This window comes from Dromiciops gliroides, chromosome 2, assembly GCF_019393635.1.
Source record: "Dromiciops gliroides isolate mDroGli1 chromosome 2, mDroGli1.pri, whole genome shotgun sequence".
Classification (NCBI taxonomy): domain Eukaryota; kingdom Metazoa; phylum Chordata; class Mammalia; order Microbiotheria; family Microbiotheriidae; genus Dromiciops; species Dromiciops gliroides.
In genome coordinates this window covers 420,550,746-421,551,028 of record NC_057862.1, presented here as the reverse complement: position 1 = coordinate 421,551,028, position 1,000,283 = coordinate 420,550,746, and the positions used below count along the sequence as shown (strand labels likewise).

General features: G+C 39.9%; 5 protein-coding genes, 1 non-coding gene and 2 pseudogenes across 10 annotated transcripts; 5 read left to right on the top strand and 3 right to left on the bottom strand.

Moving 5' to 3' along the window:
* The first annotated feature begins 215,793 nt into the window (after window positions 1-215,793).
* Window positions 215,794-246,877, top strand: ZBTB43 (zinc finger and BTB domain containing 43). 2 transcript variants are annotated; one of them, XM_043985202.1, is made up of 2 exons: window positions 215,794-215,977; window positions 241,202-246,877. In XM_043985202.1, exon 2 carries the CDS (start codon window positions 241,225-241,227, stop codon window positions 242,626-242,628), a length of 1,404 nt encoding a protein of 467 aa, XP_043841137.1. In that variant the 5' UTR covers window positions 215,794-215,977; window positions 241,202-241,224; the 3' UTR covers window positions 242,629-246,877. The 2 variants fall into 2 exon arrangements, with proteins under 2 accessions (XP_043841137.1, XP_043841139.1); XM_043985204.1 differs by lacking the exon at window positions 215,794-215,977 and adding an exon at window positions 221,967-222,100.
* LOC122739022 lies at window positions 235,783-238,797 on the bottom strand (annotated as a pseudogene).
* Window positions 246,878-276,016: 29,139 nt separating the features above from the next.
* ZBTB34 (zinc finger and BTB domain containing 34) lies at window positions 276,017-310,515 on the top strand. 3 transcript variants are annotated; one of them, XM_043987128.1, is made up of 4 exons: window positions 276,017-276,113; window positions 292,273-292,374; window positions 294,289-294,373; window positions 306,313-310,515. In XM_043987128.1, the coding sequence occupies exon 4, from the start codon at window positions 306,323-306,325 to the stop codon at window positions 307,835-307,837; it is 1,515 nt and encodes a 504-aa protein (XP_043843063.1). In that variant the 5' UTR covers window positions 276,017-276,113; window positions 292,273-292,374; window positions 294,289-294,373; window positions 306,313-306,322; the 3' UTR covers window positions 307,838-310,515. The 3 variants fall into 3 exon arrangements, with proteins under 3 accessions (XP_043843063.1, XP_043843062.1, XP_043843064.1); XM_043987127.1 differs by having other exon boundaries at window positions 292,273-292,391; XM_043987129.1 differs by having other exon boundaries at window positions 276,073-276,094.
* Window positions 310,516-324,981: 14,466 nt separating this feature from the next.
* LOC122744150 (histidine triad nucleotide-binding protein 1-like) lies at window positions 324,982-325,402 on the top strand. Its single transcript, XM_043989546.1, has one exon. The coding sequence runs from the start codon at window positions 324,982-324,984 to the stop codon at window positions 325,360-325,362; it is 381 nt and encodes a 126-aa protein (XP_043845481.1). The 3' UTR covers window positions 325,363-325,402.
* A 34,259-nt stretch (window positions 325,403-359,661) lies between these two features.
* LOC122744978 lies at window positions 359,662-359,764 on the bottom strand. The gene has a single exon (XR_006355300.1). It is a non-coding gene; the product is annotated as a U6 spliceosomal RNA (small nuclear RNA).
* Window positions 359,765-365,486: 5,722 nt separating this feature from the next.
* Window positions 365,487-997,555, top strand: RALGPS1 (Ral GEF with PH domain and SH3 binding motif 1). 2 transcript variants are annotated; one of them, XM_043981905.1, is made up of 21 exons: window positions 365,487-365,729; window positions 410,779-410,856; window positions 461,796-461,922; window positions 471,484-471,591; window positions 481,370-481,420; window positions 564,400-564,483; window positions 582,197-582,286; window positions 592,472-592,564; window positions 654,541-654,667; window positions 835,051-835,188; window positions 842,835-842,928; window positions 873,225-873,292; window positions 941,439-941,565; window positions 944,253-944,419; window positions 949,016-949,067; window positions 959,384-959,464; window positions 960,640-960,745; window positions 985,616-985,708; window positions 986,836-986,941; window positions 991,705-991,796; window positions 996,154-997,555. In XM_043981905.1, the coding sequence occupies exons 3-21, from the start codon at window positions 461,866-461,868 to the stop codon at window positions 996,181-996,183; spliced, it is 1,764 nt and encodes a 587-aa protein (XP_043837840.1). In that variant the 5' UTR covers window positions 365,487-365,729; window positions 410,779-410,856; window positions 461,796-461,865; the 3' UTR covers window positions 996,184-997,555. The 2 variants fall into 2 exon arrangements, with proteins under 2 accessions (XP_043837840.1, XP_043837841.1); XM_043981906.1 differs by lacking the exons at window positions 944,253-944,419; window positions 949,016-949,067.
* On the top strand, window positions 498,879-499,774 carry LOC122740081 (annotated as a pseudogene).
* On the bottom strand, window positions 666,818-729,789 carry ANGPTL2 (angiopoietin like 2). Its single transcript, XM_043981907.1, has 5 exons — window positions 729,364-729,789; window positions 710,356-711,215; window positions 679,900-680,093; window positions 672,703-672,973; window positions 666,818-668,798 (listed from the first exon to the last, which is right to left on the bottom strand). The coding sequence occupies exons 2-5, from the start codon at window positions 711,167-711,169 to the stop codon at window positions 668,599-668,601; spliced, it is 1,479 nt and encodes a 492-aa protein (XP_043837842.1). The 5' UTR covers window positions 711,170-711,215; window positions 729,364-729,789; the 3' UTR covers window positions 666,818-668,598.
* Window positions 997,556-1,000,283: the final 2,728 nt, after the last annotated feature.

The window sequence follows — 1,000,283 nt, the reverse complement described above, 5'->3', positions numbered from 1 at the left end:
AATTGTGGACAAGTTGCCAGTTAGCCTGTGAGAAGTGAACGTATCTGTGACGCGTGGCTTGGTTTCCTATCTCTCCTTCTTCCTCTCCCTCCCCTGCCAGGGTCAGGCTGGCAGGGCAGAGGCTGGCATACTGGGTCAGAGGAGTCTGGGACCCCAGCCTTCTCTCTCTCTAGGTTTTCCTTTGGAGACATCACTGGCTTTGTATCCTGTAAAGCTGTCCCTTTGGGACAGAACAGAGATGGGAGGTGGGGGCATGTTCCCAGCCGGGGCATTTCAGAGGTGTTTTCCCTGCCCTTCCCTCTCCCTCTCCCCCTCCCTCTCCCTTCTCCAACAGAGCCTCACCTTTGAGAAAGCCTTCCTTGTCTCCACAAGGGCACTGGGACAATGTGTGTGAGGATTGGTTCCCTAGGGCACTGGCACACCTCCGCACCAGGTCTAGAATATTAGAGCTGAAAAGGACCTAAGAAATCATAATCCAGCCAGAGGAGGAAACTAAGACCTAGAGATGGGAAGCAACTTGACCATATAGAGAGTGGCCCAGTATGGCCTAGAGCCCAGATCTTCTTGACACCCTGCGCCACATGCTTTCCCTTCCTCAGTCCATGGGGGTAGGGAGAGAGGAGGGAAGGGATGGTGTCCCAGAGACTTGTCAGTGAATGGGCAGAGTTAAAGGACCAGAAGCAGGAGGGAGATTTGTGGGAGGAGAGATAGACCTAGGCCACCTAAGCTATTGGGGGTAGGTGATGGGGGACCTGGACAGCTCATTCCAAAGGAACACAGCTTTTCCCTTTCCCTTCCCTCCTTCCCGCAATGTTGCCTCATTTTTCTCAGCCCTGCCCACACTTCCCCAGTTGACAAACCTGAAACAAAATTCCCTGGCCCCTAGGGAGGATATCCCAGCTGGAAAGGGCCCTGGGGAGCTATAAAGAAGTGAGTGATGACCTCACTCACAGCCCCACCTTTCCCCAGCAGGGAGAAACTCAATTTAGAAACAGCAGGGAAGGGAATCCAAGATCCTTGGCAACGAGAAGGGCCCATCAGGAGACAGACACAGGACTCCTCCCCACCAGCCTCTCCTGTCTTCTGGATCTCTAAGAAGAGAGCCAGGGAGGGATGGGGGAGAGTCAGGGGGCTGAGGGTCAGGGAAGGTGCAAGCCACAGCTCTGAGGAAAGGGCAGTGACATAGTATTCCCATTTTTTTTTTCACTGAATTCTTCCAGCCTGGCATGGAGGGAGTGCTAGAGAAGGGAGAGGCAAAGCCTGTGGCTTGGGCATTCCAGGCCTCAAACTACCAGACAGTGACAGAGAAGAGTGAGCCAGCTTGGAGGACAAAGAAAGAGACACATTCTTCAGGAAGAGACCTGGGGGACAGAGAGAAACCTGGGACACAGAGCCTCAGAACCGGAAGGGACTTCAAAGGACAACTAGTACAATTCCTTTCTGAATGGGAATCCCCACTTCACTACCTCCTACTTATTAGGAAATTTTTCTTTAAATTTTCCTCTTTGCTTCCACCCATTGCTCCCAGTTCTATTGCCAAATAGGAGAATCGAATTCCTCTTCCAATGAGAGCACTCCAAGTACTTGAAGATGGCTATCGTGTGTCCCCTTCTCCCTCCCCTTTCCCAAGTCTTCTTCCCACAAAAAATTCCTTGTTCCTTCAGTGGATCCTTATGCGGCTTGGTCTTCAGGCCCCTCAGCATCCTTGTTCAGCGTCCTCTGAAGGTGCTTGTCAATGACTCTCCTAAAATGTGGCATTCTGAACCAGAAATAATTCCCAGTGGCAGTCTGACCACACCAGAGGGCTATGAGCTCCTTCTTTTTTCAACACTTCACTTCTCTTTATGCAGCCTGAGGATGAATTGGCTATATTGTCTACAATGCCACTTATATTGAGCTTGCAGTCCAATAAACCCCAACACACACACACACACACAGCCAACCAGTGATCTCTTGTGCTGCACTTAGAAAGCTGATTTTTTTAAAGAAAAAAACAAAACCATTTCTTTCTATTAAATTTCACCTTCATAGATTTGGCTTAGTGTTCCAGGTTTTCAAGATCTTTTTTTTGAATACTGACTCTGTGATACAGGGTTACTTCTCACTCCCAGTTATGCCAGCTTCAAGTTTGATCATCTATTGCTTTGTTCAGATCACTGATACAAATGACAAATGGTGTAGGGCCAAGGACAGAGCCCAAGAGCGTTCCACTAGGGACCTCTCTTCAAACTGATACCTATAAGTGATGATTCTTTGGGTTTTGTCATTCAGCCAGTTAAAGGCATACTAGCATCCAATCTTTTGTTAAATGTTTTGGGGAAAAACCAGGTATACTTATACCTATCCAATCATGTACTAACCCTATGAAAAAAAAGAAAAGAAAATTAGGTGAGTCAGGTATGATTTATTTTTGATGAATCCTTGTTGACTCCTTTTCTAAAAGCTCAATTCAACAAGCATTTATTAATCACCTACAGTATACTGTGAAGCATTGTGGCTACAAAGGGAAAAAAATGACAAACCGTTCTTACCCTCATGGTGCTTACTTTCCAGTGGCTCATAAACCAACCTTTTAGTACTATGTTCTAAAATTTTACCAGCAATTAAATTTAAGAACACTGCCCTAGGGTTAACAGATCTTAATTTTTTCCCTTTAAAAAATGGAATATTTGCCTGTCTCCAGGCCTGTATAGCTTTCTCATTCTCCAAGATCTTTTAAAATCACCAACAGTGACTCAGGTAATTCTATCCTCCAGGTCTTTCAGTACCCCAAAATGTAGCTCTTCTGGGCCTAGTAACTTGAAACCAAGGAGAGCTGTTAGATATTCTCTTTTGTAAATTAGCGATATCTTTGTTTTTATATCACCATTTCTGATTATATCCCTCCCTACTCCCTTATACAGAAGCTAGGCTTTGAAACCAGGAATAAAAAAAGGAGGAGGGGGAAAAGAAATTCTGTAGAGCTAAGCAATTATCGTTCTATTCTTTTTTTTGCTTTTATTTTTTTAATTAATAAAAGTATTTTATTTGTTTTCCCGTTTCATGTAAAGATAGTTCTCAACTTTTGTTTATACAAGCTCTCCAATTTCAGATTTTTTCTCCCTCCTCCCCTCCCTCCCTCCTCCCCTAGACAGCAGGCAATCTGATATAGGTTTATATATATATATATATATATGTGTGTGTGTGTGTGTATATATATGTGTATATATATGTATATATATACATATATACATAATAACATTAAACATATTTCTGCATTAGTCATATTATAAGAGAAAAATCAGAGCAATGACGACAAACCTCAAAATAGATAAACATCAGCACCAAAAACAAAAGTAGTATGGTTCATTCAGCATCTATACTCCACAGTTCTTTTTTTTCTGGATTTGGAGATCCTCTTCCATCATGAGTCCCCTGGAACTCTTCTGTACCATTGCATTGGTGAGAAGAATCTAGTCCATTACAGTAGGTCAACACACGATGTTGATGATACTGTGTACAATGTTCTTCTGTTTCTGCTCATCTCACTCATCATCTGCCCACGCAAGACCCTCCAGGTTTCTCTGAACTCCTCCTACTCATCGTTTCTTATAGCACAATAGTATTCCATTGTATTCATATACCACAACTTGTCCAGCCATTCCCCAATTGATGGGCATCCCCTCAACTTCCAATTCCTTGCCACCACATAAAGAGCAGCTATAAATATTTTGTACATGTGGGTCCCTTTCCCCTTTCCATGATTTCTTTGGCAAAAGACCCAAAAGTGGTATTGCTGGGTCAAAGGGTATGCACAGCTTTATCTGCCCTTTGGCATAATTCCAAATTGCTCTCCAGAATTATCATTCTATTCTAACAGTATACACAATGCTGAGCCTGGAGTCTGGAAAACCTGAGTTCAAATCTAGCCTCAAATACTTAAACTAGCCGGTGAACCTGGTCAAGTCACTTCACTTCTGTCTGCCTCAGGTTCCTCTACTATAAATAAGTATAAAAACAGTACCCACCTCTCAGGGCTGTTGGATGGATCAACTGAGATAATATTTGTATAGGACTTAGCACAGCTCCTGTCACATAGTAGGTGCTTAATAAATGCTAATTTTCTTTCCTTCTGTAGCCTCCTAGGACAGCTAAGGACAGGGAGGTGCACTTGTCTCATCTCTTTTCCAAAGCTAAGTTGGTCATTATAATTACACAGTGTTCATCTTTGCAGTTTGTTCTTTAGTAGGACTCTCTCACCATCCTGCTTTTCTTCGGTTCCAACTCCCTGCTAAACATTTTTGTCACATTCTTCCTAGGTCATTATTCTTGGTAGGAAAAAAAACCCCACCCAGCAGTAAAGGAAGACTCTGCTCTCTGTCTTCTATATCATCATCCATTCTTTCCTGAGCAGACTTGGATCCTATCCCATCTTTGGATCTTCTTCATGCTCCCAACACAGATTTTAAGAAGCCCTCACCCCTCTTTTTGTATTCTCTTTTGCTTTCATCATCAGCTTCAGCTCATTTTGAGACTTTAAGGCTTGTAACTCTGTTGTTACCCAACTGTGTTACTCTTTTGTCTTCATTCTCAGCTTGTCCTTCCTCCTGAGAATTATAGGATCATAGATCCAGTATATTCTATAGCTGAAGGGGACCTTAGAGGCCAACCCACTCACTCCACAAATTTGAAAACTGAGATCCAGATAGGTAAAGGGACTTTCCCAAGGTGACCCAGGTGATAAATGACAGACCAGGTCCCTTAATTCCAAAATTAGTAAGTGTATCTCACTTCTTTCTTCTGTGCAGAATTTTTTTAAATGTAAGGAAGTTTAAAAGTTGCCTATGCATCTGCATTGATCTCTAGACAATTTCTTCTTTTCTCCTCCATTGGAATCATTTTTTGTTTTGTCTTCAAAATATCATTCTTAAGGGCTTCCATTCCTCTAGGAATGATTCCCGTGGCCTGGGACACAGTGGCAAGAAAGGGCAGGATAGCAGATCTAGGAGATGGAGAAAAGGAGGGAAAGATTTAGGAAGAAACTTGATGATTTGGATAAGGAAGATACTAGGACACAGTGAAGACCTTTTGTGCTTGGCACACCCTGAGCCAGTGAAGAATCCAGCACAGCCTTCCAGAGTCAGGCTCCAAATTAAGCAACACCTCTTTGTTAGCTACTTGCCCTGCTCAAGGCTTTGCCAGATCAGATCTATTTCTGGGGTCTGGAGTCACTTTCATATATCTTTGTTGAATATGAGCTAGGTATGCAGGGGAACTCAGCAGGGTCATCAGAGTGCCACTTCTTATAGGCATTTCCCTAGGATCATAACATTTGGAGCTGGAAGGAACTTTAGAGGTTAATTAGCCCAACTCCCTCGTTTTACAAATGAGCAAACCAGGCTTATAGTGAGGGACTTGGGTAAGGTCACACAGGTAGTAAGTAGCAGAGCCTCAGTCTTTTTATGCCAAATCTTTCCATTGTACCAATATTCTTGGTTCCGGGTCACAGTTAGGCCAGGGGCCTACTTTTTCCTCAGCCTCTGCCCAGAGATACAACCAAAGAGTGACCTCAGCTAGACTGAGGTGGCAGAATCCATGTGGTGTGGGGTTGAGGAAAATCTTTTATCATTCTAAGGGTCTTGTTCTTGCCCAGGCCTGGGCCTCAACCCTGTTCCCTGAGGACAGACTTGCAGAAGAGAGAATCAAAATGTTGGGACTGAGATCCTTCAGGTCTCCTAGTTCAATATTCTCCTCTTATATGGGAAGAGATTGAATGCAACAGGAGGGTTGGGACTTAGCCAGGGTCAAATACCTAGGTTGGTAGTAATAGACCCATGTCCTGACTCAACTTAGTGCTCTTTCCACCAGTAATTTGGTACCTAATGATCATCTCATATAGGCCCAGCATTTCCATAGGTATTTCAGGGGATGAAAAGAAGATGGTTTTTGCCCTTACCGGTCTATGGCCCAGTTGAGAAAGCAAGATCATCCTCTAAGAAATGATTTGCAAATGTTACAAGACAGTGTAGTGTCTTAGTGAACTACACAATGCAAAAACTAAGTACTATAGAGTGGAGGGCATGAGTGGTCAGGAAAGACTTCATGTAGGAGACAAGGCAGGACTTAAGTAAGGCCTGGAAAGTAGGGGAAGAGTCAGGACAGGTGGGGTGCAGAGGGACTGAGAAGCACTTAGGAAGAAATGACCATGGCCAGTATGGGGACAATGGGGAAATTGGCCTGGCTGGAGCCAGGAACTTGCACTGAAGGAGCGTGGATCCTCTGAGCCCTTATGAGGAGCAGATACTAAGCTACATCAAGGTTGGGTGGGAGGCCATGGAACCTACTGGCCCAGCCTCATTCCATCTGTCTCTAGAACCTAGGAAAAGTCACTTCTGTTTCTCCCTCCATTTGTGTCTCACCATCATATTAGGGGGATCCTGGGAACTGATTTGAGAGGGCCTTAGCAAGGACAGAATAGGAGCCCTGTGCCCTGGTTGGTGGCACTGGAATCCACTACCCACAACTCCAGAGAGCTGATGGTACCCTGGGCTGATCTACTTTTGTATTAGCTCAGTGCTACCTTTGGACTGGATATTGTTGGGGGGCTCACTGCCCCCCTTCCCAGGTAGCTGATTATCTGAGCCCTGTCCTGTGGGGATTGGGGTGGTCAACGTCCATTCCCAGAAGGACTTTCCCCTAAGGAGGAAGAGGAAGGGAAGTTAATGAGAGATTGAACCTTCTTGCCTTGCTTCTAACCTTGCCCGGCCCATCCTCCCACCTACCTCTGATCCTCAGACCAAGGTATTCTCTCCAAAACAATCCCTGTCCACTCCCACCAAGAGAGTTCTGGCTCTTCTCTCCAGCCCAGACTCACCTCATCACTCCCTTTTCCACTCCCCGCCCATCCCCAAGCCCAGAGAAACGGTAGCAACTAGCTTCTTCATGAGCTGACTGGGGGTGAGGGTCTGAGATTGCTCCAAGAGCGGAGTAGCCAACCACTGAAATAACTGGATGAGAGGACAGAAAGGACATAGGCTATGAAGGGCACGACCCTCACACATACACAAGGCACATTAATGAAACACACATGCACATACTTAAACTCTACCAAGTACTCTCCTACATTCCCATCTATAGACACCCCACATATACACAGGCATAATCACACATATTTTATGGGGTTAAACAGTGACTGCAAAGGGACTCATAGTTATTTAGGACCTTGGAAACTTTGATTTTCAAGAGACCATCCTTGCTCTGGCCTCTGGCCTGTGGCTGTGCCCATCTCCTTCTTGTCTTTGGCTCTCATTATTTTTATTTTTCTCTGTCTCTCTTCTTTTTTTCTGTGTCTGTCTCCATCTCTGTCTGTCACTCTCTCTCTTTCCCTCATATCCATCTGCTCCTGTCTCCCTCTGTTCTCCTGTCTCTGTGTCTCAGGTGTTCCTGTGTACCCTGTAGCTGAGGTGACGCTGTTGTTTAACTTGTACAGAATCTCACTGCCCAAACCCCTTACCCTTAAGCCTTGCTCCCCAACCCCCTCTCTGGTGTGCATAGGCTGACATTTTTATTTAATAACTCGTCATTGTTAAGTTATTTATTAGAGTTTACAACGTCCTTTTGCCACTCTCTCCCTCCATCTCCCCTTCCTTCTCCCGCTCCAACCCCCGGCCCTCCCAGTCCAGCCGGGGAACAGTGTCCGGGCCTCCTGGCCCTCAAGCTCATAACCTCTTGCTTCTCCCCACAAAAAGAAAAAAAGAAAATGGAAAAAAGACAACACTTCAGTATATTTGTAAATAAACCAACCTGTACACGCATCTTGCTCTTCTGCTTGAGAAGCTGGGGTGGGGACCAAGAAGGAGAGTGTGACTCAGGAAAGAGAGACCAACTCTCTGTCATGGAGGACCAGAACAACTCTCATTCATGAGGGACTAGAACAATTCCCCATCATTATGTTGTGGGGGTGGGGGTGGGGGAGAGGACAGAATAACCCTCCATCATGAAGAACCAAAAGAAATCTCCAAAATGGTGGTGGGGATAGGGATGTGGAAAGGTCAAAAAAATTCTCCATCACAGATAAGGGGAGTAAACAGAACAATTTTCTATCATGGAGACTGTGGAAGACAGAACTATCTATCTTGAGAAGAAGGAATACCAGTTCCCCATTATGGAGGAGAAGGACGGAACAATTTCCCATAATGTTGGAGGGGGTGCGGGGAGAGAAGAATAGAACACTGGGAATGGGGTGAGGTGGGAGTGGATAGAACAACTCCCTTATGAAATGAGATGAGACAGAAAAACCTTCCATCACAGGGGCAGGAAACTGTCAGAACAACTTCTATGAGGAGGGTGGGAGGACAGAACATTTCATCATGAGGATGTGGTGAAAGAACAAAACAGCTCTCTATCATGGGATGGGGAGAGAGAGAACAGGAAAAAAAGTCTCCATGGAGGTGGAGGAAAGAAAAGCAAAACAACTTACTACCTTGAGGGACCAGCACAATTTTCCCACCATAGGTAGAATTTAGGAGGAGGAAGGAAAGCTGAATAGAGGTGGAAAGACTGTAACTCTTAAATACTGGAGAATAAGAGGAGAGAAAAATAACTCTCCATTATGGGGAGGGGCAAAACGATCATAGAACTGCAGAATTTGAGAGCTAGAAGAGATCTCAGTGGCCCGCTAATCCAACCCATACACAAAAGGAATCCCCATCATAAGGCCCAACCCCATGGTTGTCCTGCCAAGTAGATCCCATCACTCCTTCTCCCCCAACTTCAGTCTTCCTCCACTATTGCTTCAAATCAATAGAAAGACATGCTAGAAGTGGCTATTGTGGACATGCCTTTTTGCTTCACTTTGAGAATAAAAGAAATTGTACAAGGAGCTTATGTTCGGCTGGTGGGGATATAGTATACACATGTAAAAGGCAGGGAAATGGAGGGGGCAAAAGGAAGATCCAGATAAAATGTGTGAAGGGAAATTTGAAGATGGAGAAAACACTTTTAACCAGGGGATAAGGGAAGGCTTCATGGTGGAGGTGGCACCTGAGTGGGCCCTGAAAGATCATATAGATTATAAAAGGCAGAGACAATAAGGGAATATATTCCAGACATTTGGGGAATAGGCTGGGCTAAAACAGCAGCAAGAGACAGTATGTCAAGATCAGGGAACGGCCAGTAGTGTCCAGTTTGGAGAACATGTAGTATATGAGAGGGAGTAATGTTGGCTCTAGATTGTGGAGGGCCTTGAATGCCAACCAAGAAGATTGCATTTTATACTAGAAGCAGAGACTGTATTTTATACTAAAGGCAATATGGAGGCACAGCTGGGTGTTGAGCAGAAGAGCAAATGATATAGTCAATGAGCTTTGGGACGATTATTTGGGTAGCTTCTTGAAGGGTGGTTTGGAGATGGGGAGTGAATGGAAGCAGGAGATTGGTTAGAAGGACACTATGGGGCAGCTAGGTGGCACAGTGGATAGAGCACCGGCTCTGGATTCAGGAGGACCTGAGTTCAAATCCAGCCTCAGACACTTAACACTTACTAGCTGTGTGACCCTGGGCAAGTCACTTAACCCCAATTGCCTCACACCAAAAAAAAAAAAAAAAAGAAGGACACTATGATGGTCCAGGTGAATAGGGATCTAAATTGAGGTGCTGGTGGTTTAAGGAGAAAGTGAAAGATATTGGGGAGGTAGAATTGATAGGACTTGTCAGCTGATTAAATATGGGGAGTAAAGAGAAGGATGCATCAAAGACAGCTCAGGTTTGTGAGTCTGGGAGACTGGGAGGTGAGCACAGCCATCACCAAAACAGGGGAGTTTAGATGAGGGGTAGTTTGAGGAGGGAAGATGATGGTGTTGGTTTTGGACATGCTATTTTGAAGGGGGCAACAGAATCATTGAGGCATGCAATGAACAATGAAATGAGAATGGCTCCAGAGGGAGATGACCATGTATCAATTCCCACCTCTGATGATAACTACTTCTCTACCCTGGACAAGTCCCTTAACCCTCTTGGTTTCAGTTTTCTCAATGTCTAAAACAAGGATATTGGACTTAGACAAGATCTCTTCCAGTTCTAGAACTGTGATCCTGAATCTAGATGGAAATGCCCAACAGACAGTTGGAAATTCAGGACAGAGGTTTAGAAGGATAGGAATAGATGAATCGATTGGGAACCAGATACTAACTGAACCCATAGGACTAGAGATGAGATAACTATGGGGAAGGTCATAGAGAAAATAGAAAAGAAGACAGAAGATAGATGGTGAACCAGCAAAGGAAACTGAGAAGTGATCACACAGCCAGTACTCTCTATGTCTGATTATCAGCTCCGAATCTACCTTACTGTAATATCTAGACATCAATACCAAGTAAAATTGTTCTCAAGAAAGCATGAAAGACCATCAACACTTTTCAGAAACTTCAGCACACTACATCTACAGCATTCACCTGAACTACCAACCTAGATATTCTGCTAAAAAGGCAAATGACTACTTTTTACAAAGCTATGGTGGTTTCTAGAGATCACTGCTTCTGTTTCTAAAAACTCTCAAATCATCCCTTTAATAATGTATCTTAGAATTTTAAAAGCAAACTCATTGGTCTATAGTTTGTAGATCTCTACCTTCTTCCTACCCCTCTCTTTTTTTGTTTAAAATCAGGACATTTGCCCAGTCCTGTAATATCTCTGTTGATATCCAAGATCTTTCAAAGCCACTAACAATGTCCTGGCAAATCACATCCTCCATTCTTCTAGTACCATGGAAGCAGGTCCTCTGGACCTAGTGACCTGAGTTCATTGAGAACAGTTGGGCATTTTCTAACCACCTCATTTGTCTTCACTTTTAATTCTATTAATCTTTGAGGCCTAGTGCTACAATGGAAAGATCTCTGGCTTTGGAGTCAGAGGACCTGAATTCAAATCCCATCTCTGACACTTCCTACCTGTGTTGACCTTGGACAAATCAGTTAATCTCCCTTGGCCTTAATTTCCTCATTTGTAAAAGGACTGGTGGGCTAGATCACCTCTAAATTCCCTTCCAGATTTAGATCTATGCCCTTGCTGTCTTTCCTGGTCCAAAGAGGATTTAATTAGCTAAAAAAAAAACAGGGACAAAATTCAAGATGGGTAGTACAGTCTTCTCCTTGTCATCAGTTAATATCATACCATCTATCCAAGGCAGCAGCCTTCTGACCCTCTTATTGCTTTGGTAGCCTCCCTTTCCTGAACTCTAGGGGTCCTGACACTATTATTAAAGAAACTGACTGTTAGCATAGGGTATTGTTTACTATTCTCCTTTAATATTTTTGGGGGTAACTGAGGAGTCATGGGGTTTTCTATACTGTCCACTCATGACTCCTGTCAGTGTGCTTCTTGATTATTAGCAACCAAATTTAATTAGCTTACAGAAAGAGTATTTTATTTTTTTTAATTAAATTTCATTTTTATTAGCAAAAGTAAATTTTTCTCTCCCTTCCTCTCCCCACCCCTTATAACAAAGCAAAAGCTCTTGTAAAAAAAAATGCACATAATCAAGCAAAAGAAATTCCTGTGTTGTGCATATAAAAAGCCAGTCATTCTCTACTCTGAATCCATAATCTCTTTCAGGAGATGGACAATATGTTTCATTGGTCCTCTGGAATCAGGTTTGGTCATTTCATTGATCAGAGTTCTCAAGCCTTTAAAAGTTGTTTTTCTTTATACTGCTTCTATTTCATAACTTATTTCCCGTGTTTGATTCACTTCACTTTGTATCAGTTCATACAATCTTTCCAGGTTTCAGTTTCACCAAAACCATCTAGAAAGAGTAGTTTCTGGGGGCAGCTAGGTGGTACAGTGGATAGAGCACCGGCCCTGGATTCAGAAGACCTGAGTTCAAATCCGGCCTCAGACACTTAACACTTACTAGCTGTGTGACCCTGGGCAAGTCACTTTACCCCAATTGCCTCACTAAAAAAAAAAAAAAAAAGAGTAGTTTCTAAGCAGGTATAACAAGGACCATTTTCACATTTCCTCCCTCTCCCCTCCCCCTCCCCATGTATATGCACAAAGTCCCTGGGTTGATTGGGCTCAAACTTGGAGCAAACTAGTAATGAGACATGCATTTAGGTAAACTTTGTGTCCGTCAACAAAAGTTATATACAAGAAAATAGGAACTAGTTAAGAGGGAAATCTCTCAAATAAAGAAAGGTTGGGAAAGCTTCCTATAAAGATTAGATTTTAGTTGGAACTTAAAGGAAGTCAGGGAAACCAGTATATGGAGAAGAAGGAGATCATTCCTGGGATGATTGATGGGTGGTGAAAATGCCCAAAGCAAAAACGAAAGAGTTTTGTTCATGGAATAGTAAAGAGGCCAGTGTCAGGGTGTAAGGTGGCATCGAGTAAGGTATAAGAAAGGTGAAAAGGTAGAGGGGGTTAGGTTATGAAACGTTTTGAACCCTTATTGTGGATTTCGTATTTGATCCTGGAAGCAATAGTGAGCCTCTGGAGTTATTGGAGTAGAACCTGACATGATTGGATCTGCACTTCAGGAAAATCACTTGGTGGTTGAAACGGAGGATGTTCTGGGCAGCTAGGTGGTGCAGTGGATAAAGCACCGGCCCTGGATTCAGGAGTACCTGAGTTCAAATCCGACCTCAGACACTTGCCGCTTACTAGCTGTGAGACCCTGGGCAAGTCACTTAACCCCAATTGCCCCACAAAAAAACAAACAAACAAAAAAGAAGAAAGAGCAAGTGGTCGACAGTGTCAAAGGCTGCAGAGAGGTCAAGGGAGAACGAAGGTTGAGAAAAGGCCATTGGATTTGAAAACTAAGAGAGCTTTAGAGAGAGGTGTTGTTTCAATGGAATGATAAGTCAAAACTGGATTGTAAGGGGTTAAGAAGAGAATGAGAGAGAAACAATGGAGGCATCTATTGAAGTGGCCTTCTCAAGAGTATAGCTACATAAAATAAAAAAATTAAATTAAAAGAGTTTAGCTACAAAGGGCAAAAGAGATAGAGGATAATATAAGGGTATACAAGGATCAAAATTATACTTTTCTCAGGATGGGGGAGACATAGATAAGTTTGATAAACAGTTAGGATATGAGCCAGTAGACAAGGAGAAACTAGAAATAAGTGAAAGGGTGGGGATGCCAGAGCAGGGCAGTCTGTTAGAGGAAATGAAAGGGAATGGGATCATTTGAACAAGTAGAGGGATTAGCCTTGGTAAGGAGTAAGGCCATTTCATCAAGTGAGGCAGGAGTGAAAGAGGCGAAAGTGGCAGGTCGTATCTGAGAAATAGGAGATGAGGAAGAGAGGAGATAAGGGAACTTTGTGCAAATGGCCTCATTTTTTTCTATAAAATATGAGGCAAGGATCTTAGCTGAGGGAGGGGGGGAAGTTAGGGGGTACCTTGGGAGGTTTGGGGAGGGATGAAAAGGTTTGGAAGAGCTGCTGTGGAGAGTGGAATAATGAGTTTATGAGAGAAATATAGTAGGATTGCCTAGCAGCAGTGAGGGCCCAGTTGAAGCTGTATAACATAAATTAGTAATGAACACAGTCAGAATGGTTGTGTTATTTTTCTCCACCTTTGTTCAGGAGCAGATAGGTAGGGACAAGTGGAGGGAATGATCCAAAGTTGAAGCTTGGCAGGGTGTAATCAGTGATATGATAAGGGATTCAGGGACCCAAGAGAAAAGGACAGTTTACAGCTGAAATGGTTTACCAAGGGATCAAGATGGAAAAAAGAAGAGAGAATGGCTAGTGTAGGGGTGGTGGCCTGGGAGAGAATTGAAGGGTTGAGGCACTGGAGGTCACAGTGTAGATAAAGCTGTTTTTTGTCCTTTATTTTCAAAGAGGACCATGACATCAGGAAGTGATGTCATGACCTGCAGTGAATTAGATTTAAGTAAGGGAGAGCTGTGCAAAGTCACCAGCCTCACTCTCTCCTCCAGAGCCATCTGGGTCCACTGGTAAGACATACATACATTAAGATGACTGGAGATGACCCCGGATGTTTGAGGCAATCGGGATTAAGTACTTCCCAGGGTCACACAGCTAGTAAGTGTCAAGTGTCTGAACCCTGATCTGAACTCATGTCCTCCTGACTCCAGGGCCAGTGCTTCACTATCCATTGTGCCACCTAGCTGCCCTGTGTAGATAAAGAATAGTTTGGTGAGAGAAGGCATACAGAGAGATGAAAAGCCAATAGATAATGGTCAGATAAGGGAATTTCACAATTCTTGAACATGAATTTGGTACATTTGTGGGTTTGTGCAAGATTGAGGATATAGTCATCTTTATGTGTGACTTGAGGTGGGGTGGAATAGTACCTTATAGGAAATGAATAATTTGAGGAACCGAGCTGGTGAAGGTCTTGGAGTAAGGGTCAATACGTACAATCATGTGCCCTAGCATGAGGGCAGGAGTTGGGGAGGGAAAACATTTGTAAACTATACATCTAATTTGTTGAGGACAGAAAGGAAGTGAGCTGGAGGTCAGAAGACAATAGCAACCGGGATTTTGATTGGGTAGTTGATATGAATAGAATGAACCTAATTAAAGGAGAGCTTACCAAGTAATAGGAGTAGGAAAAGGGCCTAGAAGTGGCAATGGGGAGCAAGGAATACCAAAGAGGTATAGCCAGTTCTCATCATTCTTAGTGGCTATGTTCCGGAAAGTTGCCACAGGTACTGAATTAACAAATACCAAACTATTTCTCCTAGGGGAAATAGAGGGTTAGGCTTCTGAGAAACTCTGGTCACAAAATTTACTTTCACACTTTCCAGAGTAGTCTCCCATATAGATTGGTACATTTCCTCTTCCTTTTTCTGGATGTAGTGTATTGTTGATTCGTTAACACTGAACTCAGTCAATAGCACTATAACTCATGCCTGAATGAAGTTTATCTAACACAGGTGTTTTCTCTCTAAGGCACATCACAGCTTTCTTTTTTGTTTTGTTTTTTTGTTTTGACGGGCAATGGGGGGTTAAGTGACTTGCCCAGGGTCACACAGGTAGTAAATGTCAAGTGTCTGAGGCCAGACTTGAACTCAGGTACTCCTGAATCCAGGGCTGGTGCTTTATCCACTGTGCCACCTAGCTGCCCCTCATCACAGCTTTCTTATGCTAAGCATTTTAGCATTATGCTTGGGGGCTATTTAAATAGCAAAGTCATCCCAAAGAGCACAAAAATGTAAAAAACATGGCTCTGAATGGACGGAAATAGGATACTTGTTTGCAATATGAGAGCTGAAACAAGAAGGCAGAACATCACCTTGTTGGACCTTAGCTGGGAACGTGTTTGAGTTGGGCAACTCAAAATCTGCCTCTCTGCATTGTCTGTTAATGACTGCAAAGCCTTGAATATTGATTTGGGGTTTACAAATAAATTTTAGCAGGTAAGTGAATTCACAGATATGGAATCTGTGATTGATGAGGATAGACTGTAACTTACATCTTCTGGTTCCTGAACATCCTTTTCTTCCTTTGTAGAGTTTGCAGACGTTCATCTTAGGTGTAGCTTTCTGATGGGCTCAGTGCCTTTGAAGGGTATTGAAGCAGCTTTTCCCCCTTGTTGTGTCTAGTGGTCCATGGTGTCTCTCAGTATCTCTCAGCCAATGATGCAAATACTGCCATCTGCCGCTGCTACTCCAAGAACACTACTACTGACTCTAGTGGACACTGCTACCAATGTAGAAAGGTCAGTTCTTCTGACCTTTCAAATTTCATTAGCCCATTACCTAGTCAATGAAAGTTGGGGAAGTGGGATGGGGAGAGAAATTAATTTCTCTCTTCTTCCCTTCTGAGGCTAATTCCCTCTCAGGAGTTCTTTACTGCTAGATTCAACCACCACTCAACTGACTAGCTCCAGTCTAGCTTGATGAGTTTTTTTAGAAATTTGATTCTTTTAGCAAATCAGGAGATATTACCTGTGACATCTCATCTGTCTTGATTCAATGACCTTCTGAGCTCTCTATTCTTCTTACATTAAGAATTCATTCATGGGTAAATTAAAGTTTTGATTGATTCAATTGAACTATCTGGACTTTCAATTAAAAGGAGTTAAGTGTGGAATCCAACCTTTACACAAATCAAGAATTATGAATTCCTTTATTTTGGGAAGATAAAACTCCAGTATCTGTTTGGATATTTGAAGCTTCTCATCCCTCCAATATTATACCCCCATACCAGTTTGGAGATCTTGTTTAATACCTCCTTTCGTCCAGGAAGTCTGGAACAGTGGTGTCAAACTCAAATAGAAATGGAAGCCACCAAACTATACACATAAAACCACATATTGACATTATCTATGTTCTATTGTATTTTTTATTTATTTTGTTAAATGTTTCTCAATTACATTTTAATCTCTTTTGGGGTTCTGCTATACTGGAGAGTGTTGTCAGCAGCATGCAATTCTGACACCTTTGATTTTATATATATTATACATATATATTATGATAATAATATCACTAATCTTTGTACCTTTGTCCCTTATCTAAATACTACCATTCTTCCCACTCAGACTTTGGATTTGCTCAGACATTTATAGCTTCTTAATACCCAATGATTCTCTAAAGTACCTTTTATCTATTCTGCTCCTTTTGAATGAGTATGGGTTGGGGTAACTGAAAAAAAATACATCAGTGAAATCACAGAACCATTTTAATATTTTAATACTTAGGGGGGCAGCTAGGTGGTGCAGTGGATAGAGCACCGGCCCTGGATTCATGAGGACTTGAGTTCAAATCTGGCCTCAGACACTTAACACTTACTAGCTGTGTGACCCTGGGCAAGTCACTTAACCCCAATTGCCTCACAAAAAAAAAATCTGAATATTTACACCCTTAGGGCAGCTAGGTGGCACAATGGATAGAATATTGGGTCTGGAGTCAAGAAGACTCATCTTCCTGAGTTTAAATCTGGCCTTGGACACTTACTAGCTGTTCAACCCCTGGCAAGTCACTTAACCCTGTTTACCTCAGTTTCATCATTTGTAAGATGAGCTAGAGAAGGAAATAGCAAACTATTCCAGTATCTCTGCCAAGAAAACCCTAAATAGAATCATGAAGAGCTGGACATGACTGAAAAAGACTGAACAACAACAATATTTACACTTTTCAGAAGATATAACAATATTTTGACATTTCTTTTTTTTTTTTTAGTGAGGCAATTGGGGTTAAATGACTTGCCCAGGGTCACACAGCTAGTAAGTATTAAGTGTCTGAGGCCGCATTTGAACTCAGGTACTCTTGACTCCAGGGCCAGTGCTCTATCCACTGCGCCATCTAGCTGCCCCTTATTTTGACATTTCTAAAGTCCGTAAATGGCACTTTTTTCTCTTTTTCTGTCTATTCACTTCTTCTTTTTTTTTTTTTTTTTTGGTGAGGCAATTGGGGTTAAGTGACTTGTCCAGGGTCACACAGCTAGTGTCAAGTGTCTGAAGTCAGATTTGAACTCAGGTCCTCCTGAATCCAGGTCCAGTGCATTATCCCTATTCACTTCTTAAATCTGCCTTTTCCCTTAATAAATGCTGTCTCTAATACTCCCATTTCTAACACTTCTGTTCCCTGTTCCTGCCATCCATCACCATTGCTGCCACAACTTTCATTTTCCTCGTCTCTCCTGGACTCCTGGGTCACTGTTATTATCTTGGAAGGATGAATGAATTCTTGGGTGAAGGTCACCTAAGGCTTGTATTGGACAAAGACTATCTGTATGAATACTTCGAGGGTACTTCTCACACTTTCTGAATAATCCAGAGTGAGAGGTGAATGTATAAACATGGACAAAGGTACAAATGGTAGCAGTGATTGCCTAAGAATGTGGGCTATTGGCATGGAGGTTGGAGGTAGGATGGAGATGACAAACAAGGAGATTTCAAACTAGGGACCGATAATCCTAGAAAGCAAATAAAAATAAAACTAAGCCCATCTATCTCTAGGATTATCCTCTAATTGTTAGGAAGTTTTTCCTTTAGTAGAACTAACATCAGCTTTCCTAAACTGTCTATCAATTGGCCATAGTCCTGTGCTCTGAGGACAAACTATAATCCTATTTCCAATGACCACTTCATATTTTGGGACTGCAGACACCATGGGTTAATCCCAGAAACAGTTCAATGTATTTTTTTTAATTTGTTTTTTTGTTTTTTTGTTTTTTGTTTTTTTAGTGAGGCAATTGGGGTTAAGTGACTTGCCCAGGGTCACACAGCTAGTAAGTGTTAAGTGTCTGAGGCCGGATTTGAACTCAGGTACTCCTGACTCCAAGGCCGGTGCTCTATCCACTGCGCCACCTAGCTGCCCCTTCAATGTATTTTTTAAAGCATGGAATTAGTATTTTGAAGACATGGATTCAAATCCCAAATCTGCTATTTACTGTGTGACCATGTATAATTCATTCTACATTTATTGGCCTGGAAAATAAAGGGGTTGGACTTATCTGACATTCTATATGCTGAGGTTCTGACCAGTTCTAATAATCCATCTTTTAAACAAAATAAAACATTTATTATGAACTGGAAAATTTAAAAAATGAAAATTCAGTATACCAAGAATAAAAAAGGCTTCTATATGAAAACATGAACTTCTTACAATCATTTGTTTTGAAAGTGTGTACTATATTTAACGAACTAGTAACAAAACTTCCATATATGTTCCCTTCTGAACTTCTTGTTTTCTTCCATATACTTTTTTTTTTTTTTTTTGCTGGGCAATGAGGGTTAAGTGACTTGCCCTGCCAGGGTCACACAGCTAGTAAGTGTCAAGTGTCTGAGGTCCGATTTGAACTCAGGTACTCCAGAATCCAGGGCCGGTGCTTTATCCACTGTGCCATCTAGCTGCCCCTCCACTTCCATATACTTTTTTTTTTTTGATGAGGCAATTGGGGTTAAGTGACTTGCCCAGGGTCACACAGCTAGTTAAGTGTCAAGTGTCTGAGGCTGGATTTGAACTCAGGTCCTCCTGAATCCAAGGCCCATGCTCTATCCACTGAGCCACCTAGCTGCCCTCCATATACTTTTAAATGTCTTATTGATTTTCTCTTCTTTCTTTGTATATATCTCTGTCACTACTCACCACACCCCACCCCCAATTAGAAGCCCTTCTTTCATCATGGAAAATAGATGTCTTAGAGGGCAGCTATGTGGTGCAATGGATAAAGCACTGGCCCTGGATTCAGGAGGATCTGAGTTCAAATCTGATTCAGACACTTGACACTAGCTGTGTGACCCTGGGCAAGTCACTTAACCCCCATTGCCCCGCAAAAAACACAAACAAACAAAAAACAACCGAAAACAAGAAAATAGATGTCTTATCTTGCACCTTCTGGTCATTTTTGCTAAGAAGTGGAAGGCAGACTTCATCATCACTCTTCTGAAGTCATGATAGGTCACTATATCGATCAGAGATTTGTAGTTTTGCAAAGTTATTTTCCTTTGCATATTACAGCTATCTAAAAGAGGTAGCTGGTGGTACAGTGGATAGAGTGCAGGCTGCACATGGAATCAGGAAGACCTGAGTCCAAATTCCGATTTAGTCATTTAACCTGGGTTATAGTCACTTCACTTCTGTTTTACTCCACTTTCTCAACTGTAAAAGAGAGATAATAAATAATAGCACCTCCCTTGCAGCATTTTTGTGAGGAACAAATGAGATCAAAATGGAAAAAGCACTTGACACAGTGTCTGGTACATGACTGATACTGTATAAAAATGTTTGTTCCTTCCCTTTCCTTTTTGGTTCTGTTAATTTCATCCTTCATCATTTCATATAAATCTTTATAAATTTCTCTGAATTTGTCATTTTGGTCCTTTCTTTGGGTACAATAATGTTCCACTACTTTAACATACTGTCTTCTTATATATGTTATGGTGTAAATTCCTATGATTCCTATAACATCTTTCTTAGTTTCTGGAACACAACAAGCTGAGTTTGGAGCCTATTGGTCCATTTTACAAAGTAGTACTAACTCTCAACCAATTCAGTATACCTTCCTAGAAAAACATTCACTATCTCCTTGGCCTCCTTTAGGCAAAGAGGAGAAATATTAGAGCAAGGGGCTTTCTTGTCACTTTAGAAGGCCCCAAAGTACCCGAAGACAAACACCCACTTTGTTATCTTCAAGCCCCAGACATTTAAGTGCAAACCTGCCTTTAAATCTTTAGGATTTCTTAGCTACTTCATTCCTGTTTCATTCTATGCTTCCCAACTCCAGAGGATTTGGAATTTGGTGTTGGAATTGGTTTGGGGTTTTTTTTTTTTTTTGGCTGTGTTGATTGTGTCTGTTGTCCTCTCTTTTTTTCATGCCTTCTCATGGCAGGGAGAGGATCCTGGGGCAGCAAAGCCTACCATCTAAGCCCTGGTCCATCCTACCAAGCTGGAAAGACTTATAATCGGGTTTGGAAATAAGCTGCCTGGTTTGGTTTGGTTTGGTTTGGTTTTTTTGAGAATTACTCTAGGTAAATGTGGAAAGTCTCATCACCAAAGAGTTGACCATGAAGTGAGTGGGGTTTTTTTCTCCTTTTTGACCACATGAAGCTGTTTATTAAGGCTGACAGAACTGGAGATCTGTGTCAGTGGAGAAAGTAAATTGGGTTATAGTCCATGTAGGTTCCGGAGCTGTAAGGTGTCCCTGGTCCCTTCCAACCAATCTCATGCAGATGTGGGAGCAGGTGTGAAGCAAAGGGAGACAAAGGCATATCCACACTCCTATCCAGTATGGGAGAGCTGTGGTTCAGAGAGGTTGTCACTCACCCAGGATCACAAAGAAAAGTCAGATGCTAACCATAAGAGCCACATTCAAGTCCTGGAGCAGCAGATCCTCCTCCCATTCCCCACATTGATGTCGCCCCAGAAGATAGGTAGAAAGCTTTAGGAGTGGGCTAGAAGGCTCTGGTGTACTACCTTCTGTGGCCCGTTGGAAACTGGAAGCTCCTGCTTTTGGTACCCCCTGTGGTAAGGATGGAATCATGGAATCTTTCTGGGTCCCTGGGGGAGGGAGGGATTTCTGTAGCCCTGGCTGGGGTGGGATGGGAGCAGAAGCTGCTTCTATGACCCTGGAAAGGGTGAAACTTCTTCTGTGATTCTTGGAGCAGGAGAGGCCACAAGAGGGACAACTTTGGACTTTCATCATAAGGACTCAGCAGGTCCTCTTCAGATGCCCGATCTAAACAGATCCCAGTGGTCAATGTAGACAGATCTGGTTGCCTAGTATCCAGTATAGAATGTTTGGGTACACATGATAGATCTGAGAACCATTGATGACACCCTTTCACTCAGTGTAGTCATTTAGGTGCCCAATGTAGACAAATCCAAGGATCTAATATAGACATCTAAGTACCCAGGGTAGGTAGATCTGAGTTCCCAATTCCCACTGGATGTGACTCGGCAAACTACTGAAGAATACTGGCACTCAGCACTTTGGGGGACCAGGACTATTTTCCCGGATCCTGGCCCGGAGGTCTTGTCAGCGGGTAGGTTGTGGACCTAGTTCTTTACCCACCCCCACTCCCCCGCCCTGCTGGCCCCCACCGCCCAGCCCTGCTTCAAAGCGCTCCCCGCATTCCTGAGCCGTGTTCCCGGCTTGCCTCGCCCGGGCCAGAGGGGCTGCAGCAGCTGGGGGGCCGGGGGCGCCGCTCCTGACAGGAAAAGGGTTTGAGATCCCGTCACTGAAAAATGTGGCAGCAGAGGCGTGGGGGGGGGGGTGAGTAAGGAGGAGGACAGAGAAGGAAAAGGGAGGAGTGTCACTGACCAGGGAGAAGGAGAGAATGAGTGGGACCAGAGAAGGGCATTTCTCCCCACGGCTGGAGAGCTGGGGTCGAAATCAGGGTTCTCTACTGGTGGGGGCCGAGATGAAAGGGAAAGGAGGCTCAGCAAAGGCGTAGCTGATCCCTCTGGCCAACTGGAGAGGGTGGTTCTTGGGTCCTTCTGAATCCTCTTCCAGACAGAAGATCACGAGTCTGTGACCAATTTTCAGAACTGCCTGCCTCTTTCTGAAGGAGTCACATCAGCCTCAAGAAAGCCCTGAGGAAAAGGCTTCCGCACCATCCTGGAGAACCAGTCCAGGGGCCCTGAACGTGTTCTTGGGAAAGTCCCCACACTGCTTCTTTACAGACTTCAAAGAGGGGAGACTGAGCCCGGCAGGAGCCGGTTGGAAGTAGCCACCGCTTGCCTTCTCCTTCTCCACCGCTTTTGGAGGTCAGTCCTGGCTCAGGCTGGAAGCTGCATGGAGTGAACTTGTTGGGCCTCGGCCCTTCTTCTGGCTTCTGTTTGGCCATATGTGGCTGGGCCTGAAGCTTTCTCCAGTGTTTGATCTTGGACAGTAGTTCATCCTCTGTGAGTCTCAGTTTCCTGAAGAAAATGACTGGTAATCCTAGCCCTACCTCTCGATAAATGATTTGTATGCACAGCATACTAAAAACTTTGATTTTTATAGCCTTTTGAAGTTAGCAACAACACACTTTTCTCACTGCCCGGTCAGGAAGACTGTAAGAATTATTTCCCCCCATTTTTACAGATGAGAAAATGGAGACTCTGAGGTTAAATGACTGGCCCACTATCAATGCTTACTATTTGTGTGACCTTGGGCAAGTCACCTAACTGCTTTGGGTTTCAGTTTCCCCATCAGTAAAATTAAGGCTGTGGATGTTCTCTGAGGCCACTTCTAGATGTAGATCCTATGCTTGGTCCGAAGCAAGGTCTTCCAGCACCTGACCCAGTATGCTGTCCCTTAAGTATTATTATGAAGCACAGTTAAGGTGGGGGGCACTCCTCCCTGTCCAGAGCAGAGCTCCCCAGCCCTCCCAGCAAGCTCAAGCTTGGACTCCCAGTCGAAGCAGCTTAAACACATCCTTCCCCCTCCTCCCTTTACCCCCATTCCTTTGAAGGGACAAGTTCTCGGCGTGTCTGCCCCGAGGTGTGGGAGGGTATCGGGTACAAGGTTCTTCGAGCTGGGGGTGGGGGAGTGGGGTGGGGAGGGATGTTAATCCTTTTCTCACCCTACTCCGAGTCATTTGCCAAACCCCAGATTAAGTAAGACTCGCCCCTCTCTGCCAGCACACGTGCCTGGTCTTTAGTCACTCCCTCTGCCCTTGTCCTAGACTGAACTCCACGGGTGTGTGAATGCAGACCCCAGGGACAGCTCTGAGACTGGGGACCCCAGTTCGGAGTTCCGTTCTTGACCCCAGCTCCTCCCAGACTTGGAAAGGAGATGGAAGGAAGTGATTGGCAGCGGCCAGGGGCGTCCCAGTGGCGTGGCATGACCATCTTTGAGGAAGCCTTGCAGACAGGCGTGCTCGCCAGTTCACCACTCTAGGCTAGGCTTCCTCGAACTGCCAGGGGGCAGGTAATAATGGCCCCACTACTAGTCCGCTTGACCCATTCTAAGACTCCCGCTGAAGTCTTGCCCGTATTCCTTCGTTGTCTTCGGTTTCTTTTCTCCTATGCTGTGGGTTATCACTTATCACCGTAAGAGATCTTAGTCACTGTAAACCTTCCTGCAAAAACCTGTGAGACAGGTCGTACAAAGATTAGCCATTTAGAGAATAACGCAATTGCAACTGAGATTTATGAGTTATACGTGTTACACAGCTAGTAAAGAACAGACTTGAATCTGAACCCTCACCCAGGTCTCCTGACTCCAAGTTCTTTCCCATTCCTTTAGATCAGCCTCAATAAATGTTTGGTGAGTGAGTACAGAAACGTTTTTGTTTTTATTTTTTAAAGCAGGCTTCCTAAATGAGGATTAGTAGGACGCCACCCGGGAGCGAAAGAGAGCAGCCAATTGACTGTACCATCGCCTTGGCGACCTCGGCTGCCTTTGGTTCGGACTTGTCTATACCCCGAAAACTAGACTGCCGCCCTGCTAGGGAAGGCACTCTTTCCCCAACTCCCGAGGACGTCCGCTCGAGTGGCGTGTGCTTGTGTGCGTATGTGCGCGCGGTGTGTGGAATATGTGTGCGGTGAAGGTTCTCCTGGCTCTGAGCCTCCGGTCCCTGGGCAGGGAAGGGGGAGGGCTGGGTACCTGCCCGCAGTTCCTAAGAGACTCCCCGGAAACATCCTTGTCAGCCCTGATCGGCGGTGGGTCTGGATCTTCATTTGATGAAGGGCGGAGCGGGAGTAGAGGCCTTTCAAACCATCTCGCTACCTCCACCCACCGCCGCTGGACCCTGAGCCTTAGGGGCAGGGGGCTGGACTCTCCTGCCCCAGAGCCTGACAATGTCCTTCCAGCTGCGCCGGCGGGGGCAGAGCTAGAGAGAGGGTACACCACCAAGGGGCGGGTTAGAGGACGGGGGTGGCGGTGGGACAGGGGCGGCCACCTGCTCGGTTTTGTTAGCTGCTGGTAGCAGAAAGGAAAAAGGCACCACCCAGCTTTGTGCCCCTCCCTCCCCTCCGCTCTCCTCCAGCAAGCTTTGGTTAGAGATCCTCTCCTGGGACTCCTGGCTCCTCCACGTCCCCCACACCAGCCTAAGTGTGGGGAAGGGGCCAATCACATCGGATCTCAGCGCGAGAAATTAGGAAGCACCCGGCACCCGTCCCAGTCAGTACTCCGGCCAACCCTCGCCCTGGTCCCAGCCTCAGTCCTAGCCCATAAACTCGCGTTATACCGCAGACGTTTCCCTCAGTACCAGCCCACACCCCCTCCCCAGGCTCTGTAGGCTGCTTCAGCCCTTCCTCCATCCGCAGCAAGGAAATCGGCTAGATTAGGGTGTGTTTGCTAACAAACAGCGTCGTACAGCCGCAGGAAAGGGAGGCTGGGATACCCCTTCCCACCACCTCCAACTCCTTTGGGTCCTTGTCTCCCCACTCTCGTCCCCTTCGGGACCACAGACCTAGCCCCACCCACGCTTCGGTTTCTCCCAAGTCTCTGCCTCTCCCACAGTGCTTATGTCCTTATTTCTGCCCTCCCCCCAGCCTCCTATCCCTCCCCATTCCCATCCTGCCCAATTTCTTCCAGGTTTTCTCACTAAGTAGTGGATGTTCCCACCGAAGGAAATGGAGCTTCAAAGGTGAACTAATATGGTTTTTACAAAGGTTGAGGAGGTGAGCTCCAAGAGATCCTCTGGGATGCTGAGTTTATACCCACTATTCAAAGCTGCTTTGAACAGATATCCAACCCACAGTCCAGAAACTCCCCACACCACCTCCATCACTTTGGGTCCCAATTTCCCTAAAGTTTCTTTCAGATCCAACATTGATATTCCGAAGTCTCCTCCACAGTTTTCATGTACAGTAGTATATTCTATGATCCTGCAGGTACAGAGATATCCCCAGCTTTCAGAGAGCCCCACAGGTCTGGCTTCCAACAGGCATAGGATATGAGATGGTCATAGGCTGTTGGTGTCATGGGCCAGAGTTGGTCCTTCTAGGCAGCAGCTAGAGGCCTTTCTTCGACATCAACAGGCTTGGTCCTCTAAGGATGACTCCACCCTTGCTTTCACACCTGGGGCATGGATCACAGTCCCCCACCAGATGGCCAATGACTCTGAGAAGCATAAGTCAAAGCACTACAGAACTGGAATGCTATCAACCCACCTGCTCTCTCATAACATTTAGTAAACACCAGTCTACATAAGACCCCTGCTTGATACCAGGAGACATTACAAAGTATTGTTGAAATAGTCTTGCATTAAGGAGCTTCCTTCTTGTAACCAACAACAGAGATCTATCTATATCTATCTATCTATCTATCTATCTATCTATCTATCTATCTCTATCTATCTATCTATCTATCTATCTATCTATCTATCTATCTATCTATCTATCTATATCTTCTATCTATCTATATATCTATCTATCCATTCCTCCATCCACCCACCCACCCATCCATTCATCTTCCCATCCACCAAACCATCCATCCATTCATCTACCCACCCATCCATTCATCCATCCATCATCTGTCTATGTATCTGTTTATTTATTTGCTTGTTTGTTCATGCCAGACTTGTGATTTTGAAACTGTGGAGAGCTCCAAGTGTTGAACTTCCTCTACCAAAGCATCTCAATACCTTCAAGTCTTGGTGAGTTGTCAGGGTCACCTTCTCAGTGACAGAAAAGCACTTTACAAATATTATTGTATTTTATCCTTACTTATAAAATCTCTAGGAGGTAAGTGCTAGTATTATCCCCATTTTACAGTCTTTCATTTGAAAGACTGAGACAGAGGTTAAGAGACTTTCTTCCTTATCGCACAGTTATGAACTTACCATAAAAGATTTGCTCTGTATCCCCAGAATCAGTATGTGTCTGAGATAAGATTTTTTTTGTTTTTTGTTTTTGTGGGGCAATGAGGGTTTAAGTGACTTGCCCAGAGTTACACAGCTAATAAGTGTTCAAGTGTCTGAGGGCCGAATTGAACTCAGGTCTCCTGTATCCAGGGCCTGGTGCTCGTATCCACTGTGCCACCCTAGCTGCCCCCCCATAAGATTTTAACCCAGGTTTATTTAATCTGAGACCATCTTCCTATCTACTGCACTACTTTATTCTCTCATAGATACCTGACACAAATTTTTTCATAATAAGTGCATTGGAGAAATGCAAATAACTGTTAGTGAGATCTAGAGGAGGCAGGTCACCATAGACTGAAGAAATCAGAGGATGCTTCCTGGAGGAGGCACCAATTTCATAGGTGTTTCATAATATGAATAGTGAAAGAAACTATAAAATCATCTAGTTCAGTTCCAGTGTGTTTTCAAATTGGGGAGGATCATTTTAGGTAGAGGAAACTAGATCAGCAAAGAGCTTGAGTCGGCAAAGGCAAGGAATGCAGAAAGACAAAGAGTTGTCCAGCTTGATTTGAACATTGAATACTTTCGAGGAGAGTGATATTAGATAAGGTTGGAAAAGTAGGGTGGCTACCAGATTGTTGAAGGCCTTGAATGTCAGGCAGAGGTGTTTGAACTTTATTCAATAGGCAATAGGGAGCCACTGACATGTTTAAGCAGAAGAGTGCCAAGACCAGATACATGCTGAGAGAGACAACCGTCTGATCCAGCCCCCTATTATTTTTAAAATGTATTTTATTTATTTGGTTTTGGTTTTTTGGAGGGGCAAGTGAGGGTTAAGTGACTTGCCCAGGGTCACACAGCTAGTAACTGTCAAGTATCTGAGGCTGGATTTGAACTCAGGTACTCCTGAATCTCAAGGCCAGTGCTTTAGCCACTGGGCCACCGAGCTGTCCCCTCCAACCCCCTATTATTACAGATAAGAACCTGAGGCCAAGGGAGGTAGTGACTTAGCCACGGTCACACAGGTCGGGTCAAGAGAAGATTTGAACCTGAGGCCTTTGACCCTGAATCAGTAATATTATTCTAACCACAGTATAAAGACTAGACTTGAGGGGAGAAAGAGTAGAGGAGGCAAGCAAACCTCTAAGGAGGCTTTGCAGTAGTATAGGAGAGTTGTAATGAAGGCTTGTACTATGGTCTTAACAGTGGAAGAGGAGAGGTCTAAATGTAGAAGATGTTGCTGAGATAAAATAGATAGGACTTGGTAATTGAATATGGCCCCAACAGTCCAACAATGGGAGAGTGAGTGACTGAGACGATGGGTTTAGGAGAAAAGACAAGGAGCTTATTTTGCAATGTGCTAAGTTTGAGTTGTGACATCATGGATAGAGTGCTGGAGTTGGAGTCAGGAAGATCTGAGTTCTGTCATTTCTCAGCTGTATCTGAGTCTCTGTGACCCCATTTGGGATTTTCTCAGCAAAGATACAGGAATAGTTTGTCATTTCCTTCTCCAGCTCATTTTACAGATGGGGATGGCAAGGCAAACAGGGTTAAGTGACTTGCTTAAGGTCATACAGCTAGTAAGTGCCTCGGGTCATATCTGAATCCTGGTCTTTCTGACACCAGACCCAGTGCTCTATCCACTGTGCAACCGAGCTGCTCACAGAGGAAGAACTGAGTTCAAAATCCTTTGCTTATCATAGAGCAATGTGGACCCAGCAAGTCACTTAACCCACCTGAAATTCAGTTCCTCATTGTAAAATGGGGGAGAATATTTGTAACTGCTATCTCAACATAATGCACATAATGTGCTTTGTAAACCTTAAATAGTTACAAAATATCATGACATGGGGGCAGCTAGGTGCGCAGTAGATAGAGCACCAGCCCTGGATTCAGGAGGACCTGAGTTCAAATCCAGCCTCAGACACTTGACACTAGCTGTGTGACCCTGGGCAAGTCACTTTAACCCTCATTTACCCCTGAAAAAATAAATAAATAAAAGGATTGTACAAAGCATCAGACATTATTAAGTTCTGGCCTCAGACACTTTCGGCTATGTGATTCTGGGCAAATGCTTACAACTTCTGTCTTGCCATCAGCTCCTTATCTGCAAAAATGGGGATAATATATAGCAAACTACTTTAAAGCACTATATATGCTAGAAATTATTGTGGGTGTTATTTATATTCGTGGTGGCATCTTATAATCAAACTAAGGTCTTATGATCCTAAATGAGAGTAGCCCTAACCAATTGGGCCAAGCAGAGTTTGGGTTTCTGCCGCCACAATCCTACTTAAGCACTAGCAAACTAAATTATTACTTATTCATTCACTCATTAAACAACTTCTTGGGAAGCTAGGTGGCAGTGTGGCTAGAGTACCAGGCCTGAGTCAAGAAGACTCATCTTCCTGAGTTCAAATCTTGGCCTCAGAGCACTTACTAGCTGTGTGACCCTGGGAGAGTCACTTAACCTTCTTTGCCTCAGTTTCCTCTTCTGTAAAATGAGCTGGAGAAGGATTTTGCAACTACTCCCATTATCTTTGCCAGAGAAAACCCCAAATGTGGTCACCAAGAATAGGACATGACTACAGTCACTGACCAAACAACAAGCAACTTCTAAGATATAGGCATCATGGTGGCAAAACAAGGAGAAAAAAAAAGTAAACAGTCTCTGTCCTTAAGAGGCTTACACTTACCCCATTTCCCAAGAGAAGGAAAAAGAACATAATATCAAGAATTTTACATATATGCTTCCTATTATTTCAAGACTCCAAGAAATCACAGAGACCCTCCCCCATTCATTTCAATCTCACAGTTGTGAAAGTGTCCATCTCCCCCAAGAGAGTAACCCTAGGGATGCTCCTTGGCAGAGCAAAGCTTCTGCCAAAATCATTTCCCCTGTCTCTTTTCATCCCTGACTAATTCTTTCATAAAGATTAGGTTCAAAAATGTCTTCAAACTTCTAAATGATTATCGCTCTGGACTCCTTCCTTGTAATTGTTCCTCCTAGGACCTCCAGCAATTGACTCCTGGAGATTCATTAAGACTTTGTTGCTTATCCTGCTTCATTACAGCAGGCATTCCAGGGAACAGCTCAGCCCCGAGCATTGGCTCCTCCAGCTGGCCAACCAATGACCTCTGCCAGACCACCAAAGCTGCACCTCCAACTAGACCCACAGAAGACCACTGCCCGACGCCCCTGGGCCTGGGCTTTGCCTAGTCATGCTGCCCCAGATGCAGAGTGGGCTAAGTTAAAATACAAACATTCGAGGTAGAAAATTCTGCCAAGGGTCAGCAGATTCCTACCTCACCTGGTCGAGGGAAAAGGAAAAACTGAATTCCAATAAGAGCACTTTCCCCAGCTGGGTGTCAGGCCAAGTTGCAGGGGTGTTGGTTCCCGCTGACTAAGGCTCAGCTAACTTCCTGGAACAGCCCTGCCTTGCCCAGGGGAGTAGGGAAACTGTTAGCTTTCATTTGCAGCAATACTAATAGTACTTATTTCTATAGCAATTGCAGAGGAGGTAGAGCGATACAATGAGAGCACTGGCTCTGGAGCCAGAGACCTTGCATTCACCTACTACCTCTGCATATACTACTGGGCTAACCTTGGGCAAGTTACTTATCTTTATGGGTCTCAATTTCCTTATATGTGTGGTGAGAGGATTGGACTAGATTCTGCCTTATAGTTAGCTCAGGACCTATGATCTAACAATTTAACAAAATTCTTTCCTCTCAACCCTGAGAGGTAGGTTGTAAAAAAGATTTTTTTATCAATATTCTTATTTTACAGATGAGGAAACTGAGGCATGGAGATGTCACAAAGCTAAGGTACAGAAGAATCAAGGACTTTTTTTACCCAGTCCTGCTGAGTACAAAGTCCACTCCATCAACAGCTAACTGCCTTTCAATGTCAAGGATCCTGTAATTAGCAAAGATTGGGTAGTGCAGCTGAGAGGACTAAGGGGCAGGAAGAGGTTCTAGGGAGAAGGGAGGTTGGACTTATCAGCTGACTCCTTGGCTGTTTCTGGAGCAGGAAAGTAGTTCTGAGGTCATCCTCAGGCTAGGCATAGGGTTCATGCAGCCTGATAAAGGAAAGAGATATAGTTTAAGAATAAGGAAACCTGTTATATTCTAATCTGTAGTTTTATTGCTGTGTAATTTGGAAGCCAGTCATTTATTCTTTCTGAGCCTCAGTTTTCTTACCTGAAAATGGGGATATTTATGGTACCCACCTTAGAATCCCATTTTAGAGCTGAAAGAAACTTCAACTTTTAAGAGGTCTCTTTCTATTCCAATCTCAGTGTGAGCAGAGGTCTTCTCCATAACATCACTTACGTGTGGTAACACAAACTGGGCTTGAACATCTCTAGTAATGGAGAACTCCCTCCTGAAGTAATTCATATCCACTTTGGGACAGCTCTAATGTTCAGAAAGGTGTTCCTTCTATCAAACTGAAATTTACAGCTCTTCAACTTTAATTCATTGTTTATTGTAAGGCTGAAATGAGACCATGTAAAGTGCTTTGTAAATTTTAAAGCAATAGATAAACATCAGTTATCATTAATACTAACTAGTAATAACATGCCTCTGGCTGAGGAGAAAGTGAAGCTATCAGGCCAGTTCAGCTTTTCTGAGATGCTTCCAAACTGCTTTTTTCCTGTAGCAAGGTCTCTCCTAAGGAGCACATTTCCCCTCTTACTATTTCTCTTGGGTCAGTTCCCCAGGCCTCTTTCACAGAAATATCTATTCCACCTGCATGCCCAAGGGTAGGGAAAATGACTACTTCTGGGGGAAAGATAATAATGATGAGTTGAATGTGACCTTTCCTCTGCCCCTCACCTTTCCCACACCTGAACCTGGAAACAACGACCTTCTGAACTCCAGATAGCTGAGTTTGAGGCTGGAGACCTCCCAAAGACAGTTGGAGATGTGGGGCTAGGGTTTAGAAGTGAGGTGAGGACTGGGGATATAAATTTGGCAACTGTTTCCATAGAGATGGTAGCTGACACATTAGGAGGAAATGAGATTGCCAAGGTAGAGAGTTCAGAGAAGGAGCAGGCCCAGATCAACAGCCCCACGACATTGAGGGTGTTTGTCCTGAGCTGTCTTGTCTATGTTCAGCTGCTTGCAGGAGGTACTGAAGGGTAGTGTTTCCTCAGATGCCAATCGTTCGTTTCTAAGAATACTTGCCCTGGGGATCTGGGTCCGGGTAGGGAGCTGGGTCTGTGTGGAGACCTGGCAGTGTTGGGGGAGCTAGGCTGGTGAGGGCAGCCATACAGAACCGTAACGACTGTCGTCTTAACCAATTCGATTGGCCACGGCATGTATCTTGCCCACTCCATCCTCCATCCGACTCTGAAACCTTTGCTCCAGCTGCTCCCTAATCATGCTTCACTGGAGAAGGAATGGCAAACCACTCCAAAGTATCTTTGCCAAGAAAACCCCATGGAATGTATGGTCCATGCAACCACTGAACAATCCTGGCCTCACCCCACGACCTCCCCATCCTTTCTGCCTAACCAAATCCCAGTTCACTTCTTCGGGCTCAGCTTTATTCCTATTTCTTCCCAGGAGCCTTCCCAGATCACTCCAACCCCGATCCAGTCAGCCTGCTAGGTAGTCACCTCCTCCATCCTCTCCCCAGCCCTCTCCCCTCCTTGGCCTCAACAGCTTTGGGAGGCGGGTCGCGGCCCGAGCCACGCCAGCTCCTGGCTCTTGGGCAGCAGCCTGAGCTGGGTTCTAGGCGTCCAGACCCCGCAGTGAGCCGGACCCTGGGCACGGCCGACGGGAGCGCAGTGGCGGCGACTCCTGACCCCGCGGCCCATCAAACAGGCGGCGGCGGCTCCTTCGCTTCTCCGCAGGGTCAGGAAGCGAGACCTGGCCTGACCTCGCCTTACCCGGGAAACTGTTAGGAGAAAATCGAGAAAAAAATGAAACGAGTCCCGGCGCCCCTTGGGACAAAGGGCTGCCCCGGACGGGGGCGAGAGCCTGGCCTCCTTGTCTGTCCCTTACCTCGAGATCTTCCTTAGCCTGACCCGAAGAGAGCGACTACCCCCACATTCAGCTCGAGAGGGATGGGAAGGGGAGGAGAGGGGAGCGGGAAGAGGGAGGGAGAACGAAATTGGGCGGAGGGGGAGCCGAGAGGTGGCATGGAGAATTGAGAGGGAGGGGGAGACACGGGAGAGAGAAAGGAGAAAGAGAGGAGAGAGACAGAGAGACAGAGAGAGGCACACAGAGAGAGGCAGAAAGACACAGAGACAGAGATAGAGACAGAGAGACAGAGAGAGACAGGGACAGAGACAGAGACACAGAGACAGAGAGGGACCGACACAGAGACAGACAAAAAAACAGTGACAGAGAACCAGGGAGAGGGAGAGGCAGGAAGAAAGGGTGTGGGATGTGGGACAGAGACAGAGAAAAGTAATGTGGTGGGGTAGGAAGAGTGCTGTGTTTGTAATCCTTCTTAAGACCTGGATTTGAATACTGGCTACTTACTAATGACGGGCAAATCACTACCTTTCTCTGGTCCTTAGTTTCCTCATCTGTAAAATAAGAGGACTGGCCTAGGTGCTCTTTAAGATATCTTCTACGTCTAAATCTATGATCTATGATCAGGAGGCAACTGAGAGACATTTTGAACTAGTGTCATAAATCTGGCCCGATGGACTTAGAGACCACATTAAGTTCCTCCTCCTCTATGAAATATCTTCTTGCCTTTTACCCAGATCTTTTGTAGACAAGTTTTTAAGCCAGAGATATAGTAGAATGATTGGTTGGTAGCTCAGCAGAGTCACAGAACTTTCTGAGACCTTAGTAAATAAAATAGCTGAACTGGAAAGGAATTCAGCTTGCAGAATGTTAGAGCTGGCAGAAACCTTGGAGAACAGAAACCATGTAGTCCAGTACCCTTATTTTTCAGATTAAGAAGGTATGGTTCATTTTTTCTCTTATAACATGACTAATGCAGAAATAGGATTAATGTTATTATGTGTATATATATATATATATATATATATATATATATATATATATATATAACCTATATCAGATTACCTGCTGTCTAGGGGAGGGGGGAGGGAGGGAGAAAATCTGAAATTGTAAAGCTTGTATAAACAAAAGTTTGAGGACTATCTTTACCTGTAACGGAAAAAAATAAAATACTTTATTAATTAAAAAAAATGTTTTTAATTTAAAAAGAAGGTATGGTTCAGGGAGGAGAAAGTGACTTGCCATAATGCACACAAATAACTACTTTCTAAAGTCCAGATAGCTGAGTTTGAGGCTAGAGATGTCCATATAGACCGTCAAACTCAAATAAAAATGGGGGCCACTAATCTGTAAGTAGGGATCCCTGGGGGCTACACATTGACTTCATTTTAAAATGTAATATGTAGGGGCAGCTAGGTGGCGCAGTGGATAAAAGCACCGGCCCTGGATTCAGGAGGACCTGAGTTCAAATGTGACATTAGACACTTGACACTCACTAGCTGTGTGACCCTGGGCAAGTCATTTAACTCCCATTGCCCAGCAAAAAAAAAAAAATCAATGTAATATTTATGTTTTACTGTATATTTGTTTATTTTGTTAAATATTTCCCAATTACATTTTACTTCGGTTCAGACTTCACTGGGCAGGGTTGCATGTGACCTATATCCCATATGTTTGATACCTTGGCTGCTGGAAAATTGGAGATGTGAGATTAGAATTTCGAATTAAGGTTAAGACCAGAGGTATAAATTTGGAAATTGGTAGAGTTGGCTTTAGTACCCTGTTCTCTTGGTTCCCCAACACTGCTCTTTCTACTACATCACATTTCCTCTATATCACACCACCCACACCACCCTCCCTCTCAACAAAGAACTTTATACATACTTCTCTTAATAAATTGAGGCCATCAGTCAAGAGCCCACTTTCTTCATTAATTGCACACTTCAGATCACCTCAATATCATTCCCCTCCTCCCCCATTCTCTTATCCTTTCTTTCCAGTCTTGGAGAATCAGTTGACCCTTCTTTTGACAATGCCAACTGCACCACTTGTGCCCGGGATCTTCCTCCAGGAGCTTGCCCCTTCAGTTGTCCCCTTTATCTACCTAATTTTTGACATTTCCTCAATCTTTTCTTCTTCCCTATTGTCTAGAAAAAAATACCCAAATCTCTCCATCCTTAAAAAAAAAAAATTCACTTGACCCTAAAGTAGTTCCTCAATGACCATCCTATGTCTTTCCTTAAATATTTTGCAAAATCTACCTACAGTGGTAGCCTTGTTCCTTACCTACCACTCACTTACAATCTGGATTCTGTTCCTACATCTGTACTGAAACTACTCTCTTCCAAGGTCACTAACTGTCTTTTTTATTGCTTAATCTAATGGCCTTTTGTCAATTCTCATCCTCTGTGATCTCTCTGCAGCATTTGACACTGATGACCATTCTCCTGCCCTTTCTAGATATTTTCTCCTTCTGAGTTTCCATGTCACTCTCTTTCCTGTATTTCTTCCTACCAATTGGGCCGATTCTTAAAGACTTCTTTATAGCAAAAGCATCATCTAAGTCTGCCCCCAGTACACAGGGGTGGGGGTGGGGTGGGCTCTGGCGTGAGTCCTCCTTCCGATCTATGCTTTGTTTCTTGGTGGTCTCATCAACACTTTATGGATTTAGTGTATTGAACAACCATCTCTATGTAAAGGATCCTCAGATCTATACATCTATCCCTTGTCTTCTTCTTGAGCCCTATTCTCTGTTGGACTCCAGGTACCTGCTGGACATTGCAAACTGGATGTCCTGTAGCTGCTTCGAACTCAACATGAACAAACTGGAACTCGATCTTTCCCCCTAAACCCACATCCTCCTGTCTTTTGAGAGCAGTACTGTCCTTCCAAGTCACTAAGATTGTCCATCTCAGAGACATCTTCCTACATTCAACCTCAATCACCACATACCAGGTGAAATCAGGTACCAAATCTTGCCAATTGTTCCTTTTCCTAGAGGACATTTCTTGTATCTTTAAATCCATCCCCCTTTCTCCACTCAAAACCCTTATTGCCTTATCAAAGTCCTTATCACCTCTCAACTAAATTGCTGCAATAACCTCCTAATTATCCTGCTTTACTCAAGTGTCACCACTTGTTTATCCTGCATATAGCTGTCCAGATGATATTCCTAAAACATAGGTCTGACCATGCCACTCTCCTACTCAAAAACCGGCATTGGCTCCCTATTGCCTCTAAGGATTAAAATACAAATGTTGGGAACAGCTAGGTGATGCATTGGATAAAGCACCGGCTCTGCATTCAGGAGGACCTGAGTTCAAATCCGGTATCAAACACTTGACACTTACTAGCTGTGTGACCCTGGGCAAGTCACTGAACCCTCATTTTCCTGCCCCCCCCAAAAAGGTACTGCTTGACATTTAAAACTCTTGACTGTCCAGTAATCTTTCCAGGCCTATTCCACATCACTCCCCTTCACACACTGCACCTTCTAGACAATCTGCCCTATTTGCTGTTTCCTATAGATGGCATTCCATGTCCTTCCTCTATGCCTAAAAACAACAACAACAACAATTTTTCAAAGGAACATTCATTTCAAAGCTATATCAAGAACAGAAATACAAATCCCCCTCACACACACACACACACACACACACACAGTTGGGAGCACACTCTTATACCACCTCTATCACTGGAGAAAGTCCTTGGTGCCTTTGAATACCTCTCTCCTCACTTCTGTCCTTTGGAACCCCCAGCTTCCCTTGGAGTCTCTGTTCTAGGGCCGCTTCCTTCAAGACTCCTTTCATGATTCATGCCTATCCCTTGACCCAAATCACCTTTGTTTTATTATATACATGCATGCACTTATGCATGTATGTATATCTCTGGTATTTATTTGTGAACACATGTCTCCCCAGTAGAATTTTTCTTGATGTTGATGATTATCTCCTTTTTTCTTTGTATCCTTGGCACCTAGCAAAGTGCCTGGTGTATAGTAGGAACTTAAGAAATGCTTGTTAATTGATTGATTGGTCAGTTGCTTTAAACATTTGCTGAGGAATTGACTACTTATTCTTCCTGAGACCTACTAGCTTTGTGAAATTATGGGGTGTTTGTGGCACTGATTGGACATTGGAAAGGAGATAAGAAGCTAAGGGGATCCAGAGGCTGTTATGGGTGGCCATCACTTCCTCTCCTCTCCCCTCCCTTTCCCTCTCCTTTTCCCTGAAAGAGACTTATCCTACACACACAAATTTAGGAGGGTGTCTTGTAACCATACTCATTGTTGGAAGTCTGATTTCCTTCAGATCAAGAACAACCAGTGCATCTTCCTCTAGTTTTCCCAGGGAGTGACAAGAGTAAAAGTTATAAGGAACCTGGGGGCAGCTAGATGGCACAGTGGATAAAGCACTGGCCCTGGATTCAGGAGTACCTGAGTTCAAATCCAGCCTCAGACACTTTACACTTACTAGCTGTGTGACCCTGGGCAAGTCACTTAACCTTCATTGCCCCACCAAAAATAAATAAATAAATGAATGAATGAATGAATGAATGACTAAATAAATAAATAAATAAATAAATAAATAAAAAAGTTATAAGGAACCTTAAAAAATCTTTTTAAAAAAGAAAGTTATAAAGGACCTTAGAAATAATCTACATTGGACTGCTTTCTGTCTTGAGGAGGGGTGGAAAGGGAGGGAGGGAGAAAAATTTGGAAATAGAAATCTTGTGAAAACAGGTGTTGAAAACTATCTTTACATATAGCTGGAAAGTAATGAAATGCTTTTATGATAAAAAATTTAAAATAAAAGAAATAATCTACAGCAACCTCCACATTTTGTAGGTGAGGAAACTGAGGTCTCAAGAGGGAAAATGACTCACTCAATATCTCATATGCAGGAGGTAACAAAATGGGGGATTTGAACCCAAATCTTCTGACTTCAAAACCAGTGCAATTTTCTACTTCACCATGAGGCATATGTGTCTTTGTGCAAACATGAGTAATGTGTAATTTTCCTGTGTCTGTGTACATGTATGTGCATGAACATGTGTCTGTGTGTATATTCATAACATGCCTACGGTATGTGTGGCCTGCACCCCTTTGTGGGCTTATTTTGACCCTCCTTGCTCTGACCATTTAAGATTCTGAGCTCTAAGACTATAAGACAGTGTTCCCAGAATAAGAGATAAGCAGCTCTCCTGCCTACCCTTGGGGCTGCTTGTCATTCCCAGGATCTGGGCGCCCTCTCTCGATAACTTGTAGCTCTAGAGTCTAGACCAACTGAGACCAAAAGCTCTGGGGCTCTGATCCCAGGGGGTGGGGCCTAGGCTGGGACTTCAGTAAACAAGCCCCAGAACCACAATTCTCACCACTGCTCGCCCACCCCCACCCCAACCCAGCCACTGTCATCCCCTTCTACCCCTACTATTCCCCTCGGCCAACCAATCCTCAGTGCTGACTAATGATGATCATGATAACTACCCACCTTCTCAACCCTCTCTCCAGTTTCTAAGCTCCTAAATCTGCTCCCCCCACCACCCGCTTCTTTTTTCCTGTTATTAGCACTGGGCCAGTCAAAGAGGTTACTCTTCAATCCTGTAGAATCTCTTCACACCTCTGATCATAGGATTTACAGCTGGAAAAGAACTGAGAGAGATCATCCAGTTCCATCCCTTTACCTTACAGTTGAGGAAAGGGCAGCTAGGTGGCTCAGTGGATAGAGCACTGGCCCTGGAGTCAGGAGTACCTGAGTTCAAATCCGGCCTCAGACACTTGACACTTACTAGCTGTGTGACCCTGGGCAAGTCACTTAACCCCAATTACCTCACACACCAAACCCCCCACACACACATACACACAAAAATTTACAGCTTACAGTTGAGGAAACAGATGCCTTGAGGGGTCAAGTGATTTTGCCCAAGAAGCAGAGGAAATGAGCAGCAGAGCCAATTATTCTTCTTTCCAGTACAATGGCTATCCGTTTCTCTTTTCTGAACCCGACTTGTGAATTCATGAGTGTGGGGAACTGCTCATGAGGGAACCCCACCTCCACCCCCACTGCATATCTATCAGTGTCTGAAACCTACAGTCTTAGAGAGTTGCCTCCCAAAGGCACTGAGAGATTAAGTGACTTAGCCAGGGTCATATAGTCAGCATTCGTGTTAGTCTTCAATCCAAGTCTTTTTGATTCCCAGAACCATGCTGCTCCTTGTCATCATACATGACTTTAGCCACTGGAACAGACACTGCGTCTGTTCACAGGACAGGTTGTCCCTGTATGATTTCATATCTCCAGTCTCAATCCCTTCCCAGAGATTGGGTCTTCCCCCCACCCCCATTAATTGTAAGCCATTTTATTGTTATTTTAAAACATAAAACTGTCTCTTGCCAGTTGAAAAGGCAACTAGACCAGATCCAGACCCCCCATCCCCAGAGATGGTTTGCATGTCTCAGAGCTGGGTCAAGAGGTTGGTGGCAATGCTGCAGGAGCGGTCCCTCCCATCTGGTTCCATGTTGAAAGCCTGGCACCATCTTGGAGAACCTTTTTAGATCCTGGTTTCCTAAGAGAAGCACACCAGTCCTTCAAGAGCTCTGAGGCTGCCCCAAGGCTGGGAGCCACACCTAGTCTTCCATCTTCTGTGCCAGGCCCCCTGGAAGAAAGAAGCAATTGATTCTGATGTAGGACATGAGCTCTCTTCCCTTGGCCATCTGCCATCAGGACCTCTTCACTTTGATGCCATACTGACGCTTTACCTCAAAGTCCAAAGTTGAACTCAAAGTCTTCCTTCCCCCAATCCTGCTCCTCTTCTAACCTTCTCTACCTCTGACTCTACATGTCCAACCTTCAGCAAGCCTTTGGCTCCAGCTTACCGGTCTATACAATGAGGGGTAGGACTCATTGACCTCTGAGGTCTTCCTGCCCAAGAGCTGTGATGCAGGATCCCATGCTGAGGACATTACCATTTCCCAGTCACCCAGGCTCAAAACCTTAGTTATCTTTGACTCTTTCCTCTCTCCTTCATCCCTCATAGCCAAGCCTATTGCTATGTCTTGTCAACTTGATCTCCACACTATCTCTTACATCACCTCCCACAGCAACCACCTTATAGCCTTTGACCTCCTATCTAGACTTTTGTAATAGTCTTCCTCATTGGTCTTCCAGACTTCATTTTCTCGCTTATCCAATCTATTCATAATCTGAATTCGACCTACCTTTCCAGCTTTGTTTCACTCTATTTCCTTTTCTACTCTCTACTTTCTAGCCAAATTGGATTGTTTACTGCTTCTCAGTGGCTAATCTCATCCCTGGTGTCTGGAACACAGTCCCTCTCCTTCATCACCTACTGAAATCTTCTTCCTTTAAGGTCCAAATCAGTATCACCTTCTAAAAAAACCAGCCTCACTTGATCTCTTTGTCTAGAAGTTATCTCTCCTTCCCCAAATTTCTCAGGCTTTTCTGTTTGACTTCTTCGGTACTTATCAAATTCTTTTTTTCATTTTGAAGTATTTTATTATTTTCCAGTTACATGTAAAGATAGTTTTCAACATTTGTTTTAATAGGATTTTTAGTTCCAAATTTTTCTCCCACCCTCCCTTCCCTCCCCCCTCCCCAAGATGAAAATCAATCTTATATAGGTTATATATGTACAATCTCATTAAACATATTTCTACATTAGTCATACTGTGAAAGAAGAATCAGAACATAAGGGGAAAACCTCAAAAAAGAAGAAAAAACAGCCCAAAAGTAGAAACCTTATGGTTCAATCTGCATTCAGAATCCACAGTTCTTTTTTCTGGATGTGGAGAACATTTTCTATCATGAGTACTTTGAAATTGTTTTGGGTCATTGCACTGCTGACCAGAGTTATCACACAATGTTGCTGTTACTGTTCTCCTGGTTCTGCTCATCTCACTCAGCATCAGTTCATGTAAGTCCTTCCAGGTTTCTCTGAAATCCTCCTGTTCCTTGTTTCTTACAGCATAATAGTATTCCATTACATTCATAAACCACAACTTGTTTAGCCATTCCCCAATTGATGGGCATTCCCTTGATTTCCAATTCTTTGCCACCACAAAGAGAGCAGATATAAATATTTTTGTACATGTGGGTCCTTTTCCCTTTACTATGATCTCTTTGGGATACAGACCTAGTGGTGGTATTACTGGGTCAAAGGGTGATAACAGTCCCATAGCCCTTTGGGCATAGTTCCAAATTGCTCTCCAGAATGGTTGGATCAGTTCACATCTCCATCAACGATGCATTAGTGTTCCAATTTTTCCACAGCTTCTCCAACATTTATTATTTTCCTTTTTTGTCATATGTATTAGCCAATCTGATAGGTGTGAGGTGGTACCTCAGAGTTTTAATTTGCATTTCTCTAATCAATAGTGATTTAGAGCATTTTTTCATATGGCAATAGATAGCTTTGATTTTTTCATCTGAAAACTGCCTGTTCATATCTTTTGACCATTTCTCAATTGGTGAATGACTTGCATTCTTACACATTTGATTTAGTTCCCTATATACTTTAGAAATGAGGCCTTTATCAGAAATACTGGCTGTAAAGATTGTTTCCCAGCTTTCTGTCTCCCTTCTAATTTTGGCTGCATTACTTCTGTTTGTACAGAAACTTAAATTTATTATTAAATTCTGGCTCGTACCTTAGTTATTTGTGTATGCCTCTTAGTCTCTCATCTTCCTTAGGTTGTAAACTCCTTGAAGGTAGACATTGTGTTGCAGCTATTTTTTGTATTTCTATCACCCCCACAGGACCTTGCACATAGTAGATAATTAATTAATATTGGTCGAGTATAATAGAATTGAATCAAGAATTGAACATCTTCACTACAGCTAGATCCTGGAAACCTCAGGGCAAAGAAGAAGGACCTCATTGGGCTGAGGGAAAGGTCCTAAACCTGATGGCATGGCCTGAATTTGTCACTAACTAGTGCCACGACTTTGGGCATGTCACTTCCACTAACTGCATGTCAGTTTCCATCTCTGTACAAGGAGGGGGCTGGACTGGGCCATCTCTATTGTCTCTTCCAAATATAACTTTTAGGAGTTTGTCTCAATGCAATTTTGGTGCAGTATAAATCTGCAGCTACTCATTGTGACCACCAGATGGCGAGTGTGTACCAATAAGTCAAGTTGCTGACTTTGTCCAGATATTTAGATTATTTAGGGCAATTGTTCTTAGCATGTGTGATGGACTCCTTTCGCTATCTGGCGGGCTCTTTCTCAGAAAAAAAAATGTTTTAAATACATAAATTAAAATATGCAGCCTTACAGAGGAAACTGAACGTATTGATATAGTTTATATTAAAAACAATTTAATGCAGCCAGGCTTAAGAACCCATGACTTAGGGATATGGCTTGGGTTAGGAATTGGAAACACTGACAAAAATGGAGAAATAAAATGAAAATATTTGTGGGTAATGGACCATCTGAAGCATCTAAACCCAAGGAGTGTTGGTCTCCTCAAATCTACATTTCTTAAAACACAGACCACTATCATTTGAGGCACTTTGGTGTCTGAAAACCAGATGCAAATGTAAACTGACACATCTCTGAGCCTCAGTTTCCTAATATGCCAATGGAGAGGGTTAAACTTATTGGTCTTCTGAGGTCACTTCCAGCTCTATATCTGAGTCTAAATATCAGAAAGCTGGTCTTTCTCTTCTAATCATTCATCTTTGGCTCTTTGAGAACCTGCTCAACCTCTTCCTGGACCCACAGCCTGACTTTCTTGAAGGAAGTCAGTGATCCCATCTTCCAATGACTTTCTGTTAGGGAATATTGGAATATGGATAGTAGAATGCAGCCACCTGAGTCAAAGGATTTGAGTTTGAATCCCTGCTCTGCCATTTACTAACTAATGGTTTTGGTCAAATCATTTCACCTTCTTTAATTGCAGTTTCATCATCTGTAAAATGGAGTAGAGTAGGTGACCTCTGAGGTCCCTTTGAGTTCTAGATCAATGACCCTAATCTGATCTGACCAGTCACAGCTCATGTTTCTATAGTGTTTTCCAGTTTATAAAGTACTTTGCTCACAACAGTCCTCTGAAACAGCTCTCCCCATTTTACAGAGGAGCAATGAAACTCAGAGAGGATCACATGACTAGTAAATGTTGGAGCCATTAATCCAAATGTGAAATGGAATCTTCATATTCCCAGCTCCATGCCATTTCTTTTTCATCTTTAAGAAAAATTTTATTATACATTTAATCACCAACAAACACAAATCTTCCAATATACAAGGATAAACAAGTTTTATATGAAACCATGGATTTCAATTAAATGCAATTTGGTTTTTTTAATGTATATTAAATAATTAGAGAGGCAGTCTGGCATAGAGGATGAAAAGCTGGCCTTTGTAACCCATAAAAACTTGCTTCTGACACATATTGACTTTGTGACCCTGGGAAAAGTTACTTAACTTCTCAGTCCTCTCAGGAAATTCTCTGAAATGCTAATTTGTAAAGAAGGTATCAATCTACATTGGGAAAGAAAGTTTTTCACCATGAAGTCTTGTTGCCAATGAAGTCATAGGTGCAGTCTCTTCCACCCCACATTTTACTTAACATGATAATAAGATTTCCCTATTTGTGTGTCTTTCTGACCTTTTTTCTTCTGTGTATTTCAAATTGTTTTATTAATGTCCTTTTCTTTCCTTCTTTTCTGTCTTCTTTGTTACTGCCCAGTAACATATTTCCCACCTCTCCTCCCCTTCATGCCAATAAGAAGCTTTCCCTTATAACAAAAAAAAGTGTCAAAGAAAATAGATCGACATGTATGTCTTATTCTGGAAAACTAGTCTATCACCCGTCTGCCAAGAGGTGGAGGCATGCTTCATCATCTGAGTTGAAAGAACTGAGTTCAAATCCAGCTTCAGAAATTTACTAGCTGTGTGACCCTGGGCAAGTCACTTAATCTCTTTCTCAGTTTCCGCATCTATAAAACGGTGATAATAACACCTATCTCCCAGGATGGTTGTAAGGATCAAATGACGTATCATTTATAAAATGATTTGCAAACCTTAAAGTGCTATTTAAATGCTAGCTATCATCATTATCAGCTTCTTGGAGCCATAGGTAAGAGTTGGGTGAAAGGTGGACACTAAAGGTGCATGAGTAGCCCTGAAAAGGACTCGGCAAGCTCTCACACCAAAAGTGTGCTACTCCTCTCTGAACATACACCTTGGAGATAAAAGTACAAAGTACCAAAGTACAAAGAAGAAAATAATAGAAATTATCCACAAGGAGTTTATAGTCTTTTGGGGGAGACGATGTGCAGACACATGAGTATATGTAGAATAAATACAAGGTGGTTAGGAGGAAGGACACTATCATTTGAAGGGAACAGGAGAGACTTGTGTAGAAGATGTTGCTTGAACTGCATTTGAAAAGAGAGCTGTTATTCTATGAGTTGGTGATGAGAAAGGAGAACAATCCAGGTATGGGGCATTCTATGAAAAGTCACAGAAATGAGTGATAATGTGTCAAGTTTGAGGAGCAGAGAGAATGTCAGTTTGGATGGTTCATGGGGTGAAGGAAGAAGAGTAATAGTTAATAAAATGGAGGGGGGCGGCTAGGTGGCGCAGTGGATAAAGCACCGGCCCTGTATTCAGGAGTTCCTGAGTTCAAATCCAGCCGCAGACACTTGACACTAGCTGTGTGACCTTGGGCAAGTCACTTAACCCTCACTGCCCTGCCAAAAAAAAACAAAAACAAAATAGTTAATAAAATGGAAAGATAAATTTGGTTCAGGTTGTGAAGGGCTTTAAAAGCCAAACAGAGGAGTTTTTGGTGAATCCTAAAGGTAATAGGGAGTCCCTGGGGTTTATTGAGTAGAATAGTGACATGGTTAAGATCTGCAATCAAGGAAAATATATTGGCAGCCCTATGGAGGATGAACTAGAATGGAGAAGATATTTGAGGCAGGTGCACCAATTAAGAGGCCACTTTAATAATTTAGGTAAGAGGTAACAAGGTGCTGAATTGATGTGGACCTTAATTTGAGGTCTTTCATGCTTGCTAATGCCCTCAATTATTTTTTTGACTAAACTTTCTGGTTTAGAGGTTTAAGGTAACCACATTTTACAGATTAGTACAGTGAAACTCAGAAAAGGTTGGAGTCATTAATCCAAATGTAGAGTCTTTTTATTCCCAGTGTAGTGTCATTTGTTTTTCATTTTTAAGAAACTTTGTATTATAAACTTAATCACTAACAGACACAAAGCTTCCTATGCAAAGATAAACAAGTTGTATATGAAACCATGGACTTCTATTACATAATGATTATTTGCTCAAATAACTGCCAAATAGTGTTAGGATTCTAAACCCCAAAACTTTTTCCAATCTCCCATATAGATGATTGGGCAAAGAAAAGGCACAGAGAGGTTAAACCCCAAGGTCAGTGTCATTGTCTCTTCTCCTGGTTTAGCCATAATCCTGGACCTTTCATTTGCAGATACCACCAATCTAAAGCTTCACAGGGAGTGTAAGACACACTCTTAAATGGGATTTGTAACCAAATAATATTGGGAGCATCTTGGTGTTGAGGGTGGATGGAATTGAATAGTTTGGAATCATTGGAAACACTATACAGTTTCCCCAATTCAATCCAGCCTACTCCCATCTTCCTATTCATTTTTACTTAACTCATTGACCTTTTGGAATGAAGGGTTGTTAGTCCAGGTACATGGTGGAGTCTATGTAATAAGTGTTTTTCATCCACTTTGTTCTTCTGTATGGATGATGAGGTGACTCTCTTTCAAAGTTATAAAGGCTTCATGGACAATTAAATTCATTCATGCATGTACTAATAAGTGTAAATTTATGACCCTTTAAGGTACTGCCCTTTCATGTGGAGCAGCTTATTGCTTAATTGTCTGCTTTCACAGATCACTTGTCTGAGTAACAGATTTTTTCAGAGTTCTAATAGAAACAGTTACTGAAGTTAGCACTCTGACTCAAAGTTGTGAGACAGTGGTTACTCTTTTTGAATGTGAATAATTGTAGTGGACCAAAGCAATACAGATACAAGAATGACAATTGCATGATATATGATTAATGTAATTTAGTCTGATCATAAACTGAAAATGATAATTTGGTTACTAACCTCAAGTTCAGTTGAGATAACCTTAAGAGAAGAGCCAGAATGTGGATCCAGATAGAAGAGAGAGAATCAAGAGGACAGATTTCAGAATGTCATCAGCTAAATTTGAATCAGAGAATGGTCAATAGAATGGTTGCTGTTGAAGAGTAAGTCTATCTGAGTGGAGGAACCACTTGGAAGCAGAGAATCCATGAAATCCTTCAGCATATATCAACTAGTTGGGCTGAGATACTGTAACTAATAGGGATGATCAACTCACCTTAGCAGTGAAGCATCTGTTGAACATGGAAGCTATATTGATAAAATAATTTTTATGGACAGTTCCTGAAACAGAAAGAGGTTATTCCGATTTATAGTTCCTGAATTTTAAGTTACTCCAGGCACATGGATTTTTCTTTACTCATAAGCTGCCCTGTCAGATGTCTATGTGTGTCCCACAGGTACTGAGTGTACTGGTGGGAAAATGACTGTGACATATTTATTATTTCTGTGTTTGTATTAATTATATAAGGACTTGTGGTGCTATTGTTATTTCTTTTGCCTTATTGCTAAGTAAATGGTTATGTTTAGGGTCTGAAAGTATCATTCTTGTGAATAGCTGGGCTTGGGCTCTGAAGTGGTGAATAGGGGAGTATATTTCCCCACAAAAGGGTTAGCCTTAGGGCTCAGATAATTTCAGTATAATTGTGTTATGTTGGTTCTTTTCTGACAACCTAGATCTGACAGTTTGAGAGCAGATTTAAGTGAGCAAGCCAGGCCAGAGAGTGAGTATGTGTCTACACATCTAGAGGGCAGGCTGGTGGTGCTCTAGCCTATGTCCATAAATCATGTACCTGTTACATAGGGAACTAGGCCTTATCCTTAGTCAAAAAATTACCAATGAATGAATGAAAAAAGCATTTAAGCCTTACTATATGTCAGACATTGTACTATGTCTGTGTGTCCAGGGATACACATACCAAATATAGAAAGTTTGGGGTGGTGGTGGGGGGGTCCTCTTAAAATGATTATATTCTAATTAGAGGAAACAATACTTATAAGGAAATGGTAACCAGGAAAGTGAGTTTTGTTCTGGAGAGGTATAGGGATTGTGAGTGGAGCTATAGGAGAGTCAATTATCATGCCCTCTCCAGTAAGAGCAAGATATTTCCCCCAATTTGTATTTATGTGGTTCTTTTTTTTTTTAACCTGGGTGAAAGGATTATATTTATTTCTATTAAAGTTAATCTGATTAAATTCAAACCATTGATCTAGCCTCTTGAGATCCTGACTATGTCTTCCAGTATGTCAGATGATACCCAAGCCCTCCCAGCTTCAAGTCATCTATAAATTTTACAAGCATACTATCTGTCCTCATCAGAGTCACTGATTTAAATGTTGAACAACACAGGGCCCAGGAGAGCTCTCTGGAGTCCTCTACTAGGAGCCCCCTGGAAGCTGACATTGACTCCTTAATGACTATTCTTTGGGTTTGGCCATTCAACTGGTCTCCTATCTGCCTAACTGCATTATGGTCTAGCTCCCATGTCTCTATCTCCTCTACAAGGATAGCCTGAGAGATTAAAAAACAAAAACCTAAGTTAATTATGTTTATGGCATACTCTTGATCTCCTGGTCTAGTAATCCTGTAAAAATAGGTAAGGAGGTTTGTTTGAAATGACCAGCTCTTGCTGAAACTATACTGAATTCCAAATGCTCACAAATAATCCTCTTACTAATATCCTCTAGAATTTTTGCCAGTAAAGCTAGTATCTCTAGCCTATGGTTTGAAGCTTTCACCTTTTTGGAAAACCAGGTCTCCAGTACTAGGTAACCTCTAGAATTCTCTAAGCATTTTGTGGGGGTGGCAATGAGGGCAATGAGGTCAGATTTGAACTCAGGTCCCCCTGATTCCAGCACCGGTGCTTTATCCACTGTGCCACCTAGATGCCCTTATAAGCTTTTTTAAACCACTATTGGTAACTCAGAAATTGCATCAAATCACTTCAGTATGCCGATTGTAATTTATCTGGGACTAATGACTCAGACTTAATGATGACAGCTGGGTGCTCTTTTTCTTTTTTTTTTTTTTAATTTTCTTTTTTTTTGCGGGGCAATTGGGGTTAAGTGACTTGCCCAGCGTCACACAGCTAGTTAGTGTTAAGTGTCTGAGGCCAGATTTGAACTCAGGTACTCCTGAATCCAGGTCCGGTGCTCTATCCACTGTGCCATCTAGCTGCCCCCCGGGTGCTCTCTTTCTAACTGTCTCTGTCAATGTGTCTGTGTTTGTGCCTGTCTCTCTGTCTCTATCTCTGTCTGTGACGCAGTCTCTCTTTGTCTCTCTGTTTCTCTGTCTCTTTCTCTTTTACTCTATCTCTCTGTGTCTCTGTCTCTTTGTCTCTGTGTCTTTCTTTGTCTGTCTGTCTATCTACCTCTGTGCCTCCCTCCCATGTAAGGAGCTACCAGAAAGAAAACTTTCTCTAGGAAAGATCTGCCACTATTCTACAATTTATACTATAGACCAGAATTTCTTCATCTCTTTGGGGTCAGGGACCCCTTTGGCAGACTAGTGCAGCTCATGGACCCATTCTCAGAATACTAGTTTTAATTGCATAAAATAAAATATATAGAATGACAAATGAAACTAATTATATTGAAATAGTTATCTAAATGTAAAAAAAGTTCACAGGCCCCAAGTTCAGAACCCCTGGTCTAAAATTGCCTGAGGGCACCATAAGGTTAAGTGGCTTGCTGAGTCACACGGGTAGTACATGTTTCAGAGGCAGGGTTTGAACCCAGGTCATCCTTATTCCAAGGCTGGTCCTCTATCTATTACACTTTGCTATTTCTCAGGTGTTCTTTTACTACCTTCTAATTTATTCATGTCTTCCTCTAATGTGTCTGATGCCCTGTTTCTGTAAGGTCGTATCCATAGAATGCGTTGTCAATTCTACTTGGTCACAGAAGTAAGATTCACTCTTAGTTTCAAATACATGCATTTGATTGGAAAAAAAAATGTTGCTTTCTCAGTCCTTCTAGAATTCATTGCCCCCAAACCTTAGCCCTGGGTGTGAGAACCCCAGAACTTGGCAGGAACCCCCTTTCTACATCCTTTTTCCACCCCTCCCCTAGACTTATCCTCTACTTTCTCCCCATAGAACCTACAGTTATTCTTGTGCCTCTGTCCTGGTTCCTTGGAGGAGAAAGTCCCTCCCCTCTGTTCTTCCAAAGATGTCTACCCCTTCCCCCCACCTCAGGCTTTAAGCCCAAAGGTTTGCAATCTGCTTCTTTGGTCAGAGATCTGGAGTTCTGACCTTGGGGACTCTCTCACCTCTGGCCCATCTCCAGCCTTGCTGCAGCTGCTTATGATGTCTGCTCCTGCCTTTATATCTATGAAGTTGTGTTCTTTATCTTTCCCCTCTTCCTCTCCTTTCCAAGCTGACAGTTGGGAACCTTCTTAGTATCACATGATTTTAGAGCTGGATAAAAGCTTAGGGATCATTAAAGTTCTGTCAATCGTTCGTGTCTTGACTGCCAGGAAAACAGTTTAGGCCAGGAAAAAGTGGGCACCTCCCATGTTTGTTAGCATAGGGTGTGTTTCATCAAGGAACACCCTGTTCCTAGAAGAAACAAAGGGGTGAATGTGTCAAGATAATGGAATATGATAGATGAGATTTACACAAAGTCCAATGTTCTTATTTTATAGATGGGGAAACCGAGACCCAGAGAGATGGAACAATTTGGCCATGGGCATACAGCTAGTTCTTGGCAGAGAGATTACAATCTCTTTCTTGAGGGCATGTGGCTCTGGTTCACCATGACTCCCTCCCCATTGGAACTTTAAGCCCCATCTCCCATGCTACGCCAAGAATGGATTCTTCTCTTCCTGTTCCAACTGGTTCACCTGCCACTCTTGCTCAGCACGAGGAGGGCAGTGGAGCTTCTGGCAGATTCCCTTTCCTGGACCTCTCTTACTCAAGGTTCATCAGCAGAGCAACAATAACATTATCCCAGTAATAATAATGAGAATATTTTCTTGGTCCCTGCTTTTTCCTCCACTTACCTCTAAACCCCAGATCACTGTGCCATGGCTTTAGCCCCTCTCCTAGGGGTGAGAGTTGCTTAAGGGATGGTGTTAATGTTTTTTATGGTCTAGGTACCTTTATACTCTGGGGATTTTATACTGTAGGTATCAAAACAAGAAAAATGGGTTCACACATTATATAATATGAACTAATCTTTCCAATTTCCCCCACTCCAACCCCATGCCCCCAAATCAAGATAGAGTCATGACAGCATCAGAGAATCTCAGCGCTGAAAGGGACCTTGGGGAGTGAGCCCAACAAAATTAACTAACCAGGAGTCTCCTTTTACAGTATCCTTGACAAGTGGCCCTTCAGCCTCAGTGTGAGCACTTAGAGTGACTAGGAATATACTATCTCATGAGGCAACTTAATCAACTTTTGGAGAGCTCTAAACTGTGTTTTCCACAAAAGGATAGAATTTACATTTTTTTGACACTTACAGTCAAATGTTATTTGGATACATACTCTTATTGCACTTGATCATTGGGGGGGGGGAGGTAAATAGAAAAACTTAGAAGCTTTCCTTTTGACAGCTGACAGTTGTTCACACTGTTCACGGGACCCAGAATAACAGCATTAATGTCATTAATGGTGGATTCATGCTTTTTCTTATTGGCTCTAGAAAATTCACAACCACCTTTTTTCCATTTTTATACAACTGAAATTTTGGCACGCATCTCGCTCCACACTGTGAGCAGCATCCTGACAGTTAATCTACATTCACCATGAAGATTGTATCTGGGTCTCTTTCACCAAGTAAAAGAAGGAAATTCTCCATCATTTTGCATGGTCTACACCCCCTGGCTGAGAAATCGATTACTTACTGTTCATTTCTTCAATTTGGAATCAAAATTTTCCTCTATCTCTCTTTCCTCCTTTTTACGATATTTGCTAGTGGCAGAGCTGTTGTGTGTCTGGGGGGACTGGATGGGGACGGTGTGACTAGTGAGACAGAGTCTCTCTAGCTCCAGTTCTGCTGTAACTGAACGCAATGCAAGAACTACTGGAGGCTCTGCCTCATGAGCTTTTGATAACACAGAATAGGGAGAGACAAGCCTAGGACAGCCAGGAAAGAAAGAATAGAATAACTCTAAACTTGAAATGATCATGTCCACTCCCAGGTCAGCTCTTCAAGATAAACACCAACCAGGGCAGCTAGGTGGCACAGTGGATAAAGCACCAGCTTTGGATTCAGGAAGACCTGAGTTCAAATCTGGCCTCATACACTTGACACTTACTAGCTGTGTGACCCTGGGCAAGTCACTTAACCCTCATTGCCCCACAAAAAAAAAAGATAAACACCAACCAAGTAACCAAGCCTGCAATCAATACATATTTCTATTAAGCACCCACGTTTGCTACGCTCTGTGCTAGGTGCTTCAGATACAAAGACAAAAATGAGATAGCACCCACCCTTTAGGTGGTAACAATCTAGGAGAGACAACACATACAAATATAGGAATATACCAAATAGATACAGGGGAATTTAGAGAGGGAGGCACCAATAGCCTGAACAGGAAAAGATTCATGTTGAAGGTGGCATTTGAACCTTGAAAAAACTATAGACTGGTTATTGGAGGTGAGGAGGGCTTAAATAACAGATATGAGGAATAGAGCAAAGCCAGAGAGATAGGCCATGCACGAGAAGCATGCATGAGAAACAGAGGTCAGTTTGAGTGGACCATAGTGAACAATGCCTCCAACCAATCCTTATATAGCTTCAGTCTCCTCACTCTCTGCTTTTCTTCCTTTGGATTCCATATTGCCTATGGTTTTACTAAAGCATGGTATCCGGAAACAAAAAACAATGGTCCAGATATGGTTTGATCAAGGCAGAGGACCACATAGCGACAACTTCCCTCGTTCTTCACTTTTGTTCTTCTTCAGTCATTTCATTTGTATCTGACTCTTCCTGACCCCATTTGGGGTTTTCTTGACAGAAATGCTGGGGTGGTTTGCATTTCCTTCTCCAGCTCCTTTTTACAGATGAGAAAACTGAGGCAAACAGGGTTAAGTGACTTTCCCAAGGTCATACAGCTAGGAAGTATCTGAGGCCAGATTTGAACTCATGTCCTTCTGCCTTCAGGCCCTGCACTCTATCCACTGTACCCCTAGCTGCCCATATCACTCACATTATTTATCAACAAAATATAAGATATAATTTGGGTCTTTCTGACAGCCAAGTTGCACTGTTGAATCATATTGACTTGAATCCATTAACTACCACTGCTCTCAAATCACACAGATTTCTTTTGTCCAAGCACACCATCACCAACCTAGAATTGTACAGTAATATTTTGAACCCAAGGGTAGGACTTTACATTTATCCTAGTTAAATTTCAGCTTATTAAATTTGGTTTATCATCCTATCCTGACCAGATCTTTTTGGATCCCTGTTTCATTATCCGACGTGTTAATTATCCCTGACAGATTTGCCCCATCTGCTAATATGATAAACATAGCAGGTTCCCTAGAAAAAGGACAACTGTTCCAAGTTGGGGCTCCAAGGAATGTTCCCGGATAAAGCAAGATTACTCAGAAGGATTTGGTTAAACTGTCAGTGCTCTGTGAAGAGGGAGCCAGGGACTGGGATATAGTTGCTGGGCCCCAAGTGTGGAAGGACTTGAAGGAGTTTCCTTGCAACTATAACCCAAACAATAGCCCTGACTTCTGAGGGAGTGGGGGGGGGGGAGTGGAGGCAAAAACCAGGGCTGGCAAGAGCTGTGGCCTGTGCTGGTATAACAGCAACAGCAGGAGTGATCAGTCACCCCCATTACCCTCACACTTTAGTGTTTATGAAACACTTCCCTTACCACAGCCACACGAGGAACGTGCTGGGATGATCATTATGCCCATTTTACAGATGAACTAATGGGGGCTCAGAGCGGCAGTTTGATGTAGGAGGAAGAGCCCAGAACTTGGAGCCAGAGGCCTTGGATTCCCTCACCTTTCCCAGCTATGTCACCTTGGAAAAGTCCCTCAGGGGCAGCCTGCTGTAATGGAAAGAGAGCAGGGTTTGGGGTCCAGGCCAGGGTCTGAATCCAGGCTTAGATGCTTACTACCTGTCTGACCTTGGCCAAATCACATAGACTGCCTGGGACCCAGTATCTTCCCTTGTAAAATGGCAAGAGGTTTTTTTTTGGTTTTTGGTTTTTGGTTTTTTAACCTCTGAGACCCAGTTTCCTCACCTGTAAAATTAGAAGTCCAGCTAGATGACTTTTAAGAATCCTTCCAGGTCTAAGTCTATGATCCTAGGTCCTTAATGATGAAAATAGACTAAATATCACTAAGGTCCCTTTCCAGCTCTACATATTTGATCTGATCATTCAATCAGCAATCAGATCAATTATTTATTTAGTGCCTACTTTGTGCCAGGCACTGTTCTAGGCACTAGAGATATAAGTACAAAGAATGGAATAATCCCTACTTCAAATAAGCTTATATTCTAGGGAGACAAGTAAGTAAACTTATATTTAGTAAACTTATGTTAGGGAGACAAGTGCATATAATATTTATATTACATATATATTATATGCATATGTACAACATAAAGTTAATAAATAAAAAGCAGTCAAAATACAAGACTGTTTGGACTTATATGAAATGATGTTGAGTGAAACGAACAGAACCAAGAGAATATTGTACACAGTAACAGCAACATTGCATGATGATCAACTGTGATAGACTTAGCTCTTCTCAGCAATACAGTGATTCAAGACAATGCCAAAAAGACTTAGGGTAGAAAATGCTCTCCACATTCTGAAAAAGAACTATGGAGTCTGAATGCAGATTGAAGCATACTATTTCCACATTTTGTTGTTGTTTTCTTGTTACTGTTCCTGTTTTTTCTTTTTGAGGGGGCAGGGCAATGAGAGTTAAGTGACTTGCCCAGGGTGACACAGCTAGTAAGTATCAAGTGTCTGAGGCTGGATTTGAACTCAAGTCCTCCTGAATCAAAGGCCAGTGGTTTATCCACTGCTCCACCTACCTGCCCCCCCATTGTTTACTCTTGTGTCTTTTTTCCCTTTTGTTCTGATTAATGTGGAAATATGTTTAACATGATAGTAACGTATAACCTATATCAAATTGCTTGCTGGCCTCTGAATGGGAAAGGGAAGGAAAGGTGGGAGAAAAATTTGGAACTCAAAAAATATCTTTACATGTAATTGACAAAAATTAGAAATTATAATTTTTAAAAATGTAAAAATACAAGATTGTTTGGAAAGAATGGCACTGATAGTTGAGGGATCCAGAAAGGCTTCCTGCAGGAGACTATCCTTGTACTAAATCTTAAAGGAAGAGAGGGATTCTGTGTGGTTGAAGAAAGGAGGAAGTACATTCCATTCATGAGGAATGAAACCGTACAAAGGCCCAGAGATGAGAGCTGGAGTGAGGAACAGAGAAGAAGCCAGTGTGGCCGGATGGCAGAGGAAGAAGGGGAGTAATATAAAGTGTGGCTGAAAAGAGAGGTTGGGCCAGGGTTAAACAGGGCTTTAAAAGCAGAACTGAGGCTATCCACCTCCAGAGAAAGAACTGATGGAATCTGAATGCAGATTGAAGCATACTATTTCCACTTCTGTTGTTGCTTTCTTGTTCTTGTTCTTGTTTACTCTTTTTTTGTGGGGCAGTAAGGGTTAAGTGACTTGCCCAGGGTCACACAGCTAGTAAGTATCAAGTGTCTGAGGCTGGATTTGAACTCAGGTCCTCCTGAATCCAGGGCTGGTGCTTTATCTACTAGTGCCACCTAGCTGCCCCCTCCAAGCATACTTTAAAAAACTTTATTATTCTTGGTTTTTTCTGGTGTTTTCTTTTGCAACATGGCTAATATGGAAATGTTTTACATGACTGCACATGTGTAATATATATCAGATTGGTTTACCTTTTCAAGGAGGGGGAGAGGGGAGGCAAGTAGGGAAAGAATATGGAACTCAGAGGTGGGTTGTTTTTTTTTGTTTGGTTGGTTTTTTTGCGGGGCAATGGGGGTTAAGTGACTTGCCCAGGGTCACACAGCTAGTAAGTGTTAAATGTCGGAGGCCGGATTTGAACTCAGGTACTCCTGAATCCAGGGCCAGTGCTTTAACCACTGCGCCATCTGGCTGCCCCAGAGGTGTTTTTTAATGTTGAAAATTTTTGTTGATATATAATTGAGAAAAAAGAAAATGGAATTTTTTTTTTAAAAAAGCTTGCCTTGGATTCAGCCTCAGACACTTGACACTTAACTAGCTGTGTGACCCTGGGCAAGTCACTTAACCCTCATTGCCCTGCAAAAACAAAAACAAAACAAAACAAAAATAGGAAGCCTCTAGAATAGGTCAAGGTCCCATAGCTTATAAAATGCTCCATCATGGGTCTTCACACTCCAAGGCAGTACTTTCCATTGTCCTGAACCGTTTCTTTTAATATGGGGACATAGTGATCTGAAAGAGGAAGCCATTAGTGACAGTAGAGAGGGAAGAAAGAAGCAAGGGAAGCTACAGGGTCTCTATGTACCACATTAACATCACGGTTCCCCAAAATGTGCATGGGTTTTATGAGAAAACCTGTGAACAGATTCTAATCCAAATATAGAGAAATCTGTAAGCGCAAAAATAAATAAATAAATAAAGCCTGGCTTCTTTGTACCATTACTATTTCAAGCAAGCTGGTTTCCATGACAACAGATCAAACCTCAGGTCACAGGAAGGAGCTAAGTCAAATGTTCTTGAATTTTTATTCTGTCTTTGAATAATTTTCAGAACCTTAAATCTTCGTCCCACACACACCCTCTCTCTCTTCCTGGAACACACAATTGATGGGGTATCGGGGGAGGAATAAAGGAAGAAGGGGATAGGGAAGAAGGCAGGGATTCCTGGGTCTTAGCCTGGGCCTAGGGCAGGGAGTTTTCTTCCTTAGCCCCCTCCTCATGGTCCTAAGTGATCTGAACTCTGACATGGGGGGGGGGTGCCCAGGACTGGGAAGTTAGAGGCTACTTTCTCCCTGGAAGATGTGTCTCCCATAATCATAGAATCACAGAATCTAGGACAATCCCCTCAGAAGCAAGAACTGTCTCCACAATATCCCTGAGAAGTGGTCAACTTGCCTTTGCTTAAAGGCCTCCAAAAGAGAGGTATCAACCCCTCCCAAAGCAGCCGATTCAAAGACAACTCTAATTGTTTTGTCATTGTTATTATTCAATTGTGTCTGACTATTCAAGGCTTCTTTTGGGGTTTTGTTGTTGTTGTTGTTATTGTTTGTGTGTTTGTTTTGTGTTTTGGCCAAGATACTGGAGTGGTTTGCCATTTCCTTCTCCAACTCATTTTACAGATAAGAAAACTAAGGCAAGTAGGACTAAGTCATTTGCCCAGGGTCATATAGCTAAGTAAGTGTCTGAGGCTGGATTTGAACTCATGAAGATGAGTCTTCCAGATTCCCAGCCCAGTGCTCTATCCACTGTGCCACCATTTAGAAATGCCTTTTCTATGTGGGCCTGAAATTCGCCAAACAGAATAAGTCTAAAACCCATTCTATATGATAGTCTTTTAGATGCATAAATATGATGACCTTATTACCCTTAACTCTTGTTTTCTCCCGGTCCCCTTCCTCTGTACATTCTATAGTTTGTCATTTGTTTTGTTTTTCAGTCATGTCTGACTCTTCATGGATCTGCTTGGGATTTTCTTGGTGAAGACACTGGAGTTATTTGCCATTTCCTTCTCCAGCTCATTTTACAAATAAGGAAACCAAGGCAAACAGAGTTAGGTGACTTGTCCAGGGTCACACAGCTAGTAAGTGTCAGATTTGAACTTAGGAAGATGAGTTTTCCTGACTACAGGCCCAGTACTCTATCCACTTCCTCCCCTAGCAGCCCTATATAGGGCCTATAGTTTGTCAATATTCCTCTTAGGGGTGGCTAGGTGGCGCAGTGGATAAAGCACCGGCCTTGGATTCAGGAGTACCTGAGTTCAAATTCGGCCTCAGACACTTGACTTACTAGCTGTGTGACCCTGGGCAAGTCACTTAACCCCCATTGCCCAGAAAAAAAAAATATTCCTCTTAAAGAGAGGAGATGACAGAAACACAGGGCTTGGAGTTAGCAATTCAAACAGTTAAAGAAGAGAATCCAGCTTTCCAGACCAGAGTCCAGAATCCAGAATCCAGACCAGAGTCCAGAATCCAGAATCCAGACCAGAGTCCAGAATCCAGTTTCCTCCTGATGACATCTTACCACTTCAAGAAGACAAGAGAAATCAGAGACTCTATACGAACTGCTTTGTTTTGTTAGTTTTTACTATCTCCTTTCTGTTATAATATACATCATCTGTAACATGTACCCTATGCAGAGGCCCTCCCTTTGCAAGACTAATGTCAAAGCGTCGGTTCATGAGGACAAAAAAAAAAAATCGCCCCTCTGGACAAAACTTTCCTCTCTTCCTTTTCTATATTGTTGTTCACATATTATTAGTTAGCAATAGTTATTATATTCTTTTTACTGTTCCATCAAGGAAACATTTTGTTTCTTGAGGAACAAAAGGGGGGACTGTAATGATTGGAATGATGCCACCTACTAGAGACTTGTTGTGGGAAAGCTCCATCATGAGGAAAATGCCTCAGAGGCATTGTGGCTTTTCCTTGGCGTCAGGAAATGACATTTGCTCATGGGTGCTGTCTATCAAGGCTACCAGCCAATCAACTTGAGGAGCCTCCTATGGTCTGGGAGGAGACAGGAAGGAGGAAAGGGAGCCTGAGCAGAGAGCGCTGGCCCTTTTGGCTTCCTGACTTGATGGTGGTGGCGGCAGAGGACTTCACAGGAAATTTGAGGAAAGATAGGAATGCCAGGCTGTTAGAATTCTGTTCTCAATCTTTTTCTTTCTATTTTCCAATAAACCCTTAAAAACCTAAACTCATTTTATCAGTGATTTTTAGTCAGTTTCCCCCAAACTGGGGAAACAGATTAGAATCCACATTTAGAATCTTAAATTACACAGTGCTTTATCCACTGCACCACCTAGCTGCCCCAGTAAGTGCTTTTCTATTTAACTGAGAAATTCCAGTTACCAAGCATTTAAAAACTACCTGATTGAAATTGCTCTCACCAAGGTTACCACTGATGTCTTAATTGCTAAATTCAATGACTGGGTTTTTTTTTAAACAAAATAATGCATAAGGAAGCATGAACTAGAACAGCACATGCATTGGTCAGTACGATAGAAAACAAGGACAACCCAACTTCATGTGAATGCAGATGAAAAAGGACAAATAGAGAAATGAGAAGGAAATACGGAAATGTTTGTTTAACATGTTTATAGTGAAATGTAGTTTATATTGGGTGGGATCTTGGGGTCATTTTTATCATAGCTTGTGAAGGCTAGAAAGGGAGATCTTATCCAATGAGCTTCCTTTGGCAGAAGAGGAGACTGAGACTCAGAAAGAGGAAAGCACTTGCCTACAGTCACAAAAGCAGACCTCGAACAAAGTTTTCTCATCCAGTCTAATGATGTCCCCACACTATCAGTGTGTCCCCTCTTTGAAGTCCCAGCACTGAGGACCAAGCACAAATTAGTTACTTTTTAAAATGGAAATCCTTCTCTTTCTTCAAAGCCCAATTCTGGTGCTTCCTCCCCCAGGAAGCCTTCTCTCATCTCCAGACATATCTCCTACCGTTGCCCTTTTTTCAAGTTCCATTTCTACTTTTAAGGCTTTCTCTCTCTCTCTCTCTCTCTCTCTCTCTCTCTCTCTCTCTCTCTCTGTGTGTGTGTGTGTGTGTGTGTGTGCATGTGTACACAAGTGTGAACATGTGTGCAGGGTTAGAAAGACACTACCATTTTGAGGAAGACAAAGACCTAAGTACATCAGAAGGAATCTAATGGGGAGGTTGCATCCAGTGGTATACTGTAACTGTTTTACAACTCTTGGGTGGTGATCGAGGGGACTGTACACAGGAAATACTTTTTTTTTGGCTGGGCAATGAAGGTTAAGTGACTTGCCCAAGGTCACACAGCTAGTAAGTGTCAAGTATCTGAGACCAGGTTTGAACTCAGATCCTCCTGACTCCAGGGCCAGTGCTCTATCCACTATGCCACATAGCTGCCCCCCCGACCCCCGACATACTCTTAAATGAAATCTTCACTGTTAACTTCATCATTTTCTCAAGTTTAGACAATGAACAAAATAATAAGTCAGGCCTTGATTTGTAGTGTTTTCTGATGTCTGAGGTTTAAATGTTCGTACTGAAAATTTAACAGTGGACTCTCATGAGCTTGTAGAAGCCAGCTCCAGTACAGATCACCAATGTATTAGAGATAGTCTGAGCACTGGACTGTTTTGGCTGTTGTTTGGTGTCCGATCCCTTCCTCACAGCTGTTTTGCTCTATACCTCCTCTATCTGTGACCTCAAGTGCCCTTGACATTTTGACTGCTGGCCCTGTATCATATAAGAGAAGTATAAGAAGGGCATACATCTGTGGCCCTGGGGAGAAGGGTTCCATTGAGAAGTATCACTTTCTTGAGCTCATATGACTTGGCTCTAGCACACCCTTGATTCTCTCCTCTTTTCCCAACCAGAGGAAGAGGGCCACTAGGTAGCTTCCCATTTAAACTGACTTTATTGCCTTGTTTTCAAAAATAATTCTTAGTTGTTTCTTCATGCGTGGCATCCAAGAAGCCTAATTACTGGGGGGTTGGAAGTGATTTAGTACTTCCCTAAAAAAAACTGATGGGGGGAAGCCAGATGGCTCAGTGAATAAAGCACCGGCTCTGGATTCAGGAGGACCTGAATTCAAATCTGGCCTCAGACACTTGACATTTACTAGCTGTGTGACCCTGAGCAAGTCACTTAAACCTCATTGCCCTGCCAAAAAAACAAAAACAAAAACAAAAACTGATGGATCCTTTGGGGGAAGGAGGTGAAGGATTGCTTGAAGTCTCAAGATATCATGTTAAAATTAGAAGGGATATTAGAAGTCATCCATTCTAACTCCATGATTTTACAAAGGAGAAAACCAAGGGCCACAAAGGAAAGCACATTCAACTTTTCCTGAAACTAAGACTGAGCTGAGGTGGAACCTGAAAGTCCTGGGCTCACAGAGTGTCAGAACTGAAGGGGAAGACCACTTCACCCAACATTCTCCTTTTATAGAGGAGGAATGAAGACCCAAAGTGAGTCCTAGAGTAGGCTCTTGTGTTCTTGGCTCCAGGTTAAAGGTCTTCTAGCCAGGAGGTTGAAATTTTGCCTCCCTTAGAGGCACAGGAGGTAGGAGATGGATGGAGTCCAGCAGACCTTGGTTCAAATTATGCCTCTGACTCATACTGGCTTCAGGACTTGACAAAAATTATTTAACCTTTCAGTGCCCTCACTGGAAGATGCTAATCTGCATCCATAGAGGAAATTTTATCAACAGGAGATTTTGATGCTAGTCAAGGCCCTGATCTGGACTCCTGCCCACCCGGCACCTCCCAAAGAAGATGCTATGAAGTTGATGGGGAGCAAAGAAGGAACTAGGATAAAGGCAATCCTCACACTTATCTTAGAGGAATCATGGCAAGGTAGAAAGAGTACTGACCTAGGACACTTTGGTTCATATTCCATCTATGCTAATTCTACTCTTGAAACCTTGTGGTGAAGTAGAATCAGGAAAACCTAAATTCAAATCCAGTCTCAGACACTTACTAGGTGTATAATCCTGGACAAGTCACTTAACTTTCCTTTGTCTCAGTTTCCTCGTCTGTAAAATAAGGTTATGAGGATCAAATGCGATAATTATAAAGGGCTTTATAGACCTTAAGGCACCATATAAATGCTAGCTATTCCTATTATTAACCTTGCTGGGTCTCAGGTTCCTCAACTGTAAAACGACAAAGTTAGTCTAGATAAACCTCTCAGGTTCCTTTTAGCTCTATATCTATGATCCTATGATCTGATCCCTTACGGAGGTTAAAGCTTAGGTGAGCCCAGAAGCTATTGTGTGTGGCTTGATAAAGGGGCATCGGTAAGTCTAGATTTTGTGGGAATAATAACAATCTACATTTCTCACAACAACCTTCTGAGAGTGAATAGTGTCAACATTATCATTTTCATTTTACAGACGAGGAAACTGAGCCTCCGGGAGAGAAAGTGCTTTCTCCAGGTCACACATTGAGTGTCAAAATTGGGTTTGGAACTTCAATTTCCTGACCAGGTCAGGTGCTCTTTCTCTTCTATCACACAAAGTAACAAAGACTGTGCAGGAGGCCTTTCACGCTATAGAAGATTTATCAAATTTACACATGACATTGGCCTGGGAAGGAAATTTATTATGCAGGATGTCAGAATTTAAATCCAAGTAGCTCTCAGCAGAGAATAACAATGGGAGGCATTTAAATAAATCAGATTTAACAGAGATAAAGAGAGAAAACTCATGATAAAGATATTAGAGGCAAAGGTCAATGGTTTTCCTCAAAAAATATTTGAGAGCAATGGGCACAGCAAGGAAAGGGATAGGGGGGAGTGGGATTATAGGGTGATTGATTTTTACATAATGGAGTAAGAACTTCTTACAAATTAGAGCCGTCTGACAATGGGACAGGCATCTTGAACACCCTGTCACTGGTGGTGTCTGAGCCAGGACTGGATAACTGTTGGTGAATATCAAAAAGAGGATTTCTTCATTGGTTGGCAGGTTGGATGTCTTCTAAGTTCCCTATGACTCTACATCATAGACTGTAGAGCTGTGTGAATTTGTGCAAATCATCTGTAAAGTAGGGTTAGTGTTAGGGCTAGGCTGGCCCACCACTTCTTAGGAATGTTATGGAAGGCATTCTAAGTCAGGTACAGGTTGAGCTATAGGGTTTCCGAGGTCCCTTCCAATGTTTGGATTCTGTAATTCTGTGGTTCCTTGGTGTGGTAGAGTAAGGCTAAGATTAGTGTCCCTGATCTCTATTCATATGTACCTAGTCCTTTCTTGATAGAGTAATGGGAACATGAGAACTATTATCTGTTAGGTAATGAGATAGAAGCTATATGGAGACAGTTGTGAGTTAATGGTTGAATTACTGCTGAGTAAGCAAATTACATTGGTACCTAAATGCTGTGGAAACTAAAGGATTTAAGAACCAATGACTAAGGTCACTGATGGCTTTGGGAGCAACCGCTAGTAAGCATTTGAGATAAGATTTGAACTTTGATTTTCCCGACTCCAGGCCCAACATTCTACCCACTTTGCCACCAGTTGCCTCTGTTGTGCCTCGGGCACAATAATATTCTTACACTCACGTATCACAGTTTGTTCATCCATTTCCCAATTGATGGGCATCCATTTTGTTTCCAGCACTTTGCTACAACAGGAAATGCTGCTATAAATATTTTTGCACACGTGGGGGTTTTCCCTTCTGTCTTTGACTCCTTTGGAATATACACTTAATAATTGTTCTGTGCTCTTTTTGACACAAGGTCATCTGGTACACCCCATAGCTGAACAAGAAACTCATTTACAACACCCATGACTGCTTAGAGACCTCCAATGACCAGGCATTCAGTAAGAGCCAAGCCAGCCTGTTCTAAGGATATGAAATCTGCCTCTGTAACTTCTGGCATTGCTCCCGGTAATGTTCTCTACAGCCAAACGAAGCAAGTGGATGTGGACTCTAACACTCAGAGTCAAGGACAGATACTTGTGGCACTCCAATAGAAACCTTTCTCCAGGTTTACAGCAATCCATTAATCATTACTGAATAGGGGAAGGTGAAAGGTGAGAGCTTACCTCATATAAGTGCAGTGCATTTGACCTAGGACAGGAATGAAGTGGAGGTCTGGGTGACAGGGAGTAACCTGGGTTGTGAGGATGGGGGAGATTGGCAGGGGTGATCAGAAAAAGGGGAAAGGTGACTTGTGAGAGGGTCGATGGGGCAAAAGAAGTGGGGAGTACTGAGGGACAGGAGGAGGCCTGGGGCAGAGGGAAGGATGTGACCTGGGCTGAGGCTAAGAAGACAGTACAATTCAGACCCCAGTGAGAACTCACTGGGTTAAAACTGATGCCAACTCCCTCCCATCCCTGCCCTTACACCTGGCACCGGGCCTGGAGGCACAGAGAGGGAAGAAGGCCGCCGTTTCTCACCTTCCAATCACACCAAAGGGCAGTGCCCCCCAGGGGAACACACAGACTAGGGACGAAGGCCTCTGGCCCCCTCTCCATCCCGGCATCCCTTCCCAGCCCAGCCCTGCCCGCCGGCTTCCTGGCGGAGGAGGCCGGCGCAGGCCGCGGGCCAAGGGCAGTAAAATTTAAAGACGTGCGAGAGAAACTTCCCAGAGCAAACCAGCATTGCAGAGAAATGATATAAGGCTTCCCTTCTGGGCACCGCCCTCCTCCCCATCCCACCCCCCTCGTACCACCCCTGCCACAGCCTGAGCCCCAAATGGGGGGCGGGGGGACAGAGGACTCAGAAAGCTAAGGCTCCGCCTTCTTTCCCCATCGCCCCCCAGCCATCGCCCAGTAGCAGAAACCCGACCCATCCTCCAATGAGGCAAGTGGGGAAACCCAAGAATCCGCTTTTCTGCCCTTCTCTCCTTTCGAAGGTATTTTCAGGACCCAGGAGCCCCCACCTCCGCCCCTTCTAGACCTTCACATCCTTCTAAGAAGGAAGAAGCACCCCTCCCCCACCGGCCATTCTCTCTCCCTCTTCCCCTCCAGGCAGTGCAGGAATGATGGATGGAGTCATCAGGGAGCAGGCACATCTCTGGGAAGGGGAGGAAATGAAGAGGATAAGATCAGGGCGCTGGGGTGATGCTATGATATCCGCTCTGAGCTCTGAGCCACCCCCACTGATTGATGGTGGGATATATGGCCTCCCAAGTGTTCTGAGGTCATAAGCTCCAGCTCAGGCCTCCCAGAGTCATACAGTGACAGAACTAGAAGGGTCCTTAGAGAACAGAATGTTAGGACCAGAAGAGACCTTAGATAATAAAATATTAGATCATAGAATATCAGGACTGTAAGAGACTTTCTAATATAGAATATTAGGCTTTGTAACATGGAATGTCACAACATGGAATGTTAGAGCTAAAAGAAGACCTTAGGATATAGAATGTCAGAACATAGAACAGTATATCTGGAAAAGAGAACACCACTTTACCTACATCTTCATTTTACAGGTGAGTAAATAGGACTAAGAAGGAGGAATGACCCACCTATGATTACACAGCTAGGTGAGGCAGGATGGTATAATGAAAAGAATTAAGAACACCTGAGTTCAGATCCCACCTCTGAGACTTTCTAGCTATGTGAATTTGACCAAACCACTAAATCTCTTCAAGCCTCAATTTCCTCATCTGAAAAATGGAGATGCCCGATCCTGTGGCCCTGTGAGCAGCTAGCTACTGAAACTCTAGGGGCACCTATTTCACAGGCTTATTTTGAGGCTTAAATGAGATACTATATTGCAATATCGTCAACAAAATGGTGACTGACAGAATATACAGGTGAGGTACTTTGTGAATTTCAAATATATATATATATATATATATATATATATATATATGTGAGCTGTTATTAGTAAATGACTCTTCTCTCTGGGTTTTCATGACACTGCCCTCTCCTGGTTCTCCTCCTATCTAACTAAATGTTCTTTATCAGTTGCTACTCAAGTATTCACTATTTTAAAAAACAGTATTTTTATTTTTATAAGTTTTTATTGGTGTCTTCTGTGTTTTACATCATCCCAACTATCTCCACTATCCTGGTTGTTCTTTGCATTGACATTGCTGTAGTTACTATGGATATTGTTTTCTTGGCTCTGCTTTCCTCCTTTTGGGTCTTTCTGCTGCCATCTTGAGACACTGAATGTTGTATTATTGCAGGATCTCAAGGACAGCTCAAGTTGGGGAACCTATTATTTTTCAGTGTTCCCAAAGCAGTCCAATTCAGGGAAAAGTCTGATCACTGCCCTGCTGGTCTGAGCTTTGCAAATTCCTGAACTGGTTTTTGGTCCATGCAACATTCCTGTTCACTTGCCCTTTGTCAAACATTCCAGTAGACTGCTGCTGGATTCAGACACTATCAGCCAGATGGAACGTTCTATAGGTTCAGTGTGATGGAACCACAGGATTCCCTTTGGTCTGGGATTCCTACCCTGGTTTATTCCATGCCTGAAACACACTCCTTCTTTGCCTTGGCCTCTTAGAATCCTTGGTTTCTTCAAGACAAAGCTCATATACCACCTTCCAACATGAAGCCTTGGCCCTCTCTCCTCAGTTGCTGATGAACTCCTTCCCCTAAACGATCTTCTATCATTTTGTGTATATTATGCATGTATTTAATGTGTACATATTGTCTCCCCCGTTAGAATATAAATTTCTTGAGGTCAGGGCCTGTTCACTTTTGACTGTATCACCAGTGCCTAACATTATATCTGGTACCTAGTAGGCACTTAACAAATGCTTCTGGATTGATAGATAGACCTAAGACTTCTGATCCTTTCGCTAGGATTCTTTTCAGTACATCCAAGATACTTCTCAGCTCATATAGTCTAAATTGAGAGTGCCTGATCCAAAGAATCAACTCCATTCCAAAGGAGATACAGACAAGCAGGACAGTATGGGTACCCTGCTTAATTATTATATAATAGAAATATTGCATCATACCAATATGTTATATTTAATATAATACTGATGCGTCATATAATGACATATTAAGTAATATATATTGGACAGAATATATTATTGTAATTTAATATATGCACTGAGGGATTGTGAACAGGCATTCTTGGCTGATGCAATCCCCCCACATGGAAGAGTCTGGGGAGTCTGTAGAGGCATGATGACGTGTAGTGGAAATGCCTTGGAGAAATGTGGAGCATGTGCAGATATTCTGAAACTGCTTCCAGGCTTCTAGACATGTGATGAAGAAGAGTCTTTTGGGCCAGCTTCAGAGCCAGAATGGGGGTGCACTCACAAAGCACTATTCAGCCAGAGCCAGGTCTCTTTGGTCTGTCGCCTTCCTTCCTCCCTGTGTTTTGGTGAGAAAAAAGAGACTATATTGTAAGGAGACAGAGGTTGTACCATCCCCTTCCAAGATCATCAGGCAGCCCTGTGGACATGGGCCTTGGCTCTTTACCTTGGAATTTGGGGTTTTTTTCTGTTTTAGGTGAAGGAGATTGGAGGTGGCAATGGCCTTGTGAGTTTCAAAAGGGCAGGAGAGTCAACTACTGGGAAGCCTGGGAGCAGTGTCCATGCCTGGTTTTACAGATAGCCAGTGCAGCATCTTGGGCCTTGAGAGGTAGTAGACAATGATGCTAACCAATTAGCTTAGATCAATGTATGGTATCCCTGGGCACACCAGGGTAGCTCTCTTGGCTCTCTTCTTCCCAGGATTCTCTTTTACTCTCCACACTGGGTATGTAATTGTTTAGGCCTGTAAGCCTGTGACAAGTGGGGAAGTCAGGGAGACACGAGGTCAATACTTTATTAATATGTGATATTAATTAATAATAAGTGCTTAATTCCAAAAGTGGTGCAAAAGCCATTAATTTATAAGTAGCAATATTTTAGAAAACCCAACCTAGTCCCCCAGTAATTTAAATAACACAGGTCAAATTTGAACTCAGGTCCTCCTGACTCCAGAGCACTCTATCCACCCTACCTTTTTATAGTTCTTACCCATTATGTCTGGTTCTGCCCTTTGAGATAAAATAAAACAAATCTGATCTTTACTACACATGGCAGCCCTTCAATTACTTATAGAGATGCTACCACTGCACCTGAATCTGTTCTTCTCCAAATTAAACATGCCCAGTTCCTTCAACCAATTCTCATGTGGAATGGACTCAGGACCCTCTACCATCTTAACTGCCCTTCTCTGGATGCTCTGCAGCTTGTCAGGATCCTTCTTGAACTGTGGTGACAATGATAATCTGGAAGCATGTTCAAAGAAGAACAACGAAGGTGGTCGTGTATAGCCTAGAGAAGAGATGACTTAATAGCCATCACTGAGGCAGTGCTTTAAGGTTGTTGAAGTGCTTTACAAATATTATCTCATTTTGTCCTCATCTCAACCCTGGGAGGGAGGTGCTGTTATTGTCCCAATTTTACAGCTGAGGAAACTGATGAAGACAGAGGCTAAGTGACTTGTCTAGGGTCACACAGCTAGTAAATATCTGAGGCTGGATTTGAGCTCAAATCTCTGTGCTCTAAAATTCCTTCCAGTTCTAATATGCTGTTCTGTGTTCTGACACGCTATCATCTAAAATTCACTCCAAAAAATTTTTAATTTAATTTAAATTTAAATTCACTCCAGCCACAAAATCCTGTGTTATGTGATCCTTTCTAGATCTAATATCTTCTAACATTCTATGTTCTAAAACCCTTTTCAACTCTGACATTTTATATGCCAACATTCTATGTTCAAAGGTTTCTTCCAGCTCTAAAATCCTGGATTCTAAGGTCCTTTCTGACTCTGACATGCGGCTAAGTTCTAACATTCTTTGTTCCTTGCATCACAGATAGAAAGCCAGAAGGGGCCTTAGAAGCCAGCTAGTCCAATTCTCATTTCATTGATGGCTAAAATAGGCCTACAGAGGTTAATGACTGGCCAAAGGTCTTACAGAACTAGGCATAGAGGCCAGCTCTCTCTATTACCTCACCTCCTAACTTCTTCCAACATTCCATGTTCTCAGGTTCCTTCAGCTCTAACTCTCTTTGTTCTAAGAGCCCTTCCAGGTCATACTTCTTTACCTAGAGTTTTCTAAGCCCAAAGGCAAAAGATACACAACCCTCCTAGGGGCCACACGGTCAATGGAGGAACATTTTACTATAAAATTCTGTAGGGCTTCAAGACCAAGTCCTTTCACTTTGAATTTCTGTTCAGTGCTTCCAGGTCTCTTCCTACTAAGACATTTTGTGACTGATTTTTGAAGAGGAAAGAAAGAGACAAGTAAATGGACTGGGCATCCTGAGAGAGATGGGGGCTGGGGCTTTGGATAGGACCTTAAGATGGGAAATAGGTTGAACTGGAGAGGTAGGCAGGCAGGTAGACAGTGATTGCCACCCCATTCTCCTGGAGCAGAGACCTCCATCCAGCCTTGGTGAGTGAGGGGTGGTTAGCATTTATATATTGCTGGCAGCTGAATTTACACAGAGCAAATTTGGGAAAAAAAGGCATAAAAATGCAATGAACTATCTGAACTGTGGCTAGTCTGGAAATTAAAACAAGGCTGGATGCTTGCTACAGCCTCTGTTGAGGACAGAAGACTTGCTTGGTGGAGGGATTCCCACCATTCTAGCCCTGGTCTTCCTCGTAAAACTCCCCTGCTAATGGGTCCCCTGGGAGCTCTGAAAATAACAAGATCTGTAATAAAAAAATTAATAATCTGGAGAGCAAGCTGGGGTTAGCAAGCCTGTTTAGAATGCATTAAAGGGGCTCCTTTGAAAGAGAAATATTTGCACCAAAAATTATCCCTGTTTGATTTTCTACTTAGTTCAGTGTGTGGGGAAGTCTCCCAGAGGGTGAAAGGAAGCTTGGGAGTGTGGGTGAGGGAAGGAGAAAGAGGCCCTTCCTCATGCAAAGGAGACATTGGGAAGATCACTTTTAAGGAATAACACCTCCTGTGAGGGGAGGTGTCTGTATCATCCATGGGCATGAGATCTATTTCACCTGTAAGAGAGGTGCCTTGGTACCTGTGAGGAAATGAGACCTGTTGATGCAGCAGTAGATATCACCTGTGAGGAAGGAAGGAACTATGGTATCTATGATGCAGGGCTTAAAGTATTAGGTGCTGAACTGAATTGATTTGAATGAGGAGGACTCTTTTCACCTGTGAGGAAGAAGCCTGTGTCACCTATAAGGGGAGGATTTGTCACCTCTGTGAGAGAGGGAATCCTATTATTACTTATAAGTGAAAGTCATTTGTGGGAGAGGGAGGTGTCACCTGTGAGAGAGGAGATGCCTGTGTCCTCTGCTAGGGAAGGGGTCAGTGTCATCTCTGAGGGTAGGAGGGGCCCATGTCATTAGGGAGATGAGGGACTTCTTAATTATTGCTTCATCTCCCCATCTAGTTATCTCTCTCTGTTTCCTCAGTCACCGAAGCCATTTCCTCTCTTGACTTCTTTCATCCCATCCCAGGTGTCTCAAATTTCCTATGTAGCCCAATACTCCCTGACCACTCAGTGAGGCTTTTGCTTCCAGATTTCATGCCTATCCCCATTCTATTCCTTAATGTGAACTTTCTCCTCTACCTAGCCTGACCATCAAAGAAAGATAAAGTAGACACAGTCTCTCTTTGGCCACAATAGCTCTTGTCTTTAGACATTTTTTTGGCAGGGCAATGAGGGTTAATTGACTTGCCCAGGGTCACACAGCTAGGAAGTGTCAAGTGTCTGAGCCAGATTTGAACTCAGGTCCTCCTGAATCCAGGGCCAGTGCTCTATCCACAACGCCACCTAGCTACCCCCATCTTTAGATATTTTAAAGGAGTAGCCATGTTTAAGAAAACTTTAATTATCTTGCAATTAGTATTTTAATTTATGAGATATACATAAAGGAAGACTACCATTTTGTTGAACAGGACAAAATCCTGTGTCACACCACTAGACCCCACTGTTTATCTATTAATCAATCTATTAATCTCCACTTTGGGAGTCATAGGTGAGGGTTTTGAACTGGAATGGACTTTAGGTCTTTATAGGTCAACCTGTTCAGAATCCACTTCATTGTAATGTGGTCCAGCCCCAATCTGTTCATCTTAGAATCAGGGAATCTCAGAACTGGAAGTTATATTAGTATTCATCTAGTCCAAGTTATCTCTGAAAGGGAATCTTCTCCAAAACATACACAACATTTCCAATGGACTGTCCACTTGAAGGCCCCTAGTAATGGGAAACTCCCTCCCTCAAGGGGCAGCCTATTCCAATTTTTCAAAGCCCTAATTGTTAGGAAAGATTTCCACACATTGAGACAAAATCAACCTTTCTGGACCTTCCATCGACTGCTGCAAAAGAAGTTTAATTACTCTTAGACACAATGATGCTTCGAGCACTTTAAGTCAATGATCCCATCCATCCACTCTGCTATCAAGACCCCCATACACCATAGGCTGTAGCAGAGACAAGGCTACCTAGACTTGAAGAAGCTAAATAGCTGAAGCTCAGCAGATGAGAACAGCTCACCAACCATGAGAACAGTAGAGATGAAAAGGTCCCCCCAGTGGAATGGTGAACTGGGAGACTCCCAAAGCCCAGCAGAAGGCATCAGAATGCCATCAGCATTTCTTCAGTGTTGGGGGTTGGGGTTACTCTGGCCATGTGCACATCTTGAAAACCAGCTCCTTTGGGTATGTCCTCCACAATGTACCCTGGTCACATGGGTTACTGGCAGGATTCTCTTTATGTGTCTTCTCTTACCATGAGCTTCCTCTATATATGCTCTTCATGTCTATTTTCTGGTCATGTGTGTTCTCCGCATGTATGCCCAACTCAGCATGTGTGCATTTGCTGTGATCACTCCCATTTCTACATGTAGGTTTTCCATTTGTGTGCCCTGGCTGCATGCCTTTCTAGTACATGCACTTACATTTCCTGGTCACAAATGTTCTCTCCATGTGGACTCTCTATGTGTATTCTCTAGATGTAAAGCCACTGGTAGTATTGGAATCTATGAGAAATCCCAAAGATTCCTCAGGGGAGATCATTTCTCATGACCTTATTTTCTCTGATACTTGATTTTTCCCTCTCTGAACTAACGCATTCTCTGCTTAGATGGTAAAAGTTTATGTATCAATTTCTGAGCTATCATTTGGCATACATGCTTATCAACAGAGTGCCTGGAACATGGAGTGTTTGTGTGTTGGGGGGGGGGGTGCGCACACACAAGGAGGCCCTCAGATGCTACACAAAAGTACATAAATTAACTTTCACCAAGACATTATTAATCTCACCTTATGTTTGTTCCCCTTTTCCTTTTTTCCTGTATATTTTCCCAAGGTTGTTATTATGTATATAGCTATAAACACTGCATATATTATTGTTTTCATTCTACTTTCTTCATTCTGCAAGACTTCACCTATTTTTCTATGTTCCCACATAATCCTTATATTTGTTTCTTAGGATACAGTAATATTTCATTACATTTACATATAATTTGTTTCGCCAGTGGACAAGTAGGAATACTTTTGTGCAAATAATTTTTTCTATTAATAAAATTAATAGGATATAGTCTCAATAATGGGGTAACTAGACTAAAGCACATGAAGTGATTATGTAACTCAGATCTATAACATTATATACTTTCTCAAAAGCATATACTCCAATACCTATATAGTTACATGCCTGTTTTCCCACAGCAAACCAACATTGAATTTTTTAAAGTATCTTTGGCAATTTAATGGGTTTAATATATTTCAGGGTTGTTTTGTTTCACATTTATCTAATTATTAAAGAGTTCTGATACTTTCTCATGCAGTTGCTTGTAATTATAATTTCCTCTTTTGAAAGCGGTTTGCTCAAAAGCTGGGGAACGATTTTTGCAGGTAGTGTTTCTGATAAAGGCTTAATTTCTCAAATATACAGAGAATTAAATAAAATTTATAAGTCTGTAAATCATTCCCCAATTGAGAAATGGTCAAAGGATATGAACAGTTTTTAGATGAAGAAATCAAATCTATCTATAGTCATATGAAAAAATGTTCTCAATCACTATTGATTAGAGAAATGCAAATTAAAACAACTCTGAGGTACCACCTCACACCTATCAGATTGACTCATATGACAAAATAGGGAAATGATAAATGTTGGATAAGATGTGGGAAAATTGGAACACTAATGCATTGTTGGTGGAATTGTGAACTGATCCAACCATTCTGGAGATCAATTTGGAACTATGCCCAAAGGGCTTTAAGACTGTGCGTACACTTTGATCTAGCAATACCAGTACTAGGTCCATATCGCAAAGAAATCATAGAAAGTGAAAAGGACCCACATGTACAAAAATATTTATAGCAACTCTTTTTGTGGTGGCAAAGATTTGGAAATTAAGGGGATGCCCATCAATTGGGGAATGGCTAAAAAGTTGTGGTTTATGAATGTAATGGAATACTATTGTGCTATAAGAAATGACAAGCAGGCTGATTTCAGAAAAACCTGGAAAGACTTACATGAACTAAACCTGAATGAAGTAAACAGAACCAGGAGAACATCGTGCACAGTAACAGCAACATTATGCAATGATCAACTGTTATAGATTTAGCTCTTCTCAGCAATACAATGATCGAACATAATCCCAAAAGGCCCATGCATGATGGAAGATGCTTTCCATATCCAGAAAAAGAACTATGGAGGCTGAATGCAGATCAAATAATAATATTTTCACTTTATTTATTGTTTGTTTTTGTTTTTTTCTTTCTTGTGGTTTTCCCCCTTTGTTCTGATTCTTGTTTCACAGCATGACTAATGTGGAAAAATGTTTAACATGATTGTACATATATTACATATATCATATTGTTCGCTATCTTTGGGGAGGGGGAGGAGAGGAGAGAGGGAGAAAAATTTGTAACTCAAAATCTTACAAAAGTGAATGTTGGAAACCATGAAATTAGTAAATACTATTGCTTATTTTATTTTTTTGCAGGGCAATGGGGGTTAAGTGACTTGCCCAGGATCACACAGCTAGTAAGTGTCAAGTGTCTGAGGCCGGATTTGAACTCAGGTACTCCTGAATCCAGGGCTGGTGCTTTATCCACTGTGCCACCTAGCCTCCCCCTATTACTTATTTTTAAAAAAGAAAACTTCCTGTTCTTGTCCTTTGACCTCTTTCTTACCTACTAGGGTATGGGTTTTACTCTCCTAATACAGTACTAATTTCTAATAGATTTTTGTTATCAAACTTTTAACAAAGGTATTATCTCAAAGTTTTTCTCCAATCTATTTGTTTCCTTTTTATTTTTGGTGGATTATTTTTGTTGTACAAAACACAGGTTCTTCCTTTTCTCCTTACATAATGAAATTCATCTATTTTGTCTACTATGATTTCTTCTGTTTCCCAGATTACTAAAAATTGATACCTCTCCCTGTGATATATGTAACATTCCATATTCATTTCATTTTAATGATTTGTTGGAGGGGGTATTTAAATAAATAATCCATTTAGAATTTATTTTAGTGTATGATATAAGATATGACTTTAACACCTATTTGATCATGTTACTATCCAACTTTCCCAATAATTTTTATTAAATAGTGTATTCCTCCCCAAGTATTTTGTAGTATTGTATTTATCAAACACTTGTTTGTTACATGCCCTTGGTTCCAATTCTGAATTATCTATCTGTTCCATTGAGCTATTTATCCATTTTCTATTGCACACTAGATAGTTTGATAATTGCTGCTTTATAATATAATTTAAGATTTGGAATTCTTTTTCCTTATGTTTCCTCTCATTTATTCCAACATATAAGTTGTTATTATTCAAGTGAATTCTGTGAAGTATCCCATTGCTATTTTAATTGGATTTGTGTTAAATGTATAGATTAATTTAGGTAATATTGCCACATGACTCCTTTTTTATGAAGCCATTATGGCTCTTAGTGATCACCACTTCTTCCATTTATAAATGCTCACAAACCATCTCCTTAATAATATGTTCTTGAATTTTTTTCCAGGAATTAAAGTCAAGCTCACTGGCCTGTAGTTGAAGAATCTTCCTTTTTCTTTAAAAACCAAAACCAAAAAACAGTGACATTTATCTTTCTCCTATCCTGACACTTCTCCCATTTTCTATATTTCAGAGATTACTGGTGGCAATAGCAACCCCACATTCACTAATTCTGTCCATACCTTAAGGTATAAATCATATAGGCCAGGAAAAAAAATTCACTTAAATCACTAGGTGGTCTTGTTCTATCTCCTTGCCTGTTTCAAACTTCAATTTTCTCTTAACTTTATTTATTGTATTTTTAAAAATAATCTATTTAAATAAAATTAATATAAAATGTAATTGTTATATATTATAATTCATGCCATATAATATATAATATATAAAATTAATCTATTTTCTCTCCCTCCCATCCCCCACCCCATGCTGGAAATACGGGGAAGTGAGAAGGAAAGAACAAATTCCTTGTAATAAATATGCATAGTCAAGCAAAAAAATTCTCATTGGCTATGTCCAAAAAGTATATGCCTCAGCCTGCACACTGAATCCATCACCTCTTCATCAGGTGTGGCTAGTCTGTTTCATCATCAGTCTTCAAGAATAATGGATGATTATTGCATTAATGAGAGTTCCTATAGCTTGTCAAGTTGTTTGTCTTTACGGTATTGTTGCTGTTGTATAAATTGCTCTACTGGTTCTGTGTATTTAATTTTTCATCAGCTTACCAAAATCTTCAAAATTGTTTTTATGATATTGATATTTTAGTATAAATTCTCCTCCTGGTTCTGTTCACTTCATTATGCATCAGTTCCTATAAGTCTTCCAATCTCTTTGAAATGATCTACTTCCTCATTTCTTACAATGCACTAGAATTCTACCATATTCATATAGCACAATTTGTCCAATCATTCCCAAACTGCTGAATTATCCTGCTCTTTCTTGGTGGAAGATCTTTGAAGCTAAGAGGGACCTTAGATATCATTTAACCCAATCACCTTATTTTGTGGATGAGGGGGTTGGGCTTAGGCCACAAAGATGATGTGTTTCACTCAAGGTTACACGTAGAGTAAATAATAGAGCCAGGATTTGAACCCAGATCCTCTGAGTGTCATTCTTTTTCAACTATGCCATGATGGCACATACTTATTCTCCTTGGATGAGAAGTCAACATCTTGCCTCTTCTCTCCCGTACCCCCCCTTAACCCCCCAACCAGTCTCTGGGAAAATCAGGTTAGAGTATGGAAGTTTCTGGGCCTCTGAATTCTTTTAGGAAGATCTCTCCCATGTATACCCACCAGAAGACATAGAAACAAATTCCACCACAGCATTTTAAACATTTCTCAGTTTAAGGATATACTAAATTGCATTTAACTAGAGTTTAATATTTTTAGGAATGAATAAGGGCATGAAAACCTTAATTATTTCAGTCACTGACCCCAAATCCACACATGCCCTAAAAATCACAAAGCCACACTAATAATCAAATTGATTAATTAAAATAACTAAATTTTAAAAGTGCAAATTAAAGCAAACTCTGAGATTCTACCTCATAGCCAACAGGTCAAAAACATTGACAAAAATGGAAAGTTACAAATGCTGGAAAGGGCTGTGGAAAAACCTCTATAAATAGGGACTTCTGCCTTCTGAAGCAGCCCATTCCAATTTTGGATAGATTTGATTTTTAGGAAGCTGCATTGGAAAAATATTTCAATTTCCCACCACACCTCCCATTCCTCCTCCCCTCCTTCTTCCTCCTTCCAGCTGCCAATCATCCCCAAAGGATGAAAGAAAGTATCTGGAAGTGTCCAGTCGTTTAGGCTGAAGAAACAACCATCCCTCAAAGTACCCTTCTCCCCAGTAATCCTCCTTACAGCATCCCTGACAAGTGGATGTTTAGACTCTGGAAGAGGGAAGAAAGGGTGAAGGAAAAATGGGGTGGGGAAATGAAAGAAATGGGAGGGAGGCTGAGATAGAGAAGAGGATGAAAGGAAGGAGACAAGCATTTATTAAGTGCCAACTGTGTGAGGCACTCAGCTGAGCACTTCTTTTTGGTGGGGTAATGAGGGTTAAGTGACTTGCCCAGGGTCACACAGCTAGTAAGTGTCAAGTGTCTGAGGCCAATTTGAACTCAGGTCCTCCTGAATCTAGGGCTGGTGCTTTATCCACTGTGCCACCTAGCTGCCCCACCCCCGGTTAAGCACTTTTGCAAATATTTGATCCTCCCCCTAGGAGGTGAGTGCCATTATGATCCCCATTTTACAGTTAAGGAAACTAAGATAGAAATTAAATGATTTACTGGGAGTCACACAGAGAATAAGTGTCTGAGGACACATTTGAATTCAGGTCTTCCTGATTCCAGAGTCAGTGCTCTATGCACTGAGCCACCTCACTGCCTCTAGGAAAAGAGTGGGAAGGGAAAATGGAAGAGAAGAAATAGAGGAGAAAACAGGAAGGAGAGAAAGAGAAACAAGGGGGAAGAGAGAAGGAAATGAGTACTCCACAACTGGATGTCTACAAGCAGAAGCTCGATGTTGTCAGGGATGTTTTAAAGGGGATTTCTGCTCAGGTATAGTTGCACTATATTCCTGCTGAGGTTTCTTCCAACTCTGAGATGCTAAAATTCTGTGAATGGGAAAAGACGTGAAGTTATGATGGAAGGGGGAAAGAAGTAAGAAACAGAGGAGAAGGAAGATAAAGGGCAAGAGGAAATAGGGAACCTATGGGGCACTTAGTTAAGCTTTATTCTATAAACTATTTTTGATGGCTCAGAGCTAGACAGAGTGCTGCCTGGGCCAGTGTTTCCCTAGCATGGACTCTCCAGGGATAATCCATCTAGCTCCATGGTTGCAGGAACTGGAAATCCCTTTTACAAATTTTGTTTAAGAGCAGAGCAGGTTGGTAAATTCTTCCAAAATAAATCTTAGTGATCTGAGCTAGAATTTCTGGACCCCTACCTCAATTTCATTAAATTCAAAAAGCACTCAGACAGTATATGTGACCTGAACATAAATGATCACACTTGGAAAAAAAATGCCTGAGAACAAGATCAGGTGTCTTTCACAGCTACAGCTATGGGGAAGAGATGAGAATTCTTATCTTAAAAGCAAATAGAGGAAATTCAAAAGAAAATATATTATTTTGTTTTCATGAAATTGAAAAATTTTGCATGCATGAAATCAATGTAGCGAAGATGAGCAGGGAAAGCATCTACTGGGAAAATCTTTGCATCAAATATTTCTTATGAGAGTGTCTTATCCAAGGTACATGAAGAATTGACACAGCTATATAAGACCAAAAGTCATTTCCCCATTGGAAAAGTGGTCCGAGAATGTTATCTTTTGTCATTGTTCAGTTGTTTAAGTCATGTCTGACTCTTTATGATCCTATTTGGGTGTTTTCTTGGCAAAGATCCTGGAGTGATTTGCCATTTCCTTCTCCAGCTCATTTTTACAGATAAGGAAACTGAGGCAAACAGGGTTAAGTAACTTGCCCAGAATCACATAGCTAGTAAGTGTCTGAGGCCAGATTTGAAATTAGAAAGATGAGTTTCCTAGCTTCAGGGTTGGCACTCTATCTACTGTGCCAACTAGCTGCCCCAAGGATGTGGTCAAACAACTTTCAAAGGAAGGACTGTCAAAGGATAAACATCATAAGAAAGATTGTTCCAAAGAATTAATAATAAGAGAAATGCACATTGAAATAACTAACTCAGGTTTCATTTCAAACTCGATAAATTGGCAAAGATGGTAAAGAGTAGGAATAGTAAATGTTGGAAGGATTGCAGAAATATAGATATTGTGAAGCTGTGGATTAATCTGACCATCTTGGAAAGTGTAACGATTGGAATGATACCACCTGCTGAAGATTTACTGTAGAAAAGCTCCTCCATGAGGTGAAGGTCTCTGAGGGATGACCATGTTTTTTCTTTGGCCTCAGGAAGTGACGATTGCTTGTGGGAGGAGGCAGGGGGAGCCTGGCGCTCTGACTTGCTCTCTTTCCTGAGGACTCTGGCGGAGAGCAGAGCTAGAAATGCGCTCTCCCTTTAATAGATAGATGAATGTAGGCCTTTCTCTCTCTTTTTACCAAATTTTTATTCTCCTTAATAAATGCTTAAAAGTCTAACTCTTGCTAAATCTTATAATTTATTGGCAACCACTCATTAGATATTTTAAACAGTATAGCTAGAATTTTAGCCTTTAACAGAAGCAATGTTTAGAATTATGCTAAAAGAGACTCAAATGTGCATACTTTGGGACCAAGATATCCTGCTGCCCGGGCCCCAAAAGATAAAAAATATAAAGGTCCCATGTACATCAAAATATTCATGTCAGCACTTAAAAAGTACTATTATAAAATAATAGCAAAAAAGTAGAAACAAACCATATGTCTATCGGTTGGAGAATGGCTAGACAAGTCATGGTACAAGAATGTAATGGAATGTTCCTTTGCTGTTAAGGAGCATGGGAAGACATCTGAACTGATGCAAAGTGAAGTTAAAAAAAAAAAAGAAGAAGCAAGAGGGCAGCTAGGTGGTGCAGTGGATAAAGCACCAGCCCTGGATTCAAGAGGACCTGAGTTCAAATCCAACATCAGACACTTTACACTAGCTGTGTGACCCTGGGCAAACCACTTAACCCTCATTGACCAGTCCAAAAAAAAGGAGAAGAAGCAGGAATAGTAAAAAAAAAAAAAAAAAAGTATACAGAATGACTATGACTTAAGTGGAAAGACCAATAAAAAAAGAAAACTGAACAGTGGTAAACTACAACAACCAAAATTATCTCTGGAGAAAATTTGAGAAAAAATACATTGCCAAGGTCAAGGGGTAAGGGTGGGTGGAAGACTATGGATATAGAATATTGCATATATTGTATGACATGACTAATGTTTTGGTTTCACTGAAATGCTTTTTTGGAGTCTTTTCTATTATTTTGTAACAAGAAATGGCTTGATGAGTAATGGATGGGGAAGGGAGTATACTTCTAAATAAAAATGATGGCAACATAGCAATATTTGAAAAGTTCAACAAGTATTTATTATCTACTCTGTACAAGCCTTAAAACCCAAAGTGGGGATTTAAAGATAAAATTGACCCTAACTCAAGGAGTTTCCAATCTAATAGGGAGATAAGACATTTATACAACTTTGTATGATATAAAGTAGAATCAAATATTTACTAGCTGTGTGACCCTGGGCAAGTCACTTACCTCTGTTTGCTTTAGTTTCCTCATCTCAAAAATGAGCTGGAAAAAGGAAATAGCAAACCACTCCATTATCTTTGCCAAGAAAACCCCAAATGGGGTAAAAAAAAGAGTCAGACACAACTAAAAAACAACAAAGTAGAATGTGATAGGAGGGATCCCCAAAGAAGAAATCAAGACAAAGGCCTTAAGGAAAATTTGAGGAGGGAGGGAATAATTTCAAATAGGGAATAAGGGTGAGTGTTGAGGGAATCAGGGAAGACGTTGTGCAGGAAGGGGAAGTTGAGCTAGGTCTTGAAGAAAGAGAAGGATTTTTAGAGAAGAAGATAAGGAGGGAGTCCATTCCACAAATACGGGTTTGTATGCTGAAATGAAAGGTGGTGGAGTAGAAGATAGAATGTTGGAATTGAGTCAGGAAACCTAGGTTCAAATTCCACCTCATACAGGTACTAGTCATGTGATCTTTGGCAACTAACTTAACCTCTTTGTGCCTCAGCTTTCTCATCTTCAAAGTGAGGGAATTAGATTAAATGCCCTTCAAGATCCTTTCTAGTCTTAAATCTATGAGCCTCTAAGCATATAAGATGTATGAAACAAGATCGAGGAATGGCTAATGTTCTAATTAGCATAGAATGTAGACTGAACATGAGTAAAGTGAGATAGGTGTGGAAAAATAAGTTGCATCCCAGTTCTGGAGGACTTCGAATGCCAGATTAAGAAGTTCATTCTTTACCTTGTAGGTAATGCTGATCCCCCTGCATTTTGCTGAGCAGGAGAGTGATATTGCCAGAATTTTGCATTAGGAAGATTATTTTTGGTAGCTGTATAAATCCAAGGATGAGTTTCAGAAGTAGCCCCATACTTATTTTGAATTACAAAGGACACAGGTCTTCAGTCCCCTATTGATGGATAGGGTTTGTCTGGACATGGTATGGACAAGTTAAAAATCTCAGAGGTCTCAGTCTCTTTTAGTCAAAGCAGTCCATTTATGTTCTGTGTAAATGCAAAAGACACTATGCTGTGGTGTGATGTTTGTGAATCTAATGGTAGGAATTTTGGACATTTTCAGACACTATTATTCTTTTTTAAAAAATATTTTTTCCAATTACATGAAAAAACAATTTAAAATATTCTTTTTTAAAAATGTGAGTTCCAAATTCTCTTCCTCCTTCCTTTTCTCCTCTCTTTGTCCCTAAGATGGCAAGCAATTTGATATACGTTATAAGTGTGCACTCATGCAAAACATATTCCATATTAGTCACGTTGTGAAAGAAAACAGGGCAAAAAAAAAACCAGACAGAAGAAAAGCAAAAAAAAAAAAAAAGAGCATGCTTCAATCTGCATTCAGACTCCATCAGTTCTTTCTCTGGAGATAGATAGCATTTTTCATCATAAGTCCTTCAGAACTGTCTTGGGTCTTTATATTGCTGAAAATAGCTAAGTCATTCACAGTTGATCATTGTACAATATTCTTTGTCATTATTCTCAGGTCAAATCACTTAGGTGATTGCTTATTTGTCCTGTGTGTTCATAGAACACCCTTCTCCCCCAATGCTTCAGTAAGGAAAAGGTAGAGCTTCCTTCCTGGAGGATTTCTTCCTGGGTCCACCCTTGGTTTCCCACCAAAATGGCTGTCTTCCAATCCACTCAACTTCAACTCAAGGGTTATGTAGTAGAATATAAACTCCTTTTTCTCTTCCCAGAGGAATACCCCTAAGTGGCTACCTTACTAAGTTGCTAAGCTCACTTGATTTGCTCCCTTTCTGGCTACAACTCGTATCAGTACTTTTTTGTTTAGTTTATACATGTGCAATCATGTTAAACATATTTCCACATTAGTCATGTTGTGAAAGAACAGAAGGAGGCACAAAAAGCCATGAAAAAAAAACAAAACAAAAAAATTTGAAAATAGTATACTTCAATCTTGCATTCAGGTTCCAAAGTTCTTTCTCTGGATGTGGATAGCATTTTCTGTCATGAGTGTTTTTGAATTGTCTTGGATCATCATCGATACTTTTAAAATTCTTAAGTAGCTTCATGAGTTGTTAGGGGTGATTGTGGTGGTGGTGGTAGTTCTAGGCTGGATAACTAGCTGCTTCAATAATATCTTTCTTTCCTATTTCCCACACCGCATTCACCACTACACCATCTATTACCAATGTGGAAGATATAACTAAAACATCTCCAACCCCAAATTTCAATGAGGTATAGAAATTTTAAAATTGAAAAATGACCCCAAAAAAGCCATTGACATAGACTATTGCCATTTCTTTCTTTCTTTCTTTCTTTCTTTCTTTCTTTCTTTCTTTCTTTCTTTCTTTCTTTCTTTCTTTCTTTTTTTTGGTGGGGCAATGAAGGTTAAGTGACTTGCTTACGGTCACACAGCTAGTAAGTATCAAGTGTCTGGAGGTCGGATTTGAACTCAGGTCCTCCTGAATCCAGAGCTGGTGCTTTATCTACTGTGCCACCTAGCTGCCCCTATTGCCATTTCCTAAAGGAACTTAACCAGTGTCATGTAATTGCCACAAGGGACAGATCATAAAAGGCTAAAATCCACCATAGACAGCAAGGCTTGATATACTTGCCAAGGATACAACTTGCCTAATGACAAGAAATTGAAACAATACAACTTCTGAAATTTAAAATGTTATGAAACATTATTCTTCTCTAATTCTATAGCTACCATAGGAACCATCCATAGTGGATCAAGAAAGTATTCCTTAATATATTTTATATGAATTCACAGGTATAAATTCTCAATAGGTGGGGTAGGGGAAGACTTTGGAATTGGAAATAAACATTTTCTTTTTTAAAAAAATGAGAATGAATGAAAGGAAGCATTATTTTGGGGGTGGTGGTGAGGCAATTGGGGTTAAGTGACTTGCCCAGGGTCACACAGCTAGTATGTGTTAAGTGTCTGAGGCCGGATTTGAACTCAAGTCTTCCTGAAACCAGGGCTGGTGCTCTATCCACTGAGCCACCTAACTGCCCCCAAAATTTTTTTTAAAAAGAAAGTATTACCCTTGGGAATAGGATTTCTGATAAAACTTCTGACATCATTTTTTTTCCTGCTAACATGGGCCCTTTATATTTCAGGCAACAAGGAAACTTAAAGATCTCCTGTCCGCTTAAAGGACCAGACCAGAACATACTGCTAAACATGGCACCTGGTGTGTAGGATGCTAAGGAGAAAGAGGAAGGGCAAATGTTGGGGTAAGATTGAAAGCTACAAAAGAAAGAGGTAGCTCTGATCATTGAAGTGTAGGCATGCTCCCCAAAATCATGGAGGGCTAGTCACTCTTCCTAAAAACTGCCTCAGTGCCCCCACCAAAATCCACATTTCCAGCACAGTCAGTGAAAGAATCAGCAGCACTGCAATCATGGTGAAAATGGTGTGAAACAAATATTGGTCCTACCACATTGGTTAATTTTAAACATGGATTCAGTGGAGTGAGACATTTCCTTAAAGAATCTCCTCCAACAAAGTGTCTCCCATGTGTGTGTTAAAATCATATACTATCTCTCAAAAGGTGTGATAGCAAAGGTAACTAGCAATCTTCTGATTATCACTTTTTGGTCATAAAATGGGAAGATAAATGCTTGACAAAGCTATTTGGCATTAAAATGAAAGATTCTAGCAGAATCCAAATGAAAGAGTAATTTCCTCCATCCTATAGATGGGGGAGGCTTCTGGATGCCACTGTTCATTAATAACATCATGCCGGTTGTATCATGCCTGCCAATAATACAAAGCCTCCTAAATGACATCCCTAATTGTTCAAGAGAATTTGGTATAATTAGCATAGTACAGCAAAAAGAGCAATGGATTAAGAGTAAAATGACCTGGGTTCAAATCCTCCCTCTGATATCTTTCTCAGTGACTTTAGGTCACAATTTCTTTACCTGTAAAATGAAGGGGTTGGACCAGATGACTTATCACTGTCATTTCTAAATCCATGGTCTACTAATTCATACAGAAAAAAACAAGCGGATGAAACATGCCTATTGTTCAGACTATGCTATGTGGTTCTATGGACAGCTCACAGAACTGGTTCTTTAGCACATATATCTTGGGGCAGACAATGAGCTGGGCCCAAATTGAAGAGGAGAAAACAAATGATTTGGATCATGTTTGGAAATTGTATAGCACTTTCAATGACCCCAAGCTTCTCCCTGAAACAAAAGCCCATCTTTTTTCCACACTTTGTTTTCTTCCAGTTGCTGCAAAACATGCAGTGTCACAGTGTCTACAGAATTAAAATTGCAGGTCACCCAAAAGGCAATAGAGAGACACATAGTGGATGAGTCAACTGCAGCAAATTACCAACAAAGGAGCATATAGGAGAAGTGGCATAAAAAACGTTATTTGAGAAAATGCAGTCCTGGACTTGAAAAACGAAAAAGAGGCAAGATGATGGGGTACTATATAGCAGCCATACTGTGAGGTAGAAAGAGCATTGGAGTCAGAAGACCTGGGTTCTAATTGTACCTCTTCTTCATGTCAGCTGTATGTCATTAGACAAATCACTTAACCTGCCTGGGCATTTGTTTTCTCAAATGCAAAAAAGGGGTATTCAGACTAACTGACCTTCAAAGTCCTTTCAACTCTAAAGCTATAAAGCACGTGGAGATGGAGAGGTCAGTCAGTCATGGTGTCTAGAATGAGAGATAACAGATGAACAGCCTACCTCTTCTATTGGCCAAGAGATCCAGAGGAAGGTCCATAACATGTTGAATGGGTCCCCCTGCCCAGCAAAGGATTAGTGAGAAGACTTCCATGGACAAAAGTCACATTGGATGAGAGGTTTGTGATGCTCTTGGAGCTTATAACACTACATTAATATATTGAAGTCTTGAAGTGCCTTTGTGTACAGCAAAGCAGGGGATGAAAGCACAATCTACAATAATTTGGGGAGAATGGTTTTCGTGTAGCACCTGTTATAGCCAAGAGCTCATTTATTCACATAGTTTCAACCATTCCCTTTTCCAGGTCAGTAACTCCCAAATGTCCACATTTGGCTTTAGTCTTTCAGCTGTACTTATATTATTACAATATTCTTTTATATCAAATTTCTTGCCATCCAGTCCGTTCTGCACACCCTTGCCAGAGCAGGCCCCCAACTCTGATCACATTGTCTGCTATGCTAAGTGCAAATTCTTCTGCTGCCTTCAGAAGTCCTTCATGAATCAAACACTCCTCCATGCTTTTTTTTTTTTGCAGGGCTATGGGGATTAAGTGACTTACCCAAGGTCACACAGCTAGTAAGTGTCAAGTGTCTGAGGCCGGATTTGAACTCAGGTCCTCCTGAATCCAGGGCCAGTGCTTTATCCACTGTGCCACCTAGCTGCCCCTCCGCCATGCTTTTGACCAATCTAATCTCAGGAACTACCATTCTATTCCATTCCATTCCATACCTATATGAATATATCTATTTATCTCTGTCCATTAATCCACCCCATCTCTCTTTCTATCCATCTGTCTGTCTGTCTATCTGCTGAATAACATTAGCTCACATTTAATTTATATGGTACTTCACACAGAACTTTCTGTACACTATCACATTTGATTATTCACAGTAATCTGGCTATTCCCATTTTACAGATAAAGAAACTGAAGTTCAGGGAGGTGAAGAGATTTTCTTGGGGGTACACAATTTGTAAGGGCCTGATGCAATATTCTAAGTCAGGTCTTCCTGACTCCAAGTTCAGCATTCTATTCATTACACTGCCTCACAAAGAAAGATTGGGGCTGTTTATCCTAGAGCAGTGGTTCTCAAAATATGGTCCTCAGACCCTTGAGGGTCCCCAAGACCCTTTTCAGGGTCTGCAAGGTGAAAATATTTTCATAATACTAAGATGTTATTTACACTTTTCACTCCCATTCCTTCATGAGTGCATAGTTGAGTTTTCCAGAAGCTACATGATTTGTAAATTTAAAATTTGACTAAAAAATGAAGATCAAGTTAACATCTTGTCTGGAGAATATCTTGTACTTTTACTTTATGAATGAATGAATCGACAGCCATGGCTGGACTTGCTGCTTTGCTTGTATTCGTCCAGTATCAGCCCTAGCTAAATCATTAAAAATCTTTTAAGTGAATGCTTGGCTACAAATGGAAGTGGTGCTGAAATACTCAGAGTGATGAATAACTTTTTGGAATCATGTAGTTTATGCTAGAACAACTGTGTTGACAGTTACTCAGATAATGCAAAAGCAATGGTGGATAAAACAGCTAGGGCCTTAAGGCAGAAGTCTAGTGGTATTAACTGTACTTTTGACCATTATATTCTTCATTGAAATGCATTTTCAGGGGGCAGCTAGGTGGCACAGTGGATAGAGCACCGGCCCTGGAGTCAGGTACTCTATCAGGACAAATCTGAGTTCAAATTCGGCCTCAGACACTTAACACTTACTAGCTGTGTGACCCTGGGCAAGTCGCTTAACCCCAATTGCCTCACTAAAAAAAAAAAAAAGAAAGAAATGCACTTTCAGTTAGAGAGAGAGAGAGAGAGAGAGAGAGAGAGAGAGAGAGAGAGAGAGAGAGAGAGAGAGAATTTCCAGTTTTGCTTAAGAATATCCTTGGTGAAATGATAAAAATGATTAATTTTATCAAATCCCGATGCTCTAGTACATGTTTTTCTGATATTTTGTGGGACAAAATGAGAAGCATTCATAAATCACTTCTACTGCATACTGAAGAATAGGATGTCTTCAGTTGTCTTTAGGGAAAGCACTTGGGCAATTGAGTTGTGAACTGAACTAGCCACTTTTTTTCATGAAACATTGTTTTTACTTGAAAGAACGACTGACAAACTATCATTATTTAGACTTGGGTATCTGGCAGGCATTTTCTCAAAAATGAACGAAGTGAGACTGTCATTTCAAGGAAAACAACTGATGGTATTTGTTGCCAGTGAAAAAAATTGGAGCTTTCAAGTGAAAATTAGAATTTTGGAAAACATGTATCTGCTACCGTGAGCTTGACAGTTTCCAAAAAAAAAGACTTTTCTGGTGAGATCAGGGGTGATATTAATGAATGTGGTTTTTTTTATATTGTATAATGAAATGTGTTGACATTTGGAAGATCTGAGTAAGTGGACCAATATTTTCCAAGTGACCCATGCATGATGTTATAAAAATCATGCATGGGTAAAAGAGCTATTCAAATTACAAAATAGACAAATGGATTTTAAGGTTAACAAAAAGTTCATTGATATGATTTCAGTTTTTACATTGCAGCTAACCTTTAAGAAATTAACACTTGTCTAGTTTTTGGTGTAATCTCAAAGAAGACTATCCACAATTATCTGAAAATGCTATCAAAATACTCTTCCTTTTCCAACTACATATCACTTTGAGGCCAGATTTTCTTCATATACTTCAACCAAAACAACATATCACAACAGATTGAATGCAGAAGCAGATATGAGAATCCAGCTGTCTTCTATTAAGCTAGACATTAAGGAGAGTGGCAAAAATGTGAAACAATACCACTCTTCTCACTTATTTTTTTAAATGTAGTTGTTTTTCTTAAAAATATGTTATTTATGTTCATGTGTGAGGGGTTTATCAGCTATTTTTAAATGAATTAATGAATATTTTTAAATGTATTAGTTATAATTTCTAATATGGTAAATACCAATAGATTTAACCATATAAACTAAAGTTCATTGAGTTCTTTAACAAGTTTGAAAAGTATGAAGGGAATCCTGAGACCAAAAGTTTGAGAACCCATGGCCTAGAGAAGACTGAGAAAGGGTTGAAAAAATAAGGAGATTGTCATTGTATTCAAATATTTGAAGGGATATCACATGAAAAGGGGGTAAGACTTAATCCCAGAGGGGGGCAGAAATAGGAGCAATTGGGGGAAACTGCCAGAAGGCAGATTTGAAAAACTTCCTATCACATGGAATCAGCTCCCTAGAATGATAGTGAGCTCCCCATCCTTGAAAGATCTCAAGTGGAGTCTATATTGGATTTGCCAGGGATAATGTAGCTGATCATCTTGTCTATGTAGGAGTTGGACTTGATGACCTCTGAAGCCCCTTCCAGTAATAAGATTCTGAGATCTATATTGAACCCAGATCCTGGGAGTCTGGAATCTCTACATTGTGATGGGGCTGCTGGAGGGATTTGCAAAAGAAGAGAAAACAAAATAGGCAAACTGAGGCCTACAGTCAGAGAAGGGAGCATGTTGGGGGTGCAGGTAGGACAGAGTAGAATCCTGATGACCCTAGATTCAAGACAAGGATGCCAGGCTTCCCCGAAGAGGTTTATGGATCTCCATGCTGGCCACTGAGGATGTGCTTAGAGGAATAGGAGATAGACATCAACTAAGGGACATTTTCCCTTTCTCCCCTGTATGTTTTCCCTTTAGGTTTCCACCCCAGAAAAGTCTGGGGTATCCAATGATGAACAGAGTAATTGATGCCCTCCTAGAGCAGTAGTGTGATGTAAGAACAGCATGGGGGGGCAGCTAGGTGGTACAGTGGATAAAGCACTGGCCCTGGATTCAAGAGGACGTGAGTTCAAATCCAGTCTCAGACACTTGACACTAGCTGTGTGACCCTGGGCAAGTCACTTAACCCCCATTGCCCCGGGGAAAAAATATTATTTTTTTAAAAAGAACAGCATGGAACATAGATGCAGACCTAATTTTGAATCTTGCCTCTGATATTTATTAGTTTGTATGCCTTTGGACAAGTCATTTCCCCTCCCCTTCCCCTGTTTGAGTCTCAGCTTCTTCTGAAAAATAGAGTTAATCCTTTCTTTACCTGACTCATGAGGTTGACGTGAGGGAAATACTTTGTGAACCTTGAAGTACTATGGAAAATTAGCTATTGTTTAGATGATCGGGAGGTGCCTCTGCCTTTAACAAGAGCTCTCAGATGTAATTCCTATAGCCCACAATAATGAGGCAAAGGAATTGCAGCTATTCATCAGAAAAAATTCCAGTATGCCAGTCTCCTGTGGGTCCTCCTGCCTGAATGAGTGATATACATCAGGGGTGTGGACTTAGAAAAGGAACAATTAAAAAGGTGAAATTCACACTCAGGGTACAGGGGAAAGGGCAATGGATTTGGAGTCAAAGACCTAAGTTTGAATCCCAATTCTGCCACTTATCAACTATGTGATTTCGGACAAGTCACTTACCCTTAACAGGTATCAGTTTCCTTATCTGTATGGACTGAATGGCCTCTGAGGTCCCTTCCAACTCTGAAACTATGATTCTCTGAAGCATGCAGACATGGAGAGGGAACTGGGTTCAGTATCTGAGGGTTCCAGGCTGTTTCTGAGTAGCCCTGGGCACAGGGAGCTAAACTGAGGTGAGGCTGCTGGAAGAACCTGCAAGAGAAGAAAAAACAATATAGGCAAACTGAGGGCTGTAGTCAGAAAAGGAAACAGAGGGAGGGGAGGATGGGGTAGAATCCTGATGCCCCCGGAGCTAAGATGAAGATGCCAGGTTGCCCCAAAGAGGTTTGTAGATCTTCATGCTGGCCACTGAGAAGGATGGGAGACAGATGATGCACTTAGCAACTGAGGACCATTTTCCTTTGTCCCCATGTAGTTTTCCCCTTATGTTTCTAGCCCATCTCTGACCTTGAGAGGTGTAGGAGATTCTATGGGGCAGATAGAAAGTCCATTATTATATTTTCCCTCGTTATTATCATCCTTAGGTCAATTAAATGCTTGTTATTGATTTATGAGTCTTGAATGCTCTGGTAATAGAGCTGAATTTGATCAGGGCTAAGCCTATGATTTGCATAATTGATTGTTCAAACCAGCCACACTAAACCTGGGAAAAGTAGAAAACAACTTCAGAGTTTAAAATTCTGAGATTTCAGGGGCCCTAGATTATAACTGTCTCATTGGGTCCCATTCACAAACATGTACTACTGGAAGAATAATTGTAAAGCAAAAAAGAACAAGACAAAATCCCCTTCCTCTCTATCTACCAGATTCTTGAAGTACATCTCCAGGCTCACCACTTCCAGGGAGACTTCCCTGGCTATACCCACCTGACTTGATTTCTCCTTTTCCCTATTGCTACAGATTTTCATGTTTGTTCCTTTACTATTACTGCTGCCTATTATCCTGTTTCTTATATATATGGCTTTTATCCACCCTTTTGCCCCCTGCCACTCCCTCCAAGATTGTGGGTCTCTTTATCCTGACACCCCCACACACACACCTCAACTGAGACCAGCACAGGACTGGGTACATAGATGTTTTAGAAATACTTGCTAATTAATTAATTAAAGTGCTCCTTCAAAACCCCAGAACTACAGAATACAAAAGTTAAAAGGGACCTTAGAACATGGAATGTTAGAAAATGGAATTTCAGAGCTGAAAGGGACCTTAGGGATCATTTAATCCAACCCCTCACATTTAAGGGTGAGGGAACTGAAGTCCACAGAGGGGATGTGATTTGCCCAAGGTCAATCAGCAAGGCAGTGGCAAACTGGGGACTAGAATCTCGGGGGTCCTGAAGTGTGAGTCAGTTCTCTCAAACCCCCCTGTCCCCCCCCATCTCAACAGTGTCATGTAAAGAACACTGTGGAGAATTTTCATCCTCTTGAACTCAAAAGATTTGAGTTTGAGCCCCAGCTCTAACATTTAACTGGCTATGTGACCTTCAGCAAGGCACCTCGCCTCAGTTTTCTCTTTTGTGAAATGGTCAAAACAACAGTGACAACTTCACATGGGGTATTGTGAGGAAAGGGCTTTGTAAGTTTTAAAGCTATCGCTTTATATAAGTTATTGTTATTAATAGTGATAGCAGGGGGCAGCTAGATGGCGCAGTGGATAGAGCACCGGCCCTGGATTCAGGAGTACCTGAGTTCAAATCCGGCCTCAGACACTTAACACTTACTAGCTGTGTGACCCTGGGCAAGTCACTTAACCCTAATTGCCCTGCAAAAAAAAAAATAGTGATAGCAGTAGGGGGGCAGCTAGGTGGCACAGTGGATAGAGCACCAGCCCTGGAGTCAGGAGTACCTGAGTTCAAATCCAGCCTCAGACACTTAACACTTACTAGCTGTGTGACCCTGGACAAGTCACTTAACCCCAATTGCCTCACTAAAAAAAAATTAGTGATAGCAGGGTATCACACTAGGCGTGCTGCTCAGCAATATGTTGCAGGAGAGATTAAGGACTCTGACATGAAACTTACCTGTTTATTTATACAGCATTCTCCAGGTTCTGCCTCCTAGGGTATGGGAATGGAGAAGTCCCTTTCCAAAGAGAGAAACTAATCCATGAGGAAGGTTAATGACTCATTCAAGTTGGTCCCTTGAGACCAGTCCTGGAAAGCCTGTCTGGGCACCATGGACCAAGTCAGGCATCCTTAGGAGAGGTCGTTTCTGGAGGGGTATAAAACATCAGTGGGCAATAATGGGTGATATCAAGCTCTTTCATAAACATCATCCTGAATAAGCATTCACTGGGGCCATTACCATCAACATCATCAACCCCTTCCCCCAACTCCCATTTCTTTGTTGTAAATTCTTCCATGTGGGGAACTCCTGGTGTGGAAACTTCCCCTGCCAATGCAGTCCATCTGGAACTTTATAATCTCAGAGTTGTCTGAGCAATCCCTCTACTGGGGGCGGGGGGGGGGGGACATGCCCTATGGAACACAAAGAAATGGACAAAGATATAACATATATCAAAACATTCAGAACAGTCCTCTTAGTGGTAGTGAAGGACTAGAAAGATAATGGGTGTCCCTCAATTGGCAAAATAGCTGAATTGCAGAGGGAAAAAGAGAGAGACAGAAAGAAACAGAGACAGAGAGAGAAACAGAGACAGAGAGAATCTCTCTTTATGTGTGCATATGTGTGAGTGTGTATACACACTTAACAATTACAGCAATGTCAATGAAAAGATCACTAAAAGAAAGGTGAATGTTGAGTAACTGAAAAACAAGCCAATATTCCAGGGAACATCTAATGAAACATCACTACATCCCAACAACCATAACAGAAGAGGCAGTAGAGGAATTATGGGGGAATCACAAAGTGAAGAGAGGGCTAGGAAAAGACTCCTGGAGATGGAGATAGTGTCAGGAAAAGGGTAATCAGGGACTTAATTTCTTGGCTCTGGGAATTTTCTCTGGCTCTCCACCATGCCTGGAACATTTTCCCTCCTCCTTGCACCTGCTGACCTCTCTGGCTCCCTTCAAGTCCCAATTAAAATCTTCTTCACAGGAAGCCTTTCCCAACCCTCTTAATTCTGGTGCTTTCCCTCTTTTAATCATTTCCCACTTATCCAGTATATAGCTAGTTTTGTATATGTGTTTGCATGTTGTCTTCCCCATTACTTTGTCTTTTGCCTCTTTTTGCACTCCCAGAACCTAGCACAGTATCTGGCACATAGTAGACACCTAATAAATGTTTGTTCATTGACTGACTGATTGGGTCAATGAGATCTAAGCCCAGAACTGTAGTATGACATCCCTTATGCCTTGAAAGAAAGCCTAGAGTCATTTGTGAGCATTAGGTTGGGGAGTGGGAGGGAGAGGAGGAGCAGCATTCCACAAAATTGTCCTCCAAATCCCATATTCCCCAATGCACTGCCCCAGTTATTGTGGACTATAGGAAAGATGGGATAGAATAATAATAACAATAATAATAACAACAATAACAATAACTTCAGTGACAGTTATAGCTAGTATTTATGTAATGCTTTAAGGTTTGCAAAGCATTTTAAACATTTGATCTCATTTGATCCTCACAACAATTCTATTATTATCCCAACTTTATAGATGAGGAAACTGAGGTTGAGAGACTAAGTAACTTGCCCTGGTTCATCAACTAGTAAGTATTTGAGGCAGAATTTGAATTCAGGTCTACCTGACTCCAAGTCCAGTGCTCTATCCTGTATACCACCTAGCTAACCTTAAAGAGGCTAAGGAAGTGCTGGACCATTTAATGGTCACTGTGGGATTAGATCTTCCTCTTACACTTGAGCCTGAGAACTGAGTCCTGGTATGAGACCACCTATACCAGCTAAGTGGTGCAGTGGATAGAGTGCCAAGACTCATCTTACTGAGTTCAAATCTGGCCTCAGGCACTTACTATGTGAACAAATCACTTAACTCTGTTTGCCTCAGTTTCCTCATCTATAAAATTAAGCTGGAGGGGCAGCTAGGTGGTGCAGTGGATAGAGCACCAGCCCTGGAGTCAGGAGGACCTGAGTTCAAATCCTGCCTCAGACACTTAACACTTACTAGCTGTGTGACCCTAGGCAAGTCACTTAACCCCAATTGCCTCACCAAAAAAAAAATGAAGCTGGAGAAGAACATGGCAAACCACTCCAGTATCTTCGCAAGAAAACCCCAAATGGGGTCACAAAGACTTGGGCACAACCAATGAGGCTGCCCCAAGATATCACCACTGAGGCCTGGGACCACTAGGGTCAAAGGAGGGGTTGGACTGGGAACAAAGGGGAGTCCCTTCATTCCAGAGGTCCTGAGCAGAGAGAAGTAGGTTTGAGCCAAAGGTCCCTAACAACAACCCTACACACCCATTTGATTCCCTATGGGCTCTGGCATCTCCTGGACCAGGCATCTTCTTAGAAACAAACCTGACCAGGCATCTTCTTAGAAACAAACCTGAGTATGAAGGTATTGATATAGGGAAAAGACAAGTCAGAATTCCATCTTGAGACATACACCCCACTCTGGGGCCATATCACAGGATCCAAGAATGTTAGAACTGGAGTTCTTAGACACCTTAGAGATCCCCTAATCCAGTCCCCTCATTTAACAGACATGGAAACTAAGACCAAGCCAGGGTTGAGTGATGGGCCTGAAGTTAATATAGTCAGTGAGTCACAGGATTCAAACCTGACTCTCACAGAGTCATGGACCTAGAGCTGGAAGGGACTTCAGAGGCCCTGTAATCCCACCCCCTCACTTATAAAGAAACCGAGTTCAGGGGAGGTTACAGATCACCCAAGCTCACACAGGTAGTAAGTGTTCGGGTGGTATTTGAACCAAAGATCTGTGACTTCAGAACCAGGATTCTACCCTGCCCCAAACTACCTTAATACCTCCCTCTATCCCCAAGCCTTCTTGGTCCTCCCAGAGGGCTTGGGAGAGGGGAAAGATGGCTTATCAATGGGATGCAATATATTTGAGTGTCCTGAAGCCTGACGGGTTGGGGAAGGAGATCTGGGGGGCCAGGAAAGGGGGAACATTAGTGAGTGAAGAAAGGAGAGGGAAAAGACGAGGATGTTGGGAGGAGAAGAGGAGTTGGGGAGTACGGATGGTGGAGTGGAGGGGGAGGGGGGAGCAGTGGAATAACAGCTGGCCCTTCCTGCTTCACGGGGGTAGGGAGAAGGGAAACTTTGCCGGGATTATCTCACATGTCACAGCCGCTGCCCCCATCTTTTAGCACCAGCTCGGGGCAATGCTCTAAAATATGGGTGATAATAGCAGGTCTGTCAGTCACTAAGGGGCTCCCTGAACCTGCTTAACTGCCTGAAACTGGACCCCGCGCGGCTGCAAAGCTGCCGAGAACACATCGACAAAACGGCCAATTTTCTGTCATTTCCCTGCCTGTCTGTCAGCGCTGGAGGCCGCAGATAAGAACCCACCTGACCCTAGCCTGCCCAGGGCTCCCCACCCGACTGCCCAACAGAGGGGCTTTTCAGTCCTTCCACCCCACCCCCAAGTTCCTTGAGGAATCAGAAATGGAATTGAGAGTTTAAGAGGCTCAGTCCCCCAGGCCTAGGTCAGGGGAAGGGGAAGGGGGCATCCCGATGACAGAGTGGGAGCCCTAGCCCAGAAGGGGGAGGGGAGGCTGGTCCTGAGCCCCCCCATCTGTCTGTCTGGGGTGGACAAGCAGACTCCCCTCCACCCAAATTCAGCTTGCTTTCCTGTGTGTGTGTGTGTGTGTGTGTGTGTGTGTGTGTGTGTGTTTATGGGGAAGTCTATGTCTCCCCCTTTGTGAGTTATTGTATCCCTCCCAGCATCACCATCTTGCTTACTACACAATGGCCCTAAACCCAGAGAGAACTCCTTTGAGGAGAGGAGAGGAGAGGAGAGGAGAGGAGAGGAGAGGAGAGGAGAGGAGAGGAGAGGAGAGGAGAGGAGAGGAGAGGAGAGGAGAGGAGAGGAGAGGAGAGGAGAGGAGAGGAGAGGAGAGGAGAGGAGAGGAGAGGAGAGGAGAGGAGAGGAGAGGAGAGGAGAGGAGAGGAGAGGAGAGGAGAGGAGAGGAGAGGAGAGAGCAGAACACAGTGCATTAGGGTGGAGAAGAGGCTGGACTGGGCTTTGCAGGGATGAATACCAGCTCTGACCCAAAGATATGGTTTTTCCAAGAACCCGCACAGCTTACTCAGGGTTTATGCAGGCATTCACCAAGGATCTAGGGGCTACTTATTTCTTGGGGACAATCAGGCTATGGGCTAGAGTTGCTATTACAGTCAGAGGAATTTAGAAGAGACATTTAAGCTCTTGGGACAAACAGCAGCTGAGGCTCTAAGCTCAGAGGTTACTTTTCCCAGAGTACCATATTCCCATAGGGGCTAGGCCAAGATACCTCTGGTCGTTGTGGGGAGCAACTCTGTGGAGTTGAAGATCTTCTCTGTTGGATCAGGTCTGCTTTGTGGGAGTCAATTCTCTAGAGAGAATTTCCAAAGAGTCAGGATCCCATTCTGGGGGTCAAGGTCTCTCTGTGAGCTTAAGGTGTCCCAGGGAGGTCAGATCCTCTTTGTAGGGTCAAAGTACTTCTGTGAGGTCAAGTTCTATCTTTGGAGACGTGGCCCCCAGAATCACTGCTCTCCTGCCCATCTCCATTCCCACTCCTCTTCCACAATCAAGAAACTTTGAACCCAAAGAGAGAATTCTCACTCCACAGAAAGCCCCTGAAATCTTAAGCTGAATTAAAGAGAGGCATAGTGTCTGGAATGAAGTGGCAATCACAATTCTCTGGTCAGACCACACCTGAAATAGTGTGTTTAGTTTGAAGTACCAAATTTAGGGAGGACATTGACAAGATGGAGATAAGGGGAACTGGGGTGATAAAAGGACTTAGAAACCATGTTTATAGGAAGATCATTTATAAAGGAACCAGGGCTGTTTAGCCTAGTGAGGAAAAGACTTATGGGGGAGGTGATCACTATTATAAGAGACAGATTAGATTTATTCTATTTGGTCCCCCAAAAAGCAGAACTCAAATCAGGGAATGGAAGTTACAGAGAAGCAGATTTTGACTCAATGAGAAGGAAATTGACTAACAATTAGAGGTAACCCCAAATAAAATGGGATTCCTCTGAAGATAGTGGGTTCTCTCTAGCTAGAAGTCTCTGAAGAAGGCTGGATGCCTACAGATAGTTGTTAGATTAGCTGCTCTCTGGGGTTCCTTTGAGCCTTGAGATTCTGTGATTCCACAGAAAGGACCCTGTCTACATTGAGAGAACCTGACCCCACAGAGAGTTCCCTGAGTTCAGAGATCCCTTGATCCCACAGAGTATCTTGGGCTGTCTATGGGGTGGGTTCTGAGCTGTCTCTGCTCTGCCCCAGTCCCAATCCCACGTAGGAAGGGCCCTCATCCTCCCCTGCCCTGTGCTCAGTCTTGGCTGGCCCTTGCTCTAGGGCAAGGGGTGAGGGGGTAGGGAGGGAAGATAGGAAGGAGGGGGACGCCTGACCCAGCCATTGCCCCGGGGCTGTCCCATGATCACTGATTCCCCTTTCATGCAGGATTTTTACGATCGATCTCATATCCAGCACAATTAGATTTATTGCTCCTGCATCTTATGAAATTACCCAGATGTTGCTGTTCGGCTCCCTCCGCTCCTCTCCAGGACAGTAAAAAGCAATAAGGTTCTTGCAGATTTCGACAGCAGGCAATTCAATAAAAAGCCATGTATATTTTATAAGCACAATAAAGACAAGTCTGTGGCTGCCTCGTAAATGTTTGTTTGCCCCCCCCAACCCCCTTTCCCCATTCTGCTCCCCTTCCCTTCCCCCTCTTGCCCTCCCCTTCCATTTCCCCCTACTTCCCCACTCCTATCCTCTGGATGCACCCCTCCCAACCCCAACCCCAAGCTTCCCTCTCTGTTTCCTGCCCCCACTGTTCAGGGCAGGGCAGGGTAGGGAAGGACAGGGCAGGGGCTGTGTTGATCAGGCTTTCTCCACCACCACCACCACCACCACCATGTCACACACTCTGGGGAGTGACAATGAGATTTATCCCTTTTCTGATTCATTATTTAAGTTTGACTCCAGGGACCTTGCAGTGGGGACTGTTTAAAATTTAAAGGTGTTGGCGGAACTCAATACTTCCTTGCTCTTGATTTGCACTATAAAATTTTATATGTGTTTTTGTTACCCTGTAAAAACTTTTCTATCTTATCATTGTGACTTTTCTTTTTATAGGCAAACCATCAATATCTAATAGGGTAGGGAGTAAAACTCCCCACATTTCCCCCTCCACTAGCGTGAAGGGGCAAGCCAAGCTCTTCCACTCTGGGTCACCCCAGTCCTGTCCAATTCTGTTACAAATGGCTTGGAAGCACAAAGCCCTGAATGACCTGGATCTCAAAGGGCCCACCCAAACACAGACAAGACATCCATCCACTCAAAGTCATGTGATGGTAGAGCTAGAATGGAGAACAGAACATCGAATTCAGGAGCCAGAAGGGACCCTAGAACATAGAAAGTGAGAACTAGAAGAATTTAGAACAGAACATAGAATGTGGGAGCCAGAAGGGACCTTAGAACATAGAATGCTAGAACTACAAAGAAAATCAGAATGTGAGAGCCAAAAGAGACCTCAGAACATGGAATGTTAGATATAAAATCAAAACATGGAATGTGAGAGATCTAGAAGGAATCTTAGAATCTAGAATGTTAGAGTAGTAAGGGAAACAAGAACATAGAATGTGAAAGCTAGAAAAGACCTTAAAAACCTAGAATATTAGAACCAGAAGAGATCTTAGAACATAGAAAGTCCTGGGGGCAGCTAGGTGGTACAGTGGATAAAGCACCAGCCCTGGATACAGGAGGACCTGAGTTCAAATCCGGCCTCAGACACCTGATACTTACTAGCTGTGTGACCCTGTGACCCTGGGCAAGTCACTTAACCCTCATTGCTCTGGAAAAAAAAAAGGAAGTGAATAAATAAAAAAACATCATTTAAAGAATTGGGAGGAACACAGCAAGGAAAGGAAGAAATCTCAGACACAGGGAACAAACATTAGAAGTGAGCAGGAGACAGGAGCACAAAGGACAGGGTTGGAGGAGAGAGATTAGTCTAGCTACGTAGACCATATAGAATAGAATAATACTAGATAAAGGGTAGCTAGGTTGTGAAGTGGGACCTGAAGTCAGGAAGACACATCCTCCTGAGTTCAAATCTGGCCTCAGACATTTAATACCTGTGGGACCCTGGTTAAGTCGCTTAACCCTGTTTGCCTCAGTTTCCTCATATGTAAAATGAACTGAAGAAGGATATGACAAACCACTCCAGTATCTTTGCCAAGAAAATTCTAAATGGAGTCACAGAGTCAGACATGACTGAAAAATACTCAAAAACAACTTCAGATCATGTCATTTCCTTATTCAATAAATCATTTTACAGATGAAGAAACTGAGGCAAACAGGGTTAAGTGACTTGCCCAGGGTTGTCACACAGCTAGTAAGGTCTGAGGCAAGATTTGAACTCAGGAAAATGAGTCTTACTGACTTCAGAATTAGCACTCTATCCACTGGTCTCCCTAGCTGCCATAAACACTGAGATATCAAAAAAATTTTTTTAATTTACATTTTTGACATTCTTTTCAAAAACTAATAAACATTTTTATTTATAGTTTTGAGTTCCAAATTTTATCCCTCCTTCCCTCCCCGCCCCCAAGCAGTAAGCAATAAGATATGGGTTATACATCTGCAATTACGTAAAACATTACCATATTGGTCATTTTATACAAGAAAACTTGAATAAAAGAAAAAAATGGAAGAAAGTGAAAAATAGCATGCTTCAGTCTGTGTTCAATCAATATCAGTTCTTCATTTGGAGGTGGATAGTATGCTTCATCAATAGTCCTTTGGGATTGTCTTGGATCATTGTATTGCTGAGATAGTTGTCATTCACAGTTCTTCATCAAACATTATTGCTGTCTCTGTGCACAATGTTCTCTTGGTTCTACTCACTTCAGTATACATCAGTTCATACGTGTCTTTCCAGGCCTTTCTGAAATCATCCTGCTTTTCATTTCTTATAGCACAATAATATTCCATCACCATCATATACCACAAGGGGGCAGCTAGGTGGCGCAGTGGATAAAGCACCAGCCCTGGATTCAGGAGGACCTGAGTTCAAATGCGGCCTCAGACACTTGACACTTACTAGCTGTGTGGCCCTGGGCAAGTCACTTAACCCTCATTGCCCTGCAAAAAAAAAAAAAAAAAGACCATCATATACCACAGCTTGTTTAGTCATTCCTTAATTGATGGGTATTCCTTTGATTTCCAATTCTTCACCACAAAAAGAGCTGCTATTAATATTTTTATACAAATAGATCTTTTTCTCTTTTGGGGGATTTGACTTTTTTTTGCAGGGCAATGAGGGTTAAGTGACTTGCCCAGGGTCCCACAGCTAGTGTCAAGTATCTGAAGCCAGATTTGAACTCAGGTGCTCCTGAATCCAGTGCCAATGCTTTATCCACTGTGCCACCTAGCCGCCCCAGATTTGACATTCTTTTGACAGAATATTTAACAACCATGATAGAGGAGTGAGAAGACCAGATCTTCCATAATCACAGGTTTTAGGGCTAGAAGGGATCTTAGAAGCCGGCTAGTCCGACATTCTCATTTTACAAATGAGGAAACCGAGCCCCAGCAAAGGTTAAGTGACTTGTCCATGGCCACCCAGGTGACAGAGGTGGGTGTCTACCCCAGGTTCTCTGACTCCAAATCCAGTGTTCTTTCCATTGCCCTCCACTGCTTTCCAGAGTACACTGTTCTAGCACTTAGCACAGTTCCTGGTGCATAGTAGGCACTTAATAAATGTTTACTGACTGATTCACTTCTTATTCCAGTAAATTGTCAGGAATATTTTTCAATCTTACCTGAATCCCTCCCACTGTATTTTGTCTAGTTCTCTTATTTGTTCCTGGAGTACTGAGGTTGTCTGTTGTCCTCCAGCCTAGGACTGTCTGTCACTTCCAGGGATCTGGCTCTTCCCTGCCTCCCAGAAGAACTGGTGAAAAGGGGAGGAAATGAGTGACATCCAGGACCATCTCTAGACTTTCCCCTCCCCAACCTCAGTCCAGCTCTCAATTAAGCCAATGCCTAGTCATATTCCCTGTACTGAGATAAGATAAGGAGCCACCTGCAGGCTGGCTGCCCCGGTACAGGCATCATCAGCTGCGGTCTTTTATCTGGACTGACTGAGCTACTCTCCCCCACAGGGGCCAAGCTCCCAGCCCAGGCCTCCTTATTGTCCCAGTAACAATGGTTCAGCTCCAGCTGCCACCTTCCCCAGCCCCATTCCCCCATTAAGCTGACAAGCAGCCCAGGTGGCTGGGACAAGCACTCCCAAACCTCCCCCTCCCAAAGAAAGGCTCCTTGGGGGAGGGGGACACTGGAAGGGCTGTCCCTAATTTTTTTCTCTGGCCTGAGCTGAGGTTCTTGTTTGAATTGGGGCTGGGGCTGGGGCTGGTACTTGCCCTTGCTAGGGCAAGGGGCTGGGGCTGGAGAAAAAGTGAGAAGTTCTAGAGCTTTTGCAGTATGAGAGGATTGGGTGCAGGAAGAGCTAGTTCCCCCTTTAGCTTTCTTAATAATGATTAGTTCTGGCCCACTAAGGCCCAGGAGACTGTGCTCTGTCCTTGAGTCTAAGTCTTGAAGTCACTTCAAAACCCCTTCAGGGCCCTCAGCTACTCAGAACCCTTAGCCACCTCAGCTCCCTTGGGCCTCTCAATTCCTTCAGTCCATCTGCTAAGCCCCATTATCCCCTCACCTTCCTCAGCTTCTCAGCTCCTCAATCCCTTTACTATCTCAGGCCCTCAGCCTCTCTGCCCTTCAGAACCCTCAGCTCTTCAGTCTCTTGGGCCTCAGTCTGTCTCCTAAGATCCCCCAGAGGAAAATAAAATACATCTCTTCCTTTGTAACACCTAATAAATGCTTGTTATTTCATTCATTCATGCATGCATGCATTTGTTCCCATCCTCAGAGAAGGATGGGGAGGGGAAAAGAGGTGAGGCTCTAATGGAGACTGGAAAGAGCAGGACAGGCTATAAAATTCATCTATTCGAAACTGAGGCCTGAGGCCAGAAGAGACCTGTTTGGTTGACTCAGCTCTCTTCTACTGTTTGGAGTTGTGAGTAGATGACCATGCTACCCGAAAACCAAACCCCCCTCCCTCTCACCCCCACCTTGTCAAACACAGTTCGAGGGCTAATTCAGCACAACCTGCAGCAAAGTGAATCTGACATATTTCATAATTCAAAGAATCCTCCTTAGGCTGCTTGGGAATTGGGTATAACTGGAGACAGATCCTTCTTGATAGCAACTGTAATCATTGTGACTGTCACAGCCCAACTAAGGTTTTTGAAAGCCTCCATTCTCGCTTTGAATGTTGTCCAGTATCTGCTAATATCCAGTCCAGTTTAGTCTTTATTACACACACAGACACACACTAACAAAACACACCCAGTCATATACACAAACTCTCCCTCCCTCTTACACTAAGAATCTAAGTTGAAAGAGATCTCCAAGGTCAACCTTTACCTGACTAAGAATTCTGTCGGGGGCAACTAGGTGGCAGAGTGGATAGAGCACCGACCCTGGAGTCAGGAGTACCTGAGTTCAAATCCCGCCTCAGACACTTAACACTTACTAGCTGTGTGTGACCCTGGGCAAGTCACTTAACCCTAATTGCCTCACTAAAAAAAAAAAAAAATCTGTCTACTAACTACCTACAAATACCACCATCAACAACAATAACAACCACGACCTACCTAACAAGTGTCAATCCAGTCTTTTCTTGAAGTCCTACAAAGGGAGAGCACCCAACTGTTTACAATGCAACCCTTCTCTCTTAGGGCTTGCTCTCATTGTTAGGAAGTTTTTCCTTGGATTAAGCTTAAATCTGCCTTTCTGCAAATTTCCCTCATTGTTTCTAGCTTTCCCCTCCTGAGCAAAGCTGAAAAGACCCAAACGCTTAAAGACAGTTTATCTATCCTGTTCCCCCTAAATCTTTTTCCCCCTTTAAGGGTAATATCCCCTTTCTTCAACTGGTCGATCTGTGGCATGATCTCCAGTTTTCTCATCATCCTAGTTTCTCTCTCTTAGACAAAAATCTATTTTCCCCCTAAAATGAGTCAAGAATTAAAAAAGAGTATTCCAGATGTGTCCTGAGCAGGCTAGAGCGCTGCATGATGATAACCTTTCCAGTCCTGGAAAATGTGTAACGTTATATTAATGAAGTTTAAGATTACTTTAAGTAATCTTAAGGGGTTTTTTTGGCTGCCACATCCCAATGTGGGTGTCTCTCAAGGCTCTGTCCTGGCTCCTCTTTTCTTCTCTCCCAAAATTCTGTCTCTGTGATCTCATCAGTTCCTATTGGTTGAATTAGTATCTCTTTGCAGATGGATCAGATAGATACCACATCATTATATCTAACTAGGTAACGGAATGGATAAAGTACTGAACCTGGAATCAAGATAACATGAGTTAGGGGGCGGCTAGGTGGTGCAGTGGATAAAGCACCAGCCCTGGATTCAGGAGTACCTGAGTTCAAATCCGGCCTCAGGCACTTTACACTTACTAGCTGTGTGACCCTGGGCAAGTCACTTAACCCCTATTGCCCCGAAAAAAAAGAGAAAAGAAAAGAAAAAAGATAACATGAGTTCAAATCTGGCCTCAGATATTTACTAGCTGTGTGACCCTAAGCAAGTTATTTAACCTGTCTGCTTCAGTTTCCTCATCTGTAAAATGGGGATAATAAAGCACCTACCTCCCAGGGTGGTTGTGAGGTTCAAATGAGGTATTGTTTGCAAAATGCTTGGGAAACCTTTTGTAGTTTAAAGATCTACATAAATACTTGTTCCAATTATTAGTAGTTCAACAAACATTCATCAGGATGTGCCAGGTATTGTGCTAAGTTACGGAGATACAACGAAAGGAGGGGAAAATGGCTCCTGCCTTAAAGGATCTCACATTCTAATGAGGAAGATGGGATGTAAACAACTGTGTACACACCAGACGTCTACTAGGGAAATTGGAGGTAATGACAGAGGGAAGAAAGCAGCAATTATGAGGGTGGGGTGGGACTGTGAAGGGCCTTCTGAAAGAGCTGGGATCTGAGCTGACTCTTGAAGAAAACAAAGTCAGGATGTAGGGGCAAAGAAGGAGAGCATTCAAGGGGTGGGGGATGACTAGTGGTCAAAGGACAGATTTGGAGGCAGCATGTCATGTGTGAGAAGAGGCGAGCTGGATCATTGAGTACAGAGTGGGGAATAAATGGTAAGAAAAATCAAAAGGTAGGAAGAGGCAAGATTATGAAGCATATTTAATGTCAAACAGAGGATTTTATTTTTGATACTGGAAGTAATGGAGAGCCATTGGAGTTTAATGAGTGGGAAGCAAGGAATGACATAGACAGACCTATGCTTTAGGAAAATCAGTTTGGCAGCTAAATGGAGAGTAGATTAGAATGGAGAGAGGCTTGAGGCAGGGAGACCATTTAAAAAGAGTATTGTAGGGGCAGCTAGGTGGCACAGTGGATAGAGCACCGGCCCTGGATTCAGAAGGACCTGAGTTCAAATACAGCCTCAGACCCTTGACACTTACTAGCTGTGTGACCCTGGGCAAGTCACTTAACCCCAATTGCCTCACCAAAAAAAAAAAGTATTGTAGGGGCAGCTAGGTGGCACAGGGGATAAAGCATGAACCCTGGATTCAGGAGGACCTGAGTTCAAATCTGACCTCAGACACTTGACACTTACTAGCTGTGTGACCCTGAGCAGGTCACTTGACCCCCATTGCCCTACAAAAAAAGAGTATTGTAGTAGTCTAGGCATTAAGTGATAAGGGCTTACATCAGTGTTGACTGTGTGAATGGAGAAAAGAAGGTGCATATGAGAGACTTTGTGAAGGTAGAAATGACTAATCTTGGCAACAGATTGGATATGTAGAGTATGAGAGTATTCTCTCTCCCGAGCTCCCATCTTATATCACCAACCACCTATTGGGTATTTCCAACTAGATATCCTCTAGGCATCTCCAATTCAACATGTTAAAAATAGAACTTGGGGGCCCAAAGGACACTGGGAAACAACTAAAGGGAAAGGGAGCTTTGTCTGATAGTCTGAACTGGCATGGGCAAGCTGGGGAGTCCAGGACAGTTCTTGCTGACCAAGCCTCTTGCCTAGAAAATGTTAAGGATCAGAAGGTGGTCTTGGCTGGCATGAAGTCTGGACATGGGAATGATAAAAAGTAATGGCTTGTGCTTTTACATCCCCAATAAAGAAGCAAATGGAATAAAAAAATAGAACTCCTTATCTTTCTCCTCCTCCCCTCAATCTACCCTTCTTCCTAACTTTCCTATTTCTATTGTGAATACTAACCATTCACCTGCGTTTACAATCTCATAGTCATTCTAGACTCTTTACTTTCCTTCTCCCCCACTACCATATGCCATCAGTGTCAATTCTATCTCCACAATACCTCTTCAATCCATCCTCTCCTCTCCACTTGAAACAAACTTCTGTCCTCAGTGTGTGTCCATACAATCAGGATGACCATGCATATAAAAGGGAGCTTTACAAACATTCATGCATAACAGCCTAGGAGAAGAATGATAAATAACAGTACATGGTAAAATTTGACATCTGCATAAAATCCCACTCTGGTCTCATAGCTCCCTTGCTCAGAACCCTCTTATAGTTTCCCATTGCCTACAGAGTAAAACCAAGACCTTCCTTAGCCTGACATTCAAGGCCCTCTGAAGTGTTGTCTCAACTAACCTCTTGGTTCCCCAACACAAAGTCTCCATTCCAACTAGATCGATCTCTTCCCTGTCTACCAAACACACGACACATTTCCCACCTTCATGCCTTTGCTGGTGTTATATACCTCCTCCCTACCATGCTCTTTCAGCCCCTCTTGCCTTTCAAACTCTAGCTCACATGTGACTTCCTCTATGATCCTTCCCTGAGCTCCCATGCTCCCCAGACCACAAGACAAAGATCTCTCCTTCCTCTGAATTTCTGTAGCCCAAACACATAAAAAAGATAGATGTGATAGACGTGGATGAGCAACCATATTCTCTTCTTGATTTTCCCCATTTCCAGGTACCCAGAAGCCCATCTTGGGTTCATTGATTGTTTCTTTCTTTATTTGGGAGGTCTGTTGAAGGCAAGAGACCTCCTTTGGTGCCTGTGAATTGGGGCCCCTGGAATGGCTCTTTTATGAATTTTAGTATTTCTTAATAATATTTTATTTTTCCCCAATTACATCTAAAAACAATTTTTAACATTCATTAATTTTTTTACTTCCAGATTTTTCTCTCTCCCCCATCACCTCCTCAATCCCTGAGAGAGTAAGCAATTTGATAGGTTATACATGTTCAAACATGCAAAAACTTATGATCATATTAGTCATGTTGTGAAAGAAGACACATTGTCCCATTGTCTAAGGACTGGCCTAGTTAAGTACAGAAGGACTTATCACTAGGAGAGGATTTTTTTAAGTACAGTAATTCATGGGAGACCAAGATGATTTCACAAGAGGCTGTGATCTTCATAATTATACCATTGAATCATAATCTCTGAAGTTTTGAAGTATATAATAATCTTCAATCCTACTTCCTAAGTGCTTTAATGTTTATAAATCACTTTCTTCACCCTAGGTCAATGAAGTAGGTATTGCAAAGATTATTATCATCATTTTACAAATGAGGAAACTGAGATCCAAAGAAAAAAATCTACCTCCACAAAGTCACATAGTAGAAGTCACAACAAGGACTTGAAGCAAGGATTCCTGGCTCCAACCCCTGAGTCACAGACAGGGGTGTGCTGATAAATGTTTAACAACTGGCTCAGGTAGGGGGGGAAATATGTGCATGATACACTTTTAAATTTAATCTGCATTATCAACATTTTCTCAGTCATTTTCTTTAGTCTAGGCAATAAACAAAACAATAAATAAAGCTCTAACTTATAGCCATTGCTGATTTCTAAGGTATAAATGCTCACACTCCTGACACACATCCTTGATGTGTTAGAGTATGCTGAGCACTGGACTGGTTTGGGCCACATGGCATTTTGACAGTTGTCCAGTGTCTGACTGACACCCCACCTTCCTCACAGTTATTATGGTAATCTGACCTATACTTTCCCAATCAGTGACCTCAAGTGACCTATCTGCATCCCTAGGAGAAGCATTCCACTAAGAAGTCTCCCTTGTCTGCCTCTGCATGGGGCAGGCTGTTCCAACTTCTCATGTTATTGTATTAGTGGAATTGTCCATCACCATTATGTGGTAGCAGATGAAAACTTAGTATCCAAGGATGATGTCACATTATTATTTTTTCTTGACTAGGGAATGAGTTACCTAGAACCCTGACATTAGAGATTTAGATTCTAGAACCTAGGACAGTTCCTTAATTAGCCAATCAAAAAAAACATTTTTAAGAACCTACTTTGTGGGAGCAGCTAGGTGGCACAGTGGATGAAGCACCAGCCCTGGATTCAGGACGACCTGAGTTCAAGTCCGGCCTCAGACACTTGATACTTGCTGGCTGTGTGACCCTGGGCAAGTCACTTAACCCTCATTGCCCTGCCCCCCCCCAAAAAAACCCCACAACAAACAAGAACCTACCTTGTGTGGGCAATGTGCTAGACACTGGGGATGCAGGGGTAAAGAAAAAGAAAAAAGAAACAGTTTCTGCTCTCAAGGAGCTCACATTCTTTCAGAGGAAACAAAATGTACACATATAAACATATATGAAACATAAATAAAGGAAATATAAGGTAATTTCTATGTGAAGACACAGCTAGCTTGGGGTTGGATGGAGAGAGGGTATCAGGAAAGGCCTAATGGAGTCCACTTAGATGAGCTTTGAGGGAAGCCAAGGCTTCTAAAAGGCAGAAGGTAAAAGAAAGTGCATTTCAAGTATGAAGAGTGGTCTATGGAAAGGCATGGAGAAATGAGATTGAATGAGTGTATAAGGAAAAGCAAATATGCCAGTTTGCCTAAAATATAGACTATATGAAGTAAAATAGTATACAAAAATGCTTGGAAAGGGAAGCAGGAGCCAGACTATAAAGAACTTTAAATATCAAACAGTGGTAGTCTTGTTTGGTGTTACAGGTAATAGGGAGTCAGTGGAATAACATGGCCAGACCTATGCTTTGGGAATATCATCCTGGCAGATACGTGTAGGATTGATTGGAGAGGAGAGAGGCTTGAAGCAGAAAGACCAATTAGGAAACCACTGAAATAGTATGAGATCTGGCCTCTAAGGTGGTAGGTGATGAGGGCCTGAACTGGGCTGGTGAATGTGAGTGGGTAAGAGATGTCATGGAAATACCGATGTGAAAATAGTTGGTAATTGAATGAACTTGTGAGCTGAGGGAAGCTAAGGAGTTAAGGATGTCTTCACATTTGTGAATGTGGGTGTTTCGGCACTGCTGTTACCCTCCCAGCTTTGGACAGAGGGCCTCGCTTTAAGGACAATGTCATCATTTCCAATTTCCCAAGGTTTGGCTTCCCAAAAATATCAATGGTATAGATGTGAAGAAAGAGAGCGGTTGACATGTGACTAGCATGAAGGGGAACCAGCTAATGAGGGCCCAGACCTGAGAGCATGTGCAGCATCCTCAGGGATGTTTGGTGAGTCTGCTTTTGGAAGTTTGTACTGATACAGGATGGAGGAGCCTAGCTTACTACTACAAAATATGTGTAGACATTCTGTGATGACTTCCTATTCACTTATTGCATGATGAAGGAAAGCCTTTTAAATAGCTGCTGACTCAGAACTGAGTGTGAAGGGCACCACCAAGGGAAACTGATCTTTTTCTTTCCTAGTGGCAATAGAAGCGAGGGTTGCTATGGGCTTCCTGCTAAGGGAGGGGCCTCAAGTCCTCCACAGTTAGTCAGTCAACTAGCATTTAGTAAACACCTACTGTGTGCTAATAACTGGGGTCCCTACCCAAGCCAGTAGTCACATTGATCTCACCATCAATTCCTTGTGGATCTATTCCATTTGGACACAGTTCCTTATGCAGAAATGATGGTAAAGATGAGAGCGTGGTCTGCAATGCTGTCCTAGATAGTGGATTTCAAGTTACCATCACTTTACAAACCTTTTTAAGTGTCATTTGGGGTAGCTAGGTGGCATAGTGGATAGAGCACTGGCCCTGGAGTCAGGAGTACCTGAGTTCAAATCCGGCCTCAGACACTTAACACACACTTACTAGCTGTGTGACCCTGGGCAAGTCACTTAACCCCAATTGCCTCATTTAAAAAAAAAAAGAGTCATTTGAAGAAAATACCTTTAAAGCCTCTGACAAGACTTGGTAAATAGGTAATAAAGACAATCCATACAAAAAAACAGATGCAAAGCCTGTTCCTCCCTACTCCCCTTTCCCCCTTTCAAGCTACAGAGGTCAGTAAAGGGCAACACAAGCAGGTCTCTGAGAGATTTACCCTCTTTCAAGCTATAGAAGTTGTTAAAGGACAATAAACCCATTAAGCTCTTCACACAGTAGGAGGATCCTACTTTCCTCCAATCAGCTTCCAACAGCTACATAGCTTTGCTCCAATAAGGACAGTAGCTGCAGTCAGTCAGTCAAAAAGGATTTATTAAAGACCTACTAGGTCCAAGGCATTGTGACAAGTGTTGGATATACAAAAAAAAAAGGCAAAAGCAGACCCTGCCTCCAAGGAGCTCACAGTCTAGTAGGGGGACTATGAAAATAACCATGTCCCTATAAGATATATACAGTGTAAATTGCTGATAATCTCAAAGAAAAGTCACAAGTAGTGGAGAAAGAGGGAGGACAGTCATGGGGAAGGCCTCTTTCAGGAGTCTGAATTTGGGCTGAGACCTGAAGAAAGACAAGGACTGGGGCAGCTAGGTGGTGCAGTGGATAAAGCACCCGCCCTGGATTCAGGAGGACCTGAGTTCAAATCCGGCCTCAGACACTTGACACTTACTAGCTGTGTGACCCTGGGCAAGTCACTTAACCCCCAATGCCCCGCAAAAAAGAAAGAAAGAAAGACAGACAGACAAGGACTTTATAAGGCAGATACAAAGAGCCAGTGAAAAAGCACATCTGGAGATGGAGTGTCACATGTGAAGACCAACAAGATGGCCAATATAACTGAATTATAGACTATATGGAGGGGACTAAAGTGAGAGAAAACTAGAACAGTAGAAAAGGCCAGATTATGAAGACATTAAATACCAAGCAGAGGGTGGTTTTTATTTGATATTGGAGGTAGTAGGGAGCCACTAGAGTTGTGCTTTAAGAAGATCACTCTGGTTGCTGAATGAAGGAAAGACTGTAGTGGAAAGAATTTTGAGGTAGAGAAACTAACCAGCAAGTTGTTGTTCATTCTTTGTTTTCAAAGAGGACCAATAACATCACAATATTGGGGTAAAATAGTGGATGGTGGGTGATGTCTTGACTTGTGCATGAATTGAATTTAAATGAGTCAGAGTTTCTGAAAAGTCATCAACCTCCCTCTCTCTTCCAGAGTCATCAAAGTCTAGTAGCAAGACAAAAATCATGGAGATGGCCCAGGATGGAGTGATGAGCTTAGCATATGTGATGTCTGGTCTAAGTGCTCTACAATGCCTGTTTCAGCCATCTTCATGACAATTAGAACAAACTGTTCTCATGTGCTCATTCCCCGGGGATTCTTCACATGCTTGGAGTAGATACCCCTTAACTTGCCTACAGGTTTGAGACCTCTTCATTACCCTCAACTTGGTTTAGTCCTGAGACAGTTTTAACAGATTGTGGTCACCATGCATTCTAGTTTCTTGGAGCCACATGTAAGAGTTGGGTGAGAGGTAGACACCAAAGGTGGATAAGCAGCCCTGGAAAGGGCTAGGCAAGCCCTCACACTACAGATGATAGTCCTCTCTGGACAATAGCCTAGGCATAGGGGCTTGGTAGCTGTGTCAATGGAAGTGTAAAAATGTTTTTACTGACTAGCTGGGCCTAATTTGGGGGGGACTAAACGGATTGGGGTACTTAATCTGGGACTGTTGACTCACTGGCTATCTAACTACGTTTAATTTAATATGGGCCGTTTATAAAGTTCCACCACACTGCTCCACTCCCAAATTGATAAGCAAAAGATTAAGAAGCCTCTTAACTAATCAAAGCAGAGTTTATTTGAGATACTATTTAAATTAAGAATACAGGGAAATAAAATGTACAACCTGACTGCATTGCAGTGCGTCTCTTTCCCACCTGCTGCGCTTCAAACTTTTTTTTGTTTTTTGTTTGTTTGTTTGTTTTGCAGGGCATTGGGGGTTAAGTGACTTGCCTAGGGTCACACAGCTAGTAAGTGTCAAGGGTCTGAGGCTGGATTTGAACTCAGGTCCTCCTGAATCCAGAGCCAGTGTTTTATCCACTGCGCCACCTAGCTGCCCCCGCTTCAAACTTTTTTAATACAATAAGGGGCTTAGCCTTCTCTCGCCTCAGGGCACTCAGGTACTTTATTCTAACACCTCTTAATCTTCACTTTCTCCAACCTATACCCTGTGCGGACCGCTTCTGTGCTCTCTGCTGCCTCCTGTTCAGTCTGTCTTCTGCCGTCTTTGCTCCTAGTCCTGCGTTGCTGTTCGTCTGGTCCCCTGTCTCTCCTTTCTAATCTTGTCAGCCGCCCTCTTGACCTCTTCTCAGCCCCCTGTCTCCTTTTCCGAACCGAACCATCCTTGTCCGCCCCTGTCCGCTCTCGTCCCTCCAAACCCCTCCATCCTTGTCCGCCCCCTCCCTTTGCTACCTAATTCCCAGGTATACACACACACACACACACACCCCTTTTCTTCTCTCCACTCAAATCTCGGGGCTTCTTGCACCCACACACCAAACTAATCCACTGCGGCTGGTGGGGGGGGGGGGAGGTGTGCTCGAGGAGCTTGAGCCTCAGCACAGGCTATCCGGGATCTTTCAGATAGCTCCGCTCAGGTCAGAGGGAGCTGGGGGCTTCCCCCCCCCCTCAGCTGTCTGACCTGGCGTCTTGTACAGCCCACGGGGCTTTTTGACTCAGCTGAAGCTGAGGAGGAGGGGAAGAGACCCTGAGGACCTAAGGCTTTCTAATCTCAGCCTAAAGGTAGGGTCCCCAAATCAAAATAAATTTCCACAGAAGAAATACAATAGATATTTCAAGGGTAGAATCAACAGGACTTGACAACAGAATGGATATGTGGGGTGAGTTGAGCATGACATGAAGGTAGGAAGGTAGCACAACTGGGAAGATGGTGATACCCTTAATACTATTAGGGAAGTTCAGAATATGGGAGGGTTTGGTTAGAGATAAGGGGAAGATAATGAATTCTGATTTAGATATTTTGAGTTTGAGAACATGAGACATCTAATTCAAGATATCCAGTAGGTAGTTGATGATGTAAAACTACATATCAGGAAAAAGATTAAATTCAAGATAAATAGATCTGAAAATCATGTGACCAGAGATTATAATTGAATGTTTGGGAGCCAATGAGAACACCAAGTGAAATAGTATAGAGGGAGAAGAGGACCTAGGATTGAGTCCTGGAGATTGCCCCCTAATAAATGGACTTAACCTGGAAGAAAAGGTAAGTCAAAAGACTGAAGAGTAGTCAGACAGGTAGGAGGACAATCAAGAGAGAATAGTGTCACAAAACCCTAGAGAAGAGAGAGTATCTGGGAAAAGACAGTAATTAACAGCATTAAAAGCTGTAGAGAGGGGGCAGCTAGGTGGTGCAGTGGATAGAGCACTGGCCCTGGATTCAGGAGGACCTAAGTTCAAATCTGGCCTCAGACACAACACTTACTAGCTGTGTGACCCTGGGCAAGTCACTTAACCCCAATTGCCTCACACACACACAAAAAAAAGCTGTAGAGAAGTCTAGAAGTATAGTGACTTAAAATATCATTAGATTTGTCAATTAAGAGATTATTGGTTATTTTGAAGACAAGTTCAGTTGAACGATAAAGTCAGAAGTTGGACTACAGAGGGTTCAGAAGAGAGTGAGAAAATAAGATGTACAAGACCAGTTGTAGATGGCTTTCTCAGCAGTTTGTTCACAAAAAGGAGAAGAAATATAAGACGATGCTATCAGGGATGGTCAGATCAAGTGAGGATGGGAGGCATGAAGTGTTTGTAGCTTAACAGGGAATCAGCCAATAGATAAGGAGTGATTGAATATTAGTGTGAGTTTGGGGGATGACAGAAAGATCAATATGCTGGAAGACAGTGTGGAATGGGATCAAGCTTTAGGGGAACTTGGTAAGTAGGCACCTCTTTATGAGAAACAAGAATGAAGGGAGAGATGATGGGAGAAGACATTTGAGTGATGAGAGATGATAAAGGGGAAAGGAAGCTCTCAGTGAATGGCCTCAATGATGAAGTATGTGAGGCAAGATATATAGCTGAGAAGGTCAGGGAGGGGATGCTATAGAAAGCTAGAGCACCAGACAGCTTCTCCTGTTTTTGCTTCTGTTCTCCTTTCAAGTAGCAAGGGGACAGTCTCCATTGCCAGTTTCTTCCTTCATGTGGCTCCTGTGTTGTCTCATTTTCATCTTCTGACTGCTTCATTCAGCTTCTGCCTGACTTTCATGCCTCAAAGTAGAGTTCCCCTTATATTTAGTGGTTTGTCTCTAAGAGAAACTAAAAAAACCCTACCTTTCAGGCAGGTATGCCCCGCCAACAGTCATTATAGATTCATCCCATAGTGCTCAAACAACTATTTGATTCTGTTATAACCTTCAAAATTCTGAACATAGTCATTATGGAATATGAAAAAAGTAAATGAATGAATGGTAGAATGGGAGATAAGGTACTGCTCAAAAGTGCAATTGAATGTTTCCAGCCATATGTTTATAGACCACAAGTGGAAGAGAAATTGATTTTTACCTGAGCTGGCCCAGGGGCCTTGGTGTGACTTTTTCAAAACTAGGGAATAAGTTGTAGATCAGATGTTTGTACAGGATAATATGATCCAAAAATCCAAGGATGCAAAAGAGTCTCTCAGCAATCCAATCCATTCAGCTGTCAAATTAATCTTCCTAAAGCACAGGTCTGACCGTGTTACATCCTTATTCAAATAAACTCTAGTAACTTCCTGTAACCTCCAGGATAAATTATGAACTCTTCTTAAAACACTTTAGAACCTGGCCCCCTTCTACCTTTCCAGTCTTTTTGTACCTTACTTCTCTCTACATACTCTATCACCCAATGATAGCTGGCTGTCCCTGCTGAAATTCTCTCCTTTCTCATCTCTATCTCCTGATGTCTTTGGCTTCCTCCAGGTCCTATCTAAAACTTCATCTTCTATAAGAAGACATACTCAGTTCCTTTGAATGCCAGCAACTTCCTTCTAAGACTATTTCCAAGATAGCATTTATATACGTATACTCATGATGCATGGATACATGTGATATGGTATACACATACACATTATATGGATGTAAATGTGTATGTGATATACACACATATACATATTCTATATTTACACATACTAGTACATAGTTTGCATGGTATCCCACTTTAGAGTGTGAGCTCCTTGAGATCAGGGACTAGATTCGGGGGTTTGTTTTGTTTTGTTTTGTTTGTTTTGCCTTTCTTCTCTCCAGTGATTGGCATAGTGCCTGCAATATAGGTGCTTAATAAATGTTTGTGATTAGACTTGTTGACTTGTTTGCAGACCTGCAGTGTGAACAGTTATGGCATATTTCAACATGGGACAAAATGGGCCATTTTATTAATAATAACTCATATATATTAAATGATTTAAAGATGGTAAAGTGCTTGGCAAATTATCTCTTATGAGCCTGAGAACAACCCTATGAAATAGGTACTGCAGGTATTATTTCCATTTTAGGGGTAAAGAAACTGAATTTCAGAGATATTAAGTGACTTGGCTTATAGTCACACCGATATTAGGTGTGAATCTGAAGTGGAATCTGAATCTAGGGGTTTTTAACTCCCAGTTCGTGCGCTATCCATGGTACCTACTTAATTGCAACAACATGATGCACTTTAGGCAAAGAAGATGATGCGCCCCATCCCACCCCTAGTATTCTCTTCTGAAGCTTCCAATTTCTAGAGCTTCTGACCTGGCAGGTCACTGAGCTAACTGGGTTCTCTGACTTTGGAGACCTCTTACACTTCAATTTCTAATCACCATATGCTACCCCTACAATTGTTATTTCTTCATTTGCCGCTCTTATTCTAGGGAGCCCTGGCTTGACACCTCACTATCTCTTTCCATTTTGCTCCTCAGTCAATGCACCATCTTGGTTGTTTCTATTTTTCTAAACTATAAGCTCTTTGAGAGTAAGAATCATTCAATTCTTTGTATCCCCAGCAACCTAGCAAAGTGGCTGATGCTACGGTATACCTAATCCATGTTCGTTCACTGATTAATTAAATTCATTCACAAGGGGAAAGTATACACCAGTTTAGCCAAGGGCAAAGAAAGACAGGTTTCTGTGTTAGATGCTCCACCTCCAATCTATCCCTCATATTTAGTTGCCAAAATGGTCTTCCTAAAGCACACATTTGATCATGCCACTCTCCCCTCAGAAATCTTTCGTAATTCCTTGTTGCCAATAGTTTAAATGTAAATATTGACTATTTAAAGCCCTCAGTGATCTGACTCCCATTTACATCGGCAGCCATATTTTACCCTCATCTTCACAGACTCTATGTTGTTCCCCAATCTTGTTTGGTTTCCTCTCATTTCCCTGAATTTTCAAAGTTTTGCCCTTTGCTTTAAAGCACTCCATCTGCATCTCTATTAAAAGACCCTCCCCCAAGCCTCAGAATAAGAACCCCCTCCTTCTCATTAACTTGCTAAGCAGATAACTCACAAGCAGTGAGCACAGAAAAGAAAAGGATTCTTGTGTCTATGTTCCTCTAAGTAAACTGCTCATGAGGATATATTGAGAGGACTTGACCTTTTGAGAGAAATTGCCCCTTTGGTATCTGGGAGATCAGCCTTAAATTTGGGGGTGGGGGTGGGATTTAGCTGTGTGTACCCTTGTCAATGAATTCAATTCAACAAATAATCATTTAGTTAATCATTAATCATCAGTAAATATTCATTGATTAATCATTGCAAAAAAAAAAACCCAACTGGGCTGAGAATATAAAGGTGAAAAGTGACACAGTCCTTGCCCTCAAGAAACTTATGCTCGGGGCAGCTAGGTGGCACAGTGGATAGAGCACCAGCCCTGCAGTCAGGAATACCTGAGTTCAAATCCGACCTCAGACACTTAACACTTACAAGCTGTGTGACCCTGGGCAAGTCACTTAACCCCAATTGCCTCACTAAAAAAAAAAAAAAAAGATTTTGGGGCAGCTAGGTGGCACAGTGGATAGAGCACCGGCCCTGGAGTCAGGAGGACCTGACACTTAACACTTACTAGCTGTGTGACCTTAGGCAAGTCACTTAACGCCAATTGCCTCACTAAAAAAAAAAAAAAAGAAAGAAAGAAACTTATGCTCTACTTTTTTTTCTGCAGGGCAGTAAGGGTCAAGTGACTTGCCCAGGGTCACACAGTTAGTAAGTGTCAAGTGTATGTGGCCAGATTTGAACTCAGGTCCTCCTGAATCCAGGGCCAGTGCTTTATCCACTGTGCCACCTAGCTGCCCCGCTTATGCTCTACTTTTGCTGGAACTCTACTCTGCTAAAGTTACAGTAGTTAATAGTTCCTTGACTTGCCTTAATGATACCATTATCCTTCATAAGCTGAAGGAAGCAATGAGGAGGAAACTGCTACTTTGGACCCAATTCTTACCAATAAGTGGGAATTGGTGGCTGAAGTAGAATGATAGTAATCTGCAGGGGAAGGGAGAACATTTTGCATTTTAGGATTTGTGATAGCAAAGAAAAACTAGGAATACTGTGTTGTATGCCCTAAATTTGGGGGGGAATAGATTTCAACAGGTCCAAAGAAAGGATAAGTAAGAACTTATGATTTAACACTTACAGAGGACACCAACCTACCAGTTTTGAGATCTCAAGAATGGAATAATCCCCCCCCCCAACCCAAAAGCCAAAGACTTGAGGAGAAAAAATATGCCATATATACGAAATTATTCATAGCATCATTTCTGTGGTAGTAAATGTAGGGAATTTGATCTTTGACCAAGCCCCTGGCCCAGAAAACTCAAAATGTAATCATAAGGTGTTAACAAGATACTTAACTGCAAAATTTCTCTATGCTCTGGTCCTTTTATAAGATAAAAACACCTTCCTCTGAGTGAATCAAAAGGATTGTAATTTCATTGGGCAGGCCTCTAGGTGGCCTTTAAAAGACAGTTAGTTTGTGAGTTCATAGGAGTGAAGGTTTAGGAGCATTTTGTAGAAAAGAATTGAAGAGGGAAGAGATTCCTCTTTTCTTACTTTGCCACACTGGCCATGATACTGCAGTTCAAGAGCTCATTAGTTCTAGTCAAGTGTGGAGAAAGAACCCACCCATTGAAAGGAAATTATATTCAGGCACAGACACAGAAAAACCATCATTCATGAATGAAGTAGTTTCTTTCTTTCTTTATTTTTTGCAGGGCAGTGAGGGTTAAATGACTTGCCCAGGGTCACACAGCAAGTAAGTGTCAAGGGTCTGAGGCTGGATTTGAACTCAGGTCCTCCTGAATCCAGGGCCAGTGATTTATCCACTGAGCCACCTAGCTGCCCCCCATGAATGAAGTAGTTTCAAGGAGTATGATACCCTAGCAACAGAGAAGAGAGTAAACTGTGGACTCAGGAGAGAGCTATACCTGAAAAGTTGTGCTTCAGAGATGACTCTGTGAAGAGAAAGAGGACTTTCAGGCCCTGTAGTTGTAGAGTTGTGAGTTACCTTGTCACTTGTTCTCTACTCATGTATGCCTCACAAGCATCATACCGTAAGTTTGTATCTATTATTCCCACCAACACTGTGTGTATTTTTGGTAGAGTATTCTTCAGGTTTCAAGGGGTAGTAGGATATTTTGTAGCTGCCCTTGTTTTATGCCATCCTAGTAAATGTGAAGAATTTGTTTTGGGCAGCTAGGTGGTACAGTGGATAAAGCACTGGCCCTGTAGTCAGGAGGACCTGAGTTCAAATCCACCCTCAGACACTTGACACTTACTAGCTGTATGACCTTGGGCAAGTCACTTAATTCTCATTGCCCTGCACAAAAAAAAGAATTGATTTTTATTATTAGTGAGAAAGGTAGTGATGGGGGTTTGTAAGCTAGAGCAATAGAATTGGAATGAATTGTGGTATTTTCATGATGAAATAATTGTGAATTATGAAAGGAAAAATATGAGGAATTTGGGAAAATCTCCAAATATAACTTGACTGTTGTTGTTCAGTTGTTTTTCAGTTGTGTCTGACTCTTATGAGCCCAGTGGCAATTTTCTTGGCAAAGGTACTGGAATGGTTTGCCATTTTCTTCTCCAGCTCATTTTACAGATAAGGAAATTGAGGTAAACAGGGTTAAGTGACTTGCCCAAGGTCACATAGCTAAACAAATGTCTGAGGACAGATTTGAACTCAGGAAGATAAGTTTTATTGACTCCAGGCCCAGCATTCTATCCACTGTGCTACCTAGCTGAATATATAGCTCATCTGGGTCTTGATAAATATGGGCAATAGTTCCCTGATTTCATACAAATACTCAAAGTAACAACATACAGTGAGTGCAGTGAAGCTTTTATTCCACCCCCACAAGAAATACAAAACACATAAGGATTCACAATAGGATACAACAATGCAATTAAACAGTCAAAGGACTCACAATTACCCTTAAACAACCAACACAAGTCTCCCTATCTGATGAGTTCCACTTCCCAGAGGATCTTAAAATCTTCCAGACTCATAGTGTCATTTTGCAGTTGAGCTCCACTAAGAAGGTAATTGAATTTGAGGTTTCTAGATTAGTGATACTTGGTGAGCCTCATTTTCACCATACAGTGACCTATGAAGGAATGATACAACTCAGAATCCTCTGAAATGGACACAACCTGCCAACATGTCCCTTTCCCAGAAGACCTACACTATCTAAATAGCTCACAGTAATATCAAAGTACAAAGTCCAGGGCTCGTGTCTTGGCTTTAGTTCCTTACCACTCTTTGAATTTCTATGACCATGTGCACAATCCTCTTCTTTTTCCAAAAGAATACTTGTGTCTAGGAACTCTCTTTTCTCAAGAAAGGAATAAATTCTTAGACTGTCAAACTTGGGGCTGCTAGAGAAGCTACTCCTGAGGTTGGCATTAACCATAAAACCCCCTTCCCCTGAAAGCAATTTAAATGACAGGATTAGATATATCCAGGAATCATCAGGATCTGTGCCTTCTCTGATAGAAGGCTGGATTATTGAATTTTCTAATTTGGAGATTGACAAAGATGCAACACCTGAGGAGGCACTCTCAGCACACTCAATAATTTGGGTTTCAGAAATACTTTTTAACACTCAGGCCACTTATTTCTCTTCCTAGCCACCACATGGTGGATCCATGCATGCTTTTCCAACTTCTCTCTGGTACTGGATCCAGATAATTGATATTCCATTACTGCTCTGACTGCTGTTGTCTCTTGGGTCAAGAAGCTGCTATCTCTGGGTTATTTGTCCATGTGGTTTACCTGTCCACACTCTACATAGCTTATCATGTGGTTCCCGTGTGCCCTACCCTAAAGAAGCCATTAATGGCCCCTTGGGAAAAATCCTTTTCAGCTCTTTTGAAAGGCAAATTGACAAAAGTGTTCTTCTCTCTCCCTTTTATTGGCCAGGGCAAAGGGATAGCTCTTCCTGCAATTTCTGTCTCATACTGAGCCAGCCAATTTATCTCCAATAAGTGAAACTCTTCCTCCAGCTGTCACCAAATGACATGACCATACCCCTCCGTAGGAAGATTAAAAATCAAAGTCTCAAACAAACACTTACTTCCTTGTAAGCTCATCAAATCAGGGAACTAATAAACCACTTGCACATAGGAAGACTTACATGAAGTGATACAGAGCAAAGAAAGCTGGGAACTGGGAGAAAGATATGTACAATGACTACAATAATGTAAATTAAAAGAACACTATATGTATTTGAACTTAGATTAAACCAACTGAACAATATTGCTTCCAGAAGACAGGTGAAACTTGGCAGAGAGTAGTGTTGAGAAATGTTATGTGTTGTATGTGGAAAGAGGAGAATGTTGTGTTCTTGATTGTTTGCTTGACTACTTTTATTTGTTACCAAGAAGGGCTATATCAGAGAGAGGTTCTGTATAATAGGAAATGATTGTTTTGTAAAACAAAACAAAAAGCATAATAAAATTTTGTTAAAGAAAATTTCTAAAGACACAAAGAGAAACGATTCATGTCAGAAGGGAAAAGAGTTGTCTACATGCACTGATGTTTATTTAGGGAATGGGACTAGTACAAATTTTTAAGGAAGGGGACTAGTACAAATTTTCTCCCCATTTCCCATCAACTACATGTCTTTTAGACTTCTCTGGGACTCTCCATCATGCATTCCTTCATCCAGAAACATCAACAGAAAAATCTTATTTTTGTTGTTCTCTTGTTTCAGTTGCGTTTGACTCATCATAACCCTATTTGGGATTTTCTTTGCAAAGATACTGGACTATTTTGCCATTTCCTTCTCCAGCTTATTTTACAGATAAGGAAACTGAGGCAAACAGGGTTAAGTGACTTACCCAGGGTCACACAGGTACTATCTGAGACTAAATTTGAACATAGGAAGATGAGTCTTCCTGACTTCAGGCCCAGTACTCTACAAACTGTTGTCCCAGAAAATCTCATTACCCTGAAAGATTTGATCTGCCTGATACTTCCATGTTATCAGTACCTTCTGCATTTCTGGATCCTCTGACCAGAGAACAGGACCATGGGCTCTATAGCCCCTATTTAAGGGGGGGGGCAGTCCAATTTTCTCCTTCATTTCCTGCCAGCTACATCTCTTTTTGAACTTCTTTGAAATTCTGTATCATACCCCTCTATCAATTACTTTCTTTGTTCCTACCTCCACTTTCCAGCTTCCTTTTGTGTGTTTTCTTCCCACATAAGTTCCTTAAGGGCAGAGGTTGTCTTCATTTTTATTTGTATTTGTATCCCCAGTGCTTAGCACGGTATAGTAGGAACTTAATAAACGCCGATTATCTGTGGTACAGGGAACTTGTTGACAAACTGAGATTTTTAAAGACATGTACAAGGGCAGGAACCAGGATAAATACAGGTAGGTGGTACAGTCTAGTAAGAATAGTGTAAGAAGAAATAAAGGGGGTGAAACTAAAAAGGAATTCTAAGGACAACAAAGCGGGGCATCATATCAGAGTAAAGAAGAGAAAGAACAATTGCTCAGGGTGAACGGGATGTTGATAACTGATGATGCAGAAAAAAGAACTTTAAGTTCTTATTTCCCTCTATTTTATCTGCCAATGGGAAGAAACTTTGGACTAAAAAGGATGCAACAAAATGGTTTGTTAATAGGAAGTTGAGACCCAAGATAAATAGGGGACAGTAAGAAAGCTCTTTTAATGAATTCAAATCACCAGTCCAGGTGAGCTACATCCCAATCTAAAGAATGTTATTGCAGAGCTACATTTCATGGTAGCTGAGCTATGGTCAATGAAATTTGAAAGGTTATGAAGAGCAGAAAAGGCTATAAAGGAGAAAAGACAAATATAGTCCTAATTTTTTTTGCAGGGCAATGAGGGTTAAGTGACTTGCCCAGGGTCACACAGCTAGTAAGTGTCAAGTGTCTGAGGCTGGATTTGAACTCAAGTCCTCCTGAATCCAGGGCTGGTGCTATATCCACTGCACCACCTAGCTACCCCTTATAGTCCTGATTTTCAAAAAAAAGATAGAGAGTGGAACTTGTGAACTACTAAATTCCAAAATTCATAGATCAACAGGATGCCATGGATAGAGAGAAAATCAATGGAGAATTCTCTAGGCTTTAGGGCAGGTAGGATTACAAGCCACATGGAAATTGGGGGATGCTCCTGGACAATAGCCCCTGCCACACAGGTAACTAGAGAACACAGGTTTTTTATTTCACAAATAATAGAAGGTTTTGCATTAGTGACATGGTCCCTGGCATCTATGTTAGTATATAAAAATACTCATCAAGGCATCATCCCACCTTCTCAGACCTGGAAAATTTTCCACTGCATGAGACCACATTTATCACCATTGGGGTAATCTCCTTACATATAAAGGGAGACTTAGGAAAGTCTTGGCACTCAAATAAATAGACCCAAACTAGAACCATCAACATATATCCCCGCCCTGTGTGTTACAACTCTACCTTGAGAGCTAAGGAAACCCATTATTTTCTTACTCCTTGCTTCTGCTAGGTCAGTAATTTGCATCTTCCCTAAAGTACAGAGAATTACAAGTTCTAACCTATAACACATAGAAAACTTGGGCTTCAGCAATGCAGAGACAAAGTGTGTCATGCTATCCCTGTGAATAAGATGGAGACATGTGGCTTAAACAATAGTACAGTAATTAGCTAGATTTAGAATTGGATGCAAGGCTGAATCCAAAGAATAGTCAGCAGTGATTTTATTTGAACTTGGGAGTATACTATAGACCTGTACTTGGCCCTACGTTATTTAGGAGTTTTATCAATGACTTAAATGTTGGCATAGATGGCCAGATGACATAGCTAAGAGAAATAGCTAACACATTCTGTGTTAGCATCAGGATACAAAAATAATATTTAGGCAAATCTAATAGGGATAGAAATAAAATCTTGAGAAGCAATTTAGTATAACATTTATAAAGCCAACCTCAAATACAGGAAGAACTGGGTCCATAATACAATAAATATTGATTAAATGACAGACCCTGTGCTAAGTGAGGGGTATAGAAAAAAAAAGACAAAAACAGTCCTTGCCCTCAAAGAACTCATATTCTAGATGGAGGAGGCAACATGCAAATAACTAAGTAGATGGAAGGTAATCTCAGAGCTTTAGAAGCTTAGGGGAGGGGAGGATATTGGGGAGGAACCAGAGAAAATCTACTGTAAAAGATGGGATTTGAGCTAAGTCTTGAAGAAAGTCAGAGAACTAAGAGGGGAAGGTAAGGAGGAGGATAATTACAGGAATGGGAAACAATCAGTGCAAAGACACAGAGACAGGAGATTGAGTGTTTGGGGCAAGAAATAAATAGGTCTATGAGGTTAGAATATAGAGTGTATGGAGGGGATAAAATGTAAGAATACTAGAAAGGTGGGAAGGGATCTGGTTATGAATAGTTTTAAATTTCCAATAATGTGGGGCGGCTAGGTGGCGCAGTAGATAAAGCACCGGCCCTGGATTCAGGAGTACCTGAGTTCAAATCTGGCCTCAGACACTTGACACTTACTAGCTGTGTGACCCTGGGCAAGTCACTTAACCCCCATTGCCCTGCAAAAAAAATTTCCAATAATTTCATATTTTTTCCTGGAGGTAATAGGGAGCCACTGGAATTCATAGAGTGGAGAGTAGGGAGGGAGACAGAATTATATGAACAGATCTACACTTGAGGAAAATTACTTTGTCAGATGAGCAGAAGGTGGATTGGAATGGGGATACTTGAGGCCAGAAATCAATTAAGAGCTTATTGCAATAGTCCAAGTGATGAATACCTGAACTAAGTTGCTGGCTATGTAAGTGAAGAGAAGGGATGTTTTTAAGAGATGTCATGAAGGTAGCAACAAGATTGGGTAATAGATTGAATATACTGGGTAAACAAGAATAAAGAGTTGAAGATAACACCAAAGTTTTGATAACTTTGATAACTTGGAGGATGGTGGTGTCCCTTCATAGCAATAGGGAAGTTCAGAAGAGAACTTTAATCTTTGTTCCATCATGGACAAATAACCTCTCAACATCCTAGAGAAATTTATCAGTCTATATAGAACAATGAGATTGACTGAGATTTCTGGGGGAGAAATATAAATATATCATTAAAAGGATGGTTTGTAAATGTCTAGAAAAAGTAGTGATCACAAAGATATGGCATCATGAAGAACAGGTCACACCAGACTAACTGATTGTCCTTATTTTGATAGGGTTACAAGATTTTCAGATCAGAGGAATTCCATAGGCATGTCTTATTCCCTGCCAGCTGACAATTTGCACTGTTAATTTTCTCAGCGGACATTTCCTACATCAAATGAATCATGGCTTAGACACAAAAAAAAGTCTTACACTTAGGTTCAAAAAACCCAACCTCAAAAAGACTAGATAGGACAAATATGATTCCTCTGAACATTGTGACAGACCCTCACAGATATAGATGAACAATGAAATCCAGACTCTCAAGAAAGGGGGATGGAGAGCTAGAGATGAAGGGAGAGAGAAAGGAAAGGAAGAGGGAAAAGGAGAAGGAGGGGGAAGGGAGTGGAAGAGGAGGATAAAATGGAAGAGAGAGAGAGAGAGAGAGAGAGAGAGAGAGAGAGAGAGAGAGAGAGAAACCAGCATTCAAAACTCCAGGGAGAGGGGAGGGCTCTGGCCATGGTGCTGATTCTATTCACTTCAACACCTGGACACCATAGAAAACAAAATTTCCCCATACCATAGCTGTAGCTGCTTAAACAAGACTGCAATTATGACATCATCTCAAACTCAACACTACCCAGAAGGAACTCATTATCTTTCCACCACACCCTGATAAACTCACCTGTCTACCAAGCTTCTCTGTCCTTGTTGAGGGCACCTCCATCCTCACAGTCAACTAGGCTCATGAACTCAAAACTGTTCTAGACTCTTCTCTCTCCTTCACTTCCCATATCCGATTTATTACCAAATTCTGTCTCCACTTGTCCAGAATAGGTGTTTCCTATCTTTTATGTGTCCAAAAGAGTGGAGTTTCCTTATGTAATTCTGATGGTCTTTGTGTGACTTTTGGAGGCTGGCTATATACTGGGTTGATGACTTGGAGTGAGAGTTGGATAGCAGTGAAGCATTCAGTTGTCCATTTCTATCCTTGGCTCTCTTGACATGACTAGCTCATCTACTTTTCTGGCCATAGACTTCTCACATTCAAGTCACCTTTGGACATATGCTACAGCATACCCCTTGGGTCACCCGAAGTTTTGATTCTCCTGATATTCTTATAATTCATGATTCATGGATATTTAGCATTACTAGTAAAATATTTACATTCAAAATATGAATTTTGTGAGTCTGGGCGACTTGTAATAATTAAAAGCACTACACAATTTCCTTAATGTGATCCAGCCTCCTCTCCTCTTCCTTTTCAATTCAAAACCACTTCAATCATCTACTTGCAGTGTTTTTCCAAGATATATGTACTGATATTCTAACTCAATGGAATGCTCACCCAATTGCACATCATTATCAAGACAATATGCATTCTTATTCATGTAGTTGTCCTTGTGTGAATTGCTTGACTGATCTTTGCTGAAGGGCTATGGTCTATTAAAGAGGTCTTATAAGTATTTAAGAACTCAACAAAACCCATACAAAGTTATCTGAAAATAGAAACATCTGGAAAATCTTGCAGCAGTATGACATAGGAAATAGAGAATTGGCCTTGGAACCAGGAAGACCTGGTTTCAATCCTGACTAACACATACTCAAATGTGACCCTCAGAACGTTACTTAATCTGTCACTGAATTATCTTGAACCCAGGTATTCCTGGCCCTTTATCAACTACATTTGTAATTTCCAAATGATGAATAAAATGGATCCTTATACAATTATCAGCCAATTGTATGACTGTAAAGATGGCCTAATGTCAAAATAACCACAAAAGTCCACCTATCCTTTTCTCTTATTTTGAAAAAAGATACCTTTGAATAGGCCATATCCATAAAGATTTGTACAGAGATGAAAAAGAAGTCATATGGTTACAAATTATCAATGGGTTGGTTTCCACTTGGGATAAAAATACTACCTATTGTCTTCTAATCTTTTAGAATATTAATGTTGGGGCAGCTAGGTGGTGCAGTGGATAGAGCACTGGCCCTGGATTCAGGAGGACCTGAGTTCAAATTCAGCCTCAGACACTCAGACACTTAACATTAGCTGTGTGACCCTGGGCAAGTCACTTAACACCAATTGCCTCACCCAAAAAATAATAGAATATTAATGTCTTTGAGACATCTTGAAAATAAATTTTCAAGTGCTATGAAAATGTATCACTGACATAGATTTCTTCTACACAGTTTTGTTGAGATCCAATCAATTTTTGTCACTTCATCAAATTGTTTGGTTACATACCACTGAAGAGAATGCTACTACCCTAAGTTCCTTTAAGAAATTTTAAGAGTACTGACTCCCTTCCTCCCCTGCCCCAAATGGATTGGATTAGATATCTTCTGAGATGCCTTACCACTGATTTTCTTCGAGCATATCTGGGATATATGGGGATATATCAATTTGGTTGAAGTTAATTTCTTGAAGCTCTTTGTTCTAGTCTGCTTCTACCTTGTGGCTAGCTCAGGTTTTCTTCACAGGTCATGTGACCTAAATTTTAGCACTGTGAGTACTATTTTTACTTTCTTATATAGCACATGGAGTAATAAGTTGTTGAGTCCGTATGGCAAGCTCTCATGTACCAGTTCTCTCTGGAATCTTCTCTCTCCTTGTCTGCTGCATTATCACATGGAAAAACCTCCACCATGGGACCCTTTTGTCCTCATTGGTGACTCTCTCTCTAGGACCAACAGTTTAGCAAGGTCAAGCTTCCACCTTGCCACCCAGTCAAAGCTTCACCTTGTTCATATGTGGACTCTCTCTGCTATTCTCATTTTGAAAAGGAGATGAGTACTTACCACATTGCCCCCACAATTGGCACATTTTCTCCCCTCCTCATCACAGTTTTTCTTTATGTAGTGTCTTCCACTATTAGAATGTAATCTCTGGGGCAGGTAGGTGGTGCAGTGGATAGAGCACTGGCCCTGGAGTCAGGAGGACCTGAGTTCAAATCCGGCCTCAGACACTTAACACTTACTAGCTGTGTGACCCTGGGCAAGTCACTTAACCCCAATTGCCTCAAAAAAAAAAAAGAATGTAATCTTGGTGGCAGGCAATGTCTTGATTACTTGTATTTATATCTCCAGAATTTATCACAATACTGGGCACATAATAAAGAATTAATAAATGTTCTGCCTGCTTGTTACTAGTTAACTGAGAGACTATAAATCTCAATTTCTTCATCTGTAAAATGAAGGGTTGGACTAAGTAATTTCTAGTAGCCCTTCTGGTTCTGATGTTCCAAAATTCACATCAGTTTGAAGGAAGAAAGTTGAAGCATCCATGAATGTATGAACTGCAGAAAAGGATGCTTTTTGGACCAGGATCATTGTGTTGTGGAAGATTAGAGCCTTCTCTCATTTGATTATTTCCTGCTTATATTGTATGTAGCTAGTTTGTACCTAGTTATTTGCATCTTATCTCTTCCACTAGATTGTGAGCTCTTTGAGGGCAGGGACTGTTTGTTTTGCCTATCTTTGAATCCCTAGAGATTAGCATATTGTTTGGCACATAGTAGGCACTTAAATGTTCTTTGCCTAACATAACAATCAGGGAAACAGGGCAGTTGAGGTGTGAGACTAGCTACTAAACCTAAAGAAGACATCAATTTCTTCCCCTCTTTGACATTGCCTTGTAGCTTGTAAAAGCAGAAATAACCAACTCTGAGCTGGTATTCCTTAAACTGACCCTTATATTGTGGCTATAGAGCTGAATGTGTCGACAAGAGGGAGGGCAAACACTCCAGGTGAGACCTTTTTAATGGAAAAGCAGTGTTGCTCTGGGGAGTCTGGTTGCCTTGGTGACTTTCCATGTGTGTCTATGTTTGTATTCCCTTGTATTGTATATGTCCCTGAGGAAAGTCACATAAATTGGGCTGTGCTGCAATCTTCTTGAGGTTTTAGACATATAGTACCCCCAAAGGACCGAGCATTGATAACTCTGCATTGCTAGGTAAGCAACAGCTGCATCTTGACAAGCTTAAGCCTTTCCCGCTTCTCATGGGTGTGCTTGGGTCAGAGGTTTTGAAACACTTGCACTCAGTGGTCATAGAACCCTTGACAGAATTATAGAGTTTGAATTGGAAGGTACTTCAGTAATCTAACCCATACCCCTAAGGACATCGCAACTAGAGATCATCCAACGTATGCATGTAAACTTCCAATGAGAGACATTGGCCTCCTTGGGAGAGAGACCATTCCTTGCAAAACTCTCATTTGGAAGCTTTTTCTGACATCAAATCACAATTTGCCTCCTTGTGACTTCCATCTCATTTTTGCTGGTTCTGTCCTTTGTTCCAAACAGAGCAAATCGAATCTTTCTTCCACCTATTAATTCTCCATATATTGAAAGACAACTATCATGTACCCCCTTAGTATTCTCTTCTCCAGATGAAATAGTCCTTATTTTTCCAAATGATTCTCATGATGTGGATGCAAGGCTTTTCCTCATACTGATGGCCATTCCCTGGATGATTTTGTCAGCTTCTCTGTATCCTTAAATTGAATCGAACACAACATTCCAGGTGTGGTCTGACCAGAACAGAGTACAGAGGTACTGCCCCCTGCTTCTGCTTGGAAGCTATGCTTCTGAATACAGCCCAAGAGGGCATTGGCTTCTTAGCTACCACATTACATTGCTGATTCACACCCAGTCTGAAAGTGGACTCTAGATCTTTTCAGCCAAACTGCTGTGTAACCATGCCTCTCCCATCCTGTATTTTTTGAAGTTGATTTTTTGAACCAAAGTGTAAGATATTACATTTATCTCTATTAAATATCATCTTTTTCAAAATTCAATACAATGGTCTATTGATATGTTCTTTGGATTCTGCCTCTATCCAACTAGGTAGCTCAGTTTGCAATTAGGAAGACCTGAGTTCACATCTGGCCTCAGATATTTACTAGCTGTGAGAACCTGGGCAAGTCACATAGATTCTGTCTCCATTTCTACAACTATAAAATGGGGATAATAAAAGCCCCCACTGCCCAGGATTGTTGTGAGGATCAAATGAGATGATATTTGTAAACAGTGCCTACCATATAGTAAGCATTATATTAATGCTTTCTATTATTATTATTATCCAATGTGTTATCTCTCCGGGTTTGGTGTTTCTGCAAATTTGATAAACATGCCATCTATGTCTTTATCCAAGTCATTGGCAAAAATGTTAGGCCTAATGGGGCCAAGCTCAGATGCCTGGGATACTCCACTGGAGAACTACTATATTGACACTGGACCATTAAACTCTACTTTTCAGGTCTGTCCCTTTGACCATTTCTGAATCCTTAACTGTATTATCATTTAGTTCACATCTGTCCATCTTCATAAGAATTACCTAAGATACTTTATTAAACACTTTGCTAAAAATTTAACTAAATTCTATCTATGACATTTGGTAATACTATCTACCTACATGGTAATACTGCAAAAAAAAAAAAAAGGAAATGAGGTTACTCTGGCATGATCTGTTTTGGATGCTGGCTCTCATTAAGTCACTGCTTCCTGTACTAAACATTCACTAACCATCTTGTTCATGGTCCCTTCTATAATTTTTTACAGGAATCAAAATCAGGCTCACTCACCTTTCAATCGCAAATTCTGTTCTCTTACCTTTTTTCAAAAAAAATTAGGACAATATTTGCCCTTTGCCAATCCTATGGTATGCCTCCCATTTTTCATGACCTTTCAAATATCCCTGAGAGTGGCTCACAAATAACATAAGCCAATTCTTTCAGTACCAGAGGATTTAGTTCCTCTGGGCCAGGTGATTTGAATTCATCAAAGGCAACTAGGTGCTCTCTTGCAATCTCCTTGCTTATCTTGGATATTCGCTTGCTCTTAGCCACTTTTATTCCATCATTTTCAGTGCAAAGATCATTCTCTAACTTTGTGTAGAAAACAGAAGCAAAATGTGAATTAAACAGCTCTGCATTCTTTCTGTTTGCAGTTATCATAGGATTTTAACTTTGGAACAGACCTTACAGAATGAGTCCAACCTCTCATTTTACAGATGTTGAAAATGAAACAAAGGGAGGTTAAGTAATTTGACCAGGATCACATAGAGACTGAGTGTCTGAAGTTGGATCCAAACTCGGGTCCTCTGATTCCAAATTCTGTACCTTAACCATTGTATAAGAGGTGTCAAACAAACAGCCTGTAGGCTGCATGCCTCCCAAAACACTCTCCAACATGCTGACTGAAACAGATTAAAATGAAATTGGGATACATTTAACAAAATAAAATAAATACAAATATAATAAAACAGATAATGTTACATTTTTAAACTGTCAGTATACAGCCCGTAATGATCCTTACATATGAATTATATATATATATATATATATATATCACTTAATGCCTCTATCATCATTCTATCCTCCATGAGCAGAGGTCCTATCCTTTTCATGATCTTTTTTCTCCCACTGTAGCTTTAAAACACACGCGCACACATACACACACACCTATTCTTCTTGTCCTTAGCTTCCCTCACTAGCCTCAGATCATTCTGAGCTTTCCCATTCATGACACTATCCTTTCATCATCTGTACACTGCTTTAAAAAATATGTTTGTTGTTGAATTTGCTGTGTAGTCACATAAGTCTCCTTAGACATCTATTTTTCCTCTTAATTGGAGTTATTTTGCTTTGTTTCTTCAGAATTTTATTCTTCTGTGTCTCCTATCCTTCCTGAGCTGACTTCCCTTGTAGAATTTTAGTCAATGAGAAACTAACTATCCTTCCTCAGAACCCTTTGAAATCTGTTTTACCAAAATCTAGGGCACATATGAGATTATGTCCAGACTTTTTGCCATATGTATCACAGACTCTAGGAAGGAGTGATTCCTTCTTTCCAGGGTTCTGATCATTCATTCTAGCCCAGCAACCAGTTCCTCCTTTTTAATGACAATCAGATCCAGAATATAATTTCCCCCTCTTGGTTCCTCCACATTTGGAAGGTTTTAAAGGTTTATTTCATGGTCTTAAACTACGGCTCTTTATGCTTTAGTCCTATGCTAGAATAGACACATGCTTGAACCTGACCTTTTGACAGAAGTGGAACCAGGTTAATCCAGATGCTCCCAAAGTCACACAGACCCCAAAGACTTAATGGAAGATGCTCCTAATCAGAAGCCCTGTCTGATCTCAGGCAGTGTAGCAGCTCCCTGTATTTCATTTTCCTAACGTCATTTCCGTGAATTGACGTACCAAAAATATTCTTTTCCTAGATTCTCCAACAGGATTAACTAATCTCTTATAAACTTTAAAACTTTCTTTGGTAATAATGCATCTAGGCAGATAGTACATAATAACAAATCACACATGAACACAGATGTCTTCTTTTAAATAGTAGAGATGTACATTGATCAATAGTGCCTGATTAAAATATACACTGATTGTATTGGACCACTGCTATTCATGTTCTCCCTTACTGCTTCACTGTGCTCAAAGCTTCAAGTGGAGCACAAACTCTATAGGTCATATTAAGGTAGAATGTAGAAGTACAAAGAACTAAATAGTTATCTCTCTCTCTTTTTTTTTTTTAACTATATAGTTATAATCTGAAGTCGAGACTGGTTAACCACCAAGGGATTTGGGGGTTTTGTTGTTTTTGTTTTTTGGTCACAACCACTCATGAAACCATTTCTGAAAGTGTTTTTTGTTGTTTAGTCTTTTCCAATTGTGTCTGATTCTTTGTGATCCCAATTGGGGTTTTCTTGGCAAAGATACTGGAGTGGTTTGCCAGTTCCTTTTCCAGCTCATTTTACAGATGAGGAAACTAAAGCAAACAGGGTTAAGTGACTTACCCTGGGCCATATAGGTAAGAAGTGTCTGAGGCCACATTTGAAACTCAAGATGAGTCTACCTGACTCTAGGGCGGGATTTTATGCACTGCAACACCTAGCTTTCTGTGGAAGAATTGCAATCTGTATTGATGGAGGGGGGGAGGGCACATATTGATGAAAATACTGAGGTATTTGGTGAAAATATTAGCTCAAATTAAAATGCTAACAAGCAATTTCTTTGCATAGGAGATTGTATTTATGGAAAAGTTGAATTCTTCCAAAAAGGATGTATAGAAAGTAGATAGAAGACAGAAGGAGATAGACACTCTTTCCAGATTCATGATGGAAGTTAGGTCACATGGCCTGTAAAGATCTCAGCTAGCCACAAGGTCAGAGAAGCCCAGGACAAAGAACTTCTAGGTATAGAATACCCCAGCCTCAAGCAAAGTGACCTATGTATTAAGCAGTCATCAAGTGATGGTTCTCACAGAACCTCTGAGTGGAAAAGGATCTTTGCAGTGATCTAGACCAAACCATTGTTTGGGAGGAGGGGGAACAGTAGTTTGGATCCATTGTTTCCTCTATGTAGGGAACTCCTAGTCTATAAACTCCTTCCACTGATGCAGATTGGCAACTCAGTTGTAAGTCATAGCTTTAGACCATATACTTTGTGGCAAAATAATGTATCTAGGCTCATCCAGGTAGTATGGGTCTTGATTCCTTTTCTCACATTCAATCCACTGTGCTATACTACCTCTCAAGCCACTTCAACTGGAGCAGAAATCATCTCTATAGCATACCCAAGCTAGTCATCCACTTTCTGCTTGAAGACATCCAATCATGGGAAACCCACAACTTTCTATTTTGTAGAAGTAGTTATTACTTCTTATTATGAAGAAGTTATTACATAAATGACTCAAATTCTGACTATGTGCTATGGAAATTGCTTTTAGATCCTGGCTCCAGAAAGCCCCACACCTACTGGTCAGCTTTGTACTCTCTTTATTCCTCCCACTAAAGGTTGCTCACTTCCCATTAACTTTTATCCAGTGGAACCTGTGAGTCAAAGGTTCTATGTCCTAGGCTTATGAAATCACTATAGAGGAGGGGGAGTAAGAGAGGCATATTCTCTCTCAGGCCATCAGTAACAGGGGAGAGAAAACCAATGGATAGATTTGAATGGATTGATTGGATTTTAATTGAATGGATTTGAAAGGTAGCACAATACATTTGAAAAGAAAGTATTACACTTGAGGTTAAGAGGCCTGGGTTCAGATCCTGTCTCTGACCCTTCTTGGCTATGTGACTATCGGAAAGTAAGTCCCTTCCACTCTCTAAATTTCGATATCCAGATCCAGAAAATGGTGATCATAATACTCACACTTCCTACCCCTTAGAATTATTGAGAGGAATGTAGCTAGTGAAACTTAGAGCACCAGAAAAATGGAAGTTATTGGTTTTTATTTGTTACCTGCTAAATATGTATCCCTTTTCTTTTTACTTTCTTTGTTGCCTAACCAACCAGTTTCATCTCCAAAAGGTTGGAACCTAAAAGGGGAGGCAATAAATGGGCTTGTGCTTCTACTGCTTCTTCTGCATTTCAGACTTTATTTTGTCACACCTGCAGTTCATAATATTTTAAGGTGTCCTCCCAACCCCTCAAAGGGAGGTCAATGGTATCCCTGAGGGATCCTGCTCCACTCTCAACAATAGACTCTGTCTCCCAGGCCAGTCTTAGTACCATGAACATTCTCTCCTGGGATCATTTTTCTTCTGCTTTGCTCTTTCCATGTTGTCTCAAGGTCAGGAGAAGCCTCCCCAAAATCCATTTCCTTAGTCCTTACCTTGAGCATATTCAAACAGCTGGAAGGCAGCAAAATATTAACCACAATCATTTACTTTATGGCCAATTAGATACTCAAGGGAATTGATAGGGACCATCCACCTGTGAACTTCTTTAGGTGGATTTGATGCCTGGTTTTCTGGACTCAGTCCTCAGATCTGTTCATTCATTCACTTCCTTTCATTCATTCAACAAATACTTATTATCTATCTACTGTGTGCATAGCACAAAACTGAGCACTGGGGGAGATGTGTTTAGATAAGACACTATCCATGTATTCATGGAGCTCAAAGTTTAATAATTCTTGGCAAGAACAAATGTTTCAGCCTTCTTCTCACATCCAAACTATGTTAAAGAAATGGGAGGTTTAGCACTTAGTAAAACCTGGGCTTTAAAAATAGAATCATAGTCATAAAATTTCACAGCTGAAAAGGATCTCAGAGGACATCCACCATAATCTGTAGCTGATCAGGAATCCTCTCTACAGCATCTAGGGAGTTTGCTGAACTGCAAGCTGAATATGAGTAAACAATGGGACATAACTGCTCAAAAAGAGAATGTTATATCCCAGGCTGCCTTAAGAGAGGCATAGTACCCAGAATGAGGAAGGTAACTCTAGTCTGGTCAGGCCCCACCTAGAATTCTGTGTTCAGTTATGAATAACACATTTTTGGAAATACACAGACAAATTGTGCTAGTAAAAAATGATGAAGGGGATGGCTTCAGAGAAACCTGGGAAGACCTGTATGAACTGATGCAGAATAAAAAGAAGAAAACTAGCAGAACAATTTATAAAATAGCAACAACAATGTAAAGGTAAATAATTTTGAAAGACTTAGACACTCTTAGCAATGCAGTGACTAATCATAGTTTTAGAGAATTGATTCATGCTACTTAGACATGGACAATAAGGAAATTTGTTTTGCTTGATTATGCATAATTGTTATAAGGGTTTTCTTTTTCTTTTTGCAGTAGGGAAGGGGATGTGGAAAGGAGAGAAGCTGGACTTTCATTAAGTGTAAAATAATTTTTTAAAAAGGAAGTACATAAACAATGATATACTATGTCCAGAATAGGGAGACAAAGGATGGTGAGAGTTCTGAAGAACCTACTATGTGAGAATTGGTTAAAGGAACTGGGAAGGGGGCAGATAGGTGGTACAGTAGATAAAGCACCGGCCCTGGATTCAGGAGGACCTGAGTTCAAATCCGGCCTCAGACACTTGACACTTACATGCTGTGTGACCCTGGGCAAGTCACTTACCCCCATAGCCCTGCAAAAAAAAAAAGGAATTGGGAACATTTAGCCTGGGAAGAGAACACTTGGGCTGGAGAGAGAGTGGGGCATGATCATGGTCTTCAGGTATTTGAAAGACAGTCCTGTGGATGAGGGATTAGAGTCAAAAGACATAGGTTTGAATACTGATTTTATCACTAGAGGGCAGAGTAAAGAGTGATGGGTGAGATTTGCAGAGCTAGATTTAAATTTTTGATGTAAAGAAAAACTTCCTAATGATTAGAGATGGCTAACATTAGAATTAGGGGCAGCTAGGCAGTATAATGGCTAGAGTACCAGGCCTGGAGTTAGCAAGACTCCTCTTCCTGAGTTCAAATCTGGCCTCAGTAGGGACAGCTAGGTGGCGCAGTGGATAGAGCACCGGCCCTGGAGTCAGGAGGACCTGAGTTCAAATCCGGCCTCAGACATTTAACACTTACTAGCTGTGTGACCCTGGGCAAGTCACTTAACCCCAATTGCCTCACTTAAAAAAACAAAAACAAAACAAACAAAAAAAAAGCTGGCCTCAGATACTTCCTAGCTGTGTGACCCTAGGTATGTCACATCTCTGTTTGCCTCAGTTTCCCCATCTATGAAACAAGCTGGAGAAGGAAATGTCAAACCATTTCAGTATTTTTGCCAAGAAAACCCCAAATGGGGTCATGAAGAGTCAACCATAACTGAAACAACTGAACAACAAAATTAGAAAAGCTACCTCTACATGTACTCACTGGAGTTCTTCCTTCAAGAAGATGCTGGATGACCTGGATGCATTTCAGATATGGTAAAAGGGATTTTTTCTGTAGTTCCGGTTAGACTAAATGGACTTTGAGGTTCCTTCCTACTCTTGGATTTTGTTGCCTGAGAAGTGATCTAGTTTCTGTTTGAGTACCTCCAGTGAAAGAGGACTTACAACTCAGCACTCTCATTCAGTAAAAAGAGCACTGGATTTTGGAGTCAGAGGAACTGGGTTTCAGTCCTGGCTCTTCTGCTTACCAACTTTGAACTGTTATCAAAACACTTTATCTCTCTTCTTCGTTTTGTGAAGCTGTTGTACCACCTGGAATGCCTACCTCAAAGACTGTTGTTTAGTCATGAAATAAAATATGTAAAATGCTTTTCAAACAAACAAAAAAGTTATATAAAAACCTGGGCTAGTGTTATTATTAAGGGCAGCTAGGTGGATAGAGTACCAGTCCTTCAGTCAGGAAGATCTGAGTTCAAATCCATACTCAGACACTGTGTGATCCTGGGCAAGTCACTTGACCCTTTTTTGCCCAAGTTCTTTATCTGTAAAATGGGGACACACTGGAGAAGGAAATGGCAAGCCACTCCAGTATCTTTGCCAAGAAAACCCCAAGGTCTTTGTCCATGGGGTCATGTAGAGTCAGACATAATGACTGAACAACAAGAAAGTTTATTACCTCTAGAGCATAGAGTTCTTAACCTGGGATCTACAAACTTGTGTTTAGATAGATAGAGACAGAAAGAGAGAGACACAGAGACACAGAGAGAAAGAGAGAGAGAGAGAGAGAGAGAGAGAGAGAGAGAGAGAGAGAGAGAGAACTATTTCAAAATAATTTATTTCCTTTGGAATCCTGTGCATCTAATTTTATGAATTCAAACATATTCTTAAAATGGATCTATAGGCTTCACCAGACTGCCAAAGGAGTCAATGACACAAAAAAGCATAAGGGCCCCAGCTCTAGAAGTCCACAACCCATTGGACTTTTGAAGGGCTACAATCTGGTGCCCTCTGACAAATCAAGCCTAAGTTTGCCTCTCTTCAGCTTTTACCCATTGTTCCAAGTCCTGCTCCTTGGTTTCAAGCACAACAAACCTGATCCTTCTTCAGTATGACAGCCCTTCAACAACTTAGAGATCTCTACAACATCTCTCCTAAATCATCTCTTCTCCTGGCTAGACATTCCCAGTTCCTTCACTACATTATCTTATGACATGTTCTCCAGTCCCTACACTATTCTGGTCACCTTCTGGTAAATGCATTCCGATTTATTAATTTCCTTTGAAAATTTGGGCACTCAAAACAACACAATATTCAAGATCTCATCTGACCAGGATGGAGGACAATGGAAACATCATCTCCCTTCTTCCTTTCTAGACACTATGAAGCCAAAGATTACCTTAGCTTTGGGGCTTCCACTATGCATTAATATTGAATTTGAAATTCATTAAGATTTCCCAGGTTCTTTTCATATGAAATATTGTTAAGTGACAGCAATGCCACCCTTCATTTGTGCTCTAATCTTTCCAGGTTCCCCTTCCTCTCCTCCCCACTTTATCCTGTCTACTGCCTCCTGGAGCTGAAAAGGGAGAATTATCCCTATTGGCAAAGGGCTCTGAGCTGCCTATCAGCCCTTGTGGTGTAGGAAGAGCTAAATTCAGGCACAACAAATCTACTGAGACCCTGGGCCCATCTCTGAACGGCAATTCCCAGGCATAAGGAAAGGCAACAGAAACTTTTCTCATAGAGCATTTCAGAACTATCTGAAAGGAAACCAGAGAAACTCTGTATTCCATTGAAAAGAGCCCAAAACACAGATGCATAGATTGTTAAGGGGACTTTAGAATGTCAATTCTTGGAACATGGGAGGTTAGAGAAGAAAAGGAACTTAGAGTTCATCTAGGCCAGCCATTTTCAAACTCTCGTCTGGGGAATCCCTAAAATACTTTTAGGGGGGTCCATAAAATCAAAATTATTTTTATAATAATACTGACACTTGAATGTTTAATATGGTATATATCAATAGAAGGCAGCTAGGTGATGCAATGAATAGAGTGCTGGGCCTGGAGTTGGAAGACTCATCTTTCTGAGTTCAAATGTGGCCTCAGATATTTCTTTGCTATGTGAAACTGGGTAAGTTGCTAAATTCTATTTGCCTCAGTTTCCTCTTCTGTAAAATTAGCTGGAGAAGGAAATGGCAGACCACTCCAGTATCTTTGCCGAGAAAACCCCAAATGAGCTCAAGAGGAGTTGGATATAATTGAACAAAATATCAATAGATATAACCCATATAAGAGAAAAGCTCTTTGGGATCCTCAACAATTTTTAAGAGTATCAAGTGATCCTGAAGCCAAAAAGTTTAAGAACTGCTGATCTAGGCAAGTGCTTCATCCTACCAATGAAGAAACTGAGGTCTCAAAATTGAAAGTGACTTAAGCAAAGTAACAAATCCAGTTAGTAGTTGAACTAGGACTTGAACCCCAGTTAACTAACTTCCTAGGCTGGTATTCTTTCCACTACAACACACTGCCTCCCTCAGACATTTGAAGTATTAAATATTAAACATGTAGGACTGATTCCAAGCTTGGTAATTAAAACTCCTATTTCATATTCTACACATGACTTATAAAAAGGTCAGGTTGTTGTTCTAAAAGGTTTCATGGCTCCCTTGTTCACAAATAAAGCGCCTCTTCTGAGAAAACATAGCTCTCATTCCAATGGCACAATTGGCTGGGGTTTCCATCTTTATAAAAATGTTTTACTGGAAGAAGCAGGAGTAAAATTCCCAGAGGCTTGGCCTTGGGAAACAATGAAACCTGCTGAGCTGCCCCAGGTCCCTCCTCCACCCATTGGAGAAGGGAACTGTTTTTTCTTTCCCCTTCCTCAAATAACCTCTAACCCTATAAAGGTACTAGAGAACAGTTGCTAATGCTGAAACCCAGCAAGAGGCTGGACCAGCTCAGGGTTGGACTGTCCCAATGAAAGGGGTCAGGAGAAAGTGAGAGACTTTACCTTAGCTTCTAGCACCATCTGCTGGTCTTCCATGGAACTGCAGTTCTGAGGTTATATAGACTCCCTTTTCTCTTTCTCCAGCCAAGTATCATTGGGTTTCAGGGTTTAAAAATGGAAGGAATTTTTTTAATCCTCTAGTTCCAGTCCCTTCATTTTATAGATGAGGAGACTCAGAGTTCCCTTGAGGGGACAAGATTTTTCTAAGGTCACATAATGAATAAGTGGAGGCTCCTCAAAATTAGGCCAACTGACAAACACTGGAAGCAGAGCTAAGAGGTTGGAGATCAATAGGAGTAGTAAGAGGAGGAGGAGCTGTGGTGGTGGTGGTGGTGGTGGTGGTGGTAATGATGATAATGGCAGCTCACATTTCTTCAGCCTTTTATGGTTTCTCAGAACAACCACTTAGAGAGAGTGGGTTCCCCCTCATCTAAAGTCTTCATGAGAAAGGTCACTAATCACTTGAAAGGGCTGTTTTTGAGGGTATTCCTAATCAGGAACAAATCCAGTGGCTGGTTGAACTAGATGATCTCTGAGGTCCCTTTCTTCTCTGGGATTCTGTGAGATGATGTCTAAATCTGGACCATCCCTTTTAGGAGAGAAACTGGATCTCATCCAGGGAAAGAAGGGCAAATAGGATGAAGAGGGCTGAGACTCCAAATCATGTTATACTTGAGGGAAATGCAACTATATGTTGATCTTTAAGAGCGTAGGAAAGGAACCTCAGAGGCATGCTATCAAATCCTCTTTACCCAGTGAAGTCTGGGGCCACACTTGATGAAATGACATTTCATCATGAAATGTGGCCCCAGCCTTCCTAATCTCATCAGCCCAGGCTGGTTGCCCGGTCCCTTCCCTCTGATACTAGACAAAAGCAGATTAGTGGGTACTCTACACAGAGATCTCCTTCTTCAGAGGAACACCTTGACAAGACAAATCTGATGATGAGAAAACACAAGGAAACACAGTCAATCACAAAGCAGAATAAAAGGGAAGAGAATTTTTAAATTGTTTTGAGTGTCCTGTTCCTCCCTGTCCTTCCCTGCATTGCAAGCAGTGGCAATAGCTTGCAGACTCCCCAGTACTGACTGAAGCATTCCCATATTGCCAGATGGGGAAAAGGGATAGCCCAGACATTCTAGCAGAGGCTATTGGATAATGGTGGGAAGAAGAGAAGGAGGAATGAGATAGTATTGTCCTAAGACCAAATGAGAGGTCAGTGGCCAGGGATACAAACATTAAGAGAACCAATGAGTAGCCATGTCTGAAATGGGATAAGACCAGGAGACATAAATATGGATTATGAAACTCAGTGGTCAGTTAACAGTACCAAAAGAGGAGGTTGCTTCAAAACCAGAAGCCCAAGCAATTGAGACTTCATGGAATCACAGTCTCAGAGTTAAGAAGGAGCTGAGTCCTATGCCCCTCCCTAATAAGTAGTTATTTGGTGTTTGCTTGAAGATGTGCAAGTGGTGAGGAGGGGGACGGGGACCCATTATTTCCAGAACAATCCATTCTACAGGTCTAATCATCAGGAAGTTTATACTTACATGTAGCTTAAATCATCCTCTTTAAAACTCTTACCCATTGCTCCTACTCTGCCTTCTAGGGCTCAGTACAGTGGTACAATGAACTGTAGTCAGAGAACCTATACCCGAAACCTGGTTCTGCCACTTACTCCCTGTGTGACATTGGGTATGTGACTTAACTTCTCTGAACCTCAGTTTTCCAATCTATACAATGAAAGGATTAGGTGAGATTGGCCTCTGATGTCATTTCCATCTCTAGCTGTTATGCTATGATTTACATGACAGTCCTTCAAAAACTTGAAGGCAGCTATCACATCTCCCCTTTGATCTCTTGGTCAAAGAGTATGGACAAAATGGAATTAGTAAGTATAGTAATTGCTTAAATTTATATAACAGCAAGGTGGCCCAGTGGATAGAAAACTGGGCCTGTAGTCAGAAAAACCTGAGTTCAAATCCAACCTCAGACTCTAACTAGCTGTATGACCTTGGGCAAGTTACATAATCCCTTAGGCTAAGCATCTCCAGTCCCTTTAATAGATCCTTAGATGATATGATCCATGGTTCTGAAATAAGGGAATAGATACAGAGTGAATAACATGATGTTGAACCAGATAAGAAAAAAATTCCAATTTCTTGTTAGTCAATCAACTAAGCACATTAAACATTTTTAAAACTTTTTTATTGGGGGCAGCTAGGTGACACAGTGGAAAAAGCATCCAGCCCTGGATTCAGGAGGACCTTAGTTCAAATCTGGATACAGACACATGATACTATCTGTGTGACCCTGGAAAAGTCACTTAACCCTCATTGCTCCAAAAAAAACCCAAAACTTTTTTATTTATATCTTTTGTTTCTATATCTCCTTATATATCCCCATTCAGAGTAGTGCTTTTAACGAATAATGTTTTTAAAGAAAAAGAAAAGAATCATTTTAGTGGAACCAACAAGCATGTCAACCAAGTCCAATGGCATACACAGTGTGCTCTGCATCCATATCATCCTAGCTCTACAAAGAAAGAAAAGAGGCGCGTTCTTGTAAAACGATCATTTTAAGTACAGTGTTCAGTTGTTCTTTTTCATTTTCAAGGCTGTAGTCATTGTGTATATTGTTTTTCTAGTTCTATAAATCTCACTTTGCTTCAGTTCATAAAAGTTTCTCTATGGTTCTTTGTATTTTTCATATTCCTTGTTTTTTACTGCTCAGTAATGGGTAGTAACCTGGCATTCATGTACCACAATTTGTCTAGCCATTCCTCTAGCCTTGATGTGCATCTATTTTGTTTGTAAGGGCAAAAATTGATAACATAAATGATTTCTGTGTGCATAGTAGACCTTCCTTCCTCCCTTCCTCCCTCTCTTCCTCCTTTCTTCCCTCCCTTCCTCCCTTCCTTCCTTCCTTCCTTCCTTCCTTCCTTCCTTCCTTCCTTCCTTCCTTCCTTCCTTCCTTCCTTTCTTCCTCTTATATCAATAGGATCTCTTGGTCAAAGGACACAAACAAGGTAGAGGTGTTAATAATATTAATTGTTCCAATGTACATAAACAGCAAGGTAACACAGTAGATAGAAAGTTGAGCCTTGAGAAAGTTGAGTCAGCAGGACTTGAGTTCAAATCCAGCCTCAGACACTTATTAATGGTATGATCCTGGGCATGTCACATAATACTTGTCTGCCTCAGTTTCCTTATTTATAAAATGGGGATAATAATACTACCAACCTCCCAGGGCTATTGTGAGGATAAAATGAGATAATATTTGTAAAACACAAACATTAAATAGCTATACAAATACTAGGTATTATTATATAACTTGTTAAGGTTTGCAAAGTACTTTTACATACATTATCTCATTTGATACTTGCAACAGCCATTCAAGTTAAAAACCATGGGAATTATTATTCTAGTTTTATAGGAGGAAACTGAGTGTCCAAGAAGTTAAGTAATTTCCCCTGGTCACACAGCTATTAAATGGTACAGGCAGGATTTGAATCCAATTTTCTAGTAACTTTGAATCTAATACTCTTTCTACTAGAGATAGAAGAAAGGTAGATTAGATAGATGGGGGAGGGGGCATTTATAGCATGTTTACTAAGTGCCAGGCACTCTGCTAAGTGCTGGAAATAAACAAAAACATCCTAGGCAGTCTCTTGCCTCAAGGAATCTCCATTCTTTTTTTTCTTTTTCTTTCAGGGCAATGAGGGTTAAGTGACTTGCCCAGGGTCACACAGCTAGTAAGTGTCAAGTGTCTGAGGCCACATTTGAACTCAGGTCCTCCTGAATCCAGGGGCCATGCTTTATCCACTGTGGCACCTAGCTGCCCCTTTTTCCCCCCAATTTAATAGTATTTTTTTCCAGTTACATGTAAAGCTAGTTTTCAGCATTTGTTTTTATAAGATTTTTAGTTCCAAATTTTTCTCTCTCCCTCCCTTCCCTCCCTAGGACAGAAAGCAGTCTGATATAGGTTATATGTACAATCACATTAAATATATTTCTACGTTGGTCATGTTGTAAAAAAAGAATCAGAACAAAAGGGGAAAAAATCCTCAGAACAGAAAAAAAAAACAGAAAAGTAGAAATAGTATGGTTTAATCTGCATTCAGATTCCACAGTCTTTTTTTCTGGATGTGGAAAACATTTTCTATCATGGGTCCTTCGGAATTGTCTTGGATCATTGTATTGCTGAGAAGAGTTAAGTCTATCAGAGGTGAACATCATACAATGTTGCTGTTACTGTGTACAATGTTCTCCTGGTTCTGCTCACTTCACTCAGCATCAGTCCACTTAAGTCTTTACAGGTTTTTCTGAAATCTGCCTGCTCATCATTTCTTCTAGCACAATAGGATTCCATTACCTTCATATACCACAACTTGTTCAGCCATTCCCCAGTTGATGGGCACCCCCTCAATTTCCAATTCTTTGCCACCACAAAGAGAGTTGCTATAAATATTTTTGTACATGTGGGTCCTTTTTCCTTTTTTATGATCTCTTTAGGATATAGACCTAGTACTGGTATTACTGGGTCAAAGGGTATGCACAGGCCCATAGCCCTTTGGGCATAGTTCCAAATTGCTCTCCAGAATGGTTGGATCAGTTCACAACTCCACCAACAATGCATTAGTTTTCCAATTTTTCCACAGCTTCTCCGACATTTATTGTTTTCCTCTTTTGTTATATTAACCAATCTGATAGGTATGAAGTGGTAACTCAGAGTTGTTTTAATTTGTATTTGCCTAATCAATAGTGATTTAGAGCATTTTTTTTCATATAGCAATAGATAGCTTATTTCTTCATATGAAAACTGACTGTTCATATCCTTTGACCATTTCTCAATTGGGGAATGACTTGTATTCTTATAAATTTGATTTGCTTCTCTATATAATTTAGAAATGAGGACTTTATCAGAAAAACTGGCTATAAAAATTGTTTCCCAGCTTTCTGCTTTCCTTCTAATCTTGGCTGCATTCCTTCTGTTTGTACAAAAATTTTTAAATTTAATGTAATAAAAATGATTCATTTTGCATTTCATAATATTCTTTATCTTTTGTTCAGTCATAAATTCTTCTCCTCTCCATAGATCTGAGAGGTAAACTATTCCTTCCTTTTCTAATTTGCCTATGGTATCACCCTTTATGTCTAAATCATGTGCCCATTTTGACTTTATTTTGATATTATTTTAGATGTTGGTCTATTCCTACTTTCTGCCATACTATCTTCCAGCTTTCCCAACAGTTTAGGAATCTCAGTTCTTAAGGGGAAAGAGGACACAATAACAGAGTTCAAAAGTAGTTTGGGGGCAGCTAGGTAGCGCAGTGGATAAAGCACTGGCCTTGGATTCAGGAGGGCCTGAGTTCAAATCCAGCCTCAGACACTTGACACTTAACTAGCTGTGGGACCCTGGGCAAGTCACTTAACCCTCATTGCTCTAAAAAAAAAAAGTAGTTTGGGAGTGGACAAAGAAGAGGGAAATGCATATATAGCGGGATGGCTAGAGATGTCCAAATAATGAGTGTATTTACACTTAGCCCCTGCAGTGCATTTATTCTGCCCCTCCTCCAATCCTACCCTTTTTAACTCCCTTTTATGTCTTTCTTCCCCCATTAGAGGGTAGCTAGGTGCCACAAGTGATAGAAATATGGACTTGGAGTCAGGAAGACTCATTTTCTTGAGTTCAAATATAGTCTCAGACACCTCCTAGCTGTGCGACCCTGAGCAAATCAGTCCACCCTCTTTGCCTCAGTTTCTTCATATGTAAAATGACCTGGAGAAGGAAATGGCAAATTACATCAGTATCTTTTCCAAGAAAGATGGGGTCAGTAAGAGTCAGGACTGAAACAACTCAACAAGAAAAATCTCCCTTTAGAATGTAAGGTCCTTGTGGGTAAGGACTGTCTCTCTCTTTTTAAAATTCATAGTACTTAGCACAGTGCCTGGCACATAGTAAGTGCTTAGTAAATATGTTTCTCTCTCTCTCTCTCTCTCTCTCTCTCTCTCTCTCTCTCTCTCTCTCTCTCTCTCTCTCTCTCTTTCCATTCATCCAAGCAATTGATGAAAATACAGGGCCAAGGATAAATCCCTATGAAAGATGTCTATACACCTCCCTTCGAGTTACCATCAATCAATAATTAATAATTACTCTTTGGGTTTGGTCCTTCAACCATTTCCAAATGTTAGGGAGCCAACACCCTCCATTTTTGTTCATAATGATAATGTTAATGAGTCTATCAAATACTTTGCTGAAATTCAAGTATTCTGTATCTATGACATTCCCTTGATATATCAGTCTAGTAATCTTGTCAAAAAAAGAAAGAGGCTGGTCTGACATGATGTGCTTTTGATGATGCCAGGGTGTCTCTTAGTGACCATTGTTTTTCCTTCCAAATGCTACCAAACCATCTGTTTAATAATATTCCCTGAAACAGAGAGTAGAAGTAGGACATGCTTATCACACCTAAAATGGAGCATATTCATTCAAGAAATATTTGTTGAGCTATTACCATGCAAAAGGCCCAATGCTGGACACCAATAAGACATGGTTCTAGCTCTCAATAAACTTAGTCTTGTGAGAGGGTGAGGAAGGATAAGCCATACACAAATAATTTAAATACTCACACTTCAAATACCTCAAGGATCCGTGATTTTGTTCATTTGGGTATTCCTTCCATTGATGGAGATCTCAAACTCTCTTTAACTTCTTGTTGTTTAGGCATGTCTAATTCTTCATGGCCCCATGGAGGATAGTACACCAATACAATCCATGGGGGGGGGGGTGTTCCTGGAAAAGATAGGCAGTGATTTGCCATTTCCTTCTCTTGCTCATTTTACAGATAAGGAAACTGAGGCAAACAGGATTGAGTGACTTGCCCAGGATCACAAAGCTAGTGAGTGTCTGAGGTCACATTTGAACTCAGTTCTTCCTGCCTCCAGGTCTGGTGTTCTATCCACTGAGCCATCTAGCTAGCTGCCTCTTTACATTTGTAGATAGTATTTGGGGGTTGCAATGGCCAAAAGAATCAATCCCTTGCAGTCGTCATGGTGACAGTGCTCTACCAGACTCATAACTAGTGTTTTTCCTACCTGAGACAAACTTTGAAGAGCTTGCAGTAGCCAGGACAGGCAGTAAGAAATGTGACCTCAAAGCAGCTCTTTAAAACCAAATTCCATTGGAGCGTGCATGAGACAATGAGGCTGGTGGGAAATGTGACAAGGAGTTCACTTGGGCTGTGGCAATTAGGGGAGGACTCAGTTACTGAAGTGTTGTCACTCCCTCTAAATTCCCACATCTTGGGGCAAAGCTCTGGTTATGACATTGACCCTTAGACAGCACATCTATGGATCACTGGATCTGAATTCAATGCCCTTCCAGATTGATAGAACTTGCCATATCTTATACTCCACTGGCAGAGCATTAGAGAATCTAGCGGAACCTCCATGCCATGAAATTCATTGACAGAGGATATCTGTGAAGGAACTTTATTATAGGGTAGAATAATAATAACTCACATTTCCAATCTGCTTTAAGGTTTAAAAATCACCTTTCATTGATATGAGAAGATAACTCCCTTGGCTCTTTTTTCAGAGGTGAAAGGTCCACAAATGTGGAATAGTGCATATATTTTCAGATTTTTAATGTATTGATTTTTTTTGCTGATTAATCTCTCTCTTCTTTCTCTTTCTATTAAAAAGAAAACCTTTTATATAAGAAATGACTCTGGGAAGGGAAAGGGGAAGGATACAGGGGGCAATTTAGGGGATGTAAAAACAAAGGAAATAAAAAATTTTTATTTTAAAAATAAAATTAAAATCATCTTCAGAGGATGGCCTTGAAATATTCCTCAAGCCTTGTTGATCTCTGCAGTATCTCTTCTTTTTATTCCCACTGCAACTACCCTAGTTTGTTGGGAGGATCAAATGAGATAACATATGTAAAGCACTATGCAAACCTTAGAGAGCTATATAAATGCTAGCTATTAGTTTGTCCTACTATTGCCACCTGCTAGGACTATTGCAGAAGCCTTCTAAATGATCCCACCACCCCCAAAGCATACTGTACACACTGATGGGTTAATCATGAGGAAGCACAATTCTAATCATTTAATCAATAACTCCTGTCACCTGCAGGGAAAAGTTCAAACTCTGTAGGTACCACTACCCCTCCTCCAGTCTGGTGCCAGTTTCCCTAATTCAGCCTATTCTCTTGCAGCCTAGACTACACACTATTCCTGGAATACTTGCTATTTGTTTCCACCTTGAAGACTTTGCACCCTCCTCTTGATTAATTAAGCTTATGCATCATTCAAGATCCATCTGAATTACCACTTCCTTGAAATTTTCCCTGATCAACCGAGCAGTGGTCAGTGATGTTTCTGTCTTCTGAATGGCTGTGACCTTATTTCTGTGACATAGCAGCTGAGCTATAGGAGTAGCAAAGCTCTATCAGTGCTTAGTAACTCTGAAGACTTGACCAAACTCTCATTCATGCTGAGGTTCCCTATAGGCAACAGATAAAAGCAAGGAGAGCCAAGCCTGATGTTGCAGGATGCTCAATCCCACACCTTCTTAAAAAATGAGTTTATATGTGCATCCAAAATTAGAAGGGAAGCAGAAAGCTGGGAAATAATTTTTACAGCCTGTTGTTTCTGAAAAAGGTCTAATTTCTAAAATATATAGGGAACTAAATAAAATATATAATAATGCAAGTCATTCCCCAAATGAGAAATGGTCAAAGGATATGAACAGGCAGTTTTCAGATGAAGAAATCAAAGCTATCTATTGCCATATGAAAAAATGCTCTAAATCACTATTGATTAGACAAATGCAAATTAAAACAACTCTGACCAAATTGGTTAATATGACAAAAAAGGAAAATAACAAATGTTGGAGAAGCTGTGGAAAATTGGAAAACTAATACATTGTTTGTGGAGCTGTGAACTGATCCAACCATTCTGGAGAGCAATTTGGAACTATGCCCAAAGGGCTACAAAACTGTGCATACCCCTTGACCCAGAAATACCACTATTAGGTCTATATCCCAAAGAGATCATAAAAAAGGGAAAAGGACCCACATGTACAAAAATATTTATAGCTACTCTTTTTGGTGTGACAAAGAATTAGAAATTGAGGGGATGCCCATCAATTGGGGAATGGCTAAATAAGTTGTGGTATATGAATGTAATGGAATATTATTGTGCTGTAAGAAATGATAAACAGGCAGATTTCAGAAAAACCTGGAAAGACTTACATGAATTGATGCTGAGTGAAATGAACAGAACCAAGAGAACATTGTACACAGTATCAACAACATTGTGTGATGATCAACTCTGATAGACTTAGCTCTTCTCAGCAATACAATGATACAAGATAATTCCAAAGGACTCATAATGGAAAATGCTCTCCACATCCAGAAAAAAGAACTGTGGAATCTGGATGCAGATTGAACCATACTGTTTCTACTTTTTTTTTTTGAGGTTTTTCCCTTTTGTTCTGATTCTTCTTTCACAACATGAATGATATAGAAATATGTTTAATGTGATTGTACATATATAACCTATATCAGATTGCCTGCTGTCTTTAGGAGTGGGGAGGGAAGAGAAGGAGGGAGAAAAATTTAGAACTAGAAATCTTATAAAAACAAATATTGAAAGCACCGGCCCTGGATTCAGAAGGACCTGAGTTCAAATCCGGCCTCAGACACTTGACACTAGCTGTGTGACCCTCATTGCCCTGCCCAATAAATAAATAAATAACAGCTCTAGTAATCATTCAGAATATAGCTTCAAATCAAAAAAAGGATAAAAAATATTGAAAACTATCTCTATGTGTAACTGGAAAATAATAAAATACTTTTATGATTTAAAGAAAAAAAATTAGTTGACATGTCAAGTGAGTTGTCTTTATGGTGGAACAATGTGCTAGAAAAGTCTAATATTCTTGAATGTTCTTTCCTGAGGATCTGTCTATTCCCTTATATTGCTGGTGGGGGTGGAGGTAGAGGAAGAGGAAGTCTCTTGTGCCTAACTGTGCTGTAAACAGTCTGAATTCTTGGACCAAAAGGTTAGAGGGTTATGGCTTTATGTCCCACAGTGTAGGAACAGTTGTATCTGTGACAATACCATCTGAGAATTGGATAGAGCTGGGCCTGTAGTCAGGAAGACCTGAGTTCAAATCAGAGCTCAGGCACTTACTAGCTGTGTGACCCTGGGCAAGTCACTTAACTCTGTTTATCTTCTCAGTTTCCTATTCTATAAAATAAGCTGAAAAATGAAATAGCAAACTGCTCTATTATCTTTGCCAACAAAACCCAAATGGGGTCACAAAGAGTCAGGCATGACTTCAACAACTCAGAAACAAAACCACTCATTTTGAACCTTTCATATACAGCCTTGTGCTGCTAGCTTTCTGCCACCACCACCCCTTATATGTCTTCTCTCTACAAGTAGACAACAAATTCCCATGCTCTTTGCTTCCTTGTAGCCATCGTGGCACCTAGCACAATGCTATATGTATAACTGCTAAATACATAGTGCTTGATATGTTGATTCATCATACCTCAATACTTCAAGAATCTATCATTTGGTTGGTATCGGTATTCTCCATAAACATAAATCAGAACACCATTATAATTTAGTAAATGGTCTTTGGGAATTGTTGTGGCCAAAAGCTTCCTTGCTCTATGGCAAATCTCTGCAATGGTCCTTAAACAAGCCATCCATTGTTGAGGCTGTACTCAAAGTCAAGTTCAATAGGAGTGGCCAGATCTTTCATTTTGACTTAGAAAGCACAGGTTATCTCTGTGGTGCACTAAGGTGTCAGAGTAGAACTTTAATAAACTGTGTGGACTTTTTGAATCCTAGAGTTTGAGTTGCAAAGAAAGTCAGTCAATAAGCATTTATTTTTCTCCATTTACATGTTAAAACAATCTTTAGGGGCAGCTAGGTGGCGCAGTAGATAGAGCACCGGCTCTGGAGTCAGGAGGACCTGACTTCAAATCCGGCCTCAGACACTTGACACTTACTAGCTGTGTGACCCTGGGCAAGTCACTTAACCCCCATTGCCCTGCAAAACAAACAAACAAACAAAAACAATCTTTAACATTTAGGATTTTTTTAAAGTTTTGAGTTCCAAATTCTATCCCTCTGACGCTCTCTTCTCCCCTCCTTAACCTCCCCACTCCTTGAGATGTTAAGCAATTAAATATAGGTTATATATGTGCATTCATGTAAAACATTTCTATATTACTTATTTTATATAAGAAGACTTGAACAAAAGACCAAAAAAAGCAAGCAAGAGAGAAAGAAAGAAAGGGAGGGAAGGAAGGAAGGAAGGAAGGAAGGAAGGAAGGAAGGAAGGAAGGAAGGAAGGAAGGAAGGAAGGAAGGAAGGAAGGAAGGAAGGAAGGAAGGAAGGAAGGAAGGAAGGAAGGAAGGAAGGAAAAGAAAGAAAGAAAGAGAAGGAAGGAAGGAAAATAAGAAAGCAAGAGTAAAGTACTATGTATTTAGACAATATCACTTCTTTCTCTGGAGGCAGATAGCATGTTTCATTCATTATGAATCCTCTGGGATTATCTTGGATCACTGTATTTCTGAGAATAGCTAAGTCATTCACAGTTGATCATTGTACAGTATAGCTGTTACTGTGTACAATGTTCTCTTGGTTCTGTTCACTTCACTTTACATCAGTTCATATAAATCTTTCCAGGTTTTTCTGAAATCATCCTGCTTTTCATTTCTTATAGCACAATAATATTCCCTCAATTTATGGGAATCCCCTCAATTTCCAGTTCATAAGCCACCACAAAAAGCTGCTGTAAATATTTTCGTACAAATAGGTCCTTTCCCCCCTTTTTGGATGTCTTTGGGATATAAACCTAGCAGTGGTATTGCCAGATCAAAGGGTATCAATATTTGGGTATAGTTCTAAATTGCTCTCCAGAATGGTTGGATCAGTTCACAACTCCACCAACAGTGGATTAGTGTCTCAGTTTTCCCACATCCCCTCCAACATTTGTCATTTTCTTTTTTGTCATATTATCCAATCTGATAGGTATTAGGTGGAACATCAGAGTTGTTTTAATTTTCATTTCTCCAATCAATAGTAATTTAGAGAATTTTTTCATATGACGAAAGATAGCTTTGATTTCTTCATCTGAAAACTGACTGTTCGTATCCTTTGACCATTTATCAGTTAAGGAATGGCTTGTATACTTATAAATTTGACTCAGTTCTCTATATTCAATAAGCATTTATTAAGCCCCTACTGCATGCCAAGCACTGTGCTAAGTACTTGGTGATACAAAAAGAGCCAAAAGACAGTTCTTGCCCTTGAGGAGCTCATAACCACCCCTGATTAATTTATTTCATTGCTTTTTGTTGGGGGGGGGGGAGAGGCAATGAGGGTTAAGTGACTTGCCCAGGGTCACACAGCTAGTTTTCATTGCTCTTAGTTCTGCCACCTGAGGCTTATCAGAACTGTTTAGTTTAATAATCAATGTAAAAGATTTTTAAGAAATCTAAAGCATATTATAAGTGAAAAGATGAAGATGATGAAGACTGTATATCCAGCATGGAAAATGGAATGATGCCTTTTTTGTGTCGATTGTGAAAAAACATGAATTCACATCCCAGCTCTTGACACTTACTAGCAGTATGATCATGGTGTGTCAATTTTCTAGCATCTGCTTCCTCATTTGTAAAATGGAGATAATAATACTGTACCTGTCAGGGTTACTATCTGGAAAACAATTTGTAAACTTTAAAGCATTCTAGAAATTAGAAATGTTGTTGACATTACAGCCTGCCTATGGTATGCAAAATGCTATAATAGATGCAATGGTAATTGTCTGCTAGAGAACTGATCTCCAAAGTTGAGGTTTAAAAGTAAAAGTAAATTTTTTCAAAAGTTGGGACTCTGCACCCCCCAAAGGGATTTTAGTTAATGTTAGAGTATGCAACCAATCAGAGGGTGGGAAGAGAAGCTGCATTCTACCCTCCCCACCATAGCCAATCATAGGGCTGATCTTTTTTGGGGGGCTTAAGTGACTTGCCCAAGGTCACACAGTTAGTGTCAAGTGCCTGAGTCTGGATTTAAACTCAGGTCCTCCTGAATCCAGGGCTGGTGCTCTAACCACTGTGCAACCTAGTTGCCCTGAGTCTCTATAAAATTATCTGCCTATCTCCTGCTTGAGGAGATAAGTATCTCAGGACCACACCTCTGTGCCATGCCTTCTCCCCATGAAAAGAAGTCCAAGGATTTCTCTCTTGGTTTCCTTTCCCTAGGACCCTAAATAAATTATTATTTTACTCTAATTGGATTTGTGTGCAAGAAGGTGTAATTCTTTAAAGAGGAATTCCTAAGAACCCCTTTCCCAAAGCCCTATCCCAAGCCCCCACCTATTTCCCCATAACACAATGAGTCACCAAATCTTAATCATTTCTACCTCCACAATATCCCTTCCTTCTGTTCTCTCCAGCTACCCACATGGCCACCATCCTTATTCAAGGACTCAGCCCCTCTTACTGGACTATTGTAGTAGGGATGGGTTTAATTAATCAAATTGATAGTGAGGTGTCCCAAAGAATTACAAGACTCAGTGATTCAGTTTTCTAAGTTTTATTAAAATACTGTGAGGCCACAGGAAGACACCAAGGAGATAAGTGCCTCAAATAGGGGTAGGAAGAATAGTTATATTTATAGTGAGAAAAAATAGGTTATCTCCTCATTATCTTAATCCCCTCCTTGAGGAGATATATAGGAGGTCTTATCCTAATTTGGAATTCTTGAGGTCCTAAGACAACTCCTGAGGTGGGTACCTTTCTCACTAGGGGTGTGTTTTGGGGGTCATAAGGTGAACCTAAGTGATGTGGCCTGAATTTAGGGTGATCAAATTGATCATGAGCCATCCCAAAAGAATTAAAAGACTCAGTAACTCAGTTTCCCAAGTTTTATTGAAAGACTGTTGACCACAGGGAGAGAACCAAAAGAAATATAGAAAGGTATCTCTCCAATAAGGAAAGGAAAGACAGTTATATTTATAGTATGGATAAAGTGATTATCAGTCTTTTTTTTTTAATGTATAAGGTATTTTATTTTTTTCCATTACATGTAAAGATAGTTCTCAACTTTTGTTTATACAAGCTTTACAATTTCAGATTTTTCTCCCTCCCTCCCCTCTCTCCCCCCTCCCCTAGACAGCAGGTAATCTGATTTAGGTTATATCTATATATCTCTATACATATACATATAGATATATATATACACACACATATATATACACATAATAACATTAATCCTATTTCTGCATTAATCCTGTTACAAAAGAATCAGAGCAGTGATGCAAAACCTCAAAATAGAAAAAAAAAAACAACAGCACCCACAACAAAAGAAATAATATGGTTCAATCAGCATCTATACTCCACAGTTCTTTCTTTCTTTTTTTTTTCTTGGATTTGGAGATCCTCTTCTATCATGAGTTCCCTGGAACTCTTCTGTACCATTGCATTGGTGAGAAGAATATAGTCCATCACAGTAGGTTAACACTCAATGTTGATGATACTGTGTACAATGTTCTTCTGGTTCTGCTCATCTCACTCATCATCAGCTCACGTAAGACCCTCCAGGTTTCTCTGAACTCTTCCTGCTCATCATTTCTTACAGCACAATAGTATTCCATTGTATTCATATACCACAACTTGTCCAGCCATTCCCCAATTGATGGGCACCCCCCTCAACTTCCAATTCCTTGCTACCACGTAAAGAGCAGCTATAAATATTTTTTGTACATGTGGGTCCCTTTCCCCCTTCCATGATTTCTTTGGGCAAAAGACCTAAAAGTGGAATTGCTGGGTCAAAGGGTATGCACAGCTTTATTGCCCTTTGGGCATAATTCCAAATTGCTCTCCAGAATGGTTGGATCAGCTCACAGCTCCACCAACAATGCATTAGTGTTCCAATTTTCCCACAGCCTCTCCAACATTTATTATCTTCCTTTTTTGTCATTTTAGCCAATCTGATAGGTGTCAGGTGGTACCTCAGAGTTGTTTTAATTTGCATCTCTCTAATCATTAGAGATTTAGAGCATTTTTTCATATGGGAATAGATAGCTTTGGTTTCTTCATCAGAAAACTGCCTGTTCCTATCCTTTGACCATTTCTCAATTGGGGAATGACTTGGATTCTTATAAATTTGATTTAATTCCCTATATATTTTAGAGATGAGGCCTTTATCAGAAGCACTGGCCTCAAAAATTGTTTCCCAGTTTTCTGCCTCCCTTCCAATTTTGGATGCATTGCTTCTGTTTGTACAAAAATTTTTTAATTTAATATAATCAAAATCATCCATTTTGCATTTTATAATATACTCTATCTCTTGTTTAGTCAAAAACTGTTCTCCTTTCCAAAGATCTGATAGGTACACTATTCCTTTCTCTCCTAATTTACCTATGGTATCACTTCTTATGTCTAAATCATGTATCCATTTTGACCTTATTTTACTATAAGGTGTAAGATGTTGGTCTATGCCTAATTTCTGCCATACTATCTTCCAGTTTTCCCAGCAGTTTTTGTCAAATACTGAGTTCCTATCCCAGAAGCTGGAGTCTTTGGGTTTATCAATTATCAGTCTTATTATAATAATCTCTACCTTAGGGAGGTACAGGGGAGGGCCTCTCCTAATTTGGAGTTCCTGGGGTCCTAAGCCAACCCCTGAGGTGGGTACCTTTTTCAGTGGAGGTGTGTTTTGGGGATTTACACGTCATAAGGTGAATCTGGGGACAAATTTGGCCTTTTCTCCCCTTATCTCTTTCTGATTCCCATGGCTACTTTCAAAACATCTTCATTTTTCATTTATTCTTAGTTTGAGTTTCTATAGCCTGTCATTTTATCATTGTTATAGTTTAAGGTCTTCATTGATATGGGATGGAATTTAGGGTCAAATTGATTGTGAGTCATCTCAAAAGAATTACAAGACTCAGTGACTCAGTTCCCCAAGTTTTCTTGCAATACTGTGAGTGACCACAGGGAGAGAACCAGAAAAGTGGAAAGGTATCTCTCTGGAATAGTGAAAGGAAAGACAGTTATATTTATAGTATGGATAAACTGATTATCAGTCTCATTATAATAATCTCTAGCTTGGGGAGGTGCAGGGGAGGGCCTGTCTTTCTCATTATAATATTCTCCACCTAGGGGTGTTACATGGGAGGGCTTATCCTAATTTGGAGTTCCTGGGGTCCTAAGCCAACCCCTGAGGTACCTTTTTCAGTGGAGGTGTGTTTTGGGGGGTTAAACATCATAAGGTGAATCTGGGGACAAATTTGGCCTTTTCTGCACATGCCTCTTTGTGATTCCCATGGCTAATTTCAAAATATCTCCATTTTTCATTAGAATTTCTATACCCTTGTCATTTCCTTTATTGTTATTTGACCTGACCCATTATGGACCTGTTATGGTCCCGTTATGGGTACTGATCACTGTGGATATGATAACCTAGCATAAGTTATCCATTAACTGGGGTCTAACTCTTTTGGAGCTAATATCTGAATTAGAGCTTGGGTCTTAGGTTTTTCTATTAACCCCTTTTTACCTCCTACATCATTCATGGCCTAGCTCCCTAAGTTCCCGTTATGGGTAATGATTTATGTGGGTAAGAGAACTTAGCATCCTGACTTGTAAGTTATCCATTAACTGGGGTCTGAATCCCTCTTAGAGCTCATATCTGAATTAGAGCTTGGGTCTTAGGTTTTTCTGTTAATCCCTTTTTTGCCTCCTACATCATTAGGACACATTTGGTGTTCTCTGCCCATGTTCATCAAGACATGCTTAGACTTGTCAGACCCAGAGAGTCTCTGTGTTTATAATATCTATTTACTGTAAGATCTGGTTTCTAGGTGTCCTGTCATCTAGGAACATTAATGGCTATTAATGGTTAATAGTCCCTGGTTACTCTCTCTATTGATAGTATTGGTTGATAGGGATGAACCCTCTTGCTTACTGTAAGAACACAAACCTTAGTTTCTCTTTTAACCCTTTTAACTACTGTTGATCAAATCTTAGGTTATCTGTTAACCCCTTTTAGCTACAGTTGATAGGTTATCTGTTAACCCTTTTAGCTTCCTCCATCACTACCACATACCCTTCAACTGGCCTCATGGCCTCAGGTCTTTCTCCCTTTCCCATCTATTCTCTGCACCAGATGTGTCAAAAACCACTGTAGGCATGCCATATTCTGGAGTGCAGCCACAACCAGATTAAAATGTAATTGGGAGGGAGAGCTAGGTGGTGCAGTGGATAGAGCACCAGCCCTGGAGTCAGGAGTACCTGAGTTCAAATCCGGGTGTGACCCTGGGCAAGTCACTTAACCCCAATTGCCTCACTTTTAAAAAATGTAATTGGGAAGTATTTTTAAAATAATATAATAATAATATATAATAAAACATATAAATTACATTTTAAAACTGAGTCAATATGCCATCTGCAGGGATCCTTATGTACAGATCAATGGACCCCCTTTTCCATTTGAATTTGATACTGCTGCTCTAAACAGCAGCCAAAGTGATTTTCCTAAAACACAATTCTAACCACATCACTCGCCTACTCAATAAGTTCCAGTGCTTCCTACTAGCTCTGGAATCAAATAGAGACTTTTCTGTCTTTAAACCGATTAAAAGCCTGGTCCCAACCTACCTTTCCCATTGTATTATACATTAATCCTTTTCCTACATTCTATGGTCCAGCCAATCTCAAATTCTTGATCTCTTTCATATACAACATATCCCATCTTAGAGCCTTTACACTGGACTCATGTGTCAAATGTACACTCTCCTCACCTTTGCCTATTAGAATCTCTTGTATTTGCTATGGTGGAACTCTTCTGCCCCTTCTAAAGACCTTAATTTTGTTATATTAATTGTTTTCACTAATTTTCAGGTTGACACATAAGATTAAAGAAAAAAGAGAAGTAATAAAACAGTTATGCAAAACTAATACATATCTAGTCCAACAGTATGTGCCTTGTTCCACATTAAAAAGTCACCTACCTCTACAAAAAAGGAAGGCAAATGGACTCATATCTATTCTTTGGGGGCAAGCTTGTTCATTATGATTACACAATATTCAGTTTCAATTTTTTTGTTGCTGCTACTGTTTTTTTTCCATTTACAGTGTTGAAGTCATTGTGCATATTGTTTTCCTACTTCTACTTTCTTCACTTTGTATCACCTCATATAGTTTTTTCCCTGCCTCCCTGTAGTCTTTATTTACTTAACATTTCTTACAGCAAAGTTCCGTTAAAATCGTTTTTTTAACATTCTCCAATAGATGAACATTGACTTTGTTTCCATTGTATGCTACTAATAAGGGGCCATTATAAATATTTTGTTATATACTGGAACTTTCTATATTTGACCTTCTTGGAATATATGACTAGTAGTGGGATTTCTGGATCAAGGGGTATCAATAGTCTAGTCATTCTCAGCATCATTCCAAATTGCTTTCCAAAACAGTTGAATAAATTCACAGTTCTACCCACAGTGCTAATGCACTAATACTAATACTAATGTATTCCTATTACTTCTAAAATTGACTCTTCCCACTGTTTGTCATCTTTGATGGTTTGCTAGGGATGAAATGAAATTTCAGTGTTGGTTTTATTTATGTTTCTTCTTTTCTTCTTCTTCTTCCTCTTTTTTTTTTTTTTACAGGCCAATGCGGGTTATGTGACTTGCCCAGGGTCAGACAGCTAGTTAAGTGTCAAGTGTCTGAGACCGGATTTGAACTCAGGTACTCCTGAATCCAGGGCCAGTGCTTTATCCACTGCACCACCTAGCTGCCCTTCTTTATATCTTTTAATCACTTATTCAACGGGCAATGACTTTTAGTGTTATATATTGGGTTAATTCCATGACATCTTGTATATCAGACAAAGATAACATTTAATGAGACCAAGGAATGAAAAAGTCCCTGCTTTTTTTTCTTCAAGAAACTTGCGGGGGGGGGGGGAGCGGCTAGCTGGCACAGTGGATAAAAGCACCGGCCCTGGATTCAGGACTCCCTGAGTTCAAATCCGGCCTCAGACACTTGACACTTAACTAGCTGTGTGACCCTGGGCAAGTCACTTAACCCTCATTGCCCTGAAAAAAAAAAAGAAAAAGAAACTTGCGGGGGCATCGAGGTGGTGCAGTGGATAAAGCACCAGCCCTGGATTCAGGAGGACCTGAGTTCAAATCCGGCCTCAGACACTTGACACTTACTAGCTGTGTGGCCCTGCAAAAAAAAAAAAACCCAAACAAACAAACAAACAAAAAGGTATCTCCAATCTTCCTTAGAGTTTGATGACTTGGCATGAGTAGTGCAAGAAGAAACTTGCTTTGGAACTAAAAATCCTATGAAAACAAATGTTGAAAACTATCTTTACATGTAATTGGAAAATAATAAAATACTTTTATGATTAAAAAAGAAAATTGCTATGGAGAGAACATTATGAAAATGTATATTAGGAGATGTTTAAATTGTTTTGTGATTCTGTTGCTGAGAGTAATATGAGCTTCACCTTTAAAAACTGTCCCACCTGCACATGAACTTGGGAACAGAATTTTTAACCTCCTGAAAAATCATCCAATGAAGAGTTTCAGTGGACTTTGATCTTATTTGTTAAAAAAATAGGAGTGATTCAGCTTTAACTGATTGACTTTAAGGAGGAAATAAATTTAGTAGCTGAATTTCAACAAATCCCTTTCCCTAATTGATTAATCAGATTGAAAAATAAATATCATGAGGGCAGAGCCAAGATGATGAAGTAGCAGGGAAAAGGCTCAAAGGGGGTAACGGATATAAAGCACTTGGCAAACCTTAAAGTGCTATATAAAACCTGTTTTTTTGTTAACCTGTAGTCACCAGGCTTCCCATATGGTGATGACTTCATCCCCTGAGCATTCTTTTCCATTCCTGTAAGATCCTGCAGTGTTTATAGAGCAACACAGCAGTGTGTTGGTAAATGTTTAATTATTAGACTCTCCAGAAAAAAAAAATGTATATACTTTAAATTAAAACCTCATTTTTTTTGTTTGCTTTTTTGCAGGGCAATGAGGGTTAAGTGACTTGCCCAAGGTCACACAGCTAGTAAGTGTCAAGTGTCTGAGACCAGATTTGAACTCAGGTCCTCCTGAATCCAGGGCCGGTGATTTATCCACTGTGCCACCTAGCTGCCCCCTAAATCCTCATTATTAACATTTTCTTGAGTCTTGCAAATCAATAAAGCAGTCAGGCCCCAATTTGCAGTAATTTCTGATTTATGAAATGTTAATGCTTACACTGAAAATTTAACAATCAGCTCCCATCAACCTATTTTCTCACATCCTCTCTAGCATTTGTCATTTTCCTTTTTTTTTGGGGGGGGGGTATGTTAAACAATCTAGTGTGTGAGGTGGTACTTTAGTGTTATTTTAACACTACGTTACAAAGCACTGGGAGGGAAATGCAAAAGATTTTGCAATAATGGGGTATCAGTAAGATGTGCAGCATTCATCCATATCCTGCATATCATCTTGCAGACCTTGGTATAGCTTATCAGCCCACTGGGGTCATGTCTTACCACACCTCATACCTGAGGTGAGAGAGAGAGTTGTTTTCCCCTTGGCCTAGGGGGTTTGAATCTTTTGGATTTCTTGGGGTCCCACCACAGAATGGCAGTTATTTATGCAAATTTGACTCAGTTCCTTATATATTTTAGAAATGAGACTTTTATCAGAGAAACGTGCTGTAAAGATTTTTTCCTGTTTCTAGTTTCAAATTTTTCTCCCTCTCTCCCCTCCCTCGCCCCTCCCCAAGACAGCAAGTAATTAGATATAGGTTATATATGTACAATCACATTAAACATATTTCTGCATGTCATGTTATGAGAGAAGAATCAGAGCAAAAAGGAAAAACCGCAAAAAAAGAAAAACAACAATAACAAAAAACTATAGAAAAACAACAGAAATAGAATCTAGATTCCACAGTTGTTGTTTTTTTTTTTTCTGGTGACTACAGGGTTTTTTTTGTTTTTGTTTTGTTGTTGTTGTTGTTTTGCAGGGCCATGGGGATTAAGTGACTTGCCCAGGGTCACACAGCTAGTAAGTGCCAAGTGCCTGAGGCCGGATTTGAACTCAGGTACTCCTCAATTCAGGGCCAATCCAGGGCCACTGCGCCATCTAGCTGCCTTCTAGTGTTTTTTTGTTTGTTTGTTTGTTTGTTTTTTTGGTTTGGTTTGTTTTGGTTTGGTTTTTTTGGCAGGGCTATGGGGGTTAAGTGACTTGTCCAGGGTCACACAGCTAGTAAGTGTCAAGTGTCTGAGGCCAGATTTGAACTCAGTTACTCCTGAATCCAGGGCCACTGCGCCATCTAGCTGCCTTCTAGTGTTTTTAATAGGAATTGGTGCTGTATTTTGTCAAAAGCTTTCTCTGAATGTATTGAGATAAACATATGATTTTGGTTAGTTTTGTTATTGATGTAGTTGATTATGTTGATAGTTTTCCTAATATTGAACCAGCCCTGCATTTCTGGTATAAATCTCACATGGTTATAGTGTATTATCCTGGTAATAAAATGTTGTAATATCTTTGCTAATATTCTATTTAGAATTTTTGCATCAATATTCATTAGGGAGATTGGTCTATAATTTTCTTTCTCTGTTTTTGCTCTTCCTGGTTTAGGTATCAGCACCATATTTGTCTTATAAAGGGAATTTGGTAGGATTCCTTCTTCACCTATTATTCCAAATAGTTTGTATAGTATTAGAATTAATTGTTTTTTAAATGTTTGGTAGAATTCACTTGTAAACCCATCTGGCCCTGGAGATTTTTTCTTAGGGTGATGTCTTCTTCAATTTCTTTTTCTAAAATGGGCTTATTAAAAAAAAAAAAGAATTATAAAAAATGGGGCAGCTAGGTGGTGCAGCAGATAAAGCACCGGCCCTGGATTCAGGAGGACCTGAGTTCAAATCCAGCCTCAGACACTTGACACTTATTAGCTGTGTGACTCTGGGCAAGTCACTTAACCCTCATTGCCCCACCCCCCAAAAAATAATTAAAATGGGCTTATTTACAGATTTTATTTCCTCTTCTGTTAATCTGGGCAGTTTCTATTTTTGCAAATATTCATCCATTTCATTTAGATTGTCAAATTTATTGGCATATAGTTGGGCAATAGCTCCTAATTATTACTTTAATTTCCTCTTCATTGGTGATAAATTCACCTTTTTCATTTTTGATACTGGCAATTTGGTTTTCTTCTTCCTTTTTTAAAAATCAAATTAACCAAAGGTTATCTATTTTATTTTTTTCATAGAACCAGCTCTTAGTTTTATTTATTAATTCTATAGTTATCTTACTTTCAATTTTATTAATCTCTTCAGAATTTCTGATTTGGTATTTAATTGGGGATTTTTAATTTATTTTTTTGCTAGCTTTTTTAGTTGCATGCCCAATTCATTGATCTCCTTTTTCTCTATTTTATTTATGTATACCTTTAGAGATATAAAATTTCCCCTGAGAACTGCTTTGGCTGCATCCCATAAATTTTGGCATATTCTCATTTTCATTCTCTTGGATAAAATTATTGATTGTTTCTATGATTTGTTTTTTACCCTCTTCTTCTTTAGGATAAGATTATTTAGTTTCCAATTAATTTTTGGTCTTCCTACAGCTCTTTATTACACATAATTTTTATTGCATCATGATCTGAAAAGGATGCATTTACCATTTCTGCCTTTCTGCATTTGACTGTGAGGTTTTTATGACAAGAAATAGTTTCCTTCCTTATCTCTTTTAATTAGGTCTATTTTGGCTTTTGCTTTGTCTGAGATAAGAATTGCTACCCCTGCTTTGCTTTTTTTTTTTTCAGGTGAAGCATAATATATTCTGCTCCAGCATTTTACCTTTACTCTGTGAGTATCTCTCTGTTTCAAGTGTGTTTCTTATAAACAGTATATTGTAGGATTATGGTTTTTAGTCCATTCTACTATCAGTTTTTGTTTTATGGGAGAGTTCATACCATTCACATTCACAGTTATGATTACTGTGTATTTCCCTGCATCTTATTTTTCCCCTTGTTTATACTTTTCTTTTTCCTTTCCCTTTGTTCCTTCTCACCAGTGTTTTGTTTCTGACCACCACCTCCCTCAGCCTACCCTCCCTTCTATCAACCCCACCTCTCTTTTGCCCTTTCCCCTTTCCCCTCCTAGTTTTGCCCTCCCTTCTATCAGTCCTACCTACTTTTTGCTTTTCCCCCTTTCACTTCCTAGCCTTACCCTCCCTTCTATTAGTACCTCACCCTTTCTTTTGCCTTTTGCTTCCCTATAGGGTAAGGATAAAATTCTATACCCAACTGAGTGTGTATGTTATTCCCTCTTTGAGCCAAATCAGATGAGAGTAAGGTCAAACAATGCTACCTCTCCCTTCTTTTCCTCTATTCTAATAGGTCTTCTGTGCTTTTTAGTGTGATATGATTTACCCCATTCTGCCTTCCCTTTCCTCTTCTCCCAGTATAATCCTTTTTGTTACCCCTTAAGGTTTTCTTTTTTTTTTTAAGATTACCACATCAACTTATACCCACACCTTGTGTCTGTGTGTACTCCTCCTATCTGCCTTAATAAAGATGCAGTTCTTGGGGCAGCTAGGTGGCCCAGTGGATAGAGCACCGGCCCTGGATTCAGGAGTACCTGAGTTCAAATCCGGCCTCAGACACTTAACACTTACTAGCTGTGTGACCCTGGGCAAGTCACTTAACCCCAATTGCCTCACCAAAAAAAAAATAAAGATGCAGTTCTCAAGAGTTATAAGTATCTTCTTCCCTTGTAGGGATGTAAACATTTTAACCTAATTGAATAACATGTTCTATTTTTTCCTCCATTTTACCTTCTCATGCTTCTCTTGAGTCTTTTATTTGTGGATTGAATTTTCTATTCAGTTTCTGAGCTTTCATTAGGAAAGCTGTAAAATTCCCTATTTCATTGAAAGCTCATCTTTTCCCCTGGAAGGTTATGTGTAATTTTGCTGGGTATTACATTCTTTGTTGTAATCCCAGTTCCTCTGACTTCTGGAATATCATATTCCAAGCCCTCTGATCCGTTAATGTCTACCATATCTAACTTTCTTAAAATTATATTCATCTCCTTAAATTCTTGTTTATTTTATCATTAGCTTTATTTGTCTGAGGGGTAAATTGAGCCTCCCACTATTAAAGATTTATTGACTATTTCCTCCTGTAAACAATTTTAACTTTTTCTTTATAATTTCTTGAAATATATCCAGCCTCTTTTTTTAAAAAATTGTTAATAATGAACAATTTTTATTTATAATTTGGGTACCAATTTTTATCCCTCTTTCCTTCCCTTCCCTTCCCCTTCTTGAGGTGGCAAACAATCAGATATGGGATATACATGTATGATTGTATAAAACATGACCATATCTGTCATTTTGTACAAGAAAACTTGATTAAAAAGAAAAAAATGAAAGAAAGTGAAAAATAGCATGCCTTCAATATGCTCCATCAATATTAGTTCTTTCTTTGGAGATGGATAGTATGTTTTATCAATAGTCGTTTGGGATTGTCTTGGACCATTGTATTGTTGAGAATAGTCAAGTCATTCACAGTTCTTCATCAAACAATATTGCTGTCTCTTTGTATAATGTTCTCTTGGTTCTGCTCACTTCACAATATATCATTTCATACATTTCTTTTGTGAGAAGCCAGGGCACCACCCCCTGTTGGGAAAGCATGAGGTGACCTTTCTGAGATTTTGAAGGTCAGACATGGCCGGAAGTCATGTCAACCAATGGACTTGAATGCTACCAGCCAATTAGCTTGGAGCTGTCTGTGGGGACTGCCCCTCTTCTGGTTCAACAAGGGGCTTCCAGTGGGGGGGGGGGTGTTCAGTCTTTTGGATAGCATGATGGGCTAGGTAAAGGCAGCTTTCTCTCTCTCTCTTTGCTAATCCCTAATGTACTTTAGCAAAAGCTTAAAGCCTAAACTGTTGTTGAATCTCCTAATTTATAAGTAATTCTTAGCTAGTTCCCCCACACACTAGAGGGGCAGGTAATGACACACATTAGATTTTAAACATCACACTTTCCAGGTCTTTCTGAAGTCATCCTGTTTGTCATTCCTTATAGCACGATAATATTCCATCACCATCATATACCACAGTTTGTTTAGCCATTCCCTAGTTGATGGACATTCCTTTGATTTCCGATTCTTAGCCACAACAAAAAGAACTGCTATAAATATTTTTGTACAATAGATTTTTTTCTCTTTGGGGGGATGTCTTTGGGATATAAACCTAGCAGTGTATTGCTGGATCAAAGGGTATACACAGTTCTATAGCCCGTTTGGCATAGTTTCAAATTGCTCTCCAGAATGGTTTGGATCTTTTCACAAGTCCACCAACAATGGATTAGTATCTCAGTTTTCCCACATCCCCTCCAACATCCAATATTTCCATTTTGTTATATTTGCCCACTCTGGAATAGGTGTGATACCCCAGAGTAGTCTAATTTGCATTTCTCTAATGATTAATAATCTAGAGCATTTTTTCATGTTACTATAGATAGCTTTGATTTATTTGTCTGAAAATTGCCTGTTCATATCCTTTGACCATTTATCATTGGGGAATCTACTTGTATTTTTATAAATTTGACTCAGTTCTCTATATATTTGAGAAATAAGGCCTTTATCAGATATATTGTTTCAAAAAATTCTTTCCCAGTTTTCTATTTCCCTTGTAATCTTGGTTACATTAGTTTGTTTGTACAAAAGCTTTTTAATTTTATATAATATAAATTATCTATTTTACATTTAATTTTATTCTCTATATCTTCTTTGGTCCTACATTTTCCCCTGCCCATAAATCTGACATATAAATTATTCCATACTCCCCTTAATTTGCCTTATTGTATCATCCTTTTAAGTGCAAATCATGTACCCATTTTGACCTTATTTTAGTATATGGTGTGAGATGTTGGTCTATACCTAGTTTCTGCCATACTGTTTTCCCAGTTTCCCAGTTGCTTCTGTCAATATAATGAGTTTTTGTTCCAAAAGCTTAGATATTTGGGTTTATCCTTTACTAGATTACTATAGCCATTTACTGTAGTGTGATTTCTATTCCACTGATCTATGTCTCTATTTCTTTTTTATTGGTTTTTTATTTTATTATTTTCCAGTTGCATATTACATATAAGGATAGTTTTCAACATTTGTTTTCACTGGATTTTTAGTTCCAAATTTTTCTTTTATCCCCCCCTTCCCTCCCTCCTACCCAAGACAGAAAGTAGTCTGATATAGGTTGTATATGTACAATCACATCAAACATATTTCTACATTAGTCATCTTGTGAAAGAAGAATCAGAGCACAAAGCAAAAACCTCAAACAAGAAGGAAAAAAAAAACAGTCCAAAAGTAGAAACAATATGATTCAATCTGCATTCATAATTCACATATGTCTCTATTTTTTAGCCAGTTCCAGATTGTTTTGATAATTTAGCCTCTTTTTTAATTCATGGCTTTCAGGTTGACCAATGATTATGAAATTCTCTCTTCTCAATTTATTTTCCGGGACAATTATTTTTCCTGTTCAGTTCATATTTTCTTCTGTTTTTCAGTCTTTGGAGTTTGTCTTATTATTTCTTGATGTTTCATGGAGTCATTTAGTTTCCATTTGGCTAATTAGAATTTTTTAAGGAGTTATTGTCTTCATTAAGGTTTTGTATCTCTTTTAACCAAGCTGTTAATTCTTTTTTCATAACTTTCTTCATTAGTTCTCCTATCTTACTACCCCATTTCTTCCCATTTTTTCCCTCTACTGTGTTTATTTGGGTGTTTTTTCTTTCTTTCTTTCTTTTTTTAGTGGGGCAATGAGGGTTAAGTGACTTGCCCAGGGTCACACAGCTAGTAAGTGTCAAGTGTCTGAGGCCAGATTTGAATTCAGGGCCAGTGTTTATCCATTGCGCCACCTAGTTTCCCCTTATTTGGTTTTTATAATTATACTCCAGACCTACCTATCTGTGTATAGAGTATGGAATAAGTTACATAAAATTTAGCTATATGATTATGAGCTCAAGGGCAGATTGGGAACCCAGTTATAGCTTTTAATATCCACACCCATAAGGTATATCTGACCTGAACTTGTCTGTTTATGACCTTCTATTGCTTTTCTTATTTATTTATTTTATTTATTTTTAGTGAGGCAGTTGAGGGCAAGTGACTTGCCTAGGGTTCACACAGCTCAGTAAGTGTTAAGTGTCTGAGGCTGGATTTGAACTCAGGTACTCCTGACTCCAGGGCCGGTGCTCTATCCACTGCGCCATCTAGCTGCCCCCTCTATTGCTTTTCTTAGGTCAGCCTTAGGGCCGCAAGTTTTTAAAGCTTCCAGGGGTAGTGAGATCTAGGAGAGGTCCTCTGAGCTCTGCAAGTTCCTGACTCTGGTAAGAGTTTGTTTGGATTGTGGTGTAGTTGAATTCCAATAGACTGTTGCTGGGACTTAGTCACTGTTAGCCTTCTGGGAGGATCTTCAGATTTAGAGCAACTGAACTGCTGGTTCCTCGTTGGTCTGGGTCTCCTGCCCTTATTTTTCTACTGCAGGTTTATGGTGTGGGCTAAAGGTTAGAACTCTTGCTCTTTGACTCAGAGACACATAATTAAGTCTTTGGAACTTGTTCCTTACTTTATATATAGCTGGGTCCCCTCTTGTCATATCTTCTCCTCTTTGCCCTAGAACTATGACCTGAAACTAGGTAGTGGGTAATAGAGCTGCCAGCTGACACGCATTTCGCTTCCAGCACTAGTTCATGAATCCCCTGGGATCTCTTTCTGCCCTGTGTGCTTCCTATCCTAGGTTCAGTCTCAGCCCCCTTACAGTCCCTGGGTGCCAGAATGTTCCTTGCTGATGTTGCTACCCTGCATTCTCCACCAGTCCCCAGCACCCCACCCCCCAGTGTCTGCAAACTTATCTTTCCCTGATGCCTTGGGCTGGAAAAATTACTCATTGTGCCTTTTTCTTGGCCTTCCCTTTGAGATTTGGCCTGGTACATTTTCTATGTTATTTTGGAGGGGGTTTATGCTAGGTAAGCTGGGACAAAAAATTCTGCCTTTCGCTCTACCATCTGACACTGTCTCCATAAATTATTTTTAAGCAAAAAACTAAGTTCTATCAATTAGCTAGCACAATAAAGATAACTTTCATGGACTACATCAATTCATGGATATTAGTGTACTAAGACATAGAGGCCTTTATGATCTGAATTGAAGGAGGGAATACCCATAATAAATAAATCACAGATCTTTGGAGTACTGAAGTAAACTAGAAAATATGAAGAGACAGAGAGAAAAGGAAGGAGGGAGGGAGGGATGGAAGGGAAGGAAGGAAGCATTTATTAAGTGCCTATTATGTGCCTATACTGGGCTAAGGGCTTTACAAATATTACAATCATTTTGATCCTCACAAAAACCCTGGGAGGCAGGTGCTTTTATTATTCCCATTTTATATCAAGGAAACTAGGCAGACAGAGGTTAATTGATTTGCCCAAGGTCACACAACTAGATTTCAACTGAGGTTCTTCCTGACTCCATAGACCCAGTCTTCAACCCAGTGTTCCACCTAGCTACAATTAAAGCCTTAGTTACCTAATTTTCTTGCTAAATAATATCACTTTGAGCAATGTTTGGATCCACCTAATTCTGTGAAAGTATACTCTCTAGGGCAGCTAGGTGGTGCAGTGGATGCACCGGTCCTGAATTCAGGAGGACCTGAGTTCAAATTTGGCCTCAGATACTTGACACTACCTGTGTGACCCTAGCAAGTCACTTAACCCTCATTGCCCCACAAAAAGCAAAAAAAACAAAACAAGAATAGTTCATCACTGATGCTGAGTGAAGTGAGCAGAACAGGAGAAATATATACACAGTAACAGCAACATTGTGCATTGATCAGTTCTGATAGACTTAGTCTTCTCAGCATACAATGATCCAAAAATTCAAAAGACTCATGATGGAAATGCTATCCACATCCAGAGATTGAGAACTATGGAGTCTGAATACAGATCGAAGCATATTATTTTCACTTTTGTTTTGGTTTTGTTTTTTCTTTCTCATGGTTTTTCTCTTTTGTTCTGATTTTTCTTTCACAACATAACTAATGTGGAAAAATGTTTAACATGATTGTTCTGTATAACCTACATCAGATTGCTTGCTATCTTGGATAGAGGGGAGGGAGGGAAAAAAAATTGGAACTCAAAATCTTACCAAAATGAAAGTTGATGAATAGTTCAATCTACAACCATGTAAGTGAAAAGAACAACAATAGAAATCAAAGATATCAAAATTATAATTAACAAGTTTGCTACAAAGTTGAAATATGGGAGGATACCTCCCTTGCTTCTTTGCAAAGTTGGGGGACCATCAGCGTGTAGCACTGGCAATAATAACATACTGTCTCAATCTGTTGGTTAGCTTTGCTGAAAATTTTTCTTGCTTTTGAAAAATTCTTTTTTTTAATAAGGTATGGCTCTCTGAAAAATATAGAAGGGGATACGATGGAAATGTAGATGATATTAAAAACTTTAATGGCTTAAATCTACATTAAGACTTTTGGGATACTCTACATCAGTAACATTTCATTTTAATAAAAGAATGGTTTAGTTTGTTAAATACTACTATTCTCAGTGACAACCAAAATTGATCAGTTACTACTAGTAGGTCTATAACTATGCATAATTAGGTTAATTAAACTGGGTTTTTACTATTAAAACATCCATAATTTTAGATATTTAAGTATACTACATCATTATTATAAAATAATTCATGTACCCATGCATACATGAATTTATGATCATGATCCATTGAAAAAAAAAATTTAAGTTCCCACTATTAAGTGAATACATAATGGGATGCTCTATGACCCAGGGTCCCACAATGACTTCAATTGCCCTTTGGGACTAAACTGATTATCTAATGTTTTGACCTTTATGATGTATGTTCCCAGATTAGTTAGCAATATATATCCCAGGAATCAGGAGACTTGGGTTCAAGTCCTTTTTGTTTTATGTTCTAACCCTCTGTTGTCACAGGCCTCTTCCAGCCCAAACATTCTATGTTTTAAGGTCCTTTCTAATGCTAAACATTTTATGTTCTAACATTCTATATTCTAAACTCCCTTCCATTTCTGACATTCTGGGTCCCATATTCTAAGGTCCTTTCCAGCCTGAACGATCTCTGAATTCTGTTCTTCATGAGTATCCTAAGATTTAAAAAATCTTTAAAAATCATTTTCTATATTGAACACAACAGAAGAAAAATGGCATCAATCAGAGTGAGTCAAACAAAGAGAAAGAGGGTTTTTTTTTCTAATCTTTTAAAAATATTTGTCAGGAATAAAAGACAAGGAGACAACTATGGTCTGTGGGCTAAACACTCAAGATTCACTGTGCTGGGCTGGGGGTCATGATGATTTATTTTGTAAAACTTGGAGTGTGTTTTCAATTGCACGTTGATCTCATTCCAGAGAATTTGCTCCCTATTCACATTCTGCTGTCTTTCTAAAAATGGAGAAGTTGCTGAGTGATTCTTGGCTCGGTTTAAACAAGAGGCATGTAATCTCTTTGCTCTCTCTTTGGGGTAAGGGATGGGGTTGAAAAAGAGAGCGTATTGTCAGTGCTGGGTGTTGTTGGCACTCCCAAACATGTTAACCCCTTCCCATCCACTCTAGTAGTTGAAGGTAACCAGAATTACTAGAGCTGGAAGGGACCACAACACATAAAGTGGTTGAACTAGATGGGACCGTAGAATATGAGACGTTAAAACTGGAAGAGAATGAAAGAAAAAGTAGTTGAACTCCTTCGTTTTATATAAAAGGAGAAAAGTGACAAAAGGTGAAGTGACTTGCCTATGGTCATATGACTGTTAAGTATCAGAGGTAGAATTCAAACCCGAGTCCTATGTTTCCATATCCTCTTTCTTCCATTAAATTTGAAATGTCAGGAAAGTATGAGTAGAAAGAAAGGGCAAGGCTTATATATTTAAAGAGAGCCGCACTCAAGAGAGAATAGTGAACAATTCCTGTCCCTGCCCCAAATTCATTCTAAGATAATGCTCCATGCTAACTTGAATGAGCTTCTCTAGTTTGCAACGTTGGAAAGCAGTAGTGGTTTTCCTCTTGAAGACATATAGGTTTAGAGAACATATAGAAAAATGTTCTGGTTTGTTAAGTAGATCTAGAGGGTATTTCATTAACATCTTGTTAGTTAAGGAATGATAGCTCTTACAGAACTAGCTTCTGCAAGATAAAATGATTTTTAAAACAACATTTAAAAAATCTGATTAAAATATAATGCTCTGTTTAGTTAATGCCACAAAATGTTTAGTTTGCAAATTACAGCCTGGCTGATTTAATTTACTTTCTGCTGACATTCTCATTAGACAGAAAAGACCAGGCAGGCATGGCAAGACTACAGATTCCAGATCTCTATCATGTGGCAGCCAAATAAACATTCTTAGAATCATCTGCTCCGTTCACAGCATCTTGTTACAGGAACCAGTGTTACACAGTTCCCTCCCTGGGGACCTTTTCACCACCCACATTACCCATAATTTTCCTTCCCATCACACAATGTGATGAAAAGGACCCTCTTTCCACAGTAAGAATGATACTTTGTAAACCCCAAAGTGCTAAATTAATGTGAGTCTTTACTACTGTAATTGAGAGAATTTTATATTATAAAATTTACTTAAATAATTTTGGGAAAAGTCCCCCTACATTGCTAAGAATACCTGAGGTGAGTCAAAGGCTCCAACCTCTGAAAAAAAATAGGAAATCTGGTCCTGATCTGCCATTAACCTAAAGTGAGACCTTGTACAAAGCACTGTCCCTCACTTAGGACTCCTTGGTAAAATGAGAAATTTGGTTTAAATTATCTGTCAGGGTATCTTTAGTATTCCATGTTCAAAGTCCAGTTCTGACATTCTATATGTTTTAAGGTCTCTTTTAGTTCCAGTACTCCTTGTTCTAATATTTTATGTTTGAAGGTCCTTTTCAGCTCTAAAATTCTATGCTTCTATGAGCTTGAGTGAAACTCTTAGGCTGGGGAGGTAGAGTCAAGATGGCAGAATGAGAGGTTGCAACATTGCCTCAGCTTCCCCCAAACCTCTTCCACAACATAGAAAACACACCAACCCAAATTCTTGGTGAAAAAGCTAAGAAAAAGTTACAATGAGTTATTTGTTCAGCCCATGGCAGCTTAGGAAGATAGACAAAGAGGTCTGTAGACACTGGAGTAGGAGCCCATAAGGAACATGGCTCAACAGAGGAAGCAGTGCCTGGTAATGGGGGTATCAGTTTCAGGGAACAGCCCAATGCCCAGGGACAGGAAGAGCACTGAATACCTGATCAGAAAGAGATCCCAGGAGACCTTTGTATTAGCACTGGGAGCAAGATTGGGTTCTCTCCAGCAACTCTGTTGCCTACTACCCAGTTCTGGGTCATAGTTCCAGGGTGGAGAGAATTTAAGAATTACTGGACTACTTGAAAGTCATGAACAAAAAAGGATCACATTAAAAAGAAACACCATCCCATCATATTTCAAGAAATTATAATAAACAAGAAAGAAGTAAAGGAGATGGATAGTATTTTTTAAAAGTTAGCCCTGGAGCAGCTAGGTGGCACAGTGGATAAAGCACCAACCCTGGAATCAGGAAGACCTGAGTTCAAATTCAGCCTCAGACACTTGATACTTACTACCTATGTGATCCTGAGCAACTCACTTAACCCTCATTGCCCTGCCAAAAAGAAAAAAAAATTAGAGAGCCCTTTGGAGAATATTGAATGGGAATAGATATGCGTATGTCTATTTCTCAGCTGTGCATGACAGCTTCACAAAAATTGACCATTAAGGCACAAACCTCTCATAAACTAGGGCAGAAAATCAGAAATATTAATTTTTTTCTGACCACAATGCAGTAAAAAGTATATTCAACAAGAACCTTTGAAGCATAGATTTTAAATCAATTGGGAATTACATAACCTAATCCCAAAGAATGGGTGAGTTAAAGAACAAATCATAGAAATAATCAATAATTTCATTAAACATAATGACAATAATGAGACAACTTACTGAAATTTTTGGTATATAGCCAAAGCAGTACTTAGGAGTCAATTTATATCTTGAAATGGTTGTAACAATAAGACAGAGAAAGAGCAGATTGATGAATTAGACATGCAACTAAAAAAACTAGAAAACCAATACATTGAGTACCTCCAATTAAATACTATAATAAAAATTCTAAAAATCAAAGGAGATATTAATAAAATTAAAAATTGAAAAAAGCAATTGACCTAAAAATATAAAGCTAGGAGCTGGTTTTATGAAAAAAATTATTAACATAGGTCACTTATTGGCTAATTTGATTTTGAGTTTTTATTTATTTATTTATTTTGCTGAGCAATGAGGGTTAAGTAACTTGCCCAGGGTCACACAGCTAGTAAGTGTCAAGTATCTGAGGCCAGATCCGAATCCAGGGCCAGTGCTTTATCCACTGTGCCATCTAGCTGCCCTGGCTAATTTGATTTTAATAAAGAAATACTTAAACAAAAATACCAGTATCCAAAATGAAAAGGATGAATCTACAACCAATGAAGATGAAATCAAAGCAATTACTAGAAATTTTGCCCAATTATATTCCCCCCAAAATCCAACAATCTAAATGAAATGGATGAATATTTATATTTAAATTGCTCGGATTAACAGAAGAGGAAATAGAATTATTAAGTAACTTTATCTTAGAAAAAAGAAATTGAAGAAATCATAAATAAGCTACATTTAAAAAGAGACCAGTTCACTTAACCCCAATTGCCTCACTAAAAAAAAAGGAAGAAAAAAGAGATCAGTTATATTTACAAGTGAATTCTTCCAAATAATTAAATAACATTTAATTTCAATTCTACATAAACTGTTTGAAAAACAGGTAAACAAAGTTTCCTAACAAATTCCTTTTATGACACAAATATAACTTTGATACTTAAACCAGGGAGAGCAAAAACCAAGAAAGAAAACTATGAACCAAGTTTTCTAATCAATTTTGATGCAAAAATTTTAAATAAAATTTAAAGGAGACTACAGTACTATATCACAGAGACCAGACACTATGACCATGTGGGATTTATACCATGAATGCAGACCTGGTTCAATAATAGGAAAACTATAAGTATAATTGACCCTATTTAAAAAAAAGAAATCATATGATTATTTCAACAAATACAAAAAAGGCTTTTTCACAAAATACAACATCTATTCCTATTTAAAATAGTAGAAAGCATAGAAATAAAGAGCTTTTTAAAAAATAAATAGAGCTTTTCTTAAAATGATAGGTAATATATTTTTTTAACCAACAGCAAGTATTATCTATAATGGAGATCAACTCGAAGCCTTTAAAATAAGATCAGGGGTGAAAAAAAGATGTACATTATCATCATTATCATTTAATATTATTCTAGCTATAATAATTAGACAAATAATAAGAGAAAATAATAAGGCAAAAAAAGTTGAAAAAATAAGCACAGACAACAAGGAAATAAAATTACCGCTTTTTGTAAATGATATATTGGTATACTTAGAGAACCTTAGAGAACCAACTAAAAACTAGGAGAAATAATTAACAACTTGAGCCAAGTTGAAAATATGAATCAAACTCATGCAAACCATTAGCATTTCTATATATTACCAATAAAATGTAAAAAACAATCTAGAAAGAGAAATTCCATTTAAAATTACTACAGATAGTAGAAAATGCTTAGAAGTCTACCTACTGGGGGCAGCTAGGTGGCACAGTGGATAAAGCACTGGCCTTGGATCCAGGAGGACCTGAGTTCAGATCCAGACTCAGACACTTGACACTTAACTAGCTGTGTGACCCTGGGCAAGTCACTTAATCCTCAGTGCCCTGCCAAAAAAAAAGAAGTCTACCTACCAACAAGACACACAGAAACTATATGAATACAATTACAAAAAACTTCACGTATTTAAAGACAAAACCTAAATAATTGGAGAAATATTAACAACTGAACAACAAAGAAATAGAAAATTTGATCAATGGAACAGAAGTAAATAAATAGAAAGTAAAAATAAACAGAAGCAAATGAGTACAGAAATCTAGTTTTCTTTGATAAACCAAAAGATCCCATCTATTGGGACAGGAACTCACTAGTCAAAAAGAAAAAAAAAACTGCTAGGAAAACCAGAAAGTAGACCAGCAGAATTAAGCATAGACCAGCATCTCATATTATATACCAAGATAAGCTTAAAATGGGTATATAATTTAGACATAAAATGTTATCAAAAGCAAATTTGGTGGGGGAAGCAAATTGGGAGGGGGGGCAGCTAGGTGGAGCAGTGGATAAAAGCACTGGCCCTGGATTCAGGAGGACCTGAGTTCAAATCCGACCTCAGACACTTGACTCTTACTAGGTGTGTGACTTTGGGCAAGTCACTTGATCTTCATTGCCCTGTACCAAAAAAAAGAAAAAAGAAAATTAGTGGAACATGAAATAAATTGCCTATCAAATCTGTGAATAGGAAAAGAGTTCAGCACCAAACAAGAGATAGAGAGGTTCACAGAAGGTAAAATGGATAATTTTGATTATGTAAAATTTTAAAGACTTTACATAAGCAAAACCAAATGCAGCCAAATTTAGAAGAAAAGCAGGAAATGGGGAAATTTTTTGTAGCATGTTTCCTTGATAAAGGAATATCTAGGAGACTAAGTGAAATTTACAAGAATAAGAGCCATTTCTCAAATGATAAATGGTCAAATGATATGAAAAGACTATTATCAGAGGAAGAAATCAAAACTATCAATAGTCATATGAAAAGATGCTCTAAATCATTAATAATTAGAAAAATGCAAATAAAAACAATTCTAAAGATAACACCATCTCCCACCAAATTGGCTAAGATGACAAAAAAAATGAAAATGACAAATGCTAGAAGGGATGTGAGAAAATAGATATGCTATTGCACTGTTTGTAAAGCTATGAACTATCCAACCATTGTGAAAATCAATTTGGAAATATAATAACATCATTAAACTGTGCATACCCTTTGACCCAGCAATACCACTACTCACTCTATACCCCAAAGAAAAGGGAAAAGACCCATATGTACAAAAATATTACAGCAGCTCTTCTTATGGTGGCAAAGAATTGTCACAGGACAGTCTATTTCTTTTACATTTATGGAGATAGATAATGCAGACATCCTTGAACTCCTGGGGGATAACCTCCTCTTGCCATATAACCTAGAAAATCTCAGTCAGCTTTGAGCAGTGGAGGCCCCTGCCTTATAAATTTCAGCTGGAATAGAATCAGCACCAGGCTTTTTGACATACAAGAGGAGCCCAATGGCATTCAAAACTATCCTTCAGTTGGAGACTTGGCTAGAGAGGGATTGGCTTCAACCTAAAGTGTACAATCAATGGCTTTCATCATTGATTGATGATAGGTCTTTTGAGAACATTATGAAAGTGTTCAACCCATCTTTCTAGGATTATTTCTATATCACTAATCAATGTGGCTCCATTAACATTGAGTAGTTAAGATGTATTAGAGGCCTTTAGTCCATAAAAAGCCTTCAGGGCATCATAAAAGTACCTTGGATTGTTACTATCAGCATAAAACTTAATTTCATCTGTCTTTTTACTAAGTCAGTAATATTGGATCCCTCTAAATTTTGCTTGCACTTTTCATGGAGTTAAATACTACCTTCTTAAAGACGGATGAACTCTTCTTTTGGTAAACCCTGTGGAATTCTCATTTTTTATTTAGCAGCTTCTGAATTTCCCCATCATTTTTGTCAAACCAATCTTGGTGGGGCAGCTAGGTGGCACAGTGGATAGAGCACCAGCCCTGGATTCAGAAGGACCTGAGTTCAAACCTGGCCTCAGACACTTTACACTTACTAGCTGTGTGACCCTAGGCAAGTCACTTAACCCCAACTGCCTCACCAAACAAAAACAAAAACAAAAACAAAAAAAACCAAAAAAATCCAATCTTGATGTCTGTGAGTGTTCTGGTCCAGATGAGTAAATGCAGTGCTGTATACCAAATCTCTGAAAGCTGCCCACTCCTTTGCCAACTGTGTGTTGGCTCAGTTTTCCTTCCAAGTTAGCAATGAACTGTTCTCACTCAGAGAAGTGCTCTAATCTATTGACATTGTCTTTTTTTTTCGTGACAGGGCAATGAGGGTTAAGTGACTTGCCCGGGGTCACACATCTAGCAAGTGTCAAGTGTCTGAGGCCAGATTTGAACTCAAGTGCTCCTGAATCCAGGACAGGTGCTTTATCCACTGTGCCATCTAGCTGCCCCAACATTAAGTCTTCTGATAGTCATCTTGCCTTGGGGCTACTGCTTTTATTGAATGTGAATATTTAGCTTGGAGAAGATAAGTTTATGATTAGTTCAGCATTCTGCAGCACATATCACCTGCAGCACACACCCTCACTCCTTACAATGACATAATCTATTAAATGCCAATATTTACTGCAAGGGTGTATCCATGAAATTTCATTGCATTTAGGTAAATAAAAGATAGTGTTGGTGATGAGAAGGTCATAAGATGCACAATTCTTTAATAGTAAGTGACCATTGCTGTTGCTCTTTTCCACTCCATTCCTCCCAAGGACTCTTTGCCATGTCTGGTTGTCTGTGCCTATGTTTGCATTAAAGTCACCCAGAATTATAAGCTTGTCCTCTTTTGGCACATTGAAGATGAGGGTCTCAAAGTCTTTACTAAATTTTTTCTTTGACATCATCAGGGTTTGTCATGATGGGAACATATACACTGATGATGGTGGCATGGAGCTTTCCTGAAAGTGACAATAACATTGTCATGAGCCTGTTTTTCACTCCTTTTGGTAAGCATAATAGCTTGTTGACTAAAACCTATGCCAGCTTCATGGCACTCCCCCTCACTGCAGCCACTACAGAAAAACATGTATCCAGTGCCATCTTCAGGTAGCTGGCTTTCATTTGCTAATCTTATTTCACTCAGGATTGCTATTTGGATGTGATACCTGCTGATTTCTCTTACAATAAGAGCTGTTTGTCTTTCAGGTCTACTGGGTTTCATGTTGTCCATAAGTGTGCACACATTCCATGTACCAATGGTGAGTGGACTCATCTTTGCAGAAGTTTTTGTATATTTTTTGGTGTTTAGACCATGGGGTGGGTAAAGCAGACACTTTTTTTTTTTTTTTGGTGAGGCAATTGGGGTTAAGTGACTTGCCCAGGGTCACACAGCTAGTAAGTGTCAAGTGTCTGAGGCCGGATTTGATCTCAGGTACTCCTGAATCCAGGGCCGGTGCTTTATCCACTGCGCCATCTAGCTGCCCCCAAGCAGACACTTTTTAAGGCACCTTTTCTAGCGTCTTCCTCAACCAGGAGGTGAGAAGTGCAGTCCTTAAGAACCCAGAGGGCTGGTGAATCCCACTGCTGCTTCCAGTGAGAAGATGACTCTAGCCTAGGCTGCCTGTGTATAGGATTGTGACTACAGCTCCCAGTGTATCTGTACCTGCTGCTTCATCACTTGCCTGTCACCACAGAACTTTGAGATAGATAAAAATGGTAAAACGGTATAGGTGATATTTTTAATTTGCACATAAATTAGATTTAAGCAAGGCAGAATGGTCAGCCTCACTCTCTCTTCCATAGCCATCAGAGTCCAGTGACAAGACACAATCAAAATGACTGGTGATGGCCTGAGATTCAGTGTCATGGCATCTTCAATGTCCAACCAAGCTTTAAGTGCTCTACAATGCCTGCTTCAGCTGCCTTCATGGTCATTGGAACAAATTGTTCTTTGTCCATCCCCTCAGGGGAGTCTTCACATGCTTGCAGTAGACACCCTGTTAATTCACAGAAGGGTTTGAGATGCTTTGGTTATCTTCAATCTGGTTTAGCCTGTCTGCTGAAATGGCTTACCAAGGTGTGGCTGCTATACATGCTACAGCTTCTTAGAGCCACAGTTGAGAGTTTGGTGGATCAGGTGGACAAAAAGGGTGGAAAGCTGCCCTGAAAAGGGCTGAGCAGCCCTAATACCAGAGATACTTCCCTGAACACACCCTAAACCCCACCAACATGCTACCAGCACAGTGAAAGCAGGGATTGGTCCTGGAATGAAGAGAAGTTATATTTGTGACTCTGCTATTAACTGTGACCTCTTTGGTCAACTCTTCCTCATCAGTAGTATGAGGAGGAAGTATTCTAGATCAATGAGGTTCCTTCCAAAATTCTACATACTGTAAGCTCCTACCTGCCTTGCCAATTTATAAACTCCTGGCTGGAGCTTCCAATCTGTAAGGGGGGTTTTAAAATATCCCCCAGGTTCGTTAAGCCCTGTATGGGGACCCAATCTGTAAGGGCCTGCCCCCTCCCCAACTGCTTCTCCCAGACTAACAAGACATGAGATTAAAAAGCCTCTTTTTAATAAAAGCAAAAAACAGGGCTTATTGATGTGGAACAAATTTAGAAATAAGGACAAAGAAAAGCAGGATATATGACCTGTAACCTCAGTACAAGGACTCTGCTGCTTCCTATCCCCCTACAGTCTCTTGCCTGCGGATATGGCTGGCTGCTGCTGCCACCATCTGCACTTCCTCTCATCTCCTCTCCTCCCTCCATCTCCATTGCTCAGTAGCTCCCCTCTCATCTACTTTCCCCAACTGCTCCTTCTTCTCTACATCTTCTTCCTTGGTCTCCCCCCCCCCCCACCACACTCCCCCCGCTCCTCTTAAAAAACCCTCTCAGAAAACTTGGGCCAACCACCCAGACACCCCAAGGTAATTCATTGGCAGCCCCCAGGGGCCATGCCCAAGGCCAGCTGGAGCACAGAGTTTCTGTGTGCACACTCACTTGGTGGAGCAAGCCCCCACTTGGGTTTTCTGTGCATACCCCCAGCTGGGTGAGGGACCCGGGGCGTGCCCGGGTTTTCTATGCATATCCCTGCTGGGCAGAGGAGACTGGGGTGTGATGCCCCCAGGGCTGTCTAATTTTAGCCAAAGATGGGTTCCCGAATCGCAATTGATTCTTACAATACTCATGACTTTTTCTTAAATCTCATATACTTGTACTATTTGAGTTACTCATTGAATTTAGCTGGCCCAAGGTCATGTTTTATATTCTGTCCAGCAATTCACAAGGAAACCAGGGTCTACCCAGCACTAGGACTCTGCTTCTAGACTGCTGCTACATATGACAGATTCCTTCCTTTGCCTTCTTCATCTCCAGTCCCTTCCTCTTCTTGCTGTAGCTTTGAGAACAACAATCATTTAAATGCTATCATGATAATCAACTGTCTTATGACTCACTTGTCCTGTCCTTGAAGAGCTTACACTCAAATTAGGGTGGGATGGGAGAGAGATAATATGTATATAGAAAATTAAATACAAAATGGATATTAATTTCTGAGGAGAGGGCACAATCATATATTAGGAGCAGTTTATTAACAGTGGAATAGGATTTCCAAATGACACAAAATGGAACAGTAGACTAGAGTGAAATAGAGTCAGGGGAGGGGATCAAGCTGTGATGAATGTCTATAAGGGAACATGGCGTGGTGGCCAAAGAAAGGACCTTCAAGCTTTAAATTGTCAGTGACTCAAAATCAGGACTCTGAGTGAACCCATAGGACAGTAAATTGTCATACCCTTCATCGTTGTTCAGTTGTTTCAGTCATGTCTGACTCTTTGTGGCCCCATTTAGGGTTTTCTTGGCAAAGATACTGAAGTGCTTTACCATTTCCTTCTCCAGCTCATTACAAATGAGGAACTGTGGCTAACAGTGTTAAGTGATTTGCCCAGGGTCACACAGTGTCTGAGGTCAGCTTTGAACTCAGGAATTCCTGACTCCAGGTCAGGTGCTTTATACACTGTGCCACCTAGCTGTCCTTCATAGTAGCAATGATGATTTGTTTGTTTGTTTGTTTTTTGTGAGGCAATTGGGGTTAAGTGACTTGCCCAAAGTCACATAGCTAGTAAGTGTTAAGTGTCTGAGGTTGGATTTGAACTCAGGTCCTCCTGAATCCAGGGCCAGTGCTCTATCCACTGTGCCACCTAGCTGCCCCAGCAATGCTGATTTAAATATCAACAGAATCATATCACCTATTCATCCTGCCAAAAATGCTTTTGTACTATCAGTCAAATTGGCAGCTCTTCAAAATTAAGAACTGTATAAGTAATGAATATTTGCTTTAATTCCTCAAGAATATGTGATTTCATCAGTGTGGGTGCTTTGATGAAATGAATCGATAGACAGATGTGGTGGCCAAACAAAGCCAACAGTACAATATCCAGAAAAAGGGAAGTGATTGTTTTGCTACCTTTTGCTCTGGTCATTCCATAGGTAGAACACAAGTTCAGTTGTAGGTATCATATTTTAGTTAGAATATTGATAACCAGGAATGTGTCCAAAGAAGGATGAGCAGATTGTGGGGGCACTCAAATACAAACTATTTATAAAACCATAAATCTAGAGCTGGAAGGGACCTCAGAGGCCATCCAGTCAAATTTCCCCAGTTTACAGGTGAAGACATTGAGGCCCAGACAGATTTAGAAACTTGCCCAAAGCATAGAGAAGAGATTCAAGCATTTGTTGGAAAAACTTCAAATGTTCAGCCTGGTAAAGGGAAGATGGGAGGGAGAGAGAAAGGACTGTCTTCCAGATTAGGGCTGTCATGTAGAAGAAGTGCTAGGTTCGTTTTGTTTCCCCACCTCCCACCCCCAGGCAGAAGTAGAAAAAAATAAGTAGAAGTTAGAGATTTAGGCTTGATGTAAGGAAAAATTTTTATAAGTACTCTGAGCTGTCCAAAAGTGTAATGAGCTCCTCCAGGAAGGATCAAGTTTTCCTTTTATTGGAAATCTTCAAGCACCTAAATTGTTCATAGTTAATCATTTTACAATGTTCTCCTGGTTCTGCTCACTTCGCTTTGCAACAATTCATGTAAGCCTTTCCAGGTTTTTCTGAAATCTGCCTCTTCATCATTTCTTATTTTTATTCCATTATATTCATATACCACAACTTGTTAGCCATTCCCCAGTTGATGGGCATCCCCTCAATTTCTAATTCTTTGCTACCATAGAACTACTATTAATATTTTTGTACATGTAGATGTTCTCCCCTCCCCCATTTGTTTTTTCTGTGATCTTTTTGGGATATAGACCCAGCAGAGGTTAGATGAGTTCACAACTCTACCAAAAGTGCATTAGTGTCCCAATTTTCCTACATCCTCTCCAACATTTATCATTTTCCTTTTCTGTCATATTAGCCAATTTGATAGATATGAGGTTGTACCTCAGTCATTTTAATTTGCATTACTCTAATTAATAGTGATTTAGAACATTTCTTCATATGACTATAGATAGCTTTGATTTCTGCATTTGAAAACTGTTTATATACATTGATGGAGAATGACTTGTATTCTTAGAAATTTGATTCATATATTGACTATACACATTTCAGAAATGAGGCCTTTATCAGAGATACTTACTGTAAAGATTCTTTCCCAGCTTTCTGCTTTCCTTCTAATCTTGGTTGTATTGGTTTTGTTTGTGCAAGTACTTTTAAATTCAACATAATCAAAATTATCCATTTTACATTTTTTGATGTTCTTTATCTCTTGTTAGGTCATAAATTCTTCCCTTCTCCATAGGTCTGAGAGGTAAACTATTCCTTAATGTCCTAATTTGTTTATGGTATCACCCTTTATTTCCTAATCATGTACCCATTTTGACCTTATCTTGGTAGATAGAGTGAGGTATTGGTCTATAACTTGTTTCTGCTATATTGTTTATCAGTTTTCCCAGCAGTTTTTGTCAAATAGTGAGTTCTTTGGTTGGTTGGTTTTTGATTGGGCAACAAGGGTCACACAGCTAGTTAGTGTCAAGTGTCTGAGACTAGATTTGAACTCAGGTCCTCCTGACTCCAGGACCAGTGCTCTATCCACTGTTCCACCTAGCTGCCCCTAAAATAGTGAGTTCTTATCCCAGAAACTTGGATCTTTGGGTTTATCATTTACTATTGTCTTGTTTACCTAATCTATTCCACTGATCCTCCACTCTATTTCTTAGCCAGTACCAGATAGTTTTGATAGTTACTACTTTATAATATAGTTTGAGATTTGGTATGGCTAGGCCACCTTCCTTTGCATTTTTTTTCACTAATTCCCTTGATATTCTCGACCCTTGTTTCTTCCAGATGAATTTTGTTATTTTTTCTAGTTCTATAAAATAATTTTGGGGAGTTTGATTGGTATTGTACTGAGTAAGTAAATTTATTTAGGTAGAATTGTCATTTTTATTATATTGGCCCTGCTTAGCCATGAGCAATTGATATTTTTCCAATTGTTTAGATTTAACTTTATTCGTATGAAAAGTGTTTCATAATTGTGTTCATATAGTTCCTGATTTTGTCTTGGCAGGTAGACTCCCAAGTATTTTATATTGTCTACAGTTATTTTAAATGGGATTTATCTATCTCTTGCTGATCAAATAGATCAGCATATAGATCATATAGAGAAGTGCTGGTGATATATGTGGGTTTATTTTATATCCTGCAACTTTGCAAAATTTGTTAATTATTTCATGTAGATTTTTAGTTGATTCTCTAGGATACTCTAAGTATACCATCATATCATCTACAAAGAGGGATAGCTTTATTTCCTCATTGCCTATTCTAATTTCTTCTATTTCTTTTTCTTTTCTTATTGCTATAGCTAACATTTGTAGTACAATATTGAATAATGGTGTTCATAATGGGGATCCTTCCTTTGCCCCTGATCTTAATGGAAAGGTTTCTAGTGTATCCTCATTACAGATAATGCTTGATGATGGGTTTAGATAGATAATAAACATCATTTTAAGGAAAGTTCCCCTTATTCCAATGCTCTCTAGTGTTTTTAAAAGGAATTGGTGATATATTTTGTCAAAAGCTTTTTCTGCATCTATTGAGATAATCATACAATTTATTTTGGTTTTGTTATTGATGTGGTCAATTATGCCGATAGTTTTCCTAGTATTGAACAAGCCCTACATTCCTGGTATAAATCCTACCCGGTCATAGTGTATGATCCTTATGATATATTGTTGTCATTTCCTTCCTAGTATTTTTTTAAGAAGCAAATGTCTTTTTTTTTTTTTAGTGAGGCTATTGGGGTTAAGTGACTTGCCCAGGGTCACACAGCTAGTAATTGTTAAGCGTCTGATGCCGGATTTGAACTCAGGTACTCCTGACTCCAGGGCTGGTGCTCTATCCACTGTGCCACCTAGCTGCCCCTCCTTCCTAGTATTTTATTTAAAATTGTTTTTATCAAAGGAATTGGGATTACAACCAAGAATCATGATGATATCCAGCAAAACTGTGTATAATCTTTCAGAGGAAAAAATGGGACTTCAATGAAAAAGAGGACTTTTAGGTATTCATGATGAAAAGACCTGAACTGAATGGAAAATTTGACTTTCAAATACAAGACCCTAGAGAATCATAAAAAATTGGAGTTGGGGGACATACCTGCAGTCATGCAGTGGGTGACTGTCTTGTGTATGAGGCCAGGTTTTGGCTGGGGTTCCCCTGGGTCTGGGGTGGATGCTTTGTCCACTGTGTCACCTAGCTGCCCCATGATGACATCTTTAGGGTAAAATTGATGGGTGAGAGGAATGCACTGGGGGAGGGGGAAGGGCAGAGGTAGCATGGGGTGAAATCCCACATGAAAAAAACAGTAAAGGGCTTATGGAGTGGGGGAAGAGATGGGGAAGGAGCAGGGCAGTAAATGAACTTTATATTCATCAAATAGGCTCAAAGACCTTAATCCCATCAGAGTTGGCTCAAGGAGGGATTAAAACACACACACACACACACACACACACACACACACACACAAACAATTGGGTGAAGTAATCTATTTAATCTGGGCAGTAAATGAGCCTAACACTCATCAGAATTAGCTCAAAGACTTTAATTTCATCAGAATTGGCTCAAGGAGGGAATAACATACACACTCAATTGGATGGAGTAATCTATCTAACTCTGCAGGAAAATAAGAGGGAAAGGGGATAAAGAGAGTGGGGCAAAAGAAGGGAGGGCATATTGGGGGAGGGGACAGATAGAAACAAATTCCTTTTGAAGAGGGGTAGGGTGAAAGAAGATAGATAATAGAGTAAGTATCTTGGGGAAGGGAATAGGATGGAGGGAAACAGTTAACAATAGTAACTGTGAAAAAGAGAAAAGGGAGAAAAATTGCACAAAAATTATTTATAGCAACTCTTTGTGGTGGCTAAAAATTGAGAATCAAGGGAATGTCCATCAATTGAGGAATTGATGTAGGAGGTGAAAAAAAGGTTAACAGAAAAACCTAAGACCCAAGCTTTAATTCAGATATTAGCTCTCAAAAGGAGTCAGACCCCAGTTAATGGGTAACTTACAAGGCAGGATGCTAGGTTCTCTTACCCACAGTAATCAGTACCTATAACAGGAACAGAGAGAGCTAGGCCATGAAGACCTTAAATGAAATGACAGGCTATAGAAACTTAGACTAGAAATAAATGAAAAATGAAGATGTTTTGAAACTAGCCATGGGGACCAGAAAGAGACATGCGCAGAAAAGACCAAATTTGTCCCCAGATATACCTTATGACATGTAAACCCCTAAAACATACCTCCACTGAAAAAAGATACCCACCTCAGGGGTTGTCTTAGGACCCCAGGAACTCCAAATTAGGATAAGCCCTCCCCTGTACCTCCCCAAGGTGGAGATTATTATAATGAGACTGATAATCAATTTATCCATACTATAAATATAACTGTATTTTCTTTCACTATTTGAGAGACACCTTTGACTATTCTGGTTCTCTCCCTGTGGTCACCCACAATATTGCAATAAAACTTGGTAAACTGAGTCACTGAGTCTTGTAATTCTTTTGGGATGACTCATGATCAATTTGACCCCAAATTCCATCCTACATCAGAATGATTAAAGAAGCTGTGGTGCTACATGATTGTAGTAGAATGGTATTGTACTATAGGAAATGACAAACAGGATGATCCCAGACAAACCTGGAAAGACTCATATGAACTGATGTATAGTGAAATGAGCAGAACTGGGAGGGCATCGTGCATAGTGACAGCAGTATTGTTCGATGAACAATTGTGAGGGACTTAACTACTCTCAGCAATACAATGATCCAAAACAATCCCAAGGGACTAATGATGAAGCATACTATCCATTCCCATAGAAAGAACTCATAAAAAGAGCACTTGTGGATTGAACATATATAACCTATACCAGATTGGTTGCTACCTTGTGGAGGGGGGATGAAAGGGAGGGAAGAAGAAAAATTTGGAACTCAAAATTTTATGAAAATGAATGTTGAAAACTCCCCTTACATGTAACTGGAAAAAATAAAATAAATGTTTGTTGCAAAAAAATAATTAATTAGTTAGTTAGTTAGTTAAAAAAAGAAAGAAAGAAAAAATTATTTTTTGCATAAATATTCATTACGGAAATTGGTATATAGTTTTCTTTCTCTGATTTAGCTCTTCCTGGTTAGGTATCAGCACCATATATGTGTTGTAAAAAGAATTTAGAAGGTGTGATGAAATAATGAGATTTAGCAGATACTCAAAGACCCACCTGGAGATTAATCTAGACTGATTGAATCAAGTGAGAGTGATTAACTGCTGATTAGCCTACTTCAAGTTAACTGGATTGTAATCACACCTTGAGAACACCTTCAAAGCCAATGGATTTGGATGACGCCAACCAATCACCTTGAAGCACTGTGTAAGGACTGCCTCTGTTCCAGATCTATAAAAAGCTTCCACAAACAGGTTGCTAGAGAGTTCCTGATTAAAGCAGGCTCCTGGAGGAGGACTTCAGGAAGAACCCAGCAAGGCTGGAACTCTAGGCTAGGTAGGACTTCTTTTTTCTTAATTTTCTGAACTCCTTGTGAATACCTCTATGCTTAAATAAATGTTTAATGCCCAAAGACTGGTGCTGAAGCTTCTAATTTAAGGTGACCACAATTTACATTTTAAACATCACAAAGGGATCCTTCTTTTACTATTTTTTCCAAATAGTTTCTATAGTATTGGAATTATCTTTAAATGTTTGATAAATTCACATGTAAATCCATCTGACCCTGGGGATTTCTTCTTAGAGTTTTCATTGATGACTTATACAATTTCTTTTTCTAAGATGGGGTTATTTAAGAATGCTATCTCCTTCTTTGTTAATCTGGACATTTTATATATTTTTATTTTTTATATTTTATTACTTTTTTGTCATTTTATATTTTCATAAATATTCATGGATTTCACTTAGATTATCAGATTTATTGGCATTTAATCAGAAAAGATATTTCCTAATGGTTGCTTTAATTTCTTCTTCATTGGTGGTGAATTCACCCTTTTCATTTTTAATACTAGATATTTAGTTTTCTTCTTTCTTTTAAAAATCAGTTTAGGGGGCAGCTAGGTGGCTCAGTGGATAAAGCACCAGCCCTGGATTCAGAAGGACCTGAGTTCAAATCCAGACTCAGACACTTGACACTTACTAGCTCTGTGATTTTGGGCAAGTCACTTAACCCTCATTGCCCTGCAAAAAAAAAAAAAATCAATTTAACCAATGGTTTATCTGTCTTATTGGGGTTCTCCTCCCCCCATAAAACCAGCTCCTAGTTTTATTTATTAGCTCAATAGGGTTTTTTTGTTTTCAATTTTCTAAATCTCACCTTTGTTTTTCAGGATTTCCAATTTGGTACTCAATTGGGGACTTTAAATTTGTTCTTTTTCTAATTTTTTCAGTTGTATGCCCAATTCATTGATCTGCTTTTTCCTCTATTTTATTATAGGGAAATAAAAATTTCCCCTAAGGGGGCAGCTAAGTAGTACAGTGGATAAAGCACTGGCCCTGGATTCAGGAGTACTTGAGTTCAAATCCAGCCAAAGACACTTGACACTTAATAGCTGTGTGACCATCTGTTAAGGGCTAAAATTCTAGCTAGTCTGTCTAAAATATCTAATGAGTGGTCGCCAATAAATTATAAGCTTTAGCAAGAGTTAGGCTTTTAAGCATTTATTAAGGAGAATAAGAATTTGGTAAAGAGAGAGAAAGGCCTATATTCATCTATCTATTAAAGGGAGAGCACATTTCTAGCTCCCTTCTCCACCAGAGTCCCCAGGAAAGAGCACGAGACCGAGTGCCAGTCTCTTCCTTCTTCCTCCCACTCGCCAGCGTCACTTCCTTCCGCCCAAAGAAAAGACTCCTGGTCTTGCGCTCAAAGACCTTTGCTTCATGGGCAGAACTCTTCTACAGTAAGTCTCCAACAGGTGGTCAAAAATAACAGAATATAATAACCTATGCTAACTAACAATATGTTAATAACAATATAGAAAAGGAAGAGAGACAAGTCACTTAACCCTCATTGCCCCACAAAAAAAAGAAAAATTCCCCTAAACAGTGCTTTGGCTGCATCCCATAATTTTTGGGATGTTGCCTCATTGCTATCATTCTTTTTATTGAAATTATTGATTGTTTCTATGATTTGCTGTTTGACACTTATTCTTCAAGATTTGATTATTCAATTTCCAATTAATTTTAATGTATCATTCCATTGCCCTTTATTGAATATAAATTTTATTGCACTGTGATCTGGAAAGGATGTATTTAAGACTTCTGGATTTCTACATTTGATTTTGAAGTTTTTATGCCCTAATACATGATCAATTTTTGTGTAGGTACCATATGCCACTGGGAAAAAGGTATATTCTTTCTATCCCCATTCATTTTTCTCCAGAGGTCTGTCATATCTAACTTTTCTAAAATTGTATTCACCTCTTTAGCTTCTTTCTCATTTATTTTGTGGTTAGATTTATCTAGTTATGAGAGGGGAAAGTTGAGTTCCCGCACTAATATTGTTTTGCTGTATATTTCTCCTTGTAACTCACTTAACCTCCCCTTTAAGAATTTGTATGCTGGGGCAGCTAGGTGGCGCAGTGGATAGAGCACTGGCTCTGGAGTCAGGAGTACCTGAGTTCAAATCCGGCCTCAGACACTTAACACTTACTAGCTATGTGACCCTGGGCAAGTCACTTAACCCCAATTGCCTCACTAAAAACAAAACAAAACAAGAATTTGTATGCTATATCGCTTGGTGCACAATGTTTAGTATTGATCTTACTTCATTGTCTGTGGTACCTTTTAGCAAGATGTAGTTTCCTTCCTTACTTCTTTTAATTAGATCTGGTTTTGCTTTTGCTTTGAGATAATGATTGGTGCCCCTGCTTTCTTTACTTCGGTTGAAGCCCAGTAGATTATACTCTAACCCATTACCTTGACTCTGTATCTCTCTGCTTCAAATGTGCTTCTTGTAAAAAACATATTGAAGGATTTGGGTTTTTAATCCACTCTGCTATCTGCTTCCATTTTAAGGGTGAGTTCATCCCATTCACATTCATAGTTATGATTAAGTGTATTTCCTTTCATACTATTTTTCCTTCTGGTTATCCTTTCCCTCTTCAAGTTTTTTATTTCTGACCACTATCTCCCCCAGTCTGTCCTCCCTTCTATTATTCCCCCCTTTACTTAACACTCTTACCTCCTACTTCCCTGTAGGTAAGATAGATTTCTATACCCAACTAATTGTGTATGTTATTCCTTCTTTGATCCAATTATGATAAGAGTAAGGTTCAAGTGATGCCCACCATCCACCTTCCCATCATTCCCCCCACCCCCAGCCTAATAGGTCTTTCACTTTTCATGTGAAATAATTTACCCCATTTTACCCTTCCCTTCCTTCTGATCCTAGTGTCATCATCTTTCTCACTCCCTAGTTTTTTTATATCATCTCCTCAAAGTCACCATATACTTCTAACTGCACTAATAGTGATTAAGAATTACATATATCATCTTCCTGTGTCACAATGTAAACAGTTTGGCGTTATTGAATAACTTTTGTATTTTATTCCCTGTTTGCCTTTTTATGTTCTTTTGAGCCTTATATTTGAAAATAGAACTTTCTATTCAGCTCTGGTCTTTTCATTAGGAATGTTTGAACATCCCCCTTTTCACTGAACAACCATTTTCCCCCTGAATGATTATGATCAGTTTTGCTGGGTAGGTGATTTTGGTTTTTTGGTTTTTTGGTGGAGCAGTGAAGGTTAAGTGACTTGCCTAGGGTCACACAGCTAGTAAGTGTCAAGTGTCTGAGGCTGGATTTGAACTCAGGTCCTACTGAATCTAGGGCCAGGGCTTTATACACTGGGCCACCTAGCTGCCCCATAGTAGGGGATTTTTAGTTGTGGTCCTAGCTCCTTTGCCATCTGGAATATAATATCCTATGCCCTCTGGTCCTTTAATATTGAAGCTGCTAAATCCTGACTTTGGATCCCCAATATTTGAATTCTTTCTGGCTGCCTACAGTATTTTCTCCTTGGCCTGGGAGTTCTGGAATTTGGGTATAATGTTCCTGGGAATTTTCATTTTGAGATCTCTTTCTGGGAGTGATCAGTGGATTCTTTTAATGTTTATTTTGCCCTTTGGTCCTAGGATTTCATGGCAGTTTTCTGATAATATGTTGGAGTATGATGTCTAGATTCTTTTTTTTTTTTTATCATGTCTCTGAAGTAATACAATAATCCTTAAATTATCTCTCCTGGATCTCTTTTCCAGGTCAGTTGTTTTTCCAACAAGGTATTTTATATTTTCTTCTATGTTTTCATTCTTTTTATTTTATTTGATTGATCCTTGATCCTCATAGAGTCATTAGTTTCCATTTGTTCAATTAAAATTTTAAGGAGTTATTTTTTTCAGTTAGATTTTTACCTCTTTTTCTATTTGGCCAATTCTACTTTTTTAGCAAGTTGTTTCCTTCAGTAAATTTTGTACCTCAGGGGGCAGCTAGATGGCACAGTGGATAAAGCACTGGCCTTGGATTCAGGAAAACTTGAGTTCAAATCCTGCCTCAGACACTTGACATTTACTAGCTGTGTGACCCTGGGCAAGTCACTTAACCCTCATTGTCCTGCAAAACAAAACAAAACAAAATTTTGTACCTCTTTTTCCATTTTTTTGTGCTTCCTTTATCAAGCTGTTGACTTTTTTCATGATCTTCTTGCATCATTCTCATTTCTTTTCCAAGTTTTCCGCTACCTCTCTTATTTGATTTTTAAACTCCTTTTTGAGTTCTTCCAGGAGTTCTTTTTGGGCTTAAAACCAATTCACCTTTTTTTTTAGGCTTTGCATGTATGCATTTTGACATTGTTGTCCTCTTCTGAGTTTGTATCTTGATTTTCCTCATTACCATAACTTTCTATAATCACTTTTTTGTTGTTGTTGTTTTTGCTCCTGTTTTCTTTGCTGATTCAATACTTTTAAAGTTGAGCATTATTTTGAGGGTAAAAGGGTTCCTGTCCCAAATTTTGTATGTTGGAGGCCCTGATTGTTTGCTGGGTGTTGTTCTGGTGCTGCACTGAGGCATATGGGGAAGGGTAGTACTGTGTTGGTACCCTGTGGGGTTGCTCACCAGCTGCTGCAATGGGCCACAGGGCCTTCATTACTGACTTTTGCTGGGACTGAGAGCCTACCATTGGCTTGCTGAGGCAGGGCCTGCTGCCGGCTTCCTGGGACACTGCCTGCCCTAGATTGTGCACTCCCCCTTTACCTGAGTGAGATAGAGCTTTCCTGCCAACATTTCAAGTTGTCTCTGGCTATAAAACTGTTTCACCCTCCCTTTTTGTTGGTTCTACCAGTCCATAATTCATTTTGAGGTGTTATTTTATAGTTGTTTGGAGGAGACTATGGAAGAGTTCAGGTGATTTCCTGCTTACTCTGCCATCTTGGCTCCCAGAAGTCATTCCAGCCTTTTTAATGCATCTTCCACATAGTTACCAAAGTGACATTCCCAACACACATATCTAACCATGTCATTGCCTGGCCAAAAATCTATTGTCTTTAGGATGAAATGCAAAGTCTTCTGTTTGACATTTAAATCCCATTCCAATCTGGCTCCAGTATACCTTTTCAGTGTTACTATGCATTCCTCCCCTTCTTACATCTTAGAGTTCTGCCAAACTAGCCTGTTTCCTGTTACTTGTGTAGCAAGGTTGAATTGACTAATAGGAACCATCATATGGATCATGCTCAGAGTTGTCATTCCTGGTTCCATGGGAACTGGGAGGCCTGTTTATGGCCATGTCTGACTCAGGGCCAAAGTATTTGTACTCTGAGATAATGATTGCTCAGGGGTAGTTAGGTGGTGCAGTGGATAAAGCACCGGCCCTGGATTCAGGAGGACCTGAGTTCAAATCCAGCCTCAGACACTTGACCCTTACTAGCTGTGTGACCCTGGGCAAGTCACTTAACCCTCATTGCCCTACAAAAAAAAAAGAAAAGGAGATAATGATTGCTCCTTTCACTGGCTTCAGAATTAGAAAAGTTGATTCAGAAGATATATAAAAGGGGGCAATAGTCACCTCAGCCTCTCTTTTCTACTCTTTATGGCAACCATGTAATGACTGTTTAAAACTGCTTTCACAGATGGAGATAAATTTAACCTAATCCCCATTTCAGGTCTTTGGATGCTATGCTATATGGCTGTGAGCACCTAGCATCTATAACATATTTCCTGACTAGGGTCCAGGTAAGGTTGAGCCTGGCTTTTGACAGTCTTGTATGTCTGTATGTATGTGTGCGCGCGCGTATGTGTGCGCGCGCGCGCTTGTTCTTTCCTGAACTTAGGAAAATGAGTGCCTATCCTGAGATGGAAGTCCTAAATCCAGTTGAATGGCAATGGGAGGGGAAGAGAGTAGAAAGTTCCTGGAAACTATTCCAAAGCCCTTTAAGAGGACAACCACCAACAAGAGGATTAACCCAAACCAGACTGTTTTACCAACAAAATTGTCACTTATACAGTGCAAAGATGAGATGAAATGTAAACTAATTAGTAGTCCTGCAAACTACTTTATGTTCTGATGGGGTTTAGATGTCAGTCTCATAACATGATAATGGTAGTTATAAAATACTGAATCCTATTTTAAGTTGTTCTATTATGGGGCATTGTCTATTAAGCTTAGCACTTCTTTGGGGCTAATAAGGGACCCATCCCATATCTAATTTATATTATACTTTGAGTACCTTTCTACTCCCCAACTTGGGGAAAAACCAAGATGTGCACCATAACCTAAACTATTACTAAATTTCTTCTCTCCTTGTCAGGGTAGGGATTTAATGAGCCAAAGAATCTGACAAAAGGATACCTAACCCCTCTAACTAAGGACCAGGCTCCCCTAGGTTCCGGCCTATATTTTTGAGTCCAGGAAAAGAGAGGTCTTAGCCCCTCAGGCCTAGAAGGAATTCCTAAATGTGAGATTCATACAGGATAATCTATTTCCATACCTTTGTATAGTCTGTTCCCAATTCTTGGAATTCACTCCTTCATCTCTACCTCTTCAATTCCTTTATTTCCTTAAAAATTCAGCTCCTGATTCCTCAGGCTGGTAATAGGGCCCCTCCACCCCAAAACTACTTTTATATTTAATTATGTGTCATTTTGTTTCAACCATTAGAATATGAACAGGAATTGTTTTGTTTTGTTTTGTTTTGTTTTATCCCTAATATCTAACACTATATCTAGCAGATATGGAACTCTAGACAATAAACTAATATTAATAAGAATACTTATATTCTCCAAATGCCTTATCATCCAAATTCATAAAGAAAATAACTGAACTACAAGAAGACATAGTTATATAATAGTGATAGGAGACTTCAATAGCCCCCTCTAAGTTTTTTTTGTTTGTTTTGGTTTTGATTTTGGTTTTGGTTTTTTTGTTGGTTTTTTTTTTTTTGGTGAAGCAGTTGGGGTTAAGTGACTTGACCAGTGTCACACAGCCAGTAAGTGTCAAGTATCTGAGGCTGGATTTGAACTCAGGTCCTCCTGAATCCAGGGCCGGTGCTCTATCCACTGTGCCACCTAACTGGCCCTCTAAGTTTTAAATAAGTCAAAAATAAAGATGAAGAAAAAGGAAATTGTGGAACTGAACAAATCCTTGAAAAACTAGATTTAAAAGACATAACATCTTCTAAACGGGACTTCTCAAGAATATACATATTTCTCAATACCACATGACATTTTTATAAAAAGTAACCATGTATTAGGGTACAGAGATATTACAAACAAATTTTATGAGGCAGAAATAGCATTTTATCTTTTATAGACTAAACCATATTAAAAATATTCATTAGTTCAGGGACCACAAACAAAAGATAAAGATCCAAATAAGGACTTAACAATCAAATACTATGCAATGAGTGGGTCAAAGAATAACTCATAGAAATCATTATGTGAAAGAAAATGCTTCTGCTGCTGCTGAAACAGCATACCAAAATTTCTAGAATGCAGCTAAAGAAGTCCTCAGGGGGCAAAATAATATTTCTACAAATATACATTATAAAAATGAAAAAATAGAAGACTAATAAACTAATTATTAATTTTTAAAATTAGATAGACAAGTAAACAAACCCAAAATTAATGAAAAAGAAGAATTCTTAATAATTAGGGAGAAATAGATAAACTGGGGAAACCCATAGAAATGATAAATAACACTAAAAGTTTATTCTTTGAAAAGACTAATAAAATTGATAAACTTTTAGTTAATCTTATTTTTAAAAAGAGGGCAGGGGCAGCTAGGTGGCGCAGTGGATAGAGCACCGGCCCTGGAGTCAGGAGTACCTGAGTTCAAATCTGGCCTCAGACACTTAACACTTACTAGCTGTGTGACCCTGGGCAAGTCACTTAACCCCAATTGCCTCACTAAAAAATAAAATTAAAAAAAAAAAAGAGGGCAGAAAATCAAAACATAAAATAGCAAATGAACAACATGATATCACAAAAAAAATTAGAAAAAAAAGTAAAAGAATAATCAGAATAATTATGTGCTAACAAAACTGAGAACGCAAAAGAAACACAGGATTATCTTCAAAAATATAAAATACTGGGGGCGGCTAGGTGGCACAGTGGATAAAGCACCAGCCCTGAATTCAGGAGTACCTGAGTTCAAATTCGGCCTCAGACACTTGACACTTACTAGCTGTGTGACCCTGGGCAAGTCACTTAACCCCCATTGCCCTGCAAAACAAAACAAAACAAAACAAAAAAACAAAAACAAAAACAAAACAAAAATATAACATACTGAAGCAATTAGAAGGCCAGAAAAGGAAATAGATCTAGCTGTAAAGAAACTAACAGAGGGGAGGGGGAAAAAAAACTCCTGGCCTTAATTGAGTTACAGGTGAATTCTATCAAACCTTTAAAGAACATTTAGTTCCCATACTTCACAAATTATTCTCAAAAATTGAGAAAGAAGGCACTCTATCAGAATCCATTTATGGGGGCAGCTAGGTGGTGCAGTGGATAAGGCACCAGCCTTGGATTCAGGAGGACCTGAGTTCAAACCCAGCCTCAGACACTTACTAGCTGTGTGACCCTGGGCAAGTCACTTAACCTCCACTGCTCTGAAAAAAAAAGAGTCCATATATGAGATAAATATAAATCAAAGAAGACAAAACACAGAAGGAAAATTATAGACTAGTACCATTAATGAATATTGACTAAAAATTTTAAGGAATAATGTTACAATATATATAACCTATATCTGATTACCTGCTGTCTAGGGGAGGGGGGAGGGAGGGAAAAAAATTTGAAATTGGAAATCCTATATAAACAAATGTTGAAAACTATCTTTACATGTAACTGGAAAAAATAAAATACTTTTATCAAAAAAAATTTTAAACAAAATCGTGTCAAACACATTAAAGTGATTTATCGAAGAAATAATTCATTATGACTAAGTAGGATATCAAGAAAGCAAGTATTGTTCAACAACAATCAACAAAAATAATCATACTATAATCCAAGTCCCAAGACCCATTGGTATAGGATTGTCTCCTCACTGGTGGAAATTAATACCCCCAGTTTACATAAAGAATTGGATGGAGTTGAGGAGATTAAAAGAGAGCAGAAGTTTACTCTTTGAACTCTTGAGTCTTTTCAAGTCTTTGGAGTTTCTTTGCTCTTTTAGCAGTTTCTTCAGGCTCTGTAATTGCTTTGGATGCTTCTGCCTTTCAGCTTCAAGAGAGATGTATGCTGCCAACTCCACTTCATGCATCTTCTAAAAGAAATAAACAGCTAGGTGGCACAGTGGATAGAGTACCACCCTGGAGTCAGGAGGACCTGAGTTCAAATCCGGCCTCAGACACTTGACACTTACTAGCTGTGTGACCCTGGGCAAGTCACTTAACCCCAATTGCCTCACTAAAAAAAAAGAAATAAAAGAAATAAAGAGGGGCAGTTAGGTGGTGCAGTGGATAAAGCACCAGCCCTAGATTCAGGAGTACCTGAGTTCAAATCCGGCCTCAGACACTTGACACTTACTAGCTGTGTGACCCTGGGCAAGTCATTTAACCCCCATTGCCTGCAAAAAAACCCAAAACAAAACAAAACAAAAAAATCAAAAGTGAATGTAACAAAATTATACAGATCGAGCACAACTTGAATGAAGATACAGGAGAAAGTGCTCCTAACTCATCCCTCTATAGAAGTGGGAGGTCCTCAGATGTTACACATTGCACATATTTTAGGACTTTTAAAAATGGATCAATCGGTTGTGTTTATTTTTTTTCTTCCTTAAAAAATACTATATGTCGCCAAAAAAAAATACTATATGGGGGGCAGCTAGGTGGAACAGTGGATAAAACACCAGCCCTGGAGTCAGGAGGACCTGAGTTCAAATCTGGCCTCAGACACTTGACACTTACTAGCTGTATGACTCTGGGCAACTCACTTAACCCTCATTGCCCCACCAAAAAAATACTATATGTTATATGGGATGACTCTTTAAAAGAGGGAGGGAGGATACTGGAGATAATTATGGTAATACAAAAGACAGAAAACATCAATAAAACTTATTAAAAATAAAAACCAAAACCAAAAAAAGATGCGAGACAGAAAATTTAAACCCAGAAAATAATGTTATAATTTTAAAAATTAAATCAAATGAGCAGAGAAATTGACATACTGGTCACTTGGGATTCATTAATATAAAAAATGTTTATTTTTTACCCGTTATCTGGAAAGTTCTGTGCTAGAGATTGAACACAATAGTCCAGGGAGATAGTGAGGCAGCATGGTCTAATGGAAATAAGAGATAGTTCAGAATCAAAAGATCTTGGTTGGATCTTACTTGTTGCATCATCTCTGGGTCACCCTTTCCTCATCTATAGTTTGAGAATTTGGAAATATACATTCATTACTTAGCTTAGAGGGCTGGCATGAAGAAAGTACTTTGTAAATTATATAATGACATATAAATGGGGATTATTACTGTTATTAAAATTATGTTATTACAATAAATAATAATAATATTAAAACAAACTACATATTCTGCCATCAGAGATCTTTTTTTTTTTTTTTGCGGGGCAGTGGGGGTTAAGTGACTTGCCCAGGGTCACACAGCTAGTAAGTGTCAAGTTTCTGAGGCCGGATTTGAACTCAGGTACTCCTGAATCCAGGGCCGGTGCTTTATCCACTGCGCCACCTAGCTGCCCCTGCCATCAGAGTTCTTAACATTTTAGTAGAGGCAACATTGTGTCCACAAATGCCTACAATAAAAGGAAAACTGTCTAAGGGCCTTAAGAGTGGTGCAGACTACATGTCATGGGAGCTGCAAAGAGGGAGATGATTTCTGCTTTGAGAATGAGAGAAGGATTCATGGAAAATGTTTGAACTGGATCTTGAAGGATGAGAAGACACAAGATGGAAAGATGGTGTAATAAACCCCAGAAGAAATAATATGTGTGGGATATTGTTTTTTCTGAAGTTGCATCAAGGTTGAAAGTTGCTGAGCATATTTGCATTGGAATGTTTCAAAAAAGGATGAAAAAGATGGTGAGGACAATGGGAACCATGTTATTCATGAATCAGTTAAAGGAACTGGAAGTGTTTAGCACTATTAAAAGAGATTAAGTTCAGGAAACGTGATCGCTGGCATCAAGTATTTTAATAACTGTCACACAGAAGAGGCATTCCATTTGTTCTGCTTATCCCCAGTAGGCTGATCTAGGAACAATAGATGGAAGAAGCATAAGCAGAATTAGGCTGAGTATCAGGAAAGGCTAGAATGGAACCAAGGTAGAAGTACAGCCAATACAAGTCCTCCACAAAGATCTAGAAAACACACCAAACCAAGTCCTGATTGGGAAATTTAAAAAACAAAAACAAAAAGCATGAAATATGAGTCATATTTCTAAGCCAAGGTCAGCATAGCAAAAGTTTGGCCTAGTCATTCTCCCTAGAAGTACATGGAGTCCAGCATTAACATAGTCTGAAGTCAGGAAGTATGCTAGAAGAATGGACCAAAAGAAAAAAAAAGAATCCCATCATAAAGAGCTATTGTGGTGCCAAGACACAAATCCAGAAGAGGAGAATGATTTCAAAACATCTACAAGTAAAGCTTCAAAGAAAAACACACTTTGGGCATAAGCCTGATCAGAATTTCTGAAAGAAATGAAACAAGAGTAAAAAAAAACAAACAAAACCTAATGCCGGGAGCCATCCAAAAAAAGAAAAACCAAAACAAACCACAATGATTTCCCAATCATCAGATTATTTTCAAATGGGCTGACCCTTTATTGATGATGTTATAGAGGGAATTCATACTTCACTTATAAGTTAAATTATATTTCTGAGGTCTATTCTAATTTGGAAATTCTATGATTATTTGACCAGGAATTGTAAGTCAAAAAGCAAAGATTTTGATTCTAGGAGAATAGTAATATAATACATATTATTCAGCAGTGCTAGAATCTATGTTAGGAGGGATTTCCCTTGATATATATATATATATACACACACAAATAATATGTAGTTTATCTATACAGCTTTATATATTACTATATGAGATATATAGATAAATATATATTGTGTGTATATATATAGAGAGAGACAGACAGAGACAGAGACAGAGACAGAGAGATTGATTAATATTAAGGGAAATCGGAGGCAGCTAGGTGGCGCAGTGAATAAAGCACTGGCCTTGGATTCAGGAATACCTGAGTTCAAATCCAGCCTCAGACACTTGACAGTTATTAACTGTGTGACCCTGGGCAAGTCACTTAACCTTCATTGCCCCTCCAAAAAAATAATAATAATAATAATAATAAGGGAAATCCTTCCCAACATAGATTCCAGCACTACTGGTGGGGGAAGGGCAACTTGTCTTGGGTTGTGTCCTTTTGGAACATCTCTTATCACTCTATCTCTTCACAACTGACTATTTTCTGTAGTTGCTGTTCCTCTATGCTTTTATAACTCTTGTTTAATGGTCCTCTCCAACTGCTTCTTATCCACTGAAGTGTTTCCATCTTGTGAAACAGTATTATTGGTTGCTGAGGCTTCAGAGAACCTGTTCCCCCACTTTTGTCAGATCATCTGCCCCAAATAAGCCCAAGATTAATCAATACATTTATAACTCATATGTTTGTCAGAACCCTCTGTGGCTCACTTACCCTATGGAAGGATAGCCTTCTGGATAGACAGATTCAATGGAAAGCTGCAGTATTTTTCCACCCTTAGCCACAGACTTGGCTGAATGGTACTTTATTCTCTTCAACTGGATTGTTACTGACCTCTTTTCTGCTACTGGGATCTTTCAGCTAAGGCAAGACCCTTCCTTTAGTATTGGCAGAAGCTTCTACCTTTTGACTCCCTCAATCTCAGCCTCAGCCTCAGCTTTGAGGTCATCACCTCCAGGCAGGAGATGAAAAAAGCATGGTATTCCTAAGAGACAAATTCTTCCCAACTCAAAAACAACTTTTCTTCAGTAAGCCATTTCATGTCTCCTTAGGGTGATTAGTTTTAATTTGATTATTTTTATCATCTAATATCATCTAATCATTCCTTATGTAGATAGATGATTAGGGAGAAAGGTTTGAATGCAGTCTATGACTCAGAGACAAGTTCACTGTCTTTCTGACCTCTTCATAAGCAATTGAAGTATTTAAGCCACCAAACCTTGGTAAGGAACCTCTGAAGGCTTAACCCTTTACAATTAAATGTCATGGTCTTTTAGCCCCGACAGACCTTCGCCTTTCACTGTCACACTAGGGTATCTCCTCTAACACGAGGTCACAATGCAAAGGGCCTTGAAGATTCAGTTTGGAGTTCATTTTGTTAGGCCGTGAATTTGTATAGAAAGTTTCTGAACATGATGGAACTGTGAGCAGTGTGTAGGAGAGATAGAGGAAGGACTCTCTAGTGCTGGCAAATAGTGCTGGCAAAAGGCAGTAAAGGCTTAACCTGAGGTGTGGCAGTGAAGTGTAGAGGAAGGGGATGGGTGAGGCATTGCAAAAGCAGGAAGAGCTAATATCACTTGGGGACTTGATGGAGGAAAAGAAGAGGAAAGAATCAGAGACACCAAAATATTATACTGAATGGATGCATTCAATTCAATAGAAATTTGTTAATAGCACCCACTATATGGCAGGCACTGTGTTTGCAAGGGCTTCAGGGCACCTTTTCAGTAGATTTACTTCCCTGGTTCCAGATGACTTCATTTTGGAAGTCCAAATCTAAATACCCCTTGATTGAAAGTAATTGCAATTTAATTCAATTAATCAATGCCCTCCTCAGGAGGAACAGAGACAGATAAGGATCTAATCCTCACATAAAACTTGTTACAGAATAGTTTTATAAGAAAATGACCACAAATGAACTTGCAGAAAAGTTACCAAGTTCAATAGTAGTAAAGAACTTAAGGTGACACTTAAGTAATTAATTTCAAAAGAGTACATGTCAGATAAGTTGTCCATAATAAACCATGTTTGTGCTATAAGGCATGATCTACAGACAGGTGTTCTTTTCTTTTTTTAATCTTTAAATAAGTAAAAATTTTTATTTATAGTTTTGAGTTCCAAATTTTATTCTTCCTTCCCTCCCTCCTCTCCTTCCTCCCTGAGATGGTAAGCAATCAGATATGGGTTATACATGTGCCTTTATGTAAAACATTACCATATTAGCTATTTTGTACAAGAAAACTTGAATAAAAGAAAAAATGAAAGAAAGTGAAAAATTGCATGCTTTAGTCTATGTTCAATCAATATGAGTTCTTTCTTTGGAGGCAGAGAGTATGCTTCATCATTAGTCCTTTGGGATTGTCTTAGATCATCGTATTGCTGAGAATAATTGTCATTCACAGTTTTCATCAAACAATATGTTTGTCTCCATGCAAAATGTTCTCTTGGTTCTTCTCACTTCACTATACATCAGTTCATACAAGCCTTTCCAGGCCTTTCTGAAATCATCCTGCTTGTCATTTCTTATAGTACAATAATATTCCATCACCATCATATACCACAGCTTGTTTAGCCATTCCCAACTGATGGACATTCCTTTGATTTCCAATTCTTAGCCACCACAAAAAGAGCTGCTATAAATATTTTTGTAGAAATAAATCTTTTTCTTTTTTTGGGGGGGGGGGCGGGGGGGAGATGTCTGGGATATAAACCTAGCAGTGGTATTGCTAGATTTCCTTTGGAATAGCCCTTTCATCATAGTTCCAAATTGTTCTCTAGAATATGTTGGATCTTTTCACAACTCCATTCATGTGATAATAGCTTTGATTTTTTTGTCTAAAAACTGCCTGTTCATATCCTTTAACCATTTATCAATTGGGGAATCACTTGTATTTTTATAAATTTGGCTTGGTTCTCTATATAATTGAGAAATGAGGCCTTTATCACAGAAACTTGTTTCAAAAATTCTTTCCCAGTTTTCTGCTTCCCTTGTAATCTTGGTTGCATTAGTTTTGTTTGTGCAAAACCTTTTAAATTTTCTATAATGAAAATGATCTATTTTACATTTTGTTTTGCTCGCTATATCTTCTTTGGTCCTAAGTTCTTTGTCTTCCTATGACCATAAATCTGGCATATAAATGATTCCATGCTCTCTTAATTTGCTTATGGTATCGTCCTTTATGTGTAAATCATGTACCCATTTTGACCTTATTTTAGTATATGGTGTGAGATGCTGGAGATCACAGGTTAGATTTATTTGTTTGTTTATTTGGTTGGTTGGTTGGTTTTTTTGGTGAGGCAATTGGGGTTAAGTGACTTGCCTAGGGTCACACAGCTAGTAATTGTTAAGTGTCTGAGGCCGGATTTGAACTCAGGTCCTCCTGAATCCAGGGCCGGTGCTCTATCCACTGTGCCACCTAGCTGCCCCCACACATTAGATTTTAAACATTACAGTTGGCAACCACGAAAGGACTTAGTTTCTGCCATACTATTTTCTAGTTTTCCCAGCAGTTTTTGTCAAATAATGATTTTTTGTTCCAAAAGCTTGGATCTTTGGGTTTATCATACATTAGATTACTATAGTCATTTACTATAGTGTAATTTGTACCTATTCTATTCCACTGATCCACCTCTCTGTTTCTTAGCCAGTACCACATTGTTTTGAGCCAAAACAGAAAGAAAATTATAGACCAATCTCCCTAATGAATATTGATGCAAAAATTTTAAATAAAATAGTAGTAAAAATATTATAGCAATATATCACAAAGATGATACACTATGACCAGGTGGGATTTATACCAGGAATGCAAGGCTGGTTCAATACTAGGAAAACTATCAGCATAACTGACCACATCAATAACAAAACCAACAGAAATCATATGATTATCTCAAGAGATAGAGAAAAGGCCTTTAACAAAATACAGCACCCATTCCTATTAAAAACAGTAGAGAGGGGGGGCGGCTAGGTGGCGCAGTGGATAAAGCACCGGCCCTGAATTCAGGAGTTCCTGAGTTCAAATCCGGCCTCAGACACTTGACACTTAATAGCTGTGTGACCTTGGGCAAGTCACTTAACCCCCACTGCCCTGCAAAAAAAAAAAAAAACAGTAGAGAGGGGCAGCTAGGTGGCACAGTGGATAAAGCACTGGCCCTGGATTCAGGAGGACCTGAGTTCAAATCTGACCTCAGACACTTGACACTAGCTGTGTGACCCTAGGCAAGTCACTTAACCCCCATTGCCCCACCAAAAAAACCCAGTAGAGAACATAGGAATAAAAGGAACTTACCTTAAAATGATAAGTAATATTTATCTAAAACCATCAGCAAGCATTATCTATAATGGGGATAACCTAAAAGCCTTCCTAATACAATCAGGGGTGAAGCAAAGATGTCCATTATCACCTCTATTGAATAGTAGAAATGTGAGCTATAGCAACAAAGGAAAAAGAAATTAAAGGAATTAGGTCATGAGGAAACAAAACTATCATTCTTTGCAGAGGATATGATGTTATACTTGGAAAATCCTAGAGAATCAACTAAAAAGCTACTTGAAATTATTAACAACTTTAGCAAAGTTGGAGGATATAAATAAACCCACATACATCATTGGCATTTCTATATATTAACAATAAAGTCTAGCAACAATAGATAGAAAGAGAAGTTCTATTTAAAATAATTGTGGACAATGGAAAATACTTGGGAATCTATCTGCCAAGACAAACCCAGGAACTATATGACCAGAACTATAAAACACTTTTCACACAAGTAGTCAGATTTAAACAACTGGAAAAATATTATTGCTCATAGGTAGGCTGAGACAATATAATAAAAAGTACAATCTTACCTAAGTTAATTTATTTATTTAGTGCTATACCAATAAAACTATCAAAAATATTTTATAGATCTAGAAAAAATGATAACAAACTCCATCTGGAAAAACAAAAGCTCAAGGATATCATGAGAATCAATGAAAAAAATATGAAAGAAGGTGGTCTAGCAGTACCATATCTCAAACTTTATTATAAAGACAGGTGTTATTTTCATATTAGGGAATAAACTTAAATAAAGTAGACCTTTCCATAGGTATGACAAAACATTGTATTGTGGGAATGTAGAGGGATCCCAAGAAACCTAAAGAGCCTAACTCTCCCAAAGAATCCTTGAACTTTCCCTGTGGTGGGAAGGGCATCAGCACTACTATAACGATTGGAATGACGCCACCTGCTGGATACTTACTGTAGAAGAGTTCTGCCCATGAAGCGAAGGTCTTTGAGGGCAAGACCAGGCATCAGGAAGTGACGTGGACGAGTGGGAGGAGGAAGGAAGAGACTGGCGCTCGGTCTGGGGCTCTTTCCTTTGGACGCTGGCGGAGAAGGGAGCTAGAAATGTGCTCTCCCTTTAATAGATAGGAATCTAGGCCTTTCTCTCTTTACCAAATTCTTATTCTCCTTAATAAATGCTTAAAAGTCTAACTCTTGCTAAAGCTTATAATTTATTGGTGACCACTCATTAAATATTTTAGACAGACTAGCTAGAATTTTAGCCCTTAACAGATGGCTGACCACGAAGAGGAAAGCTAAACCTCAGTCTTCTTCTGATCTTCTGGTTGGGTAAGAAATTTCCCCTCCCTCTCCCTTTAACTGCTAAGTACTGGTGTACTGGCTGTGTTTTCCTTTAAATTTTTTCGAATGGACCTTTTAAACTCCCTAATTATCCTATTTTTGATTTTAGTCTGTTTAACCAGACAAATGGGAGATAAGATCATGTTAATGCTTTGTTTTTGTGGATTTTCTATTTTTCTTTTTATTTTTGTTAGAAGAGCCAGCAACTTACTCACACAAGGAAATATCTCTCCCTCTCCCAACCATGCTTTTTCAGAGAAACCTGAAGAGATTCCTGCAGCTTTTCCCAGTTCTAACAGTAATTGTTGCTCTAATTTTGCATGCCTGGAGGCAATGACCCACCCTCTAGAAGCTTTTAATCCCCTAGCACCTGGAGGCAAAGTGGGGGAAGAGGAATCCAGACCTGAGTTCAAAATCAAGTGTGATTCAAATTGTGCTGGTCCCTCCCCTCCTCTCCAGACCCCACCCTCTACTCCTCCCATGGCCAAGCCCATTGCTTCCCAGGCCTGGGAAGTCCAGAGAACTGATGCGCATGCTCAACTTTCTCTAACTACATTTGCAGCTTCAGGCTCAGCCCTTCCCCAGCCTGGCTGTGCTTCTGAGAAAACCTTAGAAAACCCTTTAAATTCCAGATATGCTCGTTTTGTTCATAATTTTGCTAACCTGCTTTTGTCTTTAATTAGTAATCTTATAAAGCATTTGTATGGTGAAAAGACTGACAGACAATATAGAGGGGTTAAAGAAGAAAAACTTAAGCTGAATAAGAATGACAATCATCAACATAGTTCAAGACTCCGCTTCTTTTGCCATGGAAGGGTATATATTTTACAGAAATGTAGAAGTAAACAGCAAGATATTGATATGAGTATTGGGGATTTTAGATACCGGAATCAAAAGTGTTCTGAATTCACTCAGAGTAATAGTATCAGTTCAGAGGTTACATAGGATTTCTATGCTATTACATATACATTTTGAAATTAATGGTATGGGTTTATTTTTATAGAGATTTTCATGCTTTTGAGATTGTGTCTTATACTTAGTTTTTAAAACAAGGAGAATATTTGTAAAAGCTTTTTAGTCATGTGATCAAGTTTATATTTTATAATACTCTTATTAATATTAAGTTCATGCTCATTTAGATTTCCCTAGTTTGAATTTCATTGTCTTTTATTGTTCCATGTGTATTTTTCTCTATTTATTCATCTCTAATTTTGAAACATTGCAAGATGGTTTTGATTTCATAATACAATGTTAATTCTAGGAGTATTGTGCTCCCATATTCTGAGTTGTTTGTTTTTGTTATTTTTTCTCAACTGATTATTTGATCAAACTCTTTGAAGCATTTCCCTGGCAAATTGGTTGCCATGGCAAGTGTAAAGAAGTATTATTTTTGATAAGCATATTCAAAAAAAAAAAAGAGGGGAACATTTGTAAAAGTTTTCTTGTTTCAAAAAAAAAGTTTTCTTTGAGATTCTGTTGTGCTTTAACTTGTATTTAAATATGTTCAGATTTTTCAAAAAAGTAATTGTATACTAAGTTAAAAAAAAGGGGTATTATTTGAAATTGTTGCATAATTATATATTGTGTTCTGAGTCAAGATGTATTCACATTTTTTGCAATCATTTATTATCCTCAATTTTTAAATCCATATGAGACTTGGATTATGGGAACTTATCATTTAAGACATTAATTGCCTTTATTCTGAGTTATCAGATGCCAGTTGGCCAAGATGCCATCCAATCACAAGAGGAATACATGCAAGAGCAGACACTGAACTGTCACATGAGGGGAGACATGCATGAAGTCAAGGTATGGCCGAGGGAACGGCTTTTGACAAATGTTGAGGTTGGATTCTCTTGGTTTAATATTTTATTTTATTTTTCCCCACAATATTGTACAGATGGCTGGAAGTATTCATCCCACCCATCTCACTCCTACACCTGGCTTCTATGCTCCCTCCTATATGCCTGATGCCATGGACATCTCAATCCCATGCATCTGATTAAGTCTGACTCAGTTTCTTCCAATATGTTCGGTGGCATGGACATATATTCCATCCACCTATTTTAAGCCTGGCATACTGCATGGACAGTACATATTGCTCAAGTGTGGGAATGCTCATATCCCATCATTTCTCTGTTCTTTTATGGTAACCCCCATAATTATCTCAGGTGCCATGATAAATAACAGTGTTGAATTTGGCCTTGACACCTGTTACCAATTATATTAGATTTTCTAATTTCTCATAATGGCATGAGGATAATTAGGCAGATGATGCAAAAAGTGATGAAACAAAGATAAAAATTATTTTTAAAAAATTAATATCGCAGCAATTGTCTTCTCAATTACTCTCCATAAGGGGGACTATAGTAATATTATAATTTTAAAGAATGTTTCAATTTTTGTTTTATTATATGTTTCATGTGTAACAACTAAGATTATGAATTCCCTTAGAAATGTTTTTGAGAACTTTCATTGTTTGATTTGATTATTGACAAAGCTATTTTAAAGTTGTGTTAAGCTCAATTTTGTAGGAAATTTCCTGGCTGATTACCAGCATCCACACATCAACCCCTGAAAAGACTTCCATTCCACGACTACACCTAGAGGACATCTGAGAAAAGACTTTCAGAGACTTTAAATGAACAGTTTTGATTTGTTGTTTTTGTTGTTTTTTTCTCTTTCTGTTATAATATACACCATCTGTAACATGTATTCTCTGCAGAGGCCCTCCCTTTGCAAGACTAATGTCAAAGCGTCGGTTCATGAGGACAAAAAAAAATCGCTCCTCTGGACAAAACTTTCCTCTCTTCCTTTTCTATATTGTTGTTCACATATTATTAGTTAGCAATAGTTAGCATATTGTTTTTACTGTTCCGTCAAGGAAACATTTTGTTTCTTGAGGAACAACAGGGGGGACTGTAACGATTGGAATGACGCCACCTGCTGGATACTTACTGTAGAAGAGTTCTGCCCATGAAGCGAAGGTCTTTGAGGGCAAGACCAGGCATCAGGAAGTGACGCGGACGAGTGGGAGGAGGAAGGAAGAGACTGGCGCTCGGTCTCGGGCTCTTTCCTGAGGACGCTGGCGGAGAAGGGAGCTAGAAATGTGCTCTCCCTTTAATAGATAGGAATCTAGGCCTTTCTCTCTCTCTTTACCAAATTCTTATTCTCCTTAATAAATGCTTAAAAGTCTAACTCTTGCTAAAGCTTATAATTTATTGGTGACCACTCATTAAATATTTTAGACAGACTAGCTAGAATTTTAGCCCTTAACACTACTGTCTCCCATCTCAGGAATGGGTGTTGCCTAGCAAGACCTTGGTATGCTGATAAGATGACAAAGCCAGATGCTTATATACTTTAGTTGTTTCAAATATAAAAAGGACTAGAATTTTTAGGTTAAATAATAAAAACCTTATACTTTCATCTCACTATAGTAACCCATATTGCAGTACTAACCTAAGGGATGAAGATCCAATATTGTGTTCTTTTATATATATATATATATGTAAACTATAAATATGAATTATTTTTGGCACGGGGCAATGAGGGTTGATTGACTAGTCCAGGGTCACACAACTAGTAAGTGTCAAGTGTCTGAGGCCAGATTTGAACTCAGGTCCTCCTGAATCCAGGGCCAGTGCTTTATCTACTGCACCACCTAGCTGCCCCCAATATTGTGTTCTTGATTATCATATGACATGATTATAGGTATTTGCCATAAAAGAAGAGAGACAAAAATCTCAGGGAAAGATGCTTCTGTGGGGACTTCCATAACTTCATGTTCACTTCAGACAGAAGATGTATTGATAGCCAATTGTAGTGGGCCAGGCTTAAAATCAGGCAGGTGGGATAGTTTCTGTAGTAGCTGCCTAGGAGGCCTGAGTCTGGTTAGGGATACTCTGGCTATGAGGAGGATACTCTGGCCATGAGAAATAACACAGTTGATCAGCTTGCTGGGGTCAGTTAGAGGGTGCTCTTTCCTTGGAAAAGCAAAGCAGTTAATTAACCAGATAGTGGTTAGTCAAACTGATAACAAACATGTCATGGGCACCCAGAAAGTTGGGCACCTTGAAATTTATAGCAGGAGCCTAACTGGGCCAGATGTGCTTACTACAGGATTAGGACTAGGTAGCAACAATAGTCTTAAGTTAGGAATATGACATATTTACTGTTTCATGTATTCCACTCCTCAGTAGCTAGCAGTTCTATCTCCCTACCCCTTTCTATCCCCCTATAAAAGCATTGTCCTTACTCTGGCTGATGGAGGAACATGCCATAAATCTGCTCTTCCCCAGGAGTTGAAGTTCAGACTTCTCTTTGTCATATCCCCTTATGCCAAATAGTAAAAACCTTTACTTAAATTTGATTGGATCGTGTGTTCGAGTAATTCTTTGATAGAGAGATATTTTCAGATCTAGTTTTTCAGTGTCAGTTTCCATTCCATATGTCATATCAGGGAAATTGAGTCAGGAGAATTCTATCTCAGGCCTTTGCCAAAAGTCATTCTCCCAGTCTTTTCCATTGTAATGGGGGAAATTTATGGGGGGTTTGGGGTAGGGGTTCTTAGGAATTCCTCTTTTTTTTTTTTTGCAGGGCAATTGGGGTCAAGTGACTTGCCCAGGGTCACACAGCTAGTAAGTGTCAAGTGTCTGAGGCCGGGTTTGAACTCAGGTACTCCTGAATCCAGGTGCATGGGTTGCAGAGCACCCCAGGATTTCTCTGGGGCACACCGAGGAATCTTCTCCTTGAGAAACTAAACCAGAGGACAGATAACGCCTAGAGACATAAACTGAACCAAATCGAACTGAGCTAGCTTCGGATTCCTACCCTTCATTCTGGTCTCCCTTACCCTGGGGAGATAAATTTGGGTGTGGCTTCGGCATTTGTGTCCTGAAGAGAGGTCTGTAGCCACCTCTCACCCAATTCCTCTAGCTACCACCAGTGGGGGATGGTCCTCCCTCACTAAAGGAACTTTTCACAGGCAGATGGTCCACCCCATGGTCCTCTATAAAAGTACCTTCCAGTCTCCTGTTCAAGGAGATTTGGTACATCTGAGCCATGTGCTTTGTGCCTATCTCCCCATGAGAAGTCTAAGGATTTCTTTCATGGTTTCCCTCCCCCCACCCTTCCTTTCCCTTGCTTCTAAATAAACTACCACCTTATTCTAACTATTTTTTGTGTGCAATAATTCTTTAAAGAGAAATTCCCAAGAACCCCAACTCCTACCCCAACCCCATCCCCTAACTAAACCCATACCCCATTTCCCCCCATTACACAGGACTGGTGCTTTATCCACTGTGCCACCTAGCTGCCCCGGAATTCCTCTTTAAAGAATTACACCCTCTTGCACACAAATCCAATTAGAAGAAAATAATATTTTATTTAGGCGCTTGGGAAAGAAAACCAAGAGAGAAGTCTTTGGACTTCTCATGGGGAGAAGGCATGGCACAGAGGTGTGGTTTTCTGAGATACCTTTCTCCTCCAGCAGGAGACAGGCAAATAAATACTTCTATAAAGGACCGATGCAATGGGGTGATAATCTGACTGTAGAAAGTTCCCTTATTGGGGGAGGACTGTCCCCCACTGGTGGTGGTTGGGAGAAGTTCAGGGAGAGGCGTCCCCCTCACACCACAAAGACTGCTGCAATACCTAATCTTATCTCTCTTATCTCTCCGAGGTGTGGGGGAGAATGGAATGAAGGGTGGTGGTCCTAATCGGTGCCACTTATCTCTTTAGGTATGTCTGTCCTTTGGTTTAGCTTCTCAAGGAGAAGGTTCCTTGATTTCCCCCAGAAAACTTTTGAGGTGCCCAGGCCCATAACACCATGACATGTATTACTTCATATAATCTTCACAATAACCCTATGAAGTAGCTGCTATAATTATCCCTATTTTACAGATGAAGGTAACTAGAGTTATAAGGCTAGTATATGGCTGAGGCAGAATTTGAACAAAGATCTTACAACGCCTACACTATTCATTGTACCACCAGGTGGCCAAGTGATTTGATCTCTATACTCAATCAGCAAATAACCCAGATGGTTGTACATTTTGTTGAAAGTGGATTTGGGGAAGAATGTAACTGACTCTATTTTGTGCTTTATTTGCTGTTACTATATTTCTTTCTTTTTCTTTGTGATACAGAATGTACTGATTGTCTCTTTCCTATCTCTCTTCCCACAATCACTTAAGGACAACAAAAGAAAATTCTTGGACTTTGAATGGTTAAGGGAACTCACCAGTTTCTCTTTATCTTATCTAATTAGACAAGTAGAAGGAGCTAAACAAATGTTAATTAACTAACTGACTGATAAAAAAGATACTGTTTTCTTTGGCCAGGTGTAAATAGCTATGCTAAAAAACCTTTGTAATAGTTTAAACATCCTCTTTTCCTAAGAAGCCACCTTTTCCGGTCTATTAGCCTACCTCAATTTACCCAAAATTTTTTTGTAAGCCTGCCTCCAAGCCCTATCATATCTTTTCTAAACTCTCTGGGTCATATATACAGACACAGATAATGACACACATACACATATATGTACATATATAGTGTCTATATATACTACACTATACTACATATATACATACTTACACACACATACCTCCACATATATATATAAAATCCATGGAATTGTGAGACATTTATATCCATCATCTACTGATGGAGTATGTCACACTGGAGCAGATAAATAAACTGCAGTGTACCTGTCTGTCTATATCCTGTGTTGGTTTATTCATGCCACGCCTAGCAATGGCCCTGAAAAATATTGTAACACTTTCAATTTTTAAAAAGGTATCCAAAAAAAGGAAAGAAAAATTCACCTGCTTGACTTGCTATGTTGATCAAATCAACTGAATAATTATTATTTACAAGCCTACCCTGTGCCCCAGGACACACATAGGGTTTTTTTTTCCTAAAAATTATGAAGCATATTAATCACATTGCTTTCAATAAAATATTATGAACTAATTTATAATAATTTTAATGTTGGCAAAATCTTTTTCTTGCCATTAACTTCTATTTTTGCTCATGTTTCAAAATGTTCATATGTCAGTAATGCAAATATAGTTTTAAGCAAAAAACAGACATGTATTGAGAAGTGGCCCAATTTTTTCTTTTCTTTTTGCAGGGCAATGAGGGTTAAGTGACTTGTCCAGGGTCACACAGCTAGTGTCAAGTCTGATTTGACTCAGGTCCTCCTGAATCCAGGGCTGGTGCTTTATCCACTGTGCCACCTAGCTGACTCCCCAAATTTTTTCTTTTTAACAAATGAAATAAAAATAAATTTGGAAACCATTTTTAGAGGCAATAGGGGGTAACTGCAAGTTTTTTGAGTGAAATAATCATACCTATTCAGAAGGATGGAATAAAGTAAAAGCTTAAATGGCCATGAGTATCACCTCATTTTCCTTGTCTGCTCTACACCATTGCCTCTGCTCTAAAGATGAACAATTTAGGTAATCAAATTCAATCCAATAAATATTTATTAATAATCTACTATGTACAAGGTGCTGTATAAAGGCTAAACTTTAAAATATTCAGCAGGAAGTCTTGTTGGATTTGATACATCTAGTTTTCTTCAAGGACCAGTGGGTCCTGAGAGAAAAGCATTTAGAAACAATTCAGTCTCCCTGATCCCTCTAACTAGGCATTTCTTCTATCAATCACTCATAGAAATTTCTACAAAAGCTTCCGGTAACCTGGTCCTACTTTTGGTTGTTGAAGGGTGTAGTGGGACCCCAAGAAATCCATAAGATTTAAACCCCCTAGGCCAAGGGGAAACCAGCTCTCTCCCATCTCAGGAATGAGGTGTGGTAGGGCCTGGCCCCAGTAAGTTGATGATCACTGCTTAGGTCAGCAAGATGATATGCAAGATCTGTTTAGATGCTGCATACTCTACTGATGCCCCTTTATCAAAGACCCCCTCTTAGTTATTTGACCCCAGTTTATTTTGTGTTTCTTCTTGCTTTGTAATTCCCTCCCAGTTCTTTGTAATGCCCTTCCCTCCCTTTGGTCTGGTAAAAACACAAAAGATCAGTCTTCTCTTACTCTAGCAGGACAGTCACCCAAGTAAACTGTTCCCAGGCCATATAGTCTTCTCCTAATAAATCCCTTTTTATTTTACAAGATTCACAGTGAGCCTCCAATTCTTTGGGTGAGCTAGCCCCCCCCCCCCAACCTGGTCGGAAGTTCTGCAGGTCACAAGGGGACAGAATTTTTAGGCTTATTAGTCAATCAACAAACATTTATTAAGTGCCTACTATGTGACAGGCACTGTACCAGAAACTGGAGATACAAAGACAAAAGTGAAATAAATGGCCCCTGCCCTCAAGGAGCTTGCATTTTATCAAGGAAGACAACATGTTCATATATACACATATAAAGAGAGAGATAAGTGTGAGAAAATGGGTAGCTGTCTCCTCTCAATGTGGATATGACAGTCAGTCATACTCTTCCTGACCTGTTTGTAGGACAAAGGTCTCAGATCCCCTCCTCCCCCTCAGGTTAACAAAATCACATGGTTCAAGGAGCCCTGGTCTCAATAAGGTCCGCTCCAGAGTTGTGTCCATATAAGGAAGTATAAGGTCCACTCCTGAGTTATGCCCATACAAAGAAGAGGGGTGGGAATACTGCGTTCCAATTAGCTATTTTTTGCTTGTAGATTGTAACCCTTGAGTAATTGGAGCAGTGATGAAAAAGGGGAGGGTCCATTCATGTTAGGGACTAGGGTATAAAACAGGGCCTTCGATCCCCCTTTCTGGGCACCCACTAGCTGCACACTAGGGTGCCTCCTTCTCATGATTCATTGCATGTAGTCTGTGTTCAAGGCTGTCTGATAAGACCTGGAATATATGAAGGTAAGGGTGCTAGCAGGCAAGGGAGGTAAGTGTTGGTAACTAGCAGCCTTGTGCATTGTTAAATCCATTCTAGGACCTCACCTAAAGAACTAAGACCAATGAAGGTTACTGTAGGTTCTGAGCAGAGAGGTCAAGGGAGCCTGGGAGAGAAAGCTACCTAAAGCTACCTCTCTCCCAACATATGATCAGGGATTCTCTCATAATACACATTTCTATAGTACTTTGAAGTTCCTAAAGTGTTTCCTCACAACTACTCTATGCCATAATGATTCCCATTTCAAAAACAAGGAAACCAAGTATTTAAGAGGTGACTTGCTCAAGGTTACACAGCTATTTACTGATCAAAGGCAAGATACAAACCCAAGCCACCTGATTCCAAATTCAGTGCTCTTTCCACTGCACTACTACACTAATAATAAGCTTAAGTGGTCCAGAGGAAGTTGGCCAGGATGATAAAGGAACTGGAAATAATTCCATGGAAGAATGGTTAGATAGAATGGGTGTCCCCCCCCCCCCCCCAGCTTGGAAATAACTTGATAGGGATGGGGGCAGAGGGGAAGAAGAGAAGACATGATAGTCACATTCAATAATTTCAAGGGTTGTTATAGTGGAAAAGGATTTGACACATTTTATCTTGTCTCACAAGACAGAATTAGGAGCAATGGGTGGAAGTTGTAGAGACAGATTTCAGCTCAGTGTTAGGAAAAACTGATAGTCATAATTCTCTCACTTTTTATTTTTGTTTTCTAATAGCATTAGAGGGTTTAAGCATTATAAAGAAGGGAATAGGTCTGACATTCCATTTTACTTGATAGCTTTAAATGAATATGTCACTTTGCCACTTTGTAGGAAAGCTAGTGTCTGTATGGAGGCCACTGGGGCTAAAAATGAGGATGGGTTTTGAAGTCAATGTATATATGCAGAGATGGGCAAATGGCCATGATGAGTGGGGTAAAGGTAATTGTGTGTGTGTGTATGTGTGTTTGTGTTATGTAAGGAAGTGAGGGTGGCATATGCATAGTGAGCTGTTTGTGTGCAGAGGTCCAGCATGTATGTGGGGATGTAGGGCATATTTATGTAGAGAAGGGGTTGGTCTATGTATGGACAGTGTTATGTGGGGGAGTTATGAGGTCAGTGTGTATGTGGGGAGGGTTGGTGTATCGGCCCAGAATGGGAAAGCTGTGTTTATTTGGAGAGATCAGAAGGTAGGAGGATGTAGATGCTGTGTGAGAGGGGGTTACTGGGTATATGGAGGGCAGTGTGACTACTATATGTGGATATGACAGTCAGTCATACTCTTCCTGACCTGTTTGTAGGACAAAGGTCTCAGTATGTCAGTATATGTGAATGGTTGTTAAGTGGGAGAGTTGGAGGAGGTTCAGTGTACAGCATAGGGGAGTGAGTCAATGTAACTGTAACAGGTCAACCTTTGTGGACAGACATGGGTATATGGTATGTGGGAGGGGTCAGAATATATGGGTAGTTGATATATGTTTGGGTCAGGGTATGTGAGGAGTGTGCATGTATGAGGGCCAGTGATATATATCAGGGTGAGTGTATGTGGGAGGCATAGGTGTGTCTGTAGATCAGCTGGTAGGAGTGGTTAGTATAAATGTCAGGGGACAGGGCTATGTGTGAAGGCAGTGTAAATGGAAGGGGCAGGTAGAGCTTGTTGCAGTATATATATAGGTTCAATGTGGGTATGGGTTGGTGTACACATGGAGGATACTAATATGTATGTGGTGGGTTTATGTACAAGCAGGACATTGGTGTGTGGTGTAGGGGCCAAATTTAATATAGGGAGAGTTAACTGTGGTGCTCGCCATAATATTGGGGTTCAGAAACTAATGAAGGACCTCTAGGTCCAAAGCTTCCTCCCCTCCGAACTGCCCTTTTTAGTTATTTCTCCGAGGCCAATAAGAAAGGAGCTTAACAGCCTCTTTTCCACAAACAACTCAGGTTTTATTAAAAGTCAAGGACAAGGGAATAGGGAAAGAGGAAAATGGATAATCTCCCTGGCTCTAGCAAAGGCTATCTCAAAACCCAAACTTACTTTCAGCTCAACTAATTCAAAGAGCTGGATTTTATTAACTCACCACCAGGGGTCTGTAATTTCTATGGCAGCCAGTTTCCAGTCTGCTCCAAAAGCTCCTCCAGGGCCAGAGAGAGCATTACTTCCTGTTGGGGTCCCTTTTTCTACTTTTTTCTCCCTCCCCCAAAAGGGGAGGTTCTTCAAGTTGTGTGGCTGAGACTGGTCCTCTGTTGGTGAGGCAGTGCACAGCCTCTGAGGACACTCCTTCTCAGGGGTGGCCAAGTTAAACTGGGTTTAACAGGGCAGGCCAGGTGTGGCTCAAAATCTAATCATCTTAAGTGGATACTTAGTAGTTTCTCATTCACACCCAATTCAAACACTACTGAGTCAATCAAGGTGGACCCCTGGGCATCTGCCAAATTCCATTATTTTACCATGGTGGAGAGGATTAGGACTTCAAATTGAAAAGGGAGAGCCTAGAGGAAGAAAACAGCCATAGAAAGTAATAACAATATAGTAATTGAGATATACCCAAGTTCACAGGAGACAAAAAAAAAATCCAAGGAATGAGCCAGTGGTAAAACCAATGAAGGATTCAAAAGAAGGATAGGTAGGATCTCATGGGAGAAATTTTTACAGGACTAGTCAGCCAGAAAGGGATGGGAAGTTCTCAAGAATGAAAGACAAAGGAAAATAATTACAATTGAGGAAGGAAAATGGTAGTCCAACAGTTGTCACGTTAGTTTCAGTTGCTTGACACTAATGTAGAAATACAGACAACTCACCCAACAATTTGTATTTTAAAATATACATACAGCAGATAGAAGCATGGACAGAGAAATAGAGATATATACAAAATCATGGAATGGTGGTGTAAGAATGTCAGGGGTGCCAAGGCTCAGAATGAGCTGAGGCTAGTCAAGAAAGCTAAGAAGAACAAAAAGTGGGGTTTGTTTTTTTTTGTTTTTTGTTTCCCTTAAAGCTATATTGAGGGAAAGGAGATTTTTTTTTTTAAACTGGACAATGAAGGTTAAGTGACTTGCCCCAGGTCACACAGCTAGTAAGCATTAAGTGTCTAAGGCTGGATTTGAACTCAGGTACTCCTGAATCCAGGGCCAGTGCTTTATCCACTGTGCCACCTAGCCGTCCCAAAAGGAGATTCTTAGAAGAAGCTCTAGGGACTGCTCTTGAAGATAGATGTGAAAATAATAACTCACAACAGAGAAAGAAGAGAACTTCTCCATTGTACACAGCATCATCAACATTATGTGTTGATCAACTGTGATAGATTTATTCTTCTCAGCAATACAATGGTACAAGATAGTTCCAAAGGACTCATGATGGAAAAGGCTCTCCAAATCCAGAAAGGAAAAAAAAAACAACTCTGGAATATGGATGCAGATTGAACCATACTATTTCTTTGGTTTTGGTGCTGTTTTTCTTTTTTGAGGTTTTTCCTTTTTGCTCTGATTTTTCTCTTATAACATGACTAATGCAGAAATATGTTTAATGTTATTGTACATATATAACCTATATCAGATTGCTTGCTGTCTTGGGGAGGCGGGGAGGGAGGGAAAAAAATTTTAAACTATAAATCGTATAAAAATAAATGTTGAAAAAGAAGAGACCTTCTCAATTCTATCTTGCTTCTTCTGTTTTCTCTATCAAGTAGAATGACCTGTACACTAAAATTGACAAAACAAAATGGATAATAGGGAGTTAATACCCAATCTAAGTAAAGAGATAGAAAAAGAACACCCAGCTGTCCTCAATGAATTTAGGTCACCTGGTACAGATGATTATCTCCAGGGAAATCAAAGAAGTGGCAGATATTATTACTGAGCAAACTGTTAGTGATATGTAAAAAGATCATGGAGCAGCAGGAGAGGTACCTTTGAGCTGGAGAAGGGCAAATGTTCTGATTCTTTTTTTTTAAAAAGCAAGAGAATAAAGTTTGCAAAGTATAGATCAGTAAGTTTGATTTCAGTTCTTAAAAATGTTCTGGAATACACTGGAATCAAACAGATGATAGTGTATAGATAGTAATATAGGGCTGTGATCACAAAAAACACCATGATTTTATCCAGAACAAGTAGGACAGTAACCTTGCTTCCTTTTTTTTCGACAAGGTTACTAGGCTAGCTAGAACAGGAAGATGCTATATAGTTTACCAGGAGATTAGCAAAGCATTTGATAAAGCCTTTCATGCTATTCTTGTAGACAAGATGGTGAGATGCAGGGCTAGAGGGATTCAGAATTGATTGAATGGTGGGACTTTTAGAATAGTGATTAATGGTTCCATGCTATCTTGAGTGGAGTGACCCAACAATTTGGCTCTGTGCCAATTAAATATTTTTTATTAAAAATGACTTGGATAAAGGCATTGATATCATGTGTTGTGGAAGTTCTCTTCACACATGGTTATTTTTTGCAGATTACAAAATAAGATGACTAACACATTAGAGGTCAGAATCAGACCCTAACAGATTCTGACAGACATTAAACAACTGGGTTGGAATTTAAGAGGACTTTAATAAGAATAAATACAAAAGTCTTACACCTCAAACTTCCACCCCCCTCCAACTTATTCTGCAATCCAAAGACATTAACCTGCTTGCTATTCTTGCACATGACACTCTCATCTACTATTCCAGCATTTTCACTGGTTGTCCTCCATGCCTATCTTTTTTCTATATCACAGTGCCTGGTAAATAGCAGGTGCTTAATAAATGCTAGGAGACTGTGTGTATGGCAGCCTAAAAAGCTATTTTTATCTTCAAGATGCATGATTTTAGTCTGTATTCTGCTTTGGTCAGATGATATCTAGAGTACTGAGTCAGTTCTGGGACTCCAAGGCTTAACTTGATAAAAAACCTATAGTACTCCCAGAAGAAGGATGGGGGCGGGGTGAAGAGCCTTGAATGCAGGTTTTATGAGGATCACTTGAAGGAATTGGGGGGTTTTTAACCTGAAGAAAACTTAAGGCATGACATAATAGCTGCCCAAGTATTTAAAGGGACACCACAGGAAAGGATACAGACTTGTTCTCTTTGGCCTCCATACAGCAAAGCAGTAGGGTGGACACAGGTTTACGTATGATGTATGTGAAATTTCCTAACAATAAATGTTATTCCAGATGGCAATACACTACCTCATAGATCTGGTGTTGGAAGGCATTTCAGGCATTTTACATATGAAGAAACTGAGACCAAGAGAGATTGTGACTTGCCACAAGGTCACAAGGGGTAGCAAGCCACATTTGAACTAGGTCTACTGATACCTAGATTGATCATGCTCTTTCCACTTCCGACTCATTGGAGACCTTTAAGCAGAAGCTGGATGACACTTGTCGGGTAGATTGTAGAGTTTTCTTTTACCCTGGTCTGAAATTGAGTGAGGGGAAGAGTCGTATACATACATACATACAACCAACACCACACATACATACATATATATATATAGTGTGTGTGATTCAGTGCACAGGGTTAGGGTGGCAGTGAGTGAGGGGTATCGTACATATAGTATGTGTGATACAGTGTCCATTGGTGAGGGACTGTGTACATATAGGTGTTCATGTGTGTGATTTAAATGTACACCGGTTATAGTCAGAAGAGAGGGGGGGAGATATATACATACATATGTATATATACAACACGCGGCCACCCACAATATGTATGCATGTACATATATACACAGCATATTTATGTATACTATGGTGTATGTGTATAGATGTGTCATGAATGCGTATATATATGTGTCTATATCTCTGTGTGACTCAGTGCACAGGGTAAGGGTGGGAGTAAGCTGTGTACATACTGTGAGTGTGTAGTGTGTGTGGTGGGGCATCTGTTTGTTTCACCCCTTCCTCTCCAAACACGCGCGCGCCGGCCCCGCCTCCTCGGCCCTCAGCCCGCCCCGGTTCCACCCCGCCGCAGCCCATCAACCCTGCCTCCCACTCAGTAGGAGGTGACCAGACCGGCAGGCCAGTCCCGCCCCCCATCCCGACTCTGAGATCTGGCTAGAATGAGCCTTTCTCGGAGCTGGTAGATTCAGTCGCGCTTCCCACGTAGCCAGAGCGTGAGCGCAAGTGTGTTCTCCTACCCTTACTCCCCGTCCCCTCTGGTCTCTCTGCCCCGCCCCGGTCTTCCTCTTCCCGCCTCTCCCCTCTTCTCCCCACCCCTCCCTGCTGTGTACGTGTATGGTGTGGGGGGTGGCATGTGAGCGTGGGTATGGGTGGACGTGCGAACCAGCGCGTCCGGTCCGCCTTCTTTCTGATAAATCCCTACCAGCCCCGCCCCCAGCCCCGCCCCCGCCTAACTCCCACCCTCCTACCCCCACCTTGCTTCTCTCGGCTTCTCGTCTCCCTCGTTCTCTCCTGCCGGAAGTGCCCGGAAGAACTTCCGGGTGGGCGCGGGTCTGAGGCAGCGGCGGCGGCGGCTGCTGCTGGGGCGGTTGGAGGTGGGTAGCGGGGCCAAACTGGGGCCAGTCGTCAGCGGCTGAGGCAGAGGAGGGCGAAGGAAAGGCTGCCACGGGTCGAGGGAGCGATGTAAGAGGCCAACGCCCAGGTGAGGCCCGCTGGTCGGGTCGGGGGATGGGACCCCAAGATCCAGCCTTGCCGAGGCCTGCCCGTCAGGAGTCGGTTGGAGGTTGGCTCGAGGCCCGGCCGGGGGTGGGTGTGGGTGTTGGGGCATGGGTTTGTCCCCGCGCCGGCCTTCGTGGCCGCCGCTCCGTGGCGGACGCGGAGCCCAAGATCCTGGCGGCGCCTGGCCCGGCTCGTCTTGGCTCGTTTGTGGGGAACGGGGCTGCCGCCCTCCGGTAGGGCAGAGACTAGGCGAGCCTGGGGCCCTCGGCGGCCCGAGAGCGTCTTGACTCAGCTGCCCTGACTCACGGGGGCCTCCGCCTCGGCGCGGCCTCCGTACCCAGAGGCAGCCGGTGGTGGAGGATAGAGCGCCGGGGCTCCGATTTAGGGCCATCACTGATTTGGCGTATGACCTTGTTCAAGTCACTTACAGTCGCAGAAACTTTGTTTCATTTATAAAGAAAAAGTAGTTTAAATGGTCTCTGAGGTTCCTTAGATCTATAATGTTTGGCGATTTTGTCATTCTGTATGAATTGTATGAATGTATATTTGTGAATGTGTGCAATGTACTTGCCTGAGAATAATAATGTAACGTTTGTGCTTGTGGGCGCAACGTTTGTTTGGGCATATTTCTTACATGGTAGAAGTTGAAGTGGATTTAGAATCAGAAGACCTAAGTTCAGGACTCACCTCTGTTTATTACTCCTTGTCTGATCTTGGGCAGATCAATCCTTTTTTTTACTTGATTGGGTCTCAGTTTCCTCATCTGTAAGGTAAGAGAGATTGGCTAGTGGTTTTTTGTTTTTGTTTTTGTTTTTGTTTTTGTTTTTGCGGGGCAATGAGGGTTAAGTGACTTTCCCAGGGTCACACAGCTAGTAAGTGTCAAGTGTTTGAGTCCGGATTTGAACTCAGGTACTCCTGAATCCAGGGCCGGTGCTTTATCCACTGTATCCACCTAGCTGCCCCCGGCTAGTGTTCTTTAAGGCCCAACTTTTGCTTCCGTGTAGAGGAGCCTCTTCCCACTAATGAAACCCATAAAGGAAAAGGGTCATTCAGAACTTTTTGACGAGGCTGTTTCATTTCGGTACACAAACTAGCTTTATAGACACATAGGATGATAAACTTTGACCTACAGCAGAGTCTGAAAGCTGCATTGGAGAACGAATATTGTAAAAGTTAGGGGGGGGAAATTCTTTCACACAGGCATGGGACTTTTCCTACCAGGAATATGTTTCAAGAGAATAGAGAAGATAGGGATTGAAAAATGTTTTAAAATACCTCCAGCCTGTACATAGTGGAAATCAGTCAGTTCTGGACTTGGAATCCGGATACTTGATCATGTATTCCAGCTCTTTAGGTTACTAATAGTTTGACCTAGGATCAAGTTAAAACTATTTCCTCATCTTGGTCAAATGAATGATTGTTGGGGGCAGGGGAGCACTTTGTAAATCTTAAGGCCTTGTAGAAATAAATTGCAACTTTTCTTTTTTCCTATACATTTATAACATTTGGAAAGAGTCTAAGATCATCGGTAAAAATTTGAAAAATTTGAATCTAGTGTTATATGCTTTGTGTTAGTCTTTATGTGGATTTGACTAAAAGGATAACCGATGGCACTACTATTTTTAAACATTAATTTTCATTCAGCATACACATACTAAGTACCTATTGTGTGCTGAACACTGTTCCTTTGCTGGGAGGTAGGCAGAATTTAAGTTAAATATGGTCTCTGCCCAGGTGGAGCTAACAGTTTAATAGGCTGATAAAACCCAAATGAAGGTGACTATAATCCACAATCGTACATAAGAATATTAGAGGCCAAAGATCTAAAGGAAAAAAAGTCTTTATGGGCAGGGATCATTTTAACACCCAAACAATACAATACTGTTATCCCTCCCCAGAAACTAGCTCTCAAAAAGAATACATACTTTTGAATTTATAGTCTGCAATAATAATAACTTCTACTTCTTTAGCACATTAAGACTTACCAAGTGCTCTCCTCAGAATAGTGGAAGATTGGTCATGCCAAGTATTCCTGTCTTCATTGTGCAGGTGAAGAAACTCACTGTGTCCTCATAGGTAATTCTGAAAAATAATTGGAACTAATTCTTATAAAACTCACTATGTTAAATCCTATTTCTATAATGCTTTAAAGCAGGGATTCTTTTCTTTTTTTTTTTTTTCTTTTTTTTTTTTGGTGGGACAATTGGGGTTAAGTGACTTGCCCAGGGTCACACAGCTAGTAAGTGTTAAGTGTCTGAGGCCAGATTTGAACTCAGGTCCTCCTGAATCCATGGCCGGTGCTCTATCCACTGCACCACCTTGCTGCCCCTAAAGCAGGGATTCTTAAACTTTTTCCACTTGTCATCCCTTTTTTGCCTGAGAAGTTTTTTTTTGACTCCGGGTAAATAGGTATAACATAACTTTTTACTGTTGCCAGATTTTTCATGACCTCCACATTCAGTTTTTCCACCCACAGTTTGAAAAGCTTTGCTTTAAAATATTATGGGTGTTATTTTCACAACAACCCTGTGAGATAGGTAATAAAAGTATTAATGATTCTCATTTGACAGTTAAGGAAAATGAAGATCAGAGATGAAGCTGCTTGCTTCAACTATTAAATATTGGAGCCAAATTTGATGGTTGGCCTCCTGACTCCAAATCCAACACATTTTCCCAGACTGGCTTTTCTAATGACTTTGTAGACATAAATCCTCAGTTTTTTGACAAATGTCACTGGGTGAAATAAGGAACATAGGCAACCTGGAGTGACTTTTGACCATGGGCAATTGATTTTAACCTCCCTCTCCCCCAATTTTAATTTTCTCTTCTGTGACATAGGAACAATACTACTTTCATCATTAACTTCATCCAGGGAAAGTGTTTTGCAAATGATAATGTGCTATATGTAGAACATTACTACTTGCATGAACTCAGCTGTCCAAAAGTGGACCGTATTCAGGAGGAGCTGGTGTGTTTCCTATCACTGGAGATCTTCAGGTGGCTGCTAGATAACTTGTTGGAATGTTATAGAGGGAATTCTTGTTCAGGTATAGGTTAGATTGTACTACTTCCAAGGTTCTTTCTAGATCTGAGATTATATGAAAAAGATGGATAAAACTACAACAACACCCCCATTTTCTTAAAAAGAACCTTTTGGAAGTTTGCTAACTTGACATTCTTAATGACACAAAATGTAGCTTTTCCTTTGATAGCCAAGGAATTTAATTTAATTTTTAAATTAAAAATTAAATTTATTTTTTGGTGGGGCAATGAGAGTTAAGTGACTTGCCCAGGGTCACACAGCTAGTAAAGTATCAAGTGTCCTGAGGCTGGATTTGAACTCAGGTCCTCCTGACTCCAGGGCTGGTGCTATATCCACTGTGCCACCTAGCTGCCCTGCATTAATTTTATATGGTAAAGTTACAGTCATTTACTTCATTTCTTGTGGAGGGGGAGGGGGTGGTTGGGGGTGGTTTGTAGTATTTTATTTTCCAATTACATTTAAAGATAATTTCCAACATTCATTTTGGTAAGATTTTGAGTTCCATATTTTTCCCTTCCCTTCCCCCTCCATGAGACAGCAACCAGTCTGATATGTTATATATGTATATTTTTTTCACATTAGTGAATGTTGTGAAAGAAAAATTAGAAAAAAGGGAAAACCTCAAGAAAGAAAAAACAAATAAAATGAAAATAGTATGCTTTAATCTGCATTCAGACTCCTAGCTCTTTTTCTGGATGTGGAAATCATTTTCTATCATGAGCCTTTTAGAATTGTCTGGATCATTGTATTGCTGGGAAGAGCTGAGTCTATCACAGTCGATCATCGAACAATGTTTCTGTTACTATGTACAATGTTCTCCTGGCTCTGCTCACATCACTCAGCATCAGTTTATATAAGTCTTTAGAGGTTTTTTTGAAATCTGCCTGCTCATCGTTTCTTATAGCACAGTAATATTCCTTTACATTCATATACCACAACTTGTCCAGCCATTCACCAATTGATGGGCATCCCCATAATTTCTGATTTTTTGCCACCACAAAAAGAGCAGCTATAAGTATTTTTGTACATGTGGGTCTATTTGCCTTTTTTTATGATCTCTTTGGAATACAGAAACTAGTAGTAGTATTGCTGGGTTAAAGGGGATGCACAGTTTTATAGCCCTTTGGGCATAGTTCCAAATTATTCTCCAGAATGGCTGGATCAGTTCACAACTCCACTAACAGTGCAATAGTGTTCCAATTTTCCCACATCTCCAACTTGTATCCTTTTCTTTTTTTGTCACATTAGCCAATCTGATAGGTGTGAGGTGGCACCTCAGAGTTGTTTTAATTTGCATTTTTCTAATCAATAGTGATTTAGACCATTTCTTCATATGACTATAGATAGATTTAAATGCCAGTTCATGTCCTTTGACCATTTCTCAATTGGGGAATGTACAGTCATTTACTTAATTGAGTGCCTATATGCATTTTTATTGTGTGGTTGTTTTTTTTTTTGTTTTGTTTTTGTTTTTTAGTGAGGCATTTGGGGTTAAGTGACTTGCCCAGGGTCACCCAGCTAGTAATTGTTAAGTGTCTGAAGCCGGATTTGAACTCAGGTACTTCTGACTCCAGGGCCGGTGCTCTATCCACTGTGCCACCTAGCTGCCCCTATACGCATTTTTAAATGGAAATTCTAAAGTATTACACAATCATAGAATTTCAGAATTGAAAGGAATCTTTTTTTTTAAATGAATCTCAAAAGTAATCTAATCTAATTTGTACCTGGATAGTAATTCTTTCTATACCCAAAAGTGGTTGGTCATCTAGCCTTTACTTGAAGACCTCCAGTAAGAAATCCATTCCCTCCTGAAGTATTCTGTTTTATTTGTGGACATTTCTAATCATTAGAAAGTCTCTTCCTTACATCAAGCTTAACTCTTTCTGCAACATCCACTTATTGTTCCTAATTCTGCTCTTTGAGATGTAGCAGAAAAAGTATTATCTCTCTTCCAGTTCTATTACTTGAAAACTACTGTTGTATCAGTCTTTCAACTTATCCTCATGGCCTGATCTTCAGACCTCTCACCATTATCCCTCTCTGGAGATCCTTAACTCTTGTGCTGTTCTTAAAATATAGTGGTAGAGCTGATCCTTATGTGGTATATGTCCAAGGATTACTATTGCAGTACAGTAACCTCCCCAGCTAGAAAAGATTTTTATCATCCTCATGGTAGTTAAAATATGCTGCAATTGTACCTTTTCCAGATCATAAAACAATCCTTAGGTGATTCTTTGTTTCATACGTTGCATTTAAAATGTGAAATAAAATTATTTTACAACTTTAGGTATTATGTTAACTGAGCAAAGTACAACTTCATATTTGTGTATAGTCAGTATTGTGAACATTTATTAAGTACTTTTGTAAGATGTATTTTCAAAGCACTTAACTATCAATCAAGACCTCAGTGGACTTAATGCAATTAAAACAAAGCCAAATTCTGCCTATAACTTCCCCTCCCCCAGTCTTTTGGGATTCAGTGTAAGAATTTTCTCTGTGTAGGAATTTCAGTAAGGCTTTGTTTTCCCTGTAAAGGAAACTTTTAGGTTGAAAAATGGACCTTTTACTATCATAATGACATTCAAAATGATTTATTAACTTCCTCAGTGTATACCATAGTAGGGAATAAGGACTTTGTTTTATGTTCTTTAATTTAAACTAGTAGTTACTCTGAGGGAGCTATTCAACAGCTACAGTATTATATTATTTCCATAAACTTTTCTTTTTGAATCTTAATTTTGTTTACAAATGGAGATTTTATGATGGTGCCTGTGTTTTATGAAACAGTGAAAATTTTCATCCTAATTTTACTTTACATACTTTGTATGGAATGTAGGAGTGTATTTTCTCTATTGTTTTTAAAGCTGATATTTTTGTGTTACATTTTGTCATGTTTATTTGAGGTAGCTAGGTGGCCCAGTGGATAGAGCACTGGACTTTTCAGGAGGACCTGAGTTGAAATGTAGTCTCAGACGCTAGCTGTGTGACCCTGGACTAGTCACTTGCCCCATCTACCTCAGTTTCTTCATCTGTAAAACAAGAATACTAGCACCTATTTATGAGGTAAGGATGAAATAAGATATTTGTTCATTGCTTTGCTATTATTTAAAGAGCTATATAAATGCTATCATTATTTATAACTAAAAAGTTTCATTATTTTCTCAGAATGAATTAGGATAAGAAATATTAACAGGGATGTGGTCCAGAGAACAAAAGTATCACTTGAGATTTACAAGTAGAATTATCTATTAATCCATTAGCATTTGAATTTTACAAGCAAAATCTATTGCTGTTGATTTGAAATTCATTTTTGCAAGGATACATATTTTAAACTTCTACATTCTGAAAATGTATATATAAAACCTTAAATTAAATTTTCCCTTCTGTTTTGCATACATCACTGTCATTAAGTCCGATCTGAGAGCTAGTACCTAGTGTAGCTCCTCATATGTAGTCACATATATATGTTGTTTCTTTTTTTTTTCTGATAAAAGTATTTTATTTTTTTCCAGTTATATGTAAAGATAGTTCTCAACATTTGTTTATACAAGCTTTCCAATTTCAGATTTTTCTCCCTCCCTCCCCCTTAGACAGCAGGTAATCTGATATAGGTTTTATATATATATATATATATATATATATAATAACATTAAACATATTTTTGCATTAGTCATGTTATAAGAGAAGAATCAGAGCAATGAGGTGACTATGGTGGTGACCCAAGATTCTCAGTTTCTGTGCCAGTGAAATGAAAGGTCTGGCAGGTTTTACTAAGGTGGAAAAACTACATATGGGCCCAATGATGGACTGCAGATCTGTTGTTCAAGTATCAGCCTTGCCAAATTCAGGGAAGCTCATCACTAGGTTAGTTGTAGAGTTGTAGGTAGAGGGTTAGTTCTACCATTCCTTCCCAAATAACAGTTCTCAAAGATGGACTGTGCTAGGTTTTGGAAGGATTGTGATCTGTATTGGTAGAAGGAGGCAGGCACCCACAAGAATGAAATTACAGATCCTTGAAGTGTTGGATGTTGATAGCTTTCTGTACTTTGAATTAAAATGTGACCATTTCACTGGAGATTAAACCTTTTGGTTAACCGGTGTTGTTCTACTAGACCACAAAATAGCTAATGTTGCCCGTGATAATGTGTTCTGTAGACTAATACTATGGCCATTTTTGTGCATTTCCACCAATCTTTAAAGAACTGCTACTAATAAACATATCTTTGAAAATATGGCCTCATGAATGGCCATACCATATTATCATCTGTTGAAGTAAAGGCAAGCAATTTGTGGGTCAATAAGAAGTTTACCAATTCTGCTTCTCTACCACACTCTTGCTTTCTTTAATAGGTTTTATAGAAAGTTAGGTTTGTGGGTAAATTTTGAGATGTGCTTGTTTTTCCTTAACCTAGTGATAAGATGTGCAGTAGGGAGGAGAGGCTGTGAGTATTTTAAAGATGGGTGGGCCAGTTATGTGGTAGGGAGAGAGACAAGCAATTGCAGAACACATATTGAATCGTTAATGTTTTGTAAAATGGCGAATCACTTGTCTTGGAAACTACTGTTCTAAAGTAATGTATAGATGCATTACATATAGATAATTCCCAGACTGAACTCAGCAGTTCTCCTCTATCCTTTCCACTCTGTTTCTCCCTTCTCGCCCTTGTAATGATTGGAATGATGCCACCTACTGGAGACTTGCTGTGGGAAAGCTCTGCCATGAGGAAAATGCCTCAGAGGGCAAGGCCATGTGGCTTTTCCTTGGCGTCAGGAAGTGACGTTTGCTCATGGGTGCTGTCTATCAAGGCTACCAGCCAATCAACTTGAGGAGCCTCCTATTTTCTGGGAGGAGACAGGAAGGAGGAAGGAGGGCCTGCGCGGAGAGCTCTCTCCCTTTTGGGTTCCTGACTTGATGGTGGTGGTGGCGGCGGCGGCAGAGGACTTCACAGGAAATTTGAGGAAAGATAGGAATGCCAGGCTATTGGAATTCTTTTCTCAATCTTTTTCTTTCTATTTTTCAATAAACCCTTAAAAACCTAAACTCGTTTTATCAGTGATTTTAGTCAGTTTCCCCCAAAACTGGGGGAGCAGATTAGAATCCACATTTAGAATCTTAAATTACACACCCTCCCCCCTCAAATGTCAGGTCTTCCTCTTACCTTTCTGTTAAAGGATATTACCATTCTCCTTGTCACTGAATCAGTCATTTAGACTCCTTCCTCTACTCCCATATTGAATCAGATACCAAGTGTTTTTTACTCTGTCTCTGCAGTAGATATTATATCAGCCCCTTTCCTTTTTAATCCTGCTGCCAGCACCTTCATTACCTCTGTATAAACTTTTCCATAAGCTCTGGAAGGGACCTTAGGAATAATCTCATCCTTTTTTTTTTCCATTTTACAAAAGAGGAAACTGAGGTCAAGAATTACATTAATTTGACTAAGGAAATAAGGGGCAGAGTCAGCATTCCAACCCTGAACTTTTCATCATATTGTGTTGCTTACTGTCTTGCTAACTCATCAATTCAATTCAATATGCATGTATTAAGCACCTATTCTGTGTTTTTTGTTTGTTTTTGGGCAGGGCAATGAGGGTTAAGTGACTTGCCCAAGGTCACATAGCTAGTAAGTGTCAAGTGTCTGAGACCAGATTTGAACTCAGGTCCTCCTGAATGCAGGGCTGGTGCTCTATCCACTGCCACCTAGCTGCCCCCGTGTTGCAACTTTTTGTGTAATGTTAGCTAATCCACAGCCATGGTAGAAAGAAGACATATATACAAATAGTTCTTACGCAAATAAGAATAAGATAAGTGCATAGGAGAGTTTCAACAGAGAGATGAGAGATTGGAGGATGAGGTAGGATCACTTCTAGCTACAGTAATGAGGATGACGTTGTCAAGGGAAGACATGATACCTGAACTTGACTGAAAGAAGAACATTATTTCAGCTGGCAGGGATGTTGAAGAAAGTCTTGCAAAATCCACAGAGACTAGAGAGGACAAGATGAGATAATGAAAACAGTTAGCTTAGTTTGGTTGGAATGTACTATGTATGAAGGAAGAATGCCACAGAAGGTGAGTAGATGAGATCATAGAGGGTCTTGAAAGGAAATTTAGATTTGATATAAGGAAGAACTTCCTATCATCAATTAGAGCTATCTAGAAGTGAAATAGACTGCCTTTGAACAAAGATGCCTTTTTTTTTTTTGTCAAATAAATGATTGAACTGACCATTTGTTGGCATTTATTAAATGTCTAGTGTATGCCAGACACTGTACTAGGTGCTATTGATACAAAGATAAAAGTGAACTAGTCCCTACCTCAAGGAGCTTACCTTACAAAGATGCTTTTAGGAGAGACATTATATACATATATACAAATTACCTACATGGTAATTTTTTAGAAGAGGCACTAGAAACATGGGGCATTCAGCAAAGACTTTGTGTAGAAAGTGTCATTTGAGCCAAGTCTTAAAGGAAGACAGATGCTGAAAAGTGGAAGTGAGGGGCAAATGTATTCTGGTGATTGAGGACAGTACAGGCAAAGGCAAGGAGACAGAAAATGGAATGTGATATGTGAGAAACACCAAAGTGTCATGTATGAAGAACAGTTTAAAAGCCAGTTTGAAAGATGTCATGAAGGTAAAAACAGGACTTGTTAACAAATTGGATGTATGGGGTAAAAGAGATTGAAGAATTGAGGATGACACCCAGATTTCAAGCCTGGCTGACTAGGATGGTGGTGTCTTCCAATGGTAACAGGGAAAAAAGGATTTGCTTGGGAAAGAAAATACATTTAGTTTTGGACATGTTGAAATTAGAATGTCCAGTTTGAGATGTTTAGTAGACATCTGGAGATCTGCGATCTTTATAGAAGCATCTAGGTAGAGCCCTGGACTTAAACTCAGAAAGACGAGTTCAAATCCTGCCTCAGACATTTACTAATTGTGTGACTTTGGGCAAGTCACTTAATCCCCTATCTGCCTCAGTCTCCTCATCAATAAAAATGAGGATAATAATAGCACTTACCTCCAGGGTTGTTGTGAGATAAAATGAGATATTTGTAAAGTGCTTTGCAAACTTTAAAAAGCATTCTATAAAATGTTAGCTATTGTCATTATTCAATGTGAGACTAGAGGTTAGCACTGCATAAGTTGATCTGAGAATCAACCACATAGAAATGATAATTGAATCCTTGAGAACTGATGAGATCACCAAGCAAAACAGTAGAGAAGGGGAAAAGGGGGGGGGGAACCCAAGGACAGAACCTTCAGGGACACCCAGGGTTAGTGAGTATGACCTGACAAAGGATCCAGCAAAGGAGACTAAGAAGGAATAATTAGAAAGGGAGGTGAACTAGGAAAGAGTAGAGTCATGAAAATCTTAACAGAAGAGAGAAGAGATGTCAAGAAGGATAAGGCTTGAGAAAAGACTTAGATTTGGCAGTTAATAGATTGTTGGTACCATTCATAGAGAAGCAGTTTCAGTTGAATGATAAGGTCAGAATCCAGACTGTTAAGAAGAGAGTGAGGGGAATAAATGGAGTTATTGGTTATAGCTAACTTTTTCAAGGAGTTTAACCACAAAAGTGAGTAGAACTATAGGATGATAGTTAGCAGGAATGGATGGATCAGCAAGGGTTTTTTGAAGATGGGGAGACTTGAGCTTGTTTGTAGAGAGTAGCCATTAGAACAAGAGGGATCGGAGATTAGTAAGAGTAAGGACTCGGGGCAGCTAGATGGTGCAGTGGTTAAAGCACTGGCCCTGGATTCAGGAGTTCCTGAGTTCAAATCCAGTCTCAGACACTTGACACTTACTAGCTGTGTGACCCTGGGCAAGTCACTTAACCCCAATTGCCTTACAAAAAAAAAAAAGAAAAAAAAAAGAGTAAGGACTCAAAGGCAATACTGGGGTTGCAAACCTTGGTGACTAGAAGGATGGTAGTGTCTTTGACAGAAATAAGAAAGTTTGTTAGGTAGTCAGTTTTGGGGATAAGATCTATTTTGGATATCTAGAGTTTGAGATACTTAGAGGAGATCCAATTAGAAATGTCTAAGAGTCAGTTGGTTATGTGGGACTGGAACTCCAGAGACTAGGTCTATATATATATATATATATATATATATATAAAAGGAATCATTTTCATAGAGATGATAATTAAACCTATGGGAGTTTGTGAAAAGTCCCCAAGTGAGATTAGTGTAGAGAGCAAAGAAAAGAAGGACTAGGGCAGAGTCTTTGGATATCCTCACAATTAGGGTTGGCATATGGAGAGTGATCAAGCAAAGGAGATGGAAAAAGATTGGTCAAACAGAAGTAGAACTGAAAGAGAGCAGTGGTGTGAAAACCCAAAGAAAGAGAGCATATCTAGGTGGAGAAGGTAGTCAAAAGTATCAAATGCTTCAGAAAGGTCAAGATGTATAACAATTGAAAATAGGCAGTTAGATTTGGTAAGTAAGAGATCATTATCATTGATCACTTTGGAGATGTGTTCAGTTGAATAAGTTCAGAAGCCAAATTATAAAGGATTGAATGAATAAGAAAAGAAAGTATTGAGGAATTATCTGAGAATGGTTTTGTTTTAGGAGTTTGGCTGAGAAAAAAAAAGATAGGATGATAATTTGAGGGGATTGTCATGGTTTAGGGAGGTTGTTTTTTTGTTGTTTTTTTGCAGGGCAGTGGGGGTTAAGTGACTTGCCCAGGGTCACACAGCTAGTAAGTGTCAAGTGTCTGAGGCCGGATTTGAACTCAGGTCCTCCTGAATCCAGGGCCGGTACCTTATCCACTGTGCCACCTAGCTGCCCCTGAGGTTTTTTTTTTAAATGAAGGAGATATGGGTGTGTTTATAGGCAACAAAGATAGGAGTATATGTATATAGTAGATATGGAGAGCTTGAAAATTAGAAGGGGATGATTGTGGGGGCAGTTTGTTAGAGAATATGGAAGGGAATGTGATCAAGGAATCAGGTCTTGGCCTTAGTGGGAAAAAGAACTTGTTTGTCTTTCGTTTTGAAGAGGACCAATGGCATCTTGGGGTGATCTCTTGACTCTTGGGTGAATTGGATTTAAGTAAGGCAGAATTGCACAAAGTCATCAGCTTTCTCTCTTCCAGAGTCATCATAGTCCGGTGGCAAGACAAAAGTCAGGATGACTGACAATGGCTCATGATGCAGTGGATGACCTTGGCCTCTTCACAATGTTTGACCAAGTTCTAAGCACTCCATGACACCTACTTCAGTTGGTTGTTGGAACAAATTGTTCTCATCTGCCCATTCCCCTGAGAACTTTTATGTGCTCGGGTTAGACACCCGGCTAGTTCACCAATGGATTTGAGGCCCTTAGGTTATCAACCTGATTTAGCCAGTCTGCCTGCATGGTTTACTGGGGTGTGGCACTGTGTATGTTACAGCTTCTTGGAGTCATAGGGGAGATTGGAGTGCCAGATAGATAACCATAGGTGGATGGGCAGCCCTGAAAAGGGCTCTGCAAGCCATCACACTAGACTTGTTAGTCTTCCTTGAACATCCTATACACCCTGGAAGAAGAACTAGCTATTCACTGGAGACTGGAGTAAAGGAACAGGGAATGGGGAAACGATATCAGGAAATTCTTAGTTATAGAGAAGAGAGGAATCCCATGGCTAATGGATTAAATTTTCTTGTTAAGGGAGGAGGCAAGGTCCTCAGCTGAGAGAGGGGTGAGAAGTGGTGGAAAGAGAGGCTTGAGGAAAGAAAAGATTTGGGATAATTGTTGTAGCTCTGTGGTGACTGGGAACAAGAAGCACTTGAGGAGTAAAAGGGTTATCTTTTTGTAGTGAGGTCCCAGTTAGATAACATAAATTTATGGTGTGCCTAATCATTTTGGAGGCAGAGTTTTGTCAAAGCATGAATGGACAGGGAGTCAAGAGTATAGGATATTTCAGAGTTGAACAGGTTAACAATAAAGGGTCAGTGTTGGGGAAAGAGGAAAGTGAAGCCAGAGCAGTGTTTTAGCCTAGGAAAGTACTTAGGTTTGGAGTGGTTTATGTTGAGGACAGTGAGTACGTTTAGAAGGGATAGGGTATAGGAAAGAGGAGATGATGGCAGATTATGTTGAGCTAAAGAGTTATTGATCATGGAAGTTGAACATTTGTAGTACTGGCAAGATCAAGGTTGTCACCATTTCTGTAACTGAGAGTAGAGGAATAAACTATGGGAACTGAGAGTATTGATAAACAGGATAATTAGGATGTTTGAAAGATCATCACTATGTGTGTTGACATAAAGGCTTCTTGGGACAGCTAGGGGGCGCAGTGGATAGAGCACTGGCCCTGGATTCAGGAGGACCTGAGTTCAAATCCGGCCTCACACACTTGACACTTACTAGCTGTGTGACCCTGGGCAAGTCACTTAACCCTCATTGCCCAGCAAAAACAACAACAGAAAAGTCATGTGACATAAAGGCTTCTTGAGAAAGGAAGGAGAATGACTTTGGAGTCAGTAAATAAGACATCTGGATTCTGATTGGGTGACTGTAGCAACTGAGAACCTCAAAGAAGGAGAGTTTGCAAGAGTTTCTGACTCCCATTTCGGGAGCATTATATTGTAAAATATGAGAGAAAGTGCAACCAGTACTGCAGAGGGTGGCCAGTGATGCAGTGTCAGTCAGAAGATGGTAGCACAAACACAAGAGGGAAAAGGCCAAAGAAGGAAAGTGCAGTTTGTTAGTTAACAGCAGAAGAGGAATTCCAGAGCTAAAGTGTGGCATTGGAGATGTCTAATTATGTATGAATGGGATTGAGAGATAAGGACATCTGAGTTGAAGGCAAGGGCAGGAATTTACTCTTAGGCAGTTAGATATTCATTGTCTTCAGGTCTGGGAGTAATAAGGATGGATAAGAGTTTAAAGTATGAGTCTAAGCAGGATAGTAGTAGATGGGAGCATCTCTGCTGCTGATGGTAGGTAAGTAGAAGGCTCTCTCAGTCCTACCTTGTTTCAGCAGTTCTGTAAGGATCAAAGGTCTTAGAGATGGAAAAACCTTCCATTCAAAGTGGATAATGGCTCTTTTAATAGTTGGTTCCATGTGATGTTGGACAAGCCTCTTCACCTCTCTAGATCTTAATGTTTTGTCCTCTACTTTGTAAATTTTCTCCTTAAAATAATAACAACCAGAACCAAACACAGTATTTCTGATGCGGTCTGACCAGGGCAGAGTTTGTGGCACTCTAATCTTCAGTTTCCTGGACACTATAGCTTTTTTATTTTATTTTATTTGTTTGTGGGGCAATGAGGGTTAAGTGACTTGCCCAGGGTCACATAGCTAGTAAGTGTAAAGTCACATTTGAACTCAGGTCCTCCTGAATCCAAGGCCAATCCTTTATCCACTTCGCCACCTAGCTGCTCCCACTATAGCTCTTTTAAAGCAGCCTAAGATAACATTAGCATTTTTGATTGCTATATCCTACTATTTCAGATGAACTGCTATCTTGTACTTGTGACTTGTTCTTAGTAAATTTCATCTTACTATATTTGATTCAGTGATCTTTTTGAATCTTGACACTATCAGGTTGTACATTATGTGATGGGTGGTCACCTAAATGTGTGGTCACCTTATTCCTGTCCCTAGTGTGGGGAAAGCTAGCTAGGATTTACTTTTAAATTAGAGACTTCAGCAACAGTTTAGGCATTAAGCATTTATTAAAGTATATTAGAGGTTAGCAAAGAGAGAACACCTGTCTCTGAAAGAATAGGAAAACCTAGCTAAGATCTACAGTAGAGACTCAGGCTACCAAGAGAGAGATCCTGTGTCTCCCTGAGCAAAGCTCCCTGGGGGTCAGGAAGAATAGGTGGTCCCCACACACTGCTCCAAGCTAATTGGCTGGTGGCATTCAAATCCATCGATTGACTTGAAGGCGGTCCTTGAACAGAATGTGCCATGTTCAGAGTACAGATCTCTGTTGGGAACAAGGTTTTGTGAAGTAACTTCCAGACTGACCTTAGAAAGGTCAACCAATGCTCCCTCAGCATGTCCCTCTCAGCTTTGTGACATTTTCAGACTTGATTAGGATACCATTTATTTCTTTATCTAAGTCATTATAAGAATTTAACACGCGGTGGCTAGGTGGTACAGTGGATAGAGCACCGGCCCTGGAGTCAGGAATACCTGAGTTCAAATCCGGCCTCAGACACTTAACACTTACCAGCTGTGTGACCCTGGGCAAGTCACTTAACCCCAATTGTCTCAATTAAAAAAAAAAAAGAATTTAACACAACAGAAGGCCACATACATAGATCTCTGGAGAGCTCCACTTGAGAGCTCCCAAGTTGACATTAAATCACTAATAATAATTCTTTGGGTCCAGGCACTCACCCAGTTATGAATTCCCCCAATTGTGTTGTCATCTGGTCCATGTCACCTCATCTTTTCCACAAGAATTATATGATAGGCATGACCAATTAGTTTGCCAAAATCTAGATTAAAATGTATTTGTAGTATTCCTCTCTCCTACCAGCCTAGTAAACCTGTCAGGAAAAGGAAAGAGGTTAGTTTGACATGACCTGTTCTTGATGAAGCCATATTTGCTCTGTGTGGCTTTTCTCATTAACCACACTGAATAATATAGTCAGCTCCCTGGCCTATGGTTTGCAGGTTCTACTCTGGTTCCTTTTTTGAAAGTTGACACAATATTTGTCATTCCTTAATTCTTTAAATGTCTTTGTAAAGTCTTTAGAAGCTTCCCGATTAGGGTTCAGCAATTACAGTTCCCTGATTAGCTGCTAGAAGATAAGCATTTTGAAGGCAGAGACTTTTACATAAATAGATAAAGCATTTTCCTTTTTCTCCTCAGCTCTATGTGTTGTTCCTGGAGCATAGTAAACACTTAGTGGTTGTTGAGTTTCCCAAGAATATAGTACATCTCTGCTTGTGACTAGATCTCATAAAGGGGTAGGTGATTGCTCTCATTATCTCACTGTTAGCCATTTCTGTTCTCTCTTTTCCAATCTAAAGATCATTCTCCTTTGCCAGAGGGAATAGAAACAAAATAAGATTCTAATAGCTCTGCTCTCTCTCCATTTCCTGTTATTGTCTAGCCACCCTGAGGAGAGGGTCTTCTCTCTTTTATTGTCTTCTTTTTCCATCTTTGTTATCCTTCTTTTTCCATGCCAACCTAAATACATTGTGAGCTGTAGCCCTCTTAAATATTCCTAAATGCTACTTAAGTATTTATTTTTCATTTTCTGTCCTTGTCTCCAACTGCTCTTGTCTTTCAAAAATCTTAAGTTGGTTGAATTACATATACATCCATTTTAATCTTTTTAGACATTTTCACTTCTATCTCCCTTTTTCTCATAAGATTTTTTTCTCTTTGTATATTTGAAATTCCATTATTGAGAGCTTGCCATCCCTCCTGGCCTTACTACTGTAAGAGAATTTTTGATTATGGGATTCTACCTATTCTTTCTCAGTGCCCTTTTTTGTTCTCCTAGAATGTAGGATGAGAAGACTCATTGGGTAGAGAAGGTTAGATTTAGAAATGAAAGTGATATAAATGTATCAATACTTTTTTAAAATAGAAAAATCTAGAACACATTAGATCTTTTTTTTGGATGTGTAAAAAGCTCATTTATTGTCATTCTTCCAAGAATGGGCCATCTCCTCGTGGATCAAACCAAACACATTAGATCTTGCCTGATTTTTCCTCTGTCATCAATTCTATGATGGAGTGGTCACTTATCTCAAAGTTACAACCATTGATTTCTACCCCAAGTAGCTAGTTTTTCAAAATTTCTGAATGAGAATCAAATATAAAGGGCAGCTAGGTGGTGTAGTAGATAAAGTACCAGCCCTGGATTCAGGAGGACCTGAGTTTAAATCCAACCTTAGACACTTGACACTTACTAGCTGTGTGACCCTGGGCAAGTCACTTAACCCTCATTGCCTTGAAAAAAAAAATGAAAAGGGAAAAAAAATCAAATATAGAAGTTTTCCATATTGGTTCCTCTACCTTTGAAGCATGAAGTTATCAATAAGGTAAATCAAGAAATTTTTAGTTGCTCTGCTTTTGGCAGAGAGAATTTTACTGGAAAATTGAAGTTCACCATCATGTCTCAGTGCCAGGCTATGATTTGTTTGTTTCCTGTATTTCTCATCTCTTGCCTCTTTTTGGCCAGGTGGTCTGGACAGAATATAAGTTTGTGATGATATTCTTTCAGCTTCTGCCTCCATTGATAAACCAAATGCTTTCCAATATTCTCTTCCCACCTCCCAGCCCCTTTCCGAATTTCCTCACATAACTATATATAGCTTCTTTTTTTTTTTATTTGTTTTTGTTTATATATAGCTTTTTAATACACATGCAGTGCTACTTTGCCCTTTGCCCCTTTTGTTTGTCCCGTTGCTTTTGAACAAGGCACAATTTTCCAAAAAACAGTGTAGGCATGGGTCTCATCCCTATGAAGTCTTTGAGGCCATGGGATTGTATTATTCACTCCTTTCTTGGATTTTGTGCCCTGTGAATTTCTTGGTTGCTCTGCTGCTATATTTTTCATTAATTGTTTAATTAATTAATTTTTGTAGGGCAATGAGGGTTAAGTGACTTGCACTGGGTCACACAGCTAGTAAGTGTCAAGTGTCTGAGGCCTGATTTGAACTTAGGTCCTCCTGAATCCAGGGCCAGTGCTTTATCCACTGTGCCACCTACCTGCCTCCATTAATTTCAAATATTTATTCAGCACCTGCCACGTCCAGTCAGTTATCTAGCATTTATCAAGTGCTTATTTGTTCCAAGCACTGTCCAACTGTATATAAGATAAATACAGTGTAAAAAGAAGGTAATATCTAGAGGATAGGCACTAGGAAGGAGGGTTAGGAAGAAATGGGAAAGGCTTCCTGTAGAAGGGGAGATTTGAGCTGACTCTTGAAGGAACCTGAAGGTGAGGAGGGAGAGCATTCCAGGAAGGAGGGTCAGCCAGCAAAAGGCACAGAGTTGGAAGATAGAGTATCCTGTGTAATGAATAGGAAGTAGGCCAATGATGCTGGATTGTAGAGTACGTGAAGGTAGAGTAAAGCATAAGAAGGAAAGTAGGAAGGGGACTGGTTGTGAAGGGCATTAAATTCCAAACAGGATTTTATAGGGAGGCACTGGAGTTGATTGAGTGGGGAGAGTGGTATATGATATGGTCAGACATGTGCTTTTGGAAAATCATGTTGGCACTTGACAGAATATTCTGGAGTGGGGAGATAACTTGAGTCAGGGAGATCAACCAGTAGGCTATTGTAATGATCTAGGTCTCAGGTGATGAGGGCCTGCCACTAGATTTTTTTTTGTATTGAGTGGGAAGGAAGAGACATTTATAGAAGACATAAAGATAGGAAAGGTAAGATTTAATAACTAACATATAGGGTGCAGGGCATTGTGGTTTTTTGTGTTTTGTTTTTTGGTTTGTTTGTTTGGTTGGTTTTTTTTTTTTTTTTGGTGAGGCAGTTGAGGTTAAGTGACTTGCCCAGGGTCACACAGCTAGTAAGTATCAAGCATCTGAGGCCGGATTTGAACTCAGGTCCTCCTGACTTCAGGGCTGGTGCTCTATCCACTGCGCCACCTAGTTGCCTCTTAACAACAGATTGCATGTGTGTCGTGAATTGGACATTGATGACACAATGGTTGTGAACCTGGATGACTGTGAGGATGATAGTCTCCTCGTCTTTAATAAGAAAGTTAGGAAGCTCAGAAGATTGGAAGGGGGAACAAATCTTGTTTTGGGCATAATGAGGTTGACATGCCTACAGGACATTGAATTCAAGATGTTCAAAAAGTAGGTGATAATATGGGGCTGGAGTACAGGAAAGAAATTAAGGCTTTATCTATAAAAATCTGAGAATCATCTGCATTGAAATAATTTAACTTAATGGGAGTTGTTGAAATTACCAAGTGAGGTAATATAGAGGGAGAGGAGGGCCCAGGACCAGCCTTAGGACATGCCCAGGGTTTAGTGACCTGGATGATGTGTGGGGAGGAACAGTTAAGTAGGAAGGAAAACTAGAAGAGAGCTCAGTGTCATGAAAACCTACAGAGAAGAGGGTGTCTAGGGGAAGCAGGTGATCAGTGGTGTCACAGGCTACAGAGAAGTCAAGAAGGATGAGGATCGAGAAAAGGCTGGAAGAGTAGCTTTAGTAGAATTATAAGAGTTGCAGATTGCAAAGAGTTCAGAAGTGGGTAAAGAGAAGGTGGAAGCACAGAATATAGATTGTTTAAGGGAGAAGAAGAGAGATAAAGTATAGTGACTAGTGGAGATGTTGGGATCAAGTGAGGATTTTTTAAGGATGGGAGGTGGAAAGTGTTCGTTTGTGTGCAGTAAGGAGGCAGTCAGTAGCTAAGAGAAATTGTAGTGGGGATGATCAGCCAGAGAGTGGGGTCAAGGATGCATGAAGGAAAGTTTCTCTTGGCAAGGAAAAAGATTACCTGTTTGTGAGAGTTTGATGAAGGAGAAGATAGGGGAAGATAACTGAGTGATGTGAGATGAGGAAAAGAGAAGAGGGAACTCTTGAAAAACAGCCTCAATTTTTTCTATGAAGTATGAGGTGAAGTCCTCAGCATAGACTGGTGCTATGGGGAGTAAGATTTTTTATTTTTTTATTTTCAAGTTTGTCTCAAGTTTTATTTAACATGAGGGTAGAATGAGGAAACTCTGGGAAACAGAAAGTAGGTTACTATATATCAGTCTTCTTTTTTTTTTTTTTTTAACAAAACACTTGTCAAAGGCATTGCTGGCTTACACTTGGGGCCTGCTGGCTAGCTTCCAACCTTCCATTTTGCCCATCTTCATAAGGGCAGCAGCCGCACCCATGTATACACACACTGCTTCTCCAGTGGTATAGTTGTGCATTTGGGATCCGAGGGTCAGGCCTGCAGCACAGCCACCAAAGAAGTAGTTCAAAGGGTCATCTGGTTTTTCTCGAAGTTGAGTACTGACACAGGAAGTAATCCCAAATATGGCACCTACTGCAGCCATGGAGAATGTCAGTTTCCCAGCCCTTAACATTTCCTCAGCAACTGATTCAGGTAGAAAAAACACAAGGTGGTAGGCAGAGGCCAACAGCGGCACCCATCTTGGTGGTGACATAGGTCTTCCAGTGGCATTCAGTGCCATTGGGGATGTCCCAGTATTCCTTCACCAGTATAGATGCAATGATCACCCCTTGTCCCACCCCAAGGGCAGCTCAGGAGTAAGATTTGAGGAAGAATGAAAAGGTTTGGAATAGCTGCTGTATGTAGTATGTGTGATAGGGGATCAGTTAGGGAAATGTAAAAAGATTCCCTTGCTGCAGTGATAGCCCAGTTGAAATTATGTAACAAAAATTTGTTATAGTCAAAGTAATGGGGATACAGCAGCAAAAAAGAAACTGTCCTTGAATTTAAGTGCTTATTCTTTTAGGGGACAGCAGTTACAAAAGTCAATACAAAATAAAGTAATTTCCAAGGAAGAGGGCAAAAGCAACGGAGAGGATTAGTATAGGACTCTTGTAAGAAGTGACACTTAAGCTGAGCTGTGAAGAAAACTAGGGATTCTAGGAGTTGAAAGTGAGGAGGGAGTGATTCCAGACCCACAGGACAGCCTTTATAGAATCAGGGAGAGTGGAGGTGAAATGTGCTGTCTGGGGAGTGCTCCAAAAAAGGAGTAGGCCTATTTGGCTGGAACATAGAGTGTTTGTAAAGGAGCCTGGAAAAGTAGACTACTCTTCTCACAAATTGTAGTGTCTATATACCTAGCTTCTTGATAGTCCATTTCCTTTATATTTAAGGCCCTTTTGACTAAATTTGCAAGATTCCGGGCAAATAGATATTTACCCGCTCTTGTTAGGTGACTTCCATTCTTGGCTGGGAGCTTATTGTTTTCCTTCCTTGTCTATAAAAGGAGGGTGTTGGACAAAAGGATCTTTTAGTGCACTTACTTGTGTTTCTGAAGAAAAGGAGCTTTGTAGCTTTTACACTGCCTTGTACATAGTAGGTGCTTAATAAATTGTTGAATGTTTGAATGAATAATAGATACAAAAGAAGCCATTAAATTATATAAAATGGGTTTCTGTTTCTTTAAGAAATGAATTCATATTTGCCATTCTACAAGGGTCAGGAGTGTGAGTGTGTGGGTGTTGGTTTGGGTGAGTATCATTATTTGTCTGGGTTGTTAGGAACTAGGAACTGTAGGGGAGAGGTCAAGGACTGGATGTTGCTAAATGTACAAACTACATAAAAATGCCACATATCCAGTTAAGAAGAAAAGTTAAGCTGCTTGATAAAATACTCTGTGACTTAATTTGCTAGCTGTTACATTGGCAGTGTTACTATGAGGAACACGTAAGCTTAACATTTGAGTTTGCTTATTAATCTGGTTCCCAGATTTTTTTTTTGATGTAAAATAATGAGAGATCTAGAAAAGAATCTTTTCACTCATGACATTTAAAGTTTTTAAAAATCTACATCCATGGATTTTGATTTCATATACCAACTTCTTCTCAAATTAATACTTAAGCAATGCAACTGCTACCTAAAGAACTAAAGTGTTCTTGTACTACCTTACTTGACATGGGGGTGACCCTGGGCTATTGCATAAATTGCTCTGCCTTCGAGCACAAGCTTTGGCAAAGCCCTACTAAGCTGAAGAGGCTTTGAGTATGTGCCTGGCAATGAACCACGGTTCTGTTGAACTAAGGAATTATCTACTAAAGGTATTGGAGGTGTTGTGCTCTGTGTCAGTAGAGGGAGTACCCACATTAATATATGAAATCATGGATCTTTTGCAGTAGTAAAGAAGTATTTGTTAAGATGGATAAAACTGTAGCTTGATAGTTAATTCTACAAATACTAGATTTACCTAACATTGATAATCAGTAATAATTTAGCAAACTAGTATTTTGACAGTGTGAGATTTATTTCAGGTTTTGTCTGTCAGGGGTGTTTGTAGTATATTATGATAGTGTTATTCTGAATCATTGGGGAAGTTCTGATTTTCTAATGGAAGCATGTGAAATAGGAGTCAGAACTTTTGTAATTCTTAAGGAATCCTGTGGCATGCCCATAATACTGAATTTGGTAATTTCCATTTCCTCTAGTTTTCAGTTATTGACAATATGACTCCTAAAAGTTGACTATAAGTTATAGACAATAAATGTAGATCCCAATAGTTATTTGCATTCACTCATCCTTTGTATGGACTTAACATTTAATATTAATTCTTGATAACTTGTCTAAGGATTGAGTTCATTTAGTAAGGGGCAGCTGTAATTTGTTGTTTTTCATTCTAGAAGAGGACTGTGACAGATGTCATGACTTGCAGTGAATTGAATTAAAGTGAGGAAGGGCTATGCAAAGTCACCAGCCTCACTTTTTCCCCAGAGTCATCTGAGTTCAGTGGCAAGATATATATATCACAATGACCAGAGATGCCCCCAGATGTTTAAGGCAGTTGGGGTTAAGTGACTTGTCCAGGGTCACAGAGTTAGTAAGTGTCTGAGGTCAAATTTGAACTCAGGTCCTTCCAACTTCAGGGCCAGCCACCTAGCTGCCAGTTGTGCCTGGCTGTGATAAGGAAAAAAAACAACACTGAACTCCAGTAGTCAGAAGTATTCTGTACTAGTTTCGTCATCAGCTTGCAAGGAACTTCAGCTGCCTTAGTTTCTAGGCTCATTTTCCTTCCCTGTGGAAAGGAAAGATGGACTAGATCAGTGGTGACAAAGTCACATAGATACAGGGGTCACTAAATTGTACATAAAGATTCCTGCAGCCTCATGTTGACCTAGAAAACAACATATATTAAGACTTATGTTCTATTGTATTATTCTTTTTGTAAAGTATTTCCCAATTCCTTTTAAATTTGTTTCTGGCTACACTCAAGAGTGTGTTTGAGCCCTTTGGATTAGATGATCACTAGTGTACCTTTTTTAGGTCTGATTCTTTGGAAGAGGGACAGAATTTTGATAGTCTTACAATCATCTGAGCAGTTTGACTTAGGGCAGCCACAAGATAAAAGATTTAATAAAATAATTGGATTTTTACATAGACTTACAGTGATCTCTTAAGAAATAATCTAGTTCAACCCCCATATTTTTTAGATTTGTAGCAGATTGTGTGATTTTTATTCATTGGAATACATTTAAGTAATGCATGTAGAAGATTGGGAAAGTTACTTCAGCCTAAATAAGAAAAAAGGTGATCTAGAAAGCCATCTCTTTTTGCCTGGTGATTTTTAAGATCATAGGATTTAGACATGGTAGAGAATTTAGATATCATTTAGTTCAACCCTTTTATTTTATAGAGGAGGAAATTAGGACTCAAAGAGGTAAAGTGACTTGCTTGCATTGTTAATGTCCAGGTTTTTTGGTGATTGATTGTTATGAACTACAAAGATTGACTTTTTTTTCTTTTACTGTAGTTTGTGCTATGTGAAATGTTTAACATGTTTCCTTTTTGAATTGTTTTCAGTGCTTAATTGCCTAAATACAATTACCCAAGAGTCAGACTTACTATGTAAACCAAAACCACTGAGAAGTAAATAAGGCTAGATGTATAAGGAATTAAACCAGGGAGCAGCTAGGTGGCACAGTGGATAGAGCACTGGCCCTAGAGTCAGGAGGACCTGAGTTCAAATCTGGCCTCAGACACTTAACACTTACTAGCTGTGTGATCCTGGGCAAGTCACTTAACTCCAATTGCCTCCCCCCCCCCCAAAAAAAAGGAAAGGAATTAAACCAGATGTATAAGACTAAGAGCTATTCCTCTACAGAAAACTGATTGAATAATATGAATAGTTTTCAGAAGAATGACAAATTGTTGATGACTATATGCAGTCATACTCCACAATCACTAAAAGAGAAATGTAAATTAAAACAACTGATATTTTATTTTATGCTCAGCAGATCAGTAAAGGTGACCCAAAAAATGTTAATAGTCTGTGTTGAAGAGGCTAAAGGAAGAGAAGCATACTAATAGTCTGTAGTTGGAGCTGTGAATTGGTTCTGGAAAACTGAAATTTTATAAGAGGAATAAAGAACTGAAAGCACAGTGGGTATTCATAATTTGGGGAATTGGTGAACAAACTGCTGTATGAATATAATGGAATATATTTATGTAGTAAGAAAGAACAAATATAAGGGATTTAGTGAAACATGGGAAGATTTATTTGAACTGAATTTATTTGAAATAAAAGTGGAACATTATGCCCAGCAACCACAGTAATGTAAAAGACTAAAAGGAAGTAGAACTCTTGAGTAATTGTAATAGCCATTCTTGGCCCCAGAGAACCAATAATGAAACCTTCCTCTTTATAGAACAGGACTTCTGCTGCCATGTAAATTGACAAATGTGGTTACCATATCAATTGTTTCTTATTAACTGTTTTTCTTTGTTACAGGGGAGAGTTTGATTCTGAAGGAGTGGGCTAATATGTGCAGAAATGACTGATGTAAAACAAAAGGCATCAATAATTTTTTTTAAGTAAGGAAGCAAATGAGGTTATCAAACAGGCTTGCCCTGCTCCCTTGCTTTTCACTGACCTTCTGATCTTTTTCCTTGAAGGATCCAGAATATTAGAGTTTGATGTTGGAAGTTATTTTGTCCAACCTTATCCCCTGCATCTGCCAATGAATACTCATTCCTCTGTAGTTGACATTAGTGGGTTTAGCCAGATCCTAGTAAACTTTGCTAAATGGGCCCTAGGCAACCTTCCAAGACCAAGAGATTCCTAAATTTTGTCGTCCTTTCTCTCCAACCTCTGTCTCATTCTTACTGAAGGGCTAACTGATTACTTTCTGGATTATTTTCTATTGGAGGATAAGACTATAAGGTCTGTTTCTTAGTGCTCTCTAAATCATCCCTCTCTACCAGTAGTTATAGGTAAAAAGAACCTGGAAAATAATCCTAGATGTCCTCAACTATTCCCAAAGGGTAATGTTTATATTTTGTTCACAGTGACAGGCCTTCCTTAGTCCTATGTCAAAATCTATTGTACCATATACATATATCAAGAAAGGGAAAGACAAAAATAAGCTATTGACTCTGGTGGTACTTGGAGGAAGGGTGGTGGTTTTGGTGAAAAGGTTTTCTTATTTGTGGGAATTGAATATGATGAATGAAAAGGAGGTACAGCAGGTTTCTCATTGGCTTGGAATTGGTAATAATTTTTCTTTCTCTTGCAGTACTGAACTAGATTTGTAATGAAATGGAGTCTGGAACAAGTTCTTTTCGAGTGGAATTTCCTGATTTTTCTAGCACCATTTTGCAGAAACTAAACCAGCAGAGACAACAAGGACAATTATGTGATGTTTCCATTGTAGTCCAAGGACACCTTTTTAGGGCTCACAAGGCTGTTCTTGCTGCCAGCTCACCTTACTTTTGTGACCAGGTGCTACTGAAAAACAGCAGAAGAATAGTTTTGCCTGATGTTATGAATCCAAGGGTTTTTGAGAACATCCTTCTCTCTACTTATACAGGACGACTAGTAATGCCTGCTTTAGAAATTGTCAGTTATCTGACAGCAGCCAGTTTCCTTCAGATGTGGCATGTGGTAGACAAATGCACTGAGGTTTTAGAAGGAAATCCTACAGTCCTTTGTCAAAAGCTAAATCATGGCAGTGATCATCAATCACCAAGCAGCAGTAGCTACAATGGCCTAGTTGAAAACTTTGAGCTTGGCTCTGGTGGACACCCAGATTTCCCTAAAACCCAAGAACTGAGAGATGGAGAGAATGAAGAAGAGAGTTCCAAAGATGAATTGTCATCTCAGTTAACTGAACATGAATATCTTCCCAGCAACTCCTCAACAGAACATGATAGACTAAGTACTGAAATGACCAGTCAGGATGGTGAAGAAGGGGCCAGTGATAGTGCTGAATATCATTATACAAGACCCCTGTATAGCAAGCCCAGCATCATGTCTCATAAACGTTGGATCCATGTGAAGCCAGAAAGATTTGAACAGGACTGTGAAGGTGTTGATGTGCATGCTGCTTATGATGAGCATCAGGTGACTGAATCAATAAATACTATTCAGACAGATCACTCTATCCAGTCTTCAGGGGTGGATGAGGACTTTCACATTGGTGAAAAAAAAGTTGAAGCTGAGTTTGATGAACAAGCTGATGAAAGTAATTACGATGAGCAAGTTGATTTCTATGGCTCTTCTATGGAAGAGTTTTCTGGAGAAAGAGCAGATGGAAATCTTAGTAGCCACAGACAGGATACTATTATAGCAGCAGGCTATAGTGATAGCATTGAAATGGTGACAGGCATTAAAGAAGAAGCTTCCCACTTGGGATTCTCAGCTGCTGACAAGCTGTACCCTTGTCAGTGTGGGAAAAGCTTCACTCACAAGAGTCAGAGAGATCGGCATATGAGCATGCATCTTGGTCTTCGGCCTTATGGCTGTGGTGTCTGTGGTAAGAAATTCAAAATGAAACATCACCTTGTTGGCCACATGAAAATTCACACAGGCATAAAGCCATATGAGTGTAATATCTGTGGGAAACGATTTATGTGGCGGGACAGTTTTCACCGGCATGTGACTTCTTGTACCAAGTCATATGAAGCTGCAAAGGCTGAGCAAAATACTACTGATGTTAATTAAAAATAGGACGTGGATTTTTTTTTTAGTGGTGTGCACAAAAATAAACTATTATAATTATGCAAATTGTGTGCACAGATGATGTGTGGTACTTGCTATTATGAGACTAGCTTAAAAATTGGAGGATATTTCTGAAAGACTATGTAAGTAGGCCAATTTTTAAAGTCTAATTTCTCCAGTCAATATACTTCAGTCTTGCCCTGAGAGTTCAGTCTCTGCTAACCCACCTCTCAGCTGAATTTTTGACCTTCAGGCTAGTTGTGATGTAGGTGGGCCATTTTTGTTTTATTTTGTTTTTAATGTAGCCACCTGCATTTAGAACTGGGATGAAAATGTAAGGTTTTTTGTTTTGTTTTGTTGTTGTTATTGTTGGTTTGTTTTTTCAGATAGTGACAACTTTTGATCACTCATAACTTGGTCCTGTTAAAATGTTATTTTGCCTTTATGAAACTTGGAGTAGACCATCTAAATTTGTTTAGGTTAAATAGCTATCTCACCAAACAAATCCTCTGCTATGTAAAAAGCTCAAATAATATGTATGGCTCCTAGGAGGAGAAATTAAGTATAATTCTTTTGGTCTAAGTTTTACCTTTTGAAAGGATATTTTAATTAAAACCATGAAGGAGGATGCAAAGTAGGTAACATTCTAACTTGGTTCAATAGTAACATGGTACAAGCTTCTTTTTTTTTTTTGTGATACTACATTAATGTGTATCAAGTTCTTGATATAACCCCACAAGGTTTTATATTTTAGTATATTCAAGTTTTAAAAAAATTATATCTAGTTGTAATTCAATGGGTATAGGAACTAGTTACCAGAAATTAGCATTTCTAATTGGCTTGATTTCCAGTTCCTGTTCCTGTGAGTGATTGGAAGCTGTCACTCCAGCAGAGTCCCTAGGTGTAAGCTCTTTGTATTGTACCTACTGTGACCCTGATTATAAGTCCCACCTACTGCTGCTCAGAATTGTGGGTCTTTTGCAAATAGTTGAGCTTTCTAATGAAAATCTGTCACTCATAGGTAACTGGGAAGAAAAAATTACAGATAAAGAACATAGTTAGGAGTCCCTTATGTTTTGGAAGTTGGATTTAGTATAGCTCTGTATCTATGAAGCCACAAAAGACCAGAAACAGAATGCAGTGTGAGTGAGGCAGAGAAGAGCTGGTAACAAATTGTTCAGGTGGCACATTGTGTTCTTTCATTCAGTGTCACCCAATTTGAGCACTGGTACCTGTACAAAAGGAGGTGGTGGTAGCTCTTGAAAACAAATACATCCACATGAGCCCATAATTTAAGTCTTTTTAGGGGGCTGGAAAGTATTTCAGAATGGAATAGGAGAAAAAAAATCCTGATTTTAGCAGAGCAGTTTGGAGAGTCAAGCTCTCAAATTATACTGCTGCATAAATTAGCAAGTCCACACATCTGTACATATAGAAAACAAGAAAGTGGAAATTCTGGGATTTTTTTTCTCCCATCAGTCTGATGTATTGAACTGAAGACTGCTTTTAAGAAAAGAAATCATACTCCGAGTACTCGTAAACTCTGTGATATACCTAGATTTCTCATTGGGGTGGGACAGGGTGCTATAATTATACTAACTTCTTTTGACTTTGATTGCTTCCAAATTTTAAATATAAGTGTTTTCATTTTGTAGGAAAAATAGCTTTTCCTTGGATTCTAACTGAATTTGGTTTTAAAAAATTGGCTTTGAACAAATATAGTTGCCATTGCTGGCAATGGACTTGACTCAAACTGCGAACTCCTAGGAATTCAAGTTCTGAACACTGTATGTGGACAAAGGGAAAGTAGCTCACTCTTGTAATCAACATAATTAACAGGGATAATTCACTAACACTGTATCCTTCTCAATATAGAAAAGCACTTTGTATTTAAATCTCTTTATACATATATTGTTTTTAACCTAGAAACTATATATTACCTCCTGATTGATTGCCACATTAATACTGTTTCCTTAATATTGAAATGTCTGCTGGTTGCCAGTCTTTTTCTTTGTTTACATGACTGGAATTGTGTAGAGGTGACTATACAATCTAACTCAATTCTTTCCTACTTTTTGAAGTAGTCCTAGTCCTTCTGTGTGATGAGAAATTGCTTTATGACTCCCATTAATATTATTAGGGATGTTGTGAAACAATTACTTCTGCCAAATAACTTTAGCCTCTGCTGAGGTATTAGCAAAGTTATATTTTTTTGTTTATTTGAAAGCTTTCCTTTAAAAAATTAGGCTGGGAAGTTTGAGCTAGAAAACACAAATGTAGGGAATGCCTGTCTTCAACTCTGTTTAATTCAGTGAAACAATCTCGTCATGACTAATTTGAAGATTTTTTTTTTAATCTATTCCACTATTTTGTTACTTAATCTCCAAATCCTTATCCTATGTCATCTCAGACATCAGTTTTGCAAGAATTTAATGTTAACTGCAATTTTACATTATTCAAATAGATTGGTACCTTTTGTAGAAATCCTGATATGTATACCAACTGCTAATTTATAATTTTTTTTTCTCCAAAAATACATGCTCAACTTGTCTGTTGTCCTGTGCTATTTATATAATGTATTGGATTTCATTTTTTAAAAATGGTATGGGTAAGCAAATCAACCTCAGACACTCTTAGTGGGACCACTCTAATGCTGACCACATTCATCGAGCACAAAAATCTTTACCCGGCATGACTTGGGCTGGTGGAGGGAGAATGGGGTTGGGTGGCAGGGAGAGGCTTGGGGAAGAATGTTTACCATATCTATTAAGAGAGAAAATTTTGCATACTACCTTTTCAAGATAAAATAATTTTATCCCCTTTGGAACCTTTGCTCAATTACCACCTTTTGTGTTGGGGATAATTACTCTCTCTTTTTTTTCTCTAGCCTCAGCACTGGTTTAGAAATATCTTTTTTCAAAAATATTGTGCAGAAGGGAGTGGGAGAGGTCACACAAAGCCTTCTCTAGATACGGTAGTGATGATATCCCCTCCAATATCCACAGTTTTTGTTTAAGTTTTAGCTTGAGTTCTTCCCTCATCCTGATTTTTTAAAAAAAGGCTCCACTTAATGAGGACTGTGAATGTTACATGACATTATTAATGCTAGCACTTACATCATGCTTTTAATTTTAGAAGCACTGACAGGTCATGAAAATCATCTACTTCATAAGGTAGACATCACCATTTAACAAGAAAGGGAACTGAGGCAAAGGTTAAGTGCCTTTTCCCAAGGCCACCCTGGGATCATATGGGATTAACCTCAGGAGTTCTTGGGTCCCAGCCCTTTGATTCTGACTACTAGACCAGACCTTTCTCAGTTCCCTTATTCCCCTTTCCCCAATTTAGGGGTGATAACCAAGTTTTAAGGCAATTCTTGAAGAGTTCATTAGGATACTCCCCAAAACGATGGGCTAGTTCCTCCCTTCTATGTGTGGTGTGCATTGCCAGGTACTTTGGAAGTGAAATTGGAACATGTGTATACAAGAAAAACATTAATACCTTTTCTTCCCCCAGGGCAAGAGGTGCTACAGACTACATGTATAGAGATTGAATAGAGTTCAGATACTGCCAAATCAGGGTCTTAGTTTCATAAGATCCACATTTTGATGACTTGGGAGTAGTAAAGAATGAGACTAAACCCATGTAGAATCTCCTCCAATATAATCTTAAGTGAATTTTATTTGACTTGTGCCACTAATATTTATTGAAGATACTTTATTGGGTTACTAACTCAAAAAGTTCCATCTTTATTCAGTGAAACCAGAGTTTTTCTCTGAAGTGGCAAAGTATTTGCTACTTAACTACTTCAATGAATCTGTTTTTAATTTAGAATAACTATACTGAACAGTGCCCTGAGGGAAAATGCTGGAACACATTTCTTAAAATGTGATTTTTTTTTCCTTGCTTGAAGCTTGTGTCATATGTCAGTTGTTGCTGCTTTGTTTCCTTTTTTTTTTATGGGGTTTCCAATATTTCTTCCAGAAATTTACTTTTATTTATGCAAGTCAGGTGAATCTTCCTTGAGCTACAAACATAGTTTTATTCTAAGGAAATTGTCATTTAAGGTTGCATATCTTATTGATATTTTGTGAAATGTTATGCCTGTATTGCAAAGGTTGAATAGTTTTGTCTTTATAATATTGCTGTCTTCACTGTACAGCATGGTTTTACTTAATTTAATGTTACTGTTTAATATTTTCTTCTTATAGAAGAGATCATGCCCTTTTGTATGACATGTTTTAATAAATGTTATCTGTCAACTTCGTAAAAGCTTTGTTTTCACTTTGGATTATCTTTAATCTGGTGTGCCTTCGTTATTTTTCTGGTTTTGGCCATATGTGGAAAAGTAAGACTCCTTTCAAAAGTTCCAAGTTGATAGTTATAGAGAAACTAATTTCCTCTCCCATTCTTGAAGACTACATACATATGCTTCTGTCCTATTGCCTTTTCCAGGTACTTATTCCAACTCCCTCAACCATCACCATCTGACCCTTTTCAGTTTTGCCCAGCCCCTATGATACCTTTCATACATAGTCCTGTCCCACAAACCTTTTCCCTACACATAATGCTTCTAAGTCCTGCTTACCCTCACACTCATACCACTTATCCTTTTCAGAGGCAGCTGGTGGCATAGTTTTGAGCCTGGAGTCAGGAAGACCTGAGCTCAAATCAAGCCTCAAACACTAGCTGTGTGACCCTGGAGAAATTAGTTAACTGCTGTAAAATGAGAATAATAATACCTTGTAAGGGTGTTGTGTAGATCAAATGAGACAATTTAAAAATGCTTAGCTCTGGGCCTGGCACATAGTGGATGCTAGCTATATAAATGGTTATTCTCTTCCTTTTCCTTCCCTCTCAGCCCTGGACCCTGTGTTTCTCCACTTATTTCAGCCCTCCCTCCTCACCTCTTATCACAAAAAGCACTGTTCTTTAAATGTGGTTCAGACTGGTGAACCAGCAAATTATAGCACTGAGAGAGCCCTACTTCCCAGCAACAGCTCATTACAAGAGACACTGCTCATTTTAGACCTAAACTTATCATCATCCCACACAAACCTTCTGTTATCACTGTTGTTTGTTATAAACCTCTCCCCACCCCCTGAATTTTTAAATGGGCTCTAGATTGCCTGGGCTAACTGCTGTGGATGGTAAAGATGGAATCTAGGTATATTTCCTCTTTGCTAACTGGTCAGTGTATAGCCTTTTCTGACAAGCAACACAACCTTCTTTCTATCATGTGCTCTTTGCCATTTTCTTTCTCTTCATACACATTCCTCTACAAAGTAACATAATTGTACCCCCTTGTTACAAGTGGAAGGAAGGTTCTGGCCACTTGGGAATGTACATATTTCTAGTCCACAGACATTAAATGCCTCTTGTGTGTATGGTACCCTGCTAGGCCCCTGAGATATAAAAACAAAAAAGTTCCTGTACTTAAGGAGCTTATAGTCTACTGGGAGCCATGTACAGAGCTACAGTAAATTCAGAAGGGAGAGTACCAACACGGTGGGGGGGGGCGGCGGGTAAGAACTGCTTTATGTAGAAAGACAGCATTTTGAGCTAGGGATTCTGGGAGGTAGAGAGGGAGGGAGCACATTCAGAGTATTCAGGGCCAATCTGTTTGAATGTATAGAGCTATTAGATGGAATGTTGTGTACAGAGAGCAGCTAGCAGGTCAATTTTGCTGGTGTGGAGTGACTAGGAAGAGCAGTAGTGAGAAATAACACTGGAAAGGCGGGTGAGAAACCTGCCTTTTCCTTAGGTTATGGAAATCCCACCACTAATCTCCATGATCAAATGGAGATGATCCTGTGAACTTGAAAGTTTGACTGGCACAAGCTCTGACAATCCCATGAAATCTAGAGAGGTTTCTGATGCCGACCTGGTGATGGACTCTGGTTCTGTCATCCAAGGAGAAGTCTACAGCTTACCCTAAATGCAGAGAATCATCACTAGAAGGTTGGTTGCCAGAAAATGGATTTTTGGGGGCGGGTGGGGCACTGTGGGAGGATGATATATAACAGTCTTACTAAAGCTTAATTCTTAGGATTGTAGAGGGGTCTCAGTCTGCATCAGTAGAGGAAGTATACATGTAGATGAATCAAAGAATTTTAAAGTAATATGTTAAAAGTAACAAACTTGTATTAAATACCTCGTGCTCTAAGCTGAGATGAATACATTGAGATAGACAAGAACCTAGCTCCTGTGAACTCTGGTGGTGTCTGAAAGTTGCTGAGGTTACACATTCCCAGTAAATAATGGAAAAATGGGAATATATTTGGTGGAGAACATAAAAAGCAGTTTATTTTAGACATATTCAGTGTTCTTGCAGTGACCACTTTACTTTCTGCCAACTGAGGTCCACCTTCATAAAATAAATCACCCTTCCCATAGGGTTAGTCACTCAGTAAAAGGCTCTTACAGAGAACTTCAGAGGTCATGCAACACCTCACTTTACAAAATGGGAAAGTGAGGCCCTATGAGTGGTAAAAACTTGAATCAACTGGATCAGATCCTAGAGATCATGTAGTCCATCCTCATGTTACTGATGGGGAAACTGAGAAATAAAATGACTTGTTTAAAATTGTATGGCTAGTAAGCAGAGCTAGGATTCGTACCTAAATTTCATGACTTCAGATCCAATATTTTTCTTGATATACAGTGCTGGGGGTGGAGAACTCAAATTCTGTAACTTGTACCGACTTCCTCAACAGTAACTTGGCTAGAGAGAATAAAGTATGGGAGGCAGCATAGTATAGTGAAAAGAGTACTGGATTTAGGATCAGAACTGGATTCACACAACAGGCCCCTCCATTTAGATCTAGAATAAATCACTTCCCCTTTCTAGGCATTGGTTTCTTTTACTGTAAAATGAGGGGATTGGATTAGATCTCAATACTTTTATAACTACAACCCTGTAATTCCTAATATAGTTGCTCAGGCTTTATCAGTAAAAAGTTTAGTTAGCGTTGAACTTGATTTCTATATATTATATATAAATTTTCTCAGAGGTTCCATCTGAAGGCATGACATGGTTTCCCAAAACTTTTTTTCTAATGAACTCTCTGGTTAGTTTGAGAAAGTTGACATTCTTAGATTGGATTTTGGTAAATGAGGATGAAATACAAACTATTCCACAAATTTGTTGATTGGAGATATTTGAAGGAAAAACCAGAACAGCAAAAATTCCAATATTTTTATCATAAACTGGTTTGACTGTTCATTCAAACTGGTCTTAGCCATTAGCCACTTGTATATGATCCCATTTAAAATCTAATATCACTTTGAACATACAAATAGATAAGTCAGCTATGTGTTACAAATAATAGAATGATGAAGTATTAGGAGAATTATAACTGGCCTTTGAAGGGAGTACATAGGCAGTATGAAAATATGACAGTTAAAGGGGAGAATTTGAGTACAGTGTTTTTGAAATTAGTGGCATTTCATTTCTACTGTAGTGGTTGAATACTATTTTTTCTCTTTGTAATATTCCAAACCAAGAAGCAAATACTGAAGCTGTTAAATGTATTTATAACATAATAAGATATTTGTCACCCTTTGGGGCACTCTAGGCTGAGGCTTTCCTAAATTTTATAGCTAAACTACCATTAACTGGGACCATGGTCGCAGGGGGAGTGCCCTTCCTCTTAGAAGTAACCTTCTATGGCTAGTTTGTAGGCAACATTGATAGAACCTTTAACAAGTTAAATTATATGTGAAGGTAGCATAGTGCCCACTTTCTAGAATAGAAAGTTTAAGAAATAAAGAAAATAGAATATTTACATAAAACTTTAGGTAAGAATGGAAAAGTTTAAAATAATATGTGAATTTGGCAATGTTTATCCATTTTTAAAAAATGTAGATCAGGGCTTCTTAAACTTTTTCTACTCACAAACCCTTTTTACCAGAGAAATTTTTATATGACCCTGGGTATATAGGTATATAAAATAGGTATACATAACCTTTTACTTTTTGTTTGTTTGTTTTTCCGGGCAATGAGGGTTAAGTGACTTGCCCAAGGTCACATAGCTAGTAAGTGTCAAGTGTCTGAGGCTGGATTTGAACTCAGGTCCTCCTGAATCCAAGGCCAGTGCTTTATCCACTGCGCCACCTAGCTGCCACAATCTTTTACTGTTGTAAAATTTTTTGTGACCCCTATATTCAATTATAAGACCCCATATGTTGTTGTGACATAATTTAAGAAGCTTTGATCTAGAACATTATACAGTTTTTGTTATATTGGATAATATTAATAAATTGAGTTAGATCTTTGCCTCTCAGGGCTTTGGAAAATGTCATGATTGCATTTTTGTAAGAGTAGTCCAAAGTATTCACTTAATTTGAATGTTTGCATGTTCAAAGTGATATTAGATTTTAAATGGGATCATATACAAGTGGCTAATGGCTAAGACCAGTTTTTTTGTTCGTTTGTTTTTTTTAGTGAGGCACTTGGGGTTAAGTGACTTGCCCAGGGTCACACAGCTAGTGAGTGTTAAGTGTCTGAGGCCGGATTTGAACTCAGGTACTCCTGACTCCAGGGCCGGTGCTCTATCCACTGCACCATCTAGCTGCCCCACTAAGACCAGTTTGAATGAACAGTCAAACCAATTTATGATAAAAATATTGGAATTTTTGCTCCTGTTCTGGTTTTTCTTCAAATATCTTCAATCAACAAATTTGTGGAATAGTTTGTATTTGATCCTCATTTACCAAGCAGAGGCTAGATGACCACTTTGATCAGGGCTGCTACTTCAGGCAAGGGCTTGGACCAGATGAGTTTCACGGTCCTTTTCAATTCAGATACTGATTTTATATCCCAAATCTTCCAGTTCAACAAACATCCCAATGTACAAAGTAATGTGCTAGCTAACAGGGGAGATACAAAGTTAAGTCATGGTCCCTGGCCTCCTGAAGTTTAGTCAAGGGAATAAGTTGTATACAGATAACTATAATAAACAGTGATTTGTGATAAGTGCATTAGAGAGGTATAATTCGAAGCATTATTTGTGAAGTACAAGGAGTAGAATTGTTACAGACAGGATTAGAGAAGTTATTACTGAGGAGATGCCATGTGAATTGATCTTTGCACTTACTGCTTGGCATCTAGTAAGCACTTAATAAATGCTGAAATGTAGAAATTCAATAGGTATGGGAAAGAGATGTTTTTCTAGGCAAAGAGGGAACAAAGGCATGGAAGTAAGAATAGAGTTGATTATATTCAGAGGACAACAGAGTTTAGAGTAGTGTAATAGAAAAAACTGGAAAGGTAGGCTAGTACCAAATTGTAAAGGAATGCCAGATCAAAGAATCTGGACTTAATTTGATTTTTTTAGCAGAAGGGTGATTTGGCCAGATATATGCTTTAATTCAGGCAGTGCACCAAGGGATGGTTTGGAGTGAGTAGGCTGGAGATAGGGAGACCTGTTAAGAAGTTATTATGGTTAAAAAAAAGGGGGGGGGGGTAGCTAGGTGGTGCAGTGGATAGAGCACTGGCCCTGGATTCAGGAGGACCTGAGTTCAAATTCGGCCTCAGACACTTAACACTTACTAGCTGTGTGACCCTAAGCAAGTCACTTAACCCCAATTGCCTCACCAAAAAAGAAAAAGTTATTATGGTGGTTCTAGCCCTGTGTACCGACACAGGCCTTGGATTTAAAGTGGTAGCAGTTGGAACTAGAGATGAAGAGACACGTGGGAGCAATGTGGAAGAGGTAGAATCAAGAGAATTTTTTAACTAGTAATGAGAGTTGATGGGAGACTTAAGTAAATGGTGGGGCCACTTGAAAGAAAAGTGAAAAAAGGAGGAGCAAATTTGGGGAAATGATAAACTCTTTCTGGCATACAGAGTTTGAAGTTGATTGTTTTAGTACAAAGCTTAAACTGTGGTGCTCGACCCCATATGGGGTCATGTAAGTGAATGTGGAGTCATAAAAAATATGGCAATAATAAGAAGTTATGTATACCTGTTTTATATACCTGTATACCAGGGATCAGATAAAAATTTCTCAGGCAAAAAGGGGTCATGAGTGGAAAAAGTTTAAGAAGTTCTGTTTAGTAGAGATGCCTTGTGAGCAGTTATAGTTGTGAGTTGGAGTCTTATAAAGAAGAATCACCCAATGTATTTCAGGACTTCCTCTGATTTTTGGAGCATACACCTTAAAGCCTTTCCTAGCTTATTTAGGACCTACCTTAGAAGTCAGGAGTGCTAAAACAGACTTGGGAGCCTTGTGTTTAGGACTGGTAATTGAAGTCATTGGAGGGAATGGGATGGCCAAGAGAGAAGAGGGCTAATGGCAGAACCATTCACCATCAGGGAATGAAAAGAATTAGGAAATCCTACCAGAATTTAAATTGAAGGATTTAGAAATTCCAGGCACTTCAGCAATAAAACTTGTTTAGTATTGAGTTAGTCTAAATTACTTTAACATAGCATCATAATGGGAAGCAGTGTAGTTTGTGGAGAGAGTTCTAAATTTGGAGTCAAGACCTAAATTATAATCCCAGCTTTGGTGGTGATTAGCTGTGACTCTGGGCAGATCACTTGACCTTGTTGAACTTCTGTTTCCTCACCATAAAACAGGGATAGTTGTACCACCTACAAAAAAAGATACTTTAAAGCAATATAGAAATATAAGTTGCTATGAACAAGTGAAATTTAAATAGACATCTTTGATGGATCCTTATTTCATTGGTACAGATACTCCTTCCACTCCTGCAAATCTTCATCTTCTTTGCAGTTCTTTTCATAACATTCTTTAGCTACTCAAAGCACTGGCAGCCTTCCTTTGGTTTTGGAAGCCTATATTCAGAGCATTTCCACTTGAGTGTACTTGTTAGACTTTGTACCACTGATGTAGCTATCTAGAACCCAAGGTCCCTTCCATGAGAAATGGAATTAGATTAGTGATAGTCACCTAAGCTTCCCTCTTGTAATTCACACTAGTTTTGAAAAACAAGTGTGTATTGAAGACCATGGTGAGTGAATGTGACTGCTGTGTCTATCAGTTTTATAAAACTGCCTTTTGGAAGAATTTCATCTCTTGGGTATTGCTGGAATGTATTGGCATGTCAGAGTTAACAACAATGAGGTAAGTATGGGTTTTCTTCCCTAACTTGGGAGACTACAAGGTATTTTTATATTTAGTGTATAGTTAGGATTGAGGTTTGGTAATGGTTTACAATGTATTGGGGATGTCCTTGAGTTGTTGGGGTTTTTTTGTTTTGTTTTTTTTTTGGTGAGGCAATTGGGGTTAAGTGACTTGCCCAGGGTCACACAAACAAGTGTTAAGTGTCTGAGGCTGGATTTGAACTCAGGTCCTCCTGAATCCAGGGCTGGTGCTCTATCCACTGTGCCACCTAGCTGCCCCAGTCCTTGAGTTTTAAAAAGTTAAACCAGCAGAGATCAAACTCAGGCAGATCCTACCAAATTGGAGGGTCTTAGAGCATGAGACCCAAACTGTGTGCCTGTTGTCCAAGGACCAATCAATCAGTCAGTCAATTAGTGAGAATTTATTAAAGGCATCCTACAGGCCAGACAGGAGGCAGTGATATGGCTCAGTGGATAGACTGCTGGGTCTAGAGTCAGGAAGACCTGAGTTCAAATTTGGCCTTCAGGCACTTACTAGCTGTGTGACCTTGGGCAAATCACTCAACCTATGTTAGCTAAATACTGGAAATACAAAGAAAGGCAAAAGACAGTCCCTGCCCTTGAAGAGCTCATAATCTAATGGGGGAGATAATAAGCAATCAGATATGTACAAATAAGCTACATACAAGATAAATAAGAAAAAATCAAGAAAAGGAAGGCACTAGAATTGAGAAACTGGGAAAAGCTTTCTGTGGAAGGTGGGATTTTTAGCTGGGACTTTTGAAGCAAGCCAGGAGGCAGAGATGAGGAAGGAGATCATTCCAGGCATGGGAGCCCCCAAGTGAAAATGCCCTGGGCCAAGAGATAGTGTCATATTTGAAGAATAGTGAAGAGGCCAGTGTTACTGGATTGAAAAGTGTGTTGGGGAGATAGAGGTTATGTAAGGTGTAAGAAGACTAGGAAGGGGTGTGTGCGTGTGCATGCTGGAGGGGGTGATGTTTATGAAGGGCTTTGAATGCTAGAGGATTTTGTCGAAGGCAGTTGGGAGCCACTGGAGTTTATTGAGGAGGGAGATGTTATATATTTTGTCCTGGGTTTTAGAAAAATCACTTCGTGGCTGAATGAAGGATGGACTGAAGTGGAGAGAGACTTGTGGTAGATACCAATCAGCAGGCTATTGCAGTTCAGGCATAAGGAGATAAGGGCCTGTACCAGGATGGTGGCAGTATCAGAGGAGAGAAGGGGTGTATTTTAGAGATCTTGTAAAGGTGAAATCAACAGGTCTTAGCAATGGATTGAATATGGAGTTGAGAGAGAGTGAGGAGGTAAGGATGATGCTTGGGTTGCAAGCATGAGGAACTGGGAGAATGGTGGTACCCTTACCAGTAATAGAGAAATTTGGAAAGGAGGGAGGGTTTAGGAAGAAAGGTAAAGAGTTCAGTTTTGGACATACTGAATTTAAGATGTCTATAGGACATCTGGAAGTCAGCAGAGAGGTTTTGAGAATTTGATTTGAGAATCATTAGCAAAGAACTAATGATTAAATCTATGGGAGTTGATGGAATCACCAAGTGGAGTTGTATAGTGGGAGAAGAGAATCCAGAAGCGGGGGACACACATGGTTGGCAAGCATGACCTGTATGAAGATCTAGTAAAGGAATAGGGTGATTGACAGTGTTAAAGGCTGCAGACAAGTCAAGAAGGATGAAGATTCAGAAAAGGCCATTGGACTTGGGAATTAAGAGATCATTGATAACTTAGCCAAACTATATGTAGAGAGGCCCATCACCAGGAGGTTGGCCACTCAAGGGGTGAATTTTCTTGGACACAATACTCATTGAACTCTACTAAGTAATGGAAAGTTGAAATTAGCTGCAGTAGTGAGAACATTTGCCTTGATGAAATTGTGGATCTTCTGAAGTATTGGAATAAAGGTTTACAATGTAATCAGAAGAATAGAAATCACTATTACCTTGGAAGTATTTCAGCCAAAATTTAAAAGACAGCAGCATAATTTCCATTGTAAAATTATTACAAGTAGAATGAATCTTATAGAAAAAATAATAATTTGCATTTCTGTAGTACTTTAAGGTTGAGTGTTTTCTTTAAAACAACCCTGTGAGATATATGGTGTGTACAGATAAAATATTTTTTTTAATTTTAGTTACAAGCAAACAGTTTCAAAGAATGAAACTAGTCAGTGGCAGAATTGAATCTTAGGGCCATAGGCTTTTAGAGTGGAAATAGACCTTAGAAATCATCTAATCCAGGACTCAGCAGGCCAAATCTAGCCTTCCACCAGTATTTAAAAATGTAAAAACTATTCTTAACTCCTGGGCTGAACAAAAACAGGCAGCTGGCCGGATTTGGCCCTCAAGTTATAGTTTGCCAACCCCCTGATCTACTCTAACATCCTCATTTTATGGATAAGGAAATAAAGAGAAAGGGAGTGACTTGCTTCATATTCATACCCTTCCTACTGGCTTGTTGCCTATGCATATGTCGAAGTATAGATTATTTTTTAATACTTTATTTATTTACTTAATTAAAAATTAAAAATTTTTTTTCCAAGTATAGATTTTTTAAAAACCCTTCACTTGAACTTGCTATCCCCTCAAGGTGTCGCTCCATCTCTTTTTTCCCTTTCACTGATAAACTCCTAGAAAGTTTTTGTCTCCCTTTCCTCATTACCTATTCATTTTCAGACCTCTTACAGTTCAATTTACAAAGCTGATGTTATTTTCACAGTCTCTTTGGCCTTTCTGTAGTTTTAAATATTAACCACCACTCTTCCTAGATAGTTTCCCATCCTTTGGCATCTTTGTCATGCCTTTCTTTTGGTTCTCCCAGTAGTCTTCCTATTTGTTCTCTATTGCTGGAATCATCATCTGTCTTTTCTCCTAAGTATGCATGTTCCTCAGGTCTCTGTTCTGAAATCTCTTCTTATCTCTACAATCTCTTCCTTAATGTTTCCATTGGCTTCCATCTCTACATAAATGACTCTCATATTTTTATAGCCAGCCCTAGCCTCCCCCATTGAACTCCATTCTCAGCTGGAATCCAACTGCCTGTTGGACATCTTCAGCTGGTTGTCCCATTGACACCTCAAACTCCATTTTCCCCAAGCTGAATTTATCATCTTTTCCCTAATGTAGGGGCCAAATTTTAATTGGGGAGTGTTAGTTAGGCGGCTCACCGCAATATTGGGGCAATGAAGGAGATTAACAGCCTCTTTCAAAAACACAACAGGGTTTATTAATAAGAATGAACTTAAAAGCACAAGTAAGATTAGTAGAATTAAGGGAAAGGAAAAAAAAATGGAGGAAGGAAAACAATACAACCTGAATCACACTACCACCCAGGGCTCAGCAGAACACACAGCTGACTCCTGTTTCTTTCTGGCTCCAAGCCAGAATGGCGAAACTCCTCCCTTCTCCTTACCAGAAACCCCTGGGCTCCCAGGAAACAGGGTGGACAGACACACAGCCCCAAGCTAATTGGCTGGCAGCCTTGATTGACAGAATTAACAAGCCGCTCTACAACTGCCAGCCCCCCTTCAGCTTCTTGATGCCAGAGGTCACCTGACTGCCCTCACCCGGCTTCCAGTCATGGCGGGGCTGCCCTCATTATAATTTGGCCAGGCCCATGGAGGTGCACAGTGTGCAACAGAATGAGGTCAGGGTGCACGGGGTTTCTAATTTTAGGCAAAGATGAGGTCATAGAAACCTCAAATCACAATTCTTTTTGTTTTTGATTTTGGGTTTTTTTTTTGGTGGGGCAGTGAGGGTTAAGCGACTTGCCCAAGGTCACACAGCTAGTAAGTGTCAAGCGTCTGAGGCTGGATTTGAACTCAGGTCCTCCTGAATCCAGGACCAGTGCACTGCGCCACCTAACTGCCTATCATAATTCTTTACACTAACTCCACCCTTTTTTCATGTTTCCCTATTTCTAATGAGGATACTATAGGCCTGTCAATTCTTCCTTCATAGCATCTCTCATGTTTCCTTTCTCTGTATTGCCAACCACCCTACTAAAGGCTTTTATCACTACTCATCTAGATTTTCGGAATAAGCCTACTTGTTCTGTCTGCCTCCAGGTTATTTCCCTCTTTCCAGTCCACCTTCACATAGCTGTCCAAATAATTTTGCATTGACCATGCTATGCCCTGCTCAAAAACCTTCAGTGGCTCCTTATTGCTTCTGGTATAAAATACAAACTCTTTAGTTTGTTTAAAACTCCACAGTCAGGATCCAATCTGCCTTTCCACCCTTATTAGTCACCCTTAGACACACTCTTTCAATTAAGATGGATTATGAATTGTTTCCCTAATCTCAATCTCAATGTTATCTTTTGCCTATGCTCACTTCCACCTTTAAGATTCCTGTTATTTCTTCATGCCTCAGCTCAATTGCTTTGGATTTTATAAACCCCTCTCTGTCCATTGTACTCCATCTCTGCCAGCTGCTAGTGCTCTGTCCTTCTTCAGAGATTCCTATAGTCCTATTCTTGATTTCTCCTTTGCTCCTATCACTCTCTACTCCATTTACTACCTGCGCATGATACTGAATCTATTCTTCCAATATAAAGAAAGCTTCTTGGTTTTGTTTTTCCATCCCTAGTGCCTAGCTCAATGACTTGCCTTTGATTTTCATTTTAGTGAAAATTTGTTCTTTGAAAGTTTGTCAAATTGAACTAATCAAGGTCACACAGGTGATACATGTATTTGAGCCAAGTGTTCCTTGATTCTTTAATGCAGGGTTTTTCCCATTACACCTTTTCAACACATTTTTCTAAAAGACTTATTCCCCAATGATGTTTAGCTTGGACTGTGAGATTTTCCACAAACACTAAAACTAATTAAGTGTAGTATTTATAAAATCAAATGTATATACTTCAATATTTAATAGCTGTTTGGGTTCATAAATATAAGATCTCTCTCCAGTGATCCAGATTACACTCATCTCTGCCTTATCCTCTCTGCCTCTTGTCCACATCCTTTAGTAAGCCTAATCCATACAATAAAAAATCAAAACTAAACTCCCATTTATGAAGAAGTTTCTGTAATTTACAAAGGAATCAATTATATTGAAGTAGTTAATAAAATGTTAAAAAATAAAACACAAGTTCATGGACCTCAGCTTAAGAACCTTTACTTGAAGACATTTCTGAAAATATTGTGAAAGTTATACCTGTGACTGAAGTGCACAGAAATCACAGTATTTTGCCTTTACAGTAATTGTTGCTGTTTTCATGTGGTTGGATAAAGCTTTGAATAAAGTACTGTAGACAATGTTTAACCACCAATTTTGTAAGAGACTTTGAAACCAAACGTAATGATATGTGAAGAACAGAGGTCTTAGCCATAAATTTCCTCTTTGCTACTTAAGTTGTTGATTTCTCTAATCAATGTCCATTCAGATTAACAACGTTCTACCAATCAGGAATCCTCCATTTGTTTCTTGCTGGCTTTTGGTTGAACGTGTTGCCACAGCCAAAATGTTTTGAGTTCTCACTCAAAAACTATGCTCTTTGGCTCCTGATCATTTGTTATTATTCTCTCATGTTCTTTGACAATAACTTCTACCCTATCCTACTTAGTTCAGATGTATAGCTAAATTTCACCTACCTTAAACATTTCCAGAAAATTTAGGGTTTTGTTGGTGAGACCTCCCTCCACCTCTACAGATTGCATTCCATCATTATTGTGGCCGTGCTCATCTGCTGAAGTGCTTCTCTGCACTTAGATGGGCTGGTTTTCAGATGACAGTCTGTCAGTGGGCTCATATTCAAAACCTGTCTAGCTTGGTAGTACGACCTGCCAGAACTTGTATTCTGTTCACGTGTCCTTTGAGAATGCAAGGTCACCTCCATGCCATAGTGAGATGTTGGAGGAGAGCTTTATATGATAATAATAGTTCATCTTTATGTAACAATTTATAGTTTACAAAGCATTTTCGTTACAATAGCCCTGAGAGGTAATTTGTACAAGTGTTATTGTCCCCATTTTGCAGATGAAGAAACAGATTTGTCTAGAAGCATACATTTACTCCTATTCCATAAATAGGATTTTTCAACTTTGTCTTTCAATCTTTGTTCAATTTTTGGTAAGAGGTATTTTTGATAGTTCCTGTTCTTTATTGCTAAGAAATGAACTACAAATGCACTTATTGTACTTTAGATTTTCCCAGTATTTCACATAGGGATTAAAAGTGCCTATTGAGGGGCGGCTAGGTGGCGAAGTGGATAAAACACTGGCTCTGGATTCAGGAGTTCCTGAGTTCAAATCCGGCCTCAGACACTTGACACTTACTAGCTGTGTGACCTTGGGCAAGTCACTTAACCCCCATTGCCCAAAAAACAAACAAACAAAAAACAACAAAAGTGCCTATCGAAACAATCCCCACTCCTCTAGGAAATAGCTTTAAAGTAAAATGAAATAAACTTCTTCAGTCTCAGATCCACTACTACCTTTTGATGTTGGACAAGTTGGACAAGCCTTTCTCTGGACCTCGGGCTAACGCTTTGTAAAATGAGAGGGTTGGGCTAGACCTCCAGTGCCCCTTCTTGCCCTTACATTTTATAATTCTATAAAATCAATATCGTAAAACCATCCTGGGTGAGTGCCTCAATAGCCAAATAACCAAAGGGAAAGGAAAATCATTCTCCTTGCTAAGCCTCATGTTATATGTTATGTGGGCGTTTGCCATTTAGACTGCCTTATTCAATACCTAGCACAGTACTACTTACACAATGGATGCTCTGCAAATATTGATTTATTATGATAAGAGGAAAGGCTCATGAATCTCCACTCCCACAGTCAGAATAACTGATTCACAAAATGCCAGAGCAAGAAAGGACCTGAGAGATCATCTAATCCAGAGTTTATTAACCTGAGGTCTGTGAACTTAAAAAAATTACAATTATTTTAATATGATTAGTTTATTTTGTAATCCCATGTATTTTAGTTGTGCATTTAAAATACATTTTTTGGGGGGGTGTCCATAGTTTTCTCTAGACTGCACAAGGGGTCCATGACCCAAAAAAAGGCTTAACTCATGCCCTAGTCCAACCCCCTCATTTTACATATGAGGAAACGGGGGCTCAGAAAAAGTTAATCAGTTGTGAGGAAGTAACTGGGGTGGTAATAGTTCTAGATTCAGTCAGAAGACCTCAGTTTGCCTCCTAGCTCTGCCACTAGCTGAGTGACCTTGGGTTGGTTACCTGCCATTTCCTGGAGGCTCAGTATTTTCTTATGTAAAATCAAGGCAGTAATCCTTGCATGATCTATTTTATAGGGCATTTGTCTTACTAAAATGTAAACTATTTATTGTTGTACTAATCTCGTTTATTTTGGCTTTAGCACAGGCTTCCTAAGTCAGCAAAGAAACAAGGTTAGAAATCTAAAATTGAGGGGAAAAGAGGTGTGTGTGTGTGTGTATGTGTGTGTGAGAGAGAGAGAGAGAGAGAGAGAGAGAGAGACTGAAATGCTAGTCTACGAAGTATACAGGAATATTCTTCTCTGGCTAAGAATTCCTACATATTTAACTGGGAAAAGGTACACAGTTAACCACTTCCTCTTATTCCCATGGCAATTAGCAGCAGAGCTGTAGCATTGCATCTTGGTATCTTGGAAAGAGTGCTGCATATGTGGTTAGGACCTGACTTTAAATCTTGGCTGCCACTTTCAATTTTTGAGAACTTGAGAAAATTCCTTAATTTCCCTGGGTCTCAGTTTCCTACTTTGTAAAATTAGGGGGATGATCTGGTCTAGATGACCTCTTACAGAACTAAATTTATGACCTTATAAATCACAGAATTCCATCTCAGAATTGAAGTGGACCTCAGAGGCAACCTTGTGCAACCCCATCCTGAGCATCAACATCTTCAACATCTCTGACAAATGGCTCTGCAGCCTCTACTAGAACACCTCCAGCAATGGGGACTTTGTCCTGAAGTAACCCATCTGCCTTTTGGACAGCTCTCTTTGTTAGCATTCCTTATATGGAATTGAATTCTTTCTCCCTGCATCCTCTATCAATGATTTGTAGTTTTAGCTTCTGGAACCAGGTAGAACAACCTAATCCTTCTCCCATGTTATAGTTGTTCATATCTTTGAAGACATCTATCATGTACTGTCCATTTCCTTCAGCTATTCTTTGCATGACGTGGTCTCTAGTTCCCTTACCATCCTGGTTGCCTTTTTTTTTTTTTTTTTTTTGGCGGGGCAGTGAGGGTTAAGTGACTTGCCCAGGGTCACACAGCTAGTAAGTGTCAAGTGTCTGAGGCTAGATTTGAACTCAGGTCCTCCTGAATCTAAGATTGGTGCTTTATCCACTGCGCCACCTAGATGCCCCACCTTTTTCTTTTTAAATGAACTCTAGTTACCAATATGTTCTGACCAGGCTACAAGATAGAAGCATTTTCATCTTGCTTTTATACTTTATACTTCAATTAATACAATCAGATGTAGTTTTTTAGCTCTTAGATTATACCATTGACCCATACTGTATTTTCCTGGAGATGAAAATCATACCATGGTATATTTCTGTGGTCTAACACTCCCCATTTCCATATCCCATTCACCATTTCTACTTCCCTCTGACAATATAACAATAGTTCATAGTCTATGGTGCCTTAAGGTTTATTAGGTGGATTTCTCTATAACTAACTTGGTGAGGCAAATGCTCTAAATTTTATATTCTCAATTTTACAGATGATGAATCAAAGACTTTGAAAGAGATGAAGTGACCTCTCTGGTCCCTTTCAACTCTGAAATTCCTTTATTCTGTGACTTGAACCATTATTGGGCAGTGAGGTGGTGCAGTGAATAAGTGAGGTAGTATAGTGAATAGAGAGCACCAGGCCTGGAGTTAGGAAAACCTGAGTTCAAATCCAGCCTCAGACACTTATTAGTTGTATGACTCTGGGCAAATCACTTAATCTCTGTTTGCCTCAGTTTCCTTGTCTGTAAAATGGGGATGATAATAGCTCCTACCTCCTAGGGTTGTTGTGAGAATCAAAGCGATAACACACTTGTAAAACACTTAGACAGTGCCTGGCACATAGTAAGCACTGTATAAATGTTAATTATTATTCTTTGATTTATATTCAGCCAGAGAACTATTCAAGCAGGATGTGCACCCAGGTCTTCTTTCTCCTTTGTTTTTGTACAGTACATTGAATGGTTTCAGCATTTGTAAAGCTTTTTTGAAAATATCAACAAGCAAGGCCCATTCCATTGGCCTTCATACAACTGTCATAACTGGCATCTGCAAGTTTAAGATAAGGAGTTGAATGTTTGCTTTCAAAACAAAGTATAGACCAGCTTTAGTGTATAATAGGTCACTCATCAGTAACTCTAAGGGAAAATCAATATTCACACCCACAGCAACTCTGGTTTTCTGTTTCACACTTCTTCCCTGCCCCCTTGAAACACTGAAGCACATGGTAATGAGCTATATATTTTTTGTAATTAGTAAGATAAATTAAACACACTGATTTAAAAAAAAACTATCAGTGCCTTCACTTTCTGTCTGATTCTCTTCTAAAAACCCTGCATTCTGGCTTCTAACCTCATTATTCAATAAAAATTTTTCTCTCCAAAGTTACCAATTATTTCTTGAGTGCTAAATCTAATGGCTTCTTCTCAGTCCTCATTCATTCTTTTTTTTTTTTTTTTTTAGTGAGGCGACTGGGGTTAAGTGACTTGCCCAGAGTCACACAACTAGTAAGTATGAAGGGTCTGAGGCCAGATTTGAACTCAGGTACTCCTGAATCCAGGGCCAGTGCTTTATCCACTGCGCCATCTAGCTGCCCCCATTCTTAACTTCTCTTCAGCATCTAACACTATTGACCACCCTGTCCTTCTGGATATGCTCGCTCTTCTCTGAGTTTATGTGACATTCTTCTCTCCTGGTTTTCTTCTTATCATGTCACCCCCACCCCTAGTGCCCCATTCAATAAATTCCAGTGGTTCCCTATTACCTCCAAGATCAAATATAAAACCCTCTGTTTAGCTTTTAAAACCCTTCATAACTTGGCCCCTTAAGCTCTCTCCAGTTTTCTTAAATCTCATTTCATTATACTTTGCAATCCAGTCCACCTCAGACTTCTGGCATTTTCAGTGACTATTTCTCATGCCTAGTACTCTCTCCTCATCTCCACTTCCTGACTTTCCTTCAATTCTCAGTTACTATCTTCTAAAAGAAGTCCTTCTTCTAACCTCTGAGACTACCCCTAATTTACCTTTTTATATCTTGTTCATACATAGTTGTTTGCATGTTCTCTTCACCCTTAAGTTGTGAGCTTCTTGAGAACAAGGACTATTTTTTGCTTGTTTTTGTATCCTTAGGACTCAGTACAGTACCTGGCACTAGTGGTAGTTTATAAACGCTGGTTGACCCTCTGTCTGACATATTCAGCCTTGCTGGATCTTAATTCATGTCATACCCACCAACTGTGGTATACCCCAAAGTGCTATCCTGAGCCCTATTTGCATTTCTCTCTCACTGGGTAACTTAATCAATTTTTGGGGGTACACATCATCTGTCTCTAAGCAAATGACTATACAGATCCATATATCCAGCCCTAATCTCTCTCCTGAGCTTCAGGCTCCAGTCAAACTGCCTCTGTGATCTTTTGAATTGGATTTCCCATGGGCTCCCCAAATTCAATCATATCTAAAACAGAACTCTTTATTTTCCCTCCCTAATCCATCGCTTTTCCAGACTTAGCTATCATGTCAAGGTCACCACCATCTTCTCAGTTACCCTGATTGGAAATTTCAGTATCACTTTTGACTCCTCACTCTTATGAGACATATCAATCATTGACCAAATCTTATCATTTCTTTCTCCACAGCTTCTCTCACATATGCCTCCTTCTCTTCACTCACACAATTAATGCTCTGGTCCAGGAGTCCATCACCTGTCATCTGGACTATTGCAATAGCTACCTGTTTGGTTTCCCTCTTGCAAGTCTGTTCCCTATTCTAGTCCATCCTTTTCACATCCACTAGTGACTTTCTGAAAACACAGGTCTGACTATGTCACCTCCTACACAGTAAACTCTAATGACTCCCTATTACCTCTGAGAGCAAATACAGACGACTCCTGTGTTTGGCATTTAAAGCTCTCTATAGCCTTGCCCCTTTTTACCTTTACAGTCTCTTACAAATGACTTCCCTTCCCTAAACTATTTTGGTTCAGTGATATTGACTTTCTTGCCATATATCACACTTGATATTCCATCTTCCATCTCCATACCTTTATACTGTCTTTCCCCCAAATTTGGAATGCATGCCCTCTTCACTACTGTCTCTTGGAATCCCTGGTTTCCTTTAAAACTCGACTCAGGTGGTACTGTCTGCAAGAGGCCTTGATCCCCCCAGGAGCTAGTGCTGTCCCCACTAAGGTTACCTTGTGTCCACTTTTTATGCATCATTCATATACAGCTAGATATACATGTCCATCCTATTAGAGTGTGAGCTCCTTGAGAGCAGAAACTTTCACTTTCAAATAAATATTTCCAGTGCTGAGTTTCCAGTATGTTTTTAAGAATGAAACCAGTTTTATCAATGTGAACCGTCACTCCTATGTTCCTAAGGAAAAACCAGAGTTGTCCACAAAGTAGAGTGCCTCAGAAAATAATCATTTCCTCTCCCTAGAGGTTAAGTAAGCCAAGAAATCACTTATCAGTATATTGAAAAGGTTCAGGTTTTAGATTAGACTAGGGGCCATCTCCAGTTGTCCTGATGTACCCTTACCATTGGTTCCACATGGCTCTGGAGGAGAGAGTGAGGTTGGTGACCTTGCACAGCCCTATCTCACTTAAATCCAGTTTACTGCATGTCATGACATCGCCCAGATGTCATGGTCCTCTTCAAGAACAAAGGACAGATGACAAGATTGGACTAGAACTCAGAACTTTTGACTCTGAGAGTCTCTGATGGATTGCCTCAGAAGAGTCCCCTCTATTTGAAGGAATAAACAGTCTTTTTGTTCTTACAGTGATCTGGCACATGAAATCAGAGTGCTTGGGAAGGATGTCTGTTTTCATCTAGAACTTATTTCTAGGAAATTGCCTGTTCCCCTTTTCCCTCAACATGGGGATATGCCATGTACTAGATGAAATTTAATCACATCCTCAAAATACTTTGTCATAGGAACAAAATGATTGCTAACTTTATTTTGCAGAAACCTTTTTTTCCTCTTTTTGGTGAGAAGGGGAGGTTCCCCTCCAGAAAAAAAAAAAACAAAAACCTTTTTGGTTGGGTCCAGACCTGTCATTTATTAGTGTAATGAACTCCCACTAAAGAAACTCTTATCCCTGCAGATCAGCAATTCTTTTGTAACTTAGAGTCTTAGCTGCCTGAGAAGCTGAAGTTAAGTAACATGTCCAAGGTTGCACTCGAAGGCCAGCTCTTCATCTATGCTGTCTCTTTTGCAGAAAGAAACTCCGAGTGTTAAATTCTATAACCCTTTAAGATTTACATTTTCCATTGTCCTCCTCTGAAGCCTCATGTCTCATGGTGACATGGAGTTACCTGGCATATCTTTCAAGACACTCAGAGTTTCTCTAAGAGAGAGTCACCATAGATGGAAGGCTTACCTTGGAATCTTTTTTTTTTTTTTTTGGTGAGGCAATTGGGGTTAAGTGACTTGCCCAGGGTCACACAACTAGTAAGTGTCAAGAGTCTGAGGCTAGATTTGAACTCAGGTCCTCCTGAATCCAGGGCCGGTGCTTTATCCACTGCACCACCTAGCTGCCCCTACCTTGGAGTCTTGAAGACCTACATTTGAGTGGTCCTATGGAAAAACCATTGATAATAATTCTTTTACATTCTAGATATGTTAAAAATGTATTTGATATAGTTCAGGAGCCACTGTACAAAGCAGAAAACTTGTTCTGTTTGCCGAATTGTTTCTTGAGTAAAGAAAGCATTATTGAATGTAAACTGTCAGAGGCGGAAAGGACCATAGACTTTGGAATTGCAGAGCTGGAGAGAACCTTAAAACTTAGAAAATTAGAACAACAGGGTATCAGAGCAGGAGGGAAAGGATTTTTAGAATATAGAAAGTTGAAATTGGAAAGGATTTTAATAATATAATAAGTTAACCTTTGCCTTAAGGTTTGCAAAGCCTTAAAATATTCTTAGAATATAGGATGTCTTTTGAAATCATGTTAGAATACAAAATGTCTTTTGAAATCATTGAGCCCAGCCTCCTTATATATTTTCAAGCTTGGACTTATTAAAGGAAACTTACTTTTGATTTCATTCAACAATTAAAAATGTTTATTCAATATCCACCATTTCTGTGTACAAAAACTTAAAGCAAAATGACCCTTGACCTCATGGAGCTTGCATTTGCCTCAGAAATTTGTGTGTAGACAGATAAATACTAACTAATGAGGAACAGGAAAAAGCATTAACAATGGGGGATAAAAGGCAGGTTTCACATAGGTAAATGTGATGAGTGAGAAAGGGAGGAGTTGGGGTGACTGAGGTTGAGATGATGGTAGTACACATAGCAGAAATAGGGAAGTTTTTTTAGGGGGTTATGGGGAAAATAATAATTTCAGTTTTGAATCTGTTGAATTTAAGATGCCAGAGGGATATCCAGGTAGAGATATTTAGCATGCAATTGGCTATATGGGGCTGGAATTAAGGAGGGAAATTAAGGAAAGATGCATAGATTTGGTAGTCATTTGTGTGTATATGATAATTGAACCTACAGGAACCAACAAGACCCTTAAGGAGTATAAAGTGGGAATATATGGGCCAAGATGGCCTTGAGGGAGAAAAAAATAGATTAGTAAACAAGAGAGACTGAAATGGGTCAGTCAGGCAGGTAGCAGAACCAGGGAAGAGAAACTGGGGAAGAGTCATTGAAATCAGGTGATGAGAGAGGTCACAACAACGGCTTCTATTTCCTTAGTAAATTGGAAGGTGAATAGTCCTACTTGGGTGGAAGGGGAGAAAAATCCATGGGCTTGAGGAGATTTGGACAGCTCCTGAAGGGAGCAGTGTAGAGCGTCAAGGAAGAAAAAGGATGGCTATACAGTAGTGAAGGTCCAACTGAAATTTGATAATATGAATTTGTAGTTAATAGCACAGTTGTATGCCTTCCTTTAGTGATGAACACTAGAACAGAAGTAGGAATTATATGAGGTGGATGATAGGGGTTACCCAGGGAAGAAGATTGGTGGTTATCAAAAGCGAGGGATGTTCAAGACTGGAGGACAATTTTTAGTTAAACTGGTCAGCTATAGAGTCAAAAAAGTAGAATGGAAAGTGAAGCCAGAGGAGAGGTAACAGATTAGAACAGAATATGAAAAGGGACTGGATGGTGCAATGATTAGGAATCATTTATTGTTGTTTGTCCTTCATTCTGGAAGAGGACCATCATATCAGGATGTCTGGAGATGGCCCTAAGGATGCAGTGGGAGACCTTGGCTTTTTAAGCTAAGGCCTTTCACTGGTCTCACTATGCCTGAGGCCACACCCACTCAGTGATTAAGAATTGAGCCAGAAGGGACAGCTAGGTGTCGCAGTGGCTAGAGCACCGGCCCTGGAATCAGGAGTACCTGAGTTCAAATCCAGCCTCAGATGCTTAACACTAGCTGTGTGACCCTGGGCAAGTCACTTAACCCCAACTGCCTCACCAAAAAAAAAAAAAAAAAAGAATTGAGCCAGAGAAAGGCCAAGGAAGACCCTCAGGGTTTCTGGCCAAAATAGAAACAGTTGCTATCTATGCCCACTCTGAGATTGCCAGAGGCCAAACAATGACAAAATGAGATCTGGGATGGAACCTATTGTTGGCCAATCAATGAGAACCAGTTATTTGGGTTTAAGGAATGGTCCTCAGAAGCAATCTAGCTGGTAAACCCCAAGACCTTTTGTGGGGGTTTGGCAAACAACAACAACAAAACAACCTTATATTCCTTTGGGCAGAGCACCCACAGGTAGGTAGGGTATGATTCCCTATGTGGAAGAGAGGGAGAGGAGAGGAGACAGATGAGACTAGACAGATGAGACCAGATGGGAGGGGAGGAGAGGAAAGGAGTAAAGGACTGTGTTACCCAAGTGGAGCTGGCCAGTTGGGTCACCAGTGGACTGCAGTTATTCATAGCATGGTGATTGTTTTTCCATCTTTCTCTAAGAGGACTGTGACATTGGGGTGATGTCAAGACTTGCAATGAATAGTTTAGGAGAAGAGAGCTATGAGGAGAGATGGAAGTATAGAAGATTATAATTAAGAAAGGGAATTTCAGAATTTAAAATCATGAATGATCTCTCTGTATCCAGGTTTGCTCCTGTCTATCCATTTTTCACAAAGCTCAATGAGTTCATATTCTGGTGGGGGAAATGTGTGCATCTATCTGTGTAGTGAAATACAGAGAAGATAGATCTAAGGTAAACTTAGAGGGTAAGAGTTTGCTAAACATAGGATAGAGAAAGAAAGATTGAGGTTTATGGCCTTAGTTTAAAGGTGGAGGCATCAGTTTCTATAGCTTCCCATAGTAAGGAACTAAGAGTGTAGGTAGCAGAAAGTTCTGGTTCCATGCTGTGATCAGTAGATACCTCTAGGCCAAATGGAATTCACACGTGGTCAAGGTCATAGCCTCAAAGTAAGGTAAATCAACAATGTGATATGGTATCCAAAAAAATTAGGTTACAATGTGGTAGAGTAGATAGAGTGCCAAACTTAATGTTACAGGACCCAAGTTTGAATCTGAACACTGCTACTTGTTACTGTATGACCATGGGCATGTCCCTTAACTTTCTGAAGTTCATTTTTCCATCTGTAAAATGAGAAGATTGGAATTACTAAATGATGCCTATGGTTCCTTCCAGCTCCGGATCTATGGTCCTGTGACGTACAGCATCCAGAGTATTACATGAAGTTCCTGGTACTCCAATCTAGGAAGGGCATTGATTAACTAAATTATGTCTAAGTGAGGCCAGCCAGGATGAGGAGAATGCCACAGACCAGGATATAAGAGGATTGGTTGAAGGAATTTGGAATGTTTAACCATGAGAAGTCCTAGGAGGAGGCATGATGACTGTCTTCAGATATTTGAAGAGCCATTTTGTGCATAGGGATTAGATTGGTTTTGCTTGACCTCAAAGAGCACTAAGATCAGTGGGTAGAAGTTGAAAGGAGAGGCAGATTTAAGTTTAATGTAAAGGAAAAAAACTTCCTGACAGTTACTGCTGTGCAAGATAAGAGCGAGCTGTCTCAAAAGATAGTAAGTTCTTTCCATCCCTGGAAATTTTCAGTCTGACTTCCTACTTATGGGGAATGCTCCATAAAGGCTTTCCTTTCAGGTACAGATTGGACTAGACTCTCGAGGGTTGAAACTCCTTCCAGCTTTTATATTCTAGAATTCTATGCTCAGTAAGTGTAGTCTTCTTTCTATTACATAAAGCTTGGTGACGAACTTAGATTTCCTTTTCCTTCATGCAGCAGTCAGGTTCTTTTCTTTTTGAAAAAGGACTTATGTGGACTCTGGCCAAAGAATGTCTTTATTTTCTTTCAATATTATAGATTATAGAGAAATTATCCTTGCCAGTACTGTGTTCCTTTTGGTCTTTTGCACTAGGAGATGGAAATAAGTTTGATCTCTAAGGTTCCTTCTGGCATTTCTATTCTATATTATAAATATTCTATCTTTTATGATCTTTTTTCAGTTCTGTTATCCTATATTCTAAGGTCCCTTCCTACTCTGACATTCAATGATTGATTTTAATGGTTAATAACCTTTATTTACTATAATGGGATTTTATGTGTCAACTTTCATTAATCTTAGGGCAAGCAATTCCATTTAGGCAAGTTTGGAAGTGGGTAGGAAATTCTAAAACACCCTTCCTTAAATTCTGTTCCTTTGTAAAGTCCCAATGAAGTTACATTCTTCTCTCATAATTTCAGAAACAGTTGGTTTTTTTTTTTTGTAAACATGAGTTATCTGTTGTGCTTGAAATGAGCATGACTTTATTGTTTTAGTATCTTCATCTATAAAATGGGAATAATTCTGCCATACCTACTTCACTCTCTTGTAGCTAAACTCCTTGAAATTCAAGGTGACAGGAAACAATTTCTTGGAAAAGTTTTGAGACAGCAGGAATAGTGATATTAATTATAATAGCTAAGCCTTCTATAGGTCTTACCATGTGTCAGGCACTGTGCTAAGTGTCTTGCAATTGTTATTTCATTTGATCCTCATAACAACCCTGGGAGGTAGGTGCTATTATTACCTCCATTTTAGAGTTGAGGAAACTGAGGCCAGGAGAGATTTAGCGAATTTCCCAGGGTCACACAGCTAGTAAGTGTCTGAGGCCTGATTTAAATTCAGGTCTTCCTGACTCTAGTCCTGGACCTCTATCCATTGGGTCATTTTAGCTGCCATTTCTCTCTGTTTCTCTCTTTGCCCCCTACCCTGTCCCTCTTTGTCCCTCTCCACTTTACCCAGCAAAAGAGTTCAGCCAGCATCCAAGAGCTGAGGGAATCCAGGGGAGAATGGACAAAGAGCAGCTTGTGGATGGGGTGTCAGGACCAGTTTGCTGAGGTTTAGCCCAAACTTGCAGGTCCACACAAATAGCCCAACAGACTGAAATGAAGCAAGGACTAAAGCTCAAGTGTCCTCTGCTTTGGCTACAGAGTTCTTCCTGGTGGTTACACAGAAGTGTGCTGAGATCAAGAGAGGGTAAAACATGATCTCATACCTCCCCCAGAGTAGTAAAAGCTGATGAGTATGGCTGTGGGGTTTCCCCACCTGCATTTTTTGAGAGAGAACAACAACAACAACAACAATTATTCCCATTTCCATAATGCTTTGGAATTTACAAAACACTTTCCTCACAAGCCTGTGAAGGAGGTAAAGCTAGTATTAGATAAGGGTTAAGGAAGTTGTGTTTTGGCTATGGTTACATGGCAGGTAAATGTCACAGTAGGAGGATGAACCTTGGTTTCCTTATTCCAAGCCTGCTAAATGAGGCTTGTTGGAATGAGATAGGAGAGCTCTCTTGGCTAAATGGAAAATAGATTTATGGAAATGGAATGGGTCTCCCACTGTCACTTGTATCTTCTCTGCTGATGAGTGTTAAGATTTCAAGGATGGAAAATTCATAGGATTGCTGAGTTTAGAACTATAAGGTACCTAACAGCTCCAGCTGGTCCTATCATCTCTTTTATAGAAGAGGAAACTAAGGCCCAGAGAGGCTCAGTGTCACAAAGGTATTAAGTAGGAGACCCCATAATTCAAACTTATGTCCTCGATTTCAAATTCAGTTTTTCAGTGTCATAGAGTTCCATCTACTAAGATATCTCATCTTATTCAATACTAGTTCCTCATATGGACCAAATAAATAAATGAAAGGGGGAAATAACTGTGTAAAACTTTATTTTTGAAGACAAAGGGGATGTCTATCAGTTGGGAAATGGATGAAAAAGTTATGGCATAAGAATATAATAGAATATTATTGTGCTATAAGAAACAATGAAAAGGATAGATTCAGAGAAGCTTGGGAAGAAATGAATGCAGAGCAGAGTGATCAGCACCAAGAGCACAATTTGCAAAAGGACTATAATATTGTAAAGTAGAACAATTTTGAAAAATTTAAGAACTCTGATCAATACAACTCTAGAGGACCAATGATGAAGCATGCTTCCCACCTCTTGACAGGGATGTGTAGAAATATTTTTACTGACTAGCCTAATTTGGGGGGTGGGGCGCTAATCTGACTGGAGGACTAATCTGGGGACTTTTGACTAACTGGCTATCTGACTGCTATTAACTTAGTATGGGCTGTTTAAAAAGTTCTACCATACTGCTCCATTCCCAAAATTGATAAGCAAAAGATTAAGAAGCCTCTTAATTAAATAATAAAAACAGAGTTTATTTATGAGATACTATTTAAAAATAAAAATACAGGGAAATAAAATGTACAACCTGACTGTGTTGCTGTGTCTCTTTCCACCTGCTGCCCCTGGAACTTTTTTAATACAATAAGGGCCATAGCTGCCTCTTGCCTTAGGGTATGTTCCACTTTCACTGCTCAGCTATTTTCTTCTAACTCCAAGCCCCTTTCACTTTGTCAATCCCCCTGCATCTAATTTTCCCCTGCTGAACCCCTGTGTTTCTCTCTCACCGACCTCTCCTTCCATTCTCCTAGTGCTCCTGTGTCCTTCTGTTCTCTTAATCTTTGCTTTCTCTAACCTGTACGCTGTGCTGACCGCTTCTGTGCTTTCTGCTGCCTCCTGTTCTGTCTGTCTGCTCCGTCAGTCTGCCCTCTGCTGCCTTTGCCCTCTGCCACCTTTGCCGCCCCTCTCCTTCTCCATTCTTCTAATCTTGTCAGCCTCCTTTCTGTTCTTCTAATCTTGTCAGTCCCCTTAGCTGTCTAACTCCCAGGTCTATATATATCTTCCTTCTCTCCACTCAAATCTCGGGGCTTTTTGCGCCCCCCCCCCCATACACACCAAGCTAATCCACCAGCCAGGGCTGCGGCTGGTGGGGGGTGGGGTGGGAGCTCGCTCGAACATGCGTACCACACCCAGGGCTCCAGGGGCCATGCCCCTGCTGCATGCCTGGGATCTCAGCCGGGCTATGCCAGAGCCCAACCTGGACGAACCCGGGATCTCTCGGATAGATCCTCTCAGGGTGGAGGGAGTTGGGGATCCCCCCTGCCCAGCTGTGTGACCTGGCGTCTTCTATAGCCCATGGGGCTTTTTGGGTCAGCTGAAGCAGAGGGGGAGGGGCACCAGCCTCTCTAATGGAAAATCTTGAGGGTCTAAGGCTTTTTACTCTTAGCCAAAAGGTAGGGTCCCCAAATCAAAATAAATTTCCACAGATGTGATGGACAAAATGAGACATAAATTTTCAGAAACTTCCATTTATGTGGGTTTTCTTTATGTCAGTGTTGGCACTGTTGCCACTGGCCCTGGAAAGACTTGGGGGCTGCAGAAAAATTATTGAACTCTACAAAATTAGATGATTTACTTATTACTCAGCTATTACTGCACCTATAACAAACTAACTCTTTCTACCCAATGGTACCTGTCATTTCTATACCGGTAAAGAAAGCTGAGAGATTTTACACATGGTGTCCCCAAGTTAGAGGATGTGAGGCTATCAGTGTGAGAAGTTTTGCTAGCCAGGGAACTTGTCATTTAATTCAACTCAAATTGATTAAGCATCTGCTCTGTACAGAGCTCTGTGCTATTGCAAAATTTAGATAAGGCATAGGCCCAGTCTTTATTGGAATTTATAGTCTAGTAAAGAAGATAAGAGACAAAAACCAGATAAATATGTTACACAATAATATTTGTGTATTAGAAATGCAGAGTGCTGTGTTAAATCAAAGGAGGAGAAAGGTTTATCACTTGAGATCAGGAGGCTTTCTGGAGAAAGGGCCATATGCATTAGGCTTTAAATGATGTATAGGGATGCAAGTGGTAGGATCTTAGAAGGGACAGATCATATCATGTTCAGAAAACAGCATGTGTGTAACAGGAATGGCAGATACCCCAGTTTGTCAGGAGCCAGGAGTACTATGACATAAAGCTGGAAAGGTAAGAAAGTGGCAGCCACATTGTGGACGGATTTGGATAAAGAATTTGAACTTAATAGGAATTTCTGCCTGTTGAATTTTTGTCTCTTCAGGGCTCAGGTAAGGATGCCTCCTATTCCTTGGAACCTTCCCTTAAACTTTCCATCTTCACCATCATCCCCCAAGTCTTGATAGTAATAATAATTATTATTATAGTTAACATTCATATAGCATATACTATGTGCAGGCATTATGCTAAGCACTTTACAATTATCTCATTTGAGCCTCAGAACAACTTTGGGAGGTAGGTACTATTATTACTTCCATTTTACAGATGAGGAAACTGAGGTAAACAGTGGTTAAGTAACATGTTTGAGATTTGAATTTGACTTACTGAATGCAGGCCCAGTGCTCTATCCACTGAGTCACATAGCTGTCCCTAATGCCTTAAAATTCTAGGACTTTCCTTGCATCTCTCCTTTAGACTTATCCCACCCTATTTTTTTTTTTTTGCGGGGCAGTGAGGGTTAAATGACTTTCCCAGGGTCACACAGCTAGTAAGTGTCAAGTGTTCAAGGCCGAATTTGAACTCGGGTACTCCTGAATCCAGGGCCCTGCTTTATCCACTGCGCCACCTAGCTGCCCCTTTATCTCACCCTATCCACCCTTTATGGTATTTATCAGTGCCCTGTTGGTCTCTCCCCTCACCCCACCCCCATCAGCACACTGTCAGCTACTCGTTAACTGCTTCAGTCATGAGCTTGGTGATACAGTATTTTCTGTAGTCCTGGGATCCCTCTAGTCAAGTTCAGATTTATCGGCGCTACTTAGGACTATGCGATAAAATTTTTCTGCCACACCTTTAGGAAGCCCATAGTTTCCATCAGAGAGGGGTAATTTGGAGGAAGTATAGACACCAAAGAAAAACACAGATGCTTCACGCAAGTAAAAAGTCTCCCTAGTGCTTAGGAAGCACTTTGGATGGCTGTGTGCTGAATTTTGACAAAATACAAACACAGACTCTTAAGACTATGAGATGTCCCCCTGAAATGTGGGGCCAGGGGGCTCCTTTACCCTGCGGTGTCTGCCCCGGGGAGCTGTGACCGTGGCAGGAAAGGATGCTGCTCAGGGGCCACATGACAGTGCCCAAGAAGTCCAGGCACTTTTCTACTGTAGTTGCTCGGGGTCTGGCAGGGGCCCCGGGGGACTTCTTCCCAGTCTAAGATCAGCCAAGTCCGGGTCCCTTCACAGGGAGGCCCACAGGGAGGCAGGGCACGGTAGAGCCCATTGCGGGTCAGCAGAAGAGGCAGGCAGAATTTGAACCTGAGTCCGAAGGCTCTGCTCGTGCCTCCAGGGCTCTCGGGCCTGGGGAGCAGGGCTGGAAGGAGCCTCTGGGGTCGTGAGTCGGACATCCCGGAAAGTTTCAGCAACTTGCCTGACATCGCGGGCAGTCAGCCCGGGGAGCCGAACCGGGGGTCCCGGTTCTAGTACCTAGAACCGCTGCGTCCAGATTTGGGGTTGTATCGGGTCCCCGACTGGTGGTGAAGCTCGACACAATTTCCTCATCTTTATTACGACGAGACAGTGGCCCCAGGGACTTGTCACAGCCCCTAGAACCCTAGGCGGGTGCGCACTCCAGGGCCCTTGGGAGCTCCTCCGCGCCCCGCCCCGCCCCTCCCTCCGGCCGGAAGCGGTGGCGCCCGAGGGGGCGGGGCTCAAGGGAAGCGCTTCCGGGTGGACGAGGGTCTGAGGCGGCGGTGGCGGCGGCGGCGGCGGGAGCGGTTGGGACGGGCCCGGGGCCTGGCGGAGGCGGACGCCGAGGAAGCGATGTGAGAGGCCAGCGCCCAGGTGAGCCCCGCTAGCCCGGATAGACGGAGGCGGCCCCGGACCGTGCCGCTGGCCCGGACGGGCTCTCCTGAGCTGGCGGGGACCCCCGGGGGTTCCGAACTGGCTGGCGGGGGTTCCGGGTCCGCCCCCGTCGAAGTGCGTCCCGGGCTCGGGTCCTCGGCTCAGCTCACCCCGGGGGAGGGAGGGTGAGGAGCCGGACCCGAGCTGCTTCCCCAATTGCTCCACTTCCTCGCCTGCCACAGCCTTCCGCGGGGCGGGGAGGGAGGATGGGGAAGAGCGGGTGCCCCTCTTCTGCCGGGGCCGGAGCCCGAGGTGGGGAGCGGTGGCCGAGAGGGGAGCAGAGATGGAGAGGACCAAGACATTGAGCTGAGAGGGTTAGGGAAGGCTTCTCGGAGGAGGTGGTACTTGGGCTGATCCTTGGAGAAGGGGAAAATGTTGAAAGGTGGAGACGAGGAGAGGGACCTATCCCGTTTGTGCAAATGCGCGGAAGCTGGAGATGAGTCCTGTTCAGGGAGTAGAGAAGAGTCTAGTTTGGCTGGAACTTAAGTGGGAGAAGGGGCGTGGAGTGGGGGAATAAGCCCGGAAAGGCAAGTTGGAGCCACATTGTGGGGATCCTTAAAGGCTGAACTAAGAAGTTGGTGTTTTTATCCCAGAGGCTAGTTTATGTTCTTGAGTAAGGAACCTTCAGGCCAGGCCTCAGCTTTAGGGTGAGAGTGCCATACCTGTGTGAAGGACGGATTTGAGACGATAGGTGGGGAGTGGAGAGAATGTTGGACTCCGGAGATATCGTGGAGCTAGAATCTAAAAATACTGGCAGCTGATTGGCAGTTCGTAGTCCTCACTTGGCTTCTTGAACTAGGGATCTGGGCTAGCGTTGAAGACTGGTCTGTCCGAAGTGCCTAGAGACAGTTATCCAAGCCGGCAGCTGTTTACTTGAAAGGGGAAATCCAGCGCTCCTCTTCTAACCCCTGGGAAATATTTAGCCTTCCTGTGGGAGATTGATCAAAGAATCATCGACCTTTATAGATGAAGAGACTTATGCCCTCATATTACAGATGAGGAAACTGAGGCCCAGAGAAGGGAAGTGACTTACTAGTGTATCAGAGTTGGGGCTCAAACCCAGGTCTTCTAAATGTAAATCCACTGTTTTTCCCACTGTACTATTTATTAACCCTCCCCCCCCCCCCAATCCTGTTTGTTTGAAAGTAGCCTGGGTTGGTTGTTCCTACTGTACCCTGGTCAGGAGCTCTCAAAAGGACAGTTTTTGTGGTTATAATTTTAGGTTCTTCCAAAATCCCTTCTGAAAACCAATGCTGTAATGTATTAGCGACTTCTCTTTTCCCTTCTCCCCCAACTTCCTACCTCCTCAGACTTAGGCACAGATCAGGATGATTTATTGGTTACTAGATTTCTCACCTCTGACACTTGTAGAGATGTTGTTTACTCCTGGTCCAGGTCAGAGATATGTATTATTTCTCAGAGATGAAGATCATCCTGGTCATCTTAAACCTCTTTTCACAGAGGTTTAATTCTTTGTTTTGAAAGGCTGAAAGTCCCATTTCAATTACATATTAATTCCTGCAGACTCAGCCTGTGCTGAAGGTCAGTACGTTACATCTTTTAGTTGAATTGTCCAGGAGGTCATTATATCTTGATACTTTTTACTAAGTAAAAGTGATCGTGTTCTTTCTCTGAGTAAAATATGTCCAAGATTGGGTGTGCCTTGTCACAACTTTATATAATCACTTTTCCTCTGAAAGCAGTCAACCTTTTGGGCATATACAGTACCTAAAGGAATTGTAATGGGTGTTCTGCATGCCGCTTAAGAGAGGTCGACATAGTGCAGCTAAGAAAAATTGTGTAATTTTACTAAAGACAGTTGTACTGTGGACCCTTTGCAGTAATCACAAAAAATTCCCTGAGATCAGAGAATTCCAGATTGCTAGAGTTTGGCATTTTTACTCCCTTTCTGTACTTTGTTCCAGGACAGCTCTGAAACAAACTGTAGAAGCTATTAGAAATTTTGTTCTACACTGGTCTCACAGTTTTTTGTTTGTTGGTTGGTTGGTTTTTTGTTGTTGCTGTTGGTTTTTTTTTTTTGTGGGGAGGGGGCAGTGAGGGTTAAGTGACTTGCCCAGGGTCACACAGCTAGTAAGTGCCAAGTATCTGAGGTCGGATTTGAACTCAGGTTCTCCTGAATCCAGGGCCAGTGCTTTATACACTCTGCTGCCTAGCTGCCCCCAGGTTTTACGTATTAATCCAACCTTCCCCTTCTTCTATGTCAGTCAGTCCTGTCAGGTCTTTTTTGGAAACGGAAATGAATCCTTCCTCTTCCCTTCTTGCCATAAACCTTGGTCCAAATTCAGTCAGTTCACATCTGAATTACTGTAACATCTTCTTAGAAGTTTTTATGTATACAATCTATCTTAATCTGACCTACTTGGTATATACAACCTACTCTTTAATCTGACTTTATAAAATACCAGCCTTTCTATAGTTAATTTTTCAAAGTCTTACTTTGGCCATCAGCAAGCCTTTGTCTCTCTTCAAAGCCTAATACAGTTCTCTGCATACAGTAATGAAAATAATAACCTAGCATTTATATAGTACTTTAAGGTTTGCAAAGAACTTTACAAATATTATCTTATTGGATCCTCCACAACCCTGGGAGGTAGGTGCTATTTATTATCCTCATTTTTACAGATGAGGAAACTGAGTAAGAAAGGTTAAGTGTGGGGCAGCTAGGTGGCACAGTGGGTAGAGCACCAGCCCTGGAGTCAGGAGGATCTGAGTTCAAATCCAGCCTCAGACACTTGACATTTACTAGCTGTGTGACCCTGGGCAAGTCACTTAACCCCAATTGTCTCACCCCCCCCCCCCAAAAAAAGAAAGGTTCAGTGATTTACTCCACAGTCACAGAGCTAGTGTTCTATCTACTGTGCTACTAAGCATCTTTTCTTCAAAAAAAAATTTTTTTTTAAACTATGAACTTGACAAACATCAATACACATGCACATTTCCATATTTAAAGAAAAAATGTCATTAGGCCCTTAAATCATGCTTATTGAATGAGTGAATAAATGAATGAAAGCACTGTGCTACTTTTTGTTCTTGAGATTTCTCATTTGCCAAGTAGGTATAACAATTGCACCTACCTCAGAGAACTGTGAGGATCAAATGAAATAATAAGATACTTAAAACATTTAGCTATTACTAGTAGCTTCATTGTGGTATACAAAGTAACATAATATAGTTCCTGTCTTCTAGAAATTTACAGTCTAATTGAAAGATGAGACATTGATGCAGAAAAATAATATAAAGCAAGATCTATCCCTACTGTGCCTGTTTAAGCGGTATTTCCCAGTCAGTATATCTCTTTATACTATCAAGTAGATTAAAGGAATTGAATTTGGTAGTCAAATGAGTGATATTGTAGTATAGTGAAAAGAATAATGGACTTGGAATCAGAATTAAGTGAGTTCAAATCCTGACTCTTACCACTTTCTAGCTAGTTATTTCCTTAGCTGGGACCTCAGTTTACTGTACTATAAAATGGAAATCATAGGCTTTTGTACTACCTACTTAGAGTGTTGTGATGAAAACACTTTGTAAACCACATGGCACTATAGAAATGTGAATTATTGTCAATATATGTGAAAATACCATATACATGTTAGAGTATCCTTACTGCCTCTTGAGAGTTTGCTTATTTTCCTTCAGCCCTTTTGGAATTCCCTCCCCCCTCCCCCCTCAGAGTTCTTTTAAGCACAAGTATTCTTAAGTACCTTATTTAGTTTATATAAACTATTTCCCATTTCTGATTAAGAGATCACCACCAGTACCATTCAGTTTAAATCTGTTAAATATTTTGCGTGATAATATTTTCTAATTGTTTCATGTGTTCTTGTCTAAACTAGATTGGAAATCTTTTGACAGTTTATTTTTCCCATCACTTTACACGATGATAGACATATAGTTGGAGCTTAAAAAATACCTATTGATTTTGTCGGCAAACATTTTTAAGAGTTTTAACTCCTTTTCTTTTCTTGCCTGTAAAAGAAAAACTGCAACTAGCATTAGATTTTTCTTGCCCGGTATTGCCAGTGTTAATTCTTCCTCATCCAAGATCATGAGGCTATTTCTTCCAGCTTTCACACTTTATGGCACAGTGAATGTTAAAATTAAGTGCTTGAGTTGGCTAAGTAAATCATTGTTATTCATAGTGTAGACTAGGCTTTTGAGGGATGGTCTGTCACTTCAACAAATGCCCACTAAATCCCTCATGTGCAAGGGAGGATACAGACAAAAACAAAATAACTTCTGCCTTCAAGGAAGTCTCTGTTGTAGGAGGACGCAACATGTATACATATAGGTAAATACAAAGGATATAGTAAACAACACCAAATAATTTTGTGAGATAAAGAGTGCTGATGAGTGTCGTAGGTCAGGGAAGAGGGTGCCTGAGCTGTGCTCGGAAGTGGGGGTAAAAAGACTTCAATTCCAGAACATGGGTACAGAATGGGGAACATGGTACAGAAACAGCATGTGGAATGTCGTGGACGTGAACCCCTAGCAATCCATTTTGATGGAAGGAGAGCAGTACTACTGGAAGGGTAGGTAGGAGACATTGTGGAGGGCTTTAAATGCCTGGCTAAGGAGTATCTGTTTTATTCTAGGAGCAATTGAAAATGGCTACAGAGGAATGTTTGTTCATTCGTTTGGATCCATCATCATTTTCAGCTCTGTTTAAAGAAAAAATTCCAAAAAATCAGAGCTGTGTAAAAATGGAAAGTGATCTCTGAGAATGTCCTCATCACTAGGCATCTTGAAGCAGAGATTAGATGACTACAAATCAGGACTGTTTTGTAAAAGACTTTCCAGGTCCCTTTCAACTTTTGAAATTCTCTGATTCATTGAAATGAGAGTGTAGGTCCACTAAATAACTAGAATGGATTTTTTAAAACACATGACTTATTAGGAAAATATTTCCCCTTTTTTCCCTTTTTCCTATATTTCTGGCTAATATTTGATGAGTAGTGCCTACCCAGCTATAGGGTAGATTGATTCTTGGAATACCTGGACCTCTGCTTGGCCATTGAAGTGTCATTTTTCAGCAAGAAATGTTCAGTTTCACAAACCTATTATGTTATTTTATTTAATTTTTCTTGGTTTTCATCTTTGCCAAAGCTATCAGCCTGTTCAGAAACTCCTATTTGTACCCCCTTAATGTTTTGTAGTAATTCATAGGATTTAGATTTGAAAAGGACCCTTAGAGGTCCATCCAGTTCAGTCTCCACATTTTACTGAGGAGGAAACTGAAACTTAGGTAAAGTAAATTGTCCAAGGTCACACAGATACTAGCTAGGATTTAAACCCAGGTCTTCTGACTCTACAGCCAGTGATCTTTACACTACCATGATACTAGAAACCACCTTAGAGATTATCTAGTTTAGAAACTGATTTTGGCTTAATTGGTCATCTTTAATAGAATTCTATGCTGATTTCTAGGGGTACTGTCCCCTAGTTGGTTCATATTCTTAGCCTTTCTGGTCTTTTTGTCATCAGAGGAATGAGTGCCTTGCTATTTTTGTTAAATCTAATGCCTCCTAAAATGCCAGCTGTCATAGGGAAGAGGGAAAAAAACTCTTAACACTTTTATTTTGAGCACTGAGTTGATGATCATTTAAGAAAAGACCTTTTTTTTTTAAGTTTACCTGAAACAGGTATCATTATTTAGTAAGATAGATTTGCAAATTGCAAAATCATTTTTCCTGCCTCACTTTGATGATCATTCATCTTTTCTTTATTATAAACACCAGGGGCTGGGGGTAGGGAGTAGGGAGTAGGGAGTAGGGAGAAGGGAGAAGGGAGAAGGGAGAAGGGAGAGGAAGTGGTGGCAAGCCATTTGAACTGTAACGTTAAAACCCCTTAATTAGGACTTTGTCAAAACAAGTCTTCTCTTTGTCCATGAGATGCAATGAAGCATCCTTAAGATGAAAGCCACCAAATCTAGAAAAATTGATTAAAAATCCTGCATGTGAAATATCCCAGAGCTCTATATTACTGTAATATTCTTTACCTCCCCAAGTCAGTTACAGTTACTGTTCTTTCTTGTAGTCAGGAGTTTTAGAATATGACTTTTAAGTTCCACATTAATTTGAAAAATGTTCCCTCTCTAAATTTCCAGTATTTCTGAACAGACCTGAAAAATGTTAACACCTTAGTAGAAAATATAACAGTTTGGATAAAAATGTTCTTTCAGGCGCACATGAATTAATGCAGTAAGAACTCTAGATTTGTTTTCTTTTAAATTAGGATAAGCTCTTCATGAATATCCATTACAGCATGCCATTTTATTTATTTTTTGCTGCATTTTGGGTTGGGTCGAATCAGATTGTTGTGTGCAGCCCTGGTGGCAAACTGCTCCTTCTTTTTAACTCTATAAAGTGTTAGGTTGCAATTTGTGACCACTCCATTTTAATTTTGAGCTAGACCTGAGCAGAAATACTTTAAAAAGTTATTTTTATATATTTGTTAGCTACATGTATGATGCCTGACCTCTTGGACTCTTCTGTCTGGGGGCTTTTCTTTTTAAAATAAGAATTATGTGTAGGAATGAAGCTTTGGTGTTGTATGTTTGGTTTTATGTACGGAAATCATAATAGCTGACATTTTGAGAGTATTTTAGTGTTTATAAAGTAATGTAAAATTCTTTATCTCATTTGATCTTCACAGTTACCCTTTGATCAAGTTAATACAAATGTTAAGAATATTTTGTACTACTAGGTGTGTATTAGCAAGTGAATGGAAGTCAGCAGGGACATAATATGAATAAGGAAATGAACATGAAGAACATAGAGATTACATATAATGAACACCAAAAATGAGCTGCCAGGTATATTATGCTAAATTTCATTTTGTAAGTTTAATTGAACATTTTTTAATGAGGTACGGTATTTTCATGACACAAATTAGAGCTTTTAAGTGCAGGCAAAATGGGTTAAGCCATTTTGTATGCTTCTTATTGGTGAGAAGATAGCTCTAACTGCAGTATCAGATCCATATAGTAGTGGAAATGGGGTGTATTTAGAAAAGCCAGACTAGGTATCCTTGAGGTACTTATTCTGAGGAGGATGTTGTTGTTGTAATAGCATTTTGTTTGTTTGTTTGTTTTTTAAGTGAGGCAATTGGGGTTAAGTGACTTGCCCAGGGTCACACAGCTAGTAAGTGTTAAGTGTCTGAGGCCAGATTTGAACTCAGGTCCTCCTGACTCCAGGGCCGGTGCTCTATCCACTGCGCCACCTAGCTGCCCCCTGTAATAGCATTTTGTTTGATCTAAGGCCTGGCCTCCACACTTTATCCTACATATTTTCCAGCTTTCTCAGAAGATGCCTTAGAATTTCTGCTTACAAGTACATGTCTTAGAATGGAAGGAAGGATGAGGACTGATGAATTTGCAAGGTCTTGGTGAGAGTATAGGGAGGAGCTGCTCAATTACATGGGGCATATCTAATCCAAGAATAGCAATGATACATGGTATTACATGCAACACTGAATTTGAAGTCATCAGACCTAGGTTCAAAGGTCAGTTTTACTACAGGTTATCTCTGTAATCACTCTTACTCCTTTGCTTCAATTTTTACAATACTTCATGTGTATTTAATAAGTGCTTATTGAATTGAATTTCTAAAAGGAAATGTTCTTTAAGGTTCCTTACCAACTCTAAACCTATGATAGCTGTAATTTTCTAAATTTAAAGTGGCGAATATAAAGGAGAAAGAGGCAGAAAGGAGGATTTTGACAAAAACTTAATTTTGACTAGCCTCCACCAAAATTGTTCTGTGGCATGGTAGTGAGTTTTGAAAGATGAGCCAATAAAGCTTGAGCTCTGGTTGATTCTTCCTAGCTGAAAAGTCTTTGAATATGAGCTAGGTAGCAAAATGCATCTTTCATTGGTGGACCAGCCTAACTAAATGCAAAGAAGCTCATTACCAGACAGTTAACTAATAGTAGATGAATTTTTTCAGCATTAGAAATTCATGAAATTCGACCAAGTCATGTATTGTCCATGAACTGTGAGTGGAAGACTCAGATTGATGAAATTTTAAATCCTTGAAGCTAGAGGTATTCCTGACTAAAGAGAGATTTGGACTCTTTGGCTTTGTGGGGTAAGGGATAGGGCAAGGATTTGGGAATGAGCCAGACTTGTCTTTATATTAAGAATTCAAAAATGCCCTCTTTGGGGCATGCATGGAACTGAGTTTATGGTTGGAAGGTAAATTGAAAAAACAGCCTTATTACTTACTCCCCTTCACACTCTCAAGTAGTAGCCAAACTCACTGCCTTTTTTCCCTCATATGTGATAATATAAATCCCATCTTGCTTTTGCACATACTCCTCACCTTCATACCTGGTTATACTTCATTCTCTCCTTACCTTTAGTTTTTGTTTTGTTTTTTTTAGTGAGGCAGTTGGGGTTAAGTGACTTGCCCAGGGTCACACAGCTAGTAAGTGTTATGTGTCTGAGGCCGGATTTGAACTCAGGTACTCCTGACTCCAGGGCCAGTACTCTATCCACTGCGCCACCTAGCCGCCCCCTTACCTTTAGTTTTTAAACTAACAACAGGCCAAGTGTCACCTTCTTCATAAAGCCTCAACTAATCCACCTAGCTACTAGCATTACCATATATGTATATGTGTATACACACACATACAAATGTCCATATAAATATATATATGTATATATATACATATAAAAATAAATATATGTAATTGTTATTCCCCTGATTGGCTGTAGGTTCCTTGAGGGTAAGACCTTTTTTGAGGGGTGGGGCGTTTTTATTCCCCACATTGTAACTGTTATATTTATTAAGTGTTTAGTTATGGTTCCCAGTTCCTGCCTATAGGATTCCTCTGTATAATCTATAAATAATCTATATGGATCCCTTGCTCAATGTAGCTGAACCAATTGAAACTCTCTGTATTCTGATCTTGCCTTAATCATAAGTTAGAGTCAGGGTAGCATAATGATGAAAGGCTCATAGGTTTTAGTTAGAAAACACAGATTTGAATTCCAGCACTAACACTTATAATAAATAACTCTTTGATCTGAGGCAAGTTTTAAACTCTGCGCCCCACCTGCCTCCTAGGGGTATCATAAGGAAAGTGCTTTGTAATTTTTTTTTTTTTAAGTGAGGCAATTGGGGTTAAGTGACTTGCCCAGGGTCACACAGCTAGTGTTAAGTGTCTGAGGCCAGATTTGAACTCAGGTACTCCTGAATCCAGGGCCGGTGCTTTATCCACTGCGCCACCTAGCCGCCCCTGTAATTTTTAAAATACCACACAAATGAGTTCTTATACAGTATCATAATATTGAAGATCACTTAACCCAAAAGGAGGACTTCACTCCCCTCCCAAAAGGTCATAAGTACAACCTACTCATTCAGGCACATGCATAAGATGTGCAGAAGAATTAATCGAAAAACAAAATGTTTTTAAAAATCAGAAAAATGAATTGAAATTAAAAAAAACCTACCCACAATCCAGTTCTTACATAGGAAATTTTCGGTTCATTAGAATGCTTAGGGAATTCAACTGTTAATCATCATATCTAGTTAAACAAAAGTTGACACATAAAGTACTATCTTTTTTCCATTTAAACCAACATCAAAATTCTTTCTGAAATGCATGTGTATTTTTGTCTTACTATAGAATACATTGAACAGAATTTAATATTTCTTTGGCAATTCTGGATATTTTTTCCTCTTCACTTATTTGAAGGGTTGTCATTTAGAGAGGAATGAGACTTGCTTTGCTTGGACCTACAGGGTGAGCCAAAAGTCATGATGTTTTTTGTTGTTTTTTCAAATTTTTTCTATTTATTTATTTATTTATTCATTCATTCATTCATTCATTCATTCATTCATTCATTCATTTATTTATTTTTGGTGGGGCAGTGGGGATTAAGTGACTTGCCCAGGGTCACACAGCTAGTAAGTGTCAAGTGTCAGAGGTTGGATTTGAACTCAAGTCCTCCTGAGTCCAGGGCCAGTGCTTTACCCACTGTGCCACCTAGGTGCCCCCATTTTAATAACTTTTTAAAAATTATTTTTTCTGTATGTTTGCCATTTATGAAATTTGATTTATAATGCATAATGTAAATTCATTTTCTATATATATTTTATATGATGCTATGGTATTGTAAAATAAAAACAAAAAGTAAAGGAGTTAATAAATATTGAAACCCCTTCATGACTTTTTTTTTTTGGGGGGGGTCAAGGTAATGAGGGTTAAATGACTTGCCCAGAGTCACACGGCTAGTAAGTGTCAAGCGTCTGAGGTGAAATTTGACCTCAGACCCTCCTGTGCTTTATCCACTTTGCCACCTAGTTCTCCGCCCCATGACTTTTGCCCCACTCTATAGAAGAAAAAAAACAGGACTGAGTGGTGGAGTAAAATTTCTTTGATCTGCATTCAGACTCCATAGTTCTTTTTCTGGATGTGGAGAGCATTTTCTATCATAAGTCTTTTGGAATTGCCTTGGATCATTGTATTGCTGAGAAGAGCTAAGTCTATCACAGTTCAGCATCATCCAATGTTGATGTTACTGTGTACAATGCTTTCCTGGCTCTGCTCACTTCACTCAGCATCAGTTCATGTAAGTCTTTCCAGGTTTTTCTGAAATCTGCCTGCTCATCATTTCTTCTAGCATAATAGCATTCCATCACATTCATATAGCACAACTTGTTCAGCCATTCCCCCCTTGATGGGCAACTGTTCAATTTCCAATTCTTTGCCACTACAAAAAGAACAGCTATAAATATTTTTGTACATGTGGATCCTTCTCCCTTTTTTATGATCTCTTTGGGGTACAGACCTAGTAGTGGAATTGCTGGGTCAAAGGATATGCACAATTTTATAGCCTTTTGGGCATAGTTCCAAATTGCTCTCCAATGGTTGAACTGGTTCACAACTCCACCAACAATATATTAGTATTCCATTTTTTCCACATTATAGAGACAGATTGTAGCAATTAAAATTAGTTGTTTAAAAGTAGAATACATTGCCTTGGGATGTAGTGAGCTCCCTGTCACTGAAGATCTTCAGGTAGAGACTAGGTGACCACTTTTTAGGGGTCTTGAGGGAATTCGTGTTCAAGTAGTGACAACTCTACGTTTCCTTCCATTTCTGAAAATCTCTCCTCCATAATAATCATACAACTAAACTTTATTAAGTTCTTACTCTGTGCCAAGCACTGGGTTAAAGCCTGGGGATACAAAGACCAAAAAAAACCAAAAACAAAACCATAAACAAACAAAAAAATGGCCTTTGCCCTCAAGAAGCTTACATTCTAAATGGTGAGAAAGCATATGTCTGTTTATGTGTGTATTTCACAAAATGAATTCAAGAGCATTAGGTGGGGAGGAGGTTCTGAAAAGGCTTTATGTGGAAGGTGAATTGAAGGAAACCAAGGATTCCAAGTGTCTTCCTCTTGGAGGTGAGGAAGGAATGCATTTCAGGAATGGAAGAAGAGGGTAATCAATAGTGTCAGAGGCTGCAGAGAGACCAAGAAGGATGAGGATTGAGAAAAGGCTCTTAGATTTGGAACTCAAGAGGTCATTGCTAACTTTAGAGAGACTGTTTTGGTTGAATGATGATATTAGAAGCCAGATTGCAGAGATTCAAGAAGAGGTATAAAAGGAAGTGGAGGCACCTATTTATAGATGGCCTTCTCAAGAAGTTTAGTCACAAAAGGGAGGATAGATATGGGACTATAGCTAATGAGGATAGATGGATCAAGTGAGTATTTTTTGAGGATAAGGAAAACATGGGCATTTTTATAGGTAGTAGGGATAGCTAGTAGCAGTCAGTAGATGGGGTGAAATTGAAGAGTGGGAGAGTTGGGAGGACACAGGGGGTAATCTCTTGAGAAGAAAAGATGAAATAGGAAAATTTGTGCATGTAGAGGGGTTTGCCTTGGGTAGAATGGTTACCTCTTCATGTGAGACAAGAATGAAGGAAGACAGTGGTAGAAGACACTTGGGCGATGTAAGATGAAGAGGGAGTTCTCGCTGAATGGCATCATTTAAAAAAATTATCATTGAAATATGAGGCAGGGTTCTCAGCTGAGAAGTTGGAGAGAGGGAGAGCCATGGTGGTTTGAGGAGGGATGAAAGAATTTGGAAGCACCACTGCGGTGAATGGGATAGTGAGTTAATTAGGGAAGTATAAAAGGATTGCATTGCCATAGTGAGTTCCCAGCTGAACTATATAACACAAATTTGTAGTGGACCCAGTCAACACAGTTTCCTGATTTTTTCCAGCTTTATTCAGCAGCATATGAGTTTGAAGCAAAGGCAGCAGATGGGAGTTATCCAGGGCAGAGGCTTTGCAAGGCAAGATCAGGGATACAATAAAGGGAGCAATGGTCTTGAGAGAGGCCAGTATAGAGCTGTTAAACTAGTTCACCATGGGGGTCAAAATGGAGAAGGGAGGGAAATAGTAGTAAAGGGGTGATGTGATGGCTTTGGAAAGAATTGAGGGGTCAAGGGATTGGAAGTAGGGACAGGTTGAAGATTAGAAAGAGAGGGGAAGATAAGTGCAATCTGCTAGATAAAGCAGCAGGGGATGGGATCAAGGGTGCAGATGGTGGGTCTAATATGGCTGGATCAAAGAGTATAGGGACAGTAGTAATATGTAAGACTGGAAAAGAAGGAAGAGACCTGGTTACGAAGAGCTTTAAATGTCAAACAATAGAGTTTAAGTTAGATCCTTGAGGTACTGGGAAGTCGCTGGAGTTTGTTGAGCTAGATGTTGACATGATCAGACCTACAGGAAAAATACTTTGACAGCTGTATGGAGTGTGTTTGGAGTAGGGACAGGCTTGAGGCAAGAAACAAAATTGGAGAAGGAAGAAACATTACAAAAGTGCAGAAAGAAGTGATGAGGATTTGGACTACGATTGTGACTGTGTTTATGGAAAAAGGGGGCGAGATTATATGAAAGATGTTGTGAAGGTAAAAATCACAAGATTTTTGCAGTGGATTTGCTATGTAAGGTTAGTGAGAGTTAGTAGATGAGGCAGATACTGAGATTTTGTATCTGAGTCAATGGCGAACTTACCAGTAAAAGGCAAGTTTAGAAAAGGCAGGGTTTAGGGGAAAGTTTTGGACTTGTTGAGTTTGAGGTGCGTAGGGGACACAGTGGTATCTGTGGGCAGCTGGTGACACAGTGGATAGAGTGCCAGGCTTGGAGTTATGAAGACTCCTCTTTCTAAGTTCAAATTTGGCCTCAGACACTAGCTGTGTGACCCTGGGTAAATCACTTAACCCTGTTTGCCTCAGTTTCCTTATCTGTAAAATGAGCTAGAGAAGGAAAGGGCAAACCCCTCCAGTATCTTTGCCAAGAAAACCCCAAATGGGGTCATGGAGAGTCGGACATAGTTTCAAATGGCTGAACAACAAAAAGGACATCTAGTTTGAGATGCCTCCTAGCTATAAATCTCATGACCCTATGAACCCACAACATCAAGTTGTTTGGTATAAAAGTTTGTGACAAATCGTGTCTCTTGGACCTATTAGCTTGATAGTGTGCTTAGCATTTAAAATATTAAGTGCAAGTTCACTACATTGGGACTTTAGAACCTTGTTATTAAAGAGTGTTACTTGTTAGCAGCTTTAAGGGGAAAAAAAGCTTTGTATCTAATTTTCACTCTGAAAGGAAAGTGGTAATGTAAGCAATAGAGAGGAAAATTGTGACTTTCCTTTCTCATTTTTACTGAAAAATGGAATACCTCCACTAGGTGTAAATGGTAGGGTTTGGTTTTTTCACTAAGGGTGCCATTCTCCCAGAAGATAGGGAGAGATGAGTTTTCATTTCATTACCTGCTTCCAGTATCTCTCTATCCCAGGTCCACTGCACAAAACCTCAGGTGCATCTTCCTAACACTCAGCTTTTAGCATGTTGCTTCTTTACTCAGAAACCTTCAGTGACTCTCCATTGTCTCCTGAATTATGGGCAAACTATTGATTCTCTTATTTGATCCAGTATGGTACAATGAAAAAAATACTGGACTTGGAGGCAGGAGACCTGGGTATGATCCCTCATGCTAACATCGTCTTACCTGAATGGGTCTCATTGCTTGTTCAAACCTGTTTCCTTAATTGGAAAATGGAAATAAGAATACTTGTACTACATAGTTCACAGCATTGTCATTAAGAAAGTACTTTGGAATCTTTAAAACACTGTGTAAAGGGGGCAGCTAGGTGGCGCAGTGGATAGAGCACTGGCCCTGGAATCAGGAGTACCTGAGTTCAAATCCGGCCTCAGACACTTGACACTTACTAGCTGTGTGACCTTGGGCAAGTCACTTAACCCTCATTGCCCTACCCAAAAACAAAACAAAACAAAACAAACCACTGTGTAAAACTGAGCTACGATTAATTTTAATAATGGTATTATTGTTAATATCTCTTAGAATAGTATTCCTTAGGATTTCTTAAACTTTTTCCACACATGACCCCTTTTTACCTGAGAAATTATTACTTGACCTTGGGTATATAGGTATATAAAATGGGTACTTTTTACTATTGCCAAATTTTTCTCAACCCCCTCAAATCAGTTACACAGCCCCATATGGGGTCATGACCTGCAGTTTAAGAAGCTTTGGTATAGTGGAAAGAAAGTGAAATTTTGATTCAAAAGACCTAGATTTAAGCCCTTGCTTGCCTCAGCCTCTACAAACAGTATAACATTGGGCAAGGTGCCTCTTTGAAATTTAACTTCCTCATACCTAAAATGGGAATAATCATACTTGTCCTACCTAATTTGAAGCGTTATAGTTTATTGTGTGTCCATGTTTTATTTAGCAGACTATTGTTCCTACTTGTCTATAAATTCCTATGGAGTATTGTACCTGTTATGTGTTCAGTAATTAATTTGAATGAATACATTTTCTCTTTTTGTTCAGCTTTAGTTTCTGGAGATAGGCTAATAGGAAAGATAGTACTACTGTGAAACTGTTTTTAATGGCCCTGAAAAAAACTAGTTCTCAACTGGAATTTGGTTGAAGCATGTTCAACCTGAATGGTTCCACTTAAACATGACATTTTCAGAGATGGATTTTTACAAATTCTCAGAGGTAAAAAGGACCCTACAGATCATCTAGTTTAATCTCTATATGAGAGGGTGTCCCTTGTATAGTGTCCCTGACAAATGATCATATAACTACTTCTTACAGACTTTCATTGATAAGAAACTTACCACCTCCCAAGGGTGCCCTTTCTACTTTTTAAAAACTTTTATCGTTGCAAAGTTTTTCCTACTCTCAAGGTAAAGCCTTCTGTTGCAATTTTCACACATTGTTCATAGTTCATTCACTCACCAAATGTTTGTTGACATTAGGCAAATCATTTAACCTTCCTAAGTCTCATTTTCCTTATCTGTAAAATGAGGCAATTGTACCAGATGATCTCTTAAGATTCTTTTCAGCTTGAGATATATGATCCTATAATCTACAGTCCTGGGTCTGTCTTTTGGGGCCCAATTAGAACAAATTTGATTCTTCTTCATAAGGATTGTCCTTCAAAATACACAAAAATAGTAATCGTGTCATCTAAGTCTTATCTTCTGCAGACTAGCTATTTCCAAGTACTTCACTGATCTTTTTATGACATGATCTCCAGTATTGTTACCATCCTGGATGCATTCCCTTATATATATTCAAGCTTAGGAATTTGCTTCTTAAGATGTATTATCAGAACTGAATGTGGTGCTCCAGATGTGTTTTGACCAGAGAGTATAGCAGGACTATTGCCACCCTTGTTTTGGAAACTGCCTCTGGACTGGAATATAACCTAAGATCATATTAACTTTTTGACTATCATATCCTTCTGTTGACTTAATGTACAAAATGTACAATGTACTTAATGTACAAAATCATGTCAAATAGCATTTCACATGAAGGATGTTAGTTAAATGAAGATGATGTGATGGTTGTGTTGTTTTATTATAAAAATCTAGTGTGATCAATCTGGAATCAAAACAGTGGGAAGGTTGGAAACATCAGAATTTTATTAATGGGTATAAGCTGGGGAGAGCTACCTAAGGAGAACTGAAATTTTAAATGAGTGCTTGTGATTTTTTTTTTCTTGTTGAACAGGCCAAAGGCCAATGATGCTGCTAGTGCCGAAGTGGAGAGAATGGGGAAAAGGATGTGATTTGAGGAAGGCAGAAGAAGGAAAGTGGCAAGGGAGGAGAGAAGGTAAACAGCCATTTGAGGTAAATGAAGGAGAAGAGGGAAACTGAGGGGAGGCAAGAGAAGTCAGTATTATATAAAACAATATAAGGGGCAGCTAGGTGGCACAGTGGATAAAGCACTGGCCTTGGATTCAGGAAGACCTGAGTTCAAATACGGCCTCAGACACTTGACACTTACTAGCTGTGTGACCCTGGGCAAGTCACTTAACCCGCATTGCCCTGGAAAAAAAACCCCAATATACAGTGTACTTGGTGCTATTTTGGAGGAGGGGGGAACAGGCTTTCTTGGGCAGGGAGCTGTGGATCAGCCGGCCACATTAAGCAAAATCCCTGCTATTGATTCTATGACTGATTGTCACCATTTGATGCTATTGATATCAAGATGGGAGCTGCCTTATCCATAACATAGTCACAAGTAAATCCTTTGTCTTTAGGGGCACTGATCAGACCTATTATAGCATTCCCAGCCTTAATGTTAAGGCTGTGGTGACTGCTGTCATGAAGTCTTAACCTGGCTTCACATCTATCCCATATGAATCATCACTTTTCCCCCTCCCTGGCCACAGACCCATGTAATATGCATGAGACACATAAATTAACATCAGTGTACTTGCAAATGAAGGGTAAAATAAAGGTACAGTATGGAGGAGGTAGAAGAAAGCAACAACAGAAGAGATTAAACCTGTATTTTCTGGTAAATGATAATTCATATATATATATAATATATTTCTCTATATATACATATGTATATACACAAATATGGATACATCCATGTATCTATATGGATATGACTGTATGTATATGGCTTTCAAAATAGCTGCTGTGAAAAGCAAAGGAATCAAAATTTAAAGTTGTGTCAAACTAAAAGATCAGTGATAATGATGTCTGTGCATCATTATACATATATTATATATACATATACATCATCTGTGTATATTTTGAAGCATTCAAGTAGAGAAATATATTGATGTAAGAGCAGGGTTATGAACACAGAGCTCCAGATATCATAGATGTCATTTAGTTTTATTAGTATTATGATATCAAGGCTCAGAAAGGACACTTGATCAAATTCTTGCTGATTTAGATTGAAAGAAAGCATTGGAACACCTACATACTCCCAGTATCCCCAAAACAGACCATCTAGACACAGCAGCAAATTTTTAGGAGCAGTACACTTAACTGAACCATTTCCTAATCTCTATCTCAGGGTTGTTGTGAAGAAAACAATTTGTAAACCTTTAAGCACTATCAAAATGCAAGTTACTATTTGCTGATATTATTACTGCTATTACTGAATTTTGAGAAGGATAGCTTTCACAATTTGAAGTTCATCATGGCATTATAAAATTCAAAAAACAACTATTGGACTTGGAGGCAGAAGACCTGCTTTTGCCACTTCCTAGCTGCAATCTTATAAGGTTAAGTCACTTAAATTTTGAGTCTCAGTTTTATTGTCTTCAATTTATGGATGATAATACTTGTCTTAACTCAAAAGAATTTGGTAAGCTATAAAAAGCAATATAAATGTGAATGATAGTAATTATCACTTATTGATAGTCAGTCTCCTCCTTTCCCTCACAAGCAATGGAAATAAAATACAACAAAATAATTTCATTAACTATGATGGCCAACTTTGTCTATCTCCTGAATGGTTTGGTCACAGACAGTGTTGGTTGTTGTAACCATATCCTTTCTTGGTAGGTTTTAGTGATTCAGCACTACTAGTTAAGCAGAATCTAAGAAGATAAGCTTATAGGGTCTAATGATTTGGTTGCTCATAAAATTAAAACTCCAGCGAAGTGAAGAGTATAAATTGCCCTGGATCTTTCAAAAGTTAGACTTGTTGTTTAAAAAAGTACAAGGGTAGGTATAAGTATTTTTTTCTCTAATTTGTGTCATTCTGTCTTTGTATCTGCAGGGAAAGAATGTTGTAGAAGCATAAGTTTACTTGAGGATAGCAGACATTTTTCCAGCTCATCTTCATGAAGCTGAGTTAGCATCAGGTAATGTATCTTTCTTTCTTTCTTTCTTTCTTTCTTTCTTTCTTTCTTTCTTTCTTTCTTTCTTTCTTTCTTTCTTTCTTTCTTTCTTTCTTTCTTTCTTTCTTTCTTTCTTTCTTTCTTTCTCTCTCTCTCTCTCTCTCTCTCTCTCTCTCTCTCTCTTTCTTTCTTTCTTTCTTTCTTTCTTTCTTTCTTTCTTTTTCTCTCCTTCCTTCCTTCCTTTTTCTCTCCTTCCTTCCTTCCTTTTTCTCTCCTTCCTTCCTTCCTTCCTTCCTTCCTTCCTTCCTTCCTTCCTTCCTTCCTTCCTTCCTTCCTTCCTTCCTTCCTTCCTTCCTTCCTTCCTTCCTTCCTTCCTTCCTTCCTTCCTTCTTTTTCTGTGTCTCCATTCCTTCCTTCTCTCTTTCTCTCTCCTTCCTTCCTTTTCTTTCTATGTTTCCCTTCCTTCATTGCTCTTTTTTTGAGGAAATCAGGGTTAACAGACTTGTCCAGGGTCACACAGGTAGCAAGTGCCAGAGGCCACATTTGAATTCAAGTCCTTTGGACTCTAGGGCCAGTGCTCTGTCCACTACATAATCTTTTTCTTGCTGACCATTGTTATCTTGTTACCTGTGCTAATCAGTCATAGTTTTCATTTGAACCTCAGGTCTTCAGTAATATTAATCTCTCAGACTTCTCTTATGAAAAATTTGAGTACTTCAGCTTTTCAGTTTAGACTCCAGATAAATGGGAGTTTTCAATTTGGGAACTGAAAAGAGGAGAAAACTGTGTTTTCTATTGCATTAATAAAAAGGAAGTAATGGTTACAAAGTCAAATGTTTTTAATTTCTCCTGTTGACCTTTGCTTAGACGTCTGTTTTTTGTTTTTGTTTTCAAATTCATAACTAAAATGGACACATTATGAAATTATAGATTTAAGAATATGAGAGCTGGAGAGGGACCTTATAGTTTTCATCTAATTCAACCCTTTAATTTCACAAATGAGATAACTAAGGAAGAATGTTACTCCTTAAACTCCTGAAGGAAAAAAATTAGCTATGATATGAACATCCAACAAGAATACCTTTATTATATACACAATACATTTTAGGGCAAAGTGTGAACTATTTAGAAACATTTTTGCTTACAAAGTTTTAAAGAAAATCATACCAGTGGACAGTAAGCATCCAGATTATGGCCTGGGTTTTGGTGTCTGTTTCTTTAAACAGTAGTATCTGTAGGTATAGAAATTTTTCCAAAGTACTACATTTTTCCTTTAATTTTTTTTTCAATTAACAAAAGTCTTTTTTTCTCTCCCCAATGGAAAAAAATAATGTAAATAAACCCATGTAACAAATATGCATAGTCAAGCAAAACAAAATCCCTTATTGTCCATGTCCAAAAAAGTAAATATTTCATTCTGCATCTTGAGTTGATAGCCTTTTTGTCAGGAGGTGAGTAACATGCTTGATATTTTTTGTTTTCTGAAGTCATAGTTGGTTATTGTGTTTAGAGTTCATAAGTTTTTCTGAGTTGTTTGGTTTTAGGATTGTTTTTATTGTATAACTTTTTTCCTCGTTCTCTGACAATTTCATCATTTCTTATGACTTAGCAGTATTCCATTGCATCGTTTACCTTAATGTGTTCATCCATTCCCAGAAATCATTCTTAATTGAAAAGACATTTGGGACTTGAACATTATGTAAGCTTTTTGCTTTTGTTGTTATATTGATATAGAGGATGAAGTTGAAGGAGTAGTTGTGTTACTATAATATTTTTCATTTTTCATTTTGACCTATCTTGAAGGGGTATTTTTTGGCTTGTTTTTAAGTTCCCATTCCTAATTAAAATATAAATGTTTGTTTTGTTAAAAATAAATGTGCTTGTTGAAGAAAAAATTCAGCCTTGCAATTTTTGGTAACAAGGACAACCATAAGTGAGGAAATAGCATGTAGTAGGCACAGTCACAGTCTTGAAATCATGAACAAACCTTTGGCGTGTCCTAGTTTTGCCACCCTGGTCAAGTCATTTAACCCCTCAGAGCCTCAGGAATTTCTCTAGGACTACAAGTTCTGGTTGAATTGTGGACCTGCCTTGGTACAGGGAATTTTCTACACTGATACAACCGTAACTCTACTTCCTATTCCACCTAAAAGGTAGTATAGCTTTAAAAAAAAGCTGAAAGGGACCTTAGAAGTCATCTAGTCAATCTGTATTTTATAGAGAAGGAAACTAAGGCCCATGGATCCATGAAATTGGTAATTACATAGGTTCTGTCACATTTTCTTATCTGCATTTACAAATCATAATAAAACTTCATATATTGTACTCTATATTTAGCAAAATATAAATTTCTCTTCATTTTCTCATTTTAACCAATAGTAACCCTAGTAACCATATGACATAGCTAGGTATCCACTTTGCAGTTGAGGAATCTGATGTCTATCAAGGCCAGTTAACTTATATGTCATGGCATGGGTATTGTCATAATTTGTGGGTCTTGTAACTGGTCTCAAGAGTTGTTTGTAGGATGGCAGCCCATAACCTTGTCTTTCTTAGATAGTTCTGTCTTTATTGGGAAGTCAGTATAGTCTTGTTACCTTCGGTGTGGGAAGTAGTTTTACTCCTCAGTGATAAGATAACTGGCATAGGTGCAGATAGTTTACATTAACCTCAGGTTAAGCTTTGATGTGGGTACTATAGCACAGGACCCCAGGAGAGCACTCATTCTTAAAACCATTCAGGAGAAGGAACCTGAGCTTTAAGGAGACAACCTCTGGACTTTGTTTACAAAGCACTTTTCTCACAATAACCCTGTGAACTAGGAAATATTAACAACTACTCAGGTTTCTGTGGCGGTTTCTTTTACAAACTTCTTTCCCCCAAAACAATTGGTTTGTTTTGTTTGTTTTGGGGGGGGCAAGGCAATGAGGGGCTAAGTGACTTGCCCAAGGTCACACAGCTAGTAAGTGTCAAGTGTCTGAGGCCGGATTTGAACTCAGGTACTACTGAATTCAGGGCCGGTGCTTTATCCACTGTGCCACCTAGTTGCTCCCTAAATAAGGTATTGTTAAAAAATAATTATCTTCACTTTATGACATAGAAAACTGAGACTGAGGGGAAGTAATTTGTCACGATTCCATTGCTTATAAATATTGGAGCTGAACCTCTTGAGAGCCCTTTCAGCACTGAAATTATATGTGGCTATTTCATTCTGTCTTTGAATGAAAGTCACTTTTTGTCTGATCAAAGAAGCATAAATTTGGCTATTAAAGTTAAGGGGAAACATCTGCTAAATCTGGACATCGAAAGATTGGTGTGAAACTAGAAACATTGGCCATATGGGCCATTTTCATTTTAATCTAAGGGGGTCACATAGGTGACATTTCTATAGTGTTGAGGGCCAAAGCAGATTTCTGTTTGTATTAATAAGTCCAGATTTCAAATATCGACTCTGCTACTTATCACCTGGATGACCTTGGATAACTTACTTGCCTCCTTTTAGACTTCATTGGAAAAATAATAGGGGGGGGTGGCTAGGTGGCACAGTGGATAAAGCGCCGGCCCTGGATTCAGGAATACCTGAGTTCAAATCCAGCCTCAGACACTTGACACTTACTAGCTGTGTGACTCTGGGCAAGTCACTTAACCCACATTGCCCTGCCAAAAAAAAAAAATTAATAGGGTTGGACTAAATTATTATAAAGTCCCTTCCAGGGGACTGCTAGCTGAGATTCTGTCTGAACAGAAGCAGAATACTTAACTCTCACTAGTACTGCAGCAAAAATTGGAAATTCACACTGGACCAAATAATAATTGAGAAATCCAATGAGAAACTATAATAAATTACTTTTTCTTTTTTTTCTTTTTCTTTTTGTTTTGCGGGGCAATGGGGGTTAAGTGACTTGCCCAGGGTCACACAGCTAGTAAGTGTCAAGTGTCTGAGGCTGGATTTGAACTCAGGTACTCCTGAATCCAGGGCCAGTGCTCCATCCACTGCGCCACCTAGCTGCCCCCAATAAATTACTTTTTCAATCTCAGAACTACATAGAAGAGTCAGCCAAAAGACTGGACAGTTGGAAAATAAACCACCAGTACTGGCAGACAAGTTACTAGTCTCCCACTAAAACCAAAGATAAGTGGTCTTCAAGGCTCTGTGTCCAGAGACAACAAGGGAAGGCTCCCCTGAGAAATCTCCAGGGTGGTTGGAAGCCATCAGGAGTGGCAGCAATTGTCATGGTGTGACATTGCTCAGTCCAGACAGTCTAGGCACCCAGAGACTTTGAAATTACTAGCATTCCGTCCTGAGATACCATAAAGAGCCCCAAAGATCCAGCATTCGAGCCTCAAAAAGCCAGTGAAGCCTAACTCCTGAAGGTAGAGGTCAGCACAGAAACCCAGATGACTCAAGGGGAGACCAAGCAAGGCTGATTCTCCCACCCATAAGTCCAGCAGGAAGTAGAACCTGGCCCTGACTCAAAGCCCCAATTCTGGAACTAAAGTTAGAGAGATGAATAAACCAAAGAAGGTATGGCCCATTACAAAAAATTATCATAGCTCTGGATATCAACAAAAGTCTTTTGTAGGGGGAGAAGGTAGCTATGTAAGAACTCTAAGTAGTCTCATAGGAAAAAGAAATGGATTTTCCACAAGGACTCCAATAATACCTAGAAGAAAGGAAGCAAGGGACAAATAGTGAAATAATGCACTGGAGAAAAGAATTGGAAGGAGAATAAATAGAAGAGAAAGCATTAAACCTTTTTTTAAGATAATTTCATAGTTTAATTATTTTTTAATAAAAGTATTTTATTATTTTCCAGTTATATGTAGAGATAGTTTTCAACATTTGTTTATATAAGATTTCCAATTTCAGATATTTCTCCCTCCCTCCCCCCCTCCCCTAGATAGCGGGTAATCTGATAAACCCTTTTCAAGAAATGGAATCTTTGAAAATTAGAAGAAAACAAAAAGAAATCTGTGACTTCATAAGCAGCACAAAATCAAGTTTGAAAAAAATAGAATAAAATTAAGGCAAATACTTTAAAGAACAGATACCCAGAGAACAGGTCAAATTGAGAATTTAAAAATACTTGTACTCCTTGAAAACCATAATTTTTTTAAGGCCATGATACTATATATATATATATATTTTTTTTTTTAAGTGAGGTAATTGGGTTTAAGTGACTTGCCCAGGGTCACACAGCTAGTAAGTGTTAAGTGTCTGAGGCCGGATTTGAACTCAGGTACTTCTGACTCCAGGTAGTCAGGGACTCTATCCACTGTGTCACCTAGCTGCCCCCATGATACTATATTTTAAAATACCATAAATGAAAACTATTCAGTTCTTTTGGGATAACAGGGTAAAAGCAAAGGTAGAAAGAATCCATCACCTACTGAAAGAAAGCCTTAAATGAAAGATCGTAGGAATCTTATAGTCAACATTCAGAGCATGCATTTGAAAGAAAAAAGTACTATAAGCATCTATCAAAGAGGAACACATGGACTATCACAATCAGCATCACAGAAGACTTGGTAGCTTCTGTTGTAAATGAGAAGAGGGCTTGGAATATAATAGTCTTTTTTTAAATCATAAAAGTATTTCATTATTTTCTATTTACATGTCGAGATAGTTTTCAACATTTGTTTTTATAAGATTTCTAGTTCCAAATTTTTCTCCCTCCCCAAGACAGCAAGCAATCTCATAGGTTATATATGTACAATCACATTAAACATATTTCTGCATTAGCCATGCTGTGAAAGAAGAATCAGAAAAAAAGGGGAAAACCTCAAAAAAGAAAAGCAAAAAAAGTAGAAATAGTATGGTTCAATCTGCATCTAGATTCCACGGTTTGTTTTTTTTTTTCCTGGATATGGAGAGCATTTTCCATCATGAATCCTTTGGCATTATCTTGGACCGTTGTATTGCTGAGAAGAATCAAGTCTATCACAGTTGATCAACACACAATGTTGTTGATACTGTGTACAATGTGTACAATGTTCTCCTGGTTCTGCTCCTCTAACTGAGCATCAGTTCGTGTAAATCCTTCCAGGTTTCTCTGAAAACTGCTAGCTCATCATTTCTTACAGCACGATGGTATTCCATTGCATTCATATACCACAACTTGTTCATCTATTCCCCAGTTGATGGGCATCCCCTCAACTTCCAATTCCTTGTCACCACAAAGAGAGTTGCTATAAATATTTTTGTACATGTGGGTCCTTTTCCCTTTTTTATGATCTTTGGGATAAAGACCTAATAGTGCGGGGCAGCTAGGTGGCACAGTGGATAAAGCACCAGTCCTGGATTCAGGAGGACCTGAGTGCAAAATCCAGCCTCAGACACTTGACACTTACTAGCTGTGTGACCCTGGGCAAGTCACTTAACCCTCATTGCCCCCCCCCCAAAAAAAGACCTAATAGTGGTATTGCTGAGTCAAAGGGTATGCACAGTTTTATAACCCTTTGGGCATAGTTCCAAATTGCTCTCCAGAATGGTTGGATCAGTTCACAGCTCCACCAGCAATGCATTAGTGTTCCAGTTTTTCCACAGCTTCTCCAACATTTATTATTCTCCTTTTTTGTCATATTAGCCAATCTTGTAGGAATATAATAGTCTTAACAAATATATATATATATTTTTGGTGAGGCAGTTGGAGTTAAATGACTTGCCCAGGGTCACACAGCTAGTAACTGTCATGGGTCTGAGGTCCTCCTGAATCCAGGGCCAGTGCTCTATCCACTGTGCCACCTAGCTGCCCGGAATATAATAGTCTTGAAGGCAAAAGATAGAGGTTCACAACCAAAAATAACTTACCCTAAAAAGGCTGAATATGAAAAAAAAAATTGACCTTTAAAGGAATAGAAAACTTTAAAGCATTCATATTGAAAAGATTAGAGCTATGTAAGAACTTTGAAATACAAGTATGAGTCCAGAGAAATATAGAAAATTTATTTGAGGAACTCAAAGGAGCTGTGAGATTATGTAAAACTAATATTCTAATAGAGGGAGAGGAACCAAGCCTCCCTTCAGAACCATAATGCCTTCAATGGGTAGTGAGGGAGTTAAATAAGAAAAACAGAAGTACTACTTCACATAAGAAAAGGAGCCACACTTTCTATCCCTTACTGTCCTTCATGTTCCCTGAGAGAAGGTGGCAAGGGGTCCATCTTCCCCGAAGTGACTTCCCCCTCAACTAGGAGTTTACAACTTCCTGTTGTGCTGCCTGAGGATTGGACTGCCTTCCATCTGTGCAAGCACAAAGTAACTTATACCCTCTGCTAGCCCAGTGTCCCATCTTTCTTGCATGGAAACTCCAGCAGAAGGAGTCACAACCTTCCTTTAATATCAGGCCTCTCCTCTCCTGTTGTTGTTTTTCCTTCGTTCTTGAGGAAGACAATGATAGGTGTCATGACTTGCAATAATTGGATTTAAGTGAGGAAGGGGTGTGCAAAGGCACCAGCCTTACTTTCTAAGAGCCATCTGGGTCCAATGGCAAGATATGTTATTAGGACAATTGGAGATGGCCCCGGCTGTTTAAGGCAATTGAGGTTAAGTGATTTGCCCAGGGTCACACAGCTAGTAGGTGTCTGAGGTGAGATTTGAACTCATTGCTCCCAACTTCAGGGCCAGTGCTCTATCCACTGTGCCACTTAGCTGCCCCCTCCTGTTGTACTTGTTCCTTGAAGGAAGACAAAGGGAAAATCAGCAGGGATTGGGGCTTCCTTCTGCTTCACCCTTTTCTTGTATAATCTCCAGACTTCAGAGAGAAGGAGTAGTGAAATGTGGTCTTCCATCTGACTGTAGGTCTTCTGTCTCATTCTTTACTTGTCTCCCTCCAGTCCAATCTCCAGCCTCCTTTGGGAAGAGGAGGGTGTCTTTGACTTGAACATTTTCATACCTAGTCATACCCCATATATCCCAATGATTCTGAACTCCCATAGATTATCATCTAAACCCTATTCACCATCCCCCACCTCTCAATTCCTTATTCCCATCCCCTACTATCTTCCCACCTCAAAGTTAAAAAAAAAGGCACCCATTTTTCCTGTTATGCCCTCAGGAATGCCTATTCCATAGGTAACAAACTTCTGTATCTTTTCCTTTCCCACTTCTTTCATCTAGCTATTACTGAAAAGTAGCTCCCTCCTAATAACATAACTTCCCTGGCCACCCTTTCTGGTTTGACTAAACACCTTCCTCCCCTCAATTGATTAGCCAAGGCCAGGGAGGTATAATGCAACTTGATCTCCCCATTGTCACTTTCAGGTTCTCTCCCTACCTTCATCACTAAGTAACATATCCTCTTTTGAAGTTCATGCTATTAGTCTCTACCATCCAATTGAAATCCTGATAACTGTTTTTTTTTTTTTTTTTTTTTAGTGAGGCAATTGGGGTTAAGTGACTTGCCCAGAGTCACACAGCTAGTAAGTGTTAAGTGTCTGAGGCTGGATCCGAACCCAGGTACTCCTGACTCCAGGGCCGGTGCTTTATCCACTGCGCCACCTAGCTGCCCCGATAACTGTTATTTACAGACCTCAGACTCACTCTCTTTCCTTCCTCAATGACTTCAGTATGTGGTTCACAGTTTTTCTGTTCTCCGTGACTCCTGCCCTCATACTAAGGAACTTCAACATACTCTCCCTCAAATACCTCGACCGCCCAGTTCCTCAACCTATTCATTTCTCATGACCTCCACCTCACCTTAGCCACACAAAAAGATGGTCATCCTCTTGATCTTAACATCATTCACAAATGTACTACCCCCCTGTTCTAGAATTCTGAAATCTCCTTATCTGACCTATCATTATCTGACATAACCTATTGGCTTTTCACCTCTCCCTCTACCTTCCGTTGCAAAAATCCCATTCTTTATAGTGTAACCTCCAGTCCCTTGACCCCTTAATTCTCTCTGAGGCCCTTTCCTCTGCACGCTAGTCTCTGCTGTTTCCTTCATTTTTACCTCTTATTGAACTAATTCGCCTTTACCCTGTTCTCCTCTCCAGTCCATCCTCCCACAGTATCATTTTGCCACTTATCCTCTTCCATGCCTCAAACTTGTATTACTCCCACCTTTGGTTGCCTCTGTCCTATACGTGTTCAGCTGAACAAAGGAGAAAATAATGCAACTCTGCTGGGTGGATTCAGTGCAAATTTGTATTACACAACCTCAGTGGGGTCCTCACTGATCCTAGGCAATCCTAATGTACCTCTCTTTTCAGCTCACTATCCCGCTCTCTTCCAGACCTTTTCATCCTGCCTGAAGCTATGTTTCTCCTCTCCCTCAACTCTCTTGCTTCATTTTACAGAAAAACAATTGAGGCCATTAATTATGAACTCCCTCTTTCCCATTTCATAGAACTCTTGTGCCTTCTGCCACTCTCTCTTTCACCCTTGTCTCACATATGAGATGACCTTATTCCTTACCAAGGCTAACCCCTCTACCTGCTCAAGCAATCTCATTCCATCCCATCTCCTCCAACAGATTGCCTCTTCTGTCATCCCATTTTTACTTATTTTCCTGTCCACTGGTGCCTTCCCTACTGCCTCCATATAAACAGGTCCATGTCTTCCCACTTGAAAAAAACCACTTGAGCCTTTCATCACCACTCTTCTACCTTTGTAGCTAAACTCCTTGAAAGGGATGGCAACAATAGTTGCCTTCACTTTTTCTGCTCTCACTCTCTTCTTAACCCTTACTACCTGATTTCCATTCTTATTGTTCCACCAAAAATGTTCTCTCCAAAGTTACCAGTGGTATCTTAGTTGCCAAATCTAGCCTTTTCTCAAATCACTATTCTCTTTGACATTTCTGCAGCATTTGACACTATTGATCTCCCTTTTCTCCTTGATAGTCTTTTCTCTCTGGGGTTTTGAGATATCAGCCTTTCCTAGTTCTCTAACCTATCAGATCTTTCCTTCTCAATCTCCTTTTCTGGATCCAGGTCATAACACTAACTGTGGATAGTTCAAGGGTTCTATTCTGGGCTCTCTTTTCTTTTTCCTCTAGACCACTTCACTTGGTGATCTCATCAGCTCCTGTGGATTTAATTACCTATCTCTATGCCTATAATTATCAAATCTGCCCAATCTACCCCAACCTTTCTGCTGACTTTTAGTCTCATATCTCCAACTGCCTTTCAGACATCTCAAACTGGATTTCAGTAGATATCTTAAACCCATGTCCAAAACAGAACTCATTATCTTTTCTCCCTACCCCCCCCCCCCACACACACACAATGTAGAGGGCAACAGCATCGTCTCAGTCCCTCAGGTTTGCAGCCTAGGTGTCATCCTCAACGACCTACCTCACATCCCCCATACCCAATCTGTTACCAAGATCTGTCAGTTTCACTTTTGCAACACCTCTTGAATACAACCCCTTCTTGTCTCTGACACTGCCGCCACTCTGGTGCAGGCCCTCCTCACCTCACACCTAGACAACTGCAATAGCTTGCTGGTGGGTCTGCCTGCCTCATCTTCCTACTTCAATACATCCTTCATTCAACCATCAGTTATTTTCCTAAAACGCATGTCTGACCACTTGCTCCCCTACTAAATAAATTACTGTGGTTCCCTATTATTTCCAGGATCAAATACAAAATCCTATTTTTGGCATCTAAAGTCCTTCATGATCAGCACATAGCTCCCTGCCATGTACTCTTTGATCCAGTAACATTGGATCAACACACAGAAACACAATGCCATTTGGTATTAACTATATCAAACCCAACAGAGAGTTGGAGAGCTAAGGGAACATAATACCAGAGAGGGAATAATTGGAACCAAAATAAACTTCCTGATCTGGAAAAGGGGATTAAAAGGAAAAAAATAAAACAAAGAACTTCAATTTAAAGAAGAGGGAAGGCATACTTACTCATCAATTAAAGAATGGCTGCTGAGTGGTAGTCTGTGAGCAATGGAATATTATTGTACCGGAAGAAATGACCAAAAAAAGATGATTTTAGAGAATCTTGTATAGTTTTCATACTTTACTATGAAGTATATGGAACCAGGAAAATAATTCATGCAATAAGAACATCATTGTATAGAAAAACAACTTTAAAGACTCAAGAAGTATTGATCAATGCAATGACTACCCCTCCAGAGGACTTATGATGAAGCATATTACCCACCTTCTGACAGAGAGATAATGGATTTAAGGTGCTGACAGAGACGTACTTTTTTGGACATGACTATTACATAGATTTGTTTTGCTCAACTGCATTTATATATTATACGGGTTCTCTTGGTTTTCAGTGGGGTTAGGGGGCAGGGCACAGGGAAAGTTAGCAATAGTGATGCCACCCAAAAAAGGGCCATTGAAACACTTTTTAAAATATACAGAAGAGGGGCAGCTGGGTGGTGCAGTGGATGGAGCACCGGCCCTGGAGTCAGGAGTACCTGAGTTCAAATCCTGTCTCGGACGCTTGACACTTGCTAGCTGTGTGACCCTGGGCAAGTCACTTAACCCCCATTGCCTCACACACACACAAAAAAAGAAATTAAGAAATTAAAATATACAGAAGAAAGCATAAAGAAACAGGAAAGTTTTGAAAGTAATGTGTGGAATATGTCTCTGTGTGTATGTATATATATATCAGTATGAAATAGTTTATATTTTGTATGTATCATTTTTTGTATGTGCTCATTTTTTTGTGTTTTAAGTTCAGAATTTTTAAAACTTAAAAAAATAATAATGAAGTCACTTCCAGTTCTAAATCTGCATATTTCATGATTCCCTTCTAGCTCATCTTCTGATCCTGTGATCAGAAGAATGTTCAGATATGGCTGATGTTAGAAGCTTTAGCAGCTACATAGCACATAGTCACAAATTTATGCCCCTGCCATTTTACTGTGTAATATAAATGGATTATAACTCTCCCCCCACCCCTCCCTCTCTCCCTCTCTCTTTCTCTCTCTCTCTCTCTTTCTCTCTCTCTCTCTCTCTCTCTCTCTCTCTCTCTAGATTTCGATTCATGTCAGTAGAAATGGACAGCAGCAGTTTTATTCAGTTTGATGTGCCCGAGTACAGCAACACAGTTCTGAGCCAGTTAAATGAACTCCGCCTTCAAGGAAAACTGTGTGACATCATTGTGCATATTCAGGGCCAGCCATTCCGAGCCCACAAAGCCGTCCTTGCTGCCAGTTCTCCCTATTTTCGTGACCATTCAGCATTAAGTACCATGAGTGGCTTATCCATCTCGGTGATTAAGAATCCTAATGTCTTTGAACAGTTGCTCTCATTCTGTTACACTGGAAGAATGTCCTTACAGCTGAAGGATGTTGTCAGTTTTCTCACTGCTGCTAGCTTTCTTCAGATGCAATGTGTCATTGACAAGTGCACACAGATCCTGGAGAGCATCCACTCAAAAATCAGCATTGGGGATGTTGATTCTGTTACCATTGGTGCTGATGAGAACTCAGAAAACCGCAATGGAGTTAAAGAGAGCAGCTTCTTTGCCAACCCTGTAGAGATCTCGCCTCCATATTGCTCTCAGGTGCGTCAGCCAACTGCTGGCAATGATCTACGGATGGAGGCAACTCCAAGCAAATCTCTTCGTGGCCGCTTGCAAGAAGAAGGCCATTCAGACCGAGGAAGCAGTGGGAGTGTCTCTGAGTATGAGATTCAGATAGAGGGTGACCATGAACAAGGGGACCTGATTGTGAGGGAGAGCCAGATCACAGAGGTGAAAGTGAAAATTGAGAAATCAGACAGACCCAGCTGTTCAGACAGTTCTTCCTTGGGTGATGATGGCTACCACACTGAGATGGTAGATGGTGAACAAGTGGTGGCAGTGAATGTAGGTTCCTATGGCTCTGTGTTACAGCATGCATACTCCTTTTCCCAAGTAGCCTCTCAGCCATCAAGTATATCAGAAACTTTTGGGAATCTGAGCAACTCCAGCCCCTCCAGGTCCATGCTAAGTTGCTTCCGAGGGGGCCGGGCCCGCCAAAAGCGCCCTTCCTCTGTCCATCTGCACAGTGATCTCCAGAGTTTGGTACAAGGGTCAGATGGTGAAGCTCTTGTAAATAATCCTGGGTATGAGAATAGCCCCCGGGAGAGGAGTGCACGAGGCCACTGGTATCCATACAATGAAAGGTTGATTTGCATTTACTGTGGGAAATCCTTTAACCAAAAGGGGAGCCTTGACCGGCATATGCGGCTCCATATGGGGATCACTCCTTTTGTATGCAAGTTCTGTGGTAAGAAGTACACACGAAAGGACCAGTTGGAGTACCACATCCGTGGCCATACAGATGATAAGCCTTTCCGTTGTGAGATCTGTGGGAAGTGCTTTCCCTTCCAGGGAACACTCAACCAGCACTTGCGGAAAAATCACCCAGGTGTGGCAGAAGTCCGCAGTCGCATTGAGTCTCCAGAAAGAACAGATGCATATGCAGAACAGAAAATTGAGAATGATGCCTCCAACTCAGAGGCGGGGCTGGATTCCAGTATGGAAATTCACACAGTGTCTAATGCCCCTGACTAAGATATTAAATAAGTGCAACCCAAACAAAGCACACTCATCAATGCATTAAAAATTTTTTTTGCTGTAGGTAACTCTTAGCCCAGTTACTGACCTGACCACCTTGAAACCTAGTAGGTGCACAGTAAAATTTCCCAAGGTTTCTAGATATCACACTTTGCCATTTTTGTTCTTTCCTTCTAAGGAGACTTGGGTATATGTGTGTTGAAAGAGCTTAGAATCCGAAGGGCCAAAAATACAGGGAAAACATGGGCTGATGCTATTCCTCTGTATGAATTATTTCAATCCTAATTCTGGCAGTAGCATAGCTAAGCCAACTGGGTTCACCCTACCTTCACTACCATGGGGCACATATTCTCTCTCAGTGTGTATGTAGGTTTCTATGCATGTTCATGGAGAGAGAATAGCATGTGTCCAGATGATCTGATGATTACCTTTTAGAATTGAAAATTAATTTTTTTGGTAGTTAGAAAATTTATACATATACATATATATATAATAAAGCATTTATTATATATATTACATATATACATTCTTAAATTTGCTTTTATTCTGGTTGAGGTGAATGTAAGAGGAATATGTAAGTTAATATAGTGTGTACAGGGCTTTTTGACTCTTAATCTCATCTCTACCTAATATATTTTAAGACCTTGCTCCTTTATCCCTTGAAGAATGTTATTTGGTTTTCTTATATATTAATCATAGCATCCAAAAGTCAGCAAAGCAAATGATACTGTTTTTTATAACTCCACTTCATAACAAATACATAAACCAAATGCCATAAATCTATTCAACTCTAGTTAGAATTGTTTGGAATTTTTGTTCGTTGTCCAGTAGGTAAGCTGGATGACATGTGGTGCTGCCCTTTTTTACACAGCTGTAATGTAATTATCCAACCCTAAAGTAACAGTGGTTTTAAATGTTTTTACTGGCCTAAGAATCTACCTTCATTTCGTACTGTAGAAACCTAAATACCAGGTAACTAAATCAAATCACTCTACATGATGAGTTGCTACTCTCCCTAAAGGAAGAGGGGGTTGTAACTCTGACTATATCTCCACACAGTGTTGATATATATTTTTTGTTTTCTCCAAACAGCCAGTTCAGGTGCATAGTAACTTTCTATATTGCGGTTCCTTGTGAAACTGCGAAACTTGGAAATTTGTACTTTTTGTAAAGCTATATTCTATGGGAATCGCAAGCAATATGTCTATCTTGTGTGCTACACAAAGCCACAGTGGCTTCCCCCATTCTTTCAGTGGCTAATCAGTGTTTCCTACTTAAAGAAACCAACCATAAGAAACCCTCTTTAAGATACTTTGTGTGTGTCACCAAATATTTGTGTGTCACCCATTTTTGTTTTATGTGGTGCTACTTTTATGTTTAAATATCAGTTAGGTCAGTATAATAGAGAAAATGTGAAACCTAATGGTCATAGTGAATTACAAGCAACAGGTTTTTTTTTCTTTCTCTCTAGTTTGCTTGAAAAAGAGACCTCAAAATCTTGTGCTGGCAAACACATTACTGTATAAGAACAGACGTGATCCCTATTTGGAGATTTTTTTTTTCATTCATTAGGAAATGTTTTTAGTTCTCTACAGAGTGCACCTGCGTGCTTATAGTGTACCAAAAGATACTTTACACAGAAAAGTTGATTTGGTTTGGTACTGTATATTCTGGTTGATGGAGAGTGAGTCACAGGTCATGAGCAGGTGCTCTGGAGGTTGCCATGAGGATGGCCAGTCCTCCATCAGCTCCTTTCTGGAGTAGTAAATTAGCTCTGTAGACTTGCTATGGAAAAACTACTCAGCCGGAGAAGAGTAAAACAATTTCTAAAAATGAGCTGTGATTTAGTTTACAGGATTACCAAAAAAAAAGTATACGTATATATACTATATATATATGTATACACACATATACATATATGTTTGCTGGTTTGCAATGCTTTTGTGGCTCTTAAAACTTAAATAGTAGGGTTTTTTTTTGTTTTTGCTTTTAAGAAAAAAAATTCAAGCCCTCGTCCATAATGACCCCTTGTGGGGTGTGGCTATGTGGTAGCTGCTTTCTTTAAAACACAGTGTCTGCTAACCTTGTAACCAGCTGCACTATGGATCAGTGTTACTACATTCAGATTACACTATAAATCCAGCTGCTCCAGAGGAGCAGTTTTTAGCTAAATCGGGTATATAATATGCCTTTTTTCCTCTTAAAACTGCCTAAATAAGGGGTTTCTTCTCTCCCTGAAGCACTTGTGTAACTCCTATTAAAGCCTTGTGCCTCACTGGGAGACTGGACTCTTAAGTGTTTACCCAATTAAATACATTCTGGGGTTTCAGGTAAATGTTTGTGGTGTTTTTTCTTACATGAATGAATTTTTGTTTTGTTTTGTTTTTTAAAGAAATTAAATGCAAAAAAATTGTGTTTTGATACAACTAAGTATGTGACAAGAAATGGCCAAATCAAGGACACAGGAGGTTGGGCTCAGGGAACCTCCTTCTCCTTTCAGGCTTGGAGGCCTTTGATGGGTTTCCATAGCATTTTGTGTGAACTAAGGCAAGTTAGGAGAAGGGAAGTTTGGGCGGCACCTTGTACGTCCTGGCTCTTGTCATTGTGTCACAGTCTTAACCTTATTTAAATGGAGTTCTTTGTATTTGTAAATCTATTAAACTGGTTTGAGTTTACCAAAGAGTGACTTATCCAAAATTGTCTCTGACAAAAAATATATACATTGCTTTGATTGTACAGTTCAGGTTCAAAACATTGTAATGGGACTGTTAAGGGGCAGGAAATTGATTCATTTTCTCGATAATAATCATGATTCAACATTTTTGCAAGTTCCACTTGCTTCCCATTCATGTTGCTAACACTTTACCCTTTCCACTGCTAGCAGTGTTAAGAATGAATTCTCAAGCCATAACACAGTACTGTAACCACTCAGCAGTGCTTTGGAGAACACAGACATCTAGGCCAGCATAGGGCTCCCTCGTCTCTAGGAGCATTCCTAAGGTCACACTACCCAGTGTGAAGTCTGGTAGAAGATGAACTTCTAATCTGGCAGCAGCGGTTAAATTGTGCCTTGTCACATGAGGATATGCCAGGGGGATTGTCATGACCACAACCTAGAAATGTTGTCTACTCAAAGTTCATTTCATGTCTCCTCAAAGAAGAAATATGCTGAGTGGTAACTGCATAAAGCAACTTTTTTTTAAAAGTACAGTACCTATTTCTGTACAGTTTGGAGTTAACAGTACTGTTTTACATTTCATTTATAACAGATGCAGAAGTCAATAAAACACAAGTGATATGTGAAATCTTTTAACAGTGAAATATATCCTGAATTCATATAGGCTTGTTCATAATTGAGTCTCTTCTTGAGCTACCTTTTTCAATAAATAGACAATGTGAAGACAGTGACAGCGTCCTTTTCTATAGATATTTAACCTGTTATTACAAACTGTGAAAACAAAGAATTTTATACTTTTGCTAATGTTTGTGGTTTTAAACAGTTACTTTGGTTCTCCTAATCTGTTCTCTACCATATCATTTCTATAAAACCTGTAAATACATTTAGAAATTATATTTGTAAATACAACATATTATATGTTTCACTTATTTTAGTCAGTGGAAAGACTCATGATTGGATTCTGCCTTTAATTTTTGTTGTATTAGCAGAAAGGATACTGTCAGTTCACTGTTAAGCAAAATATACTGTAGAACTAAATTCATTTCTAGGATTCTTCCCAGGCATGAGTAGAAAACTCATGTTTTCCAAAAAATGTAACCAAGTCTTCACTTTGCTCTTAGCCCAAATGGTAAGGCCTGTGTTATAACTTTAAAAAAAAGAAAAAAAGCCCAAAGCATGGGAAGAACTTGCAGAAATACAAAATAAGGGCTGGGTAGGGGAGGGTGAGAATTTATGTGAATGAGCTTTACTTTAAAGAAATCAGTGTATTTTATTTGAATAGCTTTTTATATTAGTTACTGTGATTCTTTTATTACGGTATTCTGAAAGGGTTTCCTGGGAAGCCTCCTGAAAGGGACTCAAATATGCAACACCGAATCTATTTTCCAAGGGAGTGTTCCCCTTGGATGGTGCTTCTAGACTGGTCAGGGTTATTTATTAAATTTTATATATGAAAAGTATTTGGGAATTGTGTAAATTCTTTATATGAATCTAGTTCATAAATCATAGATTTCATAATTGCTCAGTGCAACTGAACTAGAGGTTCAGGAAAGTCATTCACTTTGTTCCAAGTTTATAATGGCTGTTGTGCATTTCTTACATATCTTGTTCAAAAAGTGCCAGTGTAGTTTAGCTGCCTCTGCCCAATATGGGACTCCCCAGGCCAGGCAATGACCTGCTTTCTCAGGATTCTTGAATCTGTGTGAAGACTGCTCGGCCTAGCTGAAAGGGAGCCTGGGACACCTCACACTGTCCCATTATTTTGATCAAGTGGAGAAAATGAGCCTTGCTTAGGACCCCCTAAGCATCTGCCCTTGTGGCAGCTACAGTAAACAAACCTCTTGCTGTCCTTCCTCAACAAGTATGCTGTGAATTCAATCTTTGGCCTTATGTCCAAGGCCTTGGTTATTGCCCTGACTCTATAGTAAGAGGTGAATTAAATTGGTTTGTTATAAGAATAACCATTTATTAATGTGAAAAGCATCTCTGGCCACTCTTCTTGGTAGGGCTAACATTCTCCATTATGAATGGTGGAACAATCAGAATGATTTAACTCTCAGTGTCATTATCTTGCAATATAAACTGGTAACCTCACAAGTCCCCACTTCATCGCCACATGAAGTAATGAAGCTAGCTAAGCTGATGCTGTCAGGACAGTAACTTGCCATAAGGATTCTTTTATAAGCATGAATTTAAACTATTTATTCAAATGCTATTTTACTCTTGTATCCATTGGGTTTTAGATTTGTGACACGGATACTTCAGTGCTGCTTAATTTTGTTTGGATGAATTCTTGGTTCTTGCTTGTAAATGGCTTTTTTTTTTTATGGTATCAATAAAGTCAATGGAAATTGCTGTTTGTAAATAAAAATGCTTATAGAGCAAAAGTAGCATGAGTTGACTTTTTATATTCCTTCTGGTTATCCAAAGTGTCATTTATTCTGCATCCATCCATCCATTCAATTCAACGAACCTTTTTTAGATGCTCACTGAAGAGGTAGGAGAAGATAATAAGTTTTGGTAAAACATGGTCTGGTCCTTGTTCTCCTGAAACTTACACTCCAGTAGGAGGATAAATAGGGTACAGATTGAGCTAGGAATAGTTTTGGTTTTTTTACATTTTAAAATGTAATAAGACTAAAAATATAAAAACCATTCAGGCAGCATTTGGGGTTTGTGGACTGACTGCCCCCTGGTATAGTGGAAAGAAAAGGGAATGGAATAAGCAGTAATACCAATCCTACAATCTGCTGCTTTACAATACCTTATTTGATCTCAGAATGGGCCAGTGATGTAAATGCTATTATTAGCATCATTTTTACTGTTGTGGAAACTGAGGCAAACAGAAGCTAGGTGACAAACCCAGGATCACACAACTGGTAAATAGCTGAGACGAGATCTGAACGTCTGACTCCAGGCCCAGTGCTCTATCCACTGTACCACCAGTGTTCAAATCTGGTTCTAACACTTTGATTCTGGATGCTCCATTTCCATTCCATGATCCTGCTATTTACTTTGTCTGCAAAGTGGGAGTAATACTGCTGTTTGTACTTCTTACCTCATAGATTTATCATGAAGGAAAGCATTCAATTTTTAAGCATTAAAGTGCTATAGAAACATGAGCTGCTAGTAAGGCATTATATAAGTGTTTAGAGAAGCCTAGAACAAAATTCATCTATTGGCACTTGGACACTTTTTGAAAGGCTTTGATTTTCTGAAGGTCAAACCATTGTCTAATGCCCATAGAGGAAAAGCATGATTTACTGTTTGTCCTGCCAAAATGAGGTAGAAACAAGTACTGGTTAGGAAATCAGAAGTTTGAATCTGCGCTTTCAACTACCTATCATTTAACCAGCTGTTTCCCCTTTCTGGGCCCTAGTTTCTTTGTGTAAAATGAGAATATTAAATAATTTCTTCAGGTTCTTGGTCCAATGGCCTTAGTGTTTTGCAAAGCTTACTGATTGTCATGGGTCTTGGCTTAATTTTGGCATGTATACTGGTGGTTGGAGGCTGGACCTCAAGAGGACAACTAGCTCATCAACCTTGTCATAGTTTCAGATCCTCTCCAGACAGAACAATGATAATTTTTTTCCCCTCCCTCAGTGGAGACGACTTATTTCTTCTCTAGGTTCTGTACCCCCTTAATGTCATTCATGTCTAACCTGACACACCCCCTGTGGATACTTCTTTTTTTTATGTTGAGTGAATACACAATCACTGATGATACAGTGATACACATATACATACAATGATATGTTATTTTGTGAATGAATCAATACTTTGAAGGATCAAGGATTTCCTAGGGTAGTTACTACCAATAAACCTAGAAGCCCCATTACACCTTAGTCTTTGTGAGTTGGTATAATAAAAATAATTGATGGCCAACTTAGTGAAAAGCCTTTCTCAACAGTTCAGCCAGTCCTCAGAGGAAAATCCATTCACTCGATCTGTATACAAATACTTAGCAGTTTGGTTGGATTGGCCAACCGGTACCTGGCCTGGGGCCAAGGACAAAAAATTCATTTAGAAGGGAACATGGCAGCCCCAAAGAAGCACAGTTCAGCGTATTCAGATAGAGCGCTCAAAAAAATCCTCCACTTCCACATGACTGGGAGGTGGTGGAGGCCTTTAGGTGAGGAAATAGGATCCAAACTACAGACAAATGGTTTGTGTGGAACTTTAGAATGCATCATGGAATTTTAAATTTCAAGGCTGTCTTAAAATTAGTTTATATTCATTGAAATTTGTTACTGAACCTGGTAGGGAAACCAGACTTAGTTAAATGCTTCATACAACTCACACATGGAAACAGAGTGCCATCTAGAAATGAGTATTAGCTCTATGATTGACTATTAACCTATCAAATCTATTAAGGGAGTTGAATGGGCATTTGGCACACCAAGCTTTGAGAGTTTCAGTGTAGTGCTTCAATTAAGGTTATAGAGAACCTCTGAAACAAGCATTAGGGGGTAATACGGCAGAAGACAGTCAGGAAGCCTGAAAAGGAGTCTTGGCTCTGCCCATGAATGGTTGAATGATGTTGGTCAAATCATTTCCCCTTTCTGGGTCTCAGTCTCTCCATCTATAAAATAATATATTAAAATAGAAGGCCACTGGTCCATGTTCTAAAATGCCTTCTTAAAGTGGTAGAGTGGGAGGACCTGGGTTCAACTTCTGTCTTTGACACTACTTTTTTTTTTGTTTTTTTTTTCTTAGTGAGGCAATTGGGGTTAAGTGACTTGCCCAGGGTCACACAGCTAGTAAGTGTCAAGTGTCTGAGGCTGGATTTGAACTCAGGTCCTCCTGACTCCAGGGCCGGTGCTCTATTTGACACTACTTTTAAGTGACTTTGGTCAAGCTATTTAATCTCCATAGGCCTCAGTTTATTCTTCTGTAAAATGGGAGGATGGACAAGATAGTGCTAGCTCTAATTCTATGATATAACCCTGACCTTCTATATTCTAAGATATCCATAAAATATTCCATGTTCTAGGGTCCAAAGAGTGGCCTACTTAGAGACATCACACCTTCTCGGTTTTTGGGTCACCTATAACTGATTCTTCAGAGATTGTGGTGTCCCATTATTAGCAGACATATAGCATAGCTAGTATTTATACATTACTTTAAGGTTTGCAAAATGCTTTACATGTTAACTCAAAACAACCATACAGGTTGTTGCTATTGTGCAACCTTACAGGTAGGTGCTATTGTGTTTTTTCCCATTTTACAGATGAAGAAACTGAAGCTAAGAGAAGTCAAATGACTTACTAAGACAGCTAGTAAGTGTTTGAGACTGGATTTGAACTCAGGTATTCCTGACTCCTATGCATATTTGTATTTGTTTATTTGGGGGGGGCGGACAATGAGGGTTAAGTGACTTGCCCAGAGTCACACAGCTAGTAAGTGTCAAGTGTCTGAGGCAGGATCTGAACTCAGGTTCTCCTGAATCTAGGGCTGGTGCTTTATCCACTGAGCCACCTAGTTGCCTGTATTCCTGACTCGTGGCCCAGTGCTCTATCTACTCCCACATAAGCTGGCCCATCAAGAGAATACTTACTCATGTTCTCAATGGGATTTGTTATTTCATCAGAACATCAGATCAAATGAAGATCTTCAGAAATGCAGATCAGAACCCACCCATGCTTGTTCATCTTCTACGATTCTTGTACATGTTCTTCCATAAATTTGACATGGTGGTCTACCCAATGTGCTAGAGGCCTTCCTCGAATTTTCCATTCAAGAGAAGGGCTTCTGTGGCAGGCAGCAAGCTTCTTGGAATCATTGAAAATGCTTCATGATTTCGTAAATGTTTTCCAGGCTAATGTTCTTTTCCTACTCCATTCTGGATCCAGCTTATTAATCATTGGTAGCATTTATCTGAGACATGTACTGATAAACTAATGAGACATCCTGTATAGGATAATAGAAAGAACATTCATTTAGTCACCTGACATGAGTTCAAATTTTGGCTTCATTGCCTATGTGACCTTGACCAATGATAATAGCTAGGCTCTCTACATTGTTTTAAGGTCTGCCAAGCACACACACATATACACATACATATACATACATACATACATATAAAATCTCATTTGATCTTCACAAAAACTTTGTGAGGAGCTATTATTATCACCATTTTACAGATATAGAAACCAAGGTTGAGGGAGGTTAAGTGACTTGGCCAGAGTCACAACTAACTCAGAAACAAAACACTATGTGTTTCTGAGTTAGGATTTGAGCTCAGAGGTTCTTGATTCCAAGTCCAACACTATCCACTGAACCACTTAGGTGCCTCAAGCAAGTTTCTTAACCTCTCCTTCCCTCATCTGCAAAGTGAGAGGGGTGTACTAGATTAGGGATTTTTCATTTGGAATCTACAGATTCTAGATTTCAGGGGGGTCCATTAAGTTGGACAAGAAAAAAACTACATCTTTATTTTCACTCATCTTTAACTGAAATTTAGCCATCCTTCAGTTATTAATGCAAGCAATAAGCATCAGACTGAGAAGGGTATGTAGGCTTCATTAGACTGTCAGCAGAATCCAGGACCCAAAATAGTGAAGTAACCCTAACCTGGATGATCTCTTAAGGTGGCTTCCTACTCTAAATCTCCTATCACCTTGAGTTTCACATGCCATAATCTGGGCTATGTCCTACACACCTCCACCCTGACTCCCCCCCCCCTCCAAGGTGTAGTAGGCAGATCTCTTCAATCAGTCAATAAACTTTAAACACCTACTATGTGCTGAGCACTGTACTTAGCACTGGGGATAGAAAGGCAAAAGGCATACCCTGCCCTCAAGGAGCTCACAGTCTAATGGGGGAGACAACAAGCAAACAATTATGTACAAACAAGCTGCAAACAGGATAAATTGCAGATAATCAACAAAGGGATTGTTAATTTCATTGAGAAAACTGAATGGGTGTCCCAGGGATGGATGTAAATCAGTCTAATTTCATCCTTGGATAGAAGTATCTGGAGAACCTTGCTGTCAACAGAAAACCCCTCTTCTCTGGGGGCTTTCTTGTAAGATACCTTCCATGATACAGGCAAACAGGGCAAATATCTGTCTTTTGTTTTATGCCTTTTTTCATGGTGATATTCAGTGAACTGTGAACAAATTAATTTTAGTAAAGTTAGGTCCTGAAAATTGCCTTTTGTTTCTGGGTGTCTCAGGTGAGGCAGGCTCAGAAGTAAGGACAAGATAAGGACATCACCCAACGATTGCTTTGGGAAATTGATTATGATTGATATTTTAACCAACCCCTTCCTTTCTCAAGTTGCTTGCTTTGGATTCCTGGGACAGTTCTGAGATGCACCTTCTGCCTGCCACTGCTCCTTTATCCTTTACTTTTTCTTCTTAATTGTTAAGATTTCGTTTTTCTTAATGGAGGGGAGAATTAAAGGATTAGCACTACCTCTAAACATCTTTCACACTTGGACCTTTCTATTGCCAAGATTCTGCACTGTCCTTCACAACCACCACCCACCTCCCCAAATTATCATAATAGTTTCCAACAGATTTTCCTTTTATCTCAGAAATGCATGTGTGCCCTTCCAGATCATCTTTCTCATGCTTCCAGATCATCTTTCTTAAGCATAGAGATCTGACCCTTTCACAGATCTGCTTTAAAATATTCAGTGATTAAGCACCTACTATGTGCTAGGGAATGTGTTAAGTGCTGGGGATACAAAGTAAGGCAAAAGACCATCCTTGCCCTTGAGGATTTAATAATCCAATGGTAAAGGTCAAACCATTTTGCTAGGCATTTAAGACCTTCCACAGTCTGGCACTGACTGCTCTTTATCTTTGTAGCCATGTAATCTCCTATGATCCAGCCCAAATCAAATCCTCCTGCCATTACCCTTTGTCTAGAATGTCTTTCCTTCCTCTCTTCACCAATTGAGTTCATACTCATTCTTTAAAGCCCATCTCAAAAGCCACCTTCTCCACAGAGCTTTCCCTTTCCCCCCTAGCCAATAATAACTTTCCCCACTTAGAACTATAGCACTTTGCTTGGACCTCTTTCATAAACTTATATATTGAAATAAGTTGTGTATTTCTAGAATTTTACTTGACTTTGAGGGGTAAGAATAGTTTGTTTTTTTAAAAATCTAAACTATGACCGTCTCCCAGAACTGAACACTGGCTCTGCTTTTAGTGCATATTTACTGAGATGGACTGAAAGCTTAGTGCTGACTCAGTAGTTACATTTATCTCTTTTGGATGATTAATAGAAATTGGGATAAAAGACCCTTGTTCTGTGCCGCTATTAACATCTACATCTTGCAGATCCCACCTTCATGCCTGTTTATGGAATCCTCTTCTCAATCCATCCATCCCATTGAGAGCTCCTGCTCTCACTGAGAGTTGGGATACCTCATTAATTACTTTCATCCTAGAGGGGTTCCCCTACCCGTATGATCTGTCATTCTTGAAGCTGATGGAGGCGGCCGGAGTGGGTTTGCTGGTTTTACTCCACTTCCTTCTTAGCCTTACAACATACTTACTTGTGCTTGTACCTTTCCCTGTCCCCACCCCCAACCTCATCATCCTTCATGGGCACCATCTCCCTCCTCACTATCTACTTCTTTGTCAACCCCTATCCTGTTTCCAAATTTCTGGGCTCTGCACCATAACTCAGCTCTATAGATATTCTGAGCTCTCAATCCTCTATTTAATGGATTCTTTGTAGAATTTCCTGATCTAGAGCTGTCTTTGCTTGAACCTCGCCTCTGTTTTCTCTGTGAATTTAAGAAGCAAATTCATATTTAAAAATCTATGTAGCATATTTAGGCTCTAGGCTCACTCTCCCAAACCCAACTCCATTGGCAGGTTGGGTCCCCAGAGCAAGGCTACATCTCCCCCTCTCAGGGTTCCAGGGGGGAAGACTCTGAAGGACTATAAGGTTCTTCTAATGCTATTATTCTTTGAGCCCCAATCCAGTGTATTTCCCTTAATATCCTTCAAAGATTTATCAACTCCATATCAATTATCCAACCAGTGATTATCAGTCCAATGTAATTTTGACCCATTGGCATCTCCTTGATGTCACAAGTAATTAATATAAATGTCTTTACAAAGATAATTGCTGGAGAGAGAGAGAGAGAGAGAGAGAGAGAGAGAGAGAGAGAGAGAGAGAGAGAGAGAGAGAGAGAGAGAGAGAGAACACTCAATTTCATCTGTTCTTGCTTTTTGTATGTATACTTAGTTCTGGCTCAGTAGCTCATTAAAAGCCTTTTCATAACACACAGTAAGCTAACAGGAAACAGGTTCTAAATGCTCTTAATCAGTGAGGTAAAATGTTGACCGTTTGTCTTGTACTTTTGTTGTTGTTGTTTGTGGGCCAATGAGGGTTAAGTGACTTGCCCAGGGTCACACAGCTAGTAAGTGTCAAGTGTTGGATTTGAACTCAGGTCCTCCTGAATCCAGGGCCAGTGCTTTATCCACTGTGTCACCGAGCTGCCCCTGTCTTATACTTTTGGAAGCTGACTCACAAAGCCTTGCCATTGGTTTATTCTACACAGAACATACTATGTGTGCTATGAAGATTGTACCCTCATTGCCCAGCCCCCTCATTACACACAGACACACACACACATATGTTTTTATATATAAGTATATACACACATGTGTTTGTGTGTGTATGTAAATTTAATAACCACTAGCAGAAACAAATAAATACACAAAACAAGAGACAAAATATCATGCCAGATCATTAACCTTTAACAAGACAGAACCAAGTTCTGCCAGCTTGGATTGTAGTAAATCCATTTTAACATCAACCTAATAGCACATTATTATTATTTTTTTCTTTAAGGAAGTGGATGGGGGGCAGGATTCCTGAGGAGTCAAATGAGGGGTCAGACACTTCGAGGAACACTATTGGATTCCTATCTTCCATCCAGGGCTGCTCTTCATCACCTTTTGTTTATTTGTACACATCAATGTGGTTATGCAGCAACGCATATTCCACATCTGCTGCTTGTTTTCAAATAGTCATTCCATCTCCTCAGTATGTTTTGAGAAGGGGAGAGAATGTTCTTCCTTTCCAGTTGTTGGCATCCTGATCCTTCCCAATTCTAGAACAATGGCCATCTCTAGGCAAAGCTAGGAGTAGTCTAGGTATTTCAACATGTTTTGGTCCATCTGTTCTGCACCTTTTTCAGTTCTTTGATCTCTTTTCTTTCCTACCATCCAGTTGGTACTCCTGACAGAGAAGAAACCCGATTCCGTGATTCTGAAGTTATAAATGGAAGGAGGAGTTGAATTTGGGGCACTATGGCTTTGGGCAGGGACTCTTCACACCCTATGTTGATTAGGTATACCCAGACCATGTTTTATTGGTGCTCTCAGTCATTCTTTCCACAGTACACACTAACTCCCACTTCCTCAGTGTATGGTGTTCACTCTGTCTCAGACCCCAGACCCCTGAGCAGCTTATCACCCTTCTCTATGGCTCTCACTGACTGAACTGAAAATAGACTTTTGAGCAATGTTTGACAGTTGCTGAGAAGCAGATTTCAGACTCCTAATTTCCTAGCTATTTGAACAAAACAAAAACAAAAGGGATTCTAGGAGCCTTCCAGTAGAAGTTGTCAATATTGTAAAGGAAGTTCTCTATTTCTTTCCTTCCTTCCTTCCTTCCTTCCTTCCTTCCTTCCTTCCTTCCTTCCTTCCTTCCTTCCTTCCTTCCTTCCTTCCTTCCTTCCTTCCTTCCTTCCTTCCTTCCTTCCTTCCTTCCTTCCTTCCTTCCTTCCTTCCTTCCTTTCTTTCTTTTTTTCTGGGGCAATGAGGGTTAAGCAACTTGCCCAGGGTCACACAGCTAGTAAGTGTCTAGTGTCTGAGGCCACATTTGAACTCAGGTCCTCCCAAATCCAGGGCTGGTGCTTTATCCACTGCTCCACCTAGCTGCCCCCAAGGAAGTTCTCAATCAGGTGTTTCTTAGGCTAGATGGTTTTTGAAGTGCCTATTAACTCTGCAGTTCTGTGATAGTGATTTTGCAAGAATTAAGTTCTTCTTTGTCCTGACTCTGCAGCTAAATTGCTGTGTGACTCCTGGCAAGTTATTCATAATTTAGCCCTCTGAACCTTGTTGTTTAGTTATTTTTCAATCATATCTGACTCTTCATGACCTCTTTTGGAGTTTTCTCGGCAGAGACATTGAGGTAGTTTGCCATTTCCTCCTCCAGGTCATTTTACAGGTGAGAAAACTGAGGCGAATGAGGTTAAGTGATTCATTTACAGATGTTTACACAGCCAGTAAGTGTCTGAGGCCATATTTGAATTCAGGAAGATGAGTCTTCCTGACTCCAGGCCTGGTACTTGATCCACTGTGCCACTTAAGTTGTCTTTATCTACAAAACCCCCCTCATTTCTATTTGGACAAGATGATCCCCAATGTCTCCTCTAGCATGAATGGTCTATGTCCTGTGGCCTGAAGTCCCTTCTCTAAAATTGTGTGATCCAAAGTCCCTTGGAGATCACAAATTTTGTGAAACAAGGTCTCATGTAAACTTTCAATCCAGTCTCTTCACTTTCCAACCCATCTTTCACAGAGCTGCCAAACTGATATTCCTGACACAAAGTATCTTGAGAGTTGTGTTCAGTTCTAGGAACCACATTTTAGAGAGGACAGAGTTAAGCTAAGAGTTAAAGACAGAATCTAAGGGATGGCCACCATCTTGGGTCCAAGTCATATACGAAAGACATGGGGATGTTTAATGGAAAGAAGGGAAGTCGGGTGGGTTTGATAGCAGTCTTCAAGGAGATCACATGGTAGAGGGATAGATATGTTCTGTTTAGCCTTCTAGGTTAAAGAGGCAAACATGCAAATTTAGACTTAATTTACAAGTAAGAAAAAAACCCTTCCTAACAATTAGCACTTTTCAAAAGTGGGATGAATGGATGACTCAGGAGGTAGTGGGAGAGGTAGCATGATGTAAAGCAGAGGTAGGAGTCAACGTGTAGTCCAAGTGCTGCCAGAACTAGATTAAAATGTAACTGGGAAATATTTAACAAAATAAAAAATAATAAAACACAGACAATGTTAATATGTGGTTTTCTAAGTCCACATGTATCCCACAGAAATTTTTAAGTTTGAGTTCATGGCCCTGTTTCTATTTGAGTTTGACACCACTAGTATAGTAAATAGGGGACTGGACTTAGAATCAGGAAGATTTGGGTTCAAACATCTCAGGCAATTGCTAGCTGTGTAATCTTGGAGAAGTAACTCCCCCTCTCTGTGCTTCAGTTTCCTTATCTGTAAAATGAGGGGGCCAGCCTCTTAGGTACCTTTCAGCTTTAAATCTTAGATCCTATGGTCCTCTAGGTGTCCCCCTCACAGGAGGTCTCCATGCCAGGGTTGGCTGACTACTTGCCAGGAATGTAGCAGCAGGGATTTTTTTTTTTGGATATGGAAAGAATGGCCTTTTTCAAATATGGATGGAATCTCAGAACTAGAGCTGTTGATCTCCCTGAAATTCTGGGATTCTGTGGTAGGGAGTGATGGTGATGAAGGAGAGAGCAAATGCTCTAGAAAAATTTAAGGGGACCTCTCCTGACTCCAAACTACCCCGGAGGAGGAGCCTGGGGGGAAGAACTCTGTGCAATTTGAACTACCCTCAGGGCCATGGGGGTATGAGATGGTAAATGGGCAGAGAATCTTTTTTTTTTTTTTCGATTAGGCAGGTCTTGCATAGCAAGTTGCATAGTAGATAGAGTGCTGGGCCTAGAGTCAGGAAGACCAAAGTTTGTTTGTTTTTGTTTGTTTGTTTGTTTGTTTTTGCAGGGCAATGAGGGTTAAGTGACTTGCCCAGGGTCACACAGCTAGTAAGTGTCAAGTGTCTGAGGCTAGATTTGAACTCAGGTCTTCCTGAATCCAGGGCCAGTGCTTTATCCACTGCACCACCTGGCTTCCCCCTGGAAGACCTAAATTTAAATTCAGCCTTAGACTCTTACTAGTTGTGTAACCCCAGGCAAGATACTTAACCTTTGCCTGCCTCAATTTCCTTATCTGTAAAATGGAGATAATAATAGTACCTATCTCCCAGGACTCTTATGCAAATAAAAATGAGATAATATTTGTAAAGCATGTTACACACCTTAAAGCACTACAGCTATGATGTTGATGTTGTTATTATTATTATTATCATTATCACTGTGGATGGTACTGGCTATGACTGATCCAGGGGAAGAAGGAATTCCTGTTGGCTCTATGTGTGTATGCACCTGTGGAATGGAGGAGGGATGAACCTATTTAGTAGGAGACCATTGAGAAGTAGAAGGGGCTGCATGTCTAATGGAGAGTGGTGGTGGCTCAGACATATTTGAAATCCAGTTCAATGTTGTTCATAACCAAGGAGCATACTACTCCTGCTCTGGGCAAGTCCTGTTATATGTACCCTGATTCTTTGAGACCAAATCCAGGTTACATTCTTAGAAGGGTTGCTGTGGGGAGGGGGCAGGGATGTCCGTGTTCATGTCCCTGATTGATTCCCTTGGAAGGGTGTGTGTGTGTGTGTGTGTTTGTTTGTTTGTTTGTGTGTGTGTGTGTGTCTGAGTGTTCATATCATATCCTAGGACGGTAGGACTTGAGACTTGTCAGAGCATTTGTAGTGCCTCCTCTGGTTGTTTGAGGATGGGTCCACTTGGTTTGAGGGGACTGCTCAAGGAATGGACCACATTTCCCAGAGGATCCTACTGCTCCCAGGTAAGAAGTTCCAGGGCACGTCAGTGTATGGGGAGTTCCCCAGCTGGCCTGTGACAGGAACGTGACAAAAGAGCCATAGATGAAACTTACTATATTCTGACAGCCATGGGGGTGGGGAGCCAGCTCTTCAACCTGTACTGCCAGATTATATGGAAAAGGTGTGGGACTTCAGGGGTGAGGGATGGGGCACTCTTTGGGGTTGGAGCTTGTCTCATAGGAGGGGTTTCATGGTTAGACTCCAGGCCCATAGTGTTTGGAGTTTGCTCCTTCAGCTCATCCCTTAGTGAGAGCAAAGGGGGTGGGGTTGGCGGAAGAGAGGGGATTTGGGATCCTATTTGTACCTGGATATATTTGATTTGGAGTCTAGCATTTCCAAAATGAATCTGAAAAGGCTATGGATGCCACAGGCAATGATATTTGAAAGATCTTATGGGGGAGTAACTGCAAGATTGGAGAAGGGTCAATATAGTCTAGGCCTTTAAAAAGAGAAGGAAAACAGATCTTGAAAACTCTTGGTCAATGAGATTGATTTTGATTTTGAGCAAAATTCTAGGATGTGTTAGTGTAGAGATATATTTGGACAGAGAATGTCTAGAAAAGTAAGCAGTGATCACAAAGAACCATTGTGACATCATCAAGAATGGGTGCATTCTCTGCTGCCCCATTAGCTGCTACTTGTTTGCTTCTTCCCTCCCTCTCCCTCTTCCCAACTCTCTGCTTCCCAGAGCTGCTCAACAGAGAGTCTTTCAGAAATGACAGATGAGATCAGCAAACCTTACATCACCTATCGAAGAGGAGACTCAGTCTTTGGGAAAATAATTCGCAAGGAAATCCCAGCCAACATAATTTTTGAGGATGACCAGTGTCTTGCTTTCCATGACATTTGTCCTCAAGCCCCAACTCATTTCCTAGTGATACCGAAGAAACCCATTCCCCAGATAGCTGTAGCAGAGGAAGATGATGAAAGTCTTCTTGGACACTTAATAATTGTTGCCAAGAAATGTGCAAGCGCCCTGGGCCTGAAGAAGGGATACCGGATGGTGATGAATGAAGGCACAGATGGGGGGCAGACTATCTTTCATATTCACCTTCATGTACTTGGAGGCCGTCAGATGAAATGGCCACCTGGATAAATTGGTTGTATAGGGAAGAATCTCCCCTTCTCTAGGCAGTAAGCATGTTTTCAACTTACAACATGCTAAATTCAATGTACTTAACTGTTTTCTGTGAAACAGGAAATTGAGAAACCACTTCATGATGTACACAATAAAGACACTTTTTGAAAAATCATGTCAGACTAATCTTCCTTCCTTTTTGACAGGGTGTCTGAACTAGTAGGTTGGGAGAATGCTATAGAAATAGTTTAACTAGATTTTTTTACACAATGTTTGATAAACCATCTCATGTAGCCTAGGCCCTGATACAATTAGGTGGATTTGGTCTGCTTATATAGTAGTTCTCAAAGAGCAGTCATCAATAATTTGACGTCAATTTGGAAGGAGGCCTCCAGTAGAGATCCCAGGATTTTCTAGGTGGTCCTGCACAATTTAACATTTTTATCAGTGAATGACTTGAATAAAGGTATAGATGATTTGCTGACCAAATTTGCAAATGATTCCAAAGCTGGGAGGAATAGTTAACATAGTATGACAGAGTCGGGAACAACAACAAAAAGAACTTCACAGGCTAGAACACTGGGAGGAAATTAATAAAATGGTATTTCATAGGAATCAATTTAATATCATATACTTGGGTTAAAAAACTCAACTTCACCAAATGTGAGATGAGAGTGCTTACTAAATATGAGTTGGCTGACTGTACAATAGCTATCTTCAAGTGTCTAAGGGGTTATTATGGAGAAGAGGATTAGCACAAGATTGTTACCACCAGGAGCAATGGTTGGAAATTGAAAAGAGGGAATTTTAGACTGATAGTTAGCCAGTTAACAAGCATTTGTCATCTGCTTATTATTTTTTTTTAAGTGAGGCAATTGGGGTTAAGTGACTTGCCCAGGGTCACACAGCTAGTAAGTGTTAAGTGTCTGAGGCCGGATTTGAACTCAGGTCCTCCTGAATCCAGAGCCGGTGCTCTATCCACTGTGCCACCTAGCTGCCCCGTCATCTGTTTATTAAGTATTAGCACTGTGCTAAGGGCTGGGGATACAAAGAAAGGCCAAAACATGGTTCCTGACCTCAAGAAGTGCACATTCTCATGAGGAAGACAACATGCAACAACTTTATGTAAACATCAGGAAAAACTTCCTAACAGAGTTGTCCAAACATATAATGGGATGCCACAGAAGCGTGGAAGAAAAAGCAAAAAAACCTGTTCTTGCCCTTTAGCCAGATCTATTAGAGACACATAATTTAATAAATGTGTGAGCATCTGCTTGTGGAGAAGTTCTGACCAACAAAGTTCCTTCTGCTAAAATAGAAAAGACTCCCACAATCCTTCCCCCAACCCACATTTCATAGGAATGGGGGGTAGGGGAGATGAAATTCCACAACCATCGGGAAAATAAAAAGACATCATTTCATTTGGGATTTTTAGAACTGCTAAACAAAGAGATCAATGTTAAGGCAGACACCCTGGGAGAAGATGTCTTCTCAAAACTAATGACCCTCTTTAAATCTGATTAATGGTAAATAAGATCGATATTTGGTTAAATATATCTCCCTTTGGTTAAAAAAAAAAAAGATATTCCCACGAGGGGCAGCTAGATGGCGCAGTGGTAAAGTGCCGGCCCTGGATTCAGGAGTACCTGAGTTCAAATCCGGCCTCAGACACTTGATACTTACTAGCTGTGTGACCCTGGGCAAGTCACTTAACCCTCATTGCCCTACCAAAAAACCAAAGCCAAAAACAAAATCAAAAACAAAAAGATATTCCCACTTCCAGCTTGATCATCCTAAATTATGACTTATGATCTAACTATGGGTTCAGTCTTCTTTGGAGAATTAAATATGCACCCTGTTTTGATGAAATGTTTTATTTAAGAGAGACTCATTTGGTCTTTATTCAAGGAAGACCAAGGACTTGGCACTAGGATACTAACAATAGTGATTCTTAATCTTCAAAACATAACTGAGGCCTTAGTGTTGAAGGCTTCTGCAGGAGGTGGGCATTAGTTAGTTCCCACTCATTAAAGGTCTTAAAGTAAATATTCTACCACCACTTGTCAAGTATGAGGCAACTAGGTGGTACAATGGAGAGTGCTGTACCTGGAGTCAGGAAGACCTGAGTTCACATCTGGACTCAGATACTTACTAGTGTGAGAAAATTATTAATAATAGGGGTTTGGGGACTCCCAGGGGCCCCGCTGAGAGAGCCGGGCCTGACCTTTCTTAAGGTCAGCCCAGAGTCGGGAAGTTACTCACTCAAAACTACACCTACCTAAAAAGCCTTGTTCCCCCTAGAGGATCTGTTCTTTGGGCTCTGACCCCAGCACGACTGCACCAAACCATAGATTTGAGTGATGCTAGCCAATTAGCTTTGAACAATGTGTATGGGCGGGCTCTGCTCCTGCCCAAAGCAAGCTTGCACATACTCTCGCTCTTTGGCTCAGGAACTTGATAAGAGGAGTCACAGCTTTCTAGGGTTCCCCATTTTCTGTTTTCTCTCCCTTCTCTTTCCTAGCTAGGCTTTCCTATCTGTCAGAGCCATGTGTGCTCTCTTTACTAATATTTAATATACTTTAATAAATGCTTAATGCCCCCAAACTGGTGCAGTAGCCTCTAATTTCTAAGTAACAAATATATGATAACCTCCTCCCCACCCCCACCCCCACTAATTTTCCCTACGTTTGGGACAGAAATAGGACGACCACATTTAATTTTACTCGACACACTAGCTATGTAACCGTGGGCAAGTGACTCACTAAACCTCTATTTGTCTGTTTCCACAACTATGAAATGAGAATAATAATAGCACCTACCTCCTAGAGTAAATATTTTATTCTCCCCACCCCAATTACATACAAAAACAATTTTAAACTTTTTTTAAAAAGTTTTTTGAGTTCCAAATTCTCTTCCTCCATCTCTTGTTTCCTTCTCCCTGCACCCCCCACACCCCAATTGAGAAGGCAAGCAATTTGGTATGGTTTATACATGAGCAGTCATGGAAAACAGATTTCCATGTTAGTAATATTGTGAAAGAAAACACAAACAAACAAACAAAAAGAAAACCAAGAAAAAAATAAAGAAAAAAATATGCTTTGGAGGCAGCTAGGTGGCACAGTGGATAAAGCAACAGCCCTGGATTCAGGAGGACCTGAGTTCAAATCCAGCCTCAGACACTTGACACTTACTAGCTGTGTTACCCTGGGCAAGTCACTTAATCCTCATTGTCCTGCCCCACCCCCCAATATGTTTCAATCTGCATTCAGACTCCATTAGTTCTTTGTTTGGAGATGGATAGATAATATTTTTCATCATAAGTCCTTCAGAATTGGATTGGATCATTGTATTGCTGAGAATTGCTAAGTCATTCACAGTTGATTATCATAAAATGTTGGTTACTGTATATAATGTTCTCCTGGTTCTGCTCATTTCACTTTACACCAGTTCATGTAAGTCTTTCCAGTTTTTCTGAGAGCATCTGGCTCATCATTTCTTATAGCACAATAGTATGCCATCAAAATGGCATACTATATACAACAATTTCAATTCCCCAATTGATGGGCAACACTTCAATTTCCTATTCTTTGTCACCACTAAAAGGAGTTGCTATAAATATTTTTGTACATATAGATCCTTTTGCTTTCTGGGGTTTTAAACATCTCTTTGGGATACAGACCTAGTAGTGGTATTTCTTAGTCAAAGGCTATGCACAGTTTGATTGCCCTTTGTGCAAATTGCTCTAGATAATGGTTGAATCAGTTCACAATACCACCAACCATGCATTATTGTTTCAATTTTCCCACATCCCCTCCATCATTTGTCATTTTCCTTTTCTTTCATATTAAACAATCTGATAGGTGTGGGGTGGTACCTCAGAGTTGTTTTAATGTGCATTTCTCTAATCAATAGTGATTTAGAGCATTTTTTTTTGGTGGGGCAATGAGGGTTAAGTGACTTGCCCAGGGTCACACAGCTAGTAAGTGTCAAGTGTCTGAGGCTGGATTTGAACTCAGGTCCTCCTGAATCCAGGGCCAGTGCTTTATTTATTGTGCTACCTAGCTGCCTCCAGGTTTGGTTTTGTTTTGTTTTGCTTTTTGCAGGGCAATGAGGGTTAAGTGACTTGCCCATGGTCACACAGCTAGTAAGTGTCAAGTGTCTGAGGCTAGATTTGAACTCAGGTCCTCCTGAATCCAGGGCTGGTGCTTTATCCACTGCACCACCTATCTGCCTCCTAGAGAATTTTTCCATACAACTATTAATAGCTTTGATTACCTCATTTGAAAACTGCCTGTTCATATCCTGTGACCATTTATCAATTGAGGAATGGATATTGTTTCTATAAATTTGACTCAGTTTTCCATATATTTGAGAAATTAGGTCTTTATCAGAGAAACTTGCTGTAAAATTTTCTTCATAGTTACGATTACTATGTATTTCCCTCCATCCTATTTCCCCCTGGTCTATCCTTCTCCCTCCCTCCTTTCTTCTCTCTCTCTCTCTGTCTCCCATTACCCTGTCCATTCTCAAAAGTGTTTTGTTTCTGATTTTTACCTCTCCTAATCTATCCTCATTTCTATCACACACACACACAAACCCTTCTCTCACACTCTTTCTCTCCTACTTTCCTATATGGTAAGATAGATTTCTGTATCTGAGTGTGTTATTCCCTCTTTGAGCCAATTCTAATGAGAGTAAAGTTCACATTCCTTGTCCCCCCTCAAGGTCCTCTACACTATAAAATTTCTTTTGTGCCTCTTTTACATCTTTTTTCCCCATTCTACCTCTCCCTTTCCCCTTCTCTCAGTGCATTCCTCTTCCTCACCCCTTAATTAATTTTTTAAGATAATCATCCTATTATATTAAATTCACATTTGTGCTCTCTCTCTCTATGTATACTTACTATCTGCCCTAATAATGAGAAAGTTTTTAGGAGTTATAAATATCATTTTCACATCTAGGAATGTAAATAGTTTAACCTTATTAAATACTTTATGATTTCTCTTTCCTGTTTACATTTTTATGCTTCTCTTGAGTCTTACATTTGAAAGTCAAAATTTCTATTTAGCTCTAATCTTCCCATCAGGAATACTTGAAAGTTCTCCATTTCATTGAATGTCCACTTTTTCCTCTGAAGGATTACAATCAGTTTTGCTGGGTAGGTGATTCTTGGTTGTAATCCTAGCTTTGTCGTCTTCATGAATATCACATTCCAGTACCTCCAGTCCTTTAATGTTGAACCCGCAAGATCCTGTGTTATCCTCATTGTGGCTCCATGATATTTGAATTGTTTCTTTTTGACTGCTTGCAATATTTTCTCCTTGACCGGGGAGCTCTGGAATTTGGCTATAATGTTTTTTTTTTTTTTCATTTTCAGATCTCTTTCAGGAGGTGATTGATGGATTCTTCCAATTTCTATTTTACCCTCTGGTTCTAGAATATTAGGGTACTTTTTCTTTATTTTCTTGATAATTTCTTGGAAGATGATGTCCAGGCTCTTTTTTAATCATGGCTTTCAGGTAGTCCATTAATTCTTTTTTTTTTTTTTTTTTTTTTTTTTAGTGAGGCGACTGGGGTTAAGTGACTTGCCCAGGGTCACACAGCTAGTAAGTGTTAAGTGTCTGAGGCCGGATTTGAACTCAGGTACTCCTGACTCCAGGGCCAGTGCTTTATCCACTGAGCCACCTAGCTGCCCCCCCATTCATTCTTAAATTATATATGCTACATCTATTTTCCAGGTCAGTTGTTTTTCCAATGAGATATCTCACATTGTCTTCTATTTTTCCATTTTTTGGATTTTTAAAAGTGTTTAAATTGTTTCTTGAAGTCTCATAAAGTCATTAGCTTCTACTTGTCCTATTCTAATTTTTAAGGAATTATTTTCTTCAGTGAGCTTTTGCACTCTCTTTCCATTTGGACAATTCTACTTTTTAAGGAGTTCTTCTCTTTGGTAAATTTTCGTGTCTCTTTTTTCCATTTGGCCAATTCTGCTTTTCAAGGCATTCTTCTCTTTATTGGATTTTGTGCCTCTTTTGCCATTTGATCTACTCTGGTTTTTTTTTTTTTAATGTATGAGGTATTTTATTTTTTCCATTACATGTAAAGATAGTTCTCAACTTTTGTTTATACATGCTTTACAATTTCAGATTTTTCTCCCTCCCACCCCTCCCTCCCCCCTCCCCTAGACAGCAGGTAATCTGATATAGGTTATATCTATATATCTCTATACATATACATATATATATATACACACACACATATATATACACATAATAACATTAATCCTATTTCTGCATTAATCCTGTTACAAGAGAAAGAATCAGAGCAGTGATATAAAACCTCAAAATAGAAAGAAAAAAAAAACCAACAGCACCCAAAACAAAAGAAATAATATGGTTCAATCAGCATCTATACTCCACAGTTCTTTCTTTCTTTTTTTTTTCTTGGATTTGGAGATCCTCTTCTATCATGAGTTCCCTGGAACTCTTCTGTACCATTGCATTGGTGAGAAGAATATAGTCCATCACAGTAGGTCAACACTCAATGTTGATGATACTGTGTACAATGTTCTCCTGGTTCTGCTCATCTCACTCATCATCAGCTCACGTAAGACCCTCCAGGTTTCTCTGAACTCTTCCTGCTCATCATTTCTTACAGCACAATAGTATTCCATTGTATTCATATACCACAACTTGTCCAGCCATTCCCCAATTGATGGGCACCCCCTCAACTTCCAATTCCTTGCTACCACGTAAAGAGCAGCTATAAATATTTTTGTACATGTGGGTCCCTTTCCCCCTTCCATGATTTCTTTGGGCAAAAGACCTAAAAGTGGGATTGCTGGGTCAAAGGGTATGCACAGCTTTATTGCCCTTTGGGCATAATTCCAAATTGCTCTCCAGAATGGTTGGATCAGCTCACAGCTCCACCAACAATGCATTAGTGTTCCAATTTTCCCACAGCCTCTCCAACATTTATTATCTTCCTTTTTTGTCATTTTAGCCAATCTGATAGGTGTCAGGTGGTACCTCAGAGTTGTTTTAATTTGCATCTCTCTAATCATTAGAGATTTAGAGCATTTTTTTACTCTGTTTTTTGTGTTATTTTCTTCAATATTTTTTGTGCTTCCTTTCCCAAACTGTTAACTCCTTTTTCATGATTTTCTCACATCACTTCCCATTTTTTCCTTTGCCTCTTTTCTTTCTCTTATTTCTCTTCCCCATTTTCCCTCTACCTTTCTTACTTGATTTTTAAAAATCCCTTTTGAGGTCTTTCATGTCCTGAGACCAATTCATATTTTTCTTTGAGGCTTTGGATGTGGCAGTTTTGGCTTTGTTGTCTTCTTCTGAGTTTATGTTTTGATCTTCCCTGTCAACCTAGTAATTTTCTATAGTCGGGAATTTTGCTCATTTTCCCAGTCTATTTCTTGCCTTTTAACTCTTTGCTAAAGTGGAGCTCTGCTTCCAGAATAGAAGGTAAAAGTTGTCCCAAGCTTTAGGTCTTTTTTGCAGCTGTTTTTAGAGATAATTCTGGGGACCTGTAAATTTTTGGTTCTTCCAGGGTGGTATGATGTAGGGAGAGGTGTGTTTACTGCTCTCCTGGTCTGTCCTCTGGTTTGTGAGCAACCACAAGCACTCTTCTCTGTCCTGGAACTGTGACCAGGGTCCTAGATACCCTGTAGCTACAAGCTCTAGTGTGCTGGTGCTCCTCCTCACTGTTGGACTGAGACCCTGGACTGGGACCCAGATCCAAGTAAAGGCAATGCAATAGCATCCTGCCCCCAGTGCCAGCAAAGGGACCTTTGTAATCTCCTTTTGACCAGTTGTCTGTCCCTCTTACTTTCTGTGGGCTGAAAGGTCTGGAAGCAGCTGTAACTTCTGCTATTGATTCAGTCACCCGCAAGGCCTATTACTGGTTTCCTGGGATGGCCTGCACTGGACTATGCTCTACTCTTACCCCAGGAAGAGTGCCCATTCCTTTCCTGTTGACCTTCTAAGTTGCCTTAGGCTAGAAAATTTTTTTTACCCCATTCTTTTGTGGGCCCTGACACTCCAGAATTTGTATGAAGTTGTTTGGAGGAGTTCTAGGGAGATCTAAACACCTTTTCCCAACTCTCATATTTTCTTACAGTTTTTAAAGTGAGAGATCCCTCTTTGACAATCACTCCCATTCTTTTAGCCTTGATTTCTTTCTTCATCCAAGGATATATAACCTCTAAATTACCTTCCAGTTCTTTTTTTTTGTGGGGCAATGGGGGTCAAGTGACTTGCCCAGGGTCACACAGCTAGTAAGTGGCAAGTGTCTGAGGTCAGATTTGAACTCAGGTACTCCTGAATCCAGGGCTGGTGCCCTATCCACTGCACCATCCAGCTGCCCCCACTTTCCAGTTCTGATAGTTGATGGTTCTGAGTTTTTGGTTTGGGATGATTATGTCTCCCATTGGACCCAGTTCAGCTTTTATATCCTTCAAAGCACATATAATCTCTGAGGTCTATCCCTTCAGCAAGCACCAATTGCTGACTCTGGGCAGCATTACAGAAGAGAAATAAGAACTAGGGCTTTTTGTGCTTGTCAAAATTGAGTCAAGGCCTGGTTCCCTTCCCTGAAGAAAAGAAACTTTATGGAAAATATTTGAATGCTAATGTAGCTCTACTGCCAAAGGCCATTGTTATAGGATTCTCTCTTTACTGGGGGAGATAAACGCCTTTCCTTGTGTTGCTTGAGTGTTTGGTGGTGGTGGTGGTGAAGTTGACCAGGAGATGGGGGAAGGGTAGGATGGGGTGGAGTTGTCCAAAGCAGAAGAGTTCTAATCTTTCTTTCTCTCTCTCTCTCTCTCTCTCTCTTTTTGGTGGGGCAATGAGGGTTAAATGACTTGCCTGGGGTCACACAGCTAGTGAATGTTAAGTGTCTGAAGTTGGATTTGAACTCAGGTCCTCCTGAATCCAGGTTTGGTTCTTTATCCACTGTGCCACCTAGCTGCCCTAAGAGTTCTAGTCTTTCTATATCTTTCTAAGTCTCTTTTTTTTCTCTAAATCTTTTTTTATTGACTTGACCAAGTCTCTTTGGACTTCAAGTGCTTCTGGCTTCCAGGTTTGAGAGAGACAATGCCAACCCCACTTCAGTTTACTAAAGGAAAAGACTCTCAGAAGAAGCCAACATGAGATGAGCTGGAAGTCTTCATCATCTCCCTATCCCCAGCTTGCTACATTAGAGACTTTGGGGAACTTCCCCTTGAGGGCTAGGAGTTTCTCAGTTTCTCAGTGAGTTACCTCACTCCCAGTGGGAAGGTTCCTTCACTCTGTATTGGCTGATATACATTCCCTTATCTGTTCTTTCTCTGATTTCTGTTTTGTTACTGATTTGGAAAAATGGATTTTATGGATGTGTTGTGTATGCTTAGTGTGCAACTGGTATTTGGTGGGAAAAGGGTCAAGCATTGCATATAAAGCTTGGGGGTCTTCCTTTCCCCAATAATGAAACAACAATCAGAAATTAGATTAAACCTGAAAACCAGATCCTCTAGATTAATACTTTTTTAAGGGTGTGGATAGATATAAGTCTAGCCCAGGAGGAGAACAAAGTGGCCAAGCTTCTGGCCCCAACCTCCTGCTTCCCCTCTTGACAGGAAATAAAGTCTTACTTAGAGAAGAGCAGGGAAAGAAATGACTGGAAATATTTATTCTGCCTCCCTTTTAGTCACACAATGATATTCCCATGCTAAATGTAGGGGACAGCCCTCAATACATTAACTTCCCCTTCACCCAAGCCCCTGCTTCCTTGAAAACTTGAGCTCTGCAAAACAGGGTCATTTCATCTTTAACTTAGTTATGGCTAAGTTAAATGACTTGCTCAGAGTCTCATAGTACTAGCTGTATAATCTGCTAGTCACTTTACCTTCATGGCCTCAGTTTCTACCTTTGTAAAACAGAGGCAATGCTTGCACTATTTACCTCTTGGGTGGTTGTGAGAAAAAAGTGCTGTGTAGGGGGCAGATATGAGGCAGTGGATAGAGCACCTGGTTGGAGTCCAGAAGACCTGAGTTGAAATTTGTCCTCAGATACTTACTTGCTGGGTGACTCTGGGTAAGTCACTTAACTCTCTTCAGTTTCCTCATCTGTAAAACGAGCCAAAGAAGAAAACTCCAGGATCTTGGGTTAGAAAACCCCAAATGGCTTCACAAAGAGTCAAACACAACTGAGAATGAATGAACAACAGTTCTAGCCATCATCACACCATGCTGCTTGTATGCCCACACTTCCTTCTTCTCCCTAATTTCCAAATCTCCTTTATGTGTTGTGTTTCACCATTAGAACATAAGCACCTTAAGGACAGGCACTGTCAGGCTTGCTTTTATTTGTATTCCCAGCACCAAACACTGACAGTGAATCAGACCTAGTTCAGCCACATAAACAAAGATTTTACTTGAGAAGGAGGAGAGATGGAGTCAGATTACTCTGAGCATTGTTCCAATTAGGCAAAGCATAGCCATGTACTTTTTACAGGTTTCTAGGTGAGTGTTACCCTGTCAATAAGAAAAATATCAACAATGACTAGAACATTTTTCTGGGTTTGGTTTTATCCTGGATCAGAGAAGAGAAACAATTCCCGGTACATAATGCTTTATAACAATTTTGGTAGCTGAAGTCACTAAGTCTTTTGCTAATACAGCTCCTTGTTCAACATGGAATCAGTCTTGCTTTCCTTTCTCAACACAATACTTGAGACATACTAAGTACTTAATATATACCTGCTCTTTCTATCCTCTCTCTATCACCTATTATTTATCTAAAAGTATTATAGCTATGTGAGGTATTATTATTTTAATAGAAATTTAACATGGTTGTTTAATTCTCACCTGGAAGTAAATTGAAGTATATAAAATCTCAGCATTGGAAGGGACCTCACAAGTCATTTGATCTAATCCATTCCTATGTAAGAATCCTTGTCCTCAACAAGTAGGGAAATCCTGGCTCAATTTTACGGGTCCACTTCCCCATCTACTTGATGAGACTTCAAGGCATGGACCTTTGTCAAAAGGGCTATTCCCATGGACCTAAACTTGGGTTCTATCTTTTTGCTGAAAGGGCACAAGGAAATTCTCTAATTGGTCATCAGTGACTCGAAGGTTATTGGAAACTGAGAATCAAGGGAAACAGACCCATGTCAAAAGTGGTGCCCTTTCCCCCATGCTTTACAAAGATGATCTGTGAAAAGGTTCAAATTTTCCTCTTTTTTCCCTCCTCACTTCTTACCCTTCTTTGCTCTTCCAGACCAGAATAGAGCCAAGGGTGTGGAATTTCTTCCTCTTCCACCTCCACCCCAGTAGCAGGAAATGGCAACTGGGAAGACATGAGAGATGAATTCACAGACATTGACTTTCTGACTACCTTCTGCCTCTCTGTTTCCATTTTCTGAGCACAGTTCAGAGATGAAAATTCCTGAGAACAGTTGTGACCGGCATTTTTTTTATTTTTGCAGGGCAATGAGGGTTAAATGATTTGTCCAGGGTCACGCAGCTAGTAAATGTCAAGTGTCTGAGGCTAGATTTGAACTCAGGTCCTCCTGAATCCAGGGCCAGTGCTTTATCCACTGTGCCACCTAGTTGCCCCTGAGATAATATTTAATAGGAGTAATAGTAAAGTTCATAGAATCAGATTCAGAGTTGAAAGGTTCCTTAAGGGTCATCTAAGGTTCAGCTTCCTCATTTTATAGATGAGGAAATAGAGGCAATCTTGCTATTCCTGTTGCTCATACACTGTAGGTCCTGGGTAAATGAGGAGTCTTTGTTCATTGTGTCATCTTCTCTCAGAATTTAATGAGCTATTTGAGCGCTTTATCTTTCCACATCTCTTTATGGGCTCCTGGGAATCATTTGTATCAAATATTTCCTGGGATGGATGAAATGAAGACTGTCTTCTATCTGAAGCCCTTGTTGTACATTAAGTGTCTTTGTGGAAGTTAAAGACAAAAGACACTGTTAACTATTCTGGGGAAAATTTAAACGTAAGCCATAGTTATGCTTGAAAAATTCATGAAATTTCCCAAGGTTTTCCTGGTTCAGGACAAGGACTATGAGTAGATTAAGGACCTTTTGAATCAGCTTCCAGGATTTAACTGAGTCTATGTGAACCCAGAGTCCTGGGGAAAGGGAGAGCTAGAGAAGAGACACAGATTCTGTGATACATTTTGAATAGAGTAATACATCACAGAATCATCATATCATAGTTATAGATTTAGATCTAAAAGGAATCATGGAGGTTATTGGGTCTAACTCCCTCATATGAGTAATACTTCTCTGAACTAGATTAAAATGTAATTGGGAAATATTTAACAAAATACAATAGAACATAGGTAATGTTAATATGAGGTTTTCTAAGTCAGTATGAAGTCTGCAGGGAGCCTTATGTAGGGTTTAGTAGCACTTGGTTTTATTAGAGTAGAGGAAACCTAGGTGGAATCTGCCATGCACAATGGATTTTGGCAAAACAGATTTCAAAGGCTTCAGAGGAAAGATAAATAGGACTCCATGCACTAAAGTGCTATTGGGGAAGTCAGCTCAGAAACTATGGCAGATACTCAAGAAAAAAATTCTGAAAATCTGAAAAGAAACAATTGTCATGAAGGGAAAAAATGGAGTTTATCAGAATAGACAAATACGAATGCACAGGGTAATCACCAATTAACATTTTTAAAAGAAACATAAAGAAGATATAAGCAAAGCATGAATATGAGTGTGGTATGTTCCTATAAAAATAGTGTTAGTCAACCATGAGTCCAGAGGACTGATTATGAACTATGGTACCTACCTTCTAACAGAGAAATAGTGGATTCAGGTTGAGGAATGAGACACATGTATTTGGACATTGATAATGTTATTATTTCTTTTGCTTGACTATTCATATTTGTTATAGGAATTTATTTTGCTGTTTAAAATTTTAATTGGGGGTGAGAGGGAGAAAAACAAATCTTTGTTCATTGAAAAATAAAATGAAATGAAAATAATTAACATGTTTTTAGGAATACTAAAAATCAGAATGATATGAAACTAATTAGTGAGGGGAGATGAAGCCAACAAAAAGATATAGATATAGAGATATATATCATAGTAATACATTATGTATTATGTTATATATAATACATATTATTTATTATTTTATATATAGTAGCAATTTTGATAACTGATGGTAGAGACAACAGTACTGCTCAATTCTTATTTATCTTCTGTTTCCTCAGTCAAGGAGAATGACTTTTGCCCTGGAGATGACAGAACAAATATGACTAGGAGGGAATTGATACCCAAGATAAGTAAGGAGATAATAAGCACCTAACTGCCTTTGATGAATCATCAGCATTGCTATTTGAAAGGCCAGGGAGATCAGGAGAGATAGAGCAAGCCTGGACAAGAGTGAATGTTGTCTTTAGTTGAAAAAAAAAAAGGCAGGATGAATGAGAATAGAATGGAATCTAGACACCATAGGCCCGTCAGTCACCAAGCATTTATTAGGTGTTTACTATATGGCAGGTACTATGCTAAGCACTGGGGATACAAAGAAAGACAAAAAGCTGTCCTTGCTTTCAGGAGGATTCTAATGGGGAAGTCATAACAATAATTAGGTATTTACAATATTCCTACTTATATGTATTTATATACACATATATAAACATATATTCAGAGAGAAAGTGAGAGAGAGAAAACAAAATCTACTCAGTAGAGATGAGGATACAGTGATGTCCGAATTAGTACATTAATAGCTAAGGTATGGCTAAAGCCCCGAGTACTGAAAGAATTGGCAGATTTCATTGCTGAGCCAATGTAGGTGATATTTGACAGTTCATGGAAAATTGAAGATGTGCCATAAGAAGAGAAAATGCTTCTGTTGCCAAAAAAGGGGAAGAAAACAGATTCTGCAAACAATAGGTCAGTGAGTTTGACTTTAATTCTTAGGAAAAAAATCTATAATGGATCGTTAAAGAGATTATTAGTGAACATCTAGAAAGAGATCAGTGATTACAGAGCTGGCATGATCAGAAAGATTCACGTTCAAATCCAACTTTAGATATTTATTAACTCTGACTTTGGGTAAATCACTTGACTTATATTTGCTTCAGTTTCCTCACCTGCAAAATGAGGATAATAATAAAATCTGTCTTACAGGGTTGTTGTGAAGATCAAATGAGATAATATTTGTAAAGCAATTTATATATTTCCTGGCATATAGGAAGTGCTTAATAAATGCTTGTTCCCTTCCCCCTTCCCCACCCTTCATAAAGAACAGGCCATACTAGACTAAACTAATTTCCTATTTTGAAAGATTACTAAACTACTTGATAAGGGGAATGCTATGACTATACTTTCCCTAAATGTTAGTAAAAGTTTTGATAAATTACCTCATATTATTCTTGTGAAGAAGATGGAGAAAAATGGACTAGATAATAATATTATGAGATTGATTCAGAAGAGGATGGATAGTGGGAATCAAAGAATAGATGATGTTTTTAAGTGGATTATATTAATAATAACTTTTGTTTTTACATTGCCCAGGTTCCTAATGTATACCCCCTCCCTTCATGCTCCCAGAGCAACATCCCATATTTGGAAGCATATTAAACCCCACCCTTTTTACCTCTTTAAACTACATGTATTACAAAATAATTTTAAAATGATACCTTGAGATGGAACCAAGATGGCAGAGTAAATGTAGGGACTCACCTGAGCTCTCCCAAATTCTCCTCCAAACCACATTAAAATAATGCCTCAGAATGAATTCTAGAGTGGCAGAACCCCTAAAAAGGATGGAGTGAAACAATATTCCAGCCCAATTAATGGGGAAAAATGTGAAGGAAGGTATCTCAGTCATACCAAATCTCAAACTGTATTATGAAGAAGTAATCATCAAATCAACCTGGTGCTAGCTAAGAAATGGAGTGGTGGATCAGTGGAATAGATAGTAAAAGTATTGATAAATTACCTCATATTATTCTTGTGAAGAAGATGGAGAAAAATGGACTAGATAATAATATTATGAGATTGATTCAGAAGAGGATGGATAGTGGGAATCAAAGAATAGATGATGTTTTAAGTGGATTATATTAATTATAACTTTTGTTTTTACATGACCATAGTAATCTAGTGTTTGATAAACTTCAAGATCAAAGCTTTTGGGACAAGAACTCATTATTTGACAAAAGCTTCTGGGAAACTTGAAAACAGTTTGGCAGAAATTAGATATAGACCAACATCTCACACTCTATACCAAGATAAAGTCAAAATGGATACAATACCAAAAAATAATACCATAAACAAATTAGGGGAACATGGCATAGTTTACCTGTCAAATCTATGGATAAGTGAAGAATTTGTGACCAAACAAGAGAGAAGAGATCATTGCAAGATTTAACATGGGTAATTTAGATTATATTAAATTTAAAAGTTTTTGCACAAACAAACCCAATGCAATCAAGAAAAGGTAAGCAGAAAGCTAGGGAAAAGCTTTTACAGAAAGCGTATTTGATAAAGGCCTCATTTTTCAAACATTAGAGAACTGAGTCAAATTTATAAGAATATAAGTTATTCCCCAATTCATCAAAGGATATGAACAGAAATGAAGTTTTTAGATAAGGAAATCAAAGCTATCTATAGTCATATGAGAAAATGCTCTAAATCACTATTGATTAGAGGTATCACCTCACAGCTATCAGATTGGCTAATATGACAGAAAAGGAAAATGATAAATATTGGAGGAGATATGGGAAAATTGGGACACTAATGTACTATTGGTGGAATTATGAACTGATCCAACCATTCTGTGGTGCAAGTTGGAATTATACACAAAGGACCATCAAACTGTGCATACCCTTTAATCTAGCAATATGACTATATTCCAAAGAGATTTTTAAAAAAGGAAAAGGACCTACTTGTACAAAGATATTTATTTTGTAGTGGCAAAGAATTGGAAGCTGAGGAGATGTCCATCAATTAGACAAATGGCTGAACAACTTGTTGTATATTATTATAATTACATATTTTTTATATTTATTTTTTCCAGGGCAATGAGGGTTAAGTGACTTGCCCAAGGTCACACAGCTAGTAAGTGTCAAGTGTCTGAGGTCAGATTTGAATTCAAGTTCTCCTGAATCCAGTGCAGGTGCTTTATCCACTGTGCCATCTAGCTGCCCTGTATATGATTATAAAGGAATACTATTGGCTATAAGAAATGATGAGCAGGCAGATTTCAGAAAAACCTGGAAAGACTTACATGAACTGATGTAGTAAGTAAATAAGTAAGCAGAACCAGGAGAACATTGTACATAGTAACAGCAATATTGTGCAATGATCAACAGTGAATGACTCAGCTATTCTCAGCAATACATTGATCCAAGACAATACCAAAGAATCATCCTGAAAAATGCTATCCCCCTCCAGAGAAAGCACTGATAGAGTCTGAATGCAGATTGAAGCACACTATTTTTCACATTATTTTTTTTTTGTGTTTTTTATCTGTGTTTTCTTTCACAACATGACCAATATGGAAATATAATTTGTGTGACGGCATATGTATAGGCTATATACAATTTCTTACTATCTCAGGGAGGAAGGATGGGAGGAGGAGAGGGAGAGAATTTAGAACTCAATTTTTTAAAAAGAGAATGTTAGTGGGGCGGCTAGGTGGCACAGTGGATAAAGCACCGGCCCTGGATTCAGGAGTTCCAGAGTTCAAATCCAGCCTCAGACACTTGACACTTACTAGCTGTGTGACCCTGGGCAAGTCACTTGACCCCATTGCCCCGTAAAAAAAAAATGAAAAAGAGAATGTTAGGAAATACTTACTACAGAGTGGGTGTTATTTCCATCAATCTATGGTACACTGTAGGTTCAGCAGGGATTGGGAGAACTTTGGAGTTGGGAAGACCTACATCTAAGTTGTGCCACTGACATACTGGTAGTGTGACTATGAGTATTTGTTTGTTGCAGAATGGAGAAGTAAAAAGAAAATGCTTGTGAAAGAATTTTTAAAGATTCTGATTCATCCCACATGTCCAAATGAGATAGGCAAGGATAGTATCAAAAGATTGACCTATGGACCACAAGGGAAAGAAACTCTTGAAGGTATAGGAAATGCATGCCATTGACCCCAAAGTGAGGAAGAGAAGAAGAAAATCAACAAAACATAAATTTTAAAAACTTTCAATAAACTGCAATAAATTTGAAAAGAAAATATGCAATCCAGCAACTCTGGACCCCTGGACCTCACCATACACCATAGGAGACAGCAAACACAATGGACTTCTGAAGAAATCATTGCATTTCTCTTCATTTGAGGTCTTCAAACAAAGGTGAAATACCTACTGTTCAGTAATGTTATGGAGATCTTAAAGACCAAAGAAGATAAGTGGATCTCATATTAAAAATATTCATTATTTTTTCATTATTTTTAAATATCATGTTTATAAGTAGTTTAAAATTCTTTGCCTTGAGCATCAGTAGTTCTAAGAGCTTTCAGTATAGAGATGGTAAGGAGGTCAATCAACTGACAGGAAAGAAATTACAGTGAACCTTTTAGTAGCACTGGGTCCAGTTATTGTTAATTGACAACTCTGTTGTCCATAAGCAGTTCTTGGTTGCAGTTGCAGGTGGAGAGGAGCACTTCTAGTTGCTCATAAGGAACAGAGGTCTGGGTCACAGTTACAGGGCTAAGAGGAGCACTAGTACTTATGATTGCAGTAGAGGCCCTTCCTAGGTAAAGACTAGAGCACAGACCAGGAGAGCAGTGGGATCACCTCTGATTCTATTCCACCTTAGAAGCACTATAAACTCTCAAATCCCCAGAACTAGCTCTGAAAACAGCAGCCAGGAAACGCCTGAAGGTTGGCACATTGTCTCTCCACCCCTGAGTGAGTAGAGCCCTACTTTAACAAAAAAATTCAAAGTTAAGAAATAGGTAGTGAAAATGGGCAAACAACTGAAACAGACCTTGATCATAGAAAGCTACTTTGGTGGTACGGAAGACCAAGAAACTGAGAAGACAATGACATGAAAACTGCTATGAGCAAAGTCTCAAAGAAAAATACTAAGTAGACACAAGCAACAAGAATTCATAGAAGAGTTACAATTAGAGGTAAGAGTGATAAAGTAAAGATTAGGAAAACAAATTAGAATAATGCAAGAAAATTATGAAAAGAAATAATAGCTTTGTAAAAGAAGGATAAAAATACTGAAGAAAGCAATAGCTTAAAAATAGAATTCTTCAAATGGTAGTGTATAAAAATAATTATTAATAAGCTAATCTAGTCTGAAAAATTTTATAACTGGACTTATGAAAAATTATAAGTATATGAAAAATGATAAGTTTAGGAAAATTATAATTAGGCTGTAAGTCCTGCCACAGTTGCCATTCAAATGTAGAAATATTTTTGAATGATTGGGCCTGATTTGGGGGGCTAAAGCTGACTGGGGTACTTAATCTGGGGACTGTTGACTATTTGGCCATCTGACTGCTATTAACTTAATGTGGGCCGTTTATAAAGTTCCACCACATTGCTCCCAAATTGATAAGCTAAAGATCAAGAAGGCTCTTAACTAAAGAATCAAAGCAGAGTTTATTTATGAGATACTATTTAAAATTAAGAATACAGGGAAATAAAATGTACAACCTGACTGCATTGCGGTGCATCTCTTTCCACTGCTTCTCTTTCCCACCTGCTGTGCCTGGAACTTATTTAATACAATAAGACCTTAGCTGCCTCTTGCCTTAGGGCACTCAGGTCCTTTATCTAACTTCGAGCCCCTTTCACTTTGTAAATCCCCCTGCTTCTAACTTTCCTCTCCTTACTGCCACCGCTGAACCCCTGTGTTTCTCTTTCACCGATCTTCTGTCTGTCTGCTCCGTCAGTCTGCCCTTCGGCCTCTTTTTTCTCTGCTCCTAGTCCTTCTCATCTTCTCCTGCATCCTTGTAGCCCCCTGTCTGTCTTCTCCAACCTTTGCCATCTCCTCAGCTGCCTCTTGACCTCTTCTCCCAGGTCTCTATATATTTTCCTTTTCTCCACTCAAATCTCGGGGCTTCCTGCGCCCCCATAGACCAAGCTAATCTACCAGCCAGGGCTGCGGCTGGTTGGGGGTGTGTGTGTGTGCTTGAGCCTCATGTGCCTCAGCACAGGCTATGCCAGAGCCCAGCCTGGACAAGCCCAGGATCTCTCAGATACCTCCACTCAGGTCGGAGGGAGCTGGGGGCTTTTTCCCCCCGCAGCTGTCTGACCTGGCATCTTGTACAGCCCAAGGGGCTTTTTGGCTCAGCTGAAGCAGAGGGAGAGGGGCACCAGCCCCTCCCACACAGAAGAGACCCTGAGGGCCTAAGGCTTTCTAATCTCAGCCTAAAGGTAAGGTCCTCAAATCAAAATAGATTTCCACAGTAGATTCACTGAAGAAAAGAATTCCTTAAAAAGTAGAATTGGGGAAATAGAAAAATAGGTACAAAAATTACTTAACAAAAGAACTTTTTAAAAATTAGAATTTTGAGGTAGAATCTAATGAACCCATGAGACATGATAAATAAAACAAAGTTAAAAGAATGAAAAAAAAATAGAAAAAGTGAAATAATCTTATTGGAAAAAAACTGAGCTGGAAGACAGATCATGGAGAGATTATTTAAGAATTATTGGACCATCAGAAAGCCATGACAAAAAAAAGCCTAGACACCATATTTCAAGAAATCATAAAGGAAAATTGCCCTCATATCCTAGAGTGAGAGGATAAAATAGAATTTTTTTGTTTTTCTTTAATAGTATTTTTTTCAGTTGTATGTAAAGATAGTTTTCAACATTTGTTTTTATAACATTTTGAATTCCAAATTTTTCTCCCTTCCTCCCTTTCCTCCCTGCTCCTCAAGACAGCAAGCAATCTGATATAGGTTACATATGTGCAATTACATTAAAAATGATAAAATAGAATTTGTAAGAATTCACAAATCACCTCTTGAAAGAGATCCCAAAATGGAAACTTTAAGGAATATTATAATAAAATTCCAGAGCTCCTAGGTAAAGAAGAAAATACTGTAAGCAGTCAGAAAGAAATATCATGGAGCCACAGTCAGAATCATCGAAGATTTAGCAGCTTCTATGTTAATGGAACAGAAAGCTTGTTATGTGATATTCCAGAAGGAAAAAGAGCTAGGGTTACAATCAAGAATAATCTACACAGAAAATCTTAATATAATCCTTTGGGAGGAAAATGGATATTTCAGGAAATAAAGGATTTTCAAGCATTCCTGATGAAAAGACCAGAGCTGAACAGAAAATCTGACATTCAAACACAAGACTTAAGAGATATATAAAGTAGTTAACATCAAAGAGAAATCATAAGGGATTAAATAAGGTAAAATAGTTTAAATTTCTATGTAGGAAGATGAGCCATGTAACTCCTAAGAACTTTATTATTAGGGCAGTTAAAAGAAGTTTACATAGAGTGCATGAGTGTGAGTTGATTCTGTTGGAATGATCTCAATATAAAGGGGGAGTTGAGAAAGAAGGATGCACTGGGAGAAGGTGGAAAGGGGAAGTAGAACGGGAAAATTTTTCTCACATAATAGGGTTGTACAAGGAAGAGTTTTTATAGTTAAGGGAGAAATGATGGGAGGATGGGTGAGCCATGTTATAACTTACTCTTATTGGAATTGGTTCAGCGAGGGAAGAAGATACACATGTGTATATGTGTGCAAATGCATATATATACCTGTATATACACACATATGTATATATATAAACACAGACAGGTATATATACATACATACATATACATATACACAGAGTTGTATATAGATATCTATCTTACCCTGTAGGGAAATACGAGGGAAAGGGGATAAGAGAAAGGGGGTGGAGATGATAAAACAAGGAATAAGGGAGGCAGTGGTTATTAGCAAAATAGACTTTTTGAAAATCAGATGAAGGGAAATACATAAGAACAGGAAAAGAATGATGAAAATAAATTATACATGTATTTTTTTAAATTGGAAAAAACATTTTTGCCCTCTTAAAAAAGAATCTTAAAAATTACTTTTATATGTAATTGATAATAATAATATATTATTATTATTATTTTTAAAAAGATAATACTTTTGTTTGAAGCCTTTGGTCCTAATTGAATGAGAAACCTGTATCTGTTTTCCTTTAACTATCAATTTCAAAACAATGTCATACGCTGAAATCTTTTTACATCATTCTTACCAAAGGACTAACTCTTATCTGTGAGGAAGAGGACTCAAAACTCCTGGAAAATGGATGACAGAGTTAACCAGATTTAGAGTAGGAACAACTAAATCTCATTAATATCATTGCCTATCCATGTCCTTGAATGGACTGAATAGTTTAGGAATGATTCTCCAGGATATGCTGACAATTAACTATTGTTCTGTTTCATACCAATACTGTTGACTGTTGTTCTGTTTCAAATCAAACTGCTGATTGAACTTTTACCTGAATTCTGTAACTATGTTTTATTTTATTGTGGAATTTTGCCTTTGTTTTAGAATACTATAAATTGTGGGTAAAATAACTTGTGGCAGAGACAGGTTTGCAAAGATCTCTCTCTCTTTCTTTCAAATGTCACTCTTTCTAAGGAGAGAATGATAAATTCATCTCTGGTAGATGTGTGCTCATAATGCAGAGCTTAGGATTTTTCTTCCATACATAATAAATAAGAAAAAAAAGAAAAGAACTCAGTTCAGCAAAATTAACTGACACATCAAAAAAGTGTGACATTATTTGTAGTGTTCTATAATTTCTTTGCTTTACAAAGAAGGGAAGGGGAGTGCCTTTACATATTTCTTTGGATCAAGCTTGGTTATTAAATTAGTATTGCATTTAGTTTCAATTGTTTTGTTGATGTTATTTTAACCATTTATATTTCTGTAGTCATTGGGCATATTGTTTTCTTGCTTCTCCATACTTCTCTTTGCATCAGTTCAAAAAAATTTCCTAGGCTTCTCTAAAATTATCTTCTCTATCTATCTATTTATCTATCTATCTATCTATCTATCTATCTATCTATCTATCTATCTATCTATCTATCTGTCTGTTTGTTTGTTTATTTATTTTGGTGAGGCAATTGGGGTTAAATGACTTGCTCAGGGACATACAACTAGTAAGTGTCAAGGGTCTGAGGTCAGATTTGAACTCAGGTCCTCCTGAATCCAGGGCCAGTGCTCTATCCACTGCACCACCTAGCTCCCCCTTATCTATTTTTTATTACAAAATAGTAATGTTATATTATACTCATGTACCACAATTTGTTTAACCATTCTGCAATTCATGGGTATCTATTTTGTTTCTAGTTTTTCCTACTTTGAAAACTGCTGCAATAAATATTTTTATGCACATAGGGCCTTTCTTTTATGATTGACCTCTTTGGGGTAAATGATTAACAGTAGAATCTCTAAACACTTAAGGTATATGGTCATTTTAATAATTTTCTTAATAAAATCCATTGCTCTTTTAGGAAGTATGATGAAATCCTAACATCAGTTTTATGTAAATATAGAGTTGCTAGATATTAACTAGCTTAAGGACTAATCATATGACTGGTGGCCTATAAAAAAATAGCTAGCTCTGCAGATATTCTATCTAAGGAATTATAGGCCACCAGTCATATGAGCACCAACTATGGAGGAAGAATCTATTTCTACTTTTTTAAACATTCATTTTTAAAATAAAAATTTGAATTCCAAATTTTCTTGCTCCCTCCTTTCCCTCCTCCCTAAGACACTAAGCAGTTTGATAGAGGTTATATATATGCAATCAAGTAAAACATTTCCATTTTAGTTAGGTTGGGAAAGAAGAAACAGAAAAAAGGGAAAAAACCCATGAAAAATACAGTGAAAATAGTATGCTTCGATCTGCATTCAGACTCCATCAGTTCTTTCTCTGGATGTGGATAGCATTTTCCAAATGAGTCTTTTGGAATTGTCATAAATCACTGTATTGTTAAGAGCTAAGTCAATCACAATTGATTGTTGCATAATGTTGTATTTTGTACAACGATCTAGAAGAACCCTTTTAAAAAGAAATTTAAACATTCTTATTTAAAGTTTTGAGTTTCAAATTCCATCCCTTCCTCCCCTCCCCCATCCCTGAGATGTTGTTATTTGGCATTGGGGTGGTATCATGACTTGCAGTGAATTGGATTTAAGTGAGGAAGGGCTGTGTAAGGTCACTAACCTCACTGTCTCCTCCAGAGCTATCTGGGTTCAGTGGCAAGATATATATATATATATATATATATATATATATATATATATATATATATATATCAGGATGACTGGAGATGGTCCCAGGTGGTTAAGGCAACTGGGGTTAAGTTAATTGCTCAGGGTCACACAGCTAGTAAATGTCTGAGGTGTCCTCCCAACTTCAGGGCTAGTGCTCTCTCCACTGCTCCACCTAGCTGACCCTCCCTGAGATGGCAAGGAATCAGATATAGGTTAAACATGTGCAATTATGCAAAATGTTTCCATATTAGTAATTTTGTACAAGAATAAATAAAGAAAGAAAGAAAAGAAAAAAGAAAGTCAAAAATAGCATGTTTCAGTCTGCATTCAATTAATATCTGTCCTATCTCGGGAGGTGGATAGTATGCTTCATCATTAGTCCTTTGGGATTATTTTAGATCATTGTATTGCTGAGAATAGCTGAATCATTCACAGTTCTTCATCTAACAATATTGCTGTTACTATGTACAATGTTCTCCTGGCTCTATTCACCTCACTATGCATTAGTTCATTTAAGTCTAGGTTTTTCTGAAATCATTGTGCTTACCATTTCTGGTTTTTTGTTTATTTGGGGATTTTGTGTGTGTGTGTGTATGGTTTTTTTGGTGGGGCAATGAGGGTTAAGTGACTTGCCCAGGGTCACACAGCTAGTAAATGTCATGTGTCTGAGGTCGGATTTGAACTCAGGTCCTCCTGAATCCAGGGCCAGAACTCTATCCACTGCACCACCTAGCTGCCCCATGCTGATCATTTCCTACAGCACAATACTATTCCATTACAATCATATACCACAGCTTCTTTAGCTATTCCCCACTTGATGGACATCCCCTCAGTTTCCAATCCTTAGCCACCACAAAAGAGTTGCTATAAATATTTTGTACAAATAGGTCCTTTTCCTTTTGGGGGGGCATGTCTTTGGGATATAAACCTAGCAGTGGTATTGCTGGGTCAAAGGGTATGTACAGTTTTATTGCCTTTTGGGCATAAAACACCACTTTTTAAAAGGGAATTGCCCTTCACCTTTTCCCTTCTTCCTCTTCTACATTTTAGTGAGAGGTGAGATTTCTGACCCTTGTCCTTAGCCCATCAGCAGTAGCATCTTGCAGTAGACCAACATGACCTTAAGAGATGCTGCACCCTGAGGGAGCAGAGCAAAACTATCAGGAGCCTTGCAGTTCTGGAAGTATGAGTTGCCATGATAATGCATTCCCAAATGTGCCTCCGTAAAAGGGTGGTCTATGTGTGTGCCTAATTTTTCCACTGATGCTATGTGTATTTTTGACAGCGTGTGGATTAAGGGAGCATGTTTTGTTACTACTTTTCATGCAATGCATTTTAACAGATGGTTTTTCTTTAGCAAATTGTGTCAACTCCCTGACTATTAAAGGAGAATTCAATAATGGGGGCTCATAAGTTATAGTTTTAGCAGAACAGATACACAGAGTACCTCAGAACTAGTATAGTTATTCTCCAGAGTAACCAACACAAAAGTATAGAGTTGAAAGGGTTGTTCTAGAGTGAGAGGTGCAACATATTGATACTTCCAGTTAGAGGGTGTAGTGGAGAGGGAGTTGAACATCAAGTTGAGAAAACTTGAGTTTGAATCTTGCTTCTGACTCCAACTGTGTGAAGATGAGCAAGTCATTTACTCTTTCTATGCCTCAGTTTCCTCATTTATAAACAGGGAGGTGTACTGAATGGCTTCTAAAGTTCTTTACATCTCTAGCTCTTGTTTCCTTTAATGTTGGTTGTTTGTTTTTTGTGGGTCAATGAGGGTTAAGTGACTTGCCCAGGGTTACACAGTTAGTGTCAAGTGTCTCAGGTCACATTTGAACTCAGGTCCTTCTGAATCTAGGGCTGGTGCTTTATTCACTGTGCCACCTAGCTGTCCCCTCCTTTAATGTGGTATTTTGTATCTCTTACTCTAATGTCTGGATGCTGTGAATGCATTGCCTGGGTGCTGTACAGGTATGCCTCCCCTGGGGCTACCTGATTTCTGGGCACTGAGATGCTTGAGTGCTGAGATAGCCCAGTCTCCTTTAGTGCCTTTAGCAGGTTGCCTAGGCACTGAGCTGCCTAGGTGCTATGCTCTGTGTTACCTGGGAACTGGTCTAGCCTTCCTGGTTATGATCCATGCTTTAGCTTCTGGTTACTCAGGCTTGTCTCTTCTCTATGTCTTCTTGTGTAGTTCTGGACTAGATGGAGGAGCTTACAGCTGTTTTTATCATTTTTCCTTATGGTGCATTTTTAGAGCTTTGCTGGGGGTGTTTGTAGGTGGTTTGGTCTCCTCTAAGTCTTAACACACCACTATCTTCCCACAATTTTCCTCCACTGTTGCACATCACAATATGCCCATGCTTTCTATTTTTATGCAATTCTAATTTATGTCCTTCCACAGATAATCTAGAGAAGATTTACCTCTTGGATGGGCCATGTCAATATTATAAACATGATGATACTATTTAAATTAATTCATATATTTGTACCACACCAATTACACTATCAAGGGAATACTTTATTGCTATAATAATATAAAATAAAAGCAATAAAATTCATCAAGATGAACAAAAGGCCAAGGATCTTATGTGAGATAATAAAAAAGCATGAACAAATGAAAAAAGACCTAATATTACCAGCTCTCAAACAATATTAAAAAATTATCAAAAGTATTTGTTATCAGTTAAAAATAGAAATGTTTAATGGAACAGATCTAGTGAAACTTAGAAATAGTCAAATATAATGTTCAATAAACCCATGAATATACCCAAGTTATTGGAAAAGGCCTTACTTGACAAGAACTGTTGGGAAAAGTGGAGAGAAGTCTGGAAGAAATTAGTTTCAGCTCATCATCTTTTACCATAAATTATAATAATCTCAAAATGGATACATGACCTAAATATAAAAGGTCACATCTGTGGCAAGAGTGATCAGGAGAAACTCTGTTCCATTTGGTAATTCCCCCAAATCCATTTGGTGAGATTATAGGTCATGGACTTTTGTCAGAAAGAGTTACCTCTCATGGAGCTGGATGTACCCCCTGGGTCCCTTGCTTGAGGACCTGTGCACTGAACCCCTTGCTGTGAGCAAGGAATGAATACTTGATTGGTCCCCAGGGAAGAAGACTGTCTTGATGATGATTGGTCACTGAGTTGTTGAGGAGGTTGGATTCTCGTTAGAGGAATCTCCCCACTCTGAGGAAACATCTCTGTCTCCTTTTGGGACTCTCTTCACATTTTTCTCTTATTTATATTTCCAGTCAAGCTGGGAGGGAGGATTCTTATCATCCCCTCACCCCGATTTCCCTAGCAGCCATGATGACTTAAAGCAGAAACATTTAGCAATCAGAGATATGTGCTTGCTCAGGGAACCTGGAGGTCCTAGTTTCTTGTACACTGAGTTTGCCTTTTTGTTTCCTTTTCCAAGCATGTAAAAAACTAGCAATATTAAATTAAAATTAATATTAAATTAAAAGAGATGTTGATAGTCTTTAGGGTTACCTCTTGGATATTCGGAAGTCAGATATTTCCAGGGTTAAATGCCAGCTCCCAGAAAAAGAATTTCACAAAAGCATTGCAGAAATTGTAGTTGATAGGTTTGCCCCAAAGGTGGAAGACTGAAGCCATGAAATAAGGTCCAAGGAGGTCTGGAATTTGCCTATCTTCCACAACATTTGCTATGGATATCTCAGCTCAGATCTGAGATGAATATGAACTAGCTCTTCAGCAGCCCCACAAATGATCTTTACCTTCTGGAGGCAATACAATATGCTTTTTTTTTTGTTTTTTGGGGTTTTTTTGTTTGTTTGTTTTTTGCAGGGCAGTTGGGGTTAAGTGACTTGCCCAGGGTCACACAGCTAGTAAGTGTTAAGTGTCTGAGGCCGGATTTGAACTCAGGTACTCCTGAATCCAGGGCTGGTGCTCTATCCACTGCACCACCTAGCTGCCCCAATACAATATGTTTTATAGGCTATCCAGATGTATCCTCTATCTTTTCATGTATCCCTGAGTCCTTTGTTTCTCATGTAATTTCTATTATAGAGGAAACAAAAGGTGTCCTATAATAAAATAATAATACATTCAGCATCATTGTGGGAGGAGGCCTTTCCCCCCAAATATTTTTTTTTCTTTTCTTTTTTTTGTGTGTGAGGCAATTGGGGTTAAGTGACTTGCCCAGGGTCACACAGCTAGTAAGTATCAAGTGCCTGAGGCCAGATTTGAACTCAGGTACTCCTGAATCCAGGGCCAGTGCTCTATCCACTGCGCCACCTAGCTGCCCCCTATAATCTTAATAGCATTTTATTTTTTTCCAGTTACATGTAAAGACAGTTTTCAACATTTTGAGTTCCAAATTTTTCTCCCTCTCCTCAAGACAGCAGCTAATCTGACATAGGTTATGTATGTATAATTATATTAAACATATTTCCACATTAGTTATGTTGTAAAAGAAAAATCAGAACAAAAGGCAAAAACCTCAAGAAAGAACCCCCCCCAAGTGAAAATGGTATGGTTTAATCTGCATCTAGATTCCACAGTTCTTTTTCTGGATGTGGAGAGCATTTTCCATCATGAATCCTTTAGAATTGTCTTGGATTATTGTATTTCTGAGAAGAACCAAGTCTATCACAGCTGATCATCACACAATGTTGCTGTTACTGTGAACAATGTTCTCCTGGTTCTGTTAATTTTACTCTGTATCAGTTCATGCAAGTCTTTCCAGGTTTTCTGAAAGGATCCTGCTCATCATTTTTTTGGGGCGGAGTAATGAGGGTTAAGTGACTTGCCCAGGGTCACACAGCTAGGAAGTGCCAAGTGTCTGAGGTCAGATTTGAACTCAGGTTCTCCTGAATCCAGGGCTGCTGCTTTATCCACTGTGCCACCTAGCTGCCCCTCCTCCCCATCATTTCTTATAGCACAATAGTATCCCATTACATTCACATACCACAACTTGTTCAGCCATTCCCCAATTGATGGGCATCCCCTTAATTTCCAACTCTTTGCCACCACAAAAAGAGCTATTATAAATATTTTTGTCCATCTGGGTCCTTTTCCCTTTTTATGATCTCTTTGGGATACAGATTTAGTAGAGGAATTGCTGGGTCAAAGGGTAGCCCTTTGGGCATAATGAGGAGATTTTTTTTTTAAAAACAGGCTTTAGGAAAGTCAAATAGCAGAAAGCATATTGCCTGTGGTGTCAGAGTACTTATATTCAGATCCCACCTCTGATATTTAATATCTCTATGACCTTGGGTAAATCACTTAACTATTGTGGGCCTCTTTCCTTATCTGTAAAATGAAGGGTTTTGGACTAGATGGTCCCCTAGGCCTCTTACAGTTCTAAATTTATGATCCTATTACCCAAATTTTGCTTTAGAGATTTTCCTGGAAGAATCCATGTGGAGATAACTAATAAACCAAAAAAAGTGACCCCTTTTGAATCAGTTCTCTGCAGGGAGCCCTTAGATGTATACCTTGAGGCCTTATCAAGGCAAGGGGTAGGACAAAAAATTATAAGAGGGCAATGTATGGATATATCTTTCACAATTATGGTTGGAAATGAGGAGCTTGAGGTCATTGTAAAAGATAAAAGACAATTTTGGTTACATAACATTTTAAAAGTTCTTTCATGAACATAGTCAAGGTAGTCACAATTAAAAAAAACACCTGTTAAACGGGAAAACACCTCCCACCAATATTTCTGATAATAGTCCTATATCTAAGCTATATAAGAAATTGATATAGATCTATAAGAACAAATGCTATTCATTAACAGATATGTAGTCAAAGGATATAGGTAACTTTCAAGAGCTCAACCATATGCAATAATGTTCCAAATTACTAATAAGAGAAATGCTCATTCAAACATCTCTGAGGTTTCAGTTCATACCCATCAGATAGACAAAGACAGTAAAAGATGAGTATGATAAATATTGGAGGGGCTATGGGAATATAGGGCATATTAATACAATGTTGGTGAAAGTGTGATTTGGTCCAACAATTCTGGAAAGTAATTTGGAATTATACTTAATCATGTAGTGAAAAATCACTAACCTGTATACTTCATACTACCACTACTGGGAATATAGCCCCAAGGAAGTTCAAGGCTGAGGGAGATGTCCCATATGTAAAAACTTACAGCTGCTCTTTTGTGGTAACAAAACCAAATAAACCTGGAAACAAATGAAAGTGTCTATCAACTGCGGAATAACTGAAACATGTTATATGAATGTAATAGAATATTATTGTAATGTAATGGATGTCAAACATGAAGACTTCAGAGAAATCTGGGAAAACTTAGGATAAATGAGGTAGACCTAAGAGAACAATTTACACAGTTACCAAAATAATGTAAAGGAAAATAACACTGAAAATAAAACATCAGAGTTCAAATCAGTGTAGTAACCAGTTTTCATTCCAGGGCACTTTTGATAAAACACACTACCTTTTTTAATAGCTGAGAGGTAATGTAGGTAATATACATTATAGTCACAGAATGAATACATTGAACCCCTGGTTCAGAGGAGGAGAAATATAGCTGTTCAATTGAATTGAATGTGGCTGAGGCATTGTTTTGCTAAACACCACATTTTGTTACATAGGTGGAATTGTTGGTTTTTTGAGGGAGAAAATCATCAAGAAATGAGATCATATTTTAAGATGTATAATTTTATTGATAAAAAATAATAAAGAAATTAAAGGTTCACTTTAGAGTACCCTTTCTATGGGTCTTGATATTTTGTGAATGTCATTGTAACACTAGGCTGACAATCTGGTATCCCTCATTACTGGCTCACATTCCTTTTTGGTCATGCATATTACAAATGATATTGTCTATACCACTTCTCATGTAAAAATCATTGCTAATAATGTGATGTAGCCTGCTTATTATCATCTTTATTCACTTGGTTTTTCCTGCAAGGATAACTAAGCCACTTTCTGTTGAGAGATTTACTTGAATTATATTCCCTTTAGCATTCCACCATCAATGAAATTAATACGTCATCTCCAAACAGAAGCATCTGGTGAATTTCGCCATCTATAGAAAATCTGCCTACCATTTAGATTTTGTACAAAATAACATTTAGCAATTTTGTAAAGCAAAATGGCAGGCTATAAAGTAAATCCACATAAATCACCAGCATTCCTATATATCACAAACAAAACCCTACAAGAAGAAATAGTAAGAGATACTTCATTTAAAATAACTCTAGACAGTATAAAATAGATGAAAGAAATCTGCCAAAACAAATTCAGGAGCTACACAAACAAAATTATAAAAAATTTATACAGGGGCAGCTAGATGGCGCAGTGGATAGAGCACCGGCCCTGGAGTCAGGAATACCTGAGTTCAAATCCGGCCTCAGACACTAAACACTTAACTAGCTGTGTGACCCTGGGCAAGTCACTTAACCCCAATTGCCTCACTAAAAAAAAAAAAAGAAAATTTATACAAATAAAATCAGATTTGAGTATTTGGAGAAATATTAATTGCTCATTGGTAGGCAGACCCAATACAATAATAGCAATTTTACCTAAACTGATTTATATATTCAATGCCATACCAATTAAATTGCCAAAAAATTATCTTACTGAATTAGAAAAATTAATAACAAACTTCATTAGGAAGAACAAAAAATTGAGAATAATGGAAATAATGAAAAAAAATCTAATGGAAGAGGGCTTAGCAGTACTAGATCTTAAACTATAATGTAAGGCAGTCATCAAAACTATCTGGTACTGGCTAAGAAATAGATATGGTAAATCAATGTAGACATACAACTATAGCAGCAAATAAATATAGTAACCTGGTATTTGACAAATGTAAAGAGTTAAGATTTTGGGATAAGAATTCATTACTTGGTAAAATTCTTGGGAAAAACTGGAAAGACATATGGTAGAAATTGGGCATAAACCAACATCTTACACTATTTACCAAGATAAGGTCAAAATGGATATATGACCTAGACATAGAGATATTACAAGAAAATTTGACGAACACAGAAAATAATACTTATCAGACTTGTGGATAGGTGAACAATTTATGAATAAAGAAGAGAAAGAGAGCAGAGTGAGGTGTAAAATGGATGCTTTTTATTACATTAAATTAAAAAGCTTTTGTACAAGTAAAACAAATGTATCCAAGATTAGAAGGAAAGCAGAAAATCAGGGGATTTTATAGACAATTTCTTGGATAAAGCTCTCATATTTCAAATATATAAATATTTTTGTAAAATTATAAGAATATGAGTCATTCCCCAATTGATAGTCAATGGATATGAACAGGTGGTTTTTCCAATAAAATCAAAACAATTTGTAATCTCATGAAAAATGCTCTAGTCATTATTGATTAGAGAAATACAAATTAAAACAACCTTGAGATATCATTTCAAACCTATCAGATTGGCTAAAATGATTGAAGGGGAAAGTAATGACTGTTGGCGGGGATGTGGAAAAATTGGGACACTAACTCATTGTTGGTGGAACTGCGAATTGATCCAACCATTTTGGAGAGTAATCTGCAATTATGCTCAAAGAGTCATGAAAATGCCTATACCCTGTGATTTAGTAATATCACTACTAGGTCTGTTTCTAAAGATGATTAGAGAAAAAGGAAAAGAATCTATATGTTCTAAAATATTTATAGCAGCTCTCTTTGTGGTGCCAAAGAATTGAAAATTGCTAGGATGCCCATCAAATTGGAGAATGGTTGAACAAGTTGTGGTATATGATTGTGATGGAGTACTACTATACTTTAAGAAATTATGAACTCATTGATCTTAAAAAAACATGGATAGATTTGCATGAAATAATGAAAAATGGAATGAGCAGAACCAAGAAAACGTATACAGCAATAGCAATATTGTTGTGGGTTTTTTTGGTGAGGAAATTGGGGTTAAGTGACTTGCCCAGGGTCACACAGCTAGTAAGTGTCAAGTGTCTGAGGCCCGATTTAAACTCAGGTCCTCCTGACTCCAGGGCTGGTGCTCTATCCACAGCGCCACCTAGCTGCCACAGCAATACTGCTTTAAGAACAACTTTGAGTAACTTAATCATTTTGACTATTACAAATAATTCAAACTGATTATAAAGGACACATGAAGGAAGATACCATTTGTATCCAGAGAGAGAACTGATGAAAAGAAGTATGTCTGGAATGATTTTTCATACACACACATATATACACATACATACATGCATACATGTATATATTTGTGTCTAAATGGTAGTCATCTCTAGGGTAGAGGAGTGGGAAAAAAGAAAAATAAGAAATTTATGTAATAACCTTGTTATATATTTAAAAGAAATAGCAAGTTGTACCTAATAGATTTGCAGTTTCATGTGCAATCTATTTCCCCCTACTCTTATAGAAATGTTTGTTTTATTATAAAAATAAAAAATAAAATAAATAAATAAATTTAAAGTTTAGCTTCATTCACCTGGTACTGGGGAGGTAATACCCCAAGCTTCAGGCTTTTTCATGCTGCTGTTTTAAGATCTAGTTCTGGGAGTCTACAAATCTTTGGTGCTTCCAAGGTGGTGTGATCCAGGGAAAGGTATGGTCACTGCTCTCTTGGTCTAGGCTCTAGTTTTTACCCAGGAGGGGCCACTGGTCACCTGCAGCCACAAGTGCTAGCACTCTCTTTGCCTTGGAACTGCAATCAGGGACTCTGCTCCCTTGTAACAGACCCCTCATACTCCTCTCTACACAGAACTGTGACCCAGAACTGTATATGGGTAATTGAGTTACCAGTCAGTGCCACTTGTACTCAATTCCAGCAAAGGGTCCCCTGCAATCTCTTTCTGATTACTTGTCTGCCTCCCTTACTGTCTCCAGGCTGAGAACTTCCAAAGCTGCTGCCACTAGGTGGTTGGGCTTTGGACAGACTTCCACTCTGGTGCCACAAACTTCTCCTGCTGACCTCCTAAGTTTTCTTAGGCCAGAAAAATATGTCACTCTGACTTTTTATTGGCTGTGCCACTCCAAAATTTGATTTTAAATTTTTTTGAAGGAGGATGTTGCAGGAGGTTCAGCTGGGTTTCCTTTAATCCACCATCTTGGCTCCTCCCCCTTGCAAGGTGTTTGTTTCTTGGGAAAGATTTTATATCCCTTATTCTAAGTTTTATTCTTTCAAATCCTTCTAAAACTCTCATTTGCTCTCTAATTATTTTCTCTAGCATTTTAATTCCATTTATGATATAATTTTCTTTTAAAAATATTAATTTTTCCCCAATTGCATATAAAATAATTTGTAACAATTGGTTTTTTTAAATTTTGAGTTCCATATTCTCTTTATTCTTTCCTCTCTCCCTTCCTTCCTCTCTGAGATGTTAAGAAATTTAATATAGGGTATACAATGTGCAATCATGCAAAACATGATTCCCTATTAGTCATGTTGTGAAAGAAAGCACAGACCAGGAAAAAATAAAGTGAAAAATAGTAGCTTCAATCTGCATTCAGATTCCATCAGTTCTTTCTCTGGATGTGGACAGCACATAATATCATTTTCAAGAATTTTATTTTATTTTTTCCAGGAATTCTAGTTGACTTTGTGACCAAGTTATATTTTTCCACATGCTTGTCGGTGTTCTGGAATTATTCTCTTCTTCTGGGTTTCTGTCTTGGGAATCTCTGGCATCATGATATCTCTTTATTTTGGAAGTCTTTTTTTGTTGTCATCCTTCTAGCTTTACTTCCCAAATTCAGACTTTGTCTTAGGGGCAGGCTTTGTGGACTTCTAGAAGGAATATCATGGTAATGATTTGTATTATCTGGAACCCTGATTCTATGTTTTCTGGGAATTGAGTGCTGTTTTCTTCAAGGGCCACAGGGATACTGCAAACTAGAGAGCTGAAAGCTGTCAGAAGATCTGACTTTGTCTAATCTAGAGAATGATCTTGTTTCTACTCCTTGTATTTTCCAGGCTCTGGATCTTAGTTTGGGGTCTAGGCAATGAAAATGCAGAGTTGTCCCTGGGTGGAGCTCTAGTAGAAAGTTGCTATTGCCAGCCACTGTCAGTTAGGTGGAAGGCTTTGCAGATTCAGAGTGACAGAGTTGGAGGCCTACCAAAAATATGGAGTGCTTCATAAATTTGCATGTCATCTTTGTGCCAGGGCCATACTAATCTCGTCTATATCTTTCCAATTTTAGTATGTGTGCTGTCAAAACAAGTATCTTCACACTTTTATTAAGGATACCAGCTTTTCATGTGCAGGCCATTTTCATAAAGACTTTATAAAGATAAAAAAGTAGGCATGGAGTCAGGAGTTATTGATGTCCTTCAGGTTGCCATTTTTGGTATTAGTATTGTCTGTGATTTTTTCTTTTTGAAAGAATTTCCACTCTTTTGGAATCTTCTCTTTTAGATATCTTCTTTGCTAGGGTTTCTTCCCTTTTCCCTTCTGTCATATCATATCATCAAAAAGTCATAAATGTAGCGAAAGTTGTCTCTGAAAGCCCTTGTCACATACTCAGCCATTGCTGTAACACTCACTCTTTGTCAAGTAGAGACTGCACCAGGACACTGGATACCATGGAGAGACACATAGGCATATATGCACTGGCTGTCCTTCCATGATTTAGCCCACTGGGGGAAAGACATAAGGACACAATCACTTCAGGAAGTTTTACCCTTCCTTCTCCAGACTTTCACCTGGCTCTTGCTCTTATTCAGTTACCACCTAAACCTAAATTACCTAAAGGCAAACAGGTTGGTTAGCCTAATTAAATCTACCAGCACTGGTAACTGCCTTTCCTGAGGATGGTGAAATAGAGAAAGAACTGAACTTGTAAGTACATCAATGAGTTCTCATTCTAACACTGCCTTACTATCTTGTGTCCTTGGGCAAGTCACTTAATCTCTTATTTCATAATCTGTAAAAATGGAGTAGAACTAGATGACTTCCAAGGTTCCATGCAGCTTTAAAATCTATATCCCTGTTTATTTTTAAACTTATCTAGGAAAGCTACCCTGCAGGCATATGGACAATGCATTACAGCCCAACCCTGTTGCTATCCACAACCCCAGTGCTGAACCAGGCAACTACAGTGCTCTTGGTGTTTTATAAGTGCTATCCATGGTGCTTACTGCTGTTACTTCTAAGAACCATGCTTATACTTTTCATCTTTAACATTCTGTGAATCTATAGAGCTTAAATGTATCATGGAACACAGATTATAATCTTTAATTGTATCATTCTTGAGAACACAGATTCATGTAACCTTTTACAAAAATTTTATTTTCAGAATTCACAAGGCCAGATTATCTTCAGATAACTTTCGTGTCAATATTCACAATGTCCCTCTTAAAATCCTATTCTTATGTCTCTTCATGACATGGAGGTGACTCCAAGTTCTTCAAGACTATGCTTTAAATTCAGTATTAGTGACAGATGGGGCCAGATTTTGCAGGACTACCCTAGCTGAGCAGGGAGAAGCTCATTACCAGTAGGTTCGCTCAGTAGGTGATAAATTCTTTGGTTATACCAATCCATGAAAAAAACAAAAATTTCCCATTTAAGTCCTGAGATCAATATTTACCTGCTGAAGTTAGCATTTTGTCATTTTCTCATTAGGACAACTGTAATAAATGCTATATCAATGAATTTATAAGATTTATAAGCATGTAGATTTACTACTGAATGATATATTCATCAAACATTTACTGAAGCACCTACAATAAGAAAAAATCCAGTGACCAACATTTATTAAGCATCTACTATAGGCCAGGTGCTGTGAATACAGAGACAAAAACAATATATTCACTTTCCTTAAAGAGCTTATATTCTTCAAAACATTGTAATGGTTATTTTGGGAGATATAGTAAAGAACAAAACCTGGTTCCTTTTATAAGGAGCTTTCAATTTAATGTGTGTGAAGATAATATATACATGTAAATAATTATAATGTAATGCTGAATATGAAATGTACCATAATATATGTATAATCCAGATAATATGGAAGAGATTGAGTTTTTAATTGCAATAGCATGCCTAGAAAAAACATTTACTTCCTCTAGACTTATTATGACAGTTAAAAGATAACTAGATCTGAAGGCAGGAGAACTGAGCTTCTTTTTACATTTATTGTAATCTTATTGTGTCATATTATAATGGTATTATATTATGTATCATATTATATTATCATATTTTTTTAATGTGTGATCTTCATGGGTAAATCATTTAATGTCTTTGACTTTCAATTTTCCTATCTGTCAAATAGGGATAATTATCATTGAACCAAATACCTCACAGGCAGAAAGCATTTTGTAAACCATAAAGTACTATAGAAATGTAAGTTGTCATTATTAGTTTTCCTAATTAAGAAATCCTGAAGGAACCAGAAAATCGGGAAAATCATTTTTTCCTTCCCAGTGCAAGCTTCCCATCTTAGCCTGCATTGCAAATATCTTATGTTAACATGATTAAAAGCTGATTCAATTATTTGCCCTAATTTCATATTCATAAATAAAACTAAAAATTATAGAAACTTAATTTGCTAAAATTAGAAACATATTATAGAAGAGAAATATCAGAAATAAATATGCTTGTCTTAGTTAAATAAAACAACTTAGATGTCTGTTGTTAAATGTAGGGGATATTGATTGCTTAATTCATTATAGCAAAATTATACCTAAAATATCCACAAATGACATTTTGATTTAGAGAGAACTCAATTCTAATGAATATCATGGTTTGTAAAAAAAAAATCAACAAACTCTTATTGAGCAGGTTCACATGTACCTGATATGTGCAAGACCCTGAGCTACACACATCAGTTCTCTGAGGTTGCACAATTTATCTTCAAATTCCTAACACATCAAAATAAATATCTGCTTTAAAATGTAGCTTCAGATACATCAATTCTAAAAATTAAATGATGAGAGCAGCTAGTATACAGTAAAAGATTGGGAATTAAGAGACTATTACTGGCTGTCATTAACAGTATGACTATAGTCAAGTCTCTTCCTCTCTCTGGATCTTAATATTCTCATCTATAAAATTAATGGGCTTGATCTGAGTGATTCATTCAATATTCATTCAATAGTTAAAAGTGCCTGCTGTGTGAATAGCACTGTACTAGCCTCTTGATATACAGAGGTGGAATAAATGACCACATATTATTTTTTTTCTTTTTTTGTGTGTGTGTGTGTGTGTGTGTGTGTGTGTGTGTGTGTGTGTGTGGCAATTGGGGTTAAGTGACTTGCCCAGGGTCACACAGCTAGTAAGTGTTAAGTGTCTGAGGCCGGATTTAAACTCAGGTACTCCTGACTCCAGGGGCGGTGCTCTATCCACTGCGCCACCTAGCTGCCCCCCCCCATATTCTTTTAAGAAATATTCAAATTATTGGCAAGGCATGGGAGATGCCATATATATAAATGAATATGAAGCAAGGAGCAATTCATATAAAGTTTTCTGGGAAAATTTGAGGGGAAAAGAAATCACTTTTACTTGAGAGTAGGTACCAGGGAATACTGTATAGAGAAATTGGTTTTGAAGGAAGAGAAAAATTTGAACAGGTAGTCTTGGAGGGAGTCCATTGCAGACAGAGGGGACACTTTATACAAATGCATGGAGGTGAGAGAAGACAGGAGAAGATCTAGCAATAGGTAGAAGTCAAGACTAGCTGGAATATACAGTGAATGAAGGTAAGTATAATGAATCAAGTCTGAAAAGGCAGATTTGAGCCAGAGTATAGAGGACTATCAAGGTCAAGGAGCTTTAACTTTTTATTAGAGGCAATAGGGAGTCATCAAACATTTTACAACTGGAGCAGACTTGGTTCAATTCATGTATTAGGAAGACTATTTAGGTAACAGTGTGAAGAATGGATTGTAAAAGCTGAAGGAATTGAACTTGTCTCTAGAAAATAGTAAACTCAAACTTGAAAAACACTGCACTCACATGAGTTCCTTTTGCTATAATGTAAGAGCAGGAAAAGAATTAAACTTTGGGGACAAAAATCTTAGTTTTGGATTTGGTGGGATTCAGTGTTTCTTACTTTTGATCTTTCCTGCAAAGATTGAAATAGGAAAACTTATGCATAGTTGATCCCAAAACATGGGTAGCATAACTCCTTATCAAATCACAGCTTAATCTGATTCATTGTCCTGGACCTATACCCTGCTGGTGCAGGGGGTGGGGCAACTAGGGGTGTAGGAAGCTACAAGCTTAAATAAAAATGATTCATTGTATTCTAAAGGTAAAAAAAACAAACAGTATTTGTGTAAAACCACATTTTAAGGCATTAGGTATCAAGTCAGAAATATTAATTGCTGTTTCCATTAAAAGTTTATTTTGGGGTATATATTCACTGTAAAGATTTCCAGTTCTCTGTAATTAGATTTTTAACATAACTTACTCCATAAACAACCTTTTTTTTTTGGTGGGGCAATGGGGGTTAAGTGACTCACCTAGGGTCACACAGTTAGGAAGTGTCAAGTGTCTGAGGCCTGATTTGAACTCAGGTCCTCCTGAATCCAGGGCCAGTGCTTTTATTCACTGGGCCACCTGACTCCTAAACATCGTTTTTGTTGTTAGATCATTGCCTCATTTTAGTATGATAGAATGTGGGTAATTTTTTTTAAAGGAGTATTGGAGAAGGGAGGATCTGGGAGCAAGAGACTAGGTTCAGAAGCTATTATAATAGTCCAGATGAGAAGTGATGATAACCTAAACAGGGATGCTGGCTGTATTGAAGGGAAAGAAGGATATGAACACAAGTGATTTGGGAAGTAGAATCAGCAGGATTTGGCAAATGGTTATGAAGAAGAAAAAGGAAGAGTCAAGGATGACTTTAAGGTTATGGGTCTGGGTGCTGGTGATACTATCAATAGGAAAAGAAATTAGGGAAGGAGGTTTCGTTTTTGTTTTTGCAAAAGGAAATGAATTCAATTTTTAAAAAAAGTCTCTTCCAACTTACTATACTCTTCAGAATGTTTGATTTAAATCTGAATTGTGATCATAAATCAGGAGTGTGTCACACAAAGTGCATTTTTTTTTTAAAAGAAAAGAGCAAGGCAGAATGGTGTAATATTAATGACAATGATGGCTTACATTTATATAGCACTTTAAGGTTTACAGAGTCCCTTCCCAGCCCTGTCTCTCCTCACCCCCCAACTATCTCACTTGATCTTAAGGACAACCATATAAGATTCTAGAGATATTATTTCCCTATTACAGATGGGGAAATTGAGGTTCAGAGAAACTGTGACTTGTTCCAGTTACATAGCTAGAAGTGTCAAACCCAGATCTCTCCTGACTCCAAGTCCAGAACTCTTTAATCTGCACCATACTGCTCTACTCTGGGAAGAACGCTAGACTAGTTGAGACCAGCTGGAGTTGCAATCATGTCAAGAACTTTTTGTATGACCTTGGACAAGTCTCTCCCAACCCCCTCCCCCTCCCCCCCCCACCCCATGCCAACCTAGTCTAAATAATTTCTAAAATATATTTCAGTTCTGACATTTTATGGTCTAAGACTACTTGCAACTCTGTCCTGTTACGATTCCAGTTGATCGTAAGGAAGAAAATCGATTTGATTGAAATCAAAGCCAGGCCAGGGGATGCAGGCCTTTCCGAGGGATCTTGGAATCAGTGCAGGGCTGTTTGAGGGGAGGAAGCTTGAGGGGCCAGGCCAGTCTCCAAGCTGTATCAAGTGATGGCTGGCATGGAGATGCACCAGGAGGGGAGAGCTCAGCCCCACTCACTCACCCCTGGGCCCTTTACAGGCTTGCAGCTCTCGCTGTTGCGCACTGGGGGCTCGGCAGGACTAATTTGCCTATCCCCGCCCCTGCTCTAAAATGGTTGGTGAGGATGTCTAGCTTCGGGCAAGGATTGGTCGATCGTCTTGTCGCTCCGGCCCTGGAGCGGACGTTTCCCGCTGCGGCTGGGCTTGGGCTTCGGCTCTGCTCCCGCGGCTCCTGCAGCTCCGGCTAGGGCTCTGGCCAGGCTCCGGCCATCTCTGGCTGCAAGCGCTGCCGCCGCCAGCCCGCTGCTCTCGGCGTGGCCATGAGGAGGCGGCGGCGGCCGCTGCGGCCTGTGTCAAGGTGACCGGCCGGGACTGCGGCGGCCCCGACCACGACAGCGGCCCCGACATTGACAGCGGCCCCCAGGCCCATTGCTGGAGAGCGGGGAGGTGAGATTCAGTCCCGGCGAAACCCGGGGCGGGGCAGGGTGGGGCCGGCCGAGGGGAGCCGGAGAGATGCAGGGGGCGGGGCCCGGCATAGCTCGAGGCCAGACCGCAGGTGCAGGGGGCGGGGCGGCTAGGGGTGTAGGAGGCTTCTCTTGGTGGGGGGGCGGGGGAGGGGTGATGGGAGACCACAGGACTGGCTATAGGTGCAGGGGGTGGGGTGGCTATATGAGCAAGGGCGGACCTACGGGAGTAGGGGGTAGGGTATCAATAAGAGCAGGAGGGCCCTACAGGTGTAAGGGCCAGGGTGGGAAATAGGAGTTGGAGGGCTCTGCAAGTGTAAGGAGGGTGGCAATGGGAACGGGAAGGCCCTACAGGTGTAAAGAGCAGGGCGGCTGGAGGTATAAGATCTACAGGTGCTGGGGGTGGAGCTGTTACAGGTAGAGGGGCTATGGGTGCAGGGTAGGGTGGTTATAAGGTAGGAAGGTGGCGTTCTACAGGTGAGGCCCCTGCAGGAGAAGAGGACAGGGTGTCCATAGGTGCAGAGGGCCTGCAAGGGCTAAAGGGTGAGGAAAAGAGGACCATGTAGAAGAGGTGAGAGGGTGGTTATGTGGACGGAAGGAAGGGAACATCCAGTTTATAAAGAATAAGACGGGTCTGTAGGAAAAGTATGGGAAAAGATCTCCTGTGGATCTACGGGACTGGGAGAGAAGGACCCCAGGGTCAGAGAACCAGGAGATCCAGGATTCCAATTAGCTTGTAGTGTAGTAAAAAGATCACTGGATTTAACATTAATATTTGGGTTCTGCTAGTTATTAGCTGGGTAATCCTGGAGAAGTCACTCAACTTTTCTAAGCCCCTTCTTGTGTGTAAAATGAAGGGGTTGATGAAACCTCTAAGGTTCCTTCCATTTCTAAATAAGTACTATAGTCATAGAGACATAATAAAGGCAGGCTCAGCAGGTGATAGAGGTTCAGAGGAAAGAGGAGGAGTCTGTAGGTACAGGGGATAGGACCTAGAGAGAGAGTGCCAACAAATGGTGGGTGAGTGCTTCAGACACATGACCATTGAGCATTTTTGCCTCCATATGCCCTACTTTTGGGGATGTCATTGGTAGATTGGCAGAAGGGCTTAGGGGCAGCTAGATGGCGAAGTGGATAGAGCACCGGCCCTGGAGTCAGGAGTACCTGAGTTCAAATCCGGCCTCAGACACTTAACACTTACTAGCTGTGTGACCCTGGGCAAGTCATTTAACCCCAATTGCCTCACTAAAAACAAAACAAACCCCCCCCAAAAACCCAAAAAACAAAAGAAGGTGCTTAGGCACCCCTTGCTTCCTGAACACTTTTTCAAGGGAACCAGGCTTTGGGTTCTCAGGTGTCAACCCTTGTATGGCCTTGTCCTTTGGCACTCTAGATGTTCTGGGTTTCTGGGTGAGGTGGTGTAGCTTTCTGCTACAACTTTTACCAGTTACTATCTAGGGTTGCCCCCAAAGGACTAAGAATGTGATGATGATTCCTGAAATTCTGTTTGGATGGATGGATTCCATTTAAGTGGAAAGTAGCTTGTTTTCTGCAGCCTTTTCCAATCTGTTGGCAACTGCCTGAATAGTTAAGAGCCTAATCAAGGTTGGAGTGGGAGGACACCTGCTGATGGCCTAGATCAAAATAAGGTTGAGGCTGAAGCCAAGAGAAAGCAAGAGGTAGAGTGGAAAGAAGTTTGGAATTAGAGGACCAGGCTTTGTATCTTGACTCTGTGTGACTGAGGCAGGTTGTTTAATTTCTCATCTGTAAGTGAGGACATCAGACTAGATGATAGCTGATTCCTTATGACATTAAATCTTATAAATGTTGGCTTTTGCACATGGTTACAATGAGAGAAGCATTTGTGCACTTGAATAACTACTGAGAATGGTAAGCTGGTTTGATGTTTTCACACACCAGGTGTTTATTACAAACCAACTGCTGATATCTTTTCTTAATCGAAAAATACAGAGGTAGCAGACTGGTAGTGGAGAGAGCACTGGCCTGGGCATCAGGAGACTTGGAGTCTAGTTCTACCTTCCCTCCCCTCTAACATGCTATGTGACCTTGAGAAGTGCCTTCTTTTTGGAGTTTCCATATCAAAAAAAGTGAGAGGTTTGACCCTTTCAGTTCTAAAATTACATATTTTGGCTGTATTTTCTGAGGCTGCCTGGATGGACTCTGACTTTGTGACTAATATAATGAAATTCTGGAGATGTAAGACATCTTCCATATAATAGCATACTCCTACGATAATGACCCCAGGAGTGCAAGGGAAGACAATACACGCAAGGAAACTGATCAAGGAAAGATACATCTTAGGATCATACTTCTTTGCTATGAAAAGGATTCACCTAGTTTTCTTGCTTTCCTTTTAAAGACTATCAGCCATAATGTAAGGGATAGCTTAGGAGTATCTGCTTTGACATTCTAAGTCTCTCCTTTATTTATCTACTGACTGCAGGTGACCATAGAGTTGGAGAGAGCCTGGTGTCCTAAATAACCTAATATGGTTGGCAGCAGGTGTTGTCACTTGTTCCCAAAGTTCAACTGCTTTGATAATGGTAACAATATTTGACAATTCAGAACCCATTTGCCTAGGGGCTGTTATAGAAATTTAGTTCAGCTTGCATCTGGCAATACTTGATCTCCAGGCATTTTAATTATTCATGTGATGGTAAAGCCCAGCAACTTTATCATATTCAGAAATTCCATGGTAAAATGCCGATGGTGATGCCGATGGTGATGCCGATGGTGATGCCGATGGTGATGGTGATGGTGATGGTGATGGTGATGGTGATGGTGATGGTGATGGTGATGGTGATGGTGATGGTGATGGTGATGGTGATGGTGATGGTGATGGTGATGGTGATGGTGATGGTGATGGTGATGGTGATGGTGATGGTGATGGTGATGGTGATGGTGATGGTGATGGTGATGGTGATGGTGATGGTGATGGTGATGGTGATGGTGATGGTGATGGTGATGGTGATGGTGATGGTGATGGTGATGGTGATGGTGATGGTGATGGTGGTGACGGTGGTGATGGTGATGGTGATGGTGGTGACGGTGGTGATGGTGATGGTGGTGACGGTGGTGGTGGTGGTGGTGACGGTGGTGGTGGTGGTGGTGACGGTGGTGGTGGTGGTGGTGACGGTGGTGGTGGTGGTGGTGACGGTGGTGGTGGTGGTGGTGACGGTGGTGGTGGTGGTGGTGGTGACGGTGGTGGTGGTGGTGGTGACGGTGGTGGTGGTGGTGGTGACGGTGGTGGTGGTGGTGGTGACGGTGGTGGTGGTGGTGGTGACGGTGGTGGTGGTGGTGGTGACGGTGGTGGTGGTGGTGGTGACGGTGGTGGTGACGGTGGTGGTGGTGGTGGTGACGGTGGTGGTGGTGGTGGTGACGGTGGTGGTGGTGGTGGTGACGGTGGTGGTGGTGGTGGTGACGGTGGTGGTGACGGTGGTGACGGTGGTGGTGACGGTGGTGGTGGTGGTGGTGACGGTGGTGGTGGTGGTGGTGACGGTGGTGGTGGTGGTGGTGACGGTGGTGGTGGTGACGGTGGTGGTGGTGACGGTGGTGGTGGTGACGGTGGTGGTGGTGACGGTGGTGGTGGTGACGGTGGTGGTGGTGACGGTGGTGGTGGTGACGGTGGTGGTGGTGACGGTGGTGGTGGTGACGGTGGTGGTGGTGACGGTGGTGGTGGTGACGGTGACGGTGACGGTGATTTGAGAAGTAGTCCTTTGGGTAAGCAGGGGGAATTTACCTAAGAACATAACTCAGCCTGGATTGAGAGTAGGAGCTGGTTGAAAGTGGAAAGACTATAGAAACTTTGTCTAGGTGTCAGGGAACTTCAGTGATACAAAATTGGTTTTGATACCTGGAAACCGGAAAGGCTGTTATCAGCTGACAGTAAGAAGTCAAATGCCACCTGTTTTTTCCAACAGGCCAGAATAAAGTTTCTTTCTTTGTTTCTTTGTTCCTCTCCCTCTCCACATATACATATATGTGTGTGTATATATAAACACACATACATAAATACATATATGTATATACAGAGAGACACATATATGAATGTTAATTTTTGTTTTTTTCATATATGTGGAAAACCATACATATACACTATGTACATACACACACAGACATATATAAAATTAGAGGTGATCTCAGAGTAGAGGCACTAACATTAAAAGGGACTGGGAAAAACATATTGCTGAAGATGAGATCTAGTTGAGATCTGAAGGAAGCCAGGGAAAGGAAGAGGCAGGTTGAGGAGAAAAAAGTACTTCCAGGTTTTGGGGGACAGCCAATGAAAATTCCTTGTTCAGGAGACAGTGCCTTTTTGGAGGAATAGCAAGGAGGCCAGTGTTTCTGGATTGTAGAGTACATGGATCAGAGTAAAGTATAAGAACCTTGAAAGGTAGGAAGAGACCATATTATGAAAGGCTTTAAAAAACAAAAAGAGGATTTTATATTTGATCCCGGAGGCAAGAGGGAGTCCCTGGAGTTTATTGAGTAAGGGAATGACCATCAAGTCTGAACTTTAAGAAGATAACACTGATACCTGAGTGGAGGGTGGTAGTGGAGGATGGTGATTTGAGGCAAGGAGATCTATTTCAGGCTATTTCAAAAGTAGAATCATAAGGTGATGAAGACCTACCTGAGTAGGGTGGTAGTAGTGGTAGTGTTGGAGAAGAGAAGGTGCATATACATGACATGTTTCGATGGTAGAGTAGGCATTTGGCAACAGATTGGATAAGGAAGGGGTAAAAGCATGAAGAGCAGGGAATGGTAACTCCTAGCCTGGGAGAATGCTGCTGCCATATCAGCAATGAGGAAGTTAGGAAGAGCAGAGTATTTTTGGTGGAAAGATAATGAGTTCAGTCCTGGACATGTTGAGTTTAAGATGTCTTTGGGATATCCAAGTGGAGATGTTCAATAGTTGGAGATGGGAGACGATGTCAGGAGAAAGTTTAGGGCTAGATAAACAGATCTGGGGATATTCTGCATAGAGATGATTATTAAATCTAGGGGAGCAGATGAGATCAAACAAAATAGAACTCATATTCTTTGGGGAAAATATGTATCATTTTAAGTACAAAATGTATATAGGGTAATTTGGGGATGACAGAAGTAGTCACAGCTGGAAAGGTACTGAGAGACAATTCATGTATAAGGTGGTTGAGTTTTGAAAGAAGCCAGAGATTCTTCAAGGCAGAGGTATTGAGGATGTTGTGAAGAGGGACCACATTCCAAGTATGAAATGAAGTGTGTATGAAGCAATATAATTTATAATCTTTTTTTTTTTTTTTTTTTTGCGGGGCATTGAGGGTTTAAGTGACTTGCCCAGGGTCACACAGCTAGAAAGTGTTGTGTCGGAGGGCAGATTTGAACTCAGGTCCTCCTGATTCCAGGGCCAGTGCCTTATCCACTGCGCCACCTAGCTGCCCCCAAGCAATATAATTTATAATAACTCTGGAAAGTTAGGTTGGACTCATATTGTGAAGGGCCTTGAATGCCCCCCTCCCCGCCAAAAGAGGAGCTTTTATTGTATCCTAGGAGAAATGAATGGGGAGCTATTGGACCTTTTTGAGCTGGGGAGTGACTTTGGCAGTTGTGGGGAGCAAGGATTGGACAGGGAAGAGAGTAGATAGGGGATCTATTAAGAAGCTTTTTATAATGATCCAGGCCAGAGGTGATTAGGAACAAAACAGCAGAGATTTTAATGTGATTGGAGATACTAAGAATGATGGGGCCAGCTCTAATTGTTTCTTTTTTCTTTTTTTTTTGTGGGGCAATGGGGATTAAGTGATTTGCCCAGGGTCACACAGCTAGTAAGTGTCAAGTGTCTAAGGCTGGATTTGAACTCAGGTCCTCCTCAATCTAGGGCCAGTGCTTTATCCACTGTGCCACCTAGCTGCCCCCAGCTCTAATTATTATGAAGTTTTTTCTCACAACAGTCTGAAATCTGCTTTTCTACATTTTAAAGCTCCTTTTTACCAACTTGGGGATTGCACCAAGAAGTTCCTGTTTTATAATATAAACACATGGTACAGTGGAGAGGGAATGGGATTTGGAGTCAGAGGACATGGCTTTGAAACCTAGGTCTGCCACTTAACTGTCTGTGTGACTTTGGGCAAGTCAGCCTCTCTGGGTCCTAGTTTGCTAATCAGTAAAATGAGGGGCTTGGATTCAAGGTTGTTTGAAGTCCTTTCCAGTTCTAAATCTGGGAGCTTCAGGTAGACAGTAAAACCTAGCAATCAGTCATGCCTCATTATGAATGGATTCCATCAAATGCTCTTTTCCATCTGAGATGAACCCCTGAAGCAGTGGAGGAGTTAGTGAGGCATACCTTTTACCTAAAAGAAACCTTAATGACAATAGCTCAGATATGGGGCTTACAGTTTATAAAGGGCTTTCCTTAGACCAACCATTTGAGGTAGGTAATGCAAGCTGTATTATCATTCCAGACTTAGGATTCCATCTGTATAGGGAATTTCCTGCAAGTAAGTTGCTTCTACCAATGTATATCAGCAGCTATTCTGCAACTTAGTCCCAGAGAGTTGTCTGGGGGCACTGAGAGGTTGGCAGAGCCAGCTTTGTCACAAGCCTGTGAACTTTATCCTAGTCTTATGGAAGAGGAAACTGAGATCTACAAGTAAAAGGGGGGATTATTTTACAGTCTGGGGCTCTTCAGAGCAACCCAAGAGGAACCAGGTGGGACAAAGGAAATGAAAAGGGAGATGGGGTAGGAGTGGGGATGGGGGAAAAAGCCACATTTATATTTAACTACCACCAAGGCCCTGGACAAAACCAAATGGGCCTCCCAGAATTCCCTGGAAAATTTTCTCTTCTGCTGTCTTTGGGCCTGAAGCCAGATGCTTGTTCTATTTGCCCCTGAAATTTTCAAGCCCTCTTGACTTGTTCTTGCCTATAGCATGGCTTTTTTTCTCTTTCACTTAAAAGACAACTGGCCTAAGTCTAGGTTGAAATGTAATTGAATCTCACAAATGTTTATTGACCCCAACTGTGTATAGAGCTGTGTGGTGTCAAACAAATAGAAATGGGTGCCACAAAACCATATGTGCAGATCCCTGAAAGTGCATATTGACTTAGAAAATGACATACTAACATCATTTATGATTTATTGTATCTTTACTTTGTTAGATATTTCCCAATTACATTTTTTTTGTTTTGTTTTATTTTTTTTTTTAGTGAGGCAATTGGGGTTAAGTGACTTGCCCAGGGTCACACAGCTAGTAAGTGTTAAGTGTCTGAGGCCGGATTTGAACTCGGGTACTCCTGAATCCAGGGCCGGTGCTCTATCCACTGCGCCATCTAGCTGCCCCCCAATTACATTTTAATCTGGTTATGACAGCACTCCTGCCTTTGGGTTGAAAGTTTGATGCCTCTGGGGTAGAGCCCTGTCTTTGGTACTGGGGATAGATATAAAGTCTAGATAAGATATAGCTTCTGGCCTCATGGATTTCAAATATATAGCTAATATACGATGATACACATGTGAGTATTTTAAGGATGGTCACAGGAGATAAGTGTGGTATTAAAGTCCTGACGTCATCGCCAAAACCTTGATAGAAGGAAAGGTCAGGAGCCAGCTGGATTGTGTCAAGAGTTGGACTAATGGTAGGGATATTCTTGTTGTTTTGAAAATGATGAAAATTAGAGCCAGAGGGTGAAATAACTTTCCTAAGGTCCCACAGCTAGTAAATGGCAGGGCTAAGCTTCAAGTTCTGGCCCCTTTCCTCCTGTTCTTTGTAAAACCCATTTTTGATTGAATATCATAGTCACCCCCTTTGGTTATCCCAGTCATTTGGAGTTCATTTACATGATAGTTAATGTCACATTCCAGAGCTTCCTTGGAAGAGTTTGTGCCAAAGATGTGGTTCGTATTCTATGGGTCTTCCCGTTTAAACATCAAGAATTTTAATACATTTTTCCTTTGTTATCCTAAATGTAAAATGGAATATATATAAAAATGCTGGAGTGGTTTCCCATTTCCTTCTGTGGGTTAGGGCAAACAGAAGTTAAATGATTTACCTAGGGTCACACAGGTAATGAGTGTCTGAAACTCGATTTGAACTCAGGTCTTCCTGACTCCAACCATAGCTCTCTGTCCACTGAGCCATCTAACTTCCTTTTCTGGCTTGGCGTAAGATTTATTAAAGCTTGTATTCTACTGGTATAGCTTTTGAGATGCCAGGATCACCACTATACTCTTATGAGGTTCCAGAGGAAGACTCAAGTAGAAGGGAGGATTCACTTGAGACATCCTGTCCAACCTGTACTCAAGAAATAATAGCAATACTCCTAACATCCCTAAAGAGTAGTGAGCCAGCCTTCACTTGAAGGCATGTATCTCTCTTTGCCTAGACCTTTTGATTTTGTACAGTTTAAGGAAATATTTTCCTTTCATCAAGCTAAAGTCTGCCTCTCTACCACTTTCATTCACTGGTCTGAATTCTACCTTCTCATGTGCAAAACAAGCAATTATAATTCCTTTTCCAGATGACAGATCCTCAGATATTGGAAGATACTCTCGTGTGTCCCTAAAGCCTTCACACATCCAGGCAAAATATCCCCAATGATTTAAATTGATCTTAATATGGCATGGTTTCTATTCCTGTCATCAGCCTGCTTGCCCTCATTTGGATATGTAATTTTTTTTAGTGTATTTTGTAAAACATGACATACAGTGTTTGATTCAGTCCTGCAGATACCATCTAATGAGGGAAGAGGACAATATTCTCTTTTTCTGGATATTATTATGCCTTTGTTAATGTAGCCCAAGATTATGTAGGGTTTTTGGCTGCCATGTCACATTAATTACTCATACTGAACCTTCAGGTGTTTTTCACACACTGTGTAGCCATATTTCACCCATCCTATACATGTGCGGGTGATTTTTTAAAAAGCTCAAGTGTATACTAAATTCGGACTTAATAGCTTTGGCTCATTTTTCTAGGATATCCTGGATCCTAATTCTGTCATCCAGTGTATTAACTAGACCTCCTAGCTTTGCTGTCATTTGCAAATGTCAATAAGACTGTGGTGGGGACTTACTAAATAGTCAACTTTTGATTATGTGAATTAATGCAGTATATGGATACTCCTTCCACATGTATAGATCACAACCTGTCTGTAGCTTGTCATCCTATGTGATTCTTCCCCCTCTCCCTTGCCTCCATGGCTGGGTCTCCTTAATTTATCTAGGCTAGAAGTTATAGGGTCCACTATGAGCTTGGTCCCACTCCATCCACATGGGAGTCCTGACCTGTTCCTTTTCTTATCTAGATTGGTTCACTGTAACCTTGTAGCCTACCTTTCCCCACCCCCATTACCAGTGTCTCACTCCAATACCAAATTTAGTCTGGACACCTGATTAACTTAGTTCACTATGATTCAGAACTTCTGAACTCAAGCATTCCACTAGCCTCAGCCTTTCTAGTAGCAAGTATTACAGGCATGTATCACCATGTTCAGCTATGTAATCCTTTTCTACATTTTCTCACAAACCCTCTATGGAAGATCCACCCAATATACTAGATGCCTTTCTCTGACTCTTTTTAATACCTTGTGGCTACCAATGTAGTTATTTCTCATTCTCAGAGCATGATCTGCTCACCATCTTCTCTAGGCAAACTGAGATACTTTAGTCTCCTCAAAATATTTATGATCTCATTGAGGTGGGTATTCCTCCCAGTGAGGTGTTATAAATATTATGAAAGCGTCTTATCATATGGATTCTTGTCTATGTCCTATGTGTTCCCTTCAATAATCCATTAAATATGCTGTTTTTCTTCTATCTAGGTACCGATACAGCATCATGGTCTCTATCTCATCACTTGCTCTTATTAACAACCATTCTACTTCCTTTGCCCAACATACATCTCTCTGACCTTATGCTTTTTTATATGCAATTCGTCATTGTTGCAGACTATTTATAACCACTATGCCCTTTGGATGACCCTCAGTTTTGATTCCTCAAAGATCACTGTATTCTATGATTCATTACAGCATCATTAGGAGAATGTGTTGGTGTTTAAAAAATGTGTGTTTGTATTTTGAAAGAAGCATGAAGTCATCAAAAATTCTGTGCCATTACCAAATGCAGTCTAGCACCTAGCTTCTTAAAACTGGGTTGTGAGCCCATATAGGGTCACATAACCGAATATGGGAGTTGTGAAAAATTTGGCAACAGTAAAAGGTTATGTATACCTATTTTATCTACCTATATACCCAAGGTTATGTAAAAATGTCTCAGGTGAAAAGGGGTCATGAGTGGAAAAAGTTTAAGAAGTCCTGGTCTAGCGTGCTCTCTTCTTCTTAATTTCTGGGCACAGTTCAGTGTCTGTCTACCCATAGTTTCTGTCCAAGATATATGTATACTGATGATCAAACACTAAGGAATACCTATCCAACTATATATCATAGTCTGGACAATGGGCATTTTTCATCCATTGTGTGGATTTTTAAGTTGAACTCATGAATTCCTTATAGACCTCATTTAAGAGGTTTTGAAATGTTTTGGAGTTTTGTTCAACCAACACAATGTAAATTGTAAAAAGGAGCTTCTAGAGGACCTCATTGCCTATAGGGAACCCTTTTTCATTTGAATTCTGTGCTGAACATTTTCCATCACAGTGATGAACACCTTTAGGAAGCATGTATCTTTTAATATCAAATCAAAACATAATTGGAGGATTGTGGAATGAGGTTACCTCTACTGAGTAATCTTTTATGATGGTAATATAACAGGTGAGACACCTTTCTGGAAAAGAACCATATCAAATGCTTTCTCATAGTCACCAAACAACAAACACAGTGTGATCTTGTATTTTCCTCCTCTTTGTATAAATTTTATAGTTGTAAAGATGTAGTCTTCTATAGAATATTGTTTGCAAAAGCCTGTTTCCTTTTTTGTATTTTCATAAAGGATGCCCTAGATAAATATATAAATTATTTTCATAAAGATTTTTATTTTTGCAGGACAATGGGGGTCAAGTGACTTGCCCAGGGTCACACAGCTAGTAAGTGTTAAGTGTCTGAGGCCAGATTTGAACTCGGGTATTCCTGACTCCAGGGCCGGTGCTCTATACACTGCGCCACCTAGCTGCCCCCTCAATTTCCCAATTTTTAACATAGGAAATAGTGATTCTTGACTTGATAGGATTGCTGTGAGGAAAGTATTTTTGGTGCTATTGAAATGTGAAAATATTATTTCTACAGCCACTTCCTGACCCTTAGGAGATCTGCTGACTTCCTTGTAGATTGGGGGGTGACCCTGTATTCTCATAGTCTATGTCGGCAGAACTTAGTCTCTAGTTGGTTCGACCAAGACAGCAAAGCTTTGAGTATGGGACTGATAATAAATTTTGTCCTCTGAACAACAAACTGGCTGCTTTGGAAAAGCTTGGCTTGTCACCAGTTTGTTCACAGGGTGATGATTTTTTTTCCATAACAACTTTCCAAGGCTGTATTCCAATTTCACTGGGGGAAGGAGTGCCCTACACCTATGATCACAGATCCCTTTAAATAATTAAGAAATAAACTTTTACTTTTTTTTTGGAAATGTATAGAAAGCTCATATTCCCTTGACCTAATTATTGAATTCAAATGAGAGCAATCATCAATCAAACATTGTGATTCTCCTCTTTAGACTTTTTTATTACACAGTTAAGACAATTAATTACTTGGGTATTCAAAACAAAATTAAAATTCTTATAACCTTAGTGTTCAAGAGATTCTTTGAAAATGTTCCTATTAAGGATGAGGAGAGTATAATGAATTTGATTAAATTCTAATTTGGTAGGACCACATTAATTCTCATTTACTCTTGTTTGAACCTGATAACTAGGTCAAGGAAATCTGAGTTTTTTTCTACACTTCTGAACTTACGGAATGAATTTTTTGTTGTTGCTGTAAACAAATGAGTTGTAAAAAAGAAAAACAAATACAAAGTACTTGGAAAAGTGCATCAGAACTCGGTTTAAATTCTCATAGTTCCAATTCCTTTTATGGATAACAAATTTAACTGGAAAATACTGGACTTGTTTCTAAGATGCTTTTGCATTCCCAATGCTAGTTTTCCCAAAATAGGTCATTAGAGTGCAGTGGGCCACATGTCCTTGTGGATGCCTGCTACTGAGCCATCACTCATTGGCATAATGGATGGGTATAGAAGTTGATTTTCAATGGACAAAGGCTTTTGAAAAATGGATCTGTTTCTCTGGGTTTTTGCCTTTGAGACTCTAAATGAAGAAGATGAATTTTTTATTGTGAAGAATGTGTAGCTGGATTGAAACTGAGATACAGATATTTAGATCATCTTAAGGCATAGGCCTACCATTTGTTAAACCTCAAAGATATATTAATCATTGCAGAACATGGCAATTTTCTGATCAGAGTGATACAATATGCAATTAAAATTTAGAATCATAGGGCTGGAAGGGACTTCAAAGGCCATTTAATCTGGCCTGTATATGAGGCTATTTAATCCAACCCACATCTAAACAAAGATCCTCTCTATAACATTCCCTGACAAATGGCTATCCAGCTTTTGCTTGAAGACCACTACACAGCATGCCTGAGGTTTTCTTTTGGGTCTTCTTATACTTCTCAGGTTGTCTATAACTTGTTCTCACTATATGACCAGGCCATTTCCTTTTCTGGCTATATATTTGTCCATATGCATAAATATATGTTCACAAACATACATGTATATGTGTATGTGCATATGTATACACATGTTTTTATATAAATATGCTTCATGTCTTTTATTCAATCTCTTGTGCATGAGACATCATTGGTAATATGACGTATACTACTTATACTCACCATGTGTCTTTCTATTGCCCTTTTGGTCACCTGCAATTTTGATCCATAAGGGTTTCATGATTCACAGCCATAGAAACATGGGCTTTTTGATAGGAAGTGGCTTGGGATCATAGAAAGAACTGCACAGTTTCCTACTGTGATTCATTTTGTTCTCCACCTCTGTAATTCTAGGCTTAGCTTATTGTTTGCCCGAGAGACCTGTCTAAGATAATGATTGACTAACTCAGTGCACTGCCAGCCCAACTACATGCTAAAATCTGTACTATACACATTTTTTTCCTCAACTTTGCTTTTCATGTGTAGATAACTATTTATTTGGAGGTTTTTGGCGTGACTGTGTGGGGAGCTCCAAGAGGTTATTGCCTTTCCTCCACCATCTATGTGTAGGTAACTAGGCTGATTTTTTCAAAAGTTAAAATAGATCTCATCAAGGGGGTCCTAATAGTGTTCTAGGATTTAATGCAAATTATAATATAATATGATATGATATGATAATGTGCAAGCAGGAGCATCTGGATTACTTTTATTTACTCTAAGAAATTCTTCTGATGATTTAATTGAACAAAATTTATCTCTTAATATTTATCTAATGCTTTAACTATCAAGGGATTTCATGATATTGTTGGTTTATTTTGTTTATATTGTAAGACTTTTTTTTTGGTTCAAATTACTTTGATACTTTGAGAGATCTGCAATCTTGTCAAAAGCCAGTATTCCTTCCACAGATGCAGGTTATAGCCTTTCGATGCTTCCTCCCCCTGTGCAACTTTTTTGGGGTCCTTTTTTTCTAGAAATCCATTGTAGAAGACTGATTCAAATTGCAGATTTTCTTCTTGCCCTTTTAATACACCAAGGACACTCATGTATCACTTGGCTTGTTAATTACCTTGCATTCATTCTTGCTACATAACTGGACCACTCCCCTTTTCTAGGCATACATGTGTGTACACATATACACATTCATATATGAGTATACACATTTATATATACATATAATAGAAAAACGTGATCAGACATAATACACGTGATTAGAAAAAGTATATAATATTTGTATATGTCTATGTATTACAGTTTATGCTAGAAAAGGAGTTGGGCTGGTCATAACATCAAAAATGAGATGTAAGATGAATAGACCAAGTAGTACATTATTGCTGTTCAAAATATTAAAAGAATAGCTGTATTTCGACTCTTTCAGTGCAGTTTGAGTGAGGCACAATGAGATGAGGAGGCTATTAAGGTCTTTGCAGACATAGATAAGAATTGTAGAGACCCAAGGAGGCACGAAGGGGTTGTGATTTATAGAGGGCTCTAAAAATCTTAGTGCCATTTTACTAAAACTTAAAGCCACTCTAAAACCTTTGGAATACCCTGTATGCTTGTGTGTCAGGGGGGAGTACCTAAACTTATTGAGATTATGGATCTATCAAAGTATAAAAACACACTGTTTCTAATTTGCAAGCCAACATTGGTGCCATAGTGGACCCTGCTTCTGTTTGCCGTATGTCCTTCCTTTGCACTTGACTTTTTCATAGAATTCAAAGACTCTCAGAGCTAGTCATTGTGTTGCATAATGGCAGCCATGTAACATTCTAGGAACACAATGGCCTTAAAGACATGGTCTCTTAGAGTGTTGGTTTGAGATCAGTAAAAGAACCTTGTGATTTCAAGGTAGGCAATTTTCCAGTTGTGATCTAGCCCAACTTCCTCTTGTGACATTCTACACATAAGGACAATAGATTTTACTGTAGCTTTGGAGAAATGATTCTTCTATGGAAGAATTTATCGGCCTGGGCTTCTTCTAGACTATAAGAGGGCAGAATAATAGGCAATGGGTGTGAGTTGTAGAGGGACATAGATTGTTTTGATATGAAACAAAATTTCCAAACAATTTAGAAAATTCAAAAGTAAGCAGTTTCTGTACTGAAGTCTTTCGGGTGTAGCCCGTGGGCTACCTGAATTTAGGAGATGATCCTTATTCTGAGATTGCTGGCTCCTGTTTATCAAACAGCCTGTTTAAGAGATTAAAAATGCAGAAAGGAAGTGGTTGAAACTAATATTATATGGAAGTTCAGAGGGTCAAAGTACATCTTTGGGAAACATCCATTTTGAGGACAGAAGAAGAGGAGCCAGCAAAAGAAATGGAGAAGGGGGCAGCTAGGTGGCACAGTGGATAAAGTACTGGCCCTGGATTCAGGAGGACCTGAGTTCAAATCTGCCCTCAAACATTGGACACTTACTAGCTATGTGACTCTGGGCAAGTCACTTAACCCTCATTGCCCTGCAAAAACAAACAAACAACCCCCCCCAAACAAACCAATAACCAAAACCGAAATAAAACAACAAAAAAAGAAATGGAGAATCTGAAAGTGATCTTATAACCTACCATGATAGAACTGAAAGGATGTTGGGTCCTTGGGAAAGGAAAGGACCTTAGAGATGACCTTGTAGCTAGACCTCTAAGCCCTAACTTCTTAAACTGTGGGTAGCAACCGTATATGGGGTCACATAACTGAATGTGGGGGGTCATGAAAAAATTGGCAATGATAAAAGGTTATATATACCTATTTTACCCTGGGGTTTGCATAGAAATTTCTCAGGTAAAAAGGGGTTTCAAGTGGAAAAAGTTTAAGAAGCCCTGCTCTATGCTGTTCTAGCGTAATAACAAAATTCTGTGAGTGAAGTGACTGCAGACCCAATAGATAAAATACTTCACATATCTGGTCAACAAACAAATGCAAAGGGGCAGCTAGGTGGCACAGTAGATAAAACACCAGCCCTGGATTCAGGAGGACCTGAGTTCAAATGTGGCCTCAGACACTTGACACTTGCTAGCTGTGTGACCCTGGGCAAGTCACTTAACTTTCAATGCTCCGCCAAAAAACCCCACCAAAAAACAACTAACAGTAACAACAACAACAAACAAATGCAAAGCATTTTCTTTCGTTTTAAATTTTTTTAATTACTTTTTCCTCTAGTACAGATAAAGGCCAGTTCAAAGAACTCATCAGGAGTAAAACTTAGGAACTGAAGGTAAATTGAGACTGGCTTTGAAGGAGCTATTAAGGAACAATTGTGTTTAAAGTAGAATAAAACCTCCATCTTTGTAGGCAAAATGGGACATGAGTAACTACTTGGTACAGTGGAAAGAATACTGTTTCTGCAGTTCAGATTGCATTTCTGATGTATGACCTTGAGCAAGGCTCAACTAGACTTCATTTTCCTCATCTATAAAAGAAGGAGGTTAGATAGGATGCCCTTATGGATTCATTCCAGCTCTTAGTCTACGATCTCAATATGTTTGGGCAAGGAAAGGTGTGTCATGAGGGTTTTGTCATTTTAAAAAAGCTTCTCTTTGAGAAATGAGGTTGTTTTCTATTTAAGCCAATGTGACTGATGAGGAAAAGTTTAAGTTTTTCTGAGGATTTCCTGGTATGTGCCGGCATAACCTTCCTTCCTTCCTTCCTTCCTTCCTTCCTTCCTTCCTTCCTTCCTTCCTTCCTTCCTTCCTTCCTTGCAGGGCAATGAGGGTTAAGTGACTTGCCCAAGGTCACACAGCTAGTAAGTGTCTGAGGCTGGATTTGAACTCAGGTCTTTCTGAATCCAGGGCCAGTGCTTTATCCACTGAGCCACCTAGCTGCCCCCTTTATTACTATTCTTAAAAAGAACCTCTATATCATCCCACTAACTAGGAAAATTGTACCTCCTCCCTGCCTTTTCACATAATTTTTATGAATTGCTGTGACCAAGGAGGAAAACAAAGCTATCATTACCTGGTGGCCAACCTTCTGGTTATAAGTGTCTTCTGATTTAACTAAGCAGATGTTCCACAATTAACATATATTCCTTTGGTAGACCTTTTCCTCTTGGTAGAATCTTCCAGAACTGGTGCCCTTGATGAAATTGCTTTTAAGAAACCAATTTTACCTCCATTCTAGGATGTGGCATGAAAGTAGGACTTTAATCAAACTGTGCTTTTATAAGTCAGTTCTGTCTATGTGGGATGGCATCAGATGGGTTGCCAGTTACTAAACGAATGCTCTTCACCAAAAAGGGGCAGCTCTGGAAGTCCCATATTCCCCCTGATGCCTTCCATCTTCCTGAGAGGAGAATGTTGCAGAAGTTCCAGATCCTTTGTGGTTCTTAGGGAACGGGTGGCCTTCCATTTCTCAGTGCTAACTCTTCAGGTACTTGTCTCATTAGTATAATGGTATAATTAGTATGGATTTACCCAGGTAAAATGGCCTTTGAGTTCCCACATACTGGAATAATCCTGCCCCCTTCCTTAGTCTACTATATTTCTACTGAGCCTTAATTATTAATTGTGACCTTGTCTTATGGAGTTGGCCACCTATAAAGAAAGACCTGCTTTGCTGCATAGAGTATCTTTTTTGTTGTATAGATTCAATAAAAGGAATAAACAATACATAATACAGGGTGGGCCAAAAGTCACAAAGTGGTTTCAATATTTAATAACTTCTTTATTTTTTGTTTTTAATTTACATTACCATAACATAATATACAGTATATATAGGAAATGAGTTTATATTATGTTTGAAAAATCAAATCTCAAAAATGTTAAAAAATAAGGAAAAAAATTTTCTAAAAGTTATTAAAACATTGTGACTTTTGGCCCATTGTGTACAACATTTACCAGCTGTGGGCTGCCTTCCCAAAGCTTCTAGAGCCAGGTTGATCTCAGACAATATATAATAAGCATTCTCTAAGCCCAGGAGTTCTAGCAAAGAACCACAGGGGTGGTAAAAAGAGCAAAGAATGTACCACATGGTTCCCAAATTCTGTTCAGTATATGGTTTCTCCGGACTGTGTACCAATGTCTAGATCAACAGCATAGGAAGATTAGGAGCTGGGAACAGCTTTCAATGATGCCATGTTTTTGCTTACAGTTTGGTCACTGGAAAAATCTCCCATCCTCTCTCTACCTCACTTATTGACTACACTACTCTTGGCTTGTCCATCCCTAGTGGAATACTGTTGGGTAAGTAGGGGGAAACCAGGTATAGAGAAAGATACTGCCCTCCTTCGTTGGTTTCTTGCTTTGTCTGTCACTCTGAGCCCTTGAGCTCTCCTTTGTCCTGGCTAAGAAGTACATTAATTCCATGTAGGTCTTTTCTAGTCAACATCCTAGTGTTCCTGCTTTCCACTCAGGAGGAGGAGCCATAATTCCAGAGGGACAGGTCATATTCATACATTAGATTGAAAAAACATTTATTAAGCCTTTTCTCTATACTAAATGAGAACTATGTATGAAATCTCTGGTCCTTTCAGTGGTTTGACTTGTATGTTGCACTAAAATTTCAAAGTTCAGCTCAAGGTCTAGTGGAAAGAATAACTTCAAAGATCCTGTTAAAGTTTAGCCAGAAGAGAAGACATGATGGTAATCTTAAGTATTTAAAGGCTTGGCCAGTGGAAGAAGGATTCCATTTGTTTTGCTTGGCCCTGGAGGGCACCAGGAGGAGGGTGAAGGGAGAGTTGCAGGGAGACTGGTTTCTAAGAGTTAGGGAGGCTCAACATAAGGAAAAACTTTCTCTGTATCATTGTCAAATAATGGAGTGGGCATCATCAGGAAGTAAGGCTCTCTATCATTGCAGGCCTTCAGATAGAGGCTGGATTCTTGTTGGGGAAGTTGTGGAATTGACATACATTAAGCAGGAGTTTGGGATTATGTATGCAGCTGAGATCCCTTACCACTTTTCAGGTCTGTGATTCTAGTATTCATTTAAAATGTTTTCTTGATGTTCTTATATTTTTAGACAACTACTACTTTCAAATCATCTCCCATAATTTCCAGTTCCCAAATTGAACCCTCTTTTGACACAAAGAAAAATGGTTAAGCAAAACAAACTATTATAGCCGTGGTATATGACAACATACATAAAATAATTATTAAAAATAAAGGTTAGTGATTTTAATTTGTTGTTGTGACCATTGTGTTTATTGTTCTTTTGGTTCTGCCTACTTGACTTTGCATCAGTTCTTATAAGTATTCCCATTTTTCTCTGATTTTTTTATTTGTTATTAAGGTGCAGTAAATATGATTCTAATATTTTTCATACTCCGAGGCAGATATTGGGACTCAGGCTTAAATCAGGGCTTCTTGATTCCTTGGGCCCACTCAAGTGAGCAGTGTTTTTGAACTGGGAGAGTAGCCATCCATCCAAATAGCTGAGTATACTTGTCTAGCAGCTGTGGAATGCTTATCAGATTCTTGAATCAGTCATTTACAAATGCTGGTCTTGTTGAGGACTCTAATAGCAGTGGAGAATTTTGTGAACAAGGAACATTGTCTGGGAGACAGATTACTAGGGACAACCAGTCTGGTAAACAAGTTACTAGTGAGGTGGATTGATAACTGAGCTAAACAAATCAGAATATAAGCAGACTAGGATGGCAAGAAGACTGGAGACCATGCCATACAAAAGTCAGTTGAAGGAATTGGACACTTTAGCTTGGATAAGTATCTGGAGGACTATTATGTTTAAAAAAAGATTATACTTGCTGTTCTGGGCAGAGGACAGAATTAGGAGCAATGGGTAGGAAATGGAGAGAGGTTAATGCTATTTGGATAATGAAGACAAGCTGCTCCTGTTTAACTTAGGGACTGGTGGGGGCACTGGTGGGGGCACTGGTGGGGGCACTGGTGGGGGCACTGGTGGGGGCAGTCCCCATCAGTGGAGCTCTTCAAACAGAGGCCAGACGAATGATTGTTGGGGTAGTAATAGGGAATTTCATGTTCGTGTACAGATGGCCCCTGAAATTCTGATTCTGTGGTGGTAAGCAATATTTGATTAATAGAAGAGCCTTCTCAAAATCAAGATAAAACCAGGCCAAGCCAGGAGGCAGTCAAGTCAATAAGAATTTATTAAACACCTCCAATTACAAGACACCATGCTAATGATGGATATTATCAGTGCCGATATATAACAGCTGAAGCAGATTTCCCCACTGGCTTTTTTGGGACATAAGGTGCACTTGTGTCAGTCAGGGCATCAATTCCTTATCCAAGCCTTAAAGATTTTGGGGTCCTGGCTGATTGAGGTGTTGGGGGAGGCTCATGCCATCTTCATGTTCTTCTATTCCTCTTCCCTTTCTTCAGGTCTCTCCAGGGACATCACAAAGTTTATACAGTCTGGATTTGGATAAAGGCAATAGAAATACCAACATTGGACTAGGAATGGGGAAACTTGATTTGAATGCCATTTCTATCACTAATGAACTGTGTCATTTGACCTCTCTTACCTTCAATTTTCACGTCCCATCATCAACAAATACTGGCCATGTGATCACTTAGCTCCTCAGTGCTCTAGGTCCTAGCTTCTTAAACTATGGATCATGGCCCTGTATGGGTTTGCATAACTGAATGCGGGGATCACTGTTGCCTTGGTTCTGAATACTCAACATGCTCACTTTGCACTGCATGTGCCATCACAGGGTTGCATAAAAATTTCTCGGTCAAAAAGAGGTTGTGAGTGGAAAAAGTTTAAGAAGCCCTGTTGTAGGCAACTCTTTGAAGTGCTCAGTTACAACAAAGGTGATAGACTTCATTGGCAGAGTGAGTTTCCTCAACTGGGAGCTCCCTTTACCAAGGAAATATCAAAAGGTTGTTTTTTTGTTTTTTTTTTTTAACAGAATGTTGAATCCTTCCCTCAGGGAAATTGACAATGGTTGCTATATCAGGAAATGAAACAGACATGTTTTTTTATAAACACATGTTTATATAAATCTGTATCCATCCTTTTCTATCTTCTTGCCTACATTTCTGGAACATCTATACTCTTACCATTTAGAAACAAGCTAATTGTAGCTAATCTCCTGGTAGAGTGGATGGAACTTTGGATGGGGAGGTGGGTGATCTGGGTACTAGTTCATCTTGGCTACTTATTCACTTTGTGACCTCAGGGAAAATCCTCTCTCCTCCCTGAGCTTCAGTTTCCTTATCTGTAAAATAAGAAAAATGGACTAGATGACCTCTTAGGGTCTGACATTCTTTAGGCTAAGCTAGTTGTCTAACTGGCCATCCTCTCCTAGAAATGGACTATTTTTATTCTAGTTTAGAAGTGGGTTGGTCTGCCAGCCTCTTCATTTCTGATGTCAGAGAAGATGTCTTGCAGGATAGGGATTACTTATGAGCTTTTAGAAAGTGAAATGGTAGTCACTCTGACAGCATGTAGTCCATTAAGAATAGGTCATGCCAGACAGGTCTGGGACTGATCCACTTTTGTCTATGTCTCCATCACTTGGCACAGTGCCCAGAACATTATACATGTTTAATAAATGCTTATTGATTGATCTATACTTTCTTTTTTTGATGGGATTATTCAATTAGCAATTCAGGGGAATGCTTAACACATGCTAGACCTGGATTTTAGCAAAACATTTGACAAAGTCTGTCTTGCAATCCTTGAAGACGAGTTAGGAAGTTGTGGCCTAGATGATAGTATGTATGGGCAATTTGAACCTTATCAAATAATGGAACAGAGTGATGATTAATAGCGGATTAATAAATCTAATGCTCTCTATACTTTTTCACTCAGTCTCTGTATCTATCATATATAGTTGTGATTACCTTACTTGTCTAATAGGGGAACTGGCCCATGAGGGCTCTGTCTGCTGCCAGTCCATGTGAAGGCTTGGTGACTCCTGTTTCTAGTTGGAGGGGATCTTTGGCTCTTGCAGACTTTCAGAGCTAACAAGGTCATAATCTGATTAATTCTTTCTCTCTGGTACTCATTCATCCAAGATATGAGACAGAGAGAAAGAAAAAACATGAACAGTACCATGTTTCATGGTCATACAACTGGGACATAAGGCATCTAGAGCAGCAACCATTGTCATTGCTTCTACCTTTCCCTCCATCTGGAGGCCCACATTTCCTCTCCCTCCTTACTTGAAAGAAGACAGAGAAAAGAGTGAGAGTTTTTGGAGTCCCACCTTTTCTATGTATATTCAGTTCCACCTCAGTAGCCAACTGAAAAAATTTCCATCCACCCCTCAGCAAGCTGACAGAAAACAATACAGTTGCACATGCTCTGAATGATGGAAGAAAAGAGCCCTTCCATCCACGTCTATCTGGCATCAGACTCAACAAGCCTGGTTGGCTTGGCAGCAGGCAAACTATATTATACAGCCTCTGAAGTCTGTGGCCCAGTATTTCCTTTATACTTGTAAAAACATATACAGGATCACAGGATTTAACACTGGAAGGAGCCCAGTTCTCTGTAGAAACCATTAAGACTGAGGTCCAGAGTCCTAATGTAACTTAAGCCAATCTTCTTGAAAGGCCTTGGGTGGTTAAAGAAACTATAGTCATGGGGACAGGAAGGTAGGGCTGGGGAGGAGTAGGCACAGTACTTGGCATATATAATAGATGCCTAATAAATGCTAGTTCCTTTCCCCTTTCCCTATATTTGCAAAACTGTTGTTTTAATAGGATTTCTGTCTTTCCCACCTCCAGTGGTCCTTCACACAGGTGCCAAAGTAAGCTGAGAAAGATCTAACTAAGCATAACTATGCTTCTATGCCATGCATCTGTTCAGAAACATTCAGTGGTTTGTAAGGTCCTAGGGAGCAGGGACAGTCTTTTGTCTCTTTTTGTATCCCCTGCAATTAGCACAGTGCCTAAAATATGAGGCACCCCATAAATGTTTATTGATTGAGTAGCTGTAATTCATTCAAAGAATAAAATATAAACTCCTTAGCTTGCCTTTTTAGCTTTCTTCAGTCTTACTTTACTGTAGCCTGCCTTATTTCTTATGATTTTCCTCCGTTCATTCTATATACCTGGCAAACGTGGCTGCTGGTTGTTCTCAATCTTGTCATGCCTTCTCCTGCTTCTGCACCTGGGGCACCTTCCCTCTTCATTTCCCATCTGTTGGCATCCTTTTCTTCCTTCAAGACCAAGTTCTGGGGTTGCCTTTGCTGATCTCTTGACTTTTTGGCCTCCCTGCTTTGGAACTAAAAGTAATCTCTCATGAACTTGTATAGAGTACTTTGTCTGGATTTCTCTTTTGCCTCTATCACATTCTGCCTTAGATGGAAGGAAGGAAGGCAAGGAAAGTGATAAGCATTTATTAATCATCTACTATATGCCAAGTACTATGCTAAGCATTTTTAAAATGTTATCTCATTTAAAACTCAAAACCCTTAGAGGTAGGTGTTATCATTACCACCATTACTGTTGAGGAAACTGAGTTAGACAGAGATTATATAACTTGTTCAGGGTCATAGCTAGTGTCTTAAACTGGATTTGAAGTCAGGCCTTCCTGACTCAGGCCCAGTACTCTATTCACTGCACCCCCTATATGCCTCTAGATAATGTTGATCATCTACTCTAGTTAAATAAAAGCTCCTTGAGGGCAGGGACTGGTTTTTTATCTCCTGTGCCCAGCAGAGTGACCTATCCACAGCAGATGCCTGACGAAGGGACATTGTTACAAGAGAGCACCCAAGCCCTCTTATGATGCATATGAAGATTAGGGGCTAGCAATCATTGTGCACATTAAAGGAATTATTCAGCCTCTCTTGAGATTATCATTACCAGACAATACTTAGAATTTTATTTTCCATTTTCAGCTTTAGTTTACTAAACAAGTTCTTTTAATAGCTTGACATATTCCATTAGTAATCAGGATGATACGGCTTTATTTCTATCAGCTAAGAAGTTCTCATTATGGAAAAATTTGTCCTTAATAAAATAACATTGATGTTTGGTAAACAAATTTCTAAAAGTAGCCAGTCAATTCACAGTCTGCTGGAGGAAGAGATTACTTGCTCATGTAAATAAATAAATGACTGATTTCTATAGCACTTAAAGGTTTACGAAATATTTTTCCCTCATAGTAATACCTAGAAACAGGTAGGGCAAATATCATACCTACTTTACAAATAAGGAAACCAAGGTTCAAGGTAATAACATGATTTGATAGTTACACAGTAAATGGCAAAGCTGGGATTTGACCTCAGTCCTCTTGACTGCAGAATCAGGTGGGTTTTTTTAATCTCTATATAATGATCTTTAAAATTTATAGATTCAATACAATAGTATCTTGTGGATACAAAGAGAAGACCTGCTCCCTTTCCTCAAGAAGTTTATTATCCAGAATCCCTTGGGCAGACAAAATCCAAAGAGTTGTTTGAAAACTAATAGTCATTCATTGTAACAAAGAATAAAAAAGAAGGGGAAGAATACAATTTAGCAACCAACCTAGACATCAAGTAAGTCTGACAGCATGTATAATGTTCCCCCTCCCTGCACCCCCACTCCTCTCATTCTCCTACCTCTGCAAAGAAGGGAAGAAAGTGCATTTTATGTCTTCTCTAGAATCAAGCATCGGCATCATGACTCCACATCATTCATTTTCCTTTTTTGTCTAAAATAGACATTGTTGTCATACACACACACACATATGTATGTATGTGTGTGTGTATATATATCTTAGTAAACATTTATTAAACATACACTAGGGGCAGCTAGATGGCGCAGTGTTTAAAGCACCGGCCCTGAATTCAGGAGTACCTGAGTTCAAATCCGGCCTCAGACACTTGACACTTACTAGCTGTGTGACCCTGGGCAAGTCACTTAACCCCCATTGTCTGCAAAAAAACCCCCAAAAACAAAAAACCAAAAAAAAAAACCCCCATACACTATAATATACTGATCAAGGTGCTGGGCTGTGAAAAAACAGCAACAACAAAAACCTCTCTTCTCAAATAACATTCTACTGGAAACTATAACATAGAAACAGAAAAATTAATTACAAGCTAATTTTATTTATTTATTTTGAAATGTAATAAACATTTTTATTTATTGTTTGGGGTTACAATTTTTATCCCTCCTTCCCCTCTCTCATCCCTGAGGTGGCAAGTAATCAGATATGGGTTATACATGTGCAATTATGTAAAACATTACCATATTTGTCATTTTGTACAAGAAAACTTGATTAAAAGAAATGAAAGAAAGTAAAAAATAGCATGCTTCAGTCTGTGTTCCATCAATATCAGTTCTTTTTTTGGAGGTGGATAGTATGTTTCATCAATAGTCCTTTGGAATTGTCTTGGATCATTGTTCTGTTGAGAATAGTCAAATCATTCACAGTTCTTCATCAAACAATATTGCTGTCTCTGTGTACAATGTTCTCTTGGTTCTGATCACCTCACTATACATAATTTCATACATGTCTTTCCTGGCCTTTCTGAAATCATCCTGTTTGCCATTTCTTACAGCACAATAATATTCCATCACCATCATATACCACAGTTAATACAAGATAATTTGAGAAAGGAGAGAGTATTATTAACAACTAGAGGAATCAAGAAAGTCTTACAAAGGAGGATAAATCTCAAACAGATCCCTGAAGGAAGCTAAGGATCTTGTGAGAAGGGTGTGCATTGTAGGCTTGTGGGGCAGCTTGTATAAGACTTGGTCAGTTGAGTTGGAAAATAGTGTACACAAAATGGAGTAAAGTAAAATAAGTCTGGAAAGATAGAATAGAGTCAGCCAATAAAAGGTTTTAAATACCATGCTAAGGAGGTTGTATTTTCCTGGATGCAGTAGGGAGCCATTAAAGACTTTTGAGCAGAGGTGGGACATGTTAAGACTTATACTTTAGGAAGATTATTTTGGCAACTATGTGGAGAATAAATTGGAGAGGGAAGGAAGATAGTAGACACAGAGAGAACAATGAGTTAATTATAAAAGTCTAGGTAAGAATAGGATTTTAATTTTAAAACTGAGAGGAGCCTAAAAGTCCATATAGTCTAATCTCCTCATCTTATGCATGAAGAAATTAAGGCCAAGGGAGGTTGTGATTTTTCCAAGGTCACATAGGTAGTAAGTGATAGAGGGAGAATTTGGACCCAGGGTCTTTGACTCCAGAGTCAATGATCTTGCTCCATACCATTAACTGATGAAGCAAGTCAACACAGACAAGTATAGGCGTGTATTTATTTCACTCACAAGTAATACCACTGAAATGAGAATGTTGTCTGATATCGATGAATTTCTTATTCTATATGATGAATTATATGGAGTTAGACTTTGACTTGATAGAAGAGAGAATTTCCTGAGTCAGAGCTGTCCAAAGTTGGAGTGGGTTACTTCATGAGACAGTGAGTTCTCTGCCAGGAGATGTTCAAATAGAGGCTAGATAGAGGTGCAGGGTATTGTAGAAGGAATTTCTCCTAGGAGTGCTATACGATTCCGAATATATATTCAAGACTTGATGTGTGCAGTCCTGGTGCCATAGAAAGTTACAGACTAGTAGAGGTCTAAGGTTCAACAACTGGCAACAGAGAGGCCATGTGGTACATTGGAAAAGGTTCTAAACTTGGATTGGGGACCAATTCCTGACTCTACCACTTATATGTAACTTTGGACAAGTTATTTAACCTCTTATGTCCTTTTTTGAACAATATCCTTTTGGAGACAGCTGGTTGGCACAGTGGATAGAGTGCTGATCCTGGAGTCAGGAAGACTTAAGTTCAAATGTGACTTAAGATACTGATTAGCCGTGTGACCCTGGACAAGTAATTTTACCCTGTTTGCCTCAGTTTCCTCAATTGTAAAATGAGTTGGAGGAGGAAATGGCAAGCCACTCCAGTATATTTGCCAAGAAAACTCCAAATGGGGTCATGAAGAGTCACATGACTGAGAAAACAATCTTTTTTGAAAATCCTGGGTTTGAGTTCTGACCTAGTGTTTCTAGGTTGTGTGTGTGTGTGTGTGTGTGTGTGTGTGTGTGTGTGTATGTATATGTATATATGCATACCTATTTGGCCTAGTCTCTTTGAATATAGTCATTGTAATGCTCTGATATAACTGATAATCCAAATTAATAAATGAAGTTAGCTTGATAAGATGTTCTTAGCCTCATATCCCTATGATATGTATTATATTTTTTATCTGCATTTTACAATTGAAGAAAGCTAGGGCAACTAGGTAGTGCAGTGGATAGAGTGCTGGGCCTGGAGTCAGGAAGACCTGAGTTCAAATCCAGCCTTAAACAATTACTAGTTATATGAGCCTGTGCAAGTCACTTAACCCTGTTTGCCTCAGTTTCCTCATCCATAAAATGAGCTGGAGAAGGGAATGGTAAACCCCTCCAGTATCTTTGCCAAGAAAACCTGCTAAGGGGTCATGAAGAATTGGACATGACTGAAAATGACTAAACAGCAACAACACAATTAAAGAAAATGAGCTTGAGGGAGGTTAAGTGATATGTCCATAGTCACACAACTAGCAAATGTAAGTGACAGGTTTTCCTTGGCTCCAAGCCTAGCACTCTTCACAGTGACCTATTGCTGTCCCTTATCTTGCATCAGAAAATCTGTGATCAGACTCCAAAGTCATTGCATGTACAGATGATTTGTTTTTTCCAGTTTATATCTCAGTTATTGGGCAACCGGAGTCAATTTCACAATATCTGTGCAACTAATACTGAATCACTGGAAAGAAGCAATTATTTAGTATGCTTGTTTGATTTTGTTTTCTCTTGAGTTGTTGTTTTCTACAGAAAGCAGACAACAAATAGAATTGCAGATAAGAGCCCCAAAGAGAATTTTATTCATTAATTCATTCCAACTGTTATTTAGTACCCAATGTGTACAAAATACTGTGCTTGGTGGGGGTGGGGTGCGGGTGCAGAAAGTTGACAGGAGAGATGTTATGTAAGGTCAAGGGAAGAAAGTTCATTACTGATAGAGAGAGGTGGCATTAGTTGGGTTTTAAAGGAAAGGTAGGAATTCAACAGGCAAAAGAAGACATTTGAAGCCCAGGGAACAGCTTGAACAAAAGCAAGGAAGCAGGAAAGCACCTGGTGTGTTTGTGGGGAGATTTTTGTGTGCTCTGACTACAGTACATGGAGGAGAGTAGTAAGAGAGCAATTGGGGCAGGTAGAGTAGTGCTGGATTGTGGGGAGCCTTCTATGCCAAGCAGAAGTATCTGAGCTTTTATCTTGGAGAAGGATTTGAGTAGAGGAGAGACATGGCCAAATCTGTGTTTAAGGAAGATTAGTGTGATGTTTATTTCCATGAGCTGGTACATCTCTACCAAAACAATAAATAATGATGTCTTGCTGACCTGTTTGGCAAATTCTCTGCAAAGAATAATCTCATTCAGTTGATGTTTTCTCAAATCCCTGTGTGGACTCCACGCTCCATGGGGATATTACAGAAAACACAGAAATACGGAGCTGGAGGGGCCTTTGAGATCATCTTGTCAACCTTCTCATTTTGCATGGAAGGAACTGAGGTCCCAAGGAAAGCAGTGACTGGTCCCAGATCACACAACGAGTTAGGGGCAGAGCCAGGATTGGAATTTGTCTCACAGTCCAGTGTTGTCTCCATGAGGTCAGGGGGTGTGATGATACACTGTTTTCCAGAGCTCTTTTTCTCTTGCTAATTCACAGTGACAGGCTAAGAAGAGAGCTGAGGGGGAAGAGCTCCTCTCCCTTTCTTTTACCCTGTCAACAAGCAGCCATCACAGCTTAAATTGCTCTCATCCCTTTCCATTCCTAGCACAGAAGAGCAAAGCTGCCAAATGTCTCACCAAACCAAAATGGCATCCTCCCAGAAGGAACTGAAAGATGAGGGGGAAGGGCATCTGTGACTCTTTTCTATTTAGTCTACCAGTGTGCTGGACATCTTTTACATTCTATATGGATTGGGAAGAGGAATGGATTTGGACGCTGATGATCTGGGTTCAAGTTTTGGCTTCTTTGTTGGCCATGTGATCTTATTCATGGCACTTGAAATCTCTAAGCTTCAATTTCCCTCTCTATCTAATAAGAAGGTTGGACTGGATGATTTCAAAGGCTATTACTCACATTTACAGTGAGCTTTATGTTTTACAGAGGACTTTGTTATTTCATTTGATCCTTGAAATCCTGTGTAGCAAATGGCAGTGCTATTCTTTCCTCCTTTTTATAGAGCAGAAAAGTTTTCAAAGGGAAGGCACAGTGAAAAGATCCCAGACTTTGGAGGGACCTAGTCAGAGGGGCCTAGATTCATATATGTCCAGAGCTAGAAGGGCCTTTAGAGGTCATCTGGTTAGATTCTCTCATTTTATACTTGAGGAAACTGAGGTGAGAAGTAGTTTAGTGACTAGCCCAGGTTCACACAGCTATCAAGTATCTGAGGCCAGATTTAAACTCAAGTCATCCTGACTCTAGGCCCAGCATTCTATCCACTGTACTATTCCGATGAGGAACTAAGGATTTGGAGTCAGAGGGCTTGGGTTGGAATCCTACTTTTAATGTGGGTTTTTTTTGGGGGGGGGGCGGGGCAATTGGGGTTAAGTGACTTGCCCAGGGTCACACAGCTAGTAAGTATCAAGTATCTGAGGTCAGATTTGAACTCAGGTCTTCCTGACTCCAGAGCCGGTACACTGTGCCACCTAACTGCCCACCTTTAATGTTTATTACATCTGACTTTGGGCAAGCCGCTCAAACACTTCCATTTTCCTCATTTGTAAAATGGTGGGGGTGGGGGAGAAAATTGTCTTAGAAGACCCCTAAAGTATCTTTTAGATATAGATCTATAATACATTCACTCAAAAAGTCTTCTTTAGAACAACTCTGTGAAGCTGATAGTGAAAACATTGCCACTCCCATTTTGTTGAAAAGGAAACAGAGGCTCAGGGAGGAGAAATGACCCATAGAGAACAAATGAGCTACTGTGAACAAATTTCAATATCTTTAAAGCAATTAAAAAGCCATGTGCAGTTAGGGCAGTGGGTAGAACTCCAGGCCTGGAGTCCAAAAGACCAGGATTAAAATCTGGCCTCAGCCCTTACTAGCTGTGTGACCCTGCTTGCCTCAGTTTCCTCATTTTCAAATTGGGGATAATAATAACACTTATCTCTTCAGATTGTTGAGTATAAAATGAGATAATAATTGTAAAGCATTTACATAGTTCCCAGAGTGCTGTATAAATGTTAGCTATTATTATTTTGATTTTGTATTCAAATGTCTAGCAAAACAGCTTCCATAAGTAAAACCTCACATTGTTTCTCTTTAAGTGCTTTTCAGATGTGTATCCCAGTTATTTTATTATTTTTAAATAAATTAATTCAGTTTGACAGAGATATGCATTGTAGTTTTTCCTCTAGGATCTCTTTCCAGAGGCACTTTTTTTCTGGAAATACTGAATTCAAAGCCAGGAAGGGGGCCTGAGTCTTTCCAGAGAGTAGCTGGGGGCTTGCCTCAAATAGCAATCTTCCCCTGGTCAGGGGTGCCTTCTGACATCAGCAGGATGTAGCTCACTGTCGTCATCTTAAACGTGTTTCCTGGGCTTAATGAGGGTTAGGATTCTACTGAATTTGGGGACAGAGCTTTGGGAATTCTTTTTTTTTTTCTTTCTTTCTGGTGAGGCAATTGGGGTTAAGTGACTAGCCCAGGGTCCCACAGCTAGTAAGTGTCAAATGTCTGAGGCCATATTTGAACTCAGGTCCTCCTGAATCCAGGGCTGGTGCTCTATCTACTGCGCCACCTAGCTGCCCCAAAGTTTGGGAGTTCTTTCTGGGTGAGCTGGACTGTAGTTCTTGACCCTAATCTGAAAGGGAAAGAGGAGAGGCTTCTATATACCTACATCAAGAATAGCACTGCCTTTTAAGAGACTTGCCCCTTTCCAAGTGTAGAGTGATCCTTGTGTCTGTCTTGAGTGAGCTTTATCTCTTATCTCTATCACTATATTTTATGTCCACTTTTTTTTTTTTTTAGTGAGGCAATTGGGGTTAAGTGACTTGCCCAAGGTCACACAGCTAGTAAGTGTTAAGTGTCTGAGGCTGGATTTGAACTCAGGTACTCCTGACTCCAAGGCTGGTGCTCTATCCACTGCGCCACCTAGCTGCCCCCAAAGAATCTCCATAGTCTTTTTTTTTTTTTTTTTTTTGCGGGGCAATTGGGGTTAAGTGACTTGCCCAGGGTCACACAGCTAGTGTCTGAGGCCAGATTTGAACTCAGGTACTCCTGAATCCAGGACCAGTGCTCTATACACTGCACCATCTAGCTGCCCCTATGTCCACTTTTTGCTGGCTCTTATCTCTGTATATCTGTTTCTCCATATCTTATTGTTGACTAGATTTCATCTCTTTCTCTCACTACTGTATCTCTTATCTCTTTCTCTCATAATATCTCTTATCTTTCTCTTGCTATATCTTACCTCTTTCTCTTTTATCCTATGGAGATCTTATTTGCACAAATTTCTCTCCTCTCCTTCCACCCCACAGAGGTATGGAGTGCTGGGCCTGGAATCAGGAAGATCTAAGTTCAAATCTGTTTTCAGATACTTACTATCTCTGTTACCCCAGACAAGTCATTTCTCTCCCTCTTTGCTTTAGTTTTCTGCATTGTAAAATGGGTATAATAATAGCACTTATCTTCCAAGGTAGTTGCAAGGATCAAATGAGATAATCATTGTAAAGCATTTAGCACAGTTTCTGATATATGGGAGGAACTTAATAAATGTCTCTTTCCCCCATCTCTTTTATTGTATATGATGTATTTAGCCTTAGGGTAACATGAATAACTCTACTTATTTGATTCCTGAGGGATCATTGGTTGAGTGGGAACTAGAGGCTCAAGGGAGACATTTGACAAAGTGAAGAGGAATGTTGCATGAGAGAGTATCAGATGGCCAAGTTCACCGTGACCCAAAGTTGATTAGAGAATGAGAGTGCCTGGGTCCCTGATCACCATGCAAACTTTTGAGGAGCCAGTTAGAGCAGGTTATAGGGAGGCCAAGTGTGTTCTTCCACGAAAAGGGGTTCTTTGAGCTTTTCCACCTTCCAGCCCCTGCTATGAGATAGGTCTCTGAGTGATAATCACATCTGGAGGTAGCAATTGACAGTGATGACTGTTGCTGTCTGCTGGAGAATGGTAGGTAGAATGATGTATGGGATGGCAAAGGAAATACATCTTTGAATGGTGACTGCTGCCCTCTACTGAAAGCTAGAGAGAACCACAGGTAGAGTGGAGGAGCTAGCATTTACTGTGGAGATCAGATGATCAGAGGCGTCCAGCAGAACACCTCCAAAGAGGTAAATATCTCCACAGCCTGGGCTGTGGAAGGCTTCCATAGGAGATAGGTACTAAAAAGCCATAGCAGAGGCTGTGCCTGTTGGCAGACTTCACTAGGGCATGACAACAAATCACTGAGGCTCTACTGGCCTCTTGAGGCAGGATTATTCATAGTTATCATTTTCCTAAACTCTGTTCTGAGCCCCGTTTGGTTTCTTTGACCTGTAGATAAACCATTCTCCCCTTTCTTGAGCTTTATGAGCTGGTACTTGCAGGGTGAGTTGGTGAGAAGTCACCAAGTGGTGTTACTTGGGAATAATGAGACAAAGAAGTGAGGAGTTTCTCAAAGTTTACCCAGGTCCTTTTGTATCATATGAGAGGTGAAAACATGGAATAATGACTCAAACTAAAATGGTTACTTCTTGTGACCTAGCTGCCCCTCAGCCATAGACTTTGAACCAGACCTAGGTTGGAGTCAGAACACTAATTTATGACTTGTGTGACCATAGGGAAGAAAGTTATAATATCTAGGTCTCAGCTTTCTCATATTTTAGAAATCCAAGGATGTATACTTCTATCAGAGTGGGTGTTTCTTCTATGGCATATCATATAGCTCTCACATATTGTAGTAGATGGTTTCATGAGTTGCTGTTGCCAAAAAATTGTAATTTTCAACACCAATTTATAAGAAAGGCCAAAGACAAGAAAAGACTTAATGTGCAATTTAGAAGAGCTATTAATGCTGAAAAATGAAAGGTATATAAAGTAACAGATTGATATGAGCTATAACCATTTCCTATGGAACTTTCACCAATATAAAGTTATGGCCACAACAAGAAGGTCAAAAGAACCTTAAAAGTACCTTAGCATTCTTTCGATTTTCTTTGCCAAATGGCGAGACCTAAGAGTGTGAAGAGTGGCACCCATTTAGAATATAAACTCATTTTCAAAGGTTCACAGAGGAAGGTGGTGGAAGATTAAGAATAGTGTTGGCTCATAAAATGAGGAGTGGTAATGGGATAAATGAGATTGTCTTGAAAATCAATTAAGCCAGATTATTCTCAAAGCATTTAAAGGTAAAATATAAGTAGGGTAGCAAAGAGATTAAAAAATGAAAAAAAATCTATCAAAACTATTTTCTTCATGAATGACAGTGGAACCTCCTCTTCTAGAAATTAATGTCAAAGTTCCACATGTGTTATAGGAAGAAGTAGAAATGGAGCTAAAACAAATATACCACAAGAGCAACTGGATCAGAGGAGCTATGTGTTGGAAGTGACACAATTTTGAGGCCATTGAGGGATTAATTCATAAGATATGTAAAAGAAGGGAAGATTTCAATATTTCAGTATCATGGACAGTAGGATGGTATTACTATTTGAAAATGATTAGGAGGGGGGCAGCTAGGTGGCGCAGTGGATAGAGCACCGGCCCTGGAGTCAGGAGTACCTGGGTTCAAATCCGGCCTCAGACGCTTAACACTTACTAGCTGTGTGACCCTGGGCAAGTCACTTAACCCCAATTGCCTCACTAAAAAAAAAAAAAAAAAGAAAGAAAATGATTAGGAGGATGTCAGCTACTACTGAGCCGTACTTTCTCATCTCTACATCTTTATGAGAATCATCTATGGACTAAGGTCATCCCTGATGAAAATATGAGAATAGTCAGACTTTCACAAAATTATATTCTAGAGCAGACAATATCTTTAGAGTCACATTGAAAACTATAGAAAATAGATTTCACTGTGATGATTTGTTTCTCTACTATATAATCAAAGTACCCCTGCCTTCCAAGAAAAAAAGTGTCTCCTACCGCTATATTGTAATCTTTTAAGATTCTTCGATAGACTTAACAAGAGACCTTTATTAGATGACTTCTATCAAGTGAACCATAAAACAAGGCAATGTATGCCTCCATTGTTATGGTGGCTGCTCAGTGCACAGTTCAAATAGAAGGGTGATTCATTATAGATGATGAGATACTGCAGATGTTAAATCTTTACAGTTGGCATTGTACTGTATTGTCTTATGTCAAGCCCCAGAATATTATAGAACTTCTTAAAATAACTTTGGTGACCAAAAATGAATTTGATCTTATAATCCATACAGAAAAAACCAAGTGGATGAAGAATGACTAGTGTCCAGACCATGTTACACAGTTAGGTGAACAGCCCTTTGAATTGGTACATTAGTACATATCTCTTGGATATATAATGCAATTGTATAATACAATATAGTGCCTTGAACTGAATAGGAGCCTGAATTGTGTTTTAGGAAATTATGTAGCTCTTTCAGTGATACCAAGCTTCTCTGTGAAATGAAACCATATATTTTTTAACATTAATATTCTCTGGTGATGCAGTATGGCATAGAATGATATAATAACAATAATAATCTCAGCACATTTCATTAGGATAGATACTCAGGGAAGTTATTATTTTTTATTGTGAACATTTATTGAATACTATACTAAATTATAAAGGATAATTCTATTTACACAAACAAAAGGAGCTAAAACAACATAACTAAAATTACATTTTACTTAAGGCATAAAATACTAAAAAATATTTGGAGACAGTGTATGCCTGGGCACAACTAAGTATACCTATGATAATAACATTTAGATAGTGCTTTACTGAGTTCTTTGAAGGCAGTATGACACAGTTGACTGGCCCTAGAGTTAGGGAGACATCGGTAAAATTTCTACCTCTAACACATATTGGCTGTGTGACTGTAGGCAAGTCATTTAATCTCTCAGTGCCCCAAGTAACTCTGGTGCTTATCTGTGTCACTGGAGGAGAGTGGCTACATTTAAATTCCTTATACTGATGACATCACAAGTCTAGATCAAGACGCAGATACACACATTTTCAAAGTACTTCACATAATAGTATCTCATTTGACCCTCACAACATTCCTAAGAGGTAGACTATTATCTTAATATTATAGATAAGGGAACTGAGGCTCAGAAAAATTAAATGACACTTGCCCAAAGTCATAGAGCTAATAATTGTCAGAGGCAGAATTTGTACTCAAATCTTCTTGGCTCCAAATTCAGCAAACTTTATAACATTAAGCTATTTTTCTCATAACCTCAGAAGAATGAAAATTGTGGACAATCCCAAGGGCAAAGGAGAAATGTATTGCAAGCATAGAGTCTGGGGCATATTACTAATCTAGCATTGAGAAACCACTTGGTTGAGCTCACAGGGACTGGGGGCACTTGCCTTTCTATGTCTTGTACCTAGCCATATGGTTTGGACAGGATTAAATGCTGGGAAGCCTGCTTCTGGTGAAAACGGACCGCTTTTCTCACACTAGCTCACTAAATCCTTTGCCCTGATACCTCTCAGGAACAATATTACTTAGGGCCTTCCCAAAGGGGCAATGGGTTCACAAAGGTATTCAATGTAAAATATGAATCAGATATGTATCAGGTATCTTATTCCTATTTATACGAGAAAGACTAATTTTTTTTTAAAGGACACTTCACAAACATGTTTTAATAGAACAGGATTCAGTAACTTAAACTATTACTGGTACAATATGCTAAGAGGCTAATACCCAAACCTCATCAGACCACAAAGCAATTTGCAAGATTGATAATTAAGAATTTCCAAGAGTTCTGGTCTAGTATCTGGGGCCTCATTCCCTACTGTCATTTAACCTTGAGAAGATGGAGCAAACTCCAGGCCTTTCAAACTTTCTAGATGAAAGGTGCAAATCGGTTGTGATGCTCTCCTGGAGGGAATACCACATTAGTGAGATCATAAATACATTGAAGGAAGAACAAATTGATCACATTAATGAAGATGAATCAGGTAACTGGAAATAGTGGCAAGTATACTGGATTTGGGATCTATTTGTCCTTGCATAAGTAATTTCTCCTTTCTGTAAAACAAAGTTTATTTCTCTGTAAGATGAAGTGGCTGAACTAAATAATCTTAGTCCCCATCCTGTATTATCAGTCACCCTTTTTGTCTTGATAATCTCTTCTAAGTTTTAATGACACTTCCTCTTGCTTCTCTTCCTATCTATTTGACTCTTCTCAGTTTTCTTTGCTAGATATTTTTCTAGGTGGGTGTCCCCTAGGGCTCTCTCCTGTGACCTTTTTTCCTCTCTCTATATAATTTCATTTGCTAATCTCATCAGCTCTCATGGATTCAATTATTATCTCTATACTAATGATTCTTAATACTTCAATCCGTATTCAGATACCATCAGTTCTTTCTCTGTAGATGGATTGCATTTTTCATAAGTCCTTCAGAGTTGTCTTGGATCATTGCATTGCTGAAAATAACTAAGTCATTCGCAGCAGATCATCTTACAATATTGCTGTTATTTTGTACTAATGATTCTTAAATCTATTTCACCAGCCCTAACTTATTTGCTGACCTTTAGTCCTGCATCTTTACCTGCCTTTCAGACGTCTCAAACTGGATGTCCCATCGGCATTTTAATTTCAACATGTCCAAAACTGAGCTCATTATCTTTTCTCCAAAACTGTTCCCTCTTGCTAATTTTTCCATTACTGTGGAGAGTACCACCATCTTCCCAGTCACCCAGACGTGTCTCCTTACTCTCTCTTACCCTTCCAATATCCAATCTGTTGCCAGGGCTTATTGATTTTCCTTTCCTCATATATCTTGCATTTGTCCCCTTCTCTCCTGTGATATTGCCACAACCCTGGGGCAGGCTTTCATCACTTCTTGCCCAGACTGTTGCCTGCCTACTGTTTGGTCTCCCAGCCTTAAGTCTCTACCCTCTCCAGCCCATCTTCCACTTAGCTGTTAAAGTGATCTTCCTAAAGTTCAGGTCTGTCCATGTCACACCCCTTCCATTCCCATTCAGCAGGCTCCAGTGGCTAGCTATCACTTCCAGTATTAAATATAAAATCCTCTTTGGCATTCAAAGACCTTTATAACCTGGACCTTTGCTGTCTTTCTAGTCATCTTACATTTTACTCGCCTCCATTTACTCTGCAATCTAGTGATGCTGGCCTCCTTTCTCATTCAATAAACACCTCCTGATTCTGGGCATTTTCATCGGCTATGTCCCATGCCTTGGAATGCACTTTCTCTTTGGGTGGAAGGGTCAGGGGAGAAGGTAAGGTAATAGGGATGGAGTAAAAAGAGAGGCTGAGAAAGAAAATAGCGAGTAAAATAAGATGGAGGGAAATTCACAAATAGTAATTATAACTTTGTGAATGGGATGTTTTTAGCAGTTCTTTGTGGTGATAGCATCTCTGCCTTCTGTTTTCCTTCAAGTCCCAGCTAAAATCCTACATTTTATAAGAAGCTTTTCCTGATCCCACTTAATTAATTAATTAATTAATATTATTATTATTTTTTTTTTTGCGGGGGCAATGAGGGTTAAGTGACTTGCCAAAGGCCACACAGCTAGTAAGTGTCAATTGTCTGAAGTTGGATTTGAGCTCAAGTCCTTCTGAATCCAGGGCTGGTACTTTATCCACTGCACCACCTAGCTGCCCTGATCACACTTAATTCTTTTTTTTTTTTTTTTTTGGTGAGGCAGTTGGGGATCCCATTTAATTCTAATGCCTTCTCTTTGTTGAATATTTCTAATTTATCTTGTATATAGCTCATTGGTACATAGTTGTTTGCATGTTATCTTTCTTTCTTTCTTTTTTTTTTTTTTAGTGAGGCAATTGGGGTTAAGCGACCTGCCCAGGGTCACACAGCTAGTAAGTATTAAGTGTCTGAGGCCGGATTTGAACTCAGATACTCCTGAATCCAGGGCCGGTGCTCTATCCACTGAGCCATCTAGCTGCCCCGCATGTTATCTTTCTTACCTACTAAACTGTGAGCTCCATGAAATTCAGGCTGTATTTTGCCAGCACTTATCACAGTGCCTGGCAAACAGTAGGTCCTTAATAAATGTTTGACTGCTGACTGAGTTAACCTTTAAAAAAATTATCTCGTGGGTGAGGAAAAAGCTCCTTTGAGAGCTGCCAGTAACAGGGAATAAGAATCACAACCTCATTATAAGGAGCTATAGCAATGTGGCCATTTGCTCTTTTTTTTCCTTCTTCATATGGGTTGATATTTATTAATGTCCTCTTGCCTTTTCTGGGTTTAATAATATATATATATATATATATATATTTAACGATTATGTAAAATTTTAACACATTTGTCATTTTGTACAAGAAAATGATTAAAAGAAAAAAAATTAAAGTGAAAAATAGCATGCTTCAATCTGTTCCATCAATATCAGTTTTTTCTTTGGAGGTGGATTATATGGGATGGTCTTGGATCATTGTATTGCTGAGAATAGTTAAGTCATTAACAGTTCTTCATCAAACAATATTGCTGTCTCTGTGCACAATGTTCTCTTGGTTCTGCTAATTTCACTATACATCAGTTCATATAAGTCTTTCCAGGCCTTTTTGAAGTCATCCTGCTTGTCATTTCTTATAGCACGATAATATTCCATTACCACCACATACTACAGTTTGTTTAGCAATTCCCCAATTGATGGGCATTCCTTTGATTTCCAGTTCTTAGCCACCACAAAAGAACTACTATAAATATTTTTGTACAAATAGGTCTTTTTCTCTTTTTGGAGATGTCTTTGGGATATAAACCTAGTGGTGGTATTGCTGGATTAAAGGGTATGCAGTTCTATAGGCCTTTGGGCATGGCCATTTGTTCTTAACTTTTAAATTTAGCTTAAGCAATTACCATGTACCCTAGAATTGTAGCATCTCATTGTGATCTCTCTACCCCAATTTGTTATGGGAAGTTTTTATTTATTTAAAAAATTTTGTGATGCCTCTTATGAAAAAAAAATGAGATCACAATGAGGTATTCCTTAATGGTAGATTTGCTAGATTAGGGTTTGTTTGTTTTTTTATCGAATGGCTAATATTGAGTTAGTATATTACTCCCAGTTTTAGCAAGTGGATTGCTTTTTGTCAATCTGATGAATGGCAGACCCTCAGAGTTGCTATCATTTTCATTTTTCTAATTATTGATGATTTGAAGCATTTTTCATGTGGCTATTTATAGCTTGTTGTTTTTTTTTTTTCTTTTAAAATAAATTTTACCATTTATCAGCTGGGGAATAGCATTATAAATTTAAATCACTAGGGGGCAGCTAGATGGCGCAGTGGATAGAGCACCGGCCCTGGAGTCAGGAGTACCTGAGTTCAAATCGGGCCTCATACACTTAACACTTACTAGCTGTGTGACCCTGGGCAAGTCACTTAACCCCAATTGCCTCACTAAAAAAAAAAAAATTAAATCACTTCCTTATGTATTTTGGAAATGAGATGTATATCAGAGAAACTCACTGAAAAGATGTTTTGGCTGGATATCTTAGACATGCAATTGTCTCTTCTGTATTTTTTGTGTATCCTTCTAAAGGGCATTTTCTATATTTCACAGCCTTGTTTAGTTCCAGAACTGAAAGAGACTTTAACTTAGCTTTACAGCTGGGAAAATGGAGTCCCAGAGAGACTGAGTAATTTGTGTAAGGTTAGTATCAGAGCTGAGAGGAAAAGATGTTGGGATTTAAGCTAGATCCTCGATCCATATCTAGTAATTCAGTTCATTTGCACTAGAAATGGTTCCATTAACCCCATTTAGGAACTCGCTGGCAGTCGGTTGCCCAATGCCATAAGACTAGTTCCTGTGCCCCTCCAAAACTGGGCTTCTTGCCTTGTCTCACATGGTTATCTCATACCCTTTTGAAACTTCAAAATTGGAGGGGAGCTAAGAGGTTACCTCTTCCAAGCAGTGCCTGAGCAGAAGTATCCTCTATAGCAGAGGTGTCAGATACTCTGCACATGGCTTATAACACTCTTGAGTGTGTTCTGAACCCAATTAAAATGTAATTGAGAAATATTTAACAACATAAATACAAATAAAATAAAACATAGATAACACCACATTTTAAAACTAAGTCTGTACGCAGCCTGCACAGATGCTTCTGAACAGGATAATGGCCCCGGTTTCTGTTGGAATTTGACACCACTGCTCTACAACATTTGTGACAAGTAGCTATTCTGTCTCTAGTCATGAAGAACCTGTAACCTTCCAAAGCAACCATTCCACTTTCAGACAGTTCTAATTACTAGGAAGTTCTTCCTTCTCTTAAGCTAAAATCTATATTCTTAGACCTAATCTACCTTTGTTCCTAGCAGCATAAGCCTGATCAAAATTTTATTCCTATTCTTAATGGCCGTTTGATACTTGAAGACAATTCCCTACCACCCCCCACCCACAACTCTTCTATTCTCCAGGCTCAACATCCTCAGATAGCTGAATTATTTTTCCCATGGCACCACCTCTCTCCTACTCTTAGAGGCTGTTAGGTGGCACAGTAGATAGAGCATTTGGCCTAGAGTCAAAAAGATCTAAATTATAATCTGGCTTTAGACACTTACTAGCTGTGTGACCCTGGGCAAGTCACTTAATTGTGTTTGCCTGAGATTTCTTGTCACAGGGTAAATTCGTGGTGGTGGAGGGGTCCTTAGGTATTCCTCTTTAAAGAATCACACCCTCTTGCACACAAATCCAATTTTATTTAGGTGCTTGAGAAGGCAACCAAGAGAGAAGTCAAGAACTCTTGATGGGAGATGGTTCAGACATGATTCTCTCAGGTACCTATCTCTTTGAACAGGAGAAAGGCAAAAACTTTTATAGATGATAGATGGGGTAGACCTATGGGGTGACCACCTGACAATGGAAAGTTCCCTTTGGGAGTGGGAAAAGCTTGAGTGGTGGTCCTGACTTCTGAAGTTATCTCTGTTCCCTGGTGCCTCCAATCAGGCAGCAGCCATGCCTAATAGGCTTATCTCCCTTACTTCTCAAGGTATGTCCATTCTTTAGCTAGTAGGCCAGTTTAAACTTTATTAGTTCCCAATTTTTTGATATGTCCCATATCTGTAAAATGATCTGGAAAAGGAAATGGCAAACTGCTTCAGTATCTTTGCCAAGAAAACCCCAAATGGGATCACAAGGAGTCGGACACAACCAAAACTACAAAAAGTCTCCTACTCCCCCCTCTGTTCCACCTCTTAGAGTCCCTGGTTTCCTTCAAGACAAAGCTCAAATGCCACCCTCGGCAAAGAGGCCTTTCCTGGTCCCCCCAGCTGCTGGTGCCTTTTCCTCCAAGGTTATCTTGTATCTATTCTCTCTCTCTCTCTCTCTCTTTTTTTAGTGAGGCAATTGGGGTTAAGTCACACAGGGTCACACAGCTAGTAAGTGTTAAGTGTCTGAGGCCGGATTTGAACTCAGGTACTCCTGACTCCAGGGCCGGTGCTCTATCCTCTGTGCCATCTAGCTGCCCCTGTATCTATTCTCTATGCTTGTATCTTGCATATACCTTCCTTGAGGGCAGGGACTGGCTTGCTCACTTGTATTTGTATTGGAGCAACTAGGTGGTGCAATGAATAGAGCATTGGCCCTGTAATCTAGAGGACCTGAGTTCAAATCTCACCTCAGACTAGCTGTGTGATTCTAAGCAAGTCACTTAACCCCAATTGCCTTAAACATTTGGGGTCATCTCCAGTCATCTTGATGTATATTTTGCCACTGGACCGAGATGGCTCTGGAGGAGAGAGGGAGGTTGGTGACCTTGCATAGCCCTCCCTCACTTAAATCCAATTCACTTCAAGTCATGATGTCACAGTCCTCTTCAGGAACAAAGGACAAACAACAATAATTATTTGTATCTCTAGTCTAGCACAATGTTTGGCACCCAGTTGTAGGAGGATTAAAATCTTTAAAGCACTATGTGAGGGTTGCTCTTGTTGAGGTCAAAGCAAGTTTTTCCTTCAGCTTCAGAAGATTCTATGATCTCATCCGTGTGAATGTTCCCTCCACTGACTCAGATTCCAACCTCTCCATGTCTCATTATATGATTTCAGGAGTTGCTGTGGCCAAAAAACATTTATCCCCTAGTGGCAGACCTTCTGGTGATAAGTTTCTCTGTACTTAGCCAGACTGACCTGAGGAGGAGAGACTCATAGTCCCTTGCCAGCCACATATTTGAAGCATTTCCAGTTGGAGGGTGTGCCAGAGGCCATATTCTATTGGCAGAGTCTTCAGGAACCCAGGGTTACCTCCAAACCTCGATTAGGCATTATGGAAGGATATTTGTGCAGTAAACAAGCTGAAGAAGGAGGGAAATCCAACCTTTCAAAGAGAAGACTCATCCTTATTCTTGACACAGGGCTGAACTCTTATAGCATCATTGCCTGGATTAGAGATCACTGGAAAGAGACCAGTAAGTGAAATAGAAGAAGCCATGGGGAGAAGAATTCTCCTCCATAAACAGAACTCTGAGTGCCTGTAGAAATCCTACCTTATCCTCCAAGGGCCAGCTTAATTAATAGTGTGGTGCAATAGAAAGAACACTGGTTTGAAGTAAAAAGCTTGGATTCAAATGCCTATTCTACCATTTGTTGCCTTTGTGACCTAGGGCAAGTCATTTGCCCTCTCTGAGTCTCAATTTCCTCGTCTGTCAAGTTAGGGAGTTGGATCAGAATGATATCCAAAGTCTCTTTATGCCTCATATATCAGATTTCTAAGATAAATGATCCTTCCTCCACAACACTTTTCTTTGTTTCCTTTAGTTAGAAATTTTTTCTTCCTTGCTCCTAACACAGTAGCTTGTATCACTTTTCTGCTCCTGTCCTAGTCTATTCTATTTCATGATCCCTTTATAGTTGCTGCATATATATGTCTATATATGTTCATACATATATACACACACATATAATGTCTTATCCCTTTGCTAGACTGTAAGCCCTATGAGGATAGGGACTATGTCTAATTTAAACTTTGAATATTCCCTACTGTTTGCTGAATGAATGCATGAATGAATGAATGAACAAATGAATGAGGTAAGCCTTCTCCTGATCTACTGAACATTGTTTCTGTTTAATTTATAATCTTCAACTAACATACAGCATTTTCAGGAATGCTTCATTTGCACAAAGTACCCGCTATTCTTGGGGGCCTGATTTTAGGCACCTGGATAGCTCATAATCAGTAGCAATGCTGGAGTGCATGTTATGCTCTTCTTTTGCAATATCTTTTGTCAATTAGAAAGTGAATAGTATGGCTATTGAAAAATAGTGTGATGTTTTCTTAGAAAGTTAAACTTTGTCAAAAGACCTATATTTGGATACTCAAAGTATATATGACCATAGACAAGTCATTTAACCATAGGACCATAAAATTCTAGGGCTAGAAGAGGCCTCTCTCGTTACAGATGAGTTAATTAAGGCCCAGTATGAAAGGGCAGAGTTGAGACTTTGAAACCAGGTATACTGACTTCAATCCAGTGCTCTTTCCATTATACCACATTTTCTCTTAGGAGCTATACTGATCTTTCTCAGCCTATTTTTATCTATAAAATGGATATAATAATCCTTGTGCTATCTGATTTATATAATTATGATGAAATTTGTTTTGTAAACATGAAATGAAGTATATGATAGTGATTATACCAGAACCACTCACCTCTATCAGCTCCAGGGCAGGGAACCCAGGGCCTTCTTCTCTCCCACTCTAGCCTGCTACAGGAAATGGCCAGTGGACCATAGGAAGACAGACCAGTGCAATCTGCTATCACTGAAGGGAATCACATAACTTTCCTACCAGGATGCCTGCTGTGTCAGCTGGATGCTCATCCCTACAGGCCTCCCATTGTCTGTAGTATTGTAACACTCCATTCTCTTCTAACTCTTGACCTATTGTCCATTTTGTAGGGTACCATCTTCCCTGACATTTCTCCCCAAGGTCTAGGGATCTGAAGGTACCATCTGCTCTTCCACTTTTGCTGCCCAAGTACTACCTGGGGTATCCACCTGTCATGAACAGGATATAAACATGTACCCTGCTTTATGTGTTGTCTTCCCCAATGAGAATGAAAACTTCTTGAAACAGGGATTGACCTAGTTTTCTATTTGTGTCCCTAGCACTTAGCCTAGTGCTTCACACATAATAAGCACTTAATGCTTTACTATTCCATTATATTTTGAGGGATTTATCACATGACTGGCATGAGTTCTTCTTCCTCTGGTGCAGGTCACACCCATCCACATCTCATCCCATAGGATTATTGTCCATTTCCTTCCACAAAAGTCCTGTAGGTCCTTAATATATCATTGATACCAGTGCTACACTTGGGCTTTCTCTCTGCTATCCTTCCCTCTCACTGTGTGACTGCCCTACCTCCTTTTCTGGTCAGATATTATCTTGGTGTCTTTTCTGTCATTTAGCATTTTGATTTACTTGAAATTTCGATTCTGATGAAACCATGGCATCCCATTATTAGAAGATACATAGCATAGCTGAGACAGAGTTGGTCTAAGAGAGAAGTTTTCATGGCAGTGAACAATAACTTTATTTTGCAAGTTATTGACAACACAGAAAAACAGAATGATATAGAGAATAGAGAGCCATCTTCAAATCTAGAAAGTTCTGGATTCGACTCTCATCTCTGAGTGAAGTGACTTGGCCAAGGTCTTCCAAAGGATTCTATATACATTATCTCATTTAATATTTGTAAAAGTCTTCTGAGGTAGACATTACAACTATGATGATCCCTACTTCATATGGGAAGACATGGAAGCCCAAAGAAGGAAAGTAATTTACCTATGGTCTCACAAAGAGTAAGTGTCAGAGCTCACATTTGAATCTAAGCTATCTTATTCTAGGCCAAGTGTTCTTTCCTTCTTGTCATGATACTTTCTGGATGACTTCATTAATAGCTACCCTCCCAAACCCATGGGTTCCCCATAGCTCTGGGAGGATCATAGAATGTCAGAATTGGAAAGAACCTTAGGCCATAGATGTCAGACCATAGACTATTAGCCCTAGAAGAGACCTTAGAAGTCTATCTAATCAACCTCCTAACTTAAAAAAGGATTAAATGGGTATATAAATAAATTTCCTCAATCTTGTATGTTGGATAAACTCGTAAGCCCAGTGGGAAATGGACCAGGATATATAGAACATTATTTCAGTGGGAAAAGATATGCCATGTTTTAAATTCCAGACTCTCTGGGGCACCTAAGATGTTTGTAAGTTGGAGAATGCTTGTATGTCTGAAAAATGAGTAATCCAACATGTACAACATTGGGTCAATGGAATTATTTCCCTTGTTTCTTTTATAGAATTTGCTGTTTTGAAAGAAACGTACCCTAATCCTGTGCCTGGTGAAGTGGCAATATGCACAGTAATGTAGATGACAGGTAAGTTCACTTACTCTGAACCTAATATCTAGTTTGCCTTTAGTTTTGCTTATATCATGAACATATGAGCAATAAACTGAAGGCTGAGCATTTGTGATCAGAAATTACTGTTGCGATCCAATCCAACTTTGGAGACATTATAAATTTATTTGATGTATTTAATCATGTCATACTTTTCTGATACTACATCCTGGCATAAAAAGGACCTCTCAGTTTTCATAAGCAATGTCAGCAGACTATAAGCCCTGGTGGATCCTACAAAGAAGAAAAGGCATTGAGTGTGGGTGTAACTGTCTCCAAAGAACTAATCTGGTTTGGCCTGGAGAGGCTTATGACCATAGGACTGGTCACCATGGCATGATGATTTTTTTTTTCGTCATGGCAACTCCTGAGACCATCTCAGAAGCCTTGGAATGGTAGAAATCTACTCAGTCAAGGGAGAGGGATTCCCTGCATAGATGAAACTTTAGCTCCTTGAAATATTAAAAATATTTAAAGATGTACATGATCATTATTAGGCTGTCTGGAAATTCAGCACGACTGACAAGTGGTTCAAATAAGTGATTGCGATTAGTATTTCTTTTATATAGTCAGTCCAAATTCTTTGTTTTTCTCTTCTATTAATTCTTGAGAACCTACAAAGCAAATCAAAGTTGAACACTCCCTTGGAGATCATGTACAATTTCACCCTTAATTTTTCTCCCTACCCCCTTACCTCCAGACTCATTTGAATTCAATAAGCATTTATTTTGTTTGTTTGTTTTTTAGTGAGGCAATTGGGGTTAAGTGACTTGCCCAGGGTCACGCAGCTAGTAAGCGTTAAGTGTCTGAGGCCAGATTTGAACTCGGGTACTCCTGACTCCAGGGCCGGTGCTCTATCCACTGTGCCACCTAGCTGCCCCCCTCAATAAGCATTTATTAAGTACCTGCTATATGCAAGACACCGTGCTAGAGATACAGCTAAAATAAAACCACAACAAACCTCCCTAACCAAAAGACAGATGATCTGGATCTGACTTCCTAATAGTACGTGTTCCCTATCTTCTTTCCATTTCTCTATCATGCCAATGACAGTCTTCTTGTTGCTGGTTGCCTCGCATGTCCTTAGCCTCTTGAGTTCATCACCTCAGAGAGTCTTTGAGCATAAAATCTGGTTGGTCCCTATTTCATTTTTTGTGTAGCTTAATAGAAGAGGCCAGTTCAAATGATCCTAGGGACAGAAGGGGCTGGCGTGTGTGTGTGTGTGTGTGTGTGTGTGTGTGTGTGTGTGTGTGAGAGAGAGAGAGAGAGAGAGAGAGAGAGAGAGAGAGAGAGAGAGCGAGTGAGCGCCTACAAGTGTATATTCATGGATGTGCTCAAATTGGGGCACAGGACAGAGATCTAGATCAGGTGGTAAAAGTGAGACAAGGCAGGTGCATGGGGAGGAGAGAAGACACATCTCAGAGAAAGGGGGAACATCTTTTTTTCTCCTTCCTTTTTGTTTTCTTACTGAAATTCACCTCAACTTTTTATCTTCCCAAATAAGCATAAAGTTTAGATACAACATGAGTATCTGGAGCATCAGTGTCATATACAGTATGACATAAGTACATTAGAGTGGTTCAAGCACAATACATAGACCATTTGTGCATCCCCTGGCCTGTTTCCACAGTTCTCCGGATCCTCAATCCTGTAGCTGCAGGGCATGCCTGGAAGCAAGAGGAGGAGGGTGGGGAGGGGATCTTCTCTAGGTTTGTCTTAAGCTAAATAAGATCAGGGTAGATCACAGTTTGATGTTAGACTTAGTTTCAAGTGCTTGACTCCACCACATTACAGTTGTGTGACCTTGAATTAATTGTGTTGCCTCTATCTCACTTTCTTCATCTGTAAAATGGAGATTATAGTATCTGTACTGTTTGCCACAGAAGGATGTTTCAAGGTAAGTTTTTTAGAGACTATAGAAATGGGAGTTTATTATTATTTTTTTTTCAGATCAGGGAGGAAGACTATGTATATAGGGACAGTTGGGATGGGAACTGTACTGAGTAATTTCTTTGGCAACTTTTCCAGGTCAGGCAACCTCATCCCTAGCTACTCTTCTCCAAAGTTCTGCTTTTTGGAAGATGAAGAGGAAGAAAAGAAAAAAAAATCAGCAAAACCAATGCATCAAAAAAAATTCTGACATATTAAATGTTCCATACCCATAGACTTCTGTAAAATAATTGGGGGATGGGAGATGCTATCATCTCATTTCTCTTCTTTGGGGCTAAGCTTTCTCTTTTTAATTTTCCAACATTGATTTTCCATTGCTTTATGATTGTTATTCTTTCTGTTTGTATTATTATTGTAGTTATTATACATAATGTTTTCCTTGCTCTGCTTATTTCACTTTGCTCTCATTTATAGAAGTCTTTCCATGTTTCACTGCATTAATCATATTCATTTCTTACCACACAGTAATATGCCATTACATTCATGTACCTCAATTATTTAGCCTCCTCTGCAAATAATGAATATTTACTTTTTTCTAGCTCTTTGTTTACAACAAAGAAGGATGCCATAAATATTTTTATATTTATGGAGCTTTTATTTTTGTCAATGACCTCCTGGAAGGGTATATGACTAGAATTCAAACCTGGGTCAAAGGGTATGGACATTATAGCTTCATTATTTGCAACATTCTAAATTACTTTCCAGAATGGCTTACTGGTTTATAATTCCACCAGTAACATGTTAATTTGCCAGTGTATTCAGTTTTAGTAGTTATGATTCATATAATGCCTCAGGTTTAAAATATGAAATTAATAGTAATAATGAAGTTTACTGGATTTTTTTTTCATAACAGTTGAGGAAATCAAGGTTTAGGAAGGTAAAGTAATTTTATCCAAGATTATACAGTTAAGAGGTATCAGAGCCAATAGCAAATTAAATTGCACATATTAAAAAAATCTTAGATGTCCTCTGATACTGTACTGTGGCATAGGGAAGATCTTGGATTCTTTGAGACTTTATCAGTGGAGCACAAACTTTGACAGGCCCTACCAAGGTGGAAAAGCTTTGCTCTGTTCTAGAAATTTTGGTATGTTATTTCATCATTATCATTTTCTTTGACATAATTAGTTGTTTCTATGATTTGTTCTTTACTCACTCATTGTTTAGAATTTCATTGTTAAGTCTCCATTTGGGTCTGGGTCTTTTGTAGTTCATTAAGAAATGACTTTTAAAAAATGCATAATAGTTCTTAAAGGATATATTTACTATTTCTGCCTTTTTGCATTTGTTTATAATATCTCTATGCCCTAATACATGGCCAAATTTTGAAAAAGTTCCACATAGTTCTGAGAAATACATATATTTTTCTGCAGCCCCATTTAGAATATATCATAAGTCTATTAGTTTTAGTTTCTTCATAATTTTTTTCAGTTCCATATTTTCCCTTTTTGTTAGATTTCTCCAAAAGTGAGAGACAGTGAAGTCTCCTATTGCTATTGGGTTACTATATATGTATTCTTGTTGTTCAGTTAATGTTTCCTAGGTGAATTTAGATGCTGAGACATTTGGAGTATATAAATTTAGTACTAATATTGGTTTGTAATCTGGGGTTCCTTTCAGCATAAAGTAGTTTACTTGTTTATCCTTTTTATTTTTTTAATGTTTTTACTTCATCAGATATATTGATTGCAATTCCTGATTTTTTGGATTCACTTTATGCAGAGTAGATTTTTTTCTATCCCCTCAGTTTTAGTCTACATCTGTCTTTTTTTTCAAACATGCTTCTCATAAGCAACAGATTGTAGGGTTTTTTTAAAAAAATCTAATCTGTCATTATTTTTTAGTTTTACTGGGTTGTTTAATCCATTCACATTTAAAGTTATGAGAATTTGGTTTATATTTCCCTCCATTTGTCTCTAATATTGTGGTGTTTGTTTTTTTTTAAGTTATGACTCTTTTCCTTCTTCTGCTATAAACATAGTACTATGTCTCAGACATTTACTAGATGTTTAACCCTGGGCAAGTCACTTAATCTCTTTACTTCAATTTCTTCCTCTGTAAATTGAGATAATAACAACACTTCTTGATGTTGTTGAGAGGATAAAATGAGATAATATTTGTAAAGAACTCTGCAAACCTCAAAGCACTATATTAATGCTAGTCATTATTATTATTAACTTCATTCTTGGGTACTGTCATAGGGGAAATTGATGATGTGGGGTCCTTAGATATAACTCTTTTAAGAATTATACCTGGTGCAGCTAGGTGGCACAGTGGATAGAGCACCGGCCTTGGAGTCAGGAGTACCTGAGTTCAAATCCAGCCTCAGACACTTAACACTTACTAGCTGTGTGACCTTGGCCAAGTCACTTAACCCCAATTGCCTCGCAAAAAAAAAAAAAAAAAAGAATTATACCCTCTCAGGGGCAGCTAGGTGGCACAGTAGATAAAGCACTGGCCCTGCATTCAGGAGGACCTGAGTTCAAATCCGGTCTCAGACACTTGACACTAGCTGTGTGACCCTGGGCAAGTCACTTAACCCCCATTGCCCTGCAAAAAAAAAAAAAAGAAAAAGAAAAAGAAAAGAATTATAGCCTTTCAATACAAATCCAATTAGAATAAAATCATCTTTTATTTAGGTGCTAGAGAAAGAAGACCAAGAGAGAAGTCAAAGACTTCTCTCAAGGGGAGATGGTTCAGAGACATGATTCTCTGAGATACAGAGAAAGGCAAAAGCTTTTATAGATAGTAAATGGGGTGATCACTACCTGACAGTTGAAAGTTCCCTTTGGGGGTGGGGAAAAGCTTGAATGAGAGGTGGTGGTGTCCAGACTTCTGGAGTTATTTCAGTACTCTGGTTTGATCAGGCAGCAGTCACACCTTATTTCCCTTACTTTTCAAGGTGTGCCTGTCCTTTAGTTTAGCTGGCCAGTTTAAATTTTAATAGTCCCAAATACCTTGATATGTTCCAACCCCATATCAGGTACTGAAGGAATTGGCAGGTGTAATTACTGAACTACTGTCAGTAATATTTGAAAGATTATGGGAGATGGAAGAGGTATCACAAGATCACAGAAAGGCAAATATCTCCATTTTTTAAAAAGGGAAGAGAACAGAGGCTGCAAACTTTAGACCAGTGACCTTGGCTTCTATTCCTGGGACAAATATAGGGCAGATTATTAAAGAGATAGTTGTAAATATCTAGATAGGAAAGAGATATTTACAAATAGCATGACTTCATCAAGAATAGGTCATGCAAACTAACCTCATTTACTTTTTTCAGTTTTACTAAACTAAACTAGTAGATGGGGAAATGCTTTGGATATAGATTCTAGCAGAGCCTTGGTCAAAGTAACTGATATAATTCTTGTGGAGAAGATGGAAAGATGTGAATTAAATGATAATACAGCTAGGTGGATTGTTGTTTGTCCTTGGTTCTGGAAGAGGATCATGACATTGAGGTGATGTCATGACTTGCAGTGAACTGAATTTAAGTGATGCAGGGCTGTACAAAGTTACCAACCTCACTCTCTCTTCCAGAGAGATCAGTGGTTTATATATATATATATATATATATATATATATATATATGTGTGTGTGTGTGTGTGTATGTGTGTATATATATATATGTATATGTGTGTGTGTGTGTATATATATATATATATATATATATATATATGCACACACACACATAAAAAATCTCAGGATAACTGGAGATGGTCCCATGCAGTGGGAGACCTTGGCCTTTTAAGTTAAGGCCTTTCCCAGGTCTCAATTTGCCCGAAGCAATGCCCATTCAATGATTAAGGCTAAGTAAGAATTTAAAAAAAAAAAGATAGATAAAGGAGGGTGGGGAGGGTGGGGAAGACCCTCAGGGTTTCTGGCCAAAAGAGATACAATTGCTATTTAGGTCTACTCTGAGATTGAGGCTGGTGATTTTACACAACCCTTCTTCACTTAGATTCAATTAATTGCCAATCATGACATCACCTCAGTGTCATGATCCTCTTCAAGAACCAAGGACAAACAACAATCCACCTAGTTATATTATTATTTAATCCACATCTTTTCTCCTCCTCCTCCTCTTCTTCTACCTCCTCCTCCTCCATCTCCATCTTCCTCTTCTCTCCATCTTTCCATATAGGGAATCATACCCTTATCTGTGGACCCTCTGCCCAAAGGAATACAAATTTGTTTGCAGAAACCTCACAAAATTTCTTGGGGTTTACTTCCAAGATGTTTTTGAGGACCACTCCTTAAACCTAAGTAACTTTGGCCCTCATTGATTGGTCAATGATAGGTCCCAGCCTAAGGCTGGATAAGAGTGAAGTAGGGCTGTGCAAAGTCACTAACCTCACTCTCTCCTCCTGAGCCATCTGGATCCAGTGGCAATATATATATATATCAGGACAACTGGAGATGGCCCCCACTAGGTGGATTAAGAACTGGTTGGAGGGGCAGCTAGGTGGCGCAGTGAATAGAGAACCGGCCCTGGAGTCAGGAGGACCTGAGTTCAAATCCGGCCTCAGACACTTAACACTTACTAGCTGTGTGACCCTGGGCAAGTCACTTAACCCCAACTGCCTCACAAAAAAAAAAAAAAAAAAAAAAAAAAAAAAGAACTGGTTGGATGGCTAGACTCAAAGAATAGTGAACAATAGTTCAAGGTCAATTTAGCAGAGAGTTTCCAATGGGCTACTTCTGGGATCTCTTCTTGGCCCATTCTACTTAATAATGATCACTTGGATAAGCCATAGATAGCATGCTCATCAAATTTGCAGATAGCACAAAGAAGGAAGGAATAAGATGATGAAAGAGAGGCAATTTCCAAAGAGATTTTAAGAGATTAAAGCCTTGGACTTAATCTAATAAGATTAAATGCAATAGAGATAAACTTAAAGTTTACTCTTGGATAAAAAAAAAAAATCAACTTCACCAGTGCAAGAAGGGGGGAGGTATGGTTAGAGAGCAGTTCTGAAAAAGAGATGATTTTATAGACTACAAAGCAGTGTGGCATGGCAGCCAAAAGTTAATGCAATCTTGGACTGCATTAAGAGAGGCATAGCTTCCAGGAACATAGAGGTGAAAGTCCCACTGCCCTCTTTCCTTACTAGACCTCATCTGGATTATTATCTTCAGTTTTGAGTCCCAGGTTTGAGAAAAAATTGATGTGTCCTAAGGAAGGCAATCAGGATGATAAAGGGAGGATCAGTTAAAGGTCCTAGGAATGTTTAACCTGGAGAAGAGAAGACTCAGGAAGGGCATAAGAGCTATTGTAAAATATTTGTAGGAGCTATTATGTGGAAGAGAGATTGATTAGACTTGTTTTATTTGGTCACAGTGAGCAGAGCCAGCAATAGTGGGTGGAAGTTCCAAAGAGACAAATTTAAATTCAATGTCAGGGAAAATATCATGATTAGAGCTGTCCAAAAGTTAAATGGGATACCTGGAAGCATGGTGGGATTTACCCTCTTTGGAGGTCTTTATGCAAAGAGTGGACGACTCCTTGCCAGGTGTAATATAGTGGCGATTCCTTTCATGTGTAGGTTTGGTTTGATTGTCACTAAAATGCCTTGTAACTTTTTTTTTTTTTTTTTTTGGTGAGGCAGTTGGGGTTAAGTGACTTGCCTAAGGTCACACAGCTAGTAAATGTTAAGTGTCTAAGGCTGGATTTGAACTCAGGTCCTCCTGACTCCAGGGTCAGTGCTCTATCCACTGCAACCTAGCCCCCTTGTAACTCTTAAATTCTGTGATTCTGTTTTCAAGCAGAGGGAGGCAATTTGGTATCTTATGGTGGGGGTTCTTTCTTTTCTTTCTTTTTTTTTTTTTTAGTGAGGCAATTGGGGTTAAGTGACTTGCCCAGGGTCACACAGCTAGTAAGTGTTAAGTGTCTGAGGCCAGATTTGAACTCGGGTATTCCTGACTCCAGGGCTGGTGCTCTATCCACTGCGCCACCTAGCTGCCCTGGTTCTTTCTATAAATATATTTGATGAGATGGTCTTTTTGAATTCTCAAATTCTGTGATTTGTTTCCATTCAATTTTATTTTATTTTCATTTCTAGATTCTCTCCCTCTTCCACTCATTGAGAAGGCAAAAATACAAGTATGAAGTCATGCAAAACAAACTTCCACATTAGTCATGTTAAAAAAAAGAAATAGAAAAAATATTCTCCAATGTGCACTGAGTCCACTAATTCTCTCTCTGGAGGTGCATAGCATGTTTCATTATGAGTCCTTTGGAACAGTGGTACATCATTGTGTTGATCAGAATTATTAAGTCTTTCACAGTTGAGTTTCTTTATAATATTGCTGTTACTGTGTAAATTGTTCTCTTGGTTCTATTCACTTCTCTCTATCAGTTCATAGAAATCTTCCCAGGTTTTTCTGAAATCATCCTCTTCATGATTTCTAACAGCACAATAGTGTTCCATCTCTGTGATGTTTTTATGGAGTTGTAATATATGCTGGTAGGAGCATGTATGCAAATGAAACCATGGGTCCTTGAAATAGGAAAACAAAGATGAAGCTAATAGTCTCTCAGAAAATTCCAAATTTAAGAGAATTCTTGCACCCTTGTCTGAAGTTCAGCAAACTGGGGCTTAGCAGACTGGAAAAAATGAGAAATTCTACAAATGGTCATTAGTGAAAAGTAGGTTGCTTCATCTAATTCCTCAGGGATGCACTTTAGGAAATGTCAGCATGCTTGTACCAGTTTTACTTTGTAGGTCTCAGCATTCACACTGGGACTGAGGATAATTATTTAGGTCAGTTGGCCAGCTACAAATACTTGACCAAATTTATGCTGTGTGAAGAGAAAAAGAAATTAACCTGAAGAGGCTAGGAGAGATGAGGACAACATAGCGTTCTAAAAAGAATTCCTAACTGAAAGCAAGAAAAGGTGGGATTTATACTTCCTATACTTACTGTCAGTTCACTTCCAAGCTTCAACCTACCCATCTATTAAATGTGGACAGTGCTGTATTGTCTACCTCATAGGCAGCTCTGCCATTTATTGCCTGTGTGACCTTGGACAAATACTTTAACCCATTCAGGCCTCAGTTTCTTACCTGTATAATAAAAGGCTTTGACTAGATGACTTCTAAGGTCTTTTCCACCTCTGAATCTATGATCCTTGAATACCATGAGATAGTATATGTAAAGAACATTATAAGACTTTGAAGTTCAGAAAAGTGAACCAACTTTTCCAGTTTCCCTATCTGTAAAATTAGGACGATATTATTTATTTGACCTGACTCAGATTAAATATAATGTGTATAAAAAGTACATTGTAAACCTTGAAGAACTATAAAAATTTAATCTCTTGTTACCAAGTTATTGTTCTTATGGGGTAGCTAGGTGATGCGGTGGATAGAGTGTTGGGCCTGGAATCAGGAAAGCTCATCATGAGTTCAGATCTTGTCTCAGATACTTACTAGCTGTCTTGCCTTGGGCAAATCACTTAACCCTGTTTGTCTTAGTTCTTCATCTGTAATATGACCTGGAGAAGAAAATAATAAACCACTCCAGTGTCTTTGCCAAGAAAACCCTAAATAGGGTCACAAAGAGTTAGACATGACTGAAAATTGACTCAACAAAATTGTTCTTATGAATTTCTAAGTTAATGAATTTCAAGGTAATGTTTTTATGGATTTCTATGTAACCTTGGAAGGAGATTTCTAGTAGAGTATTCCAGAGATCTGTTCTTGCCCCTATACTGGTCAGTACTTTAATCAATAACATTTGATGGTGGTATAAATGCCATAGATATAGCTAATATATTAGATAATAATCAGTCTGGAAAGGTGATCCAAATCAATAAGATGAAATTTATTTGGGATAAAGTTAACATCTGACACTTGGGCTAAAAAATTTAACTGGGAAGGATGGTAGATATGTGGCTACATAACCGCTTATGTGAAAATGATTTGGGAATTTTAGTGAATTGTAGATTCCATATGAGTTAACAGTAAGTTATGGCAACCCAAATGAATGTTATCCTAGACCAGGGCCTCTTAATCTTTTTCCACTCATGACCTCTTTTCACCTGAGAAATTTTTATATGACCCTAGGTATATGGAGATATAAAATAGGTGTACTTTTTTACTGTTGCCATTTTTTTGTGACCTCTGCATTCAGTTACATGACCCCATATGGGGTCATGACCCACACTTTAGGAAGCTTTGTCCTAGATTGCCTGGAGAGCCCTTGTAGTTCTCCTGTTCTTCTCTGTCAAGGCTAGACCATATTCAGGATGTTGTGTTCAGTTCTACATGACAGACTGAAGGACATTTTCACGGTAGGGTAACCAGGATGGTCAGGGAACTGGAGTTCATGCCAAAGTAGTGATGCTTTAGAGTTAGGTTTTATACCCTTTAAAGCTTGAAGGAAACTTCTTTAGACAATTAGATAAAAGGAAGTCCTTCTTGACATGGTAGATATATTTTAACCCTTGAGGTTGTGCAAATTAAAAATATGATGGAGAGATATTGAATTGAAACAATGGTGGCTGCAGCCAATTGGCAAGAGAGTGGCCTTTACTGAGCCAGAGCCAAAGCCACAGTGAATCTTTGTGGCCTTGGCTGGTTCCAGGTGCTGAAAAAAAGATAAAGACGTCTTCCAGAAGCTGCTCAAAGACAGCCAACGGGATAATGTCAAGCAGATTGCCATTGCTGCCTTCAAGTATGGTGTGATGCCTTCGTGATAGGTCTTCAGAGTTAGCACCCCCAAGTAGGAAATCCTGTGCCTCCTTCCTTTCCATTCTCCTCCACCCTCAACAAACTATGATTTTTGTTGTCTTTTCCTGTGCTTTTTCCTCTTCACTGAGAATTATCTCTTATCATTATGTTTGCTCATTTCAGCATCCCTGTTCCCTCAGAATGCCTCATCGTCCTTCTGTCCCTTAAATTCCATTGGTGATGGTAATCAGCTTTCCTGGGTGGGTCCCTTCAAGGCTCCCACTTCTGGTTTGTTTTATGCAATCTGGGTAACTTTTTGGTAGAATGACATTCACTGCCATTGTAAGGAGTTTTAAAAAATCAATAAAGTCAGTGGCCTTGAAAAAAGTGTATATATTTATATGCACATATACACGCACATTGGGAAAGGTTAAAAACAATTCCCCTAGTATGCATATGTCTTTAGGGAGATTTTCCTAACCTCTTAAGAACTGACATAGTTAAGGTTTACAGTTTTCTCTCATAAGGCATTAATATTCTGCATTGGGGAGATAGACTCTAATACACAGCCCCTGTTCATGTAGACCTTAGAATTTAGGAAGGAGCTAAATATCATAGGATTGTAGCATCATCAATTAAAACTGGGAGAGACCTCAGATGCCCTCTAGTCTAATGCCCTCATTTTACAGCTGAGAAAACAGACCTAGGAATGTTAAGTGATTCAACCATAGTCATACAGGTAAGTGAATGGTAGGGGTGGAATTTGGATCCCTATCCTCTTAGTCCAGAGTCAGTTTTCTTTCCACTGTACCGTGCTGCCCCCCAAGCTATCTACATAGATAAATGTAAACTGCTAATTGCAGCACAGAAGTACAGTTTCACCCCCTGAAGCTCCCTCAGGGTTATCTTGTGTTTACTCTTCTGAGGGTTTATTTGAAGAAGAGCATTGTCCTAGCTCTTGGTGCCTTGAAGGCACTCGCTCCTTTCAGTGCCCACAGACTGAACCTTTCATCTCTGGTTTCTTGAGATCTGTACGTGCTGCCCTGAGGCAGGAGCAGATGCTACTGAATGGCCAAATAACCTAGTCTTTCAGTTGGGAGAGAACCTTAGTAGTCCTCTATTTTAACCCGTAAGTGAGCAGGAATTCCTTCTACAAAAAGTGGACATTCTTTTTTTCCCACTCCCCATCCCCAATCTTCCACCCAAGTCATATCTTCTCTGAGCTAAGTATGTTCAGTTCCTTGAATAGACTTCTCATGGCATGATTTCCACCTTCTTTATCATCCCTGATCACCATTCTCTGAACATACAGCAGTTTGTCAGTGCTCTTTTAAAAACTGTACTGAACATAATGTTTCAGAAGTAGACTCACCAGAACAGAGTATAAGAGTCTCTTACGTTCATCATTCTGTGGACTTTATCTCTTAATGTTACATAAGATCAGCTTAGGGCAGGAGTGTCCTGTCTTTTGTGTCATGGAGAAGTTAGTGTCTTCCTCTGGGACCTCACTGGTCTGTGTGTTGGTGGGAGCTAGATATAATTGGGAACATTTTGGGGTCACTGGCCTAGGATGAAAATTTAATTTGACCATTAAGTGACTCCTTACAGTTAATGGTATGAAGAGTATAAATGTAATTTATTTCTATTTGTTTTTAAAATTTGTATCTATCTATCTACCTATCTACCTATCTACCTACCCATATGTATTATATTCCCTTCACTTCTGAATATATCCCTTCTCTATCCCTTACCTAGAGACTCATCCCATATAACACAAAAGGGGGGGGGACAGTTTAGCAAAATGAACTATTTACATCAATTGAATTTGACTGAAAACAATGGTTAGTACCCATAGCCTCCCACCTCTGCAAAGAAGGGAGGAAGTCTCTTTTTCAGGATGACTTTGCTCATTATAATTACCCAGCATTGTGACTTTAAAAATGATCATACCTTCCATTTACACTGTAGTCATTGTGTATATTGTTTTTCTGGTGTTGCTTACTTCAGTTTGTATCAGTCATATTAGTCTTCCCATGTTTTTCTGTATTCTTCATATTTGTCTTTTTTTTGGGAGGGGGGGGACAATTAGGGTTAAGTGACTTGCCCAGGGTCACACAGCTAGTGTCAAGTGTTTGAGGCTGTATTTGAACTCGGGTCCTCTTGAATCTAGGGTCAGTGCTTTATCCATTGCACCACCTAGCTGCCCCCTTTTTCTGTTTTTTTTTTTATATTTGTCTTTTCTTATGGCACAGTAATACTCCATTATATTCATGTACTATGATTTGTTAAACCATTATACAGTCAATGGACATCCACTTTATTTCCAGTTCTTTGTTATTATAAAGAATGCTGCTATAAATATTTTAGTGTATTTGAAGTCTTCTTTCTCTATTTCACCTCCTTGGTTTGTGCCTACTAGTGATTAAAGGCTATAGTCTTTTAGTCTCTTTCTTAGGATCATTCTAAAACCAATTGAATTTAACAATAATTTTTGATGTGCCACCAATGAGTAGGACCTTGTGCTCAGTACAAGGAATACAAAGCTGAAAAATGACAGAACTTGTCCCTAAGAAATTTACAACCTAATAGCAGGAATCTGAGATGGTCACAAAGAAGTATGAAACAAGACAGAATGTGAAAAGGGCAAAGGTGATATTTAAATGATCCATATGCTTCATGTAGAATGCATGAAGGGGAGTAATGAGAGAGACAGATAAATATTTATTAAGCTTGTTACAAGTACTGTGAGTAATCAAGCAAGATAATCACTGCCTTCAAGGAACATATAATGGAAAAAGATGGCAAAAAGATGCTAGAAAGTGAGAAAGGAGGGCTCTGAAGCAGAAGGATGGGGAGGAGGCTGCTGGAAATTGTATAGAAGTCTGAGCCCTAGCAAGGTAAGACCTAAAAACTCACCTCTTAGTTGGGAGAGCCAGCAGTAGAGTCTAAGTGGCTGAAATGGTTAAAGAGTAAAGCCTCATGGTAAGGAGAGAACAGAATGGAATGTGGAGGTCTGAACCCTGGAAGGTTAAGGCAAAAGGCCTACCAATCAGGGTAAGGGAAGCAGGACTGGAAAGAAATCTGGGAAGGCTGCTAGGAGCCAGACTGGAGGCCCTTCAATAGGGTTACTGTCATAAAATCTGAGATTTAGAGATAGAATGACCTTTCAGGTCATTTAGACCATATCCTTCATTTGACAGTTGAAAAAACTAAGTGGCAGGCTAGGGAGTTTACCAAACCATCACACCCTCAGCCATGGTAATCATGGCAGTGGGAAGGTTGTCATTATGGTTGGACATTCTGACCTTAATAGTCCATACTTACTTATAACCCTTCATTGTTCTGTCAGGCTAAGAACCACATCCTAGCCTTTTTTTGTGTTGGGGTTGGCCCTGGGATGTAAACAATTCAACAGACACAGGGAACCAAAGAATCAACACTGAATTATTTTTGAAGAATGCCAATGTGTTCTATATGCAGTCTTCAAAATGTTGTGATGACAGGTACAGAGTGAGTATCATGGAGACCAGGGATCAATGGGGGTGCTTTGAATAACATTTCATTATCTATCTATCTATCTATCTATCTATCTATCTATCTATCTATCTATCTATCTATCTATCTATCTATCTATCTATCATGGGGCAACGAGGGTTAAGTGACTTGCCCAGGGTCACACAGCTAGTAAGTGTCAAGTGTCTGAGGCCACATTTGAACTAAGGTCCTCCTGAATCCAGGGCCAGTGTTTTATCTACTATCCCACCTAGCTGCCCCCGAAGAACATTTTAAATTCAACTCTTCAGTTTTCAATTTAATTTCCTACTATGGCAAGACTGTCCAAATTCTTAGTATGCGCAGATCATTTAGAAAGTAGAGATCAGTTGAACTTTCAGATTTTTTTTTGAGTTGCCAAACCATATTGTAATCACAGCCTGAAAGATAGAATTTTTAGATATGAAGTTTTCCTCTCTGCACTGTAAGATTGTTACCCCATGGATTCTTGAAGTACCCAAAGAGAAGCTGGGGATGAGAAGAGGATCTTGGCAGGGTAGACTGTTGAGTTGAATGTAATAAAATGAAGCTTAATGTGGAAAATGTATATTCCTTTTCTTATGTAAGTGGGTTTTTTTGGACCCAAAGTATAGGATGGGGGAGATTCAACTAGACAAAGGGTTATGTGAAAAAGACCTGGAGAATCTAGTGCACTACCAATTCAACATGAATCAATAGTGTAATAAAGCCAAAAATTAAAGTGATTTGGGGCTGTATTAAGAAATATAATGTCCAGAAAAAGGAAATGATATTTCAATTGTTGACTTTGCCCTGGTCTGGCCACATTCAGAATATTAAATTTCAAGTTCTTGCTTCTGAGTACTACATCTTAGGAAGGACACTGATCAATTAGATTATGTCCAGAGATGGGCAGCCAGCATGGGAGAGAAACCTAGAAACCATAATGTTAACATGTATCTAGCACTTAAGGTTTGCTTTCTTCCCCATCCTTGTCTGCTAAGGTGGTTCAGGTATTATTATTTCTGCATTGTAATTGAGGAAACTGAGACCTAGAAGTTAAGTGACTTACTTTTAACCACACAGGAAATGTGTGTGTGTGTGTGTGTGTGTGTGTGTTTGGGGGGGCGTGGTTTGCAGGGCATTGAGGGTTAAGTGACTTGCCCAGGGTCACATAGCTAGTGTCAAGTGTCTGAGGCTGGATTTGAACTCAGGTCCTCCTGAATCCAAGGCCAGTGCTTTATCCACTGCGCCACCTAGCTGCCCCAACCACACAGTAAATGTAAGAACTAAGATTTGAACTCAGGTTTCCAAATCCAGTACCTTTTCCATTATACTAACTAGCCGTATTGGAATCTTTGGTGAGTCCATTAAGGTACCTTGATGTGATTAAAGAATTCTTGAGTCAAGGGTATAATACTGTTCCCCAATCTGGCATCTGCTTCTGATGTAGTGTGGGATTGCCCTGACATGTCTGAGCTATGTGTGCCATTGCATATGATCACATTCTAGTAGATGTCATTCTATAAGACGTCATTCATGAAGTGTCCATGGGAATTTTGAGGGGATCTTCTAGATTCTCCATGGCTTCAAAGGATTATTCATGGTGACCACAGTGGTTTCCTAATGCAGTTCTCCCTCACCCCCTGGCCAGACTAGTCAGTTTAACTTGGTATAATTTATTAGGACCAGTGCCCATGTTTGCAGTCTCAAACAGACTTGAAGATAACTAGTAAGTCCTAAAAGTGGTTTATTCTTCTTGGGAACATTCCCCAGAAGCAATGTCTCTATATTAGCCAAAGCATCTCTGCCTCTTCCTGCCCTTTTCTCTTCCTAACATTCTATCACTACACCTTGCCCCATAATTACTCTTGCTGCCTGCCTTTGCTGCTGAGAGCTCTGTGCTGTATGGCTCCTTTCTGATTCCAGGGTTTGTAAGTCTTGTTCCCTCCTTTCTCTCTCTTTTAACTTCTCTCTAGGAGGGTTCCCTCCTGAAATTCTTCTATTGAGTAACTTTGCTACTGCTCTAGTGCTGGAGTCCTTTCCTAGAACCTGCACCTTGCAGCCTGTGTACAGAGCAAACAGAGGGGTTCTTTAGTTACTCTTTCTCTGACATTAGGGGAAGGGCATTTCCCTAGGCTGGCCTGCAATTGTTGTACGAGACATAGTGTGGGTCTGTCCCAACTTCTGTGGGCTCAGTTTGTCAGGCTGCCATTTGGGCAGATGATCACATGCTGGTCAAGAACACCCTGAAGGATATCAACAATTCATGACTTCAGCTGAGTCAGGAATTGGATCAGGGATAAACATGGAGAAAAGGGGAAAAGATCAAGGCCAGTCATGTTGGATGGCTTCATATCTATATGTTTGTGTTTGTTTTGTGTGTATAATCTCTGTATTACAAAGTTAAAAAAAATGTGATTCTTGGGTAAAAAAATGTCATTCATGAAGTAAACTCAACATTTTTCTCTTTTACTAGTAGCTATAACTCATTAAGTAAGCTCAATATTCCTTTCTCTCTAACTAGTTGTCATAATTTTTCATTAACTTCTTCCAAGGCTCAAGACTTCTTTCTCTCCTCCTTTTTCTTTTTTTAAATTGTATTTTATTTTTCAATAAGCAAAAGCCCATCTTATATCCTCCTTTCCTCTAACTGAAGATGAAAAACAAAACAAAATTCCTGTTACAAACATGTATAGTCAAGCAAAACACATCTTCATTTATATATGTCTCATTCTACACTCTCCATCAAGAGGTAGCAGGTTTCATCATTAGTCCTCTGGAATCATGACTAGTCATTATACTGGCTAGAGTTCCTAAGTCATTCAGTATATAAATTGTTTTCTTAGTTTTACTGACTTCATTCTGCATCAATTCATACAAGTCTTCCCAGGTTTCTCTGACACCAGTGTCTTCATCATTTCTTTTCTTTTCTTTTTTTAAAATTTCTTTTTATTTTTTATTTTTGGTGAGACAATTGGGGTTAAGTGACTTGCCCAAGGTCACACAGCTAGTAAGTGTTAAGTGTCTGAGGTCGGATTTAAACTCAGGTACTCCTGAATCCAGGGCCGGTGCTCTATCCACTGTGCCATCTAGCTGCCCCGTCTTCATCATTTCTTATAGCATGATAAGCTTCTATCACATTTATATACCACAGCTTATTCAACTGTTCCCCAATTGATAGGTACCCTTCAGATTCCCATTCTTTGCCACCTCAAATAGAGCTACATTTTTTATATGGCTTTACTTAGTGTTATTTTGCTTATGATTAATTATTCCCCCTCCCTACATTCCCTCCTTTTAATCTAGCTCCTTCTTGAGGCAGCGAGGTGGCACCATGGATGGAGTGTCAGGACTGGATTTAGGAAGACCTGAGTTTAAATCCATTCTCAGCTATGTAACACTGGGCAAGTCAATTAAGCTCTGCATTGCTCAGTTTCCTCAGAATGGGGATAATGATAGCACCTACCTCACAGGGTTGTTGTGAGGATCAAATGAAATAAGATTTATAAAGTGCTGACTACAGTGCCTGGTACATAGTAGGCACTTAATAAATGCTTATTCCCTTCACCCCTTCTCCCTTCTCCCTTTTCCCTCTAAGAAGAGCATATATTACTCTTATTACATATTATTATATTATAATGCGATTATATCATTATTAAATATAATAATAATATATTACTATTATTATAGTATAATACTCCCTATTGAGTGAAATATATTTCTGTACCCTGTTCTGTGTGTGCATATATTCTTCCCTTCTTTGACTTGTTCAAATGAGAATGAAGTTGAAGATCTTCCTCCTTGTTTACATGCACTTTTACTTGTGCACCCTGATTATATGAGACAACTTTCCCATACCTTCTCTTTCCTTCCATTCCCCATCATGGTGCATTCCTTTTTAATTTCTTTTCACGCTTTTTTTTTTTTTTTTTTAGTGAGGCAATTGGGGCCAAGTGACTTGCCCAGGGTCACACAGCTAGTAAGTGTAAAATGTCTGAGGCCGGATCTGAACTCAGGCACTCCTGACTCCAGGGCCGGCGCTCTATCCACTGCACCATCTAGCTGCCCCTTTTCACGCTTTTTAAAAGACCATAAAGGCATAACAAAACCAGTCCTAGGCCTTCTGTCTAAGTAGACTATGACCCTTGAAGATGGTTGGGTTCTGAAATTTCAAATTGACAGTGGTAGCAAGCAATATAGCAGGGACTTGAGCACCAGTATTCTGACTCCAAATACAGTGCTCTTGTCACCTTAGTGGAGTTCTCTGTTCTGTGTTAAAGAATCAGTGATCTAAGGTCCCTCTATCATTGTCGATTTGAAATTTCAATAGTATCCCTACTCAAAGAGATGGACACTAGGTGGTGCTGCTGCACAAGACAGCAGTGGACTGACACAGGCATCACACTTGATTGGTGCAAAGAGAGATTCCCTGCATAGGTTTTCTAGGCCTTACAAAGACCTCTCATTTAGTAACTGTGCTTTTCATCAGTGAGTCACCTGTGATCTTTTCTTGCATGGTTTACATATAAATTTATTTGTAGTTCAGAAAATCCTAAGTACAAGGGCAGGCAGACCTGCATCGGATCCTGTTTCTATGCCCCATCCCACCCCTCCCCCTAATCATTTTGATGGAACGGGCTTCTTTCTTACCTTTAACATCCCGTCTTACCCTCCACCCTGCTTCTTCCTCCCCATCCATTGTCAGTGTGACTCTACTGCCCTCTTCTGGTATAGACGGACCAGTTATACTTGGGTAAAATAATCAAATGTACAGAATCAAGGAGATACTTGTGTGAAAAGGGTATAGGGATTTTCCGGGGGCAGCTAGGTGGCTCAGTGGATAAAGCATCAGCCCTGGATTCAGGAGTACCTGAGTTCAAATCCGGCCTCAGAGACTTGACACTTACTAGCTGTGTGACCCTGGGCAAGTCACTTAACCCCCATTGCCCCACCAAAAAAAAAAAAAAGATGGAAAAGGGTATAGGGAATTTAGAGAAATGCAAGATCACCAGTAAGAGACAGAATTTTTTTAAAAAGCTAATAAAATTTTAAGCTGCATTAATAGAAGTAGTATTCAAAATCAGGGAGGTGATAACCCTTCTTTTCTCTGCTTGGTTGGGCCACATCTGGGATATTGTGTGTGGTTCTGATGCTAGTTTTTAGTACAGAAAATTCACAGACTTCAAGAAGCGGTCAACCAGAAGGGGATCTGGAAACTATGTTATAAAGTTGTCAATTTAAAGAACTGAGGGTGCTTATAACTGTCTTTATATATTTTAAGGGCTTTCAAATAGAGTAAGTTAGGGTTATTCTGTGTAGCTCCATAGATTAGAACTCAGATGAAGGGGCAGAAATTATAGGGGGGGGGTTTGGGTTCAATACAGTGAAAAATTTTCTAACAACTACAACTGTTATAAGGAGAGGTAATATAGCAAAGTAGATAGAAAGCTGACCTTTGGAATTAGGAAGAACTGGCTCAAGCCCTGCCCCTGACACATCCTCTCTGTCTGACCTTGGGCAAGTCCCTTAAGTTGTAGAAAATGTGCTGACCCTCGCTTGAAGAGAGTTTCCTAATCAAGAGTTCCCTAAATCACAAATCTATTCCTAGAGCTGTTCAAAGAGCAGATATCTCTGAATGTAGTGAATTTGCTGTTATTCGGTGGTATTTGAGCAGAGGTTGAGGATTTCTATGTTGGTTGGGAGGTTGGCAGAAACACTTAAAAAAAGAAAACTCACTGGAAGAAATGGGAAACTGGTCTTCCAGAATTCAGACCGATCCCATTGTCAACAACTACAAGGTTTCTAGCTCACTGCCTGGCTTGGAACCACATACTGGGATAGACTTGGGCTATATGGAAGTTAATGAGCTGAGCCAGCATCAGGGTGGTCCCTCCCAACTCTGAAATTGTCTCATTCTGGGATACAAAGTTTGGGGTTTTGTTCCTGACGGCTTATGTCTAGTCTTGGCTCTCTGTTTTGTACCTCATTCTCCTGCTATTGGCAAATTCTCTTGTGTCTGGAGAGTTGGTTTGATCCTGTCTTGGTCTTCTCAAAATATAGACTATCAGAGATGGAAGAGACTTTTGAGATCTTCTACACCCTATACATATACCACCTCCCCATTTTATGGATGAGGAAATCAAGATCCTGAGAGGGAAGGTGATTTGTCTCAGTTCACACAAGTGTTGGTGTTGAGATTTAGAACCAGATCTTCTAATTCCAAGTACAGTCAGGTTTCTGCTCTACCATGATGCCTCTCTGGAGTAGATATAAACTTGCCCTCCTAGATAAATCAAGCCCCATTTCCATTCTATCCCAAGTGCTAGGAGTCTGATGGCTTATAGGAATGCAGAGGGTACCCCTGGTGGTACCATGCTCAGTACAGGGGAGAATTCCTTCCACCATTCCTACCATCATAAAGAGTGACTGATTAAGAGTGACATTTCTAGGGGCAGCTAGGTAGGCAGCACAGTGGATAAAGCACCGGCCCTGGATTCAGGAAGACCTGAGTTAAAATCCGGCCTCAGACACTTGACACTTACTAGCTGTGTGACCCTGGTCAAGTCATTTAACCCCCATTGCCCCGCAAAAAAATGACATTTCTTCCTGGACTTTTAAGGCTCTTGGAATTACAAAGTATCAGAGTCATAAGGGGCCTTAGAGAGCATCTAGTTCAATCCTCACCTGAACAATAATCTCTATTACAACATTCCTGAGAAGTGACCATCCTATGTCTTCTTTTTTTGTTTGTTTTTTAGTGAGGAAATTGGGGTTAAGTGACTTGCCCAAGGTCACACAGCTAGTAAGTATGAAGGGTCTGAGGCCGGAATTGAACTCAGGTACTCCTGAATCCAGGGCCGGTGCTCTATCCACTGCGCCACCTAGCTGCCCCCCATCCTATGTCTTCTTCAAGACTTCCAGGAACTAGGAACTCATTACTTTCTGGGGCAACCTATGATTCTATTGCTTAGCTTTGATTGTTTTCCTTGTCCTCTCTTCTCTCCTGTTCCCCATCCCAACCTCAAATATATACACATAGAGTTAATGACCAATTGGGAAAAAAGAATGTAGTGGAAAAGCAATTCTCATGATGTAAGTTCTTAAAAATGTGGCAGCAGTACCCAAACCACAGAATGATCCCACATCTTTTCCCTGCATCTCCCTGACAGAATTTACTCTTGCGTGTGTGGGCTTCAGTGGGATGGAGGGAAATCCCATATGTGACTCTGGTTCCTGTTCAGACCTGCAGAGTTTATACTTCAAACTAGTAATGTTCAGAAATCTAAAAAATAAAATAAAATAATGGGAGACATGCAGCTGCTGACATCAGTGGGAGAGGTGGCAGAATCACTTTTTCCTACCCTTGCACACATTGTTTCAAGGAAAATTCTCCAATCTAGTGATATTCTGTGCCAAGACAGAGAATTCAGACAAGGGTTTCAGACAAAGAGGGAAGTGGATTATACACACATGAACAGTCTTACTGTTCTCAACAGGCTCATTTTCAATTGGCCCCTTTCATATTTCTGTTCAATTCTGGGAGGCAGTATTGTGTAGTGGAAAGAACATTGGACTTGGAGTCAGACACTCTGGCTTCTCATCCTTACGCTACTAGTTACCAGCTATATAACTTTGAGTAAGTCACTTCCTCTCTTTGGGCCTCTGTTTCCCCATCTGAAAAATGATGGTATTTTATGAGATGATCTCAAAGTTCACTCTCAGGTCTTTTTTTTTTTCTTGGGCCAATGAGGGTTAAGTGACTTGCCCAGGGTCACACAGATAGTAAGTGGCAAGTGTCTGAGGCTAGAGTTGAACTCATGTCCTCCTGAATCCAGGGCTGGTGCCCTATCCACTGTGCCACCTAGCTGTCCCCCCCACTTTCAGGTCTTAATAATGTTCTGTGATTCCATAGAAGAGCAGTAAATAGGGCTGAGGGGACCATAAAGAGGATTCATGCCAAAAGGTACCTGTTCTCTACCATCACTGATAGTTTTTTCAGCTGACATTTATATAGTGCTTTAGGGTTTATAAGATGTGTTTACAAATCATAGAATCCCATAGCTGGAAAATACCCATGAGGTCATGGAGTCCAACCTCTAAGTGGATAGGGATGCCTTCTATAACATCCCCAATAAGTGATCAGCCAGTCACTGAACATTTTCATTGATGGGGAACTCCCTGCCTGCTCAAGATAATTCTTTCTCTTGTTTGACAGCTCTGTTAGGAAATTATTCTTTTTAGGTTATGTAAGGGGCTAAAATTCTAGCTATGATGTCTACAATCTAATGAGTGGTCGCCTTAAATTAGAAGCTTTAGCAAGAGTTGAGACTTTTAAGTATTTATTAAAGTGTATTAGAAATTAGTGAATATAGAGAGGTAAAAGGCAAACTTCCTCTAACTATCTAATAGACCCCAGCATCTGACCCCCACAAACCAAGCTCAGGAACCCAAAAGACCAATGCTTCAGTGGCTACTCCCAGAACCTCTTGTGAAACAGGAAAAAGGACCATCCATACACAGCTCTAAGCTAATTGGCTGGTAACTTTGATTGACAGAACCCACTAGTAAACATCACTTCCTGACGCTGAACTGACCTTTGAAACACCAGGAAAGGTCACTTCTGGACGATAAAGTCTCATGGCCAGAACTCACAATCTCCCTCACAGCAGGGGGTGTCATTCCAATTCTCACAGTTATCATACTCAAGAAACTGGGGTAGTTGATTATATGGGCATGGAAAGAAGCAGCTGCTACCAGTAGTCCTAAGGTGGAAGGGGGCAGGGCATAAACATTTTTCCTGCTCTGAGGCAGCTTTAAAAAATAAATTCAGGGATAGTCCAGGCTTCTGGGTTTATATGCTGTGGCTGCAAAGTTGAGGGTGTTAACAAGAAAGATGGGGGAAGTTCTTTGTGGCAGAGCTGGGCTATTCTGAGGAGTCGTATTTTTCTGAGAGGCTTTCCCTGTGTATCTGGGTTTCTCTTTACTTGTGAAAAGTTTTAGGCATTATTAGTCTGTGCTGCCTTTACTACTTGAGGCCTTAGACAAAGGGAACACCAAAGGACTGGCCAGTGAAAATGCTCTGGCACACAGCCAATGATGATTACATCCTTGACAACACTTCTGAGCTCTTCCTTATTCTCTTGGGCATACCTGGGCAGGAGGTCATAGAACTCTGTTAAGAGTGAGCTGAAATATGCCTGTGGCCACATTTTACCCATCAATCCTAGTTCTGCTCTCTGGGGCCAAGCAGACTAAGTCACCCAAACTAGCTGATTAATACTGGGTGGGTTTTTGTTTGCCATCGAACCTTGTGTCTTGAAATGAAAGACCCAAGGTTGCCAGAGGGGTAAATATTCATCCCAGTGCTTGCCAATCAAGTAGTGAGTTTGGAAATGCTTCTCTCCTGACATAGAAATGATCTATTATCTCTAAAGGCTCTCTCTGCTCTCGAACAACCTCCAGCATCCACTCCTGTTTTCCTGGCACGTCTCACAGTCTGACTGCTTTCACAGGGAAGGCCTGGACACGTAAGCACATTTCAGGGATAAAATGCCATCACTCACTGCTGTATTTACCCTTTCCCCAGCTCCTTTTAAACCTTCTTTCCAGATGTTCAACATCAAAGTCCTTTCCCTCAGAGCTGAGGGAAAACAATAATAACTCACATTTCTATAGCCCTTTAAAAGTTTACAAAAGTGCTTTCCTCACAACAATTCTGAGAAGTCAGGTTGTGCAGTTCTTGTCAGCTCTTCAAGGTGAGGAAACTGAGGCTCGGCAAGGTGAAGTGAATGACTTGCCAATGCTCACAAAGCTAGTAAATGTCAAAGCTGGGATTTAGACCCAGAGCTTCTGATTCCAAGTCTAGTGCTCTCCCTCCTACACCATGCAGCTGGAGTAGTGGAATGTGGGACGTGGAACATGGAGGCTGGGACTGGGGCGCCATGATTTCCAAAGTGCCTCTGATGAATATGGCCTTTTAGAAGAGCCATGGTACATTTTTGAGAGATCTCTGCAGTTAATGGTTTCTGATATAATGGGCACAAAGGATGCTTTCCATGGCTTAGATCTGCGGTAGGAAGCTAATGTGGTCATGGGCTATGCTGATGGAATTGCAGGGTCTGCAGAATCAGGGAAAGTGAGAGTTTCACTGTTCTCTTCCCTGGTCAGAGTACATCTGAAGAATTGTGCTCAGGCATGGGTGCCACAGCTCATGAAGGATGTTCACAAGCTATAGTACATTCATAGGAGGATGCCCAATATGGTGAGGGAGCCTAGAGATCCTTATAAAGATCAATGGAAGAAAACAATCAATAAACATTTATTAAGTGCTTACTATAAGCCAGGTACTGTGTTAAACAGTGGAGATACAAAAAAAGAGGAGGGGTGAAGAGAGAGAGAGAGAGACACAGACAGACAGACAGACAGACACTCTGCTCTTATGCTGGGGCAAAGTGGAAAAGTCAGAGAACTTCCAAAGTAGTACAGTCAGGTGATAAATGAAGAGATGTTCTGAGCTGTGCTCCCTCCCTTCCTCCCTCCTTCCTTCCTTCCTTGGCAATCAGGGTTAAGTGACTTGCCCGGGGTCACACAGCTAGCAAGTGTCTGAGGCTGGATTTGAACTCAGGTCCTCATTACTCCAAGGCTGGTGTGCTACCCATTATACCACCTAGCTGCTCCCCTCCTTTTTAAAAGGAGTTTTTAGATTTGAAAAGAGAAAACTTATGGTGTTTACAGTATTTATCTTAAGAAATGTGAAATTCTGTCATGTGGTATTTCAGGAAATATATTTTCCCTGTTGGATACTATTTCTTATTCAAGGTACATAGTATTTTTTTCTGTTTAGAATTTTATTTTCCAAATTACATGTAAAAACAAATTTTGACATCAATTTTTTAAAGCTTTGTGTTCCAACTTCTCTTCCTCCCTCCCTTCCCACCCCTACTCCCAAGAACTCAAGCAATTCAATATAAGTTATACATGAGTATTCATGGAAAACATCTCCACATTAGCTAGGTTGTGAGAGAAAACAGATAAAAACAAAATCTCAAATTAAGGAATTGTCAAAAAATGTGTTTCAATGTGTTTTCAGATACCATCAGTTCTTTATCTGTAGATGGATTGCAATTTTCATTAGTCCTTCAGAGTTCTATTGGATCATTGCTTTGCTGAAAATAACCACATGCTTCCCAGCATATCATCTTACACTATTGCTGATATTTTGTATACAGTACATTTCACTCTGCTTCAGTTCATGTAGGTCTTTCCAGGCTTCTCTCATAGAATCCTGTTCATCATAACTTTTATATAGTACCTTAAACTTGACAAAGAATTTTCTTCACAATAGCCCAGCAGAGTAGGTACCATATGTTTGCCATTATAGTCAATCATCATAACTATTTCCCTCCCTCCTATTCCCTTCCCATGATATTTACTCTATTTTCTATCTTCTTTTACCCTATTCATCCTCAAAAGTGTTTTACTTCTGACAGCCCCCCCCCCCTGCTCTGCCCTCCCTTCTTTCACCCTACCCTCCTTATCCTCTTCCCCTTCTACTTTCCTGTAGCATAGTGAGTGTTAAAGAAATATTAAATAACTATTCAGAGCATTATCTCTAGAACAAATAATTCAGCACTCTAAGGACCTGTATTAAACCTGATCTAAGGCAGGATTACCAGAAAGGTCTTCCAGTAGGAGAAAGGGCAGGAGAAGGGAACAAGCATTCACTAAGTGCTTACTATATGCCAGACACTGTGCTAAGCACTTTACAAATATTATCTCATTTGATCCTCACAAGAACTTGCAAGGTAGGTGCTATTATCATCCCCATTTTGCAGTTGAGAGAACTGGGGCAGGCAGATATTAAGCAATTTGCTCAGGGTCACAAAGCTAGTGTCTAAGGCTGGATCTGAACTCGGGTCTTCTTGATTCCAGGTGTAGTACTCTATCCACTGTTCTACCTCACTGCATATGATTTGGCTTCACTCATTACATGATTTCATGGCATGAAGTAGGGACTGAGAGGCATCTCCATCTTCTTCTCTTCCTCCCCCCTTCCTTCTTGATTTCTCTACTTATTCATTGATTTAAAAAGTTAATGTGTCATGTGCAGAGTAGTGTGCTTGTCACTGGAAGATATACAAAGTCTCAAGAGTACATGGTCTGTGCCCTTGGGTTCTCATATTGCAGGCTAGGAGAATGAGACACATTAATGGGTAACTTTGATGATATACAACAGTACATGTATATCAGAGAAGTACAAAACAAAATGTTGAGAAATCCAAGAGGGAAGGCTATTCCAGATGAGGGAGATCAAGGGAAGCTTAGTAAACACATAAATGCCTTTTTGTTTGTTCATATTCTCTTTTCTTTATCTATCTCTGTCTCTCCCTCTCCTTCCCTCTCTCTCTCATCTCTCTGTGTCCCTCTTTGTCTCTGTCTCATCCTGAAATATATAGTATTAAAAGTAAATAATATTTTCTCTCAGGTGCTATGTCTTATTCATCTTGGTATATTGTGTGTTGCATCCAGCAACAAGGAAGGCACCTAACACTTTGTTTAATGGAACTGGAAAATAGCAGCATAAGGTGATATAGATAGACACACACATACATATAGACTTACATATACATATATGTATGTATATATGGAGTAGGTTGAGGGGGAGGTACCATTCCTGCCTTTTAGTAGTTTATGTTAGTCCAGGGCTTGGCCTTCTCTGGGCAACTCAGGTCAATACTTCTCTGTGGATGGAAAATCATACTTGTTTTCAGTTTTTATTTTCAGTCAGAAAGATGAGCTTTTTATGCTATTCCCTTCCATATAGATTTCACATCAGTCAAACTGGACTGTTCTCTGTTCCCTACTCTCATCCCACCTTCTCCTGCCTCCAACCCTGGAATGGATTTCTCTCCTTCAACCACTGTTGGCTGAAGTCTCTCTCTTCTTTTAACACCCAACTTGGATGCCATATCTTCCATAAAGTCTTCTGTGACATTCCCTGACTTCCCCCAAAATGGTCTCCTTGTATTTCACACAGTGCATTGCCTAGAACTCTCCTTCACAGTTATCTCACTTTCCCTTGCATCATCATTACTTGTGTTCTTAAAGTAGGTTGTTTCTGGAGTCAGAGGACCTGGATTTGAATCATAAAGCTCTGTTATTTGCTATCTGTGTGACCTTTGTCAAGTGACTTCCCCTCTCCCGGCCTCACTCTCTCCTTTTGTAAAATGAAAAGATTGTATTAGATGATCTCTAAGGGTCTAAGATCCCTTCGGATTCTCATATTTTGTGTTTTATGGTCCTATGATCCTTAATTTCCCACCACTCCCACATATACATTAGGCTGTATGCTTCTACATCCTGTCTATCTTTGTAATATCTAGTCCTTGGCATGAGCTCTTGCATGTAGCAGGTATTTAATAAATGTATTTTGAATTGAAGTTTTGAGTTTAATCATAACTCCTGGTCTCTGTTTTCATAAGAATTATCTAGGCAGAAAGCATAGCAAATCTTAAGATCCTAAGCTCTTCTCCATAAGATGCAGGTCAATCCAGGACTGGGAGCAGAATTATTTCCAGGGACCTGTGATATAGAAAGAGAGAGAGAGAGAAAGAGAGAGAGAGAGAGAGAGAGAGAGAGAGAGAGAGAGAGAGAGAGAGAGAGAGAGAGAGAGTCAGTGTGTGTGTGTGTGTGTGTGTGTGTGTGTGTGTGTGTGTTGGAGTGGGGGTGGAGGGTATTCCATGAACTAGTATGCGATGTACCTCCCCTCTTCAATGGTTTCCAGGAATCAGGGGCTCTTTCTCCATAGTCCTTTTCAGGTGCCAATTTCTGGGTGATCAAAATAAATGTGGAGTGTGCATCATTATTCAGGACCCTAAAAGCTGTGACTAGAATTTCTCTCCAGATATTTGAGGGTGACTACAAGCCCCATAGGTGCCTCTTTTGGCATACCAAAACATGTGAGCAGGAACCTATGTAAGGATGAATGTCTATCTTTATTCAAGGTCACCTCCTGTATTTCTGGGGTCATCTTTGGACTTCTTGTTGAGGAGAGTATCCAACCTAATGATTCTTGATTTGATCATTGGTGCCCCTGGCTGAACAGACTGGAACAGAACAGGGCTGGAAGGAATAAAAGCCACAATTTTAGAACAGAGAATGTCAGAGCTAGAAAGGAACAAGATAATGTAGAATGTAAGAACTGGAGGAGACCTTGGGGATCATCTAGACCAGGGATTCTTATCCTTATTTTGTATCATGGGCCCCTTTGGCTGTCTGGTGAAGTCTATGGACACCTTCTCAGAATAATGTTTTCAAATAATTGTTGGAAATGTTACATTTCAGTTAGTGGTTAGTGACAATAAAGATGTAATTTTTTCCCCCATCTAAGCTCATGAATTCCCTGAAGTCCATGGACTCCAGGTTAAAAACCTCTAACTTAGGCCAGCCTTTTCATTTTACAGCTGAGGAAACTGAGACCCAGTGAGGGGGAGTGACTTGTTTAAGGTGACATTGCTGCCTGGTGTTAGATAGTGATCAGGTATATGGATTAGCCCAGGTGAGGGGCCCCTTAGAAAGTAAGGAGGAAAATACTGAGGCACATGGAAAGCATGTTTCATCCTTTTTTGGCCTGCTAATGTTTAGCATGTGAAATACCATTTGTCTGAGCATTTCTATCCATAAATTAGGCTTTTTTTTGTCTTTGGCTAGACATTCAGGAGTCGGATGAGAAACAAATGCTCTCTCCTCTCAGATTGGGCCATCTGTAGTACAGTTAACCAGTAACACACTGGATTGTCTATCATCAGTTGCATCCTGTGGTTTGTGCTTGGAGGTGGTGGGGGCGGGGTTGGGTCAGGCCAGGCCAGAAGAAGATGAGAAGTTCCTTGTCCTTCTTTTCTCTGAGGGAAGGAAATAAGGAGACGTGGCCTTGATTTATCTCTTCTAAATGCTATTTTCAGGCGTTAAAGAGGCCTCAGTCTACAGATTTCAAGGCACAATGCTCTCCTTGGAGACTTGGAGCTGAGAAACCCTTAGAGATCACTTAATTCAACTGGTAAAGCAGAAAGCATACTGGACTGGGAGCCAGGACACCTGAGTTAAAATCCTGCTTCAGACCTGTTAGCTTTGTGGATTTGGGCAAGTCATTTAACCAGCCCAGAGATTTGGTTTCCTCATCCAGAAAATGGTAATAATGATACTTACCTCCCTCCCTCTCAAGGTTGTTGTGAGGAAAATGCCATATTTGTGTGCTGTGCTATTCTTTGTGATTATACCCAGCCTGTGATATCAGGACAGAACTCCTAAGTGAGGAACTCCCTCCCCAAATGCACGTAGGCACAGGCTCTGTAGCTTACAGCCTCAGAGAGCTGCTTATCGTCTTATTGTTGTCACTGCAATTGATGAGGCTGAGGCTCAGAGAGACTAAGTTCCCTAAGGTCATAGAGCTGGTGCCAGAGCCACAGAGCGCTACACCAAGACCATCTCTTTTTTGTTTTGTTTGTTTGTTTTTTGTTTTGGTGAGGCAATGGGGGTTAAGTGACTTGCCCAGGGTCACACAGCTAGTGTCAAGTAAGACCATCTCTTTTGATTTCTTCTTTAGCAATGGGCAACAGAGCTAGGAAGAGTGGTCAGAAGACTTAAGACACTTCCCCAGTCATTTTGTAATCTGATCCTGGCAACACCCCAGTGAGTAAGGAAGGTTAGGGATCACATTGTTATCCCCCTTTTATGGATGTTGAAACTGAGAACCAGAGATGAATTCCTTTTCCTAGGGCCAATATCAAGTGTGTATGTATATATGTCTGTGGTGTGCACATACTTGTACACACACGCACATTCTTAAGATCCTTGAGGGTAGAAACGTTTTTTGCTTTTTCTTTCTATCTCCAGGGCTTAGAATAATAATTGACATATAGTCCGTGCTTAATAAATGCTTGCTGGCTGTTTGTGGGGGAAGAGGGGGAATTAAAGTCAGATTTTTCAAGTCTCAGGCTGTTGTTGCCTTTCAGTCTTTCCCTGCCATCTCTCCCCACCGTCTCAGCTAAAAACAAAAAACAAAATCAAACAAACAAACAAAACAGATTGTGATTCCTCCTCCTTTTTGAGGGAGCAGAAAGAAAGAAAAGTCTGTGTGGTTTGATTCCCTCCCCTTCAATGGCCTCACAACAGTGTGAGAAAGCTTGTTTTAATGCCAGCCTCTGTGATCAGACACAACCAGAAAATAGACTCCTGGTAACCTTTTACCCACACACATGAGCTTGATTGCATGAATCATTAGCTAAGGAAGTTACTAATGCTGAGGGAATCCTCTCTGTTAAAGGGTCGACTCCTTGCCCTGTGTGCTTTGGGCCTCTTCCTTGGAGAATGACCCTGTGGGAAAGAGATCCTTTGCCCACTTATGAATATGCAGAAGTATATGGTCATATGTGTCAGTATATATGAGTATGGGAGCATGTGTGAATGAACACATATCTATGTGTGTACGTGAATGAAGCTGTATAAGTGCTAAGTGTGAGGATATGTGTTTACATATGTGAATGTATGTTCACATGTGCTTCCCAGAGCAGAGGGTGAGTCCCTTTCCAGTCTTGATCCTATTGTTAACTAGTTCATTGTTATAGTGTACTCTATTCTTGAACCATTTTCCGCATTATCTTCTCTCTGCTCATTCCTTGCCAAATTTTCCCCTGGTATGCAAGCATATTGCCTAGATCCATTATAAATATCCACTCATATCAGAGTGCATATAGGTGTATGTAAATAAAAGAGAGAGAGAGAGAAACTTAGACTTGGGGCAGCTCTAGGTGTCCAGAAACACAACCACCCAATGGAAGAGGTGCCATTTTTTTTTTGTAAGGCAATTGGGGTTAAGTGACTTGCCCAGGGTCACACAGCTAGTAAGTATTAAGTGTCTGAGGCCAGATTTGAACTCGGGTCCTTCTGAATCCAGGGCCAGTGCTCTATCCACTGCGCCACCTAGCTGCCCCAAGAGATGCCATTTTTGAGGAGCAGGCCATCATGCCCCATCATCCAGTCCTGTTCCCTCCTGAGTTTTAGCTGGCCAACTTCCTCTTGCCCTATCCTAAGGCCTGTTTCAACTTCTCTACCACTTACATTTCAGGACTCTTGCATAGCCTGATGGATCTGTTGATACTAAACTCTTTGGCTACTCCTGCCAGGACACTCTGGTGACTCTTTATGTCCAAACTCCTCCTTCTCCTCCCCCTGGACATTCTGTTTCTGGCCTATATATTACTCTTAGTCACTGGCAAACAGCTGCCTTATCCCTGGAGGGGCCATTAAGTACAAGGTAGAGATTGAGCCAAAAGGCAGAATGTTGTATTGGAAATACCACTGAACTTGGAGTTAAGAGAATGGGTGTGAATCTTGGCTCTGATACTTACTAGCTCTGTGATGCTGAGCAAGTCCCTTCCCCCCTTTGACTCTTTAGAATATTTGTCTTGGGCACCTGATGACCTGAAGGTGTGATAGGGCAATCAAAAAATGAATGAAATCTTAGGCTTTATTTAGAGAGGGTTAGAATCCAGGACCAGGGAAGTAACAGTCCTGTTGTCTTCTACCCTGATCAGAACACAGTTAGAGTATTGTGTTTCATTTTGGGTGCCACACTTAAGGAGGAACACTGACCAAACAGCTGTCCACTGAAGATCTCTCATGACTCATTGTGATGTGGGAAATGGCCCTGATTTTTTAGTGTTTTGTTGATGCTTTAAAAATTCTATTATTTCCTAATCACCATACTTGGATCCTCACATTAGTCTCAGAAGTAGAAATGTCAATCAAGAGAAGAAAGATGGGAAAAGAAGTTAAATTGGACCAAGCTCATGCAGAGAAGATCCATGCCAGAGGTGATATGATTCTGACAGTATCCAGAGACCAACATACAGGCTTTCTAAATGAAAGGAAGGTACCAAAGTGGGGAACAAACCTTCAGGTTTTATTAATATTTAAAAGGTTAACTAAGAGAGTGCTAGTAACTGCTACCACCTGTAATTCCCTACTCTCCCATTTATACAAAATCTTCAAGACTCTTCTGTATAAGAATTGAGGCATCCTTGATGCAGGCATCAGTAGATGTGATAGGACAAATAACCATCAGCATCCCTTACCATGTGAAGGCTTAACTTAAATAATCACAACTTAAATAGTTATTTTCCTTAAAAGATATTGAAATTTTCCTTGAGATTTGATTGTCTCAGGGAACTAAAGCTCAGGTCATTGATATGGCTTCCTGGTCACCTGCACAGCCTTGAGGTTTTACCAGAAGACAAGGCATGGCAACACACAGTCAAGGAAGCTTCACTCATTTGAACTAATGCTGTATTCTTGGGTATCTTGAATATCTTTCCCCTGCTCTGATTGTCTTACACTTGCTACAGTTAAGTAAACCTCCTTTTTCTTAACTCTTAGTAATAAGTGTCACTTTTCATTCCAGTCTTTGGCTTAAGTTGTTGGTCTGTCCTCATCAGCCCTAACCTATTGCAGTAGGGAACAAGCAAGCTTTTCCAAATGATACTCAACAATAAACCACATATTCAACATCATAATTGACTAAATGATGAAGAGAATATAAAATCTCATTGTGTTTGTTGTTTGTTGATTATGAGAAGCATTTGATTTAGTAGAACAAAACACCATGATACAAGATTTTTTATAGCAAGGTATCTCCCATACACATATAAAGATCATTTATTTTTCTTTAGAATATGGAACAACAGAAATACCTTGTCCAGTTACTGGCTGATAATAAATGTAAGGTGAGGACTAAAACAGAGAGATATATATTTGCCAAAGGTATTCATTATTGTGATAGAAGAAATCCAGTGAAAGTCTAGGCCTAAAAGAGATACTAAGTAGATGGTAAGGTCTTTCACATGCTTCTATTTTCAGATGGCATTGTGCATTAAGCCTTAGGACATTACAGAGCATCCTGGAAAAGATTACTCAAAGGAGTTTGGCCTGCCCATCAACACAGAAAAAATCAAGGGGATGAAGAATGTCTATTGCCCAGGTTTCAGCATGAATTTGAATAGATACTTTATAGAGTTTGTGCCATAGTATAGATTATCTAGGACATTACTACAGATGAACAATGAACACAGTTCAGAGTTGAAAGGGAGGAAGATAGTGGACTAAACTGATTTTGGGAAACTGAATGATTATTTTACTGACCAAAAGCTTCCCAACAAAAACAGAGGCCCATCCTAAAAAAATACAGGCATTTGGCATTGCTATATGGCAGCAAGAAGTAGAACACCACTGCCTCCAATGAACTCAAGATAAATATCACACAGAAGTCAGTGGAGAAGCTCATGGTTGGTATGGGCAGACTTCAATACATAACCATTGAGGAACTTCAAATAATAGGAATGAAGGATGTCATCAAGGAATTGCATTGCAAGAAGAGAAGATGAACTTGTCATATGACAAGAGATGAGAAATGGCAGGTGGAAAACTGGAATACTCCATTGACACCCTTGGGATGTTAAGAGATGGTGAGGAAGGCCTCCAGCATTTTGGATGGACTTCTTGTGGTGAAAATGGAGTAAGTCACAGGGCAGATGTGGATGGGTTGTGATATGCCTCATTGGAGGGAACTCCCCAATCAGTAAAATTATAGATACATTTGAGTATTATTTCTCAATAGTTTTCTCTGCCTCCAATTGAATCCTTTCTTGAAACAATCATCTTTTCTCCCAGAGTCTCCCCTTTAAAACAAAACAAATTAAAACAGTCCCAGAAATGGAAAAAAGAACCCAATGTCACACAGCCAATAAGTGACAGTTGGGATTTGACCACAGGCCTTCTGTTGTCAAATACAGTGTTGTCCCTATTACAGTATGCATTTTCTCAGGCCTTATCTGTTGTGATTTTTCTGCAGAATTTGATACAGGTGACCTTCCTTTCCTGGACATTCTGTTCTCTCTGAGGCTTTACATTGTTCTCTCCTAGTTTTCCAACTGCCTGTCTTACTGCTCCTTGCCTGTTTCCTTTGTTGGATCATCATCCATTTTTATGCCCCTTATCATGGGAGTCCTTGAGAGTCTGGCTTGTACCCTCTAATCTTCCATTTCTCTTCTCTTAGTGATCTTGTCTTCAGTAGTTTCAACCAATCTCTCTTCTATGCTTCAATCTCACATCACCAACTGCTTGTTGGACATTGCCTCCCACATGTCCCCTAGGCACCTCAAACTCAGGATGTTTAAAAAAGAATTTATTCTCTTTACCCATAAACCCATCGTTTCTCCAAAGTCCCTTGTTTCTGTTGAAAAAATTACCACCCAATCACCTAGGTTTATCACTTCAAAGTCATCTTTAACTCTTTCCTTCATCCCCACCATATCTATTTAGTTGTCAAATCTTGTCAGTTCGACCTCCACAATGTATCTTGTATCTGCCCCCTTCTCTCTATTCACACAGCTATCCTAGTTAAAGCCTTTTCCACTTCTCTCCTGGATTATCACAAGTGCTTCTTAATTGGATTCCTGGTTTTCAGTCCAATACCTCTCTAATCCATCCTCCGAGAGGCTGCCAAAACCATCTTCCTAAAACATGTCTTACCATGTTACTCTCTTGCTCAGTACCCCTTAATAGATCCATGTTGCCTGGACTACAAAACATAAGCTCTTCTGCTTGGCATTCAAATCCCTTCGTAGTCTGGTCCCAGCCTGCTCTTCTAGGTTTATTTCACCCAATTCTAGTTCCCATTGTGAGAATTAGAGGTCTACCAACCTGCGGAGAAAGACTGCAAGGAAGCTCTGCCTTGAGGAGAAAGCATGAGGTGACCTTTCTGGGGTTTTGAAGGTTGGATTGGCATCCAGAAGTTGTTTCTACCACTTGTAGGTCATGTCAATCAATGCTATCAGCCAATTAGCTTGGAGCTGTGTGTGAGGACGGCCTTGCTTCCTGTTTGACAGGGGGCTTCTGGGAGAAGTGGCTAAGGATCTAGCTTTTTTTGTTCAGGACTTTTGTTTGGTGGTAGACAGAGAACTTTACATGGGCTGTTAGGGAAAGGCAAGGTTTTATCTCTGGCTATCCTGAATGTATCTAAGCTAGGGTTTTCCATTCTATTAGAAATCTCTTCTCAATCTCTCTCTCTTCACTAACTTCTAATACACTTTAATAAATACTTAAAAGCCTAAACTCTTGCTGAATTGATCAGTAAATCTTAGCTAGTTTCTCCCCCACACTGGGGTCAGGTCTGGTGACCACACGTTAGATTTTATTTTTATTTAATTTTAATTTTATGTTTTTTTGTTTGTTTGTTTTTGCAGGGCAATGAGGGTTAAGTGACTTGCCCAGAGTCACCCAGCTAGTAAGTGTCAAGTGTCTGAGGCTGGATTTGAACTCAGGTCCTCCTGAATCCAAGGCCAGTGCTTTATCCACTGTGCCACCTAGCTGCCTCCCACACATTAGATTTTAAACATTACAGCTAGAATTTTTGGCTTTACACCATACTCTATGTTTCAGCCAAAATGACCTACTTTCCTTAAGTCAGAAGTCTCCTTCCTGTGCCTTGACACAGCCTTTTTTCATGCCTAGAATCACTCCTTCCTTACCTCTGCCTCTTAGAAGCCCTGGCTTCATTCAAAATTTAGGTCATGGGGCAGCTAGGTGGCATAGTGGATAAAACACCAGCCCTGGATTCAGGAGGACCTGAGTTCAAATCTGGCCTCAGACACTTAATGCTTACTAGCTGTGTGACCCTCGGCAAGTCACTTAATCCCAATTGCTTCACAAAAATACCAAAAAAACCCTTAGGTCATTTACCATTATGGGAGGTATTTCCTAATTCCCCAGTTGTAAGTGCTCTCTTCCTACTCAAACTATTGATAGAGAGAGATTGATGTTGTAAAACAGAATCAGGAGTTGGCGTAGTGGGGGCTATTTTTGGAGGTACTTGATTAATGAAACTTGGTCCTCTGGAAGATGAGAGTATGGAATTAAGGAGATTGGTTAACCCAGTTAAGGGTTGTTAAGGGGTCCCCTGAACTTGTCTTTTTGAGTAGCCATATTTTCCAGAAATACTAGACTCAGAGCATGCTGGAGGCCCTGAATGTGTCAAGAACTAAGCTCCCTCGGAGCTGACATAATTTGTTGTTGTACCCCAAGCTGGACATCCTGTGTGTCATTGGGAGGCAAGAGTGGTGCCAGCCAGTCTGTGCCAGGCTGGAATGGATAATGCTCGTGCAGCTTGAGTCCTTTGCAGATAAGCAGACCTTCCTCTCTTCATATTCAAGCAGTTCTCAAGGGAAAAGAACGAGGCTTTTTGCCATCACCTTGCTCCTCCCTGTGGGGAATGGTCTTGTTCTTTCCCCCAGCTTTACCCCTTCCTGGTATCCCCTCCTTCCTTTGTCATGCTCCTATAAAAATATAAATGTCTGTTAAAATCATGGAACCCTTTGGGTTCCACATGCATGTTAATTTCTCTTGTAATAAACCTGATTTTCACATAAATCTCATGACATTGTGATTGTCTCTTGACAGCCCTAATAGGAAGGGCAACATCTTCTGAGACGGGAGAGAAAATTAGGCCTTGGAAAGAAGATGGGTAGGATGGAAGCACTAAAATGCTACTGATTTCAAATTGAGTGCAATGACTTATCTTGTTCTTTGAGAAAAGAAGAAGAAACATACCTACCACCTTCTGGTAGAGAGATAAGGGACTGTGAGCATAGAATATTATATTGCATATTATGTAAGATATAGCCATTTTATCAGTTGGATTTTGCCCAAATTTTCTTTTGTTACAAGTAGAGATTTTATGGCAGGATATGTTGAATGAATGATTGGGAAAAGAGCAGAAATAGAAATTATTAATTGTGGTATGGAACCAGATGGAATATTCTTTTGGAAGCACCTATCTGCCATTATTCAATTTAATCGATTAACTTGAAAAGGGAACATTAAAATTAGATGAGTTAATTTTTTTTTTTGGTGGGGCAGTGGGGGTTAAGTGACTTGCCCAGGGTCACACAGCCAGTAAGTGTCAAGTGTCTGAGGCCGGATTTGAACTCAAGAACTCCTGAATCCAGGGCCAGTGCTTTATCCACTGTGCCACCTAGCCGCCCCCTGAGTTAATTTTTTAAAAGTAGCTGGATTAAGTGATTTAAAACACAAGGCAATTTCAGGCATGGTGCATACCAGTCATCTTAGCTACCTGGAAGGATGACGGATTTCTTGGGCTCTTTGGTTCTTAGATGCAGTGGGCTTTGTTACTGGGTGTCTGCACTAAGTTCACTGTCAATATGTTGAACCCCTGGGAGTGGGGCAAGAGTGGGGATGGGTGGGACTAGTTGTCTAAGGAAGGCTAAACCAACCCAGGTTAGAAATGGAGCAGGTCAAAGTTCCTGTGCTGATCAGTACTAGGGTCAGGCACATGAGTAGCTAGATGGGGAGACTGAGTCAGAAAGAAAGGAAGAGAGAGAGGGGGACAGAGACAGAGAGACAGAGAGAGACACACAGAGAGAGGGAGAGACAGAGACAGAGAGAGAGAGAAATAAAGAAAGAGAAAAAATAAAGAGAAGGCTTAGAATAACAGTCAATGAATAAACATTTTTTAAGCACCTGCTATGTGCTAGGTACTGTGCTAAATGCTGGAATATAGTTCTTGGGACTGAGTTAAGGATTCAGCAAAGGAGAAATAAGGTTTACTTCACAGAAAGGGCCCAGGTGAAATGAAGAGATCATAGATTGTAGTGGGCCAGGTCTTGTAGTACAAGATAACCTTTGACTGAGAAAAGGCAGAAGAACAGAATCTTCCTCTTAGCAGGACTGTGTTTCTGTACTTTTAAGAAATCCGTGGTTTCACTGGAGTGGATGCTTCTTTCAATTACCCAAACCCCATTCCCTTCTTTCCTTAGAGAGTTTCATTAGTAGCTATAGCAAATACATACATACATCCCCTAGAGGTAAACATTTTGGTAGATGAGCCCCTCCACACTTAGATAATTTAGTTCTCAGTTGATAGATCTATTCATAATGAAGCCTGTCTTCAAATCTTTTCTACCTTGTCCTTCCATAAAAAGCCCCAGTGTCAGCTGTTTGCCACAAGGGGGGAGCAAAGGAATTATAATAAGACCAACTCAAATAGCCTTAGTATTTTAAAGCGTACAAAGTACTCTTCTCACAACAACCATGTAAGTATTATTATCCTCATTTTACAGATGAGAAAACTTGGGATCAGAGAGGTGTCAAATTGATAAATTTAGTAAATCATAGAATCCTGGATCCTTAGATTTTGAAAATCTCTCAGAGGTCATCTTAGCCCAACTCCCTCATGTTGCAAAACAAAACAAAATAAAACAAAAAAAACCCCTGAAACCCGGGGAACACAAGTGTCTTGCCCAAAGTCAAATGGCCAGTGGTTAAGCTACGATTTCAAGCTTAGAATTTTGACTTCAAGTGTAGTGTTTATTATTCATTCATTCACTCATATCTCTCTCTCTCTCTCTCTCTCTCTCTCTCTCTCTCTCTCTCTCTCTCTCTCTCCCCACTAAAGATAAGGTTATATCTAGAGCTCAGGTACCTTACTCCAATGGTTTATACATGATGCCATCCTTCCTCTAGGCAAGGGGTATAGAAAGGAAGGTGGGTGGATCTGTGAGCTCATGGTAGACTCTGTTTATCACCATGTCACACATTCATATTAACCTGGGACCTGCAAAAAAAGCAATTGTCTGATGCTTTAGGGAGAATCAAGTTCAATCAAAGTTATCTCCCGGGAACTCTCAGCCTTTTGGCTTTCTGATTTGTTCAAAATTCCCCTGGTCCAGAATCTCCATCTGCCATGTGCTTTTCACATCTGTCTTTGACCTCAGATCTTTGGCTCTGCAGACACACCATACCCATCTGGACTAACTTTTGTTCTGCTCGCTTCCCTTGGCCTCCATCTCCCACACCCTAGGCAGGGATTTAATTTCCTTCTGCCCAGTGCCTTTCTAATTGTCAGCATGTGTTTCTCCTGCCATTGGCAAGACCTTAGAATGGGCACCAAAAACAAATTTGGAAATTCTGCCTAGGTCTGTGCCTGCTTCCAATAGTTTTTTTGGAGATGAGTGGAAGGGGATGACCATGAAGATGGACTTTTGAGACATCTTGTATTATGGAAAGAGCTCTGGCCTTGAAGTCAGAGGGCCTGAGCTTGAGACCTCATTCTGACACTTACTAGCTGTAAGTTATTAAATTTCTCTAGGCCTCAATTTCCTTATTTACAAAATGGTGACAACACTTGTACTGCCATCCTCACAGGATTCTTGGAGGAAAAGCACTTTGTAAAATGTAGAAATGAGTTAGTAGTCATAGCCCTTCACTAAAGTCCTCTAGTACCTCACCATGGATGTTTTTAGGTTATTTTGCCCTCAAACCCCAAACTCTAGAAAGTACCATCAACTTGGGAAGGTTTCCAGAATGGGCCTGGATAAAATTTGTTGTGCAAAAACCAACCAAGCTAAGTGAGAGAAGGAGGACCTTATTACCAAAGGATTGGCCACCAGAGAATATGTTTTTCTGACCACAAAAACTCATATAGACCTATCCATTAAGGTGCAGAGAGAGACATAATTTACTTAAGAGAGTATTTGTATTGGTGATATACAGAATCTTGAGATATTTAAGCAATGAATAAATGAAGACAGTATTTTTCTAGACTTGCAAACATTTGTGGGGGTCTGATGCTCATCCACAGACTGTAGACAATTGGGAAACATAATCTCATAATCTTAGAGTTGGGAGTGACCTCAGAGGCCATCCAATTGAACAAAGTTCCTTCTTATAAGAGCCCCAAGTGTTTACCCATATTCTAGGTTTTTAAAAAATTCAATTTTATTTTATTTTTGGGCCCAAAGTCTCTCCCCCACCCCTGCCATTGAGAAATCATGAAAAACAACCCCCTGTTACAAAACATCTGGAGTTAAGACCCCTTTCCCAAACCTTTTACAATGGCTATATCCAAAAACAAAAATAACATGTCTCAATCTGCACTCTGAGTCCATCAGCTGTTTATTTGGAAGTAGGTATCATGTTTCAACATAAGTCTTCTGGAATTGTGGTTGGTCATTTTGTGTATCAGCATTCCTAAGTCTTTCAAAGGTTGTTTATCTTTTCTATTATTGCTGCTATTGTATACATTGTTCTCTTAGTTCTGCTCACTTCACTTTGTATCGATTTATATGTCTTCCCAGGTTTTTCTGAAACCATCTCCTTTATCATTTCTTACAGCAAAGTAGTATTCCATTATATGAATTTGCCATAATTTGTTTAGCTATCCCCTAAATTTCCTAATTTCCAATTCTTTGCCACAACAACTAGAGCTTCATATAAATATCTTTTGTACACATGGGTCCTTTTCTTCTTTCTTTGATTTCCTTAGGGTGTAGACCTAATAACAGCATCACTGGGTCAAAGGGCATGGTCAATTTAATAGCTATTGGGGCATAGTTCTAAATTGCTTTCCAAAATGGCTGGACCTATACATTACTCCACCAATAGTTCATTAATGTACTTGTTTTCCCATACCCCTATGGCATTTATTATTTTCCTTTTTTTTGGTTATCTTTGCCCATCTAATGAATGTGACATGTTACCTCAGAGTTGTTTTACTTTTCATTTCTCTAATTATTAGTGAATATTCATTTTTGATTTCCACCCCTACTCCATTTTTTTTTGGTGAAGCAATTGGGGTTAAGTGACTTGCCCAGGGTCACACAGCTAAGTGTCAAGTGTCTGAGGCCGAATTTGAACTCAGGTACTCCTGAATCCAGGGCTGTTGCTTTATCCACTGCGCCACTTAGCTGCCCCTTCCCTACTCCATTTTAAGGGAACTGAGCATAGGTGAGAGAACAAAGCCTTGAGAGGAGACTTTGGATGCTTTGGGGGTGGGGAGAGGGGTAGGGCACTGGAGTATTTGTATTTTCTACCACAGACTAACTATCCTATTCTCCAAGGGATGTCAGTCAATAACTGGAAGCAATGGTAGAATTTGGAGTGAAAGTTCTTAGACTACAAGGTTCTGTTCTTTTTTTTTTTTTTTTTTTTTTTTTAGTGACGCAATTGGGGTTAAGTGACTTGCCCAGGGTCACACAGCTAGTAAGTGTTAAGTGTCTGAGGCCGGATTTGAACTCAGGTACTCCTGACTCCAGGGCCAGTTCTCTATCCACTGCGCCACCTAACTGCCCCAAGGTTCTGTTCTTTGAAGGCAGAGACCTAGTCCAGAATAGCTAGTGGTAGAGGCATGCTGTGGGTGCCCATGCTTTCAATTACATGGTCCTGGGCTAAAAGGACCACCTGACCAAGTGGTAGAAGTTCTTTAACACAGGTTCTAGAGAAAGAATTCTTGAGCAGTGTCAGCTTCAGGGTTGCCTTTCTAGCAACCTTAAGTTTAAAAGTTCTGGTCTTCTAGAGAGTGAACGGAGACTACCTTGAGTAGGACTAACTTCTTGGGAAGAAGTGATCATGGGAATACTAAGAGACAAAGCCATGAAATATAAAGAGCTTAAGACCTAGTCTTTGCTTTCCACCATTACCACGAATTACCTGGACAGAGCAAGTGGGATGGAAAGGGGTTTGTCCCTCTAGAATTCCTTCTGTAGGATACTACCATAAGGCTTCTGCCCCAATTTGGGAGTAAAAGTGGGAATTACCAGAGTGTTGAGGTTTAACTCTGTAGCCCTCCAAATTTTATTTCCCCTTTGAAGGGGACCACAGCATGGCACCATGAGTCAGGGAACTACATAGTACTTTGGGCAGAATATGGGACTCATTGAAGAAAGAGAATTATACTGATTATTGAGGGGTTACTGTAGGTACTTTATATATTTTCTGCATTTTATACCTGATAAGCATTATTATTTTGAGTTCTGGCATAGGAGCTGGGGACCCTTTACTCCACATCTGTGGAAATGTAGAGACTTACACATGAACAATTTTCTTTTTGTTGTTGTTGTTTGTTTGTTTGTTTGTTTTGTTTTGTTTTTTGAGCAGGGCAATGAGGGTTAGTTAAGTGACTTGCCCGGGGTTACACAGCTAGTAAGTGTCAAGTGTTTGAGGTCAGATTTGAACTCAGGTCCTTCTGAATCCAGGGCCAGTGCTTTATCCACTGCTCCACCTAGCTGCCCCCAACATGAACAATTTTCAAGCCATATTCTTACTCCAGAGGAAAGACAGTGGGGGCAAGATGAAGCAAAGATATATGATTTGGAGAAGTATCCCAAGACAGAACATGGTCTGTGTAAATCCAGAGCTGGGATATAGATTGAACCATATTGAACTAAAAACTGCCTCTATAGTTTTCTTGCACTGATCCTAAGCCCGACTTCTCTGCTTAAGCAAGAGTAGTGTTCTGATCCTTTTTACACTCAATAGCCCTTAAAATATCTAACTATACTGATTATGTGACCCAATTCCATGGATTTTCTTTTATCCAATCAAAATATCCTCAGTTCCTTCAATAGGTCTTCCTATGGTCCACTTTATCATCTCTTTAAGGCACTTTCTTTTTGGTCCTCTAGACCAGAAGTCTTCTCATCTGTTAATGCTCTTTCTAAAATGAAGTTCTCTGAACTAAATGCCGGCCTTCAGAGATGGCCTGACCAGGCCAGAGGACAATGGAATTATCATCTTCTTTGTTGTGGATCATCTCCATTTACCCATTAAGGCCTCTGACAATCTCTTTTTAAAAATTAAAAAAAAATTTTTTAACTGTTCTAACTAACAAGACAGCCTGATACCCACTAGCTGAGTAACACTGAGCAGGTCATAGTCTCTTTGAGCTTCATTTTCATTGCTGGTAAAATACAGATTATAAAACTTGCACTACTCTCCTTTCAGGATTTTTTGTGAGGAAAATGCTTAACAAACTTTTAGGGACCACCAAAAGGTAAGTTAAAATGAATGCTAATAGGGGCAACTAGGTGGCGCAGTGGATAAAGCACCAGCCCTGGATTCAGGAGGACCTGGGTTCAAATCTGGCCTCAGACACTTGATTCTATCTGTGTGACCCTAGGCAACTCACTTAACCCCAAGTGCCTCACCAAAAATAAATAAATAAATAAATAAAATGAATGCTAATAATAGTTAGCATTTCTACCATGCTTTAAGATTTGCAAAGCACTTTAAATATCTTATTTCCTTTGATCCTCACAACTATGCTAGGAGGTAGGTACTATTATTATCCCTATTTTAAAATGAGGGAAATGAAGCTGAGAGAGAATGAATGACTTGCCTCATGTCATGCAAATGTGTGAGGCAGGATTCAAACTCAGTTATTCTTTTTTTTTTTTTTTAAGTGAGGCAGTTGGGGTTAAGTGACTTGCCCAGGGTCACACAGCTAGTAAGTATTAAGTATCTGAGGCTGGATTTGAACTCAGGTACTCCTGACTCCAGGGCCGGTGCTCTATCCACTGCGCCACCTAGCTGCCCCCAAACTCAGTTATTCTTGATTCCAAGGCCAGCCCTCTGTTTACTGTGCCACCTAACTGCCAAGAGGCTGACTGATAAACCGGAATGTTAGTTTATCCAAGGAGAAGCTAGGTGGTACAGTGGATAGAGTACTGGTCCTAAAGTCAGGAAGATACATCTTTCTGAGTTCAAATCTGGCCTCAAACACTTACTAGCTGTGTGACCCTGGGCAAATCACTTAACCCTGTTTGCCTCAGTTTCCTCATCTGTAAAACCAGTTGAAGAAGGAAATGACAAACTACTCCAGCATCTTTGCCAAGAAAACCCCAAATGGATTCATGAAGAGTTGGACTCAACAACAACAATGGAAGAGAGATATCTGGGCAAAAACAACAATAATAACAATTCAGAATTTTCTGGCATACTATAGTGTAATGTAAATAGCATTAGATTTAAAATCAGGTCTGAGCTCAAATCCTGGCTCTCTCACTTGCAGTGTTATTTTCCTTTTCTGGGCCTCAGTTTCCTTCTTTATAAAATGAGGGGGTTGGGCTAGGTGATTGCTAAGGTGGATGCCAGTTCCAAGGAACATGATCCCATGGTGACATGTGACACTAATCATTTACAAGATTGGTGTCAAGTAATGCATTGCTTTTCCATAAGGGTGTATTCACTCAGAAGACCAACTCACTAAGTCAGAAGGTTTCTTGGTGAATATAGAATTGGAGCAAAGAGAATTGGATATTCTTAAGGGATATTTCCATAAAGTCATGGTAGCTTGATAAATTTCACTTTTCCATTCTAGGGATATTTCTGTCTAAAAAGCCATAATCGGTTGTCTAGACTCTGAGTCCCTTCTTCTTGGGCCATGCTGGGGAAACATTGACACATTGTTACGCTTCGGTTCTTTCCCGAAATTCCATTCCATTCTTTCCATTTACATTATCATTTACATGGCACACATTCTAAGATTTCTAAATAAGTTTCTGTTTAGTTATTTTTAAGTTGAGCTCTCTCTGATGGGCTTTGGGAAATACCTTAGTCTTATGCTGCAATTTGAATGATTATTTTTTTTGTTACTATTGCTGTTCAAAAAATGTACCTCTCAGATCAAAATGGGCTATTGGGCTAATACTAATAACATGTCTTGAGTGTAAGTTTTGGGGGCTCTTTCTTTACAACTATTCTATGAGGATAGGTATTGCACACAGTATTACCTCCATCTTGCAGGAGGACACTGAGGTTATTGACCCAAAGTTATACCATTAGGAAACTGCAAAACAAAGATGATATAGTAGTAGTAGTAAGAGTAATAGTAGTGCTGTTGCTGCTGCTGCTGCTACTACTACTACTACACTGCTACTACTATTACTGATAATGATACTGATGATAATTAGCATGTATATGTTGTTTTAAGGTTTTCAAAATGCATTACAAATATTACCTCATTTGTTCCTCATAATAAACATGGTCCTCATTTCATAGATGAGGAAACTGAGGCAAACAGGGTTAAGTAACCTACCCAGGGTCATACTGCTAGTAATTGTCTGAGGCCAGATTTGAACTCAGTAGGATGGATCCTCTTGACTCTAGGCCTGGCACTCTATCCATTGCACCACTTACCTGCCCAAAATTTTCATCTTCTTATCCTCTTCCACCCCCTACCCCCTACTCCCCTCAAGAATTCAGCTGCTTATAGAAGTTTTTCTATTTCATTTCAAGTGACGTTGTCTCCTTGAAGTTCTCTTAGCCCAAATCAGGGCTCTTTAGTTTATCAGACTAACTTTCCTATTTTATTATTATTTTTTAATAATAAACATTTTTGTTTAAAGTTTTGAGTTTCAAATTTTATCTCTTCTTCCTTCCCTCCCCTCTCTCTCCCCTTGAGGTAGTAAGCAATCAGATATAGGTTATACATGTGCAATTATGTAAAACATCATCATATTAGTCATTTTGTATAAGAAAACTTGAACAAAAGGAAAAACATGAAAGAAAGTGAAAAATAGCATGCTTCAGTCTGTGTTCAGTCAATATCAGTTCTTTCTTTGGAGGTGAATAGTATGCTTCATCAAAAGTCCTTTAGGATTGTCTTGGATCATTGTATTGCTGAAAATAGTTACTAACCTTCCTATTTTCAAGCATTGCTTTCTATATGAGGTCTTTCCTGAACCCCTTACTGCTAGAACCGTGCTTTGGGTCCATGGCTTTTTCTGTTAATGTTCATTTTTGGTCCCAATCCATTTTTTATTTAAAAAAATTTTTTTTTGGAAATTTTTCCACTCTCTTTTTCTTTTTTTTCGGTGAGGCAATTGGGATTAAGTGACTTGCCCAGGGTCACACAGCTAGTAAGTGTTAAGTGTCTGAGGCCAGATTTGAACTCAGGTGCTCCTGACTCCAGGGCTGGTGCTCTAGCCACCTAGCTGCCCCCCAATCCATTTTTAATAGGCTCCCAAAATAATCTCCCTTGTTTAAAAATCTTCAATTACTATTGCCTTCAATAATGCTTCAACCCCCTATTGCTTTAAGATAAAATACAAATCCCTTTTTTTTGTTTGTTTTTAGTGAGGCAATTGGGGTTAAGTGACTTGCCCAGGGTCACACAGCTAGTAAGTGTTAAGTGTCTGAGGCCGGATTTGAACTCAGGTACTCCTGACTCCAGGGCCGGTGCCCTATCCACTGTGCCATCTAGCTGCCCCCCCTTTTGTCAAATCCCTTTTTACAGTTTTCTAATGTTACTTTTGAGTTGTACATTCTGTGTTTTAACCCAAGTCCACTATAATGGGATGTTGGCCTGGGCCAATACTGGCTCTTCCAGGGGCATAGAGCTAGAGCTAGAAGGACCACAGAAGCTATCTATATCAATACTCTTATTTTTTTTATTTTATTTTATTTTTTTTAGTGAGGCAATTGGGGTTAAGTGACTTGCCCAGGGTCACACAGCTAGTAAGTGTTAAGTGTCCGAGGCCGGATTTGAACTCAGGTACTCCTGACTCCAGGGCCGGTGCTTTATTCACTGCGCCACCTAGCTGCCCCCCAATACTCTTATTTTAAAGATGAAGAAACCGAGGCCCTAGTGACTTGTCTAAGGTCTCATAGGTAATGTGAGAGGCAGGATTTGAGCCCAAGTCTTCTGACTCCAGAGCTGATTCTTTTGGATCATACCTGGGAGAGTCATTGTGTAAGTCACTTCTTTCTGGGCATCTCCTGTGTATAATGAGGTAGCAGGATTAGATGATTTCTGAGACCCCTTCCAGCTTCAAATCTGTGACTTGTACATTATTGTTTATAGTAGTTATATGTGTATGTGTCTTATTCTCTTCCTAGACCATAAACTTTATGAGGAGGACTATGTCATAGCTAAATTTTATCTGTCCCAGACTGGAGCATGGTGTTTTGCACACAATAGGCATTTAATAAAATACTACATTGAATCGAATGTACATTCTCATGCTCCATGCTGTTTTTCACCACATACTACCATATATTGCAGTTATCTCTCCATGTATCAAGTCATGTTTCATTACTAGACTGAAAGCTACATGAGGGCAGGGGTCATGCCCTATTGAAATTTTTTATCTCTCTCAGCACCAGCAGTATTCTCTCTGCACACAGTAGTGTGCAGAAGGTTTTATAGGTTTTTGGTAAATGTTTTTGTGGGGTCTTAAAAATGTTTTTTGAATGAGAAGGTCCTTACGAGAGACCTGCTAATGATTTATACATACACATTCTATAAATGAATGTTTATTACTGCTACTCATCTTCATCATCATCATTGTTCCTGGAGTAACTTGAAATCATTTGGGATTTCACCAAACAGTGGGTTTTTGTTTGGCTTTTTAGCTTGTGTAAGTTAGCAGGCATCTGTGCGCCAGGATTTGCTGTGGCAGTCAAATAAAAGTCATTTATTTAGCCATCATGTCAATTGCAGGTTTTTTCCCCTTCCATTGACTTGAGCCCAGGAATCCCAGAGTGTTTGCAGACATTGGCAGATGTGTATGTCAACTTTTGTAATAGGTCATTGCCCAGATGAGCAGTAGTAGAGAAGTGTAGAGAAGTCTCCCTGGTCATTTTTAGACTTAATTTCTAAGATTTTAGGGAATAGCTTAATGCTGTGTGTCGTCACTAGTAGAAAGCATAGTGAGGAAATCAGAATGTCACCCCATGTTTGACATTGTCACAGATAATCAAGGTCTATGGAAACATTTTTAATATAGTTTTTGGGGAGGGCAACTAGGTAGCACAGTGGATAAAGCACTGGCCTTGGATTCAAGAGGACCTGAGTTCAAATCTGGTCTCAGACACTTGACACTTACTTAAGTGTCAGTTAACCCTCATTGCCCCACCAAAATTTTTTAAAAAATACATAGTTTTGGGGGTGGACAGGGCATGATGGGGCAGAGGTCCCAGTTATGCTGAGAGCCAGAAAGAGCCAAAGAGAGTAGTGAACTTGGTGAAGATCAGAGGTACTAAAACATGGGCCTGACCATGTCACCTCCCCACCCCACCCCACCCCACCCTGCTCTGCCATAGCCCACTCTATAACTTTCTGTGGCTCTTTATTGCCTCTAAGACCAAATATAAGTTCCTGTTTGGTGTTTCAAGATCTGATGATGCTACTCTTCTACTCTAACTCCAGTGACTTTCTGTTGTCTCCAGGATTGCCCCAGGGAAATGAGGGTTAAGTGACTTGTCTAGGGTCACACAGCTAGTAAGTGTTAAGTGTCTGAGGCCGGATTTGAACTCAGGTACTCCTGACTCCAGGGCCGGTACTCTATCCACTGCACCATCTAGCTGCCCCTGTTTATTATTTTTTAAAGGGTGTGGGACCAATTGCTAACATCTGTCAGTGTAGCTTCAGTCCCTTTACTTTATAGAAAAGGGCTGGGTGGATAGATGTGGTAAGGAAGGAAAGCATATAGAAAAGTGGGGAAGAGGGAATCCTGGTTGAGACTGGCATTGCTTGACCTGCTGGGCTTCAGTAGGTGTCTCTGGGATAGGGAACAAGGAAGTCTTGGACACTGCTTGAAGCTGCTTTTAAAGACCACAAGCTCTCCTCTCTACCCTGAAACTGTGACCCCGAACTGTATTTTGGCAATAGGGATGCCAATCAATACCAAAGCAAAGGGTCCTCTATGATCTCTTTCTGACCAGTTGTTTGACCCCCTTACCATCTTGGAGCTAAGAGTTCCCAAAGCTGTTGCTGCCACAGTTGCTTCCAAGGCCTTTTGCTGGTGCTGTTAGCAAGTGCTTTCTGGGATGGCCTCTACCCCAGTGTCACAGACCTCTCCTGCTTATCTCCTAAGTTATCTTAGGATGGAAAAATGTCTCACCCCAACCTTTTATTGACTCTGTATCTCCAAAATTTGATTTGAAGCATTATTTTAAAGTTGTTTTGAGGGGAATGTTGGGAAAGTTTAGCCGGGTTGCTGTCTCTACTTCACCATCTTGGCTCTACCTTCCAATGATGTCTTAATAGTAAAATCCAATAGTCTTTTCTTAATCCTCTACCTTCTTGACTGGTTTATTGACCATTAATTATCTCTTGAATATTCTCCCCTTTCTGGGTTGTCATGACATTACTCTTTCCTGGTTCTTCTATTGTTTGACAATTCTTTCTCCCTTTGATTGCTCGTCACCCATGGATCCTCTTCTTTTCTCGCTCCCTCCACTTCTTTCTTTCTTTCTTTCTTTCTTTCTTTCTTTCTTTCTTTCTTTCTTTCTTTCTTTCTTTCTTTCTTTCTTTCTTTCTTTCTTTCTTTCTTTCTTTCTTTCTTTCTTTTTTGGGGGGGTAGATTTCACCAATTCCATGAGCCTAAATATCATTGTTATATAGATTCATCCCAAATCTATATCCAGCTTCATTGTCTCCCTTGAGTTTCAGGCATGCATCACAAATTGCCTTGTGAACATTTCAAACTGATATTCTAGAGACATCTCAAACTCAACATGTCCAAAGCTAAACCCTCCCCTATTCAAGATGTTCTTCTTTCTGTCACAGGTACCATGATCCTTCCAGTTTCCCAGGTTTATAACTTCAGTATAATCTGCAGCTTTGTACTCTTCTCTCACCCCATGTATCTGAGCAGTTGCCAAATCTTGCCATTTCTGCCTCTATATCATCTCTCACATCTTAGTCCTCTCTACTTTCCTAGCTACTGCCTTATTTTAGAGGTAATGAACCTCTCATCTAGATTATCATAGCAGTTTCCTAATTGGTCTCCCTGCTTCAAGACCCCTCTTATTCCAGTCTATCTTATACCCTGCTACCAGATCTGATGATGCTACTTTTCTACTCTAACTCCAGTGACTTTCTGTTGTCTCCAGGATAAGATAGAAACTTGTCTATTTAACTTTAAAGTGCTTTTCAACCTGCCCCCCCCAACCTATCTTTCTGGCCTTGCTGAATATTACACTACCCATCCACCTCCAACCCTGCTCTGTGATCCAGCCAAATGGACAATCTCTCTGTTTGTCAGAGGCAGCTCCCCATTTCCCTTCTCCCTGCCTTTGCACTGCCCATTCCCCTTCTGTGTAATGCCCATCTTTGTTATCTCTGTTTCATAGAGTCTTTTTCTTCCTTCAAGATGCTTCTCAGGTACTTCTTCTTGTTTGTCCTTCATTATTAAAGAGGACCATGACATCAGGGTGAGGTCATGACTTGCAGTAAATTGGATTTAAGTGAGGGAGGGCTGTGCAAAGACACCAACCTCACTCTCTCTTCCAGAGCCATCTGGGTCCAGTGACAAGATATATATCAGGATGACTGGAGTTGGCCCCAGATGTTTAAGGCAGTTGGGGTTAAATGACTTGCTCAGGGTCACACAGCTAGTAAATGTTTGAGGCGAGATTTGATAAGTCCTCCCAATTTCAGGGTCAGTGCTCTATCCACTGTGACACCTAGATGCACTCAGGGGCTACCTTCTATATGAAACTTTTCCTGATCCCTCCCTCCCCTCAGTTGCTTGTACCCTGCCTTCCAAACTACAGTGTATTTAACTCATTAGTATTTATTCCCTTTATTCAATAGAAATATATACATGGATTTGTTGTCTTCTTCTTTAGAAGGCAAGCTCCAGGTAACCGGAGATTATTGCATTATTTCTATCTCCAACAACAAGCCTTGGGGTGCCTGGTACACAAAAGGCACTTAATAAATACTTGTTGATTGATTGACTCAGCTAAGTCACTAACAAATGACTATTCATTGTTACTGCTTTGTTCTACAGATTTCCTCTTCTGTGACAGACTTCTACACTATGGCTTTGGGGAAGGGTGTGTGTGTGTGTGTGTGTGTGTGTGTGTGTGTGTGTGTGTGAAGCAAGCCCTTGAAAGCATGTTTTCATGATCTTGTTTGCCTTCCAGGAATCCTCCCTGCATTTTGTGTCACCAGCTGAGGTGGCCCTGACACTCCCCCCTGAGGCCTGGAGAGAGCATGTATAAACGGAATGGCCTGATGGCCAATGTTCTGGTCACCTCCGCGACTCCCCAGGTAGGATGCAGGCTGGGGAGGTGACAGGTTGGGGGAGGCAGTGGGGCAGCCATACCTGCTCAGCAGTGCCAGCTTACTTTGGCCTCTAAGGGACTCCCTGCTGCCAGGGGCCATGCTCGGCTGCTGCCTCCTGAACAGAGTTGTGTTTGACTTCAGGCCCCGATGAATGCTGTCATTCTCAGTGCTCAGGCTTCCTCTCCCCCCTCCCCCCCCCACCCCCGGAGCCTGCTACTGCCGGGCTTTGGACAGTTGTTATATTTGGGGGACAGTCTTAAATAAATCAAGCCTTGACTCTCAGTATATTTTTTGAAGTCGCTCATTTCAAATTAAAATAAATATTCACAACTTGTCCACTGTCACGAATGCCATGTTCCATTGAGATGCTAAGAAATAATTGGCATTTACCCAAAGAAACTCTCTGAAGGCTCTGGCCATTTCAGAAGAACACACTACTGATTGTAAATAAGTAGCATATTCCAAAATAGATTGTGATTTTAACTGGCCTCATCTTGTGATTTCCACGGCCTGATCCTTAAAGGCCTGGAACATGAGTGCCCTGCCCACAGTGACCCATGCCAGTGCCACCGTGGCTTCAGTCTCAGGTATCCACATTGTCCATCTGTTATAGCGTAATTGTTGCCCAGAAATGCTCAGGAGGTATTGTGGTCACTGAAGCTCTGTGGGGATTAGTTCCATAGGTCACATATGGTATGCAGCAAATATTCTACACTTTTAAAACTTTTCTAGTTAAAATTACAAAACCCTGACTCTTCCCTCTCCTCTAAATTCCTCTAATTCTACCTCTGTAGTACCATATTCATTCTAGAAGATCACTTCGGCCCTGGAACATGATCACATCTTGGTATCACATCATTCTCTGCCCCTAGGGCCCTTCTCTTTAATTGGAGGTAGAGGGCCCTTCCCAGAATCTCCATTTGAGGAGGGCTCCCAGGCCAGCCATCTCTTCATTTTCTGCAGCTAGGTGGTGCAGTAGATGGAGCACTGGCCCTGGAGTCAAGAGGACCTGAGTTCAAATCTCACCTCAAACACTTACTAGCCATGTGAAACCCTGGGCAAGTCATTTAACCCTAATTGCTTTAAACATCTGGGTCCATCTTCAGTCATCCTGATGTATATCTTGCCACTGGACCCAGATGACTCTGGAGGAGAGAGTGGAGCTATTGACTTTACACAGCCTTTCCTCACTTAAATCCAATTAAGTACAAGTCATGATAACACCCCAATGTCATAGTCCTTTTTGGGAACAAAGGACAAACAACCACCACCACTCTGTACTCTTCTGGACTTCTCTGCCATCCCTCATCAAGGGTGCCTTCTCCACTCCCAACCCTCTTTTTAACTTCGTTTTATATGATTCCTTTCCCACTAGAATGTAAGATTCTTGAGGGCAGGGACTGTCTTTTTATTTTTTAATTTTTGCTTGTATTTGTATTTCCAGTAATTAACACAGTACCTGGCACATAGTAAGTGCTTAAGAAGTGCTTGTTAACTGGCTGACTTGAGCAGAACAGTTCTCATGCCTCCATAAGACAGTCCTTCAGATATTTGAAGACAACTGTCATATCCTCTGGAACCAAATATTCTTAACTTTTTTTGTATGTGTTTGGGCCCCAATCTGGTAAAGTCCATGGACCCTTTCTCAGCATAATTTTTTTAAATGTATAAAAAAATATAGAGAGTTACAAAGGAAACTGATTATATTGAAATATAGTTATAAAAATAATTTAGGAAAAAACCCCAGTTCACAGACTCCAGGTTAAGAACTCCTACTATATTACACACTAAATAGTCACAATTCCCATCAAATAATCTTCTGGTTTCTCTCCTTTGGATACATGACAATTTGTCATTGTCTTTCTTCAAATGTTTCCAGGACTGCACACATGATTCTAGTGGTGGTCTGACTGGGGTAGAAGACTATCACACTGTCATCTTCCTTGCTTTGGATCTCAGTTATTTCTGGTTACTTATACATGGTCACTTGAAATAACCAACCAGAAATCGAGGTGAACCAATTTATCAAGAAACTAACAATTTAAAAAACCTTTTTCATATTGTTTCCCATCTGGATGCTTCCCTCCTCCCCTGCCCTTCTCTTCCCCTGTCCTCACCACCCCCTACCCTTCTCTCTGAGCATGGCCCTTATCTTTTTGGCGGGGGGGGGGGGGGACAATGTGGGCTAAGTGACTTGCCCAGGGCCACACAGCTAGTAAGTGTCAAGTGTCTGAGGCTGGATTTGAACTCAGGTCCTCTTGAATCCAGGGCCAGTGCTTTATCCACTGCACCACCTAACTGCCCCGCCCTTATCTTTTCCATAGGAAGCTTGGTAAGTAAGGATACTCTGGTTCTAATAGAATTGCTGAAACTCCATCATTATCACCACTATCAGATCTCAGCATTTTTCCTGGTCTCAGCCCTAAAGGGGCCCTGTGATTTTCAGTGATTCTGGACTAAGAGGAAGCAGCCCTACAGCAAGTCCTGGGGAAAGTCCTGGACTAGGTGTCAAGAGCCTTGAGTTCAAAGTGCAGGCTCTGCTGGTAACTTATTGTGTGATTATGGACAAAACCACCTGCCCTCTTGGGGTTTCACCTTTTATGGTTCTCTGACTGTACATTATTTGGAGGTGGGAGGGATAGTGGGGATTTTAACACAGGTCATCAACCTCATCATGTCTAACCTTTCTCACCTGACCTGCTGTTTGTCTGCCTTGTACCCGGCACCTATGGGGGAAGGCAGGGGGTATACTTAGTACTAGAACTTGATTCCTTCCAAGGAATTGACTGACTCCCTTTTGGTTTGTATTCTCTTTCACATCAATTACCTAAAATACATCTGCAGTCAAATCTGGTTTTTGTTCATAATAACTATTTAACTTTTGGAGTTCAGAATATTCTATTCAATATAAGACATATTGTTCCTCCAAATTTGGATACAGGTTTCAAAAAAGTCAATTACTAGAGGTTTGCTAAGGTAAATGACCAAAACTCAACTTAAATAATCTAAGTCTTGCATGGGGGTTAGAATTTTGGTCTAAAAAAGGACCCTGTTGGGGGCAGCTAGTGGCTAAGTGGATAAAGCACTGGTCCTGGATTCAGGAGGACCTGAATTCAAGTACAGCCTCAGACACTTGACACTTACTAGCTGTGTGACCCTGGGCAAGTCACTTAACCCTCATTGCCCTGGAAAAAAAAGACCCTGAGCATAGTTGGCATTGCTCATAGGATCATAGATTTAGTATTGGAAGGGACTTTTGAGCAAAGTTTCTTAAATTGTGGGTCATGACCCCATATGGGGTAATGTAACTGAATGTGGGAGTTGTGAAAAATTTGGCAACAGTAAGTAAAAGGTTATGTATATTTATTTTATATACCTATGTACCCGAAGTTGTGTAAAAATTTATCCAAGGAAAAGGGGTTGCGAAAGGAAAAGGTTTAAGAAGTCCTGCTAAAGCAGGTCATGTAATCAATTTCTTTGTCTTACAGAAGAGGAAATTTGAGGCTTAGAGAGATTAAGTGACTTGCCCAAGGTCACAGAGGTAGCAAATAGCAGAGGTGGGATTTTTTTGATATTTAAAAAAAAATTTTTATTCTGAAATTGAGAAATAAAACAAGCCATAACATAGTAGAAAAGGGGAAAAAAGATGATTGTACATGAAACCAAATTCAGAGAAAGAACTGATAAATAGAAGTATGTGTAGAATGGTTTTACATATAAATACAAATTTGTGTCTAATGGTAGCCATCTGTAGGGTGGGGGGAGGATGGAAAAAAGAAAAGGAAAAAGGAAAGTTACATAATAACTTTATTATATATTTAAAAGGAATAGCAAGTTGTACATAATAGACTTGCAGAGGTTGGATTTAAACCCAGGCACTTGAACAAGCTAATGAATAAAAATAGGAGGGTGAAATAAGGTCTTTAAAAAAGCAGAGGTAAGGGAAAGTGAAAATAGTTAGAAAGCAGAATGGTATAGAAAGCTTTTAGGATCAGAGAAAATAGAATTACCAGGGTTCTATGCTTCTCAAGTAGAATGACATCTTGGGACTTCTACCTGGCAGTTTCTTCTTTGATTTAGTTGGAGTATAGGCATACTGCTAATTCTTAATATTGTTTTGGGGAATCCATAGAAATTATAATCATTTTAGTGTGCAAGTCCCTTATTTGCTCAAGTTTCTCATTTGGAAAATAGGTGAGTAGGTGGAAGGAAATGACCTCTAAGGACCATTCCATTTACAATATTCTGTTTTGTGTCCTAAGGTCACTCCTATCTCTAACATTTGGTGTTCTAGGGTTCCTTCTAGCTTCAACATTCTATTTTTTCCCTCCTCTAACATTCTATATTCTAGAGTTGATTACAGCTTTTTTATTCTACAACTTTATGGGATGATATAGATGGAAAAATGTTCAGAAAACATTGGTTGAGTAAGAAAACCCATGGTAAGCAGAAGGCAAGAAGAAGAAAGCAACAAATAGAAAAGCAGCCCAGAGACATTGTGATGGCGAGCCAGCCTGAAACCTGGAAGGGATTTGAGATACCCCTAAAAGTGGGATGAGTTAACCCAGGAGGTGGTTGGTTTCCTTTCAAAAGAGGTCTTGAAGTAATAGGTAGAGAGTGGATCACTTGTTGAAGATGTTGTAGAGGGGAGTATCGTTTAGGTGTGGATTGGAGTAGATGGCCCAAGTCCCTTCCAATTTTAAGATTGGGTGATCCTCATCAAAGTATACTTTGCAATTAGAACTCAGTGCTAAAAGAGCTATTAAGGTTAAATGGTGTTTAGATAACTAAAGGAGAATTTAAAATTTATTGCTCTAAAAATTCCTGTTTCATAAATTCAAAAAAATCAACACCATATAAAATTTAGTGTTGAAGTTATATTTTAAGAAGTTAATTTTTATTTTTGCAGTAAGTTTCAGTTGTTTTAATAGAGCTTAAATCAGCAGCAGGTGGCATAGTGTAGAGAGCATGGGACCTGGAGTCAGTAATACTTATCTTTTCAAAGCTGACCATAGACACTTATTAATTGTGTGATCTTGGACAAGTCACCTAACCCTGTTGGCCTCAGTTCTCTAATCTGTAAAATGAGCTGGAGAAGGAAATGAGAAACCACTCCAGTATCTTTGCCAAGAAAACCCCAAATGGGGTCATGAAGAATCAGACATGACTGAAAATGACTGAACCACAACAAAAAAGTAAAGGGAACATGCTGGTATAGGGAAAAAGAACATTCTACATGGAATCAGGGATGTGGGTTCAAACCCCAGTTTTGCTATTTACTACCTATGTATGCTACAGCAGGTTAACTTGTTGGACTATCTGTTTCCTTCTCTGTACAGTAAGGAGTTTGACCTATTAGGTCATCTCTAAGATCTCTTACAGTTTAGAATCCTATTTGCCTCTGATAAGAGCAAGCTTGCCATGGCGCACTACTGCCACCTGGTGGTACTGTACCAGAATTGTAGGAGCAGTGTTTCTACAAACTTATTATGAAGTGAAAATATTTCTCACACTGTCCGTGCTGTGACCTGGCAGTCAGATTCCTTAAGATTAGACTAACAACTGCACTGCTTGAATTTAATCGGTCTTAATACCCAGGGCCATTTAACAATTTCTCCCCCACCTATATGGAATGAAGCTAGATCATAGATCACAATTCTGTAGCAGCTCAAAGTTTACAAAGTGCTTTACCAAAACAACCCTGTGAAGGAAGGAGTAGAAGTATTATTGTATCTTTTTACAGAAGAGGAAAACGAGACTAAGAGATTAAGGGGCTTGGCTAAAATTTCACAGTTGGTAAGTATAAAATCCAGGGTTAAAACCCACATCACTGACTCTGTTCTTTTCACCATATAATCTGCCTTTTCTGTACCATCCATAGGCTCCAAATTTGGTGGGAGGTGGGAGGCAAACAAACATTAACTATATACCTTTCTTGTAAACTCATTGCAGGAATATTGTAGACAGTATTCCTTTTTGAATATAGAGCTAACTAGATGACTTCTTGTTTTTGTCCTTCATTCTGGAAGAGTGCCATGACAGTGGGGTGATGTCTCATGACTTGCAGTGAATTGGATTTTTAAGTGAGGGAGGGCTGGGCAAAGTCACCAACCACATTCTCTCCTTCTGAACCATCTGGGTCCAGTGACAAAATATGCATCAGGATGACTGGAGATGGCACTGGATGTTTAAGGCAATTAGGGTTAAGTGACTTGCCTAGGGTCACACAGCTAGTACATGTCTGAGGTGAGATTTGGACTAAGATCTTCCTGACTCCAGGGCCAGTGCTTTATCCACTTCACCACCTAGCTACACCAGATGACTTTTTTGGGGCGGGGAGGAGCAGGGCAATGAGGGTTAAGTGATTTGCCCAGGGTCACACAGCTAGTAAGTGTCAAGTGTCTGAGGCCGGATTTGAATTAGTTCTTCCTGAATCCAGGGCTGGTGCTTTATCCACTGCTCTACCTAGCTGCCCCCAACCAGATGACTTTTAAAAATAATTGGTAACAACAATAATAACAACAACTGGCATTTATGTAGCACTTTAAGGTTTACAAAATACAAATATTCTCTCATTTGACCACAACAGCCTCAGAGGTAGGTGCTATTATTATCATCCCTATTTCACCAAGGAAACCGAGGCTGAGATAGGTTAAATGACTTGTCCAGGGTCACACAGCTAGAAAGTATGTGAAGGTGGATTTGAATTCAGGTATTTCTGGCTCCAGATATAGCAGTCAATCCCCTGAGCTACCTAGCTGACTTCTGAGATCTCTTCACTTTGTGAGAGTCTGGTTTTGTGAACAAAATGTTGGAGCTTGGGGCAGCTAGGTGGCGCAGTGGATAGAGCACCGGCCCTGGAGTCAGGAGTACATGAGTTCAAATTTGACCTCAGACACTTAACACTTACTAGCTGTGTGATCCTGGGTAAGTCACTTAACCCCAATTGTCTCACTTTAAAAAATGTTGGAGCTTTCAGAGATTTTAACAATAATCTAATACAACCACTACCTCTATTTTATAGATAAGAAAACTGAGCCCTGGTGAGGTTGTTTGATTTCTTAAGGTAGCACAAGCTAGTTATTGAAAGATCTTGGGACTAAAAAAATCGAGGTCTAGCAACCTTTGTACTAACTCATGCTGAAGAGGCCGTTTCGATGGGTTGGGCCTTTTGCTCAGGTACTTGCTCACAGGGAAAATATATAGTAAGAGAGAGAACTTGGAGGTTTCTAATCTGTTCTGTGGTACCAGTTGGAGTAGGGAATGGTATTTGGTATTTGAAGGAGAGATGAATAAATAAGAAAGCATGAAAAGACTTCCGGGAACAATGAAAACTTAACCTGCCTAGAAAATTCACTAGCCACAGAGGCTGTCTGTGATACTAATGTGAGAACTTTTGGCAAGGACCACAGATCTGAGGGACAATTCATAGAATACAATCCTAGTACTAGAAGAGATCTTGTAATATAGAACATTAGAGCTGGAAGGGCCATGACATGGACAGTTAGAGGTGAGAAAGACCTTAGAATGCAAAATGTTAGAACATAGAATATAAGATGGGTGGTTACAGTTACTATACCCATTTAACAGATGAAATTATAGACTATCAGAACTCAGAAGAACCTTAGAACATAGAATTTTAAAAGAAAGAGCATAGATTTTCTGAGTTGGATGGGACATTAGAACATAGGATGTTAGAATAAGGAACAAAGAATGGTAGAAATGGAAAAGAACCTTGGAACATAGAATGTTAGAAACAGAACCTCAGAGCATAGAATATTAGAACATAAAATATACATAGAATATAGAAGGGACCTCACAACAAACTACTCCCTTCCCCCATTGAGAAAGAATTTTTTGTCTTAGTGTCCTAGTCATTAAAGTGTTTTGCTGCCTCAGTGGTAAGCATTCTTTTTTTTTTTTTTTTTAATACAGTGGGCTCTTTTGTGTGTATTTGTATGATACCAGGCTAGTGAAATTCACTGGCTTCAGCTGCTGTCCACATCTCTAACCTCACATTTCTCAGCTGTTGACTATTGGGTTTCCTTGCTAGCCTGAATACACTGTAGTCTCCAGTAAGCCTGCACACTTCCCCCCCCCCCAAATGCTGCCATTTTGGAATGTGTGAAGCAAGAAGGAATAAATGCAAGCAAATTCCCTAAGTCCCAGTCCAGACTGGTGAGGTTAATGGAAACCTCACCAAAGCCATCCCTCTGAGTTAGGAGGAATAAAGTCATTTATTAATTGGAGCCTTCTCTTTGGGGGAGGAGGGATAGAAAAAGGCTGCTCCCAAGGATGGTATGAGTAATGCCCCAAGATCCCCACAACTGTGGGTTCTGGGCAGGCAACATTTGAGATTTTAACCCAATATTTTATAGGAAACTCTGTTTATTTGAATCTCCTTTAAAATGCACTATTCACAGTACTCCTATTAATCTAAGCTATTCTAATAAAGATATCTTTCACTCTGAGCTCCCTAACCAATGTGCTGCACCTCCTTTTGCCAACAAACAGGCTTTTAATTTCAAGAGAGAGCTTTTGCTCGCCACATAAATGCTATTTCTAACAGTAACTTGCCTTGTGTTTTGTGTAACATTTTCCAGACTGATTTCGAGTTTAAATACAACACATACACAAAAAGATTTAAGCCAGGCTGTATTTGACAGATATAAAGTTACTAATCCTTTCCCAAGGCCTCCAGACAGTTTTCCCCCTTTTAGAGAATAGGAGGGAGAAACTTGTATCAGTTGGGTCACAGAATCATAAAATGTCAGAACTGGAAAGGGACTTTAAGCCTTAGAAGGATGCAACGTGGTATAGAGGAAAATATACAGGATATGAAGTCAGTGGACCTGAGTTGAATCTTGCTTCTACTTTTTGCAACCTCCGTGACCTTACACAAGCCTTCATTTTTTTTTTTCTCATTTGTGAAATGAGGGTGTTGGACTGTACGATAAGCTCTAAAATCTCATCATTCCTGTGAATGTTAGGATACCTTGTCAGAGCTGGAAGGGAATTTAGAACATAGAATGTTATAGCCTAGACTACAGAATATTAGTGTGGGAAGCACTCTGATAACATGAGATAGCAGGGCTAGAAGGGCCCTTAAAGGCTTTCCAGTCAACCAGTTCATTTTAAAGATGGGGAAATAGAGAACTGGAGAGATGAAGCGACTTCCTCAAAGTCACGCAGCTAGTAAAGAACAAAGCTGGGCTTCAAATCCAGTTCTTTGGCAATCGTATCATATGCTTTCTCTACAATAGGCATCAAATGCCACACCTCCTCACTTGGTGGGTCCAGTCCAGGAGAGTTAAGAAGTCACAAATAGGGGCAGCTAGATGGTGCAGTGGTTAAAGCACCGGCCCTGAATTCAGGAGTACCTGAGTTCAAATCCAGCCTCAGACACTTGATACTTACTAGCTGTGTGACCGTGGGCAAGTCACTTAACCCCCATTGCCTAAAAAAAAAAAAAAAAAAAAGAAGTCACGAATTTGGGGGCACTTGCTGTACTAAGACACTTTCGTGACACCTCTTTTCCTTTTGCAGGGCAGCAGCAGCTCAGACTCTCTGGAAGGACGGAGCTGTGACTACGCCAGTAAAAGCTATGATGCCGTTGTGTTTGATGTATTGAAAGTAACTCCTGAGGAGTTTGCTGTAAGTAGAATATAACTCATAGCAGGGAATTTATGATATGGGGGGGGGTGGGATGTGGGACAGATCATTAGAGGAGGCTATATAATTTTAGGAACAGCTCACGTTTCTATAATGCTTTAAGGTTTACAAAACGTTTTTCTCCCAACCAGCATGTGAGGTGAATAGCACCTATATTACTGTCCCCACATTACACAGGAGAAAATGCAGAGAGCTTAAGTCACTTAACCATGCACATATAGTTAATGTCAGAGCTGGAATTTGATTCTACATAGCCCCATTTTTAAGCCTGGTGCTCTCTGAGCTCACTCGCTTCTCTATGCTAATGAGTTCCTTGACAACATTAATTAGCGATTACATTTTTAAGGCCTGTAATTAAAAAAAAAAACTATGATGTTACCTCTTTTTCTGCAAGTAAGGTACCAATGGTATCACAAAAATCACATAATTTCAGAGCTGGAATGGACCCCAGAAGACATGTGATCCAACCTGTATCTGAACAGAAATCCCCTCAGTGACACTGCAGGCATCTAAAGGAAGTCTCCTCATCACACCTTTGAACAGCTCTAATTGTAAAGAAGTTTTTCTTTTTATATCAAGCTCAAATCTACCTCTCGGCAGCTTCACCCATTGTGCCTGGTTCAGCCCTCTGGGGCCAAGCAGAACAAGTCTAATCACTCGGCCATGTGGAATTCCTTAAAATACTTGAAGATAGTAATCATTCCCTTCCTTCTCTTAAGCCTTCTCTTCTCTAGGATAAACATCCTTAATTCCTCCAACTGATCCTCCTGTGACACGTGGTGTCTGGTCCTTTCAGTCTCCTTCCACCAGTGTCCTTCTCCCACTGTTCAGAACCAGTGGTCTTCCCAGAACTTCACATGAATTACTCCATATGAGGCCTGACCAGGGGAGAGGGTATCTGCACTACCACATTGCTCACCCTGCATATTATGCCTTTCCTAATGTAATTCAAGATGTCCTGTTCTTGACCCATATGAGCTTTTAGGCCATTAAAACACCAAGATATTTTGCATACAATATTTTGTTTTTCTCTTTTTGTCCTTTTTCTACTTGCTGTTCATATTTATTTATTTATTTATTCATTCATTCATTCATTCATTCATTCATGCACTAATTTATTTATTTATTTATTTTTGTGTGAGGCACTTGGGGTTAAGTGACTTGCCCAAGGTCACACAGCTAGTAAGTGTTAAGTGTCTGAGGCCAGATTTGAACTCAGGTGGTCCTGAATCCAGGGCTGGTGCTCTTATCCACTGCATCATCTAGCTGCCCCTTGATGTTCATTTTTTGGATCCCAAGAATACGACTTTACGTTTTCAAAAGTTATTAAATTTTATTTCATATTATTAGATTCAGCAGAACAATCTAGCCTGTCATCCAAATATTGGTTGCCCTTCTTAGTGTCATGTATTATGCCATTTGAAAAGCACACATATAAAGTACTTTGAAAACCTTAAAATGTTATATCAGTACAATTATTGTGATGATGACAATGATGATGATGTCATCTATACCTTTATCTAAGTCACTGATGAAATTGTTGACTAGCAGAGGGCCTAGGACAGATTGCTGTTTACTTCACAAGAGATTACCAAGTTGATGGGGACCCTTCTAATAATAACTTTTTGTATCCCGTTCTTCATAAAATAATGATAATGATAATAATAATAATAATAATAGACATTTCTATAGTGCTTTAAAATTTTCCATGTCCTTCATCCTTCATTTTCTCATTTGGGTCTGCCTAACATTGCTATCATCTTGTTCAAGGATAACATAAGAGGCTTCATCAAAGGCTTGGCTGAAACATAGGTCTCCTCCTTCCTTCCTTCCTTCCTTCCTTCCTTCCTTCCTTCCTTCCTTCCTTCCTTCCTTCCTTCCTTCCTTCCTTCCTTCCTTCCTTCCTTCCTTCCTTCCTTCCTTCCTTCCTTCCTTCCTTTTTGTGGGGCAGTGAGGCTTAAGTGACTTGCCCAGAGTCACACAGCTAGTAAGTTATCAAGTGTCTGAGGCCAGATTTGAACTCAGGTCCTCCTGAATCCAAGGCTGGTGCTCTATCCACTGTGCCGTCTAGCTGCCCCTCCACCATCTTCCCTCATCTATCTGTATAGCAACCCTGTCAAAAAAAGGAAATGAGATCAGTCTGGTAGTGTAGTGCAGGAAATGAAGCTAGAGTAAGAAGATCTGCATTTGAGTCCCAACAGTGCCACCTACTACTTGTATGACCATGGCAAAGTTACTTCATTAACTTGGTCCTCATTTCCCTCATATGTAAAACGAAGGAGTTGAATTGGAGGAGCTCTAGTATTCTGACCTGCTCTTGGTGGAGCCCCTTTGGTTATTAGTGCTCACTGCTACTTCCCTTCCTGCAAATACTCATATATCACCTCTTTAATAAATGTGATCTAGAATTTTGCCAAGAATTGAAGTCAAGCTCACTGTCTTACATATAGGAGACTCAACCTTTTGGAAAATTGGGATGATGTTTTCCTGGTTCTAGACTTATGACACTTCTATTCTCCACAGTTTTTCAAAGATAATTTACAATGCCTCCGTTATCACATGGTCCAGTTTTTTCATCTGGGCCTGGGCCTGATGTCTTGAAATTCACTGATGGCAACTAGGTGCTATCTTACAGTCTTATTTTTTCAGTCTCAACTTTTTGGTCATCATTTTTATTCAATTCTCAGTCCAAATAGCATTCTCTTTGATAGAAAAAATAGAAGCAAAATAAGAGCTGAATAGTTTTGTCTTGTTTCCATCATCCATTAGAATCATTTTATCCACCACCTCAAGTTGTGATTCTATCTCTCCTTTTATTGTTCTCTTATCTTCAATATCACAATTATTTTTTAAAAAGCCCTTTTCATGGTTCTTAGCATTTATCATGAGCTTCTGTTCCTTACTTCCAATCTCTCAATCTCTGTCTCTGTCTTTCTCTGTCTCTGTCTGTCTCTTCCTCCTCTTTCTTTCAGGACTCATGCCACTACTGATCAGTACAAAAGTTCTGACCTGCTCTGTTTCAGACCCCAGATCATTCACCCCTCCTTAGGCAACCTGGTAGTTTTTTGATGCTGGAGGCTCACATTATTGATACCTAACTTAGTTCATATGAGCATAGCCCATTACAGCTCAAAACCCCTGAGGTTAAGAGATCCACTAGCCTTGGGCTCCCCACCAGCTGTTCCACCATGGCTGACTTCTTGACATTGTTCTTTTTTTTGTTTTTGTTTTTGCAGGGCAATGAGAGTTAAGTGACTTGCCCAGGGTCACACAGCTAGTAAGTATCAAATGTCTGAGGCTGGATTTGAACTCAGGTCCTCCTGAATCCAGGGCCAGTGCTCTATCCACTGTGCCTCCTAGCTGCCCCTGACATTGTTCTTGTAGGACTGTACCACTCTCCTATAACAATACCTAATATTTATATAAAATTTGCAAAGCATTTTACATGTATCTCATTTGATTTGATCTTCACAAAAACCTTGTGATATAGGTATCATTATTATCCCTATTATACAGATGAGTAAATTGAGTCTAAGTCACTTGACCAAATCACTCAACTAGTAAGTGTTTGAAGTGGTATTAAAATTCAGATCCTGGGGGCAGCTAGGTGGCGCAGTGGATAGAGCACCAGCCCTGGAGTCAGGAGTACCTGAGTTCAAATCTGGCCTCAGACACTTAACACTTACTAGCTGTGTGACCCTGGGCAAGTCACTTAACCCCAATTGCCTCACTAACAAAAAAAAAAAATATTCAGATCCTTCTTTCTCCAAGACTGGCTCCCTATCTGATATGCCATCTAACTGCATCTTCTCTATTTGCCTCTCTGTGTGTTTATTTTCTGAATGAATCTTAAAAATCTAAATTAGCTGTTGAGTTCCCTGTGTATCCTCATTGGTTCCTTTGGACTGTTGCACCTTTTCTTCTTCATTTGTATTTGTGACATTAAAATTTCCTTCTTGAGAGCTTTCCATTATTCTTGTCCTGTCTCCCCTGTAGAATTTTAGCCCAGAGAATCCTCCTACCTCTGCTTTACCTGGGAAGTGTTTGCAGTCCACTCTCCTGAGATCTAAGGCATCTGTCTGCCTATGCCTAATTTTCTGCTCTTCTATCATCCAAGATGGAGTGGTCATGTCCTCGCAAGGTTTCATTGTTTCTACTACAGTGAACAGTTCCTTATTACTAGTCAGAGTCATTTTCAAAATAGCAATTCCCTTCATAATTTCCTGCAGTGTTTGAAGAATGAAATGATCATTTAGATGAGTCAGGGGTTTGGCGAGAAGCATCAGCAGATGTCTGGCTAGCTGATGCCTTCCATCAGTGAGGTATCATTCCTTTGTGCCAAATTTATGATCTGTTTCTTATTTTCCCCCTTTGTCCAGGTATCCTGTAATATATTCTCGTAACAAGATTCCTTCTGGTTTTGTCTTCATTGGATCCCCACCCAAATGTTCTCTACTGTGCTACCCTTCTGGTTCCTGGATTTCTTTCAATGGATACTTCTGTGGCATAAAATGTAATGGGTTGAAAACTCCATTAAATATATTCTCAACCCATTGAACAGACTCATGTGTTAACAGTATGAGATGGGCTAGCCCTAACAGGCCTCTTAACCTGGAACTAACTCAACTCTGGACTCTGTCCTCAGACTTTATTCTGGGGGCAATGCTTTTATTGGCCAGAGCTTAAAAATGGTGGATCTCAGTCAGTCTTGTGCTGGTAAATATTTAACAACCAGATCTCCAGGGGAAAAATATGCACAACATACTTTAAAGTATAATTTTCCTATAATTATTAGTATTTTCTCTTCTATCATTTTCTTAAGTCTAGACACTAACAAAAACAAATCAAGCAACAGTTTGTAGTGTCTGCTGATTTCCAAGGTGTAAATTTTCACACTGAAAATTAAACAATTATCTCTCATGAGGCAGTATGAGGTGTCTCCAGCATACTCCTAATCTTAGTGATTTGTGGGTTCAGTTCAAGCTATTTGGTGTACGTGTTCTTTTTTCACACATGTACATACATACAGGTACATTCCTTTGCTTACATAATACATATATAATTCATTTTATGGTGCTTAGGGCCAGTCTCTTGCCTTTCCGGGAACACACATATTTAGTCACATAGGTACACACACCCCAAAATCAGCCTTTCAATGATTATCATAGGATCTTAGATCTAGAGCTGGAAGGGACCCAGGGGCCCAACCTTCTCCTTTTACAGATGAGCAAACGGACTCTTTCCATTGTACTAGGACTCATGCTTGTAGATATGTTGGATTAATGGCAGATTCTAACCCCAAAGCCAGTAGACCTGGCATTGAGTTTAGAAAATGAATTTTCTCTTTAGTTACTCACGGTACCCAAGGGCATTCATGCCTATGACAGAGTTTTTTTTTTTCATCACATGCAATTATTAACTTTATTTCTTCATCTGTTCATTCATTCATTGGTTAGTTTATTTATACATTAATTAATTCATCTATTTAATTTTTTATTTTGAGCCTGGGTCTCTCTAGCTTAATTAAGCTGGAAGTGCAGTGGATGCTCATGGGCCTGACCCTGCTGCTGATCAGCACAGAAGTTTTGTCCTGCTCCACTTGTCCTGCTTACCATAAGGGTGTTCAACTTAGCATAGGCACCTGAGCAGCTTTAGCCCTGCTTTAGTTTAGAACTCCTGAGCTCGAGAGATCCACCACCTCCAGCCTCCCCCAGTAGTTGGGATTACACTTGTGTGCCACCATGTCCGGCAATCTGTTGGCTTTACAACTTACTCTTGACTCAGTGGGTGATCATGAACAGGCCGCCTAACCTCTCTTAGTTTCAGTTTATCTGTCTGTAAAATGAGAGGCCTAGATCAGATGTTTTGGCTCTGACAGTCTTTGAGTAGAGCCCTCTGACTCAGTCCAGATGTATTCAGAGGATGAATGGATGAGTATAATGCTGACATTCTGTACTTGGGCAACTGATTTTTTTTTGAACCCAACTATAGGTCTTTAAACTTATTCATGATATAATTCATCTAATTAGATCCAGCCCATATTCTAGACTGCTGAGATTGTTTGGATCCTACTCTAACATCTTAGTTATCTCTCCCTGCTTTGTGCCATCTGCAAATTTGCTAAGCATGTCTTCTATGCCTTTTTCCAAATCACTGATTTTTTTTTTTTAAGTTTATACCTTCCTCCCCAGTGACCGTCACCCTGTATCTTTTGGCTTCACTGTGAAATGTTGAGGCAAAAAAAATCCCTAATGATTTTTGCTCAACCATGCTGTTTTTATCTGTTCCATTTTTTGGGGGTGGTGGTGAGGGGAGAGTCATATGAGGAAAGGACTCCTTTGTGGTTTCCAATATCAACTTCCTGTTTTATTTCCTGCCTGAATTCCAGGGATAGGCATGAATAGCAGTTTCTGCCAGCTCTCATTCTGTGGGCTTGGGCCAACTAATCCATCATATGGCTGGCCACTGGGAAGAAACTCAGGAATAAAGTGGAGGGAGGGAAGGAGAGAGGGGGGGAGGGAAAGAGAGGGACAGAGACAGAGACACACAGAGAGACAGACAGAGACAGAGACAGAAAGAGTATGAGTGAGTAAGAGAGAGCACTAGCTAGCTCCTGCAGAATTGGAAGTTCCTTTCCTCACTCTGGCAGACCATTGGTTCTTTTCCTCTCTGAGGATATACACAGCCTATGCCCATGTCCAGAGAGGGGGAAATAATGACAAAAGGGATGAAAAGTATTTCTGAGATGACTTGATTCTAATCTCAAGTGCTGTATTCTACTTCATCTGCAGTGCACAATGCATTAGAAAGAGCACTGGACCTGGCCTTAGGAAGATCGGGGTTTAAATCTCTGAGACTTAGTTTTTTCAACTATAGAATGGGGCTAACTACTATTTCTCTTTTAATTTGTTATTTTATTTTCCACTGACATGTAAAGACAATTTTCAGCATTCATTTTTTGAAAGGTTTTGAGTTTCAAATTTTTCTCCCTCTCTCCCTCCCTCCTCTCTCCCCTCCCCAAGATGGCATGCAATCTGCTATGGATTTTAAATTGCACAACCTATTTCACAGAGTTGTTATGAGGAAACTGTTAGGTAAACCTTAAAGCATTTCATAAATGTTAATTATTACATATCTGTGGAGTGGAGTTAATAATATTTATACACATATATAGCCTACATCAGATTATAATGATCATATTGTTATGTGGTGGAGAGAGCATTGAAATTAGGAGTTTGAAGTCAGGAGACTCAGATTTATTTATTTCCCCAGCTCAGCTGTATGACCTTGAAGCAAGTCCCTTAATTTCTTTAAGCCTCTGTTTCTTCCTCTGTAAAGTAAGGTGGTTGGACTAAATGATCTCAAAGGTCCCTTTCAGTGTTGGCAGAATGTGGTTATATGAAATGAGTGCTTCTAAAAAGCATGATATAAATACAGGAAGCAAGGTGTGGCATGGTAGGCCCGGAGTCAGGAAGATGTGAATTCCAATCCTGCCTTAGACCTGTATTAATTGTGTGACCTTGGGCCAGTCACTTAACTTCTATTTGTGCCAATTTCCCCATTTGTATGATGAGGATAATAATAATAACACCTACTTTCCAGGGTTGTTGTGAGGATCAAATGAGATAATATTTGTAAAGCATTTTGCAAACTTTAAAGCACTATGTAAATGCTGTTATTATAAAGCACTCATCAATATGAGCATTCTCTAGAATTTCAGGTGATCATTAGTATGGGGCTATCAGATGTTGCAGATGGATAAGAACAGTGCAGGGCTTTTAAAATTTTTTTGCAGAGGGAGGGTGGTGTTTTGGAAAGACTGCTTATCTTAGAGTCAGAATATTGGCTCTGAGTCCCAACTGTGCTATTTGTTAGCTTATGTGAATTTGGGTGAGTCATATCTCTTCTCCAAGTGTTAGTTTATTCACCTGTAGAATGGGATGTTAAGTTTTGTACTCCCAACTTTAACTGGAAAGCACATTAGTCTCACCAAGCTCAAGCTTCTGATAGCCCAGAGGCCTGGACCTGTGCTCCCATTGCTACTGGGTTGACTGCCTTGTCTTACCTGGATTCCTAGACTCATGGTTCCCATGGGTTGGGTTTCTGGGCCAGAGAGGAGATTGCACTCCCTGAAACTAGAGTGGAAATGAACAAGTGAAAAGGCCAAAGTCTCAGGCTTGTTTTCCAGGGCCACATGGCCTAAGGTATGGAGGGGAAGAGTTGACCCTCAGGCCCTCTCCCCTTCCTGTGTGGTGTGAGTGAAACAGTCCTTTACCCTCAGGTATGAATGTAGCAAAAGCCAGCACAAGTGCTGAGTCAGGCTGTTTTAAAGATGCCAACAGTTCTGGTGCCCCAGCCAATAGAGAGAGACTGCTTCTAACCATCAGGCCAACATCGAATGGCCACAGATTCTCCAGTCATTCAGTTTCCTGAAAGTTGGTCCCAGTGTCTGCTACCTAAGCATGTGAAGTGGTATAGGCATGCATGGAACCCTGATTACGCTCAAAGTTATAGGGAAAAGTACTAAGAGCTAGCATCGCTCTGGTGCTTTAAGGTTTACAAAGTTCTTTTCTCTCAACAACCTGAGCAGTAGATGATGCAAGTATTGTTATCCTTTTGTTATGGGTGAGGAAACTGAGACTGAGAGAAAATGACTTGTCTGAAGTCAGAAAGCCAGGAAGCATCCAGAGCCAGTACTAAAACCCATGTCTTTAACTTACAGTTCAGCATTCATTCATGCTTTATAAATGGGAATTATTGCTTGCCTTATTCAAGGCTCAGATTCAGAGATTGTGACTTTGAAATCCATTATGTCTTCATGCCTGCATGTGAAGTCAGGTTTTACAAAGCCACAAAAATAGCCAGTTTCAAATGCCCTGACTTTCCTGAGGGTCTTTCTTTAGATTAATCTCACATGATTTCTCTCAGATTAATTTCTATTCTGTGGACTATCATTGTCCTGAGCTATCTAGGCCAGCATTTCTCATATCCTTTTGGCCCCTTTCAGAGGCGACTCATCATAGAAGTCCTTGTTTCTTCCTCTTTCTCTTTCCATCGCATCACCATCTCCCCAGAAATTTTGACAACTGTAGGCTGTTTCCTCTGTCCTTAGCAACATATTGCATGGCACCATGGTGGGGCTTTTCAATTCCTCCAAGAACCTTGTGTTTAGATAGTTAGATGCTCCCAGAGAAACTGACACCCCACTGCATGAAGCTGTGTTCATATTTCTCTGAAGAATGTCATTTTCTATCATATTTTGGTATCTGATAGCAGGGATATGTATTGGCAGTCATAGCATGGAAAGTGAAGGAAGGTCTGGGAGTTCTACCCTGGGTGGTCAGTGACATGTTCCTGTTGAATGAAGCTTTTCTTTGGCATTCAGTCATAATAACAATACTAATAATAGCTAATATTTATATTACTCTTTATAATAATCATAACAGCTGATAATCTAAATAGCACTTTAAGGTTTGTCAACTACCTTACATACATTAACTCATTTGAACCAAATAGCAACTCTGTGAGGTTGGTACCATTAGTTTTATCTCTATTTACAGATAGGGAAACTGAGGCTCATAGAGGCTAAGGAATTTGTTCATGGTCACACCTAGAGATTGAGTGTCAGAGGCAGGCTATAAACACAGGTCTTCCTGATTCCCAAGTCTAGCCCTCTATCCACTAGACTATGCTGTCTCTTCCACGTGCATGATGCCTTGGGGCACAGAGGATTTGTTAACCTGCCTCTTTTTTGTTACAGAGCCAGATTACGCTCATGGATATCCCAGTATTCAAAGCTATACAGCCAGAGGTATGTTCTTCATGCTATCAGAGTAATATTCATATGTTCTGAGGTTTTTGTGGGGAAACATTTCTATTAGCTCTTAATATTATTGACTAAAAGCCTCATACTTCAAAGAGCTATAATTTCATCAGTGGGGGTATATCCACCTGCATCCCTTTCACATGTTAATAGATGACTGTTAAGAGTTACTGTCTCTCTATTTTGTAGATGTCTATATACATACATACATGTTGTCTCCCTCAACTACATTATAAGCCCCTGGAAAGCAGGAATTATTTCACTTTTGTCTTCATACCTCCAGCACCCAGGAGAGTGCCTGACAGACACATAGCACCATAGGTTTTTTTTTTTCTTTCTTTTGGCACCACAGGTTTTTAATAAATGTTTGTTGATTATGTTTGAAAAAAAGTCCATACTCTGATGATTGAACCTTTCCACACTTGACTGGGCTGGCCCTCAGACAGCAAACACAATAGTTTGTTTCTGAGCCTATGTTTAAATCCTTTTGATCTTGCTCAGACTTTTAGAACCTGTACCTCGAGCCTGTGAGAGCTCAGTATCACTCTTTTCTACAAGGAGTTATTAGAAGAAGAAGTCATAAAAGATGTGCCATGATAGTTTCAAAGTTTTTCTTGACATTTCCATGAATGACATTTATTAGCTTAAGACTGTGCTGGGTGAAGTGTGTCATTTGAAAATATAAGGGGGTGCCTGTCTCTGTTCTAGGTTTTAGGGAACTTAGCTGGGGTTTCTAATATATTGCTACTTATAAATTAGAGGCTATAGCACCAATCTTTGACATTAAGCATTTATTAAATCATATTAAATGTTAGTAGAAAGAGAGCACATGGCTCCAAAAGTTCAGAAGCCCTACATTACCTAGGATAGAAAGGAGATCCAGGGGGGATGCCTGGCTGCTCCCTTCAGTGTCCCAGCCCAGAGAGATCCAGAGGGAAGTGTGGCTGCCCCCTCCTGCATACCAGGCCTAGAGAGCATGAGCGAGAGAGTGAGGGAGAGAAAGAGCACGACCCCCCCTCTCCCCAAAGATTTATCCTCTCTCAGGTAGAGGCAGGTCACTGACCCAACCTAATTGGCCAGTAACATCCAAGTCCATTGATTGGTATGACTTGAGGGTGGTTCATATCCAAATAAGCAGTGCCCTGCTGCTCAGGGTCTTCGAAAGACAGATTCTTTGAGGGCAAAGCTTTTAGGTAGGTGTGGTTTTAATCATTATTGTCCCTACTTAGAGTCCAAGCTCCAACTCTACTGACCCTGGGCTGGCCTTAAAAGAGGTCAGGCAAGGATTCCTTGAGTCCCTCAGAACCCCATTATTTTCTCACAGAGGTCACTGAGGGAAGCCAGGCATAGCTACATCCTAACTGGGGCCCAGGAGATGTGATGAGGTCCACAGGGAAGAGAACTCTTGTCTGGGACTGGGAATCTGCTGCAGACAATACAAGAGGAGCCCAGCATAATTAGGGATATTTGGCCAGGCACCTGCACATTGCCACCTCTTTTCCATAGTTTTGCTTATTAAAAGCATTTCTCACTCTTTATTTTTAATTAATTAATTGATTAATTTTTTGGTGGGGCAATGAGGGTTAAGTGACTTGCCCAGGGTCACACAGCTAGTAAGTGTCAAGTGTCTGAGGCTGGATTTGAACCCAGGTCCTCCTGAATCCAGGGCTGGTGCTTTATTCACTGTGCCACCTAGCTGCCCCATCATTCTTTCTTTTTTTTTTTTTGGTGAGGCAATTGGGGTTAAGTGACCTGCCCAGGGTCACACAGCTAGTAAGTGTTAAGTGGCTGAGGCCGGATCTAAACTCAGGTCCTCCTGACTCCAGGGCCAGTGCTCTATCCACTGCGCCACCTTGCTGCCCCCTCATTCTTTATTTTTAATTTAATTTAATTTAATTTAGTTTGTTTTGTTTTGTTTTTTGGTTGGGCAATGAGGGTTAAGTGACTTGCCCAAGGTCACACAGCTAGTAAGTGTCAAGTGTCTGAGGCTGGATTTGAACTCAGGTCCTCCTGAATCCAGGGCCAGTGCTCTATCCACTGTGCCACCTACCTGCCCCCCCCCATTCTTTATTAAGAGAGGTAATCATTATAATTGTGGGACATACTTTGGGAGAACTTTCTCTCAAAAGAAAATCTTCTCTCATGGTTCATCCAGAGTATCAGGGTTTGTTTTGGTTCTACTTTTGGAACTTTTGGTTCTATCCATCATCAAAATTTCCCAAGCGCACATGGTAAGCTCAATGCTTCATCAAATATGAAGGTTCTCCAAAACACAACACTCATTCTCTTCTGAGTCTCTTAAAAACATCTCAAGAAATACACATACAGTTCTAAATTTGAATTAATGAAATCAACTACACAAGTACAGGAGGAGCAGGCGATGAGCCAAGATGTGTGTGTGTGTGTGTGTGTGTGTGTTTTGAAAGATCTGGGGATGTGAATACACTTAAAACCAGTGAGTCAATGTGTGACACAGCAGCCAGAAAAGCTGCTGTGATCTCATACTGTATTAAGAAAAGCATTAAAGTCCAGACTCTAAGAAGTGTTAGCACTGCTGTCCTAGGCTCTGATTAGACCACATTTATGATATTGTGTCCAGCTCTGCCTCCTGTATTCTCAAAAGGACATTAACAAACTGGTTGTGTCCAGAATATGACAACAAGGATGGGGAGAGTACAGTAAGCCATGCAAAATGAGCATAGGATGTTTAACCTGAAAAAGCCAAAGTCTTGGGAAGAGAACATGGCCATTTCCTCTGAATATCTGAAGGGAGATTATGGGAAAGATGATAGAAATAGAGCTAGAATGAACCTTAGCCTCTTCTTTCGTCCCTTCATTTTGTAGATAGGTAAACTGAGACCTAGCAATGTGACTGGGTTACATAGATCTTAGGGAGCAGAGCTAGGTGCTGAACATGGATCCTCACTCCTTATCAAATGCTTTTACACAATATGTTGTGATTCCTCCAATTCAGTTAAATTCAGTAAGCATTTTAAAAAATGCGTCCATACAGTGGGATTAGGCTTATTGTTCTTGGATCAAGGTAATAAACAACCAGAAGTCCCAGAGAAGTAGATTTGGGGCTCAGTAAAGGGAGACACATTCTAATATCATTAGTTATCCAATAACAGAATGGATGCATATATGAGGTAGTAAGCTCACTATCCCTGAAAGTCTTCAAGCAACATCTGGATGAGCATTAGTTCTTTAATAAGTGTTAGAGTAAATGTAGTAGGGATTCTGGCTCAAAAAGGGGTAGAACTAGATAGGTTCTAAGTTCATTTCTAGTTCTGAGATTCCATGACTGTAGTTCTATGTCATGTGTAGGAATTGAGAAAAAATGATCTTTGAGTTTAGGGTTTTTGTTTGTTTGTTTGTTTGTTTGTTTGTGGGATAATGAGGATTAAGTGACTTGCCCAGGGTCACACAGCTAGTAAGTGTCAAGTGTCTGAGGCCGGATTTGAACTCAGGTCCTCCAGGGTTGGTGCTTTATCCACTGCACCACCTAACACCTCCTATAATTATTATTAATGCAAATTTATATAGCACTTTAAGGATTACAAGTAATTTTTCTCCAAGCAAGCCCATGAGGTAGGTCATTCAATGATTGTTATCCCTATTTTACAGATTAGAAAACTGAGGCCAAAGATGTTAAGGAACAATTGGACACTGTCTTAGAAATGATTTAGTCCAGTCTCCCATGGATGAATCATCAGAGTAAGAAACATAACATCCATTACTCTTAAGTTCATGTCTATGGGGAAGATTTATTTGTTTTTATGGTCCATGTCGATAGTAATTCTGCGGTACAAAGTGTAGTTAGGAAATGACTTGTTCTTTTGCCTGCAGTTAGAGAGCAGAATTCTCTGAACTCACAGCCTTGGTCTAGGGAAGGTCCCTCTCTCCTATGGAGTTCCCATTGCATCCCCTCATGCTCCAATCAAAGGGACAATAAGCAATATAAGGACAGAATTAACCACAGATGTTTATGGGAAATTATATTTAAACCCAGCAGTTGTATCCTCCAACAGAATAAAAACACACAATTAAATGGAAATAAGGCAGGGGGTAGGATAGGAACCAAGTTTGTTTCTCTCAGCCTTCTTGCTACTGGAGTGAGCACCTGTGATTATACATGATCACACACACCTCCCAAGTTGTCTGTATAGAAGCCCTCTCTCACAGCTTTGAAGAGGGAGCTCCAGATGAGGGAAACACTGGCCATTGCCATTGTCCTCTCTCTCTTTTCTCCTCATTCTCTCCTAGAGCTCCCCAAACTCTAGCCCATTTATGAAAAACCCTTTTTCTTTTATGTGAGGGTAAGTTTTGCATTCGTTTCTTTTCTTCCCAGTTTGGGAAGAACAACCGATTCCAGGGTGTTTGTAGCTAGCCCATCCTTTGCCAGAGATTATCATAGAAGGTATCTCACAGGTCATTCAATGCAGTCTGTAGAATCCTTTTTATAATATCCCCAGTATTTTCTCATCCATCTTTTTAGTGTTGAGTGCTAGTCTGACCCAGTTTTCGTACTTGGTGGGCAATGTCCAGTCTGTTGCTTTTGCTGATAGTTAATCATTCACTCTTCTCTTGAGAGCATTTAGTAGAGGAGAAGGGAGGTAGTTTCTAAGAGTTCTCTCCCCAGGGAGTGGACTTTAGCCTTTTTCATTCAGAAGCTAGAGGGTATAGCAGCATACAGATCCTGCTGGGACACAGCTGGACACAACTGTAATAGTTATACCAGACACAACTAAAAAAGATAGAGTTGTAACAGCTACTTAAACAGCCCTCACCACCATTAATTTATCTGGACAGCCCATTGGGTTTGTAGTGCTGAGTGCTTAGTAAACTCAATAAATTTGTTGACTTGGCTTATGTTTATAAATTGGTACTGTTATGTTATATAATGGAATCTTAACCAGTTATTGAGGGTGTTGTAGTGGATCTCCAGTTCTTTTATGGCTTGGACTAGATGGAAAAATCTGCAGAAGACCCATGGTTGAACTTCACCTCTTCACCTTTGTGTGACCTTGGGCAAATAACATTATAGATGGATTCTCAGTTTCCTTTCTTCTTCTATAAAAAGGGACTTTGGACTATATGATCTCTCAAGTTCCTTCTACTTCTAAATCCCATCATCCTATCAGCATGTGACCTTGGTAAAGTCATATGCCCTTTCTAAACCTCAGCTTCCTCAACTAATCACTGAAGGGGTTGAATTAGGTAAACAATAAGTCTGGAACCAATGAAGTCCCTTCCAGCTTTAATTTTTTATGCTTTAATGTTTAAAACCACTTTCTTTATCTTCTCCCCCATCTGACTCCCTTTCCCAGCTTCCCAATTTTACCTGTGAAATCATCATCAACTAGTTCTAAATTGAAATTTCTTGAGCCCTGATTCCTGCTAGGGCTATTAGTTGGTTCCCTTTGAGCACATCTTTATCTCCTTTCCCGTCCACCAAGGTGGGCTTTATCAGTTATTTCCTACCAGCACATTAGGGAGGGTGTGTTCCACGTAGCTTGGGAGGGCTATGACCTCAGGCAGGAAGCACAACTGAGGACAGTTAATGGACTATACTTAAAGTAGGGTTCCTAGGATGTGATTTTGATGGAGTGAGAATTACCGAGAGGGTCTGTTTTTCTGCTCAGCCACGTTCCTGCCAGCAGCTAGGGTTCAGCTGGTCAGCGCCATCCTTTAAAGATGAAAATTTATGATGCTCATCGCTACCTGAGAATGGGAAATCTGGTCTGACATGACAGCGGCTCGTTTTGACATGCTGGGAGCCTGCCCCATTTCAAGAGCTATAAGAGCAAAACCATAAGACCTGGAGGAAGCCATGCAGACGATGAGTTCAGGCTTGGCGGAGAGTAAGGAAAATGCAAGTATGCAAACACCACACTGTAGCTGTCCAATTCCCTGGTGATTAAAACAAGTGACTAATTTTATCGGGACTTGGCGGGTTAACACAGCTACAGAGGCAGTGTAGTTGCTCACAGCTGTGTTTAATTTCCACGTTGTTGTGCTAAATTCCTGATGGCTTGGGCTCTGAGGAGTTTGGGTCACTACTAGCATAGCAGGGTCTCACTTCATGCGAAGGATGGACCAGAGGGGAATAAGGAGCAAAGGTGAGGAGGCTGTTAGGAGGTGATTGCAGTAGTCCAGGCAGGTGAAAATGAGAGGCTGTAACGAGATGGAAGTATTTGGAATTACAGGGGAGAAGATGGATAGCAAGAGAAATCTTGGAGAATGATAATAATAATTATCATGATAATACTAATAATTTTTATTTCTGTAGTGATTTAAGTTCTCCAAAGTAATTTTCTCACAGCAGATCTCTGAAGCCAGTCAGAAATAGCATTATTATCCCCATTTTATAGAAGAGGAAACTGAGGCTGAGAGATTTGAAGGGTAGTAGCCCAGCTCATTAAGCTCATAGTTTGTATGATTTGAACCCAAATCATCTGACTCCAGGCCATGTATTCTTTCCATGCCACTGAGCTGCTTGAATATTTCTCAGCTATTCAAAAGCTGTGTGATGACTTCAGCCTAATGAAGTTCAGAGGAAAGTTAATAGTGAAGTCTTTGGGGGAAGTGCTAGGGAGGGGGCAAGATTTGTCCAATTTGGTATCATGTCTTTCCCTTTCCCTGGAACATCAACCATCCAATAAATTCCCAATTACGTAGAATTCCCAGGGTATGGAACTAAATCCTTCACGTTTCAGAGTTGAGTTGAAAATGTCAGAACTGTTTGTATCATTAGTGTTGAGGTTGTTGAATCACTTCAAGAGAAAACTGTTCTCACAACAGGCTTAGAGTCAGACAGCAGCGTCTGCTCTCTTCCTGGCAGGAGATCCATGAGCACACAGCACTCAGCAGCATACTGACCTCCGCTGCCTCTGTAGCCAAACTCCTCAAGCCTCTACAAAGAGAACATGGTGATTTCAGACACCCCTGGTGCCTGGCATTCCCAGGGAGAGAAGAGATATGGGAGCCAATGGTCAAAAGGGTGGAGGAACTAACTAGTTACTTCTATATACTTTACACATAGTAGGTGCTTAAAAGAATGTTTGCTGAATTGGAAACTCAGTGGTGTATATATAGTAGAGATCCAGTAAATATTTGTTGATTCAAATGTACCAAGTGTTCATTAAGCATCTGTTGAATGCAAGAACCCTGTGCTTGATACTGAGGGAAATGTAAATAGTAGCTGAGATGGAGCTTACAGCCTAGTGAGGGGATATGGTACTTATTTTGATAACTGATCCCTAATAAAAGCCTTAGAGGGGCATCTGGGTGGTGCAGTGGATAAATCACTGCCCCTGGATTCAGGAAGACCTGAGTTGAAATCTGGCCTCAGACACTTGACACTTACTAGCCGTGTGACCCTGGGCAAGTCACTTACTCCTGATTGCCCCACAAAAACAAAACAAAACAAAACAAAAAACAAAAGCGCTAGAGAGTGTATATGTCATCGTGTAGCTCTTGGGCCTGTGTGAAGTCTGAAGGGGAAGGTTGTTACTGACCAAGATCATCAGGAAAGCTTCATGTAGAAGATGGCATTTGAGTTGAATGTTAAAGGATACAGATGTAGAGGGAGGAGAAAGCCATTCTTCACATAGAGAAAAGAATCTGTACTGGGGATGGCAAGGAGTTCAATCATCTGGGATATTGAGTCTCTATAGGGGAAGAAAAAGCTGAAAAGATGGGGAGGGAGAAAATTTTGAATAACAGGCAACAGAGTTTGACTTTTATTTGGAAGGTAATAGGGAGTTACTAAAGATTTTTGAGTAGAGGGGAGACATAACCAGATCTGTTCATAAGAAGACTAGCATGGCATCATGTGAAGGAAACATTACAAGGGGAAGAGAGAAGGACCTTCCACCTTGGATTCCCCTATTGATAAGACTATATTTGTTCCTGGTGTTGAACTACTTGGTAGTGTTATGTACTTAGGTGGCAAGAACTTCCTCTTTTGGATCTGAAGACCCAGAAATCATTTGGCATGAATTATAACTATGTGCTAGGTAAGGAGACCAAAGAATATAAAGAAGAACTGGTTAGACCAATAGGAGAAGAACCAAAAGAGAATGGTGTTGAGGCCACGAGATTATCCAGCAGGAGGGAATGGCTGACTTTGTTTTTTAAAAAATTGCTGTTTTTGTGAGACATTCTAGCTTTTATTGCCCTCCACTACATACAGAATGAAATTCCATACTGCCCCCTCTGGATCTTCTGGTGGTAAAGGAACCAACAGTAAGAATGCTCTTACTAATAAATCTAGAGTGCAGTGTATTATTCTGAGATCCACATTTTAGGAAGGACTGTGACCAAATGGAGTCTGTCCAGTGGAGGGTGGATCAGAATGTAGAAGGAAACTGAAACTATGAATGAGGATCTTTTGAAAGAACTGGGTGTGCTTATCCTAGAAGAGAGAAGATGAGGGGGCCATGGTTGTTGTCTTGAAGTTTCTGAAGGGCTTTCAAATGGAGGAGAGGCTAGATTCATTCTAATTGGCCCTGATGGACAGAGGAAGGAGCAATGGAGAGATATTTCAGAGAGGGGGATACAAGGGTAAAAATCCTTACGATAGCAGCTGTTCAAAAGTGGAATGGGCTTCTTTGGGTAGTGGTGGGTTCCCAATCACCGAAGGCTTTCAAATGAAGGCTAGGTGGCTGTTTGTCAAAGAGATTGTAGAAGTGATTCTTTCTTAGGGAGGGGTTGAATGCTATGACCCAAAGATGACTTTCAGCTCTTAGTCTGTTTCAATATGTTTACTCCATATACCATTTTCCAGAATGGTTGTTTCACATTTACATTGCATTCAGATCATTACCCAACCTTCCCTTAACATTGAAAACAAAAAACAAACACTTCAGTAACATCATTTGGACAATGTGACTGAAACCAGCTCAGCTCTCCCCAGCATTCATATCCCATTCCAGCTGACTCCACCCCATTCAGCTTACATCAGCTCTGGCACTACCCCCTGGCTCAGAAATATATGTCTTAATTTACCAGAATGTTCCTGTGGCACTTGCTGCCCCCCAGTAACATCATTTGGCCTCACATCATGCTTACACAGGACCAATTAATGACATTGGATTGGGGATGGGGTGCAGCAATGCGGGGGAGTCCCTGTAAGGAGAGGAAGTGTTCCTTTTGAATGGTAATTGCCCCATCTGTCCTTGAACCCTGCCAAGCTCTGCAGGATAGGCAGGCAAGGAAAGGATCTATGTTTAGAGAAAAAGACTTAGTTGAAAAAATGTTTGGCAAAAAAACCAAGAGTTTCCCAAAAGCTTCTGAGGAATTTCTATTTTAATCCTTCATTATAGCTCTGACCCAAGGACAGTTGGCCTTTGTTTGAATGTTTTGGGTGTTTAGCTTAGACTGATGAGTTAAAAGAATGGAAATTTTGACTTTTTCATTTTATGTAGGTAATTCTTACTGTGCTAATGACCTGTTCTCAGTACAACAGGCCTCGGGCTTCCACAGCAGGAGAGCTTATATGTCCCAGGAAACTTTGTTCTGGACTACCTGAGAGTCTGCCACACAGGCAGGCCTGCTGTTCAGGCAGGGCTGGCCCTAGCAAGTTAGAGAGGACATGCTGAAACTGACCTTGCTGTTGGTGAGGCACTGATCTTCTCCATCCTGGCTCCTGGAGCTTAGAGATGTAATATGACATGGTGGAAAATCAGAATACCTGTAGTCAAGTGTCTTTAGTTTGAAAACTGTTTCTGCCATTAATTCCCTATGTGATAGTGGGTGAGTCATTTATGGCAGCTAGGTGGTGCAGTGGATAGCCTGCTGGTCCTGGAATCAGGAAGACTTGAGTTTAAATGCAGTCTTAGCTACGTACTGGCCATGTGACCTAAGCAAGTCACTTAATCTTTGTTTGCCTCAGTTTCCCCAACTGTGAACTGGAGATAATAATACCACCTACCTCCTAGGGTTGTTGTGAGGATCAAATGAGATAATATTTGTAAAGTGCTTAGCATAGTGCCTGGCACATAGTAGGTGCTAGAAAAATGCTTATTATTATTAGTGAACCTCAGTCATCTCATCTGCAAAATGGGAATGATAATAATTCCACTACTTGCCTCATAATGTAGGAGTGGGGGGTGTTGTGAAAACCAAATGAGATATGTGTAACTGTAAATTTGCTATACTAGTGCTTAAAAGGGCTGGGGATTAAAAGTTATTTGGCAGGCTTTCAGAGGAATGATTTGGCTTAAGTGAAGTAATTGTCTGGGCCATTGGCATTGCTGATGCAGCAGAGAGAGGAGGATGGGGAACATGTTGCTCCCAAGAAAGAACACTATTGTAGGCAGGGAAATGGAGCAAGACAAACTGTCCTTTCCCTGATGCCTAAATGCTCTGCTTTGTGGTGCATTCTCCTTGGCTCTGTGGTGATTTCTCCCATTTTAGAACCTTGCTGTGATTTTATTTTTGCATCTCCTGCCCTGCTCTTGGATTTGGTTACCTCATAAACTCTAACTTGATCCCAGGTAGCACCTGTTGACTGTCTAGCATCATGATAGATCACTCTCATGCTTAAATTCCAGTAGCTTTCTATTATCTTTAGGATCAAATGCAAACCTGTCCATGTGGCATTTAAAGCCATTCACAAGCTGCTTCCCACCTACTTTTCCAGTCTATATTCTTCTCCTTCTCAAACTCTAAGATCTAGCCAAATTGACCTTGATATTCCTTACACATAACACTCCATCTCCAGTTTCTCTGCTTTGGCACAGACCATTCCCCATGCCTGCAATACTCTCCTCCCTCACCACCACCTCTAAGAATCACTAGTTCCCTTTGAATCTCAGCTCAAGGTCAGTCTTCTACATGAAGAGTTTCCTAATCATTCTAGCTACTAGTGGCTGCCAGCCCCAAGTTATCTCGTATTTGAGTATTTGTTTTAGGTATAATTATGTGTGTACATGTTGTGTCCCTTGATAAAATGAACACTCCTTGTGGGTGGGCACTGTTTGGTTTATGTCTTTGTATCTCTATTGCCACACATAGGGTGGTATATATGAGACACATAGAAAATGCTTAATAAATGTGTGTTGGTTAATTGATGTTAATTTGAACCATGACCTTTCTTCTGGGTAAAATGTCTTCCTCACTATCTTTTAGTTAACCCTTGATCACAAGCACACCTTGAGTTCTTTCCCTCTTGACCTTCTGGTTGACGGGGGTTTGGTAGCAAGTCATGCTTAGTTCATGTTAGGCTCTTAGCATTTAGAATTGGAAGGGTCTTTAAGAGATCATCTTGTCCAACCCCTTCATTTTTATAGATAAGAGAAAAGGAGAAGAGACTTATCCAAAGGCCAAATGGCTAGAAAGTAGCATGCTATGCTTTGTAATGTCTCAGGGCTCAACTTTTAAAATCTTCTCAAAAAGATTTGGTTCAAAAATAAAAGGCTCTATTCCTATTTCAGTTGTATAATGTGGTGTGTTTAGCAGTCTCTGTACTATATGACCCTCAAGATATCTCCACCCAAGAGGCTCACCTTATTCAATGGACACCCTTCCTTTTGGAGTTAAGGGATTTTCATCAAGTAAGCCATGCTTCCCTGGCCTCAGTTTCCACTTCTGTAAAAGGGGGAGGTTGGTCTACATGATCTCCAATATCCCTTCTAGCTCTAACATTCTAAGTTTTAAGGTCCCTTCTGGTTCTGATATTGTCAAGTCCTCTGCCCCTTTGACCTTTTGTATAGATGCTGTTGTAACTGCTGACAGAGCAGGCATTCCCGAGAGCGGAGATCAGTTCTGGAGATGCTTCACAGACCCTGTTTATCTCTGATTCTCCCAGGAGTCTAAGTGCTTGGCCCTGGGAGAAGCAGAGAAGAATCTGCCTGCAGGAATTAATTTGTGAAGAAAATGTTAGTTTCTGTGACATTATTTTTAAAAAATACATCTTCCTAGGCAAATACCTGTTTTGTTTGCTTGGTCTTTGTTTACAAAATTTTAACAACAAAAGTAATAAGTAACCCACATTTCTATAGTTCATTAAGAGATGTAAAATACTTTCTTTATAACAACTAAGTAGCATAATTATTCTTATCTCTGTTTTATCAAGAAAGAAACTGAAACTCAGAGAGGGGAAAGATCAAGAGCCTAGGATCACACAGTTCAGAGCTAAGACTCAAGCCCAGGTCTCTGGGTTCTAAGACCAAGGTTCTTTCCACCCTTTTTTGTTCCTGGCCTCAGTTTCCCTAGACTTGTCAATCATGGAAATATGGGAATTCTTGAGGGATAACTGTTTTAATGTAGCTTGAGTGAGATTTGGTATTGGAGGTATGGGGAAGGGGTGGAGTGGAGGAGAGAAGGGTAGGTGGAAGGATATACCTGAGGAATTGGGAATTGGTTGACATTCAAACCCTGCAGTCAGGAAAAGGGACTTTTAGCCTCTAGGTCTTTCTTTGGCAGGGTAACTCAGGGGATTTTGGCTTCCCTTGGCTTCTTCATTTAGCTGAGCATGGAGGCTACTGAGGACCTTGCACTGATGTGGTGGGTATATACCACTGCTTAACTTGGAAATATGTCCAGGGCAGGGAGTATATCAGGAACCCAGGTTTACTTGTGCATGTTCCGTTTATGAGACCATGTAGTGGCCCCCAGTATGTTCTCTCTGATGTTAGAGGTATTATTGGCCCAGCTTTAGACCAACCCTGGAGGTGTTATTAAGATTTATTTTGTCAGAGATTTTTTTTTTTTGGGTGGGGCAATGAGGGTTAAGTGACTTGCCCAGGGTCACACAGCTAGTAAGTGTTAAGTGTCCAAGGCTGGATTTGAACTCAGGTCTTCCTGAATCTAGGGCCAGTGCTTTATCCACTCCCACTTTTTCTTTGTATATGTACTCATCCAGCCTTCATTTTGCGTATCCAATTGAATATTCACATTGTTGCTGTTGTTTGTCCTTTTGTTCCATTCTCAAAAAGGACCATGACATCAGGGTGATGTAATAACTTGCAGTGAACTGGATTTAAGTGAGGGAGGGCTGTATAAGGTCACTAACTTCACTCCATCCTCCAGTGCTATCTGGGTCCAGTGGCAAGATATACATTGGGAAGATTGGAGATAGCCCTGGATATTTAAGGCAATTGGGATTAAGCGATTTGCCCAGGGTCACACAGCTAGTAAGTACCTGAGGTGAGATTTGAACACAAGTCCTCTGGACTTCAGGGCCAATGCTTTATCCAGTGCACCACCTAGAGCTAGCTGTTCCTGGATATTCATATATCTCTGTAGGAAACGTATTATCAATTTCATTTTCCAGTTGATGAAACTTTCATTCAAAGGAGTATAGTGACTTACTTAAGGGCATATACCTGGTAAGCACCAGAACCAGGACTTTAACATAGGTCATCTTATTCTAACCTCCTGGCCTCTGTCATTTGATCATTTACTCTAATAACACCCATTTCCCTAGAGTTTTAATGCTTATAGGGCATTGTCTTTACAAAAACTCTGTGAAGTAGATTGTACAAGTATTATTTTACCCACTTCAGAGGAAGGAAAAGTGAGGCTCAGAGGACTTAACTGGCAAGATCATAAGAGTTTAGGGCTGGAAGGAACTTAAGAAACAAGCTAATCCATCCTCCTTTTCTTTTCATTCCTTCCTTCCTCCTCCTCCCTTTCTTTTTTTGTGGGGCAATGAGGGTTACATGACTTGTCCAGAGTCACACAGCTAGTATATGTCAAGTGTCTGAGGCTGGATTTGAACTCAGGTCCTTCTGAATCCAGGGCTTTATCCACTACATCACCTAGCTGCCCCATTCTCCTTTTCAAGAAAGGAAAAGGGACATAAGGACCTAGACTTAGGATTCCAAACCCAGGCTTTCTGACTTCAGGACCACCCTTCTTTCTCTATTTTTTGGAGGACTAAAATGTGGAGAAATGACCTCTCTTCCCCTAAGGAGAAGTAAGAAAATCCATGTGACAATAGATGCTAGCCAGTATTCCAAGGATTTGGATTTAGTAGAGACTTGAATCTAAAGCCTACCTTCAGGAATTGCTAGTTGTATGTCTATAGGCATGCCCCTTCAGCTATTTGGTCTTTTTTTAAAAAAAAAGCTTTCTCATCTATAAAACAGAGATAAATTTTCATTTCCTAATTCAGGTAGTAATATTGTGAGGAGAGCACATTGCAGACCTTAAGGTGCTATGGAAATAGTTGCTGTTATTATTATTTTATAACACTGTCATATGTGAGTCATGTAACTAACCTAGAATGATCTTTGATTTTCAGCAAAAGTCTCCGGGTTTTGGTTCCTGCCAGGGACAGATCAGGGATTGTGTTCCAACCCTAGTTCCTGCCCTAAAGGGTTGGGGATATGGGCATAAGTGGGTAAAACCTACTTATGGAAAAGCCCAAGGTTTGAGAGAAGTAGGTTTGGCTTTTAGGCATGGTTGAAGAGATCTAAAAAGAGATAAAAAACAAAAAGGAAAAGGGCCTATATTTATAAAAATATTTATAGAAGCTCTTTTCTAGGGGCAAAGAATTGGAAATTGATGACATGCCCATCAATTGGGGAATGGCTGAACAAATTGTGCTGTGATTGTGATGGAATACTATTGTGATATAAGAAATGATGAGCAGGACGCTCTCTGAAAAGACTTACATGAGCTGATGCAAAGTGAAATGTACTGTTTACAAAGTAACAGCAGTATTGTAAGATGATCAGTTGTGAGCAACTGAACTATTTTCAGCAATAGCATTATCCAAGACAACTCTGAAGAACTTATAATGAAAAATGGTATCCATCCCCAGACAAAGAATTGATGGTATCTAAATACAGATTGAAGTGTATTTGTTTTTTTAACTTTCTTTATTTTTCTTTTAAAAGTGAATGTTAAGAATTATTTTTTATGTAATTGAGGGAAATAAAATGCTAAAAAATTTTTTTTAAAAGAACTGGAAAAAAAAAAAGAAACTAAGCTAGCTCCAGAATTGAGTCACAAGATGAAGTCACTGTGGTTCACTCATTCTCACAATTAACCACTTGGTGTCCTAATCTTCTCACTTCTCTGAGTTTGAGGTCTACCTCAGACATTTACTGTCTGTGTGATTCTGGGTAGGTCACTTAAAATCCATGGGCTTTAGTGGCCCCATCTGTAAAATGAGGGGATTGGACTTCCTCATCACTAAGCTCCCTTCCAGATCTAAATATCTAATTATGATTGAACTTGAATTGCACTTGAACCAGGTAAGCACCAGGTAAGAACCAACTGATTGGTTCATGACTTTGGGATTCAATCTCACCACATCAATCACATGTGATGAGTTTTTATTTCACATATGTAGCCAGACAGGGAAACTGGGGGGTAGGGAAAGAAGAACATTGGTTTTAGGATCAGAAGGATGAGGGAGGAAACATGAAACCTCAACACATACTCAAGAAAGTAAGAATTAGGAAGAAAATGGTAGTGAAGGACAATGGATGGTTCTCTTGGAGTGCTTCTTTTCTTTTCTTTAATTTTCTTTTCTTTTCTCTTCTATCCTCTCCTCTTTTCCTTTCTTTTTGGAGGGAGAAGAAGGGAGGGTACCTTCTATTACTGCTTTTGCTACTGTTGTTGGCTAAATCAGTTGATATGGGAGTGGCATAACCACACCAGGATAGTATTGTCATCAGTTTACTTTCTCATCAGTGGGAAAATTCTCTAAATGCTTTTGTTTGCAGATGACTGTGCTTACTGCATCTAGCATTGAGAAACTTCAAGGTCTCATGAAAGATCTATAATCAGTCAAGAGAGATCAGTTTATTAATCTAGTTTGAACTCAGTTCTTCCTGACTGCAGGCTCAATGCTCTATCCATTATACCACCTAGCTGCCTAAGTGTACCCACTTAGGGGCAGTGGCTTCAGACTAAGGACTAGGGTAAAGAGTGTTTAAAGGCCTGGAACTATGTAGTAAGCAAGAAATAGGAAAGAAGCAAGTAACAGCTATGTGGCTTTTAACCCAGTGCAGTCTTAGATTCAGCCTGCAACCTTATCTGAGGCCTTCAGCTCACTGACCTTGGCAGAGAACTCAGACCAAGGGGAGCCTGCAGTTCTGTCACTGACCCTCCAGAACTTTCCAGTTAGATGACAGGGACTGGGGACAATAGGAGTCTGCTGGACCTCCAATCAGGAACAAGTCTATACTGGGGTTACCCAGACCCAGACCTGGATCAGAATTTGTCAAAACTCAGACTAGAAAGAAAGCAATCAGATTTTGCTTTAGATTATGCCTCTTTACATGCACTGAAAGTTTACATGCCATTGGTCTGAGTCATTCCTCCCATCATTAAAGACTATTACACTCAACACCAAGAGAAATCAGCAACAGAACCCCAGAAAATGCCAATATATGCCCCTACAGGTCCAGAAATTCCCTCCATAAGTACACAGGCCCTAACATAAAGTCCCTTGTTGGGAAGTAAGGCTTGACATCAGGAAGTATGAAGAATGAATAAACCAAAACCAAAACCACAACAATAATAGTAAGACTCCTCCCATAAAAAAGTATTAGGGAAAGAAGGATGCATAAGACACAAATCCAGAAGAAGGAAATGTCACCAGAAATCTACAAAGTTAAAAGAAAAAACCTCACAAGCTGGATATAAGGTCAATTAGAATTCATGGAAAAATAAAACAGGAGTTTTTGGTAATGAATTGAGAACATCAGAGGAAAGAAATGAGAGCTATGTAGGAAAAACTTGGAAAGAGAGTTAACTGGGTAATACAAGAGGTACAAAATGGACCAAACAGAAGTTAATGACTCCATGAAACAATGAGAAATATTAAATTCAAAATACTGAAAAAAGGAGAAGAAAAAATATCTCATATAAAAAACAACTGACCTGATAATCAGAACAAGGAGGGAGAAATTAAGAATCTTTGGATTAGGCAGAGCCCAGATGCTAGAGAATCAGCAAGCAGTACAAAGAAGATCACTCCAACACAACTCCTTCAAAAAATCTAGAAAATGCATGCAGGCCAGGAGTTTGTGGAGCATAGACTAAGAGGTTAAGAATCAGATTTACCCCTGGATCAGACCACTTTGGCTGTAGTATAAGCTTTCAGGTTCCTGACCCTGAGAACCTAGAATAAAGCAAAACTCAATCTCCCTACCCCCAGTCAACCCACAGAAAGGTCTAAGATGACAAAAGGTCATCTCTGACATTCCCTCAAAAAGTGCCAAGAACAGAACCTTAATAAATGTCATGAATTATGCTGAAAGGAGCAAAAAAAAAACAGAATATCACCATAAAGAGCTATTATAGTGACAGGGTCACTCAAGACACAAACTCAGAAAAAGACAATGACTACAAAATGTCTACAAGCAGAACTACATTCTAACCAGGCTGCTCAGTTAGCATGGGCAGCACTGGGGCCCCTGTAGGACTCTGCACACAGCTGGAGCCCAGGAGGGATTGTGCCATCACCATCTGGGCTAGGATGTTTCGACATGAAGGTATCAGCTGTGACGCATTTTTAAAAGGAAATTTTGTGGTTGAAGATCCAAGTGCTTAATTTGCTATGATTATGATCTTTGTTAACCTTGCTATGAAAGTGGTGAGAAAACAAGGCATGCAACTGACAATATCCAGTCTATACTAACGGGTAGATTTTGATTTATATTATGGTGGAGAACCTTTCTCAGGAAAGGAACCAAAGTATTTTACTTGCCTCATCATGAAAAAAAATGGGTTTTATGGAGACATCTCTTCAAGAACATGTAACTTCTGAACATACAGAAACATTGACAGAAGTGATTTGTCCAATCTGTGCAGTGCTACCTGATGGAGATTCTAATCACATTTGATGTAGTTCGTTGTGCACATAAATACAGAGCCAACCATGGAGATAGAGATTAATTAAGTACAGTTTGGCTTCTATGTAGAATGTTTTACTCTGACTGAAGGTTAGGAAGTCCTTTGCCTGTGGATCAAAAATGTATTTTACTAGCAGTTGTAGAGATGGGATTTCTTCTTCACTAAGTTGATTTTCTCCAAGCAATAAGGAAGCCATGGATCCTATAGCTGAGCTTTTTTCTCAGTTATCAGGAGTAAGATGTTCTTTATGAAGACAGCTCCTCAGTTAAAACAACTGCAGCTATAGCTAGAATGACAACATACAGTTGACAAGTGCCCAGTGACAAATGGAGACAGCTCACAATGCAACCAGATGCACCAATGCAAGAGCATCACCACTACAACTGTACCAGCACCAGTAACAGTCAACATATCAAATACAGAAAATAGCACACTATTCAGAATCCTCAGCTTCTTCTTATGAGGTTGAATGATCCAAAGATGTCAGAAACAGAATGTCAGTCAATGGAAAGTGACTAAAAACTTTTACTGTCCACTTTAATGTGGGAAGAAAGTCCCTCTTCAGATGAATATGAATGGTGTGGAGAGGAGAGGACATTGTAAATGTTGGTGCTTGAGGGCTGTGTGGATATCATACTTTTAGATGTCACTTTTTAGAAAATTTGGAAACCTAAATTTTAAAGGAAATGAGCCTTCACCACCTCCTCTTGGATGACATCCCAATTCATGGACAATATACTCTGTGTTGTATTTGCCAGTAAAAGTGAACAACTCTCTTGGATTTGTTTTGCTGGTTGTAATTTTATGTCTGTAAATCTTGTTACATTGTGTACATTCAAAGTAAGAGAAAAATATGTATTTGTTAATTATCTCTACTTAACTAATTTTTACTTCTAGCAGGTAAATTTTTATTTTTAGCAGTACAGGGGGGTGATTTCTGCTTTCTGTACCTTGACATGCAAAAGACTCCTAATGCTCTACATTCAAACAGAAGATGAAAATTGAACTCTCTAATGAATATTAAAGAATAAAAACTTCTTGGATGGTTTACCTTTTAAAAAGGAGCATATAAATATGTGTAATCCATATATGTATATATATAGTTTATATAGATATGTGTGTACGTGTGCGTATATACACACACATTCCCCCCCCCCATCTTCTACTATATTGAATTAGGGCATTTGGGTGACACGTAGATAAGAGCAGAAAGCAGGAAGACCTGGGTTCAGATCTGGCCTCAGATACGTATTAGCTGTGTGACCTTGGCCAAGTCACTTAACTTGTTTGCTTCAATTTTTTCAACTGTAAAATGAAGATTTAATAGTACCTATCTTCCAGGATAGCTGTGAAAATAAAATTAGATAATCTTTATAAAGGGCTTAGTGCAGTGTCTGGCACATAGTAGGCACTAAATGTTATCTATTGATAAATGAAAGTACTAGAGGAAAGAAATGGGAAAAGAAATATGAACCATAGAAGAAAGATTTGGAAAGAATTATCAGCTTGGAACAAGAGGCATAAAATCTTAAGCAACCAGCTCCTTGAAAATTAGATTGGACTGAATAGAACTTAAAAATCCCATAAGACAAAAATATTAAAACAGTCAAAAGACTGGAAAATAGAGAGGGCAGCTAGATGGCTCAGTGGATAAAGCACTGGCCCTGAATTCAGGAGGACCCGAGTTCAAATCTGGCCTCAGAGACTTGACACTTACTAGCTGTGTGACTCTGGGCAAGTCACTTAACCCCCATTGCCCCACAAAAAAAAAGAAAGAGAAAAAAAAGAAAAGACTGGAAAATAGAAGAAAGTATAAGTTATTGAAAAAACAACTGATCTGGAAAACTTGTATAGAAAAACTGTAATTTAAGAATGATTGGATTATCTGAAATCCATAACTAAAAAAGAGCCTAGACATTATATTTCAATAAATAATAAAACTTCCAATATCTCTTAGAACCAGAGGGCAAAGTAAAAATAGAAAGAATCTACTGGTCATCTCCTGAAAGAAATCCATAAAATGAAAACTCCCAGGAATGTCAGTGTCAAAATCCAGAGCTTCTAGATCAAAGGAAAAAAAATGCTACTAACATCTAGAAAGAAAGAGTTCAAAGAACCAAGGAACCACAAGGAAGATTGCACACGATTTAGAAGCCACCACTATAAAGTGGAAAACCTGTATTACAATATTCTAGAAGACAAAGGACATAGAATTACAATCATGAGTAACTTATTCTTTATATCCAGCAAAGCTGAGACTAATCCTACAGGGGGGTGGGGAGTGGAGGGTGGGGGGTGGTGGAAGGGGGTTTTGGGGAATGGATGGACCTTTTATGAAATAGAGGACTTCCAAACATTCCTGATGAAAATACCAAAGTTGAGTAGAAACTTTGAAGTGCAGACACAGGGCACAAGAGAAACATATAAAGGTAAACCTGATTGAACAATCACAAGAGTTTATTTTAATTTTCATTTAATTTAATTTTTTGGTGAGGCATTTGCGGTTTAGTGACTTACCCAGGGTCACACAACTAGCGTCAAGTATCTGAGGCCGGATTTGAACTCGGGTCCTCCTGACTCCAGGGCCAGTGCTCTATCCACTGAGCCACCTAGCTGCCCCTAATCATGAGAGTATAAACAACATTAACTGTTTACATTCTAATATGGGAAGATCATACATCTCCTTAATACCCCATCATTATCAGAGATCATAGAAAGTGTCTAATTAGTCTAGGAGTGGTTTCATTATGATTTGATGATATTAAAAGAAGAAGAATAAAAAGAAAAAGGAATAAGAATACATAGAGAGAGGAAGACTGGGGAAATTATTTTATATAATTGGAACATATAAGTAGAGGTCTATACAAACATGGAGAAGAAGATGTGGTAGAGCGGGCAAAACTTTAACCTCACTTTCATCTGAACTGATCAAAAGAGGGAAGAAAATACACATGTAGATGGGTATAGAAATATATTTCACTCAACAGGAAAATAGGAGGGAAAAGGGATGGTATGAGAAAGTGTAAATATAAGGAAGGGATTATTAGTCTTAAGGAAAACAAACTCTAGCTAAGGAGGGTGGATTTCGAAAGAGAGGTTTAAAAGAAAGAAAAGATAAGAACTGTTATTGGGTTCTGGGTGATGGTCAGTTCATCAAATTAGTCTAGCTGGGTGTGTGTGTAGGGGGCTGGTGTGTGCATGTGTATTATATGGTCACTGATGGACAGTGAGCTAGGTCTGCAATTACTATTAACTCACATTTCAAAGTTTATAAACTTAAAGTTTATAAACTGCTTTCTTACCTCAGGCAAGCTTGATGAGGTAGGTACAAGTTATATTATGGTCATTTTACAGATGAGGAAACTGAGCCTCAGTGGTCAAGTAATTTGCCTATGATCATACAGTGAATAATTGTCAGTCAAGATTCAAACTCCTTTTCCCTTACTCCATGTCCAGTACTCTTTCTAGTACTCCATGTCCAATACCCTCTTCAATATTGAATAGGAGATTGGGTTAGGTTATCCTTACAATTATATGAAAGTTAATTTTTAAAAATACTAACATATAACAGTGAATCATGTTCTCAGAGGAGGGCCATAAAAGCTCTTAACTTGTGATTATTCTCTGGAGGCCAGGAGGAAAGCCCAGGGAGAATCAGACTTGTAGGAGGAGCCCTGGAGCCCTGTCCTATTCTCCCACCTGGGTCCTTCCTTCCTCAGAGTAAGGGGATTACCACAGCCTGCTTTTTGTAATGGGACCATGAAACCTATAGTTTGCACATGAAAATGGATTTGTTTTTCCCTCTGTTTGACTATAGCCCATTATGCAAGCCAAATCAGACATAACTGACTGATAGAATTTCCTATTAATGAATTAAGGGGAAATTTTATCAGCAGGTATTTTAATCTGTTTTGTTTTTTTGTTTGTTTTGGAGTGGGGAAATGGGGGGGTTCAAGTGACTTGCCCAGGGTCACACAGCTAGTAAAGTGTCAAGTGTCTGAGGTCGAATTTGAACTTAGGTCCTTCTGAATCCAGGGCCTGTGCTTTATCCACTGAACTTAACCTTCAACAAACATAAACATTTCAATATACAAAAAATAATGAGGGGTTTGCTTAAGAAATTGTGAACTTTTGTTATATGCAGTTTGTTTTAAAGAAGCATGTATACAAACATCTATGTATACATGGTTTATATATGTATATATCTGTATACATGTGTATATATGTGTGTGCATGCATATACACATTGTTCAGTTGTTTTTAGTCATGTCTGACTCTTTCTTTTTTGGGGGAGGGGTTTGGCAATTGGGGTTAAATGACTTGTCCAGGGTCACACAGCTAGTGAGTGTCAAGTATCTGAGGCTGGATTTGAACTCAGGTCCTTCTGAATCCAGGGCTGGTACTTGATCCATGGTGCCACCTAGTTGCCCCCTATGTCTGACTCTTTATAACCGCATTTGGGGTTTTCTTGGCAAAGATACTGGAGTGGATTGACATTTTCTTCTCCAGCTCATTTAGTGATGGGAAAAATGAGGCAAACAGGGTTAAGTGATTTGCCCAATGTCACACAGCTAGGAAGTGTCTTGAGGACAGATTTGAACTCAGGAAGATTAGTCTTCCTGACTCCAGGTCTGCACTATATCCACTACACGTAATACATATGCACACACATGCGTGCACACACACACACACACACACACACCATTTAACAAGGTAGTCACAAAAGTACTATATTTGTTTAGGTCCCCTTCACTTTTTGTTTCCCATTCCTATAATATTTTAACATTTATAAAATATTCTTTTCTCAAAAATTATGCGAGATAGTAAATACAAGTTTTATCTCCATTTACAGATCAGGAAACTGAGTCTCAAAAAGTGAAGCAATTCCCAAGGTCACTTAGTTTGTAAGCATTGGAGCCTGTACTTACATGTGGGTGTCCTGATTCCAAGACCAGTGCTCTTTCTACTAAACCCTGTTGTCTCTAGTCTTGTTAATCCAGAATGGCCTTGAGTTCAAACATAGGAGATGTAACCATTTTGCTTTTCAAAGGGTGTGCTAGAGCCAGTTCAAATCAGCTCAGAAGAGGTGATTATTATCTTTTCTTTTTTCCTTTCTTTTCTTTTTTTTTTTGCGGGGCAATGGGGGTTAAGTGATTTGCCCAGGGTCACACAGCTAGTAAGTGTCAAGTGTCTGAGGTTGGATTTGAACTCAGGTACTCCTGAATCCAGGGCCGGTGCTTAATCCACTGTGCCACCTAGCCGCCCCCGATTATTATCTTTTCAATGTCATTGAAAAATACATCTACGCCTGAGAAATTGGCAAACACCACATATTAGGGGCAGCTAGGTGGTGCAGTGGATAGAGCACCGGCCCTGGATTCAGGAGGACCTGAGTTCAAATCTGGCCTCAGACCCTTGACAATTACTAGTTGTGTGACTCTGGGCAAGTTACTTAACCCCAGTTGCCTCATAAAAAAACCCAAAACAAAACACATATTAGGGGTTGATTTATTGTTTTGTTGCTTGTCTACACTTAAGAAAGTAATGGATAAAATCTCAATAATACAAATTTAACTTAAAAATGAATCCTGCATACCTTTTTGCCCCAAGAGCCAGCTATTAAACACTTACTAGCACACCACTGCTTATGACTAAGAAGCAGCAACTTGACATAATGAAACAATAAAAAAATTTCACAGAAGAGCCAAAGAGCTAAAGATTACACATTACTTTTATGAATAGTTAATTTGCCAAAGATTACACCTGGCATACTGTGATTGGTCAGTTGGACAGAGTACATTTAATGCACTGTGATTGGTTGGTTTATTCACCTGGAGGAATGTGTACACTTATAAATTGGCAGTGGTGATAAAGCTGAACCACTCACCAAGAAGGCCAAAATTTTGAGGAAAATGACAGAGAAAGGAGACAGAAAAGCAAAGAAAAAAGTGGGAAGAATAAAGTGTTCAATGGTAGAAATGGTGTTAGAAATGAGTAGATTTATTGCTATAAAGGAATAATAAGGTGATGGGGATAACAGCAGAGGCCATTCTAATGTATAAGCAGATCGAGACCCTGATATTAGGAAAGAGAAAGACATGCAGGGGCTTTTGTCTACAATGTTGTGTATAGTATGTATAATTTTATTTTTATTGTGAACTTAATCTTCAACACATATAAAGATTTCATTATATAAAAAAGAGCAAGAGAGGGGGTGTGCATAAAAAATTGTTTCTGTTACATAGTTTGTTTTAAAGATGCAGGTACACAAAACACAGAGAAAGTTTGTATCTCTCCTGATACCTAACACAGACAGTAAGTATTTCATCAATGTTTACTATCTGTTCAACTGTCAAGTTACAAAGAGGAATGAAAATAAGTCTGGAAACTGGGACTAATACTTCCATACCAGGGCAGCCCACCAACCTCCCTCCACTGGGGCCAGGGAATTCCCATTCCTTCAAAGTAGAACTGAGAAAGGGCAGAGAAGAGATGTAGCCATTAATGTCACCAAGGAGCTTTGGGCTTGATGGTATATAGGTCAGAGCAGAAAGAGCAATCTGTGATAGTCTGTTCCTTTAGTAGACAGACTGATGGAAAAAGAGAAAAGGATAGAAAAAAACCATTTTTTTCTAGAGGAGATAAGACATAGACATAGCATTTTACAATAAAGTGACCCTTGATCCTCAATAAAATGTTAAATTATAGAATCATAGAATTTCAGAGATGCTTTTTGAAGAGCCATCTAATTTAATCCATGCCTTAATAGGAATTCCTTCTACAGGGTCTCTAACAAGTGGACCTCTACCATCTGTTGAAGATCTCCAGTTGCAGGGAACACACTATCTCCCAAAGCCCATTCCACTTTTGGACATTTCTGATGATTAATTTTTATTACATTGAGCTGAAATCTGCCTCCCTAGAACTTCCATCCATTATTCTTAATTTTGCCTAGTGAGGACAAATTGAATGAGTCTGTTTCCTGTTCTATATGACAACCCTTGAGGCACTCAAAGACAATAATCACAGTCTCATGTCTTTTCTTCTCCAGGCTGAACATACGATGTAGCTTCTAGTCTACTCAGCATTCTGATCACTTTCCTCTAGACATTCCATATCTTGTCAATGCTATTCCAAAAAAAAAAAAATTCCCAACACAAAGTGTGCCCGTTTAAATTGACAGCACCTTCTGAGTTCTAGTGACCCCAATAGAGGAAGACCAGGATACTCTGGGGAAAGAGAAAAATGAAATGGGTTCAAAGTCTATTTGGTTAGTATTTCTTTCCCAAACTGTCACAAAGCAGGGCTAAACAACTGTTATAAAAGTCAAAGATTTTACTGCTCTTTTTAATTTAAAAAAAATTTTTTTGTTCTTTTGATAGTTGTATCCAAAAAAACCATTTTTCCACCAAGGGGAGAACCAATTCCTCATTATGTAAATTCAGATGTTTAATACAAATACATGAGGAATGTACAAATGATCCCAGGAATAAGTTTACTTTGAACCATTTACAAAATTCTTTAGGATTCCTAAAAATATATTACTAGAACTAAACAAAATATTACTAAAATAGTCTAGCCAAGGCAGATAACAGTGAGATTCTTGCTTCTTGGAAGAAAGGTTTAAAGACATAGGAAAGGGGGACAAGTAGGTGGCACGGTGGATAGGGCACCAGTCCTGGATTCAGGAGGACCTGAGTTCAAATCTGGCCTCAGACACTTGACACTTACTAACTGTGTGACCCTGGGCAAGTCACTTAACCCTCATCGCCCCCCCTCCCCACCCCAAAAAAAGAAAGAAAAAGAACTCAGGAAAGCAGGTAATCATGGAAAGAAAGCTTAATGAAAATAAAAAATTTTAAAGTAAAACATTTTGATTTGAAGTGCTAAGCTTCAGTTATTAATCAGGTATTAACATCACTTATCTAGAATCACTTATTATCACTAGAATCACAATGATCACTTATCACTTATCTCTCTCCTTCCCCAGTAATGCAAGATAACCTGCCAGCACAGCACAACCTCATGGTTTAAAAGACACTAAGGTGACCATAAAATGATGAAACAGCTATTTGGTGTCATGGATAGAGTGCTGGGCCCGGAATCAGGAAAACCCCAGTTCAAATCTAGCCTTAGGTACTTATTATCTGTGTGACCCTGGACAGTTACTTAACCTCTTCCAGCCTCAATTTCTTCATCTCTAAAACAAGGATAATAATAACACATACCTCCCAGTGCTGTTGTAAGGATACAGTAAGCTAATATTTGTAATGTACTTTGAAAACCTTATGGTTTTCATAATTTTTATCATTTTTTGTAATTGGAGTTTGTGGTGAATTCTGGGGCTCTCTAGGTGGGTGCCTGAAGCTAAGAAGATTTTGAAGCTGGTAAAAGAGGTGAGTCTTTTTTAGGAATAGGCAGGTTGCCTGATCTTTTCTGTGGGCCAATCACTTCACTGACATCTATGCTCAAGATATGCCATAGCTATTTCTGAACTTTTTCTCCTACTTTTGTTTGTTTTTTGGGGTTTTTTTTTGTTTTTTGGGGTTTTTTTGTGGGGCAATGGGGGTTAAGTGACTTGCCCAGGGTCACACAGCTAGTAAGTGTCAAGTGTCTGAGGCTGGATTTGAACTCAGGTACTCCTGAGTCCAGGGCCAGTGCTTTATCCACTGCGCCACCTAGCCGCCCCCTTCTCCCCTACTTTTTCTGTACTTCAGTACTTTTCTATATAGGGCACATTTGGAGGACTCACACCCAGAGAACAAATCAATCAATCAATAAGCTTTTATTAAGCACCTTCTGTGTGCCTGGCATTGGGCAGGGCACTAAAGAAACAAAGGCAGTGACACAATCTCTGTTCTTAAGGAGCTCATGATTTATTGGAGACAAGGCAACATGCATACATAGAAGTTTCTACAGAATAAATACAAAATAAACACAAGGAAATTTAGGGAGGGAGGACACTTTAGTCTTGAGGAAATTAAGGGTGTCTATGTGGATAGAGGTGAGGGCAGAGTCATGGGAGACAGCCAACAAAGGCCTTTCTAAATGATCACTGAGAACTAGTATATTGTAGGGGATCTAGTTTTGAACTCAGAGTTGGAAGGCCTAGGTACCGGCCTCAGCTCTACTATTTACTACCTTTTGTGACCTTGGCAAATCCTTTAATCCTGCTAGGAATTTTGTTATCACTAAAATAAGGCACTTGGAAGTGATGATCTCTTATCCTTTCCAGCTCTAACACTTCATGAGTCTATGTTCTTCCTCCCCCCCCCCCCCCCGACATTATTGACTTGCAAAAAATCTTATCTTGTATATCTTCCACAGAGAGGACTTATAGTATGGTAGGTAGAGAAGCTAAATTTTGAATCCAAAAGCCCTGGGTTCAAATCCCACCTCTGATACTTACTTGATCTGTAACCTTGGACTAATCATTTTTTTTTTTTTTGGTAAGGCAATTGGGGTTAAGTGACTTGCCTAGAGTCACACAGCTAGTAAGTGTTAAGTGTCTGAGGCCGAATTTGAACTCAGGTCCTCCTGACTCCAGGGCCAGTGCTCTAGTCCAGGGGCAGCTAGGTGGTGCAGTGGATAATCATTTAATCTTTCTGAACCTCAATTTCTCCATCATTAAAATGGGGACAATGAAACCTGTAGTACCTGGATGTCAGGGTCATTTTAAGGAGCAAATGAGATGATATTCATGAAGTACTCTTCCAACTTTAAGGTGCTTATATAGCTGTCAGTTATTATTTTTGTAAGATTTGTAAGATCTTACTGAGCTGCCTTCTATGATATAGCACAAAGAATACAGTACTATAGTCAGGGGGTATAGTCTCTGCCACCAAGTTCCTAGATCTCTGGTTTCTCAAATGTAAGATAAGAAGATTCTACCAGAAGAACCCTGACAACCCCTTTGATTCTGATGTTTTATGAACATTCTGAGATATGAACACTTTACTTGTGAATACCTATATAACAGCAGATAGCCTATGCTATGTTGGGAGTAAAAACTTTTACCCCAGAGGTCCATAATGTTAAATATTTCCTGTTATTGCATTCCTTTTTCATCCAAGGGCAGTTTGCTTGTTGGACACCTTTCCCCATAAAAACCTTCTCTTAGATTCAGAAGAGTTTTTAAAGCTTATCAGAAGAATTGAATGTTGAATAATTTGTCTGTTCTCCTTCAGTGGATGCTTCACTTCAGTTGAAGAGGTGATACCGGCTTCTCAAAGGTTCTACCAGGGAGTCAGTGGCTCCCTATTACCCTCAAGATCAAATATAGAGTCCTCTAGTTGGCTTTTTGAGCTCTCCACTACCTGGCCTCCTCTTCCCTTTCGTTTTCCTACGTCTTATCCTCCTCCATATACTCTGCAATCCAGTGACACAGGCCCTCTTCCTATTCCTTGTATAAGACACTCCATCTCCCAACTCTGTGTATTTTCACTGACTGTCCCTTTGCCTGGAATTATCTCTTTTCTCTTCTCCATCTCTTAGCTTCCTTTGATCACGTTTCTTTTCTCATCACCTACAAGAAGTTTTTCTATCCTTTCTACATTTTGTTTGAACATATTGTTTGCACTTTGTCTCCATTATACTGTGAACTCCTTGACAGCTCCTTTGTGGGGCAGGGTGTTACTTTATATGCCCAGCATTTAGCACAGTGTCTGGAATATAGTAAGTATTCAATAGATGCTCGTTGACTTGACTTGACTAGCAGGCGAGGTTTACCAATCAGGACGTATTCCAAAAACAAACTCAGAGATGGACTATGTGTCTATGGTCTACAGATCCATTTGGCTAAGTTTGCTGAGATTCATCACCAGAGGCTTGACGAGGAGGCTGACATTTTTTCAAACATAGCAATTCATTAAACCATCTGCTAAGGAGTAGAGGGCCCTATGTTCTGCATTGATGGAGGAAGAATGTAAATCTTTGAAGTATTTAAGTAAATACATAGATCTTATTGATATTTGCACTCAGGCTGGTAGCTCCCGACTTATTTTCATGCCTCTTTGTAACTTGACAGTTGAACAGATTTCCCCCACCCCACATGTTTGAAAAATAAATAGTTTTATTTTTTATGAGATTTTGTATGCCAAGATTTAGACTGAATGTCTGGTTATAAAAATTTGTTTTATGTAATGGAAAGGTTCACAGTCCTCTGTGTACCTCAGAGGGGCATTGGCAAACACCTCCTTTGTGTAAATACTTGGGTTTGCTTGATCAAAGTATTAGATCCAAATGTAAGGAAAAACCAGATCGTTTTATGATTCATGAAATATAAGCACCAACGTGGTAAGAAATTCGCTTGTATTCTCTTGTAATTACAAATGTTCCCATTTTTTTTTACCTTCTGACTAGACTATAACACAGCAAGATATTGGAAATTAAATGACAAATTTGAGTCATATGGACTTAGAAATCCTAAAGAATTCTGTAAATAATGGCTCAAAGTAAACTTACCATTTATTGCTGGGGATCATTTGTGCATTCCTCATGTATTGGTGATGAATATTTGAATTTTCATATGTGGAACTGTTCTCTCTTTTAGTGGAAAAAGAATGGTTTCTTGGATAAAAATGACAAAAGAGCAATAAAATCTTTGACTTTTATATCATTTGTTTAGCATTACTTTGCAACAGTTTGGGGGAGAAATATGAACCAAACAGATGTTGGACCCATTTCGTTTTTCTCTTCCCCAGACAAAGTGTCCTGGTCTTCCTCTGTCAGTGTCACTAAGACTAAGGAGATGTTGTGAATTCAGTTCATCAACCATTTTAAATGGGCATTCTCCCCATGCTTTGTGTTATGGATTCAAAGATAGATACAATTCAATCTCGGTTCTCAACAGGCTTATATGTCACAAATTAGTATGATAAAGGGTAGAATGCAATAGAGGCAAAGGAGAGATTCAGACCAACTGTTCCAGGAAAATTTGAGAAAGGGGAGAATATTTTAAACTGGGGGGAATCAGGAAAGTTCTGTGGATGAAGTGGTGCTTAAGCTGGTCCTTGGAGGAAAACAGGCAGGAGTTCATTCCTGGCATGGAGGATCCCCTGAATGAATGCAGTGAGGTGATAGAGAACCAGGCATGTGCTGGAGCCACCTGAAACCAGCTTGTGAGAGTGATTGTTAAACTTTCAGTGTGAGCATTTACACCTTGGAAATAAGCAAATGCTACAAATCAGGGCAGGATTTGTTTTCTTGTTGATTGTCTAGAATTAAGAGAGTTAATGGGGAAAATGTTAATAATATAGGTTAAACTTAGAAGTGTGTCATGTGTAGTTTTTTTTTCCTTCTGAGAGTCAGTTGTTAAAAAATTTATGAACACACTCCTTTGAGAACTTAGTATGCAAATGGGAAACCTTGGTTAAAAAAAAGTTTATAAAGGCAAGCAGTGTGAAAGGCTAGGTTGGGGAGACATATTTAAGGACCAGATTATGGCCCCAGATTCTCAAGGTTGTAACAATACCTTGTTACATAGAGTCACCATTGGCCAACCCTTTGGCGGCTTACTCCAGGCAAAATGACAAGGCAAACAAGATTTTGGGGGGATACATTCAAAACAAGGGAAAACAAATATGACAAACATATAGCAGAAGCCCCCCCCCCCCCCAGGAACACTGTGGCCTATATATGAACTGCTTTGCCACAAAGTCTCTCCTGAATTTCTTGTTCTTCATCCTGTCAAAACAATCAATTCTTCTTCTATCATAAGGGAAAGTTTTGGAAGACTAGGCCAGAGGGGCTATTTCTCCTTGCTATTATCTGCTGCCTGTAGGCAATCATAGGAAGAAGAAAGATTGATGCCCTTCTCTGACCTATTGACAGCAAGTACTGCCCTCCTGCTCCCACAACTCAGCTTGTCTGTCCCCTGACTGTGCTAATACCCTCACCTTTAAAAGAAAAGCCTACCTCCTCATCTTACCTCATCACAAACATGAATGGTCTGATTAATAAAACAGGATCACTTTATGGTATATTTATCTATGTCTTGCCTGGAGCCTTGGGCATGTTCTGGTTGCTGTTAAGGTCAAGAGCATGTGAATCCATTTCATTTTGTATGGTTGGGATGGTTCTCTCTGGACATTTCTAGTTCAATAGTATATCACATAGTGGTTTAACAGGCCTGTAAGTGACAAATTACTTGTCCAAGGTCACACAGCTTATTATTGGCAGTCAGGACTCAAATTTAGATCTTCTGAGGACTTTTGACCCCAAGTCTAGAGATTATTCCAATATACAAAGTAGTTTAGCAATTAGGGTGGCAGTGTTAGGGATAATTTAGTCCTTTGAGTAATATTATGTTTAAATTAAGATGTATGACATCCCCTAAGTGATTTTTAATTTATTTAAATAGTAAGAAAACATCTTCAAAATGATCTTTGCCCCATAGTTTATAAAAACCACTTTTACTACTTATATTGGTGAAAAAAACAGCCTATTCTAGTGGAATGAGGTGAGGAGCCCTGGGCTGGAATCTAGGATCTACAACTTACTAATTCATTTATGTTATTTTCTCTTCTGTGAAATGGGATTTTCTTACCCAACAGAATTGTTGTGAGGAAAGTTCTTTAAGAAAGTGATATAACAGGGGCAGCTAGGTGGCGCAGTGGAAAGAGCACCGGCCCTGGATGCAGGAGGACCTGAGTTCAAATCCAGCCTCAGGTACTTGATACTTACTAGCTGTAAGTATGCATGTGTGACCATCGGCAAGTCACTTAACCACAATTCCTTCACACAAAAAAAGAAAGAAAGAAAGTGATATAACAGGATGGATAGAGTTCTGGGCCTGGAGTCAGGAAGACCCTTCTTCCTGAGTTCAAATCTGGCCCTCAGATACTAGCTGTGTGACCATGGACAAGTCACTTAACCTTGTTTGCCTTAGTTTCCTTATCTGTAAAATGACCTAGAGAAGGAAATGGCAAACCACTTTAGTATTTTTGCCAAGAAACCCCAAATGGGGTCATGAAGAGTCAGATATGACTACAAATGACTGATCAACAACAATATAATCAGAAGAGCTATTATTATGAAATCATTCTGAAGTGCCTTTGACCTGCTTGGGGACCTACCCAGGGTAGGTGGGCCCTTAGAACCTTCTCAGGCCAGTCTGGTCCACCATGGCTGCAGTTCTTAAATCCCTCATCATTGTCTACTTGTGTTATTATCATAGTAGTCACAATTTTTACCTCACAGAACAGACTTTTGTTTGTGCCTCTTTCATTCACTTAATCATGAAATGCTTTGTGTTATGGTTATCTATGTTTGGATCTTATTATCTACTAAATTATAATCTTCCAGGAGAGCCCAGGCTTATCTAAATTTAGTATCTCCCCCATATCTTGTGCCCAGTGGGCATTTAAAATATTTGTTATTTTCAAATGGTCATTTTGATACTATTAAAGCAAAACAAAACAGAGCAATAACAACAGCAACAAAGTTATTCCCATGACTCTTTACACTGTCTTAGAGCAATTTCTTTCATTTAAAGCAACACCATACATCCTGATCAAACCAGGTTTGCTAAACTTGTTTTTTTCCCCCCTTATAGAACAAGGAAGAATGTATTTGAAAAATGCATTTGTGATAGCTTACTTTCCCACAGGACATCTGCAACCATTATCAGATGGTCAGAATGTAAAAACAACTCATGTCATCTGTTCCACTGTGCAACAATCCCTGGAATGTATCAAAAATTGGCTTCACTTTCGAAAGAATTTAGTATGTCTAGGGACTAGCGGCTTGTTATGAGAAAGCAAATTACTAGGGGGAGCAGGGGAGAGAAGGACTTTTTTTTTTCAATGTAAAATGTTGAATAATAATATCCTGTCGAATGACTTAATTCAACAAGTATTGTTAGAGCATTATGAGAGAATGCAAAACAAATTTAAGACATTGTCTCTTCTCTCTAGGAGCTTACAGTCTAGTTTTATTTGCTTAAGGGTTCAGTGAAACTACCTTTTATTATAAATCCATGGGCTTTCTTGATATAGAAACGAGAATCATGGGCTATAGTTTTCAGCATCCCCTTCACAAATTGGCCCCAAGTCTGATATTATCTAAGAGGTAGCAGGGCAAGTAGTGACAAGATTAGTGAGTAGTAGTTATTGCTACAAAGCAATATGAAACTTCTGGTTTTGTATAATTGATCCATAAGTACATGAATGAACACTTGGTATCTGTCACGATATTTACAGAGGAGAAAGAGAAGAAATACACATTTGGAGCTAAGTAAAATTTACATACATATTCATATACACATACACATTCACATACATATCGATATACATATGCACACATACATACACATACTCCCTTGGAGCCAAGAAACATATACATATATATGTTGAGATATAAGTATATGTGTGTATATAACACAAATATATACATATACATCCATCCATCTATCTATCTATCTATCTATCTATCTATCTATCTATCTATCTATCTATCTATCTATCTATCTATCATCTATCTATCTATCTATCCACCTATCTAATTTCTGGCTCTTCCTGAAAAGGCAGGGCCTGGACCCTCTGAGGGGGAAGCAGCTGCTTGTCTTCCAAGAAATCATGTGGTACAGTTGAGAGAGTTCATGCAGTAAGAGTCAAAGGAAGACTCAGAGGGGTGGGTGTAGCTGCTGACTCCTAACCGAAGGGTACCAAGGGAGCTATTTGTTGAGCTGATAACGATAATGAAAAGGTCTGCCCAGGGCAGACCTTTGTAAGAGAAATCTTACCAAGATATGTCTAATCAAATGACTTCTATCCACTTTTCATGATTCACATAGTCACAGATAATAATGCCAGAAAGAATTAGAGAGGGATGCTAAAGATGATGAAGTCTTGGGCAATAAACTTTAAGGACACGTGGTATTTTCTCACTGCTGCTAATTAGAGGCGAAGGCTTCAGAAAAGAAAGGAAGAATGAGGAAGGGAATAGGTTAAGGTTAATAATTTAAGATGAATAAAGGTTCTTGAGAACAGGATTTGGATTTTTGGGCCAAGGTTTTAAATATAAGAATGATGTGCTTCTAACTATTAGAAAGAAAACTTTTTGAGGGCAGGGACTGTTTTTTGCCTTTCTTTGTATCCTGAGTTCTTGGGGTAGTGCCTGGCATATAGTAGGTATTTAATCAGTTCTTATTGATGGATTTGATGGCCAGAAATGTGGTGTGCCTAACAAGGGTTGGTAAGAGCATATTTGTGTGTAGGCTTGTAAATCTAGGCAAAATTTCTTTAAACTACAAGGGGTGCCAGCTGAGGCCACAGTGCTTGGGCCCTTCCCCACAACCACTAGGGTTCCATGGCATGAAATTAAAAGGACTAGCTGAAAAATCAACAAGTACATGAGTGATCCTGGTCTCAGACTTCTCTGCAACATAACCAAGGTCTCTTCCAATCTTTACCTAAAGACTTTAAATGAAGGGGAACCTACTACCTATCTGAGCAGCCTATTCTATTTTTGGAGAACTCTAATTGAGAAGTTTTTTTCTTTATATTGAGCCTACATGTATCACTTTGTAACTCATTCTACTTTCTAGGGACACAAAGACAAAATCTAATCCCTCTCCTACAATACTTATCCCTGGCTTTCCTTTGCAGCAAACAAACCTAAAAGCAATATTCCAGCCAAGTCAGCTGGGACACACCTGCAAACCTACCTCTTAGAGAGTCTGAGGCTGACTGATCTCTTGAACTCAGGAGTTTTGAGCTGTAGGCAGCTATGCCAATGTTCACACTAAATTCAACATTAATATGGAGATTCTCTGGAGTGGGGAAGGGAGAGGAAGAGGGAACACCAACATATCTTAGGAGGGGAAATCGTAAATGAAGTAGGTCAAAGTTCCTGTGCCAATATGTAATGGGAATGAATCCAGGAGTAACCCCTATCATTCTAGCCTGGGGAGATGAGGAGACTGAATCTTTAAAAAATCCCTTTCCTCACTCCACAAATCAATATTCTAGATGTGGTCTAACTAGGGTAGGATATAATGGGATTGAAGTTTGAGGTTGTATTAGTTTTGTTTGTTTTTAGCTTCCGTATAATGCTATTGATCCATATTGGACTTGTGATCCACTATGATTCACGTGACTTATATTGTACATCTCTTTAAAACAAACTGCTTTCTAGCCATCCCTCCATTATTTTGTTCCTGTGAAATTAATTTTTGGAATCAAGATGTAAGATTTTCTATTTATCAATATTGAATTTCACCAGTCTAGTACAGGCATTAGTATTTACTCATTTTGGGCAACAGGTGATTTCTATGGTTTCTTCCTCCTACAATATTCAGTGTTCTAAGATTCTTTCCAGCTCTTATGTTCTGTGTTCTAAGCTACTTCCTACCTATAGTAACTTTACTATAAATCTCTATGGAATGCAGAGTATGGAATAACCCTCTTCCCCCACCCTAAGAATTTTTCATGGGCTGAGATAATGTTAGGTATACCGAGAGACAGTGTACAGACCAGAGAAGTAAGAGACATGAGTTCGAGACTTAGCTCAAATGTTCTACTTCCTCACCACACCTCACACTCTCTCCTCTTCTGTTGTAGAAGGTAAACTTTTCAAGAAGATTGTTTTGTTGTTGATTTTGTATCCTTACTATCCAGTCCAATACCATAAAATCATAGGTACTTAATAGAATTTTTTAGGATTGAATTGTGAAATATTTAACTTGAAGAAAATAAAGCTTTAAGGGACCTTCAGAAATTTTAAAGGTTCACACTGGGAAGAAGGGGTTAGACTTGTTTTGCTTGACTCAAAATGGTAGACCTAGGAGCAATTAATTGAAATTGCAGAAAGACAAGTTTTAGGTTATTATAAGGAAAATTTTTCTCACAGAGTTATAAGAAAGTGGAACGAATTTCCTCAAAAGGTAATGAGTTCTTCTTTCACAGAGGTATTCAAGTGGAAGCTGGATGGCCAGTTGTTGAAGTTATCATAGCAGGGACCCATGCTTTAGGTATGAGATGAACTAGTTGGACTCTGGGATTCTGTGGAGAGAGAGCATTCTGTCATGAACATCTGGAAGACTTCTAATAGGTTTTCTTACATCTTTCAGTCTTCCTTAGCTCAGCTCCACCTCTTTCTTTATATCCCGCCAAAACACCTTGTGAAGGAAAACTGTTAAAGTGGCTGAAAAGCTGAAGGGGAAAGTCTTACTTAATAGAACTTTTATAGAGAGTCAGATGTTTGTGTTCTATTTCCATAGCCTTTGGTATGAGAGTCTACAAAGCATCTCCTGTACAAGTCAAAGCCGCAGTGTATTTGCCTCTGGATTTCTTTGGAGTGTCACTCTATCTATAACAGGGGTTCTTAACCTCTTTTGTATAACCCCTTTGGCAGGCTGATGGAATCTATGGGGCCCTTCTCAGAATAATGCTTTTAAATGCATAAAAGAAAACACAGAGAACTACAATGGAAACCAGTCATATTGAAATCGTTATAAAACCATGAAACAAAACAAAACAAATTGAGTGTGATGACATATACTTATTATCTCTGCTGTTGAGGAAGGCTGAGCATTGTGGCTCACTTTACCTTGGAATCTCTGAACTAAAATAGTGTTAAAGCCAAATGGGTGTCTGTACTAAGGCTGGCACCAATCCAGTGAGCCTGAGCACTGGAGGCTGCCTAAGGAAGGGAGGGCTGGAAATGGAGCAGATCAAAGCTTCCATGCCCATCAGCAATAGGATTGGATTTTGGAGTGGTCACTGAACTTCCAGCTAAGGCAAGACATGGAGACCCAGTCTCAAAACTCTCTCTCTCTCTCTCTCTCTCTCTCTCTCTCTCTCTCTCTCTCTCTCTCTCTCTCTCCCCCTCCCTCCCTCCCTCCCTCCCTCCCTCCCTCCCTCCCTCTCTCCCTCCCTCCTCTTTCTCTCTCTCAGACCCTAGGTTAAGAACCACTGATCCATGTTAACTATTCTGGTTCCTTACCCTTTATCCATCCAACCCTTGGTGCCTGACCATCTAAATCATGACCTGTGGGCTCAGCCATGCCACAGACCATAAATCCTCTTCTTAGATGCGTGTGTGTGTGTGTGTGTGTGTGTGTGTGTGTGTGTGTGTGTGTGTGGGCATGGGGTGTCAGGTAGGGGTGATATGGATAAAATAATCCCTCTGTCAGTAGCAGATAAGTTTGTAGAATGTTAGAGTTGTAAGGGATTTTAAAAAATCATTTACTCCAATCTTTACATAGTAGGAAAGGTCTGAGGCCTAGATATAGGAAGGAACTTATCTAATATCAATAGTTATTAAGTGGCAGAACTAGGAATTAACAGCATGTCTTTTGACTCCAAGTCTTGCCTTCATGTCATTGGTGTTTCTTTGACCATTGACTGAGTTTCTTGCTTTGTACTGTTTACCTAGCGGCTGCATTTCTGGATACTCTTATGTGGACTCTCAAATACCAAATGCCTGAGCACTCAATTCCCTGATGATCTTCTGCTCTACCATGATGGAATTGGTACCTGGAATCTTGGATGCTATTTGCAACTTGGTTAATTGCTCATATTCTCTTATCTTTTGGATTCTTTGATTTAGCAGTTCAAGATCTCCATATTTCCTTCATGTCCTAATGTCCCTATCCCTTGCCTAATTGACTCTTAGCCTACTTACTGTTCCCCAAACTCATAATGCTATCTCCTGGATCTTTTCACAGAGTTCTCCTCATGCCTAGAATTCACTGCCTTCTCACTCCTTCCTCTTAGAGTCCCTTGTTTCCATGAAGTCTTAGGTTGTGTGCTACTTCTTCTGGGAAGCCTTTATTGAGTCCTCTTGTGGTTAGAACTCTCATTTCTCAAATTATCTTTTATTTACTTGTTTGAGTACACATTGCATCACCCTAGAAGGATTTAAGGTTGTTGAAAGCAGAAATTGTTTTTCATTTTGCCATTTTATCCCCAATGTCTTGCATATATTACAAGCTTAGGAAATACTTGAGTGGAAGGAAGGAGTGAATAATGTACGAGTTATTATAGATAGCTATATGTTAAAAGTCTCCTTTAAAAGCTCCATTACTTGTAAACATAATTTTCACTCTGTAATGCAAGTTAAGTTCCCAATAAACAAATTATATATTAAAAAAAGACTACAGGGAAGGCTAAAATCCAGAATGAGCTGAGACATTCAAGAATAAAAGGGCTTTTCAAGCTGTATTTGGAACAAAAAGAACAAGAAAGGAGCAGGGAAGGGAACGTCATGTGAACAGATGACAGGGTGAAGGCAGAACTAACCACTCAATTTCAATTTCTATTTTGTTTCTGTTTTATATAATAGTCAGAATTTGAAAGACTAGAATAACCAACATAAAGAGGAAATGGAAGCCCAGTGTACATGAGAAAATGGTTAAATGTTTTCATTGGGATATGGCCCTTCCAAAAGGGGACATAATCTTACACTGAATTAATAGAAGCCTTTTGTCCAGAGTGAGGGAGGCTCCCATGTCTTCTGCCTTGATCAGACCATATTTACAGTGTTGTGCTGAGCTCTAGGCACCAAGTTTTGAGAGCTGTGCTAAAAATTTGAAGATAAATTTCATATACCTTTCCCCCCTTAATCTATGCTTTTCTGGCATATTTATGTGATGAAAGGAATGAAAGGGGTCGGTGTAGAAGATAGAGACATCTTGAATACGTGATGACTGGAGGCTAGGGTAGAACATAGTCAGATTGAGATCAAGGTGTTCCTGGATTATAACATTCAGTTGCAATCCCATGCCCTCATAGTGCTCAGAGTAGGTCTACAGTACACTTTCCCATTTGTTTCTTTCCCAATTGTAGGCTGAGCTTGGTGTAAATCTTTCCTTGCATTAGTCTAACAAAATGAGGATCCACAGCATGTTGCTTTCTTATAAGGTAATGATATTGAGTCACTATAAAGCTGAAGATCCTAATTTTCTTTTGTTATTTAAAAATTTTTAATTATGAGATTAAATAGTAACCAAGTTGTGGAATTCAATGAATGTTAGAAGTAGAAGAACATAGGCTATTAGGACAAAGAACCCAGTTTGTCAGAACTAGAAGGGACCTTAGAATATAGAATTCTAAGATATTAGAGCTGTGAGGCACCTTAAATTGACATGTGAGAAAGTAAAACAGGATGTCAGACCTAGAAGCCCTTAATTTTGCAGATGGGAAAACTGATGTCTTGGGCAATTAAGTGACTTTCCCAAGATCATATAGTTAATAACCTACAGAATCAGGGTTCTAGCTCAGGTTTTCTGACTCTAAATTGAGTGTTCTTTCTACTGTACCAGAAACTTTGTACAGGAAACTTTGTCAGCAGGGCAAAAAGAATGAAATGTTTCCTTAAAATCAGCTTTGTAATTCATGAAGGAAAAAAAAGAAAATAATCTAAGAAGTGATGAAGAAAACTTTGGTTGAGGGAGAATTAGTTGCTATGGTGGCTTACAGATGGCTGTTAACAATGTGCGCCATCTGGGAGCTTCCCATTTTGACTAATTGTTCTTGCTAACTAGGTGCTAAGCAAAATTGTTTCCACACTGTCAAAGGAATGCACTGGCTGCCAACTCACAAATGTAAAAACTTTTAAAGTTTCACAGTCTTTAAAAATCACTGTTTAAATTTTTCCCTCTTTAAGTTTTGATGTCCTAGAGCAAAGCTCTGCTACTTTTCCCCTAATTTAATCCCCCCCATGACTCTTAGTAAACCATTGAATTAAACTTTGATTAATAACAGTGGACCTTTAACTTGAACTTTAGCATGCAAATACATTATTTAGTTGATTTTCTTTATGTAGTAATAATGATGATGATGATGGCTAACATTTGTATAGCACCTACTATGTGCCAGGCACTGTGTACTAAGTACTTTATAAATATTCTCATTTAATCCTCATAATAATACTGGGAGGGGGTGCTATTATTATCTCTATTTTACAGATGAGGAAACTGAGGCAACCAGAGGTTAAAATGACTTGTCCAGGGACATAAAGCTTGTTAATGTCTGAGGCTGGATTTGAATTCAAGTTTTCTAGGCACAATGATCTATCTCCTATGCCAACTGGCTGGCTATGTGTTCCATTCCATTATTTTTGTTCCCCATTTATGTTTGTCTATATATTTTTCATTGTATAAAATTCTATTCAATGTGTTTGTTGTTTTTTTGATTCTGCTTTCTGTTTCACGCTGTTTCATAAAAATATTTCCAGATTCCTTATATTCCACATATTTGTTGTCCTTAATTGTATTACAGAATTCCATTACATTGATGCATCATAAATTTGTTTAGCCATTCCCTGATTTTTAGGCATTAAAATTTTTACAGTTTTTTCCCCCTTACAATGACAAATAATGATGGTAAACATCTTAGAAAAGGTAACTTTTTTTGTTTTTGTTTTTTTACTTGATAATATTCTTTGACTAAAATGGGATTATTGGGACATGCTTATTTTTACAACTCTTGCATGTACTACTATATTCCTCTCCAAAAAAAAATTCTACCAATTTACAGTTCTACTAACAATGTATGTTAAGCTACTTTTCCACAACCTTTCCAGCATTGGTGTGGTTTTTTTTCACTTTTATTTCTTTTCTTTTTGCCTTATTGGGTATGAAATAATTCTTCAGAGTTGTCTTATTTGCATTTCTTTGATCCCCCCTTCAACATCAACTATTTCTATCTTTTTATCATGTTTGTAAATTTGATGGCTAAGAAGTGAAAACTCACATTTGTTTTAATTTGCATTTCTCCTATTATTAGTGATTCAGTGCAATCTTTCACATGGCCAAGGAGAGCTTCTAATTCTTTGAAAAACTGTTCCTATCATTTTGCTACTTCTTTTTTGGAGAATGGCTCTATTGTATGTTTTAAATGCCAAGCTTTGTTGGCTATATTTTCTATAAATATTTTTGTAGTCTGTTAATTTTTTCATCTAAATATATATATGTATGTATGCAAATATATGTATTTGTTCTACACATTTATTTTTACTTTTATGTAGTCTATTCCACCTTGTCTCCTATAATTTCTTCAATAGATACAAATGACTCTCTTTCCCAAAGTTAAGAGAAATAAAGTTCCTTTTTCTTCTGCTTCTTTTAATTTATTGTTTTTAGTCTTTTATGGTTCTTTTTCATATTTCCTCTGTGATCCAGTTGGATATAGGTTTGGACTAGATAATTTCTAAGGGCTTTAAAAATTCTAAATTCTGTGATTCTCTCCATGAAGATGAGGCTCAGAGGCTAATTGACTGTCCCAGAGTCACATGGCTAGAATATCACAGTATTATGGAAAGGGTGCTGGGCCTAGAGCTAGGAGATGTGGGTTTGGATCTCAGCTCAAAAAATTCTTATAATGTGACTGTGCATACTTTTTTGAACCTCAGTTTCCCAACCTGTCAAATGAGGACAAAAATCCTTATACTCCCTACCTCTCAGATTTGTTCTGAGGAAAGAGTTTTGTTGAACTTACAGCACTATAAAAATTGGATTTATTAAAATAGAAGCAAGACAGTCTAATAACATGCTATAGGAAGGTAAGCAGGCAGTTGACCTTAGAGAGCAGCTACTGGGAATGCATTCTTGGGGAACAGAAATCAGAGTTAAGATTCGAATACCTAAGGAGATTTAGGGGAAATAAAACAGCACTTGATCTTAGAGTAATAGAGACAAAAGAATATGTGTGTGTATGTGCATATGTGTGTGAATAAGACATGGACTAGTTAATGATTTGAGGTGGGAAAGGGATTTAGTGACCATAAAAGAGGACACAAGGTAATAGCATAAGTAGCAATCAATAGAACTGACTTTATGTTGAGCCTTCTTAGCTACGGGGAACCCATGGCTCTTTTTTTTTTATTTGCAGGGCAATGAGGGTCAACCCATGGGTTTTTATAGTTTTCCTACCCAGGGGTCAAATTGTACCTAGAGCCTACAGAAGTCCTAACTCTGTGGGAAGAATGGGGGCAGAGGTGGGGAGACAACCAGGACAGTCATTACAATATGAGGAATGGACTCGGGTTTTGCCATCCCTCTGCTGCTGAACCCTTAGGATTTCTGGGCCTTTATACTTATCTTGAAACTCAGATACACATATGTGCATGTGTATGTGTTCATGTGCATGTGTGTGTATGTACACATACACAGATACATACATACATACACACATATCTTTAAAGTGAAAGCTTAAAACTGCAGTAACTTTTAGGTCATCTTGTATTGTTTCCCCCAATTGTGAGTTCCTTGAGAACATGGACCATCTTTTTTTTTTCCTTTCCTTTCTCTGTGTCATCATCATTTAGCACATAATAAGCACTTATTTTATTCATTCTTTCATCATCAGTAGTGGAAGCAGGATGAGTTTTCTCCTGTGGTCTTGCCTATATCCATGTTACATTGGCCAGAGAATAAGCCAACCAGTCTTAGACATTTCTTCTCCAAGGATCTCCATCCTTTTCTGCCACAAGGAAAGCAACGACTGTCAATCATGGCATCCCAGAATCTTAGAATGTTAAAGCTGGAAGGCACCAAAATAAGGAATGCCACAATATTACAATATCTTGTAAACTCCTCAAGGAAAAGTACTTTTTCACTTGTTTATTTTTGTCCCTCACACCTAGCACAAGACTTGGCATGAAGTAGATATTTAATAAATACTTATTGATTGACTTTAACACAGGGTGTAGGATATTAGGGTCAGAAGGGTGATTAGACCATGGCCTAAATGGTTAGAGTTGGAGATCTTAGAACATAGAATGTCAGAGGCAGAAGAGATCCTAGAACAAAGCATTAGTTAGGACAAAGAACACAGAATATAAGACTTGTTAGGAACCTTAGAACATAAAACACAGAGCTATAGCTCCCAAATGCCACTAAAGACTATCTAGTACACCCTTCGATCATGTGTCTGGGTTCCCTGAGGGTGAGAACTTGGCCACTGGGAGGTCATATAAAGGAAGCACGTGGCTTGAAGGCTGTGCAGATAATCCAGGAGCTATGAGGATGATTGCACAAGGTTTAGACTCCCAGAACTGTGGCTGAAGATAGTTTGAGTGAAAAGACTGAGCCTCAAATCAAGAAAAAGCAGTTGACAGGGACAGGGGAGGTAGAATTTAGGGTAAGGATACTTCTTCCAAAGAAGAAATACTACATAATTCAAATTTTTTTTCTTTTAAAAACATTTCTGCAAGTTTTCAAGTGAGTGATTCATTGCAGTAGGACTTTAGCATTGGCTTAGAAAAGAAAAAGAACCATCCAGCTTTCTTCCTGAGAGAGATTTTACTTTTATTGACAAAACTCTGTTTTCCAGAAAGGAAAAACTCATGTAGTTCCATGTACTTGGCAAGAACAGGGCCAGGGTAAGCCTTGCCCATGGGCAAAGGGGTTTTTTTTGTTCCTAGACTCCCACCTTTCAGGACTCAAAGAGATCCTGAGAAATAGTCTGTGAGTAGGGAAAAGAGTTGAGCAGACCTGACTTTCAGATCATCCAGAATAAGCTTTCTGCTGGGGTAGTGAGGTGGGGGCGGGGTATGGATGGAAAAAAGGAAAGATAGTTATAGAAAATATACCCTGGAGGAGCTTTCCCAGAAGCTGCGTGGCTGAGGGTTCTGAGGTAGGTCCTTCAGGGACTTTGTGCTGAAGAAAGCCTGCTGCCTCCCTGCCTTTGGGATCACTTACAAAGCCTCACCCAAGGATGGTCTCTGGACCATCTCCCACTGGAGGACAGAATGATGAGATGAATTTCATAGGAAGACATTTCATGGGGATAAATGTAAAAACCTGTGCCTGAGATGGAAAATCAATTGCACAGATATAGAATAGGAGAGATTTAACTAGACAACATTTCATATCAAAAAAGCATGGGGCTTTTAGTGAACTGCACACTCAATATGAGACAGCAGCGTGATATGGTAGCCAAAAAAGCTAGTGTGATGTACTGTATTATATTTATAGCTATATTGTATGTATTATAGCTGTACTGAGAGAAATCATTTCCATGATAATGGCTAGAATTTATACAGAGTTTTAAGCTTTACAAGGTTTTTTTATATGTGTTACCTTATTTAGTGCTATTATTATCATCCCTGTTTTACATAAGAGTTGTTGTTTGTCCTTTTTCTGGAAGAGGACCAATGACGTCAGGAGAGCGATAGCTTGACTTGCAAGTGAATTGAATTGAAGTGAGGCAGGGCTCTGCAAAGTCATTAGCCTCACCAATAACCTTCAGGGTCATCTGAGTCCAGTGGCAAGACATATATCAAGATGACTTGGAGATGATCCCAGATGCAATGGGAGACCTTGGCTTTTTAAAACTAAGTTCTTTCCCAGGTCTCAGTTTTTTTGAGGCAACACCCATTCAGTGACTTGAAGCAAGGTAAGAAATGAGGCAAAAGATGGCTTTATTTGTCTACTCAAAAAGAAAAAAAAATCAAACTGAGAGGGGAAGATCCTTAGGATTTCTGGCCAGAACAGAAACAATTATTATTTACACTCACTCTGAGTCGTCAAAACCCAAATAATGAGCAAGTGAAGCTTGGGTTGGGACTTATTATTGACCAGCCAGTGAGAACCAAAGTGATTTAGGTTTAAGCTCCATTTGAAACCCAATGTGCTTCAGCCTGGTTTTCTAGTGCTATATTTCAAGAAATTAGAAATGAAATTACATGGGACAAAAGAGTTAATTGTCCCCATTGTTTTAAAAAAATGAGGAGCAGGGAAGAGAAAAAGAAAAAAACTCTAAACTCTAAGAAATCTTGCAAGGTTCCAGCAATCAAAATTTATATTCCTTTGGGCAGAGCACCCACATGTAAAGGTAGTGAAGTAGTTAGAGCACCAGGCCTGGCATCAGGAAGACTCAACTTCCTAGGATCAAATTCGGTCTCAGATACTAGCTGTGTGACCCTGGGCAAGTAGCTTAACTCTGTTTCACACAGTTTCCTCATTATAAAATTAGCTGAAGAAGGAAATGGCAAACCACTCCAGCATCTTTATATATTAGTGAAGTGGACAGAGGTTATAAGTGACTTGCCCAGAATTGTACAGGTTAATTTAAGTGTCTACTATATGCCAGGCACTGTGCTAAGTATGGGGAATACAAAAAGAGTCAAAAGAGAGACCCTGCCCTCAAGGAACTCACAATCTAATGGGGGAAACAGTAGATAAACAAATACACACAAATGAACTATATGCAGGATAGAGAAGCAATAATTAAAAGAGGGAAGGCATTAGAATGAATAGGAATTGGGAAAGTCTTCCTGTAGAAGATGGGATTTTAGTTAGGACTTAAAGGAAGTTAGGGAAGCCAGTAGACAGAAATGAGGAAGGAGAACATTCCAGGCATGGCAGACAGCCAGAAAAAATATCTGGAGCCAAGAGATGAAGTGTCCAGTTTGTGGAATAGCAAAGTGTCACTGGATGGAAGAGTACATGGTATAGACTAAGTGTAAAAGATGGGAAAGGTAGAAGGGGTCTAGGTAATAAGGGGCCTTGAATACCAAACAGAGGGTTTTATATTTAATCCTGCAAGCTATAGGAAACCACTAGAGTTTGAGTAGGGGGGCTGTGTGACATGGTCAGACCTGCTGAACGTAAAGAAAACACCATAACAATTAGAGCTATATAAAGAAGGAATAAGTTGATGGTAGAAGATGGTAGAAGTCACTTGGGCAATAGTAGAAAATCACTTATCAGGAATATTGTAGAAAGCTTGGGTTGGGTTGATGAACTTCCAGTTCTTAGTTTCTTTGATTCTATAGGAGTTTCCCGACTTCTGAGGGACAGCCTCCATGAAAATCTATGGAAGAGATACAGCCACCCACCTGGGTCTACAATTAATTGTAGGATCCAATGGAAAGTGCGTGGGAAAGCAAGGCTAGAAGACAGGGAAAAGATGAGGGGAATGGTGCTGGAGGATAAAGCTATACCACCAAAAAGAGACTCTTAACAAGTAGGCTTTCAATGATAAATTCAATTCAACAGATCAAAAAGATATCAGATACCTGCTGTGTGCAAAGCTGGGGAAGATCAAAAATGTTTAGCTAAGTTGTAGCTCCTGCCCTCATGAAGTTCATGGTATAGTACAGCTGATTGTCTAATATAAAGCTGCATCTTCCCTAGGTGTGGCCTTTATCCTAAGTCTTAAAGACAGATGGCTCACATCAGGAACAAGGTAATAGAGCCCTGTGTTGTTCTCAGAAAGAAAACATTCAGTACCAAGAGTTCACTAATCTGTGTAAGTGTTTGGGGTTTCTGAAGTGTTTGGTGGATCCAAATGGAATTAGAATTTTATTTCGACCTTTCTCAGGGAATTAAATACCACAATTTGTCAAGAAAAGACCAAACCACCAAAGAAAAAATTTAATTAGAAGGAAAATGTCCCCTCCCCCCAATACTGTCATCCTGGGAAATACCAGTAAACTTCTGCTCTATTTTAGTTAAAAAAGGGGAGGGGAGTGTTGGGGGCCAGGCCTACTCCCATGCCTTGCACTTTTTTTTTTTAACTGGGGCCCCATGGACAATGTGTCTAGGTCAGCATATACTGAATTAATTTAACCGGAGAACACTTTGTGTCTTGAGAATATATTGAAGAAACTAATCAATGTTGCTCTTGGCAAGGTGGGGTGGGAGGAGGCTTTGGAATTAGTGGGGGCCAGACACATTTTGGAGCAAAGTAGAAAAAAAGTAAACCTATTTTTCCATGCTCAAGATATGTTACATATAGCAAATGTAACCCTTATACCAGAAATTCTCATTGTATTATGGGTCCTGGTACACTTTGGGAAATTTTCCTCTTTTGGTTTGTAGCTCCTACATAGGAAATCTGGGGAAATAGAGTCATGATGCCTGATGTCTCATCACTATCCCCCTCCTTCCACCCTCGTCTCCTGAGACAGTCAGTCATCAGTTCTCAATATTAGAAAATAAAGTTTTATTAAAACGAAAGGCAAGGGGTGGGGGGAAAAGACTAGAAATTGTTGAATGAGCCACAAAGATCCCTATAAATCCTTCGAATTACATTCAGTTCTGTGTGTCAGGGCTCCTCTAAGGGAGGCCTCTTCTCCTTTTAACCTCCAAATCCTGTTTTGGCCCACAGTTACCTGTTATTCCCTGTTGGGGAGGGCTTGGGGTGGCTTGTCTTCTCTTCCCCCTTTTAACATTCTTTTTTTTTTTTTGGTAGGGCAATGAGGGTTAAGTGACTTGCCCAAGGTCACACAGCTAGTAAGTGTCAAGTGTCTGAGACTGGATTTTGCTCTCAGGTCCAGGCCAGTGCTTTATCCACTGCACCACCTAGCCACCCCCCACCCCCCTTAACATTCTTTATGAATCCTCAGGGTTCTCCAGGTTTCAGCAACATCAGCCTGAAATCTTCAGGTCCACACATTCTCTGTCTCCCTATTGCTGTTTCCCTCCACTATCCTTTTTGCTTAAAATGGACTGTTTCATCCCTACCAATATTCACCTGTTGAAATCCCTTTCTTTAAGGCCCAGCTGAGCCACCATCTCTTCCATGAAACCATCCTTGAGTTCCCCATTTGGAAATGCTTTCTCCCCTCCTCAAATTTCTCATAGCACTTTGTTGGCTCTTCTTATTTTTTGCCCTTTTATTGTATTGGTCTGATTAGAGACTGGAATGTGATCTTTTTGGAAGCATGAAAATATACATACATACATGATCTTTTGAAAGGAAAAAATATATACATACATATATGTTTGTATATACACACACATATTCTAACCAGGTCTTACCCTATCACATCCTCTACATATGCATGTTATGCACATACATACATGTGTCATTCACACATATAGGTTATATACATGTATGTAGAGGGTGTGAAATTTTATACATACACATATACATACACACATGTATATAAAGAGAGAGAGAGAGAGAGAGAGAGAGAGAGAGAGAGAGAGAGAGAGAGAGAGAGAGAGAGAGAGAGAGAGAGAGAGAATGTAATCAGGGCCTGGTTAGAATTAATGAGCTTTTAAAAAATATTGGTTTATTTAATTAAATATTTTCCTATTACATGTAAACCTTTTAATGATAATTTTTCAAAAAATGAATTCTGCATTGTCTTTCTCCATGTCTTCCTCCTTATTACTTAAGAAGGCAAGCAATTTTATATTGATTATACATGTGAAGTCATGCAAAACATATTTTCATATTAGGGATGTTACAAAGTAAAACAGAAACAAAACAATAGTCAAATAAAAAGTATGCTTCAATCTGCATTTGAGTTCATTGGCTTTCTCTCTGGAAGTAGACAGCATTTTTCATAAAGGGTTCTTTGGAATTGTCTTGGGTCATGGGCATAATCAGAGTGGCTAAGTCTTTCTCATGTCATCATCCTACTATATTGGTGATACTAAGCAAAAGAAGCTTAAGAGGCCTTTCATCCACCTGTGGAGGTGTACATATCACCTCATTAAGATGATTGGAGACCTTTTTGAAGTGGTATCTAGATTACTCTTGGCATAGGTACTTTTTTGACCTGTTGACATCTCATTGACAATTATTTATGTGAGCCAGGGCTGTGATAGATCTGAGCCACTGGACTAGAACAAGGGAGAAGACAGACCTTGCAACTCTTCAATATCCAAAGAAAGCCGGGCACAGACAAATCAGAGTAGAGTTGGATCTGTCAGAGAGTGGAAGCCTGCTTATCCAAACAGTTATCCTCTGGGGGGAAATTGATCCAGCTTAGACATGACAGTCACTGGAAGTGGTGGGAGAACAGTTAGTTCCTGGGTCCAAACTCCTAGAGAGAAGAGGAAGAATTTGCTCCAGACAACACTGAGTTCCTGGTCCCAGTCTTCTGGACAGATCAAATTTATGGACCAAGTTTATGGCTCTTGATCTGGACAAGGAACCTTTAAAGGACTGACTTGTGGTGTGTAGGAGCTTGTACTTCACGATACAGATCTGCAGTTATGCAGATTTTACAGGTCTGATGAGAAGTGGTATTGGCTCACTAGCAATCTTAAGTGGAAAAAGTCCCTTTCAGGGGAGCTGCAAACCTTAAAGTAAGGTCTGGAAGGCTATATAGGTCCCTAGAGGAAGTGAAGTTCACTGAAGGTTGAAGAGTCATATCTTCATCTGTCTCAAGCACATTTTCTTTCTGGATTAGTCTAAATCACAGGGTAGTATTATATATTTAGAGACCTCTTTAGTTCCTTGGGGGAAAGTGGGATTCAATGAAGAAGGAAGAAGAGTTATCTTGACTCTTCCTAATCTTTTGTGAGTCCTTTGTGGGTATGTTGCTTTTTTTTTTCTGGAGTGAAGTAAAGTTTGTCCTATATCTGATATATGTTATTAATTTAAGTGCTTAGATGGGAACTTTTTTACTCACATGTCTAGAGACCTAGACATTAGATCCCAGTTGAGATCTGGGATGGGGGTAAAAGAAGGAAAAAATGTTTAGGTTATACAGTACAATAATGTTAAATATATTTCCATATTAGCTATGTTGTGAAAGAAAAAAACAGAACAAAAGGGAAAAACCAGGGCAGCTAGATGGCGCAGTGGTTAAAGCACCAGCCCTAGATTCAGGAGTACCTGAGTTCAAATCTGGCCTCAGACACTTGACACTTACTAGCTGTGTGACCCTGGGCAAGTCACTTAACCCCCATTGCCTGCAAAAACCAACAACAACAAAACAAAACAAAAAAAAAGGGAAAAACCAGAAGAAAGAAGAAACAAACAAAAAATCAAAACTGTATGCTTTGATCTGCATTCAGTCTCCATAGTTCTTTTTCTGGATGTTGAGAGCATTTTCCATGATGAATCTTTTGGAATTGTCTTGGATCATTGCATTACTGAAAAGAGCTAAGTCAATCATAGTTAATCATTGAGCAATGTTGCTGTTACTACATACAATGTTCTCCTGGTTTTGCTCACTTCATTTAACATCAGTGCATATAAGACTTTCCAGGATTTTCTGAAATCTGCCTGCTCATCATTTCTTACATCAGAATAGTATTCCATTACAGTCATATACCATAAGTAAAGCAAGGTAAATTTTGAGATTTGGGAGGAACCAAAAAGTGATTTGCAAGAAGCCCCTAGGATTAAATCTGATCCATATAAACCCAGAATTTATATTCTAGGCCACAGGTTACTTACTTAAATACTTATACACCATCATGTGCACAATTGTAGATTATTCACAGTTTTTAAAAAATACAAAATAGACTTGGGATAGGGTGGGTGGAATATGGCCTATATTCTGCACAAACTAGTAGCTATTTCCTTATCTGTTTTATCTTCTATTTGATTGCAAACTTCTTGACAAGAGTGTCTCTATCTTATCTGTGTATGTATCTGAAACACTGCCTTCCCTCTATAGGCATTTATATTGTCTGTCTAAGTTTATAGAATTTAGCATTTTGATTTGAAAGCACTGCCCAAGATGTCACTACACGATTCAGTTAATAGACATTTTATTTATTTATTTATTTTTTCAATAGACATTTTAAAACATTCTTAATAATGTCTTTTGTTTTTATATCACAACATGCAAAAGGAAAACAACCACATTGAAATATAATTATCAAAATGTTAAAAAAAATTTCATGGGCCCTCTTTAATCCATCCATAGACTTTTTGGGGGTCTATAGACCTTAGGTTAAGAATACTTGGTCTAGATTATCTCAAAGGTCCCTTCCAGCTCTTAATCCTGTAATTTTATTAAGCTCATTTGCTCAAGGTTGAACAGCTAGTAAATGGCCATACCAGGATTCAAATGCAGGGTACCTCACTCCAAGGCTAGCATGTTTGCCATTCGACAACAAGGCATTTTTATAGATTAGACCAGGTGCTGCCAAAGCATTTAAAAATTTCCTTCCTCTACTCCAAAATGGGAAATAGCCTAGCATCCCTGCTCTGCAATTATTTATTGCTCCTATGACCTTGGGTGTGCTACTTCCCATCCTTGGGCCTCGGTTTCTTTATCTGTAAAATGAGAGGGTTGGACTAGATCAGGGCTTCTTAAACTTTTTCCACTCATGACTCCTTTTCTCCCGAGAAATTTTTAAGTGACCCTGCATATATAGGTATATAAAACAGATATACATAATCTTTTACTGTCGCCAAATTTTTCATGATCCCCATGTTCAGTTATGAGACCCCATTATGGGGTTGTGACCCACAGTTTAAGAAACTAGGAATTAGATAATCTCTTAAAGTCTCTCTTCCAACTCCAGATCCTGAGCGAGGGTATGCATTGTGTAAGCTTGTGCTTCCTGTGTGGGAAGCTCATTACTTTGGGAAAGAGGGCTTGTCATGCCTTTTTTTACTCCTAGCTTTCTTTGAGGTATCACGCTTCTCTGTAACAGAGAAGGATTACTTCACAGAGGGGCACCGCTGGCCACTAGTAGATTTTTTTTTCAATTGGCTTTTGTTGCATGGTGACAGCTGTTTCTAATATGTGCATAGTTGAAAAAGCATTTGGGATTGGGGGAGTAATACTCAGGGAGAATTGCATCATCTACAAGAATTCTAAATCTATAACTTCTGAGAGCAGCTGATAATTAGAGGATTTGTTGAAACAGTAGCAGCTCAGAATGTCTTGTTTTTCTATAGAAACTAATTTGACTAATAGCAATGGAAGATGAATTGCATTGATGCACTCAGATTTATCTTTCATGAGGCCCACATTCAGGCTGACTTCACATGAGGTGAGTATTTCCAGACATTTGACTCAAAACAGTTGTCCTGAAACATTGCTCTGTCTGGACAAGTGATTCACAGCCTTTGTGGAGTTGTAACTCACCATTGTGACATACACATCCCCCCATCCTTGCCCCATCTCCAAAAGGCCATGTTGTGTATTTACTTTAAAAGTTAAAGTGAGTTAGAATTAATTTTATTTTTAAAATTTCAAAACATCCCAAGAGAAAATTTGAGGCATACCGAGGCATCATCAATCTAGGTTTTCAAATCATAGGAGACTTCCCAGAACCATAGGATTGAGAGCTGGAAGGAACTTTGGAAATAATATAATAAATCCAATATAACCCCTTCATTTTTAACCCCTTCATTTTAATAAACATTTATTGAATTTTGCCAGACAGCCACTTGTTAAATATGTTAGAGTGGAAATTCCTTTTGTGTATGGATTAGACTAGATGGTCATTAAGGTCCGTTCTGGCTCAGATTTTATGATTATGTTAAATTTTTCATATGAGGAAGCTAAAGCTCAGAGAAGGGGAAGTGATTCATCCAAGATCACATGACCAGGTGGCAGATGATATGCTGTTGGGAGGGAGAGCTGATATGTTGGGACATGGACTGACAACCCCAAAAGATCTCAATAAGCCAGAACAGTGCACCAAGTCTAGCAGGGATAAACATTAAGGCTTATACTTAGGTTAAAAAAATCAATTATTCAAAACCAGGAAGTTTTCCCATAGATTTCCTTCTAGCACCTCAAATTCAAAGGGTCTATAATCAAACTCATCATCAGTTTTACCCTCAAAAAAGATCTCAGCCCTTCCACCTAATTTCCCTATCTCTCTGTTAATGGCACCCCATTTCCATAATCATAAAGAGTCAGAACCTTAGAGACAGTTTAACTTTTTCCTCTTCCCTTTCTTTCCCATCTCTAATCAGTTAGTAAAGACTGTTCATTCTATCTCTCCAGTATCTTTTATGTCCATCTTCCCCATTTTTCACTCATGTGGCCACTGCCCTAGTTGATGTTTTTAATCATCTTTGTCCATGCCACTCATATGATTAAGTGCCTCCCTATAATAATAGAATAAAATTAGAATATCTAGGTTGTTTCTAGATTTAAGAATTTCTAGTAAAAATGGAAAATCTAGAATAAATGCAAACTCCTCTGTGCATTAAAGCTCCTCTTTTTCGACTTATAAACATTATTCCCTTTCATGTACTCTACAGTCTAACCAAAATGACCTACTTATCCCTCACATATGATGAGCCAAAATGTGCCTCACTTAAGCGCCTTGTCCAAGGTCATACATTCAGTGTCTGGATGGAGTAGAACTCATGATTCTAGGCTCATATGTATATTAAATTTGCCATTTAGCTGCCTCAGATGGTAATTAGGAGGTTACTGCTAACCTGTGTCAGTAGAGTAATGGGGATGGAAATTAGATTGCTAGGGATGGAAGAGTAAGAGGATGTTACAAACTGTTCTTTGAAGAAATTGGCCAATGGAAAGGGGAGAGGCATAGGATGGTAGGTAGAGGGAGTAGCAGGGCCAAGGAAAATGTCATGTATGTAGATGATGGGAAGGTATTTCTGGAGAAGAGGATACTGAAAATATGAGAGAGATGATTGTTGGAGCTAGTTTCTGAAGAATATTGGTTGGGATGGTCCCAATGACAAAAGTAGAAACAGCTATGCCAACAATGAAATCTACCTCTTCCTTTAGGAGGAGACGATTGGTGAAGCGCGAGAAGTTTTGAGATACAAAGATAAGAACTGCAGGAACTCATTTTGGGTTTCATCTTTGCAGGAAGTGAAGCTATTTTATGACAGTATAAGGGATGGGGGTGGAGGATGGGGGAAAGGATACAGAAGAAAATATTTTAAAGGCTCTAATAAGAATTCTTTAAGCCTCTGTGTGGGGATTTCTTCCTTGCTTCCCACACAGATAAAGATTTCCATCCTTCTGTAATTTAATGAATAGTCGTCAAGAGTTGCTGTTGTCAGAAAATTCACTATCTTGTGCATAACCTTTTGAAGACAAGACTATACAACAGATCTATAGCCAATGCCTTTCCAGTTTGGTAGAACCTACTAATGCTTGAGGTTTACTGGCATTGCCCAGAGTCACCCCTATACCACAAGGAGGCACCAGAGGAGTAGTGCTGCTACTAATAACCAACATTTTTGTAGTATTTGAAAGTTTACAAAGCACTTATCTCACAACAAACCTGAGGGATAGGTAATGCAGGCATTACCCTCATTGTATAGTTGAAGAAGCTCAGACTAGAAGGGGTAAATTGCCCAGGGTTATATGGCTAATAAGCGTCTGAACTGCGATCTGAATCCTGGTTTCTAATAACTCCAACTCTAGTGCTTTGGGGAATGAGATATGCAGATGATGAGGGATAAGAGCCAGCTGAAGTTAAGCAATGTGGATTGATGAAGGACAAAAATTAGTGTGGTTTTGTAACATTTGCAACATTTCCCAGCAGGGTTTGAGTAGAATCTCTCTGGGCCTCAGTTTCCTCATCTACAAAATGTATATGTGTGTGTGGGGGGACTGAACTTGATCTCTGAGATCTCTGAAGTCCTGATTGGTGTGAATAATTAATCTCATGAAATGGTCACATTTATTCAAATTTGCACCATTAAAGTATGTAAAATTTGGTAATTGGTTACATGCCAATGGAAATATGCAGTGCAAACCTGAATAATGTGACCACATCAATGGATTAATTATTCATATTAATCAGGCTCTACCTCTATCTGTGATCCTTTGATAATTCCAGGTACTAAAGATTGGATTACTCAGATGGGAACAATTGAAGAAGGTCAAGGGAGTGAGGGATTCCAGGGTTTTGGTGAACTGGTTGAAATGGCTGTCCCTGGAGTCAAGATGATGTTGGGATATAAGAAAAGTAAGAAAAGAGTGGTTGGATTGGAAGAAGGAGTCAAGGAACAAGAGATCATAATAATGATTAATAACAGGCTCAAGAAGAATGAGGCAGTGGATTGATGCAAGAACCGGAGACTGTGGACACAAAGTAGAATTTCAGACTTGATATCATAGAATTACAGAATCTCGAGTTGGAACTGATCTTTTTTTTTTTTTTTTTGGTGGAGACAATGAGGGTTAAGTGACTTGCCCAGGGTCACACAGCTAGTAAGTGTCAAGTGTCTGAGGCCAGATTTGAACACAAGTCCTCCTGAATCCAGGGCTGTTGCTTTATCCACTGTGCCACCTAACTGCCCCTGGAACTGATCTTAAAAGTCATCTTTTCTAATGCTTCACTGAGTGGGGATCCCTTCTACAACATCTTTGACAGGTGGTCACCAGACCTCTGTTTGAAGGTCTCATATAATGGGGAACTCACAACCTATGAATGCAAACTACTTTTGTACTGTTGTCATTCTTAATAAGGTTTTTTTTTCTTTTATGACAAAATGTATCCCTCTGTACCTTTTACCCATTGCTTTCTGGACCAAGAAAAAATGAGCAATATCTTTTCCACATTGTAGTCCTAACATTTTTGAAGATAATTATGTCTCTTAAGTCTTCTCCATGCTAAGTATCTTCAGTTTTTTTAACTAACTCTTATATATTATGTCAGGGGCTTGTAGAACTGAAAATGAGCCTCTAGAATTGATGTTACCAGGGACGAGTACAGAGGGACTATCACCTCCCCCCTTCAGAATAGTGTGCTTCTATTAAGAAAGCCAAACCACATTTCGTTTGTTTGCTTTTGTTTTGTTTTGTTTTTTCACATTTCTTTTTTTTTGTTTCTTCTGTCTGCCATATTAAATCATTAAATTGTATTGAGTTTTCACTCCATTAACTATCCCCTCCCATCTTTTTTTCAGTGAGTATAGAAATCATTGAATTTGAAGAGGCAGAACAATTGTGGGGATAGGGAATTTGATTTTGAGTGGGCATTAATATTGTTAAGGATGTTGATGGGGGGTAGGGTGGAGGAGACTGGGAGCCAACCCCTAAATTCACTGAGGAGAAAGGGAAAATGGCCTGGAGCTCAGCAGATAATTGGGACAAAGATAAGAAGAGGTTGCTCCCAATCTCTTGGAATGAACTTCAAATGAGGAAAAGTTGGTCAATATTGGGTGGAGAACAATGGTCTAAAAGTGGCAAAGGGAATCAAAGAATATGCCAACCCCTGTCTTTCCCTGGCAATAGAAAATGGGGTGAAGGAGCAACCTCCTTGGAAATCTTTCTGAGGTTGTTAAGGGCATGGTATCCTTAGGGCTTTCTAGGCCCCATTCCTGATAGATGAAGTGGATTGCAGAGGCTGCCAGTGGACTAGGGGAAATCCATTTATTTAAAACAAATACTCTCCCCAAAGTGCTAAGTAGATAAAGGCTTATTGGTATATACTATGTATAGCTTTTAAAATATTCAAATTGTACCTTTTTAAAAATAGAATTTTTTGTTTTTTCATCACATAGATATCCCAATATATCTTTTCTCTCCCCCTTCCCAGAGTTGACCCTTATGATAAGTAATTTTTGAAAGAGAAAAAATTAATAAAATTGTTAAATACATTAAAAAGTCTGATGTTATACTGCTCTTTATACTAATATTGTTTATTATGATATATTGAGTGTATTACCATGGTTATGGTCCCCCACTCCGGCCCCCTAGCCCCCTCTCCACTGAACAGGACATCGTTCAAGCATTAGTGGTTCCGTCCTAAAAGGTGTTACAGTCTTTATTGCCTTTGCCTGGTAAAGATTTAGTTCAGGCATTCCTTATCTTGTCCTGGTGCTGCCCCAGTGATACTACATCAAGAATGATTGAATGACTCATAGACAGTTTATTTGCCTTGGATTCATCCTGTCATAGGGAGAATTGAGACAAAGGGGGTATAGAGAGACAAAGCAACAGCTGGGAAGTCAGAGACAGTAGCACATATATAGACTTGGCCAGGTCTCAGGAGGGAAGCCTACACAGTCATGAGGTCCTATCAGGTACCATGTTCTCTGGGGAACGATGGACACCAGTGAACTCTGTGGCCCCTGAGGAAAGGAGGAATGTGTGCAGCCCCAGAAATAGGAGTTGATAGAAGTAGCAGGGAGTATCCAGAAATTCTTGGCCAAGCTAGTAGCTGCCAAAATGAGATTCAGCAGCAAGGGAGAGTAGTCAGAAGTTCTGAATCCTGAAACTTTTTAGTTCTTTTACCTTGGGGAAGTTCCTTAACTTCTCTGTGACTCAGTTTTTTCTTTTTTCTTTTTTTTTGCGGGGCAATGAGGGTTAAGTGACTTGCCCAGGGTCACACAGCTAGTAAGTATCAAATGTCTGAGTCTGGATTTGAACTCAGGTCCTCCTGAATCCAAAGCTGGTGCTTTATCCACTGCACCACCTAGCTGCCCGACTCAGGTTTTTTTCACCTGTGAGAAGGAGATGATGGTACTTGGACGACTTTCCTCAGAGAATTGTAAGGAGAATACTTTCTTAATCTTACAGTGCCATAGAAAAGTGAGCTATTAATATTATCATTATTGCATTACTATACCTTAGGACTTGCTATTTACCAGGTGGTTGATCCCCAAATTTCATGTCTAGTAACTTGAGGAAATAACTCCATCTATCCTAGCCTTGTAAATTCAAACTTATAAGGTATCAGCAAACCTCACAGAGGAGTGTCGTCACCTCCTCCAAGAAGCTTTCCTGAATTCATTTGGTTGGTAAGAAATTTCAGAATTAGATCCCACTTAGCTGTTTGTTTTGCCACTGTAATTAATTTCTCATGTAATCCACATTAATTACTGGGTTCATATTTTATCCTCCCCATTATATTATGAAGTACATTATGGCAGGGACTTCATAACCTTTGAATCTTCCCAGCATCTCAGAGGTAGCTCTGCATTAATAGGGTTAAAAAAATCATAGCAATTAAAACAGTTGTTTCATCTTAAAAGTTAATTTGCTTCCAAAATATGCAAACTTTGAGGAAAAAAATCCTTTTGGGGTGGTATCAAAAACAGTAAGCTATCGGAAGAATTATTCCCTAATATTAGTAATAGATGTAATTTTTACTTTCATTTAAGACACTATCTTCTGTATTTCAATAAATAACAGTACTGATAAAAGCAAAATAATAATGGCAATCTACTGCCTTAAATACAGTGTGTATTCAAAGAGTCACCTAAAAGCCGCATTTCCAAAACTCATGTAATATACTGTGATTTTTAAAATAGGTAAATATAAGTTTACAGTACTCTTGCTCATTAAGTTGTCTGTCTCAGTTCATGTACCTTGAGAGGTTTTTTTTAAAACAAGGCTGTTATAGTTCAGCTATGGGATTCAACAATATGCCTTATTATCATACCACAGAAAAGAGAGAGACACTTTGTCACTAGATTCCACCCCCAACTCTCAAACATGCAAAAGTCCCTGTCAATGAAGAGCAGCTTCTGACATCTCCCAGAAGAATTTAATGTTGTTCAGGTAGGGCATAGCAATGAACATTATTTCTGTTATATTTAAAATAAGCATTGGAAAGCCCATTTTAAAGACAGAAAGGGAAAAAAGGGAAAACTTCAGCAATGCTGATTCTTTTCTTCCATTCTTTGAGCCAGTTTCCTGTAACAAGATGTGAAGGAAATTAATTAAGCTCAGGACAGAACATATCCCAGAACTGGTATGATGAAATAAATTGTGAAGAAATAAACTATTACAAAAGAAAAATGCATTTATTATTACCATTTGGCAGTTTATAATTGGGGATTTACAATGAAAATAAAGGTGGTTGTGAAGAAGGTTTTTAACAGAGCTGTGAAATGTGGGAGGTAAGAGTGCAAGGTCAATCTCTTCCCTACTCAAAAATCTTCCATGGCTCCCTATTGCCTCTAGGCAGTTCATTACTTGGGCTGGTATTTAAATCCCTTCACAATCTGGCTCCCACTTTTCCATTTGTATTTCATATATTCCTTTTCACATACTGTTATAGGCAAACTGGCCCAAAGTTATCCACATACAACATTCTATCTCCTAACTCTCTGCCTTTAAGTGACTCCTCCCCTGTCTGGACTGCTCATCTCTACCTGGTAGAATCCTTTTTGTTCTGTCATTCAGTTGTGTTTGACTTTACATGATCCCATGGACTTTTGTCCATAGAGTTTATTTGGCAAAGATACTGGAATGGTTTGCCATTCCCTTTTCCAGCATGCTCTTATTTTACAGATGAGAAACTGGGGCAAATAAAGATTAAGTGACTTGCTCAGGAGCACATAGCTAGCAAGTGTCTGAAGCTGGATTTGAATTCAGGTCTTATTCTGAGTAGAATAACTTCCTTCAAAGCATAGCTCAGGTACCATCTCTTACTTGAGGCCTTTCCTGATCCCCCCAATCAGTACTCTCTCCCTCTTGAAATTACTTCACATTTACTTGTATACAAGTTGGATCCCCCTTCTTTTTTAAAATAATAAACATTTTTATTTATAGTTTTGAGTTCCAATTTTTATCCCTCCTTCCCTCCCTTCCCTTCCCCCTCCCTGAGGTGGTAAGCAATCAGATATGAGTTATAAATGTGCGTGGATCCCCCTTCTGATAGACGGTAAGCCCCTTGAGGACAGGGGCTATTTCATTTCTGCCCTTGTGTTCCCAGCACATACGACAGTGCCTGATGTGTGGTAGGTGGTAAATAAGTATGGATTGAATCTTGACAGAAATCATTGCTGTACTTTCATACATGCTGTAGGCTGGACCATACAAGTAGAAGAGCTTCACATGGCAAGATGATCTGGAATTTTATTTATATCGGTTTCTCCTCATTGATCTCATCTACCTGGTCTCAGAAGGGCACTGTTGTGTGCTTGTTTACCCTGATCCTCTGTACTGGTTGGGCAATAGCTTGTTCTTGAACGTAGTTTTCTTTTGTTTCCATTTCTGGAATTCTATTATGCCCGGAAGGCTCAAGCATCCCCTTCCAAAGGGCTGTTTGTTTTCTTTCCTCTTCTTGTTGCTGCAGCAACTTTCCCACCTGGACTTCCAGTTCCAGACTTTCCTCAACAGCTTTGACTTATAAGTTCTGTTGCCTCTGGCTTCTTGGCCTCCAGTTTCTGAGCTTATTTTGCTGCATGACTATGAAGAAATGTTTTTTTGGGGATAGTCTTTGATCTCTCTCTCTCTCTCTCTCTCTCTCTCTCTCTCTCTCTCTCTCTCTCTCTCTCTCTCTCTCTCTCTCTCCCCTCTCGCAATGGAACATTCAGCTTTGTAACATGGTCTTTGGCTTCTGCCTTTATCAAGTCATTTCTGAGTCCGATCAATGGTTTCTAACATCAGCCTATCATTTAAAGCCTGTCACTCCTGGGTCCACTGTAGTGCCATGATTTCTTCCTGAATTATTATTTTTAAAATTTTATTGATGCTTTTCATTTGGATATTGTCATAGTAATCCTGCTAGTGTGAGAAGTCCTGTGTTCAGATCCCATAAAAGCCCCTAAGATGTGACCTATGACTCAGAGAGCCCTCTTTCACAAAGGGCTTTAGCTCTGGGGCCCCATGGACCAAGTATATCCTGAGGGGAACCAAAGCAGGAGGTGGAGGGCAGAAGGAAGATATGCTCTCTATCTTTCTGGATCATCACCTTGAGTAGTAGTCCCAGGGAGATCTTTAAAACAACGTTTAGGTATACTTATGTCTAGGCTCTTCCCCCAAATTGGGTAATGGGCTCTCTTGTAGAAAAAGTAATCTGTGTAAAAGATGGGCATCAGGTATATACCAGAACTTCTTCATCCATTCCCCAATCGATGGGCACCCCCTTCATTGTCCAATTCTTTGCCACCACAAAAAGAGCGGCTATAAATATTTTTGCCCATATGGGTCCCTTTCCCTTTTCTTTGATCTCTGTGATACAGGTCTAGTAGCAGAATTTCTGGGTCAAAGAGTATGCGCAGTTTTAGAACCCCATGGACATAGTTCCAAATTGTTTTCCAGAATGGTTGGATTAATTCACAACTCCACTGACTTTTATTTCTCTCTCCCCCCACCCCACAACTGAAAATATTGAAAACACAAAAGAATCATAAGCACACATAACCCATCACATTCTACATTCTACTCTCTAGGAAGGTAAAGACAATTTTGTGGAACTGATGAAATAGTACAGGTCTGAGATGAAAGTGAAATATCTATTTGAGCAACTTCTATAGTCCAGGTCTTGTGGTCAGCAAGGGCAGAACTCAGGCTTCCTTGATCCTTTTAGCTTCAGCATCTTCCTGGCGGGAACATCTTTTTCTCTTCTAAGAATTACCTCCCTCCAGGCAGCCAGTGCCTAACTCAGGAATTCTCCGGTTCTTGAATTCATAAGGTTACTACTGCCAGGACAGGAAATGTATAATTCTCAGTGTTGCTGATTGCTGATTACTACTTAGGAAGAAAACAAAAAGCAGAAGATGGCCAAAGATGTGGTCCTATGGCTCTTAATTTTATAAGTTTGAGCCAGTTTTGTATATATTTGAGAAATGACATCTTAATCAGAGAAATTGACTGTAATTTCTTTTGACATTACTTCACTGCCTTTGGTACCTCTTACCAAAATATAGTGTCCCTGATTATCTCTTCTAATTAGGTCTATTTTTGGTTTTGCTTTGTCTGAGATCAGGACTACTACTCTTGACTTTTTTTTAAAAAAACTTTAGCTGAAATATAATAGATCCTTCTCCAGCCATTATTTTAATCCTATGTGTATCTTTCTGTTTCAAGTGTGTCTCTTGTAAACAACATATTGTTGGATTCTGGTTTCTAATTCATTCTGCTAACTGCTTCCATTTTATAGATGATTTCATCCCATTCACATTCAGTCATGATTATTTCTTTCTCTTACTCTCTTCTTATTTTCCTGTTGGGTAAGATAGAGTTCTGTATCTGATTGAGTGTTTGTGTGTGTGTGTGTGTGTGTGTGTGTGTGTGTGTGTGTGTGTATTCTTCCCTTTTTGAACCAATTCTGATGAAAGTGAGATTCAAGCCTACCACCATCCTGATTTCCCCCTCCACTGTAAAACCTCTTTCTGGCACACCTCTTATGTGAGACAATTTTTTCCCTATTCTTCCTCTCACTTTCTCCTTCTCCCAGTACATCCCTTTTTCTCACCACTACTTTTTTTTAAATATCATCCCAACATAATGTACTTATACTCATGCCCTCTGTATATGTAAATTCCTTCTAACTGCCCTAATAATGATAACATTCTTAGGATTTACATATATCTTCTTTCCATATAGGAATGTAAACAATTTAACTTTATTGAGTCACATGATTTCTTTGTTGTGTTTACCTTTTTGTGCATCTCTTGAATCAAAATTTCTATTTAGCTCTGGTATTTTCATCAGGAATATTTGAAAGTGCTCTATTTCATTAAATATCTATTTTTCCCTCTGAAGGATAATACTCAGTTTTTCTAGGTAGGTTATTGTTGGTTGTAATCTGGGATCCTTTGTTTTTAATACTATCATTTCCCAAGTCCTTTGTTTCTTTAATGTGGAAGCTGCTAAATCTTGTGTGATCTTTATTATGGCATTACAAGATTTGAATTGTTTCTTTCTGGTTGCTTCCAATATTTTCTTCTTGACTTGAGGGTGCTGGAATTTGGCTATATTACTCCTGGGAATTTTCATTTTGTTATCTCAGGAGATGGTAAGTGTATCTTTGAATTTGTATTTTAGCCTGTGGATCTAAGGTGTCTAGGCCCTTTTTTCATGGTAGTATTTTATTTTATTTTCCAATTACATGTAAAGATTATTTTCAGCATTCATTTTTTTAATAAAGTATTTTTTTCCTGTTACATGTAAAGATAGTTCTCAACTTTTGTTTATACAAGCTTTCCAATTTCAGATTTTTCTCCCTTCCCCCTCCCCTAGACAGCAGGTAATCTGATATAGGTTATCTATATGTATATGTATATCTATATGTATATCTATATATACATACATATACATAATAACATTAAACATATTTCTGCATTAGTCATGTTATAAGAGAAAAATCAGAGCAATGACGAAAAACCTCAAAATGGAAAAAGAACAGCACCCAAAACAAAAGAAATAGTATGGTTCATTCAGCATCTATACTCCACAGTTCTTTTTTTTCCCCTGGATTTGGAGATCCTCTTCTATCATGAGTTCCCTGGAACTCTACTGTATCATTGCACTGGTGAGAAGAATATAGTCCATCACAGTAGATCAACACTCAATGTTGATGATACTGTGTACAATGTTCTTCTGGTTCTGCTCATCTCACTCATCATCAGCCCACGCAAGACCCTCCAGGTTTCTCTGAACTCCTCCTGCTCATCAGTTCTTACAGCACAATAGTATTCCATTACATTCATAAACTACAACTTGTCCAGCCATTCCCCAACTGATGGGCATCCCCTCAACTTCCAATTCCTTGCCACAACATAAAGAGCAGCTATAAATGTCTTTGTATATGTGGGTCCCTCTCCCCTTTCCATGATCTCTTTGGGAAAAAGACCCAAAAGTGGTATTTCTGGGTCAAAAGGAATGCACAGCTTTATGGCCCTTTGGGCATAATTCCAAATTGCTCTCCAGAATGGTTGGATCAGTTCACAGCTCCACCAACAATGCATTAGTGTTCCAATTTTTCCACAGCTTCTCCAACATTTATTATTTTCCTTTTTTGTAATTTTTGACAATTTGATAGGTGTCAGGTGGTAACTCAGAGTTGTTTTAATTTGCATCTCTCTAATCATTAGAGATTTAGAGCATTTTTTCATGTGGGAATAGATAGCTTTGGTTTCTTCATCAGAAAGCTGTCTGTTCATTTCCTTTGATCATTTCTCAATTGGGGAATGACTTGGATTCTTATAAATTTGATTTAGTTCCCTATATACTTTAGAAATGAAGCCTTTATCAGAAGTACTGGCCATAAAAATTGTTTCCCAGCTTTCTGCCTCCCTTCTAATTTTGGATGCATTGCTTCTGTTTGTACAAAATTTTTTTAATTTAATGTAATCAAAATCATCCATTTCACATTTTATAATATTCTCTATCTCTTGTTGGGTCATAAACTGTTTTCCTTTCCAAAGATCTGAAAGGTAGACTATTCCTTTCTCTCCTAATTTACCTATGGTATCACCTCTTATGTCTAAATCATGTATCCAATTTGACCTTATTTTAGTATAAGGTATCAGATGTTGTTCTATGCCTAATTTCTGCCATACTATCTTCCAGTTTTCCCAGCAGTTTTTGTCAAATACTGAGTTCCTATCCCAGAAGCTGGAGTCTTTGGGTTTATCAAACACTACATTTCTAGTGTCATTTACTACTGTGTTTCCTGTGCCTAGCCTATTCCATTGATCCTCCACTCTATTTCTTAGCCAGTACCAGATAGTTTTGATGACTGCCACTTTATAGTAAAGCTCCAGGTTTGGTACCACTAACCCACCTTCCTGTGAATTTTTTTTTATTATTTCCCTGGATATTCTTGATTTTTTATTTTTCCAGTTGAATTTTGTTATTACTTTTTTTAGCTCTATAAAATAATTTTTAGGTAGTCTGATTGGTATGGCACTGAATAAGTAAATTAATTTAGGTAGTATTGTCATTTTTACTATATTAGCTCTGCCTATCCATGAGCAATTGATATCTTTCCAATTATTTAGATCTGATTTGATTTGTGTGAAGAGTGTTTGGTAGTTGTGTTCAGAGAGTTCCTGGGTTTTTCAACATTCATTCTTACAAGATTTTGAGTTCCAAATTTTTCTTCCCAGGGCAGCTAGGTGGCACAGTGGATAGAGCACTGGCCCTGGATTCAGGAGTACCTGAGTTCAAATCCAACCTCAGACACTTAACATTTACTAGCTGTGTGACCCTGGGCAAGTCACTTAACCCCAATTGCCCCGAAAAAAACAAACAAATTTTTCTTCCCTGCCCCATCCCCAAGATGGCAAGCCATCACCTATAGGTTATTTATACACACACACACACACACACACACACACACACAATTGTTATGTATATTTCCATATTAGTCATGTTGTAAAAGAAGAATCAGAACTAAAGGGGAAAACCACAAGAAAGAAAAAATAACAACAAATAAAATGAAAATAGTATGCTTTGATCTGTGTTCAGACTCCATAGTTCTTTTTCTGGATGTGGAGAGTATTTTCCATCTTAAGTTTTTTGGAATGGTCTTGAATCATTGTATTGCTGAGAAGAGCTAAGTCTTTCACAGTTGATCAGCACACAATGTTGTTACTGTATACAATGTTCTCCTGGTTCTCCTCACTTCACTCAGCATCAGTCCACTTAAGTCTTTTCAGGTTTTTCTGAAATCTGATAGCTTATCATTTCTTATAGCACAGTAGTATTGTATCACATTCATATGACAAACTGCTCAGTCATTCCTCAATTGATGGGAATCCCTTCAATTTCTAATTCTTTTCCACCATAAAAATAGTTACTATAAATATTTTTGTACATGTAGGTCCTTTCCCCTTTTCTTATGATCTTTTTGAAATGCAAACCTAGGATTGGTATTGCTGGGGTCAAAAGGTATACACAGTTTGTTTGGTTTTTTTTGGGGGGGTGAGGCAATTGGGGTTAAGTGACTTGCTCAGGGTCACACAGCTAGTAAGTGTTAAGTGTCTGAGGCTGGATTTGAACTTAGGTCCTTCCGACTCCAGGGCCAGTGCTCTATCCACTGCGCCACCTAGCTGACCTGGGTATGCACAGTTTTATAGCCCTTTGGGCAGAGTTCCAAATTGTTCTCCAGAACTGTTGGATCAGTTCACAACTCCACCAACAATGTATTAGTGTTCCAATTTTCCCACATCTTCTCTAACATTTATAATTTTCTTTTTTTGTAATATTAGCCAATCTGATAGGTATGAGGGAGTACCTCAGAGTTGTTTTAATTTGTATTTCTCTAATCAGTAGTGATTTAGTGCATTTTTTTCATATGACTATAGGTAGCTTAAATTTCTCCATTTGTAAACTGTTCATATCCTTTGATAACTTCTCAATTGGGGAATGACTTATATTCTTCTAAATTTGGTTCAGTTCTCTATATATTTTAGAAATGAGGCATTTATCAAAAACACTGACTTGTAAAATTGTTTCCTGGCTTTCTGTTTTCCTTCTAATCTTGATTGCATTGGTTTTGTTTGTGCAAAACCTTTTTACTTTAATGTAATCAAATTGATTCACTTTCTATTTCATATTTTCTATCTCTTGTTTGATCATAAATTCTTCCCCTTTCCATAGATCTTAGAGGTAAATATAACTTCCTCTCCTAATTTGCCTATGTGTCCAAATCATGTACCTACTTTGACCTTATTCTGGTATATGGTAGAAGGTATTGGTCTTTTCCTTGTCTAGGCCATTTAAAAAAATCATGGTTTTCCAATAACTTAAAATTATTTAAATAATTTAAAATAATTCCAATAATTTAAAAGTGATCTCTCCTAAATCTATTTTCCAGGTCAGTTGTTATTCCAATGAGGTAGTTTACATTTTCTTCCATTTATTCAGTCTTTTGACTTTATTTTATTGTTTCTTGATGTCTCATGGAGTAATTGACTTTCACTTGCCCAATTCTTTCTTCACTTAACTTTTGTATATCCCTTACCATTTGGCTTATTCTTCTTTTGGCTTATGCTTTTTAAGGAGTTCTTTTCATCAGTGAATTTCTATGCCTCTTTGATCATTTGACCAATTTATTTTTAAAATGTTGATTTCTTTGGAGTTTTTTTGTGCCTCTTTTACCACTCTGTTAATTCTCTTTTCATAATTTTTTTACATCACTCTCATTTCTTTTCTTACTTTTTCCTCTAGCACTCTTATTTCTTTAACTTTTCCAGGAATTCTTGTTGGGTTTGTATCCAATTAGCATTTTTCTTTGATGCTTTGCTTATAGCTAGTTTCACATTGTCTTCTTTTGAGTTGTGTCTTGGTTTTCCATACCTACTATAGTAGCTTTTTATGGTTCAATTTTATTGTTGCTGTTGTTGTTTGTTCATTTTCCCAGCCTATTTCTTGACTTTGAATTTTATGTTACAGTTGGGTTTTGCTCATCCCGGGGTGGAGGGGCACCGTCCCAATCTTTAGAATTTTTCATGCTGCTGTTTTTAGAAGTAGTCTGCAAATTTTCAGTGCCTTCAAGAAGGTTTGATCCATGGAGAAATATGCGCTTCTTGTCTGTGCTCTGGTCTTTACCCATTAAGGGCCTTTGGTCTGCTGCAGCCATAAGTGCTTATGTTACTATTGACCTTGGTAATGGGATCAGGTCCCCTGTTCCTTTGTGAGCAACCACAAGCCCTACTCTTCACCCTGGAAATGTGAGCTAGAACTGCATATGAGCAGTAGAGTTGCCAAAAAGCTCCCAGTCATGTAGCTGGTCTCTTTGTGACCAGTTCTCCAACCCTCTTACTATCTCAGCTGAGAGTTACCAAAGCTACTGTGGCTGTTGTCATAGCCACCTCCAAGGCCCACATCTGGTGCTGCCTCTTCCTGGGCTCCCACCCTGTGTCACAGACCTCTCCTACTAATCTCTCAAGTTGTCTTAGGCTAAATGGAAAAATGTCTCACCCTGACCTTTTGTTGGCTCTGTCACTCCAGAATTCCTGTTTTGAACATGTTGAATTTTAGGTATCTATTGGACAGTAATTCATCAGCTCATAGCACTAATTGTTTGGAAATTATTTCTTATGTTAAGCCAAAATCTGCCTCCCTTTAATGGTTCATAACTATATAAAGGGATCTTAGAGATCATTCTTCTACTTCCTCACCTACTGGGACTAGCCAGTTCAGCTCTGTAAATATCTGAAGACAATTGTCATGTTCCAATTGAGTTTTTTCTTCTCCAGTCTGAACAGCTTTAGTTCCTTCAATTATTATTCATATCACAATTCCTTATTTCCACAAAATTCTGGTTGCTCTTCTCTGGATATGTTCCCATTTATTCCTTACAAAGTGATGCTTCAGTTCTGTACCTGAACATAGTGCTCCTATGTGGTTTCAACAGGTAGAGTGTAATGTTCTATCATTTCCCTCCTTCTGGATAATTTATTGCCATAAACAGCCAAGATCACTTTCCCTCATTAAAATCCTCCTCACAATAGTGGTGTGATAAGCCTAGGATTTCTCTGACCCAACTTCTTTTCTCACAAGACAATCTGCCCCCAGGACCTGATTGATACTGGCTTCCCTGATGTAGCTTTCTGGTTATCTAAGGGCCAGAGGAGTAAAGTGCTGTTGTTTCCTTGATACATATCCTTGCTCTATTAGGGCAAAGTAAACCTTCTACATTAAGTGTTCAGTGTCTTCCAAGTGCCTCAAACCTGAACTAAGAGTGTCCTGATGTTAGTCGCTTCTGTTATTATTCAGACATTTCAGTCATGTCTGACTCTTCATGACCCCTTTTGGAGTTTTCTTAGCAAAGATACTTGAGTGCTTTTCCATTTCCTTCTACAGCTCATTTTACAAATGAAGAAACTGATGCAACCAGGGTTAAGTGACTTGTCCAGGATCACACAGCTAATGTCTGATGTCAGAATTGAACTCAATCTTCCTGATTCCAGGCCTAGCACTTTATCCACTGAACCACCTATCTGCTCCAGATTCTGTCATACATCATTTAAATTATCTCTCTGAGCTGCATGTCATACACAGATCTGATAAGCCTGCCATCTTTGTCTTTTATATATATATATATATGTATGTATGTATGTATTATCAATTTAGTCTGTCTGAGGCTTGGGGTGTGCTTGTAGTTGGGTAGAGAAATGGAGTGAAGGGGACAGTGGAGAGGTTCAGAAAGGTAGGAGATATATCAAGAATGTGTGGAAAACCAGGAAGCCAGAGGAGGAGAGTTCAAAAAGGGAGGTAGTCAGCACTGGCAGGGGGTGCAGAGATATTGGAGAGAATGAAGTAATTGGAGTCTATAATTCAAAGCAGGTTTTTGGCACCTCTGAGAGTATAGTTTTAGTAGAGAGGGTGGGGATGGAAACCAGATAGCAAAGGGTTATTAATGAGTGCAGGATGTAGTAGTGTATAAATAAAAGACACTAACTTTAGATTCAGAGGACCTAAATTTGAATCCTGAATTTGCTCTATCTGGGGTACAAAGGAAAAACTCTAGAATCTGCATAATCTTGGGCAAATTACCTAAGTTCTCAGAGTCATGGTATCACTAAGAGCCATTTCCATTTCTAAATTCTGTGATAAAAAAAAGAGTCAGAAGAAGTAAGAAGTGAGTTGTTGAAAACCAGTTGTTGGAGAACTTTGGCTGTGAAAGAAAGGAGAGAAATAGAATGGTAGTTAGAGGTTTTCTCAGTAGAGGGAGACCTAAGGCAAAGGGGTATGCAGAAGAGGGATGTAAATGTATTAGTGGGGGCCCTCAGGAGTTAGTAAAACAGGTAGTATCTGGGACAAGAAATGGGGTTATCTTTGGAAAAAAGGATGGCTACTATTTTCTTTCAGATTGAAGGAAGGGAAGAGAGGATGAATACCAAAAGCCATACAGTGCCTGAACAATGTCATCATATAAAGAAAAAGACTGATTTTTGAAACAAATAAATTAGAAATAGTTCTTTGGGGGCAGCTAGGTGGTGCAGTGGATAGAGCACTGGCCTTGGATTCAGGAGGACCTGAGTTCAAATCTGGCCTCAGATACTTGACACTTACTAGCTGTGTGACCCTGGGCAAGTCACTTAACCCTCATTGCCTCACACAAAAAAGAAATAGTTATTTTAAAAAATATTCCATTTCCCCCCAATTACATGTTTAAACGATTTTTACATTCATTTTTTAAAGGTCTGAGCTCCAAATTTTATCCCTTCTTCCTTCTCACCTCTCCCCACTCCATAAGACGTTAAGCAATCTAATATAGGTTATACATATGCAGTCAGGTAAAACATTTCCATATTAGTCATTTTATGCAAGAAATGGGCCCCAAAAATAGAGAAAGAAAGAAAGAACAGAAGGAAGAAAGAGAAAGAAAGAAAAAAAATAGTATGTTTCAGCCTGTATTCAGACAATATCAGTTCTTTCTCTGGAGGTGGTTAGTATGTTTCATCATGAGTCCTTTGGGATTGTCTTGGATCATTGTATTGCTGAGAATAGCTAAGTCATTCAGAGTTCTTCAGTGTATAATACTGCTGTTACAGTGTACAATGTTCTGGTTCTGCTCACTTCACTTTACATCAATTTATATAAGTCTTTCCAGGTGTGAGAAATATTACTTGAATAATAATTTCCATGTGCCTAACACTTTAGAACTTAAAAAGCATCCAACATAAATCCTCTTCTTTGAGTCTCACAACAATTTTAGGGATTGTTAGAAGCAGGGAGTACAAGGATTATTGTCCCAATTGTACAGATGAGAAGACTGAGGATCCAAGAGAGGAAGTCATTTGTGTGAAATCAGCTCGTTAGTATAGTGACGAACTGGAAATCAGACCCAAGGTCAGTGATCTTGCACCGCAGCTGCTTTGGAAAATGCCTCAGAACCCATGAATAAACCACACAAGATAATCGTTCACATTAGGGAAGGGGAAAGGAATAAGCGTTGATAAAGCAAACTATGTATGAGGCACTGTGCTAAGCAGTTTGCAAATAATATATCTCATTTGATTCTCATAACAACCCTGGGAAATGGGTGCTATTATTATCTCCATTTTACTGATGAGAAAACTGAGGGAGGCGGAGGTTAAGTGACTTGCTCAGTGTCACAGAACTGGTAAGCATATGAGGCCAGATTTGCACATAGGCCTTCCTGACTCTGGCCCAGCAATCTACTCATTACTTTCCCCAACTTGTTTGGGACTTCCAAAAGTGTGGTCCAGCCTGACTATGCTCCTGATTCCTCAGATTTGGCTCCAAATAAATGACTGTTAAAAACTTAATTCCAAGAATCATATGAACCTTCACTCCTCTCCGTCTCCAACAGTTGCCAACATGAAAAGTATTTCCAAGAAAGTATTGCAGGATTTAATAGCAATTACCAGAAGAATCAGTATGGGGAAGGAAACAGAATTCTGGATTTGGAATCAGGAGGCATTGCTTCAAATTCTTTAACAACTAGATGTGTGGCCCTGTGCAAGTCACTCACCCGCACCAAGCCTCAGTTTCTTCTTCTGCAAAATGAGAATATAATAATATGCTGCCTAGCTTGGCAGGACTGTTGTGAGCAAAGTGCTTTTTCTCCTTTAAAATTCTAGAGAAACATGAGTCATTATTGTTAAAAGATTTCCAAAATGGGTTGTTAGTGGGGGGGGGTAACATTTTGGGAAGAAGCCATTGTCAATCCCTCTTAATCCTAGTTAGTGCCTCCCCTCTGTTGATTATCTTCCAATTTATCCTGTCTATAGCTTTTCAAACATAATGGTTTGCATGCTCTCTCTCTACTTAGACTGTGAGCTCCTTGACAGCAGGACTTTTTTTGGCCTTTCTTTGTATACAATGCACTTAACAAAAGGCCTGGCACATACTATTGACTCCCCAAGGTGACTACTTTGAACTGAAAAATATGGTTTAGATGGCTGCTTTAGTTTGTTCTATTTCTTCACAGTCACACATTGTTGTTTCCTCCCTCTCCACCTCTTCTCATACCTCCCCCATATTGTCTGCCACCAGCTCCTAAGGATCCTTCTTACAAACTATCTCTTCCTTGCCTTTGTCTTCTTCTTCCTATTTTCAGTGCCACAACTCTGTTCCAAACTCCTATCATGTTATTCCTGGACTACTGTAGTACCTCCCACCTTCAGTCTCTCCTTCCTCAGTCTCTCACTCATTTACTGCCAGATTAACAGTCAGTGTCTATTAAAAGAGTTCTGAAATTGTAGCCAAGGCTGAGCTGGGTTGGAATCCTGCCTCCAAAATGGCTGTGTGGCTATGGGCAAGTCTCTCAACTTCCATGACTTTCCCTTTCCTCATCTGTGACGTGGGGAAAATAATCATTAAACAAGTATTGACAGGAAATGTGCCAAGTGTGGGGGATACACACAAGGGATGAAACAATCTATAGAGGGGAGGTACTTAAATTCTAATTGGGGAGGCAAGAAGAACACATAAGTATATAGAGCACAAGTACAAAGGGAACAAATCCAAATAAATGCTAAGTTGTAGAATACAAGAACATTTTGGGAGGGAGGGCTCTAGTGTTTGGGACAATCAGGAAGTTCTGAAGATGCCTGTAGTAACTTTGATGGGGTTTTTTTTTTGTTATTGTTTTTTGGAAGCAATCAGGGTTCTGTTATTTGCCCAGGGTTGCACAGCTGGCAAGTGTATGAAGCTGGATTTGAATTAAGGTTCTTCTAACTCCAGGGACAATGTTCTATTATCTACTGTGCCACCCAGCTGCCCCATGTACCTGTAGGTATAGGATTGTTGTGTGATCCAAAGGCAAGGATAGATATAAAATGATTTCTAACCATAAGGTGCTATCATCATCACCAGCACCACCACCAGCGTTATCATCATCATCATTTGCTGCTCAAAACCTTTCTTCACACTGTTTCAGAACCCCAACCTGGGACGTTTGTTTGCTAAACTGACATTGTTTTTTCACATATTTGGTTTCTCCCCTTCTATCAAGGCACAGTTTGATTCTTACCCTGCCCCACACCAAAAAAAAAAAAAATGGTAGAGTTGCCAACATGGCAACTTCTTGAGGCCTTCTTTGACTTCTCTAGGCTGTTTACAATCTCCTTCCTGGACTCCTATAGCATCAGGCCTCATCACTTCCTTCAGGATGACTAGTGTTATCCACTCTCTATGGCTGGTACCAGAGGTGGAAGGTCTTCTTCATTAACTCATACCTGTAGGGGCCAAATTTTAATTGAGGAGTGTTAATTAGGTGGCTCGCTGCAATATTGGGGCAAGGAAGGAGATTAACAGCCTCTTTCAAAAACAGAACAGGGTTTATTAACAAGAACGAACTTAAAACACAAGTAAGATTAGTAGAATTAAGGACAAGGGAAAAAAAGGAATGGGGAAAGGAAAATTGTACGACTTGCTATAACACCACTGTCCAGGGCTCAGCAGAACACAGCTGTGTCCCGTCTCTCTCCAGCTCATATGCCAGAATGGTGAATCTCCTCCCTTCTTCTTCCCAGTGAACCCCAGGCTGTCCACAGACAGCCCCAAGCTAATTGGCTGGCAGCCCTGATTGACGGTCACATGACTGCCCTCACTGGGCTTCCAGTCATTATAATTTTGCCAGGCCCATGTAGGTGTCAGCACATGATGATGACGTGAGCTGCCAGCGCCATGGCAATGGCTATAGCCAGTGGGGTAGAGCACCATGCCGGTGCGAAGGCACCTGAGCCTTGGCCAGTGCGCACACCAGGGCTTTTTAAATTCTAGCCAAAAGATGGGGTCATAAAAACCTCAAATCACAATTAATTCTTTACATTCCTCAGCGGAAATCCTCTTTATGACACCATAGGTATTGTCAGTCAATATTCGATAAAATCTGAAGATTTAGATCTGGAGGGCATCTTAGCAACTATCCAGCTCATAGGTTCTCAGACAGTGGTTCAGGGCTCCCTGGAGGCCTTTTCAGGGGGCCCCAAGGTCAAAACTATTTTCATGATAATGATGATATATTTTAATTTCCAATATGAGAAGTATCTGTGATGTCTGTGAACTTGGTTTGAAAAAAATATTTTTATAACTATTTCCATGTAACTACTTATCTCTGTAATCCTATGTATTTCATTTGATACACTTAAAAACATTATTCAAAGAAGAGGACATCATAGATATGACCCACAAAACAAAATCTCCTTAATAATTTTTATGACTGTAAAGGAACCCTAAGATCAAAAAGTCTGAGAACCACGGATCTGGTCCAATCTCCACAATTTATAGCCAAGAAAACTGGTTCCCAGAGAAGGAAGTGAATTGAATAAGGTCACCAGAGTGGTGAAGAAAGCAGTCATCATCATTCGTGTTCATAAAGTACATATGAGGTTTGCAAAGTGCTTTTCATTCATTGTACCATTGATCCTCATGACAAATCTGTGAGGTAGGTGCTATTGTTATCCTCAGAGATGTGAAATGCTTTAATCAAGGTTACAAAGCTAGCAGGTTCCTGAAATAGGATACGCATCCAGGTATTCTTGACGCAGACTTTATTCTACCCCTAGGTTTCAATTGCAGCTCTAATACTTATTGACTGGGTAACAGTGGACAAGCCACTTCCTCTCTCTCTATGCCTCAGTAACATAATTGCTTAATATCTTAAAGGACTGTCATGAGGAAAGCACTTTGTAGATCATGTGATGTATAGAGTACTGGACCTGGTGTCAGGAAGAATTGAGTTCAAATGTGACCTCAGGCATTTACTAACTATGTGATCCTGGAAAAGTCACTTAACCTTTGCCACAGTTTCTTCATGTGTAAAATGAGATTAATAATGGCATCTATCTCCCAGGGTTGTTGTGAGGATCAAATGAGATAATATTTGTAAAGTGCTTTGCAAATCTTCAAGTGCTATATAAATGCTAGCTCTTATTATAAGCATACTATGGAAATGGGAGCTATTTAACAGTTACACAGTCCTAGGAGAGGCTCAGTAAACATTTGCTAAATGGATTGAGGAATGAAGTATTGGTTCTCCATTGGACATTCCATCCCTATTGTTTATTTTCTTGACTGGCTGATGGTCATTTTTAGTTTCTTTTAATCTTCCCTTCCTCTATTTCTTCCTTTTGTCTCTTCCAGAGGTTTTTTCAAAATAGTATTTTATTTTATTTTTTCCAATTACATGTAAATATAGTTTTCAATATTCATTTTTGTAAGATTTTAAGTTCCCAATTTTTTGCTCTCCCTCCTCTCCCCCCTCCCAAAGCTAGAAAGCAATCTGATATAGGTTATACATTACAAGCATGTTTAACATATTTCCACATTGGTCATATTGTAAGAGAAGAATCAGAACAAAAGGAAAAAAAAAACCACAAGAAAGAAGAACCAAAAATGTAGTATGCTTTGATCTGCATTCAGACTCCATAGTTCTTTTTTCTGGATGTGGAGAGCATTTTCCATCTTAAGTCTTTTGTAATTGTCTTGGATCATTGTATTGCTGAAAAGAGCTAAGTCTATCACAGTTGATCATCACATAATGTTACTGTTACTGTGTATAATGTTCTCCTGGTTCTGCTCACTTCACTCAGCATCAGTCCATGTAAGTCTTTCCAGATTTTTCTGAAATCTACCTGCTCATAATTTCTTGTAACACAGTAGTATTCCATTACATTCATAATACCACAACTTGTTCAGCTATTCATTCCAGGTTTTTAACCCAAGGTCTGTGAACTTGTTTTTAAATCATTTTTATAGCCATTTCCATGTAATTACTTTTCTTTGCAATCCTATGTATTTCATTTGATACACTCAAAAAACATTATTCTAAGAAGGGGGCATCATTTTAATCAGCCTGTCAAATGATTCCATGACACAACTTGGATTAAGAACCTTTTCCTAAGTATCTTTGTCAAAGTCACCTTCCTCATAATCTGTGGTGGTTTCCCTTCCTTCTTTCTTCCACAAATCCTCAAAATTGATGGATGTTCTTCCTCCTCCAAATAGCCTCTCAAAAACACAATAACAGCTGTGGAGTCAGGGGCAAATCCTGACTCACTTAGCACCTGTGTTCCTTGGGGTTTGACCCTTCTGGGTTTGAATCTCTTCAACCATAAAATGAAAGGGCTTGACTAGTGAATCTCTAAGGTTACTTTTAGCTGTAAATCTTATGATCCTAGATTATTTCTCCTCTTTGGGCCTCAGTTTCCTCATATGTGAAATGAAGAAATTGGATTCTATGATCTCTTAAAGATACCTTCAAATCTAACTCCTGTGATACCATGATTTGTAACTTCTCCACCATGGGCACCAGGACATATTTTACTTTCAGCTACTCTCCCTTCCCTCCCACTGCCCTCTAGCCTGCCTTTGAATATAGTCATGTCCATCTGTTCGCCTTCCTTTATGCAAGTTCTTTCCTCTGGCATCTAAGAGATGCTGGCCCCGCTGATCTCCCTTTTACCATTCATTAGAGTACTGCCCACCCACTCTTCAGGACCTATGTGAAGCCTATTCACGCAGTTTGCTTTGCTTAGTGGAATAATGGTGAGATTCATACCTAATACCACAGCCTGTTCACTTCCTGGGGCATTTATATAACTTCCCCATATCAGTCTTCAGTCCACCTATTCCTTCCATGTATTGTTCATCAGGGAAAACTCTCAGCAAAGAACACATTGAAAAATATTTCCTTTCCAGATGGGAAGTCTCCCGGGTGCTCTTTTCTTCCCACTCACTGGGAAAAATTGGAGCAGCATTCTCGAGGACATCCTGCTGGAATTGAGCTAGCTGTCTCAGTAATGGCCCTTCTCAGGCACTGGGGTGGCCATGAAAGGTGGGAACCAAAGTGATTCTTTGTAATTCTGTAATTCTGTGAAGGCAGGGATCTGTTCCTACTGGAGATTTATGTTGGAAGCCAACATTGAGCTCCATTTGCTACCTAAGCCACCTTATTATGTAACTATTTCCTGTCTGCTTCTGTTACATTGCAAGGCGCAACCTGGAAAGTCAATCCAATTCAATTTAGCAAACATCAATCAAGTGCCTAGTGTATGGAAGGCACTTTGTTAGATAGGTATCACATAAAACTTGATTACAAGGAGCTCATAACCTGCCTATTTCTTTAAAAGCCAATGAAATAAAGTTGTGGGTTGAACTAGATTATGTAAAATGTCCCTTTTCAGCTCCAATATTCTAATAGTAGGCAGCATGGTTTCAGATTTGCAAAATGCTTTCCACAAACCATTTCATAACAACCCTGGGAGTGATATGCTATTATCCCCATTGTGCAGAAAAGGAATCTGAGGCTAAAGAGATTAAGAGGTTAAGAGTAATGTAACTAGTATCTGAGACAGGATTTGAATTCAGATTTTTCTGACAAGTTCAGTACTCTAATCACCACACCACCTAGCTTTCATATATGTTCTATAATCTGTATGATAACATTTTATTTTTATAGAATGTCAGAGTTGAAAAGGACCTCAGATATCATATAATTCATTTTTTCCCAATTACATTAAGATAGTTTCCAGTTACATGAAGATAGTTTTCACCATTTGTTTTAAGATTTTTGAGTTCCAAATTTTTCTCCCTCTCTCCCTCCCCTCCCCCTACCCCAAGACAGAAAGCAATCTGATATATGTTATATATGTACAATAACATTAAACATATTTCTGCATTGGTCATGTTGTAAAAAAAAAGAATCAGAACAAAAGGGGAAAAACTCAAAAAAGAAAAAAAAACAAAAGTAGAAATAGATGGTCCAATCTACATTCAGAATCCACAGTTCTTTTTTTCTGAATGTGGAGAACATTTTCCATCATGAGTCCTTTTGAATTGTCTTGGATCATTGTATTGCTGAGAAGAGCTAAGTCTATCACAGTTAATCATTGCACAATGTTGCTGTTACTGTGTATAATGTTCTACTGTTTCTGCTCATTTCACTCAGCATCAGTTCATTTAAGTTTTTCCAGGTTTTTCTGAAAAGTGCCTGTTCAATTCCTTATAGCATAATAGTATTCCATTATATTCATATACCACAACTTGTTCAGCCATTCCCCAATTGTGGGCATCCCCTCAATTTCCAATTCTTTGCTACCACAAAGAGAACTGCTATAAATATGTTTGTCCATATGGGTCCTTCTCCATTTTTTATGATCTCTTTGGGAAACCTTGTAATGGTATTACTGTGTCAAAGGGTATGCATAGTACAATAATTCCAAATTGCTCTCCAGAATGGTTGGATCTGTTCACAACTCCACCAACAATGCATTAGTGTTCCAATTTTTCCACAGCTTCTCCAACATTTATTATTTTCCTTTTTTTGTTATATTAGGCAATCTGATGGCTATGAGGAGGAACCTCAGAGTTGTTTTCATTTGAATTTCTCTACTCAATCGTGATTTAGAACATTTTTTTCATCTGGCAGTAGATAGCTTTGATTTCTTCATCTGAAAACTGACTGTTCACATCCTTTGACCATTTCTCATTTTGGGAATGACTTATATTCTTATAAATCTGATTCAGTTCCCCATATATTTTAGAAATGAGGCCTATATCAAAAACACTGGCTGTAAAAATTATTTTCCAGCTTTCTGTTTTCCTTCTAATTTTTACTGCATTGCTTCTGTTTGTACAAAGCCTTTTTAATGTAATGTAATAAAAGTAATCTATTTTGCATTTCATAAAATTCTCTATCTCTTTGCACATGCCAGGAAATGTGCAAAGCAATGGGGAAATAAAGAAGCAAAAGACAATCCTACAGGGAGCTTACAATTTAATGGTATTTTAATGTTTAAAGAAAATCAGCTCTCTACAAAGAAGATATATATGTGATAGATAAGATATATACATATACATATATGTGTATATACACATATATGTGCATACACACACACAGGATAAATGGGGGTAGTCTTAGAATGTACCAAGACGAAAGAACTCTGTGAAAGGCTTCTTGCAGAAGGCGAGACTTAAGATGAGACCTAAAGGAAGCCAGAAAAGTTAGGAGGCAGGGAAGAAGAGAAAGAGCATTCCAGATATGGAGCACAGCCATTGGAAATGTTTGGAGGTGGGAGATGGAGCATCATGTGCAAGGAAGAGTGAGGAGGCCAGTGTTATTGAACCAATGAGTACATGGAGGGAAGTGAATTCTAATAAAACTGAAATATGAGATATATTACAAAAGTGGAAATGACAAGATTTGACAAACTGATGAATATGGGAGGTTAAAGAGAGTAAGAAGTCAAGAATGACATCTAGGTTGTGAGCCTGGAAAACTGGGAGGATGGTGATACCCTTGACAATAATAGACAAATCAGGAAGAAAAAAGAGTTTGGGGAAAATATAGTTAATTCAGCTTGGAGCATGTTGAGTTTTAGATATCTAAGGGAAATTCAACTTAAGATGTCTAATAGGAAGTTAGAGAAACAGACTGAATTTTAGGAGAGAAATTAGGGCTGCACAAGTAGGTATCTTCTTTCTTGTTAGAGACATGGGTGACTCTAGGGGGAGAATTTTGCCTACAATTTCAGAAGTGGGCATGATATTGGTTGGATTTGTTTAACCATGTTTCTTTAATTATGAAGTTGAGTTCATTGCTAAGGTATTTGTGGAATATCTGGAAATTATGGATATAAAAACAAAAGAATCAATAAACTTATTTTAAAATATATAAATAAATCATATAATCCAAAGTTCTAAGCTCCAGGCCCCTGGACTTTATCTCCCAGGTTCCTCTTTGTGAGAGACTGTTAGCTGAACACCATTTTATTTCTTTAGCCTATGAAGTCTTATGTGAAGAATTTCTGGCTGGCAGCTCTCCTATTTTAGTGATTTGGACAAAGGAAAATATTGGCTTAAAGGTGCTTCTATGATAAACCAAAACTCAACATCAGAATCAAATAATCATATTGTTTAAAGGAACTTAAGAAGCCATTTAGTCCAAGCCATACCATACCAAGGATACTCTCTACAATATCACTAACCAGGAGCCATTCAGCCTTTATTAAAATAAAGACATCTAGAAAAGGGGTACCCATTTCCTTCCAGGGCTGCCTATTTTGTTTTTAGAAAGATTTCTATGGAAGTTTTTACTTATGTCAAGCCTAAATCTTTTTCTTCATGTTTTCCATCCATTACTGCCAAGTTCTGTCCTCTAGGACCAAACAGAATGAGACTTCCCCTTAATATCTCTTCAGATAATTAGAGAAGCCATGTTATTAACCTTAAGTGCTCTCTTCTATAAGCTAAGGCTAAATATATTTTTCAATTGATTCTCATATAGCATGAACTTGAGCCTTCTCAATTCTGATTATGCTCTTCTAGAGAGATTTTAGTTTCTCAATGTCCTTCCTAAAATGTGAGACCCAGAACTGAACACAGGATTCCACATGTGATTTGACCAGGGTAGCAAATACAGTGGGGCTATCGCCTTCCTAATCTTCAACACTATACATATATTACTGTAGCCTAAGATAACATTGGGCAGCTAGGTGGCACAGTGGATAGAATACAGGTCTGGGAGTCAGGAAGACCTGTGTTAAAAATCTGGCTTCAGACACTTACTAGCTGTGTGATCCTGGGAAAGTCACTTAACTCTCTTTGCCTCAGTTTCCTCATCAGTAAAATGAGCTGCAGAAGGAAATGGCAAAGCACTCCAGTATGTTTTCCAAGAAAACCCCAAATGGGGTCATAAAGAGTCAGACATGACTGAAAAAGGATTGAACAAAAAGAAGTTGCTATAGCATAATGTTTCAGTTGCTATATCATAGTGTTTACTTGTTTTGAATTTGTAGTCCCAGATTCTTTTCAGATGATCTGTTATCAAACCACACCTCACCCATCTTGTACTTGTGCAATTGGCTTATTGAATTGAAGTTTAACTCTTAATATTTCTCCATATTAAATTTCATCTTGTAGTTAGTATTTGGCCAAATATTTTAAGATGTTGAGATATTTTTGGATCATAATTCTCTCATGCAATGTGTTAGCGATCCCTCTGTCATTTATGTGTTTATCAAATTTATTGATAAAAATGTTAAATAGCACAGAGCCAAGTATAGATCCCTGGAGCACTCTACTAGAGACTATCTTCCAACTTGGCATTGAGAGCCATGAATGACTACTTGTTGGATCCAATTATTAAACTCGCTCAGAATCCTTTTAACTGTTCTATTGTCCAGTTCATATCTCTCTTATCCATAAGTATGTGAGAGACTTTGTTAAATATCTTGCTAAAATGCAGGTTCTCTCTCTCTCTCTCTCTCTCTCTCTCTCTCTCTCTCTCTCTCTCTCTCTCTCTCTCTCTCTCTCTCCTGCACCCCACTTCCCCCTCCCTCCCTCTCTCATTTCTTGATCTACCACCTAATTAACCTTGTCAAAAAAGTAACAGGTTTGTCTGGCATGATCCATCCTTGATGAATTCAAATTTTCTCTGAAGCATATAATATGTTCCCTGTGATCTTTTAAAGATCACAGGCAATGCTCAGAAATCATGTACATCAATTATTTCTATACCCTGGAAAGTGGTTTGTCTGTGCCTGGTAACATGAACTCATCAAGAGCAGCTAAATACTTCTTAATGTCACTATGCTTCTCTTGAATTTCAATTCCCTCTTATATAGTTTTGTTTTGGCTTTCTGATCCAAACATGATTCTCCTTGGTGGGGGATGGGGGGAAGCCAAATAAGCCAAATTGAGTAGCCACACCTTCTCTTTGTAAAGTCCGTTATCATTATTATGTCCACCCTTGGCATTATTCTTGTACAATTTTATTCTAGAATATATATTATTATTCTTTCAAGACTATGCTACTATATTTTTTTGTAATCACCCTGTTAGTTAACCTTGTTTCAACTCTCTATACATACTTTTCCTCTCTTGTTTCCTTTTTTTCTCTCTCTCCTTCCTTTTCATTCTTTCCTTCCTATCTTTATTTTTATTTCTTTTTGATTTATTGGTGAGTTTGTTTTTGGTGTATCAACCAGTTGCCAGGAAACACCCAAATAAAGCCCCTATGAAATACATTCTTTGAAAACAGTTAAGCCAAGTTATCTAATAGTGTGATTGTGATTGATAACATATGTATGTTTAAAAAATCTAATGGGGCAGCTAGGTGGTACAGTGGATAAAGCACATGCCCTGGATTCAGGAGGATCTGATCAAATCCAGCCTCGGACACTTGACACTAGCTGTGTGACCCTGGGCAAGTCACTTAACCCAATTGCCCCCCCATCTAATCAATGAGTTTCTTTTGTATCCACATTGATTTTTTTTTTTAAAAACAATCTCCTCCTCCCCACACCACCTTCCCTCTTTATTGGAACTGTTTACATTCTTGAGAGCTTGCCATCCTCTCTAGAATTTTAGCTTATGGAATCCTAGCTTTTCTTTCTCTGAATCTTTTGAAATCTTTCAAAAAATTTAGGGTACCTGTCAGATTATGTCCATCCTTTACTTTCTTTTACCATCACCAATCTAAAATGGAGTGGCCACTTCCCACCAAGGGTCCCACCATTTCTGTTTCAGAAGACAATTCCTTACTGTTGGTGAGAATCAGATCCTGAAAAGTAGCTCCCCTTTATTGTTTACTCCAATTGTGAAATAATCAAATTATTATTAAGGCAAGACAATAAATTCTTAGCTGCTCTATTTTAGAGAGATAGTGAGTTCCAACTGGTGTCTGGATAATTTGAAGTTCCCCATTACTAATATATCATGCTTACATGTGAGGCTTAGGGTCTGTTTCCTGAAGTTCTTATTTATTCTTTCTGTCCACATGACCTGTAGTGCACTCTATTGACAACATTCCTGCTGTTTCTGCTTCTGTTGCACTTTATCTGAGCACTCTTCACAGTGCTTCCCACATCGGGTTCCTGGATTTCTTCACATATAATATACAGTGCTCCTCCCCCTTAATTATCCTCTCTTCCTTTTGAATGAAACATCTTTCCAAAGTCATGTCCCAAGAGCAAACAAAAATATATTTGCCTGAAGTCTTGCAAATTTGATCAAAAGGGATTTACCTTGAAAAGAACAAAAAGGAAGTTGCCAACACAACTCTCCCAAGTTTGATATCATGGAGCAATGGTTTCTAAAGATTTAAACCATTTCTAAAAAGATTTCTAATAGTTTCTATGGTCTGATTCTAAGGTGTGTGATTGACCGAATGGTGGGAAGATGAGTTATACCCTCCCTTCCCCACCAAAGCTCATAGTATGGCTTATCTCCAGAATATTTTCACATACCTTTACCTCTCTCACACAAACCATAATCTCCTCTTCTCCTCTCATTCCACTATGCAAATTCTAATTTTCTTTTTTTTTCTGAGCTGAGTGTTGACCACTAGAGTCAATAATAACCCAATTGCTGCTTGGATATTCACAGCAATAGCTGTCCAAGTGCCATTGGGAAAACTCTTCCCACCACTATGCCAACCCATGGCTCTCTGTTCACTTCAAAGTTGGGACAGAATCCCTTCAGAGGCTGGGAATTCAGGAGTAGTGACTAGTAAGTAATAGCCCCACCTCTCCCCTTTTTGTTTTAGAGGGAACAGTGACTTCCACAGGATATACAGACATTGGGTTGAGATCTTTATTGCAGATTCATTACATTAGCCCCAATGCCAGGCAAAGGACCCAGCACATATTAGGCATCAAATAAATGTTAATTGAATTGAAAGTGGCTTCTGAAAGGAGTAGCCTGTGATGATCTAATCTACCCTGTCCTCCAAATAAAAGGGATCACTCCTTTCTCATTCAATTTTAAAGACTTAGCAATGATCAGACTTAGCAGCCTTCCTCAGAAAGGTTTCCACCCCATGTATGAAATCATTTATGAGACACTTAGCAATGAAGCCTGGATTAAAGGTTAAATGCTCCTTGGAAGTTTTGAATTATATGAATGAATTCAGTTGGTGAACTTCTCTCTTTGTTTTCTAGGAATTAGCCAGCTGTGGATGGAGTAAGAAAGAGAAACACAGCCTCGCCCCTAATATTGTGGCCTTTACCAGAAGGTTTAATCAGGTAAGGAATAGAATGTGATTTCCTGCATGCCTGGACTTTATTTGCTGGATCAGATCTGTCCTCATCATTGGCTTCCTTTTGGCATCTGGTGCCTTGTTCCATGCTCCTAGAAAAGTAGGTTCTGACCTTGGCATGATGGGAAATAGATTGCTGGCTTATCTAGACCATAGGAGTTAGTGCCAGACCTAGGAGAGCCAATCAAATGCCCTTATTTTCAAGATGAGGAAACTGAAGCTCAGGGGTTCACTGACTTATTAAAGCCATATAAGCCTTTCTTCACTTTTGCTTATGAGAAAACCTCCATAAATGTCCTGCTCTGATGCCTCTTGATGGCACAGAAGTGATCCTGGAGGCTTTGCCTATGAGAATGAAAATTTTGGCAAGACCATCTCAGATGGAAAAGTTTCAAGTGTGGGATAAAGATGGACCATGTGACTGGCATCTGGGGCCTGGCCAAGCCATTTGGAGAAGCTCATTGCAAAAAGGCTGGTCCTCAGGGGGTACATTTTATGGGTCATAGTAACTTATGAAACTACCTACTGAGGCTGCATTTGATGTCAGCAAAGGGATAGATTAAAACATGGATTGAAAACAGTGGATCCTTGAACTAAGTTAACTTCTGGGAAGTGACTCTAGTACAATGGCCATACCTCATGCAGTGTAAACTTAGCTGCTTTTGAGTCTTTTGTCATCAAGGTGTGGTGGATAGACAGTTCCAGCCATGGAATCAGGAAGATGTGAGTTCAAATCCTGCCTCAGTCTCTTACTAGCTTTATGACCCTGGACAGGCCCTTTGAGTTTTAGTCATTTCATTGGTAAAATGAGGATAACAATGACACTTACCTCTCAGGTTGTGAGGCGGAAATGAGCTAATATATGTGAAGCACATTGAATAGGAATGTTAGATGCTGTTCTTAACTATTGCATGTCTTTCTTTTTATTTTCACATGTTATCACCAGGGTGATAACTTTACCATTAGACATTCTGTATGGCCAGCCAGCTGAGTTCCTAAGTTTTGACTTCCCCATGGGACCTCAGCCTCTCCTGCTGCTCATTAGCAGTAGGAAATGCCTAACCCTAGAGATCATTTTTACTCAGTCTCTTCCTTGTTGCTCTCTAGACTTGAGGACACTGTACGGGATCCAGCATGTAGCTAATTGATTGTCGTGGGCTGGTACTCCAGAGAGTAAAGCTGCTCTCTGTCCTCAATGTGATAGAGAGAGAAGAAGGGCTAGGTTAGTTTCAAATGACTACAGTTAGACCTGCTGTCAAGAGAAATCCATCTAGAGTGTCCCAGATGTCTTTTGTTCCTCTTTTGTAATGCTGCTTCTTCCCTTTCAACCAGTTTGGCTTTAAAGCAACAAACAAACAGATGTGCAAAATTGCTGCAAATTCTAAGGGGATTTTTATTATTCTTAAGGAAGTATCTGACTTAATGCCAAGCCATTCACCACTTCTGGCCAACTGCACATCTCTCTATATGAAGAGCAGTCACAGATTGCACTACAGTCAGCATTGCACCAAGATGCCAGCTCAGTTTGGTCAAGTCAATGAGAGTTTCCTTTTTTTAACAAATGCACAGTGTTACCATCAATATTCATTCTATAAGCAAGCAGGCATGGCATAGGCTGTGGAATCCCTGGTTCCTGAGAAGGGAATGGGGCCAGTCAGGAGCCAGTGATTAGGCCCTAGTCAACAGGGCCCCAGAGGAGAGTAGGTATGGTGCAAGTGTGATCTTTGAGCATAAATAGGATGCCCCGCCGAACCAAATCAGAGTTCCCAGGATAATGTAGTCCAAAGGCCAGATCAGAAACAGTTCTTAGCAGTGGTCCAAAGCTGGAGAAACTATCATAGAACCAGGGAGAGCACAATATAAATAAGAATGGCATTTATAGAATAACACTTTTGTCTCCATTCAAGATACCATGATGTATCATCATAGTCATGATCCCTCCTTGCTTTAGAGTATCAACAATATCTTTATTCTAGAAACTGCTTATAAAACACATCAAAGTTGAGTCCAGTTTTGCCATATGTTTATTCCTTTGAAAGAATGAAATATTAATTTGATTTATTTCATGGTAAATCTGAACCAAATCTGGGAGGAACAACTGACATGTCAGATGCCAGAACTGAGATTTCAAAAGATCTTAACAGACTAGAACAATGAGATGGCTCTAATCAAGTGAAATTTAATAGGCATAAGTATAAAATCCTACAAGAGGATTCAGAAAAGTCATCTTTACATGTGTAGGATGAGAAGGGTATGGCTAAACAGTAGTTTATGTGAAAAAAAATTTGAAAGGTTAGTGTACTGCAAGCTCAGTATAAGTCAGGAGTGACATTGAGTGTCACTAACTGACGCTTGGGCTGCACAGCAAGGCAATGCTGAGAACAAGGGAGTCACTATCTTGGTTATATTCTAGCAGACTATCCATAACATATTGTGTTCATATGTAGGTCCTCCAACTATTGACAAACTGAATCAACCAATAAGCATTTAGTAATCCCCTATTACATGGCCAGCAGTGTGCTGGGTGCTGGAGATGCCAGTGCAAAGAATGAAACAAGCCCTAAGTCAAGGAGCTTATATCCTAAGAGGGAAGACAAGGAAAGGTATAAGTATATTCTGAATAAACATTAAGCAAAGACAATCAGGAAGACAGGAGAAGGGCCACCAGGATATTTATAAGATTGGAGGCCATACATCCAAAGACAGGTTGAAGTACCTGGAAATATTTACCCTGTAGAAGAAAAGATCTGATTAGATGCTGTCTCATGCAGAGGATGGATTAAACTTATTTGGCTTCACTCCTGAAATCAGAATTAGAAACAATGAATAGAAATTTAAATGGCTATCCTTGGGAGATAGTGAGTTTCTTATATGTGTGTGTATGTGTGTGTGTGTGTGTGTGTGTGTGTGTGTGTGTGTATATATATATATATAAAACACTCACTACCTCCCAGGGATAGCCACATATATGTGTGTCTTTAAAACATATATACATACATACACATAAATGCATATACGTATATTTAAATAAGCACTTATTAAGTATGTATGCACCAGTCACTGTGCTAAGTGCTTTTCAAATATTTCACCCTCACAACAACCCTGGGAGGTAGATACTATTATTATCCCCATTTTATAGATGAGGAAATTGAGGCAGGCAGAGGTTAAGTGATTTGCTCATTGTGTAATAGTTGATAAGCTGACAAGTGTCTGTGGTCAAATTTGAACTCATACCTTCCTGATTTAAGGCCCACTGTTTTTCTACTATACCACTTATCTGCTTCATCACTGGAGATATTCAAGTAGAGACTAGATGACTACTTGCTGTAGAGGTGATTCCAATTCAGATAACTTCTTAGGTGTCAATCAGCTCTGAGATTCCACTTTGGGGATCTTATTAAAAATTAATATCATTTCAATAGAGAGCAATGAAATTGTATTATATGGTAGTTTGAATGGCCTAGAATCCTTGAGTATCAGAATTGTAAGGGTACTTAGAATTCCTTTAGTCCGGGGGTTTGTAACCTTTGTTGTGTCCTGGTCCCCTTTGGCAGTCTGGTGAATCCTAGGAACCCCTCTCAGAATTATGTTTTGTTGCCTTACATTCATAATTGAAGAAATGCTAAATTAGTGGAAATAAAGATGTAATTTTTTCCAATCCAAGTTCACAGACACCCTGAAATAAATTTTAATCCTTAAAAGTCTGTGGAATAACCTCAGGTTAAGAACCCCTGGTCTAGAGGAATGTGTGAAGGAAGAGGAGGAAGAGATAAATGTTTTTTTTTGTGTATATCCCTAGGGCCTAGCATAGTGCCTTAAACATAGGAGGCATTTAACAAATGTTATTTGAATAGAATTGACTCATCCCTACTTTCTTTATTTTATAGATGAAAAGACTGAGGTCTTTAGAGTTTTAACTGACTTAGACAGGGTCATATAGCAGGGTAATGTAAATTTAAGAGGACCAAACTTTGAGTCATTTAAGCAAAACCAACTGATATATCAGTTCATGTGACAGTGTATGTAATATTCTATACCCATAATATATCCCCCTCTAAAACAAAAGGAGGGAGCTATATTGCCTCATCTCTTCTCCAGTGTCAAGGTTTGTCATTACAATTACTCAGCATAGTTTCATTTGATTGTTCTTTTCGTTTACATTATGATCCCTTTATTTTACACAGGAGGAAACTGAGGCCCAAAAAGGTTCAGCAATTTGCCTAATCACAAAGGTCATAAATCATCGAGTAAAACTTCCAACTTAGATCTTCTCAGAGAAACCCAATTCAGGTTTTTGTTTTCCATATTAAATGAGGAATTCCCGGTCAAGATCTACTGTGACATTTAAAATCCTGACTATAGCCAATCCCCAATAATTATATGGTTAAAGGAGAATATCAAATTATTACTACTAATCATAAGAAAATGCAAATCAAAATTACTGTAGCAACTGTCGAGTTTTTTTTAACTTATACCCAGAAAATTAGCAAAAATGACAAAAGATGGAAGTAGTCAATGAAGAAAGCTTGTGAAAAGATAACACTAATGCATTGATTGTGGAGCTGTGCATTTATCCAGCTGTCCTGAAAAAAAGTTGAAATTATACAAAGAAGGTGACTTAAATGTCCATGCTTTTTGACCCATAGATCCTAGTGCTCAGCATATACATTAAGGAAATGACAAAGCTTTGTATATTTATATGTAGCACCTTTTTAAATAGCAAAGAATTGGAAACAAAATAGTTACCCATTGGCTGAGGAATGGATAAGCAAACTGTGATAAAATATTATAATGGAATGCTCCATATGAAACAATGAAGTTAATGACAATATAGAAGTATGGGAAGACTTATATGAACTGATGCAAAGTAATCTGAACCAAGAAAACACTATTCCATTTTTGCAACAATGTAAATGGAAAAACAATAAAAGCTAAATATCTGAAACTGAATATTATACAATTATATTGAACAAGTGTGATCCCAAAGTAGAAATGTAAGATAACACATCCCTTCCCCCTTTTTTTTCAGAGATGGGCACTGTTGGGTTTGAGACACCAAAGACAATCAAGCTTCAATATGTTTAGCTTTGCTTAATGGCTTTTTTCCCTACTTTTTATTCATTGTTATAAAGGATGGCTTTCTGGGAAAAGCAGAGATAAAATAGGAAATATAGCTGATACAAAAACAAAAGACATCAATAAAAATTTATTTTAAAATATGTTGGGGGGCAGCTAGGTGGCACAGTGGATAGAGCACCAGCCCTGGAATCAGGAGTACCTGAGTTCGGATCCAGCCTCAGACATTTAACACTTACCAGCTGTGTGACCCTGGGCAAGTCACTTAACCCCAATTGCCTCACTTAAAAAAAATATGTTGGGTATCAGTTTCATGGAACAAAATCTAAGTAATCTAAAGCCACATTGTTATTGTTTTCCATTGTTTCAGTTATGTCCTACTCTTTGTGACCCCATTTGGAGTTTTCTTGGCAAAGATATTGGAGTGGTTTGCATTTCCTCCTCAAGTTCATTTTACAGAAGAGGAAATGGAGGCAAATAAGGTTAAGTGACTTGCCAAGGGTCTCACAGCTGGTAAATGACTGAGGCCAGATTTGAACTCAGGAAGATGAGGCTTCCTAATTCCAGGCCTGGTCCTTTATTCACTGTGCTGCCTAGCTGCCCCCAAACCATGTTTTCTACCTGGAATCTGCTTTTGAAATTGTGTGTGTATGTATACATGTATATGTTTATGTATATGTGCATATAAACACACACACATATAATGTTCAAGGAATCTAGTGGCAAACTATAGTGAGTGACTTCACCCACCCCAAAGCTACACAAAAATTCATCCAGAAGCCCAGCGTGGCCAGCAAAGCCAACGCCAGCACAAACAAACAAACCTGCAGTTTCCCAGTAGGGACAGAGACAGACACTTGTAGCCTGCAAGACTCTGTATCTGGAGGCAGCAGGAGCAAAGGGCTTCTCTAAGAAATCCCCATCATGGTCAGAACCCTACGGCAGGGACCTTGGAAGTCACTAGGAGTGGTAGCAGGTAATCAGCAAACAGCAGCACTCAGACCAGAGCACCCCTGGCACAGATCTTTAGTACTCTGTCCTTTTATATCATATAGGGTTCTGAAGATCAAATGCTCTGAAACTCAAAGATCCAGGGAGGAACACTTGTGACTCAGGTGGAGACCAAACAGGGCCAACCACTCCACCTAAAACTGTAGCAAGGGCAACCATCCCACTCTAAACTTTAGAAGGGGCAAAAGTTGACCCTGGAACAAAGCCCAATTTAAAGGCTGAGTAAGAATAGAGCAATGAACAACCAGAATAAGATAAGTATACTATAAAGAATCATTATAGATCCAGAGATACCTCTTAAATTCAAACTACAAGGAAATAAATTTTATAAAGAGAATATATAAAGAATACAAGGTAAAATAACTCCATAACAACCATAAATAGTGAATCAAATGAAATATTAGAAGTGGAACAAGAGCAGTGATGATTTTTATCAGTGGAAATAACATTAAAGAAAAGACATTACCTCATTTTCTGACACTGCACCCTAAGGACCATAGGCCCTTTCCATCTCATTTATAAATGAAACCTTCCATATGTGTTGACTCCCCATTAGAACATGAGCTTCTTGAAAACAGTGACCGTCTTACTTTTCTTTTTGTATCCCTAATGTTCACACTATTGCCCTGCACATAGGAAGTGCTTAATAAATGTCTCATTCATTTATTTATTCATTCATTCATAGATAAATGCTTTACTCATTCTTTTTTTTTTTTTTTTTTAGTGGGGCAATGAGGGTTAAGCGACTTGCCCAGGATCACACAGCTAGTAAGTGTCAGGAGTCTGAGGTAGGCTTTGAACTCAGGTCCTCCTGAATCCAGGGCCATGTGCTTTATCCACTGAACCACCTAGTGGCTTTACTCATTCTTAGTTGTTCTTATTCTGGTCATCACATGCAGTGGAGAGGGATGAGCTTTCTAAACTTAAAACTTATTTAGGTTCAATCCCTTATCTGGGCACTTGTGCCTACTTAGATTGTGCATTCCCAGACAATGTCTTACTATTCCTCTTCAGGGTCCTAGGGGTAACCCTAATGGACTGTCTTTCTAATACACTCAAAAGTCTCCCCCAGAGTACTTTCTATTATCAGTCAGCCAGATTTCAACTAGCTTTTTCAAAAGGTGTTTTACTAAGGTGGTATAGTAAAAACAGTTGGTACAAAAAATAATCTCCCTAAGATAGAGCACATTCCTCCCCCTGTGCTTCTACACATATGAGGTCCTGGAAAAAGGTGGTTTTGTTGTTCAATTTTTCAGTTATGTCTGACTCTTCATGACCCCATGGACTACAACACACCAGGCCCCTTTACTTTCCATCATCTCTCCAAATCTGTCCAAGCTCATGCTCTTTACTTCCATGACGCTCTCCATCTCACCCTCTGTCATCCCCTTTTCCTTTTGCTTTCAGTCTTTCCCAACATCAAGGTATTTTCCAAGAAGTCCCATATTCTCATTGTGTAGCCAAAGCATTTAAGCTTCAGCTTCAGTATTTGACCATGCAGTGAAAAACCTGAATTCATTTCTTTAAGTATTGACTGATTGGATATTCTTGCTGTCCAAGGGACTCTTAAAAGTCTTCTCTAGCACCACGTGGTGATTCCGTGGTACTCAGTTTTTCTTATAGTCCAGCTCTCACAGCCATACATTAAGATTGTAAAAGCCATAATTTTGACTCTACAGACTTTTGTTGGAAAGGTGGTATCTCTGCCTTTTATTTTGTCATTCAGATTTGACACAGCTTTCATTCAAAGGAGCAAGCACTTTTAATTTCATTGCTGCAGTTGCCCTCTGAAGTGATCTTTTAAAGGCCAAGAGTATAAAATCTGAATTGGCTTCCATTTCTTCTCCTTCTATTTGCCAGGCAGTGATGGGATCAATAGCCAAGATCTTAGTTTGTTTTGTTTTGCTTTTTTTCTTGTTAAGCTTCAAGTCAGCTTTTGCCTTCTCTTCTTTAACCTCCATGAAGAGGCTTCTTAATTCCTCTTTACTTCCTGCCATCAGAGAAGTATCATCGGTATATCTGAGATTGTTGATTTTAATTTTGGGTTTTGATCCATCCAGCTTTGCGTTTTCACATGATGTATTCCGCATATGGACTCAAACTTAAAATACAATGGAAGTGAGGTACACGTGTAGAAAACGTGTGACAGAAGAGTGATTCCCAACTCCTGGTTCTAGGACGTCCTTCTCCCTTTGTAGAACCCTCATGAAGTTTCTCTTAAGTGGAACTTTAGGATGGGCTCCAAGGATCAGTGTCTTTCTAGAATCCATATCTGGAAGGAGTCACATTCCATGAAGCTACTTCCTTCTTTGGGTTACTATCCTTCTGCCTTTGTCTGTGACTGTGACTCAGTCTGTCTTTCTCTGCTTAAAGCTGTATGTGTTTTCTGTTACTGATCTAGTCTCTCCAGTGATGTGATCAGTGGGGGAAAGGGAGAATATGATACTCACTTTAGCCTCATTCTCTCCCTAACCCCTGCTGACCTTTGAAACAGTTGTCAGGTGTCCTCCACCATTTGATGAATTTGCTGCTGGACAAAATTAACTGCTGAAATTCTTCTCCTATTTAAAGTTCCCAAGGGACATGTTTAGCTTGTGTGGTTGGCCAATCATATGTTCCCATCTTGATTCAATTAAAGAGGAGTTCACACTTCATTAAGAGATGGTAGGGTGCAAACCATCTTGTTCACACATTTAAAACTTCATCAAGACCTTACACTGATTACATTAACTGAGCTGAGGAGAAATCACATTTCTCCCCCTTTACCTCACTTACACTTCAATGACAGCTGAGCCTGAACCTCATCTTCAATCATAGTGACAACAACAACTCACATTTGTATAACTGTTTTGTGGTTATAATGTGTTTTACACAATATTATTTTACTCGGGTTTCACATTAATATTATGAGGTAGGCAAGACAAATACAGTTATCCTTTCTGTATCACAGGGATTAGGGGTGCACTTTCCCCTTGATCTGGAAAATCCATGTAAAATTTTTTTTTGCCCTCCCTTCATACCAGAGAAGAAGACTGAATTTTTTCTTTTTATTTTATGGGGTGTTTACAGGACCTTATTATAAAATTTAGAGTCAGTATTTGATCATAGGCTATATTATACAGTACCATACATATATTTTATGCATTTCTGAGTTTCTAAATGTTTTCTGTGGCATCTTTTGGCCTTCATGGATCATCTGCATCTTCCACAAAACTCCCCCCAAATTCTCATTTAATTTTTTATGCTAACCCACAATATATTAAAACTGTGATGGTGAAAATTGCCATGTGGAAGGGATAACTATAGTAGCATTTCCATTTTACAGAGGGCTAAACTAAGACTACAGGAGGTTAAGCAGTTGTTCAAGGCCACACATTTAATAAGTGGAGGAACTAGATCTTTTTTTTTTTGTTTGTTTTTTGTTTTTGTTTTTTTTTAATGTATAAGGTATTTTATTTTTTCCATTACATGTAAAGATAGTTCTCAACTTTTGTTTATACAAGCTTTACAATTTCAGATTTTTCTCCCTCCCTCCGCTCCCTCCCCCCTCCCCTAGACAGCAGGTAATCTGATATAGGTTATGTCTATATATCTCTATACATATAGATATAGATATATACACACACATATATATACACATAATAACATTAATCCTATTTCTGCATTAATCCTGTTACCAGAGAAAAAAACAGAGCAGTGATGCAAAACCTCAAAATAGAAAAAAAAAAACAACACCCAAAACAAAAGAAATAATATTGTTCAATCAGCATCTATACTCCACAGTTCTTTCTTTCTTTTTTTTCTTGGATTTGGAGATCCTCTTCTATCATGAGTTCCCTGGAACTCTTCTGTACCATTGCATTGGTGAGAAGAATATAGTCCATCACAGTAGGTCAATACTCAATGTTGATGATACTGTGTACAATGTTCTTCTGGTTCTGCTCATCTCACTCATCATCAGCTCACGCAAGACCCTCCAGGTTTCTCTGAACTCCTCCTGCTCATCATTTCTTACAGCACAATAGTATTCCATTGTATTCATACACCACAACTTGTCCATCCATTCCCCAGTTGATGGGCACCCCCTCAACTTCCAATTCCTTGCTACCACGTAAAGAGCAGCTATAAATATTTTTGTACATGTGGGTCCCTTTCCCTCTTCCATGATCTCTTTGGGCAAAAGACCTAAAAGTGGAATTGCTGGGTCAAAGGGTATGCACAGCTTTATTGCCCTTTGGGCATAATTCCAAATTGCTCTCCAGAATGGTTGGATCAGCTCACAGCTCCACCAACAATGCATTAGTGTTCCAATTTTCCCACAGCCTCTCCAACATTTATTATTTTCCTTTTTTGTCATTTTAGCCAATCTGATAGGTGTCAGGTGGTACCTCAGAGTTGTTTTAATTTGCATCTCTCTAATCATTAGAGATTTAGAGCATTTTTTCATATGGGAATAGATAGCTTTGGTTTCTTCATCAGAAAACTGCCTGTTCATATCCTTTGACCATTTCTCAATTGGGGAATGACTTGGATTCTTAGAAATTTGATTTAATTCCCTATATATTTTAGAGATGAGGCCTTTATCAGAAGCACTGGCCTCAAAAATTGTTTCCCAGCTTTCTGCCTCCCTTCCAATTTTGGATGCATTGCTTCTGTTTGTACAAAAATTTTTTAATTTAATATAATCAAAATCATCCATTTTGCATTTTATAATATACTCTATCTCTTGTTTGGTCAAAAACTGTTCTCCTTTCCAAAGATCTGATAGGTACACTATTCCTTTCTCTCCTAATTTACCTATGGTATCACCTCTTATGTCTAAATCATGTATCCATTTTGACCTTATTTTAGTATAAGGTGTAAGATGTTGGTCTATGCCTAATTTCTGCCATACTATCTTCCAGTTTTCCCAGCAGTTTTTGTCAAATACTGAGTTCCTATCCCAGAAGCTGGAGTCTTTGGGTTTATCAAACACTACATTACTAGTGTCATTTACTACTGCATTTCCTGAGCCTAGCCTATTCCATTGATCTACCACTCTATTTTTTAGCCAGTACCAGATAGTTTTGATGACTGCCGCTTTATAGTAAAGCTCCAGGTTTGGTACCACTAACCCACCTTCCTGTGAATTTTTTTTCATTATTTCCCTGGATATTCTTGATTTTTTGTTTTTCCAGATGAATTTTGTTATTATTTTTTCTAGCTGTATAAAATAATTTTTAGGTAGTCTGATTGGTATGGCACTGAATAAGTAAATTAATTTAGGCAGTATTGTCATTTTTACTATATTAGCTCTGCCTATCCATGAGCAATTGATATCTTTCCAATTATTTAGATCTGATTTGATTTGTGTGAAGAGTGTTTGGTAGTTGTGTTCATAGAGTTCCTGGGTTTGTCTTGGCAAGTAGACTCCCAAGTATTTTATATTATCTACCGTTACTTTAAATGGAATTTCTCTTTCTATCTCTTGCTGCTGGACTTTGTTGGTCATGTATAGAAATGCTGATGATTTATGTGGATTTATTTTATATCCTGCTACTTTGCTAAAGTTGTTAATTGTTTCAAGTAATTTTTGACTTGATTCTCGAGGATTCCTTAAGTATACCATCATATCATCTGCAAAGAGTTGTGAGATTTAAAATTGGATATTAGATCATAAATCTCCCCTATTTAACTTTTCCCTTAATTTATCTCCCAGACTAGTAAATGGAAGAAGCTTCTGGTTTTCTAGATAGAGCCTTTATTGTATATAGTCACAAGGTGATGTTGATTAGAAGGATAGGAAAATAGAAATACAATACAAATCGTCTTAAGTCTAGGCTTAGTCTATATTCCTTATAAAAACTCACCAAACCGAAAAGGCCACCTTTGGAGAGAGGGAGACCGTCTGTGCCGCACCGTCAGGAGTCCCGCCAAGCAGGCAAAAAGGCTTACTCCCGTTCTCTCCACCCCGGAAGTAAAAAAACCCGGCAGGCAGTCTGACATGCGCAGCAGGCGGACTGTTCATCTCCTCCCCAAAAGGGTGGTCCTTGAAAAACTGGCGTCTTTCAGTTATCCTAACCGACTGTTAAAAACTTTCATATTTTACCACAGAGTGATAGTTTTGTTTCCTCCTTGCCTATTCTAATTCCTTTAATTCCTTTCTCTTCTCTGATTGCTAAAGCTAACATCTCTAGGACAATATTAAATAATAGGGGTGATAATGGACATCCCTGTTTCACCCCTGATCTTATTGGGAAGGCCTCTAATTTATCTCCATTGCATATAATACTTGCTGATGGCTTTAGGTAGATACTGTTTATTATTCTAAGGAAAGCTCCCCCTATTCCTAAACTCTCTAGTCTTTTTATTAGGAATGGATGCTGTACTTTGTCAAAAGCTTTCTCTGCATCTATTGAGATAATCATATGATTTTGGTTGGTTTTCTTATTGATGTAGTTGATTATGTTAATAGTTTTCCTAATGTTGAACCAGCCCTGCATTCCTGGTATAAATCCCACCTGGTCATAGTGTATTATCCTGGTGATCACTTGCTGTAATCTCCTTGCTAATATCTTATTTAAGATTTTAGCATCAATATTCATTAGGGAGATTGGTCTATAATTTTCTTTCTCTGTTTTTGCTTTGCCTGGTTTTGGTATCACCACCATATTTGTGTCATAAAACGAATTTGGTAGAACTCCTTCTTCACCTATTTTTCCAAATAATTTGTATAATATTGGAATTAATTGTTCTTTAAATGTTTGGTAAAATTCACCCGTAAACCCATCTGGCCCTGGGGATTTTTTCTTAGGGAGTTCATTAATAGCTTGTTCAATTTCTTTTTCTAATATGGGTTTATTTAAGGATTTTATTTCCTCTTCAGTTAACCTGGGCAGTTTGTATTTTTGTAAATATTCATCCATTTCATTTAGATTGTCAAATTTATTGGCATACAGTTGGGCAAAATATTTCCTAATTATTGCTTTAATTTCCACTTCATTGGTGGTAACATCACCCTTTTCATTTTTGATACTGGTAATTTGGTTTTCTTCTTTCTTTTTTTTAATCAAATTAACCAATATTTTATCTATTTTATTGGTTTTTTCATAAAACCAGCTCTTAGTTTTATTGATTAATTCTATAGTTTTTTGCTTTCAATCTTATTGATTTCTCCTTTAATTTTCAGGATCTCTAATTTAGTGTCTAATTGGGGATTTCTAATTTGTTCTTTTTCTAGCTTTTTAAGTTGCATGCCCAATTCATTAATCTCCTCTTTCTCTTTCTTATTCATGTAAGCATTTAGAGCTATAAATTTTCCCCTAAGCACTGCTTTGGCTGCATCCCATAGATTTTGGTATGTTGTCTCATTATTGTCATTCTCTTGGATAAAGTTATTGATTGTTTCTATGATTTCTTGTTTGGCCCATTCATTCTTTAGAATGAAATTATTTAGTTTCCAATTGATTTTCATTCTACTTTTCCCTGGCTCTTTCTTACATGTAATTTTTATTGCATCATGATCTGAGAAGGATGCATTTACTATTTCTGCCTTTCTACATTTGACTATGATGTTTTTGTGCCCTAATACATGGTCAATTTTTGAAAATGTGCCATGTACTGCTGAGAAAAAGGTATATTCCTTTCTATCCCCATTCAATTTTCTCCAGACATCTATCATGTCTAACTTTTCTAGTAATCTATTCACCTCTTTCACTTCTTTCTTATTTATTTTTTGGCTAGATTTATCTAATTCTGAGAGGGGGAGATTCAGATCCCCCACTAGTATAGTATTACTGTCTAATTCCTTTTGTAACTCATTTAACTTCTCCTCTAAGAACTTGGATGCTATACCACTTGGCGCATACATATTTAATATTGATATTACTTCATTATCTATAGTACCTTTAAGTAAGATGTAATTTCCTTCCTTATCTCTTTTAATGAGATCTGTTTTTGCCTGCACTTTGTCTGAGATAAGGATTGCTACCCCTGCCTTTTTTACTTTAGCTGAGGCATAATATATTCTGCTCCAGCCTTTTACCTTTACTCTGTGTGTATCTCTCTGCTTCAAATGTGTTTCTTGTAAACAGCATATTGTAGGGTTCTGGTTTTTAATCCACTCTGCAATTCGCTTCTGTTTTATAGCAGAGTTCATCCCATTCACATTCACAGTTATTATTACTGACTGTCTATTCCCCTCCATTCTATTTACCCCCTTTGTACTTTTCCCCCCTTCTTTCACCCTATTCCTCCTCACCGACATTTTACTTCTTACCCCTGCCTCCCCCGATCTGCCCTCCCTTTTTATCACCCCCCTCTCTTTTCTTTACTCTTTTCTCCCTTGCTTTTGTCCTCCCTTCTATCAGTCCCCCCCTTTCCCTTCCCCTTTTGTTTCCCTAAAGAATGAGTTAAGTTTCTTTATCCCAATGAACGTATATGTTATTCCCTCTTTGAGTCAAATCTAATGAGAATAGGGTTGAAACCATGTTCCCCCCTCCTTTCTTTCCCTCTATTGTAATAGGTTTTTTTCCACCTCTTCATATGATATAATTCATCCCATTCCACCTCCCCTTTCCTTTCCTCCCCATAGACTCCCTTTTTAACCCCTTAATTCTTTTGTATCATCACATGAAAGACAATTTATATTTATACCTTCTATATAAAGTCCTTCTCTCTGCCCAAATACATTTACAGTTCTTAAGAGTTATGAGTATTATCTTCCTGTGTAGGGATATAAACAGTTTAACCTAATAGGGTAACTTTTTTTTTTCCCCTCTGTTTACCTTTTTAAACTTCTCTTGAGTCTTGTATGTTGAGATCAAATTTTCTATTCAGTTCTGGTCTTTTCACCAGGAAAGATTGAAAGTCCCCAATGTCATTAAATGTCCATCTTTTCCCCTGAAAGAAAATGCACATTTTTGCTGGGTAAGGAACTAGATCTTGAACCTAGTTTTTCTAAACCTGAGTTTTTCTACTGTTTCTAGCAGCTATCTAGCTTTCATTGTGCTCTCAGAGTTGTGGCATAAATTGAAAGATTTTTCAAACTGCATTTAAAGCTTCTTGGGCTGAATAGAATGGTGAAAATCAAAGATCATAGGATCTTAGAATTGAAAGGGACCATCCAGGAACCATGTGACCTATTTCAGGATTGGAAAGCTTGTGGTAGTTCATATAAGACTAGGAGCTGTGAAAATTTGAGTCTGTTCATGTTCTTGCAGTTAACTAGTTGTGTAGACTTAGGAGAGTCATTTCCCCTCTATGAGTCTTAGTTTTCCCATTTGTAAGAGAGAGATAATAGCATTTGTACAAACTTTTTCACAGGATTCTTCTTTTAAACCCTAAAGCCATTATAGAAATGTGAGTGAACTCTTAATCTTTAGGCAAGTCACTTTCTTCCTCTGGGCCTTTTTTTTTCTTATGTTAAAAATGATTTATGGGGTAGCTAGGTGGCACAGTGGTTAGAGCACTGGCCCTGGAGTCAGGCGTACCTGAGTTCAAATCCGGCCTCAGACACTTATCACTTACTAGCTGTGTGACCCTGGGCAAGTCACTTAACCCCAATTGCCTCACTAAAAAAATGAGTTAGGAGAAGTAGATGGTCAAATAATTATAGGACTCAAAGGGACCTCAGAGGGCATCTTGTCCAGCTTCCCTCTTCAGTATATATGGCAAACGAATATCTAATATACTTAAAGAAGACTTCAGTGACAGAGAACTCACTACCTACTGAGACAATCCATTCTATTTTTAGACAGCTGTACTTGCTAAAAAGACCTACAAAGTCTCTTTCAGCTCTACCATTCTATGTTCTATGTTCGAATATTCTAAATTCCAAGGTTCTGTCTAGCTCTAACCTTCTATGTCCTAGCAATCTATAAAAGAAAGAATGAATGAATAAGCATTTTAAGCAGTTAGTGTATACCAGCCCCTGTGCTAGGTGCTGCAGATATAAAAGTGAAACCATCTCTATCTTCAAGGAGCTTATACCTTACAGTCTAGTAGGGGGATACCAGACATAGGAGAAAGTGGGGGCCAGGGTAGAGAGTTCTGATCTGGGCAATTACAGGCAATAAGGGCTTAAGTCTTAGGATGGATCATTGTTACAATCTTTCACAGTACCAATGGTAGCATTGAGGTTTGTGGTGGAAGGGCAACCAGCAAGATGCCTACAATGAGGAGTCATTGCTTCCTTCAGGGATGATTGGATGGTATGTGAAGTGTAGTCTGTTGTCAGCTAGATATAATGGGCTAAGTGAGTGTTCACCCATTCACTCACACCAATTAGGTTAGTTAGTGCCAGTGCTGAGTGGATTAACCACTCCAGAGTAGGGCTTATGGGGATTGGTTTCTTGAGATCTGGGCCCAGAGGGTTATTCTTCTTGGTAGGGAGAAGATGGGGTAATAGATGCCATACAAATGCTTATTCTCTTCCCCTCCCCACTCCAGTAGCTTGGGTAAGTTTTTATTTATCGACCCACTAATAGCTTAGTCCCAGCAGAGTTTACCAGAGCTGAATGAATGAACTTCTCTCCCCACTCTCCTCTCCTCTGATTCAGAAATCTATTATCACTCTAAAATTCTATTGTATGTTCTGTTTTAACATGGTATGATTTCTATGGATTGCGGTTCAGTTGGTGGTTCCTATTCATGTCCCTTTTCTAGCCTGGATTTGTAGATAGTGGGAGATAAAGCTAGAAAAGTAGGTTGCAGCTAGATTGGAGAAGACTTAGAATGCTTGGGTAAGAAAATTATATTTTATTCTTTAGGTAGTAAGGTGCCTCTGAGGATTTCTGAGCAGGATAGTGGTCTGGTCAGAATAGTGAGTGAGTTAGATTATTACTATGGTAGTATGTGGGAAATGGATTAGAGGTTGGAGATATTAGAGGCACAGTCTCTGTCTTAAAATATTTACCAATTGTTACATGGAAGACAGATTAGACATGCTCTTTTAGACCTTAGAGGTCAGAACTAGGACCAAGGTGAATAAGTTACAGGGAAACATTTAAAGTTTAATATAGAGGAAAAAAGTTTGGAAAGAAGAACAGGATTTGGATTAAATGAGCCTTTCTTTTGAACTCTACCTCTTCTTCTTATTAGCTTAGTGATCATTGAATGTGTGATTTAGCCTCCCTGGTTTCCTCATCTGTAGAATGAGAAACCTGGTCTATGTAATCCCTAGGATCCATTCCAATTTTAACACTATTTTCTTTTTTAAAATGGATTTGTATTTCTATTTTCTAAGGACCCTCCCAGTTCTAAAATTCTGTTCTCTGTGCTCTAACATTCTTTGTTCTAAGGTTCCTTCTAAATTGAACAATCTAGATTCTAAGCCCCCTTCAGATCTCACCTTCTGCATTTTAGTATCTGTTCCAGCTCTAACATTCTACATTCTTTGGTCTCTTTTAACCCCAATATACTGTGGAAACATGATTTCAGATTTGAAAGGGATGACTGGAGTTAGCAATTATACTTCTACTTCAAGCAGGCATTCCATCTGCAATGAAGGGCTTGGAAATGGAGGGCAGGATGTTCTCAGTCATTCATAACTTCAGCCTCTGGATATTCATCCAGGAAGTCTCCATGCCATGAAGCCTAACAGGATGCTTTGCTGTTTGTCTTTCATTTTCCAGGTCAGTTTTTGGGTCGTGCGGGAGATTCTGACAGCACAGACTTTAAAAATAAGGGCGGAAATCCTGAGCCATTTTGTGAAGATAGCAAAGGTAAGTTAGCACTTCCTGTTGCATTATGGTCATCTATTCTCTCAGACTCCAGGGAGTTTGGGTTCAGTTTGCATTGGTTTTCACTTTGATGAATGCTGTGGCTTGTGGCTTTGAGTTTCTTTGGTTTTGGGTCTCCAGAGGTATCTGAAGTACCCTGCAGTCTTTGATGACTGAGCCTCAGATTGCATGACTGTGAGTCTATTACCACATGGATCCAGGAAAAACACTGCTCTAGCAGTTCACATACAAAGGAATTCTACCATGTTCATTCACAAGGGCTATTTATGGTCAGCATGATCATCTGATTGGTTCCCTAATTACCATATAATACTCATTTTACCCTTATTTTTTTCTTCCTATGCCTCTATTCTCCTATGCCTCTCTTCTACTTAAGTAAATTCAAGAAACATTAATTAGTGACTGTGGGATATAGTAGAAAGAGTAGGGTTTTGAACTCAGAAGAACTGAACTGAGTTCTGGCCCTATCACTTACGAGGTATGTGACTCTAGGCCAGATACTTTATCTCTTTGAGGTTTTCATTTTCTTTGTAAAATGTGTGTAATAACCTCATAGGGTTATAGTGAGGGTAGTCCTCTGTAAGGATAGTAATTATGATCATGATGATAACAATTAATAATATAACCCAAAGTCTAACCCATAATCCATTTGGGGGCAAGGTTTTGACAGTGAGTGGCACAGGAGAGGAATGACAACCAAGATTCTTAGTCAGAAGGGATTTAATATACTCTGAGAACATAACAACAGCAGTGGAATGGTGCTCCTTCATGTTCTGGTACCATAAGATGTCAAGAAATAGAATATAATAATAATCTATGTGCTGAAACATAGTGTAGGACGGATGTGCTCTCCACTACAATGGACAAACCACAAGTACATATGAAATGGTTTGATTATATGATCTTTTTTTATGAAACTTCCCTGTTTTCCTACCAAAATTGGAAACAGATCCTACCAATTATATAGGCAAGGGCTTCGACCTGATTTTTGCCCATGATCCTCAATGTCAAATTATACAATAATGTGTTACTGATCAGTGCAATGCAATGATAAGAAAAAACCTATCCCCAATCCTAGAGTAGATTAAATAAGAAATTAAATTGAGGAGTCACTAAAATCTGGGAAGGGAAAAGTTGAAGAACCTGAGGTGACTGAAAATATTCACTTAATTAAAATTGCAGAAATTATATCTAATGATGAAAAAATGATAAAAAAGAATATCAGTGTCTTAAGTAATTTTTGAAAAATGAGATGGACAGACTTTGACTGGAATTTTGAAAAGTCAAAAATGTTTGACTTTGACAGCATGCCATTAATTAGACCAACTATGCCAAAACAGAGCATTTCACACAATTGGCATTTCCTGTAGCTATCCTGAATTAATTCATTCTCCTATAGTATTTGAAGGACATTTCAGGAGCTGCCCACAAGAGCATATGTTAAAGCTCTTTCTATGGTAAAAGTCACAATGGACAGGTGGAATGGTCAAGGAACACTCCATCAGAATAACAGACATCCTTCACTATGGCAGAAGCAACTTTAGAAATCTACTAAAGATATTCATAAAGTCATTTGAAGATGACATCAATATCTACCTGGTACACTCAGAAACTTAAAAGGCATAGCACTCAATGAAAGGTAACACAAATGAAACTTGTGGAACAGAATCCAGAAAACAAAAGGATATTAGAAATCCTAGATTCTTTTAATTAGTCATTGAAAGCAAAGTCAAAAGGTTAAGGCAATAGAAGGAGTCAAAACAGTGTGCAAAGCACAAAACATATGGTGGTAAAGAGTCCAGCACAATGGAAAAGCCAGTTGGATCAAATGAGAAAGAATCAGCTTGAATACCATTCATATAATGAACTACGGAATACTTTCTGCAATGCAGATGACCAAAATTCTGGCTTTTCTGCAACTGTGAAATATTGGAGCTGGATTAAGTGAATTATTATTGGCTCAGCACTTCACAGAGGCACATGAATTGCTAGGAAAACATTGTACCAGCTTCCTTTATGAGGCAAGCCTGATCTCATCTTTCTTACTTCTCAAAAGGCGGCACTTCTATTACCAAAAGATGAGAACACTGGTGACTCCTTCTCTTACAGGCCAACCTGGTATTTAAATCTTTTATACAAGGCATTCATCACCTGTATTACTTTTTAAAAATCTATAAACACATATAAGAAAGCAATATATTGGTCAAGCAGAAAAAATTGTGTTGCCAAGAAGTCCTAGAGGTGTAAAGATGAATTTATTATTAATTCAGTAATTATTGGACAAGCCACATGAAAGCACCATGACATTATTCTGCTTTTATTGACTATCCTAAAGCATTTGACTCCATAAAATGTAAACTTTTAAAAAAGTTTATTTTTTTTTTATTTTTTTTTACTGAGGCAATTGGGGTTAAGTGACTTGCCCAGGGTCACACAGCTAGTAAGTGTTAAGTGTCTGAGGCCAGATTTGAACTCAGGTACTCCTGACTCCAGGGCCGGTGCTCTATTCACTGCGCCACCTAGCTGCCCCAAAAAAGTTTATTTTAAATAATTTTAATCATCTCTTTTCTTCTTATATCATCTGCATGTACCCATTCCTTTCCCCTTCCCTTATAGCAAAATATTTTATGAGGAAGAAGAGAAAAAAATCAGCAAAACAAATCAACAAATGGGAAAAAAATATCTGATATTATATGCTGTGTTCCAAAGTTATGGGCTCTAAACTTTGCAAAGGAATGAGGAAAATTAACTTCTCATATCTCTTCTTTGTATTTAACCTTGTTCCTTATAATTATAATAGTATATCATTCAGTATTGACATCTTGTGATTGTTATTCTTTCTCTTTACATTAATGTAGTCATTATGTATATTGTTTTCCTGGCTCTGCTTACTTCACTTTGCATCCATTCATTTAACTCTTTCCATGCTTCTGTGAATTCATCATGTCTGACATTTCTTACAGTTCAGTGAAAGTGCTCTTAAATGAGCTTTTAAAGCTCACATTACATTTGTGTGCCACAGTTTGTTTCCCTAACCAATAGTCCTAAGTCTAGTAAAAATACTAGAGTATTTATCTCCACATTGAAAACTCTCGTATTTGAAAAATACCACCAATAAAATATTATCAAGAAAAATTGATATAAAATGTGTCATTTCTCAGAGAGATACATTATCAGAGAGATGCATTATGGTTCTATCTAGCCTTAAACCAATTATCATCTTTCCATAAACAAACAAAGTGTGACTTCCAAGTTATAGATGAAGTTGAAACGATATTTTATTAGTCACTTTATTTATATGCATGAAATTGAGTTCAGTGGATCCACAGAAGAACACTTGAGACAAGTTCATCTTATAAAATCTTTCTCTAATGATATAAAAATACCATTTACACCTTACAAGTTTACAATTCTGAATTTAAGCCATGGAAAGATAGACTGAAGGATTTGGGCTCCTAGAAAATTCAAATTGAACCAATGGATAAAGAAAATATGTACAAATATCTTCAGCTGCTCTAGGCAAAAACATCTAGCATAAAGGTAACAAGAAAAAAGCTGTGACTATATGTTAAGAGACTTGCTGGCATCCTGAAATCAAATCTGAAGAGGAAAAACATTTGCTTAAAGCAATGAACATTTATTAGGCACCAACTATGTGGTAGGCTTTGTACTAAGGGCTGGGGATACAAAGAAAGGCAAGGCCACAACTCATGTCTCAGTGAGCTCACATTTTAGTAGAGGAGATAACATGCAAACAACTATATACGTATTATATCCATATGGGGTAAATAAGAGGTAATCTCAGAGGGAAGACACTAACAGTTGTGGGCATCAAGAAAGACCCTTTGCATAAGGTGAGGTTTGAGCTTAGTTTTGAAGGAAGCCAGGGAAGTCAGGAAACAGAAGTGAGGAAGGAGTACTGAGGAGGGAAAGGCTTTCAGAAATGGGGTTAATGAAAACTCATAATCAGGAAATGGAGTACTATGTAGTAGGAAGAATGAGGCCAGTATTACTATGCCATATAGTATGTGGAATGGGGTAAAATTTAAGAAGACTAGGAACATAGGAAGGGGACAAGTTGTGAATGGTTTTTTTTTTGTTTGTTTTTTGCAGGGCAATGGGGGTTAAGTGACTTGCCCAGGGTCACTCAGCTAGTAAGTGTCAAGTATCTGAGGCTGGATTTGAACTCAGGTACTCCTGAATCCAGGGCCGGTGCTTTCTCCATTGTGCCACCTAGCTGCCCCCTGTGAATGTCTTTAAAAGCCAAAGAGAGAATTTTATATTTATTTGATCTTGAGAGGTGATAGTGAATCACTAGATTTTATTGAGGGACCGGGGGAATGTCATGATCAAACTTGCACTATAAGAAAATACTTTGGCAGTTGAAGAGAAGAGGGACTAGAATGAGAAAAATGAGGCAAGGAGACCAGCCATAAGGCTACTCTAGGAGTTAGGTGTAAGATGATAAGGACTTACTTGTGTGTGTGTGTGTGTGTGTGTGTGTGTGTGTGTTTAGCGACAGAGCAACAGGGATGTATATGAGAGACATTGAGAAGATAGAAATAACGGGACTTAGCAACAGATTGATCTTGTGGGGTAAATGAGGAGTAGAGGATGAGAGACCTAGGTTTTGAGCCTGAGTTACTGAGAGGATAAGAAAGTTAGGAAGAAGGAGAAAGAGGAAGATAACGAGTTTGGTTTTAGACATTTTGAGTTCAAGAAATCTATAGAACATGTAGTTTTAGTTGTCCAAGGGGCAGGTGATGATATGAAATTGGAGGTCAGAAAAGTGGGTTAGGGTAGATAAATATATCTGAGAATCATCTGTATAGCAATGATAACTAAAACCTATGGGGATTGAGGAGATCACCAAGCAAAATTGAGTAGAGGGGGAAGAGAAGTCCGAGGACACAATCTTGGGGGATGCCCATGGTTATTAGATATGACCTCGATGAAGAGTCAGAAAATTATACTGAGGAAAAACAGGTGTAAGTATCTAGGAATCCTCCTAAGGATGGAATAAAAAACAATTATGCAGAAGTGACTTGAGAAAAGTGTTGAGCACCTGTAGAAGAATACCATTAGTATCTAGTGGGTGTATATAATGGAAAGTCTGAATACTGCATCACCCAATGAAAGGCAACAAAATAAACTTTGGGAATGGCATCTAGAAAATGGAACTATTTCAGAAATTCTTGATCCCCTTAATCAACAATTGAAAGTATAAAGCTAAACAGTTACAATGATTTAAGTAGTAAAAAACACAAAGAAAAATAAATAATTCAAAATTAATTAAACCTATACTTTAGAGGCTAACATCACAAAGAAATTGGGAGAACTCCTGAAGAAAAAGGATGTAGAAAATTTCCAATTGGCTATATTCCTGCAATATTTCTAACACAATAAAAACACAATTTGTATAAAATGCCAAATAGAAAGTTCGCATTCCATTATTATAATTAATTGCATAACAAGGGCTGTAACTAAAACTCTAGCTTCTCTGCAAAACATAAACACAGTGGGTTTGAATAATATCCATTATTGGCTTAAATGATTCTGAGTAGTATATAAATTACTATCAAGGCAATTTACTAGTTTCCACTTTGATGTGAGCCCAATCCTCTCTATCTTAATAGAAGGCAATATGTATTCATTTCCAAGAAGAAAATACCAACAACCTATCGAAATATAGACCAATGTCACATTCATGTACTTTTTACAAATAATGAACAGCTTGTACCACTCAAAATATCTATAAACACAAGAACTAAATATATTGCCTAAGGAGCAAAAAGGGTGTGCTAAAATTTCCCAGGAGAGCAAAAAACAACTGTTTGTCAGTTCAGTGATTATTGAGCAAGTCATCCAAAAGCTCTCTAGCTTTATTGATTACTTCTAAGCCTTTGATTCAGTTCCACACTAATAGCTTGGTCATGTATCACAAATATGTAAAATAGATACAGGCATAGTGAGAATTCTAGAGTAATTGATGTCCACATAGAAACTGGTCTCTATGTAAAACATCGCATTAACACAATAATATCAAGAATAATTGGTGTACAATGTAGCATCTTCCACCGAGACAGTTTAAATCCACTATGTTTCTGCCTTGCCTTCAACCCATTATCATAAATTCTAAATAGAACTAAATATGATTTTCAAGTCAAAGAGGGAGCCACTCCAAAAGCATCAAGTAACTTGGCTTCACTAAAAAACATGTTGAAGAGCTACTTTCACTCTTAGAAACTTTTCTCAATGATATCAACTTGTCACTCAGGCTCAATAAATATGGAATTCTTAATGTGTTCTGGGGAAGAATATAGACTAATGGGTCTGGACTAATTTTACCTGGAGGTAAAATTAAAACAATAACCGAAGGCAGTTTTTTTACAAATACTTTAGTCTTCTCTTGCCAAAACTCATAGAAGTAGGGAGTTGAAACTCATATGAAGTAGGGAGTTGAAGCCATATATTTTAAGAGGCTGATTGGCATCCTGAAGTCAAAGCTTAGTTGGAGAAACACATTTTGAGCCAATTCTATGCTATAGCATTCCTACCATATGCTTCTGGAATGGTAGGATGGATAAAAATGGATCTAGAATAGGGGATATTAATCTTCTGGTGTGCTGGTGAAGCCTCTGGACCCCTTCTTGGAATAATGTTTTGAAATGCATAAAATGGAAGGAATAGGATTACAAAAGAAACCAATTATACCAAAATACAATTATCAAAAATTTTTAAAAGTTCTGGGACCCTAGGTTAAGAACCCTTAATCTAGAAGGTATCCAACTAAAAACCTGTACATATTAATGAAACAAAGGGCTCATTACCCTATGGCATTTACAGAAAGATGATCACTTCCTCAATATAAAGGAGGAAGAGTAATAGTAGATGTTCCCAAAACATGTGACAAACGTAAAAATTTACAGAAATACTTTTGGAACAATCACACTTCTCTTCATAAGTAATAAAGGCTGACAATGGTTATTCACAACTGGATCAGTTAGAATTACTCAAAATTGGTTTATCTCTAGATAGAGCCTATGAAAGAGCTGGGATCCAAGAATGAAATCAACAGGCACTACAATGGTGAAATCCATATGAATTCAACAAAAACATGTTAATTAGTTGAATTCATGTGAATGAATTCAACTTCATTGTTAGATGAAGCATTTAACAAAGGGCTGAGTCATGTAGATTCATTTATAGAACTGAAAGAGGGATTTACAATGACAATTCAGAATCAGGCATTGCCACTAGAAATACATAAAGATTATCCTTAAGGGTTCTACACTTATTGATCAGTGCAGATTATGAAGTGAAATGGCGGAAACTGCAGCTGTAGTTTGCAAAGATTTCACATTTACTAGATACCTAGAAAGACACAATTAGGTGGCTAGAATTATACATTAGTAGGTCATAGCCCTTATTAAATTAATCTTTATCAACTTTATAAACTAAGATACAACAAATCTCCATACTATAAATACAAATCCATAAAATATCCATGAGAATTCAACAAATACATTGTACTAGAACTAGAGCATCATAGGCAGAACCATTGCCTTCAGCTCCCTGAACATAACACTGATTCATACAAATTTAAGTACAATATTTTTAATAAATGTCACCTTACCAAATTCTCATTATCTCCAAACTGCATATAATGAAAAGTTTTTAAAACAGAGAGATCTAAGTAGAAAAAATTAAAACTATATGAGAAGGGCAGCTAGGTGGCACAGTGGATAAAGCACTGGCCCTGAATTCAGGAGGACCTGAGTTCAAATCCAGCCTCAGACACTTGATACTTACTAGCTATGTGAGCCTGGGCAAGTCACTTAACCCTCATTGCCCTGCAAAAAAGCAAAAAACAAAAAACAAAAAAAAACTCTATGAGAAGAGTATGTGTCATCCTTAACATTCAGTTTACTACCAAATTGTAAAGAACAAGTATGACTTGGAAGAAGAGATTTGAGAAAACACCCCCATCCCACCCCTTTGTTTTTTGTTTTTTGTTTTTGTTTTTGTTTTAGTGAGGTAATAGGGGTTAAGTGACTTGCCCAGGGTTACACAGCTTAAGTGTTAAGTGTCTGAAGCCGGATTTGAACTCAGGTATTCCTGATTCCAGGGCCGGTGCTCTATCCACTGCGCCATCTAGCTGCCCCTCATCCCACCCCTTTGCAGAGGCAGGAGGCCCACAAAGGTTGTACATTGCACATATTTTCAGAATTTTTTAATTTATTAGTCAGCTATTATTAGTCCTCTTTTCCTTTTGTTATCTGAAAAATACTCTGTTATATGAAATGGATCTTTGGAAGGAGAAGGGGAAGGGATACTGGGGAAAACTATGGTGATATTTTAAAAAACACATCAATATACTAGCTGTGTGACCTTGGGCAAATCATTTAACCCTCATTGCCCCACAAAAAAAATACACATCAATAAAAACGTTTAAAAAATAAAGTCGTTGCAAAGATGTTTTCAGTGAGTCTACAAAAGGCAAATTCACATCCTAATACTTTTCTTTCTTTTGTTTTTTTATTTGCGGGGCAATGAGGGTAAGTGACCTGCCCAAGGTCACACAGCTAGTAAGTGTCTGAAGACATCTTTATGAGTTCAAATTCAGCTTTAGACACTTACTAGCTGAGAAAGTCACTTAACCCAGTTTGCCTCAGTTCATCATCTGTAAAATGAGCTGGAGAAGAAAATGGCAAACCACTCCAGTATCTCTGCCAAGAAAACTCTAAAAGGGGTCAATGGAGAGTCAGGCATGACTGAAAAAATACGACTTAAATAGTTAAGTACTTCAGGCATTCAGAAATGTGAGAGATCAACATGAGCTGAGCAGTCAGGACTTGAGTTGGGCCCCTAACGATGAGTAAGGATTTGGATGAGTGGAGAGAAGTGGGTAAGGCAACCATGCGTTATATTCAAAAGTGCTAGTGGGATTCTGGTAGACAATGCTGGCTCTAGACCAACATACATACTGACTTGTTGCAGGCGACCATATCTAATTCTAGTTTATTAACATAGAACCATTCCAAGGAATTGCTGAGTGTATTATCCTGAAATATGAAACGTGGCAATGGTAAACAAAAATCTCCATCCTTTTAACTCATCTTCTACCTTGCTGCCAGGCTTACGGAACATTATTAGTCCTCCTCATAGACTCTATATTTCTGTTAAACTAGCCTATTTGCCCTCAAAGTTAGCATTTTAGCATTCTGCGCCCATTTTCCTGTTTTTCCATAGGCTGCACCCTATATATGAAATGTACTCTCCCCATTTCTGCTTTATAGTATCCCAGCCCAGCTAAATTCAGAGAGACTTATTACTAGCAAGATGGCCATAAATGGAGGATTTTTATTTTTATTTTTTGACGACAACAACAACTGTCTAAGACTGAATTTCAATCCATGGCTGTAAAGGAAATATCCACAGCCACAAAATCATGTATCCTTGAAATACTGAAATTGATTTAGCTTCAAGATTTTGATAACTAGGAAGATTCTGCCCTACCTCTGAATTTTTCAGTACAGCTCCTGCCCTTCCCACCCCTAACCAACCCCCCCTCCCCCCAGGTAAGAAATTTAACATTGAAATGAATCCAAAATATTCTCTGCAGCTTGGGACTTGATGGAAAGGAATAGGGCACAATGATTAGTGAAACGGGGCATTGTATTGTCAGCTGAAATGTATTACTATATTTTAATAAAATGTTTCCTTAGGCATTCCTATCATTTACTGAATGTTTTGGTAATCAGAGACAACTCATGTTAGTATTTTTGGCATAATGAGAATATTTGTTTTCAAAATTCTAGTATCACACTGTTCAAACTTGTTTAAAAGGAAAACAAGGGCATTATAAGAATCTAGTTGTATTCTTCATAGGAAAAATAGATTTCAATCCAGTACTTTGACTCATTAGCTTATGATATTCTAAAAATCTGGGGATACAAGCTTATTTTGCCGTAATTTGGGGGCAGTAGTATTTTCTATGGATTTCCTAGAAATGTAGTCTCTCTGTGAGTTTTTGTTCATTTTAACTTTATTTATTCCAACAACAGTGGAAAAAGGACATTTGGCAGTATTTTATTTTAGGAGATCTAACGTTTTCAGTTATGATGTTTTAGCAAAAAAGAAATAACCTGTTTTATGTTCTTTTAGAAACTTCTGGAGCTCAACAATCTTCATTCTCTCATGTCTGTGGTATCAGCATTACAGAGTGCACCCATTTTCAGACTGACAAAAACATGGGCTGTAAGTTAATCCTCTTATTTACATTTCTTTCTTGGGGGGGTGCGGAAAAGTGACTACATTTTGCTTAATAATCATAAAGTGAGAAATAACTTACTTTGTGACCTCAGGGAAGACACTTAACCTCTCTGGGCCTTCCAGCTTGGACATTTTGTTCCAAGGGTCTTTCCAGCTCCAACAGTCTATGTGCTAAGATCCTATCTTGTTTTCCTCTTGTTTTAGCATTCAGTGTTTTAAGAACCCTTCAGAGTCAACATTCTTTGTTTTGACATTTTACAATTTAAAGTACTTTTTTGGCTCTAGCATGCACCCTGTGATTTTACTGGAAGTAAAAAAACTGATAATTGATTATTGCTGTATTGACAGGGATGCCATTTCCCCCCATGATTTGTGTAAATCAAGGAGCCCAGAGGACTGGGTTCTTTTTCTAAAATCTGGAATGCTTGTTGTCAGCAACTTTACAAGGGCCTTGGGTTTCTTTTCAAGAGTCTTTTCAAAGTAATCTACAATATTAATGAAGAGAAACAGGGACTTTTGAGCAGGAAGTCTAGTATTGTATGTAGCTTAAAAGGCAGTCAGCTTCAACTGGATAATTTAATTCCTCTAATACTTATTAAATGCTTCCTATCCATAAGATCCTATAGTAAGGACTGGGAAAGGGATACAAAGATGAAAAGCAACACATGTCATGCTTTCAGAAAGCTTACGCTCTAAAGGGAAAAGAGGTGTGTCACATACACAATTGTGTATAATTTGAAGCAGAATGCTAAGAGACAGACTGTCAGAGAGAAAAAAAGGAAAATGGGAATTTTAGAGTCTAGGAATATGGCAGGGAAACCTATAGGGAATAAGTGTGGGTGGAGACATCTGGGAAGGCTTTAATATGGAGATGGCAGCTAACCATGACCTTGAAGGAAATAGACCTCAACAGAAAGAAGATGGAGTATGTCTCAGTCATAGCAGATGGACCATATGAATTCTTAGAGGTGAGAGGGCACTATGAGGTCAGGGGAAAATAAATAGCCTGATTTGGCAAGAACAGAAAGTGCTGGGAAAAGGTAAAATAGACCCAGAATATTGCATGACAGGGAACTTTTGTACTATGGTATAGACAGCAAAGAGCTACTGATTATCTTGGGGAAGGAGGTTATCATAATTAGATATATGCATTAGGCTGCTTGCTGTGGCAGCGCTATGAAGAAGGGGTTGTAGAAGGAAAGAATGGAAAAAAGGATGAATAGGTAAAAGGTTGTTAAAATAGTCTAGGGGAGAAGTGATGAAAGCCTAACCTAGAATGTGTGAGTAGAGAAGAGAATGCCAACAAGTGAAATTCTGCGAATGTAGAGTTGACAGGATTTTGCAAATTATTGGAAGGGGATAGGGAAAGAGGAGAGTCAAAGGTGATTCCAAGGCCAGGTCATAATGAGTTGGGTTGGGAGGGATGATGTTATGGGAGAGGTAGAAGGACAAGAACTTAGAGTTGGAGGTTCATGGAGGCTCATGCAGTTAGTGTTCTGTTATGAACAGATTTTAAAATACCTAAAATATTCTTTATCTCACATAAATTACCACCATACTAGGAATAGGGAAAGATAATTTTTGTTACCTTAATGGTTAGTCTCATTATCCAAGCTGTAACCTTGCCATGCAGCTCTTCCTTTCTTCCTTCCTTCCTTCCTTCCTCCCTTCTTACTTTGTTTTAATTCTGAACCTAACCAACACAAAATAAAATGAGTATTTTTATATACAAAGTAGAACAGAAAAAGAGTATTATAACTGAAACTGTAAATTTCTATTATGCACAACTTGCTTTTCCTTTTAAGGATATGATAAATTTAACATATGACTATCAAAACTGTCCTGCTTGTGTTTCCTTCTAGCCTTCCTTCTGTCCTTTTCTGTATATTAAAAGTGATTTAATGGGGCAGCTAGGTGGCGCAGTGGATAGAGCACTGGCCCTGGAGTCAGGAGTACCTGGGTTCAAATCCGGCCTCAGACACTTAACACTTACTAGCTGTGTGACCCTGGGCAAGTCACTTAACCCCAATTGCCTCACTTTAAAAAAAAAAAAGTGATTTAGTGACCATCTTTTCTTTTTTTTGTTTTTTTTTTTTTGGGGGGGGGGGAGAAACAACTCTATAATTATCCCCTACCAAATTAAAAAAAAGAAAAAAAAACCCTTGTAACAAATCTTCATAGTCAAGCCATATCCATGCCAAACCTGGAGTCCACCACCTCTTTGTTATCAGGAGGTAGGTAGCATGTTGTCCTTTGGAAGTGTCATTGGGCGTATATCCATAGGATCCTAGGGTGTTAGATTGGGAAGGAACATTGAAGAGCATCTAGTCTAAAACTCTCATTTTATACTTTCCTTACAACTGACAACCAGAGAGGGAAAGTGATTTGCTTGTGGTCACATAGCTAGTAAGTAGCAAAAGAGCGAATGAGTCTTTAATCTCTTCGAAACAAATCCAGTACTTTATCTCATTTTATGCTCACAACAACCCTGGGAAGTAGGGGCTATCATTATTCCCATTTTATAGATTTGGAGTCTAATTCAGAAAGAGGTTAAGTAACTTGTCCAGTGTCACACACCAAGTAAGCATCTGAAACTGAATTTGAACTCATGTCTTCCTGAGTGCAGGTCCAGTGTCCATTGTGCTAACTACTTCTAATTCACACCTGGCTTTGTGTGAAGGACTCTTATGTAATGTCTAGGGATAAAAAGAGAAAAATGATGTAGTCTCTGCCCCTAAGGGGCTTTTGGAGGGATAATAGAGCCTGTGCACTGATAAGTACCTAGATAAGTAAATACAAAGTCTATACAAAATAAATTAATTATAGGATGGGGAAAGCACCAATAACTGGGGAGATCATTAGAAAGGACTTTGCTTAGGAGATAGCTACTGAGCATCTAAAACTAGGTGTCCCATAGACATCTCAAACTCAATGTGTCCAAAGGCCCAGAGGTGAGAGATAATTTTAGATACTTCATAGTTAATTGGAAATGCAGGACTGCAGAATGAAAAAAGAAAGAAAAAAAGAGATGTGGGCCCAGAATAGAGCTCTGGGAGACACGCATGGTGAGTAAGCTTGAGATGCATGAAGATCCATCAGTGGAGACCAAGGAGAGATCAAATATATAGCAGGAGAACCAGGAGGAAGCAGTGTCACAAAAACCCAGAGAAGAAAGTGTCAAATGTTGCAGAAAAATAAAGAAGAATGAGGATTAAGAAAATACCATTGGATTTTGCAATTAAGAAATAATTGGTAACTTTGGAGACAATGATGTCTATTGAGTTATGAGGTGTTAAGTTGGTTGCAATGGAATCAACAGGGTATCTGAATTATGGTCCATGTGCTCTATTCATGTCTATGCAGTATCAAGAAAATTAAAAGAAGGTCCCCAGTATGTCAGGAAGACCTCTGGTAAATCTATGGGAAGATATAGATAAGAGTCATACAGAGCTAAGAGTCCTGTATAGATTGTCATCTAGATGGCAAGTGAAGAGGTGCCCAAGAATATGGTCTCTGACAATGGGATTTGGAATTCTAAATGACATCTTAACCTTCAATATGAGTCTGCTAGCTATAGCCCATTGGCCAAATCCAGTCTTCTGTCTGTTTTTATATGGTTTATGAGCTGAAGAAATGGTTTTTACATTTTAAAATAAAAATTGTATTCAAATAAAGTTGCATTAAAAATGTAAAAACCAGAAAGGAGTGGCAGGTGGATTTGGCCTTCAGGCCATAGTTTGTCAGCTCCTGACCTATGGGAATGACAAACTCTTGGCCAGAGATAGAGTAGGCCTAACAAAGGAGGTTAATATTTGACACTTTCTTCTCTGGGTTTTTGTGACACTGCTTCCTCCTGGTTTTTCTCCTACCTATTTGACCTCTCCTCAGTCTCCTCTACTGGATCTTCATGCATATATTTACATGGTTGTCTGCAAAACTAATTAAAAGCAGTTTAAACCAGAAAAAAATGATGGATGGAGTAGCTACAAAAAAGGGAAAAAATAGCAATTGAATCACTCCCAGTGCCTGGCACATGGTAGGTATTTAATAAATGTTTAATGATTAATTGATTCAAAGGATATAATAGCTAAGAAGCCAGCAGTAAGACTCATGACTTCAAATGTTTATACCCAAATGCACAAAGTGTAGGCAATAAGCAAGATGAACAAGAGTTTCTAATAATACAAGGGGGGAGAATTTGATCTCAAAGGTATCACTAAGATTGATTGGAAGGAAACCCATGACCAGAATATGGCTCTGAAAGGGTATAAGTTTTTTTTAAAGATGATAGGTAAAAGGGAGAAAAGGCAGAAGATAGATTTATTTTCAGAGATCCAGGAACCAGAAGGGAGAAGTGTGGTAAAGAGAATCGGGGTGAAGATCAGTGGAGGGAGAAATGATTTTGTCATTAGTTTATACTACAGACCACCTGGAAAGAAAGGGGAAATAATGAGTAGTTCTGAGCCAGATTATAAGCCTGGCATATGATATATTACTGATGAGAGATGATGTCATAATCAAAGGAGTTTTCAGTGATTTGGACATCTGTTGGGACTTGCTCTGCCAAAAGCAGAACTACTAATGATTTCTTGACTTTCCCTAATGATAATTTGTTTCACCCTTAAAAAGTAGAACAACCAATAAGAGACAATACCATCAATAGAGAAATGGAACAGAATTTAGGAAGACCTAAGTTCAAACTATGCCTCGGACACTTATTTATTACAGTGCTTTTTACAATGCCTGGCACATAGTAGGCACTTAATAAATGCTAGTTGACTGACTGGATGACTCTGGGCAAGTTCTGCCAGCCTTTGTTTCCTCATCTATAAGAGAAGGATTATAATAGCACCTACATTGTAGGGTTTTTTGAGGATCAAGTGAGATAATTTATGTAAAGTGATTTGTAAACCATACAGTGCTATATAAATGCTAGCTATTATTATCAGTGGCAATAGCAGAAGCAGCAGCAACAACAACAATAAGTTTTTTACTAACAAGGAGGAGCTGGTTGGTGGGGAAGAAATGATGGGAACTTTGGGGGGAAGTGCCTACTTTCTCTTAGAGTTTGTGACAGAAACAAGGAAAGATGGGTGTACTTTGACATAAATCTTAGATTTGAGAAGAGTAGATTTTAAAGGTTTCAGAGGAAGAATAGATAGGATCCCATGGGCCTAAATTTGTTTTGCTTTTTTTTTTTTTTGGTAGGGTAATGAGGGTTAAGTGACTTGCCAAGGGTCACATAGATAGTAAGTGTCAAGTGTCTGAGGCCAGATTTGAACTCAGGTCCTCCTGAATCCAGGGCCGGTGCTTTATCCATTGCGCCACCTAGCTACAACCCCCTGCCATGGGCCTAAATTCTACAGGAGAAGTCAGCTTAGCCCCAGATGGGTAGAAAAATCTCAAGAATAAAATTTTGAAAAGAGCAAAGGAAATATTTCCAATGAAAAGAAAAAGAAACAGAAGTTCTCTGAAGAGACTAATGTGAATGTGCAGATAATTCACCAGCCAACTAATTATTTTTTAAAAACATATGTACTAAAGGAGGAAGCAAGGGCAAGTAACAAAAGATGAACACAAAGCTATGGCATGATCCTGTAAGAATAACGTCAGAAGTGCTAAAGCCCAGCATGAGCTCAGGCTGGCAAAGCAAGCAAAGGATAACACAAAAGCTGTTTGTTTTTTTAAGCTACATTAGTGAAAGGAAAAGATCAAAGAAGGGATAGGACTGCTGTTTAGAGTGGATGATAATTGATGAGAGAGAAAGCACAGCTGCTCAATTATTATTTTATTTTTGTTTTCTATTCCAAGGAGAATGGCCTTTGGACTAGAAAGGGCAAAATGAAAGTGGCTAATAGGGAGCCGATACCCAATAGAAGTAAGGAGATATTAAGAGAGCACTTAGCTATTCTTGATGAATTCCAGGTCACTTGGCCTAGATAAAATATATCCCTGGGGAAATGAAAGAATTGGCATATGAGATTGCTGAGCCACATAATCATAATCAGCATAATCTGAAAGATCACAGGGAATGGGAGAGAGAGAGATTTGAAGCACTGGAGAAGGGCAAATGTTGTCCCAGTTCTCAAAAAAGGGCAGAGAATTGTGTCTGCAAGTTATAGACCAGCATGCTTGAGCAATGATCACAATGAGCCAGCTTGGGCTTATCCAGAGCAGAAACGTGCCCTAGATAAAGTGGGGTTTTCAGGTCAGAGGCATCATTCCATAGTGGTTATATTTGAAGTTGTACAGGGAGGAGGTGCCCTCATGGGCTGCAAGGCTTATGTTTACTGTTCAGCAAGCTTTTTTTCCCCCATGGGCTGCATAATTGACGAACATCATCTTCTGTACTGGGCTTGACCTTGTAGTGCTCAGCATCCATGCAGACATTGAGCAGATTACCCTTCTGGAGCCCATAGACCATGAGCATGAGGCCCAGGAACAGCAGGCCTTATCCATATTGAGCTATGGCCTGAGGGGCCTGTCTTCTTTGTTGATCTTCAGAGATGCTAAGGAAGCCTGGATTCCAAAATGGTAGCAAAGTCCAAGCTGGATCATTTTGATTACATCAAATTTAAAAATTTTTGCACAGAGAGAACAAATGCAGCTAAAATCAGAAGCCAAACTGTCAAAAACAAAACAAAACAAAAAAACCCCCACAACCCCCAAAAAACTTTATAGCAAGTTTATTTGATGAAAGTCCAATTTTCTAAGATAAGTAAGGAATTTATTTAAATTTGCCATTCTCCAATTGATAAGTAGTCAGTTTTCTAAGGAAGCAATCCAAGCTATCAACAATCGTGTGAAAAAATACTCCAAATCTCTAATAAAAGAAGTGTAAATTTAAGCAATTCTGAAGTTCCACCTCATACCTACCAGATTGGAAAAGTTGACAAAAAAGGAAAATGACAAATGTTGTAGGGACTGAATTAAAACAGGCACATTAATTAATGCACTGTTGGTGGAGCTGTGAATTGGTCCAGTTGTTCTGGAAAATGAATTTGGAATTTTGCATGTCATTACACTGTGCATACTCTTTGACCTAGCTATAACAGTACTAGGCTTATATCCCAATGAGATTTTAAAAATTCTTTTACTCTTAAAAAAGACTAAAAAGTACATACAAAAATACTTATAACAGTTCTTTTTGTTATAGCAAAGAACTGGAAACTAAGAGAGTGTTCATCATTTGTGGGTAATGACTGAATAGATTATGGTATATGAATGTAATGCTGTTCCATTGGGCATAACCAGTGTGGGAATTTGTTTTGTTTGGCTGTCCATTTTTTTTAACAAGGGTTTTCTTTTTCTTTTTTTAATGGGAAAAAAGTGGGAAGAAGAGAAAATAAATGCCTATTAGTTGAAAAAATAAAGCAAAATAAAAGTTATATTAAAAAGAAAATCACAAACTTTCTGGGCCTCACTTTCTCTATCTCTAAAATAAGATTAGACTAGGTAACCTCTGAGGATCTTTTCATTTTAAGATCTATGAAAGTTATGAAGTATTTCATGCTGTTCTTGTGGAAAATATTGAGATATGGTCCAGATGATAGAAAAGTTAGGTGAATTCAGAACTGGTTAATAGGCTGGACTGAAACTAAGGTTAACTGAAATCTATTCTCATTAGATTTCACTCAAAGAGAGAATAACATATACGTTCATTGGGATAAAGAAACTTAACTCATTCTTTAGGGAAACAAAAGGGGAAGGGAAAGGGGGGACTGATAGAAGGGAGGACAAAAGCAAGGGAGAAAAGGGTAAAGAAAAGAGAGGGGGGTGATAAAAAGGGAGGGCAGATTGGGGGAGGCAGGGGTAAGAAGTAAAACGTCGGTGAGGAGGAATAGGGTGAAAGAAGGGGGGAAAAGTACAAAGGGGGGTAAATAGAATGGAGGGGAATAGACAGTCAGTAATAATAACTGTGAATGTGAATGGGATGAACTCTGCTATAAAACAGAAGCGAATTGCAGAGTGGATTAAAAACCAGAACCCTACAATATGCTGTTTACAAGAAACACATTTGAAGCAGAGAGATACACACAGAGTAAAGGTAAAAGGCTGGAGCAGAATATATTATGCCTCAGCTAAAGTAAAAAAGGCAGGGGTAGCAATCCTTATCTCAGACAAAGTGCAGGCAAAAATAGATCTCATTAAAAGAGATAAGGAAGGAAATTACATCTTACTTAAAGGTACTATAGATAATGAAGTAATATCAATATTAAATATGTATGCGCCAAGTGGTATAGCATCCAAGTTCTTAGAGGAGAAGTTAAATGAGTTACAAAAGGAATTAGACAGTAATACTATACTAGTGGGAGATCTGAATCTCCCCCTCTCAGAATTAGATAAATCTAGCCAAAAAATAAATAAGAAAGAAGTGAAAGAGGTGAATAGATTACTAGAAAAGTTAGACATGATAGATGTCTGGAGAAAATTGAATGGGGATAGAAAGGAATATACCTTTTTCTCAGCAGTACATGGCACATTTTCAAAAATTGACCATGTATTAGGGCACAAAAACATCATAGTCAAATGTAGAAAGGCAGAAATAGTAAATGCATCCTTCTCAGATCATGATGCAATAAAAATTACATGTAAGAAAGAGCCAGGGAAAAGTAGAATGAAAATCAATTGGAAACTAAATAATTTCATTCTAAAGAATGAATGGGCCAAACAAGAAATCATAGAAACAATCAATAACTTTATCCAAGAGAATGACAATAATGAGACAACATACCAAATCTATGGGATGCAGCCAAAGCAGTGCTTAGGGGAAAATTTATAGCTCTAAATGCTTACATGAATAAGAAAGAGAAAGAGGAGATTAATGAATTGGGCATGCAACTTAAAAAAGCTAGAAAAAGAACAAATTAGAAATCCCCAATTAGACACTAAATTAGAGATCCTGAAAATTAAAGGAGAAATCAATAAGATTGAAAGCAAAAAAACTATAGAATTAATCAATAAAACTAAGAGCTGGTTTTATGAAAAAACCAATAAAATAGATAAAATATTGGTTAATTTGATTAAAAAAAAGAAAGAAGAAAACCAAATTACCAGTATCAAAAATGAAAAGGGTGATGTTACCACCAATGAAGTGGAAATTAAAGCAATAATTAGGAAATATTTTGCCCAACTGTATGCCAATAAATTTGGCAATCTAAATGAAATGGATGAATATTTACAAAAATACAAACTGCCCAGGTTAACTGAAGAGGAAATAAAATCCTTAAATAAACCCATATTAGAAAAAGAAATTGAACAAGCTATTAATGAACTCCCTAAGAAAAAATCCCCAGGGCCAGATGGGTTTACGGGTGAATTTTACCAAACATTTAAAGAACAATTAATTCCAATATTATACAAATTATTTGGAAAAATAGGTGAAGAAGGAGTTCTACCAAATTCGTTTTATGACACAAATATGGTGGTGATACCAAAACCAGGCAAAGCAAAAACAGAGAAAGAAAATTATAGACCAATTTCCCTAATGAATATTGATGCTAAAATCTTAAATAAGATATTAGCAAGGAGATTACAGCAAGTGATCACCAGGATAATACACTATGACCAGGTGGGATTTATACCAGGAATGCAGGGCTGGTTCAACATTAGGAAAACTATTAACATAATCAACCACATCAATAAGAAAACCAACCAAAATCATATGATTATCTCAATAGATGCAGAGAAAGCTTTTGACAAAGTACAGCACCCATTCCTAATAAAAACACTAGAGAGTTTAGGAATAGGGGGAGCTTTCCTTAGAATAATAAACAGTATCTACCTAAAGCATCAGCAAGTATTATATGCAATGGAGATAAATTAGAGGCCTTCCCAATAAGATCAGGGGTGAAACAGGGATGTCCATTATCACCCCTATTATTTAATATTGTCCTAGAGATGTTAGCTTTAGCAATCAGAGAAGAGAAAGGAATTAAAGGAATTAGAATAGGCAAGGAGGAAAACAAAACTATCACTCTTTGCAGATGATATGATGGTATACTTAAGGAATCCTCGAGAATCAAGTCAAAAATTACTTGAAACAATTAACAACTTTAGCAAAGTAGCAGGATATAAAATAATCCACATAAATCATCAGCATTTCTATACATGACCAACAAAGTCCAGCAGCAAGAGATAGAAAGAGAAATTCCATTTAAAGTAACGGTAGGTAATATAAAATACTTGGGAGTCTACTTGCCAAGACAAACCCAGGAACTCTATGAACACAACTACCAAACACTCTTCACACAAATCAAATCAGATCTAAATAATTGGAAAGATATCAATTGCTCATGGATAGGCAGAGCTAATATAGTAAAAATGACAATACTGCCTAAATTAATTTACTTATTCAGTGCCATACCAATCAGACTACCTAAAAATTATTTTATACAGCTAGAAAAAATAATAACAAAATTCATCTGGAAAAACAAAAAATCAAGAATATCCAGGGAAATATTGAAAAAAAATTCACAGGAAGGTGGGTTAGCGGTACCAAACCTGGAGCTTTACTATAAAGCGGCAGTCATCAAAACTATCTGGTACTGGCTAAAAAATAGAGTGGTAGATCAATGGAATAGGCTAGGCTCAGGAAATGCAGTAGTAAATGACACTAGTAATGTAGTGTTTGATAAACCCAAAGACTCCAGCTTCTGGGATAGGAACTCAGTATTTGACAAAAACTGCTGGGAAAACTGGAAGATAGTATGGCAGAAATTAGGCATAGACCAACATCTTACACCTTATACTAAAATAAGGTCAAAATGGATACATGATTTAGACATAAGAGGTGATACCATAGGTAAATTAGGAGAGAAAGGAATAGTGTACCTATCAGATCTTTGGAAAGGAGAACCGTTTTTGACCAAACATGAGATAGAGTATATTATAAAATGCAAAGTGGATGATTTTGATTATATTAAATTAAAAAATTTTTGTACAAACAGAAGCAATGCATCCAAAATTGGAAGGGAGACAGAAAGCTGGGAAACAATTTTTGAGTCCAGTGCTTCTGATAAAGGCCTCATCTCTAAAATATATAGGGAATTAAATCAAATTTATAAGAATCCAAGTCATTCCCCAATTGAGAAATGGTCAAAGGATATGAACAGGCAGTTTTCTGATGAAGAAACCAAAGCTATCTATTCCCATATGAAAAAATGCTCTAATCTCTAATGATTAGAGAGATGCAAATTAAAACAACTCTGAGGTACCACCTGACACCTATCAGATTGCTAAAATGACAAAAAGGAAGATAATAAATGTTGGAGAGGCTGTGGGAAAAATTGGAACACTAATGCATTGTTGGTGGAGCTGTGAGCTGATCCAACCATTCTGGAGAGCAATTTGGAATTATGCCCAAAGGGCGATAAAGCTGTGCATACCCTTTGACCCAGCAATCCCACTTTTAGGTCTTTTGCCCAAAGAAATCATGGAAGGGGGAAAGGGACCCACATGTACAAAAATATTTATAGCTGCTCTTTATGTGGTAGCAAGGAATTGGAAGTTGAGGGGGTGCCCATCAATTGGGGAATGGCTGGACAAGTTGTGGTATATGAATACAATGGAATACTATTGTGCTGTAAGAAATGATGAGCAGGAGGAGTTCAGAGAAACCTGGAGGGTCTTGCGTGAGCTGATGATGAGTGAGATGAGCAGAACCAGGAGAACATTGTACACAGTATCATCAACATTGAGTGTTGACCTACTGTGATGGACTATATTCTTCTCACCAATGTAATGGTACAGAAGAGTTCCAGGGAACTCATGATAGAAGAGGATCTCCAAATCCAAGAAAAAAAAAGAAAGAAAGAACTGTGGAGTATAGATGCTGATTGAACCATATTATTTCTTTTGTTTTGGGTGCTGTTGTTTTTTTTTTTCTATTTTGAGGTTTTGCATCACTGCTCTGATTCTTTCTCTTGTAACAGGATTAATGCAGAAATAGGATTAATGTTATTATGTGTGTGTGTGTATATATATATATATATATGTATATGTATAGAGATATATAGATATAACCTATATCAGATTACCTGCTGTCTAGGGGAGGGGGGAGGGAGGGGAGGGAGGGAGAAAAATCTGAAATTGTAAAGCATGTATAAATAAAAGTTGAGAACTATCAAAAAAAAAAAAAGAATTTGACATCAACTTAGAAGTCTCCATCCTAGCCCCCAGTAGATCTGTGCTTAGCCCTATGTTGTTTAACATTTTAAAAAATCAGGTACTTAAATAAAGGCAGAAATAGAATGCTTATCAAGTTTATAGGTGACATAAAACTAGGAGGAATAGCTAACATACTGGATGACAGAATCAAGATACCAAAAGCTCTTGACAAACTAGAACTTTGGGGTATAAATAATAAGATATAACTCTATAGTGATAAGTATAGATTTGTACACATGCATTAAGAACACCTTTAAAAGTACCATACAGAAGAAGCACATTTAGATAGCTATGGGTCTGAAATAGACCTAGGGATTTTAAGACTGGAATCTAAGTATGAGTTAATAGTGGAATATGTTGGTAAAAAAAGCTAGGGTGATATTGGGCTGTCTTAAAAGTGGCATTTATTCCAAGAGGAACAGCTAGGTAGCACAGTGGATAGAATGTTCGGCCTGTAATCAGGAAGACCTGAGTTCAAATCTGTCCTCAGACACTAGCTGTGTGACCTTGAATAAGTCATTTAATCCTGTTTACCTCAGTTTCCTCATCTGTAAAGTAATCTGGAGAAGGAAATGGCAAACCACTCCAGTATCTTTGCCAAGAAAACCCCAAATAGGGTTGCAAAGAGTCAGACACAACTAAATACTAAATAACAATAAAAATATTTCAGGAATAAGAAAATAATTTTCCTTTTGCACTCTGTTTTGGTCAGACTACCTCTGTAATATTATATCCAATTAGATGCCATGGTTTAGTTAACTATTGCTGGACCCAAGACCTGGGGTGCTGTGCCCTCTCCCTTTTTACCAAGGGACCCTTCTCCAAAACTGTGCATATTGTCTGATTTCAATCCTAGGGAAGCCTAGCTTCTGCTAAGAGAAGTTAGATTCCTTTTCTCAAACTCTTCAGTCTATTACACCCTTCTATTGTTCTCTAGGGGAAAAATACTCAAAGCTCAGCTTTGGTTCATATTAAGTGTCTCAATCTGTATTGTAAATCAGGTGTAAGACAGGTTTTTATTTCCTATACACACAAAAGAAATGCTAAGCACAAAAGGCTCTCACAAATTTCTGTTAACAGAAAGTCTTAAAACAGCACCCAGTAACTTAAAACTACTGTTATATTCTCCCAGAAGGTTGAGTCCTAAACCTTATCAGAAAACAGCAATTTATTGAGCCTGCTAAATAGAATTTGTTGCATTTCACCTTGCTTCTGCATTGTCCCTGCAAAGTCTCTTTCCACTGGCCAGCTAGGCCAGGGCTTATGATCTTGTCTGTGGTCATCTTCTCTGATGCAGAAACTTGCTCTGTCAGTCAGTTCCACTCAATGAACCCAGGGCCTCTAAGTACTCTAAGCCAAGACCTGCACATTTTGACTCTGATGTTTGGTCATCTATACTCAGGAAAGTAATACAAAATAAAAGAAGCAGCCAGGCATTCAGGCTTGTGCTTGAGTATTTCTCTAATTGTCATATGGCTAAGATGGAAGAATGGTGACTGGTTGTCTCCCCCATGCCTCTAATGAAAGGTTTAAATGGTACTCACACTCTCTGCCACCAGGAAGAAGAGTACACTGAGAAAAAGTCATTCCCTTTTAAAGTTCCATTGAGCCACCTGAATTTCCTCCAGGTGGCCAATAAGGCCACTCATACCATTAAGCCCCAAATGTCCTTCAGCACTGAGCTACCATGGCCAGCTAGAAACAGCCAGGGCTTCATTTTCCTCAAATCTTCAGAGTGCTCAGGCAAGAAATCTATGTGAATGCACTGTGCAATCCCTGGTTACCTTAGGAGTTGTACTGATAAACGGGGAAGTTACCAGAAGAGGGCAACCAAGAGGATGAGAGACCCTGAATCTAGGCTACACCATATTTGGACACATTAAAGATACTGGTGATGTTTAGCTTGTAGAAGAGGAAACTGAAGGTAGCCATTTTCAAGGATTTTTTTTTGGTGAGGCAATTGGGGTTAAGTGACTTGCCCAGGGTCACACAGCTAGTAAGTGTCAAGTGTCTGAGGCCAGATTTGAACTCAGGTCCTCCTGACTCCAGGGCCGGTGTTTTATCCACTGAGCCACCTAGCTGCCCCATTTTCAAGGATTTAAAGTGCTGTCATGTGGAAGAGGGGTTAGATTATCCTTTTAGTGTCAGAGCAATGGGTAAAGGTACAAAAAAGGACAATTTCACCTTGAGATAAGGAAAAACTTTCTAATAATTAGAGCTATCCAAAAGTGGAAGGGTCTACTCTTAGAGGTGGAGGGCTCCCCATTGATGAAAGTCTTCAAGCAGAGTCTGCATGTATGTTTATTGGAAATATAAAAATGGGCTTTTTCTTCAGGTGCTGATTGAACTAGATGGCCACTAAAAGCCTTTCCAACTTTAGAATTCTGATTCTTTGATTTGGCATCACTAGAGAGAGTTCCCACATCGATACACTGTAGTGTAATATTGGTTCCTGGAGATGAGGCAGTCTCATTGAAAATCATGAAGAAGAATCGAATTCTTCAATGAAATATTTGCCTTGCTCATGCTCATGGAATGATTGATGAATCCATGCACTACCAAATTCTTTAAAGGGGAAAGCAGCAAATTATCTTGGACAGGACAAATTCATTGTTTCCTCTTACTGAAATCACTTTGGTATTTTTGGTGACCACAGAATTGTAGAATCACAGAATATTATAATAGCTGTGGAAGAGACCTAGAATACAGAATGTTATAATTTAAAGGGAACTTTAAAGTATAGAATGGTAGACCTAAATGGACTTTAGAATTAATCAATAAACATGTATTATGTGCCTCCTGTTTGGTAGACACTGTGCTAAGTTCTGGGGATGCAAATAGAGACAAAAGATACTCCCTCAAAGAGCTTACAACTAATTATAATCTAATTGTTGTCCTTCCTTTGTTTTTGAAGACAACAAATGACATCAACAGGATGCTTGCAAGTTGCACAAAGTAGTCAGCCTCACTCTATATCCATCAATGGAACCCCAAAAAGGCAGGAGTTGCAATCAGGCTATCAGAAAAAGCAAAAGCAAGCATTCACATAAAAAAGAGATAACCAAGGAAACCACATTATGCTGAAAGGAACTATGGATGACAAACCAACATCAATATTAAACTTGAGTCCTCCAAATTCCTTAGCATCCAAATTCATAAAGGAAAAATTAACTGAACTACAAGAAGACATAAACAGTACTAATACAATAGAGTTGCAGGAGAGTTCAATATGCCCTTCTTACTTTGTAATGTTGTTTTTGAGGGAAACTTGGGAAAGTTCAGGCAACTTCCTGGCTTCTCTCCACCATCTTTGCTCCACCCCTCTCTTACTTTTTTTTTTTTTAATCCTGACTAGGTGTATTTTTTAATGTCTTTCTTGTATGCAACAAATGTTGAGTCTCACTACTGGAAGGAATGTTAGAATACAGTGTTAAAGGTGGACTTTCTCACATAGCACTTTGTTCTCAACTCCTTCCTGTGTGTTTATTATATATTAGTTTGAATTGTATTAGCACATGTGTTAATCCACAAGCATTTATGATGTGCCTACTATGTGTCAGACACTTTGGTAGGTACAAGGAGTACAAGTATAAAGAATGAAACAATTTTACAGGCAAAGGAGCTTCCATTCTAATGAAGAAGAGATGGAAAAATATATATAATAAATATAAAAGTAATAAATACAAGTTCATATGAAGGTACGTATAAATGTGTATATAATCTATATATGTGTATATATGTAAGTATATGTACTTCATATATATGAAATAGTTAAATACAGGGTAGTTTGAGAGGGGGAGCAGTAGCCACTGCAGTGGAGCAGGAAAGGCTTTATGTATATGATGACCCTTGGGCTTCTTTTTTTTTTAGTGAGGCAATTGGAGTTAAGCGACTTGCCCAGGGTCACACAGCTAGTAAGTATTAAGTGTCTGAGGCCGGATTTGAACTCAGGTACTCCTGAATCCAGGGCCAGTGCTCTATCCACTGCGCCATCTAGCTGCCCCTTGGGCTTCATTTTTAAAGAGAAAGACTTCCTGAGGGGAAGTAAGGAGGGAAGGAAAAGACTGCGAGCTCCGAGAAGGCAGAAATCATATTTTATCTAAATTTTGCATTGATGTCTATATTTACTAGAGGACTCTGGATGTAAAATGTGCTTAGTAAATGGTTATTGGATTGAGTTAAGTTATTGTGTTGGTTTAACAAATAAATGTAGAAATAAAAAAAAAATTAGGAAGGACATTGGCAAGCTGGATCATGTCTAGAAAACAGACCAAGATAATAAAAGGACTGTAGTCAATAGTATAGTCAACTTAAAGATGAGAAGGAAAGATTGCTATCGTCAGGTATTTGAAATGCTATCCTGGGGAAGAAGGATTAAAATTGTTTTTCTTAGTCTTAGCATGCAAAACCAGGAGCAATATGTGGAAACTATAGGTAGGTAGATTTAAACTCAATATAAGGAAAAACTGCCTAAGAATCAGAAATGTCCGTGATTTGAATGGGCTTCCTTAGGAAGTAGTGAGTTCCCTGTCCCTAAAGGCCTTCAAGGGGAGGCCAGAAGACCGTTTGTCAGACAGGTTGTGGAGAAGGTTACTGCTCAGTCCGTTCCAGCTCTGAGATTCTATGAAGTGGTCATAGCCACAGTGTGGGCTCTAATTGCTTATAGCAGATGTAAAGAAGCAAGGACATTGAGATCAGAAGAAACCATGAAACCCAAGCTAGCAGTTATATCTGAGAATTCTAGTCGTTTTGTGGCCATGTAGCATGTTGCTTTTTATTTGGGGGAAATCAGTTTCCCAGCCAGTGCATCATGGTTCTTTGATCAGCTTAGGTGAAGAAAGTGACCACCCTGACTTTGGTATAGTGAGTCACTATAGAACCAAGTCCCCATGACGTTCTTCTATAAAACATCCATACTCATTTTGAATTGTAGTTATCTCTGTGATAAGTCCCTAGTTAATCTGAATCATTTGCAAAAAACTGCAATATAGTGTCTTTGGAGGGAGTTCAAAGTCATATTTCCTAGCAAGGACAAAAGTATGGCTAAGAGTCCCACAGCTGCGTGAGCCCATCAGATGCATCCTGCTTCTGGAATGTTCATGCTGGGCAGGGTTCAACCTCTTCAATGTTAGAAGGTGGAGTGTTTATTACCCTCTGGAGTTCAGGGAATCATTACTTACATAGAAATGAATGCAGCTATTGAGTGCCTTCTGCATAATTTCTTAACATAAGCAGGCAGGCTTAGGTCATGTACGATTTTGTGCATTTGAAGCCAATATGTTTCAAACTCGTTTATTCAGGGGATACCTCTGCTTTCACCCCCTGTCATTTCCCTCTTCTCATGTGATCCATCCTTTGAAAATGTTAGGATTGCTATGCCTTTGAGAATGAGAGTAAGAGTCACAATAAGTTCAGAAACAATGAGCTTTTCCCCGATATGATTCTTGCTAGAGATGATTTCTCAAATAAATTTATCTATCCCTAACCTCTCTCATGACCTCCAGTCTCCTATCTCTAACTACCTATTGGAAAACTTGAACAGGGTATCTTACAGACATCTTAAATTCATCCTGTCCCAAACTGACCTCATTATCTTTTCCCCAAACCTTCTCCTCTTCCTAACATTTTCTATTACTGTTGAAGGTACCACCATTCCCCTTGTTACCCAAGCTCACAGTCTAGGTGTCATTCTCTCACATACTCTCATATCCGATTAGTTGCCAAGTCTTGTAAACTGTACCTGAAGGAAGGCAGGGAACCCAGGAGGCAGAGATGAGTTGGAACAAAATTCTAACTACGGGGGATAACCAGTGTAAATGCCAAGAGCTGTGAGATAAAGTGTCTTGTTTGAGAAACTCCAAGGAAGTCAGTACCACTCAGTCACAAAGTACTTGGCGGGGAGTAATGTCTAAGAAGGCTAGAAAGGTAAGAAGGGACCAGATTATGAAGGGTTATCATGGGAAAGAAGGATGAGGCTCATTCTATCCAACTACAAGAGTACAAAGCTAGGGGAGGAGGAAGTTGTAGAGAGGAAGATTTTTGCTTGAAATAAGGAAAGGTTTCCTAGCTATGAGAGCAAAACCAAAGTTAAATTGGAGTTCTCTGTCACTGGAAGGAAGCTTTCAGGGAGAGGCTGATGACGTCTTTTCAGAGGCTGCTGAGGTGGGGATCTCTAGTCAGGTAAGCACTGGACTCAAGGGTGTCTGAGGATTGTTTTGGTTCTGAGATACAGTGATTCGAGGAAGAGAAATCAGTTGGAGGATGTGTTGCCATAAGGGAACTAGCAGTCTATTTTTAGAAGCCTGAAAAAAGTTCCTCTTCAAAATCAGTGTGGTTTAGTAGGTAGCAAAAGAACTTGTTGAAAATTAGAATATTTTCTTAAATTAATATGGATAGTTTTTTTAAACTACAAATTAAAATTAAATAGCAGAAGCAAGAGTGATAGGCTAAAATCAACACCTATTCCTGACTAAAAACAAAAGAAGAAACAGTTATTTTTTTCCCGTTTTGGTTAATTTTAAACCAATTCGAGATGGAAAAGTTGATCTAAGTACATGATTTCAAAGATAATTGTTAGCAAGACTTTTGGAGTTGGGAAGAGAATTAGATTTTATAACAGAAATTGCAGGAAGTTAGAGGCTTCTTCCCTTCCCTGGGCTAACATCCCACACCTTGGGCTCTGATTCAGCCTGAGTTTATGATTGTTTCATCTCAGCATTCACTTTCCTGGTATTTTCAATATGAATAAGGGTTGTGTTAGGAATCATCCACACTGATATAGCACTTTAGACTTTAAAAAGTATTTTTACTTATATGATTTAATTTGGTCTTGATACCATTTTATAGATGAAAAAAATTGTGTTTAGATGTCATCCAAAAAAATTAGGAGTTTTTACAACAAATGAAATGGAGACTCAAAAAATACTTATTTTATTTTTCCAGTTACATGTAAAAGTAGCTACCATTCATTTTCATAAGATTTAGAGTTCCAAATTTTTCTCCCTCCCTCTCTTTCCTCCCCCCTCCACAAGACAGCAACCAATCTGTTATAGGTTATATGTGTACAATCCACAAGTGCTCTTTTTTTTTAAGTCTGTGTTCAATCAATATCAGTTCTTTCTCTGGGAGTGGATAGTATGCTTCATCATTAGTCCCTTGGGATTGTCTTGGATCATTGTATTTCTTAGAGCAGTTAAGTCATTCACAATTGCTCATCGAACAATATTGCTTTCACTGTGCACAATGTCCTCTCAGTTCTGCTCACCTCACTATACATCAGTTCATATGAGTCTTTCCAGGTTTTCTGGAATCATCCTGATTGTCATTTCTTATAGCATAATAATATTCCACAGCTTCTTCAGTCATTCCTCAATTGATGGGCATTCCTTTGATTCCCAGTTCTTAGCCACCACAAAGAGTTGCTATAAATGTTTTTTGTACAATTTTCCCCCTTTTCTCTTTTTCACATTTACTATTGCTAACTGTTTCCTTCCATCCTATTCCCTTCCCTATGATATTTATTCTATTATCTATCTTCTTTCACCCTATCCCTCTTCAAAAGGGATTTGCTTCTGACTGTCCCCTCTCCCAATCTGCCCTCCCTTCTTTTGCCCCTCCCTCTTTATTCCCTTCCTCTCCTATTTTCCTGCAGGGTTAGATGGATTATTCTACCCAATTGAGTGTGTATGTTATTCCCTCCTTGAGCCAATTCTGATGAGATGAAGGTCTTCGAGCCAATTTTGATGAGTGTTAGGCTCATTTACTGCCCTGCTCCTCCCCCATCTCTTCCCCCACTCAATAAGCCCTTTCCTGTTTCTTTCATGTGGGATTTAACCACTTGCCACCTCTTCACTTCCCCTTCCCCAGTGCATTCTTCTCATCCCTCAATTTTACCCTAAAGATGTCATCATGGGGCAGCTAGGTGACATAGTAGACAAAGCATTCACCCTGGACCTAGGAGGACCCCAGTCCCAATCCAGCCTCAGACACAAGACACTCACGCACTACCTGACCCCAGGCATGTCACCTAACTCCAACTTTTTATGGTTGTCTAGGGTCTTGTATTTGAAAGTCAGATTTACCATTCAGTTCAGGTCTTTTTATCATGAATACCTGAAATTCCTCTTTTTCATTGAAGTCCCATTTTTTTCCTCTGAAAGATTATACTCATTTTTGTTGGATAGATGTTTCTTGGTTGTAACCCCAGTTCCTTTGCCCTCTGGAATATCATATTCCATGTCCTCCAGTCCTTTAATATAGAAGTTGCTAGATCTTGTGCTATCCTGACTGGGGCTCCACAGTACTTGAATTCTTTCTTTATGGCAGCTTGCAATGTTTTCTCCTTGACTTGAGAGCTCTGGAATTTGGCTATAATATTCCTTGGAGTTTTCCTTTTGGGATCTCTTTCAGGAAGTGACCGGTGGATTCTTTCAATTTCTATTTTACCTTCTTCTTCTAGAATTTCAGGGCAATTTTCCCTGAGAATATCTTGGAAGATGGTGTCTAAGCTCTTTCCTTGATCATGGTTTTCAGGTAGACCAATAATTTTCAAATTATCTCTCCTGGATCTATTTTTCAGGTCAGCAGTTTTTCCAAGAAGATATTTCACATTGCCCTTTATTTTTTTTATTCATTTGCATTTGTTTTATTGTGTCTTGGTTTCTCACAAAATTACTAGTTTCCATTTGTTTAATCCTAATTCTTAGGCAATTATTTTTGTCAGAGAGCTTTTGTAGCTCCTTTTTCATTTGACTTTTCAAGCTGTTGACTTTTTTCTCATGTCTTTCCTGCACAACCCTCATTTCTCTTTCCATTTTTCATCTACATCTCTAACTTTATCTTCAAAGTCCTTTTTTGAGCACATCTATGGCCTGAGACCAATTCCTATTTTTCTTGGAAGCTTTAGATATAGGGGTCCTGACATTGCCATCCTCCTCTGAGGGTGCACCTCGATCTTCCTTGTCACTAAAGAAACTTTCTATGGTCCTCACCTTTATCTGTCTGCTCATCTTGCCTTTTTTTAATTTGATTTGTAACTCCTTAAAGTGGGGCACTGCTTCCAGGCTGTACTGTCCCAAGCTTCAGGGGTTCCCAGGTGGTATGATTTAAGGAGTAACAGGTGGTATGATTTAATAAGCAGCAGGTTCTTCACTTGCCTGGCCTGTTCTCTGGTTCATAGATAACCCCAGGTCAACTTGCTAATCAACCAGACAGTAAAACTTTGTGTGCTGTGGTTGTCAGCTTCAACAAGTCTGTGCCCTTCACCCACCTGGGTCACTGATACTCAAGCCTGTCTCCTGGTTCCCAGCAGGGGTGAAAAACCCAAGTTCTGCCTCAGCACCAGCATAGACCCCGGTAATCTCCCCCCACGAAGGGCTCAGCCCTTTCACCAGACTGTGAGCTTAGTTCCAGATGACACTGGCACTGAAGCTGATTCAGAGGCTCTGGGGGTCTTTTTCTCTGGAGAAGCCTTCCTGGGACTGGATCAGTGTCAGTGTGACTGTGGGGTTGGGTTCCACTCCTGCCTCGGCACAGCAGTCCCCTCCTTCCAACCTTCCAAGCTGTCCTTGGTTGGAAAATGATCTCAGCATGTTCTTCTGTGGGTTTTGCTGCTCCAGGAATTGTCCTATGCCATTATTTGGAGGTTTTTTGGAGCGACCATGTGAGTTTGAGAACTCACTGCCTTTCAAAATGGAGACTCAAAAAGAAGAAATGACTTGTCGGGAGTTAATAAATGGCAAAGTTGGGTTAGAAGCCCCAACCCCATGTCTTCTGATTCCCAGGCCAATAGTCTTTCCATTTTACCATTATGACTCACCAAGTGACCTCTGAAGTTCTTCCAATTTTGCAGTTCCACACAACTTGGATGATTCTTGAAATGATAGGTGGGAATCCACCATTTTTCTAGCCAAAAGTTAACTCTAGGATAGTGTAAAAAGTTAGTAGGTAAGTGTCATAGCTGGCCCCAAAGAGAACAGCAGAGGCAGGAAGAGTTATGGGGGAACTTAAGGAGGAGGGAAAGATCATAACAGGTGGGCAGAAAAAGTTCTGGAAGGGTCTAGAGTACGCAAAAGGTTGAGATCTAGGATAGGAGCTGTAGTTTAGAAGTGAGATTCTGTACTTCAATTTATTTTCTTAAATTATTTTTTATTTAAAAGAAATTTTGTCATCTTTTTTTCTCTTTATTTATTTTATTTTCCAGTTACATGTAAGGATACTTTTCAACATTCATTTTCATAAGATTTATAGTTCCAAATTTTTCTCCCTCCCTCCCTCCCTTTCCTCCCCCCTCCACAAGATTGCAACCAGGTTATATATGTACAATCCACAAGTGTTCTTTTTATCAGTTCTTTCTATAGGGGTGCATAGTAACCTTCCTCATTAGTTCCTTGGGATTGTCTTGGATCATTGCATTGCTGAGAGTAGTTAAGCCATTCACAATTGCTCATTGAACAATACTGCTGTCACTGTGCACAATGTCCTCCCAGCTCTGCTCACTTCATTATACATCGATGTTCATTAGTCTTTCCAGGTTTTTCGAGGATCATACTGTTTGTCATTTCCTGTAGCACAAGACCATTCCACTACAATCATATAGCACAGCTTTTTCCATCATTCCTCAATTGATGGACATTCCCTTGATTCTCAATTCTTAGCCTCCACCAAGAGTTGCTATAAATATTTCTTGTACAATTTTTCCCCCTTTTCTCTTTTTCATGATTACTATTGTAAACTGTTTCCCTTCCATCCTATTCCCTTCCCCATGATAATTATTCTATTATCCATCTTCTTCCATCCTATCACTCTTCAAAAGGGATTTGCTTCTGTCTGTCCCCTCCCCCACTCTGCCTTTCCTTCCTTTGCCCCTCTTTCTTTATCCCCTTCTCCTCCTATTTTGTTGCAGGGTTAGAGAGATTACTCCACTTAATTCAGTGTGTACATTATTCCCTCCTTGAGCCAATGCTAATGAGATTGAAGTCTTTGAGCCAATTCTGATGAGTGTTAGACTCATTTACTGCCAAGATTAAACAGATTACTCCACCCAGTTGGGTGTGTCTGTTAGTCCCTCCTTGAGGCAGCTCTGATGAATTTAAGGTCTTTGAGCCTTTTCTGATGAGTGTAAAATTCATTTACTGTCCTGATCCTCTCCCATCTCTTCCCCCACTCCATAAGCCTTTTCCTGTTTCTTTCATGTAGGATTTCACCTCTGCCCTTGCCCCTCCCCCAGTGAATTCCCTTCACCCCTCAATTTAACCCTAAAGATGTCATCACCTAGCTAAGTGACACAGTGGACAAAGCATCACCCCTGGACCCAGGGAATCCTAGCCAAAACTGGGCCTCAGACACAAGACAGTCGCCTGTTGTATGACCCCAGGTATGTCTCCCAGCTCCAATTTTTTATGGTTCTCTAGGGTCCTGTATTTGAAAGTCAAATTTGCCATTCAGTTCAGGTCTTTTCATCACAAATATCTGAAAGTCTTCTTTTTCATTAAAGTCCCACTTTTTCTGATGAAAGATTATGCTTAGTTTTACTGGGTAGGTGATTCTTGGTTGTAATCCCATTTCCCTTTGCCCTTTGGAATATCATATTCCATGTCCTCCAGTCCTTTAATCTAGAAGCTGCTAGATCTTGTGCTTATCCTGACTGGGGCTCCACAGTACTTGAATTCTTTCTTTTTGGCAGCTTGCAATATTTTCTCCCTGACCTGAGAGCTCTGGAATTTGGCTATAATATTCCTAGGAGTTTTCCTTTTGGGATCTCTTTCTGGAGGTGATCGGTGTATTCTTTCAATTTCTATTTTAGCTTTTTCTTCTAGAATTTCAGGGCAATTTTCCCTGAGAATATCTTGGAATATGGTGTCTAAGCTCTTTCCTTGATCATGGTTTTCAGATAGACCAATAATTTTCAAATTATCTCTCCTGGACCTATTTTCCAGGTCGGCAATTTTCCCCAGAAGATATTTCACATTGCCCTCTTTTTTTTTTATTCATTTGGATTTGCTTTATTGTGTCTTGGTTTCTCATAAAGTCAGTGACTTACATTTCTTCAATCCTAATTCTTAGGCAATTATTGTCATCAGAGAGCTTTTGTACCTCCTTTTCCATTTGGCTAATTTGACTTTTCAAGCTGTTGACTTTTTTCTTATGTCTTTCCTGCATCACCCTCATTTCTCTTTCCATTTTTTCCTCTACCTCTCTAATTTATCTTCAGAGTCCTTTTTGAACACCTCTATGGCCTGAAACCAATTCCTATTTTTCTTGGAAGCTTTAGATATAGGGGCCCTGATGTTGACATCTTCCTCTGAGGGTGCCCTTTGGTCTTCCTTGTTACTGAAGAAACTTCCTATGGTGCTAATCTTTCTCTGTCAGCTCATCTTGCCTTTCTTTTACTAGACTTTTAGCTCCTTAAAGTGGGGCACTGTTTCCAGGCTGTAGTATCCCAAGGTTAAGAAGTCCCAGGTGGTATGATTTAAGGAGAATCAGGTTCTTCACTCGCCCAGCCTGTTCCCTGGTCCTTGGATGACCCCAGACCAACTTGCTAATCAACCAGCTTTGTGTGTTATGGTTGTCAGCTCTGACAAGCCTGTGCCCCTCCCCAACCTGGGCCACTGCTACTCAAGCCTACCTCCTGGTTCTCAACACGGGTGTAAAATCGAAGTTCTGCCTCAGCACCAGCATAGACCCCTTTAGTCTCCCCCCTGCCCAGGGCTCAGCCCACTCACCAGACTGTGAGCTTAGTTCCAGACAACACTGGCACTTCAGCTGATTCAGAGTCTCTGGGGGGTCTGCTTCTCTGGTGAGGCCTTCCTGGGACTGGATCTGTGTCAGGGTGACTGTGGGATTGGGCTCGACTCCTGTATCAGTACAGCATCTCCTTCCTTCTGACCTTCCAAGCCATTCTTGGTTTGAAGATGATTTCAGCACATTCTTCTGTGAGTTTTGCTGCTCCAGGCATTTTCCTGTGGCATTATTTGGATGTTTTTTGGAGCTATCATGTCATGAGTTCGGGAGCTCACTCGAAATTTTGTCATCTTTTGTCTTTATATATATCAATATTTCTACTGGCATCCCACCCTTTCTGTGAGAGCCATCCCATATAACAGAGAATAATTTTAAAGAAATAGTGGGGAAAAATGAACAAAACAAACCAATACATTGAAAAAATCTGAAAATATATACAATGCTTTATACCCATGGACATCGCACCTCTAGGGGAGTGGAGGTGATGATATGCTGGTAAGTGCTTTTAAATGCTGGCATGCTCTTAAAAATGTAACCGCAATATACTTTTAAGCTTAATAATTCACATTTTCTGTATCACTTTTGAAAGCCTGGACAATCAACCAAATAATAAATCAAGGCCTGATTTATAGTATTTGCAGGTTTCCAAGGTGTAAATGCTTAACAGGGAAAATTTACCAATAGACTCTCAAGCTGGTTAGAGATGGGTCCAGTATACCCCTAGATAAAAGTATCTTCTTCTATCTCTTCTTTAGGATTCAATTCAATTTTTAAAATTTCTTTTTTTGGTAGTATTTTATTTTACAATTACATATAAAGATTGTTTTCAACATTCATTTTTGTAATATTTTGAATTCCAAATTTTTCTCTTCTCTCCCCCTCCACAAGATGGCAAGCAATCAGATATAGGTTATATATGTACAATCATGTTATATATATTTCCATATTTGTCACGTTGTAAAAGGATTCAATTCAATTTAAATTCAGCATTTCTTTATTCTAAAAGAGGCAGCTTGGCAAAGTAGATAGAATCAAGAAGACCTGATTTTGAGCTGTGTGACACTGAGAAAGTCCCTTTAAGCTATCTGAGCCCTACTTTCTTCAGCTATAAAATGAGGATAATAATAGCACCTACCTTCCATGGTTGTTTTGAGGGTTAAATGAGATATTTATAAACCACTTTGAAAACCTTAAAACATAATGTATATGTTGTTGTTGCTGTTATGGGTCAGTTGGGCAAAGAACTGGGGGAATAGCTTCTCTAGTTGGCAAATTGGGGGAGGCTTCATGGAGGAGGAGGAGGTACCTGAACTGAATCTGGATAGAAGCTGGGCAAATGAGACAGTTCATCAGAGAAGGGCAACAACGTTGAATTTAGGGAATAACTAGTAGTCTAGGTTGGCTGGAATACAGAGTGTGTGAAAGGACACAAAACCAGAAATGGCAGAGTCTCGAATTTCCAGGGTGGGGAGGCAAGTTGTACTTTATCCTGTATACTATGGGGAACGATTAAAGGTTTCTGAGCAGAGAAGTGACATGTGATAGAAAGATTGTTCCGGCAGCATTGGCAGACTAGATTGCAGGGAGGAAATGCCAGAGGGAGTTTAGGAGACCAATCCAGGCAAAGAGGCCCTTATTAAGAGTGGTGGCAATGGGACTGGAGAAAAGGGAGAGATGTGGATGATATTATGGAGGTAAATAGCCAGGAGCTGTCAGTTGATTAATTGGGGAGGGAGCAGGGAAGGAGAAGAAAGTGTCAAAGGTGATGCTTCCAAAGGCTTCTGTTTGGATGCTCTTCCCAATCCCAACAGAAAGGGACCTCACATTATTGGCTCCAGGGTTTAGCACAGAGCCTGCTACACAGTAAGCACTTAAATGTTTGTTGACTGACTGGCTTTCTCCCTTCTTTGGCCAAATATTGCATCATCCTAGGGGGCTGATGTATGTATGATAGACTTTCTTCATTGGGTCCTAGAGCCTGTTTCTTTTCTGTGCATATCTATTTGATAACTTTAGGGAGTGACTTGACTTAAATCTTGTACCTCCCAAATTCCATGAGTGCCTCTGGAACCTAAATACATGAGTAGCATGTAAAGCAATAAAATCCATTCTTTTTGTCCATCTGGCATCACAACTGGCAAATGCACACATTGCTGACTGACTAATGACTAACAGTTGATTGGGGATAGTTTAGGGGTTAAGGTAAGGCACTCAACCCCAGTTCTCCAGCCGTCAGCCTCAAACTATAAACCAAGTTCTGGATGTGGTTTCTACCACTCATGATTCTGAGACCTGTCACTATTAAATGAAGCTATACTGCTTTAGAAACTGGACTTTGAGCCAGAAAACCTGGAAGTACTAGCTTTGCTGATCACACTTGACCTCTCTGGACCTCACTTTCATTATCTGTAAAATGGATGCAATCATATTTGCTGAACCTACCTCATAGGGTTGTCATGAGGAGCAAATAAGATAACATATTTATAATGCATTATGGATAGCAAAACACACAAAATAAATGCTAGCTACTATATTTATTTTTATTCCCCCCCCCTTTTTTTGGCGGGGCAATGGGGCTTAAGTGACTTGCCCAGGGTCACACAGCTAGTAAGTGTCAAGTGTCTGAGGTCAGATTTGAACTCAGGTACTCCTGAATCCAGGGCCAGTGCTTTATCTACTGTGCCACCTAGCTGCCCCTACTATGTTTATTTTGAAGGGAAAATATGTATTATTGATAATGTTTATTATCTATGTTTTGCTGGGCTTGTCATAACCTTTCTGAACCTCAGTTTCCTCATCTGAAAAGTATGAGTTTTGCATTTGATCTTTTAAATCCCTGCCAGCCCTAGATCTTGTGACTGACTTATAATTTATATGATTATTATTATTACTATTGCATAATCCTGAAATTGTAGATTTGCAAGAGATTTTAGAGGTTATTTAATCCAATTTTTATATAAAACAACATTATAAGGGCCGCTAGATGGCACAAAGGATAGAATGTCTAACCTGGAGTCAGGAAGATGAGTTAAAATCTGGCCCCAAATATTTACTAGCTCTGTGACCCTGGACAGGTCACTTAATCCTGTTGCCTCAGTTTCTTCATCACAAAATGAGTTGGAGAAGAAAATGAGAAACCATTGCAGTTTCTTTGCCAAGAATACCCCAAATGGGGTCATTGAGAGTCGAACAAGACTGAAATGACTGAACAACAACCTTTACATTATATCTGGGAAATTCTAACTCAGCCAACTGTTCATGTAACCCAGAACACTTTTGGACAACTCTAACTGTGAAGATTTTTTTTTGACCCAGTAAATTGTGTGATTTCCTCCACTGCTCCTCATTTTGCCATACACGACCAAACGAAAGAAGCCTGATGTCTGATTTTTCTTCAACAAGACAGCCTTTCAGACATTTGAAGACAGTCTTCATGCCTTCCCTTCCCCAGGCTAGGATTCCTGAGTCCTTTAAACTGATCTGCCTATGACGTGATTTCAAGGTCCTTTTTCAGTCTGGTTATCCTCATCAGGATATGTTCCAGTTTGTCAATTTCTTTCCTAAAATGTGGCACCCAGAATTAAATTTGATGGTGCTCAGAGGTTTGCAAAGCACTTTACAGATGTTATCTCGTTCCTTCCCCATCAATAACAGCTTTAAAAAGTAGGTGCTATTTATTTTCATTTTAACAAAGGAAGAAACTGAGACAGACAATGGTTAAGTGACTTGCCCAGGGTCACACAGCTAGTAAGTGGCTGAGTCATGATTTCAACTCAAGTCTTCCCAAATCCAGGGCCAGGGCTCTATCCGCTGCACTACCTATTTGCCACTATCCTTTTCATTAGCAAAGTACTTTCACATCCGCTATGTATGTTTGTTTTTTTGTTGTTTTTTTTAGTGAGACAATTGGGGTTAAGTGACTTGCCCAGGGTCACACAGCTAGTAAGTGTTAAGTGTCTGAGGTCAGATTTGAACTCAGGTACTCCTGACTCTAGGGCCAGTGCTCTATCTGCTGCGCCACCTAGCTGTCCTCTGTATGTATTATTAACCACATTTTACAGATTTTGAAGCTTGAAACTTAGAAAAATGAAATGACTTCCTCAAATTCCCATAATTCTGAGGGAGAGTTGAGTTTGAACTCAGATCTCTTGACATCCCTTCCCATTCCAGTTCTCATTCCATACCATTCTGAAAATACAGAAATACCATCAAGCAAAGTAGACCTAATGTAGAAAATAACTAAAATGGGATGGAGAGATATTATTGTGGAAGTGTATTTTTATTTACATAGTTGATTTTTATCCAGCTATTACAGTATTTGGAGAGAATATTGGAACATTCCTCTACCCATTAAATATGATATGTTTATATACCAGTAGAAATAGTTTTCTTTGCTTAGAAGTATTAATGTAAAATGTTTTAGAAGGCTAAATTATACAAATTTTCCTGAAAGATATATAATTTCAAAAATTAATTAGATTTCTTCTCTGATGACTGTCCCAAACTTACACATGGCTTCCAAGTTATGGAACACTGCTGGAGGAAGTCATAAAATTACTGGTACCACTGCAAATTTACTCTCTATCGTCAACTTAGTTCTCAAAATGGCATGTCTTTTAAATTATTTCTGACTCTCTTTCACACTCCTCACAGCAGCTGTTCTTAACCATATCCTGCCTTTTCAAGTACCAAATGTCATTTCTAAGCCCTTTACTGTATGTAAATGTGACCTCCTAAATCTCTTCACCTTACATCTGCTCCTCTCTTCTTTCCATTTAGTCTTGGAAGCCCCTTCAGGGCTCTTGCTTATTAAGGCTACCCACCATCCACCTTTTGTTCTTTGTACCATCTATGCCCTCCTTCTCTGGCATCTTGCTCCATCAATTCTTCTGTCTCTTCTGGCTCCTTTTTTGTTGCATACAAAACATATGTAGGTATTCCCAAGCCTAAAAATGCTTCCCTTGACCTTGCTATTTCCTCAAGAAATCATCTCATCTTTTCCCCTATTCTCTGAGATGATGGTCACTGTCTCTACTCCCTTAATACCTAGTCACTCCTCATCCTTGCTCCCCTCACCAGCACAATATGGCTACTACTGAAATTGCCCTTCCCAAAGTCACCAATGAACCATCTAAACAACTATATCCAGTGACCTTTTCTCAGTCTTCATCCTCCGTGACCCCCATTGCATCATTTGATAGTTGACCAATCCTTATTCCTGGATACTCTGAAGCCCTTCCTGATCCCCCCAATTGTTAATACAGTCAATGCTGAAATTCATATGTTTAACATTCATGACTCCATTTGCATGATTTTATTAGCAACCTCATTTTCATTTTCACATTGGCAACTGTACACATTTGCAGTTATACACAGCAGAGAAGAAAATGAGAAGCTCAATGTGCACCAGTCTGTGGAGCTGCTGGTATCCTACTAGGGGTGGCTTGGCATAATTGACCAGCTGGCTAGAGACATCAAGGCTGTCGATTCCATTTTTGACAGCAGCCTAGAGGTTAAATGTTAACTCACCTCTGCTGTGATTCCATACCCAGAGACCCTTAAGGATCTCAAACAGCACATGAAGCAAATGCATTATTTCATGTTGGTTCATCCTTCGTGATTTCCAGTGCTATTTACCAGCCATGAAGGACAGAGCGATGAAAGTGATGAGACCTCAACACTTCCAATAGAAATGACTAAAGTCCCAACAGCCTCTCCTTGGTTTTCAGAGGTCAGCCAAGGTAGAGAGGTTTACAGCAGTATAGTATCCAGTCAATGTCCTCACACTACCATCTGACACGGTGTAATGTAAAATTCACTTTAAAAATGCTTCAGTTTTAAGAATTTTATTCATATATAGTATTTATGGTATTATGGAGTTCTTGTGTTATGAAAAGCGAATATTTTCTGAAATATTTTTTTTTTTGAGATGTTGGCACAAAAGGTCATAGAATTCTAGGGAGTTACTAATGAGAAAAATGTTTTTCATGTTACAAATTTTATTTTGTATACTGCATTTTATGGGTTATTTCATGGTTATTGTGTTAGGAAAAGTGCATACTATCAGAATTAATGTTTTGTTATAAATAATTTTATACAGAAAAGTATATTTTCAGTGATCTCTAGTGAAAGATTACAGATTTTGGTGGATGTAGGAACCTAACCCTCTATTTCCCATAGGTTCAATTCATCAACATATGTGTTTTTGATTTTCATGTTGTTTTCTAATAATGTTACCCCCACAAAAGTTGAGGATTGACTGTATTCTCCCCCTTCTGAAATTACTATATATCATCATCATCTTCTTCTTCTTCTTCTTCTTCTTCTTCTTCTTCTTCTTCTTCTTCTTCTTCTTCTTCTTCTTCTTCTTCCTCCTCCTCCTCCTCCTCTCTTTATCTCTCTCTCTCTGTGTCTCTCTCTCTCTCGTTTTCCAATAAAATGGCAGGTTCTTTAAGGCAAAGACTTGTTTCATTTTTTAAAATCTTCACATCTCAGGGTCTATCACAGTGCCTTGTACATAGTAAATGCTTAGTAAAGCATTATTTAATTAGTTAGAACTGAATCTGTGACACTTTCCTGGTTTTCCTACATGTTTAACCCTTTCTTCCTGATCTCCTTCATGGATTCATTTTCTTCCTTCTGTCCCAAATATAGTTGTCCTTAAAGGTTTTGTCCTTTACCTCCTCTTCCCTTCCTACAGTCTCTTTCTTGGTGATGCCATCTATTCCCATGACTTTCAGTTATCCTTATTTTCAGATGACTCCCAAATCAATATCTCTAGTTCTGATTTCTTCTTCAGTTCTATTCTATGGTAGATATCTCTATCTGGATGCCCTCTTTCTTCTTTTTTTTTCTTTTTTGTGGGACGATGAGGGGTAAAGTGACTTGCCCAGGGTCACACAACTAGTAAGTGTCATGTATCTGAGGCCAGATTTGAACTCAGGTTCTCTTGAATCTAGGGCCACTGTTTTATCCACTGTGTCACCTAGCTGCCCTAAATGTCCTCTTTCAAATAAAAAGTACGTCAACAAATGTTTGTTAAGCACCTAATATATACCAGACTACTCTTGGAAGGACAAATTCTGAAGCTGAAGATTAAGTACTTAGGCCACATAATGAGAAGATGGGACTCATTAGAAAAGACCCTGATGTTGGGAAAGTTTGAAAGCAAAAGGAGAAAGGGATGGCAGAGGATGAGGTGGATAGTCTTCAGGAGATGGTAGAGAACAGAAGGGCCTGGCATGCTATGGTCCTTGGAATCATGAAGAGTCAGACATGACTGAACAAATGAACACCAATGTGCCAGACACCTATTAAGAAAGAGGGCTAGATTTTGGAGTCAGTAGTACTAGGTTCCTGACTCCTACTTATATCCTGTGTGACTTTGGACAAGTAACGTAACCTTCCTGAGCCTCAATTTCCTCATCTATAAAATGAAAAGTATAACTACCATGGTTGTGTGGCTTCTTCCAGCTCTAAACTATAAATAGCTAAGTTGGATAATGAATAGAATACTTTGTTTCAAGCAATGAAGACTGAGTTAAAATACTGTCTCTAACACTTTCAAACCTCTCTCAGCCTGTTTTCTCTTTTATAAAATGGGAATAATAGAGGTATTATAAAAATTTAATGAAATAATATACACAAAGTGTTTCTCAAACCTTAAGGTGCTATATTTATGTTACCTATTATTGTTGTTGTTAGGCTGAATTTCAAAAATCCTATAATCAGGACAAGTAAAGAGAATTTCTTTAAATAGCCTTTTATCTTCAGGCATAAGAGCGTAGCTTTGTCTGGGACATTTATCAATTAATTTATAATTTTAAAAATAAGAGCTATGCATGTTCATACAGATATTCTAGGCCAAAAGATTTTTAGATATGGGGAAATTGAGTCTCATTGATGTGAAATGGCTTTCCCGTGGTAGGTGAGCATGTATTTATCGAATACCTCCTCTATGCTAGCTTTCTGAGGGTTATAAAAGAAAACATGTATTCCTGTAGTCTAAGAGTTCATAGTCTCATTGAACTGTAATGACTAATATACATAAACGAACCTTAGAAACTATTAACTCCAAACCCCTAATTTTATAAGTGACTGTATTGAAGCCCAGAGAGATGACATGCTGTGCTGTTTGACATTTTTATCAACGACTTGGATCAAGGCATTGATAATATGCTCACCGCATTTGCAGATGACACAAAGCTTGGAGGATAACTAAGATACTGGATGACAGAATAAGGATCCAAGAGGTTCTTGACCAGCTGGAGCATAGGACTGAATCTAATAACATTAAATTCAATAGAGGCAAATGAAAATAGTCTTGTGCTTGGGTACCAAAAAAAGTCAACTTCACAATAAGACGGAGGAGGCATGAATAGAGAGCAGCTGTACTGAAATAGATCTGAGGTTTTTAGTGGACCACAAACTTAATATTCATGGTAGTAAACGTTTAATGAAATCTTGGTCTACTTTTAGGAATAGGGAGGTGATAGCCCCATTGTACTTTGTGGATATCAGGTATCATTTGGAGTATTGTGTTCAGTTCTGGGAGCCTCAGTTTAAGAAGGACATTGCTCAGCTAGAGTAGAGGGATCAAATTTGTGGCCCAAATGCAGCCTGAACTAGACTAAAATGTGATTGGGAAACATTTAACAAAATAAATAAAAGTATAATACAACATAAATAATGATAATTTATAGTTTTCTACATCTATCTATAGCAGGGAGGGATATATTTCTATTTGAATTTGATACCACTGGGTTGAGTGTCCAGAAGAGGACAATCATGATGGCCAAGGGCCTTGAGTCCATAACTTAAGAATCAATTGAAGCAACTGGCACATTTAATCTGGAGAAGGAAAGATGGCAAGAAATAGGGGCAGGGCTGGGCGAGAGGAGAACATGGCAGATACTTTCAGTTTTCTGAAAGGCTTGATGTGGAGAAGAGATTGCATTTGTTCTCTTTGATCCCAGAAGAAAGAGCTAAGAACTAAGTTTCAAAGAAGCAAATTTAGGCTTGATATAAGGAAAAAACATTGTAACAATTAGAGGTGTCAATAAATGGAATGTGTTGTCTTGAGTAGTGATGGGTTACATCCCTTTGGAGGTCTTCAAAGAAGCTAAACAGCCATTTGTTTGGGATATTATTATGGGAATATTTGTGGAGTATGAGTTGGACTAGATGGATACAAATGTCCCTTCCTGCTCTCAAATTCTGTGATTCTATACCATGCCTAAGGTAACACAAGTAGTAACCCACTTCATCTACTCTCTCAACAAAGGACAGACAAAAAGAACTGTAGGAGGTCAGAGGAGGCAGGAATCAGTGTGGGCTTGCTTGGTCAGGATAGATAGGCCTTAATGACAGATGAAAGAATTCATGAGTCAGTGGAGAATAACTGAAAGGTTTTGAAAAGATAGAGTATGCTGTCAGTGTAGTGTTTTAAGAAGATTAATTTGGTCTTCATGTCTATAATAGTTTGGAAGCAGGGAACTAAAGGCAGGGAAATAATAGAATCATAGAATGTCAGGGTTGGAGGAGACCTTAGAATGTTGAGTTGCCAAGTTGAATGGGACAGCAGAAATCAAAAAATTCAATTTTCTCACTTGGCAATGAGAAAACTGAGTTCCAGAGATAGGAATTGACTTGTATAAAGTCAAACACAACCTGGGTATTTAGAGCCTTTTGTTGGAAGACAACTGAAACAACTCTGATGTGAAACATCATCTTTTACATTTCATGCCTGGTCTGGTCATTAACATTCATGGAGTTTACCTTGCCTTAAAGCAGTGGTGTCAAACACAAATAGAAATGAGGGCCACTAAATCATACATAAGGATCTCTGTGGGCTGTGTATTGACTTAGAAAACCACACATGTTTATATATTTCTTTTTTTATTAATACATCAACATATTAAAATCAGATAGGAACTACATTTGACTCTGGTGCAGGCCACACTTGGGAGGGTTGCATGCTGCATGTGCTCCATGGGCTGCGTATTTGACATCTCTGCCTTAACCTGCTGAGTTAGTACAGTAGTAAAAGCAGTGAATCGAGCTTAGGAGGCTACTCAGCAACTACAGCCAATAGCCCCAAGGAGAGCACCTGCATTTCTTCCATGAAGCTGCCATACAAGTGGTGTGGCACAAGGGGGTGGCGAGGCTTTCACTGCTGATGTCTGTTTGGAGGCACCTTAAGCAAACTGTCCTTGCAGGACTTTAATAGTCTTACGAGGACAGAAAGAGGAGAGAGGTAGGATACAGTGGAGCTAAGGAGTTCATATTTCCCTGACTTGATTACATTTTCTGCCTCCCCCCACCCCCCCCCCCCGCCCCATGCTATGAGTCTCCCACTATAGCAGTGGTTTCCAGACATTGTATAAGCAGTGCCTTGCTTCTTTATATTAAAAAAATTATCACCACCCCATTTTCATAAAACCATCTATGAAAATAATTTTCTTGGCTCTACTTTATATAGTAGAGAGCTAAATGAGAGTACTCCCCACTGAGTCAACCCAAACATGTTTGGTTCCATGGAAAGTGCCCCAATTTCTCCCCTGCTGCATTTATAACAAGAGAAATTGTTAAACTTAGTGTAAAAATTAACAATGGGCACAGAGAGTTTATTGATTGATAAATCCTTTATAATCTTCATATTTATAACTTGTATAATAAGCATTAATAGCACTGTGATAGCTCAGTTTGAAAGTTTCTTTTTTGAAACAGTTTCTCTAAATGGGGAATATTGATTATATTGCTACTTATTTCTTCTTCTTCTTCTTCTTCTTCTTCTTCTTCTTCTTCTTCTTCTTCTTCTTCACAATGAGGGTTAAGTGACTTGCACTGGGTCACACAGCTAGTAAGTGTCAAGGGTCTGAGGCCAGATTTGAACTCCGGTCCTCCTGAATCTAGGACTGGTGCTTTATCCACTGTGTCACCTAGCTGCCTCCTCTTTTTAAACTTCTAATTGAGTTATCTTTTATAAGAACTTAACAGATATCATAATGGAACAGAAGCACCCATTTCACATTAAAGGTTATAAATGGTTATAAAATTCTGATAGAGTGCTAGATATGGAGTTAGGAAGACTTGAATTCAAATGTGGCCTCAACATTTTCTAATTGTGACTGCCTCAGTTTCTTCATCTGTCTAATGGGGATAATAATAGCACCTACCTGCCAGAGTTGTTATAAGAGGTGATATAATATTTGTAAAGCACTTTGTAAACCTTAAAATGCTATATAATGCTAGCTATTATTATCAACATTATTATTATTATTATTACTACACCCTTGAGGCCAAAACATAATTAAATATTCAGTTTCAAATACTTGTTTTAATCTGTTATCACAAGAGGTGTCTGTTAATTGTGCTTGTTCCAGTAGAATAAGATAAAATATATTCTATTTTTCAAGCAAATGGTGTTCTTATTCTTTCATATTTAGAAATATTTAGGTCTTTAAAATAAAATGAGAATTGTTTCTTTAGGTTACCCAAGTAATAAATAAATCTTTACTTCTTTTTCATTTGAAATCTGGGTTTAATTTTAAAATTGAGAAAAATGTTTTTAAGTTTTATTATTTATAGCTCTAACTTTTTCATAAATTCATTCATCTTATCTTTCCAGACCTTGAATTTACTTAGAGTACCCAGTTTTTCACTGCAGTTAATATACTTGATAAACAAAGAACAAAAATGTAATTTAGATGAAACTGTGAACTTCAAGTTACATAGTTTGCTCATTAAGTGTATGTTAAATTAATATGATAAAAGCTGCCCTGCTAAACTTCCTTGTTTTTCTGTGTATTTCTAATATTTCTTTGACGCTTTTTTCTTCTTTTGATCAGTATTAATACCCAAGCCATCCCTTCAAATGACTGCCAAATAGTTCTTTCTTTTAATGAATAATAAACCTGCATTTCATTCTGACATAAATTGAGCTCTGTCAATGTAGAGTCCAGTGGTTCTACCACATTATATTATTTGCATTGAAAAATCCATCACTTGCATCGAAAATTTCTCTTGATGTAGCATTACTATAAATAGATTTTCAAAGTAACAAATCTTCCATAATATCAGTTTCTACCACATATTGTAAATTTGATCATGTGAGCGTGTTTAACTACATTTTTATTGCTTCATTCACTTGCACAATAAAACAAGAATATTTTAGTTTCCCAATTAATTGATAACAAAAGTCTTAAGACATATGGGTAATTTCTGTTCTTACCATATTACCTACAAGTAGAACCATTCAAAGCTGATTTGTATATAATTCAGTAACCATAATTTTAAACATATTTCAGCCTCAGGTAGTATCAATATCTTGCCTTTTGAGTGATGCTTTTTTTTGCTTAGTAATTTTAAAAGCAGTCTTATATACTATGTAAGCAATCCTATTATGTAACAGACTTTTAAAAAGTTTCTTTTTATTTATTAAGACTATCCAGTTTCTTTCTAGAAAATCTGTCTTGCCTTGCCAACATATTCAGCATGAACACTTTCAAGATGTTTCGATTTGTCAGGTTTCTTACTCAATAGGTAAAGATTCTTATAAAGCAAAGCCAACAGTATTTCCCCTTCATCAATAATAGAAACTGTGAGGGGACAGCGAGGTGGCTTAGTGGATAAAGCACCGGCCCTGGATTCAGGAGTACCTGAGTTCAAATCCGGCCTCAAACACTTGACACTTACTAGCTGCGTGACCCTGGGCAAGTCACTTAACCCCCATAGCCCTGCAAAAAAAAAAAAAATACTAATAATAGAAACTGTGGATCCCAGTGATAAATATGGATTCTCAATTTGGACTTTTTATTATGTGCTTTTGATTTCATGATTAAAGTAATTGACAGTAGAAAGGCCAAGGTCACCCACTGCATCCTGGTCTATCTCCAGTCATCTTGGCCTTTGTCTTGCCACTGGACTTCAATGACTCTGGAGGAGAAAGTGAGGCTGACTCACTTATATCCAATTCACACACAAGTCAAGACACCACTCTACCATGTTATTGGTCCTCTTTGAAAACAAAGGATGAAAGGAACAACAATGTAAACAGACTTTGTTACATTTATTTGTTCTAATTTGAACTGTTCAGGTGGATTTTCTCGCTTTTCAGAACATTTATATATGTATTTATCCCAGAGGGATATTATTTTACTTTTAAAAATTAGAGATGACAAATAATCTAAAACAATGAAATTTACATTTAATTAAAATTTCAAATGATTATTTACAACTATTCTTAGATTACTTTTTAAAAAAAAAACAATGTATAATTGTTTTTAGAAACCAGATTATTATATGGTAATTATCAAAATGTTTTTGTAAAATATATCAGATATCATGATACTTTAACAGCCATGCAAAGATGATTTGATTTCTGGTTTACTCACTTTACATTCAAATGCAGTAAGCAGCGCAACAACACCCTTCATCTCTGTCATGAACCTGCACCCATTGATGACAGTGGCAGATGGTGCGTTTATTGAGATCCAGCAAACACTGACTCAAATTTAACCTTGTTGGCAAAAACTGTATTAAATAATTGCTGTGCTTTATTCACTGTGAGTTTGAGTAAATTTGCAGTGTTGGTCTCACTTGTGTTGACCTTGATTTGAACTTTGTTTTGATCAGAAAAAAAAATGTGGATTTTTTTTTTTATCTGGGTGTTATACTCAAAAATATTCAGTCATTTTGACCATTGCTCCTTGTTCTCCTTCCTCTAGAGTGCCGTGCCCCACAGTTTGGAGGACTCTGACCTAGGAAGGTTCGCATGCTGGACTTTAGATTCCAACTGCCTGAAGTCTTGCAAATAGGGAATATACCAAAGGGACTTGGCTGTGATGAATTGTCGTCATAAGGTCAATGAAGCCTTGTCCTTTTGAGTCATTTCCTTTCTCTTGCCTACCCTGGTTTACAGAAGAAGTCTTGGCCTATCCCCTATTTCTGGCAGCTTGTAGCTTCCCCAAAAGAAGGTATTAATTTGCCTTCTTAATCCTCATAATTAGCTGCTGGAATGTTTTAACTACCCAATGCCTTTTTATGAGAAGGAATTTGGCTTTTTCTTCCCAATGACTTTTTTTCTAATCTCAGCAGAGGCCTTAAAATCAGTCACCTTTTTCTTTTTATTTTTTCTTTCTTTCTTTCTTTTTTTTTTTCCTTTTTTTTTTTGCGGGGCAATGGGGGTTAAGTGACTTGCCCAGGGTCACACAGCTAGTAAGTGTCAAGTGTTTGAGGCCGGATTTGAACTCAGGTGCTCCTGAATCCAGGGCCAGTGCTTTATCTACTGTGCCACCTAGCTGCCCCCAATCACCTTTTTCTGATCAAAAGTCTATGCATATTTTCCTATCTAAACAAGAAACAGTAAAGAAAGGAGAAAAATTAAGTGACATAATTTCCCCACGGTCTATGAAACTGTGTGATGGAGTAGGAAGAATGTTAGATTTGAAACCACAGGATCATAGACTTGGAAAGAACCTCAGAAGCCCTTTATACCACCCCCCTCATTTTATAGATAAGGGAGTGAAGTGACTTTTCCAAGGTGACACACATAAATGTTAGAGGACCTTTTAAGCCAGGGCCTCTGACTGCAGAGCACATATTCTTCTCACCATTCTAGAACTTGGATTTGAATCCCATGTTTTTCTTTGAGTAATTATATGGCTTTGGGTAATTCACTTCCCCTTTTAAGACCCCTCATTTGTAAAAGAGATAATATTTTCTGTTCAGGTGATTTCATAGAATTGTTTTGAGGAAATGATGAGATAGAATCATAAGTGTACAGGTTCTTTCAAAAACTGTAAAATGTGCTATTCAAGCATCACTCATGTTCCCCAATGAACTAAATCCAAGTTTAGTTTGACATTTGTGGCCTCTATAATATGGTCTCAACCTATCTTTCTAGTATATTTCATACTAAGTCCTGTCATAATTCTCACATATACAACAGACTACCATTTTTTTTACCACCATACCTCTGTAACAACCATCATAAATATATTATTTGTTTTTGTTTTTTTAAATTTTTGGTGAGGCAATTAGGGTTAAGTGACTTGCCCAGGGTCATGCAGCTAGTAGGTGTGTTAAGTGGCTGAGGCCAGATTTGAACTCAGGTCCTCCTGAATCCAGGGCTGGTGCTCTATCCACTGTGCCACCTAGCCGCCCCATAAATATATTATTTTTACTTAATGTTTTCCTAGACCTATTATGCCATCAATATGTACTCTCTCCAGTGGTATAAATCACAACCACACCATATCTTTTCATCCTGTTTAAACTCTTGTTCATGACATTTCAATCCTCTATAGGTATTCAAACAATATTCCAGGGGATTTCCTTTTGAACTCTCGACATTATCTGGGTATCGTTGCAGCATGTGGGCTTTTTGTTATCCTTTGTTCTTTCTCTGCATGACTGGTCCATTGTCTTTGCTGGACATACATTTCTTTGATGATTTTTTTTACCCTACTTCAAGAGTACAGTTCATTATGACCTATAATATTCTTCAGCCTATTTACTTCTAACGTGTTTCTCCTTTGCTCTTTTGGGTGGCCTATAATTTTAATACCTTGGAGATTAGGGTATTCTATGATTTGTAGCCATGTAGTATCACCTTAAGAAGATTAATGTTGAAAAAGATGGAATTTTGTTTCAGGGAGAGGGTTGGAAACATTGAAAGTACTGTGCAATTTGCCAAATGAAATTTAATCATTTTTCTCATGCTGTGAGTTGCTTAACCTTCCTAAGTCTCAGTTTCCCTATCTCTAAAATGAGAGCGTTGTTCCTAGGTGGCTTTTCAGGACCCTTCTAACTTTAGATCAGTAGTCTTTCATTCTGATATGATCTTCTTATTCACTTCTGGTCCAAGTTACATACTGGGCCCAGATATATATATATATATATATATATATATATATATATATATATATATATATATATAATGGACCAATTCTGTCTGCATATCATCACTACATTATGATGATCTGAAAAACAGATATTTTTCATCTACATTTTCCCCCTGTGTGAATAGTTAGGCTAAACTCTCAAGTGATTTTGGATCTCATTTAGGAGGATTTGAAATGTTCTAAGGTTTTATGCAATTACCATAATTTCATTCACAGGAAACAATTTATAGGACCTGATTATCCATAGGAAATTCCCCTTCTGTATTAAACCTCTTCCAGTGACAATAACAAATACTTCTGTCCCACATAATCACCTTTCTATTTTTATGACTTATTTGATTTTAAGAATCAAGTAAAGCATTAGTTATCAGAAAAAACTTTAGAGTTATCTCTGGTATTGTATCTATCAAGGGACCTTAGATGATTTTAACATATGCTTCAGAGACTCCTTGTTAGAGAAAACCTTTTAAAGTTTTTTTAATCAAGTGCATTCTATAGTCAACAAAAGAATAAGGATAGGGTGATTTTCCATTCTCTGCATCTTTCAGTCAATTGTGTGAATATAAAGATGTGATGTACTGCAGGCAATGATTGACAAAAGGATACCTGTTCCATTTTAATGCCCTTATCAAGGATGGCCTCAATCCAAGAGTAAATTATTTTTATATCCTTAGAGATGATAAAGTAGCCACATGGATCAGTAGTAACTGCTATCTTCTTGATTGTCTCTTTAGTGGCAAAAACACCTGCAATTTTTCTCATTCAGTGTTTTCCTCTTTCAAACATTATGAGAATTAATGATTTGATGCTTTCCAAATTGTGTCACCTTTGCACAGACCTCCTCCATGAATATGTTGTTTGGTTGAGCTATTCTTCCTATATTTTCTTAAGTGTTATTTCCACTTCTTCATACAGCATAATAGGAACTGTAATCTTAAGAGTCTAAATGTGGTTGGTTCCACTGTTATCATAGTCAAATTTTTTTATTGTTGTAAAAATCTTGACAAATAGTTTCCATTTTCCACCCATTTTTCTCCATCGTTCAGTTTCATCCCTAAGTGCTATTAAGGTAATGTGACTTAATTAGATTTCAACCTCAAATATTTTGGGGATGACGTGGCTTAATTGGGTCCCAAGATTTCTACATTTCTACAATATCATTCTTCTTCTTCTTCTTCTTCTTCTTCTTCTTCTTCTCCTCCTCCTCCTCCTCTTCTTCCTCCTCCTCCTCCTTCCTGTTTGATTAGAACATACTGCTTACAATCTGTAACATTCTATGTTATAAACTGGCATTTACCTTGACTGTCACACCTCTCACCTTGGTGAGTAAATTAGTTGTTTCCTTAAGCAATTTCTAGTCTCTTTTGGTCTCCTGATTGTGGCAATCGGTTTGCATGGGCTAAATGTTTGTAAGAAATTGTGCTAATTAATATTAATTGAAAACATTTCCCATTGCTCTATATTAATAGGTCATTTAAATAGTTTAGGTTAAAGCTATCTTAATTCCCTGCTATATCTTCTTTCCATTTTTATTCTTTCTTAATTTGGTGCTGCTTTTGATCTTTAACAATTTGATATTCCAATGGTCCAACTGTCACAGAAAGCTAATTCAGAAATGACTTTCCCTTTGGTAACTAGATGCTTCCTATCTGTTAAGATATAGTCACTTTCATTTTTAATGATGTTATTTTCACTTGCCATGTCCAACATCTCCTAATTTTTCTTCCTAAAGAAAAGTATACATCGGTGTAAAGCTTCTATCAATTCTAAAAGTCAGCAAGTAGAACAGTACCTAGCACATAATAAATGATTAATAACTGTTTATTGGGCAGCTTGGTGGTGTATTCGATCAGATGCCAAGCCTGGAGTCAGGAAGACCTGAGTTGGCATTGAGCAAGTCACTTAACACCCACCATTTGCCTCTGTTTCCTCATCTATAAAATGAGCTGGAGAAGGAGATGGCAAACCAATCCAGTATCTTGGTCAAGAAAACCCCAAAAAGGGGTCATGAAGAGTCAGACACAAATGAAAAATTACTAAATGACAACAAAACATTTATTGAATGACTGACTAGAAACTTTGGCCTCTTTTGATAATGAGAAGCAATGTTGTATAGTAAATTAAACATAGGACTTGGAGCAAGATCAAATTCTGCCTCAATCCCTTACTAGTTGTGTCACTCTGAGTAAGCCTGAATAAGTTACCTAATCTCTCCATTCCTTAGTTTCCTCATCTGCAAAATTGGGGAAGGGACTTACTTAGTGACTTTTTTTTTTGGTGAGGCAATTGGGGTTAAGTGACTTGCCCAGAGTCACACAGCTAGTAAGCATTAAGTGTCTGAGGCCAGATTTGAACTCAGGTCCTCCCGAATCCAGGGCTGGTGCTCTATCCACTGCACCACCTAGCTGCCCCTACTTAGTGACTTCTAAGTCCCCTTCCGACTTCAAATCTATGATTCTAAGTTATATCTTTCATCATGTTTTTCACTGTCTATCCCCATGTACACCTTTGCATTGAAGTCAGTAAGTCAATAAAGATTTATTAGGTGCCTACTGTGTGGCAGTACTGGAGATACAAATACAAAAACAGACAGTCTTTGCCTTTGAAAAGATTACAATCTAATGTGGAAAAACAATACACAGAAGAAAATTGAAAAGTGTGTGTGAGTACCCATCATGGAGGCAAAGTCCAAAATGGATACAACAGCATGGGATCTGAGGATGTGTCTAAGGTATTGTCTGTCCTGTTCCTTCTCCTTAGAGTTTATGGCTTTTCCCTCTGATCAGAGGGACAGAGGCTACTGATGAGGTATGAATTATAAGACTGATTGGATCTTGCAAGATGATGAAATTTCCCAATGAGTAGTTTGCTGGGGGCATGATGGAGAAGTCAAAGAAATCCAAAATGAGTGTAGCCAGGTAGAAAATGAGGAGTTGTCTGAAGTCACCAAATATTAAAACATAGGTTAATGTAACCAATTGATCAAACAGTTAATAAAGATTTTTCAGTGGCCTTCTATGTTCTAGGCACTATGCTAAGTGTCAGGGACACTAAGAAAAAAAATATGAAATAGTCACTGCTCTTAGGGAACTTATATTTGAAGAGAAAGACAACATGTGGAGTTAGGGCAGTTAGGTTGCACAGTGGGTAGAGCTCCAGGCCTAAAGTCATATTCCTGAGTTCAAATCTAGCCTCAGAACCTTACTAGCTGTGTGATCCTGGGCAAGTCAATTAACCCTGTTTGCCTCAGTTTTCTCATCTGTAAAATGAACTGGAGAAGGAAATGACAAACCATCCAATATCTTTGCCAAGAAAACCCCAAATGGGGGTCACAAAGAGTCAGACATGAATAAAATAACTGAACAACAACATACAAGGGAGGTAAGGAAAGAAGACACAATGAGCTGTGGGGAGGGAGGTGAATAAAAAGCTTCATTTTTTATTTTCCTTTTTAGTGAGGCAATTGGGGTTAAGTGACTTGCCTAGGGTCACACAGCTAGTAAGTGTTAAGTGTCTGAGGCCGGATTTGAACTCAGGTACTCCTGACTCCAGGGCCGGTGCTCTATCCACTGTGCCATCTAGCTGCCCCAAAAAGCTTCATTTTGAAGGTGGCACTTGATCTGAGTCTTTAGAAAGCCAGGGATTTGGAGAAGTGGATATAGGGAACTAGTATATTCTTGGGATGAGAGGCAGCCCATTACAAAGGAATGGAGATGAGAGATGGAATATGAACAGGATAAAAAGTAGTTCAGCCGGGCCAATTTATAGAGTGTACATAGGGGAATAATGCATAATAATTTAATTTGGAGGGTCTTAGCAAGTTCTGCCTATAATTTCTCTACCTCCTCATTCTCTGCAATAGATATTGGCACATAAGTTATTTTCAGGGTGGTCTTTTTTTTTGCTTGTGCTCATCTTAAGCACTGCAGCTTAAGCAGTGGTCATGGGATGATCACACATCTCATAAAGGGATGTTTCTTGTTGCCTTTGGATGCACAATAAAAGCAACTCCACTGACTCCTTTATTTGTCTCTCTAAGGAGAATCTATGAGTCATTCTTCTCTTTAACTATGACTTTCTTATTTATATTTTCTGTTTTCATTTATATCAAGATGTCAGTAGTTGTATGATTTACTTCCTCCAGTAGTATGTTGACTTATTGACCATTGGATAAGGTGCTCACATTTAGAGGACCAGCAGTTAAGTTCATGCCTAGGCAGTCTTCAAATCTATGGTTCTTGGCACTCTCTGGCCCCTTTCCCACTCTGTTCACATTGTTATAGAAGCAGAAAGAGTCTTAGATAGGACTAAGGGCTTGGTTCTTGAAAATCTTCTAGTCCAGTGGTATCAAACTCAACTAGAAATGGGAGCCATTAAACCTTGCATAAGAATCCAGATTGAATGTTGACTTAGAAAATCGCACACATATATTTCCCCTTGAATACATCAATACATCAGAATCAGATAGGAACAATATTTTGATATGGTTTGGGCCATACTTGGTGTGTTTGATGCTTCTGTTCAAGTCCAGACTTCTCATTTTATACAGAAAGAAACCGAGACCCAAAGAATGGAAAAAACTTGAAAAGATTTATGCAACTAATAAATGGAAGCATGAGGATTCAAACTCAGATCTTTTGACTCTACCCCCATTGTGCTTTTCATCACATGTATTCCAATACACTCCATACCATAAAAAGGACTCTCTTTTCTGTAGCAAGATTCTGGTTGTTTTTATAGTCAGCCACATGCCCCTGGCAGAATTTACATCTTTCTTAGAGGTCTGAGCCCCCGTATTATTCTTAACAAAACACATTTGAACAGAATGTAACATTTTTTGAAGTTATACAGTGTGGTTTTGTTTTATTTTGGTGAGGTTTTTTTTTCCACAGCAATGAAAACCATTTTTACAAATGAGCAAAATGAGACCCAGAAATTCAGTGAATTGAACAGTCACTGAAGATCAATCCATGTGCTCAAGATTTGTAGCATTTTTGCTGTGCCTGCTGAGCTAGCGGCCAGTGGTCTCTGAATGGCCAGCCACCACTGAAATCCCTCTGCTGTCCCCCAAGTAAATGTTTCAAGGTGATTTATCGTCTGCAAGCTGAGCTGTGTAAATATTTTTATTTATGGAATACTGATAGAAATTTTTCTTAAAATAGACATGGGTCAAATTCCATTTCCTCATTTAAAAGAATATATAGCAAATCCATTGACATTATGCTTTCTCTATGGAAAAACTTTTGGCAAGAAAGCAGCTGAGTTCGGCAGCTGGAATCAGCCCATCTGGGAGGGTCTCGAAAAGAAATGAGAGGAATACATTCTGAGCGTCTCTGGATTTCTCGTGGAAAAGTCTTTACTGCACGTGCACCAAGGTCTTTGGTTAAGGCTGACGCCTCACTGAGCTCTGAGTCAGCACTCTGAATGTACTTACAGCCACACGTTCTTGTTTAACCCTTCCAGACTCAATGGCAGTCATTTGATCCAAGGATCCTGCTTCATTTAGGAAACTCTCAAATCAGAGTCAGGCAGGACTTGGCAGCTCATCAACAGCTGCTGTTTTGTGGTTGTGGCTTCTAAACTCAACTCATTCACTGGCGTCTAGTTTGAAGGTAACCGGATCTCTCAGTGCTGAGCTAAGACTTCTTTCAAGACATGGAATGAGAGCCATAAAGCATGTCCAGTTTGCTGTGGAATTTTGACTGTTAAGACCTTGTTTTCAAAATATACCTGAGTATGGGAGCTTGGGTGATGGTCCTGTGGAAGGAAGGACCCTCTGACCAGAAAAGGGATGATTGCAGGTTAGCTGAAAGGATCTGTTTCAGCTATCAAGTCTGCCAAGTTCACTGAGTAATGTGAGCTGGTGGGTTCATAGCTTTCTTCAACCCTAAGTCATCTGGGCTCCAACCCTCCCATATACTGGGGCAGTCTGCCCTGCAGTGCCAAGTTGGGGAGATTTCCAAGGAGGAAGAAAGGAGGAAAGAATAACTCCTTTCTCCTCCCTTCCCATCCTACCTTTTTCTCTGCTTGTTGGAAGTGGAAAGTTACTCAAAGCAAGCAGAAGGGAAGCCAAGCTGGGGTCTCTTTGTTCAAAGGTGCTCTGCCTATTCAATGATGATGCCTTAATTCAACAAGCATTTATTCAGTATTTACTATGTGCCAGACATTGTATTAAACACTGTGGCATTGAGGGACTGTATGCCACAAAAAATTCAAGGCTAAGCAACATGAGTTTCTTGGAAGAACATACAGACTGGGAAGTCAAGAGATTTGCTCTCTAGGCCTTATTGGCCTAGACAAATTGGCCATTACCATTCAAATGAACCTTCCAGATGATCCAACAAGATCCACCATTCCCCACCCACCACCACATTTTATAGATGAGGAAACTGAAGTTCAGGGAGGTGAAAGGATTTGTTTAAGGTCACTCAATCAGAGAGCCAGGATTAGAATCTATTTCTTAGAATGCTCAGTAGAACACTTTTTACATTATGTTATGCTTATTGTTTAAATTTTCTACTTACTTTTCTCCTCTGAAGCATGTGGATTAATAATATAGCCCTTTTTACTTCATGATGTTATAATGATGCTGTTGTGAGAAAACAAAGGAGTGTATTCTGAACATTTAAAAGTATATATTCTCAGTTTCCTAATAGGTGTTCATCTTCATTAATAAATGCTAAGTCCAGAGCAAGGGCTCTTTGGAGGGGGGCATGGACTACCTTGGCAGTCTGCTGAAACTTATGGGCCTCTCTTCAGAATAAAATTTTTAAATAATTTAAGAAAACGATTAATTTTAATTAGAAATGAGAGAAAATAAGGATATATTTGATTTTCATTCAAGTTCATGGACCCTTTGAAATCTACCCATGGCCTCTCAGTTAAGAGCTCCTGGCCTTATTCAAGGGAGGTGATAGATAACCCTACTGTTTTGGGGGATCTGATGGGAGCTATTGGACCACACCTAGAATATTTTGTTTTGTTTAGTTCTGGGTAACATATTTTTAATAAGAACATTGACAAGCTACAGGGTGACCAGAATAGTGGAAGGGAAAGGAGAGGAAAGAAACCAAGTTATATATATATATATATATATATATATATATATATATATATATATATATAGTATGTATATATATATATACATAGCAAGGCTTCCTTATGTAGAAAAAAATACTCTAGTAGCAAGTGTTACACATATAATAGCTTTCTTCAAGGATTTGAAGGGAAGTCAGGTAACAGAAGGATTAGATTTGTTTTTCTTCTCCCTGAAGGTCAACATTAGGGACATTGGATGAGAGTTACAGAGAAGCAGATCTCAACTAATCATAAGAAAAAAGTTTTTATCAATTCCAATAGTCTCAAAGTAAAATGGGCTTCTCTGAGAAATAGTGAGTTTCCCCTTACTAAATGGAGATCTTTAAGAAAATACTAGATGTCCTCTGGATGGGGGACATCATAGAGGGTATTCCAAGTCAGGTATAGGTTGAACTGGAAGAATTCTTTTTGGGGCGGGGGGACAGGGCAATGAGGGTTAAGTGACTTGCCCAGGGTGACACAGCTAGTAAGTGTCAAGTATCTGAGGCCAGATTTGAACTCAGGTCCTCCTGAATCCAGGGCCAGTGCTCTATCCAATGTACCACCTAGCTGCCCCATGGATTGGAAGAATTCTGAAATAACTTTTGACTGATATTTGGTGATTCTATAAGAAAATTTGCAGAATGCTGTGCAGTATATTTCCTATTGTTTCCCAGAAGCAAATGATCATGGAATTAGAAATGATCTCAAAGGATATCTCCTCTAGCTTCCCACTAAGTGGAAGAGCTAACTGTACTAACTGCCAACCCATTTTTTTCTATAGTAACCAAGAATATCAACATGTACAGTGGAAGCAAGCTATAACTAGAGACCCTGTGTTTGACTACCTTAATGATCTTATCTATGTTATTTAATATCTTTTGATCTCAGCTTTCACATCTGGAAAATGATCAACTTGGAATAAATACTCACCGAGGTCTCTTCCAGCTCCTAATCTCTAATCACACTTACATAGGAGCCTCCTCCTACTTTCTTGCTTCTATAGGCTCAGGTACCTGGCCATGCAGTCCAAGGTATAGGACTCAGTTTAGGTTATTTGGTGAACTGATCTCTATACTTCCTCCCACCAACTACGTGCCCCAGAGAAAGATATAGTGGTGGTTGCTGTGGATGAAGAGGGTGAATTTGGTGTCTTGATAGCTGGATTTCCCCTAGCTAGTCATTTCTAGCATCTAAGTTTCTCCCACAAGTAGGCCACATGCTCAGAAATCCATGGGTGCTCACCATATACATTTTTATTGATAATCAGGATGGAGTGAATGATGAGTTTCTAGTCCAAAACTTCTTCCTGGTATGGAGGAATTCCTTGGGCTCTCAGAATCTACGCCAGCAGAACACAAGCTGTGACCACTCTGGTGTCCAGCTAATCTTCCTAAAGCATAGACCTGACCCTATCACTCAATAAATTCTATAACCTCCCTGTATCCCTAGAACCTCCAGCATCAAATATCAATCTAAGGCCTTCACAACCTGACCCCCTCCTGCCTTTCCAGTCCTAGACTTGACACCCTTATGCCATCCTTTAGCCCCCACCCCCATACTCTGGTTTCCTCATCCCCAGACTCTGGGCATTTGTACTGGATATTCCCCATGACTGACATACTCTCCCTCCTCATCTCCATCTTCTAGCTCCTCTGGCTTCCTTCAAGTCTCAGCTAAAAGCCCACTGTTTTCAAGAAACTTCTACTGGTACTTTTTTTTTTTTTTTTTAGTGAGGCAATTGGGGTTAAGTGACTTGTCCAGGGTCACACAGCTAGTAATTGTTAAGTGTCTGAGTCCAGATTTGAATTTAGGTACTCTTGACTCCAGGGCCAGTGCTCTATCCACTGCGCCACCTAGCTGCTCCCTGGTACTTCTTAACATCCGTGTCTTTTGCCAAGATTAACTTCAATTTATCCCATACATATCTTGTTTGTACATAGTTGTTTGCATGTTGTCCCTCTCATTACACTTGAGGACAGGGACTGTCTTTTGTATTTCTTTCTATTCCTAGTACTTAGTGTACTATCTGATGCATAGGAGACATCTAATAAATGCGTGTTATTTACTGCACAGCTCCACCAACAGTGCATTAGCGTGCCTGCCTCTCCAACCCCTCCAACATGGACTATTCTAATCTTTTATCATCTTTGTCATTTTGCAGGGTGTGTATTGAAACCTCAGGGTTATTCTAATTTCTGTTCTTATTATTAGTGATTTGGAATATTTTTTCATATGATTATTAATAGTTTATCATTTGAGAACTATTTATTCCTATCCTTTAACCATTTATCTATAGGGAAATTGCTTTTGGTCTTATATATTTTTGTTAATCACCTCATTTCTTCCATGACTAAGGTTCTGCCTTGCCTAATTCAATTCAGTCAAAATTTAACAAGCGCCTACTGTGTGCAAATCCCTGTACTGGGAATTAGGAAAGAAGAAAAAAAAAGTCCCTTCCCTCTTAGAACTTTTAGTCAAGTAGAGGAACATGCTACATTCATAGTTTGAAAAATACAGGATAAGTGCATTAGAGATGCTATGTGAGGTGTGAAGGGAAACATAGGCCTATTCTAGTCTGAGGCCTGGTCCATAAGGTTGGATTACTACTACCTTATGCTGGAACACCCTGATGTCAAATTCCCCCTTGCTTGTATCATTTGCCTATTCCCCTATTCCCTGTGTGTTCTCAAAGCTTCTTTATCTAGAGCCTAAGTCCTGTCCTAATGACTTGTTTGCAAAAATCTAGAGTCCAATCATCTGAATAAATGTAATCGATTGCTCTTCTGTCCTAAAATGACAGATATAAAGAATAGAATATATGTAAAAGTGGTGGGATGGAATGGTGAACTAGCAGGCTTATTCAGCTACTCATATTCACCACCCCCTCACTCCATCCCCTACACACACACACACATACACACACACACACATTCATTGTCTAGATAAGGTTCCTTGCATAAACATTTTTTCTCTTCTCTGAGAAGCTGTAATAGAAGGATCTATAATTCCCTTCATAAGCCTAAACCCACAGGCAAAGAGAATGCTCTGGAAAAATACCTCTTAAATCTCTCTCACTTTTCTCCTGGGATGCTTTTCCCTCAATCATTTCCTCCATTGTATTTGCCTATGGTTAACACCATAAGGAGAAAAGAAACATTTAAAACCAGAAAGGCAAACAGAGGACTCCTTTTGCTGCCTTCCCCACCCTCCCTATCCCAACACTCTTGCCTGGTGAGTGAAGAGTCAGGAGAAGAGGCCCAAGAGAAAATAAGAATTCAGACTCCCTGCCTTGCGCTCTGCAATCTAGAGGGCTTCCAGCAACACAGAATCTGCATTCTCCAGATCCCTTCAGGAGCTTGAAGGACCCACAAAACTTCATTCCTCTTGGTCCTTGTGGTAGCTGCTTCTGCCCACGCTTCTGCTCTCCAAGCTTCATTCACATAGCTCCTCACAGCCTTCCCGTCTCAAGCTCCCTGGGTCTACTATACATCTCAGTAGGAGCTGGGACCCTCCTCAACTTTACTTGCTGGTTGAACCCGCTCCCACTGCACTCTCTTTTTCAGGCCACCCAGAGATATGGTCAGTCACTTCTTGTCCAATGGCTAGGCCCCCTTTCTAATTTAATCAAGGAATTTGTTCCCACTTCATAAAGAGTTGAACTCATTCTAATTTTTTATAATTTGTTTAACACCTCCATACTGGCCCGCTAACTTATGAATAGATCCTGGTCTTCTTCAGCTTCCTGGACTCTGTGGTATTATCAGATACCATCTTCCCTACATATAGAAAAACCTATGAAGTGATGCAGAGCAAGGACATCTCAGTACTTAGGACCAATTCAAATCAGACTGACTAAGGATGTGTCACCTCAGGGATTTGGATACTTTGAAGTTACAGCAGTATGGATTATAGCTTCTCAGCCTGTACAACTCTCATCCATGTTCTCCTGGAAATCTTCCATGGGGGCTCCGCCCTTCATGCTAGGGGGTGAGGTGGGGTAGTGGTGCTAGGATGGAAAGGATAGAGCATTGCTAAGTATAAATCTCTTTGTGTTTCGTGGGTGCCAGATGGAACACGTGGGCTAGCCATCTGTCATCTCTCACTTTCACCACAATATTTGTCCACTTCCTTTTTTTGTACAGGCCTTTTACTAATTATTTCCTTTATGGCTTCACATGTGGAATAAGAATAAAAACAAATAGCAAGATACCCCCCCTCCAATATTTTTCAAGTACATGAAGGCAAGATAGGTCAGAAGGGGACACATTGAATTAATCATTATTTCATTCAGTTGAGCAAATTGAATAAATACCTACTTTATACTAAGGGAGATGCAAAATTTAGGTAAGGCAGGGTCTCTGCTCTCATGAGACTTAAAAATAAATAGGAGGGGCAGCTAGGTGGCACAGTGGATAGAGCACCGGCCCTGGAGTCAGGAGTACCTGGGTTCAAATCCGGCCCCAGACACTTAACACTTACTAGCTGTGTGACCCTGGGCAAGTCACTTAACCCCAATTGCCTCACTAAAAAAAAAAATAATAAATAAATAAATAAATAGGAAGATGTGGCACTGTTATAATACACAATACAAGGTGTTCCACTTAGTACACTTCACTGAAACTTTGGGGACTCTATATTTCATGAGAAGCACTTATAATATAAATACCTTTTGCTCAAGAAAAATTATTATGTTCAAGACTTGTGCTACAGCCTCTGTCCTGTCATAATGGTAATTCTTATTTCTGTAGTTGTCTAAGGTTTATGAGCTGTTTTCCTCCCAACAAGCCTGGGAGGCACGTATGTAATGAAAACACTGTCTGCCTTTTACAGAAAAGAAAACTGGGGTCCCAGATGTTTAGCAAAGCACCTGTACATAGTAGGCACTTGATTAATGCCAGTTGATTGATTGATTGATTGAATTTACTTACCATTCAGGTCATAGAGTTGGATTCTAAGTAGAAGAATCAACATTTGAACCCCAGACTTCTGACAGTTCATGTAGAGTGTTCTATGCATCATGCTATGGCTATCTCCTGCTCATTTGCCAGTGCTATCCCTAAAAGGGTCCCTAAGCTCTGTTAGTACTGACTTGGATTGCAAGACTCCACTTTTATGCAGCTATAGTACATCTCTATACACCACTCTTTGGGTGTCATAGCCCTCATCTTGCTTCCCTTCTAGAGAGATAGTATTTGTGTCTAGGTACCTTCTCACAGGAATCTGACTGAACCCAGAAATGTTCACTGAATCTCAGAGCTGGAATAGAACTAACTCAAATGGCAGGTAGTTCCACCATTAACTAAACAGAATCACCCTTTTACAACATTACTGATAAGTGCTTATCTATCTTTTGTTGAAGTACTCAAGCAAGGAGAAACCCACCACTTGCTCAGGTAGCCCATTTAACGATGAAGAGCCTTTCCTATCCTCCCAACCTCCACCCTTCACACACTTCTTGCTTTATAACTCTTCAAAGAGTAATCAATTCAAAAAATGAACATGACCATTCCTGGAAAGAGGGTGTCAAGCTCCTACCCTATGGTTCCACTCACCATCCCTGTTACTACACAGATCATCTTTTACCTTGGCCACTTTCCAACACTCTGATTGTTAAAATATTCTTCCTTACATTGAGCTTAAATCTGCCTCTCAGACACATCAGGGACTGAAATTCCTTTCCGTGATGACCACTCTCCCTGTGCTTCTCCTGGAAATCTCTGCCAGCCTACAATCCTCATGGATGGCATTTTCAGGCACCTTCCTCCCCAAATCTCATAGGGACTCAAGTCAGATTTTCTGGGGAATTACAGGATCATAGATTTGAATCTGGAAAAGACTTGAAATTATCTAGTACAGAGGTGTCAAACATGTCCCAGTAATACTCCTGAGTTGGCAGGAGTCAGATTAAAATATAATTGGGTAAATAAAATACAATAAAATATAGGTAATGTTAACATGTGGTTTTCTAAATCAATATGGGTCCCCCTTATATACAAGTTAGTAGCTTCTTGTTTCTATTTTAGTTTGAATCCTTGTTCTAGTCCAGTCCTCTCATTTTATAAGTGAGGAAGTTGAAGCCCGAAGAAATAAAGTAACTGTCTTAAGTCATCTAGAATGTGACACAGTTGGCATTTGAAACCAGGTCCTCTGACTCCAAGTCCAGAGATCTTTTCATTATAGCAAGTGCACTAGTTAAATTGTCCTCAGTCCTGCCACTGCTAGGGACCTCTGCCCTCCCCTCAACTGAATATACTTCAGGAACAAGAATTCCTAGTTGTAACTTTACCAACTTTCACTTGTTGGTCTTAGCTTTTCCCATATGACTTCATGAAGAGCAGGTCAAATTCTTTCATGAGATAGCTTTTTAAATTTTTGAAGACAGGTGTCATGGTCTTGAAGAAATCCAGCTCTTTAAAACCTGGCTTCTTCCCAGCAACATTTGCAGTTCTCACACCCGATATTCCCCGTGCTGACTCCCTCTATTTTCACTGGCTGTCCCCCATACTTAGAATGTTCTCCTTCCTCACCTCTACCTTCTAGCATCCTTGACTTCCTTCAAGACTCAGTGCTAATCCTGCCTTTTGCAAGAAAGCCTTTTCCAGTTCCTACCCACCCCATTGCTAGTGCATTACCTCTAAAGTTACCTCCCATGTACACATATATTTTGCATGTAACTAGTTGTTTTTTGTGTCTTCTCTTCTATTAGAATGTAAGTTTTTTGAAGGCAGGGACCACTCTTTTTCCTTTTTCTGTACGTCCCAGGTTTTAGCACAGTGCCCTGTACAAAGTAAGTTCTTAATAAATGTTTGTTCACTGACTGTGGAAGTCTGCCTCTATTTTAGTTGAGGAGTTGTAGAATATGCATGGATTGGTAGTGATTTCTCACTTCTTGCTCAAAGAAAGTCTTGTGGACCAGAAAAAACAACAACATAGCTCACTTTCATGCAGAAGGGGAAAAAAAAGAGAAAGAACAAACCAGAGTTCTTCTAAGCCACTTCAGGCATTTCCTGGTATTAGAGGAGAAACATTTATAGATAGGGTGCTTTGACTAGAGCAATTAGTGCTGGCAACAGAAGGAAAATTTCCAATGGCATATTGTAAGATTAAGCAGCCAGAGAACTGTATCAGCCTCAGAACTTTAGATTATCAGTATACCAGGGATAAAGACTGAGAGTCCTATTCATGCCAAAGTGAACTAAATCTTAGAAATAAAATCAGAATTAGATTAAGCAATGCTTAATAACAGTTGAACTTCAGTGAGGAAGGTACTAAATTGTACCTTCTTTCTTTCTTTCTTTCTTTCTTTCTTTCTTTCTTTCTTTCTTTCTTTCTTTCTTTCTTTCTTTCTTCCTTCCTTCCTTCCTTCCTTCCTTCCTTCCTTCCTTCCTTCCTTCCTTCCTTCTTTCTTTCCTTCTTTCTTTCCTTCTTTCTTTCTTTCTTTCTTTCCTTCTTTCTTTCTTTCTTTCTTTCTTTCTTTCTTTCTTTCTTTCTTTCTTTCTTTCTTTCTTTCTTTCTTTCTTTCTTTCTTTCTTTCTTTCTTTCTTTCTTTCTTTCTTTCTTTCTTTCTTTCTTTCTTTCTTTCTTTCTTTCTAAATTGTACTTTATTTCAATGAACCTACCATGTCATTGGTATGGGTACTTTTTCCTGGAGTAAAAACCAAAACCTATCCTTGACTTTTCATCCTCTGTGGGCTACATTCATTATCCTCCATATATCTTCCATAGAGTATTAAACCAAGATGCTGATAGCCTTCCTCTGATTCTTTTCCCATCTATTTTTCTTTGTGGGGCAATGAGGATTAAGTGACTTGCCCAGGGTCATATAGCTAACAAGTGTCAAATGTCTGAGCTTGAATTTGAACTCAGGTCCTCTTGAATCCAGGGCCAGTGCTTTATTCACTGATCCTCCTAGCTGCCTCCTTCCCATCTGTTTTTTCTCCCACTCTACCACCTTAGCCCCTGGGAAGAGTGGGGTCAAACTTAACAGTTGCAACAAAACATTTCATCCTGCCAAGTTTGCCTCTGAATGTTGCATAAACACTGAATGAGTTACTGCTTGTTGTTTGGCCTTGAGCTAGATCGCAAAGGTTTGGCCTGAGCTTGATCCCAAAAGTCACTCATCCAGTTCATCTGTTGACAAATTCTGGTAAGAGCTCACTCATCAATTCTCCTTAACCCATGAGCAGGAAAGAACAAAGTTGCTATGTATTTGTGACCATATGTATGGAAAAATAGGCCATTGGTGCTGTTACTACTCTCCTCATTTGGAGGCCAATGGCAGACCTTGGCTTGATTACCACCAGGGAAGAAAAAAACTGATGTGCCCCTGTGGGAGTCTTTTTTAAAATTCATACTCGGTTCTAGCTCTGCTGTCAATTTAAAAAAAAACTTTTCTTCACCACAAAATCTTCTGGTGTCTCTTTCCCTGCCCCATATTTCTTATTAGACTCCTCTCTCTAGCTTGTGAGGTATCACTTACATACCAACTAACTTCCAGTTTTGTTCCCCTCCAGAGCAGCCCACAGGAGTTTGTTGTTCACCTCCAGCTTCAGTGAGTCCCTGCCCAAGGACAATATCCAGCACCATATTGTCCTCTGGGCACCAGATCCATTCCATTTCCTGCCACTTCATCCTCCTCCATCCCACTCCCCATCTTCCAAATCCTACCCTGGGCCTTCTCCAGCACAAGTAAGCCATGCTACTTCTTGATCATGCTCTCATATTTCCTCTTCTTCCTTCTTGCTCTGAAACAAGCCTCCTGGGTCCTTAAAGGACAACATATCACTATCTGCCATCAAGTTGAAGCCCAAGGGAAGACATAACTTAATCAACGGAACCTCTCTCTAACCACCGATACTCTGTAATCCCTCCTCAGTAGTTATTATACTCCCATTACAGTGAATTTTTGGTCATACAGTGATTTTTAACCTCTGGATGCTGATATACAAATCTTTTCCCTAACCTCAAGTCACCTCCTTCACACTTATCCACTTCAACCACACCTTCCCACTACTAAAATCCTACTCCAAATTGCTCCTTCCACTGTGCCCTTGGACAAATTCCATAATGAACATGTTTCTTTTCATCTTAAACCTTTTACTTTCTCTCTCCTTTCATATTCTGGCCTCTTGGAAACATGGCTCCTTCTTGATATACCATTTCCCTTATCACCCTTTCTGGTACTGGCTAGTCTTTCATTCCCTCCTCTCCTACCCCCACATTCACTGATGGTAGAGGGGAAGTTGGAGTCCCACTTACTCTTCATTGAAACTTCCTTCCCCTCCTAAGCAACTTCTCCTTTGAAGTTTGTGCCCTCCAAATTTATCACTCTAACCAGGTCCTGGTAGATGTTACCTATTGAACCCACCTCTCCTCTTCTAGTACATTCTCCTTCCTTTCTCAATAAATAAGTTCAGCACCTGTACCATAGTCTTTCTTCACCATCTCTTGTCTTCATAGTAGGAGACTTCAACATACATATTATTGCTTCCTCAAATTTCTAGTTCCTCAATCCCTTGAATTCCCATGACTTATTCCTCAATTCTACTTCAATTATACATAGAGATGGTCATATCTTTGATCTTGCCATCACCCTCAAATGTTCCATTTCTTTGTTCACAAACTGTGACTTCCTTTACCTGCTGCTAATCTTTTATCATTCCATCTTTCCTTATATCTTATGACCTATAACCTTGATCTTTGTCCACACTGATATTTGTTGCACTACCCCTAAGTTCTTTCCCAAGCCATCAGCCTTGCATTAACGATACTCTCTTCCCTTCCATATTTCAAACTCTTGGTGAACCAACTCAGTTCTACACTGTACTCCATTCTGGAATCTCTTGCCCCCTTTTCCTATGCCAATCACACCTAGTCTCACCCCAATTCTAGATTTCTCATACCAGTTTGGATATTTAGATTTGGAAGTCATCTATATAGAGATAATAATTGAACCCATAGAAGCTGGTAAACTCACAAATGAAATAATATAGAGATAAAAAGGAAGGAAGCCCAGGACAGAGCCTTTGGGGACATTCATGGGTTAGTGGACATGATATGACATGGATACTGAACCAGCAAAGAAAACTGAGATGGGGGGGGGTTAGACAGGTAGGAAGAGAATCAAGAAAGAACAGTGACACAAAACCTAGAGAGGAGACATGTTCTAGAAGAAGGTGATCAGTAGTACCAAATGCTGCCTAGAGATTAAGAAGGATGATGACTGAGAAAAGATCATCAAATATATCAATTAGGAGACCATTGGTAACTTTGGAGAGGGTGCTTTCTGTTAAATAATGAAGTGGGAAGTCAGTCTACATGACATTTAGAAGAGACTGTGAGAAGAAATAGAGGTACTAGTATAAACATATTTCCTAAATAGTTTAGCCACAAAGGTAAGAAAAAATATAGGATGATTGTGAGCAAGGAAGGTAGGTTCAAATGAGTATTTGATGGCAAACCCCAATCCTAGATTACCCCTATCTACTATTTTTGTTCCTATTCACATACTGCTGAACAGAACCAGAGAAGATCATGAAATCAACAACAAACTTATGTATGTTATCTAATTTCAGTCAGGTACTTACTGAATCAATTCCACTTCCTTCAGTTTCTATAGAAGCTTGGCAACACCAGCATTCCTACTCTATTTCCCTATCTACTGATTCTTTCCCTACTTCCTACAAACACACTCGTTTCACTCCCATCCTTTAAAAAAATACATGGCAGGGGCAGCTAGGTGGTGCAGTGGATAAAGCACTGGCCCTGGATTCAGGAGTACCTGTGTATTTTCAGGGCAATGGGGGTTAAGTGACTTGCCCAGGGTCACATAGCTAGTAAGTGTCAAGTGTCTGAGGCTGGATATGAACTCAGGTCCTCCTGAATCCAGGGCTGGTGCTTTATAGACAGTGCCACCTAGCTGCCCCCAAACTTTTTTTTTGTGGGGCAATGGGGGTTAAGTGACTTGCCCAGGGTCACACAGCTAGTAAGTGTCAAGTGTCTGAGGCCGAATTTGAACTCAGGTACTCCTGAATCCAGGGCCAGTGCTTTATCCACTGCACCACCTAGCTGCCCCCTGCCCCCAAACTTTTATGAACATGTTGAAGAATGTTCCAAATAACTAATAAGAGAATTATGTTGATTTTAACATCTTTTTTTCTTTAAAATATTATTTGCTATAAGGGATAGCTCTCTAGGAAGAGGAAGGTCAGGGACACAGGAAGAAATTATGATGAAACAATAACAAACAAAAGTCATCAATAAAAACTTGGGTTTTTTTGTTTGTTTTGTTTTGTTTTTTAAATAAGTGCCGGGGCAGCTAAATCTTGATCTACATGTAGATCAAGGATATCCTTGATGAAAATATAAGAAGACAACAATCAGGCTTTCATCAATAATTCTCTATAGCCAACCTCATTTTCATTGTTTCATGTTGTCCAAAATCATAGAGCACATATAACCCTCCTTTGTTTATTGTTTGTTGTTCATAAAAAGGTATTTGACCCAGTAGATCAAAATGGAGATCTAAATACTTTTCTCCAACAAGATGCCTCCTCTATAGATGCTAAGATGACTCAAGATTCTTTGATGGATGCAAGCAGAGAGAACTCTATTCCACTACCTCTTTGGTTGTCAGCAGCAATCAAATAATTTTTTAAAAAGTTGTATTCTCCCCACAGGTTTTTTCCCCTCTCATGGAGCAGATTCTACACAGAATTAAAATGGAAGAATATATCTCCATAGATGGAGATATCCTTTATTTTTCCTTGTTTTTGGATGACTTTTTTATTGCAATATGTTTTAAAATACTCTAGTGCTTTTCTAATTGTCATTTATCATGATTCAAAAAAGACCAAAAAAATCCATCAAGGAAATAAGAAATGATTAAAGGATGCTTATCATTCAGACTATAAAATACAGTTGAATAGGGGGCAGCTAGGTGGTGCAGTGGATGAAGAACTGGCCCTGGATTCAGGAGTACCTGAGTTCAAATCCGACCTCAGACACTTGACACTTACTAGCTGTGTGACCCTGGGCAAGTCACTTAACCCCCATTGCCCCGCAAAAACAAAACAAAAAAAAATACAGTTGAATAGGTTGCTCATTGAGTTAGTCCACTGGTATATATACTACAGATGGAGAATGAATCAATAGGAAGAAGAAAGTAGGTTCATTTGCATTTGGGACATTGTGCAATGTTTTCAGTGAGCTCAAGCTGTTCCCTGACACAAAGACTTCTCTTTTTAATATTTTTAATTGATGTTCTGAAAATGAAGGATTACCCCAGTCTCTAAATAATAAGAAATACAAGTGACCTAAAGGACAATGACCACATGTACTGTGTATGTAAGTAGGGTGAAGCATATTATCAACAATTATTTGAGTGCAAAAAGTGGTGTAAAAGATCTTAGCAAGGAAATGTATGATCAGAAAAAGACATGAACCATCCATGTAGTGAGATAAAAGGATAACAGAGGGACAGCTGAGTGTTATACTGGTAATATGGTAACCATGGCCATACAGAGAAAGGCTTCTAGCTCATAGGCTAGATTATCTATGGAGGATGTATGGGAGAATAGGACTTCACAGGGAAAGATAGTGTAGAGGAGAGACAGTCTGCACCACTGGAGGAGGGAGCTGTATCAATGAAATTATAACTCCATTGAAAGAATAAAGAATTAAGTGAAGGGTGGATTGAATAGAATAGAGATTGGAAGAATGTTCCATCTCTTCCATAGCTGTCCATAAGCATCTTCTGAGCAAAGTCTTTATCATTGGTGGAGATGTTTGCTTTTCTGACATTAACACCACGTGTTATTTTTTATTGGATCACAGGATCATTCATTTTTATACCTTTCATTGTTAAAGACAGTTAGCCGTGGAGAGGCCTTTTGGCCTAAGGAAGAAAGTATTGGACTTGGAATCAAGTCCTTTCTCTGACACTTAAGAGTGGTGTGATTGGGAACAAGTCATTTAACATTCCTGAGCTTGGATTTTTGTTACATAGACAATTTTACAATAGATATAGTATCTAACATACAGGTTTGTTATGAGGCTCCAATAAGATAATGTAGGCAACATGTCTTATAAACTTTAAAATGTTATACACCAGTTATTATTTTGCTGCTGGGGAAACTGAGACACAGAGAGAAGAAGGAACTTGTCCAATCACAGAGCTGCTAAGTAAAGGAGCTGGGACAGGAACCCATGTCTTTTCACTCCAAGTCCAGGGTACTACAGCACTTAAGTGATGGAAACAAACTATATTGTTGTTATTTTGCTTATGTTATATGTTGTTTTTTTTCCTTTTAGCAAATTACAGATAGTTTGAAGTTTATGATCCCCTGTATAAATTTGTTTATTTTTAATTTTGCTTGTTTCTTTGGTGTTGAGGTTTATTAATTTTATAATTAAAATGATTTAAAAATAAGTGAAGCTTATGATAGGTGGTTGATAGGCAGTTGAGCTCATAGCCTCTGAGAGTCAGAATGGACCTTAGAGATAATTTAGTCCAATCTCCTCATTTTATTGCGAGCAAAATTGAGGCACAGAGGGGTGAGATGATTTTCTGAATGTCACACAGCCCAGGCTAGAGCCAAAAAACAGATCTTCAGAATCAAATCCCATTTCTGTGTAACAGTCTAGCTAGGTCCCAACTAGTGTGAATAGTGAATCCTTTGGAGTGGTTGCATATATTGGAATTCACAATACTATTTGAAGCTATAACTTTGTAAAATATGGTCATTGGTTTCAGCTTGATGGAAATATGGGATGCAAATTCAAATAATGGAACTACTTCATGAGATTCCCTATTCACAGTAATTGGGATGTAGCTGTATATAAGGAAGAGGAAATGCAAGTCAGACTACAAAGTGTCCTATTTCTCTGTGCAGCATTATTTTGTAAAGGAAAAACTTCTTAATAGTGTTCAGAGGTTTGTTTGTTTGGAACAAATTGCCACAGAAAATATTTCTTTATGTGCTCTATCACAACTTTTGCTTCCTTTTGTCGACTGGCTATGGTTTTGCTCTCCTCACACTGCTGAATTGTTCTCTCTCTTTGCTCCAGCTTTTAAATCGAAAAGACAAGACCACTTTTGAGAAGCTGGATTATTTGATGTCTAAGGAAGATAATTATAAGAGGACTCGGGAGTACATCCGAAGCCTGAAGATGGTCCCCAGTATTCCTTATTTAGGTAGGTGGTTAGAAATAGACTCTTCATTAAAAAAAAAAACAAAAACAAAAACAAAAAAAAGAAATAGACTCTTCCTGCTTGGAGAAACATATTCAGATTTCTGTGAAATATCTTGTAGTTTCTGATTCTCAAACTGTCAAGTGTTCTACTATGAGTGTGCAAAGCAAATAAGAACACAGACTAGTTGAACTTCTTCCTCGGGAAAAGTGAGGCTGCTGATATGGTTCAAATGATTGTCCTGCTGGGTATAGGCTTTGGAGAGGTCTCTTCTCTGTATTGGGCCTGAAAATAAAATGCCATTCTGTGTAATGAAGTACAATGGGAAAAGGATGACTCGGGTTTGAATTATGGCTTTGTTGTGCACCAACTATGCAACTCTGGGCAAGTCACATTACCTCTATGGGGCTTTTTCAGCTATAAAGTGATGAGGTTGGGCTCATAATCTCTCAAGTCTTTTCTAGTGTTTATATTCTGTGATTCTATAATATGGACTCCCACTCCTTCTCTGCCTGTCTCCAGAGCTCTTGGAAAATTAGACTTTTCATCATCACTTGGAAGAAGAAACGTTATTGTTCAAATTAATTCAACAAATAATTATCAATCACCTACTATGTGCAAGACACTATGCTAGCATCTGGAGTACAGACACACACATATATGTGTGTATAGGTATGAGATACACACGTGTATAGATAGATAGATGTTTAGATACTGAGGCAAAATGAAATAGCACTTGCCCTTAGGGAATTAATAGTCTACAGAGGTTATATAATATACACACAAATAGGTAAATATAAAGTGTTTCAAGGGAATAATGTTAATGATTTTGGGAACCAGGAAAGGTCTGTTGTAAGAGCTGATGCTTGAACTATGCTTTGAAGGAAGCTAGGAAGCAGAGGAAGGAAGGAATGTTGTCCAGGTATGGGGATGAGGGAACAGAGTGCTTGCGCAAAGGCCCAGAGATGGAGATAGATTGTCATGGACGAGGGAGTAGCCAGCAGGACATTTTGACTAAAACAGAAAATGTGTGCAGGGGAGCAATATGAAAGTAGACTGGAAAGGTTGGTAGGAGCAAGATTATAAAAGGGCTTTAAATGTCAAGCTAAGGACTAAATTCATTCATTTATTTTTTAAATTTATTTTGCAGGGCAGTGAAGGTTAAGTGACTTGCCCAAAGTCACACGGCTAGCAACTGTCAAGTGTCTGAGCCACATTTGAACTCAGGTCCTCCTGAATCCAGGGCTGGTGCTTTATCCTCTGAGTCACCTAGCTGCCCCAGGACTTTGTAGTTTATCCTAAAAGAAAGAGCTGGAGAAGATTTCTGAGTGTGGTTTATAATCAGGGTTTTAGGAAGATCAACTTGGCAATTATTTGGATAATGAATCAGAGGTAAAAGGAGCTAGAGGCAGAGAAACCAATTAAGAAACCATTGCAATGATCCTGATGGGAAGTGATGAAGCCTGAATTAGGATAAGGGCTTGGTGAGCGGAGAGAAGGGGACAGATGCCATAAATGTTATGAAGGTAGGATCATAAGAACTTACAGCTGGGGCAGCTAGGTGGTGCAGTAGATAAAGCACAGGCCCTGAATTCTGGAGGACCTGAGTTCAAATCCAGCCTCAGACACTCGACACTTACTAGCTGTGTGACCCTGGGCAAGTCACTTAACCCTCATTGCCTTGCAAAAAAAAATCATAAGAACTTACAGCTGATTGATTAGGGGAATGGGCGTGGGTGGGAATCAAGGGATAGGGAAGAGTAAAGGATGACTCCAAGGTTATGAATTTGGGTGACTGGAAGAATGAAGGTGCTCTCAAAAGAAACAAGGAAGTTTTGAGAAGGAATTGGGAGGAAATATAATGACTTCATCTTGAATCTATTGGTTTTGGGATCTTCCTAGGACACCCAGAAATAGATGTCCAGTGAATAATTGGCAATGTGGGCTGAAGTTCAGTAGAGAGACTGAGGATGGACTTAAAAGTCTTCTACACAGGGATGATCCTTGAACCCATGTGATCATCAGTGGAATATGGAGAGAAGAGGGAGCCTAGGACAGATCCTTTTGTACCCTCTGCTTATAGTCGGAAGACTCAACTGGGTCTTCCTCATTCATACTTTCTGAGGCTCTTATTTCCAGGGCTTCTGGGCAGAGAATGGGGGGCAAAGGGACTGCCTGAACACAGCTTCAGGGAAAAAGGCCCAAGAACAAGTTCCTAACAGCCAAAAACATACAAAAAAACTAAGAAGTAGTGTAATGTAAGGGAAAGAGCATTGAACATGGAACCTCAGGGCTTGGGTTCCAATTCAGACTCCACTGCTTAACATCTATATAATTAAATAAGTTACTCTGGGGCTCAGTTTTCTTCTCTGTAAATTGAGGGGTTTGGACAAGGCACCTAGCTGGTACAGTGGATAGAGTGCCAGTCTTAGACTTGAGTTCAAATCTTGGCCAAAGATACTTGTTAGCTGTACATGCCTAAGCAAATTATTTAATCTTTCTCAGCCTCAGTGTCCTCATCTGTAAAATAGGGGTAATAGTAAAACTGACCTCACAAGGTTGTTTCAAGGACCAAATATGGAACACATCAACAACTTTATTTTTTATTTAAAATTTTTCTCAATTACATGTATGTAAAGATATTTTTTGAGTTTCATGTTTTCCTCCCATCTCCCCCCTTCCAAGGCCAGCAAGCAATTTGATATAGGTTATACATTACTATCATATTAAACATGCTTCCAAATTAATCAGAACAAAAGGAAAAAAACACAAGAAGGAATAACAAAAAAGCAACAACAAACATGAAAATATTATGCTTCAGTCTGCATTCAGATTCCACAGTTCTTTTTCTGGATATGGAGAGCATTTTCCACCATAAGTCTTTTGGAGTTGCTTGGATCATTGTATTGCTGAGAAGAGTTAAGTCTTTCACAGTTGATCATCATAAAATGTTATTGATACTGTACTTCACCAACTTTAAAGTGCCATATAAATGCTATCCTCCTCCTCCTCATTATTATTGGACTGAGTGATTTCTAAGGTCCTTTTCATATCTAACACCATTATTACCACTGTTATTAGTAATATTAACTCATATTCCTATAACAATATAGATCTCATTTCTATACCAATAAATTTTTATGATAATAGAGCAATTTAAAGCAAAACTCTCCCCTTACAACCCTGGGAGGTAGCGCTTCTAAAAAGACTGACAGCTCTAAAATCTCATGACTTGTCTTTCCTTGAAGTTACTTCTTTTTCAATCATTTCATTTTGTCAATTTTGAGAAAATTAAATATCTCTGAATTTGAATAACCTGAAATAACAAACAGTAACATCTCCTTTGGCCTATAAGACACTCCTTGGCATCTGCATCATCCCATCTGCTAATGTGCTTACAGCTGAAAGGCCTCTTTAGTTTCTGTCTTCTCCTGTTTTCAGAATTTTTAGTTATATTGGTGGAAGCAACAGGATCTGGTAACCAAAAGTAAAGTCATTCACTTTGTGGTTTCATCAAGAGGTGGGGCCAAGCTTTCCATAACCTCGGATAAGGTACAATTGTTCAGCTTCATACTGACTAGTGAAGTAAAGACAACTAGATAAGAAAGAATGAGAGCAGGACAAACAGAGACTGTGAAATGAGAATATTTTTATGTTTTCTCCTTCTGGGATGTTGTTGTTGTTTGTCTTTTGTTTATGAAGAGGACCGTGACATTGGGAGGTGATGTTGTGACTTGCACTGGATTTAAGTAAGAGAGGGCTGTGCAGAGTCACCAACCTCACTCTCCTCCAGAGACATCTGGGTGCAGTGGCAAGATATATATCTGGATGACTGGAGATGGCCCCAGATGTTTAAGGCAATTTGGGTTAAGTGACTTACCCAGGATCACTCAGCTAGTAAGTGTTTAAGGTGAGATTTGAACTCAGATCCAACTTCAGGGCCAGTGCTCTGTCCACTACACCACCTAGTTGTTCCACTTCTGGGATACTATTGAGGTAGATGTTTCAAAAGTCCATTAAGAATAAATGCTTCGGGGCAGCTAGGTGGCGCAGTGGATAAAGCACTGGCCTTGGATTTAGGAGGATCTGAGTTCAAATCTGGCCTCAGACACTTGACGCTAGCTGTGTGACCCTGGGCAAGTCACTTAACCCTCATTGCCCTGCAAAAGCAAATAAAAAAAATTTTAAAAAGAATAAATGCTTCCTCAGACAATTCAGATCAAAGGCCCTCCTTGTGTTCCTGTCCCGTGCTATCCTTGGCTGTGTCTTCCCACAGATCTTTCATTAAGAAAGAATCCATCCCACATGGTAGATGCTTGTCCTCTCACTCTTTTGATATCATGGGGGTGTGGGAGATCCTTGTGGTACAACAAATAGAAAGAGCCCTGGCTCAGTAGTCACAAAAGACCTGTGTTCAAACCTCACCCCTTAGACTACTTCTGTGACCTTTGGCAACTCATAATCTCTCTAGGCCTTAGTTTCCTCAGATGTGAAGGACTCAGACGCCCCTTCCAGTTCTAGAGCTAGGCGATGTTGATCCTAACCAGATCAGCACTCTCTCAGAGCATAGAATTTTAGAGTTGAACCTGACTGTAGAGCTCATCTTGTCGGCCTTATAGCTAAGCAGGAATTCCTTCTCTATACAGTCTTCCTGACAAATGGTCAGCTGTCCTCTGCTTGAGAAACTGCAGGGAAGGGGAAGTCACCACCTCTCAAGGCAGCCTACTCCACTTTTGGACAACTCTCATTGTCAGGAAGTTTTTCCTCAACATTGAGCCAAAATGTGTTTTCTTTCAGCTTCTACCCATTGCTCCCAATGCTGCCCTGTGGGTTCAAGCATGGTAACTCAAATCCCTCTCCCTGCTCAGTGCTTAAAAGTTTGGTAAAATGATATAGACAGGGAGGGACATTCTCAATGCACTGCCCCTTGAAGAAGTGGGGCTTCCTCTGCATGGACAACCTGTCCAACTTGGGAGAGTGGCTTCAATAAACTTTTCCTCTTGAAAGAATGTTTCTCCTTCCCACCCCACCTCCCTTGAAAGGATGTGTTTATCTAAAGAGAAGAAGTTACATAATTCCTGGAAAAGCACATTATAGGAAAAAATGCCTGAAACTTGACCATTCCTTTTTCCCTTGGCAGAGTTCCCTCTGCTGCTCTTCATTTTCTCTTAAATTATACTTGAGGAGCGGCAACTGGCCTCACTTCGATTTTTCATGAGGGGTTGGTCAGCCTCACCAGCAGAGTTCACAAACTGCTTGAGCTGTACATTTCTAGGGCTCATGTTTTGGTCACAATTAAAAACAAAACTGCCACAGAAAGTGCCTGAAAAGCCAACTTTCCAAAGGGAATGTGTCTTTTCTTGCCTGTGAGGAAGCTTTCCCATGTTGTGCACTTGGGAGGATGTCCCTAGCCCAGGAAGCAAGAGACTCAGTTCATTTTTCCACATGCTCCAGAGCCTGTTGGCTCCGTGTGCCTGTGTGCAGTCCACGTGCTGACAGTCCTCTTGCAAAATAGCTTGAAAAACATGGTAGCGTGGGCACGTTTTTTTAAAAAAACAGACTCCCTTTGTAGTTGAGGCATCTTCCAAGTTGCTTGAAAACACTAGAGTCCCTGCAAAAGACTGTTTTGGTCATTAATAACTAGTTTCTTCTTTCGTTTTTTCCTTTATACAAGGCACTATGGGGGATAAAAAGGTGAAGAAGAAACAATTTCAGTCTTCAAAAACACAGGTAAATAGAGTACAATTTAGAGTTTAAATAAGTGTAAAAGAAGAGTAAAAAGTGCTGTCAGAGAACATGAGGGAGAGCTCACTCCCTTCTACCTGGGAGGATCAAGGAAGGCTTTGTGGAAGAAGAATCTGAGCTTGGTCTTGAAAGACATACAGGACTCTGTTGCTCAAAGAAAATTATTAGAAGCTCATAGGATTTAGGGTAATAAGGGCCTTAGTATCGTATAATTTTATATGATAAAATTTATTTTATATTAAAAAAACTGAGACATAGAGATTTTAATTGACTTGCTTAAGGGCACAAAGGCTATAAACAGAAGAGCTGGGGTTCAGATGCCACTTCAGTGATTCAAAATCCAGTAGAGAAGGGGTAGTTAATGGAAACATTTGGCTAGAGTCTAGAATCTGACAAGGCTAATCATTGAGATGACAATAGATAGAATGGAAAGCACAATATGGAAGGGCCTAAAATACAGGTTCTGGAGTTTGAACTTTATTCAAGAAATGATAGGGAGCCATTGAATGTTTTTTGAGTGGAGAAATGACATGATCAGAACTATAAATTGGAAGATTAATCTCGTGATATTTTAAAATGGGATCAAGTGGGATAGACTGGAGGCAATGAGGCCTATTACAAAGTTTTTGCAGTGGTTCAGGCAAGAGATAATGAGCCTGTAAAAGAGGATGGGGACAGGGAAGAATAGAAAGAAAGAGTCAGATATAGGAGATACTACTGTGAGACAAGGGAAAAGGAGAAAGATGACTCTGAGGTTGGATTCTTGGCCATTAAAAGGAGGAGAACATGATGATGCCTTTGATAAAATAGAAATGTGGTGAAATGACCCCTGTTCAGTTACTAGATGGGGAGGTAGGATGTACTCTGGATATGTTATTGCTATAAGCATTTTTTATTTGTAATTATGGAAAAAATATGCAATCTTCAGGGTTTATTCTCTTACCCCCTCCAGGGCTATGACTCATGGTGTGATAGGGAAGTAATTAGAACAAGGAGTGGCCTGTTGCCAGTAAGGAGCCTGGTGAGGATCCAGGTCCCAAATGTCTAGCAAGACTTCAGGCAATTAAATTTTTAAAAATCTTTATTAAACAACTACTATGTGTTCAATGCTAGGAATAAAAAAGATGAAAACACACATCCTTTTCACTCAAGATTATAGTCTAGCAAGGAAACATAGCGACGTACACCTCTAGGTTTAACAGACATAGACTAATATGGACAAAGGAGAGATACAGAGTTCTTCAGGAAAGAGAAAGAGTTCACTTTCCTTTGGGCCAGCAGTTTGAAATTTTTTGGTCTCCCATGGCCCTTTTACACTGTTTTTTGGAGTTTTTTTGCGGGGCAATGGGGGTTAAGTGACTTGCCCAGGGTCACACAGCTAGTAAGTGTCAAGTGTCTGAGGCCGGATTTGAACTCAGGTCCTCCTGAATCCAGGGCCGGTGCTTTATCCACTGTGCCACCTAGCTGACCCCCTTTTACACTCTTAAAAGATTATGGAAGATACATTTCCCCACCTTCCCCTGCCCCCCCCCCAAAAACTCTTTTGTTCACTTGTGTAATATCTATCATTCTTTGCTGTTAGTAGAAATAAAAATATCCTGATATTGTTATGAAAATAGTTTTTCACCTCATAGCCCTCCAACCCCAAAAGGGTCTTGAGGATCTCAAGGGTCCCCACACAGACTTTGGGAACTGTTGCTCAGAGAGGATCAAAACAGGCTTAACTGTGGAGGTGACACCCCAACTGGGCCTTGAAGGAAGAAAAGAGATTTCAAGATGGAATCTACAGGTCCTGGGCCGTGTCTGTCCTTGCCAGCTAAGGCAGGGCATTCCTGCCCTTGGACCATTTCCTTACACTCTGCCTAAGAATGGTAGAAACTGCATGGACCTGGACATACTGCATTGTAGCTACGACCCTGAAGGCTTGGTTTTCATTATCAGTTCCTGGATCTGATTATGACCTGGCAGACTTGTATTGTAAGGACTAATGGTAAACACTAAAATCCTCGCCCTGGGTTCATATTTATCAGTACCCCATATTGAGAAATGCTTTTTTGCACTCTGTAGGCAGACCTACATGCCTCCCAGGAGATTTGTACTCACCCACCTTAGGCCCCAGGCTCACCAGGGCAGCCAAACCTACCTGAGATATTCAATGAAAGCCCATAAGAACTGTGGACCATTGTTAACAAATGCCATCCATTCTTCCTCATCTACCTCCACAACCTTTCTAAATCATGTCAGATGAGTCTCATCTTAGCTTGTACATGGCTCTTCCCTGAGCTTCCCCAGGATTTAGGAACGGAGGACCTCTGCTTAAGAAAGGGATTCAGCATAGTTTTCTCTCAACAGCTACACTGCTTTTGGACATCTTTGGACTTCATCATTCTTTCCTTCCCAAGGAAACTTGTTATTTGAAAATCTCATTTCCCTGCAAGATTGAATCTGCCTGGTAGTCATTTCATCAGTAGCCTCTGCCTCTCTTCTTGGACCCTATGACTGGAGAACAGGACCATGGGTACCAGGGCCTCTATTTCAGAAATAGGCACAGCACAATCTCTCCATTTCCTACCAGCTACGGTGTTTTTGGATGTCTTCACTACCCTCCCTTGCCCTAGAACCCCTTACCTCCTCCCCACCCCGACATTTCAGTTTCCTTTTATCTTTCTCCATTAGATTGTTAGCTTCCAAAAGGCAGGGACTATCTTTTCATTTTTACCTGTGCTTAGCACAGTGCTTGGCACATAGGAGACACTCAAATATTTATTGACCTGCTGACTGAGGAACTGCATTTGAATTCTGGGTATTCATACCTGTTAACTATATAATCTTGGGCAAGGCCCTTGCCATCTCTGGACCCATTTCAACCTCTTTAAAATGAAGGCTCTGGATCAATGACCTGAACTTTCATAATCTAATAGTAAGAATTTCTTCAGATCTTATGATGACAGACTCCCTGCTGTACTTTTGGGAAAAGAAATGTGGTTCTAATTCCTGATGTGATACACCCAGCTGGGTGCTGGGAAATTTGTACCATTTTAATAAGACACAGTCCATCTTGGAGTTTACAGTCTAGTGCAGGTATATGACACATAGATAATTTAGTTGAATAAACATTTATCATGAGCCTATTGTTTTTTCCAAACTGCAGTCACATAACCTGAGTTTAATTCCTGTCTCTTACAATGATTTTCTTTTTTTTTTTAATATAAATTTATTTATTTAGAATTTTCTCCAAGCTACATGTAAAAAACCAAATTTTTCCACATTGATTTTTTAAAACTTTGTGTTCCAAATTTTCTTCCTCCCTCCCTCCTCACCCCTCCCTATGAAATCAAGCAATTCAATATAATTTATATATGTGCAGTCATGCAAAACATCTCAACATTAATCATGTTGTGAAAGAAAACAGAAAAAATAACTTTAGAAAGAGGAACTAACAAGAAAAATTATACTTCAATCTGTATTCAGATACCATCAGTTCATTCTCTGTAGGTAGATTGCATTTTTCATAAGTCCTTCTGATAGCATCCTGTTCATCATTTCTTTAAGTTATTATTGCTAAATATATTACCCTCCATCCTATTCCCTCCACTTGATATTTATTCTTTTCTATCTTCTTTCACCCTATCCCTCCTCCAAAGTGTTTCACTTTTTGCTGTCCCCTCCCCGAATCTGCCCTCCCTTCCTTTGCCTCTCCCCTCCTTATCCCCTTCTCCTCCCACTTTCCTGCAGGGCAAGATATATTACTATACCCACTTGGGTGTGTATGTTATTCCCTCTTTGAGCCAATTCTGATGAGAGTAAGGCTCACTCACTCCCCTGCTCCTTCCCCATCTTCCCCTCTACTCCATAAGCTTTTTCTTGTTTCTTTTATGTGAGCTACTTTACCCCATTCCACCTCTCATTTTCCCTTTCTTCCAGTGCATTCCTCTTACCCCTTAACTTTATTTTAAAGATGTCATCATGGGGCAGTTAGGTGACACAGTGGACAAAGCACCAGCCCTGGACCCAGGAGTCCCCGAGCCCAAATCTGACCCCAGACATAAGCCACCCCACCCTGCCTGCCCCACAAAAAAGTATAAACAAAATAAATGCTTTACAGATATCATCCCTTCATATTCAATTCACACCTGTGCCCTCTAAGTATATTCCTTTCAGCTGCCCTAATACTGAGAAAGTTCTTATGAGTTAGAAGTATCATCCTCCCATGTAGGAATATAAACAGTTTAAGCGCCTATTGTTTTAAGAGCACTGTGCTAGGATCTAAGGGAAATATAAAATGTAGATAACATTTGTAATAATCTATGTTGATTTATTGCTTTAAGGTTTGTAGAGTATTTTTTTCACAGCAGTCTTTTGAGATAGGTAGTATAAGCTCCTCATTTTACAGATTAGGAAACTGAAACTGAGAGAGGTTGAGTAACATATGGTTATTGTAAATGTTGGAGCCTGGTCTTGAACCCAGGTCCTAACTCCAAGTCTAACACTCTTTCCAGTGTACTACACTATGGAGCCTTTACAGAGGAGTTGGCATTTGAGCTGACCCAGACCCATTAGCAGGTGAATAGTTCTTGCACTGGTGAATTATGACGTATGACTTATGAATACACTTGTATTTAGAAGCTCTGCCATTGTGTGAGTCATTTACTTAAGTTATATTTGTGAAGTGTTTGCCTTGGCTATAATAGATTTAGAGACTTCTGGCTATTTTGTTGGTGCTGATATTTCTAGGGCTAAAACATTCTTGTACAAGTCAAGGGCAGTCATATTGTTTAAGGGGTCAATGCGGGGTTATGAACCATGAGAAAGGACTTTTTCTTGTCACAAGAATGCTTGTAACAAGAGAATGGCCTGACCTTGAATTTGGAAGATCCTAAGAATCTTTCATGACCTTTCATGACCTTTCCATTTTCTAGAATCAGGGCTGCATCTTCTTCCAAATGTCTTCTACCAGGGGACCTCCTTTTCCTATCTGTAGTCCTATTCTGGTGGCAGGGGCGGGACAGTAATTTTAGTAAACTGCTTAGTAATAGTACTCACTCATTGTAGCCCCATTCTACCACCAGGGGCCATTTTTTCCTGGCGTATTACATAGATTTCCATGATTCTTTTAAAAGAAAGGAGAAAATCCACTATCTGTGTCACCTGTGTCATAGCTATCCAGTAGACCTTATTCTTAGGTCATAGGTATCGTTGAGTTCATGTATATGTCTGAGCCGGAGCTAGAGGGCCTCCAGGAGTAACTCTTCCAGAAGAGAGTCCTTCCTACTTCCATTCCTGCAGCCAGGACACCTTTTTGTATATTCATATGACCTGGACTTGGGGCATGGGGAGAGGGAATGGTCTGAATAGACTATAAGCTTGATATGAATCAAAGTGAGGTATCAGCTACAAAAGCAAATTTGGTCTTGGACTCCATTTATAACAGCATAGCATCCATCGAAGAAAAATAATGGTTCCACTATCTCCTGCCCTTATCAAGACATTATCTGGGGCACTATGTTTAGAAGTGGACATCACATCTTTTTTTTTTTTTTTTTTTTTTTAGTGAGGCAATTGGGGTTAAGTGACTTGCCCAGGGTCACACAGCTAGTAAGTGTTATATGTCTGAGGCCAGATTTGAACTCAGGTACTCCTGACTCCAGGGCCGGTGCTCTATCCACTGCGCCACCTAGCTGCCCCTGGACATCACATCTTAAGAAGGCTATTGATAATCTGGAGAGTGTTAGAGAGGAAAGTGACTATGATGGTAACGGGATTAGAAACTGCAACATACATGAAGAGATTAAAGGAATTGAAGGATTTTTAGTTTGGAGAAGACAGAATTTGGAGGCAGGGGATCACAGCTTTCAAGTATTTAAAGAGCTATTTACCTGGTTGGAATAGGCAGAACTCAGTACAGTGGGTGGATGAGGAGAATTACATTTAGATGTGATGTAAGAAAATTTTTCATAACAGTTAAAACTTCTCCAAAATATAAAGGGCTACCTTGGGAGGAAATGGGCTTCCCCTTGATAGAGTTCTCCACATGAAGACACATTTGTTGGGCATGTTATAGTGGAGATTCTTGTCCAGGTAGGGATTGGACTGGGGGAGGGGTTTTTGAGGTTCCTTTCCACTCTGATATGTTGAGATTCTATGAAGAAACATGTAGAATCCTGTGGCACCTGGACCCAAGCAAAGGTGCCAAGATACCGGGTACCTAGAGAAATTTTTCGGATCATTTTATTGAAAAATTCACATGCATCTTACTTCTTTTAATGGCCACATTTCATCTGAATTAATGCCAGTAGACTTCCTCTACATTTCTCTCTCATTTCCTGTTTTTATTTGAGGAAGATGTCATAGGTTAAGCATTTGGAAGGAATTTTTAAAATAATAATGCACCATATGAATACATCAAAATATCATTTGTGGATTTTTATTGCAGATTTGTGTCATTACAAGGATAATTTGGGAATATATTAAAAACCCTACTTTTTATATATACAACACATGCTACATCAGACATCACTTTATTACACATCATACATTTTTTTGAGAAATACTGAGGTAATAAGGGGAACAGGCACACACACATGTATGTACAGTATATAATAAGGCATGGGGATCTCACAGATTTATTGTGTGATATGGTAAACTGCCAAGAGCTTCACTAATTGTTAGCCCATCATATTATTTTGTTTTGCAACATGTCCTATGATAACATTAAGCTAGAAAATTACATCATCTGGCAAGATTGATAGGGTCAAGTTTCTATAAGGCAGTTGTGCTCTTCACAAACAAATCGGCAAATTCCATATTGGGTATGGCAGGCAATTAACTGAATGGTCTTGTTTCTGATGACGTAGCTTTCTCAGAGTAAAGTGATCTCGTATCTAGAGATCAGGCATCAGTGTTTTGTTGGTATTGTCCATTGGTGTTCAAGACCCGGTGGGTTGGTTTTTGGTCTGGAGCCATTTTATGGCTTAAATGTCTAGATCCTGACGGAACTTAGATACAACACATGGTGAAAGTTGTAGGATGGTATTTGTGTGAAGGTTGAAATGATGTATTAGCCAAACTATGAATGAAAATTCACTCTTGAGCTATAGAGTAGGTGTTTAGGATTATAACACTGACTGACTCCTTTCCTGACCTGGGCCCAAGCCCACTTCCTGCTCAGGGGCTTAAGAGTTCTAAGACTTCATTCTGAAAGAATTCCTTGACCAGAAGGTACTGCTAAGAGAAGGATGGAGCCTGTATGGTTAAAAGTAATAGGGAAATGTAAGTTAAGGACAGTAGCAGTTATTGAGAAGGGGGAAAGATCTGTGCCTCATCATGCTGAAAGAATAGAGAGATACTGAGGATGCAACAAAGAAAGAGGAGAAATATAAGTATAGAAATGGAAAGAAAGTCCCTGAAACTTGGTTGAATACCAACAGGATGCCTTGACAGAGAAAGCTGGGAACCTGCTGTATCTGAGACATTAATACTAAGGAAGATTCCAAGAAACATTGAATCATAGCCTCTCAGAGTTGGAAGGGACTTCAGAGGTCATCTAGTGCAATGAGTGTCTTTGAATGGTGGACACACATTCACTCCTTGGACTATTCAAGTGCATCCTTTCTCAATTTGAGATAATGAAGCATAAATTGACTTTAATCTCACTGATAGCTGATTGTTGGTTTGTCAAGTGCTGTACATTGTTTCAAAAGAAATAGTTTCCTGTGATGAGGATGATTGACCAGTTTTTAGTAGCTCAAACACTTGGGAACTGAAAGCATATGTGTATATGTATGTATACATATACACTTGTACAACAGTGTATGTTAAAATATACACTTCTGTAAAGTAAAAATATTCTGCTGTTATGTGTTCCCAGGACTGAGAGCTAATTCATCAGAAAAGCTATCTGCAGTCTTACCCTTTTCCTCTTCTGTCTATAAGAACGGGCTACATTAGTTGCTTCCTGGCATGAAGAAAGGTCTCATGGGCAGAGAATACTGCATCATTTGAATTCCGTTATCTGTGGCAATGGTTTATGAAAATCGGATGCAGCAACAAGTCCTTGCTTCCTCGTAACAAACCTCAAAGACCTGGCATTCCAGGCTGCAGAAGAGATGATTTCTGGAGAGCATGCTCAGCTTTTGCTCAGGCTGGGTGGTGGCAGATGGGAGTCCAAGATTGGAAGAGAGAAGCTTCTTTTAGTGAAATGTGTTGGGATTTGGTCTAATCATCATCACCACTTTCTTAAGAGAATAAGACCCTCCTCGGAATTCGGCCCAATAGACTCCATCCTGATAGCGACTGCGATAATGACCTCCTCGGTACCAAACCCCATTGAGATTGGAGTGGGCACAGGCATTGTACCACCAGCCTCCTTTCTGGTAGTGAGCACAATTTCCTGGAAGAAAATCAGAAAAATCAGTGAGGTTTACCCACAAAGAGGGGCATATTTAGCCCAGTTGCCCTCTTCTATGAGTAAAGAGCCTTGCTTTTGAGTTAAATTAGCTGAGTGTTCCTGGCAGAAAGAAAAAGTCAAATTCTCCTACCCCCACATAAACATGGAGAAGTCTTCCCAGCTTCGCTGAGACATGGGAAGGCCCCCTGGAAATGATTCAGGAAAGATAGTTTTATTTTTTTCTTGAGGATGAGTGCTAGGAATAGAGAGATGAATAATAATCCAAAGAGTTTATAGTCCAATAGCAGGATAGGACATGTACATAGGAAAGTAAACTGTGAAGGAGAATGTTATGGGGCAAAAGAGAAATCCCAACAAAGTGATCCACAGAAGTCAGAGGAGGTGCCATCTGGAGAGAGTCATGTAAGCCTTTATAGGAAAGGGGACAAGGGATGAGGAGGGACTATGTTCATAGGACATAAAATCCTAAATTTAGAACTCAGTGAGACCTTGGAAACCTTCTAGTCCTGCTCTTCCATTTTATTAATGAGGAACTGATGCTCAGACATTTTTGGTGCCTTGTCCAAGATCACACAAGTATTAAGTGGCAGAGGTGGGATTAGAACCCAGTTCCTCCAACTCAAAATCTAGTACTATTCTCACTGTATCATGCTGCTAGTCCTGGCTTGGGGAAGAGCTTGGATGAATGTAGGCATGAGAGGACAGGTCAAGAATGGGGAAAGTTGGGGGCAGCTAGGTGGTGCAGTGGATAAAGCACCAGCCCTGGATTCAGGAGGAACTGAGTTCAAATCTGACCTCAGACACTTGACACTTACTAGCTGTGTGACCCTGGGCAAGTCACTTAACCCTCATTGTCCCACCAAAAAAAAAAAAAAAAAAAGAATGGGGACAGTTAATAGTCTAATTCAGCTAGAATCAAAAGGGTATAAGCTCCTTCACAGGTAGAAATTTTTGTATCACCTTGTGCAATCAATGCCTGGAACGTGGAAGGCACTGAATGAATTCATATTGATTAATTAGTTGATATCAGATGTCTAAATGGGAGTAATCATGTGATTATAATTTAACAAACTTTTTTTAATGCATGCTTTATGTGGAATTAGGAATTGGGAACATAGAGAGTTTAGATCAAATGTGGACTCTGATCACATGGACTTAACAGAGGGACAGAATACACCACTACAGATAACTATCATACATAATATTATGTATAGATGTAGCTGAAATTTACAAAACAAAGTACTGTGGGGAAAAGTGCTAAAGGGAAAAGGATATTCTTCAGGTCTGTGAGTGGTGATCAAGAGAGGCTTTATGGAAGAAGTGGGATCTGATTCAGGTTTTAATGAATGGGCAGGAATTCAATAAAGGAAGAGGGAGATGGGAAAGGTATTCTACACACAGAGGAAGGAAATTTCAGAGTATAAAAAAGAGAAATCAGAGTCTAATTTAGCTAGAGTGTAGAGCAGCGGTGTCACTCAAAGCCCACAAAAAACTCCTAGATGTGGCCATTCGACATAAATAATGTTAATTTGTGACTTTCTAAGTCAGTACGAGGTTCACAGGGCTCTATTTCTATATGGGTTTGACACCACTGATGCAGATACAGAGGGAAATGCTATGAGGTAAGGTAGGGAAAGGTAGGAGAACAATAGATAGGGAGGGCATTCTTAAATATCAGGCAGGGGAGTTTGAACTTTACTCAGTAAGCAATGAGTCACTGAAGATTTTGAAGCAGCACTGGTATGACCAGTTCTATACATAATAAATATCATTCTGGCACTGCTATGATGAATGGATTGGAGTAGGAAAAGAGGGAATGCAGAATGACCTATTAGGAGATTGTAGCAATAGACCAAGCAAATACTAATAAGAGCCCTGTGCCAGGGAAATGTCAATGGGAATAGAAAAGAGGTGATGAATGGCATAGATGTTGCATAATTGGTTCAACAGGACTTGATAATTGACTGGATGAAAGGGGTAAGGGAAAGAGAGAGGCTCAAGGGAGTCCTGAGGTCACAAACTTGGAAGACCAGGGAAATGGTTATGTTAATGGAAGTAGCCAAATCAGAACAGTTTGGTTTTCAACATGTTGAATTCAGGGAGGTGGGAATGTCTAGGTGAGCAGTTGGAAATGTAGATCTAGAATTCAAAAAGAAATCAGGACTGAAGATCAAGCTTTGGAAGTCACTGAAAAGAGAGGTCAAAATTTAAACTAAAAGAGTAAATAAAGCTGCAGTAGGAAATCGTGTGAAATAAGTCTGGAAAGGTGGTTTGGAGACAGATCGTGGAGAATCTTTGATGCCAATCTGAGAAATTTTTATATTTTATCCCACAGAATGGTAATAGTGAACCATTGGAGGCTTTTTTTGTTTTGTTTTGTTTTTGTTTTTTGCAGGGCAGTGGGGGTTAAGTGACTTGCCCAAGGTCACACAGCTAGTAAGTGTCAAGTGTCTGAGGCCGGATTTGAACTCAGGAATTCCTGAATCCAGGGCCAGTGCTTTATCCACTGCGCCACCTAGCCACCCCACCATTGGAGGCTTTTGACTAGGGGGATGTCACACTCAAACTTGTACAAAGGTTTCTTCTTCTCTTACCTCTTCTCACTTCTGAGGTCCTATAAGTCGGTGTTATAATTCTATAATTTCAGAGATGGAATGGAAAATTTTTCTTTTCTTTTTCTTTCTTCTTTCCTCCTTCCCTCCCTCACTTCTTTCCTTCCTTCTATTCTTTTATTCTTTCTTTCCTTCTCTCCCTGCCTTCCTACCTTCCCTCTCTCCACATTCTCCTATCTAGTCCAGGAATCTTATTTATAGCAGTAGTGTTAAATTCAAATAGATCCCTTAGAAAATCACAAATTAATATTACCCATGTAGTATTATGATTTTATTTATCTTGTTAAATATTTTCCAATTACATTTTCATCTGATTCAAACCACATAGTTAGTTCTGTAGACTGCCAGAAGTGAGCTTCACGTATCTATTTTATCTCTGAGAAATGATCTTTCAGCCTCTGAACACTTCCATTGTATGAGTGGGGGACTCATTACTTCAAAAGGTAGCCCATTCTATTGTACAAAAGCTCCGATTATTAGAACATGTTTCCTTATGTTGAGCTAATATCCATCTTCATGTAACTTCTATCCATTAGTCCTAGTTCTCCTTTCTGGTGCTATACGGCTCTTCCATATGGCAGACTTTCTGCTCTTTAAAGTCAATGATCATATTTGTACTCCCCCACACTATTGTCCTTCTTCTTCTTCTTCTTCTTCTTCTTTTTCAGGGAAATGAGGGTTAAGTGACTTGCCCAGGGTCACACAGCTAGTAAGTGTCAAGTGTCTGAGGCCGGATTTGAACTCAGGTCCTCCAGAATCCAGGGCTGGTATTCTATCCACTGCACCACTTAGCTGCCTCCACTATTGTCCTTCTAAATCTTTCTTTTCTTCTCAACTCCTTAGGCCATGTAGCCTTTTGGAGTTTCTGAAATGAAGTAACTTATTTCAATTTTTCCTCTTCCTATTGCCACTATAGCCTTAATCACCCTTGCCTCTGAAGTGGTATTGTTATGGTTTTTCTACTTTAAAGAAAACAACTGACCAGCAGGTACCTGCCCTGCCCCACCCACCCCCCACCCTTTATAAATGTCTGCCTGAGCGTGGTCTTGCCCTGGCTCCTCTAGCTCTTCCTGGCACCCAGAAATGTTCCCTGTCTTGTGGGATCAAGGGAATCACCAAATGTAGAGCTGTTAGGAACTTTAGAGGTCACCTGGGCCACCCCCCTCATTTCGAGGAGGAGGAAACTGAGTTGACAAGCTGATGGCTTTACTGTGTATGGAAATAGATGGGCCCACCAAACACTGTTGGGCAGTATTGTCTGTGGGCCCTCGTACCTGTGTAGACGTCATGGTCTCTATCCAGGGTGGTGAACTGCTTCCCGTTGTGCCAGGTGAAGGAGTCACCAGCATTGCCATTATACCGTCCCAGTCTCAACTTGTAGTATTCACTCTCTGGCTCCAGTCGGAAGCTTGCATATTCAGCAAAGACTTTTCGTCCAGACCAGTCTTCCATTGTTACAAGCAATTTGTAGTTGGCTTGGTTTGTGAGCCAATAAATGTTCTCTAGACCCAGCCAATATTCTCCATCAATGTTACCAAATCCTTGCTGTAAAGAAAGAGAGTGTTACCATAATCAGTTATGAGGACTGTCACATCTGGTAAAATGGCTGATCCACCCTTTGGCAATGCTTGTTGTAAAAAAAAAACAAACAAAAAAACCCAAACAAACAAACAAAAAAACTCAAACCCAAAAAACTTTATGCTTTGGACTTATTTTCTCTTCAATAAATTAACAGATTTTCTGCTTTTGAAGGTAATTCCCTGAAGCTGTCACCATAGGTTAAGTTCATACAGGCAGCCTGAAGAAGGGTTAGCCAAGAAGATTAATGGAATATGGAGTATGCTCTACTTTAACACACAGTTCCTCCCCCACCCCCTCACTTTTCTTTACTGTCATTGTAACTCTGAAAGTGGATGGAGTCCAGTGGAATTATGCAAACCCAGTCTTGGCACTCCCAGGTCTGATAACCCTTTTTGCTTTTATTGTTCATTGGTTGCAGTCATGTCCAACTCTTTGAGATTGCATTTGGGGTTTTCTTGGCAAAGATATTGAAGTGGCTTGCAATTTCCTTCTCCAGCTCATTTTACAGATAAGGAACTGAGCCAATCAGGTTTAAGTGACCTTCCTAGGGTCACATAGCTAGCAAGTGTCTGAAGCCATATTTGAACTCAAGTCTTCCTGACTCCAGATTCTCTACTTAATGCCATTGCACCCAACATCTGCCCCTCGATGGTGGTCTGCCCTGGTTATCATTCAGGGCAGATTCAAATAGCTGTAGTTCTGTAATCAGGAAAAGAGAATTGTTTATTTACTCACCAAGTCTAGGGGAAATCAATAGAGTTATCCAAAAGTGAAATGAAGAGAAACAGTATGGTACAACAACAAAAAGCACTGACTTTGGAGTAGGGATGTGCTGACGAATTTTTTTTTTTTATGGGGCAATGGGGTTAAGTGACTTGGTCACACAGCTAGTAAGTGTCAAGTGTCTGAGGCCAGATTTGAACTCAGGAACTCCTGAATCCAGGGCCGGTGCTTTATCCACTGCACCACCTAGCCGCCCCTGAATTTTTAACAACCACCTCTTCTGGGTTGGGGGGAGGGCACATACACATGGCATACTTGTAAGTTTAATTTGAATTATTATCATCATTCCATCACTTTCTTAAGCTTAGTCAATCAACCAAACAATAAAACAAGCCCTAATTTGTAGCTTTTGCTTCTTTTCAAGGTGTAAATGCTCATACTGAAAATTTAACAATCAGCTTTCCTATTACAGCCAGCTCTAGTACACTGAGTTTGGATCCTGTTCCTGTGACCTTTGGGAAAGTTATTTAACCCACCTAGGCTTCTCTTGCCTCATCTGTAAAATGAGAAGGTAGGACTAGGTGACTTTTGCGGTCCTTTGGAGCTCTAAAGCTATGGTCTCATGATGCTGGCTTAGGACATAGTGAGTTCCCCTTTGCTGGAGCATCTTTAAGGGAAATCCAAATGAAGACTTTTCAGGAATATTGTAGAAAGGATTCATGCTTAGGTGAGAGTGGGATCAAATGACTTCTGAGCTTGTGTCTAATTCTGAGATCTGTGATCTGTGGAATATACTTAACATATTCATCCAGGGATAAGGAATACAAAAATAGAGGACATGATTCCTGCCCTCCAGGAGACCACAGTTTAAGGTGGAGGCACTGTGCTATGCTGAATAAAACACTGCACTTGGAGTCAGGAAGCCCTGGGTACAAATTCTGCATCAGACACTCAATAACTGTGTGGTTTCCCTCATTTTAAAAATGGGGATAAGAAACTAGATAATACATAGTTAGTTATTATTAGTTGTCATTATAAACAGGGAGGTCACATTCATACTAAAAAAATAATTGTTTCAATTTGAAATTTTGTGGGGGAACCAACTTTGAGAATAGTTGGCATTCAGTGAAGGAGGGAGATAATTGTGGACTAGAGCTAATAGGGAAAGCTTAATGAAAGAGGTCTGATCTGAGCTAGGCTCAGATTTGGGGAATGGAATTCTAGGTAAGGGGACAGACATAATGGAAAGCGAAGAGAACTTATGTTTATGGGACAATGAGAAGACAAACCAACTGGAGTTGAAAATTTGAGTTGGTAATAAGATTAGAGAAGTACTAATGAATGTCATTATATTTCTATAGTACTTTAAGGCTTACAAAGTACAGGGTGTCCCAAAAGTCTTAGTGCTGTTCTAAGCTATTAAAACTTTAACATTTAAGTTTAAATTATAAATGTTTTGGACTGTAGAAGAGATCTTATTTCACTCAAGAGAACTAAAAATAGAAAACATAACAGAAAACATTAGCCACAAAGGACCCATGTCCAAGACTATAAAGCTTTAAATTAAAATTAAATTTATTTAAGCTTAAATGTTTACACTTTTTTTTTTTAGTGCGGCAATTGGGGTTAAGTGACTTGCCCAGGGTCACCCAGCTAGTTAAGTGTCTGAGGCCGGATTTGAACTCAGGTACTCCTGACTCCAGGGCCAGTGCTCTATCCACTGCGCCATCTAGCTGCTCCCTAAATGTTTAAGCTTTAATAGCTTAAAACAGCACTAAGACTTTGGGAACATTTTAATTTTTCCTTCAACAACCCTGTGAGGTAGATGCCTCAAGATTGTTATCCTCATTTTATAGATGGGGAAAGTGAGATACAGAATGAAGAAGTGGTCGCACACGTTACAATTGTAGGAACCAGTATAGGGATTCCATTCTTTTTACTCCAAGACTAATTCTCTTCTGCATGTAGCATATTCATAGGTAGGCAGAGGACTTTTGCTTTATTATAATAAAAATAGGATTTGTCCTTGTTTTTTGTTTGTTTGTTTTGTGGGGCAATGAGGGTTAAGTGACTTGCCCAGGGTCACACAGCTAGTAAATGTCAAGTGTCTGAGGACAGATTTGAACTCAGGTCCTTCTGACTCCAGGGCCAGTACTTTATCCACTGTGCCACCTAGCTTCCCCTAAAAATAAGTTTTGTAAGCAAGAGAATGAAATAATGAAGACAGGGTTTAGGATCTTAGATTCAGATGGAGGGCTAGCTTTTCTCCTTGCCAAGGCAAATCCCTTTACTTACCCCCTTGATGTCATCCCCTCCAAACTTCTTCAGAAAATTGTCCCCATTGCCATCCTCCCAGTCACCGAGGCCTATAATCTTGGTGTCATCACTGATTCCTCACACTCACTCACCCACATAGTCAATCTGTTGACAAATCTTGTCATTTATCCCTTCCCAATATCTGTCTCCTTCTCCCTACTCACATAGCCACAACCCTAGTCCAGAACCTCATCCTCTCTTGCCTGTACTATTGTAATAGCCTTTTAACTCTTCTCTCTGCCTTCAATCTCTTTCCACAACAATTTATCCTCCACTCATCTGCCAAGATATTTTTTTAAAAATATAATTCTGGTCATATAATCTTCCCTGCTCAACCAGCTTCAGTGGCTCCCTCTTACTTCAAGTATCAAATATAAATGTCTGTTGGGCATTTAATGCTCCTCCTAATGCTTCTAATGCCTCATCCTATGGTTTTCTTATGCTTTCCTCCTCTCCGTGCACTTCACAGTTCAGCTTCAGTGGCCTCCTGGCAGGACCTCAGACACATCTCCCATGGCCATGCCTTTGTCCTGACTGTGTCCCATGCCTGGAATGCTCCATACCCTCACCTCTGCTTCCTTGTTTCTTTGGATTCTTTCAGTACCCACTCAAGTGCTCCCTGCTTCAAGAGGGTTTCCCCAATTTCTCCAGTTACTAATGGCTTACCCTTTCAGACTGCCCTGTCTATTCCCTATATATCATGTATATGCCCAGTTATTTAAATGTTGTATTCTTCTATTCAAATGTGAGCTCCTTCTGAGAAGGAAGTGGGGAGGAGAGAGCCTGTTTTGCCTCTTTCTGTATCTCTCCCCAGTGTCTGGTTCAGAGCCAGGCATAGACAAAATGTTTAAATGCTTATTGACTATTGACTTACTAACTTTTATCTCTAGAGCAGGAAAGGACCTCAGAGAACATCTAAGTCTAAACTCTTTGTTTTACAGATAAGAAAATCGAGGCCCAGAGAGATTAAATGACCCTTCCAAAGTCACTCAGTTGGTGTCAGGGGTGGGAGTTGAATCTGCCAGGAGTTGTGTCAGGAAGGGAGAGACTAGCAGCATCTAGAGACTAGGGTGGTAGCAGTAAGGATCTATAAAAGGGATGCATATAAGATATGATGTTTCAATGGAAAATTTGGACTGAGTACAAAGGGTAAAGGAAGAGATACGTATGACTCCAAGGAGGAGTAACATGGTTTAGAGAGCACTAGATTTGTCATAAGGCTAGGTCAAGAGCTGGCTCTGTAACTTTTAGTCATGTGACCCTGGGAAAGTCCTTTTAATTCTGTGGGCCTCAGTTTCTTCCTATGTAAAATGGGGGATTAAGCTAGATGGTTTCTAAGGTCTCCTCTAAGTCTAAAAATCTGTGATTTTGGTTTTATTCCTGGGAGAAAGGTACTTATTAATAGAGATGAAAGGCATCATAGTATAATGGAGTCAGAAAGATATGGATTCCAATCTCATCTTTAGAATACTTACTGCCTCACTTTATTCATCTGGAGAATAAAGGGGTTAGATTTGAGGGCCTCTAAGATCCCTTCTGGCTCACAACTATAATGCTATGAGTCTATGAGACAGGGAATTTGAGAGTGGAGCTGCTTTGGAGGAAGGGATACCTAGTTTGGTTTTAGACATGCCGAGTTTGAGATGATAGCAAGAAATATGTAGAAGGGAGAAATAAGAGCAGGGGCCAATGACTAAGCCTTGGGGGCTACGTAGAGTTAGGTATAAAAAAGAGGAGCCAGCAAAGAAAAAAAAGAGAAGAAGCTGTCAAAGAGAACCAGTCCAGTGTAATAAAAGGAAAGCCAAGGAAAGAGAGAATTTCAAGCAGGAGGGTATGGTCAACTGCCAAATCCTGGAAAGAGATTGAGAAGAAAGAGAGTAGCATGACCACTGGATTTGGCAAGGATCATTGCCAACCTTCAAGGAAGCAAATTCTGGAAGCCAGATTGAAGGGAATTAAGAAGGGACAGAGTGGGATGCTTTAGAGGCAATAGGAATAGCACTGGTTTGAGAACTTTGGTGATGGAAAGGAAAAAAAATAGGATTGTGGTTAGGAGGTGGGGGAAGGGAAACTGCATGCTTAAATGAAAGCTTCTTTTAAAGATAGGGGAGAACTCTAAGTTGATATACTATGAAAAAATAAATGATATGTTATAGCAATCATGACAATAGAATATAATCATCTATAACTAATTCCTGAGTTCTTTTCCAGTAGAAGGGAGAAAGATGGGGGAAGAAATGTTTAAGATGAACCTGAGAAGGTAGAGAGATGATAGAGTAGCCTTCATCTTTTAACCAACCTCAGCAGCTTCTCACTAACCTGGTGTGTGAAGGAGAACCTGGAAATCTCAGTAATTAAAGCAGATGCCCTTGGTCTAATAAAAGTATGGTCATCTTCTCTGTAAGAAGCAACTCTTTGAGTCTTTACCTAGACCTTAGAATGGAGAACTTTCACATAGTCAGGGCAGGAGCAAGGAGTTTGTCCACACCTATGGTTGGATGGGAAACTATTGTCTAGAGCTAGAAGTGAAAGTATTCCCTAAACTCAGAGATGGAAATCCAGGGCTGGGAACAAGGATTTTTGTCCTGCCCAGGACTGAGAAGGGGTATTTCACATGCCCCTGGGTTGGGAGTAAGGATATTTTTCCACACCTAGGGATAGAGAGGAGGGTGTGTCTCAAACACAGGAATGGAAATGAAGATTTTTCCATACCCAGGGATGGGATCAAGGGTTTTCCACACCCAAGATAGGAGTGAGAGTATTTTCCATACTAGGGCTGGGAGTGAAAGGTTTTCTCACATCCAGTATTGAGGATAAAGGTATTTCCTATAACATTAATTTCAATTTTGCCACATGAGACACGTAAAGACAAAGACCGAGTGACTCTGGGCTTCTACTAGTGATTCAGGAAGCTCAACAAGAATAATATAGTTCCTAGTGGAAGGTGGTTTTAGAGACAGTATTATCACAAATCTCTTTATTAGATTTATATATTAGTTGCTTTGTAATTCTTGACCTTCATGCTGAGAATATCTTTGCAGGTAATATTTAACAAAGCAAATTTCTTTTGTCTTGTTTTGTTTCTGAACACATAATATCCTTTTTCCAATGAAAAGTCCTTCCTTCAAAATCAGTAGAGTTAATGGGGTTTTTGTTAAGTCAACAAGTCAAAAGCATGTATTAAACATTTACTATGTGTCAGACACTGTGGTAAGTGCTAAGGATACAAGGAAAGGCAGAAATAATCCCTGTTTCCAAGGAACTAACTTTATACTGTAGAAGGACATGTAAATGACTAGGTATATACAAGCTATATCACCTTATACTGCAGAAAGACATGTAAATGACTAGGTATATACAAGCTATATCCTTATATAAGAATAAATGGAAAGTAAGCTTAGAGGGAAGGAGCTAATTAGTGTATGTGTTTGGGGAAGAGACCATTGCAGGTCTCTTGCAGCAGGTGTGATTTAAGCTGACTCTTGAAGGAAGTCAGGGAAGCCAAGAGAGAGAGAGAGAGAGAGAGAGAGAGAGAGAGAGAGAGAGAGAGAGAGAGAGAGAAAGAAGAAGAAGAAGAGGAAGGAAGAGGAGGAGGAGGAGGAGAAGGAAGAAGAAAAAGAAGAGAGAGAAGAGGAGAAAAGAGAGCGCATTCCAGGCATAGAGGGCAGCTGATGAAGAGGCACAGTTAGGAGATGCAACATCATGGGGAGGAAAGTATCATAAGACTGGGAAAGTACAAAGGGGTCAGGTTTGTGAAGGGCCTTTTAGATTTCATATTCAATCCTGGAGGTGATAGGGAGCTATGGAGTTTATTGAGTGAGACAAGAAAGATGAATGTTACTGGCTCTTACCTTATAAGTCTCCCAATTCCGGAAAAAATTGACAGATCCATCTAGTCGTCTCTGTATAACAGTCCAGCCTCCAGGATCATGTCTCTGGTCACACCAAACCTGCATAAGTCTGTTAGTGTTTTCAGGCTTCACAAGGTAGATGGAGCTGGTGTCATGGCCATCCTCCAATGCCTGAAGACAATCTCTCCATGGGCCTGTATGAAGAAAAGCATGCTGGCCTATCACAGAATAACCAAAGACGGTCTCTAATCTCCAGCCCCAACAGAAACTCTCCCTAAAGCTACCCTGGTGTGTTCTGAAGTACAGAAGAGGCCAGGGTGTTCAGCTTCAGGAAAACCAGGTGTTTTTATCCCACCTAGAACAATACTTCTAGATTCAACCACATTAAAAACCAACAAAAAACCCACCACCACCACCACCAACAACAAAAACCTCCTTAAGTCACTCGAGGAGTTAATCTTACCCTGGGACTCCTACACTGGTTGAGTTGTCTTGATTGTTCAGTGAATGAGTATAAACTCAACTAGTTTACTCTATCTATCTGACCCCAGATCACCAGAAGAGGCCATGCGTTATATTCCATCCAGCCATCCACCTTGCCACTTTGAATGTACCCTTTTCCTTGCTGTCCACCTCCTGCTCCAGTCTTGAAAATCAAATCAATATTACCATATTAATGTTGTTCCTATGACTCAACCTACCAGCCTTGTGATTCCCCAGACACTCCCTTCCTTAGCCACCACTCCCATATACGTGTTATTCTCCCCCATCTACCACTAGAATACAAGGTTCTGGAGGTCAGGAACTATCTCATTTTTATATATGTATCCCTAGTGTTTAGCGCAGTGCCTGGCACATAGTTAACCTTCATAAATGCTTTTTCATTCACTTTTTACTCAGCAATTAGTTTTTCTACCTTTCATAGTACACATAGCCATTGTCCTAAAGAAACACTTTATAAACCTTAGAGAACTCTATAAATGCATGTTGTTCTTACTATTATTATTTCCAGTAAAATTCTCTCTGGAAGGGAACTTCCTTTGGCTTTAGCCTCATTTCATACCCCCAAGCTCCTCATCTGTTTACTTATTTGGCATTTAGCATGGCATGTACTTTAATGCCCCCTGCTCATTCATTGGCTGACTCTGGCTGCCTTCCCAGGCTCCTGATGGAATAGGGAGACATGGCAATGAGGTTGGCGTTTCCTCACAAAATGTCAGCAGACAGTATTGACTTTTGTCCCATGGTCCCAATTCTTGTATGCTGTCCTCCTCATAATAAATTCTAAGAAATGGATTGTGAAAGCCATCTTAAATGTGTTATTGGCAGAGAAGAACCTTCATGTTCTGTGTCCATGGTGGGGCGGGAGCCCAGTGAGATCTGCCATAGGAAATAGAAGTCAGGAGATGAGGATATGGCACAAGTTTAGACAGTGAATGTGGAAATGACTCCACTACCATTTTATGGTACTAAAGATGGATGAAACTAGATATTGTAGGTATAGCTGATAGGAGATGTTAGTGATAAGATTATGTAAAAAATGGAGAAAACTATTTTTAAAGCTTCCCCCCAATAAAAAAACCACCTCCATCCAATTAGTTTTATATTGGAGAGATTTTTTTAAAAATGAAAAGACTCCCTCATAGAAAATCAATTATTATAAATATCTCAATTTGTCCCAAAGCAAGTTTATTATTTTTGTTTGCCCAGTTCAATTCAATAAGCACTTACTATGTGCTAGATGTTGTTTAAAGACAAAAATAAGGCCAATTTTGCTCTCAAAGAACTTTTCCTTATGATGTCACTTTTTTTTTTCTTGTCCATGGCACCACTATTCATTCAGTCCCTCATGTTCTCCACCTGGTGGTTACTTTCGACTCTTCTTTTTTTTCCCCACCCTTCTATCCAATCTGTCTCCAAGTCACTTTAAGTCCACCTCCTTTTCTCAGAACCCACTGGCCAACACCAAGGACTGTAACTAGGGCCGAGCATCCAGGTTTTCCCCATGTGCCAACATGAAGGGGGTGTTGCACTTCCTTCTAAGAGCAGTCCAGAATCCATCATCACTGTGCCTTGTGGTCCACTGGATCCACACCCCTGTAGGGACTTAGGGTGAGAAAGTAGGGCAGAGTAAGGTCACAAGTTGACAGGGGACAGGGGAAGATGGAGTGGCAAATGGCTGTCTCCCCCCAACCCCCCATAGTCACAACTGCTCAGATTGTTATACACTAGGGCTTCCCACTCATTTCCTCTCCCCTGGTTGTTTTCATCATGTGGTACTGCCTTCTCCCAATACATCCTGACTGTTCTCTGCCCTATTGTATCTCCACCTCCAACCCACAAATTTGCTGCTACCCAGGTACAGGTTATCATTACTACATAACTGAGCTATTTTAATAGGTTCTTAAAATATTTGCTTCTATTCTCTACCCCTATTCCAATCCATTCTGCTACAATAATCTTCCTTACATATAGATCTGGTAATGTTTCTCTTTAGCTCAAAAACCTCAATGACTTTTTATTGACTACTGAGTAAAGTTTAGACTCCCTTCCCTAACATTCTAGCCCCTCCATAATCAGGGAACCCCAGTCCCCACCCCATACACACATGTCTCCAGCCTTATCTCATGCTACTCCTCCCTAAGCCTACCTTCTGATCCCCAAACACTCCCTGTGTGTTTCTACCTTCTCATCTAGGCTCACATTATTCCTTAGGCATAGAATATCTACGCTCCCCCTCTTCTCCAGTTGAATTCCTGTCCATCCTTTAAAGTCCACCTCAAATGACACCTCTTTTAGAGAGGCCTTCCTGAGTATTACCCCCATGAATAATAATAGCTCCCGTTTATAGAATACACTAAATCTGAAATGGGGCTGCTACCTTTCTATTGGACCTCACCTAACACTCACATAGCACTTTGTTTTGTTAATCCTCTGATGGATATGGGTATTAGGGAAGGGAAGAAAATAAACATTGATATAAAAACCATTATGAATTGTCAATGTTGATGTCTTAATCCCCACTACTACACTTGTTCCTTGTGGGTAAGGACCGTGTCTTACCGAAACTTCATCTTCCACAGTGCCAAGCCCAGGACTCTGTTGAATTGAATTATTTGATTCTGACTAATAATACATTTCTAGTTCATGACAGAAGACAAAAGATATCATGATCTGTTAGGCTACATTAGTAGAAGTAAAGTGTCTGGTACAAGGAACTTGATAGTCCCATTGTATTCTACTCAGATAAGACTTTATCTGGAGTGTTATATTAGGTTTTTAATACCATATTTTTTGAAGGACATTGACAAACTGAAGAATATTTTGAAGAAGGTAAGCAAGATAAGGAAAAGACTGAAAACCTGCCCTATAAGGATTGGAGGAACTGGTGGCCTGGTAGAGAGAGTGCTGGACCTGGAGTCAGGAAGACATGAGTTCACATCTGCCTTCAGATACTTATTAGCCCCGGGCTAGTCACTTAACCTCTATCTGCCTCATTATCTCCATCTGTAAAGAGGGTATAATAATAGCATCTAATTCTCTGGTGTGGAGAAAAAAATTGCGGGGGGGGGGGGGGGGGAAGGTAATTGTCTTTAAACATCTGGAGGATTGTCATAAAGAAGACAAACTAGACGTGATCTGGTTGGCTCCCAAGGTCAGAACTCAGAGCAATGGATGGAAGCTGAAGCAAGATAGTTATTGATTTGATATAAGACAAAGATTCCTAACAGTGATATAAGTGATAACAGTGATATAAGACAAAGATTCCTAATAGTGGTTCAAAAGTGGAGTGGGCTACCCCATAAGATTATAAGCTCTTATTGCTTGAGGTCTTTAAGCAAAGGTTAGATGGTCACTTGTCAAGGATGCTGGGGGCGGGGAGGGGACAAGGGGGGAGGGGGACTCCTGCTTTGTTCTCCAGGAGACTGTGAATTTCTGTGATTCTGTGAAGCACCACTTTTTTTTTTTTTTTAAAGAAAGGATTTAACATATTTGAAGTTGCTGAAATATTTGCCACAGGATTTCTGCCAGGCAGAATGCTAGATTAGTAAGAGGTGTTTGCTTTGAAAGCATATTAATTGAACTGAGACTCAGTAGAGTTTTTAAAACCATGAAAAAATATTGAAATAATAATTTTACAAAAACTACAATCGATTTTTGTTAATGAAGCAGAATTTAAAATGTGCAGTAGGCAAACCTTTTCCTTCGGAAAACTCCAAACAGCCCCACCAGCGCTGACTTTGGCTTGCCTTCTAGAGGGTAATTTAGAACTGAGCCCTTTGCCAACAATAACACTGGCATACAGAATGATAATGGAAGGAGAAGCCTAAGCCGACAGGCCAGACATTTGCTTTTTCACACGGATATTTGAAGGCTAGCTATATTAAGACTATATTTAGACTCTGTGGACAACTTATGGTATAACCTGGCCCAAGTGAAAGGAAGCGTACCCACCATTGCTAGGTGGGACATGAGCTTGACTCTGAATGGAATTGAACCTTCCCTGCCATTACTAACTATGGGGGCCTTGAATACAGACACTTGGTTATACTCTCCAGCCACAAGCCGGGGAGAAATATCTTTGTGTAGTGGGGTTTATTAAAAGTGGTCCCAGTCTAGGAGCAGCTCGGTGCGCAGTGGATAGAGCACCAGCCCTGGAGTCAGGAGGACCTGAGTTCAAATCCAGCCTCAGACACTTAACACTTACTAGCTGTGTGACCCTGGACAAGTCAATTAAGCCAAATTGCCTCACCAAAAAAAAAAAAAAAGAAAAAGAAAAAGTGGTCCCAGTCAGTTAACAGCTTAGTTGAGTTCCTATTTACAATTCTAAAAGTGCCCTTCATCATTTGTATCTCCTTCATCTTCCCCAATTATTATTAATTTAAATTTTTTTTTCATTTCCATAACATAGTATGATAAAAAAAGATGATTACACATGAAACTGCAAATCTACTTTGCACAACTTTCTATTCCCTTCAAATATACAACAACAGTAACATGTAAATTTCGTTTTTTCCCTTCTCTCCCTGCCTTACCCTAGAGATGGCTACCATTAGACCCAAATAGGTATACATATGGAAAATTTTTCTATACATACTTCTATTTATCAGTCCTTTCTCTGGATGCAGATAGCATCTTTCCTTATATGTCTTTTATAGTTAACGTGAGACTTTTAGAGGGGTGGGTAAAGTAAGGAATTAATATTAATGAAATGTTTGTTGCTCACAAGGCTCTTTGGCTGGGCACCAGGAGAGATTACAAAATTTTGTAAGATACAAATCTTTTCCTCACAGAGCTTGTTGTGTAGAAGGGAGGTTTTTTAAAAATTGAAATATTTTGGGCACAAGGACAGACACTTTATACTCAAATACTCAGATGGATCTATAATCTCATCAATAAATGTACTCCCTCCTCTCTGTTCTGCTCCACCCAACCCTGCCTACCCAGCCTATACAACTCTTGCCCATGACTTCCTGTTAATTTGTCAAAGAAGATCTACCCAATGTATTGAAGGTCTTCCTCTCTTCTCCTGACCTCATGAGACCACCAACCCAGCTTATAGGCTGTCCATTAGTTATCTCTCATTGTTTCCTCATGACCTACCCATCTTCTTTTTCACTCGTGCAATCCAATGTAGACTATATCACAAATCTACAGAGATATTTTACATTATAGTATACAAAGGTATATAAGTGAATTAGGCTTATCTAGACAAGTTACTCATATGTCTAGACACTTATCCAGACCATTAGACATGAAAAGCAGTGTGGAGTAGATAGAGAAGTGGCCTAGGGTTCATGAAAATGTGGTACTAAGCCCCACCTCTGACCTGTACTAGTTATGAGACCCTGGGCAAGTCATCTAACCTCTTGGTGCCCCCAGGCAACTCTCTATGACTCTAATTTGAACAGTTATACATATCTATAGTGGTAGAATAAGTTCCTTACTGCAAGTTCCCTACATAAATTAAATCACTGATCTGTTTGCTTTTGTTTGGTTGGTTTGGGATTGTTTTTGTGTTTGTTTTAAAAAGAATAAGTCGGGGCAGCTAGGTGGCACAGTGGATAAAGCACTGGCCCTGGATTCAGGAGGACCTGAGTTCAAATCCAGCCTCAGACACTTGACACTTACTAGCTGTGTGACCCTGGGCAAGTCACTTAACCCTCATTGCCCTGCAAAAAAAAAATAATGAAAAGAATAAGTCAAGCAAAAAACAATGAATGAGCTCTAAAGGGTTGTTCTTCAAAGGGTCATTCCAAAAGGTCATTCTTAGCTAGTAGTTAGGAAGGGATCTGGGAAGGCTTCCTGGAGAGTGTAGGATTTTAGTTGGACTTTAAAAGATGGGCAAGAATTGAGTCCTCATAAATAAAAACCACATTGAACATCTCAGTTTCATTTTAATAAAAAGGGCGGGGCAAGGGATCCTATTTGCCTACTATTTGTCAAATGACCACCTTCCTACGCGTTAGTCTCTATTTTGTTTGTTTGTTTTTTGTGGGTTTTTTTTTTTTTTTGCAGGGCAATGAGGGTTAAGTGACTTGCCCAGGGTCACACAGCTAGTTAAGTGTCAAGTGTCTGAAGCCGGATTTGAACTCAGGTCCTCCTGAATCCAGGGCCAGTGCTTTACCACTGCGCCATCTATCTGTCCCTGCCTTAGTCTCTCAATCAGTAAATTGAATGAGTTGGACTACATAATAGAAGTGGCTCACATGTATTACTGTTTAAGGGTCATACAGATACTTTCCTCAGAATAACTCAGTTTCTTTATCTGGAAAATGAGGTTATGGAAGTAGATGGTTTCTAGGTCTAAATCTGTAATCCCAGGAGCTTGAGGAGTTACAAGCAGTACAAATATTAGTGCTTTGTCCATGGTCATATAGCCAGTTTAGTGTCCAAGGCTGATTTCAAACTCAGATCTCCTATCTTCATATCTGGAATTCTTTTCCTCAGAAAGCACTGTTCTTGAGATCCTGTTTAGTACTAACATAATGTAAATCTGTTGATCTTAACTCAAATCCCTAATTCCTGTGATGATAGATTTGGTAGGCAGAGTCTCTAAGTCTTACTGACCACTTCTGGACTTCCTATGAGGCAATCCAATGTGGGATCTAGAGGAAAGGGAAAAAACCCACCTCTTTAAACAAGAGTCTATGGGAATTGGACAGGGGTCTTCAGGGTATGGGAGTGAGGGGCAAGCATATCCTTGGTGTTCTTGGAAGCTCCACATGCAGAAATGGTGTTTGGGGCTTCCAGAGCAAGAATTTTTCACCTTTTTTAGGTCAAGAATTCCTTTGGCAGTCTGGTGAAGCTTATGGCTCTCCTTTCAGAATGATGTTTTTAAATAATTGTAGGAAATAATAAATTTCAGTAAGAAGTTAGTAAAAATCAAGACATTTTTCCCATCCAAATTAACAGACCCTCTGACATCGATCTTCGGACCCCAGGTTAAAAACCCTTAGTCTAGAGGGAGAACACCATGTGGGGATGGGCCTACATTCCACATTCTCCCAACAGCACCCATTCCTTCAGTGCAGAGAGGGAGAAAAAGTGAAGTTGCTTGTTTCTACCCCTAGTATCCGTTAGACTGTGAGAGTCCCAGCTCCCAAAGAGTCCAGTTTCCCCTTCTCTGGCCAGTCTCAGCCTCTTGTCCCAGCCAGATGTAGATGATAGAGCTTGCTTTCTTTTCTATCTCTTTTACTGCGTTAAGTGAGGAGACAGCTGTCCTCTTCCTCCTTTCCAATCCCCTCAACACTCTCAATTCAGTCATATTTACTTTGCTTCAGCTAAAATATAGCCAGGTCTGGAGGAAAGAAAAGCACGTTCCTTCTGAGTCCTCAGCTCTCTCTTACTGTTACTGCTCAGACCACAAGATGTGCTTTGAGCTCTTCAGTTAAAGTTGGTTTTTATTTGGGCTTCTGAAGGGTAGGAAAGTAAGTGAAAAAATTTGCTAAACAAGACTCCTTTGGTCTTTCTGATTCCTGCTCTAGCCCTGTGGGATTTTTACAACCGTGTAAAATGTAAATGTGGGTGACCGACATAAAAATGTTAATGGTCTAGACATCCACAGGCTTTTGATAGAGCTTTCTCCAGCTTTAGCATATTGGCTTTGAGAGGATTTCTGTTGCTTATGGATTTTATTTTTATTATGGCAATTAATGCTTCCTCTAATGCTGGGCCTCCCTTAATGCTTCAGCAGGGTGTGGTGGGGGCCTGGGGCTCAGGGGCCAGGCTAAATGAGCATAAGCCCTTGTAGGTTCCACCAAGTTGAAAGTACAAGCCCAGCAATGGACAGTGTGTGTGTCATCCAAGGACCAAGCTATATGTGGAAAGACACATGCATTTGCCATAGGTTGATTCATTTTTTTTTTGGCCACAGAAACTCATGCCTTCTAAGTTGGTATTGATGTAGCAGGGCAACATGGTGTGGTGAGTAGAGTAATGACCAGGTAGTCAGGACAACCTGGCTTCAAATTCTGCCTTTGACACATACTAATTGTGTGACCTTGGGCAAATTACTTAACCTTTCTAAGCCTCAGTTTCCTCATCTTTAAGATGAGGCAGCTGAACTAAATGACCTTTGGATTTCCTTACAGTTCTAAATCTATGATGTGGAGTCTCAGAGCCTATATTAGTTTATGAATGATAAGACACATTTTGGACACAGAAATTAATGAAGAACCTAGGCCTACTAAAATTTAGAGGAGACAGGAGAAAGGATTGTATGGGAGAAAGCATACCAGACCTGAGGTAAGAAAACTTGGATTCAAATCTTTTTGTTCTTTCACTGCCTAGCTGGTGATCTTGCACAAAGCTTGTTCTCTCTTTGGGCCTCAGTTTCCTCATTTGTGAAATGGAGTTGGATTCAAGCAGGGGTTCTTCTCCTTTTTTGTGTCATGGAACCCTTTGGCAGCCTGGTGAAACCTATGAATCCCTTCTCAGGATGATGTTTTTTTAATGTAAAAAAATAAAATAAGTAGCATCATAAAGGAAACTAATTCTATTGAAATAAAGATGATTTTTCCTTCATCTAAGTTCACAGCATCCCTCCTGAAATCTGTCCACAGACTTCCTGGGCTAGATAATTCTTTCTTTTTTTTTTCTTTTTTTTTTTTTAGTGAGGCAATTGGGGTTAAGTGACTTGCCCGGGGTCACACAGCTAGTATGTGTTAAGTGTCTGAGGCTGGATTTGAACTCAGGTACTCCTGACTCCAGGGCTGGTGCTCTATCCACTGCGTCACCTAGCTGCCCCAGGGCTAGATAATTCTTAAGGTCTCTTCCAACTTCAAGATAGATGCTAGATGTGATTGACATCAGTGGAGGGAGCATTCATATTAAGGAAGTCATGAATCCTTCATGTACAATTGCTCTTCACTAGTAGATGTCTGGGTGCAAATGTATGTGCACACATGTGTGGACATATGTGTACATTTATGTAGTGGGGGCAACATGGAATAGTGGATAGAGAGCTGGACTCCAAGGCAAGAGTATTGCTTTGAGCCTACCTTTTGACCCATATTGGCTATGTGGCCCTCGGCAAGTCACTTAATTTCTCAGCGACCTAGGAAACTCTCTAGGACTATAAGATGCCAAATTACATTGGTAGAGAAGATTTCTTCATTGGGAGTTCCTTATGCTAATGAAATACCAAGTCCTTTATGTATCATGTATATACGTATGTATATACATGCCATATGTATACATATATAATTCATATACATATGTAATTATCTGTGTTGCTGGCATCCACGTTATAGTTTTTTAAAAACTAGGTTTTTTAAATAGATCTTTAGATGTTTTCTTCAACTTAACAGATTCATTAGTACTCCATGTGTTCTTGGGAAACTGACAGCTCTTGGTAGAGCCCAGGGAAGATGTCCAACTGACCAAAATAGTAGCAAACTCTCTGAATCTCAGGATTTTGGTATTTAGAGCTGTATATTCAATACCATTTACTCCCAACTCCCTTATTTTAGTGCAAGTAATTGAGTTGTAGAAAGGGAAAGTGATGAGCCTAAGATCACAAGTAGCAAAGCTGGGCTTGTATGTAGTTGGATACTTGGATTCTAATATCATCTTTCTACTAGAGCAAGGTGTTTTGATCTCAGCCGTAGTGAAAGGTATTTTTAAATTAAAAAAGTAAAAGGAATTTCAGGCTAAAAAAACCTGAAAAACAAATATAGAATCATAAAAATAAATTTCATATTCAGTGTTTGAATAAAATCAAACTCTGCCCTTTTTTAAAATGTTTAAACTTAAAATGTAATTATGTCACAATAGAAGGCTATGAGGGAATGCAGTCAGATTCTAGATCATTGTCAAACTGGGGATGATTTGATGGGTAAGAATTAAATTGGAAGCTCTCAACATCTGAGCAGAAGAAAAGATTCACTGGTCACACGATGCATATGAAGAATCAACAGACTCAATCCAACTGGTAGCACTGATACCTTCCAGAATTTAAGGGGGGAGGGGGAAGGATAAGTAAAGGTCCTTTAGGGAGTGGGGTAGATTATCTCTGGAAATTTGATAAGGATGGCATAGGATGAGAAGGTGTAACTATTTTGTGCATTACTAGTATGCATTCATGGGCCCACAAAAAGAGTATATACATACAGATGAAATCACCTATCACTCCAAGTATCAAAGAAACTGAAAAAAATTTCAACTTCACTGAATCACAGAATCTCAGTTAGAAGGGACCTGATTTAGCACAAACCACATTTGAATAAGAGTTCCTTCAAAAAGATTCCTAACAAATGGACATCCAGCCTCTATGTGAAAATCTCCTGTGACGGAGATGTTGTTTTTTTAATGTCTTGATGAAGCCCATCCCATTCTGAGCCAACTATAACTGTTAGGAATTTTTCCCCCTTATATTAACCTGAAATTTGCATCTCTTCATCTTTCCAATATTGCTTCTAGGTCTGGTCTTTAGGACTAAGGAGAATAAATTTTCTAATCCTTCTTTCTATATGACAGTTATAATACTCAAAAACAATTATGATTGTACCTCTCCCTCCAAACTTCTCTTTATTTGCTTCTTCAGGCTAAATAGTCCCACTTTATTCAGCCAATTCTTATATCACTAAGTCTCCAATCCCCTCACCATCTTGACTGTCCTTATCTAAATGTGCTCAAGGTTGTTTTTTCTAAAATGTGACACTTAGAAATGACTCTTCCTACCTTATACTGTAAATGTTTTCCCTTTTCTTTTCAAATAACCTCCTCCTGCTCCACCATTCCAACTCTCTACCCTTTCCCTTAAAAATCGTGGTCAGTGAAAAAGGAAACACTTAAAGCTATGAATCACAGAAGCACCAGATGTATTTCAGTAGGAAATTTCCAGGTCCAGTTTTTGGCAACTAGTCAATTCTATTACTAGACAAAGTTTTACAGGTTATGAGTTCAGGTAGCATTCCCTTTTGGAAGTTCCTTTTAGAAGAAGGTCGGGGGCAGCTGGTGGCACAGTGGATGGAGTGCTGGCCCTGGATTCATGAAGACCTGGGTTCGGATCTGGCCTCGAACACTTGTCACTTGCTGGCTGTGTGACCCTGGGCAGGTCACTTGGCCCCTATTGCCCTCACAAAAAAAAAAAGTAAAAAAGAAAGAAGGGTAGATCCACTCCTCCAGGTTATAAGGTAGAGAATGAGGTGTTCCTTTAAAATAATTGTTCTTCAACATGAAACAAAGGATTATAAAGGAGCCTGAAAGGAGAATCTTGACCTTTGGCAGGAGGTTAGAGGGTTAGAAGAATGTGATATGGATGAGAAAATTGGTAAAGAACCACTGAACACCTGGTAATAATAGACACAAGGCTCTTCACAAAAAGGAGGGAGATGGACCTTCCAAGAAAGATTCAGCTGCTTGTCCTCCAGGGAATGATGATGTGGACACTTGGGTCCTGTAAGGTGAAAGATAAACCCCTCAAAAAAGCCAGAGGAAGAAAAGCTGAGTAGTATCCATTGGTGAGTCCCTGCTCAAGGATACCAAAGCAGCTATTTGTCAACCTGATAAGAAGAGACAGTAAACGGTCTGCTGTTTTCAAAGAACATGTATCCACTATGTGAAAAATAATTATCCAGGACTTATGTCAAATGAAGATGACTAGTACCATTTTGGATGTTTCATAAGGGTATGAATAATACTGTCTCAAGAGAATCTAGAATAGGCAAGAAACCACAGGTGCAGATGGTATTCTCTAAAACAAATGATCTCTCTGCTCCCCCCACCCCACAAATCCACTCCTCTTTCTAAATTCTCTCTGTTAAGGCACCACCATCCTTACAGTTCTCAGAGTCATTCTTGACTCTTCATTCTTCCTCATCCCCCAAATCCAATCAGTTTACAAATCTAGATTATTCTACCTCCACAACATTTCTTACATCCATTTTCTTTCTACTCAGGTGGCCATTAGCCTAGTTCAGTTGTTATATCCCTCTTGTAGGAAATTAATGTAAGAGCCTCCTAATTGACCATCCCTGCTTCCATCTCTTCCCTTTCTATCCAGCCTCCACATTACTGTCAAGCAATATTCCCAAAGCACGATATGACTGTCATTTCACTACTCAAAAAGCTCCAGTGGTTATAGTGGTGTCTCTAGAATTAAATGCAAACTCACCTCTTTGGTATTTAAATCTAGAAATGAAATATAACGAACAAGGGCTATCAATAATTTTTTGGCTGGAGTCTTAAAAAGAGAAGTTCAGATGGAATTTAAACTTGATTTTTTTTTTTTTTGCTGGCAATGGAAGGTTAAAGTGACTTGTCCAGGATTACACATCTAGTGTCAAGTGTCTGAGGTTGGATTTGAACTCAGTTCCTTCTGAATTCAGGGCCAGTGCTTTATATACTGCACCATCTATCTGCCCCCTAAACTGGAAAATGAAGGAGAAACTGTCTGCATATACCCACCAAGTTAGATACCATAGAAAGTAGTTAGATGGGATGAAAAATAAAATTACTAGTGATACCCAGGGAGTCAAAGAAGACAAAATGCATAAAACGAACTAGAATAATAAAAGCCCAAAATATCAAATATCACAAATACACAACATATGGAAGACAAATGAGATCCTAGTGAAAGGAAGAATATTTAACTTCCTAGTTATTACAGAAATTTGGTAGGATGAAAACCCTAACTTAAGTATAGAACACAACATATTCAAAAGATACTGGATAAGTAAAACAAATGTGTTTGTGTGTGTGCACACATATGTAGTGATACAGAGTTGGATTAAGTATTAAAAGGATATATAAGGACATCTAAGAACCAGAGAGGAGAAGTACAGTTGTGAGTATTTGGGTGAAGATCAATGGAGGCAAAAACAAGAAAAATTTTCATTGGAATATATTACAGATCCCTTGGACAGAAAAAGGAAACAGAGGAGTTTGGGAAAGAGATTACAAGTCTTGCAGAGAGGCATAATATAATAGTTATGAGGGACTTTGATTATGTAGGCATCTGTTGGAGCTCTCTCACTCTGCCAAAAGCAGAGAAACTAATAATTTCTTGACTTGTCTTAATGACAGTTTCATTTTTCAAAAGGTAGAGAAAAAGCACTGAAGCAAACTTCTAGATCTGATTCTCATCAACAAGGAAGAACTTGTTGCTGAGGTGGAAATGATGTGAACCATGTGGCAAAAGTGACCACTGCAACTTATAATTTTTGACAGAGAATGAGAAGAAACCCAGTCATAGTCTGATATGCAGAGCAGACTTTCGAAGTGTATTTTTTCCAGAAAAGGAGAGGTAGAATCCCGTAGACTGAAATTCTACAAAGGAAGTCCACCCACATGGAACAGAAGGTTCCCAAGAATGAAATTCTGAAGACAAAAAGAGAAACAATTCCCCTGAGGAGAAAAATAGGGAGTTTTTAAAAAGATTAATGTGTATGCGCAAGGAACTCCCTAACCAAATTAAATTTTAAAAAGAAATATACAGAAAAGGAAAGCAATAGGAATTGATGGAGGATGAATGCAAAAAGCATGTCATGCCCCTGTAAGAATTGTACCAGGGGGTCCATATCTCAGAATAAGGTAAAAATGGCAAGAACAGCAAAAGGGTGTTTTTTTTAGGAGCTTCAATGAAGAGAATGTGAAACTGCTTGCATCTGAAAAGAAGAAATGTATGGGTTGAGACCTATGCTGTTGGAGAGATTACCTACCTCATTAAGATATTAAAGTGTCTTCAGAGTTTCATTCTTGAGAGATTCCCATTCCTCTTGGATTGACTTTCCCTATATAATTTAAATCCTTTCTCTGAACTTTATGAAATCTGCTTTCCAAAAATCTAGGACACACGTCAGGCTATTCTTGCTTTCTTCTCTTCTCTCACAAACTCTTAAGATGGAGAGATCCCTTTCCTCCAAGGCTCCCAACATTTCCAACCCATCTATTTAGGTTTTTTATCATCAGATAAAGTCATACCAGTGGGCAGTAAGATGTAGTGGACAGATCACTGTGCTTTGTGTGTCAAAAGAGCTGATCAAAAACACAGAACCAGGAATGTTCAGCCTACAGTTCTGAGGATGGAGAACAGTCCTATCTGTCTGCAGTGTAACGTACATAGAAAAGAATCTGAGAGATGGTAGAAAAGGAAAGTGATACCAGATTGTGAAGGGCTTTGGATGACATTTAAAACTGAGGAAGCAATAGAGAAGAGTGACTCTGAAGATAATTGAGCAGAGAAGGGATATGACCTGATCTAGGAATAAAGAAGATTAGTCTGCCAGCATGTAAAGGATGTATTGGAAGGAGAAGAGAGTGAAGACGGAAGACCTGTTTAAATAATTATTCTCTTAATTTGAGGTTGAGTTTCTAGGATGTTTATGGTTTCCACATTCATAGAAACCCAAATACATTGTGTGTTGTTTCTGGGTTTGGGCATTATGAGTGCAGCACTGTGAGATTCAGACCCAAAGAACTGTCTTTAATTGGTCTTTGCCAACCTGGACTGGTGTTTATAGTAGAGCACATCAGTGAGTCATCTGTGGCCCTATGCTATTTAAGGTATTTATCAGTGACTTTGAGGCAATGCCGTGCAGGGGAGAAAGATGTCTAGATTTGGAATCAGAGGGCTTTGATGAAACTCTCAGCCAATCTGTACCTGTGTATCCTTGGAAAAGTCACTTAGCATTGAAAAAAACCAAACATCTGTTAAGTGCCTACCTATGTTCCCTGATACTGTGTTCGGTGCTGGGGATATTTTTAAAAAATAGTACTTGTCCTCAAGAAGCTTGCATTCTATTGGGCCTTTCTGGGCCTCAGTTTCTTTATCTGAGGAAAAAATAAGAGGCTGGATTGGATGGCCTCTAAGGCTTACAGCTCTAAATTAAAGATCTTATAATTTTGTGAAGGCAGAGGTGACATGCTTATCCAATTTCCAGATCACACAGCCTGCAGCAATTCATCTCTATTGGTTTGGGGTTTCTCTCTGGTTTTATTTTGTGGCCCTGAGTCCTTGGGAAAAGTGATCAGGGTTTTTCCGTCTCTCTTCTGTGTTTTCCTGGGTGTCTGCGTTGGAGTCTGTGATAAGGTTATGTTCTGCCCTGGAATCTGGGCCCATCTGAGGGATCTGAGCTAGTAACATTTTCCTGAAGATTCTTCTGAAGAGGTACAGGTCTAGTTTTCCATAAGTGACCTTAATCTCCTATCACTGGGGAAAATTACCTAGTGGTAAGCATCTTGAAAGAGAGTACCATTCAGTAAGAAGCCTGACTCCATCTGGGACCCTATTAGCTTCCCATCTTTTACTAGGATCTTGTTGTTCAGTTGTTTCAGCCATGTCCCAACTCTTTGACCCCACTTGGGGTTTTCTTGGCAAAGATAATAGAATGATTTGCCATTTCCTTCTCCAGCTCATTTTACAGCTGAAGAACTGAGGCAAACAGGGATAAATGACTTGCCTAGGGTCACACACCAGTGTCTGAGGCTAGATTTGAACCCAGGAAGAGGAGTCTTCCTGACTTCAGGTCTAGCACTCTGTCTACTGTGTCCATCACCTACCTTCCCCTAGAATATTTACTTGGGAGAACTGAGTGTTCTAGTATAGAGAGAAAGGGAGAGGTACCAGGTTGCTTATGGGTAGGAGGGCAAGATGATCTACAACTGGGACTGTTTTCACATGTCAGTGGGGGCCTACCCTGATGGAACCTCCATAACCCACATTGGAATTTCTTCCTCCTATAAGCCTGTCTGCCCTCTCTTTTACTGGGTATCATGATGCTTATTTCATGGCTGAATAAACTCAGTAATGGGATCCCATCAATTCTGTTGACCCACCTAAGCAAACATTCTCCCCAGAAAGTAGAATCTGTGGCTTCCTCTGACACCCTCTTCTGCTGCCTTTCCATGGAGATGACTTTAGGCTCTCAAAGCCTGGCAGGGCCTACCAAGCTGAAAAGACTTCAAGATGGGGACAGAGATGGACTTTGTGTCTCCCATTTGAGAAGTGGCCTGGTTCAAAATGGCAGTTCATTACTAGAAGGTTTGGCTCCTGGGCTACAATATTCTTTTGGTTACAGCAGCTCATGAAGAACCATCTGCTAGAGCAGCTAGATATAAACTCCATTGAGGCAGATAGATGGAGCTGCGTTGGCTCTAAGTCCAACTCTCAGTGTTTTTTGGTAACTCTCTAAGACTGTAAATTGAAAGACACCAGTCCTACACTTGGTTAGAATATGTTTCTCCCTGGTAGTTCCCTTACATCATAAAAACACAAGTCCACTCCACACCACACAAGGACTCATCTAGTCTTTCCATAAATTCCACTAGTCTAACCAGCCTACAAAGGAATATGCAATACTGGATACGCCTGGTATAGGGGGAAAATCCAAGGAAAGATCCACAGATTTTGGCAATGATTTCACTGTAAAGGGAACTCCTGGTGAGGAAATTCCCTCACCAATAATATAGTTGCCCAGCTTCTGTGCTACTTAGAGAATTGTAAAAGAGCTTTAAGAGGTTAAGTAACCTTGCCCAGGGGCACAGAGCCAGTATGTGTCAGGTAGGATTTAAACCCTAATTCCTTTTGACTTTAAGCCCTGGCTCTATGTCCAATTCAGCTTGCCCCACATGTGCTCTGTATTTGTTGAGTCAGAGCTGAATGATAGGATAGTTAGGCATTAGAGTTGTAAAGGACCTAGAAAATGAGTGTATTTTTAAAATACTGTTATTTTATTATGTGAGTGAACACGAAGCACGGAGCGTTAACTGATTGCCCAAGGTTACAGCAGAGTTAAAGTCTCGGTTCCTCTGACTCTGCTAGCACCATTACAACCTTCTATTTTCCACATGTGGAGGACTGCTCTGTGGGTTGGAGGGGAGAGACAGGAGACAGAGACAGAGACAGAGACAGAGACAGAGACAGACAGAGACACAGAAACACAGAGAGATTTCATTCCCAATTAAAGCCCAGCTCCTTCAAAGATTGGAATAACTATGCAACATATGACTTTTAGCTCTTTGGGGGTTAAGTGATCAGAAATCTTTTCGTGTGACAAAGCTGCTCTTCTTTCTAGGCCCTTTCATATTTGCTCTCGGTAGAGAAAGCATTCAATTTTCATATTTTAAAAACTTCAACAAGAACAATGACGCTGTGGTTTCCTTGCGACAGCTCTCATTGGCCAGAGTATGACAGGACCATGTAACCTTAGGTTAGCACCTTGAACTCCAAGCCCTTTGGCAGGCAGACCGATGTAAGAATGGAGAAGGAATCAAGTTTGCTTTTTATGTAACTGAGTAGCAAAATAAATATATGAGATAACATTTGGCTTCCTGCCTTGGCCTGAAGCAGCTGGACTTATTTTTTAAAAAAAGAAAAAGAAAAAGAAACTATCTTTATTCCACTGGGTGGTTTCTTGTTTTGCTTTGTTTTGTTTGGGTCTTTTTTTTAAACAGTTATATACACAGCTGTATGACTCCTGCTGTCATTAGTGGAGATTTGTGCATACAATCAGGGTCAAAAGTAAGTGAATACATCTGAGTGTCACAAATTCAAGACGCAGCCTGGTATCACAGAAAGAGCACTGGGACCCTGGCAACCCAAGTTCTAGCCCCAGCCTCCACCACCTTTAACATGACCACCTTCCCTCTGTAGCTTAGCTCTAATTCGTACTATATATCTTATTTGTAACTAGTTGTTTACATATGGTCAAACTTTGAGGCTCTTGAGAGAGGGGACTTTGGGTGGGGGGCAGTGAGGGTTAAGTGACTTGCCCAGGGTCACACAGCTAGTAAGTGTCAAGTGTACGAGGCCAGATTTAAACTCTGGTCCTTCTGAATCCAGGGCCGGTGCTCTGCACCACCTAGCTGTCCCCTAGACAGGGGACTTTTTGTCTGCTTTTGTATTCCCAGAATTGTGCCTGGAACACAGTAGGTGCTTAATAAATGCTTATTTCCTGACTGAGCAATCAGGCAGCCGTATGACATTTGAGTACATCATTTCCCCTCTTTATATCTCAGCTTCTTTATCTGTAGCAGGAAGGGGCTGGAACCAGGTGATATCTGAGTTTCTTCTCCTGTATCCTATGATTCTTTGGGTGCTGTAAAAGTACAACAGTTCTGGGAGTGATAGCCTTGGGGAGGGGGGCAAAGTATAAAGGAAACATGGCAGATGTAACTTCAAAGGCGTGAGAGTGACTCATAGGCCACACCCATGCAGAAATCAATTTCATTGTTTTACTGTTTCTTATTTTGCAATTTTAGCCCAGACTTGTGCCTTCAGAGTCAGGAAAAACTAAATAAAAAATCCATCCTCTGGCATTTATTATGAGACCTTATGCTAGTCATTTAACTTCCCTGAGATTCAATTTTCTTACCTGTGAAAATGTGGGGTGGGAGGAGTGATGATATCTGTAGCACCTAAGTCACCAGGTCAAATGAGATAACATGTGAAGTACTCTGTAAACTTTAAAGCATAATATTAATCCCAGTTGTTGTTGTTTGTTGTTGTTATTTCATCAATCTGGGAAAACTCTGAAAGTGGGAACTTCTTCTGCTGAGCAAACTGGCAATTTATCTGTAATGTACTGTTTTATAAAATTGCTTGAGAAACTGAGAAGTTAAAGGATGCACCCAGGATCACACAGGATCAAGGACTTGAACCCAAGTCTTCCTGGTTTTTAGGCTGTTCCTTTATGTTCTTTGCCATGCTGCATTTCATAAAGGAAAAAATATCTGATTTTGTTGTCACGAGGAATCACTGACTATGCACACTATGGTTTTGCTTTCCTGGCTATGGGGAAACCTTTTTAGAAAAATCTTGGCCTAGAGTATGGGCCTTCGGTCTACATGAGAGAGCTTGAAATGAGCCTTTGCTCCAGGCCTGGCAGCTTTCACACACCTGTAGTCTGGATGGAGACATGCTTTTTACATTGGAGTTTGGAGGCATTGTTTTCCAATGGAAATATATTGCATGAATCATCTGAAATATTGCCTTGGGCTTTCTACAGTGTGTGTGTATGGGGGGGGGGGGCGATTTGTAAACTCGGCCTGCTGGAGTGGAGCCTTCTATTTTCTACCTTTCCTGTGGATCATTCCTTGGATTTTCCCCCTATACCAGCGTATCCAGTATTGCATATTCCTTTGTAGGCTGGTTAGACTAGTGGAATTATGGAAAGACTAGATGAGTCCTTGTGTGTGTGTGTGAGTGGACTTGTGTTTTTATTGATGTAGGGAACTACCAGGGAGAAACATAATTCTACCAACGTAGACTGTTGTCTTCAATTTACAATCTTAGAGAGTTACCAAAAAACACTGAGAAGTTGGACTTAGAGCCACGCAGCTCCATCTATCTGTCTGTCCATCCATCTGTGTCTGTCTGTCTGTGTCTGTCTATCTATCTAATCTAATCCATCATTTATGCAACTCCAGTTAGAAATCTTTTTGGTTATAAGGCAGTATCAACATGTTACAGTAGATAAAGGTGCTAATCATGGGATGAGAAGCCCTGTGTTCAAGCCTAGGCCTGGTGTTGGCAAGCTGTGTAACATTGAAAAAGTCACTTTTCTGGACCCCAGTTTCCTTATCTGTAAAATGAATCTTCAGATTCCTTTCAGCTCTGATATTTTATGTTCCACGGCCACTCTCAAGTCTTCTGTAACATTCTGTGCTGTTAACTCCCTTCCATCTCCAATAGTCAATTTTTGATGGTCCCTTCTAGTTTTGACATTTATTCATTTTAGTTCAAATGTCACTTCCAGCCCTATTATAGTTCTCTAATGCCCATTTTCATTCTTGATATACTATTGTCCAAAGTCCCTACCAACTATAGCCTTCCTTGAGTCTGTGGTTACCAATTGCAGGATCAAATGTTTCTTCTATAGCAATTATTTCCTTATCATTTAAGTCCAGACCATACCCAATGTTAAGGGCTAAAATTCTAGCTAAACTGTCTAAAATATCTAGTGAGTGGTCGCCAATAAATTATAAGCTTTAGCAAGAGTTAAACTTTTAAGCATTTATTAAGGAGAATAAGAATTTGGTAAAGAGAGAGAAAGGCCTAGATTCCTATCTATTAAAGGGAGAGCACATTTCTAGCTCCACTCTCCACCAGAGTCCAAAGGAAAGAGAGCCAGAGACAGAGCGCCAGTCTCTTCCTTCTTCCTCCCACTACCCAACGTCACTTCCTGATGCCAAAGAAAAGAGTCCTGGTCTTGTCCTCAAAGACCTTTGCTTCATGGGTGGAACTCTTCTACAGTAAGTCTCCAGCAGGTGGTGTCATTCCAATCGTTACACCAACTTAGGATGAGATTGTGTTGAAAAGCTAGGTTACAGGTCCTTTGTAGGGAAATTGGAAAGCATTTTCTATAAACATAAGGTTCTAGAGATGGATGACTCATCTCCTAGGCCATCCCCCAAAAGACAATATAACCCATAGGGCACCTGAGAGTGTTATTAGCCTTTCTTCAATTACACTTCACAATATACAAACCTCTTTTTATGGGAAAAGAAATTTTGGATTCCAATTTAGGAATGCCAGAAACCAGCTTATACTCCAATTTGTATCCCAGCTATCTCAGTTAGAGAAGAGATTGAAGTAAATCTTTCTGGACAGAGCACCTGTTATTTCTCTACACTTGTATAAGACAAGTTAACTTTACTTTTATCTCAGAGATGATCATCATTTACATTTTATGATGTGTTAATATTCTTTATATCTATATAAGGGAAGTCAACTCTCTACATTTATCTCAGAGAATGATCATAATTTATATTTTTATGGTGTCTTAAGATTTATAAAGATTTTTTAAAATCACTAAGCCCTGTGGGGTAGGAAGTACTTTTATTGCTATCTCCATTTTACGGATAAGTCAACTCAGGCCAAGAGAGGCTAATGAATACACAACTAATAAGTGTTAGACTAAGGATTCAAGCCCAAGTATCCTCAAGTATAATATTATTTCCATCATACCACAACATGGTCTGAATTTAGAGAGTCTAAATTCATTTCCTGGGGAGTAAAGGACAATGTTCCTCATCTGCTTAGTGATGCTGGATTTGAAAGAAGAGGGCACGTAGCGGCAGAAGAACTAAGTCTGAATCTCTTCTGTCAGCTGTGTCTTCTTTGATGATTCTCTTCCTCTATGTAGTGGGCAGCTAGCTGGTACAGTAGGTAGAGTGCTAGGTCTGAAGGTAAGAAGACCTGAATTCAAATCCAGTCTCAGACACTTCCTAGCAGTGTAACCTTGGGCAAGTAACTTAACTTCTGCCTGCCTCCATTTCCTCAACTATAAAATGGGAATAATAATAACACCTATCTCCCAGAGTTATTATTGTGAAGATCAAATGAGATAATATTTGTAAAACACTTAGCATAGTGCTTGGCATGTAGCAGGTACATAATAAATGCTTCTTCTCTTCCCCAGGCCTCAGTTTCTTTATTGGTAAAATGAAGGGGTCATTGGATTCGATGACTTCTAAAGTTCCTCCTCCCTAACATTCTGTTAATGAGTCTCTATGTTCTCTCCTCTGGGGGAGAGGGTGGCAGATGTTCATAAGTCAGAGACTGCCTGAATTAGTAAGCAACTTGTTTATATGTCGGCCAGTTGACTTACAAAGAAATTGGGTAACACATGTCCCGAGGTAAGGATTGGTGAGGGTGAGGCAAGTGATGGGATAGGAGCTAACATGTGCATTGAGAAAGAAAGGACACGGTTTACAGAAATAGGAAAAGTCCCCCTGAATATCTTCCCATATCTCCTCAGAGATAACAGAGCAGGAGGGTCTCTGTTGGGCTTGTAGACAGTTGGTCTACCAGATAGAGGCTTACCAGCCCACACTATTCATCTCAATTGTGGGAAAGGACAGGAACAGAAACTGATTCTCATGTTTGCCATTAAACATAAAGTTCCATCAGGGCTCATGGGTTTTGGTGATGAGAAAGTCTTTAATTCTGCCTATTAAAATGAAATTAGGAATGCAGTGTAACCTTGTAGCAACACTTAACCTTTTCTTCTAATTTTCCCTAGGTTGTATTGGCTAGATTCTCTTCCTGTAGGGAACCAGCAGGCCCTACCCACAGATTTTGGCCTTTACTCAAAGTTAACCAATTCATTTTGATTTTAATTAATCTGCCTAAACTTTTACTTTTAGCAGCTGCCAAGTTTGGTTGACTGTTTTGTACCTGTGATATCAAGATGATTTAAGATCAAAGAATTTTAGATATGGAAAGGATTTTGCAATCCCCCCAATTTATAGATGGGGAAACTGATCCAATGAGGGGTACTTTCCCTAGTTTGAAAAGATAGTAAATGGAAAAGTATTTGAGATGATCTTTTTTAGGGGTGTTGGGTTTTTTGTTTTTTTACTCTTTTCTAACTTTTGGTTCTGTTTGGAAAGATTGACACTGGTCATGATTGCCTGACAATGGCATATTTGTGTGTTTGCTTGGATTGCTTGGTTTCAGCACCAGCCCTTGCGGCTGAGTCCACTCTTACCCCTCCCCCACCCCTTCCCTTTGACAGGAGTGAGGGGGATTTTATCTTTAAAGGGTCAGTGTTGCAAGTTTATTGTCTGTACTGAGAAGCTCATAGTATTTTAGGATTTTAAAGCTGAAGAAACCAAAGGAATCATTCAAATGCAACTTCATTTTACAGATATGGAAACTGAGGCCAAAGAGTTGCTGATGGCTGCCAATGAGTGGTAGAATAAGGAAGCAAATCCAGGCCTTCTGACTCCAAGTTCTGGTACTTGGACTTTCTATTAAGCCTCCATAACAGCCTCTCTGTTGTAAAATTTCTTCATCAACTCAAACAATGATGACATTAAGACTTTATCCTGAATGATGTGTTTTTAAAAGTGGATGTACTTGAATGAGAGCTAGAAAAAGTTGCTCTAAAATAAAATGGAGTGGCCCCTGTGGGTGAGTTCCCTGTGCCTAAAAGCTGTTAGGAATTCTATAAAGGAAATTCCTGCTCTGAGTAGGGGGTTGGGCAGGGTGCTCTCCTATCTCTCTTCCAACTCTGAGTTTCTTAGAAGCAGAAGAATAGGATTGTTCCTTTTTGTTACTGCAAAGAGGCTGTTTTGATATCTGAGTAAAGCGCTACTATGGTAACTGAATGACAGACACAACCAATTGTAAGTTTAGGCTGGGAGAAATCTTAAATACAGATTTTTGGGACACCATGTCTTATCTACATCTAAAATACCACCCCCACCCCAATTTTACAGATGAGGAAACTGAAGTCCTGATAGGAAAAATAACTTGCCTAAGCACATAGGTGGTAAGTAGCATGACTGGGTTCCAAATTAACTCTTACCTTTGAATCACCTCCTCAATGCCTCTAGAACTTAGCACAGTGTATATAACAAGTGCTTAGAAATATTTGTCTATCTGACTTATATTAAAGGGCTCTCTGGGGAAGAAATATGACAAATCCATAGACTGAGGGCATAGAATCACAAATATCAGAGCAGGAAGGGACTTTATGGATTTTCTCACCCAAATTCCTCATTTCAAAATGAGGTTAAGTGACTCGACTGAGATCACAAAGCCAATAAATGACAAGCATTGGGATTCAAAACTGAGTCCCACTGGTTCCCATTCCAGAGTCTCTTTAAAGTTTAGAAATAAAATCAAATGTCTCAGAAACTCTTGCTTTCAGACTGTAGTTTTACTCTGGCGAAAGTGAATGAACTCGACACACACAGGAGATTCTGACTGCACATGTTTTGAGAAAAGAGGGATCGTAGAGAATGGAAAACGTGACCATGATTCTGGCTTCTGAGCAGACCCAGACAAAGAGAGACAAATGCCAACTGAGTTATCAGGAACAAGTTCGATAAGAGTTTTGTGTTTTCTTGGATCTTGTGCCTCCGGGAGCAGTTGCTGCCTCTAACTGAAAGATGATCCCCTCGTTCCTGTTGGCTAATCCTGATACCACCAAAGGAAAGTCAGCCTTTGTCTGCTGCTGCGTTCCTTAGGCATGAGGGCTTTCTTGCCTTTTGTCTGTTGTGTTTCTATGGCTCTGAGCTGTTTATAAGGCAATGGAAGAGAAACAGAAAGATCAGACAATGCTGGGGGAAGAGAAGAAAGAGGAAGACCCTGCTAAGCAGTTTTGAAGGACCATAGAGCTGACAAGGCTGTTGTGCCCTGCCTTCCAGGCCACCTAGGGGAGGAGGGAAGAGCCCAGAATATGGCCCAATATCTAGAACTTAAAACTCTCTGGTTGTGTAATAGAAAAGGTGTTAGGCTTGAAGGATGGAGACCCAGGTTCAAGTCCCTAGCTATGAGACTTTGGATGACTCATTTTCCATTCTTTCTCTGTAAAATGAGGGGTTCAGACCAGACTTGGGGTTCTAAACCTTTTCGGTGTCCTCAACCCCTTTGGCAGCCTAGTGAACCCCTTCTCAGAAGCATGTTTTTAAATAATTAAAGGAAATGCTAGATTTCAGTTAGAGGTTAGTGAAAATTATTTTTTTTTCTATGCAAGCTCACAGATCCCCTGAAATCTATCCACAGATTGCTCTCATCAACCTCAGGTAAAGAAACCCTCAGTTAGATTGATCTCTTCTAGGCCAAACATTCTAAGAATGACTGTTGAAAGATGTCCAACCATTCACTGAGTAAAGGAAGGGGGAGGCCCATACTCCAATATCAAGAAAGTGAGCAGGAGAATTTTCATATAGTGGCATTTTTGACTCTGTCTTTCTAGAGGGATGTTGCAGTGCATGGATTGGGCCAGTTGGATCTAGGGAAAATGAGTCTTTGTATGTATTAGTAAGCTTCCTCTGTCCTAACCTAGAAACAGTGTTCCTTGTGGCCTTCAATTCTCTTTTATTCCACTTATGTTAGTTCATTTAACTGAAGGGATGATAGGATTATAGATTTAGAACTGGAAAGGAACTTAGTAGACATCAAGGAGATGAGGAAACTGAGATACAGAGAAGATAAATGATTTACCCAGAGTCACACTGCTAGTAAGTGTTTGAACCCTGTGCCCCTATCTACTATACATATACATAGCCTTTTAATTCCATTCCATTCAATTCAGTCCAGAAAATATTTATTAAATAACTACTACTACTACTACCACTACTACTACTATCTACTACTACTGCTACTACTAGTAGTAACTACTACTACTACTGCCACTAACACTGCTACTGCTACTACTACTACTATTACTCTAATAATTGCTAGCATTTATATAATGATTTAAAATTTGTAAAGCACTTTACAAATATTACCTCATTTTATCTTCACAACATGGGAGGTACATGCTATTTGTATTTTATTATGCTCTGTGCTAAGTGTTGTGGAGCTCCCTTAAGGAATTTGCATTCTTCTGGGGTGGGAGATACTACAGAAACATAACTATAAAACAAGGTACTGTGTGATGGGGCAAAGGAGAAATTCAGACCAAGTGCTGTAAGATAATTTGGGCAGGGAGAGATCACTTTCAGTTGCAGAGAATAGCAGAGGCTACATGGTTGATGAGCTGGGAACTGAAGGAGGAGAAGTAACCCAGGCACAAAGGATGATCTGTGAAAATATAGAAAGGTAGGAGAGAGCCAGCCAAGTTAAGATGGCAGACTACCTAGTATATAGATGTCCAGGGAGACTGGAATGTAGAATGTGTGAAGGGAAACAGAATGAAATCAAATTGGAAAAATTGGTTGGACCTGTGTTGTAGAAGGCCTTAAATAGATGCTGGACTTGGAATCAAAAGAACTGGGTTCAAATTCTATTTCTGCCATTCCCTAGCTGTGTGACATTGGGTAAGTCACTTAACCTCTCTAGTTCTAAGTTTTTTCACATTTAAAATGAAGCAGTTAGATTTGATGAACTCAGTGGTATATTTTATCTATAAGGACTAAGATCTTTTTGTTTATGTCAGGTTAAGGAGCTTGTATTTTATCTATTAAACAATAGGGAGTCCTTGAAAGGTTTTGAGGAGGGGAGTAGCATGATCAGAACTCTTTATTTCTCTTCTTATAATTTGCTAGTAGCAACCTGAACCTATATAGCAACGATGTTGTTATTGGACAGAAAGATTATCTTGATGTCTGGAAAGAATGAAGAGAGGCTACAAGCAGGGAGTTCAGTTTTGTGCTAGATGATCCTGGCCATTTCAGTACAAACCTGAAATTCACTGACAAAGTTGAAAATGTGCTGACCTTCAAGTTGGAAGAACTGGGTTGGACTCCCAGCTCAGATACTTACTAGCTGCATGACCTTAGACAAGTCACTTAAACTCTCACATCTTCAGTTTATTGACCAGTAAGATGGTGATTAAAAACACCTGTACTACCCACCCACTTGACAGGGTTGCTGTTAGGAAAGCACTCCATAAACTTTAACATATAGACATGTGAGTTGCTATTATTCAGTATACTTGTGAATATTTGAATTGAGATTTCATTGTGACCACTTTGAAACAATGACACAATGGATGTTTTAAGAAAGGTGAAGCAATCTGGAGATATGGGAGAAAACCTGGTCAGCAAGATCAAACCGAGTCCTGAATGCGCCCACCCTCAACCCCCATGCCACCCCCATCCTTCAGACTTCCTGTGTGGCGTCTCTTAGAAGGGGCAGCTCCCAGGCACAAAGACAGCCTATTGTCAGTGTTAATTGTAGCAATGTGGCAATTGTGCACTGGAACATAGCTCCTGCAGTCTTCAGTGGTACCTTTCCCTTCTTACTTTTCTCCTTTTCTCCATCCACCCCACTACTGCTCTTTTCAGGTTAAGCCCTAGTGATGAACTAACATCTTTGCCCTTTCTTCTTAAAAACTAGAAGACCCCCCCACCCCCCCAACAAATCTACATAGTCAAAAATTTCCCAAGTATTTATTGCTTGCTTTAGGTAATAAATCTGTGCATGAAAAGTAATATATACATCATAATATATTTGAAATCTAGGGGAACTCAGTTACTATTTTATAGTGTTTTCTGATATAAGAAATCACATATGTTATCTGATTTATAGCTAGTGTCATATGAGTTTTCTTAAAGCAAGATATTTGCACAGAAAGGCAAATTAATGCAGGGAGATGAGTACTAGATCAAGGGTAAACAGATTCCTAGTTTTTCCACTACCTCACTGGGCAAATAAGGTAAAATCAATTTCTCCTTCTGACTCATTTTCCTCCTCTATAAAATGGCAAGGGTTAGGGGGTGTGGGGGAGGATTGAATTGTATTAGCTGATCTCTAATGTTCCTTCTAGCTTTAAAAGCTTATGGTTCTACTTTCTAACATCCTATGGTTCAATTCTCTTTCATCCCTGACAGTTTGTGTTGGGGCTAATTTCTGAGCTTCTATGCACTAACATTCTATATTCCAAGGTCTGTTCCATGTTCTAAGTTTCCTTTCCATCCTGACATTCTTTGTTCTAACATACTGTAAGAGAACCTTTTTGTGATTTTACCTTCTTATTTATATAACATAGGCTACCAGAAAGAAATATTGTCTCTCTTATATTCTTACAGTCTGACTTTTAAAATAGAGACTAACTCTCAAATAATTTCATGGTATGCATAGTATAATAGGACCATTAATGTGATGCTCAGGTGATGCTACCTGGACATGTGTTACTTTCTGTCTACCTCCTTCCAAGGTCCCCCAGTAGCTTGTAAATACTGCAAGAAAAGACATTTCCAGGTTACATAGATTTCTTCTAAAGGATATGAAAGTCTTTTTTTCTCCATTGGTGTCCCCAAAGCAAAATGGAAACACTCCACATGACACTGCCCCACTTCAATTTCCTTCAATAATCGTCCTAGATAACCCCTCCATCTTCTGATTGGGGAGAGTAGGAGGTCTGTCCAATAACAACATCGTTGCTATATAGGTTCAGGTTGGTACTAGCAAATTATAAGAAGAGAAATAAGGAAGGAGGGAAGGAAAAGAAGATGGACATCACTTTTTCTTCCTCTCTCTTCTCTCCTTTCCTCTTCTCCCTCTCCTCACTTTTCTTCCCTTCTCCTTTATATCCATTCCTCTTCCTCCTTTTCTCCTCTGCCCTTCCTTACCTTCTTCTCCTCTCCTTATCACTCTTCTTCCCTGCTTTCTCTTTTCTTCCTCTCCCCTCTCATATTGTTCCAGTGAAACTCATTGCCCCTGGATTATTGTCTTTTTGTTTGTTTTGTTTTTGTGGGGCCATGAAGGTTAAGTGACTTGCCCAGGGTCACACAGCTAGTAAATGTCAAATGTTTGATGCCAGATTTGAACTCAGGTTCTCCTGAATCCAGGGCAGGTGCTTTATCTACTGTGCCATCTAGCTGCCCCCTGTATTATTATTTTACCAAAGTCTTTTATAAAATTAGAATGACTGGAATATTTCTGTTTCCAGAAATACATTTCAAAAGCAAATACTGAACAACAGGCACCACCAAAATTGTATTGGCATTTTCAGATGTCCAGAAGGAATTAATTTGATATAATCTTAAAGTGACAGCGCTCTCTTCCCTTGGCATACTTATAGAAAACACATTCATAAGCCTTAGATCAAAATCAAATTTAACTTTTTTTAAAAAAAAAAGTTCTCTTTACTGGTTTAACACTTTCAATACCTTTCCAAAAACATGTTTCCTTTCTCATGAATTTTATGTTACAGAATGGGATAGTAGAAAGATGAATAGATATGGAATTAAAAGAACTGGGTTTGGAACTTTATTCCTCCACTTACTAGTCATGTAACCTTGAAAAAATCACTTAACCTCTCTGAGACTCTATGGAAAATTAGGATTATGGATGCTTATACTGTTTACCTCATATAACTTATGGGAAAAGCACCTGGTAAACTTTTTTTTTTTTAGTGAGGCAATTGGGGTTAAGTGACTTGCCCAGGGTCACACAGCTAGTAAGTGTTAAGTGTCTGAGGTCGGATCCGAACCCAGGTACTCCTGACTCCAGGGCCGGTGCTTTATCCACTGCGCCACCTAGCTGCCCCACCTGGTAAACTTTTAAGTGACATGCAAATATGAGTTATTATTTTTTTTAGTACCAAATTACAGAATTTAGAGCTAGAGTAAACCTTAGGGATCATATCACCTAGCAGTTTTCAAAGTGTGGCTAATTGACCCCTTTGATGTCCCTAAAACCCTTTCATGGGGCCTGCAAGGTCAAAACTATTTTAATAATAAAATACCAAGATGTTATTTGCCTATTAAAATACTCCTGCCTTTTCCAGTTTCATATCTGAGGCCAGGTTTTCTTCATATGTTTCAACCAAACAACATATCACAACAAATTGAATGCAGAAGTAGATATGACAAGCCAACTATCTCCTATTAAACCAGATATAAAAGGGATTTGCAAAAATATGTAAAACAATGCCATTCTCACTAAATTTCATTTATTTTGGAAAATATCATTAAAAAATGTTATTTACTTTAATATATAATGGGTTTATTATTGTTGTTTTAAATGAATAAATGATTATTTAAACACTTAGTTTTAATTTCTAATACAGTATCAGTAGATATAACCTGCATGAACAAAAGCTCTTTGGGACCCTCAAAAATTTTAAGAGTGTAAAGGGTTCCTGAGACCAGAAAGTTTGAGAATTGCTTATCTAATCTCATCCCTTCATCTTACAAATGAGGAAATGGAAACCCAGAACAGTTGCAAGATTTTCCCCAGGTCACACAAGTGAAAAAATAGGAGGGAGGAGGGCCAGTAATTATACCTAGTTCTTCTTACCCCAAATTCAGGGTTGTCTATACCATCTAAATGATTGCCAATGACAGCATAAAAATTTACTGATCCTTCTGTTTTAAAAGTAGGTGTTCCTGGGGCAGCTAGGTGGCGCAGTGGATAGAGCACCAGCCCTGGAGTAAGGAGTACCTGAGTTCAAATATGGTCTCAGACACATAACACTTACTAGCTGTGTGACCCTGGGCAAGTCACTTAGCCCCAATTGCCTCACTAAAAAAAAAAAAAAAAAAAAAAAAAAAGTAGGTGTTCCTAAAGAAATCTCTGTGATTGACTGTGAAGCCAGAGTGACTTACCAGATGGTTTATCAGTTGAGGTTGGGATGCCAGTGACTGTAGGCATTGTGGGAAGAGTCGGGGGAAGCACCTTTAAGTTCTGATCACTCTGAATCTCATTGGTGGAAATCTGGTTAATGATCCGATTGTATGTAGGAGGCTGATAGACCCTGTTAGGAGGTGGTGGAGGTGGTGGCTGTGGGATGGGCCTGGCAGCAGGCATCCTCTGACAGTGTTCTTCCAGCTGAGCAATGATGGTGGACTGATTGTTGGCCAGGGTGGCCAAATGCTGGTACTTGTGCTCCAGGTCCTTATATTTGTTAGCTAGCTGCAGCATGTCAGCCGTCTGATTGAGTATCTTATTCTCAAGCTGGGAGAGCTCTAATGCGTTGTCCCGTTTGCGAATGATTTCATGCAAGAGCTGCATGTAGAGCTGCGTGACCCGAGAGTTCATGTTTCGGCTCTCCTTTCGTAAGAGCTTGACTTCGTTGACTATCCCGCCATCCACTTCCACCAGTTGTTGCAAGCTCTCAATCTGTCTCTTCTGCTTTAGAAGCTCATTGTTCAGAAGCTCCAGTTCTTGCTTGTGTACACGGTTTTCAAGCTGAATCTCGGGTTCCTTGGAATTGACACAGATGGCCCCAGTGACTCTCTGCTGTGGCACAATAAATGTGTAGGTGCACTTGTCCTGGGAGTCACTGGCTCTCTTATACCTGTTCAGATAAACGAATTCTTGTTCCTTTCCCTCTTCGCTGCTTCCTAAGTCATCTGCTTTGCCAGCAGCAACTCCTACTAAAGCAGCCAGGACCAGGCAGGCCAGTTTCATTGTGTTCATGGTCCTTTAGAAGTGTTTATCTCCTGTCAGTGAAATCCAAGAAAACCTGGAAAAGAGCAGAGATAAAAAATTATATAGAGATGGTCTTGATTCTGTAGAGTTGAAAGCACTTTTTCATTATGATAGCAGAAAACATGTTGGATATAGAACCAGGAGACTTGAGTTCAAGTCTACTTATCTTAAAATAGTTTAAATTAATAGCTTATTTTGAGTTTATATTATTATATGATACTTATTAGCTCCTTTTGTAAACCTCAGTTTCCTCATCTATAAAATGGGACAATAATAATTGCACTATCTAGAGCAAAAGGGTACTGGAAAGTTCAGCATAAATCTTAAACATACCAAAGTGAAGGAAGGGGAGATGGCAATAATAATAATAACTAACAAGCAAAATGCAAATATTTTATGTTTGCAAAGCATTTATACTTAATCCTTTGAGATAATTTCCTTTACCTCAATTTTTTCAACTGTAAAATGGGTTTATTATTATTATTATTATCTCTGTTTTTAAAATGGTGAAACTGAGGCCCAGAGGGGTTAAATGGTTTGTCCGAGGTTATGCACATAGTCAAGATAAGAATAAGAGTTTGAGCCCAGGTTTTTCATTCCCAATCCAGGACTGCTTCCACTACGTATTGCTATAAGCAACACTGTTCTATGGGTAAGAAATATACATTTTAGACAAGTTTCAGTCTCTGTTCTAATGGGGTTTATCATCTCATAGGTAGATAAACCACAAACACAGTTAGTATACAATATTACACGATAAGAGAAAAGGCTGTTGTGCATTCTCAGGCTTTTATGTTATTTTATAGAGTCTAGATGATGGTATTTTTAAAATTTTTATTTTTTTGAGGGGCATTGAGGGTTAAGTGACTTGCCCAGGGGCACACAGCTAATATGTGTCAAATGTCTGAGGCTGGATTTGAACTCAGGTCCTCCTGAATCCAGGGCTGGGGCTTTATCCACTGCACCACCTAGCTGCCCCAGATGATGGTATTTTAATCTACCCTTCCCACCTTGCTGAGGGGAGGGAAGACTCTTGGGCTGGTGATAGCCCCTCACTGGCACCTATGTGCTTAAGGAGTAAAAAAAAAAAAGATTGTTTGGAGCCAACTGCTTTCATATTTTAAAGAGCTTAAATTCTAAAACAAAACTTTCTTTCCCCATATTTCCCCTCTCCAACTATATAAAAGAGCAGCAAGGAAAGTGCTTGTTCAAATAACAATTTGCACTTTGACTATTTCCCCACTGACATCAATAATGCTGGATATTTTAGGACTGTTGTTTTGTTGTAGGGAATTTCCATGGATGGAATTCTCTCTAACAATGTACATGAGTGCTCCACGACTAAGAGAGTTGCTCATGCACAGAAAAGCTATATAATAACAATATTAGCAATTATTTGAACAAGCGCTTTCCTTGCTGCTCTTTTGTTAGCAGTAAGAGCCAAAATTTATATAGTACTAGAGGGTTTACAAAACACTTTACATTCATTATGTCATTTGATCCTCACAATCATCCTATAAGGCAGGTACTACATGTATTATTATTTCCCATTTTACCGATGAGAAAACTGAGGCTCAGAGAAGTTAGGAATGTCTCATGTTCACATAGCTAAGCAAACGTCAGGAGTAGGATTTGAACTCAGATGTATCCTGACCCCAAATCCAGTCCTCTTTCCATTACCTCATGCCTGTCGCATAAAAACAATCAGAACCTAGAATCAATCTCTGGCATTGGCCCAGAGAGCTCATAACTGGTATTTAATTTTGAGAACTTACCCCCAGGCAGAGAGTGACACATAGCTCGTTAAACAGGGCAACTAAGCTCTGTTGCTAGGCCAGGGAACCCCTCCGCACCATCTGCCTGCCTGCCTCACCCACTGGTAGTCATCATTTACTTAAGGGAAGGGCTGATTTCCAAACTTTTTCTTGTTTTATCCAATAGGAAAAACACATGAGGGTTTGGAAGGAAAAGTAACATTCCCAGAATCACACGGCTTCAAACGGACAGAGCTTGCACTCATATCCAGAGGTGTGCAAGACACTTTGGTTTTGAAGTCCAGAAGGGTTTAAAAATTTATTTTTCCATTTTTTTCAGCTCTTCTTAGGCACTTTTCCTAAATATCTATATGGTTTTGTTTTTGTTTTTTTACCAAGAGGCAATCCCCAATTATAAGATTTTCTTTGTTTTTCTTTTCCCCTATTCACACTAGGGCTAGGATTAATGTGTCCTAAGCTATTAGAGCTCTTGAGACACCCTGCAGGGGCAGCTAGCTGGCCCAGTGGATAGAGCACTGGCCCTGGAGTCAAGAGGACCTGAGTTCAAATCCGACCTCAAACACTTAACACTTACTAGCTGTGTGACCCCGGGCAAGTCACTTAACCCCAATTGCCTCACTAAAAAAAAAGAAAGAATAAAAGAGAGACACCCTGCATAGGGTCTTCTTGTTGATCCTCCCTTCTCATTGTAATGTGGCTGATGGCCAGTGATGGGAACCAGCATCTTCTCCAGGGATAGGAAATTTGGGGTGAATTCAACTAGGATAATCCAGACTGATATTCAAAGTTCCAGGTAGATCTGACCACAGTTTTCCTCATTTCTTCCTCTTCTAATTCTGCTACATAAGTCACAATTCATGAGCAACAGAGATTTCTCTGATGATCTCTGCATGCACCATACTGATGTTTTAGGTAGGCAAAGACCCAAGAGCAACATCTAAGATGAACCATTCCTTTCAGCCTTAACTAATTCCATTTACTTTCTTTCTTTAAAAAATTTAATTTTTTTATTTTAAAAATTCTTTTCTTTTTAAATTTTGCATTCCACATTTTCTTCCTCCCTCCAACCCCTCCCACACCCACCGAGAAAGCAAGAAATATATAAATTATATATGTGAAATTATGCAAAATGTATTTCCATATCAGCCATATTTTATTAGGAAGCAAGAAAAATAGAGGAGTGGAGCCAAGATGGCAGAAAGAAGCTAGGAAGTTGCCTGAGCTCTCCCAAATTTCTGTCAGAAAAATAATGAAAGTGAGAAAAATAAACTTCAGTTTCACTTGGAGTTCCATCAGTTCTGTCTCTGGAGGTGGATACAAATCCTTTGGGATTATCTTGGATTATTTTATTGATCAGAGTTGCCAAATTTATTAGAGTGGATCATCATTATAACATTGCTATTACTATGTACTATAATCTTCTGGTTTTTCTCACTTCACTTTGTATCAGTTCATATAGATTTTGCCATGTTTTTTCTGAAAACACCCTCTTGTTATTTCTTATAGCACAGTAGTATGCCATCATAATCATATGCCACAACTTATTCAGCCATTCCCCAACTGATGAGCACCTCCTAGGTTCCCAATTCATTTCCACCACAAAAAAGATTCTTTTCCTTTTCCTTTTTAAAAATCTCTTTAGGATACAGACCTAGTATTGCTTGGTCAATGGGTATGCACAGTTTTATAGCTCTAAGGGCCTAGTTCTAAATTGTTCTCCAAAATGGTTGGACCAATTCACTACTCCACTAGCAATTCATTAGTGTATCTATATTCCCCTTATTCCCCCACCCCCAGCATTTGTCATTTCTGATAGGTGTGAGGTATTACCTCAGAGTTGTTTTAATTTGCCTTTTCTAAGAAAGAGTGACTTAGAGCATTTTTTTCATGTGACTGTAGTTTTGATTTCTTCTTCTGAAAAATACCTGTTTATATCCTTTGACCACTTATCAATTGGGAAATAGCTCTTATTTTTATACATTTGACTCAATTCTATATGTAATGTATATTTGAGAAATGATGACTTTATCAGAAAAACTTGATATAAAAATGTTGATTTTACTTCATTGTCTATTGGTACCTTTTAGCATATTGTAATTTCCCTGATTATCCCTTTGAATTAGATCTATTTTTGCTTTTCCTTTTGCTTTGTCTGAGATCTTGATTGCTACCCCTGCTTTTAATATTTCAGCTGACACATATTAGATTTTGCTTCAGCCCTTTATATTCCACTTACTTTCATCACAATTAATGGGCTACTTCACTCTCTGGGTCTCTCTCCCAGTGTCTGTTACACAAAATCCCTTCTCATTTCCTGGCCCCACCCAATACACTTATAGAAGTACCAGTGCAGTCACCTAGCATGCTTCTACCATTCAAGGCAGTCCCAAAGAACTGGAGATGTCCTTGGGAAAGATCCCACATCCTGCACAAATCAGTGCCCATTTCCTCTTCTACTTCTATGTCCACAGAGCCTCATTCTTCCTCTAATAATCATTCATATCCTTACTCCCACCGCCTACATTGTTTTCTTATCTGCTAGTTGAGGGACTTCATGTCCGCAATTCTTATGAATTACAGGCTTTTAGAGGATAGACTATATGTCCTCAGAGGTTCCTTCTCTCTGAAATCCCCTGATTGTGTAAGGAACATTCTTTACACATCATCATCCATCTTTTCCTTTAAGATCTCTGTAGAGGGAGAACTCACTGATACCTAAAGTCTTTCATTCCAATTTAGAACTTCTATAATTGATATGAAATTTTCCTTACTCCCAAGCCCAAATCTGCCCTTCCACAACCCCATTGCTTCTAGCTTTGCCTTTTGAGGCCGAGCAGAATAAGCCTAATGCCTCTTTCACAAGATAGTTCTTCAAATCATTAAAGTCTAGTTCATGCCCTCTATAATATCTTCTCTCTCCCCAGCTCCTTCCAATGAGCTTTATTGAGACAGAGTAGAAAGACCCTTAAGTGAAGATAACTACATCACCTGCTAATTTTCTACAAAGTCAAAAGTTTTAGCAAAGAAGGGAATGCAACTGTAGATGCCACATTTTAGAAAGGATACTGATAAGCTTTACCAAGTCTAGACCCGGTCATATGAGAATCAATTGAAGAGCCTGAGAATTGTAGAGAAGACTTGGGGTGGGTGGTGGTGATGGCATGATCACTGTTCTCAAGTGTTTGAAGAGATGTTATTTAGAAAAAAGATTATACTTTCTTTGCTTAGCCCCAGAGGGCTAATCGTCGTGTGTGGAAATTTCAGAGAGGCAGATTTTGGCTCAATATGAGGAAAAACTTCCTCAGAATCAGATGTGCCCCAAAAAGGAATAAGCTACCTTAAGAGAAACCTTAGCCCAGCTTTTCAGTGTAAGCTCCTTCATAGGAGCCTGGCTAACCACTTGTTGAGGATGTCATAGGGATGTCCTGCGTGGGTGTTGAGTTGGACTAAATGCCACCAACATCCCTTCCAACTCTGAGATTTTCCTACACTGAAATGTATCTGACACTTACCAGCGAGAGACTGCCTTCACCAGGATGAGCATTTCCTCACAACCTCACCCACACCCAATACAAACCCAGCTTGGCACAGTTCCAGAGGGATTGCTTCTGTCTTTTCTAACAAGTTTATATTGACAGCTATTTAACCATCCTCTGGCAGTTTGCAAATTGAGCTGCTGCTGATTCACTACTGATTTTTTTTTTTTTGAGATTGGATCTCCCTTCACACTCAGACTAGAAGTTCAGCAGCTATTCACCAACTCTATCTAACTGCTGTGTCAAACATAGAAGATTTTATCTGCTCTGTTTCTAGCCTGGGCCATATTGACCCTCCTTAGATGGTCTGATGGCATTCTGCTCCCAAGGTTTTACCATACTGGTGGCAGCCCCAGTGAGACTAACCAATTGGCTTCTAGTTCTCCTGGAGCTCAGAACTCCTGAACTCAAGAGATCCACCAGCTTCGGCCTTCCCTAGGAGCAGGGATTATAGGCATGTGCCACCATGCCCTCATAGAACCTTTTCTGAATCTTTCTAATCTTCAATTACATCCTTCTTTCTCTGCTTTTATAACTCACCGTCCATCCTTAGGGAGTCATTACTCTATCTAGTCCAACACCTATCTAACAAGAAACCCCCTACAACTTCCCTGAAATGTTGCCTAAAGCTCTCCAGTGATGGCCGACTCATAAGCTCATGAGGTAGTCCATTCCACTTTGGGAAGGCAGCAAAACATAGTGAATAGACTTCTAGACTTGGGTTAAAATTCTGCCTCGGGCAGTATGGCCCTATACAATTCACTTGGCCTCAAGTGCTCATTTCTAAAATGCAGGAGCTGAACTAGACAGCCTGTATGGTCTCTGCCACATCTAAACCATGATCCTATGACTTCTGATTATTAGGAAGGTTTCCCATACACTGACTCAAAATCAGCATTTCTATAAACTTTCACCCACTGGCCTTATGTCACCACCATAGAGCCAAGTACATAAAATATGTCCATACTTTCAGTATTGGAAATTAGCATTGACTTTTGCTCATTACTCATTTTAGCATGATAGTCAAAGCAAAATAGCTTGAGACATGCCAGCCCCTTCTGAGCCTGATAGGGGGTGAGGGAGAATTTCTTCCATCACATGCTAGGCCTGCACTTCTTTTTTCTCCCAAAGTGGTTCTGTTTGAGAAGCGGTTCTCTTGATTGCTTGCCTGGGCATAAAGCCAGTCTTTACCTGGTGCAATTTCTTACCATCCCAGAAGGCCGAAGCTGGGCAATGTTTCAGACTTTGGCAGGAGAGTCGGGCTGCTGTTTGGCCTTTGGCTACTTATCTGCCTACTCCCTTAGTTGGCCCAGGGTTCCCTGAGGTCCTTCTCTTAGTGGCTGAAACAGGCTAAACACTCTGTCTGGTGAGCACCCTGTGGGAAATCTGGTTGAGCTATTTCCCCAATCTAATGGTATAATTAATGTTAAGAAGTAGTTTCGGGGGCAGCTAGGTGGTGCAGTGGATAGAGCACCAGCCCTGGTGGAGTCAGAGGACATGAGTTCAGATCCCGGCCTCAGACACTTAACACTTAGTAGCTGTGTGACCCCTGGGCAAGTCACTTGACTCCAATTGCCTCACCCCCCCAAAAAAGTAGCTTCTTTTCCCTGCTACTAGGGAAGCCAAGGCTGGTGGATCTCTTGAGCTCTGGAGTTCTGAGCTCCAGGAGTACTACAATAGAGAATCACCTATGACATTACCAGTATAACCTTTCATTACTGTACATGAGGTCTCTTGGAGCAGAGATCTAAGTGAGTATTGGGTTTCAATACCTCAATCCTTCAAGATCCTTGATTTCTGATGGGTGCCCCTTCCACCAGTGAAGATGGCAACCCTTCCATGCCTCAGTGGATGGTTTTTTAAGAGTTGGTTTGGTCAAAAATGTCAGCACTCTGATCAACTCTCTGCGGAGAAGCACCCACTCTGTGCTAAGGATATGCTGGCCCAGCCATTCCTCAGGCAGTAGGTACATGATCTTTAGCCAGGCCCACTCTCAAAGGCTCTTCTACTTGCTAGAACCTGCAGAGATTGCCCTCCACGGGCATAGGTTTCTGGATCCCAGAGTCATTCCCTGCCTCAACAAGGAATTAATAGGAGCCATCAGGCAGGTTTATTTCAAAGAATGTGTTTTACTATTGTTTGAGTTTCAGGTATACATATATATATATATGTATGTATGTATATATATATACATATATATATGTATGTTATATATATACATATATATGTGTGTGTATGTGTGTGTGTGTATGTATATATATATTAATATATATATATTATACTATATATATATATATATATATATATATATATATAATATAATATATATCTATATATATATAAGAGTTTTGGTTTTTATTCAATAACTAAATGAAATGAATCCCAAGAATACTCTGCTAAGTTAATCGTCCTGGTTGATTCTAGTCTCGTACAAGGTTGGCTAGTTTTCAATGGCCAGTAATGAGTGTGTCTACTTTTAAATCCTTCTTACTATTTACTTGGTGAATTGTGTCTCAAGGAAAGTAATTAAATAACATCCCTATCATCTTATGAGGGGAGAGAAGTCAACTTGCATAGATTTTTTTTCTCTGATTCCTACCTTCCCCCCAAAGTTAAATAATAAAAACAAATCAAAATATTTTCCTTGGCTCTTAATATTGAAGCAATAGAGTCTTAAATTGCTTTTCCACGTCCATGATGTTAGAAGTTTCCATTCTGCACAAACTTTCTTTGTTTGCTTCCTCAAAATCAAGTACATTTTGACAAATTCTCATGACTATGTTTAACACTTAAAATGAGCATGTCCATAGGTCTGAGGTATCATACAGCCCCAAATGGAATGTCTCGAGCTCATGCAGCTGGGCTTGTGGCATGACCTCACTGCAGGGAGATGTTGCCATATTTGTGGGTCTCTACATTCCTTGGAGGATCATGTTGCAGGCAGCACTGTGTGAACAGACTTAATAATTTGGAAGGAAAAAGGCATGTTGGGGTTGAGGTGGGAAGAAGAAACTCACACAGCAGGCTAAGGGGAGTCTAAAATGAAGTACTCGGACCTCATTTAGACCTTAAATGCTGTGAACTGTGAAAGTTGAACCCTGTCTTAATTCACGTCCTCACACCAAAGTTAGCAATGAGCAATAGTAATTTTCCAAAAGTCAAAATACCAAACCTGTGTCCAAATAGTGGTAAGAACGCACAGGTGATTTAGGACAGACAAAGGAAGACTTCCCTGATGTTCAGGTTTTTCAAGCCCTCTCTCTTTTGGTGGTCCTTGAAAAACAAGGGCTGAATTTCCTTAGTCCAGAGTGGTATCTCCTGCCTTCTGGAGCTCCTAATAGTCAGCCTTTAAGAACAGGCCAACCCCCAAAGCCACTAGGAGTTCCAGTTACATGATGCTTGACCAATGGACCACTATTGGTGCAACTCTGGGGAGCTTCATTCTGCTGAATCCACATGTGCCCTTGCTGAATATCATGGTTGAATATTCTTCCTCTGCCATGACTAAGTAAATCCCTTTTTGTTAACTTTTGGATGAAATGTGTTTCTCATTTCTTTATAATCTCTAACCTGAACTATTGGCAGTGTGGTAATAATGGGCAGAATGATGGACTTGGGAGCAAGGGAGGATCTAGGTTCAAATCTTGACTCTGACACTTGCCAGCTTTATGGTACCCTGGCCAAATCATTTTACCTCTCTAGGCCTCAATTTCCTCCTCTGTAAATTGATTTCTAGCTTCACTTCCATTTCCAAAGTTTTGATCCTATAATCCCATACTTGTAGGAACATGGAATTTGCATTGGCTTATCAGAGAGAAAGGGGGCTCCTGGGTAGTATTTGCTCCAAGGTCCTGGCAGCAAGAGGGGTAGTGAGAGGATATAAACACAAAAGTTGTAGACCTATAGCATTATCACCTATTCACCATGTAACCTTGGCAAGTCATTTCTTCTATTTTTCCTACTGTCTTGCCCTACCCTTCTTTAAGTCCCAACAAAAATCTTAGGATGTACAGGAAACTTTCCCCAAGGCCTTCCTTTGTTAACTTTTTCCCATTTTATCCTGTATATGGCTTGCTTTGTATATATTTGTTTGCATGTTGTCTTCCCCATTAGATTGTAAGCTCCTTGAGGATAAGGACTGTCTTTGCCTCCTTTTGAATCCCCAGTGTAATACCTAGCCATGTGTGGTAGCTGCTTACTTAATGTTATCAATTACTAATTTCACTTCCAAGCTTCTATTTGGCATTTTTTAAATTCAGAGGGATGTTGTAAGGAAAACAGTTGATGAGATATGGCTTTGCTTCCCAGTGTAGAAAAAGGAGGGGGCACCGCTGGACAGTCTATTCTGTATACTTTTAAGATTGTTGTTGTTCTTCAGTCATTCATTCATGTCTGAATCTTTCTCCATTTGGGGTTTTCTTGGCAAAGATAATGGAGTGGTTTGCCATTTCCTTCTCCAGACCATTTTAAAGATATAATTCAATTATTATTTTGCTTGATTTGTAATTGTATAGTAGAGACATGCACTGGATGAAGGACTAAGTTCAAGTCCTGGCTCTTCTATTTTCCAGATGTACCTTGAAAAACGTCTTTTAAACCTGTGAGCCCCAGAAATAAGGAAACTGTTCTTGATCTATAAGGACCCTTCCATCTTTAAACCTTATGAACCATTGAATGGGTTTGATGGTAAAATGAAGAGTATGGGTTAATGCTGTTATGAGAACCTGAGACTAGCACTAAACCAATGGGCACTGAATTAGACATCAATTGTTTCAAGTTGTCAAAAGGTCTTCCAAAACAATCCAGTGCAAGGTGAGAGTTCCCCCAAGTGATAGGATTGGTAAGAAAGTGACTAGAACTCAATGAAGAAGGAAAAAGGTCTGGGAGTTATAGTTTGCTTTTGGACTAAGGGGCATCATTGGCACTGTTTGTGGGGACATAATTGGACAGTAATGCAAGAGGTCACTTTTGATTTCACTTTCTTTTCTTGACAACTTAAATAATGACATTTTGATAGCACTTTATAGTTTAAAAAAAGCATTTCTTTTTTATAGGTAAAAAACAATTACTTTTAATTAAATTAACACATAAGGAATATGATGACATTTTCAATTCTTTCAAAGTTCATGACAAAGGTGTTTCTTAAAGGCAACCCTCTGAGGGTTCATGATGCAGAGATTATTATTCTTGCTTTGCAAATGACGAAACTGAATTCAAAAGAGGGGAGTGACTTGTCTATGACTCCCCAGACAAGTGAGTAGGATTCTGGCAAGAGAAAACTAAGACCTCTGACTCTAAAATCAGTGATGTTTCCACTGTAATATGTTTACCTCCCTAAAGTATACCCGAGCCTTGCATTTCAGATATAATATAGAGGAAGATCATTGTACCGGAACCGTTAAGACCTAGAGTCAAGTCTCAACTCTGCCAGTAATGGTGAACTATGGGACTTTGGGCAACTCACTTCTCTCCTGAGCCTGTATTTTCTCAAAGCAAAATGAGGGGGTGGACTAGATCATCTTAAAGGTTCCTGTCACCACAGAAGTCTGTGGTTCCTTTGGCTGTTTTTTTATACAGAGTATCATCTGAGAGGACCATATAGCAGTGGTTAGGAGAGCCATGGACCTCAAAAGGCAGTAGCCTGAAAACAAGGAACCTCCAATATATAGTGAACACAGGGGCAAGAGTGGAGATGAAACTTACATTCCATGCTTTCAAGCAAATCTTTTCACGACTTCTTAGCCCACCATCCTTGCCTGGGACTACTAATGGGAGATCTGTGTGTATGTGTGTATTGTACAGTGGACAGATTTCCAGGCCTGGAGTCAAGAAGCTCTGGGTTCAAATCCAAGATCAGATACTTACTAACTCTGTGACCCAGGGACAAGTCACTTAACTTCTGTTTGCCTCAGTGTACACAATAATAAAATAGGAATAATAATTGCACCTACCTCATAGGGTTGTTGTAAGAATCAAATGAGAACAGAATTGTAAAGCTCTTAGCACTGTGTCTACCATATAGTAAGTGCTAGATAAATGTTAGTTATTATTATTGTTGTAGCTATATATATATACATATATTGTTGTAGCTGTATATGTGTGTATATATTTGTATAAATGATTATAATATACACATGATATATATATGCTATTGATATATACATATATGACATGGAGGTATATGTACACACATATATTCTGTACTATTTGATTTACCACAGACATATACACCCTGCTATGTTGGGGTACCAGGATTATTCCGACTTGGTAAATGCACACATGACCATAGAAGGTCATTCATTCCTTCATTTAATCAAAGGCACTTGTCAAACCCCTGCTGTGCTACAGAGTCCTCAGGAGACACAGATTTTAGGTAAGATTGTGGTCCATGCCTTCATGGAGCTTATAACTTAGCAGAGGGATACAACACACGTTCCTATGGTAGGGTACAACAATACACCTTATGTGCTGTCCTGAGGTGTAAGCAAAGTGTTATAAGAAGTCCAAGGATGGCTTTACTGAATGAGAAGACAGCAGAAAGCTTCAAGAAGTAGATGAACTTTGTATCAGGTTTTTGAAAAAATGGATTTGAATTGAGTTGAATAAGAAATTGAATATGCCAAAGAAGCAGAAGAAGGATTTTCCAGACAATGGGCAAAGGCAGCATTTCCTCTGTCTGCAATGCCAGCCTCATTTGGGGCTCTGTATCATGAGCAGGCACAGAGATGCTGGCACATAGGACATGGAGGGCATACATTGACCATTCTGTCCCAACGTTCTCCACTTGGCAGCAGCTGAGTACTAATGCCCATAGACAGCTAGTCAGTAAGGAGTGGGTTTGAGGCTAGTGGTTTAAACTGTGTTGTTTGTGATGTCATCTAAGAGTATCTAATCCCTCTGAGTTTCATGCCAATGGTTTTGTTGTTAGTGGGAAGAAGGAAAGATCTTCATCGATCTGAGCCTCCATCCTTTCTCCATGTACTCATTGTGAACCCAGGGTGGGTCTTACTAGTTGATTAAGGAGTCCCAGTGAGAGTGTTAAGGTGATAAAGCTTAAGATACCACCCCCTCCAAATGGATAAATAACATGGGATGTTCATTTGATAGAATGTTATAAAGATATTAAGATAGTTAATGTGAGCTAAACAAAGCATCTGGAAAGACTTTGTGAAATAATGCCAAGTCAAACAAGCACACCTCAGTATAACCTACCCATAATTGTAGGAAGAAAAGTGAATGAGAATAAATGAGGTGGAGGAGAAAGATTAAAGGACTGAAACATGTAAATATAAATGTGCATGGTTATTGACCACATAATTATTTGTATTGATATCAAATATTCTAATAAAACTTTTAATTTAAAAATAGTTTCCCCCTCCTAGGGATACCTACATATCAATAGGGAGCTACCAGCTTCTACTCATTTCCTCTTCTTATACTTCCTTGCAGATGGTGTAGGGTTGGGGGGAGGACCCCAGGTCCTAGAACTGTCAAGACCTAGTCAAGTGAGCAGGCTTTGAATATAAGCCCACCAAAAGCCTGTGTGCCTATCAGCTGAGAAACAGGATGACTAAGGATGGGGGCTCATGTCCAGAGGGTTGGCCACCAGGGAGTGAAATTTTGGCCATAGAAACTCATGGCACAGTTTGCTGAAGCATGAAGGGGCTTTGATCTGTACTAGTAGTAGAGAATGCCCACCCCAAAGAAATAAGAGACCTTTTGAAGTATGGAAGAATGAAGTCTTCAAGATGCAAAAGAATAAATCTCTTTGGCAGAAATTCAAGTCTGATTTCACTAGGGAAGAGCATTTGTTTGTGGCCCCAAAGGTGGCCAACCAGAAATAATGACTGTTCCTGATAAAATGCAGCCCTCTGCAGCAAACCTGAAGCAGATATGGAGTAACTGGGAATTCATTTAGGCATCACTCATAAGGGCAATTCCTTTACCCACTATGAAACTCACTTTCCACATCATTACAATAAGGGTTTTAGATGAAATAATCTCTAAAGTTTCCACCAAATCCTATGAAGAAATAAAAGACATAGTTTTCAGCTGAATAAAATTTATGGTGTAGCGTGTGGATCTATGGTTTCTGTTACATTTGGTCTGATTTTGTAACAATTATTCCTCTGAGAAATTTCCTACAGAATTGTTCAAGCAGGGCATGATATGATTATGAAGCTTTGTTTACAAATTTCACAGACAGAATGTAGTCTTTAGTACATAGGGAATAAATGAATGAATGAATATAAATGAATGAATGAATTTTGCTCTAATGACACAGTTGTCTTTATCTGAAAAGACACCTTATTCTTCCCTGTTGAATATATACAAAAGCTCTTTCTTCCATGATTCTATGGTCTCCATAATGTTCTTTCAGAAAAACCAGGTTTCTATTGCTTAAGGAAGATACAAAGTGGTTCTATGGAATTTTGTTCATTAGTTCATTCATTCATTCATTCATTCATTCATTCATAGAATCACCATCATAGAACTGGAAAGGAACTCAAAAGTTATCATTTAGTCCAACCTGTACCTGACCAAGTTTTCCTTCTGAAACATTCCTGACAAGTGTTTCTGCTTGGATGGGGAGCTCACCACCTAATGAAGCAGTTTATTATACTTTTGGACTCTCTAATTGATTGACTGATTCGTTGATTTCTCCTAAAAGCATTATATTTATTAAGCACCTGTTGTATGTGGTTGAGAGCTCTGTGCAAGGTCCTGAGGGGGATATAAAAGATTAGGGTAGCTGTTGTCATGGAATTCATAGTCTTTGGGGGGGTGGGGGGAATCCGGGTCATCCAGTACAGAATAGGAAGGAGCTCCCAGGCAGAAATTTTATATATTAGAGAAACAAAGGACACTGCTCTGTGTTTGTGGGGCTCCAAATGTTAATTTAAAGTAGACTTTAAAATTAAGTGCTTTATATCTTTTAATTAAAACAATTAAGCAAAAAATCCCCTTTAATCCTACAGTTATTCTCTTTGAGAGGCAGAGTGGTATTGTGAATTGAGGGCCAGTTTTGGAATCAAGAAAACTGAGTTTCAGGTCTTGCCTCCAACATATACTACCTGCGTGACCATAGGCAAATTATTTAACCTTCGTCTCCCAGGCCACTCTCTATGTCTAGAAATTAAAGATGAATTGCTGATCTGTATCAGTAAAGGGAAGTTTCCATACCAGGAGTTCTCTATGTATACACACACACCACACACACACACACACACACACAAATAACATACACATTCTATCAAGCCATTCCCCAAGTATGATTAAAGGCCTCCCCACAACTAAATGGTTTGAAGAAAATGAATTAATAAGTAATTATTAATAATTAATGAGATTAAATAATTATTTTCTTCACAGGTTCATATGTGGACACCTGTGTGACCATAGCAAAATTCCTCCCCTCTCTATGCCTCAGTTTCCTCATCTGTAAAAGAAAGGCTTGGACTAGATGATTTCTAAGTTTCCAGCTCTAATCCTATGATCTTCTCTGCTTTGTTGGGGCTCATTCAGTATTAGCAAGTTAGGGTCAATAAGATTTAGAGCTGGTGATTTAGAGATCATGTAAGTCCAAACCTTCCTTTTATAGAGGGGTAAACTACGGCTTACGGCAGATGCAGTGATTCCCTCAGCTAATAAGTAGCACCCCTGGAGAGTTAAAGCCAAATTCCTTGACTCAAAATCTAGTGCTCTTCCTACCACGCCAAGTTGGGGTTTTTTTGCTGCCAGCCTTTGCTTCTGTATTTTCCCCTGTTTTCTCTTGCTAAAACTCATATTAACAAACTCACAATTTCTATAGGTCTTTATAAAGCACTCTCCTACCATACCCGCTGCGACATAGGTAGTGCACAAGTTATTATTCCCATTCTACCAATAAGGAAACTGAGGGTTTGAGTGAGAAAGGTGTTTGCCCTAGATCGTGCAACTAATAAATAGCTGAGCCGGGATTCAAGGCCAGGTCCACTGACTGAAAATCCAGGGCTCTTTCCACAGCACCGCATTAATGTGGTTAACGAGACTTTCTGAAAACTGCCCTTCCCAGAATAACCCCAGATGACACAGTTTCTGGCTCTCCCCCAGTCCCTCTTGCAATTTCTAACTTTTTCTTAATTAGCAACTACTAAAGCAGCTTATTAATTGTGAAAATTGTGAAAAGAAAGACTGACAAGAAAAGCTGCCCATGCCTAGAGAAGTCTATTGGTGTCGTATACTAGAGATTTTCCTTGGATGAACTTGGTGGCTTCCTTGGAATAGGTTCAACAACTGATCCCCTAGGAAATGTTTCTCTGCTCTTTTTTTGAAACTTGATCTAAAGCAAGTTAAGGTGACCTGGGTTCAACTACAAGCTCGGTCATTTATACCCTGTGAGACCCTAAGCAAGTCACTTCCCCCTCTTAGAGACTCAGTTTCCTCACCTCAAAATGAGGGGGCTGACCTGCATCTATCTCTAGGATCCACTGCATCTCTAACATTCTAAGGTCATCTCAGACTCTGACATTGTCTATTCTAATAATCTATCTTCCAAGATCCTTTTCACCTCTAACATTCTGTGTTCTGAAGTCCTCTGATTCTTAACATCCTATGATGTAAAGTAAATTGGAGTAGCTGACATTATGCACCTTCCGTAGATTAATGTTTAACATTTGTTGAAGTAAAACCACAAGGCATGAAGTTCTTCTCTAGAGAGGACCTTCTAGAGAAGAGTTTGTCCCGGAAAGTGGAAGCCCCATGGTTGTTATCTGCTGTAATTGGCTAATCACTGGGTGAAAGTGCTGCACACTGAGAAGAGATGTATTTGGGATGGAAAAGAGCTTAGAATTGTACCTAGTACTTCTGGCTATGAATCAGTGTGTTGTCTGTTGATTGTTACCAGATATTCTGTGGGGGTGACCATTGATTGGCCTGCTTCTCAAACAAAGTGACTGGATTTATTTGAGTCCTTATGAAAATGGAATGAATAGCTGAAACTGGCTGGGGGTGGGGTTGGGGAGAAGTATTCTTAGTCTTTGAGGAAATATGCAAATCCCATCTTCTTGCAGTGGATCTAGGTTTATGTGTTGGCAGGTGGCAGAGAGAAGATAGGGTGAAACAGGGAATGGTAGAATCACAAAACATAGAGCTGGAAGGGGACCTTATAGAATCATGATTTATATCCCTATCAGAACGGAAATGGATTTTAGAGACATCATTTAGTCCAACTCCCCTCTAGATGACAGGACTGAGCTCCAGACAAGGGAAGTGACTTGTCCAAGATGTCACAGTCCAGTAAGTGAAACTGAGTTGGTTTGAACTGAGACCTTTCTGGCACTAAAATCCCTGAGCTTCCACTCCAACACTTCTCACCAGACCACAACATAGATTGTTTGAGGTGAAGAGGCTTTAGCAATCCTTGATCCTAGGTCTGAGAGCTTGAAGGGATCTCTAGAGAACATCTAACCCTCTCATCTTACGGCGGGAGAAAGTGAAGAGCTCTTTAGAGATTTCTGTTTTGAAACGTATCTGGTGCTGGGGCGATTTCAAAAGCTTTTCTGGCTCCAGTGCATTCTGTTGTCTCATTTGCCAGGCATGTTGAGGCAGAGATAGGACCTCCCCTGATTTACTGCTCACAGACAGTAGCTTCTGGATGGGGACGCAAGGGACCATCTCCCAGATCGCATCTTTGGGCTAGGCTTTCTTGGCGATATTTAAGCAGCAGAGTTTGACCAATGAGTCAGTCAGTGGGCAAAAACACCATGTTTTCCCTGAGAACTCCATGCTAGGGAAGCCTTACTAGTGGCCCCTTCTTGAAGCAATCACCTTGGAAGAGAATGTGGAAAGAGTTTGCTCAGCTTTCCCAAGTGGGTTTTGTTGCAAGAATTCAGAGCTTGTCCGGCGGATTCACTTTCAAAATAGTAAGTTGATGCTGAGGATAAGCAGAACCCTTCTTCCAGCTTTTGCCTTGTCTGGTGCCTCACCCCCAACTTATCCTTGCTCTTCTTCCCCTCACCCCACCCCCCATCCCACCACCCCACACATATCCCAGCTTCTCAACAGTAGCAGCTCTGTACCTGGAGTTGAAAATTTGCACAGAATATTCTTCAGCAGACAAAACAGAGTCGAGGCTTATTGAGAAATACTAGAAATCACCCACAGGTGCTAAAATTCTCACATTTTAAGTTTGAAGATGCAATTATTAAGCACCTACTGTGTCGTGTGCAACGGGAGGCCCATTCTCGAAGTCCTAGCATGAGGTTTTTTGGGGGTTTTGTTTTTGTTTTTTCCTGTGCTCCGGTTTTCAGACAATGCTTCAGTAATTATCCCTATCATCCCTTGAACATTTTCTCTTGCAACACCTACACCTTAACACAGTGGAGGGCATTCAGCAACTTATCTACTTTTGTTTCGGACAACTGTTTGTTTCTTCATTAGGGGGTTGACTCCACTATTCCTCAATTTGCTAAAGCTGCCCTTCACAGAGCTATGGATAGTTAGAGCTGGAAGGGACCTTCAAGTACTTCATCAGATCCAACCCCCTAACTTTACAGAAGAGGAAACGGAGGTTCAAAGAGAAGTGACTTTAATATATAAAGTCAATATCAGAGCTGGAAGGGGGAGCTCGAGATTGAACCCAGGTCTTCTAAGTTCTTTGCTCCTAAGGTTGCACTCACTGCCTCCCCTTGTAACCTGGTAAGAGTTTTCATGTTTCCCTCCTTCTCCTCTCCCTCCCTCTCTCCCTTTCCAGAATTTTGACCTGAAGTCAGTCTGCCTAGCTGTGGTTCCCCATAGAGTGGAGCAAAATCATTCCCCAGGGATCCCCACCCAGCTTCACTCATTTAGCTTCCTAGGAGCCCCCAGCCCCCTGGCCACACTTGCTGCTACTTACCTACTTTCCTCCTGCTTGGCTCCTTATGCCACTTCAAACTTTTCACATAGCTTTTTCTCAAAGGGTTCCTTATAGGAGGGGCTTCCCCACTGGTGCCTGGGACCTCCCTGGAATGCTGGATCAGACTGGTGCCCCAGGAGGGAGTCCTTTGCAACCACTCTGGGATACTGGAGCTAGAGACAGGGGCGGGGAGGGTCCAAGAAAGGATTTAAAAAAAAAAAACCAACCAAAAAACCTGGAGTCTCCTTTCCTCAGGTGGCCGTGCCTTTATCCAGAAGTGTCCTGTGTTGCACTGGACTGGTAGCCTTCGGCCCCATGCCCTGGGCCTGGGGGGTGGTGGGGGCTGCCCTGGGGCCGGACTCAGCACTTCGGGACTAATGCTTTGAATCATCCTTGGGGGGCCAGGCTAAAGCAGCCTCATTGAACTTCAGCAACTTTGTGGAGGATTTACATGCGGAGGAGAGGGGAAAAAAAAAAAAAGACGTTTTGGTAAAGCATGCGGCAAGCAGGCGCTCCTGGTTGGTTCAAGTCACATTTCTCCACCCACCCATGCAAGAAAGGGAGAGCCAGAGAGTGGGGGCTGAGGGCGTCCCTTAGCCACAGACCTGGAGACTGCCGGCTTGGGCAGGAAGTTTAACCGGGGTGATGTCAAAGCTCCCTACGAGCTTCCCCAACCACTCTGGGCCTGCAGGAGACCGCCTCCTGGCCCGGCTAGCGACTGAAAGCACCATCCCAAGCCACCACTTCCCCCACCCCTCACTCCTGCTAGCCCCTAGCTCCCCTCCCCTCCCTCTCCCTCTTTTCCCCCTCCCTCCCTCCCTTCCCCTAAAGCTCCCAGCTGCTCCCCCCCCCCCCCCCCCCCGCCTCCCTTTCCTGCCTTCCTCAGCTTCTTGGCAGACAGCATTACAACCGCACCCGGCCGTCCCGCCTCCGCCCCCCCTCCCTCTCCAGCCCAGGCCCCCATCATTGGCAACAGCTTTAGCAACACTCTTCTCCTGGATAGCAAAAGGGACAAATGGCTCACAAAACTGCCACCAAACAACTCATAATAAGGTCAGTTCAGTAGAGGGCAGGAGTTGGGGGAGGGGGGTTTACCTTTTAGCTTATGTAATGTATTTGGATTTTGCTACATTTTTCTCCAGCTGTTTTTGCAAAGGTTCTGTGTGTTAGTGGTGCTTTGGGCCAGGGTTGCGCTCCTTTCGAGAGCAAGCTGGAAATCTGAGCCCAGGTCTGAGCTGATCCTTAGTAATAATACCAGGTGTAAGTGTTAGCTCTTTGTCATCCCAGCTCAGAGTAGTTAGAAAAAATAAGACTTGGGATAGGAGGAAGGAAGGAGATCAGGTTCCCACTCCACTTACCAAGCTGTGTGACCCTGGCCAAATCATTTCACCTCTCCAAAACTCAGTTTCCTTCCTGAAAAATGGGGATGGTAATCATTGCTTTGACAGGCCTCCCAGAGTCATGGAGAAAGTGTTACTATCATGAACCATGACTTGGAGAAATAGACACAAACTTGCTCGTGAACTAGGTAGTTGGTTGTGGGGGGGGTGTTGCCTTAGGACCCCATTGTTCAGAGATCTTAGTGTATTTATGATTTACTTGGCAGAGCTACTCCCGCTGTCAACAAAGCTACCAAAGCAAATCATCACCTTCCCCTTGTCTCTGGAGATCAAGATTCTTAACTTTTGTATCATGGACCTCTGGCAATATGGTGAAGCCTGTGGACGCCTCAGAATAATGTATTTAAATACATAAAACATGTGGGATTATCAAGGAAGTCAAGCTATTAAGATGTTAAAATCAAAACAAACAAACAAAAAGTTCAGAGACCCTAGGTTAGTAATCCCTACCCTAGAGGATTCCATGGCTTGCTGTGGTCAAAAGAGTCCATCCCCTGCTGGCAGCCCTCTGCCCACACTTAGCTGGACTGGTTCTTGAAAGACAAACATATGGGCTTCCCCTGGGCCATGCTCCAAGTCTCTCCAGATTGATTGGACCCACCAGAACCCAAAATTCTCTGGAGGAGGAAAATCATTTCCACAAATAATCACAATATTAGGTAGCATTAGCAATAAAGGTAGAGTACTGGTTGCCCCAGTAACCAGGAAAGAGATTAGGGGCAGGCTATGCATCCTTCCTTGGTGTACCTCAGGATGAAGAAGCTGGAAACCAGGAGGAGAACCCTCAGCCATACATAGGGAATAGGGGCTATGTTGGAGAAATTTCAGGAGCTGGTCAGTATTCCTCAACAGTGCTGAGAAAGTTAGCAGGTAAGGCAGTGTAGTACAGTAGCAATTTATGATCAGTGGATTTGGAGTTGGGCCATCTGTGTTCACATCTTGTCTCTGCCACTTACTACCTGTATGACCTTAGGCAAAGCACCTAACCTCTCTAGCCTTCAATTTCCTCAGCAGCAAAATCAGGGGATTGGAGTAGATAGCCTCTAAAGACCCTTCTAGAAAATAGATTCAAAGTTCACATTTTTTAGCATGGCCAGAATGGGGATTTGTTTTGCTTGACTATGAATATTTATTACCAAGGTTTTCTCTTTTTTTCCAGTGAGAAGAAGTTGAAGGATGAGAAAATAAATACTTATTAATTTTTTAAAATTAATTTTTAAAATTCTATAACCTTATGAGTTGGCAGGTAAGAAATAGGGCATCACTGTTGGATCCTCAAGAGAACATTTTCCCTAATTTCAGTTAGAGAGTTTTCCACTTTTCCATGCTAAATACCCAGAAAATAGAACAAGATAAAGTTTCATGAGTTAACAGAACAAAAAAAAAAATCAATAATACCCTGGTAACCCACCTTCTGGGCATGAATCTATCCATCCGTAGCTAGTCCTCAGTCAATAAACACATGGTCCATCATCAAGCCATCTCCTATGCTTTTTTAGTTAACAAGGAACCTGTCTGAGCATACAGTTACCTGGCACAGACTTTCAGAGGGAGTCTATACAGAAGACCCTGGAAAACAGCAGGGAGTGATCTCTTCCCCCTGTGGTAGGGACTCTGGAGGTGATTACTGGCTTTTTCACAAATCCTATTTGTATCATCTCAAGACCCTGTGAATGAACATGAGGGGAGCAGATGGTGGGATGTGGCATTATAAATGATAAAAGAATAAAACCTCAAGTAGTTACCCCCAATCAGAGATAGTCATGAATCAATTAATAAGCATTCACCAAGCACATATCTCCCAAGCACTGTACTAAACTCTGGTGATACAAAGAAAGGCAAAACCACAAAAACATGTAACAACACTAATATGTGACAATATAGTCACAGTATACAGTCACATTTCTCCACCACTGTAGATGAAACACAAGCAAACTACATTCAACCATAAACATTTTTAAGCACCAACTATGTGCAAGAAATTGTGCTAACCACTGGGGATGCAAAGATTAAAAAATAAAATAATATAAAATGAAATGAAATGAAATAAAACAGAAGAAAGGAAAAGACACAGTCTGCCCTCAAAAAGCTTACATTTTATGTGGTAGGCTCAGAATAATTACACAGAAAAGTATAATGCCAGCACTTTATGATTGGACAAAGGAAAGATCCCATAAAATGTTTAGGAAATTTGCACAAAGGACATTTTCTGCAGGAAGAATAAGGGAGGGCTTCACAGAGAAGGTTGTGTTTGAATTGAACCTTAAAGGAAGAGAAGGAGTCTGAGAGGCAGAGAAAGGGAGTTCTTTCCAGGCAGAGCCTTTATGAGTGCAGAGAGGAGGTGGGAGAGAGAATATCAGATTGAAGAAGAAGTAGCCCAGCTTGGCTGGCATATAAAGTGTGTGAAAGGCATTAATCTGAATTCAGCCTGGAGTCAGTTTGTGAAGGCCTTAAGTGATGGTTAAGGACTTGTGTGTCATTGTAGAGACAATTGGGAGTCTTTGAAGGTTTTTGAGTAGAGGGGTCATGCGGTCAGACGTGGATGTGGATGACTGTTTGAGGAGTTCCTTTGGGAAAATATGAGGCTTTACAATGCTTGGCATCTTATGCACAGATTAGGCTTTTTTTTTTTTAATCCACACCAGGATTCTAATCTAAGCTCTGCCACTTACTAGCTGTGTAACTGTGGACAAACAAGTCAAGTCAACCTCTCTGAGTTTGTTTCTTGATCTGCAAAATGGGGAGAAAAATATATGCACTTCTAGCCTCCTGGAAGGATAAGTTTGGAGTGATATCTATTGCTAGAGAACTGCTGCAAGCACTCTTTTATCTTGTTTGGGGGCTTTCAAAGTGAAAAACCTCTTGGCAGACAGGGTCCTGTCTTGGCCTGCTGCTTTGTCCAGGGTGGAATTAGTCTTCTACCTAGGGCTCAAGAAGTTTCTGGTACACTGAAAAGTGTTGGGTGTGGACTTACTATCTCTATAAGAATTAGAGCTGGAAGGGAAATTTAATTCAATCTAAGAACACATTTGTTCAGTGCCTATCATGTTGAAAATACTGTGTTTAACATCACACCAATGCATCACGGGACCTTGGAGAGCCTCTTTCCAGCTCTTTCATTTTATAGGTAAGAAAAGTGAGGCAGCATTAGCAGTAGTAAAGAAGGCTGGATCTGATATCAGAGAACCTGAGTTCAAATCCTGGTTCTGCTACTTACTAACCCCGTGGCTCTCTCCACAATCTGGCACCAGCCTATCTTTCTAGCCCAGTGACTGACTTTGGTGAAATCACTTAATCTCCCTGATCTTCCCTTTCTTCATCTGTAAACTCAGGGATTTGGGCTCAGTGACCTCTAAGTTCCTTCCAGCTTTACACCTTTGATGCTGAGACCCAGGGAGGAGGAAAGACTTGACCAACAACACATAGATTGTAGGTAGAAGAGCCAGGATGTAAACCAAGGATGTTAAGTTAAGGGCTGTTAAGTGTTCTTTCCACCACACGGTATAAAATTACCTTAGTTTCAGCTTCTTTCTCACATAGGGAAGGAAAGAGATTGAAGGAGATGACACAGACTTCTGAGCACTAAGAAGAGTGTTGAGAGAGGACAGAAGGAACAAAGGAAGAAAGGAGGGAGGCAAGGAGGAAGAAAATATGAAATACCTACTATATGCCAGGCACTGTGTTAAGTGCTTTACAAATATTATCACATTTGATCCTTACAACAACTGTGTAAGGTAGGTGCTCTTATTATCCCCACTTTATAGGTGAGGAAACTAAGAAAAACAGAATTTAAGTGACTTACCCAAGGTCACACAGCTAATAAGTGTATGAGGCCAGATTTTAATTTAGGTCTTCCTGACTCTAAGCATGGAGCTCTATTCACTATGTCATCTAGCTACCTAGATAGATAGATAAAGCATTTAAGTGCTTACTATATGATGGGCAATGTGCTAAGGGCATGGAATACAAATTCAAGCAAAAGAAAAGACAGTCTCTACCCTCAAGGGGCTTACATTCAAATAGGGAAACACAGCACATAAAACAGAGGTGAAAAGTGGGGAAGAGGAGGCACCTGGGGTGGTGAGATGAGGAAGTCAAGAAGCAGTCTAAGGAGGTAGGGGCTAAGTCAGATTTGGTTGGTTGTTGTCCTTTGTTTAGAAGAAGATCAAAATGACATCACTATGTTAGAGTCAAGTTACTGTGGCTGATCAGACCAATATGGGCTTGGAATGCTCTACCACAGGTGGGGTATAAATAATCCATGTGAACATTTGGGTTGGATTCTCTAAATTTGTGCATATTGCATTTCTTTCGAGCTGCTTCAATTCTGATTTGCTTATATAGCACAGCACCTTCTCTGATGAGGGCATGCCATGCTGGCCAGTCCTGTGCCAGTGTCTCTCATGTCATGCAACCAATTCCCAAGTTCTTAAGAGAGATTTAGCCAGATTTAGAGTGAGCATGGCTGCCATGGGTACTTCCTTAAATGGTGATTGCCACCACTCAGAGGAGCTAGAGTCATTGCCAGCATGAGAAGGCTGCTGGGGAGAAGTTGGGAAGTGATCTGGAGAGTAATAAACTGAGCTGAGTTTGGAAATCAAAGTGAATCCAGACCAGAGTCTGAGGTGACAAAAACAAGACAGACAGACTGGGACCCCTTCCTCCACTGAACAGTTAGTTTTTATCTGTAAATCATATCTGCAAGATGAAAATTGAGAAAATTATTTTAAAATAAGTGAAAGTGACTTAAAAATAAAACATTTCTAACACAGGGGTAGAGTAAGTTATTATTATTATGAGCTTGTGATTTTTTTCATTATCAGTGATTTTATATGAATTTCAAAGAAACTTTATAATCTTGGGGTGTAGCTTAGCTTCCTCCCAAATCAACTAGCCTTGCCAGCTAGTTCTCCCTTTCTACACCCTATTTTTCCCTTGTGCAATTTTCCTAGAAGCCATATTTAACTTTGCTTCACCTCAGACAAGTGATGGAGTTCTCATGTAGAACGTAGAAATGCTTTCCAGGCCAACATTGGTCATGCCGGAACAGTCACGCTTACCTCAGTTTGGCAAAATCTCCTAGAAGGCTGTGAACAATGGGGCTGCCACTAAGCATGTAATTTGTTCAGATCTCCTTCCTCCCCCATTGGAAGACGATGAGGTGATTAAGGTGGCACCTAGCCCATTCTGACCAAGACAGCAGGAAAAGTAGCTCAGGACTTTTTACATCCTCATATTGACAGGTAGTGATTTAGTAAACTTGCCACCAGAGCATGGAAGTTTTCTTCTTAGCACAGAATTCTCCCAGCTGCCAAGTCACTACAAATTGGCACTAAACTTAAAAGTCAGAGAATAACAATGTTAGAGCTGCAAGGAACCTTAGAAAAGCAGAATGTTAGCAATGCAAAGAACCCTAGAGCTCATCTTGTCCAACCCCCTCATCATTTAGAGGAGGAAACTGAAGTCCCAGAGAAGGGAAGTGACTGGCTCAGGGTCACACAGATAATCAGCAGTAAGCCTGGGATCTGAGCCATAACTAGGGTGGGGCAATTAGAGCTTTTCCCCAGGGTGCTGAATTTTAAAGGGCATGTAAAGCACTTGCAATCCTTCTGCTGTGTAGAAACAATGGAGCTAGCTTAACACATTTCCTTCCTTTGGCAGCCAGCTGCACACCTACTTACCTGATTAAAAATTCTCTCTAAAGCCTTACAACAAGTAGTTATCCAGCCTCTGAATCAAAATTTCCAGTGAGGTACAACCTACTACCTTCCATTCCATATATGCACATGTACTTCCCATTCCATGTATGCACAGTGTCAATTATTAGAAATTTTCTCCTTGTAATGAACAAAAGTCTGCCTCTGTTAATTGCTACCCACCGAAACAGTACCTTCCTTAATACAGGGATGCTTTGTTCTCTCTGGGGTCAAGGAGAAAGTTTTATCTCTCTGCCATATGAGATATTGATAAAGACAACCATTATCATCATCAATGTAACTTACATATTACTCGAAGGTGTTTGTCACCTCTACACTTTAAGCCCCTTGAATACCCATTGGACATCCCACTGGGGTGAATTTGTGGGAGGAGATTAACAAAAGGTGATAATTAACAAGATTAACAGGATGGGCCAGCACAGATAGGTTGTAATTTGCATCGTTGTGGGGAATACCAACAATGATAAAATATGGATCTGCTGAATCTTTTGGAGTTTCACTCCATATTTGGAGATACAATGAAGGCCCAATTAGTGCAAATAATGAAACCCCATGAAGTAGTTGTATTGTTCAAATCCATACTTCATGAAGCCAGTACCAATTACTATTTACATAAGTTTTACTCTGAATAGTGCAAATTTGAATACATGCAACTACTTCAGGGAATTCATTTTACTCACTAAATGGAACCTAACTGTAAAATGCTTAAAATACAGATTGGGAGAGGTAACATTGATTAGTATGAATGAATTTTGATAAAAATATAAATGTTCATGTCAGATTCTTTCCTGCTCTGACACTAGGGAGAAGCTTAGAATACAGTAAAATATTGGCACCTGAAAGAGGAGTTGGGGTGAAGATTCTCCTGAGAGAAAGGCCCACTAAAGGAACTGAATATCATAGGTTCATGAGTTGTAGAGATAGAAGAGACCTCAGAAAACAACCTGTCAAAGAGTATTTATTAAGTGCTTGATATGTGCCAGGCACTGTACTAAGCCCTAGTTATAAAAAGGAAGGTAAAAACCCTCCCTGCCTTCAAGGAGCTTACATTAGTGTGCCAAAGAAAACAGCTTCTTCACCTGACCCTTTAACACAGATGTTTTTTAATGATGTGTTCTTGGCCCCCCTTCCCCTCTTAGTCTACACTCTCCTCCCCTTCCTTCTCTTCCCCCTCATCCTCTTTCTTTCCCTTCCCCTTCCCTTTCCCTCCTTCCTCCTCCTCTCTTTTCTTCTCCCCTTTTTAAAATCAACATGTCCAAAGCCAAACCCATTATCTCTTCTCCTAAAGCTGATTCACTTTCTGACATTACTGTTTTTATATGTGGTACTAACATTGTTTATCTCAAATGTTTATAAACTTGGGTGGATGTATGGACTTACTTGGACTATAGTTGCATTCTAGTTGTAGACCTTTTCCACTTTTACTCTCCCCAGAACCAATCTATCCTTCATACCACTGCCAAAATATATTTTCTTATACATCCATGTGCTTAAGTCATTCTTATGCTCAACAATCTTCCATTGTTCCCTGATGCCTGTCAAGTAAAATTTTACCTCTTTTGTTTGTCATTTAGAACTCTTCATATTGTTCCCCCCTCTACTCTATGCTTCAGCAAACTGGATTATTTTTCTCTGTTTGTACTGAGTACAGCCTGTGCTCTCAAACTTCTCCGCCATGCCTAGAAATCCCTCCCTTACCCTCAAGGGCTATTGAATTTCTATCCATCCTTTAAAGTCCAAATTATATGCCACATCCTTCAGAAACCATTCTTCATCCCCTAGTTAGCAATGGCTTTTTGCCTTGCCCCTAAACCTCACATCGTACTTCATTTGACCTCTCTAATATATGCATCATATAATGTTGTATATTTGGATAGAAATATGGAATTGAAGTCAAGAAAACCTGAGTCCACATTCTGACTCATACTTATTAGTTATGTGACTCTGTACAGCCTCAGTTTCCTCATCAGTAAAATGTGTATAACCATAATGTTATGGGAGCATTTGGGGCCTCGGTTACCCCAGAAGTTGTCTGGGGAGGTCAAGGAACTTTTTCCTTGAAACCCCAAGAGTTTTCCCTTGAGATCAAGGAAGCTTCTCCTTGAGCTCAGCCAAAGGACAGACACACCCAAAGAGATAAGCAGCATTAGGTTATTTGGAATCATTCCTGATTGGGTAGAGAATATGTGGGTCCATGCCTAACTTTTTCCTTGTATCTGCAATGAAAGCAGCAGAAATGAGATGGAAGGCTTCTAGGAAACTGAAGCTTTGAATGTGAATTAAAGATAATGAATCATTCTACTCAATGGCCAATTCAATTTTTTTTCAGCAATATTACATGAATCCTATGTGTCTAATAATAAATACTACACTCTGAATAGAACATTAACCAAATAGAGCATTTCTAGCTAAAAAGGCCAGAGCCATGAGGTACTAGAGATTGTATGAGAATTGGTTAAAGGAAGTGGAAATGTTTAGCTTGAGAAAGAATTAATGGGTGCATTACTCCTATCTTCAATTATTCAAAGGTCTGCCATCCCTGGAACAGGAATTAGACTGAAATATGACTAAAAGCATATAGCATTCCACAGATGCATGGCATTCCAAAGATCCAGAATAGGAAAATGAATGAGGCAAAGTGACATTGTTTATCAAGAAATTATATTTATATGAGGAAATGAAGGAGAGTGAGTAGAGAGTATTTTAGAAATTAGAGGAGAACCTAGCTTTTCAAGGTCCTTATAAACCAATCAAGTGTTTGTATTTTATCCCAGGGGCAATAGGGAGCCACTGAATAGTACAGTGCTTTTGCACACAGTAGATATTTAGTAATTGTTTATTAAGTTGAATTTCAATAAATTGACTTGATTTTCCAACAAGAAAAGCCTGTCACTGAAAAATAATTATCAAATAGAAAGAAACAGAGGTGACATGATTAGATTATAAAATGACTTAGGAAGATAAAAAGGAAACCATTTCTGGCCTCAGCCATAACTCTCTGGCAGAAGTGAATCTCCTGCAATAATAATGGTGTTACAAAGAATCCCTTTGTTCTCCCTTTGCAGTGCCGCTGTGAGAGTCTGTCATTCTGAGCTTCCAGAAGCATTTCTATTATAGCCCTTTCCTCATAATGGCCCAGGGAGGTAGCTTATGTATTAGGATCCCTATTTTACAAATGGGGAAACTAAGGCTCAGAGAGATGAAATGAGTGGCCCATGGTGACACAGCTAATCTCTGCCTTCCAAGTCCACCCGTTTTTTCTACTACCAGGTGTTGTGGGGCCACAGAAAGTCTGTATTTTATGCCCCAAGGAGCTCCAATCTTTTGCTTGGCTTTTTTAGAATAGTGCCATTATTTCATGGTGAGAAAACTCCTTCTGCTGAGAGAATTGTGTGGCTGCACAGGGGATCTAGCCATTAGTCTGCAAATATTTATTAAGCAACTAGTTATAATAATAACTAACATTTATGTAGCACCAGGAGCCAGGCACTATACTCAGCACTTTACAACTATTATCTTCTTTGATCTTCACAACAACCATGGGAGGTAGGTGCCATTATTAACCCTATTTTAGAGATAAGTCAACTTAAATGAACAGAGGTTAAAAGACTTGTCTAGGGTCACACAGCTAGTAAGTGACTGAGGTTGGAGTTGAACTTAGGTCTTCCTGACTCCAGGCCTGTTGCTCTATCCACTGAAGTACCTTGTTGCCCTGCATTGTGTGAGACCTACTATGTGTCAGACATTGTACCCGATATTGGAATACAATGATAAAAAAATAAAACAGAGCAGTCAGTAGGGGGAGACAAAATGTACATATGTGTTTATACAAATATATTTATATGTTTTATATATATATATGTATATATACCTATATCTGTATATAATATATGTACATTATATGACATTAGATTGTATGTTACACATATACATTGTATTATATATATATATATATATATATGTATATATATATATGTATATATATAAAATCTATAAAAAGTAAATATGGGGGCGGCTAGGTGGCACAGTGGATAAAGCACCGGCCCTGGATTCAGGAGTACCTGAGTTCAAATCCGGCCCCAGACACTTGACACTTACTAGCTGTGTGACCCTGGGCAAGTCACTTAACCCCCATTGCCCCCCCCAAAAGAATATTAAAAGTAAATATGAAATAAAATTTTGAGAGGAGGAGGAGGAGGAGGAGGTCGTTAGCATCTGGTTGGGACCAGGAAGGGCTGTATGTAAAAAGTATTGCTTGAGTAGAGTTTTTAAGGAAAGAGGGGGTTCTATAAATGGTGGTGGTGAGGAGAGAGTATATTCCAGGCAAGAATGAGAGCCTCAAGGACATAATAATAGTAAATGAAGAGTCATGTGTGAGGAGCAGCAAAAATCCAGTTTGGTTGGACAGTAGGGTACATACAGGGAAGTAACATATAATGAATAAGGCTGGAAAGGAGAGTTGGAGACCATTTGTAAAGTATATCAAGTGCCAAACAGAGGAATTTGGCCCTAGATGTATTAAGGTGCTACTGGAGTTTCTTGAATAGTGGAATCTCATGGTCAGACCTGTGCTTTAGGAATTTTATATTGGCAGCTTTGAGGATGGAGGTTTGGAGAGGGGATTCCATTTTTAATAGACACATACAGATGATGAAAGGAAGGATGAAAACAAAAATGAAATACCTTTTTTTTAAGTGTCATGAAGTCTAAAGCTTAAGCTGAGACTGGTGAAGAAAGTTAATGCCTCCCAAAAAGAGGATTTTAATTGTATTTAGGGAAAAAAAATTATAAAAAAGGGTAAAAGTCCCACAGCTCAGGCTATATAGGATAAAAATAATGAACAATAGAGAGAAGGGTGAATCATTCAAGTCACATTTTACTTGTTTTTCTGCCAAGAAGACTTCTCTTTCAACTCGAAATAACAACAAGTATTTATTAAGTGTCTCCTATGTGCCAGGGACTCTTCTAGGCTCTTGGGCTACAGACAAAAATGAATCAATCTTCGTCCTCAAGAAATTTGCATTTCTATCTAAGGGGAGAACCTGTACACAAAGAAGTGTACGTAGAATCAGGGTGAGGTAAAATTTTGGTGGGTAGGCACTAATAGCTTGTGGCATCAGGAAAGATTTCCTGTAAGACGTGTTGATTGACCAGAGATACTGAGAGTCTGAGGTGAGGAGGAAGTGCATTCCAGGTGTGCAGACAGCCAATGCAATGGCATAAGTGGTTAATGGGCAATTGAAACCAAGATAAGCAATGGAATGGTAAGAGAGCTCCTGGCTACTCATCAGACTTCCTCTCTTATGCCCCAGGAACTTCTTCATCTGAAGCTCATTCCAGCCCTGGAATTTGCACACTAGAAGTCTGTCCTACCCTTAGAGCCTCTCCCTCTAGTTGGATGGCTCCTTTGAGAACCTCTATTTAAGAAGTGTATCCAAGCCAGCCAGATCTCATTCTTCTCCATACTGCACTTCAGGCTTTCTCTACCATGTTTCCAGGCCAGTACCTTTTAGTTCCCTCCTTTGCAACTCCTTTTACTTGGGTCATGTTCCCCCATTGGAATTTAAGTTCCTTGAGGAAAATGACTGGTTTTCTGCTTGTATTTGTATTCCCAACACATATCTCAGAGCCTAACACATAGTAAGTTTTTTATTTATTTTTTGTTGTTGTTGTTTTGTTTTTTGGTGAGGCAATTGGGGTTAAGTGACTTGCCCAAGATCACACAGCTAGTAAGTGTCAAGTATCTGATGCTGGATTTGAACTCAGGTCCTCCTGACTCCAGGGCCAGTGCTCTATCCACTGTACCACCTAGCTGCCCCGCACATAGTAAGCTTTTGATAAATGATTGTTGACTAACTCACAGCTACCCTTGAAGAATTCTGGTCACTTGATCTAGTCTAACTATATCCCAGGATACTAAGATAATTGATGAATGTAATTGCTACACCAGTATTTGAATGACCTAGGGCTTATCTACATAAAAATGGGAGTTGGATACATGGGAATTAATGAAAAGGAAGAGATAGGGGTGGGTAAGAAAGAAGGAAGGAAGGAAGACAGACCCAGGCCAGAGCTCTATGTATTCTACTGTTGGGAGATGGGATATGAGTAATGATCCTACAAAAGATACTGAAAAGAAGTGATCAGATAAATAGGAGATAAACCAGGAGAGAGCAGTGACACTAAAACTTAGGGGAGGAAAAATAGAGCTGTCTAAGAATGCAATCAGCTGCCTCAAAAGGGAGTCTATTGTGGAGGCTGAATATCTTAATACATTGTCTTGACTCAAAAAAAAAATAATTCCTTTCTATTGGAGGTTTTCAGACAAAGACTAAGATGTTATGGAAAAGAGTCCTGTTCAGGAACAGGTAGGACTAGATGCTCTGAGTATTCAGATTGTTGGATTAGCTATGACTACCGGTAGCTCCCTGTTGCCTCTAGAATAAAATACAAACTCTGGCATTTAAAGTCCCTCATGGTCTGGCTCCACCCTATCTTTCCAGATTAATTTCACTTTATTCATCCTAACACACTCCATATTCCAGACAAATGGCTGTGCTTGCTGCTATCTATATCCAACATGCCATCTCCTGCCTCTCTGCTCTGGGCTGTTCCTGGAGAATCTTTTGCCCTTTGGAATCATTTGCTTCTTTCAGAGCTCAATTTATGTTCTTCCTCTTGCATTAACTCTTTCCCAATTCCCCCAGGGCAGCTAGATGGTACAGTGGATAGAACACTGGCCCTGAAGTCAGAAGGACCTGAGTTCAAATCCGGCCTCAGACACTTGACACTATTAACTATGTGACCCTGGGCAAATCACATAACCCCAATTGCCTCAAACATCTGGGGCCATCTCCAGTCATCCTGATGTATATCTTGGCAATGGACCCAGATGGCTCTGGGAGAGAGAGTGAAGCTGGTGACTTTGCACAGCCCTGCCTCACTTAAATCCAATTCATTGCAAGTTATGACGTCATGTTCCTCTTGGAGAACAAAGGACAAACAACAAGTCTCCCAATTGCCTCATTGTTGCTGTTCTACCTTCCTCCCCCCTCCCAAATTACAATGATTTTCTATGTGTGTGTGTGTGTGTGTGTGTGTGTGTGTGTGTGTGTGTATGCATTCACTGAGCTGAATATATGTAGTTTCTCCTCAGTAACATGTAAGCTCATGAGGGCAAAGACTGTCTTCACTTTTCTTTTTTGAATCCCCAGCACTTAACACAGTGCTCAGAACATAGTAAATGTTCAACAAATGTTTCCTCACTCATTTATTCATTGTCGAGTTCCACTCCTTCATTTTAGTGAGCATAAACCAGGCCTCCAAGAAGCAAAAATGGCTGTCTAAGGTCACACAGATAATTACTAGCAGAGCTGGGATTCAAACCTAGGTCCTCTGGCTCCAAATTCAGTGCTTTTCCCCATACTAGACCCACTTTTCAGCACTTTATCCTTTGAATATTTGAATGCTTTCCTTTTAATTTTCTCATGCAAGTGACTTTAGTGTGTGACTTAGTCCCCTGGAATGAATTTCCCTCGAGCTCTAGCCGGAAGCCCATGGGCAAAATAGGAGGGATAACCTCTGCCTGAGATGGGAATGCATTCCTGTCTCTGCTCTGCTTGGTTCTGTGTTTGTTGTGTGACAGACAGACTTGCTTGGCTCCAGCAGCTAAAGAATCTGGACTAAAGACGGTGTTAGTGACTATAGTTGGTCACTAAGGAACCAAACAAAGCCAGAAGATTAGGAGAGCTTAGTTTTCTGTGAAGACCATGAAAAGGAGAAGACAGTTGTTTCAACAGCCAGAATGACTTGGAAGGTAACCCTGCTGATTGTGTCATAAATCATTCCATATTCTTGCTTAAGAATTAATGGAACAGCTGCTAAATGCCATCTCTCTTCCCTCTTGGGCATAATACTGATTGGATCCAATGTCTTCTCAAGCTCATGTGTGTTCATTCATTCAACAACTATTATGTTAAAGGGGAATGGTGGCAGTATGATATAGTGTAAAGAATACTGAACTTGGGATAAGGAAACCTGGCATTCAAGTCTCTAAAAGCTGTAACCAGTCCAATCCACCAGGACTTTGCCCCAGGGCACTGACATCCAGGGAGGCCCACTTTTTCCCCAAGTGCTGTTTCCTTTTCACAACAGTGTAGAGATCACCCCCCTCCCAGTGACTTCTGTCCTTCCCCTAGCCTCAGGTGTATAGCAAGATCCTGCTTCCACCTTTAGGGTCTTATTGTCATAGTAACCCTCTTCCAATCATCTTCGCCCCATTAATCCTTCATTATTTCTTGTAGGGGCCACAAGTGAGTGCCTGTGGGGTGGGGCTTCCCACTTTCCACATGCAATAGCGTCTATGGTAGGATGATCCATGCTGTCATTGTTGCCATCAAAACATGGAACTGTGTCCTCTGTGTCTTCACTCTTCGCTGTACCAACTGTAGATCACAGTCAGTAATTTTAAGTCTTAGAGTGTTACCTGAAGATCATATTAGTTGTGACTTGATAGATAGTCACACAGTCAATAAGAGTCAGACAGGATTTTAAGCTGGGTATTCCTGACTCCAGTTCCAATACTTTCTCCACTAAACCACTGCCTCTCATCTCAACTTAAAAACAAAATAAACAAACAAAAACAAACAAGAAAGGCCTCCAGCATATGGGTTGGATTGGATAGATCCTCTGTTGTTGTTCAGTCATTTCAGTCATGTCCGACTCTCCGTGACCCCATTTGGGTTTTCTTGGCAAAGGTCCTAGAGTGGTTTGCAATTTCCTTCTCCAGATCATTTTACAGATGAAGAATCTTAGACAAACAGGGTTAAGTGACTTGCCCAGAATCACATAGCTAGTAAGTGTCTGAGACTGGATTTGAACTCAGGAAGATGAGTCTTCCTGTCTTTAGGCCCAGTTCAACTTAACAGCCCTAAGCTGATACTTTACTAGATTTTTGGAAACACACGGACAAAATGAACTCACAGGATGAGAGGGTATAGAAGAGTTGCAATGTGTACTGGTGGAGGGAGTGCTCACATGAGTAAGATCACAGATCCATTGAAGTACTATTCTTCCTCCTAGATGGGAGGGGATGTATGTGGATTACAATCTGGCATGGCTAGGATCTGTGTACTTATGGTCAGAGAACTTCAGCAATAGATTCACGTGGGGAGCTCCATGGTGACACATGCTTATTTTGCAGTGTGGAAGATATATTTTATTTCCACTGATCATCTAGATGGCAAAAGGCTGTTCCAAGTCACCTGTTTCTGACTCACATTCAGGACTGATTAGTTCTGCATGTCAAAACAAGCTGACATTCAGAGCCCCAGATCTTTCCAGGAAGTAATTTGCATCCTATATGATATTTTCCTTCCCTATTATCCAATGTTTTGTTGTTAATAGAGTAAAATTCTCAGTATCTTGCTCCAAAAAGGCATTGGCAGGCATCTGTCCAATTTCATCATGCTGGTCATCCTGCTGTTGACCCAATCTAATATATCTTATGTTCTTCCTAAAATGGCGCACCCAGAGCTGAATGTTGTACTCCAGTTATCTATACTAGCAGTTCTGTTACCTGAATACCATGCCTCTATATGAGAAAGAGAGAGAGAGAGAGAGAGAGAGAGAGAGAGAGAGAGAGAGAGAGAGGGTGGGGGGAGAGAGAGAGAGGGAGGGAGAGGCAGGCAGAGGCTGTTAAGCTCCTTTCTTATTGGCTTGGTAGAAATAACTGAAAAGGCAGTTCGGGGTTCATGAGGGACCACCCCTCTGGACAAAATTTCCCCTTTCTCCCTTTCCTATATTGTTATTTACATATTGTTTGCTAGCATAGGGTATTATATTCTGTTATTTTTTACTAAGGAAACCTGGATTTTTGTACAGGAATAGTTTGTCTGGTAAATTCTTATCTATCTTGTACTTGTACAAGTTAATTCTTTAACCGAAGCACTGAACTTTGCATTTAAAACATGAGGCATAGTGATAGAATTTCAGGAAGAGCATTGATAAGCCTTCCAGAGCAGGGTGACCATGAAGGACAAATGTCTCTAGATCATGCTCTATGAGGACTAGTTGAAAGAACTGGAAATGTTTATCCTGGAGAAGAAAAGGCTCAGGGAGCTGTCTTCAAGTATCTGAAAGTCTGACTGACACATTTAGATTTGTTCTTCTTGGCCCCCAACTGATAGAACTAGGAGCAATAAGTGGAAGTTGCAGAGAAGCAAATTTAATCTTCATTTAAGGGGGAAAAAAGTGTTAATTTTTAAAGCTATAGAATGGGCTGGCTTGCGAGGTAATGGACTTCCCTCCCTGGGGGTGTACAAGGATAGGTTGAATGAGCTTTTGAAAGGTATGTTATAGAGAAGTCTTGGTCAGAACACCTGTGAAGTAGGTGGCTCTGAGGCAGAGCTTTAACTAGTAGTCCTCTGGGTCAAGCAAGAAAAAGTATCTTCAGATCAGCTTTTTAAGACAAATTCTGGTGGGAAGGACTGTGGGTCATAAGGTCCCCATTAGGCAAGACCCTGGCTGGAAGAGAGGGACTCCAGGTTGTTGTTTCAAGGCAGCTACTGGGGCAGCCACTGCTGGGGTGGGAAAGAACTTACGCATAGTGTAGTAGAGATACACTATCTCATCTCAATTGATTAGTGCCAGTTTTCACCTTCAGTGAGTCAGGGGTAGCTTTTGTGTGAAGCCATCCCATCTTAGATTCCTTGGTCTATCTTCCAAGATGTTGGATGAGTAGCTAGCCAAGATAGTGTCTTGCTCCCAAGGGAAGGCATTATGAGCCAGGTCCCTAGGCCTGACAGTATGACACAGTCGGGGTGCAATAAGCATTGTCTTCCTTAGGTACAGTTTTACTGGGAGGAAGAGTTGACCATTTCTCAAAGAGACTGGCTTCACTACTACTCATTGAATAGGAAACTGAAGAGTCAGGCAGGGAGAGGGTGGAGATGGTGGGCTAAAGGTGTGGTGGCATAATTTCTTTTGAACCCAGGAAGTGGTAAGATTGTGCTAGTGGTAGATGGGCCACTGGGCCCTGAGAGAACAGTACAACAGTGATAGGATTGTAAAGGATAGTTGGCCAGGGGGCTCAGGGGGCCCAGGGGAGGGATTGAGATGATCACAACAGGGATACAATGGCCAAGCAAAAATATAAACCACAGAGATGGTATAAAGTACCAGTGAGTCTGGTAGAATCACCAGAAAGAAGGAAGCATGTTTGCTAGGCATCAATTCCCCATCTGATCCATCAGTTCTTTCTACCTGCTACAGAAGTAAAAGTGTTCTCAGCTCCTTTTAAATTACAATGTCTTGGGTAAAAGTCCCAATTTACCTTGCTCTACTTAAAGCTCTTCTCTGATTCTCTTTCAGTGCTGAGATCATGCATCCTGGAAAGATGACTTGATTTGGAGATGACAATTTGGCTTTTCATTTTTTTTCTGTTATTTTCTGTGTGACTTTGAGCAAGTCTCCTCTCTGTTAACACAGCCTCCTCATCTATAAAATGAAGAAGTTGAACTGGGTGGTCTCCAAGTTCCCTTTTGGTTTTAAACCCTATGATAGCTTTCATCCTAATTGATTTGGCCTAGCCTATTGAGATCTTTTTAGATTCTCAATCTATTTTCCAAAGTGTGCTAAATATTTTTTTTTGTATTTCCTGGATGATTCTGTCTGTCATCAGTCTCCTTTCCCCAGAAAGCCTGTCCCCTAGATGACTGGTGCTCCTGCCATTCTTAGTTTGTGAAGTAAGGGTTCCATTGTTCAGGGCTATTGCATCTGTGATGATGTTCCATTTCAGAAAACTCATATCAGGATGGATCTTGAGAGATGAATTTTATTAGGGTTTCCTGTATTCTTAACCTTTCTTGCTCTCCATTAAAATAAGGGAGAGGACCTGACCAGAGAACAGATACCTATTTCTTTCTCTAGGTGCTTACCTGACAATCTTATGTATGGAGTAGTAAACATTCTGTGCTCTAGGCAGGCACCTCCTAAAGTAGAGACCAGGAAATATCCCCAGGAGGTATGTGATAAACCAATCCACAGGTAGGATCATAGATCTAACCCCACCCTACCTACAATAGCCAATTGTGGGGCTTGTCTTCCTTACAGCCACACCTACTGTTCTTCACCCACCATTCCCCAACACTCACACTCTCCTAACCATTCCCTTTCTGCCTTTTCATTGGCCACTCAGAGCAGTTTATAACCCAGTAACCACCTGGGCTCCCAGAACAGAAGCTGCTGTTGGGAAAATCTTTACTCCATCCCCAGTACACCTCGGAGGGAAGACTGTGGTGGTAGGGCAGTGACTGATGAATAAGAGCTTTGCCCTCTCCATCCTTCCTCTTATTTTGTTTTGGGATAGACAGTCTCACAGTTGTAGTAGCTATATAGTATTTATAAATAAATAATTATTCATATTTGGGGGCCATATATTCAAAAATCTTTTATTGATGGTGGTATAATCAAAAAAGTTTGGAGACCACTGCTCTACACCAATGTCTCTAGCCAAGGGCTAATTCCAAAGGGGTTTGTGGAGCCAAGGAATGAAGGAGACAGCTTGTACCCTCAAAATGGGCTGTCAGCCCAGAATTTCCCATTGATATTTCTTCAAAACACTAAATATGCCTCTCTGTGAAAAGGAGTGATAATCTAGTAGAGAAGTGAGCCCAAACTGTGCATGATCTATAGGGGGTTAACTCACCAGTGACATGCTCAGAGCATTCAGAGGCTGAGATACCTTCAGGTCAACACTCCCATCCTTCATCAGGGCCATGAGAAACACTGAGCTCTCTTGTGAAACCAAACCAAGGTTGTAATATGGTTTGAGTTAAAGCTGGAATACTGAACAGCACTTCAGTTGTTACTTTCTGAGCATTGTGTAAATTTGCTTCCCAAGGCTAATGGAACATGGGAACTAGGCTGAATCCTATAAAGTGTGCTCGATTTGGAGTCAGAGTACTTGGTTCAAATCCTAGCTCTGTCACTTACTGCCCCTCTGGGCCTCAGTATTTCATCCATTAAATGGGAGATTGGACTTGACAATTTCTAAGGTCCCTTCCAAATCTAAATTCATGATCTTATGACCCGTCTGGATAATTAGAAAATGAGTTTGGCTTTTGATTTCTCTCCAAAGACTCAGTCCTATCTTCCCAGGGAATATTTTATGCTTTGAAGCACAAGACAGTGGGACATGATGGCAGGAATGTGCTCTAGCTCAGATCCAGGGGGCCATCTCACAGAAGGACTCACCCTCAAAGGTCTTTTGGCAGTTTCTTTACTTGTGGTTCCATAGATCTCCAGATCACTTCATAAATATGAGCTCTAGCTATATCCTGAATATGAGTGAATTGTGGTAGTGGAATAACACTGGGCTTGGCCTCAGAAGACCTGGGTTCCAAATCCAGCTCTGATATCCCAACTCTGTCTCTTTGGATATGTCACTTTGATCATTATTGTATAATGATTTATCTTTCTATATATCTTGTATATATCATTATTGTATAATGATATAGCTTTATATATAATAAGATTTTTTTTTTAGTAAGGCAATTGGGGTTAAGTGACTTGCCCAGGGTCACACAGCTAGTAAGTGTTAAGTGTCTGAGGCCGGATTTGAACTCAGGTACTCCTGAATCCAGGGCCGGTGCTCTATCCACTGCACCATCTAGCTGCCCCTATATAATAAGATTTTACAAACAAATTTAGATTATAAACCAAGTGTTGTCTTTGGCTTCAATATCGCTTCACTTGGCAAATGTTAAAGGTTCACTAAGGTGTTTTGTTTTTATTTTTGTTTCCTTGTTATGACAGTTAACTTATATTAATTGAACTGTAGATCATAGTCTTTTTTTCTATACATATACCATTTTTTTAGTAGATTAGGTTGTGGTTGCTTTCATTAAATGCCTTATATTTTTTCTCTTTTTTATTCTCTTTTTTTTTAGATTTCTATAATTTTAATCTTTGCCTTAACAAGTCATAGATCTGATTGTACATAAGACAACTGATTCAGAAATGACCCCTACATCAGTAACATGTAATTTCATGTCTGGTAAAATATAATCAATTTAATTGTTTCTGATATTATTCAGTGGTTGCCATGAACATTGGTAGATGAGATCTCATCTCTTGCCTGAATCTCCATTTCCCTTTGCATAGTACACCCTTCCTAGCTCCCTCCCTCTGCCTCCCCTTTATCCATTGTCTTCCTCCTTTAGAAAGTAAGCTCCTGGGGCAGCTAGGTGGTGCAGTGGATAGAGCACCGGCCCTGAATTCAGGAGAACCTGAGTTCAGGTCCGGCCTCAGACACTTGACACTTACTAGCTGTGTGACCCTGGGCAAGTCACTTAACCCCCATTGCCCTGCAAAAAAACCCCCAAAACAAAAAAAAACCAACCAAACAAAAAGGAAGTAAGCTCCTTGAGGGGCAGGAATTGCCTCTATTGCTTATTTGTATCCCCGGAACTACTACTTTTGGCACTTAGCAAGTGCTTCATAAATGTACTCTCTCTGTCTCTCTGTCTCTTTCCCCTCTCTTCTCTCTCTTCCTCTATCACCCTTACTCTCTCATTCTCTCTCTCATCTTTTAAATTATTTTCTCAAAGCAAGGTTTCAATATACATAGGTCAAAGGCTTCTACATAAACTACAAGGTATTGGCTTTTTTATTTCTAACTCCTAATTAATAGTTTCCAATACAGTTCTCACCATCTTTACCTTTGCCTTGAGGTCACTGAGTATAAAAATATATGTTGATTGAATTTAAAAGTTCTCACTGAGTTCCTTATAGAATTTCTCTACTTCTTCATCCTTTGTAACAAATACAGGTGCCTAAGCTTCACTTATTTTCAAAGGGCGCTTTTTGCAAATACCTAACATAATCACTCAATAAACATTTATTAAATGTCTGCTATGTGTTAAGCTCTATGTGCCCAGCTAAATGCTGGGGATACAAAAAGAGGCCTAAGACAATCCCTGCCCTCACTAAGCTTATAGTACAATGGAAGAGACAACATGCAAACATACAAAGAAAGTTATACAAAGGATAAATAAAAAATAATTAACAGAGGGAAGGCAATATGAGATGACCAAATGTCTCTTAAAAGAACTTTTCTTTGAGAGCATGATACAACCAAATCCACCAATTAATTAATTTGTTTCTGCAAGGAGGAATCCATGAACCGTGTTTCCATTTAGCCACAGCTTCCTTCTGTTTTCTGGTTTTGTTTACCGTAAAGATTAATACAGTTCATTTTATCAGTATATCAGTCATTGGACAACACTCTTACTTTTCAAGTACTAATAGTTCAGTTAAAGTTTACAGATAGTTTATAAACTGTAGGATTCTTCAAAACTGTAAGACTCTTCTCTTTCCCCCTCCCTTCCTGTCACTCTGTTATCAGCACTGTGTGGTGGGGGATCGGAGGCAGAGAGAAATAGAGAACTGGGGGTCATTTTATATTTTTCTTTCTTTCATGAAAAAAACTGCCTTGGTCTGCTTTGGGGGCCCTACTAGAAGCTTTTCCAGCATGTACTCTCCTGGCTGACCTTCTGAGAACCCAATATCCTCTCCATGTTACTATGAGGCATTGGAGTAAGATTTTGGGGAGCACAGAAAACATACAACTGATAATGATGAATTACATTGTTAGAATGCTCTGTAATGTGCAAAGCACTTTCCTTCTGCCCATCTGAGGGAGGCAGTACAAATGTTATTCTCATTTTATGGATGAGGAAATTGAAACTCGGAGAAATAAAGTGACTTTTTGCAGTCGTGTAGCTGGTGAATGTCAAAGCCAGGAGTGGAATTCACTTTTCCTTCTCCCTAGCCCAGCTTTCTTTTCATAATACCACACTGCCTCTTACTCCCTCTTTATTCTGAGACCCATGGGTGAAAAACATTTGTTTTTAAGCAATTTTTGAGTGACGGTAAAACCTCATTAACTTAAATTGCAAAGTATGAGAAAAAAATGGATTTGGAATTAAACCAGTTTGGACCCACAGATCCAAAGAGCAACAGGACATCCAGTGGGCTGGTGCCATGCTGTGGGATCCAAGCTGCTGGCTTCCTGAGGCCTGGCAGTGATATTTAATGAACATTCCACAACAGTTTCATGCCAGGTACTTCTCAGAGTCCTGTCTCTATACAGTTTACAACTGAAAGTCAAAGAAACATGTGTGAATATGACTTAGAAATAAATAAAACTATCCCCCAAGACCAAACATTAGCTGGAGTCACGGGACTAAGGGCTGTAGGCAACGTTGGACCAAACCATTCCAAATGAAGTCATCATAACAACTCCCATTTTTTTCAAGATTTACAGAGCACTTTTATCACCATAGTCCTTTGAGGAGATGAGTGCAATGGGGATGAGATGAGAAAACTGAGGCCCAGAACAAGTAAATCACCTGCCTATGGTCCCATAGCCAGGACTCGACGCTCTCTTGGACAAACATGTCTTTGGTGACCATTAAGGACATTATGATCCTGTCCCTAAGATGTTCCTACTATAAACGAGAAAGGAAAAGTGATAAATGAGGAAGAAATAAGGAAATTTGGAAATAAGGAGTTGGGGTCAACTTGGTGTTAAGAAAAAGGACAGCTGGCTAGCAAGTATTGGTCAATATTTCTTCAGCATTTTCTTGATAGACATTGTTAAAGTAGACTCTGTTCCTAAGACAGAATTTACATAGGTTAAGCAATGGAAGGGGCCCAAGCCCTTCATTTTACAGATGAGAAGACTAAGACCAAAATACTCTCTCAGTCTTAACTCCCTTGGCACTTTGTATCATGCATTCAGTGCTTCCCCTTCCTTCCACTACCTTTGTATCTTTTTTTTTTTCCCCGCAGGGCAATGGGGGTTAAGTGGCTTGCCCAGGGTCACACAGCTAATAAGTGTCAAGTGTCTGAGACTGGATTTGAACCCAGGTTCTCCTGAATCCAGGGCCAGTGCTCTATCCACTGCACCACCTAACTGCCCCCAACTACCTTTGTATCTTATTGAGAAGCAGCATGCTGGATTTGGAGTGACCTGAGTTCAAGTTCAGCCTGACACTGCCTAGATATGCTTGGCTAAGTCCCTGTTCCCTTTCTGGACCTCCGTTTTTCCAACAATAAAATCAGGATAATTTTGCGTATGCTTTCTATTTCTTTAGATTGTAAGTTCCTTGAGGGCAGGGATTGTCTTTTGCCTCCTTCTGTATACCCAAAGCTTAGCACAGTACCAGGCACATAGGACATGCTTAATAACTGTTTGTTGAGTGAAGGAATGAATCCAAGAGGCTTGTAGGGAGGAAAGCATTCTATAAACCTTAAAGTGCTGTAAAAATGCTGTCTCTTTTTGATTTAATGCAAGCTAGTCCACAAAAGTGAAAACTGACAGAGTTCCTGAATGGTCTAATGAAGGAGAAGGTTGGGAATAAGGCATGTATCCAGTTATGGAGGGTAAGGGTAAAGCAGAGGATGAGCCACCTCTTGGAGGATCATCAACTCTAGAGAGGACTTTAAAGATCATGTGATCCAACCTTCTCATTTTATGGATCAGGAAACTGAGGTCCAGTGAGATGAAGTGACACTAGGTCATACAGATAGTGGGCATCAGGGCTAAGACACAAACATAGATCTTTTAATTTTAAGGTCAGAGTTCTTTAATATTTTAGGGAGAAGGGAATAGCTCAGAGATAGTTTAATGGAGCAGTTGGTACCTGAGTTTGGTTCTCAAGGGAAGAGAAGGAGTTCAGTGGGCAAGGGTGTGGAGAAAATATATTACAGACATGGGAAGGAGCCTGTTTGAATGAACAGAGGTGGGACAGGTAGAATGGGGCCCTGGAATAGAGGAATTGAGTCAGATTAGTGTTAAAGTAAAAGTACATGAAATAAGGGGGCACCTAGATGGCACAGTGGATAGAGCACCGGCCCTGGAGTCAGGAGTACCTGAGTTCAAATCCGGCCTCAGACACTTAACACTTACTAGCTGTGTGACCCTGGGCAAGTCACTTAACCCCAATTGCCTCACTAAAAAAAAAAAGTACATGAAATAAGAGAAAGTAGGTTGGATTCAAATTGTGAAGGTTTTTAAATGCCAGGCTAAGGAATGTGTTTTTTTTTTTCCTATAGGCCAGTAATTCCTAATCTTTGGCCATAGACTTAATTCAATTTCAATTCAATAAATATTTATTAAGCACTTGCTATGTGCTAGACACTGTGCTAAACTCCTGAAGATACAAATATGAAGATGAAGGACAGTGCAGGCCTGCCCTCAAGCAGCTTACAGTACAGTGGGAGAAGACAACTCACAAAAGGAAGCTGGAAAACAGAGTTGGGGTGGGGGTGACATCAGGGAGAACCTGGTTCTGTCCTCTATAAAGGAAAGCTTTGGGTGGCATTTAGTACTCTATTCTCCCGCCCACCAATCAGAGGGGAGATGAAGCTGAGGGAGTTGGGAACATGTTGAATATATCCAAGGCCATTGTGATTAACAAAATGCAATTCCATTTGAAATGTTACTGAATTTGTAGTACCTTTTTCTCAAAGTTCATTTTCTTAGTGGATTTTAACAATGAAACAGAGAGGGGGCAAGCTTTTTACTTGTTGTTAATGTTTAAAAGGTTGGGAAACACTATTGTAGGAAACAGGGAACCACTAAAGGTTTGTGAATGGGGAAGTGGCTTGGGAAGAACAGTCCATTAGATTTTTTTTTTTGCAGGGCAGTGAGGGTTAAGTGACTTTCCTAGGGTCACACAGCTAATAAGTGTCAAGTGTCTGAGATCAGATTTGAACTCAGGTCCTCCTGAATCCAGGGCCAGTGCTTTATCCACTATGCCACCTAGCTGCCTCAGTCCATTAGATTATTATGACAGCTATGTGAATAATGAAATGGAAGAAGGGCTATCATTTAAGGTTGTGGTCTTTATAGTGTCAGCCAGACACCCTAAAGGAGATACAGAGAGATGGAGAAACCTATTCAAATAGGCCATGAATAGAAAGTGAAGCATACATGTACCAAAACATGTACCGTGTACCAAACGATGATCTCTGTTCCTCTGGAGGGGAACCAAAACATGTACCAAGCACCAAACAACGAGGAGGGGTTCAGTACAGGGACTTTGAAGAGAGTACCTAATGTAAGGCTTCCATACCCAGTGATTGTAAGGGTCCTAGCCTTTCTACTACTAGCATGCTTGAGAACCTAGAGACAAAGGCTAATATGTTTTCAAAGATGTAGCTATTAAATTGTCTCCCCCTTTTTATATTTGAGACTCCAGACATCCAAATGTATAAGACTTTCCTAGTGCTCCATACTAATCAAAGGGAACCTCATTACAAGCACACACACCAAAACCAAACAGCTGCCTCAGAGCAGCACTGTTTTGCCACAAAGAACTTTTATCTGACTCTCTTACTCTCGCTCTAACACAATCAAATTAATAGCTATAGTTGAAGAGCAGTTTAAGAACTGCAGTCCACAGGCCTGGGCTCTCCCTGCTCTTAGATGCTGTCCACAGGCAGCCACCAAGTGGTAGAGAAGTTCACGTAATCATTTTTGTCTCATGGGCCCCTTTGATAGTCTGCTGAAGCCTGGGGTCCATTCTCAGAATCATGTTTTTAAGTAATTGAAGGAAATACTCAATTTCAATTAGAAGTTAGTGAAAATAAATATATAACTTTTCATATCCAAGTTCATGGGCTCCCCTGAAATTTATCCATGGATCCCTTGGGGGTCTGTGGACCCCAAGTTAAGAACCCCTTGGTTAGAGCCATTGTCAAATTTATTGATAGCAGCTGCTTTACTGCCATGACTCAGCTTCCATGATGATAGCAGCAACTGGGTAGTGGCAAGAAAAGGAGAAAGAAGAGTTTGACTTAATCTAAAATACAGGATGACGCCTTAATGATTTCAGTAGCCAATAAATAATGTCCCTGGACTCTAGCCTGAGGGACAGTGTATGTTTCTGTAAAAGAAAATGGGCACATTTTTGTTTCTCTAAGGGACTCAAGGACATAGTAGAGGAAGAACTTTCCTCCCTGTCTATCCCTAAACCTGTACTGAACCCCTCCTCCATGCCCACTCTCTGCTTGGCTCTGCTGGGAAGGAAAGGAGAGTTGTTGACAGGCAGCCTGCCCTCAGAGAGTTCATGGTCTGGTTATTTATGCATCCTGGATCACTCTCTTGGGCCTTCCTTGTGTACTGAGCCTAGCTACGGATGTGTATGTACAAATATGAATCTGCAATGGTTAGATCATCAGCCTGGAGACAGAGGGACAGAAAATAGAATAAATGAAAGACAAGTTGTACCTCAGTATGGAAAGGGAAGGGATAAGTCAGAAAACAGGGAGAAAAATCAGGAGCAAGGAGAGGCCAGTATGCAAGTTGAGATTTTTTTTTTTAAAGGATAGAAGCCTGGGGGTAGCTAGGTGGCGCAGTGGATAAAGTACCGGCCCTGGATTCATGAGTATCTCAGTTCAAATCCGGCCTCAGACACTTGACACTTACTAGCTGTGTGACCCTGGGCAAGTCACTTAATCCCCATTGCCCTGCAAAAAAAAAAAAAAAAAAATAGAAGGATGGAAGCCTGATGAGAACAAACTCAGGGATGTTCCTAGGATTGGGATGAGGAGAACAGTGCCACTTGGGGAAGGTGGAGGGAGCTGTGAGTATAATCTAGATAGATAGAATTTGAGGGTAAGGTAAGGCCTAGAAGAAAGCAGATGAGAAATTCACCACTTACTCAGTGATGGTGGGATCTGGGAGAGAAGACTCAAGAGATAGACTACTGATCATTTTAAGTGGAACTGAACCAACAAGAGAAACCAGACTTCTCAAGGAGCCAAGAGAGGTAATGAGCTGTACTTAAATGGATGAGGTCAAGGGACAGAATGAATCCAGTACCAAGGAAATCCCCAGAGAGGCTTAACTCTGGAAATAGACAAAGAGAAACTGTGGAACCTGCTGCATGCCTGTTTGTACATCATTTGAATCCTGAAGTGGTAGAATTACCATAGTGAAATGCAAAGTATACTGCCTTTAAAGTCAGTAAATTTGAGTTCAAATCTCAACTCTACTATATATGATCCCTGTGACCCTGGGTAAGTCACTTCAATATCCTGAGCCTCAGTTAACCTCATCTATAAAACAGATATTTGAATCCTTGTATTAGCTACCTCACAGTGCTGTGAGGAAGAGAGTGCTCATGAGAATTTTAAAGTGCTTTAGAAATGGAGTATAATAAATCAAACTCAAATAGAAATGGAGGCCATAAAACCAGACATAAGGATCCCTGTGGGCAGCATATTGACTTAGAAAACCACATAGTAACATTATCTATGTTCTATTATATTTTATTTATTATGTAAAATATTCCCTGAAGTACATTTTCATTTGGTTTGACCTCATGCTAAAGTGTTATGCCCCCCGTGTGTCTGACATGTTAATATTAATTTATATATCAGATATCATCATTGGTTGTTGTCCTTTGTTTTGAAGGGGTACACCAAAATGACTTCATGTCAGTCAAGAATACAGTATATCTGACTGTGGCTGATCAGACCAATACAAACTTGGAATGCTCTACCACAGGCTGGGCACAAATAGTCCATCATGAATATTTGGAGTGGAGATATCTCTAAATTTGTGGATCTCATGTTTCTTTTGAGCTTTGCTGCAATTTTGCTTTGCTCTCATAGGGCACAGTGCCTTCTTTGATGTATACACACTATGCCAGGTGGGTCCTGTGCCAGGGTCTCCCATGGTCTCACAATCGATTACAAAGTTTTTTTGGAGAGTCATGGAGAGTGTCTTTGTGTGTCATTTCTTCTGACCATGTGAGCACTTGCCTTCTGTGAATTCTCTATTAAATAGTCTTTTAGGCAAAGGTATGTTTGGCATTTGAACAACGTGGCCAAGCCCATTGGAGTGCTTTCTGCAGTAGAGTTTGAATGTTTGGCAGTTTAACTCAAAAAAGGACCTCAGTGTCCAGTACCTTATCCTTGCCAGTGATTTTCAGAATCTTCCTAGACAAATGAAAGCAATTCAGTTTCCTGGCATGTTGCTGGTATGCTGTTCAGGCTTCACAGGCATATAACAATGAGGCCAGCACAATAGACCTTAGATACCATGGAATGATAGAAGAAAAAGGAGGAAAGTAGTAAGAGAACTTAGAGTCCAGTTAATTCAAACCCCTCATTCTAAAGCTGAGGAGAACAAAAGTATAGATTAGTGGAATTACTTGGTCAAGTAGTAAAGCAGCTGAGCAAGGGGTTCATACCCGGATTTGGGGTTATTATTTGGGTTAGAGGATTTTCTAACTTCCTAAGTCCACTTTTCCCAACATGCCACAAGACAGTGAAGAGGTGGCCAACCTGGCTTGGGTAGAAAAAGAGTACTTCTAGGTGAGGTTTGTGGGAGATGGCACCAGGTTGAGAAGAGTTATAATTATATCAAAGCCATCAATTATTCCATTAGTTCTACTATTCTGGAATACAGATATTGGGTCAGAACTGTCCAGGATGCTAGAATGGTAGCCAGACCTCCTTCTTTAAGAGGAAGAAGGCTCCCCGCCCCTTGGTGGCAATATTATGCTGGTCTGTTCTTGATTCCTTTTCTTGTCTCTGTCTCTCTCTGTCTTCCTGTGTGTCTCTCTCTTTGTCTTTCTCTCTCTCTCTGTGTCTGTCTTTCTGTCTCTCTGTCTCTGTGTCTCTCCCTTGTGTGTGTGTCTCTCTCTCTTTTCTCTCTGTGTCTCTCTGTCTCTGTCTTTTCTTTCTCTCTCCTCTCCCTCCTCCTCCCTACCTCTCTTCATTTTGAGCTTCCAGGTCAGGGTTACTGTGTCTTCTTATCTTAGGTCATCCCCTGTACCTTAGTTATTTTCAGTCATTTAGACTCATTATACATTTATTAAACCTTACTATAGTGCAAGGCATTGTTCTGGCTCAACTGGAAATAGGAAGAAAAAAAAATGAAATAATTCCTGCCAGCAAGGAGCTGCCATTCTACCAAAAGGGGGAATACTATCTGTCTACAGTGAGTAAATTCAAAGTACAGGCGAAATAATAGCAAATAATTTCTGGAGGGAAAATTGCTAATTATCAGGGTGGGGAGGGGGTATCAGAAAAGGTTTCATGTAAGAGATGACTCCTGAGATGGGCTTTTTTGGGAAAAGCTAAGGATTCTGTGATGTGGGGATGAAGAAGGAATGGATTTCAGACACTGGCAGTGGAGGAAGTGTTTATGCAAAATCTCAGAGGCAGGAGATGGAATGTCATGTACTGGAGAAAAAGATAGTAAGCCAGTTAGGCTGGATCAGAGTGTGTAAAGGGGAGTAATTTGAAATGAGTGGAACATTCAATAGAAGCAAGATTGTGGAGGGCCTTTAAATGCCAGACTAAGAATTCTAGGCTTTTATCCTAAAGGGAACAAGAAATCATTGAAGACTTTTTCAGTCACAGGTGACATGGATCAGATTTGTGTTTTAGAAATATCAGTTTGGCGGGAAAAGAAAAAAGAAATATCAGTTTGCAGTTATGTGGAAAATGGGATTGGAGAAGGGAGAGGTTGGAAATGGGGAAGCACAGTCAGGAAACTATTACAATCGTTCAAGTGAGAAGTGATGAGGGGCTTACTTGGGGGAGAAGCTATGTGAGAGGAGACAGGGGAATAGAGAACTTGCAAAGTATTTTGTGGAGTTAGAATTGACAAGACTTGGCACCTGATGTATTTGGGAGCTACAGGGCAGGAATGACTCCAAGTTGTAAACCAGTGTAACTAGAAAACTGGTTGTTTCATTGATTGAATACAGGAAATTTTGTAGGATAAATGGGTTTGGGGAAAACCATAATGTGATTCATTTTGGACATATAGAATCCAGCAGAGACTTAAAATGTAGGACTGCTTGAGATACCTATGGGATACATGGGTAGAGATATCCAGAAGGATTGGCAGACCTTTACTAAGTGGAAGCTTACTAAGTAAGTGGACTAGGTACTTTGGAGGATATAAAGAAGCAGTCCTTGAACTCTGTAGTTTATAGTATTATAAGCTTTATAAGCTACTCCCCTCTCAAGTATATCCTTCACATATTGCCTGGGTAATTTTCCTTATATACAAATGATTTTCTCAAGGTTAGATGGCCTGATATGTCTCAGAATTAGCTCTGGAAACTTATTTGTGTGTGTTGTGTGTGTGTGTGTGTGTTTTCTTTTTGTTTTTTGCGGGGCAATGAGGGTTAAGTGATTTCCCCAGGGTCACACAGCTAGTAAGTGTCAAGTGTCTGAGGTGGATTTGAACTCAGGTCCTCCTGAATCCAGGGCCCATGCTTTATCCACCTCGCCACCTAGTTGTCCCAGCTCTGGCAACTTAAAGTTTAGTCTCTTGCCAACACCTCATGTTACCACTCAATGTAAAAAAAAAATCTCCAGGATGTTTTTTAAGGTCATAACTTTTCTTTCTCCTAACAAATTCAAGTAATAAGAGTAAGGAATTAAAAGTATATCTCATTCTTCTGTCCATCCTGCATTTCTCCACAATCAAGGACAAAAAAAGTGTCTATATACTACTATCTAACCCCATATGTTATCCACAAACAACATGGAAAGGCTGTCACATGCCTTGTTGAATTTGGGTATGCTTTGTCTACAATTATTTTAAGCTGCCATTCTAGTTACCCTGTCAGAAATGGAAAGGAAACTAGACTGACATGACCTGTCTTTGAAGAAGCCCAAGTGGCTCTTGGCAATCATTACTTCCATTGTAAATGCTCAGAAAGTAAAACGAGAATTCTGCCAGGAATCAGCCAAGCTTACCTACCTGCCATAGTTTATTGCCACCCACTTTTCTCCTCTTTTTAAAGAATTAGAATATTGCCTATCTCCAGTTCTGTGGCACTTCTCTCTCATTTTCCTCAGTTTTCAGAGGTCCCTGACAGCTCACCAATTACATCAGCTTTGGATGCAGTGACATCTGGGATGTGTTTGTCTGGAATGGTGACTTGAGCTTATTAAGTGCAAGACCAAAACTTTCTGGCATGCTGTTCCCAGTCTCTGATCCTTTCCTCTTCTTCAGCCACCTGGCCAAGCATCTCCTTTCATTCAAAGTCTCTCTTTGCTTCACTGTGATCTTTTTTGTCAGTCCTCTTTAGTCCCGTGGTCTCATGCTCTATCAACAAATCTAATCATACCTCCTAACCTTTCGTGTTTCCTCGCTGCATTGACTTAAGTCTACCAAAGGGTGAGGCTTCTGTTTGGTCCCCAAAGAGTGAACACCCAAAAGCCTGTGCCATTTTTAGCTAAACTAAACTATATGACAATATCAGGTATAGTTATAACCAAATAGATTTGGTAACTGTTTAGATGTGGAAGATAAGGAAAGGGAAAAGTCTACTCTTACCTGAGGACTTCAAACATGGGTCATGGGAAATCAGAAGGAAGAAACAGGTTTTTGGGAGGAAAGTAAAGTTTAATTTTCAATACATTAAGTTGAGGTGTTGAAGGTGCATATAGGTAGAGAGACTCATCAAGACAGCTGAAAATACAGGATGGAAATGATGAGAAGATACAGGACAGTAAAGACATATATTATCTGCATGAGGTTATAAGAAAAGCTGTGTTGGGGCTCTAGGTGGCACAGCTGGATAAAGCACCAGCCCTGGATTCAGGAAGACCTGAGTTCAAATCCATCTTCAGACACTTGACACTAGCCACGTGACCTTGGGCAAGTCACTTAACCCTCATTGTCCACAAACTAAGCAAAGCTGTGTTAGTAGAAGAAACCTCAAGACAAGAGTATAGAGAATAAATAGATGAAGTTCAAGAAAAAAACTTCAGAGAACTCTCTCATTTGGGGTTTTGGGAAAAAGAGACAGAAGAACAGAGAGGAAAAAGTGTGCTGTCACAGACCCAAAGGAAGGAAAAGATATATACAAGAGGGGTTTTCTACAGTGTCACATGCTTCAGTGATATCAAGGAGAATGAAGACCTAAAAATAAAGACCATTGACCATTGGAGGGTTATCAGTGACCCTGGAGAAGGTAGTTTCAGGAAACTAGTGGAGGCTTCAAGTATAGAGAGGATCTGTCCCTCATCCTTCCCCAACTGTATTGGTAAGGAATCTCAAGCATTACTGTTTCCAGTTTATGTATTAAAAAAAAAAACCCAGAGACTTAGAAAAAGGAAAGAATTTGACCATTGTCAAAAAAGCTAGTAAGTGGAAGAGTTGGGAATCAAAGTCAACTCATCTACGTTTTGGCTGAGTTTCTCCCCTCACTTCCCCACCTCTGTAATGTCTCTATTTTCTGTTTATCCAAGAATCTTCAGAAGCCTAATTTCAGCCTCACTGCTTAGACCTAGAACTGACTAGAAAAGGGAAAATATTTCCAAGTGTTTGCCTTTGCAAGGCAGCTCTCTCCTCTTGGTGACATATATCTTGTTTTATTATCTGCTCAATCTGGATCGCTTCACAGACTATTAGTAACGATGGTGTGATCCAGCAGCAAAACGTTCTTCTTTGGGTATTTGGGCAAAGTCCAGGGCAGTTCTAACTGTGCAATATATTTGGTCATATGAAAACCAAGTAATGCTTGTTGGTTCCTGTGGCTGTAATCAAATACCTAGTCTGTGAAGGCATAGGAGAAATAAAGTGGTCAGAGGGCAAGATGAAAATTGTTGACAGTGATAAAAATCACAATAACAATAACAAACACAATTTTTATAGTTTTCTAAGGGGTTACAAAGCACTTTGCTCCTCATAGCAACTCCATGAGGTCGGCAGCAGAAGTATTGTCATACCCATTTTATGGATGAGGAAAGTGGTCCTTGGAAGGGAGAACTGGCTTACACATAGACTTGTTCCAATTTTTGTAAAGATGCCTTACACAGCTAAGAAATGTACATAATCAATCCTTTCTGTTCCTATTAAATAATCACTACAGGCCTATCATCTCCAACTTTTCTAAAATTCTATTCAGATTCGTAATGTCTTGCTTGTTTACTTTTTTAGATCTATCTAGGTCTGAAAGTCATTGAGTCCCCAAATATTATAGTTTTCTCTCTAATGTATTTGATTTCTCTCTTCACTAATTTTCCTTCTAATACCTATTTTCTGTCTATATACAATATGTATTAATATTATGTTATTGCCCGTGTACCTATAAATGTAAATGTTTCCCTATATATGTCTTAACTATATCTATTTTTTTTTTTGCGGGGCAGTGAGGGTTAAGTGGACCTACTCAAGGTCACACAGCTAGTAAGCATCAAGTGTCTGAAGCCAGATTGAACTCAGGTCTTCCTGAATCCAGGGCTGATGCTTTATGCACTGTGCCACCTAGCTTCCCCTCCCATCTCCCTTCTTTAACAAAAAAAAAAGGTGATCAAAGAGAAGGAATGCAATAAACACTAGTAATCTACAATGAAGTGTTCTTCCATTCCACTGCCCCTCATCTCTTTCCCCTCACCCACAATTGAGTTTAATGTGTTTCTACACCAAACTCTGTGTGTATGTGTGTGTGTTTAGTACATGTTATGGGTTCATATAAGTGGTTTATGAGGTTCATGGAATTTCCCCTACTACCCACCCTTTTCCCATGTTGGTCTACCTCTTCTTCCTAACCTCAGTTTATGAAAAATAGTAAGTTCAACTCTCTTAACCCCAGTTTATTATTTTTATTCCCATTTTTTTTTTGGTGAGGCATTAGGGTTAAGTTACTTGCCCAGGGTCACATAGCTAGTAAGTGTCAAGTATCTGAGGTCGGATTGAACTCAGGTCCTCCTGAATCCAAGGCCAGTGCTGTATCCACTGTGCCACCTAGCTGCCCCTATTCCATTTTTTCATCTCTTAAGACCATCAAACCAAAACAAAACAAGAAAAAAGCCCACCCCAGGCCCTTTGCTCTTGTTTAATTCCCTTTTAACCACTGAAAAATATTAGAGTTCTGAAGGAAACATATGCCCGCCCATTAGAATGTCAGCACCTCATTATCATTGTCATCTATCATGTGCATTCTAAGTACTTAAAGTATTTACCTTTCTAGATTTTTCCTGACTTCCATGTTTTCATTTCAAAGTTTCTACCCAGCTCTGGTCTTTTCATCAGAAATCCTCAACAATTCTCTATTCCATTAAAAATCTCCCCCCACCCCTGTATCATACTCAGTTTTGCAGGGTTTTATTATTAATTGTATGTTAATCTTTATCTTTTGCCTTTGGAATTTTATTTTCAAGATTTCCATCTTTCATGGAAGTAGCTATCAAGACTTATGTTATCCTAACTGTGCTTCCTTGATATTTTTAAAATCAATAAAGGTTGCTTATAATATATATATATACATATATATTACATATATATATATATATATATATATATATTTAAAAACTCTGGATTTTGGCTACTACATTCCTAGAGGTTTTCACTTTGAGATTTCTTTAGAGAGTGCCTAGTGAGATTTATTCAATTTTCACACTATCCTTTGCTTCTATAGATATGTACAATCCATATTTCTGATTTTGTGAAATATGGTACCCAAGGCCTTTTTTGTAATGATTTTCAGAGAATATGATGGCTCTTAAATTATCTCTTATTGGCCTGTTCTTCCAAATCAATTGCCTTTTATAGCAGATATCTTACATTTTCTTCAATCTTTTGATTTTGTGCTAATATTTCTTGTCTCATGGAGTAACTGATTCTCTTTGTCTATTCTAAATTTCAAGAGTGTGTTGATTAGGTAGGATTTTTCACTTCTGCTCTAAGCTTTGTTCTCATTCTTTTTTGAGTGTTTTTATAGTGTTTGGTGTATTTCTTCTGTTTATTCATATCCATCAGTTCCTGATTTGAGACTGTGTACCAGTGTACTCCTGCATATTTAAATGTTGTGGTTGGGACAAGTGGTCCTGACCCCCATTTCCTTTGTTCCTCCTGATGACTTCCATGTATCCTGCTGTGTTTGTGTTTAGAAAAACACTAACATGTTTTAGGCCCCTAGAGGTCATCCACATTTATAGTATTACAGTATTCAAAGCCCTTTGGAACATCTCAGGGCCAGAAAAATTAGGTTTCTAATCACCCTGAAGCTTTTTGTTTGAGCACTTGTATCTTCTTGTCACTATGGTAGAGAACACTGTAGGTCAGGTGCCCAGGGAGTGTCTCTAGTCTGTCCTCATAGGCTTCTAACACGTTTACTTATACTTACCTTGACTTTGTATCTGGGACCCCTTTCTGATTTCCCAGCAGGATTCCAGATGTCTTTTTGTGCAGTACTGGCCAGTTCTATAGTTCTACTAACTGCTCTTTGGATTTCTTGAACTCAATTATTCAATATTGTTCTCTTCTTAAAGTTTTGCTAGAATATCTTTGTGAGAGGTGGATATCTTGACCATCATTTGTGCAGCTATATTAACTGTAAGTCCACTTTCTTCTTTCTTCATCTGCAAAAGAAAGGAGTTAAACTAGTTCTCTAAGCTCTCCTCCCTGTCCTAGAATTCACAAGCTAATTAATTCTTTAATTGATCCAGAAGCATAGGATCATGGGACTTGGACTTAGAGAAGACCTTAGAAGTAGGTACGTTTACATTTTTTTGACACACACTCTGTAAGCAGGGTGGAAACAACTGACAATTCTAAGTGGCTTAGTAAGAATATTGAAGAATGAGTTTCTAGTTGTAATGGTTGCTTTCTGCTCTTCTCCCTATTGCCACATTCCAGATGAGTTACTCTCTACCTGGCTCCCACCCACCCCTCAGATGGCAACCTTCCCAACCCACTGACAGCCCTTAGAGTGAGGGCTTTTTTACCTCCATGGGGCCAGTTTCCTAAGATCTTCCCTCCCAATGGACTAAATTTTGTCTTATTTCTTGTACTTATTTTTACTTGAAGGGATTTCATAGTTGATTTGAGAGGCATTTTTCAGACTGCTTGTGTTGCTTACCCTTAAGCTTGACAATGGCTAATTAAGACTTTGGAGCGAGGATTCAAACCCAGTCCTCTGACTCAAAACTCAGGGTTCTTTACACTATGCCATATTGTATATTTATGAATAGACTATGTAAATGGAAGGCACTTTCCAGGTCAGTTTGATTGGCCTTTTGGAAAGAGCACTAACTCCAAAGTCAGAGGATCTGAGTTCAAATTCTGCCTTTGACACTACCTGTGCGACCTTGATCAAGTTAATTAATTCCTGGGGGCCTCTGTTTCCTTGACTATAAAATGAATGGGTTGAACAAGATAAGCTCTGAGGTCCCTTTCCAACTCTAAATCTATGATCCTTTGACCTAACAGGTCTGTGCACATCGGACTCACTGAAGTGGTTACAGTTCTCTGTGGGGTGTGCGCGGCGCACACACACACATCTTTAGCTTTAATACTGCTGCTAGTGAAATAAGGAAAATGACCAATCTCCCTTGGCACAAGACTTTTTGTTCTTAGAATCTCAGAAAAAGCAGAAACAGAGGTTTAAATCAGAAGTATCCAGGTTCTTGGTCTTTCTTGTGAATTTAAAATCCTGGGTCAGCTTTTATGTCATCATGAGGATAGTCTTGTTTCCACCGCCTCTTTGCCAGGTCTTGTTATAATGGACCAGATTTAGCCAAAATTATATTCCTCATACTTGGAAAAAAGTTTCTTGATGGAGTACTAATGTAGGGGGGAGTACAGCCTGCATGTGATAACCATTTCCCCCCTCTGGATCTAACACACAGCCCTCAGTCCCAAGGAAGGGAAAAATTGGGTTCTGACTTTTTCTCTATTAGTCTGCCAGTCCCCTCCCTCCCCAGAAAGCCATGAGTTTGAGCCACCTTTTCATTTCTCAAAGTATTTTAAAGACATAAGATGCAACTCTACACTCCCCCAATTGCAAAAAAATCCCCAAACCCAACCCCAAACCCTCCTTGTTCACTTCTAAACTAAATTCAGTCCATCTCCATCTCCCTGTCTGCAGAAGCATTTTGTAAACAGAAAGCTTCAGCAGAGACATGCTGGAAGGGGAGAATCCCAGCTGACAAACCAGACATTGCTATTTTAGTCCTGTTGTTTTTTTTTTCCTTCCCTGTAGGTTTGTAGGGGAGTGTATTTCTAAGTCCCATGTGCGGCCCAGGGCACAATCAGCAAGTTGATTTTATGTTGCTTTCATGATAAAAAAGAGCACCGCCCTGGGAATCAGACCTGGGTTCTAGGCCTGGCTCTTTCCTTGACTAACTCCTGTGACCTTGAGCAATCCTTCCCTCACTGAGCATGAACTTTTTCTCTTATACAATGAAGGTTTGGGGTTAGATTGTATCTAAGATCCCATCCAGTCCTTCCATTCTATGTTCGTTGTTCTGTGTTTTTACAAACATTCTATAGTCTAAGGTTCCTTCTAGTTTGAAAAATCATTGTTCCATGCACCAGCATTCTGTTTGCTAAGTTCTCCTGTTTCTTTCATTCTGTGTTCTAAGGTCCCTTTCATGGCTAAAGTCTCTGTTCTAAGATCACTTTCTAGTTTGAACAGTCTATGTTCTTATCTCTCTTCCAGCTCTAAAAATCTAGGTTCCAATATCCCTTTCCATTCTAACATCCTGTGATTATATATAAATATATATATGTGTATATATATATACTCACACATATATACACATATATATGCATGTACACACTCGTGTATGTATATATACATACAAATATATACATATACATATTTTGTATATATATGCATTATATATGTATATTATGAGTATATGTGATATAAAACTTGTTTTTAAGATTATTTCATGTTTTCTTTGTTTAGGTGTTTTAATAAATTTCCTTTCAAAACCCACAAAAGATATGAAAAGATATCTATATTTATATATGCATTCACATCTGTGTATACATGTATGTAACACACACACACACACACACACACACACACACATATATATATATATATATATATAATTAGGGCTCTTTCTGCCATTCCACACCACAATATGAATAAACTATGCAGCACTCTGATTCCTCACTTTGGAATTTTTGGAAAAAGAAGTGACTCCAGAGTCAAAGGATCTGAGTTCAAATTCTGCCTCTGATCCTACCTGTGTGACCTTAGGCATGTCATTTAACTTCCTACAGCCTCAGTTACCTTACCTATAAAATGAGAGGATTGAACAAGATTTATACACACATATATCACTGAATTTAATAGATTTAACATTTCTGTGATCTCATATGCACATATATATATGCATATACACATGTACATACATATACAATCACAGAATAAAACCATGTTCCTGATAATCTCTGCCCACTTTTCATGGAGTAGACAGTACGCCTTGGAAACCACTTTGTGAATGCTGTTGTCACGCACCCCAGGACCCTCACTTTCCTATGTGAATGATGTGATTCAGTAAATAAGGACAGGCATAGCATACAAGAAATAATGTATTCAGTGCAGTCAGTGCATTTATGGGCACCATGAAAACAGAACCTTGGCTCCTGCGTGTCTTTGGGTTAGAGAAAGACAGGGCTGCCAGAGGGTCCATGCTGAGACAGTCTGCACCCAAGCCTCTCCACACAGACAAGCTCTCTCCTGTTTCTAACGCTCCATAGTGGAGAAGATGCCTCAGCTTCTTTTGGTTATGGTGGTGAAACCAATTTAAAACCCATGTTCAGAAAGCCCTGATCAAATGTGGTTTAGAAATGTTCTGTGGGAAAAGATAGAAGCCCTCTGAGTAAATTCTTTCTGGGAAGGCCAGTGTCAAAGGCAGTTTGCAGACCCAAGTTGTTGCCCAAAATAGGTGTTGTAATTAGATGCATCTTTTAAAATCAAGAAGGGATGAGAAAATGTACCTCCTTCCCTCTCTTCTTTGCAGAGGTGGTGACTGTGGGTGCAAAGCCTTGCTTAGGTTGTCAGGCTGTTGATGTGTTGATGAGTTTTACTGAACTGCTTTTTCCCCCTTACTCTTTTTAAGACCTTCATTTCAAGGGACAACTATGTATAGAAGCAAAAGGTAGATGGATATAAAGGTAATGTAAACCCCAAAGATAACAACAATTTTAAAAAACTAATACAATTTTTTCAGATTTCCCTGGCACATAGTGTTTCAAAGACCACCAATAGCTGCTGCCCTGCAATTCCTTCCACCGATTCTTTCATTACTCTGAGATCTAGACTGTCCAGGCCTGCTAATTTGATCTTATTAGGGAATTAGTAGCTGTTTGCTGAAATAAATGTGGAAAAATAGCACAAGGAAAGTGTCTTGCCATCTTCTAAAAAAGAATAAAATGAAAAGCTGTGTTCATACGATTAGAGAAAGCTTTCTACAGGCATGAGTGCCCTGTCAGCAGCATCATGCTGCTATGTGACCATTTCTTAGGATTTCTTTATCCTGCCTTGAAACCTCCTAAGGGAGCTGAGACCTGTGGGGGTGACTTCAGCAGCAGACAGTGAAAGAAGGTAGTCACAGGAATATTTCTTAGGTTACCACAATTGGCAGCTTTGAGACATTGGGAAGACTTTCAGGAGCCAAACTTGGACTGATGTTCTGGAGCCATGTTCCACTCCAGTGGGGATCTATGACTATAAGATAGTATTCCAGGTGAGTTAGAAAATTGGATTCTAATTAAACTTTGGTAATATGATTAAAGATAAGATAAATTGAGGGATAATAGTTACAGTGAGAAAGGGTACCAAACTGTAGCTAAGGTGTTTATTTTAAGACTTGTTCTTTAAGATTCATGGGCCTTTTCATATTTCCTGTACGATTAGTTGTTTCAATAGCATTTCTTTTTAACATTCATTATAAGATGAGGAAGCAATGATAATACGCCATATGATAAGCTCTCTGACTTAATACCGGGTAGTTGAGCCCATGTAAATCAAAGCACATGGTGGCAGCCATACCCTACATTTCCAATCACTGATGTCCTCAATGTGAGAGTACTGCATCCACTGATACCATTCAAATTCAGCCTAACAATGACTGAGAACCTACTATGTGGAAAGCACAATTAGGATCTAGAAATGTAATGACCAAAAAAACCAGACCCTGCCTTCAAGAGGCTTAGATTCTACCAGGGAGAGGTTGAGATATACCATGTATATAGATAAGTAACTATATGATATTTTGAGGAGAAGAATAGGAAGAAGGAGAAAGAGGAGGAGATGAAGAAGGAAAAGAAAGGAGGGAGGGAGGGAGGGATGGAGAGAGAGAGAGAGAGAGAGAGAGAGAGAGAGAGAAAGAGAGAAAAAAAGAAAGGAAGGAAGGAAGGAAGGAAGGAAGGAAGGAAGGAAGGAAGGAAGAAAGAAAGAAAGAAAGAAAGAAAGAAAGAAAGAAAGAAAGAAAGAAAGAAAGAAAGAAAGAAAGAAAGAAAGAAAGAAAGAAAGAAAGAAAGAAAGAAGAAAGAAACCATTGGGTATATGAGAAAAAAGGCTTCATATGGGAGATAACACCTGAGGACAGGTTCTCCAAAGGCATAGGGATAGGAGATGAGATAGATGATGAGTTTTAGGAACAACTTTATGGCCAGTTTGGCTAGAACAGAGAGTATATGAAATATAATCATGTGAAATAAACCCTGGAAAGGTAGATGGAAGGTAGATTGTGGAGAACTTGAAATGCCAGACTGAATACTTTCTTTATTTTATCTTAGAGATGTGGAGCCATTGAACATTTTTGAGCAAATTAGAAACATGGATAAACCATCAGGAGAGAAAATAGCCAAGGATGATGCCAAAGCTGCCAATGGAATGATGGTAGTACCCTCAAACAGAAATAGGAGGTTTGGTGGAGAGTGATGGGGGTTAAGGAAAAGATAGTGAGTTCCATTTTAGAATCTGTTGAGTCTGTGATGTCATTGGGAAATTCAAGTGGAAAGTTTCAGTAGGAAGTTGATGATATTTTACTGGAATTCAGGGAAAACAAGATTACAGTTAAATGTATATACTGGAGAATCATCTGTGTAAAAGATAATTGTTTAGAATGCAACTCCCCTAACTTAATGAATCATCTTCATGAGGTTGTGTATCAAACTTGCACAGAAATGTTTGTGCCCTCTCCTCACTTACCTCAAGACAGTTCTCAGATAATATATGAATGATCTATGTCTCAGTCTTGCTCAAAGTTTTTCCAGCTTGGTTGGACCTTCTAGAGACTGTACTCTGCTAAACGAGTCCTTAATAGTCCAGGCTCACCTTCAAATCATTAAAGAGGCACGAGAGTAGAACATGAGTGGAGTAATATACCCTAATTACAAGAAATGACCTAAAGGAGTGGTGGAAGATAGAGAACCGTTTAAGTGCTGTACATGAAAACTTAGAATGATAAAGTGAGGGCAAGTATCTCAGTTACTCACAAGTTAGTGGCTATTCCAATGTCTCACAATCTCATGGCATGTGGAACCCTTGGATCTAGCATTTGGAGCTGGAGGAGATTTTTTAACAATCATCTTTCCCAGCCTCATCAAGGGTACTCCTGTAACTCTATATCCTGTTGATCTCTCATGCTGCTTTATTAAGTGGATACTACAGAATTCTCCTATTTTTTCCCTTTAGTTTGTTCACTCTATTGATTCCAAAATCCAGGAGAACGCTATAAGCTTGCTACAGGGGGGTGGGAAATGCAACTTCCATCCCAGACAAGTTCCAACCCTACTTCCAAAAATTCCTTTGCCTAGGCTGTACCTCCCTAGAGCAAGGTTTAGCCCCAAAGGTGGGTCACCCTCTCTTTGTGCTGAACATGAAATATACCTGGCTGGAAAAAAGTAGGAGGTAATTTGTGGACCACAACTATGGACAACATTGCAGAAACTTGGGGGAGAAAGACTTGTCAGCTGTCTCTCTTATTTGGATGGGGCTGACTTAGAAGCCATTCATGAATGTCTTTGAAGAGTCGATCATCAGGGAACAAGCTCTCTTTTTCCTCTTTTTCCTAACCCTTCAGACAGTATCCTTGCCTTTCTGTCAATATCACTTGTGATGAGGAGTTTTTTATGCCACACCCTATCCTTGGAAACCAATTAATCCTCTCATTGGCCCTGTCAAGATACCTCAAGCTGCACTCAATCTCAGCTCCTTTAGGGGAAATGATTTTGGATTCTTTCTTAATCTCCTACTGCTTTTCCTATTCTCAAGATTGTTTTTATCCATCTATTGGCAATTCCAGCTATTTCAGGCCAGTGGAAAGCCCAAATGCTTTTGGAAGTAGTGAGCAGGAGGAGATAGAATAAGCATTTACCCCAAACCAACAACATACTTGAGAAAGGACATCACCTTTCTTTCCCTGAATAGTAGGCCTCCACCAGTTGCGGACAACCATGGATCAGCACCTTGAAGAACCACAGGCCACAGTGTGGCTGTGTAGTCCAATACGGGAGCCACAGCTCCTGAGTGACTTATAACCAGTAACTGCCACATCCCATGTTGTATCTACCCCATAAGGAGTAGCTGGAGTGTCCTCTCCAGGGCGTTGGCCCTGGGCGGATCAATATGGAAAACAAGCTGTTGCCCATGCAGCAGGTTTTCCCTCTCTGCGACATTGGGTGGATCCAAAGGAGAGAGCAGAGCCAATACAGTTTGGCACCAGTGCCGCCACAGGAGTTGCCAGAGGGATGTGATGTCCAACATCCTACTGCCTAAGGGAGTCTGACTCCTGATTTTTCCTGTGGGTTAAACTCCCGAAGCCTTTCCGATATATGGGTATAGCCACAAGGCAGCGGAGGTTTCTCTGAATATACCTGAAATAATGGCTCATAATCCTGATTCATGGCACGACCTGAGATGGACACATCTGAGATGGGCTCTGAGATTCTCTATCCATGGATACTCTTTTTTTTTTTTTTTTTTTTTGCGGGCAATGGAGGTTAAGTGACTTGCCCCAGAGTCACACAGCTAGTAAGTATCAAGTGTCTGAGGCCAGATTTGAACATCAGGTACTCCTGAATCCAGGGCCGGTGCTTTATCCACTGCGCACCTAGCTGCCCCTCCTGGATACTCTTAAGACAAGTTTATCTTCCTCTTTGAAGACAGTATACTATCACTCTCTCTGGACATAGCAAAGAAAAGTGTTGATATAGGGTTTATATCTTTCTTTCTAGATACTCTTGAGACATGATAATCACCCCTTTCCCTAAAGTGTTAATAAATAGTTCTGAATGGAGCATTCAGCATTTGATCCATTCTTCATATTTGAAGTATATTGTTTTTCCATGGTATCTAGGCATAGATATAAGGCCACGGTGCACAGTGGGATAGAGTATTAGATCTGAATATGGAAAACTGACCAAGCTGTGTGACCTTGGGCAAGTCATTTAACCTCTGTCTCAGTTTCCTCACTCTGTAAAATGGAGATATTAACATCTATCTCTCAGGGTTGTTATATAAGAATCAAATGAGATAATATTTGTCAAGTGCTTATGACAATGCTTAGCACATAGTAGATACTTAATAAATGCTTGTTTCCTTTTTCCTTCCCTTCCCACATTCCGAATAAAATTTTCGTATAGTTTATAAAATAAGAATCCCATACTAAGTATTATATCACTCCAAACTATCTTTTCAACCCTATCTTCCACTCTCTAGCCCTTTCACATTAAAGGACTAATCCCTAGGCACATCCTATGCTTTTTCTATCTCTGAATATTGTTCAAAGAATTCTTCTCCCTACTTTGAATTCTACCCACCAATTCTGTCTGTCCAAAACCTATACATTCTTCCTTCATCTATTCTATGCAGCCTTCTCTGATTCAGTAGGAAGTTACCCCTTCTCGTTCTGAATTTCCTTACAAATTTGTTTATATAATAGGGCGTCCTACTCAGTGGTGGAACCTTTCACTATTAGTGGTGGTGGGGGGTTATTTTGGGTAACCATAATTATGGAACTATGACCTGAATTCTCATTTCAGGGTACACAGACTAGACCAGGCCTTAAATAAAATAGCAAAGTATTTTATTGAGACAGGATATATTGCAAAGTAACTAACAAGGGAAAACCAAGCAGTGGAAATGTTTTCAGTCTTCTTTATACAAATGGGTGAAACCCACTATGAGTTCCAAAAGAATTATAATTTAATACCCCTAATGCCCCAGTTTATCATGGGAAGGACACAATTGCTTTTGACTCATCCATTCATCTGGGGATAAGGGCAACTTAAGTTTCAGTGCCATCTGCCTTGGTCATGTCTCTGCCTGTCACTCTAACCCCAAACAGCTGGAAATCTGAGGGAGCATCTCAGGGCAAGCATTTCCTTTCTGCTAGCTTCAGGATTGTCAGTGATTTGCTGTAATTTCTGGATTCAGTGACACCATGAACATCTTACTCCCTGTGGGTCATTTATCTTCCTTGTTCCAAACATACTTTCACTTGTTTTCTTTGTCTCTTATGATCACTGAATACTGACCATTTTGTTTTTCAAATCTCCCACCTTTCAGAACAGTCTCCAACAATTAGAAACCTTGCCTCATAATAAAACTTCTCTTTCTCTAAATATACTGCTTCTTTGGTAAATCGAATTCTGAAGATTTTTCACAATGAGTGATTTCTATGAGATCTGGCATCATGGATCATTAAATATTAGAGATTTATCTTCTCAGTCATGAATACTATAACTGTTATAGTGCTTTCATAGTCTACTTTATATTTTAGTTATTTAGTAGTCACTAAGCTCTTTGAGGGCAACTAGGTGGCTAGGTGGATGGAGCAGTGGGCTTGGAATCAGGAACGCTCATTTTTAAGAGTTCAAATCTGGCCTCAGACATTTACTACCTCTGTGACCCTGGGTAAGTCACTTAAACCTTTTTGCCTTGGTTCCTCATCTGTAAAATGAACTGGAGAAGGAAATGGCAAACCATTCTATTTTCTTTGTCAAGAAAATCCCAAAATGGGGTCACAAAAAGTTGGACATCACTGAAACGACTTAACCACAACAAAACTCTGTGAAAGCAGGGACAATGTCTTATTTTTTTTTTGTGGTCCCTACAGTGCTCAGCATACTAGTTTGTAGATAATAAGTGTACAATAAATATTGTTGAACAGTTAAATGAACAAATGACTTAATAATTGCTGAATGAGTGTCTTAGAGGCCAGAAATCATAAGTAATGCTTTCTAAAAAACTACTAGATGACAGTCCTTTAAGGGCTTCTCAGAACTGTGTGGCTTACAAATACTATTCTGTAGCAATTAGTCCACCATATTGGCCAATGGTGGGAAACATGAGGTAACAAAATCTTAGAGTCTGGCTGAAGTAAGAATATTGGGTGAATACAGAAAGAATAGAAAGGCTTCAGGAAAATCCATCTACCCCCAAGATGCTTAGAAAGAATAGGACGTCAGACCCGGTCACCTGATTATATCATAGGTTTATATGATTGATATCATGGAGTCTATTTTGACATCAGAAGTTGCTGGTTGTTCCTTTCTCAGCTTATCAGAATGAGTTCACTAGGCTGATTCACCAGCAACATTAGCCAATCCCTATCTTAGGTAAGAGAGAAGAGGCAGTTAAATGAACACTAATGGAGGATTTCTTTTTGTGAAGTTCTAAAAGTTCACTATTCATTGTGATGTGGTGGAAAGAATACTGGGCTCAGAGTCAGAAGACTGGGTATAAGTTCTGGCTCTATATCATATTATCTAAATGATCTGGGGCAAGATACTTACCCCTCTCTGGAGCTCAGTTTCCCATTGGTAGATGACACTAGAGTCTTTAAGTTCCCTTCTAGGAACCTATGATTCTAAATCATCAAAGTGTCCATTTTTCTGATGATATAGTGACATATTGTTGGCCAAGGTCATGCAGATGGCCTCCTTGGAAGGCCTTTGGGTCCATTCTTGGATTTTAGGTATTTCACTGACTCCATCTTGAGATAAGCCACCTTTGGATTACATTCAACAAATCTGGCGTTTTATCAACTTTTATTATTGCTGCATGAAGTTATATCTGCTTGTTGCAAGATAATAAATGCCTAAATGGGGTTTTAAAACCTGTTTATCATATAATTCTATGAATGGCTGTCAATCTTTCTCTTTTATGTCAAGGAAATGTTATTTTTTTGTAGCTATCCTAGACAATATAGCCTTATTTCCTAATTATATACATTTTACCTAGGATACTTTCCAATCTGTTGTGATCTATTTTGAAGTGTCAAAAATATTCATTAAAACTTGTATTTCATAGATGTTAATTGCTTTAAATGTATTCTTACCCATTTAGCTTTGATATCAGGATGCTAGTAAATCTTTTAATGTCTTCAACCACAGTCTTCTCTTAATTTCTTAGATGCTTTATGAATCTTGTCTGGAGAAGACTAAGGTATTTGTAGGTATTTCCTTCATCATTTATTTTTTTTTCATCCATTGATTTAATGAGACCTCTGAATTCAAGCTCCAAGTGTTCAGGCTCTATTCTGAGCATTAATAGAACATTTCCTTTTGGGAAATTCCCAAAAGTTCCGACATTCACTGTGCTGTGGCAAATAAAAAAAAGTATAGAATCTGAGTCCTGAGACATACATTAAACATTTTGCTTTATTGAATTCAAATGACATTTTGATTTCATCTGAGAAAGGTTCCATAGATGAAAAGTTCTTTAGTGTATTTTTTGGTAGAACCATATAACTAGGTCGTATATTGGTTGATATTCTCCTACTTTGCCATTGTCCTCTTCCTTCCTTCACCCGATTAAATGGACAATGCTTTTAAATTTACAAAGTACTTGCATATCCATTCTTTCATTGGAGCTTTTCAACTACTCAGAGAGGTGGGGGGAGCATGGATTATCACCCCAATTTTGAAGGAAGGAATATGAAGCCAAAGGGATTTCAGTACATAGTATACCATGGGCACTTAATAACTATTTTATCAATAACCATTTGGGGCTGCTCGTGGTGTGGCGGATAGAACACTGGACCTGAAAGTCAGGAAGACTCTTCGTCCTGAGTTCAAATCAGTCCTCAAACCTTTACTAGTTGTGTGACCCTGGGCAAGATCATTTATCCCTGGTTTGCCTCAGTTCCTCATCTGTAAAATGAGCTGGAGAAGGATATGGCAAACCATTCCAGTAGCTTTGCAAGAAAAACCCAAATTGGAGTCATGAAGAGTAGGACATGACTGAAATGACTGAACAACCAAAAAGATTTGTCAAATTAACTTGGTAGTATAGTGAACAGAATACAATGTTTGGAGTTTGAAGACCTATGTTTGAAACTGGACTCTAGTACTAGTTGTGTTGTATTGGACAAGGCTTTTGACCAATTTGGGACACAATTTTCTCATTTATAAAAATGAGGGTGTTGGATGAGGTGATCTCTAATGTCCATTTCCCACTCTAAATTCTATAATACTTTAACTAAGTTGCCTATAGCTAGTGAGTGGCTGAACCAAGATTGGAACCCCAGTCCCTAAGGCTCTTCCTGATGCCCCAAATTACAGCACTGATGATTAATAATAAACCTGGTTTAAAGGGCAATGGTGTGACCTGTGACATTTTGATATGTTCAACTTGATGCTTAGAACTGACTTCTTTCTGAGTTAGAGAAGTAAATAAAGGCTTGAGAAAATGGGCAAAGAAAAAGTCTTCCAGTTATACAAGTTACCATTTTCCATTACTAGTTTATGTATATATATTGAGGTTGTGGGGAGACCACTGTGGGGGATCCACTATGCTTGAAGGTTTGCTGATTTTCTTCCCTGCTACTTGGAATGGTAAAGTATCAAATGCAAAGCCTGAAACAAATCTCAGTAATTAGAAAGAAGTTTTATTTTACTTAAAGGGTTTCAAGAGAGGGAAAAACACAGAGACTCAGAACTTCTATAATTAGACTTGGCAGTCAGCCTAATTTTGCCCAGAGAGGTTGTAACAAGACTGCGGATTTGTAACAATTAGATTTGTGTCTGATTTCACTTCCTAAAGATATATGGAAGCTGAAAACTTACTCTGGATTTTATCCTCTGTGCAGAGCCATTACTTTGTGCCTAGAACTGTGTCATAGAAGGCTTCCCTTGTTGCAAGGACAAAGACTCACATGACCTGTTGGGAGGGAGACAGAGAGGTCACAGACAGCACAAAGTGACTGACTGCTGGAGGTGGGGGTAGGGGGAGGGAGTTACCTCCATTCTCACATCCCACCCTCCTCTATAGAGAAAGGAGTCATTTGTGCTTCCTGGTTAAACTGAGCTTACCACCTCAATTTCAAGAATAATTTATTGTTCTTTTCACCTGGCATCATGAGGCCGGATAGCTTTGAGAGTGAAAAGTGGAGTGATACATTTGAAAGCAAGTAGATAGATGCTTTGAGGGAAGGACCTGAATGAGGCTTGAAGCCACCACCACTACCACCCCCAACCTTCAAAGTATTATTTTAGAACTGAAAGAGGCCTTAGGCATCATCTGGTCCAAACATTTATTTTAGATGAGGAAACTGAGGGCCCCAGAAATGCCAAATGGACTTGTGTAATGTCAGAGAGGAAGGTCCATTCAATTCTTAATGAAAGAGAGGCTGGGCTGAGGTGGAGTCCAGTGGAACCAAATATCATAGACTCACAGGCTATCAGATGTGGAAGAGACCTTAGACACCTTAGAGACCACTTTGTCCAATTCCCTTTTATATAGAAGGAAACAGATACCCAGAATTAGCATTAGAACATGTACCAGAACCTAGTTCTCCTTGCTCCAGTCCTGAGCTCTTTTGGGCAGGTTGTTGAAATTTGATCTCCCTGGTAGGATGAGGAGAGGAGGGAGAAAGATGACTAAGGCCTCCTGGTTTCATCTATGCAGGGAATAGGTCTTTTTTCGGGTAGAGCCCGATCCCAAGCTCATGACCACCACACCACTTTTTTCAGGAAGAAGAAAAGGCGTGGGAAGAGGCAGAGGGAATTCATAGGAAGGCATGACTTTCCTACTGAGACGAAGAAGCTTTCTGCTTTACATGGCTTCAAATACACTTCTCACTATTGTCCCATGCCTAGGCTGTAGAGAACTCTAGGCTATGTACAACTAACTTTAAAAGTACCCAGCCCCTCAGTTTCTAGATTTTGGAAAAAGTTTCAAAATTGAGGAGAGTAAAAGGAGGTCTCTAGGATTAGAGTATGTGATGGTATTCTAAGGAAAGCACAGTGCACTAGCAGGGGGTCCCAGAGGTGCTGTCTCCTTTAGCCCACTTTCACTCTTAGCTGAAAGGACTCCACCTCTGGTAGACCTGTTGTGGATGGGCGAAAGGGAGATCTTCCCAGGGGAGAAATTCTAAGCTTCTGGTTCTCCAACTGTACTCTCTCCTCAGATGGTAAGATAGGCTATGGAAAGTCCACTAAGGAGCCACTGCTATTGTACTGGGTCAGGACTCAGCCTTTCTTCCTACCCATTGGATGACCCAAATTTTGGTTCCTCCAGCTTCAGAAACTACCCAAGAAAGCCTGTGAAGCAATCAAACTGTTCCAGCAATGGGAAGCTTGCCTCTGTTTCCGCCCTCACCATCTAGTCATCTGTTCTTGTTGGCCATACTCGCACCTCAGCTTTCTTACCAGGCATCCTTGCTGCGGTTTCCTTGCCAATTCCTTTTTCCTTTAAACACATTTTTGATGCCTTTTATTTCCATGTTACCTTTATTTTCAAATATATCCATCCCCACTCCATCTGGCAACCAAACATTGTAACAAAGGATAAAAAAAGAAAGTGGGGGAGGGGAGGAGCTCAAGAAAATGAACTAAAACATAACCTAAGCTGAATATAATGTTCCATATCTGTAGTCTCCCCTCTCCCCTCAACTCCTCTGCAAAGAAGGAAGGGAGGTACATTTCCTTATCTTTTCTCTAAAACCAAACTTGCTATTATGTAATCATTATACAGGATTTATCTTTGTAGTATCATAAAGTTTAAGCTAGAAAGGACCTTGGAGGCAATCTAGTCCAACCCATAATTTTTCAGTTGAGGAAACCGAGGTTAAGGCAAATTAAATGACTTATCTAAGGTCACAGAGGTAGCAAACATCAAAAATGGGATTTGCATTCAGATCCTCAAACTTCATAGACAGTGAGTGCTCTTCCCACTGTACCTCTCTGGTATTTGTTGTTGCACTTTCCATTTACGATGTTGCTCTCATTGTGTAGATTGCTTTCCTGCTTCCATTTACTGCACTCAGAACCAGTTACTATAAGTTATCCCATGCTTCTCTGAATTGTTCATATTCCTTGATTCTTATAACTTAGCAATATTTCATCACATTCATAGACCATAATTTGTTCAGTTATTCCCCCAATTGGTTTCCATCTCTTTGCTACCACAAAAGTTCTGTTATTAATATTTTGGTTTATATGGGACCTTTCTTTATGTTCAATCTCCTTAGGATATATGCTTAGCATTGGGATTATAATGCCTTCTTCTTTAGAAGAATTCAATTATTTGACTATAGCTCTTTAAATTTCCTGTCCTGGAGCAAATGTCCCACCTCCCACTTCCCTCCCACATACCTCACCCCATAAGTTGTTGTCCCTGGTCTGTTTTTTGGTTTCAGTTCTGCCACAGTGCCTGTTTGGATGTGACACCTGTGGTGAAGAGTCAAAGGCAAGAGGACTTTGGTTCTGATGAAGCAAAGGAGCTGTTCATAACAGAGTAAGAGCAGGCAAGGTCAGAAGCAGGAGGTATAATAAATGTAAAAAAAGGGTAAAAATGTAAGCAGGGTATGTCAGGAAATATTTCAGGGAAATGCATATCTAAATGTGTTTAAGCTCATATAAGAATATTTTCCAATGTGACCGTCTCTTTCCAATGAGTCTATCAGTAATCTTTTTTAGTCTGACCTACCATTTGGAACTAACCTTGCCCTTCTTTATCTTCTGAATGAGCTTCAGCTATGGACAGCTCCTAACCACTACTGGCTTTCCCTGCAATGCACAACAGTTAAGTTAACATGGTTGCAAACAATGATACATTTACAAAACATAACAGTTAGAAGGAACCTCAAAGGCCAAGAAGTCCAAACCATACCTGAACAAGCATCCTCACTATAGCATGATAACAAGTGGTTATCCAGACTTTCATCGAAGATCTCCAGTGAAGATTCTTCAGCCCTATAAAGATAACCCATTTTACTCTTGGATAACTTTAATTGTTAGAAAGTGTTTTCCTCCATTGAAACTAAATATCAGTCCTTGTAGCTTGCAGTTATTAAACAATCACTCTGCAAACCACTATACCAAGCATTAGGGATACAAAGAAAGGTAAAAAGAATACCTTGTAAATCAAGGAGAAGTCAGCATTTGTTAAAATAGGATGAAAGGGACAAGAAACGTTTACCTTGGTAAGAGGAGCCATCTAGCTCTTCATTAAGACAGGGGTGAAGGAGGAGATAATAAAGCAAGGCATCTGAGTGATATAATATGAAGAAGAGGGAAGAAAAAGGAGTTTTTGGCAAATGCTATCAATTTTTTTTCAGTGAAATGAAGCAAAGTTCTCAGCTGAAAAGATAGTAGTAGGGGGTGCCATGGGAAGTTTGAGGAGGAATGAAAAGATTTGCTAAAGCTGTTATGGGGAGCTGGATGGTGAATTGATTAGGAGTGTGTAAAATAATGTATTTACAACATGTAAATAGCTAGGTATGTACAAGATACTTATGAAACAGATGGAAGGTAACCTTAGACAAGAAAATTCTGACTATTCAAGGGATCAAAAAATTCTCCTACAATTTATGACCAAACAAGAGATAAATAATATTATTTTGATTACATTAAATTTAAAAGGTTTTGTACAAACAGAAGCAATGTAGCCAAAATTAGAAGGGAAGCAGAAAGCTGGGAAACATTTTTTTACAGCCAGTGTTTCTGATAAAGGCTCATTTCTAAAATATATAGGGAACTAAATCAAATTTATAAGAATTCAAGTGATTCCCCAATTGAGAAATGGTCAAAGGATATGACCAGGCAGTTTTCAGATGAAGAAATCAAAGCTATTTATTGCCATATTTTTAAAAATTCTCTAAATCACTGTTGATTAGAGAAATGCAAACTAAAACAACTCTGAGTTACCACCTCACACCTATCAGATTGGCTAATATGACAAAAAGGGAAAATAATGAATGTTGGAGAAGCTGTGGAAAAATTGGAATATTAATGCATTGTTGGTGGAGTTGTGAATTGATCCAACCATTCTGGAGTGCCATTTGAAACTATGCCCAAAGGGCTATTGGGCTGTGCATACCCTTTGACCCAGTAAAACCACTACTAAGTGTGTATCTCAAAGAGATCATAAAAAAGGACCCACATGTACAAAAATATTTCTAGCAGCTCTCTTTGTGGTGCAAAGAATTAGAAATTGAGGGAATGCCCATCAATTGGTGAATGACTGAACAAGTTGTGGTATATGAATGTAATGGAATACTATTGTGCTGTAAGAAATGATGAGCAGGCAGATTTCAGAAAAACCTGGAAAGACTTAAGTGGACTGATGCTGGGGACAGCTAGGTGATGCAGTAGATAAATCACCAGCCCTGGATTCAGGAGGACCTGAGTTCAAATCTGGCCTCAGACACTTGACACTTACTAGCTGTGTGACTCTGGGTAAGTTACTTAGCCATCATTGCCCCTCAAAAAAAAAAGTGGACTGATGCTGAGTGAAGTGAGCAGAACCAGGAGAACATTGTACACAGTAACAGCATCATGGTGTGAGATCAACTATGATAGACTTGGCTCTTTGCAACAGTGCAATGATCCAAGACAATTCCAAAGAACTCATGATGGAAAATGTTCTTCACATCCAGAAAAAAAAGAACTGTGGATTCTGAATGCAGATTGAATCATACTGTTTCTACTTTTTGGTTGTTGTTTTTTATTTTTTAAGGTTTTTTCTTATGTTCTGATTCATCTTTCACAACATGACTAATGCAGAAATATGCTTAATGTGATTGTACATATATAACCTATATCAGGTTGCTTTCTGTCTTGGGAAGGGGGGAAGGAAGGGAGGGAGAGAGAAAAATTTGGAACTAGAAATCTTATGAAAATAAATGTTGAAAACTATCTTTGCATGGAACTGGAAAATAATAAAAGAAAAAGAAGTATAAAACCTTTAAAAAAACAAAAAAAAAAGAAAAATTCTCCTGAAGAAGATGACATTGGAGCTGATTCTTTTTTTTCTTTTTTTTTTCTTTTTTTAGTGAGGCAATTGAGGTTAAGTGACTTGCCCAGGGTCACACAGCTGGTAAGTGTTAAGTGTCTGAGGCCGGATTTGAACTCAGGTACTCCTGACTCCAGGGCTGGTGCTCTATCCACTACACCACCTAGCTGCTCCTGGAGCTGATTTTTGAAGGAAGCCAGGAAAACTCAGAGGCACAGAGGACAAGTGGGGCCTTTCTAGGACAGGCAAAAAGAGCCAGTGGAAAAGTACAGAGATAGAATGTCATGTGTGAGGCATAGCAGATAGGTCAATATAGTTGGATTATAGGGTGTGTGAAAGAGAATAAAGTATAAGAAGACTGGAAAGGTGGAAAGGGCTGAGAATGTGAAGAGTTTTAGATACCAAAGAAAAGATTTTGTGTTTGATCCTAGAGATAATGGGAAACTATTGGCGTTTACTGAGTAATAAGATGATGTGGTCATATCTATGCTTTAAGAAAATCACATTGGTAGATGGGTAGAGGATGAATTAGAGTGGGAGCAGACTTGAGATATGGGTACAAGTAAGAACATTATTGCACTAATGTAAGTGGGTTGTGATGTGGGCTTGAGATAAAGTGAGGCTTGTGTCACTGGGGAGAAGAGGACATATATTAGAGATCTTGTCAAGGTAGAAATGAAAAGATTTGACAATTAATTGGATATATGAGAAGGGTGAGGAGTTGAGAGCTGAGAGCCTTGATGACTGGGAGGATTGTGGTACCATAAACAGTAATAGGTGAATTCGGAAGAAGGGTTTTAGAAATGTTAAGTTTGAGATGCCCAGAGGATGTCCACTTTGAGATGGTCAAAAGGAAGTAAGTGATGTAGGACCGGTGTTCAGGAGGACCATGGCTGGATAAATAGAACTGCAAATTATCTAAATAGAGCAAATAATTGAACACACGTACACTGATGAGATCACCAAAATGGAAAAGGGGGCCAGGACAGAGCCTTGGGGGGCACTTATGGATCCTACTTCTGTCCTCTGCACCAAACTGAATATGTCTAATCCTTCCCGATGGATGTATATCCCTTCAACTGCTTGAAGACAGCTGTCATGTTCCCCCTAGGATTTTTTTTTGTTTTTTTAGTGAGGCAATTGGGGTTAAGTGACTTGCCCAGGGTCACACAGCTAGTAATTGTTAAGTGTCTGAGGCCGGATTTGAACTCAAGTCCTCCTGAATCCAGGGCCGGTGCTCTATCCACTGCGCCACCTAGCTGCCCCTCCCCCTAGGATTTTAAAAGATTACTCACTATTTCTTTTATTTGTACAAAATAGTGACTTAATCATAACCTGGCTGAGAAAAAACTGGTAGTTTAGGATTTAAATAAGTTCTTATTGTTTAAAGTCCTTCTTCTGCCCTGCAGCATATATTTTGAAGTCTTGGGATTAGTAGCCTTAGCCCCAGAATCTTTGAGTTTGGCACCCTTAGAGTTAGTGGACTTGGCAGGCTTGGGGTCAGTAGGATTAGTAGCCTTAGAATCACTGGGCTTCGTGACCCTATAATCAAACTTGGTGGCCTTAGAATCAGATTTTGTGACCTTGACTTCACATTTGGCTACCTTGAGATCAGACTTGGCAGCCTTAGGATCAGACGTGGTGAGTTTGGTGTCAGACTTGGTGGCTTTGGAGAACTTGGTGTCAGATTTGGTGGCCTTGGGGTCAAATTTATTGACCTTGGTGTCAGATCTGGTGACATTGGGGTAAATGGGCTTAGCAGCCTTGGGATCAGTTGGGCTTGGCAGCCTTGGGGACAGTGGGCTTGGCAACCTTGGGATTAGTGGTTCTGGCAACCTTAGAGCTGGGCTTCTTGATCCTGGGGCCTGGGCATTTGGCACCATCCCTAGGGCCTGTATGCTTATTGGCCATCTTGGGCCTGGAATAACAGGCTTTGGCTTTAGGGATCTTGGGCCTGAGGAACTTGGCCTTGGACCCCTTGATGCCCAGGGCCTTGATGGCTTTGGTGTTGTATCTTTTTCAACCCTTTCTGGTTGTGTTCCTTGGCAAAGTGCATGTTTCTCAGAAACTTGGGGTCACCCCTTTCAGAGACTAGTATCTCTGTGACCTCCTTTTCTTGATGCCATTTCTGTGCCATTTTCATGATGAGTTATGGGTAGTGTGGTTCTTAGACTGAGCCCCCTTTACACTGCTGCCTGTGCTAACAGGCACTCCATGGACTAGAACAGGCCAAGATTAGAGACCCGCCTAGGATTTTTCAAAGCCAAACATCCCGTCTGCAACATGGAATTTGAGTTATAAACAAAAATATCTCTATCAGCATTGCTTACTTTTTCATGGTATATCCCTTTATCAAAGCCAGCACCACATTTACTATGAAAATATTTTACAGTGAGATTAAATGCAATCAGAGTCAAGTAGCAAACATGTATGAAGGCATTTTCAAAAGCAAAATAACGTTGTTTCAATGCCAAAACATACCATCCCCCTCTACGGGCTATTCCTGGAACTGAATGCCATAGGAGAATTACAATTGGTAGAGGGTTGGAGGGTGAAAACCCCATAGCATGAGTCTGACTGATATTACTGTTTTCTGAGCCCTTGAAAAAGTTCACACTTGTCCTTGAGATCTTGTTCACTGGAGGTTTAACTGCATTTGTTAGTAGTGGCCAACAGGGACAGGGTTCTGAGTAGTATCTAGTGGGAAACACATGTCCTAGAGACCTACAGAGAGAAACCCTTCTCTGTAATATAGCAGAGGCAGGTACACGGTGTTAGAAATGTCCAGTAAGCCTCAAATATCTTGGTCTAGGTGTAAGAATCAGGGTCAAGCTCAGCTCATCCGATTCTGGTGACTGGATGCATCTGTCATTTAGCGACACATAGTACAATGATAACAAAAGTGGAGGAAATATGACAGACCACAAGTACATCAAGAATACTAGTCATCCATGCCTCCCAGTCTCAACTGGTCTCTTCCTCTGAATTCACTCCAGTGTCTCCTTCCAACATGCTTTCTCAACCACTAAGTATGAATTCCCAGTTAGTATAAATTGGTCTGTGCCCACCACCAAGCTTCCCATACTCTAGTGACTTTCTTACTCTTGGGTTATAAGGTCTTAGGAAGACCCTCAAATTATCTTATTATACATGCATATTATATGCTCCAAATAGTAGGGAGAGTATCAGAGGAAGCTCTGCCCACCCTCCTCCTCATCTCCCTCTGCCCCCCACATGCACATGATTATATACAATGTCCTAATTTAACACAGTGGGTGGAGGGCAGAGTGAGCATTCCATTCATTTCTAGCTGGCCTGCCCCATTGTGCCATTACCAGTATCCAGTGGAAGGGGGTCGGGGTGGGTAGGGAAGGAGCTGAGCAACTTGTGCATCCCCAGACAGCTGCTGCCCCTGCTTAGATCCCTGCCACATCCATGGTCTGCATGACTTATGAACCCAGCTTCCTTTATTTCAAGGCAACTCCACCCTAATTGACACCCTGATTAGGCACAGTATGTGGGAGGGAGCAAAAGAAAAGGCTGGCAGTTATTGTACACTATAACATTTAGTGACAACACTGATGCTTAAAGGCTCCTTTGATGCCAGGGTACTCGGAACTTGGAAGGGGAGTTCCGTGTTCCTTACTCAACCAGTCACCCTGATTCTTTCTTTCTAAAGTCTCTTTCATTTCCCCCTTTCTTTTCCACTCCCACCAATAGCACTAGTTTGTCTTCATTATTCCTTGCCTAGATTGATAGAATTGTCTCATTGGTTTTCCCTGCTCCTGGTTGGTAAAGTAGAGAAAGCACTATATTAGGAGCTAGAAGACCTAGGTTCTACTCCTGGTTCTGTTATTTGCTCCCTATGTGATCTTACACAAGTCACTTCAGTTTCCTCATCTGTAAAATGCAAAGGTTAGATCAAATTATCTAAAAAAAAGGTCTCTCCTAGCTCAAAATATATGATCCCATACAATGTATTCTGAAAAGAACCAAAGGACAAAGTTTAGCCTGGCATTTAAGGCTCTCTGAAATATGACTCCAAAGAACCTTCCCATCTTACACAGTTTCTCATCTTGTACTCTATGGTGCAGCTAAACTATTTGTATCCCTTCTCTCTAAGAACCTACTCCTATGTCTCACCTTTGTCTATGCCACTCCTCTACCTTAGATGCCATCTTTTTTCCTCTCTAGCTAATTTGATTCTTATTTATTCTTTAAGTTATAAATTTAGTCCTCCATGAAGCCTTACCTTGTTAACCCAGACCACAATGGGTTTTCATTTCCTGTATTTGTGCAGTTCTTATTATCTGTCCCATCACTGGGTGATCCACCTTGTCCTGCACTGTGAAATCTTTTGTGTTGTTTGGCTTTTTGTGGGCACATGTTAGGTCTCCCAAGTAAATAGCAAGTCCCCCCAAAGAAATGTCTTCTGTCTCCCCACAGCATGGCTCAATATACACAAGTCAATAAATATCTCTTTGTTGATTTGACCAAATACCTATTTGACTGTCATTAAATATTCAATCCAACCAGCAATATTTACCAAGTATCCATACCTATTTTCAAAGATAGCCTGAATACTGATGCATGCATACATACATATGATACTATATGTATGTATACACACACACACACACATATATATATATATATGTGTGTATATATATGAGTATATTTCACAGGAAAATTTTACAGGATGAGAAGGTAGGCTGCGATCTGTGCTGACAGAGGGAAGACTCCTACTCATTTATTACAGATGCTGCTTCTACTGCTACTGTTACTGTTACTACTTCTACAATATTTTGACATAGGACCTGGTGCTGGGAGACATAGAATCTTCAAATAAGACACAATACCTTCTATCCAGCCTAGTAGGAGAAAGGAACCACATGGTAGCCACGTGGTACAGCAGAAGAGTGATGATTTGCAGAAACCTAGATTTGAATTCTTCCTTCTGCTGCTTATTGCCTCTAGGACCTGTGGACCGTCACTTAATATCTTGGAACCTCAGTTTCTTCATTATAAAATGAATAACTCAAAGTGCATGCCTGTTCAGTTTCTAAACTATGATCCCCTGACCTATAAGTTATTCTCACAGCTCTTGATATAGATTCTATGGTACATAGGGTGACCAATATATAGGAAATATGTTAAAGAGGTCTATTCAGGATTGGGAAAGATTATTACCAGGGAGATCTGACTGGAAGGATTAAGGGAAAAGGCAGTATTTAGCTTAGTCTTTAAATGATTGGTAGACATTAAACATGTAAAGAGGGCTAAAGAAAAGATTTCAAGAGAAGGACAGCATGAACAATGACATGGTGGTAGGAAAGTACAGGATACATTCAGATAGGTGACACAAACAGGTTCAATTAACTGAAGTATGGAGCAGATGCCCAGACCTTTGTGGTCCCTTTTGATCTTGAGCTTCTACAATCTTCTCATACCCTTGAGTCCAACCAGCTGGCCTGGAAAATTATGTTAGATTAGGACTATCTTGGGTGTAGATTTCAATGCTTTGTGGCTTGTGCTTTCTGTGTTCTGTGCATTTGTTTTACAGAAGCATTCAACAGACATGTATTCAACATCACTTATGTGTCAAACAATATACTAGATATTAGGGGAAGATACAAAATTAACACAAGACATAGTCACTGTCCTCATGTTAACAGCCTAGTGGGGGGATATGCAATGATATATAAGTACAATTGATTTGGACTCTAAACTACAAACAGATTGTGATCTGCATGAATTGAAAAAGTTGGCAAACCTAGGAAACTCTGAATGTATTGTTATTCAAAAATAACTAGGGATTCAGATGGAAGGGAAGGAAGGAAGAAGAAAGGAAGGAAAAGAGATGGAAGGAAGGGAAGGAGGAAAGAAAAGGGAACAGGTAGATAGATAGATAGATAGATAGATAGATAGATAGATAGATAGATAGATAGTTAAGAAGACAGACAGACAGTCCAGGCATGGGGGACTGTGTAGAAAAAGGTGCAGAAGTGGGAAAGCAGAGAATGTTTTCAGGAAACTTTGACAATTAAAAATAAGAGCCATAGTTTCTGGGTAATTTAATAATTTTATTAATAAAACCAGCAGATTATTATTTTTTTTGCAGGGTAATGAGGGTTAAGTGACTTGCCCAGGGTCACACAGCTAGTAAGTGCCAAGTGTTTGAGGCTAGATTTGAACTCAGGTCCTCCTGAATCTAGGACCAGTGCTTTATCCACTGCACCACCTAGCTGCCTCCACGACCAGCAGATTAATAAAAGCATGGTCAATGAATGTCTCTTTCAGACCAAACACCAAAATGGCAGTGGACTCAGAGTTTATATATCCTTCAAGACAGTAGATGGTTCATCAAATAGCAAGAAAATCTAATTGGTTGACATGATCAGAGATAGGTTGTATTTAAAATGAAGTCTTGGAATATGTGACTTTAGGTCACTCAAATCTTGGATAAAGAGAAGTCAGAGAAAGAATGTAGACCCCACCCAAGCCTGATTTGAGAGCATAATAGCTTCCACCTGGTGTGATCTAGTGCAGGACAATAAGTCTAAATCTTAATCAGTAAAGTCCTTTCCCCCCCCCCCACCAAAAAAAAATCTGAAGGATTTAGAAAGAAGGGCTGAGTACCAAACTTCCCCAAGATATGGGTGATTAAATATTTTTCTCACTAGACATAGGGTAGTCTAGTTAGGCTAGGCAATAAATATATTGAGGGAATAATATGAGATAAGATGTAAAAGGTATATTGGATCGAAACTCTGGAGGGGTCTTAAGTGCCAGAATAAAGGAGTTTAAATTCTATTCATTAGTAAGGAACTGTTGAAGGCATGGAGTGGAGGCCTGAGAGGAGCAGCCCCTGGGTATTAGGAAGATTCTTTTGGCAGCTGTATGAAAAACAGAATGGAGAGAGGAGAGAGTGGAGTCAGGGAGAGTGGTTAGGAGACTGACAGTACTAGAGGCAAGAAGTAATGAGGGTCTACACTAGGCTGAGAGTAGTGTAGGTGGCAAGGAGAGGATATGTTCTAGGGCTATAAGACGGATAAAGAATGAAAAAGACTGCACCTGGTTGGATATGGGGGTGAGGGAGATGGATGTAAGATTTTGAGTCTGTTGATGACGGAAAGTAAGATTTTGGCATCAAAAGTAATAAGGGTGCCGGTTTATGGGAGAAGAAAATGAATTCAGTTTTGTCCATGTTGAATTTGAAGTGCTGAAGGAACATCCAGTTGGAGATTCTAGCAGGTATCTCCAGGTACCCTGTAGATGCAAAATTGGAATTTCACTGAGGGCTAAAGAAAGATACAGATTTGATTGTATGTGAATTAAGATGATCATTGAAACCTTGGGAGTGGGTAAGTCTTCCAAGGCAGGAGGAGGAATGGAGAGAGTGAGAGTGAGAGTGAGAGTGAGAGTGAGAGAGAGAGAGAGAGAGAGAGAGAGAGAGAGAGAGAGAGAGAGAGAGGGAGGGAGGGAGAGAGAGAGAGAGAGAGAGAGAGAGAGAGAGAGAGAGAGAGAGAGAGAGAGAGAGAGAGAGAGAGAAAAGAAGGGCTAAGCACAGAGTCTTATGGAATTCTCATACTTAGGGGACAGGAGGAGGAAGATGAACAAGCAAAAGAGACAGAGGAGGAATCATATGGATTAGAAAGAGAACCAGAGAAAACCAAGAGAAGGTGCTTAGGAAACTAAGAAAGGAGGGAGTCCCTAACAGTGTCTAAGGAAAGGGATGAGGGATGAAAAAAGAACAATGATGGATTTTGCAATTGAGAGGTCACTGATGACCTTGGAAACAAATATTATTAGGGCCAGAAGACAAATTCTAAGGGTTTAAGGAATGAGGAATGAGTAGATAATGAGGTGTTCAAAGTAGAAAATGCAGATTACTCTCTTTAGAAGCTAAACAGTGAAAGGAAAGAGAAAAATTAGATGATAGTATTAGGAGGTAGCAATCAAGGGAATTTTTCTTTGTCTCTTTTAGGATGTTAGCCAGCATGGAGTTGGGGCAGGGATAACTTGCAGGGAAAGAGAATTTGAAGGGAAGAGACAAGAGAGGGAATGATAGAGCAAAGAATGGCTAAACATTGCTAAAGAGAAAGGCTAGGTCTTACTCTGAGATCCAGAGAGAGAAGAGGTTGGATGAAGACTTACATCTTGAGGTATGGAAGTTGGAAAATGGGGGTGGGGCTCATAATAGCAACAGATTTGAGATCATCCACCTAGAGAAGCAGTGGAGATGGAGTCCAGGTTCATGGCGCTAAAGCATTTATGACAATGAAGTCTGAAGGGTGATCATCTTTGTGAGTAGCTGAGGGAGAGTGGAGATAGAGAAACCAGCATGAACAAAGACTGAAGTCACCCAGAATCAACCAATCAACAAGTACTTATTAAGAGCCTATTGTATTCACTACTAAGATGGCAGTGCTTGGATGAAAGAAAAAGACTAAAAATCAAGATGCCAAATTCCTTAAAGGAGGTTGAAGAGTAACCTGAAGAAAAGTAGATGGCAGGATCAGAAGAGGGTAATGTAGTTAGATGGGATGGATTTCATAGAGGAGGGATGGTTGAATGATTGATTATAGAAGAACAAGAGTCTGGAAGGGGCTATAGGGAGCAAGAAGGATGCAGTGTCTCCAGGACCAGGGGAGGAGGAGCAGCCAGCATTGGAGAGGGTGGTGAGGGATGGGATGTTGCCCGGGTGGAGCCAGGTTTTAGTGAGAATGCAGAGGTAAGAGCATAAGAGGAAGTAATTGGTGATAAAGCTGCAGACACAGCAAGAGGCCCATGCAGCTGGGGGAAGCAATCACATGCTGATAGCTGTGAGGTCCTGGGGCCAGCCTAATTTGAAAAGTACATTTGAAAAGTTACTGGAAAATCTGTCCTCTCAGCCCCCATCCCTTGGCAACCTAAGTTTGCAACCATAGCAACAGCAACAGATAATGAGAGCAACAAATCTGTCCCATAGTGGAAAGAAATGTGTTTATCATCATTTAAAATGAGCAAAATAGCATTTCCTCTGGCTCTGGGGCCCCATTGGAGGGGTCATCCTCCTCCCACTGCTTCAAGCAGATGGGAGACTTATGTGGTACTAGTTCTGGGTCAGTCAGGGCCAGAGGGGAACGGGCCTGACCCCTTCTCAGAGTGTGGGAGCTACAGGAGCAGCCCCTCCCACACAGCCTCCACTTATCTGTCTGGTCCAGGGTATTTCTTGAGTCTGTTATCACTTAAGGGGGGAAAGTGGTGATTACTTTGGGAAGAGAACACCATAATTCCAAAAGTGAAACTGGCATTTTTGAAGTCAGGAGGAAAAAAAAATTATTAAGTACCTACCATGTGTCAGAAAGTAACAAGTACTGTTGAAGCTTACAAAAATTTACAACTCATATTTTCCCTTATGTTTACAAAGCATTTTCCTGTGAGGTAGGCAGCATAAGGATCATTATTCCCATTTTATAGATGAGGAAACTGAGGTTCATAAAGGTAAATAATAATGCCTCTTATTTTTAAAGCTATCTAAAGTTTCAAAGCACTTAATACCCCTGCCTACTCTTACCCCAACTCTGAGCATTTGTAAAATAGATATAATAATTTTTGCATTATTTATTTATAACTGGATTCCATGCTTCCAGTCTCTCCACCCAATCCCCATTCCATCTTATATAGACCGCCAAGTCAGTTTTCCTTAAATACCACTTTCAACATGGCATTCCCCTGCTCAGTAACATTTTTTTTGTGGGGCAATTGGGGTTAAGTGACTTGCCCAGGGTCATACAGCTAGTAACGTGTTAAATGTCTGTGGCTGAATTTTGAACTCAGGTCCTCCTGAAATCCAGGGCAGGTGCCTCTATCCACTGTGCCACCTAGCTGCCCCCCCTCTAATCAAACCTAATCTGACTTCCAAAGCCCTTTGTAAACTAGTCAAGGGTCCTGAACCTGGGATCTATGAACCTTTCTTTGAAATGTTTACATTACTTCACTTTTATACAGTTTTCCATTGTAATCCTACATATTTTATTTTCTACATTGTAAAGCATCATTCTGAGAAGGGGTCCACAGACCTCATTGTCAGACTGCCAGAGGGGAACTTCACACACACACACACACACACACACACACACACACACACACAAAATAAGAAGCCTTGGCCTAGCTCCACCTTGCCTATAAAGCCTTATTGCCCACCATGGCCAAACACACACCCTCTGTTCCAATCAGGCCAACACCTCCACTGTCTCATGAACATGCAGTGTATAGTCCTTCCTCTCTACCTTCACTCAAGTTATTTCCCTTGCCTCCCTTCTCAATCTACTTATCCCTTAATACCTCGATCAAATTCCATTTCTTCCATGAAGCTTTCCCTTATAATTCCAGCCCCACAGACATCTCTTGACCTCCAGGCTTCTATAGGCCTCAAGGTCTGTACATTTCATTGGGTCCAGAACCAATCTGAGATAAGTCCATAAGGTACTAAGACAGATTTTGCTCTTTGTTTTATGAAATCAGTCTCTTTACTTAATAACAACTATCTATTATACTTCCTTAATGCAAGTGATTCACATGCCTGTAGCACTTTCAGTTAGCAAAATGCTTTCCTCACATAATAATCCTGTGAGGTAAGTAATATAAATAAAAATGATCCCTGCATTATAGATAAGAAAAACGGAAGGCCCAGAGAAGTGGTCACATAGCTAGTAGGTCCTTGAGAGCAAGGACCTGGTTTTTGTTGGGGTGGAGTGGTGTTATTTTTTGTCTCTTTTTTCTTTTTTCTTTTATATCTCTCAGAGCTTAATACAGTGTCTGGCTAGTGTAGCTGAGTAGACACTTAATAAATGCTTACATACTTGACTAGTATGTGTTAGAATCAAGATTGAACCCAGGTTTCTCTTGGCTCTGAGTCCAACACTCTGATACCACAGAATGCCTTTTATTATCAGTTTAACTTTTCATGGCTATAGATCCTGATCTCACCAACCAGTCATTAGATCCCTGGCAGGTCAAGGATGATCTATGTGAACCCAGGGATAGTAAAGGGATTTGAAACTGTGGCAAATAAGGGGTAGTTGAAGCGAACTAAAGATGTCTAATATTGAGAAGAGATGACACGGAGGAATATATTGGTTTTAAGTAATTTAAGGGTTATTATTTGGAATAAACATTAGAATTGCAGGTTTTAATGACACATAAAGAAAAAATTTTAATGCGTTCCAAAGTAGAATGAGCTGTCTTGGGGAGTTTCCATATTTCTGGAGGTCTTCAAACACTAGATGACCACTTGTCTGTAATACTGTAAAGGGGACTAAAGAACAGGTATTCAGTTCTTAGTTGGACCATTGGACCTTTGAAGTCCTCTTACCACTATGTTCCTCAAAAAAATAGTATTTATCATTCAAGATTCAAAGAATCAACCAAGAGACAAGTCTGGATCTGAATTGAAGATATTCTTCTTCTAAATCAGATGATAGCTAAGTAGTTCCCCCAAAAGACCTGCGAGACAGTGATCCAGGAACCAGGAGATACTGATGCCTCTTCTCCAGAAACACAGAAAAAGAAACAGCAAGCAAGAGACCCAAAACTGCCTCCAGAATTTTGAGTGTCCTTGGCAAGCTTTGAACAGCATGCTCTGTGTGTTTTGTTTTCCACTGAAGGCTATGCGACTCAAATAAATAATAGCTTCCATTTCACTTGCTGTCCAAGATTTACAAAGCCCTTCTCGTAAACAAACCGCCAGATGGGTAATGCCAAAATTTTATAGATGAGGAAAACCTTGTATCACAGAGGTTGAATGACTTGCCCAGAGTGACACATTAATAAATGTTAAAGCTGAGATTCAAACCCGGGTCTTTACTTATACCAGGTCGAATGCCTTTATCCAGGACACTGTTGCCACCTCTTTATGCACTGTGGTACCCAAATAATTCAAGCATCTTGATATCCTAGAATCCATTCCTATAAGCTACATGTGTTTTCACATTAAGCCATTTTTGTGTTCTGGTGTTCAAATATGGGGCATTTGAAAGTAGTTAGATAGTAAACACTGCAATGGACTGTGGTTGTGTTGGACTTATGGTTGTGAACTACAAAAAGTATTAGTAAATATTGATGCTAATATAATTTTGATAGAATAATATGAATCTCAGGGTCAAAAATGATAACATAAAGATAACTTAATCTAACACCAAAACACATAGAAAGGTGGCAGGACTCTGGATTCCCATCTTTTAAGACACTGGTAACACATGTTATCATGGGAAAAAATACTGGATTTGAGTCAGAAGACCTAGGTTTGAGACCAGACTCAGATACTCATCAGCTGTGTGACCCTGGGCACAGCTTCCTGATCTTTAAAAGGGGGAATGATATGCTTTGTAAATCTAAGCACTGATGAGGATGAGTTATAATTAATTTTAAGTATGGTCTCCATGTCCTGACCGGACCAGTGCCTCCCTCATCACTTCAAAATCTGCCGTCTCTCAAGTAGCCTGATTTCATAGAATTTTTTTCTAATTTCTCCATAGCTGTGGCTCTGGGCTGTCTCCATTCTTTGTTGTTTTGCTTGCTGTTCACCCTGCTTTATTGAGCTTGGTTTATAGCACTCAGTATTGCTCTACAGTTGACCACCATACCTGGCTTTTGTTTCTGTCTGTAAACATGGGGTTTGCCATTTTGGTTCCCTTCCTTGATGCCTGTTTACTCTGCCTTCCTCCCCATTTCATCTCCAGCTCAGATTAGCTTCTCTTCAGAACTTCCCCAAACCCCATCCATGGCTGCAGCAGCTGGCCTCCTCACCCAGCCTTCTGCCTCTAAACTAAACAGCTTCCTTCTCCTTCATGTCTCCAACCCTCTCTTGCCCTTAGCCAAAACTATTTCATTCTGGTGATTTCAAGCCAACTTCCACAACAATTCAAATAATTTTAAGCATCTGCTACTTATTCTTTATGCTAAGTGCTGGGGTGATGAGCCTTGATGCTAAATCTGAATGACAAGCACGCAAATCTGACATTAGGTTTGTACTTGAAGCCTCCCTGGTCTTAGCCCAGGTAGCTTAACCCAGGTACCTCTCAGCTGAGGTACACTGTGGCTGATGTAACTGGACCCTGCTATTAAGCCTCATCAAGACATAATAGATTTGGTCATTTTGCTAACTTAGGCCTTTTACATTTCACCTTTACTGAGCCCTGCAGTGCAATTAGATGCTCTCGCGCTCTCGCGCGCTCTCTCCCCCTCCCTTCCCTCCCTCCCTCCCTACCCTCCCTCTCTCTCCCCCTCTCCCCCCTCTCCCCCTCCTCACCCCCTCCAATTCTTTCCTTGGCATTAGTCTGCTGCAGCTGCTGCTGCTGAAATTGTACCCAAATCCTCCAGTAGCCACTGGAGCCACTGCCTCACTGACTTCTCAGGATTTTATTACCTTCTGAGACTCCCAAGATCACCCGGACTTATCCATCTTGAGTGGCTCTCAAGCACTTAGTAGGGGAAAGAAAACATAAGGAAAACGATGTGACCCCATGCCAAGCACAGATTTATGTCTAGGTAGGATATATGTTCCACAGGAGTAAAATAAGATTTCGAATATTCTCCTACTTGACTCTTCCAGGACTCATATCTGAATAGGCCCATACTATTAAAAGCCAGAAAGGAAGAAAATGCCTGGGGCCAGCTGGATAACATAATGGATAAAGCACAGGCCCTAGATTCAGGAGGACCTGGAGTTCAAATCTGAGCTCAGACCACTTGACTGCATTTACTAGCCATGTGACCCTGAGCACAAGTCACTTAATCCTCATAGCCCCTTGCCCAAAAAAAGAAAGAAAAGAAAGAAAGAAAAGGAAAGGCCTAAAAAAAAAGAAAATAACCTGTAAATATTCCAACAAGTGTGAGGACACCCTACTACACTAGCCTTGGCAGTATCTTCCACGAGCTTTTGCCTTCCTTGGCCACCACCATGTAATGTACCCAGGTCCCCTTCCACTCTGTGGTTAGTCACTGGAGTGAGACCTTAATGCTTGCAAAGAGCTGTGACATAGCTGTCTACAATTTCTGTGTCATTGCTCTTATCAGTGCTTTACATTTTTATTAACTCTGTCATGTGGGGATGTACTCCCATCCAGGACAGGAGCATAATTTGGGGGGGGGTGTCTCATGGAACAATATGGTTGCACTTTAGAGTTCTCTTTGAACCATGTGTTTATGAAGAAGTCATTAGGAACTCCAAACCACATCTTGAATTCGACTTGACAAAATTTTTTATTAAAGTCTAAGACCCATTAAAGTCTAGGCAACTTCTCCATCAGTTTCTACAGGAAAGCTTTTATTCCCAAAATTCACAAAAAGCATCATCTAGATTTCCTCAGACCCCCAAACCACGTCAGTGAATATATTCTAACTCTGAGCTAATCTCCAGAGAATGGTGTTTTGGGTTTCACAGACTGCTGACTACAGAATTTGTGGGTTTTATTGGTTAATAGCAAATTGCTAAGTTGACTTCTCTTGCCTTCCTCAGTCTAAAGTAGAATGGTACAACCTCACAGATTTTATGTGGAAAAAATGCTAATGAACCAAAGTTTCTGGAAATCTAAACCATATTTTTGTCTCTCCTGGTTTTCTTATTCACATATTGATGTGGATACTTCTACACTTCTGGAGTTCAAGAATATGTGATTTCACCCAAATGGGTACTCCCTCCACAGACACAGAACACAACTCCTTCCATGCCTTAGCAGATGGCTTAATGAGTTCCTGTATTTAGGCCACCCTCTCAGTACCACCCCTCTTCTCCTCCCCCAGAAAAGAAAAATCACCTCCTTGTGGCTATGGCTCCAGTGAAGAAACTTCCTGCATTTAACTAAACTGTTCTTTGACTTCAAGCTCTCCAGTGATGGGAAATTCATTACCTCATGAATTAACCCATTCCACTTTCAGACATCTCTCAGTATTAGGGCTTTCTTTTCTCTTGTGTGGACTCTAAATCTACCTTTCTGCAACTTTTACCCATGGTTCTACTTTTGCTTCCTGGGGCTAAACAGATCAAATCTAATCCCTCTTGTGCAAAGCCCTTCAAATAATTTAAATTTATCATATCCATGGTGAGGCAGAATGATATGGTGGAAAGAGCCTTAGCTCCTGGGTCAGAGAACCTAGATTCACATCCCATTTCTGAAGCTTACTACCTACAAGGTTTGGGGCAAGTCTTGTAAACTCCTTGAAACATGGTTTCATTAACTGTGAAAGAAGGAATTGGATTGGATGGCCTCCAAGGTCCCTTTCAACAGGATCTGTGATCCTGTGTGATCTCTATCCCATTCTCCAGGCTAAACGGCCCTAATTCTTTAATATAGCATAGTCACCAGCCTTCTCATTGTCCATCTTGGTGGTATCTTTCCTAAATTAAGGTTCCCGGAACTGGACATGATACTTTAGATGTTGTCTCATTAGGGTTTTAACAGGGTCTACAACAGCCTGTGATTCTAAGCCTATACCCATTCTATAGGGTCAGGAATACCCTTGCTTTCAACAAAGGTCATTTGAAAGACATCTCCATTTTGAGCATAGTTTGCATTCAGCTTGAATTTTTTCTGGTTAACCTTGGGTATCTCTGTTTAAAAATCTCACTTGGGGCTTTGGGGACCCCAACCTCCTCAACATTCCAGCCTCCTAATTCATCAAGCTCTCCAAGTCTCATAACCTCCATTTTCACTCCATTTCAGCTACCATCCCCTATAACTATGCCACCTTTATGATGCTGAACTCTGGAAGTTTCTCCTGTGATCATAATTTCCTGTCCTTTGTCTCTCTCTTGACTTGGATCTCTCAAACTGATTTTTAATTTTCACTGCCACCTCCAGTCCCTCTACCATTCCCCATTTTCCCTGTCCAGCATCCCTGCTCTGGCCTCATTTTACTTCTTTCATTATCTTGACCCTATAATTAATCAATTCAACCATACATTGCCCTCTACCCTTGACTCTTTCATCCCCTTGTCCTACTGTTCATGCCCTGTCAACCCCAGGGCTGGATCTTTTATCAACTTTCTCATGCCTTACTGATAAGGTATAGCCCTAGAGGCAACCACACCACTGTGCAGACTAGATGCACTATAAATTCATATCACATAATCTTAACTGGAACCTCACTGCTTAATGCAAAACTTACTACCTATCCCATTCCCCTCAATAATTCTGCCAAGCTTTCTCTACTCAGGCCCCAAATGCTATGTACTCCTTGCCCCTTGTACACATATCTTTGCATGACCTTGCCATGCACATTAAAATTAAAGTCACTCATTTTAAGTTCCCTCATCTCCCCATCTCCACTGCTACCAAACTCCTCAATATCTTCATGTGTCAACTCCTTCTTTATTCTTAACTCTTTAGAATGGGTGGCCCTTTGTCTTGGTGAGGCCAACCCATTGTGCTCTTGATTATATCTTTTTTATGGGAGTTTTCTTCATTGATTCTCTCTTTTTCTAATCTTCAGTCTCTACCTTCCTGATCTTTCCCCTGATGCCTTCAAACATCAGGCATTTTCAGGTCTACCCTGTCCTTCAAAAATGGCTCAGTGAGTTCCTGTGTTTATGCCACCTTTAAAAAAAACTCACTTGTTCCTGCTATCTCTTAAAACTATCACCCTTTATCTTGCTTCCTTTTTACTACCAAACTCCTAGAAAGACTCGTCTACCTTTACTGCCTCTACTTCTACCCACAGAATCACAGAATTTTAGAATTATAAGGAATTTCAGGGGACATCTAGTCTAAACCTTTCTGAACAAGTACTTTCTCTACATCATCTACATCTCTCCTGGTTTTGCTTGAACACCTGCAGTGAAGAGCAACACATTGCCTCTTTGATACCTTGAACCCACTTTTGGACAGCTCAAATTCAGGATTTCATGACATCCATGAATTTAAATGAGGAAAAATTACATTTTATTTTCACAAGTCTTTAACTTAAATTCAGCATTTCCTTCACTTATTTAAAAGCTTTTTTTTTCCAATAAAGGATCCATAGGCTTCCCCAGACTACCCAGGGGGTCCATAACACATTAAGAACCTCTAATGTAGAACAAAGAATGCTAGACATGGCATCAAGAGATCTTAAAATCCTGTCTTTGACACTTACTGGCTATGTGATTAATTGCTACCCATCTTTGAACCTTGGTTTCCTCATTTATCGAATAGAGATGACAATCTTTCCCCCCCCCCCCGTCTCACACAGCAGTTGGGGAGAATGTAGTTTGGGTTTTTTAAGTGTGAGTTATTACTATTATAACATTTCAAGCTTATTCTCTCACTATTTGAACCTCTAGGAAGGACCACCAGAGAGCATGCTGGGAAGCAGGGACCTCAAGCATCTGGGTGCCAAAGAGCAGGATGCTGCAGCCCAGAGCTAACTATCACAGGCCTTCTCTCCAAGGGGTCAAAGCCCCTTGGTTGTATTTTCCTTTCACCAAAACAGACAAGGCTTTGCTTTGGTAAATACAGCCCTTTCGATGTGGGTAGTCTTCTGAAAAGCTGAGGCAAGTTTTCCATACTTATAGTTGACCCCTAATTGCTAAGGCTTATTATCTCATAGTGTGTTACATTGTCTCCTGTGGGTAATGAATACAATGAACACTGTCTTCTTGCTGTCCATTTGCTTTTGCTGAAAGACTGGGCTCAGTGTGGTTGGAAGATAATCTGAGAGTGTTAGTGGGAATGGAAAAGGCTATTGAAGCAGCTACCCATGAGCTCACCCCTTGGCCAGTCTCCTGGTAGCCTCAGATGTTAGGGGGGAGTCTTTTTTTTTTTTTTTTTGCACAGTAGCACATGTATGAGCCAGAATTGGAAAGCCCAACTCTGAGACCGGCTCTGAGAGTGTTTGCTTTGGCACTCAGGCAGACTCGCTTCTTCTACCCCAGGCTACGTAGGTTCCTAAAGCTCTCGTTTGGGGAATCATTTTGCATTTCCTCTTGGTGATGTTAACAGATCCTTTTGGACAGCGGTTATGCCACTCACTCAGATATATGTATTTAGCTCTGAGACACAAGACCATCAAGCATGTCCCTAATTCAAGAGCTGTTGAGTGGAAAATGGGAGTGTTTCTTGGATTCCGCAGCTTTTAAAAACTGGGTAGGAGAATTCCATCACTGTTAGAATCATAGATTATCAGAACCCAACAGGGACCTTAGGACATAGAATGTTAGAGGTGAAAGGGCCTTTAGACCATAGAATGTAATAACATAAAACACTCAAGTTGGAAGGAACCTTAGAAATCATCTTGTCCCCTCCTCCCCTTCCCCCTCTTCTCAGAGAAACCTAGTCATGGTGGAGAACTCGGGATGTTTAGTCTGGAGAAGAGAAAACTTAGGGCTGCCATGATTTATGGCTTCAAGTCTTTGAAGGACTTTCATGTGAAGACAGATTAAATGTGTTCTGCTTGGCCCCAGAAGGCAGGAGTAGGGGCAAGGATGGGGGAGAAGGGAGTTGCAGAGAGGCAGGTTTTGGTTCAACTCAAGGAAAAGTTCCTGATAATCAGACCTGTCCAGAAAATAATTAGGTGGTTCACTGAATAGAGTGCTGAACTTGGGGTCAGAAAGTCCTGAATTTGAATCCTGCCTCAGATATTTACTAGCTGTGTAGCCACAGGCAACTCAAGTAACCTCTCAGCCGCATTTACTTCTTGTGTAAAATGGGGATGGTGATGATAGCAGCACCTATCTCCCGGGGTTATTGTATAAATCAAATGAGATAATATATATAAGATCGTTTTCTAAATGTGGACTATTCATCATCTATGAAACAGCTTTTCTGTGCGGACTACCATTGAAGATGTTCTAAAGAGGAATCCTGTTCAGGTTAGGGTTACACTGGATGACCAGTGATGTCCCCTCTCCCCTTGAGACTCTTGAGATTCTGTGCAGTTTCAGGCCAGGACTTGTACCCTGCTCTCCTGACCTATAATGCAATGCTTTTCCCTTACAACATAGTGCCTCTTGTAAGATCCAAAGAATGATTCTTCAATGTCAGGTTAGGGAAATGAGTCATATTAGCTCCTTAAAAATCTTTTTAATGTTCAACAGCCAGTTCTTTATAAGCTAACATAGGAACTTTTCTTCCCATTGGGTCTGTCTCCACTCCTGATTTCTGAGAACACAGATAGGCTTCCTGCTTTGGAGCCTCAGAACTGAGTATATGCTTAGAGTTAATGTTCCATATCATGCATGAGACTGAAGTCAACTAGGAAGGTTGTAAAATGAAACAAGGGGAGAAAAATACTGGGTTTGGGATTTAGAGCTCCTTTTAATATTGTCAGGGCAAAGCAAGAAAAAAAAAGCCCTGTGGCAATAAAGAAATCATTGAAGAAGCTAAGGCCCAGAGAAGGAATTGACTTGTATAAGGTCACATAGGCTGGCTAGAACCCAAGGTTTAATCCCAACCTTCTGAATTCATTTCTAGCATTCATAAAAGCAAAATAAAGTTTGAAAAAGCAATTTCCATACTGGAAACATTAGTTGTGTGATCCTGAGCAAGTCACTTAACCCTCATTGCCCCACAAAAATAAACAAACAAAAACAAAAAACAAAAAAGGGGGCAGCTAGGTGGCACAGTGGATAAAGCACTGGTCCTGGATTCAGGAGGACCTGAGTTTAAATCCTGCCTCAGACACTTGACACTTACTAGCTGTGTGACCCTGAACAAGTCACTTAACCTTCATTGCCCCATAAAGCAACAAACAATTTCCAAACCTATTCCTTCTGCACTCTTGATTGCATTTTGAGCACACAGGGAATATGTTAGTGGATATCATGGATACTTTCATTTCTATGTTTCTTTAAGGTATATAAAGCACCTTCCTCATAGGAACTCACAACAATCTTGTCAGATAAATAGTGCAAATGATAGTAACCTCATTTTACAGAGAAGGGGAACAGAGAAGTCAAGTGAATTATCTAAAGGTCATATGATTATTAAATTACAGGGACAGGATTTGAACCCAGGTCTTTTGACTCAAATTCAGTGCCCTTACCACAGTACTACATTGCCTGAAACTTTTGCTTGCAAAAGAATTTAATAGAAACAATTTCAGGATTTAGCCAGAAATCTGAAATCAAGATTCTAGAAGATTAAAAATGGTATAGAATGGGTTGAGCATTATACATTTATATGATTATAATTTATATAATTATAAATATTATAATAAGACCTGATTTATGTAGCACTATAGTTATCCTCCTCTTATATATGAGGAAACTGAGGCTGAGAGCTTAAGTGACTTACATGAGGTTAGCAAGTACCTGAGGCAGGATTTGAACTCCATTCCTCCTAACTCCCTGTCTAGCACTCTGTCCAATATACCATGCTGCTTCTGCACAAACTAGAAGAAAACCAGGAATAAACTAGCTTGTGGAGGTCTTTCTATTTGGCTTGTGCTGTAAGATAAGAACACTGGCTGAGCTGGTTGGTTCAAAGAGGCATATATAGTTTAGAAGCTGATGTGCTATAATGGAAAGAGTTTGGGATTTGGATTCAGAAGATCTAAGTTGAAATGCCATTCTTGAGCTGCCATTGACTTGCCTTTTCCTGTTGCAGTGAATGGCTTTGGTTTCAACTTAGTGTAGCGTTCTATGGATTTCAAAGAAGAAACATTCCTTATGTGTGGAGTTTCTCTTTTGCATCCTGAAATCTCTACCACTGAGGTGATAGTCCAGCCATCCTTTTCTTTGTTCAGACCATCGCTGGAATATCATGGTTAATTCTGTGTTCCATGTTTTGGGAAGGTGTTGAGCTAGAGTCTGTCTAGAGGAAAGTGAGCAGAATTGAAATGGGGCAAGAGACCATATAATTTGAGGATGGGTCAAAGGAACCGTTAATTTTTAGCTAACAAATGGAATGGACTACCTTGGGAGGTAGTGGGTTCTTCTACTAAGGAAGCTTACAAGCAAAGGCTAGATGATCACTTATGTGGTATATTACAGGAGGAATTCTTAGTCAAGTACAAATGGGACTTGATACCTCTGAGATAGGTTCCTTTGAGTTGTGAGATTCTGCACTTGTATGTGTGCTGACAAGAAGTGGCTTTAACTACAGATTTTTCTTGGCCCTCCTATGCTAATTGTGTATGTATTAAAGTGAATAGAGGCTGTTTTCTCCCTTATGAATACAGCCACTTCTGTTGGCACTTCCTTCTTTTTATTTAGAATTGATCAGGGTGGTTAGTCTGAGAAACCCACCCAACCATAGCTCTCTAAGCCAGCAGCCTTCATTTCAATAATAAGAAATGGATTGCTCTTGCAGGGCAAGGGAACATGGAAAATGTTATTTATCCCATACTTCTGTAAAGGAAAAGAAAATGAGAGACAGAGACACAGAGGAAAAGTAGAGAGAAACAAAAAGATAGAGACAGAGAGGCAGAGAGACAGAGAGAAGAGAGAATGGAAAGTTTAATATGGAAATGTGGCAAAAATTTATGCTGTGCAAGTTTTTTTTTTCCCTCTCTACGCAGCAGAATTTTCCTTATTAAATAGATAACTGTGTGAGAAAAACCAAAACCAGACCACGGAGCTGAATGAGACAGGAGAGGATGTGGCAAGAACAGTCATGCGTGACTCTCAGGGCCTGTGGCAAACACACGATGCCAGACATGGGACTTGGGGTTTGCTCTGCAAAGCCCGGGAGCTTTAGACTGAAAAGAGATACTATTCTCTTCTCCCGTCATGCCACAGAGCAGGGCTCCCAGAGGAGGTGTTGTGCCCTGTCTGAATGACGGCCACCTCTTTTGCCAGCCCAGAGCTACACATCTCTCTGTCCAGGGAGCTTGTTGGAGCGGTTTGTGGATACGCAGTGGTGTGGTGGCCCTCCCTGTACTTATTTCGATGTTGGTTTGGGTTTGGCACAAGCACCTCTCTCTCTCTCTCTGTTGCCAGTCGGTCTGGGAAGGTTTTTCTTAACTGAGCTGAAGCAAAAGCTACACATTCATTCCCTCATGCTGACTGTTCCCATTCCTGGGTCTCCATCTCCGTCTTGCTTCCTGCACATGGGACTGCCACATGTGAACTAACTGATCCAGCCGTGGTATAGGGTGTTAGAAGAATAGGTTGTTGAACTAGAAGGAACTTTAGAAACCATCTAGCACAACTGCTTTATTTTATAGGAGGTGAGATGGAGGGGGTTAAAGGGAAGAGTGTCTTACTCAATGTCACAAGCTAATAGATAGAAGAGGTCCTCTGATCCAAAGCCAGTGCTCTTCCCAACATGGAAGAGGACAAATGCTGTATGTGGCTGGGGGCTGAGAGATATGGGGAAGGGGGAATAAGACTGGCGGGAGGGAAGTTACAAGTAAGTACTATTACTGTTGACTCTCTGAATCCAGGGGATCAAGCTCCAGATGGGTTTAAGAGGGACGACATAGGCGGCCATATCCAATAAGCTTGGAAACTACCTAATTAGGACCAAATAGGTTTCCTTTGACATATTTTCATCACCTGTGTCCTTGAGCACCATGTCTATTAGGTATATCTAACAATTGAAAAACTTTGCTAGAGAAGGGGTATGGGGGGGGTATCCTAGAGATGTGGGACATTGTATATGTTGTCAGATTTTTTCAATGTATTAATTGGTTCTGTTGTGTTATTTTTCTCTTCCTCTTTTTCTTTCTTCTTTTAAAAATATCATTGTAAGGAATGGATCTCTGAGGTAGAGAAATTCAGGGAGAAATTTAAGCTGTATAAAGACAAAAATATCAATAAAAAATTGTAAACAACATTTCTGGGCCCAAGGGGCTGGGGCTGTGTGCCCATTCTTTCTCTCCTAAGGCACTCATTAGCACTGGCATGTGTCTAGGGAGAGCTTGGCCTCTAATGGAAGGGGTCAGGCTCCTTTTCACATACCCTTTGGCTCATTATAACCACACCCCAATAGCCCTGGGAGAAATAGTTCTCCCTTCCACATCATGGCTGTTAGAGGTGCAGCACCCCCATGATCTGGAAAATCCATGAAAAAATTTTGGCCCTCCCTTCATACCAGAGAAGTCTGAATTATTATAGTATTAAAAGATAAAATATGTTGATATTATATAATACTATACATATATTTTCTGCATTTCCGAGTTTCTAAACTTTTTCTGTGTCATCTGCTGGCCTTTGTATCTTGTCTGTGGCTTCTACAAAACTCCCTCCAAATTCCCATTTAACTTCTTATGCTGACCCACAATATAGTGAAATGGTGATGGAGAAAGTTGTGATGTGGAAGAGATAACTGTATTACTTAGAGTTTAGGTCTTCTTTTTATTTAAGGTATCCTCCCAAAGGGGCAGTAGAAAAAATTCAGTGTGAATCAGGTATTGTGTATCTATTTATTTCCTACACACAAAAGAAATGCTAAACATAAACCACTCACAAGAATATGCACCAACAGATTTAAAATAGAATTCAGTGACTTAGCTTACTGTTAAGTTGGGAGGTTAAGTTTTAAACCTCATCAGTATGCAAAGTAGTTTGCAGGACTGCTGACTAGACATTGTTCCATTTCACTTCACTTCTGTATTGTCTCCTCAAAATCCATGACTTCAGGTCAGCCAAGCCATGTCTTGGGCTTGTGTGTCAGTAATTGTCCTTAATATTGGAATTCCCCCTGCTATCAATAAGGTCTAATCAAGAGATTCTCTTGAATTCACAAAGTTGCCACCAAACTTAGGTAGAGAGACATAAAGTAGAAGAGGCATGCAGCGCTGAGATCTAGTCTCAAGCTTCTTTAGGTAGGAAAGATGCTTTAGATGAAATATGTACTCACAATTGTGATGGGGAAAAGAACAAATTGCTCTTCATCCCACCCCAAATCTATAATAGAAAGTCTCAGACCTGGAAGGTCCAAAGCAAAGGACCAGGGGGCAAATTCAACCCCCTTTTAAAGGCTTACTGAGTCATCAACTCTTCCTGCTCAGGGACCCATCAGGAGATGGTTTCTTCATTCCCCAAAGCACCCAAGAGCTGAGATAGCACACATGGTCAGTTGGAAGCAGACAGAGAAGCTCTGTTCATTCTCTGTGAAACTCTGGTTGCATGGGGCTTTATTCCCCCTCTTCTTGTGGATAAACTATTCTAGACAACATGCTCAGCACTGAAGAAGAATGTGATGGAGAAGGGAAAGAGAGGGAGCAGGGCACACAGCAGTCTGTGGATTCAGGTCCATAGTCAAAGTGTGGCAGAAAATTGAGCCTTCTATGGTGCTGGGGGTAGGTGAGAAGGCAACACAGCTCTCTGAGCCAGGATTTTATTCTTCAGAGCATGTATTTTAAGGTGTCATTTGTTTAAAATTCTGTAGAAACGAGCATGAACTTTTGTTTTTGTCTTTTTTGGTTTTTTGCAGGGCAATGAGGGTTAAGTGACTTGCCCAAGGTCACACAGCTAGTAAGTGCCAAGTGTCTGATACCAGGTTTGAACTCAGGTCCTACTGAATACAGGGTCTGTGCTTTATTCACTGTACCATGTAGCTGCCCTGAGCATGAAATTTTTATGCAGTTCTTGCCATTATAGTAATATTCCCCTCATCTCAAAACCTATGCTCTTTCTTGCTTTGTATTAGGCAAGACAGCTCTTAGGGTGGATTTTTCTCTGTCTGTCAGTCTCATGTCTGCTATTGCCTTCACTATATCTCCACCTGGATGTTTGTTTTGCACCTCAAACTCAACATGTTGAAAGTAGGATTCTTTATTCTCCTTCCATACCTGCCTTTCTACCCAACTTCCCTATTTCCACTTACGATACCATCATCTTCCCTATCAACCAAGCTCAAAAATCTTGGGGTTATCTATCATCTCCTCTCTCCTTCATTCAATGTCTCTGACTCTTTCACTCTTTTCTAATCCCACTTTGTTCAGGCCATCTTACCTGTCCCCTATATAATTATAAAGCTTCCTAATCAGAGTCTCTGCCTCTAGGTTCTCTCCTCTCAAATCCATCTTTCAAAAACTGCTTGAGTCATCTTTTTAGCATGCAGCTCAGGACAGGCCATGTCCTTCCTCAGAAATCTTCAATGTTACCTCATTGCCTACAAGATAAGAGGCAAACTCTTTAGTGTGGTATTGCAGGCCTTTCACAACCCATCCCCAGCCTCTCTGTCTAGTTTTAGCTCCATGATGTCCAAATTTTTCTTCCTCTTTCCCTTCCCTCTCCCCCCTCCCCAAGACAGAAAACAATCTAATATAGGTTATATACGTACAATCCCACTAAACATTTCTGCATTCGTCATGTCATGAAAGAAGAATCAGAACAAAAGGGAAAAACCTCAAAAAACAAAAAAGTAGAAACAGTATAGTTCATTCTGCATTCAGATTCCACAGTTCTTTTTTTTCTGGCTGTGGATAACATTTTCTATCATGAGTCCTTTGGAATTGTCTTCAATCATTGTGTTGCTGAGAAGAACTAGGTCTATCACAGTTGATCCTCACACAATGTTGCTGTTACTATGTACAATGTGCTCCTGGTTCTGCTCACTTCACTTTGTATAAGTTTATGTAAGTCTTTCAAGGTTTTTTTTCAGAAATCTGCCTGCTCATCATTTCTTATAGCACAATAGTATTCCATTACATTCATATACCACAACTTGTTCAGCCATATAATGAATGCTTTCCCACCATATCTTTGTCTGTTGAAAATCTCCCTTTAAGACCCAGTTCTGGTGCCACTGGCTTGATGAAGCCTTTCCACACTGGCCCTTGCAGATTTCTAGTCACTATCCTAAACCATAGCCCCTGCACTCTGGTTGTCAGCCGTAACAGAACTTCAAAACTGGGGAAATAGAGGAGACCAAGTGAAATATGCTTGCATTGTTATGTATGTATGTATGTATGCATGCATGCATGCACGCATGTATGTGTATGGGTATATGTATTACGTATGTATGTTTTTGTTGTTTGTCCTTTGTTCTCAAAGAGGACCATGACATCAGGTGACATCATGACTTGTGCTGAATTAGATTTAAGTTAGGGAGGGCTGATATATGTATGTATATGTATATACATATTATATATATATGTGTGTGTATAATATACATCTATATGCATGAATATGTATCTACATGTATACATATATCTTAGAGTATTTTGAATTCTCTTTTGCCTCTCACTTTCTGCTTTGTATTATACTTGGGTACTTCAGCCCCACCCCACCCAAGAAAGTGTTAAGCTCCTGGAGGACACAGACTATACCATTTTCTGATTTGTGCATCCAGCATGGGGGTTGGGACATGACCGGGGATTTTAGCAACTGTTTGCTGAATGAAACTTATGTGGACAGATCCTTTTATGATCAAATCTAATGAAAAATGAAATTAATTAAGGGACTAGTCTGTGGGATTCTTCATGGCATATTTGGAACGCATGTGTAAACAGAAGCTATCCTAAGTGGTCTCAGGACCTGTGAGAGAGGAGCCCAGTTTGATGGGGGTTGGGGGGAGGCTGAGGGAGGAAGAAGAAACTAGAAGGGGTGTGCTGAGGGAAAAAGAGTAGGACTGTGTACTTCCTGGGGCACACTTGGCTGGGAGCATAGAAGGGATTGCCTCTGTTCTCATCTGTTTCAGCAAAGTCAACAGAAGGAGACCATCTGGCTAAGGGACATCTCTGTAAACAGAAAAACAAACCCCAAAATATCTCCTGGCCTTTACCAATACACAGGGAGACTGCCAACCCTGTTACCATGCCTGATGCAACAGGCCCACCCAAGTGTGATGGCAATCAAAAGACTGCATCTGGTGCCACTTTCCTCCTCAGTGGTGTCAAAACAGACTTCTGGGCCCAGCTAGAGCCACTAGGGCTCACTAGAGACAGTCACTTGGGTGGGATGAATTTAAGTTACCAAATGCATCCCTTGCCTGCTTTTCACAATACCTAAAATTTCCCCATTATAGCTCCACAAAAGGGCAGCCAGGTGATGCAGTAGATAGAATGCTATGCTGGAGTCAGGAAGACTCATCTTTTTGAGTTCAAATGTGGCCTCGGTTACTTATTAGCAGTGTGACCCTGGGCAAATCACTTAACTGTATTTGCTCAGTTTCTTCATCTGTAAAATGAGCTGGAGAAGGAGATGGCAAACCACTCCAGTATTTTTGCCAAGACAACCCCAAATGGGGCCACAAATAATTAGACATGACTGAAAAATGACTGAACTGAAGCTCCAAAAGAAACTTGAGGTCCTAATATTAGACAAAGAACATTTATAAATCATAATTTTTTGTTGCCATTCAGTGATGTCCAACCATTATACCACGGACCATACTCTCCATGAGGTTTTCTTGACAAAGATACTGGAGTGGTTTGCCTTTCCCTTCTCCAGTGGATTAGGGCAAATAGTGACTTGTCCAAGGTCACATAGTAAATGTCTGAGGCCAGAATTGAAGTCAGGTCTTCCTGACACCAGCCACAGCACTCTATCCACTGAGCCACCTAGCTGCCTCCTACGAATCATCATAGCTGACATATACAGCACTTTTTTTTTCTCGGGGCAATGGGGGTTAAGTGACTTGCCCAGGGTCACACAGCCAGTAAGTGTCATGTGTCTGAGGCCATATTTGAACTCAGGTCCTCCTGACTCCAGGATTCATGCTTTATCCACTGCGCCACCTAGCTGCCCCACACATATAGCACTTTAAGCTATATAAAGTACTTTATATACATTATTTCATCTATTCCCATAATAACCATGTGAGGTCTTACTCCCATTTTATAGATGAATAAACTGATTTTCAGCAAGGCTAAGTGACTTGCCAAGGGTCACACAGCTAGTAATGGTAGAGTCAGGGATTAAATCTCAGCTCTTCCTAAATCTATATCTCTATCACTCTACCTACTTTCCCTGCTACCTCTTATGAAGTATATACTGTGTTTGTAAAACACTGCACTCACTGCCAAGGGAGAAACACAATTTAGATCAGATCCATTTCCTGTCCTGGAATGAAACAGAAACAGCAGTGAATTTGAAGGCAACTGTACCTTTGAAGGCAATTTACCTTAGGTAAATTGTACTATCTGGAAACTAAGCTTCCAATTGTTCTGCACTGGTGTGTGATGCGTGGGGCATCCTAACAATCAGGCCCAAGTACTGACAGAGACAAACACATGTAAATAAACCCACCCACACACCAGTTAGCAAGGGTTTGTAACCGGAGCTCCATGAACCCCTCAGGGTATGGATTGGGGGGGGGAATCTGCAAACTTCAATAGGAAAAAAATGGTGCATCTTTATTTTCACTTAACCTCTAACTTATATTTCCTTCATTTATGTAAAAGCCTTATTCCTAGAAGGAGTCCACAGGCTTCACCAGGATGTCAAAGGGGTCCATGATACAGAAAGAGTTAAGAATTCATACCTCAAGAGACCATGGCCTGGGGGCAACTAGTTGGCACAGTGGATAAAGCATGGGCCCTGGATTCAGGAGGACCTGAGTTCAAATACAGTCTCAGACACTTGACACTTACTTACTAGCTGTGTGACCCTGAGAAAGTCACTTAACCCTCATCGCCCCACCAGGAAAAAAAAAGAGAGAGAGACAATGGCCCAGTAAGCTCCAACCTCCACCTGCACTCATTCTGCTCCAATACATCCATTCAAAATATACACTCCTAGCCACTTTTCCCTTTTCTTTCCTTTCATGCTTTAGCACTAACTGCAGCCAAGACAGTTTCCAGCTATCCCTTTTCTCCATTTTCTCAAAACCTGAACACTTTCTGATGCCCCTCAGTATCACCCCAGTGGGAATTTTGATCAAGGGTTCAACTTCTAGGCACCATCCATAGAAAGAAGAGAAGGGAACAAGGACTTATTACGTACTTACTATGTGCCAGGCACTGTGTTAAGCTCTTCACAAATATCATCTCGTGTGATCTTCACAACTCTTTGAGGTAGGCGCTATTATGATCCATATTTTACTGTTGAGGAAACTGAGGCAGACAGGTTAAGTGACTTGCCCAGGATCACACAACTGGTAAGAGTGGGAAGCTAGATTTTCCTTCAGATCTCCCAGACTCCAAGCCTAGCACTCTATCCAGCATGCCACCTACTTTCCTCATAAAGAGAAAATAAGGAACGGGATCTTCCCGGATAAGTGGCAACAACCACGTCTTTCTCATGCTCCCTGTCCTGTATTATCTCAGTCTCCTGACACTACGAATCTAACAAAACACTGGGCAGTTCTAATAGTTGTAAGCCGGCACTGAATGTAGCTCAGACCTAATTCAAAGAAATCCTTTTCTTTAAGCCAGGTCCAAGTGGGGTCTCCAACCTCAGCCGCAGTATACAGCCCCAGAATTGTTCTCTCACTCCTTCCCCTTGCCCTTTGCATGTGAACAAAATGGTACAATTCTTGATGTCAGCCTGGCCTGGTTTCTAACTGCCCTTGCTGGAGAGAAGTGGACTTTTGCTGAAAGACCAAACAAGCCCCTCAGTGATTCATGGACTGAATTTCAGTTTAAAGTCTGTACTAACAGATGGTGAACCTATATTTCATCTGTACAGAAGGTTTCCTCTATGTTTGTTTTCTCTCTCTCTCTCTCTCTCTCTCTCTCTCTCTTTGAGTTTTGAAGTTCTGTTAAGGCTATAGAAGATGCTTTGATAATTTATGGAGATTTCCATTTAGTTGACTAGGCTTTCTTTCTATTGATATTATTCATTTTACTGACAGTTGTGACTGAGCATATTGGATTGAATATAGACTGCACTATTCACTCTCCACTGTCCTCTCCACACAAAAAAAATAGAACCAAAATATCCCTGGCTCATATAAAACTAGAACATGGAGTAGTATGAGTATTGTGTTTGATTGTCTCCTTATGTCTATTTTTCCCTTAAAAGTTAAGTCATTTTAGGTCTAGGATGTTTTTTAAAAAAAATAACCTCTCTCAGGGGAGGCCAACAGGGACAGGATGCCTAAAAGCAGAGAGAGGGCAATGCGACAAGAAATATCTTAAATCTGATTGGCAGAAAGATGAGTAGAAGTAGGATGTGGTGAGAATTGGCTGGAAATCAGAGTTCTACTAAAGACTGTCCCACAGACAACAACTGGGAACAGTTGGACAAGGTGAGACAAAATGCCTTACCACTGAGTAGGGCAGACAGGTGTGGGAAACAAGCAGCTTGCTGTGCCAGTTTACTGTGATAGTTCACCACAAGAATGCCAGGGACTGAAGATGTCACTCCCAGCAAGCATGGAAACCAAAATGGAGTTTTCCAATTGATCCAAAGGAAGTGTGATAGGTTTGTGTTTTGCCAAGGTCAAAGAATAAATAGCTCCAGACACGCAAAATGATGAAATTTTTTGACTACCCTAACCTAAGAGACCGTCTACCAAAATTTGGGGCTGGGAAGGATTGTGTTCTACATTAGTGGAGTTTCCGTACTGATGAAGCATAAGTCTTTCTGAACCATTGAAAGAAGTATTTGATGCAAGGACTCTTTTCTAGAGCATGATGCTCCAAGGCTACATAAGAGGATAGACTATCACACATTAGGCTATGGCATGACCTCTGACCTTTGCTCTAAGCATAGCAGAGCCAGATGGAAGTGAAGCTGGTCATTGAAAGATCGGTACTGTGGATTCTTAATGACTAACCTCCTTGCTTCTAATTCATATGCCCTTACCCACTTCTGGTCTTTTTCATGGACCACTTCTGCATATTTTTGCATTCCCAGTTCTGGGCTTTTGCATAGATCTACTACAAATTATGTCCAAATCTCTGCCTGTTCAAATCCTTATTTTCATCTAAGGCCTCATTCAGGTGCCACATACTCCAGGAAGCCTTCTCCTAACCAAAGAAAGTGTTTTCCTTCCTCACCTAGAACCCATTGTCTGAATCTCTCCTTTGCCCCATCCTAGTTTCTTGACTTTCAGTCATTTTCCAGTCATGTTCAATTCTCTTTGACCCCATTTGGAGTTTTCTTGGCAAAGATATTAGATTGGTTTGTCATTTCCTTCTCCAGCTTATTTTACAGTGAGGAAACTGAGGCAAACAGGGTTAAGTGACTTATCCAGGGTCACACAGCTAGTAAGTGTCTGAGGTCAGATTTGAACTCAGGAAGATGAGTCTTCCTGACTCCAGGCCTGGCACTCTCTCTACTACACAACCTAGATGCCCATATCCTAGTCTCACATCATATTTATCTGTGTACTTGGTTTGTGCTGAGTATTAAACTGTAAACTTCTTTGGAGCAGAGTGATCATTTTCATTTTTGCAACCTAGCACTCAGCACAGGGCCTGGCATGGAGTAGGTATGCAACCGATGTTTCTGAAATTTTCTGTTTAAAAGATCATGTTTCTTCCCCCCACCCCACCCCTGTCCTGTTGCCTCAGTTTGTTGTAGCTTTCCCTGGCAAGGGGACATTCTGAGGCAACAAGGTCTAACCCTTTAGATCCTAGGAAAAAGAAGGTCACTGCCCCGCGATAATGACAGCTTTTAGTATCAGAATTTCTCTGGAAAGACAGCTTGACAAAATCATTCATTTTACAGATGAAGAACTAAGGTCCCAAAAGAAGTGACTTGCCCAAGGTCACAGAGGCAACAAGTGGCAGAACTGGGATTGTCATCCAGATCCTCTGTGATCTTTCCATTACAAATTGCCCAGGATAATACAACTGGAGGAAGGAGCAGGAGCTTGAACCCAAATCCACTGCATCCAAGTGCATTGCGTTTCCCTCTATAGCACTCAGCTTCCTTTCTTTGGCAGCTGTGGGATATATGAGATGGCCTTTCCAGATGGCACTGGTAGGTAGTTGAGCTGTTGGCTGCAAGATGAAAGGAAAAGACAGTGAAGAGAAGGTGTAAATCTTTCAACTTAAATGTCTCAAAAATGAGGCTTCTACTCTAGAGAAAACATTTCTAATCCTGAAAAATGGAGAAGTTTGGCAGCACCAGAAGGAAAGGAAGTCGGGCCTGCTTGGATGACAAGTGCTAACATATGCTTCTCTAATTTAACGGTTTCCCGTTACTGTGGTCAGCTCATTTAAAAGCAGATGAATGACTCATAGATTGCGGGATCATGATCTTCCCACCAATTAGAGATAGACATTGAGGACAGTTTGCAGGGAAGTGGGAGCCTTGTGGGAGGTAGTTAGAGAATCATAATGTTGTTTGATTCCTGCTTGTGCAGGAATAAGAGGAGCAGATAGAGGAGGAGAAGTAGATGGTGGTATTGGAGGAGGAGGAAGAGGAGGAGGAGGAAGGGGAGGAGAAGATAGAAAAAGGGGAGGAGGAGAAATGGGTGGTGGTAGTAGAGGAAGAGGAAAAGTTGGTGGTAGTAGTGGGAGAGGAGGAGAAGGAGGAAGAGGAAGAGGAAGAAGAGAAGAAAATGACCTGCAGTGTCATCTAGCCTGACCTGTATTTGAACAAAAGGTGGACAGAGGAAGGAATAAAGGGAAGGATGAGGAGGAGGAGGGGAAAGAGAGAAAGAGAAAGAGGGTGGGAAAGAAGTAGAGAAAGACAGAGAAAAAGACAAGAGGGAGTTATCTTGCCCAGACAGGGATCTACCCAAAGCCCCCCTGGGGGATACTAATCATATAAAGCTTATGGACTTTCTATCACACTCCCACAGTAGCTGTTTTTACACCTTCTCTTTTCCTTAAGCCTCCTATACCACCTGCTTTTACATCTCCCTCCCAATAAATTACCACAACTCCTACTGTCCTGAAGAAAAACCCAATTAATTATTATCTCTAATGCAGTGACTCACAGATCTATCTATATATTCAGTCCCCATCCAGCCTCTGAACTTCAGTCCCACATCACCAATCACCTATTGGATATTTCAAAATGAATGTCCTGAAGACATCCCAAACTTAGCATGTCCAAAACAAAATTCATCATCTTTCCTTCCAAACCCACCCTTCTACCAAACCTCCATATTTTAGTCAAAGGTACCACAATTTTTCCAGATTCCCAGGTTCAGAACCTTAATGGTATCCTCAACTCTGCAGCTAGGTCACAGCGTAGATAGGGCTCTGGGCCTAGAATCAGGAAGACTCTTCTGCATTAGTTCAAATATACCCTCAGACACTTACTAACTGGGCAAGTCACTTAACCCTCTTTGTCTCAGCTTTCTTATCTATAAAATGAGCTGGAAAAGGAAAAATCAAACTGCTCTAGTATCTTTTCCAAGAAAACTCCAAAATGGGGTTATAAAGAGCTGGACACAACTAAATAACAAAAGTATCAATTCCTCTTTCTTCCTCACCCCAAATATCCAATCAGTTGTCAAAATGTTGCCATTTCTATCACAACACCTGTCCTTTTTTCTTTGCTCAGCCACTACCACACAGACTAATTCAGGCCCTCATCACCCTTCTCCTAGATTATTTCAGTAGCTACTTAATAAGCCTCTTTCCTCAAGCTTCACCCTGCTCCAGTTTATCCTCCATACAGCCACCAACATGATAGCCTTTAAATACATATCTAACCCTGGTTTTCCTCCTACTTATCTGACTGATTCTCCTCAATCTTCTCTGCTTTTTCATAATCTTCTCCTACCCAGTAAGTGTGAATGCCTCTCTAGACTCTCTACTATAATCTTTGTTCCCATGTTGATCTTATTAGCTGTCATCTAATTATCAATTTTCAATCTCATAAAGTCACTAGCTTCCATTTGTTCAATCCTAATTCTTAGGCAATTATTTTCTTCTGAGAGCTTTTGTATCTCCTTTTCCATTTGGCTTTTCAAGCTGTTAACTTTTCTCATGACTCTCCTGCATCACTCTCATTTCTCTTTCCATTCTTTCCTCCACCTCTCTAAATCTTTCTTCTATCTCTCCTACTTTCTCTTCAAAGTCCCTTTTGAGCACTTCCATGGCCTGAGACCAATTCATATTTTTCTTGGAAGCTTTGGATGTAGGGGCCCTGAGGTTGTTATCCTCTTCTGAGGGTGCACCTTGATCTTCTTTGTCGCTAAAGAAACTTTTTGATAATACTCAACTTTCTTTGCTTGCTCATCTTGCCATCTTTTACTTGACTTTTAACTCCCTCTTAAAGGAGGGCCCTACTGCTGAGCTATACTGTCCCAAGCTTCAGAGGGTCCCAGGTGTTTCAGTTTGAGGGAGGGCAGATTTTTCTCTCACCTGGCCTGTTCTCTGTTCCAAAGATAACCTCAAGACAACTTGCTAATTAACCATTCAGCAGAACTTTGTGTGCTTTGGTGGTTCTTAGCTCCAATGAGCCTGCACCCCTCCCCCACCTGGGCCTCCTGCCTCTCAAGATTTCTTCCTGGTTCCCTGCTGGGGTGGGATAACCAAATTGTTCCTTAGGTCCTACAGACACCCCTGTATTTTCTCCCCTGTCCAGCCATTCAGCCCTCTCACCTGACTGTAAACTTAGTTCCAGAAGACACTGGTGTTGCAGCTGATTTGGAGGCTCAAGGGTAAGTTCCTCTGGCACAGCCTGCCTGGGGCCTGTGTCGGCAGATCATGGGGTTGGACTCTTCTTATAGCCCAGCACAGCCCCCTATAATCTGTCTTTGGCTGGAAAATAATCTCAGCCTTTTTGTGGGTTTTCCTGCTCTAGGGGTTGTTTTATGGCTATTTGGGGGGTAATTGTGTCAGGAGCTCTGTGCATTTAATGTCTTTCCTCTGCCATCTAAGCTCTGCCCCCAACTCTCTCCTGGACTCCAGTCCTACGTTAGCCCCTCTCTGCTGGACATCTCCCCCTGGATTCCCTGAAAATATCTCTAACTCCACATTTCTAAAATGCAACTCTTCATTCCATCTCTGTTCCATGATTCCCTGCCTCTTTCAGTAATGACACCACCCTTCTGATCACACAAGTTTGCCATTAGGAGTCATCTTTGATTCTTCCTTCTCTTTCAATGCCCATATCCATTCAGTTGTTAAGCTTTTTCAGTTATCCCCCCGCCCCCGACAGTCTCTTGTTGTTGTTATTGTTCAGTCTTTCAGTTGTATCAAACTCTTCATTATCCCATTTGGGTCACATGACCCCATTTCATGACCCTATTTACTTTTCTTTGCAAATAAATATACTCAAGTGGTTTGCCATTCCCTTCTCTAGCTCATTTTACAGATGAAGAAGCTAAAGCAAACAGGGTTAAGTGACTTGCTTAGGATCACATAGCTGGTCAGTGTTTGGGGCCATATTTGAACTCAGGAAGATGAGTCTTCTTGACTCCAAGCTTGGCACCCTCAGTCTTTTGCAGCTATTTAATTCTTTCTAATTACACAGACTCTACCCTAGTCCAAACCTTCATTACCTCTTGATTTGACTGTTGTAATAACCTCCTAATTGTTTTCCCAGCTTCTATTCTCTCCCTCACCACCAAATTTGGTTTCCTAAAACACAAGTATGATTTCATCATCCCTCTAACTTCCCATGACTCTCTTTTATCTCTAGGATAAAATACAAAATCCTTGACCTAGCATTGAAAGCCCTCCACTACCTGGTTCCCCTCATACTTTTCTAGTATCCTTTTGTATTTGTCCCCTTTGCACAGTCTGTGTTCCAGTCAAACTGGACTGCTAACTGGTCCTCATATATGACATTTTCCCATTTCTGTGCTTTTGCAGATGGTCTCTCATATCCAAAATATGCTCCCTCTTATTTCAGCCTCATAGAAGTCATAGCTTCCTTCAAAACCCAGCTCTGGTGGCACTCCCCTCCCCATACCCAGTCTAAACCCCTCTACTTCTTGAAATTGTTTTGTCTTAACTCACCTGTGTACATGTTATATTCCTTAGCAGAATGTAAGCTTCTTGAGGGCAGGGAATATTTCATTTTTCCCTAATAAACTCAGGACTAACCCAGTACTGTATTAGGTACTTAATAAATGTTTGGTGAAATGCATTTGGCACCCAGTCTTTGCTAGAAAACCTCCAGTGAATAGCAAACCATTGCCTCCCAATGGGATTTAACTGCCTCCTTTTTTAGATTTAAACTCCTGTCAACTTCTGGATAGCTCCATTGCTATTCTTCCTACATTGTAACCACTATAGTATCTGTTATGGCATATGCATAGGCAGGACACATGTCTTCCCCAGCCTGTTTTTCAATCAACAATCCTTTTTAGATTTGTAAGACTTCAGGAGTTTATGATGATAATAATAATGCATCACATTTTATAGTACTTTTGAGTTTCGCCAAGTGCTTTCCAACAATGAGTCTATGAGAGAAATAGCATCAGTATTGTGATTCTCATTGGATAGATAAGGATCAAAGAGGATAAATGGTTTGACCACGGTCACATAGCCATTAAGTGTCAGAGGTGGGCTTTGAACCCAGGCCTCCTGAGGCCAAGTCCTGTCCACCATATCACACTGTCTTTCAGTCTAATAGGGATTTGTCATGAACACAGATAAGAATGGGTACATGGGAGAAAGTGATGGGGACAAAAGAGGGATCCAGATGAAGTGCTTTAGGAATAGTTGAGGAAGGAAATGGGGTCTGGCTGGAGAAAGGGTGGTCATGTAGTGGATCATGTCCTGAAAAAAATGACATGGCACCATGTTGTACAAAGAAGACAGTACGGTGTAGTTGAAAGGGCAATACATTTTGAGTCACAGGGCCTAGGTTCAAGTCCTATTTGTGCTGTGTGACTTTTTGTGGCCTTAACTAAATCACTTCCCCTCTGTGGCCCTTAGTTTCTAAGTTATAATATTAGGGGATTGAAATAGATCCCTAAGCAATTCTAAACCTTATGGTCTTATAACAAAAGGCTTTGAATCTCATCTAGGTTCAGACAAATCCAATAAGCTTGGCTTGAGGATAAAATGAAGGCATGTAGGGTAGATTTGAATCTATTTGATGTTATTTATAGGCAGTGAGGAAAGAGGCAATAGAAACTAAAATGATATAGTAGGACTGAGGCACCAGTAGACAGCATGGCTTTGTCAAGGAGAAGGGACACATCTTCCTCAGAGGCAGCAGTGGAGGAAGGGGTTTTGCAGTACAGAGTGTAGGAGATGAGGGAGCTCGAAATCAGTGGCCTCAATTCTCTCAAAAAAGTAGAAAGTCAGGATATCTGCCTATCAACACATAGAAATTTGGGGGAGGCTTTGGGAGCTCAAGGAGTAAAGAAAAGATTTGCCACAGCTGCTGTAGGGAGGGTGATGGAGGGTGATTAAGGGTCGATCAGGAAGGAATAAAAGAATTTCCAAGTAGCTGTTGAAACTTGATAATATAAATGTGTAGTGGACCAGCTGGCATGTTGGTGTGACTTCCTTCAGCAGCTCAGGGGAGACAGGGAGAAGGTGAGAAGATGAATACTGTGAATAAGCCAGGTTTTAGGATTGTCAGGGCATGACCAGTGGTTCAGCTATTGTTTCAGGACACTGATTCTGGTGTTCCTTCTCCAAATAGAGGGAAGGGAAAGGAAAAGAAGGGAAGGGAAAAGAATGGAGGGGAAGGGGAAGGGGACAAGCATTTCTATAGTGTCTATTATGTCCCATGCTAAGTGCTAAGCACTTTTTTACAACAATCATCTCATTTGATCTTCACAACAACCTTGCAAGGTGTGAGTTATTATTATCTCCATTTTACAGTTGAGGAAAATGAGGCAAGCAGAGGGAAAACTTGCCTAAGTTAGTGTCTGTGGGATCTGGGAGATTGTGTTGACAAGGATTTCTGGACAGAGATCTAAGCCCCCAGGGATCAGACTATATATATGGTACCAGTCCTGTAGCTCTATCACACAAGGACAGACAATGAGATATACCCAGATATCACATAGATAGGGTGCACACTTGGCTCTCTGTCAGGTCTGGTGTTTGGGCCTAGTCCTTTTGGCAGTCTGATGTCTGAAACTTGACCCCAAGATAACACTGTATCACTACAACTTTTAGACCAGACCAATCTTTTCACCATTGAATGTTTATTCCTTTATCAAATATTCATTTAGTCTGTTATGTGCAGGGCTATATGGGGCAGCTAGGTGGTACATTGGATAGAGCACTGGCCGTGGAGTCAGGAGGACCTGAGTTCAAAATTCACCTCAGACACTGAATGAACTGTATGACCCTGCACAAGTCACTTAACCCAATTGCCTCAAATACCCAGGGCCATCTCCAGTTGTTCTGATGTATATCTTGCCAGTGGACTCAGATGGCTCTGGAGGAGAGACTGAGGCTGGTGACTTTGCACAGCCCTCCATCACTTAAATCCAATTCACTACAAGTCATGACATCACCCCAATGTCATGGTCCTCTGAGAATGAAAAACAACAAACAAAACAATAACAACAACAAGAAGCAGGGCTATATTGCATAAGTACAAAGTTTGTGTCAGTTGTTATGGGAGAGGCATAAACTAAGTGTTACAAGAGTTCAGAAGAAAGAGAGGATTATTCTTGGCTAAGAGGGTGTAGGGAAGGAGAGGTCCAGACAACTCTGTGGACTTCTAACCTGAGCCCAGGAGGATAGGTAGAATTTTTACTAGTGGATATGGAAAAGACATCCAAGGCAGAGGGAAGTATGATTAAAGACCCTTACATAGGTAAGAATAACAGTGAATCAGATAGATAAGTAAGAACATATAGTATATGAAGGGGAGAAAAGATAGGGCAGATTAGGATCACATGGCAGAGCCTGGACTGACAGGTGGAGGTTGGGCTTTATTTCATGGACTCACCTGACAGTGAGGAGCCATTAAATATCTTTGCTCAGGGGAGTTATGTGATCATATCTCTGTTCCAGAAATTTTACTCTGACAGGAGGTCACAGGAGAGACTAGAGGGGCATCAATTAGAGGCCTGATGATGAGGTGATGGACACCCAGATTAAAGCTGCAATGGTGGGAACAGAAAGGGAGGAATGAATGAGTGGGATCTTTGGAAGAATGAAGAGAATCATCTGTCAGTGTTTTAAATCAATTCTATTTCCCTAACCCTCACTTGGGCAAATGTTTTTTAAAGCTTCCAGACCCAAGTTCCTCCTCATGTCCCATGACTGCCTTCTTCCCAAGGGCAGGGACCTGTCACCAGACCCCACGGGTGCGAAGTGTCAAAATGGCAACAACAAAGACGAGTGGGATAAAATACCTGAACTCAAGTTGTCTGGATAAGAAGAACTCTAGCCAGTTTATCTCTCCTGTCCTATGGATTTATTCCCCTGCCTGCTTCTGGTTGCTACCACCCAGTGTGCTCCTTACTTCACCCCAGCCTTCTTTCTTCCCCAAGAGCTTAAAGAATGGGATGCAGTCTCAGCCTCTCTCATCTCCTCCTATCCCTGAGGCTGACTCCTACACTATACATTTCCTGTATGGTATGTGTCTCTGTACCCCACTCCCACCCCTAATCAGGCAACTGAACACAGGACTTTTCCTCAGAAAATGATTGTTGAATGAATGCAATGAATACTAAAATCAAATTTTAATTTTTTTTTTGGTGAGGCAGTTGGGGTTAAGTGACTTGCCCAGGGTCACACAACTAGTAAGTATCAAGTGTCTGTGTCCAGATTTGAACTCAGGTCCTCCTGAATCCAGGGCCAGTGCTTTATCCACTGCGCCACCTAGCTGCCCCTAAAATCAAATTTTAAAGGCATAAATGTAGTCTCAACACCAGAGATCAAAAAATCAGCAGGAGTCATCAGTATAACATTGTAGCCCAAACACTAATACCCTCCTAGACTGCCTTTAAAAAGGATAACATCCAGGAAAATGGAGGTGATTGTCTTGCTGTTTTATAATCTGGTGCAGCCCCATCTAAAGTATTTAATTAATTTCTAGGGAATCACATTTTTGGCACAACCTTGACAAGTTGGAATGCATCTAGGAAGACCAGGATGATGAGAGAGACCATATATCATGTCATATTAGAACTGGTTGAAGAAATTCATCCTCAGTTTTAGTCTGAAGAAGAAAAGATGTAGGGGAAACCTAAGGGCTGTCATGAAGAAGAAAGATTCTTTAAATTGTTCTGCTTGGTCCCAGAGCACAGAACTGGAAGCAAGGGGTAGAAATTACAGAGAAGCAGATTTCAGCTCAAAATGAGGAAAAACATCTCAACGATTATATCTGTCCAAAAGTGGAACATGCTGCTTTAGGAGACCATGGCTTCCCCACCTCTGGGAGTCATTAAGGAGAGGCTGAGTGACCAACCATTTGTCAGAGATACTAATAAGATGTCACATTTCTGTAGTGCCTTAATGTTTACAGGCAGGCTCCTTCACAACAGCCTTACTAGGTAAAGAGTGCAGGTATTGTTAGCTTTATTATATGATAACATTGATTTAGCACTTTAAAGTATACAAAGAATTATATATATATATATATATACATATATGTATGTGTGTAGTGTTTTTTATATATGTATGTATGTATCCACACATATGCATGTATATAGGACATATACATAGCTTTTTGTATACTTTAATGAGCTATATACATTGTTTTACATAAAGTGCTAAATCAATATTGTATGCTACTATTTATGCATTTGTGCATAAATTTTATGTGTAATGTTAAAATGTATACATATATGCATATATATTTTAAAAATCTCATTGGATATTCCCAACAGCCTTATAAGTGCTATTGGTATTATTAAACCCATACATACATAATCTTCTCCATAGGATTTTATTATTGCCCCTTACTAAAATCCATGTCTTCCTAAAGGGACAACTTATTAAACTATTATCAGTCACTCACTCCTTAGTGTGAGTTTAGTAACTTCTTCCCAGCATCACAGATAGCAGAGCAGACTTTGATTGCGAGGAAGGAGGACCAAGAGCAAAAATACTGCCGGAGTGGGGGGCTGTGTACCTCCAGGGGGCAAGATGAAGTTAGGTTGGTCTTCAGATGACAGAAATACAACCTATCATCTTGAAGCCTTTTTACTTTGATAGGGGCTTCCCAGAGCTTCTACTCTCCAGGCAAAGCCTTTAAAAAACCAGGCTTATCTTCAGGCTACAATGAGATCACAGAGGAGGAGGCCAGCGTAGGTACCTTTCTGGTCTATTCATGGGTACAGAGTTTTGTAAGATAAAGAGGACTGACTGTGTTGATACTCCCCCAAAGCCCTGCACAGTGAATTCTTTCCACTCAGTGTTTCCAAATTGGATTATGCTTTAATTTCTGCCAAAACTAGTTACCAGTTTACAATCTGTTCTGTCTGGTTCACATTAGGTGAATCTGGTTTCTTTGAAGCCTGTTACTCCTGTTTGTATTTCTGTCCTAATTCATGTCATTAATCAATCACCTGCACTGTTTTTTACTGCAGAAGGAGGGCAGATGTGGGCTCTGGACATGATGTCTTCATATGAGATCAGGCTAAACTGTGTGGGCACAGGGGTTTCTAGGCACAGAGGTCCCTGCAGAAAGAATGGGAGCCTCTCCTTAGATTTTCCAGGCATCCTGTCTAGTATGCCCCCCCAAAAAAAGACAACAGGAGAAAAGCACATTCATGACTTTGTGCCATTGTGGCATGTCATTTGCTTGTGCCTATATAGATTATGTAAAGGGAAGTTGGCACCACTTCTCAATTATATAATATCAGAGGCAAACTATCAACTAATAAAAATTAATTCCGGGCTCCCTTAATAATATCTTAGCACAAGCAAGGGAGCACAAGATCCTTCTTTTACAGAAGGGGAAACTGAGGCTTATCCAGGATTCCACAGCCATTAAGGAAGAGAAGCAGGTTTGACACCCTGATTCTAAGCCAAGGCACTTTCTACCATGCTACCTCTCCAGGAATGTTTCACAAGTTAAAAAGAACTTTGACTTAAAGATCTTCAGTGACAGGAAACTCATTAAATTTCAAGGTAGACCATTACATTTTTAAAGTCCTAATTGTTTGGAAGTTCCTCCCAATATTGAACCAAAATCTGCTTTGCCATAACTTTCAACCATGTGCCCTATTTTTTCATTCTGGAACCCAAAAGAAGTCTAATCCCTTTTCAGGACAAGGTTTGAAATTTGAAAGCAGCTATCATCCCCCTCCAAAATCTCCTGTTTTCTAGGCTATATACCCTTAATTCCTTTAATCAATCGAACCCCAATGGCCCGTTTTCTCATTCCCTTACCATCCTTGCTACTTTCCCTAGATGAGCTAAAGGTTTTAAGTATCCTTCCTAAATCAAACAGAATAGTTTAAATGGGATCTGAAAAGTTTAAAGTAAGAGGGAACTATCACCCCCCTCATTCCCCTAACTATACTTATGCTAATTCAGCCAGCATTAAAATTTGTATCTTTTTGGCTACCATATCACACGGATGAAAGACAGCATGGCATAGTGGATAGAGGGCCAGCCTTGGAGTCAGAAAGTCTTTATTTCATGTGCTGACTCTGATACAAAATAGCTGGGTGACCATGGGCAAGTCATGTAACATCTATATTGCAGGAAACTCTTAGACTCTGAGTTACAGATGAGTTTCTGATTTGCATTGGTGGAGGGAATTTCCACTCTGGAAGTTGACAGGTCTGGATTTTTTTAATGTGCAAGGTACTGTGCTAGATTCTGGAGACACAAAGGCCCAAACCCAAAACCAATCCATGTGCTCAAGGAGCTTATGTTATACTGGAAGGATACAACACATACAGAGATAAACAAATACAAAACATATGCAAAGTTATTCAAAGTAATAACTAGGAGGATGAAGAAATGCATCACGTAGGAGGTGGCACCTGGGCTATGTTATAAAGGGAGCCAGAGATTCTAAGAGGTGGATATAAAAACGGAATATATCCCAGATGTGAGGGACCACATAGGATAAACATACCATCTATAGCTTAACTCAGAACTGATAAAAATGTTGAACAGATCAGGGCTTGGGAGACAACCACTTGGGACAGAACTACTAGAGATCTTTTGGGTTGATATTAATTTTTAACCAAAATTCTTTGGGTTCAGTTATTTAATTGGTTCTGAATCTGCCCAATTGTATTTATTACTATTCGGTCCACATCTCTCAATCTTTTTCACAAGGATACCATGAGAATCCCTGGCAAAAGTCTTGCTGAAATAGAAATGTGCTATGTCTTTAGCATTCCCCTGTTCTACCAGTCTATTAATTCTATCACATAAGGAAATGAGGTTAGTCTGGCATGATTTGTTCTTAATGAACCCATGCTGGCTCATAACAATCACAGCTTTTCTTTATATGTGCTCATAAACCATCTGTTTAATAATCTATTCCAGAATCTTGCCAAGAATTGACATTAAGCTCACCAGCTAATGGTTCACAGTATTTACCACCTTCCCTTCTTTGCAAACTGGGACAGTGTTTGCTGGTGCCCGGTTTCACTGGACCTCCCCCAAAGGCCACCGTTTTTTATAGAATTCTGACAATAGTTCAACAATTACAGCTTTAAGATTTTTTAGTACCCTAAGCTATAATTAGTCCAGTCCAGCTGAAAAGAATTAAGTGAAGGTAGCCAGGTGTTCTTTTACTGTCTCCTCACATCTCCTTGCTTATCTCAACTCTCAATTCCCTGTTAAACATTTTCTTCATTATGCTTCCTGTCTTAAGATCATGCCCCTCTTTTATTCAACTAGATTTTGTTAAGCATTATTATGTGCTAAACACTATGCTAGATACTTATCATATAAAGAAAAAACAAAACAATACCTGCCCTGAAGGAACATATGCTCTCTTTGGAGGGAAACAACACGTACTCATATTAGAAAATACAAAAGGTAGTCAACATAAATAGGGAGTCATTTCCATGGGAACTATGCTAGCTACATAGTAAGTGCTTTAATAAATGCTAGCTGACTGAATGACAGTGCCATCTAAATACAGCTAAGTGCCATCCACAATCTGCTAAGTGCCACCCATAATCTACAAATATATAGATACTTGTCCCTTCCTATTCCAATGATCCATCCCTTACTGGCCTACCTTTCTCATTGTCATATGATATGTTATCTTCTGCACATGTACAGGGTGGGCCAAAAGTCACAATGTTCTAATAACTTTTTGAAAATCATTTTTCTTTATGTTTCACCATTTATGAGATTTGATTTTTCACAGATAATGTAAATTCATTCCCTATATATACTGCATATGATGCTATGGCATTGTAAATTAAAAACAAAAAATAAAGGAGTTATTAAATATCAAAACCCCTTCATGCCTTTTGGCCAAACCCTGTACAACTCTCCCATGTTTCCCTCACCTTTGAGTATGGAAACCCCCCTCACTAAATGGTTCTAAAGCTTTCCCCCTGAGCATTGATCCCATCTCTTTTCCCTCATATCCATTGTCCCCACTGGTTATCTGTTCAGATCACACTGTGTAACATTAAGGTCCAGCTTCTTTGCAAAGGTAGGGTTTTCAGCCATTCAGTGACCATTCTCCAACTATGAATCTTAAGATTTGGTTTCTATAAACAATCAGTTCTCAGATAATTAGCATATATTGCTTTACCATTTTTTATCTTTGTTTGACTATTTTCATATTGAAGAGATTCCCTCCCCCAATCAAAACTTGAGACCGTATGTCTCCTAAAAACACTGGGGTGACTCTCTATTTGAGGGCTCCTCTCATCATTAACCTCCCTTCTTCATTTTCACAGGAGCCCTTGAAGGAGTCCACCTGCTTTGCTTTTGCAGCCACCACCTGTTGCTACCTACTCAATGTTTCTCTCCTCCCATGACGCTCTGTAGATAAGAATGTCATCTCCAAACTTCTCCTTTGTTCTTATGCTCCTGAAACAAGCATGAAATTATGAAGTTTTCTCTTACTCGTGATAAAGGAGAAATGATTGGAGCAAAATTTCTTTCTTCTCCACCTGTACACACACATGAATACACATTTCTACCCCCTTCTCTTTCTTTACTTTGACTCTGGAGCAATACTGCAGTGCAGATAAGCCAAATGGGTCTTCAGATGCACAAAAAGTAATTTAATCTACATTTTAAATAAATCCCCAGGATTTGGGGAAAGATGCATGATGAGTTCCATATTTGAAATGTTAAGTATGAGTTGCCTATGAGAAATCCAGTTTGAGGTTATTCAGGGCTGTAGCCATCCAATTGGTGAGTAAAGGGAAACTACAGGACACAAGGAAGGGGAATCTAAAGGAGTGATAGTGGTAAGGGAAGAAATGGTCCTGTGGTTTGCCAGCTGGTCCTAGATGTCTGCTAATAGGCAAGGAAAATATATATGTTGAGCGTACATGTCAGAGATTGCCTGTCCTTATATAGACATCTTTGAACTGAGAAGTATGATCATCAACCCGTAGAACTTAATGATTTTTGTCAGGATCCTAACCTATCTATACTATAAATTGAGAAGGAATCAGGTGTAAAGCCATATTCAAGAGTGCCTTGGATCCTAGCTCTCAGTGCGCGCTCTCTCTCTCTCTCTCTCTCTCTTTTTTGCAGGGCAATGAGGGTTAAGTGACTTGCCCAGGGTCACACAGCTAGTAAGTGTCAAGTGTCTGAGGCCAAATTTGAACTCAGGTCCTCCTGACTCCAGGGCCAGTGCTTTATCCACTGCACCACCTAGCTGCCCCCCTCAGTGCTCTCTTAATGAGGTTAGTTGGACTAGGTAATATCTAAAGTCCCTCTCAAAACTATGAATCCACTGTCAAAGGTCCCTTCTGGCTGTGAACTTTATAAACTTAAAGTATAGAACTTTATAAACTTAAAGTACTATATAAATGTCAGCTGTCATAATTATGTCATGTTTGATGATCCTATGAATAGTTGTATTAACAATCATGCTACTGGCCAATCATCAACAGAGACTTTGCTTTTACTTTTTACATCAGTAACGAACCATTTATGTTGATACATCCCAACTCTCTGGAGCAAATTCCTTTGGAGCTCTGGACACATAGGGGAGAGCTGCTAAAGGTTAGGGATTTAGATTGTGGCCTTGGAGCAGAGCAATAAATGACGATGAATTGCTCGAAGTGTTTAAAAATCGAGATGCTCTTCTTGAGTGTTTGAGGGAGTTTTATTTACTTATCAGAGAAATAGGCCTGGAATTAGGGTTAGTCTGTTTGTACTCACTTCAGTACTTGAAAGATCTGCAATTTGATCTGTGTGGGTAGGTACTCCCTCCACAGAGGCAGCTCACAGCCTCTTAGTAGGCTGTCTTCATGAGTTACTGCAGCCAAAAGAATTCATCACCCAATGGCCAACCCTCTGGTGTTTATCCTCTCTCCATTTAGCTCATCTGGTTGTTGGATGACAGATGCAGTCTGTTGCCAGGCCTATACTCAAATCCTTTCCAAGTTGGTAGGAACAAACAGAGCCTATGTTGTCTCTTCTGGTCTAGCCTTAAGAGATCCAGGGTCACCACCAAAGAATGATTAGTAGCATCTCAATGGAGGAACCCACATCATTCAAAGAAGTTTAAAGTATCCTTGGGGAATTACAGTCATGTATGAGTCTGTGTGTGTTTGTATGAAGGGGAGAAGTGAGATGGAAGTTTGAAGGGTAACAGTTGAAATCCTCAATACTTTGTCAGAAAAAAAGTAATACAAAGAGGGAACAAATTTGGAACAATTGCTTCCCCCCACCTTGTAGACTCAGCCTCTGGGAACCTCTTAGCTTCTTGCTTTGTAACCTGGGATTATGGGTGCTTTTCTGAAAGATGGAAAGCACCCCCAGATTGTACTGTGTCCTTACAGTCTTTCTCCATAATTAAATGGGTACTTGTCCCTTCTTTAAGGAAACCCCAAACGAACCTGGCTTATGGGCAGAGTCATAGCCCAACATTGCCAACACCATTGCCAAGTTTGAGCACATCCCAGGGAAGGTGACCAAGATGGAATGGGTGTTCAAGACCATATCATCCAAACATGAGTTGAAGGAACTGGGGTTTGTTTAGTCTGATAAAAGAAAAGGCTTTAGAGAGATACAGGATGTCTGACTTCAAATATGTGAAAGGCATCATATAAAATCAGGCTTACACCTCTTTTGTTTGGCCCCAGAACTACAGCCGCATGGGTCCAAGGTACAGAGAAACATATTTCTGTTTGATATAAGGAAAAACTTCCAAAAGTGGAATGGGGTAAACTGATGGTAGTGAGTTCTCATTTCACATATCTGGGAATCAGAGGTAGAAGACCACTTTTCAGAAATATAGTAGAATAGAATAAAACTATATATCCAGCCCTAGACTCTCTCATAACTTCTAGTCCCATATCACCAACTACTTTTTAGACTTCTAGAGCTAGATTCCAGTACATACTTCATACTCAACTTGTCCAAAATACAACTAATTATCCTTCTCTACAAACTATCTCCTCTTCCCAATTTCCCTTTTACCTTCAAAGGCTCCACCACCCTCTCTGTCACTTAGGCTCACAACCTTAGTGTTATCCTCAACTGTTTATTTCTACTCACCCCACATATCCAACCATTGCAAAATCTTATAATTTTTTATGTTCACAACATCCATCATACATATCCTCTTCTCTCAACTCACACAGCTACTACCTTCAGTCAGGCCCTCATGGCTTTTCACCTGGATTATTCAATAACCTTCACATAGGTCTTCCTGCCTCATATTTTTCTATTCTAAATCATTCTCCTCTACTCAGCTGCCAAAATGATTTTCCTAAAGCATAGATCTGGTCATGTCACCTTTCCCTACTCAATAAACTTCAGTGGCTCCCTATTACCTGTGATCAAATATAAAATCCCTCTGTTTGGCATTAAAAAGCTCTTCACATAACTACTTGTCTGGCTTTATTACAATTATTTCTCCCCTACACACTCCATCATTAAATTAAACTGTCCTGCTACTTACTGTTTCTCTCATACAACATTCCATTTCCCATCCCTGCACCTTTGCACTGGCTGTGCCCCAAGCCTGTAATGTTCTTCGTCATTACCTAGGCCTCTTAGCTTTTCTGGATTCCTTCAAGTCTTAGATTGAATTTTGCTTTCTATAGTACTCTTTGTTTAAAATTTTATCTTATTTTTCTGTAGTACATGTAGTGGTAGTGACTACCATCTGAGATTTCTTTAATCTATGCTGTATATTTCATAGCCATTTACATGTTCTTTCTCATTAGAATATGAGCTCGTGTTAAAGCAAATATTGCATTTGTCTTTATTTGTATCCTCAGCAAAGTGCCTTGAATATAGTAAAAGCTTGTTGACTAACTGAAGACATCTAAGATTCCTTCCAACTTTGATATTCTATACTTTTCATATTGCTCTGGTTATAGATCCATGTCCTAGTCATGTTCTCCCTTAGCAAAGAGAATGGCCTCCTTTTCTTTAGAAACAGAAATAAAAAAGAAGAGAATAGGTAGAGTCTTAGAAGCATTATGAACTATAGAGTTTAGCAGGGAGATGATGGTAGATGGCTTCTATTTTCCAAGTAAAATTGGAATCAAGGATTTCTACTGGGTGGGTAGGGGGGTAGAAAAAAAGTGAAGGGAAGGAGAAATTAAAGAAAAGAAAGTTTGTAATAGCCATTAAGAAGAATGGAATAGTGTCAATCAAAAAAGAATAAAAGTTTTCCTATACAACAGTGAGGACTTAATTGCAACTATGTAGCATGTAGTATGCTTTCCAAGGGAAAAATATAAATTGTTATCAATGACATGAAAAGCTGTTCAAGAAATGCACATCAGGACAATATTTAAGATACCATCTTGCACCTATTAAATTGGTTTAAAAACAGCAAAAAAAAAAAGAGATAAAACTCTGGTGTTGACAGGGCTACAGGAACATGGACACTTTCCCACATTGTTGATGGAACTCTAAACAAATGCAGTATTTTGGAGAACAAGCTGGCAATGTATAAATAGGAGTCACAAGACTGATGATCCTATTGCCAGGACTGTATTTTAAATATATTACTAGGAGAACAAAAAAGGACCCCAAAATGATCAAAGAAAGAGGAAAAGGATAGACATATACAAAAATATTTATAGCAGCTTCTTTTTGTGGTGGCAAATAACTAGAAAATAAGGGAGTGCCCATCAGATGGAGAATAGCTGAATAACTTATGTTACAGTATAATGGAATACTATTGTTTTGTAAGAAATTATGAAAGGGATGGTTTCAGAGAAACTTGGGAAGACTTGGATGAAATGATACAGAGTGAAGTAAGCAAAATAAGGATAATGATTCATTCAAAAACAAAATTTTAAAGACAAACAACTTTAAAAGACATCAGAATTCTGACTTATGCAGTAATAAACCACAATTCCAGAATCTCATGATGACACATGCTACTTACTGCCTGACACAGAGATGATGGACTCAGGGTGTAGACTGAGACACATTTTTCTGGACATGACCAATATGGAAATTTATATTGCTTGGTTATGCTTATTTGTTACAAAGGTTTTGCATTTCTTTTCTTTTTTATCAAAAGGAAGAAATAGATTTTGTTCATTTTTTAAAAATATATATTTTAATAGAACAAAATACAGTCACCTCTGAAAAAATCATGTTCCAGTCATATCTGACTCTTCATGACCCCTTTTTAGGGTTTTTTTTGGTTTGGAATGGTTTGCCATTTCCTTCTCCAGTTCATTTTATAGATGAGGAACTGAAGCAAACACGGTTTAGTAACTTGCCCAGGGTCACACAGCTAGTGTCTGAGACCAAATCTCAACCCAGGAAGAGGAATCCCCATGACTTCAGGCCCAACAATCTATCTACTATACCACCTACCTACCCTAAGAAAAATTATTACTAACTTTTGTTGTTCAAGCATGTCTGACTCCGTGACCCCATTTGGGGTTTTCTTGGCAAAGACACGGGAGTGGTTTGCCATTTCCTTCTCCCGCTCATTTTACAGAGGAGGAATCTGAAGCAAACAGGGTTTAGTAACTTGCCCAGGGTCACACTAGCTAGTAAGTGTCTAGATCAGGGTTTTTGTTTTTGTTTTGTCTTTGTTTTTTTGCGGGAAATGTGGTTTAAGGACTTGCCTAGGGTCAAACAGCTAGTAAGTGTCAAGTGTCTGACTCCAGATTTGAACTCAGGTCCTTCTGAATCCAGGGCTGGTGCTTTATCCACTGTACCACCTAGCTGCCCCCTGAGATCAGTTTTGAACTCAGGTCCTCCTGACTCCAGGCCTGGCACTCTATCTACTTTGCCACTTAGCTGCCCCTAAAATACATATAGTTACTTTATTTATAATAATTAAAATGGGGGAAATATCTAATGATTGGGGAATCACTGAATAAATTATGGTACAACCATATAATAGAAAACTATGACACTATATAAGGAGGGACACATATGAAAAATCCAAAGAGATATACAAAGAATCATGTGAAAACAGTGCCTTAGGAGAGGCAGCATGATACAAGGGAAAGTTCATTGACTCCAGAGTTAGAGGACTTGAGTTCAAATCCCATCTCTGATAAAGGGGCTGGACCAGATGGCCTTAGAGGTTACTTCTAGATCAATGATTCTATGGTCTATATAGTGATGCACAATAAGGACAATATACACTATGTTGTTAAAAGACAAAAGGCAATAGAGTATGTTAGCAAACAGATGGTACAGGAATGATAGTAATAAAAGCTGACATTCATTTATTGCTTTAAGATTTGCAAAGATTTTACATGCATTGCCTCACTTTATACATAGACCAAATGTATTTGTATTTTGTTAAACATATGCTATTTTTAATCAAAATGTCAATATTTCACATTTTAGTGTTTTATTTGGACACTTGCCCTATATTTAGTTTGACTGCCAGGATTTGTTATGGATGTTAAGTATATAATAACTCAATAAGAAAGGTATCATCAGGGGCATCATGTATGACTAGAAAAGTACATAGGCTGGTCCTAGGCCAAGCATTAGGTATAAGAGATAGACATCATAAGTACCTCACTGGTATCTATGAAATAGTAAATGATGTCAAGGGTCCAGCATGTTGGGTGGATCCACTATGGAGGATTTTATGGAAAGTCATAGACAAGAATCACATTGGACAAAAAGGTATGGAGGGGAACTCATACATTGCTCACATCCCAAATCCATTGACCTATCAAAGAAGTGAATATAGAATCTGTATGTCAGCTCTTTGAGGGAGTAGACCATGTCATATCCATGTTTGGACACAAGCCCCACTAGCACAGTACCTAGTTGCTAGCTAGGGCTAGTAGTTAGTGCAGGGCTTTGTGTATTTTAGGTATTCAATAAATACCTGCTGAATAAGTAAACAAGTGAATGAAGGAGTGATTCTAACATTCAAACTCCACAAAATGCTGTACTTTTATATAAATTTAGCAAAGTCTAGGAAACAAATCAATGTTCATGGGTTGATGAAATTTCTTGACATTTCTCACTTGGGTCCAGCCCAAAAATTTTTCACTGCAAACTTAATGAACTTACAATTTGGCCAACACTTTGTTTTAGCAGGTGTTAATTTTTAGTGCTGCCCAGACACTTCTCTTGCAGTTGACCACTTTATGAACAAAATGATAACTGGCCATTAGAAATGAAGTCCCAGTCCTCCCATAACATTTGAACCATGTCATGCATGCCTTTTAAGACAGTTGGGCAATGGTGTGTGTGTGTGGGGGAAGGGTTGAGATAGATGGGCAAAGGGAAGTTTCTTGCCTCTATTTCGACCATGATGTCCACTTTCCCTTTGCACTGAAAGTAGCTCATTTCATATTCTTATATTGGCTTTCATTTCAGGAATTTATCTTCTGGATTTAATCTACATCGATTCTGCATACCCAGCTTCAGGAAGCATCATGGAAAATGAACAAAGATCCAATCAGATGAACAATATTCTGCGAATAATAGCTGATTTACAAGTCTCCTGCAGCTATGGTTAGTAATTTCATATTATCAAAACAGTAGCCTCTTTTCTCCAGAACAATCAAGTAAAAAGTTTGTACTAAAGGGCCTTCCCCACCAGAAATCTTTATATTCCACCATCACCATTTTCTTCTTCTTCATCATCATAATCATTATTATCATTATCATCATCACTACTCATATTTCTATAGATCTCTAAGGTTTACAAAGACTTTCCTTACAATAACCCTGTGGGTGGGGAGTACCCCCATTTTACAGATGTGAGAATTGAGGCACTAGGATCATATACATAATAAACGGCAGAGCTGGGATTTGAACTCAGGCAGGTCTCCTGAATCCAAGTCAAACAGACGTCTCTCCACATTTCCCCACCCAATATAAATCTTTATTTTAATAATGGAAACAGATGCTGTAGGAATTCATAGGAAAGCCAAGAAGAAGTCACTGCTGCCAGTTTTACTCCTCTGCTTCCTTCCATGGTTATATCCATGACATCATAGAACATAAAGACATTGCAGTTTAGTGGAAAGAGAACTAGATTTGGAGACAGAAAAGGCCAGATTGGAATCTTGGCTCACCATGTGCTAAGGACATGACCTTTTGTTCTCCAAGCCTCCATTTCCTTACCTGAAAGTGAGGGACTTGGCTATATGATTACTAAAGTCTAACCCAGAGGTGAAGTATGTGGGGAAGTGATAATCTTCCAAATAGCAAACTTGATTCGCCTTCTCCCTTTCTCCCTTCTCCCTTCACCATAGCAACCACTAGTGAATTGCTTGGGCCCAAGCTTAGTGAATGTTTGAACCAGTGTAATCCATTTCCCCAATATCCCAGATGTTACTCTCTTAAGATTGGATATCTTGTTCTGGAGAATTGTAGTTTGACACAAAGTTATATAAGGATAAGTATCTAAAAGTAAAGAACGAAGGGAAAAGATTTGATTAAGCATATAAGGAGCCATCCTGGGATCTCCAAACTTAATATGGGATTAGAGAACCAAAGTAACCCATATGTGGAATGTGGCTTGTGGAAATTGGCAAGGAAGGCACCAGTTCTGCGTCCTTCACCTGGTCATTTCATCTGGAGTATGTGGTTAGCTCTGGGTGCCACATTTTTAGAATGGGCATTGACAAACTTGAAGTAATCCAGAGGGTGGTGAAAGGACCAGAAACCTTGCCATAGGTAAACTGCTTAAAACTGGTTAGTTAGTCTGGAGGAAAGACTTAGAAGAGACATGATGTCTTTCTTCAGATTCTGAAGGACTGTAATGGTGAAGATTAGAACTTGTTCTGCTTGATTCAAAAGAAAACAGGTCTTTGAGTGGAAATTGTGGAAAGGCAGATTTCCATCCATTATAATTCGTAGGAGAGCCTTCCTAACAATTAGAGTACTCCAAAAGTAGACTGAAATGCCCCAAGGGTAGGGGGAGTTCCCTATTACTGAAGGACTTCAAGTGAAAGCTAGATGAATACTTTTCTGGGATTTTACAGAGGGGATTTCCACTCAAGAAGTAATGAGACTCTTTTCCCTCTGAGATCCCTTATGCCTTTAAGAGTCTGATTCCATGATCACTTTAGTGCAAGAGAAACCTAGCCTTTGTTTTCCTTCAAGAAACTTACTCATAGCTTCTTTTCCTGTGTAACTTTCCTATTTTAAAAACTTATTAATAAGAATCCTACCTTTTTTATAAATGGAATATGCAAAGTCTCATGGGATCATAGATGTCAGAGGCTGGAAGGGCCCCTGGAACATTAGAGGGTAATAATATGGAATATACAGGGCTAGAGTTAGGGCTTTAAAACAGAGAATTTTCGAACTACAAAAACAGAGAATGTCAGAGCCAGAAGGGACAGGATTGCAGTCCCAGCATTTCGGAATTAAAATGGTTTTCAAAGATCATCTAGTCTAAACCTCTGCCTGCAACGGGGAATCCCCTAAATACTTTCGGCTGCCGACAACATGATATATTCCTAGCAAAATCCAACAATTGTAGAACTGATTTGGATTTATAGAACAACTTTGCTGCTAAGGCCTAATAACCTCTTTATTTGGTTTATTTGCTTTTAGTTAGTGCCAGAACTTTTTGAAGAATCTTTAATTTTAAGAAATCAATTAAGAGGGGCAGCTAGGTGGCACAAGGAACAGCTAGGTGGCGCAGTGGATAGAGCACCAGCCCTGGATTCAGGAGGACCTGAGTTCAAATGCAGCCTCAAACACTTGAAATTTACTAGCTGTGGGACCCTGGGCAAGTCACTTAACCCCAATTGCCTCACCGAAAAAAAATCAATAAGGGATGTGAGCTTTTAACGTGATTGGGGGGAAAGGCATGGAGGTTGAGCTAGGCAGGGGTATAGTAGTATACAGCTCTCTGGGAAAAAAAAAAACTCTACACACAACACACTTTAAGTTGGATATGTAATTATTAATCTTTTCTACATCCCTTTCTTAGGTCTAGTCCATCAATAAAGTAATAAATCAAGCCTGATTTGGAGAATTTATCTGTTTCCAAGATGGAAATGCTCACACTGAAAATTAACAATCAGTATCCTGAGCTTGTTCAGACTGCCTCCTGATAGCACACTCCTAATAGGGGGCCCCAGCCGATGCTTTCATTAGCAGAAGGAACTCTTGATGGGGAAACTCCCCTTCCCAATGCTGATTGACACCTGCTCTGTAATTTAGCTTCAGGAAGTTACCTGACTCTAACACTGGAAAATTCTGGGTGCAAGTAGAAGCTTAGCAAATGAGAAATATAATGTTTTGTATGGTGTTTTAAGTCTAATGGGAAAGGCTCTGAGAGAAGCCTGCAACAGGGTGGGGGAGGTGCTAGACTATACGATAAACAGAGTAGTGATTCCTTCCTATGAAGTCCATCATATCAGGACAGTTAAGCCTAAGTTATGCAGCTCATGTTTATTCTTAAATTCAGAGGATCACTATGCTTGCCTGAAAAATAGATTCAGTACAGCCTGTGCCATCAAGAAAAAACAAAACCCTCAATCCTTTGAGGCAAATGTTCTAAACAACAGCATTTGCAAAGCCAGAACTTTGGGGTCAAGTTGTATTTTATTTAAAAAAAATAAACAAATAGTTCAATATGAAGTTGCTGTTGAGATCTCTAAAAATAATACTTTATATCTGGTAGCAAAGCATTTTTATACCCATTGTCTATTTGATCCTCTCTTGACAACCCTGTGAAATAGCTATTTCAAATCCCATTGGTCCCATTTGACAGAGTAGGGGAATAGGGAAAGGAACAGCCTACTATGTGCTAGATACTGTGCTAAGTGTTTTACAAATATCATAATAACCCTGGAAGGCACTATTATTAGCCACATTTTACAGATGATAAAACTGAGGCAAACAGAAGTTAAGTGACTTGCCCAGGGTCACATAACTAGTAAGTATCTGAGGCCAGATTTGAACTTACATCTTTGGGGGGGGGCAATGAGGGTTAAGTGACTTGCCCAGGGTCACACAGCTTAGTGTCAAATGTCTGAGGTCAGATTTGAACTCAAGTCTTCCTGAATCCAGGGCCGGTGCTTTATCCACTGCACCACCTAGCTGCCCTCTGAACTTACATCTTTACTGACTATAGGCTCCACATTCTAGCCACTGTGTCAAACTGAAGCTCAGAACTAAGACGATTTTCATATAGCTAATAATTAGTGGGACTGAACACACATCTCCTAAATCAGTCCATAAATATTTATAATATGCCTATTACTCTTAGTATGTGCCAGCCATTACTATATAAGTGCCAGGGATACAAAGAAAAACCAAAGACAGTTCCTATCCTCGAGGAGTCCAAGTCTAACATCCTTTCCAGTGCAATATCCTGCCCTTTGCCCAAGGCTATAGTCCCTGGCTTAGACAAATTTCAATGTTAATTGCAAAGGTGTCTCTGTTCAGTCATTTCAGTTGTGTCCAACTCTTCATGATCCCATTTTGGGGGTTTTCTTGGCAAGGGTACTAGAGTGATTTTCCATTTTCTCCTTCAGTTCATTTTACAGATGAGAAACTAAGGCAAACAGGGTAAAGTGACTCTCCCAGGGTCATACGGCCAGTAAGTGTCTGAGGCCGGATTTGAACTTACAAAGAGGATTCAAGGCCCAGTGCTCTATCCACTGTGCCAGCTAGCTCCCCTAAAGGTGTTTTTACTAGCTAATAAGTAGCAAAAAAAATTTGACCTATTGGGGGTTTTTCTTCATATGATTATAACTTATTTTTGGAAAGTTATAAGTCATTGGCTTTTTTATTTGATAATTAATTAAAGAATACTTTTCATATATCCCAATCAATAGTGCCCCCTAAATGTTCTTTCCTGTGTCTCAGAAATCAAATATGAGTGAATCTATATCACTTAGGGAGACTTGGGGCTCAGTCTCTCTCCAGACCTCCTTTCAAGGACATATCCCCAAAGATGAGGGACCTGTGCATACAGTTCATAAGTATGGCAAAAAATATGGCCAGGCAAGTAGCAGGTCATGTGAAAAAGGGATGGAGGTCTTAGTCAACTGTAAGATAATACTAATAATAATAGCTAGTATTTACATAGCACCTACTGTGTGCCAAGCATTGTGCTAAGCCTTTCATTTGATCCTCACAACTATGTAAGATAGGTACTGTTCTTATCCCTTTTTTACAAGTAAAAATATAAAGGTATAAAATGACTTGTCCAAGGTAGCACAACTAGTGTGTGTCTGAAGCAAGATTTCAACTGAGGTCTTCGTAACTCCAAACCCTCTCTCTACCAAACTCTACTGCTTTCTCTCTACTAAACCACCTAGTTGTCTGACAATATACAATCAACATAAGTTAACAGTGTGATATGGCAATTAAACAATATGAAGTCATTTTAATCTGCTATAATGGAAGCCAAGTGTTTGCATACCACTCCAAATATCCTGGATGGGCATATGCCATTACAGCCACCACCACCACCACTACCACCCCACCCCCCACACCATCACCACCATCACCCAGGTAACATGGTCAATTCTTTGCATTATATTTTAGGAAGGGCCTGGATGAGCTGGAGCTTATCCAGAAGAGGTGACCTAGTCAAGGAGAGAACTAGAGCCCAGATCAGATGGAAGACCTAGAGGACCAGGCTGAAAACTCAAGTTCTGCCACCTGTGAGACCTTGAGCAAGTTATCTACCCTATTTAAGCTTCAGCTTCCTCACCCATAAAAATTAGACAGAGGAATAAATGACTAATCAAGTCTCTTCTAGTTAAATCTAATGATCCTATGAACTGAGAAGTTTTAGCCTGAGTTAGAGGAAATGGAAATGAGAATGGTATGGTGCAGTGGTATCAAACTCAAATAAAAATGGATCCCTGTTTGCCACATGGTGACTTAGAAAACCACATATCAACATCATTTATGTCATATTGTATTTTTGTTTATTTTGTTAAATGTTTTCAAATTACATTTTAATCTGATTCAGCCTTAGGGAAGTGGTCTTGAGTTTGACATCTCTGGCATAGTGGATAGAGAAGTGGCCTTGAAAACTAGAAGACCTGGGTTCAAGTCCAAGATCTGACACATACTGGCAGTACGATCCTCAGAGCAAGTCACTTACCTTCTTTGTATTCTAGGCAACTGTCTGAGATTATATCTTTTTAAAAAAAAATACTGGGTAATCATTTACAATTTAATTTTTTTAATTCATAAACTTTTATCTCTTTCACCTACCCAATTCTGCTACCATTTGAAAAAGACGAAAATAAAACTCCTGTAATGAATATCCAATCTAAGACTGTAGATTGTAGAGAAGATGCTGACCTACATTGGAAGAGGGGGCTTCCTTGCCCAGGCATTTACTTTAACACTGAAATGACCCATCTAGTCACCATTAACTAAAGGAAAGTTTAGGGACAATAATCATATCGTCACTGTCTTTAAGTATTTGAATCTTCTTATATGGAAGAAGGATCAGAGTCACTATTCCAGGTTCAAGAGAAGAGAATTGTGGGCAATGATATAGAGATACAGATTTCAATTTCATTAAGGAAAAACTTCCCAGCAATAAAATGTCTAAATGTGATCTAACACTATCTCCATCACTGGGGATCTTCAAGCAGGCTGGATAACCATTTGCCAGGGATAGTGGAGCAGGGATCCCTGTTTTGGTATGAATTGGATTACAATTGTAAGGGACTCTGAGATCCCTTACAACTCTAAAATTCTTTTATCTGTAAACTGCTGCTGGAGCCCTGGTCTTAACTGCACTGGCAACATTCAGGGCACCACAGTAAGATTAATTCATAGATAGAAAAATCTCCTGATCCTTCTGTGGTTGACCCATTGGTAGGTGAGTTCTGACCTCTTGTTCCTATTGAAAAATCTGGAGCTTGATTCACCCAGAGCTCAGAGCTCTATATCCCATCTGCAATCTATTATATAGATAAGGAATACCAGTTGCTTCAGGATGGGGTGACTGTGTCCAGTGGAATCAGCCCTATAGGGGAGAAATTTTAGGCTAATGAGAGATACCCTTTCCCTAAAATGCGGGTTTTGCACAGCTCTCCTTTTGATACCAAAGATGCCAAAAAATGGAGGGGAAGAGAGCTAAAGAAATGCTTACAGGTAAACACCTAAAGCTGCTACCTCAGACAACAAAGCTGCAAATGAACTCTTCATCTCTCATCTTCCACCTCTCCTATCCACCTGCCATATTTTCTGGTTTTGGTGATGGCATTCCAACCTCCCAAACATTACATCAAGACCTCAGAATCATTTTTTACTCTTTCTTCTCCTTCCTTCCACCCTAATCAATCAATTGCCAAATGCTGTTGTCTCTATCTCTGAAATATCTACTGCATCCATCCTCTATTCCCCCCTCCCAATGCTACCACACTAATTCAAGTCTTCATCCTTTCTTCCTGCAGTAGTACAAGAACCTCCTAATTGGACTTCATGCCTCTACTCTCTCCTCTCTATAATCTGTCCTCCACACTACTTCCAGAGTAATCTTCCTATTGTTCCGTATATGTTTCTCTTCTCCTCAGAAACCTTAAGGGTTTCCCCATTCTCTAACCAATAAAGTTTAAATTTCTAATCCTGGTATTTAATGTCCTTCACAATCTGGCTCAAACCAACTTTATCCCATGTCACCTCCCTGATTGTTCTGTACGTATAAGACTAGGAAGACAGACTAGAGGAAATAGGCTGGAGGTATGAAGTCCAATTAGGAGCAACCAAATGTATTATTCTGCATCTTTCATTATAATTCTACCCTTTTCCCTCTCCATGCCATATTTGCCACCACCATTACTAGCCCCACTCACCACCTAAACTATGAATCTTTTCGAGTCATTCCCTTCCTCCAAGCCCCAAATTAGATGCTACCTCCACATGAAACCAACCTTCCTCCCTAACCTCCACCCTCCCATACGAAAGTAGTCTCTCCTCCAATTTCTGATAGGACTTTGCCTGCCCCTTTTCTTTGCACTTATCTCACTCTCCCATGTGTTATAATAACTTTTATATATGTTCTTCACTCAATTAGATAATCTCCATGAGGACAGGGACCATGTCATTCTTTTTTCTTTGTATCTCTACAGCAGCTTTCATAGAGCCTTGTTCACAATAGACACTTAATACATGCTTGAGGAATTTGAAATGAGTGAGTTTTTTTCTGATTTTTACAGATCACCTCATAACATTACCACATGTACAAAAGTATTTGAAGTCTGTTCGCTATATTGAGGAGCTTCAGAAGTTTGTTGAAGATGACAATTACAAGTAAGTCAAACTATGATAGGAAATGGCCAGTCTGGATCTTTGTGTCAGGATGGTGACTACCCAGGGTTTGAGAGACTCCACTGAAATCTAAAACTGTCCCTCAGTTCTTGCTCTGGGGTAATTTTGAGCCGCAAATGAGCAACCATGTTAATGGCCTAGCAGGTCTGAAAAGATGGAAAGCAGACATTATTTGGTTGATCTTGTCATCAAATAATTTTTTTTCATGATTTGAGATTTGAGGTGGGTGGGGAGAGTTTACTATACCGATCTCATTGGATGATATTTCTAAGGTTTAGAGACTCACTTAAAAATTTCTAAGTCGGTAACATACCTTAGGACATCTCATTAGTGACAGACATCTTGGTTTGTTTCACTGAATGGCATGACTCAAGATGTCTATCTTGAGTATTGGGGACACAGAGTTGAGGATATCCCATTGGGTGACACCTTGTAATTTCTCATTGAGTGACATGGTTTGAGATATACCCAAGGCTAAGATGCCTTGGATCATCCAATACAATAAAACTACACATTTATTCTATTTTATATCTTAGGTTGTCTCATTGTTTGACATGCCTCAAGTCCTTTCATTGATTGACACAGTACAAGATGTCTCACTGGGTAACAAACCTTAGTTTGTCTCATCTTGTGATATGTCTTGGGTCTTCTCACTGCTTGAGATATTTTGAGATGTCTCAATGGAAGACACTTCAAGGGGTCTCTGTTGTCTAGAATTTACAACGATAGGATTGCTAACCTAGTGAACTATATATGGTTTTGTGTGTGTGTGTGTGTGTGTGTGTGTGTGTGTGTGTGTTTTTGCAGGGCAATGAGGGTTAAGTGACTTGTCCATGGTCACACAGCTAGTGATGTGTCAAGTGTCTGAGACTGGATTTGAACTCAGGTCCCCCTGAATCCAAGGCCAGTGCTTTATCCACTGTGCCACCTAGCTGCCCCAAACTGTATGTGTTTTGATGAAGCATTTGAAGTAGTACATAATAAGGGGGGAGGTTAAGATAATAAAGAGAAGTAATTAAGGAAAGAAAAGGAAAGCAGGATAGGAGTGAGATCAGAAAAGAAATAAAAGAAAGGGGAAAGGAGCCAGATAAACAGCAAGGGGGGGAAGGTGGCTCTTCTCAATTCAATCTTGCTTAGCTCCATGAAAGGAAACAGAGCTCTCACTGATTTTACGTGTGTTTGAGAAGTACTGGAACCACAGAGTTTCAGAGCTGGGACTATCCTTAGAGCAAGGAAAATCTCTTGCCCACTACACAAATCCCTCCTATAAAATACTTAATAGTTTCTATTTAGACACTTGAAATGATGGGGAACTCATTACCTTAGAGGTCAGCTCATTCCACTGATGTGTAGCTCTAATTGTTAGGCTGTTGTGTAGTATAATGAGAAGCAGCATAATATAGTGGAAAGAGTCCTGGATTTAAAGGCAGGAATTTGAACACCTGGGTTCAAATTCCAGCTTTGACATTTGCTAGTTGTTTAAGCCTGGGCAAGTCACTTATCTTCTCTGAGCCTCAGTTTCTTTACCTGTTAAATGGGGACAATGATATTTGTAATACTTACCTCACAGGATTTTAAGGTCAGGGCTTTGCAAACAGCAAAGTACTTTACATGAGTTGTTAATAAGGAATCTGCCCCCTATGTAATTTTCCTTGTGTGAAAAACACACACACACACCACACACACACACACACACACACACACATGCTTCTTGCTTTCAGCATTCACAGGCCAGTCTAACTCTTTTGCCAAAGTCTTCTAAGTCTCAAAACACTATAGTAATGAACTATGGTACACACTTGGATAGATAGTCCATTGAGCTGGTCTATCACTGCATAGATGTTGGCTGGATATTGAAAATGGACAATGAACTGGGCCTAGAATTGAATAAGAGGAAGAAAGTAAATCAAATTGCATTTGAGAAATTGTGTGTGCTTTTCAATAACTCAAGCTTCTTCCTGAATGAAAAGACCATATTTTTAATACCAGTTTTCTCCTCCTGTGAGGCAATATGACTGTGAATCATGGAATAACTGTTTCCAAAGAGTTCAAGCTACAGATCACTAATCCAAAAGCAATGGAGAAATGTGTGTTAGGGGTAGCACATTACCAGCAAAAAAGTGGGAGCAGAAGACACATTATCAAAAGGAAGCCCAAACAAAACAGGAAGGCTGGTCATGTAACAAAAGCAGGAGGTAATGGATGATCAAATCATTGCTCTAGAACTGGAAGAGACCTTGGAGGTCATCTACTCCTACCCCCTCATTTAAAGATGAGGAAGCTAAAGGCCAGGGAGATGAAAGGATTCGTCAAAGGTCACACAGGCAGTAAATGTCAAAGATGGGATTTGAACCCATGGTCTTTGACTTCTGAGCCAGTGCTCTTTCCATTGTATTATAATAGTTTGTGCCAGTGATGCCCATATAATCTCAAAAAATCTAAATCAATGCCCCTAGCACATAGCTTCAATTTCCCTGTGGAAGATCATGGGAGAAAAAAAGACAAGAAACACACAATAATTTGCTAAACCAGCTCTCCTTCAAATCATCCTGGGGATTCCACTTATCAAAACTACAAAGGGGCTGGGTGGGGCTAGGATTGGGAGACTTTTTTCAGTACTCATAATGCCTCTTTTTGCCATCAAAATCAACTTGGGGAACAATACTGAAAGGAATGAGTTAGAGTAGCTGGTGATCTTTGCCTTACTTTACCTAGTAACCAAAATTGTCCTACCCCCTACTTAAGTATTATGACCTTATTTTATAGATTAAAAAAAAGTTGAGGGTGCATAAAGTGTTTTGCTCAAGATCATAAAGCTAGTCAGTATCAGAGCCAGAATTTGAAACCATACATTTTGTTGTTTTTTGTTTTTTTGGTGAGGCAATTGGGTCTTGACTTGCCTTGGGTCACACAGCTAGTAAGTGTAAAGTATCTGAGGCCGGATTTGAACTCAGGTACTCCTGACTCCAGGGCCGGTGCTCTATCTACTGCACCACCTAGCTGCCCTTTTTGTTGTTGTTGTTCTTGTTGTTGTTTGTTTTTTTGTTTTGAAACCATACATTTTGATTCCAGGACAACTCTTCTTTCTACTACAACTTCCATATTAAAAAATTCCCGGGGCAGCTAGGTGGCGCAGTGGATAAAGCACCAGCCCTGGATTCAGGAGTACCTGAGTTCAAATCCGGCCTCAGAAACTTTACACTTACTAGCTGTGTGACCCTGGGCAAGTCACTTAACCCCCATGGCCCCGCAAAAAAAAAAAATTCCCTAATCTACCTGTCCTAACAGATTGCTTTCAGGAGAGAAACAGTTCCTGTCAACTACAACCTCTTGCTCATTCCATCAACATAAGTAACATTCAAATAGCCCTGATATTTTTAGGGGGTCTGCAATCTCTTTGCAAGATGATTACAAAATAATGAGACTAATTACCCCCTTACACAGAAAAATCAGCCTTATCATACTTGTATTTTATAAAACACCAGTGGCAAAGGCCCTTTTCTGAAAAGTTTATTTGTCAACAAGAAGACCCATAATTTAACCTTTGATATAACATTGATGTAACATCCTAATTCCAAGGGCACAAATCTTAAATAACTTAAAATTTTCAATCGTACCCTAATACCCTACTACCTGAATCAAACATAAACTCCTGACTCTGACGTTCAAGATCTTCCATAATGTAGCTCAGTCTATCTATCTAGCCTTATCTGAGACTGTTCCCCTTCGTACAGCCTGTTTTTTGTCAAGCTGGGCTTTGCTCTGTCTTTCACTCTTGTTCTACCCTCTCTTATCTCCATTCCTTTGCTCCTGCCTTGCACATTCTGCCATGCTCCCTTGCCTGAGCTGAAATCCTACCCATGTCCATCCATTGAATTACTTTGCTTCCTGCAAGGTCCAGCATAGCTGCCTTCTCCTTTAGGAAGCCTTCCCTAGAATTCCAGCTACAACTCCTCTAGGTAACAGGGATCTCTGCTTTATACCAGCACTGCTAGACCTCTCCTTAGTGCTTATTTCACCTTTCCTTAAATGATAGCCATTTGCAGGCATACTTGATCTTCTTCCTCTTTATTTTTTTTCATATTAGATTGTAAGCTTATTGAAAACAGGACGGTTGGGGCAGCTAGGTGATGCAGTGGAGAAAGTACCAGTCCTGGAGTCAGGAGGACCTGAGTTCAAATCCAGCCTCAGACACTTGATACTTACTAGCTGTGTCACCCTGGGCAAGTCACTTAACCCTCATTGCCCCGCAAAAAAGAAAAAGAAAACAGGATTGCCTTTGTGTTCCCAGTACTTAGCCCAAAACAATATACATTTTAGGTGCATAATAAATGTTGGTTGGCTTAAACTGAATTCGGTTATAATTGCTCATCAATCATTGTTTGGCACATTAGTAAAGACAGAGTCATAGAGACATTATTTCATTCCAAATCCTAGTTAATTTATTTTCCTGGCTTCTGAATGCAAGCTGTGAAGCTCACTGGAACATTTTTGTGCACAAAATTCATCTGGTAACAAAAACCCAATATTCATGTAGTCTTAGTGTGAGGTTGTATGTGACTGTGAGTAGGTATATGTATGAGAGTTTTATGGTATAAGTGTGCAACAATGTGAGGGTGTGTGTGTATGTATATGTGTGTTAGACTGTGAGAATTTGTGTGAGAAAATATAAGAGTATATGTGTATGTTGTGAGGGTGCATGTGCATGTGAGTGTGAAAATCTGAGGGATATGTGTGTGGGTACAAGTATGTGTGAAAGAGAGTGAATTAGGGTGTGTGTGCATGTGAGAGCATGAGGAGGCATGTGTGTGTCAAAATGTGAGGACGTGTACATGTGAGAGTATGAGGGCATGTGTATATGCACATGAATGAACATGTGTAGTGTGTGTGTGTGTGTGTGTGTGTGTGTGAGATAGTTGTGGTAGCAAACTGAGGTTGCAAATTGGCTTGCAAAACACTTGTGGTAGCTCCCAGTTAGTCTGAACTCTCGTAAGAACTTTCCTTTTCACATGAAATTTTCCATGTGTGATCTCTGCCCCAAGTTGGATTGGTTAGAATCCAAGTGGCCTTTGGTTAGTTTGAATATAGGCAAGGGTTGCTTCTTGCTCCTTAATTGTTTGCAGTATAATCATGGAAGGAAAATCTAAAGGTATTTGCACTTCAGCTAGTCTGAGAACAAAGAACAAGAAAGCTAAAAAGTCACTTAAAGATCATCAAGTCCAGAATTCTTAGGTTACAGAAGAAGAAACTGAGGCCTAAGAAATGGAAGTGATGTTCCTGAAGTTGCATAGGGAAAAATGCAGTGAGTCCATGGAAGCAGCCTCTAGTGGGGTCTCAGACTGGGTATTTGAGGAGGGCAGACACAGAGAAGAAGAAGAGAAATGGACTCAGGCTAGCCCAGGGGACTCTAGATTGTTAAGAGACAATTTCTACATTCTCAATTCTAAAGCAAAAATCCATTTGGATAGGAGTAACCCTGAGGTAACTCTGCAGAATAAGGCTCAAGTCTGCATGGGCCTGAGCTAAGAGAGCAAGGATCGAGGGAAAGCCTGTTGGATTTGGAGTCAGGAGGCTTGAGTTCAAATCCTGACTCTGCTATTTATTATTGCTATGACCTTAAGCAAGTGAGTTAACCCCTCTGGGCCTCAGTTGCCTCATCTGTAAAATTAGAAGGTGAGCCTAGATGACCTCTAGGGTTCTTTACACCTCTAAATCTGTGATCTTACATATAGGATTACTCCATTTGTATTTCTTCTTCAGGTCTTTGGAGCAAGGTGAGTTGCTCACAGCCCGATTTGGTTCTCAGTGAAATACAACGGAGTCATCCTGAGTTCATTGGAGCTAGAAAGAACCTTGAACATCATCAGATCCAACTTCTTAATTTTACAGATGAGGAAACTGAAGTTTTAAATGAGAAAGTAACTTCCTCAAGATCAGACAGCTAATAAATGGCAAAGACCTTGGATTCACCTCCTGGGGTCTGTTTCTCCATCTGTAAAATGAGGTATTAAACTAGATCTCTAAGGCACTAAACCTCAGGGTTGGAAGAGCTCTCAGAGTTCATATAGCCCAACAAGGACCGGAATATAAATCCCCTTTACAATATCCCCAACTACTTCTAGCCTCTGCCTGAAGAATGCTAGTGGAGTCTTTTGAGGGGCCCATTGAACTTTTAGACATCTCTTATCGTGAGGGGTTTTTTCCCCTTATGCCGTGCCAAAATCTATAACCCTGTAATTTCCTCTCATTGCTCCTATTCCTGTCAAATCTCATCCCTTATCATTGCCTCTCAAATACAGAAAGGGATTATGAGCCACTTTCCCCTCCCCCTTCCCCATTTTCTCTTTAAAAAATCCTAGAGGACTTAGCGCTGGAGGAGACCCTAGGGACCAACCAGCCCACATCCTTGACTTTGCCAAAGAGCAAACTGTGCCCCAGGAAGGTTAAATCCTTTGCACCCATGGGAGGTCGCATGGCACAGTGCTACACTCAAAGTCAGGGAGACCCAAGTTCAAATCACACCTTTGACCGTTACTAGCTGTGTTACCCAGGGCAAGTCATTTAACAACTCAGAGCCTTATTTTCCTCATCTGCAAAATGGGCATAATGCCTATTGCATCTATCTTTTAGGGTGGTTATGAGGACCAAGAAAAATAATGCATGTAAAGGGCTTTGTAAACTTTGATACATTATATAATATATATATATAATTGTATATATTATTATTATTATTACTTTCCTTTGTAATTCTAAGCACAGCTCATTGTCTCATCGCTGGACTGAATCAATGGACTGTCCTTCTAGCTGGACAGTGTGGTATGGGCAATATGTGAACATCGAGGTCGATTTCTTAAGAATGACTATAGATTTCATTAATGTTATTCTGTAACATTCTGGAACTCCGTGTAGTTGCTATGAGGACAAGTGTGTACCTGGCAATTATTTCAACCCTTTGAGAGAATTTCACATATGATGAACCCCAGACAGGCCTGGTTGATTAAAGCAGTCGTAACTGCCACTGAGCAAGCTATTTCGACAAAAAAAAAAGGCATTTACTATTCCTGGAAAGGGCACCCCACTGTGCAAATGTTCCCCACTTACATTCTTGGATAAGATATTCCAATTCATGTGACAATGTTAAGGTTCCATGGACAGTAGTTTTTCATTAGCTCTAATATCCTTTCAAAGAAAAGAAGGAAAATGGTCTATAAATACTTTTTACCATGAGCTAATCCTTGGACATTTTGCAAACTATGAGTCACTACTATTTAAATTTTGAAGGATGTTTAAAAATCCCAAGCGTTGATTCTGAACAGTAATGTTTGCCTGTATTTTCATGAGGGATTTTTGTTTTGTTTAATGTGGGAAACCCACCCACTGAGGACACATTCATTTTCTTCCCCGCAGCTTACTGAGTCTGTGTTTTGGGGATTTTGATTGCAAGGAAAGGGGGAAAAATCAAAGCTTAGTGTGGAAAGAACAGGGTGGGGCTTTCTGGTGAACAGAACAGAGGCAGCTTCTTGTGGCTCACCCTAAAGAAAGCCCCCCGGCCTCATTTTCCACCCCAAGTACTGGCGCTTCCTGCAAAGGGGCATTTATGTAGATGACAGAGCAGGCTCAGTCTATGGCTCCTTCCCCAGCTTTGGGACAGTTTTTGTGGGGGTGGTAGAGGCAGGGGTCATCACAATGGAATATCAGAAAATCTCCAGGCAGGAAAAAGTAATGTGAAAGAGAAGCTGACCTTGAGTCAGGACACTCAGGTTCCAACCTTACCTCTAATGCGTTATAGAGGGGTGACCATAATAAGCAAGTGAGTACATCTCTGGGCTATAGTTTTCTCCTCTGTCAAATGGGAATAATGTATTGTCTACCTCCCTCACCTATGGTGAGGAAAAAAATCAGTATATATCCTAAAGAGCTATAGAAATGGGAGTTATCCTGGCTCTGATCATCCATCATGTGGAACCTCTTAAGTTAAAACAGACCAAATAACAATAGTCTCACAATTGGAAGGGACAGAATCATGGAATTTTAGAGTTGGAAAAAAGGGACCTCCAGGGCCATGTAGTCCAAACCATATCTGAAAGAGAATACCCCTGGCAATACACTTAACAACTAGAGATGAAGTCTTTTTTTTCTGAAGACTACCAGTGACAGGGAGCTTACCAGCTCCCTCATTTCATTTTTGGATAGCTCTGGTGTTCGAGGGACACCGGTGTGTAAATTTGAGCCCTCAAGCATGAGGATGGGTTTTGGGGTGGAGAAGATTGCCAACCCAGTGCTGAAGTCTTTGAGAATGATGGAGGGAATGATCTGGAGCCAATAGACAACCGGGATTTGGATTTGAGTCAGTTGTTAAAAATGGATGGAGTGAACCTCAAGGGATAAGGCTTCCTGAGCAATGGTGGCAAAAGGACAGTGTAGACTTGGAAGTGAGGGATGAGGAATATCACTAAAGAGGGATGAGAGAAAGAAGATGTGTAAGTGAAGAGTGTGGCCATGGACAGTGTCTTCATAGAGCATAGCTAATGGTATCACCACCCTCTCCTTTTACTCCCACAGTCACTACCTTCAAGGTCGGAGATACAATCACTGACTGTGTGGAATTTATAACCTGCCTGAGGAGACAAGACATATAAACAGAAAATAGTTAAATAGCAGTGCAAGGGAGAATAAGGCTGAGGGTCAATAGGGGAAATATGGGCCCTAAGTACTTTGAAAGCTGGCATGGTTTAGTATTGTTAAGGGCTAAAATTCTAGCTAAACTGTCTAAACTATTTAATGAGTGGTAGCCAATAAATTATAAGCTTTAGCAAGAGTTAGACTTTTAAGCATTTATTAAGGAGAATAAGAATTCAATAAAGAGAGAAGAAAGGCCTAGATTTCTATCTATTAAAGGGAGAGCACATTTCTAGCTCCGCTCTCCACCAGAGTCCTCAGGAAAGAGAGAGAGACTGAGCGCCAGTCTCTTCCTTCCTCCTCCCACTCGCCCGCATCACTTCCTTACGCCAAAGAAAAGACTCCTGGTCTTGCCCTCAAAGACCTTCACTTCATGGGTGGAACTCTTCTACAGTAAGTCTCCAGCAGGTAGTGTCATTCCAATCGTTACAGTATGTTAGACAGAAACCAGGCCAGCTACTTGAAAGGCAACAGCTATGCTAACCGCTATATCACCAAAGCAGTGATGTCATCTTGGTGATCTTTGAGAATGAAGGACAACAACCAATATAATAGTAAGAGTTCCTGATTTGGGAGTGTAGGGGAAACAAGAGTTGAATCCAAGCCCCAACTTTATCATTTAACTAGTAGGAAGGTGAGGAGAGGGGAATAAATATTTATTACATGCCTACTATGTGTCAGGCATTGTGCTAAGCACTTTACAAATATTAATTCATTTGATCCTCACAATGGCTCAGATTTCAGGAAACTGAGGCAGACAGAGGTTAAGTGACTTGCCCAAGGTCACCCAGCTAGTAAGTGTTTAAAGATGAACTTGAATTCAGGTCTTCCTGACTCCAGGCCAAGGGCTGTCTCCACTGTACCATCTCAATGCCTCTACATGGCAACTTAGTCATGTAGTTTTCAGCATGTTGCTTAATCTCTCTGAGCTTCATTGGCAAACTGGGCATAATATACAACATACTACCTAACTCAGGGTTGTTTTGAGGAATATGCTTTGAAACTGTAAAACACTATTCAATATTATTCCACCTCTACCTTTTCCTTGCAACTCCGAATCTGGTTCTTTATCAGCACCATGACCTCCAAGCCTTCAACCCCTGGGTTCTCTTGGAGGATGTCATCCCTGCACTGGCTACACTCCCCTTCCCATCTTGTCCCCTTGGGCAACTAGTTCAACTCTATACTTCTCTTGAGTATAGAGTTCTCTCCTTTCTCTTGAGTCACTTGTGCCCATTCCATATGGCCAATCTTGCTCTGTCAAGCCTCAGCCTTGGATCATTCCAACCATTTGCTCCTTTTACTCCTATACACTTGAAGCTGAACAAAGTGGGAGAAAGTTATGCAACTATACTGACTGGGTTCATTACCGTGTCCTTTAACATACTGCCACTACCCTGGTGCAGGCCTCCATCTCCTTACACCTGGACTATTACAACAACCTTCTGGTTAGTTTCTTCACCACAAATCTCTCCCTACTCCAGTCCACCCACCATTTAACTGTCAAAGTCCAGTGTCTCTCTGGTGCCTTCAGGATAAAATATAAAATGCTCCATTTGGCATCAAAAAGCCCTTTATAACCTGACCTCCCAGCTGTCCAGTTTTCTTATGCCTTTATTCCCTGTCCATGCACTCTGCAATCCAATGACACTGGCCTCCTTGCTATTCCTCAAACAAGACATTCCATTTCCCACCTCCAGGCATTTTCACTGGCTGGGACCCCATGCCTAGACATCCTTCAAGTCCCAGCCAAAATATCAACCTTTACAAGGAGCCTTTTCCAATCTCTCTTTTAAAAAATTTATTTTATTCTGAATTTAAGAAATAAAACAAGCATTTCCATAACATAGTAGAATAGGGAAAAAAAGATGATTGCACATGATACTATAAATCTATTATGTACAACTTGCCATTACTTTTAAATACATAATAAAATTATCACGTACCTTTATTTTTCCTCTTCTTTTCTCCCTCTCCACCCTAGAGATGGCTACCATTAGACACAAATGTGTATGTAAATATGTGTGTATGTATATATACACACACACATATATATACATACATATATATATATATGGATAGCCATACATATATATGTGAAATCATTCTATACATACATCTATTTATCAATTCTTTCTCTGGATTTAGATAGTGTCTGCCTTCATAGGGCATTTGTAGTTAATTTGGATATTTCTAATAATTAAAATGACTTAGTTACTCTAAGTTGTTCTTGAAACAATATTGCTGTTCTTCTTATTTTGCTCTCCATTATTTCACGCAAGTCTATACAGGTTTTTCTAAATTCATTGAGCTCATCATTTCTTATAGTACAGTAGTATTCCATCATGATCATATACCATAATTTGTTCAGCCATTCCCCAATTAATCTTCCCTTCTGCTAATCAGTTGTTTGCTGTCCTCCCCATTAGACTGTAAACTCCTAAGAGCAAGGAACTGTCTTTTGTCTTTCTTTGTACCCCCCAGTGCTTAGCACTGTGCCTTGCACATAATAGGTACTTAATACATGCTTACTGAATGACTGACTGTTATTCATAGTTTTGTTAGTATTATTTAGAGAAGGGAAAGATATGGGCTGGAGAAGATTTGAGATGGTCTTTGAAGGATTTGGTCAGATGAAAAAGAGGAGGGGATGGCATTTCAAGAAAAAGAAATAACACATTCATTCATTCAAGAAACATCTACTAAGTGTCTGCTGTGTTCAAAGTACTTCTCTTCAGGGCAATCTAGATAGGATAAGTATTGTAACTTCCATTTTGCTGTAACACATGTGTTAAAAAAAAAACTGGTTGAAGTAGAAGGAAGACCCAAAAGAGCACAGTGAATTTTAGGGACAATAAGGAGGACACTTAATAAAGAGGCAAGGAAGGACCACTTCAAGGAGCGGTGAAAGATGAGTCTGTAGTGGGGGCCAGATTATAGAGGGCTCTGGAAGCCAGGCATAGAGTCTAGATTTGAACCTCTATGTTGAGGACACTCATGGGGTAGAATGAAACCGTATGATGTAAGTAAAAAGAGCCCAGAGTGTGAAGCCAAGTGCCTTTGCTTCAAATCCCAGCTCCAATTCTTACTACTTAGATGACCCTGGTCAAGGCACTTCCCCTCCACCTATGTCTCAGTTTCCTTATTTATAAAATGGGGGTTATTATACTTTGCTATCCAGGCCCACAAGGTTGTGGTGAAGACCATGCTTCACAAGCCTCGGTAGGCTATAGAAATGCGACTTGTGGATTCCTTCATGCCTGTGTCTCATTTTTCTAATATAGTTGAAGATCATGTATAGCTTCTAGCATTGTCACTGCAACTGAATAGGAAAGGATGGGAAGTGTAAGAAGCCTACAGGGGCCACTGGCAAGCCCCAGAGCCTGGAAAAAGTCCCGGCAGCTTCAGCTGGAGGAACCACATCACCTTTGTACAGGTCAACATGTGTGCCTATGAGGTCTATATGCATCCTAGCCCTGCCATAGAAAAAGTTACAGGGAAAGGGGCTCCCAGGATAGGGAAACACTTGAGGATGGAAGTTGTGAGGTAGCCCTCCCTTGCAACAGCATCTCTTCCAAAAACAGGGGCAATAAGGGCAAAGTACTGCTGGCTTTTTTTCTAGTTTTCTCATGGAGTTACCTACTGTACCTGGCTTAGAGAAATATAAAATGAGGGAAGGTAGAGGAGATGTTCTCTAAGGTCCCTTTCAGCTCTACATTTTAGAGTCCTAATATAAGATTCCCTGCCCCCCAATCCTCTTTACTCATGATTTCCACCTTCAATTCAATATACATTTATTAAGCCCCTACTGTATTACACCCCTACTGGGTGTGGTGTCAGGTGATGCAAAGGTGAAAAATGGTATAGTCCCTGACCTCAAGGAGCTTCACTTTAATAGGCAGGTGTGACATTTATACAAATAGGTTATAATTCAAGACAGAGAATGAAAGGAGAGATCTAGAATACCCAAAGGAAAAGTGCAATGGGAGGGAACTTCTTTGGTGGAGAAGGTAGAACCTCAAGAAGCAAAGATGAAGAAGGAGGGAGAGCCTTCCAGGAAATGGAATAGCCAGTTGAAAGGCACAAGGTTGGGTAATAGCAGGAAAAATTTAGGGAATAGGTAAAACTATTTGACTGGAACACGGAGTGAGAGAAAGGGAGGGAAATAAAAATAAGTCTAGGAAAGAAAGTTTGAGCCAGGTGGGGGAAGGCGGGCAGCTTCTTCCTGAAATACGGCTGACCCACAGTTTGCTTACTACAGAGTTGGGGCTCTCCTGAATCCTGCTTCTCCCCTTCCCCTCTAATTTGTGTATAAAGTTGCTTGAACCAAACCTGGCCATGCCATCACCTGGGGCCTGGGAGCTGAAAGCCCAGAGGTAAGGTGCATGCAGGGTCTTGGCATCCCTTGTGGCTCTTAAAGCTCGGCTGGAGGGAAGGGTGTGGTTTGGTGTCCCTGGCCAAAGGAAAGTTTCTTCTTCTACCCTAAGGAGCTCTGGATGGCTGCCTCTGCTCCTCTGGCTCTGTGTGTTAAGGGGAAACGATTGCGGTGTCTACTTGAGAAATCCTCCCGGGTTGTTGGCGACAGCCTCGTGCCCACATACTTGACAGAATTATCTATCTGAGAAAGGCTGAGATTAAGTGATTGAACCATTGGAAAGAACCTCCCTGCTTCCCCTTCCCTTGCCCCCCTCCCCCAACCCCAATTGACTTTTTATACTAACAGCTGCACAGATGACTCCTATAAACTGAGAATGTACTTCCAGAGTAACCTTGGAGGTCTCTGAATTTGTCCATAGGAGTGTACCCTGGCAGATTACAGACTGGATACTTGTGTAAAACTCTCACAACAAAAACTCATCACTCCCCACAGGCTGAATCTGTCTTCTGAATGGCTTTGCTCTTTCTATGACCAAGATAAACCTCCTCCCCTTCTTAGGCACAAAACTGAGAAGTAACAGAGTAATAGTATTTCAAAATCAGGAAACTGGGGCCCATAAAAATGACCTGGGATGTACAGAGGGGAGTTGGATTGGGCCACACCCCATGAAGCATGGATGGAGATGGTCCTCTGGGAGCCATTCTGTGGAGCACCCATGCCCCAGGGCAAGACATGTTTTCTGGCCTCCTGCTGTAGGGCATAGACCCCTTGTTGGTCCCTTGATCCCTAGTTGTCATAATGTATGGAGGCCAGTGCCAAAGAGCAATGACCACTGAGGCAGGAAGAGTCTTCCATTCAGTCTGGAGTAACTCTGCCCCCCCCCACCCCCAATCTTTCTCCTTCTCTTCCCTTCTCTCAAATGTGTGCTTAAGACTCTCACGGTTCTTTCTTAGAATTACAAAGCAGGAGAGGGTGTGAGCAAATTCCCCTCCCTCTTCCTTTCTGATAGCAACTGTGGTGGCTGCAAGAATGTGGCAACATGTGCTTGCCTAGAAGAGGATCCAGACTGGACTCCCAGCCCTTGGCTGCCTTTTCCTGGTTTGTATATTCTTTCCCTGTGCATAGGTGATTGAAGAGTGATTCTGAAATGGATGCTTCTAGCCTTGATGGCAATGTCATGTTCAAGAGTTCAAGAGTTCCCGAGTCATCCTCTGGATTTATTTCAGTTGGCTACTGACCTTCCTAAAATGTGGCACCTGAAGCTGAACACAAGACCCCATAGATGGTCTTACCTGAGTAGAGCACAGTGGAACTATCATTCTAAACATTGTTTCTATTAATATATAAGATTGCATTAGCTTTCTTGGCTGACAGGGCTCACTGTTGATTCATATCAAGTTTACAGTCTGCTCAAACATCTTTTTCACACAAACTATTGTTTAGCCATACCTGCTTCATTCTTCAGGAAATCGCAGGCTACAAGGATCATAGGTCTAGGGCAGGAAAGGACCTTAGAAGTCTTTAGTATTCTCTCCCATAACTATTCCTCTCCTTCCTGGAACTGTAGCCCCAGACTGGGTCATGGGTGACAGAGCTGCCACATAGCACTCATTTCTGCTCATAGTGCTAGTTCAGGGGTCCACTGGGATCTTTTTCTTCCCTGGTGCTTCTAGCTCTGGTATTCAGTCTTCTCCTGCTAATAGTGCCTGGGTGTCAGAATGCTCCTCAACTCCATTACCGCTGTGCTGTGTTCCTGGTGAGCCCACACCCCAGCATCTATAGACCTCTCTGTATAGCTTCTTAAGCTGTTCTGAGCTAGAAAAATGACGCACTGGGAAGTTTTCTTGGCTTTCCCAATCAGAGTTCAGTATAGTATGTTTTCTAGTTTGCTATGGAGAAGGTATTTGGGTAAGCTGAGCAAAAATGCTAACTCTCACTCCACCATCTTGAGTCTTTGGGGTTATCAAAGGCTTTGCCAATGGATCCCAAACTCTGTAAGGTTGTGAAAGCAGGAGGAGCTTCATGTATAAGATTAGCAATCAGGCTGTGTCTTCTATCCTAGGATGAGCCTACTACATATAGAGAAGCCCATTATCAGGCGACTGGCCATTAGGTAATTTATTATTTGAACACTGTAACCCATTAACAAAAGTAAAATATGGGCCTCAATTCCATGCAGATCCTTGATAGTAGCAGGGTAGCAGGAAGAGGAAAATGAGTTTTAAGAATCACAAAGTCGGGGCAGCTAGGTGGTGCAGTGGATAGAGCACCGGCCCTGGAGTCAGGAGGACCTGAGTTCAAATCTGGCCGCAGACACTTAACACTTACTAGCTGTGTGACCCTGGGCAAGTCACTTAACCCCAATTGCCTCACTAAAAAAAAAAAAAAAAAGAATCACAAAGTCTTGAGAACATCTGTGTCCCTCCAAGTTAGCAATAACCACAATTTGGTTCCAATAATTCAGCCAGTTATGAATCAGCCAAACTATACTACCACCTTTTATCCCATATTTCTCAAATTTGTCCAGAAAGATATGATGATAACTTTGTTAAAATGCCTAGCTGAAATACCTATAACTTTCTCATGACCTTCCTGTCTGGTAAGCCTATCAAAAAGGAAAGGAAGTTAGTTCAATGAGACCTGTTCTCAATGAACCTATGCTCTCTCTTAGTTACTTCTACTTCACTTTACAAATGCTTACAAATTATCCACTTAATAATACAGTCTAGAATTTCACCAAATACCAAAGCAAACGTCAAAGATTTATAAATTTAGAAATTCCCCCTCTTCTTCAAAAGCAGGACAGCATTTGCTCATCTTCTGTCATGTAACATTTCTCCCATTACCGTGATTTTACAAAAACCAGCAGCAATGGTTCAGCAAGCACATACTCCAGTTGTTTTAACACTCTCGATATAGTTTGTCCATGTCTCATAAGCTGGATTAGAAATAAGTACAGGTTTTCTGGGACTATCATTCCTTGTCCTCATCATCCACAACAGTGCTTGCTTTTGGGAAGGAGGAAGGAATAAGTATTTATAAGGGCCTACTACATGCCGGGTACTGTGCTAAGCACTTCACAAATATTATCTGACTTGATCCTCATAAAAACCCTGAGAAGTAAGTACTATTATTATCCCTATTTTACAGATGGGGAAATGGAGGCAAATAAAGGTTTAGGTACTTGTACAAGGTAATAGAGCTAGTAAGTATCTGAGGACAGATTTGAACTCAGGCCTTCCTGACTCTGGCGCTCTATTGTGCTGCCTGGCTGCTCCTTGATTTTCCTCTTACCTATCTGAGCACCCTTCCTTTTTTATTTTATTTTTTTGACAGATCATCCATCCCCTGGCCTATTAAGTGGTCAATCCACTTCTTTTCTCTTCCTGTACATTCTCTTCATAATCTTATCTGTTTCCACTGGTTCAAGTATCATGGACCCTTGACTCTTTCCCATCCCTCACTATCAAGATTCAATCAGTTGCCAATTGTTGTCAATTCTACCTTCATAATGTAACAATTGGAATGACTCCACCTGCTGGAGACTTACTGTAGGAAAGCTCTGCCATGAGGAGAAGGCACCTGAGGGCAAGACATGCGACTTTTCTTTGGTGTCAGGAAGTGACGTTTGCTAGTGGGAGGAAGAGGGGGTGAGGCTGGTTCTCTTGCTCTCTTTCTCCAGGACTCTCATGGACAGTGTAGCAGAACTGTAGCTCCCCGAGATAGATAGCTGAATCTAGGCCTCTTTCTCTCTCTCTCTTCACCAAATTCTTATTCTCTTTAATAAATGCTTAAAAGTCTAAACTCTTGCTAAAGCTTATAATTTATTGGCGACCACTCATTAGGTATTTTAGACAGACTAGCTAGGATTTTAGCCCCTTACAATAATATCTCTCATATTGATCTCTGGCTCCAAATCCTTATCACACTACTGAATGATTGAATTTGTAATCCACTAAAACTTCAAGATCACTTTCAAGTAAATTCATGCCATACTTCCTATGTCTTATAGACTTGATTTCTTTTAACCCCAAGACAAAATTTACATGGGTTCCTATTAAATTCATCTTATTCAACTCAACCAGTCATTTTAGATTATGGTTCTGTAATGCAACATGTCACCTACAAATTTGAAAAGCAGGCCTTTCCCTTTAGCCTGGCTTAGCCCTTTTCATTTACCAATCTTGACCCTGTAGTTATATTCAACCATATTCTGTCCTCTACTCTTGAATTCCTTGCCCTATTTTCTGTTACAGTGCATATCCTGACAAATCCCAACCCTGGATTATCTCCACTATCCATTTTCTCCACTATTCTCATATGCTGCTCAACAGTGCTGAAAAAAGACATGCAACTATGTTGACTGGATCCAACTATGTTGATTGGATCCACTACAACTTCATGTTCTCTAATTTCAGCCAAACCCTTAGTTTTATAAGACAATCTTTTCCCCTAATTAACTCTAACATACTCCACAGAATAGCTGTTTTAACACTTTGCTTTTCTTCTCAAGCCTTCCATGTTACATCCTGCTTTAAAGAAGTACCATAGTATTATACTATAGTATAAAGAAGACCAGGCACAGTATTATAAGAAATTTTTGGAGGAAGAGATCAGTTTCACCTGAGGGCAAGGTGTTGTTAAAGAAGGGTTTTTGGAGGAGGTAGCACTGGTGTTGAGCCTTAAGGAAGGGAGGGATGGACAGATGAAGAACCCATGCTGGCTCTTAGTCAACATTTTTCAATGGTTACAAACTATCCTATGAAGCTGTACCTACTTGCTCATCAACCCCTCCAGTTCACTTTGTATCTGTTTAATCCATAGAATTTCAGAGTTGGAAGGGACCTCAGTGGCCATCAAGGACAACCTGAAAAAGAATTCATATAACAAGCAGCCTAGAATTTGGCTAGCGATCAATGTTTGAAAATGTCTGGGGATTTTGTGGACTGCAAACTTAGAGTAAATTAAGAGAGTTACATGAAAGACAGAAAAGTTAACAGGCTCTTCAGCTATGTTAATAGATGCCTTATATCTAAAATGAGAGAGATAATGAACCAGGAGCACTCTACCCCAGTTGGAGGGCAGCTAGATGACACAGTGGATAGAACACTTACCCTGGAGTCAGGAGGTCCTGAGTTCAAATTCAGCCTCAGACACTTGACACTTACTAACCGTGTGACTCTGGACATGTCATCTAACCCTGATTGCCTTAAACATTTGGGGTCATCTCCAGTCATCCTGATGGATAACTCGCCACTAGACCTAGATGGCTCTGGAAGAGAGTGAGGCTGGTGAGTTTGCACAGCTCTCCCTCACTTAAATCCAATTCACTGCAAGTAATGACATCACCTCCCCATGTCACGGTCCTCTTCAAGAAAGAAGGACAAACAACAACAACCCCAGTTGGACCACATCTGTATAATTGGGTTCGGTTCTAGTACATGTTAGGGAAGACACTGATACATTAGAATGTATATAAAGCAGGGGTTCTTAACCTGAGACCCATGAACCTTTTTTAAAAATATAATTATATAACTATTTCAATATAATTGGTTTCTTTTGTAGCTCTATATATTTTATTCTATGCATTTAAAATATTATTCTAAGAAGTCTCCTCCATAGGCTTCACCAGATTGCCAAAGGGGTCCATGACACAAAAAAGTTTAAGAACTCTTGATCTAGGGGATGACTGGAAACCATGCCATGTGAGCACTGTTTGAAAGAAGGAACTGAAGACATTTAGCCTAGAGAAGAGGGAAGATGGTAGCTGTCTTCAAATATTTAAAAGGTTGTTATGTGAGAGAGAGATTAGATTTGTTTTGCTTCACCAACAAGGGAAGGTTAGGTGAAAGCTGAAGGGGAAGACTTAGGCTTAATGTAAGAAAACACTTCTAATAATTACAACTGTCCCAAAGTGGAATGGACAGGCTTCTTTTTCCTTTGAGGCCTTCAAGAAAAGGGATTCCTGCTAAGGTATGGATCAAACTAAATGACCTTTGAAGTCCCTTCCAACTGAGAGCTTGTGATTACATAATATCAAGCTCTTTTAAACCTCCAAATTTTCAATAAGTAAATGCTGTCATTTCTTTTTTGACTCTCCTAAATTCACTTCCTTCCTTTCCATTCCCTATGCTACAATCCTAAGTCTGAGGCCACATTATCTCATGCTCTTTAATGGTCTCCCACTGGAAGAAACTTCCTATCTGGCTCCTCACATCAGGATTTAAATCCCAGCTCTTATAGTTGGGAGGTATCATGGGGCACTGGAAAATGCTAGGTTTGGAGTCAAAGAACTTGGGTTCAAATCTTGCCTCTGCTATTTACTACTTACATGACTTTGGGTAAATCACTTAATACCCCTGGGCCTTAGTTCTTCACATGACTTAGAAAAGATTCCTTGAAGCTTCCTTCCTTCTCTAAATATATAATCTAATGATCCTCCTTGCTCTTTGGGCAAGTCACTTTACCTGCATTAACCTCATAAGATCCTAGATTTAGAGCTGTAAGGGACTTTAGAAGTCATCTAGACCAAACCCCTCCCCACCCAGATGAGGAAACTGAGACATAGAAAGATATAATCTGTAAAATGTTAGAGAGTAGTATCAACAGTAGCTTTGGGATCTCTCAGCCCAAAAACAGTAATTGGGTTACATAACTGGTCAGAAAGAGGGTACAGGGGACCCTATGCTGGCACTAAGTACAGCTGGTATGATTGGCAACTCTATTGCCCATATGCAGTTTTGGGTTGCAGTTCTAGGGTGGAGAGGAGTGCTTGTGGTTAGTTACAAGGGAGCAGGGACCCTGGTCAAAGTTCCAAGGCAAAAAGGAGCACTTGCATTTGCAGGGGAGTAAGGACCCTTCCTGGTGAAGATGAGAGCACAGACCATGAGAGCAGCATATAGACCTCTCCCAACATCACACCACTTGGAAGCACCAAAAACTTGAAGACTACCAAAACTAATTCTGAAAACAGTAGCATGAAAAACTGCTTTTTTAAAAGCTTGGGACAGACAATGCCTTTCCATCCCCAGGTCAGAAGGGCCCAAATTTAACATAAAGTTCAAAGTGAAGAAATAGGCTTGGAAAATGAGTAAACAACAACAACAATGAACTTGACCATAAAAACTACTACAGTGGTAGGGAAGACTAAGACTCAAACTCAGAAAACAGCTATAATCAAAGCCTCAAAAAAATTCCAAGCCCAAAAAGAATTCCTAGAAGAGTTAAAGAAATAGATAAGAGTAGCAGAGGCGGGGCAGCTAAGTGGCACAGTGGATGAAGCATCAGCCCTGGATTCAGGAGGACCTGAGTTCAAATGTGGCCTCAGACACTTGACAGTTACTAGCTGTGTGACCTTGGGCAAGTCACTTAACCCTCATTGCCCAGCCAAAAAAATTTTTTTAATTAAAAAAGAATTTTAAAAATAAGAGTAGTAGAGGAAAATTGGAAAAAGAAATCAGAGTAATGAAAGAAAATATTTAAAAGGGTATTAACAGCCTAGTAAAAGAGTCGCAAGAAAATACTGAAAAAAACCCTTATAAAACAGAATTAATCTAATGGTAAAAGAAGCATAAAAATAATTAAAGAAAAGAACTTCTTAAAAAGAATAATTTGTCAAATAGAAAAAGAAGTACAGAAGCTCATTGAAGAAAATAATTCCTTGAAATTTAGAATTAGGCAAGTAGAAGCTAATAACTCCATGAGATATCATGAAACAATAAACAAAATGAAAAGAATGAAAAAGTAGAAGAAAACGTAAAATGTCTCATCTGAAAAACAACTCATCTGGAAAATAGATCAAGGAGAAATAATTTAAGAATCATTGCACTACCTGAAAGCCATGATAAAAAAAAAGAGCCTAGACATCATATTTCATGAAATCATAAAGGAAAACTGCTTTGATACCTTGGATTCAGAGGATAAAATAGAAATTAGAAGAATCCATCAATCACTTCCTAAAAGAGACCCCAATATAAGGACTTCCAGGAATATAATAGAATACAATATTTGTTTCTCAAATATATAGGGAATGTATACACACACACACACAAACACACAAACAGTTACTGAGTTAGATTTTTTAAATGCTCTAAATCGCTATTGATTAGAGAAATACAAATTATGACTCTGGGGTACCACCTCACATCTATCAGAAATGGCAAATGCTAGAGGAATTGACGGAAAATAGGTATAGTAATAAACTGGTGGTAGAGTTATGAACTAGTCCAGACATTCTGGGGAATGATTTGAAACAATGCCCAGAGTGCTATAAAACTGCATTCCCTTTGACCTAGCAATACCACGACTAGGTCTATACTCTAAAGAGATCGAATGAAAAGGAAAAGGACATACACGTACAGAAATATTTATAGTAGCTCTTTTTATGATGGTAAAGATTTAAAAATTGAGGGGATGCCCATCAGTTGGGGAATGTCTGAACAAGTTGTGGTATACAATTGTGATGGAGGACTATTTGCTATAAAAAATAATGATGGGGGTGGCTTCAGGGAAAAAAATGGGAAGACCTGTATGAACTGATGCAAAATGAAGTGAGAAGAACTGGGAGATCCTTGTGCATGGTAACAGCAATGTTCTAATGATGATCAACTGTTAAAGATATGGCTACTCTGATCAATATAATGATCCAACACAAGTCCAAAGGACTCATGATGAAAAAATGCTATCTATATCCAGAGAGAGAACTAATGAACTTTGAGTGTAAATTGAAGTAGAACTTTCTAGCTTTCTTTATTTTTTGGCTGCTTTTTGTGATAGGGCTAAAATGAAAATGTTTTGCATGATTTTACATGTATAATTAATATCGTTTTGTTTGACTTTTCAATGGGAAGGGGAGGAGTGGGAAGAAGGGAAAGAATTTGGAACTCAAAATATAAAAAAATGTTAAAAACAAATGAAATTTGTTTTTTAAAAAATAAAGGCAAACTGAAAAAAGAAGTGTTACATTAGATCAGAAATTCTTGTTTTCAAAGATCTGTGAACTTGAATAGGAAAAATGTTTCTGTATTTCTATTATTCTTTGGTTTATTTTGCAATCCCACGTGTTTTATGTTATGCATTTAAAAACACTGGTCTGAAAAGGAGTTTCATCAGATTGTCAAAGGAGCCCATGACTCAAAAAAAAAAAAGCTAAGAATATCTACACTAAATATCTAAGTCTCCTTACTGATCTGAATTGTATGACCTATGATCTCATGCAGAGCTCATGTTGATCAGTCCCTACATTTACCAGAAAGCCCACATTTGGCTGCCAGAGGTAAAAGATCTCAGATAAAAGTCCTTCAGAGCTACACAGAGCTATCTGAATGCACCTGTGATCACCTGGGCTTGGATGTGAGCCCTACACTTCACCACCATCTGGTTTGCTTGTTCCTTCCTCAGTGTCTTGATCTTCTGATGTCTTCTGTATGTCCTCTACATGCTGCTTACTTCTTACCTTCTGCCTTGAACTCTGGAGCTGTGGTCTAATCAGTATTACTCAGTCTCTGCTTACCTCTGCAAAGCCATCCTGCCTTTGTGGCCAGCTTTCTCAACTAAGTCTAGAGCACCTCTGGTCTTCCCCTCCTCAATCCAGCAGACATATACTGCCACACTGATCTTACATCCTCCTATTGCATCTTGAGGCACAGGAACCAACATTGGTTTTCTATTATCTGTAAACTCAAGTCTAAACTGCTCAACCTGACATTTAAAATGTTTCTTGGCCTTTCCTCTCCTTCCTTTGCCTGTTCCATTACCTTTGAGCATGAATTCCTTACATCGAGCAGATTGTCCTCCTCACTGTCCCTATACCCTACTATGTTAATACTGTAGTGACCTATATCTCTCTAGTTTCTATACTCTATTCATTCATAGACTCCTAGAATCCCAAAGTTAGAAAGCAAATGGTAGTGGGAATTAAATAAACTACACTGACTCCATCTTGTGACAATTCTGGAGCTAGTTCAGTTACCTTTCTATCCAATTATGAGTCTAGTTCACTTTCTGTCTTGTGAGAAAACTTTATTCAGTTGTGGGAATTTTGAGAAAACCTTATTGCATTGTAGCCCTGAATGACTGCGAAGTTAGACCACCTCTACCTGCTGTTTAGAGACCCTTAACTAAATGCCTAGGTTATGTCAACCAGAAACCCAGTCAGATCTGAAGACTGATACAAGACGTTTTCTCACAATTATACATCTCAAACAACCTATATGTTTTATCTGAAAACTGAACTTATATGGTCAATCAGTTATTGTTTCTATGATCTTTTCATTTAATACACACACTGGGGGGGGGCAGGGTGGACACAGTGAGACATCTCTTTTTCTGATTTTAGGAACTGCATCTGTTTACTCTCCCCCCACTCCCAACTTGGAAAGTCCCTAATCTTTCCTCCAATTAGAAATAAGTTACCTAATTTTGTATCCTGGTTGTTTTCTTCTAATCAGTTGGTCTTATTTGATTATTTGTTTTTAATGTATAAAAATCTCTCTCCCATTGTACTTGGAGTCCAGTGACAAAGCTGAGGGGCCAGTGCTGGTTTGTTGAGCAATTGACATTCATTGCTTAATAAATCAATATGCTTGGAAGCTCTAACCTTTGTTTCCTCAGTCATTTCATCTTTCACCCACCATAAAAGAACACCAAAAATCATCTAGTACAATTCCCTCATTTTATAATAAGGACATTGAATCATCAAGAAGGGAAGTGACTTACCTAGGGTCATCCTAGTAAATGGTAAAGACAGGTTTCCTAACTCTAAGCCCAATGTCAAGCCCTCCTTCTGTGAAATCTTCCTTGAGCAGCCCAACCCCTGATGCAACACCACATGACCTTCCTTTTCCTGAATGTTTATAGTTTATGCCCTACATTATAGCACTGGATTATGCATTGTGAGGTCTTTCAGGGGATTCTGCACAACTACTTTGTTTTCTCAACATCATCACTGCCCTCTACTTATTATTGGATCCCTTGTAGAATCACCACGGTGCAAGCTTACAGCTGGACACTCAAGAGGCACTTAATTAATACTTGTTGACTACACTTTGTCACATGGGAAAAGCTTTTTGTTAAAAGGTTTGTATTTGTTTGCCAAAGTAATGAGCTATAATAATCCCTCTGAAAATGAGAGGATATTAGCATTTTCCCTAGGTAATTTTTAATTCTTGATAGTACAGGGAGAGAGAGTCTCAAAGCTTTCTTCTCAAACAAGAAACTAATTGGTTCTACTTAGGTTCTCCCTCCCCCAACCAGTCTGGGCCAGTTCTCAACAACACCCCAATTCTCCAATTTCTTTCTAAAACCCCCAGATAAATACAGAGTAAAGCCCTCCCCAGGGTCAGTATTCTCACATCCAACTTCAGGTCATATCTCCCTTATGCCAATGATTAATCTAAACCCAGAGGCAGACACATAACTCATACAAAGGTCAAATTGTGGGGAAAATTCCAGACAGTGTAGGGAAAGAGGTCTTTGGGTATAAGATCTTATTAGACCATCCCAGCTTCATAATCACATAGTACTCATATTTTATTTTGTACTTAGCTCACTGGCAAATAGAATTCAAGCTCCCTGAGGGCAGAACAGTTTCATTTTTTAAAAATTTGTGTCCTTAGTTCCTAGCTTATATACCTAGTACAATGCTTTACACATATTATGTGCTTGGTAAATATTTGTTTAATTGAATTAGAAGAGGTCTAATCAGGTCACAAGTGATGAACAAGTCCCCAATGATGGCTAATAGAGCCACAAGTTAACTATTTCTGACTAGAGTGGGAGTGGCAGCTAATGATTTTTTAAAGGTTGCGGGGAGGGCAGAAAGTTCTAGTTTGACTGTTATTGAGATTGCTTTCACATTGTTCTGCCCTTCAGGCTAGCTGGTTTCTTTGCTGTTCTTGGTCTGTGCTAGTGTTATTATTCTACTATGCTGTCCCCTCAGTTATAAGCTAGGCACACTCACCTCCTAATGTCACGGTCCTCTTCCAGAATGAAGGATAAACAACACCAGGCAAACTCAGCTCCACCTCCACTGAATATAGACAATCGATGAATGTGGTCCTGGTCATGCCACTTGAAGGGCTGATTAGATATTCCCATGGGTCTGGTTTTGTGGTGTTTTGTATCTGAATCTATAGCCTGACCAGTGTAACTGAATCAGGAGGGGCAAGGGAAGACTTGGCCTGAAATCTCAGCCCCAGGTGGGAGCAGGGGAACATACGTTGTTCAGGAGAGTTGGGTTAAGTTGAACAGTCATCTCCTCCAAAATGTCACATATATTGATTGACTCCTGCTCCAGGACTGATCTCTGTTCTTGCAATGGGACAGTATGCTCTGGGATCCCATCTCATATCAGTTGGTCAGCCAACAGGCTTAAGCACTGTTTTAAGTCCAACTGTATTAAATACAGGTGCTAAGTGCTGGTAATACAAAGAAAGGCATAAACAGTTGCTGAATTCAAGGAGCTTACATTCTAATAAGGCATAAAACCTACATATAACTAGATACATAGAGAGTTTTTGTGTAAATGGAAGGTAATCTCAGAGGGAAGACATGAGCAGATGGGGTGGGGGTGGGGGGAAGGCCTCTTGCAAAAGGTGAAATTTGAACTTAGTCTTGAAGGAAGCCAGAGAAGCTAGGATCAGACTAACATGAGAAGGGAGAGCAGTCCAAGCATAGGGAAACAGAGTACATACAGAGTCAGGAGATGACATGCCCTGTATGAAGAACAGCCGGTAGGTCAGTGCAGATAAATCATTGAGTTAGTCAGTTATTTAATAAACATTTATTGTCTTCTACGTGCCAAGCACTATGAGAAGTCCTGAGGATACAAAGAAAAGCAAAAGATAGTTCTCTATTTTGAATGTAGGTCCTCTGACTAGAACTTCTACACTCATTGCTGCTATATCAAATGACTTCATAACTATCTCTTCCTACCTCTCACACAATTTTTTGTATATGAAATTAAAATTCAAAGTTGGTTTATCATTATCATATTATTATTAGTTATCTAAAGAATTCTCTCATGATGTTGTTGATAATTTATGATTCTTCTGAAAGCTATTTTTAAAAATCCTTTGCACCAATTCCCTATATATCTTAGATATCAGACTTTCATTATGGATATTTGATGCAAATAATTTCCCATTCAATAGTTTTTCCTTTTGTTTTGGTTGCATTGATTTTCTTCATACCAAAACATTTTAAATTTTATTTATTTAAATTATTTAACCATTTTTTTATCATCTATGTTCTTTTTTGGTTTTAAATGTTCCCCCCAACCAGACCTGAAAGATATATGTTTCTGTTCTTCTCTGTTTTTTAAGTGAAATGACATTTTAAGTTTAGTTTACTTAACCAATTGAAGTTCATTATGGTATTTTCTGCCAAACTACTTTCTAGTTTTCCCAGAAGTTCAAACAGAGAGTTGTCCTTCCAGTAGTTTGAATTCTTAGGCTTCATTAGCACACTTGATTTGTCCATTTGTTTCTGGATCTTGCTTATCTAATCCATTCCCCCCATCTTGATTTCTTTTAGATGGCCTAGATATCTCATAGATTACCTTGCTTTCAAGATGTCATTGGTCTGCCCAAGTACCATTTCTAGGCTGAAGAAAATCTGGACTAGTAGAAAGAATATTACATGTAGAGGCCAAGAAATTGGCCACATGTCCCAATTCTGCCATTTATTGGCTGTTTGACCTTGAGCAAATTACTTCCCATCCCAGAGTCTCAGTTTTATTATCTATAAAATAAGGGAGCTGGAATAAAAATTTTTTAAAGTCTCTTCTAGCTTTAATAGTCTGTGTTTGGAGATTTCTTCTTCCAGTTCTAACATCTTGTCTTTTTAGAGCTTTTCCAACTCTGACATTCCATGTTCCAAGGTCTCTTATGAGTGTGTGTTCTAAGGTCCTTTCTAACTCTAAAGTGTTTTCTAAGGGTACTTTAATTCTAATTCTATCTCTCACTATCTTTTTGTTTTGTTTTGTTTTGTTTTGTTTTAGTGAGGCAATTGGGGTTAAGTGACTTGTCCAGGGTCACACAGCTAGTAAGTGTTAAGTGTCTGAGGCCGGATTTGAACTCAGGTACTCCTGACTCCAGGGCCGGTGCTCTTTCCACTGTACCACCTAGCTGCCCCTCTCACTATTTTTTACTAGAAATGCACTTAAAGTGAAATAAAATACAATGCTCACAACACTACAAATGGAAAGTATAACCACAAAACAATTGAAAAATAATGTTTCAAAATTATTAAAAATAAATCAATACAGGGGGCAACTAGATGGCGCAGTGGTTAAAGCACCGGCCCTGGATTCAGGAGTACCTGAGTTCAAATCCTGGCTGAGACACTTGACACTAGCTGTGTGACCCTGGGCAAGTCACTTAACCCCCATTGCCTGCAAAAAAATAAAAATAAAAATAAATAAATAAATAAAATAAATCAATACAGCTTGGCCCCCAAAGAAGAAATCTGTGAAAATACCTTCCACGACACTTTTCTGGAATGAAGGAGGTAGGGCAGTATTTTTTTTCCATTCCCCTATTTTTTTTTTAATGTATGAGGTATTTTATTTTTTCCGTTACATGTAAAGATAGTTCTCAACTTTTGTTTATACAGGGCAGTATTTTTTAAAGGTATTGATAGATCTTACTAATAGTTTTCCTCTTATTATTATTTTTTCTTTATTTAAAAAATATTTGTTTTAAGAAATGGCTCTCTGGGAGTGGGGAAAGGGAGAGATTCAAGGTGATGTAAAAGCAAAAGATATCAACAATTTTTAAAAATTAGGTTCCTACAAGATATATGCATAGCCATTGGAAGGTAATCTCAGAGGGAATGTACTAGCAGCAGGGGGACTGGGAATGACCTCTTGCAGAAAGGATGGATTTGAGCTAAGTCTTAGAGGAAGCCAGGGAAAGTCAGAAGCATGGGTGAGAAGAGAGATGTTGCAGGTCTGGGGTCAGCCAGTGCAAATGCAGGGAGACAGAAGGTGAAGTGTCAAGTTAACACCAGCAAGTCAGCCTGTATAGCTGGATCATAGAGGGAAAAGGAACAAGGAAGCCAGTTGGGATGAACCATAGAGTTTAGGCAGGGAAGTAACATGTAAAGTTGGAAAGGTTGTTGGAACCAGGTTGTGAAAGGTGTAAAGCAAAACGGAGGAGCTGATATTTGATTCTAGAGGCAATAGGGTATGTTTGGAATTTATTTACTCCCTTTTTATTGTTGTTGTTGTTGTTTTGTTTTGTTTTGGTGAGGCAATTGGGGTTAAGTGACTTGCCCAGGGTCACACAACTAGTAAGTGTCAAGTGTCTGAGGCCAGATTTGAACTCAGGTCTTTCTGACTCCAAGGCCAGTGCTCTATCCACTGCACCACCTAGCTGCCCCTTATTTACTCTCTTTTGGGGGAGTGACTAGTCAGACTTGCATTTTAGGAAATTCAGAAAGCCAAGTGGTACAGTGGATAAAACACTGGATCTGGAGTCAAAAAGATTTGTATTGAAATCTAGCTTCAGATATTTGCTGGTAGTGTAAAAACTAGGCAAGTGACTTAAGCTTTGTCTGACTCAGTTTCTTCAGTGGTAAAATAGGTATACTTTAAACAGCTACTTCCAAGGGTTGTTGTGATAATCAAATGAAATAATATTGATAAAGTTCTTTGTAGACCTGAAATTGCTATATTAGTGCTACTTAGTAGTAGTAGTAGTAGTAGTAGTTCAATTCAGCATTTATTAAATACCTATTGTGTACAAGGTATTGTGCTAGCTAGTCACTGAGAGTACAATGATAAAATACATCAATGTGAAAGATAAATTCTAAAGAGCACTGTCAGAAATAAATGCCAATTATTTGTGAGAATTAGAATTGCACCCCCTACTGGAGAGATACTATACGGAAGCTCCACTATGAGTAGAAAGTACGTTATTTAGAGACCATGTGACTTTAGTATCTGGAAGTTACATCTATAGAACCACCTGTGGGACTTGTCAATCAGAACTACCAGCCAATTAGCTTGGAACTGTGTGTGTGTGTGTGTGTGTGTGTGTGTGTGTGTGTGTGTGTGTGTGTGTGTGGACAGCCCTGCTTCCTGTTTCACAGATGACTTCTGGGAGAAGCTGTTGAGGATTGGCCCCTTTTCATCTAGAAAACGAGTGTGGCAGCAGATGGAAAACAGGGTGGGGCCCCTCTTAGTCATTTGGACACCGGCTTGGTGGTGAGAAATTTCACATAGGCTTCTAGGAAAGGAAATTGCTTTCTTTCTCTCTGGCTATACCAAATTAGATCTGAGCTAGGATTTCCATGCTATAAGGAATCTGTTCTCAATATCTCTCTCTTCACTAACTTATAATATATATTTTAATAAATCTTCAAAAGCCTAAACTCTTATTGAATTTATCAGTGATTTTAGCCAGCTTCCCACCAAGACCGGGGGTGGGGGGGAGATTAGAACCCACAATTTAGATTTTAAACAACACAATATAATATGCAGATGCACATAATATATGTATACATGTATGTTGTATGTATATACACATACACATAAATGCATATATACATATGTGTGTATTTAATTTCTCTGATCCTTGGGAAGGTTCCCAGTCTGTTTGAAAGGTCTCTAGGGATGCCTAGCTTTGGCATCCCAATACTTCAAGGACCTGTAATATCATCTGCGGTCCTTCCTCCACTGATGCAAATCCTGACCTCTCCACTACTTAGCAGATAAACTTCACAAATGGTTATGGCCAAAAATTTCTTACAGTGTAGCCTACCAACTGGTAAGCAGGCTTCAGTAAGTGACTTTTATAATGTTTGTACAGAAGGAATCAATCAAACTTTAAAAGAAGAAAATAGTAAGACCCTTGTTCATAGCTAACTGGACTTCCTGTGTAACAACACATGCATTTGCCCACTCTTACTTGTGAACAGACCATGGACCTTCTCTCTGAACAAAGGAGTGAACCAAAGATATCTAGAACTGTCTCAAATTAGAGTGAGCTGCCACATAAGTAGTGAGTTCTCCATCATGGGAGACATTCAAGGGAAGCTAACTAAATAACTCATCAGGGATGTTGTAGAAGTGATTCCTGTTGGATTACATACCCTCTAAAACCCTGACCAGCTCTTAGTCCTTTGATCCAAGGACCACTTTCAACTCTGAACTTTGCTTCCAGTTCTTTTCTGGACTTAGTAAAGCCCACACTGATCTAGCAAAAATCCTGTTTTTCAGGTTGTCTCTGAGAATTGAACCAGGAAGCTGTTCTCCCCGACTGGTTTCTTCAAAGGAGGACCTCGCAGGTATCTTAAAGTTACTCTGATTGTTAAAAATTGTGGACAGTTTGAGGTGGCCTGGCCCTATGAGTAGATAATACAACTATACTTAATTTATTAATTTATTTATTTACTGAATAAACATCCAACCAAGTAGCCTGAACACAAGAGCAGAGTGACCTTGGTAACTGGGAGGTGGCCGGTTCCCCCCTACACACACACACACACACACACACACACACACACACACACACACACACACACACATATTTATAGCCCAACTCCAAGAGGCAGACCCTTGGTGAAAGGGGTCAGACCATCCTGAATGGAACTGGGCAGAATGGCTTTCTTGGGCAGAGACCTAGTCAAAGAGACAAAGGTCTAAGATCATCCAGAGTGTCCCTGCCCAACACCCTAGAGAAGAAAGGTACAGAAGAGGGCTGGTTCTACAAGAAGAACAGAGAGAAGGGCTGTAGGAACCCAATTTAAAGCATTTCTGAGATCAACTATAGGCAAACAAAAGGCAAAATGAATGTAAGGAAGCTTCTCGGAGGCCTCTTAAAGCCTTCTAACCCAGAGGCTACTGGTTCACTTAATCTTCACATTTGCCACTATGGCTTCTTGGCCCATGGATATTTCCTTCACATTGCCTAAATATTTTCATTTAGTCACTGGCCTGAATTCACACCAATCAGGGAAGTTCATTTGGGCAAGTAAGTGCCCTCTTTTAAAATTTGAATACCTATAAGAAATTTCAAAGAAGATGCAAACTATTACTTTTGCTGGAAATGAGTTCTATGTTTATTTTAACATGTTTTAAGATATCATTTTGTAAAAATGCAGTTATTCACTAGAGAGAGGCATCCCCACTGATTTAGCTGTCAGTTGGCCATGAGCCTAGTTGATCTTGAGGAAGGAGCTATCTAAGGTTGATAAACAACAGAAATTGTGGAAATGAGTCAAGAGGAGTCTATGATTTCAAACAGAGAAAAGGAGTATCAGTTTTTGACTAAGAAACAGAAGAAAAGGATACTATACTGCAAAGCAAAAAGGTAAATCCAAAAGCAATGAAGAAGTAGTATGGCACCCATGAATATACAACTTTGAAGAATATTAATAAAAAATATTTTGGGTTGAGGGGTTGGGGTGAGCAGATTGTAGTTTCCTCACTAATTTGAATTCTAAGTGTGGAAATTCCCTGTGCCCATATAGATCAGCAACTCATCTGTAAGATATAGTCTTAGGGAGATGGTTGGGCCACTGACAGGTTAAATGATGCACCTATGATCATGTGGCTATACAAGTTGGAGGCAAGACTTGAACCCTAATCATCCTGACTCCAAAACCAGACCTCCATCCATATTTCTGCTCTACCTCTCTATTAAGAATATCACTAGGGGCATCTAGGTGGTGCAGTGGATAAAGCACTGGCCCTGGATTCAGGAGGACCTGAGTTCAAATCTGGCCTCAGATACTTGACACTTACTAGCTGTGTGACCTTGGGAGTCACTTAACCCCAATTGCCTCACCCCCCCCAAAAAAAAAGGTAAGTCTCTTCTGAGAGAAAATGCTAGGACTGGGGGCACCAGAGCACCTTCCCAAATAAGCAAGAGAGTTGTGGAATTCTGATTCAACACATTGAAAAAAAAACCTACCTAGGGAGAGAAATTGGTCTGACAGGCTAGGCCTTAAGTCAGACCTGGAAGGGATATTGAGTATAGGAGTTCCCCTGCCAGAGGCAGAACCACCAATACTTCAATACTCAAATGAACCTGTGATTTCACTGATGTCAGTATTCCCTTCAGTGATGCAGATTGCAACCCATTCATGATACCCATCCTGTGCCACTTCCATGGCTTCCTCAAAGTTTGTCACTGGTGCTCCATCCAACATGCTGAGTATCTTCCTTGAGTTCCAATGACATAGAGAGGATACCAGTGAAGAAAATGAGCTACCCATCAGTTAAATCTTACTCTCATTACATGACTGGCCCATCATTTAATTCAGATGTTTTTCTCTGATGACATCCTTTACTCTTCTTTTCCTACATAACCCCCTGTATTATACTATGGTAAAGCCCTCTTCCTCTAAGCTATGTGCCTCTCCATTCCCTTGTGAATGACTCTCAATTCCAGTTCTCCAGACACTATCCCTCCATGACTGGCAGGCACACAGTAACATCAGAAGTATATTTTTATTTTTAAAATGGGACTTTGAACACCTTGTGGGGCAGCTAGGTGGCACAGGGGATAGAGCACCAGCCCTGGATTCAGGAGGACCTGAGTTCAAATCCAGCCTCAGACACTTAACACTAGGTGTGTGACCCTAGGCAAGTCACTTAACTGCAATTGCCTCACCCAAAAAATAAAATAAAATGGGACTTTGCTTCAGAGAGGAAGTGTGTGTGTGGGGGTGGTCATTAAAAGAACATTTCAATGTCTCAAAGACACCTCAACCTGTGCTCCTTCATTTGTTCACTTCTATTGATTGGAATGCCCAGGATAAATATTTGGGAAAAGAGTATCCTTAAAATGATCACGGCATATGCTCCACAAAATCTGTTTCAGAAGATGAAGACATAAGAGATTTTATGGAGAACTTAAAGCATTTCGAATTAAAACAACATATATTTCAATACTTGGCGACTTCAGCATAAAATTGAGAATAGGTGAGAGCAGCAAAAAATATGTTGGAAAACATGGTTTGGGAGTAAGAAATATGAGAGACTCCAATGAAGCTTCAGACCTTTAAATCATGAATAAGTTTTCTTTAAGAAAAGAATCAGGAGGCACTGGGTATGGCAAGTACTAAATAACACAAACAATGAGGTAGGTTATATTTGAGCAGAAAGGAAATGATTCATTGCTTATGTACTATGTCAGAATGTAAGCTCCTTGAAGATGGGACTGTTTTCATTTTTCTCTTTGTTTCTTCCGTGCATAGAACAGAGCCTGGAACATAGAATTTATTGTTGTTCAGTCATTTCAGTTGAGTCCAGTTCCTCGTGACCCCATTTAGGGTTTTCTTGACAGAGATATTGGAATGGTTTGTCATTTCCTTCTCCAAGGAACATAGAAACCACTTAATAAATGCCTCTTGATTAGAATGTGGGGTTAATTCCCAAATCAGCTGTGTGATCACCAACTTGCTAAGGAAAAGATGAAAATTAAAATAAAATGAAAATGAAAAAATGATAGTTCACCATGATCTGAGCTATTTAAAGAAGTTATTTATTTTAAAAATTAGGAAATGGATTGAGGAGAGGTTACCAAAACTGATTTTAGTATTCCACATGGAAATTTAACTGACAGAAGTCAATTGACAGAACAAGACCAAAAGAGCCTAAAAACTACTTTATGTAGCAAACACTGGATCTTTTTGCCAAGGAGTGAGAGATGTCATCCAAAGGCAACACTGGTTTATAATGTAAACTCACTTGTAAAATCTTAAAGTGAAAGACAGCAAAAGATTATGAGGAGTTTCACCTTATAAAACATTAAGAATCAGTGGTAGGAAAAAACAGTTTAAAGAAAGATTGGCAAAAGACATAACTAAGTAAAGTCATAATGAGGGTATTTAAGGATGAAACTGGAAGGAGAACATATAGACAAAAGATGGAAACGATCTGTAAGGATTTTTATAACAGATTCTTTACACCATCAAGGACAGTAGAACCACCATATTTGGTCTCTAACACCCCGGTACTGGATGTACTTTTTGAGTAAGTGGAAATGACATTGAAGGACAAAAAGTTGGAGAAAGTTTCTGGAATAGGCCAAATATATATCAAAAAAAGTCAATGCTGGAAGTGAGAGGATTTGAGGTTTGTTGGGGTCTTTCTTTTCTTTTCTTTTCTTTTTTTTTTTTTTGAGGAATTAAGGATTCAAACCTCGGACTTTCTGAAGCAGGAGAAGATACTAAAAATGTTGAAAAGTCTTAAACCTTATTATTATGGGGGAAAGGGTTATTGAAAGAACATTAGTATCTACCGACCTATATACTTACTTTCTCATCTAAATTAAATTTACATGCATGCATGGATAGCATCTTTGATTTAAAGGAAACGGGTATACTTTCCGCAGTAAACCACCTTCTTTACCATCACACAATTAACTGAAGATATAGAGAATACAAGATCCTATTCTTTGGGGATCCTCCATGGCCCCAGAGGATGCATCCTGGATGGTTCCCAAAGGATCATTTCCTTTCTGGATGGTATCTAACGTTATCATCATGCTAACAAGTCAGTAGAGAGCTAGGAATGCATCATGAATGGGATCCTGGGTCATAGACTTCTAGAGAAGTAAGAGGAAGATTCTAAGGCCAACATTTTGCAGAGAAGAGGACCCTTGCTGCTTTTGTGACTTTGGTTAAGTTACATAACGTTCCTGGGACTCATTTTCCTCATCTGTAAAATGAGGAAGATGGTCCAGATGACCTCTCAGATCCCTTATAGCTCTAGATCGATGGTCCTTAGATACTTTCAGCTCTAAATCTCTGGTCATAGGTTTTCATATGTGACTCTATAACTAGAAGGCTATCAAGGGACTATGGTCACGACATGGAGAAGCAAAAAATCTGGACTTTTCCCTCCCTTGTTGCCATAAGTTATTTGGACAGTATAGGTCTGATGGGAAAGGAATCACCTGCTAGCAACCCCAAATTGGTTTTTCCTTCTGGAGAGAGTCCATCTTTGGAGTGAAAGTGGGAATCACTGGAATATCAGGAGGCTGCCTGTCAACTCCAAATTCATTTCTGTTTCAAGGAAAGTCTAAAACCGAGCAACACCAAGAGACTTAGTGATTAAATAGGGGCCTGGGGAAATCTGGGGATCATCAGGAAAGAAAAAGGATTGCTTATATGTTATTATAAGTCCTTTATGTGACTTCTGTATTTTCTGTGAGGTCAAATTGTTTATGGGTCACTGAGTCCTTTATATGTTTTATATATTTCCTGTGGGGTGAAATACAGCTATTATGTACCCGAGATAGCCAGAGATACAGATTTTGCCTTGAGTGTTTGCCTGGAAGCTAGGTTCCCATTTTTCTCTACATCAGTGGGGATTTATGTACAAGTTATATTTTAATAATAATAATAATAACAACTAACATTTATTTAGCACTTGCTATGTGCCAGGTACTATGCTAAGTACTTTACAAGTACTTTGATCCTCACAACAACCCTGTAGTGGAAATGCTATTATTATCCCCATTTTGCAGATCAGGAAACTGAGGCAAACAAATTAAGTGACTTGCCCAAGGTGATACAACTAGAAAAATTGAATTTGAACTTGGGTCTTCCTGGCTTCAGGCCTGCACCTCTATCCATTGCACCACTTAGCTGTCCCTGAACTACACTGAACTATACTGAAACTCACAGTCTAAATTCAAAATGAACAAAGGCTAGTAAGGAAAGCTAAGGACAACAACAAAATTGTCTTTTTTTTTTAAGTGAATTGAAATCCAGGCATTGTGGAACATACCTCTAATCCCAGTTACCTGAGGTTGGCCAATAACTTAAGGTCAGGAGTTCTAAGGTACAATGGGCTATGTATATTGGATGTGTTGGGGTTTTTTTGAATGAAGTTTTTTGAATGAAGTCATCATCATTATGGTAAACCCTGAGGAACTCAAGGAACTACTAGGTTATCTAACTAGACCAGAATGGAAACAGAGCAGGATTAAGCTCCTATGTTGATCAATAGCAGGATTGGACCTGTAACTAGCCCCTGCATTTCACCTGGATGAGACTGATAGGCCTTCTCTCTGTCTCTCTCTCTCTCTGTCTCTCTCTCTCTGTCTCTCTCTCTCTCTGTCTCTCTCTCTCTGTCTCTCTCTGTCTCTCTCTGTCTCTCTGTCTCTCTGTCTCTGTCTCTGTATATATGTGTGTGTGTGTGTGTGTATATATATATATATGTGTGTGTGTGTATACACATATGTATATAGAGAGAGATATAGATATCTGTATATGTCTAGATATATATAGATACACATTTATGCATATGTATATATACAAAGAGATATGTGTATACATATTTGTGCATATATACATGTATAATTTATATATACATATATATACATACACACACCTACAGAGAGAGGAAGATCAAAGAAGGGTTATTATCACACAGAGTAGTTAGGACAATGGAATTGACCACAGAGAACACAGAGCTGCTTGGTTATGATTTTGCTTCTCTTTTTTCTGACAAAGGAGAATGACATTTGAGCTGGAAATAAAAGAACGTAGAATGAGAGTTGGCTAACAAAATTGATAACTAGAGATATTAAGAGATTACCTAGTTATCCTTGATAAATTCAAGTCCCCTGACCTGGATGAACTCGTGAGAGAATTTGTAGATATGATTTCTGACCTGCTGTTTGTCTTATATGAAAGATCACTAAGAATGGAGCACAGTGTCATAGGACAGGAGAAGAACAAATGTCCCACTTTTCAAAACAAGGGGTTAGAGGTCAGTGATCTTAACTTCTATTCTTGGAAATATTCCAGAGCAGATCATTAAGATCATCCAGAAAAGTGGTGATACAGGGAGACATCGTGATGTCAACAGGAATAATCCTATCAGATTAAACTGATTACCTCCCCCCCCATTACTAAATTAGTGAATCTAGTGAAATAACTATAGATATCATTCACTTAGATTTTAGAAAAAAGCTTGCTTTTTTAAAAATCTCATAATATTCTTGTGGAAAAATGGAGAGATGTGGGCTCTGACAATAATACAATTAGGTGGATTCATAATTGGATGAATGGCTATATTCAAAAAGTAGTTGTTAATAATTCAATTTCCACTTGTCAGAAAGTTTCCAGTGGAGTGCCCCAGGGATATGAGCCTTGAGCTCATCAGATCTGTAGATGGTACAAAGCTTGGGCTCAGGGAGGGGTATAATTAACCCAATGGATGACAAACATAAAAAAAAAAGATCTTGTCAGGCTATTGCATTACATTGAATCTAATAAAAGTGAAATTTAATAAGAACAACTGAGATTCAAAAAGTCTGCTTTAAAAGTAAAATATGGGGGAAACCTGGTTAGATAACAATTTATATGAACAAGATCTTGGGGCTTTAGGGGATTCCAAACCCCATATGAGTTAGTAGTATAGTATAGCACACCCCCCAAAAGGGCAAATTTAGCCTTCCTAACAATTATATCTATCCCAAAGTGAAATGGGCTGCCTTTGGAAGTAATGAGTTTTCCCTTATTAAGGAACTTTAAGCAGAGGATGGATGTCCACTTGTAAAGTCTATTATCATGGGGATTCCTTTTGGATATGGATTGAACTATATTGGCTTTTGGTCCCTTCCAACTAAAAATTCTACGATTTCCCAGAGAGAACTCTAGATAAGGATAAAATGAGTTAAAGATATAGAGGTCACACCCAAGATTGGATTTATTTTATGTATTACCAAACCTTGTGGCCTTGGGTCATGGACTTCATCTTATAGAATAAAGAAGAATAGATTTAGATCTGGAAGGAACTTTGGAGATTATCTTCGTCCAGTTTTTTCCTTTTGAAGATGAGAAAACTGAAGATGAGGAAGATGAAGGTCTAAGGTCATGTGGCTAGTAAGTGTTGGGGTTCACCCCCAGGTCTTCTGACTTCAAATATAGTGTTCCACCCTACTTTTTATACATTAGGAAAAGAAATTGTATGAGTCTTCTCTTCCTTTCTACAAGAAGAATGACTTAGAGGTCATTATGTTGCAATCCCCAAATTTCCAAGAACCAGTTTTTATACACATATTGAGTATTGGTGTGAGTTTTTGAGGTGAGGATATGCATTTGGAAACCATTCCAAAGATACCTCAGAGACTGAACACGACTTGATCAGTGCCACCCAAGTAAAATGCTTTCAGTTCTGTTCCCTTTTATTTCAACCATTCTATCATATTAATTAATTAAGAATTAAGAGCAATCTTATTCCTAATGGTTCGGATCATTGCTTCTTTTTTTTTTAATTTTTTTTTTTTTTAGTGAGGCAATTGGGGTTAAGTGACTTGCCCAGGGTCACACAGCTAGTAAGTGTTAAGTGTCTGAGGCCGGATTTGAACTCAGGTACTCCTGACTCCAGGGCTGGTGCTCTATCCACTGCGCCATCTAGCTGCCCCCAGATCATTGCTTCTTGGCCAAATCTGATGCCAGAAGAAGGGAACAGCATGACAGTGGTAGAAAGAGCATGCCTGGGAAGATGGAAGTTCTGAATTAAACATTAATTCAAGTCTGTGCTGTGACCTCAGGCAAGTCATTTAACACGTCTTCCCCACTAGTAACCTGGATTCCTCCAACCCTAGTTCTCCCAGCTCTGATAGATATTTTGTTTTTTACCTTATTTTGCTGAGGCCAAGCTCCACTTCCTGGTCTTCTCATGTCACATTTCCTAGTGTGCCCTCACCCCTTTCTAGATTCCCGATAAATGTTGTATTTTCACAACATTTTTCATTAGAATGCAAGCTTCTTGAGAGCAGGGACTGCCTTGTTTGCCTGTATTTTGTATCCTCAGCACTTAGCTCAGTTCCAGACACATAGTAAGTGCTTAATAAATGCTTTACTTATCTTTCTAATTTCTCTTGGCCTCAGTTTCCTCATCTGAATGAGAAAGTTGACTATGGTCTGTAATGTTCCTTCCAGCTCTAACATTCTTTGTTCTCTCATTCTAAATCCTAGTCACTCCAGCCCCTAGCAGGAAGCAAATAATCATAGACCCATTATGCTTCAGAGTGACAAGAGCAATTGTTCAAATCAGCTCAGGAAGCCTGAGGTTTCAGTCAATAGAAAGTGGATGACATTTGTTTTCTCAGACTAAGTGCTCATCTGGAATGAGGGCTTCATATGAGGGAAGGTAAAATCATGTCGCCCAGACTTGGGTGAAAATGTGGCTATTAGCTGATTCTATCCCTATAATATCCGTCTCATCTTTTTGCTTCCATCTACTTGACCACCATCCCAGCTCAAGCTTTCATCACTTGTCACCTACAAAACTGTAATAACTTCCTAAATGATTTCTCCCTACCTCCACTTCTCCCTTTCGTGGACCCATCAGATTGTGACCAAACTGATGTATCTAAACTAAAAGGACAATCAAGTTGTTCTCCTACTCAGGAAGCTTCAGTGGTTCCCTGTTGTCTCCAAGATAATAGAAAAGTTTCCCACTTCAGTATTTAAAGCCACTCTGACTCCAGTCTGACGCCAACCTCTCTTTCCAGACCAATTTTAGGTTATTCTCCCACTCGCATTCTACATTTCAAACAAATTGGCCTATTGCTATTTTCCATATAGGACATGCCATCTCCCAGCTCCATGAATTTGCATAAGCTGCTGTTCTTTATGCTTGGAATGGTAACCTCCTCACTGCCGCCTCTGAAGTCTCTAGTTCCTATCACATATTAGCTCAAGTTCCACCTTCTACTTGAGTCTTTTTCTGATTCCCCTCAGTTGTTGGTGCACTCCTTAACCCATAAAATTACTTTGTATTTACTTTGTGTATATATCTCTGTATGTTGTTTCCCCCTAGTAAAATATAGGCTACTCAGGGACAGGGGCTATTTCATTTTTGTCCTTAAATCTCCATTGCCTACCTAGCACAGTGCCTGGCACAGAATAGGCTTGTAATAAATGCTTACATTTATTAAATGAAATTAAATTAAATTAAATTCCAAACCTGGAGAACCAACGCCTGTCTTTCCTCATATTTCTTTCTTTACTTCCTTTTTCTTTCTTTTTCTTCCTTCTTTCTCTCCCTTCCTCCTCCCTTCTGTCCTTTTTCTTCCTTCCTTTCTTCCCTCCCTCCTCCCTCCCTTGCTCCCTCCCTCTCTCCCTTCTCTCCTTTCTTTCCTTCTTTCCTTTCTTCCTTCCTTTCTTTCTTTCTTTCTTAATTTCCTTCTTTCTTTCTTTCTTTTCCTTCCTTCCTTCCTTCCTTCCTTCCTTCTTTCTTTCTTTCTCTCTTTCTTCTTTCTTCTTTCTTTCTTTCTTTCTTCTTTCTTCCTTCCTTTCTTTCTTTCTTTCTTTCTTTCTTTCTTTCTTTCTTTCTTTCTTTCTTTCTGTCTGTCTGTCTGTCTGTCTGTCTGTCTGTCTGTCTGTCTGTCTGTCTCCCTATCATGCCCAGGCTAGAAGTCCTATGGCCTCCTAGGTCTGATCCTATTACTGATTACCATGGAAGGTTTGATCTACTCTGCAGCTGATCTGGTCTAATTCACCCTTCCTTATGCAGTCTGGTAGCCCCCTAATCCCAGGATTTTACCATATAGGTGCCAAACTTAGTATGGATGCCTGATTGGCTTTAGTTCTACTACAACTCTAGTGATCCAACCAACAGCCTCAGCCTCCCCAGCAGCAGGGATTATACAAGTATGTCACCACATCCAGTTGTTGTTAAGTTGTTTTTCAGTTGTGTTCAACTCTCAGTGACCCCTTTTGGGATTATCTTAGCAAAGATACTGGAATAGTTTGCCATTTCCTTCTCTACTTCATTTTATAGATGAGGAAACTGAAGTAAGTAGGGTTAAGTGACTTACCCAGGGTCACACAGCAAATAAGTATCTGAGACCAGATTTGAACTCTTGAAGATGAGCCTTCCTGATTCTAGGCCCAGCAACCTATCTACCTAGTTGCTGCCACACCCAACCCTCCTCAAATTTCTTAAAAGATTTTATCTTGATTTCTCCTTTGTCCTTCTATATTGTGCATCATTTTCATAACTACTTGATTCATATTATCCCTAAGTCTGCTTCAGGGAAAGGACTATGATTTTTTCAGTTGCTCAACTAAACTGAAATATATTGGTATAACTGTGTGATCTTCAAAACTCTAACTCAGAAGCCAACTTCTAAGCCCCCAGAGTTAGGCCCATAATTCCTAGTTCTATGCCCAGGATGAGGTAATTACCAATCCTAGTCAGCACCATTTTTTAAAGGTGGTTTTCAAAATGTTCTGGCCTTTGCCTTTTTAAAAAAACACTGTTAATTTCTTGCCCCATTCTATGGCCATGTAAATAGGAAAATGTGAATTATGTTGAAGACTACAGAAGACATTCCCTGTTTCTTCCTGTTATGTTCTCCAAACATATAGTAATTATGCAAGTTGGAAATCCTGGAAATTTCTTGGAGAACGCTGCTGCTCATTTGTGTCATGTCCTGTTGCCATGGAACAGGAAACAGAAGGGTTATGGCCAACAACACTGATCTGGGCAAGGACAGAGTCAAAATCAGTATGTATGGTAGTAGCAAGGAGCCCAGAGACAGGGCTAGAGGGAAGGCAGGTTTCAAATACAAAAGGAAAAGTGAAGCGTTAGTGCCAAAATAGAATCCAGGTTGGAAAGATAAGCAGGGTTGCCAATGGACTCAGAACACCAGAGGAAAGGTAAGCAGCAAAGGGATCCAGAATCTGTCTAGAGTATGAGAGGCTCAAGAACAGGGGTAGAGGAGGATACAGGTGCACATAGAACAACATGGGGCAACCTTTTAAAAGTGATTCATTGGGGAAAAAAGTGATTCAGCGGGGGCAGCTAGGTGGCAAAGTGGATAGAACACCAGCCCTGGAGTCAGGAGGACGTGAGTTCAAATCCGGCCTCAGGCACTTGACACTTACTAGCTGTGTGACCCTGGGCAAGTCACTTAACCCCAAGTGCCTCACAAAAAAGTGATTCAGCACATACTTTATTGCCATACATTTGTCACAAGGTAAGCATTAGACTCACCTCATCCCAAGATACCTCCCCAGAATTTATGATATTACTTTGGTGGAGTATCTGGGATAGAATGTATTTACAAGTGGAGGTGAGTAGAGGTCTTGGCAGATCCACAAATATGTTTTTTTTCTTACTGAACCCCTAGAGATGATTTCATTGTTCCTGGGAGTTCAGTATGGCTTTTATCATCAATCAGCCAATAAATATTAAGCACTTACTATGTGCTGGTCACTGTTCTAGGCACTGCAGGTAAAAGACAAAAATGAGACAGGTCCTGTCCTCAAGGACACATTCTATCAGGGGAGAGAGTATATATAAAATAATTATATACAAGGTAAATTTCAGGGTGAAGAAGGGAACTAGCAGGAGCTAGGGAAATAAGAAAGGCTTCATGTAGAAGTAACATGATCAGATTTTTGAAGGAAAGAAAGGATTGATTCTAAGAGGAGAAAGTGAAGAGGAAGGGCATTCTAGGCATTGGGGACTGCTAGGGCAAAGGCTTGGAGAACGGAGATGGAGTGTTCTATATGAGGAACAGCAAGAAGACAAGTTTCATTGCACTGCAACAATAGAGAAATGTGTAATAGGTTTGCAAAGGTTACTTGAGGACAGGTTGTGAAAGGTTTTAAAAGTCAAACCTATCTTATCCTATGATTATGTATTCTTCTTTTCTATTCATTAGGAATAGAGAGGATCAGAGGTCTGGTAGAAGCCATAGAGAGCACAGGACAATGGAAAAATGAGAAGGATGTGTCATGAAACTGGAAATTCAAGGTGGAAGGCCATGGAGCCGAGAACCTAGGTTATCAGGAAGAAGTCAAAGCCTGTGGGGGGATGGAGCTGTACACCTGATCTGTTTAAGCTTGCTAGACCCAAAGCAGAAAAGAGAGGGCAGCTCATTAGCAAGAGCCAGTTCAGCTGGGGTTTGGCTAGAGAGGCAGACAAGAAGTAAAAAGAGTACCAAACTTGTGTTAAATTTGGAGACATGGGACCTGAATTTGAAACAAGGCTCTGCCACTTTATACCCATCTAACCATGGGCACTTAACCTCTCTGAGCATCAGTTTTTTCATCTGTAAAATGAAAGGGCTAGACAAGATAACCTCTAAGGTCCCTTTCAATATATTCAATTCTGAATATATGATCTTGTGTGTGTGTGTGTGTGTGTGTGTGGTTTTTGTTTTTGTTTTTCAGGGCAACAAGGGTTAAGTGACTTGCCCAGGGTCACACAGCTAGTAGGTGTCAAGTGTCTGAGGCCATATTTGAACTCAGGGCCTCCTGAATCCAGGGCCGGTGCTCTATCCACTGTACCACCTAGCTGCCCCCTGAATATATGATCTTATAATGCTAGGTCTTACCATCCCACCTGTTAGTAGAGAAGATAATGATGACATCTAACATTTATATATCATTTACTGTGTGCCAGGCCCTGTGCTAAACCCTTTACAGTTACTTTCTCATTTGATCCTCACAAAACCCTAAGAGGTAAGTGCTATTATTATCCCAATTTTACAGATGAGAAAACTGCAGCAAACAGGGTTAAGCACATGTGACTTACCCAAAGTCACATAGCTATTAAGTATTAAGAGTTTAGATTTGAACTCAAATCTTCCTAACTCTGGATCTGTAGCTCTATCCACCGCAACACCTAGCTGATGAAATTGAAGAGGCAAAAGCCCAAAGAATAGCTGTAGAGGTTGGGGGAGGGGGAGGTATCTTTGGAGGTAGAACAATGCATACACTGACTTTTTTGTTGACCCGTTGCTTAGTTTTGATGAATTGCTCTTTTCCTCTTTTTTATTCTTTGTTATAAGAAATGACTGGTTCGCTAGGAAGAGATGGAGGGAGGAATTGTTTAGAAATAAAGGTAACATAAAGACATAAGCTATCCATAAAAGTTTTTGAAAATAAAATCTAAAAGAAAGCTGGAGTTTGTTGTGGAAAATCTTTGAGTATACTAGGTATGCAGGTAAATAGAATCAAGAAATGGCAAGACAGAGTCTAAATAGCTCAAGCCAACACTTTGATTTATCCAGTGCCATTGGGGATGCCTTCTTATACTGGAAAAGCTAAAGGTGTCACTTCCCTCATCCATTATCTTTTGCCAAATGACAGTTGAGGTGACACCATCCCCCTTCCTATGATATTTCATGAGCTTTGGGGGAGTAACACTAATGATCTAGCCCCAGATCTAAGGCAAATGAGTGAGTGGCAGGTTTCCAAGTCAATTCTTTGGGTTCATTCTCTTCCCATCCACAAGATAATAGAGACAAGCCTGGAATCTCCAGGAGTTCTGAATGATCATTCTTCATTCAACAGTAATTTATTAAGCACCTAATGTGTGCATAACACTGTGCTTAGCATTTGGAAAAGATACGAAGTTTACATAAGATGTAGAACCTACTCTCATACAACTCACAATCTAGTAAAAGGAGAATAAGACACAAAAATTATTCAAATATAGACAATTCTTCATAATAAATGCATTAAAGAGCTGCAGAACAAAATACTACATGAAGGCTATGGGGAAACAGGAGAGTGATGTGGCCAACTCTGAAATTTGGGACCATCCATAAGTTTGGCTGATGTGTAAAGGATAGATTGGAGAGGAAAGAAATTGGACTTTGAGAGTCAAATTAGGAGGTTGTTGCATTAGTCTATCAAGACAATGATAAGGAACACCAGATAACTTGAATAAGAGAGAAGAGAATAGATTCAAGAAATGTCAAGGAGGTAGAATTGATAAGCTTTGGCAATTGATCGAATACGCACAATCAGTAGGGAGTAGGGAGCAGGGAGAGGGGAATGAGACTTCTAGGAAGAGGAATGGGTTTGGGGGGAAACTAATACATTGTTTTGACCATATTGCACTTGGAATGTCCCTGGAATATCCAGGTAGAAATGGGCAGCAGGCTGTTGGAGATGCATGAATAGACCTTAGGAAAGATCTGGTGACTAGAAATGATCTGGGAATTGTCTTCTCAGAATCTACAGTTAAATCTATTAGAGCTGATAGCAAGAAGGCTCAGGAAAAGAACCCTAGCTTACACTTACTTTTGGGGCATGGGAATTTGAAAGGAAATGGACTATGATACTACAAATGACACTGAGAAGGATGAGTCCTATTGCTTGGAGAGAACTATAGCATAATACACACACATATGCATGTATGCACACATGCACACACACACACACACATATATACATATATAGATATACATACACACACACACACACACACACACACACAAATACATAAAGAAGGAGAGAGTATCCAGAAGGAAGAGATGGGTAAAGTCAAAGTCAATAGATCCAGGGGAAAAAAGAGATGACAGGGCACCTAGATGGCGTAGTGGATAAAGCACTGGCACTGGATTCAGGAGGATTCGAGTTCAAATACAGCCTCAAACCCCTGATACTTACTAGCTGTGTGACCCTGGACAAGTCACTTAACCCTCATTGCCCCACCAAAAAAAAAAAAAAAAAAAGAGGTGACCTTGAAACAAGCAGCTTCTGTTGAGTGGTATGGATAGAAGACAAACTCTTAAGTTGAGAAGTGATTATGAGGTGAGAAAGTGGAGGTTACTTTCAATAAACTTACATTCTAATAAGGGAAACATACTTGGTTTAAAGTATACTAATTCTGTATACTGGAGTAAGCCAATTATATCTTTCCTGAATCTCGTTTTCTTCATCTGTAAAATGAGAATAGTAATACTTGTAGCTCTTACTTCATAGGATTGTTGTGAAGAAAATATTTTTGTGAATGTAATTATAATTCAATTCAACAAATATTTAAGTCCTTATACTGTACAAGGCACCATGCTATGGTTTTGTTGACATAAAGATGAAAAATGATTCTGACCTCACCTTACAATCTGCTAAAATTAATTGTTATAAAATTTGTTGGCATCTATTGATATGACCATGTGATCTTGTATTATTTTCCTGTTTATATGATGAATTACATCAATTATTTTCCGTCTATTAAATCCTTGTTTTCTCTGTATAAACCAGTATTGTAAATAATCCCTTTGATCCATGGCTGCCCTATATTTGCTATAATTTTATTTAAGATTTTTGGATCTATATTCAAAAGTGAAATTAGTCTATAATTTTCTTTTTTTATTATTGTCAGGTTCTTTTAAATCATTGCTATATTTACCTCATAAAAAGAATTTGGCAGAATATCATCTTATTTTTGTTTAGAAACAATTAGTAGAATGTACCCATCTCTCAATTTACTAAAGCACTAAAAACAATTCATTAGTCAGGAATTAATAATTCATAGTTCAAGACTAATCACTATTATGCATTTTCTTCCAACTAGAGTAAAAAGTGGCAAAAATACTATTTCTCACTTTTAATGAAAAAAATCTCAGTTCAAATGTTCTGGTAATTCAAGAGATCTATGATCTTATCTATGTGGGTTCTCTCTGGCAATACAAATTGCAACTCTGCCATGTTTTACAAGTTACCATGACCCAAAAATTCATCATCTGGTGATAAACTTATTCATAGAGTCATAGATTTCAAGCTGGAAGGAACCTTAGAGACCTCTAGTCTGACCTTTTTCATTTTCCAGCTGTTGAAACTGAGGGCCACTAGCAGAGCTAGGATTGGAACTCAGGTCCTCTGACTCCAAATCCAGTGTTTTTTCCACTATCCTATACTGCTCTCTCCTCAGGCCTGTTCTCTGACAATAAATGCATAGTTTGCAGCTGCATCTGTACTCAAAAGTTTTTCTAGCTTCATGTGTCCTGCCAGAATTTATACTGTGATGGCATGACCTGTAAGGAAAGATACAGGGACAATACCATACTACAGCCTTTGTAGTAAGATATTAGGGGAGGGAACTACCACACATCTCTTACTTCCAATCACCTAGCTAAACTATCCAACTATCCATTCATCCACCTATCCATCTATCATTCAACAGCCATTTATTAAGAATTGAGTTGAATAATCCTAAGGTCCTCTTTAGAGCTTTGTACTTTATTAATATATACCTGTGTGATCCTATTTTACTTGGACTTTAATGTTCCAATTGATTTTCATGGTTACTGATTAAAATTTTGGCTCTGTCATGTATTATCTGTGTGATCTTGAGTAAGGTAAGTATCCTCTCTGAGGCTTAATTTCCTCATCTTTAAAAACTAAGAGAAGGAACTAAATGACTTCTGAGGTCTCTCCCACTTTTTATTTCTCTCTTAAACCATTTGGTACCATCTTGTTATAGTTCCAAGCTCTCATGCAACAGAGTGTCTTCTGCCTCATCAAGTACTGTTTCAGTTTCCTTTGTCTTACAGTATTTGTTTAGAGACATTTAAACTAATTTCTATATCCTGGTGGTTATCTTTCCTTCTGTTTTAATATATTCTCTGTTTATTTGTCTGTTTCCACTCAAAGTTTTTAACAGAGTTTTCTTCTTCCTGAGATATTTAGTAATTTAAATTTTTTAAAGTTATATTTTCGTATCATTCACTTTGTGGCTCTTTCCCCTTTAATGGGGGATTCCCTAAGGACTGAACTTCAAAGCTGTCTCAACCTCTTCCAACACTGGGAAATTCACTTTTCATCAGGCTCAATCTCTTCCCCAAATGACTTCTAGAGGAATAGAAATGGTCTTAGTTAAATACTAGCTCTATTTCCTTCAAATCAAGTGCTAGCCCCAATACGTGCTGGTTTCTTGACCCCTTTACTTCTGCTCTTTTGTTCTCTGGCCGAACACTACCATAGAACACTGTGATCCCAGAGAGAATACTCTTCTACTTTCCTATTCCCTCACATCCTTCACTGGGTAGGAAATGGTGGGGGGGTATCCAGAATTGAAATCTTCTTGCTTTCATGGATTCGGTGAATAAACATTAAGCATCTACTATGTGTCAGGCACTGTGCTAAGTGCTGGGGATACAAAAAGAAGTAAAAGATAGTTCCTACCTTCAAGGAGTTCACAATCTAATGGGAGAGACAACATGAAAATAGAAATATACAAAGCAAGCTATATACAGAATAAAATAGGAAGTAATTAATAAAGGGAAGGCACTGGAATTAAGAGGGGGTGGGGAAATTTTCAGTAAAATAATTTTAGTTGAGACTTAAGGAAGGGGAGATCAGTGGGTGGGGCAAAGAAGGATGAGCATTCCAGGCATGAGGGCACGGCAAAATAAAGTGCCAAGAATGGAATGTCTAGCTCATGGACAAGCCAGGAGGCCAGTATCAATGGATTGAAGAGTGTGTGTTGCGTAGTAAGGTGTCAGAAGACTGGAAAGAGAGGAGGGGGCTAGGATATGAAGGGTTTGGGATGCCAAATGAGTGGTTTCTAATTGTTCCTGTAGCCAACAAGGATAACTTGAGTTTATTGAGTAGCTAGGTGACATGATTGGACTGACTAGAGGACGGATTAGAATGAGGAGAGACTTGAGCAGGCAGACCCACCAGCAGGCTATTGCAGTAATCCAGGTGTGAGGTGATGAAGGGCTGTATCACAGTGGTAGCCGTGTCAGAGAGAAGGAGGCATATTCAAGAGACATTGCAAAGGTGAAATTGTCAGGCATTGGCAACAGCTTGAATATGAAAGATAGTTAGGAATCCAGGATGACTCCCAGGTGACAGGGTGAGAGTAAGGCCAGAGTGTCCAGGCAGAGACTAGCAGCAGCAAGGAAATCCCTGAGGGGATCCAAGAGCAGAAGCCAATGTCATAATCCCACGTTCCCAGGTGTGGGATTATGCTGCCTTGCCAAATAGTGGGAGTTGGTAGAGGAGGAGGTGTTGAGTGGATTAAGGATTAAGGATGACCCTTCCCTGCTGTTCATTTATCTGTTACCTTGTCAGGATTCTTAGTTTCTTAGCCTGTGGAGACAGCTGCAATTCCTTTACCCTTTGTACGTAATTATTTGGAGGAATTTTGAGAGTAGGTGAGGCCTGAAGAAAATGTCTGATCCTCCATCTTGGTCATGTCTGTCTTTCATCTTTAAATAGATGATACAATTTCTCTTAATGTATCCTTTTTAGAGATTATGTTGTCTTTGATCAACCTGATATAGCACTTTGTTTTCATCCACAATGCCCATATCTTGTGTGTGTTGACCTGTTTTATAGCATAGTCAAGTTCTTCATAGAATTTCCCTATTCCTTTCATCTCTGAGGCAGTTGTTAGCACATAAGCTACAGTAATCTCTATAGTGATCCTCTGGGGGTGTTTTTGGCTTATGCATATCACAAGCACTACAAAAGAAGTGCCACAGAATCATAGGACTTGAGAGTTGGATGAGATCTCAGCAGTCTGGTTCATCCCAGGTACAAAAGGAATTTCTATTATAAAATATCTAACAAGTGGTTACTCCAACATCCAAGGAGGGGAAACCCATCCCTTCTCAAGGCAATGCATTCCACTTTTCTACAGCTCTCACTGTAGGAAGTATTTTCTGACATCAGGTTTATAGTTGCCTCATTGTAGCTTCTATCCATTGCTGCCCATTCTGCCCCTGGAGCCAATCAGGATAAGTATCATCCTTTCTCTACCTGATAGCTCCTTAAATACAACTATCATGTTCTTCCTAAGTCTTCTCTTATCCTGTATAAACATACTCACTTCCTTCAAATGATCCTCAGATGTTTTGGACTGAACACCTTTTGCTATCCTGGCTGCCTTTCTTTGGACACATTCCAACTCAACAATGTCTTTCTTAAACTGTGGTATCAAGATCTCAACACAATACCCTACATGAGGACTCATGAAGACAGAAAACAGTGGGATTCTTATTTCCTTATTCCTAGAATATAAATGCAGCCCAAGATAGCTCTAGCCTTTTGGACTAAACTATCTTACTATTGATTCATATTGAGCTTGTAGGCCACTAAGACCACAAATATTTCTTCAGAATAACTGCTGTCTAGTCAGGCCTCCCCCATCTTATACTGGTGAAGATTACTTCTTGGTACTCAAGTTTAAGACTTTATATTTATCCTTATTGAATTTCATATTTTCAGATTCATCCCATTCTTCTATCCCAGGGTTCTTAACCTTTTTTGTCATGGACCCCTTGGGCAGGGTAGTAAAGCCTTTGGATCTTTCTTAGAGTGATGTTTTTAATGCATAAAATTATAGACATAGTATTACAGAAGAAAGCAATTATATTGAAATAATTATCAGAACATATTTTTTAAAAACCAACAAGTTCATGAATACCAGGTTAATAATCTTTCCTATCCTGACATTTTTTGTAGGGCGGATTTGTGGGGCAATAGACAGAGAGAGCACCAGGCCTGGAGTCAGGGAGACCTGAATTCAAATCCATCCTCAGACATTTACTAGCAGTGTGACCCTGGACAAATCATTTAACCTTGTTTGCCAGTTTCTTCATCTGTAAAATGAGCTGGAGAAGGAAATGGCAAACCACTCAAGTGTCTTTGCCAAAAAAATTAAAAAAGAACAAAAAAAAAAAACAAAACAAAACCAAATGGCATCACAAAGAGTTGGACATGACTGAAACATGACCTCGCAACAACAGCAACATCTTTTGGGGTCCTTACTCCAGTGTGTTATCTATCATGCCTAGCGTTACGTCATCTGTAAATTTGATGACTGTGTCATCTATTTCCTTATTCAAGTTATATATGAAAACATTAAACAGTACAGTGCCAAGCACAGATCCCTTGAATATTCCACTGGAGACTTCTTACATATTGATTTTTAACCAGTTTTTTAGTCTGACCATCTAGTTGTTTCTGAACCCATCTAAATATATTATTATCTAGTCCACATCTCTCCATCTTTTCCACAAGATACTTTATAAAAGTATCCCCTGAAATTAGTTCCTTTACTGTTTCTAAACACCTGATAAAATCAACTCCTGAACCTTTCCAAGAAGAACCCAGAAGCCATCCTTCTTTTTAGCTGCAACTTCCTCTTGTGTTCTGCTCAAAGAATGTTTTGATGGGTTTCAGTTGCTCCAGTAATATATTAACTCCTTGGTCATAAGTTGGAGATCCCACATAAATAATTCCAATGGTTTAAATTTATAGGTCATCTAAAAACCATAATTCTTTTTTTGGAGGGACAATGAGGGTTAAGTGACTTGCCCAGGATCACCCAGCTAGTAAATGTCAAGTGTCTGAAGCCAGATTTGAACTCAGGTCCTCATGAATCCAGGGCCAGTGCTTTATCCACTGTACCACCTAGCTTCCCCTAAAAACCATAATTATTTTTTTTAATTAATAAAGTATTTTATTTTTTTCCATTACATGTAAAGATAGTTCTCAACTTTTGTTTATACAAGCTTTATAATTTCAGATTTTTCTCCCTCCCTCCTCTCCCTCCCCCCTCCCCTAGACAGCAGGTAATCTGATATAGATTATATCTATATACACATAATAACATTAAATATATTTCTGCATTAGTCATGTTATAAGAGAAAAAATCAGAGCAATGATGAAAAACTTCAAAATAGAAAAAAAAACAACAGCATCAAAAACAAAAGAAATAGTATGGTTCATTCAGCATCTATACTCCGCAGTTCTTTTTTTTTTTTTCTTGGATTTGGAGATCCTCTTCTATCACAAGTTCCCTGGAACTCTTTTGTGTCATTGCATTGAAAACCATAATTCTTAATACCCTCTGTCCCCCTTTTTCGTCACTCTACAATCAGAAGACAGGGAGCAGAGGACTGGCAATCCAACTGTGTTCCATTTTGGTTTTCATTGTTCCATGATTTGCCATGGCCAAAGAATTCATCACCTAGTAGCCAACCAACATACTTATGAAGAGCCTCCCTATATTCAGCTTGACTGATTCTCAGAAAACAGATGCAGTGTATCACTAGAACCATGTTCAAAGCTTTTCCAAACATCTAGAATTTGCTAGAGATTATGCTATACTGGCATAACTTTTAAGAACCCAGAGTCATCTCTACACCGTGATGAGACATCCGAATAAGGTTTTTGTGGAACCTGGCATACATTTATTTGGTCTTGTACATAATATTTATCTGTGTTTCTATGAGAGAAAGCATTGACTCTTACCCAGACTTTGCATCTGCCCCAGCACTGAATGCAGAGTGTCATCCAGAGGTTCCTGCATTACATAGCTCTTTGTTAGTCTTGAGACCAACCTGACTGTATCACCTCCTTCCTTGTCTCTGCTATGATTCTATTTTCCTGCTGATCTTCTCTCTGGTTACTTTGGACAAGAGACCAGCCTATCTGTCTTGGTAGCAGAATCCCCTTGTCTTGTTTTCTCTTATTTTTACTCTACTAGCTTCCTCTGTTCACTACACTGACACTCCCAATTATGGCTAGATCCCTGTGAAAGTACTTTGACCTTCAGTTTCTTTAGCATCTACATCACATAATTGGGTTATGTTGAGATTGTGGTCAATTAAAATCCCTAGTTTTTTTCCACACAAATAGCCTTTCACAGAACTGGCAACTTTTCCTATACTTGAACTTTTTTATGTAAATGCAGCAGCTGTGATACCAGCACCTGTATCTGACCTTAAAGCTTTAAAATAACGTGACCTGTTATTGTTATTATTAATATTTAGTATTCCTATTAAAGTGCTCTTTGTTGTTTTGGGATTCTGGTCTTATCCAATGTGTTAGCTGTTCCGCCTAGCTTGGTGTCATTTGTGAATTTGATGAGGGCATCATCTATGACTCGATCCAAGTCAGTCAGTGATAAAAATATTAAATATAAAATATACTGTCATAAATCCTGCATTTATTCATCTTATTCATAACCATTCATCTAGTGAATATTTAGTGAGTGTCTATCACGTGACCGTAAGGCTAGGTGTTGTAGGAAATACAAAAAAGTAAAGCACAGTCCTTATCTATATGATATGTCCTAATAGGAAATGCATGGCATGTACACAAATACCTATAATACAAAATAGAATTTGAAAATACAGTAAGAACGGTATGAAAGGCTTTGTGAATTCAGAGGAAATAAATTATTTTTAGCTGAAAAGATCAAAGAAGGCTTCATGGAAGTGGTGACATTTTAATTGGGCCTTGATATATGGATAGAAATTTGACCTGGGTAGAGCTGTGACCTGGGGAGGGGGAAGAACAAAAAAGGAAGAGTGGACAGAGTTGGACACTGTGGAGTGTATTCAAGAAAGAATCAATCAGATGCATGAACAAATGGGAAACATGACTAGAAAGGTAGGTTTTATCCAAATCATGGACAACTTTGTTCAATCAAAGGAGTGTGGGCCTTATTTAAAAGGTAAAAAGGAGTGACATTAATAGAACTTAAGAAGATTCACCTGGCAGGAATGTATAAACAGTATAGTCACACAAGAAATGATAAAGAAGTAAACTAGAGTGCTGGGGTGAGGACAGAGGATGGAAAGAAGGGTTATTAATGAGGTAGCATTGACAGGAGTTTGCCACTGATTTTGAGGATGAGTGAGAAAGGGGAGAATGTTAAAGTTAAACGTAATCTAATAGATCATTTAGTCTGATTCTTACTGGGGGACGGGGGAAGAAATGACAGGTCAGAAAATGGCCTACATAAAAGAACATAGTTGGTTCTGAGGCTGGCTATTTAAAGTGAGGTCTTAACAACCAAAACAACCTATCTCTAAGGTGAGAATTCCAAGGGTTGTTCCCATCATAATCTCTATAGATCAGGTGGAAAGATGCAGCAGCAGGAGTGGAGCAGGTTGGGAAAAGTCCAAGGTGAAATGGCACAGTGGCATTTAGGGCAATCTTGATAGAATTAGATCTTACCAATCATAACACTAGAATAGGTAGATAGTAGAAAAGCTTCAGCCAAAACAGGAAGAAGTTTAATGGTATTTATGCCCTCAATTTTGTGCAGGCATAAAAATCTAAGCAGACAGCAAGTATAGGAAAACTCAGATAAAGAATGAGGGAAACCCTGTGTCATAAAACTATTTTCAAGCCAAGAAGGACCTTGATTCATAACCTAAAAATCATCCCCAGCTCCTCACTTACATTCACTTCCCATATCCAACCACTTACAAGTCGCATTAATTCTACCTCCACACCACTTGTCACATGGCCTATAGTCATTTCAAACTCAACATTTCCAAAACAGAATTGATTACTCCCTCCCCTTCCCAAAAAACTTAGCTCTCCTTATGACTTCTTCATTTTTCTCAAGGGCAACACTATCCTTGGGCATCATCTTGGATTCCTTACTCTCCCTTTCCCCCCATATCCAATCATTTATCAATTCTACTTCTATATCTCTCAAATCTACTCCCAAATTTACACTCACATGGCCCCTACCCTGTTCAGTCTCTTATTGTCTCCCTCCTAGACTATTGCTATCATCTCCCAATCAAACTTCCTTCACCCACTCTTTCTCCTCTCTAATCCATCAGAGCTGTCAGATTAGTATTCCTAAAGTTCATTTCTTATCATGTCCCTGCCCTGAGCAAGAAGCTTCTGGGTCCCCTGTTGCTTCTAAGGATAAATACAAACTCCTTGGTTTGGTATCTCAGACCCTTTACGATCTGGCTCCAACCGATCTTTCCAGATGGATTTCACATGACTGTATGTTCCAACCAAATTGGCCCATTCAACATTCCATCTCCTGCATCAGTGTATTTGAAAAAACTAGATATCACCCATACACATTGTGACCAATTGTGTAGTCATCTTATTCCTGTCCCAAGTGTAGGGGAAACTAGCTAGGGTTTATAAATTAGAAGCTTTAGCACCAAGTTTGGCATGAAGCATTTATTAGTGAAAAAGAGAATACCTGGGTCAGACCTATCTAACCATGCATCCTCCACTTTACCCACCAACAGCCTGTTCAGGAACCTGAGAGAGGAAACAGTACTTCCTGCCTCCCCTGAAAGAGGCCATCCTTACACACTGCTTCAAGCTGATTGGTTAGTATCACCCAAATCCATTGGTTCACTGGACTTGAGGGTGGTCTTGTTGTTGAGTTCAAAGTTCTCAGCTTCTGAGAACAATACCCTCTTGATGGCTGGCCATGTGTGGTTTCAATCTAATTAACTTTAAGTGGGTTAATCAGTGAAGTCAATCACTCTCAGTCAGTCTCACTTAATTCAATCAATCTAAATCAATCTCCTCTGGTTGGGGCCTTTGGGTGTTGACAAAAAGCCCATTATTTCTTACAACAGAATGGTCTCCCTCCTGATTTCCTCTCTTTGGGATCCCTAAGCTTTCTTGGGTGTTTAAATAAACATCTACCACCTACAGGAAGTGTCTCCTGATATTTCAGTTCTTGGTTCATCCCCTACAGCAGCATCATTTTGTATTCATTTTGTGTTTATTTGTCTAGGTGCATGTTGCTTAGCAGTAAAATAAAAACTCTTTGAGACAGAATGGATTCTTTTGGCTTTGGCTGTGTATCCCCAGCGCCTAGACCAGTACCTGACATATAATAAGCCTGCTGCTGAATACAGTATTTGTCGAATAGAACTGATGGAGGAAGCTTAGATATCATCTAGTTCAACTCCCTCATTTTATAGATGAGGAAACCGTGACTTGGAGAGACAAAGTAGCTTGCCCAGAGTCTGCAGTGAATAAACAAACAGAACCAGGATTGAAATCCATGTCTTCCAACCTCATATTCACTGACCTTCCCACTGCGTAACAGGGTATTCTCAAGTGAACCAATTCTATCTGCTCTGTCATGGAAGCTTTGTTGATCCTCAACTTAACCCTGTGGAATGATCTCCCACAGATGAAATCCCAGGCCTCTTTACTGACCTGGAATCAACAGAGACTCTTATTAGTGATCAGACTGCGAGTTGGTTTCTCTCTTTACAGTACCTGCTTTGTTATGTGATTTACATTACACTTACATTGGTGTCACTTATGCTGGAGGCACAAGGAGCATTTTGTTAGCACACCAAGGAGGGCAGTGCAGTTGGAGTGTAGGGGCGAGAAAACAGAAGTGGTGGTGACATCGAAGAGTTACCTTCTACTCCTGAGAACTTCCTTTGGGAAATAGTAGAACCATATAGTTCTTGGAGAGAGAAGATTGGTATGGCATTTGTTGCAGCAAAACAGTGAAGATGAAGAAGTCTAGAGTTCCTGGCTGTCTGTTTTTGTTAGTAGGCATATTTCTCTCATGCTATGAGCATTTCCTTGGGGGGTTTGTGTGATGGGCTGTGTTTTCAAGCCATCTGAAACTTTGCTGTTATTCAGTCATTTCAGTCATGTCTGACTCTTCATAACCCCATTTGGGGTTTTCTTGGCAAAGATGCTGGAGTGGTTTGCCTTTTCCTTCTCCAGCTCATTTCATAGATGAGGAAATGGAGGCAAACAGGCTTAAGTGATTTGCCTATGGTGACACAGTTAATAAGTGTCTGAGGCCAGATTTGAACTCAGGTCTTCCTGACTCTAAGGCCGTTGCTCTATCCACTGCACCACTTAGCTGCCCCATCTGAAGCTTTAGGCATGAATAATAACAAGGAAACTTGTCTGTGATGAATCAGAGTCAAAAATCCAGTAAAAGCTGTGTTCTCAATGGTATACACTCTCTGAGTCATTCTCTCCCTTTTAGGACATGTTTATAATAGAGGTGACAGAACCCTGACACCCTTTGGCAGGGATTTGAGCTCAGTCCCTGTGGACTTTGGATTTTTACCCAGAAACTGCTACAGACTCTTAATAGGCTAAGACACAGAGGGATTTTGACATGTTGGGAGGAAGTAGATGGAGGCAGTTAAGGGAGTTAACCTTGAATATTATGTTCCAGTGTATGAGTTAGATGAGATAGCGACTGAGGTCCTTCCCACCTCTCATTTCTGTTTTGCCATGGTTCTATAAATGGTCTCTTTTGGGAAGTCTGAACTAGTTGATCTCTAAAGTCCCTTTAGTTATACAGCCTAGAGACCTGTGATCACCTTAGTAAAGAAAGAATGAAGGGGGCAGCTAGATGGCGCAGTGGATAAGCACCAGCCCTGGATTCAGGAGTACCTGAGTTCAAATCCGGCCTCAGACACTTACTAGCTGTGTGACCCTGGGCAAATCACTTAACCCCAATTGCCTCGCAAAAAAGAAAGAAAGAAAGAATGAAGGAAAGAAGGAAAGAAAAAAGTACTCAGGAAGGGAGGAAAATGAAAGAAAGGAGTGGAAGGAAGGAAGGAAAAGGAGGAATGAAGGAAGGAAAGAAGGGAAGGAGGAAAGGAAGGAAAAAAGGAGGGAAGGAAGAAAGGAAAGGAAAGGAAAGGAAAGGAAAGGAAAGGAAAGGAAAGGAAAGGAAAGGAAAGGAAAGGAAAGGAAAGGAAAGGAAAGGAAAGGAAAGGAAAGGAAAGGAAAGGAAAGGAAAGGGAAGGGAAGGGAAGGGAAGGGAAGGGAAGGGAAGGAAGGAAGGAAGGAAGGAAGGAAGGAAGGAAGGAAGGAAGGAAGGAAGGAAGGAAGGAAGGAAGGAAGGAAGGAAGGAAGGAAGGAAGGAAAAGATGTATTAAGTACCTACTATGGGCCAGGAACTGTGCTAAGTACTTTCCAAATATGGTCTCATTTGATCCTCCCAACATCCCTTAGGTTTAGGTGCCATTAGTAAGGATTGAGGTCATCTGCTGAGAGCCTGGGAACCTTGGTTAGAAGTAAATGGTTGGGAGATTTAGGAGAGGTCTAGAACAAGCACTGTTAAGAATACAAGAGTAGGGGGCAGTTAGGTGGCACAGTGGATAAAAGCACCGGCCCTGGATTCAGGAGGACCTGAGTTCAAATATAGCCTCAGACACTTGACACTTACTAGCTGTGTGACCCTGGGCAAGTCACTTAACCCCCATAGCCCTGCAAAAAAAAAAAAAGAATACAAGAGTAAATAAAATTTCTTTTTTTGTCCTATGATTTAATTGGTATAGAAACTCCTGACAATAAAAACTGCCTCTATCAAAGCAAATCAGTAACTCTTCTGCAACTTATAGTCTTAGCTGCCTGGGACACTGGGAAGTGAAGTGATTGGTCCGGGACAACAAAACCAGTATGTCAGAGGCAGTTCTTGAACCCAGAACTTCATGATTCTGAGGCTATCTTTCTACCCACTACCAAATGCTGCCTTTTGAATTAATGAGACAAATAAAACAATTGTGGTACAGCAGTAATGTGGACTCAGATGAAGTTAAGCAATATGCATTTGTATTGGATGAAATCAGCATGATTGCATGACATTCTCCAGCAGTGTTTAGTGATTTAGGAGCAAAAGCAAAGAAAACATATGGTGGGGGCTACCCAGCGTAGGAGATTAGCTGGACAAGAATTATGAAAGATCATGGGTGTGAGGGATTCTGGAGTAGTGGTAAACACATAAATGAAATAAACGTCTGACCGTTGCGTCCTGGCTGAGTAGGGAGCCAAGAGACGGCAGAGGAGGGGTAATGGAGCAAGAAAATAGGAAAGCTTTCAAAGACTAGACAAGATGATGATAATTGAGAACAGGTTCAGTAATACTGAGAGAATAAGGAAGGACAGGAATTTGGTCACAAGAGTTAATAGTAAGAATGACTATCCTGAGTTGATTGAGTATCTTATTTCCAGATACTCTGGCAAGCATGGAGAATTTTGGTGTGGCCTAAAGAGATGATATGATATCAGTCTTTCTATCATAGTATAATAGTTTTTTTCTGTGTTCAAAGTTCAGGTTGGTTTCCTTCCTTAAAGAAAAGATCAAGAAGCTTGAAGAATACCACTCCACTCTCCAGGTTATCAGGAATAATGAAATTTTCCTTAAATGTAGGAAGAGAAAAAGGTCTGAAGAGGCAGAGAGGGAGTCTGGATGTGTGTCAGGAGATTGGAGGGTGAAACGATGTATCACAGAAGAGAAAAGAGAAGGATCAGTGAATGATGAATGATCCACAAATAACTGTGGATCCATGGGAACTGAGGTTGTAGCTGGAAAGAGGAATTTTACAATTCAAAATCCTAGGGGCGGAGTCATTTCAAAGGATGATACCTAAGTCATGGGTATGGCATTGGACAGCTAAAGTAGAATGGCAATGGAATTTATTGGAGTTGATGGTTTGTGAAGTCATAGAAAGGACATCAGCATGAACATTAAAGTAGCTGAGGATATCTCAATCCCCACATTTAATTATTTCCAAATTGTGTCATCTACCTCTACCATATTTTCTACCATTTTGCTCTCATTTCCATCCACACTGCCACTACCTTAGTTCAAGCCCTTATCACCTCTCTCTTGCACTACTATAATAATCTGCTAACAGGTCTCTCTTCCTCTAGTTCTTCTTTTCTCTGATTCTTCCTCCGCACAATTGCTAGATTAATCTTCTTTGTTGTCGTTCAGTCATTTCACACTCTTTGTGACCCCATAAGAGGTTTTCTTAGCAAAGATACTGGAGTGGTTTGCCATTTCCTTCTTCCGCTCATTTTATAGATGAGGAAACTGAGGCAAACAGGATTAAGTGACTTGCCCAGGGTCACACAGTTAGCAAGTGTCAGAGCAGATTTGAACTCAGGTCTTCCTGACTCCAGACCCAGCACTATATCCACTGTGCCACCCAGCTGCCCCCACTATACCCTGCTCAGAAATCTTCAATATCTATAGGGTAAAATACAAGCCCTTTAACCTGCCATTTAAGTTCCTCCACAATCTGGATTTTTACCTACCACACCAGTTTTTTTCTTGTTAATACAAGATCATCCCTTCCTGAATAGGATGGAGGGAAACAGTTAACAATAGTTACCGTGAAGAAGAGAAAAGGAAAAAAAATTGTACAAAAAAAATTTATAGCAACTCTTTGTGGTGGCTAAGAATTGGAAATTAAAGGAATGCCCATCAAATAGGGAATGACCAAACAAGCTGTGGTATATGATTGTAATGGAATATTATTGTGCTATAAGAAATGACAAGCAGGATGATTTCAAAAAAACCTGGAAAGACTTATATGAACTTATGTATAGTGAAGTGAGCAGAACCAGGAGAACATTGTGCACAGTGACAGCATTATTGTTCTATGAGCAATTGTGAATGACTTTACTGCTCCCAGCAATACAATGATCCAAGACAATCCCAAAGGACTAATGATAAAACATACTATCCACCTCCAGAGGTGGATATTGATATTGATTGGACACAGGCTGAAGCATGCTATTTTGCATTTTCTTTTTTCATTTGAGTTTTTATATAAAATTATTAATATGGCAATGTTTTACATAATTGCACATGTATAACCTGTATCTTATTGCTTACCACCTTAGGGAGTGGAGAGGGAGGGAGGGAATGAGAGAGGGATAGAATTTGAAACTCAAAACTTCAATTAAATAAATAAATGGATAGATGGATAGATGGATGGATGGGTAGATAGATAAGTGAATAAATAAATAAATAAAAGAGTAAATGAATGAAATATATATTAATTTTTTTAAAGATAATCCCTTCTCTGCACTCTACATGCCAGCCCAATTGGGCCACTGCTAGCCATTCTCCAATCTTGTCTTACCCTTTTCAGTCTCCTTGCATTTGCATATTCCTGGAGTACACTCTTTCCTCCTCTTTCCATCCTCTCTCCCATAACTCCTGTTCACCTGTCAAGGCCGGAGGAGCCCACCAGCAGGGGCCCTCTTCTTCCTTCCCTTCATCTCTCCCACCACCACAGGCTGCCCACATCCCAAGGGGCTACTGGGGAGAGAGAATAGGGAAGTGAACTTCTTTCTCTAACCATACTGCCACTCCCTCTTTCCCCCTCCTGGCTGGATACAAATCCCTCCCCCCTCACCTCACCCAGAATCCTTACTCTTCTGGATCTCTTGAGTCCATTCCCCTATTTCCGGTAGTGGTGGGCCACTCCCTCAATCCTTGCAGGGTAGATGCAACTGTTCACACCATTTAGATGAGCCCCAGGAGTGACCAATTACAATCTCCCTGGTAAGATAGAGAACAGCCATCTTTACCACATACTCTCTCTCTTCATCCTAAAGCCATCCACACCTACTGTTATGCCCTGCAGACCCTCAGGCACTGCCATTTGATCTGCTGATGTATCCTAAGATGCTGGGTATTTCCATCATCCCACCCTTAGAACTTCTTTCTTTCCATTCCCCTTTAGCTGAACTCCCTTATATTTGTTGTCTTCCCAAATCATAGAACAGGGACTGTATTATTGTTTCTGTTTATATCCCCAGCTAGTCCAGTGCTTGGAACCCAGTAAGTATTTATTATATGCTTTTTCATTCATTCATTCATCTCCACCTATTGAACTCTTTCTACTCCTCCAAGTGCCACCTCCTGCATAAAGTTTTACCTTATTCACCCAGTCAAAAGTGTTTTCTTCCTTCCTCAAATTTTCTTAAAGTACTTTGTCTGGATTTCTTCTTTCTCCAATCACATTCTACCTTGTATCATAATTATTTTTCCCGATGATGGATCTCCTTCCCTTCCAATTTTATTCATAGTGGGTGCTTAACACAAAGCACATAGTAGGTACTTAATAAACATTTGTGAAATTGAATTGAATTGAATGACAACCAGGAATGGGACACAGACAAAAACCATGAGGCAGGTACTGAAACCATTGAGAGAGGAGGGAAAATGTTCTCAAGGTCAAAAGATTAGTCTGACAAAGATAGTGAGAGGTTGGCATAATCTAATAATATGAACCTCAGACCTCAAAGGAGGAAAAATGTCTCAAGGATGATAGCTGGGGGAATGTCTTGACAGCAGCCTCCTATTGAAGACAATGTTTTTATTGTGGCAGTTTGCAAAACCACTCACTCTCCTCGCTTTGGGACATCAGTATTGCCATAGGGTCAAAAATAAATGCTTAAGGAAAAGGCCAGGGACCTAAGATTTTGTTTAGAAGAGATAAGGGCTCTCGGGCAGCTATGTGGCACAGTGGATAAAGCACCAGCCCTGGATTCAGGAGGACTTGAGTTCAAATCCGGCCTCAGACACTTGACACTTACTAGCTGTGTGATCTTGGGCAAGTCACTTAACCCTCATTGCCCCACCAAAATAAAAATAAAATAAACTAGAAGAGATAAAGGCTCTAAAGGAACATTTGGATGGGGTAGGAGAGGGCCCAAAGGGTGGTTTGTGCCTAGAAATACAGGGCTTAATTGGATAAGGAAGAAAAGACAGAAGAAAGTAAGGGAAGAAGGGGAAAGAAGACAGATTTTTCAGGTATTGAGTTCCAGATAACAGGAATTCAGAGCACTTCATCTTAGGAAATGAGTTAATATGAGAAAGTTGCCTCATGTTAGAAAGTATACATCAGCCAAAGAGGATAGAGAATGTGATCAGGCTGAATTGAGTTAGTGGATGAGCTTTTTGAAATCGTCCCAAAAGAATGTTGGTGACAGGGATGATGATATGATCGTCTGGGTCTCCATATCCTTCCCTCTCAGAAGAGCATTTCCATAATAGCTGCCAACAAACTTTCAGGCCAACCAGCCCAATATCATAGCCTGGACTGTGATTTTGGAATGTATCAGTTTTCACTGGAACTTGGGAGAATTCTCAGACTGCTGTGGCCTGATTTTGTGTCCTCGGATCATCTCTTCTTCCCTATAAAGCTGTCATGACCCCTCTCTTCTTCTCCCCAAATAGGTCTCAGAACAGAGGAAGTTCCTATGTCCCTATAGCATCATATAGTTTACAAAGCAGAAAAATCCTATGGGAGAAATAATACTGTGATGGTCTTTGTTTTACAGAGGAGATGAGGAGGAGACTGAGGCTCAGAGACATTGTGACTTTCTCATAGTCATTCAGTGAATAAGTGTCCAAACCAGAACCCGGACTCAGGCCTTCTAATCTTGACAGCACAACACATGCCTGCCATATACTGGGAAGCATCTCTGGACCATCAGTGCAAAGAGTCACACAGTTGGCTGCTTTTGCCACATTCCTCAAGATGAGCTCGCCCTGGTCAGACCTTAGAGCTAGGGGTGGGGCCTAGTCCGAATTGTTCTTCCCAATGACAGCCCCCATCGTGTCCCCCCAAACCCAATGTGATCAGCTGGAGCCTTTCCAGGGACTCAGGTAGCACTTCTGTGACCTTCAAGGGACATAGCAACAAGTAGACCAGCCTTTTTCCTCACACCTGTCGATGAAAGACCCAGATAGGAAATCCCAGAGTCATTCTCCCTCCCGTCTATCATGTGCTCTCAGTGCATCCTCTGAATCTATGTTTAATGAGCCTCGAAGTAAGTGTAGGTAAATCACAGGCTTCTCTGCCTTTGCCTTGTGTGAGTGTGAGTGCTCTTGAAAGAGCAGTGGATTGGAAATCAGAGACCCTGGATTTGAATCCTGTCACTGATACTTAATACCTTGTTGCCCTTAGTCAAATCACGTAGCCTCTCTGGACCTCGGTGTCGCTGAGCACAGTCTGTAAAATGAGAGGGGAGTGTTAGGCAAGCTCTCTCTTCACATTCTTCCCTTAGCTCTAAGTTTTATGATCCTGTGACTAGAGGTCCCTGGTGCTACAGAAGAACAAGAAGCAAGATGAGCTGAAGTCCACGCCAGAGGGAGGGAAGGAGGACATTTGGAAAGAGTTCTGGACAGAAGTGACTTGGACTCTAAAGAGTGTTCGAGCAGCCAGGGGAGTAAGCTCAGCTCAGCCCAGGAGGCTGAAGGACGTTCCAGGCTTCTCACAGAGCCAGGCAAAAGAATTCAGTGCTGTCAGTCGCTGAGAGCATAAACAGATTTATTCAGATTCCTAAATCCTCAGAGCTAGAAGGGCTATTCTCGCCTCCTTTTACATAAAACAAAGTGGGGGTCGTACCATCTGTGAGCGCTAAGGCTCCATCAAGCTCTAAATCCATAAATCTTACATCTAGCCCTACTAGTCTATGAGCAAGAATGGCCTTCACAAGACCCCAGCATCACTTGCCTGGAAATTTCCAGAGAAAGCTCACTTTATTTTTGGATAGCAGTAATGGGGAGGAAGTTCTTCACAACATGGAGAAATCTGCCTCTGTGTACCTTTTACCCATCAGTCCTAGTTCTCTTTCCTGGGGTCAAGCTGAACGAATCTTCCTTGGGGTCTGTTGCATACTTGAAGACAACTGTCCTGTTCCCCTAGATTTAGAATCAGAAAATCTAAGTTCAGTTCTTAGATCTGACTGCAACCTTAGGCAGGTTCAACAAACCAAGCACTTTGCTAGCAGGGACTGTTTTGTTTCTGTCTTTGTGTCCCCAGTAAATAAGGCAGTACCTGGAATGCCAGTAGGTGCTTAAATGCTATTCCTTCCCAAGGCCTCTCTTCACCAGGCTCTAATTCCTTCAACCAATTTATCCAACTAAAGGAAATCATTAAGGAAATGTCTCTAAAGGGACACTAAGTGGTTCTTGGAACTAATCTTACAGGCTCCTGATCTCCCAGTGCTAATAATCCCTTCCATTGGTGCTTAAATCGTTTTTTTTCCCTCCTGCTGTCTTTGTGTGAGCTTTGTTTCAATGAGCCAGATCTAGGTAGGGCTCTGGGCCTAACTCTCAGGGGGTCTGTGCCAACTTTATCCTCACCACCTATGTAATGAAGCCAACTGTATTGCTCTTAAGAAGATCGAGTATGTATTGATGTCATGCTAACAATGTTTTGCAAGCAATAAGCCTCTGCTCTTAAGGATGGTCCTTAACACAGCCGGTTCATCGCCAGCCCTATTCTTACAGCCTTGCCAGATTGGGAGGAATTGCTTTTTGCTTTGCTGACATAGCCTTTGAGAACCCAGAGTCATTTCCATATCATGAGGAGGCAGGACAGAAGGGGGAAGGAAAAAGAGAGCAATTCTATAGCTCCTACTATGTGCAAAGTGTGTTTTACAAAAAGCATCTCATTTGATCTCGTGACAACCCTACAAGGTAGGTACTATTATCATCCTCATTTTCCAGTTGAGGAAACTGAGGCAGGCAGTGGTTAAGTGATTTACCCATGATCCCACAGCTAATTAGTGCCTATGATCAGATTTGAACTCAGGTCTTCCTGACTCCAGGCTCAGTGCTCTAGACACTGAGCCACCAACTAACTGCCTCTGAAATAAGAGGAACTAAGTTCCTGAGTCTTTGGTCACCCTTTGGTCACCTTTGCCTAGAATGCCCTACCCATGCCCCCCCCATCTCCACCTATCCATTACCTCCTAAACCTTTAATGTCCAACTCAAACAGAGGTGACTCCTCAATTAAGTCTTCCCTGATACTCTCAGCCAGAGGTAATCACTCCTCCCTCTGAGCTATTCTTGTGCCAGTCTTTGTACTCTAACTTCTAGTAAAGCTGTGAGCTGGGGGTCCCTGTGTCTGTTGGTAACTGTGGATAGGTCTAAGGTATGTGGTCCTTGGAGTCCTCTTATACCAAGCCACGTTCAATACTAGCAGTAGGAACATTAAAGTAGCACCTGAGTACAGCCTTCCTAACTCCTGTTCATAGGCTTGTTTCTTTGTTAAATTTCTCTCCATGTTCATAAGCAGCATAGCGGATACAAATATACTCGGCCCAAAATGCAGAAAACTTTCCAATGAACTCACCTTCATTCTGAACTTGGGAATGGGCTGGGGTGGGGGTGGGGGGATAAACCTTCCTTCTTTCAATCCAAAATTGTGTACTTACAGGCTTGAAGAGAAATCCATAAATGGTCAACTACTTTAGTGGCTTTATTAAATAGCACAGAAGTACATAGGAGCATTAAACAAAGGGTGGGGGCGGTGTTTAGTCGTGTCTGACTCCTCCTGACTCCATGGACCAGAGCACACCAGGCCCTTCTTCCCTCCACTAGCTCCTGAAATCTGTCCAAGCTCATGTTCATTGCTTCCATGGCACTATCTATTCATCTCATCCTCTGCCGTCCCCTTTTCCTTTTGCCTTCAGGCTACAGAATGACTTGAAGCCAAAGGGGGTAGGACAATGCTCTCTACCCAACCCCACTGGTCAGAAGGAGAAATGGGAAGAAGAGTAAACAAATGGGAGTTTTCCTAGGCAGTGCTCCGGGGAAGCAGGGAGACCCAGGACAGAGAAATGAGCTATGGGCTGGAGGTGTACTTCACTTAACCAATGGCCATAGCTGCTATATCAGCCTCTGCTCCTCCAGCCAATCCTCGTCATCACCTTTTTCAACTCCTGGTATTTCTTCTGCCTTTCTCGACTTTCTGTTGCAGAAGGACCAAGGCCAATGCGTCTGTCCCAATCTTCCTGCTGGGTCCGAATCACACAGACATGGCCACACATCACCCCTCTCTAAACTTCTGAAGGTTTTCTTCCTAGAACAAGGATTCTTAACCTGAGGTCCACAGATTTTTTTTTTTTACTATTTTATTAACTGTATTTCTTTGTAGTTGGTTTCCTTTTGTAATTCTTGTTACATTTTTTGCATTTAAAAATTATTCTAAGAAGGGAAGGAACAGGCATTTCTTAAGGGCCTACTATGTGCCAGGCACTATGCTAAATGTTTTTTTGTTTTGTTTTGGTTTTTTGTGGTGCAATGAAGGTTAAGTGACTTGCCCAGAGTCACACAGCTAGTAAGTGTCAAGTGTCTGAGGCTGGATTTGAACTCAGGTCCTCCTGAATCCAGGGCCAGTATGTTATCCAGTACTTTATCCATTGTGCCACCTAGCTGCCCCCATGCTAAGTGTTTTACAAATATTATTTTATTTGATCCTTACTACAACCCTGGGAGGTGTGTCAATTATTATCCCCATTTTACAGTTAAGCAAACTGAGGCAAATGTTGTGATTTACTTAGGGTCACATAGCTAGTATGTATCTGCAGCTGAATTGGAACTCAGGTCTTCACTGAACCACCTAGCTGCCTCTAGAACAGGTCTATCAGCTTCAGCAGACAGACTGATTAGCTAGTCTTTACCCATAGATTGTAACCCTTGAGTTAGTGATGAAAAAGGGGAGGGTCCATTTGCGCTAGGGACTAGGGGATAAAATGGGGCCTGCAAGCCTCCATTCTGGGCAACCACCAGCTGCACATTGGATTGTCCATTCTCATGAGAATGACAATAAATGAGCCTTTGACTCATTACCACCTCTGAGTTCCAGAAAATTATTCTAGGAGTCATTTTCCTCACATTAGGGATGTAGAGAGCCCTCTTCCCCACCATATTTCCCATGAAGGCATCAAGTGTTTTCCTGGAACGAGCCCTGTGGCTACTCAAAATCAGACTTTGGTGGGGCCTCTGGCTAATTCTACACAATTCTTGCACAATCAATGTGGACACCAAGCGTTCCTAGTCAGTGCTGACAGCTGGGTAGATTCAGTGTTGCTGGCCTGGCTGAAACAGAGGACACACACACAGTAGTTGATTTATCAACTCATAGACGATGAGAACTGGAAAAGATTTTAATTTATTTACTTCCAGAATATTTGAGCTCATTAGTGGGGATACTTTCTCCACTGATGAATCTTGGGGTACCTCCACCCCTTTAGTAGATGGGTTTTAATGGTTTGCCACAGCCAAAAACACTCATCCCCTGATAACCATCCCTGAGCCTCTCCATGCTTTGCCACATCCGCCTTCAAATGACAGGTAGACAAATCCACAGCCAAACATGAAGTCTTTCCATCTTTGAGTGATCAGTCAGAGCTTTCAGGAGAGCCTTGGGAAAGCCTGAGTCACCTCTAAACTAAAGTCTCCCACTATGGCTGGGCAGTATATAGATTAAAAATAAAAGTAGGCCATCACCACTGTTAGATATAGAGATAGAGATGATGGAGATAGAGGTGGAGATGAGATGGAGAGATAGAGATAAACACAGATGTTTATAGGCATATGTATATGTATATTTTATTTTAGATCATTATAAGATGAATACAACTACAAGGAAAATATGACAATCATGAGATGAAATAAGAATTTTGAAAATAATCCATTCCCTCCCCCAAATGTCATGAAAACACTTGCTTCAAGTATCAGCTGTGACAATATCAGGTTCCATTAAAGGATATGGATTGTGGAAATGGGCAAAGAGAGTAAAGAGAGCAATTGGTGCCAGGCCCAAGGAAGTGACTTGTTAATGGCCCTGGAAATTCCAAAGGTTATTATCATTTATGACTTGTAGGGTATCCCTTCACCCATAGATGTCACCCTGGCTCAGGACCTGAGAAGGGTAGTGAGCAGAAAAAGCATGCCTGAGCAGCTAGGTGGCGCAGTGGATAGAGCACCAGCCCTGGAGTCAGGAGTACCTGAGTTCAAATCCAGCCTCAGACACTTAACACTTATTAGCTGTGTGACCCTGGGCAAGTCACTTAACCCCAATTGCCTCACCAAAAAAAAAAAAAGTATCCAGAAAAAGCATGCCTATTTAGTTCAAATGGTTTGAAACTTAAATGTAGTTGGGCTTCTGCTGGTTAACTGTCTGACCTCTTCACAACTCTTTGACTTGGTATGTACTAACCCTTGAGGGACCTAGGCATATGCTCACCTTGGAGATTCCTAGAAATTGGCTCCTAGATACATGCTAACCACAGAGATATCTAATGAATTACTGCTCTTAGGGATCCCTTGATATATACATACTAATGTTAGGGACTTCTAGGAATATAGAGATCCCATTGCTTACCTTCAGTATCCCTAGATCCATATGTGCTAACCTTGGTGACCCATAAGCTTAGGTCAATCAGTCCATCAATTAGCGTTTATTAAGTGCCTACTATGAGCTACTGAGGGATACAGATACAAAAGTGAAATATTTCCTGTCCTCAAGGAACTTACATTCTTTTCTTTAATCTTAATAGTATTTTTTCCAGTTACAAGTAAAGATGACTTTCAACATTTGTTTTTATAAGATTTTTTTTTTAGTGAGGCAATTGGGGTTAAGTGACTTGCCCAGGGTCACACAGCTAGTTAAGTGTTAAGTGTCTGAGGCCGGATTTGAACTCAGGTACTCCTGACTCCAGGGCCAGTGCTCTATCCACTGCGCCACCTAGCTGCCCCTGTTTTTATAAGATTTTGAATTCCAAATTTTTCTCCCTCCCCCCTCTCCAAGACAGAAAGCAATCTGATATAGATTATATATGTACAATCACATTAGACATATTTCGGCCTTAGTCATGTTGTGAAAGAAGAATCAGAACAAAAAGGGAAAACCTCAAAAAACAAAAACAAAAAAAGAGTAGAAACAGTATGGTTCAATCTGCATTCGGATTCCACAGTTCTTTTTTCTGGATGTGGAGAGCATTTTCTATCATGAGTCCTTTGGAATTGTCTTGGATCACTGTATTGCTGAGAAGAGCTAAGTCTTTCACAGTTGATCATCACAATGTTGCTGTTACTGTGTACAATATTCTCCCAGTTCTGCTCACTTCACTCAGCATCAGTCCACTTAAGTCTTTTGAGGTTTTTCTGAAATCTGCCTGCTCATCATTTCTTATAGCACAATAGTATTCCATTACATTCATATACAACAATTTGTTCAGCCATTCCCCAATTTGTGGGCATCCCCTTGATTTCCAATTCTTTGCCACCACAAAGAGAGCTGCTATAACTATTTTTGTATATGTGGGTCCTTTCCCCTTTTTTATTATCTCTTCAGGATATAGACCTCGTAGTGGTATTGCTGGATCAAAGGGTATGCACAGCCCCATAGTCCTTTGGGCCAAGTTCCAAATTAAAGGAGATTACATTCTACTAGAATGTAATACACCCCTAGACATGATCCAATCTTGGGGATCCCTAAGTATTAAGTGCTAATGTTGGGAGCCCTAAAGTAGTATTTACATAACCAGACAGCTCCTAGGCATATACTTAGCTTGCCTATTTGGAAATCAGTTCAGATCTGCTGGCCCAGTAACTGACTTATGTGTTTCCCCACAGTGTTCCAAATCCCTGACTTCTGCCTTAGAAGCAGGATGTGATTTTTTTTTCATTGATCACTAGAGAGAGACTATGAGTATATGTCTGGACAGCTTCAGACGCATTAACCCATGGTCCCAGCTTCCAGCAAGGAACTTCAGATGACAAACCTCCTCAGTGTTCCTGCCGTGTCAGCTCCAAGGTATCCAGCAGCTGGAGCTGGGGAGGGGGAATAAGACTGAGTGCTCTCGGGAAGCCTTTCACCAGGTCCTTGCCACGTGGAACAAGCTACGTGGCAGGAGCAGGGGACCTCCTGCTCTCCCAGCAAAATGGCTAATGCATCCCTTAAAGCAAGAAAAAAGCTAACAACCCTCTGCAGGGAGAATTTGAGAAGGCCACTAGCATTTTCTGCCACCCATTACTGGGCTATGCATAAGACTCTCAGGGATAAGACACAGAGGAAAGGCTTTTTGGCAGGAATTTTGTTTTATCATATCCCCAAGGTAGCTGCCAAACAGAGGTTCCTAGGCCTTTGCCAGCACTCTAGTGGTAGGAGAACAGGCCAGAAAGAATCCGTTTGAGGCCTGACTCTGGTACTCACTCTCTACGTGACCTTAGGCCTCAGTTTCCTCCATTTGTAAAATGAGGAAGTTGTGTTATTTTATCTCCCAGGACTTTCCTGTTCTGACATATTCTGACCTCCCAAGCAAATAAGAGAAACCCTTCCAAAGGCTGTTCTTCTGCAATTCCTGGGCTTTTCCTGACTTCTTTGCCTTAGCATGTCCCCCATCCACAAGGCACTCCTATAGTACAACTCCCTAACCCAGTGCACCAATAGATTGTTCTCACTAAGGTAGGTAGCTGAGAAGGGATATAATCCCTCAGACCCACTTTTCCCAGTCCTTGTCACAGGCTTAGAACATTAAACAGGCCCATTTATTTGCCCCTTGTCGTCGTCAGTCCCCTCCCAGGCAACTCGTCCCTTATTTAGGCCCAGCCCTGGGACTTACTTTTCTTTCCTAGTCTCCATAGAACCCAGGAGATGGTGTAGAGTGCTGGCCTTCCTGTCAGAAGGTGTGGATTTGAATTCCAGCTATGTTCTTCACACCCTCTATGGTCTGGCTCTACCAGCTTCTTTGCTGCTCCTTTTGAGTGACGCTCCAGCTTTGTTTGTGTGCCTTTGTGTTGGCTTCCCTCCATGCCTGAAATGCTCTTGCTCCTCACCTCTTGAAATCCCTAGTTCCCTTCAAGACTTGCCTTAGGTGCTGCCTTTTACAGGAAGCTTTGCCTGATATCTCTCTCTCTCTCTCTCTCCCCCTGCCAAACCTCCCTTGTATTCATTTTGCATATGTTCTCTATATTCTTATACATGCACAAATTGTTATCCCTCCACCTAAATACAAGCTCCTTGAAGGCAGACACTTTTACTTTTATCTTTCTCTCCACTGTGCTTAGCATAGCTCCTGGTAGGTAGTCTAGGCACTTAATAAATGTCGGTTGACTGATTGACTAAATAATATCAAAAGGAAAGGATGCTTCTCTGTTCAAAGGAAAGAGGCTTATAAGCCATAAAGTTCTCTATCTAGTGACTGGCTCTGATCTCACTGTCACTCTTCCAGAGCAAGATTGGTTAGGTTCCTCCTTAGGGTTCTAAGGGTGCCTCTGAGAGGTTGAAGGAATCTTACTCCAATGATATTAGCTTGGGCCTCCAGTTCCCTCCAACACCCCCACTGTTAGCTGCCAGTGACTAGGTCCCAGCTCCATTCAATTCAATTCAATTAGCTATTTTTATTTTTATTTTTTTGCAAGGGGTAATGAGGGTTAAGTGACTTGCCCAGGGTCACACAGCTAGTAAGCATCAACTGTTTGAGGCTGGATTTGAACTCAGGTCCTCCTGAATGCAGAGCCAGTGCTTTATCCACTGTGCCACCTAGCTGCCCCCTCAATTAGCTTTTACAAAAGGGAATTTGCTTTGAAGATATAGCAAGTAAATGAATTAATCAATCAATTAATTATTTACAAAAGCAGAAGTATAAACTTTCTCCTCAGCCACCTGAGAGGCACATTCTCCCCTATACCACCTCAGTCCCTGGGTAGAGTCAGCTCAGACTTAATGCAGTTTCTACACAGAATTGCTCCCACCAACCTCACGTTCAAATGCAAGATCACCCAGTGAGTCTCAGTTTTCACTGGGCTGAGCCCTAAAGGTCACTCCCAATTCCTTAGGGCACTGCCTGGCTACAGAACTCAGCATGGAATCCAGGAGAGCAGTCCCCCATGCTCCTTCACCTAAAATTAGGAAGAATAAATGCTAAGAGGCAGAGAACAGGAGGCTGTCTCACCAGAAGGCATGTTGACCTCTCCCCGTAACAGCACTTTTCTCTCTTCTTCTCTCACTGAAATGCAGCCAGGCAGAGAGTCAGACAGTGGGGAGGGGGATGGCCCTGATGGCTAATGACTGCTAAATGGACCCCGGTTTTGGCCTCGCAGCCAATCAAAGAAGCTCCTCCTCGACACATAGCTAGCAGACCAGATCCAGTTACCTTACAGGGGTTTACATCAGCCAGACCTTTTAGACCTGCTCACCAACCCCATTACAAATAGAAACAGGGACTATTATTGGTGGAGGTCCAGCTCTGACCTCTCCAACCCTGAGCTACTCTCTCCTGGGCTGTGCCCACATGGCTAGTATGCAGTTATAGGGACCCAAGGCCCCTTCCTTTTGTCTCTGGAGTTGACTGTTTTCTTCCTCCTTATCTCTTGGCTTTGCTGGCTTTTCTAAGTCAATTCACAGGAGTGCCTGCTATGTGCAGAGGCCTAGCCTAGTTTCCTGGGGGAAATAGATGAGATTTTAGATAAGGTTTCATTCCTGCCAACCTCATACTTACAGTCTAGTGGGGGATAAAGCAAACACAGAGGCAACTATAATACACCATCATACATGAGAAAAAGCATTAACAAAGTACAAAGTGTTATATGAGGTGAGGTGGGGGAAATCATTACTGGCCTGGAGGTTCAGAGAAGGCTCCCTGGTGAAGGTGGCAATGGAATTGGGTTTTTCAAAGTGTGAAGGAACGTTGATGAGATATCATCAACTGGAAAAGGGGTGGGGGTAGCAAGAGTTAGGTCTAACCAGCATACTACATAGGTCTCTACATAATGTCAAAACATCTAAAGGAAGGCCCCCAGCATATTGAGGATTTAGGGGAGAATGTGATGTTTCCCAAGGGATGAGGAGTCATGGGACATGGGTAAATTCTAATCTAGGGAGAGCCTCCATTGATGAACTCACAAATGCATCCAAATATTGACATCTTAGAACAGAAGTTCCCAGGGCTAGGGTTGGTAGAGGAAACATTTTGGACACAGAGAGCGGTGTGAGCACAGACACTGAGGCAAGAAAACAATGGACATGGATGGAGGGAGGAGTGATCTGTTGTGTAAATTGAAAGGAGTGAGTGAGTGTGTGTGTGTGTGTGTGTGTAAGGGAGAAGGGTGAAACAAATACTTGGAAAGTTAGAGTGGAGCTAATTTGAATAGGGCCTTGAATGCCAGGGAAAGGAGTCTGAAATTTCCTTGGTAGGTTTAACCCAGACTATTTTCTAGAATTGTCCAAAATGGCCATTTTGTTCACAGGTTCTATCCCATCATTTCCCCTGGCAGGAGGGACTGCTATACTCATCAGGAGCTTGCCACAGCTCCTCTCCCCTAGCTGTCCAACATGGGGATTGAGTGAAGAAAATTGCCTCTAATCTACTCCCAGCTCTGCAGCTTATGGCTTCTCTAAGTTATAGGCTCTGATTATCTGAGAGCAGAAAGGGACATTAGAGGTCGTGTAATACAACCCATACCTGACCAATAACCCAACTAAAGGCCACCCGACCCTAGCTTGAAGCCTTCAGGTGGAGAGGAATCACTGCCTTCTAACAGCTTGAGCTACCTTGGGAATGGCCCTGATCATTGGGCAGTCTGTCCTTATGTTAACCCTCATTTGGCCTCTCCACTCCTGTTCCCACTTCTAGTTTTCCCTCCCCTCTCTCAGGCCAAGCAGAACAGATCTAATTCTTGTTCTATATTAAGGCCATTCAAACTCCTGAGTCTCCTGCTCAGCCTTCTCTTCTCCAGGCAAATATCCCCAACCTCCTTCAGTAGATCCTTCCCTGATGTGTTCTCCAGTCTTCTCACCAATCCGTATCTATCCTCTCTGCTGTTTGTCTACGGCATGCTAGAAATGTGGTGCTGAGGCCTTCTTACCAAATCCCGGATTCTTTCCACCACCCCATGCAACTCCTCCAGTGCCTGAGGGATGGTGGAGATGGGAGAAAGGTGGATGGTGGGAAAAGATGGCCCCGCCCTCCGCGGGCCGGGTGCCAAATGAGTTTTTATTGTTTTCCATATTTATGATCATTTTACTAGGCAGACACTATGCTTGGCTCCAGACACTGCAGGTAAAAGCTGCCCCCCATTAATTACTGTAGCCAAGCCCTACCCAGTGTATGTCTGTACTGGGGTGGAGAAGGGGAAGAAAGAATAGAGGGAGCAGAGGAAGGGTGTGGGTTTGCCCTACCCTATTCTGTACCAGCAGGATGTCAGTGAGAATGAATAGGTAAGTTTAGATCCCTTTGGGAATCATCTCTCTGCCATGGGGTGATGTCATCTTCATTGCTCTTTGACTATTTCAGATGAAAATTTTCCATGTAAACACTAGGCCTGCCCTGTGGACAGACGGATGTGCAGTTTGTTTTAAGGGTTGTCCAGGCAACAAGCAAAGAGCTCCTCGTGCTGTAGATGTTCGCAGCCTGGGGCAGCAGCAGCAGTGGACCCAGGAATGAGGAATAATAGGAGCAGCTTCAGCTGTTTGTTTTGGCCTGCTTTCTGAATGATGATGCTTCTGCCAGGCTTGTAAGAAGACAATAATCGGGGTTCCAAGGCTTCCCAGGAATAGGCAACCATGCTTTGTGGTTGTCTGTCAGCTATCTTCTCCTTTTCTTATTCCTTAGAAATATAAGTGGAGCCCCAAATCATCTTATGAGATTTCAGACACTTATGAGCCAAGTGATACTGGACCATTCATTTGATCTCCCCAAGCCTCTGTCTCTTATCTATAAAATGGGATTAATACAGACAGTGCAATTCATACACCAACCGCCTCACAGGGTATTTGTGAATACAACACTCTGTAAATCTTAAAGTGATATAGAAATGGAAGCTCTGATTACTTAGGCCATTTTCTGGGACTTGTCTTGAGTAAAGAATATGGTAAAGTAGAAAGGGAAAGAGCATTGTATTTGGATGCAGGAGACCTCTGCCACTTACAAACTATGGGACCTTAGGAAAGTGATTTCCCTTCTTTGTGCCTCAGTTTCTCCATCTGTAAAATTAAGGCACTGAATTGGATAACCTCCAATCAATCAACAGTCAACTAGGAAGGCTTTACCATGTGTCAGGCACCTTGCTAGGAGCTAGAGAAACAAAAATGAAGAATAAAATCATCCCTACTTACAGGGAGCTTATTTAATGCTGAAGGCAACCCATACTTATGTGAGCACATGCCAAATGTGAAGAAAAGAATCCCATGTGTGTTGGATGGCTACAGTGGAGGTGAGGAGGGAGGGCATTCCTGGAATGTGGGGTGACCAGTGTAAAGGCACAAAGACAGGAATGAGAGCATTGAGTGAGGAACAGAGAGACATTTAGTTTGGCTGGATCTTGAGAGTAAAGTCAGGAAAGTAATGTCCAATGAAGTTGGGAAGAGAAGTTGGAGTAAGGTTGCAAAAAGCTTTAAAAATTAAATAAGGGGCTCAGCTAGGTAGTACAGTGGATATAGCATCGGCCCTGGATTCAGGAGGACCTGAGTTCAGAGCAGGCCTCAGACACTTGACAATTATTAGCTGTGTTACCCTCACTGCCCCACAAAAAAATAAATAAAAAACAAAAACTAGGGAAAGGAAATAGGGACTGTGCCTGTGATTTCACTGGGATAGAGGATTTCTAAATGAGGAAACACCCTCCACCACTTTAGGCTGGCACCTAAGTTAAGTGACTTACTCAGAGTCACACAGCCACTGTGAATCAGAGGCAAGGTTTGCACCCTGAACCCACTAGACCATGCTGCTTTTCTAAAAGAAAAATACATACACGCATACATGCATGCATGTATGTACATACATGTATATACATATATTTATATTTCTACATATGTATGTATATGTACATATACAGAATATCTATTTTATCCTAGAGACAATAGGATACTATTGGAATTGATTGAGTAGGGGCATGGCATGGTCAGACCTAAGCTTAGGGAAAATCACTTTGGCAGCAAAGTATAAGAAGTTTTGGACTATGGGGCAGCTAGATGGTGCAGTGGATAGAGCACCAGGTCTGAAGTCAGGAGGACCTGAGTTCAAATGTGGCCTCAGAAACTAACCAGCTGTGTGACCCTGGTCAAGTCACTTATCCCTGATTGTCTCAAAAAAAAAAAAAAGTATTGGAGGGGAGAGAGACTTGAGGCAATGAAAACAATTGGGATGCTGTTGCAATAACCTAAGCAAGGAATGAAGAAAGCCAAAACTAAGGTGATGGGTAAATAGAGTCAAATACAAATAAATAAATAAACAAACAAACAAATAAATTAGTAAGTAAATGAATAAATAAATAAAAGAAATTGACTACAAAATCCAAAAAACAAAAAGAAAGAAAGAAAGAAAGTCAAATACGAAGGATGTAGAAGTAGAAAAGACTTGGCAATTAATTTATATATGTGGTACTGTGGAGTTCAGGATGATGTCAAAGTTATGAACCTAAGAATTTAGAAGCAAGGTAATTTCTTAGAAATGATGAAGTTTGAAAAGAAAGACTAGTGCCACTTTAGACATGCTGAATTTGAGATGTCTCCAGGCTATCCAGTTTGAAATGTCCAATAAGCAGTTGGCAATGCTAGAATGAAGCTCAGGGGAGAGGGATGTATATGACTGTGAGTCATCTGCATGAAGATGAGAATTAAATACATGTGAGCTGATGAGGTTACCAAAAGGAAGTGTGTAGAGAAAGAAGAGAAGTGGGCCTAGGAGAAAACCTTGGGGAATCTCAATGTTAGAGGCAAGATAGAAGTAATGAGCCAGTAAAGGAGGAGGAGAAGGAACAGGCAGACAAGTAGGAAGAGAACCCAGAGAGATTAGTGATACAAAAATTCAGGTTAAAATCCAGGTGGGGAAGATGGTCAGCAATGTCAGAGGCAACCATTAGGTCTAGAAGGTAGAAGACTGAGAAAAGGCCAGAAGATTTGGCAATTAAAAGATCATTAATTACTTTGTAGATTATAGTTTCAATTAAATGAAGAGGTCAAAAGCCCAATTACAAAGAATTAAAGAGTACATGTGAGGGGCAACTAGATGGCGCAGTGGATAGAGCACTGGCCCTGGATTCAGGAGTACCTGAGTTCAAATCCAGCCTCAGACACTTAACACTTACTAGCTGTGTGACCCTGGGCAAGTCACTTAACCCCAGTTGCCTTACTTAAAAAAAAAAAGAGTACATGTGAGAGCAGAGGAAATAAAGGCAGTGAGTATAAACTTTTTTAAATTAGTTGAGAAAGGGAAGATAGATATAGGAGAAGAGCTGGAGGAGATGGTGGGGACTAGAGAAGATTTGAAAGATTTGAAAGACTTGGGGATATTTGAAAACAGTAGGGAAGGAACTAGTAGATAGGAAAGGTTAAAGATTTGAAATAAGGTGGGAGTGAGGGGGCTGATTGAGGAATCCATCTGCAAGGGAAAATGGGAAGGGTGGGATCAACAGTACTGGAGAGACACATTGGCCTTGGCAAACAGAAGGGTCATCTCATTGCCAGAGACTTGAGGAAAGGAAGAGAGAGGGGAAGATGATGTCAAGGAGTTTGGAGAAAGAAGAGGCTGCTCATGTAAAATGACAATTTTCTTAGTAAAAGAAGAGGAGAGGAGAATCTGTCCTCAGACACTTGACACTTAGTATCTGTGTAACCCAGGGCAAATCATTTAACCCCAATTGCCTTTACCAACAAAAAAAAAAAAAAAAGAGGAGAGATCCTCAGTTGAGAGGAAAGGTTGGTATGGGAGGCTTGCAGAGAGAAAGGAAGGTTTGAAATAGCTTCTCTGTAGAGTGTGCTATGGGGAAATCAGTTAGGAAAAAAATAAAAGAACTGGCTTGTTGCAGTGAGGGCCCACACGAAGGTTAGATAACATGAGTTTATAATGAATTTAGACAACAAGGTTGTGAAACTTCCTCCAATTATATTAAGTACCTAATGAGTAGGAGTGGAGAGGTAGAGATGGTGGGAATAATTCAGGGCTGGGGCTTGGCAAGAGTTAAGGGGTTTATAATAAGACTAGGAAGCAAGGGAATCTAGAACAAAAGACAATGTCAATTAAAAATGACTACTTATAGGTTTGAGATTAGAAAAGGAGGAAAGTGAAGTCAGAATGGGGGAAATGGCCTGAGAAAAGATTGGAGGACTTAATGAGGACAAAGAACAGATCAGGAGGGGTGAGGCATTTGGAGAAATGGAATGATTGAAAGTTGTGGTCAGATAAAGGAATGTCTGAGTTTCTAATTAAGCTTCCAACTCTACAATTCTCTGGTCCTATGAATGCTTGCACTACTGACCTCAAAGGATCATTGTGAGGAAAGTACTTTTAAAACCCTTAAAATGAGTTCTTATTTAAACTGTTGGCTGTTTATTTTGTATAAATAGCAGAAAGAGTTCTGAGATTATCTGGGAACCTGGATTCAAACCCCACCTCTCATACTTCATGGCAGTGAGACCTTGAGCAAGTATTATTTCAACTTTCTGAGTCTCGGTTTCTTTTCTTTCTTTTTTCTTTCTGCTTTTTTTTGTGAGGCAATTAGGGTTAAGTGACTTGCCCAAGGTCACACAGCTAGTGTCAAGTGTGTGAGGCTGGATTTGAACTTGGGTCCTCCTGAATCCAGAGCCAGTGCTTTATCGACTACCCCACCTAGCTGCCCCCTCAGTTGCTTTTCCTGACAAATAAGTATAATAATCTCTGCCCAACCTACTTTAAAAAGTGACCGGGAAGAAAGTACTTTGTAAACCTTATGGAGCTATGGAAATAGCAGATAGTATATTATAACTTGTTTGGAACTGTAGAGCCAAGGAGATCATATGGGTATGCGATTTTATTTCTTTGGTTGTGTAGTATCCCCCTACCTGCTGAACAATGATGGGGGAAGAGTTCATCATACTGGTGGAGAGGGAGAATCACAGGTTCATCCCTAGAAGTGGGAGGATCATAGGAAATCATAGGACTCAGGACTGAAAAGAACCTTCTGGTGCCTAACAGATTTTGACACACAGTAGGCACTTTAACTGAATCAAGTCTCATGGCCTCATTCTTATAGCTAAGAAAGCTGAAGTCCAGTGATGGAAGGTGATTTGCTCACAGTCACACAGATAAAGTAAGTAACAGTCAGAATTCAAAGCCAAGTCTCAAGTCTTTCCATTATGCTTTCCACACTTCATTCTGAAGCTACATAGTCTCTTAGGAGGAAGTACAAGAGGTTTGGGGACTATAGTCAATGGGCCACTTCCCTAAGTAATGCCCATTGGTTACCAGTCTGCCTGCCACCCAAGCTCAGCTGAGCTAGAGTAGGAAGCCTGACTAGAATCTCTAGTTCCTGGCTCCCTGCATTTTGATAACTTTATAGCTCTCTCTTTGCATGTTTGTAGATTGTTGCCTTCTCCCTAGTTAGGAGCAAAATCTTCATGGAAAATCATAACTACCTTGGTACTTAGAAAAGCATTGCCCTAATGAGAGGAACAGGTGGCAATGATATTTTGGGGCACATTAAGGAAAGGGAGGGGGCAGGCAGACCTTTTGCTGATAGGATTAGGCAGATGTCACCGAATAGGAGAATTGTGGGCAGTTGTGGGATCATAGGATTTAGAACTGGAAAAGACCTCAGCAATCATCTAATATCTCTCATTTCATAGATGGGAAACCTGGAGTCATAACTAACATGCAAGAATTCAGGCTTTGCCCCAGGATGCCTACATGGAATGAGAATGGAGGGTAGGAAGGAGTGAGAGAAGAGACAGTTCTTCAATTTTGCTATAACCCTTTCATCTAAAGATCATTTGCTGGCCCTGCACTGCCCAGTATAGTGTTTCTCTATGGTCCAGGTCCTGGCCCACTCCAGGTACCAACAAAGGTCATGTCACTGTCATACCTATCATCTGGGGTCTGTCTCAGTGTGACTATTCCTACATTACAATACCAGGCTTGGGGATCTACATAATATAACATGGTTTGCCTATGATAGGCAGCAATGATGGCAAAGAGCAATGGTGGCATGCTCTAGCCTTCCCATGAGAAGCTTGAGAGTCTCTCCCACCCCACCCCCAATTAAAATTTTCTAGGTGTCAAAAATTGATAATTATACGCAAAGGTGAAGCCAGGTCTGAGAGATTAAGTGGGCTTGCTCAAATTCATACAAAGAGTAAGTAGAAGAAACAGGAATTTAAACCTAGGTCTCCTGACTTTAAATTCACTTCTTAAGATACTATGAATATCGGAGTTGATTTTTAGTGCATGAAGTGCATCAACAACATGTCAGATTCCCCTTCAAAATGATCACATTGGGAGGGAGGGTGCTCATTCTATTTTGTCTACCATTGTTCCCATTTCCAGGATCTCCTGCAGGGATTCTGAGCCTGAAGGCCATTCTCTGTGGTATCCTCTGTGGTGGTACATCTTTACCCTCTAAGGGCAAATTTGATTTTGAAAAAGCAGTGACAGGTCATTTGGAGACAAGTTTGAGGGATCAGGTCTTTGGTCAAGCTAGGTCATATGATTTGGAGTCAGAGATGAGATGATCCTATAAATCTATTCAAATGATGTCTTTGAACAATTCCTAAACAGATTCTAAGGACCACTCCCAAAACAAGAGTGTCACTGAAATATTCTGAGACAACCTCATGGGGAAAGCCATATGGCCTCCTTAGCAGGGGACTATGAAAAATAACACTCATTTAGATTTATAAATTCTGGGAGTTTTGTCTTTAGAAAAAAGAAAAGTATCAGTCATAACAATTTGTAGCTAAGTCTTATAAAGGATACAGTTCTGAGTATCAGGCCTTCCTGAGCATCATCAGCTTCCTTCTCCTTGGAGGGGGTCCAGCAGAAGCTTGTCTTGAGCCCCCAATACTTTACATTTTCAATATTTTCTATACCTTTCTTGATCACTGAAACCCCCAACATTAGTCATTGAGTCTCCTGGCCTTTCTTTTCTTTGAGCCAGCTTGATTCCCTGTGTACGAAAATTATAGAATGGAAACATTAGAAGCAAGCTCAGGGGCAGCTAGGTGGCACAGTGGATAAAGCACCAGTCCTGGATTCAGGAGGACCTGAGTTCAAATCCTGCCTCAAACACTTGACATTTACTAGTTGTGTGACCCTGGGCAAGTCACTTAACCCTCATTGCCCCACCAAAGAAGAACAAGAACAAGAAGAAGAAGCAGCAACCTCAGAAATATTACACATACTTAGATAGGAGTCTTCACTATATATCCCAGACAATCTGAAATCCCTGATTCTTAATTATTTGTCCCCTTCTTCAGACATTGCCACTATAACTAAACACCAAATTTTGACACCCACTTCCTTTCTCCCCCACCCCTTTTTTTAAGACTGGGACTGTCTCCTTATGTCACCTAGACTGGAAGTGCAATGGCCACTGCTGATCATCACAGAAGCTTTAGACTGCTCCATTTTTTAGGCTTGGGTTGATTCAACCCTCCTTAGGCAGCCTGGTGGCTCTCTGCTCCCCAGAGCTCACCATATTGGTACTAGACAGAACAGATACTTGATCAGTTTGGGTTTGTTTGGGTTGTGTGTGTTGTTTTTTTTTACCCTACTGCAGCTTAGCACTCCTAAACTCAAGTAATCCACCAGCTTCAGCCTCCCCAGCATGTGTCACCATGCCCAGCCTCTTTCCCTTTTAATTTCTGATCTTCAGAGTAGGGTCCTAGTATTTATTTAAGAGGAAAATAAAGATAAAACTTCAAAGTTAATAAACTAGAGTAATGGAATTGTGTGTGAATAAAAGAACTCTAGGGTCAGCTAGATAGCACAATGAATAGAGTACTGGGCTTAGAATCAGAAAAACTCATCTTCCAGGATTCAAATCTGGCCTCAGACACTTACTTAGCTGTGTTACTGTGGGCAAGTCACTTAACCTCATTCGCCTCAATTCCTCATCTGTAAAATGAGCTGGAGAAGGAAATGGCAAACCCCTCCAGTATTTTTGTCAAAAAAAAAAAAAATCAAAACGGGGTCACTGAGAGTCCGACATAGCTTAAACGGTTCAACAACAACAAAAGAAACCTTGGTAATCCCAAACTAAGTGATATTTACACTTTATAAATTCTGCTTGCTACAGTCTCCTAGATCTAGGTCAGCCTATTACAATAATAACTTAGCTTGGAGCATCCATTCCTTAAGGATACTCCATTGAGAATGGCACCTGTGGCACCTGAATCAGCATGACAAAGTCCTCCTCTAACCACCTCCCTCATGCAAACTGAATACTCATTGGTCAATTATCTAATCCCAGGTGCACCCTCAACCAATCAGGAAGTCTCCAGATTATATAATGAGATTGGGATATGCCACTTATCTCATTACAAAAGTATTTAGCTGAGATAGGGATGAGGGGGGTTGCTGGCCATTTGCCTGATCCTTTGCAACAATAAGAACCAAGCATTGGCAATCCATGTTCTCCCTAAGGGTTCTGCATTCCACAGAATACCAAGTGACACTTGACAGGAATACCAGTATGCATTAAGTGCCTACTCATTGACAGGCAATGTGCAGCTTCTTTAAACTTCTCAGAGCTAGTTACAACTAACCCTAAGCCCTGCCCTTTTGGGGGCTGGCAGTGCTCATCTTGGTGTAAGGGTTTGCTTACCCTTTGTAGATTTATCCAAAAGACACTTGGCTCAGCTCCTTCCTAAAGGGAAAAACAACCCCACCCTTTTCCCTACCTACCGAGTTTCAAGGAAATCACATTAGTAAGGCATATTGTATTCCGTCATACAAATATGGCTCAACTGAATACAATTCTTTGCCCATCATATAAATAGAAGGAAAAGGAATTTAACTGAAAGAGTATGACCCTTTTAGACTTTTGCTAAATTTGGGGGATGTAAATATGGTGGACTTCTGGTAAATAATTAACTACCAGCTCTCTCCAAAAATATATGTGCAACACACTTTTAAGTTTAATCTGCATTATTAACATTTTTCTCCATCATTTCCTTAAGTCTAGACAATCTACAAAATAATAAACTAGGTCCTAATTTGTTTCACTGACTAATTTCTGAGTTGTAAATGCTCACAATGAGATTTAATAATCAGCTGTTCCAAGCTATTTGAACTGCCTCTTGCACACCACTGTATAAACAATCAAGATATTAAAATAAATGTGTGCCCACAGCTCCTTCCAAAACTGATCTATAAGCACGTTCCAAACCCAGGAGTTGCGAGAGTCCAGTTTAGGTGATAGAGCTCCCGGATAGAAGTTTCATAGGAACTAGCAAGTAGCCCCCACTGTTTTTACACTCAACAGAGAGATTGAGAAAGGCTTCCTATGGAGGATGAGGTTTTAGCTAGGACTTGAAGAAAGCCAGGAAAGGCAGGAGGCAGGAAGAGGAGGGGGCGCATCCCAGACATGAAGGACAACTCACCAGAGGAAGTGCCCTGCTTTGGGGGATGGAGTTTCTCCTTTGAGGAGCAACAAGGAAGCCATCCTCACTGCATCACTCACCATATGGGGAGGGTGGAAGGTGTGAGAAGACTGAAAAGGTTGGGGCAACTTACGGAGGGCTTTGAAGGTCAAACGGAGGGTTTTATATTGGATACTTGAGTTGATAAGGAGCCTCTAGAAGGGATTGAGTAAGGGGAGGGCGGCATGATCAGACTAGGGCTTTAGCAAGATCACTTTAACATCTGAGGAGAGGATGCACCTGAATGAGGAGACACTTGTGGCAGGGCCATCCACTGGCCAGCTATTATCAAATGAGATTCTATTTGTAAAGCACTTAGCACAGCCCCTGGCATATAATGGGTGCTTAATACATGCTTGCCCTCCGGACAGCTAGGTGGCGCAGTGGATAGAGCACCGGCCCTGGATTCAGGAGTACCTGAGTTCAAATCCGACCTCAGACACTTGACACTTACTAGCTGTGTGACCCTAGGCAAGTCACTTAACCCCCATTGCCCCACAAAAAAACAAAAATAAAAATAATAAATGTTTGCCCTATGACAACAGTACACGTGGGAGATGAGGAGGGCCTGCACACTAGCAGCTTCCCAGCACAACAGTAACAGGACCACTTGTCCCTTCCTATCCCTCACTGGGGGAACTGGGGTAGGGCTCCAAGTCAAGCCTCTATAGGGAGAGGGATCACACCTACCTTTTTTCCACCTCTTCTTTGGCCTCCCCACACTGAGACACTTCCCTCTCTGTTTCTTCAGTCCTTTTTGTATTGTCTTAGCTCTGTGAAACAACCTGTCACTGTAGTGACAACTCATTTTCTCCTTCTCCCCTGCCCCCAGGGGAGGGAGCAGTATAGAGAGAGAGTTACACCTAACACCTAGCTTCACTTGCCTCTGAACCAAGGGGAAACCAAGAAAATTCCAAAAGTTACTAGCGGCGTTCCCATCTCTGTCTCCTCAAAAGTCAGAAAAATTCAACCTGACATACAGGTTACCCTCACAGTTAGAGTACAGCACTTTGCCTGTGTGTGATAGACTTTGTAAACGCTTCTCCTCCTTCAGACAAATCCAGTCTTCCTTCTGAGTCAAATAGACCCAGTGGATTATTAGATTTTAGAGTATGAAGAGGCACTCAGAATCACCTAGTCAAATCCCCCCTTCCTCCTTTTTACTGATGAAGAAAACTGATGTCCAGAAAAGGGAATTTACTTGTTCAAGGTTACACAGGTATTAGGTGGCAGAGCTAAGGTGTGACCCAGGTCTTTGGACTCCAGATCTAGTGCTGATCTAACCATACCCTACTTCATTAGGTTAAATGATTTGCCCCAAAGTCACAAAACTATCAGATCCAGGAGTCTACTAAGACTACCCCTAACTTCAAGGATACCTTCCACTTTACTGCCTTATTTGGCCAATCTCACAGGGGTCATTATTCCCTAGTAAATGACTCTCCAAGGTCTAAAAATAAAGGGAAGATAGCTTTGTATTCTTTCACCTTCTTCAGAAACCATGGCAGTTGTCAAGGAATAGAAGTTCAAGTGCAAGCTCATATCCCTAAAAGCCACACAATGAGTGCCTCTTTGTATTTGTTACTTCTCTCAGTCTCAACTGTTTTAAACCAGATATATAGAAAACAGCTTGAGAAGAGACTTAGAGAGACAGAAAGTCTCAGAACCTTCAAACATTTGAAGGTCTATTATGAGGGTAAAGAGAATAGACTTTTTCTCTCCTTGGTCCCAAAGGAAAAAATGAGTAGCAACAAAGAGGTGGAAATGTTGGAGAGGCAGATTTTGCTTCTCTTCAGTATTAGAAAGTTGTTCCTAACAGCTTGAGATGTCATGAAATGAAATAGGTTGATTGCTTTGAAGTGGGAGTGAACTCCCCATCACTGGACATAGTGATTTCTCTATCTCTGGCAATGTTTAAGTATACATCAGGAACACTGTAGAGGAAATACCTGTTGTAGATGGGAGTTGAACTAAGTGACTTCTGAGGTACCTTTCATCTTTGATGTTATTTACCATCTGAGATTCTGGTATTCTTTAAAATAACAAAAGGATTATTCTGGAGAAAAGGAATTAGGCCTGTTCTGCTTGACCCCAGGGGGTAAAACTAATGAAATGATTAGGTTTTGCAGAGCAGGTGATTTCATTTCAATGTAAGAGAAAACATCTTAACTAAATCTCAAACTAGAATGGGACTAGCTCTGAAGCTACTGAGTTTTCCATCACTTGAAGTCTTTAAACAGAAGCTAGATGACTGCTTTCCAGGTATGTCGTAAGAAGGGATACCTGTTTAAAAATAGGGTGGGGTAGATGGATTCCAAGATTCCTTCCAACTCTGAGATTTGAAGAGTCTATAGTGTCTAAGCAGAAGCTGAAGAGCCACCTGTCAGAAATGTGGAGGAGGTAACTCTTGTTCCAAGACAGAGGCTGCCTTCATTGCTGAGGAGGTGGTTCCTGTTCTGAATCAGAGGCTGCTGTGACCTCTAAGGCTCCTTCGAAAAGTTTCTATGTTTCTAAGAAGTCTGGATGGAACCCATATCCTGGGTAGCTGGGTCTAAGGGTAAAAAAAGACATTTTGGGGGATAAATTCTTCTATGCAAGAAAAAACAAACCAAAGAACAGCTTATAAGAAATGAAATCTAGGAAAACTCAATTGCCATATGTGAAATAAAAAAACAGCTTAAGGAATGTCATGGGTTCAATTTTTCCATGTATATAATGTTTAGTTTAAACAAATGAAATCATCTTTTCCTTGAGAGCAAAAATCATAAAGAACATTGACCCCAGCAAGGGCAATGTTTTCTCTCAATTAGCAATTATGAAGGTGCCTTGGAATGAAGGAGGATACAGCCAGATATTGTTAAAGCTACCTCCTCGTCATTTAGCTAACCAGTGCGCCTTCCCCCAGCACACCTAGCTGCCTATATGGTCTATTATCTATCTATGGCTTCCTAAATTCAGGAATCCTCCGTGTTAAGCTGGGTTCTGTCCTCAATGTCTAATATCCTTTTAGATGGGAAAAGGGAAGGGACTAATACAAGAAGGCTTGTAATGAACAACAGTGTAGGGCCCTGAACTTAGGAAAAGAACATACTGGTGCATTGACACTAATGTCCAGAGTCAGGCATGTAATCCTGGCCCCAGAAATTGGGAGCAGCATTTGAATGAGACAAAAGAAGTTATTTGTTGTATGGGAAATGGAGACTGATCTTGTGCTTGTGCCTTGAGGTGAGAATTGGCTAAGTAGAAAGGAGTCCGGGTTGGGGCAAGGTAGGGCCAAATTCTTCCCCAAAACGGGTAAACCCAATGGGTTGCAGAATGAGCAGAGAGCCAACAAAGCCAGATCAAGACAGGTGAGGGGGTGAGGTCAATACCCAATTCTCAGAACTTTCCCCTCAGGATAGAAAATAAAAGGCATCATTGTTTCCTTTGGCCATCTACACATGATGAGAATTTTCTCAAATGTTTGTCCAAAGTGATATTCAAATGGAATGGAATATTATTGTGTAGTAAGAATGATGAACATGAGAGATTCAAAGAAACTTGTGGAGTGATATGTTAGGATCAAGGGAACAATATGCCTAATGACTATAACTGTGTGAATGAAAAGATCACTAAAAAGATAACCAGTTCTTAATAATTTTAAAACAAATAAGTGTTCTCGAGAACAGACAATGAAATACACCTCCCTCCAGTATACATTGAATAAAGTGGTCACCCTATCAGATGGTTTTGCTTGTTTTTCTGTGTCACAAGGGAAGTTCCAATTTGAAGGGATGAATATTTTTTTCCAGAAATGCCTGAGATAAAATCAAAAGGTATCAATAAATGTATTTTTAAAGTTCGTTTAGAGAATCTGGTTTTGACAGAGATGCTCTGCATCAGAAACACACTTCATCTTTAATCATTCATGTGCAGAGGCTGTTGGAGATCCTTGCAATCAGGGACTGGGCAGCCAGTCATCTTTACTCTTCTGAATTCTGTGCTGGTTCCTAGAGAGAAATGTAATGAACCCCAGCTCTTTTCTTCAGCATATCTCTTTTCCCTCCAGAGATCTGAGGGGCTCATGTGATCCAATAAAAACAGCTAAAATAGCATTCATTTAGCCATTATTCATGGAAAAATGAGTGCACTCCTTGGGGATGGTCCTAATCCATGGTCAGTTTTTCCAAAGGCCTGTGCCCCTAGGCGGTGTGGGCTGTGTCATCAGTATCTCATTGGAACCTCATTATTATCAAACACACATTGAGAAATAACAAAAGCCAGGCCAGTCAAATGACTGAAGTTGAAATGGGTATAAGTAGAGTGTGTCTTCTAGAAAACACAAAAGCCCCCAGAACTTGGAGTTCCCAGGCTCCCCGGGGGGATCTAGTGGAAGGACAGGGATGGGACAATGAAGACTTTCTGGAGCAGAGCCTGCTGGCAGGAAGGCTCTCAGCTAAGTGGAGGTTCTCAAGGTAGTGGGGAAGGGGAAGGTCAGAGCCTAGCAGTTGTTCTCCATGGCACTTGAATGATTTAGTGAAAAGAACACTGGATTTGGAACCAGAGAACTCTCTGTGGTTTGAATCCTGCTTCTGCTGCTTCCTATCTGCATAACTATGGTTAAGACTCTTTACCTTTCTGCGTCTCAATATCCTCATCTATAAAAAGGAATAAATTGTACTAAATAGAAGACTAGAAAAGATGAAGCTTCTTTTCAATTATAAATCTCGTGAGTCCTATGAAGAACTTGGACCAAAAGATCAGCTTTGAAATTAGACCAAGGGAGGTGATGCTTAATTGTCTTAATTGGTTAACTCCTACAGGGACTTTGAGGAATTGATCATGAAAAGGCCTATTAAAGAAGGGGGGGGCAGCTAGGTGGCGCAGTGTATAGAGCACCGGCCCTGGAGTCAGGAGTACCCGAGTTCAAATCCGGCCTCAGACACTTAATACTTCACTAGCTGTGTGACCCTGGGCAAGTCACTTAACCCCAATTGCCTCACTAAAAAAAAAAAAAAAGAGAGGGGGCATTGTAAGAAACATGTGAGGCCAGAGACTGTTTCCTACCTTCAAAATCCCACTCAAATTCCACTTCCTCCAATCAGGCTTCCCTGACTATGGTATTAGATCAAAACTGTCAGGAGCCACTAGGCACACCAAGCTTTGGAGAGTTGGGACATGAGGAGAGTCTACCATAATTCATAATGCTATGGAATTTTTAGAATTATGATACCACAGCTTTATTTTTAAATGTGTCCATTTTTAATATAGGGATAGGTACTAGATCTGTGATTTCATTGATGTTGGTAACTTCAAATCTAGAAATTTGTTCTACCAATGCATCTTTTTTTTTGGGGGGGGGTGAGGCGATTGGGGTTAAGTGACTTTCCTAGGGTCACACAACTAAGTGTCAAGTGTCTGAGGCCGGATTTGAACTCAGGTCCTCCTGACTCCAGGGCCAGTGCTCTATCCACTGTGCTACCTAGCTGCCCTTCTACCAATGTATCTTAGCACCTTCTCTATAACTTAGTCTTTGAAAGTTACCTAGAACACTGACGTTCTCAGTATACCTAAAACTAACTTCCTATATGACCTAGGGCAAATTGTTTAACCTCTCTATGAGCCTCAGTTTCCTTATTTGTAAAAAGAGGAGTTAGACTGGATGATATTCCATTTCTAAATCCAATGATCCAGGGGCATCTAGGTGGCGCAGTGGATAAAGCACCGGCCCTGGATTCAGGAGAACCTGAGTTCAAAGCTGGCCTCAGACACTTGACACTTTAGCTGTGTGAGCCTGGGCAAGTCACTTAACCCTCATTGCCCTGCAAAAAAAAAAAAAAAAAATCCAATGATCCCTTCTAGCTCTAGTATTTAGTGATTCTGGGTTTACTCATTTCAAGTCATGAGATTTAGAGCTTGATGACATTTCAGAAATCAGTCTAATCCAATCCCCTTCATTTTATACATGAAAAAACAGAGGCTCAGGAAGGTCAGGTGATTTGCTTGAGGTCCCACAGGTAGTAAGTGATAGAGCCAGGATTTAAGTAACCTGCCCAGGGTCATGTACCAGTACGTGTCAGAGGTGGGATGTTAAGTCAGATCTTTTCTGACCAGCTTTAGAGCCAGCACGCCATGTTGCCTAGCACATACTAAGCATTTAACAGGTGTTTGTTCAATGTTTTTAAAATATGGTACAGGTAGGGGCAGCTAGGTGGCGCAGTGAATAAAGCACTAGCCCTGGATTCAGAAGGACCTGAATTCAAATCCGGCCTCAGACACTTAACACTTACTAGCTGTGTGGCCCTGGGCAAGTCACTTAACCCCAATTGCCTCACCCCCCCCCAAAAAAAAATATGGCACAGGCTCTGGGACTATTCTCCCATGCTGTATTCACATTGTCAGGCTGGATCCTCAGCGGGCAGCTTCTATAGCTCTTCTTAGAGTGCTAGGGGTAGCCCTGTGGGGTCTGAGGTGATGATTTTCTAATGCTATAGCTCACAATACCCCCACTGGTATGCTTCCCTCACTGACTATCAGTGACACAATCAATCAGCCAGACTTCATTGGTTTATGGTATTAATTATGATAAGATAGTTGGGATAAGACAACCCTCAGAAAGACTGTGAAATGCTCTCCCACAAGTATATACATAGACCAGGCTGAAGCTCAGAAAGCACAGGTGGCAAAGGGGGACAGTCATTAAATGAAAGAGAAAAAAACTTGAACAATGAAGCATTGTTATTGAGAATAGAATTTAGAATAAAGTTATTGAAGGGAACAGATGCTTAATTAATAAAAGAGCCACTCTGAGATAATTTTGTGGATTTGTTTAAAGAAACCAGTATAGCCCTGCTTCCAATTTCATTTTTCTCCCCTTTCCTGTTGTACTTCTCCACAATTTTCCTTCCAGACCTGTCCTTTGCAATATTTTAAAGTTATTTTTAAATTTTTAAAATTATTTTTATTTATTTCATTAAATATTTTCCATTTACATTTAACAAAATTTTAACAATCATTTTTAAAAAACTTTTGAGTTCCTAATTCTCTCCCTTCCTCCCACCCATCCCCCCTCCTTGAAAAGGCAAGTAATTTGATATCAGTTATAATTGTGAAGTCATATTTCCACATCATTCACGTTGTAAAATAAAACAATAAAAATAATGTTTTTTAAAAGTATGCTTTAATCTGCACTCAGAGTTCATTAGTTCTCTCTCTGAGGGTGAATAGCATTTTTCATCAAGGGTCCTTTGGAACACTGGGTCTTGGATCATTTTCTTGATCAGAGTATCTGTTTTTCAGCTGTTACTCATTCTCACAATATAGCTTACTATGTACCATGTTCCTTCGCAAGTATTTTGAAGGGTCCATATCCTGTTCTAAATCCCATCCTAGTCGTCTTTTCTTTACCTAATTGGTAGAGAAGTTTAGGGACCAGTTTCTTGGGTGGGACAAAGACCCAAACTGACTCTTGGATTCCCATAAATTTCCCCTGGGCTATAAAAGGGATAACATTAGCTGGCATCTCCACCCCTATTCCCTATGCCTCCATTGTTTACATTCATGCTTTCTAATGGCTCTCAACTAATCTTACTAAGGTTTTAACTCCTTCATTCAATATTCATTCAACAAACATTTATCAAATGCCTATTATAAACAAAGCATTGTGTTAAGCACCAGGTCTAACTATTATTTAAGATATTTTCTGAGTTTAGAATCATGGAAAGTCAAAGGAGGAAAGGACTTTAGAGGTTATATGTATGAACCCTCTCATCTTACAAAAGAGGAACCTGAGGGAAATGAAATGGCTATCCTGAGGTCACACAGAGAATTCATGGGTAGAACCTAGAGTTAAATCCAGGTTATCTGATTCCCCATCTAATATTATTTTTGCTAAGATGTGACACTTCTCAAGTGCATTCCATATTTTTAGAGGACTTCTGAGGAAGCTGGTGGTGGTGGTTTGGGGATTTAGAGCTTGATGCCATTTCAGAAATCAGTCTAGTCTAAGCCCCTTCCTTTTATACATGAAGAAACAGAGGTTCAGAAACAGATGATTTACCTAAGATAACACAGGTAGTAGGTGGTAGAGCCAGGAATCGACCCAAGTTTTCCAGCTCCAAATGCGGAGCTCTTTCTGCTACGTCAGGACGAAAAGGATGTATTTACTACCCTAAGGGTTTTACCATGGGCCACACAATAACAGGAAGGAATCAGTGACCAAGAAGGGACAGAAACCGTAGAGGGGACTCCCCCTCTTCTGTTTACACTTAAAAAGACAAAATCTTCCCTTGTTCCTGACACGTCTGAGAGAGCATCTGGTTTTCAGTGTGGGCCATTTCAGTTCAGGATCATCTGGGAGCAGAAATGCATGTTGACCTTTAAAAAAAAAAAAAAAAGGCCTTCACTGAGCCCAGCATGCCAGAGTGATTCACTCTGCAGGAGTCCTAAACACCAGCCTCACGCGTTGTTGTAGACGTGATAAACAAATCAAGTAACAAAGCCCATATGGTTGGTTCGCTTATTAAAAACTTTGTGAAAAACAAAAACAAACTCCAATCCTTTTAAATTCTGCTCCCTTTTTTTTTTTTTTTCATTTTGGAGATGGCAGGAATGTGACTTCCCTGACCTATAATAACATTTTGTTTGGGGCTAATAAATGACCCAGGCCCAGCTCCTTCCTCTAGGACCTCAGTTTGGGCAGCTACATTAGCAGCCTCTATTCATTCTCCTCATTCTTCCTGGAGTATGCAACAACTAAGACTCCCCTAGATTGAGGGTGAAGGGGTGAGGAAGGGTATGTGGCCAGCTTCCATCCCAGAGAAGTAGTTACTTCCTCCTCCATGCTCCAACACTACAAGGAAAGTTGCAACTTCATAGCATGTGTTAGCAATGGGTATGGAGATAGAGGAGCACATCTAAGCCGCACAGGAGAGTTGGATTCAGGGGCTCCCCCTATCTAAGCTGACTTATAAACACGTTTCAGTGTTAGTATACCCTTATTAGACCTGTCCATTTTTTGCAAGTTTCACAGTGGGAGAGTAATAGTAACAACAGTTCATAAACTAATATACAACAAATCCCAGGATAAGAAATACAGACCTCAGAACATCTTTGAGGATTCAACAAATAAACTGTACTGAAACTGGAGCATGATCTCAGCCAAAAACTGTTATCCCCAATTGCCTGCACATAACACGAATCCTTAAGAATTTAAGAACATTTCTACTAGATGTCATCGTGCCAAATATTCATCATCTTCAATCTATGTGGAACGAAAAACTTTCAAAATATAGAGACGTGGTGGAAGAAATCAAAACCACATGGGAGCAGGATGAAGTAGATGCCCTCCCCACTGTCCCGTCTGCTCCTAGAGTTGTCCCCAAGAGCTTTTCATTCATCCTACAGAAAACAAACTTCTATCACAACACTCATTCAATTACAAAAATCAGTTATTTTATACCCTTGTGTCATAATAGTACTCAGAACATTAAATCTAAAAGAATGATAGTGGGAAAGCTACTTGTCCCAATATTGTTGCTGTCTGAACTTCACCAAAAAAGATGATAAGAAAAAAATAATCATTACAATTGACATGTCTATAGCCCTTTGAGGTTTGCTGAGTGCTTTACACACAACATCTTGTTTGGTCTTCACAGCATCCCTGTAAGTTGGCATATTATTATTATTATTATTATTATTATTATATCTATTTTGTAGTTGAAGAAATTTAAGCCTGGAAATATTAAGTGACTGATCTATAGTCACATAACTAGTAAGTGTTAGAGTTGAGATTTGAACCCAGATCTTCCTGATTCCACATCCAGCACTCTATCTAGTGTGCTACACAGCCTTTCTGAATACCAAGAGAGTACATTCCAGTCATAGGGACCATAACAGAGTGATTTCTATTTTCTTTCCCACCTTTGTTGGTGTCATATATGCCCCTACTTGCTATACATTTGGGAAAGGCACTTAGAATTCATGTATTATAGATTTAGAGCCTTAAGGGACCTCAGTTATTTAGGCTAATCAACTCATTTTGCAGATAGATGAGTAAACTAAAGCTAGTAGAAATCAAGTGACTTATCCAAGGTCACACAGGTAGTAAGTGTCAGAACCAGGGTTTGAACGTGGGTCCTTTGAACTTAGGACCTTGAGATATAGTATTCATTCCACTATACCCCACTGCCTCTGTTTCACAGTCTTTTAAATGGATTCACAGCTAAGTTCTGCTTATGCTGCCCCAGAGGGTGTGGTCATGAGTCACACTTTCTCCATCTGTGAAATGGGCAAAATAAATAATTTCACTACTTACTTTACAGAATTGTTTGGAGGAAAGCACTTTGTAAATGTTAGAGCATTATACAAATGAACATTGGTGATAATATGTCTTAGATTCAGCCTGATCAATCTCTCATCACAGAGGCACTTTGCCCTACAGTGAGAATCTTTATAGCAGTATTAAGCTGTGTATTCTACCTTCCTGCTTCCTCCTCACCCCAGGTTCATCTCTCCCATAACTTTGTTCAGAGAATGACACTCTTGAGCCAGATGGAGATGCCCACACACAGTTCTCACTCTCTGTGGGCCAGGTTTGGCCACAGAATTCAGATTCACTGGCACTCACAGGTTAAGAAACCCTATGGGCTTTCCATATGCTTTATAATAGGTAATCTGCCCTTTGAGACTCTATGTCAATAAACAGGAATTACAGGCTTAACACTATGGCATTTGGAAATGGAAAGGACCTTAGAAGGGATCTAGTCCAGTCTTCTCATTTTGCAGATGAGAAAACCAAGTCTCAGAAAAGTGAAGTGACTTACTTAAGGCCTTTCAACAAATAAGTAGCAGGGCTAGGATTCAAATCCACATCCTCTCACTCCAAACCTATAGCTCTTCTCATGACTTTCCATTTTCCCAGGAACCAAGAACAAGATATGAGACCATTTTCCACTTCCACATTTGAGTGCCAGAAATGTATAGTGTTCAGGTGATCTGGGATGAAGTTGAGAATCCTCTGCCCAGACCCAGACCTTAACCCAGAACTCATCTCTGTATTTTATTCATCAAACCAGAAATAAGACAGAACCTGAGCATCCAGAAATGAGGGGACTAGATGGATGAGACTGTGTTGTTATGGGGACTAATTGGTCCGTAAGGGTCTCACTGTAGTGATCTATGCACAAGGTACTTTTAATAGTGTAAATGAATTGGGTCGTTATATGATCACACACCCGAGTTTTGTTCTGATTTTTTAAAAGTGTCTGTGCTTCTTAATGTAATGAAGTTAGTATATTTGGTGGGGTTTTATCAGAAAATGTGTGAGGAAGATCGGGAGATGGTTTCTTTAACCCTGGTGCTCTACTACCTTCACCATGAAATAACTGATTTCAATAGATGTTTTCAGGCTGAGTATAAAATACTCTTCCCCTTCAGGGAGGAAAATTTACATCTGAGTCCAGACCTTTCCCTGAAGAAGGACTACATCTCCAAAGTCACAGATCAAGAGTTAGAAACGATTTAGTCTAGCCCCTTCATTTTCCAGATGAGGAAACTGAGCATCAAGAGGTTGTGATTTGATTGAAATCACACAAGTAGTAAGAATCAGAGGTAGGATTTGAACCCAGGTCCCCTCCTCCAGAGCCAAAGCTCCTTCCACTGTACCACTCTGCTAATGATCACTGGCTCGGGGTAGAGGGATGGTAAGAGGAAAGAGGAGAGTAGAGAGGGAAGAGTTTGTCTCATGCTACCAAAAGCACCCCCTTCCCTACAGGGATTCTCTACAAGACCTAGAGAGGGCAGGATGCAATGTGCCAGCATGCTGGCCCCTAAGATAACATTGTCTGTAGAAAATCCAGGAAATAACTTCCTAGTTTTATGGGCAAAAGGAACTGCTAAATGAAAATTGCATCCAATCTGTCTTACAGCACTCATGATCCACAGTTGGCTTCCTAGCAAGGGCAAGGACAGGAAGGAAGATTCATTCATTCACTCACTCATTCATTCATTCATCCCATTTATTCATCCTCAGAATCTCAGAGTTAGAAGGGATCTCAAATGATATATAGTTCAATTCATACCTCACTGAGAATCCCCCTATACCATGCCCAGTGAGTAACCCTCCAGCCTTAGCTTAAATGCCTCTAATGAGAAGGGACTCAGTATTTCCTGAGGTAATCTATTCTACTTTTTTTTTTAATTTTTTTTTTTAGTGAGGCAATTGGGGTCAAGTGACTTGCCCAAGGTCACACAGCTAGTAAGTGTTAAGTGTCTGAGGCCGGATTTGAACTCAGGTACTCCTGATTCCAGGGCTGGTGCTCTATCCACTGCACCACCTAGCTGCCCCTAATCTATTCTACTTTGAGATGGATCTATTTTCCTTGAGTCAAAAATCTTTCTCAGCAATTTCTGCTCACTGCCCCAATTTCTATCTTCTGAGGCTATACAAAACAAATTGGCCTCCCCCCATTCCACGTAATACAGTCAATTTTCACATACTTAAAGATAATTATTATGTCCTATCTGTCTCCTCAAGCCTTGATTCCCCCCCAAAAAAAATCCATTAGGTACCCACTGGGTGTACATGCTATACTTGGCACTGAGAAAGAGATAAAAAATTTGGATAGGACATAGGCCCTATCCCCATGGAGCTTCTACTCTAGTATGAGGACAAAATACATATAACTGTAATAAACAGCATTTTGCAATCATGCTGCATAACAAAGTACCAAATGATGTCTAAACAGTAAAGTCATTACTGACCAGGAGTGGAAGGGAAGGAACTCACATAGGAGGTGGCATTTCAGTCAGGCTGCTCAAAAATTGCTAGATATTGCTAGCGGAGAAGCCCTTGGGAAATTGAATCTTAGCACTGAGGCCAGAGATTCAACTACAAAAAGTTTTTTTTGATCATTAATGCAGATGAAGAGATTTTTGTTTTTCTTGGTCCAACATTAATATTTAGAAAAGTTTTTATATTGCAATGGGCTTGTCCAACCAGTTGTGAACATATGTTTGGTTGGACACTACTCCTGTCAGCAGTCTAAAAAGCTGATTATGGCTTCCAGTGTTGTGCTCTGGCAAATCCATCTTTTATAAAAGAGCCAGTCCTTTTGGTGGGGATTTTTCAAAAAATATATAAAAGAAGTTTGGGGCATTGGTTTCTATCTATGCCATTGCACCACCCATTCTGTGAAATAGCTGGTTTCAGTAAATACTTCCTAGGCCTGAATCAGGGCTGAGATCCTTCCTTTATCTTCACATAAGTAACAGAGCCCACCTTCTGAACTGGCAGAAATTGGTTTTGGTTTTGGTTTTGGTTTCCTGTCAAGATCTGCCATTTTAGTCATGTTGAGAATACTGAATGTTGAAGAAATTCCTTTATTAATAGAGACCATTATCTGGTCCACCAGTTATAGTCTTAGAGAAGTGCCAGGGGCATTAAGCAGTCGAGTTACTTACCTAGGCAATACACAGCCAATAAGTGTTAGATAGAGCAGGGCTTCTTAAACTTTTTTCACTCGTGACCCCTTTTTGCCTGAGAAATTTTTACACAACCCTGGGTATATATGTATATAAAATAGGTATACATAACTTTTTACTGTTGCTAAATTTTTCATGATCCTTACATTCAGTTTCGTGACCCCATATGGGGTCCTGACCCACAGTTTAAAAAAGCTTTGAGAAAGAGGACTTGAACCCAGGTCTATCTGGGGTTAAGGTCTGCTTTATCTCCACTAGCCATACTACTTCTCATCAGACATAGGGAGGAAGTTAAAGTTTCCATAGCTAGTCCAAGAGTTTCAGCATCTGGATGAGTGAGATGAGCAGAACAAGAAGAACATTGTACACAGTATCAACAACATTGTGTGTTTATCAACTGTGATAGACTTGATTCTTCTCAGCAATACAATGGTACAAGATAGTTCCAAAGGACTCATGATGGAAAATGTTCTCCAAATCCAGAAAAAAAAAAGAACTGTTGAATCTGGATGCAGATCAAACCATACTATTTCTATTGTTTTTGTTGTTGTTTTTCTTTTTTGAGGTTTTTCCTTTTTGCTCTGATTCTTCTCTCATTACATGACTAATGCAGAAATATGTTTAATGTGATTGTACATATATAACCTATATCACATTACTTGCTGTTGTGAGATTAAAATTGGATATTAGATCATAAATCTACCCTACTTAACCTTTCCCTTAATTTATCTCCCAGACTAGTAAATGGAAGAAGCTTCTAGTTTTCTAGATAGAGCTTTTATTGTATGGTAGTCACAAGGTGATGTTGATTAGAAGGATAGGAAAGTAGAAATACAATACAAATCGTCTTAAGTCTAGGCTTAGTCTATATTCTGTATAAAACTCACCAAAAACCAAAGGCCACCTTTAGGGAGAGAGACCAAGTCAAGCGCGTGCTGTTAACCGAGAGCCGGGCCGAGTCAAACTCCAGTCCGCGTCTGTCTGTGCAGGGCAGCCAGGAGACCAGCGGAGCAGGAAAAAAGGCCCCATTTCCGTTCTCTCCTTGCCTTTTAAGCTCGCACCCCGGAAGTCGAGTGCTCAGCAGGCAATCTGGCGTGCGTCGCAGGTGGACTGGCGTGCGTAGCTCATGCTGTTGGTCTCCTCCCCAAAAGGGTGGTCCTAAAAAAATACCTGGCATCTCTCCATTATCTAACCGACTGTTAAAACTTTTTACCACACTGTCTTGGGGAGAGGGGGGAGGGAGGGGAGGGAGGGAGAAAAATTTGAAACAAGAAATCTTATAAAAACAAATGTTGAAAACTATCTCTACATGTAACTAGAAAATAATAAAATATTCATATGGGGAAAAAAAGAGTTTTGGCATCTGGTGTGCCCTGGGCTCAGGTAACACCCTGGTCCTAAGAGCATCCTAGAAAGCAGAAACTGTTTAGAGCTGCAGGGATACTTCTCCTTTATCTGTTTCTACCTATGAGATGCTACATATGCCTATAATGATGTCATTGCTAACCATCTCTACTCTGTCCTTAGGTCCCTCAGCTCTGTCAGGTGCCATGAGGTTCAGCCGGAGGCCAACCTGTCCTGATACGTCGATTGCTGCCAGCCTCCCCACACCCCCTGTCCCACGTCACAGGAAGAGCCACAGCCTGGGAAACAAGTGGGTGACTGCTCCCAACTGATCCTTGAAGTTAATTGCAGTGCCCTTCGGATTAAGCAGTTTGTACAGATCGGATATTATCCTTTTCCACTCTTTTCCCACTGACTTTTAGTGATTTCGTATAAGGGTCATTAACCTGAGGTCCGTGCATTTGTTTTATAAAAAGGTCTTGATTATTTAATCTTTTATTTATTTTTCAGTATGTGTTTTATTTTATCCATTGAAAAGCATTATTCTGAGAAGGGATCCATAGGTTTTGCAAGATTGCCAAAGGGGTCCATGACACACAACCAGGTTAATGCTCTAGGGGTTACAACAGTTCCTGACTCCTCAGAGGCTCATGTCTGTTCTCATCCCAGTCCAGAAAAATATAGTCCAGAAGATTTAGAGCTACAAGGGACCTCAGCAGTCCTCTTGTTCCCTTATTTTAAAGATGAGGAAACTGAGGCCCAGAAAGATTAAGGAAGAGGTATTAAGTAACTGGGCTGCAATTCATGCCCAGGCTCTTCCTACACCAAAGGGCCTGGACATGTGTAGAATGTAGATCTTCTCTAGTTTGGATATGTGTAGGAGGTATGCTATGATGCTAGTATTGGTTAACCATTCCGAAGAGCCTGGAGTCTCCCCTTGGGAATTCTTCTGAAATTCTCACACCAACCTCTGCTATGAGCCCACTGCAGGGAGGGGGTTGAAGGATGTTTAGCCAGTCCTCAGAAGAGGATTAACTCCTAGGTTTAGCTATAGCTTCTGGCCTTAGAACGCTCCCTACCTGGCTTAGTAAAAAATAATGCGGTTCAGAGATTTGCAACAGGTCACTTAGAATCCATACATCTTGTAGAATATTAGAGTTGAAAAAGAGCCTTAGGGGTCACCTGTGGGTTCATCTACCATATGCCAAACTATCATATTGGATCCAGCAAATTTCTAACCTATCTGAATTCTTTAGCAGTTCACTTACTCATTCATTCATTTGTTCATTCATTCAATAAATGTGGATTAAGTGCCTACCTATGGGAAGGTCCTATACTCTGTACTGGAGATACAAAAGAGAAAAATAATAGTTGGCTAGGGAGCTAGGAAGGTATCCCCCAGCACCAGAGCTCAAAGCCTGCCTGCCTGCCTCCTTTTCCTAAGTACTCCACCATGCCCTGTAGGGTCAGGGAACAGAACTAAAGAAGTGCTAATGGCCTTCATCTGTAGGACTTACTACAACTGCCACCCAGGCCAGAGAATGTTCTCAGTAGGCCTTTATCAGCAAAAGTGGTGAACAGAGTAGGGAAATACCTTCCTTAGTTAGCTGGAGAATCATAGGATTCATAGCTGAGAGGGAGGGGCCCGAGAACTTAAAGCTTGTTGGGATGAAAAAGATAACAGGATTTAGAATTGGAGGGAATCAGTTGGATCAGAGGATATGAGACCCTAAAAATCATCTAAATCCAAACCCCTCATTTACAGATAAAGAAACTAAGACCCCAAAAGGATCAGTGACCTGGAGAAGTAATGCCAGTGACATTTTTTTTTTATTTCAGTAGTGCTGAAACTTGAACCCAGGCTCTCTGAATTATTATCCAGTGCTCTTTCCACTATATCACAGTTCAAGTTGATAGAGCTCTGCTCCAACTACACAGGCCTAGGCAGGTGAAATGACTTAATCATAGCTAGAATTTATATGGCACTTTAAAGTTTGCAAATTGCTTTGCACATATTATTTCAGTTGATCCTCACAACCCTAGGATATAGGTGCTATTATTACCGCCCCCATTTTACAGATATGGAAACTGAGGCTGAGATGCATCATGTCCGCATAGTTACCAAGGTCACATAGGCAAAATTTGAATTCAAGTCTTTCTGACTCCAAATTCATCACTGTGTCACCTAGCCACCTCTGACTTACACAATGTCACAAATCTATATTAAGTAGCAAATCCAGGATGCAAGCCTGTGACCTCTAACTCCAAATCATAGCAATTAGAGCTAGAAGGCACAACTAGGTCCCAATGAATACAAATAATGAATCCTCTGAAGTAGTCACATTATTAGATTCTGCACTGCATATTTCCTTTGGGCTGGACCCAATTATCCTTTCTCACATAATCATAACTTCAGATAATTCAAATTTGGGTACGTAGGGCCACTTCAGGGGAATTCCATATCTTCATTAATTGGGACCTAGCTATTTCCTAAAAGTGGTTTTCTTTAATCCCTAATATACAAGCCCATGTCCTTTAATCCCAAATCATCAGACTATAGAGCTAGAAGGTACCTAAAAGATGACCTAGTTTAACCCCATCATTTTACAGAAGGGTAGACTGAGACCCAGCTAGAAGAATAGCCTTGCCTTAAGTTGCAAGCAGGTTAAGCAACAAAGCTAGGTTGCAAACCCATACTTTCTCACTCCAAATCATAGGAATAAGAGCTAGAAGGTACCTTAGAGATGATCATTTTACAGAGGAGAAAACTGAGGCCCAGAGAAGAGATGTGACTTGCCCAAGATCCTACAAGTAGTAAAGAAGCAGATTGGGGTTGAAGCCCAAGCCCCAAGACTGGACTCTTTCTACTACTAGGAAAGGTCTCTGTGGCTCCTAGGCCCTGGGTGCCTGGACAAATCTGCATTGGAGACCAGAGAAAGGACTGGATGGTGATAATGTAGATGCCTAAGGGCTTCTGCCTTTTTTCTCCCTTTCCAGTATGATGTGTCAGTTCAGTGTAGTTGAGAGTAAAAGTGCAACGTTCCCATCGGAGAGACCTCGTCACCTGCTGGATGACAGTGTTCTAGAGCCCCAGAGTCCAGGCAGGGGCCAGGGCCGGGGCCTGCCCCTCACCTCCTCTGCTGTCACCAATGGACTCTCCTTAGGTAAGACTCCCCCGGCCTGGGGGCAGGCGGGACGCAAACTGTTTGCTCCGTGTCTGTCTCTGTGTGTCGCTGTGGAAAGCACAATGATGCCTGTCCCTTCAGCCAAGCTCAGTCTCCGGGCCCCAAAGATGTGTCCGTTAGGAAGAATTCTGGTGCCCCTTAGCACCTCCCTCATCTTCCAAGGTCTGGGCAGCACATAAGGCTGCCCTGTGATCTCCTTCCTGAGCCTTCCCCTCCTGCCAGATGTGTTCATCTGGGCCCAGACTAGGTACAGTTGTGGTTCAGTTGTGGCAGAAGTTATATTGCCAAAAATCAAAACTAAAAGAGTACTGGCCATAAGCCAGCAACTCATTAAGAAGCAACTGGCTTCTATAATAATGGCCATTCTGGTCACATGCCAAAGGGTTGGCAACCCTAAGCAGGAGCCATTGATGGCCTTAGAGGAACCACCTCTCAGAGGGAGCAGCAACAGCAGGAGATGGCCAGACTCCCAAGAGAGCTCTGGGCTGAGTTCAAAGACTTAGCCATCAGTAATGCCCAGCAGACCATCTGTGGCCCATTCTCTGGATGCCTTCTCTAGCTCTTGTCCTTTACCAGGAATGTAGGCAGCAAACTCTCATTCTCAGAAGGAACTCTTAGTCAGCGTTCTCAGCAAAGGCTAGAATACTTACTAGCTTCAAAATTCTACCCCAAGAAGCCGCCTAAGACCTCAGAATACAGAGTCTGAGCCAGAGGAAATCTCAGGAGTGTCCTAAGCAAAGACAAGGGAGAGATATCCCTGGGGCACTTTGAGGTCCCCATTGGCATCTGTTTGAGTTTTCCCTAAATAAGAAAATTTTATATTCAAAACAACAAGCATTTATTAAGCTTTTACTCTATGCCAGTCATTATGCTAAACATTAGGAATACAAAGAGAGGCACAATTAGTGCCTGCCCTCAAAGAGCCAACAATCTGATGATCTAATTTAGAGAAAGATTTGTCAAGTCAAATGGACTTTTTCTGACCTGCTCCTAGAAAATGGCAATTGTGCCAATGGAAAGGAAGCTATGTATTGACAGGGTGGGGAATGAGGCCTGAGAGCAGAGTGAAAAGGATGTCTAGATAGTGGCTGACTGGAGTCTGTGGTCTAAGAACTGGGTGAGGACTGTGTGGGTTCCGGATTCAGGCCAGGGGCCAGATGCCTGGGCAGAGGTGGTTTGATTTTGATGACAGAACCTTTCATTCAGAGCCTGCCAAGGGAATGTGAATTAGATGGATCGTAACGGAAGCATCATTTGCTTTAAACAAGTGACCATCTTTTAGCTGTTTTGCTCCTTCCTTGTCCCTGCTGCTTCTATAATCTGTGTATGTGCCCGCCCGTCTGTCTATCTGTCTGTCTCTGCTTTCTACCCTCCCTCAGTGACCCAGCCCTCTGGTCTGTCCCTTCCCTGGGACAGACAGTTTAAATCCTGGGATGGTAGCAGACCCAGAAGCTCATGGGCTGAGAGCCAAGGGAGGGCTGTCTAGGGTACAGTGAGAATCTAAGGTCTGATCGGATATGTAAGTGCCCCAAGTTGCCACATCACATAATTTTTTTGTCCTGAAGATTTCTTTACAGAAAGGAATCAGATCCCAATGGTAGGATAGCAAGAGCCCTTGTTATCATTCATTCTAAGGGGTAGAGACTGTTCACATGGACAATCTGGCACATAGGAGTTAAAATATCACCCCCTCAAATATAACACATGCTCTATGAGCCTCCCAGGGAGGCCCCATCTATTCCAATATGTGCGAAGAAGGTCCCCTCTTAAGTATTTTCCATAATAGTATCAAATTGAAAAAGAATGAGTAACCATTTTTTAAAGTCCAGTTACTTGATGCAAAGCATGTTATCTTTTTGCTCATTTCATTACTTCTACAACAATCTATGCTTTGATTGCCTTGGTGTGGCTACCTCCTCATCTCCTACAGACCCCTACCCACTGGACTGTCATGGCCAAGGCCCTCTGATAAATCCCTCTAGGTTCAGCTTAGGCTGGTTCTCAGATGGCAGACACAGGCTCTCACTGGATAATATTTAAATATTTTTCGAGCTTGATTGGACCTACCAGAGCTTGTTCTCTGCTGGCCTAATCCTTTGGCAGCAGCATCAGGCATTAAAGGAGGACAAGATTTTTTTTTAAGACCGGAAAACATTTTATGGGAGCATCCTCTCCCCACCAAGCTCCTCAAAGGGAGTGTGAGGAGGAATGGGATGGAAAAGCCAGTTTCCTCTTGTCTGCTTTCTCTTTGGGTCCTGTTATCAAACATAGCTTTAGGATTCTGAATAGGATTAAAAACAGGCCATCTTGATTGACGATGGCCAAGTTAGAATCATTGAAATAAAAAATATTCAAAGCCAAGACTTGGGTTTCATCTAAAAGCTTAAGAAGAAGAAACTCCAAGCAGAAGCAGAGGATGGGGGTGGGGCCAGTGCTGTGTCACAGGGGACCCTAAGAGGATGTTTGGGGTGAGTAAGTTACTCCTGGGAGTCCTAAAAAGTGCAGTAGAATCTAAATTGGAGATAAACAAGACTTTCCCATAAAAGGAGCTTTCTAAGCTGAGTCAAAGGCTTAGACTTGGTATTAAATGTCCAGAAAGGAGCGCTCTAGAAGAAAAAACTATATAGAGTGCAACACAGTAACTACATTGTTTTCCCTATCACTTTTTCTGAAAGAGTCTTTTAAGTGGTTTACAACATAGAGATGAAATATCCCATCATCTTCAGTGTCCATCCTAGGCTGCTATACCATCCCCCCCCAACCCCAGGGAAAAGTCACATGGCATTTTAGTCTGGCTCTGATTACTTAGGCTCTAAACAAGGACCCATGCCTCCAAGAGCCATTGTGGGGACCGCTTTTCCCATCTCTATCCTGTGCTCCTCTCTCTCCCTCTGACTTTCCTCTTTTTCTCTCTCTCCTTCTACCTCCCCCACCCTTCTCTCTCTCCCTCTCTCTTCCCCTTTCTCCCTTCTTCCCCCTCTTCTCATTTCCTCCCCTCTTCTTCTTTTCCTCTTCTGATATTTCACCTCTCCTTCTTTTCTTCATCCCTAACCTAAGCTTTAGATCTGCCCAGGGCGCCCAGCAGTCCTATAGAACGAGAGGGGAGACAAGAACTTTGAGTCAAAGGAGAGCATCTTGTAATCCTTTCTGGAGTCACCTCCTTTCTGAGTCTGCCCTAAGAATCTCATCGAAAAGCCCTCCCTACGCTCCTACACTTTGTCAGCATCAGGGAAGTGCTAGAAGAGGCATGGCCATGTGTGAGGAGGGCCCTTGTCCATAAAGACCAGACAGCTAGCTGAAAACAATCATTTTTCAGGTTGAGAAGCCTTGAGCTCCTGGAACTTGAAGTGAAGCCCCAAGTCAGGCACTGTGTCACAGTGCCCTCTACCCAGAAGATTTGCCACTGCAAGGGCAGAGGATATGGCAGACATGCTCCTATCACCCTTTTGCTTCCTTGCCTTCCCTTAATGATCTCACTCAGTGGCTGCTGGAGCCTAAGATCTTAGCAGCTGGGTTAGACTAGGCCAAGCAAATATCACATTATCAAGGAACACAAATATATTTAAGCCCTGACTCCTTCCTTGCCAACCCAGGTGAGACTCTTCTTCACGTGAGGTATTAAGTCCCTATAACCTCTGACTAAGGCTTGTCTAAGAGAACAGGAAAGGGCTCAGATGTTGTTGTCAAAAACACAGCTTTACTGATACAAAGTCATCATTTTCCAACCCTTTGCTTATGTCCTCAGGCAGTCAGTCCAATCCAAAGTCTAATGCCCAAGGCTTTTCCCAGGGACACACACAGGAAAGACAAATCTCGAGAGCCATGCTACTTTGACATGAAGTGGCCTACGTCTCTTGCTGTCCTATCCCTCTTTCCAATAAAATCACTCCTATAACCACAGTATGAAGGCTGGTTCTTTAAATATGTACATGGAGATCTGAGCTATTCTCTATTTTTATATGTTTCCTATAGGCAACTTCAAGGTAAGAGAAAGGTTAGCATTCTCTGCAAAATTGCTGCCAGTAGCTGCTGCCTTGTGTTTCCATAACTAAAATACCCTACGTCCTTGATTGTGGCAATCCAAAGGTCCCCTCACACTCAGCCCTCCGGGGGCTTTTAAACTTCTCTGTGGCTGTCAGGGAATTAAAAAGGCATGCATGGCCCCAATCCATGCTGATGGGCAGATGAATGCCAAGAGGAAGGAGCTAAGTATATATTAGGACTCACCACTGGCAGACCTCTGGACAAATCTAGTGCCCCCAATATTGGAAATACTAAGGAGAGAAAAAGAATATGGGACCAGGGCATCACTCCACCTGCCTTCTGGGCACAGAAGGATATTTTGAGGGCAGGTCAACAGGAGAAAACAGAAAAAGCAATCAAAGTGCCACTCCTCATTTTCACCCCAGATAATTAGCTGACTGCTGAACTACTTCTTAGAATTTAACAGAATAGATCTAGAACTCTGAAGCTTCTCCTGCCCTGCCTGGAGCACTTTCCTTTAGAACCCCCAGGGCCAGAGCATTATCACCGGCTATGATGTGAAATGTTCATTTACCTATGTTCCTTTTCTAGGCAGTAGTGAAAGCTCAGAGTTTAGTGAAGAGCTGTCTTCAGGGCTGGAAAGGTGAGTGTGGGTTGAACACCCTGAGCTTCCCTCAGTCCCCAGCAGCAAGGACCTTGCTATCTCCTTGGCCCGCCTTTAGGAACAGCATGGAGCAAACGATGTGTGGGCAGTGTACCTATGGACTAGCTCTCAGAGACTGAAGAATGGTGCAAAATCTTTTGAAAACCATTAGAAGGATTTCAAAGACTCAGCCAAGTGCTTGTCTGTATGACTGTGTTCTCCCCAGGGGTCAGCCCTTGGGACCAGAGATTGGGGGTTACAGGGAAGTGAAAAGAGATGTTTGGTACAGGAGAAAGGGAATAGGTTTGAAGTCAAAGGGCTTCAGCCTCTGACATTTGCTACCTGTGTGACCTCCCTGAAAGCCATACTTATAGGAAATAAACGGGGGAGAAAATGGAGGGAAGGATTTCCAGAACCATTCAAGGGAAAGGGAAATGAAAAGAAACTCCATCTCTTTTGGATCAAGGCTAAGTTGGCATCCCCAGATCTGTTGGCAGGAGCGTATCCCAGAGTGTCTTGGATTATTCCAGAGGGAATTAATCACCATTTCAAGGGAGGTAGGCTCCAGAGACCACCTACCTGCCCTTCTCTGGTGAGCCCAATCCCACTTTGCCAACCTGGCCTTGACTGTTTGTCCTCCTTGGGCACAAATGCACAAAAACCCCTGGAGCAGAAGCCTCCCAAGACAAGCCCTGAAATCTTTGCATTTTAGGGCCAACTCATAGCTGGTAACAAGGCCAGGAGGAGGCTTCGGGGAAAATTTGGCCCAAGTCTTGTTCCACTAACAACAAAAGGTTTTGCAAATGGAAATCTTTCCTAAGAGCAGGGTATTGCTCTCTTCCTTCACTTCAAAAGAGAGGCAGAGTTTCCACACCCACAAGGTTAGAGAGTCCCATTCTCCTCTGCACTGGTCAGAACACACCCAGAGCAACATTGTGTTCAGTTCTAGGTGCTACATTTTAGGAATGGCCCTGGCAGTGTGGTTCACCGACAAGAATGCTGGCTCTGGAGTTAGAGGACATCCCTGGACCTTGTTTTCTTCATCTGTAAGATGATGGGGCTGAATTCAATGAACTCCAGGGCCTGTTCCTGCTCTAAATCAGTGATCCTATTGTATCTAGAAAATATCCAGAGGAAAGAAATCAGGATAGCATTCAAGGCCTGGAGTCCAGGCCTTGCCAGGATGAGGTGAAGGAACCGGGGATGTTTTGCCTAGAAGAAAGAAGACTTAAAGGGGAGAGCTAGGGAAGATGCAAATTGCCTCTAAGGATTATGAAAGGTTGCTATGTAGAAAAGAGAATCTCTTTGTTCAGTCTGCCTAAGAGGACAGAAATGAGAACAATGGGTAGAAATTGCAGAGCCAGGATTTGGCCATCAAAGGAGCTGACAAGAGAGACAAGCACATTACCACCTGAGCAGTATTTTCCAAATGCTGATGCGTGGCCTCAAAACATGGAGTGCCAATGAATCAAAATGAGAACCCAAAGGATAATGGGAGGGCACATGGTGGGTGGAAGCAGGCTGAAGCATGTTACCCATGAAAACTTGCCTATGACAAGTGATATGTGTTTGTCCCAGGCAATGCCAACATGATAGAGTAAGGGAAGGGGTGGGGCTGGCTCATTGTAGCCACAAAAGAATGTCAGATAAGGCAGGGAGCCTCATGAGAATTAACCGTCATTCTTCATCTTAATGTTACATTTGGCTTTAGAAGTGAGATCTTGAACTCTGTTTCCTGCCTCCTGCCTCACCCACCTCCATACTCAGTATTCTAGACCTCAGTGGCTGGGCTAAATAAAGCCCAGGTTACTTTCTGAGATATTGACTCAGATGACTCTTTCATCCAGAACCCTCTTTCTGTCAGAGTTAGTTGCTTTCATGTTGATTCCCACTTTTAGGTCAGGAATACAGCATCAGAAAGACAACATCAAGCTTGTATATTCCTGGAAAAGAACTTGGGTCAATTATTTAATGAAAATGAGAAATAAAAGATAGTTTAGGTAGAGAATTGGTGCTTCTGAGATATGAAATGAACCAAAGGAAGGCCTCCAGAATGTAGGGTGGAAATTCTATGGAAGATTATATAAAGATACGGGCAAGAAATGTAACCGAGACTTGTATCCATGAGGTAGATTTATGCCCAAATTCATGAAGATCCTGTACTTAGAAAGGTAGTTATGAAATGGCTCCAGTTAGAGAGCAAAACTCTTTAACAAGGGGCTGGGGGTTGAGTTCCCAGCCATGCACTAGGAAAAGTACCTCTTTCCTTTGTGGCTCACATTATACCCTTGTACTATAAACAGAGAGACATCTGGCAACACAAGGACAGGGTTGACCACAGTTGTTTATGAAGAATAATACATAATCTAGCAAATGTTTTCTTTAACAAAATAAATTTAAGGAATAGACAAATGAAAATGATGCTGTGAAGAGGCAAGGCCCACCCAATATTCCTCCCTCTGCCCTCTGAGCATAGCATTAGGTACATACTGCTTTTCCTCTTAGCCTTGTTCTGCCCTCACATACCCATATATCAAATGAGTGAGCCTCCTATTTCTTTCTTTCTTTCTTTCTTTCTTTTTTTTTTTTTTTTTTTTTGGTGAGGCAGTTGGGGTTAAGTGACTTGCCCAGAGTCACACAGCTAGTAAGGGTTAAGTGTCTGAGGCCGGATTTGAACTCAAGTCCTCCTGAATCCAAGGCCAGTGCTCTATCCACTGCGCCACCTAGCTGCCCCAGCCTCCTATTTCACTGAGAAGACATGGAGGAGGCCACATGCTGTGGAATCTCTCAGCTCCTCCCCACCATCCCTCAAATCATTACCCATTCTTTTCCTCATTCTTTATAGGCTTAGAAGTAGAATCTTCCCCTACTACTGACCAAAATTCATCCCTCTATCTCAACCTTCATCCCATTTCCTCCCACCTTCTCCAAGACCTTGATCTATCAGTCACCCCCTCTTTCTCATGCATCTAAAACTTCTTCTTTGTCATTGATTCCTCTATCTACAATTATGTTCATATTACCCCATTTTTATTAAAGCCTTCTTCTGATTCTTCTTGAAAAATCATCCCAATTTTAGGGAAGAAAATGGGGAGATGACTACAAAGTCTGCTGACTATAGGTTAGTGTGCTTGCCTTTGATTCCTGGAAATTTTTAGAATGCATCATTTAAAACATGGTTAGTAACACCTAAAAGGAGAAGTAATAGGTACAAAAATCTGGAATAACTATCAATAACAGGTCAGGCCAGCCTTATTTTATATCCTTTTTTTCCGCCATAGGTTCACAAAAATAGTGGATATTATATAGTTTACCTAGACTTTTGAAAAGTATTTGAAAAAGTATTGCATATTATTCTTGTGGGAAAGACAAGAAGACATGGACCAAACAACAAGGCAGTTACATAGATTCAGAAGTGATTGGTTGGCTACATTCTAAGAGATCTCAGACTTTAATGACTTAATGTTAACTTAACAGGAACCCTCCAGGGGAGGGCACCAGTGACCTGAGGGATAGAATCATAGATCAATCAATTAACAAGCATTAATTAAGCACATACTGCTATATTGTCAGGCACAGTGCAAAATGCTCAGGATGCAAAGACAAAAGTGAAACAGATCTTGATCTCAAGGAGTTTAAATTCTATTGGGGAGGCAATATGTGTATATGTAATATATATGTTTGTATATTAATACATACACACATGTGCATATATACTATATTACATGTATACATTTATATAATAGATGCAAGATGATGGACAAGAACTAATAGCTTGTAGGAACATGTAGAATGTAGTACTTGAATGTCTAAATCTTAAAGGAAATTGGGAATTTTGAGAGGTAGGGGTGAGAAGGAAGAATATCCAGAAATGGTAGATAGCCTCTACAAAAGACACAGAGATGGGAAATGTCTTATATAGATGGCACGTTCATCAGATTTTCAGATGATACACATCTGAATGGGATAGCTAACATACTGGCTAGAACATTCAGAAAATAAAAGGAAAATAACATAAATATCAAGTCGTCCACTTATTTCAAAAAATCAGCTTGACAACAAATTTCTCTGATAAAAGTCTCATATTGAGATACATAAGGAACTGATTTAAATTTATAAGATTAAAAGCCCATCAATAGAAAAATGATCAAAAGTTACAGAGAAGTAGTTTTTTTTTTGTTTTGTTTTGGTTTGGTTTTTTTGGTGAGGCAATTGGGGTTAAGTGACTTGCCTAGGGTCACACAGCTAATAAGTGTCAAGTGTCTAAGGCCGGAATTGAACTCAGGTCCTTCTGAATCCAGGGCCAGTGCTCTATCCACTGCTCCACCTAGCTGCCCCAAGAGAAGTAGTTTTTAAAGGAAGAAATCAAAACTACCAATAACTATATGAAAAAAATGCCCCAAATCACTAATATTTTTTAAATGTAATAAACATTTTTATTTATAGTTTGGGGTTCCAATTTTTATCCTTCCTTCTCCCTGAGGTGGTAAGCAATCAGATATGGGTTATACATGTATGATTATGTAAAACATTACCAGATTTATCATTTTGTAACAAAAAAATTCATTAAAAGAAAAAAATGAAAGAAAGTGAAAAATAGAATGCTTCAGTCTGTTCCATTAATATCAGTTCTTTCTTTGGAGGTGGATAGTATGTTTCATCAGTAATCCTTTGGGATTGTCTGGGATCATTGTATTGTTGAGAAAAGTCAAGTCATTCACAGTTCTTCATCAAACAATACTGCAGTGTCTGCCAAATCACTAATATTTAGAGAAATGCACATTTAAATATTTTTGATATTCTACTTTACATTCTTCAGACTGACAAAGATGACAAAAGAGAAAAATGACAAATGATGGAGGGGCTGTAGGAAAATAGGCACACTAAATGCACTATTGGTGGAGCTATAAATCGGCCCAATTAGTCTAGAAAGCAACTATAGCCCAAAGGCTATTAAACTCTGTATACCCTTTGACCCAGCTATACTACTACTAGACCAATGTTTGAAGAAAGTGGAAAAACCTATATAGATGTACCAAGAAATATTTATAGCGGCTCTTTTCCAAGACCAGAAATTAGTAGGTACTAACCTATTGGGGAATGGCAAAACATGGTATGTGAATGTAATGATATATTATTGTACTATAAGAAATCACAAAGTGGGCAGTTTTAGAGGAAATTAAAAAGATATCTATAAATTGATACAGAGTGAAGTGAGCAAAATTACAACTATTTATACAATTGCATTATAGAGAAAAATGACTTCACAAGACTTTAATTCTCATCACTACCATGATTAAACATTGAGTCCAGAAGACTGAAGTTGAAATTTACCCACCTCTTGCCCAAGGGTAAAGGACTTAAATGAAGAATGTGACATGCATTTTTGGATGTGACCAATGTGGAAACTTCTTTTGCTGGAATATATGTTTATTATGAGGGTTTTATTTTGGGGGGGGAATTAATTTTTATTTACTTGGAGAGCAATGGAAGAGGGATAATAAATGCTTGTAATGTTTTTTAATAAATTCTACAACTACTGGATGGGAGGAGGCATATTTATACAGCAGTTTGTCTGGAAAAAAAAACCAGACCTGGTAATTTTAGGGGACTACAAACTCATCATGAGTCATCATGATGTGGCAGCCAAAAAAGCTAATGTGATCTTGGTTTGCATTAAAAGGTATAGCTTCTAGTAACAAGGATGTGATATTCCTTCTTTACTCTGCCCTGAAAGGATTCTCTGGAGTATTGTGCTCATTCTGGACACCACAAGTTAAGGAGAACAATGATAAACTAGAGATTGTTGCCCTAGTGAAGGACCACCAAAAAGGTAAAAGGTCTTAGCTGCATGTCATACAACGATAAGTTAAGGAACTAGGGATGTTTAACCTAGAGAAGAGAATGCCGAGAAGAGGAGGGGTAGGAAGAAGTAGAAAGGTACATGCTGAGTGTGTTCAAGTATTTGAAGGATTGTCGTGTGGAAGAGGGATTATTCTGTTTGGCTCCAAAGGTCAGAACCAGGAACAATGGGTCGGATTTACAAAGAGGCAAGTCTATGCTCGATGTCAGGAAAAACTGCCCTAATAATTAGAGTGATGTAAAAATGGGATGGTCAACCATGGGAGGTGGTGGATTCCCCCTCATTGGAGGTCCCCAAGCAGAGCCTGAATGGCCACTCGCTGGGGAGTTTTTAGTGGGTATTCTTTTGGAGTGTTGGAGGACTTGATGGCCATGGAGGTCCCTTCCCACTCTAAATTCTGAGATTATGTGATTTTCTCCTACCCATCTAAACATCTCATCTCTTTCCTCTCTTTCACTGCTAAACTGTAGTGGGGGAAAATATCTCTGACAATGCTTCTACCTCCTCACTAGCTACTTTTTCCTCAATGCCTGGCAACCCAGCTTTAGCCTTCACCATTATTCAAACTTCTCTCACAAAAAACATCCAAATGCAATGGCCCCATTTTAGTTCTCATCCTCCTAAGTAGCACAATGATGGAACACTGGACCTGGAATCAGGAAGACCTGAGTTCAAATCCAGCTTCAGACACTTAACTAGCTGTGCGACCCTGGGCAAATCATTTAACCTCTCTCCACTGCATCTGTAAAATGGGGATAATAGCATCTACCTCCCAGGATCCAATAAGATATTTGTAAAACACTTTGCAAACCTTAAAACACTATATAAATATAAGCTATTGATCTCTCTGTGGCTTTTAACACTGTTGACAACCCTATTCTACTACATACTCTCTTCTCTCATGGCCTCAGAGACTTTGCATTCTCCTGGTTCTCCTCCCTGACTAGTCCTTCTTTCTCTGCTTTATGGTCTTCTCATGCTCTTCCCAACCCCTTAACATGGATGTTCCTTAATTGTTTGCCCTTGATCTTCTCTGTGCTGTCTCACTTGGCAATCTCACTCAATCCCATGGCCTCAACGACTGCCTCTGTGTAGATGACTTCCAAATCTGTACTTCCAGTTCTGCCTACAGGACAGCTCCACCTATTTTGGCCAGAAATCCTGAGGTTCTGCCCCCCCCCCATAGATTGATTGATTTTCCTTTTTGGCTAGGTAAAAGAGGCCTTTCTTTTCCTCATTTCTTACATAGCCTTAATCAATGAATGGGTGTTGCCTCAAGCAAACTAGATCTGTGAAAGACCTTAGCTTAAAAAGGCCAAGATCTCCACTGCACCCAGATGGATCTCAAAGAGAGAGTAAGGCTGGTGACTTTTCACAGCCCTGTCTTACTTCAATCCACTTCACTGTAATTCATGACATTACCTCCAGATATCATAGTCATCTACAAGAACAAACGACAAACAACAACAGGACAACTCCACCTAGATGTCCCATCAGCAACATAAAGCTAATTTACCTAAGAATCCAAACTCTTTATCTTCTCCCCTAAATCTGCTCTTTTTTCCATCTTCATTGTTTCTGTATGTGGCACCTCCATTCAGCCCATGTTTATGACCAGTCCCCACATTTGTAACCTTGAATTCTTCTCTCCCTCACCTCTCATATCCAACCAGCCACCCAGTTCTGTTGAAACATTTCTGGAACATCTCTCCAGTCCAGCCCCTCTCTGACTCTACCTTTCATGGATTATTGCAACAACTTTCAGGTCTTCTTGCCTTGACTCCCTCTCTTCTAATCTAGCTTTCATGCTGCTAGAAGAATAATCTTTCTTCTGCATAGATATGGTCATGTCCCTGCCCTGCTCAAAAATCTCTAGGCGTAGAGCATCTTAGGTGGCACAGTAGATAGAGCACTGACCCTGGATTCAGGAGTACCTGAAATCCAGCTTCAGACACTTGACGCTTACTAGCCTGTGACCCTGGGCAAGTCACTTAACCCAAATTGCCTCACAAAAAAAAAAAAAAGTGAAAAATCTCCAGGAGCTCCTTATTGCCTGGTATTTAAGGCTTTTCAGAATCTGATGTCATCCTTTTTAGCCTTTTAGTCAAACTGGATAACCCTTTGTCTTCCCCTTCCCCCACTCTTCCCTTCTCCATGACATGAATTAAATTCATTTCCCCATATATATTTTTAAGCTATTGTCTGGAGAGCCTTTCATTGAACTATGAATTCTCATCTATCCCAAAGCAAATGACATATCTTCCAGGAGTTTTTTTTTTCTTGATTTCCAGTCTCCTCCCTCCCCAACAGCCTTACATTTAACATAGCACTTTGTTCTTTGTTTTATAATTCTCTGATGCACTTGATTTGTCATCTATTTGATGTATAACAGTGATCTGTGTTGGTTTCTTTCCCCTACTTGACTGAAAGCTCCTTCTGGTCAGAAATAGTGGCATCTAAAATTTATCTCCCTCAACACAGAACATTGTGTTCTGTATGCAGGAGAGGCTTAATTGTTTGTTTTGACTTTTCTGTAAATGTTGGAGGAGAGGGGCAGGGAGAAGAGACATGGAGAGAAAAGAAGAGAGGGAGAGGAGGAGTAGCAAGGGAAAGGAAGAGAAGAAAAGTGAAAAGAATAAGAAGGGGAAAAGGAAAAAGGGGAAAAGGGGAAAAGGAAGGAAAGAGGAGAGGCAGGAAATTCTTTTAAATGAAGACATTTTATCTAGAATGAGAATAGTATAGTGAAAAAGTTTTTGGACCTGGAGTAGAAACTCCTGAGTGGTTCAAGTCTGGTTAAAAAAAAAAAATTACTAGCCATGTGATTTTGGATGTCACAACTTCTCTGAGCCTCTGTTTCCTTATCTATAAAATGTGCATGATACTTGTACCTCTTACCTCACAAGATTGTTTTGAACATCAGTAGAAAGAACTGCAGATCTTGAGCTAGGATATCAGATTTCAAGTCCTAGCTCTGTGACTTACTATGTGTGTGACCATGAGCAAGCCAATTCCTCTTTCTGAGCCTCAGTTTCCTCTTATGAAAAATGAATATGATGCTACTTGTGCTCCCTACTTCATAGGGTTATTATTGTAAGGAAAGTTTTTTTTTTAAACCTCATGCTATAGAAATGTGAACAGTACCCATAGTCCCTGACATAAATATTCTAGATACCATGCTTTACTAAGACTCACACAGGTAAACTTAAGCAAATTACTTTTCAATTTCCCATCTGAGATGGGAGGGCTGATATTTGAGAGCAGTTGAAAGGTTTCAATGATAAACATAAATAAGAGCCAGCTATATAAGAGGAATTATATGTAAAATAATTGAAGGAACTCTCTGTTAGTGTTGTGGACAAAATTCCATGTTTTCCTCTGTAAAAATGCAGGGTGGTAGTACTAGATGATCACTGTGTTCTCTTTCAGCTCTAATGTTCTATGAAGCTGAAAGCGATAGAATTAAGAATATTCTAGAATAAGAACTGGAAATATTATCAAATGGTCAAGCAATTTATAGAATCCTATTATAAGAGACTGCTAGTCCAAACATTTACCCCTTAGAAATCAACAAATGCTAAAAATCAGGGCTTGTTTTAAGAAACTGATGGAGAAAATGTTCATAATGTAGATTAAGCTTCAATTCAATAAACATTTATTAAGCACCTACTATGTGCCAGGCACTGGGAATACAAAAAGAGGCAAAAGATTATCCCTGCCTTCATGGAACTTAAAATGTAATGGGTGTCAGTACATTTTTTCCTGTAGAGCTGGTTGTTAAACATTTACTAGAATACCCTACTTAATTAACTTAGCCTCACAGAGCCTCAGTTTCTTCATCTATAAAAGGAGAACAGTATTGTATATACTTCATAAGGCTATTAGGATCAAATGAGATAATAAATATCAGGTACTTTGCAAACCTTATAGTCTTATATGAATGTCGACTATCTTTGCTACTATTATTAGACTCAACTGAAATAATCTCTATGGATAAATTTTAAAATTAATTTTCTTCAAAGAAGAGATATGAGAAGGCACCTTCCTTGCTTATTCGTAGTGCAGGACTGTAGGTATGAAACATTGAATACAGTTGGTTTAGAATTTGGTTGGTATGTTGGTTAATTTTGCCAAACTGGTCTTTTTTCCTCCTTTTTCTTATGAAGGATAATTCTCTGAGTGGGGAAAAATAGATTGGGAAAGGTGAAGTGAAAACAAAAGGTATCAGTAAAAAGTTAGAATAAATAAATAAAACTAAATTCAGTTTGCTGCTCCTAAAGTCCTAAGTGGGAAATCTGCTTCCAAAGGTGTATTGCTAACTTAACAGAGTGACAAAATGGTGAGAGTGCAAGTGACTTCCTGATATACTCAGTCCAGGATCTTTCCCCCTGATTTATGCCCCTAGAATCTTTATAGTAGGATACTAAAAACTAAATCCATTTCCATTTGTCAACAGGGGTCGACTATATGCTACCTTGGGACCCAATTGGCGGGTTCCAGTTCGGAACTCTCCCAGGACCAGGAGCTGTGTCTACAGGTAAATGTTGTAGGGGGTGGGGGATTCTCCATCTGTCCATTTATTTACCCAATACCTTATGTGCTAGTCACTCACCTGAGGGCTCCCCCACTCTGGGATTTGGTAGTTGCCATGAGCACCAGTGCTAGTCTGTGTGTCTCAAAGTTATCTACAATACAGGGGAGACAGTGAAAGCCACTTGGCTCCTCAGGTCCCATGCCTTTTTGCTTAGAACTCAGTGCTCTGAGTCCTCTTTGCTCAGCCCCTGTAACTAACAGAGCCCCAGAAACCCATCTGCCCAGCACCTTAGTACTTAGTGCTTAGTGAAAACACTCACTGAAAGTGTTTTCTTGATGTAGTGAAAAGAGCCCAAGATTTGGAATCAAAAGACCTAAGTTGGGATCCTCACTACTATCTGGATGATCTCATACCTCATTTTTTGACTAGATCTCTAAGCTTGCCTGTATCTCAAAATCCTGTGATGTAACAAACCTACGGGGTTGGTAGGAGATTATTTAAAACTGCAAGGGAGGGCAGGATGGCCCTTGGAAACTACAGGCAGGCCAGGAAGCTCACAGAGCAGCCTCAGGTGGGGCACCCTGATGCTGGGTGGGAGGATGTGAAAGTTTGGAGGTAGAAGTTGGCCTGAGCATGAGTCAAGAGATCACATTCTCACCATGCCTGTGGTCATGGGCACTGGGAGCTTCATATAGCCTAGTGCTAAGATTCTGATAAGTCAACCCCACACTCTTCATTGCTTTAAGCTGGAAATCTCATGAAGATCAACCAAAAACCACCTAGGAGTTTTTGCTCCATTGCTTCAGGTTTACAAAGAACCTGCTTAAGTATTCCTATGGACAAATAGCACCTACCTCCCGGGGTTTTTGTGAGGATCCAGTGAGATGAAATATGGAAAGTGTTTTACAATCTTTAAAATACCACATGAATGTTAGCTATTATTTTTTTGTTATTGCTAACAAAGGCTCATTGTCAGACACCATTGGCTACATAGATATAACTGGAATTGCTTAAATTCCTTAAAAAATCATATTGTAAAAGTGAATTTAAGGTAGTGAGTCACCCTATCTGCCAGACAAGAAAGACTACTGGGAGAAGCCCAGAGGTTCCTCCTACAAGACTGGACTGTCTCTTATCCTCTCTGTGGAGAAATCTTGATGGTGATTTCCTCTCATCAGTCCCACAGGGCCATGCAGCTGTGCACTGGGGAACTCGGCGGGGGTCATTACCATGGAGGGACCTTTGAAAAGGAAAACATTACTTAAGGAAGGACGAAAGCCTGCGGTAAGTGCAGACCTAGTAGGGGAATAAATGTCAGCCACTGAAATACTGAAAGCTTCTCACTCTACCTCAGGCTCCTCATATTCCCTTACCCCTAAATTTTCCTCAGGCTTGTGCTCCACCAACCCCTCAAATTACCTTTGACCAGGGGCCCTCTTGCCCTTCAGGGAACTTTTTCTCTCAACTATAGTCACGAATCAAATCACTGAGACCAGCCAGTGAAAGTTCCTGTAATCTAATGAAGACTGATTATCTAGGGAAATGAAAACAACCTTATATTAACTGAAAGCCAACACATTTAATACAGTACAAAATATGTCATATACAATTGCTCTTGCCCACTGTTTGGTGAACATGTCCTTCTTTCAATCCCATGTGCCCAGCACCATTGGAGATTATACATAAAAACAGTTCCCTGAATCAGTCCAGATAATGGGCAGATTAATTTTACATGGAAATATTTATATGGGCTATTAATATGGAAAAGTTAGTTGTAATTAAGCCCAAAGTAAGAGAATCCATACCCTAGAGTCCAAAAGCTTCTAAAACGGTTGATGTAGAAAGGAATACTTAACTGTGATCTCCTTTTCACTAGTATAGCCTGTAACCCAGGGCATCCCTACTGGAGGACACATGTAGCCACTTCTTTGCGCACCAGACAAAGGAAAAGGGAGCTTCTTTGTTTTAGGCTGAGACTTGGGGACCACACACCTCTCTCTTCTATCCTCTCCCCACTGCATGGAGAGTCATCAGAGCAACACATACTCAGCTGGCTATTCAAATCCCACTTCAAACATATCCTAGCTATGTGACCCTAAGCATGTCACTGAACCTCTCTGTGCCTCAGTTTCTTCATCTGCAAAATGAAGAAGTTAAAACTTCATGGTTGGTAAAGTCCTTTCAATGTCAAAATCTATGATCTTATGATCTTCCTTGTCTTCAAGAGAGAGAACTATTCACAAGGTCCTAATCTGATCCCTCAGCGTGTCATGGAAATGGGTTCTCTGAGAGTATGCCAAAGGATCATAAGTTACAGCAGGCTTTAGCAAGCAAGATGACAAGGCTATGGCGAGCAATCCCCAGTGCTCTCTCCAGGCCAGGAAGGTATAGTTAGAATTGTGTCTATACACAGTTGGGCATGCCCTTAACTGTCCCCATGCACACTGACTATTTTCCATGCTAAGAAGCCTCCCTACCACATGGTAAACCCTCCACAGCTGCAAATAGCAAGCTCAACATGGCTTCACAAGTAAGTTGCTGGAGCAAAAACAAAACAAAACAAAATCTGGTGACCAACCTTAATATTTAGTCTCCCCTCCCTTCAAAGCCAGCCTCTATTCCTGAAGCCTTCCCAGACCCCCTCAACCCACAGGGGTCACTCCCACCTCTACAGCACTTACTGTCTATAATATTTCTTGTGTTCAAAATATACGTATACAGAGTGTCCCAAAAGTCTTAGTGCAATTTGACTAAGACTCTGGGGACACCCTGTATATTACGTTATGTATATTACATTATGTAATATATTTATTATATTACGATTAATCTTAGATTAATTCAATGCATCCTGACTCCTCAACTAATTTGTGAACCATGAAAATGACTGAAAAAGCACATGGCAACAATGTTATTTACCAAGGTTCCAGAGGGAGAGTATGGGTGCCGAGGTCTTGGCTCTGTACAAACTGGTCAGTTTGATTTGAAGCATCACAAAACTAGCCAAAATGACCTCTTATTTGGTTCTTAGATATGTGTAGAAAATGCATCAGTTTCTTCATCTGTAAAATGGGGATAATAATAGCACTTATCTTTCTGGATTATTATGAGGAAAAGTGAGATAACATTTGTAAGTAAAGTACTTTGCAAACCTTAAAGCACTATATTTGTTGCTGTTCAGTAGTTTGAGTGGTGTCTGACTCTTCATGACCCCATTTGGGTTTTCCTTGGCAAAGATACTGGAGTGGTTTGCCATTTCCTTCTTCAGCTCATTTTATATATGAGGAAACTGAGGCAAACAAGCGTTATGTGACTTTCCCAGGGTCACACAGTTAGTAAATATCTGAGGCTGAATTTGAACTCAGGTCTCCCTGACTCCAGTCACAGAGCTCTATTTTAGTGTGCCACCTAGCTGCCCCCAAAAGCACAATATAGATGGTACCCATCATCATCATTATTACAAGAAGAAACAGATGAGAAAATGTGGCATAGCGGTAAGACTAACTGGTATACTTGGCATTAGAAGAACCCAGGGTTTGAATCTTGGCTCTGTTCCTTCTTCATTGTGTGGCCCTGGATAAATTATTTTTTCCTCTCTGGGCCTGTAAAATGAGGGGGTTTCCTAGGTGGTCACTAAGATCATTTCCAGCTCTGTGAATTCTACAGATTCCTTACCTTGTTGGAGGCCATAGAATATTCTAAGTTTCCTACTCATCAAATGAAGTGTTATTAGGATCCAAATTAGGCCTTTGTTATCCCTGTGCTTAGTAAGGTGTTTGGGCATATAGTAGATGCCTAATAAATGCTTCTTTACTGCTTGAGTGGTTCAGTAGGTTTTGAATATTACCTTTTAGGAAGGGATAATTAGATCAAAGAATGATAACATCTGTGCAAATGAATCCTCTTGGCTAGAATGCATTCCCTCCTCCTCTCAGTTCAGGTACCATCTCCTCCATGTAGCATTCCTTGATATCCCCAATTGATAGTTCTTACTCCATCTTTAATTACTTTGTACTTACCTGGAACAGTAACTTTTCTGTAACAGTGCTTATCTGTGTATTCCACAAATACAAGGCAAGCGGGTAGATTAGTAGGGCATCTAGGTGGCTCAGTAGACAGAGCACCAGGCCTTGAGTCGAGAAGACTAATCTTCTTGAGTTATGCTAGCTGTGTAACCCTGGGCAAATCATTTAACCCTATTTGCCTCAGTTTCCTCATCTGTAAAAAAGTGAGCTGGAGAAGGAAATGGCAAACCACTCCAGTGTCTTTGCCAAAAAAAAAACCCAAATGGGGTCACAAAGAGTCAGAAATACCTTAACAAAAGCAAAAGGAGGATTAATGGCTAGAGTGCTGGGCCTAGAGCCAGGAAGACTTAAGTCCAAATGTGACCTCTTATAAACTCTTTGAGGGCAGGTACTGTTTCATTTTTTGCTGCCACAAGCACAGCACCATATATATGGTGGGTGCATAATAAATGTTCATTTAACTGATTTGACAATACCCTTCCTGAAGAGGCTCGTTCCCAGGCATGACATCAGTCACCTTCTTTGCTTTCAGAAGGGGGGGGGGGGTCATGCAGAACAGTAAGGAAATCCCTTCTAAGATCTGCCCTGATTCTAGATGGTATGTAGAGTGTGGTGGTCTAGCAGAACCACTAGTGTCAGGGGCCTGCAACCCCGGCACATGTGAGAGATTGGTCAAGAAAGGGTCAGAAAAGGTTGTCACATTTTGCTGTACTTTGTGCCTAAGATTTCAGGCAATTTGCTCAATGCAAAAGACTCCCCCTGGACACATGGCCCAAAGGAGCACAAATACAGACACATGGAACAGCCACCCACCTAATTCTCCCCTCCCAGGATGGATGACTCTGCCATAAAAAGATCTCACCTGGCTCTCTTGCTCCCCCTCCTGGCAGTCCAGTAAGGGCTGCTGCTGCTACAGTAAAAAGGCCAATTTCTTATCACCAACCCAGAAACCTTGGCTCTCCCTTCTTCTTTTTACCACGGAAAAAAAGCCTTAGAATTGGAAGCAAATTGTTGACCTCATTAAGGCTATTAGGTTCCAATGTACCACCCTCTATTTCCCTAGATTGGGATGATTGGGGAAATCCTTGATAATCTCAAAGACGATATGAAACACAGCAATAATTTTTTAATCCTTAGATGTTATGAGCTAGGTCTGGATGCACAAAACAGCATAGGTCCAGCTATCCTTAGGCCTACATTTGTTCTTCTCTGGAATAAACTTCAGCCTGAAGTTCTGCTGGATTTCTAAGAGCCTTGTATTTTAGGCTGGGGCTGTCAGCCTTCTGTATATCAATTGCTGTAACCCTTTTTTGTTTAATTCAATTTTACTATTTTTCCACTTAATTACTCGTATTGCAATAGTCATATTTGCTACTATTATTCATTGCAGATGTTCTGTATTTTAGTTGTATCCTGGAGCAAATAAGTTTTTGTGGGCTATACTGGAAACCTAACCACTATTTGTTTCCTTTCCCCTCAATTTTGTTTTTAAACTTAATATAACAAACAAACCAATATGAAACAATACCCACAGCTATTTACAACTTTGTTAATGTTAACAATAACAACTTTTCCATTATTCCCTTCTATATCCCCTTTATTCTCTTACGTATATTTCTCCCCTGTATTCACAAATACAGGTACACACATACACATATATCCTACTTGGTCACAAGAAAGACAGGGCTTTAAGAAAAGGGAGTCATCAGAGTTGGGAAATGGCAGTTTCTTCGCGAGTGCAGAGGCTCTAACTAGGATGAAGAAACAGCCTTTTAGCTGCTGCCTTTGGCACATATATCGTCTATTGGAACACTGGGATGTCCCAATAAAAAAATCAAGACTTAATTGCGGTACCGCAAGGCTGTATGATTTCATCATAGTGTGTGGTCCCTCCTTTGATGCAAGTCCAAAACCTGCCACATCTTATTAGATGGTATTTATCAATTGCCAAAGCCAAAGACTTTGTAACCATCATTTTAGTAATGAGTGCCTCCAAACTCATCTGTTCTGGTTCCCAGATAACAAACAGTTTATCACCAAACCTGTCTTCAAAACCTCTCCGATTTATCTGGACCCATCAGAACTCAATTTCAACAAACATTTGAGGAGCCAGAATCACCTCCACACCACGGTGAAGTACTGGAGAACTTTAGAGGAGGAAAACATAGCTAAATAAATATGTGTAAATATAATCAGATAAGTTAAAATAAACTTTAAAAATAATTAAATTGTAAAAGATCAAGACCAATATACCCTTAAGGAGGTCAATGACAAAAAGAAAGTCATTGGAATATTCCTTTTTTTTTGGTGGGGCATTGAGGGTTAAGTGACTTGCCCAGGGTCACACAGCTAGTAAATGTCAAGTGTCTGAGGCTGGATTTGAACTCAGTTCCTCCTGAATTCAGGGCAGGTACTTTATCCACTGTGCCACCTAGCTGCCCCTGAAATATTCCTAAAAACACTTTTTGTTTAAGCAAAAAAAACTAGAAACAAAGTAAATGCCCATCATTTTAAAAATAGGTAACAAGTTGTGGTCCATGGATAAAATGGAATATTACTATGTTATAAGAAATAATGGTTATGAAGAATTTGAAGAAGCATGGGAAGATATGAGCTAAAGATGGAATGAAATGAATAGAACCAAGGAAAGTAATGTACCCAATAACTGGGTAACCAAATAATATAAATGGAAACAACAAAAAAAATCAAAACTGTGTAATTAATTACAACAATCACGCTCAGCCCCAGAGAAGAGATGAGAATGTATATTATGTAGATTATGAATGTGTAACTGCATATTATCAGACTAATGTGTGACTGAACTGCTTTGTTTTTCTCTCTTTTTTATTTTTGTTCATAGAAATCGTTCATTTGTAGGAGAGGGAAGTAGAATTTTAAATGATATAAAAATAAAATATATTAAAGTAAATCCCATCCTCTAGATTAAACAGAATAAGGAATACAAGAAATCCTGGAATCCTAGAGTTGGGAGGGGTTTTGTTGGTCACATGGTCAAGCCATCTACTTAGTGAAGGAATTCTCTCTACCATATCCATCCAGCTGGTGATCATAAAGTCTCTTCTTGATGACTTACAGCATTCACTACTGTTTAAAGTAGACTAGTTTAATTTGGGTAATTTCTGATTACTAGGAAATTTCCTGAATAGAGATGCAATCTACATCCCTATAGCTTCCAGTATTTCTCTTTATTCTCCTCTCTGGCGGTAAGTAGCTAAAATTTGAGTAATATTTAAGTCAGAGTCCTGAAAGAATTTGTCAGTATAGTCACCACTGTCACTGATTTTTTTTTAATATAAAAGGTTTCACAGGACTGGAAAGTCCTGATTTTCAAAAAGAAGGTAGATTTTGCATTACTTATTAAGAGGATGGTTTGTCAGTATTCAGAAAGGGAAGTAGTGATCACTTCGAGTCAATGTATGTCCACTAAGAACAGGTCATGTCAGATTAGTTTCATTTCCTTTTCTGACAGGGTTATTAGTCTAGTAGATTAGGGAAAGACCACAGGCATAGCATATCTGGATTCCATTGAAGCATTGTACAAAGTCTTTCATAATAACCTTTTAGACAATATTGAGAAATGTGGGTTGGATGATAGTACAATTAGATGGATTAGTGGTTGGTTGAATAACAAGACCCAAAGTGATGTTGGATAGATTGATGTAAACTCTGGGAGAGGTCTCTAGTAGGATACTTTTAGGTTGTATCCTTGACCCTGTTCTTGTTAGTGTTCAGTGACTTTGAAAATAAGACAATAAATGGCTTGCTTATCAAATCTGCCAATAATATGAAGCTGGGAGTGGTAACTAATATACCATTTTACACAATCAGTTTCCAGAAAAATCTTGACAGACTCAAAATATGATCTAAATCTAAGGTGAAATTTCATAGGGAAAAAATAAACCCCAACTCCCTTCAACTGATCCCTGTGTGGCCTCATCAGACATTACAATGGAAGGAGTGCTAGAATTTGGAGTCAGAGTAGATGAGTTCTAATGTTGGTACCACTACTTACTAGTTTGGGGTCTTCAATCAGGTATGTAACTCAATTTGGACTAAATGATCTCCAAAACGGATTCTGGTTCAATATGAGGAAATTCATCTTAACAATTAGAGTTGTCCAAAAATGGAATAGACTACCTTTGAAGGTAGTGATTTGCTAATCACCAGAGGAAACTGTCAAGGGTACTACAAAGGCCACTTGTCAGGGATGCTGTAGGGAGAATTCTTACTCAGGCCTGTGTGGGATTAGATAATCATTAAGGCCCCTTCCAACTCTGAGATTCAATGACTCTATAAGCTAACAATCTAATAAGGGGGAATGACAATTTCTTAAGTAAGTACAATACAAAGGAGATTGTCGTTCAGTCATTTTAGTCATGTATGACTTTATACAAATCCATCCATCTAACATTTTCTTGGCAAAAGAGTGATTTGCTATTTCCTTCTCCAGCTCATTTTTACAGATGAGGAAACTAAGGCAAACAGGGTTAAGTGATTTGCCCAGGATCACACAGCTAGGAGTTGTCTGAGGCCAGATTTGAAATCAGGAAGACTGTGCCACCTAGCTGCCCTGCTAGGGTCAGAGCAAATGAGACATTGTAGGCAAAGGCTAGGAGAACTTGAAGAGGGGAGATGACCTTCAACTATGGAGCCAGGAAGGGTACCTAAAGTAAGGAGAGGCAGGGGCAGCTAGGATAGAGCACCAGCCCTGGATTCAGGAGGACCTGAGTTCAAATCCAACCTCAGACACTTAACACTTACTAACTGTGTGACCCTGGGCAAGTCACTTAACCCCAATTGCCTCACTAAAAAAAAAAAAAAAAAAGAGAGAGTCAACTCAACTTTTAAGTGTATTATCCTTTTTCTCCTATTACCACCAGCAAAAATTTGCTTTATCCTCTCGGAATTTTGGCCTCTAGAAGTCAGAAGGCCACTTAGAGGTCATCTCATTCAACCAAATGTCTCCTTTATAATATCTCCAACAAATTGTCATCCAACATTTACTGGAAGATTACTAGTGAGAGGAAACTTAATACCTTTCCTGAGGTGCCTCATTCTGCTTGGATTGCTGTAACTATTAAGGAGTTTTTCCTTATGTTATCCCTCTCTGAAACTTTTGCCCAATGTTTCTAGTTCTATCTTCTGGGCCAGGTAGAACAAGTCTTGAAGATAGTAGTTTGTCAAATACTTGAAGATAGTTATCATGTTCCCCATAAGTTTTCTCTTCTTCAGGTTCAATATCTCTGAATTCCTTAAGCCTATCTTCATATTGCATGATCTTGAGGTCCTTTAACTATCCTGCAGGAAGTTATCTTACTCCAGACACTTTCCAGCATATCAATCTCCTCTGCAAAATATGGCACCTAGAACTTCTCCCAACACTTCAAGTGTGGTCTGACCAGAGCAGGGCACAATAGGAATAACATTTCCCTTTTACTAGACCCTGTACCTCTCTCGATGCAACCTGAAATTGCATTACTTCTTTGGCTACAACATCAAATTTCTGGCTCTTGTTGAACTTGTAGTTCCTTTAAAACCATACCTCTCCTGTCTTACACTCAAGAAACTGATTTTTTTAAACTCTCTTATAATCCATATTCTTTTTTTTTTTTTTTTTTTTTTTTTTAGTGAGGCAGTTGGGGTTAAGTGACCTGCCCAGGGTCACACAGCCAGTAAGTGTTGGACTTCAACTCAGGCACTCGTGACTCCAGGGCCAGTGCTCTATCCAATGCGCCATCTAGCTGCCCCATATTCTCTTTTTACTCATGTGGAATTTGTTCAGAGGCAGCAATAATGTTTTCTTCATTGGGTTTGCCTTGGAGCAGCAACAAAGGCCCCCACTCAGGACTTGCCCTGGCACACAAGCAGCAACTACTGAAGAAGAGCAGTAGTAACTCAGCCAAGTTCAGCCACTTCATCTGGCAAAGGAAAAAGGAAAAAACCTTGTCCCACCTCCTTCCCTACCGTTACACCAAGGGAGAGAGGAACATTTCTGAAATTTCCAACCCAAAATATTTTGGGGCTGAAGGCCAAGTGAACAAGGAATCAGGTCCACGATTCTAAGGTTCCAGAAATGCTAAGAGAGGATAAAAGCAAACAAACAAAAAAATACCAGACAATAGCAAGAAAATTAAAACTTGTACAACAATTAATAAAGTAAAGAAAAAGTCTGACTTAAAAGTTGCAGAATTCTGTAATACAGGAGAAGCAAAGAACAAAACAACTGCACAGCTGCAAAATAAGACAATACCACAGAGGATGCAAGGAGGACTGGAGGATTTAAAAGACTAGAGGGAACTCAGAGAGTGGAATAAAGGGAAGATTTGAATAGTGACACCAACCATAAAAAAAAAAATTCACAGAAAAAAGGCTAAAATAGTTTGTAAAAATGTAAAGTAAGATAGAATTTAAGATGTAAGTGGAAGGTGAAGAAAGTAAAAGGGACACATTCAAACAAAGATAATAATGGTACATTGGAAAGAGTGTAGAATTTGGTGTCCTCAGATATGGGTTCAAACTTTGGCCCTACTATTTAATATCTATTAATTAATACCTATGTGACCATGGATTCACATGACCTCTATGGGTCTCAAGTTTCTTCAACTCTAAAATGACCTCAAAGGTCCATCCCATTTCTAAATCTATGACCCTATGAATCATGTCCACAAAAAAATTTGCATCTATTGCTTTCTACACATTTTCTCTAATGAAATTCAGGATCATGGATCCTCAGAGCTGAAAGGGAACCTCAGAGCAATATTCTCCAAGCTCTATCTTAATGGGAATTCCCAGTACAAATATAACTGGAAAGTTGTCTTCCAGGCATTGCTAGATAAAACTCTTAGAGTAAAGGGGAACAAATTGTATCTCATGGCAATGCATTCTCTATTTTGATATCTAATTTTGTGTGTGGGCAGCAGCTAGGGGCAGTGAGAAATTTGGTTTAATTATCAACAGAGATATATGTTCAATAATGTGGATAAGAAGCCAAAGAAAGATAGTACAAGCAAATCCATAAATAAAAAGAAGTCAACAAAATAACAAACTTCCAAATAAGACTAGTCCTAATAAAACAAAACAGCCAAGACCTTGTAAGCAATTAATGTCCTATAAATTTTGTCTAGTCAATGTCTCTGCTTTTTAAATATCACCTCTATTCAGAGTATAATAAAATTATGAATTTGTTTTTTTTTTTTAACGGGGAGAGGTGGAAGGCAGCTAGGTGGCACAGTAGATAAAGCACCGGCCCTGGATTCAGAAAGGACCTGAGTTCAAATCTGGTCTCAGACACTTGACACTTACTAGCTGTGTGACCCTAGGCAAGTCACTTAACCTTCATTTCTCCACAAACAAACGAATGAATAAATAAATAAATAAAAATGGGGAGGTGATTATAAATACAACTACCCTCTTCCTATTTACTGATTGATTTTTAAAAAGACCATGAATATTAAATTTAATCAAGTAGCAGCAATGTTATCCAGTGTATTTGTCTTGAGTGTCTGTTGCCATTTGATATTATCTTTCTTTCCATAGTGAAAGTAATGAAGAGGTAAATAGGAAGTTGAACTTAGAGTCAAGGAAACCCAGATTCAAATGCTACCTCTGGCACTGATTATGGACAACCTCCCTTAAACTTCAGTTTAATTATCTGGAAATTGGGTAAAATAAAACCTTTAATACCCCCCAAAGGATTATTGTGAGACTTAAATTATATAGAGATAGAGATAGATATATAGATAGCTATATGTAGATATAGACATAGATACATATTGGTATATAGTGTTTTACAAACTTTATAGCACTATATAAATGCCAGCCAAAAAAAAAATTAAGTTAATGCATATGTAAAACAGGGGAGGGGGCCTGTCAATTGAGTCAATCATCCTACCCCATCCCACCCCACTAAACTGATACCTTTATCAGGTAATCACACATCTCAAAAGAAGCATTCAGAAGTACAAGCAAGATCTAGGCCCCTCCTTTGGATCAATTAATCAATCCAAAGCAGTTCAGCTAGGTGTAACAGGAAATCAATTTCAGATTGGCTGAGGGACTCGGTCACAGCCAATGAGCTAGTGTGGAACTGAGGATTCCAGTGTCCAACAGCAGAAAGGACTGGATTACTTCAGCCAAGACCCTGAGAAATAATCAAGGGATGAGAAAAAAAGGAAAGGGAGAGAAGATCCCTGATGTCAATTTCCTTTCCCTCCCACCCTTGTAAACTACAGAAGGCCAAAATATTTGGACCTTGTCATTATCATCTTAGCAGCATCTCCAGAACTAAAGTGATTTCTGGTACTGTCTTCATTGGGAGACAAGGACAGACTAGACACATTTCAAGTTTCTACAAGTTGTCCAGCATAAAAACTGTATCAGCAGTTCTGAAAGAATGGTTCAGGGACCATGTCAGGGGGTTTCTGACACCATTTAAGGGGATCCATGAGGTCAAAAGTCTTTTCATAATAATATTAAAACATTTTCATTTCTAATACAGTAAGCAATGATTGAAATAACCCTTATAAACAAAAGCACGGGCGGGGACGGGGGGGAGTCCCTCAGTAATTTTTTAGAGTGTAATGGGGTCCTGATAGTTTGAAAATCACTGATACACACCATGCCTAAGGAGAACTTTGAGTATCCCAGGAAGGGGATAGGTGACATGGTAGATTGAATGTTGGGCTTGGAGTCAGGAAGACTTGAGTCCCAATCTCACCTCAGACACTTACTAGCTGTGTGGCTTTGGGCAAGTCACTTAATCTCTATTTGCCTCAGTTTCCTCAACTGAAAAAAAAGAAATAAAAACAGTGCCTAATTCTCAGGGTTGTTGTGAGAATTAAATCAGATAATAACTATAAAGCACTTAGCACAGTGTCTGGCACATAGTAACTACAATATAAATTTTAGCTATTATGAGGAGGAAGGGTAGGAGAAAAGGACTTCTAGCAACCAGGATCTGAGAATTATCCCCTCACCACATGTGCCCTCTTATCTTGCTTGATCCTACTTTCTCCTGAATTTTGTATGTAACCCAGGTTCGTGTGAGCATTTCTAGTTCTACTGATGGAGGTACTCTTGAGAAGCCTTTGCAGCATAGCCAGATTGACTAAAGTAGAGGGTTCTTTGTTCCCAGCATTTGGATGGGGGCAGCCTCCTGTGATTGGCTGCCTGTATCTTTAAAACTGGTGGCTCTTTTCAGGCACCCTCTTTCTGTTACCATATGAATAAATACTCCTTTCTAACTAATTTATATCAACCACTAATCATGAGGGTAAGCACACGGGTATGAGGTCATGAGCTAAATAATAGCATTAGAAAATCCCCAGTCACCCAGGTCTGAGGGGAGCCATAGTAGCCACCTGTTCTCTGGGGACTCAGGCAAGTAGAAGATGGGAGAGTATCCCCAGAATCTGTGCTAAACAGACACTATTCTGTTGCTTCTTTTTCCATTCTGCCTCACATCCTATGTCTTCCCATATTTATATTCTTCATATTCACCATTCCTTATCAGTGCTCTCACTCCAGAATAACAATTTGGTCCCCTGAGCTATGGCCCAATTAGTATGTAACAAAGAGTAGAAAATCAGAAATGGGAGAGATGAAGACAGGTGTGGGGCTCAGAAGATCAATGGAAAGAAATAAAGGATAAAGGAAAATTTGGGGAAACAGTCCCAGATAGTTCAATGTTAGAATACCTGGAATTCCACAAATATAAGAGTATCAGCACTGAAAGAGGCTATTCAAAAAATTAATTCAAGGACCCATGATTTTATTGGGAAGAGCACTCCCTTCAGCAGTACAGGCCCCTCCCTTAAATCAATGGAGTGGCTATGCCAGAAACAGACACCCCCTGGTGGCCAGTCTTCTGTGAATGAATCTCTGTATCCAGGTTCACCCTCCCTACGGAGGATGCACAGTCCATTAATCCCACTTAAATGACCCCAACTCAGTAGGGCCTGCCAGAACTTGTTTTTTGCTGTTTTAGCCACAAATCCCCATGATCTTCTCCATGTCTTAATAAAACATCAGTCCTTATTTCAAGGAAATAATTAAATGATGATAATTGACACTACATAGTATTCCAAGGCTTACCAAACAATTCACACAGTATTTCATATATTGCTCATGACACTATAGGTCAGAACTATATCCAAAGAAGAGGCCTGTTCGGAACTGAGAGCAACCACATCCAACTGCATAACCTGGGCATGAGGTTACAGGTTCTTTTTTTTTTTTTTTTTTAATTTTTTTAGTGAGGCAATTGGGGTTAAGTGACTTGCCCGGGGTCACACAGCTAGTAAGTGTTAAGTGTCTGAGGCCGGATTTGAACTCAGGTACTCCTGACTCCAGGGCTGGTGCTCTATCCACTGCGCCACCTAGCTGCCCCTGAGGTTACAGGTTCAATAATCGTGGGTTTCATTCCCAGCAAGCATCAGGATATTGAGACACACATAGAGAATACCAATTTACTGTGTGCTCAAGCATATGGGAGCCTTTCAAGCCCAGTTGTGCTCCTTCAACTGCTGTTCCCATCCTCCACTAACTGCCCTAGTAACCAAAGAACCTACGTGGACAGGCACAGATCTGGGGTCAGGAGCAGCCTTTGCTGTTGTTGTTTGTCTCCCAAAAGCAAGTTATCAGGAGCCGAAGGCATTTATTGCCAGTTGGTGTTACCTGCCTTCTTCAATTTCTAACTTTCCCAGAAAGTTCAGGGGACCCAAATCTATAATGAGCCCTGCCTTTCATGCCTAGTAAGTGCTTAGATCCTTCCACAGGGTGGCAAGGCACTGGTGAGGTCAATGAGGCAATTGTAATCATAACAGGGAGACATATGTAGTAGAGAGAGAATTGGTCTTAAAAACAGAAGATCTGTATTAAAATCCTACCTCAGATAATTACTGGCTGTGTGACCCAAGGCAAGTCACACTCCCTAATTCGCAAAATGAAAATAAATAATACTGTCTGTAGTACCCATATCACAGTGTTGTTGTGAAGATCAAATGAAATAACATAGGTAAAACACATGCTTAACATTAAAGTGCTACATAAACATCAATCATTATCATTATAAAAGGCTTGTCATACTGACTATGCTCTGGCAGGCTCAGGTGTGGTTGGACCCCCTGAAGTGTGAAGGTTTGTTTTGTTTTGGTTTTTTTGTGAGGCAATTAGGGTTAAGTGACTTGCCCAGGGTCACACAGCTAGTGAGTGTTAAGTTTCTGAGGCCGGATTTGAACTCAGGTACTCCTGAATTCAGGGCCAGTGCTCTAACCACTGCGCCACCTAGCTGCCCAAGTGTGAAGGTTTGGAAGATAGTAGCATAAACAGTGTGGTTTACTCTTTATCAAGCCACAACCACTTATAAGTCTTACATTTACTTTCCTTGCTTCTGTACAACCTCAGTTAACTTGTCCAAGATGATGGGAGAAGTAAGGTTCCCTAAACTACCAGATGGCACAGTAATCTCAGAATCTGAGGCAGGAATCAGCACAAATCACTCCCAAAGTGTGTCTGGGGTGGGTACAGGGAGAGGAACAGCATGGTCAAATCTTAATAAGATACCAAGGGAATACTGACATTACATGTTCCCTGACCACCACTGTCCAGAGACTGGAACAGTAAGAACAACACAGAGCCATCAGTGAAAGCAGCACACCTCACCAGTGTGAGCAGGCTATGAAGCCATGCCTGGGAGTCCTACCTGACTTAGTTTCTGCAACTACAGAACTATGTCAACAAGAGTTACAAAATACAATAGCATTTATACACATTGCTTTCTTCTTTTAAGGTGAGGCAATATAGAACATTGAGATTCACTATCTTAGAGTATATAGGATCCTGGATTCATAGTTAAGAGACCAATTGAAACTCATTACACCAACGCAGATCTCAACTGATTTATGATTTAGTATCTAAGAGACTAAACAACTTGCTTAAGGTTGTAGAGCTAGAAAGTGTCAGAGGCAGAATTTGAAACCAGGCCTTTCCAACTCTAAACAAAATGGTCTAGCCATTTTTCCATACCTCTGATATCTTCAGTGACTCCTTAATTTGCCTCAGAAAAAAATATGACCTGATTGACCTTGCATTTAAAGCCTTCTAAATCCTGGCTCCAACATACCTTTTCAGAAAAATTTGATAATATTCCTCTTCATTCTTTGTTTCAACTGAACTGATCTGCTATCTGTTCTCCAAACTGGGCATTCAGTCTTCTATCTCCATGCCATCACAACAACTGTCCCCCCATTTCTAGAGTAATCAATCCCTTCTCGGCACTGCTCCTTAGACTCCAAACTTCCTTCCAGGCACAGCTAAGGTTCTACCTCCAAAATAAAGCCTTTCCCAACATCCCCAGGTTGTTTGAGACATGGTCCTTAAAAATAAATCTAGGGGGCAGCTAGGTGGTGCAGTGGATGAAGCACCGGCCCTGGATTCAGGAGGAGCTGAGTTCAAATCTAGCCTCAGACACTTGACACCTACTAGCTGTGTGACCCTGGGCAAGTCACTTAACCCTCATTGCCCCACCAAAAAAACAAAAACAAAAAAATAAATCTAGCCTGTAAACCCCAAGACATCTTGTGAGGTTTCAGGTATCAATGGGTGACCATTCTCATGAGAATGATAATAAATGAGCCTTTGACACATCACTGCTGCTGAGTTCCAGAGAATTAATGAGCAGGAATCATTTTCTTCTCAACCATCAACAGAGACTGTAACTAGGGACCATTAACCATTAATAGCCATTAGTATTCCTAGATGACAGGACACCTAGAAACCAGATCTTAAGTAAAGAGATATAAAAAACACAGAGACTCTCTGGGTCTGACAAGTTTAAGCATGTCTATAGGAACATGTGCAGGGAAGACCAAATGTGTCCTTAGGCTTACCTTATGGCGTGTAGACCCCAAAAACACACCTCCAAAGAAAAAGTATCTGCCTTGAAGGTTGTCTTAGGACCCCAGGAAGTCCAAATTAGGATAAGACCTCCCATGTACCTCCTTAAGGAGAAGATTAAGATAATGAGGAGATAACCTACTTTTTCTCCCAAATTGAGACATTTATCTCCTTGGTGCCTCCTTGTGGTTTCACAGTATTTTAATAAAATTTGGGAAACTGAGTCACTGAATCTTTGTAATTCTTTGGGATGCCTCATGATCAATTTGATCAATTAAATCCATCCCCACATCACCTGGAAGTTGTGACTCTGAAAGGGCTGACTCCCTCCCTTCATAATAGAGTTGGAAAGTTGAAACTTTGAAAAATGGGAGATGTGGCCAAGTGTGTTAAAGATCTGTGATCCTTTAGCCGGGTCAGATTGAACAGAACAGTGATGAATTTATATCCATAAAAGAGTTTGACAGTAGGCTACAATCCCCCCCATCCCAAACTTTTCATGGCTAACTTCCAAGTTATTTTGCATCCCTGGCTAGAGAAAAAATGAAATTATGTTTGATAGCCAACCTGTCAGATATTTGCTTTTCACAGATGCAAGTACTGTGTTCCCAAGCTGTAGAGGGTAGCCAAGGTGATTAGCTCACAGACAGACCTTGATAAAACAAACTGGATGTGAAATGAAAAATTCATTCAAGGCATGTAATATGATCTTGATGGAGATTAAGGGAGATGGCAGAGGATATATTCTGCTAGTCATCAGTGCCAGAAAGATAGTGTTGTTGCTGTTTGTCCTTTGTTCTCAAAGAGGATCATGACATCAGGAAGGTGATATCATGACTTTCAACGCTGTGAAAAGTCACCAGTCTCACTTTCTCCTCCAGGGTCATCTGAGTCCAGTGGAAAGACATAGGTCAAGATGACTGGAGGTGACCCTAGATGCAGTGGGACATCTTGGCCTTTTTAAGCTAAGGTTTTTCCCTGGTCTCAATTGTTTGAGGCAACATCCATTCACTGATTAGGGCTGGGTAAGAAGTGAGGCAAAGAATGGCCTTTCTGGGAGGGGATGACTCTCAGGGTTTCTGGCCAAAACAGAAACAATTGCTATTTACACTCATTCTGAGCCTTCAGAGCCCAAATAATGACCAAGTGAGGCTTGGACTGGCACATAGTGTTGGCCAATCAATGAGAGACAGAGTGATTTGGATTTGAGACATAGTCCTTAAAAATAAATCTAGGGGGGCGGCTAGGTGGCGCAGAGGATAGAGCACCGGCCCTGGAGTCAGGAGTACCTGAGTTCAAATCTGGCCTCAGACATTTAACACTTACTAGCTGTGTGACCCTGGGCAAGTCACTTAACCCCAATTGCCTCACTAAAAAAAAAAAAAAAATCTAGGGGGCAGCTAGGTGGCGCAGTGGATGAAGCACCGGCCCTGGATTCAGGAGGAGCTGAGTTCAAATCCTGCCTCAGACACTTGACACTTACTAGCTGTGTGACCCTGGGCAAGTCACTTAACCCTCATTGCCCCACCAAAAAAACAAAAACAAAAACAAAAAAATAAATCTAGCCTGTAAACCCCAAGACATCTTGTGAGGTTTCAGGTATCAAAATTTATATTCCTTTGGGAAGAGTACCCACAGCTAGAAAGATAACATGAGTGGAGAATAGAAAATGGACCAGAAGATGAAAAACTTCCTGGATGAGTTTAGATGGTGTCTGTAGTACTGTAATTAAGGGGGAGCTTGTTCTGTACTGCTGAGAGATGGGGGGGGGGGGCCTGTACAGGCCTTGGGGTAGGCATATGGTCAGAGCAGGAAATAAGAAAGGCAGATCCTGCAACTTTAAATGAGCCGGTTTGCCAGAAGGTGAGTGGGAAGATCATAGCTGCCAGGTGAAAGAAATTGAATTTAAGCCAGCAACAAGTATTGATTCAAATGTGCCTGTTATGTGATAGCTACTGGGGGTGGGGTTGGGATAAAAAGACAAAAGTGAATGAGTTCTTGACTCTGAAGAGTTTAGATTGTATTGATGGAAACAACACATACACACATATAAGTAAATACAAAATATATACAAGGTAAAGACAAAGTAATGTTCTAGAGGATACACTAGTAGATGGGGTGAGTGGAGTAGAAAAGACGTCATGAAGGAGGTGGCAATTCAGCTTAACTTTAGGGATTCTAAGAGGCAGTGGTGAGGAAGGAGAACATTCAAAGGCATGGAGATGGGAGATGGAACGTCATGTAGAAGAAATGATGGTTGAATTGAATAAGATGAAATGGAATAAAGAGAAATCCAATTAAGAGAGAAATCCAATGATCATGATGAAAGGCAGCATGAAATAGTGGATAGAGAGAAGGGCCCAGAGTCAAGACAACATGGGTTTAAGGCCCACCTCTGACAAATACTGGCTGTGTGACACTTGGAAGGTCACCTAACCTTCTCAGTGTCTCAGGCAACCCTGTAAAACTGGACATTTCAAAGGTGCAAATCTGTAATGCTGGAGGAAGTTACTTACTTATATCAATAAAATCACAGCAATTAAAAAATCAATTAAACAATGATGATACCCCTCACCTCCCAACAAGGAAAAACAGTTTTTGTTCTCAAGGAACCTAGTTATACTAAGGGGGAACCAATATGTACACGTATTGATACATTTGAGGGAGGAGAGAGCATTAACAACCTGGGGATGTTGGGAAAGGCTTTATTTTGGAGGTAGAACCTTAGCTGTGCCTGGAAGGAAGTTTGGAGTCTAAGGAGCAGTGCCGAGAAGGGATTGATTACTCTAGAAATGGGGGGACAGTTGTTGTGATGGCATGGAGATAGAAGACTGAATGCCCAGTTTGGAGAACAGATAGCAGATCAGTTCAGTTGAAACAAAGAATGAAGAGGAATATTATCAAATTTTTCTGAAAAGGTATGTTGGAGCCAGGATTTAGAAGGCTTTAAATGCAAGGTCAATCAGGTCATATTTTTTTCTGAGGCAAATTAAGGAGTCACTGAAGATATCAGAGGTATGGAAAAATGGCTAGACCATTTTGTTTAGAGTTGGAAAGGCCTGGTTTCAAATTCTGCCTCTGACACTTTCTAGCTCTACAACCTTAAGCAAGTTGTTTAGTCTCTTAGATACTAAATCATAAATCAGTTGAGATCTGCGTTGGTGTAATGAGTTTCAATTGGTCTCTTAACTATGAATCCAGGATCCTATATACTCTAAGATAGTGAATCTCAATGTTCTATATTGCCTCACCTTAAAAGAAGAAAGCAATGTGTATAAATGCTATTGTATTTTGTAACTCTTGTTGACATAGTTCTGTAGTTGCAGAAACTAAGTCAGGTAGGACTCCCAGGCATGGCTTCATAGCCTGCTCACACTGGTGAGGTGTGCTGCTTTCACTGATGGCTCTGTGTTGTTCTTACTGTTCCAGTCTCTGGACAGTGGTGGTCAGGGAACATGTAATGTCAGTATTCCCTTGGTATCTTATTAAGATTTGACCATACATACAGCTGGTAGGTGCTAAGAATGGAGGCTTGCAGGCCTCATTTTAACCCCTAGTCCCTAACATGAATGAACCCTCCCCTTTTTCATCACTGGTCAATTACTCAAGGGTTACAATCTCCATGCAAAAACTAGCTAACCAGAGCACAGTATTCCTAACCCTAATTTCCATAATTATTCTTTAGGTTCTTAGCCAATGGGGGAGGTGACACAGGGACATTTCTTCAATCTTCCCTTATATGGATACAGCCCAGAAGAGAACCTTATTGAGAACAGCTCAGGACTCCTTGAACCATGTGATCTATTTGCTGGAGGGGAAGGAGGGGGACTGAGACCTTTGTCCTCAAACAGGTCCAGAGGAGTGTAATTTGAATGATGACTGTTATATCCTTATTGAGAGGAGACCATTCCCCATTTCCTCACAATGGTGAGGGTTGATAGGGACAAACCCTCTTGGTTACTGTAAGAACATAAACCTTAGTTTTTCTGTTAACCTTTGTACTATTGATAAGGACTCAAGGTTATCTGTTAACCCTTTTTAGAGCTCGGGTCTTAGAGCTCAGATCTTAGGTTGTCTGTTAACCCTTTTTAGCCTCCTCCATCACAGGTACTCAAGGAAGCAGCTATTGGGCAATTTCTGTCCACCAGCAGACACCAATCATCAATGTTCTACTTCATGTTATTAAAAGGAATTGGTTATGGGAGCTTGTACAGAGGGAGAAGGGAGTAGGGAATTTGGTTTTCCTCTCTAGCTAGTTGAAGTTATCACATAAAGTAAGGAGCAAATAACAGATACATACATACACACACACACACACACATATATATATATATATGTATGTATAGATAGATGGAGATAGAGATAGAGGTAGATACTAGTAATGTACAAAGATTGTTTGCAAGCATTGCCATCCCTTTTCAAGATGTGAAGGAGTAGTCTGATTTAACTGGAAGAGCACTTGACCCATTGGCTGGGTGAAGATTGGCTGTGTCCCTGGAGACCTTTACAACACTAAGCCTGGCAAGCCCTGGACATAGTCAAACAGTTTAAGAGTTAGAGATTTCTAGGTTTTGAAGGTGGGAGTCAGTTGTGTAAAGTGTGATCCCTGTGCCTCTACAAGAGATCAATAAAGGGCAATAGATTTTCTCTCCTTCCTGACATTAACCATGGTACCTAGCAACTATCTAACTCATAGGTGATTCCTAAATTCAACAGGGAGCAAGTTAAAGAGCCATAGAATTCAAGGGATAAAGCAATGCCACATACTCTCCAGACAGAGAGATCATGCAGGAAGCATCCATAGCAGGAAGCAGCTTCAAGAAGCAAGACTTCTGGCAGCAAAGAAAGCTGACTATGGCTTTGAGAAAGAATTAGCCCTGGAATTTACCTGGAGTAACTAGGTGGTGCAGTAGATCATATGCCAGGACCGGAGTCAGAAAAACTCATCTTCCTGAATTCAAAGCTGGCCTCAGCCACTTAGTAGCTGTGTGACCCTGGGCAAGTTCACTTAACTCTTTTTGCCTCGGTTTCCTCATCTATAAAATGAGCTGGAGAAGGAAATGGCAAATTATTCCAGTATCTTTGCTATGAAAATCCCAAATGGGGTCATGAAGAGTCAGACACAATTGAAAAATGACTGGATAATTTGAGAGTGAAAGCTGTGGAAAAGAGTACACAGAGGGAGCCGACCTGAGCAACCCAACCAGCAGAGACATTGTATCTAGAGTGAAAAAGCATGAGAACTTTATAAGGAAAGAAGGAATATGAAGGCTCTGTAGTACTTCTGATGAGTTGCTTTGGCCACATATATTTTCCTATGTGTGTGCCTCACTACTGGGGTACTCTAGGTTTGTATTTACTTTTCCCCCTAATTTATGTGTTTATGGAAGAGTGAGCCCCAAGTTTAGGGAAACCATGTTGTGTTGCTATTATTCATTTATGTGTGTGTGTGTGCATGTATATGTATGTATATATGTATATGTATATGTCTTGTGTATGTATATATATAAATTTAAAATCACATATTTTAAATCTACACTGTCTTAGTAAATGCCTTTACATAGAGGTAATTGTTTTTCACTATACTAGATATTATGTTTAGAGGTACCCGTGTGGGGTTAAGATATCTCCTCTACTTCTAACTATTTGAGCCTCCATTCCAGTATCTAGTTGTCAGTGATTAGCATCCCAGTTCATTTTAACTAATTAATATAAATTAGTTTTTAGAAAGAGATATTTACTTTAAAAATACAGCAACTATATACATTACCCCCCCTCCCAACAGCTGGGGGGCACACTCTCCTTTATACCACCATAGTCCATGGAGAGAGTGGACTCATATTCAATGTAGCATATAGATAGTATTGGTCCCAACAAGTTCACTTCTAAACATAGGATTTCTGTTGAATGGTTCTTCATCTCAATAACTATTGAGTTGGGTCCCCAAAGTCACCCCCTGTACCTTGGGGCTTCAAAGTTGATTTGATTGCAAAACCCAGCATGAACTTAACTCCTTGAGCCCTGGATTCCTAGAACTCTGACCTTTCAAAATTCACAAGGTCATACCTTCCAGATTAAACTCCTTTACCAAAAATGAATGGTTAAAAATTGAGGCAAAGAACCAAGATGCATTTCCACAGAGCCAAATGCCAGCCTTGGACAGGGAGGGCCTGAGTCCTCTCCCTTATAGCACTGGGTCTCACCAGATACTGTCAACCAGGAAGAAGTCACATGAAGAGAAGATGCCAAACCAAGAGAAATAATAAAATGTCTACTCAGCTTTATGAGCAATTAATATTTATACTTATAATCACTATTCTGAAGGTGAAAGTATTCAACCAACCTCCTTTTATGAGATAAATGTAATCCTGATACTCAAAACAATGAAGAATAAAACAGAAAGCAAACTAGAGAACAATCTTACTAAGAAATATTGATGTAAAACATTTATATGAAATCCCTATTTTCAATTTAGATTTATACTTGGAATACATCAGCAAAACAATTAGTATAGTTATTCATTTTTGGAGTTAATAATTTCCTCAATATGAGGGATTCTCTCTACCAGCAACTACTCTGCAATTTATCCTCTTAGTTGCCTGGGGCCCTGAGAAGTCCAATAACTTGCCTAGAGTCATATAGTGGCAGTATCTATTAAAAGTGATACATATCAATAAACACAGTAAAATTCTTCATCAAAATAAAATATTTGTTTATGTTTTTCAAAATCCTAAAAAATAGACCTAGAAGAGCCCTTTGTAACTATTAGCAAAAAAAGAAATGTATATATATATATATGCCTACATACATTTATACTTATATGTATAGATTATATCTAAATTTATACATCTATGTGCATAGATGTATAAATCTAATTTGAAAATAGGGAATAATATTTTGGATATATTACTACACTTGTGTTACTATAGTTGTGTTTCTTCTCTTTCATACACGCAAATGTTTCTATGACTGTATAATACATATATATACAAATACATGTAGACATACACATGTATATACATCAATATATTTGTGTAAGCATGCACTCATATACATATCTACACACAGATGTATATAGGTAGAGATGTGTAGATATAGATATAGATAACCAAGTCATCTCAGGGAAAGAGGGTCAGGTATCTTTGGAGAGCTAGCATGTATATGCGTATGGACATAGAAAGATGAGAGATGGGGTAAAAAACAGGCCCAAAATTGAACAGAAGGGAAAAGGGAGAAAAGATAAAGGAGACAGTAGGTCCAAGTTAGAAAAGACTAAGTTGATAAAGACTCCAAAGGGGCTGCAGAATAACAGAATTTCAGATCTAGATCTCAATAGCCCAAATCTTAACTAGAAAAAAATCCCTAATACAACACACCCAACTAGTAATCATCTATTGCTTCAAGACCTCCAGCAATGGAAAAGCTACCACTTTCTGATGATGAATCCAATTCCACTTTAGGATATATCTAATTGTTAGTAATTTTTTTTCCTGACATCAAGTCTAAACTTGTTTCTCTCTGATTTCAATCAAATTGCTCCTAATCATGCCCTTTGGGCTCAAACAAAAGCCTAATCCTATGTGACTTGAATGTTAAAAATCACACCATAAGATATTAGAAGAGAACCAAATCAGTTACATTTCCTACCTTTGGCTGGGGAAAGAATTGGTCAAATGAGGGACAGAAGCAATTACAAAAAGTAAATAAAGAATTCTGATTACATAAAATTGAGAAGCTTTTGTACTAACAAAATAATGCAACTAGGATAAGAATGGAAGCAGCTGATTAGGAAGAAATCTGTGCATTGAGTATCTCTGCTGAAAGTCTAATATCCAAGATCTATAGGGAACTAGCACAAATATATGGCACCAAAAGCCAATCTGGACTTTTTGTTCTTCTGCACAGATGACATCTATTATGCATCTCTATGCCTTTGTGGAGGCTCTAACACACATGCTCTCACACATTCACAATGGAATTGTTATGGGGGAAATTGGTGGGAATGCATTCTCTTTCAATCTCCCTCTTAGAAATCCCTTGTTTCTTTTAAGACTCAGCTCAAGCATTACCTTTTACATAAAACCTTTCCTGATTCAACAAATTGCTAGGACACTACCTTGCAAAACTACTTTGTATAAATATAAACATTTTGTTTATACTTATATGTATGTGTTGTCTCTCCAGTTAGAATGTAAGCTCCTCGAGGGAAGACATTGTTTATCTTTTGTTTTTGTATTCCTAGCATTTAACATAGTTGTTGTAGATAGTAGGAACTTAATAAATACTTGTTGATTAATCAATGATGGTTCTCAGAATAACCATTAACTTTTTTTTTTTTTTTTTGCGGGGCAATGGGGGTTAAGTGACTTGCCCAGGGTCACACAGCTAGTAAGTATCAAGTGTCTGAGGCCAGATTTGAACTCAGGTACTCCTGAATCCAGGGCTGGTGCTTTATCCACTGCGCCACCTAGCTGCCCCCATAACCATTAACTTTTAATAAACATATGAAAGATTGCTCCAAAGCACTAATGGTAAAAGAAATGCAAATGTGTTGTTGTCCCCACTCCAAGAAAATTAGCAAAGATGACAAAAGATTAGAATGGTCAGTGTTGGGGCGGTTAGATGGTGCAGTGGATAAGCACCGGCCCTGGATTCAAGAGTACCTGAGTTCAAATCCGGCCTTAGACACTTACTAGCTGTGTGACCCTGGGGAAGTCAATTAACCCCAATTGCCTCACCAAAAAATAAAAAAAGAATTAAAAAATAAAAAAAGAATGGTCAGTGTTGGAAGTGGTTGTAGAAAGACTTGATGGAGCTGTAAAAAGGTCCAACAATTTTGGAAAGCAATCTATAATTATGCTTTTGTTGTTGTTCAGTCATTTCAGTCATGTCTGACTCCATGACCTCATTTGGGGTTTCCTTGGCAAAGATACTGAAGTGGTTTGCCATTTCTTTCTCTACCTCATTTTAAAGATGAGGGAAACTGAGGCAAACTATGTAAATACAAGAGTATTTGGAAGACAATCTCAAAGACATTAGCAGTGCAGGTAACCAGGAAAGGTCTCCTGTAGAAGGTGGGATTTTACCTAAGTCTACTTAAACAACTATTTATATATGAGTTACTATTGGTGTTATCACTATTACTATTGTTGTTTATATGAAAATAATTACTGATTGTGGATTATTTTTTTTATTGTTACTCATCTTCTCTTTCCAGCTTTCCTCATGGTCTAGGTACTGGGTAACACTATCAGGATCAACTCTGCTATATTTTGGAGCAAAGTCCTTACGGGGTACTGACAGAAAACATGTAAGTAACACATGAGTTTCATGCTAAAGATGTCCCATGGCTAAAAATTCCAAGATAGGGAATGTCAGAAGATCCAAGAACTGAGGTTTTCAAGGGTGCTAATGAATTATTAAAGTGGCATGCCAGAAGGTCAGAGCTATAAAGTAATTGAGGTCCATGAGACTAGATTATTGGCAGAAAAGAAATCAAGGGACAAAGTCATAATGGATCCCAATGAAATTTTTTAGAGATTTCAATTTTCAGTTCTGTCTAAATGAGGGCATGGATGAATACAGAAGGGATAGGAAGATGTGGTAAGTGAAATTTCAAAAGTGAGTACCTCACAAGTGATTTAGTCTCATGAGATAAATTTATTCTCTTATGCTTCTTGGTATTGTTATTTCTCTTTTCAAATATGTATATTACCTCTCTAATTAGACCGTAAGCTCCTTGAGAGTGCAGAATACATCTTAAGTACCTCTTTATCACTCTGCATCACTCACAGCATCTTGAACATGGCAGAGGCTCAGCGGTAATTTGTAACTATAAGAGTAGATGGCTGAAAAGTAAGTCTTTGGAGTTGAGGTATTATAAGGATAACATGTTAGAAGAGTTATCAAAATGAATCTTGAAATCCTTGTCCTTAGGAACATAGATTTTGAGCTGGAGAAGACCTGAAAACATTTAATCCAACCCCTTTATTTTAAACTGAGGTCCACAGAGGTTAAATGATCTGCCCCAAATCACACAGGTAGCTTTAGACCCAGTCCTCTATAACCACACTATGCTCTCTCCTTTCCCATATAATTCCTGGTATTGTTGGTTCTCTTTTCCTATGTGTATGCCAACTCCCTAATTAGACTATGAGATTGATGAGATCACAGAGTATGTCTTGGGTACCTTCTAGCTCATAAGGCATTTTAAACCTAGCAGAAGCTCAGGAATTATTTGTAGATTGTTAGTATATTCATCCTGATGACAGAACCAGGTACAGAGGTCACTGAAGAAGTTGGGACAGTGACCTAGGAGTTGATAAATAATGGCAACAAAGATGGAAGAACAAATTATCAACAAATTGTGTGGATGTTGACAGTTGGGGAGATGTATATTTGCTCTCTGGTTTCATGACTGTGTTTGGTCTCTTCTAGTATAAATCCACACCTGGAAAAAAAGTTTCCATTGTTGGATGGATGGTACAGTTACCTGATGATCCTGAGCATCCTGATATTTTCCAGTTGAATAACCCTGACAAAGGTATGAAGACTAGAAACTGCTCTCCTTTTTTTATGGGATAAAAAAACAATAAGATGTGTTGCTCAAATTTGAGTACAAAGGATATAGATGAAGTTGATCTAACTACAGGGCTTATTAAAGGATATATAAAATACTGTACATATACCCATACAGCAAGGGCGCAAGAATACATGTATACATTTGCTTCACTGTCAACTACTGTGTCCCTATCTTTTCCAACCAAGGAGGATAAACCTGTACATGTGAGCTGTTCCCAGAAGCTTGGATCTATTTAGACAATAGTAGCCTGACCATCAGGTAGCCCACATATTCTAGAGGCTATGTTGGTTTTATACTGAGTTAGACAAAGGGACTAAAAGGTCCTTCAAATGCATTGATCTTAAATAGCTTAGATAAGGCTAAACACAGAAATTTCTTTGGAGTCATTCAGGATCTACATTCACTTATAGGATCATAAAGCTTGAAGGAGCCTCAGAGATTATCAAGTCTAATTATGCATATGAGAAAACTGAGACCCAGATAGGCTTGAACTGCACCAAGTTCCTCCCATTAACAGAGCCAGTGCTCTTTCCACAATAGCTGTCTCCATCTGCCTTCTCTAGGCAAAAGGGTTGATGGCGGCATAACTAATGGAAAGGTAAAAAATATGAACTTTACTGCATAAGGGAAAGATAAAATACTAGCAACCTCTGATTTGAGCCAGAAGGAACATTAGAGAATATCTAATCCAATTTACTTATCACAGAAAATTAAACGAAAACCCAGAAACATTGTGATTTTCCCATTCTTACACAAGTGGATCATTGTAGCTCTTACATATTTATAGTAGATTTTATGGAAAAGCCTTTGCAAAGGAAAGAGGACTACATAATTCCAGAGTCCTTTACAATTGTTCCACAGGCCTAGGAACTCAAACCCGAGGGCCACTGTTCTCCAAAATGTGAGGGAAAAATTCATCCTCTTCTCAATAATTCTCAGGAACTCAGCATCGAGGTGACAAAGGCTTTATTTTCTTCTCATGAGAAGGAGGCACCCTAGTGTGCAGCTAGTGGGTGCCCCGAAAGGGGGCTCACAGGCCCTGTTTTATACCCTAGTCCCTAACTCGAATGGACCTTCCCCTTTTTCATCACTGGTCAGGGTTACAATCTACGAGGAAAAACTAGCTAATGGGAACCGCAGTATTCCCACCCCTCTTCCTTGTATGGGCATAACTCAGGAGTGGACCTTATACTTCCTTATATGGACAGAACTCTGGAGAGGACCTAATTGAGACCAGGGCTCCTTGAACCATGTGACCTTCCTAACCTGAGGGAGAGGAGGGGATCTGTGACCTTTGTCCTACAAACAGGTCACGGGAGTATGACTGACTGTTATATCCACATTGAGAGGAGACAGTCCTTTGTTCAGTTGAATATGAAAACAGACTAACAAGTCTTCATTAGTTAAAAACAATAATAACAGTTCAAATATATGAAAACTAGGAATTTAAAAGCATTCACATCTGAGATCTCTCTTCTGGACATGTAACAGAGATGGTGTCTGTTCTATGCTACTGCTGTTATTCTTCATATCTGGAATGCGTGACAGGAATTCAATGCCTTTGTTGACCTGATTTTCAGCTACAGCTTTGGTCTTTTGATGGGGGTAGAAGGACCAACATGGGAACATTTTGACTGTGACTGCATAATCCAGCTAAAACCTGCCTAATTTGGCTTTTGAAGTTTAGTGTTACCATCTCTAGAAGTGTTGATTCCTGAGAAGAGGTTCAGAGCCATGGAACCATCAAGTTGTATGGGGCAAACTGCCTCAGTTTACCCAAATAACTCGAGGAGACCACCAAGTCAAGCAGAGACAGATTTATTACATTCCCATGGGAATGGGCAAACTCAATACCTGAGCCGCACTAGCTAATACATGCCTTGACCTTTTATAGGGGAAGTCCCCACGCACACTAGGGCAAGCTTGTTTAACTCGTGATCAATGTATGGAGACATGCATATGTGTTCCAGGAACAAGGGGGAAAAGGGGAGGGGGAACAAGGTCAAACAGAAGGAAGAGGGAACGGGGGAGTGACAGTCAGATGTTTCAGATCTCATAGTTCCCACTGACTCCCCTCTCCCGGCCTCTGTCTCTAAAGATATTCAACCTGAATAACAGGAAGAGTCACTCAGGTGCTTCAGCATTGTTCTGTAGTCATGTTAATTCTAGAAGGATGACAGGGTTAAAATTTATCTTCAGCTATGTTGGGAAAAAAAGAATAATCCATTGTTGGGACCCCAGGGCCAAGGGGATTCTGCTCTGAGAAAAAGAGACATGTCACTTAACATCTGGTCTGAACTTAATTGCTGCATCCTGTGCCGAGCCCTGTCCTTTCTTCTTGAGTCCCGAGTATTGAATTGGTGGGCAAACTCCCTGACCCACTCAACAGGGACTGGGGTTCTGACACATGATGGATTGCAGACAAAACTAATATGTAGCTGACAAGTGGGGAGACTGAGCAGAAGTAAAAATACTGTTAATTGGCAATAAAATTTAAAGGAGACAGTGAGAATTTGACAAGCAATAAACTTCTAAACGAACTATACTGGGGCAGGGCTGGGTACCTTCCAGACCCCATCCTTGGAGTTTAATCTGACTCAAATCCATAATCATATCATACAAAGTCAAGTTTAGAGGAGCCTCAGAAGAGAGGAAAAAAAAATTACAAAGAGAGTGATTAGCTATAAGAAATGATTGCTGTGGGAACTAACTCAAATTGAAGGATTATGTTAAAGGGTTGTAGTTCAGTCATTTTCATTCATGTCTGATTCTTCATGACCCCATTTGGGGTTTACTTGCCAGAGATACTAGAATGGTTTTCTATTTCCTTCTCTGGCTCATTTTTACAAATGAGGAAACTGAGGCAAGCAGGATTAAGTGACTTGCCCAGGATCACATAGCTAGGGATTATCCGAGGCCAGATTTGAACTCAGGAAGATTAGTCTTCCCAACTCCAAGCCTAACATTCTATCCACTGCATCACCTAGGTCACATATTAAGAAGATGGCCCCATAAAGATGCCTGGTGATTGACAATGTTATGGGGGAAAATGGGGTAAGGGTTTGGGTTAGGGGTAGGGGTTCTTAGGAATTCTTCTTTAAAGAATTACACCCTCTTGCACACAAAAGCAGTTAGAACAAGATGGTAGTTTATTTAGGGGCAAGGGAAAGGAAGGGGGGGAAGGGAAACCATGAAAGAAATCCTTGGACTTCTCATGGGGAGATAGGTATGGAACAAAACACATGGCTCTGAGGTACCAATCTCCTCGAGCAGGAGACCGGCAGGTACTTTTATTGGGGACTGATGGGGGTGTGACCGTCTGCCTGTGGAAAGTTCCTTTAGTGAGGGAGGACCATCCCCCACTGGTGGTGGCTAGAGGAACTGGGTGAGGGGTGGCTGCCATCCCTCAAGCCATCTCCTCAGAACACAAAGGCCGCAGTCACACCCAAACTTATCTCCTCTGGGGTAAGGGAGATCAGAATGAAGGGTGGAGGTCCTGAAGCTAGCTCAGTCTGATCTGGTTCCGCTTATCCGTCCTCTGGTTTAGTTTCTCAAGAAGATTCCTTGATGTACCCCAGAGAAATTCTTGGGTGCTCTGCACCCTCAACAACAATATATACCATTGCATGCACCTGGAGGAAACTGGGTCCTTTACCACATCAGGGAAAGAGTTGTGGACACACTGGACAGAGAAAATACAAATGTGCATGCAGAGATGGGGGGGGGGGGGTAGGGGGGAAGGGAAGCAGTGGAAGTTTTGCAGCTGAAAAGCATTATTATCAGTTGAATCATCCCCCTCTCTTCTCAAGGCAGTATTCAGAATATCAATAGCAGAATATCAATAGCAGAAAAAGCTTTATGCAAGAGATCAGACCCAGTCCCGGCCTCTCTACATGCTCTCTGGAGACCAGGGAAACCAGAGACCTCCTGGCCTACAGCATTTGGAGTCTTCCCCTATTGTCCACTTGTGTGTCTGTCTCCTGCAGAACAAACCCAATCAGGGAAAGGTCTAGAGAACTGGATGTAATCTCTGTTTCCATGGAGAATAGAAATCCCTGATAGGATATCTGTTTATGTCAATGCATAACATGAGGAAACTGGAAGCTGGCCTCATTTGGTGAGATTAGGAAGGAGAATCACAGGTAATGAAAACTGGACCCTAACAGGGTACATTTGACTCAGGTCTGAGGGAGTGACTCTGAGGACTCCATCAGTGTTGCCCCTAGGGATGAAGGAATAATCCTCACACTCAGATACAGTCTAGATGGGGCTAGGAGAATCTGTGACTCTGCCTCTTTTTTCTATGAACTTTTTATAGTCACTAGATTCTTTGGTTTCCCTCACATCCCAGCTAAAACCTCACTTTCTTTAGGAAACCTTCCCTGATCCCTCAGTTCTAGTGCCTGTCCTTTGTTGATTGTCTCCAATTTATCCTGTCTATAGCTTATTGTACATAGTTGTTTGCATGTTATTTCCTCCATTAGACCATGAGTTTCTTGGGAGCAGGGTGTGTCTTTTGCCTTTCTTTGAAGTTTTGGGGTTTACTTAGCACAGTGCCTGGCACATGGTAGGTGTTTAATAATTGTTTATTGACTGAATCACTTCATTTTTCTATCTAGTTACTTAGGTTATGTAGCTCCATCTGTAACTATGTTCATTTTAACTTTGAGACCTTAATGTTTGACCCTTTCCTAACCTGCTAACTTCTTTCTTTAACGTGATAGGCAATGTTTACAAGTTTCAGACCGGCTCCAGATTGCACGCGATACTGTGGCACAAGCACTTGGATGATGCATGTAAAAGCAACAGGCCTCAGGTAAAGTCAACGGGTTTTTTTTTTTTGGTACCTCATTGGCTTCCCTCAGGTCCTAGAAGAGGACAACCTTTAGAAATCAGCTCGCTGTGATACTGACAGCTCTCCATAGAATGTGAAACTGGGAGGTGTCTTAGAACAAAGAATTTTAAACTGGAGAGACCTTTAGAACATAGGATTAGAACATACAGAAAAATTAGAGAGAGAAGAGAACCACTGAACATAGAATTCTAGAGCTCGAGGTGGCTTTAGGATATCAGAACACAATGAAGGAATTTTCAAAATCATCTGTCCAATACAACTCCATTATTTTACAGAAGAGGAAATTGAAGCCCAGACAGATAAAGTGACTTACTCCTCACTGCAGAGGTAGTAAGGAACAGGTGGCTGGGATTTATACCCGGCTTCAGGGTTCTTTCCAAGTCAAAGTTCTTGGTTTTACCTTGTGACACTTTCCAGAACTAAGCTAAAGTCCAGACTAGTCAGTCCTAGATTTGGAGTCTGCAAACCTGAATTTGAACCCTAACTCTATTTGCTACTTGAACAAGGGCAGAATATTTCACTTTCTAGGTCCTCAGTCCTCTTTACCTTCTTTGAAAGGAGGTGGTTGGACTAGTTGCTATCTAATGTCCCTGGCAGCTATAAATCCTTTAATACAAAGATCATTTCCTCTTTCCAGAACGGAAAGCCTATGATGAGAAGTGGCTAGTTGCAGGTCTAAATCAGAATCCTATCTCAGCCATAGTGAAATGTCTCAATGTCTTTGTCCTTTTGTAGCTGGACAGGTAGACTGTTAGCAGATAAGTGGGTGTTCTAGCAGCACCGAGACGAAACTGCAGCCTCCTTCTTCCCAAACGTTTGTATATTTAAACAGGTTTTGATGGGGTCTGTATCTGTCTTTCAAAGAATTTATAGCAGATGTTTTGAACCTTTTTTTGTGTCATGGATATCTTTGGCAGTCTGGTGAAGCCTATGGGCCCCTTGTCAGAATAATTTTTTCTAAAAATATTCATAATTGAAGGAAATGCTAAATTTTTATTTGAGGAAGATTAGTGAAAATGAAGTCATTTTTCCCTATACAAGTTCTAAGAACTTATGAAACCTATCAATGAATTCAGGTGAGAGGTGGGGAAGGAGCTGTGAACCTCAGGTTAAGAACCCATGATTCATGTTGGTATCCACTTCTGCTGCTGACCCCCGAGTATTCAGAGGCTTAGGCTAAACCTCTGCCTAAGCAAGATAGAAAAGAAGAACTTGTTTTTGTAGTGGGAGGAAAATAGTCTTTGTGATTATCTGCAGAGATGCTCACCTCCATACTCTGTCTGGCTATCTATAAACTTTGAGATGTTCCCTCTCCAGCTTCTCAGATAATAGAAAATAATAGTTTAAAATTATTCAGAAGGGGGCAGCTAGGTGGTGCAGTGGATAGAGCACTGGCCCTGGAGTCAGGAGGACCTGAGTTCAAATCCGGCCTCGGACACTTAACACTTACTAGCTGTGTGACCTTGGGCAAGTCACTTAACCCCAATTGCCTCACTAAAAAAAAAAAGAAAAAATTATTCAGAAGTATGATGACCCCAATCTTCAGACACCTAGCTAAAGAATCAAAAAAAAAAAATCAACGGAGTGGAGTTTTGTTTTGTTTTTATCTTGTTTTGAATGATCTCCAGAAATGTAGTCTCCATCCTAGCTTTTCACATTTGAGAAATTCATCTAATAAATTTCTCACTCTACCATTGAAACCAGCCTCTTTGACATGATGGCTTCTGAAGTCCCTTCTAAGTCTGTGATCAAAATCATATACATACCAGGCCAGGTGAGGGTTCCTCTGACTCTATCCCTAGTATCCATCTGTTGATCTTTAAGGCTCCCAGTATTGAGAGAACAAAGTGGAATGTTGGATAGAGTACTGGACTTGAAGTCAGGAAGACCTGAGTTTGAATCCTGCCTCAAGCCCATACTAGCTGTGTGACCCTGGGCAAATCACATAACTTCTGTTTCCTCACCTATATTATGGGGATGACACTAGTACCTATTTCACCAGATGTTTGTGATTTGGCATGCTTTTTTTCATATTGGCTTATAGATAGTTTTGGCTTCAAATCTTCCTTCCAAGTTTCCTATCATTTATACTCTAATAATTGTCCATCCCTGTTGGCCAAATCATGCACAGAATAACTCTCTGTGTCACACAGCCCAACTTCTGAAGAATGAAGTTCTCATTAAGACAAACTTGAGAATATAAAATTATTTGCTTTTGGCAGAAGATTATTAATAGTATTTTCTTTCCACCCAAATCCTTTCCTGTTTTGAACTCCCCTATAACTACTGGGGACACCACCATCTTCCCAGTAACCTTGGTATTGTCTTCTATACCTCTCTTACACTCATCCCACATATCCAGTTATTGTCAAGTCTTATTATTTCTACTTTCACAACATATCTACATATATACGTGTGTTTGTGTGTGTATATGCATACACACACACACACACACACACATATGTGTGTATATGTAGCTGTCCCCCATGCCTGGAATTCTGTCTCTACTGACCTCTCTGGCTTCCTTTCAGTCCCAACTAAAATTCCATCTTCTATTGAAGCCTTCCTCAACCCCTCTTAATTCCTGTGCCTTCCCTCTATTAATTATCTTCTATTTATCCTATATATTGCTTGGTATATTTTCATTTGCATGTTATTTCTACCATTAGCTTTTAAGCTCTTTGACGGCAGGGACTGGCTTTTGCCTTTTTTTGTATCAAGCACTTAGTACCATGTCTGGCATATAATAGGTGCTTAATAAATGTGTGTACTTACATATACATATATATGTGGTTATATATACATGTACGCACACATATACATATTACATGTGTATATATTTTTATTTATCTACATATATATCCCTTTCTCTTCACTCACTCAGCTGCCACCCCTGTGCACTCTCATCACCTCACAGTTGAACCATTGAAATAGCCTCTGGTTGATTTCCCTGCCTCAAGTCCCTCTCCATTCCATTCCATATCTACATAGCTATCAAAGTGATTTTCTACAATCTGGTGGCACCAAACTTCTTGCACTCCATTTCCTGACTGTCCTTTTACTTAGCTGTATCCCCTATGTTCTTCCTTACCTCATCCTCCAGGCTCCCTTGACTTCATTCAAGACTCTGCTGAAATCCTACCTTCTGCAAAAAGCCTTCCCCTCCCCCCTCATCCTTAGTGCCTTCTCTCTGAGATTTTCTCCATTTATATTCTATACATCTTCTATATACAGCTATTGTCTCATCAATAGAATATGGGCTTCTGGAAGGCATGAACCATGTTTTTGCTTTTCTTTCTCACTTGATTGATACATGCTTATTCACTAACTGACTAATAAAAGTTTACCATGACTACTATATCATACCCCCATGCCAGGTTCATGATGTTATCAGAATAACTTATCCATATCCTTCTTCTGTACATATGGTATGTAGTATACTCCCTTAACAATATCACTTCTATTTTTCCCTTAATTGATCTTCATCCAAAGGTTATCCATCCCCCCTCCCTTCCTTAAGTTTCTAGATTTCCTCACATGGATATATCTTTTTTTTTTTTCAGGGCAATGAGGGTTAAGTGGCTTGCCCAGGATCACACAGCTATTAAGTGTTAAGTGTCTGAGGTCAGATTTGAACTCAGGTCCTCCTGAATCCAGGGATGGTGCTTTATCCACTGTACCACCTAGCTGCCCCCATTACATCTTCTTAATATAGAATGCCACTCTACTATACCTCTTATATATTCTATTTGCAGCATACAGCACTGTCATTTGGAAGAAAGATGTTTTTGCTTGACCTTGAAGGGCAGAACAATGAATAGTGGTTCCAAGTTTTCAGGTTTCAGAAAGACAAATTTTGGCTTGATATGAAAAATACTTCCTAATAATCAGTATTTTCTAAAAGGAAAATGCACTGCCTCTGCAAGAATCCTTAATTTTATTTTAATTTTTGATCAAAGATCCTTTAGACAAACTGGCAATGCCTCTTAGAATGACGTTTTTAAATGAATAACATAAAATATATCAGATTACCAAAAAAACCCTATTATATTGATAGATATTTCTCAAAGTTTGTTTACATTTATGACCCTCTAGTTAAGCATCCTCATGAGATAGCGGTTCTCTCTCATTATAAGGTTTTGAACTGTAGATGGATGTTGACTTTGCTTCAGGGATATAATTAAAGAGGATTCCAGCTCAGTTATGGGTCAGGCAAAAGGCCTTCAGAGCCTCGTTCTAACTCTGAGATTTTAAGCAACCTCATCATCCTTTCTTCAATAGACCTAGACTTATATAATGATGTACTTTTTTTTTTCAGGTACCTACTAACCTTATGTCATTCGAATAAGCAGCTGCACAATGCTTGGTGTGAGCCAAAAGTGCCAAACTACAGGATGGAGGAAAACTACACATACACACAGTTAGAGAAGATCATTCTTTGGCCACCAGCTGCCACATAGTATCGTACCCACACTCAGCTGTGCAACTTCAAAGTGATTCTGATGAGCGCATGAGTGTCCCATGCAGTGACTTCCTCAGTCCTACTGGCTATAAGAAACCATTGAACTCTGCTGCAGGACCCACAGATCCTGGGCTCACTTGTGGCCACCAATAACCCTGGACAATTGCTGGACCATAGACTGGGCATCCCATCCTTTGCCTGTCCTTTTATAAACAGTCCTTTTTGTGGCAAAGCTGCTTTCTGTGACCGAAGAACATTTAGCCCATGTTGGGTTTTCAATTCTTTCTAATGCACAAAGACAACAGGCAGTGTTCACTTGCTGCAAAGTGTCCATTAGAGTAGACATCATGGAACGACATTTTTATAACCTAAGTGCACTGAGTTGCTTAGCAATGTGGCTGCCTCTGATTTTGTATAACACACACACACACACACACACACACACTACCCAGACATTTCCGCCGTGTATGAGCTATTTGGGAAACATGTATTTTGGCACCAGATTTGCAACCTAACTCACTTCATTTGGTTGGAAAGAACTGCTTTGTAGACTTACATTACAACGCTGTCCAGGTAAGGTAAGAGTTCATCACTGGAGGTCATTAAGCTGTTGCACTGGATAGAGGAGATTCTTATTCAGGTATTGAGTTGGACAAGATGTCCCCTGAGGTCTCTTCCAACTCGGAAGTTCTGTGCTTCTTTGATCAGTAAGGTTTTAAATTCATTTTGGTTTAATGTTCCCCTTGGGTTCTCTAACTATACACAATTAATGCCTTAAATCGCATATTGTTTTCTTTGACTATGGGTGCTATTCCTCTGCAAAGCCTGCTCCCCTTGGGGCATCTCAAACTCCCTCTGACTTGGTGTCCATGGAGCCTTATTATTGTCAGGTCTTCCAAGTCAGGGCCCAGCCCCAGAAGATGAGCTGTCTTTTGACCCATTCCCTTTCTTTGGAGGGTCTGGGGGCACTTTGGGGCTCACCTTTGCTTTGCCCTTTGTGCTAAAAAAAAAAAAAAGGAGGTTAAAAAGCTATTCTCCAACTGTCCCAGTGTTGCTGAGGCTTTGGGGAGATGAAAGGCAGCTGTGGAGAGGCTGGGAAAAGAGTCAAAGGAGCAGCCTTCAGGGTGACAACAATGGTGGGCTTTTTTTCCAGCAGGGTCATCCTGGTCCCTGCTGGGCTAAACATCTTGCTCACCCATCTCCACTGCCATAGCTGATGTTTTGGGGGTTTTGATTAGTCAGGGCTGCTGAGATCTGACTGGGATCTCCTGGAATCCTGCCTACCAAGTATTCCAAAGCAGCACTGGCAGATTTACACACCCACCATGCTGAGAACCCATGAGGCAGTGAGCCCAGAATAGAGAGAAGTAACAGGAGCCCCGAAGTCTCCACTAGGTCATGCGATGATAAACCAAGCCCTCTGTTAGGGGAACTATTACCATTACAGGACAGATTTTTTTTCCTATTATAGGTCTCCTTCGGTCTAATTTTAATTTTTTTCATTTATTCATTGAATAAACACTGACCATACCACATGAAAGGCCTGTTGTCAAGTTCTACAAACATACAAAGATGAATGAGATGTGATGTTTCCTGTCCACTAGGAACTAGCAGCCTAGTAGCTGTGTTGAAATACACTTTAATTTGATAAATGGATTTTTTTTAATTTAAAATCTCAATTGTTTACCATCTCCATAGTGAGTTCTTGAAAGGTTAGTTTTCTAAATGTCTGTGTCAATCTTATTAATGAAACCTAAATGACTTTTAAAATGTAATGAAATTTCTGCAACTTTTATAAGGGGTAAAGTTGAAAAGACTTGAAGTCCAGGGTTGTCAACAGATTGTGAGTGTCCCATGTTTCCTCCTGGAGTGCACACAAGAAAATGAGCAGGATGAAAAGGGGATTAGAAAGCATGCCATGCAAGGACTGGTGGAAGGACTTTGGGGGACTTTGGAAGAAGAGAAGACTGGGGGTACGCAATAGCTGTCATCAGTGGGCTATCATATGGATGAGAAAACTGACTGATTCTTCTTGGGCCCCAAGGACAGAGCTGAGAGCAATGGGTGTAAGTTTCAGAAAGATAGAAAACCTTCCCAACAAAGACAGCCATCCAGAAATGGAACAGTCTGCCTCAGGAGGCAATCCAGACTACTGAAGGTCTTCACAGAGGTAGGAAGTCCCCTTCAAAAGATGTTGTCCATAGGATTCTTGCTTCAGGTTTCACTTGGCCTGTGTAACCTCTGAATTACCTTCTAATTATGAGATTTCCATGTTTCTAAGTCCAACCTAAGTGCAGAAGGGCTCGTGACTAGAATGTGAGACACAGGGTAATTAGGGTATGGGGCTGCACATTTGTCAAAATTCTCTTTATTGTGTGATAATAATATAAAGCACTTTGCAAACCTTAAAGCACTATATAAATGCTAGCTATTATTATTAAGAAATGAAGAGCTGACATCTGTATCAGTGAATGAAAGGTACGCATTAATGAAACATTATCCATGGAAATATGGAATGTTTCAAGGATCCATTTTTTTGACTTGTGTTGTCCGTGTCTAGCACAGTACATGGCACATAGAAGGCATTTACAAGGGAAGGGAACAAGCACTTATTAAGCACCTACTATGTACCAGGCATGGTACTAAGTGCTTTACAAAAACTATCTCATTTAATCTTTGTGTGATTAATGTTTATTGAATTCAATCTGTGACCTCATCAGTGCAGGTATACTCCCTCATTGCAATCCAGCTGTGCCTTCTCATATAAACTCCCTGAGGCCAGAGACCACTTTGCTTTTGTTTTTAAATCCCCAGCAACTAGGATAGCACCTGGCAAACACGGGATAGGGAGAGGGCCAGGGCCTGGCCCAGGGAACTCCTTATGAGAAAACACCTTCTACCAGACCATATTAGCACCTGCTGTATGCTTAGATAGTCTAGGCATTAGGAATACAAAAACAAAAATGAAATGTCTCTGCTATTAGGAAGCTTACATTATAGTGGGCCTCGTGCCAAACTTTCTTCAGACATGTTTTCCCCTACGTTTTTCTTTATCGTTTTGTGAGGGGATATTGCTTATGCTCTTCCACAGGATTTCTCAAATTAGTTTATATTTTAAACTAGTGTTGCCTTTACCCTCAGTGTGTCTACTTTGTAATGAGATCATGTATTTGCTGACTAAATGTTTCTCTTGACCTCATCATTGTGAAAATTGTTTAATTTAATGAGCATAAGCAAAAAAAAAAAAAAACTTTCACAAAAAGGGTGACAGTCTATAGCAATGTCTCTTCCTTTATCCATTTCCCCTTATTTTTCCTCAATAGTTTGTTTAAATAGGTCAACTTGAGGCTGAGGTATTTGCATGAATATCTCCTCACCTTTATCTTTTTTTTTTTTAGTTTGGTGTTGATGGTCTAATTGCACACAGAAAACTGATTCAAAAACAATTCCACAGGTAACTACTTGTTGCCTGTCCATTAAGATATAGTCTTAAATATACATATTTCATTTTTGTGATATTTGTTGCTTACCATGTCTAATATCTTCTGATTATTAAGGAAAATATTCATGTTACACAGCTGTGAGGCTTCTGTATAGTTTACATGATTTTAGCCTCATTCATTTAATAATCCTGAACCATATTGCCGAACATATATTCACTGATCTCCACTGTGACTGTTTCAAGTCACCAAGTAGCAGTACATATGTTAGCTTAGTTTGGAGGATTTTGCTACATTCTTCATAGAACTTATCTACAACTTCATACTTTGCAGCAGGTAATGGTGAATAACCTGCAGTTCTCTTATCTTCATGGTGGTCTTTTTTCCTGTGCTTTTCATAAGCACTTCAAGATGATATGATCCTAAGAAATGACATTGCTTATTGCCTTTGGGCATATGATGAAACCAATTCCTACCCCTTTATTTGCTCATCCCAGGGGAGCCTGTGAACCATCTCACTGATAAGTAGTTGATTTCATATTTCTT

Excerpts from the sequence above, each read along its gene's own strand:
- ZBTB43 (XM_043985202.1), top strand. The coding sequence starts at position 241,225 with ATGGAGTCTGGAACAAGTTCTTTTCGAGTGGAATTTCCTGATTTTTCT.
- ZBTB34 (XM_043987128.1), top strand. The coding sequence starts at position 306,323 with ATGTCAGTAGAAATGGACAGCAGCAGTTTTATTCAGTTTGATGTGCCC.
- LOC122744150 (XM_043989546.1), top strand. The coding sequence starts at position 324,982 with ATGACAGATGAGATCAGCAAACCTTACATCACCTATCGAAGAGGAGAC.
- RALGPS1 (XM_043981905.1), top strand. The coding sequence starts at position 461,866 with ATGTATAAACGGAATGGCCTGATGGCCAATGTTCTGGTCACCTCCGCG. Across the intron at positions 941,566-944,252 it reads AGCCACAGCCTGGGAAACAA|TATGATGTGTCAGTTCAGTG; the intron begins GTGGGTGACTGC and ends CTCCCTTTCCAG. Across the intron at positions 991,797-996,153 it reads GTAAAAGCAACAGGCCTCAG|GTACCTACTAACCTTATGTC; the intron begins GTAAAGTCAACG and ends TTTTTTTTTCAG.
- ANGPTL2 (XM_043981907.1), bottom strand. The coding sequence starts at position 711,169 with ATGAACACAATGAAACTGGCCTGCCTGGTCCTGGCTGCTTTAGTAGGA. Across the intron at positions 672,974-679,899 it reads GGAATTGGGAGACTTATAAG|CAAGGATTTGGTAACATTGA; the intron begins GTAAGAGCCAGT and ends CTTTCTTTACAG. Across the intron at positions 668,799-672,702 it reads AGACCATGACGTCTACACAG|GAAATTGTGCTCACTACCAG; the intron begins GTACGAGGGCCC and ends ATTTTCTTCCAG.